Raw genomic sequence first — 1,139,235 nt, 5'->3', positions numbered from 1 at the left:
GCGCTCCACAAGGCTATACTGAATCGCCTAGCATTTTTAGCCAGGCCCTCAAGGGCCAATTGGATACCCTTGTTTTTCCTTGCTCCTCGACGCTGGTTCAATATGTGGATGACCTTTTAATAGCATCCACTTCAGAACAAAATTGTAAAACAGATACTGTAGCCTTATTGAAACATCTTGTACACCATCACCATAAGGTCTCCCTCTCCAAATTGCAATATTTTAGACAGGAGGTTATATACCTAGGACACCTCCTGTCTAAGGAGGGACGTACGTTAACGGCTGAGAGAATACAAGCTATACGAGACATACCGGTTCCAAGGACACAGAGAGAGGTTAGGGCCTTTATAGGTATTACCTCCTTCTGTCGTCAATGGATTCATAATTATTCTCTTTTGATAAAACCGTTTTTGCATCTCACCCACAAAGATTGTCCTGAAAAAATTGAATGGAATGACGATTTTCAGTTTGGTTTTGATGAATTGAAAAATACACTTTGCACGGCACCTGTACTGGGTACACCTGATTATCGTAAAAAATTTCAGTTATATGTGAGCGAGAGAAATGGATGTTCACTATCAGTGTTAACTCAAGAGCATGGTGGCAAACAACGCCCCTGTGCTTATTTTTCGGCCCTATTGGATCTAGTGGCCCGTGCACTCCCGAGCTGTCTACGGGCAGTAGCCGCTGCAGCGGTCGCAGTGTGCCAGTTGGCCGGGATAGTCATGGATTCACCCCTCACCCTGTTGGTCCCACACACTGTTGACGCACTATTAAACAAAACAAAAACACAGCATCTTACTAATGCACAATTAACTACTTATGAACTGACACTTTTAGCTAGTCATATAACATTAAAAAGGTGCAACACGCTCAATCCTGCCACTTTATTGCCAATTACTGAAAAAACGGAAGATTCTTATGATGACATACATGACTGCATTCTCCGGACGGAGGATGAAACAAAAGGGAGAGTGGACTTACAGGACACTCCACTGAGAGACCCTGATGGCATATTATACGTAGATGGTTCATGCATCAAGCTACCAGATGGCACTACCTCTGCAGCCTATGCAGTTACAACAGCTACCACTGTAGTTGAAACAGCTAGAATGCCACACAACTCTGCTCAGGCCGCAGAATTAATAGCTCAAACACGAGCCTGTGAGTTAAATAAAGGACTTAGGGGGTCATTCTGACCCTGGCGGTCGGTGATAAAGCGGCGTCCAACCCGCCAACAGGCCGGCGGTCCAAAATATGCAATTCTGACCCTGGCGGGAACCGCCAACACAGCCCGCCGCATTAACACTCCGACCGCCACGGCGGAACAAACAAACAGCCCAGCGGTCACCGCCAACAGCCAGGCGGCAGACAATGTACCGCCCACCCTATCACGACCCACCAATCCGCCACCTTTTCCGGGGCGGGAGCACCGCCGATAAAAACACGGCGGAAACAGACTACGAACGGGAAAACGCTCACCTCCACATACTCCACGCGAGATTCCGGCAGTATGGAACCCGAGTTACAGGTCATCCCCGCACTCCTATACCTGCTCCTGTACCAGGAGCACGCCCGGCGGCGCGGAAGACATCGGTGAGTACTGCACCTACGACACAGGGGAGGGAAAAGATTACCGGCACACACCCACCCACCCACACCCACTACAACACACACATCAATGCATTCCCACAGATCACTGTCACAACCCACAAACCCCCCCCTCCGAAATAATGGAAAGACCAAAAGAAGAGATCTTAAACGGGCAGATATATTGAAAAATGGACAGCAGTAATCCAAATAAATAAATAAACTATGTACAAAATATATACATCTACTATATGTAGTCCAACCACTGTCCGTGGACCACAGGGGTCCTGAGCAAAGGGGCAAGGCCCAGTCCCACGACAAGAACTCCACGGAGAGAACACTGCAGGGGCATCAGAAAGAAAAAAGGACAGGCACCTCAGGGGGAAGGGAAGGGGGGGCACCTCAGCCACTTGAGTACACGACGCCAGATCCACGAGGGGACTCCATGACCACTGGCCCATCCTGGGGAGTGCAAAGCCACAGTCCATACAGTCCATACAGTGGGTGGCCTGCCCACTGGGCCATCCTGGGGAGAGCAAAGCCACAGTCCATACAGTCCATACAGTGGGTGGCCTGCCCACTGGGCCATCCTGGGGAGTGCAAAGCCACAGTCCATACAGTCCATACAGTGGGTGGCCTGCCCACTGGGCCATCCTGGGGAGAGCAAAGCCACAGTCCATACAGTCCATACAGTGGGTGGCCTGCCCACTGGGCCATCCTGGGGAGTGCAAAGCCACAGTCCATACAGTCCATACAGTGGGTGGCCTGCCCACTGGGCCATCCTGGGGAGAGCAAAGCCACAGTCCATACAGTCCATACAGTGGGTGGCCTGCCCACTGGGCCATCCTGGGGAGAGCAAAGCCACAGTCCATACAGTCCATACAGTGGGTGGCCTGCCCACTGGGCCATCCTGGGGAGTGCAAAGCCACAGTCCATACAGTCCATACAGTGGGTGGCCTGCCCACTGGGCCATCCTGGGGAGTGCAAAGCCACAGTCCAAACAGTCCATAACAGACTCCACTGCCACTGGAGGAGGCATGTTGGCCAGAGGACATCCTGCAGCCCTGCCCGAGACAGATCCTGCCCTGCCACGTCTGCCAAAGGGCCAGCGGTTCTTGCCTGGAAGGGCCCAGTTCAGCGGTTCTTGCCTTGAAGGGCCCAGTTCAGCGGTTCTTGCCTTGAAGGGCCCAGTTCAGCGGTTCTTGCCTTGAAGGGCCCAGTTCAGCGGTTCTTGCCTTGAAGGGCCCAGTTCAGCGGTTCTTGAGACGGCGGTCCCCAGCGGAGCGGTGCTGGAGACGGCGGGGCCCAGTTCAGCGGTTCTTGCCTTGAAGGGCCCAGTTCAGCGGTTCTTGCCTTGAAGGGCCCAGTTCAGCGGTTCTTGCCTTGAAGGGCCCAGTTCAGCGGTTCTTGCCTTGAAGGGCCCAGTTCAGCGGTTCTTGCCTTGAAGGGCCCAGTTCAGCGGTTCTTGCCTTGAAGGGCCCAGTTCAGCGGTTCTTGAGACGGTGGTCCCCAGCGGAGCGGTGCTGGAGACGGCGGGCCCAGTTCAGCGGTTCTTGCCTTGAAGGGCCCAGTTCAGCGGTTCTTGCCTTGAAGGGCCCATTTCAGCGGTTCTTGCCTTGAAGGGCCCAGTTCAGCGGTTCTTGAGACGGCGGTCCCCAGCGGAGCGGTGCTGGAGACGGCGGGGCCCAGTTCAGCGGTTCTTGCCTTGAAGGGCCCAGTTCAGCGGTTCTTGAGACGGCGGTCCCCAGCGGAGCGGTGCTGGAGACGGCGGGGCCCAGTTCAGCGGTTCTTGCCTTGAAGGGCCCAGTTCAGCGGTTCTTGCCTTGAAGGGCCCATTTCAGCGGTTCTTGCCTTGAAGGGCCCAGTTCAGCGGTTCTTGAGACGGCGGTCCCCAGCGGAGCGGTGCTGGAGACGGCGGCCATTCTATGGCCAACTGCTCATTGCCTGGTGGTGCCCTCCTGGGCAGTGGGGATGGTGCTCCTTCAATGCCCACCTGGGCTGTGGGTGGTGGGGCCCTCCTGGCCAGCTGGGCTGGGTCCTCCCTGGGCAGCGGCTATGGGGGTGGTGGGCTCTCCCTGGGCAGCTGTGACGGTTCCTCCCTGGGCAGCGGCTATGGGGGTTGTGGCCTCCTTCTGGGCAGTTGTGACGGGTCCTCCATGGGCAGCAGGCCTGCTGCCTGACTTCTCCGCCTTGCTGCCCTTGCCCTCCTTAGTCGGGAGTCTGTGGCCCTTTCCTCCCTTTGGAGCTGTGGCTGTTGACGGTGGCTGGCTAGTGTCCTGGGGGGATATAGAACCCGGGCTCCTGCGGCGGCCCTTCCGCCTCCTGCTCCTCTTCCCAGGGGGTGGGCTGCCTGTCCCCTTGCTGCTGGGCGAAGATCCAGACATGCGGGCTGGTGGGCTCCAATACCCCTGCACCCTTGTCAAGGGGGCTGCAGGGCTGGTGGTGGCTGAGGTGCTCTTCTTACCCCGACGAGAAGGAGGGGGGGGCTCAGGGTCAGGAAAGAAGTTAGCAGTGGCGAGGAAGAGTTTCTTGGGACAATGGAGAGTGGTAGGTACAGTGGGAATGGGAGTGGAGGGAGAGGATGTGGTTGTAGGTGAGTCACGTTTGCTGTCTTTGGGTGCAGGTGCAGGAGGGATAGGCTGTCGTGAGGTGGATGGCTGTTGGGTGGGTGGGTGGCTGCGTTTGTGTGGTGTGGAAGAGGGGGTGACAGACACAGTGGGAGAGGACACGGGACGTGTAAATGGCAGTGGGGGTGGTGACTGCATGTGTGCAGACTGTACTGGAGGGTGTGCTGGTGATGGAAACACTGGCTGATGGTGAGGTGAATGAAGGTGTGAGTGTAGACGTCACAGGGAGGGAGGAGGGAGACGAGGAGGTGGGGGTCACAGAGGTGGTAGTGACTGTTGGCATGTCTGCATCGGAATGTTGCTTGTGTGAATGTCTGCGTGATCTGTGGTGCTTATGTTTGGATGAGCTGCTCTTGGGTGTTGAGGTGTGTGCAGGCTGGTCTGATGGTGTGGGTGGGACAGGCAGAGGAACAGGAGACTGGGAGGAGGGAGTTAGTAGAGGGAGGCAGGAGACAGGGACAATGGCTGCCGTCAGTGCTGAGGCCAGAGCCTGGAACGATCGCTGATGGGCAGCCTGACCCGAATGAATGCCCTCCAGGTACGCATTGCTGCGATGAACCTCCCTCTCCACCCCCTGGATGGCATTCAAAAGGGTAGACTGCCCAACAATGAGCGTTCGGAGGAGGTCAATGACCTCCTCACTGAGGGCAGCGGGGGTAACAGGGGCAGGGCCTGAGGTGCCTGGGGCGAAGGAGATGCCCGGCTTCCTGGCAGAGCGGGCACGGGGCGAACGCTGAGGGGCTGCTGGGAGGGCGGAGATGGTGCGCTGGGTGGCGGCTGTACCTGTAATGGCGGGGGGCACGGATGGTGCCACCCCCGCAAGGGAGCTCCCTTCCGAGGACGTGTCCGTGTCGCTGCAGGGTCCAGTCGTCCCCGTTGTGGAGCTCCCCTCGCCCTCCGTCTCACTGGTCCAGTCAGACTCTGTGGCATGGCCCTCCTGGGCCATGTGAGATGCAGCTCCCTCCTGCCCCGATGCCACTTCTCCTCCGCCTGATGATGCTGATGCACACAAGCACAGAAAGACAAACAAAAAGGGGGGGGGAGAGAGAAATAAAGAGATTTTGAGTACATGGATCACCGGTACAGTTAGCAGACATGACAGACACAGATGCCCCCTGCACTAAGTTGCGCACTTGGGGTCCGCTACGCATTCCGTGGAACATGCCCTACACGCCTAGAGTTGACAACTGCACCCATGGATGACACGGCCCAGGGATGGCTGTACTGGCACACTACTGAGGGTGGTGGCTGGGGACACAGGGGCTTACGGGGGTGCCCAGCCTACAGATATTGCCCTGGCCTAGGGGGACCCACAGCCCTCCTCCCCCACCCAGACACCTCCACTGCGCGACAACAGAGTAGATTATGCTTGTACTCACCCCCTTGTGTCTGCTGTGCTGCCCTCACGCGCCCATCCAAATCAGGGTAGGCCACCGCCAGGATCCGGAACATCAGGGGGGTCAGTTGACGGCAGGCACCCCGCCTACGTTGGGAGGCCATCCCCAGCAGAGACTCAGCGGTCTTCTTGGTCCCGCAGCGGATGTCCTCCCACCTCTTGCGGCAGTGGGTGCCCCGTCGCTGGTGGACCCCCAGGGTCCGGACTTCCTTGGCGATGGCACGCCAAATCCCGATCTTCTCATGGGCACGGACCTATGTGACACGTACAGGGAGGGAGAAATACCACGTTCAAGTTTGTCTGCATTTTCGTTGCCAGTGGCCCAACGCCCCCCATCCCCACCAGGCCCCCCGCCATGCCCCCTGCCAGGCCCAACATGCCCCCCATCCCCGCCAGGCCCCCCGCCAGGCCCCCCCGCCGTCCCAACATGCCCCCCATCCCCGCCATGCCCCCCGCCAGGCCCCCCGCCAGGCCCAACATGCCCCCCATCCCCGCCAGGCCCCCCGCCAGGCCCCCTGCCAGGCCCAACATGCCCCCCATCCCCGCCATGCCCCCCGCCAGGCCCCCGCCAGGCCCAACATGCCCCCCATCCCCGCCAGGCCCCCGCCAGGCCCCCCGCCAGGCCCAACAGGCCCCCTATCCCCGCCAGGCCCCCCGCCAGGCCCCCCGCCAGGGCCAACATGCCCCCCATCCCCGCCAGGCCCTCAAGCCAGCCAGTGGCCCCAAATCCATATTGAATTAAACTCACTTGTTGGTCTGGAGGACCGTAGAGTAGCGCATACTGGGGGAGGACCCCATCCACAAGTTTCTCCAACTCTTCTCCAGTGAAGGCAGGGGCCCTTTCCCCAGGCGCAGCAGCCATTGTCCCTTCCAGACCGAGGTCACAGCAACACTTGCAGTATAGGTCCTCTCCTGTGAAAGTTCAAGTCGCAAGTGAATAAGTAGATAGAAAATGGCGACCGCCGCGGTGTGCCACGCCAGCGCATTGACCTCACATCCCATTGTCACACTTCACAGGTCAGGCAGCCGCCATTTCGAGGGTCCACATGGCTCAATTTCAACTGCGTCACACAGGCCTAGGCCTTGCATAGCCACTCATACACGCCATTCACTGCATAGAGAATCGTTTACTGTGCAAGCTGTGAGTACGTACCTGTGGGTTGCTTGACTGTGTGCTCCATGTTGTCCTTCCTAGGCACCGTCCGCTGGGTTTGGCGAGGAGACGGATGAATCCTCCCGTGTACAGGCCGCTGGTGGACCTGTCGACAATGGAAGCACGCCACATTATCCTGACCTACCGGCTTGACCGTGCCACTATACATGAACTGTGTGCCCAGCTGGAGCCCGACCTGATGTCCCCCATCCGCCAACCCACAGGGATTCCCCCTCTGGTGCAGGTCCTGTCAGTACTCCATTTCTTGGCAAGTGGTTCATTTCAGACAACAGTGGGAATTGCTTCTGGGATGTCTCAGCCCATGTTTTCGAAGGTGTTATCCAGACTGTTGTCTGCCCTGATGAAATACATGAGGAGCTACATCCTTTTCCCTGAGGTGGGCGAATTGGCTACAGTGAAGGGTGATTTCTATGCCCTTGGACATATTCCCAACGTCATTGGTGCCATTGATGGGACCCATGTGGCTTTGGTTCCCCCAAGAGACAGTGAGCAGGTGTACAGGAACAGAAAAAGTTACCATTCCATGAACATCCAGGTGGTGTGTTTGGCTGACCAGTACATCTCGCATGTAAATGCCAAATTCCCTGGGTCAGTGCATGACGCCTACATCCTAAGGAATAGCAGCATCCCTTACGTGATGGAACAGCTAGAGAGACACCGTGTATGGCTATTGGGGGACTCTGGGTACCCCAACCTGTCGTGGCTACTGAACCCAGTAAGGAATCCCCGGACCAGGGCAGAGGAACGGTACAATGAGGCCCATGGGCGTACTAGGAGGGTGATCGAACGCACCTTCGGCCTCCTAAAGGCCAGGTTTCGGTGCCTGCATATGACAGGTGGATCCTTAATGTACTCACCTAAGAAGGTGTGTCACATCATCGTGGCCTGCTGCATGCTTCACAACCTGGCTTTGCGCCGCCAGGTGCCTTTCCTGCAGGAGGATGGTCGAGACGGTGGTGTTGTGGCAGCTGTGGAACCTGTGGAGAGTGAAGAGGAGGAAGACGACGGGGATGAAACAGACAACAGGGACAGAATCATTGCACAGTACTTCCAATAGGACACAGGTAACAATTCAAACATAATTTAGTAAATGTAAACTACTCTCCTGCATCTCTGCTGCCTGTCTATTTGCCCCAGTGTATGATGACTGAGTTGTGGCTTTTCCCTCCCTATTTCAGATCTGGGGTCCCCACTACGAGTCCTGTGCTTCGTTTCCCCATGGACTACAGCTTTGTGGCAGCTGTTTGTTGACTTCACTATGTACAAGGACATATTTGCACTGTCATGTCAATTACAATATTTTGAAATCACAGCCAGACTCCAGATAGTTTTGTGCAAAATAGGTGTTTATTTCAGTGCTCAAAATGGGATGGGTGGTTTCAAGTGGGTGGGGGCTATGGTGAAGGAATGTCCATGGCAGAGTCCAGAGTAACAGTCACACAGGTGCATTGTCCATAGGCCTGTGGAGAGATGGAGCATGGGCAGTTCAAGGATGGACAGGGTGACTATGTGGGACAGTGGGATGACATCAGGTGGTATCCTTTGCTGGCGGGGGTCTTGACATCCTACTCTGTCTTCTTGCGAGATCTCAGGGCCCTCTTGCGGGGTGGTTCTTCTCCTGCAGGAGGTGGGGGTCTGGTGGGCTGCTGGTGTGCGGGGGCCTCCTGTCCACTAGCGCCGGCGGAGGTGGTTGGCTGTTCTTGGTCCAGGCTAGTGGCAGGGGCCCTTTGTTGTTGTTGAGTGTCCGTCCTGGTGTTTATGAGTTCCTGCAGCAGCCCTACCATGGTAACCAGGGTGGAGGTGAGGGCTCTGATGTCCTCCCTGTACCCCCAATAGTGTTCCTCCTGCAGTACCTGGATCTCCTGGAACCTGGCCAGTACCGTCGCCATCGTCTCCTGGGAGCGGTTGTATGCTCCCATGATGGTGGTGAGGGCCTCGTGGAGAGTGGGTTCCCTGGGGCCGTCCCCCCCCCCTGTCGCACAGCTGCCCTCCCAGTTCCCCTGTTTCCCTGGGCCTCTGCCCCCTGGCCGGTGTGCCCACTACCACTGCCCCCAGGTCCCTGTTGTTGTTGGGGTGGTGGGTTATCCTGGGTGCCCTGTAGTGGTAGACACACCGCTGATTGACGCGCCCTGGAGACAGAGGCATGGGCCCGCTGGGTGGGAGCTGTGCTGGTGTTCCCAGAGGGGTTTGGGTCTGTAGTGGCCTGTGGCTGTCTGAGGGGAACCGACTGTCCAGAGGTCCCCGATGGTCCGGGCTGGTCATCAGTGTCCAGGTCGACAGAGCTGCTGTCATCGCTGACGGCCTCTTGGGTGGGGGGTGTGGAGAATTCTGGGCCCTCCGTGGCGGTGTGTTGGCGGTCGGGTCCTGCAGGGGTATAGAGGTATGGTTATAGTTTCAATGTGTGCCATATGGGTGTATCTGTGGGTTCCCGTGTCCCCAAGTGCTGGCATTCGTGTGTGGGGGCTTTGGTGAGGGTGGCTTGTGGGGGGATGTGTATATGCATTGGGCATGCTTTGGTGATGGGTGTCCATGCTTAGTGGACGCATGCAGGCCTAGGTTTTGGGATGTGTGGGTTGTGATGGTGAGACATTGGCAGGGAATAGGTGTGCTGGGGGTGAGGATGGTGGTGGGGGTGAGGATGGTGGTGGGGTGAGGATGGTGGTGGGGGTGAGGGTGGGGGTGAGGATGGGGGTGGGGGTGAGGGTGGGGTTCGAGGATGGGGGTGAGGGTTGGGGTATGATTTGGCATGCAGGTGGGGGGGAAGCAGTATTGAAGTTTCAACTTACCAGAATCCATTCCTCCGCCGACTCCTGCGAGGCCGTCAGGATGCAGGATGTTCAAGACTTCCTCCTCCCATGTTGTAAATTGTGGGGGTTGAGGTGGGGGTCCTCCGCCAGTCTTCTGCACGGCGATGTTGTGCCTGGATACCATGGAACGCACCTTCCCCCGTAGGTCGTTCCATCGCTTCCTGATGTCTTCCCGATTTCTGGGGTGCTGTCCCACAGCGTTGACCCTGTCGACAATCCTCTGCCATAGCTCCGTCCTCCGGGCAATGCTGGTGTATTAGACTTGTGTGCCGAAGAGCTGGGGCTCTACCCGAACGATTTCCTCCACCATGACCCTGAGTTCTTCGTCTGAGAAGCGGGGGTGTCTTTGGGGTGCCATGGAGTGGTGTGTATGATGTGTGGGGTGGAGTATGTGTAGTTAAGTGTGTTGAGTGTGGTGGTGTGTGTTGTTTTGTGTGTGGATATTGTGTGGGTGATGGTGTAGTGTGCCTCTGTGTGATGGTGTTCTATGATCGCTGCTGTGTCTCTCAGTGCTTCTTTTTGGATTTTTGTCGAAGGGGTTTGTGGGTGATGTGGGTGTGTGTTTTATATTGTATTGTGTGTGTGGGAGTGGTGTGTGTATGTGTATCAGGTGTGTGGAATTCAAATCGTCCAATGTTGCTGAGTTTTGTTCGTTTGTGTGTATTCTGACCGCGGCGGTGTGTACCGCCAATGGAAAACCGCGTTTGAAAGACCGCCGCGTGGATTCGTGGGTCAGAATGGCATGGGCGTATTTCTGTTGGCGTGACAGTGGAGGTTTGGTCACCTCCACTCTGTTGTGGCTGTCTTATTTTCGGCGGTTTGGCTGCTGTGGGTCAGAATGACCGTGGCGGATTACCGCGACCGCGGCGGAATTATGGAGGATTTCTGACCGGCGGTAAGCGCCTTTTACCGCCGAGGTCAGAATGAGGGCCTTAATGTGAATGTTTACACGGACAGTCAGTATGCATTTGGCGTAGCACACAATTTTGGTCGCTTGTGGGCAGAACGAGGATTCCTCACTTCACATGGGACACGTATTCAACATGGGACCCTTATAACTAACTTACTTTCTGCCCTGGCGCTGCCCAAAACAATGGCTATCATGAAGTGTAGTGCACACAAAAAGGTGACAGATGAAACTGGACGGGGCAACGCCCTAGTCGATCAGACAGCAAAAGATACAACGTATGCAAAGACAGGACACATGCATGTGGTAGATAGTACAGAGAAGGTTCGTCCCCATGAAATATTTGGGAACACGGTAGAGAGTGTCAGGAAGATACAGGATGAGGCAACTGAACAGGAGAGAAAGGAATGGGAAGAAGGGAAGGCCAAGCTAGATGAAAATACGCTGTGCTGGACAGATCTGTCACAGAGGGAAAGATGGATGTTACCCGATGCATTTGTGCTGCTAGTAGTGACTATGGCCCATGGTCCTGCACACGTTAGTGCAAAAAGTATCTGTGATTTGCTTGATCCGGTTTGGTCTAATGAAAATATCAGAAGAGTAGCTGACCAACTGGTTCAATCCTGCATGATTTGTTTACAACATAACACAGGGAAGGGTGCCTCAGTCCCCGCTGGGCATTTTTCCCCACCAACGTATCCCTTTGAAGTACTACAAATTGATTATATTGAGATGGAAAGGTGTAACAACTTGAAATATGTCTTAGTTGTGGTATGTATGTTTAGTAAGTGGGTAGAAGCCTACCCTACTAAAGATAATACTGCCCTTACCACCGCAAAGGTACTTCTGAAGAAGTTCTTCCCACGGTTTGGGGTCCCAAGGTGTGTCTGGTCAGATAATGGGAGTTATTTTGTAGGGCAGGTGATGAAAAGGGTGTGTGAAGGGTTGGGCCTCCAACAGAAGTTTCATGTAGCTAACCACCCCCAGTCAGCAGGACTAGTTGAAAAATATAATGGCACACTTAAATTGAATATGTCAAAAATATGCGCAGAACGTGGTATACGGTGGCCGGACGCGTTGCCCCTGGCCTTAATGTCTGTCAGGATGATGCCTCACTCTAGATCAGGGTTGTCACCCCATGAGATAGTGATGGGAAGGCCAGCAAATGTCTGGGGGGTCCCTCGACCTCGCAAGTATTCAGAACTAGAACATCCTGTTTTGATGGACTATTGAAATGAACTCACTAATTCTTTGCGTTCTATTCACCAACAGGTGCGTGAAGCACTCCCATCTGTATCCACTGATCCAGGCCACAAGATACTACCTGGAGACTGGGTCCTCACAAAGAATTTCCAGCGGAAAAAGAGTCTTGAACCTCGATGGAAAGGTCTGCAACAGGTCCTCCTTGCTACTCGAACAGCAGTTAAAGTCGAGGGAGCTAAGAATTGGATACATGCATCCCACTGTAAGAAAGTACCCCTGTTCGTACCCTCTGATGAAATAAAAAGTGGTGACCACCCAACAACTAAGGACAGTTTCAGCAACACTACGCGAAGTGATAAAGAACAGAACGACAGTGTGCTGCAGGAGGTTCCCTCAGATTTTGGTCACACTGAACAATTGTTTCCTGACCATACCATACCACAGTCCACAAGATACGATTTTCGCCCACGAAAATAAGAAAGTAAACAATGAACTGATTGCTTGTCCCCTGTACTAAGTCTGACGATAGCTGCAGGGCCGTGATTTTGTCTGTCGGGCGGACCAGAGTGTGTCAATAGGACTGCTGGAATCACCCCATAGTTAAGCAACCACCAGTCACGGGCAGCACCTAGGTTGGATTGAACTGCTAGTGGGACAAGCAATAAAGCGAAATGGGTATTATACAAGAAGACAAGAGGAAAAAGAAGAAAATAAGTAATTTAAAAAGACTATTAGGCCCACATATCGCTTGTCTCACCATAACAATACTATTTTTGGTACTTCTGTCCTGCATTGGGTGGGTAATACATGATTCTGATTCAGAGGTCTCACCAACTACGCCACCGCCTTCAGAACACAGCCATGTTTCCTTACCACCCCATGAGGAAGGACAACGTAAGGAATATGAAAACAATACCTTCATATGTATGTTACATCAACATCAGCTGGCTGTAAATAGAACAAATTGTTGGATATGTGGCTGGCTACCAAGTTCTGTGTAAAAAGGGTTGCCATATATTTCATTCCCTTTTTCTTTTGATGGCTCCTGCAGCGCCTGGTATGAACTATCAGCCATTTGGGCTACCTCAATGGATGCTACTAATTCTGGACTATTGGTCACCCACCTATACCGGTTATGCTGGCCCACTGGAACGAGAGTTTATGGAACAAAGGAAGAAAAGTCAGAATATGCTGACCGACGAAATAGGTCTACTGACATATTATCGGGGTGTGGTATTATCCTTTAATACCACACCCCGGATTGGCCGAAGAATTTTTGTAACACAGGTCAAGGCTCCACTTTGTTTTCAGAAAAGTGGTAATAGAAGTGTAGGTGCCAGTAACTGTAATGCTACAGTTATATTGAATGGAACTGATTGGCCTACCATGACACCATCACGAAACTCGTATTTTGTTTGTGGTAATAATGCCTACGCCTCCTTGCTGCCCACCTGGACCGGTCTGTGTTACATTGCTTGGTTACTACCACCAACTTACACAGCTGGCCCTCAACACCACAGGACTCGGAGAGGGGTAATATTTGCAGAAGATACCTCAGCACAAGAAGCATTGGACTACTTTAAAGGAATCCTTCCATTCTGGGGCCCTATGATGAACAGTAGGAATATCAGACATCTCACACGAGTCGTGGAAGCAACAATAAATGAAACAGCAGGAGCTCTGAGTAACATCACTGCAGAGCTCGCTGCTGACCGCCTTGTTACTCTTCAAAACAGAATGGTTCTTGACATCATCTTGGCGGACCGTGGTGGAGCTTGTACTTTGATCGGATCGAGCTGCTGCGTTTATATACCAGACAATACCCCTACAGTGTATAGAGTCATTCAAAAGGTTGCATACAATAGCGTCCACAATACACCAAGACGAAGGAACGTGGTCCTTGACCGACTGGTTTTGGAGCTTGATTTCCCAATGGGGCTGGAAGATACTAATATTCCTTTTTGTGCTTGCTGCTGTATTCCTCACCTGTTGTCTTTGTGTATAGTGCCTACCTGCTTTGTGCGGTTGCTGTATGGCATCCCTTGCCCCCTGGCCTGTTCGCCTTCCTCAACACACGGCTATGCTGTCCCTTGAGCAGGAGATAAAAGACCTTATGTCCATTAACATAGACACTGAATGACGTTCAAACTTGCCTCACAATGGCAAAAGGAGGGATTGAGAAAATGTACATAAAGTTAATCATACACCATAGCTGCTAGGCATCTGTTTATCTTTATTATGTTGCCATGTGCTCGGCAAACCTTCTGAACTTTGATGTTTGACCTTGTGCTCACTGCCTTGGGCTGCAATCTGCTTATTGCTGCCATTTACTTTTTCCAATCACAGTTCCGAGAATTGTTGTGCTTAATCAGTAACTGCCAGAACAGGTTCGTACAGGTCATTGCCACCTCCTGCCAGCTGCATCTGTATCTTCTCCCATCACACATGTATCCCTGAAATATTCTGAAGGCCGCAGAGGACCTTGAATACGCCAGGGGTGGAGTTGTCCTCTGACTAAGCAGTTTTGTGTGTATATAAGGTTGGGTGCCCCGGAGTGAAGGGGCAGCCTCTGTAGGATAGTCACTTGACTGTCTTGGGACTCTGTATTAGCTCGAGCTATAATCCATGTAATAAACTTCTCTTTATTCCTCCAGTTGGTGACTCCGCCTGATTTGTGTACTCTCTGCTAAACGGACCCTGAGGACAAGGGTGTCCCTCCACCGCTGGGAAGGAGACCCTGGGTGGGGGTCTAATCTTTCCTGGTTCCTCAATTAGACACAGGATAGTGCAAACAATAGGAAATGCTATAGAATGCGATGGGACAAAATAGGTCTGGGGGTAAAACAAACCATATGCTAAGAAAGTGGAATGCGAATCATGAATTCCCCCCAGACAAGTGTAGTGTGTAGAGACATCGCTGGGAGAGTAAGAATACAGTAAAGGTAAGTAAATTACCCTACCCCAGAGCCCAGGAAAGTAGGAGTAAAGTACTGCAAGTTTCCTTAGAACACACTACAAGCCGTGATTAGAGGTATTGCAAGAACCAAGCAAGACTGCAAACAACAAATGGTGGATTCCTAGACCTGAAGACCTGCAGAGGAAGGAGACCAAGTTCAGAAGTTGGAAGAAGTTCCAGGAAGGACAGGAGCCCCTGCCACCTCAGAGGAGGGCGCAAAAAAAAGAGTCCCAGGTTGGACAAAGACTCCAGAAATCACCCAAGGAAGATGTCAGCGGGTTCCGGCATGATGCAATGGATGTCCCACGAAGAGATGTTGGATGCAGGCGAGTTTTGGCGCTGGATTCGTCCAACAAGCCTTGGTTCCGACAAAGTCACGTTTTGCATCAAAATGGTGCTGTCTGGACCCAGGAGGGACCTGGGGGCCTCAACTCTGTGTGAGGAGGATGAGGGGGCTCTCAACACTTTAAAGAGCCCTTAGGACACCAGACAGCACCCACGGGGGTCCCAGGACACGGGGACAAAGGAGGTGCAAACTGCAGTTCGTGCAGCACTACAAAGGAAGATCCCACGCCAACAGAGAACAACTCAGCGAGTTGAGCGTCACAGGATAGAGTGCTGGGGACCTGGGCCAGGCTGTGCATGAAGGAATTTTGCATAGAGTGCACAGAGGCCTCAGGAGGTGAAGAAGACGTGGTGCACAGGTGTACCATTGTTCTCAGGGAAGGCAAGGTCTTACCTCCTCCAAATTGGGACAGCAGGACCTCAGGACAGTCTGTGTCGAAGGGGTCCACCACCTGTGTTCCAAGGAGCATGCTCGTCACCAGGAGAGGAGTCCAAGAGAACCAGTCGTCAGTTTAGAAGGTGCCTGCGTGAGCAGGGAAGTGACTCCGTCACTCCGCTGGAGATTTCTTTGGTCCTTCTGGTGCAGGGTGAAGAGAGGGAGCCCCCAGAGCGTGCACACCATGGAAACTGTTGCAGTTGCTGGCTGAAGTTGCAGAGGAAAAGTAGCCCTTCTGTATACTTTGTTGCTGTTACAGCGGTTCCTGGAGCAGTCTGCGGTCGATCCAAGGTCAGAGGATGAAGTAGTAGTTGCAGAGAATTCCTGTTGGAAACTTGCAAGTAGAATATGAAGAGAAACCCACACGAGAGACCCTAAATAGCCCTGAGAGGTGGATTGGCCACCTTATCAGGTATGGACCTATCAAGAGGGGTCTCTGACGTCAACTGCTGGCACTGGCCACTCAGAGGCCTCCAGAGTGTCCCCAAACCTTGGAAAACAAGATGGCTCAAGTCTGGGACACACTGGAGGAGCTCTGGGCACCAACCCTGGGGTGGTGATGGACAGGGGAGTTACCATTGTGAGGCTACATATAGATATTGACCTATAAACAGTGCACACGTGTAATGGCATCCCTGCACTCACAAAGTCCAGGGAATTGGTCCTGGACTGCATGGGGGCACATTTGCTAGTGCAAGGGTACCCTCACACTTTGTAACTTTGCACCTAGCCTTCAGTAACTGAAGGTTAGACATATAGGTGACTTATAAGTTACTTAAGTGCAGTGCTAATGGCTGTGAAATAGTGTGTGCACTATTTCACGCAGGCTGCAGTGGCAGTCCTGTGAAAGGGTTTGTCTGAGCTCCTTATGGGTAGCAAAAGAAATGCTGCAGCCCATAAGGATCTCCTGGAACCCCAATACCCTGGGTACCTAGGTACCATATACTAGGGACTTATAAGGGGGGTCCAGTGTGCCAATTAAACTTGGTAAATGAAGTCACTAGCCTATAGTGACAAATCTTGAAGCAGAGAGACCATAAGCACTGAGGTTCTGGTTAGCAGAGCCTCAGTGACACAGTTAAGCACTACTGACAACACAGACATTAGGCCACAAACTATGATCACTGGGGTCCTGGCTAGCAGGATCCCAGTTAGACAGGCAAAACACACTGACATATAGGGTTTTCACTATGAGCACTGGGGTCCTGGCTAGCAGGATCCCAGTGACACAGTAAAAACACACTGACACACACTCACAAACAGGCCAAAAGTGGTGGGTAACCATGCTAGAAATAGGCTACTTTCTCACAAATGGTGTGTTCACACCAAGTGATTTGACCAGGTGTCAATGAGAACAGTTCTGAGAACTGTCCAAGGAGATTCCTGCAGTCTTCCTTTTGTAACTCAGGGAGGCTGTCAGCAAGGACTACCCCATCAACTGAGCCATCAGCTGCAGTGTGGGAGAAGAGGTCAGGAAGAGGGTCACTCTCTTCTTCCTGTCCCTCATCAGTGGCCATGATCAGGGTCATATCAGCCCTGTCATAGTAGGGCTTTAGGTGGGTCACATGAAGCACCCTGAGGGGGCTTTTGGGGGTGCCTAGGTCTACCAGGTAGGTACACTCACCCTTTCTCTCCACTATTGTGTCAGGATCATTCCACTTGTCCTGGAGTACCACAGGCTCCAGGATCCACACTTTCTGTCCTGGCTGGTATATAGTCAGTACAGCCTTCTGGTCATGCCATTGCTTTTGCAGCTCCTGGCTGGCCTGAAGGTTTTTAGTGGCCTTCTTCATATACTCAGCCATCCTAGATCTGAGGCCAAGTACATAGTCCACTATGCCTTGCTTGGGAGGTTGCTCCCAGCCTTCTCTTACAAGAACAAGAGTGTACAAACAGAAGCTCAAATGGGCTGTAGCCCACACCCTTCCGAAGGACCTCCCAATAGGCGAAGAGGAGGCATGGCAATAGGGCATCCCATCTCCTCCTGAGTTTTTCAGAGAGTCCCATGATCATGCCTTTCAGAGGTTTATTAAACCTCTCTACCAAACTATTGGTTTGAAGGTGGTAAGGGGTGGTAAACTTATAAGTAACACCACATTCTTTCCATATTGTTTTTAGGTATGCATACATGAATTTTGCATCCCTGTCTGACACTCCCCCTTTAGGAAACCCACTCTTGAAAAGATGCCAAGAAGGGCTTTGGCCACTGCAGGAGCTGTAGTGGTCCTAAGAGGAATAGCTTCTGGGTACCTGGTGGCATGGTCCACCACCACCAGTATAAACCTGTTCCCCAAGGCTGTGCAAGGGTCTAGGGGGCCAACAATATCCACCCCAACCCTTTCAAAGGATACCACAACAACTGGAAGTGAGATTAAGGGGCATTTTGGGTGCCACCTGTCTTGCCACTGGCTTGACAGGTGACACAAGAGTGACAAAACTCCTTTGTGTCTTCTGACATATGGGGCCAGTAAAAGTGAGGAACAGGTCTGCCCCATGTTTGCTTTGCCCCAGGTGACCTGCTAGGGGAATGTCATGTACTAGGGTTAACAAACATTATCTGTACTGCAGAGGGCCCACCTACCTCCTGGTGGCACAGGTTTGGGTTCCCTTGGCTGTGAGTACAAGAGGTTGTCTTCCCAATACACCTTGTGGGTGCCACTGATGTCCCTTGCTTTTTGAGTGACAGCTTGCTGCTTCAAGTCCTCCAGTGTGGAACAAATCTTTTGTGCCCTACTGAACTCCTACCTGGCAGGCCCCCATGCACCTAAGAGCTCAGCTGTGTCAGCTTGTAGCTCCTCTGGTGTAGGTTCTGCCAAGGGAGTGGATTCTTCCCCCTCTGGGGTTGAATCCTCACTGGAGGCTGGAGTAGAGGACACTTTTTCGCCCTTTCTACTCTTATTTTTGGGAAGTTCTAGGGCCATTGTTCCAGGCTCCAAGTTTCCCTGATCTTTCTTCTTTTTGGCATGTGCTCTTGTGAGGGCAAAAAAATGCCCTGGGATGCCCAGTATTGCTGCATGAGCTTCCAACTCCACTTCAGCCCAAGCTGAAGTCTCCAAGTCGTTCCCTAGTAGATACTGTACAGGTAGGTCTGTGGACACTACAACCTTTTTAGGACCAGTAACCCCCACACACCCTCCCCAGCTGAATTCAACAACTGCCATAGAGTGGCACACAGTGTTGTTTTGAGCATCAGTTACTTGGTACTGGTGACCAAGTAGGTGTTGCTCAGGAGACACCAGTTTTTCAGTCACCATAGTGACACTGGCACCTGTGTCCCTGCATGCCTCAGCCTCAACACCATTTATCAGATGTTAAGGGGACAGGCAGCAAGGGTGGCAAAGTCAATGTCCCCATCAGAGACTAACACTGCTTCAGTGGTCTCTCTAACCAACCTAGATCCCACCACAGTCCATAAAGTGAGCCTAGCTACACCCTTAGGCATGACTACTGTTAGTAGCCCACCACTACTGCTATTTCTAGGGGCACTAGAATTAGAAGTGGGTTTGGTAGTGGTAGTTGGCTTGGTACATTTTTTAGGGCATGAGCTGCCTCCCGGCCTATGGCCTTTGTTCTTACAGACATAACACCAAGGCTTTTTGAAGCTGGAGGAAGAGGATTTGCCTCCATCCCCAGAGGAATTTTGTGGGCTTGATGAACACTCTGGATTTGTCCCCTCCCTTCTCCTGGTGCTTACCTGTATCTTTCTTAATGTCGTCACCCCCTGTGTGAGTTTTCCTACTCACCCTGGTAAGGACCCATTTGTCTACCTTCTTGCCCAATTCTTGGGGAGAGGTCAGATCAGAGTCCACCACGTACTGATGCAACAAGTCAGACACACAGTTATTCAAAATGTGCTCTCTCAAGATTAGGTTGTACAAGCCGCCTCAGCTTGGCCTCCTCCAGTCTCAGCTACCTGAGCTCGCTGTCTAGGGAATCCTTATCAGATGTTGAGCAGTGTGTCCCCTCAGATACTGAAGAGACATAAGAGTGGGCAGAGGAAGATCTGTCCCTATTGTTAGTCACCCTCTCAACCATCCCTCTGGGTACAAAGGGAGGCCTACTTGTACGGCTTCCCCTCCCACTACCAGTAGTTCTCTCAGCTGGGCTGGGGGTTTACTAGGGGCTCTCTGATCCTCTGAGGGGCCCTGCTGACCCTCCTCAGTGTTTAGATCCTGTCTTTTTAACACTGGGAGGTACGATTGTGCATCCTCCTCCCCCTCCTGACTGCCAGCATTGTCCTGGTCAGCCTGGAGCAGGAGGCCTAGGAGCAGACTCTTGTTAGGGTTCCTACCTGTCTTCATTTTTCTATCTGAACACAACTCTCTCAACTCTTGGAAAGTGAGGCCCACATATTGTGAGTCCATGGCCTGAGTTGTGTTCTCTGCTGAAGACATGGTGTGTTGTTAGAGTGGTGTAGGTGTTCCTAACTACTCTAACTCTTAGGCTCCCTACTGAAGTTTGGAACAAGAGCTATGCCAAACCCCTAGCTTATCCAAACTTGGGGGATGAATTCCCTGACACTAAGTACAGTCTGTAACCACTAGTCAGTAAGTGGTCGTTCCTGTGGAAAGTACCAAATGACAGAGTGGTAAGGCAATTGCAAGTGCTTATCCCACTGCTGCACCACTAATGTAGGAATCTGACCTGGTGTGTGGTGAGTACCTATGGTATTATCACCTTATACCAGGTCCAGATATCCCCTTATTAGTGAAGTGTAGGCAGTGTCTACAAGCCAGGCTCTCTAGAGGTGGCTGTGGATGAGCAGCCAAGGCTTTTCTAGGAGACATGTAAAGCGAATGCAATACCACTGTAGTCACAAAGCACTTACACACATAAACGAACCACACAGTGTTACAAAAATAAAAGTACTTTATTTTAGTGACACAAGTACTAAAATACTAGATGGGCAATCAGGAAATAGGCATAAAAAGTAATAGTAAACAGTGAAAAGCAATAGGCAATACTGACGGCCTAGGCGGAGACCAAACTATATACTAAGAAAGTAGAACGCCAAGGTTGGGTCCCCACCCAAGGAAGTGGAATCGATAGAGGGGAGATGGAGGTACTAGGAAACACCAAAGGTAAGTACTGATGTACCCCCCAGCGACCTGGAGGAAAGAGGTAAGTTACTGATTCTACCCAAACCAGTCCATAGGACTTTAGAGAAGGATATTGCAAGACCCAGACAAGACTGCAAGCAACAAAAGGTGGATCCTGAAAAAGGAAGATCTGGACAAGAAGGGGATCAAGTCAATTTCCAGTTGGAGTGTCCCGTGGTGGCAGGAGCAACTACCCACCCGTCTGTGAATGCAGGAGTTGGTTGACGTAGAGACGAAGATGGACAGCAATGCAGCACTGGAGCAGGGTGATGCAGTCGACGTCCCATGCTGATTGAAGGATTACAGTCAGTCTGTAGTGTGGAAAAACCACCAACAAGCCTTGGCAAAGGCAAATGTTGTAGTTGGAGAAAAGTGGAGCTGCTGGGGACCAGCAAGGTCCAGGGGGGACTCAACCCAAGGGGAAGTCCCAAGCAACCTTCAGCAGTGCAGAGAGTCCAAAGAAAAGGAGGCAGTCCCCACAGAAGACCCACAGGCAAGGAGTCCAGGAGTCGCAGAGAGGCCCATGCAGCACACATGAGGAGAAGTCTCACGTCGCAGGAGAAGCACACAGAGGGCTCTGTGTCACAGGGAAAAGTGCTGGGGGCTGGGGCTACACGGAGCCTGAAAACCCGTGGAGGAGATGCCAACAAGCTGCAAGAGACACAGTGCATGGGGGTACGGTAGTGCTTGGGAAGGCAAGGGTTTACCTTCACCAAAGTTGAATAGCTGGCAGAGAGGACCAAGGTGACCACCACCATGATGCAGGATCCACGGAGCTCAAGATGAGAGTAGATCTGCGCAGCTGGTCCTTGTAGCTGTTGGTGCCAGCAGATGCGGGGGAGTGACTCCTTCACTCCGAAGGAGATTCCTTCTTGTTTCTTGTGCAGGCTGAGGACTTGCTGCCCTCAGAGGATGCACAGTTGGGGAAATGCTGCAGTTGTTGGAATGAGCCGGAGAAACAATGTTGCAGTTCAAAGTAATCACTGTTGCTGCAGATTGTAGGTTCCTGTGGAGTCCAGTTGCAGTTCCAGTGGCCAGAAGTAGAAGTAAACAGTCCACAGGAGTTCTGCTGGAGTCTTGCCCATCAAATCTGAGGAACCACCCAAGAGGAAGAACCTAAATAGACCTGGAAGGGGGATTGGTCACCTAGCCAGGTGACCACCTATCAGGAGGGGGCTCTGATGTCACCTGCCTGAGCTGGCCACTCAGATGCTCCCAGAGGCCTCTGCCCACCTTGTATTCAAGATGGCAAAATCAAGGAGCCCTCTGGAGGAGCTCTGGGCACCACGCCTAGGGTGGTGATGGACAGGGGAGTGGTCACTCCCCTTTCCATTGTCTAGTTTTGTCCTAGAACAGGGACTGGAGGCCCCTGAACCGGTGCAGACTGGTTTATGCAAGGAGGGCACCAAATGTGCCCTTCAAAGCATTCCAGTGGCTTGGGGAGGCTAACCCTTCCAAGCGGGGCTGGTGGGCTCAGCCGCAATAGAGACCTATTTGAGTCTTTGGCTCATTTGCGGTTGTTAGGCAACTGAAAGGTGTCACACGCTACTCGGGACTCCCGACACTCACGGTAGCGAAGAAGCAGTGATCCCAGGCACTGGTCTCACCGAAGAGGTATCCTTTCTTGACCCTCAGGAAACTGGAGCATGGGGATAACCAAGGCATGATGCAGATGTGCTCACGGGGAGGCATGGTGGCACTGGTGCGATTATGTGCACCACGCTCAATCCCTCGACCGCTCCAGTGGTGACAGGCATGCTCAGGCAACTCAGAGCACTAAGCCTGGCCACAGGATGAAGTCCCTGTCACACAATGTCCTTGATGTCCCTAAGATCTCGGAGGAGAACAGAGGGCAAGCCAACAAGCCATTGGAGTGACTCAGGGAGCAGAGGTTGTAGAGGCAGGCTCAGTTACCCCTCACTGCAGAGGTAGCAGGCAGCAGGCCAACACAGCAGAGCACAGTGCAAAGTGGCAGTTACTCCTGGCATACAGCAATCAGCAGGCCAACACAGCAAAGCAAGTGGCAAATTGTCAGTCCCTCCTGGCAGCATAGCTCCTTTTGGTTGCAGAGTCTCCTCAAAACCCCAAAGTGAATTAGTTTGGTGGGGTTTAAGGTCTAGTACTTATACCCAAAAAGGCATTTGATGTAGAGGAGACTTCATTCTAGCCCTGTCTGCTAGGTTATCTGTAGGGGGTACTCAGTCCTGTATGTGGAGACAGGACACCACCTATTGAAGTATAAGTGCTAATCCCTCCCCTTTCCTCTGCCCAGGAAGACCCATCAGTACGCAGGTGAATGCATATGCAGCTGAGTGTCCTGTGTTTGTGTCTGTCTAAAGGGAATTCACAAAGTGTAGCTGTCACCCAGTCTAGACCAGATGTGCATTCAGAGACAGGCTAAGGCTCAGATTGGTTAAAGTAAAAAAATGCCAACTTTTTAATTAAAAGTGGCATTTTCAGACTCACAATTTAACATTTGACTTCACTGTGAGTTGTGATCTTAAATTGAGTGTCCAGAGACACCAAACTCTATATTTCCATCTTCTCCCAATTCAGAATTACACTTAAAAGATGTTGTAAGGCATCACCAATGTTAATCTATGGGAGAGATAGGCCTTGGAGCAGAGAAAAACGTATTTAAGAGGTTTTTTTGACTGCCTGGACATGATAAACTAAAAAGTACATGTTCAACTTTTTACATACACTGCACTCTGCCCTTGAGGCTAGCAAGGGCCCACCTTAGGGATGACTTATATGTAATAAAAAGGAAGGTTTGGCCTGGCAAGTGTGTGCACTTGGTAGGTCGAAATGACAGGTTAAAACTGCACACACAGGCTCTGCAGTGGCAGGCCTGAGACATGTTTGAAGTGCTGCAGGCTCATTAGCTGTATTTCATTTACAGGCCCTGGGCACACTTAGTGCACTTAACTAGGAAATTAGTCCTACACGTAAATTAAATATGCCAATTGAGAATACACCTATGTTACCATGTTTAGTGTACAGAGCATCTGCACCTTAGGGTTGGTCAGCGGTGGTAAAGTGCACAGAAACCTAAAAGCCAGCAAAGATGATTCTGAAAAACAGGTCAGAGGGCAAAAAGTTAGGGAAACCCACACCAAGGATGGCAGGTCTAACACACCTCAACAAATGCCATGGCCTATAAAATATGTGACTTGTTACGAAGAGTGGTTTTGAACTTTGCTGTGGGGAATATGGCACAATCCACCTGTTGCTGCCTCAGAGGTTTAATAACAGAAGCAAACTTCCTCCTACCTTTTTGAACAGCACTTGTAATGTCTAGGGAAAAGCTTATCTGATGAATATTCAGCATAGTCCCATAAACATCCCTGGTAGCTCGCAAAATGGTGCCCTAGTCCCATTAGTTGAACAAAAGTATGTCATCAGTATAGCATATGTTCTGTTTAATGTTCATCAAATCAAGCGTATCTGTCACAATGCCGAACTTGTAAGACAGCATGCTCCACAATGACTTCATTTCGGGCAAAAATCTTATTTGAAAAGTAGCTATCATCGATGCTAGAGGTAGCGAAGCAGCCATTTTCAGTATTGCCCTTGGTGAAGGGGTGCTATTACTAAATGGGAAAAAACTGTTCCCAATGATTTTCCTAACAACTTCGAAGGGCTTCAAAAAGGAACTCCACCCACAGCAACAAGGTTACCAAGAAAAAAAGGATGAAAAATAAAGATTAAAGAAAGGAATATAAATTCACACGGAACAAAGCCAAAGTTGCCTTAAGAGCATTTGGGGCCAGATGTAGCAACTTTGCAAATTGTGACTTGCAATTTGCAATGCAGAACGGTGTCTCAGACACCGTCTGCGAGTCGCTATGGGGTCGCAAAGACCCACCTCATTAATATTAATGAGGTGGGTCGCAAATTACGGCCCCATAGCGACTATGGGCACTCACGGATATGGAGGCCTGCTGTAGTCAGCAGACCTCCATGTCCGTGACTGCTTTTAAATAAAGCAGTTTTTTTTTTTCAAGTGTAGCCCGTTTTCCTTAAAGGAAAACGAGCTGCACTTAAAAAAAAATACGAAATCTTTTGTTTCGGAATTTTTTCAGGGCAGGTAGCTGCCCTGAAAAAATAATTTGAGGTCCTGTCACAAAGGGGAAGGGGTCCCATGGGGACCCCTTCCCGTTTGCGAGTGGGTTACCATCCACTTCAAGTGGATGGTAACTGCGACTCCATTTGCGACCGCGTACTCCGTCTCGCAAATAGGAAGGGAACACCCCTTCCTATTTGCGACTCTGAAATGCATTTTGCGAGTCGGTCCCGACTCGCAAAATGCATTTCTGCATAGCAAACTCAGGTTTGCGACTCGCAAACCGTTTGCTACATCTGGCCCTTGGTGACTTCCCGATGGTATTTAACTATATTCTAACTAGAGAAATGCCAACTCGCCAAGCTTGCATGCCTGTGTTACCAACAGTGGACACGTGATAGCAGCAGAGTGACTTGCATGTGAAGAAATGAAGCTGAGAATTACCCAACCATAACAGTGGCGACGTAATGGCAATTAAATGACAGTGCATCTGTCTTCGGTATGCTGGCATGCACAGGCTCTTGACTCCTCTCTCTGGTCGAATGTACCCAATAGAGAACACACCCCATTATCAATCTAAGAGGCTTTATTGTGGACATAAAGGGCTCCAACACAGCTTCAAGCACTGCTCAGGGTTACCATTCATCTCCCTTCAGTTATTTTGTTTCTACAGTGACCTGCTCCATGAATCAGCGATTCTGAAGTCTAAGTTTCAAACTGCGGTGCTATCTATTACCTGAAACATGCTCTTCCAGAGTTCTGCAGAAGGAACCAGGGCTTTGCATAGGATGCAAAAGTGTGTGTGTGGTTGGGAGAGGGATGTGGGCGTTGGGGGGAAAGGAGGTTGGGTCTCTAAAAGGGATGTGGCCAAAAAAGGCGTAACTACGAATCCGTTATAAAAGTGGGCTTTGTAATTAACGGAATGGAATAAACATGTGAACTAGAATCGTCTGATTAACTCAGTGTGACCGCTAATTCTATATACTGAATGTTGTATTTTCTGTGACTGCGTCTAAACATATCACAGAACATCAAAGAACAGCAAGCAAAACCTATTGCCTTTGCCAGTGCTGCCTGGACTGATTTGTATACATTATCAGACAAGTGAGTACCAACAATTTTACCGCTGTGAATAATTAGCATTGAAAATGTTTAAATTCTGGAAATTATAAGTTCGGGAAAATTCTATAAATGCGAGGTTATGAATTAAGCTTTGCAAACATCTGTAGCAGGGGCGTCTTCTGTTTGCCTCAAACACTCTCGTTGTCTACTTCTCGTCCTTTCCTTATGCACTCTCCAGCAGAACACTGAGGCAGCTAATCCTGAAGCCAACTCGGGCCTCTTTAATCCATTTACAGACACTCCCTCCCCCTCCAGCTCACGCTTGCAGCTTTCTGCTTTCTACCGTTGTCCTTTTTCGTTTTTCTCTCCCTTCGTCTCTCCCATTTGTGTCTTTTGAAGCAGAAAAATAAATGTCGGTGCTCTGCACCGGAAACCACTGGCTCAAATTAAGCACTGCTCCTGCACATTGCTATCTTTTCGCTCTCTCCTTTTGCGTGTACTTACTTGATTTATTTTTTCCACATCAGCATCCTATCTCTTCACATAACCTCTCCTAAAACAAGACCTGCATTTTGTTTCCTTTGCCACTGCCAATACATATGGGGTAAAGTATCCCCTGTAGAACATTAAAGGCTTTTGGAAGTCACCAATCCCTAGTGACTTGTTCTCTATATGAAAGAGATAGTATAATTACAGACAGGAAGAATAAAAGCGGAATCTAGTGCGAAATCAAACCAACACATCAAAAAGCAGCTACTGATTTCTTGCTAAATATATCAGTTTAATGTAAGTCAAAAGAAATGCTGAGGCTCAAAATGTGTATAGAAGGCTAAGAGTTTCTATTTTTTCTGTAATTACCCTAAGTGTGCAAAGATAAATGTAGTACCATACACATATCCTTCCTACTCAACACTTTGTTTTAGAAAAACATTTCAGAAGAAGGAAACGCCAGTTCTGTTTCCTTGTTTAAACAGCATCTGTAATTTTGCGCCATGACTAGCTTTTCTCATTGGCCGCTGGCTCTGGCAGCAGTTGTGACACAAGAGGAGCTATGTCTTTTCTTTATTACATGCAACTAGAGACATCACTATTTGCTTGTAATAATGAAATTAGAGACTGGATCCAATGTATTTTACATAAATATACTTCTTCACATTAATTCACATAGAATTATAATTGCGATTGGTACATACGTGACCATCACTTTGTTTGCTCTACAGAGAGGCCCAGGATTGGATGAGCATGTTGCCTGAGCACCTCTAAGAGTAGTGACAGGTAATTAGAAGTCTCACATATTACATTAAAAAAATAACACTGCAGAAACACATTTGGAAAATGGAAATACTCATAAGAAATTGGGATGTATATCATGTAACATAAGGCAGAGTTTGTGAAATATAAGCAGGGCCTACATCACTGACTTGGGTTCTTGCATTCACAGTCAAGAAATAAATCAGTGTTTTACCTGAAAAGTTAAGGAGATGAATGTATGGGGCTGTAAGGGACACGTTTGAAAGTCACATTTTAGTTACTGATAGATCTGTGTGCTGGCAGGACCCACCGATTTAACACCATGTAGGGAACCTTGCAGAGATCTGGCTAAAATATGTAGGAGAGCAGGCCACTGGAGCTGCATCCCTGGAAAGCCACAGGTAGTAATGCTAGTAATCTTCACAAAAAGTGAATGCAGGCTGGGACTATGTGGAATTTTGAAATCTTAAAAACACTGCTTCTTTATGTTATACTATGTTGAACTTTGAAATCTTAAAAACACTAGTAGAATAAAGAAATCTTGCCAACATGAAAAAACGGACAGTTGTCCCAATCCAGAAGTGACTTCACTTCCGTTACCAGGACTTCCCCCTCAGTGCTTAATTTGTAAATAAAAGCGTGCCGGTGCCCAATGCCCTCCTCTTAAATACGCGGCTGCTGCAATTAAATGTGCGAACAAGGAATACTGAAGCAGTGTAATCCTGAAGCCATCTGAGGCCTCTTCAATCTATTTACAGCTCCTCCCTGCCCCTTCAGCGCACTACTGCAGCTTTATGCTCTCTCCCTTTGTGACACTTTTTCATTTTTCTCTTCCTCCGTCTTTTCCAAATGTGTCTTTTGCTTGCAATACATGCTTGAGGCAGAAAATTAAGTGCTCTGCACTGGAAACAACAAGCACAAATTAAGCACTGTTCCTCCCTGGAAATGGTGTCACGTTCGTGGGGATCACATGACCATGTTGAGTCACGTGTGTTGTGACATCACCCTAGTTACGTGTTAGTCACATGCTCATGGCCCTAACCACATGGCTAGGGCTATGCGGCAAACCCCAGCAACCCAGAGCCCTTGGAGATAATGTGACTATGTGGTGATGTAGAAGAGGATGCCTCCCCCTTTTGATGCGTAGAATACATATAAGGAGTCTCCTCAGCAGCCTATGCCAAACCTTGGAACCCCCTCCAGAAAGAGATTGTTCGGTCGTTATGAAGAGATGCAGCCACCTCACCAAAAAGACGTCCTCTGATGCTGTTTTGAACACTATACATGGATATTTTCGTAGCCTGACATCCGCGATGATGGAGCAACCCGTGCAGCAAAGACGGTGGTCATGATGTCACTGGTTTTGACAAGGAGCTCTGCCGCCGGTTTGAATAGTTCAGCCTCAAGGATTTGCTTCAACTGATATCCCCTATTAAGGGCTCCAGCAGCAGCAGCGAAGCCTCAAGTACCGAAACAACGTCTGAAAGAAATTTAATCGAAATGGAAGATGGTGAAGAATCTATAACAGCTCCTAACTCTCCTGTCTATGAAGATATGGGTTTTCTGGAGGAACCGGCTCCAGAGGCTGTCGTCGTGCATCAGACTGCACAAACTCTGATGCCGATTATGCCTCGATGGACCTCAGCGACTCTCAAGATTACAGAGCCTCCGCCACATCCGTTGAAAATGACGAGGTTAGTAAAGATAATTATAGACACTTATTTACACTGTATATACAGCTTTATTTAAAAATGTTAACTAATAGTTGTCTTTCCTTTTTTTGAATCATAGAAAGCATCAGCAAAAAGCACTGTAGTAGAGGGGACACCAGCAACGGTTAATGCCATAAACGTTTACTGCTTATGCTGTTCAAAACAGACTGAAAGTACCACAATCCAAAACAAAGAGCCTCATAAGAAATGTGTTTGTAAATACAATATTACAGATTTTTAAAAGGAAGCCCAAGGAGTCCCTAAGATGACATATGGCCTGTTAAAGATTTTTTTGCGTTTGTTTTGAACGCTTGTCTCAAATGTGACTTTTATATTCTCTGTTACGGCCATATAATTAACGATCCGCAGCAGGGTTCTCACAAGTGTCTTTACACCTCATATATGTCAAGAATAATTTGTAGTGTATGTAACTTGCTAGACCCACACAAAGTGTTTAAACTGTAAAGGTTGGCGCATGGTTTGTCAGAGGTGAGGAAAATGTCCACCGCAATATGATCAAGATCTTCTTGACCACATTCAAAGCGATCTGATGCATATGCAAACGGAGCTCAAAACTCAGTCGGATGCAAGGTTTGTGTACATATTTTGTAAAAAGGATAACAGAAAGGGCTATAGAAAGGAGTATGTACAATATTTATTTAATAAAAAGGCAACGAGTTGGCTCAATAGCCCCAGGAAAACTGTTGTGAAAATGATGAGTCCCAAAGGTAGCGTGTCATGAATTTATTATTTAACATTACATACTTACTTTTAGGACAAGCATTAGAATGTCAGTGCATGAGCTGATTCTAAGTTATGTACGGGATACGTATGTATTGCAAGATTGATATATGTGTTGCTTAAAGAAAGAATAGCCAAAATACAACTTGCAACTCTTTGCTATCTAAAACATGGTGATCCGCTCATTGTGTTGCAGTATGACAATCCAATGTGCATAGCCAACTTGTGTGTCCACTGGTGGCTGCTTACAATGGATGAATACTGAAGCACATACAAACAACATGTGCAGGAGTTAACACTATCACCGATGAACAGCTTACATATCCCCTTGGAACGCTTGATTTAAGATTATTACCGAAATAAAGGTTTTGTGTTGTATGAGAGAGAATTGTATGATCTTTAGAATGCTGTCAGTATGCTAAGTGTACAAACAGCAGCTCCAAAGACGGAAGGGCCCTAGAACCACTAGTATCCTGTATGGATGCCTGTTTTATGGATTAGGGGACTTGACCAGAGGACAGGGACCCACGTCCTCTAAGGCAAAGCAGTATACAAAAAAGGTGAAGTCCCACTTTGAAAGTTATTGATTTTATTATTATGCAGACACTGTAGTCCCAGTTATACAATCAGTCACTGGTTAACAAAACAGGGTATACGGTCCAAGGTCCAAACATTATATAATATCCAAGGAAAAAAGGAGAATCAGCAAACACGTGTTTCGCCCCCTCTGGCTATGTATTTGCCGGGGCTTTCTCAAGGCTGAAAATAAACAGAAATAACAGATTGCAGTTCAAAACTATTTATGAAAGGGTGAGATGTCATTAAGACACCATCAAGAAGGTGAGCTAGAAGAGGAAGTCCCATGCATAAGTCATTAAAAGTGTGCTCAGTCCAGATATGGAATAGTTAGAACCAAGTATTGAATAAAAAAGATGATACGTAGGTGCTGAATGGTGACTGTAGTCAGACCCTGATGTATTGAAAGTCCAAGAGAGTAAAAGAGCAATCAGTGGCATTACAAATGTGTTCTCAGCGTGAAATAGTGGTGGAAAAGAAAGAGCGGTGGGAAATAGAACAAACAGTCCGTGATTATCTTCTAAGATCCCAAAAGAACAAAAAAGTGTATAAATTATCGATTATTGGTTATCCCCTAGGTGAGCTTGTGCTCAGAAATGAAAAATATAAGTGCTCGGGTGCAAGCAAAACAAGAAAAACATACTACACGCGAAACAACAGACATGTATTGATTACAGACTAAAATAGTCCTTTTCTGTAAGGCAACAAATAGTCTATCTGTAGGAACATTCATGGTTTGGCAAAAGTGTATTGTACAATTTATATAGAACAGTCAGATTAGTTCAAGAGTAAGGGATACACGCAACAATATTAAGAACCAGTTACATGAGATGAATTACACAATTGTTTATGTACAGTATAAAGTAGAAACGCCGTATGATTTGGAATACAGAAAAAACATAACACTATTCGAGATGAAAAGCTCGTCTGTGGAATTTAAACAGAGGAGAAAAAAGAAGAAAAGAAAAATGCTACATGAAGGTTCATTAAATGTAGCATATTAGACAAAAACAGTAATGTTAGGTGGTGAATGTCGATCAATAAACTCGTAAGTTGACATAGCACACATCTCGTTATATATATATCGTAGTTCAGGTACGACAATAAGGTGGTCACAATATTCAGAATTAAGGTCCTCCTGTCGTAGGTAACAGAGTTACGGTTATCAAAAAGAAATATCATTCGTTTTGAAAAGCTATAATCTAAGACCCTTACCTCAACTGCTACAGAATTAAAATGCCGTGCAAATACGGCCAAAGATCAAAGTAGAACACGGGGAACAAAACGGGCGCGTCCGCGTCTTGAGTCGCGTTTTAAAAACCCGTGTCAGAGGGAATAAAGTGAACAGAAAGGAAGGACTCACATGTTACGCGCTGGGTAGCGCCATTTTGGTAGAGAAAAGACATAGAAAGATATCATCTGAATGAATCAAGGTAATACATAAATATATGAATGTAGAGGGTTCCGTCTTATCGGAAACTGATTTAGCAAGATCTAGTGTGTGAGCATTCAGAAAGTATAACAGTAATCCATAGAATGCATTTTCGCCACAAATTGGAAAAAACATAGTAGTAATTCAAGAAATTACATTTTCTTTAAACAAACTAAATTCCGATTTTTGCAAGAGGTCAAAGAGTTAGGTTTTGCTGTAAGACTTAGGGGACAGTATAATTGCAGGTACATGAGAAGCGGAAAAGACACAAGATTCCAAATACTTTATGTTAACCAAAAATGCCATTCATAGTCTTTATTAAGCCCTTTGTTGACAGTATCATATTTAATTATTAGGCGACTCTCTTCTTGACGTAGTCGCAAAGGTGTGTTGCCTCCTCTGGGGGAGGGGATAATGCGTCTTAACCCACAGAAAGTAAAAGTACATTGGTGTTGGTGACACTTGTTAAAATGTTCTACCATCGGCGCCTGGATATCAGATTTGTGTGTATATTCCGAAAATGTTCCTGTATGCGAATTTTTAAAGGGCCGTGTCGTACTACCAATGTAAGTCAAATTACAGCGGCACCAAATGGCATAGATGACAAAGATACTGGAACAGTTGATGAAGTCGGTGATCCGATGGGTACAATTATTGATGCTTACTGTTTTAGATTTGGATAAGCCTAATTTGCAAATGGAGCATTTACTGCAGGTATAAAAACCTGCAGGTTTGGGTGGAAGAAAAGTAGTGGAAACTTTGCATTGGAAGAATGAGGGACACAGTTTGTTACGTAGATTCGGTGCCCTCCTGAACCCTATTTGTGGATAGCTAGAGATATATTGGTTAATCGAGGAATTATTCACCAGAAGTGCTAAGTGTACAAATGTATAGGAGGGGTGCTCATGAGGTCCTATAGCCATTGACTTTATAGCTGTAAAAAGTTTAAAACTTGCGACGCTGCAACAAATTATCTGCATGCCCCCCCTATTAATATCTGTACAGTGTGTCATTATATGTATACGTGTGAAAGGCTGTAAGCTCACCACCAACACCGACAAACTGTGCACCATGAAACTGTAAAGTATGCCCTGTTTATGTGTTGGTAACATTCTTTATTTTTAATAAAATGACCTTAGACAAAACCGTTGTCTTTTATTTTATGGGATGGCAGGGCTGACAAACATGACTGTTGGTGGTTTAAGGAAAATGTATTACAATTCAAGAGGGGTGGGAAATTTCGGAAGTGCAGAAGCACTGTTTAGAAGGGCTCTAGATGAAAATGAGCCTGTAAATAGAGCACAGGTGAAGACGTGGTTATCTGGAGAAGAGGTGTATTTACTGCATAAGCCAGTCAGGAACCATTTAGAGAGGAGACTGATCACTGTTAATGCACAGCTAAATTACCAATGGCAGGCGGATATAATCAGTGTTCAAGATCTAGTCAAGTATAATAACGGAGCTCAATATATATTAACAGTGATAGAAGTATTGTCCTAGTATGCCTTTGCGGAAGCGCTAAGCAATAAAACTGGTACTAGCATCACCCCTGCGTTTAAAGACATCTTCAGGAAAGGGCGAACCCCTCAAAAACTGCAAAAACAATAATTTTTAAACAGGTTGATTCAGAAATTATTAAAACAGCATTTTATCAGGCGCACAGAGGAAAAAGCAGCATTTTAATAGAACTTTAAAATCTAAGATGTGGAGATATTTCAAGGCTTACAGCACATACCACTGTGTGGATGTTCTACAGTCATTTATAGATGTTTATAATGCCAGTTATCACAGAACCATCAAAACCATCAAAATGTCTTCCGTAGAGGATAATGCCTTAGAGGTGTGGAGAACGGTGTACAGGTGCTTTTTCAATGCCAAGGTAAAGAAGCCTCTTTTAAAAAAAGATGATCATGTTAGGGTGTCAAAGTGAAAGGGTTCTTTATGGAGGGCTACCAGCAGACTTAGGGCCAGATGTAGCAAAACGGCAATTTGCGACTTGCAAATTGCGAGTCCCTGCGACTCGCAATTTGCAAGTCGCAAATTGCTATGCAGTACGGTGTCTCAGACACCGACTGCGACTCGCTATGGGGTCGCAATGACCCACCTCATGAATATTCATGAGGTGGGTCGCAAATTGCGGCCCCATAGCGAGTATAGGCACTCGCTAACATGGAGGCCTGCTGTCGTCAGCAGACCTCCATGTTCGTGACTGCTTTAAATAAAGCAGTTTTTTTTAAGTGTAGCCCGTTTTCCTTAAAGGAAAACGAGCTGCACTTAAAAAAAAAACGAAACCTTTAGTTTCGGTTTTTTTTCAGGGCAGGCAGTGGTCCCTTGGACCACTACCTGCCCTGAAAAAAATGTTTTGGGTCCATTCACAAACTGGAAGGGGTCCCGTGGGGACCCCTTCCAATTTGCGAGTGGGTTACCATCCACTTGAAGTGGATGGTAACTGCGATACCCTTTGCGACCGCATATGCGGTCGCAAATGGTATTGCATTCCATTCCGAATCGCAAATAGGAAGGGAACACCCCTTCCTATTTGCGATTCTGAAATGCATATTGCGAGTCGGTACCGACTCGCAATATGCATTTCTGCATAGCAAAGAGGCATTTGCACCTCGCAAACGGCGATTTTCGCCGTTTGCGACGTGCAAATACTTTGCTACATCTGGCCCTTAGAGATTAAATATTTATAGTGGAGAGTGCAAAGCTTAAAGAAGATGTATATATTCACTGGATAAAGGACTACGACATATAAACAGTATTGGGTGACTTTTACAACGAAAAGTTACAAAAGGTCCCGCACAATCCAAACAGGGTGTACAGGGTTGAAAAGATTCTGAAACGGAAAGGTAGCGGGCTAATAAACAGGCCTTCGTCAAACGGAGGGGGTGGCCCGATAAATCTAACAGTTGGGTGCTGGACAGTTCTCTGCAGGACGTGTGAGCATGATGCGTTCTGAAGGAGACAATTTGGAGGTAATGTCATTTTATATCACCTTGTCATCCAATGCTTCAAAGGTCATTTTTCCTGACAATTGAATTTCTAAATATACCGTGGAACTTGCTGAACCTGTGGACCTAAATGGGGGCTGAGAGGTAGCCCTAACCGAAATCCAATACCTGAGAACCTGGAATACATTTACTAAGCTTGAGGCTAAATTTACATTAAAGCATGATCAGGACCCGTGGATCATCCATGCGGGCTTTCCTCATGGCTATTACCCCAGCATCACTGTGGTGGTCGAAGCCATCAACAAATACATAGCCAGCATCAAAACGTATTTGAATATTCAGTGAGAATTAGATTACGATAGAAGGAAGGTGTTTCTTAAAGCTCCAAATCGCGATTCAGAGTTTAGCAGTACAGGTAAATTAAAAAGGGTATTAGGCACAGTACAACATATAAAAAGCCAAGTAGAACTGGACCCCTTGTGTCCCGATATTAATGGGGGGGTTCTATACACTCTATGTGTATAGCAATATTGCAGAGCCACAAAGGGTCGGGATAGTTATTCACCATTGTTAAGTTGAAGGGGGAAAGAAACACATTGATTAATGTTCAACATATCAAACCCGACTACGTAGCAATTTAAAAAAAACATTTAGGCCCTCATTACAACCCTGGCGGTCAAAGACCGCCAGGGTTGTTTCGTCGATTGCACCGCCAACAGGCTGGCGGTGCAATCCTGGGAATTACGCACCGCCGGGACCAGTGGTTTTCCGCCACATTGGTCCCAGCGGATTTAATCATCCAGGGCAGCGCTGGATTACGAGTCCCCCTCCCGCCAGCCTTTTCATAGCGGTAGGAACCGCCATGAAAAGGCTGGCGGAAAGGGGAGTCGCGGGGCCCCCGGCACAGCCCCATGGAGCTTTTCACTGTCTGCACAGCAGACAGTGAAAAGTGCGACGGGTCACGCGTCGTACCGCCGCAGCACCACCGGCTCCATTTGTAGCCGGCTCCTGTGTTGCGGCTGACATCCCCGCCGGGCCGGCGGGCGGAAACCCGCTCTGTACAAGGACTATGACAGACACCAGGTCGGGTATGGAGGGCCACCATTCTTTCAAGGGTCTCCCGTTATGCATGGGGCAGGACTGGGATGTGTCATCCGTAAATTGTTTAGAAGAGCTATGCCTTTCTTGAGAAGAGTCTACTAATATGCAAAACTCACATTAAAGTGGTGGCCATGAACATTGCCCAGGATGTGGTGGGATCTGTGACTTCTGCTGTCACCGAACACATGAACAAACAACCCCAAGAAGAGCGGGATTTGTGTACAGACCAAGCACACATATTAAAAGGACGCAAAGGGCTTTGAGGTGCAGGGGGCTGCCAGTGCCCTATTAAAAAAGCAGAAGGTCTCCCAAAGGCACTCACAAAAGAAGATCTGTAAGGCGTAAGAGAGCCTCGAAGAACAAGAGAACACCTGCTAACATAAATATAAGAGTGGATGGTACCAACATACTGGCTGCTGCTAAAGCGGCGACAATTGCTTACCCCATCGCAACCATGTTTAATCAGGTGGCGATCGACTCATAACCCAAAGTGATTATATGCATACCTACAGAGCATACATTGAGAGCATTCTAAATTACAGCAGCAATGCCTTGGAAACGCAGCTTTCAGCAGGACTCTTCTACAAGAATACTTTTGCACATTCTGAAGACAAGTAGCTGGATGGCAACAATAAAGGTTTTGTAAAAAGGGCGAGCTTTACCAACAGCAGTAGACAGTTTGACCTCCTCAGGCGTATACATTCAGACCTTTTCTTCCAAGATAAACTAATCATCAAGGGTATTGATCTTAAATTCAAACTTAACTGCAAAAAGGAATTTTTCTGTCTCATCAGCGATGATGCGGAACAGTATCAATCGGTCATACTGTCCACTAGGTTTTTTGTAAAGAGACTGAAGGTGTCCCCAATTGCCAGACGGGCTCACGTCGAAGCTTTACAGCTGTTGAACGCCACGGACACCATTGAGAGAGTAGCTCTGAAGATATTCAGCATCCCAGCCGGCACCAAATTAACCCAAAAGCAAAATTCATTTTTGGGACAACTGCTGAAGCTTGTTATCATAGGTTATGCCAATAACATAGCTTTTAGCGGTCTTTATACCTCAAAACCGTTCAACTTCTGACACTATGACATCAACTATGCAGCGCTGTTCCAAGAGGGGGCTGTGATTCCTTGAAAGCCATACACACTCAGCTTTGGAGACACTAATTTTATCAGAAAATATCTGGGCTTGGTTTTGTGAGCGCAGATATTCTAACATAAATAATTATCTTTTACATAATAATACTGAAAATTTATGTTGACATTAAATGTGCCTCTATTATTGGCCACCATCGAGTACAAGGCCTGCAGATGTTTTCATAATAATGTACTAACGTTGTAATGAAAAACATGTCTTTTTAAGAGCATTTTGTAGGAAGTTGGCTCTGTATATACTGTTTCAAAGTAAGAAATAGTGTGCACAGAATCCTAGGGTTCCCCTTAGACGTAAGATAGTGGCAAAAATAGATAATTCTAATGCTCTATTTTGTGGTAGTGTGGTCGAGCAGTAGGCTTATCAGAGGGTAGTGTTAAGCATTTGTTGTACGCACATAGGCAATAAATGAGGAACACACACTCAAAGACTTACTCCAGGCCAATAGGTTTTTATATTGAAAAATATATTTTCTTAGTTTTTTAAGAACCACAGGTTCAAGATTTACAAGTAATACTTTAAATGAAAGGTATTTTACTTAGGTACTCTAGGAACTTTGAATAATCACAATAGCATGTACAGTCTTTGTAAAAATGGCAATAAGCTATTTTAAAAGTGGACATTTAGTGCAAAAAACAACAGTTCCTGGGGGAGGTAAGTAAAGGTTCAGTTCACAGGTAAGTAAAACACTTACAAGTCTCAAAGTTGGGTCCAAGGTAACCCACCATTGGGGGTTCAAGGCAACCCCAAAGTTACCACACCAGCAGCTCAGGGCCGGTCAGGTGCAGAGGTCAAAGAGGTGCCCAAAACACTTAAGCTTCAAAGGAGAACAGGGGTGCCAGGGTTCCAGTCTGCCAGCAGGTAAGTACCTACGTCCTCGGGGGGCAGACCAGGGGGGTTTTGTAGGGCACTGGGGGGACACAAGCAGGCACAGAAAGTACACCCTCAGCGGCACAGGGGCGGCCGCGTGCAGAGTGCAAACAGGCGTCAACGATGCAGGCAGACACAGGGGGGGCTCCTCGGGGTAGCCACCACCTTGACTAGGAAGAGGGTCGCCTGGGGGTCGCTCCCGCACTGGAGTTCGGTTCCTTCAGGTCCTGGGGGCTGCGGGTGCAGTGTTGGTTCCAGGCGTTGGGTCCCTTGTTACAGGCAGTCGCGGTCAGGGGGAGCCTCTGGATTTCCTCTGCAGGCGTCGCTGTGGGGGCTCAGGGGGGGTCGTCTCTGGCTACTCACGGGCTCGCAGTCACCGGGGAGTCCTCCCTGTAGTGTTGGTTTTCCGCAGGTTGAGCCGGGGGCATCGGGTGCAGAGTGGAAAGTCTCACGCTTCCAGCGGGAAACAGGAAGTCTTTAAAGTTGTTTCTTTGTTGCAAGAAAGTTGCAGATTGTTGAACTGGGCCACTGTTCACGGGAGTTTCTTGTTCCTTGGTTGCAAGGCAGTCCTCTGAGGCTTCAGAGGTCACTGGTCCCTGTTGGATGCGTCGCTGTTGCAGTTATCTTCGAAGTTGGGAGACAGGCCGGTAGGGCTAGGGCCAAAGCAGTTGTCTTCTCCGTCTTCACTGCAGGGCTTCAGGTCAGCAGTCCTTCTTCTGGTTAAGGTTGCAGGAATCTAGTTTCCTAGGTTCTGGGGAGCCCCTAAATACTGAATTTAGGGGTGTATTTAGGTCTGGGAGGGCAGTAGCCAATGGCTACTGTCATTGAGGGTGGCTACACCCTCTTTGTGCCTCCTCCCTGTGGGGAGGCGGGCACATCCCTAATCCTATTGGGAGAATCCTCCATCCACAAGATGGAGGATTTCTAAAAGTAAGGGTCACCTCAGCTCAGGACACCTTAGGGGCTGTCCTGACTGGTGGGTGACTCCTCCTTGTTTTCCTAATTATCTCCTCCAGCCTTGCCGCTAAAAGTGGGGGCAGTGGCCGGAGGGGCGGGCATCTCCACTAGCTGGGATGCCTGGGGTGCTGTAACAAAGGGGGTGAGCCTTTGAGGCTCACCGCCAGGTGTTACAGTTCCTGCAGGGGGAGGTGAGAAGCACCTCCACCCAGTACAGGCTTTGTTCCTGGCCATAGAGTGACAAAGGCACTCTCCCCATGTGGCCAGCAACATGTCAGGTGTGTGGCAGGCTGGCAGAAACTAGTCAGCCTACACTGGAAGTCGGGTATGTTTTCAGGGGGCATCTCTAAGATGCCCTCTGGGTGTATTTTACAATAAATTGCACACTGGCATCAGTGTGCATTTATTGTGCTGAGAAGTTTGATACCAAACTTCCCAGCTTTCAGTGTAGCCATTATGGTGCTGTGGAGTTTGTGTTTGACAAACTCCCAGACCATATACTCTTATGGCTACCCTGCACTTACAATGTCTAAGGTTTTGCTATGACACTGTAGGGGCATAGTGCTCATGCACATATTCCCTCACCTGTGGTATAGCGCACCCTGCCTTAGGGCTGTAAGGCCTGCTAGAGGGGTGACTTACCTATGCCACAGGCAGTGTGAGGTTGGCATGGCACTCTGAGGGAAGTGCCATGTCAACTCAGTCATTTTCTCCCCACCAGCACACACAAGCTGTGAAGCAGTGTGCATGTGCTTAGTGAGGGGTCCCCAGGGAGGCATAAACCACGCTGCAGCCCTTAGAGACCTTCCCTGGCATCAGGGCCCTTGGTGCCAGGGGTACCAGTTACAAGGGACTTACCTGAGTGCCAGGGTTGTGCCAATTGTGGAGACAAAGGTACAGTTTAGGGAAAGAACACTAGTGCTGGGGCCTTGTTAGCAGGGTGCCAGCACACTTTCAAGTCATAACTTAGCATCAGCAAAGGCAAAAAGTCAGGGGGTAACCATGCCAGGGAGGCACTTCCTTAAACATGTTCTCTGCTAAAATAAATGCTGAAACAATATAAATATTTCTTGTTTTCTGCTGGATCTCAAGCAGACAAGGCCGCAGTGGGAAGTTATCTACCTCCCGGTGTTCTAGTTGTTGCTACATTTGTATGTTTTCATGTCCCTTGTATAAAAAACTTCTTTTGTTTAATTCACAAACTTGTTCTGTGCATGTATTAATGAAATGTATTTCTCTCGAGGAAAATGGTGCAACACAAGAATGTTTCCATATCTTTGTAACTATTGTCCAGCAACTGCGTATTTTGGAAAGTGCCAAACAAAAGGGGCTTAGTGATGGTCGTCGGAAGCAAGACTGAAATGCAACATTTAGTATAGTTTGGGGTTACGTAAAATAATGTTTTGCAAAGTCTTATTGTGTCATTTTAAATATATTTCTGATATCTAATGTTTTTGCAATTGGATGTTCTTTCTCCACCTGATGCTTTCAACCAACAGCAAATATTTAGCAAATGAATTCAATGTTTAAGAGTCAGTCTTTCAGGGGTCTTTGGTTATTAGTCTTTGAGAGCGAACTAGTGCTCTTTCTTGGTGTGATCTGTCACTTGGACATTTTATGCTTTGCCAGTCAGTCCACTGACATTCTGGTACTTTATTAACTTCTAAGTTTATTATGCCTGTTCAATGCTGAACTAATGATCTGATGGTTTAGTAATCTTATAGCCCAAATTCTGAACCGTCCCCCTTTGCCTGTTCCTGTCCTGATGTGGCACTGCTGTCCCCCTGATGAAGTAGACGCCGAACTGCTGATTACCTTGGGGATAGGTTAATGTATTATCTGTGTATTGTTGTTTGTCTTTTGTTTTCCTGGTACCAGCTGCTACTGTTTTAATACTGCTGCTAATCTGATAGCGCCATAGCTAGATGTTTTCTAAATTATGTTACCAAATCTATTTCATGAAGCCCAACATGCTAATGCTAATCTGAGGTTAGTGAGGTCTTTTCTCTATAACTGTGACTTGATGCTGTCTTATTGCTGAACCAATGTATGCTATCTCTCTTGCTCAAATGTTGTTATTAATTAGTGTTTTCGCTATTGAAATTGTCGTTCTTATTGCTGTGCTCAAGCTAAGATTATTTACACGATTTGGACATCCTGTGATGTTTCTTTACTTGTACCATTTGATGTTGAGATTCATTTCTGTGACCATAGCATTGTTAATATAAGGAAATAAACATTTTAATTGTTACTAAAGGTGTGATCATTCATGGCCAAATGGGTCATGGTGTGTTCTTTACTGACTCTTAAGTGTGATTTGGATTGTTTATGTTGCTGTGTTATGTGACACCTTTCAATAATAATTTAAACAAGTCAAAAGGGTCATTGACCTTAAAGCTGCATCCACTTACTATGATAAAATAGATAAGTCAAGGGCACGCTAACAAATGTTGATGAAGAAGGAGTTTGCATACTCCAAATGATGTTATAGAAGAGGTTTGTGTACGCTGAAGTGTGAGAGTAGGGAAGTCAGCGAATTTCACATGTGTGTGGCACTTCGTGCTCCTAAAATTGTTCATGTGGTTGTTTATACGGACCGCGTAGGTAGGTCTAAGACTCCAGAGTATTTTAAAAGTGTACTGAGACACTTGTTTTTTTGTTGTAGGCCAATTTAGTATGCCAATCGTCTCGCAAATCGGGCGTGGTTGGCCAGCCGAGTTTGTGAGTTAAGTTGAGTGTAAGGTCTTTTCGACTGAGATTTGGCGAGTCCTATGTGCACCAGGACAGACCCATTGATCAGTTGAGAGTAAAATTTGAGTGTTGAATTTTGCTTGCGAATCTGGGGAACTGAGAAAGACATAATAGCTGTTACAGCAAAAAGCTGTCAGTGAAAATCCGTAAGGTTCCTGAAGCGATTGTGAATTCCCTACCTGTAGTCAATAGACATTTTTTTTTTTTTGGATTTGTTGAAGTACTCGCAAATAATTTTGTGCTAGTTTTGAGTGTTTTTGAGTTTAGGAAGACAAGCTGCAAGACTTTGTCAGCTAATGTGTGCAAGTGTGACGTTATTTTGTGCCACGCTGGGATAGGTTGGTTAGTGAGAAGGGTCGTGCACGGATTGGTGGACAACCATGAAGCACAATTGGTCGAGAAGGTAGACAAAGAGGATTGTTGGATTAAAAGTCACTTCCTGATCATTTATGTTTGACATAAATTTGTGAAAATTGAGTTTTTCAAAGCTTTAAAAAGTGCTCTTAGGGGAGATGAATATATTCCAGCTAGAGTAGGAGAAATTTGTCTGCCAGAAGGTACTCCGGCATCTATCGTAATTGAAGAGAAAGCTACCGGAGCATGCCTTTGGTTAAAGCATTGGTGCACAATCACAGGAAAAGAAGAGAGCTTAGCGTTTCCTACAAAAGGGAACATTTAATTTGAGAATTTTAGAAAATTTGAGACAAGTGATGTATAGCTTAAAACCTCTGCCAAGACCAGCTCAGTTCGAAGCATTAGCGATCTGGGATCTAGTAGCCAGACAACAACAAGCATTGAAATTTGAGAGAAAAATTAGAAAAGGAGAAAAGTCACTAGCAGAAGCTAGGTGGGATAATGACCAGAGACAGTGGAGACTAGATACCTTACATGGTATTAGGATGTTTCCTGCAATTTCAGAAGGCAGTGAGAAAGAAGCGAAGAAAGCTTCTAAGAAATCAAAAGGGAGTTCAATTTCAGATGAAGAGCAAAAATCGAAAGAGTCAAAGAAGTCTCTGACTTCTGAAGAGGAATTGGACGATGATGAGTTAATTTTACAGTTGTTAAGAAATCGTCCACCTCCATATGTGGTACAAGAAGGTCCAAGTACTAGTGTGAACCCCACTGCAGGGACACAAGTTAACATGACATTGAGTCCAGTACAGAGTAACCATAACATGACTGAGAGTTCCATACAGGTCAATCCTAAAGTGAACCAGAGTTCAATATAGACTAATCCTTTTGTGCAAATACCAATGCAGAGCTGTTTCAATCTGCCAACTGTGTCTCCAGTACAGTGTCAATTGCCACAACCTAATGTTCCTAGGAGTTACCCAAATGTGTCTATTGTAGATATAGCAGCTAATCTAATAGAGCCAACAGGACAAGTTTACCAGAGACCAATGTTGGCCCAGACAGAGCCAACTCCGCTATTGCTGCCTCACACGCAGGCACAAGCAATTCTGAAGTACACTCCTATAACAGGTACACAGACAGATATGTCTGTATTAATGAGTCAGTCTCAAAACCCAACTGCTAGACCAAGTCCAGATGCTGTGTCCGTACCAATCACTTGTTGGTCCAATCATACCATTTAATGCACAGGGTAACTATGGCACAAATGGTCAGGGAATCCTAAATCAGAGTCAAGTAGGAAAAGGACTTAGTGATAATGCAGGAATAATCTGTCCCACACAGTCTGTTGACGGAGTAAGGTCATTGTTAAGCCTGAGTCCTATCAGAGTTCCTTTAAATACTGAAACAGGGTCACACATTGGCACCAACATTAGGTTACTGACACCCTAACATCAGAGTTTAACTGTACAACAGTTACCTGGTGCTCAGCCTAATAACATCTCATTACAGGGGTTGACAGCTCAACAATTAACCCAATGGTTAGAAAAGCTGGTTACTTCACAAGATGCTTCTAGTGGAGGGAATTACATCAACTACACTAGGCTTTCAATGGAAGCGAGTGAACTGGTTGAAGGAACCATGGGTGTATTTAGGTTAGAGTCCTAGACTAAAGAAGAATTGTGAGACTTGTGTCTGAAGATTACCAAAGAAGCAGGTGAAGTAGATCAACATTTAGCGAATGTAGCAGACAAACATGGAATAGACCTTTCGAAAATGAAATTTTTGAAAAGAAGTTACAGGTTAGATTTTTAGGCAAAGGACTTTGAATACATGAGGTCTGTACAGATGAAAATGCACTTTAGAGAGTTGCTTCAGGATATCCAGATATGGACATCATTAGACAAATGGGAAGGCAGATGGGTGAAAAAAAGAGACAAGCCGATAAAAGGTCCTGATACTTCTTCTGCAGAAGCAAAGCAGAACAAGGAAGCAGTGAAAGTTTTACCAATGAGAGAAATTCCAGGAGGGAATTTTGTACATGTCCCTTGGAGCAGAAGTGACATTTTGTCACTTACAAATGATTATCCCAGGTTAAGGGAGAAACCAGTAGAATGGTATCAACAGACAGGTAGGTTTGTGAAGCTTGCAAAATGCTTGTGGGAGGATTTGAACACTCTTTTAGAGATAGTGGTTCCAGCAGATTTATGGATTGAAAGCAAGAGGAGTATTGATTGGCCAACAAGTGAGCCGCCAAGAGATCCAGCAACAGGTGCACGCTCTCCTGAAGTAATGAAATATTACTATTAATTCATTGAATTTCTGAAAATGAGAATTTCACCCAAAAACATTGATTGGCAGCACATAGATAGAACAACACAGGAAGCGAAATAATTAATTCATGCATAATATGAGAGAGTTTTTTAAAGCATTTAAACATTACAGTGGTACAGAAACAATTGAGCCAAAAGAAATTATTAATTTTGTGTTCAGATTTGTTGAGGGACTCAGACCAGAAATTAGTCAGATGATTGAGAGTCATTTGATTTGTTGGCAAGCCAAACCGATTGATGAGGTACTGCAGTATGCAAGATACTGTAGTGATGAAATTGAACTGAAACAGAAAACGTTGAAGGAGAAAGCGATGGTGATGCAGATTAAGGCCACACAGACAGGGATTCAAGGAAGTTTTCAGCAGCAGCAGGGAAATGACATGTTTCAGAATCAAGGCATGTTTCAGAATGTAGGCAGAGGTAAATGTCATGGTGGAATGAGGAGTGTTAATCGTGGTCCGGATTTGAATACAGTAATGATACAAGGAGGGCCACAAGGAAAGAGAATGTTCCCTTGTCAAGCTTGCAGGTGAATCGGGCATTGGAAACGGGAGTGTCTGATGGTAAATCAGGCAGGTGTTGCTCAGCAAGAAAATAATGTCAATTCATTTCAGAATATGAGGAATGAAGAATGAGAAGTTCAAATCAAAAATTTCAGAATGATGTGAATCCAATGCAAGGTTTCCAACCTATGCAGCCCATGCAAACTGTACAGCCATTACAAGGACAAATGTCCCAGTTACAGCAGATGCAGACACAGGTGCGGATCATGCCTGCACAACAAATTCAGATGCCTAGACAGCAGATTCAGATACCTCAAGCCCCTATGGATCAGCAGCAAGTGATACTTTCTCAGATGGTCACAGGTCAAAGAGTGAATAAGAGTGAAAATACTATACATCAATTTCCACTACACAGTGAGGATGGAATAAACGATGTTTGGATGTCTGAGAGTTCAGATGAAGAGGAATGTGTGATGGCAGCTTCTTTAGAAGTGGATCAGAAAGGTCCTTATGTTAAAGGAAAAGTGAATACTCACAGAGTTTCATTTCTGGTTGACACTGGAGTTACTTAAATAAAAGGGATTTATTGTGCAAAACAAGAAGCTCAAGTACTTGTTCAGATGAGGGGATCGAAATTCAAACGTATAGTGATGATGAAGAAGACCCAATACTTACTTTTAACATTGAGTCAGTGTCCGAAGAATTTCTTTTGATCAGTTTCGATGAGCCAGACAAGGAGGAAGCTCCTTTGATTAGTTTTTTTCCAGTTGGTGCAGTGAAAGATCTTCCTCTAGACTTACAAAAAAATTTTAAGACTGAAGTTTGGGATCTTTCAGAAAGGACAATGGGTTGATAAAAGGATCAGAGCCAGTTGGAGTCGCAGCTAAGCCCAATGTAGTTTTTCCTCAGACTCTACAATACCCGATGGCAAAAGATGTAATCAAGGGAGTGAAACCATTGATAGGAGAGTTTATGGAGAAAGGAATTCTGGAAGAAGTGTTGAGCAGCCTGTATAATTCACCAAGAATGGGATTGCGTAAAACTTGTGGGGAAATTTGACTTGTCCAGGATTTGAGAAAAATAAATGACAAAAGTGGTCAAGTATTGCTCAGTTGTGCCAAATCCAGCTGTGATTATGTTTCAGATCCCATGCGATGCTGAATGGTTCACTGTGGTGGACTTACGTCAAGCATTCTTTTCTGTGCCTCTACATGAGGACAGCAGATATCTCTTTTGTTTTAAGTTCTTAAACAAAGTCTATTGTTGGTGTAGAATTCCACAAGGATTCTCAGAGTCACCATCTATTTTCTACCAGATCGTGAAAAAGAATTTGAAATCATTAGTGATGCCTTATCAGTCAACATTGGTGCAATACACTGACGATCTGCTAATTGCGTCCAAAACGAAAGAAGGGTGTAAGGATGATACAATTGCATTGTTGAATTTCTTGGGAGACAATGAACATAAAGGCCCTCATTATGACATTGGCGGTAAATCCCACTTACCGCCATGCTGACTGCCGCCAACATACCGCCGCTGCAGTGGATTACCGCCACCCATATTATGACCCACACATAACAATCCGTCACTATACAGCCACACACACAAGTCTGCCAGCCCAAAGGTCAGTGATAAACTGGCGGTACCAAAACCCACACCGTTAAGCAAACAGAGCTACACCCACAGCATTATGACCCACGACTCACCGCGGCGGACATTCAACAACACCACCTTGGACAATTCAAACTACACACACCTGACACACATACACACATCACACCCACACATTCACACCACTATAAAACACACACACACATTACCAACAACCCTTTACCATCACAAACAAGTGCGACAAGAGAGATAACAAAACCACAGACAAGACACACACCACCATCACCTATACACCATTCATGCACCCCACATCATACACCCCAACACAACACCCCACACACCCTCACCCACACCACTCACAATACACCCATGGCACCGAAACGACATCCCAGGTTCTCTGAGGAGGAGCTAGGGGTCATGGAGGAGGAAATCATCCGGGTAGAGCCACAGCTATTCTGATCACAGGTGCAGCAGACGTCCATTGCAAGGAAGATGGAGCTATGGTGGAGAATCGTGGACAGGCTCAACGCCATGGGACAGCACCCCAGAACAAGGGATGACATCAGGAAGAGGTGGAACGACCTATGGGGGAAAGTACGTTCCACAGCAGCAAGACACCAAATAGCTGTACAGAGGACTGGTGGTGGACCCCACCTCCTCCCCCACAACTAACAACATGGCATGAGCAAGTCTTGGCAATCATGCATCCTGAGGGCCTGGCAGGAGTGGGAGGAAGACTGGACTCTGGTAAGTCAAATCTCTAATACTATCACCCCCCATACTTGCATGCCATCACATACCGCCACCCTTACCCTCACTCCCATCACTTCACCACCTCACACATACCCCAGCATCACAACCCACTAATCCCAATACCAAGCCCTGCATGTAACACCAATGCATGGACACCCCTCCCAGACCTGCATGGACACCCATCACTAAAGCATGCACATTAGAGAGAATCACCACTCAGTCAAGCCAAAGCTGCCAGGGCAATAACAACCATACAGGGCAACACACCCATGCACAAGATGACACACACAGAAACAATAACACTGCATTTACATCCCCACAGGTCCCCCATCCAACGTCACCGGAGAGGAGGTGCCAGCAACTTCCAGTTTACCCTCATAAGAGTCCCACAGTGATGACAGCAGCTCTGGACGCCTGGATCAGGATGACCAACCTGGCCCATCAGGGACCTCCGGACAGTCGGTAACCCAGGCACAGTCCCATACCACCACAGAGCCTCCCCCTGAGGAAACACCAGCACAGTACCCACCCAGCAGGCCCATACCTCTGTCTCCAGGACACGTCAATCAGCAGTGTGTCCACCACTACAGGAACCCTAGGCCACCCCACAGACACAGGACGATCAGGGACCTGGGGTCAGTGGCAGTGGGCACCTTGTTCAGGGGACAGAGGCACAGGACAACAGGGAAGCTGGGAGGAATGCTGTGCGACAGGGGTAGGACAGGCCCAGGGAACCGACTCTCTAGGAGGCACTCACCAACATCCTGGGAGCATGTTACCATTCCCAGGAGACGATGGGCCAGATACTGGATAAGTTGCAGGAGACCCAGCGGCTGCAGGAGGGACAGTACCTGGGGATCAGGGAGGACTTAAAGTCCATTCACACCACCCTGGTCACCATTGCAGGGGTGCTGGCAGACATGCCCAACACCATGAGGGAGGCAGTTGCATACAACCGGGCCCCTGACACTAGCCAAACCGATGAACAGCCTTCCACCTCCGCTGGCGTTAGTAGGCAGGAGGCCCCGCCACAGGAACAGCAGGCCACCAGCACCCCACCCTCTGCAGAAGGAGAACCACCCTGCAGACGGTCCCTGCGATCCAGCTAGAAGCCAGAGAACATTGCCAAGACCCCTGTCAGGAAATAAGACTCTCCTGAATGTCACCCTTGTGTCCCATTCTGTTACCCTGTCCACCTTGAACTGCCATTGCTCCCCTTCCTATGCCCCCTTGGACAATGCACCTGTGACACAAATAGACTGGACTCTATCCTGGACTTTCCTCCATCATCACCCCAGCCCATTGCACATCCCCCTCTAATCATTAGCACTTAAATAAACACCATTTGAATAAATAACAGTATGGTGTCTGTCAAATCATTTAACCATGTATTTTTTAACAAGCTCTAAATACTGCATAATATCTGTACAGTATCGTATACATAGGAATGGCCTGTAATTGGTTGCAGTCAACACACCAGGAGCGATAGTGGGGTACAAATATCTGAAAATAGAGATGCCAAAGGGTACAGTAAGTGGCCATAGAAGTGGGTGTTTTGTTTTCCTTTATCTTATGACTGAGCTGACTAAACGTCTCTGGAATGCACTTCTTAGTTTAAAGAAGACATTTATTATTACTTTACCATGAGGTTCCTGAGAGACGAGATTAGTAGGTTGGAAGCACACGTTTAAAAGTAGTCACAGCAATGAAAGGAAAAATTAAACAAAGTACTTCTCAACTGCAATGTACACAGCAAATATATGCGATTATATTATAGCACAACTTCAAAGCAAAGAATAAAAGTCAAAATTCATCACCGTAGGGCTTATCACTGCTCGTCATCTTTCTCATGCCTGCAAGTTGATGACTCCTGTTCAACTGCGAGAAATAGATTTTTCACCCAAAGGGGAGGTCAGGCAGCTGACGTCCGCTCCTGACTGAAGTCTTGGAAAATTCCCCCGCTGCTGCCCAGGGACACCCCTTTTAATGAAAAAACCTGCTTACAGGCCCTTTCCTCCAATCATAGCCGGAAAAGAACAAGTTGGAGAGTGGCCAAGTCTCCAAAACCTCGCTCCTTCCCAAGGCTGAGTAGAGAGGAAAACACCAAAATATACGCTCTCTTATTACGCTAGGGTTCGATGTGAACACAATACGAAAAACATAGCTTGTTCTACCATGTGGAAAAACAAAGCTCATCTGCAATGTCTCAACTGCAATGTCGAACTCCACGATAAAGCCAATAGGCAGCTAAACTGAATGCAGAATGTAATGTCTAATGCCATGTTAAAGCCAATAGGCAGCTAAACTGAATACAACATGTAATGTGCTACTGATGAACATTGAACAAATAAAATGCGCAGTGGTGAAACACAAAGTCATTGGTCGAACACAATTAACGGCATAACAGTGGGAAAATCAGCCTGCCAGTGACAATGTCAAATACAAAACTGTCAATGTAAAGTGTAATTACAGTGTCTTACCTGTGTGTCATTGGAAGTACTGTCTTATAATAGCACTTTTGTTGTCCTCATCCTCATCCTCTGCCTCCTCATCTTCACTGTCCACAGGGTCCACTCCTACCACACGCCCATCTCCAGCCTCATCCTCCTGCAGAAAAGGCTCCTAGATGTAAGGCAAGGTTGTGCAACATACATCATGCCACAATGATCTGGCACACCTTCTTGGGGGAGTAGTACAGCGATCCACCTGTTAGATGTAGGCAACGAAACCTGGCCTTCAGGAGGCCGAATGTCCTTTCTATTATTATTCTTGTTCGCCCATGTGCCTCATTGTAACATTCCTCTGCCCTTGTCCTGGGATTCCTCATAGGGGTCAGTAGCCATGAGAGGTTGGGGTAACCAGAGTCACCTGCTAATATCGAGGGACAACTGTTAGACACACACTAACCCTTAGGGCCCACACCATACCCATACACCAACAACCCCTGGGTGGGAACCAGGGCTCACTTATTAGCCACACCCAGTGCCTCTGGAGTTGAGCCATCACATATGAGATGCTGCTATTCCTCAGGATAAAGGCATCATGCACAGATCCAGGATACTTTGCATTCACATGGGAGATGTACTGGTCCACCAGGCATACCATCTGTTCATTCATGGAGTGAAAGCTCTTTTGATTTCTGAACACCTGTTCATTTCTCCGGGGGAAGACACAAATGCAATATGTGTACCATCAATAGCCCCAATAATGTTGGGGATATGCCCCATAGCATAGAAATCAGCTTTCACTGTGGCCAAATCCTCCACCTTGGGGAAAACGATGTAGCCGCGCATGTGTTTAATCAGTGCAGACAACACTCTGGTCAGCACTATTGAGAACATTGGCTGAGATATTCCTGCTGCCAAGCCCACTGTCACTTGGAAGGAGCCACTTGCCAGGAAATGGAGGACAGATAGGACTTGCACAAGAGGGGGGATCGCTGTGGGCTGACGGAAAGCAGATATCAGGTCAGGTTCCAATTGGGCTCACAGCTCTGTGATTGTGTGCCCTGTCCAGTCTATAGGTGAGGATAATGTGTCTGTCCTCCATTGTCGCCAAGTCCACCAGAGGCCTGTACATGGGGGGATGTCTCCATCTCTTATTCATCCACAGAGGTTGCAATCTAAGGGGCAAGCGGTGATTAGGTAGTCAACATTCCATATTTCCAAACACTACACTGCATTGCATGTTGTGACTGTAACACAATATTGTTGTATAGTCCCAAATGGTGCCTATGTGGACTGTGATGCAGTTAGGTGCCATGGCCTGCCACCCCCTCCGAAATGGTGTCCGCCTGTCCTGTATGGAGGGGCAGGTGGAAATGAGGTAATTCTACTGATGTTGTGCGCCGTTGCGGGAAGCAGTCGAAAACCGCTGTGCAACTCCTCATTGGATCCCATTGGACCCTATGGGTTACAGTGGCCAATGGTGATGTACACCGGCAGGTGACGGTACGCACCACTGTGGATGTGACCACCATTTCCTATCTGTTCACCCACTTGCTCCCTGACCTTCAACAGGAGAGGACCTACACTGCAAGTGCTCTTGTGACCTGTGTCTGGAACTGAACCTGGCTCCTGTCACTGGGGAAAGGGCCCCTGCCTTCACCTCTGCAGAGTTGGAGAGACTGGTGGATGGGGTCCTACCTTAGTACCGAATACTGTATGTGCCTCCAGACCAACAGGTGAGTACACTGTGAGCAGGATGCATAAATGCATGGAGTGCTGTGTCTGAGGGCCTCGTGTAAGAGGGGGGTTGGTGGAAGGGTCCTGGGCAGCGTGCTGCATTTATGGTGGGCAATGTCTGTCAGGAAGGGGATGGGAGGGCTATGGTGGGACATGAGTGTAACAGGCCGGACGGTCTGATTGATACCTTTTTATATGTGTATTTTTCTGCAGGTCAGCGCCCATCAGAAAAAGGGTACATGGCGTGCCATCGCCAAGGACGTGTGGACCCTGGGGGTCTATGGCAGGCGGAGCACCCACTGTCGCAAACGGTGGGAGGACCAGAGATGCTGGGCAAGGAAGATGGCGGAGGCCCAGCTGGGGATGGCCTCCCAACGAGGAAGGGGTGCCTGTCGAACCCTCACCCCTCTGATGTTCCGCATACTGGCAGTGGCCTATCTGGAGCTGGATGGGCGCTTGAGGGCATCACAGCTGCCACAAGGGGGTGAGTACAGTTTCCCAATATACTACTTGTGCGTGGTAGGGTGGTCTCCGGGTGGGGGATGTGGGCCTGTGGGGGCCCCTAGGCCAGGCCGGACATTGCAGGGTAGGTCCTATGTTGGGCAGGGAATGATGTGAACCACTGCCAAACAAGCTAGTAGGCATCCACTACTGTGCAGGGGTCTGTTGGTCTCAGGTATGCTATTATTGATGTTAAGTATTCCTGTCCATGGCCTGGTGACTAGCATTGTGACTGGTAGTGTATTGCCTAATGCATAGGGCTGTTTCCTGTGTGTGTGTGTGTGTCGTGTACCCCAACAGTGGTGTTGGAGAAGCCACTGACTAAGTGCATCCTTTGTCTCTACTCCCCCCTTTTTGTTTTGTCACCCTCTCCTTGTGTGCCTTAGCATCATCTGGCGGAGGAGCTGAGGCTCCGGCGACGGAGAGAGCTGCATCCCACATGGCCCAGGAGGCCGAATCCACTGACAGTGAGGGCACCAGTGGAACGGAGGGTGAGGGGAGCACCTCAGCGGAGACAGGAGGGGACAGTTCTGACAGTGATACCTTCTCCGATGGAAGCTCCCTAGTGGTGGCGGAACCTCTGTGCCAACCCCTACTACAGGTACAGCCGCAACCCCCATACCAGCACCGCCCTCCCAGGAGCCCCTCAGCATTTCCCATGCCCGCTCACCCTCGTCAGGCCCTGCCCCAGTTAGCCCTGCTTCCCTGAGTGAGGAGGCTAATGACCTCCTGCGATCCATCTCTGTTGGGCAGTCAACCATTGTGAATGCCATCCAGGGGCTGGGATTCCATTTGCAACACAAAAATGCATTCCTGGAGGGCATTCACTCTGGCATGGAAGCCCAACAGAGATCAATCCAGGCTCTGGCCTCCTCTCTGATGGCAGCCATTGTCCCTGTTTCTAGCCTCCAGGCTCCAACTTCCTCTACCCATTTCCATTCCCCTGAACCCCAAGCTATCCCAAGCAGACAGGCAGACCAGCATGCACCCAGGACAAGACACAGGAGTGGCTCAGGCAAACACAAGCACCACACATCATCCCACAGGCACTCACACAAACACCATCCAGATGCAAACGTACCAACATCCACTGCCTCCACTGTGTCCCCCTCCTCCTCCTCGCCCACCTCCCTCCCAGAAGCGTCTCCACTCACATCTGCATGCACTACATCCTCATCCACTACCTCCATCACCAGCATGCCTATCAGTACACACCCCTCACAGGCAGTCACCACCCCCACATCCATGCACACGTTCCCTGTGTCCTCTCCCACTGTGTCTCTGCCACTTCCTCCCAAAGTACACAAAGCAAGCACACAGACACCCAACAGCCATCCACCTCACAACAGCATCTAGCCCATGCACCTGCACCAAAACACAGCAGACTGACACCTCCTACAACCACTCCCTCTTCCTCCACTCCCAAACCATCACCCTCTTCGCGCCCCAATGTCCCTAAGAAGCTTTTCCTCTCCACCGTTGACCTCTTCCGTACCGCTCCCCCCCATTCTTCATGTCAGGCCAGGGTCGTCAGAACCCAGGCGAGCACCTCAGCCAACCAGTCCACGGCCACAGTAGTGTCAACAGCTACTGCAGGTGGGAGAGGATCTCGGGAACCAGCCTGCAGCACTAAAAGTGTGCCTGCACTAGGTGCATCAAGGAAGGGCAAGGAGGCACCACTAGCTGCGAAAGGGAAAGGCAAGGAGGCACCACCAGCTGCAAAAGGGAAGGGCAAGGAGGCACCACCAGGACAGGAGGTCTGGTGCTGTGACTCATTAGGAGCCCCCACCACCAACCATGGCGGTTCAGCCGTCTGAAGCTGCAGGGGAAGAGCTGGAGCCTCCCCCACCACTGCCAGCACCGCTACAGCACCACTGCCAGCAGCAGCCGCCCCAGTGGGCAGCTGTCCGAGGCTGCAGGGGAAGGGCTGGATCCTCCCCCCACCACTGCCAGCACTGCCACCAACACCACTGCCAGCAGCAGCAGCAGCAGCAGCCCCAGTGGGCAGCCATCCGAGGCTGCAGGATATGGGCTGGAGCCTCCCCCCACCACTGCCAGCACCGCCACCAGCACCACTACCAGCACCACCACAAGCACCACCGCCAGCAGCCCCAGTGGGCAGCCGTCCGAGGCTGCAGGGGATGGGCTGGAGCCACCCCCCACCACTGCCAGCACCGCCACCACTGCCAACAGCAGCAGCCCCAGTGGGCAGCCGTCTGAGGCTGCGGCGGAAGTGCTGAAGCCTCCCCCACCACTGCCAGCCCGACACCATCACCACTGCCAGCAGCCCTAGTGGGCAGCCATCTGAGGCTGCAGGGGAAGGGCTGGAGCCTCCCCTCCACCACTTACAGCCCCGACACTAGCCCCGCCACTGTCACTGCCACCACTGAGCAGCCATCACCGCCGGCGGACAGAGCATGGGAAAGATGTACAACTCGGGTTCCATGGCATAGTGATTGTTCCCTGAGTCTCCAGCAGTTAGTCCTTTGACTTCTGTGTTCTGTTTCCGCCGTACTTTTGATGTCGTTGGTACCGCCCCAGAAAAGGTGGCGAATAGGCCTGTCTGAAGACAGTGGGTGGTACATTGTCTTCCGCCTGGCTCTTGGCGGTTACCGCCGTGGTGCTTGTTGATACCACTGTGGCGGTCGGTGTGTTAAAGTGACTCTCTGTCTGAGCGGTTTCCGTCGTGGTCATAATTCCTTTTTTTTTTTTTTTACCACCAGCCTGTTGGTGGTATTACTGCTGCTTTATCACCGAGCACCAGGGTTGTAATGAGGGCCAAAGTGTCCCCTTCTACATTGCAATATTCTCAAAAAGAAGTAAAATACTTGGGTCATTTGAGTGAGAAGGGAACTAGAAAAATTTCCAAAGAGAGAGTTGCAACTACTTTACAAATGCCAGTACCAAATGCACAGAAAGATGTGAGGATGTTTTTGGGAATGGTGGGTTACTCTCGCCAATCGATCTTAAATTTTTCAGTTCTCTCAAAGCCTTTATAGAAGCTGACTCAGAAGGGTGTTTCCGATCCTATAGTGTTGGATGAAGTCTGTATGAAAGCATTTACTGATTTGAAAGAGAGTTTGTGCCAAGTTCCAGCTTTGGGACTGCCTGATTACACAAAACCTTTTCTGTTGTTTTGTCATGAACATGATGCATCTTTTTTTGTCTGTTTTCACTCAGACTCTTGGTGGTGTGAATCGCCCAGTGGTATATTTTTCAGCCACTTTGGATCCAATCACAGCAGCTCTACCAGGTTGTTTGTGGTCTGTTGTAGCAGTTGAGCACAGCCTCGCTCAGAGCAAGAATATAGTGATGGGTTATCCCCTTACTATAATGGTACCTCATTCGATTTAACTTTTGCTTACCAGGTCTAAAACGCAATATCTGACCAGCTCTAGGGTGACCAGATATGAGAGCGCAATCTTGGGTTCTCCATATATAACTATTAAAAGATTACAGTGCTTAACCCAGCAACCTTACTTCCAAAAGAGGATATAAACATTGATAAATTGGATGATACTGAATATGATTGTCTGGAAATTACGGAATTATGCACAAAACCCAGAGCCGATATTAGAGATACTTGCCTGGAAGACAATGACCAAATTATTTTTGTTGACGGTTCCTGTCTGAGAGATAATGTGGGCACATTAGGAGCAGGTTATGCAGTGTGTACTATCACTGGCATAGTGAAAGCTTCATGGCTTCAAGGAATGTTTTCTGCACAAGTAGCCGAATTAGTGGCTCTTACTAGAGCATGGTACATTTCAACTCAATTGGAAGTTACTATTTACACAGAAAGTCAATATGGATTCGGCATTGTGCATGACTTTGGCCAATTGTGGTCACAGAGAGGTTGCCTGACCTCTTGTGGTTCACCAATAAGAAATGGTGAAAGAATTCGTTTTGCTAAAAGCGATTCAAATACCGGAAAAGATTGCTGTGGTGAAATGCAGTGCACAGAGAGCGATCACAAGTTTACGTGTCATTGGGAAATACATTTGCGGATCAAGTCGCAAAGTTTTGTGCCTTGAACGGCATATCCTTCAAAGGAGAATGGGAATTGTTACCTGAAAATTATTAAATCTATGCAAATTCTGTAATGCATGTTATTGACAATTAAGAGGAATTGAAAACTCTTGAAGATAATGTTGGAAAGGAAGAGTGTAGGGATTGGTTAAAATCAAAATGTGTCCAAAGGGACGACGATATGTGGATTTATGGAGAAGGGAGGGTAGTACTGCCAAATAGTCTACTGGCTCAGATGGCCAGATACTATCATCAACAGGCTCATATGGGGAGAGATGCCATGGTCAGGTTGTTTAAACAATTTTGGTTCAATCCAAAGTTTAGACAGGTTGCTGAAGCAGTTTGCCACAGATGCATCATCTGCCAGCAGATGAACTTGGGCAAAGGAACAGTCATCAACATGGGACATATAGGCATGGAGGGAGGACCATTCAGTAGAATGCAAATGGATTTCATTGAGATACCTGCGTGTGCTGGTTTGAAATATAGCCTTAGAACCCGCCGTAGCGGGCTCTACCGGCTATTAAAGGCCCGCTCCCCGCGTTAAATGCCCGAGCCGAAGGTGAGGGCATTTAACAAGGGAGAGGGACTTTAATAGCCGGTAGAGCCCGCTACGGCGGGTTCTAAGGCTATTAGAACATTCTGCCACACAGGGTAGAATGTTCTATTAAAAAAAAAAAATGTTCACGGAGCCCGAGGGGATTAAAATCCCCTCGGGCTCCGTGAGGCTTTGTTCACAGCTGTTGCTGTGAACAAAGCGAACATTGGAATGTTGGCGCTGCGGGCTTTTACCGGCCAGTAAAAGCCTGCAGCACTCCATTGTTTTCAATGGAGCCCCCAGCATTCCAATGTTCTAATATGTATTGGTGATTGTGTGTATTTTCAGGTATGGATTGAGGCTTATCCTACAAGGAGAAATTATAGTCTCACAGTAGCAAAGTTACTGCTTAGGGACTTAATTCCATGTTTCTGTTTTCTGGTCTCTTTAGAATCAGATAAAGGAAGCCACTTCAACAATGAGGGATAAAATTACTATGTTCAGCTTTAAACATTGAGCAGAAGCTTCATTGTAATTACCGCCCGAAGCCTCAGGACTTGTAGAGGAAATGAATGGTACTTTGAAGTCAAGATTGGTAAAAATGTGTGCACTTACAAACCTGAAATGGCTAGATGCTTTACCGTTGGTTCTAACGTCAATGAGAAGTACCCCTGACAAGAAAACAGGATTGTCGCCCCATGAAATCCTCATGGGAAGAGCCATGAGATTGCCAGCTGTACCTGCAAATGCTCTTGTGAACATTACAGATGAGATGGTATTGGACTACTGCAAAGGTCTAACTGATTTGGTTTGCTCTTTCGCTCATCAGGTGGAAGCTACCACACTACAACCGTCTCAAGGCCAAAGACACAACCTGAACGCAGGTGATTGGGTTGGAATCCAAAAGCATGTGAGAAAATTGTGTTGGCAGCCTCGGTGGAAGGGTCCTTACCAGGTGGTATTGATTACTACCACAGCTGTGAAGTGTGCGGGACTTCCAAACTGGATCGTCAAAGGAGAAGAATTTGTGTCCAATACTGAAAAGAGCATTAACAAGAAAACTGTTAAAAAGTGACAACCGGCCAGAAACAAGATCAAAGTTAAGGGAAACAAACATTGTGCTAACAATTCCGGAAGAAGTCAATGAAGATCTGAGTGATGTAGAATACAGTGAAGATCGAAAATTAAAAAGAAAGAAAGTTGCCAAACGAAGATACTCAGGTCCTGATTGGGAATATGTAGCTACGCAAGAATGGCAAGAAGAATTTTAGAATTTTTGCTTTGAGACATTCGAGGTCGTTATTTTGGTACTTGAAGAAAAATCTATGAAATTTGTTGGGAAAATTGAAAATTTGAAAAACAAAAGGAAAAGACTTTGTTAAGACTATCTATATATTTTTTTTATTTTGTAAATAATCTTTTTATTTAACAACGCGTGGCATACAATACGTATAATCAATGAAGATTTGACTTTGTAGTTAGTGAACGGGTGCGACGGAGTACTAATTCTTTGCAGGAGAAATTGCCAATTGATCACATCTAACACACTTCTGCTTACCACCCTCCTTCCAAGGTTAAGAAGTCCAGAATCTGCATCCCTTGCAGCCTCCCCCCGTTCCTCCGGCACCCTCCTCCTCCTCACGTGCCTGAGTTGCGTTCCATTTTCCCATTGTCCCCATATCTTGTCCCGTTTCACTGGGCACCCATAGTTTTGTAGACCACTCTTTCGGAGCAACAGTCCATTTATGCCACCCAATCCACCCCCCTTGGTCGATGTGGAGCTCCCCAAGCCCTGGCCACGTTCCTCTTTTCCACTCCCGCTGGCAACCTCAGCTACACAAATTGTTTATTTTTTTTTCACACACTCTCCCTGGGGATTGATAAGAGCAACCACTTAGGATCCATCGGGACTGGGCCTCCAACCACCCTTGACATCTGGTCCGCCGCTTCCTCCAAAACATCTGTATCTGTGGGCAGGACCATAGAGTGCTGATAGAATGTCCCCGGCATCTTGCACCCTCTCACACATAGATCTGACTGGGCGCGCCCCATCCGCTGCAATCGCACCCTGTAAAGATATGACCTGTGTAGTATCCAAAGCTGTACCAAATGAAAGCGGGTCCGAAATGCGATTTCTCTAACACTTTTCAAGGTGTCTGCCCATTCACCCTCATCCATGGGACCTACGTCCTCCTCCCATGCTACCCTCAGTTGCTCATTTGGATTGGGGGAGTTGTTGGACAGTTTCCTATAAATTGTTGAAATTGCCTAATCCAGTAGCGGTTCTGTAAGAACCCTGTCCTCCAGCAACATCGTATCTTTGATTTGCTCCCCGATATGTATATGGCTACGAAGCGCATGTAGCATTCGCAAGTATCTATATCTTTCCGCTTCTTGTAAGGCAAACTCAGTTTGTAGGTCCTCAAAGGATTTCACAGCGTTGTTCCTCCACACCTCTCCCAGGTGCTCTATCCCAATCAAGGCCCATCTAGAGAACCTCTTCATCACACTCACTTCCCTTGGGAAGTCTCCGGTCCAGAGTGGGGCACGGGCTGACAGCATATCCCCCTCCCCCAGATAATGATTTGCGCCTCGCCATGCTCGCACTACAGTCAGAGTGTGGGTCGGTAAGTCCAGGGCCCCGCCGGTTGTACAGGACTTTCTCGTAGCCCGAGGTGCCCTTCGATGCCCTATCAACCCTATAGGCTGGCTCCATGGGTCCTGCGAATGTCCATTCATAGAGCACAAGCTGGGTTGCCCAATAGTACATCCGGGTGTCTGGAATGGTCAGTCCTCCCTCATAACCCCCCCTCTGAAGCTTCCTCAGCGCTATTCGGGCCCCCTCCATAACAGTGATCTAAGGGTCTGATCAATTTTCTGAAAGACCCCTTTGGGAATCGCCACTGGGGTGTTCTGGAACTTGTATAGCAGCCGGGGCAATGTCATCATTTTGTTCAGAGCTGCCCTGCCCATTAATGTCAACGGTAATTGTCTCCAGTGTTCTACATCTCTCTCTGGCCTTTCCACCTTTGGGGTCAAGTTTTCTCAGAGGAATTCCTGTGGGTCTCTGGGAATGTATAACCCCAGGTATTTAAAGCCATCGGGTGCCACAGGAATGTCAGCACAGGGAGGCAGCACCGGTGTCCCCACCACCAAAGGGTACAACAGGGGTTTGTCCCAGTTAATATTGTACCTGGAGTATTCTCCGAAGATGCAGAAGATTTGTAGTAGTCTGTCTATGGAGCGAGCTGGATCGGTGACGTATAGTAGTATGTCATCCACGTATAGTGAGATGCGCTCCTCCCACCATCCTCCACTCGGGATTCCCCGGACCAGTGGCTCCTGCCAGATCCAGGCTGCGAGCGGCTCTAGGGCCAATGCAAATGGCATAGGGAAGAGCGGGCATCCCTGCCTTGTGCCCTTCTGCAGGTCAAAAGTGCAGGAAGTTACCCCATTTACTCTCATCCTCGCCAGTGGTTTCCAGTAGAGCAGCTTCACCCAGGCACAAAACCGCGGGCCCAGAACCAGTCTGCGGAGTGTGGCAAACGTGTATCCCCTCTCCAGCCGGTCACATGCTTTCCAGGCATCTAGGGCCAACAGGGCTGCCCGCGTGTCCCCCACTGACTGCGACGTGTGGAGCACTCCGTACAATCGACGGATGTTAAGCTGGGTGCTTCTCCAGAGCATAAAACCCGATTGATCAGGGTGGATTATGGAGGTGATCACTGTTTGCAGCCGGGTGGGCAGCACCTTGACCAGTATCTTCACCTCCACGTTCAGTAGGGATTATGGGTCTATATGATGTGCATTGTGTTGCCGGCTTCCCTTCCTTATGAATGACCACTATAGTTGCTGTCCTCTGATCTTCCAGCTGTTGCTGAATATTAAGTGCTTCTTGATACATTTTGGTTAGATATGGGCCACCTTGCTTTTCAGCCCCTTGTAGAGCTCCAGTGGGAGACCGTTTGGGCCTGCTGTCTTTCCCACCTGTAGGGCTCCAATTGCCTGTCCTACCTCCTCAGCCATTATTTCCCCTTCCAGTGACTCCCTTTCTACCTCTGTGAGGGACACCAGGGCCACGTCTTTGAGTAAGTCATCACAGTCGTCATCTGTCATAAGAGTCTTGGTGGTGTATAGCTGCTCATTGCAGCAGGCTAAAGCCTCAGCTATTTCTGGGCTGGACTATCTGGACCCTCTAGACTCGTCCACTATCTCACATACTCTCTTTTGTTTTTGGTCTCTTTTGTCTAACCACGCTAGTAGTTTGCTGGCCTTATCCCCGATAACATATAACCTTCTCTGTGTTGCCTGGACATATTTCCTGGCCTCCTCCTCAGCCAGCTCACGTAATTAAGTTTGCTTTGCAATTAATCTCCAGCGGAGATGTATGCATGCTTCGAGCAGTCAAACTTGTCGACTACCCCAGTTGAACTTTCCTCCTCCAAACAAACCCCCACTCCCTCCCTGCTGCCCTGCCCCACGGGACCCCAACAACCCGCTTCACAACTTGCCAGAATGCCTGTCACCCCAAAACCTTCAAACCAGTTTGTGGGTGTGGTAGGCAATCCATAGCAGATGGTCAGCCATTAGTCCCTGGCTCTCTTCTGACCCTGTTAGTTTGTTGCTGTAAAACCAATCTGGCGGCAGGAGTTCGTCTTTTTGTTTCATCCTGAGGTCCCAGGCCATGGCCCCGACTCCCACCTCAGGCTCAACCAACCTCTCCTCCTGTTGCTTGGCTCGAGTCCAGGCCCTCCCTGTCTGATTCTTCCTCCGGGCCAGGTGCGGATTGGTCCCCTGTCCTTCCTTTGCATTCGGGCTGTCTTGGTGATCTCTATTGGACTGGGCAGAACTTGTTGGGGCCTGTCTCAGAGCCCCTTTCTCTCTCGATCTCTCTTGCGGCTCACGGGCCCCGAGCCGCATTTCTCCATCTTGTGCCATCCATTCAACCAGTCCCTTGTTTCCTCCGGAATTTGGAAGAACCAGGATCTGCCATCTTGCACTATCTTTAGCTTGGCTAGGAAGATCATCATATATTTAATGTCTTTGTCCCGCAGGGCCCGAATGACCTCCTCAAAGTGGCGCCTCTGCCTCTTGACCTGAAGGGTGAAGTCTGGAAAGAAACAGATCAGAGCGTTTTCCCATTGCAGATCGCCCTTCACTCTGGCCGTCTGAAGAATTGCATCACGGTGTCTGAAGTTGAATACTCTGACGATTATTGTTCGGGTGGGCGCCCACTGGGGGTCGTCGTGCCAGGACTCTATGAGCTCTTCCCATTGTGAAGTAGTTAGACCAGCGTTTGGGACACAGTTTGTTCAGGATAAGGTCTTCTACGGACAGTTCTGTACAGTGCTTTTCTGCCCTTTCCGGAACTCCAGTGATCCTAATGTTGTTGCGACGGGCCCTACTCTCTTGGTCCTCCAGCTTTGCCTCCATCTCGGCCTGCTTCTATGTCAGGTCTTGTACTTGGTTTTCTAGTCGTTTGATGATGGCCTGGAGCCTGTTGATCTGACCTTATGCCATGTTGACCTTGTCCGTAACTTTGCGAATATCAGCACTCAGTAGGTTAACATCTAGTGTCACTGCATAAATTTTCAGCTCAATATTGTTCTGCAGCGCTTGTATGGCATCCATGATTTCACACAGCGAAGGGTCGCTACTTCCTGGGCTTCCCCCCATAGAATCTGGTGCTTTCTGTCCGATCCAGCTGTCTTCAGCTGAACCGTATACTTCTCCAAGATATTCATTTGCGTTGCTTGCTGGCCCCGGTTGTGCTCTATCTTATCAGGCCCCTTACTGAAGTGCTCTCTTGGTCCCCCTGCAGTGAGATGCTTCTTTGGTTGATTTGGGTCAGGTTCCCCCAGGTGTATCTCCCCGAGCACTGAAACTGCTTCTCTTCTTTCAAGCTGACTCTCGGCCCAGTCCTGGTTTCTCGGGAGGCCCCCGGCCTTGTGCGGTCACACGCAGAGGTCTGGTTTCTGCCCAGGAGCCTCCTTTCCTTTCATCACTGTAGGCCCTTCCATTCATAGGGGCGCCTTCCTGTTCCTTCCGTCACTGGTTCTACGGGCCTTATTTCCGTGGGCCTCTGCTATTCTCGTGGAGGGCTGTCGTGCTTCTATAGCATGTTTGGGCCTCTATTCTCCCTCTCGGCTGCCCTCTGGATGGGCAATTTATTTCTCAGTTCTCTCTCCGGCTGTAGTCTTCTATCTGTGTCCTGGCTACTGCTCCCTCTTACCTGCCTCCATCGCTTGACTCTGGAATCCAGGCCGCTCCCAGCTCTGGCCATCTGCTATTTCCCTCTCCACTTTTGTCACCCCTGGCCGCTTTGTTTGCTCTGGCCCCAAGGGGGGCGATTCCCGCTCTTTCTTCTCCCTTGGTTCCATCTGTGCCCTGCTGCGCTTCTTCATGTGTGCCGCTGTCACACAGGCCTCATGGAGGCGTCAGGCTGTGTCCCACCTCTTCAGACCCCTCCTGGGTCTGGAACAACCCCCTCAGGTGCTTACTTGGCTTTCCCTGGCGCTTCTCTGTGTTGGGAGGAAACAAGCTTTTCAGAGGCTCAGCTCCCATCCGCTTATGTTCTTTCCGCCCGCCATTTTCTTTTTTCCCAGCTACACATTGCTCTGTCTTCCCGGCCCTGTGTCGCCTTCTGTTGTGTCTCGTTTCTACTTGTTCGCAGCCTCGGGGGACCCCAACTCCAAACACTACTTTCTCCTGCCTCTGGTCTGGATGTATACGACGGATGTTAACGGGCTGTTAAGGCGTCATTGTGGAGCCGCTCGACTATGTGTCCATCTTGCCTGACGCACAGCCACAATTTTGATAAGCTGCTAAACTGAATTTGACAACATTACCAATTTTTTGACAAAAAGGGTCCTGTGTGAATGAAGCTGTGGACATTAAAGAAGAAAAAACAATAATAATAAGGAGGGTTTGAGGACTAAAGATTTGAAGACCATAGATTGAAGACTTAGAATTTTTTTTTTTTTTTCGATTTTTGCTGCATAGCCATAATTTTGTATTTGCTTTACCTCCTGACTCTTTACAGACCATGGGTAACCACAAACAACAGAACACTAAAACTAGATGCCGTAAATATATGGGTATTGGTTTGGTGATTGTTTGTGTGATTGAATGTTTGGTATTCATTGTGGGTGTGATTGTCTTTGATGAGAATGGGACCAACCATACCATAGCTGTAGAAACTACAACTTCAGAATTAGTGCCTACTCTTTCAGCGATAGGTAGATTTAAAATAGATGAGAAATATTTGCATACCCAGGGAGAACTTTCTTCTAATGTCTTCTACTGTATTGCTTATTGTGTGAGTTACTTGATATAATGGATGCGAGAAATTGTTATGTTTACACGCAGTCTCTTATGAGGAGGGAATTGCCTATCACAGTTTGCCACTAACCTATGGCATAAGTTGTAGTCTTTTACTAACATGATTCTATAACCAGGAGTATATCCAATATTTCTATTCTAATTTTGATGTAGTGTTTTCTTTTGTACCTATAATTAGGGATCTTAATAAGGAAGCTAAGGATAATAACATAGAAATAGTGAAGGATTTCTTTGAACCTACATTAACGTTTGGGACAGCCTTGGCTCATAGAAACAATTTAACTTATTTACTTTCACCCTTAGAAAAGAGCTTTTTAGATTACACAGAGGATAGGAGAAGGGCGATCAAGGCATTAGTGATAAGGGATTCGTTTTCATGTAGTCTTCGGATTGACTATGCATACACTGACATTACTAAACAAAGGATACTAACTTTAGATACGCAACACGTAGGAAAACTTTGTATATGCAGGCCACAGTCCAGAGTTGATAAAATGTTTGTGGGAACGAGTGAATTCAAACATGTGTTTTTGTTTGAGTCTAAGTGGACAATTATGTTGAATGGTCAGGATCCGCCGGTGCCCGGTATCTATTACATCTGTGGGAAAAATGCATATTATCGTCTTCCTAAAGGATGGTATGGCACTGTATTTAGAAATAGTTTTCCTGAAAATGTACCAACTTGCAGACTTAGGTAGATTTTCTAAAATGACTGAATTATAAGCAAAGAGACAAAAGCAAGAATTAGTTTCTAGCATTATTGGAGACATATTTGGAGAAATAATTCCTTCAGTCAGAATTGTTCTGAATTCTATTGGATACAGAAATGGCTGCAGTAAGAGCTATGACTCTTCAGACATTCTCTTAGCAAAGGAGGGTGGAGTTTGTAAATTGCTAGGAATGTGTCATTGTCGTTCCTATATACCGGACAATAGTAAAGCAGTTAGAGGCTTGATTAACAATATAACAAAAGATGCAACTGAATTAAAAGAACTAACCAAGTTCACTGTTTGGGAAAAAGCTAGCAGAGGAATGGCTGCAGTGGGAAACTAGATTGGCAACATGGGAAAAGGTATGATAATGAAAATAATAGAAGGGGTTTCCATTGTTGTGATTTCTCTAATATGCAAACTGTACAAAGTGATCAAAAGGAGAAGATTTGAAAAGAATCATAGGAGGGTAGAAATTCAATTGAAAAGATTATATGGGAAAACTTCAATGAGAACAAGATTAAATAAATATGTGAGGGAAATTAAATTCTAGAAATACGTTTATTGAAATAAATACATTTATTTGGAATGTAAGTGTGATGACATAAATAGTACTCAGAGGAGGGATTGTGAGCGCAGATCTTCGAACATAAATAATTATCTTTTACGTAATCATACTTATGTATTAAAATGTGAAATGTTTAAATGTTGAAAATTAATGTTGACATAAAATGTACCTTTATTTTTGGCCACCATCGAGCACAAGGCCTGCACATGTTTTTATAATAATGTACTAACTTTGTAATGAAAAACATGTCTCTTTAAGGGCATGTTCTCTGCTAAAATAAATGCTGAAATCATATGAGTATTTCTTGTTTTCTTCTGGGTCTCAAGCAGACAAGGCCACAGTGGGAAGTTATCTAACTCCAAGTGTTCTAGTTGTTGCTACATTTGTATGTTTTCATGTCCCTTGTACAACAAACTTCTTTTGTTTAAGTCACAAACTTGTTCTGTGCATGTATTAATGAAATGTATTTCTCTCGAGGAAAATGGTGCAACACAAGAATGTTTCCATATCTTTGTAACTACTGTCTAGCAACTGTGTATTTTGGAAAGTGGCAAACAAAAGGGGCTTAGTGACGGTCGTTGGAAGCAAGACTGAAAAGCAACATTTAGTATAGTTTGGAGTTATGTAAAAGAAGAACAAATCAACGTTTGCCAAGTCTTACTGTGTCTTTTTAAATATATTTCCGATAGCTAATGTTTTTGTAATTGGATGTTCTTTCTTCGCCTGATGCTTTCAACCTATAGCAAATATTTAGCAAGTTTAATTCAATGTTTGAGTGTCAGTCTTTCACGGGTCTTTGGTCATTCGTCTTTGAGAGCGAACTAATGCTCTTTCTTGGTGTGATCGGTCACTTGGACAATTCATGCTTTGCCAGTCAGTCTACTGACATTCTGGTACTTTATTAACTTCTGAGTTTATTATGCCTGATCAATGCTGAACTAATGATCTGAAGGTTTAGTAACCTTATAGTCCAAATTCTAAACCGTCCCTCTTTCCCTGTTCCTGTCCTGATGTTGACACTGCTGTCCCTCTGATGAAGTAGACGCTGAAATGCTGATTACCTTGGGGATAGGTAAATGTATAATCTGTGTATTGCTGTTTGTCTTTTGTTTTCCAGGTACCAGCTGCTATTGTTTTAATACTGCTGCTAATTTGATAGCGACATAGCTAGATGTTTTCTAAATTATGTTACTACATCTTTTGCATGAAGCCCAACATGCTAATGCTAATCTGAGGTTAGTGAGGAGTTTTCTGTATACCTATGACTTGATGTTGTTTTATGGCTGAACCAATGTATGTTATCTCTCTTGCTCAAATATTGTTGTTATTAATTCGTGTTTTCGCTATTGAAATTGTCGCTCTTATTGCTTTGTTCAAGCTAAGATTCTTTACACGATTTGGACATCCTATGATGTTTCTTTGCTTGTACCATTTGATGTTGAGATTATTTTTTTTCGACCTTAGCATTGTTAATGTAGGGAAATAAACATTTTAATTGTTACTAAAGGTGTGGTTATTCACAGTCAAATGGGTAATTTACTGACTCTTTAGGGTGACTAGCATTGTTTATATTGCTGTGTGATGTGATAAATAATAATTTAAACGAGTAAAAAGGTTCATGGACCGTAAAGCTGTGTCCACTTTCTATGATAAAATAGATAAGCTAAGGGTGCGGTCTTTATACCTCAAGCCCGTTCAACTTCAAACACTATGACATCAACTATGCAGCGCTGTTCCAAGAGGAGGCTGTGATTCCTGGAAAGCCATACACACCCAGCTTTGGAGACACAAATTTTATCAGAAAATATCTGGACTTGGTTTTGATAACCGGTAAGCACCTGCGTAAGTCAGGAGTCGCTGTGTCAAGAGAATGATATGGGTCAGACTACACGCTAATCGCTTGTGATCTGACTCCTGATATGAAAGACGGCGACCACTATAACTTAATCTAAAACGGAAAGCTAATAGCGGAAATACGTTTCAGACAACCCGTAGCTGTGAATGTGAACATGGTTGTATTCTCTGTATTTGACAACATCTTTCAGATCAATCACACCCAACAGATTTTGTTTGACTATCTTTAAAATATTATAAAATGGACACTTTTCAGATTCAGGATTTCTTAAGCCACCATAAATAAACCATGAAATAATTTTTAGGTCTTTTTCCAAGTGACTCTCTGCCTGGGGAAATATGGTCCGAAAGACCACACACCCTAATCTTTAACACAGATCCGCACTACAAGGAAGGAACTCACTGGGCGGCCCTGTTTTTAGATAAAGACAAGAGTACAGTTTTTGACAGCACAGCTGCATTCCCTGAGCATAGCACTTATGCAAGACATATATTCAAGTGTGTAAAAGAAGCTGCGGTGAGAGTGAAGTACAACAGAAAACAGGTACAGGATTCTCTCGCTGTCACAAGCTCAGACCATTTCATATATTTTATTAGTAAAATGTCCCAGGATATGACGCTTAGAATTTTTTTAAATCTGTATGCAAACGATCTAGTAAACAATGATTGTGTTGTTATGAAATATGTGAAAGAAAACTCTAGGTCTACATCTAATGTTGTTAAACCATATTACTCACTTTGTCAAAAGTGAAAGGTATTGCAACTCCTCTTATGTGTAATGATGGCTGTCTAAACTAAAATAATTAAAAATAAAAATAAAAAGAGTTTGAATACAGAGTCTGCATCATTGTTCTGACGCATGCATGCCTATTTAAACTGTTTTTAAAAAGATGACAGGAACATGTTGAAAAATGAAAAGGTTTATTTACACAGCAGTTCTTGTAGTACAAGCGACACAAGGATAAAATTTACCAAAGGAATAAAGAAGAAAAAATGTCAGATATTAACTGTGGCATAACTATGTACACAAACACAGGCACACATATACATAGGTTCAAAAGTTAGAAGAAACATCAGGCATTTGTTTAACCACATGTTTATTTTAAACAATGTCTTTTTTTAGGTTCCAGAGGCAAATCCGCGGAGCAGTTCTTGTAGTACAAGGGACACAAGGATAAAATTTACCAAAGGAAAAAAGAAGAAAAAATTTCAGATATTAACTGTGGCATAACTATGTACACAAACACAGGCACACATATACATAGGTTCAAAAGTTAGAAGAAACATCAGGCATTTGTTTAACCACGTGTTTATTTTTAACAAAGTCTATTTTTAGGTTCCAGAGGCAGAGCCGCGGTGCTCCGAGAGGGAGATAGCCAGGTAAAGAAAAGGGAAGCTCACATCTTAAGGAGGGGGTTAAAAACAACAGGTGTTGGAGTACTTGAGGGGGCTGTAAGTCGGATCTTTCAATCTGTCAGACACTTGTCTGTGTTCGGCATTACCGATGATCGTTGAGTTCCACGAGGCAAGGTCTTAAGAATCAGACATTTTACTTAGCAGCATTTGTGCGGGTCCTTTATACCTTTGACTTATATTTTCTAAACGTTCCTCAACAAAGGTGTCTGAGGATGGTGGTGTCTCTGGTGGCGTTCAATGAGGTGGTGGAGGTTGCTCAGAGTCAGGGGCATATAGAGTCAACCTGTTTCTTTCAGCACTTAATTGCCTGCAATACTTTAAAAAGTTTTGAAGAGAGTTTGAGTAAAGCTTTGCCGTAAGGTTTCAAATCAGTACAGTCCAAAATTTCTTTAATCTCGGCATCCAGGTGCTGCGCCTCATTTTTCCATATACCCCAGACGTCGACCGTGGATGGCCCCATATGTTCCTGCTGCTGCAGTGGCACCAAGTATATCTTTTGGGTGTTCTCCATCAGGTCCCGCTTAGGAGGCTGGAGATTAAGTTATAGCTATGGCCAACAAAGAACCTATAAAACCTCCTGAATGCTTTACCAGTTTCTTCTTAGAAATGAGGGAAGCCTGTTTATTACTGAGCATCTTCATGAGGTGACGCTTCTTCTTCAAAACATGGAACTGGCACTGTGATATAGGGACATTACCTTTAGGGTGTTTAGGGTGATCTCTGAAATTGCAGCCACTAAATCACCCAAAGCAGCAAAAAGGATGGCTTTTCTTTGCTAGGGGCTGGCCGTGAATAGCATTTTAAGGAGGGCTAGATATCGGCAGAGACATGCCAGCATGGTCGATACCTTGTACTATAAGGTCTAGAGCAGGGGTCTCCAACCTTTTCTGTAGTGAGAGCTACTTGATCAGTGAAAATTATTGTGAGCTATTGAAGGTTGAGGCACCCGCGCAGTGTTACTGGACAATTCTCGCCCAGCTCACTGAGTAAGCCTAATGTCCATACAGCCAATAACTATGGTCTGAACAAAATACTTTTTGACTGTAGTCGTTATGACAGGCTGACATGTGTGCCAGTTTGAGCACACATGTAGTGTGAGGGTGGTCTTTTGTGTGTATGAATGGGATATATGTGAAGAGGGGAAAGAGAGCCTCTGTCATATGTACCTGTGGCACAGGACATACCTTTACCTATATGTGGAACCTTTAGATGTATAAAACAAACATACAGCCATTTTTAAAGTGCATAATAATGTTCTGCAAAAATATTTATAAAATGGCAAATCTTTCCGCAGTTGAAAAATTTCAAAGTGTCGCATTTACAAACATCAAGCATCTTGCACCCAATAGCCTGTAGACAGGGTACCACATTTATAACCAAAAAATACAGCCATTTATTTAAATTGGAGGAATTTAGAATGAAGAAACATGCTTCACAAAATATTAATACATATTTGACTCAATATTTTATATAAATATTTTTCTTCACTTTACAGTTCTCAGACTTTAAAACAATGTCTGTGGTTTTCAGCTATAAATATAGCACAGTATCCACTGGCCACTTGGAGCAACAGGCCTGCTGTTTGTAAATGTGACACTTTAAATTGGGACAAAATTAAAATGAAAAGTTAACTTAATCATTGATTTAACACTTCATTTTAATTTTCTCCTGTTTAAAAGCATTCAGAAACATAATTTTGTTATCAGACTAGTAGACAAGGACTTTTAGTTAAGTTTAAGATTTAAATGCCACAGTGCTTCACTTCTTCACCTCTGTGCCCTCAGGTCATAAATCTAACTCCAATATTGCTCATTATCAGGCCCTGCCATCTGCAGCACAAAGATAATATTGTAAAATAAACAGAGCCTTCCCTTAATTTTAAAAGGGAAATGTGACCCTTTGCTTATTTAAAAATAAACTCAAGGGTCTGAGCTACTTTGAAGGTGTCTTCTCAGCAGCCAGCAATTGACTGATTGGAGAAACCTGGTCTAGAGAGTAATTGTTCCTGGAGTCTCTTTAACAATGCTTTTTATAGGCTTTGGACTTGGTTGTAAGGGTGTAAGCGACGAGAGATCGGGTGGGAAAATACCCGCACCCAGTATGTAGTCTTCCAGAGTATTGGGTTTTAAGTCTACCCGTGAGTAACTATGGGGTTTCTCTGCGGAATCGTTAAAGGCCTCCAAAAAAAACTGTGTATTTCCGGTGTACATCTGTTTAGCTATAACGGATATCTGGTGTTTGTCATGGTTTAAAAAATAAAATAAAACCAGGTATGAGGCATTGAGAGCTATAGACCAACTGCTCTTACCCTTGTAAAACAGGCTCTGCACGATGTGACATTCGCTTAGATTATGATGGTGTGATTATTAATGAAAATTGAGGAAAAGCTTTCTCCATCTCAGGGTGATCCACGCCTTCACTCATAAGGTTGCCTACAATTACCATGTTTACAAGGCCTGTAGGTAGCAATGCATTGTCGTTGGGACTATTCGGTTAGGGATAGTTCTGTATAAAGATCTTGCCAGCACGAATAAAGCCAAACAATATTGATAGGGGTTTGGAATAAAACCCTAGGAGCATTTTCTAATAGTTTCTTTACAAAATAGCTTTTACCACTGTTGGAAATGGCCCTTTTTGAAGGGTTATCTCCAAACATTTCACCTTCTTCCTCCTGTTTTTTCTAATTTGTTTTTGCTAGTTCATTGTGTCACGGTCTACCCGTCTCTTACAGTTTTGGTCAGCTGGAACTGAAGGATGACCTTGATTCTTGTAGGTCCTGCTCTGGCCAAGGTAAGGGTGGCCCTTTCTGGTAGCCACGGTGCTGCTAACAATGGTACGTCAAAATGCAGTCTGTGCCCTCCAGAAGGAGTCCCAGTGGGAAAACCCCAAAGGGATAAAACCTCTATGACAGGAACTTCCTGGAACAGAAGAAAAAAAACACACAAGACAAAATGTTAGACTTCCAATCAAGAACAATAACTGGAAGGAAACTCGAACAAGCAGGGAAAAAAGGTTGGAATCTCAAGAAAACAACCGGAGCGTGATCACCACCAAAGGAAGTATTGCAGCGCAAGGAGAGCAAGAATCCAACTCCCTAAATACCCCTAAACAGGAAGTGACATAAAGGAAAAGCAAAGACGGCATGTTGGATTGGGAAAAGACTATAGAATGAAATAGATGATAATGACATTTTAGAAAGGGAACCAGATGCATGCAGGGAAGAAGATAGGAAGAAAGGCATGCTGGGAGAAAGAAGAATATGGCCCCTACTTGGAAAAAGGGAAAGAAGAAAAGAAGAAAGAAAGAAGAAAGAGGAACGAAGGCAGAGGAAAAAAAGAAGCCCAAAAAGAAAGGCCAGTCACCAGGTAAGTTAGGGGTGGGGGGGTGCCCACGCCTAAACCAGAGGGTGCGCCGCTCCCGATCTTGCCGAGGCTCAATGCCTAATCCAGGCCCTCGGGCAACATAAGGCCGGAAAAAGGGGCCGTGGCGAGCCCTTTGGCCGGGAAAACAGACTGCGGCCCCAACCGCAGCCCGAGCCAGCTCTCCCATCCAGGCCACGGAGGACTGCGGCGCAACATTTTGTCTCTGCGCACTTTACCACTGTTGATCAGTGCTAAAGTGCAAGTGCTCCCTATGTAAATTGTATTGGTGATTGGTTTATCCATGATTGGCATATTAGTTTTACTGGTGAGTCCCTAGTAAAGTGCACCAGGGGTGCCCAGGGCCTGTAAGTCGAATGCTACTAGTAGGCCTGCAGCACTGATTGTGCCACGCACATGAGTAGCCCTGTGAACATGTCTCAGACGTGCCACTGTAATGTCTGTGTGTGCAGTTTTAGACTGCCAATTCAACCTGACAAGTGTACCCATTTGCCATGCCTAAAACTTCTCTTTTTCTACATGTAAGGCACCCCTAAGATAGGCCCTATGTAGCCCCATTGGCAGGGCGCACTGTATTAAGAAGGTAGGACATGTTCCGGTGTGTTTTACATGACCTAACAGTGAAATACTGCCAAATTTGGTTTTCACTGTTGCAAGGCCTATCTCTCTCATAGGTTAACATGGGGGCTGGCTTTAACTAACCTCAAAGTGCAGTTTCCCTTCCAGAGCAGATAGAAATATGGAGTGTGGGGTCTCTGAACTGAAAATTTAAAAATACATCTTTTAGTGAAGTTGGTTTTTAGATTGTTAGTTTGAAAATGTCACTTTTAGAAAGTGGGCATTTTCTTGCTTAACCCATCCTGTGTCTCTGCCTGCTTATGTATTCCACATATGGGTCAGACTGACTGTTGGGCTGTTGTGAATCCCCTTTAGACAGTGAGACAAAGGGAGCTGGGGTGTAGCCTGCATATCCTGATGGGTCCATCTGAGCTAGAGTGGAGGGAGGAGTGTTCACTTACACCTGAAAGGACAGTGCCCGCCCTCCAACCCCCTGGTGTGTGTCTGAGGTGTGGCCTGGGCAAGGCAGGATTTTGTCAATAACAGACTTTCCTTTGAAGTTGGGCAACTTCAAAGGCAGAAAGGGATATAAGTAGTAGACCCAAAACCCCAGACTAGTAGAATCTTTCTGGATCAAGAGGAACCTCTGCCAAGGAGAAGAGCTGAAGAGCTGGAGGGGGAGTACTGCCCCTTTGCTGTGTTGCTTTGCTGGGTTGGCCTGCAGTTGCTGCTTCTGCCTTAAAAGCGAGCAAAGGGTGAACTTTGCTGTGTATCCTGCTTGAGAGAGTTCTCCAAGGGCTTGGAGTAGTGCTTGCCTCCTGTTGGAAGTCTGAGGGATACCAAAGACTTCAGGTTCATCTGCTTACAGCACTGGGAACTGTGTGTTTTCTGCTGTTCAAGAAGAAAAACCACTGCAACGCTGCCAACGATGTTGCTGGCCTGCACTGTGACCTGCTGATGCCGCACGGAGCTGCACTGCCCCGCTTCGCACCGCAACCCTGCCACCATCCAAAGCCGCCACTGAGTTGCCGCTTGCACCGTGACCTGTGGGCCCCACATTCCAGCATCACCTCACTCACACTTCAGCCTGGGTATCCCAGATGATGCCACTCATGCTGGCACCGGCGCCTCTGCCTGCACTGTGGACAGCGCTCGTGAGGTACACGAGGCACAGTCCCGTCCCGCACCGCAGCTTCAGTCCACCGACGCCAGCTCCATCGACTCCAATGTCGTCACCAGGCGTCCCTGCCTGCACCACAACCCGTGGACCCCGCACCGAATCCGTCCCACACTGCACCGTCGACTTGGGCCTACCGATGACAGCGCTTCATCAACGACTATGCCGCTGCCTGCACTGTGTTCTGGTGACACAGCACGTCGCACCGCCACCCTTCACACCGCAGCCCTGGTTTCACAGATGCAGCTGGACATTGTCACCGAGCCGCTGTCTGCACCGTGACCTGTGGGCACCACATTTCGCATCGTACCGCTTCGCACTGCAGCCCGACGCCATCCACGCCAGCTCTCCTGACTTCATCAACCTGGATTTCGATCTGCTACGCATGTGACTTCAAGGGCCCGATGAGCCATGCACCAACCTCCTGAACCGACACCACAACGCCAGCGACGCCGCTCTCCGGATCTCATTGAAAGAATCAAGACGCCCTGCAATTCCAAAGGTACTGTTTGCGGGTCTTCCCAACACTGCAGCTGGCCCTTGACGCCGCAGCCCACCTGAACTGTTGGTTTAGCTGATCATCATGCTGTGATAGCCCCACATAAAGCTATCGACTTCAAGGAACTGTATTTTTAAGTGAATTCTTGCAATATTTATATCTTTATTACTGCACGTTGGATTTTTCTCTTTTTGGTCTTATTTTACATAGATCAATATTGGCTATTTTTCGAAAACTGGTTTGGTGTCCTTTTGTAGTGTTTTCACTGTATTACTGTGTGCCATGTGCAAATGCTTTACACATTACTTCTGAGATAAGCCTGACTGCTCGTGCCAAGCTACCAAGGAGGTGAGTAGGGTTAGCTGAGCTGGTATCTCCCTTATCCTGACTTGAGTGAGGGTTCCCACTTGAACAGGGTGCAAACCGAGTCCCAACTAGAGACCTAATTTCTAACAACCGCAATTTGAGGGGCCTGCTAAAATGCAGGAGAATGGGTGCTGCAGCCTGATTACCATAATCAGAGACCAAGGGGGTCATTATGATCCCTGGAGGTTCACCCCGTCATGCCGGCGGCGGGTTAAAAGACCGCCACTGGCATGGCGGGCTGAACCGCCATATAAAGAACACAGGGAGGGCCGCCAGAAGCAGCCCTCCTCCTCCTCCTCCTCCACCGCCAGGCTGCCTCCGACAGGCAACCTGACGATGGAGGGAATCATTATCCGACAGGGCAGCGCTGCTGCCCCTCGGATAATGATCCCTACTGCCACCAGCCTTTCACTGGCGGGTTCCCCCACCAGACAAAGGCTGGTGGAAGGGATGGTCTGGGGCCCCCCTGGGGGCCCCTGCACTTGGCATGGGCGATTTACAGGTAGTGATCTGCGCGATGGGTGCAGCTGCACCCGCCGCACAGAGGCATTGACGGCGGCTCCACATGGAGCCACCGGCAATGTCCCAGACATGCATTCTGCTGGGCCGGCGGGCGGAAACAATGTTTCCACCCGCCGGCCCAGCAGAATGTTCTTTATGCAGCCGGCAGGGTCCCAGGGGGGCTGGCGGTCAGTTAAATGACCGCCAGCATTAACACGGAGGTTAACACCGCCGTGTTCATAATGAGGGCCCAAGACTCTAATGACCCTTCAGTAACCATATGGCAGGATTTTGTAGTCGGCAGTCAGGACCCTTTTAGCAAACACTGCGCACAAGGTTTTATGCAAAGCACAGATATAATTTCCCACCATTTTTGGACCGGACAAAGCCAGGTTGTTTTACAACGATTGTTTTATCATTTTCACAGTCGGTCAAGGCAGAGAATTCGCTTACCAGATCCTTTAGATTGACAAAATTGATTTTGACTGTGTTGTTAACATTTAGGGCAAGGGTCTTCAACCTTTTCTGTAGTGAGAGCTACTTTTTAATATTGAAAACCGTGCAGCTACTGAAGGCCAAGGCACTTGTGCAGTGTTACTAGACACTCCTCGCCCAGCTCACTGACTAAGTCTAATGTCCATACAGCCAGAAACTATGGTTTGAACAAAATACTTTTTGACTGGTCGTTATGACAGGCTGACATGTGTGCCAGTGTGAGCGCACATGGCAGTGTGAGGTTGGTCTTGTGTGCTTATGAATGGGATTTATGTGAATAGGTAAAAGATAGCCTGTGTCATATGTACTTGTGGCACGGGACATACCTTTATCCATATGTGGAACCGTTATATGTATAACACAAACATACAGCCATTTTTAAAGGGCAGAATTATGTTCTGCAAAAATATTTAAAATATGCCACATTTTTCCCCACTTTAAAATTTTGAAAGTGTTGCATTTACAAACATCAGGCATCTTGCACCAAGTGACCTGTAGACAGGGCGCCACATTTATAAACTGAAAATACAGCCATTTATTTAAAAGGGAAGAATTCTGAGTGAAGAAACATGCTTCACAAATAGTAAGACATATTTGACCCAATATGTCATATAAATATTTTTCTTCACTTTACATTTCTCAGATTTAAAAAGATGTCGGTACTTTTAAGCTCTAAATATAGCACATCATCTACTGGCCACTTGGCACAAGAGGCCTGCTGTTTGTAAATGTGACACTTTGAAATGGGACAAAATGAAAATGAAAAGGTAACTTAATCATTAATTTAACACTTCATTTTAATTTTCTTCTGTTTAAAAGTATTCAACAACATCACTTTGTTCTCACACTAGTAGACAGGGACTTTTAGTTAAGGTTAAGATTTAAATGCCTCAGTGCTTCGATTCTTCACCTCTGTGCCCTCAAGTCATAAATCTGACTCCAGCACTGCTCATTATCAGGCCCTACCATCTGCAGCCGGAAGATAATATTGCAAAATAGACACAGCCTTCCCTTAACTTTAAAAGGGAAATGTAACCCTGTGGCTATTTAAAAATGAACTCAAGGGTGCAAGCTTCTGATAACTCAATTGACTAATTGGAGACACCTGATTTAGGGTGATGCATGTGACTTTCATACATACTGCATTTTTTTATGTACAATAACTGTAGGTTTTGGGACCGGCTGAGGTAAATTCAAAGATGTACTCGTTGTTTCCTAGCTCACTGGCAAAATCTCCTAAATAATCACCAAGCTGAAGATCTTCATCCTCTAGTTTGCTCACAAAAATAACAGAGTCTGTATCATAATACAGACATTGATCCTGAAGTTTATCCATCAACTTGTAAATCTCTAAACAGGTGTGAGTGGTTGTAAAACAGGCAATGAAGCTGTTTATATTGTTACAAGTTGTGGGGTACTCTTTTGCGTATTTCCAACAGAGAGCAGTGGTTTCATTGTTGATAAACTCGCTGCTTGACATCTCATCAGATACCCCAAAAATATATTTAAACAGTTCATCAGGATCTGTGATGATGGTGCTGTTTGACAAGTTTAGTTAACTGTCGTCTGGCGGGGTTGATTTCTATGTACTCAAGTCTCAAGCACATACCTTGAGACCATAGTAATCAACTATATATTTCTGCTTCAAGGTCTTCTGGAAACCCAGACGCCTCTTGCTTTTCTCTGAGAAATAAGTTAATACACTCAGAAAAGAGCTGTGTCGTAGTCCGTTCAAAGTGCCAAACTTCATGTATTTTACAAAGTTTGTAACCTTTCTCCAAGGCTGCCTGCACCATAGTGGTACACCATGCCCTAGTGATCACCCTTTGCTCTTTAGAGTGCCTGCTCTCACTAGTCTCTTTACTTTCAGCGCATGTTCGATGTACGGGAAACATTAGTTTGGCATCGACTCTGTACAGCAGGATGGAAAAGTAAAGCCTACGCAATGCTCGCCACCAGACACGTGCTGGTCTTGCCATTGTTAAAGTTGAGCAACCACTGTTGTTTTTTTTCAATGACTTTACTGTAAAAGATGCTCTTTAAAGGGCTGGACATGCCCCCCTCATGACCCTTAACAACGACCTGAATTCTTCGTAATACTCCATAGCTTTACATCTGTGTACATTTCACTGGTACATTCTGATGCTCTCTAAAACACCATTTCTGAAACCTCCCATTGGTGGTCTGTAGTGGATGTCTAGCTCTCCAGTGAGCCATTTTGGGTGGGATGACTCTGATTCTGAGGCGCTGCATTTTCAAGCCTCTTTGTAGCAAACATTCTGGCTTTCTTTATTTTACCGATCAAGAGCCTCCGCTGCTTAGCGCTTTTAGCCCATTTGTGTCTCTTACTGGCACACTGGTTTTTAGACAGCCCCCCAGAACCAATTTGAACTATCTCTGGAGTATTTGCTAGAGGTGGCCTCCCTGATCCCACGGCTGGCTCATTTACTTCTAGACCAAATATGTGATCAATGTGTCCGTGTCTCTCAGATTTACCCCGTGACCACTTGAAAGGCCTGGAGCACCTGTCCCCGGCTCCTAACTTTGTGTTTGGGAGTCTAACCCTTGCTTTTTTAGGGTGCGCTGTCATGGTATTTGGAACTTTTAGAACCAGTCTGCTGAGTTCTAACTTCTTTCTGGGCCTGAGGCTATTTGGGGATTTTGACTGGTATATTAATAGAGCTGGAACGTCTGCGTTTTAGGGGTCACCATAGACACTGTCAAAATAAAGTAGCCTCCATGTCTGGAATGGCTGATTTGCAAGATTGCAGCACTTCATTTGTATACCTTTGTACCCTCTGAATTATCTCCCTCCGTACAACCCTCAAAGGCCGGTTGTCTGTCCTCTTTCTTGAGATTTTTATATGCGGTTGTAGCTCACTGGTTAGTCCCCTGAGAAGCCCTATACATGCAGAATACTGGTCCGGGTCGGGATGATCGTTCTCAAGCCCTTCGTCCCAAGGGTTATGTGAGATATTTATAGTCGGTTTTGCAGATTCTCAGGGGAGCACATCAACATTCACATTCACAGTTGTTGAACATTTACCTGCATGAAGATTATAGGGACCTGGCTGCATTGTAACTGTGTTTTTTAAGGTTAGATCTAAAGGGATGGTTTGTAGGTCTAGGACCGTGGGTTTCTTCTTCAATGAAAGACGACTCGATTTTGGTCCACCACCTGGATTTTACATGACTCTTGCTGTTGTATGTCTGTGGCTGAAAATTTGCACCTTTTGAGGCCTACTACCCTAGCCAAAACTGTCCATTCTTGTATGCATGTTCAGTGTACTGGTTGTGGGTTTTGCTGGTAAAGCAGTGTAGGGGTTAGAATAACAAGTGTCTCTAAGGTCTGCGATTGCAGAGTCCATGCATGGTTTGTTATGAAACACTGGCCGTCTCTCGCCGGTTGCCAGCGCTGTTTTTATTGACGGATCTTTGTGATGTCCTTTAGCAGCGTTGACATACGCTTAACCTTTCGCTGTACTCCAGCACCTGACTTTTGTGCTGGCTCTATGATGGAAAAAAAATACACACTAGAAAAAAAAAAAACTAAACAACTCTTTACAACCTTATGATTGTAACCGTCTGTCTAACTATTCCTTTACATGTTTTTTTTTTTTTTTATAACCCTTACTAGATGCTGGAGGAACACGAAGCTTGAGAGAAAAATACAATAGGGTTTTTTGGGCGCTACATTTTGTAAGATACACCTGCTTTGCCCCTTTGTGGAACCCCTTTCTTTATAGCCTGTTTGTCTATAGGCTGCGAAGACTTCTTTTTTTTAACTATGTCACCACCTTTCCAGGACTCGTTGAGGCTCCGGCCAACACTTTTGCTCGAGGGTCTGCCTTTTGCTGACATTTGGCATGATTGTGAGCTTCCAGGTAAACTGTGAAGAAAAATGAATTCCTGTCACATTTTTATTATAATACACCGCTTTAGCACACTCTGAGGGCATGATGGAATCTAGGGAGGTTTTGGAATTCATAAAACTGTCCCCACTCGGGCTCATGGGTTAATCTTGACACATCATTTATACAAGCCCACCCCATTTTCACCTGTAACAGAAGGATATGCTGTACGCTGTCCGATGCGTCTTTAGACTCTAAGGTTTGTTTTAGCATTTCAGTAGCTATCTGCAATTCCGCCTCATAACCTGTAAAAACACACACATAATAATAGATTAAAAAGAAATTTACAATGTCGAGACAATAAGGTAAGCAATGGTAGTATAGGGCTCTAAACGTCTGTACCTTGCTAAAATTCAACTGTTTTCTCATGGCTCCATGTTAATTCTGGGCGATCCTGTGTGCAGTGCAGACAGATTTGCTTTAAAAAGAACTCTAAGAAACAGCACGTCATAGTTGATTGAGTCATTTTTAAAAATATTCTAGACATGTGTTGTTTCACGATATAATAAATCTCGTAAAGTTGCTGGAACAGGCATTCTTATTGAACTTTGTAGCACAAAGGGATGATTAATGCAGGGACTTTAAAATTGTGCTAAACGCTTCTGGCGTCTAAGCATAGGGGCTGCACTAGATCCTTAACTCCAACATTACAGATTTGCTCAAAGCATATTAGAAATAACTCCTAATTAAAGCTTGCACTAAACACATACAGTTTTCTTTCTACACCTGTGCCCCTTCTGCACCGGTTCTGTTGCTCAGGGCTTTTGAAAACTCATTTAAAGCATGTTGCTGACCTTTAGCCCCTGGCAAACCCATGTTTTAAACAATGGATTTTATTTGTTCATTTTTTTAAAACAGATTTTCACATAAACAATGCAACACAACGAAACAAATGACATGGTTCAGCCTCTGTGCCCTCAACCTCAACAGAGGCTGCCATGCCAACATTTTACACTTTTACATAAGCCTGTGAATTTCTCAAAGTATATTAGAAAATCAATGCACATTTTACATCAGAGCAATTTGTGCTATTACATAGAACGTTAAACATATACAAGTAAATATTCAAGAGCTAGAGTCTTCTGTGCAAAAAATAAAACAACACAGCCCTTTCATTTTTTTAATCCTTACATTTGCAGCTGTTTGGGGATGGTACATACAGACTGCTGCTTCTCAATTACAGCAGCTCCAACCCTTGGAACAAGTGCAAATCTGAGTACAGAGTCAGATCCCCCCACCACGTTCCTATACTGTTCGGAGCCACGCTGAGGCCTTTGCACAACAAACGCCTCAGGGCGTGTGGCCTGTTGAAGCCTGCAATGCAGTCTGGTTCAAAGCCTGCTGCCAACCTTTAACACCTTGCAAAACATGGTTTAAACAACAGATTTTATTCACACGTGGCCTGCAGCCTCTTAAGTAGATGCAACACAATAAAGCAAATGACATGCTTCACTGACCATTACCTAAACCTCTGCAGAGGTCCTTGAGCCCTCCCCATTAAAAGAAATTGCTGTCCCTGTGACACCACTATTTCACACTTGCATTATCTTAATTGCAGGCTGCTACCAAGGGCTGCCTTGTCAAAATGTACACTTTTACATAAGGCTGTTACAGAACTGCTCAAAGGATATTAGAAATAACTCCTAATCAACACTTGCACTAAACACATACAGTTTTCTTTCTCTACCTCCTCCCCTCCTGCACCGGTCCTATTGCTTAGGGCTTTTGAAAACACATTCAAAGCATGTTGCCGACCTTTAACCCCATGACGAATGCTTGGTTTAAACAATAGATTTTATTTGTAAAAATTTTTTGTAAACGCTGGTATCCAGGCAACCTGGCGCATGCTAAGCTAAGCCACTATGATGTTAAGCTAACACACTGTTTTTTTCAAACCATAAAAGAAGCAGAAGTTGTCCTGTCTCTCCCGGTTGCTCGCTGCAATTCAGCTCAAAGCTTTGCTCCATCAAATGTCCCTTTTTGCATGATGGCGGAAGGTATCCCTCCTTACTACTAACACTGCTTCTTTATTTGACCTTAAGGCAAGTGAATTTGCAGCAGCAGTAGTCTTTCATGATCATACAGCAGGAAATGAGCCTAGAAAACACATTGAGAGCTACCCCTCAATCGCTAAGAGGAAAAAATAAGAAATCCAAAGAAAAACAGCACACTCCTGTAAAAAATGTCACAAGGTTGTCTGGGTTAGGGAAATACACATGATGTAAAATGTAATTGCTCACAATAATTCATTCTAAAAACTTTATTGTTCAAAAACATTGCTCATCATGTGCATGGACCTATCTCTATACTACATTTCTTTGTATTCAAAGTTGTTTTAAAATGCTCCATTCGATGCCCTACGTTACCCTACACAATTGTATTGGGTTGTCTCACTTGCTGTGCTCAGTACCTTGGTAGCATCTAGGATTTTGCTTCAAAATCAGAATGAAGTTGAAAATGCACTGAAACATTTTTGAACCCATTTTGACACCGTATGTGAATAGTGCAAATCACTCAAAGGTGTTTTTACCACTTTCATTTATCCCTGGCTATAAGCCCAACATAAAACAGTGAACAATATGTGCAAAATAGTTTGCTCACTGTTGAAAATAAAACACAATCCGTCAGAAAGCTCTCAAGTCTAACAAGCTTTTAACACAAAAACAGCAAGCAGTACAGCAGAAGACAATTGTCATTCAACTGACTAGAGCTGTTGCTAGAAAAGAGTGAGTTGAAGCCTAATGCTAAAAGGATGCTATAGATATGTTTTCGCTCAATACAAGTATGAAAACTAATCACTTGACAGAAACTTGTTACTTTCAGCAAATCTAATGAGCTGGTGGCAGGATCTACTCCTGGAGGAAGAATGAGACATCCTTGAGGAGAAGATATCATTCATGAATACAGTAAAGAGTTCATTATTCTTCTAAAATCCCACACTAGATAGCCAACACGAGGTTACGCCTTGAAGAAATGTGCAAATGCACTACTCTGAATAACATGGCTTTGGGGCCTACTGAGCCATGAAACTTTGCAAGCATTAATAAGGCTTAAGAACACTTCAGATCAATGAGATACAACATCTATATTTGATTACAAAATATAGGTACACACACACACACACATATATGCATATATATATATATTTATATATATATATATATATAACCTAGTGGCGGTTGCCACTAGGTAGTTATAGTTAGGACCATGATTCCATTAGAAAAGTTTTTTTTTGACTTGCCTATATTTTTGGTACTGTTTGAAGAATCTTCATAAAATTTTCCAAAACAAAATGTTACAGTGATTCTTGTTGCAAATGGAAAGGGTCGGAGTGGTCCACCAAGCGGAGGCAGAGAGAAAAGGGGCTAAAAAAAGGTTGCATTTCCCATGTTAATTTAATTAGGATTCTTTAGACATGACTACAAGCCGAACCACTGGATGGAATTACACCAGATCTGGCAGAAAGCTAGCTGTCAGTACGCAGATTACGCTTTCACTGATTTGGTATGAATCTGTTCAGTAGTTTTTGAGATGTTGAAGAAAAATAAATTTGTATATCTCTGGCCGCAAATTTTTCGCGAATATGTGTGCGAAACAATGCATGCAATTGGCTGGCCGCAACCTGACTACAAAGTTGCAGCCGCCATTTGATTTCAGGGGACACGGTCCCGGGGGGGTGAAAATCCACATTGAAAGTGGCATAAGGGATCAGGGTGAAGGTACCAAGACCTGAGGGGTGTGATATAGGCATGTTTTAGGTGCAAATTATGAGTTTCAAATAATTTTGTATTACCAAGCGCAATATTCTCAAAAATTCACAAATTTTTGTGAATATGGAAAAATTTGAAAGAAAAACCACACTCATTCATACACTAATTAATTCATTCATACATGCACTCAGAGACTAATGCGTCTACTCACACACCCACTCAGACATTCATGCATCCTCTCACACCCACTCAGACTCACACACCCACTTTGAGACCCACTCAAACACTCATGCACCCACTCACAGATCCACTGACAGAGACAGGCGCTCTGCCAACCTGTGCTGCCCACAGCCAAAGGACGTGCGTGGCATGGGGTTGGGTGGTTATGAGGGCTTTGCTTCAAGGCCTGGCTGCACGGGGCTGGAAAAACGTATAGTAATTCAAATTTCTTTTTGCTAAAAAAACATAGAAAGTCACTGAAAAAAACAAAAGTTACAGGGGCATTATAGTTAGGTTCTGAATTTACTCCTACAAAAAGAAATTCAGCAGTTATACTAAAACTTGCGCCTTCACCATGCACAGCTAATTACTCACATATCATATTTTTGATGAGATCTTGTATGCCATCTTTATCACTGCAACATTTGAAATAAAAGTATTGATAAGAAAACTGTGCATGGCAAGGGCGCAAGTTATAGTTACCTTAGGGTGCGAGTTATAGTTACTTCAAAGAACTATAACTATAACTGCTGAATTTCTATGGTTTTGTATGAGTAAATTCAGAACCTAACTAACCAAACTATAACCTCCCTGTAACCTTTGTTTTTTTAGTGAATATATGAATATTATATATATATATATATATATATATATATATATATATATATATATATATATATAGCATCAACAACCACCACACGTACCAGTGGAAAAAACGAGCCACTCCAGCCAGCCAGGGTACTAGAGCCAGTTTGTTACAGCAATTAAATAATGGCCGCAATACGCTGACTAGAGTGGCTTGTTTTCTCCGCTGATAAGTGTGGTGGTTGTTGATGCAATACACATCGGTGGCCTCCAATGTTTGATTGTCGGGGAAGCGTATATTACCCAGTGGCGGTCGCCTCTTGGTAGGTATAGTTGGGCTCATGAATCCATAGAAAATACATTTTTGGTGTTGTTAATAACTTTCGCACAATTTGGACCGATCTGCATGAAGCTTTGTAAAAAAGTACAACTTTTTGACTAGTTTGCATATGGAAAGTTTCAGGGTGATCTGTAATGCTGGGGTTGAGAAAAAAGGGGGATTCCAGAATGCGTTTCTCCACCCCCTCACATCTAGAGCCTAAATTCCCCTAATTTTGCAGAAGGCTAGATCTTGTTCCAGAAAGAGTTCTTTTTGTGTTTTGGTGTGAATCCATTCAGTAGTTCTTGAGTAACTAAGGTACAAAAACTTTGTATATCTAGGGACGCAGAGCGTCTGTGGATCCCGACAGAGCTCTAGCTGAGATTTGATTGGCTGCTACCAACATAACCAGGAGTCTAGAGTCCTAAAAAAAGTTTTTTTTTAAAAACATACGGGGGCAGGACTAACCTGCCCTGCGCCACCCAGGCCTGAAAGTGGAGTTCCAGAGGGACCTCCCTTCCCCCCACCCCCCAGCCAAAAATGTTTTTTTTGCCACAGATTTGCAGATGATCTGCAAATCTGCAGCAACATTTTTAAAAAAAACCTAGGTTGTCCAGGGCCCGGGTGAGGACAGGGATTTATTTATTTTTTTGGGGGAAAGGGGGCGCATGAGGCCCTCCCCCCAGGCCTATTTGAGCCCTGGGGACCCCATCCTCTGGGACCTACCGTCTTATTGAAGGGTAAGGTGGTACATGGCCCGAACCCCATCCCCAGGGTCCAGTGTGTTTTTCAGGGGAAAGGGGGCACACAGCAACCCCACTGGGCTGTTTTCTGATCTGGGGATCCTGGTCCCCAGGGTCTGGTGTGTTTTTGAGGTATCACGCAGTTGCCCCTCCACAGGCTGGTTTTGACCTCAGGAACCCCATCCCCTGGGGCTGAGAAACAAAGTTAAAGGGAGCCTGTAGGAAGATGGCTCTGTATATACTATTTCAAAGTAAGAAATAGTGTGCACAGAGTCCAAGGGTTCCCCTTAAAGGTAAGATAGTGGCAAAAGTAGATAACTCTAATGCTCTATTTTGTGGTAGGGTGGTCAAGCAGTAAGCTTATCAGAGGGTAGCGTTAAGCATTTGTTGTACACACACAGGCAATAAATGAGGAACACACACTCAAAGACTTACTCCAGGCCAATAGGTTTTTATATTGAATAATATATTTATTTTAAGAACCACAGGCTCAAGATTTACATTAAACACGTTAAATGTAAGGTACTTCACTTAGATACTTTAGGAACTTTGAAAGAAAACAATATCATGTACAGTCTTTGTAAAAATGGCAATAAGCTATTTTCAAAGTGGACACAGTGCAAAAATCAACAGATCCTGGGGGAGTTAAGTAAAGGTTAGCTTAGGAGGTAAGTAAAAACACTTACAAGTCTCAGTTCTGGGGCATAGGCAGCCCACCATTGGGGGTTCAAGGCAACCCCAAAGTTACCACACCAGCAGCTCAGGGCCGGTCAGGTGCTGAGGTCAAAGAGGTGCCCAAAACACATAGGCTCCTATGGAGAACAGGGGTGCTCCAGTTCCAGTCTGCCAGAAGGTAAGTACCTGCGTCCTTGGAGGGGAAGACCAGGGGGGTTTTGTAGAGCACTAGGGGTGCACAAGTAGGCCCACAAAACACACCCTCAGCGGCACAGGGGCGGCCGGGTGCAGTGTGCAAAGCAGGCGTCGGGTTTTCTATAGGTTTCAATGGAGGGACCCGGGGGTCACTCTAGCGGTGCAGGCAGGCACCGGGGGGGCTTCTCAGGACAGCCACCACCTGGGCAAGGCAGAGGGTCGTCTGGGGGTCACTCCTGAGTAGAAGTTCGGTTCCTTCAGGTCCTGGGGGCTGCGGGTGCAGTGTTGGTTCCAGGCGTCGGGTCCCTTGTTACAGGCAGTCGGGGTCAGGGGAAGCCTCTAGATACTCTCTGCAGGCGTCGCTGTGGGGGCTCAGGGGCGTCGTCTCTGGTTACTCTCGGGCTCGCAGTCACCGGGGAGTCCTCCCTGAGGTGTTAGTTTTCTGCAGGTCGAGCCGGGGGCGTCGGGTGAAGAGTGTAGAGTCTCACGCTTCCGGTGGGAAACGTGAAGTCCTTGGAAGTTGCTTCTTTGTTGCAAAGAAGTAGCTGGTTTTGAACAGAGCCACTGTTCACGGGAGTATCTTGGTCCTGTAGTTCAGGGCAGTCCTCTGAAGCTTCAGAGGTCGCTGGTCCCTGTCGGATGTGTTGCTGGAGCAGGTTTTTGAAGTTGGAGACAGACCGGTAGGGCTGGGGTCAATTCAGTTGTCGTCTTCCTCCTTCTCTGCAGGCTTGTAGGTCAGCAGTCCTTCTTCTTTCTTCTGTTTGCAGGAATCTGATTTCCTGGGATCTGGGGAGCCCCTAAATACTGAATTTAGGGGTGTGTTTAGGTCTGGGAGGGTAGTAGCAAGTGGCTACTGTCATTGAGGGTGGCTACACCCTCTTTGTGCCTTCTCCCTGTGGGGAGGAGGGCACATCCATACTGCTATTGGGGGAATCCTCCAAACTCAAGATGGAGGATTTCTTAAGGCAGGGGTCACCTCAGCTTAGGACACCTTAGGGGCTGTCCTGAATGGTGGGTGACTCCTCCTTGTTTTTCTCATTATCTCCTCCAGCCTTGCCGCCAAAAGTGGGGGCAGTGGCCGGAGGGGCGGGCATCTCCACTAGCTGGGATGCCCTGAGGCGCTGTAACAAAAAGGGTGAGCCTTTGAGGCTCATCGCCAGATGTTACAGTTCCTGCAGGGGGAGGTGAGAATCACTTCCACCCAGTACAGGCTTTGTTCCTGGCCACAGAGTGACAAAGGCACTCTCCCCATGTGGCCAGCAACTCGTCTGGTTGTGGCAGGTTGGCAGAAACTGGTCAGCCTAACACTAGAAGTCGGATTGGTATTCAGGGGGGCATCTCTAAGATGCTCTCTATGTGCATTTTACAATAAATTCCACACTGGCATAAGTGTGCATTTATTGTGCTGAGATGTTTGATACCAAACTACCCAGATTTCATTGTAGCCATTATGGAACTGTGGAGTTTGTGTTTGACCAACTCCCAGACCATATACTCTTATGGCTACCCTGTGCTTACAATGTCTAAGGTTTTGCTTAGACACTGTAGGGACATAGGGGCATATTTATACTCTGTTTGTGCCGGAATTGCGTCGTTTTTTTTTTACGCAATTCCGACGCAAAACTAACTCCATATTTATACTTTGGCGTTAGACGCGTCTAGCGCCAAAGTCCATGGAGTTTGCGTCATTTTTTAGCGTGGACACCTACTTTGCGTTAATGAGATGCAAGGTAGGCGTTCCCGTCTAAAAAATTGACTCCGCGGCATGTGCGCCGTATTTACACTCCCGGGCAAAATTCACGCCCGGGAGTGGGCGGGTCAAAAAAAATGACGTACGCCCGCTTTTGCGCTGTTTTTTAGCGCCTGGACAAGGCAGGCGTTAAGGGACCTGTGGGCTCGGAAGGAGCCCAGAGGTGCCCTCCCATGCCCCCAGGGACACCCCCTGTCACCCTTGCCCACCCCAGGAGGACACCCAAGGCTGGAGGGACCCATCCCAGGGACATTAAGGTAAGTTCCGGTAAGTATATATTTTTTTTTTTGTGGCATAGGGGGGCCTGATTTGTGCCCCCCTACATGCCCCCCTACATGCCACTATGCCCAATGACCATGCAGAAGTCCCCTGGGCATGGCCATTGGGCAAGGGAGCATGACTCCTGTCTTTGCTAAGACAGGAGTCATTTCTATGGGGGTTGGGAGTCAAAAATTTGCCCAAATCGGGTTGAGGCGAAAAATTTGCCTCAGCCTGACTTGCCCCATTTTTTGACGCCCAAGCTCCATATCCCCCTACGCCGGCACTGCCTGGTGTACGTCGTTATTTTTCACGCACACCAGGCAGCGCCGGCGGCTAACGCCGGCTAACGTCATTGAATAAATACGGCGCCCGCATGGCGCTTCAGAATGGTGTTAGCCGGCGCTAATGTTTTTGACGCAAAACTGCGTTACCGCAGTTTTGCGTCAAAATGTATAAATATGGCCCATAGTGCCATGCACATATGTCCTCACCTGTGGTATAGTGCACCCTGCCTTATGGCTGTAAGGCCTGCTAGAGGGGTGACTTACCAATGCCACAGGCAGTGTGAGGTTGGCATGGCACTCTGAGGGGAGTGCCATGTCGACTTAGTCATTTCCTCCCTACCAGCACACACTAGCTGTGAGGCAGTGTGGCTGTGCTGACTGAGGGGTCCCCAGGGTGGCATAAGACATGCTGCAGCCCTTAGAGACCTTCCCTGGCATCAGGGCCCTTGGTACCAGGGGTACCATTTACAAGGGACTTATCTGAGTGCCAGGGCTGTGCCAATTGTGGAAGCAAAGGTACAGTTTAAGGAAAGAACATTGGTGCTGGGGCCTGGTTAGCAGGGTTCCAGCACACTTTCAATCCTAATTGGCATCGGCAAAAGGCAAAAAGTCAGGGGTTAATCATGCCAAGGAGGCATTTCCTTACACAACCCTCCCCCCCAAACGAAAGAGGATGAGACTAACCTTTCCCAAGAGAGTCTTCATTTTCTAAGTGGAAGAACCTGGAAAGGCCATCAGCATTGGCATGGGCAGTCCCAGGTCTGTGTTCCACTACAGAGTTCATTCCCTGTAAGGATATGGCCCACCTCAACAGTTTAGGGTTTTCCCCTTTCATTTGCATTAGCCATCTGAGAGGTCTGTGGTCAGTTTAAACTATGAAGTGAGTACCAAAAAGGTATGGTCTCAACTTCTTCAGGGACCAGACCACAGCAAAGGCCTCCCACTCAATGGCACTCCAACACTGCTCCCTGGGGAGTAACATCCTGCTAATAAAAGCAACAGGCTGGTCAAGGCCATCATCATTTGTTTGGGACAGGGCTGCTCCGATCCCATGTTTAGAGGCATCTGTCTGCGCTATGAACTGCTTAGAGTAATCTGGAGCTTTCAAAACTGGTGCTGTGCACATTCCTTGCTTCAGGGTGTCAAAGGCCTTTTGAAAGTCCAAGGTCCAGTTAACTTTCTTGGGCATTTTCTTGGAGGTAAGTTCTGTGAGGGGGGTCACTATTGATCCATAATCCTTCACAGACCTCCTATAGTAACCAGTCAAGCCAAGGAATGCCCTGACTTGTGTCTGGGGTTTTGGAGCTACTCAGTCCAGAATAGTCTGGATCTTGGGTTGGAGTGGCTGAACTTGGCCTCCACCTACAAGGTGCCCCAAGTAAACCACAGTACCCTGCCCTATCTGACATTTAGATGCCTTGATAGAGAGGCCTGCTGCTTGCAGGGCCTGCAAACCCTTCTTCAGGTGGACCAGGTGGTCCTGCCAGCTGGAGCTAAAGACAGCAATATCATCAAGATAAGCTGCACTAAAGGACATCAAGCCAGCAAGGACTTGATTCACCAACCTTTGGAAGGTGGCAGGGGCATTCTTTAAGCCAAAGGGCATGACAGTAAACTGGTAGTGCCCATCAGGTGTAGAGAATGCAGTTTTATCTTTTGCTCCTGGTGCCATTCTTATTTGCCAGTACCCTACTGTCAAGTCAAAGGTACCCAGGTATTTGGCAGCACCCAATTTATCAATCAGGTCATCTTCCCTTGGAATGGGGTGAGCACCTGTCTTGGTGATAGACTTAAGCCCTCTGTAGTCCACACAGAACCTCATCCCTCTCTTGCCATCTTTTGTGTGAGGTTTGGGGACCAAGACCACTGGGCTAGCCCAGAGACTGCCAGAGTGCTCAATCACTCCCACCTCCAGCATCTTGTGGACTTCCACTTTGATGATTTCCTTAACTTGGTCAGACTGTCCGAATATTTTGCTTTTGACAGGCATGATGTCTCCTGTGTCCACATCATGGGTACACAGGTGTGTCTGACCAGGGGTTAGGGAAAAGAGCTCAGCAAACTGCTGGAGGACTTGCCTGCAGTCAGCTTGTTGTTGGCCAGAGAGGGTGTCTGAGTAGATCACTCCATCTACTGTGCCATCTTTAGGGTCCGTGGAGAGGAGATCAGGTAGAGGTCCACTCTCTGTTTCCTGGTCCTCATCTGTAACCATCAACATTTTACATCCGCCCTGTCATGGAAGAGTTTTAGGCGGTTAACATGAATCACCCTCTTGGGGGTCCTGCTAATGCCTAGGTCCACCAGGTAGGTGACCTCACTCTTTCTCTAGCACTGGGTAAGGGCCACTCCATTTGTCCTAGAGTGCCCTGTGAGCCACAGGCTCCAGAACCCAGACTTTCTCCCCTGGCTGAAACTCAACCATAGCAGCCTTTTGGTCATACCACATCTTCTGGAGTTGTTGTCTGGCCTCAAGGTTTTTACTTGCCTTTTCCATGTACTGTGCCATCCTGGAACGTAGGCCTAGTATATAGTCCACTATATCTTGCTTAGGCTCATGGAGAGATCTCCCCCAGCCTTCTTTCACAAGAGCTAGTGGTCCCCTAACAGGATGGCCAAACATAAGTTTAAAGGGGGAAAACCCTACTCCCTTCTGAGGCACCTCTCTGTAGGCGAAAAGCATGCATGGCAAGAGGACATCCCATCTCCATTTGAGTTTTTCAGGGAGCCCCATGAGTATGCCCTTCAATCTCTTGTTAAAGCTATCAACAGAACCATTGGTTTGTGGATGGTATGGTGTTGTGAATTTGTAAGGCCCCCCACACTCATTCCACATGTGTTTTAGGTAAGCTGACATTAAGTTGGTACCTCTGTCAGAAACCACCTCCTTAGGAAATACCACTCTGGTAAAAATACCAATGAGTGCTTTGGCTACTGCAGGAGCAGTAGTGGATCTAAGGGGAATTTTTTTCAGGGTACCTAGTAGCATGATCTACTACTACTAGGATATACTGATTCCCTGAGGCTGTGGGAGGTTCAAGTGGACCCACTATGTCCACTCCCACTCTTTCAAAGGGGATCCCCACCACTGGAAGTGGAATGAGGGGGGCCTTTGGATGGCCACCTGTCTTACCACTGGCTTGATGGGTGGCACAGGAGGCACAAAACTCCTTTACTTTCTGGGACATATTGGGCCAATAGAAATGGTTGACTAACCTCTTTCATGTCTTGGTTTGTCCCAAATGCCCAGCAAGGGGAATGTCATGGGCTAAGGTCAGAAGGAACTCCCTAAACTCTTGAGGCACTACCACTCTCCTAGTGGCACCAGGTTTGGGATCTCTTGCCTAGTGTAAAGGAGTCCATCTTCCCAATAGACCCTGTGGGTTCCACTGACATTTCCTTGTTCATGTTCAGCAGCTTGCTGCCTTAGGTCTTCAAGAGAGGGACAAGTTTCTTGCCCCTTGCACAGCTGTTCCCTTGACGGTCCCCCTGGGCCCAAGAGCTCAACCTGATAAGGTTCCAACTCTATAGGCTCAGTTCCCTCAGGGGGTAGAACTTCTTCCTGAGAAGAGAGGTTCTGTTTCTTTTTCTGTGCTGAAGCTGGTTACCCAGTCTTCTTTCCTTTTCTCTTGGAGGGTTGGGCCATTATTCCAGACTCCAACACCTCTTTTTCACCCTGAGCTCTGCACTGTGCCCTAGTCTTCACACATACCAGTTCAGGGATACCCAGCATGACTGCATGTGTTTTGAGTTCTACCTCAGCCCATGCTGAGGACTCCAGATCATTTTCTAGCAGACATTCAACTGGTATAGCAGAAGAGACTACCACCTGTTTCACACCAGTGACCCCTCCCCATTCTAAAGTTACCATAGCCATGGGATGTACTTTAGTCTGGTTGTCAGCATTGGTGACTGGATACGTTTGTCCAGTCAGGTATTGTCCTTGGGAAACCAGTTTGTCTGTCACCACAGTGACACTGGCACCTGTATCCCTCAGGGCCTCTACTCTTGTCCCATTAATAAAGGGCTGCTGTCTGTATTTTTGCATGTTAGGTGGCCAGGCAGCTAGTGTCGCTAAGTCCAACCCACCCTCAGAGACTAATGTAGCTTCAGTGTGAACCCTGATTTGCTCTGGGCACAGTGTTGATCCCACCTGGAGACTGGCTATTCCAGTGCTAACTGGAGTAGTAGTTGAAGTAGAACCTATCTTGGGACAGGCCTTGTATCCAGTTTGGTGTCCATGCTGACTACAGCTGAGACACCAGGTCTTTTTGGGATCAAAGTTTTTGCCCTTGTACCCAAATGAGAATTGTGAAGAGGCTTTGGACCCACCCTCCTGTGACGGTTTTTGGGGCCCTGTAGAAGACTCTTTACTTTTTCCCTTGGATGTCTCAACACTCTTCCCCTGGGGAGGCTTTGTGAGCCATTTCTTTTGGTCACCCCCTGTGGAAGTCTTGGTCACCCTTGTCTTGACCCAGTGGTCTGCCTTCTTTCCCAATTCTTTGGGAGAAATTGGACCTAGGTCTACCAGATGCTGATGCAGTTTATCATTGAAACAATTACTTAAAAGGTGTTCCTTCATAAACAAACTATACAGCCCTTCATAATCATTTACACCACTGCCATTTATCCAACCATCTAGTGTTTTGACTGAGAAGTCAACAAAATCAACCCAGGTCTGTCTCGAGGATTTTTGAGCCCCCCTGAACCCGATCCTGTACTCCTCAGTTGAGAATCCAAAGCCCTCAATCAGGGTATCCTTCATGAGGTCACAGGATTCTGCATCTTTACCAGAGAGTGTGAGGAGTCTATCCCTACACTTTCCAGTGAACATTTCCCAAAGGATAGCACCCCAGTGAGATCTGTTTACTTTTCTGGTTGCACAAGCCCTCTCAAAAGCTGTGAACCATTTGGTGATATCATCACCATCTTCATATTTTGTTACAATCCCTTTGGGGATTTTTAGCATGTCAGTGTTCTCTCTGACCCTATTTACGTTGCTGCCACCATTGATGGGAGCTAAACCCATCTCTTGTCTTTCCCTCCCTATGGCTAGGAGCTGTCTCTCCAAAGCCAATCTTTTGGCCATCCTGGCTAACAGGAGGTCATCTCCATTGAGGATGCCCTCAATGCTTCCAGAGTTGCTGGACTCCCCTGTGGGAGAAGCAGCATGTCTGACAATCACTTGTGGAGTCAGGGTTTGATGGACCCTGGTCTCCCTAACTAGGACAGGAGGGAGGGAGTTATCCTCCAGGTCACTAGTTTCCCCCGGTCTTCAGTGGGGTGGTCTCTAGTAAACTCTGCCAAAAGCTCCTGGAGCTGTACTTTGGTAGGGTTTGATCCAGTTTTTATATTTTTTATTTTACAGAGAGTCCTTAACTCTGACATCCTTAGATGCAGGTAAGGGGTGAGGTTGAGTTCCACCACCATCTCTTCTGTGCTAGACATTATTTTTCTAAAAGTTGGGATACTTTTTAAGAATCTAAAACTATTTCTAGAACTTAATCCAAACTTTTACAAAACTTTTAAACTCTAAAAGAAACGCTAACAGGGACTTACACAAGGCCCTAGCAGGACTTTTAAAAATTTAGAAAAAAAGCTCAAATTTCAAAAATTGGTTTCTAATGACAATTTTTGGAATTTAGTTGTGTGAACAGGTATTGGCTGAGTAGTCCAGCAAATGCAAAGTCTTAGACCCCACCGCTGATCCACCAATGTAGGAAGTTGGCTCTGTATATACTATTTCAAAGTAAGAAATAGTGTGCACAGAGTCCAAGGGTTCCCCATTAGTGGTAAGATAGTGGCAAAAGTAGATGATTCTAATGCTCTATTTTGTGGTATTGTGGTCGAGCAGTAGGCTTATCAGAGAGTAGTGTTAAGCATTTGTTGTACACACACAGGCAATAAATGAGGAACACACACTCAAAGACTTACTCCAGGCCAATAGGTTTTTATATTGAAAAATACATTTTCTTAGTTTATTTTAAGAACCACAGGTTCGAGATCTACATTAAACACTTTAAATGTAAGGTACTTCACTTAGATACTTTAGGAACTTTGAATGAAACCAATATCATGTACAGTCTTTGTAAAAATGGCAATAAGCTATTTTCAAAGTGGACACAGTGCAAAAATCAACAGTTCCTGGGGGAGGTAAGTAAAGGTTAGCTTAGGAGGTAAGTAAAACACGTACATGTCTCAGTTCTGGGGCATAGGCAGCCCACCGTTAGGGGTTCAAGGCAACCCCAAAGTTACCACACCAGCAGCTCAGGGCCGGTCAGGTGCAGAGGTCAAAGAGGTGCCCAAAACACATAGGCACCTATGGAGAACAGGGGTGCTCCGGTTCCAGTCTGCCAGCAGGTAAGTACCTATGTCCTCGGGGTGCAGACCAGGGGGGTTTTGTAGAGCACTGTGGGGAACACAAGTAGGCACACAAAACACACCCTCAGCGGCACAGGGGCGGCCGGGTGCAGTGTGCAAAGCAGGCGTCGGGTTTTGTATAGGTTTCAAAGGAGGGACCCGGGGATGACTCTAGCGGTGCAGGCAGGCACAGGGGGGGCTTCTCTGGACAGCCACCACCTGGGCAAGGCAGAAGGTCGCCTGGGGGTCACTCCTGCATCGAAGTTCGGTTCCTTCAGGTCCTGGGGTCTGCGGGTGCAGTTTTGGTTCCAGGCGTCGGGTCCCCTGTTACAGGCAGTCTCGGTCAGGGGGAGTCCCTGGATTCTCTCTGCAGGTGTCCCTGTGGGGGCTCAAGAAACTCTGGTTACTCATGTGCTCGCAGTCGCCGGGGAGTCCTCCCTGAGGTGTTGGTTTTCTGCAGGTCGAGCCGGGGGCGTCGGGTGAAGAGTGTAGAGTCTCACGCTTCCAGCGGGAAACGTGAAGTCCTTGGAAGTTGCTTCTTTGTTGCAAAGAAGTAGCTGGTTTTGAACAGGGCCGCTGTTCATGGGAGTTTCTTGGTCCTGTAGTCCAGGGCAGTCCTCTGAAGCTTCAGAGGTCACTGGTCCCTGTCGGATGCGTCGCTGGAGCAGGTTTTCGAAGTTGGAGACAGGCCAGTAGGGCTGGGTCCAAATCAGTTGTCGTCTTCCTTCTTCTCTGCAGGCTTGTAGGTCATCAGTCCTTCTTCTTTCTTCTGTTTGCAGGAATCTGATTTCCTGGGATCTGGGGAGCCCCTAAATACTGAATTTAGGGGGGTGTTCAGGTCTGGGAGGGCAGTAGCCAATGGCTACTGTCCTTGAGGGTGGCTATACCCTCTTTGTGCCTCCTCCCTGTGGGGAGGGAGGAACATCCCTAATCCTATTGGGGGAATCCTCCAAACTCAAGATGGAGGATTTCTCAAGGCAGGGGTCACCTCAGCTCAGGACACCTTAGGGGACTCCTTGTTTTTCTCATTATCTCCCCCAGCCTTGCCGCCAAAAGTGGAGGCAGTGGCCGGAGGGGCAGGCATCTCCACTAGCTGGGATGCCCTGAGGCGCTGTAACAAAAGGGGTGAGCCTATGAGGCTTCACCCCCAGGTGTTACAGTTCCTGCAGGGGAAGGTGAGAAGCACCTCCACCCAGTACTGGCTTTGTTCCTGGCCACAGAGTGCCAAAGGAACTCTCCCCATGTGGCCAGCAACATGTCTGGTGTGTGGCAGGCTGGCAGGAACTGGTCAGCCTAACACTAGAAGTCGGGTATGTATTCTGGGGGCATCTCTGAGATGCCCTCTGGGTGTATTTTACAATAAATTGCACACTGGTATCAGTGTGCATTTATTGTGCTGAGACGTTTGATACCAAACTTCCCAGTTTTCAGTGTAGCCATTTTGGAACTGTGGAGTTCGTGTTTGACAAACTCCCAGACCATAGACTCTTATGGCTACCCTGCACTTACAATGTCTAAGGTTTTGCTTAGACACTAGGGGCATAGTGCTCATGCACATATGCCCTCACATGTGGTATAGTGCACCCTGCCTTAGGGCTGCAAGGCCTGCTAGAGGGGTGATTTACCTATGCCACTGGCAGTGTGAGGTTGGCATGGCACTCTGAGGGGAGCGCTATGTCGACTTAGTCATTTTGTCCCCACCAGCACACGCAAGCTGTGAGGCAGTGTGCATGTGCTGAGTGAGGGGTCCCCAGGGGGGCATAAGGCATACTGCAGTCCTTAGAGACCTTTCCTGGCATCAGGGCCCTTGGTACCAGGGGTACCAGTTACAAGGGACTTACGTGAGTGCAAGGGTTGTGCCAATTGTGGAGACAAAGGTACAGTTTAAGGAAAGAACACTGGTGCTGGGGCCTGGTTAGCAGGGTCTGTGGTTTTTAGAGCTTAAAGCGTTACTTTGTTACTGAACATTTCACCTAACTATAACGTTACTTTAACCTTTGTGTTTTCAGTGAATATAAATATATAGAAATAGATGGATAAATACATTTAGATGAAGATGTATATGTATTACACAGTGGTGGTTGTCACTGTGTAGTTATTGTTAGAACTCAGTTTCCATAGGAAACTGTTTTTTTTGGTTTCCTAATAACTTTGGCATAGTGTAAAGAATCTTCACAAAACCTTCCATGGAAAAGTTTAATCCAACTTCCTGGAAAGTACTGGGCTGATCTATCAAGCAGTGGCTGAGGAAAAGGTGGAGTTCTGAAACACGTTTTTCCCATGCATGGTTATATATGAAAATTGAACACTAATGTAGCAAAAACTGCTGAAGAAATTACACAGAATTCGACAGAAAGCTAGATCTTTACCAAGAAAGCGTGCTTTTTGTAATTTGATGCATATCCGTTCATTAGTTTTTGAGATATTAAGGTTCAGAATTTATGTACATATAGAGATGCAGTAGTGCAGTAGGTCCGGGCGATAAATAGATTAGATTTGATTGGCTCCCTCACATCGACAAAGGTGTTATTTAAAAGTGCAAGCTCCTGACATTTTTCATTGTGAAGCCTTCCAGGATGGCTCAGGGCCCAGGGGATCATCACTTCCAAAACAAAAGGGGAGTGGCATGGAACCCCACCTCCCAGCCATTTAACAGCTCCAGGGATCCCCTCCCCGGGGCCTCTGGAATTATTATATTTTTTTAAAAGAAGAGTGGGGCCTCCCTCCCCAAGTCATATCATGGCCCCAGGAACCCAAGACCCTGGGACCTCCATGATTGTTTTTAACTCTTACAAGTATAGCCGGCTCCCTCAAGCGGGAGCCAGCAGAACATTTGCTACAGTTCCTGGGTGCCCCAGGTAGGACTGAGATACCAAGATTTTTTTTTTTTTTAACTACCCCCCCACTGCCCCGGGATGTGAATATGAAATGAAGGGAACATCCACTGCTTTCCGATTCACTGTTCCTGTCAGGGAGCACCCTACAATGCCCTGTGAAAGCTATTTACATATATTAATATATCCTTGTGGTGCCCCTAGAAGGGGGCAGGGACAACCCAAAGCATTTAGGGACATATAAAAAAAGTTGCAGTAAATCTCCTGTGTTACTGAACACATGATCCCAGTAGAGCTTACCACATTTTTCAAATCACTTTGAGCAGGAGCTGTATTTTCTTCAGTTGGAGTGCATGGGACCCTTGTCTTATGGCTTATGTCTTATGACTGCATTTTGTGGATTGAAGAGTGTATAAATAAGACTTAACATCTGTTTATAGTTGTTTGAATAAAAATACTTTCTTTAAAATATTTTTGACACTAATTATTCTCAATCATGGCCACGAATGTACACGGAAATACACTGATTTACAGTAATTAATAAATTATAGTGATGATTTCTGGACAAAGCCAATATATGTTCTTTATATATGTTGGTGTGCTGACTTCTTGATAAAGACAACAGGCAGCTACCACAAAGGATTCCCATCTCTTATATGTATGCATACTGTGATGCTTCTGGATGATATGGTCTGCGTCTTGTTTTGTGCTCACTCTGTACATTTATATTTAAAAATGTCAATTCAAAAATAGTTGGTAAAAAAAGAGAATAGGCTGCCTTTTACATTTTGGAATTCTGACCCTTTGACAAAGCCAGTAGGTGTGTCTTACTTAAAATGTCCCTGTTTCTGCCCTCCAACTTCCACTGCCCCGTCCCATTCTCCTCAACCCCAACTCATCCCAAGCACACGGGCAGACGAGCATGCACACAAGACAACACCCAAGAGTGTCACAGGCAAATACCAGCACCTCACTTCATCCCACAGGCACTCACACAAACACCATCCAGTTGCAGACACACCAACATCCACTATTTCCACTGTCTCCCCCTCCTCCATCACATCCCACCCAGTTACATACACACACACACCTACATGCACTACATCATCATCCACTACCTGCATCATCACCACACCAAGCAGAACACACACCTCACTGGCAGACACCTCCACAACAGCCATACACACGTCCCCTGTGTCCTCTACCACTGTGTCTGCCCCTCCTTCCTAAAGTACCCAAACGTAAGCACTCAGACACCCAACAGCCATCCACCTCACAAAAGCATGCAGCCCATGCACCTGCACCCAAAAGCAGCAGACAGACACCTCCACTACCTCATCCTCCATGCCCATTCCTTCTCCCTCTTCCCGCCCCAATGTCCCTAAAAAACTGTTCCTATCTACCATTGACCTATTGCCTACCCCCACCCCCCATCCTGCACGTATGGGCAGGTTTAGAAGAACCCAGCCAAGCACCTCAGCCACACAGTCCACGGGCCTAGTCGTGACCACACCCACTCGTGGTGGAAAAGGATCCAGGCCACATGTCCTGAAGGTGAAGGAGCCTGCACCAGGCAGCCTCAAGGGAAGGGAGCCTGCCCCAGCTGCCAGGAAGACCAAGGAGCCTGTACCAGCAGGCAAGAAGGGAAAGGAGCCTGCCCCAGCTACCAGGAAGACCAAGGGGCCTACACCAGCAGGCAGGAAGACCAAGGGGCGTGGGGCAGGAACTGTGACAGAGCCCCCACCACCCACCAGCAGGCAGGAAGACCAAGGGGCCTGGTGCAGGAACTGTGACAGAGCCCCCACCACCAACCATGGTTGTGCAGCTGTCCAAGGTTGCAGGGGATGGGCAGGACCCCTCCCCCTGCCAGCAGCACCACCACTGTGCAGCCGTCCGAGGTTGCAGGGGATGGGCGGGAGCCTCCCCAGCCAGCAGCACCACCACCACTGTGCAGCTGTCCGAGGTTGCAGGGGATGGACAGGAGCCTCCCCCGCCAGCAGCACACCACCACTGTGCAGCCATCTGAGGTTGCAGGGGACAGGCAGGAGCCTCCCCCACCACCGGCACCACCACTGTGCAGCCATCACCGCCGGCGTATGGTATGTAACCCTGCCTCCATGGGCTGCTGTGCGGCCTGTCCAATCCAGAACCAGTGGGTATGACACCCACCTGAGAGACTGTGGCCCATCACTCTCCAGGATCAAGCACAGGGCATGTTGCCCCCTCCAGAACCAGAGGGGAAGACACCCACTTGGCCATCACTCCGCAGGACCAAGTGCACAGGTCATGTTGCCCCCTCCAGAACCAGTGGGTAAGACACCCACATGGCCATCACTCCCCAGGACCTTGTCCCCTCCAGAACAAGTGTGCAAGACATCCATTCAACAGACTGTAGCCCATCATTCCCAGGACCAAGAGCACAGGGCATGTTGCTCCCTTCAGAACCAGTGGTCTTGTAACATCTTCCGGCTGAGGTGCCCCTCGTCGCCTGTCCTCCTGAGGTGCCTGACTATTTACCACTGATGCCCCTGCAGTGTTCTCTCCGTGTTGTAGCAGGTGACATATGTGGCCCTGGACTTTGGCCTGTGGCCTTGTGGCCTACGAACATTGTGGCCTGGGCTGTGTCCCTTTTTCTGTACATATGTGTATCTATTATCTTGCCTAACTTATTTTTCATACTGTGTTGATCTCATCACATTCACTTTTGCGAAATCGTTTTGTCCCTGCATTATTCAGCCGAGTTACGGGGTAAAATTGTTTTTCTAATGCATCTGGTTGTGTGTGTGGTTTTTGTGTGTGGGGTGTGTGTTGTGCGTGTGTGTGTCACTCTCTTTTTCCTCCTCCCCTCACTTGTGTGCAAGGCTACTGTACTCACCGTCGTCGTCTTCACCGGCGTTGGTGTTCGTGGTGGAGCAGAACATAGAAGATCATCGGGAAGACATGCAGTTCGGGTTCCATGGTGGCGTGGTTGTTCTCTGTATCTCCAATGGTGAATCATTTCCCTTCTGAGCTCAGTTTCCTCCAGGCTTTTGATGTTGTTGGAACAGCCCTGGAAAAGGTGGTGGAATGTCTGGACATATTATGGTGGGCAGAACTTTGACTTCCGCCTGCCTGTCGGCGGATACCGCCGTGGTGGCTGTTGTTTCCGCCATGGCGGTCGGTGTGGTACACTGGCTTTCAGAGATCTTTTGCCATGGTCATAATTTGGCTGTAGTTACCGCCAGCCTGTTGGCAGTATTACTACCACTTCATCAGCGACCGCCAGGGTCGTAATGAGGGCCTTATTTTGGACCGACTGTCATAATCACTAACTTCCAAGCCCAACGACACGCATGGTATACATATTGGAGAATCCCAACTCTCACAACACATGAGACCTGCATTACATAAGTGCGCCAATAACAAAGACTAAAGATGTGGAATATGGAATTTTTTTGAAAAGCTGTATTGGAGACCAAACCTAAAGCCTGATTAAAAAAGTATTGCACCAATACCTTCTGTAGAGATTTAAAAGTCTGGACCCTAAAGACACACTTCGCTAGGAAGTAGCTATGCCTCCCTGTATCTCTACTGTTAATTACAAAAACCATTGCTTTCTATACAGCTGCAAATCTATCGTTCCGAATAGGACCATCTGTGCTTGTCTAATTATTGAACGTGTGGCTCGCTCAAGTTTCTACCAGGGCCACAGATACTCAGCTTATAAAGGGAACAATATTACCCAGATTGTGTACTTACTTTTGGTCAAGGACTGCTAACTTCAAAAGACAAAAGCATTCCTGAAGGCCGAGTATCCCAATGCCAAACATCGAGGCTGAATGGGGCACTAGACATGCATGTCGCCTATTATCGGGGAGTCTCCCGCGACGCACAAAGTTCGCCTTACAAACGTAAGCCGGTGATCGACACTGAAAAATGACTATTGAAGAAGAAACACCATTTTGAGGGACAAGCATAGCAGCCATAGTGGAGAAGGTATCCTATTGATCTCTTCTATTGGAATTCCAATATCTAAACACTCAGGAAACCCTTCTCTAGGAAAAAACTATGTCAGCCTAAATCTCTCTTGTTAAAGATTCTAAAATTCTTGCTTAATCACAGATTTCTGTTGTCCTCCTGGGGCCAAAAAATGGAAACAAAGAAGAGATTCTTAAAGGCTGCTTTCAGGTCATATAAAACAGAAAAACAGAAGCAATCATTTGCTGAAATATGCCCAACAATTATCTAATAATTGCACTGTATAAAGACAAGGAATACAAACTCTCCAAAGATGGAAAAAGATAGAAATGATAGATGACTCATGGGTAAGGTGAGGAGGTGGGGGACCATGGCCAGTCTTCAGGACCGCAACTGGTGACTGGACGCCATGGTACAACCCTTCCCCCTGAGGTCGTTCCATCTCTTCCTTATGTCGTCCCTTGTGCGTGGAGGTGGCCTACAGAGTTCACTCTGTTGACTATTCTTTGGCATATTTCCATTTTCCTAGCAATAGTAGTTTGCTGGTCTTAGGCTCCAAATGACCCTTAACTGTAAAAAGGAGATGTTTTTGCGGTGACATGGTGGTGGAAATTAACTTGAAAAATAGATTTACTGGTTAGGTACTGTGTACTGAGGAGGTAAAGGGGGCTAAATGGAGTGTAGAGGTGCAAATAATGTGTGGTGAGGGTGTGGAATATGTGCTTAGTGCAAGCTAGGTGGGTACCTAATCTATGGTTGGTGAAGTTTTTTGGCAGTGCTCTGGCTTGTGTTCGGCATGGAGATACAAAGAATTGTGGTGTATGAAGGGGTGTGTTTTGTAGTGTGGTTTATAGGTGTGTGGATGTGTGTCAGCTGTGTTGGTTTCAAATCCAGCCAGTATGGTGTTGTGTATTACTGTGGTGACCGCCGACCACCATAGCTGGACCGCCATCGCGATTTTCGACTTGTAATATGGTCGGTGGTTGGCGGTGCCGGCGGTCAGCCCGCCTATTTCCCACCCTCTAGAGTCCTTGCAGTGTCAGATGTTTGACTGCCTTTTGGCTGACCTGCCTGTGTAACTCGTAATCTGTATGACCGCCAGCATGACTGCCTTTTAGCGGCTGCCAACATGGCGGTCTGGCAGTCCGACCGCCAAACTCGTAATGAGACCCTAAGTGTGGACACAGGGCTTCATGTTCATTTAACCAGGAAATTTTTTGACTGGATGATATAATTACATCTCATTTTCTCTTATAAAATGGTATAGCACTTGCATTTTTTTGCATTTTTTGCACATTATCTGGTGGGCATTGACAAAACTTAGAACATACCATGCACTTTATGCAAATAGCAGTTTATTAATTATCTTTGGTATAAACTGTCCTCTCATAAATGAAATTCTAGGAGCCTTGGTGTGGATATGTGCAATACATTGCAATACATTGTTTAATTGCATCAAATATGAATATGCTGAGTATAGCTTGCATAACAATCAGCACTTTTTTATTTATGCACATCAAATGACACTGGCTGTGTATATTACCACAAGCATATGCACTTTTACTTGGGTAATTTACCCATTAATTGGCTTAAAAAAAGTGCTGTAAAAAGTTATTAGATACTGAACAAATGAACATTCCTATGAATATTTTGCATTTTCATGGTAATGATATCAATCTTAAGAAGGTAAGTGAGAAGTCTGCAACACGTCTTGAATATGATGTTGCTTTGTTTGATGGTTTCAGGTTATATAACTGAGATATTCACAAACAGTAGAACAAACACTCTTGCTGTCTTACATGTTGGTGTGTTGTCTGTTTAAAGATTTTGGGCCTGATTACGAGTTTGGCTGACAGGACGCAACCGTCATGCAAAGCAGACAGTGCGCATTTCAAGGGTGTTGGGTGGCATGGGCAGTGCAGGGGTCTCCCTGTGACCCTGCACTGGCTTTTCACCAGTCTTTCCACGGTGGGATCCCTGCCATGGAAAGGCTGGTGGAAAGCTAAGTTGTAATTAGCCAGGTGGCTCAGAGTTCAGCGCTGATGTGGCTGAGTACAATTCAGATCACCGTCAGCTCATCGGTAACCATGTCCTGGCGGGTACGGCGGTCCCCTGGTCGTCCGACCGCCAGGGTTGTAATGTGGCTGTCGGACCGTCTAGAGTGTGGGGGGTCTGACCATCACCCCAAGTGTGGAGCTAAATTGTTTTTGTTCCACTACCATGAGATGTATTGAATATGGGAAGTAATGATGAATTATCAAGATGGGGATAAAATAAGTGATTGTATTGATCTATAAAAATACAAGCAAAATTAATGTTATATTTTACATGGAGTTTCAAGTAGATAAAGTTTTGTCAGCATGTTTGTTACATGGTAATTAGTTAAAGATAATGGCTGATACAGTGGATGGGACGATTGCATTCATTGCTGCCGCTCTAGTGCTTTTACTTTTGTTCACGTGGGTGGGAGGGTCGTTGTTCACTGACTTTATAGATTTTTGAACCTGTGGTCCTGTCAACTGTTTCTGCTGAAACCCATCAGCCATGTCTTGCATGATTTCTTAATTAATAAAATTGCACCTTGAGTTACTGTTGGGCCCCCCGTTGTTTCCGTGATCGCAGAAGCAGAAAGACGTTCATTTGTGGGAGAGAACTTGAGTATACATGTATACATATATACAAATATCGTCAGAAAAAGCAAATGTTAAAATGACATAATAATTAGGTGAAAATGTCAGCAAAAATGTAGCATTTTAAACTAAAAACATGTACCAAAATTCTGCAGGTACAGTTAACTGAATTAGCTATAACTCACACCCCGCCATGCCCAGTGTTGTCATCAATTATGTAATTTCAGATGTTGCATGATGTTATCAGTGATGAAAGAACAAGTCATAATTTAAATAATATGGGAGATACTAGGCAGTGCATGGAGAGGGTGTGAGTTATAGTTACGGCAGTTAAGTATAACTGGTAAATTTCTGTGTTTTTTAAGTTTAGAATGTTGCATTTCCACTGTCATTGTCAGCTAACTGTAACATCACTTTAACCTTTGTTTTTTTTCAATTAATGTTTAAGTTTTTTTTATTGTGAAGTAAAATGTTATTACCATACCTAACTATAATGTCCCTTTAACCTCTGCTTTTTTTAAAATGATTTCTTTACTGTAAAGCAAAAATATAAAGAAACATATTCACAATGGTTGACTGCCCTACAGTGATGGATCTCAGGAGGTCCAAAGCCTCCTCACTCAGGGCAGCAGGGCTAACTGGGGCAGGGCCTGAGGTGCCTGGGGCGAAGGAGATGCCCACCATCCTGGGTGAGCGGGCATGGGCAACTCAATGAGGGCGGGGTGGTGGATGTCCCTGTTGCTGGGGTGGTCGCAGAAGTATCCGCCACCACCAGGGAGCTTCCATCTGAGATGGTGTCTGTGTCCGAACTGTCCCCTCCAGTCTCAGCCGTGGTGTTCTCCTCGCCCTCCGTCCCACTGGTGCCCTCAGTGTCGGTGGACTCTGCCTCCTGGGTCCCTCCGTCGCTGGTGCCTCTGCTCCTCTGCCAGATGATGCTAATGCACAAAAGGACAGGATGACAAAACAAAAAGGGGGATAAGAGACATAGGATACACTTGGTCAATGGCTGCACCACCACCACAGTTGGGGTACACAGCACCCTCACACACAGGGAACAGGCCTACGCAATATGCCATAGCACTACCAGAGAAATAATTCTCTGGGGAGGGGCACACACCGCCAAATGCAGCACACCTGGGACCCATGCAGCCCTGACCAGTAGTGGATGCCTACAAGCTAGGTCGCAAGATTTTCCCTTCTGAACTCTAGGCACCAGGGGACCTACGCAGCAATGTCAGTCCTGGCCTAGGGGCACCCACTGACACACATCCCCCACCCGATACCACCCTACAATGCGTAAGTTGTAATGATGGACACTGTACTCACCCCCTTGTGGCTGCTGTGATGCCCTCAAGCGCCCATCCAGCTCTGGATAGGCCACCGCCAGTATGCGGGCCATCAGGGGGCTCAGAGTTTGACGGGCACCCCTTCCTCGTTGGGAGGCCATCCCCAGTTGGGCCTCTGCCATCTTCCGTGCCCAGCGTCTCAGGTCCTCCCTCTGTTTCTGACAGTGGGTGCTCCACCTGCCATAGGCCCACAGGGTCTGCACCTCCTTGACGATGGCACACCATATACCCTTCTTTTGATGGGTGCTGACCTTTAGAGGAAATACACACAGGAAAATACCATTAATGTAGCATGCTACTACTATCTGGCAGACCTTTCTGGGTGAGTAGCACAGGGAACCACCTGTCAGATGGGGGCAACTGAACCTGGCCTTCAGGAGGCCGAAGGTCCTTTCAATAATTCTCCTGGTTCGCCCATGTGCCTCATTATAACGTTCATCAGCCCTATCCTGGCATTCCTCACAGGGGTCTTTGGGTAGCCAGAGTCACAAGCAAGTATTGAAGGACAACATTTAGCCCTACAGAATCCTATGGGGAGAACACCTGAAGGCATACACTGACATACAGTGGGTGGGGTATCTGGCTCACCTGTTAGCCACACCCTGTGCCTCTGTATTTGGGCCATCACATTTAGGATGCTGCTATTCCTCAAGACAAAGGTGTCATGCACCGAGCCATGATACTTGGCAGTAATGTGGGAGATGTACTGGTCCGCCAGGCAAACCATTTGCACATTCAGTGAGTGGAAACTCTTCCGATTCTTGAACACCTGCTCATTCTGGCCGGGGGGGACTAACGCAATATGTGTACTGTCAATCGCACCAATTATATTGGGGATATGGCTCATTGCATAGAATCCTGCCTTTACAGAGGCCAAATCTTCCGCCTGGGGGAAAGAAATGTAGCTGCACATGTGTTTCACCAGGGCAGACAAGACCCTTGCCAGCACAATAGAAAACATTGGCTGTCACATTCCAGCTGCCAAGCCCACTGTCACTTAGAAAGAACCAATTGCCAGGAAATGGAGCACTGATAGCACTTGCACAAGAGGGGTGGACCCCAGTGGGATGACAGATAGCTGATATCAGGTCAAGCCCCAATTGGGTACACAGCTCTGTGATTGTGGCCCTGTCCAGTCTATAGGTGAGTATAATGTGCCAGTCCTCCAGTGTAGCCAAGTCCACAAGGGGTCTGTGCACAGGGGTTCATCTTCTCCTCCCATTCATCCGCAGCGGTAGGTACCCAAGGGTCACAAGAGTGAGTAGGCTGTCACAATTTGAACAATGGAACCACAACCTCAGTGTACATGTTACATTCATGTGATGGGACAGTGGGGATGACAGTTGTAGGAAGTTGGCTCTGTATATACTACCTCAAAGTAAGAGATAGTGTGCACAGAGTCCAAGGGTTCCCCTTAGAGGTAAGATAATGGCAAAATTAGATAATTTTAATGCTCTATTTTGTGGTAGTGTGGTTGAGCAGTAGGCTTATCAGAGGGTAGTGTTAAGCATTTGTTTTACACACACAGGCAATAAATGAAGAACACACACTCAAAGACTTAACTCCAGGCCAATAGTTTTTATATAGAAGAATATATTTTCTTAATTTATTTTTAGAACCAAAAGTTCAAGATTTGAAGTAAATATACAAAATGCAAGTTACTCGACACAGGTAAATTGGGAACTTTCAATTAGAGCAATAGCATACATAGTTTTAGTAAAAATGGCAATAAGCTATTTTAAAAGTGGACACAGTGCAAAAATCAACAGTTCCTGGGGGAGGTAAGTAATGGTTAGTTTGTCAGGTAAGTAAGACACTTACAAGTCTGAGTTCCTGGGCATAGGCAGCCCACCGTCGGGGGTTCAAGGCAACCCCAAAGTTACCAAACCAGCAGCTCAGGGCCGGTCAGGTGCAGAGGTCAAAGAGGTGCCCAAAACACATAGGGGGTCATTCTGACCCTGGCGGTCATGGACCGCCAGGGCCAACGACCGCGGAAGCACCGCCAACAGGCTGGCGGTGCTTCTGGGGCCATTCTGACCGCGGCGGTAAAGCCGCGGTCAGAAAAGGGAAACTGGCGGTTTCCTGCCGGTTTCCCGCTGCCCCAGGGAATCCTCCACGGCGGCGCTGCAAGCAGCGCCGCCATGGGGATTCCGACCCCCTTCCCGCCATCCTGTTTCTGGCGGTTTTCACCGCCAGACACAGGATGGCGGGAACGGGTGTCGTGGGGCCCCTGGGGGCCCCTGCAGTGCCCATGCCACTGGCATGGGCACTGCAGGGGCCCCCTAACAGGGCCCCATTAAGATTTTCAGTGTCTGCTTGGCAGACACTGAAAATCGTGACGGGTGCAACTGCAACCGTCGCACATCAGCAACTCCGCCGGCTCCATTCGGAGCCGGATTCCTCGTTGCTGGGGCTTTCCCGCTGGGCGGGCGGCCTTTTGGCGGTCGCCCGCCAGCCCAGCGGGAAAGTCAGAATGACCGCTGCGGTCTTTTGACCGCGGTACGGTCTTCTGGCGGTTCCCGCCAGGCGGGCGGCTTCCGCAGCCCGCGGGGGTCAGAATGACCCCCATAGGCACCTATGAAGAACAGGGACGCTCCGGTTCCAGTCTGCCAGCAGGTAAGTACCCGCGTCTACGGAGGGCAGACCAGGGGGGGTTTTGTAGAGCACTGGGGGGACACAAGTAGGCACACAAAACACACCCATAGCGGCACAGGGGCGGCTGGGTGCAGTGTGCAAACCAGGTGTCGGGTTTTGTATTGGATTCAATGGAGGGACCCAGGGGTCACTCTTGCGGTGCAAGCAGGGCACAGGGGGGGCTTCTCTGGCAGCCACAGACTGGGCTAGGCAGAGGGTCACCTGGGGGTCACTCCTGCACTGAGGTTCGGTTCCTTCTGGTCCTGGGGGCTGCGGGTGCAGTGCTTGGTCCAGGCGTCGGCTCCCTTGTTACAGGCAGTTGTGGTCAGGTGGAGCCTCTGGATTCTCTCTGCATTCGTTGCTGTGGGGATCCAGGGGGGTCGTCTTGGGCTACTCACGAGGTCACAGTCGCCTGGGAGTCCTCCCTGTGATGTTGGTTCTCTTGATCTCGAGTTGGGGGCGTTGGGTGCATAGGGAGAAGTCTCACGCTTCCGGTGGGAAGAGTGAAGTGCTTTAAAAATTGAAAGAAGTTGCAATATTGTTGCTGTTTGTTGAGAAGAGCCACTGCTCATGGGAGTTTCTTGGTCCTTAGGTTCAGGGCAGTCCTCTGAGGCTTCAGAAGTCACTGGTCCCTGTTGGCTGCATCGCTGTTGCAGGTTTTTGAGGCCCTTGGTACCAGGGGCACCATTTACAAGGGACTTATCTGGGTGCCAGAGCTGTGCCAATTGGGGAAGCAAAGGTACAGTTTAGGGAAAGAACACTGGTTCTGGGGCCTGGTTAGCAGGGTTCCAGCACACTTTCAATCATAACTGGCATCAGCAAAAGGCAAAAAGTCAGGGGTTAATCATGCGAAGGAGGCATTTCCTTTCACAATCCCCCACCCCCAAACAAAAGAGGATGAGACTAACCTTTCCCAAGAGAGTCTTCATTTTCTAAGTGGAAGAACCTGGAAAGGCCATCAGCATTGGCATGGGCAGTCCCAGGTCTGCGTTCCACTACAGAGTTCATTTCCTGTAAGGATATGGCCCACCTCAACAGTTTAGGGTTTTCTCCTTTCATTTGCATTAGCCATCTGAGAGGTCTGTGGTCAGTTTGAACTATGAAGTGAGTACCAAAAAGGTATGGTCTCAACTTCTTCAGGGACCAGACCACAGCAAAGGCCTCCCTCTCAATGGCACTCCAACTCTCCTCCCTAGGGAGTAACCTCCTGCTAATAAAAGCAACAGGCTGGTCAAGGCCATCATCATTTGTTTTGGACAGGACTGCTCCTATCCCATGCTCAGAGGAATTTGTCTGCAGAATGAACTGCTTAGAGTAATCTGGAGCTTTCAAAACTGGTGCTGTACACATTGCTTTCTTTGGGGTGTCAAAGGCCTTTTGACAGTGCATGGTCCACCTCACTTTCTTGGGCATTTTCTTGGAGGTCAGTTCTGTGAGGTGTGTCGCCATTGATCAATATCCCTTCACAAACATCCTATAGTAACCAGTCAAGCCAAGGAATGCCCTGACTTGAGTCTGGGTTTTTGGAGATACCCAGTCCAGAATAGTCTACAAGGTGTCCCAAGGAAACCACAGTACCCTTCCCTATCTGACATTTAGATGCCTTGATAGAGAGGCCTGCTGCTTGCAGGGCCTGCAAAACCATATTCAGGTGGACCAGGTGACCCTGCCAGTTGGAGCTAAAGTCATCAGAATCATCAAGATAAGCTGCACTAAAGGACTCCAAGCCAGCAAGGACTTGATTCACCAACCTTTGGAAGGTGGCAGAGGCATTCTTTAAGCCAAAGGGCTTCACAGTAAACTGGTAGTGCCCACCAGGTGTAGAGAATGCTTTTTTCTCTTTTGCTCCAGGTGCCATTCTTATTTGCCAGTACCCTGCTGGTTAAGTCAAAGGTACTTAAGTATTTGGCAGCACCTAATTTGTCTATAAGCTCATCTGCTCTTGGAATGGGGTGAGCATCTGTCTTGGTGACAGAGTTAAGCCCTCTGTAGTGCACACAAAACCTCATCTCTCTCTTGCCATCTTTTGTGTGAAGTTTGGGGACCAAACCCACTGGGCTAGCCCAGGGACTTTCAGAGTGCTCAATCACTCCCAACTCCGGCATCTTGTGGACTTCCACTTTGATGCTTTCCTCAACTTGGTCAGACTGTCTAAATATTTTGTTTTTGACAGGCCCACATCATGGGCACACAGTTGTGTCTGACCAGGGGTTAAAGAAAAGAGCTCAGCAAACTGCTGGAGGACTTGCCTGCAGTCAGCCTGCTGTTGGCCAGAGAGGGTGTTTGAATAGATCTCTCCATCTACTGAGCCATCTTTAGGGTCAGTGGAGAGAGATCAGGGAGAGATTCACTCTCAGCTTCCTGGTTCTCATCTGCCCTATCATGAAAGAGTTTGAGGTGGTACACTGGATCAACCTCTTGGGGGTCCTGCTAGTGCCTAGGTCAACCAGGTAGGTGACCAGACTCTTTTTCTCAAGAACTGGGTAAGGGCCACTCCATTTGTCCTGAAGGGCCCTTGGAGACACAGTCTCCAGAACCCAGACTTTCTGCCCTGGCTGGAACTCAACCATAGCAGCCTTTTGGTCATACCACATCTTCTGTAGCTGTTGGCTGGGCTCAAGGTTTTTACTTGCCTTTTCCATGTACTCTGCCATCCTTGAATATAGGCCTAGTACATAGTCCACCACATCTTGTTTAGGCTCATGGAGAAGTCTCTCCCAGCCTTCTTTTACAAGTGCTAGTGGTCCCCTAACAGGATGGCGAAACAGAAGTTCAAAGGGGGAAAACCCTACTCCCTTCTGTGGCACTTCACTGTAGGCGAAAAGCAGACATGGCAAGAGGACATCCCATCTCCTTTTGAGTTTTTCAGGGAGCCCCATCATCATACCTTTCAATGTCTTGTTGAATCTCTCAACAATGCCATTGGTTTGTGGATGGTATGGTGTGGTGAATTTTGTAAGTCACCCCACACTCATTCACATATGTTTCAGGTAAGCTGACATGAAGTTGGGACTTCTGTCAGTCACCACCTCCTTAGGAAATCCAACTCTGCTAAAACTACCAATGAGTGCTTTGGCTAATGCAGGGGCAGTAGTGGACCTAAGGGGAATTGCCTCAGGGTACCTAGTAGCATGATCCACTACTACTAGGATATACTGGTTCCCTGATGCTGTGGGAGGTTCAAGTGGACCCACTATATCCACTCCCCCCCTTTCAAAGAGGACATCCACCACTGGAGGTGGAATGAGGGGGGCCTTTGGATGGCCACCTGTCTTACCACTGGCTTGACAGGTGACACAGGAGGTACAAAACTTCTTTACCTTCTGAGCCAGTAGAAATGGTTGACTAATCTCTCCCATGTCTTGGTTTGTCCCAAATGTCCAGCAAGGGGAATAGCATGGGCTAAGGTCAGAATTAACTCCCTAAACTCCTGAGGCACTACCTCTCTCCTAGTGGCACCAGGTTTGGGATCTCTTGTCTCAGTGTAAAGGAGTCCATCTTCCCAATAGACCCTGTGAGTTCCACTGACATTTAATTTTTCTTGCTCAGCTGCTTGCTGTCTTAGGCCTTCAAGAGAGGGACATGTTTCTTGCCCCTTACACAGCTGTTCCCTTGAGGGTCTCCCTGGGCCCAGGAGCTCAACCTGGTAAGGTCCCAGCTCCATGGACTCAGTTCCCTCAGGGGATAGAACATCTTCCTGGGAAGAGAGGTTTTGCTTCTTTTGCTGTGTTGAGGCTGGTTCCCCAGTCTTCTTTCTTTTTCTCTTGGAGGGTTGGGCCATTATTCCAGACTCCAACACTTCTTTTTCACCCTGAGCCCTGCACTGTGCCCTTGTCTTGACACACACCAGTTCAGCGATACCCAGCATGGCTGCATGGGGTTTGAGTCCTACCTCAGCCCATGCTGAGGACTCCAGATCATTTCCTAGCAGACATTCTACTGGGATTGCAGAAGAGACTACCACCTGTTTCAGGCCAGTGACCCCTCCCCATTCGAAAGTTACCATTGCCATGGAATGGACTTTAGTCTGGTTGTCAGCGTTTGTGACTGGATAAGTTTGTCCAGTCAGGTATTGTCCTTGGGTTGGGAAACCAGTTTGTCTGTCACCACAGTGACACTGGCACCTGTATCCCTCAGGGCTTCTACTCTAGTCCCATTGATTAAGAGCTGCTGCCTGTATTTTTGATTGTTAGGCAGCCAGGCAGCAAGTCTGGCTAGGCCCACCCCACCCTCAGAGACTAATGTAGCTTCAGTGTGAACCCTGATTTGCTCTGGGCACACTGTTGATCCCACTTGGAGACTGGCTATTCCAGTGCTAACTGGAGTAGTAGTTGTGGGACTTTTCTTGGGACAGGCCTTGTCTCCAGTTTGGTGTCCATGCTGAGTACCGATGCGACACCAGGCCTTTTTGGGATCAAAGTTTTGAACCTGGGGGGCGTGGCCAGCAAGATGGCCGATCGGCAGCACTAGACGAGTGCTCCCGATCCCGGCTCACTAATCCTACCTGATCCTGACGCCCAGGACCCCCGCGGACATGGCAATTGAGTCCTGGAGCCCGCGGGAGCGGAAGAGTGGACGGGGTGGCGGGGGAGAGAATCCGAGATGCCAGATGCCGCAAACGAGCGGCAGAGGAGCGCGGCAGAAGGGCGCCTGACCCCAAGATGGCAGCCACGATCACAGGAGCAATCTGAAACGTGGCAAAATTGGCCGTAAGAGGCACTGAAGTGGTGCGAATTTGGAGGCAGAGGTTCCTGAAGTGGGCCACTCAAGGTGAGGTGTTGAGTGTAGTTTGACACCGCGGCCTCCCCTTAGCTCCCCCCCTGAGAGTGGATGTACAGTTGGAGCTGGGCCTCCCCGCTGGAGGCCTGTGCAGTGATGGGGCAGCGGTGGAGTGCGGTCGCTTGCCCCCCTGCACGGAGGGCGCAGGCCCTGGACGTTTGGGGCTCACAGCGCTGTAGTGGGTATACAGTGGCAGCTGGAGCCATAGTTGGGCTGGTTTTTGAGGAAATACTTCCCTGCGATGGAGATCTACTTTGGATCCTGGCTTGCCCAGCTCTGAAGTGCTTGACCAGCAAGCTGTGCATTGGATACGTCGGCTCGGAGCAACACTTGCGCTGCTTCTACATGTGCTGGCACCCTATTCCTGTGGGGGTATGGGGGTTAAGAGACTGAGAGGTGTTGGTTGGCAGAGATACGGAGCTCGACTGCCTACCTCGCACCTGGAAGGATTGAGCCTGGCATTTGGTGTGTTCCTTCGTAACTGCCACTTCAGCAGGTGGACACCATGGGCAAGGATAGAACGCAAAAGGGTACGCAGCAAACTAGGATGGACCAATACACGGCGCAGGGTTTGAATGCAAGTCTACAAAAAGATCCCCCAAGCCCCTCGGAGAAGGGTGCAGAACCCACTGGGGTTCAAATCCTGGCTGCTATTGAGTCCTCACGGCATGCCATGCAAAATCAGATTGCGGCCATAGCGGTTGATGTCAATCTGCTCTGAACGGATCTAAGAGTGGTGGCGGAACGCTTGGTGGCCACTGAGAAACAAGTATCATGCCTGCAGTCTGAGATGGACACGCTGAAGGCCTTGGTGGCCATCCTTGAAGCTAAAACGCACAAACTGGAAGCGAGGGTCGAAGATGCGGAAGGTAGGGCAAGGCAGTGTAACCTCCGTATAGTGGGCTTCCCCGAAAGGGTGGAAGGGGCGAATGTTGAGGCTTTCTTGGAAGACTGGATCCGTAAAACGTTGCCTGATGCCACCATATCAGCTGTATTTGTAGTGGAACGTGCGCACAGAGCCTTAGGAGCACCACCACCGCCGGAAGCCCCTCCACGATTATAGCCAAGGTCCTTAACTATAGAGACCGAGATGTAATTTTGCAGGAGGTGCGCAAACATGGAGATCCTACATTTGAAAATCACATCATCTGATTTTTTCCCTGACTACACCAGGATGGTGCAGCTCCAGAGACAATCCTTTACTGGTGTTAAACGCAGGCTCAAAGAACTGGGCTATACCTATATGCTGCCGTTTCCAGCCAAGTTGAAAGTTCTCAATGCAGGTCGCTCGCATTTTTTTCAATCTCCTGAAACGGCTTGGGACTGGCTGGAGCGAAACGATGTTGCGGGAATGCTGGACTTCCTGGCTGGAGAGAGTGGAAGGAGACCCCGAGGGACAGCAGAGGTCCATACTGTAGCCTGCAGGAGCACCCGACGATGTCGTGCTGGCCAAGGAGGCCGAGTGATTGTTCGGTCAGACGGTACCCTGAGCCTTGAACATCGGAGACGAGAGCAAGAGAAGGCTAAACTGTTGGTTCAAACTGTCACGTCGGAGGCATACTCTCGCTCCGGGTCTCCCTGTGTTGCCGGCAGACTGTCTCCGGAAATGAGCCCTGAGGTTACCTGAATGCTCTATTGGCCCTTCTGACGTGGTTGGAGCCACATACTTTGGTTATGGATGGTTCTTTGAGGTCTTCCCACTGTTGTACCCTCTTTTCTCTCTCTGGCCCTCCCCTCTCCTCCTGCTGCTGTCTTAGGATGAATAGTGACGGGGGTCCAAGTCGATGATTGTTCCGGGAGTTGCTGTGGAGTGGTGGAGCTGAGCTAACCCCCCCTGGTTGTTGTTGTTGGTTATAATTGTGGGTACAGTGTGTGAGCGGGCCAGGTGATTGGCGTGGGCAGAGTGTCGGAGCGCTGTCTGGATCTGAATCTAGCTATCGAGCGGGAACAGCGATTGCTTCCCACTTCTGGACTATAGAAGTGGTAGCAGGGTACACACACGATTGGGCAGACACTAGTTGTGGGAGGTGTTTACCCGGGATGGGATGGGGAATTTATTTGTGGGTTCTTGTTTGAGTTGGAGTTCTGTATCTGACACTGTAAGCACTGTGAGTGCTCTTCTGTTTAGGGGCATTAACTGGACTGGTTGCGCATGCGCGAACCGGGGGTTTAAGTTGTGGGGGCTGCGTGTGGTTGGGGGGAGGTGGCCCGGAGGGGTGGTGGGGTGTATAGGACGGATTAGACTATGGTGGGTACCTTGACATACATAGTTACGTGTAACGTTAGGGGGCTAAACTCCTTTGTGAAGCGCTATAGAGTACATACGTATCTTAGGCAGCTTGGCGTAAATATTGCGATCTTACAGGAGATTCATTTCTTTGAGAATAAAGTGCAGAAAGTGCAGAAAAAGTGGAGGGGGCAGCTATATTCGGTGACCTATTCCTCCTACGTTAGAGGGGTTCCTGTCTGGGTGGCCCCTGGGCCCCCCTTTATGTTACAAAGTCTAAAAGCAGATGTACAGGGGCGTTCTATATTTTTACACGGCACACTGGATGGCTGTGAGATCTGTCTGTAGAATATCTACGCAACTAATACTGATGATGCGGGATTCTATCATCAGATCCAACAGGAATCAATATCATATGCAGAGATACCCATTCTGTGGGCTGGTGACTTTAATTGCATCCTCAATGGAGCACTAGGTAGGGACCCCCCGAAGATGGGTACGAAACCGCATATGACTGACAAACTGCGGAATGTTATGAGGAATCTCCACTTTGTTGATGAGTGGAGAGAAATGTACCCCTCGACTAGAGTGTTTTTGTGTTATACGCCCACCCATGGGGCTTATAACCAACTAAATAGATTTCTCCTAGCCAATGATGGCTCCTTGGACGTTCGCTGAGTTGTTTACCAGGCCCGGATTTTGTCAGACGATGCCCACCTCCTTCTGGAGTGTGAAGCGCACATACCCAGACCTGCGATCCCCATGTGGCGATTGCGTCCAGACTTACTAGGCGATCCGGAATATAAAAAAGATCTCCAGGATGTGCTAGTTGGATACTTTCATACAAATTGGGGTACGACAGGGACGCGAGGCTTAGAATGGGAGGCACTGAAGGTAGTTACTAGAGAGGAAAACCTTAGTAAAACATATGGAATTAGGCAGCACCTGGACCGGGAGCTCACGCCTCAGGAGGAGGTGTTAGCTGCTCTACAGCACCAAGTGGATAATGGCGACGCTTCGGAGGCGGATTGCCTTGAGGTGAGAGGTAGAATTGTGGACCTATGGGACAGACTAGAGAATTATGTCCGCCGGAACTATAGGCAGAGACTATTCCGGGAAGGAGACTGCTCTGGGCATATGCTGGCTTGGCTCCTGCGGCAAGAGAGGCCCATCCCCATTATCCAAATGCTCTGTGGCTCTTCTAGGGAAAGGAATTTAGGGCAGTTGAGGGTGAATGCGCACCTGCGTGAGCACTTGCGAGTTGTCTATGCCTCACCTTGTAGAGTGGGCGATACCCAGATTCAGAAATCCCTGAATGGACTCCGGTTACCTTGCCTTATGGCAGCCCAGGTGGAGGAATTGGAGGGAGAGGTTTCATTAGAAGATTTGGGAGAGGCGTTGAGTGGTAGGATGACCAGGAAAGCGCCTGGCCCGTATGGGCTACCGGTCGAATTTTACTGTGCATTTTCTGCTGTGCTTCTTCCACAATTGTTGGAAATACTCCGTGAGGCGCGAGGAGTGGGTCTGTTACCGGAGCATATGAGAGAAGCACTGATAGTGATGCTGCCCAAGCGAGGAAAGGAGGTTAATGACCCGAGCTCGTATAGGCCGTTATCCATGCTGAATGTTGATGTTAAATTACTAGCTAAAGTTTTGGCCTCTCGTTTAAGTCGGGTGGTGATGTGTTTAGTGCAGGGAGATCAATGAGGTTTTATGCCGGGGAGGGGGACTCACATGAATATACAGCGATTATCGCATATACTTCACAAGACTCAAGGCTCGTTGTTTCCCGCAGCGCTAGTGGTATTGGGTACGGAGAAAGCGTTCAACACTTTGTCCTGGGACTACCTATGGGAGGTGATGTGCAGGATGGGTGTTGGTCCTGTCTTCTTATCCTGGGTGCGTCTTTTGTACGCTACACCCCGGGTGAGCGTGCGCACGGGTGATTGTGTCAGACTCCTTATTATCGAACGTGGCACACAGCAGGGTTGCCCCCTGCTGCCGCTGCTGTTCGCGTTGGCCAAGGAGCCGCTAGCTATTCAACTACGGGCTGGCTTGGATGGTCAGGGCATCCGTGTGGGGACGAGAACGCACATAATTTCATTCTGTGCAGATGATGCTCTAGTGTACGTCACAGAACCTGAACAGGCGGTGCCACTCTTGTTGGGAATGATGGATAATTTTGGGCAGGTGTCAGGCCTCTGTGTTAACAGACACAAAACAGTGTTATTCCCAATGGCAGGTCTGTCGGGGATAGAGGCATCGGAGATGCCGCAATTGGGCCTATCCTGGAAGACTGAGTCCTTTTCATATTTAGGCATCCGAGATGCGCACTCACCACAATTGCAATTCAATTTAAACATGGGAAGAGTACTGGAGGGCCTCTGAGCCTCTGATCAGTTTTGGACCTCTCTCCCACTATCGGTCATGGGTAGAATTGCGCTCAGTAAAATGATTTTGCTGCCTTGCTGCCTATATGTTATGCAGAATTTGCTCTGTGAGCTCCCTCTTTCGGTATTCCGACAGCTTGACAAACTGCTCTTATCCTTAGTCTGAGCAGGAAAAAGATGCCGAGTCCGCATGGGAGTTTTGAATTTGGACCTGGCTGATGGTGGCTTGGGACTGCCAGACTTATACTTATATTGCTTAGCCGGGTTGCTACAGTACACAGCCAGATGGTGTGAGGATGCGCCCAATTGGGAAAAGGATTTGTTAGCTGGTTCTGTCTGTGTGGAGCGCCTCCCGCATACGCTAATGAGTGGCTCTGGGGTTCCACAGGGCACCCCCTATCTGGTGGAGCAGGTGTCGAGAGCTTGGGAGAGTGCGGTGGAGCGGGTCCTCCGTAAGGCCCCATTCGCATGCCTGCTTCCCCTGTGGTGGATCCGGCCTTTTGCTAACCTGCTGAAGTAATGGACTATACGCAGTGGCGTGCAGGGGGTTGCAATAATGCTGGTGACTTATTTCATAATGGCACGTTCATTACGAGGGATGAGGCAGAATCCTTGTTTGGAATAGGTCCAAGGCATTTGTTACAATATGCGAATATCTCACAGACGGTCAGAGGCATTTGAACGTCCTTTCCGGAGGAGCCCATTGAATCTTGCCTTCTGGTGTCAATACTTGATCCCGGAAGTGATTGCGGTCTGCTGTCCTGAACTTACAAAGCTCTTAAGGGTGACAGGCTGACTGGCATTCAGGGGATTAGAGACCAATGGGACACTAGTCTCGGAACGGCACTCACAGATGGAGAATGGAATAGGGCCCGTTCTTTGATGCTGGATGCACTTTTATAACTTACATAGAGGATACCTGACACCTCAACGCTTAAATAGAATATTTCCCTCAAGATCTGACAGTTGTAGCCGTTGTGGAGAGCCATTGCCTTCATTTGATCACATGGCATGGGTTTGTGGCTCTGTCCAACCTTATTGGCAACAAGTGGTGAAGACACTGAAGGAGGTTACGTCTGTGAGAGTGCAGGTGACAATGAAGCACTGCCTGCTGGGCCTGATTCCAGTCCCCAAAAAGGGTAGACAAATGGCATATAGATTTGCACAGTTGGGGCCTATATTGACAAAGAGACGCATTGCGAATCGTTGGGCCAGCACCCACCTCCCGATGCATGTTACCTGGCTGAGTGATTTAGCTAAACGGGCTACCGTGGAAGAATGCCGCTTGGGGAAGGTACGATTGGATGAACATGCTGCCCGAGCTTTGGAGTTCTGGCGTGCCATGATTAATGAGTTGACTGGTGTGCAGGAGAGCGAGGGAGAGAGTCCTTTGAATGATGCGTCTGCTTGTTGAGCCCCGGTCGTGGTCAAGTCTTGGCGTATTAAGTCCAGGGGTTCCTGGGGTATGGATGTGCGTTTTGGTGATCATGGGAGGGCACGCACCCAGTCGTGCTGCGCGAGGGGGGGTGCCGTGGGTGACTCCACCTCCACCCTCTCGCTCTGGCTACTGTGTCGTCCTGGGATGCTGCTGTGAACCACTCTGGGATGCCCCTCATCCCCGTCGCACCTGCCTGCTGCACCGGATGAAAGACGATTATTAGTAGCGCTATCCATTAGACTGTCGATGCTTACGTTACTTACAGTGTCTTGATGTTGGTTAATATGTTATAGTGTACTACACTGTCTCTGTAGGGGTGGGCACTGTGCTGGCAGGCTGCTGTAGGAGTCATATTGGTTGGGTCACCCTGATCTAATGTCACAAATGCTTTATCTTCTGTGCACGCTCAGCTGGAGCAGTTGTGTAGACCTGGAGCTGGTCAAAATGTTATTGGCATGGAGTTTGCGATTGGTCTGATATTCCCCCCTTAAAGCACTGTGTCATACTGTAGTACATAGTTGTATTTGTTTATCTTCTGCATAAATTAACAAGTTTAAAAAAAGTTTTTACCCTTATGCCCAATTGAGGATTGTGAAGAGGCTTTGGACCCACCCTCCTGAGCAGGTTTTTGGGGCCCTGTAGAAGACTCTTTACTTTTTGTCCTTGGATGTCTCAACACCTTTCCCCTGGGGAGGTTTTGTGACCCCTTTTTTTTGGTCACCCCCTGTGGAAGTCTTGGTCACCCTAGTCTTATTTCCAAATTCTGCCTTCTTACCCAATTCTCTGGGAGAAATTGGACCTAGGTCTACCAGATGCTGATGTAGTTTGTCATTGAAAGAATTACTTATAGATGTTCTTTTATAAACAAGTTATACAGCCCATCATAATCATTTACACCACTGCCATTTATCCAACCATCTAGTGTTTTAACCAAGAAGTCAACAAACTCAACCCAGGTCTGGCTCGAGGATTTTGAACCCCCCTTGAACCTAATCCTGTACTCCTCAGTTGAGAATCCAAAGCCCTCGATCAGGGTAGCCTTCATGAGGTCACAGGATTCTGCATTTTTACCAGAGAGTGTGAGGAGTCTATCCCTACACTTTCTAGTAAACATTTCCCAAAGGAGAGCACCTCAGTGAGATTTGTTTAGTTTTTTCTGGTTGCACAAGCCCTCTCAAAAGCTGTGAACCACTTGGTGATGTCATCACCATCTTCATATTTTGTTACAATCCCTTTGGGGATTTTTAGGATGTCAGTATCTTCGCTGACCCTATTTATGTTGCTGCCACCATTGATGGGAGCTAAACCCATCCCTTTTCTTTCCCTCTCTATGGCTAGGAGCTGTCTCTCCAAAGCCAATCTTTTGGCCATCCTGGCTAAAAGGAGGCCATCTTCATTAAGGCTGCCCTCAATGCTTCCAGAGGTACTGGTCTCCCCTGTGGGATAACCAGTCTCTCTGACTATTACTTGTGGAGATAGGGTTTGAGGGACCCTAGTCTCTCTAATTAGGACAGGAGGGAGGGAGTCATCCTCCTGCTCACTAATTTCTCCCTCTGTAGGATTATCCTCAGAGGGGTGGTCCTTTGCAAGCTCTGCCAAAAGCTCCTGGAGCTTTACTTTGGTAGGGTTGGATGCAGTCTTTATATTTTTTAGCTTACAGAGAGTCCTTAACTCTGACATTCCTAGATACAGGTAAGGGATGAGGTTGAGTTCAATGACCATCTCATCTGTGCTAGACATTATCACTCTAAAAGTTGGGATAACTTTTTGAGAATCTAAAACTTACTTCTAGAACTTAAATCCAAACTTTAAAACTCTAAAAGAAATGCTAAGACGAACTTACACAAGGCCCTAGCAGGACTTTTAAAAATTTAGAAAAATAGTTCAAATTGCAAAAATCAGTTTCTAATGACAATGTTTGGAATTTAGTCCTGTGATCAGGTATTGGCTGAGTAGTCCAGCAAATGCAAAGTGTTAGACCCCACCGCTGATTCACCTCTGTATATACTACCTCAAAGTAAGAGATGGTGTGCACAGAGTCCAAGGGTTCCCCTTAGAGGTAAGATAATGGCAAAATTAGATAATTCTAATGCTCTATTTTGTGGTAGTGTGGTCAAGCAGTAGGCTTATCAGAGGGTAGTGTTAAGCATTTGTTGTACACACACAGGCAATAAATGAGGAAGACACACTCAAAGACTTAACTCCAGGCCAATGGTTTTTATAAAGCAAAATATATTTTCTTAATTTATTTTTAGAACCTGCAAGTTCAAGATTTGAAGTAAATACATAAAATGCAAGGTACTCCACACAGGTAAGTGAGGAACTTTGAATTAGAGCAATAGCATTCACAGTTTTAGTAAAAATGGCAATAAACTATTTTAAAAGTGGACACTGTGCTGAAATCAACAGTTCCTGGGGGATGTAAGTAATGGTTAGTTTGTCAGGTAAGTAAGACACTTACAAGTCTAAGTTCATGGGCATAGGCAGCCCACAGTTGGGGGTTCAAGGCAGCCCCAAAGTTACCACACCAGCTGCTCAAGGCCAGTCAGGTGCAGAGGTCAAAGAGGTGCCCAAAACACTTAGGCGCCTATGAAGAACAGGGGCGCTCCGGTTACAGTCTGCCAGCAGGTAAGTACCCCCGTCCTCGGAGAGCAGACCAGGGGGGTTTTGTAGAGCACTGGGGGGGACACAAGTAGGCACACAAAACACACCCTCAGTGGCACAGGGGCGTCCGGGTGTAGTGTGCAAAGCAGGTGTTGGGTTTTGTGTTGGATTCAATGGAGGGACCCAGGGGTCACTCTAGCGGTGCAGGCAGGGCACAGTGGGGCTTCGCGGGCCAGCCCCCGACTAGGCTAAGGAGAGGATCGCCTGGGGGTCATTCCTGCACTGAGGTTCGGTTCCTTCTGGTCCTGGGGGCTGCGGGTGCAGTGCTTGGTCCAGGCGCCGGGTCCCTTGTTACAAGCAGACGTGGTCAGGGAGAGCCTCTGGATTCTCTCTGCATGCGTCGCTGTGGGGGTCGAGGGGGGTCGTCTCAGGCTCCTCACGAGGTCACAGTCGCCTGGGAGTCCTCCCTGTGGTGTTGCTTCTCTGGATCTCGAGCTGGGGGCGTTGGGTGCTGTCATGACCACACAAACTTGCCAAATCAAATCAAAGAAATGCTTGAGAAAGGCAAAGAGATATCCTCAGTGGAGACAGCAAAGCCCAAACTGGAAGAAGGTTTGCAGAGTAATCTTGCGCTTATTTCAAAGGAAGAATCAAGAAGAGAAGATTCAAGATGGCCGTCGTGAGTCCTGAAGGTTAGTTACAGTCCTAGTCTTGCAATCGGTTGGTTGCTTGGTTAAGAGCTCACCAGCTGGAAGCTTGGCACTTCAACTGAGGTCTGACAGGAATCAGCTGTGTGGAGAGAGAGCGCGCTTCAGAGCAGAAACTCCTGTGAGGTAAAATTACACTTGATGACTATTTTACAGAAAACCTGATATATATTGTCAAGATTTATTTGAGGAGTTTGATAGTAGACCGTTCCAGTGGAGGTTTGGCAAGGCTACAGAGTTTAATGTATGAATAAACCTTATGTTTACAAGGTTCCTGTTTAAGATACCAAAGTCAAAAGAAAAACAAACTTTAACAAGCAAGTATTTACAAATACCAAGGTTATAAACGAAGGCCGAGTTTAACGGAGAAATGAATGTTAACAAGTAAGCATTTACAAATGCAACGGTAATAAACCACAGTAGAGTTTAAAAGAGAAACGAACTTTAATAAACAAGCATTTACAAATACAAGTTATCGACAGATGTCGAAGTAAGAAAGGAGAAACTAACTTTAATAAACAAGCATTTACAAATACAAGTTATCAACACATGTCGAAGTAAGAAAGAAGAAGCAAACTTTAATAAACAAGCATTTACAAATACAAGTATTGACAGAAGTCAAAATAACACAGGAGAAACAAACTTTCACAAGCAAGAATTACCAATGCAATAAACGTAATTGAACTCTCTAATGTAAAGTAGAAACCAACTAACATCAGCTGATTTGGAGAACGCATTATCACCAACTATATATATATATATATATATATGTATATAGCAACATGAAACCAATCTCTAACAAAGGTTGAGAAGTTCTTCCAGAATCAGTAATAAGCATTTTTAAGAAGAGCTTATCATTCATAGAGAGAAGCATGGCTACAGAGAACTCAGGGTGAGTGAAGAAATAATAGAATTAAAGAGAATTAAGTGTTAAGAGTAGAAAGTGTAAAACTGATGTTGTATGTCCCTAGTAATTGCGACTCTGACTTGCAGGTGCTGCATCCAATCTTAAACGTGAAGAGGCAGACTGAGTACTGACGTTCATCATCTCTGTGGCAGTCTCTCTACAATCCCATTCCCCTTTCCCCCTCCGGGGTACTCAGCACGAAGGATTAAAATTCGTTGTGAGTAGCTCGGGTTGGGACTGAGGAGTTATCTTCTGCTTCTGAGGGAATTGAATTGAAGTATCCCGACAGGTGCAGAGGGAGAAGTCTCACGCTTCCCGCGGGAAGAATGAAGTCCTTTAAAAGTTGCAATATTGTTGCTGTTTGTTGAGCAGAGCTGCTGCTCATGGGAGTTTCTTGGTCCTTAGGTTCAGAGCAGTCCTCTGAGGCTTCAGAGGTCGCTGGTCCCTGTTCGATGCGTCGATGTTGCAGGTTTTCCAGTCAGGAGACAGGCCAGGAAGGCTGGGGCCAAAGCAGTTGTTGTCTCCGTCGTCTCTGCAGGGCTTTCAGGTCAGCAGTCCTTTTTCTTCTTCCAGGTTACAGGAATCTGATTTACTGGGTTCTTCGGTGCCCCTAAATACTAAATTTAGGGGTGTGTTTAGGTCTGGGAGGGCAGTAGCCAATGGCTACTGTCCTGGAGGGTGGCTACACCCTCTTTGTGCCTCCTTCCTGAGGGGAGGGGGGCACATCCCTAATCCTACTGGGGGAATCCTCCAATCTCAAGATGGAGGATTTCTAGAGGCAGGGGGCAGGCTCAGCTTAGGAAACCTTAGGGGCTGTCCTGGCTGGTGGCTGACTCTTCCTTGTTTTTCTCATTATCTCCTCCAGCCTTGCCGCCAAAAGTGGGGGCAGTGGCCGGAGGGGCGGGCATCTCCACTAGCTGGGATGCCCTGTGGCGCTGTAACAAAAGGGGTGAGCCTTTCAGGCTCACCGCCAGGTGTTACAGTTCCTGCAGGGGGAGGTAAGAAGCACCTCCACCCAGTACAGGCTTTGTTCCTGACCACAGAGTGACAAAGGCACTTTCCCCATGTGGCCAGCAACTCGTCTAGTTGTGGCAGGCTAGCAGAAACTGGTCAGCCTACCACTAGAAGTCGGATTGGTATTCAGGGGGCATCTCTAAGATGCTCTCTGGGTGCATTTTACAATGAATTCCACACTGGCATCAGTGTGCATTTATTGTGCAGAGAAGTTTGATACCAAACTTCCCAGATTTCAGTGTAGCCATTATGGAACTGTGGAGTTTGTGTTTGACCATCTCTCAGACCATATACTCTTATGGCTACCCTGCACTTACAATGTCTAAGGTTTTGCTTAGACAGTGTGGGGACATGGTGCTCATGCACATATGTCCTCACCTGTGGTCTAGTGCACCCTGCCTCATGGCTGTAAGGCCTGCTAGAGGGGTGACTTACCTATGCCACAGGCAGTGTGAGGTTGGCATGGCACTCTGAGGGGAGTGCCATGTCGACCTAGTTGTTTTCTCCCCAGCAGCACAAACAAGCTGTGAGGCAGTGTGCATGTGCTGCGTGAGGGGTCCCGAGGATGGCATAAAAATGCTGCAGCCCTTAGAGACCTTCCCTGGCATCAGGGCCCTTGGTACCAGGGGTACCATTTACAAGGGACTTATCTGAGTGCCAGGGCTGTGCCAATTGTGGAAGCAAAGGTACAGTTTAGGGAAAGATCACTGGTGCTGGGGCCTGGTTAGCACGGTCCCAGCACACTTTCAATCATAACTGGCATCAGCAAAAGGCAAAACGTCAGGGGGTAACCATGCCAAGGAGGCATTTCCTTCCAACAGGTTTGCGCAAATCTAGGCAGTGACGCAGTAAAGGTTAATCTGATGATTGTCCATCTCCATGATATGGCGTCCACCTGTCCTGTATATAGGGACGGGTGGAAGTGAGGTAACTCTGTCGACATTGGGCGTTGTGGCAGAAGGCAGTCTTGCACCGCCGTGCAGTTCCTCATTGGATAATATGGGGCTCTATGGGGTGCAGTGGCCAATGGGGATCAGCGCCGACGGTGACGATGTACACCGCCGTGGATGTGACTGCCATTTTCTATCTGATTCCTCACTTGTTTCCTGACCTTCAACAGGAGAACACCTACACTGCGTGTGCTGCTGTTACCTGTGTCTGGATACTACCATGGCCCGTTTGACCAGGGAAAGGGCCCCGCCTTCACTTCGGAGGAGTTGGAGCGATTGGTGGATGGGGCCCTTCCCCAGTACGGACTGCTGCATGAGCCTCAAGACCAACAGGTGAGTACACTTGGGCACGATGCATGTGGGAAGGATGCATGGAGATGTGTGTGCAAGCATCGTGTCATGGGGGATGTAATGTGGTGGTGTACATGGTGTGAGCAGGCTGTTGTGTGTGCCAATGGTGACGGAAACAGGATTGGTGGGCCATATGTGTGACAGGCTGGATTGTATGTGTAATGGTGTCCTCCCGTCTGTATCGCCTCTGCAGGTCAGCGCCCATCAAAAGAAGGGATTATGGCGTACCATGGCTCACTACAAATGACAATATGTGTAACTGTCAGATGAGGGAAATCAGCAAATACAATGTGAACGTGACCCTAGTCCATAGTTACTGCCAGCAATTGGTGGTAGCTGTCATAGTACAGCCTCTAACATTATCTTTCCAAATCAACAGGTTGTGCTGCCACTACAACTGGGAATGCTATCACCGACACCACAGAGGAGACTGCCACTACCCCCATAGATGAAGCCCTCAGTGAAATGAACACTCCTGGACCGCTAGACGTGGAGGACGGTTCTGACCCATCAGGGCAACTTGAGAAGATGACACCTGTCAGCCTCAGCGTGACCACATCGACGCCTCCCAGCCCTGTGGCCACAACATCGCAGGCAGCAAGTCACCCGTATACCTGCGTCCCTACAACAGTCTCCTACATCTTGGGCCCCCTAGTCCAGGTTCCTGAGTCACAACCTGCCAACCCTCGCAATGATGGACCTGGAACCAGTGGAAGGGGGGAGGCTGCACCAAGGGCGCAGGCATGTGGGGGCGGGTGCGTGGGAGGGATGGTGTGGCTAAGAGGCTGCTGGTGGTGCCCCTGGCCTGGAAACCATAAGCCAGGTCTTGGCTGCCTACCAAATTTCCCAAGTCATGATCGGCCAGATACTGAATGAACTCAGAGAAATCAAGGAGTTACAGAGGGATTTCCATTGTGGGATGCGGGAACAGTGGGAGGCTTGCAATTCCAACATGGCCTCCCTAACAGGGGTGCTGAGGTACATGTACAGTACCATGAGCAGGGCTAGGCAACAACATCACACTCCTTCCTTTGGCACATCCACACCAGGCTCTTTATCCATGCCAGCCACCTGAAGGGAAGCCCTGCCAAGGGAAGCACCCGCCTCAGACACCCCCGCCTCCGTAGTTACTGACCCCCCGCAAGCGGTTACATCCAGCCAAGCATCCAGGATGTTTGGGTGGCAAGACACCAACCACTGCAAGCAAATGACCACTTCCTGATATCACTCCTTTGTGTGCCACGGACTAACCCTATTAACTGCTCTTTAACCACTTTCTATTTTCCATGCTAGTAGGACACTGGACTCTGGACCCCAAATGTTGTGGCCTCTACTCTATTGATTGTATCCACAATGACTGATCCCTTCACCTGAAGTATTGTTTTTTTATCCAGTATCACTATTCATTACTGTTGAAATGTAAATGAACACCCCCATCACTAAAACACTGCCTCCTACCTCTCTTTTTTATCTGTCTCAAATGTTGAATGCTAATCACATGTAATGCACATGCATAAGACATTAGGAGACAATGGATGGAGAGAGATGTCTCAGGTACTGTCATGCTGAGGATGACTAACAACACAATGTCACATGTGTGTGGTCACATCAAACATTTTATTGTACTATATTGCACATAAGGTTTTAAGAATGTCTGCACAATCATAGCCAAGACCGTCCCAACCATATGGAGTCAGGCCAAATATCCTATTACTATTGTGCACCAGATCACACCAGAAAGGGTCTGTAAGACCTTGTCCCATAGATTAGGTTAAGAGAGTATGGGATTTTGTCTCCAGTTTGACCCTTATCACATACTAAAACCAGGCCTACCAACTTAACTTACACCTTGGCACAGACAGTGAGCAGTACATCAGAGCCTGAGCCCAGGCCCTTCATATAACAATGAGCAAGCAACTGTTGGAATGTCACAAACCTGTTTCAGTGCTGTGGCACGGGCACATTGGCCTGCAATAAGGAAACACATTGACAGCCACTAAGGATCAATGTCATCACAATGTAAAGATAGAAGGAATGGATTGCACAGGATGACATGTTTCAAGGCCACATGACCACACACACGAGACCATTGCACCAACACACAACAGAACATAGGTCTATTGTGTAGTTACGATTCCTGCCCTTCCACTGACCAGGCAGCCTGGGCATAGGACTCATACACCCCAAATCTGCGACAAACAGTACCTGGATTAATCCATGTCCACTTCACGTGCCAGACCAGCAGCAGCCACCTGCCAATGTCACAACATTGAAATGCCCACATGAGGGTGGCATGGTGAAGAGCCCTGGAAGGAATAAGTGACATACAAGGAGTTAAGGCAGGGAAAAGCATGCATAAGACACAAAACCACGTTTCAAACTTCCGTTGTTTCACTGACAGTACAATGTGACTGGCCCAAACAAAGGAGATCCTCAAGAGAGTCACATCTTCAAGCCTGATGTAGCCAGCAAACCAGGGCTGCATGATGTATAGCATACGATGCCCTGTCTCATGGTGACAGAGATACCATTCTCAACAAATACTGATCCCTACCCTACCCCATGAAGTCACATTAATCACGGAACATCAAATACTTACTTTCAAGTGAAGTACTGATTGATGAGATCTGCCTGCATGAGTCCACCTTCATCCTCATCACTGTCATCCTCACCTGGCATTTCATGAGGCTCACCCGGTGGCACTGCCAGGTCTCCCTCATCAGGGATGCATGGGATGTTTCTCCTCAGGGCAAGGTTGTGGAGCATGCAGCAGGCCACAAGGATCTCACACAGTTTTGCGGGTGAGAAGAGGAGGGTTCCAACCTGTCTTGTCAATGGCCCAGAATCTTGCCTTCAGGAGCCCAAAAGCCTGCTCCACAACATGCTGTGTTCTTCCATGTGCCTTGTTGAAGCAGACTTCCCCTGGCATAATTGTGTTCCTCACTGGTGTCAACAACCAGGAACAGTTTGGGTGTGCAGGGTCTCCTGTAATAGAATGTGACGTGTGCTACCATGAGTCCAAAGCATCGTCTCACTAGCAGTAGACATAGCATACAAACACACATGACATAAGTTACCTACCAACCATCCAGGCCCTCTCTGGGTACAATTGTGTCATCAGCTGTGGAATCACGCTGTTCCACATGATGAAGGCATCATGGACTGAACCCGGGTACCTGGCACAGACTTGGGAAATGTAGAGGTCCGCCAGACAAACTACTTGTTGGACATTGATGGAATGGCGGTTCTTCCTGTTATGATAGACCTGTTCATTGCCATGCGGTGGAACCAAGGCTACATGAGTACCACCAATGGCTCCAACAATATGTGGGATATGTGCCAAACCATAGAACTATGCCTTCACATTGGCAAAATCCTCACGTTGAGGAAACTGGTTGTAGCTATCCAGGTGTTTCAACATTGCTGAGAGAACATCTTTCAAGACCAGACTGAACATAGGCTGGGACATCCCAGTAGTTAGGGCCACTATATTTTGGAGGGACCCTGTGGCCAGGAAGTGCAACACTGACATGACTTGTGCAATGGGTGGTGTGCTTTTTGGATGACGGATGGCTGGCATCAGATCTGGCCCCAACTGAAGACAAAGATCCACAATTGTCTGCCTATCCAGGTGGTAAATCTGGATGACATGTCTGTTTTCCATGGCCTGCAAGTCTGCTAGTGGACTGCAAGTCAGCTTGTCTGACCCTTCACCTCCCAGGATAACTATGTGGGAAAAAAGGAAGTTGTGGCCATCATCTTTCATTGTGTACCTTGCATATTACATAATACATGTCATATACGAACTGTGACATGTCATGTGAGTCACTGAAAACATGATACACACCACTCATCAAGACTAATATTTTAATATTTTTGTAATACATTACCCCTTTTGATTTTCAAGATATGTGTACACATCCTCTATCTTGCAGCAACAATATGTGAGTCTAACTTGCAACTCTGACTTTGATTCAGTGCCCCAAATTCTGGAATGCCTCTGGGGGAAGGGTGATGGCTCGCCCTCTAATTATGTTGTCATATTTGCTGGACCACATACCAATATGTACACTAAAACAATTGACCTACAAGACAGGACAAGGCCAGCACTCAAGATTCACCAGGACAGCACTTTTTAAACTTGTGATGTATCTAAAATTGCTTTACATTACATCGTGTGCCTCTAAAATGACAGCTGCCTGACTGACTCCACTGGACATTAGGAAACACCCGCGACTGCCGGCGGAAGTCTTCATGGCGGTAGATGGATGCTACTGCGGTGGACTTTGCCATTGGTTAACATTGCTGCCTGTGGCAGTCTTGGACCTATGGCAGTGGCCACCAGCTGTGATGATCTCATACGTGGCGGAGGTAACCGCCATCTTCTGCTGAATCACTCACTTGACTCCTGACACTGCTGCCAGAAAAACCTCCAATATTTGAGCTGCTGTGTACCACCTCTGGGAGCAATCATGCCTCATCTAACAGGTGATAGGGCCCCTGTCTTCTTGCCAGACAAATTTGAGAAGCTGGTGGATGAGGTCCTACCCCTGTATGAAGAGCTCTATGGTGCCACATGTGCACAATTTTGTCTGTACCTCTACTCATCTTAAATCTACTCAGCCTAGGCTTAGGCCCAGTATGTCAGATTGTGTTCTCAAAGCCCTGTAGGAGCTGACAATTTGCAAGAATTGTTGAGTCCATGGGCATGTATCTATGTCAAGTGACAGGTTTGGAGTCCTAAGACAATGTGGTGAGTATGTATTTGGTGTTCCCTGACCCATACTGTATCGGATGCATATGACTAGGTGAGATATCATGACAACCATCCCCAGGCAATTCTTGCCATAAAATGTGTTTCATGTGTGGTCACATGCGATTTCACGACAGCAGGAGGTGTGAATGCATGTTGTATGTGTTGGTTGTTCACTATTTGGCGCCTTCTGTGTTTGCACAGTGATCTCTGGCCACATCTGGCCTTGTTGGACTATTCTTCTGTAGCCAGGTAATGACACCCACACAAGTCCGCCACACCAAAGGTCAGTGATAAACTGGCGAAAACAAAACCTCCACCGTCACGCCACCAGAAATACGCCCACAATATCACGACCCACGAATCCACGCGGCGGTATTCCATTGGCGGTACACACCGCCGCGCTCAAAATACACACACATTTACAAAACACTACCACATTGGACAAACCGAAATTCACATACCTGATACACATACACACACCACTCCCACACACCCATTACAATATAAAACACACACACACATCACCCACAAACCCCTATGACCAGAATTACCGAGAGAAGGCCAGAGAGAGACACCACAAACAACTACCAAGCATCCACAGGCACACAATACCATCACCCACAGAACTTCCACGCACCTCACACAACACACCACTAAATATCACCCCACTTATCACTACATACACCACCCCACACATCACCCACACCACCCCATGGCACGGCAAAGACACCCCAGGTTCTCAGAGGAGGAGCTCAGGGTCATGGTGGAGGAAATCGTCCGGGTAGAGCCACAGCTATTTGGATCACAGGTGCAGCACACCTCCATAGCTAGGAAGATGGAGCTATGGCGAAGAATAGTGGACAGGGTCAACGCAGTGGGACAGCACCCAAGAAATAGGGATGACATCAGGAAGAGGTGGAACGACCTACGGGGGAAGGTGCATTCCGTGGTCTCAAGACACCACCTTGCAGTTCAGCGGACTGGTGGCGGACCTCCACCGCCTCCCCCACAACTAACATGGGAGGAGCAAGTCTTGGCGATTCTGCATCCTGAAGGCCTTGCAGGAGTAGGTGGAGGAATGGACTCTGGTAAGTCAATTCTTAACTATTACATCCCCCACCCTACTTGCATGCTATCACATACCCCCACCCTCACCCCCATCACTCCAACTCCTCACAAATGTCCCAACATCACAAACCACACATCCTAAAACCAAGCCCTGCATGCAACAACAAAGCATGGTCACCCATTACCAAAGCATGGCCACTGCACATACCCATACACCCCCCTAAACCACCATCACACAAGGTCCCACACAGGAATGCAATCACTGGGGTACACGGTCACCTACCTATTGCACACCATAACGCACACAGATGTAATAAACATCCTTTTACACCCCTGCAGGACCCCTACCCAAAGTCAGCAGACAGGAGGGTCCACACATGTCCACACCACCAACAGAAGAGGCCCACAGTGATGACAGCAGCTCTGTCCAACTGGATCTAGATGACCAGCCTGGCCCATTGGGGACCTCTGGACAGTCGGTTCCCCTCACACAGACATGGGCCACCACAGAGCTTCCTCCCTCTGGAAACACCAGCACAGCACCCACCCAGCGGGCCCATACCTCTGTCCCTAGGACACGTCAATCAGCAGTGTGTCCACAACTACAGGGAACCCAGGCTAACCCACCACCCCAACAACAACAGGGACCTGGGGGCAGTGGTAGTGGGCACATGGTTCAGGAGACAGAGGCCCAGGTAAACAGGGGAACTGGGAGGGCTGCTGTGCAACAGGGGGAGGACAGGCCAAGGGAACCCACTCTCCACGAGGCCCTCTCCAACATCATGGGAGCCTACCACCACTCCCAGGAGACGATGGCAACGGTACTGGCCAAGTTTCAGGAGACCCAGCGCCTGCAGGAGGAACAGTATTTGGGCTTCAGGGAGGAACTCAGATCCATCAATTCCACCCTGGGCACCATCGTAGGGGTGCTGAAGGAAGTACTCAACACCAGGAGGGACACTGTGGCACAACAAGGGGCCCCTGACACTAGCCTGGACGATGAACTGCCCACCACCTCTGCCGGCGCTAGTGGACAGGACGCCCCGCCACAGGACCACCACACCAGCACCCCACTCCCTGCAGAGGGAGAACCACCCCGCAAACTGTCCCTGAGATCCAGGACAAAGACAGAGAACGATGCCAAGACCCCCGCCAAGAAATGAGACCACCCTGAATGTCATCCTTCTGTCCCACTTTGTCACCCTGTCCATCCTCAAACTGCCCCAGCTCCACTTCCTATGCCCATTTGGGCAATGCACCTATGAGACTAATAGACTGGACTCTGCCATGGACATTCCTCCACATCACCCCTCACCATTTTACAACCCCCTCCAATATTGAGCACTTAAATAAACACCCTTGAAGCACAAAACAATCTGGAGTCAGTCTGTGATTTCGAAATAGTGTATTAGCAATTACAGTGTCAAAATGCTCTTTCAAATGTAATGTCAACATACCTATGTCACACAGCTCTAGTCCATGAGGAAACAAAGCAGATGTCACACAGTGGGACCCACATCTGTGAAATCGTAAGGGAAAGTGACAACTCAATGACCATACACTGGGTGAAAACGACAGACAGTTGACAGGTAGTAGTGTTAAAGTACATGTAGTGGGCAGGTTTGCATTCTTACCTGTGTTTCACTGGAAATATTGCAGGATCACCGAGTTCCTGTTGTCGATGTCCTCTTCTTCTGCTTCCTCGTCTTCACTGTCCACAGGCTCCACAGCTGCAACAACACCGCCATCTGGACCATCCTCCTGCAGAAAAGGCACCTGTCATCGCAAAGCTAAGTTGTGAAGCATACAGCAGGCCACGATGATCTGGCACATCTTCTTTGGTGAGTAAAATAGGGATCCACCTGTCATATGGAGGCACCAGTGGTACGGAGGGCGAGGGGAGCTCCACAGCGGGGACAGGTGCTGACACCAGCGATACAGACTCCTCCTCTGATGGGAGCTCCCTTGCGGTGGCGGCCCCATCTGTGCCCCCACATCAACAGGTACAGCTGCCACTCCCCTACCAGCACCGCCCTCCCAGCAGCCCCTCAGCGTTTGCCCCGTGCCCGCTCACCCAGGAGGGTGGGCATCACCTTTGCCCCAGGCACCTCAGGCCTTGCCCCAGTCACCCCTGCTGCCCTCTGTGAGGAGGCCATTGACCTCCTCAGGTCCCTCACTGTTGGGCAGTCTACCATTTTGAATGCCATCCAGGATGTAGAGAGGCAGTTGCAACAAACCAATGCATACCTGGAGGGCATTCACTCTTGTCAGGCAGCCCTTTAACAAGCTTTTCAGACTCTGGCCTCAGCAGTGATGGCAGCCATTGTCCCTGTCTCTAACCTCCCCCCTCCAACTTCCTCCACCCAGACCCACACCCCTGTCCCTCAGCCTATCCCAAGCACAACATCAGACCAGCATGCACACACCTCAACACACAAGGGAAGCTCTGGCAAACATAAGCAGGCACTCACGCAAGCATCAGACACATGCAGACACACCAACATCCACTGCCTCCACTGTGCCCCCCTCCTCCTCGTCTCCCTCCTCCTTCCCTGTCTCATCTCCACTCACACCTGCATGCACTACATCCTCGGCCACTACGTCCATCACCAGCACACCCACCACCACCCCGCTCACGTGCAGTCACCACCCCCGCTACCATTCACACGTCCCCTGTGTCCTCTCCCAGTGTGTCTGTGAGGCGACGTCCCAAGGTACACAAACGCAGCCAAACACCCACCCAACAGCCATCCACCTCACGACAGCCTCCAGCCCAGGCACCTTCAACCAAAGTCAGCAAAGTACACCTCCTACAACCACTACTGCTTCCTCCACTCCCAAACCCCCTACAGCTACCCATCCCAGTGTGCCTAAGAAACCTTTCCTGGCCAACCTTGACCTCTTTCCCTTACCTCCCCCACCCCTTCAATCTCCTAGGGCCCGACTCTCCAGGTCCCAACCTATCACCTCAGCCACAACATCGGCGGGACCAGTGGTGCCAGTAGTCACCGGATTCTGGAGTGCACCAGGCAGCAGGGCAGCCAGTGTGGCAAGGAGCCAGAGCACGGATAGTCCCCCACCTGTAAAGCATAAAAAGTTGGCCAGTGCCCGGCGGGAGAGGGGAAAGAAATCAGCCACCAAAGCCGCTCCCAGGGGTACAGTTGGGAGTGTGGAGACAGCTGCGACACCATCCAAGGTGGGGAAGGGGCACAGTAAAACCAGCAAGTCTGGGAAGATCAGCACAGTGGACAAGACCGCCACCAGCAGCCCCGCTGCCCAGGACAAGACCGCCAGCAGCCCCGCTGCCCAGGACAAGACGTCACCAGCAGCACCGCTGCCCAGGACAAGACTGCCAGCAGCCCGCTGCCCAGGACAAGACCGCCACCAGCAGCACCGCTGCCCAGGACAAGACTGCCACCAGCATTACCGCTGCCCAGGACAAGACCGCCAGCACCACCGCAGGACAGTGAGTGCCAATGATTACAACGCTACTGAGGCTGCCACGGCAGGATGAAGCACTCTGGGCACAAAGCCCCGTCCAGAACCAGTGGAGAGTTACATCCACTACCTCTCTCCTTGGCAGGATGAAGCACTCTGGGCACCAAGCCCCCTCCAGAACCAGTAGAGAGTTACAGCCACTACCTCTGTCCTTGGCAGGATGAAGCACTCTGGGCCCCAAGCCCCCTCCAGAACCAGTGGAGAGTTACATCCACTACCTCTCTCCTTGGCAGGATGAAGCACTCTGGGCACCAAGCCCCCTCCAGAACCAGTAGAGAGTTACAGCCACTACCTCTGTCCTTGGCAGGATGAAGCACTCTGGGCCCCAAGCCCCCTCCAGAACCAGTGGAGAGTTACATCCACTACCTCTGTCCTTGGCAGGATGAAGCACTCTGGGCACAAGGCCCCCTCCAGAACCAGTGGAGAGTTACATCCACTACCTCAGTCCTTGGCATGGTTGAAGCACTCTGGGCACAAGGCCCCCTCCAGAACCAGTGGAGACTGTTATCCACTTGAGAGACTGTGGCTTTGCCCTCCCCAGGATGGAACAGTGGGCAACCCACCCACTGTAGAGACTTGAGAGACTGTGGCTTTGCACTCCCCAGGATTGAACAGTGGGCACCCCACCCACTGTAGAGACTTGAGAGACTGTGTCTTTGCTCTCCCCAGGATTGAACAGTGGGCAACCCACCCACTGTAGAGACTTGAGAGACTGTGGCTTTGTGGATCTGGCGTCATGTACTCATCCCGCAGAGGTGCCCCCCCTTCCCTTCCCCCTGAGGTGCCTGTTTTATTTCTATCTGATGCCCCAGCAGTGTTCTCTCCGTCTTGTTCGGTTATTGAGTGTGGGCCTCACCAATGCCTTTTGGGCCCACTGGTCCACGGACTATAAAGGTGGAATCCCTTGGACTTGTGTTCTTGGTGTATATAATTGTTTAGTAAATGTATATATATGTAAATATATGTAAATATTTTTGATTACTGTATTTTAATATATTACAATCATTCGACTCATTTCCTTTTGTCCTTGCATTCTTCCAGTGGGGGATGGGGGGTGTAACTGTAATGTATCATGCTGTAATTGTGTGTGTGTGTTGTAGTGGGTGAGGGTGGGGGTGGGGGTGTTGCGTATTGCGTTTGTCACTGTTATTTCCCTCCCCCCTCCCCTGTGTCGTAGGTGCAGTACTCACTGTGGTCTTCGCCGCCGGCGTTCGTGCTCCTGGTAGAGGAGCAGGAAGATAAAGGCTGAGAGTATCTGAAGTTCCAGTTCCATGGCGTCCTGGTTCCTCGTGGGGTGTGTAGAGGTGAACGTTTTCCCTTCCAAGTCCTGTTTCCGCCGTGTTTTTGTTCGCGGTGAATCTGCCCCGGAAAAGGTGGCGGATTGGTGGCTTGTAATACTGTGGGTGGTACATTGTCCTCCGCCTGTCTGTTGGTGGTTACCGCTGCGGTGTTTGTTTGTACCACTGTGGCGGTCGGAGTGTTAAAGTGTCTGTCTATGTTGCCGGTTTCCGCCACGGTCGTAATTCAATTTGTTTTACCGCCGGTCTGTTGGCAGTTTTACCGCCACTTTAACGCCGACCGCCAGGGTTGTAATGACCACCACAGTGTCTAACAGGGAAACAAAAAGGTCTTCAATTTCTTATGAAAGGAAAGTTCCATATGGTCCTGACGAAGTCCAAAAGGCAAAGTATTCCAGAGATGAGCAAATTTTGCTGAAAATAAATTGCCTCCCCATCTGGACTTTTTAAAGCGAGGGGTGTAGACTCGTGCAGAAGAGGAAGACCTAAGGGGCCTAGTCGGAGCATAAAAAGACAGGGTCTGTCTAAGAAATTTCAGCCCACTGTTATGCCAGGCTTTATGAGACATACACATCGCCTTTAATTTGACTCGCTGACTTATGGGGAGACAATGAAGAGCGGCCAGAGCGGCTTTAACAGAGGGGTGTCTGGGGATCTTTTTTAACAACGGTGCAGCATAGTTCTGCACGATCTGTAACCTTCTGATTACATATTTAGAGGAACTGAGAAAAAGAGAATTGCCGTAATCCAAGCGAGACAATATTAATGCTTGAATGAGAAGTCTTCTGGCCAAAAATGGTAAAAGGTTGATGATTTTCCTTAAAGTCCTTAATAGGACAAAACATGATGTAGCAAGTCTTTTGGATTGGTAGTCCATAGTAAGATGTGGATCTAAGCAAAAACCCAAGCTTTTTATGTTGTCCTTAGGCGACGGGAGAGTTCCAACCTAACTCCACCTGGGGCTATCACGACATCGTGATCAACAAAACCAACAGTTCAGGCCGGCCATGGCGTCAAGGGCCAGCTACGGTGTCAGGAAGACCCACAAATAGTACCTTTGGAAATGCAGGATGTTGTGATCCTCGCTGTGAGCTCCGGAGAGTGGTGTCGCTGGTGTTGCGGTGTCGGTTCCGGAGTCATAGTCCCCTGAAGTCACACGTGTTGAGGAACAAACTCCAGGCTGATGAAGTCAGAAGCGCTGGTGTGGATGGCATTGGGGCTGCGGTGCGAAGCGGAACGATGAGCACGGGTAGGCAGCAGGTTGGTGACAGCGTCCAGAGGCATCGGTGAGACCAGGGATGCGGTGTGAAGTGGGGCAGTGGGTCGTGCGGTGTCATCAGGTCACAGTGCAGGCAGCATTGTTGTCGTTGCTGAAGCGCTGTCGTCGGTAGGCCCAAGCCAGAGGTGCGGGATGGGACGGTGCCTTGTGTTTCTCACGAGCGGTGTCCACAGGTCACGGTGCAGGCAACGGTGCCAGTGTCAGCAGGAGCGGCAGTGGTGGGGATGCCCAGGCTGCATTGTGAGCAGGTGATGCCAGAGTGCGGGGCCCACAGGTCGCGGTGCGAGCAGTGGCTCGGTGAAGTCGCCTGATGACGACGTCGGTGAGACTAGGGCCCTGGTGCGAAGCGGGGCTGTACGGCTCCATGCGGCATCACCAGGTCACGGTGCAGGCCAGCGGCTTCATTGGCAGCGACACAGTGGTTTCTCCTCTTGAACAGCACAAAATACACAGTTCCCAGTGCTGCAGGTCGAGGAAACTGAAGTCTTTGGTGTCCCTCAGACTTTCAACAGAAGGCAAGTTCTACTCCAAGTCCTTGTAGAACTTTCTCAAGCAGGACACACAGCAAAGTTCACCTTTTGCACTCTTTTCAGATGGAAGCAGCAACTGCAGGCCAGTCCAGCAAAGCAACACAGCAAAGGGAACAACACTCCTCCTCCAGTTCATCAGCTCTTCTCCTGGGTAGATGTTCCTCTTGATTCCAGAAAGATTGTTAAAGTCTGGGGATGGGTCCAATACTTATACTCCTTTCTGCCTTTGAAGTTGGTAAACTTCAAAGCAAAGTCTGAAGTGTTTGTAAGATCCTTCCTTGTCCAGGCCAGGCCCCAGACACACACCAGGAGGTTGGAGACTGCATTGTGTGAGGGAAGGCATAGTCCTTCCAGGTGTGAGTGACCACTCCCCCCTCCACTCTAGCTCAGATGGTTCATTAGGATATGCAGTCTACACCCCAGCTCCCTTTGTGTCACTTTCTAGAGGAGAGGTGTAAACAGCCCAACTGTCAAACTGACCCAGATGGGGAATCCACAAACACGCAGAGTCACAGAATGGTTTAAGCAAGAAAATGCCTACTTTCTAAAAGTGGCATTTTCAAACTCACAACCCAAAAACCAACTTCACTAAAAGATGTATTTTTAAATTGTGAGTTCAGAGACCCTAAACTCCATTTTTCTAGAGCTTCTCTCAAAGGGAATCTGCGCTTTAAAGTGATTTAAAGCCAGTCCCCAAGTAAACCTATGAGAGAGATAGGCCTTGCAACAATGAAACCTGAATTTGGTAGTATTTCACTGTTAGATGTAAAGCACACTAGTACATGTCCTACCTTTTAAATACACTGCACCCTGTCCATTGGGCTACCTAGGGCCTACCTTAGGGGTGCCTTACATATACAAAATGGAAGGTTTGGGCCTTTAGAACTGCACACAAAGACATTGCAGTGGCAGGTCTGAGCCATGTTTACAGTGCTACTACTTTGGGTGGCACAACCAGTGCTGCAGGCCCACTGGTAGCATTTGATTTACAGGCCCTAGGCACCTCTAGTGCACTGTACTAGGGACTTACCAGTAAATCAAATATGCCAATCATGGATAACCCAATCACGCATACAATTTACATAGGGAGCACTTCAACTTTATCACTGATAAGCAGTGGTAAAGTGCAGAGATAAAAAAACAGCAAAAACAGAGTCCAGAATACCATAAAAACAGGAAGTCAGAAGGCAAAAGGACAGGGGGACATGGCAAAAAGCTGCCAGGTCTAACATTCAGTGAGGTACCAACAGAATACTTGTCTGAATATAGTAAGTACCAGCATTACCCTGACCCCAACTCAGTGCCTCATTGCATAGGCACAGCGATTGTCTGCAGCAAACTGTCCAGAAACAGGGATTACTGACCTTCTCATGCATAATGAGTTTCCAGCACACACTGCTTCAAACAAAGTGAGTACAAGCAGCAACCTCTCCGAATCTCCGTGTGCCACCCTGTACAGTAACAATGGTCTTCTGCAGCAACTCACCACACATTGTGAGTGCCACAGAGACATGCCCAGGCGCAGTGAGTAAAAACAGAAGCACACTGCTCCAAAAGTTTATGCCAGCAACACCATGCACAGCGAGGACCAACAACAGCATGCATCTTCAAACACAGTGAGTATTGGCAGAGCTGAGCACATACTCAGTATTTGGCTCTGGCCTGACACAGTGATTACTAACAGAATACTAAGGACACAAATCATAAAAGAAGTGTATGTGTTAATGCGTCCCTTTCTAGTTAATTTATTCACTCTGGGACTCGTTTTAGGCCAATTAATCTTTTGACCCTGATTGAAGACACCTTAGAACGAGACAACTAATCAACATGTCAATCAATAAGTCAATAACGTTATCAATAAGACACGAAAACCACCATGACCTTTCAGTCATGAATAACCACACTGGTTTAGTATGATTTTATGATGTTTTATTCCCTATTGATTACAATTCTACTAATAAGTTTATTAGTCTCAAAACCATAAACACATCAGCATTGTCATAATATGGCAACTCGAATAAGATTTCAGCAAGGCAAAGATCACAAACATTACAACATAGCACGATGTCAACTTGAATTAACCTTAGCAGCGTATCATTAGTGCATTATTCAACAAAGCACTGATTCAGTCATTTGTCTATTTGCGTCCGTTTTAGTGAACTCCTTAACTAACCTAGAATTAGCATTGGCATGTTGGGCTTCATGCAAAACAATTTAGTAACACCAATTTGGAAAAACATCTAACTACGGTCTCTGTCAAAAGAAGCAGTTGGTACCTAGAAAGGAAAGGCAAACAGACAATTAAAATTTCATCATCATATAGTTACCCTCAGTAATGGGTCAGCCTACAGAGTCTGTCTTCGTCCTCAGGACATCAGTTGATTCACCATCAGCCAGGGAATTCAGCAAGACTGGTAAGAAGGGACACTTCCCTCATAAGGAGGAAAAGTATATAACGGGCAAGATAAGGGTGAGGATGGTTTGCAGAACCAAACAGCAAAGTCTCTAGGCAGAGTGACAAAGTGTCTGGGTCATAACAAAAGTTCGCAATGGCATCTCCTAATAACACCTTGTGTCAAAGGTTTTTAGACCTTTTCTGTTGTACAGTCCCCTAATTTCTGATTGGATAGAGTTGGCACCCCATATCTTCCTCCAACGGGTTTCCAGTGTTTCTATCAATTTTTGTCACCCCATAACAGTTCTCACATAGTTTATTGGTTCTTGTGATTGACGTCTCCAGCGGGAAGAATGTCCAGTATGATTTCATACTCTCATGGTCCTCTCGCATCCTCAGTCAGTAGGTACATTGTCTGTACCGGTTTAGGCGACCTTGTACCTGTAACTAGTCTACAGTGTTGCATTCAGCCAAAATGTTTCTCTGAGCAAGTCAAATTTCATGGGAACAGGTATACTACGGTTACACTCATCTTCTAGCTTTGGAAAAGTACGAGTACATGTCCTTCAACAAGTCAGCACACTGTACGTTAGAAAAACACATTTAATATAAAACCGGGCAGCTAGGCCTCGACTAATGCTAACTAAAGCCTAATGATTTATTAGCAAAACTTTAACATATACCTTTAATATTAGTGCAAAATCATACATTAACATATCACTTTTCTCATTATTATTCAGTTTCATTAATCCCCGTATATATTGGGGGCCACTCCCCGTGGGCACATTTCAAACGCACATTTAGCAAATGCACATTAATACATTTTCTATGCAGTATTATTATGCATTAGTTCATAAACATTTCATGTTAATTCTTGAGTATAAAAGCTACGCTCCCTCAGTCCCTCGTCTGATGACACTTGTCATCACACAAAACCTTTCCCTTCACAACCTTTCACTTCCTTAGACCATGCATTTCAATTTCTTCCCCCCTTTGTGATTTTTCCCAAAATTCTTTGAACATTTTCTCCTTTTTCTTTTCTTCTTTTCTTTTAATACACTTTGCCAATTTTCTTTCCATTCTTTTGCTAATTTTGCATGATTACCATAGTCTGAATAAACAAGTTAGAACAATCAATATACCCCCTATTATTTTTGCAGGTATCCCATTCCAAACACTACAGAACCAATTCCCTACTTTAGTAATTCCTTTTCCAACCCTTTCCCAAACTCCAGGTTCCTTCAGCTCCTTCAAATCTGTACTGTCTCTTGCTAGGTTAGTAAGCATACCTCTAATCTTATTACTATTATCTGGAATAAATGCACAACAGTGGCGCTCATTAAGCATCTTACAGACTCCGCCACTCTTTGCTAAAAGAATGTCTAAAGCAAGCCGGTTTTGAAGAGTCATAGCCCTCTCTGTACCAAGTTCAGTATCCATCAGGAGTACAGCCCCTCTGAAGTTTGTCAGCATGCTATCCACAATAGTAGACAACTTCTGAATCTTTATGGAGTTTAAGATAACCCCCACTGAAGGAATTATGGCTCCAAATATATCACCTACGACAGCAGCTGCTGTCTCTCTCTTTTGTCTAGCATGATGTAATTCAGACATTCTAGGAAGTTGCTTAAAGTCATCAATTTGATAGATCTTTGGGAAAACTATTCCCAAATAACATGTCCCATACCATCTATGTAATAGATCCCTGGGATTGCTGGATCCTGTCCATTTAACATGAACGTCCACTTACTCTGAAACAAAAACACATGCCTGCATTCACTCGTTCCCACAAATAAAGTGTCATGATCAGATTTTGGCCTATATATACAAAGCCTTCCTATGTGTGATGCATCTATAGCTAACTTGCCCTGTGTCTTTATTGCACTATAAGCATAATCATTTGCAAACGTTTGTTTTTCTAATCCCTTTTCTAGTCTTTCCTTCAATGCTTTTCATCTATCATCAGTGTGATCTAAGAAGTTTTTCTCTACAGGCGTTAGTAAACAGGTTAGGTTATTGCGGTGCGCATAAGCTGTTCCGAATGTCAGTGTCAGCTCAAAGAAACCCCTAACTATTTTTATGTTATGTTCCTTAGCTAATTTATTTAGAAACTCAATTTCAGGCACAAAGGAAAACACTACATCCAGATTAGAGTAGAGGTATTGAAAATGTTCTTGATCATAGAATCTCATTAATAGCAAACTACAACTTATCCCATATGTAAGTGGCAGACTATGGTAAGTAACCCCTTCTTGTACTGACGAAGGAATCTTTGTGCACACATAGCAATTCTTCGCATCGATTGTGTCAACATACTCAATCAGCAAGCGATAGAAGACATTAGTAGACAGTTCCCTTTTTGAATTAGTTCCCTCATGCAAGTACTTCGTATCCTGCTCAAACCTCTCCCATGGTGTTAGTGTAGAAGTCTCAGGAGTTGAAGCATTGTTAATCGCACTCTTATCCACCAATGGCATTCCCACAATCACACATATAATTATTATTGCACATGCAATACCCAAAATAACACCTAACCAACCACACATCCTACCCCTATTATCATTATTTCTAGTGGTGCTCATGAGCTCTAAAGAATCAGAGAGCAGAATAGGATAAAGCAAACAATCAACTTGAGGATGATACAAAAGCTCTTTTTTATTTTTTATTTTTCTCTCTTCTCTCTCTGTGCAAAGTCTCTCTCTCTTAGCAAGTATTTACAGTGTTTCACTCACTCCCAGGAACCTTTGTCAAATCAGGTTAGCATCTTGTCATTTTCGGTTTTTCAGTGTCAATTCAGGTTATCAGTGTCACATCTGGTAATTTATCAGTCTCTTTTCTCAGGTTTTTCTCGCTTTTTCTATTTCAACTTAACACAGTCTCTTTTTATGGATGAATTCAGGTGCCGTAGTATTGACCTGGAATTTCTCAATCAAAACAGAATGCCAAGAATTCTTGTTGCCATTCAGCTGATGTTGCATACGCCCATTCAGGACCTGTGTACCTCCTGTTTGCAACTCTCTTTCTTTTCAGTTTGCGATCACCCTGTAACTCTCCTTCACTGAGGTCTTCTTTCCTGGTTGTGTCAACTTTTTCCTCTATTGTTTCATTAGGGATCACTTTCTCCTTTGCAGCTTGTGGCTCTGACCAGTTATCTCCTTTAAGTGTTTTCTTTCCACTCGGCCTTTCAGGATGTTGAACAGTGCCCTCCTCTTGTACTATGATGCTTTCTCTTGATGGACCTGCAAGCAGCTCAGGAGGAGTCGGAACACTTTGACCTTCTTCCACCTCACCTCCTTCGCCTTCAGGGTCAGTTATGGGCTCAACTTCAAACCCATTTCCATCTGCTTCTGGGAGAACCTCTCTCTGTGTCAGTTTCCCTGCTGTCTCGGCTGAGATAGGCTCACTGTCACTCCTCTGGATCTCGTTTACTGTTTGAGTGACTAAGTCGTCCTCAGCGGGCCCTCCTTCAGTCTCACTTTCCCTTTGATTACTCTCCGGCCCTGAGACTTCCTTATCTGCAGCTGTTGTTTTGGACAATTCAAGTTCCTCATCAGTTGGACACATCACCTTCTTGGTGTGACTGGCATGGATCCAATTTGGAAGACCTGCACATTTCACAGCAGTAGTAGTTGTCAGTATTACTTGATATGGCTCCTTCCAACGTGGCTCCAAACACGACTTCCTCACGTTTTTCTTGACAACAACCCAGTCACCAGCTTTCAGGGTGTGACCTGGATCACTTACCGGTGGCAGTGTGGTAGCCTCCACCATGTGAGAAAAAGAGCGGACCACGTCAGCCAGACCCTTGCAGTAGTCCAACATATCATCCATGATATTCACAAGAACATTTGCATGCACTGCAGGCAATTTCATAGCTCGGCCCATAAGAATCTCATGAGGAGACAGTCCTGTTTTCTTGTTGGGTGTGTTTCGCATTGACATCAGCACTAAGGGCAATGCATCTGGCCATTTCAAATTGGTAGCTGCGCACATTTTTGCCATTCTTGACTTCAAGGTACCATTCATCTGCTCCACTAGTCCTGATGCTTCAGGGCGATAGCTACAATGCAACTTCTGTTCAATGTTTGATGCAGCACACAAGAGCTTAATCACCTCATTGTCGAAGTGTCTTCCCCTATCTGATTCTAAAGAGATCAGAAACCCGAAACGTGGTATTAATTCCCTAAGCAGCAGCTTCGCTACTGTGAGACTGTCATTTCTACGTGTAGGGTAAGCTTCAATCCAGTGACTGAAAATACACACAATCACCAACACGTACCTCAGACCTCCACACACAGACATCTCAATGAAATCCATCTGCATTCTGCTAAATGGACCTCCTGCTCTCCCAATGTGGCTCAAATTCACCACAGTCCCTTTTCCCGCATTCATCTGCTGACAGATGATGCACCTGTGACAGGTGACTTCTGCAGCTTGTCTGAATTTTGGATTGAACCAACCAACTTTGAATAACCTGATCATGGTGTCTCTCCCAACATGTGCTTGACCATGGTAAAACCTCGCAAATTGTGACATAAGACTGTTTGGCAAAACCATTTCCCCTCCTCTAAAACCCATAAATCATCAGATCTCTGTACGCATTGCATTCTCAGCCAAGAGTGTTTCTCTTCCTTGCTGGCACGTCCCTGTAATGATTTAAACTCATCTAGTGTGTCAACCACCCTTAATGCATACCCTGAGCATGTTTCATTTTCAGTTTCAGGTAACAATTCCCATTGGTCTTGAAATGATATACAGTTCAATGCACAAAATCTTGCGACTTGATCTGCATATCCATTTCCCATTTACTCAAAGTCTTGTGAATTAACATGAGCATTGCATTTCACCACGACAATTTCAAGAGGTAACTGAATCGCGTGCAACAAATCCTTAATTTTCTCACCATTTTTCACGGGTGAACCAGAAGAGGTTAGGAAACCCCTCTGTGACCACAACTGGCCGAAATCATGTACAATTCCAAATCCATATCTGCTGTCAGTATAGATGGTGACTTTCAAGTTTTCAGCTGCGTGGCATGCCCTAGTAAGAGCAATTATTTCAGCCACTTGAGCGGAGTACACTCTTTTGAGCCAGGAAGCTTCTAAGATACCAGTGATTGTAAACACAGCATATCCAGCTCTCAAAACTCCTACTGCGTCTCTCAGGCATGAACCATCAACAAAGATAATGTAATCATTTTCTTCTAATTGGGTATCTTTAATGTCAGGTCTCGGTTTGGTGCACAGATCTGTTGCCTCAAGACAATCATGTTCTACCTCCTCATCATCATCTTTGTCTGCATTTTCAATAGGAATCAAAGTTGCCGGGTTCAGCACTGTACAACTTTTCATGGATACATTTGGTGACCCCAGTATAATTGTTTCTTACTTAGTTAAGAGTGCATTCGTCATATGCTGAGTCTTTGTTCGGGGCAACAGGATTTCAACTGAATGTGGGACCATCACTGTTAAGGGATGTCCCATTACTATACCTTCACACTGAGTGAGGCTTTGACCAACTGTTGCAACTGCACGTAAACAACCCGGTAAGGCTGCTGCAACTGGGTCCAAAGTAGCTGAAAAATCTGCTAATGGGCGGTTTGCACCTCCACAGACCTGTGTCAGGACAGACAAAGAACAAGCATCACATTCATGACAAAATAGTACAAAAGGCTTTGTATAATCAGGTATACCTAAAGTTGGTGCCCTGCACATGCTTTCTCTCAGTTCCATGAATGCTTTCATCTCTTTCTCGGACATGGTTATTGCACCCGGGCCATCCTGAACCTCTTTGACAGTCAACCTCACCAAAGGTTTAGAGATAATCGAGAAGTTGGGAATCCACTGACGACAGTAGCCCACCATTCCCAAAAACATCCTAACGTCTCTCTTGGTTGTCAGAGGATTAATTTGCAATATGGCTGTCACCCTCTCTTTGGATATTTTCCTCGACCCTTTTTCAATCAAGTGACCTAAGTACTTCACCTCTTTCTGACAGTATTACAGCTTCTTTGGGGACACTTTATGTCCATTCTTTCCCAAATGATTCAGTACCTGCAGTCATCTTTTGTTCTGGACACAATCAACAAATCATCAATGTACTGTAGTAGGGTCGAACTAAAAGGCAGTTCTAATGATTCAAAGTCTTTCTTCGGTATCTGATTGAAGATGGAAGGTGATTCAGAAAACCCTTGAGGAATCTGACACCAACTGTAAAACTTGTCCAGGAATTTGAATCTAAAGAGAAATTGGCTATCCTCATGAAGAGGCACCGAAAAGAATGCTTGAGACAGGTCCACAACTGTGAACCATTCTGCATCACACGAAACCTGAAACACTGCTGGATTTGGCACTATGGGGCAACATTTCACCACAATTTCATTTATTTTCCTCAAGTCTTGAACAATTTGAACCTTCCCACTAGGCTTTTTCAGACCCATTATTGGTGAATTACACGGGCTGCTCATCACTTCCTTTAGACCCCCTTGCTTTATAAAGTCTGCAATTATCTGCATCACCTGTATAACAACATCTTGTGCCATGTGGTACTGCGGTACCTGTGGAAACACTGCATTTGGCTTTACCTCTACTTTGACCAGTTCTACTCCTTTTATTAGACCCACTTCTTTTCCTGTCAGGTCCCACACCTTTTCTGTCACTGTTCCCTGTAATTGAGCTGGTAAGTCAGTCAATGTGAACATCAGGAATAAGGTTATCAAAGGGTACTCCTCATTTGCAGTGTCTGACTCTGAGATCTGACCATCATCCCCTTCATCATCACTGTTTGTTTGCACCTCAATCCCTTCACTGGAACAGGTAATCTAACACCTCGTTTTACACAGTATATCTCTTCCTAGTAAGGATACGGGACTTGAATCACAGACTACAAATCTATGTAAACCCTGGAAGGTACCAATCTCAACTTGGACTGGATCTGTAATCGGATTTGTCAGGAACTGATTTGCTACTCCTACCACCCTTATGGTACGTCCTGAAAGTGGCAATTTTGGAACCTCTGCACTTTTGACTGTAGAGCATGTAGCTCCTGTATCAACTAGGAACAAAACCTTATGACCCATCACCTTTCCCTCTACATAAGGTCCCCTCTGGTCTACTTCTAGGGAAGCTGCAAGCCTGCACTCCTCACTATCTGAACAATCATCCGACCATTCATCGTTTATTCCATCCTCACCACGCAATGGGAACTGTTGTACTGTGTTATTTTGATTCATTGTTTGACCTGTGACCTGTTGAGGAAGCATCACCTGTTGCTGTCCCATTGGAGCAATTGGTATCTGCATTTGCTGTCTAGGTACCATGGGAACCTGCTGTTGTACCTGCTGCATCTGAGCTGGTTGAACACATGGCATTTGCATTTGTTGCATGGGTTGGAGACCCAGAATCTGCACCATGTTATTCTGCAAGTTCGAATTTTGACCCCTCACCTTTGGACCCCTCACATTTTGAAAGGGACCGACATCATTGCTTTGTTGAATAGCACCATCCTGCACCACCATTGGGCACTCCCGTTTCCAGTGCCCCACGCCCCCGCACGCGTGACATGGTGACATCTTTTTCATCCCTTGCACATCATTTTGAACCACAACAGTATTCATATCTGGACCACAGTTCACAAAACCTCCTTGACCTCGTCCTCTTGGTTGTGCCTGAAACATTCCATTTCCCTGCGGTTGCTGCTGTACCATCTGCTGTATTCCATTTCCCTGCATCCCTGCTTGCGCTGCCTTAATTTGCATCACCATCACTTTCTCCTTCAACTTTCTCTGCTTCAATTCAATCTCGTCACTACAGTATTTCGCATACTGCAAAACCTCATCAATCGGCTTTGCTTGCCAACAGATCAAATGATTCTTAATCATCTGGCTAATCTCTGGTCTCAGTCCTTCAACAAACCTGAACACAAGGTGATTCATGTCTTTCGGTTCTATGACCTCAGTAGCACTATAGTGTTTGAATGCCTTCAACAACCTCTCATAGTAAGCATGTATCGACTCCTTGCCCTCCTGTGATGTTCGATCAATTTTCTGCCAATCAGTCACCTTTGGCGACACTTTCTGCTTCAAAGAATCAATCACTTTATGATAATACCTCATCACTTCAGAAGACAGTGCTCCAGTAATCTTGTCCCTTGCCGGTTCCTCTGTCGGCCAATCCACACCCCTCTTGCACTCAAGTCATAAGTCAGCTGGAACTATGATCTCAAACAGCGTGTTCAAGTCTTCCCAGAGACATTATGGCATATGGTGGCGGGCGATCATGTAGCAACTGATTAAGAAACTCTTCATCGTCTGAATCATCTGCATCTGCCCAAGACCTCTGAGTCTCTTTTGGTTTACTAGACCCTTTGTCTGTCTTACAAGTGGCCTTCTTTCCCTGTATCTCATCTTCTTGAGTTATTGCCGGAAACATTTTAAGTCCGTCAACTATTCCCCTTCTCCACATCTTGGTCTCACTATCCCATTTAGACCCCGCTAAAGTCTTTTCTGCTCTTTTCATTCTCCTCATAAATTTCTGCTGCCTATGTTGTATGGCCATTAAATCCCAGACTGATAATGCCTCAAACTGAGCTGGTCTTGGGGGCAGTTTTGCTCACTTAACACCCTTCACAAATTTTCCAAAATCCTTGTATTAAACGTTCTGTACTCTGGAAACGCCAAACATCCCTCCTTCTCTGTCAGTTTGCACCACTGCTTTAACCAAAGACATGGTGCGACTCCCTTCTCCTCCATTACGATATAAGCCGGAGTATCCTCTGGCGGAGTAGGCTCCCCCACACTCGCTGTAATGTATGTATCTCCCCTCAAAGCACACTTTACAGCCTTGAAAAACTTAATTTTTGCGTCTTTTATTTTATTTATAATCTAATCAGGAAGTGACTTTAATTCCCAGAACACTCTTCGCCTACCTTCTCAACCAATTGCCTCTCACGGACGGCTGCCAATCCGCGTGCAACCCCTCTCGACAACTGACCTATCCCAGCGCGGCACCAATGACGTCACATAAACTAATGCAATCTATTGCGAGCACCTTTAACAAAACCCCAAATTTGCCGGTTTACTACAGGAAGGGATACACAAAAGCTTCAGAACATTACAGAGACTTCATTTGAAGCCTCGGCCACTACTCTCTCCTTCTCAGCCCCCGCACTCGCAAGCAGAATTCGACCCGCAAATCCTACTCTCGACTTGTCAATGGTTCGTTCTAGTGCACTTTAGAACTTGCCAAATCTCCATTGAAAGTTTCAATCACACAATTTGACTCAAACTCGACTTGTCAACCACGCCCAATTGACCTATAAAACTGCACAAATTACAACATAAACCAAGTGTCTCCTACACTTGTCAATATACTCCGGAGTCTTAGACCACGCCGGGTCCGTACATCACCAACAACCACGTGGACAATTGTTTAGCACAAAGCGCCACACTCACAAGAAGTTCGCCGACTTCCCTACTCTCATACTGCGGAGTACGCCCACTCCTACTAAAGCAACATTACCTGGCCTAAATTCACACAAACCTCACAAATCACCTGCAATATGCATAAGCTGAGCAAGCACAGATTCTATACCGCACATACTAGAACGCTGAGAACATACCCAACTCACTTAGGCAAGCTCTGAGATTCTGGGAAAGTCATGGGGAATTTAGAGACACATTAAACCTCCAATTAGCATTTTTTCGAAAAACACTTTTAAACAATGGTCCCTCGTCCTAGGGCCCCAAAGGGCCTAAACCGTCGCTCTGCTACCAGAACTGTTAACGCGTCCCTTTCTAGTTAATTAATTCACTCTGGAACTCGTTTTAGGCCAATTAATCTTTTGACCCTGATTGAAGACACCTTAGAACGAGACAACTAATCAACATGTCAAACAATAAGTCAATAACGTTATCAATAAGACACGAAAACCACTATGACCTTTCAGTCACGAATAACCACACCAGTTTAGTACGATTTTATGATGTTTTATTCCCTATTGACTACAATTCTACTAGTAAGTTTATTAGTCTCAAAACCATAAAACACATCAACATTGTCATAATATGGCAACTCAAATAAGATTTCAGCAAAGCAAAGATCACAAACATTAGAACATAGCACGATGTCAACATGAATTAACCTTAGCAGAGTATCATTAGTGCATTATTCAACAAAGCACTGATTCAGTCATTTGTCTATTTGCGTCCGTTTTAGTGAACTCCTTAACTAACCTAGAATTAGCATTGGCATGTTGGGCTTCATGCAAAACAATTTAGTAACACCAATTTGGAAAAACATATAACTATGGTCTCTTTCAAAAGAAGCAGTTGGTACCTAGAAAGGAAAGGCAAACAGACAATTACAATTTCATCATCATATAGTTACCCTCTGTAATGAGTCAGCCTACAGAGCCTGTCTTCGTCCTCAGGACATCAGTTGATTCGCCATCAGCCAGGGAATTCAGCAAGACGGGTAAGAAGGGACTCTTCCCTCATAAGGAGGAAAAGTATATAAAGGGCAAGATAAGGGCAAGGATGGTTTGCAGAACCAAACAGCAAAGTCTCTAGGCAGAGTGACAAAGTGACTGGGTCATAACAAAAGTTCGCAGTGGCATCTCCTAATGGCTCCTCGTGTCAAAGGTTTTTATCCCTTTTCTGTTGTACAGTCCCCTAATTTCTGATTGGATAGAGTTGGCACCCTATATCTTCCTCCAATGGGTTTCCAGTGTTACTATCAATTTTTGTCACCCCATAACAGCTCTCACGTAGTTTATTGGTTCTTGTGATTGACGTCTCCAGCGGGTAGAATGTCTGGTATGATTTCATACTCTTGTGGTCCTCTCGTATCCTCAGTCAGTAGGTCCATTGTCTGTACCGGTTTAGGTGACCTTGTACCTGTAACTAGTCAACAGTGTTGCATTCAGCAAAAATGTTTTTCTGAGCAAGTCGAATTTCATGGGAACGGATATACTACGGTTACACTCATCTTCTAGCTTTGGAAAAGTACGAGTACATGTCCTTCAACAAGTCAGCACACTGCACGTTAGAAAAACACATTTAATATAAAACCGGGCAGCTAGGCCTCGACTCATGCTAACTAAAGCCTAATGATTTATTAGCAAAACTTTAACATATACATTTAATATTAGTGCAAAATCATACAATAACATATCACTTTTCTCATTATTAGTCAGTTTCATTAATCCCCATATATATTAGTGGCCACTCCCCGTGGGCACATTTCAAACGCACATTTAGCAAAGGCACATTAATACATTTTCTATGCAGTATTATTATGCATTAGTTCATAAACATTTCATGTTAATTTTTTTGTATAAAAGCTACGCTTCCTCAGAGGTATTGGTCAAGTTAGGCAGGGTGCAAGTGACATCATGGCATGTGACATCACGGCGTGTGACATCGCATGTGGCATCAAAGGAAGTGGCTTCACAACCCATTAAATTCACAAGAAGTGACTACAAGAAGTTACATCAGATCTTAAGACCTCATACTTATGTTTAGTAGCTCTATCATGACTACATTTGATCTAATTACAATATTTAGAAGATGAGATTTTGCGTTGGGGTTGTGCCAAAAAAGTGACGAAAAATCTGGGCTTCAACTTATACACTTATTTTTTTTAACTCTAACACAAAGGAACTGGCAACAAAAAGAAATGTGGCAGTAAATCTGTTCTGCCTAATTGGCAGCAAAGTCTGCATTTTAAAATAACTTATGGGATTAAGGCACCTGCTGAAGAGATCTTTGTATGCCCAGTACATCTCAGGGAATAATAATAATGGTAAGATAATTCAAGAGGTTTGCTGGAGAGAGATGTGTCTTGTCTAGTCCCAGTTTTAAATCAAAGTAGCACAGAGGGTTAATATGTCTCATGGAAAGCACATCATGTAACCATCATATGACAGATTTTTATTTTAAATATTTTTTATTTTATAGGTAAGTGGGTTACTGCTTTTAACACAGAGATCATTTTGTTACTTGCAGTTTATAAATTGTAATCATTCAAATATAGCACAGTGACCTATGAAGGACATGTGTGTTCGACACCTTGTAACCTCACTGTTGTATGTAACACATCCTGTGTAAAGATTTACACACTAATATGATTTATCGTCAATGTATAATGTGTACATGTAATATAAAGCACTCTGACACCCTGCATTGGGATGAGTAGCACTATAAAAGAAATATAACAAAGTAGTGTTTTTTAAATTGTTATTAGTATAAATTTGTGTAAAAACTAATACAGACCAACAGATCTGACATTATTACAATGCATGCATATCTCTTATTTACAGGGACTAAACAAAATCAATAGCATGTCTCTCTCAACTGCTTGTGAAGTAATAACAATCTGTGTGCCTTCGTTTCCCTTCCATTGCATTTGCATCTGGGTGTGAGGCTCCAGATAGCTCCCAGCCTGGATACTCCAACAGAAGAATGCCTGATGGCCCCTTCAATTTGGCTTTTGATATGGGTCCAGCTGGAATCTGATAAGCCCCCTTGCCGCTGCATGTTGCTGCTTGGAACTAAAACAGACAACACGCGGGTGCTGCAGAATATGTCCTGGTGTCTGAAAAGTACAGCAGGACGAGGTCAGCACATTTCAGTGGGGCCCAACTTCTTAGCAGAGTAGATGGCATCTATCCAGTGAAAAGAGTGGGTAGACGCCATCTACCCCAGTGAATCCCCTACTTCAGCCCTGGGTTTACTGTTGCAGACACAAAAAGGGTTCCAGCACGGACCTGTCCAGGCGCAATGAGTATTGGGAACCAAGTTTGAGTCCTGGCATCGGCTCAACTTTCTGTGATTTATCCCACTTAATCACTTAATTTCCACAAGCCTAAATAATGAATCTGACCTTATATAAAGTTACTAGTGCTTATATAAAGTATTCCAGTGCCCACGGGCCGAGTTCTCAATACATAAAACTGCAAAACAAATCCCTCTGCTACAGCACGTCAAGCACCTAAATGTCCAGACACTGTGAGTGCCAGTTACATTGTGATCTAACAACAGTGAATACCACAACGCCCGGCTTCATGTCATCCAAGGCTCACCGATACCAGCAGCACTCAAATGAGGCCCTGGAGTAGGGCATGGTGCAGTGACACTCACAGGACAAGGGTGTCATGCTATAATAACGTGTTGGGATCAAAACAAGCTCACACTTAGTGCTGCATATCAGGGTGGTTGCATGTGTATTGTTGAACAGTTGATGTGGTCTGGCTGTGTAAGATGTTACAATAACAACAGGTTTTAATGAAGTGGGTTCTTTTTTCAAAGTGTACTTTGTGGCTGTCCAATTTGTTTATCTGTGCTTATCATAGTTTATTGTGTGTTTCAGTCTTGATGTGTGCATGTTTATGACTGTATCTGGGTAGGGTTTGTTGTGCTAGTGCACACATGCCCTTGCAAGTACTTGTGCTATGTCTTTTTGTTTGTTTTTCAGTTCAAAGTATGTTGTGATCTTGAATGTGTGTATCTATATCCGTGTTTATGTTTGATGGGCTGCACTTGTCTCTGTGGGTAATATTCTGTGCTGTACTTTGTGTGCATCTGTGTGACTGAATTCTGTATTTGAAAACTGGTGTTTCCCCATGCTGCCATTGAGTTGGTATGTAGGACGTGTGTGTTTATGTTTCTGTGTTGGTTAGTATATGTGTTATTTGTGATTTGCACTTCTAAGTGGAGTGGCAGTTTTCTGGCGTATTTCCTGATTATGGTATGGTTGTGGTAGTTCGTTAGGCTCTTTCATTTATATTTGTGCTTGCATCAAGTGTTTGTGTAAATTAGCTGTGTTTGTGTTTTTCATCTGCCTGGTGGCAGAGTGTGTGTGTGTGAAGGAGATTTGTGTGTGTTTCTTTTTTCTGTGAAGTATGATTGGAATCCATTCCATCCATTTGTATGTGTGGAGGCATGTGTGTGTATAACAAAAAGAGGAATTTATGTGACTTTGATCTGCTTGTCTGTTTTGATATGTTTGGTGTATGTTTTAATACAATTTTTTATATGTGGTTATTTCTGTGAGGTGCTTTATGTATCTGATCTTGTTGAGTGTCCATGTTTTGGTTTCAGTAGTGTATTTTATTTAATGTGATTGTTTCTGTGAGGTGAATTTGTGTCTGATTTTTTTGAGTGTCCTTGTTTTGGTTTCAACTGTGCATTTTGGACTGTGGTGTGTGTGTATGTTAGAAATGGGGACTCTAGATGGCAGTGGTTTGCACCCTGTCCAAGTAGTGAACCTCACTCCAGTCAGGGTAAGGGAGTCACACAGCTAGGAGAACCGTTGCTCACCCCATGGTAGTTTGAAACGAGCAGTCAGGATTATCTCAGAGGCAATGTGCAAAGTAGAACAGTGAAAACACCACAGAAATACTCCGCACCAGTTTAGAAAAATAACCAATATTTATCTGAGTAAAACAAGACCAAAATTACAAAAATCCAACATACACAAGTAAAGATGCAAAATTTTAAAGATTAAGGGGGTCATTCTGACCCGGGCGGGCGGCGTCCGCCGCCCGCCTGGCGGGAACCGCCAAATGGCCGCTCCGCGGTCAGAAGACCGCGGAGGCCATTCTGACTTTCCCGCTGGGCCGGCGGGCTCCCGCCAAGGGAGCGCCCGCCGGCCCAGCGGGAAAGGCCCTGCAACATAGAAGCCGGCTCCGAATGGAGCCGGCGGTGTTGCAGGGGTGCGACGGGTGCAGTTGCACCCGTCGCGATTTTCACTGTCTGCTATGCAGACAGTGAAAATCCTGCTGGGGTCCTGTTAGGGGGCCCCTGCACTGCCCATGCCAGCATGGGCAGTGCAGGGGCCCCCAGGGGCCCCACAACACCCGTTCCCGCCATCCTGTTTCTGGCGGTGAAAACCGCCAGAAACAGGCTGGCGGGAAGGGGGTCGGAATCCCCATGGCGGCGCTGCTTGCAGTGCCGCCATGGAGGATTCTCCCAGCCGGGGGTAATACGGCGGGAAACCGCCGGACCCGGCTGGGCGACCGCAGCTGTATGCCAAGTGAAGCACCGCCAGCCTGTTGGCGGTGCTTCCGGCGACATCCACCCTGGCGGTCATAGACCGCCAGGGTTGGAATGAGGGCCTAAATCTTAGTATGGCCATTAGAAACACAATAGCTCCAACTGAGGCTATCATGGCTTCTTGACAGAGTCATTCCCAACAGTCCGACGCCACTTGTGATGGAGATTGCGGGCCAGTTATGGAGTTGCATGGACCCCAGGTACAGTACCTTTGAAAACGAGGAGGAGACAAAGACGTTGCACGGAGTGGGGGAGGTGAGGTGTCGCTGAAGCCGGTGCGGTGTTGGTTCTTTACTTCTACCAGGGAGGTGAGGCGCCCATTCCTTACTGCTACGCAGGGGAGGTGAGGCGTTGCTTCCTCATAGTTGTAGGGGAGGTGATGCGACATCGGTAGTGAGACGTCCATTCCTTACGACCAGGCGGAGTCGATGAATCCAGCAGGTCAAGATACATGCTATTGACTTTGCAGTGTTGTGAGCACACCACGGGGCCACAAGTGCAGTGGCAGAGCCGGGTGTCACGGGCATCGGAGACACAGCACTCAATCCTTATGCTGTGGAAAGACTTTTGAAGTGCTGAGATGACGCCGTTACACTCAGCGGGGACCACGGCTCCGGTGCAGGCAGTGTCGCAGTGTCAAAAAGTAGCTCCAGTTTCAAAATCGCTCTGGAGTCGATGTACTTGGTTTCTTCTTGGTTGCACCAGAACTCACTCCCAAGGGCCCAGGGATTGGATTTGGCACTACTTGGCAAGTTAGGACTCTCAGCAGACAAAGTCTTTGATGTCCCTGAGACTTTTTAACAGGAGGTAAGGTCAGTCCAAGACCTTGGAGAACCTTTGGAAGCAGCATGTAGAAAGCAAAGTCCAGTCCTTTCACTACCAGGACAGAAGAAGCACAGAAATACTCTGCACCAGTTTAGAAAAATAACCAATATTTATCTGAGTAAAACAAGACCAAAATGACCAAAATCCAACATACACAGGTAAAGATGCAAAATTTTAAAGATTAAATCTTAGTATGGCCATTAGAAACACAATAGCTCCAACTGAGGCTATCATGGCTTCTTGACAGAGTCATTCCCAACAGTCCGATGCCACTTGTGATGGAGATTGCGGGCCAGTTACGGAGTTGCATGGACCCCAGGTACAGTACCTTTGAAAACGAGGAGGAGACAAAGACGTTGCACGGAGTGGGGGAGGTGAGGTGTCGCTGAAGCCGGTGCGTGTTGGTTCTTTACTTCTACCAGGGAGGTGAGGCGCCCATTCCTTACTGCTACGCAGGGGAGGTGAGGCGTTGCTTCCTCATAGTTGTAGGGGAGGTGATGCAACATCGGTAGTGAGACGTCCATTCCTTACGACCCGGCGGAGTTGATGAATCCAACAGGTCAAGATACATGGGCCCTCATTCTGACCCTGGCGGTCGGTGATAAAGCGGCGGCCAAGCCGCCAACAGGCCGGCGGTCTAAAATATGCAATTCTGACCCTGGCGGGAACCGCCAACACAGCCCGCCAACTTAACACTCCGACCGCCACAGCGGTACAAACAAACAGCGCGGCGGTTCCCGCCAACAGCCCGGCGGCAGACAAAGTACCGCCCACCCTATTACGACCCACCAATCTGCCACCTTTTCCGGGGCGGGAGCACCGCCGATAAGAACACGGCGGAAACAGACTACGAACGGGAAAACGCTCACCTCTACGCACTCCACGCGAGATTCCGGCAGTATGGAGCCAGAGTTGCAGGTCATCCCCGCACTCCTATTCCTGCTCATATACCAGGAGCACGCCCGGCGGCGCGGAAGACATCGGTGAGTACGGCACCTACGACACAGGGGAGGGAAAAGATTACCGGCACACAAACACCCACCCACACCCACTACAACACACACATCAATGCATTCCCACAGATCACTGTCACAACCCACAAACCACCCCCCTCCGAAATAATGCAAAGACCAAAAGAAGAGATCATAAACGGGCAGATATATTGAAATATGTACACCAGTAATCCCAATTAATAAATAAACTATGTACAAAATATATACAGCTACTAAATGTAGTCCAACCACTGTCCGTGGATCACAGGGGTCCTGTGCAAAGGGGCAAGGCCCAGTCCCACGACAAGAACTCCACGGAGAGAACACTGCAGGGGCATCAGAAAGAAAATAGGACAGGCACCTCAGGGGGAAGGGAAGGGGGGGCACCTCAGCCACTTGAGTACACGACGCCAGATCCACGAGGGGACTCCATGACCACTGGCCCATCCTGGGGAGAGCAAAGCCACAGTCCAAACAGTCCATACAGTGGGTGGCCTGCCCACTGGGCCATCCTGGGGAGAGCAAAGCCACAGTCCATACAGTCCATACAGTGGGTGGCCTGCCCACTGGGCCATCCTGGGGAGAGCAAAGCCACAGTCCATACAGTCCATACAGTGGGTGGCCTGCCCACTGGGCCATCCTGGGGAGAGCAAAGCCACAGTCCATACAGTCCATACAGTGGGTGGCCTGCCCACTGGGCCATCCTGGGGAGAGCAAAGCCACAGTCCATACAGTCCATACAGTGGGTGGCCTGCCCACTGGGCCATCCTGGGGAGAGCAAAGCCACAGTCCATACAGTCCATACAGTGGGTGGCCTGCCCACTGGGCCATCCTGGGGAGAGCAAAGCCACAGTCCATACAGTCCATACAGTGGGTGGCCTGCCCACTGGGCCATCCTGGGGAGAGCAAAGCCATAGTCCATACAGTCCATAACAGACCCCACTGCCACTGGAGGAGGCAAGTTGGCCAGAGGACATCCTGCAGCCCTGCCCGAGATAGATCCTGCCCTGCCACGTCTGCCAAAGGGCCAGCGGTTCTTGCCCTGAAGGGCCCAGTTCAGCGGTTCTTGAGACGGCGGGGCCCAGTTCAGCGGTTCTTGAGACGGCGGGGCCCAGTTCAGCGGTTCTTGAGACGGCGGGGCCCAGTTCAGCGGTTCTTGAGACGGCGGGGCCCAGTTCAGCGGTTCTTGAGACGGCGGGGCCCAGTTCAGCGGTTCTTGAGACGGCGGGGCCCAGTTCAGCGGTTCTTGAGACGGCGGGGCCCAGTTCAGCGGTTCTTGAGACGGCGGGGCCCAGTTCAGCGGTCCTTGCCTTGAAGGGCCCAGTTCAGCGGTTCTTGAGACGGCGGGGCCCAGTTCAGCGGTTCTTGAGACGGCGGGGCCCAGTTCAGCGGTCCTTGCCTTGAAGGGCCCAGTTCAGCAGTTCTTGAGACGGCGGGGCCCAGTTCAGCGGTTCTTGAGACGGCGGGGCCCAGTTCAGCGGTCCTTGCCTTGAAGGGCCCAGTTCAGCGGTTCTTGAGACGGCGGGGCCCAGTTCAGCGGTTCTTGAGACGGCGGGGCCCAGTTCAGCGCTTCTTGCCTTGAAGGGCCCAGTTCAGCGGTTCTTGAGACGGCGGGGCCCAGTTCAGCGGTTCTTGAGACGGCGGGGCCCAGTTCAGCGGTCCTTGCCTTGAAGGGCCCAGTTCAGCGGTTCTTGAGACGGCGGGGCCCAGTTCAGCGGTTCTTGAGACGGCGGGGCCCAGTTCAGCGGTCCTTGCCTTGAAGGGCCCAGTTCAGCGGTTCTTGAGACGGCGGACGGTCTATGGCCAACTGCTAATTGCCTGGTGGTGCCCTCCTGGGCAGCGGGGATGGTGCTCCTTCACTGCCCACCTGGGCTGTGGGTGGTGGGGCCCTCCTGGCCAGCTGGGCTGGGTCCTCCCTGGGCAGCGGCTATGGGGGTGGTGGGCTCTCCCGGGGCAGCTGTGCCGGTTCCTCCCGGGGCAGCGGCTATGGGGGTTGTGGGCTCCTCCTGGGCAGCAGGCCTGCTGCCTGACCTCTCCAACTTGCTGCCCTTGCCCTCCTTAGTCGTCGGCCTGTGGCCCTTTCCTCCCTTTGGAGCTGTGGCTGGTGACTGTCTCTGGGTGGTGTCCGGGGGGGATGTAGAAGGCGGGCTCCTGCGGCGACCCTTCCGCCTTCTGCTCCTCTTCCCAGGGGGTGGGCTGGCTGTCCCCTTGCTGCTGGGCGAAGATCCAGACATGCGGGCTGGCGGGCTCCAATACCACTGCACCCTTGTCAAGGGGGCTGCAGGGCTGGTGGTGGCTGAGGTGCTCTTCTTACCCCGACGAGAAGGAGGGGGGGGCTCAGGGTCAGGAAAGAAGTTAGTAGTGGCGAGGAAGAGCTTCTTGGGACAATGGAGAGTGGTAGGTACAGTGGGAATGGGAGTGGAGGGAGAGGATGTGGTTGTAGGTGAGTCACGTTTGCTGTCTTTGGGTGCAGGTGCAGGAGGGATAGGCTGTCGTGAGGTGGATGGCTGTTGGGTGGGTGGGTGGCTGCGTTTGTGTGGTGTGGAAGAGGGGGTGACAGACACAGTGGGAGAGGACACAGGGGACGTGTAAATGGCAGTGGGGGTGGTGACTGCACGTGTGCGGACTGGAGTGGAGGGTGTGCTGGTGATGGAAACACTGGCTGATGGTGAGGTGAATGGAGGTGTGAGTGTAGACGTCACAGGGAGGGAGGAGGGAGACGAGGAGGTGGGGGTCACAGAGGTGGTAGTGACTGTTGGCATGTCTGCATCGGAATGTTGCGTGTGTGAATGTCTGCGTGATCTGTGGTGCTTATGTTTGGATGAGCTTCTCTTGGGTGTTGAGGTGTGTGCAGGCTGGTCTGATGGTGTGGGTGGGACAGGCAGAGGAACAGGAGACTGGGAGGAGGGAGTTAGTAGAGGCAGGCAGGAGACAGGGACAATGGCTGCCGTCAGTGCTGAGGCCAGAGCCTGGAACGATTGCTGATGGGCAGCCTGACCCGAATGAATGCCCTCCAGGTACGCATTGCTGCGATGAACCTCCCTCTCCACCCCCTGGATGGCATTCAAAAGGGTAGTCTGCCCAACAATGAGCGTTCGGAGGAGGTCAATGACCTCCTCACTGAGGGCAGCGGGGGTAACAGGGGCAGGGCCTGAGGTGCCTGGGGCGAAGGAGATGCCCGGCTTCCTGGCAGAGCGGGCACGGGGCGAACGCGGAGGGGCTGCTGGGAGGGCGGAGATGGTGCGCTGGGTGGCGGCTGTACCTGTAATGGCGGGGGGCACGGATGGTGCCACCCCCGCAAGGGAGCTCCCTTCCGAGGACGTGTCCGTGTCGCTGCAGGGTCCAGTCGTCCCCGTCGTGGAGCTCCCCTCGCCCTCCGTCTCACTGGTCCAGTCTGACTCTGTGGCATGGCCCTCCTGGGCCATGTGAGATGCAGCTCCCTCCTGCCCCGATGCCACTTCTCCTCCGCCTGATGATGCTGATGCACACAAGCACAGAAAGACAAACAAAAAGGGGGGGGGAGAGAGAAATAAAGGCATATTGAGTACATGGATCTCCGGTACAGTTAGCGGACATGACAGACACAGATGCCCCCTGCACTAAGTTGCGCACTTGGGGTACGCTACGCATTCCGTGGAACATGGCCTACACGCCTAGAGTTGACAACTGCACCCATGGATGACACGGCCCAGGGATGGCTGTACTGACAAACTACTGAGGGTGGTGGCTGGGGACACAGGGGCTTACGGGGGTGCCCAGCCTACAGATATCGCCCTGGCCTAGGGGACCCCCAGCCCTCCTCCCCCACCCAGACACCTCCACTGCGCGACAACAGAGTAGATAATGCTTGTACTCACCCCCTTGTGTCTGCTGTGCTGCCCTCACGCGCCCATCCAATTCAGGGTAGGCCACCGCCAGGATCCGGAACATCAGGGGGCTCAGTTGACGGCAGGCACCCCGCCTACGTTGGGAGGCCATCCCCAGCAGAGACTCGGCGGTCTTCTTGGTCCCGCGGCGGATGTCCTCCCACCTCTTGCGGCAGTGGGTGCCCCGTCGATGGTGGACCCCCAGGGCCCGGACTTCCTTGGCGATGGCACGCCAAATCCCGATCTTCTCATGGGCGCGGACCTATGTGACACGTAAAGGGAGGGAGAAATACCACGTTCAAGTTTCTCAGCATTTTCCTTTCCAGTGGCCCAACGCCCGGGCCATGCCCAACATGCCCCCCATCCCCGCCAGGCCCCCCGCCATGCCCAACATGCCCCCCATCCCCGCCAGGCCCCCCGCCATGCCCAACATGCCCCCCATCCCCGCCAGGCCCCCCGCCATGCCCCCCGCCATGCCCAACATGCCCCCCATCCCCGCCAGGCCCCCCGCCATGCCCAACATGCCCCCCATCCCCGCCAGGCCCCCGCCATGCCCCCGCCATGCCCAACATGCCCCCCATCCCCGCCAGGCCCCCCGCCATGCCCCCCGCCATGCCCAACATGCCCCCCATCCCCGCCATGCCCCCCGCCATGCCCAACATGCCCCCCATCCCCGCCAGGCCCCCCGCCATGCCCCCCGCCATGCCCAACATGCCCCCCATCCCCGCCAGGCCCCCCGCCAGGCCCCCCGCCATGCCCAACATGCCCCCCATCCCCGCCAGGCCCCCCGCCATGCCCCCCGCCATGCCCAACATGCCCCCCATCCCCGCCAGGCCCCCCGCCATGCCCAACATGCCCCCCATCCCCGCCAGGCCCCCCGCCATGCCCCCCGCCATGCCCAACATGCCCCCCATCCCCGCCAGGCCCCCCGCCAGCCCCAACATGCCTCCCATCCCCGCCAGGCCCCCCGCCAGGCCCCCCGCCAGCCCCAACATGCCCCCCATCCCCGCCAGGCCCCCAAGCCAGCCAGTGGCCCCAAATCCATATTGAATTAAACTCACTTGTTGGTCTGGAGGACCGTAGAGTAGCGCATACTGGGGGAGGACCCCATCCACAAGTTTCTCCAACTCCTCTCCAGTGAAGGCAGGGGCCCTTTCCCCAGTCGCAGCAGCCATTGTCCCTTCCAGACCGAGGTCACAGCAACACTTGCAGTATAGGTCCTCTCCTGTGAAAGTTCAAGTCGCAAGTGGATAAGTAGATAGAAAATGGCGGTCACGTCCGTGGCGGTGCGTACCGCGGCGGTGCGTCCCGCCACCGCCGGCGCCCTTCGCCATTGGCTCCTGAAACCCATAGGCTTCAATGTTAACCAATGCGGCTTCGCGCCGCGGTCTTCGCCACGCCAGCGCATTGACCTCACATCCCATTGTCACACTTCACAGGTCAGGCAGCCGCCATTTCCAGGGCCCACATGGCTCAATTTCAACTGCGTCACACAGGCCTAGGCCTTGCATAGCCACTCAGACACGCCATTCACTGCATAGAGAATCGTATACTGTGCTAGCTGTGAGTACGTACCTGTGGGTTGCTTGACTGTGTGCTCCATGTTGTCCTTCCTAGGCACCGTCCGCTGGGTTGGGCGAGGAGACGGATGAATCCTCCCGTGTACCGACCGCTGGTGGACCTGTCGACAATGGAAGAACGCCACATTATCCTGACCTACCGTCTTAACCGTGCCACTATCCATGAACTGTGTGCCCAGCTGGAGCCCGACCTGATGTCCCCCATCCGCCAACCCACAGGGATTCCCCCTCTGGTGCAGGTCATGTCAGTACTACATTTCTTGGCAAGTGGGTCATTTCAGACAACCGTGGGAATTGCTTCCGGAATGTCTCAGCCCATGTTTTCGAAGGTGTTATCCAGAGTGTTGTCTGCCCTGATGAAATCCGTGAGGAACTACATCATTTTCCCTGAGGTGGGCGAATTGGCTACAGTGAAGGGTGATTTCTACGCCCTTGGACATATTCCCAACGTAATTGGTGCCATTGATGGGACCCATGTGGCTTTGGTTCCCCCAAGAGACAGGGAGCAGGTGTACAGGAACAGAAAAAATTACCATTCAATGAACATCCAGGTGGTGTGTTTGGCTGACCAGTACATCTCGCATGTAAATGCCAAATTCCCAGGGTCAGTGCATGACGCCTACATCCTCAGGAATAGCAGCATCCCTTACGTGATGGAACAGCTACAGAGACACCGTGTATGGCTAGTGGGGGACTCTGGGTACCCCAACCTGTCGTGGCTACTGACCCCAGTAAGGAATCCCCGGACCAGGGCAGAGGAACGGTACAATGAGGCCCATGGGCGTACTAGGAGGGTGATCGAACGCACCTTTGGCCTCCTAAAGGCCAGGTTTAGGTGCCTGCATATGACCGGTGGATCCCTAATGTACTCACCTAAGAAGGTGTGTCACATCATCGTGGCCTGCTGCATGCTTCACAACCTGGCTTTGCGCCGCCAGGTGCCTTTCCTGCAGGAGGATGGTCGAGACGGTGGTGTTGTGGCAGCGGTGGAACCTGAGGAGAGTGACGAGGAGGAAGACGACGGGGCTGAAACAGACAACAGGGACAGAATCATTGAACAGTACTTCCAATAGGACACAGGTAACATTTCAAAGATAATTTAGTAAATGTTAACTACTCTGCAGCATCTCTGCTGCCTGTCTATTTGCCCCAGTGTATGATGACTGAGTTTTGGCTTTTCCCTCCCTATTTCAGATCTGGGGTCCCCACTACGAGTCCTGTGCTTCGTTTCCCCATGGACTACAGCTTTGTGGCAGCTGTTTGTTGACTTCACCGTGTACAAGGACATATTTGCACTGTCATGTCAATTACAATCTATTGAAATCACAGCCAGACTCCTGATATTTTGGTGCAAAATAGGTGTTTATTGAAGTGCTCAAAATGGGATGGGTGGTTTCAAGTGGGTGGAGGCTATGGTGAAGGAATGTCCATGGCAGAGTCCAGAGTAACAGTCACACAGGTGCATTGTCCAGAGGCCTGTGGAGAGATGGAGCATGGGCAGTTCAAGGATGGACAGGGTGACAATGTGGGACAGTGGGATGACATCAGGTGGTATCCTTTGCTGGCGGGGGTCTTGACATCCTACTCTGTCTTCTTGCGAGATCTCAGGGCCCTCTTGCGGGGTGGTTCTTCTCCTGCAGGAGGTGGGGGTCTGGTGGGCTGCTGCTGTGCGGGGGCCTCCTGTCCACTAGCGCCGGCGGAGGTGGATGGCTGTTCTTGGTCCAGGCTAGTGGCAGGGGCCCTTGGGTGTTGTTCAGTGTCCGCCCTGCTGTTTACGAGGTCCTGCAGCAGCCCTACCATGGTAACCAGGGTGGTGTTGATGGCTCTGATGTCCTCCCTGTACCCCCGATAGTGTTCCTCCTGCAGCACCTGGATCTCCTGGAACCGGGCCAGTACCGTCGCCATCGTCTCCTGGGAGCGGTTGTATGCTCCCATGATGGTGGTGAGGACCTCGTGGAGAGTGGGTTCCCTGGGCCTCTCCTCCCCCCCCTGTCGCACAGCTGCCCGCCGAGTTGCCCTGTTTCCCTGGGCCTCTGCCCCCTGGCCGGTGTGCCCACTACCACTGCCCCCAGGTCCCTGTTGTTGTTGGGGTGGTGGGTTATCCTGGGTGCCCTGTAGTGGTAGACACACCGCAGATTGACGCGCCCTGGAGACAGAGGCATGGGCCCGCTGGGTGGGAGCTGTGCTGGTGTTCCCAGAGGGGTTTGGGTCTGTAGTGGCCTGGGCCTGTGTGAGGGGAACCGACTGTCCAGAGGTCCCCGATGGTCCGGGCTGGTCATCGGTGTCCAGGTCGACAGAGCTGCTGTCATCGCTGACGACCTCTTGGGTGGGGGGTGTGGATAATTCTGGCCCCTCCGCCGCGGTGTGTTGACGGTCGGGTCCTGCAGGGGTATAGAGGTATGGTTATAGTTTAAATGTGTGGCATATGGGTGTATCTGTGGGTTCTCGTGTCCCCAAGTGCTGGCATTTGTGTGTGGGGGCTTTGGTGAGGGTGGCTTGTGGGGGGGATGTGTATATGCATTGGGCATGCTTTGGTGATGGGTGTCCATGCTTAGTGGACGCATGCAGGCCTAGGTTTTGGGATGTGTGGGTTGTGATGGTGAGACATTGGCGGGGAATAGGTGTGCTGGGGGTGGGGGTGAGGATGGTGGTGGGGGTGAGGATGGTGGTGGGGGTGAGGGTGGGGGTGAGGATGGGGGTGGGGGTGAGGGTGGGGTTCGAGGATGGGGGTGAGGGTTGGGGTCTGATTTGGCATGCAGGTGGGGGGGAAGCAGTATTGAAGCTTCAACTTACCAGTATCCATTCCTCCGCCGACTCCTGCGAGGCCGTCAGGATGCAGGATGTTCAAGACTTCCTCCTCCCATGATGTGAATTGTGGGGGTTGAGGTGGGGGTCCTCCGCCAGTCTTCTGCACGGCGATGTTGTGCCTGGATACCATGGAACGCACCTTCCCCCGTAGGTCGTTCCATCGCTTCCTGATGTCTTCCCGATTTCTGGGGTGCTGTCCCACTGCGTTCACCCTGTCGACAATCCTCTGCCATAGCTCCGTCCTCCGGGCAATGCTGGTGTATTGTATCTGTGTGCCGAACAGCTGGGGCTCTACCCGAACGATTTCCTCCACCATGACCCTGAGTTCTTCGTCTGTGAAGCGGGGTTGTCTTTGGGGTGCCATGGGGTGGTGTGTATGATGTGTGGGGTGGAGTATGTGTATTTAAGTGAGTTGAGTGTGGTGGTGTGTGTTGTTTTGTGTGTGGATAGTGTGTGGGTGATGGTGTTGAGTGGCTGTGGCTGTTATGTTTTGGATGCTGGTGTCTCGCTCTTGTCTTCTTTACGAATTTTTAAGCGTAGGGGTTTGTGGGTGATGTGGGTGGGTGTTTTATATTGTATTGTGTGTGTGGGAGTGGTGTGTGTATGTGTATCAGGTGTGTGGGATTCAAATCGTCCAATGTGGCTGAGTTTTGTTCGTTTGTGTGTATTCTGACCGCGCCGGTGTGTCCCGCCAATGGAATACCGCGTTTGAATGACCGCCGCGTGGATTCGTGGGTCGTAATGGCATGGGCGTATTTCTGTTGGCGTGGCGGTAGAGGTTTGGTCACCTCCACCTTTCTGCCGACCGCTGGTCTGGCGGTCTGTTGTGGCGGTCGGATTTTCGGAGGTTTGCCTTCTGCGGGTCAGAATGACCGTGGCGGGTTTCCGCGACCGCGGCGGGATTATGGAGGATTTCTGACCGGCGGTAGGCGCCTTTTACCGCCGAGGTCAGAATGACCACCCATGGTGTTGACTTTGCAGTGTTGTGAGCACACCACGGGGCCACAAGTGCAGTGGCAGAGCCGGGTGTCACGGGCATCGGAGACACAGCACTCAATCCTTATGCTGTGGAAAGACTTGAGAAGTGTTGAGATGGCGCCGTTACACTCAGCGGGGACCACGGCTCTGGTGTAGGCAGTGTCGCAGAGTCAAAAAGCAGCTCCAGTTTCAAAATCGCTCTGGAGTCGATGTACTTGGTTTCTTCTTGGTTGCACCAGAACTCACTCCCAAGGGCCCAGGGATTGGATTTGGCACTACTTGGCAAGTTAGGACTCTCAGCAGACAAAGGGCCTGATTATGACCCTGGCGGACGGCGGAGGCCGTCCGCCAAGGTACCGCCGCTGAATGACCGCACCGCGGTCAAAAGACCGCGGCGGCCATTTAGACATTTCCTCTGGGCCGGCGGGCGCTCTCCAAAAGAGCGCCCGCCGGCCCAGAGGAAATGCCCCTGCAACGAGGACGCCGGCTCAGAATTGAGCCGGCGGAGTTGCAGGGGTGCGACGGGTGCAGTTGCACCCGTCGCGTATTTCAGTGTCTGCTTAGCAGACACTGAAATACTTTGCGGGCCCTCTTACGGGGGCCCCGCGGCACCCCCTACCGCCATCCTGTTCCTGGCGGGCGAACCGCCAGGAACAGGATGGCGGTAGGGGGTGTCAGAATCCCCCATGGCGGCACAGCAAGCTGCGCCGCCATGGGGGATTCTAAGGGCAGCGGTAAACCGGCGGGAGACTGCCGGTTTGCCTCTTCTGACCGCGGCCGAACCGCCGCGGTCAGAAAGCCCTGCGGGGCACCGCCGGCCTGTCGGCGGTGCTCCCGCCGACCCTGGCCCCGGCGGTCTTGTACCGCCGGGGTCAGAATCACCCCCAAAGTCTTTGATGTCCCTGAGACTTTTTAACAGGAGGTAAGGTCAGTCCAAGACCTTGGAGAACCTTTGGAAGCAGCATGTAGAAAGCAAAGTCCAGTCCTTTCACTACCAGGACAGAAGCAGCAAGCAGCCCACCAATGCAACAGGCAGAGTAGTAGTCCCTCCTACAGTATCTAGCTCTTCTTCCTGGCAGAATGTCCTTAGTCCAGAAGGATTCTAAAGTTGTGGTCTCGGAGGTCCAATACTTATACTCATTTCACCAAAGAAAATTCTTTGTAGTGCACAAGACCTAGCCTTTGCTGCCCTGGCCCCAGACACACTCCAGGGGGTTGGCGACTGTTTTGTGTAAGTACAGGCACAGCCCTGTTCAGGTGCAAGTGTCAGCTCCTCCCACCACTCTAGCCCAGGAAGACCCATCAGGGCACATCTCAGCTGCCTTTGTGTGACTGTCTAAAGTGAATTCACAAACAGCCCAAATATCATCCTGACCCAGGTGTGTATTCCACTGTCAGACAGAGGCACAGAATGGTTAAGCAAGAAAATGTCCATTTTCTACAAGTGACATTTTCAAACTTGCAATTTAAAACCAACTGCACCAAAAAATTTATTTTTACATTGGGAATTCTGAGACCCCAAACTCCACATCTCTATCTGCTCCCAGTGAGAAATTACACTTAAACAATACTTCAAGGCCATCCCTGTGTTAACCTATGGGAGAGATAGGCCTTGCAATAGTGAAAAATGAATTTAGCAGTATTCCACAATCAGGACATGTAAAACACACCAGTACATGTCCTGCCTTTTAAATACACTTCACCCAGCCAATAGGGCTACCTTGGGCCTACCTAAGAGGTGATTTGCATGTAGCAAAAGGGAAGGCTTGGGCCTGGCAAGTGGGTACTGTTATGTTGATATTGGGGCATGCCATAAACAGAGGTGTGTTTTAGTTACCGCTATGACTATAATAGCGGGAAACCCTCTGCTACATTTGCATAGGTGGTTTCATCCTGACGTCAGAGGACGAGGTAATAAAGAGGCTGGCAGGTTTAGCGCCTGCAGGCATTAAACGTACGCAAGTGTTGTAAGAGTCAGTTATTGATCGCCGTCCCGTGTTTTAGGCCTTTGGCGCAGGTGCAATTATAAGCAAAGAAACCCAACAAATTGGCGACAAGGCGGAAAGCCGAACGTCACCCAGATCGAAGCCAGAAACGGAGGAGGAGAAGATCGGCTGCGTGGAGCGGACGCTCGACACAGGTGTATGCTGTATGAAGAGCTTTGGGGCGCGCATGGCATAGCGGCCCTGTAGAGCTCATGTGGCCTGAGAATAACAGCGGCGGTATCAGCGGTGTTGCCGGTGGAGGTGGCGCGCGAGAAAGAAAACACGTGCGATCCACCCTCCGACCGGCATAAAACAAAAAAGAAAGAAGAAGAACGCTTACCGGAACCGTGAGCGCGGCGGCGCACGGACGGAGCAAACAGGAGGGGAGTGGCTGAAAGAAACGTTCAGCGCGTTGCCGTGTGGAAGCGTGTGGTGCCCATTTTTTTCAGCGGAAAGCGGCACACATCCAACACAGTGAGAGCCACGGAGACACAAAGAAGGCTGCTGCCCCGCCCCCTAGAGGTCGTGATCTGTCCAACAGTGCTGGCTGCAGAACTGAAATAAGAAGAGAACATGCAGCTAAAGGCAAATTAAGGGGTGAGAGCACAACACACGTTTCATTTTCAAATCTTGTGCAAGTTTTTTTTTTTTAAATTGAAAAAGAATTAAACTAAATTATTAAAAAAATAAAAAATAAAAATAAAAAAAAGAGCCAGGTGAAACGGAGTACAAAAAAAAAAAAAGGAAAAGGAAAAAGAAATAAAAATCAAAGTGTAAAAGAACACACAAGAAGTACGACGTAATTGCCACATTCCCAGCAATAGAGCCTTTTGTAATGGAAGGACCTCCATCAGCTCAAGCAGCAAAATGGAAGTCATGGATAGAGCGCCTAGAGAACTATTTTGCAGCTATGGTGTTAGACTCGGATAGGCAGCGACCAATGCTCCTGCATATGGGCAGAGCAATGATACACAGGATTAGCAAAACAGTAGCGGAGGAGGGACCTCCATTTACTTACCGAACTCTCAAAAGGGCTATCAAAGCGTATTTTGAACCAATGGCAAACCCAGACTATGAGCGATTTTTTCTTCGACAAGCCAGGCAACAACCCTAGGAGTCTGTAGACACATACTACCCAAGTCTCAGAGAACTGGCCAGCACATGTACATTACCGGATCCGGAGGATGAAATAAGAGCCCAATTCATCCAAGGATATCACTCCACAAAACTAACGGAGCACATCTTACAAATCCCTGGCATGGTGATGGCAGACATGCTGACAATGGGCAGATCAAAAGAACTCTTCAAAGTAAGGGCGGCACATATGGAATTGGCGCTCACACACGCCATCAAAACGGAACCAGTAAATGCTATCAATTCAGGGACCATAACAAAAAGAAAAGACAAGCAAAAATCGACAAATACTCAACGATCTTGTTACATGTGCGGAGGAATCTTCCTGCATCAAGGGAAATGTCCTGCCCTAGGGAAACAATGCACAAACTGTCAAAGACTAAGGTGGTCATTACAACCCTGGCGGTCGGTGGTAAAGCGGCAGTAAGACCGCCAACATGCCGGAGGTAAACAAATTGGAATTACGACCGTGGCGGAAACCGCCAACAAAGACAGCCACTTTAACACTCTGACCGCCACGGCGGTACAGACAAACAGCTTGGCGGTCACCGCCAACAGACAGGCGGAAGACAAAGTACCCCCCACAGTATCACAACCTACCAATCCGCCACCTTTTCCGGGGCGGATTCACCGCGGATAAAAACACGGCAGAAACAGGACTTCGAAGGGAAAACGCTCACCTCTACACACACCACGAGGAATCCGGATGCCATGGAACCAGAGCTGCACATCCTGCCAGCCCTCATCTTCTTGCTCCTCTACCAGGAGCACGAACGCCGGCGGCAAAGACCACGGTGAGTACTACACCTACGACACAGGGGAGGGGGGAGGGAAAAAACAGGGACACCCACATGCAACCCCCCACCCTCACCCACTACAACACACACACTAATACATATTTATACATTATAGTTACAACCCCCAACCCCCCTGGAAGAATGCAAAGACAAAAGGAAATTAGTGTAACCATTGTAATATATTAATATCAAGTATGCAAAAATATATATACACACCATAAACAAAATATACACCAAGCTTAGTAGTCCAGGTAGTGCTCCAATGAAGTCTGTGGAACACTGGGCCCACAAGGTATGGGCGAGGCCCACACAAGATCCCCGGCCATGATGGAGAGAACACTGCAGGGGCATCAGAGAGCAAGAAAACAGGCACCTCAGGGGGAGGGAAAGGGGAGGCACCTCAGCCGGTTGAGTGCATGACGCCAAATCCACGAGAAGGTCACATGCTCACTGTTCAATCCTGAGGTGTGCAAAGCCACAGTCTCTCAAGTCTCTACAGTGGGTGGGTTGCCCACTGCCATATTCTGGGGAGTGCAAAGCCACAGCCTCTCAAGTCTCTACAGTGGGTGGGTTGCCCACTGTTCCATCCTGGGGAGTGCAAAGCCACAGTCTCTCAAGTCTCTACAGTGGGTGGGTTGCCCACTGCCATATCATGGGGAGTGCAAAGCCACAGTCTCTCAAGTCTCTACAGTGGGCGGGTTGTCCACTGTTCCATCCTGGGGAGTGCAAAGCCACAGTCCCTCAAGTGGATGTATCTCTCCACTGGTTCTGCAGGTGGCCTTGTGCCCAGAGTGCTTCATCCTGCTAAGGACAGAGGGAGTGGATGCCTTTCTCCACTGGTTCTGGAGTGGTCATGGTGCCCAGAGTGCTTCATCCTGCTAAGGACAAAGGTAGTGGATACCTTTCTTCACTGGTTCTGGAGGGGGCATGGTGCCCAGAGTGCTTCTTCCTGCTAAGGACAGAGGTAGTAGATGTATCTCTCCACTGGTTCTGGAGGGGGCCTTGTGCCCAGACTGGTTCATTCCCCTAAGGACAGAGGTAGTGGATGCCTTTCTCCACTGGTTCTGAAGGGGGTATGGTGCCCAGAGTGCTTCATCCTGCTAAGGACAGAGGTAGTGGATGCCTTTCTCCACTGGTTCTGGAGGGGGCCTTGTGCCCAGAGTGCTTCATGCTGCTAAGGACAGAGGTAGTGGATGCCTTTCTCCACTGGTTCTGGAAGGGGCATGGTGCTCAGAGTGCTTCATCCTGCTAAGGACAGAGGTAGTGGATGTATCTCTCCACTGGTTCTGGAGGGGGCTCTGTGCCCAGAGTGCTTCATCCTGCTCATGACGTCTCAGTAGCGTCAGTGCCCTTGGCGCTCATAGGCCAGCGGTGCTTGGAGCGGTGGTGCCCTGTTCAGCGGTGCTTGGAGCGGCGGTGCCCTTTTCAGCAGTGCTTGGTGTGGCGGTGCCCTGTTCAGCGGTGCTTGGAGCGGTGGTGCCCTGTTCAGCAGTGCTTGGCGCGGCGGTGCCCTGTTCAGCGGTGCTTGGAGCGGCGGTGCCCTGTTCAGTGGTGCTTGAGGCGGCGGTGCCCTTTTCAGCGGTGCTTGAGGCGGCAGGCTCCTTTGCAGTGACTCAGCTGCTGCCGGTCCCCTCTGTCCCAGCGGGGCTTGTGCTGGCGGTCCTCTTTGTCCCAGCAGGGCTTGTGCTGGCGGTCCTCTCTGTCGGAGATGTTGTGGCTGAGGTGCTAGTTCGGGACCTAGGAGGCGGACGGGGTGGGGGAGGTGTGGGAAAGAGGTCAAGGTTGGACAGGAAAAGTTTTTGGGAGACACTGGGACGGGTAGCTGGAGGGGGTTTGGGAGTGGAGGAAGAGGTTGTGGTTGTAGGAGGTGTTCGTTTGGTGACTTTGGTTGAAGATGCATGCGCTGGAGGCTGTCGTGAGGTGGATGGCTGTTGGGTGGGTGTGTGCCTGCGTTTGTGTATCTTGGGAGGTGGCGTCACAGACACACTGGGAGAGGACACGGGACGTGTGAATGGTAGTGGGGGTGGTGACTGCACGTGAGCGGGGTGTGGTGGTGGGTGTGCTGGTGATGGCAGTAGTGGCTGTAGATGTAGTGCATTCAGGTGTGAGTGTAGACGAGACTGGGTGGGAGGAGGGAGACGCGGAGGAGGGGGACACAGTGGAGGCAGTGGATGTTGGTGTGTCTGCATGTGTGTGATGCTTGCGTGAGTGCCTATGGGATGTGTGGTGCTTATGTTTGCCAGAGCTTCCCATGTGTGTTGAGGTGTGTGCATGCTGGTCTGAAGGTGTGCTTGGGATAGGCTGGGGTACAGGGGATTGGGTCTGGGTGGAGGAAGTTGGAGGGGGGATGCTAGAGACAGGGACAATGGCTGCCATCAGTGCTGAGGCCAGAGTCTGAAAAGCTCACTGAAGGGCCGCCTGACCAGAATGAATGCCCTCCAGGAATGCATTTGTTTGTTGCAACTGCCTTTCGATACCCTGGATGGCATTCAAAATGGTAGACTGCCCAACAGTGAGGGACCTGAGGAGGTCAATGGCCTCCTCACTGAAGGCAGCAGGGGTGACAGGGGCAGGGGCTGAGGTGCCTGGGGCGAAGGTGATGCCCACCCTCCTGGGTGAGCGGGCACGGGCAAAGGCTGAGGGGCTGCTGGGAGGGTGGTGCTGGTAGGGGGGTGGCGGCTGTACCTGTAGATGCGGGGGGCACAGATGTTGCTGCTCCACAAGGGAGCTCCCCTCAGAGGACGAGTCTGTGTCGCTGGTGTCAGCTCCTGTCCCCGCCGTAGAGCTCCCCTTGCCCTCCGTCCCACTGGTAAACTCCGAGTCCATAGTGTCGCCCTCCATGGCCATGTGGGATGCAGCTCCCTCGTGCTCCGGTGCCACTGCTCCTCCGCCTGATGATGCTAATGCACACAAGAACAGGGAGACCACAAAAAGGGGGGGACGACAGAAGAAAGACATGTTGAGTGCATGCATTACTGCTGCCGTTGGCGGGCACGACAGACACAGAAACCCCCTGCACTACGCCGCGCTCTTGGGCTCCACTGTTGACACCCTGGGAAATGGCCTACTAGGCTATGCATGACATGTGCACACATGGATGACACAGGGGCATGACTAGGTGTACTTGGCACTCTACATAGGTGGGGTGCCACATGGCCTCCCTTACGGAGGGACCTTGCCTACGAAACTCGCCCTGCCCTAGGGAAACCCACAGCCCACCTCCCCCACCCAGACCCCTCCACTGCACGCAAAATCAGCAGGATGAGAGTGTACTCACCCCCTTGTGGCTGCTGTGATGCCCTCAAGCGCCCATCCAACTCCGGGTATGCCACCAGGATCCTGAACATTAGGGGGGTCATGGTGCGTCGGGCACGCCAAATATCTTTTTTCTGGTGGGTGCTGACCTACATGAATTGTACAGGGGGAAGAGAAACTTATTACCAACTGCACCGTCACAGTCATTGGCCCCCATCCCTACCCTTGGCATGTGGCACATACACTCACCGTCGTTTCATGCACGCCGCAATCTCTCCCCCCCCCTTCTTACATCCACCCCACTCCACACAGGCATAGCCCATACAGCATGCTCCCAGTGTACTTACCTGTTTGTCTGGAGGGCCATAGAGTAGCGTGTACTGGGGGAGGACCCCATCCACAAGTTTCTCCAACTCCTCCGATGTGAAGGGGCCCTTTCCCCAGACACTCAAGCCATTGTCTCTTCCAGACCGAGGTCACAGCAGCACTTGCAGTGTAGGCCTTCTCCTGTCGAAGATCAGGTATCAAGTGATTGAACAGATAGAAAATGGCGGTCACGTCCACGGCGGTGCGTACTGTCACCGCCGGCGTACATCATCATTGGCTCCTGGGACCCATAGGGTCCAATGTTAACCAATGCAGCATTGCGCCGCAGTCTTCGACCGCCTACCGCGACAGTGTACAACGCCAGCGCAGTTGCCTCACATCCCATTGTCCCACTTTAGAGGTCAGGCAGCCGCCATTTCAGGGGCCCACATGGCTTCATTTTTAACTGCGGCACACATACCTAGGCCTAGACTCAACACACATACAGGCCACTTTTTTGATTATGATTCGTGTTCTGTGTAAGCTGTGGGTATGTACCTCTGAGTTGTTTGACTCTGTGCTCGCTGTTGTCCTTCATAGGCACCGTCCGCTGGGACATGTGAGGAGATGGCGGCATTCTCCGGTGTACAGACCGCTGGTGGACCTGTCGACAATGGAGGAAAGACATGTGATCATCATATACAGGCTTGACCGTGCCACAATCCAGGAACTGTGTACCCAGCTGAAGCCAGACCTGATGTCAGCTATCCGCCATCCCACAGGAATCCCCTCTCAAGTGCAGGTGCTGTCAGTGCTCCATTTCCTTGCAAGTGGGTCATTTCAAACAACAGTGGCCATTGCTTCAGGGATGTCCCAGTCTATGTTTTCCAACGTGTTGCCCAGAGTGTTGTCTGCCCTGCTGAAACACATGCGGTGCTACAGTGTTTTCCCTCAGGTTGAGGATTGGCCTACAGTGAAAGGTGATTTCTATGCCCTGGGACATATACCCAACATCATAGGTGCCATTGATGGGACCCATGTGGCTTTGGTCCCCCCATCCCCCACAGGAGTGAACAGGTGTACAAAAACCGGAAGAGTTATCATTCGATGAATGTACAGATGGTATGTTTGGCAGACCAGTACATCTCCCATGTTAATGCCAAGTTCCCTGGCTCAGTGCATGACGCCTACATCCTGCGGAATAGCAGCATCCCTTATGTGATGGGTCAACTCCAAAGGCACCGTGTGTGGCTATTAGGTGAGCACCTGGAAGCAAGACAGTGGGAATGGTTGTCTGGGGTTATCCCTACAGGTTAGTGTGTGTCTAACTGTTGTCCCTCGCCATTTGCAGGTGACTCTGGTTACCCCAACCTGTCATGGCTACTGACCCCAGTGAGGAATCTTAGGACAAAGGCAGAGGAACGTTACAATGAGGCACAGGGGGGAACACAGCAGATAATCGAGCGGACCTTCGGCCTCCTGAAGGCCAGGTTCAGGTGCCTCCATATGACAGGTGGATCCCTATTCTACTCACCAAAGAAGGTGTGCCAGATCATTGTGGCCTGCTGTATGCTTCACAACTTAGCTTTGCGATGACAGGAGCCTTTTCTGCAGGAGGATGGTCCAGATGGCGGGGTTGATGCAGCTGTGGAGCATGTGGACAGTGAAGACGAGGAAGCAGAAGAAGAAGACATGGACAACAGGGACTCAGTGATCCTGCAATATTTCCAGTGACACACAGGTAAGGATACAAACCTGCCTACTACATGTACTTTAACACTACTACCTCTCTACTGGCTGTCGTTTTCACCCAGTGTATGGTCACTGAGTTGCCACTTTCCCTTACGATTTCACAGATGTGGGTCCCACTGTGTGACATCTGCTTTGATTCCTCATGGACTAGAGCTGTGTGACATAGATATGTTGACATTACAATTGAAAGAGCTTTTAGCCACAGTAATTGCTAATACACTATTCCGAAATCACAGACTGACTCCAGAATGTTTTGTGCTTCAAGGGTGTTTATTTAAGTGCTCAATATTGGAGGGGGTTGCAAAATGGTGAGGGGTGATGGTGGAGGAATGTCCATGGCAAAGTCCAGTCTATTAGTCTCACAGGTGCATTGCCCAAATGGGCATAGGAAGTGGAGCTAGGGCAGTTTATGGATGGACAGGGCGACAAAGTTAGACAGAAGGATGACATTTAGGGTGGTCTCATTTCTTGGCGGGGGTCTTGGCATCGTTTTCTGTCTTTGTCCTGTATCTCAGGGACCGTTTGCCTGGTGGTTCTCCCTCTGCAGGAGGTGGGGTGCTGGTGTGGTGGTCCTGTGGCAGTGCCTCCTGTCCACTAGCGCCGGCGGAGGTGGTGGGCAGTTCATCGTCCAGGCTAGTGTCAGGGGCCCCTTGTTGTGCCACAGTGTCCCTCCTGGTGTTGAGTACTTCTTTCAGCACACCTACGATGGTGCCCAGGGTGGAATTGAAGGCTCTGAGTTCCTCCCTGAAGCCCAAATACTGTTGCTTCTGCAGGTGCTGGGTCTCCTGAAACTTGGCCAGTACTGTTGCCATTGTCTCCTGGGAGTGGTGGTAGGCTCCCATGATGTTGGAGAGGGCCTCGTGGAGAGTGGATTCCCTTGGCCTGTCCTCCCCGTCGCACAGCAGCCCTCCCAGTTCCCCTGTTTCCCTGGACCTCTGTCCCCTGAACCGTGTGCCCACTGCCCCCAGGTCCCTGTTGTTGTTGGGGTGGTGGGTTAGCCTGGGTTCCCTGTAGTGGTGGACACACTGCTGATTGACGTGTCCTGGGGACAGAGGTATGGGCCCTCTGGGTGGGTGCTGTGCTGGTGTTTCCAGAGGGGGGAAGCTCTGTGGTGGCCTGTGACTGTGTGATGGGAACCGACTGTCCCGAGGTCCCCGATGGGCTGGTCATCCAGATCCAGTTGGACAGAGCGGCTGTCATCACTGTGGGCCTCTTCTGTTGGTGGTGTTGACATGTGTGGACCCTCCTGTCCGGTGACGTTGGGTAGGGGTCCTGCAGGGGTATAAAAGGACGTTTATTACATCTGTGTGTGCCATGGTGTGCAATGGGTGGGCGACCGTGTACCCCAGTGCTTGCATTCCTGTGTGGGACCTTGTGTGATGATGGTTTAGGGGTTTGTATGGGTTTGTGCAGAGGGCATGCTTTGGTGATGGGTGTCCATGCTTTGGTATTGCATGCAGGGCTTGGTGTTGGGATGTGTGGTTTGTGATGTTGGGACATTTGTGAGGAGTTGGAGTGATGGGGGTGAGGGTGGGGGTATGTGATGGCATGCAGGTAGGGTGGGGGATGTATTAGTTAAGATTTGACTTACCAGAGTCCATTCCTCCATCTAGCCCTCAGGATGCAGATTCGCCAAGACCTGCTCCTCCCATGTTGTTAGTTGTGGGGGAGGAGGTGGGGGTCCGCCGCCAGTCCGCTGAACCGCAAGGTGGTGTCTTGAGACCACGGAACGCACCTTCCCCCGTAGGTCGTTCCACCTCTTCCTGATGTCATCCCGATTTCTTGGGTGCTGTCCCACTGCGTTGACCCTGTCCACTGTTCTTCGCCATAGCTCCATCTTCCTTGCAATAGAGGTGTGCTGCACCTGTGATCCGAATAGCTGTGGCTCTACCTGGACGATTTCCTCCACCATGACCCTGAGCTCTTCCTCCGAGAACCTGGGGTGTCTTTGCCGTGCCATGGGGTGGTGTGGGTGATGTGTGGGGTGGTGTGTGTGGTGATAAGTGTGCTGATATGTAATGGGGTGTTGTGTGAGGTGCGTGGAAGTTATGTGGGTGATGGTGTTGTGTGCCTGTGGATGCTAGTATTGTTGATGGTGGTGTCTCTCTCCGTGCTTCTTTCTCAATTGTGGTCGTAGGGGTTTGTGGGTGATGTGGGTGGGTGTTTTATATTGTATTGGGTGTGTGGGAGTAGTGTGTGTATGTGTATCAGGTGTGTGTATTTTGAATTGTCCAATGTGGTTGTGTTTTGTATGTGTGTGTATTTTGAGCGCAGTGGTGTGTACCGCCAATATAATACCGCGGTTGAAAGACCGCCGCGTGGATTCGTGTGTCGTGACAGTGTGGGCGTATTTCTGTTGGCGTGACGGTGGAGGTTTTGTTTTCGCCAGTTTATCACTGACCTTTGGTGTGGTGGACTTGTGTGGGTGTCTGAATTTTGGCACATTCCGTGCTGTGTGTCATAATGGCTGTGGCGGATTTCCACGGCCGCGGCAGTGTTTGGGCGGATCTTCTGCGCGGCGCTAAGCGGCTTTTACCGCCAGTGTTGTAATGACCACCTAAATCACTTTGCCAAGGTGTGTCGCTCCACATCAAAGCCCAAAGAAGAGAAGCAGAGAAGTAACCAGGCTGCAGAGGCCATTCAACAACCTGGGACCCATAGGGTCCAATGTTAACCAATGCAGCATTGCGCCGTGGTCTTCGACCGCCTACCGCGACGGTGTACAACGCCAGCGCAGTTGCCTCACATCCCATTGTCCCACTTTAGAGGTCAGGCAGCCACCATTTCAGGGGCCCACATGGCTTCATTTTTAACTGCGGCACACATACCTAGGCCTAGACTCAACACACATACAGGCCACTTTTTGGATTATGATTTGTGTTCTGTGTAAGCTGTGGGTACGTACCTCTGAGTTGTTTGACTCTGTGCTCGCTGTTGTCCTTCATAGGCACCGTCCGCTGGGACATGTGAGGAGATGGCGGCATCCTCTGGTGTACAGACCACTGGTGGACCTGTCGACAATGGAGGAATGACATGTGATCATCACAAGCTTGACCGTGCCACAATCCAGGAACTGTGTACCCAGCTGGAGCCAGACCTGACGTCAGCTATCCGCCATCCCACAGGAATCCCCCAAGTGCAGGTGCTGTCAGTGCTCCATTTCTTTGCAAGTGGGTCATTTCAAACAACAGTGGCCATTGCATCAGGGATGTCCCAGCCTAAGTTTTCCAACGTGTTGTCCAGAGTGTTGTCTGCCCTGCTGAAACACATGCAGAGCTACATCGTTTTCCCTCAGGTTGAGGATTTGCCTACAGTGAAAGGTGATTTCTATGCCCTGGGACATATACCCAACATCATAGGTGCCATTGATGGACCCATGTGGCTTTGGTCCCCCCCCCCACAGGAGTGCACAGGTGTTCAAAAACCGGAAGAGTTATCATTCGATGAATGTACAGATGGTATGTTTGGCAGACCAGTACATCTCCCATGTTAATGCCAAGTTCCCTGGCTCAGTGCATGACGCCTACATCCTGCGGAATAGCAGCATCCCTTATGTGATGGGTCAACTCTAGAGGCACCGTGTGTGGCTATTAGGTGAGTACCTGGAAGCAAGACAGTGGGAATGGTTGTCTGGGTCTGGGGTTATCCCTACAGGTTAGTGTGTGTCTAACTGTTCTCTCTCGCCATTTGCAGGTGACTCTGGTTACCCCAACCTGTCTTGGCTACTGACCCCAGTGAGGAATCCCAGGAAAAGGGCAGAGGAACGCTACAATGAGGCCCATGGGCGAACACAGCAGATAATCGAGTGGACCTTCGGCCTCATGAAGGCCAGGTTCAGGTGCCTCCATATGACAGGTGGATCCCTATTCTACTCACCAAAGAAGGTGTGCCAGATCATCGTGGCCTGCTGTATGCTTCACAACTTAGCTTTGCGACAACAGGTGCCTTTTCTGCAGGAGGATGGTCCAGATGGCGGTGTTGTTGCAGCTGTGGAGCCTGTGGACAGTGAAGATGAGGAAGCAGAAGAAGAAGACATGGACAACAGGGACTCAGTGATCCTGCAATATTTCCAGTGACACACAGGTAAGGATACAAACCTGCCTACTACATGTACTTTAACACTACTACCTCTCTACTGTCTGTCGTTTTCACCCAGTGTATGGTCACTGAGTTGTCACTTTCCCTTACGATTTCACAGATGTGGATCCTACTGTGTGACGTCTTCTTTGATTCCTCATGGACTAGAGCTGTGTGACATAGGTATGTTGACATTACAATTGAAAGAGCTTTTTGCCCCAGTAATTGCTAATACACTATTCTGAAATCACAGACTGACTCCAGAATGTTTTGTGCTTCAAGGGTGTTTATTTAAGTGCTCAATTTTGGAGGGGGTTGCAAAATGGTGAGGGGTGATGGTGGAGGAATGTCCATGGCAGAGCCCAGTCTATTAGTCTCACAGGTGCATTGCCCAAATGGGCATAGGAAGTGGAGCTGGGGCAGTTTATGGATGGACAGGGCGACAAAGTGGGACAGAAGGATGACATTCAGGGTGGTCTAATTTCTTGGCGGGGGTCTTGGCATCGTTCTCTGTCTTTGTCCTGTATCTCAGGGACCATTTGCGGGGTGGTTCTCCCTCTGCAGGGGGTGGGATGCTGGTGTGGTGGTGCTGTGGCAGTGCCTCCTGTCCACTAGCGCCGGTGGAGGTGGTGGGCAGTTCATTGTCTAGGCTAGTGTCAGGGGCCCCTTGTTGTGCCACAGTGTCCCTCCTGGTGTTGAGTACTTCTTTCAACACCCCTACGATGGTGCCCGGGTGGAAATGATGGCTCTGAGTTCCTCCCTGAAGCCCAAATACTGTTCCTCCTGCAGGCGCTGGGTCTCCTGAAACGTGGCCAGTACCGTTGCCATTGTCTCCTGGGAGTGGTGGTAGGCTCCCATGATGTTGGAGAAGGCCTCGAGGAGAGTGGGTTCCCTTGGCCTGTACTCCCCCTGTGGAACAGCAGCCCTCCCAGTTCCCCTGTTTCCCTGGGCCTCTGTCACCTGAACCGTGTGCCCACTGCCCCCAGGTCCTTGTTGTTGTTGGGGTGGTGGGTTAGCCTGGGTTCCCTGTAGTGGTGGACACACTGCTGATTGACGTGTCCTGTGGACAGAGGTATGGGCCCGCTGGGTGGGTGCTGTGCTGGTGTTTCCAGAGGGGGGAAGCTCTGTGGTGGCCTGTGACTGTGTGATGGGAACAGACTGTCCTGAGGTCCCCGATGGGCTGGGCTGGTCATCTAGATCCAGTTGGATCCTGCTGTCATCACTGTGGGCCTCCTCTGTTGGTGGTGTGGACATGTGTGGACCCTCCTGTCCGGTGACATTGGGTAGGGGTCCTGCAGGGGTATAAAATGACATTTATTACATCTGTGTGTGCCATGGTGTGCAATGGTTGGGTGACCGTGTACCCCAGTGCTTGCATTCCTGTGTGGGACCTTGTGTGATGATGGTTTAGGGGGGTGTATAGGTTTGTGCAGTGGGCATGCTTTGGTGATGGGTGTCCATGCTTTGGTATTGCATGCAGGGCTTGGTGTTGGGATGTGTGGTTTGTGATGTTGGGACATTTGTGAGGAGTTGGAGTGATGGGGTGAGGGTGGGGGTATGTGATGGCATGCAGGTAGTGGGGGGGATGTAACAGTTAAGATTTGACTTACCAGAGTCCTTTCCTCCATCTAGTCCTGTGAGGCCCTCAGGATGCAGAATCGCCAAGACCTGCTCCTCCCATGTTGTTAGTTGTGGGGGAGGAGGTGGGGGTCCGCCGCCAGTCCGCTGAACCACAAGGTGGTGTCTTGAGACCACGGAACGCACCTTCCACCGTAGGTCGCTCCACCTCTTCCTGATGTCATCCCGATTTCTTGGGTGCTGTCCCACTGCATTGACCCTGTCCACTATTCTTCGCAATGGAGGTGTGCTGCACCTGTGATTCGAATAGATGTGGCTCTACCCGGACGATTTCCTCCACCATGACCCTGAGCTCCTCCTCCGAGAACCTGGGGCGTCTTTGCCGTGCCATGGGGTGGTGTGGGTGATGTGTGGGGTGGTGTGTGTGGTGATAAGTGTGCTGATATGTAGTGGGGTGTTGTGTGAGGTGCGTGGAAGTTATGTGGGTGATAGTGGTGTGTGCCTGTGGATGCTAGTATTGTAGATGGTGGTGTCTCTCTCTGTCCTTCTTTCTCAATTGTGGTCGTAGGGGTTTGTGGGTGATATGTGTTTTATATTGTATTGGGTGTGTGGGAGTGGTGTGTGTATGTGTATCAGGTGTGTGTATTTTGAATTGTCCAATGTGGCTGTGTTTTGTATGTGTGTGTGTATTTTGTGCGCGCCGGTGTGTACTGCCAATATAATACCGCGGTTGAAAGACCGCCGCGTGGATTTGTGTGTCATGATAGTGTGGGCGTATTTCTGTTGCCGTGATGGTGGAGGTTTTGTTTTCGCTGTGGCGGACTTGTGTGGGTGTCTGAATTTTGGCAGATTCTCTGCTGTGGGCCATAATGGCTGTGGCGGATTTCCGATCTGCGGTGGTGTGTTGGCGGTCTTCTGCACGGCGGTAAGCGGCTTTTACCGCCAATGTTGTAATGACCGCCTAAATCACTTTGCCAAGGTGTGTCGCTCCACATCAAAGCCCAAAAGAGAGAAGCAGAGAAGGAACCAAGCTACAAAGGCCATTCAACAACCTGACATATTTCCTGACATGGATGATGATGATGAGCCGGAAGGGACAGTATACGTCATACATGCTACAGAACCAGGCAGCCAGAACGGGAAGAAGATTCCCAAATTCAAAGTAAAGGTGGCAGGCCATTAAGTGACTGCGCTGGTTGATACTGGGGCATCAATCAATATCCTGGCCCAAACGGCATTTAACCAACTAACACATCTGCCACCACTTCGACACACCGCAGTGCAAGTGTTTGCATTTGGATCCACAACACCGCTCCCACTGGCAGGGGTATTCATGACAGATATCAATCATGAAGGTACAACTGTGCAAGCCAAGGTATACGTCGCAAAACTAGGAACTGGCATGCTACTCAGCTGCCGCACTGCTGAAGAACTAAAGTTGCTAAGATTCGCATTCAGCATCCACCTAGGGATGCTGGAAAATCTGCAGGAAGAGTTTGTGGATCTATTTAAAGGGATTGGCTGCCTAAAAGACCGTCAGGTGAAGCTTCACATCGATAAATCCATTGAGCCGGTGGCTCTTAAACACAGACGCATAGCTTTTCACCTCAGACCGCAGGTGGAGCCTGAGCTAAAGAAGCTAAAGGAAGCTGACATTATCGAAAAAGTGGAAGGACCAACACCATGGGTGTCACCAATTTTAGTCACCAGAAAACCAAAACAGCCAGGAGAGGTGCGCATATGCGTGGACATGCGCCTTCCCAACATAGCCATCAGGAGAGAATGCCATCTCACACCCACAGTGGATGATATAGTGGCCGAGGTCAGTGGCTCGAAGTGGTTCTCCAAAATGGACTTACGTGCAGGGTATCATCAACTAATACTAGCCCCGGAGTCTCGAGCAATAACGACATTCTCTACCCATGTAGGGCTGAGGAGATATAAATGCCTGAGCTTTGGGATTGCCAGCGCGGTAGAAGTATTTCAGGACACGATACGAGGAGTACTGGCTGGATTGGAAGGAGTCATCAATGTGAGTGATGATATTTTGGTGCATGCTCCCACGTGGAAATACATCTAAAAAGAATCAGGGCTGTTTTCCGACGACTACACTCAAATGGTCTGACACTACACAGAGAAAAGTGTGAAGACAAGACATTTCATTTTTTGGCTATCACTTTTCAGAACAGGTTGTTCGGCCGGATCCGGAGAAGGTGGCGGACATAAAATCTGCGCCCGCCCCCACATCCATTACCGGTGTTGGAAGTTTTTTGGGAATGGCGACCTACTGTGGGAGATTTATCCCAAACCTGACTTCACTGACAGCCCCATTGCGAGAACTCACGAAGGCCTACTCTCTATGGGAATGGAATCAGACACAGGAAGCGGCATTTCGAGCAACTAAACAAGCACTGTCTTGCAGTGGCAGGTTTGAGACATGTTTACAGGGCTACTCATGTGAGTTGCACAATCAGTGCTGCAGGCCCACATGGTTTGAGACATGTTTACAGGGCTACTCATGTGGGTGGCACAATCAGTGCTGCAGGCCCACTAGATTGTTTAATTTACAGGCCCTGGCCACACATAGTGCATGTTACTAGGGACTTATTAGTAAATCAAATATGCCAATCACGGTTAAACCAATCACTCATACCATTTAGACAGAGAAAAACAGGTCAAAAGCCAAAAAGAGTGGAAACCCTGCAGAAAGGGCCATTTACAACAGTGTACATAAATGTTCTTCTGTAAAGTGATTGTGTTTCTATGAGGTGTAAAAAATCGCTATGATGCATCATAGTACTTCTTTTTTTAAAAAGCTTTCAACAATATAGAGCATGGCTGAAAACATTTTTAACAAACAATGCCTCGTGCAGATGAGACCAAGCGGCTGTTAATGCCCTGTTCTTCTTGCCTCTCAAATAACTTAGAATTTGGGCTATTAACGTCAAAGCTGTTACATGTAAAACAAATGCAGATTAATAATTTTGAAGAGACGTTGTCATATTTTTTAAATACATGCCAAGTCAGATTGGAGGCTCACGATTTTTAAAGCCAAAAAGTGACTGTCTCCCGCCTAAAATTTACTCTGGAAGTTAGTGAATGGAGAAAAATAAACTCCGCCGTTTTTTTTATACGTGTTTATTGCAGGATATATATGACAAATATTACCAATGCTGGGCTCGTGCAAGGGCTCGACCACTCCTATGGGCAGCGTAAGCCTTTTCTCCGCCAGCCGCGCTGTCCTGCGACCACAGAGGGCGCTGTCCGCATCATGCGCTCTCGCTGCGCATCTAGATGCCCCTCTATTTCACCTGCCCGCGCCACTCGTCGTTGCTCTCGCGGGATCTGAGAAATCTCGTGCTGGCTTTGCCGGCGTAGAGAGTGCTCTGCGGAGTTCGGTTCCGTTGGCGACACGGGACCGAGCAGCAGCAATGTCTGTCCCGCCGCAAACTCGGCTGCACGGACAGCCCGGGGCAGCTCAGAACCCCGAATACCGGAGCAACGGTGAGAGAGGGGGCGCTAAGACACTGAAAGACACACGTTGTAGTTTCTGACACTGACAGATGGACACAAAGGCACTGGCAGATGCACTGTGTTAAAGAATGACACACACAGCACCTAGTTTACTGGGCACTGACGGGGTAGGCGCAAGAAAAGCCAGGTCACTCCGGAACTGAAAGTCTTATTAGAAGATATGTTGACACTTGCCCTGTACTCTAGTTTCGACAGTAAAGAACACGAGAAGAATGACATACAATCCCCTCTGTGTAGCTGAATGAGTTTTTGGGATTGAAGTTGAGATGTCTTATTAAAAACTTTACCGTTTGGTGGAATTTTAGAACTTTTAGTCTACCCTTTCTCTGCTAAACAATCAATTACTCCAAAGCAAAATAAATGGACAAATTGTTTTCGCATTAGTTGTGTGTATGAGATTAGCAGTTAGGCACACGAGGACAGACCAGTAAACATATGTCATAAATGCATAACTAGCAAACAGAGCTAGATGCCAAGTCGATAGTATATCACATGTATTGCAACATTTATCTAGCAATTGCTATTTCTATGTAGGTTGCTGGAAGCTCTTGCCTACGTGGGCAGAAGGATACAACTTCTAGGTGTGTAGTTAGAATGGTGTTGTCTTTGTTTTTTGATCTTGTGTGGGAAGAGTTTTCATGTCGTGTATGAGATCCGTTGAGGTGTGGTTATGGTATTATGGGACACAGCACGTAGCAGTGTGCTGGATGATGAGTTGTGAGAGATAGGTACACACTTTATGGTTTTAAGTAAACTGGCTGGTTTGAGCTGCTCTACAGGTCCATTTATGGCATTTTGTATGGTCATAGTCAGCTTTGCTGGTTACGGCACTGGGTTGTCCATTCTGAGATATTTGGGTTAAAACTTATAGTCTTGAGCAGGTGTAGTTTGGAGGGAGGTATGACGGTGAGATCTGCAGGGTTGAACTTTGTTAATATCATCCCATATATGATTGTCATTGTGAGATGTCAAGAAGCGGTATAGTGTGTATTTTTTTGTGACCTGTGATCAGTGCTTAATTTATATAAAAAGAAAGTGCTAGTGTCCTTGTCAGAAGTCCACTACAGCCTACACCACCCATTGCCTCTGTCAGTGTCGCCCATGGTGGTAACAACACAATTCTGACTAATCAGAATATTGCAGGCCACCCAAAACTATGAGAATGGCCTGGGCAGCAGGTATTATCCATTTTCAATGAATATTGCATTTCCATGCAAATGCTGTTGCCTCCCTAAATTAGACAAGCAGTGCCGCCATGTGGTAGACTTTCATAAGTAATAGTGTTGATACTTAAGTGCTGGTGCTGAGCACTGGAAACCACCAGCTCATACTAAGCACTGGCAGTGATGGACTAAATGTCCTCCATTGACCAGCGGCATGTGTCAGATCTTTTCAATTATTCCATGCATGCCCAGGTGGTGAATGGTGGTTTATTACTGTGGACATGTAGGTATGTGAGTAAAACGGGGTCATTATTATTCAAGGCCTTTATTATGCAGCTTGTGTGAACTCCAGTCAAATGCCTGACCGCTGACTGTTATGTTATTAGTGTGAGCCAGACGGGTGATATTTAAATTAACATTACTCAGGCTAGACATAGGTCAGTTCTTCATAACGTACCTGACATAGACATTAGTGTGCTGGTTAAGCTGTTCCATATCTGTGGACTTTGGATTGTACTTGAAGGTGCAGTTATTAAGTTGGATTTCATCCCGTGGTTGGCAAAGCATAAAGTGGGAGGAGAACAGATGCTTAGTAATGGCAAACTAGATAGAATATTCTGTTAAGGGAACCAGGTGCCTTCTAGTGAGTAGAAAAGTGCCAGAATCATGGGCGGTTTGAGGGGAGCTAGCTGCTGTGACGGGAGACGATAAAGCAGTTGATTTTGACCAACTTATAATGATGAGTGGAGGGGCATTGTGTTAAGACGGAGGGGAGGCAGATGACCAGTAGTGAGGAGACAGAGCAGATTACATATCGTGAGGGGAACCAGTCAACCTGTAGTGATGAGACCAGGGGCAAAGTATACAGTGTGAGAGGATCCAGCTGACATGTTGTGCGGAGAAATATGTATGTGGTAGTTGTGTAGCAGGAGCTTAGTCAAATGGCAGCGGAGTGCGGGAGAAAGTCAAAGACAAGCTTACAATCAAGGAAAGATAGTTATAGCTGTGTTTAAGGGACAGAAATGTACTGCTACTGCATTGTGGTGGAGTTTTCTTTAAAGATATGTTTCTTCACGTCTTTCCTAAACCGGATCAGCTTGGGGTGGTCCTGAAGTTCTGATGGATACATAAAAGCCTGCTGCCTTGTTTTTTTCATTTTACACTTCTTACTCTCCAGGCTGATTGTGTTCTGGCTCTGGGTGTGCTTTGAGCGACTAAAGACGGTGAGCTTGTGTATGTAGTCCATTTGATATGTGTATTTTGGTAAACCACAGCATTTATTTTTATGCTATTCATTTCCTAGTATGTAGAAGGTTTTATAATATTTGAGGGTTGTTCTAATATATAGGGATCTGTTTGGTTCGGAGGGAAGTCTTGAGTCTATCAACTAAACGTATACAAGTTTGAACATTGGGTCTTGTGTTTTGGTTAGGATGTGCTTGTCAGTATTTCATAGTTTTACCAGAGGAAATGCACGTTTGTGTGTCTCACTATGAATGTAGTCCCCGTCCCAGCACTACTCCTGATTTCAGCCCTAGAGCCTTGCTTTTGTCACTCTCAATTTATCGGGCAATTTATTTATTAAATTTCTTGCAGCGCTTCTTTTACTAGGAGGTAATTTGCCTTGTTTCCATTGTCTTTATTTATCATTGTACCCCGCAAATTATTTGATTGTGATTATTGTGTTTAGTTTCAACCATGGAGGTCGCCTTTCATTTTTGTGGTGAGTGATTATCTAGTTTTCTTAAAGCGGGCTGCTTCAGCAACAAAGTGCCCACCGAACACTGTTTTAAAAAATCTTTTTATACCATTGCTTTTCTCGCTAGCACTGTAACATTTAATCTGAGGCCCAGTGTTTTCAGGCTACAGGGTCTTTTATTAAGCAAAAATTTACCTGCAAGACCTCCTATTTCCCTTGTCTGTTGGCCACCCCCATTTCAATATGCAAGTTAGTGGTCTGTGAGCGAACGCTCTTGTTTCACTTTTACCGCTGGAAACACAGCTTTACCAGATATGGTGTGCTTACTACTGTTGGCTGGAAAAAGGAACACTAATTGAAGGTCACATGCATGACACGTGGCCGCTTGTCAGCTATTCATTCATTGGTAGGTGTTGTTGGATGTGAGAGGATCTCATCCTTTCACTGTTTCATGTATGATAATAGTTTTTTTGTATTTATGTAGTGCTTACACAGTCTGAAGGTCGCTGCAGAGCACAAATCATATCACAAGCCTGCAGTTTTCTTCATGCACAGTTGTATTTATCCCTTTCAAATCACATCTCGGTAAGGAACATTGGTCAAAACCGGATAGAATATTAGTTCAACTTCATACTGGGATATATGTTTCTTCCACAGGGAATCTTTTTAGACGATCTGTGGCAAATGACGCATTTCCTAAGCACATGTGTACTTATAATTGTATATGTTTATAAATGATTTCTGCTTATGTGAGTACACAGCACACCAATATTTTCAGATTTGTGGGGACGAACACTAGAATTAGACAAGCAAAGGGGACTGAGCCTCTAAATTTGCAATGCCCGCAACCCACTCATAAAGTTCGGTAGAGACAATTGAAGCCCAAAAGACTATTTTTGTTATGACCCTTTAAACAGTAATAATCTTAATGAATTGCAAATATGTAAATATTAATAAATATACATGTCATCTGCCTCTACACCAAGTGGCAGTTTAGATGGAAATACATGTTTTTAAATGGTAAGAAGTTATAGAAGGCATGCATTGGTAGAGATTGTAATGGTGTCATGGCGTTTATTAAACATATAAAAGGTATCTAAATCTCATTTTCTTATTCTCAGGTCCAGAGCTGAATCCGATGCAGCCATCTTCTGGATATGGTTTCTACCCTCCTCACTATAGTGTTCCACCAGGAAATTATCCTGCAATTAACAATACAAAAACTCCTCTTCATGTAAATAATCTTTATGGAGCAGACTACTACTCTGCCAACTATTCTGGACCGTCCCAAAATGTTGTGACATCCGCTGTGCAACCACATGTATTAAGCGCTCACCAAATACCCTCTTCAATGCACAGCAGGTCGTTTCCACAACCTCATCCTATGGTGTACACGCATGGGACCAGCCAAGGCATTGCCTCCTATTCCACATCCTATGTGAATGCTTCAGTTTCACATCCATACCCTACACTTGCTGGACACATTAATAACTCAGCAAGACATCCTCCCGGATCTCAGGAATTCCCACTTCTTTCTGGCCCTTACACCACACCAGCTGCTACTAGTGACATGTACTCAAGTGTTTCCTATCCTTCGATGCCTGTTACTAATCAGTATGGACAGGTGCTCACTTCCCACAGCCTTCCACCTGTTGGACAGTTTACAGGTACAACATTATATGGACAAACAGGTACGGAATGCCCTCCTTCAAAGACTCCAACTGATTACAGTATTACAAGGCCAGCATTGGGACAACAGAATAAGGATAACATCCACCAAAAGCACCCATTGTTTCAGGAGCCACCTAACAACACGATCAGAACAGGTATTGTGCTTTACAGTTACATTGTCTTTCCATGAGAGTTTAAGTAGTGTTTCAGCACTGGTCATCAAAAGAAGCTTTTGACTTCTAGACGTTTCAGGTCTTAGAACTTTTGACTAATTCGGAGATGTGATGCTGCAGCAGGAAGGGAAATTGACAGTTTCCTGAGGCAGTTCTTATTTGCCATCTAAATCGGTGATCTTGTTATTGTAAGTGGTACTTTATGTTCCTCTGTCTCTGGGAATTATTAGTGATCTGGTGGTGTTTACTAATTTTCTCTCACTCTCTCTTCAACCATTCTCTCCCTTTCTAGTGCTGCCTGCATTAAAGGGATGTAATCACCTACCCCCACGCGGCTGACTGGATTGGCTAAGTGCCATTATTATACTGCAGTGGTTCCCAAACATTTTCGACCCATGGCTCCCTTGACCTATTGGCCCAGCTCCCCATTATGTTACTCTTGTTTGACAGGTGGCGGATGGAAGCCCAACCTTGGGAGTACTTCAGTTTTTCTGACTGAAAATAACAGGTGTTAAGCCATCTGTGTGTCCCTGCCTACTGTCTGTGTGTCCTTGCTTCCTATCTGTTTATTCATGCCTCTTGTTTGTGCCCTCTTGCCTCTAGGCTAAATGTTCTTGTATCTTGTCTGTGCCTTCATGCCTCTTGACTGTGTTCTTGCCTCCTTTTTGTGTCCTCAGGCCTCCCGTGTCCTTATTCCTCCTATCTATGTGTTCTTGTAGCTTGTCTGTGCCCTCAGGCCTCCGGTCTGTGCCCGCAAGCCTCCTGTCTATGCCCTCACTCATTTTATATGTGCTCTTATGACTCCTGTTTCAGCCTTCAATCCTCATGTGTGCACAATCACGCCTCATGTCCATGCAGACACACCTTGTCTATTCTGTCTATAAATCTTCTATCTGTTCTTCCTTGCGTAAGCAGACTGGGTGTGCTACTTCCAGTGACCAGATAAGAGGGCGACGAGATGAGTAGCCTGCCTCCCCACTTGCAAGGAACAGAACAATTTGAAGCTTGTATTCCTAAAATGCATGTGCAGTGCTGCAGTTGCACACAAACTGTCTTTAAAAAGTGCACATTGTTGTTGCAAAATATTCCAACTTGTGCCTGCAACAGCCCAGGTCCGAGGACCTCTGTTAGACCCCAGCATCAATTGCATTAGCACTAGTAGCCTGCAGATGTTTTTATTCCATCTAAAGCCTTAAACCTAAGGTTTCAAAATAAAACCTGTCTAATGTGCTTGCAAATGTACAGTAAGAAGGAACATTTCCCAAAAAATTGTCTCAGTAGAAGTTCTACTGTAATTTGATCTTTAACCCCTTCGCTGTCAGGCCTTTTCCCCTCCTGTGCCAAGCCTTTTGTTAAGGTGTTTGGGGTAGTTTGCGCTTAGGCCCTCATAACGTTTTTCCTCACAAGCTATCCACGCCAAATTTATGTTCTTTTTTTTCCCAACATCCTAGGGATTCTAAAGGTACCCAGAGTTTGTGGGTTGCCCTTGAGGAGACCAAGGAATTAGCCAAAATACAGCTAAAATTTGTTTTTGTTTTTTTGGAGGTGGGTAAAAGTGCTGCAGAAGAAAGCATGTGATTTTTTTCCCCCTGCAAATGGCATCAATAAAGGGGTTGTGTGCTAAAATCACCATCTTCCCAGCTTTTAGGACCTGACAGACTTGAATGAGAAAACCAAGTTTTTTAACACAGTTTTGGTACTTTACTGGGCATACCCCATTTTTACTATTTTTTGTGCTTTCAGCCTCCTTCCAGTTAATGACTGAAATGGGTGTCAAACCAATGGGTGGATCCCGGACAGCTAAACATTTCTGAAAAGTAGACAAAATTCTGAATTCAGCAAGGGGTCATTTGTGTAGCTCCTTCAAGGTTTTCCTACAGAAAGTCACAGCTGAAATAAAAAACTAAATTATTGAAATTGAATGAAAAAAACTGCCATTTCTGTGTACGTTTTCTTCTGTAACTTTTTCCAACTATGGCAGATTTTTAAAAGCAGTATACTGTTACGTCTGCTGGACTCTTCTGGTTGCTGGGATATATATGGCTTATAGGTTCATCAAGAACCCTAGGTACACAGAGCTAATAAATGAGCTGCATCTTCTAATGAGTTTTCATTGTATAAAGGGTATACAGCAATTTATTTGGTAAAATATAGAGAGTGAAAAATAGGCATCAACAAAATCTTTGTATTTCCAAAATAGGCACAAGGTAAGGTGTTGAGAAGCAGTGTTTATTTGCACATCTCTTAATTCAAGTGTCCACATGCTAGCATGTGAATTACAGGGCATTTCTCAAATGGACTTCTTTCTTGCACACTGTCTTACATTTGAAAGGAACTAATGTACAGAAAGACAATTGGCAATAACACTTGTTCTTCTATTCTGTGTTTCCTCCAAGTCTCCCCATAAAAATGGTACCTCACTTTGGTGAGTAGGCCTAGTGCCCACGACAGGAAAGGCCCCAAAATGCAACATGGATACCTCACATTTTTACATGGAAAACTGACGTGTTCTGTAGCAAGTGCCTATCTGGATTTTGGCCTCTAGCTCAGCCAGCACTTAGGGAAACCTACCAAACCTGTACAGTTTTGAAAAATAGACACCTAGGTGAACCTAGGATGGAGTAACTTGCGGGTGTGGGGCTCTCACCAGGTTCTGTTACCCAGAATCCTTTGTAAACCTCAAAATGTGGCAACAAAACACTTTTTCCTCACATTTCGGTGATGGAAAGTTCTGGAATCTTAGACGAGCCACAAACTTCCTTCCACCCAGCTTTCCCCAAAGTCTCCCGATATAAAAATGGTACCTCACTTGTGGGTAGCATAGTGCCTGTGACAGGAAATGCCCCAAAACACAATGTGAACACATCACATTTTTCTAATAAAAACTGACCTATTTTTTTTAAAGTCCCTAGGTGTGGATTTTGGTCTCTAGCTCAGCTATCACGTAGGGAAACCTACCAAACCTGTATGTATGTTTTAGAAAACTAGACACCTAGGGGAACCCAGGATGGGGTAACTTGTGGGGCTCTCACCAGGTTCTTTTACCCAGAATCCTTTGCAAACCTCAACATTTGCCAAAAAAAAAACACCTTTTCCTCACATTTCGGTGATGGAAAGTTCTGGAATCTGAGAGGAGCCACAAACTTCCTTCCACCCAGCATTCCCCCAAGTCTCCCGATTAAAAAATGGTACCTCACTTGTGTGGGTAGGCATAGTGCCTGCGACAGGAAAGGCACAAAAACACAATGTGAACACCTCACATTTTTCTAATAAAAACGGACCTGTTTTTTGCAAAGTGCCAAGCTGTGGATTTTGGCTGCTAGCTCAGCCGGCACCTTGGGAAACCTAGTAAACCTATACATTTTCTTAAACTATACACCTAGGGGAATCCAGGATACGGTGACTTGTGGGGCTCTCACTGGGTTTTGTTAACCCAGAATCTTTTTCGAATATTGAAATGTGGCTAAAAAACACTTTTTCCTCACATTTTGGTGCTGGAAAGTTCTGGAATCTGAGGGGAGCCACAAACGTCCTTCCACCGACCATTCCCCGACATCTCCTGATAAAAATGGTACCTCACTTGTGTGGGTAGGCCTAGTGCAAGTGACAGGGAAGGGTCCAAAGCACAACATGGACACATCAAAATTATCTATTACAGAAGTTCCTGTTTTTGCAAGGGGGCACCTGCGTTTTTGGACCTGGGCTCGGCAACCATCTAAAGAAACCTACCACACCCAGGCATTTCTGAAAACTAGACATCTGAGGGAGTCCAGGGAGGTGTGACTTGATGGATCCCCCAGTGATTTTGTATCCAAAATTTCTTGCAAACCTCAAATTTAGCTAAAATAAAATCACATTTCCTCACATTTTTGTGTGGGATCACCACACCGCCACAGATTTCCTACCATCCAACGTTCCCCTCAGTCTCCTGATAAAAATGATACCTCACTTGTGTAGGTGGGTTGAGTTCCTGTGACAGGGAAGAGCCAAAACCACATTGAAATTGAGGGGGAACCAAAGCAGCTCCAAAAGGGCAGTTTGAAAAAAAAGTTTTTAGGCTGACAAGTGGGGCAGACCTTTTATCGGTATAGATGTGACAATGCTGGGGAGTAGGGCTTTTGTAGATTCCTGCGTATTCCAGAAGGTTTCATCACAAAAATGTAGGGAAAATGCGTGATTTCAAGCAAAGTTGGAAGTTGGGAGGGCATTGTGGATAAGAAAACGGTGTGGGGTGCATGTGAATCACACCACCCTGGACTCACCCAGATGTTTAGTTTTCAGATGTGTCTAGGTCTAGTAGATTTGTCTAGGTGGCAGCGTCCCAAAATCCAAAGAGTGCAGCTGCTCACCATTCCAAGTGGGACGATGTTGGGAGTTAGCCAAGCTCTCTTGGCCCAAATGTAACATCAAAACCCAAAATAATCAAATGTCCTCTTGCTTGCCATTGGGATGAGATGCATTAGTTTGCGGGGGGCTGAAAGACTGTTATCCCCTTCATTTTGGGTGGTTGTCAGCCCCCTCCTCTCTATTTATTCTTCTATTCCCTGGCATTTAGTAGGCTTTCTACCCCCTCGGGACTGGATTGGGGGTAATTACTTCATCTGCCCACTGGTGGGCAGAATGACCCTGTCCCCATTTATTTGGGGGTGGTGGCATGGCCATAACCCCACCCTCTTTTTAAAAAAAACAACTTCTTCTCTGGTATCTATTGGGCTTCCTGCCACCCTTAGGGGCAGATGGGCTTTACAAAAAAATGCTGATCTGAGTAATACCCCCCGCCCCCATGGGGAGCGACCCTTGCCCAAAGGGCCCCCCCAAAAAAACAAATCACACACACACTGATCCCTGGTGCCTAAGTGGTTTCTGCCCCCCTTGGGGGCAGATGGGCATTATAAAAATAGGGTGATCTGCCCCCCCCCCCCCGGTGCAGAAATAGTCAACAGTAATGTGCCCCCATGGGGAGCGACCCTTGTCTAAGGGGTCGCTCACCCAAACAAAACACATACACAACAATCCCTGGGGGCAGAGGGGCCTAATTAAAGTAGGCCGATCTGCCCCCAAGGGGGGCAGAAATGGCCTAAAATAATATTGCTTCCCTCCTGTAAAACAAAATAAATAATTATCCCTGGTGTCTAGAGGTCGTCCCCCCGCCGGGTGGCAGATGGGCCTAATTAAAATGGTCCGATCTGCCATAAGGGGGCAGAAATGGGCGTAAAAAAAATTGCCCCCCCGCCCAAGGGGCGGCTCCACTTATTCCTACGCAAACAAAAATAATGTCCCTTGTGTCTAGTGCGCATTCCTGCAGCACGATCGCTATGCAATCGTGCTGCAGGAATGCTCAAAGAGACATGAAAGGAAAGGAAAAGCCTTTACTTTTCATGCCTCTGTGAAGCGCCCCTGTCCCCTGCTGAGTTTCTTCTCGGATGTGCTGGAAGCTATGCTTCCAGCGCGTCAGAAGTGACCCCTGATGAGGTCGGCGCATGATCTTATGCTGACGTCATCAGATGCCGTCGGGAGGGGTCGGGTGGCAGTGGAAATAATTCTGCTACCATCCCTGCCCGGGGGTGTGGATGGGAAGCCCAAGCGCTCCCCCGTTGGGCTGGGTGCAGGACGTAATTGTTACATCCGTGACACAGGAGCGCCGTGCCACCGGACGTAACCATTTTGTCCACGGCATCCAAGGGGTTAAAGCCAGCAGTGTTTTGGAAAATAGGGGCAGCCTATTGTGCCGATAAATACACGATCTGCTACTAAATTTCCGAATAAATCCTTGGAGCAGTTCCCCTCACCTTGTAAGATGTTTTAGCACTAGAAACTTTTGACGAACATGAACAATCCAATATTTTGAATAATGCAACATATTTTAAGTTCCTACGCTAGTTATTCCCCACCTATTTCCTGGGACCTCATCCCTACTTTAGGGGCTCAGGTGGTGGAAAGCTTGTGTGTGTGTCCAGAACTGATTGGTAGGCTCTACACAAAATTGATAGATAAATTGCTTATTTATTTTTCTTGAATTTTGGTGATATTTTTTCATTCATGGTCCTTTCATTGGGATTTGAGTAAGGGCATGCTGAGGGACAAGCTCTGCATCTTGCCTCCATGGAGCTGTATATATTTTGGTGAACCTGGCTCCCATGGGACCCCACAAAAACATCTGTCTTCTCCCTACTTGGGGCCTCAACAGCCTGACAAGTAGGAGCACCTCGCTGAGACAGCAAAGGGGCAGATCCATGAAAGGCTGACATGTTCAATTACCATGGTCTAACAGCAAGACTTAAGATGGGAACCTGCAAGTTCCACCCTCTCCTAGTCGTGCCACTGGTGAAAAAAAAGGTTGGTTCCTTAGGACTGCAACCCACCACCAAACAAATACGATTGAGGGAGGCTGTGCTGTTAAACCCATGCACATATAGAGAGCCTCTCTATTGTGTACCGAAGTCTCACTGACCGCTTTAAGATCCAGGATGCTGTCCTTAGCTTCCTGCAACAGTGCGACGAACTTGGTAGTGAGCAACCCCAGGCTTTTCTTGTGGCAGCCAGAGGCCGCACTCTGAGGCAGCACTCTGAGGCAGCAGCCATAATCTGCATTCACCTCCCTAGCCGTCCTGCGTTGCAGCCTCCTTCAGTGCGAGTCGTGCACGGTAGGCCCGTGAGGAGCAGTAGAGACAATATGGGAACCCTGGCTAAGCTTCTATAGAGGAAGTGACGTTACAGCTGCTCACAGTTGCCAGAATAACAGGTTTGTTGCCTCTTGTTCAGTATGAAAGCTGCTGTGCTACTAACAAGTGGTTTGCAGACTCTGTGCTTGGTTTGCGGTGCCCCTGGCTAGTTTTGACGGCGCACAAGGGTGCAGTGGCGCACAGTTTGGGAACCACTGTTATACTGTAATGTAGTATTTCGCTTGGCCTTCAGGCACTGCAGTGATATTGTCTGATAATGTGCTCCACAGTTATTGACCCAAAACCTTGACCTGAATAATTAAATATTTGTAATTCTCATTTGTGATGAATAGGCAGTGTGACACCTAGTTTGTTACCTTACCCATTCACTCTATGCAGTTGTGTCAAGGGGAAGGTTTACAGAGTCTTGTGAAATGCTATTTGTTCTGTTAGGTTTGTGAGGAGTTCCATGTTTTATCTTGTGGAATGGAAATTTGCATGGTCCCCGTTAATGTATTTGGAGATGGAATAGGCTGTAGGAGGAAGTTGGCAGTGGAGTGTGTGCAACTTTTGCAAAAGTATGAACGTCCAACTCAATAAACTGGGCTGGACTGGCTGTACCGCCAATCAGGCATTTCCCCGGGAGGCCTGAAGGGTTGTGGCTAGTTTTGTTTCTGGGGGACAGTTTGCAACGGCGCTGCTCTATCTGCCCCCAATAACAAAAGCAGCAAGCCAGCATAATACACTGACTCTGGTTTCCAGCTTCCCTGGGCCAGCTAGTACTTCACGCTTGCACTCAGCTGTTGTTTTTATGGGGTGGGTGGTCTGACAAAATTGGCAGGACTGCTTTGGGTTCCCAGTCCATCCCGATCTATAAAATCTGCTGTAGACACTAGAACGCCCTGTAAAAAGACACTATTTGTGACCACTAAGGTTTATCTCCAGTCCTGATTTTTTTGAGAGGTGGGATACTAACTAACAAGGAGCTCTGCAGTTGAATAATTATTTTGTTGCTGAACAAAAAGTTTCAGGTTAGTGTATGCATTTTCTGGAGAACAACACTGATCTATTTTGGAATGTGAAAAAAATAAGCTTTTTCCCATGACAGGTACTGTTTCTCCGTCCCTTTTGTGGAATAGGTACAAAGAAGTGATTACTTACATTCTCCTGTGGCTTAATTATCACTTTTAATTGTTAACTTTATTACTTTTTAAGTAGCATACCGAACTGAATGGGCTGTTGAAGGTTAACAGATTAATGAGCTAAAGCACCCGAAAACAAATGGAGATAGTTAGTACTTTCTTTTGGAGTAAGTGTGGCGGAGTCGGTTAGTTGAAAAGTGATCAAGCAAAATCCTGCACAGGTTTGGGTTTGTATCACCAAGTTTTAAATCCAGATATTGTGTAGCAACGGTAAATGGCTGTAGGTGTAACAGTATTAGAGGGTGCAATGATCAGTGGGAGCACATCACTATGTTTACAAAGACTATTGTAGATGAGTATATTGAGATGGTATTTAGATGTCATTGTTGTCTTAAACACAGTAAGTGTGTAGACAGATATTGGTAAAGTTGTTATGATTTCTACAACGTGCAGCCTACTGCTGTTTCATCCCTTCAGGGGACCTTTTCAAGACAGACTTTTTTGTAGGAAAGATCAGAGTGTCTGCACAATGTAAATACTTATGTTTGTTGTTGAGATCCAGATGTCGAAGGTTTGGTAATCAATGATTTGATTTGGAGTATGTTGTTATTTAAATAAGTTTGTTCTGGTTTCAGTGTATAGTTGGACTTCATACTGCATACATTTATCGGGCTGAGTACTACCTGCTACTCTAGGTCCTGTTATGGACGATGCAAAAACTTCATATATACATCGCCTTCACCTCAAACAGCCACTCTAAGATACTACTATATTATCTATAGATAACTCCTTCGATATTAAATACATGGTTTTCAACTTTTCCTCAATGATGTCATCACTGGGGAAAGCAAATCAACAAAACCATAGATGTGGTATTGTAGAGAGGACGTATTTTTTTATACCTTTCACGTTTGTATTTTTCACTGAGTTTGTAGACTACAGCTCTCTGTTTGGAGTTCAAGCAGGTTTTGATCAGATATATATTCTAAGGGTCACACCATTGTTTCAAGAATCTGATTAGAGAGTTAAGGCTGAGTAGATGGCTGGCTGTTAGCATTGTAAGGACCCCTTTGTCATGGAACGTCAAATAATTGATTTGCCTTCTGCATAGAGTGCTCAACAGTTTACTTATTGAGGTTGTGAGCAGGAGAGCTAGAGATTCCAGAATTTCCTAAATCTAATGCAGATTTAATGTTTTATTCTAGGTTAGACATTTTTGGTGTTTCTAGTAGGAGTGTTTTTTTTCGATCTTGTCAGAAAACCTAGAAAACAACATAAGTCCGCTGACAGTCCTTTCTGGTGATGAAGGCTCATTGACGACTGGGAAACACATGTTTATGAGCCAGAATAAGGCAATAAAATGATTGTGCCTTCAGGAAAGTGTAGATATAAGTATCCTAACCATACTTTGTGACTCATGAATGAGTGTGATTCACCCAGTGGTATCTGACCATCTGTAGAAAATGAAGACAGCCGTGTAGGCTGCACTCTGGACAGGAACCCATTAAGGGACATGACATCTGGCCACAAATAACAATCACAGCATTAAATAACACAAATAACTCTGCAGACCAAAACCACAGTATCAGTTTCTATTAAATACAACTCGCTTATTAGTTGGGGATAAACAGAAACCATGTATTTCTAGACTTAGAGCAATAAACAGAGTTAGAATCATACATACATATTACATACAGGGAGTGCAGAATTATTAGGCAAATGAGTATTTTGACCACATCATCCTCTTTATGCATGTTGTCTTACTCCAAGCTGTATAGGCTCGAAAGCCTACTACCAATTAAGCATATTAGGTGATGTGCATCTCTGTAATGAGAAGGGGTGTGGTCTAATGACATCAACACCCTATATCAGGTGTGCATAATTATTAGGCAACTTAACAAAAAACAAATATATACCCATTTCAATTATTTATTATTACCAGTGAAACCAATATAACATCTCAACATTCACAAATATACATTTCTGACATTCAAAAACAAAACAAAAACAAATCAGTGACCAATATAGCCACCTTTCTTTGCAAGGACACTCAAAAGCCTTCCATCCATGGATTCTGTCAGTGTTTTGATCTGTTCACCATCAACATTGCGTGCAGCAGCAACCACAGCCTCCCAGATACTATTCAGAGAGGTGTACTGTTTTCCCTCCTTGTAAATCTCACATTTGATGATGGACCACAGGTTCTCAATGGGGTTCAGATCAGGTGAACAAGGAGGCCATGTCATTAGATTTCCTTCTTTTATACCCTTTCTTGCCAGCCACGCTGTGGTGTACTTGGACGCGTGTGATGGAGCATTGTCCTGCATGAAAATCATGTTTTTCTTGAAGGATGCAGACTTCTTCCTGTACCACTGCTTGAAGAAGGTGTCTCCCAGGAACTGGCAGTAGGACTGGGAGTTGAGCTTGACTCCATCCTCAACCCGAAAAGGCCCCACAAGCTCATCTTTGATGATACCAGCCCAAACCAGTACTCCACCTCCACCTAGCTGGCGTGTGAGTCGGACTGGAGCTCTCTGCCCTTTACCAATCCAGCCACGGGCCCATCCATCTGGCCCATCAAGACTCACTCTCATTTCATCAGTCCATAAAACCTTAGAAAAATCAGTCTTGAGATATTTCTTGGCCCAGTCTTGACGTTTCAGCTTGTGTGTCTTGTTCAGTGGTGGTCGTCTTTCAGCCTTTCTTACCTTGGCCATGTCTCTGAGTATTGCACACCTTGTGCTTTTGGGCACTCCAGTGATGCTGCAGCTCTGAAATATGGCCAAACTGGTGGCAAGTGGCATCGTGGCAGCTGCACGCTTGACTTTTCTCAGTTCATGGGAAGTTATTTTGCGCCTTGGTTTTTCCACACGCTTCTTGCGACCCTGTTGACTATTCTGAATGAAACGCTTGATTGTTCGATGATCACGCTTCAGAAGTTTTGCAATTTTAAGAGTGCTGCATCCCTCTGCAAGATATCTCACTATTTTTGACTTTTCTGAGCCTGTCAAGTCCTTCTTTTGACCCATTTTGCCAAAGGAAAGGAAGTTGCCTAATAATTATGCACACCTGATATAGGGTGTTGATGTCATTAGACCACACCCCTTCTCATTACAGAGATGCACATCACCTAATATGCTTAATTGGTAGTAGGCTTTCGAGCCTATACAGCTTGGAGTAAGACAACATGCATAAAGAGGATGATGTGGTCAAAATACTCATTTGCCTAATAATTCTGCACTCCCTGTACATCTTTGTAAGGTAATAAGCCTTTAATGGGGTACTTCGACTAAACACTTCCTGGTAGGTTACCCAAGTTTCCCTTGAGGAGTGCATCTCTGAAACGTCTTGATCCTTGGGCCTGATAGTACACATTGTGATGGTGTAAGGTTCAGTTCTCCTGCACCTTGCATCAGCTAAAGACTATAATAATGGCTGAAGATTGAGAACCGTTGCTGGGCATGGGGAAGATAGACATCACTGCACAAAACCAGGACTTTTACCAGGTAGTGTGGCAAAGTGTTAAAACGGAAATTCCCCTTCCCAGCTCTGAAGAGGGTACTTCCTTGCACTCTATCACTAATTGTGCAGTTTCTGGAAGTCCAAAGTTGACTTTATCCACCTTGAGGGCCCACTCTTTTCCACCTCCTGGCCTGGAGAAGTTGGAGAGGGATCAGTAGCAATCTGGAACGTCCCTCGGCTCACAAACTCGCACCACATCAAAATTTGTTGCATATTACATATGTATCAGAATGTAACGACCAGTTTCCTGCCCCCACTTATATTCCAGATCTTTTATCAGTATCCATGGATGTGTGGCCAACCATTGTGCTATAAAATCTAACTGTGGCTAGAGGTTTCCTCTCTAATAGCACTGTTTAAGAAAATGTGATAAAAGCACATTGATCATTGTGTACCAATACTGTGGCAACCTTTAGTCTTCTCCTTCCCCCCCAAACCACTCCCCCCACTCCAGTGTACTGTACCGTTAGCGGCACCAGGCACTGGAATCTGCCATGAGATCGTAAACTGTATTCTGTCCCCCAAGCCTTTTCTTCCCGAACACCAGTGAATAACATTGACCTAGAATTGAACATTATTAATAAAATCTTGTGCTTAGTGCGTAGCCAGTAGAATAACGCTTGGTCTTAAAGCTGAAACTAGAAATGAGCTCTGATTATCTTTACTAAGCCTCCTTCTGCTTGCAGTTCATGAACACATTTTTATTTTCATAAGTGAAACACTGCCTGGACATTTGTTGCTTTAACAGTCGTTAAGAGCTGTTGTGTTCTGAGTGCATAGCCAACTCCCGCTGTTTCAGTATACCTTCAGTTGCTGTGCCTCTCTATGTAGTTCTAGAATGCTAAAGGAATGAGTACCTGGTGATCTAGTTTTGATATGCATATATACTTTTTTTTTTTTTTAAAGGAGCTTTTTGTTTCTTTTCCATACAACACTTTACATCGCCAGTGGCTGGGACACAATTCAAAGTGGCCGACTTCAAACATTAAAATATGGACAGTGAAGGGGGTTACAGATATTTCAAATGCAAGGTAAAGACCGGCTTTACTGCACCCTCTCGTATATTCTGAAGTCTCAGAATTGGTGTCTGTTACCCATTCAGCTAACCACAAACAAGTCAACTAGCTTTAATTACCTCGCTCCCACCCACCTGGTAGTTTGTGCAGTTCAAATATGCCCTGGGGTCCACCACTATTTTTGGAGAAGGGGGAGGCAGATATAGTGCCTGTGGGTCATCTGATGATTTCACTCTGCTTTCATGGACTGCACAGTTCAGTGAGTGCTTTGAAGTTTGAGCCTGCAACCACACCCTGTAAGGGGGTGTTCATAAGGATTAGAAGCCCTTCCCTATGAGGGCTGTTGTAGGTATCTGTTGGGGTTCACCCCCGCCGGTCCAGCTGTACCCCATGGGGGGGCAGATTCCTCCCATCTACGGAGGCGCTTATCTTCTTCCCCGTAGTGTTTGAGGGCTCTATTTTCTTCCCTGCAACTCGCCCTGCACTCCACCTCGCCCTGGAATACAGCGTCTGCCTGTCAGGACACCCTAATTCATGAGCGAGTGGACTTTTATTGCATTGTAATGCGTTCTTTGTCCAATAGGAGTAGGTCATCTGCAAACCTCGTCATGACTTTGTGCCGAAAGGCTCTTGGGGATGTGCCAGTTAGGCACGCCTCTATTGACAACAACTTTGGCCTGTTCTTAACGTCTGCTACCATGGTCTGGATTGACTCCCAGTAGCCATTTAGCAATGGGTGGTCCGCTAGGGCAAGCCTGAAGTCTGTGGGAGAGTGATGGCAACAGATGCATTCATTGCTTGCCTCTGCTAACAAATGCCGATCGTCTGTGGTGTCAGATATGCCCTATGGATCACATTTAGTTGAATGAAGCGGAATCTCGTAATTCATTAATCTTTTCAGGGATCTTCCAAGGGCTTTTGCCATTTTTTGTTGTGGAACACTCTCCCCAACAGCTTCTCTTAACCCTCCTTCAGGGGCTGTAAAGAAATGTTGGTGTGTTCTCTGATCACTCTGTAGAGCCAGGTTATCAATTTATGGCAATTTCCCATTGTGTATAGCACTTATATTAAGGGGTTTGTGGGGTGTAGGTCTGAGGTTTCTCATCACTGCTTTCTAATGGACCCTCTGATCTTTCCATATCTGAGAAAATGGCCCTGTGGGAGATTGTATTGGGCGTGTAACATGAGAAAATCCATTAGTTTTTCCTCCTGGTACAGATCTCCAAGTGTGTAGTGACCTGCTAGGCCTTAAGATGGCCCAAGTCTGTGGGAAACCCACTCAAGGGGGGGGCCGCAGGTGCGAACAGCACCTTAGTACCTGTGTATGCAGAGCCCGTTTTTGCACTGAGTTATAGCATTGGCCAGTATAAGGGGGGGGATCCCCTGCGCACCTTTTTTCCCCTGGAAATAGCAGTTTGCTCAGAGTAATTGTTTTGTAGATGAATTCCTGCCAACCATCTAGCTGCCCACTGGAGCTGGGCTGCCAGATAGTACCTGCAGAAGTCCTGGGCAGCCCATCCCCCTTCATCAAGCGCAAGCCGCAGCTTTGTTTATTCTCCGTAGATCGTAAATACAGTATGTATACGTGTGTGTATACCTAACATAGTTAATATAATGGTTACAGTTTAAAATCGAAAAACTAGTAAAAGTCAGAGTTAAATATAATTAACAGTCCATGCGCACCATCACTTGGACATCAAATGCAATTTTTCACTACCACATCGTTGATGTGACAGAAACAATTACAGATGCCATAAATTATCCTGCAGAGTAGATGATGTATCACATTTCCATTAACGTCGTCAGTTAACCAATAATGAATGTAGTATAATTTATTGGATGTTGTGCTTTTAGGTGTTTCTTTTTGCTATGACTTTTTGCAAGGTCCTAAGCTTATCATTTTGTATGTGAGTTCACTTAATTTTGTTTTTTAAAGTGAATTTCAGAGATTTTTTTATATATGCTGCAATAGCTTATAACCAAAGCTAACTGTAACTCCACTTTACCTTTTTCAGTGAATCAGTTTTTTTAATTATCTTGTACATCCACATTTCACTAAATCCTGGAGCCTGCCAACCTCTACTGCATATAGCTTAGCCTGTGTCCAGGACCTGTGCCACCCTACCGGAGGCAGTCAATACGTGTCAGATAGATAAGGGAAATGGAAATCTAATATGGGCAAACGTAGCAGCACAACACAGTGGTTCCATCGTGCTTGACATTTTGATTTCTTTGCAGCAGATTTCCTATTGCTTTGTTAGAAATGGAAGGAATGGACAGTACATAAGGTGTTTCAGAGTTAACTATTGACTCGGACAGGGGGATATATTCTGGATCTCTTTTTAATGATGGTCATGCTAACCTAAGAAACACACCGCACTATGCCTAAAAGGTGCTGTGATAATTAGTGCCATCCCCTGAGAGTTAACAATCTTCACCAGACACCTCTGCTTTGTATTTTGCCTCTAAATTACTAGAAATAAATATGGCAAATGCTAAATTTAGGATCATCAACCTGTAAAAAAAGGTTGCCACCTGTAGAAAGGTTTTGTTTTAATTTTCTATAGGCCCAGTTGGCAGGGCCAAGCTTAATCGATAAAGCACAACCAGTGGGATGTCAGTTGATGGAGTTGTTTGAATATATTGGTATTTGTTTCCAGGAAAACTGTAACAGAATAACTCATCTGCAGACATATACACTTGTTCATGCACAACACACTGAGCTGCTTCAAAACCTTATTGCATGGTGGTGAATTCAATTAGTCTGATGCTGGGTTGCTGTAGGGCACCAGAAATGGCATCTGCACTGTTTTTTGTTGAGCTTTGGAGTAGAGGGGTTGTTCACTGACATGATAGAGCTGGGGAGAAAGGAAATATTATTCCTCAAGGCTTTACTTGTTCTACCCAAAAGGATAGTCTCTTTCCTCCTGTCCTTGTTGTAATTGCCTCACCTGAGTGCATGGCTGAGGGGAGGTAGCGAACCTATTGGCTCTAGTTCACTAAGCATTATGTTTGAACATTACCACGGGTGAGCACGGTACTAAACTGGGTTGGCAAACCATTGTATTCATGAACTGGCATGAGGGAATGTATCTTGAAATAGGTAGGTCTCAACTGACATAAGAGCGAAGGAATTATGTTAAGCAACAAGGTCAGAACGAAAGTGACCTTTCGAATATATGTGGATTGGTGGTGGGCTGTGCAGCTTGCAGCTCGTCCCATCACCTCTTCCTACTTCCAGTTCCAGGCAAGGAGCTATATTTGGATGTGATTGAGGAATTTCACACAAACCCCTGTAACTGAAACTTAAACATGGAGTGCTCCCACATGCTGAGTCTGTAAGCCCTGGGGGATTGCTGTAGTGTTGCTTTTCATATTTTACAGGCTATTTCCTGATTGATTGTCCCCTTGTATATTATTTTAAGAAGGAATAGGCTAAAACCTGTTATATTTAACTACCAGAGACCTAGCTGCTGCAAGGCGCTGCAGTTGAGTAAATTTACCAGCATTTCTGTAGTAATGTTTTTGGGTTGCTAGGGCACGTCATAGCCAGCTGATGTTATCAGTATAACACATTTAGTATGTTTCCCTTGCTTTCTAGGCCTTAATCTTACGTAGGCAAATTTATGATGTGTTTTTCCCATTAATGTAGTTTTATTTTTGCTATCCAAGGGTCATGCTATTTTCGTTTGTTAGGGGTAACTGTCATTCATGTTTCCTTTTGGTGTTCTTAACCAGTTATATTGTACCTTGATTGTTTATGCATTGTTTTAACAATATTTCATTTGCAACTTCTTTTACTGTACTTTTATAAGGAAACGTATAGCCAAAATTAACATGATGGATATTTGATAAAATTGGTGAGTTTATCCGAGTCTCTGATGCCTATTTCCATTTTTTATTGTATTTGGTTAAGATATGTTTAGTCTTCAGTTTGGCCAGGAGCCTTTTTTCCAGTTTTATTAACCCGCTGCTAGTACTTTTGGTTTAATTTTGAGCACAACATATTTCAACCAGTAAAGTGCACTTTCACTTGCTTCTCTGCAAACATGTCATCATATAAATCGCCTCTAATTATGTTAATTCTAAGGTCAATGAGTTGCTCAGTCTCCCTAATTTTTCAAGTTTTCCATAGCAGCAGCTCCTCCGCTGTGGCGAAGGAGTGTCACCCCCCCCAACTCCCCCACCCTGCAGCAGCTGCAAAACTTGAAAAATAAAACGATAATAAACCATGTTTATTATCATTTTATTTTTCAAGGGGTGGGGCTTTGGGAGATGACAGGCACGAAGGGGGAGTGGTGTGCACTCCCCTCAGTGGGCATGTGTGTTTGGCCAGTCAACCCGAGCTGTGTTGCCAGGCTGGAGACAGCAGGCACAGTGTCCTAGTCTGCCTGGGAGCGCAAAGCCAGGGTGCTCAGGCCAATCCTGACGCTGCTCTCATGTTGCTAGCAGCGTTAGGTTTGTCCGCAGGGCAGGCTGGGAGCCTGTGCTTTCAATGGAGCCTGAAGACCGGCGATGCTGTAGGTAAGTTTCTTTTTTTCTGTTTTTGTTTTGTTGCCACCCCCAGCCACATTAACAGCCGCAACTGGTTTTCCTGCTCCTGTCGAGTGCCCCCTAGCAAGTGCATCATTACTTTTCATCAATTAGTTTCCCAGCCTCTAATTTTTTATTTAGTTGCATAAAGTTCTTGATCTTAGCATTAATAAGCAGTCATTGAATGCTTGAGCTGATATTTATGTATAAAGAGCAACTCAGGCATACAATAGCAAAGAAAGTAAATTCTCAAGCTGTAGTAATCTTGTTCTCCATGTGTCAGCCAAGCCTAATTCCGCTGTCTTACCATTGAAATTTTTTGACATAGCTCCCTCTCAACCCATTCTTTCTTGATATCAGCTAAGATGAAGGTCATCACCTGTTTTCAACTTTGCCTCTGCAGATTATACTGCCGGGGGCAAAAAGCTTTTCATTAATCTCTCTTTTCCACTGTTCAGTGCTTAAACCAAAGCCAGTGTCTCAACCTCTGCTGTTTTGTGGCTTAGCTTGTAGGTGTGGTGGAATGGAAGCTTGGTCCGATGTTGTTTCCCACTCCCTCTGTCTTATTGTAAGTGAATCAAGGAAATGTTCCATGAACCATCCTAATTTCAAGCTCTTCATTCTTCCTCATGAGGCAGGTTTTTTGTAGGAAGACTACTCTTCATAGCACAAAGTGTGTGCTTCTCTGTTTAGAGAATCAAGCAACTACTCATCAAAAGAAGTGTGATGAAATACAGTAATATTCATAAGTTGGCATCACTTTTTCTGCAGGTGACACTAGAAAAGGACCATAATGAAGAAGGAACCTATGGATCTCCACTCCAGAGCCTAAAGTGCCCTGGAATGGAACCTGGCAGCAACCAAACTCTACACAATTTCCATCATATGCGCATCATCAGTCATTGTGTTCTGAGGACGTCTCCGTGTGAAACTAACCCACCCTGCCAACTGGGCCTATAGAAAATTAAAACAAAACTTCTTCCACTGTAACCCTTGATCATGTTCCTCCCACAAACCAGTAATAGTATTAGGGAAGACATAGGTGACAGACCATCGCATAGTGTGGCTGTAAAATATGTCCTTTACTACCCACCCATATGCATTCTATTCCAAAACTTGCCATCTGCTACATTATTTCCCACCACTCTACCTCCTCAGACTGGTGTACTTTTATTGTATCCCCCTCCACCTTCACACACCCCACCATGTGGACTCTGGCATGGTAAGCCCTCCTTTCGCATTCACTTTGTAGCATACATCAATGTCTTTAATATCTTGGGGGCTGGGGTTGGCATTCAAGTTGTGCACTGGCTCCCTCGTCGCTCTGTTTTTTCGGATGTTCGTAGAAGCTGAAGGCCATCTTGTAGAGTCGATATGGTGCATGAAGTTGTGCTTTGTTGACCAGACCTAATGAAAGTCCCCAGGATTACCTAACCTCTTTCTGCTGTAGCTAGGAAGTAGTTAGTTTTAAAGCTCGTTTTTTATCGGAATCAACTGCATCAAATCAAGAATGAGTCCCAAAACCTGATCAAGTTCAGTACCTTTGCTATTCATAAGACCTTTTTATTTACCTGAAAGATTCAGGCACAACTAATTTGTCTCTAGGTTAGCTGTTGTTGAAAGGATACTAGGGTCAAGCTGCTGATCATCTATTCAAGACCAGTCCTCCCTTTCTTGCACTGAGTACTTGTTTGATAATGGAACCCTCCCCTGTTCCTAAAGGTTGTCCATTCTCAATCTGTTTTCAAGATCCACACATTTTTCAGTGTTGAATGTGTTTGGGTTTACACCACTTTTATTCTTGATTTAATGAAGAAGAGTGTTGTGGTAGTTGTTTCAATCATATATGTCCTTCTTCACAGTCTTGTGAATCCATCTTGGCCACTAGGTGATCTCATGCTCGATGTTATGTTTCACTTTGTCCATTATGTGGTCAGGCCTTTGCATCAGGTCTGCATTGGTAAAGGGTGAGGTCTTTGGCCACTGTGTCTCCCACCATCTCTTCTGTGAGAGGGGCATTCACCTGCAGAGTGCATTCCAAACTCTCAGTTCCTAGTAAACCAACCATGTTTCTGTGGAACTTGAGGGGTTGAAGAATCCCAGCCTTTTCACCTTCCCTGACTTTTCAATGCCTTTAGAGGCACATGAAATGTATCTGCCATTATCTGTATCCTCTGTTCCATTGTGGGGGAGGGTATCACCACCTAAAACTTGTATGCTGCATCAGTCATCTCCAGTTGCTACAGCACCTTCCCAATCAGCCTTTCTCTTCTTAGAAGGAACAAATATATGAGCCTCTCAGAGGGTCTCCTTCTTGACACAGCATGTCCCCGAATTATAATCCAGTGGGCCAGCCAATTTCTGTCATGAAAGAGATTGTGAATGTCTGCGTGGGGATTGGACAAGCGATAGCAGTCCCTTCTTTTGCTGCTGTGAACTTTTTCCCTGTGTTGGCTTGCACTGGGTTATTTGCTGTGACCTCTTGGGTTTCACCTCACACCTCCCTAATGGTAAAGGCCATTCTCTACATACAGGACCTGGCAGGTAGTGCCCCCCCCCCCCCCCAAAAAACCAGATGTATCATTGCTCTTCCCTCCCCTAGCCAAACTGCACTATTGGGTGTTTACGGCATCCTCTTTTTGGGTGCCATTTTCACATAGAGATCAGTGTTTCAGGGCCATACCACTAGCCCCTCTCCCATCCGTAGGTAGCCACTAATTCAGCCCACACCTCTATGGCACTTCCAAGGCTCAGTAGATGCTGGTGTAATTTCAGGCACTAATAGAACCAGTATTAATAAGGGCTGAGACTTGCATGTGAGCTTCCACCTTACCGGCCCCCAAAAAAACATATCTTGGCTGTTGCCTGCCGGGCACTTGCCCATGGGTAGGGCCAAAGTCGTTGAACACAGCCCCTGTCTCATATTACTTCATCTACGCTTCTGGAACACTGGGAGGGAGTGTGGTGTAGGGAAGGTGGTCTCTTTCCCTCTTTAACTTTAATGCACCTGGGTTGGGTTGTCAATATGTACCATGCTCTTCTCTGAGAGGCTGTTCCATCTCAACCCTAAAGACTCCTTTGATGGGACGTCACCTGGACACTATCCTAGGAAACACTGTGGAATGGGGGTACGTGTTTGCTGTGAGCTCCTATACCATGTTTCCATCACACTCTGAGCTTCTGGTGGGGGATCCATTGATGTCAGTGTTTAACAAATCCCTGCAAGAGATGGCTACCTGAGGGAAGGATCATGATGATCATATGGTGTAGTGGATTTAAGGTCATTTTGGTTCAAGATGCTAGCAGACCCCCTCTCTCTACATCTTTAAAGGCTCTAGCAAATTTCACCCTACCCCTTTATTATGCCTTTTATGTTTAACCTGCTGCTGAGAGCCTCCTTGGGATCTCCTTGTGAGCCAGTGCATGCTTGTTTCTTGTGCTTTGTGGCAATCAAAACAGCCTTTCTTCTTGCCATTAGTTGGGCTATTAGGGTTCTAGAGCTTGTAGGTGCTAGTTGTAAAACATCCTTACGTTGACCTTGATTTTAATAATATTATACTAAGAAAAAAACTCTTCCTTCTGTCTGAGAAGGTTTCTTCGTTGCATCTTGCACAAAAAAGTAGTTGACTGTTTCATCTGATTGAAGGTGGAAGATCACATCTGTTGTCCGGACTACTGAAGGACCCTTCATATTTCAAATGGACAAAAGTGCACAAAGCTTGAAATTGGCTCTTGTTATGCCACTTTTTGCATGCTACTTTTTATAAAGGCTGTAAAGAAACCAACATCTTATCAATGTGTTATTTTATAAATATAATAATTGAATTGAGTCCTTGAAATCTCCTCGCCCACTCGCTTTGGTGAGTCAGATTTCATCAGGACGAGGTATTTTTAGGGCTTACTCGCCCATGCTGGCGCACAGAAAGTGAACGAGCAATAAAAATGCCTTTACATCTGGGTTTTAACTTGGTATTCAGAGACTGAGGTCAAAAATCAGTTTGTCTTCCTACATTTGCTTTACTTTCTCTGACTGTGAAGTTAAGAGGATTTTGTAAAGTGAACTGTGTGACAGTCATGCTGTGCATAGCATGTGAAATGAGTGTTTGTCAGATTTCAGGCTTTTTTTTCTAACACAGTATTGAAATAGCTTATAAGTGAACTGTACAAACATTTACAAATATATTTCTGTAGTTATGAAGGCACATTTTTTGTAATTCTGTTTGGTGATTTTTTTTTTTTTGTTATCGTATGAAAACCAATCTGAACGCTTTACTTGGTGATTTGCAAATGTTAAATATTTTTTGCTGAAAACCAATTTCCAAACATTGTTTTTGCGCTGCATAGTTTTGTCAGTAAAATTCATGTGAGTTGGAAAGTTTGTGCCCATTTCAATGGAAAATGTGCTGTCAGTAAATGACTGTGCACTAAAACATCATGATACAGTAATATATTTATTAGAAGTGAGTTTTAAACATGAACTTGGAAAATATTCCTGCCCTGATGACAAAGCAATTAATGAACTAAGGGGAAAGCCAGACACGTCAACCCTATATGTGGGCTTGATTCCTAATACACGTGGAGCAAATGTTTAGTCTAGTAAATAAAATAAAAAGTTTTTTTGTACAGCAGAAATGGTAAACTCTAATATTTGAAGGTTCTCGTATGTGATAATAAAGAAAAAGTTGGCCCCATAAAGCAAAATATTTGCTAGGATCACACAATTTGAGACTAATGGTTCAAGTACATTACAGTTAGATCTAGTAGACTATTGAAGTTACAAGACCGGCAAGTCTTGTAACATTTTAATGATTTTTTGAGGCCAAGAATTCGTAAAAGTTTGCTAATAGTGCGGTTTCCAGACATAGGCCCTCATTACGAGTCTGGCGATCCTCAGACCGGCAAACTCGTAATGAGGACTATAGTCCTGTAAACCTTTGTGAATTATGAAAGTCATAACCCTTCAACAAAGCAAAGACACATAACTGTTTGGGCAATTTTGTGATGTGTTTTTTGAAGAATTGTGCCCCTAAATTTATTTTCATGTAGCCCATAATAGTTATACACAAATTCTCTATTGTTTATTTATTTATGTATTTATTCTTGAATATTGGCATGTGTCAAACATTAATGATATCCAAAGCATCACAATAATTTAGCAAAACTTTTTTTCAAATTGCAAACTTTTTCTGTGTACATTTTATTTTGGAAGCAAACAATCGCCAATCTTACTTTTAGGCTTCCACGTGTATTGGCATCTGTTCAGGGAACATTCTGAAAACATTATCCATTATACATAGCCACAGCCTAACCATGTATTATCCAAGCAAACAAAGGGGATTTATTTACCAACTTATTTTGAATAAAATAAAGTAGTTTCCACCTTTGGAGAAATGTGAAGTGTGAACAATATTTTATACTAACGCCACTGTCAGTAAAGCAACCTCAGCTGGATAAAACCACATACTTCCTAATGTGTCTAGAACCATGATCTCACATTCAAGAGAACAAAACCTGCAAGTTATTGACATCTAAACAGATTTGTTGATGTAAAGAAATGGCTCCCTGTTGCAGTTACCCCCCACTTTTTGCCTGATACTGATGCTGACTTGACTGAGAAGTGTGCTGGGACCCTGATAACCAGGCCCCAGCACCAGTGTTCTTTCACCTAAAATGTACCATTGTTTCCACAATTGGCACAACCCTGGCACCTAGGTAAGTCCCTTGTAACTGGTACCCCTGGTACCAAGGGCCCTGATGCCAGGGAAGGTCTCTAAGGGCTGCAGCATGTCTTATGCCACCCTAGGGACCCCTCACTCAGCACAGACACACTGCTTGCCAGCTTGTGTGTGCTGGTGGGGAGAAAATGACTAAGTCGACATGGCACTCCCCTCAGGGTGCCATGCCAACCTCCCACTGCCTGTGGCATAGGTAAGTCACCCCTCTAGTAGGCCTTACAGCCCTAAGGCAGGGTGCACTATACCACAGGTGAGGGCATATGTGCATGAGCACTATGCCCCTACAGTGTCTAAGCAAAACCTTAGACATTGTAAGTGCAGGGTAGCCATAAGAGTATATGGGCTGGGAGTCTGTCAAAAACGAACTCCACAGCTCCATAATGGCTACACTGAATACTGGGAAGTTTAGTATCAAACTTCTCAGAATAATAAACCCACACTGATGCCAGTGTTGGATTTATTAAACAAATGCACACACAGAGCATCTTAGAGATGCCCCCTGTATTTTACCCAATTGTTCAGTGCAGGACTGACTGGTCTGTGCCAGCCTGCTGCTGAGAGACGAGTTTCTGACCTCATGCGGTGAGAGCCTGTGTGCCCTCTGAGGACCAAAACAAAGCCTTCTCTCTCCCCCCTGCAGGAACTGTAACACCTAGCAGTGAGCTTCAAAGGCTCAAGCTTCGTGTTGCAATGCCCCATGGCACTCCAGCTAGTGGAGATGCCCGCCCCCTGGACACAGCCCCCACTTTTGGCGGCAAGTCCAGGAGAGATAATGAGAAAAACAAGGAGGAGTCACTGGCCAGTCAGGACAGCCCCTAAGGTGTCCTGAGCTGAGGTGACTCTGACTTTTAGAAATCCTCCATCTTGTAGAAGGAGGATTCCCCCAATAGGGATAGGAATGTGACCCCCTCCCCTTGGTAGGAGGCACAAAGAGGGTGTACCCACCCTCAGGGCTAGTAGCCATTGGCTACTAACCCCCCAGACCTAAACACGCCCTTAAATTTAGTATTTAAGGGCTTCCCTGAACCTAAAACTTTAGATTCCTGAAACTACAAGAAAAAGAGGACTGCTGAGCTGAAAAACCCCTGCAGAAGAAGAACAGAAGACACCAACTGCTTTGGCCCCAGTCTTACCGGCCTGTCTCCTGCCTTCCAAAGAAACCTGCTCCAGCGACGCTTTCCAAAGGACCAGCGACCTCTGAATCCTCAGAGGACTGCCCTGCTTCAAGAAAGACAAGAAACTCCCGAGGACAGCGGCACTGCTCCAAAAGAACTGCAACTTTGTTTCAAAGGAGCAGATTTAAAGACCCCTGCAACTCCCCGCAAGAAGCGTGAGACTTGCAACACTGCACCCGGTGACCCCGACTCGACTGGTGGAGAACCAACACCTCAGGGAGGACCCTCCGGCGACTCCGAGTCCGTGAGTAACCAAAGTTGTCCCCCCTTAGCCCCCACAGCGACGCCTGCAGAGGGAACCCCGAGGCTCCCCCTGACCGCGACTGCCTGAACCTAAAGTCCTGACGGCTGGAAAAGACCCTGCACCCGCAGCCCCCAGCACCTGAAGGAACGGAACTTCTGTGCAGGAGTGACCCCCAGGAGGCCCTCTCCCTTGCCCAGGTGGTGGCTACCCCGAGGAGCCCCCCCCTTGCCTGCCTGCACCGCTGAAGAGACCCCTTGGTCTCCCATTGAAATCTACAGAAAACCCGACGCTTGTTTACACACTGCACCCGGCCGCCCCCGCGCTGCTGAGGGTGTACTTTTTGTGCTGACTTGTGTCCCCCCCGGTGCCCTACAAAACCCCCCTGGTCTGCCCTCCGAAGACGCGGGTACTTACCTGCTGGCAGACTGGAACCGGTGCACCCCCTTCTCTCCATTGAAGCCTATGTGTTTTGGGCACCTCTTTGACCTCTGCACCTGACCGGCCCTGAGCTGCTGGTGTGGTAACTTTGGGGTTGCTCTGAACCCCCAACGGTGGGCTACCTTGGACCCAAAACTGAGACCTGTAAGTGATTTACTTACCTGCTAAAAATAACAATACTTTACCTCCCCCAGGAACTGTGAAAATTGCACTGTGTCCACTTTTAAAACAGCTTATTGTGTTTTATGTAAAAAGTATATATGCTACTGTGATTATTCAAAGTTCCTAAAGTACTTACCTGCAATACCTTTCAAATGAGATATTACATGTAGAATTTGAACCTGTGGTTCTTAAAAATAAACTAAGAAAATATATTTTTCTATAACAAAACCTATTGGCTGGATTTGTCTCTGAGTGTGTGTTCCTCATTTATTGTCTGTGTGTATGTACAACAAATGCTTAACACTACTCCTTTGATAAGCCTACTGCTCGACCACACTACCACAAAATAGAGCATTAGTATTATCTCTTTTTGCCACTATCTTACCTCTAAGGGCAACCCTTGGACTCTGTGCATGCTATTCCTTACTTTGAAATAGCACATACAGAGTCAACTTCCTACATTGGTGGATCAGCGGTGGGGTACAAGACTTTGCATTTTCTGGACTACTCAGCCAATACCTGATCACACGACAAATTCCAAAAATTTTCATTAGAAATTGATTTTTTGCAATTTGAAATTTTTCTAAATTCTTTAAAGTCCTGCTAGGGCCTTGTGTTAGTCCCTGTTAGCATTCCTTTTAGAGTTTAAAAGTTTGGTAAAAGTTTGAATTAGATTCTAGAACTAGTTTTAGATTCTTAAAAAGTATTCCAACTTTTAGAAGCATAATGTCTAGTACAGATGTGAATGTGGTGGAACTCGACACCACCCCTTACCTCCATCTTAAGATGAGGGAGCTAAGGTCACTCTGTAAATTAAAGAAAATAACAATGGGCCCCAGACCTTCCAAACTACAGCTCCAGGAGCTGTTGGCAGAGTTTGAAAAGGCCAACCCCTCTGAGGATGGCAACTCGGAGGATGAGGATAGTGACTTGGAGGGTGATTCCCCCCTACCAGTCCTATCTAGGGAAGACAGGGCCTCTCAAGCCCTGACTCCAAGCATAATAGTCAGAGATGCTGGTTCCCTCACAGGAGGGACCAACCTCTCTGAAATCACTGAGGATAACTCCAGTGAAGAGGACATCCAGTTAGCCAGGATGGCCAAAAGATTGGCTTTGGAAAGACAGATCCTAGCCATAGAAAGGGAAAGACAAGAGATGGGCCTAGGACCCATCAATGGTGGCAGCAACATAACTAGGGTCAGAGATTCTCCTGACATGTTAAAAATCCCTAAAGGGATTGTGACTAAATATGAAGATGGTGATGACATCACCAAATGGTTCACCGCTTTTGAGAGGGCTTGTGTAACCAGAAAAGTGAACAGATCTCACTGGGGTGCTCTCCTTTGGGAAATGTTCACTGGAAAGTGTAGGGATAGACTCCTAACACTCTCTGGAAAAGATGCAGAATCTTATGACCTCATGAAGGGTACCCTGATTGAGGGCTTTGGATTCTCCACTGAGGAGTACAGGATTAGGTTCAGGGGGGCTCAAAAATCCTCGAGCCAGACCTGGGTTGATTTTGTTGACTACTCAGTGAAAACACTGGATGGTTGGGTAACTGGAAATGAAGTGCATGACTATGTTGGGCTTTATAATTTGTTTATGAAAGAACACATTTTAAGTAACTGCTTCAATGAAAAGTTGCATCAGTATCTGGTAGACCTAGGTCCAATTTCTCCCCAAGAATTGGGAAAGAAGGCAGACCACTGGGTCAAGACTAGGGTAACCAAAACTTCCACTGGGGGTGACCAAAAGAAAGGGGTTACAAAGCCTCCCCAGGAGAAAGTGGGTGACACTAGAAACAAAGAAAAAGAGTCCTCTGTAGGCCCCCAAAAACCAGACCAGGTGGGTGGGCCCCGAGACACAACCCAAAACAAAGGTGGGTACCAGGGTAAGAACTGGGATGCCACTAAGGCCTGGTGCCATAACTGTAAACAGACAGGGCACCACACCAAGGACACTTCTTGTCCCAAAAACAAACCCCCTAGCAAAATCCCAGGGGTGACCAGTGTAGCCATTGGGGATGACTCCTCAGATGAGAAGGTCTTCATAGCCTTCAACTGGAAAAAGGGCCCAACAGGTGAGTTGGAGATTCCAGAGGGAAGTAGACACTTCCACCACCTACTGGTGAATGGAATCCCAGCCACTGCCCTGAGAGACACTTGTGCCAGTCACACTATTGTGCATGACAGGCTGGTGTTCTCCAACCAGTACATCCCAGGTGAGATGGCCAGAGTAAGAGTTAGCCCAGACAGGGTCACTGATAGGCCTGTGGCTTTTGTGCCCATAGAAGTGGGTGGGACTTTTAGCTGGAGAAGGGTGGTAGTCAGTACAGACCTCCCCCTTGATTGTCTCCTTGGAAATGACTACCCAGAGGTTAGTCAGAGCCCAAGAGAGGAACTGGTTCAGTGCCAGTCCTCTCCCAAGGATTCTGGAGATGCTGCCTCTGCAGTAACTGCAAGCAGGCCCCAGAAGAAAAAGAAAACAAAACAGTGTAGGAAGGGTGGACAACCTTTAGCCAAGGTTCCAGCAAGCCAAGGAGATTCTGCTCCAGTAGGGGAGAGCTCCAAAAGTGGCACTGGTAAAGTCCAGCCTGACCCACAAGAAGTCCTGGCTAGTCAGGCAACTGTTAAGCCTGAGTGGGTGGCTCCTCAGCTAACAGAAGAAAGAGTGGAAGAAGGGTGTTTACTACAAGATGTGGTAACCCCCCACTCTAATACAGCAGACAGGCACCCTGAACCCAAAGAAGCCTGTAACTTAGCCCCTTTCCTTGTAGGTGAAGAGCTAAAGGTGTGGTTCTGGGCACTGACAGCTGTCAGTGGCCTCTGCTGGGTGTTAGCCTTTATGGCTGCACTATCCTTGGCGTGGTGGTCTGACCCCATGCCAAATAGCAAGTTAGGCCCCCTGACCCTGTTGGTCATGGTGGGGTTACTCCAGCTCTGGGTAACCTCCTTGGGTAAGCTAGGGGTGACCCTGGCTAAAATAAGATTAGCAGAGGTGGATACCTCTAACCCCAAAATAGAGAGAATGGATGGAGACATAAAAAGTACAGACAAGAGGCAATTCAGACTAGGTCCTATCACTGTGGAAGTGGGTCAGTTCCCCAGAGGGAATGACCTTAACAGGAGGATGTAAGGCAGGGTAGGCCCTGCAACAAACCAGCCTATTTCCTCTACTCTTCCTCGCCTGACAGACTAGGAAGACTCTCCCAGCTTTGGCTGAGTCTCCTGGCCTGTGGGCTGGGGGGGGGCTTGTGTAAAGAAATGTCTCCCTGTTGCAGTTACCCCCCACTTTTTGCCTGATACTGACTTGACTGAGAAGTGTGCTGGGACCCTGCTAACCAGGCCCCAGCACCAGTGTTCTTTCACCTAAAATGTACCATAGTTTCCACAATTGGCACAACCCTGGCACCTAGGTAAGTCCCTTGTAACTGGTACCCCTGGTACCAAGGGCCCTGATGCCAGGGAAGGTCTCTAAGGGCTGCAGCATGTCTTATGCCACCCTAGGGACCCCTCACTCAGCACAGACACACTGCTTGCCAGCTTGTGTGTGCTGGTGGGGAGAAAATGACTAAGTCGACATGGCACTCCCCTCAGGGTGCCATGCCAACCTCCCACTGCCTGTGGCATAGGTAAGTCACCCCTCTAGTAGGCCTTACAGCCCTAAGGCAGGGTGCACTATACCACAGGTGAGGGCATATGTGCATGAGCACTATGCCCCTACAGTGTCTAAGCAAAACCTTAGATATTGTAAGTGCAGGGTAGCCATAAGAGTATATGGGCTGGGAGTCTGTCAAAAACGAACTCCACAGCTCCATAATGGCTACACTGAATACTGGGAAGTTTAGTATCAAACTTCTCAGAATAATAAACCCACACTGATGCCAGTGTTGGATTTATTAAAAAAATGCACACACAGAGCATCTTAGAGATGCCCCCTGTATTTTACCCAATTGTTCAGTGCAGGACTGACTGGTCTGTGCCAGCCTGCTGCTGAGAGACGAGTTTCTGACCTCATGCGGTGAGAGCCTTTGTGCCCTCTGAGGACAGAAACAAAGCCTGCTCTGGGTGGAGGTGCTTCACACCTCCCCCCTGCAGGAACTGTAACACCTAGCAGTGAGCTTCAAAGGCTCAAGCTTCGTGTTACAATGCCCCAGGGCACTCCAGCTAGTGGAGATACCCGCCCCCTGGACACAGCCCCCACTTTTGGCGGCAAGTCCAGGAGAGATAATGAGAAAAACAAGGAGGAGTCACTGGCCAGTCAGGACAGCCCCTAAGGTGTCCTGAGCTGAGGTGACTCTGACTTTTAGAAATCCTCCATCGTGTAGAAGGAGGATTCCCCCAATAGGGATAGGAATGTGACCCCCTCCCCTTGGGAGGAGGCACAAAGAGGGTGTACCCACCCTCAGGGCTAGTAGCCATTGGCTACTAACCCCCCAGACCTAAACACGCCCTTAAATTTAGTATTTAAGGGCTTCCCTGAACCTAAAACTTTAGATTCCTGAAACTACAAGAAAAAGAGGACTGCTGAGCTGAAAAACCCCTGCAGAAGAAGAACAGAAGACACCAACTGCTTTGGCCCCAGTCTTACTGGCCTGTCTCCTGCCTTCCCAAGAAACCTGCTCCAGCGACGCTTTCCAAAGGACCAGCGACCTCTGAATCCTCAGAGGACTGCCCTGCTTCAAGAAAGACAAGAAAATCCCGAGGACAGTGGCACTGCTCCAAAAGAACTGCAACTTTGTTTCAAAGGAGCAGATTTAAAGACCCCTGCAACTCCCCGCAAGAAGGGTGAGACGTGCAACACTGCACCCGGCGACCCCGACTCGACTGGTGGAGAACCAACACCTCAGGGAGGACCCTCCGGCGACTCCGAGTCCGTGAGTAACCAAAGTTGTCCCCACTGAGCCCCCACAGCGACGCCTGCAGAGGGAACCCCGAGGCTCCCCCTGACCGCGACTGCCTGAACCTAAAGTCCCGACGGCTGGAAAAGACCCTGCACCCGCAGCCCCCAGCACCTGAAGGAACGGAACTTCTGTGCAGGAGTGACCCCCAGGAGGCCCTCTCCCTTGCCCAGGTTGTGGCTACCCCGAGGAGCCCCCCCCTTGCCTGCCTGCACCGCTGAAGAGACCCCTTGGTCTCCCATTGAAATCTACAGAAAACCCGACGCTTGTTTACACACTGCACCTGGCCGTCCCCGCGCTGCTGAGGGTGTACTTTTTGTGCTGACTTGTGTCCCCCCCGGTGCCCTACAAAACCCCCCTGGTCTGCCCTCCGAAGACACGGGTACTTACCTGCTGGCAGACTGGAACCGGGGCACCCCCTTCTCTCCATTGAAGCCTATGTGTTTTGGGCACCTCTTTGACCTCTGCACCTGACCGGCCCTGAGCTGCTGGTGTGGTAACTTTGGGGTTGCTCTGAACCCCCAACGGTGGCTACCTTGGACCCAAAACTGAGACCTGTAAGTGATTTACTTACCTGCTAAAAATAACAATACTTTACCTCCCCCAGGAACTGTGAAAATTGCACTGTGTCCACTTTTAAAACAGCTTGTGTTTTATGTAAAAAGTATATATGCTACTGTGATTATTCAAAGTTCCTAAAGTACTTACCTGCAATACCTTTCAAATGAGATATTACATGTAGAATTTGAACCTGTGGTTCTTAAAAATAAACTAAGAAAATATATTTTTCTATTACAAAACCTATTGGCTGGATTTGTCTCTGTGTGTGTGTTCCTCATTTATTGCCTGTGTGTATGTACAACAAATGCTTAACACTACTCCTTTGATAAGCCTACCGCTCGACCACACTACCACAAAATAGAGCATTAATATTATCTCTTTTTGCCACTATCTTACCTCTAAGGGGAACCCTTGGACTCTGTGCATGCTATTCCTTACTTTGAAATAGCACATACAGAGCCAACTTCCTACAGTTGACAAGATCTGCAATAAAACCTCTGGTTGCACCAGGACAGAAGAAGAGAAGTTGAGTATCTTCTACAATCTACGATCAAGCGTCAACGTCAGTGATACAGTCGAACAATTATAACTTGCCAATTGCATATGTATTGTTTACACCATTAACCAATGGCTTCTTAATCCATATATTAATAATTTAGACATGCTATAAATGTTCAGAGCTCGAAAAATCATAAAAAGTTTACTAGACCTGCAGGCCGAGTAACTTAAATAATCTACTCGACCTAAGTGCAATGTGCTTGACCCGTAAACAGCTCTCAAGTTGTGTGATCCTAGTCGAATAGCTTAGAGTCACCTTTTTCTTAATTCCAACATATGATTGCACCTTCAAATATGTGAGCTCGGTATTTCTGCAGTACAAAAAAAACTCTTTTGTTTTATTAATTAAGCTAAAGTTTTCTGCATGCATCCCAAGAATCTAGCCCACATACCTAGGACTTCTTTTAGTTTACTAACAACATTGCCACCAGGGCAGGAGTGTTTCTCAGTTTGTTTAAGCACTCAATTTTAATAAATATAATACTAAACCATGATGTGGTAACATATTGTCATCTACACAAAGTAACTTACAATGAAATGTCCCAAAATCTCTCCGCTAACTTGCAGCTTTACTGATAAAACTATATAATATGTATTAACAATCTGTGAAAATTGGGTTTCAGAAAACATATTCTTTGCACATCAACATGTAAAGTATTCTGATTTGTTTTCATCCGATTAAAATATTTTTTCATCACACAGAAATATAAAAAAGGGCTTTCACAACTACTGAAATATATTTTGAAATGTTTGCACAGTTGACCTAGTCATTTAAATGTTGTGTGTTAGGAAAACCCTGACACCCTAGATCCTTTTATTTTACATTCTAAGCCGCAAGTCACACAGTTCACCTTACAAAGTCCTCGAACTCTGCAGTTAGAAGGAAAATTCATTGTAAGAAAAACTGACTTTTGACCTCTGTCTGTGAACACAGAGCAAATGTGATATAAGAACAAGATTTAAAGGCATTTTTTATTGCCCTTCCACTTTAGCTCTGTGTTATGATATGCAGCTGCAAATTTGTTATTTTACATTTGCTGTAATTATGACCAGTTATAGTTGTTCGACTGGATCACTAACATTGAAGTTAGATTGTGGACCATAGTATAAGTCCTACAAATTATGTTTAAATGAAAGACTTACAAATACCAAAGTTATAGTTCTTTTTAATGTTGGTGATTTAAATGTGTTGTTGATTTAATGTAATAACCCCCAACTATAAAATAGTTGTAACCTTTGTTTCTTTTGTGAATTGCTCAATTGCTTGTGTTTTTAGAAGTTAAGTTTGTAAACTTGGGTCCCCATGTAATCAACCCATTGCATTTAATGTTATGTTAGTTTAATCTTCTGTAGAGGTTTCTTTTGGCAGAATTGGTCTACTGTCTTGTAGCCCAAATCATTTTCAGTGTTTTTTTTTTTTTTTTTTTTTTTTACAATGATTTGTAAGTATAGTAATGCGAGTATCGTCACCACGGTGATAATAACAAAGATTCTGATAGGCTGGAATATTTTTAGCCAGCCAATGCAAATGTGGTTTGTATTTTGGCTCATTTCTGTTCTGCTTTTGACCTGATCAGGTGTGAAACAGGCCTTCTGCTGCTTCTGCTTTGTTGGTGGATATTTTTTAGACATGGCTGAAGGAGGTCATCTTGCTGCTTGTGATGCAATGGAGGATGAAGAGGGGGCCATTGCTATTGAGAAGCAGGAATTGGAGCAGCAGAAACAATTCAAATAGTCAGTGGTTTGGCAATTCTTCAGTATTCCACCCGGTGAGAAGAAAGTCAACGCCCGGCAAATGGCTTTTTGTTTGTGCCAAAAAATAATCTCACATGGAATAGGACAGCAGTACTCTTTAGGGACAACAGGAATGAGAAAGGCTCTTACATTCCACCCATGTGGCTCATACAGGAAGGATCAAATAGTTGGATTTGGCTTAGCTTGATGAAGGAACTTCTGCTGGACCCAGGGATGTTGCACCTCCTGCTGTACCTTCCACTGTTGGCGTGGCCACTCAGGTATGACCACAGTCTCGTACTCCCCCCTCTCACCTTTCCACAAGCTGGCTTGTTAGTTGCAGACAACTGGCTTCAGCAGCAGCACAACATTGTAGAGCCCTGTGATTTGTTTGTCTATACTGTCAAACAGTAATTATCACATAGGAGAGTGACTTGAACATTCATCGTGAGCTTGTGTTTGTTCACCCATGTCCACCTCAAAACCTGTAGGATGCTTTTTTGTTGGAGTAGGTTTTTGGGTGCACTGGAGAGTGTGTTTTTTTTTTTTTTTTTTCTTTTATACTTGATCCCATTGACCTTTACTTTACTGAGGGTAAAAAAATCGCCCAAAAAATACAAAATAAAAAAGAAGATAAAAAAAAAATTCTTGTTAGGACTATTTTAAATTCATTATAATAAAAAGCTGGTTATTACCGCTAACTTTTAACTTACAGATACTGGTAGTAAAATATATATGCGAAGAGTAATGGAGAAGGTAAGTGGATGCTATGTCTCATGGAGTAGTTATGTATATTACATAGATACTGTTACTTTCTAAATTCCAAATGTTTTTTTTTTTTTTTTTTACGGAGAACACAGCATTACAAGACATTTAATACAGCCTTATAGTATACCGCCCATTAAAGGTCCACTCCATCGTTAAGAGCCCGAGCCAAAGGCGAGGGCCTTCTATGCTGGTATAGTCCAGCTAAGGAGGGCTATAGGTTATTAGAACATTCCGCCACCAGAGGGCAGTACGTTCTAATAAATATCACAAAGGCCTCACTGAGCCCGAGGGGATTTTAGAATCCCATCGATCACCGTGAGGCCTTTGTTCACAGCAATATCTATGACTAGAAGCATTGGAATGTTGGAGCTCTGGGCTTCTATCAGCCATTAGAAGCCCGGAGCACTGCATTGTTTTCGATTAAGCTACCAACATTCCAATATTCTAATACACTGGTTCTCAACCTGCGGTCCGGGGACGCCTGGGGGTCCGCGAAGCCTCCTCAGGGGGTCCGCGACTGCTCAGAAAATTAAATAATATTAACAGATTAGGTCCCCAGCTTTCAGTAGTGACTCAGTTGGGGGGGGGGTCCCCAGATTCCAATAATGATTCAGTGGGGGTCCCCGGGTTGCAGTAATGATAAAGTGAGTGTCCACAGAAGTCAAAAGGTTGTGAACCATTGTTCTAATATACATAAATTAACATACATAGATAATGAAACACAATTTCTTTACTTAGTGTTGTTCAGATGGTAGTAACAGGGATGTTACTAATGTATGCTATTATTTATCACCCACAAGGGTGCAGATTAGCATTATATTTTGTTCATCACATCTTACCTAAACCATTAGATTTTTTCCATAAGTCACCATCCATGCTTGGCCACATAATCATGTTTTTATTTTACATATTTTACATAGTATGTTCTTATATCTGCTCCATATTGCACAAATGTTTAGTTTTTGGCCTATAATGAAACTTTAGTAATTAGCATGAGAAGGTAACATTTTATTAAATTTTTGGGCAATCTGTGTTTAAATGTTAGCTTTGTCATCACATTCATTCCATCCTGTATTGTAGTTTAAATATGTAGTATAATGACCAGAAATAGTGTGTTCTCTATGATGGAAGATAACTCAGGTCAAGTGAAAGTACATCCAGATATGGAAATTGGAGTAGCAGTGAAATCTGTAATTACGGTATTAATTTTTGTATTATCTGGAACACTTCTTTGTACCATTAGACATTAAGGGGGTCATTATGACCTCGGCGGTGGTGGTAGAACCGCCAACAGGCTGGCATTGCGAACCGCCGTATTATGACCATAGCGCATTCGCCACAGACATACTGCTGGTACCGCCAGGCGGCAGCCTTGCAGTTGTAATCCACCAGGGCAGTGCTGCCCTGGGGATTATGAGTCCCGATCCATCAGCCTGCGGCCATGGAAAGGCTGGCGGTAAGGGGGACTCGGGGTGCCCCTAGTGGCCCCTGCTCTGCCCATGCACTTGGCAAGGGCAGTGCAGGGGCCCCAGGCAAATCCCCATTTTGCATTTCACTGCCCGAATTATGGGCAGTGAAATGCGCTATGGGTGCTTCTGCACCCGCTGCACGTCAACATTGCCGCTGGCTCGCTTACGAGCCGGCTTCAATGCTGTTGTGACTTTTTTTGCAGGGCCAGCGGGCGGAAACACAGTTTCCGTCCTCTGGCCCAGTGGAAAGGTCCTAATCGGGTGCCACACATACCGCCAGCACTGGCAGTATTGTGGCGCCAGTGGCATCGGCGGTCTTTTACAAAGACCGCTGATGTCATAATGACCCCCTAATACTTCTTCACCATAGTTAAAGCGTTGAGGCAACTTTATATCCACATTTTGAACAAACGTTAGAGTGCGCAGCTTGATATATAATTTTTTTAAAGTATATTGATTTACAATCATGAATAGGAAGGTATATCAATTTTTCAATTTCCGTGACTGTTAAGAAAGCATTCATGTTCTCAATGGTAGTTTACAATGAAAAGATCTGGATGGGAGAAACTCTAATTATGCTAATATTTCAAGTATAGCCATACAGAATGCCTGGGCATCCTGTTACTCCTTTATTGAGAAACAAACAGTTCCTGCAGAAACATCCACTATATCCCTTGACACTACTTGTAGACTGGCACAATTGTTTGTTGAACTGAATTAGCGAGTACATATTACTTAGTCTTACAAAGAGACTTATCTGCATTGTCCAGAAGTAAATCTTTCACTGAATCTAAATATAAAAGTAAATTAACAATCACATTAATGTAGCAGTTAATACCATTTGTATTAGTGAACTGAAAGCTGAAATATCAAGGTTGTGTTTGTTCTTCTTTTTTTATCACAGTTTAACGTTTTCCAAAGCCTCAATAGTTTTGAAGCTTTCTTTTGTTTTCATACGTATTTTAGGTTACACACCACTGGATGTTTACCAAGAGAATGAGTATATATAACGGTCTTACATTTTTATATTCGCATACACAGGAAGGGTTGGGATTGATTTTTGTGTCATCAACAGCGGTAATTTATAGTCATTGTAATGTTTTTGCACAGAATTAAGCAACATATCCTATACCCTCTTTAAAAACTGTTGAGCCCATGTTAATTAATGCATAATCCAAGCTTAAGCCTTGAGATTCATGTATTGTAATAGCATAAGCTAAATATAAAAGGAATTGCTCTCTTCAAACGTGTCTTTCATTAATGTAATCTTACAATTGCTCTTGCAATGTTTTTGGGTTCCTTAACATTGTCAAATTTGACAATAGCAAATTTAATTTAATCATTACTTTTGTATTGTATAATCTTTAATATATGTCCCTTCGCTCCATTTACAAGGCCTTGTTCTACTTCCAAATTGTGTTGTAAAATAACACAGCTATTTTTGCAGAGAAATATGTTGTTTTCTAATCCAGCTGTTCGTGACACAGATTTCTCCAAGTTCAATAATTTTGTGGATACCGTTTTTATCATAGTAATATTTGCTCCATGAGTTTCAAAAAAATCTTTGTAAGGTAAATGTATATATATTTTTTTCATTTGGAGCATTTTCATATTTAAATCATTACACTCTCAATTGCCTGTAGGGGGAATGCTGGGCATAACATTAGTGTACCATTCTTTTAAAATCTAATAAAAATGAAATAATAAAACAAATTCCCATTAAATAAATGTCAGGAATAAAGTGCAATAATCTGAGTGAGTTAGCGTTGACTCCCGACTGTGTCAGTCCAGTTAAACTTGCTAGATATATTAGCAAGACAGAAACCTAAACACCAAAGCCGTTTAGATGGTGTGCTTGTATGATAGTTGTATTTCTCCACAATTTGACAATAATGGAAGCTGCAATGTACCTATAGACTGTATGGCATACTAATTCAGTTTGCAGCAATTGGAGGTTCAACAAAGCAGATCTGCACTGTCTTATATTTAGGGTTCTAAGCAGCAGAACAAGTACAGATTTTCTAGGTGCACTGTATAGGCCACAGAAAAAGAATAAGTGCAACTGTGACTGGGCTGAGTTTGAGTAACGCGGACAGGTTGCAAGATCGTTATCGCAGTGAGCTGTAAGGTGGAATCTTACCAGATAAAATCGCTGTGCACTAGGAATAGTGAGCAGATAAGGTTCTATACAACTGGTCGTCATCAACGTGCTTTATGCCCTCACCAGCCACTTACCACTCTCCCACTTCCTCTCTTTCTCTCGCTATGGGGATCAATAATTATTTTTTGACAGATGGGTAATGATGTCTGGATGTGTTCTGGGAGTTGTCAAAAATTTCTTATTGAGTAGAGTTGGGCCTTCACAAACTGCAGCCACTGAATGATACAAGCCTTATCAAGATTCAAACGATCATTAATCACAGCTTTGGTGAGTGCTCCTTTGGGTCTGCACCAAGTAGACAGCCATAGCATGGTCAGGGCTAGCTTGACAGTGTTTCTCAAATGATTTAACCCTAGTTCATCATGGCGTATGGAGGCCGGAACACACTCGGATAATCGAAGTATTTGGCATAGGTAACTGTTTTAAGCAGACTATAAAAGTGCTGGGTCAGAGGATCCCCTGCCATGTATGTGGCTACCTAGATGCATCTGGCCTTATATATATTAAGTATAGCCTCCAGAGCGGAGGATCTTGCAAACTTGAAAATAGACACCTTATTTTGATTGAATTGTGTACACCTAACCTTAAGATATTTCAAGTCACATTTATTATCAAAAGGTAACCCTAGATACAGAAAGGTGTTTACCATTTGTATGTTGGCACCTTGAATCTAGAGGGTTCTCACCTTAACCTTGGTTCGACCACAGACTATGGTGAATGACTTCACTATGTTTGTAGCCCCAAAGAGTCAATGAACTCTACAAACCCATCCAACAGTCTCTGCAGGCCGATCCTTGTTCTAGACTTCAATACGCATTCATCTGCCCACATGAGTACTGGAATACCTCTTAACCCTGCCCTCAGTGGATCAGCCACTATCCCCAGTAAATGCTTTTCCAGGTTATTGATGTAAAGACTGAACAGAAATGGTGCAAGTCCACAGCCTTGCTGTACTCCCATCCTGATGTTAATGGGAGGAGTACATTCACCATCGAGCCATACTTAACACAGCCTACTACTTCCTCATGCAGTTGGCATAAAACATGTACTACACTTGCCTCCACTCCGAAATCCAGATTTTTTTAAACCAGAATCTGCCTCTGTCAGTGTTGTAAGAAGCTAAGCTGAGGTCCATGAAGGCAAGGTATAGACACCTGCCCTTAACCCGTACATACTTGCTATGTATGGGATGAAGATTCAGGTGCTGGTCAATAGTTCCCAGGTCTTGCCTCTGTAAATTAGTGCCAAAACACCATAGTTTGTGGCGCCATGTAGTAGTTGGACTCTCACTTCTAGGTGAGACTGGTGGTTTAGGGGAGACAGCACTTTTGTTTGTAAGCGACTAAGCCACTCCTACAACAAGTCACAACTGTCTGTCCAACCTTCCAGGCTCACAAGCAGTACCTCACCAATACTCAGAAAGCAAAGGTGATTTTTGGCACCGTTATGCATGGACCTTAGATAAAATCTCTCATGGAAGTCATAGTATAGCGGAAGCTATCCTTTTCCCACGTTAGCAACAAGTCTCAGTCACACACAGACAATGAAGGAGATGCTGGAGAGTTTTCAATATATTTATTGAGAAGACGACAATCTGCAATAAAATGCATGTGCTGCAATGATTAGGATAATAAACATTAACAGAAGCATAATTATGAAGATGAGTTGTGAATACAAAAACTCACTCCACCTTACAATAAACATGAGATATAAAGTTCCTAGCAAAGAGAACCTAATCTCTGACCTAATGAGAGGTAAGCATGATAAACCTAATCTGCCAGTACCATGTTGAGATGTGCCCTCCAACCTCCGTTACCTTGTAATGAGACCTCTAGCGCAGGCTCTGCGGTAACACAAAGGCTGAGTTCTGCAACAAGGTGACATGCAGTGTAGGTGGCATCTGGAAGGAATCCCTCTAATGACCTTCGTCCGTGTGAGATGTATTTATACAGATCATGTAGGACCCCTCACGCAGGTATGTTCTTAAACAACCGATAAGGAGGCAGACTTGTAGCGCAATTATATAAACAATCCCCAACAAGTGTACATTATGTTCCTATCAAACATAAGTGAGAAAAGGACATGATGATAATACCTATGTACATCACTGATCATGATGCTGATAATGACGCCTTCTCAGAGTGGCACTGAAAATCAAAACATCTTTATAAACAAAGACAGCCATCTTAATAGAAATAATAAAATAAACGGACTAAAACAGAACAAGCTAAGTAGGTTATAAGTCACTAGGTGACGGGGGCACAGGCCTGCAAGCCAGAAGGCTAAGCTAAACTACTGAGTCCCAATAAGAACTAAAATGGATTCACCGCACCCTCCCCATTGCCGAAACAAGAATGCTAATTGCTATCGAGAGTGAATGAGTCCAAGGCTAAAATGCTCTGAGCTAAAAGCTCTAAAATCTAATTAAAAACTAAGCTAAAACATACAAAGAGGTAAAATGTCACCCATGACAAGCTTAGCAGGCCATTTGCAAGCCGAATTAATGAGATAATTTGTTGTTATATTAAAATTTTTGAATAAGGCCAATGGTCGAATCATTAAAAAATAATCAGGGTCTTGAAGAATGTCTCCGAAGTCATCAAATGAGTGCATATAGAAAGGACTCCACAGTGTCTGCTTGATCACAGGATTGGCAGACAGATCTATAGAACAGAAGTGTGCAGATGTCACAGGATCACCCATGTAGTCAGCACCATCCATAGTGCCAGATGTCGTAGGAGCCAAATAGTTCATAAGCTGTGGCTCATAAGTGGCCTTGCAAATCAACCTCTGTCTCATGGGGCACGACCGTGAATGAACCCTCATCAGTAACATCAGCAATTCCTTGTCCACAGGAGGCACTGGCTAAACAGCAAGACACACTGAAGGTAGAAACTCGAAGAGTCGCCAGATGCAATGAAAGACTGGTTACACAAATCACAGGACTGGACGGAATGACACTGACCAATCATGCTCCAATTCTTCCAGCAATGGCGCACCAAACAAGTGTACCATGCGATCACGACACAGCTGGGCTGGTGGTAGTAGCTCCATTACTTCCGCCAATCAGTGCCAAGCTCACAGGAAATCCACCAAACACACTTGAAAAGAGTGAATGGATAGCTGAAGGAATGACTCCGAAGACGGTCTTTAAGGTGGAAACAAATCCAGACCCAACAGCCTTAAAGAAGTGTGCAATCCCTGCAGTGCTCGAGACATTGACAGTTTTGCAGACCAGCTCTTCAAAGTGCTTGGGGAAATAGGTATTTAATAGGGATTCTATCTTCGCTGATGATCTTGCTATCTGGAGAGCATACGTCTCCTTGGCCAATGTCAACGCCACTTTTTTGGAATAGAAGTGCCTTTAGTATGATCAGCATGTCAAAATTTACATTAGTACAATCAATGTGAGGCCACATTTCAGCTTTGGTTTTAAAAAAATGCTTACTGGATCCGCCATGAATCACTGCAAAAATTCCACCAGAGCTAAGGGGTCAGGGTGTCTTTACCCTGGCTCCTTTTATTTATTTTTTAACAAAAAAAAATTCTGGGACTCTGCTGCTGAGTCCCAAGATGGCTAACAACACTTCCTTGTTGAAATGTTGTCAGCCAATCAGATCTCAGCACGAGATCGGGAAGGGTTGCGAATCCTTCGCGTCCCTAGATATACAAATTTGTTTTTTCCTTAATTTTTCAAAAACTTCTGAATGGAATTACACCAAACAAACACTATTTTGGGACCAGGACCTACCTTTCTGCTAAATTTGGTGTAATTGTGTCCAGTAGTTTTGGCGCTATTGCTGTTCAAAATCGTTAACAAGAAATGAATGGGGAAAACGTGTTTTAGACCTCACGGCTTCCCCTAGACGGATCACCCCGAAACTTTCCATACAGCACGTTTTTTTGACAGTTTCGTGAAGATTCTACAAGTAGCACCAAAGATATGGCAAAAATAAATAATGCTTTTTGTAGATAAACTAGGTCCTAACTATAACTTCGTAGTGGCAACTCTCACTTGGTTATATATCGGATGTATGTGCACACACACCCACACAAACACACACACACGTCATTATGGAATGTAGCAAAGTCAACAGCTTACAGAGAATTCTTTGGCATTTTCATTATTTCAGGCCTTGTCTTTTCAAACATCTCTGTTTTCAAAGGCCAACTGCCTGGCTGCTCAGCAGATTTAATTGCAGGCACCTGATATTAGTTGAATACCAGTTTTGTCCCAGTGGCCCTCATGTGAGCTGCAAAGTGCATAGTTATGTAGCCTGACTGAAAACCTCATTAAAAGTAATCTGTGTGGAGTCGAGGTGATTAGACCCAGTTAGAATTGTACACATTCAGTTGAGGTTTATATTTGAACATGCAGAATGACTAATCCTCTGTGTGGAAAGCCTTTAAGAATTTAGGTAGTTTGTTTTGCTTCATTGTTAGTAGGGTTTGTGGCCCTACGGCCAGAGCTACCAACCTTCGTACTAGGAAACCAGGTTTGAGTCTCTTCGTCCGGCTCAACGTTCTGTTATTTTTAGGAAATGGTTTAATCTCACTGTGCCTAAAATGTGACTGTATGTAATCTTAACTGGTGCTCATGTAAAGCGATTCAATACATTTGGGTCGAGTTCAGCTAAATAAGGCTACAAAGCTGCAAAAAAAGTGAATGTTGCAAAAGGTCTGTGTCATGCTTGATGCACAATTCATGTTGTAAGTTTTTCCTACCATTAGACACTAAAGCTCTATATATTATGTTCGGACCATTTAAGGAGCATTACTATATTCCTTTACAATGTCAAAAGGAACAAAGTGTTTGAATAGACTTATTTATTTGTGTTCATTATGTGCCTCGGCAGATTTCATTGTGAGTTTTATGCTAATTAAAAAGAGTGTTTCGAGACTCCAATTTTGTTCTCGGTGCTGTTTACATAAAAGAAAATATGCATTATTCTACCACCCTTATATCTCATCATTTGGTCTTAAAGCCTCTGCATTATTAATTTCATTGGCACTCACAGAGCCTGTTGGTAAATCTATTTATTTATATTATACCACGCACATCATTTTTAATTTTAAAATGCATGTGACATGTTGCGTACTGTATGCAAATCATTTTGAGAGCTATGTTGTACAGCTTTGGTGAACATATCGTTTGAATGTATGTGTGCGCCAGTAATTTCTTCTTTCATTGGTGCCTCTTTTGTGCTTCACATTTTCGTCATGTTTTGATGGACTTCACTGATGTCTTTCAAAGTTGTGGCTTCTTCAATAAAAGTCATCATTACACTGTTCTGAGAGGTTGTTCAACAGTTTGGATAGTTTAATTTCTTGTTCAGTGTGGCAGTGGGTCTGCAACTGCTGCTTCACATCCAATCCATGCCAGTTCCTCCAGTACACGTAAGGTGTTTTGCTTCACTCCCTCTAAGTTTCGATTTGGACCTTCTAAATAAAAAAGCGGACCCTACACATTTTTTTTCTTTCTTTCCTTTACCATCTCTTTTTCTCTCCATTCTCTTGTCACCACCAGAATCTGTATACTTCTCCTCCTTCTCAAGTCTCTTCTGTGTGCATGTAGGGGAGTGATTTTTACTATAAAATGTTTTTTCATGTCAGTGTTAGTCCTGGAAAGAACCATACGCCCAGACAGTATGTCTAAATGGTGGTTTCGTTCTGTGAGTCCTGTCTGAGCACAGCATAATCTTCTTTTTTTTTTTTGTAGTAGTAGTAGGTGTTACAAAAATCCTTATAAAGTATCAAACAGTTCATCACTAATTTTATCATTAGAGTAGTTAATGAAGAAGGCCATTAGCCATAAAACTACACACATGCGTATAAATACAGACCTGTACCTTCTATTTCCTTAGAGCAGTGGGTCCCAAGCTGTGAGCCGTCAAAACTAGCCAGGGGTGCCGCGCGCGAAGCACAGAGTTTAGGAACCACTGGTTAGTAGCACAGTAGCTTTCGTAGCGAACAGGGGCCAACAATCCTTTTACTCTGCAAGCGGCTACAATGAAATTCTGCCAGGGTTCTCATTTTGTCTCCACTGCTCTACACGGAGCTAATGTCCACGACTTGCATTGAACAGGAGGCTGTGATGCAAGACTGCTGGGGAGGCGAGCGTGGATTATGGCCGCTGCTACAGAGTGCCAGAGTGGTGCCTCCAGCCACCATGAGAAAAGCCTGGGGTTGCTTACTACCAAGTTTGACACCCTAGTGCAGAAAGCTGAGGGCAGAGTGCTGAATCTTAAAGCGGTCTACGCTGCTTCTCTACACACTAGAGAAGTGCTCTATATGTGCAGGGGTCGAAGAACGCTGCCTTCCCCAGTTGTATTTGTTTGGGGGTGGGTTGCAGTCCTAAGGAGCTGATTTTTTTTTTTTGCCTTTGGCACGGCTAGGAGAAGGTGGCAAGGAATGAAACACCTGGAAATTGCGGGTTCTTATCTCTTGCTGTTAGACCATGGTAAATGACAATTTCAATCTTTTGTGGATCTGCCCCTTTGCTGTCTCTGCGAGGTGCTCTTACTTGTCAAACTGTTGAGGCCCAGAGTAGGGGGAAGACCGATGTTTTTGTGGGGTGCCCATGGGAGCTATGTTCACAAAAATGTAGGCAGCTTCATGGAGGCGAGATGCCAAGGGTGTCCCGCAGCATGCCCTCAACCAAATGTCAATGGAAAGGACCAGGAATAAAATAAATCACCAACACTCCAGGAAAAAAAAATAAGCAACTTATCTATAAAAAAAATTGTGCAGTGCCTACCACTCAGTTCTGGGCACACACAAGCATGCCACCCTCTGAGCCCCTAAAGTAAGGAAGAGGTCCCAGGAAATAGGTTGGGAATAATTAACGTAGGAGCAGAAAATATTTTGAATTATTCATAATGCATTATTCACCTTTGTCAAAAGTTTCCAGTGTTAAAACATTTTACATGATGATGGGAACTGCTCCAAGGATTGAGTGAGAAAGGTAGTAGCAGATTGTGTATCTATCAGCACAATAAGCCATTCTTATTTTCCAAAAAACTGCTGGGTTTAGAGATCAAGTTACAGCGGGAGTTCTACAGAGACGATTTGTTCGGAAATGTTCCATCATACTGTACATTCACAAGCACATTAGACAGGTTTTGTTTTAAAACCTTAAGTTTAAGGATTTAGAAGGGATAACAAAACACCTGCAGGCTACTAGTGCTAATGCAATTGATGCTGCTGGGGTCTATCAGAGGTCCTTGGACCTGGGCTGTTGCAGGCACAAGCTGGAATATTTTGCAACTTAAATCACAATGAAAATGTGCACTTTTTAAAGACAGTTTGTGTGCAACTGCAGCACTGCACGTGCATTTTGGGAATGCATGCATGAAATTGCCCTGCTCCTTGAAAGTCTGGAGGCAGGCTACTCATCTGTTCGCCCTCTTATCTGGTCACTGGAAGTAACACACCCAGTCTACTTACGCAGGGGAGAGCAGATAGAAGATTCATAGGCAGAATAGACAAGGTGTATCCTCAGTGACATGGAGAGTGATTGTCCACATATGAGGCTTGAATGCTGAGACACACACATGCGAGCACACACAAGAGACGTGAGGGCATCGACAGGATACAAGAACACACAGGAGGCATAAGGACACAGGAGGCACGAGGAAACAAACAGGAGGCAACAACACATAGGCAGGAGGCATGAGGGCACAGAAGAGATACAAGAACACATAGGCCGGAGGCATGAGGGCACAGACAGGAGGCTTGAGTGAACATACAGGAGGCAAGGACACACCGACAGGAGGCAAAGAGACCGTAGACAAGAACACAGACCGGGGCAAGCACACATACACATGAGGGCACAGACAAGATGCAAGAACACACAGACAGGAGGCATGGGGACACAGGCATCAATAACTCACAGACAGTAGGCACGGAGAAACAGACATGGGGCAAGAACACACAGACCGGGGGCAACCACAAACATACGGCTTCACCACAATCATTTTCAGAGACAGAAACTGAAGTACTCCCAAGGCCTGGATTACATCCCCCACCTGCCAAACAAAAGTAATATAATTGGGAGCTGCGCCCAACGGCCAACAGATCAAGGGATCCAGGGGTCAGAAAAGTTTGGGAACCACTGCCTTAGAGGTTCGTTGTGTTTTAAATTAAGGCTCCAGTTTAATTCCTGAGGACAGAAGAGGAGACATGCCAGAAAAAGTGGTCTATGCACAGCTAGAGAGAAGACCAGGGAAGTGAAGGGTATGTGGTTGTAAACACCTGCATAGTACAACAAGCTAGTGTCAATAACCACAAATGATATCGGAATATGAACTTGTAAAGCAGAGTTTGTGAACCCAGAGGGGCAGGTCCAAGAAGATGGTGTAGGGAAAATATGAAATTTCTAACAGAGGGCAATAATGAAGACCGGCTGAATGAAGCATATAGAAGGTTGAAGGTAGCTCCAGTATTAATGGATATGAAAGCCTCTCTGGTGTCCATACCAAGAACTGTGTATAGGAATCCGTATATGGACCCCACATTTGAAAATAAACAATTGGTCCTGCTTTCTATAAATTATGTGTTCATATGAGGCCATGTGGAAGATTTCAGACAACCATTCAGCATATTCTAAATGTAGATTGTTTAAAGGTACCATGTTTTCTAAGGCCTGTCTTCTGGAACATGTAAAATATGGGGATATTTTTCGCTCTCCGTTGTCTCACGATGCTGATTTTCATAGCTCACGTAAGGTGGCCAACCATCTGTTCTAGTGCCAGGGGGAACCCGCTCAGGGTCACTGGTACCTTGCATAATAGAGAGCTTTTCAGAAAGTGTAAGCCAGGCTTTTCCAACGAGCTTGTCAGCTACTGGTACCTCTCCAACTATGTGAGAATAGCTGTCTTGTATTCAGTCCAAACTACTAAATTAGAAGTTTTCGCTTGGCTAAAGCCATCATACAGCATTGGAAACCAATTATTGATATTCTTACCCTGGTGGCAGTGGCATTACAGCTATGACTGTTAGGTATTACCCATGTCGATGCATTTCAAATTGACAAAAACATTTTTGCACTACTGCTGGCAACCTTGTACTGAAGTGATCACTACAGCTAATCTTGCATAAGTTGGCAACTAATTTAATTTTGTCTGATGTGGTCACTATTAACAACACTAACATTAGCTCGGAATGATTTCCTTTGAACATAAGTAGCTCTTAATACCCAAAAGTTTGGAGACACCTGTTCTAAGCACAGGCCTCTTTGCGACCGTTTTTGACTCGAAATAGTGGGTTAAATCGGGACAGGACTATAGGTTGTGCATCAGGTCACAGATTGGAGCAGAAGGCATCCTGTAATAACCCTGCTTTCCTCAGTTTGGATGGAAATCGGCTCAAATTATGCAACACATTGAAGTAAGTAAACTGGAGCCTGCCGTCTGGATATTCGTGTGACATCTATTAATTCGTCTCATTTAATTTCATTAACTTTATTCGGTTTGTAGTTACAAAACATAGAAGCATATGCAGCACAAATAAAATAGAAACTATAAAAATATTTTAATAATTAGAGGGAAGAGAACCCTAATTCATAATTTAAAGTTTACAAATACTTCGAATATTTCCTTTAATAAATCGATTGATTGATAAAATAAACTATAGAATTGTAAATATAAGGCAGATTTCATCAACTAAAATTCATTTTCAGAAGAAGGGGTTTTAGAAAGTGCTTTCTTGGAATCACATAAAATTTACAGAAAATGCTAAGTTGATTGTTTTGCTCTCCCATCACTTGGATAATTTGGTCCTCCCTTGTTTGATTTGCTTATCTTTGGATATGCGACTATGTGCTGCACAAGACTAACCTAAAAAGTGACAGCATATACTGATGATTTGCAGTAACTATTAAAAGAGTAATACAGTGGATTGCCGCAACTATGGTGGAGAGATATATAACATAACTGTAGGTTTTTGAGCCTCTAAGGCGGTTCTCTGCTCCTCTCTGATACTGTCAAGCAAAAGCTTTAAATCCCTTTTTGAAAAGTGTAATATGGACTCAGGATTTTCAGAATCTAGCCACAGGATTTCCAGTACAAGACCTCTACAAACACAATTTAAACTTAACAGGTTTTGAGAATACTTTTGACAGCAATATATTGTATCTATAGGTGTCCATCCACTACTCTGCAAAAAACATTTTCACAGGGCAAAGCGTGCCCTACCAGATGCTTAACATGCTCCTGTGTACTGCATTGCATACGTATACTAATCTCCTATGCAGACGGATAGAACAAAGCATAGGGGCAAACATAAGGGCACTAGTTCCTTCTTAAGAACTGGCTCTCCAGTCGCTGGTGGAACACCTCACTCTTTAAGTCTGAGTTTGGTGAGTCCACCTCCCAAACATTTCCACTTGTGGTGCCCCTCATTCCGTGACAGTACATAGAGACCCTTGGTAGTACTAGAAATGGGTCAGAGAGAAGGAGAAAACAGTGATGGCCCTCACCTTCAGATGGCGAGCTAACTCCACAAGGTGCGGTACTTTCAAAGCAAATTAAACTTCAAACATCTTTGAAAGAGAAAAATGTAAAAAACATAGATATCTAAATAAACATACAATTAAGCATTTCATATCGATTGTTTTGTATTTATTCATATATCTATGGCTATAGAGCATGTACCAATCTCTTTCGTGTTATTGTATTATTCACCTGACATTTAGCAATTGTCTCATCTCTTAAAAATCTGATTTTGTTTTTATTTCATAAGGAAATATTTGAAAATCTAACTTTATGAACGTTTTTTTCAGAATCTGCATTATATCTTGCAGGTGTTTCCTCACACAGTACAGAAGCAAACGTTGTTGTCTCTTCAATGAAACCTGCAATGACTGTTGCCCCATCAGTAAATTCTGGTTCTGTGGGTCCTTCTACGGAGCCAGATAAGCCTGCACTGCCAGAAGGTAAATATACACATATTCTGAATGTAGATTGTTTAAAGGTACCGTGTTTTCTAAGGCCTGTCTTCTGGAACATGTAAAATATGGGGCTATAACATCTAAAGTACAAAGAGTTATACAAAAAAAGGTGTTCAGCGCAACTAAATAAACACTCAGATATGTTCACTGCAAAGTGCCTTGTGCAACTCGCAGCTGCACTTACAAATCCAGGAGGAGTCCACCGCATGTGATGAGTCCACCGCATGTGATGAAAGAGGGTCTGTGTATTCACCATTCACACAAATCATATTTTCTTTGCTGGGCCTCACAGACACAAGATCAGCACAGCTACTTGTGTAACCTCTGAACAAGCATGCATGTCCGAGAATACCTGCTTGGGAAAACTGCACATAAGCTCTCTGGCATTGCCAAGAATTGTGCTTGCAGTAATTCTGAAGTTACATAATGGTCCCTGAGCAGAGAAGATATGTTTGGCGGAGTGGGGACTGCAGAGTCATTGGATCTGTTTTCTGATTGTCCAGTGTGATTGTGGATGAGCTTTTAGCTCCATAGGAAAACATTTCACATGATTAGAAGCTGCAGTGACTAGAATGCATCAATTGTGCAGACTATTTCTTCAGTGGCAGTGGGTATACTTAACACTCCAGGGGAAAGCCACTGTACCTCGTTTGGTCATTTGCACGAGACTGGCCTGGGGGAGAGGGGGATGCTTGATTACTTCTTTTCTCTCCGTTCTTACCAAACAGGTAGGTCCTAGGACCTTTTCTGTTTTCCATTTCTAACATTTCTTGCAAATATCACCGGTGCATAGTACAATGAACTATCTCTTCCATTTTGCCAGGTCTCTTGATGCCCTTTTCTGGTCCCAGGGCTTACTGTTTGTTTTTTTAACTTATGCCAGCGATAAACATTTGATTCTCCATCTAGTCACACTTATCCCACAGTTTCACCTTCTGGCAATATCTTTTGGATATCAGAGACTGGATGAGGTACATCTGGGTGAAGCTTAGCATCAACAGATGTGAAGTGTTGGTGACAGATGGCAGCACAAACCTTTGGAAGCCCACACATTAGTCTTTCTGTGCTTCGTCCTGGCCCCACCCTTTGGTTCCATTAAGTCTTCATGTCACAATCGACCATAGTAGGCATATTGATCAGATGTGTGACCATGTATCCACTGTCTTCAAACACCTATTGTTTGGAGACATTCCAATGGCTATGCCTCTTTTTGACTTTTGAATGATGCTGCTCAGCAGTGTCCGCCCTTATTGACCTTTGCTAAACTGCTTTATTGTAATACTTTGGGGAATGAACAAATACCTTTTACCAATATCTTCATAGCCAAGCTGAAAAGCTGATAACCTCTCTTTTCTATTGTACAGCATTTCTCATTGCGAGGAAGCTTTGTTTGCTCCCTATTCAGTCCAGGATCTCTTTATTTTGATAACCAAACTTTATTGATTTTATTGTAAGACACATCATGAAAAATATGTGGCAAACAGACACTGGAAGTTCTGCCAGGCAGTGGCAGTAGAATAGTTAAAAAGAAAGGAAAAAGTAATATGCTAAGGCACAAGTATATTGTAGTGAGACCACCACCTCCCACAGATTTTTCCTTATTTATGGGGGCAACCCCATACCTGGGACATCCGCTCCTCCAGTTTATCGCACCAATCCATCGACGCCCTTCCTTTGGTCTGACATGGGGCCTGTGTGGTTTTCCAATGTTTTGCAATATCTCTGTTACCCGTGGGGACCCCAGTACCCACTTCTATGCGTTCCCCTCTGATGCCACCTACATCGTCCAGGATACGTAGTAGTGTAAGGCTTGTGGTGCAGTGAATCGGACGTTCTATGATCTCTCTCTGACAGCGTGAAAAAATATTTTAGTCCAGTAGCGTGCAATGACGGGACATTCCCAGACCATGTGGAAGAAACTGTATTCTTTGTCTGTGCATCTAGGGCAGGTGTCCCTCAAGAGAATTCCTGTTTGACCCCGGGAGGGGGGGGAAGTGTAGGCTATACAGAGGTATTTCAGTGCAGTGAGGCAGAAGTGGGCGGGGATTCCCTGGTCCATCTTTGCAGTCTGCAAGTTTCTCTTAATCAGGGGCCTACCCAACCCTCTCAACGCTCCCGTAGGGGCCCAGAGTGGTCTGGTGCATTGCCTATAAGGGATCTGTACAGGGTTGAGATAGCTTTGCAGCCCAATGGTCGGAAAGTGACTTTGGGTTCTAGGGGCTTCTATTCTGGTGGGTTAGTCAGTGCTGGTCGGTCTATTGTTAGGACATGGCTGAAGTGTAGATATTTATAAAATTGGGACTTGTGGAGCATTAAGTCTTCCTTCAGCTCTGTGAAGGATTTCATCTGTAAGCCAGCCCATATGTGGCCTGTTTGGAGATGCCAGTGAGGTTCCCACGGTTGATGACTTCCAGTCGGACTGTGTGCATAAGACGTGCTGTGCCACAGGGCATCTCCCACATGGGTCTATGGTCCCATTGGATCAGCTGCTCTCCAACACAAGAGCGGCGCCCTTGTCACCTCCGAGAGTGATCTTGTAAGGTGGGCTCCCTTAAATACTGCATCTCGTGCTGCTCCTCTATGTGTTGGCGTCCAAGTAGAGAGACTTCAAATCAGAAGGCGGGGTCCTCGTGAACTCCCAATATCAATTTTTGTTTTGTATTTTGACCTGGAATGCCTAGTAATAGAGATACGAGTCTGCAATGCCCATCCCTTCATTATCTGTGGAGTGTATGCATTTGTGAAAGGCATTCTGGGGGTTTTGTTCTTCCAAAGAAATGCTTGTATCTTTGCTGCACATAGTTTAAACCAAGTATTTGGGATTTGGGGGACATTTTGCAATATGTAGAGAGGCCTGGGTAGGATCATCATTTTAAAAAGGGCTACTCACCCTAGGGCGTATTTTGTGCAGCATGAGTCATTAAGGGATGGGGGGGTTGATGCTTCAGGTCAGCCCCGGCTTCAGGGCAATATGGATGCCCAGATTTTGGAATCTCAGGCAGCATAAGTAGTAGTATATCATCCGCATATAGTGCTACAACATACTCTTGTTCTATGTACCTCCATAACTGGTGAGTGCATCCCTTGTAGACCTATAAGCGGTGGTTCTCAACCTTCCCCCCAGTTCACACTAGCATAGGAGGGGATTTCAGTGTGGTGTCAATCTTCATAGCCATCATGCCAGCAGAATCTCAGAATTGCTCATTGCACTGAATCCATAGCGTAACCCAACCGCTAAGGCGAATAGTAGCAATGGTAAAGTGGGCGTCGTTGGGGAATGTGGACAAGCAGATGCCGTTGACTTTCACCTGAGCTTGAGGTTGGGCATAGAGTATTTTGACAAAAGAGAGAAAGCATGGACCAAATCCCACCCAGGATCCTGGAAGAGGATCGACGAGTCCAGGGAGTCAAAAGCATTTCATAGTCAATGAGGAGAAAGTGAGGCGGGGTTGGGGAATGTGAGGTGGAGAATTAGTGCTGCATGCACACTGAGAATACAGTGGTAAGTGCTGTGGTAGCGTAGACTTTCAGCTCTGTATTGATCTGTGAGATTGAGCGGTTGGAGGAGCAGTCCTCTAGAGGTTTCCCTGCCTAGTGGACAACAACCAGTGTGGGTAAATATAGGTTCGATGGCATATGTTGCTGCAGATACACATGTTTGGCACAGTCCGCTGCCTGGTGTTGGGCTCGGAGTATTACAAGTTGTTTTTCTTCGAAGAAGTCTTTTTGGTCACGGGACCGAAGGACTCCTCCCTCTTTGGCTCCATTGCGCATGGGCGTCGACTCCATCTTAGATTGTTTTTTTCCGCTGTCGGGTTCGGACGTATTCCTTTTCGCTCCGTGTTTCGGTTCGGAAAGTTAGTCAGAATCTCGGAAGAAAGCGTCGGTATTGTTCCGTTCGGTATCGGGATAGTTAGGTACATCGACACCGATCATCGGAAGACTTTGGGGCAGTTTCGATCCCCCATCGGGGCCTGGTCGGCCCGACCGCGTGCGACATCGAAGCCGATGGAACGGACCCCGTTTCGTTTCTGCCCAAAATGTCACAGTAAGTATCCTTATACAGATCAGCACTTGGTCTGTAACTTGTGCTTGTCCCCCGAGCACAAGGAGGATACCTGTGAAGCCTGTCGAGCCTTCCGGTCCAGAAAAACACTCCGGGACCGAAGAGCCAGGCGTCACCAAATGGCGTCCACGTCGACAAAACAACGTTTCGACGACGAAGAGGAAACATTCTCGGTTCCGGAATCAGAATCCGGAGACTCCGACGTCGAACAACAGCAACAAACTGTGAGTAAGACGTCGAAAAGTAAATCCATCGACAAACCGAAAGCCCAGGGGACGCCACTGCCAACAGGCCATGGCTCGACCCATAAATCAGGCGACCCGTCGAAGGGGCCGAAAAAGGGCACGCCCATAGCGAAGACACCCGACTCCGGTCGAGGGACCGCCATGGAGCAACCTCGGAGCCGAGAAAGCGGCTCCGAGAGACAAAAACAAGATACCGGCACCGAAAAACATCGGCACCGAGAATCCATGCCGAAAGGAACAAAAATTCTGTCGGTGCCGAAACCGAAAAAAGATTCTCTCTCGGCGCCGAAAAATACCACACCTTCATCCTACTCAGAGGAACAAGGACTAAGTGGCCAAATGCACAAATTTGGACAAGAGCTCCAAAGTGTAGAATCGGACTACACACAAAAGAGACTGTGCATCCAGCAAGATACAGGGAAGATATCAACCCTTCCCCCAATCATGAGGAAAAGAAGGATCGGACTTCCAAAGGATGACACACAACCACAAGCCAAAGTGGTTAAAAAAGTCACGCCTCCGCCCTCTCCTCCACAGGCATCGCCGGCACAAACACCGCCACAAATGCACTCACCAGCGCAAACTACCATAAGTCATGACGATCAGGATCAAGACGCTTGGGACCTGTATGACACCCCAGTGCCGGACAATGATCCCGAGTCATACCCCACAAAGCCGTCACCGCCAGAGGACAGTACCTCATACTCGCAACTGGTGGCTAGGGCTGCAGACTTCCACAATGTCCAACTGCATTCCGATCCTATAGAGGATGATTTCTTATTTAACACCCTCTCGGCTACACATAGCCAATATCAATGTCTCCCAATGCTACCAGGGATGTTACGGCACGCGAAACAAATTTTTGAGGAGCCCGTAAAATCAAGAGCCATCACCCCAAGGGTGGATAAGAAATACAAACCACCACCCACAGACCCAGTGTTTATTACTTCGCAGTTACCACCCGACTCTGTGGTAGTAGGGGCAGCTCGCAAAAGAGCAAATTCACATACATCTGGCGACGCCCCACCTCCGGACAAAGAAAGCCGAAAATTTGACGCGGCAGGGAAAAGAGTGGCGTCACAGGCAGCCAACCAGTGGCGCATCGCAAATTCACAAGCGCTGCTGGCCAGATATGACCGCGCACACTGGGACGAGATGCAACTTCTCGTAGACCATCTTCCCCAGGAATACCAAAAAAGGGCGCAGCAAATAGTGGAAGAGGGACAAACGATCTCAAACAATCAAATCCGCTCTTCACTAGACGCAGCCGATACTGCAGCAAGAACAGTCAACACTGCTGTCACCATAAGGAGACACGCTTGGCTACGCACTTCAGGCTTCAAACCTGAAATCCAGCAGGCTGTCCTTAATATGCCCTTCAACGAGAAACAACTGTTTGGCTCAGAAGTGGATACAGCCATTGAAAAACTTAAAAAGGACACAGACACGGCCAAAGCCATGGGCGCACTCTACTCCCCGCAGAGCAGAGGCTCTTTCAGAAAAACACCATTTAGAGGGGGGTTTCGTGGCCAACCCACAGACACCACCAGCCAACAATCAAGAACCACACCATATCAGGGTTCCTTCCGAAGGGGTGGTTTCAGGGGATATCGGGGGGGTCAATTCCCAAGGAGTAGGGGAAGATTCCAGACTCCAAAAACACCTCCACCTAAACAGTGACTTTCAAGTCACGCAACCCCTTCACTCAACACCAGTGGGGGGAAGACTAAGCCAATTCTACCAATCTTGGCAACAGATTACAACAGACAATTGGGTATTAGCAATAATCCAACATGGCTATTGCATAGAATTCCACAACTTCCCACCAAACATCCCCCCCAAAACACGCAAAATGTCACAACATCATTTAGAACTTTTAGGACTAGAAGTTCAAGCACTACTGCAAAAGGATGCAATAGAATTAGTACCAGTACAACAAAAAAACACAGGAGTTTACTCCCTGTACTTTCTAATCCCAAAAAGAGACGAAACATTGAGACCAATATTAGATCTCAGGACACTAAATACCTACATCATATCGGACCATTTTCACATGGTCACACTACAAGACATCATTCCACTGCTCAAACAGCAAGATTACATGACCACATTAGACCTAAAGGATGCGTACTTTCATATACCAATACACCCTTCTCACAGAAAGTACCTACGGTTCGTATTCAAAGGAATACATTACCAATTCAAGGTGTTGCCATTCGGAATAACAACTGCACCAAGAGTGTTCACAAAATGTCTAGCAGTAGTAGCAGCACACATCAGGAGACAACAGATACATGTGTTCCCTTACCTAGACGACTGGCTAATCAAAACCAACACAGTAAAAAAATGCGCAAACGACACCACCTTTGTCATACAAACCCTTCACAAACTGGGGTTTTCCATCAACTACACAAAATCACACCTAGAACCGTGTCAAACACAACAATATCTAGGAGCAACCATCAACACATCAAAAGGAATTGCCACTCCAAGTCCACAAAGAGTGCAGGCATTCCACAAGCTAATAAGTGCTATGTTTCCAAACCAAAAGATACAAGCAAAATTTGCGCTAAAACTTCTAGGCATGATGTCATCATGCATAGCCATTGTCCCAAACGCAAGACTACACATGCGACCCTTACAACAGTGTCTAGCATCACAATGGTCACAGGCACAGGGTCAACTTCAAAATCTGGTGTTGGTAGACCGGCAAACATACCTCTCGCTTCTATGGTGGAACAGCAAAAATTTAAACAAAGGGCGGACATTTCAGGACCCAGTGCCTCAATACGTTATAACAACAGATGCTTCCATGACAGGGTGGGGAGCACACCTCAATCACCACAGCATTCAAGGACAATGGGATATACACGAAACAAAACTTCATATCAATTACCTAGAACTGTTGGCAGTATTTCTAGCGTTAAAAGCCTTCCAACTCATAATAACACACAAATACATTCTTGTCAAAACAGACAACATGACAACAATGTATTATCTAAACAAACAAGGAGGAACACACTCAACACAATTGTGCCTCCTAACACAAAAAATTTGGCAGTGGGCGATTCACAACAACATTCGCCTAATAGCACAATTTATTCCAGGAATACAAAACCAACTAGCAGACAACCTTTCGCGAGACCACCAACAAGTCCACGAATGGGAAATTCACCCCCAAGTTCTGAACAAGTACTTTCAAATTTGGGGAACACCCCAGATAGATTTGTTCGCAACAAGAGAAAACTCAAAATGCCAAAACTTCGCATCCAGGTACCCACACCGCGAATCACAAGGCAATGCTCTATGGATGAATTGGTCAGGGATATTTGCGTACGCTTTTCCCCCTCTCCCTCTCCTTCCATATTTAGTAAACAAGTTGAGTCAAAACCAACTCAAACTCATACTGATAGCACCCACATGGGCAAGACAACCTTGCTATACAACTCTACTAGACCTTTCACTAGTACCGCATGTCAAACTACCCAACAGGCCAGATCTGTTAACACAACACAAACAACAGATCAGACATCCAAACCCAGCATCATTGAATCTGGCAATTTGGCTCCTGAAATCCTAGAATTCGGACACTTGGACCTCACACAAGAATGCATGGAGGTCATAAAACAAGCTAGGAAACCTTCCACTAGACACTGCTATGCATCTAAGTGGAAAAGATTTGTTTACTACTGCCATGCCAATCAAATACAACCAGTACATGCCTCTACTAAAGACATAGTAGGATACTTACTACATTTGCAAAAAGCAAATCTCGCTTTTTCATCTATAAAAATACACCTCGCAGCTATATCTGCTTACCTACAAACTACTCATTCATCGTCTCTATTTAGAATACCAGTTATTAAAGCATTCATGGAAGGGCTAAAAAGAATTATACCACCAAGAACACCACCAGTTCCTTCATGGAACCTTAACATCGTCTTAACAAGACTCATGGGTCCCCCTTTCGAACCCATGCATTCCTGTGAAATGCAATATCTAACCTGGAAGGTCGCATTTCTCATTGCAATCACATCCCTCAGAAGAGTAAGTGAAATACAGGCATTTACCATACAAGAACCATTTATTCAAATACACAACAATAAAATAGTTCTAAGAACAAATCCAAAATTTCTGCCAAAAGTAATCTCACCATTCCATTTAAATCAAACAGTAGAATTGCCAGTGTTCTTCCCACAACCAAATTCTGTGGCTGAAAGGGCACTACATACATTAGACATCAAAAGAGCACTAATGTATTACATTGACAGAACAAAGCTAATCAGGAAAACAAAACAACTGTTCATAGCTTTTCGAAAACCACACATAGGAAATCCAATCTCTAAACAAGGCATTGCTAGATGGATAGTCAGATGCATTCAAACATGCTATCTTAAAGCCAAAAGAGAATTGCCTATTACACCAAAGGCACACTCAACCAGAAAGAAAGGTGCTACAATGGCCTTTCTAGGAAACATTCCTATGAGCGAAATATGTAAGGCTGCAACCTGGTCTACGCCTCATACGTTTACTAAACACTACTGTGTAGACGTACTAAATGCACAACAAGCTACAGTGGGCCAAGCTGTACTAAGAACATTATTCCAAACTACTTCAACTCCTACAGGCTAAACCACCGCTTTTAGGGGAGGTAACTGCTTTATAGTCTATGCCAAACATGTGTATCTGCAGCAACATATGCCATCGAACTGAAAATGTCACTTACCCAGTGTACATCTGTTCGTGGCATTAGTCGCTGCAGATTCACATGTACCCTCCCACCTCCCCGGGAAGCCTGTAGCCGTTTAGAAGTAGATCATAAACCTTAAACATCTGAACATTTGTAAATAATTATTAGAAACTCTTATCATACATACATATTCACTCCATTGCATGGGCACTATTTATACCAAACAACTCCATCCTCACCCTCTGCGGGGAAAACAATCTAAGATGGAGTCGACGCCCATGCGCAATGGAGCCAAAGAGGGAGGAGTCCTTCGGTCCCGTGACCAAAAAGACTTCTTCGAAGAAAAACAACTTGTAATACTCCGAGCCCAACACCAGGCAGCGGACTGTGCCAAACATGTGAATCTGCAGCGACTAATGCCACGAACAGATGTACACTGGGTAAGTGACATTTTCATTCGGGAGGTAATCGGCCCAGCATCGTTGTACAGATTGAGGAGGTGAGGGACGAGCATGGTTTTACACTTAAGAGTAGCATTTAGCCAGGAAGTTATACGGCCCTGGCATCTTGCCTGGTTGCATATCCTTGATGGCTGAGGTGATTTTCTCTAGGGAAGGGGGTTAATCAATTGATACTGTGTCTTTTTAAAAAAAAAAAATATATATTTTTATAAAGTTTCTAACAACGTCAAACGTGGCCATCGAAAACATCTTTAGACATATTACAACTTATTTTCAAATGAGGTTACAGAGTATCAGCAACAGCATTGCCTCATATCACTATTAATCACTGCAGCACGTAGACAAACCCTGGTCCCATGCATTAATACAAAATACATGACACATCCCACAAGAAATCTTTCATGTACCATCTAACAATGTTTATTGTAAGTATGTGCCACAGATCCATACCATCATTTACAAATTTGGGGAATAACCAGTTGCCTACGTTATCAAAGGCTCCTCACATGGCCAATATAGGGGAGGGGACAGAACTTGGTGAAACTTTCAAACTATAATGTGTGCCAGTTAAGTGCGGTCCAGGGCTAAAGGGGTTACTACGGCATAGCCTCCCCCCACCCCCGGGACCTCGTCCCAGGTGGGTGGGGAGGCCAGGGAAGGAATGGGGGGGGAAGAGAGAGAGAGCGACCGGTAAGCACCCAAATATCAGTAGCTTCTGAGTCCCGCCCTCTAGGGGTTGTCAAACACTCTCATTGGGCATTTTAACTGTCCAACCTAACAAGGAACCTTGATAGTACCGGCACATCTGGCCCCTGGGTGACATAATAAATAACATTATTCAGGCCGCGGTTCTGTAGTGTAGGGCATTGCGCCAGGCTGTGTGTTATATATCTTTGTGTTACTCTGTTAACCTGGGTGATCGCGCAGGGCTGGTGTCTCCTCCCTCTCGTGGTGTTATTTTATCATTTAACTTTATAATGTAAGTGTCCCAAATTGTCAGGTTGTCCACCTCCACCCCTGAACTGTTTGTCCTGGTGCAATGCCGTGACCTCTGCTACAGCCCAGTGGGATACCTCTCACAGCCAGCTCACCACACTAGGGGGTTACGCTTCTTTCCAGGATATGGCAATAAGTCGCCTAAACGATACAAGTGCAAGATCCACAAATCTTAGGTAGTGCTTAGTTCGTGCGGTTCTCTTAGTTATTCCCAGGAGACAGAGAAAAGGGGGTCCAGTGGCAGGCACACATCTATGATATCCGACAAATGCCGCACCACTTGCCTCCACATAGCGTGCAACACTGGGCTTTCCCATGTCGTATGCATAAAGGTTGCATCCTTATGACCGTACCTTGGACAGGAGGGAGAGGCCCCCAGGAACATACCATGTAGACGATGGGGCGTTAAATGGGTTTGATGAACATAATTGAATTGGGTATTTCAATCTAGCATTTCTGGAAATATAGTGCACCCTTTCTAATGCCATCCTCCATTGTTGTCTAGTCAGATCAGTGCCCAGGCAAGTGTCCCATCTGTTTTTTTTTCCGGGCCTGTATTGCATCCTGCATCTCCCTTAGTGCTATATTGAGATTGGAGATCGCCCTCCTGTCTGAGACCTGTGTTAGAATATAATGCATCCCCTGATGTGTTGTGGGTTCTGTAGGGTCAAGCCGCCACATGTTCCTCAACACTGCCTGTAGTGCTGCATAGGCAAGGAACTGTCCCAAGTCCAAACCATAAGTGTCTTTCAAATTTGAAAAGGTATGCAGCTGGCCTTCAGCATAGCGGTCACCCATGTGAGTGAGTCCACCCTCCCTCCAGGGATTGCAATTATATATGTGAGCAAGAGCTCTCAACTTTGGTACATCCCGCACCTGGAGTTTAGGTGAGTAGGGGAGCAAACCATGGTGTGGCATGATATACTTTATCCAAACCTGTTTCACTGCCCGCATCAATAAACCCAATTCTCTATTGGGAGCATCCCTTGTGAAAAGCCAACCCAAAATTCCTTCCTCCCCTAACATTTCTTGCGTCAAATTTCCTTCTGTTGTCTGATCCCCGGTTAACCAAGGCATCAACCATTGAAGCTGGACTGCTTCTTAATATCTTACTATATCTGGCACCGCCATACAACCCTTGGTCAGAGGAAGTTGGAGTGTCTGCAGAGATACCCTCCTACGACCCAGGTCCCATATGATTGCTGTAATCAAAATGCGCACAGTTTTAAACCAGGATTTCCCCAGTTGAATCGGCAATGCCCGGAACAAATAAAGTAATCTGGGAAGGACCAGCATTTTGACAAGGGCCGTTCTATCTATTGGCGAGAGGGAGAGGCGGATCCAAAAGGCCATGGACTGTCTAGTGTTGGACAGGGCCCTGCCATAGTTACCTTCTATCAGATCCATCTCAGAGTGATAAACATTGATGCCCAAATAGCAGAAAGTCCCGGCGGCTCACACCGGTCGGTCTTTGGCCTGCAGTAGGTCTGCCATATCACTAGTCTTACGTTGTGGGAAGGCACAGGATTTAGTCCAGTTCACCCTCAAGCCCGCCACCCTCTCAAAGTGGTCTAATATACTAAATAACTCATGAAGCGCTTCAGCTACGTTCCTTATATAAATTAAAACATCATCGGCGTATAAGGAGGTGACGTGCCATTGTCTGCCTGTCCAAATACCCCAGTCGACCTCCTTCATTCGCAATTGCGCAGCTAGTGGTTCCATGGCTAGCGTGAAAAGCACTGGTGAAAGAGAGCAGCCTTGTCGCATCCCTCTTTGGATAGAGAAGGCACGAGATATCTGACCGCCAGTGCGAACCCTTACTCAACGGACAGTGTATAGTAATTGTATCCATTTTATGAAACTAGGGCCAAGTCCGAAGCGCTTCAGGACCTGTATCAGATATTTCCAACCCAGCGTGTTGAATGCCTCTTCAAAGTCCAGGGATACAGCCACTGAGTGGCCTGAATCCTTGGAGGCTGCATTCATTATGTGCCATAGTTCCTAGTGTTGTGAAATGTGGCTCTACGAGGCACAACGCCACACTTATAAGGGTGAATTAAGGACAAAATCACCAGGAGAAGTCTGTTAGCCAGGGTTTTACTTAGTATTTTGTAGTCAATGTTTAACATAGAAAGAGGCCGGTATGAGCCTACTTCAAGCGGGTCTTTACCCGATTTGGGCAATACTATTATAAGTGCATCACAAGGCGACGTTGGGAGGTTCCCTTGTTGATAAGATGCATTATACAAGTCCAATAATCTAGATGTGGGTGTGTCTTTGTAAGTCGAATAAAATTCAGTGGGAAACCCATGCATTTCGGGGGCTTTCCCTTTAGCTATCTGTTGTTTTACTAACTGTAAGTCTTCTGTTTGCAGCGGGAGTTTTAAATCCTGACGCTGCTGCTGGGACAGGGTAGGTAGTGGTAACGCCTGCAGATATGATTGAAGATGGGAAAACGTTGGGGCAGAAGGTGCCGAGTACAGTGTTTCGTAATATTGTGTGAAAGTTTCATTTATTGCTTCCTGGGGTTTCACCACCTCCCCCCTATTGTTGCGAATTGCTCCTATGACCGTTTTGGAAGTTTCAGAGCGTAGTAGCCACGATAGTATGCACCCCGGTCTATCCTTCTCCCTATGTTGTTGGGCCAGATGAGCTTTATAATCCACATTACTTAGTCACCTCAGGTTCTCTCGATTGATACTGTGTCTTCTTCTGGCAGAGTAGCGATGGGGAGGTAATTGATGAGAGGTTCAGTGGATTCACTTTGGGAGTTGTATCGTTGTGCGCATAGTAGGAGGCAAATGTGGCTGTGAATGTAAACGGATGTCCCCACCCCAGGCTTTGAGTCCTCAGGATCATTCTGGTTACTGCATCTTGTGTTGCGAGTCAGTGAAACAGCTCTCCAGTGTTATCACCCCATTCTTATACCTGTGCTTGTGAGGCAATCCTGCAGGTCTTGGCTTTCTCTAGGCAGAGTTGGTGTAGTGAAGTTCTATGTGCCACAAGAAGACGTTTCATATGCTTGTCATGCAGCCTTTGGTATTGGCGCTCAACAGTCTCGAATTCCATTTTCTTATGAAGCCTGGCTTTAGATTGCCCGCTTATGTAGGCCTTTGTGTTACCCTATGGGGTCTTCATGGCTCTCCAGAGGGTCCCAGGTGCATCTACCCTGCCTTGGTTAAGCTCAAAGTATGTATTTGATCTGTATAGTAATCATTGGAAATATTGATGGTCTGTTGGGTGCCAGGCATTTAGCCACCATATGGGTTTTGGGCCCCCTTCTGTCAGCCCCAAACTTATGAATGGGGTATCGTCTGAGATCCCTGTCGGGAGGGTGCCTGTCACAGTCTGTCGTAGTTGCCTTGTCCGTGTGTGGCATAAAGAAGTAGTCCATCCTGGACGAGCATCCATGGGACATTGAGACATATATAGCCGAGTTCCCTGGGGTGCTACGTCCTCCAGCTAGTGCAGAGGCCAAAGCAGCTGGCCCACTCTGCTAGTGGGAAGGGCCTGTGAGGCGGTGCAGCTCTGGCTCCTTTGGAATCCATCTGGTGGTCCAACACCACATTGGCGTCATCTCCTATTACAAAGTGACCAGGGGGAAGGTTGAGAATCACCGCTTGAAGGTCTGCAAGGGATACACTTGCCATTTGTGGAGGTACATAGACGAGAGGATGTTGTAATGGATGCCGTCCATGAGACCCCCACCTCCCAGCACCACCTTTATAAATCTGCCTGCGGTGTCCGTAGAGGAGTGAGGAATCGAGAGAGGGAACCATCGGTAAAGGAAAATCGCAGTTCCTTGCGAGCGATTTGTATGGCCAGCATGGAATATCTTGCAATGACCAGCATGGGCAAGGACTGTGCAGTGTGTGCCAAGGAGGTGTGTCTCCTGGAGGAGCAAGACCATTGGTGAGTGGAGTTTCATGAATTGGAAGACCACACTCTAGGAAAATGCCACTCTTGGCATGGTTACCCCCCTCCCACTTTTTGCCTAGTGTTGATGCCAACTTTGATTGAAAGTGTGCTGGTACCCTGCTAACCAGGCCCAAGCACCAGTGTTCTTTCCCTAAAACTGTACCTTTGTTCCCACAATTGGCACAGCCCTGGCACACAGTTAAGTCCCTTGTAAAAGGTACTCATGGTACCAACGGCCCTGTGGCCAGGGAAGGTCTCTAAGGGTAGCAGCATGTATTATGCCACCCTGGGGATCCCTCACTCAGCACATGCACACTGCCTTGCAGCTTGTGTGTGCTGGTGGGGAGAAAAAGGCTAAGTCAACAAGGCACTCCTCTCAGGGTGCCATGCCTACAAGCCACTACCGGTGACATAGGTAACTCACCCCTCTAGCAGGCCTTACAGCCCGAAGGCAGGGTGTACTATACCACAGGCGAGGGCATAGACACTGTAGGGGCATATTGCTCATGCAGCTAAGTCCATTCTTAGACATTGTACGTGCAGTGTAGCCATATTAAATATATGGTTTGGGAGTTTGTCATTGCAAACTCCACAGCACCTTAATGCTTCACTGAATACTGGGAAGTTTGGTGTCAAACATCTCAGCACAATAAGAACACACTAGGATTTATTATCGTAGAGATGCCCCCTGTATGTTAGCCCAGCTGCTAGCATAAGACTGACCGGTCTGTGCCAGCCTTCCACTTTCAGATGAGTTTCTGACCACATGGGGTGAGTGCCTTTGTGCACTCTGTGGTCAGAAACAAAGCCTGTCCTGGGTGGAGGTGCTTCACACCTGCCCCTGCAGGAACTGTAACACCTGGCAGTGGGCCTCAAAGGCTCAAGCCTCGGATTACAGTGCCCCCAGGGCACTCCAGCTAGTGGAGATGCCTGCCCCCCGGACACAGCCTCACTGTTGGCGGCAAGTCCAGAGGGAAAATTAGGAAAAACAAGGAGTAATCACCCCCTCAGTCAGGACCACCCCTAAGGTGTCCAGAGCTGAAGTGACCCCGTCCTTGAGAAATCCTCCATCTTGCTTTGGAGGATTAGGACCAATAGGGATAGGAATGTGCCCCCCTTCCCAAAGGGAGTGGGTACAAGGAGGGTGTAGCCACCCTCAGGGACAGTAACCACTGGCTACTTCCCCCTAACCCCAGCCACGGCCCTACATTTAGAATTTAAGCCCCCCCCCCCCCTGAACCCAGCTCACCATATTCCTGACAACCTCACAAGAAGGACTGCTGAGCTGAAAACCCCACAGAGGAGAGAAGGAGACAACAGCTGACTCGGCCCCAGCCCTACTGGCCCGTCTCCTGCTTCAAAAAGCTGCAAAAGAAGAGTGATCCATTCTACAGGTTGAGCGACCCTTGAGGACCAAGAAACTCCCGTGGACAGCAGTTCTGTCCAACATGAAGGAAGAAGCAAGTGCTTCCAAAGGACTCCCACCTCACTCCAGAAGCGTGAGTCCTAAACCACTCTGCACCCGATGCCCACGGCCCCTGTCCAGGTGGCCCAACTAGCATGAGAGGATCCCCAGGCAATTCTGACCGAGTGTCCACCCTGGGCTGACCTCTCCACCCCTCCACGAGGACGCCTGCAGAGGGAATCCCGAGGACCCCTCTGACCGTGACTGCCCGGGACGAAGATATCCGACACCTGGAGAAGCACTGCACCTGCAGCCCCCAGACTCAAGAGAAACTGACCACCGGTGCAGCTACGACCAGCAGGCGGCCCTCCACCCTATACAGTCTGTGGCTTGCCCGAGAGGCCCCCCTTTGTCCTGCCTGCAGCGCCTAAGTGACCCTCAAAGTCCCCCCATAGAGCTCCATTGGAAACCCAACGCCCTGGTTGCACTCTGCACCCAGCCGCCTCTGTGCTGCTGAGGTTGTGGGATTGGTGCCAACTTGGGGACCCTCCAGTGCTCCTCTAAACCTCCCCATGTCTGCCCTCTGACAGCGCGGTTACTTACCTGCAAGCAGACCGGAACCGGAGTACCCCCTGTATCCATAGCGGCCCACATTATTTTGGCTCTTGTTTGACCCCTGCACCTAACCGGCCCGTGTTGCTGGTGCTGGGTGCTTGGGGTTATCTTGACCCCCCAACAGTGGGCTACCTATGCCCCAGAGACTCAACCTGTAAGTTTGTTGCTTACCTCCGAAACAATACTTTACTTACTTCCCTCAGGAACTGTTGAAAATGGCACTGTCCACTTTTAAAATAGCTTTTTGCCATTTTTAAGAAAACTGTATGTATTGTTGATTTGATTCAAAGCCTGAACTTGCCTATACAAGTACCTTACATTTTATATACTTACCTGCAAACTGAATCTTGTGGTTCTAGAATTAAATTAATGAAATATATTTTTCTTTATAAAAACCTGTTTGTCTGGAGTTAAGTCATTGAGTGTGTGTTTCTATTGCTTATGTGTGTACAACAAATGCTTAACACTACCCTCTGATAAGCCTAACTGCTCGACCACACTACCACAGATAGAGCATTAGTATTATCTATTATTGCCTCTGTCAAGCCTCTGGGGAACTCCTGGACTCTGTACACACTATATCTCATTTTGATATAGTATATATACAGAGCCCACTTCTGACACACACCCTTTCAGTCATTCAGACCATTAATTGTACTGGTCACTATAATGTACATGGCCATATGAGGTGTTGGGAAGTTGTGTATCCAAATGGCATATCAGGAACAGCTCCCACGGTCTGCCTGTAGTATCCTCTATATGGCCGGGCCGGGTTTTAAGAGATTTGTTTGCATGTTGTTGCAGGTGTACAGATGTGTGAGATGGGTGAACAGTAACTTAGAAAACAAATACCTTGAACTCATAAAACCAAAACAATCCAAGGTACTCCCAATTGCTCCCCCATACCACACTTCTACCCTAAAAGTATCTGTCTCCCCAACAAAGTCTAGCAACTTGGTTAAGAAATCAACAGTACAGGGGCAGGCTATGCCCAGCATCTCCACGTATAGTAGGTTACAATGTTGCTGGTGAGAAACTGGATTGAGAAGCTCACAATGATTGCCATCAGTAACAAGTAAGGGCAATGAAAGGCAGTTCTCGGCGTTATCAAGCAAGATGTGGACCAGAGGCAAGGTTGGAAGCATGGACCTGGGTATGGTGGAGTAGGTTTACCACTCACACTTCTGTTTCTCTAGTTCCTCCATCTTCTGCCTCCCAAGTATCCGGGGCGTGATACCCAGGCATGCGTTTCATGGAGTAGCTGTTTCACTGTTCCTTTGTAGGCAGGTAGTGTTCTGTATTAGGGCAGTGTTCTGAGAGTGGCGTCGGAGGGCCCTCTCTTCCATTGGCAACTTCCATACTGTTTCGGGAGTGTTGCAAGAGGAGCAGGTGTTGTGGAGTACCTTTAGATGTGCCAGGAAGAGGAGCACTCAAGGATGAAGCAAGGGGATAGTTTTCCAACTGGAAACTATTCAAGATGCAGGACTTGAGGAATTTCTCCAGGGACGAGCGTTCCGCACCCTCTGGAATCCCTACAAATTGCAGGTTGTTCCGTCGTGCTCTGTTTTTGCCATTCTTCACTCATTCTTCCAGAGGTTTGACAGGAGGAAAGGTGGGAGCCATTGCCTGAAACTCGCCGGATGTATCCTCCAGGGTCTGCAGTAGGTCACACAAGTGACCCGCTTTCAGAGCAGATCCCCAGGTGTTTGCGAGCAACCAAGCCTGTCACATGGTCTGAGGTATAGGGGTGTTCTGCTGTGCTGGTGTACAATGCGCAGGGGGCCTGCCACTGTATTGTTGGACATAGGATAGCCTCATGTGTATGCACTTCTCCTTGGGGGAAGGCAGGGCAGCTCAGGACCCAGCAGTAGTGGGGGTGGTATTTCTGATAATAGGAGGCTATCAGCTTAAGGGTCATGGAGTTGTCCACCCCAGGCAAAGGTGGATGTCTTGAAGTCCAGACAGTGGATGCTTTGTCCCCAGTTGCAAGTTCAGGCCATGGATTCTCTTCAGGGAGGCCCACAGGGTTAGTAGGCCAAAGTTGGGCGCCATGGAGCTCCAGGAGCCGCAACGTGTCCTCCCATCTTTCTCTCTGGGCTGGGATCTCTCAGTCTCAATGAGGCAGGCGTTCAGTTGGAGAGGGGTAGGATGTTGCCAGCCCTGTGGGAAGGCAGGCTGGAAGTCTCTGCAGCCCCTGACATCACGGGTGCCAGAGAATGTGTCCTTGCCTTTGCCACTGGCCAAAGGCCTCAGTCATTCACCATGCAGTTCTGGGGCTGCGGCATGGTGGAGTCTGCCCTCAGAGCTTCAGCATCGTTGGGCCTCCGGATGCCCATGCTCCAGCGATTGCTGCTTTCTGTATGCTACTAGGCCTGTGGGCTCCACTAAAGATATCACATTGTGGGCCTTGCAAGCACCATCTTGGCTTCCCCACAGGTCATGAGGGCTTATTTGGTGCCCTTGTCCTTTAACGCAGTTCTGTATACCTAATGACGTATTTAATTTGTGTATGGAATCTTTACACGTTGCACTTTCAATGTCGAGTGGGCATCAGTGTGTTATGTAAACAACAGAAGGATGAATTACTGTCCTCCGGTCAAGGCTTCATTAATATTCAGTGATAATGGGATTTATAGTGGGGAAATATCCATGGACCCAGTAGAAATATCATCACCCCCTATACTTTATTTAATAAATTATGAAGGCCTTTACTTCATAGGAAGTGACTTCAGTTTGGTGATTAAACTTAGGTTAAATGTATGTGCAACGTGATGGATTTGTTAGGACGGTGATGCAAACAATATTACTTGCCTTCTGTAATTTACTGTGGCAGCACTCAGAAAGCTCTGATGAGCTAAATAAGAGCTATGCAATACATATATCATAAGCACGCAACTGTTATTTTGTGGCAGGAAGGGTTAAATTATGCAGCAGCTTTGAGTGAATTATGCAGCAAGTAAAGGCAACTTATGGAGTGCAATGCAGCACAAGTTGTGGTAGTATTTTTCATTTTTACCCTTGGTACCACTGCTTGGGTATTGGTTGCATCTCATTGGTACCAATATTACACTCACATATAGCCATAGGCAACAGAAAGGTGACCAGTCAACCTTTGCAAAGGTCAGTACACTGTGCGGCACCACGTCACTGCATTTTTAGTAACTTTTGAACCGTCAGAGCTAGAAACATTTTGTTGTTAAAATCTGCAGGTTATGCAGCACATGATTGATTATGTAGCAAATGCTGCAAATCTATAATCATGCAAAAAATGCTGCAGCTGGACATGCGCATAATTCCAGTGCCCCTGGTCATGAATGCCATAAATAAGGCAAATTGTGCTGCAGCCATATTAATTTTTGAATCAGAGATGGCTAATTAAATATCAGTGATGGATTGAAAATTGTGTGACGATGTTTTCCAGATCTGGGAGCAAAATATAAAAATTAATTGTCAAACTTATCAGTAATATTTGCATAGAATGAGATGCAAGGAAGGCAGGGTTGATTGCGGCTTATGTGCTTGCACAATAAAAACGGAATTGAATATTGGTAAATATTGTGACTAAGTAAAGGAATTTAAGTTGAGATATTAGAAATGATATAGATGTGTAAATTAAAGTGAAACAGCCAAACATGGGTCTCATGCTCACCGTGTCACTGGAACTAAGCTGAACCTGGCTAATGAGCCCATAACTAGGGTGAAACTGGTCCTGGGTTACCTGTGTTACATTCGTGGAGGATCTGGCTTGGTGGTTCGGGCTGGACAGTTCTCATGAGGTGCAGGGTCAAGACCAATTTGCATGTAGCTTGGCCCAAACTGAGGTGGCATGGTGAGCAAAAGAACAATGGGTTGATATGCTAACCAGAGCGTTTGCCAGGGGATCACAAATTGCAAGCATTCCTCCCATCACCTTTTGTGTGTTTCATACTACCGACCTGTATTATTTTTTTTTTTTAATACTTTCATCAATATTGATAAAAGAAACCCAAGGAAAATTAACCTACAAGAATTTCACCAGGTAGGGATATATCAGAACAGTTCCCCCTTAGAAATAAACTTCTTGATATGGCTGAACTAGAACACATACCAATGATCGGTATAGCAAAGTCCTTCAATGGAGTGCGCTGATATAATCATTTGTTTTCGGAGCTATTGCTTGATACGTGGTTCAGGCACTGTATTTCAAACTACAGCCCAATATATATTTGAATTAACCACAAATTAATTGTTATTGTCAGGTTTTCCTAAGTTCATTTGTGCAGAAGGATCTCTCAGTGTTGGAAAGTGTTTGCCACTGACCTAATACAAAACATAAATATTTGAATAATGACTTTCCAGGCAAAATATCTTGCCCACCACCTTTGTGGACATTGTTTGGCAATTTATATTTATCTCTTTAGAAGTAGACACCTCAGAATAGTAATTTCTGTAGGGAGAGAAAGGAAATTGTCTCAAATACTTCATATCACCTCTTCATCCAGAGGAAGAAGATATTGCTTCCTTCTTTAAGGTAGGTGGGTAAACACTCAATACCTCCATTGAGGTTCTTGTTAAATTCGTCCATACCTAAATTACAGTGATGTTTATTCTTTAGAGGCTGTTTAGAACCATATAGGGGGTAGCTTACAGCAGTATTTAAATCTGAAAATGTAATCTCAAATTGTAATTAAAATAACATTAAAAAAATCCTCTGTCGTCAATAAACCTTTGTAAAGTATTGATTCTGCATCGACCTTCGTGCTGCTGATGCCTAACTAAACTACAACATCAAGCTTGCTATTTCTGTCTGCACTGGGTAAGAGAGGTAATGGATGATCTTTGGAGTGTGTGATTTCTCAGGCTCTTTTGATATATGGTATGTGATTGGGTTGCTTATCTTTCAGTCTGTCTGATGACTTGTGTTTGTGCTTTACATTTCGCAGGCATGCAGTATGGTGAATATGTTAATAATCACGCTAGCTCTGCACTAACTCCCTTGTCATCAAGTACAGATGATGAGGATGAGGAAGATGATGAGGAGGAGGATGAGGAGGAAGCAGGTCTGCTTTGCTTTACACTATTTTTTACACTGTGCCATCCCTGTTTTGCTGAACCTTAGGTTTAATTCCCCTTTCAACTTAAACATTGTGAATCTTTGTAAATGCTAGATTTCTTTTTAAAGCAGTCAGACTGTTTAACCATGTATTTCATCAAATTGTATATACTGTATTCTTTTTATTCTTTGCAGTGGAGGTTGTAAATTACCCCCTTTACCTCATCACAAAGTCAGGTTGAAATCTACAAGTGTTTTTTGCCACCTTCCTGTCATGTAAGGGCATTCATTGTGTTGGTAATCAGAGCAGTGGGCTAAAGGGGAGCGTGACCACAGTTTTTGTGTGACGTGTGACAGCTTCCACGAGGGCCTGTGACAATATCTGACTCTGAATGAGCCTGATGGCAGTAAGAAATAATTGGTTCCCATTTGGTAGCTTTTCTGCCAGCAAGGCTATCTGTGCCGAAACTGATCATACAGAGGAGTTAAGCCGAAACTGACCATAGAGAGGAGTTAAGAAATAAACAATTTAAGGGTTCAAAAAAGGCCTGCTGTGCAAACCCCTTTTGAGGTTTGGGATTGAAACCGCAGACGGGTGTTGTGTGATGTACAAAACACTTTTTGCAAGTCGTGAAAATCTTTCTGACTAGTAAAACTAGTTATACAACCCACGCAGAATCACAAGCAGGGATGTCAGATTGGCGGGCCTCCTGATTATGCGTCACAGTCACCTGAATCCGTGGTTTGTGACTGCATTGTGGTTGCAAAACTTTGATAAGTTACTAGCACTCCAGTTGTGTGGTACCAGTTACTCACAGGGGACATCTTCCCTGTGGGAAACTTCTCTTCTGTAGGGTGGCCCAAGAGCCTACTGCATGCTCACCCAAGTGTCCTCATAACAGATTTTCTTTTTTTTTTTTTAAAAGACATCAGCACCTACCACTTTAAAAGACTCAGGCTGCTTTACTAAAGTTTTCCTTTTGAAAACGTGAATGAATTCATGGAGGTCTGCTGCCCCTGGAATGCTACAATCCTTGTATTAGCAGCCAAACACAGAAGTTCACAAATATTGAGCTGCGTATATGGCATTCGTTAAGCAGGTCTTTTTGAGACCATCTGTGAATGGGCATTTTCTGATGTGGCTTATAGGTAAGTATAAAATAATTCTTCAGAGTAAAAGTGGGCCACAAATATGCTAGATTAATGTAGAGTTTGAATTCAAATCACTGTGAGCCAGCTTGAAAACACAGGATGCAGCATTGATGCTCCAGATCAAAGAATTTAATTTGTTGGTTCCAACGTATCTGGGTGTTTGTCTGTTCCCTGGCTCTGGCTAGGTGATATTAAGTGCAGGCTGAACAACAAAATAGTGGGCTGGTTGAGATATCGTGGGTGTTTTCACTTCTTTGGATGTGATTATGTTCTCTTCAAGGTCGAATTTTCACCTGTTTGCCTCTAAGGCACGTAAAAAATGGTAGTAACTGACGTCGACGAGGGCTTCTTATTGCCTAGATGACGTCATACGGCGTCGCGTGGAGTCGGGCTATTGTGACGTCATCGTCGATGTTCAGAGCTAGAAGAAATTTCCGTCGAAGCTGGCGCGAGGGGAGAATTCTTTAGGTGAGGAATCCGCAGGTAGTTAATCTATCCACCAGAAAAAGCAACTTAGTCTTCCTGATCACTCTGTGCTGCAGTCAAGGCTACAGTCTGGTACATTGCCGGTGAACGTGGTAGAAGTTTAGTCCAACATTCGTCGAAAAATACACATCCTTACGTAGGCACATTTTCTCAGACCATCAGCTGTGTTAATTATAAAAACACTTCCTAGTCCAATTACACGTCAAGAGGGAGATACCAGCCAGGGAACCACAACTCTACGCTGAATGCTTCGCTACAGATGCTAACGCAGACTACAGGCCTTTGCTCAGGTATGAGGGTTGATGTCCTCCCGGGGGAACCTGAAAGGCAGGATTAGAGCTTAACATGCCGTGTTCGAAATATGCTTTAGATAGAAAACAGTCCATCGATTCTAGTGGCAATATGATAGCATTATTCTTATGCTTCACTCCCATCGTCACCATTTTAATATTGTTGTGTTGTGGTGTTCTGGTTATTGCAGCTCACGCTTTGCTATCTAAAATGCAGTCGTTTTATTAAACCAATCTTTAAAACTTATACTGCTTTTATTGTCATTTATATATGAGCCCGAATTGTGAATGAGAGAACCGGATGCGACCAGAGTGACCACGACTTCCCTGAGAAGTATGATATGTCATGCGCTCGGCTGCCCAATCACCTCTACCTTTTGGGAGAGATGAGGCACTGCTAGTTAGCCGGAGCAAAGCCCGGATTTGGAGCGACAGGTGTCACCCACCGTGGGTCAGACTCAGTCTCCCACACTATGGACGATCTTGCTGCTCAAAATGCAGTAGTCTCATTGGAATATTGAGAGCCTACGCGACAACATGTCACACTTCCTCCAGTTGGGCCTCAGAGTAAATCTTTCCAAGTGTACAGCACATCCAGTACAGTCCACCCATTACTTGGAAGCACTAATAGACACATTAACATCAAGAATGTATTCTTTGGAGGAGAGACTGTGTTCTCTCCATCTGAAGTGTCTGAGTCTTCTCAAAGTTAAAAGCCTGACGGCCTGTTAGATCTTGACACTCATGCTCTCAATGGCTTCCTGCATTTTTCTGGTTCTTTGGAGCAGGGCCTGAAAGACGAATAGACCAGTGTTGTAACTCTGACGCATTTAGAAGGCCAAACGGACTCTGTCACAGACCGCAGTTCACCCCCTCCCATGGTGGTCAGATCGTCACATCTGTTAAGATGTGCCTTTTTTTGGTCAGAAGTGTTGCCTCAAGCCATCATGACAGGTGCTTCTCCTGGGCTAGCGGCCCTGTATGTATTGTCTTTAGATTCAAGAATTGTGGTTATCAAAAGGAAAAACCTAGCTCCTCAACCACCTTCTCAAGTTGAGGGCAATTCATCAGTTCCTGAAGTATTTCCTCCCAACTTCACAGTTTCTTCCCTGCTTGTTCAGACAGACAACACCACAACAAATTATTATCTCAACAAACAAGGAAGCACGAGGTCCAGAGAGCAGTCTGTAGAAGCCTAGGCAATTTGGAGAAGGTTGCTTTTCACCCCAGCAGACTCCCTAGCAGGAGTCAACAACGTACATGCGGATTCACTAGGCAGGCTAATCTAAGAGAATCACTATTGAGTATTAAATGGAGTCATGCGAATGGGGTTTTCCAGACATTGACTTATTTGCAAACGCAGACTACAGGAAATACCCCAATTAAAAAAATCTATGCTTACCAATCAGGAACAGTGTAGAATGGTCTTTTGCTCATTTGGCTAAAGAAAGTTGTTTAGGCATCTTCTCCAAAACCGTTTGACCCCCATCTGTGATCATCAAACTAGTAGAGGACTGAATGAGAATGATTTGCAAAGCTCCAAAGTAGCCAAGCCAGTAGTGATACACCAACCTTCTACACCAGTCTGAACATCCGCATAAGAGACTGCATTGCAGATCGGATCTCCTATTCTAGTTTAAGGCCAGATCCTGCATCCCAGTGTTCCATCACTGAGCTTGGCAGCCTGGCTCTTGAACTCTTGCAGTATGGTCATTTAAATCTGCATAAGATTGTATGAACATCTTGAAAGAGGACTGGCGTCCTTCCACTAGAGTGTCATGTTCTTTTAAATGGAAGAGGCTTTTCATTTGGTATCTCCAAAAGTCTATTAGTTCTGCCAAATGCCAAGAAGACACTGTAGCCCCTACAATAAAAAGATAAGGGAGGTCAGGGATGCAGTCTTCAACTATAAAAGTACACTTCGCATCCATATCACTTTACAGAAATACTACTTAACAAGCCTCTTTCAAAAAATAGTTGGGTTCTCAAGGATTTTCTGGAAGGGATTATGAAAGATTACCCTCCCTTAAAGAGGCCTTCCCCTCCCTGGGATAGGAGTGTGGTCTTATCCAATTTAATTTGCCCCACATTTGAATTTATTCATAAAGTGCCTTTCTACCAGCATATCACCTGATAGACAGCTGTTCTGGTGGCAGGGAATGTGTTTGCTTACATGGAGGGAAGCATGTGTATGCTTTTGTGTTTTCTACATAGGCTTCTCAAGTCTTGCCACTAAATACATTATATATCTGTTGTAAAGTACCCAATTGCAGAGAAACTGCATCAAATGATGCTTCTCCAGTTTGTGTTTTGCCTGGATCTGTGACCTTAGCTGTCAAGCTTAATTTGTATAAACATTGTTCTGACAGCTTTCTTTGCCGAAGATGAGGAAAAAATGGCAGTTAAGTAAATTGGGCCTGCACAAACCTAAGGCATGAGCCATTTTATGGTACCTCTGCAACCGATGACTTAACCAAAAACATTGGTATGACATTGTAATCCGAGATGCACATAGTTAAAAACGTAATGGTAAGTGTTTTTAATGCTAGTGTATCAGTCGTGTATGTTGGAATTTTATGCATAAGGCAATGCTGCATTTAGGAGGTGACCTTTTGTTTGCTGTTTTAATTTTTTTGTGTTTAAATGCTTCTACTTTAGGTGTTGAAACCTCCTCAACAACCAGTAGTGCTACTCCTGTGTCCAACAATTATGATGCCCTAGAAGGTGGAGGCTATTCAGGTGATCCATTGTTTTATGCAGTTTTATTTTCTAAAGTTCTTGTGCATTTATAGAGAAAGTCATTTTGGATTATTGGACAACTGCCCTATAATGATGTGATGTAAGGTAGTCTGTAATATGTAATATATAAATGTAAATACTGCTGAAGCTTTCCTCTTTCACTCAAATTCTTAGTATTTTCCAGTTTCTACCAAAGGCATTGTAACACTTCTTTTCCAGCTAATTTACCATTTGGGGGGGAGTTGGCCTTATTTTGCCCCATGCCATGCCTCTTATGCAGCCACCTCATCTCACGTCCCAAGCTTTTTTCTCCCCTTGAGAAAATGGATGTTTTATTTCAGCCTCTAAGGATTTGTTCTGATGATTTTTTTTAGGTTTTCCTGCAGTGGGCCCTGCTTCTCCACCAATACCAGCATTCTCTATCCACAGCCTATACATATGACATTGAAAACACACACTGAGGTTCCCCTCTTGTAGATATAAAAATATTAAATGCAAGTCTTATGAATAACAATTTTCATGAATCAGTCCATATCACACCAAATAGGTTGTAAAATCATCCGATGAGTCCAAAATTGATTCGAAATGTATCTTCACATCAAATAGTCAGTGATCCAAAGACAATTGCAATTCCAGCCAACACATGTTTCGTCTTGGGAAATATTATATCCCCTACGACTTCTTCAGGGCTAGAAATCATAAACATAATGTACGAGTTAAAACCAACATGCTCAAACACCAAGTTTACATTAAATGTGTAAACACCCAATAAGGAAGTTAAATCAACCTATTCTATCATCTAAATTACGTGAGAGGAAAGTCACTACTAAAATACACCTCATAAATAACACCATCAATGAAACACCTAATAAAGATAGGCACACACAAGCCCACAACATGCTGAGCAATTAAGTGACCAACCACAACCAGTAAAAACCAAGAAAAAGACCCACATGCAGCCCACAGTGAAAAAAAAAAAAAATATATACATATAACATTGAATAGATCACCAAATGAGGTGCATGGTCAGGGTCCTCTTTTCAAAACCCCAGCATTCTCAGCTGAGTAGTCTTTTAGTTTTGTACCCAGCCTCACAACTTTTTTTTATTTTTCTGACAATGCTTTCCAACATTTGGTGATGGGATCTTCGGTCAGAAACAGTTGGTATTTCTTGTCCTATAGTTTCCAGCTGCGCCACATGCCTCATATAAGGTATTTTTTTAAACCCGTCACCTCATTAGAAAAGAGGCTAACTTCAGCCGATTAGAGCGCACTAATCTCAAGTGGCTTCTGTATCTCAGATTTCTATGACACATTGTGTGGAGGGGTATTCCTCTCAGAGATCTTAATTTCTGGACTTTTTCACTGTTATTTTTCTGGATTTAGGTTTCCTAGAGCAGTACTTATTAACGTTTTCACTTCTGAGGACCCTCACGTAATCATTACTGGAACCCAGGGACCCCCCACTGAATCATTATTGGATTCCAGAAAACCCACAGCGAGTCATTACTGAATGCCCGGTACCCGACTCTAATTATGAAATATTTAATTTAATTCAGAAACAAATATAAAAATAAAATTTTAATTTGTAGCTCGAAGGTTTGAGCATTTCTAAATTTGATTGAGCCAACTCATCGTTCATACTACATTCTGTTTGATACACTTAACTGTGCCCATGATTTAATCTGAGGATAGTAACTTAATTTTTAATTTCAGATTTCTTCGCATTTCCAGGATGTTTTCAAATTTTGAAATGTACATTGTGATTCTTCATTTATTTACATTTTATTATTCATTTATTATTAGTTGATATTCTTATCGGTCACAGACCTCCTGAGTACGCTTCGTAGACCCCTAGGGGTTCACAAACCACAGTCTAAGCACCACTGTCCTAGAGCATTATTCTATTGGTGCTATTGGATCTTTTCTCAGGAAAGAAGGGGAAAAAAAGAGTACAACATCTTTGCCAAATAATGGCAGAACTACCAAAGAATGTCCTTTTGCTTCTTTCCTCTCCACAGACCGAAAAAGTGCAGAATGTGCCTGAAATTTACAGCAAAAAAAGGAGAATGACAGAGAAGGACGGCTACTCACATGGCTCCAAAATATAAAGGCCAGTGACCAGCCATCTTCTGATGAGGAGTCACCTCACAGTTTCTCGTCACAAAGGTAACATATCTTTGAAGTGCCACATGAAGAGGAGAAGGCTTAGTAGGAGGAACATCTGTTTCAGAAGATCACTACTTAAAGCATTTAAGAAGTTTGACTAGAAGCCGTATAGGCTGCGCAAGTTGTTTTCTAGGGCTCACATCAGAGTAAGTAGTATCTCAAAACTGTTGAGAACTCCTGAGATGCAGTGAAATGTTGCTCCTCATTGACAAAAGCATTGTCAGCAGCACAGTTGATGAGCAAGCTGATGGCATTACTTTAATTGATGGACATACCACCATGATTGACACTCCGGTTGACAAGACCAGCGTTGATAGCATCACTGTCAAAGGCACTGAAGAAGAAAATGGTCTCTACCTCCAGTACTGGAAAAGCGACCTTTTGTTCCTGGGAGATCTTAACAATCAAGATTCCCTCACAGTTGCTAGATAAACTTCTGGATGCTGTTGGAATATTGAAGGATGAGGGGCCTTTGTAACAGTCATTACTCAACCCAAATTAATTTATTGTATCAAGATGATGATGAGTAGGACTAGTATCTTTATGAATATCAAGAAGGAGGACCTAGTGCATGATGACTTGTATGAAAATTTATATTGGATGGTGCATGATTAGTGTGACTGTTTTCCTCCAATAACATCCAACACATAGAGCTCCTGTCTGCTACCTCTGCCATAGCTTCCTCCGGCAGCCCATGTACCAGGTGTGGCTATGGACCCATCAGCCAATAGCGGTCTCAAAGAAGAAGGGGAACTTCAGGACCGACCAAGAACTGTGACTGATGAATGACATGATTGTGTGGCTTCCGCACTGACCCTGCCATGTGCTGATTCCCTCCTTATGACAATACCATATTCCACTCTATGCTGGAGAGGGCATCACAATGGTTTGATCTGCCAGTTTCATTTGTCAACACTTTTATAGTGGTTTGTATGACCTTAAAGAAGATCCATGAAGGTTAGTAAAATCTATTTCATCATACCGTATTTGAAATTAAGGGGTGAAAATGATGCACACTACAGCTTCAGCAACACAAAAGGATGATGGACGGAGTGCTGAAACCTTTCAAACGTTCAACCCAGTCGGAGATCTGGGTTTAATCCATCGTTCTTTTGCTCACCATGCCACCCCAGTTTGGACTCAGCCATATGCAAATCAGTCTTGACCCAGTTCCCTATGGGACCCGTCCAGCCTGAACTTCCAGGCCTGGTCCTCCCTGGACCTAAAACAAGCATCCTGGGGCCAGTTTCGAGGTATCACCCCTCATTAGCCAGGCTAGCTTGTATCCAGTGGCACAGTAAGCAAGAGACCCATGTCTGGGCATACCCTGGCCGCTTAGCGTGACTTTGGCAAGGATGATGGACGGAGTGCTGAAACTTTTCAAGCACTCACTCCCAGTCTTGACCCTATTCACCACGGGAACAGTCCAGCCCGAACTGCCAGGCTAGGTCCTCTCTGGATCGGAAACAAGCATCATGGTACAGGTATCTGGATATCACCCCTCATCGGCCAGGCTAACTTGAATCTAGTGGCACAGTGAGCAAGGGACCCATGTATGGGCATACCCTGGCCACTTAGAGCAACTTTAGCAACACAAAAGGATGATGGACGGAGTGCTGAAACTTTTCAAATACTCATCATAGTCATAGTCATAGTTCTGGGTTTAATTAATTGTTCTTTTGCTCACCATGCACCCCATTTTTGATCCAGCCATATGCAAATCAGTCTTGACCTTGTATCCCACGGGAACAGTCGAGCCCGAACTGGTCTGCCACTTTGGCTGTCAAATGTGGGTGTTATGACCCCATATCTTGACCTTCTTCTCAAATTGTTTTTTCACCAGAGTACTACACTCATTGGATTTCCACAGATATTTAAAAATATACATTTGCCATAGTAAGTCTGTCTTTCTAGAAATCAGATCAACTTTTGGTGGCCTTTGGTCATCCGTAAAGAAGACATCTGCTTTCAGAGCAAGCAAGTTAGACTGATGCTGCTATTATTTTTTGTCTCTCTAAGTCTGGTCGTCCTTTATGCTCCAGAGTGTCAGTCAATTTCACCAGCAGCATTCTGCCTAAGTCTACGCTTTATGCCAGAGTGCCTCTGTCAGACTTTACCAGAGCGGTAAAGTGAAGAGCTGCCATACTTTCAAAAGACACTACTGTTTGGATACTGGCTGTGTGAGAGATTCAGCTGTTGTCCAGACTGTCTTCATTTTTTTCCATTAAAGTGTGCCTTGTTTCACTTACTGATGACATTCCTGATGCCGAAATGTTGCGATTCTCACCTTGTGTTAAGATTGTTTGCTGAATACTACAATAAGTTTATTGCCTGTAACTGCCATTTGACGGTTTTGGTATCTTTAATAAATTCATATGCCACCCTCCTTCCTCCCCTATAAGGGGCTCCTCATCTCAACATATTTTAATGCTATTGTTATATAAATCTGAGATATGGAAGCCTGTGGGGGAGTAGAGGTTAGTGCTCTCTCACCTCGTTGGCTGAAATTTGGATTTTCTTTTAATGAGGTGTCTGTGTTACTAAAATGCATATACTGTGTCTAAAGGACAGGTTGTTTCTAAAAGCATGTGTTGTTTTTTAAGGACTTTTCTTTGTACTATAAAAATATTACTGTGGGGCTCCAAGCTTGATGATAGATAATAATTCAAGCATGTGCCCCTATGAAAAAAAAAACAACACTAGGGAATTGTAGTTACAGGGAAGCAAGGTATTTCTTGTTCATCAGCAAAAACTAGCTAAACATTTGTTTCCAAATATTCTTCACTTCATTGCTAAAGCAGACATGCACTCTCTGTTCTAGTCCTGATAGTTATTAAAAGACCACAGCAACAATAAAGTAATGCTGTTCGTTAATATAGCCTTTCTCCCTTGTATGTGAGTGTCCTAGATCTCTCACTCACGATTAAGACACCCTCTGCTAATATCTTCTTAACTGCCATATATATATTTTTTTAAATAAAATAACGTTTTAGCATAAACAGCAAAAGCATAACAGAAACTCACAAGTCACCAGTATGAGGTGTTACCCACACCTTTCAGACAGGAATCACATACAGTATTATGTTTTTTCATTCAGTTACACAGTGGACCTAGCACAGTTCCAGTAGCACTTACTTGCGTACATTATTTAAGTCTCTTGCGTCTCTCCCTGGACCGACAGTAAATAGTTCACCAATGGGCCCCAGATGTCTTTGAGCCGTGATGGTATTATTTCCTCGGCATAATGTTCCAATTGTGATTTACAGTAGGTCATATCATGCAACCAGTTGTTTCGAACTGGCGCCACTCGACACCCCTAATGAAGTGCCACTCTCTTCTTTGCTAACAACAATGCAATTGACGCAGATTTACATTTCGAGGGCTGGAAGTCCTTTACCCATCCCAGCAGACATATTCTTGGATCATGTTGATGTCCCGCAGGGCCGTGAGCGGTGACCTGGTTATTCAAGGGGATTTGCTCCCACTCTGAACAGATTGTTTTTGGGCTGAAGACCTGCCACGTCAACCGGCGGCGACTGTTCAGGTCCGACCACGTGGCTCTTGGTGACAGGCCAGAAACTTAGTTGAATCGGTTCCTCCTTTCACTCTGCCAATGCCAAAGCACTCCAGTTACATTCTGGCTGCAAATTATTCAGTATAGTGTCAGGATGGTAGGATAATCGGCAGATTAATGCGCCCGGACGGCAGAGCTGCATTACTGTGCTGCCATCTTGCCGTGGGCTCTCTAGCACCCCCCCAACCCCCCCCCCTTAACTGCCATACATTAATCTAGTCAATCTTATCTCTGTACTCCTATTACTGTGCCTAAGTCTTTAATACCTACACTCCTATTAAGACCTGGACTTCGTGGATTTAGGCACTATTGCTCTGTCACATTTATAGTTCATGTTGTGTGTAGATGAATAGCTGTGGTATTTCCTTCTATTTTTTTGTTTGTCGTTCTGACGGGAAGGTAAATATGCTTAAAACTGCAAATAAAATAAGTTTATTGAATAAAAAAAGTGAGAGTTGGTTCATGGGAATGGAAGTGTAAATAGACAACCTCTTCACCAATTCCCAGGGGTCTTCTCTTTACTACTTTAGACTGATAAGCTCGTAGAAAAATAAGTTATTTACCTGATAATATAGTTCTGCAGTGTAGGAAATTGGGTTAATATTTAAGGGGGGTGACTGCTGGCCTCAAGTAATATTCACAATCCTAGTCGGGTTGACTCCTGAAAGTCACTAAATAAATATGAGCTCAGCCCCTGGGTAGCCATGTCCCATAGACGATGGGCTTAACCTTTGGCAATGCATAAAGTATTTATGCGGTAACAAAACAATAAAGGCAAAACAAAAGGCAATACACATCTAAAACTAAATTGGAAAAATAGAGTAAATTATAATAAGTAAAAAAAAAAAAAATCACCAAAGCAACAAAAATCCAGTAAGAGGAACCGTAGATATGAATTTGAAAAACTAAAAAAATCATTAAGCGCTAAACATGGTCAACTGATTGCGGTATCAGGACCTAGGAGTGATTTGATGCTGACCACAATGAAGCGTGGGTCTGATATAGAAACCAGCTTCAACACTGTCGTGGGTTTTACCTTGGGACTTACTCTAAAATATGGAAGTCCAGAATTTTTAGCGGCCCAAGGCAGCAGGCTGTGGCCGAAGAGGGTAACATGCGGTCAAATAGCATAAGGGCAAGGTCACTGCGGGAGAACTTTGAATCTTGCTGCTTTGGAAGTTCTCTCACCAGCCTGATACTTTTGGCACCTTCAACTGGTCAAGATTTCTACGTTCACACTTAGTCACTTTTTTGGAGTTCAAAATCGGGAAAGGCTGTGGGCTGTAGTCGTAGAGAGCTACACAAGGCTGGTACTTTCTCCATGAGGTACTGCTGAATCGAGTTGCTGCTGCAAAGAAACTAGAGTGGGAGAGACTTGAACTGTCAGCCCAATGACCGTGTACTTTGGTGGATCGGCCTAACAGGTTGGTCACCATCCTCTTGAGATCTTGAAGTTGAAATAGTTTCTTAGACCCTGGAATTCAGGGGTGGTAAGAGACGTCCAGCCAGATGCTGCCAAGGGTTCCAGGACCTCATTAACAGCACTTGGGGACAGGGCTCACTTCAGCAGAGACCAGCAGTAGGGTCCATAGGGCAGGTCCAGCTGGAACTGGTCAGCTGGGCAATTGCAGTCACAACCTCTTCTTGTATCCTTGTAGCTTGAACAGGAGGTCAGTCTTATGACGTTTCTTTGTCTTGGGTGCAAGAGGAAGGAGGTCCAGTCCTTCAGGGTTCCTCTCAGTTCTCAGACAGCAGGTTCAGTCCTCTTCTGATCTTCCTCAGGACCAGTAGTGTTCTGAAGAAGGTGCCAGGGGATGCCACATATATGCCTGGCACTAGCTTGTGTGTGGAAGTGATTCCCGGTCCCTCCCTAACCAATGGGGTAAATGTTCCCATGTTAACTAAGTTCTACAAGTCGTACTTTCAAATACCATGCACCCTGTGTTGTAGGCTACTAGGGATGGCTTATTATTTAAAAGGAAAGGTTTAAACCTGACAAAAGGTTTTATTTTGATGGGCTGAATTGCAGTTATTACACTGCTCTAGTTCAGCCTACAATGGTGGGCCTGAATTAGTGTTTGCACTGCTACTTTAGTGGTTGGCACAATAGTTGCTGCAGCTCACTAGTGGCATATAACTTCCAGGCCATGGGTACAGTTTTGTAACATTAAAAAAAGGACTTGTACGCAAGTTAAATATGCCAGTTAGGAGGATATCAATTCAACAATGTTAGACGAGGCAGCATAGGCAATTTACTACTGCCTAGCAGGGCTAAAGTGCACAACGTTCTACAGCCAGCAAAACTAGTGCAAAAATATAGTAATTTCATAGATCCAGCATAATATTTTTAGTAGCAACAAATGTGACCGTCCTGCAGATACCCCAAATTAGGTGGGTGATTGTACTCTGTGGTCAGATATAAGTAAAATATATACGGTGCAGTTATGGAGGCTGCTTAACAGAGGACTATGGGTGAGAACGTTGAAAATGGATCCTAAATATAAAGTATTTTCAATGATGTACGGAGATACATTAAGGAGTGATATGTTTAGTCCACTTACATCTACCTTAAAAAATCTATATGCATGTTTCTTGCCATTCATGCTTATCTGTGGGCATTAGGGTTCAAGTAATGCAATAACTATACTTAACAAACATGAGTGTTTTAGTTGTTCTGTCTGCCATAATATCCTTTAACATAAGGTTTTTCTTTTCAGTTTTGTGCGTGTGCAATCACGTTTTTTGTTAATAGTTTGGGAACTAAGTGATTCACTAACCACAACTTATCGCAGTCATGCTAACTTGGCTTTTGGTTCGTGTTCCTCAAGTTGTTGTACACCCTGCAAAAATGCCAGTTATTTTACCACTTCAAATCGTTAGTATTTGATTTGTGAGCAGAGGATTTCTGTTCGGTGCACCCTGTTTGATTTGGGTCATGATTTGTGAAATGTTTTTGCTTTTTTGCTTCGATTTTCTGAGCTTTGCATCATTTTCTCACACTTTTTCATTAGGGATATATTTCATGCCTTTGGGGTGTCTGTAACTAGCTTGTCCCTAAACAGAGTATTTGAAATGTCGAGGGAGAGATGGGGCTGTTTGACCATCTTAGGGCTTCACCTCTTGTCAGTCATTTCCCCTCCACACACTCAAGAATGGTAACAAATAGTACGTTAGACTGTGTATTTCACCATACATTTTTTTCTGTGAATTTTATTAAGGATTGTTTTTCTTTTAATTTTGTTTTAGTGGGATACCACTCGCAAGCCTTTAGTTATTGCCTTTCCTATCAAAGTGAGCCTTTAGCCATCACATTTGCTATGATTTAAAAAAAAAAAAAGGTATTTGAATCATATTAGTCAGATCACAAAGCATAGTTAACTGTGATCATTAATCTTTTACATAAAGAACACTGTTTCCTGATGTATATTTTGGGTTAATGTCCATTTGTTCGGACCTTTGTGGCATGAGTTCTCATTCCCTGCAGGACATACCTCATTTGCATAGTTTGTGAATGCATTCTTCTTTGGACTCTGAACATCCGCTTTCTCAGAAATTCTCAGGGACCCTGTCAGCTTACAAATTACCTTTAAGTCTGCTGGCCTTTAGTAGGGCCAACAGACTGGCAAAGAGCTAACCTATGAGATTTGATTTCAGGTTCCAAAAACATCTAACTACTGAATCAGCATTTTAAGTAACTCAAAAACTAAGGACGGCATGTACACTGTTCCAGAAAAAGGGCACTATTGTGGCACAAGCTCTGTCAAAATACAAAGTTTGGTGTAAATCCTCCTAGTAGCTTTTTCTGAAACGTTTGTCCCCCTCTAGCAATCTGCATCAAATTTGGGACAAGGAACAGAAGGTAGATTGGTTGAGTTGCTGCCTAATTTGGTGTTGATTTGCCAAACATTTTAAGGATTATTACCGAAAACAAAAATGTTCTTTACAGACTCTATCATCTATAATATGGAAATTTATATATACACATTGGCATATATGTCATATACGTAATGGGTAACTGCGCAATATTTTCCATTATTTCCTTTGATGGCTTCTGGTGACATTGTAAATCCTGAGGCCTCGGGCAGAGTGTTTTTTGTAAATGTCACCAGAACCCCAACATGGCAATAAAGGACCAGTTTACACATTACCAGTTGTAAATCTTTACATCATTTATTGTTTTTTTTTCAAACGGGGAAATAGTTACTTTAAATAGGAAATTAAATACTTGACTATTCTGTTGCTTGTCTTAAGTTAACCAGTTAGAACAACACATAATTATGTATTTTTAAATGTTAGAGGAAAAAAAAAAACACCCTATGCATTGTTAGTAAAACATTCTGTAGGTAGAAGGGAGGCAAGATTTAATAAAATAAGTTAGGAATTTGTTTTAAAACTAATGCTGTCTGTAGGAAGTTGGCTCTGTATATACTATCTCAAAGTGAGAGATAGTGTTCACAGAGTCCAAGGGTTCCCCTTAGAGGTTGATAGTGGCAAAATTAGATAATTCTAATGCTCTATTTTGTGGTAGTGTGGTCGAGCAGTAGGCTTATCAGAGGGTAGTGTTAAGCATTTGTTGTACTCACACAGGCAATAAATGAGGAACACACACTCAAAGACTTAACTCCAGGCCAATAGTTTTTATATAGAAAAATATATTTTCTTAATTTATTTTAGAACCACAAGATTCAAGATTTGAAGTAAATACATAAAATGCAAGGTACTCTGCACAGGTAAGTAAGGAACTTTGAATTAAAGCAGTAGTACACACAGTATAGGTTAAAATGGCAATAAGCTATTTTAAGAGTGGACACAGTGCAAAAATCAACAGTTCCTGGGGGAGGTAAGTATGGTTAAGTTTCTGAGGTAAGTAAAACACTTACAAGATCAGTTTCCTGGGCATAGGCAGTTCACCGTTGGGGGTTCAAGGTAACCCCAAAGTCACCCCACCAGCAATACAGGCCCGTTCAGGTGGAGAGGTCAAAGGAGGGCCCAAAACACATAGGCACCAATGGAGAACAGGGGTGCTCCGGTTCCGGTCTCCTGGCAGGTAAGTACCTGCGTCCTCTGGGAGCAGACCAGGAGGGGTTTTGTAGAGCACTTGCGGGGACACAAACAGGCACATAAAACACACCCTCAGCGGCACAGGAGCGGCTGGGCGCAGTGTGCAAAGTTGGCATCAGTTTTGCTAAAGGATGCAATGGAGGGACCCGAGGGTCACTTAGGTGATGCAGGCAGGGCACAGGGGGGCTTCTCGGGCCAGCAGCCGACTGGGCTAGGGAGCAGGCCGCCTGCTGGTCACTCCTGCACTGGAGGTTGGTTCCTTTCAGTCCTGGGGGCTGCGGGTGCAGTGCTTTGTCCATGCGTCGTGTTCTTTGTTTTCTAGGCAGTCGTGGTCAGGGGGAGCCTCTGGATCCTCTCTGTAGGCGTCGCTTTGGGGTTCCAGGGGGGTCGTCTCAGGTTACTTATGAGGTCGCAGACGCCTGGGAGTCCTCTCTGCAGTGTTGGTTCTCTGGAGCTCGAGCCGGGGGGGGGTCGGGTGCAGAGGGTGAAGTCTCACGCTTCCGGCGGGAAGAGTGAGTTCTTTAAAAGTAGCTTCAAAGTTGCAAAAATGTTGCCGTTGGTGAACAGTGCCGCTGTTCTCTGGAGTTTCATGGTCTTTCGGTTGAAGGCAGTCCTCAGAGGTCGCTGGTCCCTGTCGGATGCGTCGTTGTGCAGGTTCTTTGAGTCTGGAGCCAGGCCGGTAGGGCGGGGTCCAAGTCAGATGTCGTCTCTGCAGGGCTTTCAGGTCAGCAGTCCTTCTTCTTTGTGTAGATCGCAGGAATCCGATTTCCTGGGTTCAGGGTCACCCCTAAATACTCAATTTAGTGGTGTGTTTAGGTCTGGGGGGCAATAGCCAATGGCTACTGTCCTTGAGGGTGGCTACACCCTCTTTGTGCCTTCTCCCTATGGGTAGGGGGGGGTGGGCAGATCCCTAATCCTGTTGGGGTAATCCTCCAAACTCAAGACGGAGGATTTCTAAAGGCAGTGCTCACCTCAGCTCAGGACACCTTAGGGGCTGTCCTGACTAGTGGGTGACTCCTCCTTGTTTTTCTCATTATCTCCTCCAGCCTTGCTGCCAAAAGTGGGGGCAGTGGCCGGAGGGGCGGGCATCTCCACTAGCTGGGATGCCCTAGGGTGCTGTAACAAAAGGCATGAGCCTTTGAGGCTCACCGCCAGGCACCTCCACCCAGTGCAGGCTTTGTTTCTGTCCTCAGAGAGCACAAAGGCTCTCACCCCAGGGGGGCAGAAACTCATCTCATTGGCAGGCTGGCACAGACCAGTCAATCCTGCACTGAAGGCTTGGGTAAAATAGAGGGGGCATCTCTAAGATGCCCTCTGTGTGCATTTTATAATACATCCAACACTAGCATCAGTGTGGGTTTATTATTCTGAGAAGTTTGATACCAAACTTCCCAGTATCTAGTGTAGCCATTATGGAGCTGTGGAGTTCGTTTTGACGAACTCCCAGACCATATGCTTATTATGGCCACACTGTACTAATAATGTCTAAGAATATACTTAGACACTGTAGGGGCATATTGCTCTTGCAGCTATGCTCTCACCTGTGGTATAGTGCACCCTGCCTTAGGCCTGCTAGAGGGGTGACTTACCTATGCCACAGGCAGTATTTTGTGTGCATGGCATCCTGAGGGGGTTGCCATGTCGACCATGCCTTTTTCTCCTCACGAACACACACAATCTGCAATGGCAGTGTGCATGTGTTAGGTGAGGGGTCTTTTAGGGTGGCACAACACATGCTGCAGCCCTTAGGGACCTTCCCTGGTCACAGGGCCCTTGGTACCAGTGGTACATTTTACAAGGGACTTAAATGTGTGCCAGGGGTGTGCCAATTGTGGAAACAATGGTACATTTTTAGTGAAAGAACACTGGTGCTGGGGCCTGGTTAGTAGGGTCCCAGCACACTTCCCAGTCAAGTCAGCATCAATATCAGGCAAAACGTGGGGGTGGGGGGTAACTGCAACAGGGAGCCATTTTCCTACACTGTCATTGACAATAATTTTACCACATGCATCACTAAGCTGGTATTAAGATACTGAACCAACACCAGTAATGGCAATAGAACAGCATTCCATAATGTTGTTGCTTGCACTTGCCGTCATGAATTGAAAAATTATTCTTATCCTGCTGTGGGAAGGCGTAGCCTTCGCAAAGACAGCTAGTCCACATCCTCAATGCAGATATAATATGTAACCTCAGATGCATATCTGCATTATTGTGCTACATCAGTCTGAGTTGTTTTCGGCTGACCTTCTTGGGTAGGTGCACAGGTGAACTTTAAAATAATAGACAAAAAAGTTTTTATTTTAAATTTTTAATTTCAGTAAATTTTTTGTTCTCAGTCGAATGTTTGTTTTTCTAATGGCTTTGACCTCACTTCAGTGATGAAGCCCAGTGAAACAGAAATACATTTTTCTAGTTTTGCATGGTCTGCGATATCCCGCACCGGCATCGAAGGTGCAAAGGGCTCCCTCACATCGGCATGCCTCAGCAGCATCGTCGAAGCCCGCGCTGTGCAGAAGACTTTATCTACCCCTTGCGGCCTAGGTCTGGGCGGTCTACCAATCACCCCAGACAGCCTATCGGGCCAGACTGAATCATATTCAGAAGCCAGGTGTGGTAAGTATTGTATAGGGTATAACCAGAAATGTGTGAAATGAACCTGTGCACAATTATAGTAAAGTTCCAGATCCGGGGCTGCCAGACCACCCTGTTCAAACAGTAGTGTCAGACTTTCCCATGAAATTCTGGGCTGCCTACCTGCCCAGGCAAGAGCCACGAGTATAGATCTGAGTCTCTTCAAGAAGTTAGCTGTGAGGACAAGAGGTATGTTAATGAAGAGATATAGGAATTTGGGCAGAATCACCATCTCCGCTATTGCTTTGCGTCCAGTCAACAAAAGCGGCAGCGAGCGCCAAATTGCCACCTTGTTTTCCAGCCACATAATGGCCTTGCCATAATTGGCCGACCACAACTCGCCCACCTCCCTGCTTAGCCAAATTCCCAAATACTGCACCGGCCAATCTGCCCAACTGAGGGGATATCTGGAATGGCACTGCGTCATTGCAGCCGACAGGGGTAACACTATCGACTTCGACCAATTAATTGTAATCCCAGAAATCCGGCCAAACCGAACTATCTCATCTATCAGCGTATCAAGGTGTAACTGCGGGTCGCGAACATACAGTACAACATCTTCCGCATACATAGAAACCAGTATTGGACGCTGTCTGAACCCCAGTCCCCTATGATTATGTTGTTGTCTCAAGCGCGCCGCAAGCGACTCCACTGCAAATAACAGCAGCAAGAGGGGGCACCCTTGTCAAGTACCTCTTGCTATCGGAAAGGGATCCAACATCATCCCATTGATTTTCAATCTTACAGTTGGCACTGAGTACAGCAGGCGAACCGATTGGATGAACCCAGGACTCAGAGCCGCCCTAGCCAACAAATCAAACATGTATGACCATGCAAGGGAGTCAAATGCCTTAGAGGCATCCAGGAACACCGCAGCTGCGTGTTCCTCAGGTCCGACCACACGAGATACCGCAAAGAAGTTGCGAAGATTATACAAAGTTGTACGTTCAGGCACAAAGCCAGACTGGTCCGGTAGTGCCAAAGAAGGGAGTAAGGGCTGCAAACGGGCCGTAATGAGTTTCGCCAGGATCTTGTCGTCTATATTTATTAACGATAATGACCTATATGAATCGCAGCTGCACGGGTCCTTCCCCGGCTTCAAGACTGTCACGATGAGGCCCTCCTTCAATGAGGCAGGGAGAGTTCTGCTTTCAGGTGCCTCTGCATACACCTCAAGGAGGTGCGGCGCTAATATACCTGCATCTTCCTTATAGAAAGCCAGCGTCAGACCGTCCAGCCCCAGGGCCCTATCTCCTGGCAAGCCTTGTATAGCCTGAATTACATCTTCCACTGAAAAAAGAACATCTAGGTACTGCCTGTGCGAGTTCTCAAACCAGAGTAGGCTGATAGCCTCAAAGTAATCTGTATATGCTTCAGAGCGCAACCCCAACTCCTCGGCGTACAAGTCAGAATAGAAGTCAGTCAAGACCTGAGAGGAGGGGGGCACATCCCTATTCCTATTGGGGGAATGCTCCAAAATCAAGACGGAGGATTTCTAAAGGCAGGGGTCACCTCAGCTCAGGACACCTTAGGGGCTGTCCTGACTGGTGGGTGACTCCTCCTTGTTTTTCTCATTATCTCTCCTGGACTTGCCGCCAAAAGCTGGAGTGCCCTGGGGCATTGTAACACGAAGCCTGAGCCTTTGAGGCTCTCTGCTAGGTGTTACAGTTCCTGCAAGGGGGAGGTATGAAGCACCTCCACCCAGAGCAGGCTTTTGTTTCTGTCCTCCGAGAGCACAAAGGCCCTCCCCACATGGGGTCAGAAACTCGTCTCTCAACAGCAGGCTGGCACAGACCAGTCAGTCCTGCACTGAACAATTGGGTAAAATACAGGGGGCATCTCTAAGACGCCCTCTATGTGCATTTTTTAATAAATCCAACACTGGCATCAGTGTGGGTTTATTATTCTGAGAAGTTTGATACCAAACTTCCCAATATTCAGTGTAGCCATTATGGAGCTGTGGAGTTCGTTTTTGACAGACTCCCAGACCATATACTCTTATGGCTACCCTGCACTTACAATGTCTAAGGTTTTGCTTAGACACTGTAGGGGCATAATGCTCATGCACCTATGCCCTCACCTGTGGTATATTGCACCCTGCCTTAGGGCTGTAAGGCCTGCTAGAGGGGTGACTTACCTATGCCACAGGCAGTGTGAGGTTGACATGGCACCCTGAGGGGAGTGCCATGTCGACTTATTCATTTTATCCCCACCAGCACACACAAGCTGGCTAGCAGTGTGTCTGTGCTGAGTGAGGGGTCCCTAGGGTGGCATAAGACGTGCTGCATCCCTTAGAGACCTTCCCCTGGCATCAGGGCCCTTGGTACCAGGGGTACCAGTTACAAGGGACTTACCTGGGTGCCAGGGTTGTGCCAATTGTGGAGACAATGGTACATTTTAGGTGAAAGAACACTGGTGCTGGGGCCTAGTTAGCAGGGTCCCAGCACACTTCTCAGTCAAGTCAGCATCAGTATCAGGCAAAAAGTGGGGGGTAACTGCAACAGGGAGCCATTTCCTTACAGTTACCCCCTGACCTTTGCCTTTTATTGATGCCAGTTATGATTGAAAGTGTGCTGGGACCCTGCTAACCAGGCCCCAGCACCAGTGTTCTTTTCCTAAACTGTACCTTTGTTCCCACAATTGGCACAGCCCTGGCACCCAGATAAGTCCCTTGTAAGCGGTACCCCTGGTACCAAGGCCCCTGAGGGAAGGTCTCTAAGGGCTGCAGCACGTCTTATGCCACCCTGGGGACCCCTCACTCAGCACATGCACACTGCCTCACAGCTTGTGTGTGCTGGTGGGGATAAAATGACTAAGTCGAACATGGTACTCCCCTCAGAGTGCCAGGCCCATCACACATTGCCTGTGACATAGGTAAGTCACCCCTCTAGCAGGCCTTACAGCCCTAAGGCAGGGTGCACTATACCACAGGTGAGGCCGTATGTGCATGAGCACTATGCCCCTACAGTGTCTAAGCAAAACCTTAGACATTGTAAGTGCAGTTTAGCCATAAAGAGTATATGGTCTGGGAAGTTTGGTATCAAACGTCTCAGCACAATAAATGCACACTGATGCCAGTGTGGAATTTATTGTAACATACACCCAGAGGGCATCTTAGAGATGCCCCCTGAACACCAGTCTGATGCCTAGTGCTAGGCTGACCAGTTTCTGCCAGCCTGCCACAACCAGACGAGTTTCTGGCCGCATGGGGAGAATGCCTTTGTCACTCTGTGGCCAGGAACAAAGCCTGTACTGAGTGGAGGTGCTTCTCACCTCCCCCTGCAGGAACTGTAACACCTGGCAGTGTGAGCCTCAAAGGCTCATGCCTTTTGTTACAGCACCCCAGGGCATCCCAGCTAGTGGAGATGCCCGCCCCTCCGGCCACTGCCCCCACTTTTGGTGGCAAGGCTGGAAAAGATAATTAGAAAAATAAGGAGGAGTCACTCACCAGTCAGGACAGCTCCTAAGGTGTCCTGAGCTGAGGTGACCCTTGCCTTTAGAAATCCTCCATCTTGAGTTTGGAGGATTCCCCAAATAGAATTAGGGATGAGCCCCCTCCCCCTCAGGGAGGAGGCACAAAGAGGGTGTAGCCACCCTCTAGGACAGTAGCCATTGGCTACTGCCCTCCCAGACCTAAACACACCCCTAAATCTAGTATTTAGGGGCACCCCAGGAAATCAGATTCCTGCAACCTACAACAAGAAGAACTGCTGACCTGAAAGCCCTGCACAGATGACAACCACAACTGACTTGGCCCCAGCCCTACCGGCCTGTCTCCAGACTCAAAGAACCTACACAGCGACGCATCCGACAGGGACCAGCGACCTCTGAAGCCTCCGAGGACAGCCCTGAACCCGAAGGACCAAGAAACTCCCGTGAACAGTGGCACTGTTCAAAAACAGCAAGAACTTTGCAACTTTCTTGCAACTGTCAAAGACTTCACTCTTGCCGCCGGAAGCATGAGACTTCACACTCTGCACCCGATGCCCCCGGCTCGAGCTCCAGAGAACCAACACTACAGGGAGGACTCCCAGGCGACTGCGACCTCGTGATTTACCTGAGGCGCCCCCCTGGACACCACAGTGACGCATGCAGAGAGGATCCAGAGGCTCCCCCTGACTGCGACTGCCTGGAACAAAGAACCCACCGCCTGGACCAAGCACTTCACCTGCAGCCCTCAGGACCAGAAGGAACCGAACTCCAGTGCAGGAGTGACCATCAGGCGACCCTCTGCCTAGCCCAGTCAGTGGCTGGCCCGAGAAGCCCCCCTGTGCCCTGTCTGTACAGCTAGAGGGACCCCCGGGTCCATCCATTGATTCCCATTGAAAACCCAATGCCTGCTAAGCACACTGCACCCGGCCGCCCCTGTGTCACTGAGGGTGTGTTTTGTGTGCCTACTCTTCCCATCCCCCCCCCCCCCAAGTGCTCCACAAAACCCCCCTGGTCTGCCCTCCGAAGACGCAGGTACTTACCTGTTGGCAGACTGGAACCGGAGCACCCCTGTTCATAGGTGCCTATGTGTTTTGGGCCCTCCTTTGACCTCTGCACCTGACCGGCCCTGTGTTGCTGGAGTGGTGACTTTGGGGTTGCCTTGAACCCCCAACGGTGGGCTGCCTATGCCCAGGAACTTGTAAGTGCCTTACTTACCTGGAAAACTAACCAATACTTACCTCCCCCCGGAACTGTTGATTTTTGCACTGTGTCCACTTTTAAAATAGCTTATTGCCATTTTAACTAAAATTGTGTATGTTACTGCTTTAATTCAAAGTTCCTTACTTACCTGTGTGGAGTACCTGGCATTCTATGTATTTACTTCAAAGCTTGAATCTTGTGGTTCTAAAATAAATTAAGGAAATATATATTTCTATATAAAAACTATTGGCCTGGAGTTAAGTCTGAGTGTGTGTTCCTCATTTATTGCCTGTGTGTGTACAACAAATGCTTAACACTACCCTCTGATAAGCCTACTGCTCGACCACACTACCACAAAATAGAGCATCAGAATTATCTAATCTTACCTCTAAGGGGAACCCTTGGACTCTGTGCACACTATCTCTCACTTTGAGATAGTATATACAGAGCCAACTTCCTACAGACAGCTTTTCTCTTATTTCGGCCAGGAGGCCGCAGGACCCATCCATAACCAGTTGTTTCTACAGGCCAGCAAGCTGTGCCTCTAGGTTCACCAAGTCGCATCTTAACACTTTCAGCACACCATGTTGCTTGGCGAGACAGATCCCGCGAATCACTACCTTGAAGGCCTCACACAGAGTGCCCACTGCGGATACCAATCCCTGGTTGACAGTAAAATATTCCACTATAGCAGCATGTATCCCCTCCCTGAAGGCCTGATCTGTTAACGCTCCATTCATGGTGAGGGCCCCCAGGGATCAGCAGTTCCAGCATGACCGGTGATGGTCCGACAGAGTGCGAGGCATATGTTCATTTGACTCCGTCCAGAGCTCTACATCTCTGTTTCCGAGTCATCTATCGATACAGGACCAGCTATTATGTACATAGTTAATGCGTGTACCCTCCCTCTCTGCACCATGCTTTGTCCTCCACAGGTCCACCAGGGCGCCCTCAGCCATAATAAGAGACAAGGTCTTCGCAGCCGCCACATGTTGCGGCCTGGCCCAGCTTTCTCGATCTGCCTCAAAGCCCAATACCACATTGAAGTCTCCTCCCCATAACAGAGACCCGGAGCAAAAGGAGTTAATCAGTTGCCATACTTCTCCAAAGAACTCGGGGTCGTCGGCATTGGGGCCATAGACCGATACTGGACGAAACGGCCTATCCTGTAATGTACCCTGCATCATAACATAACGACCATGAGGGTCCCTGTGCACTTTTTTGGTGCACCATTGCAATCCTTTTCTGAGCAGGATAGCCACTCCCCTGAGCGTAGCTCGAGTACACCGCTACATGACACTCTGCGATTCAGCCAGCCCTCACCGTAGACCTTGTGGCCTCAGTCAAATGAGTTTCCTGAAGCATACAGACATCAATTGCATGGCGACGCATATAAGCTGACAGCAGTTTCATCTTGCGCCCATCATTCAACCCCCCAACATTCCATGTCAGGCACCACACAGGAGTTGCATTTCTATGAGCCATCACATTGATCTACAAAATCGCTACGCTCCCCCTCCCACCACACTTATCAGCTGCGGGAAAAGGGATGATGTAGGGGAGAAGAAAACAGGGCAGAATCACCAAACCGAATGACTAACAGTACTTTTACCACCCCCCACCCACTCAGGCTCCTCAGTTGGGCCCGGTGACCCCACCCTACCCCACCCATAAACATATCCATCTCAAAGCCCCAGTTACATTTTTAGGACTCATCCAACAGGGCGCTGTCATGGCCGACAGTCTTTCCACCCAATGTGGGTAGGTGGGCAGGAGCCGCCAAGAAGTCCTATACACAGTGGGTCAGTCATCACCGGGGTGCCTTTCACTTAGAGACCCATGAGATCTTGGGGTGCCATCCGAGCACATAGCCGCCCCCCATGTAGGTCTAATTTCAGTCATTGTCACTTAAGTGACTCCCTTCCTCTTCCTGTGCCGGCATAGACGCAGGGGCGGTCTTTTTAGGAATACTTTTGGCGAATTTTGCAGCAAGTTTCGGATCCAAGATTTTTTTTTTATTTACCTTTGTGCTGTATACGCAGCTTAGCCGGGTAGATGAGGGAACATGTATCCTCTGTGTGGCTCAAGGTATGCTTGATCGAGAGGAACGCCCGGCGAGCTGCGTGCCTCCTGAGGGTGTAGTCTGGGAAAAGGCTAAGTTCGTTATTGTTCTACATGATGGGGCGGCAGTCGCGAGCCAGGCGCAGAACCGCATCTCTATCTCTATCTCTATCTCTCTAATTGAGCAGGCTGCAATAATGGGCCCCAGGTGGCGGCCTCGGGCCCAGCGACCTATGTGCTCACTGGGGAGAGCTCACAAGGGAAGAGCGACGTAAGCATCGCCTCTATCTAGTCCTCCATATGCCTCATTGCTCTCGATTCTTGAAGGCCTAAGATGTGGATGTTATTCCGCCTGGATCTGGCTTCAAGGTCCTCGTTTTTGTTCTGGCTGAGTTCCAGCACCTTTTCTATTTGAAGCAGTCGTTCGCTCTCCCGGCTTCAGCCGTCTTTCAGATCTGAAACTCTAGCTTCTACCTGTTCCAGGCGGGTATCATGGTCGTCCACCCTGTCTTTCATATGATCCATGCAGTCAGTTAAATGGTCCAGCTTGGTATCTATAGCCACCAGGCTGTTCTTTAAGTACATAAACATGGCCTTGACAGAGGGCAGCTCCGGATCATCTTCCTGAGGCGGCTCCTCCACTGTTCATCCCGCCTGACCTGTTTTGGGTCTGACTTCCCCATTGCAACCGGGCGTAGCCCCCCATGGGGGTGCCCCGCCGAGCAGACGCAGGGCACCGAAATACAGTTCGGCCACCTCCCCCCTCAGCCGGAAACCAGCCGCCCGGCCTGAGGGCCACCAGCAGCAAGCCTGGCAGACCACGCCCCTAGATGTCTGTCCGCCGCCAAGTCACTCTCCAGGGCGCCAGATCCTCAGCGCCACACTCGCTCGCCTTCGCCCCACTCAGTGGGTAGCTGCGACCTCTGTCCATCAGCGTCTTCTCTCCTCCACCCAGGGCAAAGTCATTGAAAGGTCCGCACCCCACAGCCCGATACACAGCACTCCACTGCACTCGACCAGCAGGCCCAGCCACAGCCGGCAGGCGCCAAGGTCAAGCCGCAGGAGCTGCCGTTCCACTCACCGGCAATCATCAGACTCTTCAGCCTCCGCACCACCACCAGCTGGGGCTGCCAGTTCGATCCACTCCCTCTGCTAGCAGCTGCTCTGGGGGGCCCTAGGTTCTTTCTACTGGAGTCTGCTGCCCCTGCCAAAGTCCAGAGGGGGGGGATGGGGCAGGCTACAGCTCCGGCACCACTCTGCGACGCCACCGGCCCGCGCTGGGCCACGCTCCACGTCCTATGGCCTCAGCAGGCCGCAAGGCCCCACCAGCAGCCGCGCGATTTGCCTTGCATCCATCCTCTGCCACCAAGCAGACCCGCCTCTCCGCAGACGTCAGACGCTTGATTGCCAGCAAATGAGGCACCTCAGGAGTCCGACTCATACAGATTAATGCTCCCACCTTGCAGAGCCTCACAAGGTGGGAGCCATCTTGCAGGACGGCCAAGCCACGCCCCCACAGTAGGATTAAATTTGCTTGCATATAGTAGATCCCCTGTTTGATAGCTGTGGACAGGAGAAGCTACTGTTTTGAGGATGAGAAAAAGTAATAGCTTCCTGTTTTAAAGTTCATTCGCTTAGAAAGTTAAATCACATTTTCCTGTACTATGAGTACTTAGAACAGTTTCATTAAGTAGGACACAAACTATAAGGTGTATCTGCATTGTAAAATCGATATGGAAAGTCTAATGCCAAATAGATATGTAAAATATAATCAATATGAACACTGATTTAATGTACTGCCCAAGCAATTTATATGTGTATCTAGTAGTCAAAACGCATTTTACTTCCAGCACTCTTTTGGCCTACCATATTTCCTGTTTACATGATAAGGTCACAGTTTGCTTGCAAGTACAATATTCACCATAATGGACTCTTTCACCATAATTCCTAACCTTTAGTGTAATCCCTGAAATACCCATATTAATATAAAAAATAAACCTTTAATCTTTTCTCTGTTTATTAAATTTGTGGCTAAACTTAGACTGAAAAACTGTACTTTAATTAACCAAATGACCAGAACATTGATTTACTTTTTGTGCTATTGTGTAATTCATCTAGAGTAATTTATTTTTCTCAATGCCTGTTTTGATCCCTAGAGTTTAATTCTTCATTTGTAAGTGGTGATTCACCGTCTCATTCAGTTTCTCAAACGTCAAAACCAGCTAAGCCTTTTGGTTATGGTTACCCATCTCTTCAACCTGGATATCGTAATTCAGTGCCTCCTACCTCCTCTGCGCCTTCCAGTATGGCACCCTATCGGTCCGAGTTTCAGCCCTATGCACAGGTGGGACATTTAGTTTAGAAACTGTTATTTGCAGACCTTCAGAGAAGGGTATTGTTAAAGACTGTAATATTGTACATTGTTTTATTTGTTAGCCATATGAGTGTTTTTATGTGTGAAATGCATTTTCAGGCTCAACCTGTTTCTCATTAAGAGTAGGGCTCCATTTGAATAAAATACAAAGTTTCATTCTTTGCAGTAAAACGAGCTCACATACAATAAACAGGTTTATTACATTTGCGGACTACTGTTTCCACTGCAGCTCCACTTTGTTGGAATCGATCTCTAATGAAAGGATGATAATTCTCAATGTATTGCTGTCAGTGCAAATATCACAGGTAGAGCATACGTATCACAAGCCAAATCCTACTTATAATTCAAGCAAGTCATTCACTTGTTTACCCACAAAATTTGTTTCTCTCAGTGAAAGTTACATGCCATGACTGGGATGCCCCCACTAGCTGTGTCATTGGGCCTGAAGCTCTATTTCTGAAGCTGTTAAGGTTCCTATTTAGAGTGGACATGGCCTAGAGGTTTGGACTGGATTGCGCATTTTTGAATGAGACTCATACAAATTTGCATATGGCTGGTCCTTTTTGTGATGGTACACACTAGCTCCAAATAATAGCATGGAGTGCTACAATACTTAGAAGATTCGCTAGCTTGACACATTTGCATCCATTACTTTTTAGATCTCACCTACAAACTGCTTTAACGATTTGTTGAGTTCAATGTGGATATTGAGAGTGCTTTGTGTTTGCAGTAAGGCATGATTTGGTGGCTTTCTTGTCTAGCTCATGTCCCGATTGTATGTTCTTTCTCTTAATTCTTGTATTTGTCCTCCCAAGCAGCACTTCAGACTCTATTTTTTTAATTGAGTTGTATCCTTCCTCAGTGACTGCAGGACTCTGCATTACAATGCATTATTTCACGCTCTTCCCTCTCCCTGCATGTTCCCCCTTCCTGCCCGTCTCTCTGTCTAAAATTACCCCTGCCCAGTTCCCTTTTGCCCTACTTTACCTGGCCACCACATCTTGCTGATAGCAGATATTTTTTGAATGGTTTTAAAACCATTTCAAGATCATGCCAAATCCTAAGTTGGCTGCCTGCATGTATTTATATATTTAATGTATGTCTGTTGAATTTGTATAGTGCCAGCCTAGCCAAAAGGAAGTGGTGCGTTGTACAATGTCTAAGTGTGAAATGTGGGGGGTGCATGGAGCTGGATGTTGTTACCATCCAGATGCAAGAGCACTAGGGCATGAAGGACAGTTCCGTAGTTTGTGGAATATTTTCACTTTCTTTAGTAAACAGAGATGGTACCAAGCCACGTTTGTTTTTGCCTTTGCATTCCTTGAGGGTGAGATTGGTGTCCAGGGTGAATCCAAGTGACTTGGCCTTTGGTGAAAGTTGGGGTGCAAAGTTGCCATGGTTCATGTTATTGATTCAGGTTTGTATTATTTGTTGCTTGTTGTTCTTGTCAAATAATTGGAATTCTGTTTTGGTGGATGTGAGCTTCAGGTAGATTTGTTAGGGAGTTGTGGCCTGACAAGCAAATAAGGCAGCATGGTGATCTTAAGAGAAATGCCGCATGAGTTCACTGCAGCTCACTCCTAGACCCCATGAGGCTTTGCCTGCCCCAAGACCACTCTCTTTCCTTCAGAGTATACTTGCCACTTCATGTTTCGATCCTGGAGGTGGAAGTCCTTTCCTTGCTATACAAAGAGTTCATAGAAGTAGTGCCTCTGGAAGACAGAGTTTTGGGATTTTAATCATTTTACTTCCTAGTCCCCAAGGAGAAAGGGGGGCTGAGGCCTGTTCTAAACCTGTGCCTTCTGAACATGTTCATTTTGCAGGTTCCCTGAGTCAAGTGTTGTTGGCCTTGAACTCTGGAAATTGATTTATTGAGCTCCAGGACCCATACTTTCATCATTCCTATCCTTCCCATCCATAGGCACTGCTGCATGTTCACAGTGGGGTCCCAATGCTTTCAGCTTGTTGTCTTCCCATTCAGACTGACAACAGCCCTAAGCATCTTTATGAAAGTGCTAGCGGTCATAAAAGCTTTGTTGTGCACATCAATAGTCCATGTATTCAGGTATTTGGACATCTGGTTGGTGAAGATGAAGTCTCTGACATCAATAATCTCCAGTGGGTGATGGCTTTTCTTCATGATCTGGACTTTGCCATTAACATTCAGCAGTCTCACCTTACTCCCTCACAGAAACTGACATTTATTGGCCTGTTGCTTATGAAGGCCTTTCTTCTGCCTTATATGGTCCGAGATATTATAGCAATGATTTCAATTGGTTTTTACTCAAACTCTGATCCCAGTCTTTTAGGTCTTATGCCTGACGGGCCTCATGATTGTTGTTGGTGCTTGACACCAGGTTGAAAATGAGAGCCCTCAAGTTGTGTCTGAGGGGGCATTAGCTGCAGCCCATAGAAGTTTCATGTTTTGGGTATGGATCGTTCATTTGATACATCAGAATCTGCACTGGGAGATCGACTCATCCAAATTTTCCAAGGAGTCTCCCATTCAGCTGTTGTAGGAGGCTGGCCTTCTCTGTAGTGTGCAAAACTAGGCACACTGTGCAGGGGGTCCAGGCAACCACACGTTGGTCTACAGGGGTAAAATCTAGATCACCTAATGGTCTGATTTTTATGGTAGCTTGGTCGAAGAGTTATGCCAGTCTTGGAGAAGTGCAAAGTATTTATTGTACTCACAGTATCTATCTTGCAACTCCAAATACTTCAGATTTTTATGTAATTTGTAAGACCACGATTATCAAAATTGGTTAAGTACTTTTCGAGATATGAATTTTTGAAGTTTTAATAAAAAAGTATTTTTGTGTGTAATTATGCACCATAGGAATCAACGGAAGATCACCTTTAAAATACATATAAAATCATTCAGTTGGTTTACCAAGTTTTTCTTTTGGAGGTGTTTGAGGTCGTCGGTGGTCACACTGTGCCAGCTGGAGAAGTTTGAGCAGCTCCTGGTTTTGGCGGGCGCAGTGGTGAAAAGCCTCTGGAGCTGGTGCAGGACCACTGCGGGGGACCACTTGGAAAAGTGCTGCACAGCAATGTTTAATGATGGTACCTTGGGGTCCCTTCGGGGTGTCAAGTTTCCAAGGGGTGCAGGACCCTTATGGCACAGTAGGTTCTTCGGTGCGGGGCACAGGGTGGCCGGGTGCAGAGCGAATCTGTGAGCCAGAAGCTGTGCATATGGATGCCCTTAGGAGCAGGAGGTAAGTTTGTTCAAGGGTCAATTGCGGGACAACAGGGTCACTCTGGCGTGAAGTCGAGGGTGCTCCTGAAAGCCCATCAACTGCGACTTCCTCCTCCTTTTTCAGTCCCGGGCGGGCTGGTTCTTTTGGTGTCTGACATTGACTAACCCAGACCCAGGGTATTGGCATGGTTTGGCCGCTGGAGGATGCAGTGCCACCAAACTTGGCACACTGGCAGGGTTTGTCCTCGTGGTCGTCGGTGTTTAGTTTGGTCTAGCTGCAGCATCTGGTTCGGGAGTTAGCGGATGTTCAGTGAAGTGACCCTCACTGGCTTGCTGGTTTCTTGCTGTTTTCGGAGCGGTACCGCCACTGTTGAGGGAGTTTTATGGCAATATTTTAAGCCTGGAGGTCCTCTGGGGTTCGTTAGAGTTTTTCCAGTTGTCCAGAAGCTCCTCAGCGCAGATTGTCTGGTCCTGGGTGCAGCAGGCAGGGTTTGGCGCCTTTTCTTTGTTGCAGCAGGTCCACAGTTCTCGTGCCTTGGATCTTCTTGGTGCTGGTCATTTTTGTCCGTCGAATCTGAATTCCTGTTCTAGGAATGCCCACTAAATACTGTATTTAGTGAGCGCTTTAGGGGAAACCTAGTAGTGACCAATGGGTCACCTTAGGGTACTTCTTGTGGGGAGGGGTCGCTTCTCTATACCTGGTTGGCTATTTTTTCCCATCCAAGATGGAGGAAAGTGAAATGGAGTGTCCACCTCTCAGGCACCACCTTAGAGGTGGGGCATGCCAGGTGGGGCCACTCCTCCTACCCTTTGTGTGTTTTTCCCACCATTGCTCCTGCCAAAAGTGGGGGTTTGCAACAGGAGTGGTCATCGGCTGCTAGCAGCAGGCCTGGGGTTGAGTTTCAAAGACGGTAAGCCCTTTGAAGCTCACCCCCAGGGCAGTGCACATTCCTGTGGAAGGGAGTGTTGGCACTTCCACCCAGGAAGTGCTTTGTTCTGCAACCCAGGGAGAAGACTCTCCCACCCCAAGGTTGTAGATTGGATTTCTGGCAGTGATAGGCTGGATAGGACCAGTCAGCAACTATGCCAGGGTAGTTAGCTTTTGCAGGACGGACCTCTAAGGTGACCCCTGGATACATTTAGTAATAAATCAAATACTGGTACCATCTTGGATTTATCATTCTGAGTTGTTTGATACCAAACAACCCAGGGTTTAGAGTGGCCATCATGTAGCTGGGAAACTCGTATTGACAAGTGTCCATCACATGTATTAAAAAGGCTGCTTTGTTCACTCACTATGTCCCAGATTTGGCAAGGACACAGTGAGGGGCATATTTCTCATGCAGCCATGCCTTTACATAGAATATTGTGCACCCTGCCTTAGGGCTGGAAGGCCTGCCAGAGGGGTGTATTACCCATAGTGTATGCAGTGAATGGTGGATAGGGCACACGGGTAGTTTGCAATGTCAAGTTTGTGTTGTAGGTTTACTCCTGGGTACTCAACCTGCAGTGGTAGGAGGCTGGTTACCTAAGTACATTTTACGAGGGGCATATAATTGTAGCTAAAGGTGTATCCAGTTGTTACTCTGGCTCAGGGAACCTGATTAGCAGGGTCCCTGGGCACTACAATTCTAGACTACATCAAACACCAGGATAAAAGAGGGGGATAACCATTTAAAAAAGAGGCTCTTCCTCACAGTTGTTCATAGGCTCAGGCTATCATGGTCACAGATACCTTCTCGCTAGGAAGTGGTGCTCCTCTGGGAAACATACATGTGCAGGGCTTTTGCCTGTGTCATAAGAGAAACCTGTTTATAAATTTGCTCATCTGCCAATGGTTAGTCTTGCCCTGAAGGCCCCTCTCCCTTCCATCTCCCGCTGGCAACATCCAGATTTTTTTGAGACAACACCTCTACTATCAATTATATAAAAAACAAGGTGGTGTGAAGTTGTATACTCTTTGGTGAGAAGTGATTCTCTTGTGGCCCTGGACACAGTGACAGGAAGCCTTGCAAGTAATGACCATTTCCAAAGGCTCTCTTAATTTGAGAGTGAAGTCACATCTGTGTGTAGGATCACATGATGGAGCTACACCCCAAAGTGACAGAGGTGATCTTCTCTTGATTGTGGTTTCCATGTGTGGATATCTTCGCCAGAGCCCTTGGTCATGTGCCATACTCTGATGGCTTCAAGTGCCACTGATCTCAAGACCTGCTCGCATTGCCGCTGATCCCTCTCCTGTTCGAAATACAAAAAAAAAGTACTACCTAAGGTAGTATCTGTATTTAGGATGGACTAGTCTGTTGCCTTTCCATCTTTCTTCCCTTCTTTTTATTCCACCAAAGAGAAGGAAGAGCTGCATCGACTGGATCCCAGATGTGCAATCGCGTTTTACATCAACCAACAGGACAGAGTGGATAATCGCCTCTTTGTGGCCTTTGTCGGTGCTAAAAAGATTAAGGTGGTTGCACCATTTCGCATTGGGTCATCCTCTGTACCAAGATCACTATGCCCTGTATCAAGATCTGCTATGCCTTGGCCCAAAAGATCCACCAGATGGCATTTGTGCTCATTCCAGTGGGACTAAAGATGATTCCACTGCTCTTTCCATAGTTTTCCCACTTGCTGACATCTGCCAGACAATTACACCGTTGCGCGCGCTTGCTTTTGCGAAAAACTACTGCCTCGAGTCTCAGATACGCTGGGACAGTTACTTTGTTTGAGCTATGTTGAATGATTTGTTTGGTTAACCAGCACCACTCAGTCCCACTACCTTAGGAGGTAGTGCTTTGAAACTCAAGGTGAGGAATCTGCAGGAATATGTATCCTTCAGAAGAAAACTTTACTTATATTTCGTAAAAATATTTTTGCTGGATACATAATATTTCTGCAGATTCCTCGTTACCTTCCCTCCTCACCAGTGAGCTGGTGTTGTAATAAATACGATCCTCAGGTATGCAAACATGTTATGTGCTGTATTTGTTGCTGACGCATCTCTGTCTCTGTACCTCTCCACAAGCCTCGATGGGGTTTTGTTTGGTGTCTCATGTACTCTGTAGATGTAACCTCCGAAAGGCGTAATCGTGGTTGAAGCCATGTAAAACCAGTTGGCGGTGCCAGAGAGTCATTACTAGGGAAAAGGTTTTCCAGCCAAATGTCAAGCCTGGAAGAAGTATTCTTAAAATTAGGAATTACAGGAAAATTATGTATCCACTGGAAATGCTGTTACAGAAAGTAACTTATTGAGGTTAGAAGCTTTGGTTACTGACCATGCAGAGTAAAACGGTGACAGTCTATATTCTCTCTTTCCCAGCTACCTTTACAAAGGCTATTACAAGAGATCCAGATCTATAAAGAAAAGAATATCATATTATCTATTGATGAACTAGCACGAAGGAACTCAGCCCTATTTCCTGAGCCTCACTGACCTACATTGTAGGAAACTTTACCTGAAACTAATATTGGGAGTTTTCTGTGAGGGATTACATGAAATTGCACAAAGCACATCCCCAATAATGATTTTGAGGGTCAGGATAGGGGGGAAATTATCAACTCTCTAAAACAATAAAAAATCCCGCTAACTTGCTTTACTTTCCACTTAATAATCATGCCGATTTTCTAACCCCACTTATTTTTTCATTATCTTGATTTGGTTTGTGAGATTTTTGTATCATCCTGTTGGAACATTGCCTTACAAAATGCATCAATAACATAAAAGCTATCATTTGTCACAATAATTTAAACTTACATGTATATACATACACACACAGTTGCATTGATATAATCACAAACCCCCCCACACATTCACATAATTCTCTTACGTATCATACATTCCTACACATACATCCACCACAACATCGTGCAACAACCCCACAAGAGTTCCTGTTGACCTAACATGGATACATTTCTCTCTTTCATCCATAAAAAATTACATCATACTCAGGGGGGGCTTTGCAGACGTCAACACACTTTCAGTAGAGTCAATGCTTTATAAACACCACCTTCAGGAACTACAAAAGATCATCTTCTTTCTTGTAGCAACAGATGGGGTTTGATCTTATGTGGCCTACTGTGGTCTCTGTAGGCGGACTCTGATGCTGAACCTGTGAAGGCAAAGGGATGTCTTCTCACCACCATGATAGTGTGCCCACATGCAGCAGATTTAAGTCTTTGCCAATAAGGTCACATTCAGAGAGGTGTTCCGAGAGGTGTTCAGGCTCACTGTGACAGAAATATTAATATGTGACACCTGTATCTATAATAATGTTAGAGAAGTGAGGAGTTGGAGTTTTGTAGGATGGGATGAGGGTCATATGTTTTGTAGTTGTAGAGCTGGGGATGTATGTTTTCTCAATATTCACAATGTTGGGACTTATACTCTTAAAGTAAGGGCTTTACACATGAGTGGCATGGTTCTGCTTAGGACAAGGAAGGAGTAGTGACTCGGCTGTTGCAATGGTACAAACCCCATGTAGCCTTGTTATAGAAAACTCACCTAGTGGGAGCAGATTCAGTTTCTTTCAGCGTATAACTAGCACATGCAGGTTAGCCTTCGGTCTCCAGGGGTGGTATCATCTTGCTTGGGAAAACGACACCATTCTGATGGATACAACTACCTGTGGATTCCTCACCTCATGAATACTCCCATGGTGCCAGCATTCGACGGAAATCTTCTTACTAGTCTCTGCACGTCGACGAGGACGTCACTGTCTCGCACGCGACGCCGTCTGACGTCATACAGGCAATAAGAGGTCCTCGACGACGTGCGGACGTCAGTTCCCTTTTTTCCGTGCATTCGAAACGGTTATCTTCGAGGGAGCAACTGTTACTCTTGCGGTTACAGTGTATATCTTGCTGCGTACTCTTTCTCTGTGGAAATAATGTCGCAGAGAAAGTCTGGATTTAAGCCTTGTCGTGAGTGTGGAGGCAAGATGTCGGTGACGGATCCTCATTCCGATTGCCTTTGGTGTTTGAGCTCCGACCACGACGTCTCGACTTGTGATTCGTGTCAGCACATGAATCCGAAGGCCATTAAAGAACGCGAGGCGAAGCTGTTTATGGCCAAGTCAAAGGAGAAGCATCACAAGAAAAAGTCTTCTCCAAGACATCGGCGTCATCGAGACTCCCGGCGCCGTAGAGAATCTCGGCGTCATTCAAGGGAGGCTCGTTCCAGGTCTCCGGATCGGCGCCGGAGGACATGGGAGGTCAGCCCCACGGTGACGCCGCATCCTTCGACGCCGTTGCTCTCTCCGACGTCTCCAACTTCGCCTGGACAGGCGTCGGTGATTGAGGTATTGGAGCCTCAGGTGTTTTCTCCGGCGCAGACGCCGAGGCCGGCGTCGGGGTCGCCTCCGAGTCAGGCACCCCAGTATCCGGCTTTTCCCACCCCTGGAGCCGATAGTTCCGCATTTTTGAATGCGATGTATGCCATCTTCCAACAGATGGCTCCAGGGGGTGCTCCGGCTGGGCCTTTGGCCTTTTCTTTGGGTGATCCTGCGCCTCTTCGGCCGGCACCCTTTATGCCCTTTCTCCCGTTTGGGAACGTGGGCTCGGCGCCAGTGTCGGCGCCGGTGGCCGCTCCGATGGCTTCGGAGGGATTGGCCCCAGGGATTTCCATCCCGTCGACGTCGAGATTTCGGCCTGTGACTCCGGTGGGTCCATCCGTTTCATCTGCTCTTCAGTCGGCGCCGAAGTTACCTGTGGCGCCGGATGCGGCGTCGGTGGCTTCGGAAGATCGGCGCCGATCTCCGACTTCGGCGGAGGTGTTGTCGACTCCGCGGATTGAGCAACGACTGCATTCAAGGAGGCGTGCTCTCCGGGTACTAGAGGAGCAGGAGTACCAACGAGCCCTAGAGGAAGGAGAGCTAGAGGACTCGGGTGATGGGCTGCGTGGACTGGAGTCGGCCAGTGGGCTGGACACTTCCCCTGAGTGGGACCTTTCGTCCCCGGGGGAATATACCGAGGAAGCTGCTTCCTTTCATACAGTGGTACGGAAGGCAGCTAGTTTTTTGGACCTGCCTTTGCCAGTGGTGGAGGCGAAACAAAACCTTTTGACAGAGGTGTTGCATCCGGCCTCAGCCGCGGCGGAGCCTCTATTACCTTTTAATGACGCTCTGCTGGATCCGGTTTTAGAGGTGTGGAAGAAGCCGGCATCTTCCCCAGCAGTTCACAGAGCCGTGGCCAGGAGGTATCGGACGGCTCCAACTGATCCTGGTTTCCTATCTAGGCACCCTACGCCGGAGAGCTTGGTTGTTCGTCCAAATCAGCGCCTGGTTCTTTCCCGACGGTGCCTGGGGACAGAGACTCAAAAAAGCTAGAGGCGCAGTCGAAGAAGATTTTTTCGTCCTGCAGTCTGGCGTTAAAAGCCACTAATGCGACCTGTATCCTGGGGAGGTATATTCATGCTCTGATGGATGACATCTCCTCTTCGTTTACAGAGCTTCCCCAGGGTCTTTTGGATCTTGTCTCTGATGCCCAGGCTGCTGCGACCCAAATTATCCAGACGGGACTGGATACCACCGACTCGGTAGCCAGAGCAATGGGCACAACTGTGGTGGAAAGGAGACAGGCCTGGCTACGTAACTCGGGCTTTTCGGCAGATGTACAGTCCACATTGTTGGATCTCCCGTTTGATGGGGACAAACTGTTTGGGGCTAAGGCTGATTCGGCCTTGGAACGTTTTAAGGAGAGCAGGGCCACGGCTAAGTCGTTGGGACTCCAAGCTCCTTCTTCCACGGCCTCTTCCAGATTCTTCAGGAGGTTTCGTGGATTTGGGCGTGGCTCTTCCTCCTCTTCCTTTCGGGGAAGATATCAGCAACCTGCCTCTTCCCATCCCTATAGATCTTTTAGGGGGAGGGGTAGGGTCCGCACCAGGGGAGCCTCTCAGCAGCACTCTGCCTCTTCCTCATCCTCTGGCGGGGTGCAGCAGGGGAAGCAGCCTTAGGCTTCCACCATTTCCCACTCACTCCTCTCCTGTAGGGGGAAGATTACAGCATTTTCTCACCAAATGGGAGACTGTTACGTCGGACACTTGGGTTCTCAGTGTTGTGGGAAAAGGCTACACCCTTCCCTTTCGGGAGTTTCCGCCCCTCATCCCGCCCCGCCCTTCGTATTGTTCACAAGAACACCTCCTGTTGCTAGAACAGGAGGTAGAAGTCCTCCTTTTAAAGGGCGCGGTGGAGTTGGTCCCGGAGCAGGAAAGGGGTCAAGGAGTTTACTCAAGGTATTTCCTGATTCCCAAGAAGGATGGTCGTTTGAGACCAATTCTGGACCTGAGGATCTTGAATTGGTTCCTCAAGCAGGAAAAGTTCGAGATGCTGACCCTAGCACAGGTGCTTTTGGCGTTGAACATGGAAGACTGGATGGTGTCTGTCGACTTGCAGGATGCTTACTTTCATATCCCGATACTCAAGTCACACAGGAAGTATCTCCGGTTTGTGGTGGGATCGCAACACTACCAGTTTGCGGTCCTTCCGTTTGGTCTTACTTCAGCACCTCGAGTCTTCACGAAGGTGATGTCGGTGGTTGCGGCAGAGCTCAGAAGGAAGGGGATAGCAGTATTCCCTTACTTGGACGATTGGTTGATCAAAGCCAAGTCCCCGGAGCTTGTGTTGCGTCATCTGCAGTCAACAACCCAGTTGTTGTTCGACCTGGGCTTTTCGGTGAACGAGCCCAAATCTCACCTGGAGCCCTCTCAGCGCCTCCTGTTCATAGGGGCAGTACTGGATACGACATTGGGTCGGGCCTTTCCTCCGCCTCAGCGGATTCAAGATATTCAGGATTTGGTTCCAATGTTTCGAAATGGAGCGGTAGTTCCAGTCCTCAAGGTCCTTCGTCTGCTCGGTCTTTTTGCCTCCTGCATTCTGTTGGTCACGCATGCTCGCTGGCACATGAGGGCTCTTCAGTGGTGCCTCCGAAGGCAGTGGTCTCAACACAGAGGGGATCTAGAGGGTACTGTCAAGATCTCCAGAGATGCTGCTGTGGATTTGAAGTGGTGGATTGCAAGCAACAATCTTTCACAAGGAAAACCGTTCCAGCAGTCGCCACCAGTGGCCACAGTCATAACGGATGCTTCCACTCTAGGGTGGGGAGCTCATCTGGGGGATCTGGAGATCAAAGGTCTTTGGTCTCCAGAGGAACAGATTTTTCACATCAATCTGTTAGAGTTACGGGCTGTACGTCTGGCTCTCAAGGCCTTCCTCCCTTCCCTTCGTGGTCAGTCGGTACAGGTCCTAACGGACAATACTACCACGATGTGGTACATAAACAAGCAGGGAGGAGTGGGGTCGTACCTTCTCTGCAGAGAAGCTCTTCGACTATGGTCCTGGGCAAAGGACCATCGGATTTGCTTGATAGCAAACCATCTGGCCGGAGTCTTGAACGTGCGTGCGGACAGTCTCAGTCGCCACTTCTCGGCAGACCACGAGTGGCGTCTCCATCCAGATCAAGTCCGTTTAATCTTCCAGAAGTGGGGGTTTCCTCGGGTAGATCTGTTCGCCACTCGAGAGAACGCGCATTGTCCGTTGTTCTGCAGCCTTCAGTATCCGATGCAGGAAGCGTTGGGGGACGCGTTTCAAATGACCTGGTGCGGCCAGTTGCTTTACGCGTTTCCTCCCATACCCTTGATTCCTCGAGTATTGAGGAAGATTCGCCAAGACCGGGCTCTAGTAATCGTAATAGCTCCGGATTGGCCAAGGAGGGTGTGGTACTCCGACCTTCTCCAACTCTCAACGTGCCCGCCGCTCCGTCTCCCTTTCAGGGCAGACCTCCTCTCGCAGTCGCAGGGGCAGGTTCTACACCCCAACCTCCAGAGTCTGCACCTACATGCCTGGAGATTGAACGGGGCAACCTGAGTTCCTTCTCTCTCCCGCCTGAGGTAGTGGATGTTATATTAGCGGCCAGGCGACACTCCACTAAATCTATCTACGCTAATAGGTGGTCTAAATTTGTTGCGTGGTGTGGAGAGAGGCAGATTGATCCTTTACAAGCTCATCTATCGGACGTTTTGTCTTTTGCTCTATCTCTGGCGCAGAAAGGTTGTGCAGTGGCTACCATTAAAGGTTATTTATCGGCCTTGTCAGCCTTCATATGTCTTCCAGACCAACCATCTTTATTTAAATCCCCTATTGTTATCAGATTCTTGAAAGGTCTTCTAAATCAATATCCTCCAAAGACATTCGTTATGCCGCAATGGGATTTGTCCTTAGTCCTGACTTTCCTTATGGGGTCCCCTTTTGAACCTATGCATTCTTGCCCCTTGAGGTATTTGTTTTTAAAAACAGTCTTCCTGATAGCTATAACATCAGCAAGGAGAGTGAGTGAGTTGCAGGCCTTATCAGTAAAACCCCCTTATACAACTTTTTATGGGGATAAGGTGGTGTTGAGGACCAAGGCTGCTTTCCTCCCGAAGGTTGTTTCACCCTTCCATTTGGCTCAGGCAATTACTTTGTCCACGTTCTATCCTCCGCCTCATCCTTCCAAAGAGGAAGAAAGACTGCACCGTCTGGATCCAAAGAGAGCGTTGAGCTTCTTTATCGATAGAACAAAGGATTTCAGGCTGGAGGATCAGCTGTTTATTGGATACGTGGGCAAGAGGAGAGGAAAGGCAGTCCACAAGAGAACACTATCCAGGTGGGTTGTTCTTTGCATTAAAATATGTTACTCTTTGGCAAAGAAGGATCCTCCTGAGGGCATTAGAGCTCATTCCACCAGAGCTAAGTCGGCCACTTCGGCCTTAGCCAGAGGTGTTCCTGTGGTCGACATCTGCAAGGCCGCAACTTGGTCGTCCCTTCACACTTTTGCAAAACATTACTGTTTAGATTCTGAGGTTAGAAGGGACGGCCATTTTGCACGGTCAGTGCTGCAGGATTTCTTGGTTTGACCATTTAGGCACCCACCGCCGGGCGTGGTACTGCTTTGGGACTCTATTCATGAGGTGAGGAATCCACAGGTAGTTGTATCCATCAGAAGAACGAGTTACTTACCTTCGGTAACGACTTTTCTGGTGGATACATTAGCTACCTGTGGATTCCTCACGGTCCCACCCGCCTCCCCGTTGCCTTTATGGTCTTGCCAAGTAATCCTTGAGTGCGCTCCTCTTGATCTTTGAGGGTGCAATAGATGTATATATATAATATATTTATATATATATAGGTATATGTGTATATATCTTTATGTATATACTTGGTGTGTGTATATATTTTAAAAGAAAGAGTTTTATATATATATATATATATATATATATGTACATAAAAAAGATTTACAGTTATTCATACAATGTGGTGTATTTTTACAATATAATGGATGTTGCTTTGTTCTTTCATTGCATTGCCTGGTTGTTCTCATGCACGTAAAAAATGATTGGTACTGACGTCCGCACGTCGTCGAGGACCTCTTATTGCCTGTATGACGTCAGACGGCGTCGCGTGCGAGACAGTGACGTCCTCGTCGACGTGCAGAGACTAGTAAGAAGATTTCCGTCGAATGCTGGCGCCATGGGAGTATTCATGAGGTGAGGAATCCACAGGTAGCTAATGTATCCACCAGAAAAGTCGTTACCGAAGGTAAGTAACTCGTTCTTTTGGTTGCATAGATTATGGCATGTATATTCAGAGTTAACTATTACACCTTAAGTTAATGGGCATTGGTTAAGATGACATGAAGGAAAGAGATAAATTACTTGCTGCTAATGGTAGTTATTAATATTTGGTAGTATATCATATAACTTACTTACTGACTCCATTTACCCTGTACAAGAGAAATGTCTGGTTCCTTTTTACAGAGCTCTGTATGAAACTGTGAAGTTTGATCTAGTTTAGAGAACTGTAGTTGCTTGAAGACTGGCACCTTTAAAAAGGTCCATTTCACAATTCCATTTGCAACATCTGTGCACATTAATTTTTTTAATTATAATTATAATCTATAAAGTGTTCCATCATGGTGTCGACCTGGCGGGAATATCTAAGCAGTTAGATGTTGATAATTATAATGGGAACACCTGTTATACAGATTTACTGTACCTCTCTTATTACTGGGCAAAACATCCCAGAATGTTCTGTTCTGTGACCTAAAAACATGTTTTTATGAAGCTGTTAAATAAAGATTGATGTATTGTATTTTCTAACATTTTGTACTTTTTGTGCTTTTCAGCAGTATCCTGCAACTAACCAGTTGTCATCATCTCTAGGAGGATTGAGTCTTCAAAGTTCTCAACAGCCAGAATGCTTGCGACCAGTCAACCTTACTCAAGAGAGGAACATTCTACCGATTTCTCCTATTGAAGCTCCTGTCCCCAACTTGAATCCTGATCTTAAGAAATTAAACTGCAGCTCTCAGTAGGTACATTTTTGTAATAGTGAAGATATTACATTTTAGGGCCCTTTTCCCCCTTTTTCTCGGCCCTCCACTTAACAGATCACCCTAAAACTTTCCTTGAAGAAACTAAGCAAAAAAGAGCACTTTTTTGGTAAGGATTGGTGCAGATTCATCAAACGGCATCAGAGTGCTTAGCAAAACAAAAAATGCTTTTCCTATGGGAGCACAGACCTATATCTATCTATCTATCTATCTATCTATCTATCTATCTATCTATCTATCTATCTATCTATCTATCTCTTTTTTCTCTCTCTCTCTCTCACACCCACCCCAGGTTGATGGCCTCCTCTTTTGAGCCAGTGTATTGAGCATACTGGAAATGTTTAATCTGTAAGGCAGATTTCTTAGTAGCCATTACCTGTGCCAGAATGCTCCTCAGGGTGTATTACCATCACCTAAACATCTTGATACAAATTTATGAAAATCACTTAGACTTCACTCTGAAGGTTATGTTAGATTTTCACTCTGACCTGATGGCCCCTCTTCTGGTTTCTTTTAAACAGGCCTCAAATGCAGCTGATAGGGTTCTGTAGATTTCATAATGCAGTTTACGAGCACATTTAGAGAGCCTGGGCATTCTTATCGACTAACCATATGCTTGTGATCACTTACCAGCAAGGAGAGGCTAGCCAGTAGCAAAATATTGTGAGACGGGTGGCAGATTGCATTAAGCATGTGTACCAAGAGTCAACGAAAAACTAAATATAGGTTACAGTTCTTTCAGCAAGAGGCAAAATTGGAGCTTTGGCACTTTTAACAAACTTGCTTCTGACTATGTTCTTCCAAGGCAGGTCTTTTGCTATCCTGAAGAGTCTGCAAGCACTCCTGTCTAGGAGTCAACAGTAAGTGAGGTGTGCAGTTTGGATAAACTAGTCTTGGAAATAAAATTGGTCTTCACCTGTCCCTCAGGTATTTTCTACTTTCTATTCGATTCACATAGTATGGGAATCTATAAAAGGTCAATTTTTTAACTTCTTTTTATTGTTTTTGAAAATCAAACGATATGCACACCAAACACGACACTGGGCACAATAGCATAAATTCACAAGGTGTTAAAAACTTCAAGTTGGACATGATAAGAAGAAACTAGAGTGCATTGAAGTGCCAAATGTCTCGTAAAGGAAAGAATCCCTGGCAATAAGTCATCCATTTGTCCCATATTCTCCTATACCCAAGCATCCTTGGCTTGAATGTCTAGTCTATTTGGCCAGGGCACAATAGTTTATACCACAGAGTCATTTGGCTATCAAAGTAGCGTTGGCGGCCCTCCAGTATCTCGCAGTATTGCGTTTGGCGAGGAAATAACCAGCATGTAATAACAATTTGTCTGCTTCCAACCTATCCCAGACATTGGTTATACCCAGCAAAGTGCATTTGGGATTCAAACAGAAGTCCATCACATTCTGTATTGAGGACTGGACCAGTGGCCAATATGCCTGAATTTTAAAACATGTCTAAATGATGTAAACGAAGGCCTCAATCTCCACTTGGCACCTAGTGCACAACGCAGTAGGAGATCTACCCATTTTGTATGGCCTGTTGGGGGGGGGGGTAATAGATCTTAAAAAAATATTTTATTTGTATCAAGCCTGATCTTGCTAAAAAATCGCCAGTTTCCTGGAACCCATCATTGCCTGAATCCAGTCATCATCACCCAGTTGACCCAAGTCAGCTGCCCAGTCTATCTCTTAATGACTGGAGTGGATCCCGGGAGTTCACCACCAAGACCCTATATAAACTTGAAATACCCTTCTTTTCAATATGTTCCAGGATCAGTTTGGCCTCTGTTGGATTAAAATTGGGACAGTGGTTTGTGGCCTACTTATGCTCACAAACTCTAAGCTCAAATTTTCATAAGACTTAATTTAGCCTACACCCATGTATCCCCCAATGTGGAAATAACAATTTTATGTCAAGAGGAAAGCCCCCTAGGTTAGATAAGACGGGGATCCATGTACTGGGCCACAGTAGTATCAGTTTTTCTCGGAGGCCGTCTGCCCCAGAACCTTGTACCAACACATCACTAGCAACCCAAAAACTGGACGTAAAGAGTCTGGAGGGCTTGTGGTCATACAAATGTGCTGGTGCTCACTGATACTCAAGACAACTAAATTGAAGTCGAATAGCAAGGTCATCTCTATGCCCAAACTCCCAGTCATTCACAGGGAGCATCTGTGCTACCCAATAGTACAGCTGTATATCCGGGATACCTAAGCCCCCGCTATACAGTGTTTGGACACATTAACAGCAACACGTGACAGCCCTCCCCTCAAAGATAAGTGTAAAATTAAGACTGAAAACTCTTAAAGAATGTAGTAGTCATAAAGCTTGAGTAGTTTTAGGTGTACAACAGTTGTGCCAGTGATATCATTTCATTCAGTGAGTGCCCTTTTGCCCATTATTGAAAAAGGAAGTTTACTGCACATAATCAACTGGTTCTTTGTCTCCCCCAACAAAGAGACCGTCAATATTCAGCTTCCAGTATCCATTTGGGTTCATTGATATGTGAATGTTCAAGTATTTAAAGGAGAGCTGAGAGACTCAGATGGGGAAACTGGAAGATCTTGATTCTTCAGGCGTAGAGGAATCAATGTTTATTTTTATGCCAGTTGACCCTAAGGCCAGTGACATCCCCATAAATCTCAGGATCCCAATCGAGAAGGGCCAGGACAAAACCCCATTTATTTTTACTCTAGCCCAATGGAAAGAGTGGGGGAGGCATATATATGCTATAAATTTAGGAATGGAGTTCATTCTCTCAAGGACATGGTACAGAAATGAAAAGATTAAAGAAACAGAAGTCACCTGTAAGTGTAATTCTCCAGTATTGGATTTTTCATAGATTCACATGCTTGAACAATCCCCATTGTCGTAGTGGGAGTCCCATGGTAGACTAATATAGCAGTACATATCACTACCACAGGCACTGGACTGTCTCTTAAATAACATATCTATGTCCTTTCATTAAAAAAGCGGTCTAAGCTTGACCTATAACAATCAGGTGACAGCACCCTCTTTAACATTCCCAAGAGAGGCTGATTCCCTCAGATTTTCTATCTTGTGTCGTGTGAAGGGAGTCTCCCTGAGCTCTGCTCACTTTTGTTAATCACAACTCGTAACCTTTATTTCATAGCTGATATGGCTAAAACACCTAGAAAAGGGTTATTTCGACCCTGTAATTTGTGTGGGGAAAAAGAGGACTGCATATAGATGACCCACACAAAGATTGTATATATTGTCTACACCTTCTACATAAGGTGAAAGATTGTAAAATCTGTTGCACCTTGTCATCTAAGTAATTGAAAGATCATGAGGGTATACTTCTGCTGTGGCTACAGAAGTCTAAAACTGCAATAACTGTCAGTTCGGATGAGGCCAGTGACTCTTCTGTGACCTCTCACAAAAGGTCACACAAAAGGGAAACGACCTGTGACAAGAAGCAACCTGAAACATCTAAAAAAGCCTTAAAATACTTTGAGTCTGTCAATGGCACAGCCGATGAGGATAAAAAGGGAAAAATCTCTTCTGCTCACAGTAGATCTTATCCTCCAAGAAAGGGTGCGCACTCCTCAAAACCTGCCTCAGAACGGTCGACCGTGAAATCCACTTCAAAACTCACGCTGACAAGCACATTGTTGACACTATAGATGAGGACGACTATTACTCTTGGCATCTACGATGGCAGCGCCGACTACAACCGCAACGCCATCCACCTTTGCTTCAACACCTATGCCGTTGACCGTCTCGTTGACCAAACCACCGTCGGTGCCACAGAAGTTGCTGTTGACATCGGCCCTACCGACGACGATCCTTCTGTCGACGACCCTACCAGCGACTACACAGACAATTGACTCGTCGAGGACAAACTTGTCAACGAAGATACCACTAGTGGCCATTAGGAGATCAAGGACATCGTCGACGACACTGTCAACGATCATAAAAATCTCAAAAAAGTTCCTACGTCCAGATCACACCTCTCCTAGTAAGGTGTCACTATATCCTCCAACCCATCTCCTGGATACTGATGTCTCCGACAATGAGGGCCCATTCAGACCAGCACATAGTCCTACAGAACTGAGAGTAAAGTGCCAAGACCTAGATGAAGAGAAGGATCAATATTATGAGGGCTATTAGGAGCCCAGGATTAGACCTGGTTTTCCATGTGATAATTACTGTTTTCATGAAAAACCTCATACACGACAGGAGGTCATACAAATGCTTTTATCTTTATTACAGGACCTCCAAGGCATGTTAAAGTATTATCAGACAAGATTTCCCGTTCCGGCTATGCCACCTGACAGAACATTTCATTCCCCCTCCTCCTCCACAGCTACCAAGGACACCAGACCATATTCCGCCGCCAAGGATGACCCCAGCATCTTCCACTGCGGCTTCCCCTCTGGATGATCCCTCATCTAGCGATGATCAAAATGGAGAGATCCTTGACAATCGCTCACGCCAGGAGTGGGATGAATACTTATCACCTACACCATCTCCACCAGCCACACACCCATTGATCTGGTGCTGGAGGACAGAAAAGCAAAAGCAAAGAAAATACTGCAAGAGGGAGAGAGAACGTCCTCTGAAATAATTGATTGTGGAATGAATATTGCATCTATTGGGTTTTGTCTGTTAACGGGAGCTGCGATCCTGAGACGCAAAGAGTGGCTAAAATCCACTTCGTTTAGACCAATAGTCCATACAAAAATTTTGGACATGGCCTTCGATGGAGAAGGCCCTTTTTGGGAAACATAGAGATGAGGCGTTGCAGTCAATAAAGGCTCACACAGAGAGGGCATAGTGGTTGGGTACTTCACAATTGTGCAAGTTGCCTTTTCGGGATTCTCATGGGAGAGGGCTCTCCACATATCGAGGTAATTACCACAAATATCAACAACTGAACCAACAGCGAAACAAGCTATATTACCAACAAAAGGCTTATAGACCACCGTCTGCAGTAGTCTACAACAAACAAGGACCTCACAGAAAACAGGACACTCAAGGGAAAGACTCCCAACAGAAAGCAGTGACCTGTATTGAGTGTCAGCTACACCCAGTTCTTCTCTATCAATGGGTGCAAATATCTCCAATCAAATTCATCAGTTGCGGAAAATAACAATAGACAAGTGGGTATTGGACCTTGTCACCTACAGTTATATCTTGGAATTCATCCACCGACCGCCTACAGCTCCCCCAAAGGGAGTGCACCCACCTCATCTTCACTTAATTCGAGAAGAAGCTAGCATCATGTTGTTAAAGAGAGTGATAAAAAGAGTACCTTCATCTCAGAAAGGGATCTGGAGAATGGCGACCCATCCTTGACCTACGAAGTTGAACAATTTTCTATGCAAGCAATCCTTCCGTATGATTACTCTTCCAGACATCCTGAGGCTCCTAAATCACGGGGACTATATGACAACTTTAGATTTACAGGATGCGTACTTTCACATCCCTGTACATTCCAAGCATCATCAATTCTTGAGATTTACAGTAGCCTGCACTCATTCCAGTTCAAGGTCCATTCCTTTGGTCTCAAGTCAGTGCCATGTATTTTCACAAAATACCCAGCTTCGGTGGCGGCTGCAGTGAGAAAATCTGGACATCAGGTATTCCCATACCTCAATGACTGGCTGATCAAGGCACCTTCAGCCAGTCAAACAATGGAAACCACCTCAGCTTGCCAAAAATTATTCAACAACCTGGGGCTCAAAATCAACCATCTCAAAGCTTCCAAGGTACCATCATCGCACATAGTATTCCTCGGAGCAGCTTTGGATACCATCCAGAACAAAGCTTTCCTATCGCAGTACAGTCAGCAAAAACTACAGCGTTTGGCCCTGGCACTGCAGACAAGAAAGTCAGTTTCAGTGTATCTGTGCAAGTTGCTTCTAGGGATGACGTCCTCATCCATAGATCTCCTGCTGTTTGCTTGCTTGAGGATGAGGCCTTTGCAGGAAGAGCTTAACAAGCAGTGGTTGCAAGTAAATGGATCCTTCGGTGACCTAATCACTGTTACTCCTTGAATTATATCAGCTTTAAACTGGTGGTCCCTGCCACATCACCTGGACAAAGGTCTCTCATTCCTACCTCAGGTTCCCTACTATGTCATTACCACGGATGATTGCAAGTTCAGGGGAAGTGGTCTCCAGCCCTGAAGACCATGCATATCAACCAGCTAGAGCTACAAGCTATTTTTCTCAGCCTCCAGGCATTCCTGCAGAGAATAAGAAATGTCAGTTCTCATGTGTTCAGACAATACTACCAGTATGTACCAAATAAACAAACAGGGAGGCACAAGATTGAGACCCCTGTCCAGGGAAGCACAGAGAATATGGAATTGAACAATGAAGCATGACATCACTGTTTGCGGCAAACATCTTTCTTGGCTGAGCAACACCCTAGTGGACCATCTCAGCAGAACAAGGTCACTTTGCCACGAATGGGAAGTGGATCAATACACACTGGAAGGGATATTCTCTCTATGGGGCAAGCCAGCACTCGATCTGTTCACGATACAACAGAACAGCAAATGCCATTTTTTTGCAAGCTGGGATGTGGGGGGGGGGATGTCTTTTGGATACGATTGTCTGGGATATTTGCTTACGCCTTTCCCCCTTTCCCCCCTTCCTGTGATCCGAAAAGGTCTCAGCTAGATCGAGGCCTCATTCTCGTGGCTTCCAAGTGGCCCAGACAGCACTGGTTTACGAAACTCCTCCTTCTTTCCCAGACCTCCCACATTCGGCTAAAACAGTTGCCACACTTGTTAACGATGAACAAAGGCCAGGTCCGTCATCCAGACCAAACTTCTCTCCACTTATGCTCATGGCTCCTGAATTCAATTAATTCTAAAATGTAAACATCTCACAGGAGTGTAGAGATATTCTCTCTAAGGTGTGAGCAGATACCACATTAAAGTTATACAGGTTGAAATGAAAGAGGTTCTGCATATGGTGCCATAAATCAAATCTGCATCCTCTGCGAATATCACCTTCGCAGATTCTGCCATATCTATTTTATTGGCTCAATCAGGATTGACTCATTCCTCTATTGAAGTAAACCTTCCTGCAATTTCGAGGTACACATGTTCACAACACGCTTCCTCCTTGTGCGCCAACAGTATCATCAAACAATGTCTTAAGATCTAGATCTCCAACGATGCCTCAAGTTTTACTTGCATCGCCCAAAGGATATTACGAAGACTTCTCAACTATTACTATCCTATAGTCAAATGCACAAATGTGCTCCAGTGACTAAAGCAACCATTGCTAGATGGATTTCGGCTGCCATCCAGTTTTGCCACTCCAAAACAGGACAGCCTTTAACAATAAAGGTCAGAGCACACTCAACCAGGGCAGTGTCCACATCTACAGCCCTGTTTGCTGGTGTGCCTTTGCACAAGATATGCCGTGCTGTGACTTGGAAAAGTGTGCATTCGTTTATGCAGCACTATTGCCTTGAATTGGCACAACGCAGTGATGCAGCGGTTAGTCGAGCAGTGTTGTGCCATCTATTTCAGTAAGGTGAGCCTCCATTGGTCTTTTATATATCGATTTATATCTCTATGGAAAGTTGGAAGTTATGTATGGATATGTACATAGATATATAATTTTATATATATATATATATTTATATATATATATGTGTATATATGTTCGATGGCATGTGTAGCTGCAGATACACATGCTATGCACAGGTGCTGCCATCTAGTGTTGGGCTCGGAGTGTTACAAGTTGTTTTTCTTCGAAGAAGTCTTTTCGAGTCACGGGACCGAGTGACTCCTCCTTTCCGGCTCCATTGCACATTGGCATCGACTTCATCTTAGGTTGTTTTCTTTCCGCCATCGGGTTCAGACGTGTTCCTCCTCACTCTGGTTGTTCGAGTCGGAAAAATCTTACAAACCCTCTAAATTAGTTGGTATTGTTTTCGATCACATCTCATCCAGCATCAACACGTCGGTACCGGCGGGTACACATCTTTGATTGCCCTTCGGGGCATCCGTGCCCAACTTGGGCCTGGTCGGCCCGACCAAAAGTATCATCAAAGCCTCATGGACCGGACCCCGTTTAGATTCTGACCTCGGTGCCACGCCAGGTATCCCTACACAGATCAACATCTGGTTTGTAACCTATGTTTATCTCCGGATCATCGAGAGGATACCTGCGAAGCCTGTAAATCCTTGCGTTCGAAAAAAACTTTAAGAGACTGAAGAGTGCAAAGGTTAGAGATGGCGTCCAGAAGCACTGAACGCCTCGACACAGAAGAGGAGGAGATGATCCACACCGCCATCTCCATTCGGGGATCCGATTCCGAACAAGAGTCCGACATCGACCGACCACTAACAGCGGGCCAGCAAATGAGTACGCTTGCCCTGACCCAAACCAAGCCCAAATACAAGGCCTCGGGGACGCCACGGCCGGAAGGCCATGGCTCTACCCGTAAAAAAGCGACCGGTGACCAAGTAGCATCTTCGGCACCGAAAAAGGCCACGCCAGTAACAAAGCCTTCGGACTCGAGCCGAGGCACAGGCTCCGAAATCATACGACACCGACCCATTGAGTTGAAACCCCAAAAGTCACTTTCGGAACCGAGGACAACAACTACCCCAGACCCATCGGTGCTGAAAAAAACGGCTTTGGAGCCGAAAAAACATACCTACACAGAGGAGCATGGACTTTTGAAACAATTAAAAGAAAGCCATAGATTTGATGAGGAATTGCAACAAATGGAGGATTTCGATGAAAAACAGGCCAGGATACAAATCCACAAGGACACAGGCAAGATCCTCACAGCACCTCCTCTGAGAACAAAAAGAAAACTGGCCTTCCATGGACGTTTGGACACTGATCAGCCAACGGCTAAAGTGCCAAGAGAGAAATCTCCGCCTCCCCAGTTTTCTCCTCACCAGTCTCCTCAGTCTCCCCGCCTGCTACACCCATTGCACAGTCTCCATCACACACTATGCAGTCACAACATGACACAGATCCATGGGATCTCTATGATAACCCAGTCTCAGACAATAGTCCAGAGTGCTAGCCATCGCCACCTGAGGATAACACCTCATATACACAGGTTCTAGCTAGGACAGCAGCATTTCACAACGTGACCATGCACACAGAACCTCTGGAGGACGACTTCTTGTTCAATACATTGTCCTCAACTCATGCCACATATCAAAGCCTACCCATGCTCCCCGGTATGCTCAAACATGCGCAGCAAATATTCCAGGAACCGGTTAAAGGAAAGGCTATAACCCCAAGGGTAGAGAAAAAATACAAGCCACCACCCTCAGACCTCATTTTTATCACACAACAGCTGCCCCCAGATTCAGTAGTGGTCAGCGCAGCAAGGAAAAGGGCTAACTCACAGTCCTCTGGAGATCTACCACCTCCAGATAAAGAAAGCAAGAAATTTGATGCTGCAGGGAAAAGGGTGGCGTCACAGGCAGCCAATCAGTGGTGCATAGCTAATTCGCAGGCCCTTCTAGCTAGGTACGATATGGCTCACTGGGGTGAGATGAAGGACATTATTCAGTATCTCCCCAAGGACCAACAGACGAGAGCCCAGCAGGTAGTAGAGGAGGGACAGGCAATTACGAATAATCAAATAAGATTGGCGCTAGACTCCGCAGATACAGCTGCAAGAACTATAAATACGGCTGTCACCATTAGGCGACAGGCATGGCTCAGGTCATCAGGTTTTAAACCTGAAATCCAACAGGCCGTCCTCAACATGCCTTTTAATCAGCAACAATTATTCGGCACACAGGTTGACACAGCCATAGACAAGATGAAGAAAGACGCCAACACTGCCAAAGCGATGGGAGCGATTTATTCATCCTAATACAGAGGCTCATTTCGAAAGCCTCAATATAGGGGAGGCTTCAGGCCACAACCTTCCAAGCCATCTACCTCACAAGCCAAGCCCTCTTACCAGACACAATATCAGAGAGTGGGATTTCGGGGATCCTACAGAGGACAGTTCCCCAAGTCTAGAGGAAAATACCAATCCTCAAAACAAGCCACTAATAACAAACAGTGACTTGACCACCACTTTCCCTCACCACACTTCCCCTGTGGGAGGAAGACTACAAAAGTTCCACGACCAATGGTTAAACATCACAACAGACACCTGGGTACTATCCATTATCCAACATGGTTACTGCATAGAGTTCACACAAATTCCTCCAGACATTCCCCCAAAAGCACACAAACTTTCATTGCAACATGTTGCAATGTTGCAAACAGAAGTACAGGCACTATTACTCAAACAAGCCATAGAACTTGTGCAGCATCATCAAAAAGGAACAGGGGTTTACTCCCTGTACTTCCTTATTCCCAAAAAGGACAAAACATTAAGACCAATATTAGATCTCAGGACTCTCAACCTGTACATCCGATCAGAACACTTTCACATGGTAACGCTTCAAGATGTAGTCCCACTGCTACAACAGGAAGAATTTATGGCAACACTGGATCTAAAAGATGCGTATTTTCACATACCCATCCATCCACCTCACGGAAAATATCTCAGATTTGTAATACAAGGAAAACATTACCAGTTCAAAGTATTACCCTTCGGTATAACAACAGCTCCCAGAGTCTTTACAAAATGCCTTGCTGTAGTCGCAGCATACATAAGGAGACAACATATACATGTCTTCCCATATCTCAACGATTGGCTAATAAAAGCCAACACTCAAAAACAGTGCCAACATCACACACGTTATGTAATAAACACCCTACACACACTTGGGTTCTCAATAAATTACCAAAAGTCACACCTGCAACCAGCACAAATTCAGCAGTACTTAGGGGCCACACTAAACACCCAAAAAGCACTTGCAAGCCCAAGCCCACAAAGAGTGCAATCGTTCCACACCATATTGCCAAAAATGTAGCCAAACCAACACTACACTGTCCGATTTGTAATGAAACTGTTGGGTATGATGGCATCATGCATCGCCATTGTCCCAAATGCAAGGTTACACATGCGGCCCTTACAACAGTGCCTCGCAAAACAATGGTTGCAAGCACATGGTCATCTCCAAGATCTAGTGTTGATAGACCGCCAAACACACATTTCGCTTCAGTGGTGGAATCCCACAAATTTGAACAAAGGGCGGCCATTTTAAGACCCTGTGCCTCACTCCATTCTTACAACAGATGCATCAATGATTGGATGGGGGGCACACCTCAGCAATCACAATATTCAGGGCCAATGGGACAACAAACAAAAACAATTTCACATAAATCATTTAGAACTGCTAGCAGTGTCCCTAGCACTAAGAGCCTTTCAACCTCTTCTTGCTCACAAACACATTCTTGTCAGAACAGACAATATGACAAACAGGGAGGAACCCACTCATCACAACTTTGCCTTCTAGCACAAAGAAATTCGCATTGGGCAATTCACAACAACATACACCTGGTAGCTCAATACATTACAGGAATTCACAATCAATTGGCAGACGACCTCAGTCGAGATCACCAACAAACCGACGAGTGGGAAATTCACCCCCAAGTACTTCACGAATACTTTTGTCAGTGGGGGACACCAGACATAGATCTGTTTGCCACCAACCACAATGCAAAATGCTGAAACTTCACGTCCAGGTACCCACACCCTCTATCCAAGGGCAATGCTCTTTGGATCAACTGGTCAGGGATATTTGCTTACGCTTTTTCCCCTCTCCCGCTCATTCCATTTTTGGTCAACAAACTGTGTCAAAACAAACTCTAACTCATACTTATAGCACCAACGTGGGCACGTCAACCATGGTACACCACATTGCTAGACCTGTCAGTAGTACCACACATCAAACTCCCCAACAGACCAGAGCTGTTGACACAAAACAAACAACAGATCAGACACCCCAATCCAGCAATGCTCAATCTGGCAATCTGGCTCCTGAAATCTTAGAGTTTGGATACCTAAATCGTCCACCAGAATGTATAGAAGTGATTAAACAGGCAAGAAAACCTACCACCAGGTTGTGTTATGCTAACAAATGGAAAAGATTTGTTTTCCACTGTCAAGCAAAACACATAACACCCTTAGACGCAACCATACAAGAGATTGTAAGTTATTTACTCCACCTACAAAAAGCAAATTTAGCTTTTTCATCCATCAAGATACATCTCACAGCAATTTCTGCTTATTTGCAAAATAAACAAACCAAATCTCTATTTAGAGTGCCAGTCATCAAAGCTTTCATGGAGGGTCTAAAACGAATCATACCTCCAAGAACGCCACCAGTACCCTCATGGAATCTTAACATTGTACTCACACGACTCATGGGTCCACCCTTTGAACCCATGCACTCATGTCAGATTCAATTCCTAACTTGGAAAGTAGCATTTCTAGTGCCAATCACTTCATTCTGGAGAGTTAGTGAAATACAAGCATTCAATATTAAACAACCCTTTATACAAGTACACAAACATAAGGTTGTACTTCGCACAAACCCTAACTTTCTACCAAAAGTCATCTCACTGTTTCCTTTAAATCAAACAGTGGAACTTCCAGTCTTCTTCCGACAGCCAGAGTCAGTGGCAGAAAGAGCACTACATACATTAGATATTAAGAGAGCTTTAATGTATTACATTGACAGAACAAAATAATTTAGGAAAACTAAACAGTTGTTTGTTGCATTCCAAAAAGCCCATACTGGTAATCCTATATCAAAACAAGGCATAGCCAGATGGATAGTGAAATGTATCCAAACTTGCTACCTAAAGGCTAAAAGACAGCTGTTAATGACACCAAAAGCGCATTCCACTAGGAAAAAAGGAGCAACAATGGCATTTCTAGGAAATATACCAATGACAGAAATCTGCAAAGCAGCCACTTGGTCAACACCTCATACGTTTACCAAGCATTACTGTGTAGATGTGTTAGCAACTCAACAGGCCACAGTAGGACAGGCTGTACTAAGAACACTATTTCAAACAACTTCAACTCCTACAGGCTGACCACCACTTGGGGGAGGAGAACTGCTTTGTAGTCTGTGCATAGCATGTGTATCTGCAGCTACACATGCCATCAAACGGAAAATGTCACTTCTGCCATCTAGTGTTGGGCTCGGAGTGTTACAAGTTGTTTTTCTTCGAAGAATTGTTTTCGAGTCACGGGATCGAGTGACTCCTCCTCTTCGGATCCATTGCGCATGGGCATCGACTCGATGTTAGATTGTTTTCTTTCCGCCGTCTGGTTCGGACGTGTTTCCTTTCGTTCTGATAGTTTGATTTGGAAAACCTTGAAAACGCTTTATTTCTCGTCGGTTTTGTTTCGATCGCATTGCAACCTCTATCGACACTTCGGTACTGTCGGAACAAACATTTCTACTTGCCCTTCGGGGCACGCGTGCCCAACTTGGGCCTCGTCGGGCCGACCGCGTGGAAACCTCATGGACCGGACTCCATTCTGAATCTGTCCTCGGTGCCACACTAAATTCCCTTATACAGACCAACACTTGGTCTGTAATCTTTGCCTTTCCCAAGACCATCAGGAAGAAAATTGCAAGGCCTGCACATCCTTCCGCACAAAAAAGACACTTTGGGACAGAAGAGCACGAAGGCTCGAGATGGCGTCAAAAAGCTCCAAAGATCTCGATGTCGAAGAGGAAGAGATCATGCAGACCGCAGTCCCCGTTCGAGGTTCGGACTCCGACCAGGATTCCGAGGAGGACAGACGGGTCACGGCAGGACAGCACGTGAGTACGCCTGCCCCTGTACCATCTAAACCGAAACATAAGGCCTTGGGGACGCCACTGCCAGAAGGCCATAGCTCGACCCGAAAGAAGACACCCGGTGACCAAACCCCCAGTTCGGCACCGAAAAAGGCCACTCCTCCGAAGCCATCGTAGTCGAACCGAAGCTCTGTCTTTGACTCGAGCAAACAATGCTCTTCCTAGTCTAAATTTCAAAAATCCCTTTCGGAGCCGAGACCATCCACAACGCCATCTTTTTCAATACCGAAAAAGCCAGCTTCGGAGCCGAAAAGAGCAGGTTACACTGAGGAGCATGGACTTTCAAAAACACTTAAAGAAAGCCATAAAACCACTGAGGAGGACTCCCAAATACAGCCAATACTGGAAGTAATGGATGAAAGGCAAGCCAGGATTCATATCCATAAAGAAACTGGCAGAATTTTAACAGCACCTCCTCTAAAACCCAAGAGTATGTTAGCCTTTCAGGAGGATTTGGACACTACACAGCCTCCAGCTGCCAAAAACAAAGGAGAGACCTCCATCTCCTCATTTTTCTTCTCCTCATTCTCCTCCTCACTCTCCACACCTGTATATCTCTCCTACTACCAGTCCTACACCAATGCAGTCACCATCACATTCATTTGACTCGCAGCAAGACAATGTGGACCCATGGGATCTTTATGATCCAGACCCCATTCCGGACAATGACCCTGATTGCTATCCCTCTAAGCCTTTACCACCAGAGGATAGTACAGGCTACAATCAGGTGCTAGCTACGACGGCAACATACCATAGTGTCACCATGCACACTGAGCCGTTGGAGGACGATTTTCTCTTTAATACACTCTCTTCCACGCATACAAAATACCAGTCACACCTTATAATCCCCGGCATACTAAAACATGCTGATCAAATATTTAGCGAGCCTGTAAAACCGAGAATAATAATTCCTAGAGTAGAAAAGAAATACAAGCCACCTCCTTTTGATCCTGTCTGTATTACTCAGCAACTCCCTCCAGGCTCAGTAGTAGTAAGCGCTTCAAGGAAGAGGGCAAACTCAGTCGTCAGGTGATGCACCCCCACCAGACAAGGAGAGTAGGAAATTTGATGCTGCAGGGAAGAGGGTGACATCCCAGTCTGCCAACCAATGGAGAATAGCCAACTCACAGGTGTTGTTAGCTAGATATGACAGAGCCCATTGGGATGAGATGAAAGATATGATTCAGCGTCTCCCCAAGGAACAGCAAAAGAGGGCACAGCAGATAGTGGAGGAAGGGCAAGCCATCACCAACAATCAGATTAGGTCTGCCCTAGACTCAGCAGATACAGCAGCCAGGAGCATCAACACTGCTGTAACAATCGGGAGGCATGCATGGCTCAGGTCCTCAGGGTTCAAACCCAAAATCCAACAGGTAGTGTTGAATATGCCATTCAACAAAAAAACAGCTTTTCGGCCCAGAAGTCGACACTGCAATAGAAAAAATGCATAAGGATTCAGACACCGCAAAAGCGATGGATGCACTATACACCACACAATACAGGGGATCCTTTCGCAAACCCCAGTTTAGAAGTGGATTTAGGGCTCAAACTGCAGAGGCATCCACATCGCAGCCAAAGCCGGCCTACCAACCTCAGTACCAACGAGGTGGTTTAAGAGCACATATAGAGGGCAGTACCCCAGAGGTAGAGGGAAATATCAAACACCTAAACATGCCTCACAACATAGTAAACAGTGACTTGTTCCATTCCCTTCCAATCCACACCTCCCCTTTGGGAGGAAGACTGCAAAGGTTTCACACTTATTGGCTAAACATTACCACAGACAACTGGGTATTATCAATTATCCGCAATGGCTATTGCCTAGAATTGATACAAACTCCCCCAAACATTCCACCAAAACCACACAAACTATCCACAGAGCAAATCACTCTGTTATAGGAAGAAGTCAAATCTCTATTACTCAAACAAGCAATAGAACCTGTGCCACAAAATCAAGTAGGGAGGGGAGTTTACTCACTGTATTTCCTCATTCCCAAAAAGGATGGCACCCTAAGGCCAATATTAGATCTCAGGACCCTCGGTGTTTACATCCTGTCTGAACACTTTCACATGGCAACTCTCCAGGATGTTATTCCATTACATCAAAAACACGATTTCATGACAACATTAGACCTCAGGGATGCGTATTTTCATTTACACATCTATCCAGTGCACAGAAAACATCTCAGGTTTGTCGTTCAAGGAAAGCACTATCGAGGTGTTACCCTTTGGAATAACAACAGCTCCAAGGGTATTCACAAAGTGCCTAGCGGTAGTCGCAGCCTACCAAAGAAGACAACATATACATGTCTTTCCATATCTAGACGATTGGTTGATAAAATCAAACAGTCATGCGCATTACGTAATACAAACCCTGCACACGCTAGGGTTCTCAATAAATTACCAAAAGTCAGAACTACAGCCTGCACAAATACAACAGTATTTAGGGGCAATACTAAATACTCAAAAAGCACTTGCAAGTCCAAATATGCAGAGAATACAAGCATTCCAAAATATAATAGCATAGATACAGACAAGTCAACAGTACACTGTCAAATTTGTCATGACAATGTTAGGAATGATGGCATCATGTATTGCAATTGTTCCACATGCAAGACTAAACATGCAGCCCTTGCAACAGTGCCTTGCACAACAATGGTCACAAGCACAGGGTCAACTTCAAGATCTGGTGTTGATAGTGGTGGAATTCCACAAATCTAAACAAAGGGCGGCCATTTCAAGACCCTGTGCCTCAGACCATTATTACAACAGATGCATCAATGATTGGCTGGGGAGCTCACCTCAACAATCACAATATCCAAGGACAATTTGATGCCCAACACAAACAGCTACACATACATCACTTAGAGTTGTTAGCTGTCTTCCTAGCGCTCAAAGCTTTTCAGCCTCTTCTCATTCACAAGAATGTCCTGATCAAAACAGACAACATGACCACCATGTATTACCTAAACAAACAGGGAGGGACACATTCGTCTCAACTCTTCCTCCTATCTCAAAAAAATTGGATGTGGGCAATACACAACCAAATTCACCTGGTAGCACAATACATTCCAGGGATACACAACCAATTGGCAGACGTTCTCAGCAGAAATCATCAACAAACACACGAGTGGGAGATTCACCCTCAAGTACTTCAAAAATACTTTCAACAATGGGAACACCAGACATACATCTGTTCGCCACCAGCGAAAATGCAAAATGCCAAAACTTTGCATCCAGATACCCACATCCCCTATCCAAGGGCAATGCTCTATGGATCAGTTGGTCAGGGATATTTGCTTACGCTTTTCCCCCTCTCCCACTCATTCCATTTCTAGTCAACAAATTGCGTCAAAACACACTCAATATGATACTCATAGCACCAACGTGGGCACGTCAACCGTGGTACACAACACTATTAGACCTGTCAGTAGTACCACACTCCAAACTCCCAAACAGACCAGACCTATTAACACGAAACAAAGGGCAGATCAGGCACCCGAATCCCAACACCCTCAATCTGGCGATTTGGCTCCTGAGGTCATAGAATTTGGGTATTTACAACTACCATCAGAATGTATGGAAGTAATTAAGCAAGCAAGACAACCCACTACTAGACAGTGCTATGCTAACAAATGGAAAAGATTTGTATATTACTGTCAATCTAAAAAAAATTGCCCCTTTTACCTCATCAATACAAAATATTGTATGCTATTTACTTCATTTACAAAAATCAAATTTAGCATTCTCTTCCATTAAAATACATCTTACTGCAATTTCCGTATATCTGCAAAGTGTACAGCACAGCTCTTTATTTAGAGTTCGTGTTATCAAAGCTTTCATGGAAGGTTTAAAAGGCATCATTCCACCCAAAACACCTCCAGTTCCTTAGTGGAATTTAAACATAGTGCTTACGCGACTTATGGACCCACCATTTGAACATATGCACTCATGTCAAATGCAATTCTTAACATGGAAGGTTGCCTTCCTAATCGCAATTACATCATTGCGAAGAGTTAGCGAAATTCAAGCTTTCACTATTGAGGAACCGTTCATGCAATTACACAAACATAAAGTCGTACTACGAACTAACCCTAAAATTCTTCCTAAAGTAGGACCTTTTCTTATCAATCAAACAGTGGAACTACCAGTCTTCTTCCCACAGCCAGATTCTGTGGCAGAAAGAGCTCTACATACATTAGACATTAAAAGAGCACTAATGTACTATGTAGATAGAACAAAACCATTCAGAAAACCTAAACAGCTATTTGTAGCTTTTCAAAAACCCCATACTGGTAACCCCATTTCAAAACAAGGTTCAGCAAGATGGATAGTAAGATGCATCCAAACAATTTATGTTAAAGCCAAAAGACAACTCTGTTACTCCTATGGCACATTCCACAAGGAAAAAAGGTGCTACAATGGCCTTCTTAGGAAACATACCAATGGCTGAAATATGTAAGGCAGCTACTTGGTCAACACCACATACATTTACTAAACACTATTGTGTAGGTGTTTTAGCAGCACAGCAAGCCACAGTAGGTCAAGCTGTACTAAGAACATTATTTCAAACAACTTCAACTCCTACAGGCTAACCACCGCTTTTATGGGAGGACTAACTGCTTTGTAGTCTATGCACAGCATGTGTATCTGCAGCTACACATGCCATTGAACAGAAAATGTCACTTAACCTGTGTACATCTGTTCGTGGCATGTTCCGCTGCAGATTCACATGCACCCTCCCACCTCCCTACACTAGATGGCAGAAATATGCACAGCATGTGAATCTGCAGCGGAACATGCCACGAACAGATGTACACTGGGTAAGTGACATTTTCCATATATATATTCACTGAAAAAAAACAAAGGTTACAGGGACGTTATAGTTAGGCTTACATTGTAAACGTACAAAACCATAGAAATTGACTTGTTATAGTTATCTCAAGTAACTATTACTTGTGCTCTAAAGTAACTGTAACTCGCGCTGTCAGCATGTTTTTTCGTCAACGATTTTACTGCAAATATTACATTGATATCATCAATTAAGTTATCAAAGATGTCATGAGTGCTGTAATTTGTGGGGTAATTAGCAGTGCACGGCGAGGGCACGACTTATAGTTACCTTAGAGCACGAGCCCTACGAATCTATGAACGATCCAACAGTGGATGAGAACATGAGTTAATTACCTGTAACTTCAGTTCTCCAGTATTGTTATGTTTCATATAGTCACATGCAACCCACCTTCTCTCCTGAGAGTCTTCCCTTATGGCTAGGGATGTTATTCCCACTTGTACTAAAAAATCTTAGGGAATCACCCTCTCTTGGGAGTGATCTAGAGGGTGCTGTCATCTGATTGGTTATAGGTCAAGTTTGCCTTTTTATAAAAGGACATAGATATGTTATTAGAGAGACTGTTTATTGCCATTGGGGCCTATAGTAATTATATGTACTGCTATGTTGGTGTACCGTCCGACTCCCACTTGGACGACGGGGATTTTTCAAGCATGTGAATCTTTGAAAGATACCTATACTGGAGAACTGAAATTACAGGTAAGTAACTCATTTTCTTCTCTAAAATAGGCAAATTCTATACATTCATATATGAACACCATTCCTCCCCATATAGATAACTAGTATACAGATTTCAAAGTAATCCTGTAATAGTAGGAGTGTGTCGCACCAGCATTTAATAACACCCTCCACTCATGCAGATTTTCTTTCCACTATGGAAATAAGATGTTTGCAGTTACACAGGCATATGGGAAGTATTCAAGATTTCAATGCAAGATCCATTCATTAACTATTCAAGGTCCTACCACATGCTTCTGTGAGGAATCCAAATAATCTGACTAACTCGCAGCTGTTGCATCCCTAGCCTGAGATTTGTGGAAGATCATCTCTTCTTTGTCCATTCTGGGTGCAGAAGCAGCAAAAATTTATATTTCTTTTTTCACGGTAGACCACATTTCCTCATTTACCTCATTCTTGTGAGAACAGCGCAACCACTGTGGGCCACCATGTCTTCTCCCTGACACCTCTTGTATCACATGAGAGAGCTGCTGGAATGTTTCAGTGATCACTGGCTGCACTGCTATATCAGAACCAAAATCACTATAGGTCAGCTTTTTTATGAATATGAGCTGGCAGTGATTATCATACCTGATGTTTATTGTCTTCAGTAGAGCGAGACCATCTTAGTGAAAAGTGCAGTCATCGTGGTTACTAGCAGAGAAAACTTTATCTCTGAGTAGTCCATCTTTCTCTTTGTCTTCTTAGTTCTTGATTCATTTGTACCAGAAAGATAACACAACAATATTGAATATCAAGCAACATAGAGAAACAAGATTATGTGCCCTATCCAGGGAATCCTGACTCTGGCACTGGCTATGAAATTAGAACTCTGGGGCACATCATCCAGGAAATAAAAAGCACTACGGCTGATACTGATCAAATCGCTCCTGGATAGAACATGAAGTTGTTTTCGAGTTTAAATGTTATCGTCACAATTTTTGAGCCTTTGAAATTTCCAGAGGTCAACTTCTTTGCTACAGGAAACTATGCAAAATACCCAGAACGTACATCCAGGTTTCTATACCAGAGGTTTCTACGAAATACAGTGACACAAGTTTCTGGTCAAAGAAATTTCTTGATAGCTTTCCTTTCATTCTTCTGTTGTCCAGGGTAATATAGAAATTCAGAAATGTGTTCTCAAAGTTGATTTTGACCGTATCAATTTGGCTATGGCAGTAATTTACCTAGACCTTCTATGCCTATCATACCAATCATATTGGAGCTTGCTTTGTTGACAGGATCTCCCTTCCAGTATACTGGAAAACAGTCTATCCCAATCAGACTCCTTTGGGATTGGCAGCCTGGCATTTAAAGTTCTCCAATATGCACAGCTCGGTCTTCCAGATTTCAAGTAGATTCTGAAGCAGGAAAATAAACTTTTCATCATAAAGTGCAATGTCCCCAAGTAGAAGAGGTTTTTACATCTTGTGGTACACAAATAATACAATACCTTTACTGATGTCTGGAAGGAGCAATTATATGCCACATGTAATAGTGCCAGGTTGTTAGTATTTTTCTTTGTTGTTTCATTTGATAGTTATTGCTCTTTGTAAGAAGCACCTTCAAAGCTTCCTTTTCTAACTATATCTGTCATTATACATCTTTAAAATGCTTTAATAGGTTTTTTCAGGTGGATACTCCTTTCTCCAGATTCCTCCTCTATGAATATCCTGTAGGTGCTACACTGGCTTGCGAAACTCCTTCCGCAGTGATAGGTCTCTACGTCATCTGCTGGCACCATGCAGCTTCAGTTACCCATCCAGTGTGTAGTTACATTGGGACATTTAAATCAGCATTATGGCATATGTTTCTGGTGCTTCTCTACCATTCTCCCATCCAAGCTTGCGAAGAGGAATGGAGAGAGCACCAGTGACAACAACTAATACAGATATGAAACTTCTGCATATGAAGTGATCTTAATATTCACAGCACTAATTCTTCAAGGTAGGAGAGACAGTTGTGAGGAATTGCCCTGAAGATATGGTGTTCACCAGAAATAACGTAATGTAAAGTAAGTAACTTTTCCTTCCTCCCATTAGGAGACCAACTGGTTTTGGAATGTAATCATAGTGCTTTGTACACTTAATGTGGTATTTTTCGAACCTGTGCAGAAGTCTGATTTATCACATATTTTGAAAGTGACACTTCTTGACAGCTGTAACCGCTGGTAGAAGTACTATTGAAATTTAGGATGTGTCTTATGAATTTTCCTAGCTAAATAGTTTGGCTATCATACTGTCTTTTTGAAATGTTAATTTAGACATTAATTTGTACCTGGTGGTAGGTTTTGCTGTACTTTTACTAAAGTTAGAGCAGTACTTGAATGAATTGCTGTAAGGCAAGCTTTCCTTTAATGATCTATGAAACGTAAATAATTATTTGAGGCCTGTTCATTCTCTGGGGCATTTGTGTCTAACAGAGGTTAGCCAGATGGATAATTTATTGTTTAAGTCTATCCTATCAAAATGCTACCCATCTTTTTCTGGTAAAGCATAACACTTACTCTGCCAGGTGGAAAACTACTATTACAACTTTGTTTTGTAATATTAGGCTGCAAGACTTGTAACTGCAAGGACTTAATAAACATTGTAATTTCGTTCCAAATGTTATATTTTTCACCAACACCTTACAACCTTGGGATTAGAGAGAGAGATAATGGTCCGGACCTTAGATCACGCACATGACCGTAGACACACCAAGACTCTTTGCTGGATGAAATAATAACTGTGATTCTGTGCTTGATTTTTAAACACGTAAGTGCCAGGGCCCTTGTCAGGAGGGCACTGAAGGTTGCATCACTCCTTGCCAGAGTCAGTGCTGCCAATGGCATTACCAATACACGTACTAACCATCACGCTCCTACAAGTGTGACATTTCAGACCATTCCAGGCCCACAGACCTATAAGTAATTTGTAATATATATGAAATTATTAAATAACTCCTGTTGTGCTCATTTCAGAATTAGACAAACAGCTCCACCATATGACAGTTTGTCATAAGTGCCGTGTTGACAATTAGAGAGGATGTGGGGTAACTGCCAGAGCTGATTAAGTTGGGGTACTAGGTTTGAGTCTCGATGTGGGCTCAATGTCCTGTGATTCTAGGCAAATCACTCAATCTCCCCGGGCCTACTGAAAAATGAATGTGTCCTTGTGTAACGTAACTGGTGCTCATGTAAGGCGCTCCAATACCTTCAGGTCGAGTTGGCGCTATATAAAACTGCAAAAATATCAATAAAAATAAGTGCTGGTGCTGAGCACCGGAAACCACTGGCTCAAATGTAAAGCCATTGGGGGGTGGTCTCTTGTAGCTATATCATTTACAGAATTGGAGGGAGGGAGTCAAGGTTTGGAGGGTGGGTACACACAGAGAAAGAGCTTTCTGAAATGGTAGAAGGTAGCAAGCCAGCAGTTTTCAAGACTCCTCACTTTCATTTAGCTGGTGCTGTTGTAAGACTTGAAGGGACGTGCAGGAGAATACCCTTCAAGCTGAAGCACTGTAGGAACTTTTATAACAATAATATATAAATTGCTTTTATCTGAATTATCTGTCCCCTAAAATTTGATATAGAAGAAGTATAACTTTTACTGTAATTCCAAAAGAATCAGTCCTGTGCATTTGCAATTAAAAAATTGTTTCATGTCTTAAATCTGAAGGTGGAATTTCCTTTAAGGGATCATACTGGTGAATGAATGTGAATGTCCCAAAAACCCCAATATGTCCCAAAACCTCAGCAGACAAAGGAGCATTCTAGAAGGCCTGTTCTTGGTGATTATTAAAGATGCAAGACTGTAGAGAGACAACTGTTACTTTCTCTTCAGTGGGTGGCCCCTTTAATGTTTACATGCTTATTATTTTGCAAAGAGAAAATATTGTATAATCCACAGAATTATATTTAATAATTTAAACAAAATTAACAGATGTGTTTTCTGTGTTCCTTTACAGTTCATTTCGATGCACTTTGACAAATATTCCACAGACTCAGGCATTATTGAATAAAGCTAAACTTCCTTTGGGTTTGCTGCTACATCCCTTTAGAGATCTGACGGTAAGGCATATATCTATAAATTGTTCAGACAAAAAGTGTGTTTTCATTATTTTCCTAATTCATAAAGATTAGACTTGTGGCAGGGTAAATTACCCAACAACTTCATAATTAGGCAAACAAATATTCTGTTTCATAGTTGCTTCTTTTTTCTTTTTTTTTTTTTTAAAAATCTAAACTTTTGCTGGACCATTCTACAATATTAAATCCTGTTCCTTGCCAGGGAGGAGTAGAAGACTGGCAAAACAAAAAAACTAAAAAGTTAAATTGTGCTTCTTTTCATTAGAAAGCCAGTGAACCCCTCACACACCAGGGGAATGTCTTGTTTTGTATTTTTAATGCCTTAAATTTGTTCAATTTAATTTTCATCATTAGTTTGTAATGTATACTTCTGTCATGTTCTAAACAAGAAAGGAAAAGTAGACCTCCACCAAGGAGATGTTCATTAAAGTCATAAGCCTGTGCTTTATATCCTGGAGCGAAAAACATCTAAATATAAAAGTGAATAAAATCTGTAGAAAAAACAATCTGAAGAAAATCTATTTATGATCGCCTACCCACAAACTGCCCTAACCATTTTTTGAATGGTTTAAATAAGCCGTTTGTATTTTTAAAAAAATGTCAACAATCTTAGACGACTGAAAAGAAAAGATTTTTGTAAAAATTGCGCAAAGCAGAAAAGAGAACCTTAAGTAGCCAGCTAAGTTGAAGACCACAGAAACTCAGACTCCTCCTTTAACCCCTTCGCTGCCAGGCCTTTCCCCCCTCAGGTGGCAGGCCATTTTTTGGCTATTTGGGGCAGGGCGCGCTTAGGCCCTCATAACAGTTTGTCCACATAAGCTACCCACGCCAAATTTGCGTCCTTTTTTTCCAACATCCTAGGGATACTAGAGGTACCCAGACTTTGTGGGTTCCCCTGAGGGAGACTAAGGAATTAGCCAAAATACAGTGAAAAATTCGTTTAAAAAAAAAAAAAAAAAATGGAAAAAGGGCTGCAGAAGAAGGCTTGTGTTTTTCCCCCTGAAATTGGCATCAACAAAGGGTTTGCAGTGCTAAAATCACCAGCTTCCCAGCTTTCAGGAACGGGCAGACTTGAATCAGAAAACCAATTTGTCCACACAATTTTGGCATTTTATTGGGACATACCCCATTTTTACGATTTTTTGTGCGTTCATCCTCCTTCCAGTCAGTGACAGAAATGTTGGATCCCAGAAACCTAAACATTTCTGAAAAGTAGACAAAATTCTGAATTCAGCAATGGGTAATTTGTGTAGATCCTATAAGGCTTTCCTACAGAAAATAACAACTGAAATAAAAAAATATTGAAATTGAGGTAAAAAAAACAGCAATTTTTCTGTACGTTTTACTATGTAACTTTTTCCTGCAATGTCAGATTTTTGGAAGCAATATACCGTTACGTCTGCTGGACTCTTCTGGTTGTGGCGATATATAGGGCTTGTAGGTTCATCAAGAACCCTAGGTACCCAGAGCCAGTAAATGAGCTGCAGCTTGCAGTGGGTTTTCATTCTATACCGGGTCTACAGCAATTCATTTGCTGAAATATAAAGAGTCAAAAATAGGTATCAAGAAAACCTTTGTATTTCCAAAATGGGCACAGGATAAGGTGTTGAGTAGCAGTGGTTATTTGCACATCTCTGAATTCTGGGGTGCCCATACTAGCATGTGAATTACAGGGCATTTCTCAAATAGACGTCTTTTTGACACACTGTCTTATATTTGGAAGGAAAAAATGTAGAGAAAGACAAGGGGCATTAACACTTGTTTTGGTATTCTATGTTCCCCCAAGTCTCCCGATAAAAATGGTACCTCACTTGTGTGGGTAGGCCTAGTGTCTGCGACAGGAAATGCTCCAAAACACAAAGTGGACACATCACATTTTCTCAAAGAAAACAGAGGTGTTTTTTGCAAAGTGGTTACCTGTGGATTTTGGCCTCTAGCTCAGCCGTCACCTACGGAAACCTACCAAACCTGTGCATTTTTAAAAACTAGAGACCTAGGGGAATCCAAGACGGGGTGACTTGTGGGGCTCTCACCGGGTTCTGTTACCCAGAATCCTTTGCAAACCTCAAAATGTGGCTAAAAAAACACCTTTTCCTCACATTTCGGTGACAGAAAGTTCTGGAATCTGAGAGGAGCCACAAATGTCCTTCCACCCAGCATTCCCCCAAGTCTCCTGATAAAAATGGTTCCTCACTTGTATGGGTGGGCCAAGTCTTTGTGACAGGGAAGAGCCAAAAACACGTCGAAATTTAGTGGGAACAAAAGTGGCTCTAAAGCAGAAATGTCATCCCTTATTGTGTAATGCCCTTGCTATGGTAGGAAGAAGACTTGGACAAACCTTCAGGAGGTCTGCTTCATTTGTCTGCCAAATTCTGATCCCCATAAAGATAGGCATCGCTACAGGAAGATGTCCGGAAGAACTTTAAGGGGCTGGAAAAAGATCTGCATCCATGGCTTGCAAGAAGGCCAGCACAGGCATCTGCAGTTGACTTCAAGGAGATCACAGGCACATGGGGAGGGAGCCCCCCTCTACTACTTACCCCCTCATCTGTCTCCTAGTGTTTAAAAAGATATCTCATCAAGTAAAATAAAGATGCTCCCGTCCTATGTGGAGATTCATGACGTCTAAGACCTTAAGATCTATGAACACCTGGAAGAGAGCTGTGGATTTTTTTTTTCTCTAGTTTTCTGAGCGGAACGATTGTCTTGATACCAATTGTACTTGCAGCACTCTGGCCCCACATGTGTTGGCACTCTAACCTTGGAAGTGAAACTGCTATGCATGCCCATCTTATTTTATAGCAAACATCAGTTTTTCCATCTGGTGTCTTCCAAATGGAATTGATCTACTTGCCAAGATCAAGGTTAATACCTCATCATAATCTTGCTAGATCATGTCTGCCACAAATGTGCTCATCTGCATTTACATCCTGTTTGAGGAATATCAATACATATGTTTTTGTCATTCCAGTCTTTTTAATATTTCCCAATGGTCTGTGTAATAGGTTTCCACCACCCTGACACTTGCTCCTGTGTGAGTACTGAATGTGGCGTTCCTGCATGTGCTGACATTTCCACTTTCAAACTATCTTTGTGTGTGTATATATAGCTGTTGAAGTAGCTTGTGCATGTGGTACACCACAGCCATTTTCCACAACATAAACATATAATTAATTCCTATATATTTCACAGGTGTTAGGGCTTCAACTCTGACATTTTTCTTTGTCAGCCTCCATTTTGCCAGAAATTGTTATGTTCACCCTGTCTGCTTTAAAGTAAAGTGAGCTCCTATATGTTCTGTTAGTCACTTGTGGAGTGAGCGAATGTGGGGAGTAATAACCAGTCTACACCCTCTTGAACAGTCAAGAACATCATCTAACCATATTTAAATAGAGACCAAGAGGGTACATATATGCTTGATCTTGTCACAGCAGTGATCAGACATTGAAGGCATTCTTCACGTTCTGCCTAGTAACCAGCAACATTTTACTGTAGCATTGAAAGTCCCTAAGAGTGGTGGCCACTTGACATCATGCTCTTATGTTCCGACACATAAGCTTTGCTTTGCTGTACAGGAAACCTGTGTGACGGGTCTCCAGACGTGTTCTCAATATGATTGTGCATGTTGATTACCAGCAGAGTGCTAGTAAGTACTATTTCCAAGTGTCCCAGACAACTGGCTTAACTTGTATCAAGATTGAAGCATTAGTAAATGTGCCATTTACTCCATTATTAGAACTTTCATAGATTCACATGCTTGAATCATTCCCGGTCGTCGAGATAGGGGTTCCCGGTACCTTAAAAAAGATAATTTCTCCATAGACATAATAATAATTGCCTAAGGCCTTACTCATAAGTAATCTATCCAAGTCATTATGTAAAAAAGGGCTAAGCTTTAGAGTCCACCAATCAGATGACCCCACCCTCTAGAACCCTCATGAGAGAAGCTCCAGTCCCTCACATTTCCTAAGCACGTGCGTATTATTGAAAAACAATATTGAGAGAAGTGAGGTGAGCTTCTCTGGGGAGGAGGGTGGGTCGCATGTGGATCTATGAAAGAGTCCAATACTGGAGATCTGTAGTTACAGGTAAGTAAGTTATTTTCTTACTCCAGTATTGGAACTTTCATAGATTCACATGCTTGAATCAGAATACACAGCAGTACTCCTGGCACATTGCATTGTCAGTAAATTATGAGAATAGTTGAAAGATACTTTTATCATATGATAGAGTACTTAAGTATTCTAACTTGTAAAATGCTCTCACTTATAAATACATCTGTACAATTAATTATCTCTGTATATAATTATACATACATTTAAAGAAATTAAAGAAAGAGCAAAGAATCAAAATATGCAATGTGCATTACCAGAAAACAAGGATGGTGGGAATTTATAGTTAGCTCACCTTTACTGTAAAAGATGCCGCAGGACCGCTTGGCCTACAGCCACATCGCCTTGAGGTATTGCGTCCAGACAGTAGTGTCTCGTAAATGTGTGCATACTCTTCCAAGTGGCCGCTCTGCAAATGTCTTGTAGAGGTACACCTGCTAATAATGCCCTCGATGTTGAGTCAGGTCGAATGGGCACGTACTGAAGTTTGTAAAGGTCTGCCAGCTGCCTGGTGACAAAACTTCATAGCAGGTACTATCCATCTTGCTAAGACCTGTTTCAAAAGGGGTTGGCCTTTTCAAGGAGCACTATGAGCAACAAATAATTGTTTCGACTTGCGAAAGTGTTTAGTTTTCTCCAAATAAAACTTAATACATCTTTTTATGTCTAGCGAGTGAAGAGCCCTCTCTGCTGGAGATGACAGATTTGGGAAGAAAGCCTTTAAGATCAAATGCTCATTAATGTGGAAGTCCAATGGTACTTTAGGAATAAACTTTGGGTTTGTGCGAAGAATTACCCTGTCGTCTTTAAATTGAAATTGAAGTAAAGGCTCTTGAATCGTAAGGGCCTGGATCTCGCTGATGCATCTAGCAGATGTAAGAGCCACCAGAAGAGCAACCTTCCACGATAAGTGTTTCAGTTCCACTTTGTGAATTGGTTCAAATGGATGTCTCACGAGCTGAGATAGTACTGTGTTCAGTTGCCATGAAGGCAGGGGAGGTCTTACTGGCGGGAAAACTCTAAACAATCCTTTGAGAAATTGTTTTATTAACCTGGAGGACCATAAAGCAGGAGATGTTGGGGAACGTCTGAAATAAGAGATGGCTGCCAGGTGCATTTTAATGGATGAATGAGCTAATCCTGAAGATGCCAAATGTAGGAGATAGGGCAACTTCTCTTCCAGGGGATCCTCATCAATAGTCATAAACATTGAATATTCCCGCCCTTGTGCGGGGACCCCGGAGCATATATAAAATACACACATATAAAGTATGAAATATGCACAAAAAATATATATATAGCATTTTTAGTAGACATATTTTTCATACTAAACTCCTATATACATGTGTAAAACAGCAATGCAGGCTATAAACATAAACAGGCTAAAATGCTTTATTTCTATGAAGTTTTTTTTTTTTTTTTTTTTTTATCTTTATAAAATTATAATAGAGAATAAATATCTACCCAAGCCCCAAAACTGGGCTTAGGGAAATAAGCAGTAGTCATTACTAGAGAAAAAGAGAAAAAAACTACATTGAAAAACAATGGAGCATTCTTAGCCAATAGGCTGCATGCAGGTTAACACAGGAGAACCATAAAAACTTTGGCACCGTGCCTTTAAGACCCTGAGCACCTCCAGTATCCCACCATGCCTCAGGGGTGAAGGAGAGGTGACAGTTGGTTCACAGTTAGGTCAGTTCTTTTTTCCGGCTTCTTCTGAGAGGATCCTGGAGCATTGAGCTCTCAGTTTTTCTGAGTTTTTCCCAGAAAAATACTTTAAAACAGCGTTTTTTCCTGTTTTACTCGACATCTAACATCATTGTCTGAGTTTGGCAGTTTTTTCCTGACAGAAAAATGCCTTCCCTTTTTGTCAAATGCCCTTCCTGTGGGAAGAAGAAGGCCCAGTCAGATCCACACACTCTTTGTATTGTGTGCCTGCCTCAGAGTCACTGCCCTGACACTTGCAAACACTACAAGAACATGTCAAAGAGGACTCTGAAGGACAGAGAAAAGATCAGGCTTCATGGGCTTCACGAGAGGCAGAAAACATCATCCTCTTCGCTTCCCAGGCAGCCAACAAGCCACTCTCAGGAGAGAATGGCTAGGTCGACGTCGGCAGGTAGGAAAATACCTGTTTGTTCCCCGTCGACGTCGTCGCTGCCACCATCTCACCGTCATGGATCACCGTCCACGGCGACCCGACCGACGTCGAAGGATACGGCGTCGAGAGAACATGGCCATCGCAGGTGCATATCTCCGTCGACGGCAGCCCGCCGATCGACGTTGAGCCATCACCGGCGCGCACATTCGCCGCCGAAGGCCTCGCACCCCCCGACGTCAAGAGACACGGCGTCGAAATCGCTACGACAGCGAGAGAGACATCCGCCGTCGCCCGCTCACCGCTCCACGTCGAGGCATACGACGGCGAGCAGGTCGAGGTCCAGAGATTGCCGTTCGACGTCAAGACACTCCACGTCAAGGCACTCAACGTTGAGGCAAGAACAACCGGCGACGCTCCCTTCGACGTCAGTACAGCTGTCGAAGTTGACGCAGGTTTTACCTGTCTCGCAGGGAGTAGAGCATCGACATCTGCCGGCAGATAAGACCGCTCCATCTCCAGTGGTCTCCATAAGGAGTGATTCATCTCGTTCGAGAGCGGCATCATCGTGGCATGTTTCACCCATCAATTTGTCACCAGGATGGCTGGAGAGCCTTAACAGGCCAGTGGCCTCCCCGGATTCGCAGTATTCACGGATGTACTCTCCTACTGCCTCTCTCCCGAGAACGCCATCACTGACAGCGCGGGCAGGACGGGCTCGTTCTGCTTCGCGCCAACCGACCACGAGGCTCTGTTACAGCGTCTTGCAGCAGGTCACGTTCCCGGCGACAATCTAGGTCACGATCAGGACACAGAAGATCGCCCTCCTGGTCATCGTCAGGGTCATCCGTCGGACGATACTCCCCCACCTTAACAGATTCTCCACCAGCTAGAGTTTCACCGGTGGATGACATCACTACTTTTAATGAGGTACTTTTCAGGGGAGCACAGAAGTTGAATATAGAGGTTCCAGAACCATCAACCTCCTCATCGGTCATTTTTGAGACTCTACAACATAGAGCAGTTTCGAAAAAGCTACTGCCGCTAGTGCCTGGTCTGTTGCAGCCAACCATGGACACCTTTTTGGCGCCAGCCACCCTCAAATCTGCTCCTTTTAGGATTTCGAAAAAATATAAAGCGCCTGAACAAGATCCTTTATTCCTAAGAACAGATCTGCCGCCGGACTCAGTAATATTGGCCGCAGCCCGAAAAACTCACTCGGTGGCATCATCCTCCACGGTCCCACCAGACAAAGAGAGCAGACATCTAGACTCTCTGGGGAGAAAAATGTGCGTCACGGCGGCATCTGTAATGAAGGTCTCCAGCGCGTCTGCACTCCTAGGGTGATATGACCGTTCTCTGTGGGACTCTCTCAACAGGTTCACAGAAAAATTACCTAGGGAAGACAGACAGGACTTCCAAGAGATCCTGCAAGAGGGATGTCTGGTATCCAACCAAGTCATCAACGCAGCGGCGGATGGGGCAGACTTAGCTGCACATGGGTACGCACATGGAATCTGTGCAAGGAGGTCTTCCTGGTTGAGATTGACTGGTTTAAAACAGGAAGCACAACAGTGCATCCTAAATCTTCCATTCAACGGGAACTCGCTGTTTGGTACCCATACGGACGAAGAAATGGCGCGCATGAAGACTGAAGTGGACACCATGAGGGCAGTAGGCCTGGAAAGGAAGAAAGACTTCAGGCGGAGGTATAGGCTTTGACAGGCGCCCTTTCCAGCAGAGGGTTCAAACCCCTCACTGGTCCCAGAGGCCTCAGCAAAGGCAGGGACGCCCTCTTTTTCAGGCTCGTAAGGCCACAAGGGAACGAGGGTCAAGTAGACCTCAACAGTCCACACCAAAAGCGCCGGCCAAGCATTGAGAACTCGCTTCCCTCAACACTGTGCACCACTCCGGTGGGGGGATGTATCACAGATTTTCTTCACGAGTGGCACTCTATCACAAACGACAAATGGGTGCTCAACATTGTCGAAAATGGCTACTCTCTTCTTTTCAGACAACCTCCACCGCACTTGCCACCAGCCAAATGCAATCCATCTCACGTCAGCCTATTGCTCAAAGAGGCTCTCGCCCTCTTACGAAAGAAGGCAATAGAAAAAGTTCCACTTGCGCACAGAGGAAAGGGGGTTTACTCCTGTTATTTTCTGGTGGCGAAAAAAGGCCGAGAGGGTGTTTTCAGACCGATTCTGGACTTACGGCTTCTAAACAAGTACATAAGAAAAAGAGTTCAGGATGCTGGCTCTTCACCAGATTTTCCCTCAGCTACATCAGGGAGACTGGATGTGCTCCATCAGGATGCATACTTTCACATCCCGATAGTTCCCAAGCATCGGAAATTCCTGCGCTTCCAGATAGCCTCACAGCACTATCAGTTCAAAGTGCTACCATTCGGCCTGAAATCTGCCCCCGCATCTTCTCGAAATGTGTGGCAGTGGTAGCGGCACATCTTCGAAAACAAAAAATCTTCATCTACCCATACCTAGACGACTGGCTACTGAAAGCCTCCTCTCCGGATCAGGCGAGAGCCCATCGGGACATTGTGCTCAAGGATTTCGAGTCTCTAGGTCTTCAAGTCAACTACCAAAAGTCCACCTTGATTCCAACACAGAACCTCCACTACCTGGGAGCTATACTAAACACAGAGCTCCAAAGAGTGTATCCTTCGGAGGAACGACTATTATCAATAAAGAAAAAGTGTCAAGACCTGTTAAAATCCGACGCACCTACAGCCCGTCAGGTGACATCTCTGCTTGGCTCCATGGCATCATGCCTTTTCATTGTCCCAAATGCCAGGCTGCATATGAGGCCCCTCCAAGAGGCGTTGGAGAACAACTGGCGCCAAAGGACAGGTCGCTGGGAGGACAGAGTGCGGCTGCCGATAGCAGCACGTCAGTCATTGCAATGGTGGATGCACACACCTCACCTGTCAATAGGAGCTCTGTTTCACCAGATAATTCTATCCGACACTCTGGTAACGGATGCGTCTCTTCAAGGATGGGGGGCTCATCTAGGTCCCCTTCAAGCTCAGGGCCTGTGGTCCTACAACGAAAGGAAGTACCACATCAATCTGCTGGAGCTCAGAGCGGTCCATCTGGCTCTCAAGTCTTTTGCTCCATCGATTCAGGGGAAATCTCTTCTGATACAAACGGACAACACAACCACAATGTACTATTTGAACAGACAGGGGGGAACGAGATCCCTACCCCTATCTCGGGAGTCCCAAACAATCTGGCATTGGCTCCTGGCCAGAGGAATGTCGCTTACAACGGTTCACCTACCGGGTCAACAAAACGTGGAAGCAGATTTCCTGAGCAGACACCTAGAGGACGCCCACGATTGGGTCCTACACGGTGAAGTCGTCGAAGACATCTTCGCTCAATGGGGTCGACCTCAATTGGATCTCTTCGCAGACGAAGTAAACAAGAAATGCCCAGACTTCGCATCCAGGTTCTACCGTCCGGGATCTCAAGGGAATGCCCTGTTGATCGACTGGTCAGGGATATTTCTCTACGCTTTTCCACTGATTCCCCTCATACCGGAATACCGGCAGTGATCAACAAACTTTACAGATCCAGCACCAGAATGATTCTCATAGCTCCGCAATGGCCCCGTCAATTCTGGTACACAGATCTCCTCGACCTATCGGAACAACCTCACAGGAGGCTGCCGTGCAGACCGGATCTTCTGAGCAGGATGGAGGGCAGGGTTCTGCATCCCAACCTATCCTCTCTGAGCTTGACAGCATGGCTCCTGAATTCCTGCAGTATGGGCACCTAGGGCTCTCGCAGGAGTGCATGAACATCTTGAAAGAGTCCAGATGACCTTTCACGCGGCGTTCTTACGCGTTTAAGTGGAAGAGGTTTTACATATGGTGCTGTCAACAAGGTCAGAATCCCATACGGGCTCAGGAGGACGTCATATTGTCTTACTTACTCCATCTGGCAAAGTCCGGTCTGCAGGTATCATCTATTAAGGTACATTTGTCTGCCATTACAGCCTATCGTAAGTCACCTTCTCAGGAATCCTTCTTTACGAAACCAGTAGTCAAGGATTTCTTGGAAGGTTTGAAAAAAGTTTTTCCGCCCATTCGGAGACCCTCCCCTCCATGGGAACTGAACATAGTACTGTCAAAACTTATGGGCCCTCCTTTCAAACCTATACACAAAGCCTCTTTGCAACACCTTACGTGAAAGACGGCTTTTTTGGTAGCCATTACTTCCGCGCGGAGGGTCAGTGAAATTCAGGCTTTGTCTTCCAAAGAACCGTACACAGTCTTTCACGACAATAGAGTAGCTCTGCGAACTCACCCTTCATTCCTACCAAAGGTGGTGTCAGAATTCCACATCAATCAGACTATTTCTCTACCGACTTTCTTCCCCAATCCGGAGACTCCGGCGTAGAAAGCGTTGCACTCCCTAGATCTGAAGAGAGTGCTAAAATTTTATTTGGCTAAAACAAAATTGATTAGACATTCCAACCACTTGTTTGTAAATTATGGTCATTTGAGGACAGGAGAGGCAGCATCTAAACGAACAATATCAAGATGGATAGTTTCTTGTATTGTTAATGCTTACCAGTTGGCTAACAAACAACTACTGGCTAGACCTAAAGCACATTCCACAAGGGGAAAAGCGGCTACTGCTGCCCTCCTTAACAATGTTCCAATATCTGAAATTTGTAAGGCTGCTACATGGAAGTCTGTACATACATTTACTAGACATTTCTGTTTGGACTCGGATGCAAGAGCAGATGCCCAAGTGGGGCAAGCCTCTCTGAGAAATTTGTTTGCATGATACATATCTATTCCTGCACTTCTTTAAGACAGTCCGCAGAGTTAGGGATGGGCTTGCTAATCTATTCAATGTTTATGACTATTGATGAGGATCCCCTGGAAGAGAAGGATAAGTTACTTACCTGTAAATCCTAGTTCTCTTCCAGGGGTATCCTCATCAGAGTCATAAACAACCCACCCTCCTCCCCGGACGCACGTCTCCTAGAAGTGCAGGACAGACTATCTTTCGAATCGGCTGCACAGATTGTCACCGTAAAAAAGTACTGACCTAACTGTGAACCAACTGTCACCTCTCCTTCACCCCTGTGGGATACTGGAGGTGCTCAGGGTCTTAACGGCACGGTGCCAAAGTTTTTATGGTTCTCTTGTGTTAACCTGCATGCAGCCTATTGGCTAAGAATGCTCCATTGTTTTTCAATGTAGTTTTTTTCTCTTTTTCTCTAGTGATGACTACTGCTTATTTCCCTAAGCCCAGTTTTGGGGCTTGGGTAGATATTTATTCTCTATTATAATTTTATAAAGATTAAAAAAAAACAAAAAAAAAACTTCATAGAAATAAAGCATTTTAGCCTGTTTATGTTTATAGCCTGCATTGCTGTTTTACACATGTATATATGAGTTTAGTATGAAAAATATGTCTACTAAAAATGCTATATATATATTTTTCGTGCATATTTAATACTTTATATTTGTGTATTTTATATATGCTCCGGGGTCCCCGCACAAGGGCGGGAATATTCAGTGTTTATGACTTTGATGAGGATACCCCTGGAAGAGAACTAGGATTTACAGGTAAGTAACTTATCCATCTCTTCTGGTGCTGACAGTAGTGGGTTTATCTGTACTTTCTGGCACCATAAACAAAACCTCTTCCACTTCAAATAAGTCTTGTTTGTGCTATCAGCCCTGACCTTAGAGTATTTTTCTACATTCAGATGAATATTTAAGAGATCCCGTGATCACACAAACAGCGCAGCGCAGATCCAGAAATTCTTCAGCACTGATTTCAGTGCCGCTGGACAAAGAGTGTAGGCGTCTTGACAATATTGGCACCCATTTTTAGTCTGTGCTAGCACTTACAGTGAGGGCAGCAAGCTCTTTGGTGGTTATCGGATGACACGATTGCCAGATGTGGTCTGATATCACACCATTCCTGGACAAGCTTCCAGAGGATGCTAAAGCAGATGTAAAGACGATCCTGCAAGAGGGTGAACTCGCATCAGTGGAAGTTACTGATTGCGCCATGGACATTGCTACTTCTGCCTTCTGGCAGCTTGCAGGAGCGGCACTGTTTAGGAGACAGAGCTGGCTTAAAGCCACCTCATTTAAACCGGTGGTCCAGAATAATATCCTTGATATACCTTGTGAATTTTAAAGCTCTCTTTAGCAAGTATATTGATGGTGCCCTCCGGGCCATAAAAACAGACACGGACATGGCAACATTATTGGGGACCCACCAATACAGGAAAGTACCCAACCTCAACATCTATCTCAGAAAACAGTCTTTCCACGTGGTAACTATATGACAACCCTCAATTCCCAGGATGCATATTTACATGTTCCAACTTACCCAAAACACAGGACATTTCTAGGATTCACAGTAGCTGGCAGCCATTACTAGTTCAAGGTACTTCCCGTTGGCCTAAATTACGCCCCTCACATCTTCACAAATTACTTGCCACCTATGGCAGGCTTTCTGAGACAACAGACATCAGGTGTTCCTGTTTCTCGATGACTGTTGGTCAAGACTCCTTCCAGTCAGACTGCTCAGGAGTCAACAACAGCCTCCTTACACCTATTCAGTGAGCTGGGTCTCACTCTCAACCCAAAGAAGTCAGTTCTTCTCCCATCATAGAGGAGTACATTCTTAGTTGCCAGGCTCGATACCACACTCGGCAAGGTGTATCCCACACCAGAGACAGTTAAAATTAATTGGTCTAGCAAAATGTTTACAAAGAGAAAAGTCTCTTTCCGTTCGCCTCTACAAGCCCCTACTAGGAAAGATTTCATCCTGCATTCCTCTGGTTCCATTCTGCCGTCTGCTGATGTGTCGGCCACAAGAGGAGTTTGACGGGCAAAGGATCCAGGCTACAGGGTCTTTCAATAATCAAATCCAGGCCACTCCAGACATCATCAACACCTTGTCCTGGTGGACGCGACAGGAACTTCTCTCAATCCACATGTCTTTCCATCCTCAGACTTCTCCTTTGGTCATTGCCAGAGACACTTCCCTAGAGGGGTGTTGAGATTATCTACAAGACCTTCAAGGCTGTGGCAAATGGCAACCTTTTCAGATTTATCTACACATCAGTCTGCCAGAACTCATGGCAGTGCATCCAGCCTTACAGGCGTTTCTTTCCAGAATACTCAGTTCTACGGTGCTCATCCGTACAGACAAAACGATCACGATGCTCTACACCAACAGGCATGGTGGCACAAGATCTTGCCTGATATCCCAGGAAGCACATAAGATATGGGAATGGTTCATCTGACACAAGGTGCTTTTACAAGCCGAACATGCCCCCGAAAAGCAGAATACGATAGCGGACATACTCAGCCAACTCGGGTCATCTTGCCACAAGTAAAAACTCGATGAGGAGATTCTGGACAACATTTTTCCCCAGTGGGGCAAACCACATCTGGACCTCTTTGTGACCTCCCCGAACTGGAAATGCCAGTTCTGCGCCAGCCGGCATAGTCAACCGGGGTCGTGGGGGAATGTATTTTTGATCACATGGTTTGGAATCTTTACCTACGCCTTTCCTCAGATTCCTTTCTTCCCAAGACTCATCATGAAAATGAAGGCCAAACCATTCAAAATAATTCTCATAGCTCTAATGTGGCCACACCAACATTGGTTTACAGAGTTACTCCTCCTATTACAGGAGCACCACATTCAGTTGAACATGTTGACTTCGTTAGTGATAATGAGCCAGGGCCAAGTTCTGCATCGCAACCCCAAGTCACTCAGTTTTTTTGGCCTGACTACATGCAGACAGACATAAGACCCATTACCTCAAGTGGAAAAGGTTTTGCATATGGTGCCAGAGGGCTAAGGTGTATCCTCTTTCCTCTTCAACTGAAGAAATCCTCCTGTATCTTCCACATCTAGCTCAATCAGGCTTGGCTCATTCATCCTTGAAAGGCCGCTTAGCTGGCATTTTCTACTTCAGGCGTTCTCCCACTTCACCATCACGATGCTCAACCAGTCGCATTAAACAATTTCCCAAGGGATTATGCAGGACATTCCTGCCGGTGAGGACTCCTCCTCCTCCGCTTTGGCAACTCAACACTACTCTCACAACACATGAAGGATCCCTTTGAGACCATTCACAAAGCAGATATCAAATTTCTCTCCTGGAAGGTGGCTATCCTCCTGGCCTTAACCTCAGCCAGTGAAATACAGGCTATAACCATCCAGGAACCTTTCCTCCAACTCAGAAACAATAGGTTTATTCTCCACATAAACCTTAAATTCATTTCTACGGTCTCATCACACTTCCACCTCTATCAACCTGTGGTTCTCAAGTATTTTATTCCTTATCCTAAGACACCAGCTGAAGGAGTGTTACACTCTTTAGACGTCAAAAGATGCTTAAAGTTCTATTTGGGGGAAAAACTAACCACTTTCACAAATCCAGTCAACTATTTGTAGCGTAAAGTGCTCAAACAAAAGGCTATCCTTTCTCAAAGCAAAGCATCTCTAGATGGATTTCAAGTGCCATTCAGTTCTGTCACCAGAAGACTGGCAGACCATTACACACAACGGTGTGTGCTCATTCGACGAGAACGGTCTCTACTTCTGTGGTGGTGTTTGCTGGTGTGGCTCTCCCAGAAATTTGCTGGACAGCGACCTGGAAGAATAGACACACTTTTATGCAGCACTACTACTTAGAGTCTGAATTTCCCTGTGATGCAGCAGTGGGCTAAGCGGTGTTAGGACAACTTTTCCTCTGAAGTTGTTGCACACATTTTGCTTTGTACTTATATGTATTCTTTTTCCTCAATGGATTTACTTTCGATTCTGTAGAAAAATGTGCTTTTTATCTGCTGTTTAATCTGATTCAAGCATGTGAATCTATGAAAGATCCAATACTGGAGTAAGACAGTATGTTACTTACCTGTAACTGTACTCACATGCGACCCACCCTCCTCCCTTGGGGAACTCACCTTATTTCTCTCAGTGGGTGTTTTACATATATACACTTGTGCTTTGTAAATCTGAGGGAATAGAGCTTCTCATAGGAGTGTTCTAGAGGATGGTGCAACTTGATTGGTTAACACTCAAGTTTGGTCTCTTTTTTTTTTTTTTAAAGAAAGATTCTGATATGTTAATAAACTGAAGGGCCTAGAGCCTTTCTACTCTAAACCTATCATTAAATTGCTTTATTAAGGTACTGTAGGCCTCCCATCTCGATGATGGGGAATGATTCAAGCATGTGAATCTAGGAAAGATTCCAATTCTGGAGAACTACAATTACATGTAAGTAACTTAATTTGTTCTTTGCACTAGTGTTTGATTTAAAATTGGTTCTTTTGATATAGAAGAGCAACATGACTTCATCACATAGCTGTTTGTAAAAGGTCACCCAGCAGTACCCATAGATCCTGAAAGAAACTAGGTGAATAATTGAAACTCTTGCCACCAGGTCCAGCCTCTGTCAATGCTGAGGACTCATGACCCTGGTGGATGTCGTCTTAATACTGGGACTCTTATCCCAAACAGAAAATTGTCTTTAGACTTTCCCAGAAGAGGCAAATAGATATTGTGTTCAATACGGGTGAGCCAGTTACATAGGGAGGATTTGTAGGGCTCTTAACTGCTTCTGGCATGTCAGAATCCTAAGAGAGAACTCCCAACGCTTCAAAATGATGTTGGTATGTTATTTTCTACAGTCCTAGAAAGAACCAAATCTTGTGATATTGTCCAGCTTTGAGGCAGCCAGTGGTGTACCCCATTGGCCCATAATAGGATCCTAGATACCAGTGATGGAGCATTTTTCTCCATCCCCACATTAAATTTGTCATCAAGGGGACGGGGCCACACCAGATGGCTGACAGGATGCACTCCTAGGAGGCTCCTGGCCACCCCGCAATATCAAGCAAAATCCTGCCTTTGATTCATCTGCTGCGATGCACTACTGGACGGCACACAACTCTCACTATGACCCGCCATCGCTATCCGAGGATACTGGCTGTGTAGGTGACCCCATGGCACCGGAGTGGTGATCGCCCACGTGTGGAGCCTGGAGGCCACGGAGAGCGTGGCGTGTGAGTGGAGGCATGCCTTCTGTGATCACGCATCCCAGTTAATGGCGGTTCCTCTCCCGCTACCTTCAGAGGAGTCTGCTGCCGGGACAAAAGATTTGTCACTGCTTGCAACAGTATCCCCCACCTCACCGCATCCCTGTGAGTGACTGTGCTGCTGTGGGCTGTGTTGGCAAGGGGGGGAGCGTGCTCAGCTTCGTGGCCTGCATACTCGTGGGCGGGCTGTGGGCATTTAATCTTGCAGCGGCGACCTCAGTTTCCCATCTGGGTTGGCTTAGATTGGCTCCGCTGCATCCTCTGCGCAGTAGTAGGTTAGAGGCACAGGAAGGACACAGCCTCGTGAGAAGCTACTGGGGCCTGACGGCAGGGCCTTAATTGCCACGGGAGGAGCAGAAGCGACATCACTGGCTACTGGTGCCCCCCATGGGGGACTGGAGGAACCTTTGGAGGGATCCGGCTTGCACGCCGTGGGAGCGAGTGGGGTGGGGAGCATCCCCCTGGCCCTAGAGGAGGGCTCCTGCCTGGGGGGGGCCAGTCATTCTGAATCAGAGGTGGTCTTAGGGCCTACACACTTTGATGCCTGTCTCCCCCTGGCCACTGTTGGAGAGAGTGAATATCGTCTTGGGGTGACCCAGCGTGATCCGGCCACTGAGATCGGTTGTGGTGTGCTACGGTGAGTTGGCAGAGGTATCCTGTCACCATATTGGGTGGAATAAGCAGGCAGGGCTCCCCCTCCCCCGAAAACACAATGGAGCTTTACACCACCCCATGCCCACTGCGCAGCGATCTATGCTCCAAGCCACTAGTAGAGGGGATCTGCTCCCAGACACTGCTGGCGAGGAGCCTACCAGGGCTGAGAATCTTGAGACCATTCAGAGTTCTAGGGCTGCACTGGAACACAAGATTGAATCTGTACCCTGGAGGTTAACCTACTGCGTATGGACCTCTGTAAGGTCTCTGATGAGGTCCAGGTGGCCGAGGGCTCGGTAACGGAGCTACAAGGTGAATTGACTGCGCTGAAGAAACAGGTTGCTACCATCATTTATAGGTCTGGGGCCCTGGAGGCGTTGGTGTAGGACGCAGCGGGTGGTCTTGCTCAGTGATGTGCGTCTTCTGGTGTTCCCAGAGCGAGTGCAGGGCAATGCTTCTGAACATTTTGTGGGAGCCTGGATTTGTGACACCTTGAAGCCCAGTGGGCTGTCCCCCTTGTATACCATTGAGAGGACACATAGGGCATTGGTCATGCTGCCTTGTCCAGGCGCTCCGCTGCGAGCTATCATTGCTTGCATAATGAACTACAGGGACAGGGACTCTATTTTTCGAGCTGCCAGGGACACCAACAACGCCAGGAATGACAATCATCAAATCTCCTTCTATCCTGTTTAAACTAATAAGTGGCAGAGGGCCCAAAAGACATTTCTGGAGGTAAAAGCTAAGCTGCATGTGAGGGGCCTTAGGTACATGCTGCTGTATCCGGCCAAATTGAGGGTGCTATCAGCAGGCAGATCACACTTTTTTTGACAATCCTGAAGATATGTGCGCTGGCTGGAGGTGTAGGACAGAGTGCCCATAGGGAGATCTGGCCCCTGGAAGTCTGGGTCCCCAACTTGCCTGCTGCAGGGACCCTGGGGAGTCATCTACGGGGGCCTCCTCTGGTAGCTTTTGACAGTCTCACAGAGATGGCTGGGCCAGAATTGAAATTCAATGAGATTGAACTATGGGCCTTGCCCTGCCGGAGTGGCAGCTGGAGTCAAGGGGGATGCTTAGAACAGATGGGCCGGTCACAGCAAGTAACTCTGAGACCTAAGGTTATGTTGTAGAATATGTAGTAGATAAAGCTTCCTGTTGTCGTAACATTCCCTCTTTTCGTCTGCCTGGGTATGGGGGGGGGGGGGTTGTTGACCCTTATCTATAGTGCCCTGCCTAAGGTGGTGTATCTGATACTTGATGTGGAATGGATATGTGTAGTGTCGATTTATTTTATTGAATTAGAAATGTTAACTGTTTGAAGGCACTGTTTTCTCTAGGGGGCCATTTGCTCCTTCTCCACCTCAGTGGTAGGTCTCTAGAGGGCAGATAAGGAGTTAGGATGTGGGTCCTGACAGCAGGAATTTATTGGATGTGCGGTATAGCATGTTGTTCACTACACATCCGGGGTGGGGGGAGGGGATGGAGTGTTGATTATTGCTACAGTGCTAAAGAGTTGACAGTGCATGTGTCTCCCAGTCGTCTGGAGCTTGACATGAATGATAGAGGGGGCATACAGGCGGGAGGCACTCGTGATAGTACATGTTAACAAAATGGTTGCCCAAGTAAACATGGTCTTGTGAAATGTCCGGGGCTTGAGAGGATACTCCAAACGTTATAGAGTGCACACTTTCCTTAGATGCCACAACATGCAAATTGCTTTTCTCCAGGAAACTCATCTTTGGGAGGAGTAAACGCAGAAACTGAGTAGGAAATGGAGCGCTCTGTTATACACAGCTTCTTATTCTTCCTATGCTAGGGGCTGGCCATCTGGGTGGCCCCTGGTGTCCCCTTCAAGCTCACATATAGCGAAGCAGATGTAGAGGGGCCTTGTGTTTTGTTGCAGGGCACGCTAGAGAGTAAAAAACTCACAATACTTAATTTGTATGCCCCGAATGTGGATGACCGGTATTTCTTTGAAGGGCTCCAGTATCTTCTGGAGGATAGTGTGGAGGCGCCCATAGTCTGGGCATGGAGCTTTAATTGCGTGCTAGATGGAAAGGGGGTGCCGTCATCCTCCCATAGTTGGCACTAAGTCATTCATGGTGAGCTCGTTCAAAACCTTGGCCTAATAGATGGTTGGTGAACACTACACCCAGACGGACAGGAATACACCTGCCATTCTCAGTCCCACAACAAATACAGCCGATTAGATCGCTTCTTGGTGGGAGGATTGGATACTGCCTGACTGACAGCGGTGAGACATCTGGGTCGGTTTCTCTCCGATTATTCCCCTACCCTTCGGACACTGACCTGGACGGAGTAGACTGAGCGGGTTCAGATCATGGCACATGCATGCTGGCCTCCTTGGGTTTGAGGTTTGTAAGAAGGAGCTGCCGACAGCTCTAAGAAATTACCTTTCTACAAACTGGGGGACGATGGACACCAGGGCAGTGGAGTGGAAGGCACTCAAAGCATTTATCAGAGGGGACTGTATTCGGACTATCTGTGGAATCTGAAGGCGACTAACTGCAGAGCTTAAGGTGCAGGAGGGGAGGCTGGCCACTCTTAAACACCAGGGAGTGTTTTTGGAAGAGGTGCACATCCAGACACAAGGGGTACATAAGGAGCTTCAGACACTGGGACGCACTGGATAAGATCTCACTCAAAACCTACCAACAATTATTACACAGAGAGGGGGACAAATCTGGTAGGCTCTTGGATGTTGGCCTGGATTCTGCAACACGAAACAGAGATATGTCTTAATCTTTGCATCATGGACTCGCAAAGTCAGTTGAAAATTCAGATTTGATATTCTATCAGCCCTGTTAGAGCATTTTAAAGTAGTCTACCAGGTGGGCTCAAATGGCACTGAGGTGAAGGTAGATAGCTTCTTGTCTAGGGTTGGGCTCCCCCGACTGCAGTAAGATCTTATACAGAAGCTGGGGAGGTCCTCTCAATAGAGGGGTTGAGCAAAGCTCTGAAGGCGCTCAGTAGGGCCAAGGCCCCGGGAGGGCATGGGCTTCTGGCAGAGTTTTATCACACCTACTCTGCTATCCTTAAGGAAAGGTTCTAATCTGCTTCATGCTAAAGCCTGGGGAGATGCGAAGGACCCCCTCTTCATATAGGCCTCTTAATATACTCAACAGAGATCTTAAGGTACTCTACAAAATACTAGTGCTTCGACTCCAGAAGGTGATACGGGGCATAGTGCACGAGGACCAATGCAGCTTCATGCCGGCACAAAGTACCGCTCTTAATCTCTGAAGGTTAACGCATGTGTTACATTGAGGAGGAGTTGGTGTTAGTCTCCTTTGACCTGGAAAAGCATTTGACACTGTAGACTGAGGTGATTTAATAACAGTACTGCGTGGCATGGGGTTTGGACCCAATTTCTGGACCTGGATACAACTCCTATATACTTAGCCCACGATACAGGTTAGGGTGGGTGGTGAGCTCTCTTATTCATGGACAATGGGTAGGGATACTAGTCAGGGCTGTTCCCTTTCGCCTGTGCTATTTGCACTGGCGATTGAGCTCTTGTCCCTGTTGCTGTTCGAGGAGATGGCCCCTTGGGGAATCAAGGTGGGTGAATCCACTTGTGGGTTCGTTGTTTAAGGCTAATGCAGTCCTCTGAGCTCTCACTTCTGCTCCCTTTGCAGCTGTTGACCACCTTTGGTGAGGTCTCTGGTCTTAAGGTTAATGCCCGCAAGTCACTTTTGTTTCCTCTGGGTGCCCTGATTGGCTGACAGTTGAACTTCTTGCCAAACATGGGTCTTTGCTGGGAGTGGGAAGAATTGGGGTACCAGGGCATCTGGGTCACTGATACGGAAGCTCAACGCCACTGCAAAAATGTTGAAAGGGTCCTGTCGGACAGGAAAATTCTATAAGATTCTGCAATAGACTCCCTCTTTCTGTCAGGGCTGTCATTGCCAAAATGGTGTTTCTGCTGCGATGTCTGTATTTGGTTCAGTACTCCCTATTGTACTTCTGGCAACAAGGTGATGGAAGGAATGCTTAAATTATTCTCATCCACTGGCTATCACAGGGTCCACATTTTCCATCATTTTTCACACACATTTTTCCACTCTAGAAAGAGATCTTTCATATGCAACTCAGTCTTGGTCCTGCTCCATGAAGAACAATCCAGCCCAAACTCCCAGGTAAGGTACTTTCAAGATGGGATCCTAAGCAACCCCAGACTGGTTTCTGCATAATTAAATCCTTCTCATTTGGTTGGATCACATGTGGCATAAGCGCCCCTACCTAGTGGCCAAACGTTAGTTGAAGAGCTTCTCATCAGTATGACAGTAGCTGCATATAAGACACGCAGTTCTCTGGGTCCTTTCCCTGTTTGATAGTAAGACACAGAATGGCCTCTGACATAATTGTGTTACCGTAGCTGTAATTGCAAAGCTGCTATATAGCAGGATCAAAAACCCTAGAATAGTGGGAGCTGAAGCATTTTTAAGGAAGCTGAGATGAAAGAGTATTGTATGGTGTCTAATCTCCCCAAGTATTTTTTTTCTTTTGAGATTGGTTCTTCAAACTGCACTACTAGGTCAGCAGACGGGTTGCCCAGGCATACTGTGCTTAAAACCCTCATTAACCTTTCTGTTTGCCAAGGGCTGCTGCTAATATAGCCTGTCAGACTCTCCCATCATCTCACACTGCCTTAAGGCATGACCATATCTGTTGAGCTTCTAATTTTAATATTCAAAATCTCGTTGTTTTATTGGACCCTGGTAATATTTTTCACTAATTCGTATTCTGCTCTATTGAGTTCCAATACTCTCAGTTGTGATTGTAGCATTAGGACTCTTCCATTGCGTTTAGTGTCTGCTTTTGATTAATTTAATTCTGCATGCAGTCTCATTAATGTCAACCTTCTTTGTTCAGTTTTTAAGGCAAACTGCTTTGGCAGTGAGTTGCCCCCCTAAGTACTACCTAGAAGAAATTCCAAAATGTCTCTCAGCTACATTCCCCTGAGTTATATATTTTTTTTAAACTTTTTTTAAAATCTTGTACAGCATACAGTGGATACTGTAGTAGAACTTCAGTCAATATTTGCGTACAATATTAACATAGACATTGCAGCGTTTAAGCCCCTACACAGGCATTGCATTTGGACCGTAGGTCACTTAGACAAATAGCAAAGATCAATCCAAAACCATAATAAAGGATATAATGAATTTCCCTCCTCCCTCCCCTACATCACCCCTTTGTTCAGTATCCTTACTATGGTTGCTAATACCCCCATACTTTATTCCATTTCTTTGGGCAGCCTCTACTCTCTTAAACTGATTTTTCCTTCCAACTGGCACCAATCCAAATCTGATTTCCAGTCTTCTACTTGTGAAGGGAAGGTTACACCCCATGCTCTTGCAGTGTTAAGTTTTGCTACTCCAATAGCAACCAGCAACTAACAACCAGACCTTCTGATACTTTGGCCAGGTGGCTTCCCCTGTAATAGACAATAGGAGCCATTTTGCATCTAGAGGGTCCATTTGATCTGACACCCAAGACATCTGTACCACTTCCTCTCAGTATCTTTGTATCACTGGGCATTTCCAGATTGTATGAAAGAACGTTCCATCTAGACCACATCCCCATTAACAGAGTGCAGAGTCTCCTCTGCCCATCTTCTGGATCAGCACCCTAGAATAGTATGATCAATGCAGGATTCTCAGCTGCACTAGTCTAAATTGTGTGCGGATTGCTATTTCTCATGAGCTCTAAAGGTCATCCTCAAGTGTTCCCAAATGTTATTTCCACTACACTCTCAGGGCCACAAGTCGGGTCAGGGGGGTGGTTATCAGCTTCCCGTACATTACCAAGATGGCTCTTGCTGTGATAGGTTCAGTCAGAGGGTGGTCCTCTAGAGGTGTCGCCTCAGTTAATTGTTCCCCCTCGAGTATGTGACAGTGAAGTGCGTGTCTGAGCTGTGTATTGAAATCGTGTCTTCTCTGCCATGTCAAATTCTTGTTGCAGGATATCAAATGAAAGTAGAGCGTTGCCTCACTTCCTGAAACCCTGTAAAGTGCCCACCTCCCACAGGAGATCATTGTCTCAGAGGGGGGTTAAAACCAGTGAGCCTGCCTTCCCATCCTAAATGACCAGTGACCTCTCTCCATGTCCTGACTACTGTTTGATTATGTATTGGTAGGAGTCTTTCATAGCTCCTCCTATACAATGCGGCCTCAACCCATCCAGGACCCATTGCATCCCTATCCACTCTATATGCAGGTTCCTCACAGTCAGCAAACACCCAGTCATTCACTGTGACCAGCTGTGCCGCTCAATAATACTTAGGATATCTGGGATTGCCAGTCTCCCCCGTACACTCTTCTAGGGCTTGTGCAATGCACTACGGGAGCAACCACCTTCCTACAGCAGTACAATGACCTCATGCTCAATTTTCTAGAATAATTCCACTGGAACCCTGTATGCTGTGTTTTGATTCACATAGAGGAGGTGTGGGAGCGTCATCATTTTATATAGGACCACTCTGCCCATCAGTGTTGGAGGCAATTGTCTCCTGTGTCCTACATCTCTCCAAAGTTTGTCAAGCTGCATGAATAGATTTTTTGCTCAGAAGCTCAGTGGAGGCTCGAGTGACATAAATCACAAAGTACATAAACCCTTCCAATTCCAGTGGGACTGTGGTACGATGGGTGAGTTTTGAAACACCTCCCACCAGGGAGTAGACTAGAGACTTAGTCCAGTTGATACAACAGCCTGAGTGAGCTCCAAAAATATCAGAAATCTGCAGTACTCTGTCCACGGACAGGCAGGGGTTTGTGATGTAAAGCAGAACTTCATCTGTATATAGGGAGATGCACTCCTCCTATCCCCCTCTCGCTCTGTGTCCCCCATATAAGTGGGTCCTGGTAGAACTAGGCTACTAGTGGCTCCAGTGCCAGTGCAAATAACATAAAGAAGAGGGGACGCACCTGCCTCGTTCCCTTTTGCAAGGGAAATAATTGGGACACCGCATCATTGACCTTCACTCTTAACAGTGGCCCTTGATATAAGAGTTAGATCCAACCACAAACGTTTGGCCCGAATCCCAGCCTAACCAGTGTTGTGAAGATATAAGTCCATTCAATACTATCAAATGCCAATTGGTCTCTAGAGCCATAAGTGCTGCCTGCTTTGCTGCAGGCATCCCTGGAGTTATTAAAGGCCACAAACACCTGCTGTATTTCATAGCAACCTTACCCTACAGTTGTTCTAGTGATTCATAGTTGAGTCTCCTGGGCCCCTCTATATTTTCTCTCCCCATCCCCCATATTCTCTCATCCTATGCCTCCATTTCATCAAGCTCATGAGTGTTTCGTGGTCTCACAACAAAATGACCCCCTTATCTGCCTCATCTTGGCATGAGCACAGACTGTGGTCAAATAAAAGAAGTGGAATCTGGCTTAATCTTAAAGGTTGCCAACACATGATATACGTTTATGCTGTCCAAGTAAAGAACTCTCCCCATGCCTGCAAGCCACAGATTACGCCCTGCTGAAAAGACTACAGTTTTCCCCTCCATGGTAGCAGTTTTCATCCTTTAACCGAATGGGTGGCAAATTTAATTCACCACCTATAAGCAGCAGACCCAGGGGAAAAGGCACTTTGCAGTAGATGAGTTTCCTGCAAGAAACATGCCCTCTGTAGGCATTTCAAGGAGAGCAAAATGTGTAACCTTTTGGGGAACGGATATCATTTATGCCTCTAAATTTAACGGAAGCACATTTTTCCCTTACCCATGAGCAAAATGAATTTAATAACTCCGATGCCTCTCTCTACACACTTGGGAGAACGCCACACTTAGGCAGAGTTTCAGAACATATTCTGCATCTGAGGCACTCTGGAAATTGATCTGTTTGCCACAGAGCAGTATACAAAAAGCCTTGCCTTCACGTCCAGGTACCCAAATCCCAGATCTCAGGGGAATGTACTTTTGATGGACTGGTCAAGGACATTAACCTACGCTTTTCTTTGAATTTCAGTGCTGACCATAGTTGTCATTAGCATGATGCAGTGTGAGATGAAGGTGATTCTCACAGAACCGGAGTAGCCGAGGGAGTAATAGTACTCAGACCGGCTCCAACTATCACTTCAGACTCACATGTGGCTTCCGCTCTAGCGGACCTGCTTTCCAGAATGTCTGTCAGGATTTACCAACACACCATTCAGTCTCTGATCTTGTCTGCCTGGCTCCTAAATACTTACAGTATGAATATGCACATTTTCTTGACAATTCTAGGAAGATCTTGAAGGAAGTGAAAAGACTATCAACCTGTTCAAATGCCTTTAAGTGGAAGACGTTCTGTATTTTGTGCTGCCAGAAAAAGTGTATGAGAGAATTTGTCAAGAAGGCACAGAACTCCCTTATATTCTTTACTTAGCTAAATCTGTGCTTGTAGAGATACATTTGGCGGCAGTCATTGATGACAGAAAATATACTACTCAAACTTAGTTTTGTACCATGCCTGTGATAAACAGTTAAGAAGGTTTTCCCCAGTTTAAAAAGCTGTCTCCTCCTTGAGAGCTTACTATTGTTCTTTCCAAATTGATGGATCTTCCTTCTGAACCAATGCTCCAGGAAGATCTATAACATATTTCTTGGAAAGTGGCTTTTCTGCTTGCTATAACATCTGTCAAAAGAGTGAGTGAGCTTCAAGCTTGTCTTCTGTAGAATCATACTTGGTGTGTCACAAAACTAATTTTCCTTAAGAACTCACCCTTCCTTCTTACCTAAAGGTATTTTTTGAATTTCATATTGAGGAAACAATATCTTTGCAATTTTTTTACAGACCATTTGTCTCGGGCAGAAAGAACATTCCTTGCTTTGCATGTAAAAAGAGCTCTTCAGTATTGCCTAGATTAGACTAAATTTGTCTGTCAATCCAAAGAAGTAATTATTGGTTCAGTCCATACAGGTCTGGCACACCATTGCTAAATGCACCAGTTTGTGCATCATTGTGTACTACCAAAAGGCAAATAAACTCCTTCTGGATAAGCTTAAGGTTTCTTTCACCCATAGGAAAAAGCTGCCATTGCTTCCATGAGCAATGTACCTGTTCGGTATATTTGTAAGGTTGTGACATGCGGATCGGTTCATTCCTTTGCAAAATATTACTGTTTAGACTCTGACTTCATAATAGATGCTTTGGTAACTCAGGACTCTTTGTGCAAGTTTTGTGCTGTATCATACGTTTTCCTAGACAATCAGTAACTATGTATTGTCTTGCCAGCCTGCTCCCTTTTGCTGACCAATGTCAACCATTTCCAAGCTTCTTTTGTGACGCTGTGGAGCCCTTTGGTCCCTTGCACCTTGCCCAGCAGCCAAGACTCTCCCCCCCCCCCCCAAATACTGGGTTTGCCTTTAGGCCTACCTCTCTGGAAAAACAACCCTCAAGCGGAGTTGCTCTCCTGCCCATCTTGCCCATAAGCTGAGGCTCCCTTTTCAGGTAGGTGTAAATTGTTTCCTGTGCATCTGAGTGACAAGCAGGTCCTCGGCCACAGGTTGTGAAGGTGAGGCCCCTTGCGATTCTAGATCACCTAATACTTGACCAGTATGTTCCACTCTGAATTTTACTGCTTTGTCCTGGATGCTCCACTTCACTCTGGGGATTTATAATCTCGGGTAGACAGGCAGATTTGTAAGAAAAGACACTGGAAGAGGTTGCCGTCACCCCAGTCATTGTCTCGTGATAAGAAGACTACCTTCTTTCCTCACCATCAGGCAGTTGAAGAGCAAGGGGACTCCACCCCACCTCAGGAGTAGGAGAGGGCTCTTTTGTTTAGTCATGCCTCAACCGGAGATCACTCAGTGGAGCCTCCAGGGACCCTTGTTGACCCTTTGAGTCATGTCAGGAGACCGTGTGACCCACAGAGTGGATCCTCTGTGGTAGGAATCCAGGGCCAGCATTGAGCTCCTCTCTCCCAGCCATAGGAAAGGACTCCCCTCTGGCTGACAGTTTCTTTGTCCTGTACAGGAAGCCACAAAGGAGACCATGGTGTGTCCGTCAGGAGGGAACGGTAACCACTGGTCCTTTGATATGGGACCATGGTCCTAAAGTGCCTTAGGCAGTTTTCTCTTTATAATGCTCCATGGGGAACCAGCACACTGAAAGCTGGGAGACTCTTGTGTCGTCTTCTCTTGTCATTCTGTTCAGGCTAATCTGTATTGTCTCATTGCTGCTTTCACCACAGTAGGCTCAGCGCTGCACCATTGGAATAATCTTATGGGTAGTTGCCATCCTAAACCACATTGCCTCCGATTGATTTCCCAGCCGCTCAAGATAAATTTTCCCACAAGCGTGTTATGTTGCTGCCACCAGTGGGACCTGTTCTTGTTCCCCTGTGGCAACTGGAATTGTAGGGGTCCAGATGGGTGCTGTGACCCACCAAGTTTTCACCCAAGGGAAGGCTATTTCCCATGACTTAAGCCAGTCTCATCTTGGCCACATCTTACAGGAAACATTTGTAGACATGATAATATGTGATTCTTTTTTTTTTTTTTTTTTAAACAATGGTCGGGCTAGCAATATTTGCTGCTGTTGTAATTCTGGCTGAAAATACTCAAAACATGGTTTAAATAGTTTTGAACACTCTAGTGACCCAGTAATTTGGTTTCAACTAAAAAAAGATAGTGAGAAATTTCAGATTATCAAGAACAGTGATACAGTACGCTCTATTGTTTTAGTATTACAGAAGAAAAAAAATTACATTACAGAAATGTATTTACAGAAAATAAGGATTCAATACCTGTGTATTGTTTCTTGGCTCATTTTTCCACTTGTAAATCAGTTGATTTTTTTAGCCTTAGGGCCATAATGTCTTTGGTTCATGATCTGTACAAATAAACATTACTGAGCTTACTACTTTGCAGTACCCTGGATCCAAAAGAATAAAGACAAAAGTCCCTTATGGAATCACATTTCAAGATGTTTGGTAATTGTCATTACAAAATACAGGGAGAGTATGAAAAGTTTGTTTGAAGTTAATACCACACAAAGATAATTTATGAGAGATCAAAATAAATTATGTCTGTGTCTAGACTAGAACATCCCAGAGTTGGAAGATTGCTCCATGGAGAATCTTTAGGTCCCAAATGTAGGTTGTCCAACCAGCCCCAGAATTTGCAAAATGTGTTTACCTCACAGTCCTTTTGGAAATATATTTTCCTCTGTGCCTCCGTGCTAAATTAAAGTACACTGACAAATGTGTAGTGTCATCCTTTGGGTATCCAAATGAGGACATTGATACTTTTGCCTATGGTTTGTAAGTTACAGGAGAATAGATCTTTATTTTAAGCTAGAAGCTCCTGCCAATCGTGATGACATTGCATACTATGTCATTTTAAATTCCAGATTTACCTCAGGAAAATGGGGAAGTTATACTGTAGCAGCATCCATGATTTCTCCATTCAACTATGTCCCCTAATAGTCTTTCGTAGCTCTGGAATTAAGATCCGGAAATTTTGATAGAGCCAACAATGTTCAGTTGTGATTACAATAGATACAGTTCACTTAACATAGAGTTCCATCTTCTTGACTGGTAACATTGCTACTTGGTTAGTAGTTGTGATGTCTGTATCTTCAAAGATAAGTGTCCTCTTCCATAAAGAGACAAAATCCTCAGAAAGCTATAGAAAATATTTTTCTGATGGATACTTGTAATTACAGATTCCTCAAGTTAATTACAGATTCCTCAAGTTTAGAATATTCTTTGGAATCATAATGGATCTGGAAGATACAAACCGCATTGCTCCTGCACAGTGGTGTGCTCCACTTCAACTTTTTTCCACCCTGGAAGTGACGGTGGAGCAGCATATAAGTGCTAAATCTGCACATTGACATGAGTTACTTTCTTTCCCCGCATTAGTAAATGAATGTGGCACTCACTCCCGACTTTATCCTCATCAGTTGACAGGCTTTCCTGTTATAACAATTATTTTTTCCATTGTGCAAAGGAACTATGTCCCCTTCTAAAACTACATTCTTTAAGCCTCGTAGGGACTGTTGCCAGCAAACCGTGACAGATCCACACAAGGTGTCCCTCTGGTGTTTGGGTTCAGAACACAACTCCAAAGTCCTGAAAGGAGTGCGCCTTTATGAACTGAAAGGCATCCGAGAATGTGAAGCAAAGGTTTACGTCATTGAATATGGAAAGAAGCTTTGGAAATCCCACTCCACTCGAAGTAGAGAGTATGGACCTGGTCATGCGACTATTCCCACTACAGGTCTTCATAGAGTTGAAGCCTTCTGGTAAGTCGAAGCAGAAGCACAAGAAGGCCAAGTGGGATTCATCCCCGCCTGAGAAGACGTAAGGATATCAAGGCGCCTCATGGTCTTGCCTCTGGTTCCCCCCCAAAGGAGCGGATTCCCGAACTGCTCCTGTTTCACTTCGAGTTCCTGAGTCCGTCAGTGACTTTACAACATATTGAGACCTTCAGAGAGGCCATGCTGTGAATACTTGACACTCCTCCTGCTCCTTGTGGCACGCTTTTGGACCAAAGAGATTCACAGAGGTCTCCAATCTGGTTCCTGCCAGAGGGTCTGCCCCGGGGCCTTCTGTGTCTCCAGAAGCCGCCTCAGGTTCTACTCCAGTGCCATAGCCGACTTCTGTTCCACCACCAAAATCTACACCTATCCCTGCAAAATCAGAACCAACCCAACCGGTGCTGGAGGATTAATCCATTTCTGTTGTCATCTCTGACTCGAAGCCAAATCCTTCTCTGCCCCAACTGAGGTCACTTCTTGATGTCGTACTGATGCACCTGCCTCCAGTTCAGTCCAACTCGGACAGAACCATGCCTTTGCATTTGAGCCACACCCCAGCATTCCAGCGACTTTTCCTTTTAAACTCTGAACAAAACGCCACCCAACCTTTGAGATGAGAGGGACTATTTTCCCCCCAACACTATGATAACAATGTATTCATGAACTTGTAGGAGGCCAGTGGGTTGGACACTTCCCCGTGCACTAGGTTGTGTCTTCCTCCCAATCCCCCCCGAGCCATCAACAGAAGAGAGTGCTTCCTTTGCCGTGGTAATGAGACATGCAGTAGAGGTGTTAGATTTACAGCTGCCAACTGTGAAGCTCGAGACCAACGTCCTAACGCCCTTCTCCTTTGTGTTTTCCTAAGTGCTCCCTTTTCTTAGATATGCAGGAGTTGATTTTTCCCCATGGGAAGCAGGTGCCAGGACTCCGCAGTACCTGCACTTCCCTGTCTGAAATGCTCTGTAATAGGCTGCCTCCTCCTAGAGGACCCTACTTCAGGCTGAAGGCCATATTTGAGATATATTCATGGACCAGGTGGATCCGACACCACTTTCAAGTAAGCTGCCGGATTCAGTTACTCCCCAGCACCCAAGTAGTAAGTCCTTACTGCTGTGCCAGCATAGTGGGCTGAAAAATTTTCGGAGAGAATTTGGACTTGTACATTTAAATGAATAGTGATTGAAGAATATGTCTGCTTTGCGATTTACAAGGTTTGCTATGTACAGTGACAGTGGAAAGTGTGTTTAACCGACAAACTAGTTTTAATTACGGATAGTGCCTTATTTTGAGGTAATGTTAACAGTGGATGGTTACTTCTGTGTTCCCAAATCAATGATGTTTTATGTGGTTTGATATGTGGTTTGATAGTTGTGTTCTTTTGAAATGATGTATTAGCAGAAAATGGATTACGTTAGCACTGTACCTATTTCTTTGCCTTATTCAGTCTGTAAATTTAAGCCTTCAAGTAGGGAGAAAATAATGTAATTTTTAAAATGTTTTTCGCTAACATTTTTAATTTGATTGTTTTTATTTTTTTATTTTACTGTACTAACAATGTCTTAATTTAATTGTATACAGCAGTTACCAGTGATAACATCAAGCACAATCGTGAGATGTAGATCTTGTCGGACATACATTAACCCATTTGTGTCTTTCATTGACCAAAGGAGGTGGAAGTGCAGCCTTTGCTACCGAGTGAATGATGGTATGTTTTGGAACAAAGACAATAATGTTATTGCATTGGTAATTTATAGAAATAAAATACTTCACTTTGTTAATAATGAGTGCAAATCTCCCAGACTGAAAGTGGATTAAATATCATATAGCCGATTTCAACTGATCTTCTAGTTCTTCAGATTTGGTTCTTTCATAGATTCACATGCTTGAATCATTCCCCGTAGTCAAAGTGGGAATCCCAGGGTATCATTAAATAGCAGTATAGAGAATTGATACATATAAGACAATGTTAACATGCCTTAATTTTCACAGCTTAGTCACATCATTTGAAAAGACCCAAAGTCCAGCCCATCAGGCGATAGCACCTTTAGAACCCTCAGCACAGAAGCTCCAGTCTGTCAGATTATCTACTGCACGTTGTGTGAAGGGAGTCTCTCTGAGCTCTCCTCAGTTTTCTTCATTCCAGTTTCTGGAAATCTTCATAATGTCTGATACCTCAAAGAAAGCTCTCTCTATATCATGCAAATCTTGTGGGAAGAAGGGACTGCATGTGGACGACCCACATAAGGACTGCCTCTACCCTAAGATCGTAAAACCCTACGGTCTATCCCTAGTATCCTATGCTGATGACACTCAGCTGGTCTTTTCTTTATCTACTAATGCTAACTCAGAACAGGCTACTCTATCATCCTGTCTTCTGGATGTCACCAGATGAATGGCGGACAGCAAACTTAAACTTGACGAGAAAACAGAGATAATGATGGTAGGGAACTTTTTCCCCCCCTCAAGGCCCCTGTTCCAGCCTCGGAAGGGTTAAGAGACCTCCCTCCGCCAAAAGAAAATATAAAAAGTCTAGGTTTTTGGCTGTACTCTCGCCTCATGATGGAATGCCATTCCAAAAAACTTGCAGCCACTTGCTTCAGTCTGTTAAGAATTTTCTGAGAAATGTTTAAGCTCCTTCCATTTCCATCTAAAAGACTCATCATCCATGCCCTTATAGTGTCACGCCTAGACTATGGTAATGTTTTATTCCTCAGCTCCCCATGTTATGTATTAAAGAGATTGCAGGTGGTACAAAACTCATCCGCCCACTTACTTGTGGACATTCCCAGACATCTTTCAGCCAAACCAGCCTTAGTTTCTCTTCACTGGCTCCCTATTAAACAACGTATTAATTTTAAAGCCATGTGTATGGTGCACCGAGCCATTCATAATAATGGTCCGGCCTTTTTTAGGCGAATCATAACACCCTATATTCCTCAGAGGTCGCTTAGATCATCATCAGCCGCTTTAATTAACACCTTTCGTGTTAAGAAAGCAAGATGGGGAGGTAGATCCTTTGCTTTTAGAGCAGCCAATTTATGGAACTCCCTCACTCTGGAACTCTGCCAAGATAACTCTGACTTTCTTTTTGTGGGAAACTGAAGACTTTACTATTTTCAGTATAGTCCTGGACTTAGTTTTTTTTGGTCTTGCATTAGTGCTGGAAGCCTTTGGGTGGCCATGCGCTCTATAAATCCAGTAAACTAAACTAAACTCAGCAGAAGGTGAAAGAGTGCAAGGAATGCCACGCCTTTTCATCAAAAACATTGAAGGACAGAGAGGAAAGGCTTCTGTTATGGTTACAAAGGGCCATGACACAGAAACCCACATCTTCATAGGAAGATAGTGACACTTCTGCTAGGTCCCGCGAAAGAGAAAGGTCCCGTGGCTAAGGGACCGCTGAGGAAAGCAGGAAAACCCTTATAACTTACCATCATGGGTCACTAAAAGATCTTCAGAAAAAAAGAGAAAACACCAAAATTCTCCTTACAAACTGTCTCCTCTGAGCCATACACGCAATGTGACCGCCCAAGTACTTCTTCTTCAGACCCGTTGATGATGAGGCCTAAAATCCTTTCAGAAGCACCATTGACGATGTCTTCAACGTTGACAGCGCTGTTGTTGACCCCGGTCACCACTGTCTTGTCTACAAGACCACCTACAACGATGACAACACCATCCGTTGATGCCCCAGTCCCATTGCCAAAGATTTCCTCGTCGAAGAAGACTGCCGACGAATACTCCGTCGATGACGATCATGCCGACAACCTTTACCACCATTGCCTTGTCGATGGCGCCGTTGATGACACCGTCGACAATAGTAAGAATTTCATAGACCTTCATAAAGCCTCTTGATACTTCCCTAAGCAAGGATTCACCACACCCTCCACAACTACTAGATTTAGAGGAATCAGAGGATGATGGTCTAATTGGCCCTGCACACAGTCCATCAGAACTCCAGGTGAAATACCAGGACATTGACAAAGAAGAGGAGGAGGAGTCCTATTATGGCCACTACTACAATCCGCAAACATTTCCCATAGTATCCTGACTATCCTGATCCACCACCTAGAAAGAGTGATGTTCAGATACCTCTGCCACCTCTACAATCTCCTCCGGCAACACCAAGACCTATTCCCCCACCAGGAACGCCTAGGATGTCCAGTTTCCAATATCACAGGGCCCCCAAAAGAGGATCCATAGTCATCAGAAGATGACAGAAAAAAGGGTGAGATCCGGATATCCATCAACCCAGTGATGAATGGGATGACTGTCTGCTCCATACTCCTTTGCCACCAACACCTCATCCTGCAGGCTCTCCCCCAGAGGAGATCGGGGGGTTTTCATAATTTTTGGGAACGGGATGCAGCAAGATTTGACTTGCCTACTCCAGTGAAGCAGTTAGACAGCTTCCTATATAACTTTAAGGAGCATCCGAATAATAGACTACATAGGGGAAGAGGGTATTAAACTTATGAGGAATCCAGCAACAGTAACAGCAGTTATACCATGCATAGATAAAAAGTGCAAAGCCCCTGAACATTCCCCCGCTTGCCTAACAGGACATCCTGAAGCAGGCTCAGTGGTCTCGCAAGTAGCGCAATGTCACTCAAAAAATCCTTCCACTCCTATTTCTGCTCCGCCTGAAAGGAAAAGCAGGTGGTTAGATAATATCGGGAAGTGATTGTCAGCTATATCTGCCATTGCAGTTTGTGCGGCCAATTCTTTATTATCACACTACCGGAGAGTTTAAGGGAGATGAGCAAAATATATTAGGTGGGAAACAACCCATACTAGCTCCCTCTTCATAAGACTAGTTACCACAAACTGTATGGGGTTCACCGATGATGTGGAGCTCTGTTCACGAGAGATTATCCGTGGGCTCCTAGACCTCGCTGGGTGTAGAAAATGCACAGTGTGGGTGCTGTGTAGGGTGAGTGAGGGAGGGGGGGGATTTCCTTTGACGGACTAGGTGGTCCCACACACTATATAGTGTCATACTTAATCATTTGACCACCTAGCCCCACCCAGGTAGGATAGTACCACCTGGGCGGACTCAACCTCACCGTTAAAAGAACGGGAGGGAGTGCATAAATATATTTTATCTGGAAATAATGGGATCCAGCTAAACTAAGTGAATATAAAAACACCTAGGCAGTTACCTGTGTGTGCTCTACACCTTTAATAGTGGTATCTGCTGGTGTAACTAAAAACAAGGGCGGGACACCTCGGTGAGAACAAGGAATCACTGGGTCGCCTCTCGTAAGAGTTGGCCGACATGTTTCTGCCCTCTACTATGAGCCATGGAAGGTCTGGGGGCATTCTTCAGGGCCTAGGATCCCTAACAGTCATGCACTGTGAGCCTCCCCTCATAAAGGGGGGGGGGGGAAATCGTAATAAATTCAATATGAAGGGCCTACCTTGGCAAGGGACTACCTCGCAGAGGCCTGAGAGAGTAGAAAACGAGGGTGACGTTAACTTAATCACACAACACAGCAAACCACACAATATAATATAATATAAAAATATAAAAGGGGTGCCACAGCAAGCCAAGGTCATGCAGAGCACGCAGTGAACACACAGTTCTGTTGGAAAAAAGAGTAACCTTACCCTAATATCTAAGGCAACTGGCCTCAGATTCCAGGCAGGGGAGTGTCCCCTTATAGTCACACTCAGGGGGGGGGAGGGGAGAAAGGGAAATAGACATAGACAGCGTGTATCAGGAGTTAGAAATTAACAATCCGTGTGAGAGGGGTAGTTCCCCTAACACAGGGGTTAATGTAGAGCACACGGCCTATGGTACGCAAGGTGTGCCCTAAATGCTAACTGATAGAAAAGGGGGGGATCCAGCCCTAGTGGGAAGCTAGGGGCTGAGGAGATCCCTCTGGAAAAATGTCTAAAATGAAACAACTAGTTTGCAGTCGTAGTAGCCAGAAAACATTACATACAACAAAATTGTTGATTACAACTGTCCAAACTATTTTAAAAAAAACTATTAAATAGCCACACACACTTAAACACACGTTATCACTCTGATGGAAATGACCAGGCACTCAGTCTTATCTGTAGTGTAGCTGGAGGTCCGGAATGGAGGAAGAAATGCCGCAGATTAGGTGCTGCTGCACTTACTACATCAAAGGAGGTGCTCGCTGTGCGCCTAGACCGACCCCTCGCTGGACCGCTTAAGGTACGTGGTCCAACGTGGAGGAGGCATATATGCCAGCGACTTAATTGAGAGCACCTGGGTGTCGTTATTCGAACCGGCAAAAACCGGTATCGAAATCCCAGGCGCCGGAGGAGTGACGCGGACGACGTTCATGGGTGCTGGGAAACAGTGTTCTCAGCGTCCGGAGAGGGTGCACATGCGCGCGTCCGCGCTATGGAGTCTGTGGAATGTGGTCCCCGGGCTCAGGAAGTAGTGGAGGAGCGCCGCATGCGGTGCCTAGCCTCTGCTGTGAACCCAGTAATAGGCGAAAGTGGCCATAACCAAGCTCCGGCCCCGGAGAACACGACTGGGATGGGGAGGAGGGTGTGGGGATTTTGGGGGGTGAAAGAAAGGTTGGGGTTACCAGACGAAGAATGAAGGGATAAAAGAGGGGAAGAATTAGATGCATAAAAATGGGAAGGATAGAAGAGGAAAAAAAAAGAGAAAAAGTGAAAGAAAGGAAGAACAAATAAATAAATAAATATGAAACATAAAACGAAGCACTAGAGGAGAAAAGAGAATGAAAAAGAGAGAGACACACAAAGAAAGAGCAATAGGAAAAAAGGAGAAAAACAAACAAGTGAGAAAGGCACCACTGGGAAATGGAAAAACCAAAAAGCAAGGACATAACCCAAAGCACAAAAGGGGAAGACGGTGGACAGCCTGCAAGAAAGACCTAGACGTAAGGGTAGTTGTGGGAGCGTAGGAGGGGAAGTGGAGACCAATTCAAAGGGGAGAAAAGGGAAGAGAGGGAGGAGTGGTATGGAACAGGGGAAGGTAGATCTGAGAGAGTAAGGACAGACACAAAGGGGGAGGGGAAGGGGGGCGAGGTGGAGGAGATGGGGCTGGATAGGGAGAGGTCACTTGTTGAGTGTGGCCCATGGAATGTCATCATTCAAACCTCTGGTGTCTGTGTGTAATCTCCAGACCCAGCTTTGCTCATAATAGAGTAGCTTCTGTGGCATATTCTTGGTTCTAAGTTGCAGTTGTTCTAACACAATCCATCTCCTGTCATCTGGGGAATGTTTTTTTGTGACATAGTGGCTTGTTAGTTTAGTAGCGTCCCGTTTGCATCGTATCGTACTCCTGTGTTCACAGATGCGGGTGCTGACCTTCCTTGTTGTCATCCCGATGTACTTGAGTTCACATGGACACTCAATCATGTACTCCACATTTTTGCTGTTGCAGTTTGTGAGTGCCTTTAATCGCCATGGTGTCTGTAGACCAAGTTCTACAGTGGTGGAATTCTGTGTGAATTTACACACACTGCAGTTACCGCACAGGTGGTGGCCGGCTGGTGGTGGTAACTGCCAGAGGGTGGATTGTCTAGTGGGGAGTTTATTTAAGGGCCTGTTGTGGACTACCATGTCCCGTATGTTGGTGGCTCTTTTGAAAGCATGCAGTGGTTGTTGGAAGGGGAGACCACCTGATGTCAGGATCTCCCAACCTTCTCTAATGATCTTTTGGATTTTGTTGGATAGTGGATTAAATGTAGTCATGCATACTATCTGCTCTGTTTTAGGTTTGTTGATCCTAGGTAGCAGTAGCTGGTCTCTTTTGTTATGACGTGCTCTTTTATAAGCTCTTTTCATCAGGTGGTTAGGGTACTCTCTTTCTAGTAGTTTTGTGGACAAGACACTTGCATGTTTATGATAGTCTGAAATATTTCAGCAGTTGCGTCGGAGTCGTAGAAATTGCCCTACAGGTAGATTCTCCCTCAGGGATCTCGGGTGGAAACTCTTAAATTGTAGTAGATTATTACGGTCTGTGGGTTTGTGGTAGACCTCAGTGGCCAACAGACCGTTGCTCTCATAGATTAAGAGGTCCAAGAATGGAGGTTGGGCATTGCCTATGGTCATTGTAAATTTCAAAAAAGGATTTGCCGTGTTGAGCGAGGTTATAAAAGTGTGTGCTTCTTCTCTGGATCCTGCTCAGATGAGCAGGATATCGTCAATGTACCGTTTCCATAATTTGATCTGCTCCAGGTATGAATTATCTTCGTGGAGTACTACCTGTCTTTTGAAATTGTCTACGTATAGACAGGCCAGGCTCGGGGCAAAGGTGCTCCCCATGGAAGTTCCCTGTATCTGGAGGAAGAACTGGTTTTCAAATTCGAAGTAGTTCCTTGTCAATGCCAAGTGGGCCAAGTCCAGTATGAACTCAGGTGGTGTTCGCGAGTCACTCACGTTTTTTTCTAAGAGTTCATATATAACCTCCAGGGTTGCTTCCTGTGGGATATTGGTGTAGAGAGCCTCCACATCCAATGTGATTAGAAGTTCAGTATTCTTGTCAAAAGGCATAGAGTCTAGGAGGACCAATGCATCTGTGGTGTCTTTCAGGTAGGTGGGGATCTGCTTCACTAGTGGTTGAAGGAATAAATCGCAAAATTGGGAAAGAGGTTCAAGGATCGAGGCTATCCCAGATACGATGGGTCTCCCGGGAGGGGGGATCTTCCCTTTGTGTATCTTGGGAAGTATGTAAAAGTATGGTTTCTTCGGGTTGGGATGCTGCCTTGTGTTTAGTTAACCAATCGTTTTCGATTCCTCTATTGACCAAGAAGGAAATTTCTTCCTGAATTTCAGGGGTGGGGTCTCGGGATAGGCATTTATAATGATGCGCATTGCTCAGCAGACGCCTGCATTCGTCTTTGTACATAGTTGCTGGTAGAATCACCGTGGCCCCACCTTTATCGGCTGGTTTAATGACGATTGAGAGGTCTGCAGTAAGACGTTTTAATGCTGTAAGTTCATCAGTGCTTATGTTGTGGAAGGTGTCGTTCACTGAGCCTACAAGTCCGTTGGTTTTGCGGGACACTGATTTCTCGAAGGCTAATACTTCGGGAGGCATCTGTCCAGTCATTGGACAGAAGGTAGATTTAGGGTGTAGGCCTGTATTGCGATCTGCTTCAGCAAAAATCTTTTTCCAGGAAGAAAGTTTTAAGGTGGACTTTGCGGAAAAGTTCGGCAATTTCTGTCCTGGTCTTAACAAGGTCTATTTTCGGGTTAGGGACAAAGTTGAGGCCTTTATTTAGTGCCTTAGACTCGATCGGATCAATTGTTCTATTGCTCAGGTTCACGACGCTGTCCCTTTCCTTGGTTACCTCAGTGATTACTATGTTTTGCTTGTTCCCGGAGTGTTCTCCCGAGGAGGCTCCGGTGGTTCGTCTCTTGGTTTCCAGTGTACCCCTTTCCCCTCCCTTGGCCTCTGCCTAAAAAAAGGGGGAGGCTGATCGGGAAAAGACCATTGTCCTGAGTTATGAAAGAATGGGGGAGGGGGTTGAAAGTTAGTGGGTGGTCCATATTGAGCTGGCCACCCCCATTGTTGACTCAAAGGCGGGTATCATGGGTGGATAATTCCATCTCCCCTATATTGGCCGCGGCGCCCTCAGCGCTGTTGTGTCTGGATTGACGAGTCACTGTCCGAGCTGGTATTCCTATTAGAGGAGTTGTCGGACATGTTGCCTTTCGGTACATACTCGGGATTCGTGTATGGATACGCCTTCTCTAGTGAGAATCGTTTCAGATCTTTCTGAAATTTAGAGATCTTCTGCTGGGTAAGATACTCTCTATATTTATTCATGTTCTTATTGGTTTCTTCCAGTTTTTTCTTGAAGGACAGGATACTGACGCCTGTTTTTAGATTACTCTCACTAGTTTTGATCTGTATCAGGAGTGCTTCAGACAAACGGGTCGCTGTTTTAATTATCAGAACCAACCAGTCTTGTGTGCACTTCCATGCAATCAGAGCCCAGTCTTTTCTGAATTCTAGATCTTCCAAGAAGATGCGTGGCTCGTTAGGTACAATAAGGCCGTTGGGTGCTGTGTTGCTACGTAGGTATTCAGTAAGCACGGCCCGTGTAGAATTGTCTTCACCTGTGACCGTTTGAGTTCTACTAAAGTATCCCAATCCCCTAAGTGGTTTGCTGTGTTGTGTGATTAAGTTAACGTCACCCTCGTTTTCTACTCCCTCAGGCCTCCGCGAGGTAGTCCCTTGCCCTTCATATTGAATTTATTAAAATTCCCCCCCCACCTTTTATCAGGGGAGGCTCCCCGTGCATGACTGTTAGGGATCCTAGGCCCTGAAGAATGCCCCCAGACCTTTCATGGCTCATAGTAGAGGGCAGAAACATGTCGGCCAACTCTTAGAGAGGTGACCCAGTGAGTCCTTGTTCTCACCGAGGTGCCCCGCCCTTGTTTTTAGTTACACCAGCAGATACCACTATTAAAAGCGTAGACCACACACAGGTAAATGCCTAGGTGTTTTTATATTCACTTAGTTTAGCTGGATCCCATTATCTCCAGATAAAATATATTTACGCACTCCCTCCCGTTCTTTTAACGGTGAGGTTGAGTCCTCCCAGGTGGTACTATCCTACCTGGGTGGGGCTAGGTGGTCAAATGATGAAGTATGACACTATATGGTGTGTGAGACCACCTAGTCCGTAAAAGGAAATCCCCCCCTTTCCTCACTCACCCTACACAGCACCCACACTGCATTTTCTACACCCAGCGAGGTCTAGGAGCCCATGGATAATCTCTTGTGAACAGAGCTCCACATCATTGGTGAACCCCATACTGTTTGTGGTAACCCAGCCAATACTTTAGCCATCCTAGGCTGTTGCAATAGGCAGATGATGTCAGATATCAGTGCCCTGATAGATCTAGTGCCTGAAGACAAGGAGTCTGAAGCAAAAAAAGATCTTGCCAAAATGAGAGCACACGTCTTCTGAAATCATTGATTGTGCGATGGACATTGCCTCCACTGGCCTCTGGCAGTTAGCAGGAGCAGCAGTTTTATGGAGGCAAGGCTGGCTGAAATCCACCTCATTCAGGCCAGAAGTACAGTCCAAAATACTTGATATGGCATATGATGGAAAGACACTCTTTGGAAAGTACTGATGATGCTTTGCTGACCATTAAAACTGATGCAGACACTGCTAAATCATTGGGCACATTACAATTACGCAAACTTCCCTTTCGAGGAGCACGCAATAGAGATTTCTCTACCTACATGGGAGGATACCAGCACTACCAGCCCTATCAACCTCTGGATAGGTCTGCCTACCAGCAGCAGCCATACTGTCCGCCACCATCTGCGATATACACAAAACAGAGTGCTTGATGTAAGAGACCCACCCAGTCCCGGGACATCACCTGTAAAAAGTGACCTTGATCAGGTGCCAGCTCTACCCCTTCTTCTCCCCATCCCGTAGGTGTGAACCACCTTCACCAATGGTGGTATATAACTAAGGGACACCTGGGTTTTGAATCTGGTCACATGTGGTTATACCCTGGAGTTTATACAAAGACCACCAAACATGCCACCAGGGGGAGCGCTCCCCATTCACCTTCACTTATTGCAGAAATAAACCATTATTATGCCCCCCAAGGGAACAATCAGATAAGTTAATTTTCCGAGAAGGGCACAGGTTTCATCTCCCATCTTTTCCCCCATCAAGAAGAAATCATGAGGATGAAGACCCATCCTAGACCACATACGTTATATGACAACTCTCAACTTGCAGGATGCATATTTCTACATCCCCATAAATCCAAGTTTCATAAATACCTTCCCTTCACTGTAGCTGGCACCCATTACCAGTTCAAAGTCCTTCCTTTTGGCCTCAAATTAGCTCCCCTCGTTTTCACCAAATTCCTGGCCCCAGTTGCAGCCGCTCTAAGGAAAGGTCACCAAGTATTCCCCTACCTAGATGACTGGCTGCTAAAAGCACAAACGCCTTTGCAAGCATTCAAAGCGACACAGGCTTGGAACACATTGTGTCGCTAGCTAGGTCTCACAATAAACCATCAGTAGTATCTACTATTCCAAAGAAGAAGATAATGTTTCTTATACCATAGAGAACAAAGCATTTCTTTCCCAAGAAAGACAAAAAAAACGGACTCAGCTGGCTCTCAAGGTCTCCAAAAGAAATTCCATTTCAGTGCATCTATACAAATCATTGCAAGGGATGGTTTAATCTGCAATACATCTGGTAGCTCTAGCACGCCTGGAAATGAGACCAATACAGGAAAGGCTACAACAACAGTGGATTCAGACTGAAAAGTCTGACGACCCCATCAATATCACACCAAGGATGTTTAAATCGCTGTTGTGGTGGTTCCATATCTTTCATATCTCGAAGGATCTCACATTTTTGCCCCTAATACCCAACTTTAACATAACAACAGACGCCTCCTTGGAAGCTTGGGGAGGACATCTATAGGACCTGCAAATTAAAGAGAAATGGTCTACCATCCAAAAGTCCATGCATATAAATTGCCTAGAACTTAAGACTATTTTTCTCACCCTCCAAGCTTTCTTACCACACATAGCAGGATCTTCAGTGCTGGTGCGTACAGACAATTTAACCAACTTGCATTACATCAACAAGCAAGGAGGTAAAAGGTTGCCGGCCCATTCTCAGGAAGCCTAGGAGCTATGGCACTGGCTAGCAACATTCAACATCACTCTGAAGGCTGAGCATGTAGCAGAAGCAAACAACATCTTGGCAGATATGCTCTGCAGATCTCTACAGACCTGCCACGAATGGGAACTGAGCCAAGCGGAACTCAACAGGATTTTGCAGGTTTGAGGCAAACCAGCATTGGACCTCTTTGCCCCGAACAAGAACAACAAATGTTGTTTCTGTGCCAGTCGGCACCCGCTTCCAGTGTCGTGCGGGAAAGCCTTTTTGATAAGATGGTCTGAGATTAATGCGTATGCTTTTACCTCCATGATACTGAGAGTTCTCAGCAGGACCCAGGCACTACTGGTTCACGGAACTTCTCCTCCTGCAGAGTTGAAGCCTGTTCGTCTTCAGACCAAGCCACCACTGCCAACAATGAACCAGGGACAGGTTCTGCATCTGGACCCATGCTCTCTCCAACTATATGCATGGCTTCTGAATCCTGTGAATTCCAGAATGTGACTGTTCCCCAAGAATGCAGGAATATCCTTGCAAAAGCAAGAGTGGAGTCAACTAACAAATCCTACATATTAAAATGGAAGTGATTCTGCTTATGTTGTCAACAATTCAACCTGCACCCATTGGAGGCATCACCAGGACAAATCTTACCCTAGCTTTTATCCCTTGCTCGTTAATGTTTAGTGCATATGTATGTAATGTTACATCTTGCAGGAATATCTAGATATGGATGCTCTTCACAGTCTATCTCATTGTGTTCCACAAAGGTAGTCAAGCTATTCATGAAGGGGCTGTTCCGTCTTCCCTCCCGTTCGACTTCCACCGGGATGGCATCTTAATGTAGTTCTCTCTCAACTCATCAAACCTCCATTTGAACCAATTTAAGAAGCCTACCTGAAATTCCCCACGTAGAAAGTAGTAGTAGTAGTATTCTATTGGCACTCACATCCGCTAGAAGACTGAACAAGATACAAGTGTTCACGACCCAAGAGCCTTTTCCCTGGTTCAAGGATGATCGTGTCATTCTGAGAACTAATTCAAGATTCATTCCTAAGGTACCATTGCAGTTTCATCTTGATGAACCCATTATTCGGCAAACATTTTTCCAAAATCTAATGTCTCCAGCAGAAAGATCTCTGCACCAAACAGTTTCATAAAACTGAGCAACCTTTGGTTGCTTTTGGACAGTATAGACAAGGTACTCCAGTTACAAGGGCAGCCATCGCAAGGTGGATCTCTGCAACAATAGAGTTCCACTACTTTAAGGCAGACAAACAGCTTTCCACTAAGGCAAAGGCACATTCAACAAGGGCAATTTCCACATCCGCTGCCCTGTTTGCAGGTGTTCCCCCTGGAAATGATTTGTCATGCTGCAACATAGAAGAGCGTCCACACTTTCACACAACACTATTGCCTGGATTTGGCACACCGCAATGATGCAGCAGTCGGACAGGCATTGTTACGTTTATTTCAGTAAGGTGAGCGTGTTAATTTGAATGCTACTTCTATTTGATATAAAAAAAATTATTACATATATATATGTATGCATTCAGATATGTGTATTATATTGCAACGCACCATACACAAGAGTAATAATGTCACAGAATGTAACATTTCAACAACTGCTTGCTTTTCTGATTCAATCATGTGAATCAATGAGAGATCCAATACAGGAGGATCCAATACTCCAGTCCCGTCGTCGAGATGGGATTCCCTGTTACCTTTTATAAAGTAGTATTATCATAGGTCTAAACCTAAAGGCCCTAGGCCCATCAGTTTAGAACCCTATCAGAGTCATTTTAAGAAAAGGACTACATTTGAGAGTCCACCAATCTGGCAACACCACTCTCTAGAACCCTCCTGAGAGAAGCTCTAGTTCCTCAGATTTTCTACTGCACGTCGTACTAGGGAGTCTGCACTGAGTTCTGCTCAGCTTTTCTATGTTTTCTGGATATTCAGAAGATTTTGCCTGTTTTCATCTGTGTTCTAAAGGTTTTTACCTTTTAGTTCCACATCTACACCTTGTCAGAACACTGTCACCATGTCTGACAAGGAAAAGAAGGGTCTATTCTAATCCCGTAAAACCTGTGGTAAGAAGAGATTACATTCTGAAGACCCACTATAGAACTGTATCTACTGCCTCTACCCAGACCACTGTGCAAAGGATTGTAAGGTATGTCACACCTTTTCCACCAAAACCCTGAAGGACAGGGAAGGCAAGCTTTAAACTGGCTGCAGAAACTTAAATCTAGAGATCAACCAGTTTCTGATTTTGACAGGGAGGACTCCTCTTCCTCTTCTAGAAGATCACAGAAAAGAGAGAGATTGCCTCAGGGAAGGTCCTCCTCAGAACAGCCAAAGAAGGCCTATAAAAAGACCACCTCAGGGTCTTACAAAGGCTGCAGCCCTTCTTCATCTTATAGAACCAGATATCACTCTTCTAAGGATAAGGAAGAGTGTACTAGCAGTACGGAGAGGGCTAAAAAATCTTCATCTGAGCCTCCTACACCACCTGTTAAGGTGTCTTATACATTTAAGAAGCCTTCCTCTACACCACTGTCTTTGAGGTCCCCACAGTCGACGAGAGCTTCATAGTTTGCGGCATCGACGATTTTCGACGGCGACGACAAGTTATCCACGGTCGACGAGGGCTTACACATCACCATCGTCGTCAAAGCTGACGGTAACCATTGCTTCTACATCTGCCTCTTTTCTGACGACGACTTCATCGGCGGTGGCCTCATCCACTAAGCCATCGATGATAAAGATGTCTTCAAAGCCGTCTATGACAGCAAATCCACCGACAACGAACGCACCTGCTTCACAACTTTGTCCGCACCGTCAACAACCTCGTTGACCCCATCAAGCGTAAAAAAAAAAAAAAAGACAAGAAATGGTCGAAATAACCCCAGAGCATACTTCCCTGAGCAAGATAACCCCATTGATACCAGCCCGTTTGCTAGAGGAGGTGGGGGGGAATGGAGGGGGGTGGGGGAGGGTGATGATTCTGATGGTGAGGAACCCTATGGAACAGCACGTAGTCTTTCTCAACTGAATGTAAAATATTAAAATGATGAAGAAGAATACTACAAGGACAATGATCCACAGTATCTCAAAGCGCAAGAGCAACCATACCAAGAGGGAATGGTCTATGTGCCAAGTTCCCTAATTATGGACTTACAAGTTATGTTGGCGGATTATAGGAAAAGATCCCCACCCACTGGTGAAACAGCGCCTCAGTCGACTACGCTTGTAAAATCACCAACGCCTCAAGTTACCACCCCACTTCAGAGGCTCACATCTTTACCCTTGGCTACCATTTTTACACCTTGGACAGATCTGTTGCAGGACACGGACACCTCAGAAGGAGAACAGGAGGAAGGTGAGCTAAAAAAACAGTCACACAGTATAGGTTGAATATGTCCTCCCAACTCCATCATCTCCTTCTACCTATGAAGGTAGACTCACCTCCAGAGGACATCAGAGAATTTCACAATCTGCTTGAAAGGGCTGCCAAAAGATTTGCACTTACGATACCATCAAAGCAAATGGATTGTTTTTTATACGACTTCAAAGAGCCGTTCCAAAAGTCTCTACGCTCCATGTGGATAATCAGTCATATATGGGAAGAGAGAATGAAAGTCATACAGAACCCAGCAACAGTCACAGCAGTACTCCTATGTCTGGATAAAAATATAAAGCACCGGAAGATGCCCCGGCCTGCTTAATTGGTCACCCTCAACCAGATTTGGTGATAGCGCAAGCGGGCTAAAGGAGATCCAAGAATTCATCCACACCAATTTCAGCTCCTCCTTATAAGGAAGGAAGACAGTTAGATAATATTGGCAAGCGATTCTCCTCAATGTCAAGTCTAACGATAAGAGCTGCTAATTCTCTGGCTGTCTTGGCTTGATACGACAGGCAACTGTGGGCTGACATCGTCCCATATGTTGACCAACTACCAGAGGAGGCTAAGCTAGAAATATCTTACAGGAAGGAGAGCGCACATAGGCAGAGATTATTGACTGTGCAATGGATATTGCCACCACTGCATTCAGTCAGCTAGCAGAGGCTGCAGTGCTTAGGAGACCAGGTTGGCTGAAGGTTGTCTTTTTGCCTGGAAGGGCAAAATAAAATCATGGACCTTCCTTTTGATGGACAAGCCCTCTTTGGGAAACATATTGATGAAGCTCTTCAAGCAATCAAACTGATACTGAGACTGACAAATCACTAGGAATGCTACAATTTAGAAAGCCTTCCTTTTGTGGTACCAGAGGACGCGGGATGCATTATATAGAGGAGGCTATCAACAGTACAGATATCCCTTGTACACATCCACCTCCCTACAATTTCGCCACCAGTATGCTCAGAGGCAACTGCTGCAAGCAGCGTATAGTAGAACCACCTCATCAAGGAAAGGACTCAGCTCGCAGGCAATGATCTATCCATTCCAGTGGCAATCCCATTGCATCAGACCAGTGAATCTTACAACTGGTTCAAATCGGACACACACTAAAGTTTGTTCAAATGCCACCTCACAGTCCTCATCACAAATCTACTCCCAGGTATCTCCATAAACTCAAACTTAACTTCAACATGATGATTCTCAAAGGTGCAATAGATAAAGTTCCACCGTCTTAGAGGGGAAAAGGAATTTTCTCCATTCTTCCTCATTCGCACAAAATGGAAAGACTGGAGAATTATCCTCGATCTCAGAGACTTAAACACCTATCTGAAAAAACAATCATTCTGCATGATAACTCTGCAAGACGTCCTCCTCTGTTTGAATCATGGAGACTACCTGTCCGCCCTAGATTTGAAGGACGCATGTTTTCATATCCCAATCCACCCTTTCCACAGACAGTTCCTAAGATTCACAGTAGCCAACAGCCACAACCAGTTTGGAGTTCTGCCATTCGGTGTAAAATCAGCCCCTAGGATATTTACAAAGTGCCTAGCACCAGTGGCCGCATTCTTGAGAAGGCAAAGCCACCAAGTATTTCCATACTTGGACGACTGGTTGATAGAAACAAAGTCCTTATCAGCAGCGGGTAAGTCAACAAAAAAGTGCATTGCCCTGCTCAACAGCTTGGGCCTAAATATAAATTGGGAAAAGTCCAGTCCTCACCTATCACGTACGATCACTTTCTTAGGAGCAAACCTGAACACCAAATCCAAAATAGCCTACCCCACTATGGAAAAAACAGCAAAAGCTGGTGGCCTTGGCAGTCAGTTCAAAGAACAAAATAAAGTTCAGTATGCCTTTACAAATCGTTATTGGGATGATGTCCTCATGCATCCTGCTAGTACCATTTTGCAGACTGAAAATGCGCCCCTTCCAGGAACAGCTCAGCCTACAATGGATTCAAGCCCCAGGCAACTTTGACGAACAAGTCAAGATCACTCCGCTCATGATCAAAGCTCTGGGCTGATGGACTCAGAAGGATCATCTATTGATTGGCCTTTCTTCCCAACCTCTGCCATGCCCATGGGTCATCACTTTGAATGCCTCTTTAGAATGTTGGGGAGCTTTTCTGCAGTACCTATGGATAAGTGGCAAATGGCCACCGCCTCTTCAGAAACTACACATCAACTTCCTAGAGCTAAAGGCAGTCCATTTAGCCTTGCAGGCGTTCCTTCCCAGAATTGCCAATTCAGAGGTGCTAATAAGAATGGACAATACCACCACAATGCAATATCTGAATAAGCAAGGCGGTACTAGATCCCTGCTCCTATCACGAGAATCACAGGAAATTTGGGAATGCTCCATACAGCATGGGGTACTGCTGCGAGCAGAGTGTGTCTCACAAGAGCAAAACAAAATTGCAGATTCTCTCAGCAGATTAAAATCAGTCTGCCATGAATGGGAGTTGGATCAGTGAACAGTCAATCACATATTCTCTCAGTGGGGAACACCCAATGTGGACATCTACGCCAACCCATCAAACACTAAATGCTGATACTATGCAAGCTGGCATCACCATCGGGAATCATGGGGGAACGTGTTTTCGATGGCATGGTGCGGAATCTTTGCCTAAGCCTTTTCACCCATTTCCGATTCCAGTGGTTCTCACCAAGATGAAGATAGAACCCTACATGCAGATCTTGATAGCTCCTACAGTGGCATCAACAGCATTTGTTCATGGAGCTTATCCTGTTCTCAGTAAAGCCTCACATCCCACTTAAGTTATCTCTGCATTGCCTGACCATGAACAAAGGGCATGTCTTGCATCCGAATCCAGTAAAAGTACACTTATCAGCATGGCTCCTAAGCACAATGAGTTTGCACATCTAGACATCCCTCCGGAGTGCAGATATATACTGTCCAGGGCCAGAGCAGTTAGCACTAACAAAACTTACTCCTGTAAGTGGAAGAGATTCTGTCTATTGTGCCAACAACAACAGATACATCCCACCCATATTGTCCTTACCAGAACGAATATTGCCATACCTATTATCTCTGGCACATTCTGGCCTAGCTCATTCCTCCATTAGGGTTCATTTGGCGGCTTGTAGATGCTCATACAATTCACCTTCTCTGTGGTCCTCCAGAATTCTCAAGCAATTTCTAAAGGGCCTATTCAGGGTCTTCCCACCTTTCAGACCTCCTCCTCCTTCCTGGAATCTCAACATAGTCCTCGCGCAGCTCATGAAACAACCATTTGAGCCAATCGTTAGGGCTACTCTGAAATTTCATTCAAGGAAGGTAGCTCTTCTGGTAGCTCTCACATCAGCCAGACGAGTCAGTGAGATCCAAGCCCTGTCTATCCAACAACCCTTCTTACAAATTAGAGAAGATAGAATACTTCTAAGCACAAACCCTCCATTTATACCAAAAGTTCTCTTGGACTTTCATATCCATGACATTCTTCCCAGACCCTGCAACGGCAGTGAAAAAGGCTCTTCATTATTCAGATGTAAAAAGGTGCATAAAGTTCTACCTGGATAGGACCAAATCCTTTCGCAAGACTAGTCAATTGTTTGTGGCCTACAGTGCACCTAGAAAGGGTCAACCTCTTTCCAAGCAAAGCATCGCAAGATGGATTTCATCAACAATCCCGTTTTGCCATCAAGCAGCAGGCAGGCCGCTACAAGCTTCAGTTCGCGCTCACTCTATCAGGAGAGTATCAACCTCCCTCACTGTTTGCAGGGGTACCGTTCCAGGACATTTGCAGGTCAGCAACCTGGAAGAACTGCCACACGTTCAACCGGCATTACTGCCTGGATGCAGCGTCTCAAGGAGAAGTAGCTGTGGGCCAGGCAGTTCTAATACATTTTTTCCAGTAAAGGTGAGCTATTCCTACCATCCCGCCATCCTAAGATTAGATCTGCACCTTGTTTATTTTAAAATCTACCAAAAATGAAATGTTGATATACAGTATGGTTTTTAGTAATAGGTCTAAATGGCTGGATTTTAGACTGTCTTATGTATGTATGTATATATATTTATATATATATATATATATATATATATGTTTACTTATGCATCTTGTTCGTATCGGAGTCACTGGTCAGAGCATGCCCATTGGTTTCCGCAGACTAGTGTCCTTTTTAGTCACCCATTCTGCATCTGACTACACTCTCAGGTCTGGCAGACAAGAGTGCACATCAGCAGCCAGCTGCGATAGTGGCTACTGACTTTCTATAACTGGTTACTTCAGCTTTCATTGCACTGATGCTGGAACAGGGCGATAGGGGTTTGAGTCCGGTGGTTCTTGTCACAGTCAGATGCCTGTGGCGGACCCCTATCTGATGTGCCTTTAGTGCTTGGAGTTGTGAGGACTTCCCTGCCAGCAACCTCAAGGCACTGAGGGAGCGCTCCTTGAATCTCCTCATTGCCCAATGCTGATCGTCTCCACAGCACTCCAGGTTTTACTTGCAAGGAAGGTCCTGGGCCCGCACACAGATTCGTTGCAGGCATTCATCATGCTCAGATTGGTCTGGTAAGTCCCACAAAAGGTCCAACAAGTCAGAGCGCTCTTCTACTTCACCACGCTGGCCCAAATTATCACGTGAGACACAGGAACAACATCACTTTAGCCTCTGCTCCCACAAGGAACCTGCTTGTGGGTCTGCTCCATGCGTCCCTGAGTTTCCTGGAGTCAGAGTGACCTCCTCCCAACTCCATGAATTTTAAGAGAGCATGCACCGTATTTTTGGGCAGGCCTCTGGAGCTGCTTCGGGCCCATGTGCTTGGCGGGTGCCCCAACTGTATTTCCTCCAACAGATTTGCCCGTGGCACTAGTCAGACCTCCTGGATCCAGTTCCGGATCTGGAATGGTGCCAATTGTGAGACCCCATCCTTCCCAGGAACCAGTTCCAGCGACGACGTTCCCAGCCCTCACCCCATAATTATACCAGGCTCTGATACCGTGCCAGATGGGCATGACCCGACTCTTGCAAGAACTCTCACTTCCGAGTAAGAGCCATGGCCTTATATTTTTTTGACAGGCCTGGAAAGGTGTATGATTAGGAATGATGTACAGATCCTTTTGGTTATAACCTCCTTGATGAGGGTGAAGATAACTGGTATGACAAACTGGCAGATGCCAGTGCTCTGGACACCTCGCTAGACACTGACCTGGTCTCTCCTCATAGTGTCACTATGGAGGGAAGGGACGTCCTTTGCTATGGTAATGAGAAGGGCGACTGACTTCCTGGACCTTATGCTGTACCCTGTGGCAGTCAAGAAGAACATCTTAACAGATGTGCTTCAGACTGGAGTAGGTCCCTCAGAACCTCTCCTCCATTTTAACAAAGCCCTCAGTGATACGCAGGAGTACATGTGCACAGGACATCTGCACCAATACAGGCACCCAGATGATGTCAGGATCCATCATCATCTGCCCTGCTGGCCCTCCATAACATTGAACAAGTGGGTACGACAAATTGTTCAGCAGGGTTACTCCATCCCTTTCCTAGAAACCCTGCCACCCACTCCACAATCTTTAGACCGGCTGACAGAGCACCACCTCTCCCTGCTGCCTCTGTCCTGTTTTAGAGCTTCACCTTCTCAAACTTCCTGAAGAAGGAGAAATTCAAGAAGCTCACATTGGCCCAGGTTTTGTCTGCCCTAGACCCTGGAAACTGGATAGTAGCATTGAACTTGCAGGACACCTATTTCATAACCACTACAGTTCACAAGCATTATCATTTCCCTGTGATCCATTTGGCCTTCCCAGCGACTTGCGTTTGTTCACCAAAGTGATAGCTGTGGTTGCAGCACAGAGGTCAGGGGTTTCAGTCTTCCCCTACCAACACGATTGGCTGTTAAAGGTGGGCTCTACCTCCACACTACAGTGGACCTCCTGCATTTGCTGGGGTTCACTACAAATGTGCCAAAGTCACACCTGACTCCTTCTCAGACGCTCTCTTTCATCAGAGCTGTTCTGGACACAGTGCAGTTTCAGGCCTGTCATTTGGAGCGGTGAGTCCAGAATATTCATGCTATAATTGATGTTTCAGCCTTTATCCTGGGTTTCAGTGAGACTGACTGATGTTGCTGGGCCTCATGGTCTCCTACATCCTGTTGGTAATACATTCTCTGTGGCATATGTGGTCTTTGCATTGGGACCTGAAGTCCCAGTGGCACAGCATCAGGGGAATACCTCCGACTTGATCCATATATCAGAGGACACTGCAAAAGACCTGCAGTGGTGGCTGACGAACCGCGTTTGTGTCAGCGACAGACCTCTCTGCTTTCCCACCCACAGCTGACTGTAGTGACAAATAGGTCACTCCTGGGTTGGGGCAGCCATCTGGAAAAAAGGGAGATGAGAGGACTTTTAACTTCAGTGCTGCCTCAGCTCCACATAAACTTGTTGGAGCTTAGATTGATCCGACTGGCATTGAAAGACTTTCTTCCTTCCATCAACGGAATGCAAGTTCAGGTGTTAACAAACAACACCACCACCATGTGGTATTGAAAAAAGCACAGTGGGGTGGGGTTGCAGACCCTGCGTCATGAGGCCCGGTGCCTCTGGAGATGCCTGGAACATCAGGGTATTTTTCGTTCAACATCTGGCGAGGTCTCTAAATGCCATAGCGGACAAACTCAGCCCATTGATGGCTAGCGGATCACAAATGGTAGCTTCATCCTGAGGAGGTGCAAGGTCTCTTCAGAGACTGGGGAGAACCTTTGTTAGATCTATTCGCCACCGCTGAGAATGCACGCTAGAGTTCGCAATGCAACTCTTGCTTGGAGACACACTCTCGAGTAGAGCTGAGGCCTCCACTGATACCATTCCTGCCCAGAGTTCTCAAGAAGATCAGGAACGACTGGGACCAATTAATTCTTGTGACTCAAGATTAGACACAGAGAGTATAGTATTCTGAACTCCTGAGCATGAGCATCAGTCCTATCAGGATTCCCTTTCAGAAGGATCTACTGTCAAAGAAACAGGGTAAGGACCTACACCATGGGCCTTCATGCCTGGGAATTGAGCAGAAGACATTGACAGGTTTTGACCTCCTTACAGTCTGTGCCATTCTGGCAGCCAGGATTACTCAACCAAGACAGTATACGCCTGCTGTTGGGACAAATTTGTGGCTTGGTGTGTTTTCTGCCCCTTAATCTGAGCTTTTTCTGTTTGTTCTCTCACTAGTCCTGCAAGGCTTTGCTTACTGCACAGTTGAAGGGAATTTTTCAGCCATATCAGCATTCTTGTGGCTGGCCGATCAGCCCTTCCTGTTTCTCACTTGATGTGACTCATTTCCTAAAAGGACTACAGCATATGTTTCTTCCAAAACCCTTCTTCCGACCCCAATGGGACTTAAATCTGGTATTGACATTCTTGATATGGCTGTCATTCGAGCCTATGGACAACTGTCCGTTATGTCTTCTGGCCATCACAGCTGCCTTTTTAGTGTCCATTACATCAGCCAGGAGGGTTAGCAACCTGCAGGCACTATCCGTGCATGCGATACACTCCACCTTCATTCCAGACAAGCTGATTCTGAGAACATGTGCCCCTTTCTTGATGAAAGTGGTGACGCCATTCCACATCCACCAGATGATTACGCTGCCAACCTCCTTTGCTCCTCCTCACCATTCCAAAGAGCAGGAGAGCCTTCATCGCCGGGACCCAAAAAAGAGCGTTATTGTTCTACATTGATCGACGATCAACTCTTCATTGGTTTAGCTGGAGCAGAGAGAGTAAAGGTCGCCAAGATGGATCGTAGTCTCCATTAAAATCTGATACGTCCTGGGCAAGAAGCAACCTCTCGAGGGTTCGCAGACTCCTTCCGCCAGAGCTAAGGCAGCAACCACTGCGTTAGCTCACGAAGTCCCTGTCCTAACATCAGTCAGGCTGCAACATGTGCATCTGTACACGTTCATCAAGCAGTTTTGCCTGGACTAGTTCCATAGTGATGGGCACTTTGACCGTTCAGTCCTCCAAGACTTACTGGTTTGAATCTGCTTGGGTATCTATTTTAAGGTAAGAATCTGTAGCTAGAAGTCGCTATGAGATGAACGAGTTACTTACCTTTGGTAGCTAGCTGCACATTCCTTACTGACAGCCTCATCCTGCCTGCTCTGCGCACAGATTTCTTCATGTAGGGTAACGCTTAGTAAGTCCTTAGTGTCTGCACACATGAGCAGTCTTTGTGGCTTCACACTTCTGGTGTGGAAAAGCAGTGAAAAATAACTGATTTCTGTATGCTGAGATATCCTCTATATAAGCACCTTGGATGTCACTTCTGGCGTAGATGCAGAGCCAAAAAACTCCACATACTGCCGCACAGAGGTGCAGTTCAAAGTTTCTGGATCCAGTCTGATGCCTGGGTAATTTTCTAAGGTAAAGAGTATAGGCTAAATACAGTCTCTACTAGATAAAGCGTTAATAAAGGTAAGTAATTTGGACTTCAAGTTTGCTTGCTTCGTTCCCTGACCTTGAAGACTGTGTTCCTCATTGTGATTACATCAGCGAGTCTTGTGAGTCAACTACTGGTGCTTTTGGTGCATTTACCTTATACCACCTTTTTCCCAGACAAATTGGTGCTGAGGATTCAAGCAGCCTTCTTACCTAAAGTGTTAACTCCCTTGCATGTAGGGCAACCCCCCTCTACCAGCATTTTTTCTGCCTCTCACCTCTCGAAAGGGGAGGAGAGACTTCACCAGTTCTACTCCAAATAGTTTTAAGCTTTTACATAGGTCATACCAAGGATCATTGAGTGGATGATCAGCTTTTTGTGAGGTTGTATGGAGCAAAGAACGGGAAGGTTGTGCTAAAGAGGACCTTGTTGAGGTGGATAGTCCTCTCCATTAACATCTGCTATGCACTGGCCTAGAAGCAGCCTCAGAAAGATCTGAGAGCCCAGGCCACCAGTGCTAAGCCTGCTACTACTTCTTTGGCATGAATAGTGCCTGTCTTGGATATTTCCCAGGTTGCAATGTGGGCATTTATGTGTACAATCATGAATCATTACTGCCTTTACAGCGAAGTCCAATGGGAGGGACACTTTGCGCACTTGGTTCCTCAATACTTTTTGGTCTGCGTCTGCTGTATTTATGCTCTACCGGGGGGGGAGGGGAACGTACTTCTCTGGTGTCCTTTCTAAGGTGAGGAATATGCACTTTGAAAAATCTATCAGAAGAGCAAATTACTTACTTTTGTTAACACTCTGTATGGTGAATATTCTTATCTAATCGTAGATTCCTCTTTGCCCTCATACCTCCCCATTCTGTTGAGTGTCCTCTTTTTCACATATAGAAAGGTGAGTTAGTACTCAGAACACTGTAATCACCAGTTGTTCACACTTTCTGTCTGAGAGTACAGCAAGGGAAAAGATGAACTGACGTCAGGGTGCGGGGTGGCACTTCTTTGCAGCTCTGTCACTTCCTGGGCAGTATAGATCCAACACAAAGCCCCACAGGGCCATCTAGTGGTACGCTGGATCACTGCTATGAAAATCTCCAGATTCAGTCTAGCCGCTGGGAGTATTCTATGGTTAGAAAACTTTGGTTAGACAGAGGATTCCCCAGAGTGTTACTAAAAGCATGGAACTTGTTATTCTCAGATGTCTCTAACTATCTGGACACTGAGGATGAATCCTAGGATTAAGGACTTCTTTGAATTACTTTAGCGCTACTCATCTACTTGTGAAATGTTAGGAGGAGAGTAAGGATTATGATTACCATGAAAAACAGTGAAAGACGTAGGTGAAGATATTACAAGTAGGAAGAATCTCACTGGGGTTACTGCCACTCTCCCTACGATAGAAACTATGATGAATACTATAAGAAATCATTCTATCAAGAACCACTGATGGGTCCATATGGACCTTCTTAATGATTTACATCATATGATGTAACCATAGTACACTAGGTTTATACAACGTGATGCTCAAGAAGAAGCTCCACCACCCCTCACATCAAAGAGATCAAATGCAACCTTCTCGTGTTCCTCTGCCAATGCTGCCTCCACCACAACCACATAAAACATGACCAGTTCAGTGGGTGGATACTGATACAGCTGTTGATGAGGATGTTATAAAGCTGATGAGTGGGATGACTAAGTTGCTTCAACTATGAGTAAACCTAGGCTTCCTTGCCCCCGACTGGACTGACCTTCAAATGAAATTGCTTACTTTCACTCATCAGTGGAGAGGGCGTCAAAGTGATTTAATTTGCAAGTATCCATGAATGAAATTGATTTTATCCATTAGCAACCAATGAAATCTGTAATGGTGATTCTAGTTATTGGCCACATTTGGATGGAGGGTGTTAAAATTATGCAGACACCTGCTTCGGTATGAGCCATAGTCCCAAGACTTAAAAAAAAATTATAGAGTACCGGAATATTTGCCAGCATGCCTCACTGAACACCCCAAAGCTGATTCTTTGATGATGCAGGCTGCACAGTGTCGTTCGAGGAACTCATCTTCGTCCTGCTCATTATCTTCAGGAAGGATCAAAAGATGGACAGTTCCGGAACAAAAGCAAGGACAAAGCAACATCTATTAAGACCACAAATCCTTTGGCAGTTGTTGGCAGATATGATTACTTAATGGAGCAGAGATTCTGCTGCCATGATTGATGGGGCCATAAATATGGCTAGCAGTGGCTTTTTACAAACTGCAGGTGCTGTTATTCTTAGATAACAAGAGTGACAATTATATACTACAGATCAGAGGTTAACCACAAAATGTTTCACATGCCTTTTGATGTCAACCACCTAATTTGGAAAGCATTGAGATGAAGCTCTTCATGCTGTGAAATCAGACATGTTTACTCCATGCTTACTAGGGTACTTCAGTATTGCCAGCAACCCTTTCATAGAGCAAGAGTTTGAAGTTGTTTTTCCTCTCTTATAGAGGTAGTTCCCAGCCATATCAACCCCTGGAAAAACCAGCCTCCAAAGCTACCATATACAGACAAGCCGTAATACCTACACTCCACCAATAGACCACATTGCTCTAGATATTCTAGGCATCTGAAAAAAGTATTTTACCTAGAATCAACAATACTCTACACATCATCCGTGACTCTGTGCCAGCTTTGAATATGCCATCTTCATCAAATTTTCCCCCAGACCCTGTGGGGTGATAGAATTTATGCCTTCTGTGTGCCGTGTCAAGACATGACAGACAGATATAGTCAAATATGGTCACACCCATGAGTATGTCTAGAAACCACATCAGTGGTTTAACTCAAGGATTTTCCTGATAAGGAAAAATCAGGACGGGGGTGTCCTGTTCTCAACCTTCTACCTCAACGAATGCCTAAGGAGTCTGTCATTCAGGGTGGTTGCGCTGTCGGAAGTGTTGCAGTTAATGCAAGAAGGAAAGAGTTTATGGCTTCCTTGCATTTGTAGGTTGTCTACTTTCACATACCTATCTGCCCTGAGAGTCAAGGTAGCTAGGTGCTACTGTTGGTTCACAGTTCAGCCCTATGGTCTGAATTCAAAGCCACAGTTATTCACAAAGTGCATGGCGCCCGTGGTAGCATTCCTTTGTTGTCAGGAACATCAAATCTTTAAGTTATTTCATTTTCACTTTTTCAAATGATTGTCTGATCAGGGGAAAGCTCTTTCAAGAAAGAGAAACATTCCACAAAATATTTAGAAACTCTTCAACGATGTGAGTGTAGCTATCAACATAAACAAGTCTCAACCATGACTCTCAACTTCAACCCAGTTTTTTGGAGCCCTCCTCAACAACAGGGTTGGCAGAACCTTTCTATTGCAAGAAAGAATAGTGCATCTTCAGTTCCTCGCCTGACACTTCCAGAAGTTGGCTTTTGTCTAACTAGGCATGATGTCACCTAAATTCACTACTTTTATGCAAGCTACGGACTCTGCAGGAGGAGTTGGATGCCCAGTGGCTCTAAGAGACTGGATTTTTGGATGATCCAATTCAAGTTTCACCCAAGATCAAAGATGCCTTAACCTAGTGGTTGAAGGGTTTACACTTTCAGTCACAAATGACTCTCTTGGTCATGACATCCGACCCTTCGCAGGAGGGTGGACTGCCCACCTTCAGGAGCTAGAAGGAAGTAGTCGTCGGATGATGCAAGAGAAGCACCTTCACATGAATGCCCTCCTGCTCTGACAGTTTGAAAAGGATTGCCTTCCTTTCTAAAAAAAAAAAAAGATTGAGACATTTGCTGGTCTGAATAAGAACACCCCTATGATGTTCTGTGTCAACAAACAGAGCATCACAAGATCCCATACACATTTGAAAGAAGCTCAACGTCTTTGGCACTGGGCTAAAACACAAGGACTCTCATTAAGAGCAGAATACCTTCCAGGGATCATGAACTTGGGCTGACACCCCAGATGAGCAGAAAGCATCTCCCATGAATGGGAATAGATGCAGGGCTGTACAGCCTGGATCTTGCGCGTATGGGGTCACCCAGCATTAGACTGGTTTATGACACCATCCAACAAGAATTGCTGCTACTTCATCAGCAGGCAGTGTCATCTTAGAACGGAGCGGGATGCATTTTTTATCTAATGGTATAAGCCATTTTCGTACTTCTTTTCCCCTCAACTCAAAGGTTCTCATAAAAGCCAAGCAAGAACCGTTCTGGGTGATCCTCATTGTCCCAGTTGGACTGCTAGACGAGTCAGCAAGATCCAGGCATTTATCATCAATAACCCTTTCTTAAGATTTTGCAAACAATGTTTTTTCACATACCAATCCAACGACTTTAGCAAAGGTGCTTATTGGCTTGCACCTAAATGAGCCCATTACACTGAAAAGATTATTTCAAAACTCCACTGTGATTGCTGAAAGATCAGAGCAGTTCATGGACATTTATGTTCTACATCGATCAAACTAAAACATCAGACAATCTGACGTGCCACCTGCAAAAGTGGCGACAGTTCTCAAAACAAGGGATAGCGAGATGCATTGTTGCAGCTATTGTTGCTTATCACCTAAAGGCTGGTTTCCCTTGCAGTATGGATCATAAATGTTATCACCAGAGATGTTGCAGCTACAGGAGTGTTTAATGCAGGAGTTTATGTACTGTACATGTGCATGGCAGCTACATGGAGAAGTTTCCAGAGCTACCCGAGGCATTGTTATCTGGATACTGATTTTGTATGAGACTCAGCTGCAGGTCTTGCAGCGGTATGGCATGTATTTCATTACAGTAGCCACTTCTCACTAATTTTGACAGGCATTTCATATATTTGAATACTATATTAAATACTGAAATGACTTGCCTATAACAACAGTTCTCCAATGTTGGTGTCTTTCATAGACTCGCATGGTGGCCCTCCCTTCTCCTGATTCAAAAGCTTTAATTATTACTATGCTTTCATACAGATGCTTTAGAAACCTAAAGTATTTGAAGGCTCTTCGGTTTGGCCTCTTCTAATGAGGTAATTGTTTTACTAAAGTAAATTTGTATTCTTTTTTAAACAATTGCTTTGATACAGAAAGGTCACACTGGGATGCCCAGCTCGATGATGGTGGAATGATTCAAGCATGTAGATCTGTGATTGATACTACTGTTTTTTTACTTAAGTAAAGCTTTTGTTTTATAATAAAGAAAAAAAACATGGAGGTTTAAGGCTGGTCACTGAAGTATGTAATTTGAAGCAGCTCTTTGTATTAGAGCATGGGTACTCACAAACTTTTTCTCGGGGGCCAAAATTGCAGTATTGTTTGCGGCCGAGGGCCGCACTGAAGTGACAGCGGGGGGCGGGGCTTAGAGGGGGCGGGGCTTAGAGGGGGAACAACCACCCCACCCCCTTTTTCAAAACAATGCCCCTACCCCAGTAACACACACAGCGCGCACACATACAGCGCCATCTGCTCTCACCCCTACCCCAGTAACACACACAGCGCGCACACATACAGCGCCATCTGCTCTCACCCCTACCCCAGTAACACACACAGCGCGCACACACAGCGCCATCTGCTCTCACCCCTACCCCAGTAACACACACAGCGCCATCTGCTTTCACCCCTACCCCAGTAACACACACTGCGCCATCTGCACACAGCGCCATCTGCTCCCACCCCTACCCCAGTAACACACACAGCGCCATCTGCTCTCACCCCTACCCCAGTAACACACATTGCGCCATCTGCACACAGCGCCATCTGCTCCCACCCCTACCCCAGTAACACACACAGCGCCATCTGCCCACAGCGCCATCTGCTCTCACCCCTACCCCAGTAACACACACAGCGCGCACACATACAGCGCCATCTGCTCCCACCCCTACCCCAGTAACACACACAGCGCCATCTGCTCTCACCCCTACCCCAGTAACACACACAGCGCCATCTGCTCTCACCCCTACCCCAGTAACACACACAGCGCCATCTGCTCTCACCCCTACCCCAGTAACACACACTGCGCCATCTGCACACAGCGCCATCTGCTCTCACCCCACCCCAGTAACACACACACACAGCGCACACACACAGCGCCATCTGCTCTCACCCCTACCCCAGTAACACACACAGCGCGCACACATACAGCACCATCTGCTCTCACCCCTACCCCAGTAACACACACAGCGCACACACACACAGCGCCATCTGCTCTCACCCCTACCCCAGTAACACACACACACAGCGCACACACAGCGCAATCTGCTCTCACGCCTACCCCAGTAACACACACTACATTAAAAACAAATAAATAAATAACCAAAGAGCCTTACCTGACTCAAAGCACTGTAAAGATGCCACAAATGTGGAACAGCAGGCAGGCAGGCGGGCAGCAGACGTGGAGCCGGTGACAGGAAGCAGACGACCAAAGCCCCATAAAAGTTAGCTGCAAGCGCTGACTTTTATGGGGCTTTGGCTTCCAGGATCGTCAGGGCAACGCCATAAACAATGGCCGCCGTATGTAAACATAGAGGAGGGCCGCGGGAGCATGCTCCCGCGGCCCTCTTCTATGTTTACATACTGCTGCCATTATGATGTGGCGTTTGGTGTGCGTCTCGCGGGCCGCCAAGCTAGGTCCGTGGGGCCGCTGGCGGCCCGCGGGCCGTACTTTGAGTACCGTTGTATTAGAGTATTTTCACTTGCTAAATCATTCTTTAACTTTGGAACCTTCAACACATCCCTTAAACATTCTGATTAAGAAACACCACTGAGAAATTTTGAATGAGGCCAATTCTTTAACATAAGTGTTTTTCATAGTATAAATTCAACAAATATCATGTACACCAAAATGTATTCAATAAGAGCAATTCCTCTACAACTCTTAAGATCTCTATGCCTTTCTTAGACATTGGCTGGCTTACCCAAGGTCAGAAAATCTTGTGTTGTCAAATCTATGCATGCATTAAAATGCTGTGTTAAATAGATGTGTTTCATAAATAGGGCAAGTTCCAATGTAGTGTCATGTAAGGGCTGTATTATAAGTTCTATTATATCCTATGGAACTTGTAGTACGGCAGACGGGGTATCCGTCACATTTCTGATGGAATAATCCTCTCTCCCAAACTTGTAATGGGGCCCTTAGTCGATATTGTCTGCCTACATCCAGAAATGCAGCTCTTGTATTCAGTTTACAGTGTTAGAAAGTGTTTGACAGTGACCGAAAGTGGTCATTCTCTGCTTGTCAGTCCAGATGTTTTCTCATTTCTCAGGGGCAACATCCTTTCAAACAAGCTTATTACCCCAAAACAGGAGCCCACAGCCCTCAATAGAGTAGGTCCTTCATTTGAGGTTGTCAGGTCAGCGTGCAAAGCTGGCTCACATTGGTAGTTCAAGAGGGATTTTTTTCGGAAAATGTTCTCTTGATTTCTAGAACTGTTTTTAAATTATTCCAGTCTTGAAATTCAACATTTTGTGTCCAGTGCATTATAATTCTTTAATCTTTCAGAGAAAATGGATCTACATATACTCTCCTGTTTAAAGAGGCTAGCAAATGGAGCTTAAATCAAATGGTTTATTGATTTGAGAATTGTACCACTGCGATCAAAGCTTCCCACTGCTTTATTTTACTTATGCTCGATTGAGTACTAATCAGGAATATTTACTGACCTATCAGACATGGTTTGTGAACCTAATCCTGATGGGCTGGGAAATGTTCTTTGTCATAACCTGTATGTCTATAAACAAGAGTTGCTAAAACACAGCGGGTAGTAATTTGCTCACCTTCACTTGGATTACTGTATACCACTCAAAGCTTTCTCTTGTGCTTCTTCAGTAGGATTTCATGAAACCTATGTGTTTAAGTGATTTGTCGTCCATAGTAACTAGGGCAGTAGCCTGTAAATACTGACTTTAACTCAGCTATCCATAAGTCCATTCCTGCTTTACTTGCTCCTTGTATTTCTCTGACAGCAGCCTTTCTTTTTTCATCTTCAGTTCCATTTTGTTCAGTTTCCTGTACCAGAACTGACACTTGTGACTGCAGCATGTGTCGTTTTCTGTGATGACTGCTGAAATTGTGATGGTTTCTCTGCTTAACTTCTCAAACTATGCACTCTAAGTTAGGGAAGTTACAGCTTGTGGAAACAAAGGGTCAGATTTCCTCTTGGAGTGTCCTATGGTAAGAATCAAGTTTATTTAATATCTTGCAGGGTTCAACCTTTCACAGGACTCCAGGTCATGACTTGCACCAAAAAAGCTGTATACTTGCTCTACTCAAGTATTTCAAGTATTCCATACACAAGCACTGTAGTGAGAATAATAAAACAAGCATTTGCAATGCAATAGGTCTTGCATGTGCAAGTGTTAGAGCTATTGGCATTGTAAGTGTCTTTTAACTTTGTGTTTTGGTTTGGAGTGTTAGGGGGAGAGGTGGACTTGTGAAGGGGGCAAGAAAAAAACAGAGCAGCAGGACTGGAACAACACAGAGAGGGAGTAGGAGGATGTAGGGCAGGGCTGAAAGGAGGGGCGAGAAGGGGCACAGGCAGGCCAGAAAGTGCGGTTGTCAAGTTTGCGAGCAGGCTTTCACTTTATTCACCTTAGAAGGACTCCTGATGTAATCCAGAGTGAAACTGCAGTTTTACCATGTTATTTATTGACAGCCATCTGTAGCTCGTAGTGATAAAACCATTAAGGAACATCTGTAACCGAGATGCCAAGTCGGCGGCTGCAGAAATTCATGTCTCTGTTCTAGTACTTGTTTACTCAAGCTTCAAATCCTTCATGTACTTTATAGTTTATACATGTAAGCAAGCATTGTCAAAACTGTTTGGGCAAAGTTTTAGTTTAACACCTAGATATAGCAATCCGCAACAGAAATGTAACAGTTCAGCGGTATAAGGGGCAACCACTGCACAGCAACTTGGGTGGCAGTGTTTTAATAACTTTTTATCTGTGTGTGAAACTTTTACGAGTCAGGTGATAGATTATGTGGCAAGTGTGGAAAATGCATAATGAGACAAAAAAGACCACAGCCGCAGAACAGCATAGTTCTAGTGGCCGTGCATTTAAAACATCCTTACCCAATAATTAGTCTATACTGCACTTGCAGAAGTTTATGCAATGTATGATCATTTATCACCAAACAGTAAACAAAACTACAGTGTTAAGTGCCATGGGCCACACAAATGGCAACATTCTGGTATACAAGCACACTTAAAATGCCATATGTGTTCCATTTCAGGCTTTTCCTGTCAAAATAAATTTGAGGTTCACATCTCAATTCGCTCCATTAGCATCTCTCTTTGGTAGCAGTTGCTACAAAAGACCCGATTCAACAGTACGCAGTGAATTGACCTTGGAAGGATGAAAGTTTACTATGACCCTGCTGAGAAATTCAAACTTCTGACCTTCAGATTACACGCAGATCTCTGCAACATTCACTCGTACGCAAGGAGCAAATCTGTTGATTGCTTCCTGCAAACTAATGGCACCTGGCCCTAGGCCAGCCATGTGGCGTCAGTCTGAGCGAGATCATCACGGGTGTGCTGAGAGCGAATAAAGTGATCCCCGTAGTGCTGTGTGTGTCCCAGTGTTTGTGTGGACTTTTTATATGTTTGCCGACTTTGAAGAGCAAGGTTTCCACTTACGTTTTTAACACTGCCTGCATCACTTTCGCCACTTATCTCCTACCCATCACATTGCTGTGTCCGTTTTTGCTTTGAAAGCATTATGCTTTTTTTCTCTCCTGTGTCACAATTTCACCCCTTTCTTCTCCAGTATTCAAAACAGTTTTTTTTTTAAACAAAAATTATTTGTGGCTATTTGTCATAGGCTTGTGTTGCCAGTAATTTTCCACACAGAGCTCAAAGATACAGCTTTAAGGCGCTCAAATGTATAATAAAAGCATATCAAGGATTCAGTGGGGTCGCTTAGGGAAACAAAAGGGAAGAGGGGGTAAGGGTGGATCTGCGGTTGGAGGGTAACTCAGCAAGGGAAATGGAGACAAAAACATCCAAAAATGTTGATCGATTCTAGAGGGATGATGTGGCATAATATCCTGAGCTGCCGACTTTGAAACTGGAGAACCGGGTTCAAGTCTCGGCGAGGGCTCTCCATGTGCCTACAAAACTGCAGAGACATGCCCATGTGAAAACTTTAATAAAACGTTGGCGAAAGCAAACAAAATGCTGTTCCTAAACTGTATAGAAGGGAAATGACAAATGGCGATCGTAAAATAGGGAAGGGTGATCAAACGCAGGAATAAAAGCCAACATTTCAGACACACGGGCAGAACAAAATAAAACCGGTGGCCCTGCATATAACTAAAGCACTTCCATTTACCTGCTTCATCTGAGAACCAACACAAATAAAAACTATAAACGTTGTGTGTACGAAAGAAACAAAACATGATCACAGTAGAGGACGCATGGCAATGCATATGTGCAGTGGCGGCTGCCACATCTCCAGGGAAAGTGGCTGGTGGGGGTGGGGATAGGAATGCGGGAAAATTACTAATAAATAATACATTTAAAAAATGAGCGCAATCGCACTGCGTAAAACCTTGAATTCGCCAAGAAGCGCTTGGATAAACAATAGAAGTCAACTGATTGTCATGCAAAGTGCTCGATTACTACCCAGCGAGAATGTGCTGTGTAGGATATAAAAAGAAGTCCATCAATCACGCGGAAAACATGGAGCCTCGTCTGTTGTCAGTAGTTGGCCGCTGCGCTCGAGGAAGGCTAATCACTGGAAAAGGCTTGATGTATGCATGCCTTTCACAAATTAAATCGAGGGAATTTTTAAAAGTAGAAAATAAAAAACATTGTTAGCTTATCTATGAATCTACTCCATGCAATTTTCCTGTTCAGGGGAAGCAGGAGTCTGTTGTATCAGCTGCAAAACTATTTTCCGGGGTACTGTCAGACGGTGACATTTAACTTACGTTTTGCACTTACTTTTTATTGCAATTATTCCACACATCAACACTTTGAAAGGAAATGCATTGGTCCTATAGTAATCGCACAGAAAAGAGCTAATCACAACCTTTCAGAAGCATTCATTGAGCACAACATGCATCCGTCTATGGTGATGATAGAAGATAGGGATGTGATATTCTTGGACCCACCATGGTCCCCTCCACCTGCACTAGGGAGAGTGGTTTGACATCCAAGCTGGTACAAGTCAGTAAGACTTTGACTTGGGGGCGATTATCTGACTAGCCTGCTGCCGCATTGCTCATTCTGTTTCTTGCCTTCATACCTGTCCAGCTACGAAGGGCAGCGGGAGAAGCTCCTGACATTAGCAGGCTACCATGGAAACATGGCAGAACATAAGAGACCAGACAGGATTTTGACTACATCACCCAAAGTTCCAGAAGCACTACTTCACTCTCAGGCCTGATGGAGGAACAGGAGGAGCCTACCCCACATCTCTTATGAGAGAGGATTTCCTCCAGGGAAATCTTAAAATCAGTTTAGTTAGTTGAATGTCTTTTTGGAGCAGTGTCCTTGTAGCAGCTTTCAAGTCCCCTGTAAGCCCTCAATGCTTTCAGACCATTTTCTTTAGGGTTGCTTCAACTCTCACTGTTGTTGAATCTATATTCATTATGAGTATTTTGTACATTTGTAGTTAGTGATATTAAGATGTAGTTATTCATTTATTTTCTTGAGCATTCTTATATGGTGCTGTTACCAAGTTTATGTTGGATGCTCTATATGGATTTCCTCCTAAAGACGCAACATATGGTCTTTTCCAATGGTTTAATTCCTATATGCATTTGTCCACTTACGATCATCTAATTGCCCCCCTCTAAAATTGTTGATGCTGATTAGAAGCAAACGATTTCAATTATTTCTTTATTTCCCCTCATCCTACTGCAGCCGTCAAAAGGCTGTAGTCTGCATTGGTGGCAATACTGTAAGAGGTCAATATGCATTTGTCAGTGGGTATACTAACCGCACCAAAAAGAAGGCACCCTAACAGTTTGAAATGAAAATCTTTATGGCTTGAAGAAAAAGGTTTAGTGAGTGTAGATGGTGAAACGGTCACCCTCGAAGGCAAGAAGTTGACAGCAGGACTATTTTGCTCATCCAAATGCAGACATAATCACTAATTCCTCCTTTTATGGAGAGGACATTTGCTGTTCATATCAACTTCAAGTGTATTACAGCACAAAAACACAGTCACATATTGATGGATAGGTTCATGGACTTCATCCTATCACATATTAATGATGTGAGATTTGGTGGTAACTCTAACATTGGGTCTCTAACATAGAGGGCAGCACCCCCCCTCCACCCCACGAATCAGTAAGTTACATAACCAAGTGGTGCTAACAAAAAGCCAAACCATAGTGTCACTCTCTCTAATTGTCCCTCAGTGTTTATCTTTTTTCCCCACTGGTTTTGAGGCTCCACATGTGTGCTGCAAGAGCATCAGCCTGAGCAAAGTTTGATCTTATATCCCTGAAAAGGCCCATGGCTGGGTGTGTTGCTCTACTTTAAACTAAGAGGAAACAATGTCAAAGAATCCAGCACTCTTAGTCTGAGTAATGAATTTATTAAGGTACTTTCCAGCTATCAAATAAGAGCACACAAAAATATGAGCATTTAACGTAAATTCAGTGAAACACGTGTAGATGCTAAAATACTCACATCAGTTAAACAATAACAGACATAAAATGTGCAATACATCAACAATGAATACATATATATAAATTTGATGGCATGTGTAAGTGCAGATACACATGCTATGCATGATTCCGCTATCTAGTGTTGGGCTCGGAGTGTTACAAGTTGTTTTTCTTCGAAGAAGTCTTTTCGGAGTCTCAGGATCGAGTGACTCCTCCTCTTGGTCATACTGCACATGGCATCGACTCCATTGTTTGTTCGATTGTATTCTTTCCGCTGTCAGGTTCCGACGTGTTTCCTTTCGCTCTGAGATTTCAAATCAGAAACTTCTGAAAACTCACTTATTCATCGGTATTGTTTCGATCGCGTTTCCATCTTTCCTCAAACTGGTAGTACAGTCGGAATCTAGATTTTTTGCCCTCTGGGCGTGTGTGCCTGACTCGGGCCAGTTCGGCCTACTGCGTAGAAGCCTGATGGATCGGACTCCATTTCGATTTTTCCCTCGGTGCCACACAAAATTTCCCTACACAGACCAACACCTGGTTCGCAATCTGTGTCTTTCTCCCGATCACAATGAAGAAGATTGTGAGGCCTGTCGATCGTTTCGATCCAAGAAGACCCTGCGTGATCGGAGATCCAGAAGATTAGAGATGGCATCGAAAAGTACAGAACATCTCAACGTCATGGAGGAAGAATAGGCGCAGACGGCAGTCTCCATCCAAGACACGACTCCGAACAGGATTCGGAAGAAGATAGGCCTGTTACTGCTGGACCGCACATGATTACGTCTGCACTTATGCCCACATGTAAAAGACCATCGATGACCTTGGGTACACCACTGCCAGAGGGCCATGGTTCAACCCGAAAAAAGACGATCGCCGACTGACCTTTGGGTTCGGTGCCGAAAAAGGCCACTCCTCTGTCGACATAGGAGTCGAGTAAATCTGTAAAGAGTTCTGCCTCAGACTCCAGTAAGCGTCCTCACTCCTCCGAATCGAAGCCTTGATGCCCTGCTTCGGAGCCAAAACAGCCAACTCCATTTTCGGGACTGGAAAAGCTTCCATCTTCCGAACCGAAAAATCTTCTTACTCAGAAGAGCAAGGACTTTCAAGCCATCTCAAACAGAGTTCGAAATCACTGCAGGAACAATCTTACAGACCTTCTGATGAGGACACTGAGATTCAGCCTATCCTTGAGGTTATGAATGAGAGACAATCCAGGATTCACATCCACAGAGAGACTGTCAGAATAGTTACTGCTCCTCTGCAAACCAAAAGGAAGCTGGCGTTTCAGGAACAATTAGGCCCTGCTCAACCACCGGCAAAAATTTATAAACAGAAGGAGAAGCCAACACCGTCCCCTACTCCCCCTTCTCATTCACCACAGCTTTTCCTTTTCACCTCAGCACAATAACCCACCACTGTTGCCTTCCCCAGCGCATTTACAGTATTCACATGGGGATACAGTGGATCCCTGGGATCTATATGACCCAGATCCTATTCCTGATAATGACCCTGACTTATACACCTCCAAGACTTCTCCACCGGAGGACAGTACTGCCTTCATGCAGGTTGTTTCCAGGGCAGCTGCTTAGCATGGAGTGCTTAAGCACACTGAACACCTAGAGGAGGATTTTCTATTTAATACCCTATCCTCCACCCACTCTAGATATCAGTGCCTTCCTATGTTACCTGGAATGGTTGAACATGCAGACCACATTTTTAGTGAGCTAATCAAAGCTAGAGTAATTACTCCGCGTATTGACAAAAAATACAAACCTGCTCCTACAGACCCTGATTATATCACACACCAATTTCCTCCAGACTCGGCAATAGTGAGTGCAGCTTGAAAGAGGGCTAATAGCCAATCCTCAGGAGATGCTCCTCCCCCCTGATAAGGAGAGTAGGAAATTTGATGCTGCTGGCAAGAGAGTGGCCACACAGGTGGCCAATCAATGGCGAATCGCAAATTCGCAAGCCCTGCTAGCCAGATACAATAGAGCCCACTGGGACGAGATGCAAGAACTTGTACAGCATCTCCCAAAGGAACATCAGAAAAGGGCCAAGCAGATTGCAGAGGAGGGATAGGCTAAAAGCAATAATCAGATAAGATCTGCCCTTGATGCAGCAGATACAGCAGCCAGAAGTGTCAATACTGCCATTACTGTAAGAAGGCATGCATGGCTACGTTCTTCTGGTTTTAACCCAGAAATCCAGCAGGCAATACTTAACATGCCTTTTGATAAAAAGCACTTGTCTGGTCCAGAGGTCGATACGACCATAGAAAAACTGAGGAAAGACTGAGGAAAGTGCCAAAGCAATGGGAGCTTTATACACAACATCGTATAGAGGCTCCTTTTGCAGGCAACAATTTAGGGGAGGATTCAAGCCACAATCCTCTGAGGCTGATACCACACAAACAAAGCAAGGACATCAGCAACAACAATACCAGAGAGGAGGATTTAGAGCGTCTTACAGAGGCCAATATTTTAGAAGCAGAGGCAAGTTCCAAACCTCAAAACAAGCCACTACACCATCAAAACAGTGACTTATTTACCATCCCTCAACCCCACACATCTCCTGTAGGGGGCAGACTACAGCATTTCCACTCTCACTGGCAAAACATCACCACAGACTATTGGGTGTTGTCAATTATCCGCAATAGCTATTGCCTAGAATTGATTTCTACCCCTCCAAACATTCCTCCACGTTACCACAGGCTGTACCCAGAACACAATGTTGCTCACTGGTCAATTATGTCGAAGGTTGTAAAGAGGTGAAGAAGGGTTAGGAGGTGGGTTCTTTCTTGTTGTTGAGGAAGAGGGTATCATCGGCTTCTTGGAGTGTGTAGCTGTCATAGCGCTGTAGCATGGCCTGAAGCCTGACTGGCAGTTCAATAGAATATTAATCATGTTGTTTGGATCCTGTAGCTGGATGACGACTGCTTTCAGTATGATTCTCTGTATGAATGGAACATAGTTAATATGTCTGAAGGTGGTGGAGCGGCTGGTTCTAGCGAGTGATGGTTTCTTCAGCAGAATAAGGATCTGAAGCGCCTAAAGAGTGTATGGAAATGATCCTTGACTTAGGGAGGCGTTAAAATGTGGGGAAGGGGTGTGAGGACTTCCTGGAGCGACTTGATGGAGGTGCTGTTTTCATAGGCATATGTCTTGAGCAAGTTGAAGATATTGGAGAGGTCCATATATGAGATTGGAATGAAGGCAGTCCATTAAGTGATGAGATGATTGGGGATGGCTGGAAGTGAGGGGTCCGTGGAAGTGGTAATGATGTTGGGTCTGATTTTCTCGATCTAAGTTGAGAAGAGGTAGATGGTTTTGATTTGTCAACTAAAGCAGGGGCTCTGTAAGAGGGCTGGTAAATAATAAGGCAGTATTAGGTGTGAACAAATGCTACCTATTGCCCACTCACACGTTTAAACTAAGAAAAGATAGTAAGTATAATAACCATGGTATGATGTAATGTCTCATTATTTAAGAATATTACTAGTGGATACTCAGTTCGAAACACTGAGTGCTTTTCACATATAGTGCACACTTATTGGCTCTTGTGAATCAAATGGGATAAAGGCCGCATGCCTCATGTTCTGGTACTGTAATGATGAACTAGCGCAACCAGCACTGAGATGTAAAGAGAAGAAAAGAGAGCCATGTATGTTCCAAGTACGTGCTAAGATGTTACCAGAAGAGCTCCATGAACAGTAAGCAAAGGAAAATCAAGCGCTTCCAAACATGTGTTGCAATGTTTACAACAAGCAATCGATAAGCTGTAAGCAAAGGAAAAACCAAAGGCACTTTCAAGCGCATGTTGCAAGGTACACAGAAGGCACTTCAGGTGCTATGAATAAGACAGTACCAAAGTGCTTCCAAGTGCATGCTCCAAGTACACAGTAAGAGATCGAAGTGCTGTGAACAAGGAAATACCAAAGCACTTCCTATCGCCTGCTGCAAGGTACACAGTAAGCGCTGATACTCCCTGTGAGCAGGTATTGCAGGAAATCTCTGACAATGCATGCCGCTGCACGTTTGATGAAGTCTGCATGAATATAAGGTGTATGGCTTCGCAAGCCATCGAAGAAACATTTCATCAGAATTGCGGGAACCTGGAAGAGAACAAACAATCCACCGTCGTCCACATTCTTCAGAAAAATACCAAGCAGCGCTGGGTGCTTGGACGCGGGTTATATGTGGTGCAACCCGGAAGTCCAACCCTAATTGCTGACCCCAGGACTGTGAAGGAAAGAGCTGCACCACTGACTTCAAAAACAATTCTGCTGGTGCTTCCACTGCATACGGCCATGGATTGGGCTCTGTAAGGAACACAGGACCGGTCGGCAGCTGAGTTGACACAATAATAAAAGGTATCATAAGCCATTCATTTAGGAGGCTCGAACCATTACCATTTGCCTCACTGATGGTCATCTTGCTTTAATAGTATATAGCTGTGATGATGAGTATTCAGGTGTAAGAGAAAGTGTTTTCAGTAGGTTGAGATCGTCCAGGAGGTTTGATCTTCATTTATTTTCCTTTTTTTTTTTTTTTTTTTTTTTATTGTTGCCTTTATTTCCTTGATGCTGTTTAGTGAGCCATGGTATTTCGGGCTTTGGCTTGGTGCATCTGGCTTTTAGTGGAGCACAGAGTTTAACATGAGTTCTCATTGTGGTATTGTAAGTGTTGAGGAGAGTTTGACATCTGTGGCTGCTAGAAGTGTTCTGGTACTGTTTATTTCTTCTTGGATTTGTTTCCAGAGGGGTGCCTTCGACAAAGTGGAAGGTTAATATAGGCCATGGTGAAGGGGTTGGCGAAGGGGTCGGTCCAGTTCAGGGTTGTCTGTGTATGGGAGTTGATATCAAGTGACACCAATGGGATGTTGTCCATTGTGCTTCATTTGCAGTGGGTTGGGTTGCTTGTAAGTTTTATTTTCAGATTGTTGGAAACTGTGTAGGAGGTTTCTTTCTTGAATTTCATGTTGGGGTTGCTGGGGAGATTGAAGTCTCTAAAGAATGTAATGTAGAATGTTATGCATCTGGGAGTTTAGCCATTATGTCCGCTAATACAGAACATACCTTTTGGAAGATGCAATATTCTCTATTTAATCTGGTGATCCTCACTGAATAATTTGGAGTAATGGAAAGGTGATGACAGCAGAGATGGCCAACATGCAAAATACTGAGCTCCTTGTCTGCTGAATCTGTACTATTAATGTGACTTGTTGAGCTATAACCTCACAACCTGTTTGGCGCTCTATTATCCAATCAATTCACCACAAAGTGCAAATGTCAGACATTCAGTGCAGGCACAAGTGATCTTCCATCACACAAGAACAGACTGTAAAAACGTTTTGGTGAGAGCATGCATTCACTTGCTGTGAGTCCTGAGAGTTAGGAGAGTCTGCCACTTAAGGAGCATGCGAAGAGTGTCACATAAATGGACTTTTCTGCCTAAGGTGAGGTAGCGGCTAGCATAACACTTTGATGCTTCTTTAAATCTATCCTTTTGTGGGTTGGAGCGAACAATAGAGATAAGGAGTTGCAATTCTATCACAGTAATAGTTCCTATTATGTAAAATATGCAGCTGCTTATCACATTTGGTATGCTTGGTTTAGGAGGGAAATGAGTATTAACTTATGGAGTAGATGCAAAACTATGCACTAATATTTTAAGTGTGGGGTTTTATATTTTGATATTGATATGAATTATATTAATTGATCACATTTTTACTTCTGAAATATATGATGTTTGCAAAATACACTATGCATCACACAGCTTCTAGCAACACAGATGATGTTGGTTACAGCTGATACAGGTTGTGGAATTTTAAGAATGGATATCCATGAAAATCCACTAGAAAGCTCTGTAATACAAAGTTTTCCTGCTGCTACATGCAGATGATGAAATGTTGAGTAGTAGAGCACAAAACATCTCCTAGTCACAACTGAATTCAGTAAAATAATACTCCAAATAAAACAAATGGATCCAGATTATACTCACGATATTTCTTGTCAGGTATCTTAGCTTACATTTTTATTTGCAGTATTTATCACAGGAAAAAAAGGAGCTCAGTTGTCCCAAAAGGTTTAGAGTGTTGAGATTATTTATGACTGAAAGGAGAAGGATGAACGTGTCATTACTAATTTCGAAGAACGTGGTATTTTGGATGGACTCACCTAATTAGATGGGACATAAGCAATGTATCAATTACATTGATTTGGAGCATCTGACTCATACTTGTTCTCAGTATCAGAAAATTGTGGGCTGACTGTGGGAAGTAGGAAGCTATAGGTTAGGGGAAGGGCAAAGAGAATGGGGGTTCCTGGGTAAGTTGAGCAAAAGGTTGATTATGTGTTGTGTTTTTAACTCTCAAACATTTATTGAACCCAAGCTTCTTTTTTCAGGCAAGCAGAATTGTGTTCTTTTTAGCTAATGTCAGCCCCCTTCGAGCCATTATTTTCGTGTGAAGTATAATACCAATTTTAAATAGTTGAATTTTTGGCTACGATTCAGTGTAGTCCCTTGGATGGTTTTTATGTTGGGGACATAAAGGTAAGGGCACACCCTGGTTATCTTGCAAAGTTAATGCTTGAGTTTCATGGTACTGTAACACTGATACCTGAGCATGGATGCTTTTGAGAGATTAATATGTAGTGTGCCCAGCCTCCCTAACATATGTAGAGGTGTATAGTGTTTAAAAACCTTAAAACTGCATTCTGGGATTTCCTTGAGTGTTGTGGTTCCTTCTTTATATTTATTTCATTTTATGGGGAGAAAGGGTCCGTATTGCTCTGCACATACACACTTGAAGGGAATGAGAATGAAAGTGAGGGTTAGAGGGGGTACATAGATGTTAAATTCATCTGAATAGTGTACAGCCATCCTTAACTACTATTTATAAGAATGAAAAATCATTGAGAAAGGAGAGTGACTAGCAGTCACTGGTTCACTTGGCTTAGGCATCTGGTTGGCTACGTAGGTCCATTTTGGAGTGGGAGGTGAATGTCACAGAAGTGGGGAGATAAGTAGTTTTAGAAATTAAACATAGGATGGCACCAGCCCTCTGACTTGCCATAAGAGGAGCTGAAATGTGATGCACGCTGTGTCACAGCATGAGAGGGCAAGAGGGTAGGGTGACAAGGGATGACATGACATGTCTGGCTATTAGGTTTGTTCTGAAGGGTAATACTACTGTGAATGGCAAGAGGAGATGTGAGCAAAGAGGTCCAGTAATGTTGACATACTTCAGTGGAAACCTGCAAAGGTTTAAGCATCTCCAGTGGTGAAGGCTTTTGCTGTTTGGTGACATTCAAGCACTCAGAAGTCTTTCATTCTTTTGGTACCAAGGCCCTGCTTTATCAAGTAGTTTACGAGAGCATGGGCCAATCTGTTGCCTGGGACACCTTCCCTGGTCTTCTCAGGAGAAAGAGGCATTTTAACAAGGCCAGGGGATGTGGTGCCCTAACCCTACAGGGGCGGAGAAACAGGAGATTGGAGAAGAACATTTGCTCTGTTCTCTTATTGACTGGTGGATAACTGATTGCCACTTCATCTCCTTATCTAAGGTGGTTTTTGTCTTGTATTTCAGTCTGATCCTGTGACTGACGACAGACCCCAGGAACATGGGCCAATACATGGCTGAGAATCTCCTTCCTAGGTCAAAATGAACATTTGTCAATATCAGCATGCTTAGACTTTAGGCACATATTAATGTGCTACTGTTAGGTAATGGGATTTTTGCTCAAATGTAAAATAAAGAGCAAAAATGTTCTGACATCTTCACTGCCTACAAGTAAGGATTCTAAGACATATGAAAGTGGAAAAGGATACAGATGTTGGAGGCATTTTATTTTCATTGTAAAGCCTAAAGGAAAGAGACCTTTGTCATGGGTGAATCACAAAGTACCTTCTTTTTAACTGTTAAATCATCTTGTGTTGGCCAATCTCCATCTCTGTAATGTACTGCTAGACTTTTCTGAGGATATTTTTATGCTGTTACCTTTTTTAATTATAAAGCGTAATACTTAAAGAATATTTATAACCCTAATTGGGCTACTTTGAAGCTTTGTCACTATTTAGTTGGATTCATTAATAAACAACTATTTTACAGCTGGACTTATAGTTCTTTATCTACTAACTGAGTTTTAAGATAGTTGATTCCTTATTCTACATTTTTCATTACAGTGTCTTTTGAAGTACTGTTGATGGATTTACTCAGTGATCTGGGACCTTACACACAATTAGTGTTGTGGATACTCAAAGAAGGGTTAGCCTCTGTCCATTCTCCCACCTATAGTCCACAAGTAACATTTTCACCACAGTATCATCGTGTCAGTCTCCTTATGACGGTTAGGAGTAATATCATAAAGTATGTATATGGGATTGAAGGGCCAAAAGGCTTAATTTAGAGCTCTTTACACCCTTTTTTAAAATGTATTTACCATTTTCACTCTTGTATGACTGTGAACACAAAGCTGTAAACCTTAATCAACAACATCACAGTGTTCACTTATATTATAGTCTAGTGTTCTTCTCCAGATATGAGGCTCACCCCTAACATTTCAGGTATTTACACATTATGCATCCATTTCCATTCTCCATGGTGATACCAGAATCTTCTTAACACTGTAACGTTCCCAATATTTCCACCTTTGTCACAGTTACTCTTCCAGAGCCATAGGCCCTATCGGGCTCACCCCTGAGCACTTTGCACCTTTACTGATGTCCATCTCAGGCTATTTTTTTCCAATAATATCTTCTGTTCTTGCAAACTTTAGATCACAATAAGAAGTCAAAGTGCTTAAAAATAAGCAAATTAAAATACATATGGGAGAATTGTGTGATGAAAAAGCAGGCAGAAGTAAAAAATTCAGAAATAAAGATTGTGCATTTTATTTTTAATTAAATTCATGCCTCATAAATCTTTTATTTGAGCTAGAAACTAGGAAATTTCAGAATAGCGATAGAATGATGAAATAGTGTTTTGGTTGCATAGTACTAAACAGATAAATTGAATTAAGAACATGTTGTTTGTTCTTTATTCAGTTCCAGAAGAATTTATGTATAATCCCTTGACGCGATCCTATGGTGAACCTCACAAACGACCTGAAGTTCAGAATTCAACAGTGGAATTCATTGCATCTTCAGATTACATGGTAATGTATGCCGTTTTTGTCATTCAAGGTTTTGCAAGTGGTAATACATTTATCTAAAGTCGGATTAAAGATGGTGTATGTAATAAACATTATTAATAACACTTTCAGTTTATAGTTGCCATCGGTATTTATTTTTTAACTTATGTGGTCATTGTTCCTCCTGTACAAAGCTTTAACATTTTTTTTTAACTAATCAACGTTTAATTAACATTTTAATATTATCATTTCACAGACCCTGAATTTGTGCCTCTTTAATAAGATTTAAACTATGATCCGTCCACCACCCTACTTACATATAGGCTATTGTGTAATAGCTGAGCATTAGATTGGGCAGCAGTTCATATAGAATATGGCTTGCCAGTTTGCTACTTCCACAAAGGTCAACTTTTGCTGTCGACTTTTACTGTCAGTTGAACACTTAGGGAGTCCTTAGACGAAGTGTCACTTTAAGACACTGTTGTCCTCCTGTACTGAATGAGAGGGTCCCATATTAGGTGCAATTTTCTCATATCATTTCTCAATAAGTAGGTTATTTGCCTCCTGCAGAGCATGCTCCACAACCTGACCAGCTAAATCGAGTCTTTAGAGACGAGTTTACCTTTAAGAATAGCAGTAAGAATCCTTGCTACTGTATCTAGATAGCAATTAGATTCGTACATTATTATGATGCTGTGGAAAGGGTAGAAATCCCCTAAACCTGCCCCCCCTCCTCCCGTGAGCCCCTCCAAAAAAAGGGAAAAAAACCAGGATGTGGTGGTACTGGTTGTCAGTCATCCCACCCAAACTGTTTTGGAATGTAGGACAGGTCCAACAGACACACCCTCTCCAGATTTTATCTCCATGATGAAAATTATTTTCTTCATTCTCATCAGATTCATTCTCATCACAATTTGTTTGGTAGTTTTACTTTCCTGTGCAGTACAAGGATTTTGACTTGAACATCCTGTTCCCATTTTTTCTTATTGATTTCTATTTGTCGCTCTAGTTCCTTCCATCATCTGTTGTTAATTGTCGATCATCTGGTCAATGTTTCGTGCTTCATATATTGCTTAGAGGACTCAATGGCATAGTGGTGATCTAGAGATTTCTTAACTAAACAGAGCATATGAGGTCACCGTTTTCCTCCACCTCTATATCTGGGTAATAGGCCCTATGCCATACTAAGATTTAAGTCAACATCCGCCCACAACCCCGCTTCCATATAGGCTGCTGTGGACTGCATGAACATTGCAGTGTGCAGCAGTTAATGTAGAAAATGGCTTTCCAGTTCACCGATTCAACGAAGGTCAGCTTTTGCTGTGGATTGTTAGTCAGTTGAACACTTAAAGTCCTTAAGCGAAGTGTAGCCTCTCCATTTCTCCTATTTTCAACCCTAGCATACAGTCTGAGAAATACTTTTTTCCCTTTATCAAATATGTATTTTATCACTCTGAATCAATCTTTTTAATCCATGCCTTAAAGTCCCATATCCTGGTGCCGGAGTGATTTTCATCTTGTATGTATAAGAGTAAATGGCTTTGGAAAGATTGTCCTGAGCATGTGATTTTGTCCGCTCATCCTAGGTGCAGTGCTTAATGTGAGCTGGTCCTTGCCTGGGTGGGCCACCACCACTTATATTTTGGGGGCCAATACTTATTTTCTTGCATCGGACATATACTAAGTGCAAGAGAGGGAAAAACACACAAATCGGAAAGACAAAAGAAGATGGAAAAGGGTCACCAAGGGAGAAAGCAGAAGCCTACAAGAGTGAGATAAAGTGACATCAAGTGTCTCCTAGTGGATTAAAGAGGCATGAGGTGGATTTAAGACTTTAAAACTTGGGTCTCAGTGTGCTCATTTTTAATTGCTCTGGCTGCAGGCTTCTCAGAAAATATTTTGGCAGGCGCACTCTTTCTTTTACACATTGAGGCCTACCCAGGCACACTGCATGGTTGGTGTGAAATGTTTAATTTACAAGAACCTTGAGTTGTGTTAAACCCAAAAGATGTTTTCTTACCACGGTTGAAGACCTGTTGATTTTCAGGCCCTGTTCCTTTTAATTCCTTAACGTCTCAGAGTTGGCCTACTTTGTAATATTTCCCCACATCTTTGCAGACCAAATCACTATATTTTGTCACAAACTTGATAGCGGAGCACTCATTAGATATATGAACTAATCAATTTGTACTCCCCCTGTATTAGATCTGAAGCAGGCTATGTTTTTCCTAAATGGCTGCCACTCCTTCAACCTTGATAAATCCTAATAAGCATCTTGGATTGAAAATGACCTGTCGCAGTTATTGGCCCCTCACTGCAAGTGTCCCAAAGCCAGGCTTTGATTGTGAAATAATATGAACTTGTTTGCTACCTAGTGGTATTGTCCTTTCGATTTCTGGAGAAACACAGTGACCAGGCCGTTTGGTTCTCAGCTACTTGTTTTGGTCTGCCATTTTGAAGGAACAGTACTGCTAACTTAACATCAGTATACTTCTGGGATATACTCATACATTCTTGCATATAGCCTTGAAAAAAATCAAAAGATTGGACGAAACGCTTCTCGGCTTAATCATCTATAAAACATCATTATTGGAACAACCATAGTGATTGTATTAAGAAGAAGTGAAAACACCACTTATCATGTTATATGGTGTCTGTGTTGGTTATTGTTCAAACAATGTGTAATGACTGAAAATGTTTTTAGGACATTGGCTATACTGGAACAAAATAGGGGGCTAAGTGTACAAAGTCATTATAGATCATTGTGGTAGGCTGATGTGTTCAGATATTGCTCTTTATGTGGAAGACATTAAGGAAAAGCTGAATGCTATCTTAGGAGAGGGAAGAGATCTTCAGGGGCTCCATGTGATGTCCCTGTCAATGTGAGGCTTCTATCAGATGGCAGGAACAATGTGCCTCAGTTGGCAAGGCTGGATGTGTTGCACATCCTTTCAACCAGAGCTCCACACAATATTCTGGTTATGCTGTTTGACATTGAAGTCTTTTCAGATGTCATGTGATGAGGCCTTAGAACCCAAAAAGGCAGATATGGATACACCAAGGTCTCTTGGTCTGAAATATTTGAATCTGAAATCTTTTGTGTTGCTGGGGGAAGGTATGTGATTTTTTTCTTGTAATTTTGATTTAAAACTATATTTACAGCTAGAGAAGTAGCAACCATCTTCTTTCCATTTTATCTGTCCTACAGCACAGAACTCCTTCAAGTTTCTCACAATACTAGCAACAGCCAAGAAATAAGGGGAGGACTCAAGTCAAGAACCTCTACTATTCTTACTGGGAGGCCATCACATCTGACAGAATAGTGCTAGATGTGATTCAGTTCAGCTACACTCTCAAAATCATTCAGAGACCACCATAATATCTTCCACAAAAAAATGGTATGGAAACTTATACAGCTGTTGCTGTCTGAAATCTTCCCCATGTGGCAGAACGTCTGTAGTTTAAACCCAAACACCATCAACACAAAGGGTTTTACATCTGATATTCACTGGTAAATAAGAGGTCTGGAGAGTGGTGCCTCATTTTGGATCTCTGTCAGCTTCAACAAATATCTCAAGAAGCAGTCTTTGTGAATAGTCACTTTTCAAAACACTCCAAAGTTGCTCCAGCTGCTATTTTCAATTAAAAATCCTTAATTTCAACTTAGAGAATCTTAAGCAAGTGTGTTGCTCTGATGTGGTTTCCTTATCTGGACAGCTTTTATTTGAGGAAAAATTTCACATTATGTCGGAAAGAGCCAGAAATCCCTACCTTGTGCTCTCACACAATTTGGGTCTCAGAGAAATCTTTCCTCCAGTAACCCCCACAGTATTCAGTGTCTTGGGTCAATCTTAGTTACAATAGTAAGGAAAGCATTCCCAAGAAGAAGAAAGAATGCCTATGATTAAAACATTGACAAGACACGTGGGAAGCGTGGATAAAGTTACGGTTGAACTCTAGAAGTCACTCCTGGGCATGATGTCCTCATGAATTCCATACTGCCTCCTCCCTATGTGACGTGTCCAAGAGATATTGGATACACATGGGCTGTAACTCACCAAATCATTCAATAAAAGCATCAAGATGGTGCTCACATGGTTGCTACTGAAGGCCAGCATTGCAGTTGCCCTGTCTTTTCAACAGGTGAATACACAGTTTATCATGAAGGCAGATGCATTCATGGAAGGCTGAGGTTCCCGTGTGCCGGAGCTATAGGCATGGGTGCACTCGTCTGAAAACAGAACCTACTCCATGTCAACATGGTAGAAATCAAAGTGATCAAGAGAGGCGTTGAGTCTTCCACGATTAGCAAATTTGGTGGGTTAAATAAGAACATACAACAGAATCTCAATGTTGTTATAAACAAACAAAACAAAGTCTAAGATATTTTCAAAGGAGGATAAAAGTCTGTGGAAGCCGGCAGTCAAACATGGCATCTCCAAGATGGTATAACAAGTATGCCAACAATGTGTTGGTATATTCTTTCTGGTCCATGACAGTCAAGTATGCATTGGAGTTGAACTATGTCCTAGAGGACAGTGCCTTGCATTGTTGAAGTCATCTATGTCACAATTTATTTGCATTGGCAAAAAAGGAAAAATCCAGATACTTAACCAGCAGACATGGGAACCAGTTTGATGATGGGCAAAGGGGTGGGGGCATTTTTAATATTGTGTTCTAGGACCTTTAACTACATCTTAACACCACTTCTTGTATTGATCAGCAAACTCAAAAGAGAACTCTTCTAGCAGAGCATGATAGCTCTGGCTTGGCCTTGCCAGTAATTGGTAAACCAACAAAGAAGTTACACTGTGACAGAAAGCATAAAACATATTAGCACCATCACACAGCCCAAGGTGTAGCTTAAACCCATCAAATGTAGAAAATCCCTCCTCCTTTCTCATGCCCCCATACAATTCACAGGACAATTTTCGGGGGCGGGCTCTCCAAATGTAAATCATAGACCTTCCCTTTCGGCCAGCATGGACCAGTCCATATCATTCTCCCCATCCTGCAGCTTAGGCAGCAGTTTGGCCTTCCACATTCGTACAATGTTTTGCTTGCTTATTATTAACCCCAGGGTCATCCACAACCGGTCCATCCTGTTAGGGACATATCCCAAGCATTTAAGAGACGCCACTTTATGGTGGCCTCAGTGTTGCTGTCACACACCCCATTCATGCAAGTGACTACTGCTTCCTAGTATGCTGCATGAGGGGGCCACTCCAAATCATGTGGAAAAATGTTCCCTCCTGACAAGATTTCCGCCAACCGAGAGGGGAGGACGTTTTGCCCACTTTGACAAAGTTAGTACAGGCATAGTTGCATCTGTGTAGAAGTTTCAACTGGATGAGACAAAATTGGGACTGAATAGCCACCTCCTGCGGGAGTAGGTGGGAGGTATATACGGAGGCTTCAAGCCATTCATCATCTTCTGGGCCCTCAAGAGCTCTATCCCATTGTTTCCTTAGGCGAGTGTGTCGGGGAAGTTATTGATCAGTTTACAATAAGTAAGTGAGATCGCTTTTCTGGGCATATATTCATCTAGTAGCTTGCCCTCAAGTGACTATGATGCAGGGAGATCCTCCCCCTTGGGCAACACTTTTTGTAATGTGAACAGTGTTCCAGAGGGGTGTGGCCTGTGTAATTTTCCCTTGCCATCCCAAGGCTCTGAGTGCTGTGTACCAGAGTGAAAGTGCGACTGCTGTTGGAGCAGGTAAGGCAGCGATGCGCAGCCCTCCATAAATGGCCTTTGATAGTCCGTCGGCTGAAGTCTGTCAGGCTCTCTCTCCAGTAGATTAGCCCAGTGGCTGACAACAATGAGCTGTGCCGTCCAGTAATACTTATATGTCGGGAAACGCAATACCACCATCATACTAGTACCATGTAAATTTCTTAAGGGCTGTTCGTGCTGGACCAGAGTAGTATCTGATGTTCAGAATCAATCGCTTTGAAGTAGGAGGTTGAGAGCAGCTACTGTGTGTTTTGTAGGGCATAGAAGAATCGGGGAAAAGCCATCATTTTAAATAGGGCCATCTTCCCAAGCAATAATGAGGGCAAAGCTCTCCAGTGATGGACTGCGTTCTGGTGGCGTCTGAGTGGGGGCTCAAGATTATGGGTTTGAAAGTGTTTAGGGTCAGTGGTGATATACATTCCCAAGTATCGGAAGCCCTCCGCCACCACCATTGCTGCAGAGTCTCTGGGCAGGCACGGCGCATTACCACATAGGTGACATATGAGGGACTTGTCCCGATTAATGATATAGCCCAAGTGCTGGCGATAAATGTTGAGGATATGCATTGTCCTGTCGAGGGCTTTTGTAGGGTCAGAAACAGAGTAAAATATGCATAGAGGGAAATTCTGTCCTCCCACTTCAGACCTCTAATCAGGGATTCACATCTAGTCCAGGCTGCTAGGGGTTTCAGGACAAGGGCGAACATTAAGGGGGAAAGTGGGAATCCCTGATTTGGTCCCTTTGGAAGACGGAAAGTGAGGGATGTGCTCCTGTTCAGTCACCTGGGCCAGAGGAGCAGTTTACAAGAGTCTCACACACAATATGAATTCCAGTCCAAAGCCCAGCTTGGCTAGGACTTCAAACATGAACGGCCATTCAGCTGTGGCAAAGTGCATTTGTGCATCCAGGGAAAGTACAAGGGCGTCTTTCTTGAAGACATGCCGCACGCCCCAGGACCCCATGTAGGCTTCTCAGGTTTAGAAATGATCTCCTTCCTGGCATAAAGCCAGATGGATCTGGGTGGACCAGCAAGATCGGCCTGTATGAGGCACACTTCTCTGGTGGTTTGCTCTCTTTGTGCATAATCAGTATTCTAGCTAGCCTCTCTGGATAGGGAGCTCTTCTCACGGCTTTTGTTGACCATGTGCAAGAGATGTGGTGCAGTCTTGGTTGCAGTAAGTTTATAGAGTTCTCTGGGAAGGCCATTGGGACCCACACCACTTTGGTTGATGCCAAGGAGGGGATCCCCTGTATTACTTCAGGTTCTTTGAGCTTCTGCTCTAAGAGGTCTCTAAGAGGTCTCTATATGACCACAAGAGTTTTGGGAGCTGTATGTCACAGTAACTCGCAACACTTCTCTGCAGTCGTGGGGTGCGCCGGGGAGCAGAGTCTTGTGTAGGAGACCGTAAAGGCATTTTCCAGGCCCTGATGGTCCCTCATCCGCTACCCATTTTCATTCATTATTTCCAAGACCCACTGGTTGGCTATGTTCCTCTTATCTAACCAGGCCACTAGGTTCCCTGCTTTATCTCCCACCTCTTAAAGGCGGTTCTAGGTTGTGCAGTAGCTGGCTCTAGCGGCATCCATTACCACCCCTCTATATTCAGTCTGTTTAAATGTCACGAGGTGACTTAAATTCTTTGGTCCATCATTTGTGAGCTTGGACTCTATCTCCAGAATTTTCTCACTTAAGTGTCTCCAGGTTAGCTCTCTTTTCCTTTGTGTGCCCTACTATCAGTGAAAGGCCTAGTCCCTTAATTGAATGCATTATATACCTCCCAAAGGGTCTACGCCAAGTTCACTGAGCTCTAATTCTCCTCAAAATATATTTATGGATCAAATCTGTTTATTGAGTTTTCAATTATAGAACATCGCATATGCACTACATCACAATATTGCCAAAAGGCACGTTGTTAGCTTACTCCATGCGAAACAATAGAAAGAAAGAAGATTCAATTTCTAATACAACTATGTTTCCCCACTGCTGGCCGACAGTACAATAATCAAACAATCTCAGGCTCTTTTACCATATAAATCTGGTCCTATATATACATCTCCTTGAAGGTGCACTCCCGTTCGCTCAATTCAAATTCAGAACTCTCAAATAAGTTGGACATGTCAGCTCTGAAAACTCCCGGATAGAATACGTAAGAATGGTTGCCTAAGTTCTTTAAAGTCCCCTCTCCGCTGCTGAGAGGTCAGGGTGAGCTTTTCCATAGCGAAGATAAACCAGAGCTTGTGCAGCCACAAGACTGTTGTCGGAGTCCGCTCGGTCCCCCACACAGATAGCAACAGCTGTACTGCAGCATTCAAGGCTATAGCCATCTGCCGTCCCTTCAATGATCTCAGGGGAAAGGTGAGAGGATTGGGGAGGCCCAACAGGATATACGCAGGAAATCTAGGGAACTGAGTGTCAAAAGCCATGTCCACAGTGTCTATTATGTCCTTTCAATACCGGTGTAGTTTGGGACAATGCCATAGTAAATGCGCAAACGTGCCCCCTCCCCCGCACCCTCTCCAGCAAAGACTAGATGTGTCATGATCCCAAGCATGGATCCTCATTGGGGTGTAATACCAGGAGGAGGCTACTTTATAGGCTGTCTCTGTGCCTGCTGAGTTGTAAGCTGTGTGGTGCGCCCTATAAAAAACACTCTCCCACTCATCTTCCGATAGCTCCCTCCCCAGTTCCTTCTCCCATCTCAATTGACCCTTAGTCTTGGGTGAACGGACCTCCCCGCAAGAGGGCGTAAAGCTCAGAAACCATGCGCTTATCGCCCTTTTTCATTAAAATCCACTTTTCAAACGGTGTTAACGGCCTATCGATTAATATCCTATTGGCTGGAAGCAGGGCCCAGTGTCTTATTTGGTAGTACATCATCCTGTTGGCCTCAGTTAGGCCATATAGCTCCCTCAGCTGGTCAAAGGGGATAACCCCCTGCTCATCGAAGAGATATCCCACCCTTTTGCAACCCCCCTCATACCACTGACGTAGTGCTTCAGACTGTAGGCCCGGACCAAAATCGGGGTTCGCTCCCAAGGGAGTCATTGGGCCCACCCTGCCGGCAACCCGATCCCACACTCTCATCGAGACCTCCGTTACCAGGGATATATACAACCCCTGCGCCCTGTGCCAGCGCTTGAGCCAGGGTTCCTTCCATATGTGAAAGCCAGCCACTGCCTGGTCCATAAAACACCAATGCTTCTCAGAAGACGGTCGGCTCCATTCCAAGAGGAAACGCAGCTGTGCTGCTTGGAAATATCGAAGGAGGCATGGAACCGCCAGCCCCCCTCCCTCTTAGGGTGATACAGGACCTGCCGCGATAACCGCGCCGCCTTCCCTTCCCATATAAATCGTAGAATCGCCGTCTGGAGGGTCGCTATCGTTCACGGTGGGGGCTCCAGCGGGAGCGCCTGAAACAGATAAAGTATACGTGGTAGGGTGGTCATCTTCACTGCCGCAACCCTGCCCAGCCAGGACAATTTAAGTTTCCCCCACGTATCTAGGTCACGATGCACCTCTCGGGTTAGTTTCGCATAGTTCAATGTCGATGTGCGGGCGACTGTAGAGGCCAGCTCGAGCCCCAAGTACAGAAGCCCCGAAGAGGTCCATGTAAAGTGGAATCGGGCCTTCAGGTCCCTTTCATGTTCCACACTGATAAACTTGCCCATCTCCTGTGATTTAAGCGTGTTCATTCGGAACCCCGAGACCCGTCCAAAGTCCTCTAAAACGCCCATTAGTGCCGGTAGTGAGGTCATTGGCTCCGCCAGAGTAAGGATGACGTTGTCCGCGTATAGCGATATGAGATGTTCATCCCCCCCAAACTTCACACCCGTGATCTGAGGGCTGTCCCGAAGCATCTGCGCCATAGGCTCCATGTAGAGCGCGAACAGGAGGGGCGAAAGCAGACACCCCTGCCTGGTCTCTCTTTGGACGGCGAATGGCAAAGAAAGTGTCCCATTAACTCAAACCGCCGCCCGAGGCGCCTAATAAATGCAACAGATTCATGCCATGAAGCCCGGACCCAGTCCGAAGCGTTCGAGCACCTTGAATAGGTATGGCCAGTGAACCCTATCGAATGCCTTTTCAGTGTCGATAGATAGGAAGAGCGCCGCCCTACGAGAGTGTTCGGTTTTATCCAAGAGGTGAAGCAATCGCTTGGTGTTATCGCTACACTGTCTATGCGGTATAAATCCCGCTTGGTCGGGATCTACAAGCCCTGGCATATAATAGTTGAGGCGGTGTGCCAAAATACCAGTGAATAATTTGGCATCGATATTCAGGAGGGAGATGGGTCTGTATGAGGCGCATTCCTCGGGATCCTTCCCCGGTTTCGGGTTAACCACGATAGTAGCGTCTAACATACTAGGCGTAAGAACACCCGTTTGGCGAAAGGAATTAGAGTCGCACAAGAACGGGAACACGTTCCACACAGAAGGATTTATAAAAAGGCGCAGAGAAACCATCGGGGCCAGGTGACTTCCCGGTCTGCAGCAGAGCGATAGCTGATATAACCTCCTCTGCCCTTATAGGTTGATCTAACGCGGTAGCCTCTCTTTCAGACAAAGGAATAATTACTATGCCCTCTAAGAAGGATTCTGAAGTTAAGGCACCGGGCTCCTCAGCCCTGTATAGATTGCCATAGAATTCCGCAAAAGCCTGCGCAATTTGGTCGCTCGTGCGTGCTTCTGCTCCAGAAGGGGAGCGCACCATTTTTATCATTGACGCAGCATGCTGCGCTCTCAACCTATGTGCCAGTATCTTCCCGCAGTTGTTACTTCCTACATAGTACTTTTGTTTGAGGCGGACTACCACATACTCTGCCCTGTCCCAGTCCAACTTCCTCAGCTGCTTTTGCACCTTCTCAAGCTCTCGCCATATTCTAGGAGCACCCTTGTGTTTATGTGAACGCTCTAACACCCTCACTCGCTGCTCCAGGTCCCCCTGAGTCGACTCCTTGCCTTATTGTCCCTAGAAGAGAGCGACATCATCTCGCCCCTCAAGACAGCCTTCAGTGCCTCCCACAGTATTGCAATGCTTATTGACCCATCATCGTTAAAGCTAAGATAGTCTGTTATTGCCCTTCGGATTGCCTCTACTGTTGCGCCATTCTGAAGCATTGAATCCCTAAATCTCCATACCGTTCACTAACCCTCTCCATGTCCATATGGATCTCAACTGTAACCGGGGCATGATCTGACAGGACTCGCGGCTCAATCCCTGAATCTCTAACCCTGGGGAGAAGCTCCTGGGATGCCAGAAAAAGGTCCAACCTAGTGTATATTTTGGTTGCTGATGAGTAAAAGGAGTAGTCCCTCAACGAGGGGTGCGCACTCCTCCACACATCCAACAGACCACATTCACTCAACCACTGCCGCCCCGCATCCGACAAAGACCCCGTCTGCCCATACCGATGGCCTGAGCGATCTAGGTCCTCATCCGTCACCAAATTAAAATCACCCCCCAGCAATACAGCACCATCAGGGGATGGGAGCAGCGGAGTCAAAGACTGTCTTAGGAAGGTTTCTTGTTGGGAATTAGGTGCGTATAAGGAACCAATCGTGAAGGAAAAACCTCCTAGTCTAAGCCTCATGGCCAAAAGCCTCCCTGGAACCTCATGCAATTTTGATATCACTTCACCCGGAAATGAGCATGATAAAAGTATCGCCACCCCGCATGCCTGGGGAACCACTTAGAGCGCATACGATAGGTATCTTTGAAGACAAGGTGCGTCTCCTGCAAGAGACATATATGACTCCCCGATCTCTCTAGAGCTGATAGGATGGCTAGCCGCTTGGTAGGGTTATTGAGCCCCCTAACATTTAAACTTATACATTTAATGGTCATAGCCTATCCTGAGGAGAGCAAGCAGAAGGGGCAGGAGCACAACAGAGGACTACCCCCTATATTAATACCTAGACCACCTAGAGCACGCAGGCCTGAGGTCTCTACAAAGAGCCAGCATCGCAGGGAAACCCAACAACAGACAACTAATAAGCACAACAGGTGCATAGAACACAGAAGTCCTCGGTCGTCCATCCTCGCGAGGTGCAGTCTCCACGGGGCGATATATCCAACCATGTCAGGTAACCAGGTCCATTGCCCCCGCCACCCCGACCCTCTTCGACGATCAGCATATTGTTAGCAATGCGGACTATAGCAATCCCGGCACTCCCGGGTGTCCACACTAGGTTGAAGTTCCTGCGGCCACACTGTTCAAAGCGGCTTCTCTCTCCGAGGCCGTCGGACGCTGCAGCCTCCTTTTCTTCTCTTTTCTCCACCAACGAGGAGGGTCCCACGCCGGCAGGACCGCCCCCTTGCTTGCCTCCCGGCCAATATCCTCCAGACCCAGGACGCGGCTAGCTTCCGAGACGGATTTCACCTATCGGAGCTGCTCCTCCCAGCGGAAGACCAAGCGGAACGGATGGCCCCAGGAATAGGACACATTGTGCACTCTCAAGTGATCCGTGATCGGTCTGAATTCTCTCTGCCTCTGCAAAGTCCGCACAGATAGATCATGGAATAGCTATAGTTCATGCCTCAAAAGTGTACACTCTGGAGGTTGCGGGCCCGCTGTAGAATCTTGTCTTTAAGGACAAAATTGTGGAGGCAGGCTAGAATGTCTGGGGGACGGTCTCCAGGGCCCCCGGCGCGCCCAACTCGATGTACCTGGTCCAAGACTACCTCCTGTGGCTCATCTGTGCCAAGCAGGGAGCGAAACAGGTCCACCACGTAGCCCCCAATGTCCTCTTTTTCAGCACCAACTAGGTCCCTATAATATGAATATTTTGTCGCCTCGAGCGATTTTCCAAATCCTCAACTGCCATTTGGAGGAGGTCCTGCTGCTCTCGGAGGCGGACTACCTCCTGTTCCAGGCCCGCAACCTCTTCACTGCGAGGGATCTCACTGTCCTCTAGCCGCGATACACGTTCACCCAAGGAGGTAACCTCTCCTCGTAACTCCTCCACCTCCTGTGAGATGTCCCTACGCAGCTCTTGGATATCGCCCTGGAGTGACTCAAACAGGGAGGTCAGAAAGCCCTTCGTAACGGGAGAACTCTCCTCTGGATCCGTCTCCACCCGACTCTCCAAGGCCCTCGTCTCAGGTAGGTCCTCCGCCGCAGTACCAGATGTCGGGCGCGCCCCTGCCAGCATGCATTTGGCTTTTGATGTCGCCATGGCGCGCCGGCCTGGTCACACTTCGCCGGTTCAATCCCGCAGGGCCTCCAGGGTTTCCAGCTGAGACCGATCAGAACATGCCACCCTGTCCGGGGCCGCACCCAGGTCCAACCCACAGCAGCCACCACCTGCAGAGATCCACTCTTAGCGCCTTTTCCCACAGGAATGCAGGCCCACGCTTGTCAAAAGTTTAGATGTGGAGTGAAGCAGCCCGGAGGCCAGGCAACTGGGCCCCTACCTTCCACTCGGGCCCCGCACCTCACAAGGCCCCACTCCAAGGCGGCAGGATGAGGAGGCCCCATCTGCGGACCCGAGCGGCACAAAACCCCCGGGGGGGCCTCACGATGCGGGGAGAGCCTCCAGGCTTTCCCCAAACGGGCCGCAAAGCACTTTCCTGGGTCGAGGCGGCATAGCGCTGGCGAGCACGTCTTACCGCTCCGCCATCTTGGACATGCCCCCCTCAAAATATATTTAGTGGCCTCAGGGAGGCTTGCACAAATGTGAAGTATTTTTTGGGTATCAGGGGTTGAGCACAATGCGTCTTTAATCAAGCCGGTTCAGTATGTTGTAGAAAGCCCGGATCGGCACATGATCAGAGATCCCCTCTGACAAGATGGTCAACCTCTCTAAAGTGTGGGATCTGAGTGGACAATATAAGGATATAATCTATGTGTAAGAGGTTGCAGTGGGCACCTGAGTGGTGTGTGTATTATAGTGATGTGGGCTTAAAGACACACCATGTATCCGCAAGACCCAGGGCTGTCACAAAGTCCGGCAAGGGAGAACGAGTGGGCCTCTGCCCCAAGGAGGCAGACGGTCCATGATGTCCCACATGGTGCTGTTAAAATTCCCCCTTCCCCACCCCAAGCCTGCCCTCAGGGAGACAAAGTAGGAGGGCGCTGAGCTCCGGGAACACTAAAACGTGTAATCTTGAAGGGACTGAGACAGTGTTAAGCTTAAGACAATCCCAGCTTCCGGAAACCGCTACGTACCTCCCAGGAGCATCAGGCCAAATGTTGTGTACAGTGAAGGGCAGGGATCTGCGCCGAAGAATGCCCACCCCCTTGATAATATAAGTGTAACCCGCGTGGGCTGTCATCTAATACCCCTATCTGTCCAATGCCCTAAAAGTGTTGCTCTGGACGTGTGCCTCTTGTAATAAAACCACATCTGGAGAGTGCCTCTTACGGAACTGTAGGACCTCTCCTCTTTTAATTTTTGTCCCCAATCCGTTGACATACCATGAGAGCGCCCTAAAGCTAAGGGCAACTAATGTGTTTGCCATGGACACCTATGGGAGATGGTCAGTGTGTGAGAGAGGAGGAGTCTTTCTAGTGAAAGACTTGATTGTGACTGTGACATAGTAGCACAGCTTATACACTGCATAACGAACATAAGCAACAAGTAGTGAAAACATAACAGTCCATAACAGTCTCTGCAGAGCGCCTGTCACCCCAACACAACATAGCAGGTGGAAAGGTCCAAAACCAAGGTGCCGTCCACCCAATCCCCCCTAGATGAGATTGAAAGAGATTACCAATGGCTTCCAGATTGCTGCCGATTACCACAGTCTCATAAAGCTGAGGTTGTCACAAGATTGATTGGTTGAGTAGAGTACAGCCTCTATAACATGTTTCGATGGGTGACTCCAACCCCACTGTGTTCCTCAGAGTGGCCACTGCCTGGGAGGAGGAGGTGATTGAGCAATACAGTGACGAGTCCAGTATCGACGTTCACGGTGTCTGATGTCACGGTGATTCATTGTGTTCATGCTGGCTGCTATTACCACTCCTCAGTTCCAACGTGTACGTGGCCTCTCCGAGCATGCCCGAGGCCTGGGCCTGCCTACTGGTCTCCAGCCATCTAGCCATTCACTGGTCACTTCAGGTGTGGAGAAGTACAAAGTTTTGCCTTCAGCCCGTAAGAGAAGTTTATTAGGAGAAAGCATGGAATACTTGGTCTCTCTGGGCCTTTTTGACTTCAAGAAAACTGCAATGCACCTTTTGAACTTTCAGGGCGCAGTCTAGGAAGGAGGTGATGTTCGTGTTCTCAGTGATAAGTGACGGGGCGTTCCGGGCAGTTTGTAATATGTTGTCACGATTTCGGAAGTTGAAACTTCTAGTGATAATTGGGTTGGGCAGCATTGCCAGTTTTGGAGGTGCACCAGGGACTCTGTGCACCCTTTCTACTGAAAAATTGTTAGAGAGGCTGAAGTTCTTTCAGAGTTAGGTCCACTACAAATAGGTCAACCGATAGACCCTCTTCCCACTCGGTCACTCCAAATTATTCAAATGTTTTTGTGCCGTGATTGGCCTTTGTGATCCTCCACTCGAGCTTCTAGAGTCCTTGTGGTGCTACACAAGACATTAATCTCCGCTGTCAGAGCCATTGTGTTGACCTTAAGGGAGGCCGTAGAGTCCTCAGCTTCTTTTATGTGGGCCCCTATGTTTCCCAGTTCAGCTCTAATCAATGCAACTTCCGTTGTGACAGTCAATTCTGGCCTCCAGACAAGCAAGCAATCCTTGGATTGCCGTCATTATGTCTTGCAGTGTTAGGAATTCCTTTTCTGGGGGCGTTGGGCCTGTAGGTGATAGTACATCCTGGCCATTGCTTTGTGTAGGCGCCTCTTTGGGAGCGTGAATTTATTAAGTTCAGTCTGGTGCACCCCTCGGACTCCTTTGCTCCCCGTCATGTTCCCTGGTTGCTCACTGGCCCCTCAGGGAAGCAGTTCAGTCCAAAAGATGAAGGGGAGGAGGTTCACAGCAGTACTCACTGCTGCCTGCCTAGGGGTACTTTAATGTGCACCGAGCGGCCTATCTGATTTCTCACTATTTTCCCCTCCAACATCCCACAAAAATGAGAGTCCTTTTGGAAGCAGTAGAGATTCAGGGACCTTGTCTCTGTGGTGATGAGGGCCAGCTTCAGGGGTGCTGTACTTGAGGGCCCACAAATTAGAAAATCTGCCTCTTCCTGGCTCACTCCACTGTCAGGTGCGTGCATTCACTATTAAGCACCTGTGGTCTGTCACCTGGATAACCTGCTCTGGCTTGGGCCACAAAAACCGCCTGTCTCCTGTGTGCACTGCACTGAATGACGCCCTCTAGCAATGTTGAGTGATGAGGAGCTTTACCTTGCCTCCCATTGGACACCTGGGGAACTCTATAGATAGATATGTTGGAGAGCCCCTGAAGCCTCTGCCGCAAAATGCAGCTCCCCCACCCAAGTTTGGACACATGGCAGGGTCTGGCCAGTGAGGGAAGTCTTATGACAGCCCCCTGTAACGGGGTTACGACACCCTGTAGAACTTCCGTACGATCAGGTCCTACGGAGGAGTGCCCCGGGGGCACTTCTCAAAGCATTGCGTTGCTACAACACTTTGAAAAGAACCCAGAAGGAGCGCACAGCCATTAAGGAGAGCAGGACTGAGGGAGAGCACGCGTCTGGCAGGAGCAACGAGGAAATAAACGCGACTGGCTGGAATACCATCACGGCGAAGAACAGCTCGGAAAAAGACGCTGTCAGCAAGAGAGAGGCACTGGAAGAGAGCAGTGCAGCAAACGTGGACCGCGAGGAGGAGGAGGAGGAGGTGAAAGAAAGCAGCGAGCAACGGGGAAGAGAAAGCTCGACAACCTGCCACGTCCCTGGAGGGACGTAGCTAGAGCAGGTATGTGCCCGTATACGGGCTATAAGTAGTTAATGGGCAACAGTAAAGTAGAGAACTTGGGAAATAAGACCAGGCAAAGAGGAGAAGAAAAGGGGCACAAAGTATACTATATGCCTGACTGAAAAACAGGGAGAATACCTTTAATAACTTACCTTACAAGTGCCTGAGAGAGAGAGAGATTTTTTTTTTCTTTTCCTTTCTTTTGTTTGTCCTTTCTCACCATCACACCAAATCACTGGGAAACTTAAAAGCAAATAAGCGGAACACAGAGAGCAACACCGTTCCTTTCCACTGATTCCCTCGCCCCACCCCCTCTTAACTCTTTATACTACGAAATAGAGATTGAAACTCTCCCTTCCCTACTTACCTTCTTTTCCTATATCTTGTGTTCTTTTCTGCATGCCCGGTGTGACATCCAAGAGATCCCAGATGTGTCTGAAAGGAAACAAAATAAGAGACCTTTAAAAAGACAAAGGTAAGACAAGAAAGGATACAGTACAACACAGATGAAGAACTAGGAGAATCCAGAAAGAAACGCATAACAAAGAAGTTACATAAAGAAAACTGGAAAGACCAGAGATGCAAAACAAGGAGTTCCTGAGTTATTTTAAAAAATATATATTTTTCTCTTTTCTTTTTTTTTGGTATATTAAGAAGAATACCCAAACAATAAGAATAATAAAGAAAGGCATCCTAAAATCTTACAGTTAATAATTAATTTTTTCTGCGAACATTAGAAAACCGTCTGAAAGAGAGCAGGGGGAAGGTTCTTCATGGACAACCCACCACTCCCCCACAGCCCTGGGGCTTTGTACTCACTGAGGTGATTGTTTCACTGGGAGTGCTGCTTTAGGATTCCATGCGAGCGGTAGCCAGTCCTCTAGGCAGCTGCTCCATTTTCAATTAGTCACTCACTGCAGGTCTTTGTATGCCACCACGCAGCGTCTCGGTATGACACTCGTGAAGAAGTACCATGGCTCCTCTATTTCACCCCGCAACCACTGACTACTTCAGTGTCTTCCTCTCCTCTCTTCAGTGCGAAGTGTGCACAGTCTGCTCTCCCTGGGAGGTCATTTCAGGGAGCTGCAAGACATTAGGCACTTCCTGGATGGCTCAGCTGCAGTTTGTGCTAATGCACGGCTGGGGACCTTGTCTTGACCGCCGCACCTCTCTTGCCTCCAGAGGGTGTCAATCCACCAATAATGGCACCATTGGCATCCCGGCACAAGCTGATCACATTCCGCAAATCAACCCGCCTCGAGGTACGGATAATGTGCGGATAGATGGGGAATTTTACTGACTGCCTGTTGGAGCCCCACTAGAAAGAGGCCATCTTCCCTGGCAGTTGGCTATGCCCCCTCTTTAAGGACATTCTCTACCTATAGGATGAACCATGTATACCACTCATACATCTGAATCTTTTGACCGGGTGAAAAAGAGATTCTCAACCAAGGTTATTTTGTGTCGTTCGGTTTAGTGGCATGGCTCTGAAAAAGATGGAATTCTCTAAATTAGAAATTCTCCTTCAATTCTTCAACATCCTAACCCAAGCAAGAGCAACATCAATGAATGAACCCCAACCAGTGAAATAGAACATCTCAAATTTTATAAGCCGCACTAAATCCTTTCATATCTGCTATCATGACTCAGACACAGGTCTGTTCTCCAGTATTTGATAGTTCATGGAATTCACCTGCTTGAATCATCCTTATTGTCAAGTTGGGAGTCCCACAGTGCCCTTTTAATAGCAGTCTAATGTTAAACATAGTTCAGAGGACATAAACTTTGTCACTTAGTTAACCTACTTCATTAAAAAGCAGCAAATTTAAGCAAAGTGAAAATAACATGCTAAAGAGGCTATCACTCCTCAGATTTTTACCCCACGTCATATGTGAAGAGACTCCCCCTAAGCTCTGCTTAGCCTATATCATGTAAGTCTGTATAAGCCCATTTTTGTTCTGATATTGCTGTTTTCATTATGTTTTCATTATTTTCTGTTCATTCACAGACTTTCCTCTAGAATATTTGCATCAGAATGACTTTCTAAAATGTCAAAGTGTACGAAAATAGATATTTTCAGGCCCTGTATTTCCTGTGGGGAACAAAAAGAGACTATGTTCTGATGACCCACACAGTGATGCATCTACTGCGGATATGCAGATCCTAAACCAAAAGATTGACAATATTTGCAGGAATGTTTCTACAAAACATTAAATGATGGGGAAGGAAGGATTCTCCTGTGGCTACAGGAATCCAAAACCAAGGACCCTACTTCCCTGGTTGAATCTTCAACAAAATTGGAGAAAAAGGCTCAAAAATATCTTACTCACATGAAAAAACTGTCCCTAAAGCAGATTCAGAAAAGGAAGAACCATCAACCACCTAAATAATCAGAGGTGAAGAAGTGTCCTGTCAGACTGCACAATTAGTCGCCTGAGCCAGCTCACATGGGCAAAAAGAACAGCTGGCCCGAGCTCCCCCCCCAAAAAATTAGACTCTAAATCTCTCACTCGTCCTCCATATCCTGAGGCTCAGAATCATCCATTCTTGCCATCAGCCTTTTTCACTTGCAGTGAAATTTACATTAAAGACACGCTTAGTGATAAAGTCAGTCAGCAGACGACAACAAAGTTACCAACAACTCCGTCAACGGAGAAATCTACAAGTAAGTTACAGTGTGTCAGATCTTCGACAGTGACCAAAACTCAGAAAGTGATGACAGTCAATAACGACAAAACAGTATTCACGACCAAGTCATCATCAAGGACAACTTCATCAATGAGGTTACAGTCAACAACAGAAATACCATCACTGACACCCATAACTCTAATTTCAGAAACTGGTGTTCCATTCTCCCTCAACGTACATCACCTAGCTACATACCATCTCAGCCTCCAGCAATGTTGTTGGTAACATCACCTACCAAGTTACTATCTCAGCCTCCAGCAAAGTTGCTGAATACAGATTGATCAGAGGATGAAGGACCACTTTAACCTGCATATATCCTAGCAGAACCCCAGGTAAAATGTCAGACTTTGATGAGGAACATGAATATCCCATAACAGCACCTGTTGAAGAGTCATGATAAGAAAAGGAACACAGAAGGTCCAGAGAGCCATTCTATTAAAAATGTAATCCTCATCAATGGCGTCGTCATGACAGCAATGTTCTGACCTATCTAGGATATTAATTCCACTTGCTTTTGTTGGATATTTAACAATAATAATGGTTAACTGTGATAAAAGGTTCCAAGAGAAACAACAAAAGCCAAAAACTCCAAGACAGCAGACATCTTGGGATGTACCAACATCTACGCTTCTGATAGCTCACTAGTCAAGACCATATGCTCCCACAGTGTATGCAGTGTTTCTACTGATTCATACAGCACCTTTGTGAACGATCCAGACATGGTAAATAACTGATGATGACCAGGAAGATTGAGAAATCACAATAGATTCAGGTAATCGGAAAAGCTGTGCTCTGAATGGAATGACTGTGCAGCCCTATCAATGGATTTTCCTGTCCCAGCCCATGCCAAATCCTTCCGGATGAATCAGTGAGCATCCACCCTTAAGTTGAAAAAAGTGTCTAAATGCTTTGATTTGCCAGTACCCACAAGAGATGTCGATAGTTTTCTTTATGACTTTAAAGGCACTCCCAAATCTGTCGAGTCATCCCTATTATTGACTTTATTCTGAAATAGGGCCTAGAAGTTCTGCAGAACCAGGCAACCAACAGTACCACAATTAGATAAAAAAATAAAAGGCACCAGTGAACACACCGGCTTCCCTAATAAGACATCGAAAGGCTTAGGTTGTGATGTATGCTGTGCAACTAAGATGAAGAAGCTTGTAGACCCTGAAGGGCCATCTCAGGGCACCAACCAGGAGATGGTGAAAGTAGGGTGTCTAGCAACTGAGGGTGCAGCCCCCACTCTGAGAAACCAACGAGGCCAGAGAGGCCTCAGTAGCAGTTGGGGGATTCCCTGCCAGCCTTGCTGCCGGAAGTCATGCCTACCCAAGGCCCCAGATTGTAACCTTCACCTGAGAGTGAATGACCAGAGGCCTAGCTCTTGACACTGACATCTGTCAGTAGCCTCTGTTGGTTGTTATCCTTTTGGCCAGAATCTACCCTGGTTTGGGGGCAGAACTGGCCACATAACTTTGTTGACCATTGTGGTATTGTCCACCTACTGGAGTGTACCTTGGAGCAAACAAGGGTTGGTTGTTTTACAGGTGGGGTCTGGAGGTGAGAAGAATGGACAAGGTCATTGGCTTAGTCAGAGTGGTACAGGGAGATTCAGAGGGGCATAGTGTCACTGTAAAGGCAGCAAATTGTCTGCATTCTGTCGTCCAAGCAAGGAAGCCCACCTACAGATCAAATATTCTACTGTTGCCCATGTCTGGGGTGGCCTGTGTAGAAAATCCTCCTTTTCTGTGTGCTCACCCCGTATCCCCCACTCCCCTCCCTTTGCTGGACTCTGTATTTTTTCTGGCTTAAGATCTGTTTACACTTTATCCCTTCTAACTCGTGGTAAAAAGCCTGTGCTCCCCCTATAAACATGGTCAAATTGGCATATTGCTAATTGGTATATTCAACCCTAGTATGTGGTCCAAGATGTGCCCAGGAACTGGAAGTTAAATTCCATTAGTAGACTGCAGCACCAGTTGTGTCATCCTCTGCAGTGACAGTGCAAACATGGCTTCAGGCCTACTAGGGTAGCCTGACTGTAGCAGTGTAAAAACTTCCTCTAGACCTATAAAAGTAAACTCTATTGACAGGTCAAAACCTCCATTATAAATAGTAATAACTCACCCTTATGAATACCTTTTTGCTGCACAGTAAGGTGCATGGTTTTGAAAAGTAAGGCATAGAAATTGAATGTTAACGTGTCCTCACAGTGACTAGGACCCAAAAGCTATTTTTCACTGTGGCAGTCCTAGCTGTCCTATGTAGAAAACTGGAGTGCAGAAAAAAAACCTAATACTGTATCCACCATGGGACTAGCTATAAGAATAATTGAACAACTATCTTTAATAGTTATTAAAATCAAATTCAATGGTGAAGTCGTTTTTTTAATACGTTAGGGAAAAGTAACTTTTAGAAAGTTACCTTTTCCCAGTCTGACATTTCTTTAGGCTAATTTGTGTTTGTTGCCAAAATTCTGCCAGCCACTGATTAACATCTAAATAAATGTGAAACAGATGTGAAATGCCTAGCAGGAGAAAACAAAAGGCTTATCTGAATGAGCAGAGGTAATTCTGCTGAACCTCCCAGAATATTCAGGGTGGGGGGCTTTGATCAGGCTTCTTATTTGAGCGTCAAAGCATGCTGGAAGGCTCTGCTTGGTTTACATATGACACTTAAGGACCAAGTTAGAAGACAGAAAACGGGATGCTAAGAAAATTCTTGTGTAGCCATTGTCTGGTTGCTGAAGGACCTGCTGTGTCCCACCACACATCTGTCTCTGGGTTTCACATAAAACACTAAGTACACACTTAAAAAGGAAAGAAAACAGAATGCCAAAACAATTTCCGTGTATCCACAAAACCCTACTTTTGTTTGGACCATATTGGCTGAAGTTTGGTTGTTTTTTTAATGCAGCAGTGGGCTAATTAAGTGACAATGTTTACATCCTCTGTGCTATGTTTAACATTAGATTGCCATTAGAATGGTACAATGGGCCTCTTGAGTCTGAAGATGGAGATGATGCAAGCATACCATTACAGGTAAGTACCTTTTTCTTGCAGTTCATGTGTCTGCCATGTAAGTGCTTGCCAGATCAGCAATAGATCTATCACTGTTTTCTGCAATATTCATCAAAGAGTTCCTAAAAATAGAGTTCACAGCATGGCCACCTATGAGGAATGCAGCAGCCAGATTAGGAACAAAGACGATGCTGAGTGAACTAATGAAAAGTCCATTTGAACCTATGCACAAAGCACACAAAATTATCTCATGGAAAATGGCTATTCTACTTGCTCTTATATCTGCCTGCATGGTGAACCAGGGAAAAGCATTTAATTAAGGACCAATTCCTGAGATTTCGTAAAACCATGACAATATTGTGCACCATTCATAGATTTATACCGAACATGCCATTTGACTTTCATCCAAACAAACATGTAATTTTGAAGGCATTCTTTCAAAACGCAACATATGCTGCAGAGAGGGCATTTCATCCCTTTGATATCCATAGATACCTCATGTTCCACATTGACCAGGCTTAAAGTTGAGGATACCACTTTAACTTTTTGTGTCTTTTGACCATCCACAGAAAGGTCATCCTATCGATAATGCTGTGACCGCAAATATGACTGTGTGGTTGGCCCTGACAGGAGCACACAATGCTGTGGTGTCTACTTTTATCTACAGGAGAGTAACATGGAAGAGCTGCCACATTTTAATAAAAAACTACTGCCTTGATACAGAAATGTCCAGAGTCATCAGTTGGAGAAGCTGTACCACAGTAGCAGTTCCAATTTCAGACCCTCTTTCAGCTGTTTAATATGGTTTTATATTATGCATTTTGCTTTGTCGTTCGTCTTTTTAACTTGACCATATGCTGCTTACTGTTCTGATTCAATTATGTGTATATTTGATAGATCCTGTGCTGGAGAAGAAGCATGTGACTTGCCTGTAACAACAGTTCTCCAGAATTTGTTTCCTTCATAGATTCAAATGCAGTCTACTATCCTTTCAGGATTTACCCATTCTGTATATCTCCTTTAACATTTGTGCTAAAAATCTGAGCTATGATTATCTCTTGGCATGGTGTTATCTTAGTTTTGACCTGAGATGGTATTTAGTTACTAAAGTGGAAATGTGTATAACGCTTTCAGGCTTTTGTTACAAAATACTGCTGTTTGAAACTTATTGTGGGAATTACACGTCAATTACTGTGAATGATTCAAGCGTGTTCATTCTGAAACCTATCAAGACTGGAGAACTGTGGCAACAAGGAAGTTACACAGTTGGGAGGAGGGGTTGTCACATTGTCACCTGAGGTTCATGCATTTTTATATGAAACTGAAAACCCAGTCCTGGTGTAAACATCAAATAATATCTCACACTCCAATAATCAATTACCTTAAATCCTCTTCTGAAAGATCTAACACTTATCTCATAGGAAGATGGTTTGTCACTGTACCATTTTACAACTCACAGGAAATAGTACTGTACCTAAAGTACATACTTCTTTTTGTCCAGAGACAATCACGTGTCTTCCACAAGGTTATGGTGAGAAGCACTTCAATTGGATGTCGGGTATTCACAAATTTAGCACCACATGTTGGATCCATACTTCATCTTTAATCAAGCTCCACTCGGATTACTATACAGTCCAAATGCTGTTTTTACCAGTGCTTTTTCATATGCATAGAGAACAGAAGAGCTCTCAGATTTTAAGTAGATTATTCAGAATTATTCAGAACTTCCAAGAGTGTGTTTATGGCTTTTTACTCTGGATATAACTTACACACCTGTAATTAGCACCAAAGAAACCTGTGTTGCTTATCTTTGCCTTATTCTGCTGGATATAAACCTCACAGTATCAGTTTAATTGCCTCCCAAAACCTTTTGCACTTTAGATGTTTACTGTAGGTCTGACACTCAGTTTAGTGACACTATGTTAAGAAAGACTTTAGGACAGATTAATAAATGCCTTAAATATATGTCTCTATAGGTTTGGAGTTCTGCATGGTTTGCAATGTTCTGATAAGTGATAATTCTGGGACAAGGAGCTGCATTCAATCTAGTGACGCTGACACTCAGTCTTACAGCCTTTCTTCCTGACCAAACCCATGGCACATTTCTGTAATTCTCTAACTTTAGTGTGATTTGAGGAAACATAACTGCGGTCTGTGGAAAAGAGCAGACCTTTTGGAGACTGTGCTGCCTGATTAAACTAGGCTGTAACATTTAAAAGTACTACTTTGTGACGTGTATAATTAATCTGGCGCACTCCAGCACGTTTAAAGTGGTTCCACGAGTCCAGAAGAAGATGGCCATTTGGGATTAGAAATTCTACAAGCCACTATGATTCATATCTTGTGATTAGTATGAGATAATCCGTATTTCTAGTGGCATGTTTTACATTTTCATTTACTTTCTTCTTTCCAGCTTCGTCCCCCTCAGCCTGCTGTATATCTTTTTGTTATGGATGTCTCGCATAATGCAATAGAAGCTGGATATTTAGCTGTTGTCTGCCAGTCTTTGCTGGAACATTTAGAAAAGTAAGTTTAGTCATTTCCATTACATTTTGTTACTTTCATTTATTTTGTGCTATTCGACAAAGGATGATATCTGGGAAAATGCAACCTTTTCAATGAGTTTAATTAAGAGGCATCCATTTGCTGATACTTTGTAGTTGTTGGGACAGTCTTGTCAAGCCCCTGTTTCTTCAGTATAGGTTTAATTAAAGATGTTTTAAATTCACATAGGAATTCGCCCATTGATAGGGGGAATTGATGATCTCTCTTGCCAGAATATCAGTAAGGGCTTTTTGGAGAGTAGTTTTCAGTTAGTTTGGATGGCAGGGATTTTCTCTGATAAGTTCAGTACATTCCTCTTCTGTCAGTAGGTTGAAGGAGCAAAGTTCAGGCAGAGCATTAGAGTAAGGCAGTCTTGATAGCAAGAGTACAGAATGGAACTTGTTGCTTATCTTTAAGTAGAAGATTTAAGATTGGCTGCGTTTTCAGTGGTGTGTGTTATCAAAGAGTTCCCGAGAGTTTTTAAAACTTGCTTTGGCTCTGTTAAGGTTACCAAATTCATTGACTGCCTTAAAGAGCTCTTTTTTAGTACAAACAGCATGAGTGTTGTTTTGATTGTAGTAGGGTCTTTTCACCTTTCTTACCGAGGTTCTGTAAAGTTGCTTCTTCCTGTGGAGTCATTTTTTGTCATGAGGGTTGTACAATTTTATCCATATTTTCAGGCATCTGGTTTCTTTCTTTTTCATTTTTACATGACTGTTGAACCATATACTTTTCCATTTGTGGTGTGTGGCTATGCCTTGAGCAGAATCACCAAAGTAAAGATTTCAGCTACCCATTGTTTTATTCACATTTCTGTCTTCATGTGGAAAAAGGCAGATTTGTTTCTTGTAATTAGTTTAGTTCAGATTTGTCAACAATTTAACTGCTATCTTCATGTTGGTTTCAGAGAGTACTTGCAATAATGAAAGAAGGTCAAGTTTAAATTTAGTGATGTGATTGTGTCATATCATTTGGAGTATTTTTGTGATTGCCATCAAGCTTTTGATATCTATATAGCATCTAAAATGTGGCCTGCCAGGGGGGTGCGTCCATCAAATAGTTGCATGAAAGCAAATGCTTCGGTATTGGTGAGGAGGCCAGGTGACCAGCATAGTCCTAGTTTATCAGACAAAATGTTGTGGTCCCCTACCTAGGATACATGAGGTTTTTATGTTCCATGGACATACTGTCTCTCAAATTCCCAAGTGCATCTGCTAAAATAGGTTGTGCCGAAGGGAGGGGGTAAACAGGGCCATTTGTGAGAATGAGGAGGCTCAGAATGTCGCAGGTTGACATCACTGGATGAACATTGATCACCTTTTGAGTTGAAGAGAGATTTAGTGAAGTATGTTCACTGTCAGCCCAAAACAGTGGTTTCTGTTTGAACGATTTCTGGAGAGAGCTGGATGATGCTCAGGGATTGTTGTATGTAGGATGTGTACTATATTGTCTCATAACAAGGTTTCTATAGTGAAATCGATATTTGGTCTTAAGTAAATATGAGTTCTGTATGCCTAGTAGTTGCTTATTGTTGACTTGTAAGAGTTACTAAGGGCCACATGTAAGAATATTTGGAATTGTGATTTCCTAATTGTGATTCCATGCACATTGCAATTAGGAAATCACGATTCCAAATGTAAGAAACTCCATTGAGTTGCTTTTGTGATTGCAGGTGGGTCGCAAATAAACCTTCCTCATTAGTATTCACAAGGTAGGTCGTAATTTGCAACCCCCTGGGAATCGCAAAAATCACAGGGATGGTGACCTGCTGGGGTCTGCAGATCACCATGTCTCTGATTGCTTTTTAATAAAGTAATCTTTTTTTTTTTTAAATGCATTCCCTTTTCCTTAAAGGAAAACTGGTTGTGTTTAAAAAATTAAAAATGAATTGTGTCAGTTTCATTTTTCAAGAGTAAAAGACGTTTTTGTGTGAATTCACAAAGGGGAAGGGGGTCCCTTTTGCGAATGGGTTAACACCAGTTTGAAATTGGTGCTAACTGCAAATGTTTTGCAACCGCATCCACGGTCACAAAACAATCATACATAACATTCAGATTCGGTATTAGGAAGGGATGCCCTGAACACGCCCCTTCTTAATGCTCAATCGTAAAACTCAAATTGCAATTGGGTAACCAGTTACCCAATTGCAATTTGGGCTTTGTACATCCCAAAAAGCATTTCTGTACTCGCAAACGGGCGGATGCTGCGACTCAGCCCGTTAGCGACTACAAAAATGCTTTGTAAATGTGGCCCTTAATCTCTTAGCTTGTGTCCCGCTCACATGATGGATTTTAGCTTCCACGACACAGGGTCACTATGCCGATATTGTATGAGATTTCCCATGAAACTTCTTCTCCCTTGTTTGTCTGGAGTGGCTGGCTGAAAAGGTAGTAGAGGTTTCTTGTTATTGGAATATTGTGGGATAGCACTTCTAGGAGTGAGTGAGGATTTATCTTTTTTTAGGCCTTTTGATTGAAGTTGCTGTTTGGCTATTGGCCTGCTGTTTTGGGATGTGGATAAGGTGTTGAGTTACTGTTTGTAAAGCACTTGGTAGTCCAGGTATTGCTTAGTTTGCAGCTCAGCCCACTGCGTCAGAGGTGATGAGCAATGTCTGCTGTTAGATTAGTTGCATTGCTCCAGTTTACATCTTATTGGGTTTGGAGCCGTCTGAGAGGAATGGGTACCCGGAGTGCTTGTAGGGGATTGCTTTTAGATGAGGAGAGGTAATGAAGAAAGGACTGGAGAGGAAAAGTGGGAATGAATGAATGAATGAAGGTACGGTTAGGTTGAGTAGTTGTCTTAGTTAGTGGTCTCAGTTTTTAAGAAGTAAGCAGCAGTTAGGTGCTTGAGCTTATGGAGGTGGTGGATAACGATTGTTAATGTTTTTTTACATTTGTAGAAGCTTATACAGTGTACACCAGAAAACAATGATTGAGAGTGCTGAGTGGAAATGAAGAGATGTTTAGTAGTATTAGAAGTAGATTGGGTGCTGGATGCTTTCAATGAATGGAGTGAAAGAAGGTGTTGTGAATAAGGATTGTCTTTAAGAGTATGTGAACGATTTATACGTGGAGGTGTAGATTGAGTGTGAATGTGCAGTAGAATGGAACTAAGATGACTTGGGTTTGAGGGAAATCGGGTGAGGCAGGAGAAGATAAAGGGAGGGTCAAATGTCAGGTGGCATTCCTCTCCAAGGTATGGTAGTGCAGCAGGGAGCTTTTTCATGTGCAGCATTTGTTGTGTTTTTTATTTTTTTATTTACCTTTTTGCCCTTGAATGTTTTCTGTCAAGTTGAAGAAGGTGCCCGGGTTTATTGAATCTTATTCTGATTGAGAAGGTGGTTGATCATAGGCCCCAGTTCTCCAACAATGGATCTTACATAAATCCAACATGAATTATTCCCTGTCGTCATCGTGGGAATCTTCGATACTCAATATTACATAGCAGTGTACTTTTGCACTCAACAACATTGAAAACAGCCACCCATAGCCCATATGCAGCTAGTCCAACTCATTATATGGGGTTGTCCCCAGTACTTCATCTGGTGCAACAAAAGCTTATTTACCAAAAGGATTAATTGTTGGTTGGAAGCTATGAGCCAGTCACCAGTGTTCAATGTAGAGGTTCAAGTCTTACTCAAAGAATTAACAGAAACAATGTCTTGCAATGTTGTTGTCTTTTTGTTGGGGATATCGTGTCTGTATGGGTAGCTGGTTGCTAGTTGACTGTTGGATGAAATGATCTTTTCAGATATTTCTTTTAGCAAGGGAGGTGTGTTATAGAATTGATCTGGTACAGTAGGAGCTGTGTTCCAGAGGTTCTGGGCTGAAGGTGCTCAATTAACTTACTCTTTAGGTAGTAATGCAGTTTGAGCCATGTACCTGGGAGCCCAAAAAGTGCAGCCCAGAAGATACCTGGGCACGATAGTGATCTGTTGATCTGCCAGTAGCTCCAGACTACTGAGATCCTACTCTGTAGTAAAATATTCTAAACTGCAAATAAATGTATGTTAAATCCATGCTGAAGAACGAATATTACTTGTGTAGCCTTTTACGTTAGTTTATATGATTACCCATGTAAAGCATTTGAGTATTGATGATGTAATTTTTTATGTATGGTTCCCAGGATATAATGCACAGGGTGCACTGTTATTCTAGTGCTGATTCTATAGGTTTTCTTTTACTCCTCCTCTTGCCTCCTGTCTTTGTATCCATCTGTTCACGTGCTCACGCATCATATAGTCATCCACCCACACATGTTAATCCTTGTATTTCCCAGCATCCTGTATTTATCCATTCACTCAGTTGTGAAAGCATTCATTTATCTACCTATAAACATACATGTATATTTTGATTGTGCCTGAATTTGGAGTGGATGATTTGTGTGGATGTGCGTTGTGTGTTTTATGTATGAATACTTATATCTGTGTGTGCTGTCTGTATGTGCTTGGATGTTGGTAGTTGAATGGATCTGTAAGTCTGCTTCATGCTATTCTCTCATGTATTTGTAAATTATAGGCACATCCGTTTAAAAAAAACAGTTTTAGATTAATTCCCTTGCTGTTGAGTTTGAACTCTAGAAGCACTGTTAATAAAGGTTTCACCTTAATAGTGCAGTGCTTTGCAACAGCACACTTTAAAGGACTGCATGACTGACTGTCATAGTAAAATCTGTAATATAGTAGGGGCTCAAAGTGATCTCCAGTGACATATGTTAGCTATCTTGCTGTATTTGGAGTAAAGACCTTCCATTTCATTTTGTATTTCCTTATTTTAATTGAATTGCTCTACGAGTATAAAAGAAGGTGACATTTATTTTTAACTCTGGTTATCTTTGTTTTAAGGTTGCCTGGTGATTCAAGAACAAGAATAGGGTTTATAACCTTTGACAGCACTGTTCATTTCTATAACTTGCAAGAAGGTTTATCACAGCCCCAAATGTTTATTGTGTCAGACATTGATGGTAAGTATGAAAAAATACAAATGCCACCTACCCATGCCCTTAAAACAATTTGGGGTAATTGAGCTTGTAAATGTATGTTTCATTAAACTGTAATTTCGCTCAGGATTTGTGTGAAACACCAGTTCAGTGACACTCATTGAGACCTTGCTCTAGTCACTGCCCAGCCTTCACCTGGCTTCCCTGATACATGCATCCTGTCCTGAGTTGTCTACCTAGAGGTTTTTCACATGTCTTGGCCTCTGCGTTTATGGTGTCTTGTGGAACCGGCATGTCTTGCATTCTGGTTCAGAGCACATTGCTATTCCAGCAGACCATTGTACTGTCTCCCAGTTTGGATGACTTAACCTTGCAACTCTTACTATTCCCCCTTCTGATTTGCTGAAAAAGGTTCTCAGTGCTGGAACACAAGATTTACCTATGGAGATTTATGAAGGTCCTTGAATAGACTTATGCTTGTCCCTATCCTCTGCCTGCAAGACTCTTGATGGTTACAGTTCAAAGCACTGTTGGGACTTTATGCTCTTTACATCTTCACCCTTAAAGCTTTGTGCTTTTTTTAATCTTTGCCACTGGAACATGCCTTTTCACCTTCATCTGAGTCTCTGGGGAAACTTGGCAATGAGCTTCTTGGAGAAGGGCTGGGTGGTATTCCATAGCCACTTACATCCTAAATGGAGTCTGCCTTGACCTTGTGTTCTGTTGTTCTGGCAATATTTGTGATCCGAGCTGCATTCAGGAAAACAGAGGGTCCAAATCAGTCCTTCTGACCTTTCTAGTTCTCTATTTGCTGTTTTTTTGTCTTCTGAGATGTCCAATTTTCTTCACTTCATCTTGGAAACACCCTCTTTTTTTAAACTGCTTTCCATCTAATGCTATTCTTTGGAGCGTGCTGGAATTCTGATATCTGAGTCCTGTTAGCCACTTAGGTCTGTGTACATATTCCACTCTGGGGGCAGTTTTCCACCTATTTGTCCTAGGATATTTCTTATATGTGTGGGGCACTGTTTGGCATTTCTCAGGTTTTGTAGGGTTCCTCTTGAATAAAAGTACATAATTGCCCTATCTGATAGAGAACTTCTAGTTGCAGATTCCTTCCCTTTATATTTCCTCAGGCGTCAGACTGGATCCGGATAATATTTCTTCGAGCAGTACCTCTGCGCGCCGCCAGGTGGCGTCTGTCGACTCCGCGGGCGTCGTTGGCGTTGTGCTCGCTGTGATGATGTTGCAGTCGTATATAGGTGCCACCCTGGCGCGCTGACGTCCGTTCTTTTCTTTCCACGCCAGCCTACGCGCAAATCTGGAGAAGAGCTACCTCAGTCATTTTTTGACCACGTCAAAAATTTTTACGTATTTGTGACAAGTTTGTGGATGTGTCGAGGGATGTCCCGCAACACCGGGTTCACGCCCTGCGACTCCTGTCACCGAACTATGTCGGTGACGGATCCGCCCCTCGCATGCTTATGGTGTTTGGAGTGCGATCACGACCCGATCACGGCTGCAGAGTTGAGTGTCGGGCCGATATGAGCTTTAGGGACCGCTCCCTCAAAGCCTTCGGGTTCATGGCTAGATGACATTTGTGGGCTCTGCAGTGGGACCTGAAGTTTCAGTGGGCGCAGCATCAGGGGAATCTCTCTGACAAGGTCCAGATCTCGGAAGGGACTGCGAAAGACCTTCAGTGGTGGTTAACAAATCAGGATTGGGTCAAGGGCAGATCCCTCTCCTTTCCCCAACCAGATCTTACGATAGTGACAGATGTGTCACTTCTGGGATGGGGTGGCACATGGGAGAGGCAGAGATCAGAGGTATCTGGTCTCCAGCGGAAACCGGTCTCCATATCAGTCTTCTGGAGCTCTGAGCGATTCTACTAGCATTGAAAGCATTTCTTCCCTCCCTCAAGGGGAAAGCAGTGCAAGTGCTCAGACAATACCACTGCCGTGTGGTATTGCAACAAACAAGGCAGAGTGGGGTCGTGGACTCTTTGTCAAGAGGCCCTTCATCTCTAGACTTAGCTGGAACATCAGGGCATTTCCCTAGTGGTTCAACACCTGGCAGGCTCCATGAATGCCAGAGCAGACAAGCTGATGATGCGTAGTCAACCACGAATGACATCTCCATCCGGAGGTGGTGCAAGGTCTCTTCCAGCAGTGGGAAAAAACCTTGGTTAGATTTGTTCGCCTCGTAGAGAACACGCAATGTCAGCTGTTTTGCACGTTGGAGTTTTCCAAGGCGGCACTCGCTCAGCTACGCTTTTCATCGTGAGTGGAACTCAGGCCTCCTGTACGCCTTCCCGCCAATACCACTTGTGCCCAGAGTTCTGAAGAAGATCAGGCAAGACTGGGCCTAAGTAATACTGGTGGCCCCGGACTGGGCACGGACAGTCTGGTATCCCGAGTTCTTGAACATGGCCATAGCTCCTCTGATCAGACTGCCTCATCGGGAGGATCTTCTGTCGCAGCAGCAGGGGAAGGTCCTCCACCCAAACCTGTCAACTCTGTGATTTCTTGCCTGGAGATTGAGTGGCGACAGTTGGCGTCTTTCGACTTGCCAACCCAAAGTCTGTGACGTTATCTTGGCAGCCAGGCGTCCCTCAACCAAAACTGTATACGCTTGTCGTTGGAAGAAATTTGTGGCATGGTGCATCGACAATTCTTTCAAGCCTCTATCTGCTCCTCTCTCTCAGGTCCTTCTCTTTATTCTTTCCCTTGCCCGGCAGGGTTCCACCTTGGGCACTCTTAAAAGATCTCTCTCTGCTATCTCTGTTTTTTTAAGGTTACTTAATCAGCCATCTTTATTTTAATCTCCCATAGTTGGAAGGTTTCTTAAAGGCCTCACACATCTTTTTCTTCCTCTCCCATTCATCATACCCCAATAGGATCTCAACCTGGTTTTAACTTACCTTATGTGTGCGCCGTTTGAAGCGCTTCACAACTGCCCTCTAAGGCTCTTAACTATAAAGACTGTCTTTCTGGTCGTCATCTAAGCCACCTTTTTTTGCAATGCACCCTGACAAAGTGGTGCTTCGCACAAGGGCTTCTTTTCTACCCAAGGTAGTGACACCCTTCCATGTCGCACAGTCCGTCACCTTGCCTACCTTTTATGCACCCCCCCATCCCTCTCATGAAGAGGAGAGACTCCACTGCCTGGACCCAAAAAGTGCGTTGGCGTTCTATCCTGATCGTACCAAAGACCTCTGGGTGGACGATCAAGTCTGTGGGATATGTGGGTGCAAAGAAGAGGAAGGCGGTGCAGAAGAGGACCATTTCAAGATGGGTACTCTTATGCATCAAAATGTGCTATGCTGTGGCTAAAAAGCAATCCCCTGAAGGTTTGAGAGCTCACTCCACCAGAGCTACTGCTGCTATCACAGCGCTAGCACAGACGTTCCAGTCCTGGATATTTGTCAGGCAGCAACGTGGGCATCTCTGCACACTTTTACTAAGCACTACTGCCTTGGACAGTCAAGTCCGAAGGGACGGCTACTTTGGCCGTTCGGTCCTGCAGGACTTTTTGGTGTGATCTTAGTTCGCAGCCCCGCCACTGGGGATGGTATTGCTCGGGTAACTATTCAAAGGTAAGGAATCTGCAACTAGAAGTCTCTATCAGATGTACAAGTTACTTACCTCCGGTAATGAAATATCTGGTTAGAGACATATTCTAGTTGCAGATTCCTTACCAACACGCCTATCCTCCCCGCACTACAAACTGATTTCTAGGGATAGGAACTTTCCCTTGGGGGCCCTTCTTTTGGCGCACCACTCTGTGTTCTTCATGGCTCCGCGCTACTGCCGTGGAAAGTCGTGAAAAGAAACTGACGTCAGCGCGTTGGGGTGGCGCCTATATATGACCCTGACGTCATCACGGCGAGCACGACACCCGCCGAGTCGACCGATGCAACCTGACGGCACGCAGAGGTACTGCTCGAAGAAAAAAATTCTCCAGATCCAGTCTGATGCCTGGGGAAATTCAAAGGTAAGGAATCTGCAACTAGAATATGTCTACCAGATATTTTGTTACCGAAGGTAAGTAATTTGTATGTCAAGAAATTTGGGGTGTGCACCTTTAGGCAATGCAGAGGAATTAGACCTGTGCACCTCTTTGATACTGTACCAATACTGAGAGGACACTATGGGATTTTCTTCTTATCCTGCATCTTGAGAATAGGCAGAGCTGATGGCTTGCCTGTGGCTCTGACAGTTAGTCAGTCTCCACGAGCTCTGTGCCCTACTTTCCAGTTGGAGCAAATTGATAGGCTCTCTAGAGGTCCTCATCTAGTCCCTTCACCCACTTCTTGGTCGAGCAAGTTGTAATTCCTATGACATCTTTCTGAGCAGGACTCTAGTTCAAACCTTTGGCCTCTGGAGGATTTTCTGCTTGATGGAGGTATCTAAGGCCCCCATTTCTGTTCCAGTAGTTGTTCCCCTAGATTCAAGGTTCCTGACTTTTCAGAGAATTCCTTCTGTGCTTCCTCGCCTAATTCTCGTCCAGTTAATTGATGTGCACTTCAGTAAATAAATGATCGGGGCAATTCTTCTCAAGGTGTTTGCCTCTTAAAAGGATTATTGCTGTTTAGGAATCCCTGTTCAGAAATGGTGTTTGAGAACCTTATTTTTGCACATGAGCCTCTGTGTCCAAACATGGATGTCACTGTATCAAGAGTGTTGATATCAGAGAAACCTCATTGTTGTGATTGCTTCAATATTTGCAATTCCCGGTTCACTTCAGATGACAAGTATAAAGTTTGTCCATGGTCTACTAGTTTAGGGGGGCCCCAGCGGTGAGGGAGCTTTCACCTTTATGGAGGTTTACCTTGAGAGGCTTATTTGCACTAAAAATACTTTGAGCAGCGAGAAGCCAACATGTTGAAGTTCTTGAATCCAAAGACCTTTAAGAGGGGTCCTGACATCTTTGCCGAAAGGGCCCTATAGTGCACAGGGCATCACATCTATGTTTCAGCATCAAAGCGGAAGCCTTATAAGAAGAACACCATTAAGTGTGCCATGTGGGATAGTGATCAGACTACATCTTCTGATGTAATGCCCCAGGGTCCATTATGCCATTGTTTTTATTTTTTTATAACGTTGTTTTGTTGTGTAACAGGTATAGACTAAAGTATAAGAAATGTGATAGCCTTTCATACATCACTGTAATACCATGTAGAACGGATGCTGGCATCCATCTGGTGCATTTTATTTTCTCTCCTTGGCTGTTAAGTGTACCTCTTCTAACATTTAAAGTCTGCATTAAGCTTTTACAAATATTAAATTAAATATAAAGTAAAGAATATTCTTTTAAAATAAAAACCCTAATACCACATAATGCATGTCTTCTTATGAGATATGATCACTTATTTACAAAGATTAATTCACTAATAACAGACACAAGAGAGAGGAAAAAGAGGTGGAATGATCTGAAAAACATATGTGAACGGATTGCCACAACTCTTTATAAACGTCTGACTCTCCGTTCTGTAAATACAGAAATTTCTTGTAAAAAGAGAGAAATTACAGAGTAGATGAGGGTTTAAAGCTTGTTGTTCAAGACAGTGCCAGGCTCACCCATGATTGAGTGCTCTACATCCTCACCATACTCCAGGAGTATGATCTGCTATGTGTAACATCTGTTCACTCAAAAATATGAAGGTATGAATTGTCTCCCACCAATTTTCAAATTTTATTCTTGATTCAGTAGATTATTTTAAGTGGAACGCAATCATATCTGCTCTTGTTTGCTTTTTCTACCTTTAATCTCGGAAGATTGCACGCATAATCTAGAATCCTCATTTCTGAATCAGTTGAACTCAGTCACTCCCACAGCCCATGTTTCTTAAGGGCTTAGATTCTACACTGCAAACTCTGTATAAGAATTTGTATTTGATTTTATTTAACTTTAACTGAAATAAAATACAAAAGCAGGTACAAATGTTGATTAATGTCACCTAAGCACAATATGGCATTCTAAATCACTGGTGTTAACATATGTTTGTCAGGGTTTTGAGATGTGAATGTCATTGGTCACGCCATCATAATAATAGTATTGCCAATTAGCCCATATCCTTTCCTGCTTCGGAGGACAGCCACAAACTTGCTGCTCCACAATTCTCCAGCTCTCAAGGTCTGCCTTCCATTTAGCAATACTCCGGTAATAGGAAGCTAGCTGTGTTTCAGCGAAGTCGCTTTAAGCAATCAGCTGTCTAGAGGCAGGAGTGGCATGTGCATGATGTACAGTCATGTCCCCTGCCCTGTGTGCCCAATCTGCATACCTGTTTTTTTTATTTTCTGTCATGCCGCACACTAATCCTGTATACATGCATTGACCTTGGCCCGTTCTGATGTCAAATATAGGTTTTGGTCCTAGTTCTGAACCTTGGAGAGGTGCATCATGCACACCATCATAGTGACGAGGACCACATCCCTGTCACAGGTTTCTTGGGTGGAGCATGATAGTGGCAGCATACCATACTAGTGAATTATAGTGACAAGCTTCTTTTGAGATATGTATGCTCACCTACCATTCCATACATCTAAGGTTCTGCTACTTGCCATAAGTCTAGAGTCCTGAACGTGACGTCCTGTGAGTGGAGCATGTCTGCTTGAAGCATTAGTTTCCCATGCAGGAGTGATGCAGTCCTGTGGATTCCATTTTGAAAGCTCACAGCCTGGACCACAGAGCAAGATGGGAGAGAGGTTGCTTTTCTTCACATAGACTTTGTGTATTGGTGGCATCTCCTATATGGGAGTGGGGAGCACCAGACACTATGGTGAAGAAAAAGGAAACCAGCTTTCATCAGAAGTGCCAGGGCCCTTCCTGGCTTCCTGATTCATGGGGCTGGATATAAGTCAGATTGCAGTGACCATTTGGTGGATAGCAGGGGGACAAGGGGAGGCCTGCAGTATCTGTTGATAGGGAAAGGGGTCCTTTGAAGGGGCACATTCTTGCCTCTCTTCTTACCTCTGTGAGGAGGGGTTGTAAATAGCTGGGAGCAGCCTGCTCTCACCTCTTTGTACTTTTGTGGAGGGTGCTTCACCTAGAGACTGCCCTGCTGCGCAGAGCATCCAGGATGACAAAGGCCAGGCCTGGATGTTGGCCTGGCCAGGTCATATGAAACGGGAACCAACCCAAACTGGTTCCAAGGTAGCAGACCTAGAATACACATCCTCCATCAATGAACTCTGTACGAAGAAAGGAGTTCAAGATCCATTATTGTTGCGGTCTCCTCTACGAAGGAAGGGGTACTCCGCAGAGTACTAAGTGACTACAATGCAGCCAAGGGCCCAGAGGCAGGAGAGTAACGCCTGGAGTCTGATCTGAAGGGGTAATTTCTTACTGTTCTGGGTGCTAAGATGCTGTGAACGAGGGAAGGAAGTGCCAACCTTGCTTTTGAAATGACTTGTGGAAGGGACTCTGTAGGAAGTTGGCTCTGTATGTGCTATTTCAAAGTAAGGAATAGCATGCACAGAGTCCAAGGGTTCCCCTTAGAGGTAAAATAGTGGTAAAAAGAGATAATACTAATGCTCTATTTTGTGGTAGTGTGGTCGAGCAGTAGGCTTATCCAAGGAGTAGTGTTAAGCATTTGTTGTACATACACATAGACAATAAATGAGGTACACACACTCAGAGACAAATCCAGCCAATAGGTTTTGTTATAGAAAAATATATTTTCTTAGTTTATTTTAAGAACCACAGGTTCAAATTTAACATGTAATATCTTGTTTGAAAGGTATTGCAGGTAAGTACATTAGGAACTTTGAATTATTTCAATTGCATGTATACTTTTCAAGTTATTCACAAATAGCTACTTTAAAAGTGGACACTTAGTGCAATTTTCACAGTTCCTGGGGGAGGTAAGTTTTTGTTAGTTTTACCAGGTAAGTAAGACACTTACAGGGTTCAGTTCTTGGTCCAAGGTAGCCCACCGTTGGGGGTTCAGAGCAACCCCAAAGTTACCACACCAGCAGCTCAGGGCCGGTCAGGTGCAGAGTTCAAAGTGGTGCCCAAAACGCATAGGCTTCAATGGAGAGAAAGGGGTGCCCCGGTTCCGGTCTGCTTGCAGGTAAGTACCCGCGTCTTCGGAGGGCAGACCAGGGGGGTTTTGTAGGGCACCGGGGGGGACACAAGCCCACACAGAAATTTCACCCTCAGCGGCGCGGGGGCGGCCGGGTGCAGTGTTAGAACAAGCGTCGGGTTCTCAATGTAAGTCAATGAGAGATCAAGGGATCTCTTCAGCGCTGCAGGCAGGCAAGGGGGGGCTTCCTCGGGGAAACCTCCACTTGGGCAAGGGAGAGGGACTCCTGGGGGTCACTTCTGCAGTGAAAGTCCGGTCCTTCAGGTCCTGGGGGCTGCGGGTGCAGGGTCTTTTCCAGGCGTCGGGACTTAGGTTTCAGAGAGTCGCGGTCAGGGGAAGCCTCGGGATTCCCTCTGCAGGCGGCGCTGTGGGGGCTCAGGGGGGACAGGTTTTGGTACTCACAGTCGTAGAGTAGTCCGGGGGTCCTCCCTGAGGTGTTGGTTCTCCACCAGCCGAGTCGGGGTCGCCGGGTGCAGTGTTGCAAGTCTCACGCTTCTTGCGGGGAGTTGCAGGGTTCTTTAAAGCTGCTTCTTGAAACAAGGTTGCAGTCTTTTTGGAGCAGGTCCGCTGTCCTCGGGAGTTTCTTGTCGTCGTCGAAGCAGGGCAGTCCTCAGAGGATTCAGAGGTCGCTGGTCCTTTGGAAGGCGTCGCTGGAGCAGAGTTCTTTGGAAGGCAGGAGACAGGCCGGTGAGTTTCTGGAGCCAAGGCAGTTGTTGTCTTCTGGTCTTCCTCTGCAGGGGTTTTCAGCTGGGCAGTCCTTCTTCTTGTTGTTGCAGGAATCTAATTTTCTAGGGTTCAGGGTAGCCCTTAAATACTAAATTTAAGGGTGTGTTTAGGTCTGGGGGGTTAGTAGCCAATGGCTACTAGCCCTGAGGGTGGGTACACCCTCTTTGTGCCTCCTCCCAAGGGGAGGGGGCCACAATCCTAACCCTATTGGGGGAATCCTCCATCTGCAAGATGGAGGATTTCTAAAAGTTAGAGTCACCTCAGCTCAGGACACCTTAGGGGCTGTCCTGACTGGCCAGTGACTCCTCCTTGTTATTCTCATTATTTTCTCCGGCCTTGCCGCCAAAAGTGGGGGCCGGGCCGGAGGGGGCGGGCAACTCCACTAGCTGGAGTGTCCTGCGGTGCTGTGACAAAGGGGTGAGCTTTTGAGGCTCACCGCCAGGTGTTACAGCTCCTGCCTGGGGGAGGTGTTAGCATCTCCACCCAGTGCAGGCTTTGTTACTGGCCTCAGAGTGACAAAGGCACTCTCCCCATGGGGCCAGCAACATGTCTCTAGTGTGGCAGGCTGCTGGAACTAGTCAGCCTACACAGATAGTCGGTTAAGTTTCAGGGGGCACCTCTAAGGTGCCCTCTGGGGTGTATTTTGCAATAAAATGTACACTGGCATCAGTGTGCATTTATTGTGCTGAGAAGTTTGATACCAAACTTCCCAGTTTTCAGTGTAGCCATTATGGTGCCGTGGAGTTCGTGTTTGACAAACTCCCAGACCATATACTCTTATGGCTACCCTGCACTTACAATGTCTAAGGTTTTGTTTAGACACTGTAGGGGTACCATGCTCATGCACTGGTACCCTCACCTATGGTATAGTGCACCCTGCCTTAGGGCTGTAAGGCCTGCTAGAGGGGTGACTGACCTATACTTGCATAGGCAGTGAGAGGCTGGCATGGCACCCTGAGGGGAGTGCCATGTCGACTTACTCGTTTTGTTCTCACTAGCACACACAAGCTGGTAAGCAGGGTGTCTGTGCTGAGTGAGAGGTCTCCAGGGTGGCATAAGACATGCTGCAGCCCTTAGAGACCTTCCTTGGCATCAGGGCCCTTGGTACTAGAAGTACCAGTTACAAGGGACTTATCTGGATGCCAGGGTCGGCCAATTGTGGATACAAAAGTACAGGTTAGGGAAAGAACACTGGTGTTGGGGCCTGGTTAGCAGGCCTCAGCACACTTTCAATTGTAAACATAGCATCAGCAAATGCAAAAAGTCAGGGGGCAACCATGCCAAGGAGGCATTTCCTTACAGACTCCCTGTAATTGACTCTGGCATAGGGTCTTTCTGACTTGTGAAGCAAGAGCGATGAAAGATTTATGGTACTGCCAAGTTGGGCAGTGCTATCTTCGCCACATATCACCGTTGGAGCTGCCAGGCTCCTGTAGTGGTGGGCCTGACTGAAACTGGGATAGGCTTCTGTTAGTAGCTCGCGTTCCCCTTACCCCAGCCCAGACCTGTTGAGAGACTGCTAAACCTGACCTTAGTCAGACATGAGGTTTTGTGATTCCAATTGAACCAGGTAAAGTCCTAGGCAGCAGAGGCCTTAAGATCTTAAAGTCCCACACCAGGGAGTTAATTATTCAAACATAACTGAATGTGTAACACAGCTTTATGTTTTTTCTGTAACAAAGTACTTGCCTTTCCTACAAAAAAACGGCTGGGTTGAATATGGATCTTTTTGAGCTGCTGGTTGGGAATAGCATTGATTATTGAACCCCAACACTAACCTCCATGAGAAGCCTGTGACAGCTTGCCTACGCTACAATTGATAGTCAAGTGCGGAACGTGTTGTACTCGCCCAGTTAGGTGAACTGGCCCTGGGGCCGCAGAGATTAAAGGCCTCAACTCCCACAGTTGTGGCCAAGTAGACCCTGCCCACCTTGTGGCCACCTGAATGTCACATCTATTTGCCTGTAGTTCAGCTAATATATTCAATAATGCCCATTGTGCCGTAAGGACAATTTTACCTGAATAACCTCCGATACAAAGCCTTCAAATTTTATACCAATATCTTTGCAGTGTTCTACACCCCCACACTGAATGTAAGAAGTCTCTCTGACGCTTGTTACACTGTAGGCGTGCAAGTGATTCCCCCACCCCCAACACAATCGCTGTAGCTGATCCCTAGTGCAATATGTTTGGTTCAAACATTTAGATTGTATGAGTCTAAACAGTGGTGTGATTACTGTTTCTTTTCGGGCCATGAGAGCCTCCTGCGATGCCCCATCCTCCTGCGCCAGGGCCATTACACAAATGACACCTTAATTGTGGGAAGTATCAGATGAATGAATTATGTTTTATATTTGGGATAAATTCTTGATCATGGGGCAGTAGTAATTTTCTTTTCGATCGGACTAATTGCACTTATGTAGTGCATCGCTTCCGTTGGTCTGCTACCCCTGCAATTCTTTTGCCAAGTGGGTAGCTAGTATAATCGTAATAATTCATGAAGCTTAGTTTTGTCATCATCTGTGCATTCAAAAAGTGTTTCCGACCAGCCTCAGTGTATGAGGACAATTTCTTTGCAAGAAGTTATATGATTTCCTGAGTAGGGCTACATTAAAATCTAGGCTTCAGTCCAACTGCTAATGAGACAGAGACCCAATTGTTTATCTTCTGTAGGACTCCGTGAAAGACTACTGTTACACACTAAATAAGGTATGGCACCTTCACAAATAACCTCTATGAAAAAAGAGGATCTTTTCTAATAGGTATTGAGGAATCTTGAGATGGTTCTTCAGTTGCCATCTTAGATTCTAGATTACTACTGCTGTGTGAGATGCCCAATAAAATCCCTGTTGCATCATAAAGGAGAAATCATAACCTTATTTTGTATCATCATTTTACATGCAATGATGTAACAGACCAGTGTAAAGTGTTTTTCTACAGCTATGTTCCTTCTTAGCCACTTTGTTTAAGTGACACTCACAAGGAACTTAGTATATGAGTGATCTTCCTTTTCTAGACAACAAGACGTTTTCTAGAATTATGCACCATGACTATAGATGGGGTTGCTGCTCACTCGTCTTTGGAGTGCAGCCTACCTATCAGGCGAAGATATGACACTGTAAACTTAGGTTTTTATGCAGGGTGAGTTTCTCTTGCAGTGTCTGAGCTCTGCTCTTTATGCTTAGCAATTTAGGAAGTTATTACTTAGTTAGCTGTAGTTGTTTTTCTGCTTTCTACTGACCAATCAGTGTGAAAGTTATCTTTACTTGACCCAACCAACACAATAATCCAAACCCAAACAGAGGGGCAGTGTGTAAATAAAGGTTTTACAGTGTAGCACCCTTCCTAAGGACGTTGTTAATACCTATCAAAGAGTAAGTTATTTGTTCATTGAGATTTCCATGAAGAAACATCCTTTTGATCAAGAGAAGCATGTGAGATAGAAGCTTTGTGTGTAAACCACCGGACTCATTCACAACAATAAAATGTGTTCACTGATCTGCTGTGTGACATTAAATGTTGTTTTGGCCATTTAATAGAACTTGTTCAAGTGGGGTCTGACAGCATTGCATAGACTTATTTTCTCAGGACTATTCAGTTTATCTAGGGGACTCCAGCACAGTGTGGTGCATTTCTAATCTCTTAATCTAGAAAGTAGATGACTGTTTGGGTAGATTCCTCTGATGGCTGATATGTTTCTGCTTAAATATCTGCACTGCAGAAATCTACATCCTGTGCTACATGGTATGGCTTTGCTTTGAAAAGGCACAGTCCGTCTATCTGTAAACTTTTCTTGGTGTCAAAGGATCAGAAATTCTTCACAGGAGGGTTGATTGAGATATTTGATCTTATAATATCCATGGCAGAATATCATTTGCAAAAATATAAAATGGCAGAACTCTATTGTACCATAAATATTGTTTACTAAAAATTTGGCCCACTTAGCGTAGGTTTTCTCTTTTTCTGCTAACAAAAAACAGTGGTGCTTGCCAAATTGATTACTGGCAATGTGAGAATACAGATGAATTGAATGTTCAAATCAACAAAAAATAAACTAGAAGACTGATACTCTAAGAATAGTCATATTAGCTTAAAATGTAGTTTCTTTGAAAATAGATATCCAAATATCACAGCTTTAAAATCCCCAAATATTGACTGTCTGAAATATTATCTAGAACTAAATGCCGTCCATCTATTCAAAAGGGCACGAAAGATGAGGGAAGTCTCTGAATTCCAGCTGGGGGTTACAGACAGGGGAGGCTTGATGTACAAATATAGTACCTTTTGCCAATTTGTGTTCAGCCAGATACATGCACTGCGAAGGACACATTCACATAAGTATGGGATGCCACAAGTGACTGCACCACTGATCGGAAGTAATACTTTCTGATGGATACAACTACCTGTGGATTCCTCACCTCATGAATACTCCCATGGCGCCAGCATTCTACGGAAATCTTCTTACTAGTCTCTGCACGTCGACGAGGACGTCACTGTCTCGCACGCGACGCCGTCTGACGTCATACAGGCAATAAGAGGTCCTCGACGACGTGCGGACGTCAGTTCCCTTTTTTCCGTGCATTCGAAACGGTTATCTTCGAGGGAGCAACTGTTACTCTTGCGGTTACAGTGTATATCTTGCTGCGTACTCTTTCTCCGTGGAAATAATGTCGCAGAGAAAGTCTGGATTTAAGCCTTGTCGTGAGTGTGGAGGCAAGATGTCGGTGACGGATCCTCATTCCGATTGCCTTTGGTGTTTGAGCTCCGACCACGACGTCTCGACTTGTGATTCATGTCAGCACATGAATCCGAAGGCCCTTAAAGAACGTGAGGCGAAGCTGTTTATGGCCAAGTCAAAGGAGAAGCATCACAAGAAGTCTTCTCCAAAACATCGGCGTCATCGAGACTCCCGGCGCCGTAGAGAATCTCGGCGTCATTCAAGGGAGGCTCGTTCCAGGTCTCCGGATCGGCGCCGAAAGACATGGGAGGTCAGCCCCACGGTGACGCCGCATCCTTCGACGCCGTTGCCCTCTCCGGCGTCACCAACTTCGCCTGGACAGGCGTCGGTGATTGAGGTATTGGAGCCTCAAGTGTTTTCTCCGGCGCAGACGCCGAGGCCGGAGTCGGGGTCGCCTCCGAGACAGGCACCCCAGTATCCGGCTTTTCCCACCCCTGGAGCCGATAGTTCCGCATTCTTGAATGCGATGTATGCCATCTTCCAACAGATGGCTCCAGGGGGTGCTCCGGCTGGGCCTTTGGCCTTTTCTTTGGGTGATCCTGCGCCTCTTCGGCCGGCACCCTTTATGCCCTTTCTCCCGTTTGGGAACGTGGGCTCGGCGCCAGTGTCGGCGCCGGTGGCCGCTCCGGTGGCTTCTGAAGGATTGGCCCCGGGGATTTCCATCCCGTCGACGTCGGGATTTCGGCCTGTGACTCCGGTGGGTCCATCTGCTTCAGCTGCTCTTTCGTCGGCGCCGAAGTTACATGTGGCGCCGGACGCGGCGTCGGTGGCTTCTGAAGATCGGCGCCGATCTTCGACTTCGGCGGAGGCATTGTCGACTCCGCGTATTGAACAACGACTTCATTCGAGGAGACGTGCTCTCCGGGTACTAGAAGAGCAGGAGTACCAACGAGCCCTAGAGGAAGGAGAGCTAGAGGACTCGGGTGATGGGCTGCGTGGACTGGAGTCGGCCAGTGGGCTGGACACTTCCCCTGAGTGGGACCTTTCGTCCCCGGGGGAATATACTGAGGAAGCTGCTTCCTTTCATACAGTGGTACGGAAGGCAGCTAGTTTTTTGGACCTGCCTTTGCCGGTGGTGGAGGCAAAACAAAACCTTTTGACGGAGGTGTTGCATCCGGCCTCAGCCGCGGCGGAGCCTCTGTTACCTTTTAATGACGCTCTGCTGGATCCGGTTTTAGAGGTGTGGAAGAGGCCGGCATCTTCCCCAGCAGTTCACAGAGCCGTGGCCAGGAGGTATCGGACGGCTCCAACTGATCCTGGTTTCCTATCTAGGCACCCTACGCCGGAGAGCTTGGTAGTGCAGGCCTCCTGTTCGTCCAAGTCAGCGCCTGGTTCTTTCCCGACGGTGCCTGGGGACAGAGACTCAAAAAAGCTAGAGGCGCAGTCCAAGAAGATTTTTTCGTCCTGCAGTCTGGCGTTAAAGGCCACTAATGCGACCTGTATCCTGGGGAGGTATATTCATGCTCTGATGGATGACATCTCCTCTTCGTTTACAGAGCTTCCCCAGGGTCTTTTGGATCTTGTCTCTGATGCCCAGGCTGCTGCGACCCAAATTATCCAGACGGGACTGGATACCACCGACTCGGTAGCCAGAGCAATGGGCACAACTGTGGTGGAAAGGAGACAGGCCTGGCTCCGTAACTCGGGCTTTTCGGCAGATGTACAGTCCACATTGTTGGATCTCCCGTTTGATGGGGACAAACTGTTTGGGGCTAAGGCTGATTCGGCCTTGGAACGTTTTAAGGAGAGCAGGGCCACGGCTAAGTCGTTGGGACTCCAAGCTCCTTCTTCCACGGCCTCTTCCAGATTCTTCAGGAGGTTTCGTGGATTTGGGCGTGGCTCTTCCTCCTCTTCCTTTCGGGGAAGATATCAGCAACCTGCCTCTTCCCACCCCTATAGATCTTTTAGGGGGAGGGGTAGGGTCCGCACCAGGGGAGCCTCTCAGCAGCACTCTGCCTCTTCCTCATCCTCTGGCGGGGTGCAGCAGGGGAAGCAGCCTTAGGCTTCCACCATTTCCCACTCACTCCTCTCCTGTAGGGGGAAGATTACAGCATTTTCTCACCAAATGGGAGACTGTTACGTCGGACACTTGGGTTCTCAGTGTTGTGGGAAAAGGCTACACCCTTCCCTTTCGGGAGTTTCCGCCCCTCATCCCGCCCCGCCCTTCGTATTGTTCACAAGAACACCTCCTGTTGCTAGAACAGGAGGTAGAAGTCCTCCTTTTAAAGGGCGCGGTGGAGTTGGTCCCGGAGCAGGAAAGGGGTCAAGGAGTTTACTCAAGGTATTTCCTGATTCCCAAGAAGGATGGTCGTTTGAGACCAATTCTGGACCTGAGGATCTTGAATTGGTTCCTCAAGCAGGAAAAGTTCAAGATGCTGACCCTAGCACAGGTGCTTTTGGCGTTGAACATGGAAGACTGGATGGTGTCTGTCGACTTGCAGGATGCTTACTTTCATATCCCGATACTCAAGTCACACAGGAAGTATCTCCGGTTTGTGGTGGGATCGCAACACTACCAGTTTGCGGTCCTTCCGTTTGGTCTTACTTCAGCACCTCGAGTCTTCACGAAGGTGATGTCGGTGGTTGCGGCAGAGCTCAGAAGGAAGGGGATAGCAGTATTCCCTTACTTGGACGATTGGTTGATCAAAGCCAAGTCCCCGGAGCTTGTGTTGCGTCATCTGCAGTCAACAACCCAGTTGTTGTTCGACCTGGGCTTTTCGGTGAACGAGCCCAAATCTCACCTGGAGCCCTCTCAGCGCCTCCTGTTCATAGGGGCAGTACTGGATACAACATTGGGTCGGGCCTTTCCTCCGCCTCAGCGGATTCAAGATATTCAGGATTTGGTTCCAATGTTTCGAAATGGAGCGGTAGTTCCAGTCCTCAAGGTCCTTCGTCTGCTCGGTCTTTTTGCCTCCTGCATTCTGTTGGTCATGCATGCTCGCTGGCACATGAGGGCTCTTCAGTGGTGCCTCCGAAGGCAGTGGTCTCAACACAGAGGGGATCTAGAGGGTACTGTCAAGATCTCCAGAGATGCTGCTGTGGATTTGAAGTGGTGGATTGCAGGCAACAATCTTTCACAAGGAAAGCCGTTCCAGCAGTCGCCACCAGTGGCCACAGTCATAACGGATGCTTCCACTCTAGGGTGGGGAGCTCATCTGGGGGATCTGGAGATCAAAGGTCTTTGGTCTCCAGAGGAACAGATTTTTCACATCAATCTGTTAGAGTTACGGGCTGTACGTCTGGCTCTCAAGGCCTTCCTCCCTTCCCTTCGTGGTCAGTCGGTACAGGTCCTAACGGACAATACTACCACGATGTGGTACATAAACAAGCAGGGAGGAGTGGGGTCGTACCTTCTCTGCAGAGAAGCTCTTCGACTATGGTCCTGGGCAAAGGACCATCGGATTTGCTTGATAGCAAACCATCTGGCCGGAGTCTTGAACGTGCGTGCGGACAGTCTCAGTCGCCACTTCTCGGCAGACCACGAGTGGCGTCTCCATCCAGATCAAGTCCGTTTAATCTTCCACAAGTGGGGGTTTCCTCGGGTAGATCTGTTCGCCACTCGAGAGAACGCGCATTGTCCGTTGTTCTGCAGCCTTCAGTATCCGATGCAGGAAGCGTTGGGGGACGCGTTTCAAATGACCTGGTGCGGCCAGTTGCTTTACGCGTTTCCTCCCATACCCTTGATTCCTCGAGTATTGAGGAAGATTCGCCAAGACCGGGCTCTAGTAATCTTAATAGCTCCGGATTGGCCAAGGAGGGTGTGGTACTCCGACCTTCTCCAACTCTCAACGTGCCCGCCGCTCCGTCTCCCTTTCAGGGCAGACCTCCTCTCACAGTCGCAGGGGCAGGTTCTACACCCCAACCTCCAGAGTCTGCACCTACATGCCTGGAGATTGAACGGGGCAACCTGAGTTCCTTCTCTCTCCCGCCTGAGGTAGTGGATGTTATATTAGCGGCCAGGCGACACTCCACTAAATCTATCTACGCTAATAGGTGGTCTAAATTTGTTGCGTGGTGTGGAGAGAGGCAGATTGATCCTTTACATGCTCATCTATCGGACGTTTTGTCTTTTGCTCTATCTCTGGCGCAGAAAGGCTGTGCAGTGGCTACCATTAAAGGTTATTTATCGGCCTTGTCAGCCTTCATATGTCTTCCAGACCAACCATCTTTATTTAAATCCCCTATTGTTATCAGATTCTTGAAAGGTCTTCTAAATCAATATCCTCCAAAGCCATTCGTTATGCCGCAATGGGATTTGTCCTTAGTCCTGACTTTCCTTATGGGGTCCCCTTTTGAACCTATGCATTCTTGCCCCTTGAGGTATTTGGTTTTAAAAACAGTCTTCCTGATAGCTATAACATCAGCAAGGAGAGTGAGTGAGTTGCAGGCCTTATCAGTAAAACCCCCTTATACAACTTTTTATGGGGATAAGGTGGTGTTGAGGACCAAGGCTGCTTTCCTCCCGAAGGTTGTTTCACCCTTCCATTTGGCTCAGGCAATTACTTTGTCCACGTTCTATCCTCCGCCTCATCCTTCCAAAGAGGAAGAAAGACTGCACCGTCTGGACCCAAAGAGAGCGTTGAGCTTCTTTATCGATAGAACAAAGGATTTCAGGCTGGAGGATCAGCTGTTTATTGGATACGTGGGCAAGAGGAGAGGAAAGGCAGTCCACAAGAGAACACTATCCAGGTGGGTTGTTCTTTGCATTAAAATATGTTACTCTTTGGCAAAGAAGGATCCTCCTGAGGGCATTAGAGCTCATTCCACCAGAGCTAAGTCGGCCACTTCGGCCTTAGCCAGAGGTGTTCCTGTGGTCGACATCTGCAAGGCCGCAACTTGGTCGTCCCTTCACACTTTTGCAAAACATTACTGTTTAGATTCTGAGGTTAGAAGGGACGGCCATTTTGCACGGTCAGTGCTGCAGGATTTCTTGGTTTGACCATTTAGGCACCCACCGCCGGGCGTGGTACTGCTTTGGGACTCTATTCATGAGGTGAGGAATCCACAGGTAGTTGTATCCATCAGAAGAACGAGTTACTTACCTTCGGTAACGACTTTTCTGGTGGATACATTAGCTACCTGTGGATTCCTCACGGTCCCACCCGCCTCCCCGTTGCCTTTATGGTCTTGCCAAGTAATCCTTGAGTGTGCTCCTCTTGGTCTTTGAGGGTGCAATAGATGTATATATATAATATATTTATATATATGTAGGTATATGTCTATATATCTTTATGTATATACTTGGTGTGTGTATATATTTTAAAAGAGAGAGTTTTATATATATATATATATATATATATATATGTACATAAAAAGATTTACAGTTATTCATACAATGTGGTGTATTTTTACATTATAATGGATGTTGCTTTGTTCTTTCATTGCATTGCCTGGTTGTTCTCATGCACGTAAAAAATGATTGGTACTGACGTCCGCACGTCGTCGAGGACCTCTTATTGCCTGTATGACGTCAGACGGCGTCGCGTGCGAGACAGTGACGTCCTCGTCGACGTGCAGAGACTAGTAAGAAGATTTCCGTAGAATGCTGGCGCCATGGGAGTATTCATGAGGTGAGGAATCCACAGGTAGCTAATGTATCCACCAGAAAAGTCGTTACCGAAGGTAAGTAACTCGTTCTTCTTGCCCATTTGCAATAAACATTAAGCAAAAACAATAGCATTTTCGCTTCTTCACCTAACACATTAGTTAGATGTTTTGATGGGCCTTACAGAATAAGGTAGTATATATTTCTTCTTGCCACAATAAAGAAAAAGCCATAGGCAAAGTCTTTTTCTGTAAACTGTTAGTTTTGATCAAAGAACTGCAGGGAAATCGGTTGATTGGTTACTGCGGATCTAGGTGGTCTGAGGCGAGAGTAAATCATTCAGTTTCTGATGAAAGCCAGACAGGCCATCTGTGTAACTGTATCTTCAGTTATTTTTCTTAAATACTTTGTCTAGGTCCTTTCAATCTAGAGCATAACTATGACTAGCTCCATCTACTGGGTAACCTAAATTAGGGCATGCTTGGTGCCTTGTCAGAGATCAGGGTGCTTTTTCTACAAAAATTCTCAGCATCCAGTTGATCAACTATGCTTTTGTTGCTACTTTGCCAAGAATGTAGCAGAGTTATCCAGGCAGTACTTAACAGAAATCAGAAGGAGCCTACCCCAACATATGTCTGTGCACGTCAGGCCACGTATCAAGCAGTGTTTAATTTGTGTTGATGGCTTCTGGTGCTGAGCACCGGCACTTATTTTTGAGGGCCGGCACTTATTTTTCTACCTCAAGAATTTAGTGCAAGCAAAACACTCATATGGAAAGACGGAGGAAGAGAAAAACAGAAAAAGCATCACAAAGGGAGAAAGGAGAAGGCAGCAAGTGTGAGCTGAAGGGGCATGGAGCGGCTGTAAATAGATTAAAGAGGCCCGACCGAGATGGCTTCAGGATTACGCTGCCTCAGTATTCCCTGCTCGCACATTTAATTGCAGCTGCCGAGTGTTTCAGACGAGAGCTTTCAGCACCGGCAAGTTTTTATTTAAATATTAAGCAGTGGTATCAAGTATGTTGCATTGGCGCAAGGTAAACTATTTGATGAATGGTAAACAGAACCAACAAAGCGCCCATGAATTCTCTCACTTTCAGTGGAGTTTAATTTGAACATGGGACCCTTGTAACTGACTTTTGGTAGGTCCAAAGGAAGTCATGTGACTAGTGTTTGCTCTAATGCAGCAGTTTCATTCTGGAGAGTATGCACGTGATTTTGTATCTTGGAGTATTTGATCCATGGACTCTGAGGCTACCAGAAACACTTTGTTGTGGGTGGAATACATGGGTTTTTCCTTGAACATTTTCCTGTGATTTTTGTCAGGATACATAGTGATTTAATATCCCCCTTATACCTCCACTATGAGTTGTGCCTTATTTTTGGTGGCAGTAGTGCACCCAGTAAATATCGTACGTGGTGTACAGGGTTATCTTCTCACTCAATTACACCTGTTATAATGCGGGATAATGTTGGAATTCTAAATTTTCTCCTTTCACTCCTGCAAAACAAGTAATATGCAGTATGTTCCCTGTAAAAATCCAGCCAGATTGTACCTATTAAAATTTGTGCACAGCATTACCAATTTGGGTGCAAATTGCGATTTGTGCCTCATTTCAGATTACCAAGTCACTCAAAATGAGGTTGTTAGTCCTTTAAATGTGCTCTTAATCCTTATGTAGGTCTGATGGAAGGGATGCTTGAGCCACCAGTAACTTCAAGTTCCTAACCATAAAGACTTTGTTGTGACAGATCTAATTCCAACTTCCTCAGAATGACAATCTCACATACATACATCAATTGTCGAGGAGACTACTTTCCTCCATATTGCAAAGGGTTGTGGCATATTTATGCTGGGGAGCATGGTAGCAGGTGTGGCCTGTGTAAGGTGAGGCTTTGCATGTGCTTGGCCTTCTAGTTTATCCTACTTTTATGCTATTTCTAGTTAATGTAGCGTCAACATGGAACATTTGTTTCTCATGCTTATTTGATATAGCTGGTGAGAATCCAGTAAACAATTTATTTCCATCATTTACCAATATTAGTGAGCGTCCTCACTCCTCGGAGTCGAAGATTCGACATCCTGCTTCGGAGCCAAAACAGCCAACTTCATTTTTGGGACAGAAAAAGATTCAAACTTCGGAACCAAAAAAATCCTCATACACAGAGGAACAAGGGCTTTTGAGCAAACTTAAACAAATCTTGAAGCAGATGCAAGAATCTTACAGACCTTCTGGTGAGGACACTGAGATTCAGCCAATATTGGAGGTTATGGATGAAAGACAATCTAGAATCCATATACATAAAGACTGAAAGAAAGCTGGCTTTTCAAGAGTAAATAGATTCTGCTCAACCGCCAGCAAAAGTTCAAAAACAAAAGGAGAAACTAGCACCTCTCCCTACTTCTCCTCCCCATTCTCCACAGCTTTCTTTTTCACCTCCACACAATAGTCCACCACCATTGCCTTCTCCAACACACTCGCAATACTCCCATGGAAATACAGTGGACCCTTGGGATCTGTATGACCCTGATCCTATTCCAGACAATGATCCTGACCTATACCCCTCCAAGCCTTCTTCACCAGAGGACACTACTGCCTACACTCAGGTAGACTCTAGGGCAGATGTACAATGGGTAAGTGACATTATTATATATATATATATATATATATATATATATATATATATATGTTCAATGGCATGTGTAGCTGCAGATACACATGCTGTGCATTATCCTGCCATCTAGTGTTGGGCTCGGAGTGTTACAAGTTGTTTTTCTTCGAAGAAGTCTTTTCGAGTCACGGGACCGAGTGGCTCCTCCCTTTCGGCTCCATTGCGCATGGGCGTCGACTCCATCTTAGATTGTTTTCTTTCCACCATCGGGTTCGGACGTGTTCCTCTTCGCTCCGTAATTCGAATCGGGGAAACTTAGAAAATCATTGAAATTCATTGGTATTGTTTGCTTTCGGGACCGGTTTAGTATCATCACATCGGCACCGACAACAAGACCGCTTTGGCGGCCCTTCGGGGCTTCAGGACTTAATCGAGGCCTGGTCGGCCCGACCACACCCGTCGACAAAGAACTAATGGACCGGACCCCTTTCCGTTTCTGTCCGAAGTGCCACGTAAAGTATCCTTACACAGACCAGCATCGGGTCTGTAACCTGTGTTAAACTCTGAACACAGAGAGGATACTTGCGAGGCCTGCAGAGCGTTTCGATCCAAGAAGACCTTAAGAGATCGACATGCAAGACGGTGACAGATGGCGTTGAAACAGTCGCAGCATCTCAACGCCGAGGAAGAAGAGTTGCAGATATCCATCCAAGGTTCGGACTCGGATGAATCTGACGGGGATCGACCACCGACGGCGGCACAAAAAGTGAGTACACCTGCCCCGTCCCACACCCAAGGTCGGGTCAAGAAACAAAAGGCCTCGGGGACGCCACTGCCGGAAGGCCATGGCTCAACCCACAGAAAAGACGGTGACCAAGTAACATCGGCACCGAAAAAGGCCAAATCAGTGCCGAAGACTTCCGACTCCGGTCGAGAAACCGGCACCAAAAAGAGTTGGCATTGAATAATCGAATCGAGTAAATCTCGAAAAAGCCACTCTGAGCCGAAATCAACAACCTCCATCGGGGTTTCGATACCGAAAAAAACGGCTTCGGAGCCGAAAAAGGCGTCCTACACGGAAGAGCAGGGTCTCTCTCTACAGCTCAAAGAAAAGCACAGATTTGAGCAGGAACTGGATCTAGAAGAGTATGATCAAACTCAGCAAAGGCTAGAAATCCAGAAACATACAGGGAAGATACAAACTATCCCTCCGCTCAAGTCCAAAAGAAAACTGACTTTTCACGAGACTGAGATGCAACCAAAGGCCAAAGTGGTTAGACAAAGATCACCACCACCACAGTTCTCACCACAAACGTCCCCACTTCAATCTCCACAGTTGTCACCAGTGGGTACACCAATGGCACAGTCACCCACACATACTGGGATGACTGAAGACGATGCGCATCCCTGGGATCTATACGACCCACCAGTTTCGGACAATAGTCCAGAGTGTTATCCGACAAAACCTTCGCCATCAGAGGACAGTACGTCCTACATGCAGGTACTGGCTAGAGCAGCAACATTTCACAATGTAACAATGCACTCAGAACCAGTGGAAGACGACTTCCTGTTTAACACTCTGACATCCACGCATGCATCGTATCAAAGCCTGCCAATGTTACCAGGCATGCTTAAACATGCACAACAGGTTTTCCAAGAACCAGTGAAAGGGCGAGCAATCAAGCCAAGGGTCGAAAAAAAATATAAACCGCCCCCGTCAGACCCTGTGTTTATTACACAACAGCTTCCTCCGGACTCAGTGGTTGTGGGGGCTGCAAGAAAATGGGTTAACTCGCAGTCATCAGGGGATGCGCCACCCCCTGATAAGGAAAGTCGTAAATTCGACGCTGCTGGGAAAAGAGTGGCATCGCAGGCAGCCAATCAGTGGCGAATCGCCAACTCACAAGCCCTTCTTGCCCGACATGACCGAGCACATTGGGACGAGATGCAAGACATCATCCAGCACCTCCCTAAAGAGCATCAAAAACGTGCCCAACAAGTGTTTGAAGAGGGACAGGCCATATCAAATAACCAGATCCGCTCTGCAATAGACTCTGCTGATACAGCGGCAGAACTGTAAATACAGCAGTAACAATTAGGAGGCATGCATGGCTGCGAAGTTCTGGGTTTAAACCAGAGATACAGCTAGCGGTATTGAATATGCTGTTTAATCAACAGCAACTATTCGGCCCAGAAGTGTATACCGCAATAGAAAAAATGAAGAAGGACACGGACACGGCCAAAGCCATGGGCGCGCTCTACTCCTCTCAATACAGGGGAACATTTAGGAAACCACAATTTAGGGGAGGGTTTAGACAGCAACCATCAGAACCATCTACCTCCCAAACAAAACCCACTTACCAATCTCAGTACCAGAGAGGGGGGTTTTGTGGTTCCTACAGAGGACAGTTCACAAGAGGAAGAGGGAAATTCCAGCCTACCAAGCAGATCCCTGGTAGCAAGAAGTGACTTCAATGTCATACTTCCCCAACACACATCACCAGTGGGGGGGAGATTAACAAAATACCACCACAATTGGACACACATTACCACAGACACGTGGGTTCTATCAATTATCCAACATGGTTACTGCATAGAGTTCACAAGATTCCCTCCAGATGATCCCCCAAGAACGCACAGGATGTCAATACAACACTTAGACCTATTACAAATAGAAGTACAAGCACTACTAGCAAAAGAAGCCATAGAACTGGTACATTATCACCAAAGAGGAACAGGGGTTTACTCCCTGTATTTCCTCATCCCAAAGAAAGACAAAACGTTAAGGCCTATTTTAGATCTCAGAACACTGAATCTCTTCATCAAATCAGATCATTTCCACATGGTAACACTACAGGATGTAGTCCCTTTACTAAATCAAGAGGAATACATGACAACCCTGGATCTAAAGGATGCGTATTTTCACATACCCATCCATCCATCTCACAGGAAATACCTCAGGTTTGTAATACAAGGCAAAAATTATCAATTCAAAGTGTTGCCATTCAGAATAACAACGGCCCCCAGAGTATTTACAAAATGCCTAGCCGTAGTAGCAGCTCATATAAGGAGAAATCACATGCACATATTCCCTTATCTAGACGATTGGCTGATAAAAGCCAACAATCAACAACAATGTCAAAATCACACGCAATATGTAATAGATACTCTGCACAAACTAGGGTTTTCTATAAATTACCAAAAATCACGTTTACAACCATCCCAAATACAACAATACTTGGGAGCAACCCTCAACACGCAAAGAGCAATCGCCACTCCAAGTCCACAAAGAGTCCAGTCGTTTCAAAATATAAAATCAAGCATGCAATCAAACCAACAAAACACAGTCAGGTTTGTGATGAAACTACTAGGCATGATGTCCTCATGAATAGCTATTGTCCCAAATGCAAGACTACACATGCGGCCCTTACAAGAGTGCCTAGCAAAAAAATGGACGCAGGCACAGGGTCAACTCCAAGATCTAGTGTTGATAGACCGCCAAACACACTCTTCGCTTCATTGGTGGAACCCTGTAAATTTAAACAAAGGGCGGCCTTTTCAAGACCCAGTACCTCACGCCATTATCACAACAGACGCATCCATGATTGGGTGGGGAGCACACCTCAACAATCACACCATACAAGGTCAATGGGACAATCAGCAAAAACAACTTCACATAAATCATTTAGAACTGCTAGCAGCCTTTCTAGCACCAAAAGCCTTTCAGACCCTTATAACCCACAAACATATCCTTGTCAAGACAGACAATATGACAACAATGTATTATTTAAACAAACAAGGGGGGACGCACTTGTCACAACTGTGTATCCTAGCGCAAACAAATTGGCACTGGGCAATTCACAACAACATTCGCCTGATAGCACAATATATACCAGGCATTCACAATCAGCTAGCTGACAATCTCAGTCGAGATCACCAACAATCTCACGAATGGGAAATACATCCCCAAATTCTAAAACATCACTTCTATCACTGGGGAACACCAAACATAGATCTGTTTGCAACAAAAGAAAACGCAAAATGCCAAAACTTCCCGTCCAGATACCCACACCCTCAGTCCAAGGGCAATGCTCTATGGATCAGCTGGTCAGGGATATTTGCTTATGCTTTTCCCCCTCTCCCGCTCATTCCTTTTCTGGTCAACAAAATGAGTCAAAACAAACTCAAACTAATACTCATAGCACCAACGTGGGCTCGCCAACCGTGATACACCACACTGTTGGACTTCTCGGTAGTACCACACATCAAACTACCAAACAGACCAGATCTGTTAACGCAACACAAACAACAGATCAGACACCCGAATCCAGCGTCACTCAACCTAGCAATCTGGCTCCTGAAATCTTAGAATTTGGATATCTAAACCACTCAAAAGAGTGTATGGAGGTCATTAAACAAGCAAGAAAACCCACAACAAGGCATTGTTATGCTAATAAATGGAAAAGGTTTGTTTTCTACTGCCAGGCTAATCAAATTACGCCGCTAAACACCTCCATACAAAACATTGTAAGTTATTTACTACACTTACAAAAAGCAAATCTTGCTTTTTCTTCCATTAAAATCCATTTCACTGCAATATCTGCTTATTTGCGGATTACTCATACAAAATCGCTTTTTAGAATCCCAGTTATCAAAGCCTTTATGGAGGGACTAAAAATAATCATACCCCCAAGAACACCACCAGTACCTTCGTGGAATCTTAATATTGTACTAACACGACTCATGGGTCCACCATTTGAACCCATGCATTCTTGTCAAATCCAATTCTTGACTTGGAAAGTAGCCTTTCTAATAGCCATCACTTCTCTACGAAGAGTTAGCGAAATACAGGCATTTACTATCCAAGAACCCTTTATACAGATACATAAACATAAAGTGGTTCTCCGTACAAATCCAAAGTTTTTACCAAAAGTCATATCACCGTTTCATCTAAACCAAACTGTGGAACTCCCAGTCTTCTTTCCACAACCAGAATCAATAGCAGAAAGAGCACTGCATACATTAGACATTAAAAGAGCGCTAATGTATTACATTGACAGAACAAAACAATTTCGAAAAACAAAACAATTATTCGTAGCTTTCCAAAAACCTCTCACAGGTAACCCTATATCCAAACAAGGGATTGCCAGATGGATAGTCAAATGTATTCAGACCTGTTACCTTAAAGCTAAGAGAGAATTACCCATTACTCCAAGGGCACATTCCACTAGGAAAAAAGCCGCCACAATGGCTTGTCTTGGAAATATACCAATGACGGAGATTTGTAATGCAGCCACCTGGTCTACGCCCCATACATTCACTAAGCATTACTGTGTAGATGTGTTAGCAACACAACAAGCCACAGTAGGACAGGCTGTACTGAGAACATTATTTCAGACAACTTCAACTCCTACAGGCTGACCACCGCTTTTGGGGAGATTACTGCTTTGTAGTCTATGCACAGCATGTGTATCTGCAGCTACACATGCCATCAAATGGAAAATGTCACTTACCCAGTGTACATCTGTTCGTGGCATGTTGCGCTGCAGATTCACATGCACCCTCCCACCTCCCCGGGAGCCTGTAGCCGTTTTAGTTGCATGTGAATTGTAAATATGTAAATAAACATTCCTTTGATACACAATATGTACATACATTCCTGCTCCATTGCATGGGCACCTCTAGTATTCTTACTTTACCAACTCCTACCTCACCCTTTGTGGGGAAAACAATCTAAGATGGAGTCGACGCCCATGCGCAATGGAGCCGAAAGTGAGGAGCCACTCGGTGCTGTGACTCGAAAAGACTTCTTCGAAGAAAAACAACTTGTGACAGTCCAAGTAGTTTTTTTAAAACATATTTTATTGAACTTTTGTATTAACCATCGTACATTGAGTGTCACAGATCTCTTCTTCGAAGAAAAACAACTTGTGACAGTCCAAGTAGTTTTTTTAAAACATATTTTATTGAACTTTTGTATTAACCATCGTACATTGAGTGTCACAGATCTATATTGGGAATTATTTTTTGCAAAAGTAGCTGGCCTCCATGGACCACCCGAGACAGTATCCATATTGGTATCCCACCCAGCATCCCCCTCCCTCCCGCTGCTACGTTGCACCCCTCATCACAGTTTGTTAGAGATCATGAGAGGTGTCCCAAGTAAGTCATGGCGGTTACTCCAGGAGAGTAGCAGAAGGCCTACCTTCTGCTATTATCATATAGACATCAGGGGGAGATGCCCTGATTCATGTATGCATTCATTCACTCACTGTTTCAGCCTGTGAAGGGGGGGCAGAGGAGCCTCCTGAAGGAGTAAATTGTGCCTGTGGCTGGGAATCTGGGTTTTTCAAGCAATCTACCAAGGCCTCACACGCTTGGGCAGTGTCCAGCGTGCCAATGTCCCTCCTAGCATCTCCAAGTAGCACTTCACCCATGTATCGGCCCATCTCTCTAGGTCCTTTCTCCAAACAGCCACACAAGAGCCTCCAGGGGACTTCTAGTTCGTAGTGAGTTCCCTCTTTGCCAGTACAAACACCAGATCTTGAAACCAGTGACCCTGGTTTTGGAAGTATGGTGGAACCATCCCAGTAGATAGTGACCTAGCGAGCAATATACATCTCTCTCCACGACCTCTGCCGTGGTTTCTGGCAGTTCCTCCCAGAATTTCCCCAGCGACGGGCATTTCCATATCATATATAGGAAATTTGCACCTATCTCCCCACACCTCTGGCCTGAGCAGTTCAAGTAGTTGCCTATGCAGTAACTAAAACTGTGTAAGGGTGACTGCATAGAAAATTTACTTTGTATTTGCTCAGCGTAAGCGGTCAATATTGCACTTTACTTCTAAGCATTAAACTTGAGTACACTTCTGGATTGTAAAAGTTGGAAACCGCAGCATGATTATGCATTGCCTCCACATAGGCTTCTGAGCTGGCAAAGTCCTGGAAATTCCCTTTAACTAGTATTTTCTTTTCTTTTTTTAAAGTGAGTTCTTTAGTCTACCAATGTATGGCATACAATCCATTGAGTGAGAATTCAAGAAAGTAACATTGAATGAGGAGAACTGCTGTTACTAGGTGTTTAGTCAGTTATATCCTTATTTGACAGCCCGTGTTTTGTTATGTTCAGTCAAGGTATAGCTTTGAGTGGAACACTGATTTGCATAAAATGAATAATAGAAGCAGGAGGCATTTGAAAAACAACTTCAGTATAAAATTAAGTGATGTCCTAATCTGTGGGAATATATTTAATCCATTTGATTGTTAAAATATTCTTAATGAAACTGAAATAGACAGTAAGCGAGGCACACCTCAGCATTTCAGTGTTCAGTTTTAGGATCATCATCATATGCCTCCTTTTTTAAAAACGCTGAACATATCTTTTCTCTTTAAAAAATAATTATCAGAAAGTGGAGAATCAGAAGTTGAGAGAATTCAGGTTAAATTAGCCCTTTCTCTCCAGGGCCCTCGACTTCTGCTAACTCTGTATACTACTACTTTGGAAGAGAGATGGGAGTGGGCTCACATTCCTCTCCCTTGTTTTGGAAGGTTGTGCTTCAGAGATCCCTTGGTGTTTATATGAAAATAGGACTGTGGGACATTCCTAGACCATTTGACTCGAACTTTGGCTTGAGGACAGATTACTTTGAAATTGATTTAGGGCTTTGTGCTTCGAAGCTCTTTGGTGCTGCATCTGTAGCCTAATCAGTGTAATATCACTTTTTCAAGCACTCATCTGTGAGACACAATGCTGAAGACGCAATTGTCAGAGTAGCTTAGGAGCTTTAGCAGGCAGGCCCACAGTAAACATCATTCAGATTCCAGGAGCTAACTGCACTCTCCTCATAGAGCAGGGGTTCCACATACTCCTCTATGCCCAGTAACACCTCCATATGTGGTCCTTATCACAAATGGATAATTTCCATTAGGCTGTTTCTATTTCTGAGTTAGCGTGCAGAGATCTGGTGCTGCTGTCTGCCTCCTCATGACCTAATTTGCTTTGCAGATGCAATGAGAAAGACTACATTGTTGTGCAGTATCACTGCCTTGATGAAGCAGGTGTGTTGATGTAAATGGGTCAAATATTCTTACTCAGAGACTGTGTAGCTAATGAGCTATGCTTTTGTTGTAAGAGATAACTGTCTGCCAGGTTCTGTGGTCGTGGCAGTGGCTAAAATGAAAGGTATACATGTTGCTGCTATTTCAGGATCTTCAGAAAGGAAGAGCAAAAAAACTGACTGTATTGGTAAAAGACCTGGCTTCTTTGGTGTTTAGGGTTCTCTTGGTTTGCCTTGGCACTCCATTGGAACGTTCTGTCCAGCGCCTCCAACTATGTTCAGGCAAGAAACTCAGAAGGCTGTTGAAGTCCAAGCTTGGTCAAATTGCTTCACCCATACACCAGTTAATGTACATGATGTTACACACAGAGGTGTGACACATTTGTTTGTTTTCCAGAAGCATTCCTGTTGGTTGAGGCAAGAGACAGCACATTTGGAGCTTTCATTTTCTGGGCCACAATTTTTTAGTGTTCAGTAACATAATGAATTAAATAGGATTTTGACCTAGTCTGCCACGTTTAGGTCAATGACACTAGGACGTGAAAGGAATCTCCATAATTTGTTTTAAAAGTGCTGCTCTTGGTTGCATTTGATTAAAATGCCAGGCTATGTTTAACCCGCCTGTCAGTGAGAACCTGGGTATATGTATTTATACAAGGAACTCAGTTCCAACAGAATATTATTTATCAGTTGAGTCAATCACTGAGCACAACTACTGTATTGAAAGAATTTGTCATCTAGCCATAAGCAATCAGAAAAACATTTTTATTTGATGTACACCAAAGAGGCAAAGGGTATTTACATAGTGTATATCACATATTAAGTGCAAATACATAAGAGAGAAAATAGAGTGCATTGTGTCCCTAGTGCTCTCACACAAAAAGGGGAATATGCATAAAATATATTTATGCATTTTTATAAAGAGCACACAACTTTAGAAGTATGCGTTTATTAAGGCTTATATTTGCTGGAAGCTTGATTAACGATATCCATTTATTTAGTGTGCAGTATTTTGATGACGATGTTTCAACCTTGTTTGTAATGTTAGGTCTCTTCAGGACAGACAGGATGTTGCAAACCTTGGAATTGTCACGTAGCCATGTGCTCAGCTCTGTGGTCCTTGGGGGCGGAAAAGGGTGTAGGACCAAGTGTGGCTGGCATATAAAGAAATTACTTTTTCACTGAACGAAATAGTCAGTGACCCATAGAGTAGATAATGGATTAGGGTGGCACAAAGGTCATTTAATAAGAACAACTTGCTTGTGTCTTGTGTGTAGGTAGCATTTATGTCACTTAGTACTGTGAGTTCGGACTTAAAGTCAAATGTGGTGCAACGCCACAATTTTGGACAACAAGATTATCAAGCTGGCAGGATCGCTAGTACATTATGATTTAGCCCTCTGAGAAAATAACGTTTTCTTGGAAAACCCATCATGAAATTGGAGGGTCAGCAAAACAGTGCAATCCATCACTTCCATGCACAGTGACAGAAGGTTCCCGAAATCATTTCGCCTCCCCAGCTCCATTCTGCCTAAATAACAGAGGTTGTGCACACAGTAATAAGTGACGGTAGCCCTACCCTCGAACATTAGCATGTGACCACTCAACCCTTCCTAGCTGTCCCACGTCTTGTTTTTCCTGTTGAAATCTTAACATAGCAAACAAGAGTTAAAATGTTGTCAACAAAATATGGCACACAAACTTAACAAATAGTTCGCTGGGAATACAAAGTACTCTATTTTCTCTTTTACACATATGCACTTAATTAATATGTGATATACAATATGCAAGTAACCTTTGCCTTTTTGATTTATAGCTAATAAATCTGTTTTTCTGAGTGGTCAATGGTAAATGATATGTCATATAGACATTAATTCTGCTCAGTGATTGACTTAACTGCTAAATGATGCTGTTTTGTGACTGAGTTTCAGGTGAGCCACTATTCGAATTAATAGGATGTGGTTTTCAGCGTCAACCTCTAAAAAATCCAGATACTGTCAGGAAAGAGGATAGTTTTCAACAGCAACCCCAGGAGAAATCTATGTGCCATCAGGGCACATGAAGAGGAGGAGGTGGATAGGCCCAAACTGCTGCGGAGAAGCTGCATCCTAGTCTCTGGAATGCCAGTGTTTATCACTCTGTTGCTAGGCAGGGTTTTGGATTTCATCCAAGTCTTTTAAAAATAGTTTGGTAAGATTGTGTTGCACAGTTTCAGACTTTTCACCTGGTCATGTCCTTCTCTAAATATACAAATAATCAGATGTATTGCAGCAAGAACTTGTAACATGCAGTCTACAGTGGAGATTGAGATGGTGCTGATTTCTTATTTGCAGTAAGGGGCATTGTCACTTCCTGAAGACGGCCTCACTTCGAGCGGGCCTGGAAACCCATCTTTGCCTTATAATAGGCAACAAATATGTAAATATTTTTTTCGCCTACCCGACTGAGATATTATTTCTGGTTAGATCCCCAGGATGTGTGTTTCAATATTCCAGTGCTGCTTTTGAACAGTTTTTCAATTCCAAATGGGATTAATGGCCTACCACCTAACAGTGCTGCATTCAGGCTGATGTCGGTCTGGAGAATCTTCACAAAGTGCACTGAAGTATGAGCACCATACCTTAGGAAGGACGTAAAGGCAGTCTCTTTACCCATAGCTTGTTGAATGGGTGGCTAAGTCGAACATATGTGAGACAGATCTCCAGTTTTAGGGATCACTTCATCTTTTCTTCCCCAGCTGGTTCTTTTAAAGCAATTGAAGCAAATTATCTACAACTCCACCTGGAAGAGTATCCTTTCTGGCAGCTGTTACTGACACAAATGCACAGTTTGTGTCGGTGGGCTTCCTGGTCCAGAAGGGGCAGTATGTGACAGTAAGAGCAGTGCAGGGTACATAGGGATAATGTTATTCTGCATTTTTGATAATTATGTATGCCATGGTCCATGTGAGGATTCTGCAGGAATGTGTAGCAGATTTCTGATCTATACTTCCAACCCCAGATTACTCAACTTAAAAATATCCCCAGGTACCAGTCTGGATCCAGAAGCAGAAGATTTTTCAACATACCTCCTGTGTGCCAGAGGTGCAGCTCTGCATCAACTCCTCTCCACCCTAGAAGTGGCAACTGGAACTGCATATAGGCACCACCAAAATGCGCCTTCGTTTGGGGATCCGAGCAAACTCAGTCTTTTTTGTTGTCAGCAGGCAAATTCTTTACCAGTCTACAAGGGCATACGCCTTATTCTAAAACTGCAGAGTTTAAATCCTGTAGCAAACAGTTGTCTGTGACAGATCCCCATGAGGTGTGTATTTGTTGTTTGGGGTCGGGCCATAACTGCAAGTTGTGAGAGGCATATGCCCTGATAAATCCAAAGGCAATCTGGGACCACAAAGCCAAGTGGTATATCGCTGAACACCGAAGGAAGACTCGTAAATGCCGCTCCCGCGCTAGTCAAGGACAATGGACCCTTTCTTGCCCTTGTGGCCAGTCCTGCGACACATCAATGATTACCCAGTCTTCTGATAAGTCAAAATCAAAATGTAAACACAAGATCTCTAAGCAGGCCTCACCAAAACCAAGCCATTCACCATCTGAGAGTCACAATCCTGTCAAGGTGCCCTACATTGTTGCTTGTGTCTGCCATTAGTGCCTCTTGAATATACTTATGATGATAGGGTCAAATTACCCTCACAATTTGATGATGGTAATTTTTGAATGTACCTACAAGAGGCCATTTTAATGAACACTTCCCTTGGCACAGGGTTGGTCTCACCATCGTTCCTTCCACAGAAGAGCCTGCCTCATTCATCATGGTCATTAGACAGTCAGGTGGAGTGGAGCCTTGGATCTACAATTGCATTCAAGTGAGGTAAAAACGAATGTCATCCCAGAAATGTTCCAACCTAGGCAGTTCTCATCTCAACCCCTACTACCTTTCAGTAAAGCCCTGCCCGACACCCTCATCAGCACTTGTACATAACCCAGGTCTGTTCAGACCTTAAACAGACAGGTGGCATGTCTCCACAGAGCCTCTCCAAGTGACCTGTCTTCATCACAAAGCACCCTATCCCTGTGAGCCCACTACAAGTCTTAACCTCAATTCTTTTACAACAAAATCCCCAGACAAAAAAGTCTTAACCTCAATTCTTTTTCAACAAAATCCCCTGACAAAGAGTCAAATAGAATTGAGGCATTTGAGAAGACCGTGTTTTTTCCTGCTAGTCTTACGCTCAGCTTAGTCAGCACCAGCTTTTTGCTAAGACTGTACTCCTGTGCATAATGGGATTTAGTTGATGAGATCTTGCCTGCAATCCCAGAAGAATTTTTCACTAATTTGGCACAGACCATATAAGATGACCAGCATGCGGCCAAGTATGTCTTCCAGTCAGGTCTGGGTACAACAGACTGCTTAGGAAGATCAGTCACTGCTAGTATTCTCAACAATGTCACCACTTTCTACTTAATGCTGGGGGCTTGGCTTCAGACTCCACTAGGGCCCACCACCTCAACAGCAGGCATCTTTTGATGTTGGGCATGTGGATGTGGCAGGCAGCATCCAGGCCAGCATGGGCAGCAAGTTTTCTAGTCCCCAACCCATCTGACAGCATCCTCAAAATTCTTTAGTTTGTCCTTAACAGAACACGACCACATTTATGTAAGGCAGGATTCCTAATTTTCTCCACAGATGGCAAGCCATAACATCCAGCTTGTGAGTCCTGCAGACAGTTCATCAGGACTATGCCCTGCCATTCCTTTCATCCTGCTGCCTATTTCACCTACATTGGAACAGCTTTTGGAGGACCATTTGTGCATTTTGTGGCACAAAGGTCACGTTCTTTTGTAGAAAGGAAAAAAAGAGAATCTCCTGTCCTTGAAGATCAGAATTGGGTGTCACTGTACTAGTGGCAAAAAGTACAGATGCCTTCACCCTGTTTTAGATTTTCAACCCTCAGTTTCTTTCTGTGCAAGGACAAATTCAAGATGCTCACGCTGGCCCAGGTTCTCTCTGCCCTGAATCCAAAAGAGTGGAGGGTGATGCTAGACTTGGTCGATGCCTTATTCCATATCCTCGTTCTGTGGGCCCATAGACGGTTAAGGTGGGTCACAAGCCTTTTTAAGTTTACTGTGCTCCCTTTGGGCCTGACCACTGCCCTTCAGGTGTTCTCAAAGGTGATGGTGGTGGTCGCAGCATACTTTCAGATATTTTGTGTACCAATCTTCCCTCCTTCTTACTTCCACAATTGACTGTTGAAGGCAGGTACACCGCAGTCATCTGTGGACAACCTACAAATGATGCAAACCCAATTACGTCTTTGGGGTTCACTATTCACATGCTAAAGTCGCACCTGACTCCTTTGTAAAGGCTCCCTTTCATCAAAGCCATCCTGGATACTTTGCAATTCCGGGCCTTCATACCAGAACAACAAGTCTGGGACATTCAGGCTATAATCCTCTTGCTTCAGCCTCAGTGCTGGGTCTCGTTGAGGATGGCTCAGGGGCTTCTTTGCCTACTGGCCTCCTGTATCTTGCTTCTTGCTTGTCGACCTTTCCAGGTGGTATATGCAAGTTCTGAAGTGGGGTCTGATGTGTCAGTGATCCCAGCATCAAGGGAACCTTTTCGACTCCATCCACGTTTCGGCAGAGACTGCAATAGATCTGCCATGGTGGCTACTTAACTGCAATGGACCTAGCAGTTGATCCCTCTTCCTACCCCAACCAGAGCTGACTGTAGCGAAAGACGCATCACTGCTAGTTTGGAGAGGTCATCTGTGAAAGGTTGAGATGAATCAAGCCCCTTTACACTTCTTTCTTTCCTGACATACTGGTGCTGAGGATTAAAGTGGCCTGTTCTGGATATTTGTCAGGCTGCAACATGGGCATCAGTGCACAAGTTCACAAAGCACTACTACCTTGTCAGCCAGGTCCAGCAAGAAGGGCATTTTAGGCGTTTGGTCCTACAGGACTTTCCTAAGAGGTCACAGTCCCTATCGAGGAGGAGGTCGCGGGACCGCTCTGGGAGCCCTAGGTCCTCTTCTTGGCACTCAGGAAGGAGGCACAAGAACAAGAAGTCCATGTGGCCAATTTGGCGTCTCGGGAACGTCGACGTTCCAGGCATCGTTCCGTGGAACCGTTGCCAGGGCCGACTTAGAGCCTCCCCCCTTTTTCCAGGAGCCAGGGCAAACCCCGCTCAGCTAAAAGAGTTTTACAATGCCATGCGCCTCGTCGGCAGGGGCCCCATCTGGTTCGACACTGGCGGCTTTATCCTCTGAGCCGTTGGGTACTTCAGGATCCGATACCGTATCCAGAGTGATGCCGAGTACACACATTCGGCCTCCTCCGGCGCCGCTCTAGACGTTGGCGCTCCACCGTCACCCACTGGTGTAACGAGACCCATCCTCATCCCTGATGATCCGGAGCCGGAACTGCGTCATACGGCACCGACAGGGGCCAGATCAATGTCTGAGGCTCATTATGATCAGCCAGACACAGGAGGGAAATGGGAGGGGCCTCAGGACCAATTTTGTTTGGAGTAGAAGGACCATTATGAGGAACTAGGGGAAGCCAGCGGACTGGATACCTCTCCAGATACTGGTATGCTCTCATCTCCTACTGTGGCTATGGAGGAGGGTGCTTCATATGCTATGGTGGTGCATAGAGCTGCTGAGGTCTTGGACCTAGATTTGGCTACGGTGCCGGTCAGGACTAAGCTCCTGGCTGAGGTGCTTCCGCCGGGGGTTTCTAGATCGGAACCAATGTTACCGGTCAATGAGGCCCTCGCTGATATCCTGCTGCGGACGTGGTCCAAACCCAGCACAGGGGCTCATGTTAATAGGACAATAGGCTGCCACCATCGACCAGCTCCTAATGATCCTAGTTTCTGCACCCAACACACCACCCCGGATAGCTTGGTGATCCAGGGCTCCAATTCCCATGGTGTCTTCCCTTCCGCTCCCTGGTATAGGAAATCCAAGAGGCTTGGAAAGAAAATGTCTTCTTCCTCCAGCCTGCCATTGAGGTCCGTAAACACCTCATGCCTATTGGGCTGTTTTTCCCACACTTTATGGGATACAGTGGCACAGGTGCTGCCCCAGGTCCCGGAGAGCGTGTGGGACACTCCCACACAAGCTGTAAAAGATGGGAGAGATGCTGCGAAGTTTACAATACGGACACAACGGACTTGCTGAGTAGGGTGATTTCATCTACAGTGGCCCCTCGTCGCCACGTATGTCTGGCTTTTCGTGGGATGTCCAGGCAAACCTTATGAACATGCCTTTGATGGCTCACGCCTATTTGGAGAAAAGGCAGACTCATCGCTTGAGCGATTCAAGGATTCTCGGGCTACGGCCTGATCCTTGGGCCTCTCTGCGCCTGCTCACCTGCAGTCTGTCTTTCGCCCCTTTTCGAGGCTTCGGAATGGGGGTGGTACCAGGCCCACCCGCAAGTCAGCCACCATCCTCTATCAACTCAGCATTCAGTGCGAGGACGAGGTCCTGGTACCTTTTGACCGAGACGGTCTAGCCAGCAGTCGGCCACCACCCGAACCCCCTCCTCCTCAGCGCCCACTCCTAGTATGATTCTGCAAGGCCACATGAGTTCAGTTGGAGAGAGGATGCAATTTCATCTCCCTCACTGGCGGTCCATAACATCGGACAAATGGGTCTTGCTGATCATGCAGAAGGGCTATTCCCTCCCTTTCCAGTCTTTCCCTCCCTCTATGCCTCTGTTAAAAAGAAAGGCTGATGGAGGATCGCCTAATTCTGCTCTGTGAGGAAATTATGGCTCTCTTGGCCAAGGGAGCTATAAAAAGGGTCCCAAAGTCAGAAGTAGACAATGGTTGTTATTCCCGTTACATTCTGATCACAAAAAAGAACAAGGGTCTTCGCCCTGTATTAGATTTAAGGGACGTCAATCTCTTCCTCAAAAAGGAGAACGCTTGCTCAGGTCTTGTCTGCCCTAGACCAAGGAGACTGGATGTTAGCGTTGGACTTCAGGATGCATATTTTCACATCCCCCTCCTGCCTGCCCACAGGCAGTAATTGCGGTTCAGAGTGGGCCACGAGCACTTTCATTTTATCGTGCTCCCCGTCGGTGTCACCAGTGCCCCTCCAGTGTTCACCAAAGTGATGGCGGTGGTAGCAGCTCATCTGTGTAGGTTAGGGATTTCAGTCTTCCCCCTACCTCGACTACTGGCTGTATAAGGCTCCTACACCCCAGGCTCTTGTCAACCACCTCTAGACGACGATTTCTTCGGGTTGTAAAAGAGAAGATAGTACAGGTGTTCACAGACTACACTAGCGCAATGTGGTATTGCAACAAGCAGGCCAGTGTGGGATCATGGACCCGTTGTCAAGAGGTTATGCGTCTCTGGACATGGCTGGAACAGCAGAGCATAACCCTGGTGGGTCAACACCTGGCAGGTTCTCTGAACGCCAGGGCGGACAAACTCAGCCTTTGGTGCCTAGGGGATCACAAATGGTATCTCCACCCGGAAGTGGCGCTAGGATTCTTTCAGCAGTGGGGAGAGCCTTTGTTAGATCTGTTCGCCTTCGTAGAGAACATGCATTGTCAGCAGCATTGTGTGTTGGAGTTTCCAAGGCGGAAAGCGCTCGGCTCCGCTTTGTGTCACAAGTGGATTTCAGGCCTACTATACCTATTTTCGCCTATACCACTTCTGCCCAGAGTTCTTAAAAAAATCGAGAACGACTTGGCCCAAGTAATCCTAGTGGCTCCGGATTGGGCAAGGAGAGTTTGAAATCCAGAGGTTCTGAAAATGATCATCAATTCTCCAATCAGGTTAGCCCATCGGGAGGATCTTCTGTCGCAGCAGCAGGGAAAGGTTCTCCACCCGAATCTGTCAACTCTGCGTCATCATGCTTGGAGATTGAGCGGCGACAGTTGATGGCTTTTGACCTTGCTCCCGAAGTCTGTAAAGTTATTTTTGCAGCTAGGCATCCCTCCACTAAAACGGTATATGCCTGCCGTTGCAAACGTTTTATATATTATTGTACAGAAAGGTCTATTGATCCTCATTCTGCTTCTCTTTCTGATATCCTTCTCTTCATACTATTCCTTGCCCATCAGGGTTCTGACTTGGGTATTCTCAAGAGCTATCTTTCCGCCTTAGCGGCATTCCTTCGGCTGTCTGATCACCCTTCACTTTTCAAATATTCCATTGTACATAGATTCCTCAAAAGCCTTGTACAAATGTTTCCCCCTACTCCCTTTGTTATGTCCAAGGGGACTTAAATCTGCGCCTCACATTTCTTATGTGTGCTCCCTTTGAGCCCTTACACAACTGTCCTCTCCGACTGCTCACCATCCAGGCAGCCTTTTAGTGGCAATAACATTTGCCTGTTGGGTGAGTGAGATGTAGGCTCTTTCATCCAAGCCACTGTATCTCACCGTGCTTTCAGACTAGGTGATTCTCAGAACTTGTGTCTCTTTCCTCCCCATGGTGGCGACCCCATTTTATCTGGGTCAGATCATCACCCTGCCCGCCTTCTTTGCTCCACTGCATCCCTATAAAGAAGAGGAACGACTTCACTGGCTGGACCCAAAAAGAGCATTGTTGTTCTACCTTGACCGTACAAAAGAGTTCCGGGTGAATGACCAACTCTTTGTGGGATAAGTGGGAGCAAAGAAGGGTTGGGCAGTGCAAAAGTAAACCATTTTGCACTGGGTCTTTCTCTGCATCAAGATCTGCTTCGCATTGGCCAGGAAGCAGCCTCCTGAGGGCTTGAGGGCTCATTCTACCAGGGGCAAAGCTGCTACCACTGCGTTCCAGTCCTGGAAATCTGTAAGGCAGCAGCAGCGTGGGCATTCTTGCACATGTTTACAAAACATTACTATAGGAATCTGGCCTGCTGTGTTTTGGGTATCTATGATATTTACACCTTATACCAGGTCCAGTTATCCCCTCTTAGGGAAGTGTAGACAGTGTCTAGAAGCCAGGCTTTCTAGAGGTAGCTGTGGATGAGCAGCCAAGACTTATCTAGGAGACATTCAAAGCTCATGCTAAACCACTGTAGTCACACAGCACTTACATACATGAAAGAAAACACTCAGTTGTACAGAAATAAAGGTACTTTCTTTTTTGGAACAAATCACCACAAAATACTAGCCAGGTAACCCACCCTTAGGAGGTAAGTAATACACTAAATGTATACACTAGCAATCAGAAATAAGCCTAGAAAAGGTTAGAAAACAGTGCAAATACTGTAGCAATAACCAATAGTGATCCTGGGGGGATTACAAACCATATACTAAAAAAATGGAATGCAAACAAAGTACCCCCGCCTGGGTAAGTAAAATGTGTAAAGGGGACATGGGAGTACTAGGAAACCACAGAGGTAAGTAACATAGTACCCCCCAGTGACCAGGAATGTAGGAGTAAAAAAATGGATTTTCCCCAAACCACCCAAAAAGAGGAGAAGGAGAAAAAGAAGACACCCAGAGAAGACTGCAAGAAAACCAGCATTGGATTCCTGAAGAAAGAAGACCTATGGAGAGTAGGGACCAAGTCCAAGAGTCACAGTGGAGTCCAGGAGGAGTAGGAGGTTCTACCCACCAGGCTGTGGATGCATGAGTTGGTCGACAGTGATGAAGAACAGGTCAGCACTGCAGCTCTGGAGCTGGAGAAGAGTTCCTGATGGATGCAGATGAAGCCCCACACTGGAAGGAACGGGTGTCGGTGCAGGAATTCCACCAACAAGCCTTGGCAAAAGCAAACTCGCTGATCGTGATGAAGAGGTGCCGTTGGAGACCAGCAAGGTCTAGGAGGACTCAACTCCCCTGTCCATCATTTCCCCAGGGTTGTTGCCCAGAGCTCCTCCAGAGAGTCCCTGAGTTCTGCAATCTTGTTTCCAAGGTTGGTAGGGTACTCTGGGAGCATCTGAGTGGCCAGGCCAGGCAGGTGATGCCAGAGCCCCCTCCTAATAGGTGCTTACCTGGTTAGGTGACCAATCCCCCTTTCACGGCTATTTAGGGTCCCTCTCTTGTGTGGGTCCTCAGATTCGGTTTGCAAGATTCCTCCAGGACTCCTCTGCTTCAACTTCTGGTGTCCAGAACTGCGACTGGAACCTCCAGGACCCAACAAGCTGCTTCCAAGAAAAAAGGACTCTTCAGCAACATTGTTTCTAGGGCACATGCCAGCTTTGCAACATTTTCGTAGCCGTGCATCCTCAGAAGACTGCAACTCTTCAGTCTGCCCAAGGTGGGAAGGGGGAGGGGAATCTGAACTGGTGGTTTGCTCTGTCCTCTAAATTGTACCTTTTTCTTCCCACAATTGGCATACTGGTCCCACCATGTAAGTCCCTAGTATATGGTACCTACGTACCCAGGGCACTGGGGCTCCAGGGGATCCCTATGGGCTGCAGCAATTATTCTGTCACCCTTGGGGAGCCCAGGCAAAGGCTTCTGCAGGCCTGCCAATGCAGCCTGCGTGAAATGGGTGCATGGGTGCATAGGTCACCCCTATGGTAGGCCCTCTCAGCCCAGAGGGCAAGTTGCAGGTACCTGTGTGTGAGGGCACCCCTGCACTAGCAGAGCTGCCCCCCCAAACTCCAGCTCAATTTTCCTGGACTTTGTGAGTGCAGGCACGCCATTTTACGTGTGTACTGGACATAGGTCACAACCTATGTCCAGCTACATAATGGTAACTCCGAACCTGGGCATATTAGGTATCAAACATGTCAGAATCATACCCCAATACTGTTGCAAGTATTGGAAGTATGATTCCATGCACTCTGGGGGCTCCTAAGAGGACCCCCCAGCATTGCTACCACCAGTCTTACAGGGTTTTCCGGGCAGCCCAGCTGCTGCCACCCCTCAGACAGGTTTCTGCCCTCCTGCTGCTTGATCTAATCAAGCACAGGAAGACAGAAAAAGAAAAATCTTTGGGAGAGGGAGGTAAAACCCTCTCCCTTTGGAAATAGGTGTGACTGGCTTGGGAGAGGTAACCTCCCCAAGCCACTGGTTTCCTTTGAAGGGCACATTTGGAGCCCTCGATGCCTGGGTGGTGGTGTGCTGCGGATGTGCACCATAGCCTGTAAGGGAATCGTCAGTAATGATGACTCCTTGCGGAACCGGTCTAGCAAGGACCAGACCTGCAACACAACAGGTTGTTGCTGTCCCACTACTGCAGAGAGGGATGGTGCTGGCCCAAATCTGTACTAGATCGTGCCATTGGCCTTCCGTTTGTGACCATTATGCCGCCAGGCACTCTTGCAGAGGATGTATGTGTAACCTTGCATGTGGTATTATGACAAAGCAAGAAGTCATCATGCCAAGAAGGTGTACTGCTGTTCTGTTTTTTTATAAATACGTTATTTACAGTATTCAATGGAAAGCATGACAACCAATAAGTGAAGCATAAAAAAAGGGGAAAAAACAAATACTTGAAGCAGTGAACTACAGTGCAAGTCCATAGCTGACAAGATGTGGTATCAGGAGCGGTCCGACACCAGGAGGCCACTGCCCTCAACAGTTCCCTCTACTTGAAGAGAGTATTGGGGGCCCAACGAAAATGTCCACATGATGTGTGGATATCGCCTGCATGGGTGGCCCACCAGACACAGAACTGATTGTTAAGTAAAGATCTGGATGAAAACGGGGAAGTAGTATTAGGAAAGTGTTGACCTACCAGGGTACAATTTCCTGGTGATTGTGATGAAAACTGCACCCAGGAAGGGCTGGACTTGGAGGGGCTGGAGGTAGGACGTGACAGTATTGATGGTGAAGCCTAAACTGTGCAGAAGGTATATGATAGTTTGACTGTGTGAGAGACAGTTATTTGTTTGCACTCTTGATCAGCTAGTTGTCCAGATAAGGGAACACATGACTGTTTCTCCTTCTGAGAAAAGCACCTGCCATGACAAGACATTTTATTAATACCCTAGGGAGGTAGTGATGCAAAGGGTAGCACCTTAAACTGACAATGGTGACCACTTAACATGAAGAGCTGGTGGGAGCAGGATGGATAGATCTAGAGTGAGCCTAATATTGCCTATTTGAGCAGGGGGATGACATCTTGTAGGGTGACCATATGGAAGAGCTCCAATAGGATGCATTCATTGAGAGGCCTGAGTTAGAGGTTTTGCCTAAATGTCCTGCCCTTTCTAGGTATGAAGAACTATAGGGACTACACTGCTTTGCTGCTGTGCTCTATCAACACAGGTTGTACTGCTCATTTGAGAAGGAGCGCATGTACATGATCTTGATTGAGGAGCTGATGTTCTGTGGCGAAGAGTATGCCTGATGGGTGTGATGTTTGGTAGGGATGCATTGAGCTCTAGACAGTATCCCTGCCATATGTTGGAGAGGACTCTTTGGTCAGAGGTGATTCCTTCCCATTGGGGGAGAAACTGCTGTAACCTTGCCCCAACAGGTGTAATGGGACCGAGGGGAAGGGCTAGAGAGCCACTACTTTGTGGGGACAGAATGAACAAGTTACTTACCTTTGATAACGCATCATCTGGTAGAGACTCTATCTAGCTGCAGATTCCTTACCTTAGAATTTCCTGGCATCAGCTTGGAATCTGGATTTTTTTGCTGAGCAGTACCCTGTGTGCGCCATCAGGTGGTGGTGTTCAGATCTGCATGCATCATTCGGATCCAGGTGGCGTTGTCGGGTCGTTGGAGCCATCTGTGACGTCATGGTCACCTATAAAGTCACCACCCCGGTGCATGTTTGTCAGTTCTTTCACCCACGAACTTCCACACCAGAAGCGCAGAGTCATGGATAGAACCAACAGTTCGTCTGTGCAAAACTAGAGCCCTAAAGGGGATAATCCCTACCCTACTAGACGTATCCGCAGAGCAGGAAGGCATGGGTGGGTGTAAGGAATCTGCAGCTAGATAGAGTCTCTACCGGATAATGCGTTACTGAAGGTAAGTAACTTGTTCATCTGCTAGAGACTTCTAGCTGCAGATTCCTTACCTTAGAATAGATACCCAAGCCATAACCTCCAGGCGGTGGTCTCCAAATCAACTACTTAGGACTGCTTCCTATCCAGCTGGCCTTCTTTCATCAGATCCAGCACAAGTTGGTCCCCATCAAAACAGACAACATAACAGCCATCTATTATCTTCAGAAACAGGGAGGCACACACTCTCCACAGCAGTAAGCGCTACTGCAGAAAATATGAAGTTGGGCACTCCACTGCAAATACATCTGCTAGTAGAGTATCTGCCGGTAGTGGGCAACATATTTGACCTACGTAGGAAGATGCAGCAACAAGTCTACAAGCTAGAACTTCACCCTCAAGTCCTACTCTCGTAGTTACACTGGTGGGGGTTCCCAGACACACATCTCTTAACACCCACTCAAAGTGCAAAATGCCAAAGCCTCTCCAGATTTCCACACTGCCTGTCCATGAGCAATGCACTGTGGTTGAATTGGTCAAGGATGTTTGCCTATGATTTTTCTGCCTCTCCCACTCCTTCCATACATGGTTCAAAAGCTTCAGCAAACATCTTTCACCCTTGTTCTGGGTGTTCCCACCTAAACCAGAACACCTTTGTTCATGACCCTTCTAGACTTGTCAGTGGTTCCTCGTGAGACACTGAGCAACCTGCCATCTCTTCACACAAAACGAAGACACCATCAGGCATCTGAACCCCAGGCAGCACAATCGTGCGTTCTGGCTCCTGAGATCCCAGAGCTTGATTACCTGAATCTCCCTGCAGAATCAAGTCTATCCTCTAAGAAGCAGGTAGACCCACCACATGTGCCTGCTATGCAGCAAGGGCAAACCATTTGTCCACTGTTCTTAAACACACAGATTCTCGTAAACCAGCAGTACAAGATATATGGTATTCACCTTCCATATGTCTTTCTTCCGCAGCAGTCACAGCATACTTGCAAACCTGGAGGCATTCTTCCCTCTTCAAGGCCCCTGTCATCAAAGCCTTCATGGAAGTCATTCTACCCAGGGCCCCCCCTGCCCCAGTCTGGAACCTAAATATCGTACTTACTCAATTCATGGGTCTGCCTTTTGAGCCTATACACTCGCGCCCACTGTAGTTCCTATCATGGGAGGTTGTCTTTGTAGTTTCTATCACATCTTTAAGGTGTGTTAGTGAACTTCAAACTCTTACTCTGCAAGAAACCCTCTTCCAGGTTCATGTTGACAGGGTTGTTCTTAGGACCAACCTAAAATGTATCCCTGAAGTGGTTCCCCATTCCACCGCAATCAAACCATTTAATTGCTGTTTTTCTTCCCAAAGACACAATTTGTGTCAGAGAGAGCCCTCCACAAGCTGGGTGTCAAATGTGCCTTCCTCTATTGCGTTGATAGGACCAAGCCCTTTCGTAATACCCAAACTATTCTTTGACGCTTTCACCAAATCACATAAAGGTTCACACCCTATATAAAAAGAGGCATAGTCAGAGGGCGTGTCAAGTGTATTCAAACTTACCATGCTAAGCAAGCAAATGACACCTTGCCCCAGGACACACTACTTACAAGACTGGGGCCTCCATGGCTTTACTTGGTAACATCCACATAGCTGACTTACGTATAGCAGCTGCCTGGTGCACTCCACAAACGTTCACTAAACATTACTGTGTCAACATCCTAGCATGACAGCAAGCACAGGGTGTTCTACAAACTCTTTTTCAGTCATCTGCAACATACCCTGGAGAGCCAATGCTTACATGAGCACTTCTTTACTTTCTGTGCAGAGCTTGTGTAGCTACAGCTATACTTGCCACAAATGGAATGTTACTTACCCTATAAGCATCTGTTTGTGGCATGTAATGTAGTAGGTTGACATGCACCCACCCTCCTCCCAGAATCCTCGGTTGTTGCAGATGTTCTTTTCTCTTTTTGCATGTTCATCTATTCTTTCCTTTCCAAAACTACATCTTCATCTTAACCTACAAGGTGGAAAACAATCTAACTATGGAGCGGATGCCCTTGCGCATTACCAGTAATTTTACCTTGTGACTTGTAAGACTTCTTTGAAGAAAAACAAGTTGCACACGTTGGAGCACAACACTAGGTGGCAGGAGTATGTAGAGCATGTGAATCTATAGCACTACATGCCACAAACAGATGGTTTCAGGATAAGTAGCATAATCATTACAATGTAGTGACCTTCCTAATGGAGACATTTTGAATTGAAAGGTCTCCATTATACCGTCTCAATTCTCATTAAAATGATAGGGATCTGAAGAACACAGAGAAAAGCTTGGCAAGGTTGAAGCTTAAACAACAAGTAACCAGAAACTAAGAAAAAATGCTTTCTTTAGCCATAACTACCACGGGGGATGTCCATATCAGAAAGCTACAATAGAAGCAGGACACTAGAACCCTGAAGATGAAGTGGCACTAAAAACAAATCCTCTGTGGGTGGATAGCCAGGTATTTAATGGTCAAATTGTATTCCAGAGTGGGATATGAGCACCATGGTTGGATGCAAGTTATCCTAGAAATAAATGAATAAGTGTGACACAGAGGGCCATCATAAATAAAGCATAACCATGAAACGGATCCATCACCTGATTCTCTCTGTGCTCATTCATAAACACGGTGCACTAATCCTATTTTATTGACCAGTTAGGCAGCAAAACATTCTAGCCATTGTCAATCTTATCTTTTTGTCAGAGACGATTTGGAGGCACTTAAAAAAAGACAGTTTCCAGTATATGGAATTATTACACAGCTCCAATGTCATAAAGGCTGTTACAACATTGTTGTGCCAGCAATGTGTTCCATTCTTGTTTACCTTCAGTTTCTGTCTCTTCCTTGCTCCCGGCTTCTAATAAATTTCTCCTCCTGTTAAACTGTTCTCTGTGTGGGTCAGTGCTTTGAATGAGCTGGCTTTTTGAGAGGGACTTCAGAAAATGTTTGTACTAACCAATGTTGCTTTCTTCAAAATCTATTTGACTACCCCATTCTCAAGCTCAACATTCCAATGAATGTGCTAATATTAAAGTATAATAACAAATATTCCTGCTACTTGCTGTTTAGTAATATCTAGAATAATATTTTCTTTCACCAATATTTCAGATATGTTTTAAATGTTACAGAAAACTGAAGAATGCTTAGTTTTAAAATGTTAAGTCTGATTCTTATGCATTATACCCTGATGTTCATGATGTTAACCATTGTTCATTGGTCACATTAAAATTATGGGCCTTCGCTGAAGGTGAGGATGCATGAAGAGTGAATAAGGAGAGTGTACAGTAGCTAATCCCCAGCAGAAGGATTTCTTCTTTTTAGCATCAGTACCCAGTCACACTTTCACAATCTGTCTGATTCAGGTCCATGTTTTGCCCTATTCCCTATTTCAGAAAGACTTAGAGTGCATGCTGGTAGTAATTAATGTTCACATTCTAACTCTTCAGATTGGCCTAAGACAGTCGCAGCATTCCTTACAGGGTGCTAGTGACCATTAAGATATTTCTATAATAAATGTATTGGTAAATCAAACAACACATAATTTTGAAAGAAGTTTCAAAATATGGACCCTTGATTGGTTATTAATTTTATATGGTAATAATGTAGATACATTTGTTTTTTAATATTTAAGGTAGGATATGAAATGGAATTAGAAAATAAGCAAACACCTGAAGTCATGTTACGAGTAACATTTTTTGCAATATTTTCCAAAGTCTTCACAAAACTGAGTTTGTGATTTGTTTTATTTGTGTTTAAGTTGGTGTCAGTTTCGGCACACTCGCCATCATGAATCCTGCATGATAAATGTACAATCAGACATGATTTGAAATCTTACTTGTGATTTTTAGTCTTCATTTGTTTTGTTTCATTAATGAAATGTGTATTTTTCCCCCATAGATATTTTCTTACCTACTCCAGATAGTTTACTTGTAAATCTGCATGAGAGCAAAGAGGTATGATTGATTAAATAGTACAATTCTTAATTCAGCTGATAAATATATACTTTTATCAATCATAGTTTAAACTTTTTTTGCTTTATTTTGCTATTTTTTGGAACTTCATTTACAATTATCTAAGATATATTATAGAGTAATTGTCATACGTTTTGAGTCTATTGATTTCCAGTAATGCAACTTTTAATTTTGGTATGTTTTAAGTTAAATTCTTTCCTATATAATTACTTTCTTTCCACTTCCTTTTAACATTTTAAAGGCCTTGTTATCAATTTGTGCTGTAGGTTCTGTTAAACAATATCAAGTTGTAATTGATGATAGTCATGTAGGTGTTAAGAATGTAAATGTGGAATGTCAATAAGCAAGCTTCTCTTTTTCCAGCTTATTGTAGATTTATTAAATGCATTACCAAATATCTTCATCAACACACGGGAGACTCACAGTGCTCTAGGCCCTGCTCTGCAAGCAGCCTATAAACTGATGTCTCCTACAGGCGGTCGCATATCTGTATTTCAGTCACAGCTGCCATCTATTGGGGCAGGCACTTTGCAGTCTAGAGAAGATCCAAATCAAAGATCAAGTACCAAGGTACATTGATATTTTTTCACAGTACAGTATTTATTGTGACATAACTAGTGTGGCATGAACCTTAAAGCATAAATCTACTCATAATTGCATGTTTCCATATAGTTGTTTGTGTTTTGAAACTCAGAACAACTTTTTTCTGATGGATAATATTATTTTCTGATGGATACTTCTAACCACAGATTCCTCCCCTTAAGCAAAGTAGATTTGTAGAATTGTTCAACAATGCTGCTCTGTACTGTCCCGGAAGTGATGGAGCTGAGCCACAGGTAAGCACTACATGTAGGAAGCTGGCTCTGTATATACTATATCAAAATGAGATATATTGTGCATAGAGTCTATGGGTTCCCTAGAGGCTTAACAAAGGCTAAAGTAGATACTACTAATGCTCTCTTTTGTGGTAGTGTGGTTATGCAATTAGGCTTATTAAAGGGTAGTGCAAAGCATGTGTTGTACACACACAGATAATATAAGAAGCACACACTCAATGACTTACCTCCAGACCAATGATTTTTATATAGCAAAAATATATTTTCTTAATTTATTTTTAGAACCACAAGATTCAAATTGCAGGTAAGTACTTCAATAGATATCCTATTTCACACATATATCAATGATTCTTTGTTTGAAATCGATAAGTTATACAGTTTTTGAAATATTGGCAATTATTTGTTTTAAAAGTTGACACTGCAGTTTTCAGAAACAGTTCCTGGGGGGAAGAAAGTTAGTATGATTTACAGGTAAGTACTTGACTTACAGTTCCATTCTCCGGAGGTTAGGATGCCCACAGGTTGGGGTTCAGGGTAACCCCAAACACCCACCACCAGCAACACGGGGCCAGCCGGGCGCAGAGGTCAAAGTTGAGGTAAATTTAACATGGGCTCCATCTGGAGAATGGGGGCACTCAGTTTCAGATCTGCTGGTAGGTAAGTACCCTCGTCTTTGGAGGGCAGACCTGTTGTAGTTTAGAGGAGCACTGGGGGAGGGGGCACAAGTAGGTACCAAACATACACCCTCAGCGGCACAGGGCCGGCCGGCTGCAGGGTGCAAACAGAGCATCAGGCTCCTACTGCTGTTCTATGAGAACATCACTTAGATGCTGCAGGCTGGGTCCAGGGGGTTGGTTCGGGAAAAACACAGGCTGGACAATTAGGAGGGCTGCCTGCTGAACGTTGCTGCACCAGTGGCCGGGTTCCCCAAGGCCTGGGGGCTGCGGGTGCAGTGTATCTTTAGGTGTTGGATATCTTTATCCGGAGCTTTTGCGGTCAGGGGGTTCCTCTGGATTCACACTGCGGGCGTCGTCGGGAGGGGCAGGAGAGGCCAATACAGGGTGGGCACTTGCTCAGAATCGCCTGGGGATCCTCTAGCAGGTTGGGCCACCTGGACACGGGCCGTGGGCATCTGGTGCTGAGAGGTCAGGATTTGCAGATTTGGGAAGGCTCTGGAGTGCTTTGATTTAGTTTTTTTTTTATTCTGGACAGGCTGCTGTCCTATGAGGATCTTGGTCCTTTGGGGTGCAGGGCAGTCCTTTGGAGCTTGCAGAGGTCGCTGGTCCTGCAGGATGCGTCGCAGTTCTTGTGCAGGTTCTTTGAAGCAGGAGACAGGCCAGTAGGGCTGGGACCAAGTCAGTTGTCGTCTTCCTTCTTCTCTGCTGGTGTTTCAGCTTAGCAGTCCTTCTTTCTTGTCCGGTCACCAGGAATGTGACGACTTAGGTTCAGGGGAGCCCTTAAATCCTTTATAGGGGTGTTACAGGGGTCAGATGGCAGTAGCCAATGGCTACTGTCCCTGAGGGTGGCTATACCCTTCTTGGGTCCACTCCCTTTGGGGACGGGCCACAAACCTAACCCTATTGGTCCCTGTCCTCCAAGTCAAGAAGAGGATTCTGCAGGGAGGGGGTCACATCCGCTCTAGACACCTTAGGCGTGGTCCTACCTGGGGTGGTCTCTACTACCTGTTTTCCCTAATTTTCCAGCCAGACCTGCTGCCAAAAGTGGGTCTTTGTGGGAGGGGCGGGGGTGTTACATTTCCTGCTGGGGAGAGGTGTGAAGCTCCTCCACCCAGGACATGTGTTGTTTCTGGCCACAGAGAGCACAGAGGCTCTCACCCAATGTGGTCAGAATTTTGTCTGAAAGTGGCAGTCTGGCACAGGCTGGTCAGTCCTGCACTAGCAATTTGGCTAACATACAGGGGGCATCTCTAAGATGCTCTCTGGGTGCACTTTTCAATAAATTCCATACTGGCATCAGTGTGGGGTTATTGTGCTGAGAAGTTTGGGACCAAACTTCCCAGTATTCAGTGAAGCCATTATGGAGCTGTGGTGTTTGTGATGACAAACTCCCAGACCATATACTCAGTATGGCTACACTGCACTTAGGATGTCTAAGAATGAACTTAGACACTGTAGGGACATATTGCTCATGCAGCTATGCCCTCACCTGTGGTACAGTGCACCCTGTCTTAGGGCTATAAGGCCTGCTAGAGGGGTGTCTTACCTATGCCACAGGCAGTGGTTCGTGGGCATGGCACCCTGAGAGGGGGTGCCATGACGACTTTGCCTTTTTCTCCCCACCAATACACACAACCTGCAAAGGCAGTGGGCATGTGCTTGGTGAGGGTTCCCTCAGGGTGGCATAATTTGCTTCCAACTGTGTCTCCCTCCAAAAACTACAGTGTTCAAGCCATGCAACAACCCAGAAGGAAGATATTGGTCACAAATCTGCATGGTTTTTGTCTTTGGTGCTTGGACTCAATGTTTTGTAATACATGTGCACTCATGCCCCAAAAGCCGATCCACGAGCAGGAGGCGAAAGATTGTCAAACATAAGAAGAGGTCATAGTTAAAAGATAGATTCTGCTTCCACTCCATGTTACTGACTGCTTACAGACTTTTTTTTATTTTTATTGAGGCAACCCCCCTGCCACTTGAAATCAAGAGAGAACATGCAAGGGCATCAGTCTAAAGATTGTACCCCGCTAGCACCTCCTTACTTTTATGTTTCCTGCAGCTAGTCCTGATGCACCCTGATTACCGTGGGCCGTCCTCGAACTCACAGTAAATGGCGGCTTTGAAGTCGGATGCAGCTCTTCTGGCTCCCTCTGTTGTGTTTTGGGCCCCATGGGACCATAATGGGCTTCAGTTGCACTTCCGCTGGCAGGCTCTCCCTCGTCTGCTACTGACCATGTTGAACCCATTGGCAGGCCTGTTCTGACGTTTGTCCTGACTCTTCTGCTCCAGTCCTAGGGTCCACACCAGTTCCTTCTGTACTGTTGTCGATGCCAACTTCGCTTGAACCTTCCCAGAACCCTACTGACTCCAGTCTCCGACCCAGAGCTGTTGTTGGCCTGCTCCACGGCTATGTTGCCCTACAAGATTACAGAAGTGCAAATAAATTTGCAGCTTCTACTTTGGTGCCAGTACTAATAGAGGCTACAGGCCTGATTTGAATAGGATGCTGACTTGATTCAATGTATGTAAGATGTTCATAAGGACACTGTTGATGTCGAGTGGACAGATAAACCCGACCCCCCCCACCCCTCACTCCCTCCCCCCAATGATGATGGGTTATTGCTGGTTTTACAAAATGCCAGTGGGCTGGATACATCCTCTGGGATTGAGCCACCAACCAAAGAAAGTATCTTTCCTCAGTAGTTGTGCAAAGGGTGGCATAAGTGCTAGACTTACAGTTGAGTACAGTTGAAACTAAGGCAAACTTATTAACCTACATAATTCAAGCAGAGCCAACCACTTCCCAACCACTATTGCCATTAAATTACATTCTTCACTTATAGACACACTCATGGCCACTGTGTCCAAGCCCTATTTGGAATCTACAGGTCAGTCGACCCGTTGCCATGAAACATACTCCTGCCCCTCATGATATAGATTTTGTGACTAGACATCCTATGCTTGAAAGTATTCTGGTACTGGCTTTGATGACTAAAGTCCCCCCTAGGGCCTACCCGACCTATCCTCCGTATAGAGAGTTGAACTATATTGAGGCCTTCAGAAAGAGGGTGTTCTTTTTGGCTAATTTAGCCTTAAGATTCTTGAACACAGGTTGCCTTTTATGCATATACACCCATGCTTTATGGGCATGGCCAGTGACATCTTACCGGTTACCTGGAAAACCACAGGGCCATGCTGGCTCAAACAATACATGACGGCCTTGATGCTGCAAAATATAGCTTGCTTCCTGTCTTGTACACATTAAATTATGTTGGCAAAACTATTGGACCTAGTGTAATGATAAGAAGGATTAGCCTACAAATAGATCCAGTCCTACCAACCTGTGCAGCAACAGCAGGCCCAGTCCTTTTGAGGTGCAGGTCGTGGCGAAGCTAGAGGTTGTGGTGGGCTAGTGGGTCATATCGGCAGCCGAGGCTGTTTGCACCAGCAGGGATAGCTCTCCTCTGACACCTCCTCCCCTGCTACAGTAGTTTTTAAACAAGGGAATGCTGGTTTTAACCTTCTGCAACCTAGGTATTGATGCAGACGTCACAAAACATTACTGTCTTGACAAACAGCCCTGATGGTAGAGTCATTTCGCCGATGGTCATGCAGGACTTTCTGGTCAGAGTTCATTCCCCATGCCCTGCACTATTGGAAGGTTATACTTTGGTATCTGTTTTTAAGGCGAGGAGTCTGCAGTTCGCAGTGTCTATCAGAAGAACAAGCTGGTACCGCTCTTTCTGATGGATACTCTATCTAAACTCAGGTTCTCCAGTATTGGGGTATGTTTCATAGATTCACACTCTTGAATCATTCCCCCTCGTCGGAAGTGGGAGTCCCACGGTACATAGAAAGCAGTAAATTAAATTTTACATGCACTTTAATAGCTTATCATTGTTATTAGAAATGACCCAAAGTCCAGCCAATCAGGCAGGAGCACCCTTTAGAACACTCAGCACAGAGGCTCCAGACTCTCAGATTTTCTACTGCACATCGTGTGAAGGGAGTCTCCCGGAGATCTGCTCAGTATACCTTTTCCTGACAGGAATTCTTTTGAATACTGTTTTCTACTTCTACAGCTGTGGCTTCTACAACATGTCTTCTACAACATGTCTTCAGCCAAGAAAGGTCTATTTCGAGCCTGCAACACCTGTGGGAAGCTAAGGCTTCACTGTGACAATCCTCACAAGGATTTATTATCTTCACACAGAGCACAAAGTGAAAGATTGAAAAATTTGTGGAATCTTTCCTCACAATACTTTGAGAGACAGAGAGGCCAGGCTCCTGCTTTGGCTTCAAAAACTTAAATCCAGGGAAAACCTCTCGGATGATGATGACAGCGACACCTCTTTGGCATCCAGAAAGAGGAAAAGATCTGTGGAGAGTTCTTCTCCAAAAAGAAGTAAGGCAGCTAAGAAAGTGCAGTCTCCAAAGTTAAAAACGCAGGAAGTTCATTCTACTTCAAGGAAACATGGTGAGAAAGGTCATTCCGAACCTTCCACTCCAGCTGCCACTTCAATAAAAATTAAGAATCCATCTAGTTCTTTGCCACCAACAACATAAAAAAATTCAGTCTAGGCGACGAGCGTGTCGTCAACAACAGGTTTCATACCATCTGCTACTACAGCAACAGCAGCGTTCAGAGCTCCGTTGTCGCACATGATAATAACGTTGTTGCCATTGTCATCAATAATAACATCAGTTAGCATTAAGTATGGGCCTTCTTTACCATCGACCCACAGTATAAAGATTTCGAAGAAATGAAGATCCTCGACGGGTAAGAAATCAAAAGCTACAGCATTGTCGACGCGCATACCATTGACTGCTCTGTCAACATCCAAACCTGAAATTATGGCTCCGTCAACGACAGCTTCCTCGTTGGCAACTTCAAAAATGACTACACCGTCGACGAGCACACCGTTGACGACAACTTCGGCGACGGCCCATTTCTTGCCTGCAGATGCACCGACTGCATCTATTCCGTCGACGACAGTGGATTTAGGAAGATCTTCCTTTTTGCCCTAAAGAATGATAACAATAAAACATAAATCTACTCAAGCAGCATGGCTACCTTCACATACCTCACCTCGTAAGGTGTCACCCATACCTCCAGAACATTTTCTTAATGAGGATGAAGAGGATTATGGAGATGAGTACTCCGATGATGGTCTGTACAGTGGCACGTAGTCCTTCAGACCTACAAATTAAATGCCAGGAAGAGGAGGAGGAAGAGTGTGAAGGATCATATATTCAGTAATCGTTTCACGATCAACAACACACGTGCCCAAGAACAACAGTGAAAGCCAACAGTGCAGATGCCAGTGTCACTAATTGCCTATTTGCAGCATATGATGCATGATTATTACAGTAGGTTCCCACCACCAGCATCAACCACTCCGCTGCAGCACCTGCAACTACTGTTAAGTCCTACTTCCAGAGACTGATCCTCAGAGTTTCAAGTACCTACAGTACCGTTACCACCTCCATCTCCACCTACCGAAAATGAGCCGCCTTCCTCAGAAGATCAGGAAGGAGAGATACAGGACACTGCCTCACTCCCCACTGAATGGGATGATTACCAGATGCAAACACCATCCCCCTCTACTCCACCACCAGTAGAGTCTCCACCACAGGATATTGATTTTGTTCCATAGTGTGATGGAAAGAGCAGCCAAAAGATTCCAGCTTCCCAATGTAACTAAACAGTCAGATTGCTTCCTTTATGTCTTTAGAAAACACCAGAAAGTCAGTTTGTGTGATTCCTGATCATTGACTTTGTAAGGAAATGCCTCCTTGGCATGGTTACCCCCTGACTTTTTGCCTTTGCTGATGCCAAGTTATGATTTGAAAGTATGCTGAGGCCTGCTAACCAGGCCCCAGCACCAGTGTTCTTTCCCTAACCTGTACTTTTGTTTCCACAATTGGCACACCCTGGCATCCAGGTAAGTCTCTTGTAACTGGTACCCCTGCTACCAAGGGCCCTGATGCCAGGGAAGGTCTCTAAGGGCTGCAGCATGTCTTATGCCATCCTGGAGACCCCTCACTCAGGACAGACACACTGCTTGCCAGCTTGTGTGTGCTGGTGGGGATAAAATGACTAAGTCGACATGGCACTCCCCTCAGGGTGCCATGCCAACCTCACACTGCCTATAGGTATAGATAAGTCACCCCTCTAGCAGGCCTTACAGCCCTAAGGCAGGGTGCACTATACCATAGGTGAGGGCACAAGTGCATGAGCACTATGCCCCTACAGTGTCTAAGCAAAACCTTAGATATTGTAAGTGCAGGGTAGCCATAAGAGTATATAGTCTGTGAGTCTGTTACACACGAACTCCACAGCACCATAATGGCTACACTGAAAACTGGGAAGTTTGGTATCAAATTTCTCAGCACAATAAATGCACACTGATGCCAGTGTACATTTTATTGTAAAATACACCCCAGAGGGCATCTTAGAGATGCCCCCTGAAACCATACCCGACTTCCAGTGTGGGCTGACTAGTTTTAGCAGCCTGCCATACACCAGACATGTTGCTGGCCACATGGGGAGAGTGCCTTTGTCACTCTGTGGCTAGTAACAAAGCCTCTACTGGGTGGAGGTGCTTCTCGCCTCCCCCTGCAGGAACTGTAACACCTGGCGGTGAGCCTCAAAGGCTCACCCCCTTTGTTACAGCACCCCAGGGCACTCCAGCTAGTGGAGTTGCCCGCCCCTCCGGCCACGGCCCCACTTTTGGCAGCAAGGCCAGAGGAGATAATGAGAAAAACAAGGAGTCGTCACTGGCCAGTCAGGACAGCCCCTAAGGTGTCCTGAGCTGAGGTGACTCTGACTTTTAGAAATCCTCCATCTTGCAGTTGGAGGATTCCCCCAATAAGATTAGGGATGTGCCCCCTCCCCTCAGGGAGGAGGCACAAAGAGGGTGTAGCCACCCTCAGGGCTAGTAGCCATTGGCTACTAACCCCCCAGACCTAAACACACCCCTAAATCGAGTATTTAGGGGCTCCCAGAACCTAGGAAAATAGATTCCTGCAACCTAAGACGAAGAAGGACTGCTGACCTGAAAGCCCTGCAGAGAAGACGGAGACAGCAACTGCTTTGGCCCCAGCTCTACCGGCCTGTCTCCCCACTTCAAGAAAAACTGCAACAGCGACGCGTTCCACAGGGTCCAGCGACCTCTGAAGCCTCAGAGGACTACCCTGCATCTAAAAGGACCAAGAACTCCCGAGGACAGCGGCTCTGCTCCAAAGAAGAAACATCTTTGCAACAAAGAAGCAACTTTTAAAGAACACACATTTCCCGCCGGAAGCGTGGGACTTTGCACTCTGCACCCGATGCCCCTGGCTCGACCTGCGGAGAACCAACACTACAGGGAGGACTCCCCGCCGACTACGACCCTGTGAGTAGCCAGAGTTGACCCCCCCCTGAGCCCCCTCAGCGACGCCTGCAGAGGGAATCCAGAGGCTCCCCCTGACCGCGACTGCCTGCTTTAAAGAACCCGACGCCTGGTAAAGACACTGCGCCCGCAGCCCCCAGGACCTGAAGGATCCGACCGCCAGTGCAGAAGCGACCCCCAGGTGGCCCTCTCCCATTCCCAGGTGGTGGCTTCCCCGAGGAGCCCCCCCCCCCCCCCCCCCCCCCCCCTTGCCTGCCTGCTTCGCTGAAGAGACCCCTGGGTCTCCCATTGAAACCTATTGCAAACCTGACGCCTGTTTGCACACTGCACCCGGCCGCCCCCGTGCCGCTGAGGGTGTACTTTTTGTGCTGACTTGTGTCCCCCCCGGTGCCCTACAAAACCCCCCTGCTCTGCCCTCCGAAGACGCGGGTACTTACCTGCTGGTAGACTGGAACCGGGGCACCCCCTTCTCCATTGAAGCCTATGCGTTTTGGGCACCACTTTGACCTCTGCACCTGACTGGCCCTGAGCTGCTGGTGTGGTAACTTTAGGGTTGCCCTGAACCCCCAACGGTGGGCTACCTTGGACCCAACTTTGAACCCTGTAGGTGGTTTACTTACCTGCAAATCTAACAAACACTTACCTCCCCTAGCAACTGTTGAAAATTGCACTGTCTAGTTTTAAAATAGCTTATTGCCATTTGTGTGAAAACTGTATATGCTATTTTGCTAATTCAAAGTTCCTAAAGTTCCTAAGTGAAGTACCTTTCATTTAAAGTATTGTTTGTAAATCTTGAACCTGTGGCTCTTAAAATAAACTAAGAAAAGAAATGTTTCTGTATAAAAACCTATTGGCCTGGAATTGTCTTTGAGTGTGTGTTCCCCATTTATTGCCTGTGTGTGTACAACAAATGCTTAACACTACCCTCTGATAAGCCTACTGCTCGACCACACTACCACAAAATAGAGCATTAGAATTAGCTCTTTTTGCCACTGTCTTACCTCTAAGGGGAACCCTTGGACTCTGTGCATGCTATTTCTTACTTTGAAATAGTGCATACAGAGCCAACTTCCTACAGACTTTATCTGGGAAAAGGGCCTTAAAGTAATGCAGATCCCATCCTCCATGCCAGTGGTACATCCTAGACTGGACAAAAAATACAGAGCTCCGGAAAATTCGCCAGCTTGTTTGATTGGTCAATCCAAACCTGTCTCTGTAATATCTCGCAATATCAGCGCAGGTCCAGAAGTCCATCCTGCCGCACGCCCGGATAAGGAAGGATGGCGCTTAGATACGATTGTAAAAACGTTCTACACAATGGCGGGTACAACGGTCGGGGCAGCAAACTTGTTGGCGTTTCTAGGCAGATACGACCGACAAATGTGATTGGACATTTCCCAATACATCGATCTCCTTCTTGAGGATCCTAGAGCTGAAACTTGAAAGATATTGCAAGAGTGAGAAGAGATCTTTGCCGAGATAATAGACTGCAATAGATGAGTCATCCACAGGTTTTCACAAGCTAGCCGGAGCGGCAGTACTAAGACAACAGGGGTGGCTAAAGGCCACTTCCTTCCGCCCGGAGGTTCACATGAACGTTCTGGATATGCCATACGATGGGGAACTACTGTTTGGCGTGCATGTCGATGATGCTCTTCAATAAATAAAAACGGACACAGACACAGCTAGATTGTTGGGTACTCAACAGTTCAAAAGGCAGCCCTTTCGTGGGGCAAGAGGCATAGGACTGTATTCTTACAGAGGTGGCATGCACCAGTATAGACGGTACCAACCTTAGCAGGGCCAGTTTTGATCAGCCACCAATCAACAACAGCAACAATCCTATAGGCAACCATCTGCAGCCTACAGACATTCCACAAGAGGAAAGTCTGGTTATAGGGCAAGGACACAGCCAGAAAACACTGACCTCCACCAGGTGCCTGCTTCCAACCCCCTATTCCAACACTCAGATAGAGGGCAGAATTTCCAGCTTCTCCCACCAGTGGTCCCAGATCAACTCAGACCAATGGCTCCTTGATATTATCACCAAAGGGCATACCCTGGAATTTCAGCAACCTCCTCCAGAGGTGCCAGCACGAGGGCCCCCACCTGCCCACTTAAAAGAGCTCCTTGTACAAATTTCCACTATGATAGACAAGAAGCAATAGAGATGGTACCTAAGTCTGAGGGGATCCGGCTTCCACTCTTGCTTCTTCCTCATCCGGAAAAAGACAGGAGACTGGCGACCCATCTTAGATTTTCGATGTTTAAACAAATTTCTGAAAAAAACGATCATTTCTGATGATCACTCTTCAGGATGTATTACAGTTGCTCAACCAGGGGGATTGCATTACGGCCTTGGATCTCCAAGACGCCTATTTTCATATCCCCTATTCAACCCAGCCACAGGAAAGTCTTACGCTTCAAGGTAGTAGGCACCCTCTGCCAATTCAGAGTGTTACCATTCGGTCTGAGATCGGCTGCTTGAGTGTTCACCAAGGTCTTAGCTTCAGTGGCTGGGTACCACGGACAATAAGGAGTTCAAGTGTTTCTATATTTGGAAGATTGGCTAATAAAAGCACAAACAGTGTCCAGAGCAGCCAGAGACACAGCAACATGCCTGTCCCTCTTCCAGAGATTAGGCCTCTCAGTCAGCTACCAAAAATCACACCTCGCGCTGTCAACCAACATCACCTTTCTAGGACCTGTATTAGATGTGGAACAAGCAAAATCTTTCGCCTCTCAGGACAGGCAGAAGGGGATTCGAAGTCTAGCACTTCGTCTCAGCAAAAGAAATTCCACTTCTGTCCAGATTTACAAATCTTTTCTGGGGATGCTCTTCTCATGCATTTCATTGACGTCTCCACATGAGAAAACTTCAGCAGTGGTTAGACAGCCATTGGAAACGAATAAACTGATCTTTCAACGATATCCTCTAAATAATCCACCAATGAAACAAGCCATGGAATGGTGGTTGAAGACCCCCAAAACTTCGAGGGTCTCATTTCTGAATGAAAGCCCACAGCATTTTCTGACCACAGACTCGTCTCTGCAGGAATAGGGCAAGCACCTCGAAGACCTGACAGTGAGAGGGGAATGGACCACCTAGGAAGCAATGCTCCACTTCAACTTGTTAGAATTAAAAGTGGTATTCCTAGCGCTCAAGTCCTTCCTGACCAAGTTCAGGGGCTCATCGGTTTTGGTCCGAACCGACAACACCAGAAGTATGCATTACCTCAATAAGCAGGATGGTACAAAATCGCCAGCGCTCTCTCTTCAGGCACAAGTGATATGGATTTGGGCACTTCGACATCACATAACTCTCAGAGCAGAACACGTTCCAGGAGTATCCAACACCCTGGTGTACTTGTTAAGCAGAACCTCAACAATCTGACACAAGTGGGAGCTCAACCAGACAACTCTCAATCATATTTTTCTTTGCTGGGGCAAGCCCGATTTGGCCCACTTTGCGACAAAGGAAAACAAAAAATGCCAGTACTACGCAAGCTGGCAACCGCAGTGAGGATCGAGGGGGAATGCATTTTTTTATCAAATGGTCAGGAATCTGTGCGTACGCTTTTTCCCCACTTCCGCTAATCCAGAGAATTCTAAAGAAGATAAAGAGAGAACTGTGCTGGCTATTACTGATAGCTCCCAGATGGCCACGCCATTTTGGTTCATTGATCTCCTGCTCCTCGCGGAACAACCTCACATTCTGTTGAAACCAATACCGAACTTGCTAATAATGAATCAGGACCAGGTCCGTCATCCCAACCCGACTTCTCTTCGATTATCAGTCTGGCTCCTGAATTCAATGAATTTGCTGACCTAGATATTCCAACAGAGTGTTGTGAAGTGCTCGCTAATGCCAGAGCCCAGGCTACAAATAAAAAATACAAACTCAAATGGAAAAGATTCTGTATATGGTGTAAGGATTCCGAGTTCCGCCCTCTGACATCTCCAGAACAGATACTTCTGTATCTTCTTCAGTTGGCAAAATCGGGTCTCTTACTCGTCCATCAAGGTTCACCTGGCAGCTATTTCTTGATTTCACCGAACCGCTACGTCACCATCTTTATGGTCCTCAAGAATAGTAAAGCAATTCCTAAAGGGACTTTTCAGATTGTTTCCTCCAATTAAAATCCCTCTTCCTTCCTGGCACCTCAATATTGTACTTTTGCAAATGATGAAACATCCATTTGAGCGTATTCACAGAGCAGAAATGAAATATATTTCCTGGAAGACAGCGCTTCTCCTAGCGCTTACCTCAGCAAAGAGAATCAGTGACATTCAAGCATTCACAATCTCTCAACCTTTTCTTCAATTTAAGTTGGACTAATCCAAAATGTATCCCTAAAGTTCCCTCGAACTTTCATTTGAATGAACCAGTAGTATTGAAGACTTTCTTCCTAAACCCCTAAACTCCAGCAGAAAGAGCGCTACATTCCTTAGATATCAAGCGATGGCTCAGATTTTACATACAAAAGACTAGCAGCTTTCGGAAGGCTGATCAATTGTTTGTAGGCTATGGACAACTAAGAAAGGGGTATCCTATCACCAAACAAACTATAGCTCGGTGGATAGCCACCACCATACAATTTTGTCACCAGCTAGCAGGAAAGCCATTGACAGCCAATGTCAAAGCCCACTCCACCAAAGCTGTATCCACCTCCACAGCTCTCTTCGCAGGAGTGCCTTCAGAGCAAATATGCAAAGTGGCAACGTGGTCTAGCAGCCACACCTTCACTCAGTACTACTGCCTAGATGTCGCAGACAGGATGGACGCAGTGGTAGGACAAGCAGTTCCACTAAATGTATTTGCATAAGATGAGACAATAATTCTTTACCCACCATTCACTAATATATATATGGATATCAATATCTTATGTTTACTGCTAATTATTCTGATTTAAGCATGTGAATCTATGAAGGATACCCTAGTACTGGAGAAGAAAATAAGTTACTTACCTGTAACTGTGGTTCTCCAGTATTGGTATCTTTCATAGATTCACATGCGACACACCCTCCTCCCCATAGTGGCTTACCTCATGTTTTCTTCCTTTTATACATCACTTGTGCTAGAAAATCTGAGACTCCGGAGCCTCTGTGCTGAGTATTTTAAAGGGTGCTCTCGCCTGATTGGCTGGGCTTTGGGTAATTTCTAGTAACACTGATAAGCCCTTAAAGTGAATGTATTTTTCCATTAACTTCAATGTTAAAATTTAATTTACTGCTTTCTATGTACTGTGGGACTCCCACTTCGACAACGTGGAATGATTCAAGCATGTGAATCTATGAAATATACCAATACTGGAGAACCACAGTTACAAGTAAGTAACTTATTTTCTTCTGCACTTCACTTCCTCCTCCCTATTCTGTAGAGTGGACTCCTGAACATCATAATAAGGTTTCAAGTTAGATATTGGCTCACCATCAACTGCAGGTTTTTTTTAAAGTGTTCTGCGACTGAGTGCATGGAATGATAAAGATTAAAAAAAACTGACTTCAGTGCACAGGGTGTGGCGCTTATATGCCATTTCTGAGTTAATACAGAGTCACTATATACACTGGTGCATTGCTAAAACAAAAATCTCTGGATCCAGTCTGGCTTCTGGGGATAGTCTTAAAGAGAGGAATCTGTGGTTCGATGGATTATCCAACAGAAGGACCTTTACAGAAGGTAAGTAAACATGTTAATTTATGCTAATGATGCACACATTTATGCTTTCTGATGGATATAACTACCTGTGGATTCCTCATCTTATGAGTTCTCCCAATACACCAGCATTCAACAGAAAATGTTCTTCCCAGCTCTCCACGTCGACGTCACAATTGCACGGCTCCACAATCCACTCCGTCTGATGTCACTGTGGCAATAAGAGGTCCTCGCCGGCTTGCTGACGATGCTCAGCTCTCAAGAAGCTACTGTTTTGAAAGTGTCTTATTGTACTCTGTTACAATGTCTCCTCCTAAAAAGTCAGGGTTTAAACCTTGTCGGGACTGTGGGGGGGGGTCGTATGTCTGTCCCGGACCCTCACGAGGATTGCTTATAGTGTCTCAGTTCAGACTACGATGTAGGAGAGTGCATGTCCTGCCAAAGGATGAATCTTTTTAGCTATGGCAAAGAAAGGACACAGAAGTCATCGAAGGTCTAATTCTAGAGACTCGTCATCCCATAAGTCTCATAAGAAGAGGCGTCGACATGACTCTCGACGTTGTTCTTCTAGAGGCCGATCTCGATCTTGGTCTCAATCCAGACGGCGTCGTACGATGTGGGAGGTTAGTCCCACTGTAACTCCCCAGCCTCAAAGTCCTCAGGCTTCAGTGTCGCCATCGCTCATTGAGGTGGTTGAGTCTCCAGCAGGTCCTCACTTTTCACCTGGGGCTCAAGTGTCTGTGCCACAGGTTCCGGATCCGGCCCAGGCACCGCATGTAGATCCAAGGTTTCCTGCCTTCCCGACTCCGGGAGCAGATCCGGCGGCATTTCTGAATGCCAAGTTCACTATCTTTAATAAGGCTATGGCCCCTACTGGTGCACCGGGTGGTCCCACGGGTCCTTTAGCATTCTCCTTGGGCTCTCCGGCACGGCTCCGTTCTTGCCTTTTTATCAGGCTGAGGATGCCGGTTTGGCACCGATGATATCGCCTCATAGGCCTCCGGCGCCGATGACATCGTCTCATAGGCCCCGGCGCCGATGACATCGCCGCTTAGACAGACAACAACGATGAAATGCTTCATATGCTGACGGCACCAATGGAGTCAACACTGGCGCTGGATAGATCCCGGTCAGGACGGAGTGCATCTCCTTCTTCTCCCGGTCCGCGTCCATCAGTTTTGAAACCGGCGTTGTTGACGTCGGCTAACTCCATGTCGACACATAGGTTGGAGGCCAGGTTGAGGTCGCGGAGGAGAGCGTTGAGGCTCTTGGAAGAGCAAGAGGACCAGAGACAATTGTTGGAGGAAGGAGAGATTGCTGAGCCCTTGGGAGAATTACAGCACCTAGACTCGGCTAGTGGGCTGGACACTTCCCCTGAGTGGGATCTTTCATCCCCAAGGGAGTTTTTATGGAAGAGGCGGCTTCCTTCCACTCTGTTATCAAGAAAGCTAGAGTTTTTGGACCTTCCATTGCCAGGTGCTGAAGTTAAAACTAACTTTTTGACTGAAGTCTTACATCCTTCTTCTACTTCAGCAGAGCCCTTGCTCCCATTCTATGATACTCTTACGGAGCCTATCTTAGAGATCTGGAGAAAGCCTGTTACATCACCAGCTGTGTTCAGAACTGTTGTAAGAAGGTACAGGGTTGCTCCGGGAGATCTGGGATTTTTGTCACAACATCAGACTCCGGAGAGCTTGGTGGTCCAGGATTCTTGTTCGGCTCATTCTGCAACAGGCTCCTTTTCTGTTACCAAAAACAAAAAAGGGTTTCAGTAGTGGGAGATTTTAAAGAATGTGGAAAAATGGTTCTGTGCATGATACTCCCATATAAATCACAAAAATACTAAATGGTCAGTTCCACAGAAAAGATTAAGAAAGCTAAACCCAATGAGGGAAAGAGGAAAACAGGTCCCTGTGAATATCCAAACTCTGTAACAAGAGCCCTCACTCACCCATTGGTGACATGCTTCATCATCGGGCTTTGCTCCTCGTCAGGCCGTCGCTGCAATGCCCGACGGGCCCCTCAAGGGGGCTCTTTGCCGGAGATCTTTTATTAAAGATATTTGCTGGTGTGTGAGTGCAATTATGTGGGGATTGGTAAAAAAAGAGATGCTGTTAAAAATGACTAGATGGAGAAATCACAATGAAACAATTTATTGAAAAAAGCAAAACCCTCTGTCATGGGTAAAAACAATGAGTAAGTGGAAAATAGAATAATGTCTATTCTACCCTATTTATATACAGTGTCTGGTAACCCCAAACCCGATATTCTGGGGATGTAGTGAAGGCAGGATCGGTCACACCTATACTGCCATAATGTAGGTCAAAGTGTTCCTTGCTCAAGTAGTCACTAAAGATGTGGTGCGATTCATCAGGACCTTAAACAACCTACCTAATCCTCACTCCACTAATGGACTAAAATAAATATTTAATACAGAAACATGTAAAGAGAAAAGAAAAAACATAAAGCACAGTATAAAACTTATACCAAGTGCGCTAGTAAACAAAAAGAAGAAAGTCAAGACACACTGGTGAAATCCCCTTGTGTGGTGCTCAACACATTGTGAAAATAAATGTTCACTCCTTATTATCAATGAAAAACATCCTTACTCTCCTCACATTAAAGGATGGGCCCCATAGGGATGTCAGAGAGCTTCAATAGTCCAGTCATTAACGGACATTTCTCTGAAGACGGACTGCTCGAATGCACCTACCCCAGCTCCGCACTCCCTGTAACGAGTAAGTCTAGAGGCGGCCTGGGTTTTAAACAATACGGTTGTGGGGAGTAGAAACTGTAGAAGGACTACCAATAGGAAGACAAGAACGGCAGCCATCTTAGAATGGAAAAAACAACCTGAGGTGGATATTGCTTGCCAATAAACAACATAGTTTAAAGAATGAGCAACCGTATTAGTAGCAAGTCAAGTTTTCTAATTTAAGGGATAAGTTCATAACCAAGGATGAAGAAAATATAATCCAATAAGGATATCACATATTAGTTCATAGGGGTAGAAGCTGTATAAGATATCAGCTATCTAAAAAAATAGAAAAAGATAACAAAAAAAAAGGTAAAAACCAAGTCACTGAACAGTATGTGGGTTATATCAATTCAGACCAAGGGACATAATCATTCAGTCCTATCAAGTGTGGGCCTAATCTATACACCCAACGTTGTTCTTTTTCAAATAACTTATTAGTGCAATCCCTATTGTCCATAACACATTCCAAAATGGCCCATTTCAAGTCATCTGGAGTATGATGTTGTTCAATGTTATGATTCGTCAGTTTAGAAGAGGATCTACAGCATCTGGTGCTACTACGATGCTCATTAATTCGTGTCTTAACCATTCTTGTAGTCATCCCAATATAACGTAGGTCCCAAGGGCATACAATCATATAAATGCAGTTTTTTGTACGGCAGTTAGTGTGTTTAATTAACTGCCATTTTCTAGTCTCTCCCAAGTCAATCTCAGAGTTGTTCATAGACAAAGGACAGACCTTGCATCCTCCACAAGGGTGATGACCTACAACCCCAAGCTAGGGTTTAGATGGAGCAGTATCGCACTTCTTGGTGCGCCTAGGTCTGGTATGTACTAAAAGATCCCAGATATTCTGTGTTCTCTTAAACGCAAAAAGAGGATGTTCCAGGGATTCTCTGGCACTATTCAGTATGGGCCAACATTTATTGATAATCTTTTTAACTCTGTTACTTAAAGGTGTAAAGGTGGTGACATGTTCATCGAGTTTGTGGATTACGAGTAGAGTTAGTCTGCAGAACATCTCTAGGTATATTGCAGACTCTCTTCTTTGCCTGCGCAATGATCCGTCTGGGGTAATGGCAGTCCCTCAACTTTTGACTTAAATTGTCCGCCTGTTTATAAAAGTCAACAATCAGTGCAGTTACGTCTCAATCTTAGGAATTGACCAAAGGGTAAATTGATCCTCAAAGACTTAGGGTGATGGCTATCAAATAATAACAAGATATTCCTATCGGTCTCTTTATGAAAGATGGAGGGGTGTAAAAACCCATTTGTCAATATGATCCGTAAATCCAGAAAAGAAACTTCTTTGTTAGAAAAGGTAGCACTAAAATGTAAGTGTTGATCCAAAGTATTAATCCAATCGATGAAACCCTTTGCCTGGCCTGAGTAACCCTTCCAAACTACCAATATGTCATCTATATAATTACGCAACAATTGGATATTGGAGAAGAAAGGTTGTGCGGGTGACAAAATATGGTGTTTCTCAAAGGTGTACATATAAAAACAGGCAAGACTAGGAGCAAAGGTGCTTCCCATTGAGGTCCCCTGTATCTGGTGGAAGAGGCGATCTTCAACCTGAAAGAAGTTTTCTTTTAGAGCTAAACTGGCACATTGTAAGACAAAAATAATAGGGGTCTTATAAGTCCAGGTCTTTGTAGTAAGGATCTCTTCTACTGCCTCCTGTTAATCCATCAGACAGGGAGTTCAAGAGGATGGAGCAGACGGCTAAGAAGACTTTTTCATCCTGCAGTATGGCCCTGAAGTCAGTTAATGCTACCTGTGTATTGGGTATATATGTGCACGCCCTGATGGACACGGCTAGAGCTGTTGTGCCTAACTTGCCGCAGGATATGCAGGGACAGTTCCATGAACTCCTGTCGGACACCCAAGCTGCGGTCAAACAGATCATCCAGTCTGGTCTGGAGCCATGCGTGGCTGAGGTCTTCTGTATTTTCATCGGATATCCAGACAACTTTATTAGACCTTCCTTTCGATGGAGAAAAGTTGTTTGCGGCCAAAGCAGGCTCTGCCTTAGAGCGCTTTAAAGATATTAGGGCCATGGCGAAGTCTTTGGGACTGCAGGTTTCCACTTCTACTCCTTTCAGGTCCTTTCAGAGGTTTAGGGGGTTTGGCCGTGGAGCCGCTTATCGTGGGAGGCCTCAATCCACGACTCAGCAGACTGCCAACCTTTCATAGAGGTCCTTTAGAGGATGGGGGAGGGTTAGAAGGTTATTTCATTTTCTCCACGAGTGGGAGTTAGTCACGTCGGACTCCTGGATACTAAATATTGTGGGGAAAGGGTATGCCCTGCCCTTCCCTTTCTGGAGTTTCCCTCTCCCAACCCTCCCTGTCCTTCGTTTTGTTCAGAGGATGATCTCCTATTACTTCAGCAGGAGGTTCAGGTCCCTTTATCAAAAGGTGCAGTGGAGTTGGTTCCAGAGCAGGAAAGGGGTCAGGGATATTTCCTGATTCCCAAGAATGATGGTCGATTGAGACCTATCCTGTATAAGAGGATTTTGAATTGGTTCCTCAAACAGGAGAAATTCAAGATGCTGACTCTTGCACAGGTGCTTTTGGCGTTGAACAAAGAGGATTGGATGGTGTCTGTAGACTTGCAGGATGCTTACTTTCATATCCCCATTCTCAAGTCAAACAGGGAGTATCTCCAGTTTGTGGTGGGGTCGCAACACTACCAGTTTGCGGTCCTTCCTTTTGGTCTTACTTCCACACCTCGAGTCTTTATGAAGGTGATGGCGGTGTTTGCAGCGCATCTCAGAAGGAAGGGAATATCTGTATTCCCTTACCTGGACGACTGGCTGATGAAAGCTAAGTCTCCAGAGCTTGTGCTGCATCACCTCCAAATGACAACACAGTTGTTGTTCAGTCTGGGTTTTATGGTAAACGTGGCAAAGTCTCACCTGGAGCCCTCTCAACGCGTCCTGTTCATAGCGGCAGTACTGGATACAACATTGAATCGGGCCTATCCTCCACCCCAGCGGATCCAGTACATTCAGGCCTTGATTCCAATGTTTCAAAAAGAAGTGGTTGTTCCAGTCCATCAAGATCCTACGTGTGCTTGGTCTATTTGCGTCTTGAATTCTGTTGGTCACTCATGTATGTTGGCACATGGGGGTTCTCCAATGGTGCCTCCGCAAGCAGTGGTTTCAACACAAAGGGGATCTCGAAGAGTCGGTAACGATCTCCAGACACGCTGCAGTGGATCTACGATGGTGGGCTGTGAACGACAACCTTTCCCAAGGAAGGCCGTTTGCTCTACCACCCCCAGGGGCCACGGTCATAACAGATGCTTTCACTCTAGGGTGGGATGCTCATCTGGGGGACCTGGAGGTCAAAGGTCTTTGGTCTCCAGTGGAACAGACTTCATTTCAATCTGCTAGAATTGCGTCTGGCTCTCAAGGCCTTCCTCCCGTCCCTTCAAGGTCAGTCAGTTCAAGTCTTGACAGACAACACCACCGCAATGTGGTACATCAACAAGCACGGAGGGGTTGGGTCATGCCTTCTCTGCAGAGAAGCTCTGCAGCTGTGCTCCTGGGCACAGGACCATTGGATTTGCATAGTAGCAAACCATATGGCCAGAGTTCTCAACGTACGTGCAGACGGTCTCAGTTGGCATTTCTCAGCCGACCACGAGTGGCGTCTCCATCTAGATCTGGTTCTTCACATTTTCAGGGGGTGGGATTCTCCACAGATAGACCTGTCTGCCACTCGGGACAGCGTGTACTGCCCGTCATTTTACAGCCTCCAGTATCAGGTGCAAGGAGCGTTGGGGGACGCATTTCAGGTGCGGCCAGTTACTTTACGCGTTTCCCCCCATACTCTTGATTCCTCGGGTTCTGAGGAAGATTCACCAAGATCGGGCTCAAGTTATTTTAATAGCTCCGGATTGGCTGAGAAGGGTGTGGAACACGGACCTTCTCCAACTCTCAATGTGCCCTTCGCTCCGTCTCCCTCTCAGTGCAGATTTCCTCTTGCAGTCGCAGGGGCATGTTTTACACCCCCGCCTCCAGAGCCTGCACCTACATGCCTGGTAATTGAACAGGGCAGTCTGAGTTCTTTTTCTCTCGCGCCAGAAGTGGTGGATGTTATCTTATCGGCCAGGCAACACTCCACTAAGACTGTTTATGCCGGCAGATGGGCAAAATTTGCGGCTTGGTGTGGAGAGAAACCATTTGATCCCTTGAAAGCCCATTTGCCTGATGTTCCGTTGTTTGCTTTTACTTTAGCACAGAAGGGGTGTGCAGTTGCGACTGTCAAGGGCTATTTGTCGGCGCTGTCAGTCTTTCTTTGCCTTACAGATCAACCTTCCTTGTTCAAATCAACTATAGCTGTTAGGTTCTAGAAAGGCCTATCTAATAATTTTCCTCCCACTCCGTTTCTCATGCCTCAGTGGTTTTTAAATCTGTTTTTGACTTTTTTAATTGGTTCACCGTTTGAACCTATGCATTCTTGTTCTTTAAGGTTTGCTAGTCTTAAAGACAGTTTTCCTTGTTGCTATTACGTCCGCTAGGCATGTGAGTGAGCTTCAGGCTCTTAGTGTCAAACCTCCCTTCACGTCATCCTATGCTGACAGAGTTGTGCTGAGAACAAGAGCGGCTTTCCTTCCAAAGGTTGTCACTCACTTCCATATGGGGTAGTCTATTACTCTTTCATCCTACTATCCTCCTCCTCACCCTTCAAAAGAGGAACAAAGACTCCATCGCTTAGTCCCGAGAAGGGCTCTCAGCTCCTATGTTGATAGAACAAAGGACTTTCATTTGGATGACCAACTCTTCATTGGATATGTGAGCAAGATGAAAGGCAGAGCTGTCCATAAAAGAACCATATCCAGGTGGGTCATTCTTTGCATTAAGATCTGTTATTCATTAGCAAAGGAGATTCCTCCTGAGGTTATTAGAACTCATTCTACCAGGGCTGTCTGCCACTTCAGCTTTGGCTAGAGGTGTTTCCGTAGTAGATATTTGTAAAGCAGCAACTTGGGCTTCCCTCCATACTTTTGCAAAGTATTATTGCTTGTATTCGGAAGTTAGGAGGGACGGCCATTTTGCACATCCTGTGTTGCAGGATTTCTTGGTGTGACTAGTCAGGCACCCTCCTCCGAGTGCGGTACTGCTTTGGGACTCCACTCATAAGGTGAGTAATCCACAGGTAGTTGTATCCATCAGAAGTACAAGTTACTTACCTTCGGTAACGCTTTTTCTGGTGGATACACTAACTACCTGTGGATTCCTCACAGTGTCACCCACCTCCCCGTTGCCTGTCTGGTAATACCAAGTCTTATGTATTATAAATTAATTTAATTAATTTTTATATAAATAAATGTACTTGTATTGCATACGTATTGCTATATGTATGTGTTCGATGGCATGTGTAGCTGCAGATACACATGCTGTGCACATCCCACCATCTGGTGTTGGGCTCGGAGTGTTACAAGTTGTTTTTCTTCAAAGAAGTCTTTTCGAGTCACGAGACCGAGGGACTCCTCCCATTTCGACTCCATTGCGCATGGGCGTCGACTCCATCTTAGATTGTTTTTTTTTCGCCATCGGGTTCGGACGTGTTCCTTTTCGCTCCGTGTTTCGGGTCGGAAAGTTAGTTAGAATCTCGGAAAAAACGTCGGTATTGTTTGCGTTCAGTATCGGGTTAGTTACAACAGATCGACACCGAATTTTGAAGAGCGCCGGTGGCCCTTCGGGTTTTTTTTCGATCCCCCGTCGGGGCCTGGTCGGCCCGGCCACGTGTGACTTCAAGGCTGATGGAACGGACCCCATTCCGCTTCTGACCAAAATGCCATAACAAGTATCCGTATACGGATCAGCATCTGGTCTGTAACTTGTGCTTGTCTCCAGAGCACAAGGAAGATACTTGTGAAGCCTGTCGAGCGTTTCGGTCGAGGAAGACATTAAGAGACCGAAGAGCCAGAAGACTGCAGATGGCGTAGACGCCGACAGGACAAGAGCGTTTCGAGGAGGAAGAGGAAGCTTTCTCTATCCACGAGTCAGACTCGGAAGAGCTCGAGGCCGAAGAAATGCCGAAAACCGTGAGTAAGACGTCGAAACATAAGACTCACGAGAAGTCAACAAAAGCCCAGGGGACGCCACCGCCAACAGGCCATGGCTTAACCCAAAAGATAGGTGACTGATCCAAGGCACCAAAAAAGGGCACGCTTGTGTCGAAGTCATCCGACTCCGGTCGAGATACCGCCACACAGCAATCTCGGACCCCAGACATCGGCTCAGAGAAATTTCGGCACCGGGACAGCGGCACAGAGACACCACCACGCCGAAAATTAAAAAGGTTTCTTCGGAGCCTAAAAAGACGTCCGAAAAAGTTTCGGTTCCGAAACATCCAGCCTTGGAGCCGAAAACAGGTTCCTATACAGAGGAACAAGGATTGTCCTCCCAAATGCAAAAGCATAGATTCGGAGAGGAACTTGAAGCAGTAGAGCCAGAATATACTCAAAGAAGGCTCCACATTCAAGAAGACACAGGGAAGATAACCACTCTTCCCCCAATTAAAATAAAAAGAAGACTTGCCTTTCAAGAAAAGGACAAGCAGCCACAGGCAAAGGTAGTAAGGAAAACAACCCCACCACCGTCTCCACCACCATCAGTGCACACATCACCGGTAGCAACTCCTCCACTGATGCACTCCCCGACTCATACTACAATGAGTCAAGATGATCCCGATGCATGGGACCTTTACGATGCTCCAGTATCGGACAACAGCCCAGACTCGTACCCTGCCAGGCCGTCCCCACCTGAGGACAGTACATCTTACACACAGGTGGTCGCAAGGGCAGCTGCTTTCCATAACGTCACCTTGCATTCCGAACCAATTGAGGATGACTTTTTGTTTAACACGCTATCCTCCACTCATAGCCAATACCAAAGCCTACCTATGCTCCCAGGAATGCTAAAACATTCAAAACAAATCTTTCAGGATCCTGTTAAAGGCCGAGCCATAACTCCAAGGGTGGAGAAAAAGTACAAGCCACCGCCAACAGATCCAGTTTATATTACAACGCAGTTAACACCAGACTCAGTAGTTGTCGGGCAGCTCGTAAGAGAGCGAACTCTCATACCTCGGGGGACGCACCACCTCCAGACGAGGAGAGTCGCAAATTTGATGCTGCGGGCAAAAGGGTTGCAGCACAAGCAGCAAACCAATGGCGCATTGCCAATTCACAAGCACTTTTGGCAAGATACAATAGAGCTCACTGGGATGAGATGCAACATTTCATAGAACACTTACCCAAGGAGTTCCAGAAAAGAGCACAACAAGTGGTGGAAGAAGGACAAAGTATCTCTAATAATCAGATACGGTCTTCAATGGATGCAGCAGATACGGCTGCAAGGACAGTAAATACTGCAATAACAATAAGAAGGCACGCATGGCTGCGCACGTCAGGGTTCAAGCTGGAAAGTCAACAAGCTGTGCTGAATATGCCATTTAATGAACAGCAGTTGTTTGGGCCGGAAGTCGACACTGCTATTGATAAACTCAAGAAAGACACTGATACAGCAAAAGCCATGGGCGCATTCTACTCCCCGCAGAGCAGAGGCACATTTCGCAAAACACCTTTTAGGGGAGGGTTTCGAGGGCAACCTACAGAAACCACAACATCACAAACAAGGCCCACTTACCAAAGCCAATATCAGCAGGGGGTTTTCGGGGGCAATATAGAGGGGGACAATTCCAGAAAAATAGAGGAAAGTTCCAAAGCCCCTAAACTCCTCAAAATAAGCAGTGACTTACAAGTCACACATCCCCATCACATAACACCTGTGGGGGGGAGACTAAGCCAATTTTACAAACATTGGGAGGAGATAACAACATTACTTGGGTACTAGCAATTATCCAGCATGGTTATTGCATAGAATTTCTCAAATTCCCTCCAACAGTCCCACCGAAAACACACAGTATGTCAAAACAACATATAGATCTTCTAGGATTAGAAGTTCAAGCATTGCTCCAAAAAGAAGCAATACAATTAGTACCAAAACAAGAATTAAACACAGGAGTTTACTCACTGTACTTTCTAATACCCAAAAAAGACAAGAGTCTAAGACCTGTACTAGATCTCAGAAAATTAAATACCTACATCAAATCAGACCACTTTCACATGGTTACATTACAAGAAGTAATCCCACTGCTCAAACAACAAGACTACATGACAACACTGGATCTAAAGGATGCATATTTGCATATACCAATACATCCTTCACACAGAAAGTACCTAAGGTTTGTATTCCAAGGGATACATTACCAATTCAAAGTGTTGCCATTCGGAATAACAACTGCGCCAAGAGTTTTTACAAAATGTCTGGCAGTAGTAGCTGCACATATCAGAAGGCAGCAAATACATGTGTTCCCGTACCTAGACGATTGGTTAATCCAAACCAACACGCAAATACAGTGTTCACAACACACAAAATATGTCATAGAAACCCTACACAAACTAGGTTTCTCAATCAACTACCCAAAGTCACACCTTCTGCCGTGTCAAACACAGCAATACTTAGGGGCAACAATCAACACAGTAAAAGGGATTGCCACTCCAAGTCCACAAAGAGTCCAAACATTTCACAATGTAATACAAGCCATGTATCCAAAACAAAAGACACAGGTCAAAATGGTAATTAAACTGCTAGGCATGATGTCTTCATGCATAGCCATTGTCCCAAATGCAAGGCTGCACATGCGGCCCTTACAACAGTGCCTAGCATCACAATGGTCACAAGCACAGGGTCAACTTCTAGATCTGGTGTTGATAGACCGCCAAACATACATCTCGCTTCAATGGTGGAACAGTATAAATTTAAACCAAGAGCGGCCTTTTCAGGACCCAGTGCCACAATACGTGATAACGACAGATGCATCCATGACAGGGTGGGAAGCACACCTCAATCAGCACAGCATCCAAGGACAATGGGACATACAGCAAAGACAGTTTCATATAAATCACTTAGAACTGTTAGCGGTATTTCTAGCGCTGAAAGCATTTCAACCCATAATAACCCACAAATACATTCTTGTCAAAACAGACAACATGACAACAATGTATTACCTAAACAAACAGGGAGGGACACACTCAACACAGTTGTATCTCCTGACACAAAGAATATGGCATTGGGCGATTCACAACCACATTCGCCTAATAGCACAATTTATTCCAGGGATTCAGAATCAGTTAGCAGACAATCTCTCTCGGGATCACCAACAGATCCACAAATGGGAAATTCACCCCCAAATACTAAACACTTACTTCCAAATTTGGGGAACACCACAAATAGATCTATTTGCAACAAAGGAAAACTCAAAATGCCAAAACTTCGCATCCAGGTACCCACAACATCAGTCTCAGGGCAATGCGCTATGGATGAACTGGTCAGGGATATTTGCGTACGCTTTTCCCCCTCTCCCACTCCTTCCATATCTAGTAAACAAGTTGAGTCAAAACAAACTCAAACTCATACTAATAGCACCAACATGGGCAAGACAACCTTGGTACACAACACTACTAGACCTTTCAATAGTACCTCATGTCAAACTACCAAACAGACCAGATCTGTTAACACAACACAAACAACAGATCAGACATCCAAATCCAGCATCGCTGAATCTAGCAATTTGGCTCCTGAAATCCTAGAATTCGGGCACTTAGACCTCACACAGGAATGTATGGAGGTCATAAGACAAGCTAGGAAGCCTACCACTAGACACTGCTATGCAAATAAGTGGAAAAGATTTGTTTATTACTGCCATAATAATCAAATTCTACCTTTACACGCATCTGCAAAAGACATAGTAGGATACTTACTACATTTGCAAAGGTCAAAACTAGCTTTCTCTTCCATAAAAATACATCTTACTGCAATTTCAGCTTACCTGCAAATTACGCACTCAACTTCATTATTTAGGATACCAGTCATAAAAGCATTTATGGAAGGCCTAAAGAGAATTATACCACCAAGAACACCACCAGTTCCTTCATGGAACCTCAACATTGTCTTAACACGACTCATGGGTCCACCTTTTGAGCCCATGCACTCTTGTGAAATGCAATACTTAACGTGGAAAGTTGCATTTTTAATTGCCATCACATCTCTAAGAAGAGTGAGTGAAATTCAAGCATTTACCATTCAAGAACCATTTATTCAGTTACACAAAAATAAAGTAGTTCTACGGACAAATCCTAAATTCTTACCAAAAGTAATCTCACCGTTCCACTTGAATCAAATGGTAGAATTACCAGTGTTCTTCCCACAGCCAGATTCTGTAGCTGAAAGAGCACTACATACATTAGACATCAAAAGAGCACTAATGTACTACATTGACAGAACAAAACTAATTCGAAAGACAAAACAACTATTTATTGCCTTTCAAAAACCCCATACAGGAAATCCAATTTCAAAACAAGGCATTGCTAGATGGATAGTTAAGTGCATTCAAACCTGCTATCTTAAAGCTAAAAGAGAGCTGCCTATTACACCAAAGGCACACTCAACCAGAAAGAAAGGTGCTACCATGGCCTTCCTAGGAAATATTCCAATGAACGAAATATGTAAGGCAGCAACATGGTCTACGCCTCATACATTTACCAAGCACTACTGTGTAGATGTATTAACAGCACAACAGGCAACAGTAGGTCAAGCTGTACTAAGAACATTATTTCAAACTACTTCAACTCCTACAGCCTGAACCACCGCTTTTGGGGAGATAACTGCTTACTAGTCTATGCACAGCATGTGTATCTGCAGCTACACATGCCATCGAACGGAAAATGTCACTTACCCAGTGTACATCTGTTTGTGGCATTAGTCACATGCGCCCACCCGCCTCCCCGGGAGCCTGTAGCCGTTTAGAAGTAGATCTTGAACATTTGTACATTTGTAAATATATTACTTTAAAACTCATTATATACATATGTATTCACTCCATTGCATGGGCACTATTACTAGCATACACAACTCCTACCTCACCCTCTGCTGGGAAAACAATCTAAGATGGAGTCGACGCCCATGCGCAATGGAGTCAAAATGGGAGGAGTCCCTCGGTCTCGTGACTCGAAAAGACTTCTTCGAAGAAAAACAACTTGTAACACTCTGAGCCCAACAACAGATGGCGGGATGTGCACAGCATGTGAATCTGCAGCGACTAATGCCACGAACAGATGTACACTGGGTAAGTGACATTTTCCATATATGTGCTATTGTGAGGTCGGTTTTCACCTGTTCTCCTCAAAGGCACGTAAAAAAGGCTGAAACTGACGTCAGCACGCCAGCGAGAACCTCTTATTGCACGGTGACGTCAGACGGAGTCGCATGCGGAGCCGTGCAATTGTGACGTCCTCGACATGGAGAGCTGGGAAGGCAATTTTCTGTTGAATGCTGACACAGTGGGAGAATTCATAGGGTGAGGAATCCACAGGTAGCTAGTGTATCCACCAGAAAAAGCATTACCTAAGGTAAGTAACTTGTTCATTGAAAATAACAGTAGGACGCCACCCAGGAACCTGGGTATTCAAACACTCCTGTTTCACTGACTACAGGATTCACTTGATATACACTTGAACTTAATTACATGGTTGCTTATTATTGTAATGACATAGTTTCGTATTATTGCAGATGCACTTCTTAACAAATTTACATCTGGGGTATAGAAAACAAGTAGTTTAGTCTTGTGTGTCGACATCACGGTGCAAGCACGAAAGATAGTTGTGTTTGTGCATAAAATACCAAGTGGGGAACCAACAACTGTTGTGGATGAAGGCAAACTTAAGGTTATTTACCCCATGGCTATTTAGTGAAGGATTCTGTTTAAGTGCGTATTCAGTCAACATGTCAGCCCAAGAGGCAAAACCATCTCTGGATCTCGTTCGAATGCTAGGTCTGAAAATGTATCATGCACTACGCCCTATAGGGGCTGAATATATGGTTACACTGCATTACATTTTGCCATTCTGTTTACATGTGGTTATGCGCTCTAGGGGCTGATTATATGGTTACATGACCATGTTTCATACAAATGTTATAGTTACTGTGATGCCCTCTAGGGGCTGTTCGGACCATGACAGTCAAAACACTACAATATTTGCTGCACTTGCAAACTTGCCCCTTAATGCTTTGCGGGGCAATCCTTTCGACAAAACATTTTGCCCATAGCTCACCAGGACCCCAATATAATAATATTAATAAGAAATTTAATAAATAAATGCAATATTTTCATTTTTTTGCTGCAGATAGAGGAAGAAGATAAATGAAAGTACTTTAGTTATATGCAAGGCCACAGGAATTATGTGCAGAGAGGACCAAATTATTCAGCTTGGTTGGCCAATTTATGTGGCAAGAAAAGTCCAGTTATGCATTTACAACTCCAATAGCTCCAACTCAAGCAAATGTACACGGATCTCCTTCACCTATCAAAAATGCCTCACAGAAGTCTTCTGTGCATACCAGATCTTCTCCACAAATTAGAGGGGAAGGTATTTCATCCCAACCTTCCCTCACTGAACTTGACAGCATGGCTCCTGAATTCCTGCAGTGTGGTAATCTAGGCTGCTCACAGGAATGCATGAATATTCTGAAGGAGTCCAAAAGACCTTCATCCCTGCACTCTTATGCATTCAAGTGGAAAAGATTCTATATGTGGTGTATCCAGAATGGCTCCAATCCAGTTCTGGCTCAGGAGGAGGTTATTCTACCATACCTCCTTCACCTGGCAAAATCAGGGTTGCAGTTTTTCATCAATTAAAGTACACCTGTCAGCCATTACTGCTTACCGAAAATCACCCTCTCCAGCATCATTCTTCGTAATGCCAGTGGTTAAAGATTTTCTACAGGGCTTAAGGAAAGTATTTCCACCAGTTTGTACACCTTCCCTTCCGTGGGAATTGAATTGGTCCTCTCTAAACTCATCGGTCCACCCTTTGAGGCTATACACAAAGCCTCTTTGCAACATCTTGAATGGAAGACAGCTTTTCTTGTTGCTATTACTTCAGCTGAAAGAGTCAGTGAAATTCAGGCCCTCTGTTCTAAACAACCTTTCAGTTTTTCATGATAACAGGGTGGTTATGAGTAATGAGGACCCATCCTGGGTTCCTACTTAAAATAGTGTCTGACTTTCATAATAACCAGACCATCTCTCTTATAACATTCTTTCCTAAACCATCTACGCCAGCAGAGAGTACTTTGCACTCCCTAGATCTAAAAAGAGTGTTAAAATGTTATCTTGATAAGACTAAAGATATCAGACAATCTGATCAATTATTTGTAAACTATTACCCCATGAGAACTGGCATAGCTGCCTCAAAGCAAACTGTTTCCAGGTGGATAGTCTCATTTATTGTATTTGCTTACCAATTGGCTAACAAACAATTGTCTGCCAGACCCGAAGCTCATTCGACAAGGGGTAAAGCGGCAACGACAGCCCTTCTGAAGAATGTACCCATCTCCACAATCTGCAAATCTACAACATGGAGATCATTACATACTTATACAAGACATTACTGTCTAGCTTCTGATGCTAAGACACACACACAAGTGGGTCAGGCTTCGTTATGAAATGTATTTAATTATAATGAATAAACTGCTTGTGCTTCCACCTCTTCATCTGCAGGGATGTGGGATGGGCTTGTTATTCTATTTAGTGCTTATGACTATTGATGAGGATCCCCTGGCAGAGAAGGATAAATTACTTACCTGTAAATCCTAGTTCTCTTCCAGGGGAATCCTCATCAAAATCATAAGCAACCTGCCCACCTCCCCGGACGTAATTCTGGAGTTACAGCAGTTTAATCTTTTATCCCACTCCTAGCATCACCGTAAAAAAGTACTGACCTAACTCTAGCCCATTGTCCCCTCACTCTCACCTCTGAGGCATGGTGGGATACTGGAGGGTCTCAGGGCCTTAAAGGCATGGTGCAAGTTTGTTGGTTCTGCTGTGTTAATTTGGATGCAGCCTATTGGCTGATAATGCCTTTGTATTTTCATTGAAGTTTTCTCTCTATAAGAGGTTGCTAGTGCTTTCTATGCTCTCTTCTATGATTACAGAAATGATTTAACTCTAGTGGAAGAGTTTTACTAAAGAAAGATTTTACAAAAATAGGGCATTTTTAGCCTGTTTGTCAACATAGGCTGCATGATTGCTTACACATGTATATGATATATATGTACCAAAATTCTCTCCACAAGTTTTACTTTCACATATACTTTTAAGATTTGTATATGTGTGTTAATATGTGCTTCGGGGTCACCGCACGTGGGCGGGAATATTCAGTGCTTATGACTTTGATGAGGATTCCCCTGGAAGAGAACTAGGATTTACAGATAAGTAACTTATCCTTCCATCTTGAAGCAGAGAATGATAGATATAAATTAATTTTCAGACCTGATGAATTATCTTGGTTTTTTACAAAGAGTAAAGACAGCTACATATTTAGCTGGTCATACTCTAGATGGAATTCTTGCTAATGACAAAGGTGTGAGAGTAGAGGATTGTGTCCCTCTCAGCTTGTCCGATCATTCTGCAGTGAAGTCTTGTGTATCTAGAGACACTGTGTAGGAAGTTGGCTCTGTATGTACTATTTCAAAGTAAGAAATAGCATGCACAGATTCCAAGGGTTCCCCTCAGAGGTAAGATAGTAGCAAAAAGAGATAATTCTAATGCTCTATTTTGTGGTAGTGTGGTCGAGCAGTAGGCTTATCAGAGGGTAGTGTTAAGCATGTGTTGTACACACACAAGCAATAAATGAGGAACACACACTCAGACAATTCCAGGCCAATAGGTTTTTATATAGAAAAATATCTCTTCTTTGTAAATCTTGAACCTGTGGTTCTTAAAATAAACTATCAATACTTCAAATGAAAGGTACTTCACTTAGGTATCATAGAAACTTTGAATCAGCAAAATAGCATGTACAGTTTTGGCAAAAATGGCAATAAGCTATTTTAAAACTAGACTGCGCAAATTTCAACAGTTCCTGGGGGAGGTAAGTATTTGTTAGTTTTGCAGGTAAGTAAACCACCTACAGGGTTCAAAGTTGGGTCAAAGGTAGCCCACCGTTGGGGGTTCAGGGCAACCCCAAAGCTACCACACCAGCAGCTCAGGGCCGGTCAGGTGCAGAGGTCAAAGTGGTGCCCAAAACGCATAGGCTTCAAATGGAGAAGGGGGTGCCCCGGTTCCAGTCTGCCAGCAGGTAAGTACCCGCGACTTCGGAGGGCAGACCAGGGGGGGTTTGTAGGGCACCGGGGGGGGACACAAGTCAGCACAAAAAGTACACCCTCGGCGGCCGGGTGCAGAGTGCAAACAGGCGTCAGGTTTGCAATAGGTTTCAATGGGAGACCCAGGGGTCTCTTCAGCGAAGCAGGCAGGCAAGGGGGGGGGGGGGGCTCCTTGGGGTAGCCACCACCTTTGCAAGGGAGAGGGCCACCTGGGGGTCGCTCCTGCACTGGAGGTCGGATCCTTCAGGTCCTGGGGGCTGCGGGTGCAGTGTCTTTACCAGGCGACAGGTTATTGGAAGCAGGCAGTTGCGGTTAGGGGGAGCCTCTGGATTCCCTCTGCAGGCGTCGCTGGAGGGGCTCAGGTGAGTCAACTCTGGCTACTCACAGGGTCGCAGTCGCAGGGTAGTCCTCCCTGTAGTGTTGTTTCTCCACAGGTCGAGCTGGGGGCGTCGGGTGCAGAGTGGAAAGTCTCACGCTTCCGGCGGGAAACGTGGAGTCCTTTTAAAGTTGTTTTTTTGTTGCAAGTTTTGGTTTCTTTGGAACAGGGCTGCTGTCCTCGGGAGTTCTTGGTCCTTTTAGATGCAGGGTAGTCCTCTGAGGCTTCAGAGGTCGCTGGACCCTGGGGAGTGCGTCGCTGTTTCTCTCGAAGTGGGGAGACAGGCCGGTAGGGCTGGGGCCAAAGCAGTTGGTGTCTCCGTCTTCTCTGCAGGGCTTCAGGTCAGCAGTCCTTCTTCGTCTTAGGTTGCAGGAATCTATCTTCCTCGGTTCTGGGAGCCTCTAAATACTCAATTTAGGGGTGTGTTTAGGTCTGGGGGGTTAGTAGCCAATGGCTACTAGCCCCGAGGGTGGCTACACCCCCTTTGTGCCTCCTCCCTAAGGGGAGGGGGGCACATCCCTAATCCCATTGGGGTAATCCTCTATCTGCAAGATGGAGGATTTCTAAAAGTCAGAGTCACCTCAGCTCAGGACACCTTAGGGGTTGTCCTGACTGGCCAGTGACTCCTCCTTGTTTTTCTCATTATCTCCTCCGGCCTTGCCGCCAAAAGTGGGGCCGTGGCCGGAGGGGGCGGGCATCTCCACTAGCTGGAATGCCCTTTGGAGCTGTAACAAAGGGGGGGGGTCTTTGAGGCTCACCGCCAGGTGTTACAGCTCCTGCAGGGGGAGGTTACTAGCCACAGAGTGACAAAGGCACTCTCCCCATGTGGCCAGCAACATGTCTGGTGTGTGGCAGGCTGGCAAAACTAGTTAGCCTACACTGGAAGTCGGGTATGTTTTCAGGGGGCATCTCTAAGATGCCCTCTGGGGTGTACTTCACAATAAAATGTACACTGGCATCAGTGTGCATTTATTGTGCTCAGAAGTTTGATACCAAACTTCCCAGTTTTTAGTGTAGCCATTATGGTGCTGTGGAGTTCGTGTCGGACAGACTCCCAGACCATATACTCTTATGGCTACCCTGCACTTACAATGTCTAAGGTTTTGCTTAGACACTGTAGGGGCATAGTGCTCATGCACCTATGCCCTCACCTATGGTATAGTGCACCCTGCTTTAGGGCTGTAAGGCCTGCTAGAGGGGTGACTTATCTATGCCATGGGCAATGTGAGGTTGGCATGGCACCCTGAGGGGAGTGCCATGTCAACTTAGTCATTTTCTTCCCACCAGCACACACAAGCTGGCAAGCAGTGTGTCTGTGCTGAGTGAGGGGTCCCCAGGGTGGCATAAGACATGGTGCAGCCCTTAGAGACCTTCCCTGGCATCAGGGCCCTTGGTACCAGGGGTACCAGTTACAAGGGACTTACCTGGATGCCAGGGTGTGCCAATTGTAAAAACAAAGGTACAGTTTTAGGGAAAGAACACTGGTGCTGGGGCCTGGTTAGCAGGCCTCAGCACACTTTCAAATCATAACTCGGCATCAGCAAAGGCAAAAAGTCAGGGGGTAACCATGCCAAGGAGGTATTTCCTTACACACTGCGAAATAGTCCACTTCGAAAGAGACTCTGTGAAAGAGTACACTTCTTATGGTACCAGCATGGTTAGAATGTGGGGCAGTATCTTGAGCACTGAGCTATGAAGAACTTTGGCCACAACTCTAAGGAGTATAGCAGATAGTAAGGGCTCTCCAGCAGTCAGTTTTAATAAATTGGTTTCATTCTACATTGGATGAGGTAGCCCTATTAGAAAGAGGAAAAAGGCTCCGCTCAGTGATCCTCAGAGGATCTGAAAATACTTCAAAGACAGTGTCACAGGCAAGATTGGAGGTGGAAACTGGCGCCTATTTTGGAGGAGAAAAATAAACATAAAGAACTAATGAGGACTTATAAAATAGCCATTATGGAGGCGAAGACCACATTTTTCCCTAAACAGTTAGGACAGCAATGAATGCGCTTAGTGAATTATTTCAAACAGTAAAGCATCTCAATACCCCCAACCCCCCATTACAACAGATGTTGGAGAACTCACAGGAGTTCTGCCATAAAGTGGCCAAGTATTTCAGGGATAAGATTTTGAACATCTTTTTTGATTTTCCTGAAATTAAGAATCCTCATACAGTTGAGTCAGGGGGTGGGAGGCTCAATGAGCAACCCTGTAGTAATACACTACCCAGCTTCACGCATCTTTCACAACAGATGATTATATCTATGCTCATGCAGACCAACTCTGGGTCACCGGAGGACCCTTGCCCATCAAGAATATTGCATCTGGCCAACAGTGGTAAAAAGCTCACAGCCTACACTGATGTTCCGATGATGACTGTTTGAACATAGTTGAATATTGTGAAGACATGTGGAACAAAACACGTAGCTTGTAAAATTAGGAGCCTGGCCGATGAGCCGGACAGAGACAGAGAACCCATCAGCTTGCTATTTTGACAGATGAAATGGGTGATTTCCTGTTTGCCTTTTTATGATCTCTGCCTGCTAAGTCCCAGAATTGTAAGTGCAGACAAATCCTATATAGTAGTCACTATTTGGATTGAGCAGCGATTCGTACCTTATGGGAAGAGTACAAAGCACCAAAATACCTAGCTTGTGCTGTTTGCCACTAGTCACCTCCCTACAAAATGGTATGCCCTAAAACCATTTCGCCTTTCCCAAGCAGGCATCAGCCCCATTACCTGAATACTGTCTCTTACAGGAAGTTAATGTGGATAAGTTCTGAAATCCATTTACCTATACTGCCTGCCACACAACTATGATTTTGCAGCTTGCAAGCATAGTGTGAACACAGCATACAACCCACCAGAGCTAGGTAGTCAACCCTGCTTGGCCTGAATTCCAAACCGTAAACCTTCTTCTAGAGCAGATCTACTAGATTTAAAGTGAAAACCTGGAGGTTTTAGCCGTAGAAAAAAGGAAGGGAACCTATCCTTGCATCTGCCACCTATGTGCAATCTCCCAGTATCTCTGCTGATGCACTTTTCCTCTTTCTCTTATCTGGTTCTTCTTACAATTTATCTTTTTCCCTGTTGAGGCTTCCCTTGGCATTGTGGGATTTTTCAGGAACGATTGTACCGGACAGTCTCAAGAGAAGAGTTTGTACCATTGGTGCTGCAGTTTTTGTTGTATTGTGATATGGTGCCAAGTTGTTCAACATTCAGGGAACCAGTAGAGAGAGAGCACTCCTTCATGTAAAATATGCTCAGCCGGTTTCTAATGAAGTGCACCAGGAGGAATTAGGTAAACCACAGAAAGGAATCTCAGTTGGTGTATTTACCATTTACCCCTTTTACAGTGATGCTATTGTCCTTAAACATCCTAACAGAGATCCTTTGAAGACAGCAGTTGAAATTATTTCCAGCTCCATTGTGCACTCAGCAGGACATTTAGGGCCAGATGTATCAAAAAGCCGCTTTGCATTTCTTAAATAGAGAATTTTAAGAAACTGCTATTTAAGAAATGCAAAATGGGATGTATGAAATGTGTGGGTCGGTAATAGTGATTTCTTAAAATTTGCAATCAATATTACCGAATCGCAGTTAGAGAATGGGAGTCCATCCATCCATCCATCATAAGTATGAATGGTTTTGCATTTCCCAATTTGCGAATTCCAGTTAGGAATTTGCAAATTAGGTAATGCAAACCCCTGTGATGCACCCCAAAAAATATTTATGGACATGTGAGGCACACTCATGCCCCATGGGCATGTGTGCACTACATGTAATTTAAAAAAAAGCATTTATAATGCATTTTTTTAAATTGCACATGCTTACCACCAAATTGGATTTGGTGGTAATTGCATTTCCTAAATGCCCAATTTGCATTTAGAAAATGCTTGATACATGTGCTTTGGAAATCGCAAATAGGAATTCCCTATTTGCGATTTCCTACTTAGAGAATCGCACATTGCGATTCTCTAAATGGAGTCCCAATTTTAAGGAATCGCTGTTTTTGTGAGTCCTTAAAATTGCACAGCGACTGCCTTTCATACATCTTGAAAAGCTTTTTTGCATTTGCAAACGGCCGAATTTTGCGATTCGCACCGTTTGCGAATGCAAAATTGCTTGATACATCTGGTCTACAGATGGATGTCTGCTTGTTTACTATTCAGTCTGCATTGGATGAGTTATCACCTATTAGAGACTGGCACCCAATATGGAAGAGAAAAATAAACTTAAAGAACTAATGAGGACTTATAAAATAGCTATTAAAGAGGCTAAGACCGAATTTTTCCCCCCAAACAAATAATTAAAACAGTAAAGTATCTCACTACACGCCCCCCCCCCCAAACACAACAGACATTGGAGAACTCACAGGAGTTCTGAAATAAAGTGGCCGCATATTTCAGGGACAAGATTTTGAAAAAAAAATCAGATTTTCCTGAAACTGAGGATCCTCATGCAGATGGGAGGCTCAATGAGCAGTCTAATTGTAACACAGTAGCCAGCTTCATGCTTTTTTCATGATTATATTTCTGCTCATGGAAACTAACTCTGGGTCACCGGAGGACCCTTGCCCACCAAGAGTGTTGCAGCTGGCCCCTATGATCATAGCAGAAGTACTAGAAAAAAAATCTGTTCACATGTGTAGGCTTGGGGGGGGGGGAGGATATCCACCAAGTTGGAAGGAGGCTATTAGTATTCCCCTGAAGAAAAAAACGAACCAGGAGTCAGATGATTTGAAGAATATCTAGCCTATCTCGCTATTGCCGACACCCAGCTCAAATATTAGAGAAACATTTGAATAAAGAGCTTGCTCACTTTATTGGTGAGAATGAATGCTTTGATCCTTTGCAGCGTGGGTTCAGGAGTAATCCCAGCACTGAGTCCACCTCAATTACTGTGACTGATTTTATCCGGCATGAGGGGGATCAAGGCGGAACGGATATTCTAGTAATGCTGGACCTGTCTGCAGCCTTCAACATCATTTCTTCATCTTTGCTGGTGAACAGGGTGTGACAGGCTGGGCTGAGGGACAAGGCACTCCAGCTACTAGAGTCCTTTCTTCTGAGTAGGACTAGCATAGTGAGCTGTGGAGATTTTAGAGCACGCTCGTTCCAACTGGCCTGTGGGGGTTCCACAGGGCTCTTCCCTCTTCCCTCAGCCCCACTCTGTTCAACCTTTAAGTCACTTTACTGGCACATCTTATATGGTCCCGGGTCTTACAGGTGTCATTCTATGCTGATGACACGCAGATTGTTGTGCTGCTAGAGTTAAGTCCTGCATGGCGGAGGTTAATATCTGGATGACGCAAAATTGGCTCAAAAGGAATGGAGAAAAAAATGAAATCTTGATTTTCGGTGCCCAAATGGAATAGCAGCTAGTGGCTGGAGGCATACAGACTATTAACAGTCCCTGCAAAGGAGACAAAGAACCTAGGGAGTGTCTTTGATAATGTGCAGACTTTTGAGTGCCAGGTTAATAAGGCAGTGAGCTCTTGCTACTGGATACGTAAGATACTGAGAAAGATCTTCCCGTTCATTCCGTGGGAGCTCAGGGTTCTGCTAGTGCTGGCGTTTATTACCTCGCGCCTGAAATATTGTAATGACCTGTATTTAAACTCAATGCAATATTCCCTCAACAAACTCCAGTTGATTCAAAACACAGCAGTCCGCTTAGTCCTCGGACTACCTAAGAAACATTCTGTGAGGGTGGGTTTGAAGGTCCTGCATTGGCTCCCGATAAGGAAACCAGTGAATGTTGAGGCCATATGCTTGGTGTACAAGGCTCTCCATCAGCTAGTCCCTAGGTACCTTAGGTCTGTCATTACCTGGTACACTCCCAGTAGATCATTAAGATCTGTGGGTATAGAAAGAACAGATTGGGGGGGGGGGAGCCTTCACAGTGGCGACGGCCAGGCTTTGGAATAAGCTGCCGGGTGACATCAGAGGGGCAAACTCGTATATGTCATTTCACAGGCGGTTAAAACGTGGCTGTTTTCAGCAACATAATGAGTTTCTGCTGTGCATCCTGTGTGATTAGCCTTTATAGGGTTAGCTTCTGGTTCCTTCTCTGCCGCGTTCTGCGCTTTGACATCTTGTATGGGTTTAATGCACTTTATAAATACAAAATAGAAATACAAGAAGAAAGTTTTCAGCTTATGTGCAATTACACAAAGAGCTGCCAATATTAATGCTTTTTAAGCAAACTGAACAGAAGAAATGGGATAGGATGGACGAATTACAGCAGTTGGTCTTGGAAGATTATAACGTAGAAGTAGAGTCTGTTTCAGTGGCAGGACAAATAATTTTCAAAGAACTGATCAGGCCAGTGTTCACCGCAGATCTTCCTATGACATAAGTTCATCATAGAGCTGTTTTGTAGTCAGTCTTGAGCCAGTGAGGCTAAAATTTGCTTTATTCATTTGCCTGTTGTGTGGTGTGTTCCGAAAGATAAACTCATGTAGTAAGAAGCCTAAGTATTACTATTCAGGAATGAGGAGAGAAAATAATGCCTCAAGAAAAAAAAGTTGGTTTTTCGAGCTGTTTCTTCATAGATGAGAGCGCTCAGTTCTCGAAGAGCTACCCATTTTAAAACTGAAACATCACAACAAGTACAAAATGTGAGATCACTTTACAAGTTATACCTCACTTCCCTAATTGGTAGACTTCATGTTCGGCCTCCAGGGCGCCTTTTTGTATGTTTTAGTTCGATAATGCCATAGACACTTTCTCACACTGCAGCTTGAATCTTCAGCTAGCCGTAATGTCAGCATTCATGTGATGCAGAAGGTTATACATTTCCCCTTACATAGACAATTACTTGGTAAAGAGGCGATCGGATGCTGGCTCTTCATTGACTTTTCAGGCAACAGCAGATCCACTCTGTCATCCAGATTCGGAAAAAATTATCCCTTTGCTAATAAGTAAAAGGCACATCATTCAGCAGCTGTCAGAAAGGCTTATCGGTCAGCAGTTTTACGCAGTTAAAAATTAAATCACATCATTCTAGTCTTCTGAGCATTGACACAAGTAGCATTTGAAGATGGAGAAAGATGGAGATTCTGGCACTGGCGGCATCTATAATTGCTTTGGAACCTGCCTTTACAGTTTCTTGGATGTTTGTGGTACAGAAGGCTTGGTTTCAGGCTCTGGAACCAAATCATTCTGACCCCACTAAACTCTTAATTTAAGAAATATGCCTTTAATCAGTTTTTCTCTGAAATCATTTTCTGACATACAAATACAGATAGCTGTCTGCTACTGTTCTCTCTAGAGTATCCTCATTTCTCTTTCAGGGAATCCTCATCAATAGTCATAAGCATTGACTAGTCCCACCCATGTGCGGGGACCCTAGACAATATATTAGATATAATATATAACACCACTAGTATACATAGTACTTTTAAACATATACAGGGAGTGCAGAATTATTAGGCAAGTTGTATTTTTGAGGATTAATTTTATTATTGAACAACAACCATGTTCTCAATGAACCCAAAAAACTCATTAATATCAAAGCTGAATATTTTTGGAAGTAGTTTTTAGTTTGTTTTTAGTTTTAGCTATGTTAGGGGGATATCTGTGTGTGCAGGTGACTATTACTGTGCATAATTATTAGGCAACTTAACAAAAAAAAAATATATACCCATTTCAATTATTCATTATTACCAGTGAAACCAATATAACATCTCAACATTCACAAATATACATTTCTGACATTCAAAAACAAAACAAAAACAAATCAGTGACCAATATAGCCACCTTTCTTTGCAAGGACACTCAAAAGCCTGCCATCCATGGATGCTGTCAGTTTTTTGATCTGTTCACCATCAACATTGCGTGCAGCAGCAACCACAGCCTCCCAGACACTGTTCAGAGAGGTGTACTGTTTTCCCTCCTTGTAAATCTCACATTTGATGATGGACCACAGGTTCTCAATGGGGTTCAGATCAGGTGAACAAGGAGGCCATGTCATTAGATTTCCTTCTTTTATACCCTTTCTTGCCAGCCACGCTGTGGAGTACTTGGACGCGTGTGATGGAGCATTGTCCTGCATGAAAATCATGTTTTTCTTGAAGGATGCAGACTTCTTCCTGTACCACTGCTTGAAGAAGGTGTCTTCCAGGAACTGGCAGTAGGACTGGGAGTTGAGCTTGACTCCATCCTCAACCCGAAAAGGCCCCACAAGCTCATCTTTGATGATACCAGCCCAAACCAGTACTCCACCTCCACCTTGCTGGCATCTGAGTCGGACTGGAGCTCTCTGCCCTTTACCAATCCAGCCACGGGCCCATCCATCTGGCCCATCAAGACTCACTCTCATTTCATCAGTCCATAAAACCTTAGAAAAATCAGTCTTGAGATATTTCTTGGCCCAGTCTTGACGTTTCAGCTTGTGTGTCTTGTTCAGTGGTGGTCGTCTTTCAGCCTTTCTTACCTTGGCCATGCCTCTGAGTATTGCACACCTTGTGCTTTTGGGCACTCCAGTGATGTTGCAGCTCTGAAATATGGCCAAACTGGTGGCAAGTGGCATCGTGGCAGCTGCACGCTTGACTTTTCTCAGTTCATGGGCAGTTATTTTGCGCCTTGGTTTTTCCACACGCTTCTTGCGACCCTGTTGACTATTTTGAATGAAACGCTTGATTGTCCGATGATCACGCTTCAGAAGCTTTGCAATTTTAAGAGTGCTGCATCCCTCTGCAAGATATCTCACTATTTTTGACTTTTCTGAGCCTGTCAAGTCCTTCTTTTGACCCATTTTGCCAAAGGAAAGGAAGTTGCCTAATAATTATGCACACCTGATATAGGGTGTTGATGTCATTAGACCACACCCCTTCTCATTACAGAGATGCACATCACCTAATATGCTTAATTGGTAGTAGGCTTTCGAGCCTATACAGCTTGGAGTAAGACAACATGCATAAAGAGGATGATGTGGTCAAAATACTCATTTGCCTAATAATTCTGCACTCCCTGTATATATGTTCAATGGAATGCGTAGCTGTAGATACACATGCTCTGCATAAGTCTGCCATCTCGTGTTGGGCTCAGAGTGTTACAAGTTGTTTTTCTTCAAAGAAGGTTTTCGAATCACGGGACCGAGTGACTCCTCCTCTCGGTAATACTGCACATGGGCATCGGGTCCTTTGTTAGATAGTTTTCTTTCTGCCGTCAGGTTCCGACATGTTTCCTCTGGCTCCAGTGGATCTCGGGTCGGTACTTCTGAACTTATTCTACCTTTCTGTAGTACCATTGGTATTGTTTTGATCGCGTTTCTATCTATAGTCGATCCGATTTAGACCATTGGGGTTGAATTTTCACCCGTAAAAGGGGCCTCACCCTTTTAGGGCCTACTGCAATGTTGGGCTGATGGAACAAACTCAGTTTAGATTCTGTCCTCGGTGTCACGCTAAATTCCCATACACCGACCAACATTCCATGTGTAATCTCTGTCTGTCTCCCGATCATAGAGAACAGACTTGCGATGCCTGCAGATCCTTTCGATCTAAAAAGACTCTCCATGGACCGCAGAGCTCGTCGTCTCGAAATGGCAACCAAGTCAACAGAAGACACACCTGATATTTTTTGTGAAGAACACGCTCAGGAGGAAGTGCAACAAGGGGCAGCATTTTCTATCCAAGACTCAAACTCCGATCAACACTCCGATGATAATAGCCGCTACATATTTCTGGTGCAGTAGCTGAGTACACCTGCCCCATCACACCACACAGACATTAAAAAACACTCCAGCACTGGTCATCGGTCCTCCACTGCCTTTGGGCCATGGTCTGATCTGAAAAACACGTCTGGATGACCTACCTTCAGTTGCGGAGCCGTGAACAAAGACTAAAGTGCACTCTGCATCACCAAAACAAACTGCTGCGGCAGTCCCAGTACCAAGCTGAAAAATTGAAGGGCCATCTTCGGAGCTGAAAAAAATGGCAACAACTTCAAAGCCAACATTTTCGGGTCGAGTTAAACACTCTGTGTCTAAACCTTCAGACCTGAAAGCCACAAGTAGCAAACATACTACTTCTACCCAAGAATCATTGGACGTATGTAGGAAGCTGGCTCTGTATATACTATATCAAAATGAGATATAGTGTGCACAGAGTCCAGGGGTTCCCCAAGAGGCTTGAAAGAGGCAATAATAGATAATACTAATGCTCTATTTGTGGTAGTGTGGTCGAGCAGTTAGGCTTATCAGAGGGTAGTGTTAAGCATTTGTTGTAAACACACAAGCAATAAGTGAGAACACACACTCAAGGCCAATACGTTTTTATATAGAAAAATATTATTTTCTTAATTTATTTTAAAACCACAAGATTCTAATTGCAGGCAAGTAAATTAAATGTAAGGTATGTTGCATAGGTATAGTTAGAACTTTGAACCAAAACAGTAATGGACACAGTTTTTCATAAATTGTCAATAAGCTATTTTAAAAGTGGACACTAAGTGCATAGTTCAACAGTTCCTGGGGGGTGTAATTACAGTTTAGTTAATACGGTAAGTAAAGCGCTTACAAGTTCAGTCTCTGGGGCATAGGTAGCCCACCTTTGGGGGTTCAAGTCAACCCCAAACACCAGCAAGACAGGGCCTGTCAGGTGCAGAGGTCAAAGAGGAGCCAAAATAACATTGGCGCCTATGGAGAACAGGGGGTGCTCCGGTTCTGGTCTGCTGGCAGGTAAGTACCCGCGTCCTTGGGGGGCAGACCTGGGGCGGGGAGGGATTAGTAGAGCACGCGAGGGACCCCAAGTAGACACACAAAACACACCCTTAGCAGCACAGGGGCGACCAGGTGAAGTGGGAATACAGGGCGTCTGGTTTGCAATAGGATTCAATGGAGGAACACAGGGGTCACTCAGACGTTGCAGGCAGGGAACAGGGGGGCTTCTCGGGCCAGCCACCAACTGGGCAAGGGTGAGGGCCGCCTGCTGGTCACTGCTGCACCGGTGGTCGGTTTCTCACGGGCCTGGGGCCTCCGGTGCAGTGCTTCTCCAGGCGTCAGATATCTTTGTCCCGGGCAGTCGCGGTCAGGGGGGTTCTCAGAAATCCCTCTGCAGGCAGAGAGGTCAGCCTAGGGTGGACACGTAGTCGGAGTCGCCTGGGGGTCCTCTCTGGTTTGTTGGTTTCTCTGGACACGAGGAAGGGGCGTTGGGTGCAGAGTGGTGGGGACTTACGCTTCTGGAGTGAGGTGAGAGTCCCTTTAAAGATGGTTTCTTCTTTCGTTGGTTGGACAGGTTCGCTGTCCACGGGAGTTCTTGATTCTTTTTTGGCTGCAGGGCAGTCCTCTGAGTCGGCAGAGGTCGCTGGGCCCACAGGATGCGTCGCTGGTGCAGATTCTCTGAAGTTGGAGAGAGGCCGGTAGGGCTGGGGCCAAAGCAGTTGTTGTCTTCCTTCTTCTCTGCAGGGTTATTCAGCTAGGCAGTCCTCATCCTTTGTAGGTCATCAGGAATGTAAAATCCTGGGTTCAGGGTCGCCCCTTAATACTAAATTTAGGGGTGTGTTAGGGTCACAGGGCAGTAGCCAATGGCTGCTGTCCTTGAGGGTGGAAACATCCTTCTTGTGCTCCCTCCCTTTTGGGGAGGGGAGCACATCCCTATCCCTATTGGGCCAAATCCTCCAAAACAGGATGGAGGATTTTCCAAGGAGGCGGTCACTTCAGCTCTGTTCACCTTAGGGGTGGACCTGGCTTGGGGGTGTGTGACTCCTCCTTGTTTTTCTCATTATCTACCCGGACTTGCTGGCAAAAGTGGGGGCTGTGTTAGGGGGGGGGGGTTGGGAGGGGAGGTCATCTCCACTAGTTGGAGTGCCCTTGGGCATTGTAACGCCAGGCTTGTGCCTTTGAGGCTCACCACCACGTGTTATAGTTCCTACAGGGGGAACCTGTTCTAAGAGGCAATCTGACAAGAGTGAAGGTGAGCGCTGCTTGCAGAAGGAAGCGGTGGATTCTGCGTCTTGTTTACATCCGTCCTTCCTGTTCCGGACTGCCGCGGCACAGCAGAAGCAGCAGCAGCAGCACAAGTGAGCCGCACCGTGCTGCAAGAAAGCAGGGTGCACGAGGGCCGTTGGAGCCGCGAGTGCCTAGACTGGGTGCCACGGGCACCATGAGCTGTGTGAGAGCCGCGGACTGGAGCCGGCACTGGAAGCCGCAGCATGGAACCACGGGCACAGCAAGAGTCGCAAGAAGCAGCAAGCTCTGCGGGCAGGGAGCCAAGCAGCCGAACTCGACCGGGAGGACTGCGGTAAGAGGCAAAAGTGCTGGTTGGGTGTTCCTTTGCTCCCCGGCATTCCCCGCCCTTCCCTGTTCCCTCTCCAGCGGCCCTCACACAGCGCTTACCAGCTAGGCCTCGCCTGCACCCTGTGGAGCACCACCCTCCCCAGCTCTCCTTCGACACCCATGCCACCGGCCCCTGAAGGGCCCAGGCATTCCACAGACTGCACTACAGTTTGCCAAGATTGCCAAGACCGCACCAAGTCCGCGCAGACCACCAGGAGGCTGTCCCCTTGAAGGACATAATGTCGCAGATTCATTGGCTGGGAGGCCCAGCCAATGAATCAGCAGGCAACCTAACTATTCTACCAGCAGGTGGCTCCAAATCTAGCGTGGGCCTGTAACTATCTGAACACAGAAACTTGATCCTGTCTAGGTGGCCCCTGCCCAAAAGACCTAAGCCATATAACTATTCCAGCAGCAGCGATCCTGAGATTTTCTGCACGACCTAGCCCCGGAGAAGACGTGTGCAGCATCTCAGGTCGTCAGCTCTGAGAGCAACACATCTAGATAAGCATTAAATGACTATTGGGATCCCGGGTGGCCCTAAGGGTTCTCCATAGTTCCAGAGGGGTGGTCCCATACAGGAGAGATCATACAGGAGTGTCCAACAGAATTCGGTCAGCGGAAGGAGCCACGGGTCTCTGTGGTGCGGTTTGCTGCCTTTTTCCTCCCCCTCCTAATACCTCCGGTTTGTCTCCCCCGCTCTTTATCATCTGTTCCAATGTGAAGATAAGGCACCAATGCCTCAACTTCTGAAATAGCTCTGATTGGTCTTCACGGCGTTACATCCTTTTCTTTGCCGGTTTTCCTCCTACTCTCCTAGCTTTCAATCTGAATTAGCTGTATACCGGAACATTCTACCAGCATCTAAAAGAAAGCAGGAGATAAGTTTTGATGCTAATACTGGCATTAGCAAAGGTACAATGACTGCCAAAAAACTGAGATCTGGCCATCTACTCCCAGGGAGGTCTTGTTCCAAAACCAAATCCGATCATCTCCGCAACAAGGGTATAGCCGTCCCGGGGCTGAAATGTAGAAACCAAATCTTCTCCCTCTGGGATAAAGCTCCCCCTGTCCCCCCCCCCGGAGTCTTTACCCACTGGCAACAGGATCACTCATCTTCCGGGGGACCAACAACAATATAGCTACAAGGGGTTAGCAAGCCTCAACGTCTCTGAAGATGTATTTCAGGATTTCCAATTTCCCCTAGTATCCCCCTCCCACACCGAGACTCTTGGTCCAAATATAGTTGCCACACCTTCTCACAATACCTTCCGTCCTTCAGTTTGTAACTCTGACAGCTTTGCCTCTAAAAGGGAGGGCTTGTATATCGGAGCCGTGGAAAAAAATTCCCTCCCAAAGTACTGACCTGGGTCACTGGTCGAATGACTTCATGCTTCCCGATCTAGACTTAGATCTAAACAAAGGATATGCTCCTCATCAGGGGGCGGCCACCCTTCAGTCTTCCACCCCCTGCCACTGTCCACGGGCCTGAAACTCTTTAGTAGCACCTCCTCCAATGACCCCTCATTATGCTCACATTTTTCAGCAACCCCTTACTTGAACATAAATGTCAATCTTCCAAGTATCCCTTAGATCAAAACACACAGGTCTCTTCTCTCCTTAGTCTAGAAAGACTACTTTAATCTATTTTAAATATCTTGGACACATTTTTAGGGGGAACCGACTATATTTTTGACACTGTTACAATCATACTAAAAGAACTAATCGCCAGCAAAAGAGATAACCACAAATCTTCTACATCGCAACAAGAAGCAGCTTTGGCACCACCCAGTGCCACAGAGAACAAGGCGATTCAGCCTGGGATTGACTTCTGCCCCAGGCAGGCAAGCCTCTGGTTAAGGCACCAAACCCAGTTCCTATCGCAAGTCCGGTCAACGCCATCAGATTTATTTTTTCTGGGGAAAAAAAGTGAACTCTGAACCCCAAAACACAGTACAAGAGGTATTTCCGATTTTTAAGCATGCCTGAAGGCAAATTCAGTGACTGAATAAACTTGTCCACAAATGCCCACGCGGAAAAAGAAAACCTCAAAAGGGCCAAAACATTAAATCAAAGGCTCTCCAAAAAAGGTCGGTGAAAGGTGCACTTCCCAGAGGGTCTCCTTACGTCAGAAGAACTCCCTCTTCCAGAGGATGTCGTTCCACAACACCACGCCGCACTCTGATTCTCAAGTACAGGTTGCTCCTCTTTGTACCGTCTGTGGACTCTGTATGGTCAGCCCACCTTTGAGCCAAAATCTGCCTCCATTACAAACAAGTACGGTACCATTAAATCCTTTTGCACAACCGTTTGGAGCACCAACGTGGTCCAAGCATTGGCCGTTCAGGTCGCCACCTCTCCGAAAGATGGATAAATTTAATTATGTGGATACTTTAGCTTTAGACTTTAAGCTCCTGTTTGACACAGAACCAATTTTAAATAGATCTCTACTTCTAAAGTGTTTCTCAGAGGTGGCGTCGCTTCGTTCAATAGCTAGTAATGACTTACACTTAGTATCCCTAGAGTAACTGGGTTTTGGCCTCTGAATGGTTAGTTCATAAAATTCTAAATAATTCATATAGTTTGCAATGAAGAGATATTGATGTTGCCCCCACTCCAAGGGTTCTGGGGAGCACCCAACTGGTAAGATCCCACAATATATCCCCACTGGTGCCAGGAACCATATGTCTATGCGCCCACGCCCCCACACTTATGTCATTCAGACAACCACTTTCTCAAACAACAGAGTTTGCAAATCTCTCTAGGGAAACATGGCAGGGAAGTGTCACTTAGGAACCCCTCGAAGAGTGCATCACAAAAATTAAGTGTCAATTGGAACTGGTTACCGGCTGCCTTAAGTAGTTCCTCCTCAATATCCCGACCAATAGTTCTGTCACTTTAGCAATGAGTGGCATCGTTTATATCCTGGAATGTTGCCGGTATAAGAAATAAGGGGGGAAAACTCGAGCTTTTGAACTCTCTTAATGCAGATGTAATCTGCTTACATGAGACTTGGTCCACTAAGAAGCTCTCATATGATAAATACTACTCGCTTTGCAGTAACGCCACCCCCTCGAAGAGAGACCGTGCCAAGGGACACGGGTAGCCTGTTTGCTGACTAATAGGCTTAGCTGGCGCTATGAGTGTTAGAGAACCTAGCAATTTATTTTTGGTTATTACTTTACATAGTGCTGGAGAAGGGTCTGATGGAGCACCTCTAGCGCTTGTAAACTCCTATCTCCCCCCTGGTGTTTCCCATGACACCCTCTTATATAAGGTATTCCTTTTTATTGATGAACCTTGAGACAGGGAGACAGCTACTCGAATTTTCATGGTTGGGGTACTTAAACTGTAAAGTTTCTAATTCTCCCCTCTTACGTTTTTGGGCTGAAGTACAAAAGGAAGCATTTGGAATTCCCACTAGCATCTTTCCCCAGAAAATAAGATCAGATAAGCGTGGGAAGCTTCTCCTTGAACACTTGAAGGTGAGTGATTGTATCATAGTGAATGGTAGATTTCCCTCTGATTCTCTAGCCCACCATACGCACAAATCCGCGGGGGGCACTGCCATTCTGGATTACGTGATAACCAACTATCATTCTCCATGGTACAGGACATAAAAGTAATAGAGAGAGCACTCAGTGATCATAACATCCTGGTTGCACCTATTAACCTGACAGTTCACCCCGCTGATTCCTGGTGCCTGGATGGGTCGAAATCAAAGTTTAATATTAAAACTGGTAGAACGCATTGGTCTCATGACAGGGTTAAGGGGCTCAATGGTATGCTAGAGACCGTCTCAGGAAATCTCAAAAACTGGGCAGGTAATATTTTGTAGAAATTTTCTGAGTTTATGCAGCAGCTAATTATGATCGCCTGCCATAAGTCCCAGGACAAGCATACTGTAAAACCCCATCACCTACTTCTACTAAATAGTGCAATGAATGACCTTATATGCAAACAATACGGGGAATGCACTTTGGAAAGGTATATTCAATTGAGCTTATTAAGAAGAAGAAGGATGCGTATAAGAGCACGTCTAAAACAAGAAGCTATCATTAGTTTTTGGACCGATGTAAGAGAAGCAGCTTTTAGTGGCAATTCAAGACGCTTCTGGTCATTGGTAGCAGATGGGTCCGGCTCGAGAAACTAGTTCTCTCCTAATTGCCATTAATGATTCAAGTTGGAGCACTTTCATTTCTGTCCTTTATGCATCCAACTGGCATACTGTGGAGCTTCCATCATACTCTTACCCCACTAAGAAAGAAATGTAGGTAATTATTAGAGGCTTGCGTAGCTCTGCAGCAATGGGTCCTGATGAAATCCCCATGTCAGTTATAAAACACAATATTATCACCTTGAGCAAAATATTAATTCAGGTCTTTAAGTGTTGCAATGAAACCAGAAAAATTCCACCATCCTGGAAGGATAGTATTATTGTTCCCCTGGAATTACACCAATCTGTCAAAGGGGTGGCCTTTTCAGAACCCTCTGTCTCAGACCACTATCACAACAGATGCATCACTAATAGTTTAGGAGCTCTTCTCAACAACCTCACTATACAAGGGGAATGGGACTCCAACCAATAGACTTGTTATATAAACTACTTGGAATTACAAGCAGTATTCCTAGCAGTCAAAACTTTTCTGACACAAATCACACACAATGTAGGGTTAATACGAACAGACAAAATGACAATGTAATATCTGCAAAACCAGAGGGGGGACACTCATCTCAATTGTCCCTTTTAGCACAGACAATCTGGAAATGGATGATTCCCTATCTCATTCAATTAGTGGCATAGTATCTCCCAGGGATATACAATCAACTAGTAGACCAGTTAAGTAGGATGCAGCCAACAAGTCCACAAATGGAAAATTCTGAAGTAATTCAACAATACTTTCATTGTGGGAAACCCCGGACATAGACCTGTTTGCCACAAGAGAAAACTGAAAATTGGTCAGGAATATTTGCTTACGCTTTTCCACCTCTCCCACTCATTCCATATCTGATAATAAAGATGAAACAAACATCACTCACTGTGATCCTCGTAGCTCCCACATGGGCACGTCAACATTGGTATATAACACTATTGGACCTGTCTGTAGTATCACATCACAAGCTCCTAAACAGGCCAGATTTTTTGATTCAAAAGAGAGGCCAAATCAGACACCCAAATCCCACCACACTCAACCTGGCGATTTGGCTCCTGAAGTCATAGGGTTTGGCTATCTACAACTTCCATCTGAATGTATGGATATTCTAATGGAAGCACGCAAACTCACAACCAGATAATGTTATTCTGCCAAATCAAAATGTTTTGTCTACTATTGTCAACCCAAAAATATTGACCCACTTAAAGCTTCAATACAGAATATTGTCTGCTATTTGTTACACTTACAAAAAGCAAATCTGGCATACTCCTCAGTTAGGCTTCATTTAACAGCTATAGCTGCTTAACTGCACAACAGACAACATATTTTCCTATTTAGGGTTCCTGGTATAAAAGCCTTTATGGAGGGTCTTGAAAGAGTTATTCCACCTAGAATTCCTCCAGCTCCTGCATGGAATCTTAACATCCTCCAGCTCCTGCTTGCAACTTACAAGACTTATGGGGCCATCATTTGAACCCGTTCATTCTTGTACTCTACAGTTCCTATCATGGAAGGTTGCTTTCTTAGTAGCAGTCACTTCTTTACAAAGAGTTAGCACATTTCAAGCATTTACCTTAGAAGAACCTTCCTTTCAAATTCATAAAGAGAAATTAGTTCTTAGCACAAATCCAAAATTCGTACCAAAGGTAGTTTCACCTTTTCATATCAATCGGTCATTGGAATTACCAGTCTTCTTTCCACAGCCAGACTGAAAGAGCTCTACACACCATTGATGTTAAAAGCTCTCGTGCTACATAGACAGAACAAAAGAGTTTAGGAAATCAAAATAACTCTTTGTGGCATTTTCAGAACCTCACAAAGATAATCCTGTCTCAAAGAATGGGTTAGCTAGATGGGCAGTAAAGTGTATTCAAACTTGCTATCTCAAGGCTAAAAGACAGTTACCAGTAACTTCTAAAGCACATTCCACTAAGGAAAAAGGTGCTTCAGTGGCATTCTTAGGCAACATACCAATGGCAGACATATGTAAAGCTGCCACATAGTCTACACCACACACATTCGCTAAACACTTACTATGTGGATGTGTTAGCTCGCCAAAAAGCAAATGTTGGACGGGCAGTACTTAGAACATTATTTCAAGCTACTCCAACTCCTACAGGCTAACTACCACTTACTTTGGAGGGGACTACAGCTACACGTCATTGAACAGAAAACGTTACTTACCCAGTAGACATCCGTTCGTAGCATGTAGTGCTGTAGATTCACATGCACCCTCCCTCCTCCCTGGGAACCTGCAACCATTGCAGTACAATATATTGTAAATATGTATACCCATCGCATGGACATCTCATGTCTTGTCTATCTATCTACACGTACATTTTTACACACTTTACTTCACCCACCTGTGGGAAAACAATTCAACAAAGGACTCGATACCCATGCACACTATTACAGAGAGGAGTCACTCGATCCTGTGACTCGAAAACCTTCTTCGAAGAAAAATAACTTGTAACACTTAAAGCACAACACTAGATGGCGGACTTATGCAAAGCATGTGAATCTACAGCACTACATATATATTTGCCCAAATTACATTGAGTTTTATTTAAAAACATCTCACAGTTATCAAAGATTTCTGTAAAGCAGGGAAGAGAGATTAACTGCAAGGGAATGAGAGGCATTGTTAGCCAATAGGCTGCATTTAAAGCATAACAGAGAAAACTGCCACCGTGCCTCACAGGACCCCCTGTACCCCATTATTCCCCACAGGTGATAGTTAGGTCAGTTATTTTTTTCGGCTCTTACAGTTAGGATCCTGGAGCACTGAGCTCTGCGTTTTTTTATTTTTTACATTCAATGGTTTTAAGTACCTAGAGTACATAAGACTCTTTCTGACGGAGGAATATATTTTTTTTCTGTCAAATCACTACCTCCGTTATTTGTGAAGTGCCCTTCCTGTAGTTAAAAGAAGATGCAGACTGATCCACATTCATTATCATTTTCAGAAGCTGTCCAGAAGAACTCTGAAGGACAGAGAGAAGATCAGGCTGCACATCTTACAAGAGAGAGGAAAGACAGGATTTTCATTAGGCCCTGGGGAGTCTCAATCCTCCTCCAAAGATCCTTCCTCTCATAAGAAGTCGCACACATAGAGGAAGATCTCATGAGGCACATGAGAAACGCCATCCCCCATCGACCTTGACAGGTAGGGAGGTCAACTGGGGGAAATTCCTGTATGTTGGCAACTCCAGACCCAAGGGTCGGAGGAGTGTATCCTTCGGAGGAGATATTATTCTCAATCACTCTGAAGTGTTAAAATCTCCTGCACACTCAGCATCCATCTGCAAGACAGGTGGCATCTCCTCTTGGATAGATGGCCTCCTGCATTTTCATGATTCCTCATGCCAAGCTACACATGAAACCTTTGCAACAAAGGATCAATGGACTCTGTTCTCAGACTGCTGGATGACAAGCTGCTCTCTGACAAGATGTGATGCAATCGCTATCTTGGTAGCCTCTCCATCCAAACCTATTGGTAGGAGTTGCCTTCCACCATGACCCTCCAAAACAAACTCATCACGGATGCCTCCCTCCAAGATTGGGGTGCTCACATGAGTCTCCTGCAAACTCAGCAACTGTGGTTGGATAAGAAACAGCAGTATCACATCAACATGTTGGAACTGAGGACAGTCCATCTTGCCCTCAAGTCTTTTTATCCATCCATATGTGATAGAGACATCTAGTTGCAGATTTCTTACCTAAGAGGTTCCCCCAGGCGTCGGTCTGGATCCAGAGATTTTTCTTGTGCAGTACCCCTACACGTAGTTTGGTTGCATCAGTTGGCTTTAGGGCATTGTGTGTCTTATATAGGTGCCACCCCAGTATGCCGACATCAGTTATTTTCTTTCCACACCAGCCAGTGCTGATCCTTAGAGCGCTACCCCTCAGTCAATTTTTGCTTTTTTTGACTATTTGTTGAGTTGTTAACTCCTGGTGTATCAAGAGATGTCATCAAGGAAGGCAGAGTTGTGCTGCAAGTGTTGGGCCATGCATCCAAAGACTTTGAGGGGGCAGTCCTTTAAGCTGGGGGTGTCCTGCCGCTTGGCTCAGCACAAGTCACTAGCTCACTATTGTCAAAGAGTCTCCCCCACACCCTTGTCCCACTCCGAGTCCTTGGGACGATCGGTTAAGTCAAGGCACCTCCCCCTCGGCCGATGAGACGAGGGAGCATGGTCTTTCTAGGTTTCCCTCTGCAGAGCCTGCATCTGGCCCTACTCCATGCGTCCCGGAGTTTCCAGGAGCTGGAGCGGCCCGTGCCCAACTGTAGGAGTTCTATGAAGTCCTGCACCTCATATTTGGGCATTCCGACACTGCTGGTGTGCCTTTCTGGTTTCGCAGAGTCGTAAGGAGCCCCTTTGGGTTCCACGCAGGCAGCTTCAGCCTCGACGTCGAGGGGCACCCATGCATCCATGCCCCCAGGTGGCGCCATCCCTATTCTCAATGCAGACTCTGACCGGGGGCCGAATAGGCATCGTATGACCCCAAATCCAGTACCAACAGGAGCCATGCCTTCTTTGTCAGATCCTGAGCCCTTTTCCTATGGGCTAGGTTATGGTGAGGAAAGTAAGGACCCTTTGGAATATCAGCACCTAGACACACTCGCGAAGAAGGTTTTCTTCTGCAAGCCTGGCATTGTAGGCTGTGAACACTGCATGCCTTTTGGGCCGTTACTCCCACATCTCGTGGGATACAGTTGCACAAGTGCTGCTACTGGTCCCGAAGGAGGCCCAGGCTGTATTTTACCAGTAGTTGCTCATGGGAGAGACTCCGCAAAGTTCCTGATCCGATGTGGACTGGACACGACTGACTCACTGGGCAGAGGGGTTTAATCGACAGTAGCCCGAGGTGCCACGCCTGATTGAGGACATCTAGCTTTTCGGGGGATGTCCAAGCCAATCTTATGGATTTGCCCTTTGATGTCACCTGTCTCTTATTGAGAAAAAAGCAGACTCAGTGTAGGAAAATGGCTCCCTGTTGCAGTTACCCCCCACGTTTTGCCTGATATTGATGCTGACTTGACTGAGAAGTGTGCTGGGACCCTACTAACCAGGCCCCATCACCAGTGTTCTTTCACTAAAAATGCACCATTGGCACACCCCTGGCACACAGATAAGTCCCTTGTAAAAGGTACCAGTGGTACCAAGGGCCCTTTGTCCAGGGAAGGTCCCTGAGGACTGCAGCATGTGTTGTGTTGGTGGGGAGAAAAAGGCAAAGTCGACATGGCATCCCGCTCAGGATGCCATGCCCACAAAATGCTGCCTGTGGCATAGGTAAGTCACCCCTCTAGCAGGCCTTACAGCCCTAAGGCAGGGTGCACTATACCACAGGTGAGGGCATAGCTGCATGAGCAATATGCCCCTACAGTGTCTAAGTCCATTCTTAGACATTGTAGGTACAGTGGCCAGATTAAGTATATGGTCTGGGAGTTTGTCAAAAACAGCTCCACAGCTCCATAATGGCTACAATGAATACTGGGAAGTTTGGTATAAAAATTCGCAGAATAATACACCCACACTGATGCCAGTGCTGGATTTATTAAAAAATGCACGCAGAGGGCATCTTAGAGATGCCCCCTGTATTTTACCCAATCCTTCAGTGCAGGACTAACTGGTCTGTGCCAGCCTGCCACTGAGACGAGTTTCTGCCCCCCTGGGGTGAGAGCCTTTGTGCTCTCTGAGGCCAGAAACAAAGCCTGCACTGGGTGGAGATGCTTTATACCCCCCCTCCCCCCCCACCACCTGCAGGAACTGTAACACCTGGCAGTGAGCCTCAAAGGCTCATGCCTTGGGTTACACCACCCCAGGGCATTCCAGCTAGTGGAGATGCCCGCCCCTCCGGCCACTGCCCGCACTTTTGGCGGCAAGGCTGGAGGAGATAATGAGAAAAACAAGGAGGAGTCACCCACAATCAGGACAGCCCCTAAGGTGTCCTGAGCTGAGATGACCCCTGCCTTTAGAAATCCTCCATCTTGGTTTTGGTGGATTCCCCCAATAGGATTAGTGGTGTGCCCCCTCCCCTCAGGGAGGATGCACAAAGAGGGTGTAGCCACCCTCCAGGACAGTAGCCACTGGCTACTGCCCTCGTGACCTAAACACACCCCTAAATTTTGTATTTAGGGGCAACCCAGAACCCAGGAAATCATAATTCTGCAACCTACACAAAGAAGGACTTCTGACCTAAAAGCCCTGCAGAGACGACGGAGACAACAACTTACTTGGCCCCTGCACTACCGGCCTGTCTCCAGACTCAAAGAACCTGCACAGCGACGCATCTCACAGGGACCAGCAACTTCTGAACCCGAAGGACCAAGAAACTCCAGAGAACAGCGGCACTGTTCAAAAACAGCAACAACTTTGCAACTTGTAAAGAACTCACTCTTCCCGTCGGAAGCTTGAGACTTCACACTCTGCACCCAATGCCCCCGGCTCGAGCTTCAGAGAACCAACACTGCAGAGAGGACTCCCAGGCGACTACAACAATGTGAGTAACCTGAGACGACCCCCCTGCACCCGTACAGTGACGCATGCAGAGAGGATCCAGAGGCTCCCCCTGACCGCGACTGCCTGGAACAAAGAACCTGACGCCTGGACCAAGCACTGCACCCACAGCCCCCAGGATCAAAAGGAACCAAAAGCCAGTGCAGGAGTGACCATGAGGCGACCCTCTGCCTAGCCCCGTCGGTGGCTGGCCCGAGAAGCCCCCCTGTGACCTGCCTGCACCGCTAGAGTGACCCCCGGGTCCCTCCATTGACTTCTATTGAAAACCCAATGCCTACTAAGCACACTGCACCCGGCCGCCCCTGTGCCGCTGAGGGTGTGTTTTGTGTGCCTACTTGTGTCCCCCACAGTGCTCTACAAAACCCCCCTGGTCTGCCCTCCGAAGACGCAGGTACTTACCTGTTGGCAGACTGGAACCGGAGCACCCCTGTTCTCCATAGGTGCCTATGTGTTCTGTGCCCACCTTTGACCTCTGCACCTGACCGGCCCTGTGTTGCTGGTGCGGTGACTTTGGGGTTGCCTTGAGCCCCCAGGGGTGGGCTGCCTATGCCCAGGAAACTGAACTTGTAAGTGCTTTACTTACCTCAGAAACGTAACTTTACTTACCTCCCCCAGGAACTGTTGATTGTTGCGCTGTGTCCACTTTTAAAATAGCTTTATGCCATTTTAACTTATACTGGGTATGTTAGTGCTCTAATTCAAAGTTCCTTACTTGCCTGTATGGCGTGCCTTGCATTTTATGTATTTACTTCAAATCTCGAATCTTGTGGTTCTAAAATAAATTAAGAAAATATATTTTTCTATATAAAAACTATTGGCCTGGAGTTAAGTCTTTGAGTGTGTGTTCCTCATTTATTGCCTGTGTGTGTACAACAAATGCTTAACACTACCCTCTGATAAGCCTACTGCTCGCCCACGCTACCACAAAATAGAGCATTAGAATTATCTAATTTTGCCACTATCAACCTCTAAGGGGAACCCTTGGACTCTGTGCACACTATCTCTCACTTTGAGATAGCATATACAGAGCCAACTTCCTACACTCGGCACTCAAGCGCTTTAAGGATTACCGGGCTATGGCCAGGTCCCTGAGCCTTGCAACTGGCCCTTGCCCCCCTCAGTCTGCTTTTTGCCCCTTTTATGGCTACGGAAGGGATGCCCAACCGCCTCGGTTTCTGTGCTGCACATGCTGCCCAGCCTCTGCGTGGCTGGGTACGTAGGATCCACCCACCTTGTTAATCAGGGAGTCCACTGCCCCCCACCACCACTACCACCGCAGCTGCCTCCAAACCTTCTAGTCTGACGCTTCCCCCACCAGGGACAAGTTGGAGGCAGGATCTGCCATCACCTGCTCTGCTGGCAATCCATCAGGCCAGCCAGGTATGTTTTGCAGGTAGTCTGAAGGAGCTACTCCCCTCCCCCTTTGAGGCTACCCCTCCATTAATGCCACCATCCTATGATTCGATGAATGAGGATCACTTGGCACTCCTCTAAGAGGAAGTTACGTCTCTCTTGGCCAGGGGAGCCATAGAGAGGGTTCCGGTGCCAGAATTAGTTTGTGGTTGCTATTCCTGCTTCTTTCTTGTACCCAAAAAGAACAAGGGCCTCTGCCCTATCCTATTCCTTCGGTCCCTCCATCTCTTTTTCAAGAAGGAGAAGTTCAAAATGCTCACTCTTTCTCATGTTCTTTCTGCCCTGGGCCCAGGAGACTGGATAGTAGCGTTGGTCTTGCAGGATGCTTATTTCCATATTCTGGTCCTGCCTACCCACAGACGTTATTTACGTTTCACTGTAGTCCATGAGCACTTTCAGTGGTCACAGCTCATCTATGCAGGTCAGGGGTTTCAGTCTTCCCCTATCTCTGGACAACTGGCTTTTGAAGGCGGGCTCGCACCATGCTGTCGTCTTAACCTTCCCACCCCCCACCCCACCCCACCCCCTCTACCCCCAGCTTTAAACTACGGTGGACCTCCTGGATTTGCTGAGGATCACTATAAATGTGCCGAAGTCACACCTGACTCCCTCTCAGATGCTTCCTTTCATCGGAGCTGTTCTGGACACAGTGCAGTTTTGGGCTTATCCTCCTGAGTGGTGAGTCCAGGATATTCAGGCTATGATACGGATGTTTCAGCCTATATCCTCGATTTCGGTGAGAATGACTCTGAGGATTTTGGGCCTCATGGCCTCCTGCATCCTGGTGGTGACACATGCCAGAGGGCATATGCAGGCTCAGCAGTGGAACCTGAAGTTACCATGGGCATAGCATCAGGGGAATCTCCCCGACGTGGTCCAGATCTTGGAGGGAACTGTGCGAGATCTGCAGTGGTGGCTAACGAACCAACCAGATCTGATAAGTTACAGTTTCTTCTCTCCTGGGCTGGGGTGACCATCTTGGAGAGGCGGAGATCAGAGGCATCTGGTTTCCAGTGGAGTCTGGAGTCCACATCAACCTGTTGGAGCTCCGTGCGATCAGACTAGCATTGACAGCATTTCTTCCCGCTAGTGCAAGTTTTCACCGACAACACCACTGTCTTGTAGTAATGCAACAAGCACGGCGGGTGAGGTCGTGTACCCTTTGTCAAGAAGCTCTGCGCCACTGGCCATGCCTGGGACAGCAGGGCATATCCCTGGTGGTTCACCATCTGGCGGGCTCTCTGAACGTCAGAGAAGACAAACTCAGCCAACAATGCTTAGTCGATCATGAATGGCATCTCCATCCAGAGGTGGCGCAAGGCCTCGTTCAGCATTGGGTAGAGCCTTGGTTAGATCTCTTCACCTCCGCAAGAGAACGCGTAATGTCAGCAGTATTGTGCTTTGGAGTTTCCATAGCGGCAATCGCCCTGCAACGCTTTTCATCCTGAGTAGAACTCAGGCCTCATGTACACCTTTCTGCCTATACCACTTCTGCCCAGAGTTCTCAGAAAGATCAAGAATGACTGGGCCATCATCCTTGTGGCTCTGGGCTGGGCATGGAGAGTTTGGTATCACAAGCTAATTAGCATGGCCAGCGATCCTCCGATCAGACTGCACCTTCAGGAGGATCTTCTGTAGCAGCAGCAGGGGAGGGTTCTCCAGCCGAACCTGTCAACTCTCCACCTTCTTGCATGGAGATTGAGTGGTGACAGTTGACAGCCTTCGACCTTCCCCATCAAAGTATGTAATGTAATATTGGCAGCCAGGCGTACCTCCACCAAAACGAATATTCCCGTAGTTGGAAAAAATGTGTTGCATGGTGCACAGACAAGTCTGTTGACCCCCTTTCTACCCCTCTTTCTGAGGGTCTGGTGTTCATCCTTTGTCTGACCCAGCAGGGCTCTACCATGGGCACTCTCAAAGGTGAGGTAACTGCCATTTCTGTTTTTTTGCAGTTGCCTGATCCACCTTCTTATTTTAAGTCTCCTATTGTAAATCGGTTCCTCAAATTCCTATCTCTTATGTTTCCTCTGTCCCCATTCATTATGCCTCAGTGGGACTTGAATTTGGTTTTGGCTTTTCTGATGTTTCAAATCTCTCTACAGTTGTCCTCTCAGGCTTCTCACCTTGATAGCATCCTTTCTTGTGGCCATTACCTCTGCCCGCAGGGTGAGTGAGCGGTCATCTAAGCCGCTCTACCTTTCCATCTACCTGACAAAGTGGTGCTTCGCACTCTGGCTTTCTTTTTGGGAAATAGGTCACGCCCTTTCATGTAGTCCAAACCATCACCTTGCCTACTTTTTATGAACCCCCACATCCTTCCAAAGAAGAGGAAAGACTCCTCCACCTAGACCCAAAATAAACATTGGTGTTGGACCTTGATCATACAAAAGAGTTCTGGTGAATGATTGACTCTTTGTCGGTTATGTGGGTGCGAAGAAAGGTTGGGCAGTGCAGAAGCGGACTATCTCCAAATGGGTTGTCCTCTGCTTAAAAATTTGATACTCATTGGCTAAGAAGCATCACCCTGTGGAGAGCTAAAGCTGCGACCACTGCGTTAGCGGGCAGAGTTCCAGTGCTTGATATCTGGCAGGCGGTGATGTAGGCTTCTTTGCACACGTTTACCAAACACTACTGCCTGGACAGTCATATCCGTAGAGATGAGCACTTTGCCCGCTCGGTCCTGCAGGACTTTCTAATATGATCTTAGTTCGCAGACCCTCCTTTGGAGATGGTATTGCTTAGGTATTGATTCTAAGGTAAGGAACCTGCAACTCGATGTCTGTACCAGATGAACAAGTTACTTACTTTCGGTAACGACTTATCTGGTAGAGATAATATCTAGTTGCAGATTCCTTACCGACCCATCTATCCTCCCCGCTCTGCGAACTGACTTCTAGGGACAAGGACTCCCCTTTCAGGGCCTTAGTTTTGATGCACCAATGGTCATTGTTATTTTTGGCTCTGCGCTTCTGGCGTGGAAAGTTGTGAAAAGAAACTGATGGCATCTCGCCAGGGTGTCGCCTATATAGGACCCATGACATCATATCCAGCATGGATGACCCCAAGAACAGATAAGGAGCCGATTGACACCACCTAACGGCATGCAGGGGTATTGCTCGAGAAGAATCCCCGGATGCAGACTGGTAGCTAGGGGAAATTCTAAGGTAAGGAATAAAAGGTAAAAAGTCTGCAACTAGATATTGCCTCTACCAGTTAAGGTGTTACCGAAGGTAAGTAACTTGTCAAAAGACAAGTTCTCACCTGGTCCAAACAGACGGCATGACCACGATGTATTACTTAAACAAACAAGGGGGACTCGTTCTCATCCCCTATCTCTAGAGGCACAAGCCATTTGGAAGTGGCTAATAGCCAGGAACTTAACTATGTCGGCCATTCACCTGCCAGGAGTCCAAAACAGTCAAGCGGACTCTTAGTTGCAACTTCACCAAAAATCATAACTGGATTCTTCATAACAACGTTGGCAAAGACATCTTTTGAGAATGGGGTCATCCGCAAATCGACTTGTTTGCAGACCAAATCAACAAGAAAATGCCTAAACTACATGTCCAGGTTTTCCTGACCAGGGTCAAAGGGAAATGCCTTTTTGACAGACTGGCCAGGGAAATTTCTTCACACATTTTCCCTAATTCCGCTGATTCTGACAGTAATCAACAAACTATTCAGATCCAGGACCCGAATTATCCTGATTGCTCCAGAATGGCCTAATCGGGTTGGGAATAAAGTCCATTGTAAAATATAACCTGGAAGTTCACTAAAAAAAAACGCAGTTAGAAATTGAGTCATGATTCTGCCACAAACATACAAAATCCCTGAAATTACAGTTATGGTAAACAATGCAGACAGAGTATGCCATAACTCATTATATCAGCCATGCACAAAAAAAACATTTCCAAATACCACTGGAAAAACTGTAATCAAGCAAGAGTTGATGGCGGCAGTTGGCAGGGTGGCACGAGTTATGGCATGCATTATATGTGTTTTTGTAAAGCCCTGAAGTAGTGAATCCTGGTACGCTGGGAAGTCAAGACTTGACAGGCTGAGAGAACACAAAATAGGCTGTTATTTAAAGAGCAGAGTTTTAAGTTTATATCTCGAAACAAATTCTTATGGGATTGAAAAGAGCTTGAGAGTAAGAGAGTTCCAGAACCTGGATGTGTGAAAATCGAAAGATGTGTCAACAGAGCAGAAGTACTTTTTGGAAGGGAGTACAGATCTGCTTAACTGAGGATGATCTAAGCCGCCTTCTGAGGATGTAAGGCCAAAGAAAATAATGGAGATATTTTGGCCCTATGCTGTTGAGGATGAGGAATACCAGGCAGGCTGCTTTGAACAAGCATCCTTTTTTTGTACTGGTAACCAATTTTTCAAGAGGATTGATGTGGGGCAACGCAAATCTAACTGAAGAACTAAATAAGCAGCACTTATTGGTTTCTTTGGAGTTTGAGCATTCTGACTTTAGAAATGCCCAGATATAGTGATTTACCGTAGAATAGATTAGACCTAATTAAGATGAGGTCCACAGTTTTCCTGTAAGTTTCATGGAGCATTGAAAGCACCTTCCTAAACATTATGAGTGAGACAAAAAGAGGAGACAGCTATACATCATATTTGAATGTCAAAGAAAAGGTGAGTCTCAAACTTAATGCCCAAATTCCTGACTACTTTGGTGGGCTGGGCAGCAGGTCCCAATTCCACTAGCCACCAAGAGTCTGACCAGACTGATGTTAATTTTCTGAAAATTAAAATTTTGAATTTGTCGCTTTTCAGCTTTAAGCAGATGTTCATCCACAAAACTACTACCGTAAGGCATTTGTGGAAGGCCAGACAAGTGGATGTACAGTTACAGTTGGAGATGATCAACTGAGTGTCATCTGTGTTTGAAGCCAAAAGATTTGACTAAACAGACAAAACAGGGTGACATCTATATTAAGTGAGTTTAGGCTTAGGGAAGAGCCCTGCGGGCCACCTTGTAACTTTCAAAGTATATGGTGGAAGAGACACCACCTGGGTTTTGTTTGAAAGGATAGATTCCAGGCATTTGCTTGCCCTCTCCCAATACCCAGATTGTTTAGTTTAGCAACCTAAATGAGATGGGAAACTGAGTCAAATGTGGCTGACAGATCGAGGAAGATTAATTCTGCAGAGAGACCCCCATCTCAGAGCACCTTCGAATCCTCTGCGACTGCCAAGACAGCCGATTCTCTGCTTTGGATTGCGCGAAAGGCAAATTGCAATCCATTTATCAGCTGATAAGGGTTTGCATACATCATAAGATTTGCACAAATATGTTTATTTCCACAATTTAGTCAGATTTGTTAAAAAGAAATATGGCAATATTTTCTTAGTGTTGAAGGGATGGCATTGGGAGTTTTTCAGGTAATAGCAAAAGTGTGGTATTTTTCAATTTCATGAAAGCCAATGTGGAAGCACTAATAAAGTTTAAGATATCAGTAAGCATTGGAGCAATTGTGTCTCAGGCCAGGTTGATGATGCAGGGAGCATGGATCTTTATGAGAACCTAATTGATAGGAGATTATGATATTCATTGTTTCCTGAATGATTAGGGAGAGGGAAATCTAGAAAACTGTGAGAGGGGATACTTGAAATGGTTTCCCGGTTAGAGCCAGAAGAAGAGGAGAATTGCGAATAGTGATTAGCAATTTTAGTGTTAAAAAACAGCTGGTTCGTTACACAGCTTCTGAGAGCAAGGGGTAATCTGAAACGTGGTGGTTGGTATCAGTAAAAGAGCAAGCTATTGCAAATCTCTCTTTAAGTTGTCTGTGGTTTGTTTTATTGGCGAGATAAGCCACTCGGGCGCTCCAGAGGAGTTTGTGATTATTTGTTTAGTGTAGCTTTGTACATATGTTTAACAATTAGAAGCTTGAGTATCAATACCAGAGCTCCCATTATTGTTGTAGGGAGTTAACTCAGAGGAAAATAAATAGATTTTATTGTAGACTATGATCTACTCCAACTGCTGTTGTGGCTCTTGTGTTTTTTAATTGTTGGAAAATTGAGCTTAAATGGGACAGCAAAATGATGAGACCAAAGAATGGGGGTAGGGTAGGATACCTGATGCAAATGGGTATTAGTGAGTATATGATTCTACTTTGGCCTACTTTGTGTGTGAGCTACCTTAACTTTAAGTCAAGGCCAAGAGTCTGTAAAGTGAAGATAAGAGATTTGTTTATTGAGGAGTCCTAAACACCAAAATGAATGTGAAAGGATGGTAAAATTGGCGTATTTCAAGAAAGGTAAGTACCGTAATCTGCAAAAGCATGAATAAAATTGTCAGTAGGGCCATCTGGATGAAATATCAGGATGCCTGCCATAGAAAACGAATCATTGTTTTTTATCGAGTATTGGCAGTCTTCTGAAATGGCTAGTAAAGATATTGGGAGATGGAACAAGTAAGGTACGTGGAATAGGAGATGGCGATTTCTTCCCCTGGACAGTGTTGGCTGTCTAGATTGCATATAGTTTACCTTTTTGGGAGAGCTCAACATTGTCCGGTCCTGAAGAGCTCATCATCCAGGTGTCCATGAGGAGGAAAATAGATTGTTTTCTGAGAGGTAGGTATTAAAAATATCTAGATAATTTTTGAGAAAGAACATGGTATTTATGAGTTAACATTTGTTTGGCGATAAAGGGGTGGAGGAAGGAGGTAGTGGGTGCTCTTTCATGCTCTTTCTACCACAGCCATTGCAGTACCAGTGGCTTTTTGCCTATTTTCGGAACATCCTGTGCCACCTTTCATAATGTTCTCTCATAATGTTCTGGAAGGATTTTGTCTTTAATGTCTTGCTTTGTTCAGTAGGTTCTGTACACTGTTTTGGGGTTCTCTGTGGGTGGGCATATCCTCTTCTTTCTGACTGCTTTTTAAGGTTGAGAAACCAGGATACTGAGTAATTGGGAAAGGGAGAAAATAACTGTTCCTCAGCATCCTTCTAGCCACATTACCATTTAAAGAGACGTCCAATTTTTTGATCTGACTTCTTTTTTTCATGACTGAGGTGGAGGCAATTCAGCCACTTTTGGAAGGCCATAGTATAAAAATTAAGGGCCAGATGTAGGAAACAGTTTGCACGTCGCAAACTGCAATTTTCGCTGTTTGCGACTTGCAAACTGCACTATGCAATGCACAAAACCCGTTTTGCAATTCGGTAACCTGGTTACCGAATCGCAAAACGGGTTTGCGGCTCGCAATTCGGAAAGGGAGTCCCCTTCCTGATTGTGAGTCGCAGTGCAATGCCAGATTGCTTTGTGACCGCGAATGCGGTCGCAAACCAATCGCAGTTTGCACCCATTTGAATTGGGTAGTAACCCATTCCTTTGTGAATGGAACTGCAAACATTTTTTCAGAGCAGGGAGTTGTCCTAAGGACCACTGCCTGCTCTGAAAAAAATGAAACAAAAACGTTTCATTTTTCGTTTTTATAATGCATCTCGTTTTCCTTTAAGGAAAACGGGCTGCATTACAAAAAAAAAAAAAAAACTGCTTTATTAAAAAGCAGTCACAGACATGGTGGTCTGCTGTCCGCTGCAGGCCACCATACCTGTGAATGCCGCCACTCGAAAGGGGGTCGCAAATTGCGACCCACATCATGAATATTAATAAGGTGGGCCTTTGCGACCCCCTTGCGAGTCGCAGATGGTGTCAGGGACACCATCCTACATTCCAATTTGCGACTCGCAAATTGCGAGTCCCTCTGACTCGCAATTTGCAACTCGCAAATTGTAATATTCCTACATCTGGCCCATTATGTGGTACAGTTTAACTGTTTATTTCTAGAGTTATTTAAAACAGTGATTCATTCATGTAAAAGTGTCCAAATCACCAGTAATATCTTTTGTGTTTCATATTATATATCGTATTTTACAAAATCTTTGCCGTTTCAGAATATTTAGATTGTTTTCCTTTTTGCTTTTCCTAGTTTGTCCAGCATTTGGGTCCAGCAACAGATTTTTATAAAAAGCTGGCACTAGATTGTTCGGGTCAGCAAACTGCCGTTGATCTGTTCTTGTTAAGCTCTCAGTATTCTGATTTAGCATCTTTGGGTAAGTAAGCTGTACTGCTATACTTCCTTTTGCACATGTTACATGAGGAGCTTCCATTATCTGTTTATAGTTTCCCACATGGGTAACTGCTGTGGGGAAAGAGGCCAGACAGTTGTTCAAGAAAACTTCATCCCTTAAAATTAAATACAAATTATCGAATCAGGGAGTGAGATGCTCTACCTGGCCAAATTGTCAGTCATACTTGTTTTCATGGCTAGTCTGCATGAATATTGATCCATGGTCATCCTTGCAAACAGTTACTGCATTGCCCTCCCTTCAGTCCAGATTATTGTAAAGATGTGACAGCATAGAAGACAAAGTTCACTTTTCAGGCCTTAATTTCCCCCACCAGTGGGCAGGGACAGTTATTAGCATGCAATAATTAAGCTAAAGTCAAGGAGCAGCTTTATGAACTGATGTGTTATTTGCATGCCCCCATACCTTCCTTTTCATCCAGGTTTGTGCTGCCGAACTACACCCTACCAAAGGTGCTGTCCCTTCTGCTTGCCTACTTTTGACCATTGAAGAACAAAGTTGTCCATCACAGGATCTTCAGTAATAATTACTTTTTAACATTGAACATCTATTTCCATGTGAATAATCCCAGAAAATCTTACTTCTGCAATTTAGGATCTTCATTGATAGTCATAAATGCTGAATAATTCCCAGCTGCCTGCGCGGACCCCGGAACACCTTTTAATATAATGTCCTTAATGACATTAACATAGTAGAATGCCCTAAATCCAAGTCAATTTCAATGTTAGACTGTCAGAGATGTCATTTCTTTCTGAATGCTGGAAATGTTGAAATAATTATTGATTTAATGAGGTTACTTCATCTGTCATGAAAAAAACAAAATTCAACACAAAAAAGCATGAAGAGAAAATGCAGCCTAATAGGGTTACATTGAGAAAGGGTGAAAATAAAGCCTGTTCCATAAGGACCTGACAGGAACCCCTACCCACAGTATCTTGTACTGGCAGTTGGCTTTGAGAGTCAGTTCTTGTTTTATGGCTCCTTCGGTCACGATCTCTGAACACCTCTCAGGTTTTTCATACTTCAGAAAACAGTTTTATCAACAGGAAGGTTATTGGAACATTTTTACTTCACATCTTAACACCGATACTGTTGAGTAAAATTATGTTTTCCTGACACTGTCATTTATTTTCAGTCTCAATGACTTTCCTTTTTACCAACTGGCCTTCAAGTCAATGGAAGAAGGCAGCACCTGTCACACAGAGTACTTTGTAGTATACCTGTCTCTATCTTATCAGGTAAAAAGATGACAATTGCAAGAAAAAGTTGGAGAAAGAATCAGATTAGGAGGTCTGATATAGATAATAAACGCACAAGAAGAAACAAGGAGAAGAAGACTGGAAATATCTGCGTCTGGTTCTTCCTATGTTAGTGTCCTCAATCTGGAAAAGACAGACAGAGGGAGATCTTCAGACAAGATAGTCTTCAATACATCGACCACAGTGTCATTCACATCGCCACTGATAGTCAAGAACTGCATTGTCACTGTCGAGGGGATCAGTGTCAACATTCTCCATCAAGGGAAAGCATCAACATCAAAAAACATCGCCATCATCACTCATTGTCGAAACATTCGATCTTGACTTCGAGTCAGTTGTAAATCTCAACATCACAGAGGCACTTTCCCGCTCACCGCTGCCGAGTGTTGATGGTTAATAAAAGTCCTGTACGATGTCAAATCCTTCTCCCTTGACTTCAAGTATATCTCAAGTAGTGCTATCTTCTTACCCAGGGGGATTTGGGTCACCTTCTGCTTGCTCCTCAGCATCTCAGGAGTCCTGTGAATAAGTTTTACAAATGGATGACACAACACCACTTCATCCTTCGAGCACAGTAAAATCTCTTTCAAATGCACCTGGAATCCTTCGTTCTTTCACCAGTTATTAGGGTATTGAAGGTAACATTTAGAAAATAAGGAAATGGAAGCCTCCATCACCAATTCAATCAACACCACCTAGACTCAAAAAGAACTGATAGCTCTTATTCTTGATCTACATGAAGGTCACAGTACACTGATTCTTCTCATTACACCTGTACTCCAACATCGCCAGCATTGAGACCATCTAGAGTTTCACCTGTGGATGGTTTTCTTACATTTCAAGATTCTTGAAAAAGCAGGGCAACAAATGAAAGATCACTCTAGATACTCCTCAGACAGTGTCTGTTATTCTTGAAACTATTCAACCAAGGGCAGCTCTGAGAACTCTTTTGCTTCTTGTACCAAGCCTGTTTGAAATTTTAAAATATAAGTTTCTAATCTGCCAACTGTTAAGGCTGCTACTCCACAAATTCTGAAGAAAAAAAAACATACAAGCCGTCTCAACAAGACCCTGATTTTCTAAAAATTGACCCAAAATCTGGCTCTATCATAGTTACAGCAGACAGACTGAAGCCTGCCTCCGCTCCAGAATCCACGTGACAAAGAGCACAATAGAATGGACACCACAGGAAAAAAGATAGGCCGCACAGCTTCCACTCATCTAAAGAATGACAATGCAGCAGCCCTCCTGGGAGGATATCACAGAGAGATTTACCATCTTATAGACAGGATTTTTCAAGAAGGCTCTTTAATCTCTAATCAATCGTTGAGCTCTCAACAACAGCATATTGTCATGGAATTTCTTTGAAACTATCATCATGGCTCCATTTGTCATCTTTAAAACATGAGGCTCAATTAAAGATTGTAAATGTACCTGTTTCAGCTACATCATTCATCAGACAACATACCAAAGATGAGATTTTCGGGACGAAAAGGGAGGCAGAAACACTAAAGACTGTTGGATAAGAGTAACAGAAACATGTTCCAAACAACAGTACAAATCAAAGGATAGGCAGTATTGCTGTCAGAATTCAAACCACCATAATGGCTTCAACAGAGGCAACCATTTGTGCTAACCAAATTTATATAATCAATCAGGCAGTCTCGCACCAAACTGGCTTCTGGGTTTCTCCATTTTATCCAGAGGGGAAATGGGGAAACACCAATCTGTTCCTCTGGGTACTGAAGACCTAATTCCTTGTGACCAATGATGTTAGCCATGTTCTTAGGTACAATCGGCAATTTACGTGTGAATTTATTTGCAATTATTTGTTGTAGTAAATCTACTTTACAATATCCCCATACTCCTGCCCCATACATAGCTGCCCTTATGCATTTAGATTTATAAAGTGTTACCATCTGAGATACCGTTTGTGGCCTAATTTATGGGAAAATCCAAAAATCGTCTCTATATTCCTTTCAAATTGTTGGGATTTTGACATTAAGATGGAATTTCCATAACAGCGAGGAACTCAAAAACAAGCCTAAGTAACAGAAGTTCTTCACCTTTTTAAGGACTGTCCCACCCATTTTAAACTGTCTTGAATTAGTGTTCGGGGGGACCACTTGTCATAATATAAGATTTGGCAAAATTCACTTTTAAATCTAGATCCTGCATGAAGACTTAAAAAAGATCTAAAAGGCCTTGAAGGCTATTTGCCGTGCGGGAGCTCAACACCACATGCTCTGCATACAGGAGAATTGGTAACAACCTTCCTCTCACACTTGAAAGGTCCCTCCCATGCCTAAGAAAGTAATCGAATATTCCATTTATATAGATTAAAAATATATAAGGGGCTTAAATGCATCCCTGTCTTACCCCGCGCCTTGAAGGAATTAGGGATGTTCTCTCACCATCTGGACCATATGGTACCGTAACTTTCTGATCCACAGATAAACGTTCTATTAAATTCAGTAATTTTGAATCAATACCCATTGACTCCATTATGTCCCAAAGCTTCTCCCTGTTTACCAAATCGAATGTACTTGAGAAGTGAATAAAAGCCATGTGAATGACTCCTTTTTTAGCTAACACATAGTTGCTATTAATAATATCCAAATTTAAAGCTTGGTCCACAGCACTTAAACCTAGTATAAAACCAAACTGTATCGTGGAATGGATCTTTTCTTCCACTGCCCACTCCTCCCGGCGTGAAAGAATCACTTGTCTTATTATTTGTGTAGTTGTTAATAAGAGAAATTGGTCTATAACAAGTTGGATTTTGGTTGTCTCCTTTTTTAAAAAATTGGGACTATTATGGCCGGTTTCCAAGAAGTTGGAATGTTACTCCCCCCCAGAAGTAAGTGGTATCCCTCAATGAAGTGGCTGCTAGGAGGTTTTCCCATGCCTTATCTGTAATGTCAGATTTCCTTTCTTCTTATGTGACCTTATACTGGTGTCTTCTTCACAGGAACAAGGGGTTACATATAGTGCTTATTTTAAGTGTTTGTGTGCAGCCGATTAGACGGCATTAAACCAACGGTGTACTGGCACTGCTGTTTTTATAGCCCCACATATCTGCTCATATTCCCGAACTACAAGCATGCGATTTGATGACTGTGCTAAGCAAACAAAAACAGATTTCAAATTTTCTTCAATAATTTCCTGATTAAACTTGACTTGATCCACCTTCTCCCATTTAATTCTCATGCCTGCATTTTTATCGAAGGCAATATTTCCACCCCCATCTCTGTTCTTCGAGCATGATTTAATATGATATCTTAAATTAATGCTCAAAGGATTGTGATCACTAGCACAGTGTGAGGTCTGAGCTAATAAGAATAAAAACCATGATGCTCTCTGAAGCGTTCACTATAAAAGTGGGGGTTTTATAATCATCTTGAGACACTGCCTCGAGAGAGAATAAAAGATCATATTTACTTATAAAAGTGAATTCTGAATGTCTGAAATGTGTCTCACATTCTATGAGTTCATTCAGGAAGCTACACAAATTTGAATCCTCCATTTGGCATAGTGGCATGTTAAAATCCCCCGCCTAAAGCATGATTACCTCATTACCATGAAGAGGAATCCAGGAAATCCATTGCATCCTCAAACGCTTTGTTTATACAACCATGATTTACATTGTTATAAAAATTATTATAAAATATCTTTCCTCCCCTGAAGGGATTTCAGAGCAATCATGAAAAAGGGTGAAGACCACTTTAGTGTTGCCTTTGTCATTGCTAATTTAAGGGAAATAAGGATAGCAAGGTCCCCTTCCTGCTGAAGACTGAATAGCTGGTTGATGTAGGGCTAGATATCCGTCCAGATAATAAGGTTCAGTCAACCTAGTACACTGAATACAAATAATGTAATCGGATGCCATGAAACTTGGCCAGTCCGAGTTATTTAATTTAGACCGGACGCCCGCAATGTTCCAGCTGATCAATGCTAGAAATTTCAGTCATGCTGGATCGTTAATCTTTGCTGTAATTGACGTTGGAATAAGGCCTTCATATAGGGAGCTTAAAGAGCCCACCACTCCCTGTAGTAATGGTGCTTCTTGTACTACTTCTTAACCTAGAAAGTCTTTTTCTTGCAAGAATTAGCGTCCTTCGGGTGTCAATTATAGCACTCAATGGCTCAAAGCGATTTAATACGGCGACATTTAAGTGAGCTTGTAAAGGTGGCAGAATGATCTTAGAAATTTGTGTCACCTTTAAATTATCCGAGAATAGTACAGATGGATTTCCTTGTTAGTCCCACCCATTTCACTTTTAGTGCATAAAGACTCTCACTGTTCAAATCTTCGGGTGTAGGAAAGTAGCCTTTTTATAGCTTGGTTACCCACACTTTTGGCCTGGTTGTCAGTGTGTTTGACAGTGTTCACTGGAATCCTGCTAACCAGGACCCCAGTGATTATACGCTCTCCTTTAAATTTGGTTGCAGGTAACTTTTTATCCCCACAATTGGCATACTGTTGCCCCCATGTAAGTCCCTAGTATATGGTACCTAGGTACCCAGGGCATTGGGGTTCCAGGGGATCCCTATGGGCTGCAGCAGTTATTTTGCCACCCATAGGGAGCCCATGCAAAGAGTTCTGCAGGTCTGCCATTGCAGTCTGCGTGAACCGGGTACATGCACCCAGTTTTCACTACAGGTCACTGTAAGTCACCCCTATGGTAGCCCCTCTCAGCCCAGAGGGCAGGGTGCAGGAACCTGTGTGTGAGGGCACTCCTGCAGTTGCAGAGGTGCCCCCACGAACTCTAGCCCCATTTTCCTGAACTTTGTGAGTGTGGAGACGCCATTTTACGCGTGTACTGGTCATAGGTCACTACCTATAGCCAACTACATAATGGTAACTCTGAACCTGGGCATGTTTGGTATCAAACATGTCAGAATCATACCCCAATACTGTTGCAAGTATTGGAAGTATGATTCATTGCACTCTAGGGGCTCCGTAGAGTACTCCCAGCTTTGCTACCACCAGTCTTACCGGGTTTTCAGGGCAGCCCAGCTGCTGCCACCTCTCAGACAGGTTTCTGCCCTCCTGCTGCCTGATCTGATCAAGCCCAGGTAGGCAGAACAAAGGATTTCCTTTGGGAGAATGAGGTAACACCCTCTTCCTTTGGAACTAGGTGTGACTGGCTTGGGAGTAGTAGCCTCTCCAGCCACTGGTTTTGCTTTGAAGGGCACATTTGGTGCCCTCTGTGCATAAACTAGTCCACACCAGTTCAGGGACCCCCAGTTCCTGCTCTGGCGCGAAACTGGACAATGTCCCTGTCCGTCACCACCCCAGGGGTGATGCTCAGAGCTCCTTCAGAGGGTCCCTGGATTCTCCCATCTTGATTCCAAGGTTGGCGGGGAACTCTGGGAGCATCTAAGTGGCCAGGCTAGGCAGGTGAGGTCAGAGGCACCCTCTGATAGGTAATTACCTGGTTAGGTGACCAAGACCCCTCTTTGGGCTGTAAAGGGTCTTCCTCTGGGGAGGGTCATCAGATTCGGTTTGCAAGACTCCAGCCAGACTCCTCTGCAACCTTCACTTTCACTTCTGGCCTCCTGAACTGCGACAGGAACCTCCAGGACCTGACAAACTGCTTCCAAGAAGAAAGGACTCTTAAGCGACATTGTTTCCAGGGCTCCTGCCAGCTTTGGAACAATTTCCTCGCCGTGCAGCCTCAGAAGACTACAACTCTGCAGCCTGCACAAGAAGAAGGAGGATCCTCCCTTGGAGCGAAGGAGTCACTCCACTGCAGTTGCAGGCACCTACAGCAAGTGACGAGCTGCGTGGTTCCTGCATCACAGGTGGCGGTCTGGAGTAGTACTCTTGGTCCTCTCTGCCAGCTATCCAACTTTGGTGGAGGTAAGCCTTTGCCTCCCCTATGCAGGACAGTATTCCTGTGCACCGCGTCTCTTGCAGCTGCCGAGGCTTGTTTGCATCTCCTCCAAGGGATCTTCAGGAGACGTGTAGCTCCAGCCCCCAGCACTCAATCCTGCAAAGTGCAGCCTGCGGCGTGGGATCCACTTTTGTAGTGCTCTGCGGACTCCTTCTGCGACTACTGTGTCCCCAGCCTATGGGACTCCTGTGGGTGCTGCCTCTGCTCCTGTGGACTCTCTGCGATGCTAAGGGTCCCCTGTGACTTTCCCTCCTCGGTTGAGTCTTCCTGGGTCTTGCTGGTCACCTGCAGCACCTCTTTTCCACTAACCACGAGTTTGCCTTTGTCACAGCTTATTGGTAGAAATCCTGCACTGACACCCGTGTGCAAGCTTCCTTCTGGTGTGGGACATCTGCATCCATCAGGCTCTGGCTCCTGGGTTGCAGTGCTGTCCTGTTCTTCAGGACTGTCGACCAACACCTGCATCCACAACTGGGTGGGTAGTACCTCCTACTCCTCCTCGACTCCACTGTGACTCATGGACTTGGTACCCTCCCTCTACAAGTCTTCGTTCTTCAGGAATCCACCTCTGGTTTTCTTGCAGTCTTCTGCGTGTCTTTTTCTCCTTTTCCTCCTTTTGGGTGGTTTGGAGGAAATCCAGTGATTTACTCCTGCATTCCTGGTCGCTGGGGGGTACTGTGTTACTTACCGTTGTGGTTTTCTAGTACTCCCAGCTCCCCTCTACACATTATACTTACCTAGGTCGGGGTACCTTGTTTGCATTCCATTTTCTTTTAATACATGGTTTGTGCTCCCCCTAGGGTCACTATTGCTTATTGTAGGAAGTTGACTCTGTATATACTATCTCAAAGTGAGAGATAGTGTGCACAGAGTCCAAGGGTTCCCCTTAGAGGTTGATAGTGGCAAAATTAGATAATTCTAATGCTCTGTTTTGTGGTAGTGTGGTCGAGCAGTAGGCTTATCAGAGGGTAGTGTTAAGGATTTGTTGTACACACACAGGCAATAAATAAGGAACACACACTCAAAGACCTAACTCCAGGCCAATAGTTTTTATATAGAAAAATATATTTTCTTAATTTATTTAGAACCACAAGATTCAAGATTTGAAGTAAGTACATAAAATGCAAGGTACTCCACTAAGGTAAGTAAGGAACTTTGAATTAGAGCAGTAACATACATAGTATAGGTTAAAATAGCAATAAGGTATTTTAAAAGTGGACACTGCACAAATCAACAGTTCCTGGGGAAGGTAAGTATGGTTAAGTTTCTGGGGTAAGTAAAGCACTTACAAGTTCAGTTTCCTGGGCATAGGCAGCCCACCGTTGGGGGTTCAAGGCAACCCCAAAGTCAACGCACCAGCAACACAGGGCCGGTCAGATGCAGAGGTCAAATGAGGGCCCAAAACACATAGGCGCCTATGGAGAACAGGGGTGCTCTGGTTCCAGTCTGCTGGCAGGTAAGTACCTGTGTCCTCGGGGAGCAGACCAGGGGGGTTTTGTAGAGCACTAGGGGGACACAAACAAGCACACAAAACACACCCTCAAAGGCACAGGGGCGCTGGGTGCAGTGTGCAAAGTTATCGTCAGGTTTGCTATAGGAAGCAATGAGGGACCCGGGGGTCACTTAGGCGCTTCAGGCAGGGCACAGGGGGCCTTCTCGGGCCAGCCACCGACTGGGCTAGGAAGAGGGCTGCCTGCTGGTCACTCCTGCACTGGAGGTTGGTTCCTTTCGGTCCTGGGGGCTGCGGGTGCAGTGCTTGGTCCAGGCATCGGGTACTTTGTTACAAGGCAGTCGCGGTCAGGAGGAGCCTCTGGATCCTCTCTACAGGGAGTGCAGAATTATTAGGCAAATGAGTATTTTGACCACATCATCCTCTTTATGCATGTTGTCTTACTCCAAGCTGTATAGGCTCGAAAGCCTACTACCAATTAAGCATATTAGGTGATGTGCATCTCTGTAATGAGAAGGGGTGTGGTCTAATGACATCAACACCCTATATCAGGTGTGCATAATTATTAGGCAACTTCCTTTCCTTTGGCAAAATGGGTCAAAAGAAGGACTTGACAGGCTCAGAAAAGTCAAAAATAGTGAGATATCTTGCAGAGGGATGCAGCACTCTTAAAATTGCAAAGCTTCTGAAGCGTGATCATCGAATAATCAAGCGTTTCATTCAAAATAGTCAACAGGGTCGCAAGAAGCGTGTGGAAAAACCAAGGCGCAAAATAACTGCCCATGAACTGAGAAAAGTCAAGCGTGCAGCTGCCACGATGCCACTTGCCACCAGTTTGGCCATATTTCAGAGCTGCAACATCACTGGAGTGCCCAAAAGCACAAGGTGTGCAATACTCAGAGACATGGCCAAGGTAAGAAAGGCTGAAAGACGACCACCACTGAACAAGACACACAAGCTGAAACGTCAAGACTGGGCCAAGAAATATCTCAAGACTGATTTTTCTAAGGTTTTATGGACTGATGAAATGAGAGTGAGTCTTGATGGGCCAGATGGATGGGCCCGTGGCTGGATTGGTAAAGGGCAGAGAGCTCCAGTCCGACTCAGACGCCAGCAAGGTGGAGGTGGAGTACTGGTTTGGGCTGGTATCATCAAAGATGAGTTTGTGGGGCCTTTTCGGGTTGAGGATAGAGTCAAGCTCAACTCCCAGTCCTACTGCCAGTTCCTGGAAGACACCTTCTTCAAGCAGTGGTACAGGAAGAAGTCTGCATCCTTCAAGAAAAACATGATTCTCATGCAGGACAATGCTCCATCACACGCGTCCAAGTACTCCACAGCGTGGCTGGCAAGAAAGGGTATAAAAGAAGGAGATCTAATGACATGGCCTCCTTGTTCACCTGATCTGAACCCCATTGAGAACCTGTGGTCCATCATCAAATGTGAGATTTACAAGGAGGGAAAACAGTACACCTCTCTGAACAGTGTCTGGGAGGCTGTGGTTGCTGCTGCACGCAATGTTGATGGTGAACAGATCAAAACACTGACAGAATCCATGGATGGCAGGCTTTTGAGTGTCCTTGCAAAGAAAGGTGGCTATATTGGTCACTGATTTGTTTTTGTTTTGTTTTTCAATGTCAGAAATGTATATTTGTGAATGTTGAGATGTTATATTGGTTTCACTGGTAATAATAAATAATTGAAATGGGTATATATGTGTTTTTTGTTAAGTTGCCTAATAATTATGCACAGTAATAGTCACCTGCACACACAGATATCCCCCTAACATAGCTAAAACTAAAAACAAACTAAAAACTACTTCCAAAAATATTCAGCTTTGATATTAATGAGTTTTTTGGGTTCATTGAGAACATGGTTGTTGTTCAATAATAAAATTAATCCTCAAAAATACAACTTGCCTAATAATTCTGCACTCCCTGTATAGGCATCGCTTGGAGGGTGCAGGGGGGTCATCTCAGGTTACTCACGAGGTCGCAGTCGCCTGGGAGTCCTCTCTGCAGTGTTGGTTCTCTGGAGCTAGAGCCGGGGGCGTCGGGTGCAGAGTGTGAAGTCTTGCGCTTCCGGCGGGAAGAGTGAGTTCTTTAAAAGTTGCTTCTTTGTTGCAAAGATGTTGCTGTTGGTGAACAGTGCCGCTGTTCTCAGGAATTTATTGGTCCTTCGGTTTCAGGGCAGTCCTCTGAGTCCTCAGAGGTCGCTGGTCCCTGTCGGATGCATCGCTGTGCAGGTTTTTTGAGTCTGGAGACAGGCCGGTAGGGCTGGGGCCAAGTCGGTTGTGGTTGTCATCTCTGCAGGGCTTTAAGGTCAGCAGTCCTTCTTCTTTGTGTAGGTTGCAGGAATCTGATTTCCTGGGTTCAGGGTCGCCCCTAAATACTAAATTTATGGGTGGGTTTAGGTCTGGAGGGCAGTAGCCAATGGCTACTGTCCTGGAGAGTGGCTACACCCTCTTTGTGCCTCCTACCTGAGGGGAGGGGGCACATCCCTAATCCTATTGGGGGAATCCTCCAAACTCAATATGGAGGATTTCTAAAGGCAGGGGTCACCTCAGCTCAGGACACCTTAAGGCTGTCCCGACTGGTAGGTGACTCTTCCTTGTTTTTCTCATTATCCTCTCCTGCCTTGCCGCCAAAAGTGGGGGCAGTGGCCGGAGGGGCGGGCATCTCCACTAGCTGGGATACACTGGGGTGCTGTAACAACAGGCATGAGCCTTTGAGGCTCACCGCCAGGTGTTACAGTTCCTGCAGGGGGAGGTGAGGAGCACCTACACCCAGTACAGGCTTTGTTCCTGGCCACAGAGTGACAAAGGCACTCTCCCCATGTGGCCAGAAACTCGTCTGGTTGTGGCAGGCTGGCAGAAACTGGTCAGCCTAACACTAGGAGTCGGACTGGTATTCAGGGGGCATCTCTAAGATGCCCTCTGGGTGCATTTTACAATAAATCACACACTGGCATCAGTGTGCATTTATTGTGCTGAGATGTTTGATACCAAACTTCCCAGATTTCAGTGTAGCCATTATGGAACTGTGGAGTTCGTGTTTGACAAACTCCCAGACCATTTACTCTTTATGGCTACCCTGCACTTAGAATGTCTAAGGTTTTGGCTAGCCATGTAAGGGCATAGTGCTCATGCACGTATTCCCTCACCTGTGGTATAGTGCACCCTGCCTTAGCGCTGTAAGGCCTGCTAGAGTGGTGATTTACCTATGCCACAGGCAGTGGTTTATGGGCATAGCACTCTGAGGGGAGTGCCATGTCGACTTTGTGTTTTCTCCCCACTAGCACACACAAGCTGGAAAGCAGTGTGCATGTACTGAGGGTGGCATAATACATGCTGCAGCCCTTAGGGACCTTCCCTGGCCACAGGGCCATAGGCACCAAGGGTACCTTTTACAAGGGACTTAACTGTGTGCCAGGACAGTGCCAATTGTGGAAACAAAGGTACAGTTTTAGGGAAAGAACACTAGTGCTGGGACCTGGTTAGCAGGGTCCCAGCACACTTCCAATCAAAGCTGGCATCAACACTAGGCAAAAAGTGGGGGGTGACCATGCCAACAGTGGCATTTTCCTACACTTACCCTAAACAAAGTCAGCCAGCTTCGCCTCTATTGCTGTGACATGCTTCCTCTGTTGTGCTGCATGCCTTCCCAGTTGTTCCTCCATTCGTAGCCCCCAGTACTGGTTTGAGCTCCAGCACTAGAGTGAAATCTTCCAGCTTGAGTTTAACAACTATCTCACTATCACAACCAGTTGTGCAGAAGTGGTAGAATTGCCCTCCTCAATCTGAAAGTGACTTTTTGCCAAAGATTCCTTACTTTAGAATATTCCCCAGGCATCAGACTGAATCCAGAAACTTTTTAAGAGACGTACCTCTGCGCGCCTGTAGGTGGTGTAGTTTGGCTCTGCATGGCATCGCCTGTGCTGGAAGTGGCTTTGCACCAGCCAGCACAGATCCAGAGAAGAGCTAACCCCAGTCATTTCTTGACTGACCATTTTTTTTACTTTTGTCAAAGACGTTTTTGAGACTTTGATTTCTGGTGTGATAGGGATGTGCACCAGGAAAGCAGGTTTCGAACTGTGTGGATCCTGTTAACGGCAGATGACAGTGACGGATCTGCACTTGATTTGCCTCTGGTGTCTAGAGCATGACCACAACTCCAAGATGTGCGAGGACTTCTGCACCATGCTTCCCTAGGCACTGAGGGAGCAGTCCCGTAAGCTCCTGGCCGCCTGACGCTGGTCGACTCAACAACACTCCAGGACTTGGTCGTGAGGAAGAACCCAATATTGTTTGCAGAGACGCTCCCGGGAAACCTTATCACATTCAAAATCGTCTCGAAAGTTGGTAAGGCCAACAAGAAAAAAAGAAGTCAGTGAGGTCCTCAACTTCACTGCGTATGTCTTCGGATGACATGTGAGCCACCTGCTCTTGAGGCTGAGCTTTGTGGTGAAGTTGGGCTGTCTCCATGCCACTCTGAATTTCTGGGAGGACAGCGATTTTAGGGCACCCTGTCCCTTCTGGCGTGTCCTCGGGTCCCACAGGTGCGGGAGAGACTCCTGCTGCTCTTCTGCCAGTGGGTTAGCCCTCTACTCCATTTGGTCCCCAGGGATCCACTGCCTGATCCTGAGCACTGCCGGTCAAGCAACCTCAACCTTCCCCAGCACCCGCTTCACTGCTGACGTCACCAAAGCCCAGCAATGGTAGCATCCCATTCATCATTCTCAACTCCAAATACAGAGCTGGCTGGGCGTCGCCTGACACCGACCTAGGGCAGACAACCCTGCCTCCCCATTTTGGAGCCAGTGCCTTATTGTTATGGGTTTGGATTGGGTGATGAATGGGAGGGGCCTGGGGACCTGTATGAATATCAACCCATAAAATCCCTGAGGAAACTTGGTATGAGGATCTATCAGATGCCAGCAGGCTGCACACCTCCCCAGACACTGGCTTGGTCTCACGCCCTACTATGGAGGAGGGCGCCTTATTCGCAGTGATGATGGGGAAGGCAGCTTAGGTCCTGGACCTTCAGTTGCCCTCAGTGGCTGTCAAGACGAACGTCTTGGCAGAGCTGCTTCAGTCGGGGGTCACCCAATCTGAACCTCTTCTCCCCTGTAATTAAACCCTCACAGACATTCTACTCAGGGCAAGGTCCAAGCCCTGCACAGGGGCTCCTGTGCATAGGATAATTGCCTGCTGCCATCGCCCTGCCCCCAGTGGACCCCAGTTTTCTCACCCAGCACCCCACTGCGGAGAACATGTTGGTCCAAACCTCCATCTCCAGAGTAAATCCTAGTGCATTCCCTAGCACCCCACCAGACAGGGAATCCAGGATGCTGTATACCTTTAGGAAGAGGATGTACTCTTGTGGTAGCCTGACACTGCTGTGAACATTGTGTGCCTTTTGGGCCCATACTCTTAATCAGTCTGGGACTCTGTTTTGTAGGTGCTGCCTTTGGTCTCAGTGGAGACCCACGCCATAATCTCTCAAGCCTTTACTGATGGAAGAGACGCAGCTAAATTCGCCATGCGATGTTTACTGGATACTACTAGGTGGCTGGGCAGATCAGTTTCAGCATTTTCAGGCACCATGGCTCGTTGAGACCCAATGAGATTTTGGGGGATGGCCATGCCTCACTTATGCCCTTTGTTCCCTCCTATCTCTTTGGAGACAAGGTGGACTCAGCGCTGGAGCGCTTCAAGGTCAGCAAGGCTTTGGCCAAGGCCTTGAGTCTTTCCATGGCCCCTTGCTAACTCCAGTCTGCCTTTTGCTCCTTTGGTGGCCACGGAAACGTCTTCAAGCTGTGTCACTACCTTCCCAGCCACTAAGGTCAGCAGGCTTCCCAGCCTTTTTGTGGCTGAGGCTGTAGTACCCACAGACCACACAGGTTAGATAGCCAGCAGGCAGTCCAGTCCACCCAATGCAGCCTCCAAACCTCTTAGGTTTGTCCTCCGACTATCATGGGAATCCAGTTGTGAGCAGGGTACGCCATCACCTGCACCACTGGAGGTTGATAACATCCTGAATGTCTAAAAGGGCTGTTCACTCCCTTTTGTGATTATCCCTCCACCCATGCCACCTACTTGCAATAGGATGATGGAGGACCACATCTCCTTACTCTGTCAGGAGGTGGAGGCTCTCTTAGTCAAGGAAACCATAGAGAGGATGCTGGCTGCAGAATTAGGACATGGTTATTATTCCCTGCTTTTTGTCTGATGCCCAAGAAGGATGGTGGACTTCGTCCTATCCTAGACCTGCACCTTCTCAATTTATTTCCGCAAAAGGAGAAATTCAAAATGCTCACGCTCTCTTAAGTCCTGTCTGCCCCTGACCTGGGAGACAGTATGGTACCGTTGGACTTGCAGACGCATACTTCAATATTCCCATTCTGCCTGCCCACAGGCGTTACCTGTGACTCACGGTGGGACACAAGCACTTTCAGTTTGCTGTGCTCCCGTTTGGCCTTACCATTGTGTAAGGAAATGCCTCCTGGGCATGGTTACCCCCTGGCTTTTTGCCTTTGCTGATGCCAAGTTATGATTTTAAAGTGTGCTGAGGCCTGATAAACAGGCCCCAGCACCAGTGTTCTTTCCCTAAAACTGTACCTTTGTTTTCACAATTGGCATACCCTGGCATCCAGGTAAGTCCCTTGTAACTGGTACCCCTGGTACCAAGGGTCTTGATGCCAGAGAAGGTCTCTAAGGGCTGCAGCATGTCTTATGCCACCCTAAGGAACCCTCACTCAGCACAGAGACACTGCTTGCCAGCTTGAGTGTGCTGGTGGGGAGAAAATGACTAAGTCGACATTGCACTCCCCTCAGGGTGCCATGCCAACCTCACACTGCCTATGGTATAGGTAAGTCACCCCGCTAGCAGGCCTTACAGCCCTAAGGCAGGGTGCACTATACCACAGGTGAGGGCATAGGTGCATGAGCACTATGCCCCTACAGTGTCTAAGCAAAACCTTAGACATTGTAAATGCAGGGTAGCCATAAGAGTATATGGTCTGGGAGTCTGTCATACACGAACTCCACAGCACCATAATGGCTACACTGAAAACTGGGATGTTTGGTATCAAACTTCTCAGCACAATGAATGCACACTGATGCCAGTGTACATTTTATTGTAAAATGCACCCAGAGGGCATCTTAGAGATGCCCCCTGGAAACATACCCGACTTCTAGTGTGGGCTGACTAGTTTTTGCCAGCCTGCCACACACCAGACATGTTGCTGGCCACATGGGGAGAGTGCCTTTGTCACTCTGTGGCCAGGAACAAAGCCTGTACTGGGTGGAGGTGCTTCACACCTCCCCCTGCAGGAACTGTAACACCTGGCGGTGAGCCTCAAAGGCTCACCCCCCTTGTTATAGCGCCACAGGGCATCCCAGACAGTGGAGATGCCCGCCCCTCCGGCCACTGCCCCCACTTTTGGCGGCAAGGCTGGAGGAGATAATGAGAAAAACAAGGTGACTCTGACTTTTAGAAATCCTCCATCTTGCAGATGGAGGATTCCCCCAATAGGATTAGGGATGTGCCCCCCACCCCACCGGGAGGAGGCACAAAGAGGGTGGAGCCACCCTCAGGGCTAGTAGCCATTGGCTACTAACCCCCCAGACCTAAACACACCCCTAAGTTGAGTATTTAGGGGCTCCCAGAACCAAGGAAGAGAGATTCCTGCAACCTGAAGACGAAGAAGGACTGCTGACCTGAAGCCCTGCAGAGAAGACCAAGACACTAACTGCTTTGGTCCCAGCCCTACCGGCCTGTCTCCCCACTTCAAGAAAAACTGCAACAGCCACGCGTCCCCCAGGGTCCAGCGACCTCTGAAGCCTCAGAGGACTACCCTGCATCTAAAAGGACCAAGAAGCTCCAGAGGACAGCAGTCCTGTTCCACAAAGACTGCAACTTTGCAACAAAGAAGCAGCTTTTAAAGACCACACGTTTCCCACTGGAAGCCTGAGACTTTCCACTCTGCACCCGACACCCCTGGCTCGACCTGCGGAAAATTAACTCTACAGGGGGGACTCCCCGGCGACTGCGAGCCCGTGAGTAGTCAGAGTTGACCCCTCTGAGCCCCCACAGCGACGCCTGCAGAGGGAATCCAGAGGCTCCCCCGACCGCGACTGCCTGCTTCAGGAACCCGACGCCTGATAAAGACACTGCTCCACAGCCCCCAGGACCTGAAGGAACCGAACTCCAGTGCAGGAGCAACCCCCAGGAGGCACTCTTCCTAGCCCAGGTGGTGGCTACCCCGAGGAGCCCCCCCCCCCCTTGCCTGCCTGTATCGCTGAAGAGATCCCTAGGTCTCCCATTGAAACCTATTGCAAACCCGACGCCTGTTTGCACACTGCACCCGGCCGCCCCTGTGCCGCTGAGGGTGTACTTTCTGTGCCTGCTTGTGTCCCCCCCCGGTGCCCTACAAACCCCCCCTGGTCTGCCCTCTGAAGTCGTGGGTACTTACCTGCTGGCAGACTGGAACCAGGGCACCTCTATTTCCATTGAAGCCTATGCGTTTTGGGCACCACTTTGACCTATGCACCTGACCGGCCCTGAGCTGCTGGTGTGGTAACTTTGGGGTTGCCCTGAACCCCCAACGGTGGGCTACCTTGGACCCAACTTTGAACCCTGTAAGTGCTTTACTTACCTGTGAACCTAACAAATACTTACCTCCCCAGGAACTGTTGATTTTTGCAGTGTCCAATTTTAAAATAGCTTATTGCCATTTTTTCCAAAACTTTACATGCTATTGTGATTATTCAAAGTTCCTAAGATACCTGAGTGAAATACCTTTCATTAAAGTATTGTTTGTAAATCTTTAACCTGTGGTTCTTAAAATAAACTAAGAAAATATATTTTTCTATATAAAAACCTATTGGCCTGGAATTTGTCTTTGAGCGTGTGTTCCTCATTTATTGCTTGTGTGTGTACAACAAATGCTTATCAGTACCCTCTGATAAGCCTACTGCTCGACCACACTACCACAAAAGAGAGCATTAGAATTATCTCTTTTTGCCACTATCTTACCTATAAAGGAAACCCTTGGACTCTGTGCATTCTATTTCTTACTTGTAAATAGTACATACAGAGCCAACTTCCTACACATTGCCACTCCGTTGTTCACCAAGGTGATGGCTGTGGTTGCAGCTCATCTTAGGAGATCATGGGTCCAGTCTTGCCCTATCTCGACGACTGGCTTTTCAAATCGAGCTTTCTCCAGGCTGTCGTCTCCCACCTTTATGCTGTGGCGGACTTCTTGGACTCGCTGGGGTTCACTATCACTATCAATGTGCCAAAGTCACTTCTGAATCCTCCTCAGACGTTCCCTTTCATCTAAGCTGTTCTGGACACAGTGCAGTTTTCGACTTATCTTCAGTAGCAGCAAGTCCAGGATGTTCAGGCTATGATGCCAGTGTTTCAGTCTCTATCCTGGATTTCAGTGAAACTGACTGTGAGGCTGCTGGGCCTCAGGGCCTCCTCCATCCTGCTGAGACTCATCCCTGTTGGCATATACAGGTCTGCTGTGAGACTTGTCTTCCAGTGGGTGCAGCACCTAGGGAATCTCTCCGACATGGTCCCGATCTCAGAAGGACCGCAAAAGAGATTTTCCAGTGTTGGACATTTGCCAAGCAGCCACATGCACACCTGTCCATACCTTCAGCAGGCACTACTAAATCAATTTTCAAGACTGCAGGCAGCATCATTTTGCCTGCTCAGCTCTGCAGAACTTCCAGATGTCATTTCACTCTTCAGACTCACCTCGTTGAACAGTAATTGCTTTAATTGTTAAGCGAGGAATCTGTGGTTAGAATAATCATTCAGAAGAGTAAATTACTTAATTTCAGTAGTACTCTTCCTGATGGATACTATGTATAATCACAGATTCCACCCACTTCAACATTTTGTGGAGTGGATCTTTTGGCGTATTAAGGTCACACCTGACTCCTTTCCTGTAACTTCTGTTCATTGGTGCTGTCTTAGGCAGTTCCAGGCCTTTCCTCCTGTTCAGCGAGTGCAGGAGTTCTGGGCTATGATCCAGTGTTTCAGCCTAAGCCTTAAATCACAGTGAGAGCAACTCTGAGCTTCTTGGCCTGATCCTCTTGTCAGCTACACTAGGTGGTAAATGTGGATTCTGCAAGGGAATCTGAAGTTCCAGTAGGCAATGCATCAAGGAAATCTGGGGGATGTCATCTGGATTTCAGAGGAGACAGCCAGCACTCTGCAGTGAAGGCTACTTGAACAAAGTTGAACCGGTGGCAAGTCCATCTCCCTTTCCCACCCAGAGCAGATAGTGGTGATGGACACATCCTTGCGGGGCTGAGGAGGCTTTATGGGGAGGTGGAGGTCAGGAGACTATTGTCTCTTGCGAAGCTCCGTTCCACATCAGCCTTTTGGAGTTGCAGGTCATTTGTCTGGTTCTGAAGGCTTTCCTGCAATTTTAGTATTGCCACAAAAATGGCGGAGTGGGCTTCAGGATCATGTGCCTGAGGCTGTGTGCCTCTGGAGCTGGTTGATCACAAGGGCATGTCCTTCACCGTGAATCTCTGAAGGCTAGGCAGTATCTGGTAGATCACAAGTGGTGTCTACATCTTGAGGTGGTGCAGGGCATCTTCCGACAGCGGGGAGAACCCTGGCTAGATCTTTTTTGCCAGTGTTGAGAATGTGCGATGCCAAAAGTTTGAAGCTTCTGCAAAAATTCAGGATGCGTCCTGGCTGAAATGAAACTCGAGACTCCTGTATGCTCTGCATTCTGAAAAAGATCGTGAACGACTGGACCCGGTCATCCTAGAGGTTCCGGATTGAGCCAGGATTGTGTGGTACTCAGACCCTCTGAGCATAAGCATCTGCTTTCTGATTAGGCTACCAGTTTATGAGGATCTTCTGTTTCAGCAACAAGGCAGGGTCCTTCACCCAGATCTGTGCAAACTACACCTTCATGTGTGGAGATAGAACAGCAGTAGCTGACTGCATTTGACCTGCCGCCTAAGGAGGTGGACGTCATGCTTGCCCCAGGTGCCCTTCCACAAAATCCATTCATGCTGTGTGCTGGTACAAATTTCTGGATTGGTGTGGTGCTGGTTAAGATCCCTTATCTTTAGCCCAGGAAGGCACTGGGATATATGAAACGTTACTTCTCTGCCCGTCTGTGTTTACTGGACCATCTGTCCTTGTTTAAATCATCTGTTGAGGGGAGATGTTTTTAAAAGTTTGACACACATGATCCTTCTCAAGCTATTTGTGATGTCACAGTGGGAACCCAACAAGGTCTTGACAATTCTCATGTGTATGGCCTTCGAGTCAATGCTCACTCTGTTTCCTGACATTAGACTGTATTCCTCATCGTGACTATATCAGCTCATCTTGCAACTGAAGTCCAGGCAACTGTTCTACACCACCTTTTTTCCAGACAGGTTGGTGCTGAGGAAGTCATCACTCACATTCATGTAAGGCAATGCTTCACCCTGCCTGCATTCTTTGATCCTCTCACCCTTTAAAAGAGGAGAAGAGGTTTAATTGGCTGAACCCAAAAAGGGCTTTAAGCTTTTTCGTTGATCATACTAAGGAACACCGTGTGGATGATCAGCTCTTTGTAGAGTTCTCTGGGGTGAAGAAAGGGATGGCTCTGCATAAGAAGACCCTGTTGAGTAGATAGTCTTCTGCATCAACATCTGCCATGCACTGGTAAAGTAGCAGCCCCAGAATGTCTGAGAGCCCCTTCCACCAGAACTTAGGCTGCTACCACTGTGTTGGCTGATGGAGTGCCTATCCTTGACAAGCTGCAACATAGGTGTCAGTGCATACGTTCACAAAGCATTCCTGCCTTGACATCCAGGTCAGGCAGAAAGGACACTTTGTCCGCTCGGTCCTGAAGGATTATTTTATCGTTTTCTCGTCCACTCCATAGTTCGTCCACATAGGCAGGTACTACTTTGGTATCTATTCTAAGATGAAGAATCTATGGTTAGAATTCTCCATCAGGAGAACAAGTTACTTACCTTTCTGGTGCATACTCCTATCTAACTGCTAATTCCACACTGTCCTCCCACATCCCTGTTCTGTGGAGTGGCCTCTTTTTAACATATAGAAAGGTCCCAAGTTAGATTTCAGCACACTGGTACCAAGAATTATTTATGCTCCATGTCTGAGAGTGCAGAAAGAGAAAATAAGAAACTGATATGAGCATGCAGGGGTGGCACCTCTATGCTGCTCTGCACTGTCACTTCTGGCGCAGTAGGTACAGAGCCAACTCAGAGCTGCACAACACCACCTAGTGGTGCATGAGAGCACTACTTTAGAAAGTTTCCAGATCCAGACTGGTGTCGATAGGTGAAGTATCCACCAGAAAAAGGGATACCGAAGATGAGTAATTTTTTCTTTTAGCTAAAGTACAGCTTACCTCTTTCTTCCTCCAGTCTTTCTTACTAGTTTAGTCAGAGCTAATGGCGGATTAATGCTGATCTTTGAGAGAAGAAGGAAAATGTACTTACCTGTAATTATTTTTCTCCTCAAGGTGGACTCTTCTTTGAAGTCATTTGCACCTTGCCCAACCTATCCAAGGGAAGAGCAAGAAATGAAATTAAGTTAAAATATATTGATTTCAATATAAAATCCTAATTATCAATAAAATGCAGACAGACCTTAAAGTAACTGATAGGACATGAGTAACATTTTTATCTATCTTCTTTCAGTGCTTCTTTCCTCTTTTCGCTCTGATTATTTCTTTGTTGTTCTTTCTTGAATCTCTTATCTGTCTGAATCTTCATTTTCATTGTGCTGGAAAAGATTTCCTCCTCCGCTCCTCTAGACTCTTTTCTTAACGCCCCACTACTCGCTCTCTGCATCATACCATTATTGTCTGTTGTCCATCCATTTGGTTTCCACGCACATTTATATAGATGATACTGAAATGTATTTTTCATTTCTTGCTATTACTGATTGATTCTCTTTAGATTTGCCTTAAAGCCTGTCATTCTCTCATTGAATCCTGGGTTGTTGATCACTCTCTTAATTTAACTGCTTCGGGAACATAAATACTTACCTTTCTCACTCCTTTTCCATTTCATTGTGAAATTATTACATTGTGTTAGCTTGTTTTTACAGACATCCCTTTAAAGAGTTAACTCTTTCAGCAGGCTGATCATGAGGCATCTCCCCGGTAGAGCACTCGCAAAGTCGTTATCTAGATTGCCCCAAACCACTTCTGTTGATTCCCGTTTTATATAGTATATCAGCCATAACTGCTGCTGGGGTGTCCATGGTCCTGATTTTCCACAGGATCACATTTGCACATTGTTTCCTGTGAAGGATTGCAATCAGTGTATTTTAGGAACAGTAATTTATCAACAGTGCATTGATTGTGAACAGTACAGCAAGCAAAAGTAGGCTTTGGAGTTTTAACTTCTTCGTGATTTGTATTCTAAATATGTATGCCAGCTTTCAGATATTATTACTGTGCTAGTCCTTTTTGAAAGTTATAACCCTAGCTGGATGTTCTTTCTTGAATGTGGCTGTAATGATGATCTTATACCTTATCTATGTTCAACCTTCTTTCCACCGAGTCCAGCATTCTATCAGAGGATCAGTACCCTGCATAATGATCAGTTGGGAAAACTTGCAGTTGCAACTTTAATTCTGCTAAGGAGTCACTCTAAATTCATGTATGTGGGAAAAGTCCTCGATGACTCACATCAAAGCCACAACAGATAGAAGTATCAGATGACATTCACCAACAAGAATCTCATCAGTCCCATATACTGTGTTAGAGAAGAGTAATACAGCTCACCTTACTTGTCTGCTAGACTGATAAAGAGGATACAACAAGGTCATCTTCGGATATTGTCCATTATCCCGCTTCCTCCCATCCAGATTGCAGTTTGCTTTCCTTAGCACTTAATTTCACACACTGATCTGTCGCTCTAAATCCACTATTCTTATAGGGACTGCTCTCTTCTTTGCCAAACTTCCAGATTCTGGCCTCACCCTCATCTCTTCCTGGCCCCAACCTGAAACGACTTTGTTTCATTTAAGGCTTCTCACTTCTAAACCCTCTCTTGCTTTTTGTCTGGGACTCGTGTACACCCAGGCTCCTAAGCCCTATTCCCGTCCATGTGCTGCCTTCCAGTCAGCAGTACCTCCAACTTTGCTGTTCTGCTTGCGCATATTTAATGCTGCAGGAGGCAGGCTACCACAACACCAGCTGCAATATCCACAGACGTCCCCCCTTCTCAGCGGACATCTTCACCTTTTAAAATAGATCCATACTACCACCTCCTATCCGTCCATTTTGTGCCTATTTTTCATTCTGCACAGTTGCCACAGAAATGGCAGGTTGCAGGGGAGAGCTTAGGTATAGACTTATGATGGGGCCAGGGAAGTTAACATGAAAAAGTAAATATAGAGTCAAATGCTGCAAAGCAGTATCAGAGTGTTCAGTATTCTTGGAGAATGAACACTTAAAGACAGGGAAAGAAAATATAGCTAGAAAATTAATCCATCCTATGCGGCTAATCTGATGCCCTGATGGCCTGTTCCCCTAATTGGACAAGAGCTTGCTGACCTCTAACCTATGTCCACTCCTCATCACTTCCAGCAGCCCTGCCATGACATACAAATATGAGTATCTCTTTCTCTCACTCAATGAAGGTCAGCAGGTGAACTCAGTCCTCCTTAACTCAACCTTTAAGCTTCTTATGCAACTCTGGATCTTAACACAATAAAGCAGAGACTAAAATAATGGATGGGTGTGTCTGGGTCAACATTTGAGTGGATATTCTTTTTCATACTGATTCAGAGTATGTTTTTAGTCCAAATGATCACCCATAGGAATCCCTCCTGCTTTACTATTGTTTAATATCTATGTGCGCCTTCTGGTGGAACAACAAAAAAGTGGCAAAGCTTGGCCAAAACCACCACCTGCCTAGACCATGTAGTCCTTGGGATGAAAGATCACTTTCTCTGTCCGAATAGAGCAAAAACTAAGATCCTAGTCTTGATGGGTAGACCCCAATACACTCTCTTTTAGTGGACTGAACCACCTTGGGGCAACTTAGCCACCATCAGAAAAAAATCTAACAATCTAAAATCCTTCTTTTTACTGACCTATAGTTAGCAAAATAAATCAATGTGTGAAGTCTGATGCTCTGGAAAATTCTCCCTTCCTAATGTCAGTTGCAGCTGGCTGGATCAATGGTGATGGCTCACCTGGCTACCAACATCTAATCAATTGTAACAAGGGACCTCCTGAACTGAATAACTGGTCCTGGGGTAGGGGAAATAGACATTCAGTGAATGTTGGGGCAGGACGTATTTATTGTCTAAAGTGTATTGACTCAATGTTCAAATAGATATTATCCATGCTGAAAAAAAAGAATAATTGACATAATGATGTAATATTATTTGTTTTTATAGCGAATAAAGATGATGTTACAAAGTACTATATAGTAAGTTAGGTTGCCGGGGGTTTCTTCTTTAGTTTGTTATCAACATCTAATCTCCTTTAGACTAAAAAACACTCACTTCTAGTTGCAAAATTCAGTCTGCCAGAATGTGCCATCCTCTGACACAACTGGACCTCAAAGCACTCCACTGGGGGAGACAGGTCAGTAAAAAAGAATTACTTTAAAATTAACTTCATGCCTTTATTGTCTAGGGCAAAGTTGCTTCATTTAATATGGGCTAGGAACCTTTGTTAATCTGTCTTTCTTTCTGATCCACCCCTCAGTCTACGAGGATCAAACGCAGGTCTGATCTATCAGTGTCGAGGCCCACAGACTCTAGAATGCACAGAACCACTTGCAGCTATCAAAACTTCCTGCTATTCAGGAGGCCTCTGAAAATGAGACGGTTTAGGGTGGCCTTTGATTAAGGTCAGCACAGGTCAGAGCAGCAACTGAGGAATATGGTGCTGAGATTAAATCTAATTGTCCTTGATCACCTTCCAAAAAAGATCCTGACAGGAATGGGGCTTCTTATACACTAACAATACACAGACAAAGTTATATTGTTTCAGGCTTTCTACAGTACTCCATCCCCACATCTGGGTGGTTAGATAAGGCTACTGCCTTGTTGTGCCTTATGAAAACTCCAACTTCTAATGTGGACTCTGAACTAGGCATAAGGTGACATGTATAACTTCATTATAATCTCAAAACAATATCTAAAGTATTCAGAGTGGGCCTGAGGGCCTGTAAAGAAGTACACCCTAAATAATGATGCGCAGGAGTCAGTCACATGTATGCAGACTGTGGTCAAAGGAGCATAGTTCTATGGTGAGGAATTACTACATTTTGCAAATAAAAGATGGCAATCTATCTCTAATTCATTACTCTGTGCAGATATCAGAAATTCAACTAATTGTTTAGCTGTGTTCGTCTTGTGTAAATACTTGGTTTGTGACTTTTTAAATATATACCCATTATGGTTTTTGCTTGGGGGTGGGTGGGTGGGGTGTGTGTGTGTGTGTTTGTGCATGTGCATGCATGGATGTGCTAGTGTGTAATTTAATACTGTAGATGTTTCATTCTTATATCAGCTACTGATTTTTCTGTTGTGAAAAGATGGCAATTTATGAAGGCTATTAATCTTATAAGCGGCCAAATAGGCATTTAGGTCATGCCCATGTCTGTGGTATTTTATCTTTGTATCGGATAATACGTATGCTACATTTATTCGCTACAGATTTCACATAAATACTGTACACATGCATTCCTTGCTAGAATAATTTGATGCATTATATTAATAATTTGGTCAGTTGTTTGCTGACTGAAAAAGTTAATTCATATATTTTTTTTTATTTGGAAAAGAATATTACAAACATCTTTTATTCTGTTTTATAGCATGTGTATCTAAGTATTCTGCTGGATGTATCTATTACTATCCATCCTTCCACTCCACTCACAATCCTGAACAAACAGACAAATTACAGAAAGACCTGAAACGATACCTTACTAGAAAGATTGGGTTTGAAGCGGTGATGAGAATACGATGTACAAAAGGTAAGAGTATAACAGGAAGCAATTTTTTTTATGTACAAATATTAAAAGTCACCAATGAGAAGATACATTTTTATGGCAATGCTTAGGCATAATGACTAGATCCATTAAAATACATGTTCTTTGAATTATGGTAACTGTTAAGAGAATCTGATAGAGACAACTAGCCTTAGATTCCTTATCTTAGAATTCTCCCCCAGGTGTCAGACGGGATCTGGAAATTTTTCCTCTGAACTACCCCTGCGTCTTGGTATAGGGCGTTGAGCGACTCTGCAGCGACATAGTCTCCGGACATGACGTAAACGGAGTCCATATATTCCCTCCTCTGAAGCACTGACATCAGTTTCTTCTTTTCCACGCAGCAACGTGGATCTGGTGAAGCAAGTACCTCGGGCTTTTTTTACCGTTTTCTACGTGACTTTGGGTGTAATTTTCCCACCTTTTCAAATTTAATAGTATATATGCCTTCGGGGTTTAAACTCTGCAGATCCTGTTCCCCGCAGATGTCGGTCACGGATCCTCATTCCGTTTGTTTGTAGTATCTGGGGTCTCATCATGACGCCGATGACTGCAACGCCTGCCATCGTCTAAAGCCAAAGTCTTTGAGGGAGCATCACATGAAGCTCCTCGCAGCGAGTGCAGATCAGTGCTCTTCTTGCTGGCGTTGGAGTCCTTCTCCATCCTCATGGTCCAGAAGCACTCCAGAAGTCATTTTCGGATGGTTCCGTCAACCTCAGGGGGTCCTTCGATGTCTCCAAGTAAGTTCTCCTGGACGCCCTTCGGCATCTCCGCATTCTCCTCCTGTGGAGTCTTCATCCAAGTCCACCCCTTCCCTTCTGCTGTATCCCGGCGCCGGGCGACTATAGACCAAATGCGACGTTACTATGCGTCCCTTCATTCCACCTTTGGACCTTCCCCCTTCCTCTGGAGCACCTTTAGGCCCTATGGAGGTGGTGAGTGCTGTGACGGGATCTTTGCTGGTGGTTTCCACCTCGGTGCCCGTTCACACTCTTGACTCCGGAGTCGGATCAGCGTCAGTGCACGGCCTCGTACGACGTCTGTCTCCTCCTCCTCATCCTCTTATTCCGACGCCTCTCACGGCGCTGTTAGGCCAGTCGACTCCGCTTGACACGCCTATACTCATTTCGCCAAAGACGAACTATGCCGCTTCCAGAGCAGCTTCGTCGACTTCGGGAGTGGCGCCGGTTGATTTGGATGGTGTGCCTGTGCTAGATCCATTTTCTGGGCCTTCTGCACATCCTCAAGATCCCCTCACGGACCTCCTCCGGTTTCATCCTCTGATTGGGTGCTGAACTTGGCTATGGGTAGTGGCCTGGATTTCTCGCCTGCGTCTAGCCTACTTTCATCACCTGGACTGGCGACAGAGGCCACCACTGCTTTTGCAGATGTCTTGAGGCGGGTGGCAGACATTTTGAACTTGAAACTACCTGTGGTGCAATTATCTACTGATCCCGTGTTAAAGTTTAATCCAGATCAAGCCAGTACCAAACCTGTTCTGCCTTTTTGCAAGGCTATGTACAACATCCTTCTAGGTGTCTGGAATCAGCCGGTCTCGGTCCTTTGGTGGACCGTTCTATTTCACGCAGACATCGGCATGCACAGTGGGATCCCTTGTGCCTTTGCTACCACCCTACTCCTAGGGGGTTTGTTGTCCAGACTGCTTTGGACAGGCCTGCTGTGGAGCAGATTCCTTTTTGTCCACCTCACAGAGATTATGGTCAGCTGGATGCTGCTGGCAGGTGTATTTTCACCTCTTCTTTTGCCTCTCTTCGTTCCACCAACACCTCCTGTGTTAGCCCGTTTTTCTTATGCGCTCTGGGACTCTGTGGAGTGTTTATTACCATCACTCTCTGATGATGTCTGCACAACCCTAAAGCCTATAAACAGATATGGTCAACAGTTGCTTGACTTATGGTCTGCTCAGGCATGGATTCCACTGATTCCGTGGGTCAGATCATGACCTCTTTTGCCATATGTTGCAGGGCTTGGTTGTCAGCTTCCACTTTTTCATTTTCAGTGCAGGACACTTTTCTTGACATGCCATTTGATGGCATATCTCTTTTTGAGTCGCATACAGATTCTGCTTTGCCCGGGTTTCATGATTCCCATGGTGGGGACTGATGTCTGTCCTCTTCTCATGCTCTCGCTTTACTCCGCTGCAACTATGTTTGAACTACCCAGGTTTCCTGTCATTTGTGGATCCTGTTATGCACTCACTCCTTTTTTCTGTTACAAATTCTTGCATCTTTATGTGGTTGTTTCCCTTCTAAGTACGCATCAGACTCTTCTCACGGTATCCACGGAGTTTGTTTATCCATGTTGGATATTGTTGCACTTGCTTTCATGGTGCTCTTCATTAATTTCCGATTGCTGCTTCTTTAGGGAAGCGGGTGTTCCCTGATGTGTTTTCTGTGAGAGTTCTCACTCTCTTTTTTGTTTACATTTGGCGGTTTCACACCATATCAAGTAGTGGCTCTACTTCGGAGGTGGGCCGTGTGCTCCCCTATTATTTGTCCTTTTCTTCTGGAGGTTCCTCTGCTGCACCTTGGTGGTTTCATCCCATGGATTGTGGTTCTCGTTTTGTTGTGCGTTCTGAACATATTGCCTCTCCTCGGTTCACCCTAAGCATTTTACCTATTGTCTCTGTTCGCACAGAGGCTAGGTTTGCCATTCACTCTTTTTGAGCTTGTAAACTACTTTACGCATTGACCTTACTTTTCCTCCATGGGGGAAGGTGGTGTTGTACTCCTCAGGGAGCAATTTCTTGCCACTTTTTGTAGGGACTCTTATTCTGATGTGTCTTCCTCTTATTATGTCTTCTGGGAAGACTGTTTTTCCCCCATTTTTCAATGGGTACTATTTTACCTTCTTTTTTCTCTCCTACAGGCCCATGTTGGTGCTTGTTGTTTCCTTCCCTGTTTTTTCAGGGTGTTCTGGGTCACGTTTATTGTTACTGCGACATTCCAGTTCTCCCACCACCATGAAGCTTTGGCTTATTGATTGGGTTTCTATTTCTTTTAACTCTTGCCTGCTAGCATCGGGTCATTCTTGTGCCTGTGCTCTCCCTGGACTGTGTTCACAGGGGTTTTTCTTTCCCATATAATATTGTGGTTACTTTTCCGTACTACCTCTTCTTGCAGCAGTGTTGTTCCTCCTGCTGCCCTACAGGGGTATCCCAGGTTATTTGGGTTCCAGCTTTGCGTCATCTTCTTGTTTTTCCCCACCACTCCAAACTGAGGGATATGGCGCTCTTTCAAACCCTGGCTTGAGTAGGCTTTTTACAGCTTGCTTAGTGGTGTTTTCCTCGCAGCCTTTGTTCATTAGGAAGGATTGTGATGAATGCTATCTTTTTCTCCATGTTGTCAGTATTTGTAGGAAAAGGCCTCTCTTGGCATGGTTACCCCCTAACTTTTTGCCTTTTGTTGATGCTAGTTATGATTGAAACTGTGCTGAGACCCTGCTAACCAGGCCCCAGCACCAGTGTTCTTTCCCTAAACTGTACCTTTGTCTCCACAATTGGCACAGCCCTGGCACACAGATACGTCCCTTGTAAAAGGTACCCCTGGTACCAAGGGCCCTGTGGCCAGGGAAGGTCTCTAAGGGCTGCAGCATGTATTTTGCCACTCTGGGGGCCCCTCACTGCCTCACAGCTTGTGTGTGCTGGTGGGGAGAAAAAGACTAAGTCGACATGGCACTTCCCTCAGAGTGCCATGCCCACAACCCACTGCCTGTGGCATAGGTAAGTCACCCCTCGAGCAGGCCTTACAGCCCTAAGGCAGGGTGCACTATACCACAGGTGAGGGCATTCTGGCATGAGCACTATGCCTCTACAGTGTCTAAGCAAATTCTTAGACATTGTAAGTGCAGGGTTGCCATAAAGGGTATATGATCTAGGAGTTTGTCAAACACGAACTCTGCAGTTCCATAATGGCTACACTGAATACTGGGAAGTTTGGTATCAAACTTCTCAGCACCATCAATCCACTTGATGGAGGTGCTTCACTTCTCCCCCTGCAGTGACTGTAGTGACTGTAACACCTGGCGGTGAGCCTCAAAGGCTCAAGCCTGGTGTTACAGCGCCCCAGGGACTCCAGCTAGTGGAGATGCCGCTCCCCGGACACAGCCCCAACTTTTGGCGGCAAGTCCAGAGGAGATAATGAGAAAAACAAGGAGGAGTCACCCTCCAGCCAGGACAGCCCCTAAGGTGTCCTGAGCTGAGGTGACCCCTGCCTTAGGAAATCCTCCATCTTGCTTTGGGGTATTTCCCCCCAGTAGGATTAGGGATGTGCCCTCCTCCCCACAGGGAGGAGGCACAAAGAGGGTGTAGCCACCCTCCAGCACAGTGCTATTGGCTACTGCCCCCCAGACCTAAACACACCCCTAAATTGAGTATTTAGGGGCAACCCTGAACCCAGGAAACCAGATTCCTTACGACCTACAACAACAAGAAGGACCGCTGACCTGAAAGCCCTGCAGAGACGACGGAGATGTCAACTGACTTGGCCCCAGCCCTACCGGCCTGTCTCCAGACTCAAAGAACCTGCACAGCGACACATCCAGTGGGACCAGTGACCTCTGAGGACTCAGAGGACTGACCTGCACCCAAAGGACCAAGAAACTCCTGTGGACAGTGGCTCTGTTCGAACAGCAACAAAGAAACCATCTTCAAAGGGACTCCAGCCTCACTCCGGAAGCGTGAGTCCCCAACACTATGCACCCGACGCCCCCGGCTCATGTCCAGAAGAACCAACACTGCACAGAGGACCCCACCCCCCAGGCAACTCCCACGACGTGGACACCCTGATACGACCTCCCTGCACCCCCACAGTGACGCTTGCAGAGAGGATCCAGAGGCTCCCCCTGACCGCGACTGCCCGGTAACAAAGGAACCCGACACCTGGAAGAAGCACTTCACCCGCAGCCCCCAGGTCTGAGAGAAACCAACTACTGGTGCAGGAGTGACTAGCAGGTGGCCCTTCTCCTTGCCCAGTTGGTGGCCTGCCCGAGATGCCCTCCTGTGCCCTGCCTGCATCGCCAGAGTGACCCCTGGGTCTGTCCATTGATTTCTACCTAAAGCCCGACACCTACTTCACACACTACACCCGGCTGCCCCTGTGCCGCTGAGGGTGTATTTTGTGTACCTGTTTGTGACCCCCCCAGTGCTCTACAAAACCCCCCTGGTCTGCTTCCCAAGGATGCAGGTACTTACCTGCTTGCAGACTGGAACCGGAGCACCCCTGGTCTCCATAGGTGCCTATGCTACACAGGCCCTAGTTTGACCTCTGCACTTGACCAGCCCTGTGTTGCTGATTGTTTGGGGTTGACTTGAACCCCCAACAGTGGGCTGCCTATGCTCCGGAGACTGAACATATAAGTGCCTTACTTACTTGAACAACTAACCAGTACTTACCTACCCCAGGAACTGTTGATTTTTGCAGTGTCCACTTTTAAAATAGCTATTTGCCACGTTTGCCAAAACTGTGTACATTACTGTTTTAATTCAAAGTTCCATATTTACCTATGCCAAGTTCCTTACAATTCATGTACTTACTTGAATTCTGAATCTTGTGGTTCTTAAATAAATTAAGAAAATAATATTTTTCTATATAAAACCTATTGGCCTGGAGTTAAGTCTTTGAGTGTGTGGTCCCATTTATTGCCTGTGTATGAACAACAAATGCTTACCACTACCCTCTGATAAGCCTACTGCTCGACCACACTACCACAAAATAGAGCGTTAGTATTATCTAATTTTGCCACTATCAACCTCTAAGGGGAAACCTTGGACTCTGTGCACATTATCTCTCACTTTGAGATAGTATATGCAGAGCCAACCTCCTACAGTATTCTTACCAATTTTCTTGGTTGCTTGCTGACAACAGATCATTGGTCCCTGTCTGAGGGATTGTTCCTTCACACGTGTCTCTTGTCTATCTGTCTCTGCTCATACGCACTGATTCTTTCACTTTATTTCCGTATGTTCCATCCCTTTGGTTAAGTGATGGTTCTGTGTTTCTTTCATATTTCTAATTATTTTCTTCCTTGGCCGTGGCCAACGGTTGTCTCTCCAAGCTTAGGCCGCGTCCTATTGAACAGGAGCATGGTCCTTTGCCTTTTGTGGAGTGGTTCTTTTCAGACTCTTGTCTCTTGACATGTCTCCCATTTCAGGTTAATTTTCCTGACCTTGTCCTCCTTCGGCATTCCGTGTTTGGGGTGCTTTTCGGTCATGTTCCATTCGATATGTTCTGTGCTTTTCTGCTGCACAGTTTGGTGGGTTCCTTGTGTGCGGATACTTTTCTGCCTCCGGGTTCCCATGGCAGGCTGTTTCTTGTTTTTCACGCCTGTTGTGCCTTGTTGGAGACTCTCTTGTTTCCCTTATTCCTTTTCATACATTGTTTCTGCTTGGGTTCACACGGGAAAGTCCTTTTCTTTTCCCTTGTTGTTCCCATCTTGCTTTACAGTTTTCTTTCTTATTCCTTTTCTGCCATGTTCTGCCCTGTGTAGTGCTGTACACTTTGCACTTTATGCAGGAGCTTGCTGGTCTTTTCCACCTTCATTTTACTTTGAGGCCTAGGGCTGGTTTCTCAGCTCCTTCTAAAGCAACCATACCAGTTTTATGGTACTCGTTTAGTTTTTTCATTCATGCTTTCTGACTAAGTTCTATATGGGTGTGATTCTCACACATTACCTCTTCTGGGGTACTGTCTCACCTGCCGGTGTGATTGTTTGTATGGCACGTTTATGCTGGTCATTCTACTCTCTTACACGTTTTATGCTGAGTTTTTGTTTCTCTATCTCTGGATGGCCATAGTCATATCTCCTTTCCTTAATCCTGCTGGGAGTTTCTTCACAGTTTTCACTCCCTTATGGGTGTCGTCACTCCCTAGTTCGTGTTACGACTTACCCTTCCCAGTCCTGACTTGGCATGTCTCTTGTGCATATGCAGGTCAATTTTTCGTATGAATAACGTTTCTTGTTATTTGCTTCTACGTCTCGAGCATGGTTCTTCCTCTGGTTTCACCGGGTTGTTCTTTGCAAGACTGGTGCAATCTGTTTGTTCCCCCCCTCTCTAGGGGTGGGACATTGCTTTGGTATCTATTTCTAAGATCAGGAATCTGCGGCTAGTTGTCTCTATCAGATGAACAAGTTACTTACCTTCGGTAACGCCTTATCTGGTAGAGACATAGATTAGCTGCAGATTCCTTATCGATCCTCCCATCCTCCCTGCTTGCGAACTCTACAGTCTTGCTTCGGGTGAATTTGGGTGTTTGCTACTTCTTGTACATCTCACTACGGGTCATTTATCTGCTGGTTGGCATATACACTGTTTTAATTTTCACTGCCAGTTTTTTTGTGGCTCTGTGTTGTTCTGCTGCTTCAAGTCACTGAAGAAACTGAAGTCAGCGTGCCAGAGGAGGGAATATATGGACTCCGCTGATGTCATGTCCGGAGACAACGTCACTGCACTGAGTCTCTCGACGCACAGAGGTACTGCTGAGGAAAAATTTCCAGATTTGGTCTGATGTCTGGGGGAGAATTCTATGATAAGGAATCTGCGGCTAGACTGTCTCTCTACCAGATAAGGCGTTACCAAAAGTAAGTAACTTCTTCTTTAAGTGGATCCTGATTTGCTGTGTTGTGCTTTCATTTTGCATTTCCTAAACTTTCAGTGCCTCACTCCTACTATTTATTTGACTTTGACATAGCTTTTTTTTTAAATATGCTTTTCTTGTAATTTTCAGTACAAAACACACACCAAGATGATTAGTAACCATAAACAGCAACTTGTGGCACACCAGTGTCTCCTCATTGAGTGCACATTCTGGCATTCAACCTTGTGGATCCAGCAATGTAGAATCTACCATATTTCCCCTGGTGTTCCCCTGGCGCTATCTGTGAATCTATCCTCACCCAGGGGCCATTGTCCCACACATGGCTTTACAGATCAACTTCCTTGGCTGCTCTCCAGGGGCACCACACTTTTTCAACTTTTTTGGGGCAACATTTGGCTTGATATACCAGTTTTTTGTTTCTCTTGCAGCAATCCATATTGAATTCCTATTCTCTTGATACTGGAATTGTGGCACTACCTCGTATTTGGATCACATCTCAACAGGTTACCGTCAGGGCATTGTTACAGCAAAGGAGTGTGTATCAGTCTAAGGTCGGTTCCAACTCCGCCCCCTCCCATAGGAAGCTGGCTCTGTATATACCATACCAAAGTGAGGTACAGTGTGTACAGAGTCCAGGGGTTCCCCAGAGGCTTTACAGATTCTAAAGTAGATAATACTAATGCTCTCTTTTGTGGTAGTGTGGTCGAGCAGTTAGGCATATCAGAGGGTAGTGCTAAGCATTTGTTGAACACACACAGTCAAGAAATGAGGCACACACTCAATGACTAACTCCAGGCCAATGTTTATGCATAAAAAATATACTTTGTTACTTTATTTTTAGAACCAAAAGGATCTTTGTTGCAGGTAAGTACAGTTTCGAGAATGTATCACTTTCAAGTATCAAATGCACTTTGTTTAGGTTTCAGATTCACAGATAAAATACTTTTCAAGTAAGTAATACTTTTCAATATCAAAAGTTGACATACTAAGTGCAATTTTCATTGGAAGCAATGCAGTCCCAGGGGAGGAAAAGTAACAACAGTTTGCAGGTAAGTACTCAACTTAAGATCCCAGTCTTCGGGTGTTAGCGTGTTCACAGGGCAAAATTTAGGAAGACACCAAGAATGCACCACCAGCAGCACGTGGCCAGCTGGGTGCAGAGGTCAAAGTTGGTGTTGGGCACCCGATGGAATCCTCTGGGGGCACTTAGAAAGAAACGCCTTGCAGATAAATACCTGCAACTTCAGGGCACAGACCTGGGGGGTTTAGATCAGCACCGGGTGGCCACGGATCAGCACAAACCTCACACCCTCAGTGGCACGGGGCAGCCGGGTTCAGGGTGCAAACACAGCGTCTGGCGGCCAATGCTTTTCAATGGAGGAACTTCGGGGTCACAAAGAGGCTGCAGGTTTGGTCCAAGGAGTCGGCTGAAGAAGACCAACAGTTGGACAGGTAAGTAGAGAGAGCCCTCTAGAGAGCCCTCTGGACGTTGTTGAACCATTGGTTGGGTTCCCCAAGGCCATGGGGCTGCGGGTGCAGGAGTACCTTCAGGCTTTAGTAAATCGTCTCTGGATTTGGGCTGCAGGCGTCATCGTGTTGGTTAGGAGGGGTCAACCCAGGGTGGACTCGAGGTCAGAATCACCTGGTGACCTTCTATGGACTGGGGGCCACCTGGACTCAGGCCGTGGGCGTCTTGTGAGGAGTGTGCAGGACTCGCGGATCCAGTAGGGTCTGAAGTCCTTCTTGGAGATTTCTTTGTTGACAGGGCCGCTGCCCTTGGGAGATCTTGGTCCTTGGGTAGGCAGGCAGTCCTGTGGGGGTTTGTAGAGGTCACTGGTCCTGCAGGCTGCATCACCTTTTTGTGGCAGGAGTTTTGAAGCTGCAGACAAGCCGGTACGGCTGGGGCCCAGTAGTTGTCTGGAGTCTTAACTGCTGGAGCAGCTCTTCAGTCCTTCTTCTTCTTTCAGGTTGCCAGGAATCTGAAGAGCAAGGTTCAGGGGTGCTCCTAAATACTAGATTTAGGGACATTAAAAGTTCAGACAGCAGTAGCCAATGGCTACTGACCCTGAGGGTGGCTACACCCTTTCTGTGCCCACTAGCTTTGGAAAGAGGGGCACATACTTAACCCTATTGGCTATCACCCTCCAAAACAGGATGGAGCATTCTGCCAAGAGGGGTTCACCTCAGCTCTGGGCACCCTAAGGGTGGCCCCAGCTGGGGTGGACAGTCCTTCTGGGGTTGACTAATTTTCCCGCTGGACATGCTGCCTAAAGTGGGGCTTGGTCCGGGTGCAGGGGCGGTGGGCCTCTCTACTAGCTGGAGTGCCCTGAGCCAGCAGAATAAAAGGCAGGAGCCTTTGACGCTCACTGCCAAGTGTTGCTGTTCCTGCAGGGGGGAGTTGTGAAGCACCGCTACCTAGAGTAGGCTTTGTCCCTGACTCCTGAGAGCACAAAGACTCTCACCCTATGGGGCCAGAAACTCATCTGGTAAGGGCAGGCTGGCATAGACCGGTCAGCCACACACTAGGAGTTGAGTGAATTTCAGGCCCTCTGTGTGCATTTTACAATATATCCAACACTGGCATCAGTGTGAGATTTTTGAGCTGGGAAGTTTGATGCCAAACTTCTCAGTCTTCCGTGAAGCCATCATGGAGCTGTCATGCAGCTGTGGCAAAAGGTGTGTGTGTTAACCATGCCAAAAGGGGCACTTTCATACCTCTGTCCCCCGATTCCCAAGGCCACCAACGTTGGGTTGAGGTCCACTGTTTTGTCCAGCACTGCCAAGACCCTGCGTCCCCACCCCTTCCCCATATGACCGGATTTTGGGCAGCCACATATTGTGCATAGCAGTATGCTCTCCAGCCTATAATCCTATGTACAGAGATCCAAGTCTTTTCTTCAGTGCACAGTAGTCTGGATTTAATAAAGTATATCCTATGGAGCACCTTCAGCTGGATCAACTAGAACCCTGCTCTTATTCCCACCTCACAGGGGTATTGGCATGTGGCACCCCTGTCACCATTCTCCAGTCTGCCCAGGTCTCTCTTCCATTTTTCCCTTAGGTTGGCCATCGGCAGGAGGCTGTTGTGTCACAGCGTAGACTTGATTTGGGACACTGCAGGACTAGTCAGGGATGTCCCCAGTACCTTATATTTGAAGTGGTGCCCCGTCTGGTACCTCACACAGCAGCTCACTGTATTGACTTAGGATATATGATAGCTTCCAGTATTGGGGATATTGACTTTCCTTCACCTCATTCTGCTCTTGCAGTTTGGAGAACGGTAGTACTTTATCCTCGCTCCAAAGATCCCCCATCTTTGATATGCCCAGCAGGTCCCACTTGTTATACTCTTCAAGCTCACACAGGCCTTTCAAGTATGTCAGAGTCCCACCGTGGGGTTTTTCTCGACCTCCTACGTATTTTGATCACCACTTCTGTCAGGAGGGAAAGAGGTGTAGGCCCAGTTCCCCCATAGAGACTTCAGATATAACCCTCTGGTTCCTTTGCCAGTTGGTCCACCATCAGCGATGGTTCCTGCTGTGAGAAGAAGAAAGCCCAGTTCTTAATTACATGTAACTGTGCTGCCCAATAGTACAAACGTAGATTGGGCTGGGTGATTGCGCTCTCTATGGGCTTTTTGGTGAAAGTGGCCAGGGCAGTTGGCACTCCCATTCCCTCCCCCAAGAACCCGTCTGGAACTTCAAACGGGGTGTTCTGTAACCCATACAAAACTTTTGATTGATATATATATATATGTTCTATGGCTTGTGTAGCTGCAGATACACATGCTGTGCACATCACGCCATCTGGTGTTGGGCTCGGAGTGTTACAAGTTGTTTTTCTTCAAAGAAGTCTTTTCGAGTCACAAGATCGAGGGACTCCTCCTATTTCGGCTCCATTGCACATGGGCGTCGACTCCATCTTAGATTGTTTTTTTTCCGCCATCGGGTTCGGACGTGTTCCTTTTTGCTCCGTGTTTCGGGTCGGAAAGTTAGTTAGAATCTCTGAAAAATCGTCAGTATTGTTTGCGTTCGGTATTGGGTTAGTTACAACAGATCGAAACCGACTTTTGAAGAGCTCCGGTGGCCCTTTGGGTTTTTTTTCGATTCCCCGTCGGGGCCTGGTCGGCCCGGCCACGTGTCTCTTCAAGGCTGATGGAACGGACCCCATTCCGCTTCTGCCCAAAATGTCATAACAAGTATCCGTATACAGATCAGCATCTGGTCTGTAACTTGTGTCTGTCTCCAGAACACAAGGAGGATACCTGTGAAGCCTGTCGAGCGTTTCGGTCGAGGAAGACATTAAGAGACCGAAGAGCGAGAAGACTGCAGATGGCGTCGGCGACGACAGGACAAGGGCGTTTCGAGGAGGAAGAAGAAACCTTCTCCATCCAGGAATCGGACTCGGACGAGCTCGATCCCAAAGAAACACCGAAAACCGTGAGTAAGACGTCGAAACATAAAACTCACGAGAAGAAAACAAAAGCCCAGGGGACGCCACCGCCAACAGGCAATGGCTTAACCCGAAAAATAGGTGACCGATCATCGGCACCGAAAAAGGGCATGCTTGTGGCGAAGTCATCCGACTCCGGTCGAGATACCGCCACACAGCAATCTCAGGCCCCAGAGACAGCGGCTCTGAGCAGATTCGGCACCAAGACAGTGGCACCGAAATGGGTCGGCACCGAGACACCATGACGCCGAAAATAAAGAAGGTTTCCTCGGAGCCCAAAAAGGCAACCGAAAAGGTTTCGATTCCGAAACATCCAGCCTCGGAACCGAAATCAGGTTCCTACACAGAGGAACAGGGATTGTCCTCCCAGATGCAAGGACATAAGTTCGGACAGGAACTTGAATCAGTAGAGCCAGACTACACTCAAAGAAGGCTCCACATTCAAAAAGACACAGGGAAGATAAGCACTGTTCCCCCAATTAAGATGAAAAGAAGACTTGCCTTTCAAGAAAAGGACAAGCAGCCACAGGCAAAGGTGGCAAGACAAACAACTCCACCACCATCAATGCACACATCACCGGTAGCCACTCCACCACTGACGCAATCCCCGACTCATACTGCAATGAGTCAAGATGATCCCGACGCATGGGACCTTTATGATGCTCCTGTATCAGATAACAGCCCAGACTGTTACCCTGCGAGGCCTTCGCCACCTGAAGACAGTACATCCTACACCAGGTGATCTCAAGGGCAGCTGCTTTTCATAACGTCACCTTGCATTCAGAACCAATGGAGTATGACTTTTTGTTTAATACACTATCCTCCGCTCATAGCCAATACCAAAGCTTACCTATGCTCCCGGGAATGCTAAAACATTCCAAACAAATAATTCAGGATCCTGTAAAAGGCAGAGCCATAACTCCAAGAATGGAGAAGAAGTACAAGCCACCGCCAACAGACCCTGTTTATATTACGCAGCAATTAACACCAGACTGTGGTTGTCGGGGCAGCTCGCAAGAGAGCAAACTCTCATACCTCGGGAGACGCACCACCTCCAGACAAGGAGAGTTGCAAATTCGATGCTGCGGGTAAAAGGGTTGCAGCACAAGCAGCAAACCAATTGTGCATTGCCAACTCGCAAGCACTTTTGGCAAGATACGATAGAGCTCATTGGGACGAAATGCAGCATTTCATAGAACACTTACCCAAAGAGTTCCAGAAAAGGGCACAACAAGTAGTGGAAGGACAAAGTATCTCCAATAATCAGATACGGTCAGCAATGGATGCAGCAGATACGGCTGCAAGGACAGTAAATACTGCAATAACGATAAGGAGACACGCATGGTTGCGTACGTCAGGATTCAAGCCGGAAATACAACAAGCCGTGCTGAATATGCCCTTTAATGAACAGCAGTTGTTTGGGCCGGAAGTCGACACTGCTATTGAGAAACTCAAAAAAGATACTGATACGGCAAAAGCCATGGGCGCACTCTACTCCCCACAGAGCAGAGGCACATTTCGCAAAACACAATTTAGGGGAGGGTTTCGAGGTCAACCTACAGAGGCCACAACCTCACAAGCAAGGCCCACTTATCAAAGCCAATATTAGTGGGGAAGTTTTCGGGGGCAATATAGAGGGGGACAATTCCAAAAGAATAGAGGGAAGTTCCAAAGCCCCAAAACTCCTCAAAACAAGCAGTGACTTCCAAGTCACACATCCCCAACACATAACACCTGTGGGGGGGGAGACTAAGCAAATTTTACAAACATTGGGAGGAGATAACAACAGACACTTGGGTACTTGCAATTATCCAGCATGGTTATTGCATAGAATTTCTCAAATTCCCTCCAAACGTCCCACCGAAAACACACAATATGTCAAAACAACATATAGATCTTCTAGGACTAGAAGTTCAGGCATTGCTACAGAAAGAAGCAATAGAATTAGTACCAAACCAACAGAAAGGAACAGGAGTTTACTCTCTGTACTTTCTCATACCCAAAAAAGACAAGAGTCTGAGACCTATATTAGATCTCAGAACATTAAATACCTACATCAAATCAGATCACTTTCACATGGTGACATCACAGGACGTAATCCCACTGCTCAAACAACAAGACTACATGACAACACTAGACCTAAAGGATGCATATTTCCATATACCGATACATCCTTCACACAGAAAGTACTTAAGGTTTGTATTCCAAGGGGTACATCACCAATTCAAGGTGTTGCCATTCGGAATAACAACTGCGCCAAGAGTTTTTACAAAATGCCTGGCAGTCGTAGCTGCACATATCAGAAGGCAGCAAATACATGTGTTCCTGTACCTAGATGATTGGTTAATCAAAACCAACACGCTAGAACGGTGTTCACAACACACAAAGTATGTCATAGAAACCCTCCACAAACTAGGTTTCTCAATCAACTACACAAAGTCACACCTTCTGCCATGTCAAACACAGCAATACTTAGGGGCGACAATCAACACAGCAAAAGGGATTGCCACTCCAAGTCCACAAAGGGTTCAGGCATTTCACAATGTAATACAGGCCATGTATCCAAAACAAAAAATACAAGTCAAAATGGTGATGAAACTCCTAGGCATGATGTCCTCATGCATAGCCATTGTCCCAAACGCAAGGTTGCACATGCGGCCCTTACAACAGTGCCTAGCATCACAATGGTCACAGGCACAGGGTCAACTTCTAGATCTGGTGTTGGTAGACCGACAAACATACACCTCGCTTCAATGGTGGAACAGTATAAATTTAAACCAAGGGCGGCCTTTCCAAGACCCAGTGCCACAATATGTAATAACGACAGATGCCTCCATGATAGGGTGGGGAGCACACCTCAATCAACACAGCATCCAAAGACAATGGGACACTCAGCAAAAACAGTTTCACATAAATCACTTAGAACTATTGGCAGTATTTCTAGCGCTGAAAGCATTTCAACCCATAATAAGCCACAAACACATCCTTGTCAAAACAGACAACATGACAACGATGTATTACCTAAACAAACATGGAGGGACACACTCAACACAGTTGTGTCTCCTGGCACAGAAAATATGGCATTGGGCGATTCACAACCACATTCGCCTAATAGCACAATTTATTCCAGGAATTCAGAATCAGTTAGCAGACAATCTCTCTCGGGATCACCAACAGATCCACGAATGGGAGATTCACCCCCAAATACTGAACAATTACTTCCAGAGTTGGGGAACACCACAAATAGATCTATTTGCAACAAAGGAAAACGCAAAATGCCGAAACTTCGCATCCAGGTACCCACAAGATCAGTCTCAGGGCAATGCATTATGGATGAGTTGGTCAGGGATATTTGCTTACGCTTTTCCCCCTCTCCCACTCCTTCCATATCTGGTAAACAAGTTGAGTCAAAACAAACTCAGACTCCTACTAATAGCGCCAACATGGGCAAGACAACCTTGGTACACAACACTACTAGACCTCTCAGTAGTGCCTCATGTCAAACTACCAAACAGACCAGATCTGTTAACGCAACACAAACAACAGATCATACACCCAAATCCAGCATCGCTGAATCTAGCAATTTGGCTCCTGAAGTCCTAGTGTTCGGACACTTAGACCTTACACAGGAATGTATGGAAGTCATAAAACAAGCTAGGAAACCTACCACTAGACATTGCTATGCAAATAAGTGGAAAAGATTTGTTTATTACTGCCATAATAAATTCAACCCTTACACGCATCTGCCAAAGACATCGTAAGATACTTACTACATTTGCAAAAGTCAAAGCTAGCTTTTTCTTCCATTAAGATACATCTTACCGCAATTTCAGCTTACCTGCAAATTACGCACTCAACTTCACTATTTAGGATACCAGTCATAAAAGCGTTTATGGAAGGCCTAAAGAGAATTATACCACCAAGAACACCACCAGTTCCTTCATGGAACCTCAACATTGTCTTAACACGACTCATGGGTCCACCTTTTGAGCCCATGCACTCTTGTGAAATGCAATACTTCACATGGAAAGTTGCATTTTTAATTGCCATCACATCTTTAAGAAGAGTAAGTGAGATTCAAGCATTTACCATACAAGAACCATTTATTGAAATACACAAGCATAAAGTAGTTCTACGGACAAATCCTAAATCTTTACCAAAAGTCATATCACCGTTCCACTTGAATCAAACAGTAGAATTACCAGTGTTCTTCCCACAGCCAGATTCTGTAGCTGAAAGAGCACTACATACATTAGACATCAAAAGAGCGTTAATGTACTACATTGACAGAACAAAACTAATTTGAAAAACAAAACAATTATTTATTGCTTTCCAAAAACCTCATACAGGAAATCCATTTTCTAAACAAGGCATTGCTAGATGGATAGTTAAGTGCATTCAAACCTGTTATCTTAAAGCTAAAAGAGAACTGCCTATTGCACCAAAGGCACACTCAACTAGAAAGAAAGGTGCTACCATGGCCTTTCTAGGAAATATTCCAATGACCGAAATATGTAAGGCAGCTACATGGTCTACGCCTCATACATTTACCAAACACTACTTTGTAGATGTGTTAACGGCACAACAAGCCACAGTAGGTCAAGCAGTACTACGAACATTGTTTCAAACAACTTCAACTCCTACAGGCTGAACCACCGCTTTTGGAGAGATAACTGCTTACTAGTCTATGCACAGCATGTGTATCTGCAGCTACACATGCCATCGAACGGAAAATGTCACTTACCCAGTGTACATCTGTTCGTGGCATTAGTCGCTGCAGATTCACATGCGCCCACCCGCCTCCCCGGGAGCCTGTAGCCGTTTAGAAGTTGATCTTGAACATTTGTAAATTTGTAAATATATTACTTTAAACTACATTATGTACATACGTATTCACTCCATTGCATGGGCACTATTACTAGCATACACAAATCCTACCTCACCCTCTGCGGGGAAAACAATCTAAGATGGAGTCGACGCCCATGCGCAATGGAGCCGAAATGGGAGGAGTCCCTCAATCTCGTGACTCGAAAAGACTTCTTCGAAGAAAAACAACTTGTAACACTCCGAGCCCAACACCAGATGGCGGGATGTGCACAGTATGTGAATCTGCAGCGACTAATGCCACGAACAGATGTACACTGGGTAAGTGACATTTTCCATATATATATATATACATATATATATATATATATATATATATATATATATATATATATATATATGTTCAATGGCATGTGTAGCTGCAGATACACATGCTATGCACAATTCCGGCCATCTAGTGTTGGGCTCGGAGTGTTACAAGTTGTTTTTCTTCGAAGAAGTCTTTTCGAGTCACTGGATCGAGTGACTCCTCCTCTTCGGCTCCATTGCGCATGGGCATCGACTCCATCTTAGATTGTTTTCTTTCCGCCATCGGGTTCGGACGTGTTTCTTTTCGCTCCAGTAGTTCGAGTCAGAAAAGTATTACAAACTCTCCAAATTCGTCGGTATTGTTTTCGATCGCGTACCATCTATCATCGACACTTCGGTACCGCCGGATACAGCTCTCTACTTACTCTTCGGGGCACCTGCGCCCAACTGGGGCCTGGTCGGCCCGACCAAAGCCTCGTTGAAGCCTCATGGACCGGACCCGTTTTGATTCTGCCCTCGGTGCCACGCCAAGTTCCCGTATACGGACCAACATCTAGTCTGTAACCTGTGTCTATCTCCAGACCACCGAGAGGATACTTGCGAGGCCTGCAGATCCTCCCGCTCGAAGAAGACTCAACGAGACCGAAGAGCGCGAAGGTTGGAAATGGCGTTGAGAAGCACTGAACGTCACAGAAGAGGAGGAGATGATGCACACCGCAGTCTCCGTTCGGGGGTCCGACTCCAAGCACGAGTCCGACAACGACAGACCAATCACGGCAGGCTAGCACATGAGTACGCCTGCCTCTGCCCCGTCCAAGCCCAAACACAAGGCCTCGGGGATGCCACTGCCGGAAGGCCATGGCTCCACCCGTAAGAAGACTGCAGGTGACCAAGCAACAACTTTGGCACCGAGATAGGCCACGCCACCGAAGCCTTCGGTCTCGAGCCGAAGCACAGACTCCGAAATAGTCAAGCACCGACCTATCGAGTCGAAGCCTCGAAAATCCCTCTTGGAGCCCAGGCCAACATCTACTCCAGGCCTTTCGATCACGAGGAAACCGGCTTCGGAGCCAAAAAGACCCATATATAGAGAGGAGCATGGACTTTCCAAACAATTGAAAGAAAGCCATAGATTTGCGGAGGAACTTACGCAAATGGAGGAATTTGATGAAAAACAGGCTAGAATTCAATTTCATAAAGACACTGGCAAGATCCTCTGTGCACCTCCTCTAAAAACAAAGAGGAAGCTGGCATTTCAAGGACATTTGGACACTAACCAGCCACTGGCTAAATTGCCAAAACCCAGACAAAAATCTCCACCTCCTCAGTTCTCACCTCACCAGTCTCCTCCTCATTCTCCTCAACTAACTGTCTCTCCACCTATTACCCCCACTGCACAGTCTCCAGTACATTCTGCAGAGTCACACCAAGATGATGTCGACCCATGGGACCTTCATGATGATCCCATTTCTGACAATAGTCCACAGTGCTATCCATCAAAGCCATCACCCCCAGAGGATAGCACATCAAACACTCAGGTTCTAGCTAGGGCAGCGTCATACCATAACGTAAACACAGAACCTCTTGAGGATGATTTTCTATTTAATACGTTGTCCTCAACTCTCACCACGTACCAGTCTCTATCCATGCTTCCTGGCATGCTAAAGCATGCACATGAAATCTTTCAGGAACCAGTTAAGGCAAGAGCAATCATTCCTAGGGTAGAAAAGAAATATAAGCCACCTCCTTCTGACCCAACTTTTATTACCCAACAGCTACCCCCAGATTCCGTAGCAGTCAGCGCAACAAGGAAAAGGGCTAATTCCCAGTCATCTGGTGACGCACCTCCACCAGATAAAGAAAGCAAAAAATTTGATGCTGCTTGTAAAAGAGTAGCATCACAAGCGGCTAATCAATGGAGAATAGCCAATTCCCAAGCGCTAATGGCTAGATGGGGCGTACTGGGACGAGATGAAAGACATCATCCAGCATCTCCCCAAGGATCAACAGAAAAGAGCCCAGCAAATAGTCATGGAAGGGCAGGCCATTATGAATAATCAAATCCGGTCAATGTTAGACTCCGCAGACACAGTCGCAAGAACTGTCAATACAGCAGTCACCCTTAGACGACACGCATGGCTTCGGTCGTCAGGCTTTAAACCTGAAATCCAGCAAGCTGTTCTTAACATGCCATTTAATGAAAAACAGCTGTTTGGCACACAGGTTGATACAGCCATTGAAAAAATGAAAAAGGATGCTGACACTGCTAAAACTATGGGAGCGCTTTACTCAACCCAGTACAGAGGCTCATTTCGAAAGCCTTAATATAGGAGAGGTTTTAGAGCCCAAACATCTGAGGCATCTACCTCACAATCCAAACCGTCTTACCAGCCACAGTACCAAAGAGGGGTGTTTCGAGGAACCTACAGGGGACAATTTCCCAGAACTAGGGGAAAATATCAGCCCTCAAAGCAAACCACACACACAAAGCAGTGACTTGCTCCACATCTTCCTTCACCCCCTTTCCCCTGTGGGAGGAAGACTGCAAAAGTTCCACACACACTGGTTACCCATCACAACAGACTATTGGGTCTTATCCATTATCCAACATGGTTACTGCATAGAATCCACACAAATTCCTCCAGATATATCTCCAAAACCACACAAACTCTCCTCCCAACACATTTCAATGTTGCAAGCAGAGGTACAATCATTATTACTCCAACAGCCATAGAGCTTGTACCACATCATCAAATAGGAACAGGGGTTTACTCCCTGTATTTCCTCATTCCCCAAAAAGACGGAACATTGAGACCAATACTAGATTTCAGAACTCTCAATCTTTACATCCTATCAGAACACTTTCACATGGTAACACTACAGGATGTAGTCCCACTGTTCCAACAACAAGATTTTATGGCAACACTGGATCTCAAAGATGCGTGTTTTCACATATCCATCCATCCAGCGCACAGAAAATATCTCAGGTTTGTAATACAAGGAAAACAATACCAGTTCAAGGTGTTGCATTTCAGGGTAACAACAGCTCCCAGACTATTTACAAAATGCCTTGCCGTAGTCGCAGCCTACATAAGAAGGCAACATATCCATCTCTTTCCATATCTCGATGACTGGCTAATAAAATCCAACAGTCAAACACAGTGTCAACACCATACACGTTATGTAATACAGACCCTACACACACTAGGGTTCTCAATAAACTACCAAAAATCTCACTTACAACCATCGGAGGTTCAACAGTATTTAGGAGCCACATTAAATACCCAAACAGCACTTGCAAGCACAAGTCCACAAAGGGTTCAATCATTCCACAATATATTACCATGAATCCAGCCAAACCAACAGTACACAGTCAAATTTGTCATGAAACTGTTGGGCATGATGGCATCATGCATCGCCATTGTCCCCAATGCAAGACTAAACAGGCGGCCCTTACAACAGTGCCTTGCAAAACAATGGTCACAGGCTCATGGTCATCTTCAAGATCTAGTGTTGATAGACCGCCAAACACACATCTCGCTTCAGTGGTGGAATTCCACAAATTTAAACAAAGGGCGGCCATTTCAAGACCCTGTGCCTCAAGCCACACTTACAGCAGATGCATCAATGATTGGATGGGGAGCACACCTCAACAATCACAACATTCAGGGACAATGGAACAACAAACACAAACAACTTCACATAAACCACTTAGAATTGGTAGCTGTATTCCTATCACACAAAGCCTTTCAACCTCTTCTCGTTCACAAACACATTCTCACCAAAACAGACAATATGGCTACAATGTACCACCTAAACAAACAGGGAGGAACCCACTCATCACAACTTTGTCTCCTAGCACAAAAGATTTGGCATTGGGAAATTCACAACAACATTCACCCTGTAGCACAGCACATTCCAGGGATTCACAATCAATTAGCAGATGCTCTCAGCTGGGATCATAAGCAAACACACAAGTGGGAAATTTACAAGTACTTTCGCCAATGGGGAACACCAGACATAGACCTATTCACCACCAGCCAGAATGCAAAATGCCAAAACTTCACTTTCAGGTTCCCACACCCTCTATTAAAGGGCAATGTTCTATGGATCAACTGGTCAGGGATATTTGCTTACGCTTTTCCCCCTCTCCCACTCATTCCATTTCTGGTCAACAAACTGCGTCAAAATAAACTCAAACTCATACTTATAGCGTCAATGTGGGCACATCAACCATAGTACACAACATTGTTAGACTGATCACTAGTACCACACATCAAGCTACCAAACAGGCCGGATCTGTTGACACAAAACAAACAACTGATCAGGCACCCAAATCCAGCAATACCCAATCTAGCAATCTGGCTCCTGAAGTCTTAGAGTTTGGATATCTACATCTTCCACCAGAATGTATGGAAGTAATTAAACAAGCAAGAAAACCCACTACCAGGCAGTGCTATGCAAACAAATGGAAAAGGTTTGTCTTTTACTGCCAATCTAAACACATAACACCTCTTTCTGCATCCATACAAGACATTGTAGGTTACTTACTTAAGCTACAAAAAGCAGATTTAGCTTTTTCATCCATTAAAATACATCTCACAGCTATTTCAATCTATTTACAAAATATACAAAACAAGTCTCTATTTAGAGCCCCTGTCATCAAAGCCTTCATGGAAGGGCTAAAACATATCATACCTCTAAGAACACCACCAGTGCCTTCATGGAATCTCAATATTGTACTCGCACTGCTCATGGGTCCACCGTTTGAACCCATGCACTCATGTCAGATTCAATATCTAATGTGGAAAGTAGCATTCCTCGTTGCAATCACTTCATTACGAAGAGTTAGTGAAATACAACCATTCACTATTGAACAACCCTTTATCCAAGTACACAAACATAAAGTTGTACTTCGCACAAACCCAAAATACCTACCTAAAGTCATCTCACTGTTTCATATAAATCAAACAGTGGAACTTCCAGTCTTCTTCCCAAAGCCAAACTCAGTAGCAGAAAGAGCGCTCCATACATTAGACATTAAAAGAGCTTTAATGTATTACATTGACAGAACAAAATCATTTAGAAAAACTAAACAGTTATTTGTTGCATTCCAAAAACCCCATACTGGTTATCCTATCTCAAAACAAGGACTAGCCAAATGGATAGTAAGGTGCATCCAAACATGTTACCTAAAAGCTAAAAGACAGCTATTAGTAACACCAAAAGCACACTCCACCAGGAAGAAATGAGCAACAATGGCATTTCTAGGAAATATACCAATGACAGAAATCTGTAAATCAGCCACTTGGTCAACACCCCATACATTTACCAAGCATTACTGTGTAGATGTGTTAGCAACACAACAAGCCACAGTAGGACAGGCTGTACTAAGAACACTATTTCAAACAACTTCAACTCCTACAGGCTAACCACCGCTTATGGGAGGAAAACTGCTTTGTAGTCTATGCACAGCATGTGTATCTGCAGCTACACATGCCATAGAACTGAAAATGTCACTTACCCAGTGTACATCTGTTCGTGGCATGTTCTGCTGCAGATTGACATGCTCCCTCCCTCTTCCCCGGGAGCCTGTAGCCGTTTAAGTTGCACTTAAATTTGTACATATATCTCTGTTCCATTTGGATGGACAGCTCTGTATTTACACTCTATCACTCCTACCTTACCATCTGCGGGAAAACAATCTAAGATGGAGCCGATGCCCATGCTCATTGGAGCCGAAGAGGAGGAGTCACTCGATCCCGTGACTCGAAAAGACTTCTTCGAAGAAAAACAACTTGTAACACTCCGAGCCCAACACTAGATAGCAGGACCTGTGCATAGCATGTGAATCTGCAGCGGAACATGCCACGAACCGATGTTAGATAAAATCTTACTCGAATCCTCGTGAACTACATAACAGATGTGGGCTGCTGGTAGAAGCACTCACTGTCACTACTAGGAAGGGCAGCCCTCTATTAATTAAATATATATAAATATATAAATATATATATATATATATATATATATATATATATATATATATATATATATATATATATATATATATATACACACACACACATATATAACCTCACTCGAACTACAAAACAGATGTGGGGCCTTTCCCAGTAGTGAGAGTTTCTGCCAGCAGCCCACATCTGTTTTGTAGTTCTCGAGGATTCGAGTAAGGTTTTGCCTAAGGAAAGTCTCCTTGTTTGTTGTCACAAATTTGACCGATACCTAAGTCTGTGCGGCCCACATCTCAGAGGGCCTTCCCTTTGCGGTCCTGGGTCTTTCTGGGAGAGAGGGTACGCCATCGACTTTTGCCGGTTGATACGAATCCCTGAAGGGGACCCATAGATTTCTAAGATTTGCCGGACTCTCAGCACAGAGCTCTCTGGGTCACCGGATACAGCAGGATATCAGACGCGCTGTGGGAGATTACATCCTCCCATTCTGAATCCAACTGCACCCCATGCAGGAGCATGTCTTTTGTTTACCACATTGCTCAGTGCTTGCTCTCCACCGCAAAGAGCAGGAGGAAGAATAGGCATCCCTACCAGGTGCCTTTACCCAGTCAAAACTCAAAAACACACCCTTAACCTCCATCCTCTCTCTTAGGTCGGTGTATAGCAGCCTTACCCAAGACAAGTACCTCTGGCTGAATCCCATCATTTATAGGATCGTCCACATATTTGCCATTCCAATGACTTAAATGCCTTTTCAGAGTCCAAGGCCAGCAGATTTCCCAGTTTGGCTGACCATCTCTGTGCACCAAGTACCCAGCTAGTTGTCTCAGGTTGTGCAGCGTCGATCTACAGGGCATAAAGCCCAGCTGGTCCAGATCCACCAAGGAGTCAATCTCCTGTAGTAAGCAATTGTCCAAGGCCTTTGTTGAGAATCTTAGGGCATCATTTACGAGACTCTGGCGGCACACTGGGACCCCGGAGCGTAATTTTCTTTGGACGCTCCATGGCGCTGTTTGCCATCTCATATTTACAAGGCCACGCAAAGCCACCTATCGTGGCTTTTCATGGCCTTGCAAATATGAGTCCTTTTCATACAGAAAACTGTGTGAAAGAGGCGTTTCATGGGTTCCCACGCCACACCCATGGAACGGTAAGGAATCTGATGCATTCCCAGATTTACAAGTCTGCGAATGCGTCAGATTCCTACGCCACCTTAGAGGTGGCATAGAAGTGACGCAACAGGAAGTGAAGGTGTCCCTTCCTCCACAAAAACAATCACCCCCACAATGCAGGCATCCTTGCACCATGGTGTCTGTGTTGGGGCTAGGTTGCCCATTGTGAACCAGCATAGGGGGAGAGGACAGAAATGTGCGGTATCTTGTAGATACGGTGCATTTCTGCTCTTTCCCAGTGGTGCAGGGTGGCGCAGCAAAGCACTTGCTGCGCCGCCCTGTATCATGGGGCTTGTAAATAAGCCCTTTAGTCGCTACATTCAACAGAGATATCAGCCTATAAGAGGCTTGTTCGTCACTAGGCTTCCTTGTCTTGTGGATCAGTATAATTGTTGCCCGCCTCACGTCCTGTCGGAGGGAGCCATCCTGCTTTGCACTATAGAACATTTCTGTGGACCCGCAAAGCGGGATCGGGTGCATATAAAAGAAATTCAGTGTGAAAGCCGTTAGTACTAAGGGTTTTACTCCCCTTCATTTGAGATAGCATGTCAGATATTTTAGCTTCTTTTATCTCTGCATCCAGCCAAGATCAATACATCTTTCTATGTCTCCGGCCTCTTCCCATCAGTCGGGCTCGGTAAAGATCCTCCAGGTAAGAAGCAAAGGATTATGAGGCCTTATCTAGGATTTCAACTAAGTCTCCGGATTCCACCCTGACCACCTGCATGCCACGCTGTCCCACCTCTCTTTTTGATATCCAGGCCAGGAGTTTTCCTGCTTTCTTACCCATCTCATGTAGTTGCCCCTGCTGTGCCTAAACTTTGGCACTCTTGTTGGACATGGGTCTTCAGGCCCTCTCTGAGTTCCTCTATTTTGTGTGCCAGTTCCCACGAGGGGAGCACCACATAGTCCCACTCCCATTGCATCAGGGTGAATTATGTCTCCTCAGTCTCCCTATCTCTCTCCCCTTTCTTCTTTGATGTCTGTGCAATATGTTGCTCACTTGCGATCATCTCGTAGGCTTCCCAGAGAACCACTGCAAAGTCCACAGTACCCCAGTTCTCCTGAAAGTAGTTGGTTATGGTCTCTGTGATCAACCTACTGATATTTCTATTAAGCAAGTCCCAGGGATCGAGCTTCCATTCTCCCTTTGACATTGGGGCGGTTGTGTAACTATGGGTGAGTGCTACGAAATGGCCAGTTGTAAAAATGTAGTGTATTTAAAACGACCCAAGCACATCCTGTTGGCCGCAAAGGAGTACTGGCATATCCACAGATGTTCCTCCCACCAGAGATCATCCAGTCCCAGTGCCTGTAAAAACTGGGACAGACACCAGTCTGTGCGTGGACTTTGATGTAGTTTTGACTGGTAATAGTATTTTCATCTCTTGATGGGCATTCTGGATGCGTTGTTTTTAGGATTGCGTGTGACTATGCAGTTCTATGAACAGTCCTATTGATTCTAAAATCCATAAAGTTTGCCTTTGATCAGGAAACATCTGCCTCCAAATATTTGGAATTACCCAGAGTCCAAAAGTTACTTGAACATCCAATATGACTCTTACATTATAAAGCACACCCACATTGCAGACACATTAAGGATAGTAGTTTGGAAGAAGCACAAGTGATTGCCATAGTAAGTAGATGTCATCAGCTCCATCCAAAATCATAACATGTATTGGAGATTGATTTATGTGTTATAGCAAAAAACAAACAATTGCCTGACTTCACATGCAGGTTTTCAAGACAGGGATCCCTGGTTGTGGAACTTACTTTCACCAGCACTGCAACTTTCATAGATTCACATTCTTGAATTATTCCCCATCGTTAGGCTGGGACCATAAACAAGATTAACAGTATTGTACATTTACACTCAATAACATTGATCTTTACGTAGACCATTCACATCCTATTTACATCATTGTCAACAGCCCAAACTCCAGCCAGTCAGAGATCAGCACGCTCAGCTGCTCCCTTCTTAGATGCTACCAACTGACAGATTTTTGAGACTACGTTCAGTGTGAGAACCCTCGAGAGAGTTCTCTCTCTCATCTTGTGTAAAAGTATTAAGAAGACAATACTGGATTAGGATATTGAAAACAAACTGTGTCAAATTGTGGAGAAGAAATCACTCATCAAAGCCTGCAAGGCCTCTGGAAAAAGAAAGATGTAAGTGAATAATACACATACAAATGTCTCTAGTGCCTACATCCAGGTCAAAATCCGGCAGAATGTGGCATTTTTAGGACTTTTTCTACAAAGACTCTCAAAGATGGGGAGCAAAGACTAGCACTGGATATTTTGGAGGAGAATGTGGCGGCTTCTACCTTAGGAGTACAAGGTAAGTCAAAGACGACCTTTTCGGAGAAGTCTAAATCTAAGACTCAGTCAGGCTATGAGACCCTTTCTACCTCCCTCTAAGGATCAGACATCTGGTCAGTCACTGCCCTCTGCTACAAAGCATGAAGTCAGGGAGGCTGCAGAGAGACATTCAGAAAAAGCAAAGAGGACATTGTCTCCATAGCCACCAATGAAGAAGTCTTAAACAACCTGTCAGAACCCCTTTCAGAGGGCCATTGGGCATGCAAAGATAACTGGGCCCAACCGTGGGTGGTTGAGGCCTTTTATTCCTGATGTCCTGGAGCTCGACCTACTATGGATCCTAAACGACTGGCCCAAGTCCCCATTTTGCACTTTACTCTCAGTAGTAAAGGTGTCAGGCAGTCCAAGGCTGCCCAGGGAAATTGTGGGGGGGGGGGGGGGGGGGGGGGGGGGGGGGACGTGTAGGGTAGTGAACACAGGCTCACAACCCATAGTGCGCACAGCAGAGCAATAATTCATTATCCAGCCAAATATTCACTTTTATGAAGAAAAAAAGAGGAGTATTATATTTCTACCATTATTCAGAAACATCTACACAATTCTCCTGAGGTAGGGGCTCTAGTGTTTCCATAGTGGTTTCCTGTCCCCATTTTCTCCTCTCTATAGCATTGAGGTTATTCCTCATTCACTATTGGCAACATCCAGTCTCTAGAGTCCACTCTGACTGTTCTTAAATATAAAGCATTCCAGGACTTATGTGCTATTTAGCCAGCAAGTTCCCCCCCAGGTTGACTGACTCAAATGATGTCTTATCCGCACCTGCAGGCTCAGAGGGTCTGGAGCACACCCCTTCTGCAGGCACCGCAGCAGGAGCAGCTGACCTAGATGAGTTCACTGCACACAGTCCAGACAGGCTGCACTCGATTCCCGATCTCCTCCCAAACGGTCGGGCTTCTGCAGCAACTGGAGATTCCTTGCAACTCCTTGTTGCAGGTAAGTCGTTTGATCCCTCCCACAACAGAGGGAAGACAATGAGCAGTTGCCAGGGGTGATGATCTCACGTCTTCGGGTATATGTGTGGGGGTTCCCACGGCAGCCTTACTCATCTGACTATGCTCTGTATCTTTACACACTTCTGACTAGTTCCTTTGACACTGTACATAGGCACTGACCCTCTCGGCACGACAGCCCCTCGTAGCGTAAGTGGTTGCTGATCCATGGCTGCACACGGGCTCCAGCCCGATCTGCACAGTTTTCACCAAAGTTCACATTGCCGCAGCTCCTCCTGACATAAAGGGTTTGCCTTACTTAGCAACACAGAGCTCCAGCCCGATCAGCACAGTGTTTACCACAGCTCCTTTTATGGCGGCCCTCCCCTGGCCTACAAAGTTGAGAACGCTGAGTCCAACATTACTGCACAGCAGTTGGAGGTGTGACAACTAAAACAACAGGTAACACAAATGTCAGTGTTCACGATCTACCTGGAAGACTGTGTTGAGGATGCCATTGGGCGTTTGCGCTGCAACAACATAAGGCTCCTGGGCGGAGGGCCATTCGTCGGAGACTTTGCTGAAGGATTGGGTGCGGAGCATTCTGCGCTTTAGGGGCCTTTCTGATTTCTTTGTGGTGGAGACGGCGCATGCTGCGCTGGCGCCTTTTCCATGGCTGGGGGCCCCACCTAGGTAGTCAGCGCTAGAATCCTGAACTATTGGGATAGGGCTGCCATCCTGAGGGCCGCTAGGGAGCTCTCTGTCCCACAATTTGAGAATCACACAGCTGTATACTCAGACTACATGCACAAAGTGGAATAGCACCACAAGTCCTTCATTCCTCTGAAAAAGAAGCTAAGCGAAATTAATCTAAGATTTATGTTGCTATATCCTGCAAAGATTAGGGTACTGGCTGATGGGAAATCACACTTTTTTGAGCATCCGGAGGAGGTTTGGTTTTGGCTGGACTTAGCTCTCTGACTCCCTGCACGTCCACTCAGCATCGCCAATCCCTTTCAAGATCACACCAGAAGGGCCTCAGTGGCATCGTCTGGGTGGAGATTCCCATCGGCAGGAACCACGGGGGCTTGGCTGCAGTGAGGTTCATCAGGATGGCACCATAGACTCTGCCACAGAAGATCCGTCCCTGGTCTCAGAGACTCTGCAACCCCTGTGGAGAGGAATGTCCTTGGCTCTCTCCCACAGACATCTGATGTGGTACCCAAAACTGAGATATCATGATATGGGGCAGCTTCTTCACTTTCATTCTCCTTTTTCTTTGTCATTTCTTTCTTTATTTCCCACCAGAGTGTTAACCTGGATGGTTTAGCATTTTTTATTTGAACTGGTTGCCTTCCCTCTGATTGGTCTGTTTCCCTCAATGTGTGCAACTGGTTATGCAACTGCCTACTGACTTGTTCTCAGAGTAGGGTGGTACACTGGAGTTGGGTGGGGAGAAGGGGCTTGCATACTCCTGATTTTGCCTGTTTGGCTTGGGGCAGGAAGGGGTCTGTGGTAGTAGGACTTCTGTCCATTCCTTTCCCCCGTTTCTTTCCTCCTTAATCTTCGTTTGTTTCTTTTTCTTTTACGATTGACGTTAGTTGGTGTCAGTTGGGGATTCTGGCTGTAGTAATGTATGTCCTGACACATTGTTTTGATTCGACTAGTATGCAAGTATTATTTTGGTATACCTTTCTGGGGTAGGGGGTGTTACAAACTGTTTTTAGGGTTGATTTGTTGGTTTTTGCCATTAATGTGCAGGGAAGTTTCATGATTCACACTTACATTTACTTTGTGAATGGCTGGCCCTGAAGTCTACAAATTGATATCCTGGAGTGTGAGGGATCTGGGTAACAAAACTAAAAGATATAGGGTAATGTCCTTCCTGTGTTATGGAATGTGGTGCAGATTCCATGCCTACAGGAATCTCACCTCACAGACTCAAGAGGTCGTAGAATTGGTCAAGCGCTGGAAGGGGCAGCTGTACTTCTCTCATTATTCTACGTACGCCAGAGGGGTACTTATTTGGATAACGCCTAGGGTTCCTTTTGCTCTGACTTACAGGGAGGCTGATGTTGAGGGATTCTTCTTACTGCAGGGAAGATTTGATGGGTTTGTCATAGCCGTCATGAACTCATATGCACCTAACATTGATGACACCCAATTTTTCCCCAAGGTCTAGGAGTTCCTTACTCTGGCCACAGAGGGATCACTCCTCTGGGCGAGTGATTTTACCTGTGTCTTGGATGGGGGTCTGGACAGACACCTGCCTCGACTGATCACTAAACCCAGGACGCTCTCTCTGCGGGAGGCAGTGGCTAATTTTGGACTTTGTGGTATTACAAGGAGCACTCATCCCGACGCAAAGGAATTAATCTGCTTTTCCCCTACCCACACCACACACAGTCAATTGGACCGCATTCCGATTTTGGATTGATTGGAGGGAAATGTATGCTCCATGGCCCACTTGTCTCTGTTTTTTTCAGATCACGCAGCAGTACTTTGTGTGTGAGGCTGGGGGAGTACACTCTGCTCATTTCTAGGTTGGAAACTGGCCTGCGAGATCCTTCAGGACGTGGAGGGTTGGGAAGCCATCGCGGGGGCATTCTTGTATTACTTTGACTTGAATTGGTCCTCTGAATTACATCAAGCGGCTGAGTTGGTGGCGATGAATGCTGTGATTCAGGGTCGTAGTGTGGGGCTTTCTTGTGGGGTGTGAATTGGCATGTGTGCAGCAGCAGGTACAAGCTGACACCTTGGGGCTCCGAGCGGAGATGTTTGCCCTGCATCATGTTGAGGAGGTGTGGGACCAGTTGGGAAAATACACTCTTAGAAGGTACAGCCAGCTCCTTCACAGAGAGGGTGACCTCTTAGCAGGGAATCCCCTTGTTAACTAGTGCTTCCCCTCCGGGACTCTGCTGGCAGGGATGTCCACATTCAGAGGAGCATCGTTGAGACCTTTAAAACTCACTTCAAGGGTGTAAGGAAATGCCTCCTTGGCATGGTTACCCCATGACTTTTTGCCTTTGCTGATGCCAAGTTATGATTTGAAAGTGTGCTAAGACCTGATAACCAGGCCCCAGCACCAGTGTTCTTTCCCTAAACTGTACCTTTGTCTCCACAATTGGCACAACCCTGGCACCCAGGTAAGTCCCTTGTAACTGGTACCCCTGATACCAAGGGCCCTGATGCCAGGGAAGGTCTCTAAGGGATGCAGCATGTCTTATGCCACCCTAGGGACCCCTCACTCAGCACAGACACACTGCCTGCCAGCTTGTGTGTGCTGGTGGGGAGAAAATGACTAAGTCGACATGGCACTCCCTTCAGGGTGCCATGCCAACCTCACACTGCCTGTGGCATAGGTAAGTCACCCCTCTAGCAGGCCTTACAGCCCTAAGGCAGGGTGCACTATACCACAGGTGAGGGCAAAGGTGCATGAGCACTATGCCCCTACAGTGTCTAAGCAAAACCTTAGACATTGTAAGTGCAGGGTAGCCATAAGAGTATATGGTCTGGGAGTCTGTCAAACACGAACTCCACAGCACCATAATGGCTACACTGAAAACTGTGAAGTTTGGTATCAAACTTCTCAGCACAATATATTGAGGCAAGATAAAATGTTGTAAAAGTACACAAATTAACTTCAAATAGTGCAACTCTTGAAAGGCTGTTTATACACCTTAAATCTCAATATATTATATTCCTTAGACATATATTACCTTACTGTGTAAGCATGTATCATGTATTTATTACTTTAGTCCTACTGTACAAGTGGAAAAAACTACTCTCTTGAAAGCTTTACTATGTCTCACCATCACCCTATACCTCTATCAGTCTTATATCCTCTTTCTCCACTCTGACTCATCCCAAACCCATACTATTACTGTGAGTCCCAAAATAACCCTTCCTATATTCTTCTCTCCTCTACCCATCCTGGCTCACCCCAAACCTCAGTCTTCTATGATCTCCCAAACAACACTACTAAATTCCCCCTCATTTCACTCTCCTTTAACTCATTCCAAACCCCATTTTACTACCATGATCTCCGAGTCCCATTCTACAGACTCTTCCCTCCTCCATATCTCCTTTGACTCATCCCAAACCTCATCTTACTACTAAGATCTCCCAATTAACACTTCGGGATTCTTCCCTCCTCTACCCCTCCATTATTCTAATCAAGACAGCTGACAGACTCACATGTCCTCTGCTCAAATTAAATCATACCTCCCTGTATTAATAGTATACTCTTATTCCTCTGTACTAATCCACCACTAATCATTTTGCGTTCCAGAGTAGCATGTTACTCGCCGAAAAGCGCTTTGATGCCTCATCAGGGGTAGTGAGCCTATATAAATAAAATTACAATATTGCAGGACACCTAAACTTGATATTTGAATCACACTTCAGTTATTAACAGTAAAGCAAAGATTTATAGTTTTTGAGGGTTTGGTTATTGCTCATGTATGGTTAAGATTTTTTGTTCACATAATTTGCAGATTTCGTGCACAGCATTCATTGTGTTGGTTCTTATTGTAGAGTGTTGTAGCTAACATGCTAAATGAATAATATTCCCGTCCATGGCTTAATAACATGGTTTGCATACACTTATAAATTGGATTGTGTTCAGAATTGTCTTTTTACTTAAATCTGTACTCTTCTATTGTACTACCAACTATTTTATCCTTTCTGAATTGTAACATATTGCTTGCATCACAAAATAATATGCTTGCTGGTAAAATCAGTGGTTGTATACAACCAGAATTTGGATTGTTATATTAGTAGTCCTAAAGATTTTGGATTAACAATCCGTTTTTGCTCTGAAATGTAATTTATGTTCCATATTTCCATTTACAGTTGTAATTTCTTGCTAGTTCTTTAATTGACAGAATTAGCAGCAGTTTGTCTTGTGGCGAGAAAGGAGTGTTAGTAATGTAAAATGCATAGATTATCCATGAAGTTGAAAATGAAGCATACGTTTTATACTGCAATATCCACTCCTTTTTAAATGTATTTGGAAGAAAGTCTGGAGTGGGAGTATTTGTAGGATCTCACTAGAAAGGGGACACATGCCAAAATGTACATACATTCAGACGAAGGGGTTTCTCCATCAGGAACATTTTGCTGGAGGGGGAAAAAATAAACATCTGCAACAGAAGTTTTTATTTTAAGAGACACATATATAGTGTTGAGTGCTTTTTTGTGTTCTAGTCTCATGAGTCCCCTCCCCCTGGCCATCTTGTCAAAGTGGAACATGTATTGTGGCTGAAAATGTGACATCCCTCTTTGTGCAAACATGCCTCTGCCAAGATGAGGATTTAAGTGTTTATGAGTGCCCTCTACTGGTCTAGCTATGCTATGGTGTGATCCTGTTTCAGTATGAGTATTTCAAGATATTCTTTCAGCACAATAGTTGTTCTGTAATACTTTGAGATTGTCGATACAGGTCAGTAAACACCATTCCTAACTCAAAGTGCAAACAGTACGAACAATAAATCAATTTTCGGCCAAATAGTTGCTTTTATCAGATAAAGTAGCATTTTATTTCTAACTCTACACATCCAAAGAAATACAACACAATCCCCCTTGAGCTCAGGGCTCTGGTAGTTGTCAGGCAAATACCTGTCTCTCCCTCCTTCGTGCAACTTGTATGGGTTTTCCCCCATTTATTGGTGGCTTCATCCAGAGAATGTACACTATTTAGAGTTCCCTAAAAGTTCCCTTTTGACTCTTCAGGAATTTAGTCTAAAGTGTCTGTGGTGCTGCAGCACCTTCAGCAGCAAATCCCTTGGGGCTCACAGGCCCTAGTTCAAGTCTTATCTGCCCCTGCAGAATGGAAGTGTTCGGCGTTACAGCAGGTGCCCTTAGCACAGACACTTGAGACCAGATCCTTCTTGGAGAAGTCCTGCTGCTAGGGCTACACATGGCAGTGTCTTGCGGGTGAAGGCTCCCTATCCAGGGCAGCACTTCGCAGTGAGCTGAGCACCTTCCAACTCTCATAGGTGCGGTAAGTCAAGTTTTTGCAGTAAGTCAAGTTGTCCTCTGCAGGGGAAATTCAGCCCTTTAGCTCCAGAATGGAGTCTCACAAGGGTGCGTCATCGTCAGGGAAGATCCTTTGGTACAGCTAGACCCACTAGTCATATCTTCACTCCAGCTCAGAGGGACAGCCCAAAGTCTTTGATTTGTTCCCTGCAACCCCTCCTGGCACACTGGGCCACCATTTAGGCATTTACAAGTCCTGGGACCCTGGTCATACAAATTCACTGGTGATCTTCTGTGGCATACGGGATCAATGCTACAAGGCAGGTGTGGGCGATTAGTGCAGAGGCAAATACTCACACAGGGAGTCCTCACAGTGTGGCTCCCTCCTCGACCTCACCCCCCCCCCCCCCCCCCACACACACACACACACACACACACACACACACACACTCTCTCTCTCTCTCTCTCTCTCTCTCTCTCTCTCTCTCTCTCTCTCTCTCTCTCTCTCTCTCTCTCTCTCTCTCTCTCTCTCTCTCCCCCTCTCTCTCCCCCTCTCTCTCTCCCCCTCTCTCTCTCTCCTCTGGGCTTGGCAAGCAGCCAGGTGCTACTGTTCCAGCCCCCATGGCAGATGGTCTTGATTTCCCTAAGTTATGTGCCCTTACCCTGCATGGAGACTAGCAGGCCTTGTTCCCCCAGTCCTGTTCACAGGAAGAATCTTGGAGCGCTTCACCTTCTCATACACCCATCCGGCTCCTTGGTATATGACCAATATTTGGGGACTCACCCCCTCTCTCAATCTTCTTCCAAATGTTATTTAGGGTCTGAGTCTTTGAAGTTTTATGTTGGGGTGGTGCTTCTTTTTGATGAGGACACTTCTCTCTGTATTTCCCTATGAAAGTTGTCTGGCACAGCACGTATGACTCCAAAAGTGACTGATTGACAGCACAAGTCATGGGAGTGACCAGATTTCACAGCTGGATGTCAGCCACAGTGACGTGTATCCAAAGATTAATATCAGGCTACCAGCCATACTGATTCCCTTATCAGTCCCATCTCCCTTCCCGAGATGTGTCTAGGCCCCTTCCTTGTTATCCATCACTGAACCAAAGAGCAATCTCTTGGAGTGCAAAGGAACTTCCCCCTTTCATCCAATGTGTGCCTCACAGCTCACAGTAATGCATCAATCAACAAATGTCTGGACAGGATTCATCTCCTATCCATGCCTTCACCTGGCGGGTCTGGGCTTCTCAAAATGGAACCCAGGGTCTTTATACAATGCATCCTTGCAGGCATATATACTCCGTGTACACCCACAGCAAGCCTAATGTCCAGCACAAATTTCTATGCATTGTACTCTTGGATGTACACATACATTAAGCACACACATTGTCTGGGAATACTCTCCAGTACTGAAGCTTTCTTACATTCAAATAGGTTGTGCTTATTTTAAAACATGTGTTCTATTAGCACATACTCGGCAAATGCCTGCTGCACAACACTTCCTTTCAAGTATTGTACCTCACTCAAGTACACATACCGCTAGCACAAGCTTTTATTGCACATGCACAGCACATCACTACATCTTTCGTGTCCTGTATTCCCTACATGCATACGTATGCTCCGCACATGCACCAATCTCACATGTACTGCTCTAGTCCTACACTGTGTCCTTTCCAGGCACACATACAATCATGCAGTCACTACTCTAGCACTGTGGAACACTCCACATTTGCCAAATGTTGACCACGGATGAGTTAAGCATACAGCAGCGGAACTTTTAAAAAGGTGAGTGAGCCTGTAGGTCTCACTCCAGTGATATAGGGTAAAAAGGTCCTTATCACTACTAATGATCACTACCAGTAAGCTGCTACTATTGTGCTCATGCTGCGTCAATCTTAGTGAGGATAATAGCCGTACACTACTATTAGGGTAGCAGTTTGAGCACCCCTCCTGGTCCAACAAGACCGCAGTCCGTGAGACAGGCCTATTTCATGATGCAGATGCATGATCAATGTTTGCTTGTGACAAAAAAATCAGCACTGGGGATCCTAACAACAGTACAGTTGGATGGGCAGGGGTTCATGTCTCGTACCATTTTCAGCAACCCCAGAAAGAGAAAATCCTGCTGCTCTTCATAGATGAAGGACTAAATACAGAAACACATGTCTAGAGATATAGAGCACTATTCTAGAGCTATATAGCACTAGGTGCACCAACAAGGATTACAAATTACAGACTACCACTGAAGTAAGCGTGAACCTCTATCACATTTATCTTAATGCTTTGGAGCAAACTGAATGCTAGGATGTGAGGCAGTGTGCTCCCACCCTCCTCCTATTAAAAAAAAAAAAATGATTGACACAGTAATTTCTGTATCCAACTTGCAAAGGATGCAGTTTTGATCATGATCTACCATGTTCTAGAATTGAGCGAATTTGGGAGGGCTTCATCACAGAACTGCCTTCTTCCTACGATGCAAGTAGCTGCTTTCCTCAAACACCTTTCATATTCTCTTGAAAGCAGAGCTCACATATTACAGCTACTGTTTCTGTTACATTGCAGCTCCTCTTTGTTGAACATTTGAGACTTCTAGCACACACAAACTGTCTAATAAAACATAATTCACTGCAGAGCTCTGTAGCTGCCAGCAGCCAATCTCTTTTGGGTCAAAAGCTCGGGGACTAGAGCTGCACTAGAAAACGCATGGAGGGCCATGTGAGACTGAGCATTTCTGAGAGATTGGATGTGTGCAAGCTTTATGCCCACTTTATGCCTTTTAATGTCAGCTGAAGGCGAAACAGCATACTGAAAGGCCTTTCTCATGCACGAACTATTCCACATCACTACAACTCCTTCTGTAGTTTCTCCTAGTGCCAGTGGAGCTACACTCCCAGGAACCTCAAGTAACTTTCACCTACTTAAGACAGAGGTCTCTCCATGATCAAGAAATACTAGAGATTCGAAGTGGCTGTTGACATTATCAATCTAAAGTATTTCACTTTTGCCTCAAATCTGCCCCAAGTGCAAAATTTCAGAGAAGACTAAGTCATTAGGCATGTGTACAGGATGTTCTCTTATCTTGGCGATGGCTGATAAAGAACACAATATTCCAATATGCAAAGGTGCCTACAAATGCTAATACTTTCGATAGGTTGGGCCCCCAGACTGCTCAGGAAGCATTTTCAGGTAAAACAGATCAATGAAGCAAGTAAATTAAAAAAAAAAACACTACGAGGAGACTGTTTACTTTTTAAGTCGAGCCTACCAAACAGTGCAAGCTGTCTGGTTGCCTTATAGAGGGAAGGCAATTCACTTAAACAAAACACAAATGTCTTTCTATTCTTGTGGCTGCGAACATGTTCTGATATTGAGGTATAGTGATAAGAAAGTATAAAGCTACAGTCTACCTGTCTTCTCACAGATAACTCAGAATTTCAACCTGACCTTCAAAAGCAAGTGGTAGAATGGCTGTACAGTAATAGGGTACCGCTAAACTTGTCAGAGCACCAGCAACAATTTACATTGATTAAAACAGGTGTATTTTATTAAATGGATAAACGACTGGTGTACACAGCCAACCAGCAAGTTTAGTAGCACCAGACATAAAAATTAATCTATAACGCTTGGTAGGCTGTCAGCTGAACAAAATATCAGTTTTGTTATTGTACCGGTCAATGGAGATTTTTGAACATGGTGGATAACTGAATAATATGAGGGAAATGGAAATTGAGAAACATTACTGGAGAACATTTGATATTTTACTTGGGAGAATTTACTGATGAATACATCTACCTGTGGTTTCCTCAATTTTTGAATATCCCCATGTGCCAGCATTCTACGGGAACTTGCTTAATACTCTTCTACGTCGACAAGGGAGGACGGTGCATACATGGCTCCACACACAGCACCACATAATATCACTGGAGCCATGAGAAGTCCCTGTTGGTGTGCTGACATCAGTTCCCCTTTTTACTGGGTCGTGATCGACATGTTTTTCGACGTTTTTCCCAACTTGGTGTATTTAAAAAAAAATGTCTCCACCCTGAAAATCGGGATTAAAGCCCTGCAAGGACTTTGCAGGTGAAATGTATTTGTCTTTGTTGTGTGAGGGTCGGATCACGATGGTGGCGCTTGTTCAAGTTGTCGAAGGATTAATGCAAAGGCACTGAAAGAAAGAGAGGCTAAGTTGTTAACCTAAGGAACACCTTATCTTATACCAGGTCGAGGTATCCCCTATTAGTGTAGGGTAGGCAGTGTCTAGAAGCCAGGCTCTCTAGAAGTAGTTGTGGATAAGCAGCCAAGGCTTATCTAGGAGACATGCAAAGCTCATGCACTACCACTCTAGTCACACAGCACTTACACACATGAAAGAAAGCACTCAGTGTTACAAAAATAAAGGTACTTTATTTTAGTGACACAGTTACCTAAAAGTACTAGAGCGGCAACCCTCCATTAGGAGGTACATAACACTCTAGATATGCGCACTAGTAATCAAAAATAGGCATAAAAAGCAATAAAAAAACATCGCAATAGACAGATGTGACCCTAGGGGGAGCCCAAACCATATACTAAAAAAAAATGGAATGCGTATGCAGGACCCCCACCGAGGTAAGTGCTATGTGTAGAGGGGAGCTGGAGGAATTAGGAAGCCCCAAAGGTAAGTACCAGCTTCCAGCGACTAGGAAGAAAGGAGTAAGTTACTGTATTTTCCCCAAACCACCCAAAAGGACTAAAAAGAAGAAAATGCAACACTCAGACAATAAACCAGTGGTGGATTCCTGAAGAGGAAGACCTGTGGAAGAAGGGGACCAAGTCCATAAGTCACAGAAGTGTCCAGTGGTGGTAGGAGCCACTACCCACCCGTCTGTGGTTCCAGTAGTTGGTCGACTGTAGGACTGTAAGATGGTCAGTGATGCACCCCTGGAGTCAGTGAAGAGTTCCTGGAGGATGCAGTTGGCGTCCCGTGCCGAATGGAAGATTGCAGTCGGTTAGTGGCGTGGAAAAGCCACCAACAAGTCTTGGCAAAGACAGAAGTCACGATGAAGCAAAAGTGGAGCTGCCGGGGACCAGCAAGGTCCAGGAGGACTCAAACCACGGGGGGAGTTATAGGGGAAGAAAAGGCAGCCCCCCTGGAACAGGAACCAAGAGTCGCAGAGGAGCCCACGCAGAACAACTGAAGAAGGTTCCCACGCCGCAGGAGATGCACGCAGAGGGCTGTGCGTCGCAGGGAAGAGTGCTGGGGGCCGGAGCCTGAAGATCCCTTATAGGAGATGCCAACAAGCCTTGGTAGCTGCAAGAGGTGCAGTGCACAGGGTATTGTCCTGCGTGGGAAGGCAAAGGCTTACCTCCACCAAAGTTGAAGAGCTGGTAGAGAGGACCAAGGGGACCACTCCAGACCACCACCTGTGATGCAGGATCCACGCAGCTCAGGCTGAGTTGAGATCCACGCAACCGGTTGTCGTTGCAGTTGGTGCCTGCGGATGCATGGGAGTGCCTCCTTCACTCCAAGGGAGATTCCTCCTTCCTTCTTCTGCAGGCTGAAGACTTGCTGCCTGCAGAGAATGCACAGCGGGGGAAATATTGCAGAAGCTGGAAGGAGCCTTGGAAACAATGTTTCAAGCAGAGTCTTCATCGTGGATGCAAATTATCAGTTTCTGGAGGGTCCAGTTGCACTTCCAGTGGCCAGAAGTCAAGGTAGAGGTTGCAGAGGAGTCCTGCTGAAAACTTGCAAGCCGAATCTGAGGACCCACCCAAGGGGGACACCCTGAGTAGCCCATAAAGGGGCTACCAGCCAGGTGACCACCTATACGGAGGGGGCTTTGACATCACCTGCCTGACCTGGCCACTCAGATGCTCCCAGAGGCCTCTGCCCACCTTGGATTCAAGATGGCAGAATCAAAGGACCCTCTGGAGGAGCTCTGGGCACCACCCCTGGGGTGCTGATGGACAGGGGAATGATCACTCCCCTTTTCGTTGTCCAGTTTTGCACCAGAGCAGGGACTCGGGTTCCCTGAACCAATGTAGTCTGCTTTATGCAAGGAAGGGCATCAAAGGTGCCCTTCAAAACATACCCGGGCTTGGGGAGGCTACCCCTTCCAAGCCTTGTAACACCTATTTCCAAAGGGAGAGGGTGTTACCCCCCCACTCCCAAAAGAACTCCTTTGTTCTGCCTTCCTGGGCTTCAGCAGATCAAGCAGCAGTAGTGCAGAAACCTGTCTGAAGGGTGGCAGCAGCATGGGCTGCCTGGAAAACCCAAGAAGCATGGTAGGAGCAATGCTGGGAGTCCTCTAGGGAGCACCCAAGTCCATTTAATCATGCTTCCAATACTGGCAACAGTATTGGGGTATGATTCCGACATGTTTGATACCAAACCTGCCCAGGTTCGGAGTTGCCATTCTGTAGCTGGACATAGTTGGTGACCGATGTCCAGTACGCGCATAAAATAGCGCCCCCATGCTCACGAAGTCCAGGAAAATGTGACTGGAGTTCGTGGGGGCACGTCTGCTTTTGCAGGGGTGCCCTCACACACAGATACTTGCACTGTGCCCTCTGCTGTGACGCGGTGACCTGTTAGTGAAAAGGTGCATGCACCTTTTCATGCAGGCTGCAACAGCATTTTACATGGGCTCCCCACGGGTGGCATAATATATGTTGCAGCCCATGGTGATCCGCTGGTACCCCAATGCCCTGGGTATCATATGCTAGGGTCTTACAAGGGGGTACCAGTATGCCAAATGTGGGGGGGGGGGTGGTGGTTCAAGCAATCACATTTACAGGGAGAGAGCATAATCATTGGAGTCCTGGTTATCCGGATGCCAGTGAACACAGTCAAACACACTGACAACAGGCTGAAAATGAGGGTAGCCCTGCCAAATAAGAGGGTACTTTCCTACACTTACCAGCAGACACCTTTTTTGCCCTTCATGCTAATGGCCCAGGTTTCCTGGCTGACTGGCACAGGTTGACATTCCTAGGAAAAGGACTCCATCTCTTCTGGTCCTTCCAGACACTATAAGTGACTCCTCAGCTGCCTCTGTACCAACGTTGCAAGCTTCAACATCAGTGCCTCTTCAGACTTCTGTGGTGTTGTTGCAGACATCGCCGATGTCGACGCCGCCACGTAGGTTGAGCAGAGAGGAACTATGACTCTTGGAAGAGGAACAATATTTCTTTGGAGAAAAAAAATCTTCAAGAAGTGGACGAGGGTGTAATAGTACCTTTGTTGGACCCAGACTTTGAAGGGTTGACAGAGACTACTGAGTTATTGTCTCCAAAGGGTAATCCACTTCCAGATGTCACTTCCTACCTTTCAGTCATAAGAAAAGCAGATGAAATGTTGGCTTTACCTCTTCCTACTACAGAGCTAAAATCAAATATATTGACTGAGTACTCCGTTCTTCATTATCATCTGGACCTTTGTTCCCTTTTAATAAGTCCTTAACAGAACAGAACCGATTGTAGACATTTGGCAGAAGCCATTGACAACCTCTGTTGTTTCGAGGTTGATTGCCAAATGGTGTAAACTGGCTCCACAGATATGCTCTTTTGTCCTCTCATCTTTCACTTAAGAGAATAGTTGTTCAGGCTTCAAGTTAATTGAAGTGACTGCTGGATCTTTTCCTTCTTCATCTGCAGATAGAGAATCTAAAAAGATGGAACAGTCTGCGATAAAGATTTTCTCATCGTGCAACATGTCTCTAAAGTCTACAAATGAAACCTGCCTGTTGGTTCATTACATTCATGTGCTCTTGAATTCTGCCAAGTCGGTTGTTCCAAAATTGCTTGATGATGCTCATTGTAAGGAAATGCCTCCTTGGCATGGTTACCCCCTAACGTTTTGCCTTTGCTGATGCTAAGTTTTGATTGAAAGTGTGCTGGGACCCTGCTGACCAGGCCCCAGCACCAGTGTTCTTTCCCTAAACTGTACCTTGGCTTCCACAGTTGGCACAGCCCTGGCACTCAGATAAGTCCCTTGTAACTGGTACCCCTGGTACAAAGGGCCCTAATGCCAGGGAAGGTCTCTAAGGGCTGCAGCATGTCTTATGCCACCCTGGGGACCCCTCACTCAGCACATGCACACTGCCTCACAGCTTGTGTGTGCTGGTGGGGAGAAAATGACTAAGTCGACATGGCACCCCCCCCCCCTCAGAGTGCCATGCCAACCTCACACTGCCTTTGGCATAGGTAAGCCACCCCTCTAGCAGGCCTTACAGCCCTAAGGCAGGGTGCACTATACCACAGGTGAGGGCATATGTGCATGAGCACCATGCCCCTACAGTGTCTAAGCAAAACCTTAGACATTGTAAGTGCAGGGTTGCCATAAGAGTATATGGTCTGGGAGTTTGTCAAACATGAACTCCACAGTTCCATAATGGATACACTGAAATCTGGGAAGTTTGGTATCAAACTTCTCAGCACAATAAATACATACTGATGCCAGTGTGCAATTTATTGTAAGATGCACCCAGAGGGCATCTTAGAGATGCTCCCAGAATACCAATCCGACTTCTAGTGTAGGCTGACCAATTCCTGCCAGTCTGCCACAAACCAGACAAGTTGCTGACCACATGGGGAGAGTGCCTTTGTCACTCTGTGGCCAGGAACAAAGCCTGTACTGGGTGGAGGTGCTTCACACCTCCCCCTGCAGGAACTGTAACACCTGGCGGTGAGCCTCAAAGGCTCACCCCTTTTGTTACAGCGCCCCAGGGTATCCCAGCTAGTGGAGATGCTCGCCCCTCCGACCACTGCCCCCACTTTTGGCGGCAAGGCTGGAGGAGATAATTAGAAAAACAAGGAGTCACCCACCAGTCAGGACACCCCCTAAGGTACCCTGAGCTGAGGTGACCCCTGCCTTTAGAAATCCTCCATCTTAATTTTGGAGAATTCCCCCAATAGGATTAGGGATATGCCCCCCTCCCCACAGGGAGGAGGCACAAAGAGGGTGTAGCCACCCTCCAGGACAGTAGCCATTGGCTACTTCCCTCCCAGACTTAAACACTCCTCTAAATGTAGTATTTAGGGGCACCCCAGAACCCAGGAAATCAGATTCCTGCATCCTTAACGAAGAAGAAGGACTGCTGACCTACAAGCCCTGCAGAGAAGACAGAAGACGACAACTGCTTTGGCCCCAGCCCTACCGGCCTCTCTCCTAACTCGAAAACCTGCAACCAGCGACCACCCGACAGGCACCAGTGACCTCTGAAGCCTCAGAGGACTGCCGTGAACCAAAGGGCCAAGAAACTCCAGTGAACAGCGGCTCTGCTCAACTTCAACAACTTTGCAACTTTAAAGGACTTCACATTTCACGCCGGAAGCGTGAAACTTCCCACTCTGCACCCGACGCCCCTGACTCAAGATCCAGAGAAAAAACACCACAGGGAGGACTCCCCGGCGACTGCGACCCCGTGAGTAGCCCGAGAAGACCCCACAGCGACGCCTGCAGAGAGAATCCAGAGGCTCCCCCTGACTGCGACTGCCTGTAACAAGGGACCCGACGCCTGGAACCAGCACTGCACCCACAGCCCCCAGGACCTGAAGGAACTGAACCTCAGTGCAGCAGTGACCCCCAGGCGACCCACTGCCTAGCCCAGGTGGTGGCTGTCCCGAGAATCCCCCACTGTGCCTGCCTGTACTGCTATAGTGACCCCCGGGTCCCTCCATTGTTTCCTATCTAAAACCCGACGCCTGCTTTGCACACTGCACCCGGCCGCCCCTGTGCCGCAGAGGGTGTGTTTTGTGTGCCTACTTGTGTCCCCCCCAGTTCTCTACAAAACCCCTCTGGTCTGCCCCCGAGGACACAGGTACTTACCTGCTGGCAGACTGGAACCGGAGCACCCCTGTTCTCCATAGGTGTCTGTGTTTTGGGTATCTCTTTGACCTCTGCACCTGACCGGCCCTGAGCTGCTGGTGTGGTAACTTTGGGGTTGCCTTGAACTCCCAACGGTGGGCTGCCTATGCCCAGGAACTGAGACTTGTAAGTGTTTTACTTACCTCACAATCTAACCTTTACTTACCTCCCCCAGGAACTGTTGATTTTTGCACTGTGCCCACTTTTAAAATAGCTTATTGCCGTTTTAACAAAGACTGTATGTGATATTGCTTTAATTTAAAGTTCCCAATTTATTTCCTGTGTATGTTTACAACAAATGCTTAACACTACCCTCTGATAAGCCTACTGCTCGACCACACTACCACAAAATAGAGCATTAGAATTATCTAATTTTGCCACTATCTTACCTCTAAGGGGAACCCTTGGACTCTGTGCACACTATTCCTTACTTTGAAATAGTATATACAGAGCCAACTTCTGACACTAAGGGACTCTTTTCTGAACTCTTGAATGATGGTCAAGCTGCAGCCTGTCAGGTTGTACAGTTGTGGTTGAATACATCCCATTCTGTGGCTAGGGCAATGGGCACTTCAGTTTCTACAAGGAGGCATTCATGGTTGAGAGTTTTGCTTTTCTCAAGGTTTCTCAGATTGCCTGATGGAGTTACCCTTTGATGTTGCATGTTTGGAGCTAAAGTAGATTCATGCTCTAGAGAGCAGGGCAACAGCTCATTCTTAGTAACTTCATTCTCAGTCCAAGGATTACAGCCAATTTAAAAGCTTCAGAGGATTTTCCAGGAGCTTTTCTTTTTGTGGTTGACAGCAGCAAAAGTAGCAATCCAAACCTGCTACTGAAATTAAGGGGGGGGTTTGAGGGATGGGCAGCGGTCATTTCTCCTTCCCTGTCTTCCTCCTTATCCTCTTCCTCCTCTGCCAACATCACAGGAAAGCAATCCTAGTTTTCCCATTCTAGAGCATACTTTACCGGTGGGAGGACAAGTGTCCTATGGTTGTTAAAGATTGTGGAAAAGTGGTATGCCCTACCTTTCCAAGAATTTGCCCCACCCCTTCCTCTCCAACAGAATTTGCTTTCTTTAGAACTTATTTAGCTCCTCCAACATGATATCCAATTCTTGCTTTAAAAGGGTGCAGTGGAGTTGGTTCCGGAGCAGCATCGGGATCAGGAATACTGCTCACTTTATTTCCTGATTCCCAAGGACGGTTGTTGAGGCCAGTCCTAGACCTCAAGGTTTTGAACTGGTTTCTCAAACAGGAAAAGTTCAAGATGCTGACCCTGGCTCACTGCTTCTTGCTTTGGAGAAAGAAGACTGGATGGTGTCAATCAACTTGCACAATGCTTACTTTTACATCCCATGTTCTGCAGTCGCACAAGAAGTATCTCTGCTTCACAGTAGGGTCTCAGCATTATCAGTTTGCAGTCCTCGCGTTTGGTCGTACTTCCATTCCTTGACTGTTCATGAAGTTGATGGCAGTGGTTGCAGCTCATCTCAGAAGGTTGGGAATACTAGCATTCTTTCACCTGAACAGTTGGCTCATCTAAGCCAAGTCTCTGCAGTTGGTGTTGCATCACTTGGGGATGACGACTGGTGGTTGTTTAACCTGGGCTTTTACCTCAACCCAAATCTCACCTAGAGCCCTCTTAGTGCACACTGTTTATAGGGGCAGTACTGGACACTACAGTGAGTCAAGTCTTACTTCCTCAGAGGAGTATTCTGGCCATTCTGCTATGATTCTGATGTTTCAGAATGGAGCAATGGTTCCAGTCCTGAAGGTCTTGCGCTTGTTAGGTCTGTTAGCCTCCGGCATTCAGGTGGTCACCCATGCACGCTAGCACATGAGGGCCCGCCAGTGGTGCTTACGTAGGCAGTGGTTTCATCACAGTGGCATCTTCAGGCATCTGTCAAGATCTTTAGAGACACTGCAGTGAATCTTCAGTGGTGGCGTGTGTTCAGAAGTCTATCTCAAAGGAAGCCATTTCTCTTTCCTCCTCCGGTGGTCACAGTCATAATGGAGCCCCCACCCTACGGTGGGGACCTCATCTGGGGTTCTGGAGATCAGAGGACTTTGGCCTCCAGTGGAACGGTTGTGTTCGATGGCATGTGTGGCTGTAGATACACATGCTCTGCCTGCTACTGCCATCTAGTGTTGGGTTCGGAGTGTTGCAAGTTGTTTTTCTTCAAAGAAGCATTTTCATATCTTGAGATCCAGTGGCTCCACCTTCTTGGTGATACTTTGGGCATAAACTCTTTTGTTAGATTGTTTTCTCTCCGCCTCCAGGTTCGGACGTGTGTCTCTCTGCTCTGTTCTCCTTTCGCTGGGATTTTGAAACACTTACGCACTAGTCTCACTAGGTCAATCCGGGAGCCTACCTCACTGCGACCAGCATGTCCTGCCGATGGAATGAACACCTTTTTGATTCTGTCCTCAGTGCCACTCGGAATTCCTACACACCAACCAACTTCTAGAGTTTAACCTGTGCCTCTCCCCCAACCATCAACAAGCCACCTGTGGCGCCTGCAGATCCTTCTGGTCGAAAAAGGCACTTCGGGACCGAAGGGTTTATTGTGTAGAGATAGCGCATAAAACTCCTGAAGACACTCCGGACATCTTTGGGGAGTAGCACGCCCAGTAAGATCCAGAACAAGAGGGGGCATTTTCCATCCAGGACTCAGATTCCAGACATCGAAAGTCACAAAGTGACATAGGCACAACCTGTAAGTACAGTTGCCCCCTTCTTCCCCTGTCAGGACTGCCAAAAAGCCCTTTACTGAGGTCACAGGTCCACCACTGCTACCGGACTGCCACAAGGCGATGGTCGGCTCCGAAAGCCAGGCTGGGATGTCCCACCTTCTGTTTCAGCATCAAAAACTGCCAAGGCCGAGACACTGTCTTCGCCATCGACCTCCTCCTCTTCTGTCTGAGATGTCATGGCCATTTCGATTTGAACCTCAGCACCAACAGCTTTGGCTTCAAAGCCAGCTTCCATCCTCTCCTTGGCTCCAATAAAAGGTCACCGACCAAAGACTTCGGTCTCGAAATCATGGACTTTACCTCTTCGGAGCCGAAAGACTAGCCATTCTAGCCAATCCTTGGCCACGCCTTCCTCTGTGAAACCAATTTTGGAGGTCATGGACGCAAATCAGCGCCGACTCCACATCCAGGACATCACGCTAAGAACATTGTATTCGGAGCCTGAAATTGTGCATCAGTGGATATATTTATCATCACGAAGACAGTGCACGATAAAATAATGGAGCCAGTTATGTGAAGAAGGTGAACTCTCATAACAGCTATCCATTTTTTGAGATGATTGGGTACTACAAGTAGTGGCTATCCCAACGAACTGTGGAATTTGGATAACCATTTATGAGAATTGATTTATTTCATCTGAAAAGATTGTATAAATTGGCTTGGAAGATATCTTCTGTTGATATGGATGGATGGTGGTATCCTAAAGAATTGGCGTATTGTGTGCCTGTCCCTGCTGTAGTTTTTGTTTCCACACATAAACTTTGGGCTTGGAACCGCCCTGATGAAGGTGGCCTCCAAATGAGAGGAATACCGAATTGCGCGTAGGCTCTAGGTTCCTACGGTCCTTTGGATTGATTGACACTAATATAGTGTTTTATATTTTGTGTTTTATCATATATGATTAGTGAATCTATTGCTATATCCTACTCTTATGTGTTATTATGTATTTGATGTGAGATGTTCTATGTATTGGGTTTTTCTTTTGTATAGGTCTTTATGTACTGTTGATATGAGTTTTTTTTTTTACTTTGTATTATTGAGTTTGTTATTGGGTTGTCTATTATGTGTGGGTGGATTTATTGATGATTATTGTGTGTATTTACCCTTTAGTTATTCATGTATAGTGTTGTGTTTCATTTTCTGTTTTTGGTTTTCATACATATAATAAAATATTGTTGAAATAAGTAATTGATCTTATGATTTATGATTTTCTTGAACAGATAGACTTTTAGTACTGTATTGGTTATCCTCAAACGGGACATATGGGATAATGAGAGCTTGACATACATTATATATTTTTACTATACTTAAATCCTAATGTTTTTCTATATATATCTATAGTGGTATTTGATAGTAGCTCTGTTTGTTTTTTCTGCTTCAATGACTATTTCCCTGGATGAGCTACTTTATTCAATCAGGGACCCTCTATGGTTCTTTTTCATCCAGGAGGGTACAGGGCACATCATTGCTTCTCCCCATGTTACTTTTAAAGGAAACTCACTTTTCAGGAGGCTCTGGACCCATCCTCTCCTCCAAAGAGGGCCAAGGACAAGGCTACTCATAAACACAAGCCTCTTCCTCCTCCCTTCCTCCCCTCCATCTTCTCCACCTCTACCACCTCTCCTCCCCCCAATTCATCTGCTTCACCTACTGTAGGAGATTTCACACCACAGGGTTCCCTTCCCTGTTATTCATGGGGGTGATTTAGGTGGGACACAACATGACCCAGATCCTTGGGATACATATGACCCTGATCTAATTTTATCCACAGACCTAGATCTATACCTTGCATGACCCTCACCACCAGAGGATGCTACATTCTACTAGCAGGTTGTAACCCAAGCAGCCGCTTTTCACAGTGTTGACCTTCACAGGGATCCCGTTGAGAAATACTTTTTATTTGATCCCCTAACGTCCACACACAGGGATATCCAGTTCCTCCCCATACTTCCTTGCATGCTTCATCATGCTGCCGAAAACTTTAAGGAATCAGTTTGCTCTAGGGTTATCACCCCTAGAGTTGATAAAAAATACAAACCTGTTCCTTCTGATCCACCATACATAAGGTCCCACCAGAGTCCACTGTGGCTACTTCCACACAGAAGTGGGCCAATAGTCAAGCCACAGGGGACTCTCCTACCCCAGGCAAGGAGAGTAAAAAAAGATAGATGCCACAGGTAAAAGGATGGCTGCATAGGCTGCTAATCACTGGTGCATCGCCAACTCGCAAGCTCTACTTGCAAGATATGATCGAGCTCACTGGGATGAGATGGAGGAGCTCCTCTAATAGCTGCAAGATGAGCACCGCAGAGGGGCCAACAGATTGTCATAGAAGGACAATCAGCAACAACTCTATTAGATGTGCCCTTGATGCTGCGGGCACTGCTGCACGTGGCATCAACACTAGAATCATTGTAAGGAGACATGCCTGTCTTAGATGTTCAGGTTTTAAACCCTAAGTGCAACAAGGAGTGCTAAACACGCCCTTCATTAAAGAGCATCTTTTTGGCCCTCAAGTGGACTCGGCCCTCGAGAAGCTAAAAAAAGACACTGATAGAGCAAAGCCAATAGGTGTGTTACATTCACCCTCCCAAAGAGGTACTTTTAGTCACGCCACATTCAGAGATGGTTACAAAACACCATCCTCAGAGGCCTTCACCTTTCCGTCCAGACAGCCTTCAAGCCCCTTCTTAAATGGCTTCTATAGAGGCACCTATCGAGGTAACAACACAAGTGGTAGAGATAAGAGTGCTACCACCCGCTCCTCTACATCAACCTCTAAACAGTGACTACTTGCATCTCCCCTCCCATTCTAATCCTGTCGGGGTCGACTTCAAGATTTCCACATGCAGTGGATCAGCATCACTTCGGACTAGTGGGTCCTCTCCATTATCCAACAAGATTACTGTCTGGAGCTTATTACCACTCCTGCAAACATTCCCCCTCGCTCTCAAAAACACCTTCTACTCAAGCAAGAAGTACAATCCCTTCTTCTCAAAGGGGCCATCAAACCAGTCCTGCTACATCACCACGGAACAGCCCTTAAACCATTACATACCTTCTGGACACTTTCACATGGTCACTCTTCAAGACGTCATTCCCATCCTACAACAGGGCGACTTCATGACCACCCTTGATCTCGAAGATGCCTACTTCTGTATTCCCATCCACCCTGCACACCGCAAACATCTCTGATTCGTGGTTGCAGGAAATCACTACCAATTTGAAGTTTTTCCCTTCGGGATCACCATGGCTCCCATGGTCTTCACAAAGTGTTTAGCTGTAGTGACAGCATATCTCAGGAGGCAAAAATTACACACATTCCTTTACCTAGACGACTGGCTCAGCAAAGCCAGCACATTGGCAAAGTGCCAAAATCACACACAGATGAAAGTGGACCATCTGCACAAGTTAGGTTTCATATTCAACTTTCTCAAATCCCACCATCAACCTCTCCAGATACAACCCTATTTAGGAGCTATACTCAGTGCCCGATTAGGGATAGTATAGGCCAATCCAGCTTGTGTTCACAACTTCTAGTTTCTCCTCTCTGTTTTGAGAGAACTCTTCATACATAGACAGGTCTGTGATGTGCCTGTTAGGGATAATGGCCTCCTGTATTGCCATCATTCCCTCTACCAGACTTCACATGCATCCCCTACAGCACTGTCTGTCTCATCAGTGGACTCAATTACAGGGCCACGGGGAAGATCTAGTGTTGTTAGACCGCCATATTCACCCCTCTCTCTCTCTCTGCTCTCTCTGTAATGGTGGAACACCACCAACCTGTTGAAAGGGTGACCTTTTCTGGACCCTGTGCCCCAGATTATACTGACGACAGACGCCTCACACATAGGCTGGGGTGCTCACCTTCAAGAGCTCTCAGTACAAGGACATTGGGATCGTTATCATCAATCCCTACACATCTGCTTCCTAGAGCTTCAGGTATTATTTCTAGCCCTGAAAGCTTTCCTTCATCACCTCTCTCACAAAGTTGTCCTAGTTTGAAAGACAACATAACAGCAATGTACTACCTTCAGAAACAGGGGGGACACAATCACTCCAATTGTCACAAATTTCGCAGAAAATATGGAAATGGACTCTCCACCATCACATACACCTAGTCCCAGAGTATCTCTCAGGAACAGGCAGCGACTTTGCAGACCTGCTCAGAAGGATGCAGAAACAAGTCCATGAATGGAACTCCACCCGCAAGTCCTTCAAAAATACTTCCGGAAGTGGGGCACACCAAAGCTTTGCTTCCAGGTATCCACACCCTCTATCCAAGGGCGCAATGCTCTATGAATGAAAGAATCAGTGATATTTGCTTATGCTTTTTCTCCTCTCCCTCTCATTCTCTTTCTAGTGAGACGGATCAGGCAAACGTCTCTCCACATGATTCTTGTAGCTTCCACATGGGCACGTCAGCCCTGGTTCACCACACTATTGGATCTCTCAGTAGTTCCCGACAGGCCGGACCTTTTCACCCAAAACCAATATGGGTAGTAAGGGTGAAAAGACGCCGCACATCTAAGCAGTAAAACACTGGTATTGAGACAAATGTCCAAGTAAGCATGGAATCTGGTGCAAACTGGCCAAGTGCCTTACTACCCAGTAGGCACGAAAACAAGGGTAACAGAATACCCCAGGACAAATTTATACAAGCAGGCCACAGCACACAGAATGTAAAGTTCAATAGTGTTGCAGGGATAGGTAGCCCTGGTAGTGTGTTGTTGGAGTGAAATAGTTCAATGGAGTCTCGGGTCTGGTTTGCAGAAGATTACTTTATTTGTAGAAGCTAGAAATCAGAGTACCATCAATGAGATACAGCCAACACGTGTTTCGTCACACAAGTGACTTTATCAAGGCTGCAAAATAATAATAAAGGCAAAGAATAAATAGGGGAGCATGAACAAGTGTAAATATTCGAAAGTGGGCTCAAAGATGAGCATGTGGGAAAGACTCCAAATAGTGTATCCCAGTAGCCAATGGTTTGCGAGTGAGTTGTGGGCCTAGACAGGTAAATAGGTGAGCATTGAAAAAGCACGGCAAACAGCATTCGTGATTGGAACCCATAGTGTGAAGTGTGAGAGAAAAGAAGAGAGTCACCGAAACAGAGTGCTGTGTACTGCAGAATTAGAGTAATCGGAGGTTAACAACCGTAGTACGTGGATTGAGAGAAGTAACCTCCTTCTTAGAATGGTGTCAAAAAGAGGCTATGAGAGTTGCGAAGGACTGAGAGAAAGCTAATTGCCAGGCAGGTGTGATAGAGTCCAACATAGAGTTTTTAGAAGTCAGAGAAAATAGATTAGTAAGTAGGACAGAGGAAACTACAGGCGGGGCCTGTATAGATGAAAAACATACCTGGGCCGTCCGGCCAGAGTGGTATGTAACGAGTGTAAGCAACGAGGGTGCCCCGTAATCAGAAGTATGGGCTATTGGAAGGTCAATTAGAGCTTGGGAAGAGAGGTAATACTGAAAATGAATAACCAGCAGCGAGGGAAAGAGAGATAAACAGTGAGTAGATGAGTCACAACATACATACCTTCTAAAAATGAGCCTATTAAAAGTATGGCTGAGTGGGGTCATTGACACGTACGAGAAGGCAGGTGTAGCAGGCCCTGATAAGCCCGTGGTGGTGCTCTAAGTAGGCGTCGGATAGAGCAAAAAAGGAAAGGATAATTAAGCCAGTGGACCATAGTTGAGGGAAAAGTAGGGAACGTAGATTTGTATTTGAAAACAGGAGCCACGCTATAAGGAGCGTGTGACTACTACAGTCATACAAGACAAATAATGCGTAAACAATTATTATAAGCAGGCAGGCTGGTAGTGATGTGATAACTAAAGACCTATAAATTAGAGGGCTAAAGAGGTGTGTAAAACCGGAAAACCAGTAATAATTAGTGATTTAGGTGACAACCATAAAAATTAGCCCTGCGCGTATCCAAATGTAGGGAAACTAACGTCGGAGACAGTAATATAATAAAAAGTGCGCGAAATAAAAGCGCACCGAAGCCTGAATAGCAAAGCAAACGTTACAAAAAGCCCTTGGGTACACGGCTGTGTTACATCACAAAGGGTGTAGCCGCCTAGGAGAGGGGAGATTAAGTAGGACTTGAAGATGTGTAGAATGCGCGGTGTGAAATAGTGTCAAAAGTGCTAAAGAACACTAGTCTTAACAGTGTGTAGAAATAACAGTGACAACGTAAAGCGCAGGCCGTATTGAGAAAAACGATATGAAGCTGACAAAAACGCGATGGAGGCCAGTACTGTAACATTAAGAATAGAACTAAGTTTAGGATATTAACGGTGTGGGCGAGGCCACAGTGAAAACGTAAGTCGAGTAGACAGCGCGGGACGAAGTAGTGTCCACAGCGCTATTGTGCAAATATCTAATCAGCATAGACACACGTGAGATGAACGAAATCGTATACGTAATAAGTGAAACGATTAACAACTACAAAAGACACGATGAAGACAGATAATTGTGCCACTAATAGTAAAGCTAAGTGGGGGGTAATGAAGTGAGGGCGAGAAGACTAACAAAAGAAGGCGCAGTCATACCTGTCAAGACGCGTATCGAAGTATGGTAACAAGACGTCGGAGTGTAAACTGGTCGGAGGAGACCAAAACGTTCGTTTAAATCCAATTTCGTGTAAAGATAGAGATGGAAGAGGGACTGGAGAATAGAAAGTCGGGCAGAGTGGCGGCCATCTTGGAAGTATAAAAGCGTGGTTCGAGAGCAAAAGATTAGAAAAGACCGAAACGGTCAATGGGAAGTTCGAGAAGTAGCCATGTTACAGGGTTAAGGCAAGTAGTAGAAACCTGGGCCTGAATATAGAACACGTAGGAAGCCGGAATATAAGATAAAGAGGAGCGAGAGAAAAAAGCAAGCTAGATATAAATAATTTATACAACCATGGACCACGGTTGGAAGTTAAATAGTAGGAGTTAAAACGTACGCTGAAATTGCATCCTGGTTGGGTGCAAACTAGAAATAGTTAAAGGTTAAGGTGGTAAGGTGTGTTGTGTAGGTAGTCATTCACTACAGTGCGTCCAGGTGATGGCAGGCAAGAATAACTATTAAGTAGATAGAGAGGTAGGTTCCGTAGGTGTAGTACAGGAGGAAAGTATAAGTGAGGAATAGGTAGGGAGAATATGAAAGTGTACACTTTAAACAAGATTTGCTCAAATACAACAGTGGTAATGCAAAATACATGAAATAAACACATAAAGTAAAGCATATGTAGATCAAGGCCGGATTCAATATTGAGGGAAAAAAGACACAATATGGTATAACAGGTGATAGCATAAATGTATATAAATTGGGTGTTAGGACACATGGTAAGGACAACATTGTAGGTAATAAAAACATTGTGACATACGATTTGAACCGACAGTAAACCATGAGAAATGCCCTTAACAGGGGGTCCAATTGGTCATATTCAGAATAGGAGGAGTGGAGACTCACAATCAGGTTAGAAAATAGTGTAGTTCATGATCTGTATTTAGGCCAAGTTCAACCGTGCGAAGTCTCAAGATCCATTTGGCCTCGCATCTACGCAGATCCCTTGTTCTATCACCCCATCTAGGTGAGTTGGAGACGTGCATGATACCGTGGAATCTGATGTTAAGAAGATCTTTTTCCCCGTGTAGGGTGTTAAAGTGGACAGCAAGGGGATAGTTGGTGTTGACATTTCTGATGGCTCTCACATGTTCCTGAATACGTTCCTTGAGTGGGCGTATGGAACTGCCAATGTAAATCATACCGCAAACACAAACTAAGCAGTACACAGTGAACTTTGTGTTGCAATTCATGAAGGTCTTGATATGGTATTCAGTTCCGGTATTGTAGGTAAACGATAAGGTTTTATTTAAGGCCAATTGGCAGGATATGCAACAACCACATTTGTAAAAACCGTTGGGTTTTTCAGGAATCCAACTCAGTGGGCGTGAGAGAGGGGAGGGACAAATAAAGCTGGGGCACAGAATATTCCTGAGCGTGCGACCTCTAGTGTGTACGATGGTGGGTGATAAACCTACTGCGTTCTTGAGACAGGTATCAAGCATTAACAAGTGCCAGTGTTTCTTGAGAATGCGCAGTACTGTCTTGCTCACGGGGCTGTACTGGGTGATAAAAGCGACCGGTCTCCTGTTGGGTGAACCCCTGGTGACAGGTTCTTTGTGGCTTCTGATCAATAAAGCGTGTTGGTTCTTGTTGGCGATACGTTTACTGGCTACCGAGATGAGTTTGTTAGTGTAACCCCTAGCTCGAAAGCGGTGAGTCAGATTCTTAAGTTCCTGCTTGAAGATGTCCGTATCAGTGCAGTTGCGTCTGATCCTGACCATTTCTCCATATGGGATTGCCCTGATCTGTGTGTGGGGATGTGCGCTCAGTGCATGCAAAATAGAATTGCAGGCAGTGGGTTTCCTGTATAGTCTTGACATAATCCTATTGTTGGTGATATACAGCAGTAAGTCAAGAAACTCAATTTGTGTGGTGTTTACTTTATGGGTGAACACTAGATTGAACTCATTGGTGTTAAGGTGTTCAATAAGTTTATTGAGGTCGGGGATGTTACCAGTCCAGATAGCAAGAATATCATCAATATATCTTCCCCAGTACAGGATATGTTCTGTGATGTTCGTAGGACAGTTGGACCACAGATGGATTTTCTCAAATTGGCCCATGTATAGGTTAGCGTATGACGGAGAAAATTTAGCTCCCATGGCTACACCCTGGCACTGGCGAAACCATCTACCATCGTGTAGGAAAACATTGTTTTCTAGTACTAATCGAGTAAGATCAAGAAGCATACATGTATGTTCATAAAGTGTGGCATCACGGGTACCGAGAGTAAGTTGGAGCATCTCTAGACCCTTCTCCAAGGGAATGGAGGTGTAGAGAGAGCTAACATCAAGGCAGACAAAACTACAGTCTTTGGTCCATTCGATGTCCTCAAGTTGACATAACAAATCCCTAGTATCTTGTATGTATGAGGGTAAGTTATGTACCAAGGGTTGGAGAAAAGAGTCAATGTATTCAGAAATGTGTTCCGTAGGAGAACCAATCCCTGAAATAATGGGTCTTCCCGGGGGAAAGTCACCAGGTTTATGGACTTTGGGTAGGATGTATATACACGGAGCCCTGGGCGCCTTTGTGTAAAAAAATCTGTATTCTAAATCAGTAAGTAGACAGAGGTTCTTAAAAGACGTCAGTTTCTTTTCAATGAGACTGGTGATGTCGGAAAGAGGATTGGTGTGTAGTGCAGAGTAGGCCTGTGTGTCATTAAGTTGTCTGTTGATTAAGCGGTCAGCTCGGAATTACACAACCTAGAGGACAAGAGCAACACCTGCACCCACAGATTACACAAAAATCTCAACCCTAGTGAACTCCAGGCGTTACACAAACTCTCAACCTGCACAGACGTAGTCATCAGGGAGGCAGACAAAGGGGGCAACGTAGTCATTATGAACAAAACTGACTACATTGCAGAAATCAACAGACAACTTAATGACACACAGGCCTGCTCTGCACTACACACCAATCCTCTTTCTGACATCACCAGTCTCATTGAAAAGAAACTGACGTCTTTTAAGAACCTCTGTCTACTTACTGATTTAGAATACAGATTTTTTTACACAAAGGCGCCCAGGGCTCCGTGTATATACATCCTACCCAAAGTCCATAAACCTGGTGACTTTCCCCCGGGAAGACCCATTATTTCAGGGATTGGTTCTCCTACGGAACACATTTCTGAATACATTGACTCTTTTCTCCAACCCTTGGTACATAACTTACCCTCATACATACAAGATACTAGGGATTTGTTATGTCAACTTGAGGACATCGAATGGACCAAAGACTGTAGTTTTGTCTGCCTTGATGTTAGCTCTCTCTACACCTCCATTCCCTTGGAGAAGGGTCTAGAGATGCTCCAACTTACTCTCGGTACCCGTGATGCCACACTTTATGAACATACATGTATGCTTCTTGATCTTACTCGATTAGTACTAGAAAACAATGTTTTCCTACACGATGGTAGATGGTTTCGCCAGTGCCAGGGTGTAGCCATGGGAGCTAAATTTTCTCCGTCATACGCTAACCTATACATGGGCCAATTTGAGAAAATCCATCTGTGGTCCAACTGTCCTACGAACATCACAGAACATATCCTGTACTGGGGAAGATATATTGATGATATTCTTGCTATCTGGACTGGTAACATCCCCGACCTCAATAAACTTATTGAACACCTTAACACCAATGAGTTCAATCTAGTGTTCACCCATAAAGTAAACACCACACAAATTGAGTTTCTTGACTTACTGCTGTATATCACCAACAATAGGATTATGTCAAGACTATACAGGAAACCCACTGCCTGCAATTCTATTTTGCATGCACTGAGCGCACATCCCCACACACAGATCAGGGCAATCCCATATGGAGAAATGGTCAGGATCAGACGCAACTGCACTGATACGGACATCTTCAAGCAGGAACTTAAGAATCTGACTCACCGCTTCCGAGCTAGGGGTTACACTAACAAACTCATCTCGGTAGCCAGTAAACGTATCGCCAACAAGAACCAACACGCTTTATTGATCAGAAGCCACAAAGAACCTGTCACCAGGGGTTCACCCAACAGGAGACCGGTCGCTTTTATCACCCAGTACAGCCCCGTGAGCAAGACAGTACTGCGCATTCTCAAGAAACACTGGCACTTGTTAATGCTTGATACCTGTCTCAAGAACGCAGTAGGTTTATCACCCACCATCGTACACACTAGAGGTCGCACGCTCAGGAATATTCTGTGCCCCAGCTTTCTTTGTCCCTCCCCTCTCTCACGCCCACTGAGTTGGATTCCTGAAAAACCCAACGGTTTTTACAAATGTGGTTGTTGCATATCCTGCCAATTGGCCTTAAATAAAACCTTATCGTTTACCTACAATACCGGAACTGAATACCATATCAAGACCTTCATGAATTGCAACACAAAGTTCACTGTGTACTGCTTAGTTTGTGTTTGCGGTATGATTTACATTGGCAGTTCCATACGCCCACTCAAGGAACGTATTCAGGAACATGTGAGAGCCATCAGAAATGTCAACACCAACTATCCCCTTGCTGTCCACTTTAACACCCTACACGGGGAAAAAGATCTTCTTAACATCAGATTCCACGGTATCATGCACGTCTCCAACTCATCTAGATGGGGTGATAGAACAAGGGATCTGCGTAGATGCGAGGCCAAATGTATCTTGAGACTTCGCACGGTTGAACTTGGCCTAAATACAGATCATGAACTACACTATTTTCTAACCTGATTGTGAGTCTCCACTCCTCCTATTCTGAATATGACCAATTGGACCCCCTGTTAAGGGCATTTCTCATGGTTTACTGTCGGTTCAAATCGTATGTCACAATGTTTTTATTACCTACAATGTTGTCCTTACCATGTGTCCTAACACCCAATTTATATACATTTATGCTATCACCTGTTATACCATATTGTGTCTTTTTTCCCTCAATATTGAATCCGGCCTTGATCTACATATGCTTTACTTTATGTGTTTATTTCATGTATTTTGCATTACCACTGTTGTATTTGAGCAAATCTTGTTTAAAGTGTACACTTTCATATTCTCCCTACCTATTCCTCACTTATACTTTCCTCCTGTACTACACCTACGGAACCTACCTCTCTATCTACTTAATAGTTATTCTTGCCTGCCATCACCTGGACGCACTGTAGTGAATGACTACCTACACAACACACCTTACCACCTTAACCTTTAACTATTTCTAGTTTGCACCCAACCAGGATGCAATTTCAGCGTACTTTTTAACTCCTACTATTTAACTTCCAACCGTGGTCCATGGTTGTATAAATTATTTATATCTAGCTTGCTTTTTTCTCTTGCTCCTCTTTATCTTATATTCCGGCTTCCTACGTGTTCTATATTCAGGCCCAGGCTTCTACTACTTGCCTTAACCCTGTAACATGGCTACTTCTCGAACTTCCCATTGACCGTTTCGGTCTTTTCTAATCTTTTGCTCTCGAACCACGCTTTTATACTTCCAAGATGGCCGCCACTCTGCCCGACTTTCTATTCTCCAGTCCCTCTTCCATCTCTATCTTTACACGAAATCGGATTTAAACGAACGTTTTGGTCTCCTCCGACCAGTTTACACTCCGACGTCTTCTTACCATACTTCGATACGCGTCTTGACAGGTATGACTGCGCCTTCTTTTGTTAGTCTTCTCGCCCTCACTTCATTACCCCCACTTAGCTTTACTATTAGTGGCACAATTATCTGTCTTCATCGTGTCTTTTGTAGTTGTTAATCATTTCACTTATTACGTATACGATTTCGTTCATCTCACGTGTGTCTATGCTGATTAGATATTTGCACAATAGCGCTGTGAACACTACTTCGTCCCGCGCTGTCTACTCGACTTACGTTTTCACTGTGGCCTCGCCCACACCGTTAATATCCTAAACTTAGTTCTATTCTTAATGTTACAGTACTGGCCTCCATCGCGTTTTTGTCAGCTTCATATCGTTTTTCTCAATACGGCCTGCGCTTTACGTTGTCACAGTTATTTCTACACACTGTTAAGACTAGTGTTCTTTAGCAATTTTGACACTATTTCACACCGCGCATTCTACACAACTTCAAGTCCTACTTAATCTCCCGTCTCCTAGGCGGCTACACCCTTTGTGATGTAACACAGCCGTGTACCCAAGGGCTTTTTGTAACGTTTGCTTTGCTATTCAGGCTTCGGTGCGCTTTTATTTCGCGCACTTTTTATTATATTACTGTCTCCGACGTTAGTTTCCCTACATTTGGATACGCGCAGGGCTAATTTTTAGGTTGTCACCTAAATCACTAATTATTACCGGTTTTCCGGTTTTACACACCTCTTTAGCCCTCTAATTTATAGGTCTGTAGTTATCACATCACTACCAGCCTGCCTGCTTATAATAATTTTTTACGCATTATTTGTCTTGTATGACTGTAGTAGTCACACGCTCCTTATAGCGTGGCTCCTGTTTTCAAATACAAATCTACGTTCCCTACTTTTCCCTCAACTATGGTCCACTGGCTTAATTATCCTTTCCTTTTTTGCTCTATCCGACGCCTACTTAGAGCACCACCACGGGCTTATCAGGGCCTGCTAAACCTGCCTTCTCGTACGTGTCAATGACCCCACTCAGCCATACTTTTAATAGGCTCGTTTTTAGAAGGTATGTATGTTGTGACTCATCTACTCACTGTTTATCTCTCTTTCCCTCGCTGCTGGTTATTCATTTTCAGTATTACCTCTCTTCCCAGCTCTAATTGACCTTCCAATAGCCCATACTTCTGATTACGGGGCACCCTCGTTGCTTACACTCGTTACATACCACTCTGGCCGGACGGCCCAGGTATGTTTTTCATCTATACAGGCCCGCCTGTCGTTTCCTCTGTCCTACTTACTAATCTATTTTCTCTGACTTCTAAAAACTCTATGTTGGACTCTATCACACCTGCCTGGCAATTAGCTTTCTCTCAGTCCTTCGCAACTCTCATAGCCTCTTTTTGACACCATTCTAAGAAGGAGGTTACTTCTCTCAAACCACGTACTATGTTTGTTAACCTCCGATTACTCTAATTCTGCAGTACACAGCACTCTGTTTCTGTGACTCTCTTCTTTTCTCTCACACTTCACACTATGGGTTCCAATCACGAATGCTGTTTGCCGTGCTTTTTCAATGCTCACCTATTTACCTGTCTAGGCCCACAACTCACTTGCAAACCATTGGCTACTGGGATACACTATTTGGAGTCTTTCCCACATGCTCATCTTTGAGCCCACTTTCGAATATTTACACTTGTTCATGCTCCCCTATTTATTCTTTGCCTTTATTATTATTTTGCAGCCTTGATAAAGTCACTTGTGTGACGAAACACGTGTTGGCTGTATCTCATTGATGGTACTCTGATTTCTAGCGTCTACAAATAAAGTCATCTTCTGCAAACCAGACTCGAGACTCCATTGAACTATTTCACTCCAACAACACACTACCAGGGCTACCTATCCCTGCAACACTATTGAACTTTACATTCTGTGTGCTGTGGCCTGCTTGTATAAATTCACCCAAAACCAAGTTTAGGTCAGACATCCAGATCTCAAATTACTCAATCTTGTGATATGGCTCCTGAGGTCATAGAGTTTGGTTACCTGGACCTCCCTGCAGAATGCATGGACGTTCTCAGAGAAGCTTGTAAACCCACTACCAGAGCATGTTATGCTGCAAAGTGGTAATGCTTTTTTTGTAACCGTCAACCGAAACACGTTAAATCTACTGTCCAAGGCATTGTCTGGTACTTGCTTCATCTACAGTAAGCTAATTTAACTTGCAACTTCATTTGCTTACATCTCGCAGCAATAGCTGCATACTTACAGAACAGACAACATGGATTCCTCTTTAGGATTCCAGTAATTAAAGCATTTTTGTAAGGGATTAAACGGGTCATTACACCAAGATTGCATCCAGGGCCATCTTGGAACATAAACATTGTTCTTACCAGGCTGATGGGTCCTCCCGTTGAACCACTTCATTCATGTCCTCTTCAGTACCTTTCATGGAATGTGGCTTTTTTAGTCGCCATCAGATCACTCAAATGTGTTAGTGAGCTCCAGGCCCTAACCCTGGAAGAACCATTCTTCCAAATACATTGAGACAAGGTGGTTCTTCGTACCAATCCGAAGTTCCTCCCTAAAGTGGTCTCTCAATTTCATATTAATCAATCCATTGAGTTGGTTGTCTCCTTTCCGCATCTGACTCAGTTGCTAAAAGAGCCCTTCACTCTTTAGACGTTAAACGTGAATTATTGTTCTCCATTGACAGAATTAAAGAGTTTAGAAGGATTAAACAGCACTTTGTTGCTTTCTCCGTGCCTCATAAAGGAAATCCAATATCAAAGAATAGTATAGCTTGGTGGATAGTAAAATGTAATCAAACCTGTTATGCTAAAGCAAAAAGGCAATTTCTTGCTACTCACAGAACACACTCTACCATGAAGAAGGAAGTCACTATGACTTTCCTTGGAAATATACCCATAGCTGACATTTGCAAGGCAAATACATTGTCTACACCACATACAAAACACTATTGTGTAGATGTACTTGCACGCCAGCAACCCAGCGTAGGCCAAGCAGTACTAAGAACACATTTCTAGTCAACTGCCACTCCCACAAGATAGCCACCGCTTTTCGTGGAGGTACTACTTTACAGTCTTTGCAGAGCATGTGTATCTACAGCCACACATGCCATCAAAACGGAAAATATTACTTACCCAGTAAGCATCTGTTCATGTCATGTAGTGCTGTAGATTCACATGTGCCCTTCCTCCTCCCCGGACGCCTGTGGCCTTTTCAGTTATTTTTATAGCTGTACATAGTTGTACATATTTAGTTACATTTGCATGGACATCTCTTTCTCTATATTTCCTCTACACTCCTTTTCTCATCTGCCTGTGAGAAAACAATCCAACAAAGGAATCAATGCCCATGAACAGTATCACTGAGGAGGAGTCACTCAATCCTGTGACTCGAAAATGCTTCTTTGAAGAAAAACAACTTGCAACACCCCAAACCCAACACTAGATAGCAGGAGCATGTGAATCTGCTGCACTGTATGCCACAAACAGATGCTTACTGGGTAAGTAATATTTTCCTCCCTATCATTCTGTTAGAATTGTGCACGATACGTCTGCCTCTCAAGGACTTTCTGTGTTCCATTTGCTGTTAGTCATTACAAGTTTTGAAAGACTGTACTACCCCGATGGAATACATCAACAAGCAAGGGGAAGTAGGAATGTGAAGATAACCTCTATGACTCTGGTCCTGGGCATAGGATCATAAGATTTGTGTGATTTGAAACACCTTGGCCAGAATTCTCAGCATGCATGCAGAGAGTCTCAGCTGGTATTTTTCAGCCGACCACAAGTGGCGTCTACCTCCAGAAGTGGTACTACTTATTTTCCAGTTATGGGGGACTCCACAGATAGACCTCTTTGACACTCAAGAGAACGCGCCCTGCCCGTCGTTCAGTAGTCTCCAGTATCTGGTGCAAGGGGCATTGGGAGATGCGCTTCAACTGAACTGGAGCTCCCAGCTGTTAAACGCATTCCCTCCCATACCCATGATTCCTCTGGTCCTGATGAAAATTCAACTTGACTAGGAGCAAGTAATGTTAATAGCCCCAGACTGGCAGCGAAAGGTGTGGTATACTAACCTTGTTCACTTCTCCCTCTCAGGGCAAATTTCCTCTCGCAGTCACAGGGGCAGCTTTTACACTCCCGTCAGCAGAGCCTGCACCTTCATTCCTGCAGATTGAACGGGGCAACCTGAGTTTCCTTTCATTTCCCCCAGTGTAGCGGATGTTCTTTTATCATCCAGCAATCACTCCTCCAAATCTGTATTTGCTGGCAGATGGTCTGAATTTGTGAAGTGGTGTGGTGATAATTCCTTTAAAGACTTGTTTGTTAGATATTTTACATTTTCCCCTTTCTTTTATACAGCAAGGATGTGCGGTTTCCACAATTAAAAGTTAGTTGTCTGCCCTTTCAGCTTTTCTCCATTCACCAGACCAACCTTCTATGTTTAAGTCTCATATAGTTTTAAGATCCATTAAAGAACTAACAAATAAATAATCTCCCACTCCTTCTATCATGCCACAGTTGTATCTTAATTTAGTTCTTACATATCTGATATGTTCTCCTTTTGAACCTCTACATAGTTATTTCTTGAGATTTCTAACATTTGAGACCATTTTCTTATTCCCATAACATCTGTGAGGCGGGATACAGAGCTACAACCCTTAAGTGTTAAGCCTTCCTTCACAACTTTCTTCCCTGATAAGTTGGTACTGAGAGCCAGGGGAAGGGACATTCTCACTCTTTCCACTTTCTGTCCTCCTCACCATCCAACCAAAGAGGAGGAAAGGCTTAATCGATTGGACCCAAAAAGACCTCTCAGTTTCTACATGGGTAGGACATGTGAATTCAAACTGAATGACGAGCTGTTTGTGGGATACACTGGGAAAATTAAAGGAAAGGAAGTTCACAGATGCACTCTGTCAAGATGGATCATTCTTTGTACTAAGATCTGCTACACCATAGCACACAAGGAACCTCCGAAATATATCCGTACTCACCCTACTAGAACTAAATTGCCTACGTCTTCTTTAGCTAGAGGAGTCCCTGAAGCAAATATTTGTAAAGCAGCAACTTGGGTCTCGCTTCACACTTTTACAAAGCATTATTGTTTAGATTCTGAAGTGATGAGGGATGGTCAGTTTGTTCATTCTGTTTTGCAGAATTTTCGGTAAAGACAGACATACACCCACCTCTGAGTGTGGGACTGCTTGGGTATTCTATTCAAAAGGTGAGGAATCTACAGGTAGATGTATCCATCAGAAGAACGAGCTACTTACCTTGATAACGCATTTTCTGGTGGGTATACTATCTACCTCCAGATTACTCACTGACCCACCCTCTTCCTTGTTGCTTTTCTGTATACACCAAAGGAATCTGTTTATGTATATTTCGTATGCATTTGTATATGTAAATCTTCGATTTTGATATTAGAAAGTGTAAAACCATTTGTGATGTTAGCTCCATCTGCTAGCCTTGAAGATGCTTAAAAAATGGGTGGAAACTGACGTCCATACGCAGACGGGAGATTCTTATGACTCCAGTGACGTCACACAGTGCAGCGTGCAGCGCCATGTATGTACTGATGCCCTTTTCTGCTTGGGAGAGTTATTGAGAAAGTTTTGGTGGAATGCTGCTGCGGGGGGATATTTAAAAGATGAGGAATCAGCAGGTAGATACCTTGTACACCAGAAAAGGCATCACCCAGGTTAAGTATCTTGTTCACCTGGAAGCAAAAGCTCCAATTGCACCAGAAATTTGGTAAATGGACTGACAGCATGTCATAGCTGGGCTGTTGAGCCCACTGGACATACTCTGGTTTCTGCAGGTCTATAGAACAAATGTTGAGGATATTGTAGCCTGTATTTATGCAAGGAGTGCAAAAGCTAAATTTAGGATAAGGTTCTTATGTAGGCAGAACAAGTCCCTAATTATAACTTGGAGGTGAATAACATTTTTACTTTAGTGCCCCAGGTTGAGTCTTCTGTAATTCTAATGTGCCTTGGGCAGTCGTCCTTTGCCATGATGGAGTAGACTGTGTGACAGCCTTCATGAAGACTCTGTCTTCAAAAAATAGGAGACAACCTCTTATAGGAGTATCACATAGCAATACTGTAAGGCATTTGTATCTGTGTCCTGGGCTTCTCCTCTTTGGTGAGTTGCTTATGCTGTTAGGGCTCGATACAGCGTACGGTTTTTCCTTATTTCATTTAAGTCCTAGAGAACCACTGAACTATTCTCAGCTTGATTTGTAGCCTCAGTCTGTATTTCCTTTGACATGATCAGCAAAATCTGGAGACTTAGTGGTAGCTACGTGGACGTCTCTGGATACCTTTACCATGCCTTATGGCTGTGACACTGGAGCTAATGGTGTCTTCAGGTGTTTAGTGATTCATCATGTTCTTTGGCAGAAATTCAATAATGTAGGATCTACTCTATAAAATATTCTGACTATGTCTGTGGCACTCTGAAGAAGGATTTACAGAGTCTAGGTAGTAGAAGATTAGTTTACTATCAAGGCTTGTGCCAGCTTGGAGTTCATAGTCCACCATATCACTGGAAAAAAGCTTCCCACCGGACTAAGTAAACTAGCTCCAAAGATTTTCCACACTAGTCAGACTTAGCTCTTTTACAGAGAACTTTCTGGAAAACCAGAGAAAAATGGTGCTGATTGTGGTAAAATAGTTTACATGTCAGTCATAGTAGAATGTACCTATAATGTTTCAGTAAGTTCCTTGCAATCAAATGACCATTTAAATAATTAAAATACAATCGTCTGACCTGCGCCAGCCAATAACGTCCCCTTGAGCTGTCGCTAAATTACAAAGGTTTGCTACACACTTCTTTGACTTCTTAGTCATCCATGAATAGCATAGTCGAAAAATCAGTAGGGTGTTTCTGGAAATAGCATGGCCCTTGAGCAAAGATAGCAAGCTATTTTTATTTTGAAACCATGTTATCTTGTGCAGTGAAACCTGCATTCACATGTTATTGCATACCCACAAGTCTTAATAAATTATATGTTATCTCACTGCAAAGACTTTTGTGTCTGTTGAATATCTTTGTTTATAATGTCTACATGATAAAGCAATATGGCATAGGCCACTTATGCAAATTTGCCAAGTATTATGCAGCGTCAGGAACTCCAGGTGGAGCACCCCTCAAGGTCACAGAATATCTCCCTAGAGATGTAGTGTATCGAAGCAGAAGAGGAGATAAAGACTTACACCAAGAAAGAACAGATACAGAGTAAGCACAGGCATAGCTTAGAGAAGGCTGGGAACCTAGTGTGAACAAACAGGGAGCAGACCAATAATAGACAAACACTCTGGTTTACCACTAGAGTTGTACACAGATAACACTCAGAGCTTCCCACAGCATCAAGGAATATCAGTGCCTGTATGCAGATTACTCTTACATATAGTCACCCAGCAAGCCTGATAGAAGGTAGGCAGCAGAAGTGATTCTGCCTCAGAACCCTTAGTGCACAAAAAATGATTGCACCTAAATAAACATGAGAAGCCCTTATGGGTTCAGCTGGAGATAAAGTCGCAATTCCTAAGAAAAACAGAAATGGCACACTGTCACAGATAAGGCACTTAGCCCACATACAACACAAGACAAAGGACAGGTCAGGAATTGCCTTGTGGGAACCGGGACTAGCCCCTGTACAAAGGAATACACTTATACACAGGTGAGGACCAAATAGTGCAATTACCAGACACAATAGCCCAAGAGGAAAATACAGAGCAAGCGTTAGAAAGAAACCATAGAAAAATAGTCAGTAACAGGATGTTGAAGGAAAAAGTGGACACAAGTCAATCGCAAGGATTCTAGAAACTTTAACAAGCAAGAGACTTGAACATCAAAAGAATTAGAGACTGCATACGAATCACAGAGAAAGGGAATATAAACTATGGAGACATCTAAGACACTGAGAAGAAATTACAGGAGCTGTGGTAAAAGGAACAAGTAAAGGAAAAATTATAGCGGGAACAGAAGGAACAATTAGAACGGTAGCAGCTCAAAGGCTGATCTAAGTGTAGAAAAAATTCAGACAATAGAATAAGCAAGCAGGGCTGGGAAAAACTGTAGCTGGCCACACAGGAGTAAGGCATAGGCTTTGGCTAAAACAAGGCATGAACTAGACTGGAAAACAAGCCAACAAGAGGTCCAGCACACAGAGGAACAAACTTCAGTGCACAAGCAAGAAGCTTCAGCAAATGGGAGCTATGAGCAGTTCCAGGCAGCATCAAGCCCAGGACGGAGTCACGTGGTGGGCTGCACAAGACTGTTTACAGGTGTGTGCAGTTCCAGTGTCTCACGTGTCCTGGGGGAGAGAATCCAATGCTGAGGAACAGCAGGACTGTTCCCATAGTAGGCAATGGACAGCAGATTCCAGGTCTTACTGAATACAAAGAAGTGCATTATGGAACCAGAATTCCATGGAAGCAAATGTGGGACTTTCAGTTGCATACAAGATCGAAATGAGAAGAAGGCAGGTGTCGGAAAGAGGGACTTTGAATGAGTTTTAATGGCGATTTTCAGGCTGCAGGTGGTCTGTGTACAGCATCCCCCATAGGCGGAACATTTCCTGCCCTCAACACTAGTAATACATAGCATATATGTCCTTTATCAAAAGCACATTTGTCTGTGAAAAGAAGCTTTGAAGCATTTTTCATTACCATTGGTCCCTGGTTGCACTGTTAGACTATATTTTGTTTATCTTTAATGAACAAAATCTGATTAAACAACACAGTGTTGACTCTCTGCATTGGTTTGTGGTGCTTTCATTATTAAAATGTATTTTCCTACCTAAAGAATAATTGGACATTGAAAATGAAGTATAATGCCAAGGTGTCCTTCTCATTCTAATTCCTTGAATTAACTCAATATTTCAGAGGGATTATTTCCTTATCAAACAAATTTGTGGTTAGGACATCCTCTATGTGCAACACAGGTTATGGCAGTTATCTTTTTACATACTTGTGATGCACACTTGTATTGTTCTTTATTAGAATTTTAGCACATGACAATGTGAACTAAACAAAATTAACCCTTTTAACAGTCCTCACTTCACATCAACGAACACATTTTATTTTCTCGAAATGGAGTTCAGGAAATGAGAGCAATCGGCACAAACCATCCAGTTGATAGTTGAGCTAATCTAAAGCAACTACAAGCAACCACAGGAAGCTCTTGTGAGAGTCTTCCACTGGTTTTCTGCTTTGTTAGTTCATCCTTTATGACAATCAAATAGTTGTAATGCTCTCAGACAGACCTGCAAATAGCACAGGTTTTCAGTGCATATGGAGTAGGCAATTAGAAGTCGCCATTTCTTCTCAAAGTGCCCATTTCTTCTCAAAGTGCCCATTTCGTACTTTGTCATAAGGTATTTTCTCAAATACTAGCAGTAGTCAAAACATATAAACCACTATGCTATGCTTAGGGTCCATTTTCTTCCAGAGAAAAGCTTTAAGGATAAAGATGTGTGGCAACCATGAACAGACCTGCTTCCAGATGCCCTTATTACTAGTGTTGATTCTGACAAGTTCCACACAACTTCCACAGATTTGCTAACAATTTAGAATTGCTTTGAGAACAACAAAATAGAAAGCCAATTTGTTATCCCATTTGTACATGATTAGTTTTATTATCTTCCTTATTTCCAAAGTTAGGTTGCTTGTTTCCAATCACAAACTAGCCATGTTGCCCTCTGGTGCTCTGAACATTCTATGTTCCTCTTTTTGCATTAATGCTCCCCTTTGAAAACAATGTTGAGGTCTCTGTGCTGTGAGAGGTATTACATTGTGTTATGTGATTCGTAGAATTTGAAGCTTACTTACTACCAATTTTTCTTGCTGAAGTGTTGCTGCTTCCCTTTCCGCATTGCGCTACTCTTCTTACCTTTTCTTCCACAGGTATTAGGGGTACGAAGCGTAGTGACTACTCTGACTCCGCCGGGACCCTGCACTGATTCGGTTCCTACCCTCGGGCTCTTCCTGTCCAACTGCAGGCTGCCACGTCATGTAACCAGCACCTACGGGTCGTGTCACATCCTTTGTTCCTAGAACCCACTCTTTCTGGGCACTATTAGGCAGGTTTGATCCAGTGGGTGACCTGCCCAGTGTTTTGTCACTTCTTCTTTAGGTGGCGATTGTTTCAGAAAGTGGGTGCTATTTTGTGCGGCACGGAGACCCTTTGCTCTCCAGTTGGATTTGGCTCGACCAAGTACACTGGCAATTTTCAGTTGGCAGGCAGCCCTCCTGCACATCCCTGGCTCATCTCCACTCCCAAGTCTGCACACCAGTTGAGGCAGTGGGGTTCCTGCAACTATTCAGTGGCTAGCGACAGTTGGGAAGGAGAGCAACATACAGGCACTCCTAGGATGCCACCATCCATCCTGAGTAGCAGTCCAGATCTCTATTGTTTAATGAGCCTACAGGGCAGATTTACAGGGCGTTGCTATGACCGGAAACCCCAAATGCATACTTAGCAACTCTAGTCATCCAAAGATGGTTAAGGAGGAGCGCTGCAAAGTGATACTGGAACTTTGGGCATCCTTAGCAGAGGCAGGAGCGCAAGCCACTGCTTGAACGAGCGAGGAAAAAGCAGCAACTGGAGGTCAGCTCAGCCAAAGCGGCTCCCATATGCCATGGCATATTTGCTCTCTGTGGAACTTTAAAGTCGGTGTGCATTAGAGCATGGTGGTGAGCCCCAGTATTGTATTATTAATTCATCTATATGTAATTTGTACTGGAACAATTGATTGATGCCTGTTAAATTTCCACTCTAGACAATGCCACTGGAAAAAACAAGTTAATACTTGCACTGCACACTTTCCAACGCGACTTTTTTAATTAAATATACTTTTTGTTTTTAGGTCTATCAATTCATACCTTTCATGGGAACTTCTTTGTAAGATCTACTGATTTGCTTTCTCTTGCCAATATCAATCCTGATGCCGGTTTTGCGGTCCAGATGTCCATTGAGGAAAGCTTAACAGACACTTCCCTGGTGTGTTTTCAAACAGCAGTTTTGTATACTTCCAGCAAAGGTAATTTTATGCACCTGATTGCTAGTTTCTTTAAGAACGTTACCAATATAATGCCATGATGTCCTCCTCGTTCTAATGCAGTGACGTTATTTCATATTTTAGTGGTTATACATACTTAACAGGCTTTTGTGCAAAGCGACATTTCTCGGTTGCAACCTCCTTTTTCACTCCTTTTGCCAAGAAGCACCCTGTGAATAACTCAGGTTGCAGAATAGCTTTCACTTATTTCCAATTTTCATTTAAAAATAATTTAAAAAACAGCAAATGTGGGTCATTACAAATAGTTTAATCCCATGATCTGTTTTGTTACACACTATAAACCTTTTTAGGTCTTGTCCGTTGAAACCTTTTAGCTGTATGTTGTCAAAAACGTATGGTGAACAATATCAGTGCATACAATGGATTTTTTTGTCATCCCATTACTTACTATTAATTAGCTTTCCTGTCAATCCCATTTGCTTGCAGCTTATTCCATGCCTTTCTTTCCTCGTCTTAGGTTTGTCCGTCCTGTGGAGTACAGCTTCTTTACTATCCTTTTGATTGGATGTCTTGTACCTTTTCACACCTCCACATTAAGGAACTTTCCTTTTTCTTTTGCTTCCAGCACTTGATGGGATTGCATCTGCTTTGTTTTGCTCTCTCTTTCTCCTGTGTGCTGCTTACCCTCTCATATCTCACCACCCGCACTCATGTAGCTCCCGTCAGCTCATCCGTGGCAGCCTTTATGTCCCTCTCAATTTTACAACGTTTTATAATGTATTTATTTGTATTTAATAGCCCCCCACACCCAGCTGCCGTGTTGCTTCAATCCACAGGTCCCGCTGTTCCAAAGAGTTTAGGTGACTCTCCACTCCACTGTTGCAGCCCCTCCCCATCACCTTTTTTTAACTAATCTTTAACTCTTTCTAGAGGGCCCAAATGGTTGTGTACTATCTTGGAACTGTGAACTAAAACAAAAAAATGCACACAAGCATGGTGATGCCTGTGTGCATAAAAGTCAACTATTTTTTTTCCAATGCAGAAAAGTACTGGCAAAGTCAAAAGGTCAGGTAAAACCATTAGAAGTTTAGACTTGTTGGCTTTGCCAGTGCTTTTTGAAGTTTACTGCTTAACAAGTATTATTAGACCCTTTCAGTGGTTCCTTTTTGACCAAATAGTTAAGCTTATGTCTCTTACTAAACGTTTAACTTTGTGTGGTGTTTATGCTTTTTCATTTCAAATGTAGTGGCCTAATTTTCTTGACTAACACTAGAATTTAAGAAAGGCAGACTGTTAGTAAGCTATTTTTTGCTCACCAACATACTGTGTCTCCTTGGAATCAGAAACGTTTTCAGATGTCGTCTGGAACTACAAAGATGTTCACTCTCCTTTACATGTAAGGTAATAAATGCCAAAATCTAGTAGTCACTGCTCACAATACTCATCCACCTGCTCTTTCTTTACTGATAGCTTGTTGGATTTGAACAATTTATCATGACATGTCATGTCTTATTTCTATTTGTTTAGTATAGACACATATTTGAATGCTCTTCTCTGGCCAGTGATGGGTAGTCCGTGCACTTCTCATAACAAAGGTTGGATCTAGCCATCATTTATTTTTCAAGCGTACAACTGCTTTCCTTATGAGCTCTGAATCCTTGTTGAGACAATACAAATTCGTGCAATAGCTCAGTCTTTGTCATTTTTACTAATGTGACCTCACTTAACTTTTCAGTGGGAGATATGGAGGAACTCTTTATACAGGATGCTTATTCACACATTGCAATTATTGAGAAACCTCTGAAGTGCCTAAAATTCCCAGTGAACAATGATCACTTCAGGACAGTCCTATAATTCGGACCAAAGTCAGCCCCAAGGACGTTATCAAAAGTTATGGCAATGGTATTCACATACATCATTAAACAAGAAAAATGTCCATCCCTGTCTCTATGACTAGCAGATCAAAAATGTCAATACCACATGAAGCTTTGCCCCACTATCAGATGACACTAACCATCCTTTGCAGTCTGGGTTTGTGAGTCAGCCATATAAAATCAATGGAGTCCCATCTCAATCCACTCACTTTGAAAGAGTGGTGTTGGACACTCAAATCACAAGAGTATTTTTCAGAGAAGAGACTTTCATCCAAAGTGACTCAATCTAATAAAAGCACCAAATCAAACTGCACACCAGACATATTTTCTATTAGGGTTATTGGTTTCCTCCATAGTCATGGTACCCTAATGCAAGACTACACATGAGGCCCCTAAGCTAAGAGACTCAATGGAGCTAATATTTAAGTATCTTTAAATAAGACTTGCCTTAGTCTGCAATTCAATAATTATCCAGGTGGTGCCAGTCACAGAATTTATTGAAGGATGTACCCTTCCATTTTGATCTTCTGCCATACAAACTGTGACAGATGCCTCTCTCTGGGGATGAGGTGCTCACAAGGATCATCATCAGGTGCATGGGGCAAGATGGAATGTATTCCAGGGTTCTTCCTCTGGAAGTCAGTACAAATCTGGAAACGGTTCAGAGCAAGAAATTTACAAATAATGACTGTACATCTCCAAGCTTTACAGAATGCAGAGGCAGACTCATTTAGCTTAACTTTCCAGGATAATCACAAGTGGGGTTTTCTTTCCGAAGTTATGCAAGACGTCTTTCACAATTTAGGGTTTCCTCATTTCACACATCTTTGCAGACACACAAAACAAGAAATGCATGGACACTGCCTCCCGGTATCATCAGCCAGGCATGAAGAAGAATGCCCTTTTGATAAACTGTGAATGTTTCTATAAGCTTTTTGCCTAATACCCTGATCCTCTGGGTCTTAACCAGGCTATCCTACAGAGAAGGCAGGATGATCCTCATTGCTTCAGAGTTGATAGCCGTGCTGATGGTGGTTTGCTGACCGTCTAAATCGGTCAGAGCTAACACACATGAGCCTGTCATGGCAAGCCCTCTCCTTCACAAGTTCTGGAGCAATAGCCTAAATCCTAACTTTCCATTATTGAAATTAGGGTTCTGATGGATACTTCTAACTGCAGATTCATCACCTGGTGAACATACCCATAGGTGCCAGACTGGATCTGAAAAACAAAAAAATTGTGCTCATCTGCACCTTTAGGTGGCACCATCGACTTCCCGCCGATGCCATACCACTCTTGACCTGACTAATGATGCTACTTATAAGCACCACCCATGCTCACTGACATCAGTTCCTTTTTTGCCACACCCTCAGACACGGATCGAGAGTTGCACTCCTTCTTTGTTCACAATGTGAAGAGTTGTTTCTTCAAATATTTTCCAGTGCGCAGGAGACTTCACCCCTCCAAAACAACTGGATTCATATCTTGTTTGGACCATTGCAAACAAATGTCTTTGGCAGCCTTGCTTTGTAGGTTCTTCACACGACTCCAAGGCATGTGGTGACAGCACCCAGCTGAGCTGCCCATAATGAGTGTGAGGCACAACTCTTTGTGGTGAACACTGGAAGGCTCTGTGCTAGTCCCGCTTCAGGTCAAAGTCGAAAGTGAGGCCCGCTCTGGCTCTTGGTCCTGAAGTAGTTCCCGAGGCAGATCTTCCTTGTGATCTAAATCTTCCGGTAAGTCGAAGAAAAAACACTAGATGTCCAAGTGGGTCTCTACCCCTTCCTGCCCCTCTTGCTCTCCAGAGAAAGTGAGAGGTTGTCTCCATTCCTCGAGTCTTGCTCCCATTCCACAGAGGAGCTGATTCCATCTCTGGTCCAGTTGCACCCCAGTTCCTAGGATCATCAGTGATATTGCAGCAGGGAGAGGTGTTTGGAGAGGCCGTGCTGCGCATGTTTGGCATGCTTGTTGGCTTTCTTTTATGCACCTTTGGGCCCTTTACTGGGACTGCCAGTAAGGTTACTGCTGACAGATTCACCTTCAGTGCCATCTGGGCCCCTTGAACCAGTTTTGTGTTCTTGTACCAGCTTCAGATTGGATGCGCAATGTTAACACTTGTGTGCTGGAGTTCCCAAGAAGGCACCCTCGCAGAGATGCATTGTATCAGAGTGGAGCTCAGGACTCCTGTATGCCTTCCTGTAACTATCGCACACGCCCCAAGGTCTGAAGAAGCTGAGAAATGACTGGGCCCAAGTCGTTCTGGTTTCTCCGGATTGGGCCAAAAGAGTGTGGTACTTGGACTTTTTGGAGTTGAGTATCCATCCTCTGATCAGACTGCCACTTCAGGAGAACCTCCTGTCAAAACAGCAGGGCAGGCTTCTGCACCTGAGCCTGCGCAACCTGCACCTCCATGTGTGGAGATTGATTGGTACCTGTTAATTCTCTTTGACCTTCCTCCTAATGTAGTTGTCATCTTGGCAGCCAGGTGCCCTTTAACAAAATCTGTGTGTGCTGGATGCTGGGACAGGTTGAGGGTTGGTGCAGTGCCCATCAGTTGGGCCCATTGCAGGTAAAACAGTTGGATGTATTCTGGTTTGATTTATTTTAGGAATTGCTCTGGACACAGTTAAAGGTTATCTGTCGGCCATTTTTGCCTTTCTAGGTTTGCTGGACCCACCGTCCTTATTCAAGTCATCAGTGATTGTGTTTTATACAAGGTTAACAGCATGTAAGTCATTAGTGACGCTTCAGTGGTACTTAAATATGGTTCTCACATTTCTAATGTGTACCCCTTTTTGAACCAATTCACATTTGTACATTGTGCCTATTCACCATTAAAACTTCCTGGGTGCTATAACATCTGCTAGGCAGTTGAGTGAGCTGCAAGCCCTTCAGTCAACCTCCCTATGAGGGGAAATTTACAAGGTGTGGAATCTGCCATTAGATAGAGTAGCCACCAGAAAATGCATTACTGAAGGTAAGTAACTTGTTTGTTTGGAGCCTGTCCTCATTCAAAATGGGCTTCTGAATCTGCTGTGGTGTACTATAGATACTTTGAAATAGGCTAAGCTTCCATAATACAGCATACCTCTTACGCTTTTAAATGGAAGAGGTTCTGCATCTAGTGTATTGAAAACAGCTTTAACCCTATCTGAACATCAGGAAAAAAAGGCGTTTCTCCCTGTCAGAAGACATTGTCCAACTTGGATCTGGTCAGTGAACTGCTCTGCCTCCCAGAGCTCCACCTGTAAGTAGAGCCCTTGTTCCTCTGAACTCCTAAACTTTGTGAAGAGTTCGAGGCCCTCCTCCACCTGCAGGCTTCTGCCTGCGCCTCATCCCTGGTGTCTAGTGGGAGAGCTCTGCTTTCCTACTAGGCTGCCCTCTGCCTCTCTCCTTCTTTTCTCTGCTTTGCTCTCTGTGTGCTGTCTCTTCCGTGTCTGCCCCTTTGTGCTCCTTTTGCCGTTCTCTCTCCACAGTGCTCCTTTTGCCTTTTGCCTTACACTTTCTTTGCTTCCCCCTCACTCCTGTCTCTCTCTCTCTCTCTTGCTCGCCCACCCCTCTCTATCTCCCCTGCCGCTGCTGCCCCTGCGGCCCGCCCCCTCCTCTCTCTCACGCTGCACTCCCACCGCTGCTCCCCCATGGCCCCAGCCCCTTTTTTGTGCCGTTTTCACACCCCTCCCGCCACCCAGCTGTCCTCTCCTCCCCTACTTAATGGCGGCCGCTGCGCGGTATGATGAGCAATATCACTGACCTGGTCAGTGAACTGCTCTGCCTCCCGTAGCTCCACCTGTATGTAGAGCCCTCTTTACTCTGAACTCCTGACCTCTGTTAGGAGTTTGAGGCCCTCCTCCACCTGCAGGCTTCTGCCTTCACCTCATCCCTGGTGTCTATTGGGAGAGTTCTGCTTTCCTACTAGGCTGCCCTCTGCTTCTCTCCTCCTTTTCTCTGCTTCGCTCTTTTTGTGCTCTCTCTTCCGTGTCTGCCCCCTTTGTGCTCCTTTTGCCATTCGCTCTCCACAGTGCTCCTTTTGCCTTACTCTTTCTTCACTTTTCCCTCCCCTCACTCAGCTCTCTCTCTCTCTCTCTCAATCTTGCTCTCCCCCCTCTCACTCTCCCCGCTGCCCGTGCGGCCTCGCCCCCTGCCCCATCCTCTCTCTTGCGCTGCACTCCTGCTGCTGCTGCCCCCGCGGCCCCCCCTCTTTTTTGTGACATTTTCGCTCCCAGCTGTCCTCTCCTTCCCCCTCCCTACTTAATGATGGACCACGCCCAGCACCGGAACCTCTGGTTCTCGCCCCCACCACTGCCGCAACACCCAACTCCGCTATGACACCACCACCCTCCATGCACTCAACACCAGCCGCTCATCCACCTACCATCAAGCCACACCGCAGCTCGCCCACGGACCCTTCTTCTGGAACTGCTCCTTCACCAGCCTCCATGCCAACGTCCCACCCACCAAGGCAGGACGCAACCATCTCAGATGCATCCTACTCAACACACGCTCCGTCACAAGCATGCTGTCGAACTTTGGAATCTACTCGACTCTTCTTTGGCAGTTTGCAGACAAACCTATTTTTGCCATTTGACTGGGCTCACTTGCTTGCGGACAAGGTCGATGTTGTACTCAGAGTGAGTAGAGCTACTCCCCAGTCTCTCTGCCTCCAAGCTCCATCTGGGACTACAGAGAAGTCTAGAAATTTCTGGGGTGTCCTGAGGTTTTGCCTTTAAACAGCATCAGCCCTTCCAGCTGGTCCAGCAGGCCAAGCAGATGTCGCACCAACACAGGGGCAGATACCAAGGTAGGGGTAATTAAGTGGATGCTCTGTCTCCTTGCTATGGAGTTACACACAGGGAAAATAGCAACCTTCACAGATTGTCACGTGACATTCCTGCACCTAGCGCAGCTTGCCATGCATACTTCTGGGACTGTTCACAAACAGAAAAAAAATTATTCTCAGGTTTAGGCATAAATCTTTTTTTGTTAACATGGACGTTTGTCTCCGGAACTAAGGTTTTAGCTTTTTACAAGGACATGCTTACAAGTTCTTACTCTTTTTTTGTATAATTCTTCTGTTCTGATTTCAACCAGTTAAGGTACAACACCAAAAAAACATGGTCACAGGCAAACACGCACATTTTGTTTAAAAACATTGAATGTAATTTCAACATCCTGTATTTGAAACTGATAAAACTTTTTTTTTTTCTTTTTCTTGACAAGGGGAACGTAGAATTCGTGTGCACACGCTTTGTTTGCCTGTTGTGACTTCTCTGTCAGATGTCTATGCAGGGTGTGATATTCAAGCAATTGTCTGCCTTTTAGCAAACATGGGTGAGTACAGAGCACGAATGAGTCAAAATATATGGCTTTCAATATAAGTGTCTTTGGGAAAAGGTAAAGCACAAATGAATTGAATACAGTTATTAACAGCAGTGTTAACTAAGATATGTTTCACACTACACCTGGTACTGTTGTTTTTTTTTTATCTTTCTTAGTTTTCACATCTTTCCCCTCGTGTGAAATGGATCTTGGATGCTTTTTCAAAAAGTTTCAATAGTGCACTTGTGCTTTTTCTTTTTTCTTTTTTTAATCACACTTGGCCAGATCTGCAAACAGCTATATTTCCTCTGTTTAGTTTTATACTGATGCCAGAAGTGTACTGCAGGGACTTTATTCCAAGGGGACATGTTTTGTTGTTGAGCTTTTTTAACCTAGTATTTCACACAAGTCTATTCTTGATATTTGATGCTATTGCAACATATGCTATCACTTTTCTGATGGATTAAAGTTCCTGCACATTCTTCACCTCATGAATTATTCTTCCAGGCTGCAGACCGGAGCAGAAAAGCACTGCCATACAACTCTGTCTCCACAAAGGACAAAACTAGAGTATTTTTAGAACTAACCAAAATGCTGGTGTCTGTTGCTGATTTTCACTACTTCATCATTACGGATCCAAAGCTCTCGTCAGTGTCTCAGCAGTGAAAATCCTCAGAAATTAGACATCAGTGAGGTCAAATGTCTCCTGAAAGTTTCTGGGTGAAAGCCTTGTAGCAGCATCTGCAACATGTCCCTATCATAGCCACATAACATTGATGCATCTTGCCTGGGATCAGAACACCATGGAGCAGCCTATGATTCTTCTGCCACAATGGTTCTGAGTGCATTCAGTCAGCATGAAGCAAAATTGGTTTGTTACGGAATGAACTCTTGAGACGTTTTCTAATGAAAAACACAAAAATTCCATAAAAAGTAGAAATCTTCTTTTTCCTTAAGGAAATGGTTCTGTTCCCAAGACCTTACAGAGTTTCAGAGCTGCTCCCTAGCACTGTGCTCTTTCCTCATCGCCTGATAAGATCCCTGTATTGACAAAGATGAGGCTGACATTTTGTAGGTCCCAGCAGACATCCATGCTGGTTGAGTCCTTTTTGCAGCGATACTGGATCTGTTCAGACCAGCTCCTGTGCCTTCTGGGCCACCTCCAAGTGAGAGTGCATTTGTTTCAGCTAGGTGATAACAGCAACTCCACTGTCTTGCCTCCAAAGGCTCTGGTGCCCAAATGTTGAAGCCTACCACAGCACCGTGCCCCTCTCAGTCGAAATTTCCTTTTGACGATGATGCAAACGGAACCAACTACGGCACCATGTTTGAACTGTTGACATCAGAAAAAAATATTTGTGTAGCAAGAGAGTAAGTGAAGGTGAACTTCAACTATACTCCTTTGGCAAAACATTCAGTTTGTTTGTTTGTTTAAATTAAAAAAAGACACATTATGGCTTCACCTCAGCAATTGCACCATTGCAATTTTACGTTCCACATGTAACACAGTTAAGTATCATGATCGTTTACATGCATTAACCACCTACCCAACATTTCCTGGGGTTAGTTGGGTCTTTTGCATTACACGATGTCCCATGTATTTATACCACGTTCCTGATTGCAACCCCAATTCATGTTCAGTTCCCCAGTACTGCAGCCATTCTTCCAGATCCTGGAGTGCTTATGCTAACCCTCTGGGTGCTTTTTTGGCTTTGTGACATTTCTTTGGTAATTCATCTAATCTCCCTCCCAATATGATCTTCGTTTTTTGAATGTGTCTGGTGTATTTATCAACAACTATTTATAGAAGTACTTTTTGTACCCAAGTTGAACCCCTCCCCCCCCCCCCCCCCCCCCAATTAGTAGTTTTGGCTCCACTGGTGATCCAAGGAGGAAAAGGGGCAACCTATCACTTTTCAATGAAAACTCAACATGTTCAATGACATGTGTGGCTGTAGATATACATGCTCTGTATGCTCCTGCCACCTAGTGTTAGTTTCAGAGTGTTACAAGTTGTTTTTCTTTGAAGAAACATTTTCAAGTTAAGGGATCGAGTGGCTCCTCCTTCTCGGTGATACTGCACATGGACATCAACTCCTTTGTTAGATTGTTTTCACTCCGCCGTCAGATTCGGCCGTGCGTCTCTTTGCTCCGTTCTCCCTTTTGCTCCAGTTCCATCTTTCTTTAAATCAACAGTATTGTCTTTGGTCACACTGGTCTACTATCGCGCTCAGTTTGAGAACCGACCAAATGCCCTTCGGGGTGTCTTCATCCTTTCGGTCCTGCCTTACTGCAGGGCACCAAACTGTCATACCGCGGGCTTCTGCGGCATCTCCCTCTCTGGCTGCGGAGGGGGCCGCTGTCCGTTTTCCGGATCACGGGCCCGCCGCGGCTCTTTTTTCCTGCCGTGCTCGGTTACCTTTACCGCGGCGGGCCGGAGGCTCGGGATTGGGCATTGGTCCTCACTGTGTATAATGCGCAGCGCGGGTGATGTCAAGAGGTGCCCGTGCCCCCCCTCGGTCCTTTCATTTACCTGGTGCCCCATTCTAGGGCCTTCTCCTCTCCTTTCTGGAGAAGCCATAATTTCCCTTTCCCAGCATACCATTTTCCTTCACCTTCCCTGCATGCATCAGTTTCCCTTACTGCAATGGTGTCTTTTTCCTATTTTGATCTATAGCCCCTTTCCCAATCCAAGATGGCAGTCCTACTTCTTCCTGCATGTCACTTCCTGTTAAGGGGTATACAAGGGGATAGATTCTTCTTCTGTTTGCGTTGCAACACTTCTCCTGTGGTGGTCATGCTCTGGCTGGTCTTCTCTTGGACTCCAGATTTTTGCTCCTGTTTTGCCTCTGCCTTCCAGTGATATTCCAGGCATCGAAGTTCTGATTCCTTGTGTCCTCTTTTCTGTTCCAGGGAGTTCCTATCTAGAGGTTTTTTGCCTTCAGGGTTTTTCCTCTGGGACTCCTTCTGGAGGGCACGGACTGTGGTGGTGTACTACTGTCAGCAGCACCGTGGCCACCGGAAGGGGTCACCCCTACCTCGGCCAGAGTAGAACTTGCAAGAACGAGGCTGCACCCATCTGATCTGGGTGGTAAGCCAAAGGTGAATTGTGACAGATTGCAACACCCAAAACTCCAGTCTCGGTCCAGGATCATAGAGGATCCCTCGACATATACGGAACAAACAAGCCAAACCTTGCTCCTGACTATCCAACAACAAGCCCAGGAACTACAACAGTTACGAACCAAAAATGTGGCTTTAAGACAAGCCTTTGACTCTTGGACCCCTGATGTTCCCACCATCTCTGTCACTACACCCCTTTTCTCTGGGGATCCTAACAAGTTGCGCGAATTCCTTGATAGTTTACTTTGCATTTAGACCGTCACAATTTGTGCAAGACAAGACTAAGGTTGGATACCTGATCAGTGCCCTGTCTGGTCCGGCCTTAGCCTGGGCAACTCCTCTGGTAACCTCCAATGATTCCCGTCTGTCTAATTTTCCAGCCTCTTTCGCTGCCTTTAAGTAATTGTTTGAGCGTCCTGGGCTTGCATCTTCAGCAGAAGAAGCCTTGTGCGACATCCAACAAGGAAGTCAGGGCGTCTTACAATATATCACAGTTTAGACAATTGGCAGCCGAAACCTCATGGGTAGAACATACCCTTGTTACCCTTTTTCGAAGAGGTCTTCGGGATGAAATAAAGGACAAATTAGTGCATTCCGCTAGAGTGGAGGACCTCAAGGGTTTGATTGACTTGACTCTCTCCATAGAATATCATCTTAATAGAACGTAGGATGGAGAAGTAAAAGAACCGTATACCATCACATTCAGGAACCTCACGTGCCATTCCTCATCGTTCTGAGGAGACTCGTTTTGAATCTAAAGGAGCTACTGAGGAAGAAGCTATGCAAATTGATACAGCCCCTGGACCATTATCGACTAGTGAGCGTGAAACTAGACGACGGAAAGGACTATGGGGGTTATCACAACTTTGGAGGAGGTGTTAATCTGTACCAAAAGTGACGGGAAAGTGACGGATATACCACCAGCCGTATTACGAGTTCCATAGGATATAATGGACTCGTAATACGGCTGGTGGTATATCCGTCACTTTACCGTCACTTTTGGGACGGATTAACACCTCCTCCAAAGTTGTAATAACTCCCCATATCTTTATTGTGGTGCTTCTGGTCATCTAATCCGTACCTGTCCCATTCGTCCATCAAAACCTCTGGGCGACGCCAACTCCCGTCCTCTGTGAGAAGGGAGAGGACGGGATGTTAAGAGGACGGATGTTCCGAGATATCTTCCATTTGTTCCTCCAGAGAAGAAACAACAGCTCTTTTCCTTTTACCGATCACCTTACAATTAGCTGATGGTCGAGAAGAAAGAGTGTTAGCCTTGTTGGATTGTGGAGCCAGTGGTATCTACTTAGATGAGACATGGGCTCTGGAAAGGAAAATCCCTCGGATACCTAAGGACATACCAGAACAAGTTCATACAGTGTATGGTTCCCTCCTAGCTTCTGGACCTGTCATTAATTCCACTCCTACCTTGTGTTTACATTTCGGAAGACATCACAAATATATCTCTTTCGATCTGATATCTTCACCAAATCACGTAATAATTCTAGGTATTCCATGGCTAACCCGGCACAATCCCTATATAAATTGGGAAACTAGAACCATTTCACTTTCTTCCCAATTCTGTCAACAGCACTGTTATTTATGAGGAACTTATTGGTCCCCGAAGACTGTGTTAGTAACACCACCTAAAGTAGGTTGTTCCATTAACCTCATTCAAGGAGTACCCAGTCATTGTCTGGAATATGCAGATGTGGTTCAGAAACCTGAAAAACCAGTACTACCACCTCATAGGGAAAATGATTGTGCCATTCCTTTGGAACCTGATGCCGTAGTTCCCTTTGGGAGAATGTATTCTCTCATCGTGCCTGAGAAGAAGATCCTCAAAGAATACCTAGAGGAGAACGTACAGAGTGGTCTGACTGCCCTTTCCTCTTCACCCGCAGGGGCTCCCCTCTTTTTCGTACCAAAGAAGACTAAGGATTTACGCCCCTGTATAGACTTTCACGGATTAAATAAGATCACTACTAAAAACCGCTATCCTCTGCCCCTCAGTAAAGATATTTTGGAAGCCGTCAGAGGAGCAAATAAATTCACCAAATTGGATCTTAGGGGAGCCTATCATCTTTTAAGGATAAAAGAGGGTGATGAATGGAAGACCGCCTTCAGAACTCCTTAGGGCCATTATGAGCATAGGGTAATGCCCTTTGGACTAACCAACGCTCCTTCCATATTTCAGAGATTTATGGACGCTATCTTTTCTGACCTTTTACACCAAACTGTGGTTGTCTATTTGGGTGATATTCTAATATTCTCCACTTACCCAGAACATCACACTGAACATGTACTCCAAGTACTAGAAAGGCTTAGGCAACATAGTCTATTCTGCAAACCAGAAAAATTTGAATTTGATCAGACTGAAGTGAAGTACTTGGAGTATCATATCAACCAAATAGGTATTGCTATGGACTCTGACATGGTCCAAGCCATTTTAGATTGGCCATCTCCCTCCTCCATCAAAGAAACCCAGTGTTTTCTAGGATTGGTCAATTTCTATTGTCAATTCATAGCTGAATTCGCCCAACAAACCAGTCAAATCATGCAAACCCTTAAGAAAGAAAGTCTACGGAAAGGCTTCTGTTGGACCAAAGATGTGGAAACCGCATCTGAAGCACTAAAACATGCCTTCGCGCAAGCTCCCATTTCACGGCATCCGGATACCACCAAACAGTTCATTGTAGTCACAGATGCCTCGGAAAAAGCAATAGGAGCCGCATTACTTCAAAGACAAAGTGATGATGGGTTAGAACACCCCGTTTTTTAATCTTTCCCACATACTGTCCGACTCTGAACGCAACTACTCTGTTTTAGAACGAGAACTGCTCACCTTGAAGACAGCCTGTACGGAATGGAGACAATTTCTTATGGGATCTAAAGAACCCTTTGAGGCGAGAACAGATCACCGGAATTTACAGTGTTTACGAAACTTCCAATGCCAAAATAGTCGTCAGGCCTGATGGGCTTTCTTTTTCAGCCAATACAACTTCTACATAACTTACATCCCTGGTTCTCAAAATATTTTGGCAGATGCCCTGTCACAACGCTATCCTGAATGTAGTGATTCTACTACGCAAAACTTAACTGAACCTGATAGGATCCTCAGATTAGTACAATCCTCTCTTGATAAGGTCAAGTCTGAATATTCAAACCTTGATAAAACTGAAATGGATAATTTACGTCCACATTTACGTAAAGATAAGGAATACTATTATCACAAGAAAGCATTGTTCCTACCTACTAAAATAGTCCAAACAGATTCCCCAATCGTTGGTCATCGTGGCATTAAAGCCACCCAAGACCTACTTCATTGCTCTTTTTGGTGGCCCTCACTTAAGTCAGACACTGAAAGCTATGTGACTTCTTGTCCCATCTGTGCTCAAGCAAAGACACCTCGTAATAGACCAGTCGGATTGCTTCGTTCTTTACCTGTTCCACCGGCTCCGTGGCATACTGTATCCACTGACTTCATGTGTTCTCTGCCTCCTTCAGCTGGGAATCGAGTAGTAATGGTGACAATTGACTCATTCACTAAATTGGCATATTTCACTGCATTAAAGAAATTACCCACTCCAAAAGAATTAAGCCAAATCTTTATTCAGGATATCTTTCAGCTTCATGGCCGCCCTCAAGTCATCGTCTCGGACTGTGGCTCCCAATACATTTCATGCTTTTGGAAACAATTCTGTAAAACTATCAATATAAACGTGCTCTGTCATCTGGTTTCCATCCCCAAACAAATGGACAAACAGAACGCCTAAACCAAGGTCTTGAACAATATTTGTGTAGTTTCTGCTATGCTGCACAAAGTAATTGGTCTATGTACTTACCACTCGTCTAATTTTCGTATAACAATGCAGTGCACAGTGCCTCAAAGGTCTCTCCATTTTATTGCTCTTATGGGTTTCATACTAAGGCCTTTCCTGTTACACTCAGAGAATCATCTACACTCCCTGCCATCACAACATTTGTTCGGCGACTACGCGGTATCCAACGTATTATACATTCTAATCTACAAGCCACTAAAATACACATGAAAAGGATGGCTGATAAAAGACGTTGTGATCAAATCAATGATAAAGTCTGGCTGTCTTCTAAATTCTTACCTCTCCGGTTGTCCCAAAACAAGTTTAAACCCCGGTATTATGGACCATTTCTGATCCTTCAAAGATCAATCCCGTTTCAGTTTGTCTTTCTTTGCACCCGAACTTGGAAGATACATCCTGTGTTTCATGTGTCTCAGCTAAAGCCCTATGTACCTGATCCTTTTCGCAGACAATTCTCCTGTCCTCCTCCTCAATTGGTCGATGATGTGCCCAAATATGAGGTCCAGGAGATCTGTGACTCTCGGTTCTTCCGTGGACGTCTCCAGTTTCTCATCCTTTGGAAAGGCTATCCTATGAGTGAATGCTCTCCTGGGACGACAGCTCTTCGGTTCATGCCCCTCTTTTGGTCTGACGCTTTTTCCTTCTTTTCCCACACAAACCTGGGGCCTTGGCAGGGGGGGGTGGAGGTGGGGGGTGGAACCTACTGTAATGACGCGGGCTTCCACAGCATTTCCTGCTCGGGCCGCGGACCGTTTTCCGGATCGCGAGGCTCGCCGTGGCCCTTTTTTTCAGCCACGCTTTATTTCCTTTACCGCAGTAGGGCCCAGGATTGGGTGTTGGTCCTCGCCGCATATAATGTGTGGTGCAGGTGTTGTCGCGGGGTGCCCGCGACCCCCCCGTCACTTACCTTGTGCCTCATTCTAGGTCCTTCTCCTCTTCTTTCTTCTTTCTGGAGAAGCCATGATTTTCCTTTCCCAGCATACCATTTTCCTTTACCTTCCCTGCATGCATCAGTTTCCCTTACTACAATGGTGTCTTTTTTCCTTTTTTGTTCTATAGCCCCTTTCCCAATCCAAGATGGCAGTCCTACTTCTTCCTGCATGTCACTTCCTGTTAAGGGCTATATAAGGGGATAGATTCTTCTCTTTGCGTTGCAACACTTCTCCTGTGGTGGTCACGCTCTGGCTGGTCTTCTCTTGGACTCCAGTTTTTGCTCCTGTTTTTCCTCTGCCTTCCAGTGATATTCCAGGCATCGAAGTTCTGATTCCTTGTGTCCTCTTTTCTGTTCCAGGGAGTTCCTGTCTAGAGGTTTTTTGCCTTTGGGGTTTTTCCTCTGGGGCTCCTTCTGGAGGGCACGGACTGTGGTGGTGTACTACTGTCAGCAGCACCGTGGCTACCGGAAGGGGTCACCCCTACCTCGGCCAGAGTAGAACTTATAAGAACCGAGGCCGCACCCATCTGATCTGGGCGGTAAGCCACAGGTAAATCGTGACACGTACAGCATGCTCCACTGATGGAAAAAACACAGTTTCAATTTTGCCTTTGGTGCCACTCCAAATTCCCACACACCGACCAACATCTGGTGGAACCTGTGCATCTCCCCCAAACATCAAGAAGCCACCTGTGACGCCTGCAGATTCTTCCGGTCGAAAAAGGCGCTTCTGGACTGGAGGGCTCGATGTCTAGAGATGGCGCACAAAAGTCTGGAAGACGCTCTAGAGATCTTTGCGAAGGAACACTCCCAGGAGGAGCTTGAACAGAAGGAGCCCTTCTCCATCCAGGACTCTGACCTCCAGTCAGACATCAAAAGTCAAGATGTCACTCCTGCGCAACCTATGAGTACCGTTGCCCCTCCTGCCCCCTCTAAGTCTTCCAAAAGACCCTTTACCGAGGGCTGCCACTGTCTTCTGGCCATTGCTGGCTCTGAAAAACTGGCTTGGATGCCCCACCTTCCAAGTTGGCACCGAAAATCACCAAGAATAAGTCTTCGGCGTCATCGTTGACATCTTCGTTCCGTGACAGTGGTCCCATTCCACCTCGAACCTTGGCACTGACCTCTTTGGCACTGAGTGGAACAACCACCACCTTAGGTTCGGTACCAATGAAAGGGCACTGATCTAAAGCTTTGGTGCCAAAAACAAAGGATTCAACTTCTTCTGGACAGAAGTAGTATAGTCAATCTTGGGCCACTTCATCTCCAGTTTAACCTATTTTGGAGATTATGGACGCTCGTCAGAGCCGCCTCACATTATAGAGGGTACAGGATGCATCATTGCATTCCCCTCCTGTTACCTCTTAGAGAAAATGATCTTTTCAGGAGGCTCTGGACACATCACCACCTCCAAGGAAGATTGAGGAAATGGCTATGTCCATTTGCAAGCCTTTTCCTCCACTACCTCTACTACCTACCTCTCCGCCACCCTCATCCCCTCCTCATTCACTCACCCCTCCTACTGCAGCAGACGTAACACCACAGGGTTCCCCCTTATTCACTTGGGGAGACTTAGATGTCACATACCAGGACCCAGCTCCCTGGGTTACATATGACCCTGATCCCATGATCTCTTTGGATCCAGATCTATATCCTGCACGACCTTCACAACCAGAGGATACTACATCCAACCAACAGGTGACTTCTAGAGCAGCTGCCTTCCACAACGTCGACCTTCACAAGCACCCCATTGAACAATACTTTCTTTTTGACACCCTAACATCAACACATAGGGATCTTCAGTTCCTCCCCATGCGCTCTGGCATACTTTGTCATGCGGACAACATATTTAAGATAAATAAAATACAAGGCTGCACCCTCAGATCATATATATATATATGTTCGATGGCATGTGTAGCTGCAGATACACATGCTTTGCACATCCCGCCATCTAGTGTTGGGCTCAGAGTGTTACAAGTTGTTTTTCTTCGAAGAAGTCTTTTGAGTCACGAGATCGAGGGACTGCTCCCCTTTCGGCTCCATTGCGCATGGGCGTCGACTCCATCTTAGATTGTTTTTTTTCTGCCATCGGGTTCGGACGTGTTCCTTTTCGCTCCGTGTTTCGGTTCGGAAAGTTAGTTAGAATCTCGGAAAATTTGACGGTATTGTTTGCGTTCGGTATCGGGTTAGTTACTACAGATCAACACCGACTTTTGAAGAGCTAAGGTGGCCCTTTGGGTATTTTTTCGATTCCCCCATCGGGGCCGGGTCGGCCCAGCCACGTGTCTCTTCAAGGCTGACGGAACGGACCCCATTCCGCTTCTGTCCAAAATGTCACAACAAGTATCCGTATACAAATCAGCACCTGGTCTGTAACTTGTGTTTGTCTCCAGAACACAAAGAAGATACTTGTGAAGCCTGTCGAGCGTTTCGGTCGAGGAAGACATTAAGAGACTGAACACCGAGAAGACTGCAAATGGGGTCGGCGCCGACAGGACAAAGGCATTTGGAGGAGGAAGAGGAAAGCTTCTCCATCCAGGAGTCGGACGAGCTCGATCCCGAAGAAACGCCGAAAACCGTGAGTAAGATGTTGAAACATAAAACTCACGAGAAGACCACAAAAGCCCAGGGGATGCCACCGCCAACAGGCCATGGCTAAACCCGTAAAATAGGTGACCGATCACCGGCACCGAAAAAGGGCACGCTTGTGTCGAAGTCATCCGACTCCGGTCGAGATACCGGCACACAGCAATCTCGAGCCCGAGACAGCGGCTCCGAGCAAGTTCGGCACCGAGACAGCGCACCGAAATGGGTCGGCACCGAGAGATCATGATGCCAAAAATAAAGTGTCGTTGGAGCCGAAAAAGGCTACCGAAAAGGTTTCCATTCCGAAACATCCAGCCTCGGAACCGAAATCAGGTTCCTACACAGAGGAACAGGGATTGTCCTCCCAAATGCAAGGACATAAGTTCAGACAAGAACTAGAATCAATGGAGCCAGACTACACTCAAAGGAGGCTCCACATTCAAAAGGACACAGGGAAGAAAAGCACTCTTCCCCCAATTAAAATGAAAAGAAGACTTGCCTTTCAAGATAAGGACAAGCAGCCACAGGCAAAGGTGGCAAGACAGACAACTCCGCCACCATCACCACCACCATCATTGAACACATCACCGGTAGTCACTCCACCACTGATGCAATCCCCAACGCATATTGCAATGAGTCAGGACGATCCCGACGCATGGGAACTTTATGATGCGCCAGTATCGGATAACAGCCCAGACTGTTACCCAGCAAGACCGTCCCCACCTGAGGACAGTACATCTTACACGCAGGTGGTCTTAAGGGCAGCAGCTTTTCATAATGTCACCTTGCATGCAGAACCTATTGAGGATGACTTTTTGTTTAATACACTATCCTCCACTCATAGCCAATACCAGAGCTTACCTATGCTACCTGGAATGCTAAAACACTCCAAACAGGTGTTTCAGGAGCCTGTGAAGGGCAGGGCCATAACTCCAAGGGTGGAGAAAAAGTACAAGCCACCGCCTACAGACCCTGTGTATATCACGCAGCAATTAACACCAGACTCTGTGGTAGTAGGGGCAGCTCGCAAGAGAGCAAACTCTCACACCTCGGGAGACGCACCACCTCCAGACAAGGAGAGTCGCAAATTTGACGCTGCAGGGAAAAGGGTTGCAGCACAAGCGGCAAACCAATGGCGTATTGCCAACTCACAAGCACTTCTGGCAAGATATGATAGGGCTCATTGGGACGAAATGCAGCATTTCATAGAACACTTACCCAAAGAGTTCCAAAAAAGGGCACAAGTGGAGGAAGGACAAAGTATCTCAAATAATCAGATACGGTCAGCAATGGATGCAGCAGATACAGCTGCAAGTACAGTAAATACTGCTGTAACAATAAGGAGACACGCATGGTTGCGTACATCAGGATTCAAGCCGGAAATACAACAAGCCGTGCTGAATATGCCTTTTAATGGATAGCAGTTGTTTGGGCCGGAGGTGGACACTGCTATAGAAAAGCTTAAAAAAGACACTGATACGGCCAAAGCCATCGGCGCACTCTACTCCCCACAGAGCAGAGGCACATTTCGCAAAACACAGTTTAGAGGGGGGTTTCGAGGAAAAGCTACAGAACCCACAACCTCACAAACAAGGCCCACTTATCAAAGTCAATATCAGCGGGGAAGTTTTCGGGGACAATATAGAGGGGGACAATTCCAAAAGAATAGAGGGAAGTTCCGAAGCCTCAAAGCTCCTCAAAACAAACAATGACTTCAAAGTCACAAATTCCCAACACAACACCTGTGGGGGGGAGACTTAGCAATTTTTACAAACATTGGCAGGAGATAACAACAGACACTTGGGTGCTGGCAATTATCCAGCATGGTTATTGCATAGAATTTCTCAAATTCCCTCCAAATGTCCCACCGAAAACACACAATATGTCAGAACAACACATGGATCTTCTAGAACTAGAGGTCCAAGCGTTGTTACAAAAAAATGCAATAGAACTGGTACCAATTCATCAGAGAGGAACAGGAGTTTACTCGCTGTACTTTCTCATACCCAAAAAGGACAAAACTCTAAGACCTATATTAGATCTCAGAACATTAAATACCTACATCAAATCAGATCACTTTCACATGGTGACATTACAGGACGTAATCCCATTGCTCAAACAACAAGACTACATGACAACACTAGACCTAAAGGATGCATACTTCCATATACTGATACATCCTTCACACAGAAAGTACTTAAGGTTTGTATTCCAAGGGGTACATTACCAATTCAAGGTTTTGCCATTCGGGATAACAACTGCGCCAAGAGTTTTTACAAAATGCCTGGCAGTAGTGGCTGCACATATCAGGAGGCAGCAAATACATGTGTTCCCGTACCTAGACGATTGGTTAATCAAAACCAACACACAAGAACGGTGTTCACAACACACAAAGTACGTCATAGAAACCCTCCACAAACTAGGTTTCTCACTCAACTACACAAAGTCACACCTTCAGCCGTGTCAAACACAGCAATACTTAGGGGCGACAATCAACACAACAAAAGGGATTGCCACTCCAAGTCCACAAAGGGTACAGGCATTTCACAATGTAATAAAGGCCATGTATCCAAAAAAAAAGATACAAGTCAAGATGGTGATGAAACTACTAGGCATGATGTCCTCATGCATAGCCATTGTCCCAAACGCAAGGTTGCACATGCGGGCCTTACAACAGTGCCTAGCATCATAATGGTTACAGGCACAGGGTCAACTTCTAGATCTAATGTTGATAGACCGCCAAACATACACCTCGCTTCAATGGTGGAACAATATAAATTCAAACCAAGGGCGGCCTTTCCAAGACCCAGTGCCTCAATACATAATAACAACAGATGCCTCCATGATAGGGCGGGGAGCACACCTCAATCAACACAGCATCCAAGGACAATGGGACACTCAGCAGAGACAGTTTCACATAAATCACTTAGACCTACTGGCAGTATTTCTAGCGTTGAAGGCATTTCAACCCATAATAAGCCACAAACACATTCTTGTCAAAACAGACAACATGACAACGATGTATTATCTGAACAAACAGGGAGGAACACACTCGACACAGTTGTGTCTCCTGGCACAGAGAATATGGCATTGGGCGATTCACAACCACATTCGCCTAATAGCACAGTTTATTCCAGGGATTCAGAATCAGTTAGCAGACAATCTCTCTCGGGATCACCAACAGATCCACGAATGGGAGATTCACCCCCAAATACTAAACACTTACTTCCAAAGATGGGGAACACCACAAATAGACCTATTTGCAACAAAACAAAACGCAAAATGCCAAAACTTCGCATCCAGGTACCCACAAGATCAATCTCAGGGCAATGCGTTATGGATGAGCTGGTCAGGGATATTTGCATACGCTTTTCCCCCTCTCCCACTCCTTCCATATCTAGTAAACAAATTGAGTAAAAACAAACTCAAACTCATACTAATAGCACCAACCTGGGCAAGACAACCTTGGTACACAACACTACTAGACCTCTCAGTAGTGCCTCATATCAAGCTTCCAAACAGACCAGATCTGTTAACTCAACACAAACAACAGATCAGGCATCCAAATCCAGCATCACAGAATCTAGCAATTTGGCTCCTGAAGTCTTAGAATTCGGACATCTAGACCTTACACAGGAATGTATGGAGGTCATAAAACAAGCAAGGAAACCAACCACAAGACATTGCTATGCAAATAAGTGGAAAAGATTTGTTTATTATTGCCATAATAATCAAATTCAGCCATTACACGCATCTGCTAAAGACATCGTAAGCTACTTACTGCATTTACAAAAGTCAAAACTAGCTTTTTCATCCATTAAAATACATCTTACCGCAATTTCAGCTTATCTGCAAATTACGCACTCAACTTCATTATTTAGGATCCCAGTCACAAAAGCATTTATGGAGGGCCTAAAGAGAATTATTTCACCAAGAACGCCACCAGTTCCTTCGTGGAACCTTAACATTGTCTTAACACAACTCATGGGTCCACCTTTTGAACCCATGCACTCATGTGAGATACAATATTTAACATGGAAAGTAGCGTTTCTCAATGCCATGACATCTCTAAGAAGAGTAAGTGAAATACAGGCATTTACCATACAAGAACCCTTTAGTTCGATGGCATCTGTCGCTGTAGATACACATGGTATGCATGAGCTCGCCATCTGGTGTTGGGTCGGAGTGTTACAAGTTGTTTTTCTTCGAAGAAGTGTTTTCGAGTCACGGGACCGAGTGACTCCACCTTCTGTGCTCATTGCGCATGGGCGTCGACTCCATCTTCGATTGTTTTCTTTCCGCCATCGGGTTCGGACGTGTTCCTGTCGCTCCGAGTTTCGGAACGGAAAGATAGCTGAAGACGGAAGATTTTCGACGGTATCGTTGCGATCCGGTTAGAGATAGACACATACAACGACGCGTTGAACATCGAAGCGCTTCGGTGCCCTTCGGGGTAGATTTCGGCACCCCGTCGGGGCCTAGTCGGCCCGACCGCGTGGAGGACAACGCCGATGGAACGGACCCCGTTTCGATTCTGCCCCGAATGCCACAACAAATATCCTTATACGGACCTACACTCGGTCTGTAATCTGTGCCTGTCACCCGAGCACAGCGAAGAATCCTGTGAGGCCTGTCGGGCGTTCCGGTCCCGAAAAACTCTGCGCGACCGTCGAGCGAGAAGACTCCAGATGGCGTCCACGCCAAAAGAGCGTCGACAGTTCGAGACAGAAGAGGAACAGGAGGAATCCTTTTCCATCCAGGATTCAGACTCCGACGAGCTACACTCTACAAGAACTGTGAGTAAGACGTCGAGATCAAACCTTAAAAAAGGAAAGAAGGCCCAGGGGACGCCACTGCCAACCGGCCATGGCTCCACCCAAATTCTCGGTGACCAACAATCGGCACCGAAAAAGGCCCATTTAGTGTCGAGATCGTCCGACTCCGGTCGAGACACCGGCACGCAGCCTCCTCGAGACCGAGAGAGTGCTAAACAGAAGCATCGACACCGAGAGTTCGGTGTCGACACGGATCGACGCCGAGACAGTGGCGCCGAAGACCATAGAGGCCAAGAATTTTCGGCACAGAAAAAAAGGAAGGTTACCTCGGAGCCGAAAAAACAATCGACAGGGGTTTCGGAGCCGAAAAAAGCGACATCAGACCCTGTTTCTGGCTCCTACACTGAAGAGCATTCTATGTCTTCTCAAATGAAGAAACATAGATTTGAACAAGAACTGCAATCCACTGACGTGGATCACACGCAAAAGCGTATCTTTATTCAGCAGGGGACTGGGAAGATCAGTACCCTTCCACCTGTCAAACGAAAGAGAACGCTTCAGTTTACTCCTCAGCAACAAACAGCACAAAAGGTAACACCTCCTCCCTCGCCTCCACCTGTAACTCCGGCTTCGCCAACTTATACCCCGTCACATTCGCCAGCTCACACCGCCATGAGCCACGATGACCAAGATCAGGATCCGTGGGACTTGTACGACGCACCAGTGTCTGATAACAGCCCAGACACATACCCAACTAGGCCATCACCACCGGAAGACAGCACAGCCTACTCACAAGTGGTGGCTAGAGCAGCACTATTCCATAATGTGGAACTACACTCGGAACAAGTAGAGGATGATTTTTTATTTAACACCCTCTCTTCAACCCACAGCTCCTACCAAAGCCTGCCGATGCTCCCAGGCATGCTACGCCATGCAAAGGACATTTTCAAGGAGCCAGTAAAAAGTAGGGCAGTGACGCCTAGGGTGGACAAGAAGTATAAGGCGCCTCCTACGGACCCTGTATTCATCACCTCTCAGCTGCCACCAGACTCTGTGGTGGTAGGGGCTGCCAGAAAAAGGGCAAACTCACACACTTCTGGGGATGCACCTCCCCCAGATAAAGAAAGTAGGAAGTTCGATGCAGCCGGGAAGAGGGTTGCTGTCCAAGCAGCAAACCAGTGGCGCATCGCAAATTCACAAGCGCTGTTAGCGCGATACGACAGAGCCCACTGGGATGAGATGCAGCATCTCATTGAACATCTCCCAAAAGATCTGCAAAAGAGAGCAAAACAGGTTGTTGAGGAGGGTCAAAACATTTCCAACAATCAAATACGCTCCTCCATGGATGCAGCAGACACGGCCGCAAGAACCATTAATACGTCGGTTACCATCCGTAGGCACGCATGGCTCAGAACGTCTGGATTCAAGCCAGAAATTCAGCAGGCAGTGCTTAACATGCCAGTAAACGAAAAACTTCTGTTCGGACCGGAGGTCGACACAGCCATAGAAAAGCTCAAGAAGGACACTGACACTGCCAAGGCCATGGGCGCACTCTATTCCCCGCAGGGCAGAGGATCTTATAACACCTTCCGCAAAACACCTTTTAGAGGAGGGTTTCGGGGTCAGGCCACACAAGCTAGCACCTCACAGTCCGCACCGCCCACCTACCAGGGACAGTACAGGGGAGGTTTTCGGGGCCAGTATAGAGGGGGGCAATTCCCTAGGAATAGGGGAAGATTTCAAAGCCCCAAAACCACTACCAACAAGCAGTGACTCACATGTCACACACCCCTCCCACACAACACCAGTGGGCGGGAGGATACGTCAATATTACGAAGCATGGGACAAAATAACTACAGACACATGGGTCTTAGCAATTATCCAGCATGGTTATTGCATAGAATTCCTGCAATTCCCTCCAGACATACCACCAAAATCACAAAATTTAACAAAATACCATTCACAGCTTCTAGAGATAGAAGTTCAAGCACTACTGCAAAAAAATGCAATAGAATTAGTACCAAGCACACAAATAAACACAGGAGTTTATTCACTGTACTTCTTGATACCAAAAAAGGACGAAACACTGAGACCAATTCTAGACCTCAGAGTAGTAAACACATTCATCAAATCAGACCACTTTCACATGGTCACACTACAAGAAGTGTTACCATTGCTCAAAAAACACAACTACATGACAACCCTAGACCTCAAGGATGCATATTTCCATATACCAATACATCAATCACACAGGAAATATCTAAGGTTTGTATTCAAAGGAATACATTACCAATTCAAAGTATTGCCTTTTGGTTTAACAACCGCTCCAAGAGTATTCACAAAATGCCTAGCAGTAGTCGCTGCACACATCAGAAGGCAGCAAATACATGTGTTCCCGTATCTAGACGACTGGCTAATCAAAACCAGTTCGCTCACACAATGCTCAAACCACACAAATCAAGTCATACAAACCCTCTACAAACTAGGGTTCACCGTCAACTTTGCAAAATCAAACATTCTGCCAAGCAAAGTACAGCAATATCTAGGAGCCATAATAGACACGACAAAAGGAGTAGCAACGCCAACTCCACAAAGGATCCACAATTTCAACAGGGTCATTCAACACATGTCTCCAAACCAAACAATACAAGCAAGAACAATACTACAGCTCCTAGGCATGATGTCCTCATGCATAGCCATTGTCCCAAACGCAAGACTGCACATGAGGCCCTTACAACAGTGCCTAGCCTCACAGTGGTCTCAAGCACAGGGTCACCTTCTAGATCTGGTGTTGCTAGACCGCCAAACTTACCTCTCGCTTCTATGGTGGAACAGTATAAATTTAAACATAGGGCGGCCTTTCCAAGACCCAGTGCCAGAGTACGTAATAACAACAGATGCTTCCATGACAGGGTGGGGAGCACATCTCAATCAACACAACATAAGAGGACAATGGAACATACATCAAACAAAACTGCATATAAATCATCTAGAATTATTAGCAGTTTTTCAAGCACTAAAAGCTTTCCAACCAATCATAACCCACAAATACATCCTTGTCAAAACAGACAACATGACAACGATGTATTATCTAAACAAACAAGGAGGAACACATTCAACGCAGTTAAGCTTGTTAGCTCAAAAAATATGGAAGTGGGCAATCCACCATCAGATTGGTCTAATAGCACAGTTTATTCCGGGGATCCAGAATCAGCTGGCAGACAATCTCTCTCGAGATCACCAGCAAGTCCACGAATGGGAAATCCACCCACAGATTCTGTACACCTACTTCACACTCTGGGGAACACCACAAATAGACTTATTTGCAACAAAAGAGAACGCAAAATGCCAAAACTTCGCGTCCAGATACCCACACAAGCAATCCCAAGGCAATGCCCTATGGATGAACTGGTCAGGAATATTTGCTTACGCTTTTCCTCCTCTCCCTCTCCTTCCTTACCTAGTAAACAAATTGAGTCAAAACAAACTCAAACTCATTTTAATAGCACCAACTTGGGCAAGACAACCCTGGTACACAACACTGCTAGATCTGTCTGTAGTACCACACATCAAACTGCCCAACAAACCAGATCTGTTAACGCAACACAACCAACAGATCAGACACCCGGACCCAGCATCGCTGAATCTAGCGATCTGGCTCCTGAAATCCTAGAATTCGGACACTTGCAACTTAGCCAAGAGTGTATGGAAGTCATAAAGCAGGCCAGAAGGCCATCCACTAGACACTGCTACGCAAGTAAGTGGAAAAGATTTGTTTGGTACTGCCATCATAATCAGATACAACCGCTAGATGCAACTCCAAAACATATAGTAAATTACTTGCTCCATTTACAAAAAGCAAAGCTAGCCTTCTCTTCTATTAAAATACACCTTGCAGCAATATCTGCATACCTGCAAACTACCTATTCAACTTCCTTGTATAGGATACCAGTTATCAAAGCATTTATAGAAGGGCTTAAAAGAATTATACCACCAAGAACACCACCTGTTCCTTCATGGAACCTAAACGTGGTTCTAACAAGACTCATGGGCCCACCTTTCGAACCCATGCACTCTTGCGGAATACAATTCCTAACCTGGAAAGTTGCCTTTCTCATCGCCATTACATCTCTAAGAAGAGTAAGTGAAATTCAAGCGTTCACAACACAAGAGCCTTTTATACAAATACATAAAAATAAGGTCGTCCTACGACCTAATCCAAAATTTTTACCAAAAGTTATTTCACCATTCCATCTAAATCAAACGGTAGAACTACCAGTATTTTTCCCACAGCCAGATTCTGTGGCTGAAAGAGCACTACATACATTAGATGTCAAAAGAGCATTAATGTACTACATTGACAGAACAAAGAACATCAGAAAAACTAAACAGCTATTTATTGCATTCCAAAAACCTCATGCAGGTAACCCAATATCAAAACAAGGTATAGCCAGATGGATAGTTAAATGCATCCAAATCTGCTACCTTAAAGCAAAAAGACAACTGCCCATTACTCCCAGGGCACATTCAACAAGGAAAAAAGGTGCTTCAATGGCCTTTTTAGGAAACATCCCAATGCAGGAAATATGTAAGGCAGCCACTTGGTCTACGCCTCACACATTCACCAAACACTACTGTATAGATGTGCTATCCGCACAACAAGCTACAGTAGGTCAAGCTGTATTAAGAACTCTATTTCAGACAACTTCTACTCCTACAGGCTAAACCACCGCTTATGGGGAACTAACTGCTTACTAGTCTATGCATACCATGTGTATCTACAGCGACAGATGCCATCGAACTGAAAATGTCACTTACCCAGTGTACATCTGTTCGTGGCATCAGTCGCTGAGATTCACATGGACCCACCCACCTCCCCGGAAGCCTGTAGCAGTTCAGAAGTTACCTTCAATTTTGTACATTTGTATATATTACTTAATCCTTTAATAGGTACATACTTACATTTTTCATTGCGCGGGCACTATTACTATAGTACAACTCCTACCTCACCCTCTGCGGGGAAAACAATCGAAGATGGAGTCGACGCCCATGCGCAATGAGCACAGAAGGTGGAGTCACTCGGTCCCGTGACTCGAAAACACTTCTTCGAAGAAAAACAACTTGTAACACTCCGACCCAACACCAGATGGCGAGCTCATGCATACCATGTGAATCTCAGCGACTGATGCCACGAACAGATGTACACTGGGTAAGTGACATTTTCATTCAGATACACAAGCATAAAGTAGTTTTACGAACTAATCCAAAGTTCTTACTAAAAGTCATATCACCGTTTCACTTAAATCAAACAGTAGAACTACCAGTGTTCTTTCCAGAACCAGATTCTGTACCTGAAAGAGCACTACATACATTAGACATCAAAAGAGCTTTAATGTATTACATTAATAGAACAAAACAAATACGGAAAACAAAACAACTGTTTGTTGCTTTTCAAAAACCTCATACAGGAAATCCAATATCCAAACAAGGCATTGCCAGATGGATAGTTAAATGTATTCAAACCTGTTATCTCAAAGCAAAAAGAGAACTGCCTATAACACCAAAGGCACATTCAACTAGGAAGAAAGGTGCTACTATGGCCTTTCTAGGAAACATTCCAATGACTGAAATATGTAAGGCAGCCACATGGTCTACGCTTTATATATTCACCAAACATTACTGCGTGGATGTGTTAACAACACAACAAGCCACAGTAGGACAAGCAGTACTACGAACTTTATTTCAAACAACTTCAACTCCTACAGGCTGAACCACCGCTTTTGGGGAGATAACTGCTTACTAGTCTATGCAAAGCATGTGTATCTGCAGCTACACATGCCATCAAACAGAAAATGTCACTTACCCAGTGTACATCTGTTTGTGGCATGAGACGCTGCAGATTCGCATGCGCCCACCCACCTCCCCGGGAGCCTGTAGCCGTTTCGAAGTTGATCTTGAACATTTGTAAATTTGTAAATATATCACTTTAAACCACATTATGTACATACATATTTCCTCCATTGCATGGGCACTATTACTATAATACACAACTCCTACCTCACCCTCTGCGGGGAAAACAATCTAAGATGGAGTCGACGCCCATGTGCAATGGAGCCGAAAAGGGAGGAGTCCCTCGATCTCGTGACATGAAAAGACTTCTTCGAAGAAAAACAACTTGTAACACTCCGAGCCCAACACTAGATGGCGGGATGTGCAAAGCATGTGAATCTGCAGTGTCTCATGCCACGAACAGATGTACACTGGGTAAGTGACATTTTCCATATATATGATCTCAGGTCCCATTAGATTCTATTGTGGCTACTACCACATGTAAGCGGGCCAATAGCCAAGCCACAGGGGACTCTCCTCCCCCAGATAAGGAGAGTAAAAAGATTGATGCCGTAGGTAATCACTGGTGTATCGTCAACTCACAAGTTTTTCTTGCCAGACATGATAGGGCTCCCTGGGATGAAATGGAGGAGCTCCTCCAATATTTTCACATGAACTCCATAAAGGGTGACAACAAATTGTCACTGAAAGGCAGACAATTAGTAATAATGCCATCAGATGTGACCTTGACGCCACGAACACTGCTGCACGCAGTATCAACACTGCTGTTTTAGTTAGGAGACATGTCTGGCTTAGGTGCTCAGGTTTTAAACCTGAGGTACAACAAGCAGTTCTGAATATGCCCTTAGATAAGGAGCATTTTGGTCCTCAAGTGGACTCCACCCTTGAGAAGCTGAAGAAAGACACAGATGCTGCAAAGGCCCAGAGTGATTTACTATCTTCCTCACAAAAAGGTACTTTTCGTCGTTCCACATTTCAAGGTGATTGCAAACCAACTACCTCAGAGGCCTGTACATCTCAGGCCAGACAGCCTTCTAGCTCCTACTCTAGAGGATTCTATAGAGGCACCTATAGAGGTAACTGCACAAGAGGTAGAGGTAAGACCACCACCACTTTCTCCTCTACCTCAACAGTTACACAATGACTATCTACACCTACCCACACCCCATTTCACATCTGTCAGGAGATGACGTCAAGATTTCTATACATAATGGACCAACATCAGTTTGGACCAATAGGTCCTATCCATTGTCCAACATGGCTACTGTCTGGAGCTCATTGCTGCTCCAGCAACACAAAAGGATGATGGACAGAGTGCTGAAACTTTTCATACACTCACCCTGTCACATATCTGGGTATAATCCATCATTCTTTTGCTCACCATGTGTAGGAAAGTACACTCTTTCTTTGCATGATTACCCCCGTTTTCTGCCTGTTGTCAGTATGTTTGACTTTGTCTACTGGGTTCCTGCTAACCCGGACCCCAGTAGTTTTCCTCTCTCTCCTCCAAATTGTACCTTTTTCTTCCCACAGTTGGCATATTGGTCCCCCAATGTAAGTCCCTAGCATATGGTACCTAGGTAACCAGGGCTTTGGGGTTCCAAGGGATCCCTACGGGCTGCAGCACTTATTATGCCACCCATAAGAAGCCAATGCAAGGGGTTCTGCAAGCCTGCCATTGCAGCCTGAGTGAAACTGGTGCATGAACCCGTTTTCTCTACAGGTCACTACACCAGGCCGCTATAAGTCACCCCTATGGTAGGCCCTCTCAGCCCAGAGGGCAGGGTGCAGGCACCTGTATGTGTGAGGGAACCCCTACACTAGCAGAGGTGCCCCCACAAACTCCAGATCCATTTTCCTGGACTTTGTGAGTGTGGGGACACCATTTTACGCGTGTACTGGACATAGGTCGCTACCTTTGTCCAGCTACATAATGGTAACTCCAAACCTGGACATGTTTGTATCAGACATGTCAGAATCATAACCCAGTACTGTTGCAAGTATTAGAAGTATGATTCCATGCACTCTGGGGGCTTCTTAGAGGCCCCCCAGCATTGCTACCTCCAGTCTTACAGGGTTTTCTGGGATGCTGCCACCCCTCAGGCAGGTTTCTGCCCTCCTCCTGCTGCTTGATCTGATCAAGCCCAGGAAGGCAGAACAAAGGATTTTCTTGGGGAGAGGGAAATAACACCCTCTCCATTTGGAAATAGATGTGACTGGCTTACGAGGGTTAGCCTTCCCAAGCCACTGGATTGCTTTGAGGGGCACATTTGGTGCCCTACATGCATAAACCAGTTCACACCAGTCCAGGGACCCCCAGTCTCTGCTCTGGTGAGAAACTGGACAATCGAAAGGGGAGTGACCACTCCCCTGTCCATCACCACCCCAGGGGTGGTGCCCAGAGCTCGTCCAGAGGGTCCCTGGGTTCTGCCATTTTGTTTCCAAGGTTGACATGGAACGCTAGGAGCATCTGTGTGGCCAGGCCAGGCAGGTGACATCAGAGCCCCTCCTGATAGGTGCTTACCTGGTTAGGTGACCAGTCCCCCCTTTCAGGGCTATTTACGGTCTCTCTCTTGGGTGGGTCTTCAGATTCCAGCAGAACTCCACTGCAACCTCTGCTTCTGGCCACTGGAACCACGACTGGACCCACCAGGAACCGACATATGCTGCTTCAATGAAGAAGACTCTTCTGCAACTTTGTTTCCATGTCTCCTGCCAGCTTTGCAACATTTCCCCAGCCGGGCATCCTCGGAAGACTACAACTCTTCAGCCTGCACAAGAAGAAGGAGGAATTTCCCTCGGAGTGAAGGAGTCACTGCCCTGGAACCACAGGCACCTACAGCGCGCGACGACGAGCTGCGTGGATCTCCTCTAATCTTGAGCTGTGTGGATCCTGCATCATAGCTGGTGGTCCGGAGTAGTCCTCTTGGTCCTCTCTGCCAGCTGTCCAACTTTGGTGCAGGTAAGCCTTTGCCTTCCCACGCAGGACACTACACTAATGCACTGCGGTTCTTGCAGCTGCTAAGGCTTGTTTGCATCTCCTCCAAGGGATCTTAAGGCGACGTATAGCTCCAGCCCCAGCACTCCATCCTGCAAAGCACAGCCTCCTGAGTGGTTCTCCTGTGGCGTGGGATCCTCTTTTGTAGTGCTTTGTGGGCTTCTTCTACGACTCATGTGCCCCCATCCTGTGGGTGCTGCCTCTGCTCCTGTGGACTTTCTGTGAGTCCCCTGTGCCTCCCCCTCCTGGGAACACACACTCAAAGACAATTCCAGGCCAATAGGTTTTTATATAGAAAAATATATTTTCTTAGTTTATTTTAAGAACCACAGGTTCAAGATTTACAAACAATACTTTAAGTGAAAGGTATTTCACTCAGGTATCTTAGGAAGTTTGAATTATCACAATAGCATGTACAGTTTTGGCAAAAATGGCAATAAGCTATTGTAAAAGTGGACACAGTGCAAAAATCAACAGTTCCTGGGGGAGGTAAGTAAATGTTAAGTTCACAGGTAAGTAAAACACCTACAGGGTTCAAAGTTGGGTCCAAGGTAGCCCACCGTTGGGGGTTCAGGGCAACCCCAAAGTTACCACACCAGCAGCTCAGGGCCGGTAAGGGGCAGAGGTCAAAGTGGTGCCCAAAACACTTAGGCTTCAATGGAAATAGGGGTGCCCCGGTTCCAGTCTGCCAGCAGGGAGGTACCCGCGACTTCGGAGGGCAGACCAGGGGGGTTTTGTAGGGCACCGGGGGGGACACAAGCAGGCACAGAAAGTACACCCTCAGCGGCACAGGGGCGGCCGGGTGCAGAGTGCAAACAGGCGTCAGTTTTGCAATAGGAATCAATGGGGAGACCCGGGGGTCTCTTCAACGATGCAGGCAGGCACGGGGGGCTCCTCGGGGTAGCCACCACCTGGGCTAGGCAGAGGGTCGCCTGGGGGTCGCTCCTGCACTGGAGTTTGGTTCCTTCAGGTCCTGGGGGCTGCGGGTGCCGTGTGTCTTCCAGGCGTCGGGTTCCTTGAAGCAGGCACTCGCGGAGCCTCTGGATTTCCTCTGCAGGCGTCGCTGTGGCGGTTCAGGGGGGTCAACTCTGGCTACTCACGGGCTCGCAGTCGCCGGGGAGTCCTCCCTGTAGAGTTAGTTTTCCGCATGTCGAGCTGGGGGCATCGGGTGCAGAGTGGAAAGTCTCACGCTTCCGGCGGGAAACGTGTGGTCTTTAAAAGTTGCTTCTTTGTTGCAAAGTTGCAGGTTTGTTGAACAGGGACGCTGTTCTCGGAGCTTCTTGGTCCTTTTAGATGCAGGGTAGTCCTCTGAGGCTTCAGAGGTCGCTGGACCCTGTGGGATGCGTCGCTGTTGCAGTTTTTCTTGAAGTGGGGAGACAGGTTGGTAGGGCTGGGGCCAAAGCAGTTGGTGTCTCCGTCTTCTCTGCAGGGCTTCAGGTCAGCAGTCCTTCTTCATCTTCAGGTTGCAGGAATCTATCTTCCTCGGTTCTGGGAGCCCCTAAATACTCAATTTAGGGGGGTGTTTAGGTCTGGGAGGGCAGTTGCCAATGGCTACTGGCCCTGAGGGTGGCTACACCCTCTTTGTGCCTCCTCCCTGTGGGGAGGGGGGCACATCCCTAATCCTATTGGTGCAATCCTCCATCTACAAGATGGAGGATTTCTAAAAGTCAGTCACCTCAGCTCAGGACACCTTAGGGGTTGTCCTGACCGGCCAGTGACTCCTCCTTGTTTTCCTCATTATCTCCTCCAGCCTTGCCGCCAAAAGTGGGGGCAGTGGCCGGAGGGGCGGGCATCTCCACTAGCTGGGATGCCCTGTGGCGCTGTAACAAAGGGAGTGAGCCTTTGAGGCTCACCGCCAGGTGTTAAAGTTCCCGCAGGGGGAGGTGAGAAGCACCTCCACCCAGTGCAGGCTTTGTTCCTGGCCACAGAGTGACAAAGGCACTCTCCCCATGTGGTAGCAACATGTCTGGTGTGTGGCAGGCTGGCAAAAGCTAGTCAGCCCACACTGGTAGTCGGTTATATTTTCAGGGGGCATCTCTAAGATGCCCTCTGGGTGTATTTCACAATACAATGTACACTGGCATCAGTGTGCATTTTTTGTGCTGAGAAGTTTGATACCAAACTTCACCGTTTTCAGTGTAGCCATTATGGTGCTGTGGTGTTCGTGTATGACAGACTCCCAGACCATATAATCTTATGGCTACCCTGCACTTACAATGTCTAAGGTTTTGCTTAGACACTGTAGGGGCATAGTGCTCAGGCACCTATACCCTCACCTGTGGTATAGTGCACCCTGCCTTAGGGCTGTAAGGCCTGCTAGAGGGGTGACTTATCTATGCCATAGGCAGTGTGAGGTTGGCATGGCACTCTGATGGGAATGCCATCTCGACCTAGTCATTTTCTCCCCACCAGCACACACAAGCTGGCAAGCAATGTGTATGTGGTGAGTGAGTGGTCCCCAGGGTGGCATAAGACATGCTGCAGCCCTTAGAGACCTTCCCTGGCATCAGGGCCCTTGGTACCAGGGGTACCAGTTACAAGGGACTTACCTGGATGCCAGGGTTGTGCCAATTGTGGAGACAAAGGTACAGTTTTAGGGAAAGAACACTGGTGCTGGGGCCTGGTTAGCAGGCCTCAGCACACTTTCAAATCATAACTTGGCATCAGCAAAGGCAAAAAGTCAGGGTGTAACCATGCCAAGGAGGCATTTCCTTACATGCATCCATCAGGAACTCTTCTCTGGCTCCAGGGCTGCAGTGCTGACCTGTTCTTCATCACCGTCGACCAACTCCTGCATCCACAGCTGGGTGGGTAGTAGCCTCTATTCCTCCTGGACTCAACTGTGACTGTTGGACTTGGTCCCCTCTCTCCACAGGTCTTCTTTCTTCAGGAATCCACCACTGCTTTTCTTGCAGTCTTGTCTGGGTGTCTTCTTTCCCTCCTTGTGGGTGGTTTGGGGAAAATCCAGTGTTTTACTCCTGCATCCCTGGTTGCTGGAGGGTACTGTGTTACTTACCTCTGTGGTTTTCTAGTACTCCCAGCTCCCCCCTACACATTTTACTTACCTAGGTGGGAGTACATTATTCGCATTCCATGTTTTAGTATAACCTTTTCTATGCCTGTTTCTGATTACTAGAGTATATATTTAGTGTATTACTTACCTCCTAAGGGTGTAGGTTACCTTTTCTTGTATTTTGTGGTGATTTGTTCCAAAAATAAAGTACCTTTATTTTTGTCCAACTGAGTGTTTTCTTTCATGTGTGTAAGTGCTATGTGATTACAGTGGCATTGCATAAGCTTTGCATGTCTCCTAGTTAAGCCTTGGCTGCTCATCCACAGCTACCTCTAGAGAGCCGGGCTTCTAGCCACTGCCTGGACTTCACTAAGAGGCCCCTTTGCCACACCATGCCACCCCAGTTTGGACTCAACCATCTGCAAATCTGTCTTGACCCTATTCCTCATGGAAACAGTCCAGCCCGAACTGCCAGGCCATGTCCTCCTTGAACCGGAAACATGCATCCTGGGACCGGTTTCAGGGTATCACCCTTCATCATTAGCCAAGCTAGCTTGAATCCAGTGGCACAGTGAGCGCAGGACCCACGTATGGGCATACCGTTCCCACATCTGTGACTAGGGGGGAGTGTTTGAAATGTTTCAGCACTCCATCCATCATCCTTTAGTGGTGCTACAGTTGCCATAAATGGGGAAGGTATGCCCAGGCGTGTATTCAGACTTGTTTTGCAAAAGCAAAACAACTTCCTGTCACTCCCAGAGCACACTATCAGGAAGAAGGGAGCCACTATGGCTTTCCTTGGAAACGTACCCATAGCTGACATTTGTAAAGCAGCTACATGGTCTACAGCACATACATTTACAAAACATTATTGTGTAGATGTATTTGCACGTCAGAATGCCAGTGTAGGCCAAGCAGTATTGAGAACACAGTCTATGCAGAGCATGTGTATCTACAGCCACACATGCCATCGAGCGGAAAATGTTACATACTCAGTAGGCATCTGTTCGTGGCATGCAGTGCTGTAGATTCACATGCATCCTCCATCCTCCCCGGATGCCTGTGGCAGTTTCAGTTGCATTATAATTGTATATACTTGTACATACGCAGATACATTTGCATGGACATCTCTTTCTATGTATTATCTCTACACTCCTTTTCTCCACCCGCCTGCGGGAAAACAATCTAACAAAGGAGTCGATGCCCATGCCATGCAGTGTTACCAAGAAGAAGATCCTGAGACTCGAAAATACTTCTTCAAAGAAAAACAACTTGCAACACTTCAAATCCAACACTAGATGGCAGGAACATACAAAGCATGTGAATCTAGAGCACTCTATGCCACAAACAGATGCTTACAGGGTAAGTAACATTTTCAGTTTATCAAAAAAACAACCAAACCCCGAGCAACCCAACTTTCAAAGTCTAAAATAAACTCCAAATTGATCAAAGTTCTTTATTGTAATCCTCAGCATAAATTGAAAGGGGCTTCTTGTAATCTTGCACCCTAGTAGTTCCAAATGCCTATAAAGCCAACACGTGTTTTGTCTCAGTGGCTGTACACCATCGACTTCGTAAGGTCTACAATCAAACAGAGGCAATCTAATTACCAAAGGAGCACAATCATTCCCACCACCAGTTATGGAAGTACAATCTATATGTGTTAAAATGCACAGCATATTAGATCAATAATTTAAAAGGAATTATCAACCCACAGAATCAGATGGAAAGAAAAACCAAGGAAATACGTGAAGAGATGTGTTAATCAATAATGAAAAAAACAGTCACCAGTAAAAAACAGACCCCGGCCAATATTTTCATCCACCTGTGCTCAAACATAAACTAAAAGATTAAAGCGACCCCTGGATAGTAAATTTGTGGCAGCTACCTAAAACAATATCAGAGTAAATCGACTGTATCTTGTCAAACAGAAACTTTAATATAACTAAAACTGTATGTATCATAATGCCCACCAATATGTGCCCAGAAAGAATTCAGTACATTACCTATTCCTCAGGGCATCCGACCAAACCCCAGCACAATACATGTATTAAAAGAAAATTTCAACTCTTGTAAAATCTAAATCATTGTGAAACAAATCTTAAAGATGAACCATAGAATTGGACAATCTCCATTTCACAATGTGGAGATAATTGTCTCCATAAATGCGAAATCTCTTAACATGTATCTAAGCCTCCACCCATGCACATAAAATAAGCCATTAAAACTGGCTTACTAGTCTCTAAAGCTAAAAAAAAGAATACCAGACCTCAAAAGCTACGCAGTGTAAGCATCCATGCAGTGACCTAAGCAATCTGTATTGTGATGAGAAAAGTCTACTTGATAAAGCGTGCAGAGTTGAGTACAACATTATAAGTCAAACTCGCCTGATATAGAGACTGCATGATTATATAGATTAAGCCACAGTGACTCTTATAATAAGTCTCTTATCTAAATGTGGTATTACAAAATTTATATAATAATAGATTATCCAGTTAGTAGAACATACGGAGAGTACTCCAACAAGTTAAGCGTGTGTATAATTGGCATCTAAGTCGAGCGCCATGTTAAGCGATTTATATACGTTCTACAACCTCAAACTATGACCACGAAACAAAGGTACTTTGCCCAAGCTGTGTTGCATGATTTTAGTGATTAACTAGCACTACTCGTCCAACATCAAATGGAAGCATTACTTTGGGGCTCATTCAAATAGTGATGAATATGTGGTAAGATGTATTCAACAGAAAAAAAGTTACTTACCTTCCTCAAAAATGTAATCTTCCTGAAGTTTCTTCACTGCTGTCACTCCTCCCACTTGAATTAGTGTCTTAAGTTTCCAAGGTTTGCAAACATGTTATGTGCTGTATTTCTCACTGTTATCTCCACTCATACCAATTGATTGTGGAAGAAGTACCAAGATCTGAAGCCAGCAGCGCACTGGTTGGCTCTTAGTAGACTCCATTGTCATAATATCCAGAGCCTCAGGTAAAGCGGCATGGCACCACTTGGTGGTGTGGGAGAGATATTACTCGGGAAAATCATGTTCAATGGCATGTGTGGCTGTAGATACACATGATTTGCATACTCTTGCCTCTAGTGTTGGGTCCCGATGTGTGCAAGTTGTTTTTCTTCGAAGAAGTTTCTCAAGTCATGAGGGAAAGCAACTCCTCTTCTCTGTGATATGTGCGTGGGCATCAACTCCATTGTTAGATTGCTTTCTCTCTGCCAACGGGTTTGGACATTCTCTTTAGCACTCCAGTTTGAGACAGTTCTCAAACTCCCTTTGGTCCGTTGTTGACCTCTATACACGTTGGTGTTGTTTTCGTTCACGTTTCACCCTTGCCCTTCGAAAAAAGAAGAAAATTGTCACCCGTTAATTCAACGTTCTCCATTCATGGGCTTCTGGCCTTGCCCAATCAGGCCTTTTCTAATCTCATCAGGGTCAACCAATAATGTGTTGTTAATGGAACAGACTCCATTTAGTTTGTGTTCAGTTATTTGGAAGCGCACTCGCTGGTATTGAAACACTGCAACAGAGGAAATCGATAAGAAAATACGTGGAGACAAGATCTAGAATGAACTCAAACAAACAAGTTAATTGAATATACTTCGGGAATCAAGAGGTGCATTGGAGCATTTTAAGAAATTAGGTACAACTGAGCTAGTAAGGAAGTCTTTGATGAATCTGTATTTGACAAGAAAGTCCTGAGGAAATCCTAGGGGTACTCCCCCGGATGAAACACGTGTTGACGACGGAAAAGCGAGTTGGGAGTTTTTTGTTGGGTTTAGACAGTTGTGTCAATTAGATCAAATTTGGGTTTGATTATGAACTATGAAATTGATACTGAATTGTATTTCTTTTTGGATTTATGACTATATATAGGCTTTGGAATAGAGTGATATTTGTTTGTATACAGTTCATATAATTTTGTGGATTTCAGAATGATTAATAGGATCAACAAATGTATATAAGGATAATGATTAATAGGATCAATAAATGTATATAGGATAAAATGTTTGGTGTTTTTCCAGATAGATACAGTGTGTAGATTACTTTGACTGATGCAAGGTTAACATTTGATCTACTTAGAGTGAAATATCACTTGTGTGCCATTACTCTGTATAGTTCCATTTAGTTTGTGTCCCAGCTGCCACGTGAAATACCTGCACACCGAACTCCGTCAGGTTTGCGGCCTGTGCTTTGTCTCCCGACCACAATGACCATCTTTCCTTCCGGACAGCGTGCAGTGAGTACTTATGCCTCTGTCCAACCCATCAACAAAACACTTGGTTATCCAAAACTACGGTTCATGGGCCACCACTGCCAACAGGCTATGGTAGGCACAGACCATCCGCAAAGAATGCCCCGCCCTCAGCACCGAAAGCAAAGCCAAAACTTTCTGCTCCTACACTGAGCCGACCAGCCTTGCTGCCATGCTAACTATCTACCTCATCGGCTCTGAGCACCTTCGCTTTGACCAATTCAGCTCCGACCACTTTGGCACCAAAACAAAGACCTAGTTTGGCACTGAAACCTTCCATTTTGGCACCAGAGCCAGTTCTGAAGACCATGAAGGAAAGGCTCAATCTGAAACAGAAAAAGCTACATATTCTACTGGTCGAATTTTTGCAAAGGCGCAATCTAGTCAGCACCTACTCCATTGAAGCGCCTACTTTCTTTTGAGGAGGCTATTGACCTACCTAGACCTCCTAAGAAAAAATACATTGCAACTAGTCCTGTACAGTCACCTTTACCTCCCTCTCCTTCACCTCCACCACCTCCTCCACCTCCCTCACCACCACCACATTCTTCACCACATCACTCTTAGTGATTTTGGATGCTACATCCTTCCAGGAACTTATAGCTAGATTAGCTGCATATCACAGGGTCACCTTGCACAAAGACCCCATGGAGGATGGCTTTCTCTATGAGACACTTTCATCTACCACTAGGGCAGCCACTCTGATGAACTCTTTAAAGATCCAGTGTGTGCATATATTATTACACCAATAGTAGATAAAAATACAAAGCCCTCAGACCCACCCTAAATTATGAGCCCCCTGACTCACTGGTGATATCTAATGCCCGTAAGAGGGCTAATTCTCAAACATCAGCAGATTCCCCTCAACCCGATAAGCATTCTAAACTCATTGATGCCTTGGAGAAAAGCAAAGCATGGCAGCCAACCACTGCAAATCCCTAACTCCCAAGAATTGTTGGTGAGCTATGACAGGGCCCATTGGGATGAAATGGAGGAACCCCTCCAACATCTTTCTGAGGAGTACACGGAAAGAGGCTACCAAATTGTCCAGGAGGGTAAGTTAATCTCAAATTATTCGATCAGGTGTGCCTCCGATGCAGCGGACACAACTGCCATGATCATATCATAAATACAAGCATACTGTTGTGTATACATGCTTGGCTACATATATCTGACTTTAAGCCAGAGGTGCTGTGATGCTCTTGAATGCCCTGTTTGACCAACATCATCTGGTTGGTCCTCGGGTGGATCAAACATTGGAAAAAATGAAACAAAGATACAGAAGTTGCCAAGTCAATGGGGGCGCTTCAAACTCCCACTCTTTGTGGTTCCTTTCAGCGTCCCACATAGAAACACGGCACCAAAACAACATCAACAAATGCCTCTACACCTCCTCTTATAGCCAACAGCCTCAAACCTCCCCTTCAAGGGGATGTTAGAGAGGCACATATAGGGGAACCAATTCAAAAGGTTAGGGGAAGGGTGCCTTCACTCACACCACACCCTCTTCCACAAAACATTGATTCTCTTCTCGTTCCCCACAACCATTTAACACCTGTTAGGGACGTCTCCAACACTTCTTCTTCACTCGGGAAACCATAACAACAGACCAGTGGGTGTTGGACATTATCCAGCATGGTTATTGTCTGGTGCTCATCAAAACACCTCAAAACATCCCACCTCGCAAACACAGACTATCCAGGTAACATCTAAACTTGTGAAAACAAGAACTACAGACTCTCCTGCGCAAAGGAGCCATGGAGCCTGTCCCTATTCTACCACAAGGTTCAGGAGTATACTCTATACTTTCTGATTCCCAAAAAAAGTCAGATCACTTCAGCCTACGTTAGACCTTAGGCTGCTAAATCATTACATCCTACAAGAATACTTTCATATGGTAACTCTTCAGGCTGTGATACCTCTGCTACAACAGGCCACTTTATGTCTGCACTAGACCTTAAGGACTCTTATTTTCACATCTCAATCCATCCAGCTCACCGTAAATACCTCAGGTACATTATAGAGGGAATACATTACCAATTCAAAGTGCTCCCATTCAGAGTCACTAGCACACTTCATGTGTTCACCAAATATCTAGCAGTAGTTGCCGCACACATGCACAGACGCCATGTCTTCCCATCTTTGGACGACTAGCTCATCAAAGCCAGTACACACTCAGACCACTCTACATCGTCTGCATCAATTGGGGTTTTCCATCAACATACAAAAGTCGCACTTTCAACCTTCAGCTGTATCTAGGGACTATCCTCGGCACACAACTGGGGTTAGCCTATCGGAATGCAGCCAGGATTCAGAACATTGCAATTCTACTACAACAGTTTCATCCCAGTCAACACAGAACAGTTCAGCAACTCTGAGGCATGATGGCATCTACATATGCGAGAGTACATATGCACCCGCTGCAGGAATGTTTGGCAAGCCAGTGGTCTCAGTCACAGGTTCAGTTACAAGATCTAGTGTTGGTAGACAGCCACACGCATCACTTTATGCAGTGATGGAACACACAAAACCTATTAAAGGGGCAGCAATTAATCGACCCTGTTCCCCAGATCATACTCACTGTGGATGGATACCTCACAGGATGGGGTGCTCACCTGCAGGATCTCACAGTCCAGGTACTCTGGGACTCCAAACACTAAGTTCTACACATCAGCTACCTACAGCTTTGTGCTATTCATCTAGCATTGAAGGCGTTCCTAGTTCACCTCACAGGCAAGGTTGTCTTGGTCTGGAAGGGCAACACAACAGCCACGTTTTATCTACAAAAACAAGGGGGACAAATTCTGTACAGTAATCATGCCTAACTCAGACCATTTGGCACTGGGCAATACATCACAACATCCACCTGCTATTGGAACACCTCTCAAGGATGGACAACAACTTTGCCGACCTTCTGAGCAGGATGCAGGAACAAGTCCACAAATGGGACCTCCCCTCCTCAAATTCTCCCCCCATACTTCCACAGGTGGAGGTTTCCACACATAGACCTGTTCGAAACCACAGACAACACAAAATGCCCAGACTTCGCCTCCAGACTCCCACACCTGCTATCCAAGGGCAATGCTGTATGGATGAACTGGTCACGGATATTTGCCTATGGTTGAGCTTGACAACTGTGGTTCACCACACTACTCGATCTTTCTGTAGTGCCCCACAGGAAGTTTGCCTCAACCTAGATCTTCTCACACAGAACAAGGAAATATCAGGCATCCAAAGGAACTTTATCTTGCGATTTGGCTCCCTAAGTCATAGAATGTGGCTATAATCTCCCACTTGAATGTATGGCCATTCTCAAGGAGGCTTCTAGACCCACAACTAGAGTGTGTTACGCTACTAAGTGGAAAATATTTGTTTTCTACTGCCGCAGTAAACATATTGATCCATTTAATACAACTGTTCAAAACATTGTATACTATCTTCTCCTTTTGCAGACCTCTGGTCTAGCTTACACTTCAATACATCTGCTTTTAGCTGCAGTGGCTGCTTACCTGCAAAACAGAGAACATGTATCCTTGTTTGAAATACCTATTATTAAGGCATTTATGGAAGGCCTTAAATGAGTAATTCCACTTAAAATTCCTCGTGGACCGGCTTGGAATCTCAATGTTTTACTTGCCAGGCTTATGGGTCTACCATTCAAGCAGTTGCACATCTGCCCTCTCCAGTTTATATCTTGGAAAGTGGCATTTTTTTTTGCGGCTGCCACTTTACTTAGACATGTCAGTGAGCTTCAGTCATTAACCTTGAAAGAACCTTTTTTCCACCTACACAAAAACAGGGTAGTCCTTCCAATTAACCCTGAATTTCTACCAAAAGTGCTTTCCACTTACCACTTTAATGAATCAGTTGAATTACCTGTTATCTTTCCACAACCTGAATTAGTTGCGGAAAAGGCCCTTCATACACTAGATGTAAAAAAGAGCTTTAATGTATTAATTGACAGAACTAAGGGAGTTTCGTAAAACCAAATAACTTTGTTGCTTTTTCGCCCCCCTCACAAAGGAAAGCCTTTATCTAAATCAGGCTTTTAATGCATTCAAACATGTTATGCCAAAGCTTAATAACTTTGTCCACACCTACTAGATCACGCACTACTTGGAAGATAGGCGCTTCTATGGATTTCCTGGGCAATATACTAATAGCTGAGATCTCTAAAGCAGCTAGATTGTCTAATCCGCAAACGTTCACTAAACATTATTGTGTGGATGTGTAAGCAGACCAGTAAGCAAGTGTAGGACAGGCAGTGCTACGTACCAAACAACTGAAACACCCAAAGATTAGCCACCGCTTTATGGAGGTCACTGCGTTACAGTCTATGCAGAGCATGTTAATTACGCCGTAACCATTTGTTTGTGGCTTATAGTGCTGTAGATTCTCATGCCCTGCCCTCCTTCCCAGTCACCTGTGGCCGCTGCAGTACCTTCTTATAATTTCCTATGCATGAATATCTCTTTACTGATACCTACTTAGATTATTTTCCTGCAGTCGGGTGTGAATGAAATGTAACAGTGGAGGTGATGACTATGTGCATAACACAGAACATTTTCCCTCATGACTCAAGAAACTTCGTATATCCCAACAAGGTCAGAGCTCTGGGAACATGGTGGCCGGCATAGACGCGGGCCACGGAGCGTCAAACTAAGAGAACCGGACCGGGGGTGAGGAGAGGAGAACACACATGTGCCGGCTTACCGGGAATCAGGGGAATTCAAGCGATGCCGCTGGTGCGGTGCGTTGGCAGCTCGCAGCTCTGGAGCTGCGAAGGACGCGCTTGGCTGTGGCGCGTTTTCCCTCTTCGAGGGAGAAACAGCGGCAGTAGCAGGAAAAGCGGCAGAGTCAGCACAAGCAGCTTGCTGTCTCAGAAGCTGAGTCGACGAAGAGGCACACTGAGCGTTTCTTCCTAGCGTGAAAAAGGGAAGCCAGGTAGCTCAAGCAGCGGAGGAGGCAGCTGGCTTGGTGAGAGGCAGAGGTAGAGGCAGGAGGAGGCTTGGGGAGGAGAATCCAGGCAGTTTAAAAAGACCTGGTCCTTCACGAGAGGTGAGCCTTGGAGGTAAGACTGGAGAGGGTGGGGGTGTGAGTAGTGATTTGTTAAAGGAGACTCCGTTAGAGAACTCCCATCAGGAAAAGCTTTTTGGTGCCAAGCTTGTTAAAAGGGGGAACCCTGTCAAAAGGGGGACCCCCCTGTCAATGTAAGGCCTGAAATAACCCCCCTTGTTGCGGTCCTGCTTCAAAATCCTCCCATTAGTGGCATCAGACGAAAGTACGAGGTTTATGGTCCTAGAGGAAAGGGTGCAGCCCCCTGTAAGCAAGATGATGGAGGTGGTCCCGACTGAAGTGAGAGTGGAAATGGAAGTAGGTGAGAATAGTGGAGGGGAAAAAGATCAGTGCTCGGTGTCTGCTGTGGATTTTAACTTACAAGAGGATCAGACTGGTGAACCCTCCCCTGTTCTAATGGGAAATAATAATCATGTGTTGGGCTTCGCACAGGCATCATGGATGGAGGAGGGGGGAGGGACTGCTAGGCTCTCTCCCATGGAAGAGATGATCACGAAGCTTGTGGGAAGATCAAAAAGTGTTTCTCTGTATCTGAGGCAAATCAGGCCGGTATAAAGGAGATGTGTGAGATATTGGAAAATAAATTTGACTTATTGGCGAAAAGAACGCAGCTGCTGGAAGAATCAATGGAGTCCCTACAAGAAGATGTAGCACTGATTAAACAGGATTTGCAGAAGTCGAAAGACTGTGAGCAAGAATTACACGATAAGTTGGAATGAATTGAGAATGCGGCAAGGAGAACTAATTTGAGAATTCTAAATATACTGGGGGGGGTGGAGGGGAACGATGTTAAGACATATTGTGCCTCACTTATTGAGAACTCCCTACAGTTGGAAGAATCCGAACGGGAGATTGTGGCGGACATGCAGAGGGTACATAGGGACCCGTTTAGGAGAGACCCTGCCAGGAAGACACCTCGGAAGATTTTGATCAACTTTCTGACATATACTCTAAAAGAGAAGATCTTGTTGCAAGCTTTAAAACAGAAAACATTTTTTGGGCGCTGAAGGGAGTGAGGATTTCTTGGAAAAAGCTGCGGAGGAAAAGGGAAAGGGGTTGATCAGCATTACCTGATTTGCAATTATATGGTTGGGTGTTACAACTTTAAAATGTTAGGATTTTGGGCTCTTCTTTAGATACCACAGACATGGGATGTATGTTTAAGGCCATGTTAGCATAAGTAAAGGAGGGTTTAAACTATTACTTGTTTAAATTTAGGGATCCCAAATTCTTCCCAAAAATTAAGTTAAAACGTCTGTGGGACGCTGCCCAATTATGGCTTAATGTCAGGTCTCTGCTCAGGATTGATTATTATAGCAATTGGTCACCTATCTGGGATTCACAGGTACGCCAGTGTCTTAAGGATGTATTGGCCATCCCAATCAAGAAGGCAGGGTTTAAGTTCTGGGGAGAGCTAGTTAAGGAAGGGGACTTAATGTCTTGGGAGGAAATTTCGCAGAAAACAGGTGGGGCCTTGTCAAGGTTAAAATATCTTCAATTGAAAGGGTGGATAGCTAAGGATAATCTTCAATTGAAAGGGTGGATAGCTAAGGATAATAATGGTTGGCAGTTTCAGATAGAGGATAGGATTCTGGAAGATCCCCTCCCAAAACAAGTTGTGGCGTTGTGGTATTGGGAGATGGTGGAGGCAGGGGATGGTGAATTTAATCTGCCCAAAGAATTATGGGGTGACGTTTTTCCAAAAATACAGCTCGGGGAGGTTTGGGAGGTGTCTATGCATACTCTATATCAAGTGGGCAAACCTGCTCTGTTTAGACAAAACCATATATTCACACTACATAGAGCTTTTTTCTCTCCTTACAGACTTTCAAAGATGGGGAAAGGCGAGGTGATCAAATGTGGAAAGTGTGGTTTGGAAAAGGCGTCGGATGTCCATATGTTTTTTGAATGTTCGTGGATTCAACTTTTTTGGGAAGCAGTGAGGCATATGATGTCTAATGTATTGGGGGTTGAGATTAAGATCACCCCACTATTAGTTATTTTTGGTAGACTGGAACAGATAGTAAATTTAAGGGCGGACATGCAGAAGTGGTTATTTTATGCTGTTTTATTAGCTAGAAGAGAAATTTGTAGGAAATGGGTAGGTAAGGTTATTCCCTCCTATAAAGAGTGGTTGGACCAAGTGAAATATGTATTTCAAATGGACACGGTAATGGGTATTACTAAGTCAAGGAAATTCTGGCTACCTTTTAAAGCCTGGTTGGAGGCACAATTGGTGAACATATACATTTTGTCCGATTATTATTTCTTCCCTGCTGTCTCTTGAAATCCCTACTTCTACTTTTATTGTGAGGTGGACTTGTTGAGAGAGAAAGAAGGAGGCCTCTCCCTCCCCTGGTCAAGGAGGATGGTCGATCACAAAAGCGAAGAAAAAAGACCTGGTGCTTGGGATGAATGAGGAAAAAAATAATAAAATGAAACACTGTAGAAGAAAAACAACTTGCACACATCCAGACCCAGTACTAGATGGCAGGAGTACGCAGAGCATGTGAGTCTACATCACTACCTGCCACAAACAGATACTTAACGGCTAAGTAACATAATCCTTCTGGACACGTCTGATGCCTGGAAGGAAAATTCATAAGGTGTTGAATCTGCATTAAGATTAAGTATCCTCTAACAATATTGTTACTGAAGGAATGTAACATTTCCTTTTGGGAGTTTGCTGTTTGATGTAGTTATTTTTGTGGGATAACTCCAGGGATAAAACAAATAAACATTTAGGCACGTGAATAATGTGTGAATTAAGTGTACCATCAAATGTTTCAGCTTATTTAATACTTTTCACTGCGTTTTGATTCCAAGTGAGTGACCTGTGAGGACAACATGACTGCGGTTGTAATATTGCAAGCACCCGAAAGGAGGCTTCTGAAACATTTTCAAAGCAGAGTCTGGGGTGACCTCAGGGATGCCAGTCCAGACATAGGCTCTATTAACTTCGTGTTAAACTAACTCCCATTGGCTTGACCTTCAGTTTTCTTTTACTCTGTAACACAATACTTTTACTTTCCAAGAGGGACATTATAGCTAGCAAGAAACATTGCAGAAGACAGACAGACTCCGGCTACAGCCACATACAACTAGTAGTAGCAACAGTGGTACATGTACTAAGAATTCAAAGCTTAACCCTCTGCGATTATCTTCTGTAAAGCCCACAACTGATCTATTTAGATCTTGAGTTTTTAAAGTTATTCCTTTGTTACAGATCCCAAACCTTTTCTTCTGAAGATTGAAAAAGTACCATCCACATGTTTTCTAACAGCTGTTGTGCATATGCTTGGGAAGCCCGTTTCCAGTAGCCATGCACTTAAGACAATCGTGATGATAATATGCTAAGGTCAGGTCACTGCAGGATGGTGGAGCTTTCCTTTCCCTGTCTTTCTACATTTATTTGTATTATTAAGGTGTTGCTATAAAACATTCTGAGATACTGCTAATGGGAAAGGCAAGTGTGAGTGGAGAGCTGGTGCTGTTCTGGGGGATTTCCAGGGCTGCAGGAGGTAGGGAATTAGTTGTTGAGAGGTTGTAGTGTATATGTCATTACCCATCAGAAGCTACATAAAGTACCCGATATAAGGGTATTTTCTTAAGAAGTATCTGCATTTTGTATTGTGCATTACACGGTCAAATCATGATGAAAGAATGTGTAATGCTTTAACATAAGCCACGCCATTACACAAGTGTTACAGTAATAGCCACAATATCCACTTCCACTCATTTTATTGATAGAGTATTGTCTTCTTTTTATATTTTATTTCCCCTATAGAGTTCTTTCCCCAAGCACATATATTAAGTGTAAATTCATTCCTTGCTGGGATCCCTTTCTCTACTATTAAAACAAGTTGTCTCCATACTTTTTGCATGTCAACATTGCATAGCAGCTGCTGGATTAGAGCGCAGTCATGTTAGTGATTGCTGAACTTGCCAGTTATGTCTTGTCTTATTGTTCTGCAAAGCCAGCAGTTGTCATGCACTTTCTCTCCTTTCCTAACCCTGTATAACCAGACAAATATATTTTCCATTGACACATTGTTTAACTGTCATAGGAAATTTTGTTGTTTACACCAAGTTTCTGGGTAGGTTTAATTATAATGCAAACACTAGATTTGTCTACAATTAGAATGGAGCATTATGTTATGATGGTCAGTAGGTATCAACAAGTTAGAATTACCTAATAATTAATAACCAATCAAGGTACATCTGTGAAATTTTATTTTTATTTATAGCACCACAAACTTGTGATTTCTATGTGACATATGAATTCTGTTTCTCTTTTTGAATTCATAGCTGTTGATCGTTCAATTTCATCAAGTTTATCTGATGCTAGAGATGCCCTGCTAAATGCTGTTGTGGATTCCTTATCAGCATACAGTTCAACACTTTCACACCAGCAGCAATCCACCCTTCTAGCACCCGTCTCGCTGAAGCTGTTTCCTCTTTATATCCTGGCTCTTCTGAAACAGGTATGCCATGGTAGAATATATATTATGTTTTATGAAATGACAGCTTACATAGTTTGATAGGATATTTGATTTTCTTTGCATCAGCAGGTATGATTCCAAATGTACTTTTCTTTATAAAGGGTACTCAAATCTCAGACTCATTTTCTCTTCATCTGGGTAGTTCATTTGTCATTATATGTGTGAAATTGTTTCTTTGGCTGATGGACTGCAGACTTTTTTAATAACCTTGAAAATTTGTTTTGTGTAATGCCCCCAAATTTGGAATTGGTTTCATGTACACATTGGCATAACATGATTTCTTCAAGGCTATGTTTGTGGTAGAATATCTCTGACTTGAGTAAAGTTTGAAGATGCAGACCTAAACTTCATATAGTAGCTATGTTAATTGTAGTGCTCATGTTTTTGCCTTGCCATGTGGTATGCGTAAGTATCCCAACAAAGTAGGACTCCTTGTAAAAAAAAGAACAGTGAAAGCCACCAGGTCTGCCATAGGTGATTATTTTGCTTTGTCATGGTTTTGCCAGGAGTTGCCAGGCCTTCACTAGTTAAAAAAAAAAAAAGTTTTAATCTCAAAAAGTACACATTGCCATTGTGATTCCTGCCACTGACTGGAGCTATTTTGTGTGCAGATTTACTTTTTGTGAAAGAGAGAAATGCTGTCGCTCACAGTGAAGTTAGGCAATGGCTAAAGTGTGCTGACCCATAGCCCCATGATATACACTGTAGTGGGCTTAAGAAAAAGGTGAATGACCGACCTATGGATGAAAAGGGCTGCCAAAAGCCCCTATACATGAAATATTGATAATTTTAGCAAAACCTAAAATTATTTATATAACATCTTGGCTAATACAAGACAAACAATGAAAGTGAAATGTTCGTAGTTGCACCTCCTTTTTCTAGCCAGATAGCTTGTACTAAAGCAAGTAAAATGGGTTTCTTACTGTTGCAGCATTCCACTGCTATGTAATTAATGCTTTTACAGCAGGTAGTTATTCCATTTTGACATTTAACCACAGCTATCCCTTATTCTTACCTTGGTCCCTCTCTTTTTCTGGTAAAAAACATTTGTAATCACTATTTTTGTCTCTTCCTGGCTCATTTGTGTTTATCCATTGATTTTAGGGTTTAGGAGTTACAACTGTGCTGTGGTGGCAGTCCGTTCAGATTATATGTTGATACATTTTACATATTTATTTTTGACAGAATTTTTTTGAGAAATATTCCACGGAGAGGCATCTTAAAGTAAATATGGAAATGGCTAAGGTCAATATTGTGGCCCAAGGACCAGGAACCGGTGTTGTAATTTGGGAAATGAAAAGTTTGACATTGTGAATACACACAAACACTTGGATTTATGTTTGGGGTCTGATTTAGGTTGGAGGAAACCAGGGTGATAAGTTCGCTAGCCCTATGTCGATGGCAATTGGTATGAGTATTTGCTAGTGGGCTAGTATACATTCCGAGTCAACCCTTGTCACTTCTCATAGCCTGGCCATGGTTAAGTATAGACTCCAGAGGTCCTGGACCTCCCTACCATGGAGTATATATAATGATGGTCTTGACCGATGTCCTGCAGCTCTGCCGAACTGCTTCTGATCCTCTCCTAAAGCATTGATGGATACCTTCCCAGGTGCTTGGACTTAGCCTTGTTCTGGCCCTCCAGTTAACTGGCAGATTGCCAGGTGTCGTCATCCTGCTTCAGGTGACCTTGCCTTTTTGTTAAAGTTCTGGAGAGTCTTGTGGTGCAAGTTTCCACCAACCAGACCAACCTGAACAATTTCTGTACCACTCCTCCCAACAGGAATAAAAAAGCGCGAAGACTTTTGGGAAACGCTTATTCTCCTCAGCCAGTTTTGCCCATCGATCAATTAATGCCTCCTGTTTGTTGGACGCCTTTGGGATTCAGTGGCAAAAGTCCTCCCAGTAATACTAGGGGCCTTCATTCTGTTCTTTCACAAGCGATTAGGATGGTTGTGATGCTGCCAAGTTCACAATTTTTTGTGACTTGGACACCACCAACTCCTTTAGGCGAGTTGTAGGCACCAGTGCTGCCATTCGTCACCGTGCGAGGTTGTGATCAACTATGTTCTTGGGCGATGTCCAGTCTTCTGTGACTTACAGGCCTTGTTCAGGGACAAGGCAGATTCTGACCTTGAATGTTTAAAGGAGAGTAGGACGACCACTGGCTATCTTGGCCTCTCCACCTAGCCTCACCTGCAACAATTCCATAGTTCCTTTTGTGGCTTTGTCAAGGCTTTCCTTACGGCCAGCCTATCCCTCTCCAGCAGGGAAGCCAGCAGTTTTGCGGGAAAGGCTGTGGTGCATACCGCCCCCAGGGCCATGTTCAGTGCTCCGCTCAGTCCACCACTCCTCCGATAGCCCCACCTGCCAAATCTCTTTAGTGTGCCTTACAGGGTCACAGCCACCAGGTGGGAGGCTTAATCCACTGATTCTATCCAGGTTAGCCAGCCATAATGGACACGCGGATCCTTCAAATAGTTTGCAATGTCTATTCCTTACCCTTCCTTCCGTCCCCACCGCACATTCACTGTCCACCTAATGACTAACAGAGGACCATATCTCCATTTTGCGGCAGGAAGTGCAAGCTCTTTTGGCCAAAGGGACTATCAAGAGGGTACCAAAGCCAAATGTATGACATTGTTTTAATCCTGCTACTTTCTGGTGACCAAGAAGCACAGATGTCTTTGGTCTATTTCAGATCAGTGCCTTCTCAATCTCTGTCTATGTAAGGGAAAATTCAAAATGCTCACCCTGCCCCCAGATCTGATTTGTCCACAACCCTGGAGACTGGATGGTGGCTTTTGACCTGCAGGATGCCACTTTCCATATCCTGCCAGCCCATCAGCTTGACCTGTGGTTCATGGTGGAAGAGGAGCATTTTCAGTTTGCTGTGCTCCACTTTGGTCTCAACAACTTCCCTCAGGTGTGGAGCATTTTCGGTTTGCTGTGCTCCACTTTGGTCTCACCAGCACCCTCTGGTGTTCAGGACAGTGATGGCTGTGGTGGCAGCACACCTTCGGTGCCAGAGGTACCAATCTTCCCCTACCTCAGTGACTGGCTTTTGAAGGTATGCCCCCCCGTTGTCCCTCCCACCCCCCCAGGCAATTGTCCACCACTTCCAGACTACAACAAACCTCCTGTCATCTTTGGGGTTCACTGTCAACATGCCCTAGACATGCCTGACTCCTTTGCAGACGCTCCCCCTTTTCAGAGCAATTCTGGACACAGTTCGGCTTCATGCCTTTCCTCTGGGTAAGAGAGTCCAGGTCATTCAGTCTGTGATGCCGAACTTTCAGCCTTGGCGCTGGATTTCAGTGAGGTTGACTGGGAGGTTGCAGGGACTGATGGCCTCCTGCATCCTGCTGGTCGAGCATGCCAGGTGCCATAAGCAGCTCTGCAGTAGGATCTGAAGTCCCCAAAGCCCACACCTAGGGGACCTCTTCAACCATGTCAGGATTTCAGAGGAGACTGTGAAGGATCTGCAGTGATTGCTACTGGGCCGCAATTGGGTCATTGACAAATCCCTTCCCCACGCAGAGCTGACAGCGGTGACTGATGCATCAATTCTGGGCTGGGGTGGTAAACTGGGAGAGGTGGAGATCAGAGGCCTCTGGTCTCCGGCGGAGTCCAGGCTCACTGGTGGGGAAAATTTAGACTATTATTACTCACAGGGAATGCCACCCTAAAACCAGACACATTAATAACAGGAACCTCAAACAAGTTCCCGTCTCACATTCTACTACTATCACTAAAACATTCATCAAATGTTCATTACTAAACTGTCATTCAGCTGTGAAACATGCAGATGACATAGCAGATCTTATACTGAACATCGACATCCTCATTCTCACTGAAACTTTGTTAAACGAATCCTCATCCCCAAATATTGACATTCTAATCACACCCAGTTATGACATCATCAGACTAGACTGTTCAGACCGCTCCGGGGTGGCCTAGCATGTATATGCAAGTCCTCGCTATCCATGAAACAATCACTTTTGCCATCACTACCCTCCTGCGAATACCTCCGGATCAACTTCTCCACCAACGTCAATACTACGTACTCTCTCCAGGTGATTTACCACCCTCCCGGAGATAATCACACATTCATCAAAAAGATCACAGAGACCATCTCCTACATCAATGAAGAACGAAACATCCAGGTTTTTCTAGGTGACTTTAACATACATTGGAATAATCCCAACAACCCTCTGGCGAACAGTTTTACATCCTTCCTTCATGAGCTCAGCCTTATCCATTCTTGCAACAGTCCTATCCACAAAAAAGAAGGTGCCACCTTAGATTTAATCATCGTCAAAGAAAACTCTGTTCAAATCGAATCCATCCAACCCTGCTACTGGACTGACCACCAATGCATTACTTTCTTTATTTCTGAAACAGCAATGAGTTCAACTGGCCAAACTAGGAAAGCCAAGCATTGGGTCAAAGGCACCTGTTTGATCGACCCACGCACGCCATTAGTAAAGGCAACCTGCTCCCTCCCTAACATGCAAGATGCTTGTGACCTCACTGATTATTACATCAACTCCATGACAAAAATCATGGACACTATTGCACCCAATCAACTTAAGAGAATCCAGTTTAAAAGATCCAATCCTTGGTTCAATAGCACCCTTAAAGAGGAAGGTCGATGCCTCAGACTTGCTGAAAGAGTTTGGAGACATACCCCATCGCTGCCCAACCTTGAACTTCTACGACAAAAGAGGAGTGCCTACAACAGACACATTAGAAACTCCAAAGCAACGTTTTTCTGAAATCAACTCAACTTATTAAAAGTCAAACAACCAGAGAAAACAATGCCCTATCCCCTAACAACATAATCCTACCCAACTCCGAAACTCTTGCTTACGTCTTCTCTGAGAAATCCATGCAAATCTCCACTGAGATTCAGAATGCTCTTAAACTCCCTTTGTCCACTCCTCCCCCTCAACCCATACCCATGCTCTGGAAGAATGCCAGACATCTGCTCCCCACAGACCCAAAAACAATGCTGTTTGGTACAGCTTTAAAAACCTTGATGAAAACTGCATTTCGAAACTTCTATCCTCTCTGAAATTCTTAAACCACTTCAATGATCCCCTTCCCTCCAAACTTCTCAGTGCGTCCACACATCTCGTACTTCCCCTATGGACAAGGATTATCAATGCCTCACTTACTCAAAGCTTCATACCAGATTGCCTAAAAAGTGGGCAGGTTACTCCGATCTTTAGAAAAAAAAAAAAAACAATTATGGTCAGTCAAACTACTAGAAAAATGTGTGCATCTACAACTTCGCAATCACATTGAGCATTTCCAACTCCTTGACCAATGTCAATCTGGTTTTAGATGCAGACACAGGACCAAACTCGTCCTGATCCACATTGTTGATGATGTCCTCCATTCCCTCGACCAGAATGAATTTTGCTTATTAATAGCCCTGGACTTATCAGAGGTGTTTGATACAGTCAATCATGAAACACTTCTCATGAAACACTTTAGAAAATAGGATGCCTCTCTCTGGCACTCCTCATTTCTTCACAACAGATCTCAGCGGGTCCTAATCAACCACACTTTCTCCGATCAGACTCTAGTTATGCTTGGCATCCCCCAGGGTTCCACACTCTCCCGACACTATTCAACCTATACATGGAGCCCTTGACTGAAATCCTCAAACTCTCGCACATCTCCTATCATATGTATGTAGACAACACTCAACTCTGCATGAAAATCGCGTCCCGAGGACATCGTAATCATCAATAACCTCTTGATTAAAACACATTAGCTAACCCAAAACCACCTCAAACTTAACACCCTTAAAATGAATTCCTTCTGATCTCTCCACCCAGTATCGCTCCTAGCATTAAAGTCTGGCTCTCACATCGTACTGCCTTGAACTGTACCCCACACATCATTGATTCAGCTAAATCACTTGGAATAATCCTGGACAGTGAACTCTCCATGCAGAATCACATCAGTGCCGCCACGAGAGGAGTCCACCATCAACTCCATGCTGTAAGAAAACTAAAATCTTTCCATCCCCCGGAAGATCTAAAAACAGTAGTCCGAGCTCTTGTATTATCTAAGCTAGACTACAGCAGTGCTACCCTTGTGGGCCATCCTAAAAGCAAACTTGCACCATTGAAGGCTACCTTGAATGCAGCAGCTAGACTCATCACTGGCTCTAGGAAAAGAGATCATATCACCCCCAACCTCCAATCACTGAATTGGCTGCCCTTTGAGGCAAGGATCCATTTCAAGATTGCCTGTCTGACCCACAATATGCTACACTGACACACCCTCCTACCTGTCCCTTAAATTGACCTTGTCTGGCAGAAACAGACCTTCTAGAAGCACAAGCTCTCTTCTTCTTAAGCCACGCACATTTTTTAAGTCAACCTGCAAATGATCCTTTACCGGAATTGCCCCTACAATCTGGAACTCCCCTCCTTCGGAGATCAGGTGCACCCTTCCACCCCCAATAACAGGAAAGAAGTAAAACTCCTACTTGCCAACAGATTCCTCTAGCACTGAGATATTACGTTCTCACCCAGATCCTCGTAATCTGATCTGGCTCTTCATCTCTGATCCTCTATGCACCGCCTCAACACCTATCGGATTCAGCTTATGCAAGTTTTTTTTTAAAACGATGTGATCCTAATATGATATGAATTCTAAATTTTTCTGTATGTATTTTCTTATGCATATCACTTTTTCCAACTGTATCTATACCACCTTTGTTTGTTTTTACTGTAAAGCGCTATGTCACCCGTATGGGTCTTGTTAGCACTGTCTAAAACTTTAAAAATAAATAAAGTGAATGTCAACCTTCTGGAGCTGAGGGTCATCCACTTAGTGCGTAAAGCCTTCCTGCCCTCCATCAAGGGAATGCTAGTACTGGTGCTCACGTAACACCAGCTCCATGTGGTACTGCGACAAACATGGCGGGTGGAGCTAATGTTTGTGCAAGGAGGCCTTGCGCCTCTGGAAATGGCTGGACCGCAAGGGAATCTTCCTGGTGATGAACCACCTGGCGTGGTCATTGAACATCAGGCTGGACTAACCCAGCTGTCAGTGTCTAGCGGATCAGGAGCTGCAGTTACACTTGGAGGTGGTGTCACAAATGGAGAGAAACTTAACACTATCTGTTCTCCACCACCAAGAACATGCAATGTCAGCACTTCTGCATGTTAGACTTTCCAAGACATCTATCTCACAAAGATGCATTCTGCCTTGAGTGGAATTCAGAACTCCTGTATGCCCTTCTTGCCCCGAGTTCTCAAGAAGATGAGGATAGAGCAGACACAAGTCATTTTAGTGGCTCTGGACTGGTCACATAGTATACGGTATCCAGAACTCCTGTTATTGAACATCTGCCCTCCGATCAGGATGCCCCTCTGGGAGGATCTGCTGTCACAACAGAAGGGCTGGGTTCTCCACCTGTCCTCTGCAACCTCCACCTTCAACCTAGTATTGATGTGTCAGTCACCACTGTTGTTCCAGGTACAGTGGCCCTGCTGCAGGACAATTTGTGGTTGATTTCTGGTTGGTGTCAGACATGCATGCAGCCTTGGTTCTGGGCCTACAGGGACTTCGGTTACACAGCAAGCATTACATGTGCCATGTAGGGTGATAGACAAGGAGGATGCTCGAGGCGAAAAAGCCTGAGAGCTACCCTCACTTGGATTCAAGATCGAGCGTGAAATATTAAGTTCCTAAACCTAACATGCTGCACTCATCGCTGCAGAGAAAAGCCCTGAAATCCACCCTGTCTAAAAACGCCACAGTGCATGAAACCTCTGTAAGGGAATCAGATGGGACTTCAGCTTGTGTATGGTAAAACCCAAACATTTTAAAAGTTCATCCTTCGGTGGCCCACGGCTGACTGTGGCGAGTCCATCTTCAGCAGCCAGTCGTCGAGGTACAGGAATAAGGGAACTTATGACCTCCAAAGATGGGCAACAACCACTTCCATCACTTTCATGAATACCTGAGGAGTGCTGGTGAGAGTAAAGGGGGAACCCAGTAAACTAAAAATACTCCTGGTCCACCTTGAACCGCAGGTAACACCTGTGAGATTGACGTTCAGGTGTATGAAAATATTCATCCTTCAACTCCAAGGACACCAGCCATTCTCCCAGGTCCAGAGCAGATAGGATCTGGGCTAATGTGAGTATTTTTAATCTGTCCTTCTCTGGAAGGACCCTTGGGGGTTGGCGTTTCAAAAGAGGCCGGAGACTCTGTCCCTTTTTGGGATAAGAACATTACAGGATTAACCTCTCCCTTTCTCCAAATAAATGATCTTTACTACAGCATACCTGGAGAGCAACAGGCACACTTTCTATAGCAGGATGGCAGATATTCTGCTAAAATTGTTCTGATGTGGGAGAAATATTAGGTGGGGAGTAAAGAATAGGTAGGGCGTAGCCGGTTTGAATAATCTGCAAAGCTCGTTGGTTGCATGTGATGGATTGCCAACCCAGGAGGAAGAGCTGAAAACGGCCCCCCCCCCCCCCCATTGGTTGGTCATGCTCCTCCGAGGACAAACTAAAGCTGTTTGTTGGCCATTGTAGTAGAGGAAGAGGAGTAGGTGAACTAGTACCTCTGCTGGCCTGTGCTTTGTCAGCTGGATCTACATCCATGGCATGGATAGAATGTGACTGTTTGCGGCATCACCAGCTGTAACAGCTGTCTCTTACTGTACTCCCCTCTCTCTAGAATACCCCCTACATTTCTGGAACTGATGCATAAATTGTGTGGCAGGGATCAGCCTCAAAGAGTGCCTTGTAGCTCTGATGTTTTTAAAGTATTCCAAAGCAAAGTCTGCCCCTTCTCCGAAGAGGTGAGACCCATCAAAGTGCATGTCCATTTGAGAAAATCCAGTGGGACCTCATCCAGGTATGTCTACGAAGGGCAACGCTGGTGCAGCTGCCCTGCCAATACAGTCTGTTGTATCCAAACCAGTTCTGATAATGTACGTGGCCACATCCTTCACGTCATGTAATGCAGTGTTAAGCTAGCAGAGAAAAATATAGATTTGCCAAGGGCATGAATCCTCTTGGATTCACTATCTGGAGGATTAGTTGGAAATGTTTAAGGGTTCACCTTACTGGTCAAGGCGTGTACACTTTCTCTCTGTAATAGGGTGTTTGGTTAGAAAGTCTGGACCATCAAGCACCTGTGTATGTCATCTGGCCACCTGCCAGCTAGCAGGTGGGCAAGGGCATGGTTTCGACCAAGGAGCCATCACAGTATCTCTGAGCTGAGAGCATCATTAATTGAGAGCAAGGACTGAGAAGTTGCCAGCCCAGGCTATAAAATTTACATCAAAACATTTAATCAGAGCCAAAACGATAATAGAGCACAGCATTAAAACGGCTTATATGACAACCGCTTTGCTTTTGTAATCTCATAGTGTGACATCAGTTGAGCTTGAGCAGGCGTCATTTCGGGATCAGGCATGGGCATCAGCACTGGATCAGCCCTCCCACCTCTCTGTACCTGAGTGGATACAGGCCCAGTAATATGTCCCTTGGAGACAGGTGGTGCCTAGTAGAACTCATTAGCAGTAACTTGAATGGAGGCCCCTGCAATTCCGAACATAGTAAAGGCACTTCAGAGAGAGACAGAACTACACTGATAATTTGCATTATGGTCTCTGTCTACAGCAGGGTTAACCAAGGCTAGGAAAAGCAGGGCTTGCCGGGACCAACTGAAGGATGGGCTCCATGGCCGGTGACCTTGATATAGTGGGATTGACATCTTGACACCCTTGTCTTTATTCTTTGGAGTCAGAGTGGCGTTGAGTCCTGCTGCACGTTTCTTTGTGCTTGGGATTCAGCATCAACATACTGTGACTTGGAGAAAGATCTGGCCCACGATTTGGAGCAGGACCTGCACAAACAGTGAAAATTCTTCTTGTTTTAGGCAACATACAACTTCGCCACCTGGTCTCAAATCGTTTCCAATAGCATTAGGGCACACATGTCAATCTTTGAGCTGTGTTTGGATCACAGTTACCAAAAGCACAGCACTGGTGGGTCCGCGACTGATATCTGCTCACTGCAGTCACAGCACAGCCTTACTCCTGCCCTTTTTGATGGTAACATAATTTTCTATCACGCTTAGGAAAACATTTTGTAGTTGTCTAAAGAATGACCAACTCAAGAGCGAAGCTAAGGATCTGCAACAGAAGGGTGTAGAAAGAAAGGAACTGACGTCAACATACGGGGAGGGGGGGTTTATATGTGGCTCTGCTCCATCACTACCAGGGCCGTAAGGAGCCAGAGGAGCCGCATGACACCACCTAGCAGCGTGCAGAAGAACTGCTAGTTATTCTCCGGATCTAGTCTGGTGTCTAGGGAATAGGTTAAGGTGAGGAATCTGCGGTTAAAAGTATTCATCACAATCTCTTTTTAATTGAGTTTTTTCAGTGAAAGATTTTTTACGATGTACTTAATTTTCAACCCCCACTATGCAGGCCAGGCCATTCGCTAACCCCCCTCAAATGCCCTCTATAGTATATGGCATCTTTTTCATTTCTTTTTTTTAAATACAGTGCCTGAAACTCTTAAGTCATAAATACTTCAGAAGTCGCTCACAAATTGTCTGTCGATTCCTGCACCTAAAATGGCCATCACAAGTTTGCAATTTCCTTTTGACTAGCAAGTCACATGCTGCTTTCTGCCTTTTCGTTTTTCTATGGGCCTTGAGTTTTCCCTGCCACTGGGTATCCCTGAAACCCTCCCCTGTGGTTAGTCATATCTGACAGTGCACCCCATGTTTTTTTTTTATATTAATAGTGTGAAACTCATGAGTTGGGGACTGACTCAAGAATTTCAAGATGGGTAAAAAAGAGAGGCCGGCACTCCAATGCCTGACAGGCCCTGCTAGAGGGCTCTTTGCGGGAGAGCTTTTGTATAATAGTTGCCGTTAATGAGTTAATGTGAGAGGGGCTGAAGGAAATATATACATGTAAAATTGACTAGAAGTACAAAAAACAACTATCTTTAATGAAATGGGGTACCTATGTCAAGGTCAAAAACTGAAAATCAGGGAAACTCAGAGCATTGTGTATTCAATATTTGATTTGCCAGTCATGACTCAGGAATTAAAACAGCAGAGCTATAAATGAAAGTATGAACCCTTTAAAGTGTGCTGTGTAACTGTTTTTTTAAATGTTAATATCTCAAAAACTATTGAATAGATTTACACCAAACCAACAAAGTCATGCTCTGAGTAAAGTTCTGTTTTCATGCCAAGTTTAGTGTAAATCTGTTCAGCAGTTTGGGCTGTAGGCTGCAGCAAAATTTGTGTGGGAACAAAAATGGGAAATGACTGCTTTTTTGAGCCACCCCTTACTTTTTAGGTCAGAGCCTAACAACATCTTGGGGACATTTGGAAGGCCTCCCTGAGAATGCATTTCACCCATTGGCTTTGTAGTTTGTTACCCACATTTATTTGCTTTCTGTTTGCTGCCTCTATTTGTTTTAGGCTGTTCTGATTGAGTTTGCCACTTTAGTTGGCCAACTTCTATTTACTGTATTCTTCCACCAGTACTGGATGTCTGTAAATAGGCATTTCACTTTTGTTCTTATCTTGTCACATTTCCTGTGCATTCAAAGACAGAGTTCAAATGTCAGGCTGTGTTTTCCAGGGAGCTTGGTGTTTACTTTTCTTTCTCTACCTTGACAGTGAGAGGGTTTATGTGACAATGACGCTGGCTACTGGAGGGTGTGCTTGAGGAAGGATGTACAGTGTTATTTTTTTTCTAGCACACAACTAAATATCTGTAATTGAAATGTGCAGATATTTCAGAATATATCAGAATACGAAAAGCACAAATGAAGCACATTTGTTTTGTAATTCTGAAGTGTGATGTACACAGATACTTGAATAGGATTGATACAAATCAGTACACTAGGTGATGACATTTCCACACATTGTTTGTGCAATGTATACTTTTATCAGTAAAACTGTCTGTGCAAATGTAATGGTCATTTCAACTGAAGATGTCTGTAAAGGCAGTGCGCTACCACACCATGCATATTCAATTTTAATCTATTCCATTTTAATCTATTCCACACTACTCTGCACCACTCCACACTACTTCAATCTGTAGGAAAGCACCCTCTTCTTCGCATGGTTACCCCCACTTTTTGCCTGATGCCAGTATGTTTTGACTGTGTTCACCTGGATTCTGCTAACCAAGACCCCAGTAACTGTGCTCTCCTCCCTCTCCATTTTTTTGCTTGGGACTTCACACACCACAGATTTGGAATACTGGTGCCCCCTTAAAAGTCCCTAGTATATGGTACCCAAAGCATTGGGGCAACAGGGGTTCCCCATGGGCTGCAGCATGTTTTACACCACCCATGGGAGCCCATGGAAAATGTGTCTGCAGGCCTGCCATTGCAGCCTGCATAAAAAGGTGCATACACCCTTTCACTTCAGGTCACTGCACCAGGTTATTACTGTAAGTCACCCCTATGGTAGGCCCTCCTAGCCCAGAGGGCAGGGTGCAGGTACCTGTGGGCGAGGGCACCCCTGCATGAGTAGAGGTGCCCCTACGAACTCCAGCTCCATTTTCCTGGGCCTCGTAAGTGCAGGGACGCCATTTTACATGTGTACTGTATACAGGTCAAACTACCTGTGTCCAGCTACATAATGGTAACTCTGAACCTGGACATGTTTGGTATCAAACATGTCGGAATCATACCCCAATACTGTAGCCAGTATTGGTTGTATGATCCATGCACTCTGGGGGCTCCCTAAAGGACCCTCAACTTTGCTCCTACCAGTTTGCATGGTTTCTCAGGCAGCCTGCACTGCTTCCATCCTACAGACAGGTTTCTGCCCTACTGCTGCTTGACCAGCTCAATCCCAGGAAGGTAGAACAAAGAATTTCCTTTAGGAGAGGGAGGCAACACCCTCACCCTTTGGAAATAGGTGTTACATGGCTTTGGAGGGGTAGGCTCCCCAAGCCGCTGGTATGCTTTGAAGGGCACAATCTGATAGATACTTCTAGCTGCAGCTTCCTTACCTTAGAATTCTCTGGCGTCAGCTTCGAGTCTGGAATTTTTTCTGCTGAGCAGTACCCTGCGCGCGCCCTCTATCCTGGATTTCGGTGAGACAGACTCTGAGGCTGTTGGGACTCATGGCTTCCTGCATCCTATTGGTCAAGCATGCCAGATGGCGCATGAGGGCTCTGCAGTGGGACCTGAAGTTCCAATGGGCATCAGGGAAATCTTACTGACGTGGTTCAGATCTCGGAGGAAACTGCAAATGATCTGCAGTGGTGGTTAGTGAACTGCGATTGGGTCAAAGGCAGACTCCTCTTCTTTCCCCAACCAGATCTCACTGTAGTGACAGATGCGTCACTTCTGGGATGGGGCGGCCATCTGGGAGAGGTGGAGATCAGAGGTCACTGGTCTCCGGCGGAATCTGGGCTCCACATCAACTTGCTGGAGCTTCGGGCGATCCGACTAGCATTAAAAGCATTTCTTCCTGTTAGGAAAGGGTGGTGCAAGTGTTCACGGACAACACTACCGCAATGTGGTACTGCAACAAGCAGGGCGGTGTGGGGTCGTGGACCCTTTGTCAAGAGGCTTTACGTCTCTGGACATGGCTGGAACAGCAGGGCATGACCCTGGTGGTTCAACACCTGGCAGGTTCTCTAAACGCCAGGGCGGACGAGCTCAGCCAAAAATGCTTAGAGGATCACAAATGGTGTCTCCATCCGGAGGTGGTGCAAGGATTCTTTCAGCAGTGGGGAGAGCCTTGGTTAGATCTGTTCGCCTCCGTAGAGAACGCGCAATGTCAGCAGTTTTGCGCGTTGGAGTTTCCAAGGGGGCTATCGCTAGGCTAGCTTTTCGTCACGAGTGGAGTTCAGGCCTCCTGAACGCCTTTCCGCCTATACCACTTCTGCCCAGAGTTCTGAAGAAAATAAAGAACGACCAGGCCCAAGTAATCCTAGTGGCTCCGGATTGGGCACGGATAGTTTGGTATCCAGAGCTTCTCAAAATGAGCATCGGTCCTGCAATCAGACTGCCTCTTCAGGAGGATCTTCTGTTGCAGCAACAGGGGAAGGTTCTCCAGCCGAACCTGTCAACTCTGCGCCTTCATGTGTGGAGTTGAGCGGCGACAGTTGATGGTTTATGACCTCCCTCCCGATGTGTGTGATGTCATTCTGGCAGCCAGGAATCCCTCTACTAAGTTGATCTATGCCTGCCGTTGGAAACGTTTTGTTTCATATTGTACAGAGAGGTCTATTGATCCTCTTTCTTCTTCGCTGTCTAATATCCTTTTGTTTGTATTGTCTCTCGCCCAACAGGGTTCCTCCTTAGGGACTCTCTAGGGCTATCTTGCAGCCTTATCGGCCTTTCTTCAGTTGCCCGATCAACCATCTTTGTTTAAATCACCTATAGTACAGAGATTTTTTAAAGGGCTTGTGCATTTGTTCCCCCATGTGCCTTTCGTTATGCCCCAGTGGGACCTTAATCTGGTTCTTACCTTCCTTATGTGTGCTCCCTTCAAGCCCTTACATAACTGTCCTCTTCGGCTGCTCACTATTAAGACAGCCTTTTTGGTGGCAATTACATCTGCCAGAAGAGTGAGTGAGCTACAGGCTTTGTCATCAAATCCGCCGTATCTCACAATCTTTCCTGAAAAAGTGGTTCTCAGAACTCGTGCCTCTTTCCTCCCCAATGTGGTGACCCCTTTCCATCTGGGTCAAAGTATCACTCTGCCCACCTTCTTTGCACCACCGGAGAGTCTCCATCGGCTGGACCCAAAAAGAGCATTATCGTTCTATCTTGACCGCACTAAAGAGTCCCTGGTGGACGACCAACTCTTTGTGGGGTACCTTGGTGCAAAGAAGGGTCGGGCAGTACCGAAACGATCCATTTCACGCTGGGCCGTTCTCTGTATAAAGATCTGCTACGCTTTGGCAAAGAAGCAGCCTCCTGCGGGCTTGAGAGCTCATTCTACTAGGGGGAAAGCTGCTACCACTGCATTAGCACGTGGTGTACCTGTGGTGGACATCTGTCAGGCTGCAACGTGGGCTTCTGTGCACATGTTTGCAAAACACTACTGCCTGGATAGCCAGGTGAGAAGAGAGGGGCATTTTTCCCGTTCTGTCTTGCAGAACTTCCTGGTATAAAAATCTCCTTCAGACCCACCGCCATGGGTTATAGCTTGGGTATCTATTCTAAGGTAAGGAAGCTGCAGCTAGAAGTTTCTGATCAGATGAACAAGTTATTTACCTTCGGTAACGAGGTATCTGGTAGAGACACTATCTAGCTGCGGATTCCTTAAACTCACCCAAGCCTCCCCACTCTGTGGATATTTTTATACAAATGTATATATATTTATGATTTTGGCATTTTTGCCTTTCTTAAAGGCATGTAAGAATTTTTACTTCAAACAGTCAAATAAAGAGGTAAAATCCATAACTGTTGGTTCTTCCATGACTCTGCGCTTCTGGCTTGGAAAGTTGTGGGAAAAGAACTGACGTACGGGTGCCGAGACAGCGTCTATATAGACAACCATGAGCTGGTCGACGCACGCGGATCCGATGACAGCGTGCCCAGGGTACTGCTCAGCAGAAAAAATTCCGGATTCGAAGCTGACGCAAGGGAATTCTAAGGTAAGGAATCTGCAGCTAAATAGAGTCTCTACCAGATACCTTGTTACCGAAGGTAAGTAACTTGTTCTTTGGTGCCCTCCTTGGATAAACCAGTTTGCACCAGTCCCTGCTCTGGCACGAAACTGGACAATGGAAAGGGGAGTAACCACTTCCCTGCCCATCACCCCCTCAGGGGTGGTGTCCAGAGCTCCTCCAGGTGGCCACTTGATTCTGCTCTTTGAGTCCAAGGTGGGCTGAGGCCTCTGGGAGCATCTGAGTGCCAGGACAGCAGCCCCCTCCTGATAGGTGGTCTTCCTGCTAGGTGACCAATCCCACTTCCTGGGCTATTTAGGGTCTCCCTCTTGGGTGAGTCCTCAAATTCAACGTGCACGATTCCAGCAGGACTTCTCTGCATCATTTACTTCACTTTCTGGCCACTGGAACTGCAACTGGACACTTAAGGAACTGACAATCTGCATCCACAGCGACAACTCTAATTGCAACATTGTTTCCAAAGCTCCTTTCAGCAACTGCAACATTTCTTTGGCTGTGCATCCACTGAGGGTGACAAGTCTTCTGTCTGCTTGAGAAGCAAGAAGGAATCTCCCTTGGAGTGAAGGAGTCACTCCCCTGCATCCGCAGGCACAAACTACAATGACGACTGGCTGCGTGAATCTCCTTTCTTCCAGAGCTTGCGTGCATCCTGCATCATCAGTGGTGGTATGGAATGGTCCCCTTGGTCCTCTCTACCAGCTGTCCAACTTAGGAGACGATAAGCCCTTGCCGCTCCACGCAGGACAGTACCCCCGTCCACCGTGTCTCTTGCAACTACTAAGTCTTGTTGCTATCTCCTCCAAGGGATCTTCAGGCTCTTTGTAGTGCCAGCCCCCAGCACTCTTCCCTGCAACGCACAGCCCTCTTCATGCTTGTCTGGCGACATGGGACTCCTTTCTAGGTTTACTACATTGGCCTCACCGTGACTCCTGTGCTTGCTGCCGTTCGGTCGCCGGTGGGGGCTGCCTCCTCTTCCTGTGACTCTCCTCACTACTGAGGGTCACCCAGGACTCCCCTCCGTGGGTTGAGTGACCCTGGACCTTGCTGGTCCCCACCAGCTCCGCAATTGTTCTTCCACGACATTTGCCCAGGTTTGTTGGTGGTTTTTCCACACCAGTGACTGACTGCAGTCCTTCTGCTGGTGTGGGATGTCGACTGCATCACTTCAGGAACTCTTCAGCTGCTCCGGTGCTGAACTGCTGACTGTCTTTGCTCACCGTCGACCTGGTCCTGCATCCACAGACGGGTGGGTAGTGGCCCCTGCCACGACCAGACCCTCCAACATGAACTGAACTTGGTTCCCTTCCTTTACAGGTCTTCCTCTTCCAGATGTTCAAAATATCTGTATATATCATGCTATGGATCAAACAGATCAAATGATATGATCTGATTGGGTGACATTACATCAACAAAGATGTGGCAAGAGTCTCTTTAGGACTCTGGGACCCAGTCCACTGTCTTGAAGAGAGGTTACAGGAGGATCCGCAGATCTATGGTATAAATATAATTTTTAAATAAAGCAGGCTTCCGCCTTTTTCTGTTTTAAGTCTTTAAGTCCCCCTTTGTGGGTCAGGGCACAGGATTCAGTGCAGTATTAATTATTTTATACCCCCCTCCCAAAGCCTTTTTCCAGGCCCTGGTGACCCCGTCCACAAGGGTCGCTTTATATGTGATGTAGAGTCATTGCTTTATTTTTAATGCAGATGGGCCGCATTATTTCTAATGAGGAGAGATCTGTTTTTAGGCCTCAGGCGCCATCCTTCAAGACCAGTTTTCTTTTTTGGGAGGGGTTTGCAGCTCTCCTCCCTGAGCCACTGAGCCATTTGTAGGCACTGGGGATCCCATCCTCCAGGGCTAATATCCCTTTATTGGGGGAGGGGGGGATGGGGGGGGGGTCATGCGACCAATTTGTGTTGTGGTGACTCAGGGGAAAATAAAGTTCCGCTTCCATTGGCACCCACTAATGAAGCTGGCAGGAGAACCGACAGGGGCTGCAGGCATCCTTGGACCTCTCCTGCGGCCCTCAACTTTAAAGAAAAAAAGTGTGAGTCCCCCGGGGCACCCACAGTGAAAGTAAAATGTCCATCTCCCGCCAGCTCCCAAAATATGTGCTAGCTGGGGAGCCGACGGAGGTCTTCGGACCTGGACACACAAAAAATGTAAAAAAATTAATGAGTGGCAGGAGCCGCTCATTTACGGGCAAGAAGTGTCCCATAATGCCCGGTGAGGACGTTTTACTAACATTTATTGAGCCTGATGGTGTCACTAGAAGGAGCAGTGGCACCACTACGCATTTTAATAATGTGGAGGGCTGCAGGGATCACAGCATTTCACTACCAACATAAAAAAAAAACAACACAGTAAGTTTCCTTGGTCATTGAATTCACAACCCCAGGAGATCTTACTATATGTTTTTTTTAAGCACTCTGAGCTGGAGCTGTATGCTCGTCAGCTGGAACGTTGAAGCGAGGAAAGTGGAGGAATTCGAAGAGGTTGTAAAGGGAGAGGGAGGCATGAGACCAGGTATTATGTATTTTTTCTATCTGTGTAAGGGAAGAAAGGGTGGTTTGTGCACGGCTGGCAAAACACCATTGTTTCAAATTTGGATAGGAAAAGGGTAAATGCAGAGGTTAGTGAGGGTGGTAGGTATTAAGTGGTGGTTTACAGGTAAGACTTTGTTTAAAGATTAAGCATGCATGTACAACAGGACCTTCTTGTGAATCTCGTTATTGCCACCTCTCAGTCCAGCTGTCATCTCCAAGAGTCTACATTTCGTTATCTACCCACAACATTCCTTAACAGTGGTAAAGTTGATATTCTATTCCAGGGTTAAGTCCCAACACATCCTGCTTCTTATCATTTGAAACAAAAGACACAATATAACAAAATATGACATTATAACCGAAATACACAATACCTGCAAGTTGTCAACTAAATCAAAATGCAACTAGGATGAAGAGAACTAAATACAGTAAATATGTAAAGAAAGAATTGCATAGCATGTAGAAAAGATCCCAGTCAGTTGTTCAAAGTGACTTCCATTTTTAACTGATTCTTGACTAGTCTTAATTAAGAATACAATAACGAAATGTAATTGGGATTTTTTTTCCTTACTTGTGGTTTGTGTCCTTTATCATTCATGTTATTGCTCCCTTCAGATTCCTTTGACAGCGGAATGCAACTTGCCATCTGTACCATCATTCAGTGTGTCATCTTCACCATCATTGATTACCTCCACCTTCCTAATCTCCTTTTTAATGAATGGTGAATTTCTACTACCCTGATGATAGTCTATTGCTATTTTGTCTGTATTCCACCATTTTCCATCCTCCAACTTCACCACACTTTCTCTAACATCTCTCACATTATTTGGAGCAGAAAATTTTGAATCTCCCTTGGGTATTATTCTGGAAATTTTAATTCTCACATAATCTCCCACTGCCACCTTTACACTTCTTCTACACTTGTCCACATATTTGTTCAGCGCCTGTAACCTCTTCCTTTCTACCACTTACACCTTGTTTTTGGATACAGGAAATTCTTTCATCCATGATCGTAACATCTTGGATGTTAGTACCCTTCCTCCTAGTACTACAAAAGGTGACACTTAATATCTGCATTTGTCATGGTATGCACAGCCCATAGTAGTTTCCTCAATGCCACTTTACAATTCAGCATGTTGCTTTTAGCTAGTTGCACGATTTTTTTATCACCCTAATAAATCTCTCAACAAGACCATTACTCCTGGGATGATCTAAGGAGGTTTTGGCGTGCTTAACCCCTAAAAACTCCAGAGGTGAATTGCCACCCATTGTCTGTTAATATTTCATCAGGAATCCCCTGTTTTGCAAGGACAGTTTATAAAAATTCTATAACTTTTTGACAATTGGGTACCTTCACAAATTTCACTTCTGACCACCGGCTGTAATAATCCATGATTACTATGCCATATTCTCGTACCCTTCCAGATAGTATCATTGGACCAATTATGTCAATCGCCAATTTTGTCCATGCCTTGTTAGGAACATTTATAGCCTCATTAGGATTGGAAACTGTTACTTGTGATTTGTAACTTATTACAGAATTCATGCAATCCTTCACAGAATGTTCTATGTTCTTATCTAATCCCAGCCACCAAAAATTCTCACGTATTCTCTTCTTCACCAAACATTCTCACGTATTCTCTTCTTCATGGGCCACCTTCCTATATACCCCTTATGAGGTAAGGCTAGCACTTTAGTCCTCATCCTTTCAGGTGCCACTAAGAGATCTAATCGTAGTAAAAGTCCATTCACAATGGATAACTTCTCAAAAACATGTTTATATCCTTCACAAGTTTTATCTTCTGACTTCCATTCAAACCAACCTTGGCAGATCCCTTTCATAACCACGCTAACTTCCTTGTCTGCATCACATGCCATCATCCATTCCTCGTGCGACTGCGACATGGCACTCTCTGAGTAATTTTCAACTGTGCACACTAAATCCTCTTCATCATTCCGCAATTCTTATTTCTTCACATCTTGCTCACTGACTGGCATTCAGGTAAGACAATCAGCCCACATGTTCTTAGCTCCAGATTCATATTCAACTCAATAATTATACTCATGAAGCCTATACTGGTGTTGGAAAATTCTTGGTGTAGCTTTCACTCCTCCTTTAGTAGTGTATAGCTGTACCAGTGGTTTATGATCAACATGTACAATGAAGTGTTTATCCCATAAGTAAGGTGTGAAATGACGATACCCCATCAGCATGCAAGTGCGTCTCTTTCTGTTACTGAGCAGCACCTCTCAAACTTCTTGATGCAAATGCTACAACTTCGTCTCTACCTCCCCTGTGTTCCATGAGAACTGCTCCTAAACCCCTCTGACTGGCATCAGTCATGATTGTACCCCTCCTCTCGTATATCAATTGGTTTCAGTGGAATGGCATGCATCACTTCACTCTAACCATCTTGAACTCCTTATTGCACTCTTAACGCCACTCAAATGTGATATTCTTTTTAAAAAGATTTCTCATAATATATGTTTTTTCTGTGCATTTAGGGATAACTCTAGTATAAAATTAACTAATCCCATGAAAGATTGTAACTGGTCTTTGTTTTATGGGTGATTGGAATATTCTACAGCTTTAACTAGACGAGCTTTTGGCTCGACTCCTTTGGTTGGCAATTGATAACAAAAATAATCAATAACAGGGATGTTGAATTAACACTTTTCTCCCCTGGGCGTCACCCCTCTGTTGTTGTTTTTTTTTTTGTCTTTTTTATTTTTTATTTATTTTTTTATGATTAGCACTTGATGTAGTATTTGAACATGTGGCATTTGGTCTTTTCCCTTAGTTTCCTTTCTTATATGTGCTTTTAATAGCTAATACATTCTGTGGTTTGGACTTGCATTCTGAAACAGTCATTTGTTCCATGTATGAAATTGTGCTCTCAATTCTAGTTGCAATTTCTGTTGCCTTCGGTAATGATCCTGGAATGCAATCACACCTTCCATTTCCTTAAACAAGCTTTCCACCACTCTTTAATATCTGAATTGATGCAAACCGTCTGGAGTTATGAAGGCAGTATAATGTCATGACTCGGTGTAGATTGATCTGGTTATAAGCTGAGGTCATGTCGAACAAACTGAAAACCTTGCCTCCCTTAAGAGTGGATAACATCTCTGTGATGTTCGAAGAAGGTGACGATTAATCCAAATGTAATCATTTAAATCTTGAAGACCAACACACATACATATGGATCCATTGGCTTTCCGAGCCAAAACAATTGGAGCTACCCAATCAGAACTCTCAGTGGGTTCTATAACACCCTGACCACATAATTTGTTTCTGCTTAAGTTCTAGTCCTAAGGCTAAAGGCACCCTTCGAATTTAATGTACTACTGGATATGCTCCATAAATAAACCTTTTTTGGAAAACTTTAAGGTAATCCTCCTCCCCCTTTCTTTTTTATGGCTAGAATTTGAACTTAATATTAACTGATAAGAATTGTTAGGATCTTATATTATATCCAAATTCTTTTGATCGTGCCAACCCAATAAACAGGAATCGTCTTTTGCCACATAAACAATATCTCGTGTCTTTTTGGCTTTTATATCAAGTTCCGCTTCAAACTCCCCTACTACTTCAACGGGATTTGCCACCATAAACTACAGGCTGTATGACTGATTTCTTCAACTGAATTCCACATTCACTAAAGGCTTCTTTCCACATCTTTTCACTCAACAAGGTTAACAGAGATCCAGAATTTGGTAGCTCCTTTACATGTACATTTATCATTAGCATACCCAAAAGTCCTTTTAACAAATTTAAAGATACTCCACGTACCCCAGCTTACATTCTTTTTGATTATATTCATCCATTACTGCTTCTTTGATGGTTAGAATCTCACCCTTGCCACTAGTGAAGAGATCATTTTACTAGACTCAACCCTTTCTGTATTTTGCTAACAGGCGATACGCATGTTGACCTGCACACTAAGCAAAATGCTCGTTTTTCATGCACTTTGCACAGGAACAATCTGCGGCCAGACACACACTAGCATTTCCTAAGTGAGTTGTGCTTCCACATCTGTAAGACTCCAACTGTTTATTTGGTTGCTTTTTGTAAACCTTTCAAGTTTTGTTAAACTTATCAGATGATTTTTCCATTTCATCTTTTTTTCCTGTCTTATATTTGCTTTTAACAGCCAATACATTCTGAAGTTTAGACTTGGATTCTGAAACAGTCATTTTTAGGTTCAGTGCGCAAGAGCTCTGGCCTGTTGTAATCTCTCTGTGGTCTTTTAACCATGCACGCCCATCACTATCACTCGTTCATGGGCTTGCCTTTCAAAAATCCTTTGTTATCATTGGTAAATGCTTTACGTTTGTCCCTCTGTGAGGCAGTTTTGTTATTGCCTTGGCCATCGACCCTGTTACATGGATTATTGCACTTTTGCTGATATGTTTGACTGCAAGCAAACCTCTTTTTCCTTTTGTGTGTCTTCGCACCCACTCTCATGGCATCCGTGGCACTTTGAATCGTCTCGCTTATGTCAACTGTTTTTCTTTTCATTTTCAATTTATGTGGCAAGAAAAGTCTAGTTATGAATTTACACATATAATAGCTCTAACTCGAGCCACCGCGAGACCCATTGCATTGCAAATGCTTGTTTTCATGTATGAAGTTGTGCTCTCAATTCTAGTTGCAATATATTGCCTTCTGATAAATTAGGTGTTGACATTAGTGCTTCTTGGACCTTTTTGTTTTTTGTTTTTTCCACAAGTTGGTCCCTGATAATTTCCTCCTCAAAGTCTTTGTATTCGGAGGATGCTGCTGGAATCCTCAAAACTCCTGCGAAACTTGTTGCTGATTATCCAGCCATTTGTACTCTTTTGTAAAATGTGTGCCTTTCCATGATGACATTTTTACAAGCCTGAAACCTTACATCTAAAGACCTTATAGCTGATGCATACTCATTTACACCACTGCCCTCGCCTTCACCTTCTTCTCTTTGAATATGTTTCAAATTTTCTGACCATCTGGACCTAAACAATGTCGTAGTATAGCACTTTTTTTCTTATGTGTGAATGACTCTCCTTCTAATGCATTGAGATGTGTCTCAAAACCCTCCACCCATTGCACCTAATCAGACACAGGAGCTGTTGGATTGTGAGAAAAGGCAGGTGGTCGTACAATCAGCTGTTGCATTTTCCTAGATGTTGCTATCAGAAAGTTACTATTGCAGTTCACTTGTCAAAGACTATATGACAACAGTAAGACACTAACAATATTGTCTGTGTATTATACCTGCACTTATCAAAAAGCAGCTGTATAGTTTAGAATACTGTGGTGTACAGGTCACCAAAGATGCACACAGTAGACTGTCAACGACGAAATTTAAAATCTACAGTGTAATAATAAACATGAGAGGAATATAAATAGTTGAATTCGAATATGCAACACCATTTTTAATCACTAATTCATTTCAGGATCCACAATTGGTGTGCAAATCACCTTATTTGTGTGAGTTCTATTGTCCCTGGTGTTCACAATTGATGTGCGAATAACCACAATTTGCTTTAGGTCCTGGTGCCAATCAATTCTACATTGAGGTGTGCGCATCAATGCGCTGTGCAGTGCTGTATTAGTTGGCCCCAATCCAAAATGGCTATGCAACTTCCGAAATAGCTTAGTTATAAGGTGTGCACATGACCAATAAATCTGTTGTATTTTAGCAGCCCCAAATCAAAATGCCATGCATGGAGCGTGACAATGCGTCACACGTCTCCAGCAGGCAGAGTGCTCGCGCCTGCTGCATGTCAGAAATGTCTCAAGTGCAACCTGCAGAGTGGCAGAAATGTCTCGAGCTCGTAGAAGGTTGCGCTCTAAATATTTAATAAATAAAACAGTACTTTCTGGCAAAATTCTTTATCTCATGGCGTCAGTAGCCCGAAGATCATTTTTAAACTTTGTTTAAAACTTACTGCCAGAGTTCCTTCAGCCAATGCAGGTTATGAAAATCAATAGATAGATGCTGGAATCATGGGTGGACGTCGTATTCGTCCTGCTGCATGCCTGGAACATACTGTCGCCAATATAAAGTTGTGGTTTACAAGTAAGACTTTATTTGAAGATTAAGCATGAATATACAGAAGGACTTTCTTATACATCTCACTACTGCCCCCTCCGAGTCCAGCTGTCATCCCCAAGATTCTACATTCCCTTATCTAACCACAACATTCCTTAACCATGGTTACTTTGAACATTCCACTCCGTGGTTAAGCTCCAGCAGTTGGCTGTTCACCTGATAGGGAAGGTAACTCTGAAGATGATGTGGGAGGGTGGCAGGATATCAAGTATTCTTTTTTGGGGGAGAAGCTGGGAAACATATGTGCTGGAAGTGGGGGTGAAGGGGGTACTGCATCAAAAATAACCATGCTGAAGTGTCAGAAGGAGAATGAGCAATAACAATGCCTTTAAAAATAGTGTTTTTATCTTATTACGTTTGCTGCATGTTCTAATACAGAAGTCAAATGTCAGGCTACGTCCTTTGACAAATTGCTGCATATTCTTTTAAAAGGGAGCTTGGTGTTTACTTTTCTTTTTCTGACTCAAAAGTTAGAGGCTTTTGTACCGTGCACTGTGCCAGAATCTTGCCGAGTACAGTGAGTGTGAAAGAAACGGCTGTAGGACATAATTTTTTTCCTAACACACAACAAATTTAAAAAATTTCTAAAAACTATTAAAATATTTTTAGAATACATCAGCAGTTAGGAGAGCACAGCACAAATGGAGCAATTTTTTTGTAAATCTGAAATGTGATCAAAAAGAGATTCAAAATAATCAATTCACTTGTAGAAGTAAAAATTAAATATTCGCTGATTTACGCACATTATTGTTTGTGTGAAGTACAGTTTATCAATAAAACTGTATGTTTGTGCAAATTTAGTGACCATTTCATTCGAAAATGTGCTGAAAGTAGATGACAATGTACTACCATACCATACTTTGGTAATGTATTTGCAAAAGTGTGCTCCAAAATGCACCACCAGCTAAATACTCGACCCCTACCACTTACCTGTTTTTTGTGTGATTGGATTTTTCTCAATCCATGTGACTTAAGTGATGTAAGACTGCTAACGGCAGTCCCACTGTGAAAATTGTTCTAGCACCACTGGGATGGGAATTGATGGTCAGATGGCAGATCACAAGTTGTTACATGGCAAATAGCCTAGGTCATATTGCCTATGGCTCCCTTGTGACTCCTTTAACACAAGCTATAGCTGTTGAAAAGTGAAGCAGGTATTTTGGGGGCATACAATTGGAACACAGAGATTCCAATTCTGTTTTTCACCTTGGATTCTTAATACCTTCATGGACAACTTGAGTGTCGCTCTTTGCGTATTTGGTGTCTCTCTGTACCTCTAAGTGATGAATACACCATTCTTCACTGTTACCCTTCTGTAATTATATATCTTTGACTCCAGAACAATTACAGTCTGCCTAACTTGCATGTTGGCTTTGTTGTTTGAAGTCTGAAGTTTTGAACTTTTTACTTTCCCAGCCTGACACTTCCCCAGTGAAGGTTTTCATGGGTATTCTAAGACTGCGTTGCCATTCCATTTATTGTCACCCGCAACTACACTACGTTGCAGATGCTGCATGACTTCTGGGTAGTCCGTAGAAGTCTTTCGGCTACACTGGCGCTTTACCAGACCATCACAAATATAGGGATAGTCTAAGCTGCAGTTCTGCTAGGGAACCTTTTAGTCTGCTTTATGTTCAGTCGGCTAGAGTTCTGTCTTTGTTATTCCTCTTCCATCTTCTGTCTCTGAAGTATACACCCACCTAAATCACCCAGAGTATTGGCGCCCCAGGTGTTTTTTATCAGGCAGATATATCACTGCATTCAATATCACATTCTTTCTTCATTGTTGGTGTCCTGGTGGAAATTAGCACTTCTGGTTCATCTAGAACCCACATCTTGATGTGTCAGAACAGCAGTTATTTTGTGAGGTTTCTAAAATGCATCCATGTCATCACTAACCTCCTATTGCAGAAATAAGTTTAATGACTTCCTGAAGATTGGTGCCTGCTTTTTTGGAACTACTTTAGTAGTACTGTAGTAGTTCAATATTAAGGCAGATTCTAGGGTAGGACAAATCACCCCCAAGAATCTGTTGTTTAGGTCATGCAGTAATGTCTTCCTTTCCCTCCTCCTCCTTGAAGGTACAACTTTATAGTGTATTGTAAGTATTTAGAATGAGAAACATTATCCAGTGATGGATTGGGTATTGTTTCCTACTTGTAATTGTGGTTCTCCATCCTCTGTGTTTTCAGTACAAACAAAACTAACCTTTCCTACCTTTGACATTGGCCATGTGCAGGGCACTCATTGATTGCTCTACCATACTTCCTATCTACCCTATCCATGAGTGGTTGTCATAAAAAAATATTAGGTCAGTTGTTTTTTTATTTTCTTTTTCAAACATTTTTATGGTAAATATCACCGTTAAGGTTTCCTGGGAGCATGCAGAAGTATCCTAAAATCTATGAATGTAATGAAGAGACCCCTGAAGGAGAACTGCAGTTAGTGGTAAGGAACACCTTTTAAATAAATAAAGCTATTATCCTTTGCTGTTAATAAGGCTATACCAGCAGTATCCTAGATTAATTCAAGGTGTTTCAAGGGCAAGAATCCCCTTCTATGTGCTACAGATTTAGTAAATAACCACAAATAAATATATTTTACAGTACTAAGTCACTAAATACGTTCCCAGTTCTTGCCTCATCACATGTTCCATCCATGTACCTACAGATGTTTTTTTTTTTTTTAAAGAATGTTTTAATTAAAGCATTTGTGTTGCACACAAACCATATTATTCTCATTTGTTTGGTGCATCATTATGAAACTGCTACTTGCAGTGTAACTTTTAGTTTTAGATATATATGGTCTACTCAAACGGTCTCAAACACCTTCTCCAGGGGACTGCAACTGTTTTGAAACGTAAATAATAGCATATTGTCAAGATGACCTGTCCCAGCTGGAGCGCCTTTGGGGATGCCTACTAGTTCCTCGCCAGCCGGTCTGCCGAATGGATCTGGACCGGCACCGATCGTACCAGCTCCACTTTCACCCGATGCTCCCAGCGCTGATGTCATCCTCCGATGATGCATCCTCATTCTCATCCCTGACACTGAGCTGGAGGGGTGTTGCCCGAAACCAGTGAGATATGGAGCCTGATCCCTATTCCTATGGGCTAAGACTTGGGGAAGATTGAGAGGGGAAACTGGACCCTGAGGAATACCAGCCCCTAGACCCCAACATGGACTGGTGTGAGGAACTGGTGCACACCAGTGGACTGGACACCTCTCCATATACCGGCATGGTCTATCGTGGCTACAGAGGAGGGAGCTTCTTTTGCTATGGTGGTGAGAAGGGCGGCTGAGGTCCTGGACTGTAGCCTGCCCTCTCTGACAATCAAGACTAACATCTTGACAGAGGTGCTTCAACCAGGAATGATCCCATCAGAACTGCTTCTTTCTTTCAATTGAGCCCTTATGGGCATCCTGTTAGGGCCTGGTCCAAGTCCAGCACAGGGGCTCCTGTGAACAGGATAATTACCCACCATCATTGTCTCGCCCAAGGTCCCCAATTTCCTCACACAACCCCCAACCCCAAAGAGCTTGGTGGTCCAGGCCTCCAGTTCCCTCATAAACCCTGGTGCATTCCCTACCACTCCACCACTCCACCATATGAGGGATCCAAGAGGCTGGACACCTTACACAGAAAAATGTTTTCTTCCACCAGCCTGGCACTAAGCCCATGACCCCACCCGCCCTATTTTCTGCAGTACAACATGGCAGTGGTGTTGTCCATGAACACATGCAATAGCCTTACGTGGATGGAGGGTAGAAAGATTTTCAATGCCAGCCAGATCGCCTGGAGCTCCAGCAGGTTCATGTGGAGTCCTGATTCTGCTGGAGCCCAAAGGCCTCTGATCTTCATCTGTCCCACATTAAAGGACTGTCTTTCTCCATCTCAGCCTTCATGCCGTTGCCAGATCAGCCATCCCTTTTCAAACACCCTGTTTATATAAATAGTATTATGAAAAGTCTTTACCATGTTTCCACCTTCACGCTTTGTCATGCCTCAGTGGGACCTCAATCCCATACTCACATTTCGGATGTGCGCTCCCTTTGAGTGAGTCATTACATAACTGTCCTCTCAGGCTCCTTACCATCAAGGCGGTCTTCCTACTGCTGATAACGTCTTCCTGGAGGGTCAGTGAGCCCAAGGCCTTGCCATCTAAGCCTCCATACCTAACCATCTTCCCAGACAAGCTGGTTCTTCGCAGTAGAGCTTCTTTTCTGCAGAAAGTTGTCACTCCTTTTCACGTAGGCTAGTCTGTCACCCGGCCTACCTTTAATGCATGCGCCACATAATCCACCTAAGGAAGAGGAGCAACTCTATCAACAGGACCCACAAAAAAGCATTGTCTTTCTACCATGACCAAACAAAAGATTTCCGGGTGGAGGACTAACTCTTCAGGGGGCTATGTCAGAGCCAAGGAGAGGAAGGCTGTGGAGAAGCAGACCATCTCCTAATGAATCATGCTCTGCATTAAAATCTGCTACTCACTGGCCAAGAAGCAACCTTCTGAGGTCTTGCGTGCTCATTCCACCAGAGCTTAGGCTGTGACTGTAGTGTTGGCACACAGATTTCTGGTCCTGGGCACCTGCCAGGCAGCAACACGGACTTCTCTGCACATGTTCACCAAGCACTACTGCCTGGACAGTTGGTCCGCCGGATGGGCACTTTGCCCCTTCGGTCCTGTAAGACTTTCTTGTGTAAATTTGTTCCGCAGACCCACCTCCAAGAAGGTAATGCTTGGGTATCTATTCTAAAATAAGAAATTTGCAGCCAGAAGTCTCTATCAGATTAGCAAGTTACTTACCTTTTGTAATACCTTATCTGGTAGAGACTTAGGGCCTGATTTAGAGTATGGCAGATGAGTAACTCTGTCACAAACTTGACAGATATGCCGTCCTCCGTATTATGATTTCCATAGGGTATTATAGAATCATAATATGGCGGAGACATCCCTCATGTTTGTGACAGAGTAACCCCCTCTGCCAAACTCTGAATCAGGCCTTCTGTCTAGCCTTAGATTCCTTACTGACCCAACCATCCTCCCCACTATGCGAACTGATTTCTAGGGTTGAGGCACTTCCCTTTTCAGGGCACTAGTTTTCCACACCAGTGGTCAGAGTTCTTTTTGGCTCTGTGCTCCTGCTGTGGAAAGTTGCAAAAAGAAACTGACGTCAACACACCAGGGTGGTGCCTGTATAGGCACCACTCACTTACTTCTTCCACCTCTAATGCCACCACGTGAAGCCGAACTATGCCCCCCCATCGGCATGTAGGAGTACAGCTCACAAAAATATTCTATATCCAGTCTAATGCCTGAGGATAATTCTAAGGTAAAGATTTTGCAGCTAGATAGAGAGGTTTTACCAGATAAGGCATTACAGAAGGTAAGTAACTTGTTCATTAAGCTTGGATTAATATACCTCAAGATCCTCAGTGACGATAGGAACATTTTAAATCAGTGTTTTCCAAACAATTGGTAACTTCCTATAGCATAAACTTCAATCAATTCAACCTTATAATCAGGGGACAATTTAAACCACTCTTTGAGCAATTAGTATTTTTTGGTTCATAAACTCTGCTCAGAATTTTAAATTTCCCGCCATTTTTCATATGCAAACACCATTATTAGAGACATTTAATTTACTTTTAACAAATTACTAAAGAAAAGTTCATTTACTGCTTGTTAAGACTGAGAACTCTGCATGAAACATATTCTTCCTCATGCTGTCTAATTTAATTATACAATCATTTATGTTTCTCTTGCAGAAGGCGTTTAGAACTGGTACTAGTACACGCCTGGATGATCGTGTCTATGCAATGTGCCAGATGAAGTCTCAACCATTAGCTCTCCTGATGAAAATGATTTATCCTAGCCTCTACAGGATAGACAGACTTATTGACGAGGTAGAGTTTAATTCTTTTGCAAAGCTATTCCTGGCATCCTGAATTATCAGTGTAAGAAACCATATATTGTAATATCTGTTAAAAAAAGCAGCCTTTCTTTATGTGCAAAGCAGGATCTTCATTGATAGTTTTGAACGCTTGAATAATTCCACTCTGCATGCGTGGACCCCAAAGCACTTTTCCATAGGTATATTGGACATTAAATGTAAACAATGGGTGCTAGTGTCAGTCTAATGAGCAAAGGTGAGTTTAGTCTGTAGGATAGTAAATACCTAATTTCAACTGTGTATTGCAGCATCTTAGGTGGAAACAGGCTTGAAAGTGTATAAAAAGTAGTAGAAAAGGCACCCTTACATGCCTTCCTAGGCATGCATTGTACTGGCAGTTGCCTGGCAGAGGCAAGTATGTTCCATGGCTCCTGTTAGTAGGATCTCAGACCACATGTGAGGTTTCATACCTCTGTTTCTTGATAGAATTGTGAGCCATCACTACAATTTGTCCCTGTTTCTGGAATTATTTTTCTGTCAGTGTGATTTCCTCTTTGAGAATTGTCCCTCTTGTGAAAGATAAAAGTGGTCTGGAATTGTTTTTCCATCAGAATGCCTTCCTCTTTGAAAAGTTTCACTCTTGTGAAACAAAAGGCTTTCTCAGACCCCTTTAAGCTCAGTGTGGCATGACTCCTGGTTTCATATTCTGTTCAAGAATGTGACACTTTCAAAACCTGTCTAAAAGGATATTAGAAGACTGGGAGCGAATGAGACTCAAAGAAGGGTAGAGGAGAAGAGAAAAAAGTAAAAAAGGCTTGAAGCTTCCTCTCATGCACCCTCTAGAAGCAGTAGTAACGAGTGTACAGTGGTAGACCCATACACCTCAATGGAGACAGAGTCCAAATGTATTACAGCACACAACAATGTTATGGGATATCATTCATTTATTTCTAACACATATTAGTGTTATAACTAGGACCACAATTAGCAATATGTCAACTGGAGAAAAACATCACTATGCCATGTGAGCAATTTTATAGCTGAAGTACTCTGTGTATGCAGCTTAAAGACAGACGGATTAACCAGTGTGAATGCAGACACTCCTTTTGGATTACATATTCTAGCCCACAAACATGCTGCATTCATTTTAACAGGTTATCACTGTTCTTTCCACATCAAATCTTTAGGTTATTTTTTGCACTTTTTGTACTGTGTTCCTTATTTCGGCACTGGGCACTTTTTGATCTCCAGTATTGAATCTTTCATAGGCTCACATACTTGAATCTTCTCCACCATTGAGGTGGAAGTCCTACAGTAACTTTAACAAGCAGTGCAAAGGAAACACATTTTTCAACAAAGCTTAAAACAGTTACATTGTTAACCAAGGCACATCTTTTACGAAGAATCAAACCTTAGTCAATAAGGATGCAGTTTTCGAAGACCCTTTCCCTCAAGGGCTACCACACCTCAGATTTACCACACATCATGTGAAGGTAGTCTCTCTGTGCTATTTTCAGTGTGTTTCTCTCTTAACCGGTTTTGTCAACTTCTGACCGTTTATTTCCTCTGCCAGCCGAAAACACCTTTAATATGTCACCTCTGAGATGTTAATCCTGACAGACAAAAACATGCCCGCAACCTCCGAAAAGGGTCTTTTTAGGCCTTGTGGTACCTGTGGCAAGAATAGTACCACACTAAAGACCCTCCATAAGAAGTGTCTTCATGGCCTTTGCACAAAGCATATTACCAAAGGCTTTAGTACAGTTGTATATTTTCTGCTGAAACTCTCAGAGAGAGAGAAGTCAGACTGCTTATTTGGCTCCTAAAAGTAAAGGCAAGAGAAGATCCATCCTCTGGAGATGAAGATGAAGGACCATCTAAATCTCACCCGAAATCCCAGAAAAAAGATCTTCCCTCAGAAAACAATGTCTTCTAATGAACCATCTAAAAAGCTTATCAAGCTTGTTGAGGTTAGACAGCATCAGGCATATATTTTCTGAAGAAAATTGAGTCATCATCATCTTCAGAACCTAAGAAATCCAGATCATAGTCTTCCACTCTTTCATTACAGGTGCCACATAAACATGACTCTACAAAAGCATCAACAAGAGACACATCATACAAATAACTGTTAAACAGACCAACAACGACAACAACTTTGTCATCAAGAATCTCAACTACGACATCATCAAAGACAATACCGTTGACAGCAATTGCATAGTCAACAATATAGTCATTGACAATGACCCAATCATCAAAGAAAGCTGGGTAGCATATCTCCCAGACATGGAGGTCAGCGGAAAATGGTCTCCTCAGGAAACCCAGCTGCATATCAGTCTTCTAGTATTAAGGGCTGTGGCCTTAGGAATAAAACATTGTAGTAGTTTTGCACGGACAACTCGACGAACATGTACTACGTGAACAAGCAAGAGGTACAAGGTCATATCTGTTGTCCATGGAAGCACAAAAGATTTGGAAATTGATTATTCCTCACCAAATTGTTATAAAAGTGGAATATATGTATATATAATAATAATGTATAGATGTGTGTGTATATATTTATTTATATATATATATGTTCGATGGCATGTGTAGCTGCAGATACACATGCTGTGCACATCCCGCCATCTAGTGTTGGGCTCGGAGTGTTACAAGTTGTTTTTCCTTTGAAGAAGTCTTTTCGAGTCACGAGATCGAGGGACTCCTCCCCTTTCGGCTCCATTGCGCATGGGCGTCGACTCCATCTTAGATTGTTTTCTTTCCGCCATCGGGTTCGGACGTGTTCCTCTTCGCTCCGTGTTTCGGTTCGGAAAGTTAGTTAAATCTCAGAAAATTAGACGGTATTGTTTGCGTTCGGTATCGGGTTAGATAATGCAGATCGACACCGAATTTTGAAGAGCTCCGGTGGCCCTTCGGGGTTTTTTCCGATCCCCCGGCGGGGCCTAGTCGGTCCGACCACGTGCGTCTTCAAGGTTAATGGAACAGACCCCATTCCGCTTCTGCCCCGAATGCCACAGCAAGTATCCTTACAGAGCTCAGCATTTGGTCTGTAATTTGTGTTTGTCTCCCGAACACAAAGGATACCTGCGAGACCTGTCGAGCGTTTCGGGCGAGGAAAACGCTGAGGGACCGGAGAGCAAGAAGACTTCAAATGGCGTCGGCGCCGTCAGGACACCAAGACTTGGAGGAAGAAGAAACCTTCTCCATTGCTGACTCGGACGAGGCGGAAACCGAACAGACGCAGAAAACCGTGAGTAAAACACCCCTGGCCAAGACTCACGGAAAATACATCAAAGCCCAGGGGACGCCACCGCCGACAGGCCATGGCTTAACCCGAAAATTAGGTGACCGTCCATCGGCACCGAAAAAAGGCACGCTTGTGTCGAAGTCATCCAACTCAGGTCGAGATACCAGCACACAGCAATCTCGAGCCCAAGACAGCGGCTCCGAGCAAGTTCGGCACCGAGACAGCGGCACCCAAATCGGTCGGCACTGAGAGATCACGACGCCGAAAATAAAGAAAGTGTCGTCGGAGCCGAAAAAGGCTACCGAAAAGGTTTCCATTCCGAAACATCCAGACTCGGAACCGAAATCAGGTTGCTACACAGAGGAACAGGGATTGTCCTCCCAAATGCAAGGACATAAGTTCGGACAAGAACTAGAATCAATGGAGCCAGATTACACTCAAAGGAGGCTCCACATTCAAGAGGACACAGGGAAGATAAGCACTCTTCCCCCAATTAAAATGAAAAGAAGACTTGCCTTTCAAGATAAGGACAAGCAGCCACAGGCAAAGGTGGCAAGACAGACAACTCTGCCACCATCACCACCACCATCATTGCACACATCACCGGTAGTCACTCCCCCACTGATGCAATCCCCAACGCATACTGCAATGAGTCAATACGATCCCGACACATGAGACCTTTATGATGCGCCAGTATCGGATAACAGCCCAGACTGCGCCCACCCGCCTCCCCGGGAGCCTGTAGCCGTTTCGAAGTTGATCTTGAACATTTGTAAATTTGTAAATATAGCACTTTAAACTACATTATGGACATACATGTTTACTCCATTGCATGGGCACTATTACTATAATACACAACTCCTACCTCACCCTCTGCGGGGAAAACAATCTAAGATGGAGTCGACGCCCATGCGCAATGGAGCCGAAAGGGGAGGAGTCCCTCGATCTCGTGACTCGAAAAGACTTCTTCAAAGAAAAACAACTTGTAACACTCCGAGCCCAACACTAGATGGCGGGATGTGCAAAGCATGTGAATCTGCAGCGTCTCATGCCACGAACAGATGTACACTGGGTAAGTGACATTTTCCATATATATTTATATTTATATATATATATCTATATATATATTTATATAGATATATAGGGGATAAGCAATCAATGGGCTGACTCACTTCCGCAGATCATTAAGAAAGTGCCACAAATTGGAACTGAACTAACAACAGCGCATATCCATCTTTCAAAACTAGGAAAATCCAAACCAAGTCTTATTTGCCTCACATTTAAGTCACAACTGTCACTTCTCTCCCCCCAGATACCCTCAGGAGTTGCCATGGGGAAATTACAGCTTGAAATGGATTCTTTGCAGATTAATTTCCACCACTTCCTCTAGTTCCAAGCTTGCTGAACAAAATGAAGGAGAACTGTGTTGCATTATCCTCATAGCCCTTTCATGGCCCAGACAATATTGTTATACAGAGCTACTTCTCTTATCAGAGAAGCAGCAGGTTCTGCTCAGATAAGTGTCAGGCCTTCTAATGATGAAAAAAGACCACATTGTTTATCTCAAACCAAATTCTTTCAATTTATCAGCCTGGCTCCCAAATACAATTACCTCCATCTCTTGAATATTTAAGAATATTGCAAAATCTTAGTAAGAGTCAGAAATGAAACTACAAATGCAACCTACAACGCTAAATTGACTCTTTCCTGTGCATTGTGCTCACAGAACAACAACTATCCTTTTCTTCTTTTCCTGAACGAATATTCCTGTATTTTATTTCACCTAGGACGATCAGGCGTTTCACATACTTCTATCCACGTCCACCTTGGGGCAATATCATGCTTTAGAAGATCATCAAATCAACTATCGCTCTAGTCTAGACTGATTAAAGAGTTCCTCAAGGGCCTTTTCAGGGCTTATCCTCCAGTTAACAAAGCACTAGTGTCTTGATATCTAACCACAGGCATCTCTTAAATTATGAAAACTCCATTTAAATCCATGCATACGGTTGACCTCAAACACCCTTCTAGAAAGATGACTTTAAAATTTGCTTTAACATCTGCAAGGAGAATTAGTGAGATCTAAGCTCTCACTATTAAATTGCCATACAAGCAAATCCTTTGTAGGAAAGTATCTTCTTTTTGGCATGGGTACCCCTACGTTTTGCTTGCTATCAGTGTCTTTAGACTGTTTTCACTGGAATCCTGCTATCCAGGACCCCAGTGATGGTGCTATCTCCCTCCAAATGTGGTTGCCTTGGACCTTTGTGCATTCAACAATTGGCATACTGGTGTCCCCTTATAAGTCCCTAGTATAAGGTTCTTTGGTACCCAGGGCATTGGGACACCAGCGGTCCCCCATGGGCTGTAGCATATATTATGCCACCCATGAGAGCCTATGCAAAATGTGTCTGCAGGCCTTCCATTGCAGCCTGTGTGAAAAGGACTTTGTAAGTGCGGGAAGCCATTTTACAGGTGTACTGGCCAAAGGTCACTCACTACGTGTGGTTCAGCTTAATAATGGTAACTCCGAACCTGGGCATGTTTGGTGTCAAACATGTCGGAATCGTTCCGCAATACTAATGCCAGTATTGGTGGCATGATTCCAAGCACTCTGAGAGCTCCTGAGAGGACCCCCCAGTATTGCTCCTACCACTCTTCCAGGGTTTTACGGGCAGCCCACGGTGCTACCAACCCTCAGACAGGTTTGTGCCCTCTTGCTCCTTTACCATCTCAGGCAGGGAAAGGCAGAACTAAGGATGTCCTATATAAAAACCTTGGAAATAGGTGTTATAAGGCGGGGGAGGGGTAGCCTCCCCAGGCCACTGATTTGCTTTGAAGGGCACATTCTGATGGATACAATTACCTGTGCATTCCTCACCTTATGTATTTATCCTTGCGCCAGCATCCGACGGAAAGTCTTCTTCTAGCTGTCCACGTCGACGAGGACGTCATAATGGCACGGCTCCTAATGACTCCGTCTGACGTCAACGTGCCAATAAGAGGTCCTCGTCGGCGTACTGACATCAGTTTTCCTTTTTTCCGTGCCTTCGACCCCAATGGTTTTTCTTCCTGGCTCGTTGATTACTGTTGCGTTTTTTGGTGGTTACAATGTCGCCTCCAAAGAAGTCCGGTTTAAGCTATGTAGAGAATGTGGGGGTCGGATGTCAGTGACCGACCCTCATTCGGATTGTATTTGGTGCCTTAGTTCTGAGCATGATGTTGAAGGATGCTCATCGTGCCAGAGTATGAATCCTAAGGCTCTAAAAGAGCGTGAGGCGAAGCTTTTTCGGTCAAAAGCGAAGAAGGGCCATAAAGGGATTCCTCCCATGCTTCACCCAAAAAGCATAAGAAGCGGCGTCATCATGATTCACGGCGCCGTCATGACTCTCGGCGCCGGTCAGAGCAGAGCCGATCGAGGTTGAGGTCTTCTCGACGCCAGAAGACATGGGAGATGAGCCCTACTGTGACGCCTCAGCCCAGGAGTCCAGAGTTGTCGCCGGCACCGTCTGTCTTTGAGGTCGCTCATTATAGCCCTCAATATTCGCCGGCGCTGAGGGAGCCTGATGTACAGCAGTCCTCTACTCTGCAATATCCTGCTTTCCCGGCTCCAGGGGCGAATCCGGCTGCATTTTTGAATGCGATGTATGCTGTTTTTCAATCTGGCCTCTGCTGGTGCAAGCGGCAGGTCCCACGGGGCCATTGGCATTTGATTTGGGCTCTACGCGCCGTATAAGGCGGCTCCATTCATGCCCTTTTGTCCAGCGGAGAGCGTCGGATCGGCGCCGAGGGTATCTCCTTGTGGGATGGTTCAGCCGCCGCCATCGCCGCGCCGTTCGACGTCGATGATGTCTCCTTCCAGACCGGCTCCATCGCCTTCCTGCCAACCAACTCCGTGGAGGTCATCGTTGGACTCCGTGTCGGCGCCAGGTGAGGCTAGGAGTCACCCATCTCTTCCTGGGCCTTTCCGATGTTCGAAGTCTTCGGCGTCGATGGATTCTTTATCGACGCCGACTTTGGAGTCACATCTTCGGTCTCGTAGGAAGGCTTTAAGACTTTTGGAGGAGGAAGAATACAGACAGCTGGAGGAAGGTGAGATTGAGCCTTCGGATGAATTCCAAGGTCTGGCCACTGCAAGTGGGCTGGATACTTCCCCGGAGTGGGACATTGCGTCTCCGGGGGAGTTTACAGAAGAGGCTGCATCCTTCCATACGGTGGTAAGGAAGGCAGCAGAGTTTCTGGACTTGACTTTATCTGTGGCGGAGGTGAAAACTAACCTGCTCACAAAGGTGTTGCATCCTTCTGCGTCCAGTGCTGATCCTTTGCTGCCTTTCAATGAGGCTTTAACTGAGCCTATATTGGACTTGTGGAGGAAGCCAGTTACGACTCCTGCAGTGAACAGGGCAGTAGCGAGGAGACATAGGGGTGCACCAGGAGATACGGTTTTCCTGTCACGACATCCGACTCCGGAAAGTTTAGTAGTCCAGGCGTCTTGCTCCGCGAAGTCTGCTCCTGGAACATTCCCTGGAGTCCCAACTGATAGGCAGTCCAAGAGGATGGAGCAATCTTCGAAGAAGATCTTTTCATCCTGTAGTATGGCGCTCAAGGCTACTAATTCTACCTGTGTGCTGGGCAGGTATGTCCACTCCCTTATGGACTCCGCTAAAGAGATGGCCAAGGATCTGCCACAGGAGATGCAAAGGTCATTTGGGTCTCTTTTTATGGATGCGCAGGCGGCTGCACAACAAATTATACAGTCTGGCCTGGACATGTTTAATTCGGTAGCCAGGGCCATGGTAGCATCTGTGGCTACTAGGAGGCATGCCTGGTTAAGGTCCTCTGGATTTTCATTGGACGTTCAATCCACCTTAATGGATCTACCATTTGATGGGGAAAAGCTGTTTGGAGACAAGGCGGATTCTGCCCTTGAACGGTTTAAGGACTGTCGGGCAACAGCTAAGTCTTTGGGCTTACAGACCTCTGCTGCAGCATCTTATAGACCTTTTCGCAGGTTTAGGGGGTTTACACGTGGCTCTGCCTTTCGGAGGTCCCAATACTTGGCCCAGCAACCTGCCAATCCACCCTATCATGCCTTTAGAGGGCGGGGTAGGGGTTGAGCTAGAGGGCCAGCCCAGCAGCCTTCATCTTCATCCTCCTCCTCCGGTGGATAACAGCAGAAGCAGCCCTAGTTTTCCCCACTTTATCGTCCATACTTCTCCTGTAGGGGGAAGATTGAGTCTTTTTCTCCAAAAGTGGGAGTCGATTACAACAGACTTGTGGGTGTTAAGAATTGTGGGAAAAGGTTATGCTCTCCCCTTTCAGGAGTCCCCTCCTCCCTTTCCCCCCCGTCCCTCATTTTGTTCAGAAGACCATCTTCTGTTGTTGCAACAGGAGGTTATGACCATGTTGTCAAAGGGCACAATAGAGTTGGTGCCGTTGCAGGAAAGGGGTCAGGGGTGTTATTCAAAATATTTCCTGATTCCCAAAGTGGACGGTCGTCTAAGACCGATTCTAGATTTGAGGATTTTGAATTTGTTCCTCAAACAGGAGAAATTCAAAATGCTGACCCTAGCGCAGGTACTATTGTCGTTGAACGAAGGAGACTGGATGGTGTTGGTCAACTTGCAGGATGCGTACTTTCATATTCCAATAATCAAGTCGCACAGGAAGTATCTCCGGTTTGTGGTCGGGACGCAACACTGCCAGTTTGCGGTCTTTCCGTTTGGACTTAGTTCAGCACCTCGGGTTTTTACGGAGGTGATGGTGGTTGTTGCAGCACATCTCAAAAGGAGGGAAGTAGCGGTTTTTCCCTACCTGGACGATTGGTTGATCAAAGCCAAGACTCCAGAGCTTGTGTTGTCTCATCTGCAAATGACAACCCAGTTGTTGTTCGATCTGTTTTTTTCAGTAAATGTACCCAAATCTCACCTGGAGCCCTCTCAACGCCTCCTGTTCATAGGGGCAGTACTGGACACAACATTGTTTCGGGCCTACCCCCCACCTCAGCGGGTTCGGGATATTCAGGCACTGATTACAATGTTTCAAATTAGAGGGGCAGTTCCAGTCCTCAAGGTCTTACGCCTGCTAGATCTGTTTGCTTCTTGCATTCTGTTGGTCACTCATGCTCGCTGGCATATGAGGGCTCTTCAGTGGTGCCTCCGCAGGCAGTGGTTCCAGCACAAAGGAGTTCTCAGGGCCTCAATAAAGATCTCCAAGGACGCTGTAGCGGATCTTCATTGGTTGACAGTGGACGGCAACCTTTCCCAAGGAAAACCGTTTTCACAACCACCTCCTGTGGCCACTGTAATATCGGATGCTTCCACCCTAGGGTGAAGAGCTCATCTGGGGGACCTAGAGATCAAGGGTCATTGGTCTCCAGCGTAACAGATGTTGCATATCAATCTGTTGGAATTGCGGGCGGTACGTTTGGCGCTCAAGGCCTTCCACCCTTCCCTTCGAGGTCAGTCAGTTCAAGGCCTGACAGACAACACTACCGCGTTGTGGTATATAAACAAGCAGGGAGGGAGGTGGGTCGTACCTTCTCTGCAGAGAAGCTCTGCGGCTCTGGTCCTGGGTTCAGGACCATCAGATTTGCTTAATAGCGAATCATTTGGCCGGAGTACTGAATGTACGTGCAGACAGTCTCAGTCGTCACTTCTCAGTAGATCACGAGTGGCGTCTCCATCCAGACCTGGTCCTCTACATCTTCGGGATGTGGGGTACGCCTCAGGTGGATTTATTTGCCACTCAAGAGAACGCGCATTGCCCATTGTTCTGCAGCCTCCAGTATCCGTTGCAAGGAGCTTTGGGGGATGCGTTTCAGATGTCCTGGAGCGGCCAGTTGCTTTACGCGTTTCCCCCCATACCCTTGATTCCTCGGGTTCTGAGGAAGGTTCGTCAAGACCGGGCCCAAGTCATCTTGGTGGCACCGGACTGGCCGAGAAGGGTATGGTATACAGACCTGCTTCAACTCTCTCAGTGCCCTCCGCTCCGTCTCCCGCTCAGGGCAGACCTCCTCTCACAGTCGCAGGGGTAGGTTCTACACCCCCACCTCCAGAGCCTGCACCTTCATGCCTGAAGATTGAACGGGGCAACCTGAGTTCCTTTTCTCTCCCACCGGATGTAGTGGATGTTATTCTATCGTCCAGGCGACACTCCACTAAATCCATTTATGCCGGTAGGTGGGCAAAATGTGTGGTTTGGTGTGGAGAGAATCAAAAAGATCCCTTAAAAGCCCACCTTTCTGATATTCTTTTGTTTGCTCTTGATTTAGCAAGGAAAGGCTATTCGGTAGCTACGGTTAAAGGTTATTTGGCGGCTCTGTCGGCTTTTCTTTGCCTTCCGGACCAACCTTCTTTATTTAAATCTCCGATTGTAAATAGGTTCATTAAGGGTTTAGTTAATAAGTTTCCTCCCACGCCCTTTCACATGCCTCAGTGGGACTTGAATCTGGTATTGACGTTTCTGATGGGTTCGCCTTTCGAGCCTATGCATTCATGCCTGTTGAGATACTTGGTCTTAAAGACTGTTTTCTTGATTGCGACTACTTCTGCTAGGAGGGTTGGGGAGCTTCAAGCCCTTTCTGTTAAACCTCCTTTTACCATGTTTTTCCCTCATAAAGTGGTGTTGAAAACCAGGGCGGCTTTTCTGCCAAAAGTTGTCACTCTTCCCTCGTTCTACCCTCCTCCCCACCCCTCTAAGGATGAAGAGAGGCTCCATTGGTTGGACCCTAAGAGGGCGCTGAGTTTCTCCCTGGAGAGGACAAAAGACTTTCGTCTGGATGATCAGCTGTTTGTAGGGTATGTTGGACAGCGGAAGGGCAGAGCGGTCCAGAAACGAACAATCTCCAGGTGGGTCATCCTGTGTATAAAAGTTTGTTACTCTCTGGCAAAGAAAGTTCCTCCTGAAGGTATCAGGGCCCATTCTACTAGGGCTAAGTCCGCTTCTTCGGCCCTAGCGAGAGGAGTTCTATTAGTAGACATTTGTAAAGCAGCAACTTGGGTGTCCCTCCATACCTTCGTAAAACATTATTGTTTGGACTCTGAAGTGAGGAGGGACGGTCATTTTGCTCGCTCGGTATTACAAGATTTCTTGGTGTAATCAGGCGGGCACCCACCACTGAGTGCGATACGGCTTTGGGACTCTATTCATAAGGTGAGGAATCCATAGGTAGTTGTATCCATCAGAAGAACAAGTTACTTACCTTCAGTAACGCTTTTTCTGGTGGATACACTAGCTACCTGTGGATTCCTCACAGTCCCTCCCGCCTCCCCATTGCCTGCCTGATTTCACAGTTATCTTGTAAATGGTTGATTTTTGCTTATCTGGAGATATGTATATATATATATATATATATATATATATATATATATATATATATGGTTTTATGTATTTATGTAAATATATACATTTAATGGGAAGTGTTATTGTGTATATATATTTTTCTTTACGGTTTTTGATGGGTCGGTTCTCACCTGTTCGCCTCAAAGGCTCGTAAAAAATGAGGTGAAACTGACGTCAGTACGTCGACGAGGACCTCTTATTGGCACGTTGATGTCAGACGGAGTCACATGGAGCCATGCCATTATGACGTCCTCGTCGACGTGGACAGCTAGGAAGAAGACTTTCCGTCGGATGCTGGCGCAAGGATGAATTCATAAGGTGAGGAATCCACAGGTAGCTAGTGTATCCACCCGAAAAAGCGTTCTTTGGTGCCCTTGTTGCATAAACCAGTTTCCACCAGTCCAGGTGCAAACTGGCTGCGTGGATCTGCCGTCCTCTGGAACTGTGTGGCTCTTGCAACACAGGTGGTGGTCTGGAGTGGTCCCCGTGGTCCTCTCTGCCTTCTGTCCACTTTGGGAGATGGTGAGCCCTTTCCTCTCCTTGCAGGACAGTACCCATGTGCACTGCAACTCTTGCAGCAACCAAGGCTTGTTGTCTTGTGCTCCAAGGGATCTTAAGACTCTAGCACTTCATCCTTCCAAGGACAGTCTCCTCTCTGATGCTCCAGTGACTTGGGACTCTTCTCCAGGTGTGCTGATTGGGCCTCACCGCAACTTAATGTGTGTGCTGCCAGTGAGTTGCCTGTGGGGGCTGTGACTGCTTCTGCTGGCTCTCCCGACTGCTGAGGGTCAGCCCAGACTCCCCTCAAAGGGTCGAGTCCCCTGGACCTTGCTGGTCCTCTTCAGCCTTGCAACTCTTCTTTTGCTCCGACTTACATTTGCCAAGGCTTGTTGGTGGTCCTTCTGGCCAACTGCAACCCGGCAACTGACATAAGACATCACCTACATGCTCCAAGGACTTCTCTGCAGCTTCCTGGCTCCACAGCTGATCTTCCTCCCCCTTGACCTGGATCTACATCCACAGAATGGTGGGTAGTGGCTCCTGCCCCCTCTGGACACTCCATTGTGGACTGGACTCTGTCCCCTTCCTTTACATGTCCTCTTCTTCCAGAATCCACCTTTGGGTTTCTCTGGTCTGGTCCTGTTCTTGTAAAGTTCCTTTTCTAAGTCTTCTTGTTACTCCTCTGGAAGACCAGGCACTTAGCTCTGCTCTCCTGGTTGCTGGGGGTCACCTCTTGTGGTCCCATGTTCCTCTAGTTGGGAGACTGCCTATAAGTCATCTAGTTCAGTGCTGCTGTAATACAGTACCTTTATTTTGGGAACACTGTGTGATTCCTTTCAGGTGTGATAAGTTGCTGTGTGACTGCTGTAGTATTGCAAGTGCTTTATACTCCTCTTAGCTACGTCTTGGCTGCTCATCCAGAGCTACCTCTAGAGAGCCCTGGCTTCCTAGACACTGTCTTGATTTACTAATAGGGGTTGCCTGGACCTGGTAGAAGTGTCCACCAGGCCAGCTTCCTACATCCTTGATGTAAGGAAATGCCTTCCTTGGCATGGTTACCCCTGACTTTTTGCCTTTTGTTGATGCTAGTTATGATTGAAAGTGTGCTGGGACCCTGCTAACCAGGCCCCAGCACCAGTGTTCTTTCCCTAAATGGTACCTTTGTTCCCACAATTGGCACAGCCCTGGCACACAGATAAGTCCCTTGTAAATGGTACCCCTGGTACCAAGGGTCCTGTTGCCAGGGAAGGTCTCTAAGGGTTGCAGCATGTCTTATGGCACCCTGGGGAGCCCTCACTCAGCACATGCACACTGCCTCACAGCTTGTGTGTGCTGGTGGGGAGAAAATGAATAAGTTGACATGGCACTCCCCTCAGAGTGCCATGCCCACCTTCACTGCCTGTGGCATAGGTAAGTCACCCCTCTAGCAGGCCTTACAGCCCTAAGCAGGGTGCGCTATACCACAGGTGAGGGCATAAGTGCATGAGCACTATGCCCCTACAGTGCCTAAGCAAAACCTTAGACATTGTAAGTGCAGGGTAGCCATAAAGAGTATATGGTCTGGAAGTTTGTCAAACACGAACTCCACAGTTCCATAATGGCTACACTGAAATCTGTGAAATGCACATTGATGCCAGTGTGGGATTTATTGTAAAATATACCCAGAGGGCATCTTAGAGATGCCCCCTGAATACAAGTCTGACTCCTAGTGCTAGGCTGACCAGTTTCTGCCAGTCTGCTACATCCAGACGGGTTTCTGGCCACATGGGGTAAGTGCCTTTGTCACTCTGTGGCCAAGAACAAAGCCTGTACTGGGTGGAGGTACTTCTCACCTCCCCCTGCAGGAACTTCGGTGAGCCTCAAAGCCTCATGCATTTTGTTACAGCACCCCAGGGCATCCCAGCCAATTATAAATTAAGAAAATATATTTTTATATATAAAAACTAATGGCCTGGAGTTAAGTCTTTGAGTGTGTGTTTCTCATTTATTGCCTGTGTGTGTACAACAAATGCTTAACACTACCCTCTGATAAGCCTACTGCTGGACCACACTAGTACAAAATAGAGCATTAGTATTATCTAATTTTGCCACTATCAGCCTCTAAGGGGAACCCTTGGACTCTGTGCACACTATCTCTCACTTTGAGATAGTATATACGGAGCCAACTTCCTACACACGATGACAGTCATTCTAAGGACAAATTCTCATGTTTGTCCCTAAAGTTCCCTCAGACTTTCACATTAATGAACCAATAGTCCTTAAGACTATTTTGTGGAAGTCTACTGATGGAGCAGGTTCACACCCTCAACATTAAACAATGCCTTTTTTTATTGACGGACACTGCCCCTCCGCCCATGCCTCCATCTTACGGCTGTTTACCAGAGGATCATCTCCAGGAGGAAGTGGTGGCACTCTTGGCCAACAAAGCCATAGAGAGGGTCCCTGCGTCAGATGTAGTTTGTGGTTCTTATTCCCACTACTTTCTGGTGCCCAAAAAGGACGAGGGCAAATGCCATATCCTAGACCTTCGGGCCCTCAATCTCTTCCTCAAGAAGGAAAAGTTCAAAATGCTCACTCTGGCTCAGGTCCTGTCTGCTTTGGACTCAGGGGACTGGATGGTAGCGTTGGACTTGCAGGACGCTTAATTCCATATACCCACCTTGCCTGGCCACAGGGCGTTACTTACGATTCGTGGTAGGCCATGAGATCTTTCAGTCTACTCTACTCCTCTTCGGCCTTGCCAGCGCCCCTTGGATGTTCACAAAAGTGATGGTGGTGGTCACAGCTCATCTTGCCAGGTTAGGGATTTCAGTCTTCCCCTACCTCGACGACTGGCTGTTGAAGGCAGACACGCCCCAGAAAGTCATCTCCCACCTTCAGACCAAGGAGAACCTTCTACACTCCCTGGGGTTCACTACAAACATATTGAAGTCACACCTGGCTCCTTTTCAGACATCTCCTTTTATTGGAGCTGTTCTGGACACAGTGGAGTCCCGAAAAGCGACTCCAGGATATTCAGGTTATGATTCCGATGTTTCAGCCTCTATCCTGGATTTTAGCGATAATGACTCTGAGATTGCTGGGCCTCATGCCCTCCTGTATCCTGCTGGTGACACATGCCAGATGGAATATGCAGGCTCTGCAGTGGGACCTGAAGTTACAGTGGGCGCAGCATCAGGGGAATTTCTCCGACATGGTCCAGATCTCGGAAGGAACTGCGAAAGACTTGCAGTGGTGGCATTCGAATTGTGATTGAGTAAACAGCCGATCCCTTTTCCTTCCCCAATCAGATCTTATAGAAGTGACAGATGTGTCATTCCTGGGATGGGGCGGCCACATGGGAGAGGCAGAGATCAGAGGTCTCTGGCAGAGTCCAGATTCCACATCAGTCATTTGGAGCTCCCGGCGATCAGGCTTTCATTGAAAGCATTCCTTCCCTTTCTAAAAGGGAAAGTGGTGCAGGTGTTAACGGACAACACTACTGCCATGTGGTACTGCAACAAGTAGGGCAGAGTGGGGTTGTGCACGCTTTGTCAAAAGGCTCTGCGCCTCTGGACGTGGCTGGAATATTAGGGCGTAAACCTGGTGGTTCAACATCTGGCGGGCTCTCTGAACGCCAGAGCAGACAAACTCAGCCGTCGATGCATAGTCGATCACGAATGGTATCTCCATACGGAGGTGGCGCAAGGCCTTTTTCAGCAGTGGAGAGAGCCTTGGTTAGATCTGTTTGCTTCCGCAGAGAACACGTAATGTCAGCTGTTTTGTGCGTTGGAGTTTCCAAGACAGCACTCGCTCCACGACACTTTTATGTCTTCACGCCAATACCACTTCTGTCCAGTTCTAAAGAAGATCAAGCGCAACCGGGCCCAAGTAATCCTTGTGGCTCCAGACTGGGCACGAAGAGTATGGTATCCAGAGCTACTGAGCATGGCTTCAGATCCTCCGATCAGAGTGACCCTTTGGGAGGATCTTCTGTTGCAGCAGCAGGGGACGGTCCTCCACCCGAACTGGTCTAGTCTTCACCTACATGCATGGAGATTGAGCTGCAGCAGTTGACCGCTTTCGACCTTCCGTCCGAAGTCTGTGATGTTATCTTGGCAGCCAGGCATTCCTCCACCAAAACGGTATATGCCTGTCGGTATAAATTTGGGCCTGGTGTACCTACAAGTCTGCTGATCCCCTTTCTGCACCTCTCTCGGAGGTTCTCTTGTTCATTATTTCTTTGGCCCAGCAGGGCTCTGCCTTGGCCACCCTTAGAGGTTACTTATTGGCCATCTCTGCGTTTCTTAGATTTCCAGACCAACCTTCCTTATTCAAATCTCCCATTGTTGGAAGGTTCCTCAAGGGACTCACCCGTTTGTTTCCTCCTAACCTGTTATTTATGCCCCAGTGAGGCTTGAACCTGGTCCTAAGTTACCTTATGTGTGCCCCTTTTGAGCCAATGCACAATTGTCCCTTGCGGCTCCTAACAATCAAGACTGCTTTTCTTGTTGCCACCACCTCTGCTCAGACAATGAGTGAGCTTCGAGCCCTTTTTTCTAAGCCACCATTTTTGTCTGTCCACCCTGACAAAGTGGTGCTTCGTGGAAGGGACTCCTACCTTCCTACGGTTGTTATGCCGTTTCAAGTAAGCCAATCCATCACTTTGCCTACTTTTTATGAACCCCAACCTCCCTCTCATGAAGAGGAGAGACCTCCATCATCTGGATCCAAAAAGAGTGTTGGGGTTCTACCTCAATCGTACTAGAGATTTCCAGGTGGACAATCAACTCTTTGTTGAATATGTAGGTGCGCAGAAAGGGAAGGTGGTGCTGAAGCGTACCATCTCACAATGGGTATTGCTCTGCATCAAAATGTGCTACGCTTTGGCAAAAAGGCAACCCCCTCTGGGCTTGCGTGCTTATTCCACCAGAACAACTGCTGCTACCACAGCGTTAGCACGCAGAGTTCCTGTGCTGGACATCTGCCAGGCAGAAACATGGACATCCCTGCACACGTTCACAAGACATTGCTGCCTGGACAGTCGGGTCTGCAGAGAAATCTACTTTGGTTGTTCGGTCCTGCAGGACTTTTCAGTAACATCTTGGTTCACAGCCCACTACTGAGGATGCTATTGCTTTGGTATCTATTCTAAAGTAAGGAATCTGCAACTAAAAGTCTCTACCAGATAACTCGTTACTCAAGGCAAGTAACTTGTTTTACACTGCTTGTTATAATTACCGTAGGACTCCCACGTCAAAGATTGAAAAGATTCAAGCATATGAATGTGTGAAAGATATCAATACTGAAGAACTACAGTGTACCAGTAAGTAACATGTGTTTTTTAGTATTTTGTATCTTTGCTAGAGTTTTCATCAAAAATTGTTCCCATGGCATACTGATATTTTTCCCTGTTGACATATTGCTCATTGCTGTCATCTGTATTATACCACTAATTTATTTTAGCGTTAAATGAATAATATGAATGATGGATGTTAGATTGCTCCTAAAAAGGACTCCCTATGTGGGAGATCATAGAAGTCACAGTGATTGAAAAACACTAGCAACATCACTACCCTAAACGTCACTCAAGATCGTCGTCAAAGCTAACAGCATCAACGGCACCAACCTGTTCACCATCTAATGCGTTTGACACCTGCAGCACATCACTGCTGTAAATTCAAGGCACAGTAGTAGCCCAAAGGCACATCGATAAGCATCAGTGAAATCTCAGTTGATGTTGGGCCAATGGTTTTGATAAAGTCGCCATCCACATTGAAGAGGAAATGCTGCTCGACTTCAAGTAAGACTTGATTGCTCTCAGTGGCAAAGAGATGATTTTGAACACATTTCTCTCATTCAACTGGTCACTTCCTCCAAAACTATAATCAAAGCAAAGTCTGTTCCACTTTCGAAAAGGACAATGGAGCTGGAACACAATCAATAAAAAGGCTAAGGAATATAGCCCAGCCATTTCTTAATGCAAACAAAAGATCTCCCACTTCTAAGGAGAAACATTTTGATGTGTGCTTTAAATCTTCAGGATGCTAATTTTCACATACCAAAAACTCCTCAATATGTATACTTAAAATCTGAGTCAGGAGACAAACGCTACCAATATGCCGTCCTGTCATTTGGTCTGAAATCAGCTCCTCACACTTTTTCCAAATGTATACCAGTGATTTAAACCCATCTAGGAAAAGAAAAAAGAGATCTACATCTATCCCTACATAGGCCACTGCCTGTTGAAGGTGACCCATCAGCAAAAAGTAGAACAAGACCTTGTATCATTCATCCTGCTGTGCAATTTGGGGCTTCAAGTCATTTTCCAGAAATCAATTCTCTATACAATGGCTCAATACAAACGCTGACTGTTGGAACACTGTTTAGATAGCCACGGGGCAAGCAGGAGCTACTGGGCCCTACCATAGGGTTTGAGGCCTTTCACTCCTGATGTCCTGGGGCCCAACCTACTATGGGTGGTGACCAACTAGGCCAAATATCCCTTTAGTACATGACTGTCAATGGTAACTCAGGTCGAGCAGTCCAAGGCTTTTCGGGGACACAGGGAGTGAACACAAGCTCACAACTCAAAATACGTTCACCAGCAGCAATAAACAACTGCACAGTCAAATACTTGCTTTTATAATAAAAGGAGTATTTAAATACCAGCACAAAGTAGAATACAACATACACAAACAAAACACAAAGTCCCCATAATGTCAGGGCTTTAGCAGCTGTCTTCTTTAAGTTCTTCACACATGGCCCTGGAGGGGCAGCTGTCAGGTGTCCACGTTACTCACAAGTGATCCTGCATTGGCAATGGGTGAGGAGGGGAGGATGGGGAGTGGTCCTGGATGCACCTCCAATGTTGGTAGGTTTTCTGTGAACTTCCTTACAGTTTGGGTGGGGTGCGATGCTCCTGGTGCTGGTCCTCAGCTGGGCTTTGACCTCATGGGTCACCACAGAGGCCTCCTTGCAAGAACGGTCTTGACCAGAATACACTCTTTGCCTTCTTCCTGTGGGCCCCCTCAAGAACACGGGCTCACCGTCCTCAATGTGTACCTGGGCTACGGCCCAATCAGCCTAATAGCAATCTGCACAGCTGTCCCACCTGTCACGCTGACTCCACACCACACATAGGTTACAACCCAATTGGCACAACAAGTCTTCATAGCAGCTCCACCTTTCATACAGCGTTGCTGACTTCCAACCTGCACAAATGCAATGAGCCAATCGGTGCAGCAAAATTGCTCACTTCACAGTGTGTCTCGTTTGGCATACAGGGGTTGCTGACTTTATGCCGCACACGGGCAATGGCCCAATCAATGCAGCAGATATCTCCTCGCTACACGATTCCAATCTCCAGCATCCACTACTGGACCTCGCTCCCGCCAACGCTCTTCTCTTCCTCGCAGGCAGGTAGTGTTGCTCTAGGCTCCAGGGGCTGGAGGACTTGGATTCCCTGGTTAATGTACACTCACCCAGCTGGGAGACTGCCTTTCCTTGGCCCTACGTGCCAGTCACCACCATAATTCTAGCAGTTTCTTCTCCTCACACAGCCCGACTAGCTGATTGACAGTTGACAAATTTGAGGGCCTCAAGCTCACCTTCTTATAGTCCATTTCCAGGCACCAAATGTGATTTGGAGTCTCAGTCTTTGAAGGTTCTGTTGGGGTCTGCTACCTTTTAAAGTGCCCTCTCCTCTGCCCTGCCCTTCCTCCAGAAAGCAGCCTGTCACAGCAGGGGCGACTCCAAATCTAATAGCCCCACAAAATAGGCCATGGGAGTGACTAGATGTTTACACCTGAATATCAGCCACAGTGATGTGTATCATAAGGTTACCCCTCGACCTCAGCTCTACTCTTTATGATTCTCTTACGACCCCGCAAGCCTTCCTGAGATATGCCCAGGTGCCTTTCCAGTTACCTCTCTCTGAAACTGAGAGCACTCTTTGATATTTACCGAAGAGTCTCCATTTTGTCCCACACAGCTCTCAGGAATGCAGCAATCCACAAATCTGTCTATGGGGATGGCTCCATCTCCTCATGTTCCTTCAGTTAGTCCTGGGTCTCCCAAAATGGAATGCAGCATCTTTCATGTATTGTACCATTCACAGGCACACATACACCCAGTACATGCATATAACATACACACACTGTACAGCACTAAAGCTCCCATGTATTGTACCATTTCAAGCACACATACAACCAGTACATTTTTAACACACGTGCACTGCACAGCACTACACACCAAACCAATGTAGGCGAAGGGTGAGTTTAGCATACAGCAGCTGAGTGTTAAATGAGTGACCATGCAAGCCCTACTCCCATGACAACAGGTAAACAGATGTTCACTCCTACGGAACACTATAGGATATGCTGCCACGACCACACTTGTGTTGTTTTACTTCTGGCAAAGGCCATAGCCTTTCACCACTATGACGGTTGCACTATTGAAGCCCCTCCCGGTCAAAAAAAGTCAAAATCCGTGAGACAAGCCAATGTCATGGGGCACATGCTTTGATCCAGGCATCATTAGAGTTGGGGCACTCAGGGCAGGGGTGCACGTCAATCACCAAGCGAAGCACTATTCCGTCCCAGCACTGACCTTCGAGGGAGTAACTATAAACTCCAAAAATGGAAAAGTGTTTCAGTCAGAGGAGATAGTGTCATCTTGTATTGACATTGTCCCAGAAGCCGGTCTGCAAATGAGACCCCTGGAACAATACCTATGGATCAATGGTGTTAAGGAATGAGCAGTTGGGAATAACAGTTAATACTGACCACTGCCTCCAAACAATCTTTAACAGGCTGTTATAACATTCAGAATCTTTTACAAGGGGCCCCCTTCCACAGAGAAACTCCGTTACAGATAGTAGTCACAGATACACATCTGACAGGTTGAGGTGCTTCTTTGAAAAGTGTATTGGTTAAAGGACAGTGAACAGAAAGAGAGGCAACATATCACATACGCACTCTGGTGCTTTTTAATTATTATTTTTTTTTAAATATATTTTTATTAACAATTCGCTGTTTTACATTTCACAGGTACATTAATGGGAACATCTTATTCTTGTCATGCACCATGTTCAAAGGATACATCTCTATACGAGGCTTCAAATATATCTTGTGTCATGGTTTAACGTACATCTTGACCTTCATCTAAACTCTGTTAGCACTAGAGTTCTAGCATTCCTTTCTTTGGAGGTCTTACTCATTGTCGTTCAGTGTTACCCATTCACTTTATGTGCCCAACGCACTCTGGTGCTTAATGCAATTAATCAGGTCTTTAGAGCATTCTGCCTGTCCCAGCAGAAAAGGAGAACGGTCATGATTTAGGCATATTCTACTATCCTCAGGCAGTACTAAAGCAAAACAGGAGGCACCACGTCACAACAACTATCTACGGATTTTGATTAATTTGGCATTGAGCCTCTAACAACGATCCACACCCTAGAAACAATGAATCAATAGATGGACTTACTCAGTTGTAATTATAAGGAAAACCACAAGTTGGTCCTGGACTTTAGACATCATCTCTGAAGAGTAGGGAATCATCCTGTGCAATGTCAGAACTATGAACATTTAAAATCAATATCCACCCCTTCCCAAAGTGTCCATGCACAAATATTTTAATGAAGGTAAAATGTCCTTCCACAAGAACTTGTTATTTAATGGAGTCAAAGTGATTTTGTTTGTGGTGTGAGAATAATGGACATGATCACATTGCTTGAAAGTAGGGTGTTAAAATACCTTGCCTTCTTCATTTAGCCCAATCCAAACTACATTTCTCATCAGCAAAAGTGTATTTGGCAGCAATCATAGCCTGCCGGGAATCACCAGAACATATTTCCTTTTTCAAAGTTCCCATAATTAAAGACTTTGTCAACAAACTCAGGTAAACCACCAATCAGAAGACTGTCACCTCACAGGAGCTGAATCTTGTGCTATCAGAATTAATGGGCCCTCGTTTTGAGCCAGTTCCCAAGAATACATTGCAGAATATTTCCTGTAAAGCATATTTTTTTTAGTAGCTATCACATCTCCTCAGTGCGAGCAATATAAAGGCTTTGTCATTCATACTGCCCTTGATGTACAGGGTAGTGTTTGGGACACATCCTTCCTTCCGTCTGTCCATCCTTCCTTCTTCCCTCCTTCCTATGTTGTTTCTGATTTTCATAGTAATCAAACATTGCACTACCTACTTTCCTCCCTAATCTTTCTACACCTGAAGAGTAGTCCCTTCACTGCTTAGACAGTAGAAGAGTACTTCTGTTCGATCTTGACAGGACTCCATTCAGCTTCTTTGAAGGTATCAGTTGGCAGGAAAACCCCTTTCAGGCAAACCTAAAGCACACACTACTAAATCTAAAGCAGCCACAACAGCATGACTCAGAACAGGAATGTTCCAGTTGCCGATATCTGCAAAGCAGCAACTTTGAAATCAGTTCATACATTTACTACACATTTTTGCCTAGACCCCGACACTCAAACTGGTTTGAGTTTGGGTCAGGAAACACTCCTAAACCCATTTATTTCATATATCCCTGATATCCCTTTATAGCTGAGGGATGGCTTTGATTACACATACTCATTTCCCTTTCCTGCTGCCCATCAGCCACTCTCTACATCTTTATTTAGCTTTCTAATCTATTGTGCAAGTGTTCCAGTATCCACTCATGGAGCTCAATTTATGAATTGTTTTGTCTTCAATTACTATTCTTATGATTACCAAAAATTGTCCTATTCTTATCATTAAACAGTACACAGTTGCAATATTACCTGTTGCACATATGATCAAGCAGAATATAGTTTTTACTGCAAGTGTAGCATTCAGATACTCATCAATGGAAACAATGTAATAAATGATCCACCTTAAAATATTGCATGAACACCATTTTTACAGTTAGCTTCACTGGCATTGGATCTTTCATAGATTCACATGCCTTGAATATTCTGTCACCAGTCTAGCATATATCTCTGTATTTTACATAGGTCTAGTACAATAATCTGTTAACCTAATTCAATCCTTTTCTGACTTGTCCAGTGTACTGGATAGAGATTCGGCTCCTCCCTCATTGGCAAGTGTGGCTTTTTTTTTCACTTTATATTTTCAGGTTAACAAAACAAGTAAATAAAAAAAATAAAAAAATACAGCGAAGTTGCAGTCAATAAAAGCTTTCCACTTCCCTAAAAAACATTGATGTGTACATATTTTTATCAAGTGCACCTTATTTAAGCTAATTACAATATACATCCCTTTTTTTGGTACAGTATATTAGATCTTCATGCCAACTAGCAGTATCAGGAGAAGTCCCCTTCCGAGATGAGAGAAGTCCTTTTGTTAACAAGTAGAAGGGCTATGCCATTGTTTTTACAGACTGAGCTTAGTATAATTAATACATAGCCAATGAGAGCTGTTAATGGGCTAGGCCTTATTTCCTCCTCTCTCATTACAGAGCGATCTCAAGGGCTGTCCAGTAGGAGGTGGCTTTGTGGCACATCCAAGCAAGATGCAGAAATTCTGCTTTGGTGTTTTACAACATGTGCTCAGACTCTGAGTATAGCATGTGTATGAATTTATAATGTATTGCTCCAAGACTAAAGTATAAGAATATATCTGGAGGGGTTCCTGGCGTAGGATCTGCAAACGCGTCAAGTGGTGGTAACAGTTTGTGCTAAAATAACCCATCCATTGTATATTTAGATCTTTCAGCTGAAGGTATGCTTTCGGTTTGGTTGTGAGTTTGAGTATCGGTTTGGCAAGGAGAGGGTTGTGGGGTGAGTATACCTGTGACATGCTGGAGTGTTTGACCAAGCCTAGCTATGCATTAATCGCTCACCTAATTAGATTAATGTCATTGGCCACTTGTGATTTTTGATGTAATGTTCAGTGGGGTAACATAGTGGTTGGGTGATGTCATAGATGTGTGAAGTGGGCTTGTGTGCTATAGTGGTATAATTCATTTCAAAGTCTGCTACTGCCAAGCCTCCCTCCAGATAGCGCCTCACTAAAGTGGCCTATTTAGTCCTGGGATGTTTGCCTGCTTAGATCAGTCTGGTTAGAAGCAATTGTGCTGTGGTATCTTGGTATCTTGAGTGTAAAGTAATATTCATGAATAATCAGGGGAATCTGGGCAGCACCACCATCTTAGTGAAATTCTCCCAACTTTTTTAATGACAGTTTGACCGAGCAGTCTATTTAGTCTGTTAGTTTTTCAATTACTTTGCTGCAAGTTACTGAGTACAATGTCTTTGATGTGATGATTTTGAATCCCTAGCTATCTCATTAATGTGTCTTAACCCAAGTGGAAGATATAAGTAGCATTGGTGTGTGGTTTGGATTTTAAAGAAAATAACATAGTTTTATCATAGTTGATTATTAATCCATAAATAAGCCTCAGATTTAAAAAAGGAATCTAGTAATTGGAGATAAACTGTCTACCAGGTTCTTGATGAAAAGGACAACATAGTCTGGATAAAGAGATGTAGGAATACACTATGCTGTGAGTGGTGTCCATGGAAGATGTAGGCAATAGGTTCAATCCAGATGCCAAATAATAATGTAGGCAAGGGGCGGCCATACCTGGTGATTCATGAGATGTTAATATGTGGAGGTAGTCGATTATTTACTCGGAGACGGGCTGCATTTTCAGCGTAGAGTAGTTTTGCTCAGCTAAGAAATTCTGGACGTAGACCAATATGGTCTAGGACTTTGAATAAATGGAGGTTGTTTTATGACTCAAACGCTTTCACAGCGTCTAAGAATACTGCAAAAACCTTGACCTCTGGCAGGAAAACATTGAGAATATTTTGCGGAGATTGTAGGTTGCTGCTCTTTCTAGTATGAAACCTGATTGTTCTGGGAGTATAATATCAGACATGAGTGAGAGAATTTTGTTAGTTAATATTTTGGCTCTTATTTTACTATCCATGTTAATGGCCGGTATTTGCCGCATTTTGTAAGATCCTCCTGTTATGTAAGTAAGGTTATCAACATAGCTTCACTTGTGGTCAGGGGAAGGTGTCCTGTCTCAATTGCCTTTTAGCAAGTGTTAAGCCAGTCAGGTGCTATAAAAATTGCAAATTCTTTGTAGAATTCAGTTGTGGGACCATCGCAACCTGCTGTTTTACTGCCTTGCACGTCTTAGATGGTATTTGTAATGTCTTCAACTCTGGCCGTCCCATGTACTGACACCCTGTTTTGTTAAGAAATGCTTTTATCTCGTTGTGTGTTATCATGCTCAATGTAAACAGCTTTGTGTAGTAATTGTAGAAGACTTGTGAAATACTTGTTGCATTTAGGGCCCTAGCACCCTCAGGTGTGTGTATTTCTACTATGTGTATGGTGGCCCGTAAGTGTCCGATCAGGCCCCCTTGTGGTTTGCCTGGTTTCTCACCTTCTCCATATCTCTGTGCTGTACACTATTTACTAATGAATCATATTTCTCAGTCTGCTTTCTCAGATTGTGCCTAAAATGTTTTTCTGAGTGTTTCCACACTTGTCTGACATGAACCTTGCCTCTGGATCTTGTAGCTTGTGCAATACATGGTTTAGTCTTGTACAAATGGACTCGAAAATTCCAGCTCGCTTGGCATACTTCCCTAAAAGGCTTCACATGTAGTTCCCATGTAGCAAGATTTTACATTTATTTTAAAGTAGCCTTTAATAATTTCCCTAATGTCTTCACTGAAAGACTGGTTAAGGATAACGTCTTAAGGGAAACCCAGTTATCTGTAGAATGCATGGGTGACGCGGATCTCTAGCGTGGGCATAACCGTGGAGTGGTCCAATAGAATCTTGGCCAGGGTCTGCGCTCTGCTATATGTTGAGTAGATTATAATGAGGGTCTTTTTGGTAGGACTTAAGTTGTGATGGTTGATTGCATGCTTGTCCATGCAAGGCTCTTGAGTGTGAGATAGAAATCTACACCTCTCAGTTTAGTTCCTGGTAGGCTAACACCTTTGGACTGGTAGTTTCCCAGTCCGGAACTTTAGTTACAGTACTTTTTTGCAGACGGGGGTTCAATAATATCCATGTACTTCTCTAAAGTGTGAGAATCCTTGAATTCTAAAAAAGCCAAAGTCAGGGAACCCCCTCTCTCATGAGTATGTAGCCCTTCATCAATCCATCTCCAGTACATCTCCTTTAGCATAGACCTAGATACCCGGCATGCAGATTCTGGGTTCACCCATAGGTGCTCACAACTAATCTCAGACAGGCATCATTTTATTTATGCCAGCCATGGACCTTTAGGATATGATCTAAACCCAACCGAAAAAGTGCCAGTTCTGAGGTGGATCAAATCCTCCTCCAGAATAACAGCTGTCTAAGTCTAACCTTATGGGCAAGGGCTCGAATGCCCAAGTCTAATCGAAGAGGGACAATAGGGGTACCAACTGACATATTGGTAATGAGATGCAAACAGCGAGTCTCCACCAACTCCAGATCATTCCCATTACCATGCCCCCAAAGTTCTCCACCATATAACATCCCATCTAGGGCTTGCAAACTATAAATTTATAATGCAGGGGTCATCAGTCAAAAACTAGAACCCAGGACTGCCCTCAAAATACCACCTGTATAGTGCTGCAGCCTGAGCTTGCACTTTAAAATCTGCGGAAACCAGCCAAAAAACTCATTGAGGGTGTACCCCAGATATTTCAAGGTACAAACCCTATCTAAGCAAACGCCATTTCACCTAAGATGGGACTGAGTATAACGGCAAGGGCTTAAAACCATATGCTTGGTTTTGCTAAGGTAAGTATCTGCAGAATGCACCAAAATTGTCCAGCAAATTCTGGATACCCATAAGAGGCTTCAATATCAGTTAATTGTTGTCAGCAAACAAGAGAGCCAGTACCTTCCTGTTAGCCAGACTCAGGGCATCGTGGTTACGTTGTTCCAAGAAGAACAGAACACCAAGTCATTAATAAATAACAAAAATAGGGTTGGAGCTAATATACACACCTGTCTCACACCCTGCAGCACTGGGATGGGGTCAGTCAGTTCCTCAGTAGGACCACACCCAACCTGGGCATAATTGTTCTCATGGAGTCTTATAAAGATATCGACGTGAGGAGAGGAGAGCACAGCGGAGGAGAGGGGGCAGTTCGCACTGCACAACCAGGCTCCACTGCAGGTTGCTTTCAACCTTGCGCCTGGAGGCGCTTTACTTCAGAACCCCAGGCACCCCGCAGCACGAGACGTGCCCGGCACAGACCGGCCCAAGAGCGGGCCCATCATCGCCTGAAAGAGGCTGGGCCACCCCATTTGGTTCTGCTTGACGGCCTACACTTTTTCCCTGGTAAGCCTTATTTATTTTCCCTTTTGTTTGTAAGACTCACGCCTATAATGGGGAAACGTAAGGTGGCTACAGGGAAGGATGGATCCGCCACTATTTCTCACGCAGGTTCTACCATGAACTCTTTTCTGGTCCGTGCAGTAAGCGTGGTCTCAGGGGAAATTGAATTGGCCAAGAGACGTTTATCGCTAGAGATGGGGGAGAGGCCCAGTCTTGATTCTCCTATTTGGATTCTATCTCTCTCTCTCAAACAATTGTATGGGATAGTTGCCTTTATTCAACCACCCCCTCACCCCTGCATTATTAAGCTCTACCTCTCTGCTTCTGTCTGATAATCCTGGCAGTCCCTCGGCATGGAAAAAGAGGAGGACATAAGCAGGACCTGGGCATGGCATTACCTAAAAGAAGCGGCCCGATGTGCGATCTGATTCTGACCCACAGTTTTCCAAAGAGGGCTGTCTCCCTGAAGTGGTCGTGAATCAACCCAGCTGTATGGTGAGATGGGGAGGGTCTTAGCACATCTTGGGACAAGATTATGGGCCAGGTGAAAAGTATGGTGATTGCTGTGATTGCTCCCTTAGTGGATAGGAGTAATTGGGACTATTCAGGATCTTGTCTGCAAATTGGATCCTTTATTTTCATCTGCCCTAATGTGTGGTTTCATGGCCACATTAAAGCTAGCAATGGCCCCAGTTCTTATAAACCAACTCAGGTCCCTGTATCTGTTATTGGGCCAGTTGTCCGTTCAGCAAAAGAGCCTTTGCCGTTATTGTGGGTAGTAGAACCAGTGCCAACTTGTTCGGCTTTAATAGCTGCTAGGCTACCAAGACAAGAAGCAGATAATGCTATAAATATAATAGGAATACCGCCTACAACTCCTCAGAGTACAATGACGTTCTTTTTGTAAGGAGAACTGGGTGGATTGGTCGCTCAGTCAAGTCTTTAAAAGGGGATTGTGTTGTTGTTAATTGTAGGTCCCCGGGCTTGGCCGAAATATTTTTTTTTAGACTGGCTACAAGACTGGTAACCTTGGTCGAAAAGTGAGCATTGTCTCTTTGGGATACTTCTATAGACATGGTTTTTCCTGCCCTTCGAGTCCAATGGTAAGAAAGGTGGTCTCCTGACCAATATGAAAAATCAATCAATGCTCCTCCTGTTTTGATTTCCAACAGTTAGTTGCTCATTTCTGGTCTTGACGTTAATGACTGACTCATGCAACCCTTGGCCCACCAAGGGGACTCCTTTGCGGCACAGCAAGGAAGTCACAGTTAAGTTGGGTGTTTCAGTGGAGTTTCATGTTGTTGTTGATTATGCACTTGGTGATGCTCCTAGTGTCCTTTCTGGTAATTTGTTGCAATTACACGAATCTGCTAGGTTGTTCCCCCTGTATTAGTGCTCCCAGGGTATGCTTAACATCAGGGATCCTAATTACAGAATTGGGTGTTTGACAAAGTTAGTTTCCTGGAATCTTGCAGGATTTGGCAATAAACTTGGATGTTGGGAGTGAGGTCACTTTGTTGACCAATATGATATATGTATGTTCCAGGAAACCTGGGCCACTTCATCACCCTTCCGGCATGGGCTTGCTACTTTTGATCAATCTGCCCTATCTCTCCGGAGGGGTAGGCAGTCAGGGGGTGGGGCCTTGCAATTTGGCTGAAAACATCCCTGGTGCACAGCTAATGTCATTGATCTTGGTTCCCCGGACATTGTATGTGTCACCCTATGGTTCCCTGATGGGGTTACAATATGTTTAATTAATGTTTCTTGTCTGCATGATGGTAGTAAATCCAGGTTGGTTGCTATTGAGGCAATTAATGCCTTCTTGACAACTCTTCCTGTTGATGTTTACAAGATTGTGACTGGTGATTTCAATTTTAACTTTGAACCCCTTGATAATGTGACATTATCCGGGGAGGAGGATGAAGTGTAGGGTGTTCCCTAATTATCTTTTGACCCTGTGAAGAAATGGTTGGTGGCTGCCCTACAATGTAATGCCTTCACTCTTAATAATGGGTTCAGAGCTTGCGACGGGGGCACTACTTCAGACAAGGATGGAAAGTTTGCCTTTAATTGGCAGGGAGGAGCAAGCCATATAGATTATGTTCTGGTGGACATAAGGCTGTAAAGCCAGGGTTACTCCGGTTCCAGTCTGCAAGCAGATAAGTACCTGCGTCCTCGGGGAGCAGACCCAGGGCGATTTTTGTAGAGCACTTGGGGGGGGGGGGGGGGGCAAAAACAGGCACAGAAAATACACCCTCAGCGGCACAGGGGCAGTGTCTGAAGTAGATGTTGGGTTTTAGGTAGAAATAAATGAAGAGAGCTGGGGGTCACTCTGGCGATGCAGGCAGGACACAGGGGAGATTCTCTTGCCAGCCACCGACTGGGCAAGGATGAGGGCCGCCTGCTGGTCACTCCTGCACCGGTAGTTGGATTCTCTCGGGCCTGAGGGCTGCGGGTGCAGTGCTTCTTCCAGACGTTGAGTTCATTTGTTACCGGGCAGTCATGGTCAGGGGGAGCCTCTGCATCCTCTCTGCAGGCATCGCTGTGGGGGTGCAGGGAGGTCGTCTCAGGGTGTCCACATTGTGGGAGTCGCCTGGGGGTCCTCTCTGCAGTGTTGGTTCTTCTGGACACGAGCCGGGGGCATCGGGTGCAGAGTGTTGGGGACTCACGCTTCCAGAGTGAGGCTGGAGTCCCTTTGAAGATGGTTTCTTTGTTGCTGTTTGGACATAGCCGCTGTCCACTGGAGTTTCTTGGTCCTTTGGATGCCGGTCAGTCCTCTTAGTTCTCAGAAGTCGCTGGTCCTGCTGGATGCATTGCTGTGTAGGTTCTTTGAGTCTGGACGGGAGACAGGCCGGTAGGGCTTGGACCAAGTCAATTGTCGTCTCTGCGGGGCTTTCAGGTCAGCAGTCCTTCTTCTTGTTGTAGGTCATCAGAAATCTGGTTTCCTGGGTTCAGGGTCCACCCTAAATACTCAATTTAGGGGTGTGCTTTATGTCTGGGGGGAATTAACAAATGGCTACTGTCCTGGAGGGTGGCTACACCCTCTTTGTGCCTCCTCCCTGTGGGGAGGGGTGCACATCCCTAATCCTATTGGGGGGAATCCTCCAAAGCAAATGGAGGATTTCCTAAGGCAGGGGTCACCTCAGCTCTGGACACCTTAGGGGCTGTCCTGGCTGGAGGGTGACTCCTCCTTGTTTTTCTCATTATCTCCTCCGAACTTGCCGCCAGAAGTGGGGGCTGTGTCCGGGGGGGGGTCATCACCACTAGCTGGAGTGTCCTGGGGCACTGTAACACCAGGCTTGAGCCTTTGAGGCTCACCACCAGGAGTTGCAGTTCTTGCAGGGGGAGGTGTGAAGCACCTCCACCCAGTACAGGCTTTGTTCCTGGCCACAGAGTGACAAGGGCACTCACCCCATGTGGCCAGAAACCCGTCTGAATGTGGCAGGCTGGCAGAAAATTGGTCAGCCTAGCACTAGTAGTTGGACTGTATACAGGGGAAATCTCTACGATGCCCTCTGTGTTCATTTATCAATAAATCCCACACTGGCATCAGTGTGGATTAATGGTGCTGAGAAGTTTGATACCAAACTTCCCAGTATTCAGTGTAGCCATTATGGAACTGTGGAGTTCGTGTTTGACAAACTCCCACACCATATACTCTGTATGGCTACCCTACACTTACAATGCCTAAGAATTGGCTTAGACACTGTAGGGGCATAGTGTTCATGCAACTATGCCCTCACCTGTGGTATAGTGCACCCAGCCTTAGGGCTGTAAGGTCTGCTAGGGGGGGTGACTTACCTATGCCACAGGCAGTGGGTTATGGGCATGGCACTCTGAGGGGAGTGCCATGCCGTCTTAGTCATTTTCTCCCCACCAGCACAGACAAACTGTGAGGCAGTGTGCATGTGCTGAGTGAGGGGTCCCCAGGGTAGCATAATACATGCTGCATCCCTTAGAGACCTTCCCTGGCCACTTGGTACCAGGGGTACCATTTACAAGGGACTTTTCTGTGTGCCAAGGCTGTGCCAATTGTGGAGACAAAGGTACAGTTTAGGGAAAGAACACTGGTGCTGGGGCCTGGTTAGCAGGGTCCCAGCACACTTTCAATCAAAACTGGCATTAACAAAAGGCAAAAAGTTAGTGGGTAACCATGCCAAGAGAGGCATTTTCCTGCACATTCCAAATCTTCAGGACACTCGGTTCATAAAAAGAAGTCGTTGAAGAAGGCCAAACATTCAACTTCACCCCATTGCTCGGCCGATGCGATGCTGGAAGAGCGTTTATGCTCGAGGCCGCCGTCCACGAAGCCGCCTTCTTCCAGGAGCCAGAGCCATGCCTGCCCACTTGAGAGAGTTTTATGAGGCCATGCGCCTCATCTTTGGGCAGACCGAACCCACTGCAACGCCTTCGGGGACTGTGGGTTTGGCATGGGGCCCCTCAGGTTCCATGCCGGCGGCTTTAGCTCTGGCCCCTAATGGCCACTCCAGTTCCATAATCGGATCCGTGCCGACGCTGGTCGTGCCAGCGTAACCTTCCAAGTCAAAGACGTTAAAGCTCCTGATGCCGGTTGGGCCCACAATCAACGCTGACCCAATCCTAATCCCTGACAACCTGGAGCCATAACGGCGTCTCTCAACGTTGGATCTGACTTCAGTGGGGTTTTCTCACCCCAAGATGGAATCTGACCCTTTTTTACTGTGGGCATGAATATGGGAAAGGTTTGGAGGGGACTTTGGACCCTTTGGAATACCAGCTTGACAACCCTGAAATGGACTGGGCATAGGAATTTGGCAAGGGTAGTGGTCTGGATACTTCTCAAGACTCTGACATGCTTTCTCACCCTAAGGTGACTACGGCGGAGGGAGCATTATATTCTGTGGTGATCAGTAGGGCAGCTGAGGTCTTCGGCCTCGAACTTCCTTCTGTGGCGGTCAGGACCAACCTCCTGACTGAGGTGCTTCAGCTTGGGGCTTCCACTTCGGCACCCCCTTTACCCTTCAACAAAGCCCTCATGGATGTGCTTCTGGGTACCTGGTCCAGACCCAGAACAGGGGCTCCTGTGAATAGGACAATCGCCCACCGCCATCGACCCTAAATTCCTGTCCCAACACCCTACGCTTTAGAGCCTTGTCATCCAGGCTTCTTCATCTTCAGACGCATTCCCATCCGCAACCAGCCACTGAGCCGTGCATGCTACTCAGCCATTGCGTCGCCCTGGGTACAGGATCCCACGGGCTCATGGGCCAGGTGGAGCCAGAGGTCTGCCCAGTCCACCCCAGCCTCCAAACCCTCTTAGTCAGTCGCCCCATCCTCCTCCATCACAACAGAAATGTGGGTTTTGCAAATAGTCCAAAGGGGCTACTCCCTCCCCTTGAAGACGACTACTCCGACCATGCCACTGTCTTATGACCGTTTCTTGGAGGATCATTTGGCACTTCTCCACGAGGAAGTCATGGCCCTCTTGGCCAAGTGAGCCATAGAGAGGGTGCCTATGCCAGAAGTAGGCTGTGATTGTTATTCCCGCTACTTTCTGGTGCCCAGGAAGGACAAGGGCCTCGGCCCTTTTTTAGACCTCCGGGCCCTCAATCTCTTCCTCAGTAAGTAGAAGTTCAAAATGCTCACCCTGGCTCAGGTCCTGTCTGCTTTGGACCCTGGAGACTGGATGGTAGCATTAGACTTGCATGATGCTTACTTCCATATACCCGTCCTGCCTGCCCACAGATGCTCCTTGCGATTCGTTTTAGGCCACGAGCACTAGTTTACCGTGCACCCCTTCAGCCTTACCAGCTCCCCCGGGTGTTCCCAAAAGTGATGTTGGTGGTTGCAGCTCATCAGCGCAGGTTAGGGGTTTCAGTCTTTCCCTACTTTGACGACTGGCTGTTGAAGGCGAGCACACCCCGGATGGTAGTCTCCCACCTTCCTACTACGGCGTACCTTCTGCACTCGCTGGGGGTCACTATAAACCTGCTAAAATCACACCTGACTCCTTCTCAGATGCACCCCTTAATCAGAACTGTCCTGGACACAGTGTGGTTTCTGGCTTATTCTCCGTAAAAGTAAGTCCAGGATATTCAGGCTATGATTCCGATGTTTCAGCCTCTATCCTGGATTTTGGTGAGACTGACTCTGAGGCTGCTGGGCCTCATGGTTGCCTGCACCCTGCTGGTGATACATGATGGTGGCTTTCGAATCGCGGTGGGGTCAACGGCCGATCCCTCTCCTTTCCCCAACCAGATCTTACAGTGGTGACAGATGCATCACTTCTGGGATGGGGCGGCACATAGGAGAGATGGAGCTCAGAGGTCTCTGGTCTCTGGCCGAGTCTGGACTCCACATCAACCTTTTGGAGCTACGGGTGATCAGGCTTGCATTGAAAACATTCCTTCCTTCTCTAAAAGAGAAAGTGGTGCAAGTGCTCACAGAGCACCACTACCAAGTGGTACTGCAACAAGCAAGGCGGAGTAGGGTCATAGACCCTTTGTCAAGAGGGTCTATGTCTCTTGACGTGCCTGGAACTCCAGGGCATAACCCTGGTGGTTCAACATCTTGCAGATTCTCTCAACACCAGAGCAGACGAACTCAGCAGTCGATGCATAGTCGATCACGAATGGCCTCTCCATCCGTAGGTGGTGCAAGGCCTCTTTCAGCAGTGGGGAGAGCCTTGGTTAGATCTGTTCGCCTGCACAAAGAAAGTGCAATGTCAATTGTTTTGCATGTTGGGTTTTCCAAGGCAGCACTTGCTTGGTGACGCTTTTCGTCACAAGTGTAACTCGGGCCTCCTTTACGCCTTCTTGCCAATACCACTTCTGTCCAGAGTTCTAAAGAAGATCAAGAACGACCGGGCCTAAGTAATCCTTGCGGCTCCGGACTTGGCATGAAGAGTCTGGTGTCCAGAGCTTTTGAGCATGACATTCGATCCTCCGATCAGACTGCCCCTTTGGAAGGATCTTCTGTCGCAGCAGCAGGGGACAGGTTCTACACCCGAACCTGTCCAGTTTCCGCCTTCTTGTATGGAGTTTGAGCAATGACAGTTGACAGCTTTTGACCTTCTGCTAGAAGTCTGTAATGTTATCTTGGCAGCCAGGCAGCCCTCCACCAAATCGGTATACGCAACAAGTCTGTTCACCTTTCCGCGCCTCTGGCTGAGGTTCTCCTGTCCATCCATTCTCTTGCCAAGCAGGGCTCTGCTTTGGGCACCCTTAAAGGCTATTTATCCACCTATATGGCCTTCCTCAGATTACCAGACCAGCCTTCATTATTCAAGTCTCTCATTGTTGGGAGATTCCTTAAAGGATTCACCCATTTGTTTCCTCCGACCCCATTCATTATGTCCAAATATGACTTAAACCTGGTCCTTATTCACCTTATGTGTGCCTCTTCTGAGCCACTTCACAATTGTCTATTGTGACTCCTCACATTAAAAAACTGTTTTCCTGATTGCCATCACCTCTTCTCGCAGAGTTTGTGAGCTTCAAGCTCTTTCTTCGCAGCCACCAATTTTTATTTGTCCATCCTGACAAAGTGGTGCTTCATACCAGGGCCTCCTTTCTTCCGAAGTTCATTATGCCTTTTCATGTCGGCCAATCCATCACCTTGCCTACTTTTTACGCACCTCCACATGAAGAGGAGAGATTCCACCATTTGGATCCAAAAAGAGCGTTGGCGTTCCACCTCAATCGTACTAAGGATTTCTGGGTGGACGGTCAACTCTTTAAAGGATATGTGGCTGTGAAGAAAGGATGGACAGTGCAGAAGCCACCATCTTGCGTTGGGTGGTGCTCTGCATCAAAATGTGCTACGCTTTGGTAAAGAAGCAACCCCCTGAGGGCTTGCATGCTCACTCCACTAGAGCAACTGCTGCCACCACAGCGTTAGCATGCGGAGTTCCTGGCCTGGGGATCTGTCAGATAGCCACATGGGCATTCCTACACGTTCACTGAACATTACTGCCCGGACAGTCAGGTTCACAGAGACGGCTACTTTGGTCGTTCGTCCTGCAAGACTTTCTAGTATGATCTTGGTTTGCAGCCCACCGTCGAAGATGGTCTCTATCAGATGAACAAGTTACTTACCTTTGCTAACAGTTTATCTGGTAGAGACATATTTTAATTGCAGATTCCTTACTGACCTGCCCATCCTTCCTGCACTGCAAACTGATTTCTACGAATAGGGAATCCCTTTTCAGGGCACTATTTCTGGGGCACCAGTATCGGTGTTCTTTATGGCTCCACCCTAATGGCATGGAAAGTCGTGAAAAGAAACTAACGTCAGCGCTCTGGGGTGGCACTTATATACGAACGCAGCCTCATCACTGCGACCACGACGCCAACGACAGACGGAGAGTCAACTGACGCCACCTGACGGCGCGCAGGGGTACTGCTCGAAGAAAAATCTCCAGATCTAGTCTAACGCCTGGGGGAAATTCTAGGAATCTGCAACTAGAATATGTCTCTAACAGATAAATCATTACTGAAGGTAAGTAACTTGTTCTTTAGCAATAATGTTTACCAACATTCATGATCAGAAGACTTAAATATTTACTTTAGTCCAGACCATAAAAGTCAAGCTATAATCATTATTTAATGACTTATCTGAAAGAAATGTAATGTTGCAAATGAACATCATGTTATTTATATCAATGACATTTTTCCAGTACACTTTTTGTTACTTATTTCTTAGGGCACTATACATGTAAATGACAAAACGGTTCCTCAACCAGTTCTTCGCCAATTATCTGCAGAAATATTGACCCGAGAGGGAGCTTTTCTCATGGATTGTGGCTCAGTAAGTGACATTTTTGTTTTTCGGAATTTTATTGCATTTTATAACAAACATAGTAGTGTCAGTGTTTGATTATGATGCTTCACTAACACAGGCAAGCTTTCCACACCAACAGAATAGGTGCACCATGACCCAAAGCAAAATAAACACATGCACACATTCAGCTCTTATAATTGAGCTGCAAAGTCTTTGTGCTACAGAATTTTCCATGCTGTCACTCAGCTACAGGCTGGTTCCCTGAACTCACGTCATATGGAATGTACTGGGGAAAGTCCCTTTAAATTAATAAAAATGTTTATTCATACTTCCTCAGCTTATAAGAGAAATATGCCTTCTTTAAAGGTAAGTTTTGTCTGAGCCCTGTCTACTGGTTTAAAGTGGGTCATTCTAGGATCTATTGTGGGAATCCGGTAGGAAGGAGCATACAAATTTTAAAAAATAAACAGAATAATTTGGACTGAACCACTCCCTCTTAGGGTGTCATAGCAGGGTTCCTGTGGCAGCTATGATGCACTCTATTAAGTCACTGAACAAGAAACACTGTGTTTTTCGCATTTTGCACTCTCTCTCCAAGTGATAAATCTGAACAGCATAAAAACTGTCTAATCATGCCTTAGAAACTGCTCCCAACACCAGTGTACTGTTGTAGATAGAATGTAATAGGAGAGTTAATCTATCTTTACCAAGTTAGTGGAAGGAGCTGCTCACTACAGCACTAATCCGTTTGTTTAGGTTTTTTCAGTATCAAAGCTCTCACCCTTTGTGTTGTCCAAAACGTTCTCATGGGTAAGCCCTCTGATTGTCTCCTTCTAGTCCCTGGAGAAATTCATTTGCTCTTAGTGAAAGCTACGGTGACTCATTCTGGTTTTGAAGTTGGCTAGAGTTTCCTGTACAGTTGTTCCAGACGAAGAGTTTGAGAAGCAACTAACATATGCTTTGGTGTCATCAGCATAAGACTGCATGGCTGCTGGTTTATCATAAAAGATGCTAAACCGGCGGGTAGGGGGGAAACACCACAATATGTTTGAGGATGTAGGAGAGGGAATAATACTTGGTGAAAGGAAGGTGGGAAAGCCCGCAATCCTCATTAGCCATATCTGCTAGAGATTTCTAGTTGAAGATTCCTTACATTTGAATTTCCCCCAGGCATCAGACTGGATCCAGAGATTTTTGTGAGCAGTACCCTATGTGCAATTAAGTGGCACCGATCAGCTCTGCGCCCATCGTTAGTGTCGTCTATGCCGGATATGATGCCGCAGTTCCCTGGGCGCTGAATTCATTTCTTTTCTTTCCATGCCAGCAAGCGCTGATCCAAAGAGAGCTACCCCTCAGTAATTTTTTGACTGGCTTTTTTTTATTTATTTTTTTGTCAAAGATTTTTTTGAGCGTTTTACTCCTTGTGCATCGAGACTTTCATCCAGAAAGACTGGCTACAGGCCCTGTGGATCTTGTCATCGAGTGATGTCCATGACGGATCTACCCCTCATGTGTCTTTGGTGCCTGAAGAGTGACCACGGCCCGAAGTCGTGCTCCGAGTGTCAGGCCATGCAGCCGATGGTTTGAGAGAGCGGTCCCTAAAGCTGATGGCAGCTCAACCCTCAACTCCATGCAAATCGAGACCCCAGTCGAGAGGAAAGTCCTGAGATCAATTGCAGAGTCCTCTATCGTCATTGTCCCACTCCAAGTCCTCAGGGCAATTGGGTAAGTCAAAGCACAAGAAGAAATCTAAGAAGTTGAAGCGTTCTCTGACTTCTCCTCCTTCATCAGCTGACGAGACAAGGGAGCGTCAAAATTCTAGGCCTCGTTCTGAAGAGCCTGCGCCTTGGCCAACTCCTCTCCTCAAGTTTTTGGGATCAGAGTTTTACAAGGCCATGCACCAAATGTTTGGGCAGTCTGATACTGCTGGATCGCCTTTGAGTCCCGAGGAGTCAGAAGGGACCCCTTCGGGATCCGCACCTATGGATTCCACTCAGAGGGGCACACATGGATCCAGTCCTGGATCAGGACCAACGTCGGTCATGCCACCCCGAACTTTCCCGACATTGGTCCCAACGCTTCCTGCACTGTCCGAACCCACGGGCGGCGCCATCCCCATTGTAATCCCCGACTCCAACATGAAGCTGGTTGGGCATCACACAATGCCGATTCTGACGCCGGCAGGAGTCTTGCCTCCTAGGTCGAATCTTGAGCCCTTTTCATATGGGTTAAGTTTCAGGGATAAATGGGAGGGGTCACAGGACCCTTTAGAATACCAGCTACTTGAAGATCAGCCTATAGACTGGCGTACAGACTTGGGTGAATCCAGCAGACTGGATACTTCTCCACATATTGGTATGCTTTCTCCCCCTACCGTGGCAGTGGCAGAGGGAGCTTCTTACTATATGGTAGTGAGGAGGGGCGGCTCAGGGCCTGGACATTGAGTTGCCCTCAGTGGCTGTCAGGACTAATCTCCTGACAGAGGTTCTACAACCAGAAGCTTCCACCTCAGAACCCCTGCTACTGTTTAATGAGGCCCTCAGACATTCTCCTGGGTACCCGAACGAAACCCAGCACAAGGGCTCCTGTGAACAGGACGATTGCCTGCTGCCACCATCCAGCTCTGGGCAACCCAGGTTTTCTGATGCAACAGCCCACCCCCAGAGCTTGGTTATCCAAGCCTCAACCTCCAAGGGTGCGTACCCTTCCGCTCCTTCAGATAGAGAATCCAAAAAGTTGGACTCACTTGGGAGTAAGATGTTTTCTTCCACCAGCCTTGCATTGTGGTCCATGAACACTACATGTCTTTTGGGCCATTATTCTCACACACACTGGGATACGGTTGCACAAGTGCTGCCACAGGTCCCAGAGGAGGCCTGGGGTATACTCTCTCAGGCTGTCGCCGATGGGAGAGACGCAGCGAAGTTCATAATCCATTGCAAACTGCACATGACCGACTCACTAGGCAGAGCAGGCCCTGAGGCGCCACCCCTTGCTGAGGACGTCTGGGTTTTCAGGGGATGTCCAGGCTTCTTTGATGGACATGCCCTTTGATGGCACCTTTCTTTTCGGAGACGAGGCAGACTTTACGCTTGAGCGCTGTAAGAATTCTCTGGCTATGGCCAGGTCCTTGAGCCTCGCGGCAGCCCCACATATACCCCAGTTAGCCTTTCGCCACTTTCATGGCTACAGAAGGGGCTTCCAAACGTGCCCATTCCCTGCCAGCCACTGTGCGTGCATGTTACCCAACCTCTGCGTGGCCGAGGGTGTGGGATCCATCGATGGCAGCAGGACTCGCCATCACTCGCTCCGCTGGCAATCCATCACGTCAGACAGTTGGGTTTTGCAGATAGTCCAAAGGGGCTACTCTCTTCCCTTCGAGGCTACCTCTCCATCCATGCCACCATCCTGTGATCGGATAACTGAGAATCCCTTGACCCTTCTCTGCAAGGAGGTTAAGGCTCCCTTGGTTCCAGTGATATAAGTTGGTTGTGGTTGTTATTCCTGCTACTTGTACCCAGAAAGGTACAAGTCCCCTCACACAACCCCAATCCTAGACCTTTGGTCCATCAAACTCTTCATCTAGAAGGAGTTCAGGATGTTCACTCTGGCATAGGTTCTGTCTGCCCTGGACCCAGGAGACTGGATGGTAGTGGGTCATGCAGGACGTTTATTACCATATTCCCGTCCTGCCTACCCACAGACGTTACTTGAGGTTCATGGTAAACCACAAGCACTTTCAGTTCACCGTGCTCCCCTTTGGTCTTACGACCACCCCTTGGATGTTCACCAAGGTGAAGGTGATGGTTGCAACTCACCTGTGCAGACTAGAGGTTTCAGTCTTTCCATATCTGAACAACTGGTTGATAAAGGCGGGCTCTCCTCAGGCTATCTCCCCCCTCAGGATGTTACCTCCCCCCTCCAGACTATGGCGGACCTCCTGCATTCGCTGGGGTTCACTATGAATGTGCTAAAGTCATACCTGATTACTTCTTAGACGCTTCCTTTCACCGGAGCTGTTCTCAACACAATGCAGTTTTGGGCACATCCTCCCTAGCAGTGAGTCTAGGATGTTCAGGCTATGATACCGATGTTTCAGCCTGTCCTGGATTTTGGTGAGAATGAATGTGAGGCTTTTGGGCCTCATGGCCTTCTGCAGCCTGCTGGTGACACATGCCAGATAGCATATGCAGGCTCTGCAGTGGGACCTGAAGTTCCAGTGGTTGCAGCATCAATGTAATCTCTCAGACAAGGTCCAGATCTCAAAGGGCACTGCGAAAGATCTGCACTGGTGGTTAACAAATCACAATTAGGTCAGAGGCAGATTCCTCTCCCTTCCCCAACCAGATCTGACAGTAGTTACAGATGCATCACTATTGGGATAGGGCGGAAGTCTGGGAGAGGTGGAGAGAGGCATCTGGTCTCTCGCGGAATCCGGACTCCACATCAACCTGTTGGAGCTTTGTGCGATCCGGCTAGCATTTCCTCCCTCTATCAAGGGAAAGATGGTGCAGGTGCTCACAGACAACAACACCGCCATGTGGTACTGCAACAAGTTGGGAAAGGTGGGGTTGCTGAAGATTTGTCAAGAGGCTTTACGCCTCTGGACGTGCTTGCAACAGCAGGGCATATCCCTGGTGGTTCAAAATCTGATGGGATTTCTGAACGCCAAAGCAGACAAACTCAGCCGAAAATGCCTAGCAGATCACAAATGGTATCTCTATCTGGAGGTGGTACAAGGTCTCCTACAGCAGAGGACGCAGAATTTCAGCAGTTTTGTGCATTGACAATTCCAAGGATGCAATCGCTCAGAGACGCTTTTCATCTTGAGTGGAACTCTGGCTTCCTGTACGCCTTTCCGTCCATACCACTTCTGCCAGAGTTCTCAAGAAGCTCAAGAGCGACCAGGCCCAAGTAATCTTGGTCTTGTCTGGTATCCCAAACTGCTGAGCATGTCCATCGATCCTCCGATCAGACTGCTCCTTCTGGAGGATCTTCTATCACAGCAGCAGGGGAGGGTTCTGCACCCAAACCTGCCCACTCTTCTTGCGTGGAGATTGAGTGGAGACAGTTAACAGCTTTTGACCTTCCTCATAAAGTCTGTAACATAATCTTGGCAGCCAGGCGTCACTCCACCAAAACAGTATGTGCCTGTCGTTGGAAGAACTTTGTGGCATGGTGCACGAACAAGTCTTTTAACCCCTCTTTCTGCCCCTCTCTCTGAGATCCTGTTGTTATCCTCTCCCTAGGCCAGCAGGGCTCTGCCATGGGCAATCTTAAAGATCATTTGTCTGCTACTTCTGCTTTATTTAGGTTGCCTGATCAACCTTCTTTGTTTAAGTCCCCTATTGCACATAAGTTCCTCAAAGGTCTAACACATCTTTTCCCTCCATCCCCATTCATTATGCCCCAGTGGGATCAGAATTTGTTTTTGAGATTTCTGATGTGTGCTCCTTTCGAGCCGCTCCAGAATTGTCCTCTCAGGCTTCCTTGTGGCCATTACATCTGCCCGCAGGGTCAGTGAGCTGCAGGCATTGTCATCTAAGCTGCCCTATCTTTCCATCTAACCTGACAAAGTGGTGCTTCGCACAAGGGCCTCCTTTCTGCCAAAAGTGCTCACGCCTTTCATGTAGACCTTGCTTACTTTTTATGCAGCTCACATCCTTCTACGGAAGAAGGGAGACTTCACTGCCTGGACCCAAAAAGAGCGTGACCTGCCTTGATCATACAAAAGAGTTTGAGGTAGACGATCAACTTTTTGTAGGTAATGTGTGTGTGAAGCTCCAGATGGGTCATTCTCTATATTAAGACCTGCTACACACTGGCCAAGAAGCGACCCCCTGAGAGTGTGCGTGCTCATTCTACCCACGCTAAAGCTGCCACCACTGCTGCCTTGACAGTCGGGTCCTTAGAGACGAGCATGTTGCCCATTCTAGTATGAACTTGGTTCGCAGACCCACCTCTTGGGATAGTATTGCTTGGGTATCTATTCAGTGGTAAGGAATCTGCAACTAGAAGTCCCTTTCAGATGAACAAGTTACTTACATTCGGTAATGCCTTATCTGGTAGAGACTATATGTAGTTGCAGATTCCTTACCGACCCACGCATCCTCCTCGCTCTTCAAACTGAATTCTAGGGGCAGGGCGCACTAGGGTTGCTCCTATATGGGACCGCAACTTCAAATCTGGCGTGGATGACGATGGACACAGAGCAGGAGTACTGTTCACGAAAAACTCTGGATCCAGTCTGACGGCTGGGGGAAATTCAAAGATAGATAATCTGCAACTAGATAGTGTCTCTACCAGATAAGTTACCAAAGATAAGTAACTTGTTCTTCCCCACCTCCTGCAGTTTTTATTTTTATTTTACATACAATGTGGTGGTAGATTTGTGTCTGCCTTTCCACTATTTCTGTCTGTTTATAAGAAGGTATATGAAGTGATACTGAACCAGTGCAGCAACAGTTTTGTATTTCACTGCTCTTATATCAAACCAATTAACAACTCATTTCATATTGAAGGCTAGTAATGTACAACAGTGTTTTGTTAATGCATATTTAAAAAAAAGACTAAAAACATAAAGGTAAAAGAAAATGTTGGTGTTAATTGCAAACTAGCTCAGCCATGATAAAGCCGATTTTACACATAATACATGTCTGTCATATATGAAATTCCATGTTGCTTTGCTATTACTAGAAATATAATTTATATAGTATTTGTGTGACAGGAAATTTACCTTTGCTGCGAATATTTAATTCATTTTTTCAGATTCTTTATCTTTGGGTTGGAAAGAGATGTGATGATACTTTTATAAAAGATGTGCTTGGATTCCCCAACTATTCATCAGTACCACAGAAATTGGTAAGCATTGCTTGTACAGTTATTGCTCAGCAGGATTAGTGGCAGTGTTTAACGAAAAATGTTTATTCCTTTAGAAGTTCCAAAACTTTACATTTGGAGCTGCGCCTTTCAGAAGACCTAGCCATCAAGATAGACTGTCCCTGAACTTATTTGGGCATGAGGGAAATAATTATTAAAGTGCTTATGTTGTATAGTACATTTTACATCATACCATCTTTATTGATAGCGGGGTATTCTACTGTATAATTCCTGCAAGTATGGGATCACATATATTTCTGTACCAGCAGTAGATATATTTATAATCTGAAAATGTGAATACTGAGATTACTAAATGGAGATCACTCTCGTCAATAAACTATAACTGGTGAATGTAAGTGTTTTTTAGAGTTTAAAATGTTACCTTTTAACTGACATTTTCACCTATAAAATCATCACTTAAAAATTAAAAATAGATAAGTAGACAGTGCAGGAAAGTAGGATCTTTCTGACATGGTTGCTGCTACCTTTTGCCTGGTGTCAGTGTGTTTTGACACTAGTACACTGGGATTCTGCTAACCAAGACTAAGTGTTGGTGTTCTCTCCCATAAATTTGGTTAGTAAGTAATTTTTAAACCCCACAATGGGCATGCTGGTGTACTCCTGTAAGTCCCTAGTACATTGTACTTGGGTACCCAGAGCCTGGTACACTAGGGGTCCTCCAGGGACTGCAGTATGTCTTATGCCACCAAGGGGAGCCCATGCAAACTGTGCCAACAGGCCTGCCATTGCAGCCTCTTTAAAATGGTGCATGCACCTTTCACCCCAGACATAAAGCTTACCTTATATCGCAATCACTGCACTTTGACCCCATAAGTCACCCCTGAGGTAGGCCCTTCAGCCCAAGCGCAAGGTGCATGGTTCTAAGTGTGAGGGTACCCCTGAACGAGCAGGGGTACCCCTACAACCCCCAGACTCCATTTTCTGGGCTTTGTAAGTGCGGGGAAGCCATTTTTTAGTATGTAGTAGATGCTGGTCATTACGAGATGTCCAACTACATAATGGTTTCTCCGAACCTGGTCATGTTCGGTATCAAACATGTTGGAATCAATCAACTACACCAGTTCCGGTTTTAGTTGCATTATACCATGTACTTTGGGGGTTCCTTAGAGGATCCTTCATGTCTGCCTGACCAGCCTTGTAGGGAGAGCGAGCAAGCCAGTGCTGCCGCTGACCCAGACACTGTTCTGCCTTCCTGCTGCTGAGCTTAACTCGGGAAGGGGAAGGCAGAACAATGGTTTTCCTTTGAAGGAGAGGTATTACCCCGTCTCCTTTAGAAGTAGGTGTCTCTGGGCTAAGGTGGGAGTGCTCCTGAGCTTGACCAGACTTCTTTAAAAGGCACATTTGGTGCCCTTCTGCCAAAACTAGTTCTATCCAGTGCAGGAGCCACTGGGCTCCCACTCTGACGTGAAAAACAAGCTGCTCCCCTATGCGGGTGCCCAGAGCTCTGCCAGGTGGCTGCTAGATTCTGCCATCTTGGTAACAAGGTGAGCAGAGGCCCCTGGGAGCAGCTGACAGACCAGTCGAGTAGCGTCCCTGTCCACCCCTGATAGGTGGGTCACTACAGAAGTCGTCCCCTCCCCGGATTATTTATGGGCTCCCTTGAGGGAGGAACGCGAGATTCATCCAGATACATCTGGACGCACCTAGATTGATCTTCAAGACTACTTCTGACTACTTAGCTGGAAATCAGGCCCCAGCACCAGTTTTCTTTCCCTAAAATGTACCATTGTTCTCATAATTGGCACACAGCTAAGACCCTTGTAAAAGGTACCAGTGGTACCAAGGGCTCTGTGACCATGCAGGGTCTCTAAGGGCTGCAGCATGCATTGTGCCACCCTAAGGGACCCCTCACCAAGCACATGCACACTGCCATTGCAGATTGTGTGTGCTGGTGGGGAGAAAAATGTAAAGTCGACATGGCTCCCTCTCAGGGTGTCATGCCCATCAACCACTGCTTGAGGCATAGGTAAATCATCCCTCTAGCAGGCCTTACAGTCATAAGGCAGGGTGCACTGTACCACAGGCGAGGGCATACCTGCTTGAGCAATATGCCCCTACAGGGTCTAAGTCCATTCTTAGACATTGTAAGTGCAGTGTGGTCATATCAAGTACATGGGCTTGGAGTTTGTCATTACATACTCCACAGCTTCATGATGGCTTCACTGAAGGCTGGCAAGTTTGGTATCAAATGTGTGAAAGTACCCTCTTTTTGGCATGGTTAACCCCACTTTTTGCCTGCTCTCAGTGTGTTTTTGATTGTGTTCACTGGGACTTAGCACATCCCACAATTTGGCATCCTGGTGCCCCATATAAGTCCCTAATGTGGGGTACTTAGGTACCCAGGGTATTGGGGAACCACAGGTTTCCCATGGGCTGCAGCATGTATTGTGCCATCCATGGGAGCCCATGCAAAAAGTGTCTGCAGGCCTGCCATTGCAGCCTGCTTGAAAAGGTGCATGCACCCTTTCTCTACAGGGCACTGCACGAGGTCACTGTAAGTCACCCCTATGGTACGCCCTCCTAGACCAGAGGGCAGGGTGCAGGTACCTGTGTGTGAGGGTAGCCCTGCATAAGCAGAGGTGCCCCTGCGAACTCCAGCTTCATTTCCCTGGACTGTGTAAGTGCTGGGAAGCCATTTTACCCATGTACTGGACACTGATCACTACCTGTGTCGAGCTACATAATAGTAACTTCAAACCTGGGCATGTTTGATATCAAACATGTCGGAATCATACCCCAATAATGTTGCCAGTATTGGTTGTATGATTCCATGCTCTCTGGGGGCTCCTTAGAGGACCCCCAAATTTTCTCCTACCAGTCTTCTGGGGTTTTCCGGGCAGCCCACGCTGCTGCCACCCCTCAGACAGGTTTTTGCCCTCCTGCTGGTTGACCAGTTTAAGCAGAGGAAGGCAGAAAAAATGATTTCCTTTGGGTAGGAAGGCAACTCCCTCTCCCTTTGAAAATAGGTGTTACATGCCTTAAGAGGGGTAGCCTCCGGTATGTTTTAAAGTGCACATTCGGTGCACTCCTTGCATAAACCGGTTTGTACCAGCCCAGGGATCCCCAGTTCCTTCTCTGGCACGAAAATGGACCATGAAAAGGGGAGTGACCATTCCCCTGTCCATCACCACACCAGGGGCTGGGGCCCAGAGCTCCTCCAGGTGGCCACTTGATTCTGCCATCTTGAATCCAAGGTGGGCAGAGGCCCCTGGGAGCATCTGAGTGGCCAGGTCAGGCAAGTGACGTCACAGCCCCCTCCTGAAAGGTGATAACCCTGTTAGGTGACCAATCCCCCTTCCTTGGCTATTTAGGGTCTCCCTCCCGGGTGGGTCTTCCAGTTCGACGTGTAAGATTCCAGCATGACTCCTCTGCATCGTTTTCTTCATCTTCTGGCACCTGGACTGCAACTGGACCCTCCAGGAACTAACAATCTGCAGCTCCAGTGACGACTCTGCTCTGCAACATTGTTTCTCTGGCTCCTTCCAGCAACTGCAACATTTCCCTGACTGTGCATCCTCTGAGGCTGACGAGTCTTCAGCCTGCACAAGAAGTAAGAAGAAATCTCCTTGAGTGAAGGAGTCATTACCCTGCATTCACAGGCACCAACTGCAACGACGACCGACTGTGTGGCTCCTCTCTCCTCCAGAACTACGTGGATCCTGCATCACAGGTTGTGGTCTGGAGTGGTCCCCTTTGCCCCCTCTACCAGCTGTCCAATTTGGGAAGAAGGTAAGTCCTTCCCTCTCCTTGCAGGACAGTACCCGTGTGCACCACAACTCTTGCAGCTACCAAGGCTTGTTTGTTCCTCCTCCAAGGGATCTTCATGCTCCGTGTAGCCCCCGCCTCCAGCACTTCCTCCTGCAAAGCACAGTCTTCTGCCTGCTGCTCCAGCAACATGGGACTCTTCTCCAGGTGTGCTGAGTGAGCCTCACTGCGACTCCTGTGCCTGCTGCCTGTGGGTCACCTGTGGGGGCTGCCTCCTCTTCCTGTAACCCTTCCAACTGCTGAGGGTCACCTTAGACTCCCTGTAAGGAAATGCCTCCTTGGCATGGTTACCCCCTGACTTTTTGCCTTTGCTGATGCTAAGTTATGAGTTGAAAGTGTGCTGGGACCCTGCTAACCAGGCCCCAGCACCAGTGTTCTTTCCCTAAACTGTACCTTTGTCTCCACAATTGGCACAACCCTGGCACCCAGGTAAGTCCCTTGTAACTGGTACCACTGGTACCAAGGGCCCTGATGCCAGGGAAGGTCTCTAAGGGCTATAGCATGTCTTATGCCACCCTAGGGACCCCTCACTCAGCACATGCACACTGCCTCACAGCTTGTGTGTGATGGTGGGGAGAAAATGACCACGTCGACATGGCACTCCCCTCAAAGTGCCATGCCAACCTCACACTGCCTGTGGCATAGGTAAGTCACCCCTCTAGCAGGCCTTACAGCCCTAAGGCAGGGTGCACTATACCACAGGTGAAGGCATATGTGCATGAGCACTATGCCCCTACAGTGTCTAAGCAAAACCTTAGACATTGTAAGTGCAGGGTAGCCATAAGAGTATATGGTCTGGGAGTTTGTCAAACACAAACTCTACAGTTCCATAATGGCTACACTGAAAACTGGGAAGTTTGGTATCAAACTTCTCAGCACAATAAATGCACACTGATGCCAGTGTGCAATTTATTGTAAAAATACACCCAGAGGGCATCTTAGAGATGCCCTCTGAAAACATACCTGACTTCCAGTGTAGGCTGACCAGTTCCTGCCAGCCTGCCACACACCAGACAGGTTGCTGGCCACATGGGGAGAGTTCCTTTGTCACTCTGTGGCCAGGAACAAAGCCTGTCCTGGGTGGAGGTGCTTCTCACCTCCCCCTGAAGGAACTGTAACACCTAGTGGTGAGCCTCAAAGGCTCACCCCTTTTGTTACAGCGCCCCAAGGCATCCTAGCTAGTGGAGATGTCCGCCCCTCCGGCCACTGCCCCACTTTTGGCGGCAAGGCTGGAGGAGATAATGAGAAAAACAAGGAGTCGTCACCCACCAGTCAGGACAGCCCCTAAGGTGTCCTGAGCTGAGGTGACCCCTGCCTTGAGAAATCCTCCATCTTGAGTTTGGAGGATTCCCCCAATAGGATTAGGGATGTGCCCCCGTCCCCACAGGGAGGAGGCGTAAAGAGGGTGTAGCCACCCTCAAGGACAGTAGCCATTGGCTACTGCCCTCCCAGGGGCTCTGTTAAAAAACCTGCAACTTCTTTGCAACAAAGAAGCAACTTTAAAGACTTCACGTTTCCCGCCGCAAGCGTGAGAATTCCCACCCTGCACCCGACGCCCCCGGCTCGACCTGCAGAAAACCAACACCCCAGGGAGGACTCCCCATCGACTCCGAGCCCATGAGTAACCAGAGACGACCTCCCTGAGCCCCCACAGTGACGCCTGCAGAGAGAATCCAGAGGCTCCCCCTGACCGCGACTGCCTGTAACAAGGGAACCGACACTGCACCCGCAGCCCCCAGGACCTGAAGGAACCGAACTCCAGTGCAGGAGCAACCCTCAGGCGACCCTCTGCCTAGCCCATGTGGTGGCCTCCCCTGTGCCTGCCTGCATCGTTGAAGTGACCCCCAGGTCCCTCCATTACTTCCTATCTAAAACCCGACGCCTGTTTGCACTCTGCACCCGGCCGCCCCTGTGCCGCTGAGGGTGTAGTTTCTGTGACTTCTTGTGTCCCCCCCGGTGCCCTACAAAACCCCCCTGGTCTGCCCCCGAGGACTCGGGTACTTACCTGCTGGCAGACTGGAACCGGGGCACCCCTGTTCTCCATTGAAGCCTGTGTGTTTTGGGCACCTCTTTGACCTCTGCACCTGACCGGCCCTGAGCTGCTGGTGTGGTAACTTTGGGGTTGCCTTGAACCCCCAACGGTGGGCTACCTATGCCCCAACTTTGAGACTTGTAAGTGTTTTACTTACCTGCAAAACTAACCTTTACTTACCTCCCCCAGGAACTGTTGATTTTTGCAATGTGTCCACTTTGAAAATAGCTTATTGCCATTTTTACAAAACTGTATGTGATATTGCTTTTATTCAAAGCTCCTAAAGTATCTAAGTGAAGTACTTTACATTTAAAGTATTAACTGTAAATCTTGAACCTGTGGTTCTTAAAATAAACTAAGAAAATATATTTTTCAATATAAAAACCTATTGGCCTGGAGTAAGTCTTTGAGTGTGTGTTCCTCATTTATTGCCTGTGTGTGTACAACAAATGCTTAACACTACCCTCTGATAAGCCTACTGCTCGACCGTACTACCATAAAATAGAGCATTATAATTATCTATTTTTGCCACTATCTCACCTCTAAGGGGAACCCTTGGACTCTGTGCACACTATTTCTTACTTTGAAATAGTATATACGGAGCCAACTTCCTACACTCCCTTCCTTGGGTCAAGTCCCCTGGTCCTCGCTAGTCCTCTTCAGCCTTGCAAAACCTTCTTCATCGACTTTTGCATTTGCCAAGGCTCGTTGGTGATTTTCATCAACTCAACATAAAACACTAGCAGCGACAAAAGACTGCATTTACCTTTCTCTGAGCTATCCTAGACACGCAGCAAAACAAAGCTTCCCTTACACAAGAACGACAAAATCGGCTGGCATCTTTGGCCACAATAATATCAAAAAGAAAGTTAATTTCACTGAGGCTGTACAAATCTCTCCTAGGTTTGATATCTTCCACAATCAACCTGGTACTAAATGCATGTCTCAAAATGAGACTGTTGCAGGAAGAATTACAAGTTCAGTGGAACCAATCGCGAGGATCGTTCGAGGATCTCATTCTTGTTACGCCAAAGATGATAAAGGCATTGGACTGGTAGGCTCACCAGTCTCATCTTTCTCAAGGCCTCACGTACACTTTGTTAGTCCCACAGTTTATAATTATGACGGATGCATCAATTTGGAAGGATGGGGATGTCATCTCCTAGATCTGCAGATCCAGGGGAAATGGTCAAGCCATCAAAAGCTTATGAACATTAACAGCTTAGAACGCAAAGCCATTTTCCTCACGTTGCAGGCATTCCTCCAGAGGATAAAAGGGTCTTGAGTGCTGGTAAAAACGTTGCACTTGTATAGCGCACTACTCACCCGTTAAGGTCTCAAGGCGCTGTACACATACCACTGTGGAACCCCTCCTGGCTTTTCCCTGTGAGGCACCCACTCCTGGACAACCCCAGGGTGAAGCCAAGCATCCAAGTGCTGTGAGGGCTGTTGTGGAGATTAAGCAAGCTATTGCCCAGAGTTACAGAGTGGGACCCATTAATTAGATTAGGCACCGAGGCGAGAATTATCTGGTCCAAGAGAATTGAGCCCAAGACCCGCGAGGTGGGAATTGAACCCTGGTCCCGGACCAGATCCCTGCATCAGGGTCTGCCACTCTAACCATTGTGCCACACTTCTCCACTTGTGCGGACAGACAACACAACTAGCATGTATTATATAAACAAGCAAGGAGGCATGAGATCCTTAACGCTCTCACAGGAAGCTCGGGAACTATGGGACTGGCTAACAAACAACAACATCTCCCTGAAGGCCGAACACGTTTCAGGAGTGCGCAGCACATTAACGGATGCACTCAGCAGGACCATCAGCAATTGTCATGAATGGGAAATGAATCAAGCCCAACTAGACAAAAAATTTACAACATGGGGGAGGTCAACGCTAGATCTTTTTGCAACGCACTACAAAACCAAATGCCAATTTTATGCAAGTCAGTATCCCCTTCCAGGGTCTTGGGGAAATGCCCTTTCAATGCGATGGTCCGGGTGCTTATGCTTTTCCCCACCATCCCATTGATTCCCAAAATCATAGCCAAGATGAAGGCAGAATCCTGTCACCTAATACTAATTGCTCCCAGATGGCCCAGGCAATATTGGTACACGGAGCTTCTTCTGATGACAGAAGCCACACTGATACGTCTCCCTCCAACTCCAGTGCTACTATCAATGCATCAAGGGGAGATATTACATCCAGACCCAACGTCACAGCACCTGCATGCATGGTTCCTGGATTCCTTGAGCTCCAGCATCTCAGAATTAGCCCAGAATGTAGAAACATGCTTTCTAAAGTGAGAGCGGACGGCACAAACAAAACGTATTGACTTAAATGGAAGCTGTTCTGTTGTTGGTGGCAGCAACATAACTTACATCCGTATGAGGCCTCTCCAGAACAAATATTACCTTACCTGTAAATGATAGTTAAATCCGGGCTCATGCATTCCTCAGTGAAAGTGCATTTGGCAGCGATTTCGACCGAAGGACGCTCTTCGGACACAGGCTCCCTTTGTTTATCACAGCTAATTAAGCAATTCATGAGCGGTTTATTCAGGATCTTTCCTCCAGGAATGTTGCTTCCCCCTGAGTGGCACCTTAACATTGTACTCAAGCAATTAATGAAATCCCATTTTGAACCTATACATAAGGCAGACTGCAAGTTTCTTACATGGAAGATAACATTTACTTCTAGCGCTCACTTCCACTAGAAGAGTGAGTGAAATTCTAGCTTCCACTACACAAGAACCTGTTCTGCGTTTTACGCGACCCACCCTCCTCCCCTTAGAGGCTCCCTTTTACTGACTCAGGAAACATAATTCACTCTAATGCTGAAAATCTGAGGAAGGGAGCTTCTCTTGGGAGTGTTCTAGAGGGTGCTGTCACCTGATTACTCATAGTTCATTTGGTCCATTTAAAAAACTTACATGGATAGACTAGCAAATTTCAGGCCTATTTGCATTGTGGACTCTATGGTTGTTATATATTGCTTTATAGGATACTGTGGGACTCCCACTTCAACGACAGGGAAGATTCAAGCATGGGAATCTATGAAAGATACCAATACTGGATAACTGCAGTTACAGGTAAGTAACTCATTTCTTATATACACTAGTAAACAGCGATAGGCATAGAAAAGGTTAAAAACAATGAAAATGCAGTTAGACAGTAGTGACCCTGGGCGGAGCCCAAACCATATACCACAACAATGGAATGCGAACACAGGACCCCCACCCAGGGAAGTGGAATGTGTAGAGGGGAACTGGGAGTACCACAGAGGTAAGTAACACAGTACCCCCCAGTGATCAGTAATGCAGGAGTAAATCACTGGAATCTAATCAAACCACCCAAAAGGAAGGGAATGATGACACCTAGCCAAGACTGCAAGAAACCAGCTGTGGATTCCTGGAGAGGAAGACCTGTGGAGAGATGGGACCAAGTCCAAAAGTGTCAGTGGAGTCCAGGAGGAGTAGGAGCTACCACCCACCCAGCTGTACTTGCAGGAGTTGGTCGACGTTGAGGAAGAACTGGTCAGCACTGCAGCCCTGGAGCTGGAGAAGAGTTCCTGATCAATGCAGAAGATGCCCCACGCTGGAATGAAGATTGCAGACAGGTGTTGGTGCAGCAATTCCACCAAGAAGCCTTGGCAAAGGCAAATTTGTGGTTAGTGGAAAAGTGGTGCTTCCAGGGACCCGCAAGGCCCAGAAGGACTCAACCCAGGCAGAGGAGTCACAGGGACCCTGAGCGACACAGAGAGCCACAGGAGCAAAGGCAGCACCTACAGGAGTCCCACAGGACACGGACATAGAAGTGGCAGAAGGAGCCCACACAGCACTACAGAAAGGGATCCCACGTTGCAGGAGAACCACTCAGGCGGCTGTGCGTCGCAGGAAGAAGTGCTGAGGGCTGGAGCCACATGTAGCCTGAAGTTCCCTTGGAGGAGATGCAAACAAGCCTTGGCAGCTACAAGAGATGCGGTGCACAGGGATACTGTCCTTCGTGGGAAGGCAAGGGCTTACCTCCACCAAGTTGGACAGCTGGCAGAGAGGATCAAGAGGACTACTCCGGACTACCACCTGTAATGCAGGATGCACACAGCTCAGGATGAGAGGAGATCCACGCATTCAGTCGTCGTTGCAGTAGGTGCCTGCAGATGCAGGAGAGTGACTCCTTTTACTCCAAGGGAGATTCCTTCTTCCTTCTCATGCACACTGATTACTTGCCACCCTCAGAGGATGCGCATCTGGGGAAATGTTGCAAAAGCTGAAAGGAGCAGTGGAAACAATGTTGCAAGAAGAGGCTTTGTGGATGCAGATTGTCGGTTCCTGGAGGGGCCAGTTGCGGTTTCAGTGGCTAAAGGTCAAAGTGGAGGTTGCAGAGGAGTCCTGCTGGAAACTTGCAAGCCGTATCTGAGGACCCACCCCAGAGGTAGATCCTAAATTACCCTAAGAGTGGGCTTGGTCACCTAGCCAGGTGACCACCTCTCTGAAGGTGCCTCTGACGTCTGGTGCCTGGCCTGGCCACTCTGATGCTCCCAGAGTTCCCTGCCCACCTTGGAAACAAGATGGTCGAACCCAGGGACCCTCTGGAGGAGCTCTGAGCATCTCTGGGGTGGTGATGGACAGGGGAGTGGTCACTCCCCTTTCCATTGTCCAGTTTCGCGCCAGAGCAGGTACTGGGGATCCCTGAACCAGTGTGGACTGGTTTATGCACGGAGGGCACCAAATGTGCCCTTCAAAGCATACCAGTGGCTTGGGGAGGCTACCCCTCCCAAGCCAGTCACACCTATTTCCACAGGGAGAGGGCGTTACCACCCTCTCCCAAAGGAAATCCTTTGTTCTGCCCCCCTGAGTTTGATCAGATCAAGCAGCAGGAGGGAAGAAACCTGTCTGAGAGGTGGAAGCAGCTTGGGCTGCCCGAAAAAACCCTGTAAGACTGGTGGTAGCAATGCTGGGGGTCCTCTAAGAGGCCCCCAGGGTGCATGGAATCATATTCCCAATACTTGCAACAGTATTGGGGTATGATTCTGACATGTTTGATACCAAACATGCCCAGGTTTGGAGTTACCATTATGTAGCTGGAAATAGGTAGTGACTATGTCCAGTACATGTGTAAAAAGGTGTCCCCACACTCACGAAGTCCAGGAAAATGGAGTTTGTGGGGGCACCTCTGCTTGTGCAGGGGTGCCCTCACACACAGGTACCTGCACCCTGCCCTCTGGGCTGAGAGGGCCTACCGTAGGGGTGACTTACAGTGACCGGGTGAAGTGACCTGTAGTATAAAGGGGTGCATGCACCCGTTTCACGCAGACTGCAATGGCAGGCCTGCAGAACCCTTTACATGGGCTCCCTATGGGTGGCAAAATATCTACTGCAGTCCATAGGGATCCCTTGCTACCCCAGTGACCTGGGTACTGTATACTAGGGACTTACATGGGGGGAACAGTACGCCAAATGTGGGAAGAAAAAGGTACAGTTACTAAAATTTACAGGCGAGAGCATAACCACTGGGGTCCTGGTTAGCAGGATCCCAGCGGACAGTCAAACACATTGACAACAGGCAGAAAACAGATGTAACCATGCCAAGAAAGAGGGCACTTTCCTACAACCCAGGTCCAATTTCTCCCCAAGAATTGGGAAAGAAGGCAGACCATTGGGTCTAGACTAGGTCGACCAAGACTTCAACTGGGGGGTGACCAAAAGAAAGGGGTTACAAAGCCTCCACAGGGGAAGGGTGGTGAGGCACCTAGGGATAAAAGTAAAGAGTCTTCTAAAGGCCCCCAAAAACCTGAGCAGGAGGGTGGGCCCCAGCCTATTCTCAATCGTCACATGGGTACAAGGGTAAAAACTTGGATCCCATAAAGACCTGGTGTTTCAACTGTAAACAACATTGACACCAAACTGGAGACTTGGCTTGTCCCAAAAAGAATCCCCCTACAACTAGCAACTGCGCCAGTTAGCACTGGTATAGCCATTCTCCAGCTGGGATCAGCTCAGAGCAAATTAGGGTTCGCACTGAAGCCACTTTAGTTTCTAAGGGTGGGGTAGATGTTGCCACTCTTGCTGTCTGACCCCTTAATATGAACACATACAGACAATATCCCTTAATTAATGGGACTAAAGTAGAAGCCCTGAGGGTGCCAGTGTCACCATGGTGACAGAAAAACTGGTTTCCCCAGGACAGTTTCCTGCTGGGCAAACTTATCCAGTCACCAGTGCTGACAGTGTGACTAAGGTCTATCCCATGGGTATGGTGACCTTACAATGGGGAGGGGTTACTGGCCTGAAACAGGTAGTGGTCTCTTCCGCATTCCCAGTGGAGTGTCTGCTAGGGAATGATCTGGAGTCCTCAGCTTGGGTTGAGGTAGAACTCAAAACCCATGAAGACATGCGGGGAATCCCTGAGATGGTGTGTGTAAAAGCTAGAGCACAAAGCCGAGCACAGGGTGAACAAGAAGTGTTGGAGCCTGGAATCATGGCCCAACCTTCCAAGAGAAAAGGCAGGAAAACTGGGGGACCAGCTTATGAGCAGCAAAAGTCACAGCATTCCTCTCCTCAGGGAGAGGGGTTGACATCCTCTGAGGGAACTGAGTTGATGGCGCTTGATTCTTATCAGGTAGAGCTCTTGGGCCCAGGGGCACCCTCTCGGAACCAGCTGTGCCAGGGACAGAGAACCTGTCCCACTCCTGAAGGCCTGAGACAACAAGCAGCTGCACAGGAGAAGGGAGATATCAGTGGCTCCCACAGGGTCTATTGGGAGGAAGGACTCTCTTATATTGAGGCCAGAGTCCCCAAACCGGGTGCAACTAGGAGAGAATGTTAGTGCTGCAGTAGTTTAGGGAATTCATCCTCCCTTTAGCACATGACATCCCCCTAGCTGTGTATTTGGGCCATACTAAAACTTGGAATAGACTTGTCAGCCATTTCTACTGGCCCAACATGTCCCAAAAGGTAAAGGCGTTTTGCAGCTCCTGTTTCATCTGCCAAGCCAGTGATAAGGCAGGTGGCCATCCTAAGCCCCCCTAATTCCACTACCAGTGGTTTGGGTTCCCTTTGAAAGGGTTGGTGTGGACATAGTGGGTCCACTTGAACTTCCCACAGCCTCAGGAAACCAATATATACTGGTAGTAGTGGATCATGCTACCAGGTATCCTAAAGCAATTACCATTAGGCTTACTACAACTCCTGCAATAGCCAAAGCCCTTATTGGTATTTTAGCCAGATTAGGGTTTCCTAAGGAGTGGTTTCTGACAGAGGTGCCAACTTCATGTCAGCTTACCTAAAACATGTGGAATGAGTGTGGGGTGACTTACAAGTTCACCACACCGTACCATCTTCAAACCAGTGGAATTGTTGAAAGGTTCAACAAGACATTGAAGGGCATGATCATGGCGCTCCCTGAAAAACACAAAAAGGGGTTGGGATGTCCTCCTGCCATGCCTGCTTTTCGCCTACAGAGAGGTGCCTCAGAAGAGAGTAGGGTTTTCCCCCTTTGAACTTCTGTTTGGCCACCCTGTTAGGGGTCCACTTGTACTTGTGAAGGAAGGTTGGGAGAGACCTTTCCATGAGCCTAACCAAGATATGGTAGACTATGTGCGTGACCTCTGCTCTAGGATGACTGAGTACATGGAAAAGACATAAAAAAAACCTGAGGACAGCCAACTGCTCCTGAAGCAGTGGTATGACCAAAAGGCTGCACTGGTGGAGTTCCAGGTAGGGCAGAAGGTATGGGTTCTGGAGCCTGTGGCTCCAAGGGCACTTAAGGACAAATGGAGTGGCCCTTACCCAGTTCTAGAGAAAAAGAGGCCAGTCACTTACTTAGTGGACCTGGGCGCTAGCAGTACACCGAGGGTGCTCCATGTTAACCGCCTGAAGCTCTGTAATGACAGGGCAGACATAACCATGTTGATTGTTACTGATGAGGATCAGGAAGCAGAGTGTGAACCTCTCCCTGACCTCCCCTGAACTGACCCTAAGGATGGGTCAGTAGATGGAGTTGTCTATTCCTGCACCCCTCTCTGCCCAACAGCAAGCTGACTGCAGGCAAGTCCTACAGCAGTATGCTGATCTCTTCTCTTTGACCCCTAGTCAGACACTCCTGTGTACCCATGATGTGGACACAAGAGACAGTTTACCTGTCAAAAACAAAATCTAGAGACAGTCTGACCAAGTCAAAGAGAGCATCAAAGTGGAAGTCCACAAAATGTTGGAGTTAGGGGTAATAGAGCACTCTAACTGTCCTGGGCTAGCCCAGTGTTCTTGGTCCCCAAACCTCACACCAAAGATGGCAAGAGAGACATGAGGTTCTGTGTAGACTACAAAGGACTCAATTCTGATACCAAGACGGATGCTCAACCCATACCCAGAGAAGATGAGCTGATTGACAAGTTAGGTGCAGCCACATTTTTGAGTACCTTTGACTTAACTGCAGGGTACTGGCAAATTAGGATGGCACCTGGAGCCAAAGAAAAGACAGCATTTTCCACCCCTGCTGGGCATTACCACTTTACCCTTATGCCCTTTGGCTTAAAGAATGCCCCTGCCACCTTCCAAAGGTTGGTGAATCAAGTCCTTGCTGGTTTGGAGTCCTTTAGTGCAGCATATCTAGATAATATTGCTGTCTTTAGCTCCAGATGGCAGGATCACCTGGTCCACCTGGGTAAGGTTTTGCAGGCCTTGCAAACAACAGGCCTCTCTATTAAAGCATCTAAGTGCCAAATAGGGCACTTAGATGCTTTAGTGCCAAATAGGCAGTTGTATACTTGGGCCACCTTGTAGGTAGAGGCCAAGTACAACCTTTGCAACCCAAGATCTAGACAATTCTGGGCTGGGAGGCTCCAAAAACCCATACTCAAGTCAGGGAATTCCTTGGCTTTACTGGGTACTACAGGAGGTTTGTGAAGGGATACGGGTCCATTGTGACCCCCCTCAATGAACAGACCTCAAAGAAGATGCCAAAGAAGGTAAACTGGACTCTTGACTGTCAAAAGGCCTTTGATTCCCTGAAAGAAGCAATGTGCTTAGCACCAGTTAGTAAAGCTGCAGAATATTCTAGGCAGTTCATTGTGCAAGCAGATGCCTCTGAACATGGGTTAGGAGTAGCCCTGTCCCAAACCAATGATGATGGCATTGACCAGCCTGTTGCTTTCATTAGCAGGAGGTTACTCCCCAGGGAGCAGCGTTGGAGTGCCATTGAGAGGGAGACCCTTGCTGTGGTTTGGTCCCTGAAAAAGCTGAGGCCATACTTGTTTGGCACTCACTTTGTTGCTCAAGCTGACGACAGACCTCTCAGGTGGCTAATGCAAATGAAAGGTGAGAACCCTAAATTTTTTAGGTGGTCCATATCCCTACAGGTAATGGACTTTGTAGTGGAATTCAGACCTGGGACTGCCCATGCCAATGCAGATGGCCTTTCCACGTTCTTCTAACTTAGACAATGAAGACTCTCCTGTGACAGTTTAGTCTCATCCTCTTTCTTTGGGGTGGTGTAGGAAAGTGCCCCTGTTGGAATGTGTAGGAAGTTGGCTCTGTATATACTATTTCAAAGTAAGAAATAGTGTGCACAGAGTCCATGGGTTCCCGTTAGAGGTAAGATAGTGGCAAAAGTAGATAATTCTAATGCTCTATTTTGTGGTAGTGTGGTCGAGCAGTAGGCTTATCAGAGGGTAGTGTTAAGCATTTGTTGTACACACACAGGCAATAAATGAGGAACACACACTCAGACTTACCAGGCCAATAGGTTTTTATATAGAAAAATATATTTTCTTAGTTTATTTTAAGAAACACAGGTTCAAGATTTACAAGTAATTCTTCAAATGGAAGGTATTTCACTCAGGTACTCTAGGAACTTTGAATAATCACAATATCATGTACAGTCCTTGTAAAAATGGCAATAAGCTATTTTAAAAGGGGGCACTGCAAAAATCAACAGTTCTGGGGGGTAGGGGCGGGGGTAAGAAGAGGTTAGTTTTTCAGGTAAGTAATACACTTACAAGTCTTAAAGTTGGGGCCAAGGTAGCCCACCATTGGGGTTTCAAGGCAACCCCAAAGTTACCACACCAGCAGCTCATGGCCGGTCAGGTGCAGCGGTCAAAGATGTGCCCAAAACACATAGGCTTCAAAGGAGAATAGGGGTGCCCCGGTTCCAGTCTGCCAGCAGGTAAGTACCCGCGTCCTCGGGGGGCAGACTAGGGGGGTTTTGTAGGGCACCGGGGGGGGACACAAGCAGGCACAGAAAGTACACCCTCAGCGGCACAGGGGCGGCCGGGTGCAGTGTGCAAACAGGCATCGGGTTTTAGATAGGAAGTAATGGAGGGACCCGGGGGTCACTTCAACGAGGCAGGTGGGCACGGGGGGGGGCTCCTCAGGGTAGCCACCACCTGGGCTAGGCAGAGGGTCACCTGGGGGGTCGCTCCTGCACTGGAGTTCGGTTCCTTCAGGTCCTGGGGGCTGCGGGTGCAGTGTTGGTTCCAGGTGTCGGGTCCCTTGTTACAGGCAGTCGCGGTCAGGGGGAGCCTCTGGATTTCCTCTGCAGGCATTGCTGTGGGGGCTCAGGAGGGTCATCTCTGGCTACTCACGGGCACGCAGTCGCCAGGGAGTCCTTCCTGAAGTTTTGGTTTTCCACAGGCCGAACCAGGGGCGTCGGGTGCAGAGTGGAAAGTCTCACGCTTCCGGCGGGAAACGTGAAGTCTTAAAAGTTGTTTCTTTGTTGCAAGAAAGTTGCAGGTTTTTGAACAGGGCTGCTATTCATGGGAGTTTCTTGCTCCTTGGGTGCAGGGCAGTCCTCTGAGGCTTCAGGGGTCGCTGGTCCCTGTTGGATGCGTCGCTGTTGCAGTTTTCTTCGAATTTGGGAGACAGGCAGGTAGGGCTGGGGCCAAAGAAGTTGTCGTCTCCGTCTTCTCTGCAGGGCTTCAGGTCAGCAGTCCTTCTTGTTTAAGGTTGCAGGAATCTAGTTTCCTATATTCTGGGGAGCCCCTAAATACTGAATTTAGGGGTGTGTTTAGGTCTGGCATGGCAGTAGCTATTGGCTACTGTCCTGGAGGGTGGCTATACCCTCTTTGTGCCTCCTCCCTGTGGGGAGGGGGGCACATCCCTAATTCTATTGGGGGAATCCTCCATCCACAAGATGGAGGATTTCTAAAAGTAAGGGTCACCTCAGCTCAGGACACCTTAGGGGCTGTCCTGACTGGTGGGTGACTCCTCCTTGTTTTTCTAATTATCTCCTCCAGCCTTGCTGCCAAAAGTGGGGGCAGTTGCCGGAGGGGCGGGCATTTCCACTAGCTGGGGGATGCCCTGTGGCGCTGTAACAAAAGGGGTGAGCCTTTGAGGCTCACCGCCAGGTGTTACAGTTCCTGCAGGGGGAGGTAAGAAGCACCTCCACCCAGTACAGGCTTTGTTCATGGCCACAGGGTGACAAAGGCACTCTCCCCATGTGGCCAGCAACATGTCTGGTGTGTGGCAGGCTGGCAGAAACTAGTCAGCCTACACTGGAAGTCGGTATGTTTTCCGGGGGCATCTCTAAGATGCCCTCTGGGTGTATTTTACAATAAATTGCACACTGGCATCAGTGTGCATTTATTGTGCTGAGAAGTTGGATACCAAACTTCCCAGTTTTCAGTGTAGCCATTATGGAACTGTGGAGTTTGTGTTTGACAAACTCCCAGACCATATACTCTTATGGCTATCCTGCACTTACAATGTCTAAGGTTTTGCTTAGACACTGTAGGGGCATAGTGCTCATGCATACAGGGAGTGCAGAATTATTAGGCAAATGAGTATTTTGACCACATCATCCTCTTTATGCATGTTGTCTTACTCCAAGCTGTATAGGCTCGAAAGCCTACTACCAATTAAGCATATTAGGTGATGTGCATCTCTGTAATGAGAAGGGGTGTGGTCTAATGACATCAACACCCTATATCAGGTGTGCATAATTATTAGGCAACTTCCTTTCCTTTGGCAAAATGGGTCAAAAGAAGGACTTGACAGACTCAGAAAAGTCAAAAATAGTGAGATATCTTGCAGAGGGATGCAGCACTCTTAAAATTGCAAAGCTTCTGAAGCGTGATCATCGAACAATCAAGCGTTTCATTCAAAATAGTCAACAGGGTCGCAAGAAGCGTGTGGAAAAACCAAGGCGCAAAATAACTGCCCATGAACTGAGAAAAGTCAAGCGTGCAGCTGCCACGATGCCACTTGCCACCAGTTTGGCCATATTTCAGAGCTGCAACATCACTGGAGTGTCCAAAAGCACAAGGTGTGCAATACTCAGAGACATGGCCAAGGTAAGAAAGGCTGAAAGACGACCACCACTGAACAAGACACACAAGCTGAAACGTCAAGACTGGGCCAAGAAATATCTCAAGACTGATTTTCTAAGGTTTTATGGACTGATGAAATGAGAGTGAGTCTTGATGGGCCAGATGGATGGGCCCGTGGCTGGATTGGTAAAGGGCAGAGAGCTCCAGTCCGACTCAGACGCCAGCAAGGTGGAGGTGGAGTACTGGTTTGAGCTGGTATCATCAAAGATGAGCTTGTGGGGCCTTTTCGGGTTGAGGATGGAGTCAAGCTCAACTCCCAGTCCTACTGCCAGTTCCTGGTAGACACCTTCTTCAAGCAGTGGTACAGGAAGAAGTCTGCATCCTTCAAGAAAAACATGAGTTCGATGGCATCTGTCGCTGTAGATACACATGGTATGCATGAGCTCGCCATCTGGTGTTGGGTCGGAGTGTTACAAGTTGTTTTTCTTCGAAGAAGTGTTTTCGAGTCACGGGACCGAGTGACTCCTCCTTCTGTGCTCATTGCGCATGGGCGTCGACTCCATCTTCGATTGTTTTCTTTCCGCCATCGGGTTCGGACGTGTTCCTGTCGCTCCGGGTTTCGGAACGAAAAGATAGCTGAAAACGGAAGATTTTCGACGGTATCGTTGCGATCCGGTTCGAGATAGACACATACGACGACGCGTTGAACATCGAAGCGCTTCGGTGCCCTTCGGGGTAGATTTCGGCACCCCGTCGGGGCCTAGTCGGCCCGACCGCGTGGAGAACAACGCCGATGGAACGGACCCCGTTTCGATTCTGCCCCGAATGCCACAACAAATATCCTTATACGGACCTACACTCGGTCTGTAACCTGTGCCTGTCACCCGAGCACAGCGAAGAATCCTGTGAGGCCTGTCGGGCGTTCCGGTCCCGAAAAACTCTGCGCGACCGTCGAGCGAGAAGACTGCAGATGGCGTCCACGCCAAAGGAGCGTCGACAGTTCGAGACAGAAGAGGAACAGGAGGAATCCTTTTCCATCCAGGATTCAGACTCCGACGAGCTAGACTCTACAAAAACTGTGAGTAAGACGTCGAGATCAGAACTTAAAAAAGGAAAGAAGGCCCAGGGGACGCCACTGCCAACCGGCCATGGCTCCACCCAAATTCTCGGTGACCAACAATCGGCACCGAAAAAGGCCCATTCAGTGTCGAGATCGTCCGACTTCGGTCGAGACACCGGCACGCAGCCTCCTCGGGACCGAGAGAGTGCTAAACAGAAGCATCGACACCGAGAGTTCGGTGTCGACACGGATCGACGCCGAGACAGTGGCGCCGAAGACCATAGAGGCCAAGAATTTTCGGCACAGAAAAAGAGGAAGGTTACCTCGGAGCCGAAAAAAACAATCAACAGGGTTTTCGGAGCCGAAAAAAGCGACATCAGACCATGTTTCAGGCTCCTATACTGAAGAGCATTCTATGTCTTCACAAATGAAGAAACATAGATTTGAACAAGAACTGCAATCCACTGACGTGGATCACACGCAAAAGCGTATCTTTATTCAGCAGGGGACTGGGAAGATCAGTACCCTTCCACCTGTCAAACGAAAGAGAACGCTTCAGTTTACTCCTCAGCAACAAACAGCACAAAAGGTAACACCTCCTCCCTCGCCTCCACCTGTAACTCCGGCTTCGCCAACTTACACCCCGTCACATTCGCCAGCTCACACCGCCATGAGCCACGATGACCAAGATCAGGATGCGTGGGACTTGTACGACGCACCAGTGTCTGATAACAGCCCAGACACATACCCAACTAGGCCATCACCACCGGAAGACAGCAGAGCCTACTCACAAGTGGTGGCTAGAGCAGCACTATTCCATAATGTGGAACTACACTCGGAACAAGTAGAGGATGATTTTTTATTTAACACCCTCTCTTCAACCCACAGCTCCTACCAAAGCCTGCCGATGCTCCCAGGCATGCTACGCCATGCAAAGGACATTTTCAAGGAGCCAGTTAAAAGTAGGGCAGTGACGCCTAGGGTGGACAAAAAGTATAAGGCGCCTCCTACGGACCCTGTATTCATCACCTCTCAGCTGCCACCAGATTCTGTGGTGGTAGGGGCTGCCAGAAAACGGGCAAATTCACACACTTCTGGGGATGCACCTCCCCCAGATAAAGAAAGCAGGAAGTTCGATGCAGCCGGGAAGAGGGTTGCTGTCCAAGCAGCAAACCAGTGGCGCATCGCAAATTCACAAGCGCTGCTAGCGCGATACGACAGAGCCCACTGGGATGAGATGCAGCATCTCATTGAACATCTCCCAAAAGATCTGCAAAAAAGAGCAAAACAGGTTGTTGAGGAGGGTCAAAACATTTCCAACAATCAAATACGCTCCTCCATGGATGCAGCAGACACGGCCGCAAGGACCATTAATACGTCGGTTACCATCCGTAGGCACGCATGGCTCAGAACGTCTGGATTCAAGCCAGAAATTCAGCAGGCAGTGCTTAACATGCCAGTAAACGAAAAACTTCTGTTCGGTCCGGAGGTCGACACAGCCATAGAAAAGCTCAAGAAGGACACTGACACTGCCAAGGCCATGGGCGCACTCTACTCCCCGCAGAGCAGAGGATCTTATAACACCTTCCGCAAAACACCTTTTAGAGGAGGGTTTCGGGGTCAGGCCACACAAGCTAGCACCTCACAGTCCGCACCGCCCACCTACCAGGGACAGTACAGGGGAGGTTTTCGGGGCCAGTATAGAGGGGGGCAATTCCCTAGGAATAGAGGAAGATTTCAAAGCCCCAAAACCACTACTAACAAGCAGTGACTCACACGTCACTCACCCCTCCCACACAACACCAGTGGGGGGGAGGATACGTCAATATTACGAAGCATGGGACAAAATAACTACAGACACATTGGTCCTAGCAATTATCCAACATGGTTATTGCATAGAATTCATGCAATTCCCTCCAGACATACCACCAAAATCACAAAATTTATCAAAATACCATTCACAGCTTCTAGAGATAGAAGTTCAAGCACTACTGCAAAAAAATGCAATAGAATTAGTACCAAGCACACAAATAAACACAGGAGTTTATTCACTGTACTTCTTGATACCAAAAAAGGACGAAACACTGAGACCAATTCTAGACCTCAGGGTAGTAAACACATTCATCAATCACACAGGAAATATCTAAGGTTTGTATTCAAAGGAATACATTACCAATTCAAAGTATTGCCTTTTGGTTTAACAACCGCTCCAAGAGTATTCACAAAATGCCTAGCAGTAGTCGCTGCACACATCATAAGGCAGCAAATACATGTGTTCCCGTATCTAGACGACTGGCTAATCAAAACCAGTTCGCTCACACAATGCTCAAACCACACAAATCAAGTCATACAAACCCTCTACAAACTAGGGTTCACCGTCAACTTTGCAAAATCAAACATTCTGCCAAGCAAAGTACAGCAATATCTAGGAGCCATAATAGACACGACAAAAGGAGTAGCAACGCCAACTCCACAAAGGATCCACAATTTCAACAGGGTCATTCAACACATGTCTCCAAACCAAACAATACAAGCAAGAACAATACTACAGCTCCTAGGCATGATGTCCTCATGCATAGCCATTGTCCCAAACGCAAGACTGCACATGAGGCCCTTACAACAGTGCCTAGCCTCACAGTGGTCTCAAGCACAGGGTCACCTTCTAGATCTGGTGTTGCTAGACCGCCAAACTTACCTCTCGCTTCTATGGTGGAACAGTATAAATTTAAACATAGGGCGGCCTTTCCAAGACCCAGTGCCACAGTACGTAATAACAACAGATGCTTCCATGACAGGGTGGGGAGCACATCTCAATCAACACAACATAAGAGGACAATGGAACATACATCAAACAAAACTGCATATAAATCATCTAGAATTATTAGCAGTTTTTCAAGCACTAAAAGCTTTCCAACCAATCATAACCCACAAATACATCCTTGTCAAAACAGACAACATGACAACGATGTATTATCTAAACAAACAAGGAGGAACACATTCAACGCAGTTAAGCTTGTTAGCTCAAGAAATATGGAAGTGGGCAATCCACCATCAAATTGGTCTAATAGCACAGTTTATTCCGGGGATCCAGAATCAGCTGGCAGACAATCTCTCTCGAGATCACCAGCAAGTCCACGAATGGGAAATCCACCCACAGATTCTGAACACCTACTTCACACTCTGGGGAACACCACAAATAGACTTATTTGCAACAAAAGAGAACGCAAAATGCCAAAACTTCGCGTCCAGATACCCACACAAGCAATCCCAAGGCAATGCCCTATGGATGAACTGGTCAGGAATATTTGCTTACGCTTTTCCTCCTCTCCCTCTCCTTCCTCACCTAGTAAACAAATTGAGTCAAAACAAACTCAAACTCATTTTAATAGCACCAACGTGGGCAAGACAACCCTGGTACACAACACTGCTAGATCTGTCTGTAGTACCACACATCAAACTGCCCAACAAACCAGATCTGTTAACGCAACACAACCAACAGATCAGACACCCGGACCCAGCATCGCTGAATCTAGCAATCTGGCTCCTGAAATCCTAGAATTCGGACACTTACAACTTAGCCAAGAGTGTATGGAAGTCATAAAGCAGGCCAGAAGGCCATCCACTAGACACTGCTACGCAAGTAAGTGGAAAAGATTTGTTTGGTACTGCCATCATAATCAGATACAACCACTAGACGCAACTCCAAAACATATAGTAAATTACTTGCTCCATTTACAAAAAGCAAAGCTAGCCTTCTCTTCTATTAAAATACACCTTGCAGCAATATCTGCATACCTGCAAACTACCTATTCAACTTCCTTGTATAGGATACCAGTTATCAAAGCATTCATAGAAGGGCTTAAAAGAATTATACCACCAAGAACACCACCTGTTCCTTCATGGAACCTAAACGTGGTTCTAACAAGACTCATGGGCCCACCTTTCGAACCCATGCACTCTTGCGGAATGCAATTCCTAACCTGGAAAGTTGCCTTTCTCATCGCCATTACATCTCTAAGAAGAGTAAGTGAAATTCAAGCGTTCACAACACAAGAGCCTTTTATACAAATACATAAAAATAAGGTCGTCCTACGACCTAATCCAAAATTTTTACCAAAAGTTATTTCACCATTCCATCTAAATCAAACGGTAGAACTACCAGTTTTTTTCCCACAGCCAGATTCTGTGGCTGAAAGAGCACTACATACATTAGATGTCAAAAGAGCATTAATGTACTACATTGACAGAACAAAAAACATCAGAAAAACTAAACAGCTATTTATTGCATTCCAAAAACCTCATGCAGGTAACCCAATATCAAAACAAGGTATAGCCAGATGGATAGTTAAATGCATCCAAATCTGCTACCTTAAAGCAAAAAGACAACTGCCCATTACTCCCAGGGCACATTCAACAAGGAAAAAAGGTGCTTCAATGGCCTTTTTAGGAAACATCCCAATGCAGGAAATATGTAAGGCAGCCACTTGGTCTACGCCTCACACATTCACCAAACACTACTGTATAGATGTGCTATCCGCACAACAAGCTACAGTAGGTCAAGCTGTATTAAGAACTCTATTTCAAACAACTTCTACTCCTACAGGCTAAACCACCGCTTATGGGGAACTAACTGCTTACTAGTCTATGCATACCATGTGTATCTACAGCGACAGATGCCATCGAACTGAAAATGTCACTTACCCAGTGTACATCTGTTCGTGGCATCAGTCGCTGAGATTCACATGGACCCACCCACCTCCCCGGAAGCCTGTAGCAGTTCAGAAGTTACCTTCAATTTTGTACATTTGTATAGATATTATTTAATCCTTTAATAGGTACATACTTACATTTTTCATTGCGCGGGCACTATTACTATAGTACAACTCCTACCTCACCCTCTGCGGGGAAAACAATCGAAGATGGAGTCGACGCCCATGCGCAATGAGCACAGAAGGAGGAGTCACTCGGTCCCGTGACTCGAAAACACTTCTTCGAAGAAAAACAACTTGTAACACTCCGACCCAACACCAGATGGCGAGCTCATGCATACCATGTGAATCTCAGCGACTGATGCCACGAACAGATGTACACTGGGTAAGTGACATTTTCATTTTCATGCAGGACCATGCTCCATCACACGCGTCCAAGTACTCCACAGCGTGGCTGGCAAGAAAGGGTATAAAAGAAGGAAATCTAATGACATGGCCTCCTTGTTCACCTGATCTGAACCCCATTGAGAACCTGTGGTCCATCATCAAATGTGAGATTTACAAGGAGGGAAAACAGTACACCTCTCTGAACAGTGTCTGGGAGGCTGTGGTTGCTGCTGCACGCAATGTTGATGGTGAACAGATCAAAACACTGACAGAATCCATGGATGGCAGGCTTTTGAGTGTCCTTGCAAAGAAAGGTGGCTATATTGGTCACTGATTTGTTTTTGTTTTGTTTTTGAATGTCAGAAATGTATATTTGTGAATGTTGAGATGTTATATTGGTTTCACTGGTAATAATAAATAATTGAAATGGGTATATATTTGTTTTTTGTTAAGTTGCCTAATAATTATGCACAGTAATAGTCACCTGCACACACAGATATCCCCCTAACATAGCTAAAACTAAAAACAAACTAAAAACTACTTCCAAAAATATTCAGCTTTGATATTAATGAGTTTTTTGGGTTCATTGAGAACATGGTTGTTGTTCAATAATAAAATTAATCCTCAAAAATACAACTTGCCTAATAATTCTGCACTCCCTGTATATGCCCTCGTCTGTGTTATAGTGCACCCTGCCTTAGGGCTGTTAGGCCTGCTAGAGGGGTGACTTACCTATGCCACAGCCAGTGTGAGGTTGGCATGGCACTCTGAGGGGAGTGCCATGTCGACATAATAATTTTCTCCCCACTAGCACACACAAGCTGATAGGCAGTGTGCATGTGCTGAGTGAGGGGTCCCTACGGTGACATAAGACATGCTGCAGCCCTTAGAGACCTTCCCTGGCATCAGGACCCTTGGGTGCCAGGGTTGTGCCAATTGTGGAGACAAAGGTACAGTTTAGGGAAAGAACACTGGTGCTGGAGCCTGGTTAGCAGGGTCCCAGCACACTTTCAAATCATAATTTAGCATCAGCAAAGGCAAAATGTCAGGGGGTAACCATGCCAAGGAGGCATTTCCTTACAGCATTTGTTAATCCCGTCAGCCCCCACCCCCAACATTTGGCCTAGTATTGATGGCAGCTTTGATTGAAAGTGGGCTGGGACCCTGCTAACCAGACTCCAGCCCCAATGTTCTTTCCCTAAAACTGAACCTTTGTTTCCACAATTGGCACAGCCCTGGCCCACAGTTAAGTCCCTTGTAAAAGGTACCCATGGTACCAAGGGCCTTGTGGCCAAGGAAGGTCTCTAAGGGCTGCCACATGTACTATGGCACCCTGGGGGACCCCTCACTGAGCCTGTGCCACTGCCTTGCAGCTTTTGTGTGCTGGTGGGGAGAAAAAGACAGTCGACCTGACACCCCTTTCAGGGTGCCATGCCCACAAACCACTTTCTGTGGCATAGGTAAGTCACACCTCTAGCATGCCTTACAACCCTAAGGCAGGGTGCACTATACCACAGGTGAGGGCATAGCTGCATGAGCAATATGCCCATATAGTGTCTAAGTCCATTCTTAGACATTGTAAGAGCAGTGTAGGTATATTGAGTATATGTCTGGGAGCTAGCCATTACAAACTCCACAGCTCCATAATGGCTTCACTGAATACTGGGAAGTTTGATATCAAACTTCTCAGCACAATAAACCCACACTGATGCAAGTGTAGGATTTATTGAAAAATGCACACAAATGGCATCTTAGAGATGCCCCCTGCATGTTAGCCAAACTGCTAGTGTAGGACTGACCGGTCTGTGCCAGCCTGCCACTTCCAGACAAGTGTCTGACCTCATAGGGCTAGTGCTTTTGTGCACTGTGTGGTTAGAAACAGAGCCTGTCCTGCTTTGAGGTGCTTCACACCTCCCCCCGCAGGAACAGTAACACCTGGCAGTGAGCCTTAAAGGCTCAAGCCTCAGGTTACAGTGCCCCAGGGCACTCCAGCTAGTGGAGATGCCCGCCCCGGTACAAAGCCCAACTTTTGACAGCAAGTCCGGTGGGAAAATTAGGGAAAAGAGGGAAGAGTGACCACTCCAGCCAGGACCACCCTTCAAGTCTCCAGAGCTGAGGTGACCAACTCCCTGCAAAATCCTCCATCTTGGTTTGGAGGCCAGGGACCAATAGGGATAGGAATGTGCTCCCCCCCCAAAAGGGAGTGGACACAAGGAGGGTGTAGCCACCCTCAGGGACAGTAGCCATTGGCCCTCTGACCCCTAACACGCCCCTAAATCTAGGATTTAAGGGCCTCCCTGAACCCAGCTCACCAGATTCCTGGCGACCTACAAGAAGATGAAGGACTGCTACGCTGACACCCCCAGCAGAGAAGAAGGAAGGTGACAACTGCTTTGGCCCAAGCCCTGCCGGCCTGTCTCCTGCTTCAAAGAACTGCAAAAAGACCTGCAACGCATCCAGCAGGACCAGTGACCTCTGCCAACTCCAGAGGACTGCCCTGCACCTAAAAAGGACCAAGAACTCCAGAGGACAGCAGCTCTGTCTAAAGAAACTAACAACTAAGGACTCTCACCTCACTCCTGAGGCACGTGATTTGACCCCTGTGCGCCCGATGCCCACGGTCCGTGTCCAGGTGGTCCATCCAGCAAGAGAGGATCCCCAGGTGATTGCTACTAAGTGCCCTGTCTGGGTTGGGGGGCATGGCCAACCAACAAGATGGCTGCCACTGTGTGAGGCTCTGCTGGGCTGGGGGCCTGATTCGTGCATTTCTCCTGGCGAGTGGCTTTTTGACTCCTGGGAGGGGCTGGAGCAGGCTCCGACAGCTGTGGAGAGGCTGTAGGCCGCTTCTGTGGACGACCTCGGCGGCCTGTGGTGCTCAGAGCACCCGGCTGTGCGAGGGGGGCCTGGCGGCGCACGCGGGCCTCGGAGGTGGAGGTGGGTCCGGCGTCGACAGGGCCGAAGTGTGCGGAAGGCAGCGGTGCCTCTTCCAGCAGCTCCTGCTGACGGGGCTGGCCTGGAGGCGGCCCTCTGAGCATACTCTAACGGCGGCCTGCGGTCTTCTTCCCTCGGGGCCCAATCGGCGTGGGCACCTGAGGGAGGTGGGACCTGCTTCGTGCTGGTGCCGGCCCCTCCGGTTTACTTACTTGCAACTGGGTACATAGGGAACTACTGGCTGCTGCCGAGGACCGCGTGGGCGGACCGCCCAGAAGGCGGGTGGTATTTCGACTTGCCCCGCTCTTCAGGGCAGGCCCGGCTGCGCTTTAAGTGGGCGCGGGCCTTGAAGGCTGCGGCCGTGTATCTCTGACGTGGCCTGCTTTATGAACTACGGCTGATCCTGCTGTTTAGAGCAGAGGCCTGGCGGCGGCCTTGGAAACTCACTTGTGCAGCGCCCTGTCATTCTCCCGCTTCAGCGGTTGGGTCGGACCGCGAGCCCCCGCGAGTTGGGGGATTCGCTTGGCTTTGGTGCTGTACCTACCTGAGACTGTGCATTCATTGGAGGATCTGCTGCTGCCACGGGCTGTTGGAGGACGTGGCCCGATGCCCTGGGTTTACCTGGGGGCGGGCTGCGGGTTATTGGCGAGACCTGTCCAGTGGCGGGATACTTGGGCCAGGGGTGCCCCACTGGTCGGCGGCGACCAGTTATCTTCAGCTACATCTGACCATGCGGTGCTGGCGGGAGACTGCCTTTGGGGTCTGTTGTGCTGCCTTTCTCCCCTGCTGCGACGTGCTGGTGCTGCTTCGTTGGAATGAGCGGTCGTGAAGTGCTGTCTGGTCTGGTGGACATCACCTGCTCTGGTATCTGCTCACGCCGGGACATGGGGCAGGACTCTTGTCGCTGGTTCCATTGCAGAGCTGAGGATGGGGAATGCCGACCAGAAACAGTCTAAGCTTACATTTGAAGGGGGTAAGAGGAAGGGCGACTTGTCTTGCCCTCCGGTGGAGGAGATGCCATCAGAGGAGGGGCCACCAGTCGCCTCGTTGAAGGCTGTTTCTGGACCTTAAGAAGAGCCTCACTGGCATCGTCGCTAAGCTTGACCGAGCAAATGGATCGTATAAAGGCTCGGTGGATGACCATGACGCCTGGTTCAAGCAGCTGGAAGCGCGGGTGTCGGTGCTGGAGGATCAGCGCCGCGGAGATGGTGAGCAATTGCTGCGGATGGAGCGTGTACTGGAAGTGATCCGTAGCAAAAATGAGGACTTGGTCGCGCCGCACTAACATTCGCTTACTTGGCCTCCCGGAGTCGACATATATGGGGCGGATGGAGAATTTTGTGGAAACCATGCTGGCCGAACTTTTCCCTGGGGAGCTCTCCCGGTTGCTGGTGGTGGAGGGGGCTCATAGATCTCTGGGGCCTCGCCCGCCGCCTGTTACGCCAGCACGCCCAATCATAGTGCGTTTGCTGAACTATCGGGATAGAGATACCATACTCAAGATGGGCAGGGAGCGGTGGCCGGTGATCTATAAGAACGCTGAACTGAGCATCTTTCCCGATTACACTCTAGGGGTGCAGGCTGCACGTATAGCTTTCGTACCGATCAAGCGTACTCTGAGCCAGACAGAAGCTAGATACTCACTCATTTACCCAGCGAAGTTGAGGGCGCAGCATGGGGGCAAACTGCATTGCTTCACGGATCCACAATTGGCGCCCAGGTTTGCTAAAACTGTTCCTAAAAAGGCGTCGCCGGGGAGCCCGAGGGATTCAGGTGCAGAGAGAGATGCCCTCAGTTACAATGACTAAACATTTCATACTGGTGATGGTTTTGGCAGCTCTTCTTGAGTTCATGCAGAGGGTGCCATGTCACTGTTATACTTGTTCATATTGGCTGCTCTGCTATATACTCTGTTAGTGAGTCCTCTTGCCTGTCCGTCCCGTTCGGGATGGTGGTACAGATGGCCTGGCTCGCGCCCCCTGGTTGAGTCCTCTAACAATGTGCATTGTTGTGCTATGGGATGTACGTTTTGGGGTGGGAAGGGTTGTAGCTTTGACCCGATTGGGGGGTCAGCGTGGGTAGGGGGTGGCAATACGTTGTTTCTGGTCTGCTTCTTCTATTCTTTTTCCTCTTCTTTTGCTTCTTTGCATGCATTCTGTAGTCACCTATGCTGAGATGTTTTGGGAGGGTGGATCCTTTGCTTGGATATTGCAATGGCAAGGAGGGATGTGACGTCGGTGCGTTGACTTACTTGGAATGTGCACGGACTGAATGATAGGCGTAAGATGAGGATGCTGTCCGCCTATTTGCAGCGTCATGCGATTGATATTTTCCTGTTGCAGGAGACCCATTTAGTTGAGGCGACCAAGAACCAGATAAAGGCTGGCTGGGTTGGAGAGTATCATGGTGCGTTTTTTTCACGCTACGCTAGAGGGGTGGCAATTCTGTTTCGAAAAGGGCTGAAGTGGCGAACCGAGAGGGTAATTGTGGACCCTAATGGCCGATATGTTATGATGAGTGGCACATTATTGGATAGAACTTGCAGATTAGTATCGATTTATGGCCCTAACACTGATGACCCTGAATTTCTCGGGGAGGTGTGGCAGTTGATTGAGTCATTGGGGAATGGGCCCTTGCTATGGGCAGGAGACTTCAATGTGATCTTGGACCCTGTGGCGGATCGTGAGAGCCTGGCCCGACTGCAACATGTGCCAGCTGCCAAGGCCCTGTCACTTGTGACGGCTGAGGGTGCTTTAGTAGACCTATGGGAGGGCAAAACACGGAGCTGCCAGGGAGGGCACCTGTGTTAATTATGTCCATAGCAGCTGATCCCGCATTGACAGATGGCTGGGTACCAGGGATGTTGAGCTCTGGACGCAGTCGGTTGAACATATGGCACGTACCATGTCGGATCATTCGCCAGTCCTGCTGGATTTGGCAGTGCCTGGGGGTCCCGGGCATGCCTTTATGTGGTAACTGCATTACGCGACCAGGTATTTCGGGAAGAGATTTGTGAGGCTATTACTAACTATTTTGCAGAGAATTGTGGATCGGTGAACTCGGCTGGAACCCTCTGGGAGGCTTTTAAGGTAGTGATTTGTGGTATATGCCTCTCTAAACAGCATGGTGTGTTGAAAATTATGCAGCGTGACCTGGCGGATCTGGAGGCAAAGCTTGTTGATATGGAAAAACACCTAGTTGAGGGCTGGTCTGGGGACCTTCTGGCTGCCCTGAGAAGCACTATGATGCAATATGAGGAGGTGGCGCTGCGCAAGGTCTGCTTTTTGAAGAAACATGGCGAGGAGATACAGTGAGGGGGAGAGGGCTGGTCGTACCCTTGCAAACATGCTCCGTAAGCCGTGTGCCAGTAACTATATTGTTGAGCTGTCAAACTCGTCTGGCGAGCGGCTCACTGGCACTAACAGGATCACACGCGCCCTCACTGACTTTTTTGCGGACTTACATGCGGAACCTGATGGGTTAGAATCTGCGGTGGCCCATGATTACTTCTCTGAGATTAGTTTGCTGTGGTTTGAAGAAACTCGCAGGTCCTATCTAGATGTCCCTGATCCCTGTCTAGATTGATGATGTGATACAGGCGATTGGTAGTCTACCCGGCGATAAGGCACCTGGGCTGAAAGGCCTGACTCCGTCCTTTTATAAGGAATATGCTAATATCCTTGCGCCACACCTCTTGGAGGTTTACGCAGAATCACTTGAGACTGGGGTCCTTCCTGCCTCACTTCGTGAGGTTCTGATTGTAACCATTTTGAAGCCTGGACAGGATCTGTGCAGTTGTGATTCATACCGGCCACTCTCCTTAATCAATATAGACAGTAAAATTTTGGCTAACATGATAGCGGCTCGATTACAGCCTTTGCTCCCGACACTGGTGCTGCCAGATCAAGCCGGCTTTGTACCGGGCCGCTCTACGTTACATAATCTCCGTACGTATTTCACTGTAGCGAGTACAATTGACGCTGAAGATAATGCGGCTGCAGTGTTTTTAGATGCCACCAAGGCCTTTGACTCCTTGGCGTGGACGTACATGTTCACCCTGCTTGCTCGGGTGGGAATGAGCGTGCGGTTTATCCAGTTGATCCGCTTGCTGTATTCGGAAACTTCAGCTCGGCTGTGTGTAAACAGAACCATCTCTGACCCCTTTCGGATCGCTCGGGGCACTCAGCAGGGCTGCCCACTTCCTCTGTTGCTTTTTACAATAGCGATGGAGCCACTGGCGGCGCGCCTGAGACAGCATCATAATCATAGAGGACTGGCGTTTCGCCAGCACCCAATATTAATATCTATGTATTCGGATGACATTGCTTTGTATGTTCGCGAACCACGGCGTCATCTTGATACTCTGCTTGATGAAATAGTGTGTTTTGGTAGGTTTTCCGGGATAACTATCAACTGGTCCAAGTCGGTGGTGTTGCCTCTCTGTGAGGAAAAGGCGCGGTTTTCCTCCAAGTATCCTATTGGCTGGGCTGATGGTCAGGTGCGCTACTTGGGCGTCTGGCTTAGCAGAGATGCGGAGACACTTTGGTCTGCAAATTATGGTAAAGGCATTGCGTGGCTAGAGGACAAGGTGGAGATATGGCGCTCGCTGCCGATTTCGCTTACGGGTCGCATTGTGATAGCTAAAATGGTTGTTTTGCCCAAATCTCTATATTTGTTTGCTAACTTACCTCTTGTTCTCACGGTGAGCTTTTTACAGAAACTTCGATCTGCGCTGATAAAGCTAGCTTGGGCTGAGGCGCTGCTCGGAATATCGGGTGAAAAGCTGACACTTCCATTTGAGTTAGGCGGATTGGCTGCCCCGGTCTGAGAGCTCTACCATCACTGTGCGCAGGCACACTTTGCTCATTTTTGGCTCTTCCCCACCAGATACCTGCCGCACCTTGCACCTGAAAGTGATGCAGTGTGGCCGGACAGATTAGCACGGGTACTCGGGAACCCGTCTAGACCCAGGACGCGTGGGGTGGACACAGTGTCTTGTACAGCAAGGGCCTGGACTGCGTTGTTTCACTGGGCCAATGTGCGTGAGCCTTTTGCCCCTGCGATGTCGGTACTGGATGTTGTGGATATGCAGATGTCCAGGGATGCCCGTTTTCATGAATTTCTTTGTGAGTCGAGTTTAACTACCTTGGGTGACTGGTTTGCCGATGGCCAGTTTCTCTCCTTCGAGGTGGCGCTTGGATATGGGTGTGATACAGCACTGAACCGGCTATACGTACTTCGTATTGGCGCAATGCTTCGCGTGCGCTCCCCTGCTTTCCTGAGGCTCTGCCAATGTGCTGAGCGCTGGAGCTGATGTATTGGGCGCAGTCCCCGCACACACTTATTACTCAGCTATACACTTGTATGCAGAACGAGATGTCTGAGACCGAGATTATAGCCAAGATGCACTGGGAGGTGGACAACAGCGAGGTCATACCCGCTGAAATGTGGCGAAAATGCTGCACACATATGAGGGTGCTGTCCCCTCATTATAGACTGCACCTTATTCATGTTACATTTCTACATTGATTGTACTATACACCATGTGGCTTTGCGTGGTATGGGTCTGCGTGCTGATGCGTGTTGTGCCAGGTGCAGGGCCCTGCCGTGCATGCCTATTGGACTGAGGTGCTGCATATGATTGAGGCGATGACTGGTCTTGATCTGCCCTATACTCCTAAACTGGCTCTTCTGGGCTATGTGGAGGAGATCTCCTCAGCTCATAAGAGGCTAGTGGGAATGCTGTTGCTATTGGCTAAGCGCAGAGTCGCGATGTGCTGGGGACGTAGTCGGACCCCCCGTTGTTCTGAGTGGTTGCAAGGTGCCTTGTTCGGTCAAGAACAGCTAATTATATATTTCGAATTACTGCCTGAGGGGTCTCGGCCTAGAGACATATGGGCCCCCGGCGCTCCTTCTTGGAGTCCGAAACTTTGGTGACATTGTATGGTTAGACGTACTTCCCCGTGAATATAGATGGTTAGAATCCTGTCTATGACATCCATCACCCTCTGTGGATATATTGGTAGATGGACTGCTCCATTGGCTTTCTGTGTCTCTCCTTTCTATCGGTTTCTTCTTTTTCTCTTCTTGTCTATTGTAGTCTTACGTTCTATAGTCCTCTTTCTGCTTCTAGGATTTAGCTTTTTTATGCTAGTGCATTCCCCTGTGGACCTGATGGGAGGCCGCAGAATATCGATATGCTCGGCTGCTTTTGGTGGAATCTTGCTCCAATTTATTGTTATATGGTATGTTGATGCATGCCTTTGCCTACCTTCAATTCATATGTAAGAAATACGTTTTCGGCCTCCCGACTGGGATGCGATGTTTCTGTTTATTAGAAAAGCTCAATAAAAAGAAATAAAAAAACAAAAGTGCCCTGCCTTGGTTGACCACTTCACGACGACACCTGCAGAGGGGATTCCGAGGACCCCAGACCGGAAAGCTCTGGACGAAGATATCCGACGCCTAAGAACACACTGCACCCGCAGCCCCCAGGCCTTGGAGAAACCAACTCCCGGTGCCTCAATGTACAGCAGGTGGCCCTCCTCCCTGTCTGACCGGTGGTGTACTCGAGACACCCCCCTGGATCTCGCCTGCAGCCTCTGAGTGACCTCCGGGGTCTCCTCATAGACCAGCATTGGAAACCCGACATCCTGTATGCACCCTGCACTCTTCCACCCCTGTGCCGCTGAGTGTGTGTGTTTGATGCCTACTTGTGGCCCCTCCAGTGCTCCTTCAAACCCCCCTGGTCTGCCCTTCGAGCTGCGGGTACTTACCTGCAGGCAGGCGTGATTCCAAGTACCCCCTGTCTCCATAGGAGCCCCTGTTAAATTTGCTCAACTTTGACCTTTACACCCGATGGCCCCATGTTGCTGGTAGTGGGTGCTTGGGATTAACTTGAACCCCAACCGATGGACTTCCAAAAACCTGGAGACTGAAACTGTAAGTGTTGTACTTATCTGTTAAATGAATTAACATTTCTTACCCCAAGGAAATGTTGTGAAATGGTACCAAATGTCCACTTTTAAAACAGATTATTGCCAATATTTCAAAAACTGTATTACTTACGTATTTCAAACCAAGTACTGTTGATACCTGTGTGGAAATAGAATCTTTCAAAGTACTTACCTGCAACTTGAATCTTATGGTTCTACAAACAAATTAAGAAAATATATTTTTGCTATATAAAAACCATTGGTCTGGAGATAAGTCATTGAATATGTGCTTCTTTTATTGTCTGTATGTGTATAACAAATGCTTTGCACCACCGTCTGATAAGCCTAACTGCTCGACCACACTGCCACAAAAGAGAGCATTAATATTTTCTACTTTGGCCTCTGTTAAGCCTCTAGGGTCTCCTGGACTCTGTGCACACTATATCTCACTTTGATATAGTATATACAGAGCCAGATTCCTACACCTACTTACAACTGTACTTACCTGTAACAAAGTTCTTCTGGTTCTAGTAATAAAGTAACAAAAAATTATTTTAGCTGTATAAAAACAATTGGCCTGGAGTTATTCGTTTGCCTCATTTCTTGACTGTGTGTTAGCAAATTCTTTGTACTACCCTCTGATAAAGCCTAACTGCTCTACCACAAAAGAGAGTATTAGTATTATCTACTTTGGCCTCTGTTAAACCTCTGGGAAACCCCTGGACTCTGTGCACACTATATCTCATTTTGATATCATACATACAGAGCTAGCTTCCTGCACACGGGTCACTGCAGCGCTGGACAGCCGAGGTCCCCATTGACTTCATCTGGAAGTTCTGACCTGACTTCACCCCTATGCACCTGGGCTCCCTGGTGTTGGTACTCCATGTCTCTGCGAATCCACGGGTGGGGAAACTCGCAAACCTCCCTTATTCCAACAAGTTTCCTCAGGGTCCTCTGGGAAGGGTAATTTTCCTGCCTTTTTCTAACCGCAACTTACCCAGTGTTATCCTATTGGACACCGCCACTAGGTAACACCTCTGCACACTGGCTCCTGGGGAATCCCTGCTACTTACCTTTGGTGTTCTAGAACTTCCCCAGTCCTTAGGATCCTTGAGTGTCAGTTTCGGTTTTCTGTGATGCATTTTTTAGTACATGGTTTGGCCCTCCCACAGGGGCCCATAATATTGCGTGTTTTTACCTACCGGTTTCGAAGTATAATTTTGTGTGTTCATATCTCCAGTTAAGAAATATACCAAAGTTAGTTTAGTACCTGTGTGTGAATAAATAATAGTTTATTTTTCTAACCCTTGGTGTGGTCCGTTCCTGTGTGTCAATCATTTACTGACTTTGTGGTTATTGCAATTGCTTTGTTCTCTGATAAACCCTTAGCTGCTCTTCACAGCTACCCCTTTCTGAGAGCTTTGATAATTGGGAAGTCTCTAACACTATCACTGAGGGCTGCCTGGACTCAGTGCAGGTTTCATCACCAATAGGTGTACACCATAAACTGAGCCAGCCTCCTACAGACAGGTAGATAGATATGTAGGTAGGTAGGTAGGTATAAAAATATATAAATATGTTTCTTTTTTATTCATGGTTTGTGAAGTGCCCTACATGTGCCAAGAAAAATCTACTTGGCCATCCTTCAAGCCTGGGCACGTCATTAAGGAGTTTTATGATGTCATGTGCACCATATTTTGCACATGGGCATGGGACTACTGCAGACATATATGTTACAGTATTTTTTTTTTTTAATTAGTGACATGCATATGTCAGGGACATAGGTGGGCCAGACATGGGTGGGAACACACCAGTACACAACATATATCGAACATATACACAGCTGTCATTATGGCCTCAATATTCATTGCTGGCACCAGAATTACAGTACATTCACACTTGTCAAGTGTGCCGATGTGTGCACATTGCAAGGGGACATGTACCTGTCGTGTTGTGCTTGAATTGTGTGTGTGTGTGTGTGTGTGTCAGAACATGTATATTTGTGTGCACAGTGTGATTGGCAGAGCAAGGTGGAGGGAGGTGAAGTGGGTGATGTGGTTATATCTGTAAGTGTGCCACTTGCATATGGCTTGGATGTTGTTGTGGAAGTTGTTGTGTATGTTGTGTTGCTCTGTTCAGAACTCGGGTCCATGTTGTTGTGTGGAGGTCGCTGTTGTGATGTTTGTAGCTGTGCTTGTGTTTTTTTGTAGATGAATGTGTTGGCTGTCGTGGTTGAGTTTTGTATGGGTGCGGTGTCACTATTGTGTATGTTGTGTGATGGATGTACATTTGTGAGTTTGCTGCATGTAGGTGTGGTGTCATGGCAATGGATAACGGTGTGTATGTGGTGGGTTGTGTCGTGTGTGATGCAGGGGGGCGCATATGTGAAGGGCAGAGTTTGTGTGTGACTTACCTCTATTCCACAGCCACTGTCTTTGTCCGATGTCCACTGGGACCAGTGATGTTATCCCTCCATCAGCAAAACGCAGCCAGCACACTGCCTGTCCAACTTTAACATCTAACTATGGCCTGCGGGAACCCGCCAGCCTGACGGCTAGGAGGAGCACTCTATCATGGTGGTCTTTGGCTTAGCCGCAATACATTTAAATATGGCAGGCGGGGAGACCGCTGATGTGATCGTCTTTTCGGGCGTGATGCTGCTTGGTGGTAATACTGCCAAGATCTAAATCGGGCCCTATGTCTTGAAGTAGGTGCTTTAGCCAGGAGTCTTCCCATCTGAACCGGTCCTCCCTCCTTTTGGGTACCTGGTCCAACCCCAACACAGGGGTTCCTGTGAACAGGACAATTGCCCGTCGCCACCGCCCTGCCTCGGAGACCCAAGTTTCCTCACCCAGCACCCCTCCCCTGAGAGTTTGCTGTTCCAGACTTCCACCTCACATGCCCATTCTGGTGTGTTCCCAGCCACTCTTCCAAATAGAGAATACAAGAGGCTGGAAACACTTGGGAAGAAGATGTTTTCTTCCGCCAGTATAGCATTCAATCTGTGAACACCTCGTGCCTTTTGAGCCACTACTCCCATGCTCTTTGGGATATGGTTGCGCAAGTGCTGTCAATGATCCCAGAGGACGCCTGGTCCATGCTCTCCCTAGCTGTAGCCGACGGGAGAGATGCAGCAAACTTCACAATTTGATGTGGACTCATTACGACCGACTCTCTAGGCAGAGCAGTTTCGTCGACGGTGGCCCTTAAGTGCCACGCCTGGCTACGCACTGCTGACATTGCAGCGGATGTAACCTCTTCTTTGATGGACATGCCCTGTGATGGCTTCTGTCTCTTCGGAGACAATGCAGACTCAGTGCTCGAGAGGTTTAAGGACAGTCGGGCTACATCCCTGTTCTTGAGGTTATCTTCCACCCACGCCATCCCCAGTTGCTTTTTGACCGTTTCGTGGATACGGAAGGGGCTACCAACTGCACCAGTTCCTGCCCAGCCAACGTGCTGTGCATGCTTCCCAGCACCAGCGGGGCCAAGGGCGCGGAATCCACAAGCCACATGGATCAGGCAACTAGAGGTCATGTCAGTTCACCACCCTCCAAACTGTTCAATCTGATAGAGACTTCTAGTTGCAGATTCCTACCTTAGAATTTTCCCCAGGCATCAGACTGGATCTGAAGATTTTTCTTCGAGCAATACCCTTGCGCGTCGGTAGGTGGCGTTGGTCAACTCCGCGGGCGTCGTAGGTGTTGTGGTCGCCGTGATGACGTCGGGAGTAGTATATAGACGCCGCCCTCGTGCAGTGACGTCAGTTCTTTTCTTTCCGTGCCACGCGCTGATCCGAAGAAGGGCCACCCTGGCTATTTTTTGGCCGAATTAGACCATTTTGTCGAGTTTTTTCTGTGCGACTTTGGTGCGTCAAAGATGCCTCCGAAGACCGGGTTCAAACCATGCGAGGACTGTCATCGGCCGATGTCGATGACGGATCCTCATCGGGTTTGTCTGTGGTGTCTCGAGCACGACCCGCAGTCGTGCTCGACTCCACGTAGGTCCCGGTCTCGTTTGAGAGGAAGGTCTTGAGATCTGTTGCGGAGTCATCACCACTCGTCTTCTTCTAAATCCTTGGGTCATGGTAAGAATAAGAAGTCGAAGAAGTCCCATCGCCCTCTGACTTTGCCCGTTGCTCGGCCGACATGGGAAGAGCGTCCACGCACTAGGCCTCTGTCCTCGGAGCCTGCGTGTGTCGGCTTCGCCAAGTTTCCCAGAGCAGGAGCGACCCCCACCCAGCTTAAAGAGTTTTATGAGGCTATGCGCCTCATATTTGGCCGGTACGACCCAGATACGGCACCTTCGGGCCCAAGGGGTTCGGCTGAGAGGCCTTTGTGTTCCACGCTGGCGGCTTTGGCTCCGGCCACCGAGGTCACCTCCGGATCGATGCGCGGATCTGTACCAGTGCTGGTCGCACCCTTGAGACCTTCCCCGGCACCAGGTCGATTATCGATGCTCCCGATGTCGGTGGTGCCCACTATCGACGTCGACCTGATTCGGCTTCGATGGGGCTTATTCGCCCCAGGTCGGATTCGGACCCTTTTTCTTATGGGTACGAATATGGGGAGGAATTAGAGGGGTCCCTGGACTCTTATGAATAGCAGGATGACCGCGCTATGGACTGGGCTCAGGAATTGGGCGATGCCAGTGGTCTGGATACTTGTCCTGACGCTGGCATGCTGTCTCCTCCTCCCATGGCTATGGCGGAGGGAGCAACTTATGGTATGGTGGTCAGTAGGGTAGCTGAGGTCCTTGGACTCGAGCATCCCACTGTTGAGGTCAGGTTTAATCTCCTGATGGAGGTGCTTCAGCCTGGGGCTTCTACTTCAGAATCCCTTTTGCCGTTTAATGTTGCCCTCTCCTATGTCCTTTTGGGTACATGTAGGAAAATGGCTCCCTGTTGCAGTTACCCCCCACTTTTTGCCTGGTATTGATGCTGACTTGACTGAGAAGTGTGCTGGGACCCTGCTAACCAGGATCCAGCACCAGTGTTCTTTCACTAAAAATGTACCATTGTTTCCACAATTGGTAAACCCCTGGCACACAGATAAGTCCCTTGTAAAAGGTACCAGTGGTACCAAGGGCCCTGTGACCAGGGAAGGTCCCTAAGGGCTGCAGCATATGTTGTGCCACCCTAAGGGACACCTCACCTAACACATGCAATTGCAGATTGTGTGTGTTGGTGAGGAGAAAAAGGCAAAGTCGACATGGCATCCCCCTCAGGATGTCATGCACACAAAATGCTGCTGGTGGCATAGGTAAGTCACCCCTCTAGCAGGCCTTACAGCCCTAAGGCAGGGTGCACTATAGCACAGGTGAGGGCATAGCTGCATGAGCAATATGCCCCTACAGTGTCTAAGTCTTTTCTTACACATTGTAAGTACATTGTGGCCATATTAAGTATATGGTCTGGGAGTTTGTCAAAAACGAACTCCACAGCTCCATAATGGCTACACTGAATACTGGGAAGTTTGGTATCAAACTTCTCAGAATAATAAACCCACACTGATGCCAGTGTTGAGTTTATAAAAAATGCACACAGAGGGCATCTTTGAGATGCCCCCTGTATTTTACCCAATCCTTCAGTGCAGGACTGGCTGGTCTGTGCCAGCCTGCTGCTGAGAGACGAGTTTCTGACCCCATTGGGTGAGGGCCTTTGTGTCCTCTGAGGCCAGAAACAAAGCCTGCTCTGGGTGGAGGTGCTTCACACCTCCCTCCTGCAGGAACTGTAACACCTAGCAGTGAGCTTCAAAGGCTCAGGCTTCATGTTACAATGCCCCAGGGCACTCCAGCTAGTGGAGATGCCCACCCCCTGGACACAGCCCCCACTTATGGCGGCACTTCCAGGGGAGATAATGAGAAAAACAAGGAGGAGTCACCCACCAGTCAGGACAGCCCCTAAGGTGCCCGTAGCTTTAGAAATCCTCCATCTTGGTTTTGGCGGATTCCCCCAATAGGATTAGGGATCTGCCCCCTCCCCTCAGGGAGGAGGCACAAAGAGGGTGTAGCCACCCTCCAGGACAGTAGCCATTGGCTACTGCCCTCCTGACCTAAACACACCCCTACATTTAGTATTTAGGGGCCTCCCAGAACCCAGGAAATCAGATTCCTGCAACCTGAACCAAGAAGAAGGCCTGCTGACCTACAAGCCTGCAGAGACGACGGAAGACGACAACTGCTTTGGCCCCAGCCCTACCGGCCTGTCTCCTGAGTCGAAAACCTGCAACCAGCGATGCATCCAACAGGGACCAGCGACTTCTGAAGCCTCGGAGGACTGCCCTGACCCCCAAGACCAAGAAACTTCAGTGAGCAGCGGCTCTGCTCAACAACAGCTACATCTTTGCAATAAAGAAGCAACTTCCAAAGAACTCACTCGTCCTGCCGGGGAGCGTGAGACTTCACACTCTGCACCCGATGCCCCCGGCTCGAGATCCAGAGAACCAATACTACAGGGAGGACTCCCCGGCGACTTCGACCCCGTGAGTACCCCGAGACGACCTCCCTGGACCCCCACAGCGACGCCTGCAGGGAGAATCCAGAGGCTCCCACCGGACTGCGACTGCCTGTTACAAGGGACCCAACGCCTGGACCAAGCACTGCACCTGCAGCCCCCAGGACCAGAAGGAACCAACCTTCAGTGCAGGAGTGCCCCCAGGCGACCCTCTGCCTAGCCCAGGTGGTGGCTATCCCGAGAAACCCTGCCTGCCTGCACCGCTAGAGTGACCCCCGTGTCCCTCCATTGTTTGCTATCTAAAACCCGTTGCCTGTTTTGCAGACTGTACCCGGCCACCCCTGTGCTGCTGCTGAGGGTGTGTTTTGTGTGCCTACTTTTGTCCCCTCCAGTGCTCTACAAAGCCCCCCTGGTCTCCCCACGAGGACGCAGGTACTTATCTGCTGGCAGACTGGAACCGGAGCACCCCTGTTCTCCATAGGCGCCTATGTGCTTTGGGCATCTCTTTGACCTCTGCACCTGACCGGCCCTGAGCTGCTGGTGTGGTAACTTTGGGGTTGCCTTGAACCCCCAACGGTGGGTCGCCTATGCCCAGGAACTGAGACTTGTAAGTGTCTTACTTACCTTACAATTTAACCTTTACTTACCTCCCCCAGGAACTGTTGATTTTTGCACTGTGTCCACTTTTAAAATAGTTTATTGCCATTTTAACAAAGACTGTATATGATATTGCTTTAATTCAAAGTTCCTAACTTACCTGTGTGGAGTACCTTGCATTTTATGTATTTATTAAAATCTTGAACTTGTGGTTCGAAAAATAAACTAAGAAAATATATTTTTTCTATATGAAAACTAATGGCCTGGGTTAAGTCTTTGAGTGTGTGTTCCTCATTTATTACCTTTGTGTGTACAACAAGTGCTTAACACTACTCTCGGATAAGCCTTCTGCTCGACCACACTACCACAAATAGAGCACTCAAATTATCTAATTTTGCCACTATCTTACCTCTAAGGGGAACCTTTGGACTCTGTGCGCACTATCTCTTACTTTGAGATAGTATATACAGAGCCTAAAGTACATGGTCTAAACCCAACACAGGGCGCTCCTGTGAATAGGATTATCGCACAACACCATCGGCCCACTCCGAACAACCTTAAATACCTGTCCCAACACCCCACGCCTGAGAGTCTTGTTATCCATGCTGCCTCTTCTTCAGGCGCATTTCCTTCTGCCCCCCCTGATAGGGAACAGTTTAGCAAGAACTTGTTTTCTTCCTCCAGTCTCGCGCTGCGGTCTGTGAACACCACATGCCTTTTGGGCCGCTATACCTACTCTTTGTGCGATACGGTTGCGCAAGTCCTGCTGCAGATACCGGAGGAGGCCCGTGCTATCGTCTCCCAAGCTGTGAACGATGGGAGAGATGCAGCAAAGTTCACAATCCGTTGTGGGCTGGTCACGACCGACTCTTTGGGCAGATCGGTTGCTACGACAGTGGCCTTACAATGCCATGCCTGGTTACATACTTCTGTTTTTTCAGGGGATGTCCAACAGTCACTCATTGACATGCCCTTTGATGGCTCCCGTCTCTTCGGAGACAAAGTGGTCTTGGCCTTGGAGAGATTCAAGGATTCCCGGGCTACGGCTCAGTCCCTCGGTCTTTCCTTGCCCACCACAGTCCGCTTTTCGCCCCTTTCTTGGCCACGGAAGGGGCTCCCTGTTGCGTCCTCCACACAGCCACCGTGCCTAGCACGCTGGCCAGCCTATGCGTGGCCGAGGACGCGGAATCCCACGTGGCCGCCGGACAGGGAACCAGAGGTCTGTCCAGTCCACCTCAGCCCCCGCTGCAGCCTCCAAACCCTCCTAGTCTGTCCCCTCACTCCCGTCCAATTGGTGGCAGGATTCGCCATCACCTGGCCCACTGGGAACAGGTGGGTTTTGCAGATCGTTGGAAAGGGACTCCCTCCCTTTCGAATCTGCTCCACCACCCATGCCACCATCCTTCATTCACCTTCTAGAGGATCATTTGGCGCTTCTACACCAGGAAGTCTCAGCTCCCTGAACTAGGTCGTGGTTGTTATTCCCGCTACTTTCTGATACCAAAGAAGGGCAAGGGCTTAAGTCCTATCCTAGACCTTCGGGACCTAAACTACTTCCTCAAGAAGGAGAAATTCAAAATGCTCACCCTGGCTCAGATTCTGTCTGCCTTGGACCCAGGAGACTGGATGGTAGCTTATTTCCACATCCCCATCCTGCCTGCCCACAGACGTTACCTACAATTCGTGGTAGGTCACGAGCACTTTCAGTTTACTGTGCTCTTCTTCGGCCTTACCAGCGCCCCTGTGTGTTTACGAAAGTGGTGGCGGTGGTTGCAGCTCATCTGCGTAGGTTAGGAGTTTCAGTCTTCCCGTACCTCGACAACTGGCTGTTGAAGGGGGACTCGCCCCAGAAAGTAGTCTCCCACCTTCAGACTATGGCAAACCTCCTGCACATGCTGGGGTTCACTATAAACGTGAGGATGTCACACCTGACCCCCTCTCAGTCGCTTCCTTCCATCGGAGCGGTTCTGGACACAGTGCAGTTTCTGGCTTATCCTCCCGTAAAACGAGTCCAAGACATTCAGGCTATGATTCTGATCTTTCGGCCTCGGTCCTGGGTTTTGGTGAGACTGACTCTGAGGCTGCTGGGCCTCATGGCCTCCTGCATCCTGCTAGTCACACATGCCAGATGGCATATGCGGGCTCTGCAGTGGCACTTGAAGTTCCAGTGGGCGCAGCATCAGGGGAATCTCTCTGACCTGGTACAGATCTCGGAGGGGACTGCGAAAGACCTGCCGTGGTGGCTTTCAAATCCGCATTGGGTCCACGGCAGATCCCTCTCTTTTCTCCAACCAGATCTCTCTATAGTGACAGATGTGCCACTTCTGGGTTGGGGTGGCCACATGGGAGAGGCGGAGGTCAGAGGACTCTGGTCTCCAGCGGAGTCGGGCTCCATATCAATCTGCTGGAACTCCGGGCGATCAGGCTTGTGTTGAAAGCATTCCTTCCCTCTCTCAAAGGGAAAGTGGTGCAGGTGCTCACGGACAATACTACCACCATGTGGTATTGCAACAAACAGGGCGGAGTAGGGTCCAGGACCCTTTGTCAGGAGGCCCTATGTCTCTGGACATGGCTGGAACATCAGGGCATTACCCTGATGGTTCAACAACTGGCAGGTTCCCTCAATGTCAGAGCAGACAAACTCAGCTGTCGATGCACAGCCGATCACGAATGGCATCTCCATCAGGAGGTGGTGCAAGGTCTCTTTCAGCAGTAGGGAGAGCCTTCGTTAGATCTGTTTGCTTCCGCAGAGAACACACAATGTCAGCAGTTTTGCACGTTGGAGTTTCCAAGGCGGCGCTCGCTCGGAGATGCTTTTAGTCTTGAGTGGAACTCCGGCCTCCTTTCCGCCTATACCTCTTCTGCCCAGAGTTCTCAACAAAATCAGGGACGACTGGGCCAGAGTCATCTTGGTGGCTCCGGACTGGGCACGGAGAGTATGGTATTGTAAGAAGTTGGCTCTGTATATACTATCTCAAAGTGAGAGATCGGGTGCACAGAGTCCAAGGGATCCCCTTACAGGTTGGTAGTGGCAAAATTAGACTATTCTAATGCTCTATTTTGTGGTTGTGTGGTTGAGCAGTAGGCTTATCAGAGGGTAGTGTTAAGCATTTGTTGTACACACACAGGCAATAAATGAGAACACACACTCAGTGACTTAACTCCAGGCCAATAGGTTTTTATATAGAAAAATATTATTTTGTTAATTTATTTTTAGAACCACAAGATTCATTTAGGAGGTAAGTACATTAAATGAAAGGAACTTTGCATAGTAATAGTTAGGACGTTGAATCAAATCAATATTGTGCACAGTTTTCTTTAAAATGGCAAAAGGCTATTTTAAAAGTGGACACCACAATTTTCAACAGTTCCTGGTGGAGGTAAGTACAGTACAGTTTCTGAGGTAAGTACCACACTTACGGGTTCAGTCTCTGGTGGCATTGGTAGCCCACCGTTGGGTGTTCAAAGCAACCCCAAACACCCATCACCAGCAACACAGGTCCGGTCAGGTGCAGAGGTCAAACAGGAGCCAAAATAACTTGGGTGAAAATGAAGACAGGGGGTACTCCGGTTCCAGCCTGCTTGCAGGTAAGCCCCGTGTTGTCAGAGGGCAGACCAAGTGGGTTTGGAGGAGTACTGGGGGGGGGGCGCAAACAGGCACAAAAACCACACCCTCAGCGGCACGGGGCGGCTGAGTGCAGTGAGCCAACAGGGCGTTGGGTTCTCAATAGAACTCTCTGGAGGGACCCAGGGGGTCACTTAGGCGCTGCAGGCAGGGCACAGGGGGGGCCTCTCGGGCAAGCCACTGACTGGGCAAGGGTGAGGGCCGCCTGCTGGTTGTTGCTGTAGCAGTGGTCAGTTTCTCACAGGCCTCGGGGAGTGCGGGTGCAGTGCTTCTGCAGGCATCAGATATCTTTGTCTCGGGCAGTCACGGTCGGGGGGGTCCTCGGGATTACCTCTGCAGGCGTCGTCGTGGGGTTGCAGAGAGGTCATCCCAGGGTGGACACGTCATCGGAGTCACCTGGGGTGTCCTCTCTGAATAGTTTGTTTGTCTGGACACGGGCTGGGGGCGTCGGTGCAGAGTAATGGGGACTCACGCTTCTGGAGTGAGGTGGGAGTTGCTTTAAAGATGGATGTCTTTTCTTCTGGTTGGGCAGAGCCGCTGCCCACAGGAGTTCTTGGTCCTCGGTGTTGCAGGCAGTCCCCTGGAGGATTTTCAGGGGTCGCTGGTCCTGTAGAACGTGTCACTTTTCAGTTGCAGTGTCTTTGATGCAGGAGACAGGCCGGTAGGGCTCTGGGCCAAGTCAGTTGTCATCTCCTTCTCTTCTCTGCTGGGTTTTCAGCTCAGCAGTCCTTCATCTTCTTGTGAGGTCAGGAATCTGAAGAGCTGGGTTCAGGGTCGCCCCTAAATACTAAATTTCGGGGTCTGTCAGGATTAGAGGGCAGTAAGGTGGCTACACCCTCCTTCTGCCCACTCCCTCTGGGTAGGGGACACATCTTTATCCCTATTGGTCCTAATCCTCCAAAGCAAGATGGAGGATTTCTCAAGGAGGGGGTCACTTTAGCTCTGGTCACCTTAGGGGTGGACCTGCCTGAGAGGGTGACTCCTTGTTTTTCTCATTATCCCTCCGGACATGCCGCCAAAAGTGGGGGCTCGTCCGGGGGGGTGGGCATCTCCACTAGCTGGAGAGCCCTGGGGCATGTAACACCAAGCTTGAGCCTTTGAGGCGCATGGCCAGGTGTTACAGTTCCTGCAGGGTGGAGGTGCTTCACACCTCCACCCAGGACAGGCTTTGTTTCTAACCACCGAGTGCACAAAGACACTCACCCCATGTGGTCAGAAATTAATCTGGAAGTGGCAGGCTGGCACAGACCGGTCAGCCTTACACTAGAAGTTGGGCTAACATACAGGGGGCATCTCTAAGATGCCCTCTGTTTGCATTTTTCAATTAATCCCACAGTGGCATCAGTGTGGGTTTATTGTGCTGAGAAGGTTGATACCAAACTCTCCAGTATTCAGTGTAGCCATTATGGTGCTGTGGAGTTCGTAATGACAAACTCCCAGACCATATACTTAATATGACTGCACTGCATGTACAATGTCTAAGAATGGACTTAGACACTGTAGGGGCATAGTGCTCATGCAGCTATGCCCTCACCTTTGGTATAGTGCACCCTGCCTTAGGGCTGTAAGGCCTGCTAGAGGGGTGACTTACCTATGCCACAGGCAGTGGTATGTGGGCATGGCATTCATAGTAGAGTGCCATGTCGACTTTCTTTTCTCCCCACTAGCACACACAAGCTGCAAAGCATGTACTGAGTGAGTGATCCCTGAGGGTGGCATAATGCATGCTTGCAGCCCTTAGGGACCTTCCCAGGCCACAGGGCCCTTTGTACCAGGGGTACCTTTTATAAGGGACTTAACTGTGTTCCAGAGCTGTGCCAATTGTGGAAACAGAGGTACAGTTTTAGGGAAAGAACACTGGTGCTGGGGCCTGGTTAGCAGGGTGCCAGCACACTTCCAATCAAAGCTGACATCATCATTAGGCAAAACGTGGGGGGTGATCATGCCAACAGTGGCATTTCCCTACAAATTGCACATATCACAGTAGTCAGTCAGTGGTGTTCACACAAGAAAGGACCACACCATTGTTAGAAATATAATGTACTATTTATTATAACACAAACACTGAACTAACTTTGGTATCTCTCTTAACTGGAGATGTATACACACAAGATACTTAGTAACAGGTAGGTAAAGGCATTAAAATAACATTTGTCCCTATTGGGAGGGGGGGGGGGCACACTACATACTAAAAAAACGGAATGTGAAAGTCACTACTAACCAAGACTACCACCCAAGGACCCTCAGGACTGGGGAAGTACTAAAACCCCTAAGGTAAGTAGCTGGGATTCCCCTGGCGCTTGTGTGCAAAGTTGTAATCTCAGGTCAGTGACCTTAGGATAACATGGGGAAGGCACAGTTAGAGTTTTCGTGTTCCAGGACCCTTCCCAGAGGACTCCAAGGAAACTCATTGGGGCAGTGGAGGTTCAAGAGCGTCCCCACCCGCGGATACCCAGAAGAGTGGAGTACCTACACCAGGGAGCCCAGGTGCATAGGAGTGATTTTGAGTCAGAACCTCACGTGGAAGTCAGTGGTGGCCTCAGCTGTCCAGTTGCTGTGGTGACCTGTGGACCAGGTCACTGGAACTCAGGTGTGGATTACGAATGAAGAGGACCTAAGGAAAGAGGGGACAGAGCCCAGACCACCCAGAGATGCCCAGGGGGTGGCGCAGGAGAGCAATGCCCACCCTCCTTGGAGATGCTTTCCTGTTGGGCGGTTGTCGTGGAGGTGCAGCTGTGGTGTCCAGGCAATGCAGGAAGGTCCCAGGAGTCATCCATGAGCTGTCCCACGCCGGTCGTCGGATTGCAGAGGGGTCACTGGTCAGCAGAGCCGCCAACAAGCCTCGACAAATGCAAGAAAGTGTTGCACATAGTGTTGCAGGATTTTGGGGGCCAGCAAGGTCCAAGGGACTCAGCCCTTGCAGGTAAGTCAGTGCCCGCCCTCAGCAAGCAGGCGAGCCAACAGGAATCATTGGAGACCCCAGGAAGATCCTCGGGCAGCAGGCACAGGGAGTCCTTAGCAGCACAACAAAGATGGATGCCTATGTCACAGAGGTTGCAGGGAGGACATTGTTCTACGAGTGGTGTGATGCTGGAGGCTGGGGCTTCTTGATGCTAGGAGCTCTCTGGACTGGAGACCCAACAAGCCTTGGCAATAGCTAACAGAATCAGTGCCGAGGGGTCACGGCCAAACAGCTTCCATGAGGGGCCACAAACTTTTCAGTTGCAAGGAAGTCAGGTCAGATGTCTGGCGAGCCACAGAACCACCACCTGTGTTGGAGAACCTTGAAGAGTCAAGTGGGACAGCAAAGCCACAAAACGGTCATTGACGTTGAGGTGCCTGCGGATGCAGGGGACTGACTCCTTCACTCCAAGGGAGATTCCTCCTTGCTGTCCTAAGTGCAGGCAGAGTCCTTGTGACTCTGGAGGATTCACAGCCATGGAGGTTGCAGAGTCCTTGCAGTGCACGGGGACAAAGTTGCAGTAGGAGCCCTCCTACCAGTTGCAGTCTTGTCTTGGCTCCCGACAAAGTCCAGAAGCAGTTGTAGTATCCAGGTTACAGAAGTGTCTTGCAGAGGAGACTTGCAAATGGATCTTGCTCTTGAAGACGAATCTAGGGTCCCACTCTCAGGGGAGTCCTTAAGTAACACAGGTAGGGGGCGCGACAGCTACTGCAGTGACCCTCCTGTCGGGGGAGGGTCAGGGACACTACTGTAGTGGACTGACCAGTCAGATGCTCCCAGGGGCCTCTGCTCATCTTATTTCCAAGATGACAGAATCAAGTGGCCACCTGGCAGAGCTCTGAGCAACTCCCTAGTGGAGGAGCTGGACAAGGGGGGTGGTCAATTCCCCATACTGTGCATGTTTTCACACGGGAGTGGGAGCCGGGGGCTCCTGCACTGGAGCAAACCGGTTTATGCAAGGAGGGCACCAAATGTGCACTTCCAAGCAGTCTGGTGGCACTCAGGAGCACCCCCACTCTAGCCCAGAGACACCTATTTCTAAAGGGAGGGATGGTAACACTTATCCTCTACAGCAAATTCTTTGTTCTTCTATTCGCTGCACAAGTTAAACTCAGGCAGAGATGGGGGGATGGTATCATGTAACTAACACTGAAATCTGTGTAGTTGCACGATTCCAACATGTTTGATACAATCATGACTAGGTTCGGTGAAGCCATTATGTAGTTGGACATCTCGTGATTGTAGGAGGCTGGCTCTGTATATACTATACCAAAGTAAGGTATAGTGTCCAGTGGATCCCCAGAGGCTTTACAGAGGCTAAAGTAAATAATACTAATGCTCTATTTTGTGGTAGTGTGGTCGAACAGTTAGGCTTATCAGAGGGTAGTGCTAAGCATTTGTTGTACATACAGTCAAGAAATGAGGCACACACTCAATGGCTAACTCCAGGTCAATATTTTATGTATCAAAAATATACTTTGTTACTTTATTTCTAGAACCAAAAGGATCTTTGTTGCAGGTAAGTACAGCTTCAAGAATGTATCACTCTCAAGTATCAAGTGCACTTTCTTTAGAATTCACTTGTAAAACAGTTTACAGGTAAGTTATAGTTTTCTGTTTCAGAAGTGGACACAGTGCAATTTCTCATTGACAGCAATGTAATCCTAGGGGAGGAAAACTAGCAACACAACTTGCAGGTAAGTACTCAACTTACCATCCCAGTATTCGGGGGGGTTAAGGAATTGTAGGAAGTTGGCTCTGTATGCACTATTTCAAAGTAAGGAATAGTATGCACAGAGTCCAAGGGTTCCCCTTAGAGGTAAGATAGTGGCAAAAAGAGATAATTCTAATGCTCTATTTTGTGGTAGTGTGGTCGTGCAGTAGGCTTATCAAAGGAGTAGTGTTAAGCATTTGTTGTACATACACCAGCAATAAATGAGGAACACACACTCAGAGACAATCCCAGGCCAATAGGTTTTTGGATAGAAAAATATCTTTTCTTAGTTTATTTTAAGAACCACAGGTTCAAGATTTACATGTAATACTTCAAATGAAAGGTATTGCAGGTAGGTACTTTGGGAACTTTGAATAATCAAAATAGCATACACAGTTTTCATATAAATCACATATAGCTATTTTAAAACTAGACACAGTGCAATTTTCAACAGTTCCTGGGGGAGGTAAGTGTTTGTTAGTTTTTGCAGGTAAGTAAACCACCTACGGGGTTCAAGTTTGGGTCCAAGGTAGCCCACCGTTGAGGGTTCAGAGCAACCCAAAAGTTACCACACCAGCAGCTCAGGGCCAGTCAGGTGCAGAGGTCAAAGTGGTGCCCAAAACACATAGGCTTCAATGGAGAAGGGGGTGCCCCGGTTCCAGTCTGCCAGCAGGTAAGTACCCGCGTCTTCGGAGGGCAGACCAGGGGGGTTTTGTAGGGCACCGGGGGGGACACAAGTCCACACAAAAAGTACACCCTCAGCAGCACGGGGGTGGCCGGGTGCAGTGTGTAAACAGACGTCGGGTTTGCAATAGAAATCAATGGGAGACCAAGGGGTCTCTTCAGCGATGCAGGCAAGGGGGGGGCTCCTCGGGGTAGCCACCACCTGGGCAAGGGAGAGGGCCTCCTGGGGGTCACTCCTGCACTGGAGTTCGGATCCTTCAGGTCCTGGGGGCTGCGGGTGCAGAGTCTTTACCAGGCGTCGGGATCTGAGGAGCAGGCAGTCGCAGTCAGGGGGGAGCCTCGGGATTCCCTCTGCAGGCGTCGCTGTGGGGGATCAGGGGGGGCAGCTCTGGCTACTCACGGTCTCGCAGTCGCCGGGGAGTCCTCCCTGAAGGGATTGTTCTCCACAAGTCGAGCCAGGGGCGTCGGGTGCAGAGTAGCAAGTCTCACGCTTCCGGCGGGAAACGCAAGTTGTTTTAAAGTTGCTCCTTCGTTACAAAGTTGCAGTCTTGGGTGAACAGAGCCGCTGTCCTCAGGAGTTTCTTGGTCCTTCTAGAGCAGGGCAGTCCTCTGAGGATTCAGAGGACGCTGGTCCCTGGGGAAAGCGTCTCTGGAGCAGTGTCTTTAGAAGTGGGGAGACAGGCCGGTAGAGCTGGGGGAAGCAGTTGGTGTCTCCGTCTTCTCTGCAGGGTTTTTCAGCTTAGCAGTCCTTTTCTTCTTAGGTTGCAGGAATCTAAGTTCCTAGGTTCTGGGGAGCCCTTAAATACTAAATTTAAGGGCGTGTTTAGGTCTGGAGGGTTAGTAGCCAATGGCTACTAACCCTGAGGGTGGCTACACCCTCTTTGTGCCTCCTCCCTGAGGTGAGGGGGGCACATCCCTAATCCTATTGGGGGAATCCTCCATCTGCAAGATGGAGGGTTTCTAAAAGTCAGAGTCACCTCAGCTCAGGACACCTTAGGGGTTGTCCTGACTGGCCAGTGACTCCTCCTTGTTTTTCTCATTATCTCCTCCGGCCTTGCCGCCAAAAGTGGGGCTGTGGCCGGAGTGGGCTGGCAACTCCACTAGCTGGAGTGCCCTGGGGTGCTGTAACAAAGGGGGTGAGCCTTTCAGGCTCACCGCCAGGTGTTACGGTTCCTGCAGGGGGAGGTGTGAAGCACCTCCACCCAGTACAGGCTTTATTACTAGCCACAGAGTGACAAAGGCACCCTCCCCATGTGGCCAGCAACATGTCTGGTGTATGGCAGGCTGCTAGAACTAGTCAGCCTACACGGATAGTCGGTTAAGGTTTCAGGGGGCACCTCTAAGGTGCCCTCTGGGGTGTATGTTACAATAACATGTACACTGGCATCAGTGTGCACTTATTGTGCTGAGAAGTTTGATACCAAACTTCACAGTTTTCAGTGTAGCCATTATGGTGCTGTGGAGTTCGTGCATGACAGACTCCCAGACCATATACTCTTATGGCTACCCTGCATTTACAATTTCTAAGGTTTTGCTTAGACACTGTAGGGGCACAGTGCTCATGCACTTGTGCCCTCACCTATGGTATAGTGCACCCTGCCTTAGGGCTGTAAGGCCTGCTAGAGGGGTGACTTATCTATTCTGCATAGGCAGTGTGAGGTTGGCATGGCACCCTGAGGGGAGTGCCATGTCGACTTACTCATTTTGTCCTCACCAGCACACACAAGCTGACAAGCAGTGTGTCTGTGCTGAGTGAGGGGTCCCCAGGGTGGCATAAGATATGCTGGAGCCCTTAGAGACCTTCCCTGGCATCAGGGCCCTTGGTACCAGGGGTACCAGTTACAAGGGACTTACCTGGATGCCAGGGTGTGCCAATTGTGGAAACAAAAGTACAGGTTAGGGAAAGAACACTGGTGCTGGGGCCTGGTTAGCAGGCCTCAGCACACTTTCAAATCAAAACTTAGCATCAGCAAAGGCAAAAAGTCAGGGGGTACCCATGCCAAGGAGGGATTTCCTTACAGGAATCCACAGGGCAAAGTTTAGGAAGACATCAAGGGTGCACCACTAGCAACACTGGGCCGGCCAGTGCAGAGGTCGAAGTTGGTGTCAGGCGCCCAATGGTATCTTATAGGGACAGAGGGCACTTAGAAAGAAACCGCTTGCAGCTAAGTACCCGTGTCTTTAGGGCACAAACCTGGGGGGTTTAGATCAGCACTGGGGGTGGCATAGCTTAGCACCAAACACACACACTCAGTGGCACAGGGGCGGCTGGGTGCAGGGTGTAAACACAGCATCAGGTACCCTATGCTTTTCAGTGAGGGAACCCCGGGGGTCACAAAGATGCTGCAGGCGTTATCCAGGGGGTCGACTTAAGAAAACCAACTGTTGGACAGTTAAGTAGAGAGCCCACCGGACGTTGCTGGAACGTCGATTGGGTTCCCCAAGGCCAGGGGACTGCAGATGCAGAGATACCTTTAGGCATTGGAAAATCTTCACTGTAGCCGGACGCGGTCAGGGGGGTCCTCTGGATTTAGGCTGCAGGTGTCTTCTTGTTGGTCAGGAGGGTCAACTCAGGCCGTGGGCGTCCGGTGCAGAGTGCCAAGGCCTCGCGGATCCGGGGAGATCCTCTTTCTGATGTTTTTCTTTTCATTCTGTACTTTGCCCAGCAGGGCTCTGTCCTGGGCACTCATAAGGGCTGTCTGTCTGCTCTATCCACTTTTCTGCAGATGTCTGACCAACCCTCACTATTTAAGTCCTCTATTGTAAATAGGTTCCTTAAAGGGCTCGTACATATGTGTCCACCTTAGTCCTTCATTATGCCTCAGTGGGACCTGAACCTGGTTCGTACTTTACTGTTGTGTGCTCTGTTTGAGCTCTTGATAATTGTCCCCTCAGGCCGCTCACCATCAAAAAAGACTTTCTCGTGGCTATAACATCTGTCCGGAGGGTGAGTGAGCTGCAGGCTTTGTCATCGAAGTCTCCATATCTCACAGTGTTTCCTGATAAAGTGATGCTTCACACCAGTGCCTCTTTCCTCCCAATGGTTCAAAAGGTCCAAAACCTATTTCATTTGAGACAGACTGTCACCCTGCCCACCTTCTTTGCTCCCTCGCATCCCTTGAAGGAAGAGGAGCAACTTCACGAGCTGTACCCCAAAAGAGCGTTGTCGTTCAACCTTGATTGCACAAAGGAAAACCATTTTGCACTGGGTTGTTTTCTGTATAAAAATCTGCTACACACACTGGCTAAAAAGCAGCCTTCTGAGGACCCATTCTACGTGGGGAAAAGCTGCGCCCATGACGTTGGCAAGCGGTGCTCCAGTGCTGCACATTTGTCAGGCAGCAACGTGGGTATCACTGCACAAGTTACTGCCAAGGCAGTCAGGTCCTCAAAGACTGGCATTTTGCCCGTTCGGTCCTGCATTACTTCCTAGTGTAGGAAAATTTGTCCGCAGACCACCGCCGGGATGGGTATTGCTTGGGTATCTATTCAAAAGTAAGGACGCTGCAGCGAGAAGTCTCTATCAAATGAACAAGTTACTTACCTTTGGTAAAGCATTATCTGGTAGACTCTATGTAGTGCAGATTCTTTACACCCACCCATGCCTCCCCGCTCTGCGGACTCATTTACTAGGGTTAGGGTGATCCCTTTCAGGGCTCTAGTTTAGACACACAATTGTCAGTTCATTTCATGGCTCTGCACTTCTGGCTTGGAAAGTTGTGAAAAAAGTAACTGACGTCCGCACGCCTGGGTGGCGCCTATCTAAATAAGTGACCGCAATGTCCCTTCCGGCATCGACGACGCCATGTGGAACCGAACTAGGCCACCCAACGGCACGCCTAGGAGTGCTGCTCAAGCAAAAGTTTCCAGATCCAGTCTGACACCTGTGGAAATTCAAAGGTAAGGAATCTGCAGCTAGATAGTCTCTACCAGATAATGCACTACCAAAGGTGAGTAACTTGTTCGCCACTGCCATTGTCATAGCTGTGGGGCCCTGTATCTGCAGGGCTAACACTCCGAGCGGGATGCTTAGTGGAGTTCATATTGCTTTGACATGGACAGACCTTTGCCTGCTCTGTTCCACCTGCCTCCATACCCATCTTCAGAACCATTCTGATCAGCAGCCCAGCAATGAGCCCACACCTACACTTACTTACTTAGACTGCACAGGAAATGCCAAGTCAGCATCCTGAGAATCTGGTAAAGCCCAACTATAATCCAGGCATCGCAACCAATCTAGGAGCAGAAAATCATCGGCAGTTGAATACTGCAAGCCCCATGTCCATCACCCACCAAGAGGAGGGTGATGAGCAGGCTAGAGCTTATGTCAGGCAAGAGTGAGAGAAGGGCCACTTTGACTGTCCTCACACGGCTGCCATCTTGCCCCATCCCCTATCCCCTAGTAACTCTTAATACTATCCATCCCTAACTCTGAAAACTCATTAGTAGGTATTAACCCTAAACTTAGTTGAACCCTAAAAGCCACTTAATAAACATGACAATTACCCATCCCTGACCCCTAAAAAGACCCCTATAACCCCTTACCACTACCCATCCCTGAACTGTAAAAACCTCAAACCCTGTGCGCCACACCTCCTTGGGTACTTTAAATCCTGCATCTTAAATGTAATGTATTGTAACTTACCTCTTTGTAGTGGTAAATCTGTTTCTGTGATCTATTGTAGTGGTGCCTCGTTGTAGTGGATGTGTTGTGTAGGTATGAAACCATAGAAGTTTGTTTCTACCATCAATTTGTATTATCCGTTTTAAATCTTGAATGCATCAAAGTGTACTCATGTTTTGAGCTCACTTCCCAGCTTCCAAGCTTGTTGTATAGTGTACTTTATTTACTGTCAATTTTTTGTGGTTTCTGCTATTGTTTTTGTATTACTGTAAGTTTACAGTTTCTCAATATTTTCGTTTCTAACTAAATGGAAGTGTGCTTGTATTCAACATTATTAAATATATTTGTCAAGTAATTATTTTTCGTAAATTATTTCTTACAAACAGATGCAGCTTCCGGAGTTGGACACACTGATATCTGAGAGAACAAGGTCTTTTATATCATGGCTCCGAGACAGCAGACCTTCAAGTGCAGCCCTTCACGTTGTTAAGTAAGATTTCTTTTAGTTAACTATTTGAGTTTTCATTTTAAGGTTGAATGCATGGTTTGGATCGTTTAAAACTAAAAAATAGAAATGGACTGTAAATTTGCAACAAACAAATTACATTTACAAATACATTGGACTTGAGCAAATGCTAGAACGAAAAAACAATTTTAAAACATTCTTTTTGAATTGCTACCCTAAATAACTAGTAACTAAATTTATAATGAACAAGGTATACAGGTTGGAAAAAAAACTTAACTCCTTCATGGGCTTCTATATTAGTTTTGGGCATTTTGGTACAAGGATTACCCCTACAAGTTTTTACATATTCCTCAATTTAACAATGTAGGGAAGGTCGTCAGGGCCACTGTGTGATCAAATCAATAGTGTTTTTTAATTTTCCTTCCTGCTATTTAGAATATCATCCTGAATAGTTTTCTCCCTCCTCCCTATACAGATGGCAACTTTTACATGGACTTACAAGAAGTCGGTTGGCCTGATACCTCCCCAGAAACAAGGGTGGTTCACCACTTGGACCACCAACAGAAGAGAGTGCATCATTTGCCTATAGAAAGCACATATGAGCCCCTCCTCTTGATGGACAAAAGGTCAAAGAACTGTTCCTATGCATTAGTGAATAGCAGAAGTCCATGTGTCACTGAACAGCTTCTAACGATTCTGTTTTTCTTAATGCACACCCTATTTCAGAGAGCTTGGTGTATCAGGCTTCAACAAGTAAGGTCAACCCCAATGCATTCCCTTTGATTCCTTTGGATAAGGAATTCAAGAGGACTGTGGTGGTTGGAAAAGGCCTGTTTTCACCTGCTTGCCTGGCATTGAAATTGGTCAAAGCTGTTTGTTTCGGTTTGTTTATTTGGTTACTACACACATACCACAAGTGACATGGCAAGTGACGTCTTGACAGTGGTCTTGGAAGACCAGAAGGCCTCTCTTGCTCAGGCAATTCATGATGGACACGACATTAGTTAATAGGTGATTCTTGCTGGCCTAGATACTACCTATTGCCTTTCAAGGGCAGTTGGCACCAGTGTTGTGCTCAGTTCAGAGAAGGGGCCTTAGCTAGAACTTTTCACAGAAAGTGCAACGTGTCATAAGTCTTGCACATGCATGGGAGTTTCTGCAAGACCACTCGCTAGGTGGCACAGTCCTATGGGAACGGAACACTAGTCAGCTGTACGCCTTCCATCCTATGCCACTCCATCCTAGTGTTCTCAGAACCAGATTAGTACCAACTGGGCCAAAGTCGTCCTAGTGGCTCTGAATTGGGCCTGGTGGGTGTGATAAACGGAACAATTAAATTCCTCCAGATGGCTGAAGCAAAACTGGGATCTGCAAACACCATCCTTGCTACAGAACTCTGTCCTTAAAACTGTTCTTATTAGACAGCTGCTACTGAACATTTGACACATGCCAGGGATAATTCTTTGTTCCAGTGCACTTTACACTTGTTTTAACCCTCAAGAGGAATGCTGTATTGAACATTGTTGCACAGTCGCTACTAAACATCAAACATACTTAGCAACCTTGGGACAGTTTCATGCTGCCTTTGTATCTGCACTTTAAGTATCTGCTCTGGTCTTCAAAATGATCATTTGTGGAATGCTCGGAGCCAACAACTATGGGAAATGCTAAGGCCAATATTAACAACCTTTGCACTGGCTAATATTTGAATCTGATACAGACATCTAGCCACAGATTCCTTACTTTAAAATCTTCCCCAGTCGTGAACCTAAATCTGGAAACAGTTTTCCCATAGTATGTCTGCACATTGGTAGAGAGCGTTGTGTGACTCCGTATCAACATCGTCCACCAGATGTGATGTCAGCAGAGTCCATATAACCCCGTCTCTGACGCGCCGTCATTTCCTTCTTTTCTGTGCTTGCAATGCGGGTCCGTTAATGGTTGGTTAGGCTGTTTTCAGCCTACTTTGACGTTTAATTGACCAAACTGTGTGCTTTTACCGTCTATGTCTTCAGGCTTTAACCCTTGTGGCTCTTGTGGATGACAATTGTCGGCTATGGACCCCTACTCTGTGTGTAGTGTAGAGTCGAATTCCCCCCCAGGAGTGCTGTATGAAGCTTCTAGCAGCGGGGATGTCGGCGCTGTCCCAGTCTTCATGTCAGTCACGGTCTCCTTCTTGTGCCGAAGTCTGATCGAGGGCCCGGTCAAGGAGTCGTTCTTGGCAACGTCCTTCCCCATCGATATCAAGAGGTAAGTCCAGACGTAAGCGGTTGAAGTTGCAAAAAAATACTGACTTCCCCGCATTCAGCCTCTCACCATTCCTCAGAGGAGGAGCCCCGCATTTCCCTTCCTTTCCTAGGGCCGGGGTGACTATGACCCAGAAGCGTGAATTCTACAGTTCCACTCACGCTGTTTTTGGGAAATCACCTTCTCCTGGTGCACCTGTGGACCCCAAGGACAATGGTGCAAGAGGTCTTGACTGTGTCCACGCTGGTGTGCTCGCCCTCGGCTTCAGTTAGGCCTTTGGCTTCAGTTGACGAAGCCGTTACGGCGCTGGTACACAGCCCTTTGGGGTTCAAACCTTTGGCTCTGGAAACCGATCAGCTGAATCTGGCGGCTCCACTGGCAGCGCCGATCGACCCCACATCCCTTTGCCCGTCTGTAGTTGACATCGACATTGAGGATTCGCCTTCACAATGGCCCCAGTGATGTCAGTTGTCCCTGATCGCCCTCCAAATTCAGAGGAATCAGGTGGGACATAGTGAAGAGGCAGTGGATATACCACACTTTTGACTGGTGGAGCAGTCACTTATAGAGGTCAGCTGGATAGCTGACATAGCTAGGGCTAGCGGTTTGGATTCTTCCCCGGCCTCAGGCCTACTCTCACCCCCTGGCCTTGCTACGGAGGCAAGTTCCTCTCTTGCTGAGTTGCTGAGAAGAGTGGCTGTGATTTTCGATTTGACACTTATTCTGTGGAATTGTCCTCCAGAGCTCTCATTGATGTTCTCCATCAAGGACGAATGGGAGCTGAGCCCGTGCTTCCTTACAGTGAAGCACTACATGATGTTTTGCTGGGGGCTTGGGCTCAGCCTGATACAGGGGCTCCTGTTAATCAGGCTATATCGCATAGGCACCGACCAGCCCAGGGTGACATCCTACTCACTGTAGTTTGGTGGTGTGGTACAGGCTGCTTTAGGCTCCGATGATACTGAGGCTCTACCACATGTCCCATCTGATAGAGCGTCCAGGAATCTGGATGTTTGCTGAAGGCATATGTGGCCAGCAACTCGTCTGGTTTGTGGCAGGCTGGCACGAACTGGTCAGCCTAACACTAGTAGTCAGATTGGTATTCAGGGGGCATCTCTAAGATGCCCTCTGTGTGCATTTTTCAATAAATCCCACACTGGCATCAGTGTGGATTTATTGTGCTGAGAAGTTTGTTACCAAACTTCCCAGATTTCAGTGTAGCCATTATGGAACTGTGGAGTTCGTATTTGACAGACTCCCAGACCATATACTCTTTATGGCTACCCTGCACTTACAATGTCTAAGGTTTGGCTTAGACACTGTAGATGCATAGTACTTATGCAACTATGCCCTCACCTGTGGTATAGTGCACCCTGCCTTAGGGCTGTAAGGCCTGCTAGAGGGGTGACTTACCTATGCCACAGGAAGTGGGATATGGGCATGGCACCCTGAGGGGAGTGCCATGTCGACTTAGTAATTTTCTCCCCACCAGCGTACACAAGCTGTGAAGCAGTGTGCATGTGCTGACTGACTGAGGGGGTCCCCAGGGTGGCATAATACATGCTGCAGCCCTTAGAAACTTTCCCTGGTCACAGGGCTCTTGGTATCAGGGGTACCAGTTACAAGGGACTTATCTGTGTGCCAGGGCTGTGCCAATTGTGAAGACAAAGGTACAGTTTAGGGAAAGAACACTGGTGCTGGGGCCTGGTTAGCAGGGTCCCAGTAGACTTTGAATCGTAACTAGCATCAACAAAAGGCAAAACGTTAGGGGGTAACCATGCCTAGAGAGGCATTTTCCTACAGGTGCACATTCGGAGAAGGATTGGAGGGGTCTCAGGACCCTTTGGATTACCAGGTTGACCCATCTTTGGTCTGGGCTCAGGAATTGGGCAATGCCAATGGTCTGGATACTTCTCCAGACACTGGCATGCTGTCTCCTCCTACGAAGGCCACGGTGGAGGGAGCAACTTATGGTATGGTGGTCAGTAGGGCAGCTGAGGTCCTTGGCCTTGAGCTTCCTTTGTAGAGGTCAGGTCCAAACTCCTGACGGAGATGCTTCAGCCAGGGGCTTCCACATCCGAACCCCTTTTGCCATTCAATGAAGCCCTCACTGATGTCCTTTTGGGTACTTGATCCAAACCCAACACAGTGGCTCCTATGAATAGGACTATCGCACACCGCCATTGGTCTGCTCTGAAAGACCCTAAATTCCTGTCCCAACACCCCACGCCTGAGAGTCATGTCATCCAAGCTTCCTCTTCTTCAGGCGCATTCTCCTACTCACCCCCGGACAGGGAATCAAAAAGGCTGGAGCAGTTTGGTAAGAAGCTGTTTTTTTCCTCCAGTCTCGAGCTGCGGTCTGTGAACACTGCATGCCTTTTGTGCCGCTATACCCACTCTTTGTGGGATACGGTTGCGCAAGTCCTGCAGCAGATACTGGAGGAGGCCCGTGCTATCATCTCCGAAGCTGTGAACGATGGGAGAGATGCAGCAAAATTCATAATCCGTGTTGGGCTGGACACGACTGACTCTCTAGGCAGATCGGTTGCTACGACGGTGGCCTTGAGACGCCACGCCTGGTTGCGCACTTTTGTTTTTTCTGGGGATGTCCAACAGTCACCAATGGACATGCCAGTTGATGGCTCCCATCTCTTTGGAGACAAAGCGGACTCGGCCTTGGAGCGATTCAAGGATTCCCGAGCTAAGGCTTGGTCCCTTGGTCTTTCCTCTGCCCCTCACCCCTGCAGTCCACTTTTCGCCCCTTTCTTGGCCATAGTAGGGGCTCCCTGTTGCGTCCCCCACCCATCCATCATTCCACCCATGCTGTCCAGCCTCTGCGTGGCTGGGGACGTAGAATCCCACATGGGCGTGGTACAGGGAACCATAGGTTTGTCCAGTCCACCTCTGCCCTCGCTGCAGCCACCAAACCCTCCTAGTCTGTCCCCTCACTCCCATCCAGTTGGCGGCAGGATTCGCCATCACCTGCCCCACTGGGAATCCATCACTAAGAACAGGTGGGTTTTTCAGATCGTTTGAAAGGGCTACTCCCTACCTTTCGCATCTGCTCCACCAGTTATGCCTCCATCCTTCAGTCACCTTCCAGAGGATCATCTGGCACTTCTCCACCAGAAAGTCGCAGTTTTCTTGGCTAGGGGAGCTATAGAAAACATCCCCGTAGGTAGTGGTTTTTATTCCCGCTACATTCTGGTGCCGAAAAAGGACAAGTGCTTACGTCCTATGCTAGGCCTCCGGGACCTGAACTACTTCCTCAAGAAGGAGAAATTAAAAATGCTCACCCTGGATCAGGTTCTGTCTCCCTTAGACCCAGGAGACTGGATGGTAGCGTTTGACTTGCAGGATGCTTATTTCCACATCCCCATCCCCATCCTGCCTGCCCACAGACATTACCTACGATTTGTGGTAGGTCATGAGCACTTTCAGTTTACCGTGCTCCCCTTCGGCCTTACCAGCACCCCTCGGTGTTCATGAAAGTGATGGCGGTGGTTGCAGCTCATCTGCGCAGGTTAGGGGTGTCAGTCTTCCCCTACCTCAACAACTGGCTGCTGAAGGGGACTCGCCCCAGAAAGTCGTCTCCCACCTTCAAACTACGGCAAATCTCCTGCACACACTGTGGTTCACTATAAACGTACCAAAGTCACACCTGACTCCCTCTCATACACTCCCCTTCATTGGAGCTGTTCTGGACACAGTGCAGTTTCGGGCTTATCCTCCCGAAAAGCGAGTCCAAGACATTCAGGCTATGATTCTGATCTTTCAGCCCCTGTCTTGGGTTTCGGTGCGACTGACTCTGAGGCTGCTGGGCCTCATGGCCTCCTGCTAGTAACACATGCCAGATGGCATATGCAAGCTCTTCAGTGGGACCTGAAGTTCCAGTGGGCGCAGAATCAGGGGAATCTCTCTTACATGGTCCAGATCACGGGGGAGACTGCGAAAGACCTGCAGTGGTGGCTTTCGAATCTGCACTGGGTTCACGGCAGATCCCTCTCCCTTCCCCAATCAGATCTCTCTATAGTGACAGATGCGTCACTTCTGGGTTGGGCAGCCACATGGGAGAGGCGGAGATCAGAGGCCTCTGGTCTCCCGCGGGGTCTGGGTTCCATATCTATCTTCTGGAGCTCCGGGCGATCAGGCTTGCGTTGAAAGCATTTCCTCCCTCTCTCAAAGGGAAAGTAGTGCAGGTGTTCACAGACTATACTACAGGCATGTGGTACTGCAACAAAGAGGGCGGAGTAGGGTCCTGGACCCTTATTCAGGAGGCACTACACCTCTGGACATGGCTGGAGCATCAGGACATTACCCTGATTGTTCAACATCTGGCGGGTTTCCTCAACGCCAGAGTGGATGAACTCAGCCGTCGATGCACAGCCAATCACAAATAGCGTCTCCATCCGGAGGTGGCGCAAGGTCTCTTTCAGCAGTGGGGAGAGCCTTGGTTAGATCCGTTCGCCTCCACAAAGAACGCGCAATGTTAGCTATTTTGCGCGTTGGAGTTTCCAAGGCGGCACTCACTCGGAGACGCTTTTGGTCTCGAGTGGAACTCCTGTCTCCTTTACGCCTTTCCACCTATACCACTTATGCCCAGAGTTCTCAAGAAGATCAGGAATGACTGGGCCCAAGTCATCTTGGTGGTTCCAGACTGAGCACGGAGAGTCTGGTATCCAGAGCTATTGAGCATGTCCATCGATCCTCCACTCAGGCTGCCTCTTTGGCGGATCTTCTGTCGCAGCAACAGGGAACGGTTCTTCACCCGAACCTGTCCAACCTCCGCCTTCATGCGTGGAGATTGAGCGGCGACAGCTGACGACTTTTGATCTTCCACCCGAAGTCTCCGATGTTATCTTGCCAGCCAGGGTTCCTCAGCCAAAACTGTATATGCATGTCGTTAGAATAAATTTGTGAAATGGTGTACCAACAAATCTGTTGATACCCTCTCTTCCCCTCTATCTAAGGTTCTTCTGTTCATTCTTTCTATGGTCCAGCAGGGCTCTGCTTTGGGCACCCTTAAAGGGTATTTATCTGCCATTTCACCCTTCCTTAGGTTACCTGATCAGCCCTCACTTTTTAAATCTCCTATTGTGAGTGGATTCCTAAAAGGACTCGCCCTTTTATTTCTTCCCACTCCATTTATAATGCCTCAGTGGGACCTCAATCTTGTCCTTACTTATTTGATGTGTACTCCCTTTGAGCTGATGCATAATTATCCATTGCGGGTCCTCACCTTCAAAACTGTCTTTCTTGTTGCTATCACCTCCGGTCGCAGGGTGAGTGAGCTTCAAGCCCTTCTCTCTAAACCTCCATACTTGTCTGTGCACCCTGACAAAGTGGTGTTGCACACTAAGGCTTCCTTCCTTCCTAAGGTGGTTATGCCTTTTCATGATGGCCAGTCCATCACCATGCCTACTTTCTATGCCCCCCCACGTCCTTCCCATAAGGAGGAGAGACTCCACAGTCGGGACCCAAAAAGAGCTTTGGTGTTTTTTCTTAATCGTACTAAGGATTTCCGGGTGGGCGATCAACTCTTTGTTGGGTATGTGGGTGCGAAAAAAGGGAAGGCGGTGCAAAAGCATACCATCTCTCGATGGGTGCTTCTTTGCATCAAAATGTGCTTCGCTTTGGCCAAGAAGCAACCCCCTGAGGGCATGTGTGTTCATTCCACCAGAGCAACTGCTGCTTCTATTGCGTTAGAACGTGGAGTTCCTGTCCTGGATATCTGCCAGGGGGCTACGTGGGCGTCCCTGCACACCTTTGCTAAACATTACTGCCTGGACAGTCAGATCCATTGGGATGGCTACTTTGGTAATTCGGTCCTGCAGGACTTCCTAGTATGAACTTGGTTCGCAGCCCACCACCGAGGATGGCATTGCTTGGGTATCTATTGTAAGGTAAGGAATCTGCAACTAGAAGTCTCTATCAGATGAACAAGTTACTTACCTTCGGTAACGAAATATCTGGTAGAGACATAGGCCCTCATTCTGACCTTGGCGGGCGGCGGAGGCCGCCCGCCAAAGTCCCGCCGTCAGGTTACCGTTCCGCGGTCGAAAGACCGCGGCGGTAATTCTGACTTTCCCGCTGGGCTGGCGGGCGGTCGCCTTCAGACCGCCAGCCAGCCCAGCGGGAAAGAGGCTTCCACGAGGAAGCCGGCTCGGAATCGAGCCGGCGGAGTGGAAGCTGTGCGACGGGTGCAGTTGCACCCGTCGCGTATTTCACTGTCTGCGCAGCAGACAGTGAAATACTTGTAGGGGCCCTCTTACGGGGGCCCCTGCAATGCCCATGCCAGTGGCATGGGCACTGCAGGGGCCCCCAGGGGCCCCGCGACCCCCCCTACCGCCATCCGGATCTCGGCGGTCCGACCGCCGGGATCTGGATGGCGGTAGGGGGGGTCGGAATCCCCGCGGCGGTGCAGCAAGCTGCGCCGCCGCGGAGGATTCAATGGGGCCGCGGTACACTGGCGGGACCCCGCCAGTGGTGCCGGTCCGACCGCGGCTTTACCGCCGCGGTCGGAATCCCCATTGGAGCACCGCCGGCCTGTCGGCGGTGCTCCCGCGGTCCTCCGCCCTGGCGGTCAAAGACCGCCAGGGTCAGAATGACCACCATATTCTAGTTGCAGATTCTTTACCAACCACCCATCCTCCCCGCTTGCGAACTGATTTCTAGGGACAGGGATTCCCCTTTCAGGTCCTTAGCTCCGGCACACCAAACTCAGTGTTCCTAGCAGCTCTGCTCTTTGGCGTGGAAAGTCGTTGAAAGAAACTGACTTCACTGCTCGAAGACGGCGTCTATATACTACTCCCGACGTCATCAAGGCGACTACGACGCCAGCGGAGTCGACCGACGCGCAAGGGTATTGCTCGATGAAAAATCTCCAGATCCAGTCTGACGCCCTGGGGGAAATTCTAAGGTAAGGAATCTGGAACTAGAATATGTCTCTACCAGATATTTCATTACCGAAGGTAAGTAACTTGTACTTTAAGCAGCTTGGATGCCGTTTCCCAGTTGAACGTGACTGGGTTTTTTCAAGAACAAATTCTCCACTTTCAGTCCAGCATACCATTTTCTTATTAGATTTCGATAGCTGTGCATGATGACTGCTTGCACACACCTCTGTGTATAGATGTATTTGTGGTCTAGGACTATCGAAGTTTCTGTATAGATATTTTTGTTTATCTATAGATATCTTTGCATAGATATTTTATATATTTACTTCTTTATATTTCCAAAACTAAAATGCTTGGCTGCATGTTCTCTTCAGATATGCCCTTAGATATTCAGCAGGATGGATGAATATCTTGAAAAAGCAAACTTTCCTAATCTGTTTAGCAGTGTTAACAAAATATCCGTAAGTTTTATCTAGAAGGTTTCAGTCTTGCCGAAGTTTAGTTAAAGCTCACAAATATTGAAATTCATGCATTTTTTACTGTTAAAACCATGCTGTCGGAATTGTTTTTTATTTTCATCATCTCCTCCAAGAGTCTCCTCACGTCTCCATGAGGGGAGAAAGTGGAGATTGGGAGTTATGATGTGTAATGTTTAAAAGTCTTTGCATTCCCTTTGTTGTGGTTTTCATACATTCAGAGCGCTATAGCGAACTTAAAAAAAATAATTATTATTATTGTCCTTCCTTTATTTAAATTAATGGATAGTTGGGATCACACAGGATTCTAGAACCTGTTGGATGTTTATTACCTCTTGTTCAGAACTACAGAGTTGGTTCAAAATTATTTCAACATTCAGAATATATGCATAATTTAGATGTCTTATTGCCATAAGGGTGTATTCTGTTTGCCTGCATTCCCTATGACTTTCTGTTTGCCTTAAGAAAGCAATACTCTTGCAATTCTGTTCTGTATTTATGAATATTAATGAAACTTCCTTGACAGAGAAGAAAATGTTATGTTCGATGGCATCTGTCGCTGTAGATACACATGGTATGCATGAGCTCGCCATCTGGTGTTGGGTCGGAGTGTTACAAGTTGTTTTTCTTCGAAGAAGTGTTTTCGAGTCACGGGACCGAGTGACTCCTCCTTCTGTGCTCATTGCGCATGGGCGTCGACTCCATCTTCGATTGTTTTCTTTCCGCCATCGGGTTCGGACGTGTTCCTGTCGCTCCGGGTTTCGGAACGGAAAGATAGCTGAAAACTGAAGATTTTCGACGGTATCGTTGCGATCCGGGTCGAGATAGACACATACGACGACGCGTTGAACATCGAAGCGCTTCGGTGCCCTTCGGGGTAGATTTCGGCACCCCGTCGGGGCCTAGTCGGCCCGACCGCGTGGAGAACAACGCCGATGGAACGGACCCCGTTTCGATTCTGCCCCGAATGCCACAACAAATATCCTTATACGGACCTACACTCGGTCTGTAACCTGTGCCTGTCACCCGAGCACAGCGAAGAATTCTGTGAGGCCTGTCGGGCGTTCCGGTCCCGAAAGACTCTGCGCGACCGTCGAGCGAGGAGACTGCAGATGGCGTCCACGCCAAAGGAGCGTCGACAGTTCGAGACAGAAGAGGAACAGGAGGAATCCTTTTCCATCCAGGATTCAGACTCCGACGAGCTAGACTCTACAAAAACTGTGAGTAAGACGTCGAGATCAGAACTTAAAAAAGGAAAGAAGGCCCAGGGGACGCCACTGCCAACCGGCCATGGCTCCACCCAAATTCTCGGTGACCAACAATCGGCACCGAAAAAGGCCCATTCAGTGTCGAGATCGTCCGACTTCGGTCGAGACACCGGCACGCAGCCTCCTCGGGACCGAGAGAGTGCTAAACAGAAGCATCGACACCGAGAGTTCGGTGTCGACACGGATCGACGCCGAGACAGTGGCGCCGAAGACCATAGAGGCCAAGAATTTTCGGCACAGAAAAAGAGGAAGGTTACCTCGGAGCCGAAAAAACAATCAACAGGGTTTTCGGAGCCGAAAAAAGCGACATCAGACCCTGTTTCAGGCTCCTATACTGAAGAGCATTCTATGTCTTCACAAATGAAGAAACATAGATTTGAACAAGAACTGCAATCCACTGACGTGGATCACACGCAAAAGCGTATCTTTATCCAGCAGGGGACTGGGAAGATCAGTACCCTTCCACCTGTCAAACGAAAGAGAACGCTTCAGTTTACTCCTCAGCAACAAACAGCACAAAAGGTAACACCTCCTCCCTCGCCTCCACCTGTAACTCAGGCTTCGCCAACTTACACCCCGTCACATTCGCCAGCTCACACCGCCATGAGCCACGATGACCAAGATCAGGATGCGTGGGACTTGTACGACGCACCAGTGTCTGATAACAGCCCAGACACATACCCAACTAGGCCATCACCACCGGAAGACAGCACAGCCTACTCACAAGTGGTGGCTAGAGCAGCACTATTCCATAATGTGGAACTACACTCAGAACAAGTAGAGGATGATTTTTTATTTAACACCCTCTCTTCAACCCACAGCTCCTACCAAAGCCTGCCGATGCTCCCAGGCATGCTACGCCATGCAAAGGACATTTTCAAGGAGCCAGTTAAAAGTAGGGCAGTGACGCCTAGGGTGGACAAAAAGTATAAGGCGCCTCCTACGGACCCTGTATTCATCACCTCTCAGTTGCCACCAGATTCTGTGGTGGTAGGGGCTGCCAGAAAACGGGCAAATATACACACTTCTGGGGATGCACCTCCCCCAGATAAAGAAAGCAGGAAGTTCGATGCAGCCGGGAAGAGGGTTGCTGTCCAAGCAGCAAACCAGTGGCGCATCGCAAATTCACAAGCGCTGCTAGCGCGATACGACAGAGCCCACTGGGATGAGATGCAGCATCTCATTGAACATCTCCCAAAAGATCTGCAAAAAAGAGCAAAACAGGTTGTTGAGGAGGGTCAAAACATTTCCAACAATCAAATACGCTCCTCCATGGATGCAGCAGACACGGCCGCAAGGACCATTAATACGTCGGTTACCATCCGTAGGCACGCATGGCTCAGAACGTCTGGATTCAAGCCAGAAATTCAGCAGGCAGTGCTTAACATGCCAGTAAACGAAAAACTTCTGTTCGGTCCGGAGGTCGACACAGCCATAGAAAAGCTCAAGAAGGACACTGACACTGCCAAGGCCATGGGCGCACTCTACTCCCCGCAGAGCAGAGGATCTTATAACACCTTCCGCAAAACACCTTTTAGAGGAGGGTTTCGGGGTCAGGCCACACAAGCTAGCACCTCACAGTCCGCACCGCCCACCTACCAGGGACAGTACAGGGGAGGTTTTCGGGGCCAGTATAGAGGGGGGCAATTCCCTAGGAATAGAGGAAGATTTCAAAGCCCCAAAACCACTACCAACAAGCAGTGACTCACACGTCACTCACCCCTCCCACACAACACCAGTGGGGGGGAGGATACGTCAATATTACGAAGCATGGGACAAAATAACTACAGACACATGGGTCCTAGCAATTATCCAACATGGTTATTGCATAGAATTCCTGCAATTCCCTCCAGACATACCACCAAAATCACAAAATTTATCAAAATACCATTCACAGCTTCTAGAGATAGAAGTTCAAGCACTACTGCAAAAAAATGCAATAGAATTAGTACCAAGCACACAAATAAACACAGGAGTTTATTCACTGTACTTCTTGATACCAAAAAAGGACGAAACACTGAGACCAATTCTAGACCTCAGAGTAGTAAACACATTCATCAAATCAGACCACTTTCACATGGTCACACTACAAGAAGTGTTACCATTGCTCAAAAAACACAACTACATGACAACCCTAGACCTCAAGGACGCATATTTCCATATACCAATACATCAATCACACAGGAAATATCTAAGGTTTGTATTCAAAGGAATACATTACCAATTCAAAGTATTGCCTTTTGGTTTAACAACCGCTCCAAGAGTATTCACAAAATGCCTAGCAGTAGTCGCTGCACACATCAGAAGGCAGCAAATACATGTGTTCCCGTATCTAGACGACTGGCTAATCAAAACCAGTTCGCTCACACAATGCTCAAACCACACAAATCAAGTCATACAAACCCTCTACAAACTAGGGTTCACCGTCAACTTTGCAAAATCAAACATTCTGCCAAGCAAAGTACAGCAATATCTAGGAGCCATAATAGACACGACAAAAGGAGTAGCAACGCCAACTCCACAAAGGATCCACAATTTCAACAGAGTCATTCAACACATGTCTCCAAACTAAACAATACAAGCAAGAACAATACTACAGCTCCTAGGCATGATGTCCTCATGCATAGCCATTGTCCCAAACGCAAGACTGCACATGAGGCCCTTACAACAGTGCCTAGCCTCACAGTGGTCTCAAGCACAGGGTCACCTTCTAGATCTGGTGTTGCTAGACCGCCAAACTTACCTCTCGCTTCTATGGTGGAACAGTATAAATTTAAACATAGGGCGGCCTTTCCAAGACCCAGTGCCACAGTACGTAATAACAACAGATGCTTCCATGACAGGGTGGGGAGCACATCTCAATCAACACAACATAAGAGGACAATGGAACATACATCAAACAAAACTGCATATAAATCATCTAGAATTATTAGCAGTTTTTCAAGCACTAAAAGCTTTCCAACCAATCATAACCCACAAATACATCCTTGTCAAAACAGACAACATGACAACGATGTATTATCTAAACAAACAAGGAGGAACACATTCAACGCAGTTAAGCTTGTTAGCTCAAAAAATATGGAAGTGGGCAATCCACCATCAAATTGGTCTAATAGCACAGTTTATTCCGGGGATCCAGAATCAGCTGGCAGACAATCTCTCTCGAGATCACCAGCAAGTCCACGAATGGGAAATCCACCCACAGATTCTGAACACCTACTTCACACTCTGGGGAACACCACAAATAGACTTATTTGCAACAAAAGAGAACGCAAAATGCCAAAACTTCGCGTCCAGATACCCACACAAGCAATCCCAAGGCAATGCCCTATGGATGAACTGGTCAGGAATATTTGCTTACGCTTTTCCTCCTCTCCCTCTCCTTCCTTACCTAGTAAACAAATTGAGTCAAAACAAACTCAAACTCATTTTAATAGCACCAACTTGGGCAAGACAACCCTGGTACACAACACTGCTAGATCTGTCTGTAGTACCACACATCAAACTGCCCAACAAACCAGATCTGTTAACGCAACACAACCAACAGATCAGACACCCGGACCCAGCATCGCTGAATCTAGCAATCTGGCTCCTGAAATCCTAGAATTCGGACACTTACAACTTAGCCAAGAGTGTATGGAAGTCATAAAGCAGGCCAGAAGGCCATCCACTAGACACTGCTACGCAAGTAAGTGGAAAAGATTTGTTTGGTACTGCCATCATAATCAGATACAACCACTAGACGCAACTCCAAAACATATAGTAAATTACTTGCTCCATTTACAAAAAGCAAAGCTAGCCTTCTCTTCTATTAAAATACACCTTGCAGCAATATCTGCATACCTGCAAACTACCTATTCAACTTCCTTGTATAAAATACCAGTTATCAAAGCATTCATAGAAGGGCTTAAAAGAATTATACCACCAAGAACACCACCTGTTCCTTCATGGAACCTAAACGTGGTTCTAACAAGACTCATGGGCCCACCTTTCGAACCCATGCACTCTTGCGGAATACAATTCCTAACCTGGAAAGTTGCCTTTCTCATCGCCATTACATCTCTAAGAAGAGTAAGTGAAATTCAAGCGTTCACAACACAAGAGCCTTTTATACAAATACATAAAAATAAGGTCGTCCTACGACCTAATCCAAAATTTTTACCAAAAGTTATTTCACCATTCCATCTAAATCAAACGGTAGAACTACCAGTTTTTTTCCCACAGCCAGATTCTGTGGCTGAAAGAGCACTACATACATTAGATGTCAAAAGAGCATTAATGTACTACATTGACAGAACAAAAAACATCAGAAAAACTAAACAGCTATTTATTGCATTCCAAAAACCTCATGTAGGTAACCCAATATCAAAACAAGGTATAGCCAGATGGATAGTTAAATGCATCCAAATCTGCTACCTTAAAGCAAAAAGACAACTGCTCATTACTCCCAGGGCACATTCAACAAGGAAAAAAGGTGCTTCAATGGCCTTTTTAGGAAACATCCCAATGCAGGAAATATGTAAGGCAGCCACTTGGTCTACGCCTCACACATTCACCAAACACTACTGTATAGATGTGCTATCCGCACAACAAGCTACAGTAGGTCAAGCTGTATTAAGAACTCTATTTCAGACAACTTCTACTCCTACAGGCTAAACCACCGCTTATGGGGAACTAACTGCTTACTAGTCTATGCATACCATGTGTATCTACAGCGACAGATGCCATCGAACTGAAAATGTCACTTACCCAGTGTACATCTGTTCGTGGCATCAGTCGCTGAGATTCACATGGACCCACCCACCTCCCCGGAAGCCTGTAGCAGTTCAGAAGTTACCTTCAATTTTGTACATTTGTATATATATTATTTAATCCTTTAATACGTACATACTTACATTTTTCATTGCGCGGGCACTATTACTATAGTACAACTCCTACCTCACCATCTGCGGGGAAAACAATCGAAGATGGAGTCGACGCCCATGCGCAATGAGCACAGAAGGAGGAGTCACTCGGTCCCGTGACTCGAAAACACTTCTTCGAAGAAAAACAACTTGTAACACTCCGACCCAACACCAGATGGCGAGCTCATGCATACCATGTGAATCTCAGCGACTGATGCCACGAACAGATGTACACTGGGTAAGTGACATTTTCATTATCTGTAACACTAGGTTCGATGGCATCTGTCGCTGTAGATACACATGTTGTGCATAGCCCGCCATCTGGTGTTGGGTCGGAGTGTTACAAGTTGTTTTTCTTCGAAGAAGTCTTTCGAGTCACGGGACCGAGGGACTCCTCCTCTTTGTCTCCATTGCGCATGGGCGTCGACTCCATCTTCGATTGTTTTCTTTCCGCCATCGGGTTCGGACGTGTTCCTTTCGCTCCGGGTTTCGGAACGGAAAGTTAGCTCCAAATCGGAAAATTACGTTGGTATTGTTGCATTCGGGATCGGGTTAGATAGCATCGACATCGCATCGATACGATAACATCTCCGTTGCCCTTCGGGGTAGTTTTCGATCCCCCGTCGGGGCCTGGTCGGCCCGACCGCGTGTGACATTGACGCTGATGGAACGGACCCCGTTCCGTTTCTGTCCTAAATGCCACAACAAATACCCATATACAGACCAACATTAGGTCTGTGACCTGTGCCTGTCGCCCGAGCACAGGGAAGAAACTTGTGAGGCCTGTCGTGCGTTCCGGTCCCGAAAAACGCTCCGTGACTGCCGAGCCAGAAGACTGCAAATGGCGTCCACGCCGACAGGACACCAAGGTTTCGAGGAACAAGAAGAAGTAGAAGCCTTCTCGATCCATGAATCGGACTCGGACGAATTCGACGACCATGAAACAGTGAGTAAGACGTCGAAGATAGCACATAAGAAAACTAACAAGGCCCAGGGGACGACACTGCCGTCAGGCCATGGCTTAACCCATAAACTCGGTGACCGACCATCGGCACCGAAGAAGGCCGAAATAGTGCCGAGATCGTCCGACTCTGGTCGAGACACAGGCACCCAGCCATCTCGGGACCGAGATAGTGCTGCCGGCAAAGATCGACGCCGAGATAGCGGAGCCGAAGCTGCTCGACGCAGAGACAGCGGCACCGAGGAGGATCGACGCCGAGAGGGGCCGGCTCCGAAAAAGAGGAAAGTCGCCTCGGAGCCGAAAAAGAGCGTGGACATGGTTTCGGTGCCAAAACGACCCGCAACCGAGCCAACTACCGGTTCCTATTCAGAGGAACAATCACTGTCCTCTCAGATGCGAAAGCATAGATTCGAAGAGGAATTACAATCCACCGAGGTGGACCACACTCAAAAAAGGATTTTTATACAGAGTGGAACAGGGAAAATAAGCACCCTTCCCCCTATTAGGAGGAAGAGGAGACTGGAGTTCCAACAAGAACAAACACCACAAACAAAACTGGTGAAGAAGGTAACTCCGCCACCCTCTCCTCCACCTGTGGCTCCCATTTCACCAGCACAGACTCCGTCACATTCACCGGCTCACACCACCTTAAGCCAAGGTGACCAGGACCAAGATGCTTGGGACTTATACGTCGCCCCAGTGTCGGACAACAGTCCTGAGGCGTATCCTACAAAGCCCTCACCACCAGAAGACAGCACAGCATATTCACAAGTGGTGGCTAGAGCAGCAGAGTTCCACAACGTGTCTCTACACTCGGAGCCTGTCGAAGATGACTTCCTCTTCAACACCCTCTCTTCCACACATAGCACCTACCAAAGCCTGCCTATGCTCCCAGGAATGCTAAGGCACGCAAAGGACATATTCAAAGAGCCTGTCAAAAGTAGGGCAATAACACAGAGGGTGGAAAAAAAATATAAAGCACCTCCCTCAGACCCAGCTTTCATCACCTCACAACTGCCACCAGATTCGGTTGTGGTAGGGGCGGCTCGCAAGAGAACAAACTCCCACACATCGGGCGATGCACCTCCCCCAGATAAGGAGAGCCGAAAGTTCGATGCAGCCGGTAAAAGGGTCGCAGTACAGGCTGCAAACCAGTGGCGCATCGCAAACTCTCAAGCGCTCCTAGCGCGATATGACAGAGCCCACTGGGATGAGATGCAACACCTCATTGAGCATCTACCCACAGAACTACAAAAGAGGGCGAAACAAGTGGTTGAGGAGGGCCAAAACATCTCCAATAACCAGATACGCTCCTCTATGGACGCAGCGGACACAGCAGCAAGAACGGTTAACACGGCAGTAACCATCCGAAGGCACGCGTGGCTACGAACATCTGGTTTTAAACCAGAGATACAGCAGGCGGTGCTCAATATGCCATTCAATGAGCAACAATTGTTCGGACCTGAAGTGGACACGGCAATTGAGAAGCTAAAAAAGGACACTGACACTGCAAAAGCCATGGGCGCACCCTACTCCCCGCAGAGCAGAGGCACTTTCAACACCTTCCGCAAGACAACCTTTAGAGGGGGGTTTCGGGGTCAATCCACACAACCCAGTACCTCACAGTCAACACCGTCCACCTACCAGGGACAGTACAAAAGGGGAGGTTTTCGGGGCCAATACAGAGGGGGACAATTCCCTAGAAGCAGGGGAAAATTTCAAGGCCCCAAAACACCTACAAACAAACAGTGACTCACACGTCACTCATCTCCTCCACACAACACCAGTTGGGGGAAGAATAAGTCAGTATTACCAAGAGTGGGAAAACATAACAACAGACACTTGGGTCTTAGCAATTATCCAACATGGTTATTGCATAGAATTTCTACAAATCCCTCCAAACATACCACCAAAGGCACAAAATATATCAAAACAACATTCGGACCTCCTAGAAATAGAAGTTCAAGCCTTACTGCAAAAGAACGCAATAGAACTGGTACCAGATACACAAACAAATACAGGGGTTTACTCACTGTACTTTCTAATACCAAAGAAGGACAAAACACTGAGACCAATCCTAGACCTCAGAACACTAAACACATACATCAAATCAGAACACTTTCACATGGTCACGCTACAGGAAGTGTTACCATTGCTAAAGCAACAAGATTACATGACAACCTTAGATCTCAAAGACGCGTATTTCCACATACCAATACATCCGTCGCACAGGAAATACCTAAGGTTCGTATTCAAAGGAATACATTACCAATTCAAAGTATTGCCCTTCGGTTTAACAACTGCACCAAGAGTCTTCACAAAGTGCCTAGCAGTAGTGGCTGCACACATCAGAAGGCAGCAAATACACGTATTCCCGTATCTAGACGACTGGCTAATCAAGACCTACTCACTGACAAGGTGCTCACACCACACAGATCAGGTCATACAAACCCTCTACAAACTCGGTTTCACCATCAACTATGCGAAATCACACATTCTGCCGTGCAAGGTACAACAATACCTAGGAGCGACAATAGATACATCAAAGGGAATAGCCACTCCAAGTCCACAAAGGGTTCAAAATTTCCAAAAGATTATACAACGCATGTATCCAACACAAAAAATACAGACGAAGATGATATTACAACTACTAGGCATGATGTCCTCATGCATAGCCATTGTCCCACACGCAAGGTTGCACATGCGGCCCTTACAACAGTGCCTAGCATCACAATGGTCACAAGCACAGGGTCAGCTTCTAGATCTGGTGTTGATAGACCGCCTAACATACCTCTCGCTTCTATGGTGGAACAACATAAATTTAAACAAAGGGCGGCCTTTCCAAGACCCAGTGCCTCAATACGTGATAACAACAGATGCTTCCATGACAGGGTGGGGAGCACACCTCAATCACCACAGCATACAAGGACAATGGGACGTACATCAAAGAAAGCTGCATATAAATCACTTCGAACTACTAGCAGTTTTCCAAGCATTAAAAGCATTTCAACCAATCATAACTCACAAATACATTCTTGTCAAAACGGACAACATGACAACAATGTATTATCTAAACAAACAGGGGGGGACACACTCGACACAGCTGTGCCTGCTGGCACAAAAAATATGGCAATGGGCAATTCACAACCACATTCGCCTAATAGCACAGTTTATTCCAGGGATCCAGAATCAACTTGCAGACAATCTCTCTCGAGATCACCAACAGGTCCACGAGTGGGAAATTCACCCCCAAATTCTAAACACTTACTTCAAACGTTGGGGAACACCTCAAATAGACTTATTTGCAACAAAGGAGAACGCAAAATGCCAAAACTTCGCATCCAGATACCCACACAGGCAGTCTCAAGGCAATGCCCTATGGATGAACTGGTCAGGGATATTTGCGTACGCTTTTCCCCCTCTCCCTCTCCTTCCATATCTAGTAAACAAATTGAGTCAAAACAGACTCAAACTCATACTGATAGCACCAACGTGGGCAAGGCAACCATGGTACACAACACTGCTAGACCTATCAGTAGTACCCCACGTCAAGTTGCCCAACAGGCCAGATCTGTTAACGCAACACAAACAACAGATCAGGCATCCAAACCCAGCATCGCTGAATCTAGCAATCTGGCTCCTGAAATCCTAGAATTCGGACACTTAAACCTCACACAAGAATGTATGGAAGTCATAAAGCAAGCCAGAAGACCATCCACTAGACACTGCTATGCAAGCAAATGGAAAAGGTTTGTTTGCTACTGCCATCAGAATCAAATTCAACCATTGCACGCATCTCCAAAAGATGTAGTGGGGTACTTACTACACTTACAAAAATCAAACCTGGCCTTCTCTTCCATTAAAATACACCTAGCAGCAATATCTGCATACCTGCAGATTACCCATTCAACTTCACTATTTAGGATACCTGTCATTAAAGCGTTTATGGAAGGCTTCAAAAGAATTATACCACCAAGGACACCACCCGTTCCTTCATGGAACCTCAACATCGTCTTAACAAGACTCATGGGTCCACCCTTTGAACCTATGCACTCTTGCGAAATACAATTCCTAACCTGGAAAGTTACAGTTCGATGGCATCTGTCGCTGTAGATACACATGGTATGCATGAGCTCGCCATCTGGTGTTGGGTCGGAGTGTTACAAGTTGTTTTTCTTCGAAGAAGTGTTTTCGAGTCACGGGACCGAGTGACTCCACCTTCTGTGCTCATTGCGCATGGGCGTCGACTCCATCTTCGATTGTTTTCTTTCCGCCATCGGGTTCGGACGTGTTCCTGTCGCTCCGAGTTTCGGAACGGAAAGTTAGCTGAAGACGGAAGATTTTCGACGGTATCGTTGCGATCCGGTTAGAGATAGACACATACGACGACGCGTTCAACATCGAAGCGCCTCGGTGCCCTTCGGGGTAGATTTCGGCACCCCGTCGGGGCCTAGTCGGCCCGACCGCGTGGAGGACAACGCCGATGGATCGGACCCCGTTTCGATTCTGCCCCGAATGCCACAACAAATATCCTTATACGGACCTACACTCGGTCTGTAATCTGTGCCTGTCACCCGAGCACAGCGAAGAATCCTGTGAGGCCTGTCGGGCGTTCCGGTCCCGAAAAACTCTGCGCGACCGTCGAGCGAGAAGACTCCAGATGGCGTCCACGCCAAAAGAGCGTCCACAGTTCGAGACAGAAGAGGAACAGGAGGAATCCTTTTCCATCCAGGATTCAGACTCCGACGAGCTACACTCTACAAGAACCGTGAGTAAGACGTCGAGATCAAACCTTAAAAAAGGAAAGAAGGCCCAGGGGACGCCACTGCCAACCGGCCATGGCTCCACCCAAATTCTCGGTGACCAACAATCGGCACCGAAAAAGGCCCATTCAGTGTCGAGATCGTCCGACTTCGGTCGAGACACCGGCACGCAGCCTCCTCGGGACCGAGAGAGTGCTAAACAGAAGCATCGACACCGAGAGTTCGGTGTCGACACCGATCGACGCCGAGACAGTGGCGCCGAAGACCATAGAGGCCAAGAATTTTCGGCACAGAAAAAGAGGAAGGTTACCTCGGAGCCGAAAAAACAATCGACAGGGCTTTCGGAGCCGAAAAAAGCGACATCAGACCCTGTTTCTGGCTCCTATACCGAAGAGCATTCTATGTCTTCTCAAATGAAGAAACATAGATTTGAACAAGAACTGCAATCCACTGACGTGGATCACACGCAAAAGCGTATCTTTATTCAGCAGGGGACTGGGAAGATCAGTACCCTCCCACCTGTCAAACGAAAGAGAACGCTTCAGTTTACTCCTCAGCAACAAACAACACAAAAGGTAACACCTCCTCCCTCGCCTCCACCTGTAACTCCGGCTTCGCCAACTTACACCCCGTCACATTCGCCAGCTCACACCGCCATGAGCCACGACGACCAAGATCAGGATGCGTGGGACTTGTACGACGCACCAGTGTCTGATAACAGCCCAGACACATACCCAACTAGGCCATCACCACCGGAAGACAGCACAGCCTACTCGCAAGTGGTGGCTAGAGCAGCTCTATTCCATAATGTGGAACTACACTCGGAACAAGTAGAGGATGATTTTTTATTTAACACCCTCTCCTCAACCCACAGCTCCTACCAAAGCCTGCCGATGCTCCCAGGCATGCTACGCCATGCAAAGGACATTTTCAAGGAGCCAGTTAAAAGTAGGGCAGTGACGCCTAGGGTGGACAAAAAGTATAAGGCGCCTCCTACGGACCCTGTCTTCATCACCTCTCAGCTGCCACCAGACTCTGTGGTGGTAGGGGCTGCCAGAAAACGGGCAAACTCACACACTTCTGGGGATGCACCTCCCCCAGATAAAGAAAGTAGGAAGTTCGATGCAGCCGGGAAGAGGGTTGCTGTCCAAGCAGCAAACCAGTGGCGCATCGCAAATTCACAAGCGCTGCTAGCGCGATACGACAGAGCCCACTGGGATGAGATGCAGCATCTCATTGAACATCTCCCAAAAGATCTGCAAAAAAGAGCAAAACAGGTTGTTGAGGAGGGTCAAAACATTTCCAACAATCAAATACGCTCCTCCATGGATGCAGCAGACACGGCCGCAAGAACCATTAATACGTCGGTTACCATCCGTAGGCACGCATGGCTCAGAACGTCTGGATTCAAGCCAGAAATTCAACAGGCAGTGCTTAACATGCCAGTAAACGAGAAACTTCTGTTCGGTCCGGAGGTCGACACAGCTATAGAAAAGCTCAAGAAGGACACTGACACTGCCAAGGCCATGGGCGCACTCTACTCCCCGCAGAGCAGAGGATCTTATAACACCTTCCGCAAAACACCTTTTAGAGGAGGGTTTCGGGGTCAGGCCACACAAGCTAGCACCTCACAGTCCGCACCGCCCACCTACCAGGGACAGTACAGGGGAGGTTTTCGGGGCCAGTATAGAGGGGGGCAATTCCCTAGGAATAGGGGAAGATTTCAAAGCCCCAAAACCACTACCAACAAGCAGTGACTCACATGTCACACACCCCTCCCACACAACACCAGTGGGGGGGAGGATACGTCAATATTACGAAGCATGGGACAAAATAACTACAGACACATGGGTCCTAGCAATTATCCAGCATGGTTATTGCATAGAATTCCTGCAATTCCCTCCAGACATACCACCAAAATCACAAAATTTAACAAAATACCATTCACAGCTTCTAGAGATAGAAGTTCAAGCACTACTGCAAAAAAATGCAATAGAATTAGTACCAAGCACACAAATAAACACAGGAGTTTATTCACTGTACTTCTTGATACCAAAAAAGGACGAAACACTGAGACCAATTCTAGACCTCAGAGTAGTAAACACATTCATCAAATCAGACCACTTTCACATGGTCACACTACAAGAAGTGTTACCATTGCTCAAAAAACACAACACTGCTAGATCTGTCTGTAGTACCACACATCAAACTGCCCAACAAACCAGATCTGTTAACGCAACACAACCAACAGATCAGACACCCGGACCCAGCATCGCTGAATCTAGCAATCTGGCTCCTGAAATCCTAGAATTCGGACACTTGCAACTTAGCCAAGAGTGTATGGAAGTCATAAAGCAGGCCAGAAGGCCATCCACTAGACACTGCTACGCAAGTAAGTGGAAAAGATTTGTTTGGTACTGCCATCATAATCAGATACAACCGCTAGATGCAACTCCAAAACATATAGTAAATTACTTGCTCCATTTACAAAAAGCAAAGCTAGCCTTCTCTTCTATTAAAATACACCTTGCAGCAATATCTGCATACCTGCAAACTACCTATTCAACTTCCTTGTATAGGATACCAGTTATCAAAGCATTTATAGAAGGGCTTAAAAGAATTATACCACCAAGAACACCACCTGTTCCTTCATGGAACCTAAACGTGGTTCTAACAAGACTCATGGGCCCACCTTTCGAACCCATGCACTCTTGCGGAATACAATTCCTAACCTGGAAAGTTGCCTTTCTCATCGCCATTACATCTCTAAGAAGAGTAAGTGAAATTCAAGCGTTCACAACACAAGAGCCTTTTATACAAATACATAAAAATAAGGTCGTCCTACGACCTAATCCAAAATTTTTACCAAAAGTTATTTCACCATTCCATCTAAATCAAACGGTAGAACTACCAGTATTTTTCCCACAGCCAGATTCTGTGGCTGAAAGAGCACTACATACATTAGATGTCAAAAGAGCATTAATGTACTACATTGACAGAACAAAGAACATCAGAAAAACTAAACAGCTATTTATTGCATTCCAAAAACCTCATGCAGGTAACCCAATATCAAAACAAGGTATAGCCAGATGGATAGTTAAATGCATCCAAATCTGCTACCTTAAAGCAAAAAGACAACTGCCCATTACTCCCAGGGCACATTCAACAAGGAAAAAAGGTGCTTCAATGGCCTTTTTAGGAAACATCCCAATGCAGGAAATATGTAAGGCAGCCACTTGGTCTACGCCTCACACATTCACCAAACACTACTGTATAGATGTGCTATCCGCACAACAAGCTACAGTAGGTCAAGCTGTATTAAGAACTCTATTTCAGACAACTTCTACTCCTACAGGCTAAACCACCGCTTATGGGGAACTAACTGCTTACTAGTCTATGCATACCATGTGTATCTACAGCGACAGATGCCATCGAACTGAAAATGTCACTTACCCAGTGTACATCTGTTCGTGGCATCAGTCGCTGAGATTCACATGGACCCACCCACCTCCCCGGAAGCCTGTAGCAGTTCAGAAGTTACCTTCAATTTTGTACATTTGTATATATTACTTAATCCTTTAATAGGTACATACTTACATTTTTCATTGCGCGGGCACTATTACTATAGTACAACTCCTACCTCACCCTCTGCGGGGAAAACAATCGAAGATGGAGTCGACGCCCATGCGCAATGAGCACAGAAGGTGGAGTCACTCGGTCCCGTGACTCGAAAACACTTCTTCGAAGAAAAACAACTTGTAACACTCCGACCCAACACCAGATGGCGAGCTCATGCATACCATGTGAATCTCAGCGACTGATGCCACGAACAGATGTACACTGGGTAAGTGACATTTTCATTTCTCATCGCCATCACATCTCTAAGAAGAGTAAGTGAAATTCAGGCGTTTACAATACAAGAACCTTTTATCCAACTACACAAAAATAAAGTAGTCCTAAGGACCAATCCTAAATTTTTGCCAAAGGTTATTTCACCGTTCCACCTAAATCAAACGGTAGAGCTACCAGTGTTCTTCCCACAGCCAGATTCCATAGCTGAAAGGGCACTACATACATTAGACGTCAAAAGAGCACTAATGTACTACATCGACAGGACTAAACACATCAGAAAAACTGAACAACTGTTTATTGCATTTCAAAAACCTCACGCAGGAAACCCAATATCGAAACAGGGTATAGCCAGATGGATAGTTAAGTGCATCCAAATCTGCTACCTTAAAGCAAAAAGACAACTGCCCATTACACCAAGGGCACACTCAACCAGAAAGAAAGGCGCTACCATGGCCTTCCTAGGGAATATTCCAATGCACGAAATATGTAAGGCAGCCACATAGTCTACGCCTCACACATTTACCAAGCACTACTGTGTAGACGTGCTATCAGCACAACAAGCCACAGTAGGTCAAGCCGTACTAAGAACCTTATTTCAGACTACTTCCACTCCTACAGGCTGAGCCACCGCTTTTGGGGAGATAACTGCTTACTAGTCTATGCACAACATGTGTATCTACAGCGACAGATGCCATCGAACTGAAAATGTCACTTACCCAGTGTACATCTGTTCGTGGCATCAGTCACTGAAGATTCACATGTGCCCACCCACCTCCCCGGGAGCCTGTAGCCGTTTGGAAGTTAGCTTCAACTTTGTACATTTGTAAATATATAAAATCTTAAATAGGTACATACTTATTCACTCCATTGCATAGGCACTATTACTAACAAACAACTCCTACCTCACCATCTGCGGGGAAAACAATCGAAGATGGAGTCGACGCCCATGCGCAATGGAGACAAAGAGGAGCCGTCCCTCGGTCCCGTGACTCGAAAGACTTCTTCGAAGAAAAACAACTTGTAACACTCCGACCCAACACCAGATGGCGGGCTATGCACAACATGTGAATCTTCAGCGACTGATGCCACGAACAGATGTACACTGGGTAAGTGACATTTTCATTCTCTGTCAAGGGTATCCTCATTAAATTCATGAACCATGAACAACCTGCGCTCCTCCCCTATGAAGACATGGGAATGGGAACAAGGGTTTGGTCACTAGACCTTATGGTTTTTATCAGAACGTCAAAATAAACTCTAGGACTAATTGTCACAGTGCTGCACGTTGGCATTGTGGTGGTGCAAATGAAAACACAGTTTCTCTCTCTATGCTATGCTGTATGCTTTTACCAATTTATTTTCATTTTCTCACTTTTAGAAAGGGGGAAAGTATAATGGGACTCATTACAACCCTGGCAGTCACCGACCGCCTGGGTTAAAGTGGCTTAATTGCCAAATTATGACCGCAACGGCACACCACCGGGACCGGCGGTTTACCGCCATGGATGTCCTGGCGGTCAGAATCCGTCAGGGCAGTGCTGCTTGCAGCGCTGCCCTGGGGATTTTGACTCCCCTTACCGCCAGCCTGTCCATGGCGGTAGACACCACCAAGGAAAGGCTGGCGGTAAGGGGAGTTGCGGCGCCTCTGGGGGCCCCTGCACTGCCCATTCACTTGTCATAGGCAGTGCATGGGCCCCCAGGCACAGCCCCGTTGCGATTTTTACTGTCTGCCTGGCAGACAGTGAAAATCACAACGGGTGCTGCTGCACCCGCTGCACCGCCACATTGCCGCCGGCTCCATTAGGAGCCGGCTGCAATGCTATAGGCGACATCCCCGCTGGGCTGGCGGGCGGAAACTCTGTTTCCGCCCGCCAGCCCAGCGAGGAGGTCCAAATGCGGCTGGCAGGTTTCCGGCGGCATGGGCGACCAGCTGGCAGTTCAGCCTTGGCGCTCGGCCTTGTCCGACCGCCAAGGTTGTAATGAGGCCCAATATCTTTTGAGTACCATAGGTGGTCTATATTTTTAACACAATTGTAAGTATACATTTGAGGTTTTTTTTTTTTTTATGATTTCGCCCCTTAGTTCGCTTTTACATGTGCGGTAATGTAAAGCATAAGTTGCCCCATCATAACCATATAATTTTCATCTCTGATGGAGTTTTTTTTTTAAGGTATTATTTGCTTTCTCTTGCTGCTAATACTTTAATAAAGACTTAGTAATTGGTATCAGTATTGATATTGGTCGATAGCTCTCAAAATGGCGAACATTGGTGTATGTCTGTTGATATGTGTGGGAACCTGGCCTGGTATGTGGTGGATACCTATGGTACTTACGCCTTATACTAGGTCCAGGTATCCCCTCTTAGTGAAGTGTAGCAGTGTCTGGAAGCCAGACTCTCTAGAGTTAGCTGTGGATGAGCAGCCACGGCTTATCTAGGAGACATGCAAAGCTCATGCAATGCCACTGTTGTCACACAGCACTTACACACATGAAGGAAAACACTCAGTTGTACAAAAATAAAGGTACTTTATTTTTGGAACAAATCGCCACAAAACACTAGAAGGGTAACCCACCATTAGGAGGTAAGTAATACACTAAATATATACACTACCAATCAAAAATAGACATAGAAAAGTTAGAAAACAATGCAAATAGCAATAACCAATAGTGACCGTAGGGGAAGCACAAACCATATACTAAACAAAAAAATGGAGTGCGAACAAGGTAACCCCACCCAGGTAAGTAAAATGTGTAGAGGATAGCTAGGAGTACTAGAAAACCAGTGGTAAGAAACACAGTACCCCCCAGCGACCAGGAATGCAGGAGTAAATCACTGGATTTCCCCCAAACCACCCAAAAGGGGGAAAAGACACCTAGACAAGACTGCAAGAAAACCAGTGGTGGATTCCTGAAGAAAGAAGACCTTTGGAGAGAAGGGACCAAGTCCAAGAGTCAAAGTGGAGTCCAGGAGAAGTAGGAGCTACTACCCACCCAGCTGTAGTTGCAGGAGTTGGTCGACGGTGATGAACAACAGGTCAGCACTGCAGCCCTGGAGCCGGAGAAAAGTTTGTGATGGATGCAGATGATGCCCCACACTGGAAGGAAGATTCCATTTGCGTGTTGGTGCAGAAATTACACCAACAAGCCTTGGCAACGGCAAACTCACAATTAGTGGAAAAGTGGTGCTGCCAGGGAACAGCAAGACCCAGGAGGACTCAACCCAGGAGGAGGGGGAGTTACAGGGAAACCTCAGCGTCACAGAGAGTCCACAGGAGCAGAGGCACCTCCCACAGGAGTCTCACGGGGGGGACCCAGAAGTCTCAGAAGAAGCCCACGCAGCACTACAAAAGACGATCGCATGCCGCAGGAGAACCACACAGTAGGCTGTGCTTTGTAGGATGGAGTGCTGGGGGCTGGAGCTACGCGTCGCCTGAAGATCCATTGGAGGAGATGCAAACAAGCCTTGGCAGCTGCAAGAGACGCAGTGCACGGGCATACTGTCCTGCCTGGGAAGGCAAGGGCATACCTCCACCAAACTTGGACAGCTGGCAGAGAGGACCAAGAAGACTACTCCAGACCACCACCTGTGATGCAGGATCCACGCAGCTCAAGTTGAGGGGATATCCACGCAGCTGTTGTAGGCGACTGCGGTTGCAAGGGAGTGACTCCTTCACTCCAAGGGAGATTTCTTCTTCTACAGGTGCAGGCTGAAGAGTTGCAGTCTTCTGAGGGAGCACGGCCGGGGAAATGTTGCAAAGCTGGCAGGAGACGTGGAGACAAAGTTGCAGAAGAGTCGTCTTCGTTGTAGCAGCATTTGTCGGTTCCTGGAGGGTCCAGTTGCAGTTCCAGTGGCCAGAAGTCGAAGTCGAGGTTGCAGAGGAGTCCTGCTAGAATAAGCTGAATCTGAGGACCCACCCAAGAGAGGGACCCTAAATAGCCCTGAAAGGAGGATTGGTCACCTAACCAGGTACCACCTATCAGGAGGAGGCTCTGACGTCACCTGACTGGCCTGGCCACCCAGATGCTCCCAGAGTTCCCCGCCAACCTTGGAAACAAGATGGCAGAACCCAGGGACCCTCTGGAGGAGCTCTGAGCACCACCCCTGGGGTGGTGATGGACAGGCGAGTTGTCACTCCCCTTTCCATTGTCCAGTTTCGCGCCAGAGCAGGGACTGTGGTTCTCTGAACGAGTGTGGCTTGGTTTATGCACAAAGGGAACCAGATGGGCCCTTCAAAGCAAACTAGTGGCTTGTGGAGGCGACCCATCCCAAGCCAGCCACACCTATTTCCAAAGGGAGAAGGGTGTTGCCTCCCTCTCCCAAAGGAAATCCTATGTTCTGCCTTCCTGGGCTTGATCAGATCAAGTAGCAGGAGGGGAGAAACCTGTCTGAGGAGTAGCAGCAGCTGAGCTGCCTGGAAAACCATGTTAGACTGGTGGTAGCAATGCTGGGGGGTCTCTAAGGAGCCCCCAGAGTGCATGGAATCATACTTCCAATGCTTGCAACAGAATTGGGGTATGATTTCGACATGTTTAATACCAAATATGCCCAGGTTCGGAGTTACCATTATGTAGCTGGACATAGGTAGTGACCTGTGTCCAGTACACACATAAAATGGCCTCCCTCTACTCACAAAGTCCAGGAAAATGGATCTGGAGTTTGTGGGGGCACCTCTGCTAGTGCAGGGGTGCCCTAGCACACAAGTACCTGCACCCTACCCTCTGGGCTGAGAGGGCCTACAATAGGGGTGACTTGTAGTGAAAGCAGGTGCATGCACCTGTTTCACGCAGGCTGCAATGGCAGGCCTGCGGAACCCTTTGCATGGGCTCCCTGTAGGTGGCAGAATAACTGCTGCAGCCCATAGGGATCCCCTGGATTCCCAATGTCCTGTGTACCTAGGTACCATATTCTAGGAACTTATATGGGGGACCAGTATGCCAATTGTGGGGATAAAAAGTTACCAGCAACCAAATTTAGAGGAAAGAGCACAGTCACTGGGGTCCTGGTTAGCAGGATCCTGGTGCGCTGTGAGAAAGTAGCCCCTTTCTAGCATGGTTACCCCCACTTTTGGCCTGTTTGTGAGTGTATGTCAGTGTGTTTTTACTATGTCACTGGGATCCTGCTAGCTAGGACCCCAGTGCTCATAGATAAAAACCTATATGTCATTGTGTTTTGCCTGTCTCACTGGGATCCTGCTAGCCAGGACCCCAGTGCTCATAGTTTGTGGCCTAATGTGTATGCCTGCATAGTGCCTAACTGTGTCACTGAGGCTCTGCTAACCAGAACCTCAGTGCTTATGCTCTCTCTGCTTTTAAATTTGTCACTGTAGGCCAGTGACTTCCTTTACTAATTTCAGTTGGCATACTGGACCCCCCCCTTATAAGTCCCTAGTATATGGTACCTAGGTACCCAGGGCATTGGGGTTCCAGGAGATCCATATGGGCTGCATTATTTATTTTGCCACCCATAGGGAGCTCAGACATACCCTTACACAGGACTGCAGCCTGCGTGAAATAACGCACATGTTATTTCACAGTCATTTTCACTGCACTTAAGTAACTTATAAGTCACCTATATGTCTAACCTTCACTTGCTGAAGGTAAGGTGCAAAGTTACTACGTGTGAGGGCACCCTTGCACTAGCAAAGGTGTCCCCACATAGTTCAGGGACATTTCCCCGGACTTTGTGAGTGCAGGGAACACCATTACATGTGTGCACTACATATAGGTTAACACCTATATGTAGCTTCACAATGGTAACTCCGAATATGGCCATGTAACATGTCTAAGATCATGGAATTGTCCCCCCATTCCAAATCTGGTATTGGGGAACCCATTCCATGCCTCCTGGGGGCTCTACCATGGATCCCCAGTACCTCCAAACCAGCTCTCTGAGGCTTGCACTGCAGCTACAGCTGCTGCAACCTCACAGACTGGGATCTGCCCTCCTGGGGTCTTAGCAGCCCAGTCCCAGGAAGGCAGAACAAAGCATTTCCTCTGAGAGCAGGGTGTTACACCCTCTCCCTTTGGAAATAGGTGTTGCAGGCTGGGGAGGGGTAGCCTCCCCCAGCCTCTGAAAATGCTTTGTAGGGCACAGATGGTGCCCTCCTTGCATAAACCAGTCTACACCGGCTCAGGGATTCCCTCTCCCCTGTTCTGGTGGGAAACTGGACAAAGGAAAGGGGAGTGACCACTCCCCTGTCCATTACCACCCCAGGATTGGTGCCCAGAGCTCCTCCAGTGTGTCCCAGACATCAGCCATCTTGCTTTGCAAGGTGTGGGGGCACTCTGGAGGCCTCTGAGTGGCCAGTGCCAACAGGTGACATCAGAGACCCCTCCTGATAGGTCCTTAGCTGATAAGGTAGCCAATCCCCCTCTCAGGGCTATTTAGGGTCTCTCCTGTGGGTTCTCTTCAGATTCTGCTTGCAAGTTTCCTTCCGGAATCCTCTGCAACAACTTAAGACTCTTCTGGCCTCGGATCAACCGCAGCCTGCGCCAAGAAACGCTGTAACTGCAACAAAGTGTCTACAAGAGACACTTTTCTTTAGCAACCTCAGCTCCAAGTCCGCAACTGCAACAGTTTCCACGGTGTGCACGCTCGGGACTCCCTGCCTTCATCCTGCACCAGAAGGACCAAAGAAATCGCACGTGGAATAGGGGAGTGACTCAGTCACTCCCCTGCTCCAAAGCAGTCACCTTCCAAGACGATGACCGTGACCCTGGGACTCCTCTCACAACGATGAGCGTGCTCCTAAGAACACAGAGGGTGACATCATCGACATAGACTGTCCTGAGGTCCTGCTGACGCAATTTGGAGGAGGTAAGACCTTGCCTTCCCCGAGAACGATGGTACCCCTGTGTACTGTGTCTTCTTCACCTACTGAGGCCTCTGTGTACTTTTTGCAAAATTCCTTTGTGCACAGTCTGGCTCCGGTCCCCAGCACTCCACCCTGCGACACTCAACTCACTGAGTTCTCTGGCGGCGTGGGACCTTCTTTTGTTGTGCTGCATCAACTGTGTTTTGCACCTCATTTGAACCCGGATTCTGCGGCTTCTGGGGGTGCCGGCTGGCATCCTGAGGGCTCTCTAAAGTGCTGAGAGCCCCTTCTTCCTCTTCACACAGAGTTGAGGCCCCCAGATCCCTCCTGGGTCCATCCAGCGCCATTTTGACGAAAAACTTACTTTTGTCATAGCAAAGGCTTGTTGGCGCCTTCCAACACGAAATCCCCTCTACAACGGTCTTCACGCCATGGGACATCTTTTGCATCACGCAGGAACCCACTGACATCTTCCTAGGGTGCATTTCTGCAGTCTTCAACTAATCGGGACTCTTCTTTTGCACCCTCCTATGGGTTGGCAGGGGCTCCTGTCCTTCCTGGAACTTCTTTCGACTTCTGGACTTGGTCCCCTTCCTTTGCAGGTCTTCAGGTCCAATAATCCAGCAGTTGTTCTTTGCAGACTTGGTTGGCTGCTGCAAAATCCCAAAAACGAGTTGTAGTGTGTCCTAAGGAAACTTGTAGTACTTTACTCCTGCTTTTCTGGGCTCTGGGGTGGGGTAATTTACTTACCTTTACTGTATTCTTACTCTCCCAGCGATTCTGCACACACTATACTTGTCTAGGGGGAATTTGTGATTCACATTCCACTTTTTTAGTAAATGGTTTGTGTTGCCCCCACACCTATTTTCTCCCATATCATTCTATAGGATTTCCTACTGTTTGCATTGTTCTATGACTATTTACTTGTTTAATTTTGGTGTCTAGTGTATATATTGTGTATAATACTTACCTCCAGAAGGTGTATTATCTCGAAGATATTTTTCGTACTGTCACCCAAATAAATACCTTTATTTTTGGTAACACTGAGTATTGTCTTTACTTGTGTATAAGTACTGTGTAACTATAAATGGTATTGCATGTGCTTTGCATGTCTCCTAGTTCAGCCTAAGCTGCTCTGCTATAACTACCTCTATCAGCCTAAGCTGCTAGAACACTACTACTTCACTAATAAGGGATAACTGGACCTGGTATAAGGTGTAAGTACCCAAGGCACACACTACAAACCAGGCCTGCCTCCTACATGCGCACAGTCAAACACACTGACAAACAGGCAAAAAGTGGGGGTAACAAAGCTAGAAAGAGGCTACTTTCCTACAATATGAAATTCTCCAATGAAATTGAAGTTGTGGCGATAAAAAAAGATTTTTCAACATTCAGACTGTGAAAGTAATGCAGGCAACCCTTGCATATAATGGAAACCACATTACTATCATCTATGGTGATGCTGGTATTGTGCTCTAATTCCATGTTAGGTTTTGCTTAAGAGTGTGTATGCGGTGTTGTTGCGAGGGATATTGTAAACAGTTAAGGTCTTGGATCACGCCCATTACTTACCATTTGCTGGCTTAATTTTCATTCTGTTTTGCTGCCTCCTAATTGTTCACCATAGGTCTCACATCAGTTAATTTTCTTTCCCCAGAGCATGGGCCAAGTACTAATTGAATTTGTACTATTTGTGTCTTTCCATAGTCTATCCAGCGATGGCTCCTCCATTAGGGTGGAGGAGCGTTGCTCCCTGCCAGCAGCAGAAGATGCAAACCTTTTACAACGAAATGATAATTAACTGTGTTTATTATCCTTTTGTTGTGAAAGGGGTGGGGCCTTGTGGGGTGGCCTGGACGAGGGAAGTGCACCGTGCACTCGCCCCGGTGTGCATGTGTGTTTGGCCATCCGTCTCAGGCCGGCCAAACACACATGCGCAGTGTGCTTTCTCCAGCCCGGCACTGTTGCTGGGCTGGAGAGAACAGGCACAGGCTCCCAGTCTGCCTGGGAGCACACTGGTTGTATACCCTGTGGCCAATCTTAACGCTGCTCTGAGCAGCACCAGGATTGGCCACGGGACACACTGGGAGCCTGTGCCTGCCTGCAGTGACTAGGAAAAGAGGAGCTGTGGGGCGCGGTCAGCGGAACAGGTACGTTTTTATTTTATTTTTAATTAAATGTGTCCCCCACCCCTACGTTCGCCCTGCCCCCTGTGAGCGCAGTGAGCCGTGACTGAGTCTATCACTTGCTTATGCTGTGATTTTGTGTTTGTTTTCCCTTTTTTTTTCTTGCAGCATTTTTTTTCCTAGGTTTTTTTAGGGTTTGGCAATTCCTTTTACAGCACCAAAGCAAATGCCACGGACTCTTGAATCAGTTATGAACTTTGTTTTACAGTTCAGCACTTCTTTTTAGCAGCACCTTTGGGTTGGTTTTACCTTGCATCACGTTCATTGTACGAACGTTTGTTTGTTTTTGCCTTCGTTTCTTTTGGAATTTCGTTTTTCCTCTTACAGTAACAAATACCACGGACTCATTTTAAAAGCAGTCTATATGACTGCATGTGTTTGTAGTCTGCGTTTGTTGGCTTTTTAAAATGGGTCGATTTTAGGCAGTCCTGCAGTAATCTATTTCTCCTTAAAAACTGTATCCTTAGTCTCGTATGTAGTCCACCTCTTCTATGCGCATACAAAGTATGTCTGTTTAAAGTGCTTCAGTTTTATGCAGGAGAGCAACGACTTCATTTCTCCTTAGAACCTGTGCCTAACTCTTCATTTTCATGTGTATTCCACCGAAAGCTCTTTCAGGCGTCCAATATTTATATGCACTTAGATGTAAGAGATGTAGCCTAACTACAATCCAATCCATTCTACTTGTCTACCCCCACTCCACTCTACCCCAATACACTTCACCCCAATCCACTCCACCCCAATCCACTCCACCCCAGTCTACCACACACCACTCCTATCTGCCCCACTCTACTCCACTCCAATCTACCCCACTCTACTCAGTGTGCTCCGATTTAATTAACTCCAATCTACCCATCTCCAATCTACCCAAATCCACTCATCTCCACTCCAATGTATCCTGATCTACTCCAATCCATCTTAATCTTCCCCACTCCAGTCGTCCTAGTCTTCCCCACTGCACCCTACTAAACTGACTTTTAGCCATGCTAAACAGCAGCCATACTGTTGTAAAATATGGTCATAACACATTGCCAATAGCTCTTGCTTAGTCGAGACCTATTGGCTTTGCCAATGCGTGTTGTTCCATGTTAACCATGGTGATGCACTGAGCATAGAGTTAATTACAATTAGTGAAGATTTGGGAAAGGCGGCATGTTGTCATTGTCAGTGTGATGTTGGAGCAGGGCTGTACCACCGTTCTAAATTCCTCACATTGATTCAACTTTTGAAATTTTAACAAAATGCTGTTAGAACATTAAGTGAGAGTCCAGTACGAAACCCAAAGCTCTGGCAGCAGTGACAGTTTTAGGTGTTTTGGCAATCGTAAAAGCCTAGCTGACTCGAGTCAGCTACGTTACAAGCGGTTTTGTGAATCAAGAATGCAGGATGGAAAATTCGTCCTCTAGCATGGTCCAGGGAAGTATGGGCCTTCCGTGCCCTGAATTCAGCTCACTGCCATCAATTTCGTATGCAAAATGGACTGTTTTGGCACGATTTATCTCTATACCCTTTGGCGGTACAGTACTTTTGTGTCCATATTTTATTAAGGATTATAGACGTGGTTGCTTCCACGAACGTGTCATGTATTATTAATGTAGTGATAAGCACTTTGTAGCTTATATACACTGTTTACGTAGCATTGTTGCTAGTACAACTTGGCTCTTTGTAAATACCTTTCGGTCGTTTATATTACATTGAGCCCCGTAGGCTTGACCTCTTTAACGTTAATTTGTTGAGATTCTTAGCAGCCAGTGATTCAGGCTGGTGCAGTATGATACGATGCAGACAAGATAAACGACATTGAGAGCAAAACAAAGCAAGGAAATCAAAAGGAAAATAAGTGCAGTTCTATTGGATTTGGATTGTAAAGTTGGTGAAGGCTGTAAGTTTCGGCTTTGTTTTCATGGTATTTTATACTTATTTTTCAGGAGAAGGAGATGAGGGATTGGACAAATATGTCTTAAATTTCTGTGTTTGTGTCCTATCTGACTCCTTCCGTTCTCAACCTCGGGATATCCCTGCCGCCTGGTGGCCAGTCCGAAAACTGCTTCTGAAGCTATTACATACAGAGCTTTGCTTGCTGGACCATACATCATTGCATATGTTACAATTCCACAAAACACCGGCTACCGGTTCCCATGTAGAACCAATTAACTTCCCTCGAAACCTGTGAACTGGCTACCGGGTAGCCTATATTTCATCTTGCTCTTGTGGGAAGACCTGTTTGAATTCGAGTTGCGCTTTTTTTTTTGTTTCTTTGTTTTTTTAAATTACTTTATTGATAGCTTAGCTAATGATATTCACATCCAATGTGCTATCTTTGCGCACAGGGTGACTAATACAGGATCTGTGACATCTCTGCCAATCTGTTTGCAAATCAAAACTATAGTAAACTCGAGAATACCCAATCCTGTCATTTATTATCACTTCTTTATGTTTAACCCCCTTAATAGTGTCACAGAGGATAGACGCGCACATGTAGCTAGCTGAAAAGGAATAGGCGGCTCCTGGCCTACAGGGTACTTGGAGATTGCATAATTCGTTTTTCAACTGTCGTTATTATTCCTGCATGCAACAAAGGCCTTTTCAAACAGCTAGATGTGAATTAACAGTGCGTGCGTGTATTTGTGTCATGCCGCATCTTTATTCCGGCCCTTCTCCCTGCTTCTAGAAGTAAGCTAAGGTGGCTCGCAATTTATGCTTGGGAGGATCACGTGACGAAGGGAGCTACCTGCTTATCCAGTTGGATCCTCGTAGTACGTGAGACCCTGAGACACTAGCGTCAAATGGCAGTGTCTACTGCGGGTTCTGTCCAGTAATCACTGACCTCCGCAGGACCTAGAGAAATCACCTCGCCATGAGTGACCGGAAATTTAGAAGGCATAAAGTTTTACGGATGAGGCCTAGGTGCTGATGGGCCATGCATGCGTTCAGGCTTTATTGTTTTGAAACTGTTTTGTGTTGGGCAGAAATATACCATGGACTGTTTGGTTTTACAGTCCATGAATTGTGTGTGTGTGGGGAGTAGAGGGAGGGGGTGCAGTTCGGAAATATTAGTACAATACGAGTTTGAAGTGTACGAATTCCCCTGGCTGTCCGCACACTGCCATTTAAAGGGTCTATTCACAGGAAAAGGCGACAACATATGCCACAGGGAAGTAACTCATTTTTCAGGGTTCCTTAATCATCACTGAGAGGATTTAAGGTGGTACTCCCTCTTCATTGTACTTAAGATGACGGTTACCGTTTATAACGATTTACATGCTTTAAAAACCCGGGACATGTAAGTAACAGCTGTGAAGTATTTTGACGTATTTTATTTGGTGACTAGTTCCGGCACACCCGCAGTGCCCTCACTAGCATGCTTCCCCTTTACTGGCTGTGTCTCGGTTGCTTCTCACAGTGTTTCCCTTCTCTTTTCAGGGATGACACTGCTGCCGCAACTGATTTTTTCCAGCATTTAATCGAAGACAAGACGGGCTCTTCATACTCGTACTATGATTTTTTACTCCATATTCAGCAACAGTTCAGTAAATGAAGAAAAATAACCCACGGCTGCTCCAAACACAACTGTAACCTAAATGCAGGACGCTTTTTTAAAAACCTGCTTTTCCTCCTGATGCAATTGATATGTAAGGTCTCAGCATAATCACTGCTTTTTTACATGGAAGAATGGGTCGTGTTCGACTGGCCTGCAGTACTGTTGTGAAAGTTCAATGCTGTCTCATAAACTAGAATTTAAACTAGTTGAAACCTTTTTTATGCACTAAAGCTTTGTTTGTACCAACACAGATAATTGTCGCCGTGTGCGATACATATTAATGGGATGTACATTTAAATGCAGCTTGTATTTCTTACGTTTGATAATTGCTCTAGAAACGGAGATGCCTAAGGGCAGCAATATACATTGTACCTGTGTTTATAAAAAATAACTTTTCAAAGGACTGATTTATCAGTAATTAATTTTGACGTTTAACTTCAGAACAATATAAAAAGGCGAATTGTAGAAATATAATATATATTGTACATAGCAGTATTACATTTGTAACAATGTGTAAAAATGTAACTACCGAACAGGAATTGCATTGAGCGTAACAGTGTTGAAAACTGAATGATGAATCATTCTGTCCCCGTTATAAAATGTGTTTCCTAAAGTTGGGAGTCCACCTTAGAAACACACCCCAGTGTAACTTAGTAACCCAGTTCTATCCTCTAGATCGATTTATTTATGACTGGCTTACTAATTAAGCATACTTTGTTCGATCATGTGTTTTCATGTTTATGCAAGTAATGAAATTTAAAAACCTATGTTATAGTGCTAAAACCCAGATCCACTGTTGAATATATAAGATATGTAATTAAGATTTTTTTTTTAACTGGATACTAAAAGTAAATAACATATCAAAGTTCCAAGAGACTCTGTCTATCACTTCAGATTAATGCTGTTTTAGTAAACAAGGGTTCGTTTATCTACTTGCAAATATCAAATTGTATACTTGTCTTTATTCCGTCATGATTAATGTTGCAGACAGATGTACATGAACAGAGATGCGACTCAATCAATGTTTGCGTCAACAGAAGATCACACAATTCCTAAATCAGGGTCAAACCAAGAGCTATCATGTGATAACGGGCTCACAAGGCCAGAGCTGTGCAAATTTGAATTTGTTTAAATGTATTTTAAAGCCAGCAGATTCTAATGCACGCTTGTTCCTGCAGATTCTTTTAGTGAATTTTCCCCATGGCACTAGACAGCATCTGGAAATTTCTCCAGCAATATTGAATCCCAAGCATAAGTGAGCGCAGTGTGTGGTGTGTGGAGATCCGCAACCCCCCTCAAGTGACTGCTATTAAGTACATGAGGCGCCACTGGAGCTGGTGATGTCACTTCTCTTCTCCAGTATTGGATCATTCATAGATTGACATGCTTGAATCAGTCATTGTAATCAAAGTGGGAGTCCCACTGTACAATAGAAAGCAGTAAATGAAAAACCTACATAAAAGTCAGTGTTAAGACATTCACTTTAATAGCTTATTCACATCATTTAAAAAGACTCAAAGCCCAGTCAGTCAGGCACCCTTAAAGCCCTCACCTTAGAGGCTCTAGTCTCTCATATCTTTTACCGCATGTCGTGTGATGGGAGTCTCCCTGAGCTCTGCTCAGTTTTCTTCAGATACTCTACTCTGAAGAAGAATTCTGTTCAGGTCAGCTATATATTTCTCTTTGCCTAGACTTAGCATACCTGACTATGTCAGAACAACCGAGAAAAGGACTGTTAAGGCACGTGGAACCTGTGGCAAAAAGAGATTGCGTGCAGAAGATCATAAAAAGTGCATCTACTGGCTCCATCCAGAGCATAAAGTGAAAGATTGTAAAATTTGCTGCACTTTCTCCCAAATAACCGAAGGACAGAGAAGGAAGATTTTTAACCCTTCTGTACAAACTCAAATCTAAAGAAACTCCTCTCTCTGAGGAGGATAGTGATAACTCCTCCAAGATAGTAAAGTCTCATAAGAGAGACAGGTCTTTTGAAAGTGAGCATCGGGAAGCACCATAAAAAGCTCTGAAGAAGACCCTCCAAGGTTTATTAGGACAGACTAAGAAATCTGAGGAGTGTCCACAAACTTCCCAAAAAAAAGAGACATTCTCCTTACCAAAGGTTCCATCCGAAACAACAATTGTTTCTCTCAAGGAAGTTTCTCAGAAAAATAGTTGTCAAAATCCCTGCCACCAAAGAAAATAATCTCAAAGACCAGCTTCTGCACCTAAATTTGTCTACTTGTCAACGACTGCATTGTGACTATAGCTTCGACAACCACTACCATGATGTCGACATTAATGTCAGCAGCATCACCAATGATGCATCATCTCCAGGGGTATCAGCAACGATCACAACAGCTAGATTGCTGTTGACTACTGCACCTTCAACTACGAAGGTACACAAGATATTGAAGCTGGCCTGGTGTGTGGTGGGTACCTATGGTACTTACACCTTATACCAGGTCAAGGTATCCCCTCTTAGTGAAGTGTAGGCAGTGTCTAGAAGCCAGGCTCTCTACAGGTAGCTGTGGATGAGCAGCCAAGGCTTATCTAGGAGACATGCAAAGCTCATGCAATACAACTCTAGTCGCACAGCACTTAAACACATGAAAGAAAACACTCAGTTGTACAAAAATAAAGGTACTTTTTTGGCACAAATCACCACAAGATACTAGACAGATGACCCACCCTTAGGAGGTGCATTAACTATGTACACCAGCAATCAGAAATAGGCATAGAAAAGGTTAGAAAACAGTGCAAACAGTGCTATAGTGACCCTAGGGGGAGCACAAACCATATACTAAAAAAATGAAATCCGAGCAAGGTACCCCCACCTAGGTAAATGTGTAGAGGAGAGCTGGGAGTACTAGAGAACCACAAAGGTAAGTAACAACGTACCCCCCAGCGACCAGGAATGCAGGAGTTAAACACTGGATTTTCCCCAAACAACCCAAAAGGAGGAAAAGAAGGAAAAGAAGACACCCAGACAAGACTTGCAGGAAATCCAGCAGTGGATTCCTGAAGAAAGAAGACCTGTGGAGAGAGGGGCCCAAGTCCAAGAGTCACAGTGGAGTCCAGGAGGAATAGGAGGTACTAACCTAACAGCTGTGGATGCAGGATTTGGTTGACGGTACTGAAGAACAGATTGGCAGTGCAGCCCAGGAGCCGGAGAAGAGTTCCAGATGGATGCAGACGGTGTCCCATGACGGAAGGAAGATTGCAGATGGGTGTTGGTGCAGGATTTCCACCAACAAGCGTTGGCAAAGGCAAACTCGCGGTTCGTGGAAAAGAGGTGCTACCGGGGCCTGCAAGGTCCAGGAGGATTTAACTCAGGAGGGGAAGTCACAGGGCACCCTCAGTGTTGCTGAGAGTCCACAGGAGCAGAGGCAGCACCCACAGGATGGGGACACGAGTCACAGAAGGAACAGCACTACAAATGTGTGGTTCCCACGCCGCAGTGGAACCACGTAGGCTGAACCTTTCCAATGTCCAGTTTTGCGCCAAAGCAGGGGTTGGGGGTCCCTGAACTGGTGTAGACTGGTTTATGCTTGGAGGGCACCAAATGTGCCCTTCAAAGCAAACCAGTGGCTTGGAGAGGCTGCCCCTCCCAAGCCAGTCCCTCCTATTTCCAAAGGGAGAAGGGTGTTACCTCCCTCTCCCAAAGGAAATCCTTTGTTCTGCCTTCCTGGGCTTGATCAGATCAAGCAGCGGGAGGGCAGAAACCTGTCTGAGGGGTGGCAGCAGCTGGGCTGCCTCGCAAACCCTATAAGACTGGTGGTAGCAATGCTGGGGGTCCTCTAAGGAGCCCCAAGAGTGCATGGAATCATACTTCCAATACCTACAACAGTATCGGGGTATGATTCTGACATGTTTGATACCAAACATGCCCTGGTTCGGAGTTACCATTATGTACTGGACATAGGGAGTGACCTATGTCCAGTACACATATAGAATGGCGTCCATGCATTCCCGAAGTCCAGTAAAATGGGGCTGGTGTTCTTGGGGGCATCTCTGCTAGTGCAGGGGTGCCCTCACACACAGGTACCTGCACACTGCCCTCTGGGCTGAGAAGGCCTACCATATAGGTGACTTATAGTGACCTGGTGTGAAAATGGGTGCATGCATCCATTTCACGCAGTCTGCAATGGCAGGCTTGCAGAACCCTTTCCATGGGCTCCCTTTGGGTGGCAGAATTACTGCTGCAGCTAATAGGGATCCCCTGGAATTCTGATTCCCTGGGTACCTAGGTACTATATACTAGGGACTTACATGGGGGGGGTGGGGAGGGGGGCAGTTTGCCAATTGTGGGAAGAAAAAAGGTAGAAGTTAGAGGAGAGAGCAAATCTACTGGGGTCCTGGTTAGCAGGAACCCAGTAGACACAGTCAAACATACTGACAACAGGCAGAAAATGAGGGGTAATTATGGCAAAAAAGAGGGCACTTTCCTACACGTAGCCATCGCAGCACATCAGAAACCATCGACAGGGATGTCATTGAAGATGACAACGACACAGCCAGCAATGACAACAAAAGCCTCATTGACGAAGACACTGCTGCAGAACACCTTGTTGACAAAGATACCACCGAAGACTGCAATGCAGACGAAAGCCCCATCGGTAGCAGTATCGACAAAAGCCCTATTGACGAAGATATCTCCATTAATGATCTCGTTGACGACATTGTCAATAGTAACACCATTGACGGAGTCCCCATTAACACCACTGACAATTCTCTCAACAATTCTTCCTATCCATACATCACTTTGTAAAGTTTCACCATACCCTTCTACGCATTTACTGGATGAGGACAATTCAGAGGATGACAGCCCCTTTGCGGTAGTGCGTAGTCCCTCTGAGCTGCATGCAAAGTGCCAAGAGGAAGTTGAAGAGGACCATACTGTGGCAACCAATTTTATGCAGGTGACCCATTGGAACAATATATGGATCAGTACTCTGCTTATGATCAACAAAAGCAGGAGCAGTCAGTGCAAATGCCATTCAAGTTAATCAATAACCTCCAGCATATGTTCCAAGATTATTACAAAAGGTTCCCACATCCAGCAACATCTGATCCCCCACAACCATCACTGACATCCATCCAGTCTCCACAAATTCTAACACCAGTCATTTGACCACGTAGTTTACCATTACCACTGACCCCTCTAATTGCATTGACAAGTACATTGGCTCATCTCCCAGCAGACGATCCACCCTCCTCAGATGGTGATGGAGAAGAAGGGGAAATAAGGTATTGAGCACCAATACCCAATGAATGGAACAACTGTGTAATCCCAATGCCATCCCCATCGGTCCCACCGCCAGTGGATTCACCACCAGATGATAACAGTGGTTTCCACGATCTCATGGAGAGGGCAGCAAAATTATTTCTGCTTCCTTTTACCACCAACCAGTCTGATTGAAAAAAATCCGTAAGGGCAATCCCTATTGTAGACTTAATTCGGGAGGAAAGCATCAAGATAATGAGGAATCCAGCTACAGTGTCAGCCGTACTGCCTAGACCAGACAAAAGTACAAAGCACCAAATGATTCACCAGCATGTTCAGTCAGTCATCCCAAGCCGGATTCAGTTATTCTGTAATCGACACAGCGACGCTTAAAAAATCCATCAACTCCAATCAGAACGCCACCTGTTAGGAATGGGCATAGACCAGATAACATCAGCATACGCTTTTCCACCATGGTAGCCACCACTGTCAGTGTAGCAAACTGCCTTGTGATATTAGAGCAACATGATAGACAAATGTGTTCTGACATTGCTCCGCACCTGGACCTCTTACCTGAGGATGCAAAGTCGGAAGCCGGAAAAAGTCAGGAGGGAGGAAGGACCTCAGCGAAGATAAATGATAGTGTGGTTGACATCTCCTCAACAGGTTTTAGGCAGCTACCTGGAGCAGTGGTACTTCGGAGACAAAGGATGGATGAAGGTAAAACATCTTCCATACCAGAATGCAGAGCAAAATCTTGGATATGCCGTTTGACAAAGAAGCATTGTTCGGCAAGCATGTCGACAATGCTCTTCAAACCATCAAAGTGGATATGGACCCGGAAAAGTCCCTAGGAACCCTGCAAATGCAATGGCAATGCTTTCAAGGAGCCAAGGGCAGAGGCTGCTATTCTTACTGAGGAGGGTTTCAGCATTACAGACAACAGCAGCCTTTTCAAAGTCAGTACTGCTCCCAGTACAACCAGCAATACAGAGAGTCACCTCCGGCGGCTTACAAACAGGCAAAAAAAGGTAAACAGCCTCCTAGAGGTAGAGACATTGCTAGCAAGCAGTGACCTCTCACAGGTGCTGGTTACCCCCCACAATTTAAAAAAGCAGCTTGGAGGCCCTATCTCCAATTATCTCCATCAATGGGCCCTTATAACAATGGACAAATGGGCCCTGGGTGTGATAGCCCGAGGACACAAACTTAAATTCACCACCAAACTGCTGAATGTTCCTCCAGAGGTGCACAACCTCCCCATCTAAAACATCTTCTACTGGAAGCATCAACCATGCTAGCAAAGGGTGCAGTAGAGGAGGTCCCGAAGACTTGGAGGGGAATCTGTTTCTGCTACTGCTTCTTACTGATACAGAAAAAGTCAGGAGTCTGGCGCCCTATCTTAGATTTTTGGAAACTCAACAAATACTTGATAGAGCAGTCATTTTGCATGGTCAACCTGCAGGATATTTAACATCTCCTCAATCATGGAGATCACATGATGGCTTTGGTTCTCCAGGACGCATACTTCCATATCCCAATGCATCCAAAAAATCGAAAGTTCTTATGAGTCAAGGTGGCCAGCACCCACTATCAATTTAAACTCCTCCCCTTCGGACTAAAATCTGCTCCTCACTAAGTATCTGGCCCCTGTGACAGCTCTACTGAGACCACAGGGAGTACAGGTATTCCTGTACCTAGACATCTGGTTACTAAATGGTGCTCAACGGACCGCGATGCATACTTCAATCTGCATTACACTTTTCAAAAAGCTGGGTCTCACAGTCAGCAAACAAATCACTTCTAACACCATCAAAAACATTGACTTTTCTGGAAGCTGTTTTAGATACCAACAGAGACGAGGCATTCGCCTCCTAGGAAAGACAGACCAAGATTCAACAACTGGCTCAACAGCTAAGCAAAATAATGTTTGTTTCATTTTGATTGTACAAGTCACTCCTAGGAATGCTGTTGTCTTGCATTCCATTAATCCCAAGTTGCCGCCTGCACATGCGACCTTGGCAGGAGGGATTAAACAAGCAATGAGTGCATGTTCAATGGTCATTCTACGATAGCATACAAATAACCCCAACCTAGGTAGCAAGCATGCAGTGGTGGGCTCAGAGTGGAAGCACTGCTAAGGGACTAACATTCCTCACACACAGCTCAGACTTTGTCATAATGACGGACGCCCTTAAAGGGATGGGGTGTTCACCTTAGGCATTTGACGATCATTGGAAAATGGAACATACTTGAAAAGAAGCTACACATAAACTTGCTGGAGCTCGAAGCCATATCACTGGCCCTCATATCTTTCCTTCCCAGAATAGCACACTCATCCGTTCTGATCGCCACAGACAATACCACTAGCATGCATTACACAAACAAACAGGGAAGAACAAGGTCATCAACTCTCTTACAGCAGTCGCAAGAAATTTGGAAGTTGGCCCTCGGATAAAAAGAAAGGCAGAACATATGTCCAGAGCAGCCAATGTCTTATCAGATACATTAAGCAGATTGGCTACCAGTTGCTACGAGTGGGAACTAAATCAATAGATAATAGAAACCATATTCACTTACTGAGGCAAACCAAATCTGGATCTGTTTGCGACTAAGAATAACTGCAAATGCCAGTATTACACAAGCAGGCATCAGCAGGAAGGGTCATGGGGGAATGCATTTTCGATCAGATGGTCAAAAACTTTGTGTACTCTTTTCCCCTGATTCCCATTAATTCTGATTATCCTCAGGAAAATAAAGAGGGAACCCTCCTGAGTAATCCGGATTGCTCCCAGATGGCTCTGACAGTTCTAGTTCACAGAATTCTTGCTTCTTTTGGTACAACCCCCCCATCCAACTGAAGCTCATACCAACATTGCTGACACTGATTAATGGCCAGCTACATCATCTCAATGCTATATCACTACACTTGTCAGCCTGGCTCCTGAATTCAGAGAATTTTAAAGGATAAACATACCAGCAGACTACAGAGAGTGCCTCTCAAAGGCCAGGCCAGACACTACCAATAAGGTGTACAAGTTGAAGTGGACATGTTTATGTCCATAGTGCCAGAAAATGATCATTCATCCTATCTCATCTACTCCAGAACAAATTCTATCATATCTTCTTCAGTTGACAAAATCTGGTCTAGTTCATTCATCCATTAAGGTGCATTTAGCATCAATCTCCTGATTTCAAAGATCAGATAATGTACCTTCCCTGTGGTGGGCTAGAGTAAATAAGCAGTTCCTCAAGAGACTTTTCAGGGTGTTTCCTCCAGTAAAGGAACCTCCTTCGGCCTCCACCTTAATGAACCCATCATATTAAGAGCATTCTTTCCCAGTCCACAGATTATAACAGAAAAATCACTACATCCATTAGACATTAGAAGGTGTCTCAAATTCTGTTTGCGCAGAACTAAGCAGCTTTGCAAAACGGATCAATTCTTTGTGGCTTATGGAAATCTAATGAAAGGATTCCCAGTTTTGAAACAATGTATAGCAAAATGGATCTCAGCAGCTATGCAGTTCTGTCACAGACAAGCAGGAAAGCCATTGACACACAAGGTTAAGGCTCATTCTACCAGAGCTGTTTCTACTACCACGGCTCTCCTTGCTGGTACGCAAATATGCCGAGCAGCAACATGGTCCAGCAGGCACACCTTTACCTAGCACTACTTACTGGATTATTCTGGCAAGAACGATGTAGCCGTGGGACAATCAGTTTTGCGCCATCTGTTTAAATAAGATGAGCCGCCTCTAACTTTCTTTCCCACCATCCTCTATAATATGATAAGATTGTTATTTGTAAATGCTAACTATTCTGATTCAGGCATGTGAATCTATAAAAGATGCAAAACTGGAGAAGAAAATAAGTTACTGTAGTTCTCCAATATTGGTATCTTTCATAGATTCACATGCAACTCACCCTCCTATCCTTAGAGGCTCCCCTTATTTCTCCTGAGTATTATATGAGCGACTGAAGCCTCTGTGGAGAGGGCTCTAAGGGTACTGCTGCCAGATTGGATGGAGTTTTTTGTTTTTTTAAATTATGTGAATCAGCTATTAAAGTGAATGTTGTTCAATGTTGACTTCTAGGTAGGTTTTTCACTACTGCTTTCTGTTGTACTGTGGGGCTCCAACTTTGGCGACGGGAATGATTCAAGCCTGTGAATCTATGAAATATACCAATACTGGAGAACTACAGTCACAGGTAACTTATTTTCTATTTATTGCACCTTCATTGATGTCGGATCACAGCTTCTAGGGTTTCTCAGTCTTTCTCGAGGAATTGACTCATTATTTTACCAGTTTTGGTATTATACATATCAACTACTAGCACTCTTGTTCAATATAGAGTATATTGCCAATCCAACAGATTAAATCAACAGTCTCAAACTCCAGTATCACATAGGTTTCTTCTTTAATGTTTCTTCCCAGACAAGTTAAACCAGGTCATATTTCCTCATATACAAATCCAGCCAAGCCAACACGTGTTTCATCTGGGTTGAGTCTCCCCCATTGACTTCCTCAGGGCTTTTAGCGGCTGTTTATAAGCTATCCACAGAGCTCTCTTCTAGAGCAGTATCACTTGCATCCCTTAAATGATAAGTACCTCATTTAGCAAATCAAATCACTTGAGTCTGTACACTCAAACTGTAAAACGGTAAAGTACCTCTAGAAACCGGGCCGGTATTGTTTGTGTGTGATCTGCGCGAGTCTTTTAGGTTTAGGTGTCCAGATAGTGGAAGCTCTCTAGGGCTAGCTGTGGAGAGCAGCTGAAGCCTATCCAGGAGGAGTGTAAAGCACTTGCAATACCACAGTTGTCAGTCAGCAATTCTCACACAAGAAAAAAACACACCAAGTGTTACAAAAATAAAGTAGTCTTTATTATAACACTAGTACTATCCTACCTTTGGCATATCTCCACTCGGAGATATGTACACACAACAAAAATACTAAGCAACAAGCAGGAAAAGCATAGGAATGCATATGTCCCAATTGGACGGGGGAGGGGAGCAATAAGAAAGCGGAATGCGAATGGAGTATCCAAAGAAGGTGAATATTTTAGGAGGCTAAGGGCTGGGGAAGTGAGAAAACACCCAAGGTAAGTACCACAAGTGTCCCCAGCGCCTGGGTGCAGAGTGGTTATCTACCCGGTTGTCCCATTGGCTAACATGGGGATTTTGTGGTTGGAGATTTTAGGATTCAGGAACCATCCCAGAGGATGCAGAGAAATCCAGTTGGCACAAGGAAGTTTGGATACCCAGAAGTGTGGAGTACTTACACCAGGGAGCCCAGGTGCATAGGGGTGAAGTGACTTCGGAAACTTTCATTGGAGTCAATGGTAGCCTTGTTTGTCTAGCTGCTGTCGTGACCCGTGGATTAGGTCGGTGGAACCAAAGGATAAATTCTGGAAAAGAAGAACCTGAAGTAGAAGTGGATAGAGTCCAGACCACTCTGAAATGTCCAGGCAGTGCAGGTAGGCAATACCCACCCTCCTAGAGGGGAAGTTCCTGCACGTCGGTGAAGAAGAAATCCAGCTGCAGAGTCCAGGGGATGCAGGAAGATCCTTGGAGTCGCCCACGAGCTCTCCCATGTTGGTTGCCGGATTGCAGGAGGGTCAGTGGGCAGCAAGACCACAAACAAGCATTGGCAAATGCAAAAGAATTTGCAGCGAAGTTTGCAGATTTTTGTGGACCAGCAAGGTCCAAGAGACTCAACTCTTCGAGAGGGAGCCAGGGCTGGCCCTCAGCACGCAGGAGAGCCAGCAGGAACCATTGGAGCCCCCACAAGTGACCCACTGGCAGCATGCACAGGGAGTCGCAGGGAGGCCTCCCTAACCCAATAAAGAAGGAGTCCCATGCTGCAGGAGTTGCAGGATGGAGGCTGTTCTTGGAGATGCAGAGTGCTGAAGGCTGGGGCTTCTTGGAGCTTGAAGCCTGTGAATGCAGGGGAGTGACTCCTTCACTCCAAGGGAGTTTTCTTCTTGCTTCCTGATACATAGACATAGTCCTTGTGCCCCTGGAGGATACACATACACGGATGTTGCAGAATTCTTGTTGGAGCCGGGGAAACAATGTTGCAGTGGGAGCCCTACCAACTGCATCCTAATGCAGAACAGCAGCAGTTCTGGAGGCTAGGAGCAGAAGAATTCTGCAGAGTTCCTTTGTAGAGATTTGCTGAACAAATCTGGGGACCCACTCTCAGGGGAGCTCTTAAGTAACCCTAAAAGAGGGTTGGACACTATCTGCAATGACCCATCTATCAGAGGGAGTCAGGGACATCACCCACCTGGCCTAACCAGTCAGATGCTCCCAGGTGCCTTTGCACACCTTATTTCCAAGATGGCAGAATCAAGTGGCCACCTGGCAGCTCTGTGCACCTCCATGTAGGAGGGGCTGGGCAGTGGGTGGTCCCTCCCCTGTCCTTTGTGTGGTTTTGCACCAGAGCGGAAACTGGGGGTTCCTGCACTGATGCAAACCGATTTATGCAAGGAATGCACCAAATGTGCCCTTCAATGCACTTTTGTGGCACTCGAAGGCCACCCTAGCCCAAAGATACCCATTTCAAAGGGAGAGGTGGTTACACCTCTTCCCTCCAGGAAATCCTTTGTTCTGCCTTCCCCTGCCCAAATTAGGCTCATCAGCAATAGGGCAGACCAGTGCCTGGGGTCGGCAGCAGCACGGGCTGGCATGCAGACCCCACAAGGCTGTACGGGCAAATCTAAGGGAATCCTCTAAGGAACCCACAGAATACATGGTATCATGCTACTAACACTGGAAATGGTGTAGTTGCATGGTTTCAACATGTTTGATACCAAACATGCCTAGATTTGGTGAAGCCATTATGTAGTTGGACTACTTGTGTTGACCAGTGTCTACTACATACTTTAAAATGTCTTCCGCACACTAAAAGCCCAGGGAATGGGGTCTGGGATTTTTAGGGGCATCTCTGCTCATGCAGGGGTGCCCTCAAACTCGGGCCCATTCACCCTGCCCTTGGGCTGAAGGGCCTACCGTAGGGGTGACCTAGTGTTCAACTGCAGTGACTGCGATATAAGACAAGCTTTATATCTAAAGCGAAAGGTGCATACACTTTTCACACAGGCTGCAATGGCAGGCCTGCAGACACAGTTTGCATGGGGTTCCATGGGTGGCATAATACATGCTGCAGCCCATGGAAGACCCCTGGTTTAGCAATGCCCTGGGTACCTGAGTACCATATACTAGGAACTTGGATGGTTGCACTGGTATGCCAATTGTGGGTTGTAAAAGTCACCATGTAACCAAATTTAAAGGAGAGAGAGCACTGACACTGGGGTCCTGGTTAGCAGGATCCCAGTGTACTACAGTCTAAACACACTGACACCAGGAAAAAAGTGGGGGTAACTATTCTAGAAAGATACTACTTTCCTACACGGATTAGATATGAAACCCATGTATCTGATAGAGACTTCTACAATTGAATTTCCTCAGGTGTCAGACTGGATTTGGAAACTTTTACTTGAGCACTGCTCTTGTGCGCGCTGTTGGGTGGTTGTGTTCGGTTCTACATGCCATAAGTGGCGCCAGAATTCTCATTGTGGTGTCCTATATAGGTGACAATCAGGCACCCAGATGTCAGTTCTTTTATTTTCATGCCAGTTAGAGCAGATCCAGAAAGAACTACCCTGCTGTCATTTTTTGACAGGGTTTTTCTGACGTTTTGTCAGGAATTTTTGCAAAGTGTGTCAATGACCTCTAGAAAGGTAGGTTTCAAGCCGTGTGGCACCTGTCATCGCGCCATGTCGATTACGGGCCTTCACCTTGTCTTCCTGCAGTGTCTCAAGCGCGACCACGACCCAAAGTCGCGCTTGGACTGCCGGGCCATGGCAGCGAAGGCATTGAGGGAGCAGTCCCTGAAGCTGCTTACGGCTCGGCAGTCAATGTAATCTGGCACGACTCCTAAGAGTCTTGGTCGAGGAGAAGGTTGCGGGACCGCTCCAGGAGTCCTAACTCCTATTACCCCACTTGTGGTCCTCGGGACACTTGGGGGGAAGAGGCCACAAGAAGAAAAAGTTGTCTAAATGGACTTCACCTCATCCTTTGGCTGGATATCGAGTTCCGAACAACGGCGTTCCAGGTACGGTTTTGTGGAATTGATGCCAGTTCCAACACCGCACCTCACTGCATTTCCGGGAGTCGGCGCAATCCCCACTCAAGTAAAAGACTTCTACGAGCCCATGCGCTGCGTGTTCCAGCAGGTAGACTCCTCTGGAGTGCCTTTGGGCCCCACGGGGTCAGAAATAGCCCCATCAGGTTCTGCGCTTGCGGCTTTGGCTCCAATGGGGTCTCATGGATCGGGACAGACACTGGTCGTACCCACGCAACCTTCTCCGGTGCCTGTCACAACACCGGTGCCGCCTACCGGCAGCATCAGCCCCATTCTAATTCCTGACATTCAGGCACCCACAGTTTCCAGATCGTTGCCTGAGCATTATTTTTCAGCAGCCAGGCTTGGAAGGAAATTGGAAGGGGGTCACTGGATCCCTTAGAACTCAAATTGGAGAGATCTATGGCCTGGTATGGGGAACTAGGAGAGGCCAATGGACTGGATACCTCTGGCTTGCTGTCTTCCCCCACTGTGGTTATGGAGGAGGGAGCTTCCTATGCAATGATGGTGCTTAGGGCAGCAGAGATTCTCAACCTCAAACTGCCCTCTTGGGCTTCCACTTCCGAATCCCTCTTGCCCTTAAATGAGGCACTCATTGACGTCCTGCTGGGAACTTGGTCCAAGCCCAGTACAGGGACTCCTGTAAATAGGTGTTTTGCCCACCGCCATCGCCCTGCACCAGGCAACCCTAGTTTCCTCAGCCAACACCCCACCTCTGAGAGCTTGGTAGTCCAAGCCTCAACTTCCCACGGCGCATTGTCTTCTGCTCCCCCAGACAGGGAATCCAAGAGGCTGGACAAGCTTGGGAAGAAGATGTTTTCTCCCATCAGTCTGGCTTTGAGGTCGGTGAACACCTCATGCTTATTAAGCTGTGTCTCACACACCTTGCGGAATACGGTTGTGCAAGTGCTGCCACAGGTCCCAGAGGAGACAGGAGCCATTCTCTCCCAAGTGGTGAAAGACTGGAGAGATGCAGCAAAGTTCACCATTAGGTGTGGCCTGGATTTGACTGACTCAGTGGGCAGAGCAGTTTCGTCAATGGTGGCCTTACAGCGCCACATCTGGCTTTTTGGGGGATGTGCTGGCAAACTTTATGGACATGCCCTTCTTCGGGACTCGCTTGTTTGGCTAGAAGGCGCTGAAGCTCTTCAAGGACCTTTGGGCTATGTTCAAGTCCTTGGACCTCTCGGTGACCCCTCGTCCACCATCTACCTTTCTTGGCCATGGAAGGGGTGTACCACCGAGCCAACCCTATGGCAGCCACCATCCGACGCAAGCTTCCCAAGCTAAGCAAGGACGTGGGCACGGTGTCTTCAGACCTAGAGGGTCTGGAAGCCCGAAGTAGTTGCCACCTAGCCCCGGCAGCTGCAGCCTCCAAGCTCTCCTAGTTTAACTCTGTAGGACTATGCTTTCCCAGTTGGAGAGAGAATTCAACATCATCTCTTTCACTGGCAGTTCATTAAATTGAACGCTTGGGTTCTGCAGATCATTCAGAAGGGATAAAACCCTGCCTTTCCAATCCTTTATTGTAGTAAAGTGCCACTGTTGGCATGGTTACACCCCACCTTTTACGTAATATTGATGCTAACTTTGAAAGTGTGCTTGGATCCTGCTAACCAGGCCCCAGCACCAGAGTTCTTTCCCAAAATATGTACCTTTGTTTTCGGAATTGGCACACCCATGGCACACAGTTAAGTCCCTTGTAAAAGGTACGCATGGTACCAAGGGCCCTGTGGCCAGGGAAGGTCCTCAAAGGCTGCAGCATGTATTATGCCACCCTGGGGACCCCTCACCCAGCACATGCACACTGCCCTTGCAGCTTGTGTGTGCTGGTGGGGAGAAGAAGGCAAAGTCGACATGGTTACCCCTGTCAGGGTGCCATGCCCACAAACCACTGCCTGTGGCATAGGTAAGTCACCCCTCTAGCAAGCTTTACAACCCTAGGGCTATACCACACTATACCACAGGTGAGGGCATAGTTGCATGAGCAATATGCCCCTATTGTATCTAAGTCCATTCTTAGACAGTGTAAGTGCCATGTGGCCATATTGAGTATATGGTCTGGGAGTTTGTCATTACGAACGCGCCCAGAGGTCATCTTAGAGATGCCCCTTGTATGTTAGCCAAACTGCTAGTGTAGGACTGACTGGTCTGTGCCAGCCTGCCACTTTCAGACGAATTTCTGATCACGTGGGGTGAGAGCCTTTGTGCTCACTGTGGTCAGAAACAAAGCCTGTCCTGTGTAGAGGTGCTTCACACTCCTCCCCCTTGCAGGAAGTGTAACACCTGGCGGTGGGCCAAAAAGTCTCAAGCCTCTTGTTACAGTGCCCCAGGGCACCCCAGCTAGTGGAGTTGCCCGTCCCCTGGACAAAGCCCCACTTTTGGGGACAAGTCCAGCAGGGAAATTAGGGAAAACAGAGAGGAGTGACCACCCCAGCTAGGACCACCCCTAAGGTGTCCAGAGCTGAGGTGACCCCCCTCCATCCAGAATCCTCCATTTTGGTTTGGTGAACAGGGATCAATAGGGTTAGGGGTGTGCCCCCTGCCCCAAAGGGAGTGGACAAAAGAAGGGTGTAGCCACCCTCAGGGACAGTAGCCATTGGCTACTGCCCTCTGACCCCTAAAACACCCCTAAATCCAGGATTTAAGGGCCTCCTTGAACCCAGCTCCCTTGAACCCAGATTCCTGGCGACCTAACAAGAAAGAAGAAAGACTGCTAAGCTGAACCTCCGGGCTCCTGATTTAAAGAACCTGCAACAAGAAAGCAACGGATCCAGCGGGACCAGTGACCTCTGCCAAGCTGCAGAGGACTTCCCTGCTCCCCAGAGGACCAAGAAGTCCCGAGGACAGCAGCCCTGTTCACAAAAAAACTACAACTAAGGGACTCTAGAGCCTCCCCGGATCCGTGAGTCCTGACCACTCTGCACCCGACGCCTGTGGCCAGTAACCAGGTGGCCCAACCAGCTAGAGAGTGTCCCCAGGTGATTGTCAGCAAGTGCCCACCCTGGGTTGACCTCTCAACCCCTCCACGATGACGCCTGCAGGGGGAATCCAGAGGACCCCCCTGTCCGAGAAAGCTCCGGGCAAAGATATCCGATGCCTAAAAGACCACTGCACCCACAGCCCCCAGGCTTTGGAGAACCCAACCTCCAGTGCAGTTACGTTCAGCAGACGGCCCTCCTCCCTGTCCCGCCTGTGGTTTGTCCAAGCCGACCCCCTGTACCTCACCTGCAGCCTCTGAGTGACCCCCAGTGTCCCCTCATAGGGAAGCATTGGAAACCCGACGCCTTGTTTGCACCCTGCACCCAGCTGCCCCAGTGCCGCTAAGGGTTATGTTTGGTGCCTACGTGTGGCCCCTCCTCTAAACTCCCCAGGTCTGCCCTCCGAAGTCACTGGTACTTACCTGCAGGCAGACCTGATTCCAATTGCCCCCAGTCTCCATAGTAGCCCATGTTAAATTTGCTTCACCTTTGACCTCTGCACCCGGCCGGCCCCATGTTGCTGGTGGTGGGTGTTTGGGGTTAACTTGAAGCCCATCCTCTGGACTTCCTAACCCCCGGAGACTCTAACTGTAAGTCAAGTACTTACCTGTAAATAATTCTAACTTTTCTTCCATCCAGGAACTGTTTCTGAAAAAAATTACAGTCAACTTTTAAAACCAATAATTGCCAATATTTCAAAAACGGTATAACTTATCGATTTCAAACAAAGTATAATTGATATATGTTTAAAATACAAATCTATTTAAGTACTTACCTGCAACTTGAATCTTGTAATTCTAGAAATAAATTAATAAAATATATTTTTGCTATATAAAAAAACATTGGTCTGGAGTTAAGTTAATTACAAAGTGCATTTGATACTTGCAAGTGATACATTCTTGAAACTGCACTTTCCTGCAACAAAGATCCTTTTGGTTCTAGAAATAAAGTCACAAGGTATATGTTTGATACATAAAACATTGGACTGGAGTTAGTCATTAAGTGTGTACCTCTTTCTTTGTCTGTGTGTGTACAACAAATGCTTTGCACTACCCTCTGGTAAGCCTAACTGCTTAATCACACTACCGCAAAAGAGAGCATTAGTATTATCTACTTTAGCCTATGTTAAGCCTCTGGGGAACTCCTAGACTTTGTGCACTCTATATCTCATTTTGATATAGTATATACAGAGACAGCTTCTTACATTTCTTCTCCCAAGACCGCCAGCATTCAAACGGCTGGCTGAGGATCATCTGTCTGTGCTCCGAGAGGAAGTTATTTGCTCTCTTGCCCAAGGGAGCCATAGAAACGGTCCCAATATCAGAATTGGGCAGTGGTTGTTATCCCTGCTACTTTTTGATACACAAAAAGAGCAAGGGTCTTCAGCCTGTTCTACACCTACAAACTCAATCTCTTCCTCAAGAAGGAGAAGTTCAAGATGCTCACGTTGGCTATGGGCATGTCTGCCGTAGACCAAGAAGACTGGCTAGTAGCGTTGGACTTACAAGATGCTTATTTTCACATTCCCATCTTGACTGCCCACAGGTGTTACCTGCTGTTTAAGGTAGACCACAAGCAATTTCAGTTCACCATGCACTCACTTGGCCTTACCAGCCCCTCTTCAGGTGTTCACCAACCTGTTGGTAGTAGTTGCAGCTCATCTGGGCATGTTAGGAGTGTCAGTCTTTCCCTACCTCAATGACTGTCTGTTAAAGGTGGCCTTGCCCCAGATTGTCGTTCCCCCACCACCAGACTACGGCAGACCTCCTGCATTCACTGGGGTACACTATAAACGTGCCGAAGTCACATCTGACTCTCAAAACGCTCTTTCTTCGGAGCCGTTCTAGACAAAGTGCAGTTTTGGGTTTATCCTCCAGGAGTCCAGGATATTGTGGTTATGATACCAATATTCCGGCCTCTATCCTGGGTTTCGGTGAAAATGAATCTGAGGCTGCTGGGCCTCATGGCCTCCTGCATGCTGCTGGTAAATCATGCCAGATGGCATAGGCGGGCTCTGCAGTGGGACCTGAAGTTCCAGTGGGCGCAGCATCAGGAGAATCTCTCCGACATGGTCCAGACCTTGGAGGAAACTGCAATGGTGGATTACAAACCGTGATTAGGTCAGAGGCAGACTCCTCTTCCTCTTTGAACTGGACCTCACAGTAGTGACAAATGTGCCACTTCTGGGATGGGGCGGCCATCTGGAAGAGGTGGGGATCAAAGGACTCTGGTCTCTGGCAGAATCTGGACTCCACATCAATCTACTGAAACTCCAGACGATCTGGCTAACATTGAAAGCATTTCTTCTCTCTGTCAAGGGGAAGATAGTGCAGGTGTTCACGGACAACACCTCCTCAATGTGGTACTGCAACAAGCAGGGCGGGTGGGGCCATCAACCGCTTTTCAAGAGGCGCTGCGTCTCTGGTCATGGCTGGAATAGTAGGACATAACGTGATGTTCCTGCACCAAAATGGTATACGCCTTCTGTTGCCAAAGATTTGTAAAATAATGTACAGAGTAAACTTTAGATCCTCTTTCTGCTTCTCTCTCTTACGTTCTTCTTTTCATTCTTTCTCTTGCCCAGCAGGGCTCTGCTCTGGGCACTCTTAAGGACTGTCTGCTTTATCAGAATTTCTTTTGCTGCCTGACCAACCCTCTTTGTTTAAGTCCCCTATTGTAAATAGGTTTAGAAAAGGGCTTGTACATACGTTTCCCCCTTGGCCCTTCGTTATGCGTCAGTGAGACCTGAATTTGCTTTGAGTATTTCTTATGTGTGCTCTGTTTGAGCCACTTCATAACTGTCCCCTCTGGCTGCTCACCATTAAAACAGCCTTTCTCATGGGCATAACATGTGCCAGGATGATGAGTGAGCTGCAAGCCTTGCTATCCAAGCATCCATATCTCACGGTGTTTCCTAATAAAGTGGTGCTTCAAAGCCGTGCCTCTTTTCTCCCAAAGGTGGTGACCCTATTTCATTTGGGACAGACTGTCACCCTGCCCACCTTATTTGCTTACCCACATCCCTCTAAGGAAGAGGAGCAACTCCATCAGCTGGACCCAAATAAGCGCTGCCGTTCTATCTTGACTGCACAAAAGAGTTCCAGTTGGACGACCAACTCTTTGTAGGCGCAAAGAAAGGTCAGGCAGTACAGAAACAAATCAATTTGCGCTGAGTCGCTCTCTGTATAAAAATCTGCTACTCCCTGGCTAAGAAGAAGCCTCCTGAGGGATTACAAGCCCACTCCACCAGAGTAAAAGCTGCAACCACGGCATTAGCTCGTGGAGTCCCAGTCCTGGACATCTGTCAGGCAGCAACGTGAGTTTCCTTGCACCCGTTTGCGAAACACAACTGACTTGACAGTCAGGTCCCTAGGGACGGCATTTCACCCATTCGGCTCTACAGGACTTTCTAGTTTTGAAAAAAGGTGTCCGCAGCCCACAACCAGGAGAATATGGCTTGGGTATCTATTGAAAGGTAGGGATTCTGCAGCAAGAAGTCTCTATCAGATGAGCAAGTTACTTACCTTCGGTAACTCATTATCTGCTAGAGACTATAGCCCTCATTATGACATTGGCGGTAAATGCCGCCTAACGGCACGCTGACAGGTGCCAGCATACTGCCGCGGTGGCGGATATCCGTTCACAGTATTATGACACATACACACCAATCCGACAGAATACAGCCACATACACAGATCCGCCAGACCAGTGGTCAGTGATAGTGGCAGACCCAACACCCATACCGTTATACCAGCAAAACAACACCCATCACATTAAGACCCACGAATCACCACGGCGGACATTCAACAGCGGTTAAACCATTGGCGGTACACACCGCTTCGCTCAGAATGGACACCCCCACAAAAAACAACACTACATTGGCCAATACAAAAAACACACACCTGACACCCATACTCACACCACACCCACACACCACTATAAAAACACACACCCACAACCCTTTACCAACAACAATTCCTGCCAGGAGATTGACTCGAACAGCACAAAGACAACTAGACACACACACACCACTCACACCCATACATCCCTCACGTACTCCACATCACACACCCAACCACATTACACAACACACTCTCACCAACACACACCACACAACACCCATGACACCACAAAGGCACCCCCGTTTCACCTGAGGGGGAGTTAAGGGTCACGGTGGAGGAAATTGTCAGGGTAGAGCCAAAGCTCTTTGGTGCAAAGGTACAGCAGATATCCATTGCAAGGAAGATTTAGCTTTGGCAGGGAATCGTGGACAGGTTCAACGCCATGGGACAGCACCCGAGAACAAGGGATGACACCAGGAAGAGGTGGAACAACCTACAGGGGAAGGTACTTTTTATAGCAGCAAGACACCAGCTCGCCACACAGAGGACTGGCGGTGGACCCCCACCTCCTCCCCCACAGCTCACAGCATGGGAGGAGCAAGTCTTGGCAATACTGCATCCTGAGGGACTCGCTGGAGTAGCTGGAGGACTGGACACTGGTAAGTCAACATTTAACACTTATCACCCCCTGTACCTGCATGCCATCACACCCCCTCACCCTCACTCCCATCTCTACACTACATCCCACACACTGCACCTACACAAATGGCTAACCACAATGCCAAGCCCTGCATGCTATACCAGTGCATGGGCACCCCTCCCAGCCCTGCATGGACACCCATCACTAAAGCATGCACAGCATAGGGAAACTAACATTCCCACAATACATCCCCATACACAAGAAAAAGGTGGCAGGGCAACACCAACAATAGAAGGGAAGCCACGGATGTACAATATGTCGTACACATGAAGCGTAATACATCATTTACATCCTCACATGTACCCCAGCCAATGTCAATGGAGAGGAGGTGCCACCACTATCCAGTCCCCCAACAGAAGATGCCCCCAGTGATGACGGTATCTCTGGACTTCAGGATCTGGAGGACCTACCTAGCCCATCAGGGACCACTGGACAGACGGTCACCCAAGCACAATCACAGTCCACCACAGAGCCTCCCCCACCCAGCGTACCCACACCTTTGTCCCCAGGTCATGTCAATCAGCAGTGTGCCTACCTGTACAGGGACCCCAGGCCACACCTTGCCCCCAAGACAATCAGGGATTTGGGGTCAGTGGCAGTGGGCACACTGTTCAGGGGCACAGGCCAACAGGCACACTGGGAGGACTGCTGTGCGCCAGGGGGAGGACAGGACCAGGGAACCGAATCTCCAGGAGGCACTCTCCGAGATCCTGGGAGCCTGTCAACATTCCCAGAACACGATGGGCCAGATCCTTGACAACGTGTAGGATAACAGGCGGCTGCAGGAGGGACAGTATCAGGGGATCAGGGAGGACTTGTAGGCCATCAATACCACCCTGATCTCCATAGAAGGGGTGCTGGCAGACATGGCCAACATCACGAGGGAGGCAACAGCACAGCAGCGGCCCCCTTCCACTAGCCAATCAACTGAACAGCTCTCCACTTCTGCTGCCGCTATTGGCCACAAGGCCCCGCCACAGGACCCACAGGCCACCAGCATCCCTTCCCCTGCAGAAGGTGAACCACCCCGCAAACGTTCCCTGCGACCCAGACAGAAGCCAGAGACACTTGCCAAGACCACCGTCAGGAAATGAGATTCTCCTGATTGTCCCCCTTGTGTCCCTCACTGTCACCTTGTCCACCTTGAACTGCCTTTGCTCCACTTCCTATGACTCTTGGACTCTGCACCTGTGCTACAAACAGACTGGAACAATACCCTGGACTTTCCTCCTTCATCACCATATTCCATTGAACTTTCCCTTAAATTTCTTAGCACTACAATAACCACCCTTGAACACAACTCAAATACTTGTAAGTCATGTGTTGAAACAGTGTATTAATGGAAACAGCTATATCCGTTGCAAATGAACTGTACAGTGTGAGAGCATAGAAATAATGACCTGTAGCTGACTGTAATCAGCACATCAGTACACAGATATCATTGCACTAACATCTGTAAAATGAGAATCAACAGGCGACAGTAAGTAGAGGTAAAAAGTGGGTAATGCCATCATGCCACAGCCACACAGAATACACCAAAAGTCATTGGAATGTGAAGTTGCACTGACTCACCTGTGCATCAGTGGAAGTACTGACGAATAACTGTGGTTCTGTTGTCCTCGTCTTCAGCCTCTTCATCCTCACTGTCATCAGGGTCTCCTGCAGCCACAAGGGCATCTTCAGTCTTCTCCTCCTGCAGAAAAGGTACATGGTGTCTGTGGGCCAGGTTGTGCAACATACACCATACCACAACATCTGGCAGAACTCGGTGAGTAGCACAGGGATCCACCTGTCAGATGGAGGCACCTGAACCTGGCCTTCAGGAGGCCGAAGGTTCTCTCGATGATCCTCCTAGTTCGCCTATGTGCCTCATTATAACGTTCTTCAGCCCTTGTCCCAGCATTCCTCACAGGGGCCAGCAGCCACGATCGGTTTGGGTAGCCAGAGTCACCTACAGGTATTGAGGGACAGCATTTAGCCACACACTATTCTATGAGGTTAACATAAGAGGCATACACTGGGTGGGGACCAAGGCTCACCTATAAGCCACACCCTGTGCCTCTGTAGTTGGGCCATCACATTTGGGATGCTGCTACTCCTCAGGACAAAGGCATCATGCACCGACCCAGGTTACTTAGCATTGGTGTGCGAGATGTACTGGTCCGCTAGGCACACCATCTGCACATTCATGGAGTGGAAACTCTTACCATTCCTGTACACCTGTTCATTCTGGTGGGGGGGGACAAACGCAATATGTGTCCCGTCAGTCGCCCCAATAATATTGGGGATATGTCCCATTGCATAGAATCCGGCCTTTACAATGGCCAAATCTTCCACGTGGGGGGAAGCTATGTATCTGCACATGTGTTTTACCAGGGTAGACAACACTCTTCCTAGCACAACTGAGAACATTGGCTGTGACATTCCTGCTTCCAAGCCAACTGTCACTTGGAAAGATCCTGTCACCAGCACTGATAGCACTTGCACAAGAGGGGGGATCCCAGTCGGATGACGGATAGATGAGATTAGGTCAGGCTCCAACTGGGCACACAGCCGTGTGATTGTGGCCCTGTCCAGTCTATAGGTGAGCAAAATGTGCCTGTCCTCCAGTGGTCTGTACAAGGGATTTTGTCTCTACCGCCAATTCATCCTTGTAGGAAAGTAGCTCTTTCTAGCCTTGTTACCCCCACTTTTGGCCTGTTTGTGAGTATATGTCAGGGTGTTTTCACTGTCTCACTGGGATCCTGCTAGCCAGGGCCCAGTGCTCATAGTGAAGACCCTATGTTGTCAGTGTGTTTGTTATGTGTCACTGGGATCCTGCTAGCCAGGACCCCAGTGCTCATAAGTTTGTGGCCTATATGTGTTCCCTGTGTGGTGCCTAACTGTCGCACTGAGGTTCTGCTGACCAGAACCTCAGTGGTTATGCTCTCTCTGCTTTCCAAATTTGTCACTACAGGCTAGTGACTAAATTTACCAATTCACATTGGCATACTGGTACACTCATATCATTCCCTTGTATATGGTACTGAGGTACCCAGGGTATTGGGGTTCCAGGAGATCCCTATGGGCTGCAGCATTTCTTTTGCCACCCATAGGGAGCGCTGACAATTCTTACACAGGCCTGCCACTGCAGCCTGCGTAAAATAACGTCCACGTTATTTCACAGCCATTTACCACTGCACTTAAGTAACTTATAAGTCACCTATATTTCTAACCTTCACCTTGTGAAGGTTGGGTGCCAAGTTACTGAGTGTGTGGGCACCCTGGCACTAGCCAAGGTGCCCCCACATCGTTCAGGGCAAATTCCCCAGACTTTGTGAGTGCGGGGACACCATTACACATGTGCACTATACATAGGTCACTACCTATGTATGGCGTCACAATGGTAACTCCGAACATGGCCATGTAACATCTCTAAAGATCATGGAATTGTCACCCCAATACCATTCTGGTATTGGGGGGACAATTCCATGATCCCCTGGGTCTCTAGCACAGAACCTGGGTACTGCCAAACTGCCATCCGGGGTCTCCACTGCAGCTGCTGCCAACCCCTCAGACCGGTTACTGCCCTCCTGGGGTCCAGGCAGCCCTGGCCCAGGAAGGCAGAACAAAGGATTTCCTCTGAGAGAGAGTGTTACACCCTCTCCCTTTGGAAATAGGTGTGAAGGGCTGGGGAGGAGTAGCCTCCCCCAGCCTCTGGAAATGCTTTGATGGGCACAGATGGTGCCCATCTCCGCATAAGCCAGTCTGCACCAGTTCAGGGATCCCCCAGCCCTGCTCTGGCGTGAAACTGGACAAAGGAAAGGGGAGTGACCACTCCCCTGACCAGTACCTCCCAGGGGAGGTGCCCAGAGCTCCTCCAGTGTGTCCCAGACCTCTGCCATCTTGGAAACAGAGGTGTTGGGGGCACACTGGACTGCTCTGAGTGGCCAGTGCCAGCAGGCGACGTCAGAGGCTCCTTCTGATAGGCTCTTACCTCTCGTGGTAGCCAATCCTCCTAACCTGGTAGCCAATCCTCCTTTTCTGGCTATTTAGGGTCTCTGCTTTGGGGAATTCTTCAGATAACGAATGCAAGAGCTCACCAGAGTTCCTCTGCATCTCCCTCTTCACCTTCTACCAAGGATCGACCGCTGACTGCTCCAGGACGCCTGCAAAACCACAACAAAGAAGCAAGACGACTACCAGCAACATTGTAGCGCCTAATCCTGCCGGCTTTCTCGACTGTTTCCTGGTGGGTCATGCTCTGGGGGTAGCCTGCCTTCACCCTGCACCAGAAGCTCCGAAGAAATCTCCTGTGGGTCGACGGAATCTTCATTAGCCTGCATTAGCAGGGGGAATCTTCCCCCTGCTAATGCAGGCACCAAAAGACTGCATCACTGGTCCTCTGGGTCCCCTCTCAGCCCGACGAGCGTGGTCCCTGTAACACAGCAACTCTCTCCAAGTGACTCCCACAGTCCAGTGACTCTTCAGTCCAAGTTTGGTGGAGGTAAGTCCTTGCCTCCCCACGCTGGACTGCAAAGCTGTGTACTGCGTGATTTGCAGCTGCTCCGGCTCCTGTGCACTCTTCCAGAATTACCTTCGTGCACAGCCAAGCCTGGGTCTCCGGCACTCCATCCTGCAGTGCACAACCTTCTGAGTTGTCCTCCGGCATCGTGGGACTCCCTTTTGTGACTTCGCGTGGACTCCAGTTCACTTTTCTTCTAAGTGCCTGTTGGGGTACTTCTGCGGGTGCTGCCTGCTTCTGTGAGGGCTCTCTGAGTTGCTGAGCACCCCCTCTGTCTCCTCTTCCAAAAGGCGACATCCTGGTCCCTCCTGGGCCACAGCAGCACCCAAAAACCTCTACCGCAACCCTTGCAGCTAGCAAAGGTTTGTTTGCAGTCTTTCTGCGTGGGTACACCTCTGCAAGCTTCATCGTGACATGGGACATCTGTCTTCCAAAGGAGAAGTTCCTAGTCCTCCTCTTTCTTGCAGAACTCCAAGCTTCTTCCAACCGGTGGCAGCTTCCTTGCACCTTCAGCTGCCATTTCCTGGGCTCCTGCCCCCTCTAGACACTGTCGCGACTATTGGACTTGGTCCCCTTGTCTTACAGGTACTCAGGTCCGGAAATCTGTTGTCATTGCATTGCTGATGTTTGTTCTTCCTGCAGAATCCCCCTATCACAACTTCTGTGCTCTCTGGGGGTAGTAGGTGTACTTTACTCCTACTTTTCAGGGTCTTGGGGTGGGGTATTTTTCTAACCCTCCCTGTTTTCTTACAGTCCCAGCAACCCTCTACAAGCTCACATAGGTTTGGGGTCCATTCGTGGTTCGTATTCCACTTTTGGAGTATATGGTTTGTGTTGCCCCTATACCTATGTGCTCCTATTGCAATCTATTGTAATTCTACACTGTTTGCATTACTTTTCTTGATCTTACTTACCTAATTTTGGTTTGTGTACATATAACTTGTGTATATAACTTATCTTCTTACTGAGGATACTCACTGAGATACTTTTGGCATATTGTCATAAAAATAAAGTACCTTTATTTTTAGTAACTGTGTATTGTGTTTTCTTATGATATTGTGCATATGATATAAGTGGTATAGTAGGAGCTTTACATGTCTCCTACTTCAGCCTAAGCTGCTTTGCCATAGCTTCCTTCTATCAGCCTAAGCTGCTAGAAACACCTCTTCTACACTAATAAGGGATAACTGGACCTGGCACAAGGTGTAAGTACCTTTGGTACCCACTACAAGCCAGGCCAGCCTCCTACAATCCTCAGCAGTAGGTATTTAAGGGACACAAGAGTGAGTAGGCTGTTGCAATTTGAACAACTAGTCACAACATCAGTCCACATGGTGCACCTATGTATTGGGACAGTATAAATGTCGAAGTATGTGCCTATTTAATCTGTGAGGCAGTAACTGTTGATAGGCCTGTTTCCGCCCCCCCCCGAAATGGTGACCACCTTTCCCGTATGGAGGGACAGGTGGAAGTGAGGTAATTCCGCTGACGTTGGGCGTTGTGGCGGTAGGCGGTCTTGCACCGTCGTGCAATTCCTCATTGGATAATATTGGGCCCTATGGTGTACAGTGGCCAATGGGGATGTACGCCGGCGGTGACAGTGTACACCGCTGTGAATGTGACTGCCATTTTCTAACTCAATCCTCAGGATTTTCTGACCAGCAACAGGAGAAGACCTACACTGCATGTGCTGCTGTGACCTGTGTCTGGAACCTACCATGTCCCTTGTGACCGGGGTAAGGGCCCTAGTCTTCACTTCGGAGGAGTTGGAGCGACTGGTGGATGGGGTCCTACCCCAGTATGGGCAGCTGTATGGGCCTCCAGACCAACAGGTGAGTACACTTTGGGCACGATGCATGTGGCATGGAAGCATGGAGATGTGTGTGAAGGCATCTTGTAAGGGTGGAGGGGGGATTCTCTGTTGGCGGTGTCCATGTTGTGAGATGGCCTATGTGTGTGCCAATGGTGATGGAATCGGGTATGGTGAGTCATGTGTGTGGCAGCCTGGACTGTTAGTTTAATGGAGTTCTCCTGTATGTATTACCTCTGCAGGTCAGCGGCCATCAAAAGAAGGGAATATGGCATGCCATCGCCAAGAACGTGCAGACCCTGGGGGTCTATGGCAGACGGAGCACCTGCTGTCGGAAACGCTGGGCATGGAAGACCGCGGAGGCCCAGCTGGGCATGGCCTCCCAACGAGGAAGGGGTGCCCGTTGGATGCTGGCCCCCCTGATGGCCCGCATACTGGCGGTGGCCTACCCAGAGCTGGATGGGCCCTTGAGGGAATCACAGCAGCCACAAGGGGGTGAGTACAGTGTGTTTCATTACATATTTTGGCTGGTGGGGTGGTATCCGGGTGGTGGTTGTGTGTTAGTGGGTGCCCCCAAAGCCAGGCCAGATATTGCAGCATGGGTCATCTCTAGGGTAATGGTTGGATGGCAAATACAGGTAACCTAGCTTGTTTGTATTCCCTTTCAGACAGGGCATAGTGGGTCCCAGGTGTGCTGCAGTTGGCAGTGTGTGCTCCTCATCTTGCCTTGGTGACTAGCCATATCACCGGTAGTTCAATGCATAGTGCTTAGGCCTGTTCCCTGTGTGTGACGATGATGTGCATGTCAATAGTGTTGTTGATACAGACATTGACCAAGTGTATCCTTTGTCTCCCCCCCTTTCTTGTTTTGTCATCCTGTCCTTGTGTGCATTAGCATCATCTGGCGGAGGAGCAGGGGCACAGGCAACAGAGGGAGTTGCATCCCACAGGACTCCGGAGGCAGAGTCCACCGACACCGTGGTAACCAGTGGGACGGAGGGCAAGGGGAGCACCACGGCAGAGACTAGAGGAGACACTACAGACTCTGATACCTCTTCAGATGGGAGCTCCCTGGTGATGGCGGACACCTCTGTGACCACCCCAGCTGCAGGTACAGCCACCACTCCTCGTACCAGCACCGCCCTTCCAGTAGTCCCTCAGCAAGACGCCCGTGCACGCACACCCAGGAGGGTGGGCATCTCCTTCACCCCAGGAACCTCAGGCCCTGCCCCAGTGAGCCCTGCTGCCCTGAATGAGGAGACTATTGACCTCCTGAGATCCATCTCTGTAGGGCAGTCAACCATTCTGAATGCCATCCAGGGACTGGCATCCCAGATGCAGCAATGCAACCACTCCCTTATCCTCCCCTCCCACTACTCCTCCTTCCCCACTGTCCCTAAAAAGCTTTTCCTTTCCCAATTTGACCTCTTCCCTACCACTCCCCCCCTCCCGTCCTGCCTGTATGGGCAGGTTACCGGGGACAGTGCTAGCACCACCTACTCATTGTGGTAAGGATACCACACCTCCATCGCAGAAGGAGAAGGAGGCAGCACCACCAGGGAAGAAGGGGAAGGGGCTTGCACCACCTGTAAAGAAGGGGAAGGAGTCTGCACCACCTGTAAAGAAGGAGAAGGAGCCTGCACCACCTGGAAAGAAGAGGAAGGGGCCTGCACCACATGTGAGAAGGGGAAGGAGCCTGTACCACCATGCAGAGAGGGGAAGAGCCAGTCCACCCCTGCCAGGAAGGGTAAGGGATCCATTCCCCATGTCCAGGAGGAGACCAGACACTCTAGGCCAGTGGAGGCTGTCAGGCCGACACCTCCACCACCACCAGCTGACACGGGCCACCACCACCAGCTGAGGAAGTGCAGCCATCAGAGAGTGCAGAGGCTGCCCAGGAGGCTCCTCCAACCACCACCACAGTGCTGCCATCAGAGAGTGCAGAGGCTGCCCAGGAGGATTCTCTATCCACCACCACAGTGCAGCCATCACTGCCAGCGGACGCAATGTAGGCAACACTCCAGGGGCTGCTGTGTGAGTTGTCCCCTCCAGAACCAGTGGGGAAGTCACCCACTCCAGAGACTGTAGCCTTGCACACCCCAGGACAGAACAATGGGCATGTTGCCCCCTCCAGAACCTGTGGAGAAGTTCCCTTTTTCGGCTGAGGTGCCCCCCTCAGTCCCCTGAGGTGCCTTCCCTCTTGCAAAATGATGCCCCAGCAGTGTTCCCTATGGATGAGTCAGGATACAGGTTGGGCCTTGGACTTTGCCCTGTGGCCTTGTGTACCCTTGGGTCTTTGTACTGGGCATTGGCCCTTTATGTACATCTGTGAACATAATTGGTCTGTGTGGTGGGTTTTGCTATGCCAATACATTGTCAGTACTCGAGCAATCTGGTCTGTGTTTTATTATGCTGTGTGCCAGCTGGTTTTGTGCAAGGTGTGTGTGAGGATGGTGTGTGTCATGGGTGTGGGTGTCACTCGTTTTCCTCCCACCCTCACTTGTGTGCTAAAAGCTGTACTCATCGTCTTCGTTGGTGTTCCAGGTGGAGCATAACATAGAAGGTCATCAGGAAAACTTGCAGTTCAGGTTCCATAGCGGCGTGGTTCTTCCCTGTGTCTCCAATGGTGAGTCCTTTCACTTCTGAGCTCTGTTTCCGCCAGGCTTTTGTTGGCATTAGTACCGCCCCAGGAAAGGTGGGGTTCTGTGGTGTCATAATATGGTGGGCGGTACTTTGTCTTCCGGCTGGCTGTTGTTGGCTACCGCTGTGGTGAGTGTTGTTTCAGCCCTGGCGGTTGGTGTGGTACATTGGCTGTCCATGGGAGTTATCACTGCCATGGTCATAATTTGGCGGTATTACCACCACTTTATCACTCACCGCCAATGTCATAATGAGGGTCTATATAACTAGCTGCAGATTCCTTACACCCACCCATGCCTCCCCACTCTACGGTCGTATTTGCTAGGGTCAAGGTGATCTATTTTCAGGGCCTTAGATTGGACACACAACCGTCAGTTTTCCAGTTTGGAGTTTTTCATTGTGTGATTATTTAAAATCTTTACAGTCGAAGGAAATCATTCTCGGCAAGAGGCGTATACATTTCCTAGGAAAACCTGTATCAAAACAATGGTGATCATATAAAATTACATCCTAAGTTAATACTTTTAAAAATGAAAAATTATAAAAAGCTCAGCAATGCAAATCTTTACAAACAGAGAAATCATTCCAGAGGAGAAAAGACATGTATACAATAATTCATGATTGCTATTGAACAAAACTTAAAAAGGTAATTAGCAATACAAATCATTAGGATAAAATGTAGTTATTTTCTGCTAATGCATTAGTCACCATGAAAAGAGAGGATGCTCATCACTGAGATTAAATATGCAAAACACCAGGCACAGGGTGATAAGACAACTTCAGTAAATCAATGAAGGCGGAGAGTTGCTAATAGCCATTTGGTGTCATACAGACGTTACAGATTAATTACTGCTACACCCTTCTACTTTGTGGGATAGTAATCTGGCCAGCCGTGGCACTCTCATTCAGCTGTTTTTGTGGCTGGAAAACATTCTTTCCAAATTTAGCCAGATCTGATGACTCCTTCAAAGTGAAAACAAGTGACCTTGCCTCATTACAGGTTCTTACACCGTGGCGTAAAAAGAGGTGTTTTAATAAAGTGTGCATTGTGTTCATCAATTCCAGGCAGCAGCATAACAGGTGATTGAATGACTCAATTTTATATCCACAAAGCCTACACTTGACAATCATGGAACGGAAGTGCCATTTTGGGTTCACCTCCTTAATTCTGAGGGCTAACAACCTTGCAGCCATGATTTGTGTCAAGCAGGATTTCCCAATCGCACACATTAAGTACGGCTGTACTGACAAATGGCCAATTGTCAGTTCTTTTCATGGCTCTTCGCTCCTAGCGTGAAATGTTGTGAAAAAAGTAACTAATGTCCACGCACCTGGGTGGGGCCTATATGGGTAACCTCAACGTCACATCAGATGCCAACGATGCCACGCAGAACCGAATGGAGCCACACAACAGTGCGCACATGGGTATTACTTAAGCAAAAGTTTCTGGATCCAGTCTGACGCCTGGAGAAATTCAAAGGTAAGGAATCTGCAGCTAGATATAGTTGCTACCAGATAATATGTTACAAAGTAAGAAGAGAATGAAGACGGAACAGAAACCCCAACACCAAATGAAGAAAGGGGAATAAAATAATTCACTGTCAAAAGCAGCAGAAAAGTTCCAGTGCATCTAGCGAAAAGAGATGAATGGAGTAGTGAGAGTTAAGATGGTATTATGCATTCTGTGATTTTAGCCAGAAATGGAACAAAGTGATATAGTTAGAAAGGTCATTACGGTTCAAGATTTGTTTTCCAACAAAAAGTATTGTAGTGGTTTTGATGAAGGCAAAAAGACCCTTGAAGAGAGACGTTAAACAAGAAGACCAGATAAAGTAGTAAGAGTGAGATTTTTAGCTTATTTAACCCTGACAGTAAAGGGTAAGCAGGAGATGCTTTGCTCTTAGCATGTTGAAGAGTAGACAAGACTTCAGATTCAGTTACTGGGAGAACAGTCTGAAAGTAATTGAGGATTGGACCATAGTCTGATAAGGACCGAGGGAATGCCTTATTATAATAGTGGAAAATTGAGAGGTTGAAGAAGACAAGAAAGAGGCATCAGTGTCTGATATTTTGGATGATAAAAAGTCAACACTCTTCAGCAGAGAAGTATAGTGCTGGGTTCTGAGTAGATAGATTAAGGGTAGCAAATAGGTGACGTGAATCATGACTTTGATCCAGAAGATGCTGTTAGAAATATTTCCTTTTAGCCGCTATGTTGTATTCTTTCGTTTACAATTATCGGAGGATCTCTTTAAAGAATGTGGAGGTTTAGAATGGGGATACGTAGGGAAGGTGGAATGGAATGTGAGGGTGGAACGGGGCATTCATTGCACGTTAGAAACTGAAGAGATCGGATGCATTTTGTTTCTCCCAATAAATATTGGAAAATATACCTTTTTTCTGCGTCCTGCATACAACAAAATTTGGCGACGAGTGTCTGGAGGACCCTTTTGTGCCGCTTCCTGTGTTATGTTGCTGCCGGAGTCCTGTCGGTCCTGTTGCTGATCGGGCATTCGAAGAAAGACGTCCGAAGATGGAGAAAGACATCAAATCGAAAAACGTCGCTGAATAAGAGACGTGTCTTACGCCTCTGACAATACCGAGGGGCAAGTATACTTTATTGCCCTCGTGTGTTGTTTGTTGTTGTTTTTTTGTATCGACAACTTCACAGTTTCAGTTGGGGTTGCTTAGCAACCAGAGACGCTTCTCTACGCTCGCTGCGTTTCATTGCTTTATCGCATTGTGATGTTTTTTTCCAGGTCTGTTATGGTTGCTTAGCAACTGCAGACGCTTATCATTGCGGACTCTATTTAGAAAGTGCAGGCTATTTTTATTTACGGACTGTTTCCTTTTACAAAGTACTGTAAAGTGGTAAGTGTTATAAACTACTGTGAAACTATTTTTCCCTGGATATTTACTGGTATCCCCAGTTTTGACCTGCCTCTTGCCTAGGTCTTTCATAATATAGCCTGTTTACAATATTTTACAACAGAACTAAAATGCAATTTGAGCCTCCTGCTAAGTTTTTACAACTAAAAAGGGACCCACCTATTCCTTGGTCTAGGTGGAATGAAGAATTTTTTACTTAAATGCAATTGATGAAGATGGAATGTCTCAGGAGAGGAAGAAGAACATTTTATTACATTGTTTAGCCTCAGAAGGGCAGCTCATTTTTAGGACGTTACCACAAGTAATGGTTCAAGATGAAGAAATTGATGTGTTCAATGATGCTTTATGCAAACTTGAAAATAGATTTAAACCCACCACGAGCATTGCATTGAACAAATTTAAATTGTATACTAGAACTCAACAGGAAGGTGAAGCATTTGATGAATTTTTGACGAGTTTACGCAGTCTGTCTATGCCATGTAATTTTGGACCCATCACTGATGAGATGATCAGGGATCAGATCATCGTGCATGTGAGGAGCAAAAGGATTCAGGAACAATTATGGATGATGGGGGATCCAAAGTTACAGGATGTAATAAATAGGGTGAAAGCACTGGAACAATCTGAAAAATGGATGAGGACAGTACAAAACACTGAGAAAAGTAACTCATCAAACTGGGATGTGGTCGGAGCTGTTGGCAACAATACTGGCTATAATAAGTTCACATTGAAGGGCACTACAGGAAACAAGAAGGATGATAGAAATAAGAAAATAGATAGAATGTCATGTAATAGGTGTGGGAGTTTGAGTCACATTGCAAATTCTTCTCAATGCCCTGCAATTGGTAAAGAATGCAACAAATGTGGAAAGTTTGGACACTTTGCCAGAGTGTGTAGGGATATTAAAGGGGGGTGATGGCAATGATAAAAGGAAAATCTCTTATGTGCAGGATGAGAGGGAAAAAGGGGTAGTGCTCTCTGTTAAAAATGATGTCATCAACAAAACTGGGAAGGAAGTGAAACAGCCTATGTGTACTATAGTGGTTGAAAGTCAAGAACTGGAACTCATGGCGGATTCTGGTTCTCCTTGGACGATCATCACTTGTGGTTATTTTGCGGAAAAGTTTAAGTCGCTTTGGGATGTATCTGATTTGGCTTCTAAAGACATTTTGGCTGAAGGGATTGACGGTACAGCAATCAATATTCTGGGGTATGTGGAGACTTCTGTGTGTTTTAAAGGGCGTACTGCTGTAATCAGGATGTATGTTTCTGAGAAAGGTGTTAACGTCCTGGGATGGAGGGACCAAGCTGAGTTGGGAATAATTCTGAACCCCAGGGCAAGTAAACCAGTGAAGTTGGTGTGGGTTGGGGACAAGTCTAGTTGGATTACATCCAAATTTCCAAAAAGTGTTTTCTGAAACATTGGGCAAGTTGAAAAATTACAGCCATAGGATTAGGCTTAAAGAGAATGCTAAGCCTGTTGTGCAGAAATTAAGAAAGGTTCCCATTTGTATACGTGAGGAGTTGAAAAATATCTTGGAAGAAAGGGTGAAAGAGGGTGTCATTGAAGAAGTGGAGTCATCTGAGTGGGTTTCACCCATTGTTTTAGCTCGCAGACCAGATAACTCATTGAGACTGTGTGTAGACCTGAGAGCCTTGAATGCTAATATCATAGTTAATTGTCATCCCCTACCAAATATTAATGAAGTTGTTAGCATGCTTGAGGGAGCGAAAATATTCTCTACATTGGATTTGAGGTCGGCCTATCACCAGATTGAACTCACTGAAGACTCTCGTCATCTCACTGCATTTATCACGCCGCAAGGTCTATACCAATTTAAACATATGCCCTCTGGATTGGCATCAGTGGCATCTGTGTTTCAGAGGGCAGTGTTTATAATGTTCAAGGATATGGACAAATATGTTAAGTGTTTCCAAGATGATGTTTTGATATATTCTAAAGACGAAGAGGAACACAGAGACCATCTTGAAAAAGTGTGTGATGTATTCAATAGGAATGGGCTAACCCTGAAGATTAAGAAATGTCATTTTTTTGCGGAGTTAGTTGATTATTTGGGGCATACCATCTCTGGGAATGAGGTTGTGCCCAAAAGTTCTCTGGTTAAAGCTATAGTTGATGCACCTATGCCTGGCAATCAGGAGAAACTCTTGTCCTTTGCTGGGTTGTGTGAATACTACAGCAAATTTATTGCGAATTTTGCGACTAAAATGGAACCTTTTAGAGAGTTAACCCGTAAAAATGTGGAGTTTGTGTGGTCGGATAGGCAGGAACGTGCATTTGAGGCTATAAAAAAAGAAATTGCGTGTGCACCTACTCTCAGACCTTTCATTATCAAAGCTCAGTGTATTGTGACAGTTGATGCCAGTATGTATGGTGTTGGGGGTGTACTGTCACAAAGAATTGGAAAGGATGAATGGAATGTTACGTTTGCTTCTCGCACTTTGAACGATGCGGAGAGGAGGTATGCAGTTATCGAGAAGGAGTTGGTCGCATGTGTTTGGGCTATTGAACATTTTCGCAACTACATATGGGGCTCACGGTTTGTACTTCGTACTGATCACAAACCCCTTGTAGGCATTTTATCCCCAGGTGGCGGTTGGAATGCAACTGCCCGCATTGCAAGGTTGGTATCGAGACTACAGGAGTATTCCTTTGATGTTGAGTATGTACCAGGGAAAAGCAATTCAGTGGCTGATTGTTTGTCGCGACTACCTCAAGAAGCCCTTGATAAGCCAGAGAGAGGCGAATCTGGAGATTTGGACATTGTTTCTGTGGTGTCTGAATTCATTGCCAAAGATTTTACAGCTGTGGAGGAGAAGGAATGGTTTGAAAAGGATCAAGAGGATTCTGTGTTACAGCAAGTCAAAGGTTATGTGAGATCGGGTTGGCCAAGGAAGGAAAGAATTTTAGAAAAGGTGGCCCCTTTCTTTAATATAATAGAGGAGTTGGAAATTGAGAAAGATCTCTTGTTCAAGAGAGGGAAGTGTATTCCACCTATGGGCATGCAATCGGTGATTTTAAGTTTGGCCCATCTTGGTCACCCAGGAATGTTGTCCATGAAAAAATTGATACGTACCTCTTTTTGGTGTCCTGGCATTGATAAGATGGCGGAGAGGACGGTTAGGGAGTGTAGTGTATTAATGCTGAAAAAATGCTGAAGACTGTGCCTGCGCCTTTGCGTCCTGTTCCATGGCCAGATTCCCCATGGCAAAAGTTGGGTTTGGACATTTCTGGTCCATTCCCATGTCTACCTCATGAAGCAAGGTTTGCCTTGGTGCTTGTTGATTACCATTCCAAGTGGCCACAAGTAAAGTTGGTACCACAGGTGACCTCGACTGTGGTTATTGAATTCCTTAAGGAGGTATTTGCTAAGGAAGGGTATCCGGAGATTCTTGTATCAGATAATGGGGTTCAACTTGTCTCGAAAGAGATGCAGAGTTTCCTCAAGTACTGCAACATCAAACATGTGACCACTTCTTTATATGAACCACAAGAGAATGGTCAGGTGGAGAGATTTAATCGTGTACTTAAGGAATGTATTGGTTGGGCACGGAGTTTTGGAGGAGCTTGGAAGGAGAAAGTGAGGGAGAAACTATGGTATTACCGCATTACCCCTCATAGCACCACAGGTGTTAGTCCGTATAGATTGTTAAGGGGTAGAGATCCTGTGTCTAAGCTTTGTCCCTGGTGGTTCAAAAAGATATGTGGCAAAGGTGCTGGTGAGCTTGATATTGAGAAAGTTAAAGATTTTGTGATGGTAAAACAGGGAAAAAGCATGGAATCATATGATAGGAAGTGGAAGGTGAGAGAGCCAATATTAACTGTAGGTGATTGGGTTAGGGTAAGAAAACCAGGTTTGATAAGAAAAGGCATGCCTAAGTTTGGAAAAGCCATGCAGGTTGTAAAGGTGTTCCATAAGAAGGTGGTTACACAGGATGGCAGAGTTTGGAATGTTAACAGACTGGCAAAGTGTCCTCCTGAACAGGGTGGTGAATTGGATCTTATGGTTTCAGGGTCTATAGTGAGTGAGAGGTCTGTAGAACCCATTTGTGCGGATATGAGTGAAAGTGGTGCCAGAGGTGTGGTTGATGAAGCTGGAAATTTTGTTGAGGTTGGAAGTTCTGAGTACAATAGAGATTGGGAGAGTAATGAGAGCAATAAAAGGAGTGGTATGGATGAAAGTGTGGAAGATGATTCCATTGCATCAAGAGTGAAGTTCGATGGGCATATTAGACAGAAATCATCACGGTTAGCTGATTATGTGTAAATATGTATGCTATAATACACCTTGTTCTTGGTCTATGCCATTATAATTGTTGGTTTCACTTCAGGTTGTTACTCCGTTTGTTTATTTTGTTAAGGGGGGAAATGTGTTGTATTCTTTCGTTTACAATTATCGGGGATCTCTTTAAAGAATGTGGAGGTTTAGAATGGGAATACGTAGGGAAGGTGGAATGGAATGTGAGGGTGGATCAGGGCATTCATTGCACTTTAGAAACTGAAGAGATCGGATGTATTTTGTTTCTCCCAATAAATATTGGAAAATATACCTTGTTCTTGCGTCCTGCATACAACACGCTATAATCTGTAATGCCTACTTACCATAAACCGACAGAAATTTAGACTATGTGAGTAGAGGTCATTTGTTTGTGCCAAAGATGTTTACAATTGCAGGCTGCGGCGCATAAGATGATAGTTCTGATGTAAGCCACACCTGCTGTGTTTGAAGGCAGATTTGGAAGCCTTCAGAGAGGGGAAGTCAAGGAGTCAGAGAGACATGAAGCAGCAGAGTGAAGAGAAAATGTTGAAAACGTTCTATTGGATGAATTAGAGTATGAGCATTAGAGACAACCTGATCTGGCGCTGTTACATAGGTTGCGAACCAAAGAGTCATAAGGAGATGTGGAGAGCACACGAATAGAACAAAGTGAAACAGTAAACGTTGACTAGGCAAGAACATGATTAGAGGGGAGCATAATAAGCTAGGGATGAAGAGGAAGACTTAAATGAAGCAGGAAAACATGAATATGTAGAGTAGTAAATGAGAGACGATTGGCAGTTGAGAGAAAGTGATTGACTACATGTTTCTGTGAGTGAAAAGTGGAAGCCTAGAGGTGTCATTAGAAGAGCGAAGGATAGAGTCATCAAGAAAACAATATGCAAAAAGAAAAGGATAGGACAAAACCTATTTCTAACGTCATTGATGAGTCATCCACTCAATCTGATACAATTTTGCCCTTTCAAGTTTCTCACTTGAAAAGTGGAATTTACATTTACAATAACTTACAGAATTGCTAATAACGCGTTCGTGGACCTTTGAATGGCATGCACTAAGCAAAAATATCAGAAACAAAATATTTCTAGATGCAACACTCATAGTAATTAATACATTCATATCAGTTGATAAGTAAACCCCACCAGAATGATTACTTTACCACTAAACTGTGGCTGCAGTATCGTTTTTACTTAAGGGTGTTCAGCTTAATAAAATTTGTGAGACAACAGGTTGGTTGTCTGTGCTGTCTTTTACCAAGCATTACTGTTTGAAAAGTGATGAAAATGGCCAGGCTCATTTTCATAGAACAGTGCTTCTCTGATTTTGGATTGTATTTAGTTAGGAATGTCCTAATCCTTCCTCCTTTGGGAATGGTTTAGGGGTGGTATATGTAGGCAATCTCCTTCTGAAAAGTTTGATTCTGTTGTTTCTGATGTATAATTACGTTCCCACAGATACCTTGCTAGCCTCCCGCCTGCCCTGTTGAGGATGACAGTTTTAACTTTTTAAATTGCTATTATAAATTACCTTCATCCGTGGAGTCTCAGGCCTCCATTGGGTCATTATTTGAAGACATGAACCTGAGATCACCATTTCCCATGGTGCCTTATATTATATACACTTCAGACATCAATTCCAGGGGGCACTTAGCTCCACAGATGACACTGTGCCACCTGCGCTGTTAACTTTCTGTATCTGGAAAAAATGTTGGCTCCTTTTAGTGCCTGAGGAGAAGATTTGTGTAATACATCTGCAGGAAATGATTCATCCATTAGAAAGAATCTTAACAAAGGTAAGACACTTAGGCCCTCATTCTGACCCTGGCGGTTCTCTACCGCCAGGGCCAACGGGGGCGGGAGCACCGCCGACAGGCCGGCGGTGCTCCCTTGGTCATTCTGACCGCGGCGCTTTGGCCGCGGTCAGAACGGGAAAACCGGTGGTCTCCCGCCGGTTTTCCACTGACCCTTAGAATCCTCCAAGGCGGCGCAGCTCGCTGCACCGCCGAGGGGATTCTGACCCCCCCTACCGCCATCCTGTTCATGGCGGGAAAGCCGCCATGAACAGGATGGCGGTAGGGGGGGGTCGCGGGGCCCCTGCCGTGCCCATGCCCATGGCATGGGCACGGCAGGGGCCCCCTAACAGGGCCCAACTAGGCTTTTCAGTGTCTGCGATGCAGACACTGAAAAGCGCGACGGGTGCTGCTGCACCCGTCGCACGCCTTCCACTCCGCTGGCTCGATTCCGAGCCGGCTTCCTTGTGGAAGGCGCTTTCCCGCTGGGCCGGCGGGCGATCTGAATCAGATCGCCCGCCGGCCCAGCGGGAAAGTCAGAATACCCCTCGCGGTCTATTGACCGCGGGGCGGTATTCAGGCGGATTCCGACGGGCGGGCGGCAACCGCCGCCCGCCTAGGTCGGAATGACCACCTTACTTGTTAGTTTAATTCAAAGTAGGCACGTTATTTTTTCAATTATCTCCATTGTCTACTTTATGCTGTCCAGTATCGAACCCTTACGTAACAGATATGAACAAGATCACGTAACCTTGCTGTGCCCCTCCCTCATGTGTCTAATAAGGAAATATTTTGATTAAAGGGAGCGTGTAGCTGTGCATTTTCCCTTGTGAAACCCTGACTTTTACACAACAACCCCCTCCCCTTTCCTCTGCCTTCTAGTCCTCTTCTGAATTGGTAAATGCTCCTTCTATAGACCTCTTGAATCTCCCTCCCCCTTCGCTGTTGATCCTTCACATCTGTAGCCACACCTCTGACAAAACTATATGCCCCGTCCCCTTGCTCTGGTAGTCCGGCTATGGCATTCTCAGTGTTCTCCTATATATGAAGGGTATGTATCGAGTTTGTTCTGTGCTCTGGAATGTTAGCATGTATGTGTTCTCTTTTCTAGCTGGCCTGTTTCTTTGAAAGGAGACTGCTCGTTAAAAGCCACCCTCCCAACCTTTGTGGTCCTTGTCTCAAATGTCCCTTCAACAGAGGTTTGATTTCTGAGTGTGTAGGGAAATGGCTCCCTTTCGCAGTTACCCCCCACTGTTTGCCTGATATTGATGCTGACTTGACTAAGAAGTGTGCTGGGGTCCTGCTAACCAGGCCCCAGCACCAGTGTTCTTTCAGTTAAAATGTACCATTGTTTCCACAATTGGCACACACCTGGCACACAGATAAGTTCCTTATAAAAGGCACCAGTGGTACCAAGGGCCCTGTGACCAGGGAAGGTCCCTAGGGGCTGCAGCATGTGTTGTGCCACCCTCAGGGACCCCTCACCTAACACATGCACACTGCCATTGCAGATTGTGTGTGAAGGTGGGGAGAAAAAGGCAAAGTCGACATGACATCCCCCTCAGGGTGCCATGCCCACAAAACACTGCCTGTGGCATAGGTAAGTCAACCCCCTAGCAGGCTGTTATGCCATTAATTGTGTTTGACCAATGACTTTGTGTTTCACCACTGCGCATATTAGTTGTTCAATGTTCATCAGGAGCACATTGCATGCTGTATGTAGGTTAGCTGCCTATTAGTTTTAACGTGGAGTTAGACATTGCAGTTGAGACATTGCAGATGAGCTGTGTTTTTCCACATGGTAGACCATGGTGTGTTTTTCAAATTGAATTCACACGAACCCTAACGTGATAAGAGAGCGTATATTTGGTGTTTTCCTTTCTGCTCAGCCTTGGGAAGAGGAGAGGGTTAGGAGATCTGGCCAATCTCCAATGGCTTGTTTTATTTCCCAGGTCTGAGAGGAAGGGGCCAGGTTTTTTAACGGTGTCCCTGGGCAGCAGCGAGGGGAGATTCTCCAGGACTTCAGTCAGGAGCGGACGTCAGCTGCCTGGCCTCCCATTTGGGTGGAAAATCTCCTTCTCGCAGTTGAACAGGAGTCATCAACTTGCAGACATGAAAAGGATGACGAGCAGTGATAGGCCCTACAGTGATGAAATTTTTACTTGTATTCTTTGCTTTGAAGTTATGCTATAATATAATCACATGTATTTGCTGTGCACATTGCAATTGAGAAGTACTTTGATATATTTTGCTTTCATAGCTGCAACTACTTTTAAACGTGTGCTGCCAACCTACTAATCTCGTCTTTCAGGAACCTCGTGGTGAAGTAATAATAAATGTCTTCTTTAAACTAAGAAGTGCATTCCAGAGAAGTTTTGTCAGCTCGGTCATAAGATAAGGAAAGCAAAACATTTCGGCGTTAGTCGACAGTCTGGGAGTCGAATTGGAGATTGGAGGTGCACGATTCAAAAGTGTAATTGTTTTTTGTTGTTTAGAGAATTAAAGAAGCACAGCAGACCATTTTTGAAAATGCATGTGAAGTTAAACTGCCTTCTGGTGCTGTGAGAAACATGTTTTCCTATTTATCAGGACTTTGTGAGTCTTGGGATGAGTGCTTGGATAAAGCAAAAGTGTTTTCATATTTAGAAAATGTGCTTTTTGAAAGAAATGATGTCCCTTTTGTTCTTGACAGAAGGGTTTGGATACTTTTGTCTGCTTACAGAAAAATGCATGCGAGATGCAGGCAGTTAGAACATGAAAATAAGACTTTTTCGTGAGCAAATTAGCCAGAACAAATTATTGCAAGATAATGCTGCTTTTGCAGGAGAATCTGGCTTTTCACATTCCAGTAATGAGGAGGTTAAAAAAGGTGGGGCCAGTATGAGCCTCTTGAACAGAGCGTAGATCTCTGTGTGCAGAGCAGCCCACGGTTGTTGGCAGTTGAAGTGCATTCCTTAAAACTTTACACTGAGCACGAAGTTGAGAATGTTATTTTCAGACCGCTTTTGCAAAGTACGATGTTTAAAATTAATTCAGACAAGGCAGAAGTATGGTCGCAAAATGTGCAGTTTCTGGGAATTCAGTGGAATCCAGAAAATAGACAGACGTTGTCACAGGTAAAACAAAAGATTTTAGAGTTTCTTACTATTTGCACTAAGCAAGAGACACCGAGTTTGACAAGCTTGTTTGATTTTTGGAAACAGTATAGCCCTCATCTGAGTAAAATCTTAACACTCTGGTACAAAGTAACTAGGAAAAAACATGAGTTTGAAGGGAGTGAGAAGCAGCTGCGTGCTTTTGATTTGGCAAATGAAATAATTCAACAGACTTTAGATTTGTGCGCAGTGCAAGAGGGAAACACTGATTTACATGTAAACCAGAATCAGGGGAAGACAAGGGTGCCCCTGGAACTTTGGATTAGAAAACTATCTGACTTTGTGGAGTGCTGTACTCCTTTTGAAAAACAGCTTTTGACTTGTTATTGGGCTCTAGTTAATACTAAGCATATGACATTAAATGATAATGTAATTCTGAAACCTGAAATATCAAGCATGCAGTGTGTGATGAGTTCACCTTAATCTCACAGTATAGGACAGGCACAGGAAGCTAGTATCATACACTGGATCTGGTACATGCAAGACAGGGCTAGAGTCACTGCAGCCCTACATGAACAGGTGTCACAAGCCCCTTTACAGGGTGAGGAGAGGGTGCAGGGAGTACCACGGGTAAAAGAGTCACTAGTGAAATTGAGTGCACCATTTGAATTTGTGTCCCCTGAGGATAAAAAGCATGTTTGTTTGACTAATGATTCATTGAAATGCATGAGTACAAAAAGACAATGGAAAGCAGTGCCATACAATTCAGTTATTGAAAAGTTGTTGTCTACCACAGGAGAAGGAAAAAGTAACCAATATGCAGAGTTGTACAATGTGTGTCAGACTTTAAAGCAAGAGTTGTTTGAGATGTGTCATTTTTACACTGATTCTTGGTTCACTGCCAATGGATTAGTCGTTTGGTTTTCCACATGGCTTGTACTTAACTGGTTCAATTCCTTTGCAGATGTTAAAGAGAAAAATTCAGAGACAGAAGTGTCCACCCAGAATTATGACTTAGTGGGGATGGCTAAGTGGGTGCACCAGAAATTTGGACATCTGGAAAAAAAAGCCACTTACAAGTGGGCAGAGATTATAGAGATGTACATTCCCCTAGATTTGATTAAAAAAACTGTGATTTTGCAATGTCCTATTTGTCAGCACACACAACAGAGATCTGTCTCACAAACAGTCAAAGATCAGTTGGGGAGAGGACAGTTACCAGGACAGATATGGCAAATTGATCAGGTTTTAGGGGGAGTGATTGCTGCAGATTACCAAATCGAAATCAAAGTTATGCTGATAACTAGAACATAATCTGATTTATTCATACAGATTGGAGACAGAATTGCCCAACTTGTCACAATTGCAGTGAATGGAGGTTTGGTAAAGAAGGAGTCTGCCCCAGCCCTTCTGACAGTGCAAGGAAAGGGAAGCTGTGGTGCAGCAGATAAAAACCTCTGTGCTAAGGTGTGGGTTGAATCCCCAAATGACCCTCCAGAACCTGCAGAAATCATAACAAAGGGCCCCAATAACGTCCTGCTGATTATAAAACAATGAAAGGAAGGGCACATGTCTGTTGACAAATGTTACTTGCAAGAAAAGTCATACTTTTTTTTGTGCAGATTCTACCACGACTCACCACTGACCATGAGTGTGCTGTGTAGTCTCCCTTTGGGTGTTTGCGTGTGGGGTCGGGAGAGGGACCAAACCCCCAACCTGAACCTGATTGATTAAAGTACAAACCCCATGGATCCATTTTACGCAACTGGCGCCTTCAGTTCAAGTTCTACATGGGATCAATATAAAGTTTGTCAAATTGTTTGATTACATTCTTCCACTGGAACTAAGCAACCTTGCCAGTTAACTGTCTGTGTTTTTTCGTGTGGAACCCTGACTTTCACTTACATTCCAGCAAACCTTTCAGGTGGGCCGTGTACCTTTTCATGAGTAGAACTCATGCTACATCAACTTGCTATTTTAGAGCCACTATTATCCAAATCAGAGTATATAAGCTTCAGTCTTTTCATTGTAGATGTATCTGATTTGAAAGGTTATGAGATTAATATGTTAATCCACTTGCATTGCTTTACAATGATTGCTTTTATCATTCAAATCTGATTTGCTTATAATGTTTTTGTTTGTTTGTTTTTGTTTGAAATAAGAGAAAGTCATTGGTCATAGGGTGGAGATGTTATGCCATTAATTGTGTTTGACCAATGACTTTGTGTTTCACCACTGCGCATATTAGTTGTTGAATGTTCATCAGGAGCACATTACATGCTGTATTTAGGTTATCTGCCTTTTGGCTTTAACGTGGAGTTAGACATTGCAGTTAAGCTGTGTTTTTCCACATGGTAGACCAAGCTGTGTTTTTCAAATTGAATTCACACGAACCCTAACTTGATAAGAGAGCGAATATTCGGTGTTTTCCTTTCTGCTCATCCTTGGGAAGAGGAGAGGGTTAGGAGATCTGGCCAATCTCCAATGGCTTGTTTTATTTCCCAGGTCTGAGAGGAAGGGGCCAGGTTTTTTAACGGTGTCCCTGGGCAGCAGCAAGGGGAGATTCTCCAGGTCTTCAGTCAGGAGCGGACGTCAGCTGCCTGGCCTCCCGTTTGGGTGGAAAATCTCCTTCTCGCAGTTGAACAGGAGTCATCAACTTGCAGGCATGAGAAGGATGACAAGCAGTGATAGGCCCTACAGTGATGAAATTTTGACTTTTATTCTTTCCTTTGAAGTTATGCTATAATATAATCACATGTATTTGCTGTGTACATTGCAGTTGAGAAGTACTTTGATATATTTTGCTTTCAATGCTGCATCTAATTTTAAACGTGTGCTTCCAACCTACAAATCTCGTCTTTCAGGAACCTCGTGGTGAAGTAATAATAAATGTCTTCTTTAAACTAAGAAGTGCATTTCAGAGAAGTTTTGTCAGCTCGGTCATAAGATAAGGAAAGCAAAACACAGGCTTTACAGCCCTAAGGCAGGGTGCACTATACTACAGGTGAGGGCATAGCTGCATGAGCAATATGCCCATACAGTGTCTAAGTCCATTCTTAGACATTGTAAGTGCAGTGTGGCCATATTAAGTATATGGTCTGGTAGTTTGTCAAAAACGAACTCCACAGTTCCATAATGGCTACACTGAATACTGGGAAGTTTGATATCAAACTTCTCAGAATAATAAACCCACACTGATGCCAGTGTTGGATTTATAAAAAAATGCACACAGAGGGCATCTTAGAGATGCTCCCTGTATTTTATCTAATCCTTCAGTGCGGCCCATCCTCCCCGCACTGCAAACTGATTTATAGGGACAGGAACTTCCCTTTAAGGGCCCTGGTTTTGGCGCACCATTCTCAGTGTTCTTCATGGCTACGCGCTACTGGCATGGAAAGTCGTGAAAAGAAACTGACGGCAGCGCAACAGGGTGGTACCCATATATGACTGTGACATCATCACAGCGCCAACGACGCCCGTGGATTCGACAGACTGCACGCAGTGGTACTGCTCGAAGAAAAATTTCCGGATCCAGACTGACACCTGGGGAAATTCAAAGGTATGGAAACTACAACTAGAATATGTCTCTACCAGATATATTGTTACCGAAGGTAAGTAACTTGAACATTAGGCCTTGTGGTGTCATACCACCCCTAGAGTGACAGAGAAAAGCTGCATATAAATGCCATCTCAATTTGCTGACATCAGCTTGTTCCTTTTGGTGCCTTCTGACGTGGATCAGGAGCACTGCTTCTGAATTGGTCAGTTGAAAACAAGAGGTTTCAAGCCGTGCCATGACTATAGGAAGCAGGTGTCAGTCTCAGTCCCGCACAAGATGGGTCTTTGGCGCTTGGCTCAGGACACAAAACTGGCACAGTGTCCTTACCTCAGGATCTGCACGCTGCTGAACAAAAGGCCCACGTCCCGGCGTCACCAACTCAGAAAGCTATTAGAGCACAGGGTTATGATGAAGCCAGGCAGGGAGAAGGGAGTTAGGGTAGGGAACTGCAGGGAGAGAGATCTGAAAAGAAACGGTTAGAACAAATATGCATGTACTCATTCATAACAGTATAACTTCATCAATAGACTCTTGAATAAAGGCGTCTCTGTGATATCAGGTTGAGACCCCTTTGTGAAATGGGGGCAAAGCCCCTTCTTTGAATCATGGAACAAGAACAAATTACAACCTCTGAACCAAGAGATGGCAAGAGCTTTGGACTATGGTCATACTCTAAATATCAATCATGTAACAACAATGCATTCATAACATAAACGTTTGATCTCAGCCTAGAAATTCTCAAAGACTTAAATATGTATCTCGTATATTATGCTTTCCAAGAAACAATGAAACTATAATTTGCTTATCTCCGAAACGTTTTCACATTTACTGTCTAGGCCTGAAAGTTTTACTCATTGAACTTGAAGCGCTTTGTTCATTGGGCAGAAGTGCCTTGTTTGTTGTTCATGAAGCGCTTTGATTATCATACAAGAAGCGTTTTGTTCAGTATGCCAGAAAGCGCTTTTACTCATGTGGACTGAAGCGATTTGATTGCCGTGCCAAGGGCGCTTTACTCATGTGGACTGAAGCGATTTGATTGCCGTGCCAAGGGCGCTTTACTCATGTGGAGTGAAACGGTTTGATTGCCGTGCGAAGGGCGCTTTACTCATGTCGACTGACGCGCTTTGATTGCCGTGCCAAGAGCGCTTTACCCATGTGGACTGAAGTGCTTTGATTGTTGTGCCAAGGGCGCTTTACTCATGTGAGCTGAAGCGCTTTGATTGCTGTGCCAAAGACGCTTTACATGTGTAGCTTTCAGGGCATTGCTCATTGTGCTATGGGGCGCTTTACTCATGTGGTCCGAAGCGCTTTGATCGTTGCACCAAGGTCACTTTACTCTTTTGACTTGAAGCGCTTTTATCGTCGTGCCTGGAGTGCTTTACTCTTATGGCCTGAAATGCTTTAATTGTCGTGCCAAGGGCGCTTTACACTTGTGGCCTGAAGCGCTTTGCTTGTTGTGCTAAGGGGCGCTTTACTCCTGTGATCCGAAGCGCTTTGATCATCTTGCCAAGGCCACTTTACTCTTAAAACTGAAAAGGCTTTGCTCGTTATGCTAAGGGGTGCTTTACCTTTGGAAGTAACAACTCCCTTCAAGATTGGACTCATCAAGACCTTACCACTACGAGTACGACCTATTCGTATCTGAATTCACCATGGAAACCAGGATACTCCGATTTGCTGTCAATCTGCCATGCAGGAAATCTGCTCTTCTTCAGAGGAACCCCCACGAGGTCTGACTGCATCGAATTCTTCAAAATAGTGAGCAATGTGCTTGGGTGTGGCTGGGCTTTATAGGCCTGCCACACCACAAGATTGCCGCTGCCTCTAAAAACCTGGGAATTGTAGTCCCCTCAAAGAATAGCACTGATAAGGGAATCTTGTCCACCAATGTCCTGACCCTGCAGCTACATGAGCTTTTCCACAGGGCAGACAACACTGATGACCACTTTTAGAACAGGCGGGGATGACCAGTGGTGCTCATGAAGTGCCACAAATACGCGCAGCCGAGTTTCGGGCGGGGCCTGGACCGGTCACAGCCTTATTTCTGACAAAAACTTGAGTCCTGTGATAAGTACCCCCTTACATACTTGAGGGTGATTTGAGTCCTATGGGTGAAACACAAGGAATAGTCATGGCCTTCTGAACAAAGTTGCAAGCCTACACTCGTTCCCGGGGCCAATCCTGTGACTGTTCAATTTCCTGCTCAAGTTCCTCCGGTTAGTAGATTTCCAAGCCTGAACACAAGCATGAGAAAGTGAAGCGGGACTCGACTACATCCCATCACTCTGCCTCCAAATAGAAGATGGGAGGACATAAAGATGCAAGTCACACTCCATTGAGGTCACCAGCCACAAAACACATTACTCAGTAGATCCTAAATTTCCTGGAACAAGTCAACCCTGTAGCAGAGTAAGGCCTTCTAAGAGGACATGCTGTAAATTTTCAGAGTGCTACCGGCTCCCTCTGGTGCATCTTCAGACCCCAGGATCCACAGGGGCCTCCAGTTTGAGTACCTCTGACAGGTCCCTCCTCTGCGCTATCTGTCCCCTTGGGGCACATTTCCAAGGATGTACTGACTGTTCCCACCACTCTGAAAGCCAGTACTGACGCCACTGGCTCCAGAGAATGATCCAGTTACAATGCTTAGGTCGGATCTCAAACCAGCATCGTCCCAACCTCGACCAATATCACACTATGAAAATTACAAAAGCCCAACCCTTTGTTATGCGCTCGGACTCTAATCCTGCACTTCATACTTCTGCTGCATCGCAGCTATCAATAAGGTTGCCATTATCTTTTGGGCTCTGATTATGATCCGGAGCTGGAACAGGGTGCCCCCCAGCTTATTGATGATTACGATGGTGGTGAGGAGGTTGGTGTGCTACCCCCTCATTATACTGATGATGCCTTATACCTTAACTTACAAAACACCAGTGAGATTGATTCCTCTCCTGAGACAGAGCTTGACTCGCCACATGGGCCACTAGCAGAAGAGTGCCTCATTTGCAGTGGTGGTTCTGAGGCAGCCGAGGTTCTAAACTTACAGCTTTCATGCACTGATACTAAAACAAATGTTTTGACAGAAATACTACAGCCTTGGTCAACAACATCTGAACCCTTACATAAATGTAATGATGCCCTCACAGATACTCTATCTATCTGGCCCAAACAATGTTCTTGCATGTCAGTGGCCAGACGCCATAGACCATCACTTAGTGACCTAAGTTTTCTCACCAAACACGCCATACCAGACAGCTTTATTGTACAGTCCTCTGCAGTAAGGTGCATTCTGATGCACTTCCAACCACTCCTCCAGATAAGATTCCAAAAAGATTGATGCCTTTGCCAAAAAACAAGTTTTCTTCCACCAGCCTGTCACTCTAATCTGTAAACCCATCTCACTTTTGGGATGATACACACATGCACTGTGGGACATGGTAAGCAAGGCCTTGCCTGCAGTCCTAGAGGATCGTAGGGCCTCTTTGGCCCAGAGGATACATGATGGGCAGGACGCAGTCAAGTATATTATCTGCTGGTCTGGATACCAAGGATTGTCTTGACACAGCAGTTGGTGCCAGTGTTGTCATTTGTAGACATGCATGGATGAAGTCCAATGCATTGTCCAGGGATGTACAATTTTTGGTAATGGCTATGACCTTTGATGGGACATGCTTATTATTAGGTAGATAAGGCAGACTCTACTTTGGAATATGTTAAGTACAACAGAGCTACAGCTGTTCCTTGGAGCTATTGGCCCATGCCAGACAGTTGCCCCACCATTTTCTAAAAATTAAGAGGTCCTCGATGGGGACTTGCATATAGTCAGAGACAACTTTCCCAGCCAGTGATGCAACAGTCAGCCCAGTCCTTCTGAAGCTGCAGTCCCAGAACCGGCAGACAGCGTGCAGGTGAGAAGGGACATCCTCTTTTACTGCTACTGCATCCAACAAACCACTGTAGTTTGCTTTTAAATCAGCATGCCTAACCAATCCATCACAGACAGGTCTTGCAAATTGTTCAAAAGGTCTATGCCCTGCTTTTTCTTTCCTTGCTGCCCAATATTCCTCCCACACCAGAACGAGCCTTGGAAGAGCATCTGTGCCTCGGGTGCCATAGAGTGGGTACTGGATTTGCAGAAAGGCGGGTGTTATTACTATAATTATTTCCTCATCCCAAAAAAGGATGGGGGCCTATAACCTTTCCTGTACCTTTACTCCCAAATGGTTTCCTGCGGAAGGATAAATAAATGCTAATATTGGTTCAAATCCAATATGCTCTGGGCCCAGGTGACTGAATTGTGCCATTGGACTTGCAGGACAGGTATTGCCACATACCCGTCCTGAAGTCCCACAGTCATGGCCTGCTGTTTAAGGTTGGCCAGGAGGGTAGGAAAATGCCTCTTTGTGAATTTTATTTATTTTCTATATTGAGTTTTCTAAGGCCCAAACATGACCATGCGTATCAGAGTGCTGTACATAGCCAACCCTAGCCTGTTTCAGTACATTTTTTACCATTAAGACATGTAAATGTGTAACATGCCATTCAAAACAAACCCCACAAAAGAAAGCAAACTATTCGCATAAGCACAGCATTTCCTCCAGTTTTTAAAAAAAACTGTTGTCATGATAAAGTTCTCCTAGTGAGATGGGCCTTACGTAAGAAATCTGTCCTGTATAATCTTTTTGCTCTCTTTTTTGAAGATTGCTATCAATGGGTTTGCCCTGATCTGCCGTGAAGTAGTTCCATATTCTTGGGGCAGAATCAGCAAAGGTGCATTTGTAGGTTGTTAGAAATTGGGTCTCTAGTTGGTAATGATATGCACCCTGTCCAAGTAGGGACCGCAATCCTAGCCAGGATAAGTCAGCTACACAGCCTAAATTAACCTGTGCTCGCCCTCTGGAGCTTGGCACAGAGCAGGCAGGCTTAACTTGAGGCAATGTGTAAAGTACTTGTGCAACACACTTAAAATACAGTAACTTAATAAAAACACCATAGAAAGACTCCACACCAGTTTAGGAAAACAGGGAATATTTATCTGAGACCAAAACAACAAAAATACAATCAGTAGAAGTCGAGATGTGGATTTTTAAAGATTAAATGTAAAACAGAACTTGGAAGACATGAGTGGTCAAAAGGTTACTTGAGGTCGTGAGGGACAGATGCAAATCCAAAATACAGGCCAATCGCGATGGAGGGTAGGCCGGCTACAGAACCCACACAGGACTCACTGAAACAGTACCTTTGATGGAGCAAAGCATCAACGTTGAGGGCACGATGCGTCAGTATTTTCCACATAGTTGAGTCACTGTGTTGTCATCGGGCTCCACTGAAGGGAAGGTAAGGGAATGCGACATCGTTGAGCCTCGCAGAGCATTGTCATCGAGCCGTGCAGGCTATGAATCTGCTATCGACTTGCAGCCTCTAAATCGGTGTCAACGGAGAGATTCATCAGAATTTCTCCTGCACTCTAGGCGATGTGTCGGTTTTTGCACAAATCAGCTGCAGAACCCACTTCAGAGTGGACTGGAGGGGGCACCACAGGCAAGAGTAGGACTCAGATGGCAGAGTCCAGCAGCACCAAGAGGGTTGTAGGCAGTCTTTGATGTCCCTGAGAATGCAAGAGAACTGGGGGCAAGCCAACAAGCACTTGGAGAATTTTGGGTGCAAGGATGTAGAGAACAAGTCCAGTCCTTCTCACTGCGGGCAAGAAGGAGGAAGCAGCAAGCCAGTACAGCAAAGCAACTACCAAAGTGGCAGTCCCTCCTACAGCACAGCAAGCAGTAGGCCAACAGAGCAGTGCAGTGGCAGAGTGGAAGTCCTTCTTCCTGACAGAGTGTCCTTGGTTCCAGTAGAGTTCTGATTTGGTGGGGATGGCGTCCAGTAGTTATACTCAAATGTGCCTTAGAAATGGGGAAGACTTCAAAGAGGCCTTTGAAGATCACAAGGTGCCTGCCCTTCCTTCCCTGGCTCCAGACTCTACTGGGGGTTATGCAGCACTTTGTGGGGAGCGATGCACAGACCTATCCAGGTGTAAATGAGGCAATGCTAAGCTTTGCTTCCCCCCCCTTCCAACAAGCCTGTTAATGGCCCATTAAGTCGCACATAAGCTCCTATTTTGTGTGACTCTCTAGAGGGAATGCACATAGCAAGCTGTCACCAACTCCAGGCGTGTATTCAGAGGCAGGCAGAGGCCCAGAATGGCTAAAGTAATAAAATGTGAACTTTTTAAAAGTGGCATTTTCAGGCTTACAATTTAAAATCTGACTTCACAGTCCGTTGTGGTTTTAAATTGTGAGTCCAGAGACACCAAGCTTCAAATTTCTATCTTTTTCCCAATTGGAAGTTACCCTTAAAAGCTGCTTTGAGGTAACCCTAATGTTAACCTGTGGGAGAGATAGACCGTGCAGTAGTGAAAAACAAATGTAATAGTTTATCACCACCAAGACATGTTAAAATTAGAAGTCCATGTCCAACATTTTGAATACACTGCACTCTGCCCTAGGGGCTACCTTAGGGGTGACTCATATGTAATGAAAAGGAAGGGTTGGGCCTGGCAAATGGGTACACTTACCAGGTCGAAAATGGCACACACAGGCTCTACAGTGGCAGGCCTGAGACATGCTTAGGCGTCTATTGTAGTGGGTAGTACAATCAGTGCTGCAGGTCCACTAGTAGCATTTAATTTACAACCCCTGGGCACATATAATGCATTTTACTAGAGCCCTACAAGTAAACTAAATATGTCAATTGTGGATCTTACCATATTTTAAGGTGAGAGCACAAGCACTTTAGCACTGGTTAGCAGTGGTAAAGTGTGCAGAGCCCTAAAGCCAACAAAATCAAGGCCAGAGAAGGAGAAGGCAAAAGGTCTGGGGATGACCCTGCAAAAAGGGCCATTTCCAACATAGGCCTTCTTTTTTCTGTACCTGTGATGTTCAAGCAGTAGACATTTTGGGCTCTGAAGGGAAAAGCAGCCTCCTCAGAACTTGAGCTTATTCTTCACATAGGTGGGTGCTTTATGGTGCAGGGCTTTGTCAGACACGCTATTCTAGGCTCTATCCTAGCTTCTATTGGAAGCCAACATAATGACAGAGATGATGTGATGTGGTTTAAGCGCCTTGTGGAGCTGTGGATGATTTTAGCAGACCCATTAAGGTTGCAATCTTGTTATTTAGTCTGAACATTATCAGGGATTGAACCACAGTCTTTACATTTTGTGGCGGTACAAAGACATTTATCTTCTTTAGAAGGTTGGGTTGGTGGACCGAACTAGGTGTGGATGCTCTGATGTGTGCTTCCAAGTTAAGGTGCTTATCGAGTGTTTTCCACAAGATTCTGTAGATTCGACTGTGGTAGTTTGTACTTGAGGGCGTCTAGTTGGCTTAGCCATTCTTGAATTGGAAGGTGACTGTTAAGAAGGAAGAAAAGTAGGATTTTATATTCAGGGGATTCAGTTTAAAGTGGGTATGTGACAGCCACGCTTAGCTTTACAACAGTGTCATTGAGACGTGTGATATCTTCCTGGGAGATCTTTGGATATGATTGTGAATGTCAGTGTACATATGATGCAAGTGGTTTGCATCGTTGAGCATCTCTGTCAATAATTACAATTATAGTTCGAAAAATGTGGGGGGTATAATAGAACCTTGTGGAAATCCTATACACACCGGGTGCGCACTTGAACATTGCCTCAAATCCCTATGCTGTGTTTAAGTACCTCCAGGAGGCAAACATGACTTACGGTTTTTAATGCTGCAGATAGGTCTAGTAGGATGAGAAGACATGAGCTATTCTGGTCCAGTAATTTGAACGCATTGTCCATGATGTATTGTGTAGGAAAATGACACTGTTGGCATGTTCACCCCCCCACTTTTTGCCTTGTGTTGATGCCGGCTTTGATTGGAAGTGTGCTGGGACCCTGCTAACCAGCCCCCAGCACCAGTGTTCTTTCCCTTAAACTGAACCTTTGTTTCCACAATTGGCACAGCCCTGACGCACAGTTAAGTCCCTTGTAAAAGGTACCCCTGGAACCAAGGGCCCTGTGGTCAGGGAAGGTCCCTAAGGGCTGCAGCATATATTATGCCACCCTTAGGGACCCCTCACTCAGTACATGCACACTGCCTTGCAGCTTGTGTGTGCTAGTGGGGAGAAAAAGACAAAGTCGACATGGCACTTCCTTCAGGGTGCCATGTCCACAAACAACTGCCTGTGGCATAGGTAATTCACCCCTCTAGCAGGCCTTACAGCCCTAAGGGAGGGTGCACTATACCACAGGTGATGGCATAGCTGCATGAGCACTATGCCCCTACAGTGTCTAAGTCAATCCCTTAGACATTGTGAGTGCAGGGTAGCCATAATGAGTATATGGTCTGGGAGTTTGTCATTACGAACTCCACAGCACCATAATGGCTACACTAAATACTGGGAGGTTTGGTATCAAACTTCTCAGCACAATAAACCAACACTGATGCCAGTGTGGGATTTATTGAAAAATGCACACATAGGGCATCTCAGAGATGCCCCCTGCATGTTAGCCCAACTGCTAGTGTGAGGCTGACCGGTCTATGCCAGCCTGCCACTTCCAGACGAGTTTCTGACCACATGGGGTGAGTGCCTTTGTGCACTCTCTGGTCAGAAAAAAAGCCTGTTCTGGGTGGAGGTGCTTCACACCTCCCCTTGCAGGAACTGTAACACCTGGAGGTGAGCCTCAAAGGCTCAAGCCTGGAGTTACTGTGCCCCAGGGCACTCCAGCCAGTCGAGATGCTCGCCCCCCGGACGAGCCCCCACTTTTGGCAGCAAGTCAAGAGGGATAATGAGAAAAACAATGAGGAGTCAGCCCCTCAGCCAGGACCAACCCTTAGGTGGCCAGAGCTGAAGTGACCCCTCTCCTTGAGAAAACCTCCATCTTGCTTTGGACGATTAGGACCAATATGGAGAGGGATGTACCCCCGTCCCCAGAGGGAGTGGGCACAAGGAGGGTATAGCCGTTGGCTACTGCCCCCTGACCCTAAACACACCCCTAAATTTAGTATTTAGGGGCGACCCTGAACCAAACTCTTAAGTTTCCTGATGACCTCAAGAAAGAAGGACTGCTGAGCTGGAAACCCCACAGAGAAAAGGAGACACAAGCTGACTCGGCCTCAGCCCTACCGGCCTGTCTCCTGCTTCAAAAAGCTGCAAAAGAAGAAGCAATGCGTTCTGCAGGACCAGCGACCCCTGCAAAGCCTCCAGGGGACTACCTGCATCACCAAGGACCAAGAAACCCCCGTGGACAGTGGACCTGTCCAACAAGAAGACAAAGAAACCATCTTTAAAGGGACTCTCGCCTCACTCCAGAAGTGGAGACCTCAAGAAAGAAGGACTGCTGAGCTGGAAACCCCGCAGAGAAGAGGAGACACAAGCTGACTCGGCCCCAGCCCTACCGGCCCGTCTCCTGCTTCAAAAAGCTGCAAAAGAAGAAGCAATGCGTTCTGCAGGACCAGCGATCCCTAAAAAGCCTCCAGGGGGACTACCTGCATCACCGAGGACCAAGAAACTCCAGTGGACAGTGGGCCTGTCCAACAAGAAGACAAAGAAACCATCTTTAAAGGGACTCTCACCTCACTCCAGAAGTGGAGTCCAACTACTCTGCACCCGACGCCCCCAGCCCGTGTCCAGAGAAACCAACTAGCCAGAGAGAATCCCCAGGTGATTCAGACTATGGGGGTGATTCTAACATTGGTGGGCGGCGGAGGCCGCCCGCCAATGTTCCCCCTCCAAAATACCGCTCCGCGGTCAAAAGACCGCTGAGGGTATTTTGGGATTTGCCCTGGGCTGGCGGGCGGCCGCCAAAAGGCCACCCGCCAGCCCAGGGCAAATCGACCTTCCCACGAGGACGCCGGCTCCGAATGGAGCCGGCGTAGTGGGAAGGTGCGACGGGTGCAGTTGCACCCGTCGCGTATTTCAGTGTCTGCTTTGCAGACACTGAAATACTTTGCGGGGCCCTCTTACGGGGGCCCCTGCAGTGCCCATGCCATGGGCATGGGCACTGCAGGGGCCCCCAGGGGCCCCGCGGCACCCCCTACCGCCATCCTGTTCCTGGCGGGAGACCCGCCAGGAACAGCATGGCGGAAGGGGGTGTCAGAATCCCCATGGCTGCGGAGCGCGCTCCGCAGCCATGGAGGATTCTGTAGGGCAGTGGTAAACCGGCGGGAGACTGCCGGTTTACCCTTTCTGGCCGCGGCTGAACCGCCGCGGTCAGAATGCCCTTGGGAGCACCGCCAGCCTGTTGGCGGTGCTCCCGTGGTCGGTGACCCTGGCGGTCACCGGCCGCCAGGGTCAGAATGACCCCCTATGTGTCCACCCTAAGTTGACCTCTCTACACCCCCACGACGACGCCTGCAGAGGGAATCCCGAGGACCCCCCTGACCGCGACTGTCCGGGCAAAGATATCTGTCGCCTGGAAAAGCACTGCACCTGCAACCCCCAGGCCCAAGAGAAACCGATCACCTGTGCAGCAACGACCAGCAGGTGGCCCTCACCCTTGCCCAGTCAGTGGCTTTCCCGAATAGCCCCTCCTGTGCTCTGCCTGCAGCGCCTAAGTGACCCCCGGGTTCCTCCATAGAGTTCTATTGAGAACCCGACGCCTTGTTTGCACACTGCACCCAGCCGCCCCTGAGCCACTGAGGGTGTGGTTTTTGTGCCTCCTCCATTACTCCTTCGAACCCCCCTGGTCTACCCTCTGACAATGCAGGTACTTACCTGTAAGCAGGCCAGAACCAGAGTAACCCTTGTCTCAATTGGGGCCTACGTTATTTTGGCTCCTGTTTGACCTCTGCACCTAACCGGCCCTGCGTTGCTGGGGTTGGGTGTTTAGGGTTATCTTGAACCCCTAACGGAGGGCTACCTCTGCCCCAGAGATTGAACCCGTAAATTTGTATTTACCTCAAAAACTGTACTTTACTTACCTCCCCCAGGAACTGTTGAAAATTGCAGTGTCCACTTTTAGAATAGCTTTTTTGCCATTTTAAAGAAAACTGTGTACATTGTTGATTCCATTCAAAGTTCTAAGCATTACTATGCAAAGTAACTTTCATTTAATATACTTACCTGCTAAATTAATCTTGTGGTTCTAGAAATAAATTAACAAAATAATATTTTTCCATATAAAAACCTATTGGTCTGGAGTTAAGTCATTGAGTATGTGTTTTCACTTATTGCTTGTGTGTGTAAAACAAATGCTTAACACTACCCTCTGATAAGCCTAACTGCTCGACCACACTACCACAAATAGAGCATTAGTATTATTTATTATTGCCTCTGTCAAGCCTCTTAGGGAACCCCTGGACTCTGTGCACACTATATCTCATTTTGATATAGTATATACAGAGCCAGATTCCTACATATAGGATAGGTGAATTTGTGCTGTGACCAGGCCTAAAACCTGGCTGGAACTTATCAAGTAGGCTGAATTGATTAATATGTTGACATAATTGATTGGGACACATTTTTCTAGCAGTTCACTAGGAAGATGTTGTTAGATTGAGATCAGCCGGGTCATAATCATGTTTTTTCAAGAGATGTGTTACTTGCACAGTTTTCAGGCAGTCAGGGATAGTGCCTTGTCTTAATGGCATTTTTGATTTTTGCCCAAAAGGGGAGATAATATGGCTGATTTCCTTAATGATTGTTGAAGGGATTGGGTCATTGAAGTGTGATGTTGGTTTCATGGACTCAGTGATCTTCGAAATCCCTTCATTCAAGGATTTGAAATCGCTCCACAATGCCCTGTTTTTCAGTGGGATTTAGGGTCGTCTGGGTAATGCTCAAAGTAGTGGACCCTGCATGAGAGGATTGATCGTTGTTTGAAACCATTGGCCTTTCGTTGTTGATGGTCATTGATTTTTCATATTTCATATTTTTTTATCAAAAAAGGATGTAAAAGCTTCACAATTCTTTGTTGTGTTCATGATGCTGTTAGGCTTGCTAGTGCCAACTTGTTGGTTACGAATTTCAAAGAGTTTGCTGAAACGCTTTTTGCCTGTGTCAAGTTGAGATCTAATAATAGATGTTTTAGCTTTTCAAATGGTCTTTTTGTATGTGATTCTTATTTCCTGCAGCTATTTTAGGTGTCTGGTGGAGAGTTCATATCTCCATCGTCTCTCAGCAAGCCTAAGTTGTCTTCTCTCATTGTTTAGGTTTTGAGTGAATCAATGGTGCGTGTCTTTGTCTTAGAGACCCAATCATCAGAAGCTATGGACTGAACATCATCTCCTACGCTGATGACACTCAGCTGATCATCTCCCTGACTGAAAACCCCACAACGGCCAAGAAGACCTTCCCAAGACGGGATGGAAGCAGTCGCCGCCTGGATAAAGGAGAGCTGCCTTAAGCTAAACTCCGACAAGACCAAGATCCTCATCCTGGGACCCTTCTCCTCAGCCTGGGACGATGACTCCTTGTGGCCCTCAACACTTGGCAGCCACCCCACCCCTACAAACCACGCATGCAACCGCAGCGTCATCCTTGACTCCACGCTCAACATGACAAGAAAGGTCAACTCCGTCGCCTCCACCTGTTTCCACACCCTTCGACTCCTACGGAAGATCTTCAGATGGATCCCAAGTGAATGCCACAAAACCGTGACACACGCCCTGATCACAAGCAGATTTGACTACGGCAACACCCTCTATGTTGAAACCCCCAAGAAGAACCTGAGCAAACTACAACAAATTCAGAACTGCCCTTGCCAGACTTGTTGTGAACATCCCTGGTTGAGAACATCTCACAGGACACCTGAGAGATCTCCACTGGCTCTCCGTCAAGAAGAAAATCAACTTCAAGCTTCTCATAAACGCCTACAGGGCCCTCCACAAACTTGGACCCAGCTCCCTCAACCATCGCATCACCTTTTACTCCCCTGCCAGACCTCTCCGCTCTTCCAAGCAGTCGCTCGCCAATGTACCCTGCATACGGAAGTCCTCAGCTGAAGGGAGATTTTTAACCTACCTTGCAGCAAAATGTTAGAACACCTAACCTCTAAATTTCAGACAGTCGCCATTTCTACCTCAATTCAGGAAGGACCTCAAGAGCAGACCTGGCGCTTCGACTAAACCCTGTGGACATACCCCACAGCGTCATGAGACCCTCCGGGTGAGTGCACGCTCTTAAAAAGTTTGATTGAAAATTGAAGAATCACTTGAGGCGGAGTGGAGGTACGGCCTCAGTTATCTCTGATATGCTGTTGTTATAGTGGTCAGTTAAATCTTGCACGCTGTGGATTTTACTCTGTGGTAGGAGGTTGCTGCTACAAAGGGAGGCAAGCTTATCTCTGTTAATGTTTCTGCTGTCTCTAGCCCAGTGTTTTGGTTTGATCGCTTAGCCTCTTGCTTTCTGAGTTTTTGTAGTGATATGGAATATTATTTGGTGATGGTCCCATCGGTCTGTTGGAGATATGGAGTCTAAACTTAAGGATCCACACTTGGATATTATAAGATCCAGTGTGGCCCCTTTGTCATGTGTTGGTTCTGTGCATTGTTGGACCATGTTTTGATCTTTAAGGAAGTGTTTTAGATCGAGGACTTGTGTGTCCACCTCATCATTCCTGTGCACATTGAAATTGCTCATTAATGGGGCATTTACTGGATCATGATTGTTTCTATTTGTTGTTAAATGAACGATTGGTTGTCCCCCAGTGGGTGATAGAATTGATGGATCTTTGCTTTTGATTTGTTTCATGTGCGGATTTCTACTCCCATGTATTTGCATGTGTGCAGTCTGTCTACAGGGAATGGATTGATGTATAGTGAGTTCCAGGTGTGTGATTGCCATCCCCCCTCCATCGTTGTGATCGGACTAGTCATATGATGTTGATGTTTGGGTGTGTAAGAATAACCATAATGGATGGACGATACATTACCCATGTTTCTGTCAGGAAGAGTATGTCAAGATCATGATACATGATCGCCTCGGCTATTTCAGTGGTGTGTTTGTCCACTGGCCTGCAGATGTGTAACATGCACTTCAGTGTTTGTCACTGTTACCTCTGGATTGATCGGGTTGACTGGGATGAGGGGAATCGAGATCAAGTTTGCCCGATTTCTGTGTTGCTCTTTGAGTTGTGTTTTACATTGATTAGTGCTTGCCAAGGTCTGTATTTTTTAATTTAATGAAACCTGGGCCTTGGGTGTACCGTGATAAGACTGCAACAGGGTTTCAGTGTCCTCCTTGGAAAGCTGATTAAGTAGTCTCTGGGGTCGGGTGATGGCATTAGAGACCAGAATTGTGTGCCATGCATGCTCATTAGAGCTGGTATGTAGGACAGCATTATTATCACGACTGACGGACCAACCCTGCAGTGTATATGTCTTACATCTGATAGAGAGTTCTAGCTGCAGATTCCTTACCTTTGAATTCCCTGGCGCCAGCTTCAAATCTGGTATCTTTTTGCTGAACAATACCCTGCGTGCGCCGTGGGGTGGAGTCGTCCGGTTCCGCATGCATCGTCCGGCTCTGCGTGGCTTTGTCAGCGTTGTTGGAGCAGTCTCTGATGTCACGGTCATCTATATAGACGGCACCACGGCGCACGTACATTAGTTCTTTTCCTTCCGTGCTGGTTAAGAGCAGATCCGGGATCGAGCTACACTTTGCCTTTTTTTGGCAAGCCTTTTTTCGATATTTTATCAAAGTTTTTTGTCGTCTATGCAAGGATGTCCTCCAGGAAGACGGGGTTCAAGCCATGTGGTGCCTGTCATCGCGCAATGTTGCTGATGGACCCTCATGAGGTATGTCTCTGGTGCCTCAATAGGGACCACGACTCGAAGTTGTGCTCCAACTGCCAGGCCATGGCCCCAAAAGCTTTGAGGGAGCGGTCCGTAAAGCTCATGGCGGCCTGGCAGTCGACTTCGGTCGGCGCGACTCCTCTGAGGTCACAGTCCCGCTCAAGGACGAGGTTGCGGAACCGCTCCAGGATCCACAAGTCCTCTTTGTCCCATTTGAGGTCCTCGGGGCACTTGGGGAAGAGGCACAAAAAAGAAGAAGTCCAAGCGGACTTTGACTTTACCATGCCTGTCGGTCGACGAGGCGTCTCGGGAACGTCGACGTTCCGAGAACAGGTCAACGGAGCCCTTGCTAGGGCTGACTTCGTGCCTCCCCCACTTTCCGGGAGCCGGAGCAACCACTGTTCAAATAAAGGACTTTTACGAGGCCATGCGCCTTGTTTTTTAGCGGGCTGCCCCTGCGGGTGGGTCTTCGGACCTTGTGGGGTCAGCAGGGGACCGTCGGATTCGACGCCGGAGGCTTTGGCCTTGGTGCCTCTGGGTACCCCAGGATCCGATAACAGATCCAGACCAGCGCTGGATTCTCACAGTCTGTGCCGGAGGGTGGCGGTTTCTCACAGTCGGTCTCCCCTGGCGCCAAGCCTGACGTCGACGCTCCCTCCACCACCGGCACCCACTGGTGGTGGTTGCCCCATCCTCATTCCTGATGAGCTGGAACGACGTCATACGATGCCGATTCCGACTCTGACAGCGCTGACTAGGCCCAGATAAGTGCCTGCGGCTTATTTTGAACAGGCAAAGGTGAGGAGTGGGAGGGGTCTGAGGACCCTTTAGAAAATAGATTGGAGCAGAACTGGTATGAGGATCTAGGGGAAGCCAGTGGACTGGATACTTCTCCAGATGCTAGCATGCTCTCACCTCCTTCTGTGGCTATGGAGGAGGGGGCATCTTATGCCATGGTGGTGCGTAGAGCAGCTGACGTCTTGGACATGGAGTTGCCTACAGTGCCAGTCAGGACTAATCTCCTGACAGATGTGCTTCAGCCAGGGGTTGCTACATCAGAGCCGATGTTGCCCTTCAATGAAGCCCTTACAGATGTCCTACTGGGGACATGGTCCAAACCCCGCGCAGGGGCTCCTGTGAATGGGACAATCGGCCGCCGCCATCGACCAGCTCCAAATGACCCTAGTTTCCTCACCCAACACCCTACCCCGGAGAGCTTGATGGTCCAAGCCTCCACTTCCCATGGTGCCTTTCCTTCCGCTACCCCTGATAGGGAATCCAAGGCTGGACCAACTTGGATAGAAGATGTTTTCTTCCTCCAGCCTAGCATTGAGGTTGGTAAACACCTCTTGCCTATTGGGCCGTTTTTCCCATACTACAGGGGATACGGCGGTACAGGTGCTGCCCCAGATCCTGGAGGGCGTACAGGTCACCCAGGCTGTCAAGGATGGGAGAGATGCAGCCAAGTTTACCATCAGGTGTGGTTTGGACACGACGACGACTCACTGGGCAGGGCGATTTCATTCGACAGTGGCCCTCCGATGTCACACCTGGCTGCGTACTACTGGCGAACTTGATGAACATGCCTTTTGATGGCTCACACCTTTTTGGTGAGAAGGCAGACTCTGCGCTTGAGAGATTCAAGGATTCTTGGGCTACAGCCTGATCCTTGAGCCTCTCAGCGCCTGTTCGCCAGCAGTCTGCCTATCGCCTCTTTCGAGGCTTCGGGAGGAGCGCAATACCACACCAACCACAGGTTAGCTGCTGTCCTCCACCTTTAGAACATCCGGTGCGAGGACGAGGTTGTGGTACCTTCAGACCCAGAGGGTCTAGCCAGAAGTCAGCCACCACCCAGCCACCCTCTTCTGCAATGCCCAAGCCCTCCTAGTATGGTTCTGCAAGTCCATGTTCATCCAGTTGGAGGGAGAATTAAATTTCAGCTCCCTCACTGGCGGTCCATAACATCGAACAAATGGGTCTTGCAGATCATACATAAGCGCTATTCCCTCCCCTTACAGTCTTTCCCTCCCTCTATCCCTCTGGTAAAAGAATGAGTAAGAATGAGGAAGTTACCTACGGTAGAAAGGGACCCGATGTCAGAAGTAGGCAGTGGTTGTTATTCCCACTACTTTCTGATCCCAAAAAAGAACAAGGGTCTTTGCCCTATTTTGGAATTAAGGGACGTAAATCTCTTCCTCAAAAAGGAGAAATTCAAGATGCTTACTCTTTCTCAGGTCTTGGCTGCCCTAGACCAAGGAGACTGGATGGTAGCGTTGGACTTGCAGGATGTGTATTTTCACATCCCCATCCTGCCTGCCCACAGGTGCTACTTGCGGTTCAAGGTGGCCTATAAGTACTTTCAGTTTACCGTGCTCCCATTCAGTTTCACCAGTGTCCCTCGGGTGTTCACCAAGGTGATGGCGGTGGTGATAGTTCATTTGCGCAGGTTACGGATTTCAGTCTTCCCCTACCTCGACGACTGGCTGTTGAAGGCTCCTACGCCCCAGGCTCTCATCACCCACCTTCAGACTGCGGCTTCACTGGGGTTCACTATAAACATGCCAAAGTCAACCTGACTCCTACTCAGAGGCTCCCTTTCATCAGAGCTGTTCTGGACACAGTGCAGTTTCGGGCCTATCCTCCCGAGCAACATGTCCAGGATATTCAGGTTATGATACTGATGTTTCGGCCTCTATCCTGGTTTTCAGTGAGACAGACTCTGAGGCTGTTGGGACTCATGGCTTCCTGCATCCTGTTAGTCAAACATGCCAGATGGCATGTGAGGGCTCTGCAATGGGACCTGAAGTTCCAGTGGGCACAGCATCAGGAAAATTTTACAGACACTGTCAGATCTCAGAGGGAACCTCAAAAGACCTGCAGTGGTGATTAGTGAACTGCAATTGGGTCAGAGGCAGGCTCCTCTCCCTTCCCCAACCAGATCTCACAGTAGGGACAAAATGCATCACTTCTGGTATGGGGCGGCCACCTGGGAGAGGCAGAGATCTGGGGCCTATGGTATCCGGCAGAATCCAGGCTCCATATCAACTTATTGGAGCTCTGGGCGATCCGACTAGCATTGAAAGCATTTCTTCCTGTTGTGAAAGGGAAGATGGTGCAGGTGTTCACAGACAACACCACTGCAATGTGGTACTGCAACAAGCAGGGCGGAGTGGGGTCGTGGACCCTTTGTCAAGAGGCTCTGCATCTCTGGACATGGCTGGAACAGCAGGGCATAACCCTGGTGGTTCAACAACTGGCAGGTTCTCTGAACGTCAGGGCAGACGAACTCAGCCACCAATGCCTAGCGGATCCCGAATGGTTTCTCCTTCAGGAGGTGGCGCAAGGACTCTTTCAGCAGTGGGGAGAGCCTTGGTTAGCTCTGTTCGCCTCTGCAGAGAACCTGCAATGTCAGCAGTATTACGCGTTTGAGTTTCCAAGGCGGCAATCGCTCTGCAACGCTTTTCGTCACAAGTGGAATTCAGGCCTCCTATACGCACTTCTGCCCAGAGAAGATCAAGAACGACTCGGCCCAAGTCATCTTATTGGCTCCGAATTGGGCACAAAGAATCTGGTATCCCGAGCTTCTCAAAATGAGCATCAATCCTCCGATCAGGCTGCCCCTTCAAGAGGATCTTCTGTCGCAGCAGCAGGGGAGGGTTCTCCACCCGAACCTGTCACATCTGCACTTTCATGCGTGAAGATTGAGCGGCAGCAGTTGATGGCTTTTGACCTTCCTCCTGAAGTCTGAAAGATTATTTTGGCAGGCAGAAGTCCCTCCACTAAAGCGGTACACGCCTGCTGTTGGAAGCACTTATTGTACAGAAAGGTCTATTGACCCTCTTTCTGCTTCTCTTTCCGACATTCTTCTCTTTATTCTATCTCTAGCCCAGCAGGGTTTTACCTTAGGGACTCTAGAGGGCTATCTTTCTGCCTTATTGGCATTTCTTTGACTTCCAGACCAGACTACTTTGTCTAAATCTCACATTGTACATAGATTCCTCAAAGGGCTTGTACATATGTTTCCCCCCTACGCCCTTTATTGTGCCTCAATGGAATTTAAAGCTTGTCATCACATTTCTCATGTGTGCTCCCTTCGAGCCTTTGTCCCGACCGGCTCCTCACCATCAAGACAGCCTTCTTAGTGGCGATAACATCTGCCAGGAGGGTGAGTGAGATGCAAGCCGTGTCATCAAAGCTACAGTATCTTACTATCCATCCAGATAAAGTGGTTCTCAGAACGCGTGCCTATTTTCTCCCCAAGGTGGTAACCCCATTTCATCGGGGTCAGAACATCAACCTGCCCACCTTCTTTGCTCCACTGCATCCCTCTAAAGAGAAGAGGAATGACTCCATCAACTGGACCCAAAAAGAGCGTTGCCGTTCTACCTTGACCGCACAAAAGAGTTCCAGGTGGATGACCAACTCTTTGAGGGTCGGGTAGTGCAGAATCGAACCATTTCGCGCTGAGTCCTTCTCTGCATTAAGATATGCTATGCATTGGCCAGGAAGCAGCCTCCTGAGAGCTTGCGGGCTCATTCTACCAGGGGCAAAGTAGCTACCACTACGCTAGCACGAGGCGTACCAGTCCTGAAGATCTGTCAGGTGACTACGTGGCCGTTCTACACACGTTTGCAAAACATTACTACTGCCTAGACAGTTGGGTAAGAAGGGACGGGTACTTTGCACGTTCAGTCCTACAGGACTTTTTAGTGCAAGGAGTACTATCTGCAGCCCACCACCAGGAGGTAATGGCTTGGGTATCTATTCAAAGGTAAGGAATCTGCAGCTAGAAGTCTCTATCAGATGAACAAGTTACTTACCTTCGGTAGCGCATTATCTGGTAGAGACTCTATCTAGCTGCAGATTACTTACACCCACCCATGCCTCCCCGCTCTGCGGATACGACTACTAGGGTTAGGGTTTATCTCAAATCAGACAAATGTTGGTTCTATCCGCGACTCTGCGCTTCTGGCGTGGAAGTTTTGTGGATAAGAGAACTGACATATGCGCGCCGAGGTGGTATCTGTATAGACGACTGTGACGTCACAGACGGCTCCAACAACGCTGATGAAGCCATGCGGAGACGGACGACACACGCAGAACTGAATGATGCCACCCGACGGCATGCGCAGGGTATTGCTCAGCTAAAAGATTCCCCATTCGCACTGACCCCAGGGAATTCAAAGGTAAGGAATCTGCAGCTAGATAGATTCTCTGCCAGATAATGCGCTACCAAAGGGAAGTAACTAGTTCATTCGTGTAAGGCTATGGAGGTCTTGTGTGTTCATGGTGATCTTTAACGTGACTTGCTTAAGGGTTTCCATAATGTGTTCCAGTTGGTCCCTGCACTGTTGTATATGGTTGGGATTTACATTTGAGCCAGGGCCCTTGGTTGCCTTGACTGGATATTTTAACCTATATTCACTGATGTGTGAAGGTTCAGTCAAATATTTTTAAATTTAGGTTTGAGACTTGTATTAGTATATTCCCATTCTTGTATATTGATATTGTTGCCTCCGCCTGGAAAAAGGCAGAGGGTGCTATGGATAGTTTAAAGCCATGGGGTATTTTGCTTGTGTTTGAGATTTTTAATAGTGCGTAGAGAGCTACAACCAGCAGGCTGTGTGTCTCGTGTAAAATACGAGATCAGATTTAAGGACCCCTTTGTTCAAAAAGAGGTATCTGAGATGCATGTTTTAGGTAGATTTGAAGTTATTAACTGCATTCTTCAACAAGCCTTTCATGTCTGTTCAAGGGTATCTGTCCCACCATGTTTCTGGTTGGAGTTAAAGAGAGTCTTGAGCTGAAGGATCCTATCAATGTCCCAGGATGAGGCATCTTCAGGATGCGAACTAGTAGTTCAGGATCGTAAAATAAGTTGTTTGCTCTGCAGGTAGGAGCAATGGGTTAGGATTACAAATAAACGGCGCAGATGCCCTGAAACTCTAAAATGAATTTTCACCCTAGAGACCATTCATGTAGTTGAGAGAGTCCTTTTTCAGTTTTTATCTACTATGGCTCAGGAGACCTATATGCAACTAAGAGAGTCCTTTTATGCTTCATATATAGGGATTTCACAGAGTACTGTAGTCTACTGATCTAGATACCTATCTGAAGATGACGGAGTCATTTTTTAAATTTTGTTTATGGTAGTATGTTTCACAATAGAGAACAGATCCTTTTTCTAGCTCTATGGATTGTTGTTTCAGGGGAACCAAAACGGGCACCACCTGATCGACTGACTACCCTGGGATCACAAAGAGGAACAGCCACCACGGGGTGTACAGGACTAAATAATCAGTGACTGTGTGATGCTGTCGTTGGCGCTTCTGCATAAATCGCCACCATCTGCTTCCTCCACCAGTACCAGGCACAGTGTCTCTGTGGACCATTAGATAGTTAGAATTGTCTCTGACGGTTTCACATCCTCTGGGAAAAGATCAAAAAGAAAGGGAGTGGTGCCTGCCATGCTCAGGCGGCTATGCAGCTCTGATATGCCTACAACAAACCGCTCTCTCACTCACCATCTCTGAAATCCCAGGAGACTGCATCTGGGACACTGCATCTCCTCAACCTCTCTTCACTGACTCAGCTCCACACTTGACCCGACATGAGAGCTCTAGATGGCAGCTCTTAACCAACTCCTTGCCGCCCTGATTCTGCTGATATTTTGAGTCTTTAGCTAGGACTCTAGACCCCAGTGCACTGACCCCTAAAACAATTGGAAACTGGCTATACTCCTAATTGGCATATTTAACTTACCTTTAAGTCCCACGTTTATGGTACAAAGTGTACTCAAGGCCTGTAGGTTGAATGTCACTTGTGCACTGCAACAAACATTGTACCACCACTAAAGTGACAATTCAAAACATGACTGCAGGCCTGCCACCAGTAACCTGGGTAGGTTTAAAACTGCAAATTTTGCCTGTCAAAATAACCATTTTGACAGGCATAAGTCCTCCTTTTAAATATTAATAAGTAATTTCTAATTTCTTCTTACGTGCCCATAAACCAGGGTGAATCGTATTTAAAAGTAGAAAATATAAAAGTTTAATGTTAAACATGACCTTACAGTGAAAAGGCCTTTTCACTGTAACAAGGTTAGCTGTTCTATAGAAAAGAATTGGGAGTTAATATTAAAATTAAATAATGTTAGCTTCGCCTAGGAACCAGATAAAACATTAAAATAATTATTACACATCCAATTCAATGGTAAGGTCAGATTTGTAACAAATGTTTTGCAACAGTACTTTGAAAAGGTCACCTTTTACCTGCCTAAAGCCTCTAGAATCCCAGGTACATGGCCTTCCATCTTCTTGATGAGGTGTGGGTCGGCTCCCTGAGCTGAGACAAAGGGCTTTGGTGTGGGAAGGTGTCATTTTACCCTGACACAGTGACCATCCGGGCAGTGGCCAGGAACTTAATTTCCTTCAAGTGAGCCTGCCCAGTCATAGGCATATGTAGCTCACACCTGGGCCTACCTTCTCTGCTGTAATTCTAGCCAGCCAGGCAAGTGGGATAGGTCCTGCCCCCAGAACCTGTTTTCAGTGACCACAGGAGAGGGTTTGCCCACTTCCCTGGCCACACCAAAGGGAGGAAAGGTTCTGCCATTCTGGATGTAGACAGCGGGGGCCATTGTGGGAGTGTATGCATTAGAGCATATGGGACCTGCTGCAAAAGTGAGTAGGGGGTACCCCTGGAAACTGTTCCCCTATTGGGTATGGAGTGACCAGGAGTCACCTTCACCCACAAGCTAGTGCTACGTATAAATGTGGCACCCAATGATCCCTTGGTATGAACACTATTGGATCTATGGAAGACAGAAGAAGTATTGCACCTGCTGTTGAGACTTGTGAGGAGAACCCCAAAAGCTAGACCTGCTCCCTCTTGCACTCATTACAAAGAAGTGGACTCCAAAGGTCTGTTGGCTGACTGCCTGTTAAGCTACAGGTACACAAAAGCTGCAAGAAGCCCACTGGAGGAGCCCAGCCAACCGGTTTCAACTGGACCTTCCTTGGACCCTGCTGATGGCTTTGTTATATGGAGTCATGACCCCTCAAGTGCTGTTCCTGACCTCTTGGAAAACGAACCTGGTGTCCGTGTATTCCTCATGCTTAACCATAAAACCTGGAACTTAGCAACTTCTTCAAGACTTTTTTGCCTGGAGAACCGACAGAAGACCAGGACCAGTCTGCCAAGCCATTCTCCTGATGATGCATCACTGATGGGCCTGACATGGCCATAGTGCTTGTTATATTCAGCAAATCCTATTAACCCCTTCGCTGCCAGGCCTTTCCCCCTCCTGTGGCGAGCCTTTTTTTGGCTATTTGGGGCAGTTCGCACTTAGGCCCTCATAACGTTTTGTCCACATAAGCTATCCACACCAAATTTGTGTCCTTTTTTTCCAACATCCTAAGGATTCTAGAGGCATGTAGGGTTTGTGGGTTTCCCTGAGGGAGACCAAGAAATTAGCCAAAATACAGCAAAAAAATCGTTTTTTAAAACAAAATGGGAAAAAAGGGCTGCAGAAGAAGGCTTGTGGTTTTTTTCCTGCAAATGGCATCAACAAAGGGTTTGCAATGCTAAAATCACAATCTTCCCAGCTTTCAGGAACAGGCAGACTTGACTACATTTTTAAACACAATTTTGGCATTTTACTGGGACATACCCCATTTTTACTAGTTTTGATGCTTTCAGCCTCCTTCCAGTTAGTGACAGAAATGGGTGTGACACCAGTGCTGGATCCCAGAAAGCTAAACATTTTTGAAAAATAAACAAAATTCTGAATTCAGCAACGAGTCATTTGTGTAGATCCTACAGGAAATAACAGCTGAAATAAAAAAAAATGAAATTGAGGTAAAAAAACTGCAATTATTCTCCACGTTTTACTCTGTAACTTTTTCCTGCGATGTCAGATTTTTTAAAGGAATATACTGTTACGTCTGCTGGACTCTTCTGGTTGTGGGGATATATAGGGCTTGTAGGTTCATCAAGAACCCTAGGTACCCAGAGCCAACAAAGGAGCTGCACCTTGCAATGGGTTTTCATTCTATACTGGGTATACAGCAATTCATTTGCTGAAATATGAATAGTGAAAAATAGGTATCAAGAAACCCTTTGTATTTCCAAAATGGGCACAAGATAAGGTGTTGAGACACATTCCGGGGTGCCAATACTAGCATGTGAATTACAGGGAATTTCTCAAATAGACGTCTTTTTTACACACTGTCTTACATTTAGAAGGAAAAAATGTAGAGAAAGACAAGGGGCAATAACACTTGTTTTGCTATTCTGTGTTCCCCCAAGTCTCCCGATAAAAATGGTACCTCACTTGCGTGGGTAGGCCTAATACTTGCGACAAGAAACACAACATGGACACATCACATTTTTACATTGAAATGGGGGCTCCCACCAGGTTTGTTACCCAGAATCCTTTGCAAACCTCAAAATTGGGCCAAAAAAACTCTCTCATTTCGGTGACAGAAAGTTCTGGAATCTGAGAGGAGCCACAAATTTCCTTCCAACCAGCATTCTCCCAAGTCTCCCAATAAAATGGTACCTCACTTGTGGGGGTAGGCCTAGCGCCCACAACAGGAAATGCCCCAAAACACAACGTGGACACATCACATTTTCACAAAGAAAACAGAGCTGTTTTTCGCAAAGTGCCGAGCTGTGGACTTTGGCCTCTAGCTCAGCCGGCACCTAGGGAAACCTACCAAACCTGCGCCTTTTTTTAAAACTAGACACCTAGGGAAATCAAAGACGGGGTGACTTGTGGGGCTCTCACCAGGTTCTGTTACCCAGAATCCTTTGCAAACCTCAAAATGTGGCCAATAAAACACTTTTTCCTCACATTTCGGTGTCAGAAAGTTCTGGAATCTGAGAGGAGCCACAAATGTCTTTCCACCCAGCGTTCCCCCAAGTCTCCCGACAAAAATGGTACCTCACTTGTGTAGGTAGGCCTACTGCCTGCAAAAGGAAATGCCCCAAAACACCATCTGGACACATCAAAATTACCAAATGCAAAACTACCTGTTTTTGCGGGGGAAGGAGGGGTTGGCACCTGTGTTTTTGGTCCTGGGCTCAGCAGCCCTCTAAGTAAACCTACCAGACCCAGACATTTCTGAAAACTAGGCGCCCAAGCGAGTACAGGGAGGTGTGACTTGCGTGGATCCCCCAATGTTTTCTTACCCAGAATCCTCAGCAAACCTCAAATTTTGCTAAAAAATCTAAATGTTCCCACATTTCTGTGTGGGATCACCGCACAGAGACAAATTTCCTACCACCAAACTTTCCCCTCAGCCTTCTGGTAAAATTGATACCTCCCTTGTGTAGGTGGGCCCAAGTGCCTGTGACAGGGAAGAGCCAAAAACATGTCGAAATTGAGGGGGAACCAAAGCGGGTCCAAAAGGGCAGTTTGAAAAAAAACATTTTTAGGCTGTCAAGTGCAGCAGAATTTTTATTGGTATAGAGGAGACAAATGCTGGGTGGTAGGAATTTTGTAGATTCCTGCAGATTCCGGAAGGTTCCATCACAAAAATGTGGGGAAAATGAGTGATTTTCTGCAAAGTTGGATATTTGCAGGACATTGTGGGTAAGAAAATGGTGCGGGGTGCATGTGAAGCATAACACCCTGGAATCACCCAGATGTTTCGTTTTCAGATATGTCTAGGTCTTGTGGATTTTTCTACATGGCTGCGTCCCAAAGTCCATAAAGTGCAGCCCTCACCATTCCAAGTGGGACGATTTTGAGAGTTAGCCAAGCTCTAATGGCCCAAATGTAAAACCAAAACCCAAAATAATCAAATGTCCTCTTGCTTGTCATGGGATAAGATGTTTTAGAGTGCGGGGGGAGCTGAAAGACTGTTACCCCCTTCAGTTGGGGTGGGGACATAACCAGGCCCATATTGTTTGGTAGCCCCCACCCCACTATATATATATATTTTTTATTCCCTGGCATCTAGTAGACTTTCTGTCCCCCCCCCCCTCCGGGTGTGGATAAGGGGTAATTGCCGCACCTGCCCACTGGTGGGTAGAACAACTTTGGCCCCATTTATGGCCATAACCCCACCCTCTTATTTTGAGAAAAAAAAATCTTCCCTGGTCTCTGGTGGGCTTTCTGCCCTTCCACAAATAGGCCAATGTGCCCCCAAGTGGGGGAGAAATGGCTAACAGTAATCTGCCCCCATGGTGAGCAACCCTTGCCCAAGGGGCTGCCCACCCAAACAAAACACACACACACGAATCCCTGGTGCCTAAGTGGTTTCTGCCCCCCTTCCCGGGGCCAGATTGGCCTAATAGAAAGAGGCCAATGTGCCCCCAAGGGGAGCAGAAACGGCCTAAAATAAATTTGTCTCCCAGGAGTGTGACCCTTGCCTAAGGGGTTGCTCAACTTCCGTGAAATTAGCGCAAAAAAAATAATCCCCGGTGCCTAGTGGTTTCTGCCCCCCTTGGGGACATATCAGCCTCATAAAAATAGGCCGATCGGTCCCCAAGGGGGGGCAGAAATAGCCTAAAATAAATTTGCCCCACAGGGGAATGACCCTTGCCTAAGGGGTCGCTCCCCTTGCGTGAAATTGATGCAAAAAAATAAAAATCCCTGGTGTCTAGTGGTTTCTGTCTCCCTTGCCTAAGGGCTCGCTCCCCATAAAATTTTTTTAAAAAGTAAACATAAACAAAAATATTTCCCTGGTGTCTAGGCAGATCGGCCCAATTATAATAGGCTGATCTGCCCCCGCGGGGCCAGAAATGGCCTACAAATATTTTGCCCCCCCTGGGGAGCGACCCTTGCCCAAGGGGCAGCTCCCCTTATGCGCAAGTATAAAAAAATAATCCCTGGTGCCTAGTGGTTTTGGATTGGCCTAATAAAAATGGACCGATCTGCCCCAAGTGGGTCAGAAATGGCCTAAATACAATTTGCCCCCCAGGGAAGCGCCCCTTGCCTAAGGGCAGATCGGCCTAAAATAAAATTGCCCTCACCCCCCCAAGGGAGTGACCCTTGCCTAAGGGGTCGCTCCCCTTGCGTGAAATTCACCTTAAAAAAAAAACTCTGGTGTCTAGTGGTTTCTGCCCCCCTTGGGGGCAGATTGGCGTCATAAAAATAGGCCGATCTGCCCCCAAGGAGGGCAGAAAATGCCTAAATATAATTTGCCCCCTAGGAGAGTGACCCTTGCTTAAGGGGTCACTTCTCACCTCTGAAAAACGGAAATAAAAAAAATGATCCCTGGCACCTAAAGGTTTCTGCCCCTCCTGGGGGCAGATCGGCCTAATAACAATAGGCTGATCTGCCTCCAGGGGGGCAGAAAAGGCCTTGAAAATAATTGCCTCTCTGGGGACCGACCCTTGCCCAAGAGGTCGCTCCCCTTATGCCAATTTCCTTTTTCAAAATAATCCCTGGTGTCTAGTGGGCATTTCAGCAGCCAGATCGCTTCACAATCCGTCTGATGAAATGCTCTGAGAGACTTCAAAGGGAAGGAAATTCCTTTCCTTTACTTTGAAGCCTCTCAGGCCCCCATCCACATGATCGGAAGAGAAATGCTCTGCAACTAGGAGCACCCACCGAATGGGATTTGTTTATTTGTTGTTTGGGTGGTCTTCCAACCATTTGGGGCCACCCTGGGATGGGAGTTGTGGGTTTTGGGTTTGTGGTTTGTAGGGCTGAATGGTGTGGTGCTGATTCTGACATGCAACATGTACAGGCCATGTGAGAGCATGGGGCAATGAGTGTGCAGTTTGCCTCCCCTGTGAGTGGCTGACCTGATGCATTATTACTAGACTGTGTACTGACATGGAACATGTGCGGCATGGGCACATCATTCAGTGCAGCAGTACATTAGACGGAGAGGTACACAGATTGCACTACTGCAGGAGACACATATTGCAAGAGGGCAAGAGACCCGTTTACCAAATTGCTGGCACAGGCAATTTTACAGCACGTCATATTCCCGGTTCAACAGGGGGTGCTGATTTGGATCCAGCCTGGGGTCCAGTTTTGTTGTCTAACAACTGTAATAGACCCAGAGGGACGCTACATACTGGTTAGAAGGACAACTGGATTGCAGACATGTACTACTTGGTAGCATATATGCTACTAACACGGCACAACAGACTTTCCTCCCAATCACATCTGTTGGACATTCTCACCAGGTGGGCACACATGCCGTGGATTATAGGGGAGATTTCAATAATGTATTAAGCATTCACCTAGATTGCTCGCACCCATCCCTGCCATCCTCCCCAGTGGTGGCAGCTGCTACTCACTTAACACAGTGGCTCACACACTGGTCCCTGTTGGACTGCTCGTGCTCCTTACACCCTGATGCCAGGAAGTACTCATACTACTCACCCCCTGTGATCTTCATGTGTGCCTAGATCGTATCATAAGTGACCCAACTATGAGACTCCTGGCACTGGGAGCGGAGTATTTGGGTAGGACCTGTTTGGATCACAACCCCTTGATCCTATTCCTTGAATGGGGCATGCATAGATCATCAGTCCCCACTTGGCAACTGCAGCCATTTATGCTGAAGACCCGTCTTCCAAGAAGCCACCAGTGAGGCGCTCATGCGGTATTTCTGAGAGAACTGGGGAACAGCGTCATCCAAATTCCTAGACTGGAAAACACTGAAGGTGTTCACTGCATTCGCACAGTGGTAGGTGTCAGAGAAGAGCTGCACTGGGACCTGTTCATGACTGAGGAGTCGCTGTGCAGCCTAGAAACCGTGGCCCACCAGGAGCGACATAAGCAGGGGGAACACATTGAGGCATTAGAACAACGTGCATTTGATAGAGCAGCTATGCTGCTTAGATTTCCGTGCTCACAAAGCGAGAATGCATGCAGAGGGCGACAAAGCTGGCTGGCCGTCTCCTAGCGTAGCTTCTGTGAAGTGCTCAACCGCATACACCGATCACCATGATATATGTCACACCGGCGCAGGTAGCCACGAACCAATTGGACATCCACCAATCATTTACTGCTCATTATCGGTCTTTGTGTGACCCCCCACATACACACCTTTTACCACACATACAACACTTTCTCGGCCCACTCGACCTACCTGGCATTACACCCCTAGATAGGGAGGAATTAAATGTGTCTATTTCATTGCAGGAAATCTGGGTGCGATAAGGGGCTCTGCCACGCAGTAAAAACCAGGGCTGGATGGGCTTCCTATCGATTTCTATAAAGCTTATGAACCTTTACTAGCACCCAAGTTACTAGAACTCTACCGGTCCTCCTTGATGGAGGGACGCCTTCCGCCCTCACTTCATTGATATACCTCCCTAAGCAAGATAGAGCCCCATTAGAAATTTCCTTTTACCGCCCACTGTTGATGCTTGGGTCAAATTATAAAATTTTGAGCCAAGTAATTGAAGATAGGCTTCACAAACACATACTGAAACTGAGCCATATTCGTGCCTGGAAGATCCACTTCTCTTAATTACAGAGTCTGCTCCAGTTCAGTGGCCATATGCGGTGTGTGTGGTGCTGGACCCCGAGAAAGCATTTGATACCGTGGACTGGGACTACCTCTTTTCAGTCCTTAACAAATTTGGAATTTCGGGTATTCTACACAGTCTAATTCCACTACTGTACTCTGAGTCCACCGCCAGGGTGAAAATAGGTCCATGAATTTCACCACCATTCTTGGTGAGCACAGGGATGCGGCAAGGCTGCCAGATGTCCCCCTTGCTCTTCGCACGAGCAAAAGAACCACTCACGCAGCAGCGTCATCAGATGGGGGCGAGTGGAGCATTCCTTTGCAAGGAGAAACCCATAATATCACATTATATGCAGACAATGTGCTAATATATGTCAGAGACATCTGGGAGATACTACCGGGCATTCTGGGAGTTCTCCAGGAGCTCCATGCCACATCGGGACTGGGAGTAAACTGGGCCTAATCCTGTCTGTATCCTCTCCTCCCCAAACTGCCCTCCACAACAGTTACAAGTAGGTCAGCAGATATTGTGTTGGGAACCTCACACATTTAGATATCTTGGCATATATGTATATCTTACCACGCAGGACCTAATAGATGGCAACCTCACTAAAACCATAACATTGGTACGACCCCAACTGGCCTTCTGGATTACCCTGCCCCTCAGAGTACAGGGCAGGGTCTTGCTATCAAGAATGGTAATGTTGCCCCACCTGCTTCATTACTTCCATAATCTCCCGGGGCAGGTCCCTTTCTCCACATTACACACATTGCATTCTACACTGGGTAGTTTCATCTGGAACAAGGGTAGGTGCAGGTTAGCACTCCATAAGTTACAGCTGCCTGTGGCCAAGGGAGGTCTAGGGGCCCCAAATTTCGAGCACTATTATTTGGCAGTGCAGCTCCAGTGGCCTGCGAGGTGGCTGCCAGGATGACATTTTGAGGAAGTAGGGGCACCCAACATTGATGAGGCTCTGGACATGGTCTAACACATATTTCTGCCTGGGGCTCGACTCACAGGAGCCGAAAATAACCTGGTGCTGGTGGCCCACGCAAGCTTCTGTAGAAGTCTACAAGTGATGCAGCAAATCCTGCAATACTCACCTGTGATATCCATTCGATCCGTTGTCTCACTTATTAATATGATTGGGAGGGCCGGCATGGTGACATGGGAGACTGCAGGTGTGGCCACTTTAGGCACATTGTTCCAAGACGAGGTGCTCATACCATTCAATAGAGTGCAGGTGGACACAGGAATCCCAGCCGGACACTTTTTGGCCTCTGGACATTTGCTAGCAGAACTGAACATCACGGATACAGAACCTGACCAACACCCACTTATACACATACTTTAAGTAATGGGAGGGGGTTCGCCTACTCATCACATGGTTTGTGTATGCCACGGCCTATACATGGTAGGACCCCCTGTCCACCACCCAGAGGAGCTGGGAGGCTGACATAGGCAGAGAACTGTTGAATATGGAATGGGAAAGGGCGCTCATGTACCCAAGGAAGCTGTCACGGAACGCCAAGTTCCAATATTTACAATACAACATCCTACACAGGGCGTACCTTACACCAACTGCATTTCATCGCATGTTTGGGTCGTGCGCTGATTGCCCCCTTTGCCTATGTCAGGGAGTGGGTATGTTACATATGTTCTGGAGTTGTCCAGTGGCAGCTACCCTATGGAAGACCTTCGAGACCTCGCTGGCGGAGGTAACAGGCCATGAGACTGTCTGTGCAGTAGAACGATCCCTTCTAGGGCTTTTCCGATGATCTAAAACAGGGTGCTCTAAACTGTTCCCTTGACCTAGCATTGCTTATGGTCAGGAGACTTATCGCCATGCGAAGTCTCCTACTTTACCTGATATACATCATTGGCGTGTGGCAACTCACAGGTGGGGCAGGGCAGAAGCTACAGCTTTCAGACGCTAGATGGCTCGTGGGCTACCCAGGCTTCTAATAGTGACCGATTGGGAGATTCTCATATTAAACTTGCAAGCTTATAACACAGACCCTGACACCTGAATCTTCCTAACGTGCAACTCTGCCTTAAGTGTCACAGCCTGTAATGTCACTCCTTACGCCCTCTCTTTTTATTTCCCCTCCCCCAGACAATTCCGGAACTACTCTTCGCCCCTCCTCGCCCGCCACACACACCTCTCCTTCACCACAATGTGAGCACTTCTGGATTCTACAAATGTACAAAACGTATACATTCTGAGTCATAAGCTTTTGTGTTCCTCCGCCGATGTACCATTGTTTTGTAACCCATGTTGCTCATTCCTCAGATAACAATAATGAGCTATTTTTCTCCCAAGCCCCGGTTTATTACTTTGTTCTGTTTGACTGTTCTCCCTGTTTGATATACCAATTAAAAGTCACAACCCCTGACTATGCTACATTATTGAACACCTATATAAATTGTGCTGAGGCACTATTGCTATGTGTACTGATACAAAGATTGTACCACTATTACTGTTACTACTGTGTAACGAAACTGAATAAAACTGGTTAAAAAAACTATTCTCTATTTTTTATTAATTGGAGTAGATGTTTTTATTTGTTGTATTTTCAACTCAATAACTGTTTTGATAATTCTAAATGCTTTGCACATTTTCTTATGTTAAGATGTCTGCTTTGTGCCATAGCTACCAGGGGGTGAACTCTGGTTTAAATTACTGAAACCTTTACTGTACATAACAAGAATAGTGCCATTATTACTTGTGGTGGACTACCATCCATGCCAACTAATCTTCATCTTTCTCACAAGGAGCATTTTTTGTTTCCTGTGCTGTGCTTTCCTTCAGCATCACCAGCACCCCTCGGGTGATGGTCTCTGACCATATTTGGAGGTTGGGAGTCCCTATACTCCAGTACCTTAATGACTGGCTAATGAAGACGGGCTTGTCGCAGTTGGTTGTCACCCACCTCAAGGCAGAGGCAGAACTTTTAACATCGGTGGGTTTCACCATCTATTAACATCGTTGGTTTTCATCATAAATGAGCCAAAGTGCCACACAGTTTCTTCATTGAAGCTTCCAATCATTGGGTTGAGCCTGGACTTGGTGGAGTTCAGTGTTTTTCCTCCACAGCTTTGAGTCCAGGACCTTTGGGCTATGAACATGATGCTTCAGGCTCAATCCTGGATTACAGTGAGAGTGGGTCAGAGGCTTCTTGGCCTTTTATCCTTATTCATCCTCCTTGTCAACTCTGTCAGGTGGCATATGCATTCTCTGCAGTGGGACTTAAAGTTCCAGTGGACCCAGCATCAGGGCAGCCTTTCTGACATCAACCAGAGCTCAGAGGAGACAGCTCAAGATCTGGAGTGGTAGCTTATCGACCCTAATTTGTCTTGCAGCAGGTACTCTTTCTTTCTCATCCAGAGTTGATGATGATATAGGATGTGTCAATGTTGGGTTGTTGGGTTTACCAGGGGGTGTTGGAGATCAGAGGATTCTGGTCTCTATTGCAGGGACAACTCCACATCACTCTGCTGGAACTGCGGGCTATTCATTTTGCCCTTAACGGCTTCCTGCTGTCCATCAAGCGGAGGCTTTGGCAGGTCCTTAAGGACACTGTGAAAGCGCCAGGGGCAACGATGCTCACTTACCTGAAGAAACAGTCAGCGTTTCTACATCTGACCACCCCGCTGGCCAAGAATCCTAGAAAGGGAAAAGGGTCAAGAATTTCAGGAAACGGAAAGAAACTGGAGGTAACAAAAAAAAGAGAAGAGACTAACAAAGGACTACAACCCACAGGGCAAGGAGGAGGCAGAGAACAGGAAATAACAGGTGAGGGAGAGACACAGAATGGGGAAGAGGACGAGGAGACACAAGACAGGAGAGAGACAAGGAGAGGAGGAGGAGGAGATGTAAGACAGAGGAGAGTTGCGAAGTGGGAAGGAGGAGGATGCTGATGCCTAGTCAGAGGACTGGTAGTAGCCACTATCCAAAGCTGACAGCCCCCTAGAGCACAGGAGAGCTCTGCCTACCTGAATAAGTAACCATGGGCCACACGAGGGGAAACTCATCCACCTCTTTGCAACTAGTATTTTTCTGTTTGCTCTGTACCCTGCATTGCCATTCACCTGGGCATAATAGGTGAACTTTGTGAGATAGTGTTTCAACTCAGATGAGCTGGTTGTTCATGTGCCCCAGGGTGTATATGGTTTTGGAGACATTTGGGATACAGCCAGACTTGGAGAAATCCATGGTCACTGAGCACACCATAGCTCCTGTTGGTGAAGGAAATCCAGGTCAGGACCCGTAAGTAAGGCTCAAACTTGAAAGTCTTAACTAACAGACTGTGAGTATGACGTTTTCATTCTCTAAGGAAACAGCTAGACAGAAGATGAGTGACATTTTAGTATTGATTGATTGTGTTCTTTATACTTACCTGAACATTCCTTTGTTCAAGGGCTTCAGTGGCACCATTCTGCATAACCTAAGAAAAGATGCTGAAGAACTCGCTGGTTACAAGACATTGGCTTTGCCCTGATCCTAGGGGATGCCTTCAACATTTGTTTTTCCCTCACTTTTACATGAGGAGTTTATTCTTCTAGTGACAGTTTAGCACCTTTCCATAGTGGTGCACGAGGTGTAAGTTTTTGTCCCCAACCTATCTCCTGCAATAGTTTTTTCCGTATCTTTAGTACTGTGTAGCTAGGCATGCCTGCTTATTCATCTTACCCCTGTAGAGAACATGCAAATAACTCTGGTTTCCCATTACCCATCTGTCCATCCAGACTGTGGGATCTTTCCTGTCGGCATAGGCGCATTCGTTCACCCAACAGACCTGAGCCACTTCATAGTACTTTCTGATATTGGGGAGTGCTATCCCCCCTTCGTATTTGGAACGTTTGAGGGTCCACAGTGATAAATACGGTTGTCCTCCGGCTCATAGTAGTGCCCTTACCAGAGCATCCACATGTGTAAAAAAACACCCCCGAAATATAGTATAGGCTATTCTGCAACACATAGAGCAGACGGGGAGAGGTCAATCATTTTACACATAACAGCCTTGCCAAGCAAGGATAGGGACTGATGTCCTTCTCTAGCCTGCACAGTAGTGGGTCAAGCTTGTTTTGTATGAATTAGGTCATATTTCTGGTGACCCAGAAACCTAAATACTAAATATTTAAACTTGTGCTGTTCCACTCCCAAAGGAAGGGGCTGTCTCCAGCCTTCGATCAGAAATAAAAGGTACTTTTCCCAATTTACCGCAAAGCCCTAGTATTCGCCAATGATGTTAAAATGTTCCTTCATTTGAGTCAGTGAATTGCTTGTGTCCGACAGGTATAGGAGCATGTAACCGGCATACAACGACACCCTCTCCTCCCATCCAAAGTGTCACATCCACCCCCAGATCTGTGCATCAACCCTCAGCAGTTCCACTAGGGGTTCCACCTCAAGCTGGAAGAGCAATAGAGAGGGCATACTTGTACATCCGTGAAATAGCCGTTTACCCTAATTTTAGCCTGGGGTTTTTCATAGAACAGTTTGATCCAACTGATATACGTCGGGCCAAACACCATCCTTTCCAGGAGTAAGAAGAGCTATGTCCATTCTACAGAGTTAAACGCTGTACTGGCATCCAGGGACACTATAGCTCAAGGATTGCCCCATCACCCGAGTGCATAATATTGTTGTGCAAGCGTCACAGATTGAACTTCGTCCATCATTTGCGCATAAGGCTCATCTGATCTGCATCTACAAGTTCCGCTGTCACTGCATGCAGCCTAATGGCTAGCACTTGTGACAGTATTTTAGTGTCTGCGTTCAGCAGAGATGCGTCGGTTTCCCAGCTTTAGGAATGAGAGCAATCGTCGCTGTAGGCATATTTATCGTCGGTTCCCCAGCAGCGCAGGCCTCGTGGTATACCAAGAGCAGTGGCTTGGTCACTCTTACCCATTTTGTGGTAAAATTCCGCTGGTGGACCGCTGGGTATTGGGGCTTTCCCTGCTTTTACTGGTTCCAGGGCCACTACTATTTCCACCTCTGAGAAGCCAGCCTCCAGTGAATCCCGCTGTGCTGGGTTCAGCTTTCTGACCGGCCAATCCATAACAACGTTTTTTGTCTCCTCCGGCACATTTACCCTTCCCCCATAAAAAGCTGCCGTGTACGCTGTGAAAGCCACTGCAATGTGCTTGCTACGTCTGACTGCCACCCCGTTTCGAGCAGGATTTCTCAGACACGCCTGCTCTCCCGCTCACGACTGCCTAGCCACGTCAGTAGTTTGCCGGCCTTATCGCTGGCTTCATATATATGTTTTTGTTTAGCCAAGAAGGAGGTCTTAACTTCATGTTGTGCAACATCTTAGTATTGAAAATGCGTATGTTCCAATTCGCGCTTAAGGGCCATGGATGGATTAGCATTATAGTCTCTCTTCAGTGTCTGTATTGTGTGCTCTAAGGACTCCAGCCTCTGGTGTCTCTCTCCTATTTCTCCTGCAATCAGTATACCTCTTAGTGTTGCCTTAAATGCGCTCCTGACTGTATCGATGTTTTCCTTAAAATATGTTTCGCTTGCCTTTTGGAGTGTCTTTGCTACTTTCTTGTCTAGCAGTCGCCAAGTGGCCATCCACCATTCTCAGGTTCCCTATTCCTGTTGGTATGTAGGGTAATTTGTATAGGTGCATGGTCAGATATGCCACAGGCCAGGTATTTGGCTTCCGTGAATCTGCGTAGTGTATCCCAGGGTATAAGGAAGTAGTCTAACCTGGAGGACATGTCGTGTGTTCGAGTAGAATGAGAATTCCGTTTCCTGTGTATGCACAGACCTCCAGATATCCCCCAGCCCTAATGCCTTTGTAAAATCCTCTCATTTTCCCCTTTGTGTTGTCTCCTTCCGGTTTGGTGCTCCTTCTTACCAACCAGGTGTTGAGCACCAGGTTAAAATCCCCCTCTACGATAGTAGAGTGCTGGCAGAAATTCAGTTAGAAGCCTTTCTATGTGCTGCAAGGTTGAGGACTGGAGGACTGGTGGGGAACATACATTAAGGAAGGCCACGGTCTCCCCCCCCCTCATTCCCCCAACAGGGCCCTGTAGCACCCTGCCATGTCTGACCATGTACAGAGGATGTGAAGCGGTACTGACTTTCGTATCACTCCCTGGATCGAGATGTGTGTTGTGCATAAGAGGCCACTTTATATTTGCTCCTCCCCAGACACTGAAGTTGGGCATCTTTCATATGAGTTTCTTGTAGAAACAGAACATTGGATTTATATCTGTGGAGAGCCCTGGTTACTAGCCCTGTTTTCACCCTGTTACCCAGGCCATGGACGTTCCAGGGCACTAGGGTCAAGGTCTGTGATTGAGCCATCATGTTACCGATAAGTCATGTTGTATCATTTGAGCCGCCGGTATGTGGTGGTTTTGGTCTATCCTTGCTTGTCCCATTCTACTTTCTTGTATGTCTGTGTTAATCATCCCAAACGTATACCCCCCAACGTACCTTACCATGTAATGATTGAGAACATGACCACCCCCCTGTTCACAGTATGTGTGTACCCATAACATAATTAACATGGTAGAATTTTGTTATGTGCACAAGCGTGCAGGCATGAGCTGCGCAGGTATTGTGTCAAGCAATTCCAGGCAGTAGTCCGTCCACCCGCTTCCTCGCCACCCCGCAACCCCGGTGCATACAGTTTCGACTGAAGAGGAGTCTCGATGCAGTTCCAGCGCAGTCCATGCCACCCTTTCTCATGCCAGACCAGCATTATACTTGCAGTTCGAAAAAGTGGAGGCGGAGAACTGCAGCTTTCAGATTGTGGTTGGCCTTCACTGGGGTGGCTACCAGCATTTGCTCACCTTCAGTTTCAGACTCAGAGCCCGTGACACTACCCACTCTCTCAGGTGCAGTGGCCCTCCCTTTATTTATTGTCCAGTATGACCTAACAGTTCTTAACCCCAGCCCATTTTTGCTCAGCTTGCATTTTTCCTTTGCCCGGGGGAAGTGGTCTACATCCTGTATGTTTTCCCCTCCTGCCCTGGCTCTGCTGCCATTTTTATTATCTGGTGTTGCACTGCCCCAGACCATAGACCTTGTTGCTCCAGCCAGTTTCATGATTCCTGTGCGGTAAATAAGAAATGGGCTTTGTCCCTGTACACTACTCTGAGTTTCGCAGGAATGATAAGGTCATATTTGAGGTCCAGCTGGCGCTGCAATTTTTTGACTGGCACAAAAGTACACCTTGGCTTCTGAGGCTTGGATATATAATCAAGGTAAAAGTTCACTTCTTGCCCCTCTATGAGCCAAGGGCCATGCCTGTGCGAGAGTTGTAAAAATTATCATGGTCTCAATAATTCATCAAGCGTACAATAATAGGACGCGGAAGCTGTTGATGGGCCGGCACCCTAGCTGGGATTCAGTGCACTTGTTCTACAGAGAAAAATCTCAAAGGTTTGCCCTGCAGCATCATCTTCTCTTAGCATTCCTCCATGAATAGTTCAATACTTCGTCCCTCCACCCTTTCAGAGACTCCAATAAGGTGTACGTTGTGCTAACGGTCCGCAATCTTTGCCATTTCCTTCCCCAGCTGCGTGCAACATTGTGTAAGGTCTTGTACCATGGGGCATGTCACACCTAGCTTATTTTCTGTCTTCTTCACTCTCTCCATGAGCTTTTTATATTCTGTGTGCAGGATGCCACTTTATTTACCACTACAGCTATCGTGCCTCTAGTGTTTGGTTTGTGTCTCTGATGGCTGCCAGGATCGATGCAATGGCTGATAGGTCGTCCTGTGACCCCTGAATCGCAGTGTTTCCTCCAGCCCTCTCTGGGATCTTTTCTGGCTCCACCCCTGCATTCAGTTTACCCATGTTGCGCTGTTTTGCCAGTCCTGATACCACCACCAGTACTCAGATTAAGCAGCTAGATAAGGGATGGGGGAAGAGTGTACTTGGTGTACCAGCATCCGCAATCAGGTGAGTTAATTATACATTGAGGATTGTATCAGTGTGCTGCCCCTTCTAACAAGTCTCACCTCATAGCTTATCAAAGTCTCCACAGTAGATGGTACATGCGGGGGACAGGCAGGTTCTTGTGCGTTATTCACTTATAGAGGCCTCTGAGATATCAAGGGGCCACAGTCTTCCCAGTTGCCGCGCCAGTATGGGGCAGTAGATAAGCGCCTATTTTCAGTTGCACCACCCCTTTATTGCAGACAATGTCATGGGTGCCTGGGTCGAAGTACAGCTGCCCACTGCGGAGGCTCTTCTCTCCCTCCCAAGGGCCTGGCTTCGCTGCAAGTGTCCTCACATTTGCAGCCCGGATATCATCATATCTCACTTGAGAGGATACTCTCTGGCGGGCGCTTCTTAGATTTGCCAGCAATCAGTCAGCAGGCTGTGTGTGCAGCCAGTAGCATACAGGCTTTCAGCTGTCATGCTATTGCAGACGCCCGATGTGTGCAAGGGCTTGAGCTGCACCACACCGCAGTTCTAATGTAGATCATCCAGGAGCCGCGATTGGGGACCCCATCTCTGCCTCGGTTTCTGCCAGTCTTGTCCTTTCCCGGGCCTGATGTTGTTGGCCTCTCAGAGGGGGCACCCAGGCAGCCTGCTGTAGTCCCCAGAGGGTGCAGGGGGTTTGACAGTCAATATGTGAAGCACAGCGCGGTCGGGGGGGGTCCACCCAATCATGCTGAACGTTCACTGCGCAGACATGCAGTGGTGCGCTCCATTCATTACTTGCACACCATCGGGTAAGCTGCAGTAGGCCACTGCTTATATCTTAGAGGGGCCGGTCCCCAGGCCACCTCTGATACCATGGGCAGGTTGGTCCCACAGTGGTATGCTCCCGCCATCTTTCCCGGGTCATGGGCTGCTGCGGGACTCAGGATTTCAGCACTCGGGCATTATCGGTGAGCAGAGCTCAGCCGTCTGCATCTGCCGCCATTGCTTGTGTAGCCACTACCCCTGACAAGATAGATTTAGAGCAGTTTTTGAATTCCCTACACAGTCTTGTCCATAAGTGGGTAAAACAGCATCGTCAACTGGCCTTGGAACAGCCTTAAAGATAATGAGTGCTTTTAATAGAGCTCAAGAGAGTAGGGGAAGACAGTGAACTATACGGGAAAGGATTGTTCCACAACAGAGGACCACAATTGGTGGCGTCCAAGAAGCCAGAAGGAAACTCTGAGAGTCAGGGTGGGAGAAAAGTATGTATTACAGCAGGACCCCTCAATATTTTAGCTGTGGATTTGTTGTGCATATTGCTAGATATTATCCCCAAAATCCAGAACCTATGGAGATAGAGATGTCCACAACTGTAATGTATGCCAGTTCTGACAAGTAAACCTCTAATCATTGTTATCTGAAAGCTAGTGGCACATCAATCAAGACCCTGTTGGACACTGGGTGCCACCAGAAAGTTATGAGACCCCATTTCACATCTTGGGGTTCCTCCCTTCCAAGGGAAAGTTAACCATTCAATGTGTTCATGCCCATAAGAAATATTATCCTGTGGTGCAAGTAGACATACAGAAAAATGGACAACTTCTTATTCCACTAGTAGTGGGTCTAATCCCAAAATTGCCTGACGCCCTCATAGTAGGCTGCCACTTTCCAAAAATGGAATCACTGGCACAAGACTCATGGGGAGAAGTGGAGACATGGTGGGAAAAGACCATTTTTCATACTAGAATGGACTAAATGGCTTATACCTAAACAGAAGAGTGAAATCCTGAGAAGAGAAAAGAAACACTGATATAAGGCAAATCTATGTATATGTAAAGAGGAGGTGATTTGAGAAACAAATAGGAATTTCAGAGCTGCACAAAGGGAAGATCCTCTTATACGAGAAACCTGGGTCAGCGCTACGGAAGAGAAAGATATGCAGGAAGTGGAGCTTTCATTTTTTACGAGAAATGGGCTGTTATACAGGAAGGGAGGAAGCTCTCAACCAGGGCAGCTGCTAGTTCCGGAGTCCTTTAAGGAAAAAGCCCTCTATTTAGGCCACAGCCATCTATTAGGAGGACACTTTGGTTGGGGAAAAACTGTGAAAGGAACTTTGGATCATTCCTATTGGCCTAGTATTTTTAGGCAGATAAAATAATATTGTAGGAAATGTGTGATTTATCAAAAGCAGAATGGATGTCAACCTCCAAAGGCACCTTTGAGTCCCCTACCTATTACTGAAGAACCATTTTCAAGGGTGGGGATGGATATAATAGGATCTTTAGTGTCCTCCTGTAATGGATACATGTAGGAAGCTGGCTCTGTATATACTATATCAAAATGAGATAAAGTGTGCAGAGTCAAGGGGCTTAACAGAGGCTAAAGTAGATAATACTAATGCTCTCTTTTGCAGTAGTGTGGTCGAGCAGTTAGGCTTATCAGAGGGTAGTGCAAAGCATTTGTTTTACACAGACAAGCAATAAATGAGGCACACACTGAATGACTAATTCCAGGCCAATTGTTTTTATATAGCAAAAATATATTTTGTTACTTTATTTCCTGACCCACAAGATTCAAGTTGCAGGTAAGTACATTTGCAAGTAAGTATGCAAAATATGTATCAGTAACACTTTGCTTCAATTTGGCAATTTAAGTAGTTTTTAAGTAAATAGCAATAATTTGTTTTAAAAGTTGATAGTTGTTAGAACAGTTTTGAGGTAAGTACAAGACTTACAATTCTAGTATCCAGGAGTTATGATGTCCTCAAGTTGGGGTTCAAGTTAACCCCAAACATCCACCACCAGCAACACGGGGCCGGCTGGGTGCAGAGGTCAAAGAAGATGCAGGATTTAAAATGGAGACCTTTGGAGACTGGGACACTCAGAATCAGGCCTGCTAGCAGGTAAGTATCCGCATCTTCGGAAGCAGACCTGGGGGGTTCAGGAGAGCACCAGGGAGGGCCACAGGAAAGCACCAAACACCCTCAATGGCACAAGGGCGGCAGGGTGCAAACTTAGTGTCGGGCTCCCAATTCTTCTCAATTGGGGGACCCTGGGGGTCACAAGTAGACTCCAGACTGGGTCCAGGGGGTCCTTCAGCAGAACCACAGGCTGGACAAGGAGGAGGGCCGCCTGCTGAACGTTGCTGCACCAGAAGTTGAGTTCCCCAAGGCCAGGGGGCTGTGGGTGCAGTGTATCTTCTGGCGTCGAGTATCTTCGTCCGGTTCCTTCACAAGCAGGGGGGGTCCTCTGGTTTTAGTCTGCAGGCATCGTTACATTGCACAGGAGGGGTCAACCCAGGGTAGACACTAGGTCAGGATCGCCTGGGGACCAGCTCGAGTTGGTTGGGCCACATGGACACGGGCCATGGGCATCAGGTGCAGAGGGACAGGACTCGCAGATCCGGGGCGGTTCTGGAGTCCTTGTTGGAGTTTCTTTTTGGACAGGGCCGCTATCCACAGGAGATCTTGATCCTCTGGTGTGCAGGCTGTCCTCTTGAGACTTTTAAGAGGTTTCTGGTCCTGCAGAATGTGTCACCTTTTTGTGCAGGGCTTCAGAAACTGGAGACAGACCAGTAGGTCTGGGGCCAAAGCAGTTGGTGTCTTCATTCTTCTCTGCTGGGGGTCAGCTTAGCAGTCCTTCTTCTTGAGGTTGTCAGGAATCTGGTGAGCTGGGTTTAGGAGGGCCCTCAAATCCTGGATTTAGTGGTGTTACAGGGGTCAGAGGGCAGTAGCCAACGGCTACTGTCCCGGAGGGTGGCTACACCCTTCAGGTGTGCCCTCTCTTTGGGGAAAGGGGGGCACAGACCTAACCCTATTGGTCCCTGTCCTCCAAACCAAGATGGAGGATTCTGCAGGGAGGAGTTCACTTCAGCTCTAGACACCTTAGGGGTGGTCCCAGTTGAAGTGGTCACTCCTCCTTGTTTTTCCTACGTTTCTCACCGAAGTTGCCGCCAAAAGTGGGGCTTTGTCCAGGGTAAGTGCATCTCCACTAGCTGGAGTGCCCTGGGGCACTGTAACAGGAGGTCTGAGCCTTTGAGGCTCACTGCCAAATGTTACAGTTCCTGTAGGGGGGGAGGTGTGAAGCACCTTCACCCAGTGCAGGCTTTGTTTCTGGCCTCAGAGAGCACAAAGGCTTTCACCCCATGGGGTTAGGAACGTGTGTCTTTGTGGCAGACTGGCACAGATTGGTCAGTCCTGCATTAAAGGATTGGGTAAAATACAAGGGGCATCTCTAAGATGCCCTCTTTGTGCAATTTACAATAAGTCAAACACTGGCATCAGTGTGGGTTTATTGTGCTGAGAAGCCTGATAACAAACTTGCCAGATTTCAGTGTAGCCATCATGTGTAGAAATGCATTTTACCTAGAGTACATTTTGGGCCGGCTAGGCCCTGTGATACTCAATCATAACAAGGCCTGCTTGTTGAACAGCTCATGACCTAGCTGAACTTTGTTCACTGTTCTTTTCTGTTTGCTCGGAACACATTATGATGCCGGGCTTACTATCAAGACAGCCCTCATGAAATATCATTGCACGCTAGCTGAAGCAATATCTATGAAGAAATGTACTATCCTGCGTACATGCCATCTAAGTTAGATGGAAAGTTCCACCTTGCAATCTGAGACACGTAGGCTATGTTCTTGAACTTCCTTTCTGTACTGTACCTTATCTTACTTGGTGCAATATAAAGAATTAACAGTAATACCTTATGCAATGTTCAAGAAATGATCACATGCTAATGTTGACAATCATGAGATGCATGGATACGCCTTGTGGTTTTGGAAAATAAAAGATCATGTATGACTTCCTTAACGTGGACTGCTTGGACTTTGCCTCTCAAGCCAGTAGTCTCCGTGCATGTAAATAAAATATCTTTCTTTGTACTCAAGGGCTGGTTGGTATTTGGCTTTTGTTCCTGAACAGAAGAAGGCTTCAGTGGAGCTGTGGCGTTCGTGATGACAAACTCGCAGCCCATGTACTTAATATGGCCACACTGCACTTACAATGTCTTAGAATGGACTTAGACACTGTAGGGGCATATTGCTCATGCAACTATGCCCTCACCCGGGATAGTGGGATAGTGCACCCTGCCTTAGGGCTATAAGGCCTGGTGGAGGGGTTACTTACCTATGCCACAGACAGTGGTTTGTGGGCATGGCACCCGGAGGGGAATGTCATCTCGACTTTATCTTTTTCGCCCCACCAGTACACACAAGCTGCATTGGCAGTATGCATGTGTTTGGTGAGGGGTCATTAGGGTGGGACAATATAAGCTTCAGTCCTAAGGGACCCTCCCTGGTCACAGGGCCCTTGGTACCACTGGTACCTTTTACAAATGACTTAGCTGTGGGCCAGGGGTAGGCCAGATTGTGGAACAATTGTACACTTTTAGGGAAAGAACACCGGTGCTGGGGCCTGGTTAGCAGAATCCCAGCACACACTCAGTCAAGTTAGCATCAGATATCAGGCACAAAGTGGAAGGGCACTGCAAAAAGGGGCCAGTTTCCTACAATGCCACTTTGTTCATGCCATGGTCGATTATGCATCTAAGGGCCAGATGTTTCAAAGGTTTTTACCCATTTAGTGTCTATGAGAAAATATTTTCATACATACGGCCCTAAGTGTCCTGAGGCAGTGCCCTTATGTCAGCCCAAAACCACCCAAATTGCTACAGCCATGAGTGACATATTTTCTGGGATAGAGTTTCCCAAGGAAATACTCACAGACAAAGGAAGGCCCATTACTTACAAACTTTGAAGCAGGTGTGTGAGCAGTTAGGGGTTCACCAAAAAAATACCTCAGCATACTACCCACAGACTGATGAGTTGGTAGAATGGTACAATGGCAGCTTAACCCCTTCGCTGCCAGGCCTTTTCCCCCTCAGGTGCCAGGCCTTTTTTTGGCTATTTGGGGCAGCTCGCGCTTAGGCCCTCATAACTTTTTGTCCACATAAACCACCCATGCCAAATTTAAGGCCTTTTTTCCATAATCCCAGGGATTCTAGAGGTACCCAGAGTTTGTGGGTTCCCATGGGGGAGACCAAGAAATTAGCCAAAATACAGCAAAAAGTTTGTTTTTAAAACAAAAAGGGCTGCAGAAGAAGGCTTGTGGTTTTGCCCCTGAAACTAGCATCAACAAAGGGTTTGTGGTGCTAAAATCACCATCTTCCCAGCTTTCAGGAACAGGCAGACTTGAATCAGAAAACCACAATTTTCAACACAATTTTAGCATTTTACTGGGACATACCCCATTTTTACTAAACATTTCTGAAAAGTAGACAAAATTCTGAATTCAGCAAGTGGTGATTTGTGCAGACGCAACAAGGTTTTCCTACAGAAAGTAACAACTAAAATAAAAAAAAATTGAAATTGACGTGAAAAAAACAGCCATCTCTCTCTCCACGTTTTACTCCGTAACTTTATCCTGCCATATCAGATTTTCAAAAGAAATATACCGTTACTTCTGCTGGTCTCTTCTGGTTGTGGGGATATATAGGGCTTGTAGATTCATCAAGAATTCTAGGTACCCAGAGGCAATAAATGAGCTCACCTTGCAATGGGTTTTCATTGCATACCAGGTATCCAGCAATTAATTTGGTGAAATATAAAGAGTGAAAAATAGATATCAAGGAAACCTCAGTATTTCCAAAATGGGCACAGGATAAGGTGTTGAGAAGAAGTGGTTATTTGCACATCTCTGAATTCCGGGGTCCCCATACGAGCATGTGAATTACAGGGCATTTCTCATATAGACGTCTTTTTTTTTTACACACTGTCTTACAGTTGGAAGAAAATTTGGCCTCTGGCTCAGCCAGCACCTAGGGAAACCTAGCATACCAGTGCATTTTTAAAAACTAGACACCTAGGGGAATCCAGGATGGGGCGACTTGTGGGGCTCTCACCAGGTTCTGTTATCCAGAATCCATTGCAAACCTCAAAATTTGGCAACAAAAAAAACACTTTTCCCTCACATTTTGGTGCTGCAAAGTTCTGGAATCTGAGGGGAGCCACAAACTTCCTTCTACCCAGCATTCCCCCAGTTCTCCAAATAAAAACGGTACCTCACTTGTATGGGTAGGCCTGGTGCCCGCAACAAGGAATGCCCCAAAACACTATCGCCCTCATTATGACATTGGCGGTAAATCCCGCTTACCGCCACGGTGACGGCCACCAACATACCGTTGTGAAGGCGAACATCCGTTCACCATATTATGACGCACACACCAAACCGATAGAATACTGCTAATATCCATTGCCAGGAAGATGGAGCTATGGTGGAGGATCATGGACAGGGTGAACGCCGTGGGACAGCATCCAAGAACAAGGGACTACACCAGGAAGAGGTGGAACGACCTATGGGGGAAGGTACGTTCCGTGGCAGCAAGGCACTAGCTTGCCATCTAGTGGACTGGCGGTGGACCCCCGTCTCCTCCCCCACAGCTCACAGCATGGGAGGTGCAAGTCTTGGCAATCCTGCATCCTGAGGGACTCACTGGAGTAGCCGGAGGACTGGACACTGATGAGTCAATATTTACTACTTATCAACCCCGTACCTGCATGCCATCTCACCACCTCACCCTGACTCCCATCACTCCACTCCTTCCCACACACTGCACCTACACATGTGACCAATGCCCAACCCTGCATGCAATACCAATGCATGGACAGCCCTCCCAGCTCTGCATGTACACCCATCACCAAAGCATGCACAGTATATAGTATGAACAATCACACAATACATCACCTTACAAAAACAAAGGTGACAGATCAACAGCAACGATAGAGGGGAAGCTAGGGATGTACAATATGTCACAGACATGAGGCATAATACGTAATATAAGAGGGGGGAAGGGACCGGGAGATTGATTGGTCCAGTGTACACTCTCCCTACAATAGTACAAAACAACCAAAGTACACTGTTCCATGAAAAGAGAAAGAAAGAAACTAGGGGGACCTGAGATATCAGGAGCAAGGACCCTCAAGCATCACAATGGATGACTGGCATCATCATTGGGTAATGCTCCTCGCCAAGCCGGCAGTGCAACGCCTGACGGGCTCCCCACATGGAGGAGCACTGAACCGTATTGTTCTGATAGTTACTGGTGAATACTAACTATCTAAACGGGCATGCCTACATTCAAGCACCAGTACATAAAGGAGAGAACAAAAAGAAATAAGGATAAAATTGGTTAATCATCACTACATATATCATCATTTTAATCAATAGTCAGGGATGAAGCCAAGATTAAAAAACAGGAGAAAGTAATATATTGAGTATCAATGCTCAATTACTTTCAATGAGCAATAAACTCGGAGGAATAACCCTCTAGGAATCCTCCTCAACCAGGGTCAACATGTTTCGCGTCGTGTGGTCCCCACGGATCCAATGACGCTTCATCAGGACCAAAATGTTAATAAGCTCTACTCCAATTAAACAAATATGATAACACAATCAAGAACTATATAAGCCGGTCACTTACATTGAGGAATACTAGGCTAAGTCACAGTCAGGTCGCCCTAGAAAACAAAATTAGAAACAAAGCACCAAGTTTTGCCCAAAAGTGGTCATAGGTGTAATCATGCAAACATTGTGCAATAAATCACTTAAGAAAGTATGATGACAATAAAGTGGGCTTACCACCCCCAAGTCGGGATCAGGCTCCTTGGTAAGCACGTCCCAAAGACTCGGCTATCAGCTAAACATAGTAAACATGAATCATCAGTAAGTTTCAATATAAATTGTCTGTTATAAGGGTATTAGTCAATGTCCTCATTTGGTAGTCAACATAGTAGTGAAGATGTGTAACAAATATCTCTTCAAACAATGTATATGGAAAAAGAGAAATATAGGGACCATTGTCCAGTATCAAAGTCATTAAAATGGTAAAAGAGTCAATAATAGGGAGAAAGGCACGTAATGACACTTAAGTGGTGATTTAACACAGTGCATAGTGCTGACTATAGCACTGGAATTGCTAGTGTGGCAATGTATATGGATAAAAAGGAAGTATGGAAACCATCGTCCAGTCACAAGGTCATTAAAATAGTAAAAACTCGACAATGAGATAAACACATAAAGGTACTAGAGTGGTGTTGAACACAGTGCCTAGTGCTGGCAAAAGCACTGAAATTACTGATATGGCGGGGTACAGATGGCTGATAAAATACACGAGACGCTCAAACGGGTTACCGAGAGCGTCAATCTGCTCACAAACGTGATGTCGGTGCTGCCCGATAATTTATCATTACGAGGGAAAGGTTTCCAGAATACTCACTGCGAAAAGCGCCGGTCCGGATTATGGACCTACCCTCCGGGACGTGAAACTGCATGTAAACGCGGTGAAACGATCCCGGAGCATTTCAGGACGTCAAGGACCCGGAAGTAAGCAATCGATCCGGGTCCAGGCACGTCTCAAAATAAGTGAAAGAGAAAAGGTGTTCCAGGGATGGTGGAGGTGTCATAAAGATAAAGGAAGGCCAAAAGGTGTCGGCCATCTTTGATGAGGAACCTAAAGATAGACCAAACAGTGAAAGTCAATGAACAGCACAGTCATAAAATTATAAACCATATGAACAATAGGTAAAGAGTGTCTATACTGTTCAAAATCATAGGTATAGCACCATTAACAAAAATCATTGTTAAATCAGTACAAATAATTACTTAGAAATAGTGAATATTTTCCTAAGTATATGTGAATCCGTCACTCCAAAATACCATCATGGGGGACAAAAATAGTGTGCTAACAAGTGATATTCGAATATTACAAAAATATCACACAACCTATGTGGTCCAGTCAGTGCATGGGTAAAGACCAGAGTGCGTGAATATATTTATGCATGGATATATTTATGCTAAAGAGGTCCAGGGAATGTCATCATTAAGACCCCGTATATTGGTGCCCAATTTGAACACCCATCTTGTTCCATCCTAAAAAGATATCCTGAATCATTGGGTCGTATTTTGGGTGCTTCCAGAACCACCCACCAGAGGTCGTCAGGGGAGTGTTTTACCGTCAGGAAATGTGTACTAAGCTTAGTAGTGATCCTATTGCACCTAATGTTACTACGATGTTCATTGATACGGTTCTTAACCGGTCTGGATGTCATGCCAATATAACGTAAATCACAAGGACAAGTAATCATGTAGACACAGTTCCTAGTGTTACAGTTGGTATGTTTCTTTAGATGCCATGTACCTATCGGATCTAAATTTACTGACGATAAGTGTCTGGTGAACACACAGACACTGCAGTTACCACACGGATGATGTCCTATAACCGGGGGAAGACCCCACAATGTCTTCTGGGTGTAAGTATTGGGTGGTGGTCGTGGACGGGTATGAATTACCATATCCTTGATATTGGTTGAACGTTTGAACGCAAAAAGGGGTCGAGAGATCTCACAGCCACCACTGGTCAAAATAGACCATCTTTTATTAATCAATTTCTTGATTGAATTCGATAGGGGAGTAAAGGTAGAAACACACGTAATTCTCGACTGGGGTGTCTTATAAAAAGTTGTGAGTAGAGACTCCCTGTTGTTATTTCTTGCCCGTTTTCGTGCCTGACTCACAATTCTGGAAGGATAATGGCGTTCCAGAAGTTTCTCTTGAAGAGCATCAGCTTGATGATCAAATTCATGGGAGGAACTACAGTTCCGTCTAAGTCGTAAAAATTGGCCAACCGGTAGATTGTCTCGTAGTGATTTTGGATGGTGACTTTCATATAGTAACAGAGAATTACGGTCAGTAGGCTTGTGATAAATGGAAGTAGACAATTTACCGTTATGAATGGTAATCATTAAATCAAGGAAAGGTAACTGTGTGGCAGATACAGTGGTCGTGAATCTCAGAAAAGGATCAAGAGTATTGATCCAAGTCGTGAAATGATCCGTAAGTGACAAAGGACCATTCCATATGATCAGGATATCATCGATGTAACGGCGCCATAGTGTGACATGATTTGAAAAGGGATTAAGCGGTGATAAAATAAATTTCTTTTCAAAATCATACATGTACAAGCAAGCCAGGCTTGGAGCAAAAGTACTGCCCATCGATGTTCCTCGGACTTGATGGTAAAACTGGTCCTCAAATTGAAAGAAATTTTCAGTCAAAGCCAATCTAGCTAGGTGCATAATGAAGCAGACTGGAGTGGAAAGTGTACTTGATGACTCCTGAAGGGCTGACTCTATAACTTGTAGAGTAGAGTAGAGTAGCTTCCTGTGGGATGTTGGTATATAATGCTTCAACATCCATAGTGATTTTGCCTTGTACAGTGCCAGAGTTGTTAACCGACTCAATCAGATTAAGGACATCTTTAGTGTCCTTCAAATAAGTCGAGGAATTCTTAACCAGTGTCTGAAGAAAATGATCACAAAACATTGATAATGGTTCTAAGACCGAACCTATCCCCGAGACAATGGGGCGTCCTGGGGGTGGTGTAATACCTTTGTGAATCTTCGGTAACTGAGTGTCTGTGTGTTCACCAGACACTTATCGTCAGTAAATTTAGATCCGATAGGTACATGGCATCTAAGGAAACAAACCAACTTTAACACTAGGAACTGTGTCTACATGATTACTTGTCCTTGTGATTTACATTATATTGGCATGACATCCAGACCGGTTAAGAACCGTATCAATGAACATCGTAGTAACATTAGGTGCAATAGGATCACTACTAAGCTTAGTACACATTTCCTGACGGTAAAACACTCCCCTGACGACCTCTGGTGGGTGGTTCTGGAAGCACCCAAAATACGACCCAATGATTCAGGATATCTTTTTAGGATGGAACAGAGATGGGTGTTCAAATTGGGCACCAATATACGGGGTTTTAATGATGACATTCCCTGGACCTCTTTAGCATAAATATATCCATGCATAAATATATTCACGCACTCTGGTCTTTGCCCATGCACTGACTGGACCACATAGGTTGTGTGATATTTTTGTAATATTCGAATATCACTTGTTAGCACACTATTTTTGTCCCCCATGATGGTATTTTGGAGTGACGGATTCGCATATACTTAGGAAAATATTCACTATTTCTAAGTAATTATTTGTACTGATTTAACAATTCTTTTTGTTAATGGTGCTCTACCTATGATTTTGAACAGTATAGATACTCTTTACCTATTGTTCATATGGTTTATAATTTTATGACTGTGCTGTTCATTGACTTTCACTGTTTGGTCTATCTTTAGGTTCCTCATCAAAGATGGCTGACACCTTTTGGCCTTCCTTTATCTTTATGACACCTCCACCATCCCTGGAACACCTTTTCTCTTTCACTTATTTTGAGACGTGCCTGGACCCGGATCGATTGCTTACTTCCGGGTCCTTGACGTCCTTAAATGCTCCGGGATCGTTTCACCGCGTTTACATGCGGTTTCACGTCCCGGAGGGTAGGTCCATAATCCGGACCGGCGCTTTTCGCAGTGAGTATTCTGGAAACCTTTCCCTCGTAATGATAACAAATTATCGGGCAGCACCGACATCACGTTTGTGAGCAGATTGACGCTCTCGGTAACCCGATTGAGCGTCTCGTGTATTTTATCAGCCATCTGTACCCCGCCATATCAGTAATTTCAGTGCTTTTGCCAGCACTAGGCACTGTGTTCAACACCACTCTAGTACCTTTATGTGTTTATCTCATTGTCGAGTTTTTACTATTTTAATGACCTTGTGACTGGACGATGGTTTCCATACTTCCTTTTTATCCATATACATTGCCACACTAGCAATTCCAGTGCTATAGTCAGCACTATGCACTGTGTTAAATCACCACTTAAGTGTCATTACGTGCCTTTCTCCCTATTATTGACTCTTTTACCATTTTAATGACTTTGATACTGGACAATGGTCCCTATATTCCTCTTTTTCCATATACATTGTTTGAAGAGATATTTGTTACACATCTTCACTACTATGTTGACTACCAAATGAGGACATTGACTAATACCCTTATAACAGACAATTTATATTGAAACTTACTGATGATTCATGTTTACTATGTTTAGCTGATAGCCGAGTCTTTGGGACGTGCTTACCAAGGAGCCTGTTCCCGACTTGGGGGTGGTAAGCCCACTTTATTGTCATCATACTTTCTTAAGTGATTTATTGCACAATGTTTGCATGATTACACCTATGACCACTTTTGGGCAAAACTTGGTGCTTTGTTTCTAATTTTGTTTTCTAGGGCGACCTGACTGTGACTTAGCCTAGTATTCCTCAATGTAAGTGACCGGCTTATGTAGTTCTTGATTGTGTTATCATATTTGTTTAATTGGAGTAGAGCTTATTAACATTTTGGTCCTGATGAAGCGTCATTGGATCCGTGGGGACCACACGACGCGAAACATGTTGACCCGGGTTGAGGAGGATTCCTAGAGGGTTATTCCTCCGAGTTTATTGCTCATTGAAAGTAATTGAGCATTGATACTCAATATATTACTTTCTCCTGTTTTTTAATCTTGGCTTCATCCCTGACTATTGATTAAAATGATGATATATGTAGTGATGATTAACCAATTTTATCCTTATTTCTTTTTGTTCGCTCCTTTATGTACTGGTGCTTGAATGTAGGCATGCCCGTTTAGATAGTTAGTATTCACCAGTAACTATCAGAACAATACGGTTCAGTGCTCCTCCAGGCGTTGCACTGCCGGCTTGGCGAGGAGCATTACCCAATGATGATGCCAGTCATCCATTGTGATGCTTGAGGGTCCTTGCTCCTGATATCTCGGGTCCCCCTAGTTTCTTTCTTTCTCTTTTCATGGAACAGTGTACTTTGGTTGTTTTGTATTATGAGGCATAATACATCACCTACATCCCCACAGTTGCCCCAGCCAATCCCAGCGGTTAGGAGGTACTACGACTATCCAGTCCACCAGCAGAAGACGCCCCCAGTGATGACAGTAACTCTGGACTTCAGGATCTGGATGAACATTCTGGCCCATCAGGGACCACTGGTCAGTTGGCAACCCCAGGCCACTCCCAGTCCACCACAGAGCCTCCCCCCTCATTATCCAACACCACAGCACCCACCCAACGTCCCCACACCTCTGTCCCCAGAGCATGTCAATCAGCAGTGTGCCTACCTGTATAGGGACCCCAGTCCACACCCAAGACAATCAAGGTCCTGGGGTCAGTGGGCACACCGTTCAGGGGACACAGGCACAGGGGGACAGGGGCACTCAGAGGTCAGCAGTGCGCCAGGGGGAGGACATGCCCAGGGAACCGACTCTACAGGAGGCACTCGCTAATGTCCTGGGGGCTTACCAACAATCCAGGACAAGATGAGACCGATCCTTATCAACATGCAGGAGAACAAGCGGCTGCAGGAGGTACACCATCAAGAGATCAGGAAAGATTTGCAGGCCCTCAACACCACCATGGTCTCCATAGCAGGGGTGCTGGCTGATATGGCCAACATCATGAGGGAATGGACAGCACACCAGTGGGCCCCTACCACTAGCCAGTCTACTGACCAGCCCTCCACATCTGCTGCAGGTAGTGGACAGGAGGCCCTGCCACAGGACCCACAGGCCACCAGCACCCCTCCCCCTGCAGAAGGTGAATCACCCCGCAAATATTCCCTGTGGCCCAGACAGAAGCCAGAGACACTTGCCAAGACCAAGACCACCACCAGGAAATTAAACACTCCTGAATGTCCCCCTTGTGTCCCACCCTGTCACCTTGTCCATTCTGAACTGCCTTTGCTCCCCTTCCTATGGTCACTTGGACACTGGACCTGTGCTACAAACAGACTGGAACAATACCCTGGGCTTACCTCTACCATCACCCCATTCCATTGCACTCTTCTGTCTATAATTTGCACTAAAATAAACACCCTTGAACACAACTTGAGTGATAGTGTTATGTGATGAAAATGTGCAGTTATGGAAATAGCACATCTTGTGCAAATGATCTGAACACTGTGATAGCATACAAATAATGACCTGTGGCCGTCTGTAGTCGTCACATCAGTACCCAGTTGTCATAACACCAATATCTGCAAAATGAGAAGGCATAGGTGACAGTAAGTTGAGATGCAAAGAAAGTGAATGCCATCCTGTTACAGCCACACTGAAAACATCAATAGTCAGAGGAATGGTCAGTTCCACTGTCTCACCTGTGTGTTATTGGAAGTATTGATGTGTAACTGATGTTCTGTTGTCCATATCCTGATCCTATGCCTTCTCAGGGTCCACTGCTGCCACAGGGGCATTTCCAATCTCCTCCTCCTGCAGATAAGGCATATGTCATCTGAGGGCCACGTTGTGCAACATGCAGCATTCTACTACTATCTGGCAGACCTTCTCGGGTGAGTAGCACAGGGATCCACCTGTCAGATGGAGGAGTCTGAACCTGGCCTTCAGGAGGCCGAAGGTACGTTCGATGATCCGCCTGGTTCGTCCATGTGCATCATTATACAGATTCTCAGCCCCTGTTATGGCATTCCTCACAGGGGTCAAGAGCCACGATAGGTTTTGGTAGCCAGAGTCTCCTGAAAGTATTGAGGGACAAACATTAGCCTTACACTATGGTATGGGGATAACTCCTGAAGGCATACACTGACATACACTGTGTGGGGACTCAGGCTCACCTATTAGCCACACCCTGTGCCTCTGTATTTGTGACATCACATTTGGGATGCTGCTATTCCTCAGGACGAAGGCGTCATGCACCGACCCAGGATATTTGGCAGTGACGTGGGAGATGTACTGGTCAGCTAGGCACACCATTTGGACATTGAGTGAGTGAAAACTCTTCCGATTCCTGAACACCTGTTCATTTTTGCGGGTAGGGGGACAAATGCAATATGCGTTTCATCAATCGCCCCAATAATGTTAGGTATATGTCCCATTGCATACAATCCTGCCTTCACAGTGGCCAAATCTTCCACCTGGGGGAAAGCAATGTAGCTGCACATGTGTTTGACCAAGGCAGACAAAACCCTTGCCAGCACTATTGAGAACATTGGCTGTGACATTCCTGCTGTGAAATCCACTGTCACTTGGAAAGAACCGGTTGCCAGGAAATGAAGCACTGATAGTACTTGCACAAAGAGGGGGGGATCCGAGTGGGATGACGGATAGCTGATATCCGATCAGGCTCCAATTGAGCACACAGTTCTGTGATAGTGGCCCTGTCCAATCTATAGGTGAGTATTATGTGCTTGTCCTCCAGTGTAGCCAACTCCACAAGGGGTCTGTACACAGGGTCTTGTCTACTCCTCCTATTCCTCCACAGTGGTAGACACAAGAGTGAGTAGGGTGTCACAATTTGGACAATAGAACCACCACCTCATTGTACATAAAGCATTAGTGTGATGGGGCAATGGGAATGGCAATGTATGTGCAATTTATAGCAATGACGCAGTTCTCGATTATCTAAATGTTGTCTACCAACATCAAATGGCCGCCGCCTGTCCTGTATGTAGGAACAGGTGGAAGTGAGGTAAGTCCGCCGGCGTTGGGCGTCATGGCGGAAGGCGGTCCTGCACCGCCGTGCTATTCCTCATTGGCTAATATGGGGCACTATGGAGTACAGTGGTCAATGAGGATCACCGGCGGCGGTGATGGTGAACACCGCCGTGGACGTCACCACCATTTTCTGTCTATAACCTCACTTAATTCCTGACTTTCCACAGGATAACTCCTACACTGCGTGTGCTGCTGTGACCTGTGTCTGGATCCTGCCATGGTCCGTGTGACCGGGGAAAGGGCCCCTGCCTTCACCTCAGAGGAGTTGGAGCACTTGGTGGATGGGGTCCTACCCCGGTATGGACAGCTATATGGGCCTCCAGACCAACAAGTGAGTACACCTTGGGCACAATGCGTGTGACAAGGTTGCATGGAGATGTGTGTGCAAGCATTGTGTCATTTTGGGGGGTGGTATGTCTGGTGGTAGTGTACATGGTGGGCGCCGGGTGATGTGTGTGCCAATGGAGATGGAAATGGGATTTGTGGGCCATATGTGTGACAGGCTGAATTGTATGTGTAATGGTGTCCTCCTGTCTGTATTACCTCTGCAGGTCAGCGCCTATCAGAAGAGGGGATTGTGGCATGCCATCACCAAGGACGTGCAGACCCTGAGGGTCTACTGCAGGTGGAGCACCCATGGTCAGAAAAGGTGGGAGGATCTGAATCGCTGGACCCAGAAGACCGCAGAGGCTCAGCTGGGGATGGCCTCCCAACGAGGGCAGGGTGCCCATCGGAACCTGGACCCTGATGGCCCGCATACTGTCGGTGGTCTACCCAGAGCTGAATGGCCGCTTGAGGGCATCACAGCATCCACAAGGGGGTGAGTACAGTGAGCATAACAACAATTATTGGTAGGTGGCATGGGATCCTGGTGGTGGGTTTCAGTTAGTGGGTGCCCCTTAATACCAGGTCAGAGATTGCAGCCTGATCCAGCTCAGGGGAAATGGTTGTATTGCAAAATCTGGTAACCTAGCTAGGTTGCATTCCATATCAGACATGGCTTAGTGGGTCCCAGGAGGGTTGCAGTTGGCGGTGGTTGGCTCTCATCTTACTGTGGCACCCAGCCAATTGAATGCCAGTGCAGTGCATAGTGCATGATCCTTGTGTGTGATGATAATGTGTATGCCAACTGTGGTGTTGGTGCAGTAATTGACCCAGGGCTCCCTTTCTCTCTCCTCTCCCTTTTTTCTTCTGTCATCCTGTCCATGTGTGCATTAGCATCATCTGTCGGAGGAGCAGGGGCACCAGTGACAGAGGGAGCTGTATCCCATAGGACCCAGGAGGCAGAGTCCATCTACGCCGTTAGAACCAGTGGGACGGAGAGCGAGGGGCGCATACTGCAGAGACAGGAGTTGACAGCACTGACTCTGAGTCCTCCTCCGATGGAAGCTCCCTGGTGGTGGCGGACACCTCCGGGACCACTCCAGCTACAGGTACATCCGCCACCCCATACCAGCACCGTCCTCCCAGTAGCCCCCCATTGAGTTGCCCGTGCCCGCTCACCCAGGAGGGTGGGCATCTCATCTCCTTTGCCCCAGGCACCTCAGGCCCTGCCCCAGTCAGCCCTGCTGCCCTCAGTGAGGAGGCTATTGACCGCCTGAGATCCATCGCTGTAGGGCAGTCATCCATTGTGGATGCCATCCCAGATGCAGCAATGCAATGCATTCCTGGAGGGCATCTACGGTGTATTGGCGGCCCAACAGAGATCATTTCAGGCTCTGGCCTCCTCTCTGATGGCAGCCAGTGTCCCTGTTCCTACCGTCCCCCCACCAACTACCACTTCCCAGTCCCAGTCATCTCAACCCCAACCCATCCCATGCACACATACAGACAAACATGCACACAAAACATCACACAAGAGTGGCACAGACAAACACAGGCAGCACACTTCAAGCCACAAGCACTCACACATACACCAGACAGTTGCACACACAACAATATAAACTGCCTCCATTGTCATATCTTCACTCACACCTGCATGCACTGCATCAACAGCCACCACCACCATCACCACACCAAGCAGCACACACACCTCACTTGCAGACACCTTCACAACATCAATCCACGTGTCCCCTGTGTCCTCTCCCAACCTGTCCGCCCCCCTCCTAAGAGACACAAACGCACACACTCAGACTCTCAACAGCCATCCACCTCACATCAGCACACTGCCCATGCACCAGCACCGAAGTCCAGCAGATGTACACCTCCAACAACCACTCCCTCAACCTCCACTCCCATCCCTACTCCATCATCCCGCCCCACCGTCCCTAAGAAGCTTTTCCTTGCCCAACTTGACCTCTTCCCTCCCCTTCCAACCCCTCGTCCTGCCCGTAAGAGCAGGGTCCCAATGGCCCAGCACTTCAGCCAAACAGTCTGCCACTGCTTCCATCAAATCAACAGCTGCTGGCACGAAGGGGCCCCTGAGTGTGACGGCTGCCACTGCTACTGTGAGCACACCTCTGCCTCAGAAAAGGGGGACTAGGGTGGTGAAACCCAAGGGACATAAGAGGGGGGCAGTGGAGGCACCTCCTAGTCGTGGAGGCAAGAAAGGGAAGGTTCCCAGTCCACCACCCAAGAAAGGGAATGATCCCACTCCACCACCCAAGAAAGGGAAGGATCCCACTCCACCACCCAAGAAAGGGAAGATTCCCACTCCACCAACAAAGAGAGGCAAGAGCCCCCCTCTACCAGCAGGGGTCAAGGAACCCTCACCTCCAGCTGAGACACAGCAGCCCTCACCTCCAGCTGAAATACAGCAGCCCTCACCTCCAGCAGAGGGCATGTAGGCCACCCTCTAGGGACTGTTGTACAAGCAGCCCCCTCCAGAACCAGTGGGCAAGTTCCCCACCTCAGAGACTGTGACCTTGCACTCCCCAGCAAAGATAAATGGGCATGGAGCCCCCTCCAGAACCAGTGGGCAAGTTCCCCACCTCAGAGACTGTGACCTTACACTCCCCAGCAAAGAGAAATGGGCATGGAGCCTCCTCCAGAACAAGTGGGCAAGTTCCCCACCTCGGAGACTGTGACCTTACACTCCCCAGCAAAGAGAAATAGGCATGGAGCCCCCTCCAGAACCAGTGAGCAAGTTCCCCACTTCAGCTGAGGTGCCCCCATTTCCAACATGATGCCCCTGCACAGTGTAGTGCAGATACTGTTAGGAAACAAGTTGGGGCTTGGACTGTGTCCTGTGGCCATGTGTGTCTTTTCTACTTTGGACTGGCCATTGGCCCTTTCTGGACATTTACTCCTATTTATTTTTCACATAGACAATATGGTGGCTGTTGGCATCAAATCACAATATCAGTAAAAACTACATGTAGTCCTTGCATTATTATGACGTGTGTCCTGTGACATTGGTTTTCCTCTGCAGCTGGTTTTGTGTATAGTGTGTGTGTGAATGGTGTGTGTTGTGCGTGTGTGCCACTCTACTTTTCCTCCCTCCCTCCCTTGTGTGCTAGGCAGCTCTACTGACGATCGTCGTCTTCATCGGCGCTGGTGTTCCAGGTGGAGCATGGCGTAGAAGAGCATCGGGAAGACTTGTAGTTCCAGTTTCATGGCGGCAGTGGTCAACTCTCTGATGGTGAGTCTTTCGTTTTCTGTACTGTGTTTCCACCAGGCTTTTCATGGCGTTGGTACCGCCCCAGAAATCCTGGTGGTTTGCTATGTCAAAATTTGGTGGACGGTACCTTGGCTTCCACCTGGCTGTATGTAGCTATGGCCGTGGGAAGTGGTGTTAACGCCCTGGCGGTTGGTGTGGTACATTGGATGTCTATGGGAGTTATCACCGTCATGGTCATAATTTGGCAGTAATTACCGCCAGCCTGTTGGCGGTATTACCACCACTTTAACAGTCACCGCCATAGTCATAATGACCACCTATGTGGACACATCAAAATTATCAAATACAAAACTACCTGTTTTTGCGGGGGGCACCTACTTTTTTTTCTTGGGCTCAGCAGCCATCTAAGGAAACCTACCAAACCCAAACATTTCTGAAAACTAAACAGCTGAGGCAGTCCAGGGAGGTGTGACTTGCGTGGATCCCCCAGTGTTTTCTTACCCAGAATCCTCAGCAAACCTCAAATTTAGCTTAAAAAATACATATTTTCCCACATTTCTGTGTGGGATCACCACACCCGCACAAATTTCCTTCCATCAAACGTTCTCCTCAGTCTCCCGGTAAAAATTATACCTCACTTGTGTAGGTGGGCCAAGTGCCTGTGACAGGGAAGGTGTGTGTGAGTGAACCAAAGCTGGTCCAAAAGGGCAGTTTGAAAAAAAACATTTTTAGGCTGACAAGTGGGGCAGAATTTTTATCAGTATAGATGCAACAATGCTGGGTGGTAGGAATTTTGTGGATTCCTGCAGATTCCGGAAGGTTCCATCACAAAAATGTGGGAAAAATGTGTGACTTCAAGCAAAGCTGGAGGTTTGCAGGGCATTGTGGGTAAGAAAATGGTGCAAGTGCATGTGAAGCACACCACTCTGGACTCAACCAGATGTTTAGTTTTCAGATATGTCTAGGTCTCGTAGATTTTTCTACATGGCAGCGTCCCAAAGTCCAAAAAGTGCAGCCCTCACCATTCCAAGTGGGATGCTTTTGAGAGTTAGACAAGCTCTCATGGCCCAAATGTAAAACCAAAACCCAAAATAATCAAATGTCCTCTTGCTTGCCGTGGGATGTCATATTTTTGTGTGCGGGGAGAGAGCTGAAAGACTCTTACTCCTTTCAGTTGGGGTGGGGGCATAACCATACTAACCCACGATTTGTTATAATTCCCTAGCATCTAGTAGACTTTCTGTCCCCCCCCAGGGAGTGGATCGGGGGTAATTTCCCCATCTGCTCACGGGTGGGCAGAGCAATTTTGTCCCCATTTATTTGGGGTGGGCTATGGCCATACCGCCACACCCTTTTAAAAAAAAAAAAATTCTTCCCTGGTCTCTGGTGGGCTTTCTGCCCCCCTTGGGGGGCAGATGGGCCTTTCAAAAATAGGCCGATCAGCCCCCAAATGGGGCAGAAATGGCCAACAGTAATGTGTCCTCATGGTGAGCGGCCCTTGCCCAAGGGGCTGCCCCCCCCAAACCACACCACACACACCAGTCCCTGGTCCCTAAGTGGTTTCTGCCCCCCGTGGCATGGGCCTAATAGAAATAGGCCAATCTGCCCCCATGAAGGGCAGGAATGGCCTAAAATAAATCCCCCCCCCCCCCCCCGGAGGAGCAACCCTTGCCTAAGGGATCGCCCCCCATCTGTAAAAAATAAAAATAAAAAAAATCTCTGGTTCCTAGTGGTTTCTGCCCCCCAAGGGGGGCAGAAATGGCCTGCAATACAGGGGACCAACCCTTGCCTAAGGGGTCGCTCCGACGTAAAAACAAAATCCCTGGTGTCTCGTGGTTTTTAAAATAGGCCGATCTGCCCCCCTAAGATAAATTAGCCCCCTTCCCGGGGAGCGACTCTTGCCCAAGGGGTCGCTGCCCTTGCATGAAATTGACGTCCAAATAAAAAATCCCTGGTGTCTAGTGGTTTCTGCCTCCCTTGGGGAGCAACCCTTGCCTAAGGGGTCGCTCCCCACATCTAAAAAAATAAAAATGATCCCTGGTGTCTAGTGGCTGATTGGCCTAATTTAAATAGGCTGATCTGCCCCCGAGGGGGGCAGAAAAGGCCTAATAATTAAATGCCCCTCAGGGGAGTGACCCTTGCCTAAGGGGTCGCTCCCCTTCATTATAAACTTTTTTTTTTTAATCCCTGGTATCTAATGGGCATTTCTGTAGCCCGATCGCTTCATGAATCCCGGCTGCAGAAACGCTAAAAGAGACATGAAAGGAAAGGCCTTTCCTTTCCTTTTCTTTCATGCCTCACCCGCCCTCACCTCCTGATCGGAAGAAAAATGCTTTGCATTTCTCTTCCAGATCGCACTGGCAGCTCAGCTTCCAGTGTGATGGGAGTTGACCTCTGATGAGGTCAGCACGCAATTGCACGCTGATGTATTCAGACGTCACTGGAAGGGGGTGGGTGTTGAAGTGGACAAGCTTAGAACCTTTGCAGCTGGGAACTATGTCCTCTTGTTGTTACTTATAACAGAGGACAAAATACTGAGCCAATGCAAGGGACTATATAAAATACTAAAGAAAGTGACCCCAGTGTCTTATAAACTATAAGTTAACAAAGCAAAAAAAGGAAACCCAAAGTTGCCATGTAAATCTTCTGAAAAATGGGAGGGGCCCATTCCAGCATTACGGATAGCAGAAGTAGAGACTAGGCCAGAGTATTTACATGTGGTGAAGGAACTAAACACTAGCAAATGACTATCACTGTTGATGCGTTTAAAGCACAGCCTGGAGGTTTTTTTTGCAACTCCAGGTCGCACCCATATAATTCAATATTCAATAATCACAGAACCAGTAAAGGTAGTGAGATTATAACCATATCACATACCACAAGCCCGACAAGAGGCCATTAAAAAGGAAGTGCAGAAAATATAGCAATTCTCAGTAATTGAACTGTCTGTGAGTGAATGGAACTCATCAGTAGTGTTGGTACCTTAACCATCAAGCTCCTCCTGCTTTTGTATAAATTTCCAGTAAATAAATAAAATATTCAAGTTCAATACATATCCTCTTCCACGTGTAACAAGATGATAGCGAACCTGGGACAAGCCCAATATATTAGCACTCTATATTTGTGTGAAGGGTATTGACTAGTACTCCTAAACCCTACTGACAAAGAAAAAAATGTGTTTTCCTCCCCTGGTTGTTTATACAACTTTACATTCTTACCCTTTGGCCTTTACAGTGCACCTGCTACCTTCCAAAGACTGATGAACATTGTGCTTAGGTCTCATAGCCACTATGGTGCAGCCTATATAGCAGATATCATAATTCACAGTCAGAGTTGCGAAGAACACGTAGAACATCTACAAGCTGTTTTAAACACCTTACAGAAAGCAGGCCTTAAAATAAACACAAAAAGAGCCATCTAGCTGCTAAACAAGTTAAATCCCTAGGGTACTGTAGGAAAGTGCCTCTTTTGACATGGTCACTGCCCCACACATGTTTTGCCTGGTTTCTGGTGCAATTTTGACTGAGAGTGCACTGGGTCCCTGCTAAACAGGCCCCAGTGCCAGATCTCTTTTCTCCAAAACTGCACAGTCATTTTTCCTAATTGGCAAACCTTTGGCTGCCATTGTAAGTCCCTAGTAAGTGGTACCCCTGGTACCTAGGGCATCGGGTACTAAAGGAAGACACCTGAAGGCTGCAGCACAAACTATGCCACCTCAGAGACATCTCACTAAGTGCACACAGTGCTGCTTTCGCAGGCTGCCTGTTTTGGTGTAGAAAATGAAAACATGACATGGCACACAGCCTTTGTGCTCTTTACACTGCATGCAATATATGTAAGTCACCCCTTTAGCAGGCCTTCCGACCCTAAAGGCGGGGAACATTATATTATATGTAAGGGCATACCCGCATGAGCAGATAGGCCCCTGCTATGTCTTTGTTGATTCTGAGACACAGTAAGTGAACATGGAAGCCATTTTAAGTACATTTGCTGGACACTGGTCATCATGAGTTCCCCACCTATATGGTGGCTTCACTGATGATAGGGATGTTTGGTATCAAACATCTCCTATTAACAAATCTTCACTAAATCCAGTGATGGATTTATTAATGTGTGTACTCAGAGGGCACCTTAGAGGTGCCCCCTGAAAACCTGCTAACCGACCATGTCAGTGAGCCTCCTTAAGCAAATTTTGTCTTAGAGTGTGGGGCAGATGTAGCTGCCCTGACTGTCTGGCCCAGTAGTTTGGGAAAGTATAGACAACAGCCTCATATAAATGTGATTCAAGTTGAAGCACTGAGAGACATTGGTGCCAGTGTCACCATGGTGACTGAGCAACTGGTGTTCTCAGGCCAGTATCTTCCTGGAGAGACATGTACTGTCCTCAATGCTGACAATCAGGCTAAGGTCCATCCCATGGCAATTGTGTCCTAAGAATGGGGAGGGGTTACTGGCCAAAAGAAGGTGGTGGAATATCTTGCTATACCTCTTTAATGTCTGCTAGGGGATGATCTAGAGTCCTCAGCCTTGGCTGAGGTAGAAAGAAAGACCCATGCAGCTATGCTGGGTATCCCTGAGTAGGTGTGTGTCAAAAACAGAGCACAGAGCAAATCACAGGGTGAAAACCTAGAGTTGGAGCCTGGGATAATGGCCAGATCTACAAAGAGAAAGGACAAGAAGACTGGGGTACCAGCTTACAAACAGATCACAGAGCAGGATCTCTCTCCTCAGGGGGAAGACCTAACAGCCCCAGAGGGAACTGAGCCTCAGGGGCTTGCGCCTTGCACGGCAGAGCTCCAACGACCAAGGGGACCCTCTGGGAAAGATCTGAGCCAGGGACAACTAACCTGTTCCACTCTTGAGGACCTGAGGCAGCCATCCTTGAATGAAGGCCAATCACACAATCCACTATGTGCTTATGATCTATGTTGTTGTTGGTCTAATGATTGCTATATATAATACAGAAACCTATTTTATATAATCTTGTGTGGTGTCTCTTTTGTGGTGTATTGATTGTGTCGCTGGTGTGAGTGTGTTGTGCAAATTCTTTACACATGACCTCTGGGGATAAGCCTGGCTGCTCTCTGCCAAGCTACCAGGGGGTGAGCACAGGTTATCTTTGGTGTGTAACTGGCTTGCCCTGACAAAAGTGGTGGGTTCTACCAGGCTTGGGTGCATACCGTAGCCAACCAGAAACCCCATTTCAAACAGCTACTATTTGGAAGGCAGGGGGTTCGATCTATGTACGAACCATGCCCCTATTGAGTGGATGTCCCAAAACAAGGTCAAACTCACGAGAGTATTAAGATAGTTTCTGTCCTTACAGCCCTTCCACTTTCAGACTCATCATAGCATGGAAAGGATCAAACAAATGTGGATTTGTTTTCCCCACAATATCCTGCAGAGGAGTTTCTTGCTAAGAAGAAGGTAAGGGAGGGGAGATGTGAAAGAGCTGGGGGCTGCGATGTTTACTTACCTGAAGAAACCATTTCCAGTGGGGATCCTAGAAAGGGAAAAGGGACAAGAATTACAGGAAAAGGAAAGAAAAGGCAGGTCACAAAAAAGTATAATCAAGGGCTACATTCCACAGGAGGAGGAAGAGTGTTGTGAACAGGAAATAAAAGGTGAGAGAGAGAGACGCAGAGAGGCGGCACAAGAAAGCGGAGAGGCGTGGAGCAGAGAGGTGGAGTTGTGAGACAGAATAAAGGTGCAAGGGGGGTAGGGCACAAGGGGGATGACATACCTGGTTACAAGTGGTTGCCACCAGCTGAGGCTGACAGTCCTGCCACAGCTCAGGAGAGCTGTGGCTGCTAGGGTGGGTAACCAGGGTCCACACATGGGAAAAGCTCATCAACCTGTATGCACATAGTTTTTGCCTGTTTGTTCTGTACCCTGCACTGGCGTTCACCTGAGCATATTGGGTGATTGTATTTCACATCGGATGAACTGGTGGTTCACATGCACCAGGGTGTATTTGGTTTTGTAGACACGTGAGGTTGGAGGCAGATAGGGTAAATCTACACTAACTGAGCACACCACAACCACCTGTTGGTGGCGGGAAATCCATGTCAGGACCCATAAATAAGTCTCAAACTTGAGCGTTTTGAGTAAAAGACAGTGAACAAGACATTTCCAATTTCTAGGGAAACAGCCAGACGAAATGTGATACTTTAGTATCTGTTGATTACCTTATTTATACTTACCAGGGCATTCCTTTGTGTCAAGGGCTGTCGATGACACCATTCTGCAAAAAGAATAGATGTTAAAGAACTCGCTGGTTACAAGACCCCGACCCTGCACTCAGCCTGGATGGCGCCTTTAAGATTTGCTTTTCTCTCCCGGTGTACATTGGCAGTTTATTCTTCTGTCGGTGAAAAAGCCCACCCTGCTACTTAAATTTAGTGTATCCAACAAGCCACCACCAATCTCAAACAAAAACCACCTCCTAATCCTTTTTTCCATCCATCCCTCCACAGACACCACCACCATGTGCTACTGCAACAAGCTGTGCGGAGTGGGGCCCTGAGTCGTGTGCCAGGAGGCTTTTCATCACTAGATGTGGTTGGAGCATCAGGGGTTCTTCCTGATTGCCAATGACCTGGTGGGGACCTTAATGTCAGAGTGGACTAACTGAGCAAATGTCTTCTGGCAGAATATGAGTGGCATTTGTATCCCAAGGTGGTGCAGGAAATCTACAAGTATGGGGAACCCTGACTAGATATTTTTGCCACTATTGAGAACGTATAATGTCAACAATTCCCCATGATGACGTTTCTGCAAGAGCACTCATTAGGGAACACATTCCAACTACAGTGGAAGAAGGGACTCCTGTACTGCTTCCACCCGCTACCTCTCCTAACCCAAGTTCTGATCAAAAGGAATTCCTGTGTATGAGCATAGGTCCTCCGATCAGGCTACCACTTTGTAAAGACTACCTGTAAAAACAGCAAGGCATCCATGCAATCTACACCTCAATGCATGGAGAAGGCATAACAGCAATTGACTGCAATCAGTTTGCCTCCTGAAGCAGTGTATATAATTTTTGCCGCCAGACACACCTACAACAGATTTGTGACCTAGCGTGGTGCTCCAGGCACTGACCAATTACAGGAAAGGTTGTCCTTTTATTTATTTTGTCTTTAGCACAGCAATGCCTTGCAATAAGCACTATAAAAGATTACTTGTCGATTCATTCAGCATTTCTGCATTTTTCTGACTCAACCATTCTTGTTCAAATCACCTGTTGTGATGAGATTTATTAAAGATTTGACACGTGCCCTCCCAAGCAGTTGGTGATGCGACAGTGTGATCTTACATTGGTTTTAACTTTAATTGTGTGCTTGCTTCATTTCCTGACGTTGAGACTACCTTCAGTGCTTACACGTTGGCTCTTGAGCAAATGAACTGCAGGCACTGGCAGTGCAACTGTCCTACACCACGTTTTTCCTGAACGGATTAGTGCTGGAAGTCATGACTCCCTTCCATGGTGGACGATCCATCACTCTGCCAGCATTTTTGCCTCCCATCACCCCTCAAAAGAGGAGGAAAGGCTCCATCGGTTGGATCCCAAAAGAGCTTTAAGCTTTTATATAGAACGTGCCAAGCATCGATGCATGGACAATCAATTTTGTGTGGGATTCTCTGAAGAGGTGAAAAGGAACCCTGTGCAGAACATAACCATGTTGCGGTGGATAGTCCTCTGCACTAGGGTCTGCTAAGCACAGGTCAAGAAGCATTCCCAATAGGTTCTGAGAACTCATTGCACAAGAACCAAGTCCACTACAACCGTATTGGGATGAGGGATGCCTGTCCTTGACATCTTCCGGGCTGCAACCGGTGTGTCTGTGCATAGGTTCACCAACACTATTAACGACAGCAAAATTCGGTGGGAAGGACATTTTGCCTACTTGGCTCAGCAAGACTTTTTGATCTAAGACCATTCTACGGACCCACCACCTTGGGAAGAAATCTGATTTGGTATCTATTCCAAGGAGAAGAATCAGGGTTAGAGCATCCACTATATTAATGCAAGAGCATTACCAAAGGTAAATAACTTGTTCACTTGAAATACACAAACCCATGGATAATCCCTTTTTCATATCATGTGCGATTGTGTGGGACAAAGCCCCAGCATCTTCCTCTTCGCCCTTAGAGAGGAGGAATTCAAAGCCCATGCTGCACAATACTAGAAATTATACCAAAATGACGGCTGCAGTTATTGCCAGCTGTCATCTTTAAATGTAGAAAGAGGTGGAAACAAAGAAAGCGTCTTCCTAGTCACTCACAGCAATAGTGTTTTTCTCAGAATTCACAGAGATGTTTATTAATGCTCAAGACTTCACTCATACAGCAGCCAATGCTGTGACTCTGAAAGTCTTCCTCCTATGTCTCTTAGTTGCTATGTATCTTCCTAAATATCCAATCAGTTGTTTACCATTTGATGGTTAAAGCATTTTTCTTTTAAACTTTAAGGTCCTTCAAGTATGTTAAGCGAAGGTATTTACGTTTTTTTAAATGTATTTATTGGCATTTTTGTTCAGGAAATCAAAAGCATACATTAATCACCAATGCAATTGCATCACGCGACATATACGCTTCGCACCTTTTCCCCTTTAACTTGTAACCAACTTAAAACCGCTGCAACCTGCGAGACATTATTCAAGATTTTTTACAGTACGTTTACCCCAGGGGACCTCTTTTAGCTACAAGTTGTCATATATTTTCAAATGCCTGGGTGCCTATATTTTCTGCAGACGAGCGTCGGCCGTGCATTTCAAGTCCTAGCACGACTCCAGGGTATTCTCTGACCTTGTAGCTCTTCCTACCTTGGCTACTGACGTGGTTTATGGGGTAGATTGGCGATAATGCTACTTATTTAGTTTGCGGGCGGTTTATTATCATTGTGCAGGTCGCTGAAGGTCACTGTTTAGTCTTTAGGTTTATTGTAGCTTGAAGCCAAAATATCGGGAGTCACCTAGATTCAAGCCCGTTCTTCAAAAGATGCCATTTTGTAAACAATTCAAAGCCTTTCCTTTCTGAGAGATATTACCTGAAGTCTTGTTCAAGGCAGTGACTCGGTTATTGCGGACCGTGGAGGGGGGGCATATGCCTGAGTGGTGCATAGTCAGACGTTTGTTCTGTCAGTGAATACCTACTGCCAGGATTTAATAGTCATGGCCATGAACGAGAAGGGCTGCTTCCATCTGCATCCTTGTGATAATCTCTGAAAGACTCCTCGCACTTGCTAATGTACTACTTTTTTTTTAACTTTCAACCACGTTGCACAGGAACCGCATTCGAAACAAACATTGACAAAGCCAATAGCTCTCGTAGGCGAGACTTACTGGCTTCGGCAATGCTTGTAATTCTCACTTCACACTTTCCACAACGTCATCGAAGGGTGGAGCTTCAAGAAATGGACTGGAAGGCATCTTCTATGGCGATCTGGCTGTGCAGGCACACAGCACCTGTTGTTTCAAGCAGTGCCAGCATCGCCTAGGCGTGTTCTGCCTTAGCCATTGCTAAATGCGAGGTGGGCCGATCATGCTGAGTACACAGCCAGCCTTTGCCATCGTGGCATGGTGTCCAGGTGGTGACAAGCGAAGAATACAGGGGCATATTTATACTCCGTTTGCGCCAAATGTGCGTTAAAAATTTTGACGCACATTCGGCGCAAACCGTGCCCCATATTTATACTTTGGCGCCCGACCCCACGGACGTCAAAATTCCATCATGTGCGTCATTTTTTGGAAGCGGGAAACTGCATTGCGTTAATGATATGTAAGGTAGGCGTTCCCTTCCAAAAAATGACTTTAAGGCCTGTGCGCCTTATTTATCACCCAGCGTCATTTTGACGCACAGGAGGGGGTGGGCCTTAAAAAACAGCACACAGCCTGATGTGTGCCGCTTTTTAACGCCTGGGTCAGGGCAGGCGTTAAGGTATCTGTGGGCTCGGAAGGAAGTCCAGAGGTGCCCTCCCCTGCCCCCAGGGACACCCCTGCCACCCTCACCCACCCCTGGAGGACACCCATGGATGGGGGGACCCATCCCAGGGAAGTAGAGGTAAGTTCAGGTACGTATTTGTTTACGTTTTTTTTAAGTGGCATAGGGGGGCCTGATTTGGGCCCCCCTAATTGCCACTATGCCCAATCGTAAGTCCCCTGGGCAGGGTCCTTGGGCAAGGGGGCATGACTCCTGTCTTTGCTAAGACAGGAATCATGTCAATGGGGATTGTGCGTCAAAAAAAATGGCGCAAGTCCGGTTTGAGGCCTGATTTTAGCCTCAGACCTGACTTGCACCATTTTTTGACGCACACCCCCCATTTTCCCATACGCCGGCGCTGCCTGGTGTGAGTAATTTTTTTTTACTCAGACCAGTCCGCAGCACCGGCTAACGTCATTCCATAAATAAGGCACCTGCATGGTGCATTGGAATGGCGTTAGCCGGCGGTGAAATTTTTGACGCACAACTGCGTTGGCGCAGTTGTGCGTCAAAAAGTATGAATATGGCCCACAGTACGGTGGCAAACAATAAAGTAATAATATGTTGTACAAAGCTTTTCAAAGGCACTTTCTTTCTCAAAGATTTTGATGTGGTGTTGCTGACACGTGTGTGCGCTGCGCAGGGGTGGCAGGTCTGGGGTCTCACCATGGGATGGAGAAAGCAGCTCGTCCACAATCTGATAGGCCGAGCCGGGCGGGAGCAGGTCCCCTGAGTTAGGCATTGTCCAAAGACCTTGGACTTCCAATCCTTCTCCGACTCTTTCTCCTGGATAGGGACTTGCGAAACTATTTTTACTTACTTTTTTTATTTGTTGCGGTCTTTATATAGCGCAGACTTGGCCCACGGAATCGGAGCGCTTTACTAGAGAGCAGGAAGTAAGTCTGGTTAACGAACATCATAAAAAACCTATCAGCGACAGTAAAACAAAGTACCAACAGACCATACCAACCGAGAAACTGCGGGGAAGAAAGTAGTTAGCCAACCATCATAGTAAATCAGTAGTAAGAAAGCAGGCCAGCTGAGTGAACAGAAATGCCGTAACAGGAAGGACACGTCAAGTCAATGTTGTGGGTGTGCAGTGATCCCCACTTTAGTCCACGAATGTTGGCCTGTGACGGAGAAGAAAGTGCCCCCTCCCAGCCCACATGCAGAAGAATAAGAATCATGTGGGAATGGGGCGAGAGGCTACACACGTGCAAAGGAAAAGTTAAACAAAGGGAGGTTCTATTCACTGACAAGCACAGACCTTCCCAGCCACCCACCTGTCAGGCTAATGCCTGGCGCTTCACTACCCCAGCCCAACAGGCACTGGCCTAGCTCGATGTCACTGAATTTTCCCCACCCTTTCGTCTTTTCAGAGACCGGATTCTACCCATGGAGCAACCGTCCTATTAGAAGCACCTTAAAATGTTCCTTTACTGCCAAATCCCACCTCAATGTCACTTGAGTGTTGATTGCGCCCAACGCTCCATCCTTGAAGGCAAACTTTACCTGGCCTGCGGCTGATTTCGAAAAAACTCACTGTGTATGCGAGGAAATAACAAGTATTTATTTTATATAGCGGTAACAGGTCAGAGTTATTTATTTTATAGACAAATGCAGGGTAAAGGCTAACTCAGTCTTATGAACTATGTAATATTTTCATTAATACACATACCTCGTATTTTAACTCACGACCTGTACCTTACTCGCCGTCCTCTGAAGCAGGTGCGGTAACTCGCTGAGCTTTCTTAGTGGGATTAAAACGTGACGTCTAAAACAGATTTCTTCAACAGGTGAAGTCATCTTGTAAACGGTTGTTGTGGGACTCAGTGTTGTTGCCTTTTGGTTACACTGGCGTTACAGGAACAGCTGTTTTAACCCACACACCTGTGTCCCTGGGACTGGAACCTATGAACTGTGTGCTACACACAGGAGGATGCAGGGAGTTTTTCAACCGAGCAATGCTATTCGGGATGCAATCGGTGACCTCTACGTTATACCTAGATCGCCACAACAAGTGATTTATCAAACTAAGCAATCTTACAGGGTTGGCGCCTGTGACTTTAGTTTTGCGCACTAGTCCCTACCAGCAGCGCATACCCCTTCCTTGGAAATAAACCGCAAATAGGTTTTACCCTTCATGACATCTCCACCAGAGAAAGCAGAATACGTCGCTGCTAACGCGCAAGAACATTAGCTTAGCCGCCCCCTTTAGCCCCATATGATTCATGTTCACCCACTGCTGCACTAAATCCAGTGATCTAAGAAGCAGAAAACCGGAATTACATGAGTTATCACCTTTTAAATTAACATGCATAGTCGAAGGAGAACATGGCGTGCACTAAGGCAGTATTTCACAATCCACGCGTTTCCACATAGTTCAGTTGAGAGGCAATGTAATTCCAATTGAACAAAATGACATGATATTAACTTCATTAATGCTTATGGCCTTCACTGTCACAGAGCGAGATTTCACACTGTGGAACGGAATCATATGCAAATTATTGCTCAGGGTTTGATTTAAAGACAAGTGGTAAGTGTAGTTAAATGCCTCTCTTGGCATGGTTACCTCCTAACCTTTTGCCTTTTATTGATGCCAGTTATGATTGAAAGTGTGCTGGGACCCTGCTAACCAGGCCCCAGCACTAGTGTTCTTTCCCTAAACTGTACCTTTGTCTCCACAATTGGCACAGCCCTAGCACACAGATAAGTCCTTTGTAAGTGGTACCCCTGGTACCAAGGGCACTGTGGTCAGAGATGGTCTCTAAGGGCTGCAGCATGGATTATGCCACCATGGGGCCCCTCACTCAGCACATGCACACTGCCTCACAGCTTGTGTGTGCTGGTGGGGAGAAAATGACTAAGTCGACATAGCACTCCACTCAGAGTGCCATGCCCTCAACCCACTGCCTGTGGCATAGGTAAGTCACTCCTGTAGCAGGCCTTACAACCCTAAGGCAGGGTGCACTATACCACAGGTGAGGGCATAGTTGCATGAGCACTATGCGCCTACAGTGTTTAAGCAAATCTTAGACATTGTAAGTTCAGGGTAGCCATAAAGAGTATATGGTCTGGGAGTTTGTCAAACACAAACTCCACAGCTCCACAGCATAATGGCTATACTGAATTCTGGAAAGTTTGGTATCAAACTTCTCAGCACAATAAATCCACACTGATGTCAGTGTGGGATTTATTGAAAAATGCACACAGAGGGCATCTTAGAGATGCCACCTGTCTACCAGTCCAAATGCTAGTGTTAGGCTGACCAGTTCCTGCCAGCCTGCCACATCCAGACAGGTTTCTGGCCACATGGGGTGTGTGCCTTTGTCACTCTGTGGCCAGAAACAAAGCCTGTACTGGGTGGAGGTGCTTCTCACCTCCCCCTGCAGGAACTGTAACACCTGGCGGTGAGCCTCAAAGGCTCATGCCTGGTGTTACAGCGCCCCAGGGCACTCCAGCTAGTGGAGATGCCCGCCCCTCCGGACACAGCCCCCACTTTTGGTGGCAAGTCCGGAGGAGATATTGAGAAAAACAAGGAGGAATCACCCACCAGTCAGGACATCCCCTGAGGTGTCCTGAGCTGAGGTGACCCCTGCGTTAAGAAATCCTCCATCTTGTTTTGGAGGATTCCCCCAATAGGATTAGGGATGTGCCCTCCTCCCCACAGGGAGGAGGCACAAAGAGGATGTAGCCACCCTCCAGGACAGTAGCCATTGGCTACTGCCCCCCAGACCTAAACACAACCCTAAATTGAGTATTTAGGGGTGACCCTGAACCCAGGAAATCAGATTCCTGCAACCTGAAGAAAGAAGGACTGCTGACCTGAAAGCCCGTAGAGACGACGGAGACAACAACTGACTTGGCCCCAGCCCTACTGGCCTGTCTCCAGACTCAAAGAACCTGCACAGCGACTCATCCAGCAGGACCAGCAACCTCTGTGGACTCAGAGGACTGACCTGCAACTAAAGGGACAAGAACCTCTTGAGAACAGCGGCTCTGTTTAAAAACAGCAAAAATAAACCAACTTTAAAGAGATTCTGGCCTCACTCCGGAAGCGTGAGTCTTCACACTCTGCACCTGACGCCCACGGCTCGAGTTCAGGAGAACCAACACCGCAGAGAGGACCTCCAGGAGACTCATCAATGACGTGGGTACCCTGTGTCGACATCCTTGCACCCCCACAGCAACGCCTGCAGAGAGGATCCAGATGCTCCCCCTGATCGCGACTGCCTGGTAACAAAGGAACCCGACACCTGGTCCAAGCACTGCACCGCAGCCCCCAAGACCGAGAGAAACCACCTACCATTGCAGGAGTGACCAGCAGGTGGCCCTCATCCTAGCCCAGTTGATGGCTGGCCTGAGAAGCCCCCCTGTGCCCTGCCTGCATTGCCAGAGCGACCCCCGGGTCCCTCCATTGCTTTCAACGCAAAACCCTACACCTACTTCGCACACTGCACCCGACTACCCCTGTGCCACTGAGGGTGTATTTTGTGTGCCTGTGTGTCCCCCCCCCAGTACTCTACAAACGCCCCCTGATCTGCTCCCGAGGACGCAGGTACTTACCTGCTAGCAGACTGAAACCAGAGCACCCATGTTCTCCATAGGTGCCTATGTTATTTAGGCCCTCCTTTGACCTCTGAACCTGACCAGCCCTGTGTTGCTGGTGCTGTGGGTTTTGGGTTGCCTTGAACCCCCAGCGGTGGGCTGCCTATTCCCAGGAGACTTAACTTGTAAGTGCTTTACTTACCTGAGAAACTAACTATTACTTCCCTCCCCCAGGAACTGTTGATTTTTGCAGTGTCCACTTTTAAAATAGGCTATTGCCATTTGTGCCAAAACAGTGTATACTACTGTTTTAATTCAAAGTTCCATACTTACCTGAGTGAAGTACCTTACAATGTATGTACTTACCTAAATTCTGAATCTTGTGGTTCTAAAATAAATTAAGAAAATAATATTTTTCTATATAAAAACCTATTGGCCTGGAGTTAAGTCTTTGAGTGTGTGTTCTCATTTATTGCCTGTGTGTGTACAACAAATGCTTAACACTACCCTCTGATAAGCCTACTGCTCGACCACACTACCACAAAATAGAGCATTAGTATTATCTAATTTTGCCACTATCAACCTCTAAGGGGAACCCTTGGACTCTGTGCACACGATCTCTTACTTTGAGATAGTATATACAGACCCAACTTACTACAGTAAGGTACAATACTCAAAAAGAGGCAGCAATGGAATTTTCACTATAGGATTGCTACACAGGGCCAGCCTCTTTTTGGGTCAGGCCTACAGACAGCTTCCATCTATTGTTGTAAATGTCCTATTGTGGATAATATCAATACTTGGGCTTCGAGCGCATTGCTTACTATTGGTTGGCCTTCTTCTCAATGGATTTGCTTGAGTTTTATTGGATGGCTTCTCTTTCTCTTCCAGTGTTTGTCTCTTCCCTGGAACATAGCATCTTTACCATTCTTTTGATTGGATGACTTCTAGCCTTCTTCTGCCCAATTTGACATGTTTTCTTGCTCTCTCTTTGTGTGCTGCTTCCTCCTTTAAATATCCACTGCCCACATGCTCCGTTCCACCCTATTCCCTCCACTGCTTGTACATTACTTTCTCCACACCACCCTGGCTTTTTTGCCTTTTTTGTTTCAATTCCTTCCCTGAAGCCCATCCGTTGCACCCCTGCCCCCAACACTCCCAATTGTGCTTTTTTTGGTGGTACTCCACAGTGTCCACAAAAAGGATTTGTTTTTAACAGAAAAAAGCATTGGCAGCCAAAAGGCCAGACCTATTGACTTTGCCAGTGCTTTTTATAACATTACAGGTGAGGCTTCTTATCACCATATCAATGCTTTAACAGTGATTTCCATTGCAAATATTTGCACAGCAAATATTGGTGTGGGCTGCATTGGTTTGAAACAGCTTTACCCAGAATTGCAACAGGTGCAAGTGGAATTTGTAGCCTATTCCTATTTTACTTCAGCCAGTTGGGTGGAGTAAAACTGGAACAGGCTAGACATTGACCAAAGACAAGCGTGCTCTTTAACATGCTTTTCACCTCAGTAGGCCAAGAGCCCTGCGAGTGCTGGGTAAGGACACCATGGCACACATTTAGGTAGAGTCTAATATTGTATTCATCTTACTTGTATATGTTCTTATGTGGTTACTTTGCTCAATTCCAAAATAATGCACGTTGGGAAGTAAAAAGTGGCAAAAGGGCACTGGAACTTTGTTTTGATCATGGTCCAAAGAAATGTTGTTATTAGCCAAGAACATCACAATATTTCCGATGACTGCGAACCACCATGTTGGATTAGCTTTTATATAGTCACAACTTGTAGGGGTTAAGCCTTATCAAAATAGTCGAGAAAATGTGTATCCGATAAGGAGGAATGGCAGAATATTGTTGGGTTTTGAATGCTACTTTAGCTACAATATTGAGCACCCTCAGTTTTGATATGCTTGTTTTGTGTGCAATAGTTCAACAGAAGTCACTTCACTAATTTGAAGAAACTTGCTATCGTTTGCCAGACTTAGATCCATAAGGTAATGGATCTCTCCTTCAACTCCATTTTGTCTTTCATCACTGTTTTGCTTTTTTGTCCCCCCCCCTTAAACCCGTCCTGTCTTTTCATCTTTACTGCAGCTTCTTTGGATTGCCAACTTGTTCTGTTTCTAACAATGTTTTAACTGTCATGATTACCATATAAATTGATAGTGATTATAAAAAAATACATTTGTAATTCATTTTATAATGTCTGTGGTGTTTCCTCAGCCAAGATAGAAGTCAAGACTCCACCTGTGACATCCTCCTCATCCTGTGGCCTCACAGTTGGGCTGCAAGCAAGAACAGCTGCAATGGGTTTCATTCTTTCTTTCTCCTGTTCTCATTTTCTTTCTGCCTGCAGCTCCCATGCTGTGTTTTCAGAGCTTCCTTCTCCTGACATACATGCTTCTCCTATATCTTTGAGCAGGCTTGAAGACTCTTCTGGTCTGTTTCTGTGCTGAGCAACTGGGGCATGGTTCCTATTGTGTCTTCTTCATAACAAGCCTGCCAGTGTGGGTTTCTTCAACACATTGACATTGCCAGAGCCAGTAACACATTTCTTCCAGGTTAAATACAGAGCACAGAAAAGACTGCTAGGGGCATGAAGACGGCTCAGGTAAGATGAATCTAAAATGGAAAAAAAGGATGGTGCACTACTGGCTGGTGATGGATAATAGCCATTCTCCATAAAAAAAGATGAAGTGGGGATCACTGGAGGAAAACTGCAGAATGAGCATGTAGTCATTCTCTATATCTTTCTTCACTGCTGTGAGCGCATCTGTTCTTATTTGGTCTTTGGTAATTTATTTATAAGAGGACGCGTTAGAGGTTCGATGGACCTTTTGACTCATGTTAAGAATGATCCACCACAGACATAAATCTTGCTCATGACCCAACCGGCAACAAATGTAACCTGTTTAAGAAATGAAACATCAGAAACTTTGAGTCAGTAATCTATACTCACCAGGACCCATGTGACCACAAATAACCACACCTTTTAGTAAAGTTAGAAAGTTTTTTTCCCTAGATTAACAATGCTATTATCACGTAAATTAATCTCAAAACCAAATTATATGCATATTCAAACAACACAGGCTGACCAAAACAGCAGAAAAATCTTAATCTTACCAAAGCATTTATCCTTAGACATTCAAGAGTTACCACACAAATAAATAACGACAATAATTGAACAACAGAGATGGCATAAATCTAGAATCAACAGATGAATAAAATTAATTATTTGCTAATAACATTTGTTAGCACGTAGGACTCTATCTAACCCTCCAATTTGAATGGCATGTTTGACCTTTATACAAAAGTATCTAAACAAAAGCTAATTTGGAAAACATCTAACTAGGGCTCTACCAAAATAGCGGTTGGTACTTAAAAAGAAAGAACAAAAATCTATAACAAAGACAATAGCATTTTGTTATACCTCTCCTGAATGGATCAGCAAGCTGTGATTTCTTCGTCGGTTAGACATCCGTCTGGTCAGCTTTTGCATGGGACAGTGAAGGGGATTGGCTCAGCCACAGTGGGGCTCTAAGTTAACTGAACCAATTTTAAAAAGGCATCAAGCTAAGGAAACAGCATCCATAGCATTACCAAAATTATGCCATGAGGCTAAAGCTAGGGAGAGAAGACATCTGGAACTGCGCTGCTCCTGGTAAGTGTAGTCGGTCTATGTTAAAAACACACCTTCAGTTTCTCAAGTCATCATTGGTCAGAATATCGGCTGTTCACAGTAGAACCAATAAACATTCATTCTCAAATCTATGATATAGTTAGACAGTCTTTCACATGTCGATGATTGGCTCCTCTTCTCTCGTTCCCATCACCAATTTTGTCAGGTAACCTTTTAGTTGCAATCATAACTCCAGTCAGTGAAGTCGTTGTCATGTCCTGGGAACATTGGCTTTTCACGCACCAAAGATACACATGTATCAGTAGGTAGTACATTGCATTACAGCAGACAGTTCCCACAAGAAAGTTTAAGATATCAACTAGTTTAACGTTGCAACATTACAAATCCATGTGGTCAGCTTTTTGTGAACAGTGAATAAGTGATTTCTAGTGAGACAGAAAACATTTACGACCATTTATTTATGCCATGATTCTTAACATGAGGCCTTGTCGACTAGGCCCATAATACGACAATTACTCTCTGCCTAATATATTTAAGCAAATACATTCTGTTAATACATGAATGTGACCCTCTAATACATTTAATTCTATATGTGCACAATATTTAAACAATTAAGGTCATTTCTTTACTAACGCTGTACACTGTATGATGGCCACTTAGTGGGCACATTTTCCAAGACACTTGATTTCTCTATATCAGCATAATTCATGTAAGTTCTTAGCTACTAATCAATGCAAATTTGTTAGTAATGAATTCAGCTTTCACACTGCCATCATGAGGGCAGATGTACCCTTGGAGGGTTCAGTCAATCAATCAGGAATTTGTAAAGCGCACTACTTACCTGTGATGGTCTCAAGGCACTGAGGTGGGGGGCGGGAGAGGGAGGGAAGGTGCTGCTACTGCTCGAACAGCCAAGTCTTGAGAAGTTTCCTGAAGGTAAGGAGGTCTTTGGTCTGACGCAGGTGGTGGGAAGAGTGTTCCACGTCTTGGCGGCGAGGTGCGAGAAAGATCTGCCGCCGGTTGTAGTTCTACGGACGCGTGGGACGGTTGCGAGGGCGAGGTCGGCAGAGCGGAGATACTGGGTCGGGGTGTAGACGGAGAGCCGTCTGTTGAGGTATTCTGGTCCGGTGTTGTGCCGTGCTTTGTAAGCGTGGGTGAGGAGTTTGAAGGTGATTCTCTTGTTGACTGGAAGCCAGTGCAGGTCTCTCAAATGGCCTGTGATGTAGCAGTGGCGGGATGTCCAGGATGAGGCGTGCAGAGGCATTCTGGATGCGTTGCAGCAAGAAGACCAGAAACTTTATTGCAGGAATTCAGGAAGTTTCCTTATTATGTGGTATAAAAGTGTTGTTTGAAAAAGTTAATCTTTTTGCCATGTGCTTCTTTCTTTGTTTCTTCAGACATTCTTAACCACTGCAATGGCTGAAGTTTGCTGACATTGACACATCTGCAAGTGTTCTCTGTAAAAAGACTCAATTTTTAGACTAAAGTTGCTGTTCCTGACTTTATACTAAATAAACTCTGCATGCACAAAGGGTTTGTACAGTGGGGTGGGGTGTCCAAGAGGATGAAAAACAAAAACGAATTCACATTCCTAGCTGGTCTGTTGGCATTCATAACTACATTTTGAACGTAAATCCGGGGGTGGAAACAATGAGTTACAGCAAAAAAAGGAAGCAAAATAGTAGTGAATCACTTCAGCGCAAATCTGGAATAAGTCCAGTGCATACATCGTCAATCACTGGTACTGTAACACCATCCCATAGAAAATAATAGTCTGGGAATTAAAATGAAACCTCATAGGAAATAATGTTAAATTAAATTATTTAAAATAGTTTAAAAAATAATGTATCATTTAATGTTAACAAATATCTAAAAAGAGAACATGCATTATTTAATTCCAAAATATTTTAACAACCTTTTTGAATTTATAAATTAATGCAACATTAACTTTGTTAAAGGATCTGGCTATGGCATATTTCCCCAAATATTTGACCTCATAATTATCTGTTTCCCAAAACTGACACAGCTGATAGAGACTTCTAGCCATAGAATCCTTACCTTAGAATATTCCCCAGGCATCAGACTGGATCCAAAAACTTTTTGAGCAGTAGCTGTGCACACATGTATGTGGTGCCGTTCAGCTGCACATCAGAGTCATCCGTGCAGCACAAAATGTGCTCAGTGCCTACACAGGTTTTACCCCAGGCACTGACATCAGTTCTTTTCTTTTCACACCAGCCAGGGCAGACCCTGACAAAGGTAATTCAAGTCATTTTGTGACTGACATTTTTGACGTTTTGTCAAAGTTTTGCTCAAGTCTTTGTCTCATGGTGTGATAGTTATGTCCCCTAAAAAGCCTGAGAGTTTTAAACCCAGTGGTGCCAGTCACAGGCAGATGTTTGTGGAAGAACCCCACACTTGGTTTGTCTTTAGTCCTGGGAGCAGGACCACAACTTGGATCAGACCTGTGAGGTCTGCTGCACCATGCTCCTGAAGGCATTGTGGGAACGCTCTTTGAAGCTTCTCACTGTCCAACCTCAGAAGACCTTGCAAAAATCTATATCTCTGTCAAGTGGAAGGTCTCGGGACAACTCGCAGAGCCGCTCTCAATGTTCGTAATCTCAGTTGAAGTTGTTGGGTGAATCCCACAAACAAGAAAAAGTCCATGAAGTCAAAGCATTCTTCAACTTCATGGCACCGGTCCAAGTTTTTTAGCGAGGCACGATGACACAAATCAAGACCTTGCTCCTATGCTCCCACTGCAGAGCCCATGCCTGGGACTGCTCCAAGTCTCTCAGAGTTCCCCACAGCTAGAGTGACTCACGTCCAACTCAAAGAGTTTTATGAGGTCATCCACTTCATATTTTGGCAGCGCAACTTCTCTAGAGCACTTTCAGACCTCATGGGTTTGGTTGGCATCCCCACTGGATTACTGCCAGCGAGTTCACCCTCAGTGAGAGTCGGGCCCCTTGGATCTGGCGTGCCAAGCCTGGTACTACGGTCCATGAACACCATGGTGCTCATTACGAGTTTGGCGGTCATTTAGTAAGACTGCCTCGGTGGCGGCTGCCGAAAGACTGCCATGGCGGCGAAAACGAGGCTGCCGTATAACGAGTCACAAACGCAAAACCACCCAAAAAACTGCAACAAATCTGACACCGCCAGGCTGAATGACAGCAGGAGAGAGGCAGTCCCACCACCCACACCGCCATGCTGACAACATTCCGCCCTCCAAATCACGACCCGCAACCAGCACAGCGGTCTTTGCACAGCTGAAAACCATTGGCGGTGTGAACCACCGTGGTTGAAATAGCACCTCCACTATAACACTGCCCCACAATAGGCAGTGTAAATACCCCACACCTGATACACATACATACACCTCACACACATACCCCACTATAAAGCACTCCCACGCATTCCACAATCCTTTGCAACCACAACCTCACAGACAGCGAGGATCAAGAAGCTAACATTTAGCACCTCACATACCATAGGCACATTTACACTTCACACACAGCACACATGACGCAACCTCACTGTCATGGGTTACACCGTAATAAAGAAGTTCTACTAGGGGATTTAAATATATTAATGTATATTTTTTCACTCTTGGGGGATGGTAACAGGTATGTTTCTCATGCGTTTTTCTCTTTTTCTTTAGGTCTTCTCCTGGGTCTTTGCTCTCTCCTCGTCCTTTCTCTTGGCAGGAGGTAAGCTTCTTCGTGACCGAGAGACTCCAACTAGTCCTCCTTGGAAGAAAGGAAGAAGGGACTGTTCTCAGGTAAGTGTTTCTGATACTCAAGATATGGGGTGGACCGCCGGGGAGGTGCTCGTGGAGACAGGTGTGGTAATATGCACTCGTAGTGACTCTTTCTCAGTGGTGGTTATCATGCATGTGTGTCCAATTATAGACCCCCCTCCACCAGTGATCTCAACAATATAATTTATGTAATGTTCGTATACCCCTTCAATTTCCTTCCCTCCTGCTTTGCAATGTTGCTTCTTGCCAAAGCAAGACCGTACCTTGTCTAGCCACATTCCTCCAGGAATGTGGCATGGCCGTCTTGTTGTTACTCTCTCTCTCAGCGCCCGTCTTTTGTCCTCCTCGTCTTTCCGCTCTCCCTCTCTTATGCGTCTCTGTCTCTTCACGATCGGGTCCCGCGTCTTCCTTCTGGCACCTCCCTGGCTCCTCATGATCGGGTCCCGCATCTTCTCTCTCCTCGTCTTCTTTCTCCATGTCTTCTTTCTCCTTGCTTCTTGTTTCCGCGTCCTTCTTCTCTGCGTCTATCCTCCCCTTCCGGTGTCCTTTGCCTGCCCTCTTCTTTGGGCTGACCCCAGAAACACTCCTCTTCTTGGGGAAAGTCCCTCCGTGTAGAACCCCTGGGTTAACTCGTAGGGAGATCCTCGTCTGACCAGTGCGGGTACTCCATTGGAGTCGTAACGGAAACCCTGTTACACTCACCATCTGCAACACACACACATCACCACTGCACACAATGACAACAACTCATCACCACACACAATCACCCACCCCACACACCCCATTAACCAAAAAGCACTCCACCCTTTGCACCACCCACCCACAACAACCACTACACAATCACCATGTCCCCACAAAAACAACCACGCTTCACTGATGAAGAGTTGAGGGTCATGGTAGATGAAATCGTTAAGTTTGAGCAACAACTGTTCAGAGCACAGGTCCAGCAAACATCAATAGCCAGGAAAATGGAGTTATGGTGGAGGATTTTCAACAGGGTAAACTCAGTGGGAAACCATCTACGAACAAGGGAGGACACCAGGAAGAGGTGGAACGACCTAAGGGGAAAGGTGTGTTTCATGGTATCACAACACCATATTGGCATCCACAAGAATGGCGGTGGGCCCCATCTCCTCCCCTGGAGTTCACAGCATGAGAGGAGAGGGTCTTGGCTATCCTGCAGCCAGAGGGCCTGACTGGAATACCCGGAGGACTGGAGACTGGTAAGTTATGTAAACTCCCCTGGCACATGGTACACTCGTACTGCATGCAATCCTATTTCCCTACCACTGCCCACATCAGCCCATCCTGCACTGATCCGCAACCCCCTAATCAGCTAAAACCCTTCCCCTGCATGTCCACACCACCCCACTAACACCATCCCAACCAAACCCACCCCCCACCAAGTTAAAGGAAAGCATGCTCATCTGGATGGACTGCTACTCCCACAATTAATCACTACGTACTAAAGTATTTTAAAATGTGCACATTCAACATTAGAACACCTGCATGTATGAGCAAGGCATATGTTACATATGTACACAATCCCACATCTAAGCTGAAACCCTTGTGAAAAAATACTCCAGCAAAGTAAAATGGGACTGTAGCAACTGTCATTGTCATCCCAGGGAAGCACCTAAACATCAGCATGCACCATGGCATCAGACTACAATCATATAAACCTGATATCAGCAACAGTCTGGTCCATCCACAGGTACAACAGAAACTTTCACCCGGCACCACATTACTGAAACAGGAAGAAGGCCCAAGTGATGAGTTTAACTCAGAATGTCTGGATCCGGATGGCATACCTGGCCCATCTGGGACATCTGATCAATCACCCACAAACAGCCTCACCCAGCCCACTGCAGAGGACCCCGCACCTGTGGCCACAAAATCTCAGCCAACTCCACGTTCCCAAACCTGTGTCTCAAGGACAGCTCAATCAGCAGTGTGCCCAACAGTACAGGGACCTGAGTCTTCCGAACACCCAAGACGATAGGGTCCTGGTGTCACGGGGAGTGGGTACACTGTGCCAGGGTCACAGGCACAGGGGGCTAGGGCCAGTGGGAGGGCACCTGTGGGCCAAGGGATGGGGCCACCCAGGAAAACAACTGGCCAGGAGGCCATCTCCCAAGTCCTGCGAGCATAACAGCAATCCCAGGACAGGATGGGTCAGATACTTGCCAAGTTGCAGGAGAACCTGAGGCTGCAGAGGGAACACCACCATGAGGCCATGCAGCAGTGTCAGGCACTCAATGCCACCACAGCTTCCATTGCAAGGGTGCTGAAGGTCCTTCCCATCATCCTGCGTGAGTCCTCCACCCACCAGCAGGCCCCTTCCACTAGCCAGAGTCCAACACAGCCCTCAACATGTGCTACAGCTAATGGAATGGAGGCCCTGCCAGAGGACTTACAGGCCACTAGCACCCCTCCCTCTGTAGCTGAGGAACCCCCCGCAAACGTGGTAGTCGAGCCAGACATCCTGCAGAAAATGAAGGCAAGACCAATCCCACTGCCAGGAAGTGACTCTCTCCTGAACTCTCTCCCTTGTGTGCCACTTAGACACCCTATTGCCTATCCACTGCCATTGTCCCATTTTCCATTGGCCCCTGGATACTGGACCTGTACTCCCCACAGCTCTGCCTACTGCTCTGATGATTTCAAACACCATGACCCCACTCTTCTCCACTTTCAACTATATTGTCAGAATAAACACCATTGAGCACATATACTGTTTACGTGTTCTTATTTTGGTGATATACCAATGTTTGTACTCTGAAATCAAAATGATAAAAAATGTCAGACGAATGTATGTCATGGAAGGGGATGGAAGGTGGAGGAAAGTGCTAAAAAAAATAGGTCTTCCTTACACAAGATTTGATTTCTTCTCCAAAGGCAGCCAACAGATGAGGCAGGAAACTGAGTTAACACAACAACATTACCTGTAAATAGTGCAAGGCAGTGAGAATAGACACTTTAGGATCTCAATTTAGGTGACCACTGAACATGCTGTACTCCTACAAAATGGGATTTGAATTACTCAGTGTGGACAAATGGAACATTGCCTATAGTGCATGACATCTCCCACGCTGTAACATGTCAGTACCTCACAGCTGACACATCCAAACAGAATCCAAAGTTACAATTGTAATGACTGCTTCTTGACATCCTGGGCTGGGAGTCCTGTCAGGGAGAGCCTTACAACTGAGGATATGTTTGTGTCAATAAGCCCAAATGGTAAATCCATGTGAAAAGAGTGTAAACTGTTTACAATAAAAGCTGGTGCAACACTTAGCATAAACATGTTAGTGAGACAATTTGTACTGCAACACTTGTGCTGAATGTATACATCATATGCCTCGTTTTTCCATTGTGTACAAATAGGTCAATCACCATCTGCACAGTAGCCATAATACCAGTAAGTGACATATCATCAGCCACACTGCAGATCAGAACCGTTTCAGATAACAGTTTTTGCATTCATACCTGACTGTCATTGGAAGTATTGGAGAATCAGCTGAGTTCTTGAGTGCACATCATCCTCATCATCACGATCTTCATCACTGTCATTTGCACCTTCATCTGCCACCCGTACAGCAGCCACCTCCTCCTCGTCCAGGAAAGGAACATGTGTTCTCAGGGCCAAATTGTGAAGCATGCAGCAGGCAACAACTATCTGGCAGACCTTTTGCAGAGAGTAGAGCAGGGAACCTCCAGAGATGTGCAAACATCGGAATCTTGCTTTCAGTAAGCCAAACGCTCGTTCAATCACCCTTCTTGCCCTGCCATGGACCTCATTATAGTGATTTTTTCCTTCTGACCCAGGATATCTCACTGGTGTCAGCAGCCATGATAGGTTAGGATACCCAGAGTCATTTGCACACATTACAATCCAAGAGTGGCATAAGGTAATCTGTGAATAATGAATAGCTAACTGTGGAACAACAAAAGAATGGACTCACCAATGATCCAAGCCCACTCGCTCTGTAGTTGCGCCATCATGTCTGGGGCATTGCTGTTCCTCAGAATGTAGGAGTTATGCACAGATCCAGGGAACCTGGCCGTCACTTGGGATATGTACAGATCACCGAGACACACCACCTGCACATTCATAGAATGATCATTTTTCTGGTTCCTAAATACTTGTTAATTAATCCTGGGAGGGATCAAAGCAATGCAGTTGCCATCTATGGCGCCTATCACATGATGGATATGTGCTACATCATAGAAGTCAGCCTTCACAGTGGGTAAGTCAGCATGTTGTGGGAACCTTATGTAGCTGTCTATGTTTTTCAGCAAAGCAGACATTACATCTTCCAACACAAAACTAAACATGGGCTGCGACATTCCTGCTGTCAAGCTCACTGTCACCTGAAAAAAGTCAGAGGCTAAGAAGTGGAGCACTGATAACACCTGTACTGTTGGAAGGATGGCATAGGGATTACGTATGGCTGGCGGGAGATCTGGCTCCAACCAGGTACACAGTTCCCTGATGGCCTGACGGTTCAGACAATACATCTGTATAATGTGTCTTTCTTCCATGATAGCAAGGTCAACTAGGGGCCAGTAGACAAGTGCATTTCTCATTCTCCCTGTTGAACAATATCTAGGCATAGGATAGAACAAAATTCATGACACTTCTTATACTATTGTTACAAAAAGTACACCATAGAAGTAGCAAACAGGACTTGTCATGTAAGGTATTTGATAGCTGAAAGAGGGAAACAGTTATTTACACACTACACAACTGCGACATCCTGGCTGTAAATACCATTGCTATACTTGTCACAGGGGGTCTGTACAGAGATGGAAGTCAGAAATAATAATATCATCCATAAGTCGGATACAGTTATCAAACTTCCACACATTGAAAAGATGATATATCATATATATTGGCAGGTGATATTCACTTCACTAGTGAGTTCACATGAGTTGACTTCGTACATCAAGCAACTAGTGATTAACATCAAGCTATGATGCACTAGGATTACATAGAAATCATAAAAATATGTGAAATGGCAGCCCCCTGTCCTGCATGCAGAGGACAGATGAAAGTGGCCTCAATCCGTGGGGGTTGGTCGTCATGGCGGTAGGCAGTCGGAACCACTGTGCAACTCCTCATTGGTTAACATTGATGTCTATGGGAAACTGGGACCAATGATGATCACTGCTGGCGGTGATGGTCATGACCGCGGTAGCCATGACCGCCATTTTCTATAGTCCTGCTCACTTGACTCCTGACACTTGAGCAAGCAAGATCTCCACTGCATGAGCTGCTTGCTGTGTTCTGTATCCGGAAGCCACAATGGCACGTCCTGCAGGAGATAAGCCCCTAGACTTCACCTAGGAGGAACTGGAGAAACTGGTGGAAGACGGTCCTACCCCTGTATGGACAGATGTATAGGGCTTCAGATAAACAGGTCAGTACAATGTGGGATACTTATCAGCTATGGTGGTGTTTGATGGAAAAATGTGTGAATACTGACATGGCATGATTGACTGCTGGGGTTGTGTTGTATGATTGATAATGGCGTAATGTGGACTCGGTATGAGGACGTGCTGTGCATGCTGTGTGTAGGCCACTACTGTAGGTGTACTGTAACTCTATATGATTATCTCCTTTTGTCTGTGTCTCCCATGCAGGTCAGCACCCATCAGAAAAAGGGGATATGGAGAGCCATCACCAAGCAAGTGAGGACTCTGGGGGTCTATAGCTGGCGGAGCACCCACTGCAGAAAGCGGTGTGAGGAACTGAGATGCTGGGCACAGAAGAACTCGGAGGCCCAACTGGGGACATCTTCCCAATGAGGGAGGGATGCCCGTCGGACCCTGACCCCCCAATGGCCTGGGGGGCTGTGGCCTACCCGAAGATAGATGGGCGCTTGAGGGCAGCACAGCAGCCACAAAGAGGTGAGTACAGACTATTTATTATCAGTTGTATGGGCTTCTATTGTGTCAGTTAGATTACTTAGGTACTAAGTAGGTGTCTGTACATAAAATCAGATTATAGTCTCCGGCTATTACTTCCACTGTTTAAAAGTGTGTAAGTTAGTTTTCCAATATCATGCAGACAGTAATATGTTGGTGCTACACCTCCTTGTCCAGTTACGTTTAGACACACTCCTATGTTGAGTGGTTGTCAAACCTCTATTCTCTATCCCTGAGTCTGCTTTAGATAGCCAATGCCATCTTGTCAGGGTTGATATTGGGTAATAAGCACTGTGAGTAGGGAACTTCCACTGTGAAATCATTGCATTGTCAATGGACTTCTGTATATCATGAGACCTTTACCTACCTGTCCTACATTTTGTGTGCAATGTACTTGTTCAGGACATTTAAAAAAAGTATCAGATTGATAAGTATATGTGGGTAGCTGGTAGTTATTACCATTATATAACAACTGATGACAGACTGCAGCATGTCTAAACTAGTTGTTTTGTCGAAATTAGGAGGTAACAGCTTGAATATTAGGTTATGTCTACATGACCAATATTTGGGGACAATCTATCATGACCATTCCTTGCCACGCCGGAGGAGGAGTAGAGTACTTGTTGGTATGTGTACTAGATGGGTAGATATTGACCATTTCCTCCCTTTCTTTCTCTCCCACCCTTTCTTCCTGTCCTCTTCTATCCTTGTGTGCATCAGCATCATCAGGCAAAGGAGAAGGGGTACCGGCGAGTGGAGAAGCTGCAGCCCATGGGACCCAGGAGGCAGAGTCCACCCACGCAGAAGGGACCAGTGGGACGGAGGGCGAGGGGAGAACCTAGGGGAGACGGGTACAGCTACGTCATCTTCTGATTCCTCCACTGATGGAAGCTCCCTGGCAGTGGAGGACCCATCAGGGTCCATCACAGCACCATCCTTGTCAGCCACCCCCATTACCAGCACTGCCCTCCCTGTAGCTCCCCACCCGGTTGCCAGTGCCCCCTCACCCAGGAGGGTGGACGTCTCCTTCATTGCAGGCATCTCTGCCCCTGCCCAGTCAGCCCTGCTGCCCTCAATGAGGAGGCTATTGACCTCCTGAGGTCCATCTCTGTGGGGTACTCAACCACTGTGAATGCCATCCAGGGACTGGCATCCCAGATGCAACAAAGTAATACCTACCTGGAGGGCATTTACGGTGCCCTGGCTGGCCTGCAGATATAGTTTCCGGCTCTGGCCTCCTCTTTAGCTAGTGTCCTTTCATCCTCCGTCCCCCCTCCAGCTACCTGTGCCCAATCCTACACCCCTCTCTCCTCACCCATCCAGAGCACACATTCAGACCAGTATTCATCCACTACAACAGACAAGGTGCGCAAAGACAAATACAGGCACCACAAGACACACCACAAGCATGCACACAGCCAACACACACCTGCAGACACAACAACAGATACTCCCTACACTGCCTCCCCTCCACCTCCTCCCTCACAGTCATATCAGCTCTCACACCTACTATCACTATACCAACACTCTCTGATCCTGCCACCAGTCATGTCGTACCACAGGTATCACAAGAGAAGACCCGCAGACATCCATCCCACACACCACATCCGCACTCACCATGACAACCTTAACGACCACATGCAGCACATCCACATTACTAACAGACACCACCCCAACATACACTCACACATCTTGCATCCCTTCTCCCTTCATCTACCTACATCTTGCATCCCTTTCCCCTTCATCTCTTCTCTCTCCTCCCAAAAACTCACTCACCCACCCAACATACATCCACCACACACAAGCATACATTGCACACACCTGCATCCACGTCCAGCACACCAATACTTCCTACAACCACTCCCTCTACCTCCACTCCTAAACCTTTTATTCATGACCACCCCGTGTATCTAAAAAACTTTTCCTTGCCCGTCTTGCCCTGTTCCCTGCACCTGTCCCACCCTGTGATGCCACTAAGCGCCATGTCTTCCTCCCTCAGCTCAGTCCTTTCACCTCCCAGTCCTCCCATGGCCCCCTAATAGTGCCCAAACCCCTCCCACTGCAAAACAACCACCCCCTCCAAAGCCTAACGTCCCTACTCATACCTCAAGATCCAAACCCCATCCCCCACAATCAGAATCAAGAACCCCCTTCTCAGCCCAAGCCCCAACCACCGTCACCCCCCACTCACTCCTGAGGTGCCTGTCTGCCCAATTGATGCCCCTGCCATGTGGAGGTCAGTTTGCAGTCAGAAGTCAAGTTGGGACATTTGACTGTGCCCAATGTGCCTGGGGCACTTGTGACAATTGGACGTGCCAGAAGGCCTAAGTTGTTTATAGTTTAAAAAAATATATATTATTTCAATACATCTGCACCACTGAGATGTTAGAGTCAAGGTTAAGAAATTGTCCTGGATTTCCTTCAACATTGGTTGTGTTATATCTGTATACATTGGTGTGTGTGTACGGGATGTGTTGCTGCATGTGCTGGGTTGATGACTTGTGCCATGTGCTTGTTGTGATGTGTTGTTATGGTGGTGTGTGGCATTGTTTGGTAGTGGCGTGTGTGTCCGTGTGTATAGTAATGCATCTGTGATGTCCTTTGTATGTTGGCTGGACGTGGCTTGTCACCTGAGGCCTTGCTTGGATGTTTGTACTATTTATTTGATTGTGTGTTGTTGCTACGTATTGTTGCCAGTATGTGTTGTCAGGTGGAGTTGTTCAATGTGACTTTCTGACACTGCGTTTGTGTGTTTTTGATGTTATTGTTGTTGTGTGATTGTGGGGTGTTGTGTATGGATGTGTTTGACAGTGGCTGTGGTGTGCGTGTGCTGTGTGTATGGCACATGTCTGTTTAGAGTATGCATTTGTGTAGTTGGTGTGTGCGTGTGTGTCTGTAGATGTGTGTCTTGATACAGGTGTTTGTTTGCATGTGTGTGTGACCATCGCTGTCCGTGCCGGGTGTGTGTGGGTGTGTAATACTGCTCTTCCCTCCAGTGTGTGCTAGGCAGGGGTACTCACGGTTCTCGGCTTCATCTTCATCACTGGTCCTGGAGGGGTATGATGAGATACAGCAGCGAGAACACTTCCAGTTGGGGTTCCATGGTGGCCGCGGACTCGTCTATGTACCTGGAGGTGAGTGTCTCCTTTTATACTAACCGTTTTCGCTTGCTTTTTTGTGGCCCGGAAATTCTGGCGGTCTGCTGACTAATATGGTGGGCGGTGAATTGGTCTCCGCCGGCCTGGAAGTGGCAACCGCTGTCAGCGGTCCGACCGCACTGGCAGTACTGGCGGAAACTTGGCTGTGTTGTGGTGGGATTACCGCATGATCATAATATGGCGGTCTACTCTGCCGGGCCTGTTGGTGCAACCGCCTCCTCCACCACAGCAGTCCTCAGACCGCGAAACTCATTATGAGGGCCCATGTGACATTTGGGCTCACTTTTGGAAACCACACTTCCCATGCCATCTTCTTCGACCGTCTGATGGAAAACCACCTCTCTCTGCTCCAAGAGGAAGTATGGGCTCTTTTTGCCAAAGGAGTCCTCAAGAGAATGCCAGCATCAGAAGTATGTCATGGTTGCTATTCCCACTAGTTATTGGTGCTAAAAAAGGAGAGATCCCTATTCTAGACGTGTGCTCTTCCTGAAAAAAAGAGAGATTCAGGATGCTCCCATTGGCTGAGGCTATGTCTACCCTCAGCCCTGCAGACTAGATGGTAGTGCTAGAATTGCAGGATGCCTACTTCCATATCCCTGTTCTGCCTCTCCTCAGGCATTACCTGTGGTTCATGAGCTCACTGTGCACCCCTTTGGCATTACCATTGCCCCTTCCGTATTTACCTAGTTGATGGCGGTGGTTGGAGCACACCTGTGGTGGTCATGGCTTCCAGTCTTCCCCCTAACTCAATGACTAGCTGTTTAAGGCGAGCTCACCCCAGATGGTTGTCTCCCACCTTCAGACTACAGTGGGCCACTTGCACTCCTGTGGTTCACTATAAACGTGCTCAAGTCACACCTGACTGCCTCTCAGATGCTCCCTTTCAGTGGAACTGTCCTAGACAAAGATCTGTTTTAGGCCTATCCTCTGAAATGGTGAGTCCAGAGTATTCAAGCTATCACTCCTATGATCCAGCTTGATCTTGGATTTTGGTGAGACTGTTGCGCCGCGGCAGCGTCCTAGGGCCACTGCGGCGCAACATACAGGGAACGCGGCAGCCCGTGGGCAGACCGCGGGGAAAGCCGTGGCTCGGAAAGCCGCGGCTCAGAGTCAGGGTCGCGGGACACGCCGCACCCCATTTCTCCGGCCGCCTGTTCCAGGGCAGGCGAGGCAAGATAGAAGACCCCGAGTCGGGTCTCGATCCTTGACGCGCTTAGCGCGCTCAGCGCACACAGCTCATTTAATTAACTAACACACATCAGGGATTCCCCGGGGAACCCTCCTTGCCACCACTTACCTTTTACACGGCCAAAAGCCGTATGCATGCACATGGCTCATTTTTATGCATGCTTTTCCCCTTCCCAGCATGCTGTTCACTTCCTCTTTTCCCTGCATACATTTTTTCCCTTTTCTTAGGAGCATGTTTTCTATGCTAGTTCTGATCTTTTTACCAAACCAAGATGGTGGTTTTACTACTTCCTGTTTTCCACTTCCTGTTTAGGGCTATATAAGGGGAATCTACCTTTCTTCTCATTGCGTTGCAACACTCCTGTGGTGGTAGTCACGCTCCGGCTGGTTTCCTCTTGTGGCGCCAGTTGTTCTTGATCTGTCTTCCGTCTCCAGAATTCCTGAATTCCAGAATCTTAAGTCCTAACGTCCTTGTGTCCTCCTTCTGTTTCAGGGAGTTCCTGTTGGAGATTTTTTACCCTTTTGGGGTTTTTCCTCTGGGACTCCTTCTGGAGGGCACGGACTGTAGTGGCTTACTATTGTCAAACAGCACCGTGGCTACCGGAAGGGGTCGCCTCTACCTCGGCCAGAGCAGGACTTGCAGGAACCGGGGTCGCTCACCACCTCGACGGTAAGCCCAGGGTGAATCGTGACAGAGACTGACTCTGGTTATTGGGTCTCATGGCCTTCTGCATCCTGCTGTTGATGCATATCCATTTGTATATGCAGGCTCTGCAATGGGATCTGAAGGCCCAGTGAGCACAGCATCAGGGGATTCCCTCCAACCTGCTATTTATCTCGGAGGGAACTGCAAAAGACTTGCAGTGATGGCTGATAAACTGCGATTGGTTCAGCATCAGACCTCTCTCTGTTCCCTAACCAGAGCTGACTGTAGTGACAGATGTGTCAGTCCTGGGCTGGGTGGCCCTCTGGGACAGGTGGAGATCAGAGGGCTCCACTTCAGGCTGTTAGAGCTGAGAGTGATATGACTGGCATTGAAAGCCTTTCTTCCGTTGATCAAGGGAAGACTAATGCCGTTATTCACAGACAACACCACTGCCATGTGGTACCGCAACAAACTGGGCAGGGAGAGTTCATTGATCCTCTGTCAAGAGACCCTGCATCTTGACACAGGATCCATCCCTGTAGACATGGCTGGAACTTCAGTACATTCAACTGGTGGTTCGACATTTTTTGGGCTTTCAGAATGCCAAAGCAGACAAGCTCAGCCATTGATGTTTTGCGGATCATGAATGGAGGTGGTGTAGGGTCTCTTCTGAGACTGAGGAAACTTGGTTAGATCGATTTGCCACCACTGAAAATACACAATGTCAGCACTTCTGCATGATTGAGTTTCCAAGGTGTTTTTTCATTATGAGTGAAGTTCATTCCTCCTTTACGCCTTTCCGCCAATACCACTCCTGCCCAGAGTACTCAAGAAGATCAGGAACAACTGGGCCCAAGTCATTCCTGTGCCACCGGATTGGGCATGGAGAGTATATTACACAGTACTCCTGAGCCTGAGCATTGACCCTTCGATCACACTGCCCCTTTGGGAGGACCTGTCACAGCAACAGGGCCAGGTCCTGCAACCAAACCTGCTCAAGTCCCGCCTCCCCTGCTTGGAGATTGAATGGCTGCATTTAACACTTGTCAACCTTCATCCTGAAGTTTGTGATGTCCTTCTGGCAGCCAGGTATCCCTGCAACCAAGACAGTACACGCCTGCCGTTGTACGAAACTTGTGGCTTGGTGTGCTTCCAAGGATATTGATCCTCTTTCCTCACCTTTGTCCTAGGTTTTGCTGTTCATTCTTTCCCTGGCACTGCAAAGCTTAGCTTTGGATACTGTAAAAGATCAGCTTTCAGCATTTTTGGCTTTCTTCCGGTTGCTGGGACAATTTCTCTGTTCAAGTCACCTGTTCTGACTCGTTTTTAAAAGGGGCACCTGTTCCCTCCACAACCATTCATCATCCCCCATTGGGACTTCAGTCTGGCCCTGACCTTTCTAATATGTGCGCCGTTCAAGCCTCCACACTACTATTGCATTTGTTTACTCACCATCAAAACCGCATTTCTGGGGGCCATAACATTGGCCGGGAGGGTCAAAGAGTTGCAAGCACTTTCTGTGCACCCTCCTTACACAATATTCTACCCAGTCAAACAAGTATGAAGAACTAACCCGTGCCCCCTTTCTTCTGAAAGTAATAACACCTTTTCACATAGGCCAGAATGTCACCTTGTATGCCTTCTCCGTCTCACCCCACCCTACTAAAGAAGGGGAGATACTTCACAGTCTGGACCTAAAAGGAGCATTGTCATTCTACATTGATCACACCAGAGAGTTCCTGGTGAATGGTCTGTTCTTCATTGGGTATGTCGGGACACAAAAAGCAAAACCCATGCGTGAATGGACTATCTCACAGTGGATCGTGCTCTGCATTAAATATGCTATGAGTTGGCCAAGAAGCAACCCTCTGAAGGTTTGCATCCTGATTCCAATAGAGCAAAGGCTGCAGCCACTGTGTCAGCTCACGGAGTTCTGGTCCTAGACATCTGCCAGGTTGCAATGTGGGTGTCTTTGCACACGCTTTTTAAGCACTACTGCCTGGACAGTCAGGCCCATCATGACAGGCACTTTGCCCACTCGGTCTTGCAAGACTTCTTGGTCTAGTCTGTTAGCAGACACACCTCTGGGGAGGTATTGCTTGGGTATCTTTTCTAAGGTAAGGAATCTGCAGCTAGAGGTCTCTATCAGATGAACAAGCTACTTAGCTTCCTTAACACATTATCTTTTATAGACTTTATCTATCTACAGATTCCTTACCGACCCTCTCATCTGCTCCACTCTGCAAATGGATTTTTCTGTGTAGGCTAACCCTTCGGAGGCCCTTAGTGCCTGCACACCAACACATCAGCATACTTTGGCCCTCATTACAACATTGGCGGGCGGCGGAGGCCATCCGCCACTATTGTACCACCAACAGGCCGCTAATGCGGCCTGAAATCCTCCGGCCGTATTTTGACATCTCCGCTGGGCCGGCTGGCGGAAACAGAGTTTCCGCCCACTGGCCCAGCGGGGAGTACGGCCATAACATTGCAGCCGGTTCCTAATGGAGCCAGCGCAATGTGGCGGTGCAGCGGGTGCAGCAGCACCAGTCGCGCAATCCACTGCCCGTAATTCGGGCAGTGGATTGCGCGATGGGGCTGTGCATGAGGGCCCCTGCACTGCTCATGCCAAGTGCATGGGCAGTGCATGGGCCTCCAGTGCCCCCGAGTCACCCATTCTGGCAGCTGTTCCATGGGGACTCGTAATCCCCATGGCTGCGTTGCTTGCAGCGCTGCCCTGGCGGATTACAACCGCCAGGACCGCCATGGCGGTAGTACCACCACCTTTGCCCTGGTCAAAGACCGCCACGGTTGTAATGAGGGTCTTTGTGTCTCCGCACTTCTGGCGCAGAAAGGTCACAAAAAGAAACAGATGTCAGCATGCTGGGGCAATGTATATATAGGCACCGCTCACATAACTTCTGGTGCGGCTGACACTTGAATGATGCCACCTACTGGTGGGCTAAGGTAGTGTTAAAAACGTTTCCGGATCCAGCCTGATACCTGGAGAATATTCTACGGTAAGGAATCTGGGGCTATATAGTCTCTACCAGATAAGGCAGAATCGAAGGTAAGTAACTTGTTCAACACTGTATAATTCGACAAGAGCATGGTTTTATCCTTGGTATGTGCATGACGCCTCTCCAGGGCATGAAGAGTGGGTTCCAGCATGTTTAGTCTGTCTGTTATTGATTTTAAGATGCCTATTTGCTTGGCTGTACTGACCCCACCAGTGTAGGCTTTGAAACCCTTCCACGCTATTCTGTAACTGTTCAGTATTGAACCAGAAATAGTCCTGGAACTCAGACTGAAAAGTAGGCCTAAAAACTGCTTGAAGTAGTGGTTCTGAGGGAAAGTGCCAGGCTCTGAAGCAGGACAAAGTTGTTGGTAGCTCACCTCTTGCACAGCAGAACAATCTGATAAAGTGCATTGCGAGGATATGATTTAATCTTCCTGGGGCATACATTGTGCAAAACTAGCCAGCAGTCAAAATATGACTGTATGCAAGAGATGAGGGGTAAAACATGAACATTGAAGCAGTTGGATGCCTACTTGATTGTGTATCTCAATTATTTGAGCATTTTGGCAGCTGCAGACAGACGTCTAGGGCTTTATTGTATCTGTCTAACAGTGTTTCTAGAATTATGATAAGGTTTCTCCCCAACCCACGACAGGACTTGTGGATTCACACTTTGGTACACTGTGCACATCTCCAAAATGTAGAGGCAATCCAGATTTCGGTATATACTAGAGTGAGGAATAGCCCATTGTTTAAGCCCTTCACTCTTAATTATCTTCCTTCTGGGCTTGCCACTGTTTTTACATATCCGAAAAGCAGATCTCACCTGCTCCATATGGCTACCCTTTTAGCATGGGGACTGAAAGAGTCAAAAGAAGCACAGGAACCCCACTTATTTGCCACTATCTTTCCTTTACAGATAAATGAGTCTTCTAGACCTAAGAAATGTTAATCCCATGCCTGCCTATAGTAACCAAGACACTTACTCTCCTTAACCTTGTGCTGGTAATTCTGGCTGCTAATATTCTAGGATAACAAACTGAGCTACATGTTATGATGTGCGTAGCTCATAATTGCGACCGGTTCGGAACAGCTGCAATAATCACCTGTTGACTGATATTTTGGGGAATTCCAACTTTCAATGATCAACCCCACCCCATGCAAGTCAGCAATCCCTATGATGCTAAACAAACTTAAAAGCTTAGTGTGAATGAAGCGTGAAGTACCATTTAATGTGTGGTGTTGCATGGACAACTATTGTAATAATCCCACAATTTGAGATTCATAGCATTTACACAACAGATCTCCTGCAAACAGCCCCTTCGGGGGGCCCATAGGGCATTGCAGTGCTGGCCCAACAATGAGCAACGCCTGAAGAAGGAGCATGCCATCTACTGGTGGGTGAGGGTACTTGCTCCTACCAAGCAAATGCTTTAGGAGACCTGTATGTTCTCAATGAATAGATTTTTGAGGCATCACACATTTCGGAGCAGTGTACCTTGTTAGTTTGAAATAATCCCACACCCTTGCATGTGTATGAATTATTGTTAGGAACTGCATTGCTATGCTCAATGGAGTGCAAAACCTCCCACTAGAGAGTATATATCCCTAGGATTAACCATGTTGCACTGTTCTCCTTGTAACAAACAATTAGAGATTTTGAACATAAACATATCTCCTAAAAAGTAACCCAACGACCCATCCTATATAGTTCAACTAGTGTCTCATGAACACAGTTTAGCTACAAAACTGAGGCACAAGAACTGGACCTGCCTTGAGGACAGTCCTGCGGTCGTCCCAAATTGTATTTATGTATACCCTTGCATTCCCTCCCATGCAAAGTATAAGAAAATAGGATCTATAGTTCTAGTGATTATCAATCAGATCTTCTCTAGATACCTGTTGTCTGTCTGTCTATCTATCTATCTATCTATCTATCTATCTATCTATCTATCTATCTATCTATCTATCTATCTATCTATCTATCTATCTATCTATCTATCTATCTATCTATCTACTGTATCTATCTATCTATCTATCTATCAGCACAAGTGTGATTTTCTGGACTCAAGCTGCTTGAGAAATGCCAGTTGTGAGTGGAGGCCTTCGAGGAGAAAGGCTTTGTCTATCAATGCAATTTTCAGACACACAGGATAGAGCATGGTACAGGAGATATGCATAGTCCACATTTTTTTCTTGCTGGCATCAAATGCCCTCCAGGTCTTCTGGACAGCCAATTAAAGTCTAGGAAGAAATGCAAGGAAGACCTAGTGTAGCATATGTCTCTCTTCTCTCAGGTCACCCGTATTATTACCATATAATGAATTCTGTAATTAGGAGGGTATTGTGTTCAGTCTTGATGGTGCACCAAGTACAGTACTGGATGCAAGTGAATGGGTAGTGGATGCTTTTCACAATAAACATAGGCAAAAAGTGGCCCTGTCAAAGAATTCTGTGAGATATATCTCTTTAAAAGTCTCCATCTTGCCAGTATTTGTTGACTTTGGTATTACAACAACTCAGATTTGATCACATCTAGATCTTGGTTGAAGGTCTTCATATTTCGCTCTTATCACCTCCAAAACGTTCTCCTTTTTGTTTTTTTTTAATTACACACAAATGTGCCGTCGCATTGTCCAAAATATGTTTTTCAGTTATGCCAGTTCTGGATGTCTGTTTGTTCAGTTGCTCTGTCAGATGATTCATGAATATAGTCCAGGCATCAATGCTCCCTAAGCTCTGCCTCATGTCTTTCAGTATGACTTTCATGTCATTGTCATCTGACTCCACAGCATTTGGTGGGTATTCAGCAGTCTGGGATGAGTGGTCTCTTTCTGATGTGCTTGTGCACCTCTTGGATCCCAAGGAGAGCTTTGCCGGCTTTTTATCTATTTTCTCATTGGTAGGGGTATGCACTAGCCTCTGAGGGCAGATTAGGGTCCAGCACTAGTGGTGTCCAAGCTCCAAGTTGCTTCTAGTATGATTAGGGTAGATCACATAGTAAATTATACCCAGCACGTCGTGTTTTCATGTAAAGCATGTGCAGCAGCCCACCTAGGGCCCAAGGCACCTGGACTGACCCAACCTCAAAACTCCCGTCACAACTCATACCAAAAGAGAGCCGTTCAACTCCATCCAGTGGTCTTAAGTAATCTCTGGATAATATACCAGTCTCAAAGGGTAATTAATCCTGGATCCCACCTTAGGTTTGTGCTGGGAGAGGCACACCGAGGCTTCAAAGCACCAACAAGCTTCCAGTATATAGGAAGTGCCAAAGTATATAATTCCTGTCCCAGATGAGTCAGCTCTGCCTCCACATATCCATCACCTCGTAATGGGCCCAGAATCAATGTTGCTGATGTTCAACCAACTCTGTCACCTTTCATCAAGGTTCACTCGCCACTCCTCACCACTTGGACCCATGACCTCCATTTTTTCCTCACTGCAGTCCACTGTAAGCCTATCTACATTCTGAAAAATTATAGGTCTCAGTGCAGCCGAGCTTTGCTCCGCCAGCCTCTGTATCCCCTTTCCTGCAAAAGGGTGTAGTGCAAGGCTACTCAGCAGAATCAGGGTTTAACTCCTTAGAGCTGAGCCTCCACTCTTGGGTTGTGTCTCTTTACACAGTCCTTCACAATCCATCAGGCTCTCATTGCCAGATGCTGACCATTTGCCTCATACGGCCTGCTCTGCTTTAGCTGGTTTAGCATAGCCAGGTAGCAGTGGTGAATTCCTTCCTTGCGTCTTTGGACCACTCAGGGACTGGAATGGCACCCACACGCAGGCTCGTTGGCAGCCCTGTTTGCTGCAGTGCTTCCATGAAGCAGGTCCCCACGGGAAAATGTACTATTTTGCATTCAAATTCTCCACCTTGACAGCATCAAACACTCTTGAAGAATTACTCTACATGAGGCTGGACCATCTTGTATTTACAGTTTTCCAATGCAGGAGGCTCAATGACAGGAATTAGTATTGCACGTTGACAGATTGGGAGACCGGCCTAACGAGTCACATTTATGTGCAGCCATCTGGCTCTCCCACACCCCTAAGCCCAAATTCAGTCTTGCCATAACCTTTGATCACTATACCAAATACCCTTCAAATTTGTGGTATTCACCTTAATGCCACAAATATGGTAAAACTGCTTTTTTTAAATTGACAGCAAATCCCCAGCTAGCAAAGATGCATAGGCCGATCTCATTGCTTCCAGCAGAATACTAGAAAAGCATTTTAATAAACACCTGTCTAGTTGTTTGGAATCCCGTGATATTCTTTAACCTACGCAGACAGGCTTTAAAACAGGCTGTAATACAGAAATGGCTTTGTTGATAGCTACAGAGGAACTCCGGGCAATCCTAGATCAGGGAATTAGGCAATTTTTTTTAAGGGATAGAGATGGGGGGGTTGGGTATTTGTAAGGGCTTAGGGTGGGGAGGTCGGCCTATTTTCTTTTAGGGGTGGAAGTGGGAGGGGTTGGTTATGTTTTTTATTTAGGGTTGCGGGCGGGTAGTCTATTTTTAAAGGGGTGGGGAAAGGTTTATGGAAGGGAGGGAGGAAAGAAGAGGAGGCTTATGGTGGGTGGGGGGTCCGGGGTAGTTTCGATTTTTGGGGGTGGTGGTGTTGGGATAGTTTACTTTTATGGGACAGGGGTGGGGGGTAGGGTAGTTTTTTTTTTAGGGTTAGGGTGGGTGGGGGGGGCTGGGATACTTTAGTTTATAGGGGTAGGGTGGGTAGTTTTTTTTTTTAGGTTTAGGGCAGGTGGGGGGGTCGTGTAGTTTAAGTATTAGGGGTTTGGCTAGTTTTGGGCCTCAGGACTGGTGGGGGGGGGGCGGTACGATAGAACCACGCATGCTGTTTTCACGCTGTTTCCACACATGCCTTTACTAGGCATGCTTTCACAATGAAAATTTGTTGTAAAGGCATGTGGGGTAAAGGCATGAGTGGAAACAATGTGGTCGTGGTTCTTAGCGCGTTAAGGCATGTGTAGTTTCAGCATGCGTGGTTCCATTATACAACCAATGGAAATATATCAAATTAAGAATATTTTAATGAAGTTTAAATTAAAAACATATTTCCCACCTAAAGAAAAAAATACTTTAATATGCATTAATCCCTTGGGGACCACGGACGTAATGTTTACGTCCGTGGCTGCACCTCTCAGACGCCATGGATGTAACCATTATGTCCAATTACAGGCCCTCGGGGGAAGTGCTAGTGCTCCCCCCAAGAGCTGTCCCCCCCCACCCCCTCAGGTCAGGGCTGGAAGGGGAATCGCTTACCCTTCCACCCTGACCCCCCGAACCCCCCCAGTAACGTCTGATGACGTCAGCATGCGAGAGGGTGCTGACCTCATCAGAGGTCACATCCCATCGCGCTGGAAGCATGCTTCCCGCGCGATTGCGGAAGAGAAATGCTCAGCATTTCTCTTCCGCTCTGGAGGAGGGGGCCTGCAGAGGCATGAAAGGAAAGGAAAGGCCTTTCCTTTCATGTCTCTGCAAGCATTTCTGCTGCCCGATCGCGATGCGATCGGGCAACAGAAATGCCCACTAGACACCAGGGATTTATTATTTCTTTGAAATGGATATGAGGGGAGCGGCCCCTTGGGCAAGGGCAGCTCCCCAGGGGGCAAATCATTTTTAGGCCATTCCCCCCCCTCGGCCGATCTGCCTTTTGATTTTTTTCTTTTATGTGTAGGGAGCGACCCCATCGGCAAGGGTCGCTCCCTGGGGCCAGATCAGCCTAATACATGGGTACTCACAAACATTTTCCCAGGGACCAAAAAGTTTGGTGTATGGTAGGAACACATGCCACACATAAAGTGCACATATCAAGTGACTTGCCTCTTTAATTTACTATTGGCGGTGTTCTCAGGGTAATGGGAAGAATTAATGTTTCCAAATTTATGATTGAAAACTATCACTTTTATATGAATGCATCTCAATGCACTGATAAAATAAATTGTACTAAGGCGAAAAGGTTCTAACTAAATAACTTTTTTAATTTTGAAGAGACTGTCTTACTTTTACACTTATGCTGCAAAATTTCTTTAAAAATGAAGGTGCTTCTAAAGTTAAGTGCAGGAGTCCCTCTAAAGTTACTTCCTTTCTTTAACACCAATTAAGTTTGAAATAAATGATTGTGTGTCTATTTAATGTTAGTGCGGTCGAGCAAACAGCTGCCCAGTGCTCCTGTTGCCATAGGGGCCGCATGTAAAAGTCAGTGGGGCTGCATGAGGCCCGCGGGCCGTACTTTGAGTATCCAGGGCTGAATATCATTAGGCCAATCTGTCCCCAGGGGGGACAGAAACCACTACTTACGTATAAGGGGAGCAGCTCCTTGGGCAAGGGCCGCTCCACGGGTCGGCAAAATATTTTTAGGCCATTTCTGGCCCCTAGACACTAGACATTAAAAAAATGATTTTTTTTATATATATATGTGGGTAGCGACCCCTTAGACAAGGGTCACTCCCCGGGGGGCCAAATTATTTTTAGCCCATGGGCAGATCGGCCTAATTATCTTAGGCCGATCTGCCCCCAGGGGGGCAGAAGCCACTACACATGAGGGATTTTATTTTTATACTAACGCATAAGGGGAGCAGCCCTTTGGGCAAGGGCGGCCCCCCAGGGGGGCAAAATATTTTTAGGCCTTTTCTACTCCCTCTGGAGGCAGATCGGCCCCGGGGGGCAGAAACCTCTAGGCACCAGGGATATATTTATATTTTTATTTACTTTATGTTTTTATGTATGGGGAGCGACCCCCTAAGCAAGGGTCGCTCCCCTTGGGGGCAAATTGTATTTAAGCCATTTCTGACCCCCTTGGGGGCAGATCAGCCTATTTTTGTTAGGCCAATCTGCCCCCAAGGGGGACAGAAACCACTAGACACCAGGGATTGGTGTGTGTGTATGTGTGAGTTTTTTTGGTGAGGGCTGCCCCTTGGGCAAGGGTCACTCCCCATGGGGGCACATTACTGTTGGCCATATCTGCCCCCTTGGGGGCAGATCGGACTATTTTTGGAAGGCCCATTTGCCCCCAAGGGGGGCAGAAAGCCCACCAGAGACCAAGGAAGATTTTTTTTTCAAAATAAGAGGGTGGTGGTATGGCCATACCCCCACCCCAAATAAATGGGGCCAAAGTTGTTCTGCCCACCAGTGGGCAGATGGGGCAATTACCCCCGTTCCACACCCAGGGGGCGGGGGGGGCAGAAAGTCTACTAGATGGCATGGAATAAAAATAAAAAAAATAGTAAGATGGTGGCTACCAACCGGTATGGGTCTAGTTATGCCCCCACCCCAACTGAAGGGGGTAACAGTCTTTCAACAATACCCCGCGCACTAAAAACATCTTATCCCATGGCAAGCAAGAAGACATTTGATTATTTTGGGGCTTGATTTTACATTTGGGCCATGAGGGCTTGGTAACTGTCAAAATCGTCCCACTTGGAATGGTGAGGACTGCACTTTTTTTACTTTGGGACGCTGCCATGTAGAAAAATCCACAAGACCCAGACACATCTGAAAACGAAACATCTGGTTGATTCCAGGGTGGTGTGCTTCACATGCACCCCGCACCATTTTCTTACCCACAATGCCCCGCAAACCTCCAACTTTGCTGGAAATCACACATTTTTCCCACATTTTTGTGATGGAACCTTCCGGAATCTGCAGGAATCCACAAAATTCCTACCACCCAACATTGTCTCATCTATATCGATAAAAATTCTGCTGCACTTGTCAGCCTAAAAATGTTGTTTTTCAAATTTGTGGCTCCTCTCAGATTCCAGAACTTTCTGTCACCGAAATGAGAGGAAAAGGTGTTTTTTGGCTACATTTTGAGGTTTGCAAAGCATTCTGGGTAACAGAACCCGGTGAGAGCCCCACAAGTCACCCCATCTTGGATTCCCCTAGGTGTCTGGTTTTCAAAAATGCACAGGTTTGCTACGTTTCCCTAGGTGCTGGCTGAGCTAGAGACTAAAATCCACAGCTAGGCACTTTGCAAAAAACAGCTCTGTTTATTGTGTTTTGGGGCATTTCCTGTCGTGGGTGCTAGGCCTACCCATAAAAGTGAGGTACCATTTTTTATCAGGAGACTTGGAGGAATGCTGGGTGGAAGGAAATTTGTGGCTCCTCTCAGATTCCAGAATTTTCTGTCACCGAAATGAGAGGAAAAAGTGTTTTTTTGGCCAAATTTTGAGGTTTGCAAAGGAGTCTGGGTAACAGAACCTGGTCAGAGCCCACAAGTCACCCCATCGTAGATTCCCCTAGGTGTCTAGTTTTCAAAAATGTGCCGGTCTGGTAGGTTTCCCTAGGTGTCGGCTGAGCTGGAGGCCAAAATCTACAGCTAGGCACTTTGCAAAAAACATGTCAGATTTCAATGTAAAAATGTGATGTGTCCATGTTGCGTTTCCTGTCGCAAGCATTAGGCCTACACATGCAAGTGAGGTACCGTTTTTTCGGGAGACTTGGGGGAACACAGAATAGCAAAACAAGTGCTATTGCCCCTTGTCTTTCTCTAAAAAAATTTACTTCCAGATGTAAGACAGTGTAAAAAAGACATCTATTTGAGAAATGCCCTGTAATTCACATGCTAGTATGGGCAGCCTGGAATTCAGAGATGTGCAAATAAACACTGCTTCTCATCACCTTATCTTGTGGCCATTTTGGAAATATAAAGATTTTCTTGATACCTATTTCAGCAAATGAATTGCTGTGTACCCGGTATAGAATGAAAACCCATTGCAAGGTGCAGTTCATTTATTGGCTCCGGGTACCTAGGGTTCTTGATGAACCTACAAGCCCTATATATCCCTGCAACCAGAAGAGTTCAGCAGATGTAACGGTATATTGCTTTCAAAAGTCTGACATCGTAGGAAAAAGTTACAGAGTAAAACGTGGAGAAAAATGGCTGTTTTTTTCACCTCAATTTCAATATTCTTTTATTTCAACTGTTATTTTCTGTAGGAAACACTTGTAGGATCTACACAAATTACCCCTTGCTGAACTCAGAATTTGGTCTACTTTTCAGAAATGTTTAGCATTCTGGGATCCAGCCTTGGTTTCACACCCATTTCTGTCACTAAGTGGAAGGAGTCTGAAAGCACAAAAAATGTTGTAAAAATGGGGCATGGCCCAGTAAAATGCCAAAATTGTGTTGAAAAATTGGGTTTTCTGATTCAAGTCTGCCTGTTCCTGAAAACTAGGAAGATGGTGATTTTAGCAACGCAAACGCTTTGTTGATGCCATTTTCAGGGAAAAAACCACAAGCCTTCTCCTGCAGCCCTTTTTCCCATTTGTTTTTTTTTTTTAAACGAAATTTTTGCTGTATTTTGGCTAATTCCTTGGTCTCCTTCAGGGGAACCCACAAAGTCTGGGTACCTCTAAAATCCCTAGGATGTTGGAAAAATAGGATGCAGATTTGGTATGGGTAGCTTATGTGGACAAAAAGTTATGAGGGCCTAAGCGCGAACTGCCCCAACTAGCAAAAAAAAGGCTTGGCACCTGAGGGGGAAAAGGCCTGGCAGCGAAGGGGTTAGTAATTATTAAAAGTGATATATAGAATTAAAATGAATGTTGATATTTTTTATAAAATTATTTTTTTAATTCATAATAGGACATTAAATTATTTTATTCTTTGAATAATAAATATGCACTGTTTTTTTACAGATTTCTTAACATTAATTTATATTTATTGATATTGTGAAGTATTTAAATAATTTAATTTAATGTTGTTTCCCATATGTTTTATTTTAGGCCCTCACCTCCATTATTTTCTATAGGAGATTGTTACTGTACCAATGGTTGGCCATGTATACTGTTGGATTTACTACAGTTTTTTTTAGTAGTAACTTACACTCTGAGCTTATGAATGCAGGAAGTAGTAAACTTACTCAAAAGTGTAAACTTACTCAAAAGTGCAAGTTACCTTTCTGAATCATTACCAGAGTTTGTGAATACGGAAAAGAAGTAGTAAATTTACTGAAAAGTAAAAACATAGTCAAATGTGTTAGTTACCTTTGTGAATCATACTCTCCCACAACATACACATGAGGAATAATGATGTGTGTTAGGTACCACTTATGCATTGTAGCACTACTCATCCAGTGGGCAACCTTCCCTCAAGACATGTGAGCATGACCTGATGTATCTGAACTCATTTGAACCATACCAAGCGAAAAGTCTAGGAACAGCTTGTTAGTGGTCATTAACTAATATACAAAGAAACACCTTTATAGCTAATCGCAAAAGAAATCCAATAGTTCTGCCATTGGCAAGCCTGACAAGTTTTATTAATTTATTTTTGTGCAAAAAAACAGTTAGTAAGACTGACCATGGTAAAAAAAGAACATGAAATAAAAGCAGAATTGAAGCAAGAGATTACTCTCTCAGCCTTGACACTGTAGTGGACTGCTTGCTGGCCGAATGTTTATTTCTTTAATAACAAAATGCCAATAGTCACAGTAAAGCCAGACAACGCCGAAAATGGGTAAACCCACTGCTCCGCGCTGTAGGCTGTGGTGGGCAAAAGAAAATATGAGTAACACTTGAACAGACCACTGGATGAAGATGAATGACCGAAGCCCCTCTACGTATGTAGACATTTTATTATAATTTTTTGTAAGCCGTCTCTATGTCAGACCTGTAAACGAGAGAGAAGATTTTAAAAACCTGCCATCACTGTGACATTAAATGAGGATTTGGAATGATTGACATATTGAAGTTATTTGGTGCCATGTAAGATACTCTGCATCTTTCAAGAAAACAATAGTTTTATGGCTGAAAATTGGTAATTGTTTACTTTTTGCAAGGAGTAGTGATTCACTTGTGAGAATACAGAAAGCTTTGCTTTTGAACTGAAAGCTACACCCTACTTTAGGTGACTGGCTCAAAATGCAAAAACAAAATAACTTGCAGTACAATGTGAATTGGGATCCTCATTTTGCTGGAGGAGGGCTTCACTTTATGTGCTCAGTATGTGGCAGATGGATAGCAACACACTGTCAGTCAGTTTCAGTGCATGTTTGTAGGAAGCTGGCTCTGTATATACTATATCAAAATGAGATATACTGTGCACAGAGTCCAGGAGTTCCCCAGAGACTTAACAGAGACTAAAGTAGATAATACTAATGCTCTCTTTTGTGATAGTGTGGTCGAGCAGTTAGGCTTATCAGAGGGTACTGCAAAGCATTTGTTGTACACACACAGACAATAGAAGAAGCACACACTCAGTCACTCAACTCCAGGCCAATTGTTTTTATATAGAAAAATATATTTTGTTAATTTATTTTGGAACCACAAGTTTAAGTTTGAAAGTAAATACTGTTGCAAGTAAGTATTCAACATAGATATCAAGGTAACTTTGTTTCACTTTAGCAAGTTAAACAGTTGTTAAGAAAATAGAGAATATCTATTTCAAAAGTGGACACAGTGCAATTTTCTGAAGCAGCTCCAGGGCGAAGAAAAGAAAGTACAGTTTTAGAGGTAAGTACTAGATTTACAGTTCCAGCCTCTGGGGGTTAGGATGTCCTTTGGTCGGGATTCAAGTTAACCCCAAATACCCACTAACAGCAGCATGGGGCCGGTCTCATGCAGAGATCAAAGTGCCTGCCAGGTTTACAATGGGCTCCTATGGAGACTGGGGCCACTCAGATTCAGGCCTGCTTGCAGTTAAGTACCCGCATCTTCGGAGGGCAGACCTGAGGGGTTTATAGGAGCACCAGGGGGGCACAGGTTAGCAGCAAACACCCACCCTCAGTGGCACAGGGGAAGCTGGATGCAGGGTGCAAATGGAGCGTCGGGCTCCCAATGCTTTCCTATTGGGGAACCCCGGGGTCACTTAACTGCTGCAGGCGGGGTCCAGGGAACGGTTCCAGAAAACCACAGGCTGGACTAGTAGGAAGACCGCCTGCTGAAAGTTGCTGCACTGGAGGTTGGGTTTCCCAAGGCCAGGGGGCTGCGGGTGCAGCATACCTTTTGGTGTCGGGTATCTTCGTCCGGTGCTGTCGTGGTCAGGGAGTGTCCTCTGGATTCACACTGCAGGCATCATTGTGGAGGACAGGAGAGGTCAATCCAGGGTGGGCACTTGCTCAGAATCACCTGGGGATCCTCTCTAGTTGGTTGGGCCACCTAGACAAGGGCCCAACCACGGGAGTGGTCAGGACTCGCAGATCCGGGAAGGCACTGGAGTCTTTAGGTGTTGTTTCTTTTTGGACAGGGCCGCTGACAATGGGAGTTCTTGGTTCTCTGTGGTGCAGGGAGTCCCCGTGGGGCTTCTAGGAGATCACTGGTCCTGCAGGCTGCATCACTCTCTTGTTGCAGGGCTTATGAAGCTGGAAACAGGCCGGTAGGGCTGGGGCCAAATCAGTTTGCGTCTTCAGTCTTCTCTGTAAGGGTTCAGCTAAGCAGTCCTTCTTATTTTCTTCAGTCTTCTTGTGAGGTCGCCAGGATGACTTGGGTTCAGGGGAGCCCTTTAATCCTGGATTTAGGGGTGTTACAGGGGTCAGAGGGCATTAGCCAATAGCTACTGTCCTTGAGGGTGACCACACCCTTCTGGTGTCCACGCCCTTTGGAGAAGGGGACACAGACCTAACCCTATTGGTCCCTGTCCTCCAAACCAAGATGGAGGATTTTCCAAGGAAGGGGTCAATTCAGCTCTGGGACACCTTAGGGGTGGTCCTAGCTGCAGTGGTCACTCCTCCTTGTTTTCTCTAACTTTCCCACCAAACTTTCTGCCAAAAGTGGGGCTTTATCCGGGGGGCGGGCATCTCCACTAGCTGGAGTGCCCTGGGGCACTGTGACAGGAGGCCTGAGCCTTTGAGGTTCACCTCCAGGTGTTACAGTTCCTGCAGGGGGGAGCTGTGAAGCACCTCCACCCAGACAGACTTTGTTTCTGGCCACCGAGAGCACAAAGGCTCTCACTTCATGTGGTCAGAAACGTGTCTGGAAGTGGCAGGATGGCACAGACTGGTCAGTCCTGCTCTGGAAGTTTGGCTAACATACAGGGGGTCATCTCTAAGATGCCCTCTGGGTGCATTTTTTAACAAATCCCAACAAGGGCACTTTCCTACAATGTTCATAGTTTGCAAGCCTTGTCCTAGGGCTAGTACTTATTTGACAACAGGCAGCCACATTCTCCAGGGTTCTGCTCTAGCAGGAGTCCTTGTGCATCCCCACCATACTTATCATGGAGACAAAGAAGCAAGCAAGGGTAACCCTAACGAGAGGTGTACCAAAGTTGATCGAGGGTAACCCAAAACGAGAGGTGTACCAAAGGTGATCGAGTTCATTCATCCTTCTGCACTGGTTAGTGTAGTTAAGATAATGGCCCTTACGACTCTGGCGCTCTTTTGCCAACACCGCCGCAGCCGCCAGAAGACAACCAGTGCTGGCGGTCTTCCGACCACCGTATTATGACTGCCACCGGATATCTGCACCGCTGACGGTCAGATATCCAGCGGCATTCATCATGGCGGGCGGTGGTGCTTAGGCAGTTCCACCATGGATCGCCCGGGTCATAATGAGGGCCATTGTGTGTAAATATTCAGGTTCGTTAAAACAAATAAAAAAACAAAAGGGCATTGATGGCCTGAGGTCAGCGGACTTACTGTACATGGTAAATACTGTAGACATCAAACCTGAGTGCAGCTACCGCATCTGAAACCAGAGTATTGCTGCCACAAGGCAGGGCCTCTGGTAAAGGAGCCCCAACGGAGCTCCTATTCTCAGGTCTACTACATAAGGAGACTGAGCTTAGGGGCTCTCCATCTAAGAGTGAAGGAATGGTGTACCTGGAGAGCACTAAGGGGGTCATTACGTACATGGCAGTCTGGGCCAACATGCCGGCGGTGGCGGTAAATACCGCCATTGGGCATGGCGGCCCAGACCACCATATAATGAACTGGCAAAAACCCCACGGCGGAAGACACCGCCAGCGGTAATGCTGGAGGGGGCGGTGCATTCCTATCTGACAGGGCAGTGTGACAAGCAGCTCTGTCCCCGAATAATAATGATACCCATTCCGCCAGCCTTTTCCCGGCGATTCAACCGCCAGGGAAAGGCTGGCGGAATGGGTATCTTGGGGCCCCCCTGGGGGCCCCTGCACTGCCCATGCACTTGGCATGGGCAGTGCAGAGGCCCCCGTGCAGTGCCCCATCGTGCAGGTCACTACCCAATTTACGGGCAGTGATCTGCGCGACGGGTGCTGCTGCACCCACCGCACACCAACATTGGTGGCGGCTCCATTTGGAGACGCTGTCAATGTTATGGCCCTTTTCCCTGCTGGGCGGAAACACTGTTTCCACCCTCCGGCCCAGCGGGCAAAACATTATACAGCCGGCAGGGGGTAGTCACGCTGGCGGTCTTCTGTTGACCGCCAGCGCTAATCTCTGTGGTTTTTCCCACCGAGATCATAATGAGGGCCTAAATCTGCAGTTTGGAGCGTGTTTTGGGATTAATGGCCCCTGAAACTGAGCCAAAAAGTAAAAAAAAGCAGGGAAGGATAGGAGACAGAAGTGTGGAGGGGTGAGGCCCTAGTACTTTAATTCGCAGAGTTTTGTGCTTACAACTTTCTGTACTTTTAAGTAAGGAGCAAGGCTGACATTTCTGTTTTGAGCACTTGTAGCTCTCTTGTTACTGTCTATCACTCAGGTGTAGGACAGACTCTCATGCAGGGTCATAAAGGATGTGCCATCCCTGATCTTCAATTTTGGGATAAGGAACAACGCCCTATGCTTTGTTTTTTTTAATCCAGCTGGGAGGGTTTTAGATGAGGAAGACCTACACCACCCTTTCGTTTGCTTCTGAACTTTGTACGAAGGTTTTGAGAAAAGAAATGAGAAACCAAATAGAAAAACACAGAATTTATTTTAGAAATTACAAAATGTCGATCAGAAATTATTTTTAAAAAGCAAAACGCCTATCCTTTTTATCATCATTCTTAAGAAAAAGAAAACCTCTGTAGTATTTATTTAAGTTACGTTGGATGTTATCCAAGGTCTGTGTACCCGCCATGCGTACTTTGAGAACATCTTAGAATGCAACTTTTTTTAGATCACTTGGTTATCCGCTTTTGTTTTCTGCGATGGGTTGCCTTGATTATTTTAATGTTTTGATTTTTTTGAATTTTCGTTCCTGTGTAATTCCACCACTAGTCTTTCTAAAAGTTCAATAAAGGTATTTGGAAAAAGAACATCAGGCATCTCTGTATGTCGGTACCAATTGAAAACCCCGCCACCTTTCTGTTTCCGTAGTTGCATCTTTTCGTCCAGTTTGCAGTTCCATTTGCTCTGGGACTGGCTGTCAGTTTTGTGGAATGCAGCCACCCTGCTTTCTCGTTTGTCTACAATGCCTTAAGTCTTTTGGTGTGACTATGTTTGACTGCAGCAAACAACGTCCTTTAACCTGCCTGGCAGGCCTGATTCCTGAGAATGCACACATTGCCAAGATCTTCACATCAGCTAGTCTCGACCATTAAGGGAATTAATTCCATAAAATGAGCTGCTTCTAATGCAGAGAACAAATCAACTTTATTTCCCTTTCACTTAATGTGAAGGATAAAAAAAAACAATCACCTCATTTTAGTCATTGTGCAAAAACGCTTGCTTGAATGCCTCTTCATAGCAGAGCTGCACCAGCAGGCTGGAAGATAAGAAAACACATTTAAGAAGAACGGGTTGGTCTACCGTGTGGGCAGGACAATGATGTTCCATTTTGGCCCATTTCATGAATGATCGTCTTTTTTCCTGCTTTTACGTTCTCGAAAAACAAGTATTGCCAAACCAATAGGACTGGCTGTTATGTGCTAACACATGCAAAACCAGGCTCTCTCAAATGAGCGCAGACTGTGCTGAATCACCGTGTAACCTGCTGAATGTCGCATACTTGGGGAATGAAAAATAGGACATAAGCACAACATAAAGTGGCCGGTTGAAAAGAAGTGTGGCGCAAATAACGTGCAAATTTGTTTGTGCCTGTTTTTATATGAGTTGGCACAATAAAGCTGAATTGATTTGCTCTGCCAGTGCTGATTTGTTTTTCTCAGTGTGGTGCCCTATGTGCACATGATATGTCTAGATATGGGTCCACTGTTCACTTTGCTATAGAAGCAAAGCTGTATATCAATAAATTAGGTTCAGGGCCTGTCCCTATTGAAGTAGGTCCAAGGCATACGATCAGCCTCTGTATACAGTGGCGCCGACAGTAATCATGTAGAATTATGTGAGCTGTAACATTTCTATCTCCAGTTAATCTGTGGGCAGGTCTGTAACTTGCCTTGGTCCCGTTGATTGTTTTGACAGCCATTGTCTCGTCCCTTTTCATCGTCTACAAAAGACTGATTTCTTTGTCTTCTTCCTGGTTGGTCTTTCACCATCTGACTACTTAGAGGTAGCTTCACTGCGAGAGGATTCTGGCAAATGTAGATATTTTTGGGAATTTAAGGAGCCTATATGTGTTCTCTTGTTTATCATTGAATTCCCTTTGTAAGATAGGATTTGGTGACCTGGTCGAGATACTAATAATATCTTTTTGCAGGCTCTTGATCTTTTGGGTGTCTGTGACACCAAAACCTACAGATGGACAGTACTTTTCCAAATCTACTACAGTCTGAGAGGAAATGATTTGGGACACATTTTACTCCGGAAAAAATACATACCTTTCTATTTCTAAAGACTTGCTTCAGTGGCGTAACAAAGGCCCCCGCAGCACCTGCAGTACGGATTGGTGGGGGGTGAGCACCAGGGGACCCCCTCAGCACAGTACCCGGGCCTGGGTGCTCCTGAGTACGTCCGGAGGGGGCCCTCTATGTACTTTGCAGGGGGGGTGGCCCACCAGTTTCATTACGCCCCTCGCTTCATAGGACTAAATAAAGTGGATGACGTTAATAGCATATGGATTCAATACCAAGATGATTCGATACATTTTAGGATTTATAAATCGATTTCTACGATCCTGGGAAGTTCGGTTTTTAGGCATACACAGTTGAGGAGTCATTCATTTAAATACCCTGCTTTCCAGTCTCCATACATTTACTAAGCCCTGAATACATGCTATCCCTATATGCAGTCAACCTATGCCAGATACTTTAACTCCAGCTACTTTTGTGTGATTGTAGTTTCTTACAGTTGATTCATGGCTAAAAACTTCCTATTTCTTCAGACACTAGTTTTAAACCTTATCCTTGAATTACAAGTCCCAGCGGCACCGCACTTCATGTGACTTGCACATGTCAATAGTATAAACTCTTGAATAAAAAAATGTCTAGCATTCACGCTAAGACTTTTTCAATTCTATTAAGGACACAGAGACAAGGATTATGCTTCTCTTTCTTTATTGTAATTACTTCAACAGCCAATCAGAAATTCAAAACACAAAAAAACTACAAATCCCATGAAGATACACATCATGTGATAACCGTAGAGAGAGACCCCCTATATAATGCCCACAACAAAGTATCAACTACTCTTTCTTTGCACAAGAGATAACAGGAAAAGTCTTCACAATTGGAGAGCAAGGACATAAAACTGAGAGTCACAAACTATAATATTAGAAGAATCTCAATGGCGAAGTCCATCTTGGAAAAAACGAAGAGGACTGAAGAGACAAACACCGGCTCCAAGCAGAGGGAAAAACTCCTTCTCAGAATGCCAAAGGATTATCTAGCGTTGTTTCCTGAAAGGAAGACAACAAAAACCAAGCCATAAAACTGAACCAGAACCAAAACTATGGTAGCAGTAACAGGGAGGGAAAAGCACTACAGCCAAACATCATGTACAATAAATTCACAGGATAAAAAATATACAGTAATAAGAACGGATCAACAAGTGTGGGTGAGATAATCCTCGCCTCCGTGTCCTTAATAGAATTGAAAAATACTTAGCCCCAATGCTAGACATTTTTTTATTCTATGTCAGGACAGGAGGCTCGGATTCTGCTTTTTTAAAGCTGTCCCACAACCATGGAAGCAACGTTAATATTAGGCTTACAATAAAATTAATAATAAGCTTACAGTAAAATGATTTAAACATAGATTTTGACGACCAATCTGTCACAGTTAAAATGTCTTTAAATCTGGAACCCAAGGCAAAGGATTTAGAAGCCATGGCCTCACTAGTTGAATGGGCACCAAACTTCGAAATGTCAATGCCGGCCTCGTTCAAGAGCTATCAAACCCATCTTGCCAAGGTAGCTGACGACACCGGGTAATAAAGCTTAACAAGCAAAATTAATAACTGTCCCCCATATCAGAATGAAATTCTTCTGTACTTACCTCGTAAGTCTTGAAACACTGCACAACACACAACTTAGGTAAGCAAGGGTAAGACACAGATTTGGAGTTGCATTTCATGAGGCGAAATATGGAAAAAGTCACACCTTCAGGGGAGAAAACTTTACCTGCCAAATGTAAGGCTTTAACATCAGAAACTAGTTTTCAAGATATTAAACACAACAGCACAGTGAGCTTATCAGAAAGCTGCTTTCTAGAAAGGAATCTATTAGCTGGCCAGAGTTCCAAGAATTTCAAAATTATGTTTACATCCCACAGGGTAGAATATCACAGACAAGGGGGATTAGCCAATCTGATGGCCTTCATAAGTTTGCATGCAATGGGTAACTCCCCCACAGGTTTGCTATCAACCAGTAAATGACCTGCAGATATAGCCAACCAATAAGTATTGACCGACCTGTAGGCTAAACCCAACGACACCAGGGAGGATAAGAAGTTCAAGACCGGACTGCAATCCGCTGAAGAAGGAGCTGCGTTCCGTACACTGCACCAAGAACACCGTTTCCAAGAGGAAGCATACCTCTTATGGGTGCTGGAAGACCAGGGCCCTGAAATGAGATCGTTAGACTCCTGCGAAAGCCCTAGGAGGTACCATGTCTCCTGAAAGTCGTCACGCTACCAGAGAGAGTTGTCCCAATAGGATCAGAGGATGTAGAAGGCCCATTGTATCTAGAAGGAAGGTCCACCTGTGCGGAATTAACACTGGATGAGAACATCTAAACTCCAGAGCCACTGGGAACCACGCCTGGCCTCTCCAAAGAGGAGTCGCCAGAATGAGATCCACCTGCTGCCGACGGAGTTGAGCCAAAATGCTGGGGATCATTAGGAAAGGGTGGAAGGCATAACCCCCAATCCAGAGACCAATCCTGGAGGAAGGCATTGGTTGCTATAGCTTCTGGGTCCGGCCTCCAACTGAAAGACCTCTTCAGATGTCGATTGAGGGCGGGAGGCAAAGAGATCTATCTAGAGGGGTCCCCATTAAGACGGGAGAACTCAAAAAACCTTTGGATGAAGTCTCCAATTGCTGTAGTCCCAAAGATGGTGTGATTGCCAATCCGCCACCGTACTGTTGCATTCTGGCAGATACTCCGCCACCACTGAGATCCTGTGTTGCAGACAAAAGTGCCAAAAATCTTTGGCAATCTCCGCCATAATGCAAGGCTTGGTCCCGCCCAACTTGTTTACTTATCTCACTACTGAGCTACTGTCCATTCGAAGAATACAACAATCCTTCTTGAGTGGGGATAAACTCCTGATCACAAACGAGCCTGCCAGGAGTTCCAAACAATTGATATGAAGGCCCAACTCCTCTTTGGACCAATGACCCCCTGTGGACACTGGGCCCCATTGAGCTCCCCATCCCCAAAGACTGGCATCGGACTCTATCACAATCCCTGGAGAGGACCCAAAAATTGCCCTTCCGTTCCTGGCTTCCATATGGTCCAACCACCAATGCATCTCCGTCCGAGCCTCCTCCGAGAGGGGAACCTGATCCACATAACTGAGGCCCTTCTGACGATGAGAAATCTTCAAACACTGCAGAGCACTGTGGTAAAGGGAACCTGGAACAATCTCCTGAATTGAGAAAGATAGCAGGCCCACCATGCGGGCAATCGCCCTCAAGAATAGGGTCTGTCTGGACAATACTAACCTCAATTTCCTCTTGATGGTATGGATCTTTTGAGAGGGTAGCACTAACTGAGCTAAGGTCGAGTCCACCAGAAAACCCAGGAAATCCAATTGTTGGGATGGTACTAAGACCGACTTCTGAGTGTTGACAATGAACCCCAGATCCTGAAGGAGGGAGATGGACCACTCCAGATGGGAGAGGACAAGGGGGGGGGGGCATTGAGCCATGAAGAGGATGTTGTCAAGGTAAATTGTCAGGCGAACACCTCTTGCTCGGAGATATTCCGCTACCGGCCTCATAAACTTTGTGAAGCACCAAGGTGCTGAAGAAAGGCCCGAAAGGAACGACTTTGTATTTGTGACAGCGGCCCACCCAAAGGAACTGCAGAAACCGATCATGGGGAGAAAAAATAGGGATGGTCAAGTAAGCATCCTTTAAGTCTAAATGAACCATCCAGTCCCATTCTTGAAGGATTTCTCTCAATAAGTGAATGACCTCCATTTTGAAGTGGTGATCAACAAGCCATCCATTGAATTCTTTGAGGTTCAAAACAAGGTGGGAACCTCTGCCCTTCTTGTCTACCAAAAATATCGGACTGAAAAAGTCCACTGGGTGAGGATAAGTCCTGACAATGCTGCCTTTCCTCAAGAGTTCTGCAATTTCTGCTGAAATGAAATTGCGATCTCGAAGGGAAAAATACATTGGAGGGGGAGGGACGAGCTAGGCGGGGGAATGGTAAAACTCCTGTTTGTAACCTGCATAGTCTCTAAAACCCAAGAGTCGTGAGTGATCTTGCGCCAAGCCTGAAGGAAAAAAACAAACAAATAACCTCTGAACTGGAAATTAGGCTCACCTGTAGATCCTGAGTCCTGGGAATAGGACTGGTTCCCTCTGATCTCCCTCTTCAGAATTTGGAGCGACCAGCTCTCGGATGAGAGGGGTAGAAGGAGGACTAGGAAGAGCTGTAGTCTTGGAAACCCCCTCTGCCCTGCTCATAGTAACCTCGTTGAGGGCCCTGATTGTAGAAACGGTTGAAGGCACGCATTCTGTAGAATCCGGCCGCTCCACAAAGTGGCCACAGGACCCTCTTAATAGAACCCTGGGCCTTGTCTAGATTGGCGTAAGTCGCCGCAAAATTTGAAAGCTCCTTGAGAAAAGGAGAACCAAAAAGCAAACCTTGGGCTAAAGGCCCCAATCCACAAGAAGCGAGGTCCGCTAGCTTAGGATCCATCTTTATTAATATGGAGTGACGACGTTCGCTTGAATTCGCACAATTAGCATTCCCCAGGAAGCATATGGCCCTTTGAGCCCAACCCACAGGCACATCCGGGTCAATGGATTTCCCTGATTCTTTAGCTTGGAAACCCAGTTCCAGGAACATAGTCAAGTGTCCAGCCACATCCAGGACTTGCAACCACGCCACGCACAGTCAATGCCCTTCTTGTAGTCCTTTGAAAACTTTTTTAGGTACAAGACAGGTGTAGGGTCAAGCTTTGGTATCTCCATCACCTTGGAAGGAAAATCCGGTCTGGGACATTTGAGCGGACCCTAGAGCAGACCTCCTTCTTGAACCCATGTCGAATATGGGACTCAACGTAGTCTGCTACCTCAGCAGTAGGAAGCCATAGAGCAGATCTAGGATGGATTATGTCCTCTGGCTCAAAAGTAAGTACTTCGGAAAGATGACGGATTCATCCGAGTGATGCGTCTTTTTCTTGCCCCTCTTCCCGCTTACCAAGGCACTGACCACTGACAGATATCTTATCAGGGAAGTGGGCCAACACTTGCTCTGGCCGTTTGTCAATCGACAAATTGCTTCAAGCGACCCTGCTTTGCTTTCCCAGCACCCTTTGCCCAACAGCCTGGTGGCGCAATTTCCACAAGACATTCAAATCCTACCACCTTTCATACCACTCTCCCTGACAGGGAATCTAAACTGGTAGAAACATTTGGTAAATGTGTTTTTTCGTCCGCCAGTCTAACCCTCAGATCCGTTAATGTCTGCTGCTTGTTGGGTTGTTAGTCCTACACCCTTTGTGATTCAGTGGTGCAAGACCTCCCTGATGTACCATTGGGCTGTTTTAGCTCAGGCAACTCTAGATGGCTGGAATTTGGCCAGGTTCATGATTCCTGTTGCTTGGACACCACCGATTCCACCGGGTGAGCTATAGGTACCATGCATGGCTATGTTCGACTGGCTTCTCAAGCAATGTCCGGTCCTCCCTGATAGAGATGCTCTTCAATGAGACTTACTTGTTCAGGGACAAGGCTGATTCCACTTTAGAGCATTTTAAGGGGAGGTGGGTGACTGCACTCTCTTTGGACCTTTCTGCCCCACATCTCCACCCACAACATTTCCACTGTTCCTTTCATGGTTTTGAACGCAGTACCCCCTACCACCAGCCTGTCCAGCCTCCACAGGGAACCTAGCAGTTTTGAAGTTGAGGCTGTGGTGTCCTCTGCGCCCTCAAGAAAAGTAAATGAGCTGCTCAGTCTGAGGCCCCTTCCCCCTGTGGCGACACCGGCCAATTTTCTTTTAGTATGCCCTTACAGAAGCACAGTCACCCAGTGGAAGGCAGAATCCACCAATTCTATCGGTCTACCTGTACTGGCAGGTAATAACTTCAGACAGTTGAGTTTTACAGATTATTTGCAAGGGCTATAGCTTGCTCCTCCTTTCTTCTTTGCCGCACCTTCAACCGTCTTCCCAGCGACTGACAGAGGACCATCTCTCAGTTTTGCTGCAGGAAGTGCAGGCCCTGTTGACAAAGGGGCTATTGAGAGAGTGCCTGCACCAGAAGTAGGTTATGGTTGCTATTCCCACTACTTTCTGGTGCCCAAGAAAAATGGAGACCTGTGGCCTATTATAGACCTGTGCCTTCTTAAGGCACAAGTCACCTGGAAGGAGTAATTCAAAATGTTCGCATTGACCCATGTCTTGCCTAGCCTTGAGCCTGGATGGTAGCATTGGACCTGTAGAGTGCCAAATTCCATATCTGCGTCCTGACGACCCTCTGGCTTTACCCGTAGTTTGTGGAGAGACAGGAGCATTTTTAGTTTGCTGTGCTCCCTTCTGGTCTCACAAGTGCCTATCGGGTGCGTAGGCATTGCCGCACACTTCTCACAGAGACTTCAGACCATACAGAACATCGCAGCCAGATTCATCCTTGGCTATCCCCAACAAACCCACATCACACCCTACCTCAGACAACTCCACTGACTCCCCATACAGAAGAGATGCCAATTCAAGCTGATGACCCATGCACACAAGGCTGTACACAAGCAAGGACCTGCATACATTAACCACCGCATGAACTTCCAACTCCCATCGGGAAGACTACGCTGTGCCTCCCTTTTACTTTCACATACTCCCCACATCTACCGAAGCAGAAGTGAAGGACACTCCTTCTCTCACATCGCAGCAATAACCTGGAACAACCTCCCCAAGTAGTTCTGGACCAACACCTCACTTCCAGAATTCCGAATGGCCCTCAAGACCTGCCTGTTCAAATAAGTCTCTGAGACCTGCAAGTGCCTGGATACCCTATGTGGTGATTAGCCACGCTTTATAATTCCTGATTGACTGATGACAGTGGCAGCAGCACATCTTTGAAGGTTGGGATGCCAGTTTTCTTCTACATCGACTGGCTGTTGAAGGCGAGCCCTATCTTGGCAGCTGTCAACCACCTCCAGACTACGGCAAATCTAGTCTCATCAATGTGGGTTCATTATCAAGGTGCCAAAGTCACACCTGGCTCATTTTCAGAGGTTCCCCTTAATCACAGACATTCTGGACACAGTTCAGTTTTATTCTTTACCCCAGGGAAAGAAAGTCCTGGGCATTCAAACTATAATCCTGATCTTTCAGCCTCAGTTCTGGGTTTCCAAGAGGTCAACTAAGAGGCTGCTGGGACAGATGGCCTCCTGCATCTTTTTGGTTGCGGGCACTGCAATGGGATCTTAAGTCTCAGTGGGCTCAACATCAAGGGGACTTTTCTGACCGCGTTCATAATTCTCAGGAGACTGCATAGGATATGCAGTGATGGCTGCTGGATCACGATTGGGCCTGAGGCAGACCCCTCTCCTTTCCCCACCCAGAGCTGACAGTAGTGACTGATGCATCTCTTCCGGGGTGGTGGGAGGGGCACCTGGGAGAGCTGGATATCAGAGACCTCTAGTCTCCGGCTGAATTCCAGCTCCATATGATCCTTCTGGAGTATGGCTATCTGCTTGGCACTGAAAGCCTTCCTTCCATTCATCAAGGGTAGGCTGGTGCAGGTGCTCACAGACAACACCACCGCCATGTGGTACAGCAACACACAGTGTAGGTGGGGTCACAGACCCTGTGCCAGGAGATATTGCACCTCTGGTAATGACTGGACCACGAAGGAATTCTCCTGGTGGTGAATCACCTGGCAGGACCTTTGAATGCCAAGATAGACAAGTTTAGGCATCACAAGTGGCAGTTGCACTTAGTTGAGTGGTCTTCTCTGCAAATGGGGAGAACCTCTACTAGATCTGTTCGGCCCTGCCAAAAGCGCACAATGTCAGCACTTCTGCATGTTGGAGTTCTCTTCAAGGCCCATTGCATTTCAAGTGGAACTCAGGACTTCTCCATGCCTTTCCACTGATACTACTCTTGCCCTGAGTTCTCAAAAAGATCAGGAACAACCGGGCCCAAGTCATCCTCGTGGCTAAGGATTGGACTTGGAGAGTAAAGTATCCAGAACACCTGGGCTTGAGCGACTGTCCTCCTATCAGGCTGCCCCTCCGGGAGGACCGGCTATCACAGCAGCAGGGCAAGGTGCTGCACCAGAGCCTTCGCAGTCTTCACCCTCATGCTTGGAGATTTACCATCGGCAGTTGAACACCCTTGACTTTCTTCAGAAGGTGGTTAATGTCATCTTGGCAGCCAGTCATCCCTCACCGAAAACTGTATATGCTTGTTGTTGGGATAAATTTGTGGTTTGGTGCAGCACACTCCAGATTCATCCCCTCCAGGACAAATTATCTAATGTTCTCTTGTTTGTTTTATCTCTTGCTCAGCTCGGCTTTGCCTTTGGCATGGCAAGGTTTTGGTTTGGGCCCTTTTGGCCTTCATATGGTTGCTAGAGAAGCCATCATGATTAACTCACCATTTGTGATGTGATTTTTGAAAGCCTACAACATATGTTTCTCCCTTCTCTTTTTGTGATGCCCTAATAAGATTTTAGTCACTAGATCTTAATGAAAGAAGCAAGATGAATGGGTAACCCTCAACCTGCTAGATAGTCAAAGGAAGCACAAATTACGGAGCAGAAACATCTTGTACCACTGGGCTCAGGTGCCATCGCACTAGCTTAACTAATTCAAGCTAGGTTTATGTGACAAAAAGGAGAAAGAGGGACTGTTAAAAACAGATATATACAGGGAGATAGGGGGCTCAGAGACACTGAACAAGAAGGTGACAGCAGATAATGAGAAAGTGAGGAATCAAGGCCCAAGTGGTGAAGAATAACGAGAGAGAGAAATAATAAATGAGGGAAACAAAGGCGGCAAGGGAATGAGTGAGAATGACAACTGAAGTGGACAAAAAGGGAGAGGGACGCAAGGTAAGAGGTGAACATGAACAGGGAAAAATTACAGAACAGGAAGAGAGAGCAATCTAAAGGAGGACAGTCATGATAGGAGTCATGATAGGAGTCATGATAGGAGTAATGTTGGAGACAAAAAGAGAATGGGGTTCGAAGAGACAGAAGCAGGATGAGGAATAAAGGTAGAGAGAGGAGGAGAAAGAAAGTGACAGTTGTGCAAAGTTGGAGAGTGAAAAGAAGAAGGGATGGCACATTCATTCATTCATTCGCATTTATAAAGCGTGCTACTCACCCGTAAGGGTCTCAAGGTGCTGGGGGGGGTGAGGGGGGGGGTCAGTGCTCAAAGAGCCAGGTCTTGAGCTGCCTCCTGAAGGAGAGGTGGTCAGGTATGTTGCGAAGGTGGCTGGGCAGAGAGTTCCAGGTCTTCGCTGCCAGGAAAGAGAAGGATCTTCCTCCGGCGGTGGCTTTGCGGATGCGGGGTACGGCTGCCAGGGCTTGTCCGGTCGAGCGTAGGGTGCGCGGAGGAGTGTAGAAGGAGATGCGGTGGTTGATGAGTTTTGGTCCGAGGTTGTGAAGGGCTTTGTGTGCGTGGGTGAGGAGTCTGAAGGTGATCCTCTTGTTGACTGGGAGCCAGTGAAGTTTCTTCAAGTGTCCGGAGATGTGGTGGTGGCGGGGTATGTTCAGGATGAGTCGTGCGGCAGCGTTCTGGATCCGTTGAAGTTTCCTCTGCAGCTTGATGGTGATGCCGGCGTACAGAGTGTTCCCATAGTCCAAGCGACTGGTGACGAGGGCGTGGGTGACGGTCTTTCTGGTATCGGTGGGGATCCAGCGGAAGATCTTGCGGAGCATGCGGAGGGTGTTGAAGCATGCCGAGGTCACCGAGTTGACCTGTCTGGACATGGAGAGGGATGAGTCCAGGATGAAGCCGAGGTTGCGTGCGTGGTCGGTGGGTTGGGGAGTGCTGCCTAGGGCGGGAGGCCACCAGGAGTCGTCCCAGGCGGTGGGTGTGGGGCTGAGGATGAGAACCTCCGTCTTCTCTGTGTTCAGTTTCAGCCTGCTGTCTGTCATCCAGTTCGCTACTTCCTTCATGCCTTCGTGTAGTCTGGTCCTTGCTGAGGTGGGGTTGTTGGTGAGGGATAAGATGAGCTGGGTGTCGTCGGCGTAGGATATGAGGTCGAGTCCGTGTTTTCGTGCGATGTTCGCCAGGGGGGTCATGTAAATGTTGAAGAGGGTGGGGCTGAGGGAGGATCCTTGGGGGACGCCGCAGATGATCTCCGTGGCTGTAGATCTGAAGGGGGGGAGGCGGACTCTCTGAGTTCTTCCGGAGAGGAAGGAGATGATCCATTCCAGGGCCTTGCCTCTGATGCCGGCGTTGCTGAGGCGGTGTATCAGGGTACGGTGGCAGACCGTGTCGAAGGCTGCAGAGAGGTCCAGGAGTATGAGGGCCACGGTTTCTCCCTTGTCGGTCAGGGATCTGATGTCGTCCGTGGCTGCTATGAGGGCGGTTTCGGTGCTGTGGTTAGCTCTGAAGCCGAACTGTGTGGGGTCGAGTGAGTCGTTGGTTTCCAAGGCGGTGGTGAGTTGAGCGTTGACAATTTTCTCAATCACTTTGGCGGGGAACGGTAGGAGGGAGATGGGCCGGAAGTTTTTGAGTTCGGTGGGGTCTGCTGTTGGTTTCTTTAAGAGGGCGTTGAGCTCTGCGTGTTTCCAGCTCTCTGGGAAGGTGGCGGAGGTGAGAGATGCGTTGATGACGTCTCGGAGGTGGGTGCGATGATGTTGTCGGCTTTGTTGTAGATGTAGTGCGGGCAGGGGTCGGATGGAGATCCCGAGTGGATCGAGTTCATGACGCGGGTGGTTTCCTCGGTGGTGGTTGGGTTCCAGGTGAGGATGGTGGTGATGTCGGTGGCGGGTTCTGGGGGTGGGTTCGTGTTGGTAGTGGTGAAGCTGTTGTATATGTCGGCGATTTTGTGGTGGAAGAAGGCTGCGAGGGAGTCGCAGAGGTCCTGTGAGGGAGGGATGGAGTTGTTTTCTGCGTCGGGGTTCGAGAGCTCTTTGACGATGCCAAAAAGTTCCTTGCTGTTGTGGGTGTTGTTGTCTAGTCTGTTCTGGTAGGCTGATTTTCGTGCGGCGCGGAGGCGTTGGTGGTGTTGGCGGGTGGCGTTCTTGATGGCTGACATGTTCTCCTCGGTCTGGTTGAGGCGCCAAGACTTCTCGAGGGTGCGGCATTCTTTTTTGGAGTCCTTGAGGTCGGGGGTGAACCAGAAGTTTTTCTTGTGGTTGTTGGTGTTAGCTTGGGTCTTCAGGGGGGCCAGGAGGTTGGCGCAGTCTGAGATCCAGCTCATGAGGTTGTTAGCGGCTTCGTTGGGGTTAGTGGTGCTGGTGGGTTGGTTCTGGGAGAGGGTCGATGCGAGCTGTTCTGTGGTGATTCGATTCCAGTGTCTTCTTGGTGGTTGCTGGGTGTGGTGGTGCATGGTGGTCTTCTTGAAGCTGAAGTGGACACAGCTGTGGTCCGACCAGGTGAGTTCGGTGGTGTGGCTGAAGGAGATGTGTTTGCTGGAGGAGAAGATGGGGTCGAGCGTGTGTCCGGCACAGTGGGTGGGGGTGTTGACTAGCTGTTTCAGTCCTAGGTTGGCGAGGTTGTCCAGTAAGGCTGTGGTGTTGTTGTCGGTGTGGTTCTCCAGGTGAAAGTTGAGGTCCCCTAGGAGGATGTAGTCGGTGGACGAGAGTGCGTGAGGGTTGATGAAGTCTGCGATGTCTTCGCTGAACTTGGTGCGTGGTCCTGGTGGTCTGTACATGAGGGTGCCTCTGAGGGTGGTCTTGGGGTCGCTGTGGATCGCGAAGTGGAGGTGTTCGGCGTTGGGGAGTGAGTTGTCGATGTGGGTCGAGATACGGATGGAGCTTTTGTGTGCGATGGCGACGCCTCCTCCGATGCGGTTGGTGCGGTCTTTCCGGATGATTTTGTAGCCGTCGGGGATGGCTATGGCGATGTCGGGTGCCGAGGAGGGGTTCATCCAGGTCTCGGTGAGGAAGGCGATGTCCGGGTTCGTTGAGTTGATGAGGTTCCACAGTTCGATGGCGTGTCTGTGGACGGAACGGGTGTTGACCAGGATGCAGTGGAGATTGCTTCCGGGGGAGTCGTTCTTGACGGGAGCGGTGTGAGTCCGTAGGCAGGTGAAGCGGCAGCTGCTGCATGTGAAGGATCCGTGGATTCGTTTCGGGGTGGCGCGGTAGCAGCCCGGCGTGCGGCCGGGGTTGAGGGTGGTGAGGGTGGTGGAGTCGTAGGTCAGGCGGGGGTCGGGGGGCCAGGGGTTCGGGCGCTGGGCGCGGTCCAGGCGCGGACGGGCGCAGACGGGCTTGCCTTAGGCGCCATTTAAGGCTAGCTGGGAGGAGGGGTCAGCTGGGAGGCGGGTGGCGGGAGGGTAGGGGCCAATGGGATGCGGGCAAAAAACGGCGGGAAAAGCGGGAGAGGGAATGAAGCGGCGAGGGCCGCAAAAGGCGGGAAAAAACGAGGAATAAAGCGATCGAGAAAACGAGGCAGAAAAAAGGCGACGGGCACGGCGAGGGGGGCACACACAGGCAAACAGGGGTACAAAAGGCAAAAAAGGAGAACACTCGCTCAAACAACCAGGGGTACAGAAGGCAAAAAGGAAAAACACTTGCTCAGACAACCAGGGGTACAGAAGGCAAAAAGGAAAAACACTCGCTCAGACAACCGGGGGTACAGAAGGCAAAAAGGAAAAACACTCGCTCAGACAACCAGGGGTACAGAAGGCAAAAAGGAAAAACACTCGCTCAGACAACCAGGGGTACAGAAGGCAAAAAGGAAAAACACTCGCTCAGACAACCGGGGGTACAGAAGGCAAAAAGGAAAAACACTCGCTCAGACAACCGGGGGTACAGAAGGCAAAAAGGAAAAACACTCACTTAGACAACCAGGGGTACAGAAGGCAAAAAGGAAAAACACTCGCTCAGACAACCAGGGGTACAGAAGGCAAAAAGGAAAAACACTCGCTCAGACAACCGGGGGTACAGAAGGCAAAAAGGAAAAACACTCGCTCAGACAACAAGGGCACACTCACGCTCAGGGGCAGCAGTAACCAGGGGGGCAGGGGGCAGAGGTGGCGCTCGCTGTCGCGGCGCGGGGAGCGACCTACCCGGGGTCAAGGGTCGCTTACCTGCGTCGCGCAGCGGCCGCCATTTAAGGCTAGCTAGGAGGAGGGGTCAGCTGGGAGGCGGGTGGCGGGAGGGTAGGGGACAATGGGATGTGGGCAAAAAACGGCGGGAAAAGCGGGAGAGGGAATGAAGCGGCGAGGGCCGCAAAAGGCGGGAAAAATACGAGGAATAAAGCGATCGATAAAACGAGGCAGAAAATAGGCGACGGGCACGGCGAGGGGGGCACACACAGGCAAACAGGGGTACAAAAGGCAAAAAAGGAGAACACTCGCTCAAACAACCAGGGGTACAGAAGGCAAAAAGGAAAAACACTCGCTCAGACAACCAGGGGTACAGAAGGCAAAAAGGAAAAACACTCGCTCAGACAACCGGGGGTACAGAAGGCAAAAAGGAAAAACACTCGCTCAGACAACCAGGGGTACAGAAGGCAAAAAGGAAAAACACTCGCTCAGACAACCAGGGGTACAGAAGGCAAAAAGGAAAAACACTCGCTCAGACAACAAGGGCACACTCACGCTCAGGGGCAGCAGTAACCAGGGGGCAGGGGGCAGAGGTGGCGCTCGCTGTCGCGGCGCGGGGAGCGACCTACCCGGGGGTCAAGGGTCGCTTACCTGCGTCATGCAGCAGCCGCCATTTAAGTTAAGGCTAGCTGGGAGGAGGGGTCAGCTGGGAGGCGGGTGGCGGGAGGGTAAGGGCCAATGGGATGCGGGCAAAAAAACGGCAGGAAAAGCGGGAGAGGGAATGAAGCGGCGAGGGCCGCATTGTTGTCAGATGAAGGGCAGCATAACCTCTGGTACCCACTGTCTCTCGTCTGTCTTCACTTTTGCTGCCAACCATGCAGAGGACACCGGACTCTGTGTCTGTAGGACTGTGCACACAGCAGGATCAGTTGACAGCATTAATTAGTGCTGCTGGTCAGATCACACAGATTCCTCCACATGCGTGCCACGTGTCCCAGGCACCACCAGAGTGGATGTACATGGAACACTATAACTCACTCAGATGGCATGTGTTAGACCTGACAGTCTTAGGGTGGTCTTCCCCCCAACTCTTTGCCTGCCTCCTTGCATTTTCTGACATTGTTTTTGCTGGTTTTAGGACTCTGGCCACTTCAGCATTGCTAACCAGTGCCAAAGTGCTTGTGCTCTCTCCCCTAAATCATGGTAACATTGGCCTATCCCCAATTGGCATATTTCATTTACTTATACATCCCTAGTAAAGTTCACTACCTGTGCCCAGGGCCTGTACACTAAATGCTACTTGTGGGCATGCAGCACTGATCGTATCACCTACTTAAATAGCCCCTAACCATGTCTCAGGCCTGCCATTGCAGAGCCTGTGTGCAGTTTTACTGTTACTTCGACTTGGCATTTAAAAAACCCTATGCTAAGCCTCAAACTCCCCTTTTATTACACATAGGTCACCCCTCAGGTAGGCCCTGGGTAACCCATTGGGCAGGGTGCTGTGTAAGAAAAAGGTTGGGCATGTACTTTTAAGTTTTGCATATTATGGTCGTCATAAACGTCCAAAATCATTTTTCACTACTGTGAGGCCTACCCCTCTCATAGGTTAACATTGGGAATTCCTTATTAGAGTTTTAAGCTATAATTTCTGATTGAGAATATTAGCCATGTCATGTTTCATACCATTGGAATGGTAACAATAAATCCTCTTTACTGGTAAAGTTGCATTTAACATTACTATTTTAGAAATGCCACTTTTAGAACGTGGGCAGTTCTCTGCTCTTACAGCTCTGTGTACCTGCCTCCAACACATGTCTGTGGTGGGTGACAGTTACACTTTGTGCATTCCCTCTCGACAGCCACAAACACAGGAAGGCTAGGTGTGTATGAGCACTCATCTACATTGTAATGGCTCTTTCGGGGCAGGAAGGGAGGGGACGGTTGACCCTTATACCTGAATAGGCAGTGCCTGTCCCCACAAAGGCTGACTACCCACTACTGATAGTCTGGAGTCAGGGCTGGGAAGAAAGGACCTCAGTGCACTTCAAAGACCCTTCTTTGAAGTCACCCCCAATTAAGAGGCACAACTGGGTATCAGTACTGCATCCCTAACCCCACCAAATCAGTACAATTCCTGACCTGTAAAGACTCTCGCAGCAAGAAGGAATACTGTGCTGCTTAAAGAACTGCTACTCTGCTTGATCCCTGCCTTGCTGAACTCTTGCCTTGCTGTGCTGAACTGCTGCCTGCAGTTTCCCTGGTTGGGTGAGAAGGACTAGACCTGCATCACTTGAACTTAGAGTGACTCTAAGGGCTTGCTAGCTTGCCTCCTGTTTTCTGAAGTTATCTGGAGTCTAAGGGACACAGAAGGCTGTCAACAATCCTACTACAGCCTGTGGACTCTGCTAACTGTGAGTCCTGCCATGCCAAGTGGTGCCACCAAGTCCTGGGTCTTGGAAGTGGGTATTTCTCACCTTACTGCACCAATCAGAGCCGACGCATCGCTTTTGCATTTGACATTTAACTAACGCATTGTTGCGAAGATACAGCATCGCCGTCAACAACAGCACTCCCTGCAGCGAGAATCGGAGCACCACATTGCAGACTGTACAGTGCATCGTCCCCTTTGCGTGGGCCGGAATTGACACATCATCTTCATCCTCCAGATCAAAGCTGACACATCGCTTCACGACTTTCTTCAGCCCAAACCCAAAACTGAGGGCCTCATTACAACCCTGGAGGTCAAAGACCACCAGGGTTGTTTTGACAATCTGCCTTATTACGACCACGGCGCGTCGCACCGCCGGGACCGGCGGTTTCCCGCCATGGTTGTCCCAGCGGTTTTAATCCACGAGGGCAGCGCTGCTTACAGCGCTGCCCAGGGGATTTCGACTCCCCTTCCCACCAGCCTGTCCTTGGCGGTAGATCCATTAGGAGACGGCTCCAATGTTACGGCCGACATCCCCGCCGGCCCAGCGGGGATGTCATTATGCGGCTGGTGGGATTGCAGCCGCATAGGCGGCCGCTCGGTGGTCCAACCTTGGCGGGCGGCGTTGTAATGAGGACCTGACGCATCAACATCGTTGTGCCAATCGGAAACAATGCATCTCAATCTCAAGGACAAAAGTACTCTTGTTTAGCAGGCCCTGCCAGTGTCTTGTAGCCGGCCTCCGCTCCAAGGTAGTCAGCCTGATCTTTTGACTTTGGCCCGGTCTAGGGCGACCAGATAGTCCCGGTTGGCACATTATGCTTCTAAGCACTACAGTTTCATTTATTCTTGGAAAATTCATATTTCTACTTATTAGATTTTTGTCATTTTGTTCATAAATATATACTTTATTTTTCTAATCTAGTGTGGAGTATTTTGAGGTGTCTTCACTGTGTTACTACTTGTGTGTTGCACAAATACTTTACACATTGCCTCTTAAGTTAAGCCTGTCTGCTCTGTGCCAAGCTACCCGAGGTTAAGCACAGGATAGTTTAGGGTGTGTTGTGACTTATCCTGACTAGGATTGTGATCCCGACTTGGACAGTGTGCATACCTCTGCCAACTAGAGGCCCTATTTCTACCAGCACCTTCAGAGAGTACAAAAGCTCCTCAAGCAATGGCTCCCAGGCTCAGCTCTACTCCTGTCAAGCTAAGAGAGTCCTTTCTGCCACAAAATCCTTGCTCTCTAAGGTCGCAGGTAGGCCACGCTGGAATAAGCAGTGCATGTGGGGCCAGCCCTCCTACAGGGCTGGCTGAAACAGACAGCAGGCCAATGACAGTTAAGTGTGGCCCAACCTGACTGTGCAAGGTAAAACTTCACATCAGTGATCACCCATGCAGCAATTATGTGTTGTTAGCATTGCCATTACCACATATGAAAATAAATGAACCAGGGCTGGCATCAGGGCTGATTTGTTGAAAATTGACAGATTTGTTAGACTAGCTTATGATGCATGGCAGTTGGAAGGGCTGACAACTGGGTCAGCTATTAGCCCTTTGCAGCTCATGAGGTATTCCTGGAGGCTGTTGGAAACTGCCTTTTAGTGTGGGACTTCCAGCTTCAAGAAAACCCAGGTGCAGAGTGGCAGAGTTTCAAGAGAGGCCTGCTTGCAGTCATGAGTAGCTAACTGAATGTCTCTTCCTCTTGCTGGAATCTCTTTTTAGTCTTTAAAAAAAAAAAGAATTCAGGTGAACCTGTGTGATGCTCATCTCCACGATTCCTCACACCTTTAGTTATAAAGGCCCTCTTTATGACATTGGCGGTAAGTGCCACTTAACGCCATGCTGACTGCCGCCAACCTACCGCGACTGCAGCGGTATACCGCTATGGTATTATGACCCACACATAGAAATCCGCCACTATACAGACACACACATAAGTCCGCCAGCCCAAAGGTCAGTGATAAAATGGCGGTACCAAAACCCACACCGTTACGCCAACAGAAATACGCCCACAGCATCATGACCCATGAATCACCGCGGCAGTCATTCAACCGCGGTAAACCATTGGCGGTACAGACCGCCGCGCTCCAAATACACACACACATACAAAACTACACCACATTGGAACTACACACACCTGACACCCATACACACACCACACCCACACCAATATAAAACAACACACACACTACCCACAACCCTTTACAACCCAAAGAATTTGACAACTGAGAGAGAGACAAGCCAGGAGCACCCACTGAATCTGAGCCACAAAACACCATCGCCCATACACCATCCACGCACCTCACAGCACACACCCCAACACATCACCTCACACACCCTCACACACACCACTCACACTACACCCATGGCACCCCAATGACACCCCAGATTCTCCTAGGAGGAGCTAAGGGTCATGGTGGAGGAAATCATCTGGGTAGAGCCACAGCTATTCGGATCACAGGTGCAGCAGACGTCCATTGCTAGGAAGATGTAGCTATGGCGGAGAGTCGTGGACAGGGTCAACGCCGTGGGACAGCACCCCAGAACAAGGGATGACATCAGGAAGAGGTGGAACGACCTACGGGGGAAGTTGCGTTCTGTTGTTGCAAGACTCCAGATAGCTGTACAGAGGACTGGCAGTGGACCCCCACCTCCTCCCCTACTACTAACAACATGGGAAGAGCAAGTCTTGGTGATCATGCCTCCTGAGGGCCTGGCAGGAGTAGCAGGAGGACTGGACTCTGGTAAGTCAAATCTTTACAACTTAACCCCCCCTACCTGCCTGCCATCACAAACTCCTACCCCTACCCTCACCGCCATCACTCCACTACCTCACATATACCCCACCATTACAACCCACCCATCCCAATACCAAGCCCTGCATGCAACACCAATGCATGGACCCCATCACAGACCTGCATGGACACCCATCACCACAGCAAGCACACTAGTGACAAACACTTAGCCAACCAAATGACAACTCACACAAGCCAAAGCTGCCTTGGTAATGACAACGATAGAGGGAAACATACCCATGCACAAGATGTCACATGCAGAAACAATAACACTGCATTTACATCCCCACAGGACCCCCACACAACGTCACCGGAGAGGAGGTACCAGCAACATCCAGTCCCCCCCTCAGAGGAGGCCCACAGTGATGACAGCAGCTCTGCACATCTAGATCAGGATGACCAACCTGGCCCATCAGGGACCTCTGGACAGTCGGTGACCCAGACACATTCCCAAACCATCACAGAGCCTCCCCCTCAGGAAACACCAGCACAGCACCCACCCAGCGGGCTCATCCCTCTGTCCCCAGGACACGTCAATCAGCAGTTTGTCCACCGCTACAGGGACCCCAGGCAACTCCACAAACACAGGACGATCAGGGACCTGCGGTCAGTGGCAGTGGGCACACGAATCAGGCAACAGAGGCACAGGACAACAGGGAAGCTGGGAGGACTGCTGTGCGACAGGGGGAGGACAGGCCCAGGGAACCGACCCTCCAGGAGGCACTCACCAACATCCTGGCAGCTTACCACCATTCCCAGGAGACCATGGGCCAGATACTGGCCAAGCTGCAGGAGGGGGAGTACCTGGGGATCAGAGAGGTCCTGAGGGACATCCACACCACCATGGTGTTAGGGTTTGTACACAGCAAAGAGCATGTCCCCTCTCACTGCACTAGTGGGTTCTGTAATAGCTCCCTTTTAAACTTACTATTCAAAGTCTTTCTTGTTATCTCACCTCCCCCCCCCTAGGCTTCTGTGTATGTTGTTTAATGTGCTGTTTTGTTTACACATTGGGCCTTGCTTTTACCAAGGCTTCTTTAAAACACTCCTCCCTAGGCCATGTGTTAATCCAACTCATTTGCATAATAACTGAAACTCTGCACACCTTTCAAGAACATGTGCAGCATGTGAGGACCACACCCAGCTCTTCAAACCACACCCAGCTCTGCACACCTTCCAAGAACATGTGCAGCATGTGAGGACCACACCCAGCCCTTCAAACCACACCCAGCTCTTCGAACCACACCCAGCCCTGTCTATAAAAGGCATCCCCCGAGCCTCACCCAGTGCTTGTGCTCGTCTACCTCCCGCTTACCTGAGAACAGATCCCTCGGCGCTGGCACTCCTGCTCTTTACAGACTTTCTTTGACTTCAATTGGCGCAGCTGCTGGCTCTTCCTTCTTCCGGTTTCCGGTTCCTCCTTGCCTCAGCCTCTCTCCTACGAGTAACCTGCAAAAGAGAAAGAAGACAAGGTTAGACTGATCAGTATCTCTTGCCAGCAACAAGTAAGTGCAAAACTTTTTATTACCTGAGGGAGCTTTGACGGCAATTTCTGGATTCGTGTATAGACAGTTTGAGGCGAAGTGCCTTCCACGAGCATTGTGACTCAGGCTCTTTGTTGCAGGATTATTTTGCAGGACTTTGTGAAGCGGACATTGTTTTTTTTCATGGAACTTTTGGGAATCGAACAGTGGAAACCATTGACAGCAAGGAAAACAGTAAATCAAGGACTTGCACAAATTACATGCTGTATTTTGATGTAAAAGTACAGTATTTGTTTTATAAAAGATTCTGGAAATATGCGAAAAGTGAGTCTGCTATTGGGAATTTAGGCTTTAGTTATATTATGATGAATGTTTGATATTGGTAATTCTGATAACGGTATTTGTTTAATTTTTTAGAAGCTTAACAGTAATAGAAAACACATCCCAGAGCAGTAACACATTCCAAACCTGGAAACTAGAGACCAGGATCCAAGAGGTACTTTTAGAAGAGAATTTCCAATAAATAAAGGGATAGTCAGGAACCCATTTAGGAATAGGTTGCACTTATCTGTTCTTTGTTTATGTTTCATTAGGCACCAGTTTCTACAGAAGTCAGAAAGGGCCGCAGATTTGTGCAGCACTTCAACAGTGGAAACGCAAGAACGGTGTTGTCTCTCTTTTTTTATTTTATCCACTTCCCCCCTTCCCTTGAGCTTCTGTTCTTAGTGCACTGTTTTAAAAACTAGTGTGCTGGAACAAGCAGTTTCAGGGTGGGGTCGGATTGTCTTCAACCTCCATCAGAACTGAACAAGAACTCAGGTGAGCTGGGCTTTGACAGAAGCACAAGCCTTAAAAAATAATTTCAGTTCTGGTGGACGATGAATACCGGGGAAGAAATAGAGGGCATTGACGTCACGGATATGGCGCAGGCCCTAAATGAGGACTTGGCTCATAATGAATCAGTGTCTGGCATCTTGCAACATATGCAAGAGGAAATAGAGAGATTAAAGATGGAGAATACCTCTTTAAAACAGGATTTAAGCAGGTATAATTCTAGGGGATCTCAGTGGAACACAGCTTCTACACCTTTGTTTAAAACCTCCTCAGAGACAGGGGCGCCATCAAAACATATAACTTTGCCTTCCCCAGTTGAGGTTACTGTTAATGTTCCTAATGTTGTGCCCTTAGCAGCACCTGAACGTTTTCATGGAGATAGTAACAAATTCCATGTTTTTATCAATCAATGTCAATTACACTTCATTTGTAAGCCACAACAGTTCCCTACTGATGATACGAAAGTGGCATTCGTTTTGTCTTATTTGGGTGGCACAGCAGCCAATTGGTCAATTCCTTTCGTGGATAGAGATGATCCCATCCTCCATAATTGGAATCAATTTAAACGTACCATGACCAGCCTTTTTGCAAAACACACTTTCATGCAGGCAAGTGATAATGAGCTTTTAAATCTTAAACAAGGTAACAAGGATTTATTGACCTATCTCACTAGTTTTAATCGTTTACTCACCGAGACACAGTGGCCAGAAGAAAAGCGTGTCTCCCTTTTTATAAAGGTTTGAGAGACGAGTTAAAAGACGCGCTGGCTCATATCGTTGATTTGCCAAAAGACTATTCAGACTTTGTAGATTTAGTTGTGAAATTAGAACATAGACTAGGAGAAAGAAAGAGAGATAAATACAAACTGGAATCACGGTTAACTTTTATTAGACACGAGAAGAAAGACACAGATAATAAACTCCCTGAACCAGAGCCTATGCAAATAGGGACACTCAGAGGTCCACTCACATCAGAGGAAAAAGAAAGAAGGAGAACATTTCAATTATGTTTATATTGTGGCAGGGCAGGTCACTTTGCCAGAGAATGTCCAGTAAAGCCTAAAACTCCACGAAAGGGTGCTGTTTCCTCCACCTCCTCAACTGAATCGGGAAACGATTAAGCTCGACAAGGGGAGAGGTTACTTGTTCGAGAAAACATCTTAATCAAACCTCTAATGCTGCAGCCTTCAGGGTACCGCACATACCTAGACATTTCATAATTCAGGTCGTTTTAATTGTTACTACCCAAGTGAGGCATTCTCTCCCTGTCCTACTGGACTCAGGCGCGACAGGAAATTTTGTGGATAATAAGTTAGCTGAAATCTTAGGACTTCCTATGTGCCTAAAGCCTTGTCCAGAAGCAGTATGTGCAGTGGATGGGTCAGAATTGACCTCTGGATTAATCACAAAACAAACAAGTCCACTTGTTATGGTCTGTCAGAACGGGCACACAGAGGTGATTAGCTTTGATCTGATAGATACTCCTAATTTTGGTTTGATTCTCGGGGTACCCTGGTTAACAACTCATAACCCAAAAATTGATTGGGTGAATAGAACTGTTACTTTGGATTCCTCTTTCTGTAGAACCAATTGCTATCAAGAAGCAGGTACAGAACAGAGCACAGTATTACACTGTGCTAGTGTTACACAAGATGAACCAAGTCTCCCTCCTGAATATTCTGACTTTAAAGACGTCTTTGATCCAGTAAAGGCTAGTGTGCTGCCCCCACATCGGTCTTATGACTGCCGTATAGATCTTATCCCAGGGGCCCCTTTACCTAATAACAGAGTATATGCTTTGACTGACGAAGAAACCAAATACTTAAGAACCTACCTAGATGACCTACTACAGTCTGGGTTCATCCGTCATTCCACATCTCCAGTGTCATCTCCACTCTTTTTTATCCCGAAGCCGGATAAATCCCTGCGCGCGTGTATCGATTATAGAGGACTAAATAAGGCTACAATAAAGAATAAATATCCTCTTCCTCTAATACCTGTGTTGTTGGATCAATTAAGACATTCTACTGTATACACTAAACTAGATCTGCGGGGAGCTTACCACCTGGTCCGAGTAAAAGAGGGGGATGAGTGGAAGACAGCTTTCAAGACAAAGTTTGGTTTATTTGAGTACACAGTAATGCCCTTTGGGTTATGTAATGCCCCTGCGGCCTTTCAGTTCTTTATAAATGAGGTCCTACACGAATTCCTGGACGTTTGTGTCATAGTATACATAGACGACATCCTCATTTACTCTAAGAACTCAGAAGAACATACCCAACATGTTCGTGCAGTATTATCAAAGTTAAAAGAAAATCATCTTTTTGCTAAGTTAGAAAAGTGTACTTTTAATGTCAACAAGGTGGACTTTTTAGGATACTGCCTGTCACGTCAAGGAATAACTATGGATGTAAAGAAAATCAGTGCTATTGCTGATTGGCCAGAACCATCCTCTGTAAAAGATATTCAGAAATTTCTGGGTTTCGCCAATTTTTATAGGAGGTTTATTGCACATTTTGCAGACATTGCAGCCCCAATAACTACCTTGTTGCGGAAAGGGCAACGATTTCTTTGGACTGATGAGGCGGCACACGCCTTTCAACTCCTAAAACAAAAGTTCACTTCAGCCCCAATTCTGAAACATCCTGATCCTGACTTGCCCTTTTTTGTTGAAGCGGATGCTTCACAAGTAGCTTTAGGAGGAGTTCTCTCTCAACGAGATGCAGTAGATGGCCAGTTACATCCTATAGCCTTCTATTCTAAAAAGTTATTACCAGCTGAACAAAATTACACTGTGGCTGAAAGGGAACTACTAGCTATCAAAGTAGCCTTTTCAGAATGGAGGCACCATTTAATGGGAGCCAAGTACCCAGTTACAATCTTTTCTGACCATAAGAACCTACAGTTTTTTGGATCACTTAAAGCACTAACACCACGTCAGATGCGCTGGTTAAATTTTTTTTGCACATTTGACTTTGTTATAACCTATAGACCAGGTGCACAACAAATTCAATCTGATGTGTTATCTAGATACGGACATACCTCAGACATGAAACAAGATAAAATAGGAGAACCCATTATTCCTCCCCAATAGTTGTTGGCACCAGTACAACAGAAGGATTTCATCACAGATCTATATAATGCACACATGCAAATAGCACCTCAGGATTGGTTAAAGGATTCCCATAACACAATACAACGAGGTTTATTGTATCACGACAACATGCTGTTAGTGCCCACCTCTGAATTACAAACACAGCTGATAATTTGGCATCACGCCTCACCGTTGGCAGGTCATCCTGGTTGGGTAAAAACCCTGGAAAATGTGCAAAAACACTTTTGGTGGGACACTATAAGAAAGGACATTAAGCAATTTGTCACTACCTGTCCAATTTGTGCAAGACATAAATCTTCTCATAAGGCTCCTGACGGCTTGTTAATACCAATGCCAACACCCAAACAACCTTGGCACACTGTGAGCGTAGACTTTATTGTAGGTTTACCACCTGTAAAATCCTTCACAACAGTGTTGGTTATAGTGGATTTTTTATCTAAAATGGCACATTTTGTACCATTACGGAAATTACCCACGGCGGCAGAATTTGCCGATATTTTTATAAGGGAAATTGTGCGTTTACATGGTTTGCCAAGCAAAGTGGTGTCAGACCGAGGGAGCCAGTTCAACTCCAGATTTTGGAAAAAATTATGTGAAAAACTGAAAATAGATGTGGCCTTATCCACTGCTTTCCACCCAGAGACAGATGGACAGACTGAACGACTGAACCAAACCTTACTTCAAACGCTACGTTGTTTATTGGCTGATTATTCTAGTGAATGGTTGGAAGCTCTTCCTGTAGCAGAGTTTGTTTATAATAATACTGAGCATTCAGCTCTACTTTGCTCACCATTCTATTTCTTGCAGGGGTATCATCCAAGAGCTATACCCATTTTGTTAGAAGATTCCCTGTTGCCTACAGTAACGGATAGACTAACGAGGTTAGGTGACATACAAGACAAAGCCAGGAAACATTTATTAAAGTACAAGGAAAGCATGAAAAGACAAGCAGACAAACACAGGTCTGAGGCCCCAATGTATAAAATTGGTGACAAGGTATGGCTCTCCACAAAAAACCTAAACATAGAGGGATCCCGAAAGCTGCAACCACGTTTCATTGGACCCTTTAGTATAACTGCCATAGTAAACCCGGTAACAGTAAAATTAGATTTACCAAAAGAATATCCAGTACATACTACATTCCATGTGTCCTTGCTTAAGCCGTACAACTCAAAAACCCGACCTGAACCACCACCTCCACCCATACCAATTAAAGGAAATCTGGAATATGAAGTGAAAAGCATAAAAGACTCAAAAAGAATTAGTGGACGTCTGTTTTATTTAGTAGAATGGAAAGGATATGATGAATCTGAGAATTCATGGGAACCAGCATCATATGTACATGCCCCACAGCTGATTAGACGGTTTTATTTAAAAAATCCAGGAAAACCCCGTCCTGTAGGAGGGCCTTTGAGGGGGGCAACTGTTAGGGTTTGTACACAGCAAAGAGCATGTCCCCTCTCACTGCACTAGTGGGTTCTGTAATAGCTCCCTTTTAAACTTACTATTCAAAGTCTTTCTTGTTATCTCACCTCCCCCCCCCCTAGGCTTCTGTGTATGTTGTTTAATGTGCTGTTTTGTTTACACATTGGGCCTTGCTTTTACCAAGGCTTCTTTAAAACACTCCTCCCTAGGCCATGTGTTAATCCAACTCATTTGCATAATAACTGAAACTCTGCACACCTTTCAAGAACATGTGCAGCATGTGAGGACCACACCCAGCTCTTCAAACCACACCCAGCTCTGCACACCTTCCAAGAACATGTGCAGCATGTGAGGACCACACCCAGCCCTTCAAACCACACCCAGCTCTTCGAACCACACCCAGCCCTGTCTATAAAAGGCATCCCCCGAGCCTCACCCAGTGCTTGTGCTCGTCTACCTCCCGCTTACCTGAGAACAGATCCCTCGGCGCTGGCACTCCTGCTCTTTACAGACTTTCTTTGACTTCAATTGGCGCAGCTGCTGGCTCTTCCTTCTTCCGGTTTCCGGTTCCTCCTTGCCTCAGCCTCTCTCCTACGAGTAACCTGCAAAAGAGAAAGAAGACAAGGTTAGACTGATCAGTATCTCTTGCCAGCAACAAGTAAGTGCAAAACTTTTTATTACCTGAGGGAGCTTTGACGGCAATTTCTGGATTCGTGTATAGACAGTTTGAGGCGAAGTGCCTTCCACGAGCATTGTGACTCAGGCTCTTTGTTGCAGGATTATTTTGCAGGACTTTGTGAAGCGGACATTGTTTTTTTTCATGGAACTTTTGGGAATCGAACAGTGGAAACCATTGACAGCAAGGAAAACAGTAAATCAAGGACTTGCACAAATTACATGCTGTATTTTGATGTAAAAGTACAGTATTTGTTTTATAAAAGATTCTGGAAATATGCGAAAAGTGAGTCTGCTATTGGGAATTTAGGCTTTAGTTATATTATGATGAATGTTTGATATTGGTAATTCTGATAACGGTATTTGTTTAATTTTTTAGAAGCTTAACAGTAATAGAAAACACATCCCAGAGCAGTAACACATTCCAAACCTGGAAACTAGAGACCAGGATCCAAGAGGTACTTTTAGAAGAGAATTTCCAATAAATAAAGGGATAGTCAGGAACCCATTTAGGAATAGGTTGCACTTATCTGTTCTTTGTTTATGTTTCATTAGGCACCAGTTTCTACAGAAGTCAGAAAGGGCCGCAGATTTGTGCAGCACTTCAACAGTGGAAACGCAAGAACGGTGTTGTCTCTCTTTTTTTATTTTATCCACTTCCCCCCTTCCCTTGAGCTTCTGTTCTTAGTGCACTGTTTTAAAAACTAGTGTGCTGGAACAAGCAGTTTCAGGGTGGGGTCGGATTGTCTTCAACCTCCATCAGAACTGAACAAGAACTCAGGTGAGCTGGGCTTTGACACATGGTCACAATTGCAGGGGTGCTGGCAGACATGGCCAACACCATGAGGGAGGCAGTGGCCCACCAACAGGCCCCTGACACCAGCCACACGAAGAACAGCCCTCCACCTCCGCTGACGATAGTGGACAGGAGGCCCCGCCACTGGAACAACAGGCCACCAGCAACCCACCCTCTGCAGAAGGAGAACCACCATGCAAAAGGTCCCTGCGATCCAGGCAGAAGCCAGAGAACATTGCCAAGACCCCCGCCAGGAAAAAGGACTCCCCTGATTGTCACCCTTGTGTCCCACTCTGTCACCCTGTCCACCTTGAACTGACATTGCTCCACTTCCTATGCCCCCTTTGACAATGCACCTGTGATACCAATAGACTGGACTCTATCCTGGACATTTCTCCACCATCAACCCAGCCCATTGCAATACCCACTACACATATTATCACAGAAATAAACACCATTGGAACAAATACAAGTATGGAGTCTGTCAATAGATTGAAATCTGTATTAGTTAAACAAGCTGTAAGCATTGCAACTGAAATGTGCAGTTATCTATAGATAGGTATGGCCTGTAGTGGGCAGCAGTAAACAGGAGCCAGATTGGGGCACAGATATCTGAAAATAGAGATGCCAAAGCGTACAGTAAGTGGCAATAGAAATAGGGAAATCAGGCTGCCATGTACAATGTCCAACACAAAACTGCAATGGAAGGTGAAGTTGCAGTGTCTTACCTGTGTGTACTGGAAGTACTGTTGGATTATTGTAGTTCTGTTGTCCACATCCTTTTCTTCTGCCTCCTCTTCGTCACTGCCCACAAGCTCCACCGCTGCCACACAACCATCCCCAGGCTCATCCTCCTGCATAAAAGGCACCTGGCGTCTCAAGGCCAGATTGTGCATCATGCAACATGCAACATGAACGATGATCTGGCACACCTTCTTGGGTGAGTAGTACAGGGATCCACTTGTCAGATGGAGGCACCGGAATCTGGCCTTCAGGAGGCCAAAGGTGTGCTCAATGATCCTCCTTGTTCGCCCATGTGCCTCATTGTAACGTTCCTCTGCCCTTGTCCTGGCATTCCTGACTGGGGTCAGTAGCCATGAGAGGTTGGGGTAACCAGAGTCACCTGTAAATATTGAGGGATACCTGTTAGCCAAGCACTCACCCTTAGGGACAACCCCACACCCATATACCTACATCAACTGGGTGGGGCCATGGGCTCACATATTAGCCACACCCGGTGCCTCTGGAGCTGAGCCATCACATATGGGATGCTGCTATTACTCAAGATAAAGGCATCATGAACAGATATTTTGCATTAACATGGGAGATGTACTGGTCTGCCAAACACACCGTCTGCACTTTCAGAGAGTGAAAGCTCTTTCGATTTCTGAACACCTGTTCATTTCTCCGTGGGGACAAAGGCAATATGTGTACCATCAATAGCACCAATGATGTTGGGGATTTGTCCAGTGCATAGAAGTCAGCCTTCACTGGCCAAATCCTCCACCTGGGGGAATACGATGTAACTGCGCATGTGTTTCAGCAGGGCAGATAACACTCTGGTCAGCACGTTTGAGAACATAGGCTGTGACATTCCTGATGCCTTGGCCTCTGTCGCTTGGAAGGAACCACTTGCCAAGAAATGGAGCACTGACAGGACCTGCACTAGAGGGGCGATACCTGTGGGGTGGCAGATAGCTGGAATCAGGTCTGGCTCCAATTGGGCACACAGCTCTTGGATTGTGGCCCTATCAAGTCTGTAGGTTAGGATAATGTGCCTGTCCTCAATTGTTGCCAGTTCCACCAGGGGTCTGTACACAGGGGGATGTCTCCATCTCCTATTCATCCTCAGTGGTTGAACTCTAGGGTGAAAAACGGTGAGCAGGTCATATTCAAACATATACTCAGATTAATATGCAATTTTTGTTTTACAAAAACAGTATGTGGACTTGTAAGTCAGTTGATGTGCCTATGTCTGATGTGACACAGTTAGGTGCCATTGCCTGTGCCCCCCTGAAATGGCGGCTGCCTGACCTGTGAGGAGGGACAAGTGGAAATGAGGTAATTCCGCTAGCGTAGCACGCCGTTGCGGTCTGCGGTTGACGACCGCCGTGCAACACCGCATTGGTTATCATTGGGGCCTACGGGTTCCAAGAGCCAATGACGATGTACGCCGGCGGTGACGGTATGCACGGGCGCGGACGTGATCAGCATTTTCTATCTGTTCACTCACTTGCTACCTGACCTTCAACAGGAGAGGACTTACACTGCAAGTGCTGCTGTGACCTGTGTCTGGAAGCGACCATGGCTCGAGTGTCTGGGGAAAGGGCCCCTGCCTTCACTTCTGAGGAGTTGGAGAGACTCGTGTATGGGGTCCTACCCCAGTACCCTTTACTTTATGGTCCTCCAGACCAACAGGTGAGTACACTGTGAGCATGATGCATGGGGCATGAATGTATGGAGTGCTGTATGTGTAAGCCTCATTTGGGGGGGGCTGAGGGGTCCTGGGTAGAATGCTGCATGTATGGTGGTCAATGTCTGTGCATAAGGGGATGGGAGGGATATGGTGGGCCATGAGTATGACAGTCCGGATGGTATGACTAATACCTTTTCTGCTGTATTTTTCCTGCAGGTCAGTGCCCATCAGAAAAAAGGTATTTGGCGTGCCATCGCCAAGGAGGTGCGGACCCTGGGCATCTTTGACAGGCGGACCACCCATTGCCACAAATGTTGGGAGGACCTGCGCTGCTGGGCAAGGAAGACGGCGGAGGCCCAGCTGTGGCTGGCCTCCCAATGAGGAAGGGGTGCCCGTCGTACCCTGACCCCCCTGATGTTCCGCATCCTGGCAGTGGCTTATCCGGAGTTGGATGGGCGCTTGAAGGCATCACAGCAGCCACAAGGTGGGTGAGTACAGATTCAGATTCTTGACTTTGCACGCATTAAGGTGTTACCTGGGTGGGGGATGTGGGCTGTGGGTGCTTCTAGGCCAGGGCGAACATGGCAGGGTAGGTTCCATAATGGGCAAGCTCAGATGCACTCCTACCACAATAATGTTGGTGGGCATCTACTACCGGGCAGGATCCTGTGGGTTTCAGGTGTGCAGCTAATGGCGTTAGGCATTGTACTCCATGTCCTGGTGACTAGCATTGTAACTGGTAGTGCATGGCCTAGTGCATAGGGATGTTCCCTGTGAGTTGTGCATGCCAACGGTAATGTTGTTGCTGTCATTGACCAAGTGTATCCTCTGTCTCCCCCCCCTTTTTTGATTTGTCACCCTGTTCTTGTGTGCATTAGCATCATCTGACGGAGGGAGCTGCGTCCCACATGGGCCTGGAGGCCGAATCCACAGACGGTGAGGGCACCAGTGGAACGGAGGCGAGGGGAGCACCACGACGGAGACAGTGAGGGGACAGTACCGACAGCAACTCCTCCTCCCATGGAAGCTCCCTGGCGGTAGCGGACACCTCTGTGCCCACCCCAACTACAGGTACAGCCGCCACCCACGTACCAGCACCGCCCTCCCTGCAGCCCCTCAGCATGTTTCCTGTGCCCGCTCACCCAGAAGGGTGGGCATCTCCTTCGCCCCAGGCACCTCAGGCCCTGCCCCAGTCAGCCCTGCTGCCCTCAGTGAGGAGGCTATTGACCTCCTGAGATTCCTCTCTGTTGGGCAGTCAACCATACTGAATGCTATCCAGGGTCTAGCAGGGCATTTGCAACAAGCAAATGCATACCTGGAGGGCATTCACTCTGGCGTGGTGGCACAACAGAGAGCATTCCAGGCTCTGTCCAACTCACTGATGGCAGCCATTATCCCCGTCTCCAGCCTCCCCCCTCCAACTTCCTCTTCCCAGTCCCAATCCCCTCAACTCCAGCCTATTCCAAGCACACCTTCAGACCAGTATTCACCAATATTAACACACAGAAGTGGCTCAGGCAAACACAAGCAACACACTTCATCCCACAGGCACTCACACAAGCACCATCCAGATGCAGACATCAACATCCACTGCCTGCACTGTGTCCCCATCCTCCTTGTCATCCATCTCCCTCCCAGTAGCGTCTCCACTCACACCTGCATGCACTACATACTCATCCACTACCTCCATCACCACCACGCCCCTCACTGGCAGTCACCACCGCCACATCCATGCACACGTCCCCTGTGTCCTCTCCCACTGTGTCTGTGACTCCTCCTCCTAAAGTACACAAACTCAAGCACACAGACACCCAACAGCCATCCACCTCACAACAGCATCCAGCCCAAGCACCTGCACCCAAACACACCAGACTGACACCTCCTACAACCACTCCCTCTTCTTCCACTCCCAAACCTTTACCCTCTTCCCGCCCCAGTGTCCCTTAGAAGCTTTTCCTTGCCACCATTGGCCTATTCCCTACCCCTTCCCCCACCCTCCTTCACTTCAGGCCAGGGTGGCCAGAACCCAGCCCAGCACCTCAGCCACCCAGTCCATGGCCACTGTGGTTTCTGCAGCTACTGCAGGTGTGAGAGGCTCCAAGGAAGCACCCGTCAGCTGTGAGAAAGTAGCCTCTTTCTAGCCTTGTTACCCCCACTTTTGGCCTGTTTGTGAGTGTATGTCAGGGTGTTTTCACTGTCTCACTGGGATCCTGCTAGCCAGGGCCCAGTGCTCATAGTGAAAACCCTATGTTTTCAGTATGTTTGTTACGTGTCACTGGGACCCTGCTAGTCGGGACCCCAGTGCTCATAAGTTTGTGACCTATAGGTAGGTGTTCCCTGTGTGATGCCTAACTGTCTCACTGAGGCTCTGCTAACCAGAACCTCAGTGGTTATGCTCTCTCTGTACAAATTGTCACTAACAGGCTAGTGACCAATTTCACCAATTCATATTGGCATACTGGGACACCCTTATAATTCCCTAGTATATGGTACTGAGGTACCCAGGGTATTGGGGTTCCAGGAGATCCCTATGGGCTGCAGCATTTCTTTTGCCACCCATAGGGAGCTCTGACAATTCTTACACAGGCCTGCCACTGCAGCCTGAGTGAAATAACGTCCACGTTATTTCACAGCCATTTACCACTGCACTTAAGTAACTTATAAGTCACCTATATGTCTAACCTTTACCTGGTAAAGGTTGGGTGCTAAGTTACTAAGGGGGTCACTCTGACCCTGGCGGTCGGTGATAAAGCGGCGGCCAACCCGCCAACAGGCTGGTGGTTCAAAAAATTTAATTCTGACCCTGGCGGGAACCGCCAACAGAGCCCGCCACTTTACCACTCCGCCCGCCACAGCGGGACAGACAAACAGCGCGGCGGTCACCGCCAACAGGCAGGCGGCAGACAATGTACCGCCCACCCTATCACAACTCACCAATCCGCCACCTCATCCGGGGCGGGAGCCCCGCCGATAAAACCACGGCGGAAACAGACTACGAACGGGAAAACGCTCACCTCTATACACTCCACGAGGACGGAGGACAGCATGGAGCCCGAATTACACATCCTACCCGCTCTCGTCTACCTGCTCATCTACCACGAGTACGAACTCCGGCGCAGACGACAACGGTGAGTACCGCACCTACGACACAGGGAAGGGGGGGAGGAGGAAGGGTCACGGGCACACACATACGCATCACACCCACCCCCCAACTATCTACACACCAATGCAGAGCACCAAGTCAAAGTGACCCCACCCAAACCCCCCGGAATAACAAAAAGATATGATTCAAGTGAGAAACAACATTTATGTACAAAATAGGTTCATTGAAGACATGGCAAAATAGGAAAATGATGGAAAAAATTTCTAATGTAAACATTGCGTGACCGAGAAATAGAGGCAGAAAGTCCCGCACAGTCACAGAAATTGCAAATGTCCGTGGGCCGAAGTGTATCAACACATGGGCAAAGCCCACACAGGAGACCTGAGTCCGTTGGAGAGAACACTGCAGGGGCATCAGATGACAAAACTACAGGCACCTCAGGGGGAAGGGAAGGGGGGGCACCACAGCCACATGAGTCCACGACGCCAGATCCAAAAAGGGGCCACCATGCCCACTGTCCAATCCTGGGGAGTGCAAAGCCACAGTCTCTCAAGTCTCTACAGTGGGTGGCTTGCCCACTGTCATATCCTGGGGAGTGCAAAGTCACAGTCCATCAAGTGGATAACAGTCTCCACAGGCAATGGAGGAGGCAGGGCGGGCCGAGTGCAGCGTGAACATTAGCACGACACAGAACCGGCACAGTCATTGGCCCAGCGGTGCTTGAGACGGCGGGGCCCAGCGGAGCGGTGCTTGAGACGGCGGGGCCCAGCGGAGCGGTGCCTGAGATGAAGGGCCCAGCGGAGCGGTGCTTGAGACGGCGGGGCCCAGCGGAGCGGTGCCTGAGATGAAGGGCCCAGCGGAGCGGTGCTTGAGACGGCGGGGCCCAGCGGAGCGGTGCCTGAGATGAAGGGCACAGCGGAGCGGTGCTTGAGACGGCGGGGCCCAGCGGAGCGGTGCTTGACAGGAAGGGCCCAGTGGAGCGGTGCCTGAGATGAAGGGCCCAGCGGAGCGGTGCTTGAGACGGCGGGGCCCAGCGGAGCGGTGCTTGACAGGAAGGGCCCAGCGGAGCGGTGCTTGAGACGGCGGGGCCCAGCGGAGCGGTGCTTGACAGGAAGGGCCCAGCGGAGCAGTGCATGAGATGAAGGGCCCAGCGGAGCGGTGCTTGACAGGAAGGGCCCAGCGGAGCGTGCTTGAGACGGCGGGGCCCAGCGGAGCGGTGCCTGAGATGAAGGGCACAGCGGAGCGGTGCTTGAGACGGCGGGGCCCAGCGGAGCGGTGCTTGACAGGAAGGGCCCAGCGGAGCAGTGCTTGACAGGAAGGGCCCAGCGGAGCGGGGCCTGTCTTGGCGGGGCCCTCTTCAGCGGTGCCTTCCTGCACGGCGGGGCCCTCTTCAGCGGTGCCTTTCTGGACGGCAGGGCCCTCTTCAGCGGTGCCTTCCTGCACGGCGGGGCCCTCTTCAGCGGTGCCTTCCTGCACGGCGGGGCCCTCTTCAGCGGTGTATGTCCTGTAATTCCAGGGAGTCAGACCTGGGCAGGACTCCCTGCTCAGTCGCCCTCCGACCGTGCAGTTGCTGGACCCTTCGGTGACGGTGTCCTGGGCCCTTGGGTGTCCTCCCTCACACCCGGGATGGGGCTTGTGGGGCCCTCCTGGTCCGCGCACCTGCTGCCTGACTTCTCCGCCCTGCTGCCCTTGCCCTCCTTCGCTGTGGCTCTCTGGGCCTTGCCTCCCCTGGATGTTGTGGTAGGTGAAGTGTCCGAACTTTGGTCCTTGGGGGGCAGCCGTGCCACTCCTCCCGCGGCGGCCCCTCACTTTCCGGGTCCTCTTTCCAGGTGGCGGGCTGGCTGTCCCCTTGCTGCTGACCGATGTCTCACTGCTGGCAAAGGGGGGACTCCAAAATCCATGACTACGCTGACACGTGAACCCGGGCTGGTGGTGGCTGAGGTGCTCTTGGGACTCTTAGCAAATGGAGGGGGTGGGTCAGGTGAGGGAAAGAGGTCAAGATTGGAGAGGTAACACTTTTTAGGACCAAGGTAAAAGGTAGGTGCAGTGGTTATGGGAGTGGAGGAAGAGGAGGTGGTTGTAGGAGAGTCAGGTGTGCTGTCCTTGGGTGAAGGTGCATGGGCTGCAGGCTGTCGTGAGGTGGTTGGCTGTTGGGTGAGTGGCTGCCTGCGTTTGTGTGTCTTGGAAGAGGGGGTGACAGACACAGTGGGAAAGGACACAGGGGACGTGTAAACGGCAGTGGGGTGGTGACTGCACGTGTGCGGACTCTACTGGAGGGTGTGCTGGTGATGGGTGTACTGGCTGTTGGTGGTGTGCATGCAGGTGTGAGTGTAGACGTCACAGGGAGGGAGGAGGGAGACGAGGAGGTGGGGGACACAGAGGTGGTAGTGGCTGTTGGCATGTCTGCATCTGGGTGTTGCTTGGGTGAATGTTTGTGTGATCTGTGGTGCTTATGTCTGGATGATCTGCCCTTGGGTGTTGAGGTGTGTGCATGCTGGTCTGATGGTGTGGATGGGATAGGCAGAGGAACAGGAGACAGAGACAGGGTGGAGGCAGTTAGAAGAGGGAGGCTGGAAACAGGGACAATGGCTGCCGTCAGTGCTGAGGCCAGAGAATTGAACGATCGTTGATGGGCAGACTGACCCGAATGAGTGCCCTCCAGGTATGCATTGCTACGATGCACCTCCCTCTCTACCCCCTGGATGGCATTCAAAAGGGTAGTCTGCCCAACAATGATGGTCCTCAGGAGGTCAATGACCTCCTCACTGAGGGCAGCAGGGGTAACAGGGGCAGGGCCTGAGGTGCCTGGGGCGAAGGAGATGCCCGCCTTCTTGGGCGAGCGGGCACGGAGCGTAGGCTGAGGGGCTGCTGGGAGGGCGGAGCTGGTGCGCTGGGTGGCGGCTGTACCTCTAGAGGCGGGGGGCATGGATGTTGCCACCACCGCTAGGGAGCTCCCTTCCGAGGACGTGTCGGTGTCGCTGGTTTCACCACGGCTCCCCGTTGAGAAGCTCCCCTCGACCTCCGTATCACTGGTGGCCTCGGTGTCTGTGCCATGGCCCACCGGTGCCAAGTCTCCTCCGCCTGATGATGCTGAAGCACACATGCACAAGAAGATAAAGAAAAAGGGTGGGGGGAGACATAATAAAAGGTTGAGTACATGCATTGTCAACACCGTTGGCGGAGAGGACAGACACAGGAGCCTCATGCACTAAGCCGCGCAATCGGGATACACTACTGAGTACTTGTGACTGGGCCAACAGGTCTAGGGACAACAAACGCGCACATGGGTGATGCAGGACCATGGCTAGCTGTACCTGGCACCGTACAGAGGTGGGGGGCGGGGGCACAGGGACATGGCTAAAGGAGAGGAATACAATACAGAAAGCGCCCTGGCCTAATGTCACCCACAGCCCTCCTCCCCCACCCAGGCACCTCCACTGCGCGTAAAGAAAGCTGAATGTGCTGGTACTCACCCCCTTGTGTCTGCTGTGATGTCTTCACGCGCCCATCCAAATCGGGGTAGGCCACCGCCAGGATCCGGGACATCAGGGGGGTCAGGGTACGACTGGCACCCCTCCTAGGTTGGGAGGCCATCCCCAGCAGTGACTCGGTGGTCTTCCTGGTCCCGCGGCGGATGTCCTCCCACCTCTTGCGGCAGTGGGTGCCCCGTCTGTTGTGGACCCCCAGGTTCCGGACTTCCTTGGCGATGGCACGCCAAATGTCGATCTTCTGATGGGCGCTGACCTATTTGACATGTACAGGGTGGAAATTGAAATATCATCAATTTTCCGCATGATAGATGCGATTGGCCCCCCCTCCCCAACCTTGCCATGTGGCACATGCTCTCATCTGTCGTGCCTTGCACTCGTCATTGTCCCCCCACCCCACCATCTTACATCCACCATACACAACCCAGGCATAGCCCATTCAACGTGCACACAGTGTACTTACCTGTTGGTCTAGAGGACCGTAGAGTCGCGCATACTGGGGCAGGACCCCATCCACAAGTTTCTCCAACTCTTCTGTAGTGAAGGCAGGGGCCCTTTCCCCAGTCGCAGCAGCCATTGTATCTCCCAGACCGAGGTCACAGCAGCACTTGCAGTATAGGTCCTCTCCTGTGGATGATCAGGTCTTGAGTGATTAATCAGATAGAAAATGGCGGTCACGCCCGCGGCGGCGCGTACCGCCGCGGTGCGTTCCGCGACCGCCGGCGCAGCTAGTCATTGGCTCGTGAAACCCATAGGGTTCGATGTTAACCAATGCGGCTTTGCGCCGCGGTCTTCGACCGCCTACCGCCACGGTGTGTCACGCCAGCGCATTGACCTCACATCCCACTGTCACACTTCTCAGGTCAGGCAGCCGCCATTACAAGGGACCACAGGGCTTAATTACTACTGCGTCACACAGGCCTAGGCCTTGCATTGCCACTCATACAAGCCATTCAATGCATTGACAATCGTGTACTGTGCAAGCTGTAGTTACGTACCTGTGGGTTGTTTGACTCTGTGCTCCATGTTGTCCTTCCTAGGCACCGTCCGCTGGGACTTGCGAGGAGAAGGATGAATCCTCCCGTGTACCGACCGCTGGTGGACCTGTCGACAATGGAGGAACGTCATATAATACTTCACTACCGACTTGACCGAGCCACTATACATGAACTGTGTGCCCAGCTGGAGCCAGCTCTGATGTCCCCCATCCGCCAACCCACAGGAATTCCCCCTCTGGTGCAGGTTCTGTCAGTCCTCCATTTCTTGGCAAGTGGGTCTTTTCAGACAACAGTGGCCATGTCATCAGGGATGTCTCAGCCTATGTTTTCTAAGATTTTGTCCAGAGTGTTGTCTGCCCTGACGAAATACATGCGGAGCTACATTATTTTCCCTGAGGAGGGTGATTTGGCCACTGTGAAGGCTTACTTCTATGCCCTTGGACATATCCCCAACATCATTGGTGCCATTGATGGGACCCATGTGGCCTTAGTACCCCCAAAAGACGATGAGCAAGTGTACAGAAACAGGAAAAGTTACCATTCGATGAATGTCCAGGTGGTCTGTTTGGCTGACCAGTACATCTCCCATGTAAATGCCAAGTTCCCTGGGTCAGTGCATGACGCGTATGTTATGCGAAATAGCAGCATCCCCTATGTGACGGAACAGCTACAGAGACACCGTGTGTGGCTAATAGGTGACTCTGGTTACCCCAACCTGCCGTGGCTACTGACCCCAGTGAGGAATCCCCGGACCAGGGCAGAGGAACGGTACAATGAGGCCCATGGGCGATCTAGGAGGATCATAGAAAGGACCTTCGGCCTCCTGAAGGCCAGGTTTAGGTGCCTGCATATGACAGGGGGATCCCTAATGTACTCACCCAAGAAGGTGTGCCAGATCATCGTGGCCTGCTGTATGCTTCACAATCTTGCATTGCGACGCCAGGTGCCTTTTCTGCAGGAGGATGGTCCAGATGGTGGTGTTGTAGCAGCTGTGGAGCCTGTGGAGAGTGAAGAGGAGGAAGACGACGGGGACGACACGGACAACAGGGACAGGGTCATACAACAGTATTTTCAGTAGCACCCAGGTAAGAATCCCCCACGTCATTTTACATTTACTTCTGGCCTCCTGCATCTCTACTTTCTGTGTTTCCCCCCAGTTCCTTTCAACTGAATTGTGACTTTCCCTTGGCTTTTCAGAGCTGTATGACCCACTGCGTGACTTCTGGTTTGTTCGGCCATGGAGTAAAGCAAATTGACATTGGTATGTTGTCATCACAATGTAACTGTACATTTTTGACCCGTTATGTGTAATACATTTGTTAAGAATACAAGCAGACTCCTGAGTGTTTTAAGTGCAATAAGTGATTTATTTAAAGTGCTACATATAGGTCCATGATAGTAAAACGGTAATGGGTGGGGGTGGAGTGATGTCCATGGCAGAGTCCAGTTCTCGGTCGCACAGGTGCATTGTCCATATGCCTGTGGAAGGATGGAGCAGGGGCAGTTCAAGGTTGGACAGGGTGACGATGTGGGACAGTGGAATGACATCCGGGGGGATCTTAGGCTGGCGGGGGTCTTGGCATCCTACTCTGTCTTCCTTTGTGATCTCAGGCTCCTTTTGCGGGGTGGTTGATCTTCAGCAGGAGGTGGGGTTCTGGTGGCCCGTCGTTGTGTGGGGGCCTCCTGTCCATTAGCACCGGCGGAGGTGGTAGGCTGTTCCTGGTCCGGGCTGGTGACAGGGCCCCTTTGGGGTGCCACATGGTCCCGCAATGTGGTGACTATTAGGTTCAGGGCCTGGACGATGTTCCTGAGCTCCTCTCTGTACCCCATGTACCGTTCCTCCTGCTGTGCCTGGATCTACTGGAACCTGGCCATTACCGTCGCCATCGTCTCCTGGGAGCGGTGGTATGCTCCCATGATGGTGGTGAGGGCCTCTTGGAGAGTCGGTTCCCTGGGCCTGTCCTCCCCCCCCCTGTCGCACTGCAGCCCTCCCAGTTGCCCTGTTTCCCCGGGCCTCTGTCCCCTGGACGGTGTGCCCACTACCACTGCCCCCAGGTCCCTTTTGTTGTTGGGGTGTTGGGTCAGCCTGGGTGCCCTGTAGTGGCGGACACACCGCTGATTGACCTGTCCTGGAAACAGAGGCATGGGCCCGCTGGGTGGGAGCGGTGCTGATATTCCCAGAGGGGGTTAGGTCTGCTGTGGCCTGTGTCTGTGTGGGGAACCGACTGTCCAGAGGTCCCCGATGGTCCGGGCTGGTCATCAGGTTCCAGGTCGACAGAGCTGCTGTCCTCACTGCGGGCCTGTTCTGGGGGTGGGATGGACATATCTGGACCCTCCTGGCCGGTGTGTTGGCGTTCGGGCCCTGCAGGGGTGAAAGAGTATGGTTATTGCTTCTGTGTGTTCCATGGTGTGCGATTTGTGGGTGCCCTTGTCCCCCAGTGCTGGCATCCCCTTGTGGCAGGAGTTGTGAGGGTGGTTTGTGGGGGGGATGGGTATGTGCAGTGGTCATGCATAGGTGATGGGTGTCCATGGTTTGTGTTGGCATTCAGGGTTTGGTTTTGGGTTGGGTGGGTTGTGCTGGTGAGACATTGGCAGGGAGGCTGTGTGCTGGGGGTTTGGGGGTGAGGGTGGGGGTGTGGGTTGGCATGCTGGTGGTTGGGGGGGGAGTAGTTGAGACTAGACTTACCAGAGTCCATTCCTCCGCCTACTCCAGCGAGGCCCGCAGGATGCAGGATGTTAAGGACCTCTTGCTCCCATGCTGTGAATTCGGGAGGGGTGGGTGGTGGTCCGCCGCCAGTCCTCTGCACAGCGATGTTGTGTCTGGAGACCATCGACCGTACCTTCCCCCGTAGGTCGTTCCAGCGCTTTCTGATGTCTTCCCGGTTTCTGGGATGCTGTCCCACAGCGTTGACCCTGTCGACAATCCTCTGCCATAGCTCCGCCTTCCTGGCTATTGTGGTGTGTTGCACCTGTGTGCCGAAGAGCTGGGGCTCTACCCTTATGATTTCCTCCACCATGACCCGGAGTTCTTGGTCCAAAAAACTGGGGTGTCTTTGGGGTGCCATGGGGTGGTGTGGATGAGGTGTGGGGTGGTGTTTGTGGTGATGTGAGTGGTGGTGTGTGGTGATGTGTGCGTAGATGTGGTGTGGTTGATGATGTTGGGTTCCTGTGTGTGTTGGGGTTTTCGATTGCTGTGCTCGCTCGCTCGCTCTCTCTCGCCTTCTCTCCGATTTCCAACTAGTGGGGGTTTGTGGGTGATGTGGGTGTGTGTTTTATAGTTGCTTGGATGTGTGGGGGTGGTGTTTGTATGTGTATCAGGTGTGTGTATTTCAAATTGTCCAATGTGGCTGGGTTTTGGAGCCTGGGTGTGTATTTTGACCGCGGCGGTGTGTACCGCCAATGGAATACCGCGGTTGAAAGACCGCCGCGTGGATTGGTGGGTCGTAATGGCATGGGCGTGTTTGTGTTGGCGTGGCGGTGGAGGTTTGGTCATCTCCAGTTTATCGCTGCCCGCTGATGAGGGGGCCTTCCGTGGATGTCGGGTTTTTGGCGGTTTGGCAGTTGTTGGTCAGAATGACCGTGGCGGGTTGCCGCGGCGGTAGAATGGCGGTCTTCTGACCGGCGGTAAGAGCCTTTTACCGCCGAGGTCAGAATGACCCCCTTAGTGTGTGGGCACCCTGGCACTAGCCAAGGTGCCATACATTGTTCAGGGCAAATTCCCCGGACTTTGTGAGTGCAGGGACACCATTACACGCGTGCACTATACATATGTCACTACCTATGTATAGCGTCACAATGGTAACTCCGAACATGGCCATGTAGCATGTCTAAGATCATGGAATTGTCGCCCCAATGCCATTCTGGCATTGGGGAGACAATTCCATGATCCCCCGAATCTCTAGCAGAGACCCGGGTACTGCCAAGCTACCTTTCCTGGGGTTTCACTGCAGCTGCTGCTGCTGCCAACCCCTCAGACAGGTTTCTGCCCTCCTGGGGTCCAGCCAGGCTTGGCCCAGGAAGGGAGAACAAAGTACTTCCTCAGAGAGAGGGTGTTACACCCTCTCCCTTTGGAAAAAGGTGTCAGGGCTGGGGAGGAGTAGCCTCCCCCAGCCTCTGGAAATGCTTTGATGGGCAAAGATGGTGCCCATCTCTGCATAAGCCAGTCTACACCAGTTCAGGGATCCCCCAGCCCTGCTCTGGCGCGAAACTGGACAAAGGAAAGGGGAGTGACCACTCCCCTGACCTGCACCTCCCCTGGGAGGTGCCCAGAGCTCCTCCAGTGTGCTCCAGACCTCTGCCATCTTGGAAACAGAGGTGCTGCTGGCACACTGGACTGCTCTGAGTGGCCAGGGCCAGCAGGTGACGTCAGAGACTCCTTCTGATAGGCTTTTACCTGTGTTGCTAGCCTATCCTCCTTCCTAAGTAGCCAAACCTCCTTTTCTGGCTATTTAGGGTCTCTGCTTTGGGGAATTCTTTAGATAACGAATGCAAGAGCTCATCAGAGTTCCTCTGCATCTCTCTCTTCACCTTCTGCCAAGGAATCGACTGCTGACCACGCTGGAAGCCTGCAAAACTGCAACAAAGTAGCAAAGACGACTACTGCGACCATGTAACGCTGATCCTGCCGCCTTCTCGACTGTTTTCCTGGTGGTGCAAGCTGTGGGGGTAGTCTGCCTCCTCTCTGCACTAGAAGCTCCGAAGAAATCTCCCGTGGGTCGACGGAATCTTCCCCCTGCAACCGCAGGCACCAAAGAACTGCATCACCAGTCCTCTGGGTCTCCTCTCAGCACGACGAGCGAGGTCCCTTGAACTCAGCAACTCTGTCCAAGTGACTCCCACAGTCCAGTGACTCTTCAGTCCAAGTTTGGTAGAGGTAAGTCCTTGCCTCCCCACGCTAGACTGCATTGCTGGGAATCGCGTGATTTGCAGCTGCTCCGACTCCTGTGCACTCTTCCAGGATTTCCTTTGTGCACAGCCAAGCCTGGGTCCCCGGCACTCTAACCTGCAGTGCACGACCTCCTGAGTTGTCCTCCGGCGTCGTGGGACCTTCCTTTGTGACTTCGGGTGAGCTCCGGTTCGCCCCACTTCGTAGTGCCTGTTCCGGCCCTTCTGCGGGTGCTGCTTGCTTCTGAGTGGGCTCCTTGTCTTGCTGGGCGCTCCCTCTGTCTCCTCACGCAATTGGCGACACCCTGGTCCCTCCTGGGCCACAGCAGCATCCAAAAACCCTAACCGCAACCCTTGCAGCTAGCAAGGCTTGTTTGCGGTCTTTCTGCACGGAAACATCTCTCTGCACGACTCTTCACAACGTGGGACATCCATCCTCCAAAGGGGAAGTTTCTAGCCCTTGTCGTTCTTGCAGAATCCACAGCTTCTACCATCCGGTGGCAGCTTCTTTGCACCCACAGCTGGCATTTCCTGGGCATCTGCCCACTCCCAACTTGATCATGACTCTTGGACCCCTTGTTCAACAGGTACTCTCGTCAGGAAATCCATCGTTGTTGCATTGCTGGTGTTGGTCTTTCTTGCAGAATCCCCCTATCACGACTTCTGTGCTCTTTGGAGAACTTAGGTGCACTTTGCACCCACTTTTCAGGGTCTTGGGGTGGGCTATTTTTCTAACCCTCACTGTTTTCTTACAGTCCCAACGACCCTCTACGAGCTCACATAGGTTTGGGGTCCATACGTGGTTCGCATTCCACTTCTAGAGTATATGGTTATGTTTTTCTCAACCTTTTCTGTCACCATTTACTGAGTCGTAAAACTGGTTTAGTACACAATAGAAAGTTATTTTTCGGTTGAAAACTGTGACTTGCAAATTGCAGGCTTTGTGACCTCAAAATGAAACAGCTAAACAGATTGACAAGTTGACAAGTGGCACATTATTAATATGAAAATTTAGCACCTTTCGTATATAGAAAAAATGAAAACGCCCACTATGACTATCTCTAGGTGTGTTGGCAGCACAGATTACACAGGCCCAAAGGAACACCCGGCGTCCAGTATCAGAGAATGATGGCACAGACTACTTGCAGCAGTCCTAACTCCTCCTCATGATGTCCAATGAACCCCCTAGATGAAGTCTATTCCTTCCTGGTGGAGTCTTGAGACTGGAGGTCCATTAGGGGTATGTTGCAAGGCAATACCTTTGCAAACCCTTAGATGACAGGACAAATTGAAAGTTGCAAGTTTCGACTGTGGCCTGTGTCCAGCAAGAGCAACCTGAAGCAACTGCTGTTTAGTTGCAAAAGCTGTTTTTACATCAGAAGAAAATGTCTTGTTTCATCTTCCAAGGACAATGCCAGGTGTCAAGAAGGGCAAGCCAGGGGTCCATATCTGTGGTTGTTAAGCCACCTAAAAGTCTCTCGCAAACAAAGGTGCTGTATATTGACCTCATTCCTTTACTGGTTCGCCTGCAGTACGTGCAACTCCCTCCCTCAAAATTTCCAAAAATAAAATGTGGGTCCTCCCCGGGTATATATTTTGGTGATCCTACACAGGAATATTAGGGCGCACTCTAGTATGAGAGAGAACATCTGCAAGCTTCTTAAAGGTGTGTCCTGTAGAACTTATTCTTAGGCTATTCGTTCAGAATTAACATAGTGTCAAATTTAAAAGCGTCTATACCTTACTGTGATCAATGAATATATCTCTCTATAGAGTCCATTCTAATTTCATTTGACCATTCAACTAATTGCCCTTTATCTTCTGATGCTTACGTGGGGTGACCACAACTCATCCTCTAGGGATGGCAGGACTGTAGTACCTTTAACTGGTGGGAGAGTGTGGGCACTACGACCCCCTCATTACATACAGTGTATGGCGCCTGCATTACTCGTCAAAGCTGCAATTTTTCTTGGACTTGGATTTGGCTCCATTCCTTTGTCGGTGTGTCCAACACCTGCTGACCCCTTCCATGGTCTCCTTTTGTGGTACCAAACGGGTTCCCACTCTCTTGTCACGTTGCTATGGAATCCTGTTTCTACATCCTCTTGTCAGGTTTGATAATCTCCTGCCTGTAGGGACCTGAGCCACTGTTCAGTCTGTCCTGTTATACCCTCATCCTGACTTTCTTGTTGTTGTCCTTTCTCTCTTTCTACACCTGTCTGGTCCTCTAGTCTTTCTTCTATTTCATAAAATATTTCTCAAGTCTGTCTTCTATTTTCCTCTCTAGGTTCCTTGTCTGGAATAAAAAAATCCTAGTTAGCGAGAAGGAAATTTTCACGTCTATTAAGGACAAGGAGGCAAGGATTATGCATTAGTTTCTTCCCTTTATTAAATCAGCAGCCTTTAAAGAACATAAGAAAAACATTGAGTACATATCCCACAACCCCTGGGAATGAGCCTCTATAACAACTACAGTCCAATCATAACACAGTCTGATGTATATAAATATGTGATGTCCCTTTCTGTTCCTCTTCTTCACTGGAGGAAGTTAATCTTGATAGTATGTCCTTTTCAAATTTTTTATCATAACCTACAAAAACAGAGGTAAACCACATTATCCAATCTTTAATAATGATTAACCAGGATAGCTGTCATATTTATGATTCTATACATTGGTTCATAACAACATGAGAGATAAAAAACAACAGAACCATGTTCAAAAGTTGTCTATATATGACTTAAAACAACAATATTTTACGTACTGTGACCGAGGCATGATCAGGAAGGCCAGAAGATCACATATTGATGATTCTGAGTGGGATAATCCTTGCCTGCTTGCCCTTAATAAAATTGAAACTTTTTTTCTCGTTAGCTAGGAAATTTTTCATTCTATGTCAGGATCAGAGGTGAGGATTTTGCATGTTCAAAGCTTATTTACTACCAGAGCTGCAGCTTCAGAGAAGGGTTTGAAATAAACTTCTTAAATGTTGATTCGGATTACCATTTTGCCACATTCATGATATCTTCCAATCTACCACCTACCTGTATCACTTTAGATGCCATGGCTCCCCTCGTGGAGTGAGGCCCAAATCTCTGTATCTTACCCATCTGGCAATGGAAGGTGAGGGTATGCTTTAAATGGTTTTTGCATAGCGATTAGCAATTGCCTCGCACCTGCTGATCTGAAAACATTTGTCAGCTCATCTTATGCCTTAATGCATATTACCACACATAATTTAGGGTTGTCTGAAAAAGCAGCATGTGATACTGACCTGGTATCAATGTTGGTTCTCTCAGATATGGTAAATGTGACCCCTTCAGGAGTGAAAACTCTAGCTGTGATGTCTAGTGCTCTTGCATCCGACACTCTTTTGCATGAAATCAGACATAAAAAGATGGTAACTGCAGAAAGTTATTTTTGTGATAAATATTGGTTGTTTTGCCAACTTAAAATAAGTCTTAATACCAGATGAACATCCCAAAGGCCTGAATATCTGGGTTTTGGTGGTTTAGAAAGTCGAATACCATTCATAGGTTTACAAACTCACTGATGTTCCCAAACTGGCATATTGTCAATGGTATCATATCCAGCTGAAATGGCTGATCTAAAGTAATTGATTGTATAGTATGCTGACTTTGCCAACTCAGCCGAAAAATGTAAAATATGAGTAACTTCTGTCCCCAAGGGATCGAGAAGTTTGTCCAAACACCAATTATGCCATTGTCCGCAAGCTTAGTGATATCTCTTGATGGTGCCTGTATCCCATGCTTGGTGGATAAAGTTTGCAGTGTCTGTTGAAAGGTGGTAGTTTTTCCAACAATTCCAAAATTCCCCCATGCCATGAGGGAGAGATGTCCCTGCAGAACCATGGGTTTTGGGCAACTTTGATGGTTCCGGAGAATCAAAGGGAGGGCAGTTCTACTGGAAAATCCCATGATAGTTCCAACAGAGTCGTGAACCATGTCTGCGACTTCCGTATCAGCGTCACTAACACCAGTGATGCTGATTGTTATCTGACCTGAGCCACTACTCGGAAAATCATCATGAATTTTAGAAAACCGTATGGTTGATCCTTTGGCCAGTCCTGGAGGAAAGCATCTACTGCTACTGCTTCCGGATCCGGTCGCCAGCTCACATATCAGGTTAACTGAATGTTAAATCGGGATGCAAAAAGGTCCCATCTGTCCATCAGGGTCAGAAAAACTGTGCGATCCAGTTGCCAGTCACTGCCGTCCATGTAATTCCTGGAGTTCCAGTCAGCAATCGTATTCTGAATCCCTGGAAGGTATTCCACCATCACCAAAATCTGCTTCTGTATACAATAATGCCAGAAGTCCTTTTCCAAATTCAACAGGGTCTTTGAGCGGGTACCTCCCAACCTGTTGATGTATTGTACTGCTGAGATGTCTATCTGCTGCAGAATACAACAGGATACTCTGTCCCTAGTGAAGAATTTGACCGCAACTGATTCAGCCAAGAGTTCTAGGCAGTTGATGTGTAACTTAAGTTCCTCTTCCAACCATCTACCTCCCATCAACACCTCGCCACATCTGGTCCCCCAGCCCAGAGGCAGGTATCTGATTCCATGACATCTGGCATTGTCCTGAAGATCGCTCTCCCGTTCCAGGCTTCCATGTGTTCTATCCACCATTGGAGTTCCGTCCTGGCTTTGGGAGAGAGGGAGATTAGTTCTGAATAAGTTAGCCTCCTTTAGAGGTGAGCCGCTTTCTCTATAAGGCTCGATAATGAAGAGGCCCCAGAAACATGTCTTGGATGGATGACAGGAGTAGTTCCACTATTCTGGCCAACTGTCATAGGGAAATTATGTCCCTTATCAGGACTTTTTTGAGTTCCTTCCATATTTTGGATAACTTCGAAATTCGGAGACTCCAGAGATGTCTTGTCTGAATCGATGAAAAATCCAGGCATGTCATCTGTTGGGTTGGTATCAATTCAGATAACTCATTGATGACAAAACCCAATTCTTGAAGTAACACAATAGTCATGGTCAGGTTATGTCTGATTTGTGCTTGGTACAGGTCCATGAGGAGGATGTCATCTAGATATGTGATCATTTGTAACCCATTTGTATGGAGGACCTCCACTACTGGCCACAGGAGCTTGGTAAAGCACCCTGGGGCTGATGAGAGGCCAAAGGGGAAAGCCCGAAACTAATACACCTGTCCTCTCCAAGAGAACTGGAGGAATCTCCAATGAGGAGGGAAGATGGGGACTAGTAGGTAGGCATCTTTTAGATCCAGCCTGACCATTCAATCCCCTTTTAAGAGAATGTCTCTTAGAAGATGGATACCCTCCATCATGAAGAGGAGGTATACTAGCTATTTGTTGAACTCCCTCAAGTTTATTACTGGTCTGAAGCCCTGTCCCTTCTTCTCAAAATGAATATATTGTTCAGAAAGCCATTTGGATGAAGTACTGACCTGTAAATGTCACGTTTCTCCTGAAGCTCTGACACCTTTTAGTCTATTTAGACTCATCTCTGCAGTCAAAAAGACTAGGGAACTCAGCTTACCCTTTGGACCAGTGACCCATAAAACTCTATGTGGTAACCTCTGACTGTTTAGAGAACCCATGGGTCCCCTGTAATCTTCCCACAGTTGTGTGCAAACGTTAGAAGTCTCCCCCAAGATTTTGAGGGGGAAGAAAGGATATTGCTCCCAGAATTTCCTCTTGGAGTGTTTGCACCTGCTCTGCTAGCTAAGTTGCCCTTTCTTCTGCTGGAACCTCTGCTGGGATAGAAGGTTCCCTGCCAACCATTTCCTGGAGAAGCAGCCCCTGTCTTGTCTGGCCCCTGCAAAAACCTTCCCAGGAAAGATCTTTTTAAAAGAGGATTGTGCCTTGTCGAGGATGGAGAAGGTTGCCACAAATTTACTGAGTTCCTTGACAAAACGTTCCCCAAACAAGTTACCTTGTGCTATGGCCCTGGCTTCTGAAATCATGAGCTCCCCAAGTTTGGGGTCTATCTTGATGAGGAGGGATCTCCTTCTTCCGCCCGCTAATGCACAGTTTGCGTTGCCAAGCAAGCAGAAGGCCTTCTGCGGCCAACCAGCCACTATTTCTGTAGACATGGGAACCCCTGAATGTTTAAATAGTTCCACCATCTGAATAATTTGGGTGAGGGGTCCGACTACATCTAGAAGTTTTTCTTGGCATGTCCTCTAAGATCAAGTATATAACCCTCTTAGGGTTCCCGCATGTATTTGCTAAAACAAAAAGTGCACAGTTTGGCATCAATATCAAATCTGGCTGCCGCCTTCCCTGTTAAAGATGGTCTGGGACACTCAGCCCTACTTTTCACCACAACCTTTTTCTCTGTGACTTGGCGGACTTTAGAAGCAACATAATCTGCTACTTTTAGGTCTGGTGTCCATTCGGATGATCTGGGGTAATATATATCATTAAGGTCAAACATATCTGATAGTTTGGCATCCCCGTCTGGGGAATCAGGGGAGTAAAACCAGAAGCCATGGTCTACTTGAGTCCCTATTTTCTTCAGAGGAGATGGCTCCATCCGATTCACCCTCCCCTCCATAGGCAGCCCCACTACAGGGGTCTATATTTGGTGCGATTGCATCACTAGTTTCTCCAGGTTTCTCTTCCTCCCGGTAGAGTTCAGGTTATAGCAGGCACCCACTCTTATAGAAAGTCTCTTTAAGTTTTTCGAAACCTTCCAGGTGTCTGCGTCACACTTAAAGCCCTTTTTTCCCCATCACATTTCCACTAGGGCCTGCACCTAAGGATGAAAGATCACTGAACATCCCTGGGATACTCTTGGACAGTTTATCTATTTTACCCTGGAGAGGGACCAGCGCTCTAGAAATAGCTTGAGAAAGCGATTGATCTACCCCTGCACGAAAATGTTGGGGAGGCCATTCTTCTGCCTCTTGAAAAAAGGAATTTTCATGGTCACTAGACTGATTCATATCAATATGTCAATATGAGGGTGTGAGCACATCAGTAAAAATAAGAAGAAAAAGCCCAAATAGTACACTGGGCAGCCCCCTCGCAAGTGCTAGTTCACCGTGTGAAAACAATGAAAACAATAATATTAGAATGTATTCGCTACCAGGTGGTGTTAGGGCCATACAGCAATGAGGGAAAAACAACAGCTGAGCAGCATCAAAATGTGAGGGTTGGTCAGGAGAAAAATCCGTAAGGAAATCCCAAAATGGAATTCCTTCCCTGGGTCTTCTCCAAAGCAAGCACGCGAGCCTGATGGAAGTGCTTGCAAGCCACCTCCACCGGCCATGACACGTCTGACAGGGGTGAAGTCGGCGTAAAGAGCGCCCTCTCATGATCCGCGTGGTATCAGTAAAATGAGCTCTGGCAAATGCCTACTCCGACTGGAGATAAAACTGAATAGTTTATATAAGACAATAAAAGCTCTTAATTAATTACACCACAAACAATATTCAAAATCACATGAATAAGGAAAAGTTAAGAAGGCTGTGGCTTATCTGATGAGCAGTGAAGAAAGAGGAACAGTAAGGGGCATCACACATTCATGTACATCAGACTGTGTTATGACTGGACTGTAGTTGTTATGGAGACTCATTCCCAAGGGGTCATAGGGTATGGAGTCTTAATGTTTTTCTTATGTTCTTTGAAGGCTGCTGATTTAATATAGTGAACAAAAATAATGCACAATCCTCGCCTCCGGTCCTGACATAGAATCCGAAGTGATGAAGCTCAATGCCAGATAAGTGTTTCCTGGATTTTGAAGTTCAGTCCCTAAGGTGTCTGATGGTTCAACAGCTACTGTGCTAATAACATCTACTTCTTTGCCTGCAGACGTTTTGTGCCAACTTTGTCTTTCTCTAAAACTGGCATATTCTTTAGGGGAACACTCTATTGTTTTGTATCTCTTCTCTGCTGCCAAAGTGGCTACCAAGAGGGATCAGCCATTCTTCAAATTCAAGTCCAAGAAATGACTGTTGCATCTAGCACTCAAGAGGTAAATACCATGCGCTGTGCATTCAGCTCACTTTTTCCAGGCAGAGCCTAGAAACATGTGTCCTGTGAGTACCAACTTACAAGTGCTACATAGATACAGTTCAGCAGTATGTGTGTGCAGCAAACATTTATCAAGTGTGGATATGGCATATGAATAACTGGGTATGGCAGAGATGCCAACCTGACCTCAAAGTTCCTTGTTTATGATTGATCCATAAGCTTTCAAATAGAAATATTAACAGGCGCTGTTTTTTTCTTTGTTGGATTTTCAGAAGTGCATTTATTTGAGAAAATATATTATCCACTACTGCATAAAACCTAACAATCAATTTCCCAAGCTCATCATTTCATGTCAGATTGTGTGGAACATGAAAATCAGATTAACAATCGTCTTTTTAGTTGGGCAGAAGTGGGGTCGCAAAGATTCTGCTCTTTTATAAAGAAGAATCACTTCCCCTCATCATAGCTCACCTGTATGTGAGCAATATGCATGGCTTATTTTTGGTGGAGTGTGGCTGGCAGCAGGGATCGCCGCTATTTATTTTTAGTTCTTTCTGTGTATATATTTGTGCTCAATGTCGTGGATGAGAACTGACCTCTTTGTTTCACAAGCAGACACTGAGGGACTTTCAGAATCAATATCTTGTGCTTGGAATTTCCACTTGACAATAATCAGTTATAATACAGAGCTCTGAAATGTTTACAGTTTAATCAACAAGTGCGTGCTGTACAATTTATATAGCACATTGCAAGAGTGTAGTTTCACTCATGTCCTGGGAAGAAATATCTTAACCATTTAATTGGGAGCAGAACGCTGCACAGCACAGACTTTCAAAATCTCTATTGAGTTGGATTCCTAAAATCGCTGTTGATCCATCAGGGCCTTTGACAACAACTTGTCATGGTAGGTGCCCGCCACCTGGTCTTTAACACGAAAGTACAACACAACCTATAACCACCCAAGGTGGAAGCAGAAACTCCAAGTGTTCTCAGGTGTGCACAAAACATCACCACTCACCAAGGACTGAGCTAAAGCCAGTCACAAAGTCAGAAAGAGGAAGCGATCCCTTTCTTACAAGACAGAAATGCAAAATGCAGGCCACCAACTACTGTGGCTTCTCCTAAGGTTACTGTTTTTGGAGTGGCAGGAGCAGGTTCCTGCTCACCGGCCATGGAACATCTATTAGCCCTGAAAATACATTTCAATACAGAAAAACTCAATCCTTCAAATGACCTCAAGCCGAGCATATGAAAACACTCACAATTATGACCTTCATGGAAGGAGTTTGATCTTGGCTAAATCTTGATAACCCCACCGAAACTAATCGGCAATCTTCCTCAAGCCAAATTACAGCTTCTCTCTATCTGAAAGGCTCTTGACATTGTCTAGCAGATGACATGTTTTTCTACTTGTTAAATGGAGAGTGTCCTAATGCTTTCCGGTGGGCTTTGTGCTCAATATATGATACAACCACCAAAGATAGAGGCATCTAACACTGGCAACATCATTGAAAAATTGCGATTTAAGGAAAGTGTGCAAGTTTAAAGGTTTACATGATTTTCATTCTTTCCCTGATACAACCTCAAAGTGTTTGACAACGCCGAACGCTTCACACAAAAACTGTGATATCTAACTATGGAGATCCAGGTGAGAAAAAATCCACAAACAAGTTCTCAGTATCTTTTGACTTTACTGGCCTGAGGAATATCACTTCATCTTCTATCCACAAAAGCACAATGACCCAGCTTTGGTGCATTGTTAGTGGATGAGGTCTTCTTCGAGTTAAGGCACTAGAAACATGTCTTCCAAACCTCATCAGATGCAAATCTAACATTCAACAAAAAGAAATGTGATTTTCAACAATCACTGATGATATTTTCTGGTCACATATTCTAACATGAAGGTATGTGGTCTGATCCTGAGAAAGTGTAGGCCTTCATAGCCAGATCAGTGGCCTTCATACCCATTCCTGTGTTTGCAAACCTAGTGCCACTTTCCTCATGTTTGAAACGGCTAACGATTATGCAAGCTAAATCCAAAATTATGAGTAAGTCAGTTCACCACTGAGAAAGAAAATATGATTATCACTAGTCTAGACATTGCCAAGCCAGCTTAAAAGCCACTTGAATGCACATTGATCAAGCCAGTAATATAGCTTACTGTGACCTGCAACAGGGAACAGAGATGTGGAAGGGGCTTTGAGGCAACAGTCTGTTCTTTAGTGAATGTTGGGTTTTCTCTCCAATCCTCTTGCAGTTGGGGAAGTAAAACTTCATTTTGTTTTGCTCTTTTGAGCAATCAAGAAGCTGAATGCCATTCAATACTTGCATCTTTTTCTTGAATAAATGTGTTTTTGTACCCAGCTCCAAATGATTAAAAAGAATGAAACACAATAGATGCAATTTGAGCTCTTCCATTTTGGCCAGACATAGGACTATTATGACCTTCCCAGGCGCTGGTGGAAGATAGTGGTAGAACAGCCACATGAATTCATTGGCTGTCATGGCTGTATCTTGAGCTATCAATCTTGTTCGGCTGGGCCCTGTTCAGCGGTGCCTTTCTTGTCTATCAAGGGAGCCAGACCTGGCCAGGACTCCCTGCTTAGTCGCCCTCCGACCGTGCAGTTGCTGGACCCTCCTGTGACGGAGTCCTGGGCCCGTGGGTGTCCTCCGTCACACCCGGGATGGGGCTTGTGGGGCCCTCCTGGTCCGCGCCCCTGCTGGCTGACTTCTCCGCCCTGCTGCCCTTGCCCTCCTTCGATGAGGCTCTCTGGCCCTTGCCTTCCCTTGATGTTGTGGCAGGTGACGGGCCACGACTTTGCTCCTTGGGGGCAGCCGTGTCAGCCTTCTCACGGCGGCCCTTGGTTTTACGGGTTCTCTTTCCAGGGGGGGGGCTGGCTGCTGGCCGATGTATCTGTGCTGGGAAAGGGTGGACTCCAGAACCCGTGCACAATGGTCAGACTTGATGCAGGGCTGGTGGTGGCTGAGGTGCTCTTCGGACTCTTACCAGATGGAGGGGGTGGGTCAGGTGGTGCAAAGAGGTCAAGTTTGGAGAGGAAAAGTTTTTTAGGAGCAATGGGAAGGGTAGGTGCAGTTGGTATGGGAGTGGAGGGAGAGGATGTGGTTGTAGGAGAGTCAGGTGTGCTGTCTATGGGTGCAGGTGCTTGTGACGTAGGCTGTCGTGTGGTGGTTGGCTGTTGTGTGGGTGGCTGCCTGCGTTTGTGTGTTTTGGAAGAGGGGGTGACAGACACAGTGGGAGAGGACACAGGGGACGTGTAAATGGCAGTGGAGGTGGTGACTGCACGTGTGCGGACTGTACTGGAGGGTGTGGAGGTGATGGAAGTACTGGCTGATGGTGGTGTGCATGCAGGTGTGAGTGGAGACGTCACAGGGAGGGGGGAGGGAGACGAGGAGGAGGGGGACACAGAGGTGGTAGTGACTGTTGGCATGTCTGCATCTGGATGTTGCTTGGGTGAATGCTTGTGGGATCTGTGGTGCTTATGTCTGGATGAGCTGCCCTTGGGTGCTGAGGTGTGTGCAGGCTGGTCTGATGGTGTGGATGGGATAGGCTGAGGAACAGGAGACTGGGAGACGGTGGAGGCAGTTAGAAGAGGGAGGCTGGAAACAGGGACAATGGCTGCCGTCAGTGCTGAGGCCAGAGCATTGAACGATCGTTGATGGGCAGCCTGACCCAAATGAATGCCCTCCAGGTATGCATTGCTCCGATGCACCTCCCTCTCTACCCCCTGGATGGCATTCAAAAGGGTAGACTGCCCAACAGTGATGGTCTGTAGGAGGTCAATGACCTCCTCACTGAGGGCAGCAGGGGTAACTGGGGCAGGGCCTGAGGTGCCTGGGGCGAAGGAGATGCCCGCCTTCTTGGGCGAGCGGGCACGGAGCGAAGGCTGAGGGGCTGCTGGGAGGGCGGAGCTGGTGCGCTGGGTGGCGGCTGTACCTGTTGAGGCGGGGGGCACGGATGTTGCCGCCACCGCTAGGGAGCTCCCTTCCGAGGACGTGTCAGTGTCGCTGGTGTCACCACGGGTCCCCGTTGTGGAGCTCCCCTCGCCCTCCGTATCACTGGTGACCTCGGTGTCTGTAGCATGGCCCACCGGGGCCTTGTGAGTTGCAGCTCCCTCGTGCTCCGATGCCAATTCTCCTCCGCCTGATGATGCTAATGCACACATGCACAAGAAGATAAAGAAAAAGGGTGGGGAGAGAAATAAAGACAGGTTGAGTGCATGCATTGTCAACACCGTTGTCGGAGAGGACAGACACAGGAGCCTCTAGCACTACGCCGCGCAATCAGGGTACACTACTCAGTACTTGTGACTAGGCCTACAGGTCTATGGACAACAAATGCACACATGGGTGATGCTGGACCATGGATTGCTGTACTTGGCACCCTACAGAGGTGGGGGGCGGGGGCACAGGGCCATGCCTAAAGGAGGGGACTACACTACAGAAAGCGCCCTGGCCTAATGTCACCCACAGCCCTCCTCCCCCACCCAGGCACCTCCACTGCGCGTAAAGATAGCAGAATGTGCTGGTACTCACCCCCTTGTGTCTGCTGTGATGTCCTCACGCGCCCATCCAAATCGGGGTAGGCCACCGCCAGGATCCGGGACATCAGGGGGGTCGAGGTACGACTGGCACCCCTCCTACGTTGGGAGGCCATCCCCAGCAGTGACTCGGCGGTCTTCCTGGTCCCGCGGCGGATGTCCTCCCACCTCTTTCGGCAGTGGGTGCCCCGTCTGTTGTGGACCCCCAGGTCCCGGACTTCCTTGGCGATGGCACGCCAAATGTCGACTTTCTGATGGGCGCTGACCTATTTGACATGTACAGGGTGGGAAAGGAAATTTCAACATTTTACTGCATGTTAGATGTGATTGCCCCCCCCTCCCCAACCCTGCCATGTGGCACATGCTCTCATCTGTCGTGCCTTGCACTCCTCATTCGCTCCCCACCCCACCATACACAACCCAGGCATAGCCCATTCAACGTGCACCCAGTGTACTTACCTGTTGGTCTGGAGGACTGTAGAGTAGCGCATACTGGGGCAGGACCCCATCCACAAGTTTCTCCAACTCTTCTGAAGTGAAGGCAGGGGCCCTTTCCCCAGTCGCAGCAGCCATTGTCTCTTCCAGACCGAGGTCACAGCAGCACTTGCAGTATAGGTCCTCTCCTGTGGATGATCAGGTCTCGAGTGATTAAGCAGATAGAAAATGGCGGTCACGCCCGCGGCGGTGCGTACCGCGGCGGTGCGTACCGTGACCGCCGGCGCACATCGTCATTGGCTCCTGAGACCCATAGGGTTCAATGTTAACCAATGCTGCTTTGCGCCGCGGTCTTCGACCGCCTACCGCCACGGTGTGCCACGCCAGCGCAGTGACCTCACATCCCACTGTCACACTTCACAGGTCAGGCAGCCGCCATTTCAAGGGCCCACATGGCATGATTTCTACTGCGTCACACAGGCCTAGGCCTTGCATTGCCACTCATACAAGCCGTTCCATGCATAGCGATTCGTGTACTGTGCAAGCTGTGTGAACGAACCTGTGGGTTGCTTGACTCTGTGCTCCATGTTGTCCTTCCTAGGCACCGTCCGCTGGGACTTGCGAGGAGAAGGATGAATCCTCCCGTGTACCGACCGCTGGTGGACCTGTCGACAATGGAAGAACGACATATTATACTTCGATACCGACTTGACCGAGTCACTATACATGAACTGTGTGCCCAGCTGGAGCCAGATCTGATGTCCCCCATCCGCCAACCCACAGGGATTCCCCCTCTGGTGCAGGTTCTGTCAGTACTCCATTTTTTGGCAAGTGGGTCTTTTCAGACAACAGTGGCCATGTCATCAGGGATGTCTCAGCCTATGTTTTCTAAGGTTTTGTCCAGAGTGTTGTCTGCCCTGATGAAATACATGCGGAGATACATTGTTTTCCCTGAGGAGGGTGATTTGGCCACTGTGAAGGGTGATTTCTATGCCCTTGGACATATCCCCAACATCATTGGTGCCATTGATGGGACCCATGCGGCTTTAGTACCCCCAAAAGACAATGAGCAGGTGTACAGAAATAGAAAAAATTACCATTCGATGAATGTCCAGGTGGTCTGTTTGGCTGACCAGTAAATCTCCCATGTAAATGCCAAGTTCCCTGGGTCAGTGCATGACGCGTATGTCATGCGAAATAGCAGCATCCCTTATGTGATGGAACAGCTACAGAGACACCGTGTGTGGCTAATAGGTGACTCTGGTTACCCCAACCTGCCTTGGCTATTGACCCCAGTGAGGAATCCCCGAACCAGGGCAGAGGAACGGTACAATGAGGCACATGGGTGAACTAGGAGGATTATAGAACGGACCTTCGGGGTCCTGAAGGCCAGGTTTAGGTGCCTGCATTTGACAGGTGGATCCCTAATGTACTCACCAAAGAAGGTGTGTCATATCATCGTGGCCTGCTGTATGCTTCACAATCTTGCATTGCGACGCCAGGTGCCTTTCCTGCAGGAGGATGGTCCAGATGGTGGTGTTGTAGCAGCTGTGGAGCCTGTGGAGAGTGAATAGGAGGAAGACGACGGGGACGACACGGACAACAGAGACACAGTTATACAACAGTATTTTCAGTAGCACACAGGTAAGAGTCACCCACGCCATTTTACATTTACTTCTGGCCTCCTGCATCTCTACTTTCTGTGTTTCCCCCCCAGTTCCTTTTAACTGATTTTTGACTTTCCCTTCCCTTTTCAGAGCTGTATGACCCACAGCGTGACTTCTGCTTTGTTTGCCCATGGACTAATGCTTATTGACATTGGTATGTTGTCATCACAATGTAACTGAACATTATTGCACCGTTATGTGTAATACATTTGTAAAGAATACAAGCAGACTCCTGAAATTTGAAGTGCAATTGGTGATTTATTTTAAGTGCTGCATATAGGTCCATGATAGTAAAACGGTGATGGGTGGGGGTGGAGTAATGTCCATGGCAGAGTCCAGTTCTCAGTCGCACAGGTGCATTGTCCACATGCCTGTGGAAGGATGGAGCAGGGGCAGTTCAAGGTTGGACAGGGTGACAATGTGGGACAGTGGGATGACATCAGGGGGTATCTTATGCTGGCGGGGGTCTTGGCATCCTACTCTGTCTTCTTGTGTGATCTCAGGTTCCGCTTGCGGGGTGGTTGATCTTCAGCAGGAGGTGGGGTTCTGGTGGCCTGTCGTTGTGTGGGGGCCTCCTGTCCACTAGCGCCGGCGGAGGTGGTAGGCTGTTCGTCGTCCGGGCTAGTGACAGGGGCCCTTTGGGGTGCCACATGGTCCCGCAATGTGGTGACTATCTGGTTGAGGGCCAGGACGATGGTCCCCATTGCGGTACCGATGTTGCTGAGTTCGTCTCTGAACCCCATGTACCGTTCCTCCTGCTGTGCCTGGATCTCCTGGAACCTGGCCAGTACAGTCGCCATCGTCTCCTGGGAGTGGTGGTATGCTCCCATGATGGTGGTGAGGGCCTCTTGGAGAGTGGGTTCCCTGGGCCAGTCAACCCCCTCTCGCACAGCAGCCCTCCCAGTTCCCCTGTTTCCCCGGGCCTCTGTCCCCTGGACGGTGTGCCCACTACCACTGCCCCCAGGTCCCTGTTGTTGTTGGGGTGGTGGGTCAGCCTGGGTGCCCTGTAGTGGCGGACACACCGCTGATTGACGCGTCCTGGAGACAGAGGCATGGGCCCGCTGGGTGGGAGCTGTGCTGGTATTCCCAGAGGGGGTTGGGTCTGTGTGGCCTGTGTCTGTGTGTGGGGAACCGACTGTCCAGAGGTCCCCGATGGTCCGGGCTGGTCATCAGGTTCTAGGTCGACAGAGCTGCTGTCATCACTGGGGGCCTGTTCTGGGGGCGGGATGGACAAATCTGGACCCTCCTGGCCGGTGTGTTGGTGTTCGGGCCCTGCAGGGGTAAAAGAGTATGGTTATTGCTTCTGTGTGTGCCATGGCGTGCGATTTGTGGGTGCCCTTGTCCCCCAGTGCTGGCATTCCCTTGTGGGAGGAGTTGTGAGGGTGGTTTGTGGGGGGGGATGGGTATGTGCAGTGGTCATGCTTAGGTGATGGGTGTCCATGGTTTGTGTTGGCATTCAGAGATTGGTGTTGTGTTGGGTGGGTTGTGCTGGTGAGACATTGGCAGGGAGGATGTGTGCTGGGGGTTTGGGGGTGAGGGTGGGTGTGTGGGTTGGCATGCTGGTGGTTGGGGGGGGTGAAGTAGTTGGGATTAGACTTACCAGAGTCCATTCCTCCGCCTACTCCAGCGAGGCCCTCAGGATGCAGGATGTTCAAGACCTCTTGCTCCCATGCTGTGAATTCGGGTGGAGTGGGTGGGGGTCCGCCGCCAGTCTTCTGCACAGCGATGTTGTGTCTTGACACCATCGACCGCACCTTCCCCCGTAGGTCGTTCCAGCGCTTTCGGATGTCTTCCCGGTTTCTGGGATGCTGTCCCACAGCGTTGACCCTGTCGACGATCCTTTGCCATAGCTCCGCCTTCCTGGCTATTGTGGTGTGCTGCACCTGTGTGCCGAATAGCTGGGGCTCTACCCTAATTATTTCCTCCACCATGACCCTGAGTTCTTGGTCCGAGAACCTGGGGTGTCTTTGGGGTGCCATGGGGTGGTGTGGGGTGGTGTTTGTGGTGATGAGTGTGGTGTGTGTGGTGGTGTGTGGTGTTTTGTGCGTGGATGTAGTGTGGGTGATGATGTTGTGTTCCTCTGTGTGTTGGGGTTTTCGGTAGCTGTGCTCTCTCTCTCTCTCTCGCCTTCTCTCCGAATTTCTAGTAGTGGGGGTTTGTGGGTGATGTGGGTGTGTGTTTTATAGTTGATTGGATGTGTGGAAGTGGTGTTTGTATGTGTATCAGGTGTGTGTATTTCTAATTGTCCAATGTGGCTGTGTTTTGGAGCTGGGTGTGTATTTTGACCGCGGCGGTGTGTACCGCCAATGGAATACCGCGGTTAAATGACCGCCGCGTGGATTCGTGGGTCGTAATGGCATGGGCGTGTTTGTGTTGGCGTGACGGTGGAGGTTTGGTCATCTCCAGTTTATCGCTGACCGCTGATGAGGCGGCCTTCCGTGGATGTCGGGTTTTTGGCGGTTTGGCAGTTGTGGGTCAGAATGACCGTGGCGGTTTACCGCGGCCGCGGCGGTAGAATGGCGGTCTTCTGACCGGCGGTAAGAGCCTTTTACCGCCGAGGTCAGAATGACCCCCTTAGTTGTCAATACCAGCCCCTTTACAGTCTGCCACATGGTGGTGCTGTTTGCTAAATTAGAGATTACCACAATAGTTGTTTATTAATTCAATATGAAAATGACTAATACCTGCTGCCCTTGAGGGCTGGAAAAATCTGCATTTTCACACTTGTAGAGTGTGATGGACAGTAGTCATGTTGGTTCTGTCATTGGTGGTGCTGGCAGAGTCTATGAGTGGTGCAAGCTGCAGTAGCCGCCTGGTGTGGGCCCAGGCAATTATTCTTTTTACAAATAAAGCACTGCCTCCACAGAGTATGTAAAGACCTGCTGTGTGACCAGGGATGGTGCCTACAATGCAGCCAGTCTCCCAGAGGTGAGGGGAAATCACCTGAAGTCTGCACAGCTTGCTGGATACGCTGATGATCTGCTTAGCATCTAAATCACTGTCTGCTCACAGAGGAAATGAAAGTGCCTCATCCTGCAGGAGGAGAGACTATTAAGGAGAAGATGCCAGCTGTGTTTCTGTAGCACAAAAAAACAGAAGTTGCTGCCTGCTCTTGGGAGCAAAACTGGAGCCAACCTGTATCATGAGGGGTCTCCTGTTTGCCAGTCGTAGCCACCCCAATGGACCATATACAGAACTCAAGCCCAAGTAGTAACCGTGTGCTGTCTGGCAATCCTGCAATACCAGAAGGCCTGGTGCTGCTGCTGTCAGATTCAACGTAAATCCTGGCCACGTCCAGTGGAGTAACTGTCCTCAGTGCTGAAGCAGAATCCTGATCCCTGGCAGAAGACTGCACCTCCCGGATGAGTAATCCCGGCCCGGACCCACAGCTACCTGCAGTAAAGTTGCATCGGATCCCAGCCCAAAGGCCGTATGTGCCAGGAGGGGTGCTATCTGAGTAGGCCTGCAGTGCTGCTCACAAGCAGTGGCCAGAGTCCCAAGTGCAGCCGTACTGTTATGTCAGCAGAGTTGCCACTGAAAGTGCCAGTCAGGACAATGCCTGCAGGTGCCACACAACTACAGCAACACAAACAGGTAACATGGCCTCCATACAAAAAACTAAGACTTGTAGACTGTGTTTTGCAGCTGGAACATTGACTGTTACTTATTAATTCTCATCGTAGGTGAAAACTGTGGACTGAACTACAAAATACTCTGCATGAGTACAGACCTAGTGGGCTCCACATGTGTCTAATTTATTGCTACGCTTGGCTAGACTTTACAAAGACACCAGAGAAGCTCCTAGAACGGGGAGAGAGCATTATAAAGGGTGTAAACATTTACCTATTAGTAGTAATTGGAACTTCCCAGTAGCTGAGCACATTGAGCTGCGAAGCATTATGTTTTGCTGTGTTATTAAAGTGCTTTCGGTTTACGATACACACTGGGCTGGACAACAAATAATTGTGTCTATTGGTTGACTGTTGAGTTCTATCACACAGACTTCCTGAGACGCCTCTGACTGTTTGCCCTTGATACTCTAAGTTACTTGGCCAAGGTCAGAGCCTTAGTAAGGGAGACTCCAGGATACCAGGAGCAAAAAACCTCAACCACCACAGTAGGTTTCCATTAGCACGTGAGAGCTCTGTAGCCCTCCGAATGCAGTCGGGCACCATGTGAGGTAGCAGTTGAGATCTTTGCTGGATACGTTTGAGAAAGCATTGCTAAATGAATTCTGCAAAAAATTGAGGGGAGCGGTTTCTGTCAGTGATGTGAAATATGCATCCGTGATTTAAATTAAACCATTTACCTCAAATTTCACCTTGTCACACAGGTTAGCAACTTTCTGGTTGTGTGGTGGGAGTCTGAACAGCCTTTAATTGAGTTGACCACCCAACTTTGGGGTCTAAGGTGCAGAACATGGGTATTAAGCCAACTGTTACTCTTCCATACATTGTATGACTCCTCCGTTTGGAGAACTGGACACGAGTTCAGATTTAGGGGTATGACTAGAGTGCAAGAGGGATCAGCCCTGAATTGAAGCATTGCAGAGTGATAACACCCTTACTTTTTTATTTACACCTCTTTGATCTCCCTTCAATTCTAGCACAATCTAGAATAGAATAGAATTTCGAACTCAGTTGTGTGCAATGTGTGGATGATATGGTGATGTAGCCCTGATAGGTACTGCGCTAGTACTATATCTTTTATTTATCTCAAAACCAATGATCTTTAGAAAGAAAGAAATTTATTTTAAGGTAGCTGTTTCAAGAAAAATTGAGGTGTTAACATTAAACATCTGTTTAGCTGTAGTTGTATGTCAGGGCGCCTGCAGCTGCTATCAGTTAAATGCAAGGCTTCATGGATCACAGAAGCTTCAGTTGCCTAAACAAATATGAGTTGTTCATAGGCAATCCTATTTAGGACTACTTTGGACTCTATTGTTGCCTCCATGAACCTGACATCTCTCAACGAGTTTAGAGTACAACCCACTCTGCAGGTCATACCCTTGATTTGGATTTGTCTTGCAGCATGAACAACTGAGAACTAGCAGTCAAACTTATATCATAGTCTAAATGCTGCATTCTTAGCATTCCATTAAAGTGCTAATGAAAGTTAAAGTGTGGGCTGGCGGAGCCCAGGATGGCCAAATTTTACCATGGTAAGCCATTTTCTCAAATATGATTACAAAAAAGCATAATCTCCATGTACAGCACCAGAAGCTTTTGTCTACTTAGTGTGCCTTACTCAAGTCGCAAGTATTGAGGCGCTGTACTTTATCTAAAAACCAGCAAGCACAGGGTTTAGCAAAAACTCACTGCTCTGTCCACTCCTCACAACAATTGAAAAGATAACACAAGAGGTAAACATATAATACACCATTACCATGTAAAATGAGGAAAAATAGCCAAAAGATACAATATGCACACATAAATATCCTGGGGAAAAATCACAAAACATCTCAAAGAAAATTCAGAAATGTCACCCTTCTAGACCTATGCCTGCGATTTGCGTAAATGTCCTGCCTTCCGGGAAGTCTCAAAGAATGAAAGATAAACTCCTGGGAATCTTCACCTCAAGCAGCCCCAGATGAGTAAACATGTGTACGTACGTACGTAAATGTAGCAATCCTGTCTGCGTAAAAGTAACATCTCTGGTAATTTGCTCTGTTTAGACTGGACAATACTTTCTTTCCAACGCCATGAAAATCCATTACCCTGAAGCCCACCAGGATACTGCAGATACCCACCAGATACTCCCCTTTTCCCATACTGTAAATGGATTTACTCCAGTCTGTGACAATACATCTTAGGCAGCTGTATGAAGTTACAATGCAGTCAATATATGCAAACAAAACGAAACATTTTCAGCAAACAAACAATAAAACCCCAGACATAATAGAAGTTAAGAGCCCTTAGTCTACACAAAATAAAATAATAGCCACTAATTGAAAAAACAAACTCAATCTCCTCCCTCGCACTTAAAATCATTTAATCATTTTGGCGTCTTCTTACTCTTCTCATATCACGATCATTTGCTGATCTAATTCCATCAACTCCACTCACTGAAGCACTTTTTTCCAATTTGGGACGCAACTTACTTTGAGACTCCAAACCCCACTCAGTTGTTCGCCTCCCACTCCTATCAAATGTTCGTCACATCCATGAGCAGAAGGAAAATCATCATTCACTAGGGACATAAACTGCTCTTACTCTCATTTATGAACTACTCAAACAAAAGGACTTTTTACGTGTAAAATAAATCCTGTGCGACTCACACACATAACATTCCACTCAGAGTTCTCACACCCAGATCTTCCTATCAGTCACACTGATAGGAAATTACAAATTTCCTGCCGGTTCTTCTTCATGCAAACCTGAAAGGCAGTCCTCCTTATGGAGAACATTGTTATTATCTTCTTCACCCATGCTGTTCATTTTTCTCTCTCAATTGCTACACAAAATTGAGGTAGCAGTAATTCTTTTCAAATGCCACACTGCACCTTCATTGAGTCAGACAGCATTATGCAAAACTTTGATAAATGTGTGAGCTTCAAAAAATTTATTTTTCCCCCTTAGATAACTTCCGAGGTTTATTTGCTCTGACCTATTGACCTTCCACAATACTTGCCGGTCTGGTACCATGTTTCCTATCATAATATTTTTTGATACCATCATGGGTTTTTGTGATATTGCATCTCACGTTATCAAGGGGAACATTAACTAAACTAGTTTCAACCAACCACCCAGGATTACCCATAGTAATTGCACACCTGCCTCTCAGCTCAAAAGATAAAAATTCTATGGATTCATTCACCGTTGTCCCATACATATAAATCATTTTGAACACTTGAGTTTTCCAATCATTACCTGCAGACATGGCCAATTGCACAAACTCCTTAAGAATTCGATTGAACCGCTCAGTCATGCCATTATCACTTGGGTTGCAAAGAGATGTGGTTCTATGCAGGACACCAACTCTCTCCAAACACATCCTCGCCTCATTAGACACAAATTATAAACCATTATCACTGATGAAAAGTACTTCTAAATACCCTTAATCATAATTACTTCATTCATACATTTCAACATAGGATCGGAATCATCTCTCTCAAAAAAATGTATGCCACTGGCCAACGTGAAATGGTATATATGAATAATAAAATGAACTTTTGTTGTGACCCAATAAGGCCTAATATATCTATTTCTATGATCTTCCACAGATTTCTAGGACTTTTATGATCACACATATAGGAATTTCAAGCCTTCAAGGATTTATCTGCCCTAGTACATTTTGTGCCGTTCCTGACAATTCTCTCATACCTGGCCACCAATGCAAATGTTTTATGACACTTTTGGTTCGCCCAGTAGTTAAATGCCCTTCATGAGCATGTTTAATAATGACATCACTCAAAAAAAATTGCACTTTTACTACTGTTCACAATGCCATCCTCAACTGACATTGCTCCAGTTTCCCAAAAAGGTCGAACCTTCCCCTCTAACACATCTTTCTTTGACCATCTATTCCTCACACTTTCGTTGAATTTAGCTAACATATCATCTGTTTCATATTTCTTTCACCATTCACTCAATTTCAAACCAGGGTATCCTTCATCCTGTAAAAACACAATTTTGTATTCATCGCACACATCATTTTTGCACCCCAACATATCCAAAGGAATTAGTGGCAAAAAATCTGCCACAACGTTATCTTTACTAGGTACATATACCATCTTAAATGTAAAATCATGTAACATCATAGAAAACCTATCTAGCTTATCTTCAGGAGTTAACAGTTTTACCAGTGGTTTATGGTTACTTCAATCAATAAAATGCCTATCCTATCAAAAAGAGTGAAAATGCTCTAAAGTGCATACACACGCAAGAGTTTCGCTTTCAATAGCAGATTATTTCTCTTCTGTGGTGGTAAAGAATGGGAAGCAAATGCTATAGCTACTTCACCAGAACGTTACTCTTTCTGTAGTAAGACAGCACCAATATCCTTCGAGTTTGCATCTGTAGTCATGATGCTCTCAGCAGAAGTATCAAACGCTTTGTGTACCGAAGCATTGACTATGGGCCCTTTAATAGATTTGAAATCATTTTGGCAACTGTTATCCCACCCACATTTCATTTTGTTTTTAACAACTTGTCTAACGTGATGTGTCTTTTCTGCAAATCACAACAAGGATATTACACCATCTTTACTTGTGGGCACAGGCGACCTGCAAATTGGCTCAACTAAGGGTGTTTTAGGCTTAAGCCCTTCTTCACAAAAGACATTCCTTAAATAGGTAAATTGATTTTCAGCAAATTCACACTTGGAGTGTTCCACATTGAGGCCATTTTGATTTAAACGTTTAAACGCTTTTCTAGTCTTAAACTATGTTCCATCAAATTCTTCAAAAAAACACATGTATGTCATCCTGACAGAAAAAACATTCTTATATCTTCCGAAAAGGCTGAACATTATTCTCTGGAAGACAGCCACCACAGAAGCCAGACCAAAGGGCATACATTTAAATTGAAAACATCCTTAATCTGTGAAAAAAGGCACAAATTTCCTGGTTTCTGATTTCAAAGAATCTGTTGATAAACCGAAGGCAACTCAGTCTTCAAAAACCATGTTGCCCCCTGATTAAACTTAACATTTCAGAAATTGTAGTTAAGGTAAACTGATCCACCAAAATGTTGACGTTTAGACGGCGATAATCAATGGCTAAGTTTACCATTGCTCCTGTGTGCTACCACAGAAAAAAACGGAAGCTTCCACTGGTTCAGTCATTTTAGATTCCATTAATCCTTCTAATTCCTTAGAAATCTCACCTCACATAGAAAGAGGAATTTTTCTGAATTTATTAACTTTAAGGACAGCAGTATCTTTTAATTCTATTTTGTGATCAAATCCATATAATTTGTCGATACAAACACTGAAGAATTTGGAAACGTTTTTTACAACATTTTTTCCCAATTATTTCCCTTTCATCCAAAATTAAAACATGTTCTTAACTATTTAAGCCCAAAATGATATGGAGTTTTTCTTGCTTGTGCCACCCAAGTACCAATGGCCTTGTTTGCCACATAGAGATTGCCTGCGTAGTTCTTGTTTTTAAACCTAAAAATTAAAGTTCTGATCCCTAATAATTCTATCTTTTCTCTGCTATACCCCTCCAGATGTATATCTGATTTATGAAATGTGGAAGTAATTTTCTTACTATACTGGTAGACGGGGAACCTTCAACAAAACACCACCAAAACTCAAAGCTTATTTCTTTTGCAACATTCTTTAGTAATATTCAAAACAAACCTGTTACCCTCCATGTTGGAAACATTACTCAGCGTAGTGTAATTTTCCTCAGTACTTTCCTCTTCCTCTAAAAACGTTGCTCTTTTTTAAAATACTTTTGTAAAAAGAATAGCCCCACTATTCCACAACTGGAATAGTTCTATTTTAGAGCATAATAATTTTCATTGTAAGCTAAATGACTACTACTGCCAGCCCCATAATATCGCATATCCTTTCTACTATTATCTCTACTCCCAAATGTTTTCAGAGCTTCAAAAATAATCCGTTATCCTCACTATTCTTTACTTAAGCAAACAATTCACACTCATTCATGCAATTTGTGGACTCAGCATAGCTCTAGCTCACCTTCCTGATAATTTAGCCTTCCTAACAGTAGCTAATATACCTTTGAGTTCAGAAAAAAATAAGCAATTGTTCTTTTAAACATGTTGATATCACCATCTCCACCCTCTTTAGTCATGTCACAAGAAGCTTTTAAACCAGAAGGACATATTTAATGTAAAGAAAAAAATCTGTTCCGCAGACATAACAATCCCTTCTTCCTTAGTAGCCAAATAATTAAAAAAACATTCCTTCCACCCCAACCTCTTCATGCAGGTTCCACTGCCTAGTGACCAAAATGGCTGAGGAGATGATATTAAAAAACTTTAAGACGCCATGTTGATGATGTTGAAGTGGATATGTTCAGTGTCCTTACTTCACCTTTTGGAGTTAAATTTTAATAATACTCTAGTGACACAGAAGTCAGTATTAGGTGACTTTATATTCACATTTAAAAGCCTAATCGAGATGCTATGATGTATATTTTAAAAGTGTACACATTTTGATTTATGGTGGACATTGTGTCTTCCATTGATGGACATTGTGCCTACCATGGCAAACATTGTGCCCATCTGTGTTTGATATAATGCTAACTTGATATAATAATTGCGGAAAATATTAATCCTTAGAATAAATTATTATGAGTAGAAAGTAATTATGTTTTATGTTGATTTATTAGTTTAAAGTTACATGTGTGCAGAAAAATCAATGCACAGCTAAGTCATATCAAATGAATTGTGTTAACAAAATTTGCAATTAATATTGAAATATCTTGCATAATTTATGATGTATTATTAATGAGATGAAGTCATAAGTTTGCTTACCTATGTGTGTTTTACTAAAGAAAATATTAATGCATTGATTTTTTTGGTGTTATCATAACTAGGCCTGAACTTCCTTATTTGCAGCAGGAGTGAAATGCAGAATCATTTCTTTCCCTGTAGCCTGAATTTTTCTATTAGGTTGTTTCACATGTTTAGTAAAAGAGTTCCATTGTATTATGTCTAAGTTTTCTTCATTGACTTGAATCTGGTACATCGAGAGCTGGAGATCTGGACATTATGACAGACCCATTGTTCAATTGTGTGGTTTCATGTGAACAGCTGGAACTGTCATGAGCTATGGAAAGATGTTGGAATGTATCAAGTAACGTACAGAGTTGCGGGACGCTCTTCTCAAAGGTCAGGGGCCAGGACCACAAGGCTCAGAGAGACATGCAGCAGGAGGGCCTCAGGAGGGCTGCCATGTCATCTCGCACCCAGTGTGCCATAAAGGCACTTCTCAGGTCCCCCAGTGCGGGATGCACCCGGGCGAAGACGGGGCCAAGACCAGGTCCATCTTCACCTGCCATCATCTGGAGGAAGGCGGGCTGGGCCACCCCTCATCTGTGTCCACCAAACAGGTACGGCAGATTATTGTGATTTTGCACTCTTTGGGGTTAAGTGAGCCAAATTGCCCCCCCCCCCCAATTATTGTAATAATGGGGAAACAGAAGTTGCCATCTAGGTTAGACAAATCTCATATTTCCACTCGTTGGGTGGTTTCTTGCAACGTGCGGTGGGGGCTATCAGTAAAGAGATAGAGTTAGGGAAACATTGTTTCTCTGTTTCTTCGCCCATTCTCCCAATTCTACCTGAGGAGCCAACTCTTGCCTCTGCTTTGGATGCAATGGGGGCAGGGACACTGACCCTGGACTCAAATGCCATGAGTAATCTTCACCAAGCGGTAGATATACTATCTCCACAGGGCTTGATAAAACACCAGTCTCCCTGAAATCTGAAATTTTGGTGGTCACCAACAACCAGGGCAAGCTTGTCGCAGGGAAAAGGAAGATAGTGGAATCTGGTGGAAGGCCAAAAAGCTCGCATGTGAGTATCACACCAACTCCTATAGTTCCTTATGAGCTCGATAAAGGAACTGATATGTTGAGTGCACTATTGGATGACTTCTATGCTAAACTTATAACCGCTTTGGACACTAAACTGGAGCCGATTGTTGAACAATTGTCTGCAATTGAATGGAGCTAAATGTAAATTATCTGTGCCCCCTATTGATAAGTTGGAAGGAAAAAAACAAGATTGTGTATCTAGAGCATTATCACAGTATATGGTATTCTCCCAGTCCTTGGCCATAACTGGGGGGGCTGGGGAAAGGTGAGAGGAAGGCCTCCATTATGGAGGAAGCATCACGCCTTGATAGGGTCAACGTAATGTATGTCCCAGTTACCCTAAATGTGCATGCTAACAAAGTTGGTTGTGATAAGGGAATAGGATTTGGGAATGAGGATCATTCTCAGACAAGTCTTTGTGATCCTCCAGCGCAGCGGCCCACTAGTGAAGGGGCTAGTGAGGAAATATCAGCAGGCACCCAGGGGGGAAATTGTTACTTGTGATAGTTGTTGGACCTGGCCCTTTTACAGGGTCATTCCCCAAACATTTTGCCTTTTTTCTCCTTATTTTTCTGACCCTTGTGGCTGACATTATGACTCTGAGCACTTTTTCACTGCTAATCAGTGCTAAAGTGAATGTGCTCTCCCTTGTAAACTTGGTATGATTGGCTTATACCTAATTGGCATATTTAATTGACCTATAAGTCCCTTGTAAAGTGGTATCCCTATACCCAGGTCCTGTAAATTAAATTCTACCAGTGGGCCTGCAGCGTTGCTTGCGCAACCCACTCAAGTAGCCTTTCAAACGTATCTCAGGCCTGCTAGCGAAGGGCCTATGTGCGCAGTTTTCTGCCAAAGGGACTTGGCATCTAAATTTATTTGCCAGGCCCAGAACTCCCCTTTTACTACATGTAAGTCACCCCTAAGGTACGCCCTAGCTAGCTCTATGGGCAGGGTGCTATGAATGTAGAAGGCAGGACATGTGCCAGGTAGCGTGGCCTGTCCTGGTAGTGACAAACAGCCTAACTTGGTGTCTCACTGCTGTGAGTGCTGCCTTCTCATAGATTTGCATTAGAAATGCCCTGCCTTATGTGCAAGGGGTATTGTCTGATTTATGAGGGGTAGCGTAGGCATGTTTGGTATGGTTGTAATGGTAGTGAGAAATGCTGCTTCCTGGTGTAGGTGGATTTGTTATTATCATTACAAAAATGCCCCTTCTAGCGAGTGAGCATTTCTCTCTGCTTATGACTCTGGTGTTTTGCAGCTGGACTCCAATCCATGTCTGGGCAGAGTAGGGCTTTGTGCATAGTTTTCAGACAGCCTGTACACAGGGAGGGTGGAGATGTCACAGAGGTGCATCTACATACTGAATAGTCTTATTGGGCTGAGAGAAGGGAGAGGCGGCACACCTGCATTTGTAAAAGCTGTGCCCTGGCCTCACACAATAGGGTCGTTTACCCTCAACTGATGTTTGGAGCCTGTGCTGGAGGACAGAGGGGACACTCCTAGAACCAGCTGTAACTGGTTGAAACTCCCTCTCCTCCTTATTGAAAGCACACTGTAAACTGAGTATAAGTACAGGGGAATTGTCCCCACAAGTGAGACATTCTTGGGACAAGAAACATACTTGGAACTGGATACAGGCCACTGCTGGAAGGACTCCCCCAAGAACCGCCTTGGACTGCTGCTGTTGTGCTGACCTGTGACCTGCTGGGTCACCAGGAGGACTTGCCACTGACTACATTTTCCTTGTGCTGGCCTGTTGCTGGGCCCTGCCGCCTGTACCTCCATTTATTGTCTCTAGGGGCTGGGTTCTGTGGCCCCTGTTCCCTTGCCACCTTTACTTCCTTAAAGGGGTATTCGTGATGATTTCATGTTATGTTTATCTTGTAGTAATGGGTTCCCTTGGCCCAGGCATTTATGTTAGTAGGTGTTCAAGACTTGCCATATGTAATAATGTTCCTTTTATGGACATGTATGATGTATTCATGACAAGTGAGTTTCTTTACTGTGATTTCTGACTACTGCTTATGTTGCCGAATCCTGAGTACCTATGTGTTCTAATGTGACTACTGCTCATTCTGGTAGAGTATTAGTAACCTGTGTAACGTTCTGACAACTGCTAAGGTAGCAGGGTTTTTCTGGTAATGTTTGGTCTAATTATGTTTTGTGCAATACAATTTATTTTTACATAACTAGGTGTTGTGTTTACTTTGTGGAGTACATATTGCATCACATATGTTGTGTGTGTTGTGCAAACGCTTTACACATTGCCTCCGGGTTAGACCTGAGTGATTGTGCCAAGCTACCAAGGGGGTGAGTAGGGGTTATCTTGGCCTTGCAACTCCCTTGCCCTGACTAGAGTGGGTGGGTTCTGCCTGGCTTAGGTTCATACCCTAGCCAACCATAAAGCCCATTTCTAACAATAGTGAACAGAGTCTTGATTTAGCACCAGATTGTTGCACGTATGTGGTGGTATTGAATTCTATTGAATGCCCGTATGTGGCGGTCATGAACTCTAATACAAAAGAGGCAACTTCTGAATTGAAAAACAAAGTATGTCACTGGTTAGTGCAACACCTAGATTTCAGGATGCATGAGTTTAGGGACATCCTGTTCGTGAGAAGGGTTGGGTGGATTGGGCTGCTAGCCAAATCTAAAAATGGGGACTGTGTTCTAATTAACTTCAGGTGTCCAGAGCTTGCTGAGAGGCTGACCTATTGGGGCAATATGCTTAGTTGTAATAGGTTATGCACAGGTGTGAGGGTTGGTCTGCTGGGGTTCATTTATTTCCATTTAAGGAATCCACGATCACAAGTGAGGGTAAGAGGGGAGGTGTGTGGCACGGTCTCTGTACAATGTTCCAGTTGCTAATAGATTTCAAATCCTCAATGACCTTTAGAGCCAGGATTGATACCTGCTATAGGGGTCATAGTAGCAGCCAGGAGCTAGCTATTGATAGCAGTTTGGGGGAGACTTATCCTGAGAAGCCTGACATGACTTGTGTAGTGAACAGGGAAATTAAACCTTGTCATAGGATCGGAGGATCTAAACAAATACTTCCTCCTCTGAGCGCATCAATAGTAACTGCTCATTTAGTCCCCCTGTTTATCAAGCTAGGTGTAAGTTTGGACTTGAAGCCATGGATGAGTCACAAGCTCATGTGCGAGGATTGGTAATTATCAAGTATAAGGTTGATACTGCATTACTCTCATGGAACATAGCAGATTTAAAGGATAAAATTGAAGATCCACAGTGGGGAATGTTTACTGATAAACATGACCTAATAGTCTTGCAAGAAAAGTGTGCTTTGGATAAAGTACACAGATTGGGTTATTCAAATTATATCATTGAGACAGTACCTTAAAAAAAAGGGTGCCCCTGTGGTGGGATGATAATATGGGCTAAAAAATACCCTTGATTTAGCAATTATAATACTAGATGTGAATAGCCAAGATATTTTGGGATTAGCCGTGAGAGGAAGAAGGGGGTTGTGGGTGCATATGTATAATATCTATAATCGCACTACACAGCTTAATAGGGAGTCATCCACTTTAGTTGTGCTGGCCTGTCAATTGTGAAACAGGAGCGAAAAGTACCCACTAATATTAGCAGATGATTTTAATACCACCTTCAAACCACTGGAGGGCTTAGCGTCAATATATGGTGTAGAGGATGCAGCTAGAGGTATCCCTGTTTTAGGGTCCGAGCCCCTATTGTCTTGGCCCATGGTTGCTATTCAGCTTTTATCCCTAACACTGAATCATAGCATATACATGTGCAATGAGAGATTTCCCTCAGATATGAAGTGTTGCCCTACTTTCATGCGCGGGCCTGCAACAAGTAAGATTAATTATGTCTTCTTGGATCTGCACCTTTGACGTTTTGCTGTTCCTTTTGCAATTGATAGACAGTTTGACCGCGATCACAATGGGTTGCAACTTATGTTGAGAGGGCCTTCAATAGGAAGCATAACAGCTCGTGGACTCAGCTCAGAAGCTATTCTATTGCTAAGTAATAATAGAGGATGATCAAATGGGCAAAGCTGTGCTTAGACAAGGAGTCTCTGATTAATATTTATAACACCTTTATTAGGTGCTTGAGCCCGACCAATGACGGCTTTCATGACAATTTATCTGTACGTGACCTGCACGCAGTCCTATTTGCTTCTTTGAAACAATTATGTACAAAGGACTGTGCTGGGAAGGCCTCTTTATTGTGCTCGCCCTAATGTTGCAATAAGTAATGTTGAGAAGCCAAAAGTGAGCTTCTTAGGGCCGTTAAGAGTGAGTTCCAACAGAGAGTCGGGGCTGCTCTGAAAAAATACAAACAGCTAACCTCTAAGTATAAGCATAGATAGGTAGATGAAAAATGGATGGAGCTGATAGGGGCTGCTCACTGTAGGGACTCCAACACCTTCTGGCACGTATTAATTCACGGGTAGTCCATTGGATCTTGTAGTGCAACCCTGTCAATGGGTAGATCATTTCTCAACAATCTATGCTCCTTCCCTCATTGAGTTAAGAGAGGATGAAATAATAGCTTTAAAGCAAGATTCTGGGTTGGGGTGGGGGCTAAGCCATTATACCTTTTGATGGAGGAAACACGTCAAGCCAATCAGGCTATGCCCCCATGTAAATCACCTGGATCGGATGAAATTCCTGGGTATTTATACGGATCAGACCCATTACTCTGGCGGCCTTATATTAATCAGCTTACAAATGATATAGCTGCAGGTGGGGCTTTGCCAGAATCCTGTACAAATGCAGAAATTATACCTGTCTATATAAAGGGAGATAGGAAAATTCGAAATAACTATAGGCAGATCAGTTTAATTGACCACCTCCAGAAGATTTATTTGTCACCAGGTACTGGGTAGATTAAAGGATTGGATGAATGAGGTCTCAATTCTTGCACCCTTGCAGGTGGGGGTTTAAATTTAGGGTGTGTACTATTGACCAACATTTTTGGTTCAACCCTATAGTCTCAAAATATCTGAGGCGAGCTGGGGACCATCTACATTTCGCCTTTGTGGACTTTAGGGTAGCCTTTAACTTAATCCCAAGGTGGCTCTTGTGGCCCACATTTGCCAATATGGGCATAACACTGCACAGTAACACCACTGCTCAGGAGAAATGGGAGAGGAATGGAAACCTGACAGAATGCATTCCAGTACATTACATTGAGGTGTCTGACAAGAATGTGTTCTGGTGCCATCTCTTTTCTTGCTTTATATAAATTATGTTGTTCAGATATTGTCAGGTATTTCCCAACCGGCATGTAGCCTTTTTCCATCTTGACACTACTGTGGCCATGGGATGTGAAGGGGGGCAACACTCTCACCCCACAGAGTCTCTGCAGGTAGTTTTCAAGGGACATTGCAGTCCTGTCTGCCTGCAAGGATGGCTTCCACTGGTCTGAAAAGGCCCAGTCATTAATTACCAATAGCTGTAAATAATAAAGGTGAAGATTCAGAAGAGCAATACTCTGTTTGTCTGTCATCTAGTCAGGAGCGGCAAGGCAATCCTGGGGACCCCAGCATCCCAGAGGTGTACCCTTGTAATCTCGTCCACCTTCTGAAATAATTTATCTTGTTCGGGAAAGGGGTGTTTTGCAACACGTAAAGAAATTTGGGTAAATAAATCATTGTGTACGGGGCTGCCCATCCCAGCAGTGACCGGGGTAGTTTTTGCCCCAGCAGTGACAGGTGGGTTTCCTCCACCTCTCTGCATCGTGACGGTAGGCCTTGAGAACCTTCAATAGAGTCTTCTTGATTAGCAAGTCGTGGTGCAGGGTTGCAAAAATGCTTAAGTATTAAAATCCCTGTGTTACCCACTGAAACTGGAAATCCTGCTCTTGATCTGGATCTACTCACCAATGGGAAATGCCATCGGCTTGTGCCAGTTAATATGGAGTCCCGCATACGAACCAAAGATGTCAAGGATATGGAAAACTCTTGGTGTGGAAGTTGGTGGGTCTGCCAGATGGAGCAGAATGTCATCAGCGTGAAACAAAATTACATCCTCCAAGTCTGGGGTACAGAGGAGATCCCTAAGCTGTGCACACATATGTATCCAGACCACCAGAGGCTCCAAGGCCACTGCAAACAGTAATGGCAACAGTGGACATCCCTGCCTGGTGACCTTAGATAGTACATATCTGCTGAACACCTCCCCCGTTCAACCTGACTCTTCATCAGGATCTGTGTACAGCGGCTCTAGACAGGAGAGAAAGCACGGCCCAAAACCCATCTTTTCAAGCATCACAATCATACACAGCCACTACAGAGAGTCAAAGGCCTTCTCTGCATCCAGGGCCAGAAGGACCCCTAGTTCTTCAAACCTAGAACTACATGCCAGACACCCCATTAAACTTTGTAAGTTGTGTCGTGTGGCCCTGTGTGGCATGACCCCAGATTGATCCGGGGTGAACAGAAAGTCTGTCACTTTCATGAAGCGATTTGCCTTATTTTTATCAAGACCTTCATCTCCCAATTAATCAGGGAGATGGTTATGTGCAAGGCACAATCATCAGTATGTTTTCCCACCTTGTGTATCAGGACTATTGTTGCCTCTCTGAGGTCTGGTGGCAAAATACCCTGATCCCCTGTCTTGGAGAACATTTTAAGCAGCGGTTCCACCACCTTGGTTTTGACACATTTGTAGAATTCTGGCAGGAAACTATTAGGGCCGGTGATTTTGCCACTGAACAATTGGGATATTGCCCCCACCACCTCCCCCTCAGTGATGTCTTTACCCAATAGGTCAATCTGTTCAGGGCAGAGTCATGGGGTCGAAAGACCAGCAATGAAGTCAGCCGGGTCACCTCGTTGGCTATTGTGCACACCTTAAATAGCCCCTCCAGATAATCAGCAAATGACAATGCAATTTCCAAAGAGGTCTTCCTCACCCTGACCCTGCCTGATCTAACGCCCCGTACCCACCATCACCCCTCTTCTCTTTTTGCCTACCAGGCCAGGAGCTTTCCAGCCTTGTTGCCCACTTTATAGAATCTGCCCTGTGTTGTTCGGAACTGAGCCCGAGCCTCTTGGCGAGCCAGGCTCAAGTATTCCCATCTCACCTCCTTACATTTATGTGCCAGGTCCCTGGAAGGAGAGATGATTTAATCGCCTTCCAACTGTGTGAGCTTCTCTTCATGTGTTCTACATTCTGCCTCTCACTTCGCGTGCTATAATTTGCCCTCTAAGGACCGTTTTATATGTCTTCCAAATGAGTGTGTCAGATTGGACAGACCCTTTTTTCTCTGCAAAACAGTGGTCAGTGGCCGTGACCATTTTATAGGTCTCCCATATGATCATGTCGGATTGGACAGACCCCTTTTTCTCTGCAAAATAGCAGTTGGTGGCCATGACCATTAGCTGTCTGTTAGTTCTGTCTGTTAGTTCCCAGGCATCTAGTCTCCATGCCTTGGTATACACATCCGTACCACTGTAGTCAAAGGTGTGTGGTCCGATATTTCCCAAGTTGTGTGAATGGACCTACCCATTTGGTGTCTGGGAATCAGGAGGTCAGCCAACCTCAACATGATGCTGCATTCGAAAATCGGTATTGCCCCTGGTGTGACTCATACCACAGATCAGCCAACCTCATGACCCCACAAAGTAAGCCAATCATATACTCGTCTTGAGTTTCTCACTGGTTTTCATCAATCTGTCCATGTCCCCCTGTAGTGTCAGGTTGACCTACCCCACCGGATGATTGCAAACACGTCTGGAATCCCAGTCAGCCAAATGCTCAGAGGCTCCAGTCCCTCAGATTGCAGCAGTGGGACATATCCGCATAGGCCCAAAAACCCACAGTTGTTCCCTAAGAGATGCGTTTCCTGCAACAGGGCTGTGTAGGGGTCTCAGTAGGTAACTCCTCACCACCTCTCTCTTGAGTTTATATCCCAGGCCATTCACATTTGATGAGAGGATTTGCAAGGTCAGGCTGTCACTTGGGTCCTGTTGTGACATACACCATATGTAACTTCAGTTTCACATCCTAAGGTAGCAGTCCCATTCTTCCAGTATCCACACTGTGTCTCACAAACCCTCAAACAAACCGCCCCCCAAGACACACCCCACCCCAAACCTCTCGCTGCAGACTTAAAACTACCCACTTCCTCAATGCCTGAGATGCCTGTCGCCCCAACTGCATAACTATAACTAAAACTAAATTAGAGACTTGTCCCTGCATGTGGGGCATGATCTCCTACAGAAGTGGAGGTGTGGCCTTCCAGACCATTACTGGACCCTCAGTGTGTGTGCCCGGAAAAGTGCCCTGTTTGCTGAACCCCACGTCAGAGTTTTCCCCAATGTCTGACCTCATAACACCCATATTAAATCAACAAGACTGCCATCATAGGGGTCACTACAGGCATTTCTCTTTTTCCCTTCTCTGTTGGGAACCCTTGGATTCACCCATTTACTGTTTGTGGGCAGAGGGCCCTCTTGTTGCAGTTTCACCACCATCTTCGCCCTCTTACTCTCTACCTCATCTTTCATTGGGCCCCCTTCGTCTTGCAGCATGGCTTGTATCGTGGTTTCGGTTGTCACCAGCCATCTTGCCCGTGGGAATCTAGCACGTTCAGCATTGCATAACCCCCTACTCTTCAATCATGTCCACACCTCACTAGCTGTGTTGAAGAAGTGAAAGTGGCCCTGGTCAGTCACCGTCTGTCTAGCAGAAAAATGTGTGCGTATTTTATATCTAAGATACACAGTTGTTTTCTCACAGCAGGAACGTCTGCCTGTGGCCCTGGACCATTTGAGTGTAGTCCGGGTAGATATTTACTGACCCTCCCTCTACCTGCCATGGTCCATGTGTACGAGCCCACTGGAGGATATCATCCCTGTCTCACTTAAGGAGTCTGACCACCATCAATCTTGGGGGGGCTTCACGGCGCGGTTGGCTGGCCGGCACTCTGTGGGCCCACACTACCAAAAAGAGCTTGGAGGCCTTACCCTCCATTTATTGACTGAACCTTTTATTGCATTTTTTGGTATACAAATATTAGATATTGCATTCATATGCAAAATATTTAGGACACAGAAAATATGCAGATTCAGCAGCGGAGAGCATCAGTGAAATATGTGAAAGACTCAATAAGCTATCTATGAAACAAAAATACCAAAAATGTTAACCTATCAAGAAGCATGAACATCAGGGTCCACGCCACATTATGACAGGAGGAAAGGGTAAAAGAAAACCACTACAGAGAAACAGTGTAAACGAGAAAAGGAACAACAGTTGTTATGTTGAGAAGAAACGTGTTCAGTGGAGAGCAACAGGTGTGTCAGGTGACAGGTTGGTAGATGAAGCGGTGTCTGCAATAGCCGGAGGTGAGGTCATTTCCCCAAGTGGTATGTCAACAGGTGTCAGGACAGCTTAAAAATCAGTCAGGATGGCATCCCAGCTAGCTGCCAGTGGGTACTTATGTAGACCTGTGTGTCCTCCCTGTGTAAGGCAGCTCCTCCAGCTCGAGCCCAAGCCTGCACGGAGAGTTCTCAGGAAGTGATTGTAGGGGGTGCTGGTTACCTCCATCTGCAGGTGATCAATTGCTTGGCTAATAGAAGTCCCAAATCTATGAACCCGGGTGGTAGCCCTATGTTTCTTGTTTCTACAATTAAGGCCTAACAAGCAGACCTCCCAAGTGTGGGGTACGGGTCATTCTGTGCAGTCTGCTAAGCGAGAGGTCACACCTAGCCAGGTTTGGTGAAGGGAGGGACATTCCCAGATCCTCTGTAACAGGCCAGTGGCAGGTAGTGAGGATCGGAGGCAGGTACCATCAGTCTGGTGGTAATAATGGTTTATCTTATTAGGCCCTGTGGAGTATATAGCGTTGTATAAGACAGAATCTCACTTTGTGTAGAACAAGCACGGGGATTTCAATAATGGCCCTCCATTCTTAATCCATGTAAGGACGGCCCAGGTCTGTTTCCCAGCTTCGGCGTAGTGGGGTCAATGCAAAGTCAGCATGTGTGGGCAGCGATTCAGCAAATCACTGCGTCAAATGGTGGCCCGTATCCATGACATGGCAGTACTGGACAGCGAGATGTGCTGGGAGTTCCTTCTGCATGCCGCCCCAGCATGGGTAAGTCTTCCTACAGTGCATGGATGCCAAAAGCAAGACTTTGGTCTTGATGAAAGCTGTCATTGAACCACTTGGGGACAAGATAGAAATTACTACTTATAATTGTTGCTGTATTGATTACAAGCTCCGTACAAGATTTTGAATATAAACACCATTGGGGCATCCCCTTGTTGGATTTGGGACATACGGTTACGGATACGTGAGGATCTGTGTTATGGAATCCAGCCAGGCTTAGAGGAGTTCTCTTTGTTCCCCTTAAGTCGTACAGCATTTAGACTGTCCATCTCTAGCCCTGAATAAAGATCCGTCATGATGTCCAACCGCTAACACAGACACATAGGGTTGAAACGGCAACGGCAATACTATTAGTTCATGTTCTTTGTCAACCATCCAAAAGAAGTGCCACTAATGATATAGGGTGTTTGTTGAGCCTCTAGATATGAGAGAGAACAGGCATTTTTGTAATAATTTCTTTTTATATGCCACGTTTAGATTGGTCTGTGTTTGTATTGTTTAATGTTAAACATTGTTTTACGATGTGTCACTTTATTACCAAGTCCTGTCATTTGATGAAAAATAATTTGTGTTCTTGACAGCCTTATAGAAAAAAAAGACAAATTTAAAAACACTGTTTTAACATGCACAGAAATTGTGACACCCGGCAGAACTCATTGTAGCTTGTAACATTACTTACCCAGGTTTTCAGGGACACAGGGCAACCCCATTGTTTTTGATGGCCTGTCAAGAGTTCATCTGACATTCCACGTGTACCCTAAGCAGTTGCCTTTGATGGCAACCTTGAAGACATCCCATTCAAGTAAGTGGGTTGAGGCTGTGTTGGCATTAATATCAAAATGTTCCTCTATAGCTGCTCATAATGAGGTCTGAAAGGTGGGTCTTCTAGCGCTGCTGGCTGCAGCCTCCATGTGGGGATCAGGAGACGGGTGGAGGGGTTAGCATCCCAGTTCAGGCATAAATGCTGGGGATTGTGATCAGAGTAGGTGCAGCCTAGGTAATCAATATGTGTTATCTGGTGGAAGATGTCTGGTGTACCAACTAGACGATCTATGCGGACATGTGGATTGTGAGGGCTGGAATAGACCCTCATGTGCATTCTGGAGTCTTCATATGTTGGACAGCCTTCAGTGTTCAGGTCAGGTGGCCAGTGCCAGGGCGTTAGATGGTGCAACTGTGAATACAAAGGGGGGGAGGAGTAGCAGTCTATGTCAATGTCCCACACATTGTAGAAGTCTCCACCAAGGAGCCATGGAATCCCATTCCAATGTGAAAGAACCCCCGACAATTTGGTAAGGAACCTGTGTTGGTCAGAATTGGGGGCATAGATTGAATCAATAAGCATGCTGTGTCCCTCAAGCTGCCAGTCTACCAGAACACGGTGGCCCTCATCATTCACAATCACTAATTCCATATGCAGGGAAAGCTTGCCTTGATCCACACTAGGGCACCCCTAGCGCTTGTGTAGTGGTTCGTGGAGAACACCTGCCCATGTCTTGCAGCTTCAGTCAATGTCAAGTGGGATTCTTGGCAGCAAAGCAATGTTTGTAGAGTGGCAGCATAAGTAGGAATAAACTGCATACCTGTGCAAGGTAGTATGAATTCCACTGCTCATGCCATGTCGGTATGTTCATTTTCTTCTGTTTAGGAACAGTGTACCTTTTTGATTTTTGGGTATGTTCATTTTAACCATGAATCCTGGTGATATAAATGAAGGGAGAGGGAAGCGCCACTGCAAGGGAATCGTGTTGTCCACTCCACGATGCCTAGCAGGAGCAGGTCTGGACAGTGAATGTAACTAGGGCTGAAACCACTGTAACAACTAAACAGCAAACAAAAAATACCATAAGGGCAGAGGAACAACATGTATCCGCCCAAACATTTGTAAATTTGCATGTCAGTGGTAGACAACTGTCCAAGGGGGTCGTCTTTGCAAGCAGTAGGTGGAGGGTGAAGAAAACCATTATTCAGGCTCACCATAATGCAACCAACCTCGTGTCATGCATAAAGTAGAGTAAACTGTGATGTGGGACAACATACTTGAGGCAACCTCCCACATCCCCAGTGCAGGCAAGGTGTGCATCCCTGGATGAGCCGAGGAAAAAACAAACAGTAGAGAGCAAAGGAAAGGGGGGAGGATTGGGGGAAACTAGAGGAAGGGAGAAGGGGGGGGGAAGGAGGAGAGTACACGGGTATGTCCCGCTGCCTAACACAATTATATCACAGCTTAGGCTATGCATCATATCAAAAGATACAAGATGTACCGTACAGTTCACGTCAGAGTTCAACCAAGGTCCTCTGCAATTTTAAATGTCACCCTGGGAGGAATGAAAGAGTCCAGCTTGGAGGACCAGGTCGATTATCAGCAGTCATCGCTGGAGGACTTGGACAGTTCCTTGTCGAGGTCTGATAAGGGAGTTGACTCCTGGATCGTGGCGGGCCTTGAGGGCTTTTCACCATTCATGGCTCATGTGCTGCAGGTCCGGTGTGTTGTGTGGTCATGGGATAGGGGCCAGGTCGGCGGGGCCGGGGCAACCAGGAGTGTAGTTTCATATGCAGCCAAGCCAACTGGTGCGAGCTCAGAGTTTTCTATCAAGTCCCAGGGGTCCTTAGGGCCTGTGAAGAATGATGTCTGGCCATCAAAATATAGACTGCTCCATAAAGGCATGTAGTGTTTTCTCCCAGGCCTGAGGTTGTATTGTGGAGATCGTTTGCTCGGTGTTGTGGGCTTTGTCAGCCAGATTACGGTGGTCTGCATGCAGTAAGATTAGCTCTACCGCTACTGTGTTTATCTTTTGGTCCAACAAGGTACTAGAGTTTTCTATAGCAGCCAGTACCACGTTTAGTTTGCTGGCTGTAGACGCACAATTGGTGTCACAGTGCAGAGAATTGGCACCCGTAGTAGCTAGTTAGGAGGCACTTCTAGTGGGTGCAGGGGTGCTTTGCATGCCAGAGCGCAGGCAACTCATGGCAATCATCAGGCAGAGGCGGAGATCCAGATGCTTCTCAGGTAAGAGGCCTGCTTATGTATGCCAGGCAGGCGAGGCAGGGGGATGTAGCACAAGCAGCCCAGCCTGTAGTTCTAGTGAACAGCATTGGTATTAGGGATGAGAATGGTCCAATCCTGTGTCGACTCTAGTGAAGGTGACTCCGCGGGGAGGGAGAGGTGCCAACAGTTAGTAGGGCCCACTTGCGCATCCAGGCCATATGGCTTATGCAGCACGAGCAGCCCCAAGAGTCTAGCCCAAGGGCTCCAGAGGATGCCACAATAATTTAACAGGGTGGCAGTTCTAAGCGCTTGTGCAGCATTCTAGTAAGCCAGTAGCTGATGGTACAGTACAGGGGGCACCAGCAGGTTGCAACTGCAGAGACACAAGAGGGTCTTGTTAAGCAGTAAACATTGTGAGGGAGAGGCAGTTTCACAGGCCAGGTTGCTTGCCCTCAGCATTTAAGAGTATAACGCAAATATGATGGGGGGACAAGGCCTGCAGGCCTACTAGGTGTCAGGGTCCAGGACAGATACAAAGCCACTGCATTTATGTTTGCTCTCCAGCGCCTCCTTGCTTTGTGTCCCCAATGACCACCAATGTTGCTGTTGTAGGCACCTCCATAACAAAGCCGAACACATTCTGACCAACTTCCCTTGAGATCTCCCAGTCCTGCTTAGTTCCCGTTTCCGAGCCAGGCCGTGTTGATTTGGTGTGCACCATTACGGAGAACCAAGCTGGAGTCCATAACTCCAAGTGTGTTCCTTTGTCAGGTCTGAGCCTAGAGGCCGCCAGACATCAGGGTCCATGTGCCCCTCCCCCAGGGAGACTCACCCCTGCACCGCCCTGGCCCTGCCTCCAGAGGGCCGACTCCTCCTCAGCCTGTATAAAATGTGCGCTGCAGGTGTTGACCACGCCCCTCAGTCTTTTCTCTGGCCCCTGTGCCGAGGCCTCACTTTCCTGGATCTCCGAGATGGCACCATCTTTGAGGATTACTCCTTGGTGCCACTGGGTGCATACTTGTAAACTCTAGAGTCCTTTTTTATCATCACTTGTTCAAACAAATATATTCTGGAGTTACTACAAGGGCTGATTAAATCTGTTTTGAGAATCACTAAATAGATGTAGCAGATGGGTTCTGCAGTGTATTTTTACAATGGAGGCGTAGATTATTTTTCAACACATTTTTTGTTAATGGTTTTCGTTTTCTGATTTTTTTTTAGAGATCATCGAGTGTTTAACATTGTTGCAAAATAGAATACTACTTTGGGGTACGCTGCTGGTTCTTACACCATTTTGTTACTGATGAAAAATTAATGTTCAGCTTCACTGAGGTATCAGGTGGAGCATGTCCCAGTGCAAGCCTGTTGATATGGCCACCCAGTTTTGAACTGAAGCCTAAATTAAGGTGAAATCTAACCATGTTTATCATTCATAGCTCTGCTTTGCATGTATTGTTTTGTACTGTCTGTGATGTATTACAGTGCATGGAAAATGTCATCTGGGTGGGAGACAACTACATGAGTAGGAATGGGAGAAGTCCTATAACAAAGATGGTGTGTGTGCAATCCATGACACAAAGCCAAAGCCCAAACCGCAGAGCCTTGAAGCTGCACCCACCCCTTCGCTAGTCTATCCTAATGCACAATTGAAGAAAGGACAAATTCAAGGTGATCTTTTGGTGTAAATGTATGATACCGTTACATCCCCCTCTACGAGATCAGTTCATGAAATAACTGAGGGACACTGTTCCCTACTTTCAGTTCCTTCCCATCCTGTTCCACAGAATGAGCTAGGGAACAGGTCAGCAAACCCTTTCTTGTTTACTTGTATGAATGAAGGACAGAAATAACTAAGTGTTACAGACACCCACTAAAACGGACTCCTGTCCATACCATGTTACACCAGTACAGTAAAGTCACGTGCAAGGTTCTGAGACAGTCATTTGGAGTCACTGACAAGGGTGGGAACAAACTCTTTCTTGGTACCTTATGTACCGTCTTCCCCATCCCTGGAGCATACATGTGAACGATGCCATACTGGAGCTGTGTTCAAACGTTACTTTATTCCTCAGCACACACTAAGGTACTGTGCATTACATCATACTTTCTGTTAACCACACCTTAACACTGCCCATTCATTGCGTACTTCCTTTTCAGAGTCCGTCCAGAACCACAAGAGCTCTAGTGCACATATCTTCAAGATGCTACACCTTACAAATACAGTTATGAGCAATACAAAACAAGCAGAAGGATCCTGAAAATAAGATAGAGGCTGAGCAATGACCAGCATTTCACAATGGCTGGTGGAAGACGACAAACTCAAACATGAATCCCAAGCCTGTGGTATGAAACATTCACTGGAGAACCTCAAATACCAAGTAAGCCACCTTGGGGACAGAGTTAGGACTTGTGCTCCTAGTGCTCTGCCTCTTCCTTATTTATTCTTCCAGATCACTGAACCACTGAAGTAATAGATAAAGAGAAGAAGAGCAAAATTCTGAAGGTGGAGGATTTGCTGGATGTCTTTCCCATGCCGGCCAATGGGCCCGAGGGTGCATCCATTGGCACCCATTTATGTATTTGGAAATGGGACTGCACCAGTAGGATCACCGGCAGATAGAGTACAAGGAGGTAATGCATAAACAAGCACTGTGATATCAGCAACTGACAGTATAGTGCTAGATGGCCACAAATATCCAGATGAGATGCAGACTTCACTATCAGGAGCAGTCTAGATCAAGAGTGCGCTCAGTCCTAGATGGGAGTAGAGATCCCTGCAAACATTGTCCCAGTATTATCCAAGACAGTTTAAGGAGAAACTCAGATCGACTGATTAGGAACAAAATTCAGAGAGAGAGAGAGCAAGGGCATCCCCTCTCTCTAGTGATGCAGACAACAAAGTTCTCCCTTCACCACTACCTGATACCCTCCTTTTATTAAAAGATTACACCAGCCCTAGTGTAGAGTCACCATCCACATCCCATGGACTCATTTTAATATAATGAACATGTAGAAACAGTTCCCCAATATTAGAGAAATCCCTAGCCAGTTTCATGAAGAGCTGCAAAGTGTGCTTGAGATGTATGTATCAAATTTGGCAGGTGCAAATCAATTTCTGACTCTGATGGTGCCTTCTGTTGAGAGATCAGTTGGTCGCCAAGTGGAATTTGCTGAAACAGGATCCTGGGAATGATGGGGCCCTGAACATAGCAAAAGATAATTTGTTAAATGCAGTCACAGATGTGCGTCCATTGTAAACAGATTGGAGAAAGTTTCAAATTGCAAGCAAATTAGAAGAGAATCATTCAACGACTACCCAGACAGGCTTAAAGAAGTGTTTGAGAGATATTCGGTTTCGTCCATGTGACAGAGATTGCTCAGAAACATGTAAGTGCTTCTTTTGTGCAGGTCACTATCTGGATTTATGAAAAATTGTAAGCCCGCCACTTGCCTTATTGATAATAGTGCAATCCGATCAGCCCTGAAACCTTTTGAATTCCTTCATTAGCTCTCTCTGGTTTGTCCATAGACAAACTAAGTATTTCAATTCAGCTTGTTTTACACAACATTTCGGACCCTCTTTCCATTACCTTAGATCCCAATAAAGGCAAAAACTCTTTCTTACCTCACAAGGTAATCTATTGAGCTGCAACCATTTTCTGAGTCCTCAGAACAGGGAGAACAAAGTCCTCACTCTCCACTGCAAAACAGATTGTCAGCTTGTTACCAATAACTCTGAACTGTCTAAATACCTATCTGAGTTGCTGAAGTACCCTCCACGTTATGGTCCCTTGGGGCCAACGAGAAATAGTATATTTCCTCTATTGGTCCTGTATTGATAAAGATCAACCCATTGAAGCATCCAACTCGTTTTCCACAATATCTTTTAAAAGCTGAAGCTGAGGCAGGGAACAGTGGCCACAAACCTTATTAAACTAGGGTTTCGTTGCCAATTGTTAGCAGATGTAATATGGCCATACTTCCTATCAAGAAGGCAAGAAAGACCAATGTGTACAGATTGATGCAGGGCTGTACAACATTATTAATATGGTTATCCCTAACCTCCCTGTGGTCCCCAACCCGCCACCATCCTTTCATCTAGTGATCATTTGTGTCCTGCCTTCTTTTTCAAGCCACTGTGCGTCAGTTTCTTTTAGCATTCTCATTCTGCAAATCTCAGCTCACATGGCAGAGGTTTCCACAAGGCTTTATGAAGTCTTTGTCAGTTTTTTCCCCAATTGTTAAAGAAAGATGTGGACCTTTTTGTCTTTCATGAAAGCTTTACTCTAGTCCAGTATGTTGATGGTGTGTGCCTTGTCTCTGCTACTTCAGACCAGTGCAAGGCTGACTCTATCCACCTCCTCACTTATTTGGGTAAGAAAGGGCATAAGGCTTCAAATGAGAAACTATCAAGAGATTTTGGTGTGAAAGCAACACTTACTGCCAGAACAGATGTAAACCATTCGTAAGTTACCCTGTCCAGTGACCCTCTCACAGGTACAAACTGTCTTGGGTACCAAAGATATTAGATTACTGGGTATGTCGTTATGGTGAAACCCCTGTGAAATTATATTAAAAAGGACACTCCAAACCCTTGCAATGGTCTAGAGAGGCAGAACATGTCATTGTACGAACAAAGCAAGCTCTTTACCCTAAGCCTACTCTGGGGCTCCATAATTATGCAAAACCATTGACTCTTTATTGTCATGAACATAATGGATTTGCTCTTGGGGTACTGAAATAAGATCATAGGGATCAGAAAAAGCCCAGAGCCTTACCCTATTGCGGATTAGCCTTCTCCATGCTTTTGCTATGTAGCCGCTGCAACCCACCTTCTTGAAGCAACAAAATGTATTGTATTGCTGTTCCCCACTCTGTTGTTGCGCTTCACTTTACCATCAAGACTCAGCATCATTCTACTCCCAGATTGTCCTGATACAAAACTTTGTTGTTGTATATCACTTTAATCAATGCTCCATCTTAACCGAGTATTTCTGATGCTCACCAGCGAGAAGGAAGAACCTCATGACTGTCTGGTAGTAAGTGAGCCCTGCATTGATCTTACTGACACACCAATACCAAATTGTGAATTAGTGTATTTTGTAGGTGAATCATTTCTTAGCAGTGATGAGGGCAAGCTGGTTGCAGGCTATGCTCTATGCACTCTATATCAATCACCAAATTTTCGAAAGCTGCTGCTTGCCCAATGTGTGATCAACACACGCTGCTGAACTTGTTGTGCCCACCTAAGCCTGTATCCATTCTCAGGAAAAGATTGTAACTGTTCATGTGCTCAATGTATGCACTCAGAGTCAAGCATGACTTTGGGCTTCTGTGAATTGAGAGCGGTTTCTTGACTTCTGCCAGTACCCCAATAAAGAATGGCTTGTATGTGTAAAATGTACTGAATGTTTCACTGTTACTGTAAGATGCACCGCACATGAGAATCCACACGATTAAGTATCTTGAGGTAACGCTTTTACTGACTGTGGCCAGAAAAAAAATGCTTTAGTCTCAAACCAATGATGCTGCTATGCATGTTATACAAACCAGTGTGTCCCTGTATCCTCCTTAAAGGTTTGTCTCTGTTACAGTAGCAACACTGCAAGAGTGAAAAGCTGTATTAGACCAGACAGGATTGTAGAATGGATTCCAAAGGTGTATGGATTGACAGCTCAGGATGTGGGGTCACTTCAAAAATGTCAGCTCCCCAACCTTGTACAGTTTTGTCATGGAGCTGTACATGTCAGTAGGGATGGTGTGATTCACACCGCAGCAACCTATTGTGTTATGTGCCTGTCTTCACTACTGTTGCCGAGAACCACTGCAGCTCCTATGTAATTTGCCAGTCCGCATCATTGGTGCCCCTCTGTCCATCTCCAGATAGATTTTATGCAGTTTCTCTATTGTGCCTCCTATTCCTATGTGCTTGTAATTAGTTGCATGTTTTAAGGATGAGTGGGAGCTTATCCATGTGCAAGAGCAGATGCCATGACTGTAGCTAAGAGATTACTTAAGGAATTCATCCACCATTTTGGAATCCCCAGTTATCTTTCGAGTGACTGAGGAACACACTTAATTTCAGCAGTAGTGCAGGAGATTTGTAATGCTTTAGGAATCAACCACCACTTTTTCTTTCTACTTCTACATGTCAGCAGGGTACCGAGACAGAAATAACGGCAACCTTAAGAATAAGATAGTGAAGATATGTTCCACGGCCCAACTGAAGAGGCCAGATGCCTTGCCTTTACTACTAAGATCCATGCCAGAGATACTAATGCAACAACCAGGCTGAGCCTCTAGGAGATAGATAAGTGCACCCTATGCTGTTGCCCTCAATCATAGCTGTCGCTGCTGTTAAGGTAGACCTACGACTGAATGATATTGCAGCCTGTTAGTACTGCAGAAATGTTATTTACTATCGCTACAGATGTAGGTCTCAAGTTCACGCTGCCCTACTTGACTGTCAGTATGAGATCTGTCACATACTCCAGCCTACAGATTGGATTCTTTGCAACGTCTTCTACAGGAAGACTCACCTGCAACCCCACTTGAGAGAACTGAATCTTGTGCTGCTCATTATCAACAGTCATTAAAAGAAGTAGACTGCCGAAATAGATTCATTCTTCCCAATTCAAGTGCTCTGCACCTCTTTGAGATGCCTACCAGCCGGTGCTCATCTTGAGCACACTTAAGAGTAAGAGAATGAAGATATGCTCCAAGCCCCACCTGAAGTGGCCGGATGCCTTGCCTTTACCTCAATGGTCCATCGGGACACACTAATCCAAAGAACCAAGCTGAGACCCTAGGAGATAGCTATGTGACATCCTGTGATGTTGCCTTCAATCCCACCTTTCTCAGCTGCTAGGATAGACCTGCAATTGAATGATGATGCAGTCCTTCACTACTGCAGAAAAGTTATTCTCTCTCTCTACAGTTTCAATTCTCAGGTTCAAGCTGCCTTGCCTGACTGCCAGGATGAGGTCTGCCACACTCTTTTACAAAGTCCCCCTAAACAAATGGTCCTTGCAGCCCCAGTGGAGAGTTCTGAATCTTATGCTGCTTCTCCTTGAGATGCCTGCCCACCTGTACACATCTCCGGACCTGCACCAAGCCTTAGGGCAGAGCCCTCTGGTGGAACTGCTCCTGCCTATGCCTCCATACCTTCCAGTGGGCAAGACATCTGAGGCCCAACAGCTTCAGCACCTGCTCCACAACCACGTTATGATTTGCCAATCACCTCTCATTGTCACGATCTCTGTCCAGTGTTAACAAAAGTCTCCCAGGACTCCTCTGTGGATCTGGCCTGCTGGGTTTGCTGCTGCGCTGAGCCTCTGGCTCCTGGTGGGATATCTCTTTGTTGAGAAATGAGGAGTTGTTGGAACGTCAAACTGTCTTTCACTTGCACTAAGCTGCAGTTCTGTGTATGAGAACACCTGTTACTTGCAACTGCTTGAGAAATATTGCCAAAGGAGTAATCTTTCTTCATATTGAATTTGCACTCACTTCTCTGCTGATGTCTTTTGGGGGGTCGTTGATCAGAATGCCCCTCAGTAAAAATGAAACTTGCCTTGATCTGTTTTATCACAGGCACCGACTGCCTGAATGCACAGCCCCACTACCATGGCTCCTGAGAAGGTCTCGAACAATGTAACATTCCAACCAGTTACTATTTGTTTGACGTTACTCACCTTGCTTACTCAGAATGGGAGGGAGTTTGTGAACAGAGAGAATGCTAACTGAACTTGTGGGCAATCGGGAAATAATTCAGTGACAGCCGTTTAGTGTAAAAGGTCACTTATTAGGACAGGATTGCAACAAACAACATAACCTTATCTTTTACTCCGAAAACCACAACTTTAATAACGCCCTCCCTTTAACATCTCCTCGTTCATCCTTCCACTCCAAACCCTCATTTTGTTTCTATTCCCCTACACACTCCCCTTTTCCTTTCATGCCCCATTTGGTTCGTGCGTACCCCCACTCACAGCCTTCCCCTGCTTGTTTATTCCCTGGAAGGGTGGCCAAGCCCGCATCTGACTCACCACCCTCCCCCATCTACTGCCCGCTCATTCCTGCAACCTGCCCAAACTGACGATCCGCCCCCTTGCCCCCTCTTTCACTTAACTCAAACTTCATTCCTCTCCCATCTCCCTTCCTTTGCCGGGTGGGTGGGAGGCCAAACTAACCATGCGATAGGCTGCGCGGAAAGAGGCCGGTCCCTCCCCCCACACCCCTTTTATCCCCACCCTCAAAGCCCACCCCCACTTACCTGGGAGCCAATCCTGTCCCGGCGTCGTCACTTCCCTTTCCTGAAAGAGCCCCCGGGGAGACTAGAGCGGGGCTCTTTCTCTCCGCGGACCCCTCGATCGGGAAATAATTCAGTGACAGCCATTTAGTGTAAAAGGTCATTTATTAGGACAGGATTGCAACAAGGAACATAACCTTAACTTTTACTCCGGAAACCGCAACTTTAATAACGCCCTCCCTTTAACATCTCCTCGCTCATCCTTCCTCTCCAAACCCTCATTTCGTTTCCATTCCCCTACACACTCCCCTTTTCCTTTCATGCCCCATTTGGTTCATGCGTACCCCCACTAACAGATTTCACCTGCTTGTTTATTTCCTGGAAGGGTGGCCAAGCCCGCTTCTGACTCACCACCCTCCCCCATCTACTGCCAACCAGCACAAACCCATTTGCCGTTTTGCTGCCCCTCCCTCGCAGACACGCTACTGCAACCTGACCTCCTCACTCCTTATTCCTGATCCACATGTTTTCCCCCCACAAATCCCCAACCAACAGTCTCAAATCCATCAAATAGTATGCGTTCCCTAATGTGGACAAATATACACCATCATCCCTAAAGAGTGCCACATCCTGCTCTGTAAAGTCCTCATGTTTCAGGATTTTTATCCCCTGTGCCCAGCAAAAAACTCTCATCGCTCTGTTAAGTTTCCTGCGAGCCCGCTCCATGGCTCCATATTTGACTGCCCCTCTCCACACCCTACGAGGAACAAATTCTGTCCACACCAAGCATGTGCCATGCAATTTCTGTTTGATCATTTCCAAGTCTCTCTGCATGTGTTGCAGTAGCGTGAGTCCTGATAGTTTAACAAGATCATTCTCACCCAAGTGGATGATTAACAAATCTGGACATCACCAGTTCAGTAAGTTAGATGTGATGAAAGGAAGCAGGTTACCCCACCGCATGCCGCTCTTTCCCCACCATAACACCTTGTGCCGTTTACTGGAAAGTCCCAGAGCCCGACCATAGATTTGTTTCTCCGCGAACTTCGCTGCCCAGTGGATAAATGAATGGCCTACGAGCCACGTGACCATCTTGTCATGCGATGGACCATACGCATCTCCTGTAACGGAAAAAATAACTGTGACATATGTTTACATAGCGTACCACCCCCCCTCACCCTGCCAACTGTTGTCATTCCCCGCCCTTCAGGGCCTCACATAACGCTCACAGCACCTTGACTTCCAGCGACCTATCGCCCTGATCTTCGCCCAATCCCAAACCAAATGCGCCGCGGTCATAGCTGCCACTATTCTGAATGAATGTGTGCCAAAATCCATGGCCCGAAGATCCGTCCGTCCCAACGCCATCCTCAACAGAAAACTGGTAAGCTGAAAACTGGTAAGCTTGGACCCAGACCTGTGTACAAACAACCCGGCTTCCCTAGTCGAAAAACTCAAGGATTGAAAATTCCTCCATTCCAAGACTGGACAGGCCAAAGCGTTGCCCCCTTTTTCCAACCACACCCACTTCCCTCTGCCTAGCTGGTCGGTCTTAGAGCGTCTAAGCCAAATCCCCAATCGTTCGCCGTGTAAGCACACCTCCCTGTACCGTACCCCTATCGCTGTTCCAACCCCCAACAGTTCAGACACACGAAATGCGCCAAAAAACATCCACACCATATATAAACGGAACAGTGCTAACTCATATTCGTCTGTGCAACACACAGGCAGCACATGCAACAACTCCAGTAACAATTCAAAGCCGATAGGTTCTCTGGCCACTCTACCCTCAGCTGATCTAATCCTGCCCCAACCCTTTAACATCTTCCCCAACAAGTCATTTCTAGCCGGGTCGTGATCAAAAAAATATCATAAAATGAAACACGCGCCAGTTTTCCACCAATAGTCGCCGCTGACAAACCTTTCTGTATCATGAACAGCACGAAACGCAAGGCACGACGCTCTAACTGTTTACACTTCTTTAGCCAAAAATTTCCTGCAAACCGCTCAAATGATTGAAAATCCAACCAGGCCAGCCGGTATCTTCGCCGAGTGGATTCCGCTAAAGACATCTCCACCAGCCCCATGATCATCATGCCCCCCACTCCCAAATGTCTGCCGGGACCGCTGTCTTGCTCTGTTCTGCTCCTGGCACCAGGTTGCGAAAATGCTGCCACTGTGAACGAGACAGGGAATCCGCAACCTCATTGAATACTCCTGGTATATGAACAGCTTTAAAAATCACATTCAAAGATAAACACTGCAACATAAAATGGCGCAACAAGCGCAAAACCCTAAGGTTCCTTGCCTTCTGCCTGTTAACCAGTTCCACCATTGCCATGTTGTCATCTCTGAATAAAACTGTCCTATTTGCTAACTCCTGCCCCCATACTGCCATTGCTACCAAAAGGGGAAAAAATTTCAAGAAGGCAATACTCCTCCCTTGCTGCAACCATTGTGCTGGCCACGACTCTGCGCACCACCTGCCGTCCCAAAAAACTCCAAAACCATTCGCTCCTGCCGCATCCGAAAATATCTGCACCTGCCATTCTGTCTCTTACTCGCAGAAAAACCTGGATACCCCATTGAAATGCTTCAGGAATGTTTCCCACACCCTCACGTCTTCTCTTAGACCCATTGAAACTCGTATTCTGTGGTGTGGCATCACCGCTCCCGACATAGCCAGCCCCAACCTCCTGCAAAAAGTCCTCCCACCTCTGACTACCCTACAAGCAACGTTGAGATAACCCAACAACTTCTGTGCTGTTCGCAAATCAATTTTCCGTGCCTCCTTCACTGTACCCAAGAATTCCACCTTTACTTTTTGTGTTGGTAATCTGGCTGTCAAGGTAATGGAGTCTAGCTCGATGCCCAAAAAGGTGAGTACCGCCAAAGGTCCTTCGGTCTTTTCCGGGGCCAGAGGCACCCCATATGGCGTGCCATGTCGTGAAAAGCCATCAAAGCCTTCCCGCAAGCCCCAGAGTCGCCCGTCCCTACAAACAGGAAATCATCCATGTAATGGGTCACCCCATAATGCCTACTGATCTTGACGAAAACTCACTGCGTGAAAGTGCTAAATGCCTCAAACAGGGCGCAAGATATCGCGCAACCCATGGGAAGGACCCTGTCCACATAAATGGCCCCTTCAAATTGCATCCCCAACAAGTCAAAATCTCCTGGGTGTATCGGCAGTAGCCTGAAGGCTGATTGTATATCACACTTTGCCAATTCAGCCCCGGAGCCACTTCCCCTGACCAGTTTTATAGCATCATCCACAGATGCATGTACTACTCTGGTGTCCTCAGCCGCAATAAAATCGTTGACAGATGCGCCCTCCGGCCATGACAGGTGATGTATCAACCTGAACTCACCCGGGGCCTTCTTCAGCACTACTCCTAACGGGGAGATCATCAGAGTTTGACTCGGCCACTCATAAAAAGGCCCTGCAATTCTGACAAATGACACCTGTGGAAGTTCTTTGGCAAACAGCAAATTGTCTGCCCATCGCCTCCTACATGGACCTTGGTAGCTGACCCTAAAACCCTCATGAAAACCCTCTGCTAGCTTAATCGCTGTGGCCCTATCCGGATATCTGTGCAGCCATGGTATGAGGAAGTCTAACTTAACTGGCGTAGGCCCCCTTTGGAGCAGGAGCACCCTGTGTGCCTCTGCCCTTGGATGCTCTCCATTGCTCGGCTGGACTGGAGAGCAAAAAACACTACGTAACCGGGTGACGGCCCCCGCATTTGGAGCATTTGTGTTTAAATTTGCAAGGCTGTCTGGAACAGAAACCCTTGTTGAAGTTCCAGCAAGCTCCCGTCGTGTTAGTCGATGTTCTCTGCCCCACGCCCGCCCCTCCCGGGGCGGGACGTGCCTGAAACGGCTTATAAACCACCAGCAGACCACTGGCCGTATGGGTAGATGCCGTGGATTGCGACAACGCCATGCATTGCATCCATAATTCTGGGTCTACATCACCCCATGGCTTGTCAGGATTGACACTCACTCGGGCCCTGAACTCCTCATCACAACTCAACCAGGCAAAACCCCCAAAGTGCATTTGTGCCTTCCGAATGATGTCCATATATTTAAAGAGTGCTATGGCCCTGTCTGCATATTTCTCGCAATATATGCTTGCGAAAATCAAGAATGCAGATGTCCAATTATCCATAGTAATTGGTACCCTTGGCCTACGGGCTAATTCCCACTCTTCCTCCTTGGAACCCTCCTTGGCTTGAATGTCCCTATGCAAGAGTTTAAAAACATCTACATACTCGTGTCTACAGATTCTTGACTTTGTTTTATCTGCCACATGCGATCCCAAGGGCATAGCCAGTCCCATATAGGGAAGCCTCTTTTTGTGATCTCCACCTTCTTTCTCCTCTGCCCCTGTATTCTCCCCTGTTAACTTGGCCCCGCTCTCACCTTCGGTTGAAGCACTGCCTTGCAGCTCTTTACCCTTCTCACCGCCCTGAGTGTCTTTGACCGATAGTGTGTCAAGGATAGAACAGTCACCTACCCCAATGGACTTCCGTCCCAGAGCATCCCCGCCACCTACGCCATCCCCCCAAACTGACCGCCATTGCCCTTTACCTCTTCCTTGTGTTCCCACAGGCCGCAAAACCTTCTGGGCCCCTCGGCCACGTGTTTGTTCTTGCCTCCCTTCATGTTGTTCTCCGCTGATAGCCAGAGCCTGAAAAATAGAAGCGGAAAGAGGGGTTGCGCCACTCCTGCGTCCTCTTTCCCCTCCCCCTCATGCTGCTCACCTCTGCCTCACTAATCTCCCCATCTTCCCATTCATCCAGCTCCTCTTCATAGTCGAGTTCCAACACATCTTCTTCGACCACATCCAACCTCTTATCAACACCACCACTCATCATCATGTAGTTATCTGAAACATCGTCTTGACCCTCATGGCGCCCACCATCTCTGAGGAAACCCCGATCCTGCAGAGTAGAGAAGGCCGCTGAAGACCCCTCTAGCGCTTCAGCCCAACGTGCTGGGGCTGTGTTGCGCCCCGTTGGCGTTGCCTTCTTTCTGCCAACCTAGTGTTTTGGCATTGACCTTCCGCGCCAATCGTTGCTGTGTGCGCCACTGGCTCCCATTGCGCTACCTAACCCACAGGCTGCACCAGCCTCCTGACCCCTACCGCTCGGTACCCAAACCCAGCTACCCTTACGAGCTTCCTGTGGCATATTTCCTGCACTCCCTGTGCTCTCTGCTGGCCTCTTTAGCTGCCGGCCGTATGGCGCGGCCACCTCCCACTCCATGCACAGTTGGGCCCACCTGTCTTCTGTTTCTGCCACTATGCGGCATTGTTCATGTATCCTGGCCTCTAAGTCCCATGCTTCGCCCATGTCCAGCCTGCCTATCCTGGGGCCACTCTGCCCCACACCTGTAATGGGCTCAGGCACTCCCCCCTCCCCCCCCAGGCTTTCTTGGTTTGCCCCTTGCTGGCCTTACCTTTTCCCGGGCCACGCCCCTACCTGGGGCCCTTGCCCTCCTTTTTTGCTGTCATGGTGGCCCCTGCCATATTGCCCCCCCCCGGGGAGGGACAGGTCCATAGGTGTCATCTCTATAATGGGGGCCGGTAGCTCCTGCACCACTAGTTCTTGTAAGGGGGCCCCGTCCCCCAAAGGCTGCTCCTGTTGTGCCTCAATGCCCCCTTCCTGTTGTTCTGGCGCTGCCCCCTCATCTATTGCCTCTGATTCACTAGCGGTCCCTCATCCTTTCCCAACCGCACCGCCGCTTTTTGGGGCTTTTTGGCCCTTTCCGGTGATGTGCATGCGGCTACAACTGACGCTACCCGGCCAGACGCGCTGCGCGTCGGCCGCACCATTCCCACCCAGGCCTGGTCCAAAACCCCAGGCCTGAGGAGGTCAGCTCGGCCGGCTTCGCCTAGTATGCGAAGTGCAGCCTGCACCGCCTCAGCGTCGTGGCTGGTCGCCATGGCGCCGGGGCGGGGATTCTCAATGTCACTAACTGTCTGCAAAATCTAATTATAGGCCGTTACCGGCCCAACAGGAAATTGCTAGGGCCCTGCGGTCGGCGCGCTGCTTCTCACGCGCCGCCGCTTATGAGTACTCCTTTTTTATGTCCTAATCGGCGGGCGGTGCCTTACACGCCCGCCGGCCGTCAAGCGTCCTGCAATGTGTGAAATATATAACTGCCGGAAAGCCGCTAATGCGGCCCGGGAAAGCGCACGTGTGCGCTGGCGGACAGCGCCTCGCTTTTAAGAGCGCCGCCGCCTCTGCCCAGGGTGAAACATCCCTCACTTTCCGAGCGGTGCACGCTCGTCAACCGAGTTTTTTATATAATAAACTAGGCTTCCCCAGGCCCTGCGTCCACATGCACTTGCCTGTAAAGTTACCCCGGGACCGGCCAAACTAACTGCGCAATGGGCTGAGCGGAAAGATGCCGGTCCCTTCCCCCACGCCCCTTTTATCCCCACCCTCAAAGCCCAGCCCCACTTACCTGGGAGCCAATCCTGTCCCGGCGCCGTCACTTCCCCTTCCCGAAAGAGCCCACGGGGAGACTAGAGCGGGGCTCTTTCTCTCCGCGGGCCCCTCCAATGGAAATATTTTCTAGCCAACGTATCTAGAAAATTCTATTAAGGACTCAGAGGCGAGGATTGTGCTTCTGTTTCTTTACTGTATATTATTGTATTTTTCACAGCAGCCAATAAAAGTTAAACTATATTTCCCATCATTCTTATAATGACATCACACTCTCTACACCAATCAGTATGATTCTGGTACCATATAAAGACAACACCATTTTGAATCCTCTTTCTTTCTCTTATTGGCTGAATTGTAGTGACAGAATCATAGTCCATTGAACTGGAATCAACAGTCTCAAATGGATAACATTTTGCTTCTGGTCAGTACCTGGAGGGAAAGAAAGGAATTTGCATTGTTCCCAAACAATCAAACATAGTACATTGCAGCAATGAGTACATTACAGTTTCAGGGTGGATTATAACATTCATACAAACTATAGTAGTTTGAATCAAATCCTCAGGGTAGGATAATACTCACCGCGAGTCCCTAATAGAACTGAAAATTCTAAACATGTTAGCTAGAAAATGATTTATTCCACATCAGGACCTGAGGCTTTGGAGAATGCGTGTTCAAAGCTGCTCTAACACCAATGAGGCAACATCTAACATTGGTTTGTAACAGAGCGTCTTGAAAGTGGAATCTGTAGACCAACCTGCTGCTCTCATCATGTCATCCAACTGGGAACCTAAAATCTATGACTTTGAGGCACTGGCTCATCCTACTGAGTGAGCGCCAAATTTATTGATGTCAATATGGGCCTCCGTGTCTGCCATTTTAACCATCATTCATTGTGGCTGATGACACTTGGTTAAAGGTTTTCTGAAGGGAGATTAAAAGTTGACAGCCATTGTATTGTCTCAGTTTTTCGTGCGGTCTTCAAATTCTTTCAGGCATTGTACAATACAAAGTTTCGGATTCTCAAAGAAACTGGGCTACATGATTTGCTTTGAAAAGGTTTTTATTCTCCAAATGAATTTAAAAGGAAACCCTCTTCAGGGAAAATACCCCACCTGTTAAGTTCAGGGCTTTCAGGTTAAAGACTCTCCTGCAGGAGACTAAATAGAGGAGCACAGTTAGTTTTGCCAAAAGTTGCTTCCTGGATGGGTCTGAGTTAGTCAGCCATCTATGCAAGAAGTTTAGAACAATATTTAAATCCCAGAGGAAGGTGTACTTTGGATAAGGAGGATTAACTAAAAAAAATACCACTCATGACTCTACTTACCAGAGGGTGGCCACCTATTGGTTTTCCCCGAACAAAGGAATGGCCTGTTGAGATCACGGAGCAATAGTTGTTCATTGAAGAATAGGTTAGACCCATGAAAGTTAGTTCGGCCAGAAAGTTGATGACAAAGGTAATGAGGCCCTCACAAGGGATCTAGACTTCATTTATTGCACCAACCCAACCTTTTCCGTCATGTGGAGGACCACTGTTTGTGAGTGGCGTCAGACCAAGAATGGGTAAGAAGGATTCAGATTGTTCTGAAAGGCAAGAACCAAAGGCTCCTGAAAAGTTCCAGACCATGAGATGTAGATGGTCCTGTAGAATCAAGGGATGATGAAGGCCTAATGGGTCTAAGAGAAGATCCTGAAAGAGAGGAATCCGGTCTCCAAGAGAATAACTTCTCCAATTGAGTGAACAGACGAGATGCAAAAAGATTCACATTGCATGGATCCCATCGATCCTAAAGCAGATGGAAGATTGTCGGATTTAGTCCCCACTCACTGGAATCTTGAAGATACCTCACGTTCCAATAAGCTACCATATTGTGCCAGCCTCGGAGGTATTCCACTATTACTGAAATGCGATGATGGAGGCAATACTGCCAGAAATCCTTCACAGTGTCCACCAGAACTTTGGATCTAATCAATGTATTGGACCACTGAGATGTTGTCTATTCTCAGCAGGGTACAGCAATGGGATTTGCAAGGGGCTAGTGTTCTTATCAAGAATGATCTTGCAAGAAGCTCCAAGCAGTCTATGTGGGGGCCTACTTCATCTGGATCCCAACAACCTCTGTGGAACTACTGCCACATCTGGCTCCCCAACACCATAGACTTGCATCTGATTATATAATGATGTCTAGCCTGGAGCCAAAAATGGCTCTGCTGCTCCAGGCAGCCATAGGATGTAGCCACCATTGTAATTCTGTTTTGGTCTCTGGAGTCAGACTCACTGGTAGTCATTATGACATTGGCGGTGAGTGATAGAGTGGGGGAAATACCACCAAATTATTACCATGGCGGTGAGAACTTGCATAGACAGCCAATGTACCACACTATCCACCAGGGCATTAACACCACGCACCACGGCAGTAGTCAACAACAGCCAGGCAGAAGACAAGGTACCGCCCACCATATCATGACCTTGCAATCTGCCAAGATTTCCGGGGCGGAACCAACTCATTAAAAGCCTGGCGGAAACACTGCACAGAAGTGCAAAGACTCACCATCAGAGAAGAACAACTCCACCATGGAACAAGAACTGCAAGTCTTCCCGGTGCTTTTCTATGCCATCCTACACCTGGAACACCAACGCCGAAGACGACAGTGAGTACAGCCGTCTAGCACACAAGGGAGGGAGGGAGAAAAAGGAGAGTGACACACACATGCACAACACACACCAGACACACACACACCATCCACACAACCAGCTGCAGACTTAAACCAATGGCACATGACACATGGCATAATAAGACAAGGACTAGATTTCGGAAGTACTGAAAATGTATTAGCAAGGCAAAAGCCACCACATGAACCAGATATGCACAATTGTCCACAAAGGGCCAATGCTCAGTCCAAAGTATTAAGGGCTCACATGGTCACAGGGCACAGTCCAAGGCCCAACTCGTTTCCTGACGACATCTTCACAGAACTGTACAAGGGCATCATCACTGAAGTGGGCAGGCACCTCAGGGGGAGGTGGTGGGTGGGGCACCTCAGCCGAAGCCGGGAACTTGCCCACTGGTTCTGGAGGGGGATCCATGGCCACTTCCCTTTGCTGGGGAGTGCAGAGTCACAGTTTGTCAGGTGGGGAACTCGCCCACTGGTTCTGGAGGGGGCTCCATGCTAATTTTCTTTTGCTGGGGAGTGCAAGGTCACAGTCTCTCAGGTAGGGAACTCGCCCACTGCTTCTGGAGGGGGCTCAATGGCCATTTCCCTTTGCTTGGGAGTGCATGGTCACAGACTCTCAGGTGGGGAACTCACCCACTGCTTCTGGAGGGGGCTCCATCCCCATTTTCCGTTGCTGGGGAGTGCATGGTCACAGTCTCTCAGGTGGGGAACTCGCCCACTGCTTCTGGAGGGGGCTTCTTGCACAGCAGTCCCTGGAGGCTGGCCTACATGTCCGCTGCTGGAGGAGAGGGCTGCACAGTCTCAGCTGGAGGTGAGGGCTCCACGACCACTTGTGATGGTGATACCCTGCAAGCCTCTGCTGGAGATGAGGGCTGCTGTGTCTCAGCTGTGGAAGGTGCCTCCTGGGCAGCCTCTGCAGGAGGTGAGGGCTGCTGTGTCTCAGCTGTGAAAGGTGCCTCCTGGGCATCCTCTGCTGGAGGTGAGGGCTGCTGTGTCTCAGCTGTGGAAGGTGCCTCCTGGGCAGCCTCTGCTGGAGGTGAGGGCTGTTGTGTCTCAGGTGTGGAAGGAGCATCCTGGGCAGCCTCCGTTGGAGTCGAGGGCTGCTGTGTGGCAGCTGGAGGTGAGGGCTTCTTTACTTTCATGGCAGGAGGTGAGGGTTTCTTCCCTGTCCTGGCTGTTGGAGTGGGATCCTTTCCCTTCTTGGCTGTTGGTGTGGGATCCTTCCTCTTCCCCTTCCTGGCTGTTGTAGTGGGATCCTACCCCTTCCTGGCTGGTGGAGTGGCATCCTTACCCTTCCTGGCTGGTGGAGTGGGATCATTCACTGTCTTGCATCCACGACTAGGAGGTGCCTCTAATGACCCTGTGGACTATTTGGCTGAGGTACTGGGCTGGGTCGTTGGGACCCTGCTCTTACGGGCAGGATGGGGGGAGGGAAGAGGTCAATGTTGGGCAAGGAAAAGCTTCTTAGGGAAGGTGGGGTGGGGTGTGATGAGGGAGGAGAGATGAGAGTGGAGGTTGAGGGAGTGGTTGTTGGAGGAGTACGTCTGCTGGACTTGGGTACAGGTGCATGGGCAGTGTGCTGATGTGAGGTGGATGGCTGTTGGGTGCCTGCGTTTGTGTCCTTTAGGAGGTGGGGACAAACAAGGTGGGAGAGGACACTGACTCGTGGGTTGGATGTTGTGGAGGTGTCTGCAAGTGAGGTGTGTGTGCTGCTTGGTGTGTTGATGCTGGTGGTGGATGTTGAAGCAGTGCATGCAGGTGTGAGTGTGGATGTGACTGTGAGGGAGGAGGAGGAGGAGGAGGAGGCATTGGAGGCAGTGGATGTGGTTGGATGTGCAACTGTCTGGTGTTTGCGTGAGTGCTTGTGGCTGAAGTGTGGTGCCTGTGTTTGACTGTGCCACTCTTGTGTGATGTCTTGTGTGCATGCTCGTCTGTGTCTGTGCATGGGATGGGTTGGGGTTGAGGAGACTGGGAAGTGGTAGTTGGAGGAGGGACGATGGGAACAGGGACAATGGCTGCCCTCAGGGAGGAGGCCAGAGCCTGAATCGATCTCTGTTGGGCCGCCAATCCACTGTGGATGCCCTCCAGGAATGCATTGCATTGCTGCATCTGGGATGCCAGCCCCTGGATGGCATTCACAGTGGTTGACTGCCTACAGAGACGGATCTCAGGAGGTCAATAGACTTTTCACTCAGGGCAGCAGGGCTCACTGGGGCAGGGTGTGAGGTGCCTGAGGAGAAGGAGATGCTCACCCTCCTGGGTGAGCGGGCACGGGTAACTCGTTGAGGGGCTACTGGGAGGGCGGTGCTGGTATGGGGTGGCGGCTGTACCTGCAGCTGGGGTGGTCCCAGAGGTGTCTGCCACCACCAGAGAGCTTCCATCGGAGAAAGTATCTGAGTCTGTGTTGTCACCTCCTGTCTCGGCCGTGGTGCTCCCCTCACCCTCCGTCCCACTGGTTCCCTTGGCATTGTTGGATTCTGCCTCCTGGATCCTGTGGGATGCAGCTCTCTCTGTTGCCAGTGCCCCTGCTCCTCTGCCAGATGATGCTAACGCACACATGGACAGGATGAAAGAAGAAAAAAGGGGGGAGAGAGAGAAAGGGAACACTGGGTCAATTACAGCACCAACACCACAGTTGGCATACAAAGCACCGTCACACACGGGGATCAGGATTAAGCACTATGCATTGCACTGCCAGTGATTTGGCTAGATGCCACAGCAAGATGAGGGACAAACACCGCCAACTGCACCCATCCTGGGATCCACTAAGCCCTGATTGACATGGAATACAAACAAGCTAGGTTACCTGCATTTACCATACACCCATTACCATTGAGCTGGATCACGCTGCAATGTCTGGCCTTGCATTAAGGGGCACCCACTAACTCGCACGCGGATCCCATGCCACCTACCAATTATTGTAGTAATGCCCACTGTACTCACCCCCCTTGTGGTTGCTGTGATGCCCTCAAGCGCCCATCCAGCTTTGGGTAGGCCACCGCCAGAATGTGGGCCATCAGGGGAGTCAGGGTCCGACAGGCACCCCTTCCTCGTTGGGAGGCCATCCCCAGCTGGGCCTCCGCGGTCTTCTGTACTCAGCGTCTCAGGACTTCTCACCGTTTCCTGCAGTGGGTGCTCTGCCTGCTGTAGACCCCCAGGGTCCGCACGTCCTTGGCTATGGCACGCCACAATCCCTTATTCTTATGGCCGCTGACCTGCAGAGGAAACACAGACACAAGGACACCATTAACCATATAATCCAACCTGTCACACTTATAGCCCACCAATTCCGTTTTCATCACCACTGGCACACACATCATCCAGCGCCCACCATGTACACTATCACCAGACATCCCCCCAATGACACGATGCTTGCACACACATACTCATGCATCCTTTCCACATGCATCGTGCCCATGGTGTACTCACCTGTTGGTCTGGAGGCCCATACAGCAGTCCATACTGTGGTAGGACCCCATCCACCAGTCGCTCCAACTCCTCTGAAGTGAAGGCAGGGGCCCTTTCACCGGTCACACGGGCCATGGTAGGTTCCAGACACAGGTCACAGCAGCACATGCATTGTAGGTGTCATCCTGTGGAAAGTCAAGTGAGGATTTGGATATAAAATGGCAGTCACGTCCGCTGCGGTATATACCGTCACTGCCGGCGCAGATCCCCATTGGCCACTGTACTCCATAGAGCCCCATATTATCCAATGAGGAATTGCACGACGGTGCAAGACCGCCTTCCGCCACGACGCCTAACGTCAGCGGAGTTACCGCACTTCCACCTGTCCCAAGATACAGAACAGGCGGTCACCATTTTGTGAAGGTGGACAACGATCAGATAAACCATAACTGCGTCATTGCCTAAAATAGTACATACGTTGCCATTCTCACCGTCCCATCACATTGATGCTGTATGTACACTGAGGTGGTGGTACTATTGTTCAAATTGTGACAGCCTACTCACTCTTGTGTCCCTTAGATACCTACCGCTGCGGATGAATAGGAGGAGGAGACAAACACACGTGTGCAGACCCCTTTTGGACTTGGCTACGCTGGAGGACAGGCACATTATATTCACCTATAGACTGGACAGGGCCACACTCACAGAGCCGTGTGCCCAACTGGAACTTGACCTGATATCAGCTATCTTCATCCCACTGGGATCCCCCCTTTTGTGCAAGTGCTATTGGTGCTCCATTTCCTGGCAGCTGGTTCTTTCCAAGTGACATTGGGCTTGGTAGCAGGAATGCCACAGCCAATGTTCTCAATCGTGCTGGCAAGGGTTCTGTCTGCCCTGGTGCAACACATGTGCAGCTACATTGTTTTCCCACAGATGGAAGATTTGGCCACTGTTAAGGCAGGATTCTATCCAATGGGCCATGTCTCCAATATTATTGGGGCAATTGACTGTACACATATTGCGTTAGTCCCCCGCCAGAATAAACAGGTGTTCAGGAATCAGAAGAGTTTTCTCTCACTGAATGTGCAAACGGTGTGCCTGGCTGACCAGTACATCTCCCATGTCACTGCCAAGTATCCTGGGTTGGTGCATGCTGCCTTTGTCCTGAGGAATAGCAGCATCCCAAATGCGATGGGCCAACTACAGAGGCACAGGGTGTGGCTAATAGGTGAGCCAGAGTCCCCACCCACTGTATGTCAGTGTATGCCTTGAGCTGTTATCCCCATAGGGTTATGTAAGGCTAAGGTTTGTCCCTCACTATTTGCAGGTGACTAGCTACCAAAACCTTTTGCGGCTCCTGACCCCTGTGAGGAATGCCAGGACAGGGGCTGAGAACAGTTATAATGAGGCACATGGGCGAACCAGAATAATAATTGAAAGGACCTTCGGCCTCCTGAAGGCCAGGTTCAGGTGCCTCCATCTGACACCCTGTGCTACTCACCCAGGAAGGTCTGCCCCGAAAGTAGTGGCGTGCTGCATGTTGCACAACGTAGCCCTCAGACGGCATGTGCCTTTTCTGCAGCAGGAGGAGGAGACTGCAGATGCCCCTGTGGCAGCAGTGGACCCTGAGGACAGTGAGGATGAGGAGGCAGAGGATGAGGATGTGGACAACAGAACACCAGTTATACATCAATACTTCCAATGATACACAGGTGAGACAGTGGAACTGATCATTGCTCTGAATATTGATTTCATCTGTGTGACTGTGGCATGATGGCATTCACTTCTTTGCATCTAAACTTCCTGTCACCTATGGCTTGTAATCTTGCAGATGTTGGTCACATTTTCAACACATAAAATACTATCAGTCAAGTTGTGTTCAAGGGTGTTTATTGTGGTGAGATAAAATTGAGGGTAAAGTGCAATGGAATGGGGCGATGGTAGAGGAAAGTCTAGGGTATTGTTCCAGTCTGATTGTAGCACAGGTGCAGTATCCAAGGGGCCATAGGAAGGGGAGCAATGGCAGTTCAAAGTGGACAAGGTGACAGGGTGGGACACAAGGGGGACAATCAGGAGAGTCTCATTTCCTGGCCGTGGTCTTGGCAAGTGTCTCTGGCTTCTGTCTGGGACGCAGGAAATGTTTGAGGGTTGGTTCACCTTCTGCAGGAGGGGGGGTGTTGGTGGCCTGTGGGTCATGTGGCGGGGTCTCCTGCCAACTAGCTGCAGCGGAGGTGGTGGGCTGGTCAATAGATTGGCTAGTGGTAGAGGCCCGCTGGTGTGCTGTCAATTCCCTCATGATGTTGGCCTTGTCTGCCAGCACCCCTGCTACGGAGATCATGGTGGTGTTGAGAGCCTGCAAGTTCTCCCTGATCTCCTGATGGTGTTCCTCCTGCAGCTGCTTGTTCTGCATGTTGTCAAGGATATGGCCCATCGTGTCCTGGGATTGCTGGTAGGCATTCAGGATCTTGGTGAGTGCCTCATGGAGAGTCGGTTCCCTGGGCCTGCCCTCCCCCCGGCGCACAGCGGTCCTCCCAGTGTCCCTCTTGCCCTGTTCCCTGAAATGTGTGCCCACTGCCACTGACCCCAGGTCCCTGATTGTCTTGGGTGTGAGGTGTGGACTGGCATCCCTGTACAGGTGGGCACACTGCTGATTGACGTGTCCTGGGGATAGAGATGTGGGGATGCTGGGAGGGTGCTGCGGTGTTGGATACTGATGGGGGAGGTTCTGTGGTGGACTGTGAGTGGGCTGCGGTGACCGAATGTCCAGTGGTCCCTGATTGGCCAGGTTGTTTATCCAGATCCTGAAGTCCAGAGTTACTGTCATCACTGGGGGCATCGTCTGTTGGGGGACCGGTTTGTCCTGGCACCTCCTCTTCATCGACATTATCTGGGGCACCTGCGGGGATGTAAGTGATGTATTATGCTTCATGCCTGTGACATTGTACATCCCTAGCTTCCCCTCTATCGTTGCTGTTTCCCTGCCACCTTTGTTTGTGTATGGTGATGTATTGTGAGATTGTTAGTTCCACTACGCTGTGCATCCTTTTGGGAATGCCTGTCCATGCAGGGCTGGGAGGGCTGTACATGCATTGGTATTGCATGCAGGGCTGGGCATTGTGGTTAGTCAAATGTGTAGGTGCAGTGTGTGGGATGTAGTGGAGTGAGGGTGAGGGGGTGTGATGGCATGCAGGTATGGGGGTGATAAGTAGTAAATGTTGGCTCACCAGTGTCCAGTCCTCTGGCAACTCCAATGAGTCCCTCAGGATACAGTATTGCCAAGACTTGCTCCTCCCATGCTGTGAGCTGTGGGGGAGGAGCTAGGGGTCCACTGCCAGTTCTCTGTATGGCGAGCTAATGCCTTGCTGCAATGGAACGTACCTTCCCCCGTAGGTCGTTCCACCTCTTCCTGATGTCATCCCTTGTTCTTAGATGCTGTCACATGGCGTTCACCCTGTCCACGATTCTATGCCATAGCTCCATCTTCCTAGTAATGGATATCTGCTGTACCTGTACTCCAAACAGCTGTGGCTCTACCCTGACTATTTCCTCCACCATGACCCTCAACTCCTCATCTGTGAAACGGGGTGGCTTTGTGGGAACATGGGTGTTGTGTGGTGTGTGCAAGTGTGTGGGTGTTGGGTAGTGTGGTTGGGTGTGCGTAGTGGTGTGCGTGAGGGATTTATGGGTGTATGTGGTGTGTGTGTCTAGTTGTCGCAGTGGTCTTGGTGTCAGTCTGGTGGCAATAATTTGTATTCGTAAAGGGTTGTGGGTAATGTGGGTGTGCGTTTTATAGTGCTGTGGGTGGGTGTGGTGTGTGTATGAGTGTCAGGTGTGTGTTTTTGGTACTGGCCAATGTTGCGCAGTTTAGTATTTGGGGGTCCATTCTAAGCTCGCCAGTGTGTACCGCCAATGTTTTACCGTTGTTGAATGTCCACCGTGGTGATTCGTGGATCATTATGTTGTGGGCGTTGTTTTGTTGGCGTAACGGTTTGGGTGTTGGTACTAACACTTTAGCACTGACCTTTGGACTGTCGGATTTGTGTATGTGGCAGCATTCTGTCGGATTGGTGTGTGTGTCATAATATGGAGAACGGATATTCGCCACCGTGGCGGCATGTTGGCTGTCACTGTGGCGGTAAGTGGGATTTACCGCCAATGTCATAATGAGGGCCACTGTCTCCAAATACAAAATCCCTCTCTGAAGATGTTGGATCTTCAGCTGTTGGAGATCTCTGTAGTGTAATGGGATGGAGAAGATCACTTGTAATTTATGATTCTAAAAGGCCTACTATCCTGGCAAGAACTCTTAAGGAGACTTTGTCCTTGTGGAGCACTGAACGTAGTTCCTTCTGGACTAATTTTAAATTCTGCTGAGTGAATTAATGGTTGCCTTGGACCATCAGAAGAATTTCTGTAAGATAAATGATCAGTCGTATGCCCCTAGTGGGTAGGTTTTTGACAACCAGAGACATCACCTTGTTGAAGCACCAAGGGGAAGAAGACAGACTGCAAGGAAGGGCTTTGAATTAATACCACTGTCCATCCAAGATGAATTGAAGGAACTTTCAGTGAAGAGGAAATATAGTGATAGAGAGGTACGCATCCTTCAGATCAAGACGGAACATCCAGTCCTCATCTTCTGAGCAAGTGGATCTCCTCCATTTTGAAGTGATGGAAAGGATAGACCCATTGAATTCTTTCAGATTTTTAACTAAATGTGAGTCCTCACCCTTTTTGCTCACCACAAATATATCGCTGCAAAACCCCAGAGGATTGGGGTGAGAGGGGCAAATGGGATACTTCTACAGAAGTTGGAGGATCTCCTCCTGAATAAAACTCTGATCTTGTCAGGAAAAAAGGAGAGGCTGGGGGGGCACTGGATTGAAGGAGGCTTCCATAGAACTTGATCTTATAGCCTGTTATTGTCTCCCGAACCCAAGGATCGTTTATCAGAGACCCCAGTTGGAAAAGAAGAGTCTTGTCCTGACCCTAATATAACTGATGCAGGTTGAATGAGGTTTACCTGGGGTGTTTGTTCTGGCACTGTAGTTCCCTTGGGCACAGAAGGATCCCCTTCCATACTGGTAGCACCTTCCGCGAAGTCTGGCGGGATAGAAGATGCCCCTGGGTGGTCTGAGTAGCTGCATCCTCTGGCTTGGATGGTTCCGGAAGGGCCTTGAAGATTTGCTCTATTAGACAATAACGGCCAACCTGGCCAAAAAGATGGCTGTGAAAGACCATGTGGAGTGACAACTGGGTCTTGACGTGGGCCATAAAAGTATGGACAAATCTGCCCAGGGTTCATTACAAATTTGTCTCCGAAGAGCAGTTTGCTGGCCATAGGGACCACCTCTGCAGTGGCTAATTCGGCTAGTTTAGTGTTGTTAGGATAAGGTTTAGGCCTGACTGGGCCTCAATGCAAGATCCTAGAAATGGCTGTACTGGCCTCATAAGGACAGATCTCTGGTGTTCAACTGAAAGAGCTCAGTTTGTGTTCCCTAGTAAATATAGTGTGTTTTGGGCCTGTCACACCAAAAAGTCGGGGTCTGCAGGAGTACAGCCATTTCTAGGAACTTGCATAGAGGCCCACTTAGGTTCAACATTGGTCCTAACAAGCTTTCCATGACATGTTGGTCCCTTTCTTAGGATCTTTGGAGGCAAGTTTGAGGAATGTGGTTTGGTTAGGGTCTAGTTTGAGCATTTCTGCACCTTGTTGGGAATCTCAGGTCACAACATAGGCAGTTGTGGACACCCCTGTTATAGCTCTTTCGGATTCGGCTGCGGAAGTAGTCAGTAGTGGGTGGAAACTTGGCCCAGTCTGAGGAGCGAGGATGGCAGTACTGTCTGGTTTAAAGTTGAGGGGGTTTGACGAACTGGGGGCAGAAAGAGGAATATGGAGTCGACAGATATAGTGAGCTCTTCTTTTGGTGATTGGGATGCTGACCTTGTCATCTGAGTCAGATGAGTGTGTGTGGGTACTTTCCCTGTCATCATCCTGTTGGGTTAGAGGAGAGTCTGCTGGTGGAGGGATGCAGCACGGAATATGTGTAGAGTCTGTGAGATGTGTGCCATTGTGGTTGTGTGGGACTAGTTGCAGGATTTTGATACGCCATTACCGCTCTTGGGAGTGGCGTCTTTAAGGGCTGAGGTCAAGTCCAATAAGGGATTCGTCAGAGGCATGTGTAGAGCATATTTCTTTTTACAAATTTATTTTATTGTTTTTTAAATGTACATAAATATTCACACTTCAGCATACTTTACAAAATGTTCTGCCCCGATTATCTTGCTCCCTTGCCCATTACAGGTTACACGATTTGTAATGTATCTCAGATAATCAAATCATACAGTTCATGGAATATGTAGTCTGGGCCCCCCATATTTTATTGTTTTTTAAGGATAGCCCCTGGTTTTGTATACATATCGTTTGGCATTGGAACAATAGTCCATTCCACATGACCATTCCTCCATTGATGGTATTCACTCTAATCTCCGTTGTTGGGCAATGTCTCTTTTAGCTATGAGAAGACCCACCAGTAGCAGCCTAGTGCATCTGTAGTCCCCATTCGTCCATCGATCTCAGCAATATAATTTTGGGGTCAGTTATCACAGGTCTCTTGGCCACCTGGATAGGGTGGTGTGTGTATTTCTGTAGTTGGCATGTAAGAGGTTGGACTACTGCGAGGGCTCTGTTAACGGAGTGCATGACTGCAGCTTCTAGGGCTTTTGTTAGGCTGTCTTCAAGGAGGTATTCCTCATCAATGTCCTGGTTGTAGACCACATCAGTGGGGTAGCTGCATTTGGTGATGGTGCTTATGAGGCAGTAGTATACAGAAAAAAATCATAGTTGTGTGAGTGGTGTCTAGCCCACTGGAGGGCAACCCCTGAAAGCAGGACGCAGTAGGGAGTCAAGTAATTACTCTGCAGATGCTGTTTGGTAAAGAGATGAGCATTACCGACCACAGGCACTAGACTTGTGTGTGAAAAAAAAGCTGCTTTATGCGAAACAGGTGCACTTACAATCCAAAAACCTTGGCCTTTGCCTTACAAAACTACTGGCCTCACTATACAAACAATTGACCTATGTAACTTATCCCCCTCCCCTACTCTGCCCTACCCCCACCCTTTTATCTTTGCCCTTGCAATATTGTATTTCCTTAAGCTTTAGAGTGCTTGCTTTCATTAAACTTCCTTCCAGTTTAGCATAACAATGAACTTGTAACTAACATAATTTCAAGTGTTTAACTTCCTGGCTAGCCAGACATACTGTTCTCTACCCTTTTCTTATCAATCTGGACTGCCAGTTTCACCAACCATACTTTTCTGGAGACCATGGCAACTTGCCATGCCACACCACCCTGAAAAAGGGCTCCCAGACTTTTTCTGCCCCTTCCCACCAGGAATGATCTGATGAAAGTTCAGTAACTGTTGTAACGTGTGCCTTACCTGAAAAAGGTATAGCTCCATGCCCATGAAGGATGTACCCTTTATAACTTAAAAAAACTCTGCATCTTGGAAACGCAAATCAGTGTTCTAAGACTGTAATGCCCCTACTGTCACAGAAAAAACTCATCTCTTTATTGATCATAAGCTAAGCCCTCTCTATTGCCCACTGCCTCTTAGGTCCCAGCCAGAACCTACGCGGAACAAAGGCTGTCCATATTATGTGACAGCCAACACACTGCCTCTAAATTTCCTGTAGATCTACTTTCATCCAGTAGGGACTTCCAGGCCCTTTTGAATCACTAAATCATTTTCACCTAAATGTATTAACAATATGTCTGGACACTGACCTCTTACCATAAATCTGTTCAGGCTTGGCAAAAGCTTGTTCCAGCGCATTCCCCCTTTCCCCTCTCAGCACACCCAGTACAATTCTGGATCCAAACCTAGGTTTCTCCCTTGACTGCTTCCTCTCACTTGCCTCAGAGCCCATTTTACAAAAGAATGTCCCACCCACCAAATGGACAGACTGCTGAAATCTGGAACCTGCAAGACACAAATGACAAAATTAGACACTCTCCCCATATCCTCCCACCTCCCGTTTTGGACCTATTTAGCCAGATCTCTACTTCTCCCTGCCTTATGTGTACTTCACCCCATACTATGCTTCCATTGCCTCTCCTGCCCAAAAGTTCAGAAACTCTAAGTGCCCTGAAAAACATCTAGAACATCAGAGTAATAAAGAGATTAGTTGCCTCCCTTCAGTTGCAAATTGCTAAAGGGAAACAATAAGCTGTTTCAGCAGGTCTAAGGTTATTGGTCTCCTTGTCGGCCCCACCCTACCCAATTCCCTAGCCCAACTTTCTAACATTCTTCTGCCCAATTTTCCCATCAAAGGTGCGTACCACCACATCAACTTACTCAGAAATGCAATCCCTGCTAATTTCTCTGAAATCATGACTCTTGATTGTCCCTGTTCTATCAGTCTCAAAATATACTGTACAACGTCCTCCACCATCTCCCACTGCTTCTGGGCCCCATATGTCAATAATTCCTGCCGGGCCTGCGTGTCAGCTTCCCAAGTGGAAACTGCCAAAGAGTTTACCACCAGCTGCAGCATCCTCTAACTCCTATTGTCCATAACTTGCAGAAGCATCTGAGTTTTGACAAGTTCCAAGTCCATGGCCAGCCCATGGAGCCTCTCTCACTGTGAACGAGACAAAGGTGGTCATTATAACCCTGGTGGACGGTGTTAAAGCGGCGGTAAGACCGCCAACAGGCCGGCAGTAACAAATTTGCAATTACGACCGTGGCGGAAACCGCCAACAAAGACAGCCACTTTAACACTCCAACCGCCATGGCAGTACAAACAAACAGCTTGGCGGTCATCGCCAACAGACAGGCGGAGGACAATGTACCACCCACAGTATCACAACCTACCAATCCGCCACCTTTTCCGGGGCAGATTCACCGCGGACAAAAACACGGCAGAAACAGGACTCCGAAGGGAAAATGCTCACCTCTACACACCCCACGAGGAATCTGGACGCCATGGAACCCGAGCTCCACATCCTGCCAGCCCTCATCTTCTTGCTCCTCTACCAGGAGCACGAACGCCGGAGGCGAAGACAACGGTGAGTACTGCACCTACGACACAGGGGATGGGGGAGGGACAAAACAGGGACACACACATGCAACACCCCCACCCCCACCCCCACCCTCACCCACTACAACACACACACACTAATACAGCATGATACATTACAGTTACATCCCCCAAACCCACCGGAAGAATGCAAAGACAAAAGCAAATGAGTGTAACCAATGTAATCTATTAAAATCCAGGATGCAAAAATATATATACACCATTAACAAATATTTACACGAAGAATAGTAGTCCAGGTAGTGCTCCATTGAAGTCCGTGGAACACTGGGCCCACACGGCATGGGCGAGGCCCACACTCAATCCCCGACCATGACGGAGAGAACACTGCAGGGGCATCAGGTAGCAGTAAAACAGGCACCTCAAGGGGAAGGGAAACGGGGGCACCTCAGCCGGTTGAGTGCACGACGCCAAATCCACAAGGGGGCCACATGCCCACTGTTCAATCCTGGGGAGTACAAAGCCACAGTCTCTCAAGTCTCTCCAGTGGGTGGGTTGCCCACTGCCATATCCTGGGGAGTGCAAAGCCACAGTCTCTCAAGTCTCTCCAGTGGGTGGGTTGCCCACTGCCATATCCTGGGGAGTACAAAGCCACAGTCTCTCAAGTCTCTACAGTGGGTGGGTTGCCCACTGCCATATCCTGGGGAGAGCAAAGCCACAGTCTCTCAAGTCTCTACAGTGGGTGGGCTGCCCACTGCCATATCCTGGGAGTGCAAAGCCACAGTCTCTCAGGTGGATGCCTTTCTCCACTGGTACTGGAGGGGGCCTTGTGCCCAGAGTGCTTCACTCTGCCAAGGACAGAGGTAGTGGATGTGATTCTCCACTGGTTCTGGAGGGGGCCTTGTGCCCATAGTGCTTCATCCTGCCAAGGACAGAGGTAGTGGATGTATCTCTCCACTGGTTCTGGAGGGGGCTTTGTGCCCAGAGTGCTTCATCCTGCCAAGGACAGAGGTAGTGGATGTATCTCTCCACTGGTTCTGTAGGGGGCCTTGTGCCCAGAGTGCTTCACCCTGCCAAGGACAGAGGTAGTGGATGTATCTCTCCACTGGTTCTGGAGGGGGCCTTGTGCCCAGAGTGCTTCACCCTGCCAAGGACAGAGGTAGTGGATGTATCTCTCCACTGGTTCTGGAGGGGGCCTTGTGCCCAGAGTGCTTCATCCTGATTGTGACGGACTCAGTAGCGTCAGTGCCCTTGGCGCCCATGGGCGGTGTCCTTGGCACTGGTGCTTGTTGCGGCGGTGTCCTGTTCAGCGGTGCCTGTGGCGTCGGTGTCTTGTTCAGCGGTGCTTGTTGCGGCGGGGTCCTTGGCAGTGACTCAGCTGCTGGCGGTCCTTCGTGGCCCAGCGGGGCTGGTGCTGGCAGTCCTGTCTGTACCAGCGGGGCTGGTGCTGGCGGTCCTGTCTGGGCCAGCGGGGCTGGTGCTGGCGGTCCCGTCTGGGCAGGCGGGGCTGGTGCTGGCGGTCTTGTCTGTCCCAGCGGGGCTGGTGCTCGCGGTCCTGTCTGTCCCAGCGGGGCTGGTGCTGGCGGTCCTGTCTGTCCCAGCGGAGCTGGTGCTGGCGGTCCTGTCTGTCCCAGCGGAGCTGGTGCTGGCCTCCTGGGCAGCTGGGCAGGTGCTGGCGTGGCCTCCTGGGCAGCAGGGCTGGTGCTGGCCTCCTGGGAAGCAGGGCTGGTGCTGGCGGTGGCCTCCTGGGCAGCGGGGATGATGGCGGTGGCCTCTTGGGCAGCGGGGATGATGGCGGTGGCCTCCTGGGCAGCGGGGATGATGGCGGTCTTCTCCGTCGTGCTGCTCTTCCCAGACTTGCAGACTTTCTTGTGGCCCTTCCCCACCTTGGAAGGTGTCACAGCTGACTCCACACTCCCACCTGTACCCCTGGGAGCGGCTTTGGTGGCTGGAGTCTTCCCCCTCTCCCGCCGGGCACTGGCCAACTTTTGATGTTTGACAGGTGGAGGACTGTCCGTGCTGTGGCTCCGTGCCACACTGGCTGCCCTGGTGGCCGGTGCACTCCAGATTCCGGTGACTACAGGCACCACTGGTCCCGGAGATGTTGTGGCTGAGGTGCTAGGTTGGTACCTGGAGAGTCGGGCCCTAGGAGACTGACGGGGTGGGGGAGGTGAGGGAAAGAGGTCAAGGTTGGACAGGAAATGTTTCTTCAGGACACTGGGATGGGTAGCTGGAGGGGGTTTGGGAGTGGAGGAAGAGGTTGTGGTTGTAGGAGGTGTTCGTTTGGTGACTTTGGGTGAAGGTGCATACGCTGGAGGCTGTCGTGAGGTGGATGGCTGTTGGGTGGGTGTGTGCCTGCGTTTGTATATCTTGGGAGGTGGCGTCACAGACACACTGGGAGAGGACATAGGGGACGTGTGAATGGCAGTGGGGGTGGTGACTGCACGTGAGCGGGGTGTGGTGGTGTGTGTGCTGGTGATGGAAGTAGTGGCTGTAGATGTAGTGCGTGCAGGTGTGAGTGTAGACGAGACTGGGAGGGAGACGAGGAGGAGGGGGACACAGTGGAGGCAGTGGATGTTGGTGTGTCTGCATGTGTGTGATGCTTGCGTGAGTGCCTGTGGGATGTGTGGTGCTTATGTTTGTCAGAGCTTCCCTTGTGTGTTGAGGTGTGTGCATGCTGGTCTGAAGGTGTGCTTGGGATAGGCTGAGGTAGAGGGGATTGGGTCTGGGTAGAGGAAGTTGGAGGGGGGAGGCTAGAGACAGGGACAATGGCTGCCATCGGTGCTGAGGCCAGAGTCTGAAAAGCTCGCTGAAGGGCCGCCTGACCAGAATGAATGCCCTCCAGGAATGCATTTGTTTGTTGCAACTGCCTCTCTACACCCTGGATGGCATTCAAAACGGTAGACTGCCCAACAGTGAGGGACCTGAGGAGGTCAATGGGCTCCTCACTGAGGGCAGCAGGGGTGACTGGGGCAGGGCCTGAGGTGCCTGGGGCAAAGGTGATGCCCACCCTCCTGGGTGAGCGGGCACGGAGCAAAGGCTGAGGGGCTGCTGGGAGGGCGGTGCTGGTAGGGGGGTGGCGGCTGTACGTGTAGATGCGGGGGGCACAGATGTTGCCGCCACCACAAGGGAGCTCCCATCAGAGGACCGAGTCCGTGTCACTGGTCTCAGCTCCTGTTCCTGCCGTGGAGCTCCCCTCGCCCTCTGTCCCACTGGTGAACTCCGAGTCCGTTGTCTCGCCCTCCAGGGCCATGTGGGATGCAGCTCCTTCCTGTTCCGGTGCCACTGCTCCTCCGCCTGATGATGCTAATGCACACAAGAACAGGGAGACCACAAAAAGGGGGGGGGCGACAGAAGAAAGACATGTTGAGTGCATGCATTACTGCTACCGTTGGCGGACACGACAGACACAGAAGCCCTCTGCACTACACCGCGCACTTGGTGTCCACTGTGCAGTCCCTGGGACATGGCCTACAAGGCTTTGGCCGACATCTGCACACATGGAGCCTGACTAGGTGTACTTGGCACTGTACACCGGGGGGGTGGGGTGCCACAGAGTCTGCCAGAAGAAGGGGACATAACTAGCACACTCGCCCTGGCCTAGGGAAAGCCACAGCCCACCTCCCCCACACAGACACCGCCACTGCGTGCAAAATCAGCAGAATGAGAGTGTACTCACCCCCTTGTGGCTGCTGTGATGCCCTCAAGCGCCCATCCAACTCCGGCTACACCACCGCCAGGATCCTGAACATCAGGGGGGTCAGGGTGCGACGGGCACCCCTCCCACGTTGGGAGGCCATCCCCAACTGGGCCTCCGCCGTCTTCTTGCTCCAGCTGCGAATGTCCTCCCATCTCTTATGGCAGTGGGTGCTCCGTCTGTGGTAGACCCCCAGGGTCCGGACGTCCTTGGCGATGGCACGCCAAATATCCTTTTTCTAGTGGGCGCTGACCTACAGGAATTGTACAGGGGGAAAAGAAAAGTTATTACCAACTGCACCGTCACAGTCATTGGCCCCCATCCCTACCCTTGCCATGTGGCACGTGCACTCACCGTCGTTTCATGCACGCCTCAATCTCCCCCTCCCCCGTCTTTCATCCACCCCACTCCACACAGGCACAGCCCATACAGCATGCTCCCAGTGTACTTACCTGTTTGTCTAGAGGACCGTAGAGTAGCGTGTACTGGGGGAGGACCCCATCCACGAGTTTCTCCAACTCCTCAGATGTGAAGGCAGGGGCCCTTTCCCCAGACGCACAAGCCATTTTCTCTTCTAGACTGAGGTCACAACAGCACTTGCAGTGTAGGTCCTCTCCTGTTGAAGATCAGGTATCGAGTGATTGAACAGATAGAAAATGGCGGTTACGTCCGCGGCGGTGCGTACTGTCACCGCCGGCGTACATTCTCATTGGCCCCTGGGACCCATAGGGTCCAATGTTAACCAATGCAGAATTGCATACCACAACGGTGTACAACGCCAGCGCAGTTACCTCACATCACATTGTCCCACTTTACAGGTCAGGCAGCCGCCATTTCAGGGGCCCACATGGCTTAATCCGCTGGGACATGTGAGGAGATGGCGGCATTCTCCGGTGTACAGACCGCTGGTGGACCTGTCGACAGAGGCGGAAAGACATGTGATCATCACCTACAGGCTTGATCGTGCCACAATCCTGGAACTGTGTGCCCAGCTGGAGCCAGACCTGATGTCAGCTATCCGCCATCCCACAGGAATCCCCCCTCAAGTGCAGGTGCTGTCAGTACTCCATTTCCTAGCAAGTGGGTCATTTCAGACAACAGCGGCCATAGCATCAGGGATGTCCCAGCCTATGTTTTCCAACGTGTTGTCCAGAGTGTTGTCTGCCCTGCTGAAACACATACTGAGCTACATCGTTTTCCCTCAGATGGAGGATTTGCCTAAAGTGAAAGGTGACTTCTATGCCCTGGGACATATCCCCAACATCATAGGTGCTATTGATGGGACACATGTGGCTTTGGTACCCCCCCGCAGGAGTGAACAGGTGTACAGAAATTGGAAGAGTTACCATTTGATGAATGTGCAGATGGTGTGTTTGGCCGACCAGTACATCTCCCATGTGAATGCAAAATTCCCTGGCTCAGTGCATGACGCTTACATTCTGCTGAATAGCAGCATCCCTTATGTGATGGATCAACTCCAGAGGTACCGTGTGTGGCTATTAGGTGAGCGCCTGGAAGCAAGTCAGTGGGAATGGTTGTCTGGGTCTGGGGATATCCCTACAGGTTAGTGTGTGTCTAACAGTTGTCCCTCGCCATTTGCAGGTGACTCTGGTTACCCCAACCTGTCATGGCTACTGACCCAAGTGAGGAATCCCAGGGCAAGGGCAGAGGAACGCTACAATGAGGCCCATGGGCGAACTCAGCGGATTATAGAGTGGACCTTCGGCCTCCTGAAGGCCAGGTTCAGTTGCCTCCATATGACAGGTGGATCCCTATTCTACTCACCAAAGAAGGTGTGCCAGATCATCGTGGCCTACTGTATGCTTCACAACTTAGCTTTGCGACAACAGGTGCCTTTTCTGCAGGAGGATGGTCCAGATGGCGGTGTTGTTGCAGCTGTGGAGCCTGTGGATAGTGAAGACGAGGAAGCAGAAGCAGAAGAAGAGGACATAGACAACAGGAACTTGGTGATCCTGCAATATTTCCAGTGAGACACAGGTAAGAATACAAACCTGCTTACTACATGTACTTTAACACTACTACCTCTCAACTGTCTGTCGTTTTCACCCAGTGTATGGTCACTGAGTTGTCACTTTCCCTTACGATTTCACAGATGTGGGTCCCACTGTGTGACATCTGCTTTGTTTCCTCATGGACTACAGCTGTGTGACATAGATATGTTGACATTACAATTGAAAGAGCATTTTGCCACTGTAATTGCTAATACACTATTACAAAATCACAGACTGACTCCAGATTGTTTTGTGCTTCAAGGGTGTTTATTTAAGTGCTCAATATTGGAGGGGGTTGTAAAATGGTGAGGGGTGATGGTGGAGGAATGTCCATGGCAGAGTCCAGTCTATTAGTCTCACAGGTGCATTGCCCAAACGGGCATAGGAAGTGGAGCTGGGGCAGTTTGAGGATGGACAGGGTGACAAAGTGGGACAGAAGGATGACATTCAGGGTGGTCTCATTTCTTGGCGGGGGTCTTGGCATCGTTCTTTGTCTTTGTCCTGGATCTCAGGGACCGTTTGCGGGGTGGTTCACCCTCTACAGGGGGTGGGGTGCTGGTGTGGTGGTCCTGTGGCGGTGCCTCCTGTCCACTAGCGCTGGCGGAGGTGGTGGGCAGTTCATCGTCCAGGCTAGTGTCAAGGGCCCCATGTTGTGCCACAGTGTCCCTCCTGGTGTTGAGGACTTCCTTCAGCACCCCTACGATGGTGCCCAAGGTGGAATTGATGGATCTGAGTTCCTCCCTGAAGCCCAAATTCTGTTCCTCCTGCAGGCGCTGGGTCTCCTGAAATTTGGCCAGTACCTTTGCCATCGTCTCCTGTGAGTGGTGGTAGGCTCCCATGATGTTGGAGAGGGCCTCATGGAGAGTGGGTTCCCTTGGCCTGTCCTCCTCCTGTGGCACATCAGCCCTCCCAGTCCCCCTGTGTTCCTGGGCCTCCGTCCCCTGGACCGTGTGCCCACTGCCACTGCCCCCAGGTCCCTGTTGTTGTTGGGGTGGTGGGTTAGCCTGGGTTCCCTGTAGCGGTAGACACACTGCTGATTGACGTGTCCTGAGGACAGAGGTATGGGCCCACTGAGCGGGTGCTGTGCTGGTGTTTCCAGAGAGGGGAAGCTATGTGGTGGCCTGTGACTGTGTCAGGGGAACCGACTGTCCAGAGGTCCCCGATGGGCCGGGCTGGTCATCTAGATCCAGTTGGACAGAGGTGCTGTCATCACTTTGGGCCTCTTCTGTTGGTGGTGTGGACATGTGTGGACCCTCCTGTCCGGTGACTTTGGGTAGGGGTCCTGCAGGGGTATAAAAGGATGTTTATTATATCTGTGTGTGGCATGGTGTGCAATGGGTGGGTGACCGTGTACTCCAGTGCTTGTATTCTTGTGTGGGACCTTGTGTCATCATTTTTTAGGGGTGTGTGTGGATATGTGCAGTGGCCATGCATTGGTGATGGGTGTCCATGCTTTGTAGTTGCATGCAGGGCTTGGTGTTGGGATGGGTGGGCTGTGATAGTGGGACATTTGTGAGGAGTTGGAGTGATGGGGGTGGGGGTGAGGGTGGGGGTATGTGATAGCATGCAGGTAGGGTGGAGGATGTAATAGGTAAAATTTGACTTACCAGAGTCCATTCCTCCATCTACTCCTGCGAGGCCCTCAGGATGCAGAATCGCCAAGAACTGCTCCTCCCATGTTGTTAGTTGTGGGGGAGGAGGTGGGGGTCCGCCGCCAGTCCGCTGAACCACAAGGTGGTGTCTTGAGACCACGGAATGCACCTTCCCCCGTAGGTCGTTCCACCTCTTCCTGATGTCATCCCTATTTCTTGGGTGCTGTCCCACTGCATTGACCCTGTCCACTATTCTTCAACATAGCTCCATCTTCCTAACTATAGAGGTGTGCTGCACCTGTGATCCGAATAGCTGGGGCTCTATCCGGACGATTTCCTCCACCATGACCCTGAGCTCCTCCTCCGAGAACCTGGGGTGTCTTTGCCGTGCCATGGGATGGTGTGGGTGATGTGTGGGGTGGTGTGTGTAGTGATAAGTGGGGTGATATGTAGTGGTGTGTTGTGTGAGGTGCGTGGAAGTTATGTGGGTGATGGTGTTGAGTGCCTGTGGATGCTATTGTTCTTTCTGGTGGTGTCTCTCTCTGGCCTTCTGTCGCAATTGTTGACGTAAGGGTTTGTGGGTGTGTGTTTTATATTGTATTGAGTGTGTGGGAGTGGTGTGTGTATGTGTATCAGGTGTGTGTATTTCGAATTGTCCAATGTGGTGGTGTTTTGGAGATGCATGTGTATTTTGAGCGCGGCGGTGTGTACCGCCAATGTAATACCGTGGTTGAAAGACCGCTGTGTGGATTCGTGGGTCATTATAGTGTGGGCGTATTTCTGTTGGTGTGACGGTGGAGGTTTTGTTTTCGCCAGTTAATCACTGACCTTTGGTGTGGCGGACTTGTGAGGGTGTCTGAATTTTGGTGGATTCCGAGCAGTGGATCATAATGACCGTGGCGGGATTACGCTGCCGCGGCGGTGTGTTGGCGGTCTTCTGCACGGCGGTAAGCGGCTTTTACCGCCAATGTTGTAATGAGGGCCAAAGTATCTGTAATGTCATTGTCCAATCACAGCACTGTCTTGCCCTGACCGAAATGTCATGGCGCAGGCAACCCAGAACAAACACCCGCAGCAACTGCAGTACCTAGGGGTCCCTGGTGGACTGCCTGTTTATTACTTGGACCACTTCCCGGTTATCAACATTGAAAATCACCTTCTTGTGAGCCATCTGGGAATCCCACACTGACACTCCTACCCCAAGGGGGAATAACTCCAAGAAGGCAAAGCTCCGCCCACCCCACTTCCAGTCTTATGGCCACTCCTCTGCGCACCACTTTCCCTGACAGTAAATGCCAAACTATTGCCACCCGCTGCATCAGAGAATATAGGAGCATCCCAATCCATTTCCTGCCAGGCCATCAGATGGATACGATTAATGGACTGCAGAAAAAAGCACCACATGCGTAAGTCCTCCTTCACTCTTGCCACTAGGCGCACGTGGTGATAAGGTCACCTTTTTCCTGACAAGGACAATCCTAGGCGACTGCAAAAAGTCCAGCCTGCCCTCACCACCCGGCATGCGAAGTTTAAGTGACCCAACAACACTTATATTTTTTCGTTTGTGGCTTTGTGTCTGCCCAGTATGTCAGTCAACAACATAGTCATGAGCGCTTTCTTGTCCTCCAGTAGCCAAGCCATTATTGCTTTTGAGTCAATCTTAATCTGAATGCCTAAAAACATCAATACTGTGCTAGGACCCATCGTCTTCTCCGGTGCCAGAGATACGCCTAAGTCCTCCATAATAACCTGAACACTGTGCAACAAACTTTGGCACTGTCCTGCACTCACTCTGCCCACCAAGAAGAAGTCATCTAGGTAGTGTGTTATGTAAGTACGTATGTGTGTCATATTTGTCTAGTGAATACCCACTAAGGAATGTGCTAAAGCATTCAAAGAGAGCACAGGATTTGGAGCATCCCATTAGGAGCGCCTTGTCTATGTACCAACAACCATTGAATTGCATTCCCGGGAGCTCAAAGTCATCAGGGTGTACTGGCAGCAAATGTAAAGCCGACTTAATGTCTCTTTTCGCCATCAGCGCCCCCTATCCGACTTCCCCCATCAGTGCCACATCCACTGAGGTGTACAATACCATTTTCACCTCATTGGGGATGAAAACATTCACAGAATTGCCCTCTGGCCAAGAGAGGTGTTGAATTAGTCAAAACTGACCTTTTTCCTTCTTTGGCACTACCCTAAGTGGGAAACTATAAGGTTTTGCATCAACCTATCAAGAAAAGGGCCTGTCATGTGACCTTCCTGCATCACTTTCTCCAATTTCCTCCATACCACCTCCTTGTGGGCACTCACCAATTTGAGGTTCCCAGCCCAACGATGCTCCCTTGGTCCCCTTTAGCCCAATAAAAACCACTATCTAAACCTGTCCAGTAAGAGCGCGGCCTCTTCCCTACGGTCGTATTGGACCAACCGAAAGCCCAAACTCTCCAGTTTAACAGAAGTAGGAGCCTTTTCCCCAGGACCTTGTGCCCCCCTTGTCATTGGAAAGCTGGCTGCCAAGGGATTGCTGACTCCCTATGACCCATCCTGTTGCATTGTCTGAGCCATTGCAATGGACCAACACATGTCTGTCTGCACACTTGGAGCATTCATTTTCTGAACTTACAATACTCCGTGTGCAGAGGCCTATGTTGAAATCCCAACAAGTCCCAAGCTGGTTGGTCCCAGACCCCTGATCTCCAGCCTGTCCTCTACTTGTGGACTCCCCCCTGGGTGGGATAGCTGTGAAAGGGTCGATAAACTATGGGGAGCCTGCTGGCTGTGACTACAGTTTTCCCAAATTTGGCAGGTCCCATTGTGTGCTGCCTCAAATCTGAGCCAATTTCTCCCCACAGCACCTCTGGGTCCAGCGCCATAATCGCCGCCATAGTTTGACTACATCCATACACTTGAAGAGCACAACGGACCTCTTTGGGTAGTTTTCATAATAGACACTAGCAAATATAAAGAATGCTGCTGATTCAATTGTAATATGCACCTTGGGCAGTTTTGCTAGCTCATGCTCCTCCTCATTAGACCCTTTTTTGGACCTTAATTCTCTTGGAGTAACTTCAACATTTCTACATAATCTCCCTTCAAAATGTTTTCCTCGTCTCTAGCATAATGTGTGCCCCCAACAACTTAGCGGCACCCAAATATGGGAGCTTTTTAACCTTCAACTCCTTACTCTCCAGTGGCTCCACCTCAGACTACTTCATTGCCTCCTTGATGCCAATTTTCTCCTGAGAAGCTGTGGAGGCCACAGTTTCCTAGCTTAACCACTAAGTGTCCCATTTCTCACCTTTCCCAGAACCGCCCCAGCTTGTTGCTTGTGGTCACATGTCCTCTCCTACCCCGCTGCCTGAGTGAACCTCTATATCCGTACCAACACCTGCATCCAGTACATTGACTCCCCGTTGTAAGCGGGCATCCCCGCCACTCTCAGGCTCTTTAGCCTCCACTGACACCATCTTGTCTTTGTTACGCAAAGTCGAATTGCCTGGCGCCAAGGGGGGTGGCAGTTCCGGATCCCTCTGCCTCGCCAGCTGTGCCTCCTGTGGTGCATTTCCAGTGTCTGCTCGGCCTCCCTGCAGATTTGCAACCTGCAACAACATATGGACATTCTAATGAGCTGAACTCGCCCACCCACTCCCTTCCCCATCGCGCCACCACTGCCTCTCCATCCTATGGTCCTCCTCTTCCTTCCTAATCTCCCCTTCTTCTATGCTTTCCTCCTCAAAATCTAACATTGTCTGCTGTGATTCCTCCTCTCCATAACTACGTGAGGTCCCCATCCAAGGCTCCAATGGAGCCACTACCTGATCGTAGGTTCTGTTGTCCTCCGCTGGTTGTCGCTGAGGGGCCATACCGAGCCCTCTTTGCTAATCTACGGCATCAGGACATTGCCTCTCCGGTGCCATGACGCTGGAGGTTGCACTGCCCCGTCTGTCTCGTGACTCTGAAAAGGCTTTCTTGACGAGCCCTGTCAGGGTGTGTGCTTTCCCTGCTGATGTAATCCAGCTAGCTGCCCAGGGCCCCGCCCTCGCCTCTCCTCGGGGCTGCCAAGCCACACAAGGTACACTGAGTTAGGGGTGTTGCACACTGGCACATCCTGTAAACAAGAAAAAAGGTCCAGTGTGCTGGTGAAACCCCCCTCCGATTTCCTAATGTCGCCCCCACTTCCAGCACAGAATCATCATCTTCCATGTCAATGACTGGCCAGCCCTCCCCAGGTACAGACTGACCCCTATCCCTATACCAAACTGAGTCTGACCCGAGCCCATTAGCCCCCTTGCTAACTCCTCCAGCGCATGTTGTGACACCCTGAGCATGTCTGCCGTACACACTACCAGGTGGCTTAACAGAGAACTTGTCCTTCTACCCCCTCCTGCGGAATCTCCACCCCACCCTCATCATTACTCCACTCCAGTAATGTGGTCAGCTGTGATGAAGCTTGCCTGTGAGAATCTGTCCCCACCACCACCACAGGGCCCCCGCCTTCCTCACCCATTGCAGCATGCAGGTCTCCTGGCCATTCTATACCAGCTACTGCGTGCCATGTGTCCATTGCCCAAACCGGCCCCCTGCTCAGCCAGCCAGTGGCACCCTCTAAGAGGCAATTCCCTATCTCAGGGCTGAGCTCACTCACGCTGCTCCCTGAGGAGGTATTCTGTCCTTCCTCCCTTTTGCAACTGTGCTGTTCGGCCTGAAAATGCTCTTCTACCTCTTTCCCCGTGCATTCCCCATATACACGAATGGGGAAGGTTGCCCTACTGGCCCCACCTCTCCCTCTGCCTTTCTGGGATGAGGCCCGTGTGTTGCAGCTGGCCCTGCCTCCTCCTTGCATCTGGGCGGGGATCAGAGGCTGTGGAGACCCTCCTCGCATTGCACCTGCCACATCACTGCTGTCGCTACCCCCACTGTGCACGTTGCACAGCTTCCATGCAGAGGAGTACTTAGAGGGAACTGAGGTAAAAGTCACACTCCTCGTGCTCTGCTCTGTCCTCCAGGGACCACCCTCCGCGATCGGTAGTGGCCCTGCCCACCCGCTCACCTCAGCTCAGCTCTAGCACTCTAACTTCGCCGTGGAGGCGAGCAGGCAAACACAGCCGCTGCTACCCCACCTGACACCAGAAGCATTGACCGCGCACCAGCGAGCGCCCACTCCTGCAGCAAGGCCAAGCAGCCTGCCTCCCTCAAGAGCTGTAACGCCTGCTCAACTTTGTCGGCAACTGTCATGTTTCTAAGCAACAACCAGAGTGTAAACAGGTGAGATAATGAGCACTAGCTGCAATGACAAATCTCCTACGTGTAAAAGTGGAAAACACTCTACAGTGCAACTCCAGCTACCATGTCACTGGTGGCAGGGGACATAAAATGGACAGTTAATTACCCTGGGTTACCATGTAGCCCAAATATAGCCCAGAGCAGACTGCTCCACTTCCCCAATCTTCCTCGGGTGGAGACCACCCTCCAGTCAACACCCCCTCCCAAAAACCCCATTCCTAGAGTGACAAGGTCGGTATGGCCCTTAGGTAGAGACAAGTATATTATTTATTCCTGCCGAGACGTGAGGGTGTTGGGAATGCAATAAGGGCCCTCCTCACTTTGTATTGGTTGAGCATCAGAGGGACAGCTCACACTTGCTGAGCCACGGATACACTCGCACACCTGATACAGTTAAGGCTTCCCGCTTCAAGCGGTGAGCGAGCTAGAAAGAGGACAGGCGTCTGCCATAGCGGTAATGCACTCCGCTTCCTGGCCTCCCAGACATCCCCTTCAGTGGTCAGATCAAGGCGACAGGCCCGGGGGGAGCCTATAGCAAGTATCAGAAAGCTGGCAGAAACAATAATTAGAATGCGGTAAGTGAGCAAAAAATAAAGGCACTTATCTGTTGGGTAAGCAACAAGGAAAGATCTTCAAAATGGTGTCAAGGCATTATATGATACCAAAGTTATGCTGATTGGTGTAGAGAGTCTGATGTCACTACGAGAATGATGGGAAATGTAGTTTATCTTTTATTGGCTGCTGTGAAAAATACAATAATAAACAGCAAAGAAAGAGAAGTATAATCGAAGCTTGCCACTCATCCTTGACAGAAGGTAAGATAAGTAGCCACACGGCCCAAATCACAATTGTCTTCTGAGTGGACAGACTCTCACCAGTCTCCTAAAGCCAAAGACTTCTCGATGTGACACAGTGGTGCAATTGAAGATAACAAAGAACTGTCAGGACTTACAATAAACATAAACGTACATGGAATTTCCATTCTCTTTCTGATAGACACAGGTGCTATCATCAACTTGATGACTGACACAATTTAACTAACCCACCAAGTAAACCTGCTTTAAGTCTGTGGTTGGACTAGGGCTTTCTGAAAGTTCTATGTTGAGTAATTGACAATATTTCTGCACAGGAACAATTTGATATTTCAAAATTCCCTGATGTGTTTTAAGGCATAGGTAAATTAAAACATCACCAAATTCAACTTCACATTGATAAGACTGTCAAGACAATGGCTCAACATTTCTGTGGCAGTCCTTTTAGCTTACAAAACAAGCTGAAGATGAAATCCAAAACATAATAGGACAAAATATAACCGAAACAGTAAAAAGAGCCAAAGCCTTTGGTGTCACTGATTGTTCTGGTGACAAAACGACAAGCAGAAAGCAAAATCTTCCTATTCTTAGTTATGTTCCAACCTAACCAAGCAATCCAATGTGTGAGACAGCTAGCAACACAGTTCCAAGACATGATTCATCAGCTCCATGGAGCTTAGCATGTTTTCTAGTCTTGATCTTAACAGAGGATAGCACTAACTAGAACTTGTAGAGGAAGCTAAGTACATAACAAATGTAACCACCCGTTGTGGTTTGTGCCAATACAAGAGCCTCAGCTTTAGCATCTCCACTGCCACTGAGGTGTTTCAAAAGGAAATCAAACGTGCGATACAGGGCATGCCCAACTGCCTGAATTATAGCTACAACATGCAGGTATTTGAGAAATCTCAAGAGGAACACAATCACATCCTACTGAAAGTTTGTCAAGCTCTCTATGACGCCCGTCTCAGACTAAAGAGGAGTGTCAGTTCAGAACAACCTAATTGAGGTTTTATGGCCTTATATTCTCAGCAGATGACATGAGGGTTGATCCTGAGAAGGTTTCCGCACCAATCCTGGTACACTAGATCCAGAAAACATATATTCCCTCTGTTGTGTAGCCATTTTAGTTATAGCTCCATGCACATTATTTTAGCATACTAGGCCTGCCGCTGTGCACTTTCACCTAGATAAATTTTATTCAGCTTTGTTTTATTATTTTTCCAATAGCCACTTTTGCGGTCTTGTTTTATTTCTCTCTATCAAGCTGTTTTTGCCTAGGCCAGCACTACGTTCTCAAACAAGGCATTCTTGCTCACTCTGTGCTTCTTTCAAGGCTGCAGTAAGATAGGTTGCCAGTGAACAAGGAACAAGTTTTGTCTCTGACAATCATAGAAAAACACACATCCTTACATAGGGACATTTTCTCATAACAACAGCTGTTTTATTATAAAAAACACTTCCCTCTCCCTTACACATTAGAGGGAGATTCCATCCAGAGAACCACAACTGTATGCTGATTGCTGAGCGCTTTGCGACAGCTGCCTATGCAGACTTCAGGCCTTTGCTCAGGTATGGGGGATGACGTCTTCCCAGGGGAACCTGAAGGGCAGAATTAGAGCTTAACACGCTGTGCTCTATTATAACCTAGGTAGGAATTTTTCTATTGACTGTAGTGACAATATGGTAGCGTTATTTCTATGCTTTACTCTCCTTGTCACAATTTTAATCTTGTCATGCTGTATCATCCTGGTTATTGCAGCACATGCTTTGCTATCTAGGATGCAGTAGCTTCATTAAAATCTTGTTGAAATATATACTGCCTCTGTTTGTCATTGTGTATGTGAGACTAATGTAACTGAAAGAAACGGATGAGACCTGAGTGACCATGGTTTCCCTGAGAAATCAATTATGTCATGCGCTAGGCTGCCCATTCACCCCTGCCCTTGGGTGGAGATGAGGCACTGCTAGTTAACCGGAGCAAAACCCGGATTAGGGCAACAGGTGTCACCTGTAGTGGGATAGACTCAGTCTTCCACACTGCAGGCGATTCTGCCGCTCAAAATCCAGTAGTCTCATTAGAATAATGAGAGCCTACGCAACACCTTCACTCATTTCTAGGGTTAGCAATCTATTGCTCCAGGTATATTCCTGACCTTGCTTCAGTGAGAGTACTGTTGAGAGACCTTACAAAAAAATCAGTGTTCATAAAGTGGAGGAAGTGTGACAAGGCTTTTCAAGGCATTTGCTCAAAGATCACAAATGCAGACAGACTTGCATATTTGATCTTTCTGAACACACCCAACTGGTGGTCGTTACCAGCCCACTGGGTGCTGATGTCAAGACCCCCCAAACCTGTCATGCCATAACTTCGAAAGGTGCCAAATAAGTAACCAGGATACAGATAAAGAAGTATCTTCAGTGGAGACAGCGTCATCCAGGCTGGAGGAAGATCGGTCAAGTCGTGTTGCACCTTTTACAGAACAGAGGTCGAGAACAGGAATCCAAGATGTCCGCCGTTCAGGCAGACAGTGAAGTTGCCGCTCTAGTGCTGTCTTAGCCCAGTTGCTAGGATACGCGTGCGAAGCCTGAGCGCTTCACACTTCAACTGCGCTTTGACAGGAGTCAGGTGTTCGGAGGATGAGCGTGTCTGTGAAGAAACATTCTATGAGGAAAACTCATCTTTGCCTCTTACCGTGATGAAGAAAGAAAACTCAAGCGGGCAGCAAACGAAAACCTAAGAAGCAAATTCTGAAAACAAACTTATTTGAAGGTTTTGTGAAAATTCTGTGGTAAGGAGAAAATACAACAATTCACAGAGCTTTTAGAAAAATTATATAAAAAATAAATATTAACAACACATTATATAGCATGACATAACCAATTAAACCAAGAAAAGCTATACAGACAATATTTACTATTATTTCCCTTACGAGGAAACAAATAGGAGACAGTTAACTAAGAGGTTATTCCTCATTGCCAGAATTTTAGATAATAATTAACTATACATAAATATATATATATATATATATATATATATCAACATTCTTGAGCGAAGGAAAAGAAAAGTTCGCAGAGGTAAAAGACTGAAAACAATCTCTCAGTGAAGAAGTGAACAATTCTTCTTTTTGAACAGAGGGAGTTTATTTTCTAAAATACTTATTTTAATTTTAATAACAACAGTAAGACAAACAGAGAGAGAGGCAATTTCCCAGAGAGCAGCAGGGTGAGTGATTATAGTACTGCTGGATTGAAACAAAAAGTTGATAAGTTAATTGGTACGTTATAGTGTGTCCTTGTTAATTGTGACAATAATCTTTCAGGAGCCGTCCACCAACTAGGCTAACAGTAAAGTGGCAGTCCGCACCTTGATGAAACATCATCTCTGAGGCAGTCTCTCTAAATCCCATTCCCCTTCCAGGGTGCTCAATACGGAGATTAGTTTCATTGCGAGTAGTCTGGGTTGGGATAGAGGACCAATCTTCGGCTCCTGAGGAAATCAACTCCAGGTATCTGACAGCTGAAGAGCAGAACAACGTGTGATGAAATGGAGATGCAATGAAATCGATTTCCTGGACCTTTATTATTGAAGGTCAGCTGTTGTATTTGGAATACTGTTCACCGCAGACATAGCACAACTGGGACCGTACGGCAAGAAAGGGCAAATGATGCCCCATTCCCAAATTAAGAATCAATAAAGGGGTGAGTCACATTTAAAAATGTGCCTATTTAATATAATTTCATTAAAAATCATTGTTTTGTATACAAAAAGCAACAAAATAACGTACCCAATACAGATAAACAATACTTTTGGAGTAGCAGCCAGATGGAAAGAATGGTAATTCACACATGATTTCTCAAATTGTGGTTGAATGTGAGCTAAAAGAGACACAGGCCTCAAAGTTCCTCAGCTTAATGGCAAAATATCCAAACCATCATACACTAAGCCTTGCCCGGGTGTGTTTCTTCCTGAGCCAAAGCTCTCCTGCCCAAAAAACAATGTAATCCATGATCCCATACATAGGGGATAAATCAAGAGAGGTGGGACGGTGTGGAGTCATGAAAAGTTGAATCTGACAATTAACATATACATTTAATTTGTTTAAATCGGTGTCATAGATAAATTGGCAACAAGGACAAATATGGCAGAAACGTATTCTGGCTAACTTAATCGTCACAAACAGGCTGAATTTTAAAATATCTTTTGAGGTAAAGGCACCGCCTGCAGAGATATGTGTGGGCCCAGCAATTTTCAGAGGATAATAACAGTAAAGTAACTGGTGCTTCAAGCTCTTTCTGGAGAGCTCTGTGTAGTCACAGTTTGGATTAATCATCAAGTAGCACTGAGGGTAAATGTGCCTACTGCAAAGTACAAAGTGTAACATGTAGATCACAAATTTGTATTTTATGTAGCGAGACAACGCAAACTTCAGGGGAGTCTATTCGTAGAAAGGTTACGTACTTGCTTAATATGCAGGTTAATTGATAAATCAACCAGCTTTTATTTTAATGTCCAATTTAACATACAAACCAGCTGACACGTGTTTCATGACAGTCAGTTTTTCAGGGCTCATATTACAATTTCTTTTTAGATATATTCAAACTTGATGATTCAAACTTAGCATTCAGATATTTTGTCTCTGAATGGTCATTGGATGTTGTAAACTTGTGACCCTCAATGATCAGCTATATCACAATAAAAGTGTGTTTTTCTTTTTTTATTATTGTATTGAGAGCTCTGAAGAAGGGATTCTATGTCAGGACCAGAGGCTCCGATTATGCTTCTCCTTCTATGCTCTAATATTTCAGCAGCCAATCAAAACAAAGTTTATAACAAAAACACTTCCCATGACCACATCACATGACCAACCATAGAGCCCGAGCCCTATATAACCCTCGTGAAACATAACACCTCCTCTTTCTTTGCTGCTCCGCAGCCAGTTAAATATCTCAGTCTCTTATTTGATAATGTGCTTGTATTGTGAATTGATTTGTAATCTTGCAAGCGCGACGCATAGCGATTTCAGCACTCACTGTCTCGCACGAGTTTAAGGGGACCGGTTTCCGTCCCCGCGATGGACGCTCATCACCTTGTTGTTTTGTCTTGTAGAGCACAAAAGAGGAGAGTGAGGACACGCGTTCCTCAGCACGCTGTTCTCTTTTTATTCCTAATGCTCGGGGCCCCGTGCGCATGTGCGCTGCTGACTTTGGTCACTGGAGAGACGCGTAGGAGCAGCATTACTATTCTCTATAATGACATTTATTTGATAAAGGAAGGTCTCCCTCCCCTCCTTGGGTTGTGCACCCTTAACCTTGGATTGTTTTTCCTTGGCTTCATAAAAACCTGCCCTCAAAAAATGTTGTTCTGCATTACCTCCCCACTTCATTTGAAGTTATTGGTTAGCAGAAGCTCTCTGCTCCCGGAATATCACTGTTTTTGCTACTTTTGTGCCCTCCTCCATTATGGCTGTTTAGGACAAGAATTCTGGGGAAGGTGCTTACTATGGTGACTCTGGTGGGTAATCTCAATATATGGCTGACTTTGAACAATTGGTTCGGTCCTTGGCTAAGGACCACGACTATTCCTCTTCCCAGTCATTCGCAACCAAGGAAAGTGCTAAGTGGGATTCAGATTCTTCTTGTTCTCAAAGTCCAGAAAAGGACAATGATTCTCCCCCTGTAAACGGAAGATGAAATCTCAACACTTGCAACCAACCTCGCAACCTCTGAAGGTTCTCACTTTTGGGCCAGGAGATATTATACACCCTTGGTCACCCTCCTGGACACCTCCTTTGGAAGTGGCAGCATATGTGCAAGCCCACATCCGTCATAGTTTTGACAAAGCTGTTCAATCTTGGCTGAGATTGGAATACCCCAGGTCTCATCTTTGTTCCAAAGTCACTGAGACTCCTGAGATAGGTCACCAGAGTCGGGTCTATCTGAAGAAGTTTTCCAAGGACCCTAAGAAGGGCATTGACCGTGCTTGGCCCTGTTGTTAAGACAAGCTCTTGGATGTCTCAGGCCCTCTCAAAAACATCCTAGAGTTAGGTCTTCAAACAAAGAATCTGGTACTCCAATTAACCCCGGAATCCTGGTGGGATGGGCTCAGCGAGCTTTGTGTTTTCTGGGGAACGCTAACTGTGCCATCTCTAGTGAAAGGCGTCATTCCATTCTGATCAAAATGGTCCCAAAGTTAACAGACTTAGCTTCTTCAGAATAAAGGCCTTTGGCTCAAGGGTTACTCTTCAGAGCATCTTTTCTTACAGAACTATCCAAATTTGCTGCCACTTATGCAAACCTGGATAAGGCTCAGGGGTCCGATAAAAAGGTTCTTTGCCCCTATTTTATCAGGGCTGGAAGCTTTAGAAGCCGAGCCTTTGGTCACAACTATTATCAAGGTCTTCCAAGAGACTCATCAATCCAGAGGGGGTTACCAGGACTCCTCCTCCACCTTCTATCCCTCCCGCCCTAGTGCAGGTTGCAACCGTTTCTGGAGAGGGAGATCCAGAGTCTCCCAAGCCTCCTATCACGACACCAGTTCTACAGGTGAGTCTCATTTCCATTTCAGAGGTAATTTTGGGGGACAGGATGGCATTATTTATGCATAACTGGCAAAAGATCACTCAAGATTCCTGGATCCTAGAGGCAATTCAGGGTTTCAAACAGGAATTGTACGATTCCCCAGTACAGAGTGTTTGCCCTCCATAGATGTATTTTTCCTTACAAGATCAGGAGTTAATCTCCTCTGAAGTTTCAACTCTGCTTGCCAAAGGGGCCATAGTGGAGTCTTCTCACCTCCCTCAGTCCAATTTTCCTTGTGGAGAAGAAAGGTGGCGGGACCCAATTGGTTTTGAATCTAAAGGATTTCAATGGCTGAATCATTTATTGACATTTCAAGATGGAGGGCATCCACTTGTTAAGAGATATCTTATGAGAAAAGGATTGTATGGTCCCCATAGATCTAAAAGATGCTTACTTGACCATTCCTATTTTTCCTCCTCATCGAAGATTCCTTCAATTCCTTTGGCAGGGCCACTATTACGAGTACAAGCTTCTCCCCTTCAGCCTGTCTTCGGCCCCTTGAGCTTCACGAAGGTGATGCGTCCTATAGCGGAATCGCTTGAGCTAGGGGTGTTCGTCTGATAATGTATCTGGACGATATCATTGTCATGGCCCAATGCTCCCCTCTAATCCTGACTCACCTAGAGAAGGCAATTTCTCTTCTTCAAGACCTGGGCTTCATTAACAGTCAGAAGTCCATTTTGATTCCTTCACCAGTGATTGGAATTTCTGGGTTTCAGGTGGATGCTGTTCTAGCCCAGTTGCTTCTTCAACCTCTCAAGGTCCGCTACAAAAAGAAGGAACTGAGATCGATGTTGTCCAGACAGACGGTATCTTTGAGATGCATATCCCGTATGGTGGGCCTGCTTGCATCCTCAATTCAAGCTATTTTCCCTGGTCCTCTCCATTATCGGGCCCATTAATGTCTGAAGAGCTCCTATCTTCAGAAAGGTCTCGGCTACTCAACCCTCATTCCCCTATCAGCGGAGCCCAAGACCAAGAACCATTGCTGGCTAATGCACATTGATGCCTGGAATGGCAGAGCGATCTTTGGCTCGTGTCCAGAGATCGTGATCGAATCCGATGCTAGCCGTTGGAGATGGGGAGCCCAATGCAGGGGGCAGTTATTCCAGGGTGGAACTGGACCTCCATATCAATTGCTTGGAACTCTTGGTGGGTTCTTTTGCGATCCGCAGCCTTTCCCTGGAGAAGTCTAATTGTTACATCCTTCTTTGGATGGACAACATCTCCGCAGTTAGGCATGTCAACAGATTACGCGGAACAAAGTCTCGCCTCCTCGCGGAAATTGCCAAGGACTTCTGGCATTTTTGCCTCCAGCATCGTATTTCTGTATCTCCCAGGCAGGAACAATGCGGTGGTGGATTGGCAGTCTCGCCACCTTCTGGACTTCAGCGATTAGAGGCTGCACCCGAAAATATTTCATTCACTCCAAAGCATTTGGGGACCCCTCTCAATAGATCTCTTTGCATCTCAGCTCAACCAGCAGCTGGAGCAGTTTTTCAGCTGGCGTCCGGATCTGGAGGCTTTGGCGACTGATCTTTTTCTGCAGGATTGGTCTAAATGCCTGGGGTATGCTCCCCGGGGTCCTAGCTCAATCTCGTCGTCAGAGACCAAAGTCGGTCCTAGTGACCCCCCCTCTGGAAGGCTCAGACTTGGTTTCCTTTAGTTCTGGAGATAAGTTGCTCCCCTCCTGCATCGTTGGAATCTGCTTCT

At 46.6% G+C, this 1,139,235-nt stretch overlaps 1 protein-coding gene across 4 annotated transcripts; it reads left to right on the top strand.

The window, feature by feature from the left end:
- Nucleotides 1-183,760: 183,760 nt before the first annotated feature.
- SEC24B (SEC24 homolog B, COPII coat complex component) lies at nt 183,761-851,749 on the top strand. 4 transcript variants are annotated; one of them, XM_069241169.1, is made up of 24 exons: nt 183,761-183,926; nt 187,940-188,644; nt 236,223-236,375; nt 257,712-257,828; nt 262,408-262,488; nt 284,776-284,963; nt 299,341-299,525; nt 322,830-322,932; nt 353,788-353,914; nt 398,313-398,422; nt 423,094-423,206; nt 428,068-428,186; nt 475,732-475,787; nt 476,169-476,375; nt 541,073-541,196; nt 566,685-566,843; nt 636,190-636,363; nt 643,434-643,544; nt 684,300-684,475; nt 714,586-714,723; nt 750,773-750,877; nt 757,619-757,711; nt 812,886-812,989; nt 850,760-851,749. In XM_069241169.1, exons 1-24 carry the CDS (start codon nt 183,854-183,856, stop codon nt 850,872-850,874), a joined length of 3,636 nt encoding a protein of 1,211 aa, XP_069097270.1. In that variant the 5' UTR covers nt 183,761-183,853; the 3' UTR covers nt 850,875-851,749. The 4 variants fall into 4 exon arrangements, with proteins under 4 accessions (XP_069097270.1, XP_069097261.1, XP_069097251.1 ...); XM_069241160.1 differs by having other exon boundaries at nt 183,764-183,926; nt 236,244-236,375; nt 299,344-299,525; XM_069241150.1 differs by having other exon boundaries at nt 183,764-183,926; nt 236,244-236,375.
- Nucleotides 851,750-1,139,235: the final 287,486 nt, after the last annotated feature.

This window comes from Pleurodeles waltl, chromosome 1_2 (assembly GCF_031143425.1).
Source record: "Pleurodeles waltl isolate 20211129_DDA chromosome 1_2, aPleWal1.hap1.20221129, whole genome shotgun sequence".
Lineage (NCBI taxonomy): Eukaryota > Metazoa > Chordata > Amphibia > Caudata > Salamandridae > Pleurodeles > Pleurodeles waltl.
Note: the sequence above shows the minus strand (reverse complement) of the source record. Positions and strands in the feature narration are given on the sequence as shown.

Excerpts from the sequence above, each read along its gene's own strand:
- SEC24B (XM_069241169.1), top strand. The coding sequence starts at position 183,854 with ATGTCTGTCCCGCCGCAAACTCGGCTGCACGGACAGCCCGGGGCAGCT. Across the intron at positions 714,724-750,772 it reads TAGACAGACTTATTGACGAG|GGCACTATACATGTAAATGA; the intron begins GTAGAGTTTAAT and ends CTTATTTCTTAG. Across the intron at positions 757,712-812,885 it reads CATCAGTACCACAGAAATTG|ATGCAGCTTCCGGAGTTGGA; the intron begins GTAAGCATTGCT and ends TCTTACAAACAG.